At 44.8% G+C, this 1,090,594-nt stretch overlaps 3 protein-coding genes across 25 annotated transcripts; all 3 read left to right on the top strand.

Annotated features, from left to right (window-relative positions):
* The first annotated feature begins 153,900 nt into the window (after positions 1-153,900).
* LOC117363345 (GLIPR1-like protein 1) lies at positions 153,901-204,960 on the top strand. Of its 4 annotated transcripts, XM_033950888.1 has the most exons (7): positions 153,901-154,272; positions 161,979-162,215; positions 176,411-176,502; positions 194,379-194,464; positions 203,766-203,792; positions 203,882-203,921; positions 204,242-204,960. In XM_033950888.1, the coding sequence occupies exons 1-7, from the start codon at positions 154,081-154,083 to the stop codon at positions 204,294-204,296; spliced, it is 729 nt and encodes a 242-aa protein (XP_033806779.1). In that variant the 5' UTR covers positions 153,901-154,080; the 3' UTR covers positions 204,297-204,960. The 4 variants fall into 4 exon arrangements, with proteins under 4 accessions (XP_033806779.1, XP_033806780.1, XP_033806777.1 ...); XM_033950889.1 differs by lacking the exon at positions 203,766-203,792 and having other exon boundaries at positions 153,902-154,272; XM_033950886.1 differs by lacking the exon at positions 204,242-204,960 and having other exon boundaries at positions 153,904-154,272; positions 203,882-204,201.
* A 113,727-nt stretch (positions 204,961-318,687) lies between these two features.
* Positions 318,688-1,029,956, top strand: MICAL3 (microtubule associated monooxygenase, calponin and LIM domain containing 3). 17 transcript variants are annotated; one of them, XM_033950890.1, is made up of 42 exons: positions 318,688-318,896; positions 339,299-339,380; positions 369,211-369,262; positions 426,521-426,883; positions 445,768-445,975; positions 458,152-458,268; positions 471,506-471,607; positions 486,637-486,792; positions 487,335-487,435; positions 516,696-516,953; positions 525,599-525,714; positions 554,978-555,104; positions 570,946-571,039; positions 592,134-592,281; positions 593,444-593,640; positions 606,374-606,486; positions 609,315-609,377; positions 636,722-636,895; positions 655,232-655,306; positions 666,429-666,518; positions 684,406-684,447; positions 686,801-686,911; positions 694,011-694,118; positions 717,312-717,419; positions 718,745-718,931; positions 744,468-744,556; positions 760,919-761,006; positions 808,973-809,168; positions 827,525-827,751; positions 845,264-845,353; positions 879,470-879,613; positions 902,470-902,532; positions 935,322-935,426; positions 944,269-944,367; positions 962,024-962,115; positions 963,753-965,604; positions 970,534-970,628; positions 978,770-978,817; positions 988,141-988,248; positions 998,480-998,573; positions 1,015,330-1,015,380; positions 1,025,617-1,026,575. In XM_033950890.1, the coding sequence occupies exons 4-42, from the start codon at positions 426,620-426,622 to the stop codon at positions 1,025,733-1,025,735; spliced, it is 6,519 nt and encodes a 2,172-aa protein (XP_033806781.1). In that variant the 5' UTR covers positions 318,688-318,896; positions 339,299-339,380; positions 369,211-369,262; positions 426,521-426,619; the 3' UTR covers positions 1,025,736-1,026,575. The 17 variants fall into 17 exon arrangements, with proteins under 17 accessions (XP_033806781.1, XP_033806782.1, XP_033806783.1 ...); XM_033950894.1 differs by lacking the exon at positions 1,025,617-1,026,575 and adding an exon at positions 1,027,527-1,029,956 and having other exon boundaries at positions 318,689-318,896; XM_033950891.1 differs by lacking the exon at positions 339,299-339,380.
* A 19,324-nt stretch (positions 1,029,957-1,049,280) lies between these two features.
* Positions 1,049,281-1,077,024, top strand: BID (BH3 interacting domain death agonist). Of its 4 annotated transcripts, XM_033953431.1 has the most exons (6): positions 1,049,290-1,049,674; positions 1,057,930-1,058,165; positions 1,060,666-1,060,805; positions 1,074,191-1,074,391; positions 1,075,200-1,075,234; positions 1,076,838-1,077,024. In XM_033953431.1, exons 2-5 carry the CDS (start codon positions 1,057,955-1,057,957, stop codon positions 1,075,212-1,075,214), a joined length of 567 nt encoding a protein of 188 aa, XP_033809322.1. In that variant the 5' UTR covers positions 1,049,290-1,049,674; positions 1,057,930-1,057,954; the 3' UTR covers positions 1,075,215-1,075,234; positions 1,076,838-1,077,024. The 4 variants fall into 4 exon arrangements, with proteins under 4 accessions (XP_033809324.1, XP_033809325.1, XP_033809322.1 ...); XM_033953433.1 differs by lacking the exons at positions 1,075,200-1,075,234; positions 1,076,838-1,077,024 and adding an exon at positions 1,073,537-1,073,628 and having other exon boundaries at positions 1,049,281-1,049,674; positions 1,074,191-1,074,303; XM_033953432.1 differs by lacking the exon at positions 1,075,200-1,075,234.
* The last annotated feature ends 13,570 nt before the right edge of the window (positions 1,077,025-1,090,594 follow it).

Here is a 1,090,594-nt window from a genome sequence, read left to right as displayed (position 1 = left end):
CTCAAGTTCCTGGTCCGGTCTTTGCCCGCCTTCCAGGACGACTTGCCTGTCTCCCGCCGGGTTGCGTTTGGGCAGCTGGTTGATTCTCTTTCCCAGCTTCGCCTCCACCTTTTTCATGCAGCATATGACACCTTTGAGCTCTCGTCCCGTGTGTCTGCCTTTGCGGTAGCTATGCGCCGGCTGGCGTGGCTCCAACTGGTTGACATGGATCCTAATCTCCAGGATCGCCTGGCCAACCTTCCCTGTGTGGGGAACGAGCTGTTCGACGACTCGATCGAGGCGGCTACTAAGCGCCTTTCGGAGCATGAGCGGTCCTTTGCTTCCCTGGTGCAACCCAAGGCGAAGCCGACTCCTTCAAAGGCCTATCGTGCTCCACCCTGGAGGTACCCCTAGAAGTCGACCCCGGCTTTTTCGCGCCCGCCTCCGAGACGTCAGCAGGCGCATCCGCGGGCCTTGCTAAAGTCTCATCCGCCTGCAGCGTTGAAGCCTGCCCCATCTTTTTGACGGTCTGAGCGGATAGGGCCGGCCCCCTCCGCATTGGCTTCAGGCCCCCTTCCCAACGGGGGCCGTCTCAGGGCCTTTTACCCGAGTTGGGAACGCATAACATCGGATGTTTGGGTCCTCGACGTGATTGCAAAAGGTTATTCCCTGAATTTCCGGGAGTTGCCTCCCGACAGTCCACCAAGCGCGCATCCTTCCAATCGGGTGCAGTTGCCCCTGCTTCTTCTGGAGGCTCGGGCTCTTCTTCGCCTTCGGGCGGTGGAGGAAGTTCCTCCTTGTCAACGGGGGCGGGGGTTTTACTCCCGGTACTTCCTGGTCCCCTAGAAGACAGGGGACCTGTGTCCGATCTTGGACCTCCGGCGCCTCAACAAGTTTCTGGTTCGGGAGAAGTTCAGGATGCTCTCCCTTCCAGTTCTTTATCCCTTGCTAGACGAGGGGGACTGGCTGTGCTCCCTCGATCTGAAGGAAGCCTATACCCACGTTCCGGTGCATCCCACTTGTCGCCGATTCCTTCGGTTTCAGGTGGGGGACCTGCACCTCCAGTATAGGGTCCTCCCGTTTGGGCTGGCTTCGTCCCCGCGAGTCTTCACGAAGTGTCTCGTGATGGTGGCGGCGGCACTGCGGTCCCAGGGCCTTCAGGACTTCCCCTACCTCGACGACTGGCTGATCAAGGCCCCGTCGAGGGAGGGGGTTATCTCAGCAACCCGACAGACTATTACATTCCTTCAGAGTCTGGGGTTCGAGGTAAACTTCCCAAAGTCCCAGTTATGCCCCTCTCAATCCCTACAGTTCATCGGGGCCATGTTGGACACGGTTCGCCTTCGTTCGTTCCTCCCTCCGCCGCAACAGACTGCTCTCATCCGCATGAGCGAGCAGATTTCTCTGCTGTCCTCGGTCTCGGCAAAGCGGATGATGATTCTCTTGGGACACATGCCCTCCACCGTCCATGTCACTCCGTTTGCCCGGTTGCATCTTCGGATCCTTCAGTGGACCTTGGCCTCTCAGTGGCGTCAGGACGGGACCCCGTTTCCCGTCTCATTGCGGTGACTCCTTCTTTGCGGCGCTCGCTCCGTTGGTGGACCAACTCTTTCAATCTTTCCAAGGGTTTGCTCTTTCTCGCTCCTCCGCATCACAAAGTCCTGACCACGGATTCTTCGAAGTATGCATGGGGAGCTCATCTCGACGGTCTGCAAACCCAGGGTCTGTGGTCAGTGGAGGACCGTTGCTGTCACATCAACCTGTTGGAGCTTCGGGCCATTTACTTGGCCGCTGTGGCTTTTTGCCATCTGCTTCGGGACCGAGTGGTCCTGGTGCGCACGGACAATCAGGTGGCGATGTATTACGTCAACAAACAAGGAGGCACAGGGTCCCTGTCTCTTTGCCGGGAGGCCCTTCGCCTTTGGGATTGGGCAATTCGCCACAACATTTTTTTTCGTGCGGTTTACATCCAAGGAGAGCAAAACTGTCTGGCGGACAAGCTGAGTCTCCTTCTGCAGCCGCACGAGTGGTCTCTCCATTCCCGGGCCTTGCGTCAGGTGTTCGAGTGGTGGGGGACTCCTCAGATAGACCTGTTCGCTTCCCCCCTCAATCACAAACTGCCTCTCTTCTGTTCCAGGATGTACTCCCCGGATCGTCTCAAGGCAGATGCCTTTCTCCTCGCTTGGGAGGGGAAGTTCCTTTATGCGTTTCCGCCTTTTCCTCTGATCTTGCGGATGCTGGTGCATCTCAAATCGACGCATGCCACTCTGATCCTAATTGCCCCTCGGTGGCCTCGGCAGCCGTGGTTTCCCTGCTTCTTCAACTCAGTGTCAGGGAGCCTCTTCTTCTGCCTGTTCTTCCCTCTCTGCTGTCTCAGAGTCGGGGTTCGCTGTTGCATCCCAATCTGCAGTCTCTACATCTGACGGCTTGGTTCCTTTCCACCTGACTTCTTTTCAGTTCTCCCAGTCGGTCAGGGAGGTTTTGGAAGCCTCTCGAAAGGTTTCGACTAGGCTCTGTTATTCCCAGAAGTGGACTAGATTCGCTTCCTGGTGTTCTTCAAATCGTCTGGAACCCTTATCTGCTTCTGTGTCCTCGGTTCTGGAGTATTTGCTTCATTTGTCTCAGTCTGGTCTTAAGACAAATTCTATTCGAGTGCATCTTAGTGCGATTGCTGCCTTCCATCAGCAGCTTGATGGGAAGTCCCTTTCTGTCCATCCTTTGGTTTCTCATTTCATGCGGGGGCTCTTGAATGTTCATCCACCTCTCAAGCCTCCTCCTGTGGTTTGGGATCTCAATGTGGTTCTTATGAAACATCCGTTTGAGCCTATGGATAAATCTCATCTGAAGTTCCTTACTTGGAAGGTTATCTTCCTGCTTGCGCTCACCTCTGCTTGTAGGGTTAGTGAGCTGCAGGCTTTGGTGGCGGATCCACCTTTTACTGTATTCCATCATGACAAGGTGGTTCTCCGCACTCATCCCAAGTTTTTGCCTAAGGTGGTGTCTGATTTCCATCTCAATCAATCCATTGTTCTTCCGGTCTTTTTTCCCAAGCCCCATTCTCATCCTGGGGAAGTGGCGCTTCACACTCTTGACTGTAAGAGGGCGTTGGCTTTTTATCTTCAATGCACTCAGTCTCATCGGAAGGTTCCTCAATTGTTTTTGTACTTTGATCCCAATCATTTGGGACATCCTGTTTCCAAGCGCACCTTGTCCAACTGGTTGGCGGCTTGTATTTCCTTCTGCTACGCTCAGGCTGGTCTCGCGCTGCATGGTCGGGTTACGGGACATAAGGTCCGAGCGATGGCAGCTTCTGTCGCTTTCCTCAGGTCCACGCCTATCAAGGAGATCTGCAAGGCTGCCACTTGGTCTTCGGTTCATACCTTCACCTCTCACTATTGTCTGGACTCTTTGTCCAGAAGCAACGACCAGTTTGGCCAGTCGGTTTTGCGTAATCTGTTTTCCTAAATTGCCACCTTCCCTCAGTCCCTTTTTTGGTTAGCTTGGAGGTCACCCACATGTCAAGAATATGCTGCCTGCTTGTCCTGGGATAAATCACAGTTACTTACCGTAACAGGTGTTATCCAGGGACAACAGGCAGATATTCTCGCAACCCTCCCACCTCCCCAGGGTTGGCTTCTTTGCTGGATATCTGAACTGAAGACCACGAGGAGGGGATGCGCCCTCTAGTGGAGCAGGAAGGCACACACATGCGTGTTGCAGCACAGCAAACTTGAATCTTCAATCAAGTTTGCTTGAAAAGCTGTCCGCGTTGGGGCTCCGTAGATGACGTCACCCACACGTCGAGAATATCTGCCTGCTGTCCCTGGATAACACCTGTTATGGTAAGTAACTGTGCTTTTTTTTTTTAATCTGTCACATTCAGTCTTCTGATGATCTCCTGGATAAAGGCCCAGTCACATACACAGAAAAAAAAAAACCCTAATGGATTAAGAATTAGCAACTAGGTTGGTTATATAGACCAAGAAATGAATAGGCTTGGTACCAGTGAATTTATGAATTGTCTTGTTGAAGAAAATGTTGAGGAAAGTGAGATCCTGCTTCCGCCAACAACATTTTGCTGTCCTTGTACATCAATCATTCTTTCCAGACTGGACTATTGTAATTCCATCTATCTAAGTCTAACCAAGAAAAGTCTTCAAAGACTTCAGCGGATCCAGAACACTGCGGCTAGGTTGATCTTCGCAAAAAGCAAATTCAATCATGTTTCCCCGCTTCTGTCAAAACTTCACTGGCTTCCGGTGATTTCTAGGATTCACTTTAAATGTACCTGCCTAACTTTCAAGATCCTACATGGCATTCTTCCTCCCCTAATCCCACTATCCTGGAATTCTTCGAGACCTGACACTAAGAGATCCGCCCACATACTCAAACTATCTGTCATGTATGCAGATAAATTAGGGAAATCCCTTTTCTTCAAATTCGCTGAGCTTTGGAATAACCTCCCTGCCCCGCTGCGGAACCTAGGCTCATTCTAATTATTCTGAAAGCATCTGAAAACCTGGCTTTTCTCCAAAACGTAAAGCTATCTATTTAAAATGTAAAGCTAGCTATCCTCTTCATAACCTCTAATTTCTTATTATGTCCTTCCCTCATTTATTGAATTACCTATAAACCGTGTTGAGCTCTATCTTTATGGAGATGATGCTGTATACAAACTTAAGGTTTAGTTTAGTTTAAGAAAATAGGGGTTACCATATGTCTATTCCAAACCATCTTCCCTTGGTTTACCCATAAATAGACTTGGTTTCACTTCGTTCTTTGCCTTCTGAAACACTGAGGCACACAGAGAAATCATGGCATAAACATCGCTGCCCAATTAAACTTCAGGCCTACAGCTCTGTCCAACATGAGTATAATATGGTTCGCAAAGTTCGTTAAAAAAACAATATTGTTCAAAAATTGTTGCTGACTGAATCTGCCTAAACAGCTTTTCTCATTGGTCATTCAACTTACCTCAAGTCTTAGCTGACTCTTTAGCCTTTTTTTCAGTAACAAAATAACCCCTTTGAGTCAATCTTTCCCTCTACCCTAACTATTCAATCCTCTTCCCCCATCACCATCATCAGCCCTAGTATTCACTTCCTTCCTTGTCCTATCTACCATAAGACTCACTTTTTGTGCCTCTGATCCCATTCTGTTCAAGATAAAAATATGTGTTCATGGGCTTCTTCCCTTTACTCTAACCATAATTGCAAATAGTCTCGCAAAAGGCCTAGTTCCAGCTACTTGAAAGAAAGCTCTTGTTTGCCCTATCCCTAAACATGTTTCTGGAGATCTTTTCTAACTGAACAATTACAGACCAATTTCTAATCTGTTTTCTCTCTAGCTGAATGAATAGTCTACCCCAAGCAGTCGGGATTCTGCAAAGGACATAGCACGGAGACCATTCTCACTACCTTGTTAAGTGAAGTTCATTCTGTCTTTGAAATAGGGAAAGTTGTCCTACTAGTAGACCTTTCCACTGCATTTAACCTAGTGGCCCGCTAACTCTTCCTGTCACATTTTGGCTAGCATAGGCCTGTCAGGAAAGGTTGGCTCTTGGTTCTGCTCTTTTTTTATATAAATCACTTCTTTTGCAGTAAAAACAAAAGGATCCATTTCTACCTTCCTCTCACCTGTGGTGTTCCCTACTTTCCTCATACTTTTCAATATCTTCTTTTATATACTTAGACTAACCTCTTATGGTTTTTCTTCAAGATATGAATATCTCCTTCTACACTTACGCAGATGATATGGGAGGGGCCTTAGGGATCTGGCCAATCAGAGTCTTAGACCACTCCCAGTGCATCCAAGAATGCAATGAGAAGGATGCCTAAGACTCCAGTTGACCTAGGCGCCTAAAGCCCCTCCTATGGGAGGAGCCTTAGGTCCCTAGGCTAATCAAGGCCTTAGGCCCCTCCCCAGTGCATCCCAGAATGCACAGGGAAGGGGAAGGCCCGCCTCTCAGAAGAGGCAGGCCTGCCGGAGAAAATAGGCATCCCTCCAGCCAGCCTTCTACAAAAAGGTACGGGGAGGGTCCAGGTGTGTTGGGGTGGGCCGGCAGGAGGGATTGGGCATCCCTCCTGCTGAGGATGTTAGCAGGGGTTGGTGGCATGAGGGATTAGGCATCCCTCCTGCCGGGGATGTGTGTGTAAGGGGGAGTGCCAGCAGGAGGAAGTGGGAATCTCTCCTGCCGGCTGACTTAAGGTGGGGTTCCCGGCTACTCAGCCAAAAGCGGCAGGGCAATTCTCCCCCATAGGCTAAACGGCAGGGACTTCCTAATGCAGCAATTCTGTAACTGGCACCCAAACTTGGACACCGGTTACAGAATCACGGCTTTGGGGAGTCCCTGCTGCTCAGCTGGGGGGGGGTATCCCTCTGCCACACTCAGCTGCTGTGGTCTAGCGACCAAGATAAGCGGCTGAAATGTAGGCCTGGGTTTTCCGGGCCTATATTTCAGCTGTCTATCCTGGCGTGATTCTGTAACAGGCGCCCTGGAATAAGGTGGCCACCGACTTGGGCATCTTTTACACAATCCGGCCCAAAGTGTCTTTTTTGGCATTGGATCCTATACTGTGGAGCCATCTTCCACAATTACTTCAGCAGGAACTTTCTTTTCAAAAATGTAAAAAGTTAGTGAAGACCCATTTATTTTTGATTGCTTTTGATGTTCGTAAAGTGGCTCCCAAGCCTGGAATTACACCTGTTCCATGAACATTTTTTAGGATTTTAAAATGTTAGGACTGGGTTCTTGTCTGGTTGTTTGGATCTTTCCTGTCCCTGTTATGGAGGTTTTTTCTGTTTTTCATTTTATTTTTGTACAATGTATACCATCTTGTCCTCCTCTGAATAAGTGAAGTGTATCAAATAGAAATTCCTCCATTACCCCCTCTTAACTGTTTGTCCTGCATTCTTACGTCAGGCAAAAAGGCATGCATGGTGGGATGCTGCCAAATGATTCTTAAAGCTCCAGACAACTGTGTACTTTCCGTACTGGACTCCACTGACTCAAGTCAGGCCAAAGGCAATCATACATGCATGGTGGGATGATTCTTAAAGCTCCAGATCACTGGCTACTATCTGTTCTGGACTCCACTGAATGACATCACCTATATGTGAGAATACCCTGCTTTTCTCAGAGAACACCTGCTTAAAGCTGAGTAACTTTGCTTTTTGGCAGCACTGTCTGGATTGATTTATTTGTAGGACTTCAAATGCGAAATTAAGTCCAAACACTATTCTGTGAAGTTTGTGCTGATCCCCAACTATCAATTGCAACCACTAATTTTTAATTATTGCTTCTTAAACCTAGGACACAGCTTTTCCTGGTGAATATACGTGTAAGAGAATTCCAGAGCTCAGATGGGTGGGGGAGGGAAGCAGCCAGCTAATACGACATTTCCCACCATGGGGTTAGGTAAGGGGACGGGGGTTTTGGAACTTCAGCTGCCAGCGTCTGCAAGAAGCATTGTGAGTAGCTGCTGTGGGTGTTTAGACAGCGTAGCGCAGCTTTCTTGCACGGAACAGCGCCTCCTCCCGTTGGACGCGCAGTGACGTCAGCGCGTAGACAACCGTCCGACTTCGGCTCGCTCACACTCTCCGCTGGCCGTCAGCAGCGCGCTTAAATCGTAACGGTAGCGGTGCGCGGCCGTCAAGTCCTTCCTTCGGCGCCATGCACAAGAGCCAGTTCTGCGCGTTAGTGTCGCTGGTGGCGGGCGGTCTGGTTCAACACGGCTTTTCTAACCAGATCCAGGTCGATGATCCGACGACGCCCCACGTCGATCCTGCCTTTATTCGAAAGTTCCTCGACGCGCACAACTGGCTCCGCTCTAGGGCCCACCCCTCAGCCAGTAACATGCTTTATATGGTAAGACGGAGGGTGTGGCTGCGGCTCTCTTAGATGCAGTCCACGTCGGCTTGCAACGTAGTTTTCTAACAATGAGCTCCTCAAAAGAGAAAGACACCGTCCCATCCTTCATCCCAGGACAAGCAGGCAGCCTATTCTCACATATGGGTGACGTCATCAGTGGAATCCGGATGCGGAAGCTCGCAAGCAGACTTGCTTGAAGAAACTCGAAGTTTCGAGTTGACCACACTGCGCATGTGCGAGTGCCTTCCCTCCCAGCATAGGGCGCATCTCCTCAGTTCTCTGTGGAGCCGAGATGTCCGTCTTTGACTCTGCGTTTAACTTCGTTACTTCGTGCCTTCTCTGAACTGCGGTTGGTATTTTTTTCTTCACAAATTGCTGTTCTTGCTTTATTTCTTTTATTTGTAGTTTAAAAAAAAAAAATTTTTCAATCTTCCGTCCGACTGTCACGGTATTTCATCATGACAAGGTGGTCCTTCGCACTCATCCTAAATTCCTCCCTAAAGTGGTCTCGGAATTTCATCTCAACCAATCCATTGTTTTTGCAGTCTTCTTTCCAAAGCCTCATTCTCATCCTGGAGAAATAGCTCTTCATACTCTGGACTGTAAACGTGCTTTGGCCTTCTATTTGGAACGCACCAAATCACACAGAACTGCTCCTCAACTTTTTGTCTCCTTCGATCCCAATAAATTGGGACATCCTATCTCTAAACATATCATCTCCAACTGGATGGCTGCTTGTATCTCATCCTGCTATGCCCAGGCTGGATTACCCCTACACAGTAGAGTCACAGCTCATAAAGTTAGAGCAATGGCAGCGTCAGAAGCTTTCCTCAGATCTACACCTATTGAGGAAATTTGCAAGGCTGCTACTTGTTCCTCAGTTCATACTTTCACTTCTCACTATTGTCTGGATACTTTCTCCAGATGGGATGGACAGTTTGGCCAAACAGTATTGCAAAATTTATTCTCTTAAATTGCCAACACTCACACTATCCCATTTTGGTTAGCTTGGAGGTCACCCATTTGTGAGAATAGGCCACCTGCTTGTCCTGTGATAAAGCACAGTTACTTACCTTAACAGGTGTTATTCAGGGACAGCAGGCAGCTATTCTCACAACCCACCCACCTCCCCTGGTTGGCTTCTCTGCTAGCTATCTGAACTGAGGAGACACGCCCTATGCTGGGCGGGAAGGCACTCACGCATGTGCAGTGCAGTGCAGTCGACTCGAAACTTCGAGTTTCTTCAAGCAAGTCTGCTTGCGAGCTTCCGCATCTGGGCTCCGCTGATGACGTCACCCATATGTGAGAATAGCTGCCTGCTGTCCCTGGATAACACCTGTTACGGTAAGTAAATGTGCTTTTCTGGCCCCTGCCTCATTCCTGCAAGGTCCGTCCTCATCTGTACAAGCATCAAACACTTTCAGATCATAAGTAGCAACATTCTAGATCTCAGATTGTAATGTTATAATGCCTCATTCCACCGATGCCTAAGCTTCGTCCTCATACGCACAAGCCTCAAACACTTTAAAATCCTAAGTGGCAACATTCTAGAACTCAGATTGTGATGTCATAATGCCCTATTCTACCAATGCCTAAGCTCCGTCCTCATCCGCAAATCCTAAGTAGCAATATTCTAGAGCTCAGATTGTGATGTCATAATGCCTTATTCTACCAATGCCTAAGCTCCGTCCTCATCTGCACAAGCCTCAGACACTTTAAAATCTTAAGTGTTCCAGGCTTGTGTGGTTAAGGCAGAGATTACAGTTATGGGGCAGGGACAGCAACAAAACTTTTGATGAGATGGAGAAATTGAGTTCCTACGGGGATAAATTTATCCCCATGTCATTCTCTACTCCTCAATAGAGAAGGACACAGGAACAAATTTGTCCCCCGTCCCCCCGCAGGAACTCAGTTTTTCCCCTCCCGTCTCTGCAAGTTTTGTTGTAGTCCCTGCCCCATTCCTAGAAGCTCTGCCTTAACAGCCCAAGCCTCCAACATTTATGATTTTAAAGTGTTTTGAGGGGGGGGTGGCCTGGGTCAAAGCAGGATTCTCTGGATCTTTGAAGTACTATCTTAATACCAGAGTATAATTTTCCATTCCCATCCACTGCTGGTTTTTGTATGGGGCAAGCCCCCATGCTGACCATTTATGTCTGGCTCTTTGCCCTGTGCTGGCCCCATGACTTACAGTTTACCTGTGGGGGAGGGATTAAGCAAAAGGAGAACAGAGCAGGGTCTTTGTTTCCAGGAGGACTGCATCTTCTGGATCCAGCCCCCATTACTTCCTGGAGACCATTGCATCTACCTGGATCCAGCCCCCATTGCTTCCTGGAAGGCATTGAATCTACCTGGATCCAGCTCACAATTGCTTCTAGGAGGGCTGCATCTACCTGGATCCAGCCTCCTTTTCTTCCTGGAAGGCTGCATCTACCTGGATCAGACCCCATTGCTTTCAGGGCCAGCCACAGAGTGCACACCTTTTACAGACTCATTCATCAGGCTGCAAGCCATAGATTGCAAGCACAGAGAATCAGAAAGCCAACGTCCACCTCATGGCAACAAGCCCAGGCAGAGACTCCTGATGCAGGCCGTAAGGCCAAAACATGTACATGTCGAGTCTGTGTTGTGATATTAAATAAAGGAAGGTTGTTTGCAAAACATCTGGAGCTCACCAGTCTTTATTTGGACTCTTCCACTCCTTTTGTGTCTACATATTATGATTGTGGATTTGATTCTCCTGTGTTACTCTCTCTAATTGTTAGACAGGGATTCAGGGGACAAAAGTTCAGTCTTGATCCCCTTACTTTCTCAAAGCAACACCTCTCTGATGGGAGATTTGTCATTCAATTTTGAGGATCAGGATGGAGTCCCAGCTTTGGACCCAGAAGAGGATCCCTCCATATGGCGGCTGTTCAAGTCTTCAGCCCTGCCAGACATTATTACTAAGTCTCTTTATGAGCTCAAGATTGATCCGCCTCAGCCCCAATCTTCTCAGTGTTCTCTTTTGAGCAGAGTCTGATCTCAGCCCATGTCCTTTCCGTGGCACCCAGACATTTAATTCCTGGTTGCAGAGCCCCGGAAGGCTCCCTCAAAGGGGCAAAAGTCATATCTAGGCTATATCCTCAAGAGATCCAGTGGCCAAAAAAGCAAACAGGATGATGCTAGGAATTATTAGAAAGGGATGGTTAACAAGACTAACAATGTTATAATGCCCCAGTATCGCTCCATGATGCAACCTCACCTGGAGTATTTATTGTGTTCCATTCTGGTCTCCTTATCTTAAGAAAGATATAGTGGCTCTTGAAAAAGTTCAAAGTGCGACCAAGATGATAAAGTGGATGGAACTCCTCTCATATGAAGAAAGACTAAAAAAGTTAGGGCTCTTCAAGCTTGGAAAAGAGATGGTTGAAGAGAGATATGATTGAAGTCTGAGTGGGATAGAATGGGTATAAATGGATCGATTCTTCACTCCATCAAAAATTACAAAGACTAGGAGACACTCGATAAAGTTAAATGGAAATACCAATAGGAGAAAATATTTTTTAACTCAAGAGAATAGTTAAGCTCTGGAATGCATTGCCAGAGGTTCTGGTAAGAGTTGATAGCGTAGCTGGCTTTAAGAAAGGTTTGAACAATTTCCTGGAGGAAAAGTCCATAGTCTGTCTCGGAAGACAACTGAAGATCAGGGAGGTGAAGGTGGCCTTCTCTGAGATCCTCCCAGTACCAAGAGCGGATGGAAAGAGACAAGGGGAATTGCAAGTAATCAACGCCTGGATGAGACGATGGTGCGAAGAAGAAGGCTTCGACTTCGTGCGCAACTGGACGGCGTTCTGGGGAAAAAGCAAGTACTACAGAAGGGACGGACTACACCTCAATAAGGAAGGAGCAAGAGTTTTGGCAGGCAACATGAAGAAGGCAATCGAGAAGGCTTTAAACTGAAAGACAGGGGAAAGCCGACAGTCGACCACCGGTCGATGGTACGGATAGCAGGATGCCCCGACGAAGAAGCCAAGGACAACTACACCTACACAAGAGAAGACGACCTCACAGCCAATAAGGGAGAAAAAGCAGGAAGGGACAACTCAGACACAGGAGGGGACGACCACACAGCAAACAAAGGTGATAACACAGGAGCAGTAAAGGATACCGTAATTGAAACTACAGGGAAGGCCAAGAGTAGAAGGTCCAAAAAGGTAACACGAAGGGAACTTAGATGTATGTATACGAATGCTAGAAGTCTGGGTAACAAAATGGGGGAACTAGAGACAATAGCAAGACATGACATATTGGATATCATTGGCATAACAGAAACATGGTGGAATGAAGAAAACAAATGGGACACAGTACTACAGGGATACAAACTGTATAGAAGAGATCGAGTAGGGCAGAAAGGTGGAGGTATTGCTCTATATGTTAAGGAGGGAATAGATTCTGTTGAAATGGTTACAACAGAAATGAAAGAGAAGCTTGAATCACTCTGGATCAAAATTCCTGGTCAATATGGCGCAGATACGAAAATTGGCCTTTACTATCGTCCACCAGGACAGGCGGAGGAAACTGACTCAGAAATGATGGAGGAAATCAAACAAGAATGCAAGACAGGCAATGTAATTATATTGGGAGACTTCAATTTCCCAGGGATAGACTGGAAACTAGCAACCTCCAACTGCGGCAAGGAAGCCAAGTTCCTGGAGGTGCTAGGGGATTGCTTCCTGGAACAAATGGTAAAAGAGCCGACAAGAGGCAACGCCACCTTGGACTTGGTCCTAAATGGCCTCACGGGACCGATAACAGAAGTGGAAGTCATAGTTCCACTGGGAACGAGTGATCACAATGTAATCAACTTTAAACTTGACATCGGGAAAGGGAAACATGCCAAAACCTTAACCACCACCTTGAACTTTAAAAAGGGTAAATACGATAGCATGAGAGCCATGGTAGAAAAACGACTCGAGAAGATGGTGGACAAACTTGAAACGGTTGATCAGGCATGGACCCTACTGAAAAATACTATCACAGAAGCACAAGATCTCTACATTCCGAGGATTTCCAAAGATCGGAGAACAAAGAGCAAAAGAGAACCGGCATGGCTTACCATACAGGTGAAGGAAGCCATAAAAGAAAAGAAGGACTCTTTCAAAAAATGGAAATGCATAAAGACAACCGAAGCCTGGAACAAACATAAAGATGATCAGAAGAAATGTCACAAGGCGGTGAGGGATGCAAAACAGGAATATGAGGAAAAAATAGCCCAGGAGGCCAAAAACTTCAAGCCCTTCTTTAGATACGTGAAAGGGAAAAAACCTGCAAAAGAGGCAGTGGGACCCCTGGACGACCAGGGAAGAAAAGGGTACATCAAGGAAGATAAACAAATCGCAGACAAACTAAATTCCTTCTTTGCGTCCGTCTTTACGAAGGAGGACACCTCAACAATACCTGAAGCGGAGAAAGTGTTTGCAGGAGAAATAGAAGACAGCCTCACCACAGTTGAAGTGGACTTAGACCAGATATACTATCAGATCGACAAACTTAAAAGTGACAAATCCCCTGGACCGGATGGGATTCATCCGAGAGTCTTAAAGGAATTGAAGTTTGAAATCGGAGAATTATTGCAAAAACTTGCAAACCTGACAATCAGAACTGGACAGATACCGGACGACTGGAGGATAGCGAACGTCACCCCAATTTTCAAAAAAGGATCGAGAGGGGAACCGGGCAACTATAGACCTGTTAGTCTTACGTCTGTCCCTGGCAAGATGGTTGAAGCACTGATCAAGGATAGCATAGTCTGGCACTTGGACGCATACGACTTGATGAAACCCAGTCAACATGGATTCAGGAAAGGGAAATCATGTTTGACTAATTTACTCCAATTTTTCGAGACCGTGAACGAGCAAATTGATAGTGGGAAGCCGGTGGACATAATATACTTGGACTTCCAGAAAGCGTTCGACAAAGTTCCACACGAAAGACTTCTCAGGAAACTACAAAGTCATGGCATAGAGGGGGATATACAAAGATGGATAGGCAAATGGCTGGAAAACCGAAAGCAGAGAGTGGGCATAAATGGGAAGTTCTCCGACTGGGAGAAAGTGACTAGTGGTGTACCCCAGGGCTCGGTACTTGGGCCGATCCTTTTTAATATTTATATCAATGACCTGGAGGAAGGAACATCCAGTGAGATCATCAAGTTTGCAGACGATACAAAACTATGCCGGGCAATCAGATCGCAGGAGGATCGAGAGAAACTCCAGAGCGACTTGTGTCGGTTAGAAACATGGGCGGAGAAATGGCAGATGAAGTTCAATGTGGAGAAATGCAAGGTAATGCATTTAGGCAATAAAAATAAGGAATACGAGTATACAATGTCAGGTGCAACTCTGAGGAAGAGTGAACAAGAAAAGGACCTGGGTGTACTGATAGATAGGACCCTGAAGCCGTCGGCACAATGCGCGGCAGCGGCAAAGAAGGCAAATAGAATGTTGGGCAAATAGAATGTTGGGCAAATAGAATGTTGATAAAGAAAGGAATCTCGAGTAGATCAGAGAAAGTTATAATGCCGCTTTATAGGGCAATGGTCAGACCACACTTGGAATACTGTGTCCAACATTGGTCCCCCTACCTAAAGAAGGATATAAAGCTGCTGGAGAGGGTGCAGAGACGAGCAACAAAACTGGTGAAGGGTATGGAGAAACTGGAATACGAGGACAGACTTATAACACTAGGATTGTTCTCCCTTGAGAAAAGGAGACTGCGTGGGGATATGATCGAGACCTTCAAAATACTGAAAGGAATCGACATAATAGAGCAGAGAAGATTATTTACATTGTCCAATTTGACACGGACTAGAGGACATGTAATGAAGCTGAGGGGGGACAGGTTCAGGACTAATGTCAGGAAGTTCTGCTTTACTCAGAGAGTGGTTGACACCTGGAATGCTCTCCCAGAGGAGATTATGACAGAATCGACCATCCTAGGCTTCAAGAGCAAACTAGATGCATATCTCCTTAAGAGAGGCATATAAGGATTTGATGGACTATAAATTACGCCAGGTGTACACCTGGCAGGGCCTCCGCGTGTGCGGATCACCGGACTTGATGGACCGAAGGTCTGATCCGGAGAAGGCAGTTCTTATGTTCTTATGTTCTTATGAGAAAGACATGGGGGAAGCCACTGCCTGCCCTGGATCAGTAGCATAGAATGTTATTACTCTTTGGGTTTTGGCCATGTACTAGGGATCTGGATTGGCCACCATGAGAACGGGCTACTGGGCTTGATGGACCATTGATCTGACCCAGTAAGGCTGTTCTTATAGACTCCTTGGTGGCACAGGTAACTAAACACATGTCCTTACCCAATGAGGGAGGAGTCGTGCTGAAAGATACTCAGGACCACAAAGTAGATATGGTCCTCAGGAGGACAGTTTTAAAAACCACTGGTATAGACTGGTCTTGTAGGACTTGTAGGTATTCTATAATAGGACATTTATACATATAAATGACCAGATTACCCCATTTACATGCATTCCTGCCATTTAAAACTAGGTGGCTTCTTGCAGAATTACCTCTCAAATGTCATTTTCAAATAGAACATTTGCCATCAGAAAAGATCAAATTATTGTAACAAATGAATACTATTTTCTCCCTTAAATATGCATGTCTAAGGTGGGGGGAGGGTAGGTAGATTTTGGTCTTTGTATAAATGTAAGGATGGGGACTATAATATGTTTTTATGTGTTCAAAGATTATTATTGATTAAGGGGGATGGGGAGATAAATTCTAAATGATTTTTTGCAGATTATTAAGTATTGAATTTAAGTTAAAAATGCTTTTATTTGCTTATATACTTATTGTAAGTTCTAAAAATGAATAAAGAAAAAAAAAAAAGAAAAGATCACATTTTATCCTGTCTGTCCTAATGGATAAAAAGAAATGGGTTGGGGCAATCTTTAAAGATGTAATCGTGGTCATTTTTATAATGCTCAAATTAGGTGTTAATTTGCATAAATGTCAACATTAAATATCTGACTGGTTTTATGGTTTCAATTTTCTAGAGCTGGGATAAAAGATTAGCAGATTTAGCGAGCAGGTGGCTAGAGAATTGCACTTTGAAACCAAATACCTACATAAAGCCATCAAAGAAGCCTCATCCTATGTTCAAGTCGATTGGAGAAATTATCTGGGTTAGTGAAGGCTATGCTGGTGAAGATCCAATTAAGCAGTGGCAGCATGAGGAAAGAAGTTACGATTTTACTACAAATACTTGTGAGAAAAAGTGTAACAGTTACACTCAGGTATAGAAACTGTTCTGTTTATCCTTCATGATCTCAAATTTGCTAGGGGGTCTAGTTTCTTAAAAGCCTATATTTCTGTAATTTCCAGCATCTCCTCTCTCCTTAGGGTCATTTCATGCTATTGCACTAATTTTAATTTTGCAAAAGTACACTTTCAGCAAAAAAATATCAAAATTTTTATGGATGTTCACATGCATGCATGCATGTTAAGCCCACAGGCAGCAATGGCACTCAACTAGAGCACTAGATCTGTTCCCTGTACCTTGGGATCCAAGCACACAAAGAAGGGAAGTTTGAAGCAAAAAGGATAAACATCCCGACGACTGTGTTAACCCAGTTACAATCACCCTTCCTGCTTTTTAACAATCAAGACTCAGTGTTTGCATGAGGCTGAGGTAAACGTAATGGTTCATAGAACAGGGGAAGATGTTTTAGTGATGGAAAAAACAAATGTTGGCTAAAAGAGGCTTAAAGAAGAAAGTGTTGGGATCTGGCTGAAGAAAAAAATGCTGGAGTTGAGGAGAAGGTGAAAATGTGGGGGAGAGAAGGTAATTATGGAAGTACTAGGGAAGAGGGTTTCTACTGAATGTAGAGAGTGGATTTCCAGGAACAGGGGAAGAATGGGATCATGAATGTGCCAGAGGTTTTGGCAGACCACTTTCAGATCAAGGAACTTAAAAACTTAGAACTTGGAGGACAGAACAGTTTCATGTCTGATGCTGGAGGAAACCTGATGCTGAGAGCTGGCACTAACTACCTGTTCTGTAATTGGGGTGAAGAGCAGCAGAATGAGGCATTTGTTGGCCTACAATGTGGCTGTTTTCGCTCAGTGCCACAGTCATAACAAGAGGGGAGCACGTAGCCTCCTGCTCTCAAAACTGACTGTGTACAAGTATAGATGGGTCATTCCATGTCAAGTGGTCCAGAGCTCCCCACTCAACTATCTCAGAAGTTTCAAGTTTATTTAAAATTTCTTATACCGCCTAATCAAGCTTTCTAGGCGTACAAAAATGCCAAAACCCTGCGCCAAATTAATTTGCAATATAAACAAAAACAAATCAGAGGAAATGACAAATTTTTATAGACATTGACGTACGGGAACGAAAGGGAAGAAGGGTTGGAACTACAATTGATAGAGAGAAAAGAAACATTAAATAAAAAGAACAAAGGGAAGGGAAATTGAAGGTAAAAACCTTTCCTGAATCTAAGTTGCCCTTAAAAGGGCAGTTTAAGTTACAAAGGCATCGAGGAATAAAAATTGATGAAATTTTTTCAGGTGATGTGTTGGAACCTCTAATAAAGATATCTAAAGTTTTGGGGCATGATCTCAACTAGGTCCAGAAATATAGAAACATTAAGGCCAACTTGTCCTATCCAGTCTGCCTAGCCGCAGTAACCATTATCTCTTCCTCTCTCTAAGAGATCCCACGTGCCTATCCCATGCTTTCTTGAATTAAGCCACAATCTCTGTCTCCACCACCTCTTCCAGAAGACTGTTCCACGCATCTGCCACCCTTTCTGTAAAAAAGTATTTCCTTAGATTACTCTTGAGCCTATCACCTCTTAACTTCATCCTATGCTCTCTCATTCCAGAGCTTCCTTTCAAATGAAAGAGGCTCGACTCATGCACATTTACATCATGTAGGTATTCAAACATCTATCGTATCTCCCCTTTCCCGCCTTTCCTCCAAAGTATACATATTGAGATCTTTAAGTCTGTCCCCATACGCTATATGATGAAGAACACGCACCATTTTAGTAGCCTTCCTCTGGACTGACTTCATCCTTTTTATATCTTTTTGAAGGTGTGGTCTCCAGAATTGTACACAATATTCTAAATTAGGTCTCACCAGAGTCTTATACAGGGACATCAATACCTCCTTTTTCCTACTGGCATCCTTCTAGCTTTCGCCGTCAACTTTTCAACCTATTTGGCCACCTTAAGATCATCACATACAATCACACCCAAGTCCCACTCTTCTGTCATGCACAAAAGTTCTTTACCCCCTAAACTGTACAATTCATTCAGATTTTTGCAGCCCAAATGCATGACCTTGCATTTCTTAGCTTTAAATTTTAGCTGCCAAATTTCAGACCATTCTTCAAGCTTCGCTAGGTCTTTCTTCATGTTATTCACACCATCTGGGATGTCTACTCTATTGCAGATTTTGGTATCATCTGCAAAGAGGAAAATCTTACCTCACAGCCCTTTAGCAATATTGCTTATAAAAATGTTAAAATGAACAGGCCCAAGAACAGTACCTTGAGGCACACCACTGGAAACATCCCTTTCCTCGGAGCGATGTCCATTGATCACTACCCTCTGTCATCTTTCACTCAAACCAGTTCTTGACCCAATCCATCATTTTGGGACCCATCCCGACGACTGTGTGGCACACTGTCAAAAGCTTTGCTTAAATCTAAATACACCACATCTAGCATACTCGCTCTATCCAATTCTCTGGTCACCCAGTCAAAGAAATTGAGGAGACATGATAGAAACCTTCAAAATCTTGAAGGGCATAGAGAAGGTAGACAGGGACAGATTCTTCAGACTGTGGGGAAGTACAAGTACAAGGGGGCACTCGGAGAAATTGAAAGGGGACAGGTTTAGAACAAACGCTAGGACATTCTTTTTTACCCAGAGGGTGGTGGACAAATGGAACGTGCTTCCGGAGGTTGTGATAAGCCAGAGCACAGTACAGGAGTTCAAGGAAGGTTTAGATAGATTCCTAAAGGATAAGGGGATTGAAGGGTACAGATAGAAGTAGAGGTAGGTTATAGGAATAGTCAGGGACCACTTCACAGGTCATAGGCCTGATGGGCCACCGCGGGAGCGGACCGCTGGGCGCGATGGACCTCTGGTCTGACCCAGTGGAGGCAACTTCTTATGTTCTTATTTGTCTGACAAGACCTACCTCTAGTGAATCCATGTTGCCTCCAGTCATGTAATCCACCAGATTCTAGAAACTTTACAATTATCTGTTTTAAAAGCATTTCCATTAATTTACTTACCATGTCAGACTTACTAGCCTATAATTCCTTACTTCTTCCTTCCACTTTTGTATAGAGGGACCACATCCACTCTTCTCCAGTCCTCCAGTAACCACTCCCGACTCTAGAGAAGCAGAGCCACCAGAACTTCCCTAAATTCCTTCAGCACCCTCAGATGTACACCATCCGACTACATCACTTTGTCTACCTTTAATTTAGCTAGCTTCTCATGAACACAGCCTTCTGAAAATCGATCAGGGTTTACCACTACTCCATCCCTATTCACGTTTGTCTTCTGCGGTCCCTCTCTGTGCTTGAGCCGTGAACAGAGATCAGAAATATTTGTTAAGCATTTCAGTCTTTTCTTTATCAGCTTCTACATATTTTTTCCCCTTCACTTTTGACTCACAATACCACTTTTTCACTTCTTCCTATCACTGATATATCTAAAAAATTTCTTGTCTCCCCGTTTTACCATGACAGCTATTTTTTCTTCCATTTGTATCTTTGCTTTTCTGACTACTCGACCAACCTCTCTTAACTTTTGCAGATATGTTTGCCTGTTTTCCTCTTTCTGTGATCTTATGTAGTTTAGCTAACCTCTTATTCCTTCTCGGCTACTACTTTTGAGTACCAAAGTGGCCTTCTTTTCCTCTTACTTTTATTTGCCTCACAAAAAGGTTTGTCGCCCTTACAATAACTCCTTTCAGTTTTGCCCACTGCATTTCTACTCCTTCCAGATATTTCCCACAGACAATAAGTCCTTGACATAATCCCCCATCCAAACAAAGTTTTTCTAAAGTCTAGAACTTTTGAATGAGCCCTTTCTGTACCTGTCATAATATTAAACTGTTATGCTGTGTTAAAGAGGGAATTAAATCAAACAAAATAAACTTTCTGCATGACATAGATAACAGCATGGAAGCCATATGGATTAAAATTCCATTGTGAAGGGAAGGAATATACAGGTAGGGCTATGGCACCATCCCTCAGGACAGAATGAGCAAACAAATGAAGAAATTGGCAAATTGGGCAACAGTATAATGATTTCAATTACTTTTAATTACAATTAATTCAATTATATTTTATATCAGGGAGTGCTAGGGAGGTAAAATTCCTAGATACAATAAATGACTGCTTCTTGGTGCAACTGATCCAGGAACCAACAAGAGGGAGATATTTTAGATTTAGTCTTTAGTGGAACGCAGGGTATAAGAGATAACTGTTGGGTCCACTTGGAAATAGTGATCATAACATGATCAAATCTGAGCTGGTATCTAGAGTGACGTCACTAAAGGGCAATGATGATAAAATGAGGAAAATGGTTAAAAAGAAACTAAGAGGATTTGCAGCCAAGGTTAGGACTTTGATCAGGCTTGGATGTTATTTAAAAATACGATTGTGGAAGCCCAGACCAGATGTATTCCATGTATTAAAAGTAGAAAGAAGAGAAAATGAGAACCAGCCTGATTAAAAGGTGAAGTGAAAGAGGCTATTAGAATCAAAAGAACATACTTGGGATGTTGCAAAGTACTTATGACCTGGGTTGACCACTGTTGGAAACAGGATACTGGGCTAGATAGACCCTCATTCTATCCCAGTACAGCAACTATGCTGTTATGTTATGAGTACCACTAGGTAAATAAATTCAAAGACAAGATCATAAAGCACAGTTACTTACCGTAACAGGTGTTATCCAGGGACAGCAGGCAGATATTCTCGACGTGTGGGTGACGTCATCTACGGAGCCCCGACGCGGACAGCTTTTCAAGCAAACTTGATTGAAGATTCAAGTTTGCTGTGCTGCACCACGCATATGTGCCTTCCTGCTCCACTAGAGGGCGCATCCCCTCCTCATGGTCTCCAGTTCACATAACCAGCAAAGAAGCCAACCTCGGGGAGGAGGGCGGGTTGTGAGAATATATGCCTGCTGTCCCTGGTTAACACCTGTTACGGTAAGTAACTGTGCTTTATCCCAGGACAAGCAGGCATGATATTCTCACATGTGGGTGACCTCCAAGCTAACCAAAAAGGGACGGAGGGAAGTTGGCAATTCAAGAAAACAGATTACGCAAAACCGATCGGCCAAACCGGCCGTCGCTTCTGGACAGAGTATCCAGACAGTAATGGGAGGTGAAAGTATGAACCGAAGACCACGTGGCAGCTTTGCAAATATCCTCAATAGGCGTGGACCTGAGGAAAGCAACAGAAGCTGCCATCGCTCGGACCCTATGTCCCGTTACTCGACCATGCAGCGCGAGACCAGCCTGAGTGTAGCAAAAAGAAAAACAAGCAGCCAACCAGTTGAACAAGGTACGCTTGGAAACTGGGCGTCCCAACCGATTAGGGTCGAAGGACAAAAACAATTGAGGAACTGTCCGATGAGAATGAGTGCGTTGAAGGTAAAAGGCCAACGCTCGCTTACAGTCAAGCGTGTGAAGCGCCACCTCGCCAGGATGAGAGTGGGGCTTCGGAAAAAACACAGGCAAAACAATGGACTGATTGAGATGAAAATCAGACACCACTTTAGGCAAAAACTAAGGATGCGTGCAGAGAACCACCTTGTCATGATGAAAAACAGTGAAAGGCGGGTCTGCCACCAAAGCCTGCAACTCACTGACTCTTCGAGCAGAAGTGAGAGCAATCAGAAAGATCACCTTCCAAGTGAGAAACTTGAGATGACATGTACCCAAAGGCTCAAACGGAGGTTTCATAAGTTGAGCCAGAACCACATTTAGATCCCAAACCACCGGCGGAGGTTTGAGAGGAGGATGAACATTCAAGAGACCCCTCATGAAACGAGAAACCAAGGGATGAAGTGAAAGGGACTTCCCGTCCAGGTGCTGATGGAATGCTGCAATCGCACTGAGATGCACTCGAATAGAAGTAGTCTTCAGACCGGAATGAGACAGATGAAGTAAATACTCAAGAACCGAAGATACAGGAACTGACACAGGTTCCAGATGATGAGAGGAACACCAGGACGAGAAGCGCGTCCACTTCTGAGTGTAGCAAAGTCAAGTCGAGACTTTACTAGAAGCCTCCAACACCTCCCTGACCACTGAGATACTGGAAAAGAAGTCAGGGGGAAAGAAACCAAGCAGTCAGATGAAGAGACTGAAGATTGGGATGCAAAAGTGAACCTCGACTCTGAGATAGCAGAGAGGGAAACACAGGCAGAAGCAGAGGCTCCCTGACACTGAGTTGAAGCAGCAGGGAGAACCAAGGCTGACGAGGCCACCGAGGAGCAACCAAGATCAGAGTGGCTCGCACCGACTTGAGATGTACCAGCGTCCGCAGAATCAGAGGGAAAGGCGGAAACGCGTAGAGGAACCGTCCCTCCCAATCGAGGAGGAAGGCGTCAGCCTCGAGACGATCCGGGGAATACATCCGGGAACAGAAGAGAGGCAGTTTGTGATTGAGGGAGGAGGCGAACAGATCTATCTGAGGAGTCCCCTACCGGTCGAACACCTGTCGCAAGACCTGAGAATGCAGTGACCACTCGTGCGGCTGGAGAAGTCGGCTGAGCTTGTCCGCCAGACAGTTCCGCTCCCCCTGGATGTAAACCGCTCGAAGGAAGATGTTTTGGGAAACCGCCCACTCCCAGAGACGAAGAGCTTCTTGACACAGGGACCAGGACCCTGTTCCCCCTTGCTTGTTTACATAATACATCGCCACCTGATTGTCCGTACGCACCAGAACCACCTGGTCGTGAAGCAGGTGTCGTAAGGCCACAGCCGCCAGATAAATGGCTTGAAGTTCCAAGACGTTGATGTGATAGCGTCGATCCTCTGCTGACCACATCCCCTGAGTGCGTAGGCCGTCCAGATGAGCCCCCCAAGCATACTCCGAGGAGTCCGTGGTGAGGACCTTGCGGTGCGGAGGGGCAAGAAAAAGCAAACCCTTGGAAAGATTTGAAGAGTTGGCCCATCAACGGAGCGACCGTTTCAAAGAAGGATTCACCGTCACGGGACGGGAGATCGAGTCACGCTCCTGACGCCACTGAGAGGCCAATGTCCATTGCGGGATCCGCAGATGTAGTCGGGCGAACGGCGTGACATGGACGGTCGAGGCCATATGGCCCAACAGGGTCATCATTTGACGCGCCGAGACTGAGGTCTGAAGCGAAATCCTTCGACTCAGACTGATCAACGCCTCCAGACGAGGAGAAGGAAGGAAGGAATGAAGGCGAACCGTGTCCAGCACTGCCCCGATGAACTGCAAGGACTGAGAGGGGCACAGCTGGGATTTTGGAAAGTTTACCTCGAACCCCAGACCCTGAAGGTACCAGACCCTGTCGAGTCGCTGAGATATCCCCCTCCCTGGATAGAGCCTTGATCAACCAGTCGTCCAGGTAGAGAAACACATGAAGACCCTGGGACCGTAAGGCCGCTGTGACCACTACGAGACACTTCGTGAAGACTCGAGGGGACGAGACCAGACCAAAGGGGAGGACCCGATATTGCAGATGGAGGTCTCCCACCTGAAACCGCAGAAACCGGCGATAAGCAGGATGCACCGGAACATGTGTGTAGGCCTCCTTCAGATCGAGGGAGCAGAGCCAATCGCCCTCGTTCAGCAGGTGATAAAGAATTGGAAGGGAAAGCATCCGAAACTTTTCCCTCACAAGGAATTTGTTGAGGTGTGTCAAGTCCAGGATCGGGCGCAGGTCCCCCGTCTTCTTCGGTACCAAGAAGTAACGGGAGTAAAAACCCCGCCCTCGTTGACTGGGAGGGACCACCTCCACCGCCCGCAGGCGAAGAAGGTCTCGAGCCTCCGAGAGAAGGAGGGGCAACTGTGCCCAATTGGGAGGACACGCACTTGGAGGGCTGTCGGGAGGAATCTCCTGAAAGTTGAGAGAGTACCCAGATGAGATCATGCCAAGGACCCATGCGTCCGACGTGATGGCCTCCCAATGAGGGTAAAAGGCTCTGAGACGGCCCCCGATGGGAAGAAGGCCTGACATTGGAGCCCCCATCCGCGCATCCCGTCAAAAAGACGGGGATGGCTTGGCAGCCGCAGGCGGTTGGGACTTGGGCAAAGCCCTAGGATGAGCCTGCTGACACCGGGGTGGAGGCCGCGAAAAAGCAGGAGTGGACTTCTGCAGGTAGCGGCGCGGGAGGGCCCGAAAAGGTCTGGAAGCAGGCGGCTTAGGTTTAGGCCAAACAAGAGAAGCAAACGACCTCTCATGCTCTGAGAGGCGCTTCGTAGCCGCTTCGATGGTATCATCAAATAGCTCCTTGCCAACACAGGGGAGGTTTGCCAACCTATCCTGCAAGTTAGGGTCCATGTCGACCAGGCGCAACCAAGCCAGCCGACGCATGGCCACAGCAAAGGCGGCGACTCTGGAGGAAAGCTCGAAGCCATCATAGGCCGCATGGAACAGATGGAGGCAGAGATTGGACAAATCCTATAGGAGCAGGCCAAACGCCCCTCGACGGGAGGCCAGCAAATCCACCGTGAAAGCTCCCAACAGTCCAATCAGGTGTTTCAGATAGGACGTAAATGTAAAAGTATAATTTAGCACCCTAGAGGCCATCATCGAGTTCTGGTATAGCCTCCTGCCAAACTTGTCCAGGGTCCTGCCCTCACGACCCGGAGGGACCTCCGCGGAAACCCGGGAGGGGTGAGCCTTTTTCAAAGAGGATTCCACCAGCAGCGACTGGTGACATAGCTGCGGTTGCTCAAACCCCGGGCAAGGCACCGTACGGTACTTGGATTCCATCTTCGAGGGGACAGCCGTCACCATGTAGGGAGTCTCCAGGTTCCTGATAAAGGTCTGCTGGAGCACAGGGTTCAACGGCAGCCGAAGGGACTCCCTAGGCGGAGACGGCATATCCAGTTCCGCCAAATACTCTTTAGAATACCTCGAGTCGGACTGGAGGTCTAAGTCAAGGGCGCGACCCATGTCCTGGACAAATCGAGTGAAAGAGGGGCGATTCGCTCCCGGAGCCCCGTGAGGGGACGGCGAACGTGACCTCCGCCTCGCAGAAAAGGAAGGGGAAGCCTCCCTCGAGTAACGAGGCTCCCGCTCCGACCCACGCTCTGATGCCGGGGAAACACTCGGGAAGCGCTCCGGGGTTAAGGACCTGCGTCGCCTCGAGGATCCCCTCGGGGACGACGCCGGGGTACGGGGCACCGACCAACGACGGGCCGGAGACCTGTCCCCGAACTCCCTCGGCAAAAGCCTGGAGCCTCGGACCGGAGCCCCGGACCGAGGGAGAGTTAACAAAATCCAAGGGTTAGAGAGCGACAACTCAGTTACCCTCAGTGGTCCAGTACGAGACGTCGAGGAGCAGCCCCGCAGCGGAGGAGAACTCCTGGCCTTCTTGGAAGTTCTGCGGCCCGAGGACTCGCCATGCTTCGCCCCGCGGAGCTCCGTGGGGGAAGAACGCCTCGAGCTCCTCGGCGAGGAATCCGAGGAGGACGAGAGGCGGCGAGACTGGCGCACCTTGCCCCGAGGGGCCTCGATACGGGGCTCAGGCTGGTCCGGCACACGCGAGGTCAGGGCCGGGTGAAGGTGGGCCAGCACAGCAGATAGCTCCGACGATATCATCGCCCAGAGCATGTCCTGAAAAACCGGCACGGACAGCATCGAGGGCATGTCCGAGGCCGCAGTGCACTCCACCGAGGGCGACCTCGATTTAGAGTATTCCCGTGTGGTGGAGGCACGTCCCGAGGATTTGGAGGACTTCGCCGGGACCGCAGGCAAGGAACTCCCACCATGCCCGGCCGGCGTCCCCGAGGCTGGCTTCTTCGCCGGCACGGAACTTGAAGAAGGAAGAGGGGACTTACCCGGAGCCGAGGACTTCTGTGAACCCGAGGTCTTCGGGGTCGAGTCTCGAGGCGGGGCCAAGGTACCCGAGGCCGACCTCGAGGTTGAGGGCTGGTCGGCGGCAAACAAATCCACCATGCGGGCCTTTCGTTGACGGAGGGCCCGGTGTTGAAAAGTAGCGCATCGGGGGCAGGACTCGATTGGATGGTCAGCCCCCAGGCAGAGAATGCACCAGCGATGCAGATCAGTGATGGATAAAAGACGATCGCACCGGGTGCACTTTTTAAATCCGGTCAAAGGCCGGGACATAGAAAAAAGTACAGAACGAGGCCATGCGGCCGCGACAACCCGGGAGCCCCCGGGTTGACCAAAATGAACCGCGACTTCGCGACGAAGTAGGAAAAATAAACAACACGCGCACAGCGACTTCAAATTAAAGAAAAATAAGAAAATTGCGGTGCTAGAAGGCACTTGGGGCAGAGCCTAAAAAATACAAGACTTCTTGGCTCCGCGGAAAAAAACGAACTGGAGACCACGAGGAGGGGATGCGCCCTCTAGTGGAGCAGGAAGGCAGACATGCGTGGTGCAGCATAGCAAACTTGAATCTTCAATCAAGTTTGCTTGAAAAGCTGTCCGCGTCGGGGCTCCGTAGATGACGTCACCCACATGTGAGAATATCATGCCTGCTTGTTCTGGGATAAAATGAATTTTGAAAACCCATATATTAAAAAATAATTAAATGATACAGACTAACAAAATTTAAGTGTCAATTAAAAAGGTAATAAGAAACTTTAAATCCCATATTTCAAAACACAGTTAGATACAATTGAATAATACAAACTAATATGTAAACCACATAGATGCCAAATTGTGGATATATTGTGATATATCAAAAATCATAAGTACATTATTATTTTTTTTAAATTATTTATTCAGTTTTAACTCTTGCAACAAGTGTACAATATTCAATCAGATAATTCGTACAAATCACTTGACATTCTAACAATTATTGTCAAATGCATATAAAAAAGACCCCTCCCCCACCCATCCCATTCATCAGGAATAAACCCATTAAATCACATAACATTAAATAAATAACTAAATAGAAAGACTAAAATATATATTGTAATACAGTACATACCTAGATTGGGTTGAGGCCATTTCCTAACCTATCTGGTTAAAAGTTAAAAACATTTAAAAAAAAAAATAGAAGTGGAAAAAAATCAAGAGACTCAATATGCAATGATTCAACAATAGTACTGTATATACATTCAAAAGAGCAGCAACTACTTACTATATCCCCCTCCCTTTTAGAAAGCTATGCTGCCAAGCCACCCATTCTGTTCCTACAAGCGACTCGTGGTGAAGACACAGGGGGATTGCAAAGATCTGCAACATGACATAATCAGGCTTGAGGAATGGGCATCAACATGGCAGATGAGGTTCAACGTGGATAAGTGTAAAGTGATGCATGTAGTTAACAAAAATCTCATGCACGAATACAGGATATCCGGGGCGATACTTGGAGAGACCCCCCAGGAAAGAGACTTGGGAGTTTGGATCGACAAGTCGATGAAGCCATTCTTGCAATGTGCGGCAGCAACGAAAAAGGTGAACAGAATGCTAGGAATGATAAAGAAGGGGATCATGAGCAGATCGGAGAGGGTTATCATGCTGCTGTACCGGGCCATGGTGCGCCCTCATCTGGAGTACTGCGTCCAGCACTGGTCGCCATACATGAAGGACACGGTACTACTCAAAAGGGTCCAGAGAAGAGCGACTAAGATGGTTAAGGGGTTGGAGGAGCTGCCATACAGCGAAAGATTAGAGAAACTGGGCCTCTTCTCCCTTGAACAGAGGAGATTGAGAGGGGACATGATCAAAACATTCAAGGTACTGAAGGGAATAGACTTAGTAGATAAGGGCTGGTTGTTCACCCTCTCCAAGGTGGGGAGAACGAGAGGACACTCTCTAAAATTGAAAGGGGATAGATTCCGTACGAACATAAGGAAGTTCTTCACCCAGAGAGTGGTGGAAAACTGGAACGCTCTTCCAGAGTCTGTCATAGGGGAAAACACCCTCCATGGATTCAAGACAAAGTTAGACAAGTTCCTGCTGTACCAGAACGTATACAGGTAGGGCTAGTCTCAGTTAGGGTGCTGGTCTTTGACCAGAGGGCCGCTGCGAGAGCAGACTGCTGGGCACGATGGACCTCGGGTCTGACCCAGCAGTGGCAATTCTTATGTTCTCGACATTTAGCTCGTGCTGCTCGGTACTACAGCTCTGTAAAAGGAGGGGATAAAGCTCTCCCTTTCACGCAGTAAACCTGTTGAAATTGTTAATTCAGCCTTCCATAGCAATTTAAGGGCTTCCTTTTACAAAGCTGTGGTAGCGCCTATAGGAATCGTATGGGTTTTGCAGTGGCATAGCAAGGGTGAGAGGCACCTGGTGCTGTGGTGCCCTTCCCCCGCCCTCTTCTCCACCCCCCACCCCATCCACTCCTTCCCTGTCCCCTCTTGCCACGTGCGCCGCTTCCCTTCCCCGTACCTCTTTAATGCTCGCGCCAGTATTGGCCTCCTCTGACGTCACTTCCTAGGCGAGGGTCCAGGAAGTGATATCAGAGCAGACGCTGGTGCAAGCAGCAGGTTGGGGTTGCTGCTCACACCACAAACATGAGAAAGTCACAGGGAAGGGAAGCAGCGTAGACGTGTGGTAGTGGGGGGGGCGGGAAAGGAGGGGGGTCGAGAGAGGACAGGTGCTGGCCCCCCCCTTACTACACCACTGGGACTTTGGTGTATTTGCCATGGAAGAAGCGCTGCTGTGGCCCTGACAGTGGTCACATGACCAGTGACTGAGCATGTGCATTTGAGAGAGTTCCACAAGGAAACAAAATAATTAATTAAAATATGTGTAAAACTGATGGGCTGGTCAAAGGGACAGTAATATTTTTGTAGTGTAATGGTAAAATCTTACAAAAGCAGTCCTAGTCCACCAACTGCACTCTTAAAATTGCTGACAACTGTGTCAACTAAAGAAATTGTGTTAAAAATATAAAAGCTAGTGTATTGTATCAAAATTGCATCATTTTAATCACATGGAATGCTATGAAAAGTTCAAAATAATTTTAAAATGCTTTGGAACAACTTACGAATCTATCTACGTGGAGAAAACTCATTAGAAAAATTTTAAAGCATATTAAAATGCCATCTGTACAAAGACGCATTTTAGTCATAGATAGGATAATTCATCTATCATTAATCCCGGGATCAAATACCTAATTTTAACCAGACCTTATGTATAGGTCACAACCTCCCCTATCCTCTTTTTAGGCTTAGCCATATTTTGAAAACATTCTTCATTACCCTCCTGATGTTGTTATTTCCTTAAATGCACTTTTACTTTCCTTAAAGATTGCAGTTCATCCCTCTTCCCTTTTGTATTGCTAATTACGTGTACATACATTGTATGTTTATGTGTACAAATTGTTTTATTTTGTCTCCCAATTTTAAATTGTCATACGCATTGAAGTATTTGATATTCCGTGTACAACAAACTTTTAATAAACTTGAAACTTGTGTGTGATGGGAGAGAGAAATGTGAGTGAGGGGATTAGGGGAAAAGAACATCATGCAGGAAGGGAGTAAAGAACTCTAAAGGGGTGCAGGAAGGTGGATAAAGTGAGTGAGGAAATTTGAAGTGAGGAAATCAAGACACCAAGGCCCAGATGCACTAAAGTCAGTGATTGTCACTAAACCAGTTTTGACTGCTTTAGCGACAATCACATTTATTAACCTGATGCACAAAATGGCTCACCGCATGTTTTTCCCCTTAATCATCCATTTTATGATGCGGCCTTGCAAATCAGCTAAAATCCCATGCAAACTAGTCAAGTGATTGATGCACTGACATCGCTTAGCTATGCACAAAAAAAAGCAAGGTTTTTAGCGATCCAAAAAAATCGATAGGTCTAGCTGTTACCGACAGGTCTTCCTGGTTTTGTTTTGTTTTAATGGCACAGATGTTTTGCTTGTGTTACAAATGCAAAATACCTGTCCCATGAAAAAATCCCCCCCTCCCCACCGATGACGGCCCTTCCCGACGACCCCCAATGAACACGGCACTGGAAATACCCTCCCCCCACCCACGCTAGCAAAAATCAGCAGGAGAGGCCTTAGATTCCTCCCTCTGCATCACAGGATACAAGGGTGAGGAGTCTTAAGGCCTTTGGCATCTGAGGGCCTTAGGCTCCTCCCCATGTATCACTAGGGAGGGGAAGACCCGCCATTTTGGACAGGAGGGCCTCAGAGCAGGAGTGACTGAGCATCCCTCCTGCTCCCAACTTCCTTGAAATGTACCAGGGGGGATCGGGAGTTTCGGGGGACCTCTGGTGGCAGGAGGGAGTGGGGGGGGCAGCATGGCAGGAGGGAATGGGCATCCCTCCTGCTGGTTTTCACTAGTGTGTGTGGGGATTCCCTGTGCTGCATTTCTCAGGGGTTGTCGAGGAGGGTAGGGGATGTTTAGGGAAGCGCCTGGCATGGAGCTGGGCCTTCATTGGCAGTTGGGTGAGCATGGCAATCAAGAGATGGAAATTGTATTGCTACATGAGTAGTCTTTTCCTCCACTCCCCCTATATCCCCATCAGTCCTTACATGCTCTATTTCTGTCATGCTTGAGATCCTTTCTATATTACCTTCATCTGAGATGCCATCTGTCCATCCATTATATCCCTTCTACTTGTATCTGACCCCCCCCCCCCCATTTCCCTTCGCAACATCAGTCACTAATATCACTTTACCCTAAAAAGAACTAAATGGGTTTTTTTAAATAAAGATTTTAAAGCAATTATATAATGTATAAATCCTTGGGAACAAAAGCTACAGAATTGCTGCAGAATTTGCAAACTGTTGCCACAGAATCTTGAAAAATCTTCCACATAGAACGAGGATCTGTATGAAGGTTTAATATTTAAGATGTCAAATTATTTGTTCATTTTCATTTGTTAATATTTTTATTTTATTTAAGGTTATGTGGGCTGATACTTATAGGGTTGGCTGTGCTGCACGTTGGTGTAAAGGAATCGAAGGTTATGAAGGTGAAGTTGGGGTAATTTTCCTTTGCCACTATGGACCCAAGTAAGTGTAAGAGAGAGAGAGGGAGTGTGTGTATGTGGGTGTGTATTCTAAACTTCTAAATGGTACTGATACAAGTATTCATATTCTGCCAACTCATTTAAATAGGTTCAAAGCAGATAACAAAAGAACTAAAAAATATACATCAGATCAATGAAATTACAGTTGAAATATCAAACAAATAAGCTTTAAGATGTTTACCGAACAGTATGAAATCAATTTTAATTCAGCTGGAAGAGAACTCCAAATGAACACTGCTTGATTTAGAAAGGAGGTTGAAAGAATGAAGTCATTGCTCATACACCTAGATGTTTGAGCAATCTGGTGGGCTCTCCTACACTTTGAGAGCATGCTCTAGAGCAAGAGAGTTTGAGTCTTCTCGGAGAAGGACAGCAGTGACCTTTGTCAATCTTTATGGAGGAACCTGAAGCATGCCCCTGCGGCAGGGATTTACAATGCTCTTTTGCTGGGCAGATAGGCTCTTTCTAGCGTTTTCTGTGGCATATGTAGCAGGAGTATTCAGCATGCAAGCAGATTCTCTGCCTCCCAGGGGAATAGTCTCTGTTCCAAAGACCTTCCAATGTATGATAGGGTGATGGTAGACTTGGGGGTGGGTCAGTAGAGTGGGCAGACCTGATGGGCTATGACCCTTATCTGCCATCTTTTTTTATGTTTCTATGGTGACTCCAGATGTTCATCCTGATGGTGTTGATGTCCTACAAGGAGGCAGCTCGTTTCTTCCATATCCTTTGTGAACCAGGAAGTGAAGGATTGGACACCATGGTGCAGCCGTAGCCACAAGAGGGCCTTCTCTGTCTTTCCTTTATGGACCATGACAGGCCATATTTTGAAAGGAATCCAGACACACTGGGGTCAGATGATTCTCACGGTACCCGATTGGCTGAGGCGCCCATGGCATGCCAGCTTGTCATCTGCAGCTGAATCAGGGTCATAATAATCCCTGTCCTTCACACCTTCTCACGCAGGGTCTCATATTGCTATAAGATCCGGACAGCTTTGGTCTTCCGGCATGGCTCTGAAGTGCACAGATTTTGTGGGCAGAAGCTACTCAGAAGGAGTGCTGGCTGCCATCATGCGCAACAACTCTTATTTCTTTACGCAGCACTCTTTAGGTATATTTTGTAATTTGGCATTGTTTTGTGGGCATTGACTAACTTCATACTAACATCCTGGACTCGTGATGCAGTTTCATTTGCCAAAACATGGCCCGTGTCAAATCCTATGAAAGTTTTGTAGAACCATCACCAGGTGAAGACTCTTTACCATTTCAGATCTGGATTTTATTTATTTATTTGTTTCCAAATCTTTATTCATTTTAACAAATACATCAAGTGTACATTAAATATAAATTATCATAATACATTATCACTTGAAAATTCCATCACAAAATTCCATCACCATCCCCTTTCTTCAATTATCACATAAGGAAAAAGAGTAATAAATTAACATTAATCATTATAATAATTTATTATTGGCCCCCACACATCCTGAAATCTAGTAAAATGACCATTTTGTACTGCAGTTAACCTTTCCATTTTGTACAGATGACACACTGAGTTCCACCAGAAGTTGTAATTTAGTCAGTGGTTCTTAATCTGGGTTCGACCGAACCCCAGGGGTTTGGTGAGTCAGTCTCGCGGGTTCGGCGGAGGTCAAAACACACCTCCGACTCATATAGCACTTTGGTCACGTTCAATCATCTATCAGTTATTCAGTGATTTTGATCAAGACTGATCGTGTACTCGGTTTCTTGATCTATCAATCTGTAACTAACGTCTTATATTCATCAATCAATTCCTGATCAAAATTTGTGATTTAACTGATAGATGATTGAACGTGACTGAAGCGCTTATGATTCGTGATGATACGCCCCGCTTGTCCATAATTGGCTGCAGGTAATCACGCAACATTGCTTGGCCTATCTGTGCTGCAGGGGATTTGATGCGCACAGTAGTCGAATTGTAACTGTTGTGATGGTACGTCGTGTGATACCTATCTCAATATTTTAATCCCTTACTAACTATGTCGAGCAAAATACGAAAGTGGTCGGACGAATATGTACAATATGGATTCACATATATAACAGAACGTGATGGGAGTCAGCGTCCTAATTGCATGATTTGCAATGCCAAGTTGAGTAATTCTAGTCTAGCTCCGGCAAAACTAAGAGAACACTTCCTTAAGCTGCATGGAGATGGAAAATACAAGAACACAACGCTCGCTGAATTCAAGGTGAAGAGAGCAAGATTCGATGAAAAGGCTACTCTGCCTGTTCTCGGCTTTGTACCCATCAACAAACCGATCCTCACAGCATCGTACGAAGTTGCTTACCTGATCGCAAAGCAGGGCAAACCACACACCATTGGTGAAACACTCATAAAACCAGCTGTGTTGAAGATGGCGAATATCATGCTGGGAAAAGCGGCTGAAGTTTAGTTATCTGAAATTCCTCTTTCAAATGACATCATCAGCAACAGAATAGAGGACATGAGCAAAGACATCTTGGCTCAAGTAGTTGCAGATCTGATTTCAAGCCCGGCAAAATTCAGCCTTCAACTCGACGAGACCACAGACGTTTCCAATCTAAGCCAGCTTTCAGTATTCGTGCGCTATGTGAAAGACGACGTGATAAAGGAAGATTTTTTATTTTGTAAGCCTCTTACAACAACAACTAAGGCAACTGATGTGAAGAAACTTGTGGATGACTTCTTCAAAGACAACAATCTTTCGTGGGATATGGTTTCTACAGTTTGTTCGGACGGAGCTCCAGCCATGCTCGGAAGAAAGTCCGGTTTTGGTGCGCTAGTGAATGCCGATGCACCACACATCATTGTTACGCTTTGCATTCTGCACAGGCATGCATTGGCAACAAAATCCTTGCCTCCAAAACTGGCAGAAGTTTTAAAAATTGTTGTGGAATGCGTGAACTATGTGCGAAATAATGCTCTGAAGCACCGTATCCTCAAGGAGCTGTGTAAAGAAATGGGATCTGAATTTGAGGTACTTCTGGAATTAGCTCTGTTTTTGCAAGAGCAGCAACATTGTCATGCAGATTGCTTCAAAAATTCTGAGTTCATTCTCATTTTAGCGTACATGGCTGATATCTTTGCAGCTCTCATTCATCTCAATAAGCAGATGCAGGGTGGTGGAGTCAACATCATTGAAGCGGAAGAAAACCTGAAAGCTTTTCAAAAAAAGCTACCATTATGGAAACGACGAACAGAAAACGATAACTTCGCAAACTTTCCCCTGCTAGACAACTATGTAAGTAAGATCGAAGATGTATCTGGAATCTGAGACATTTCTGTACCCACGGAACTGAAGCAAACTATTGCCACACACTTAGATGAGCTTGCAAAGTCTCTCGACGGATACTTCCCTACAAGAGAGTCATATCCAGCATGGGTGAGACAGCCGTTCACGTTTAGTGTTGAGACAACAGATGTCAATGATGAATACCTCAATGAAATCATTGAAATTCAGCAGAGCCAGGTTCAACAGCAACTCTTCAGAACAACAACACTCTCAACGTTTTGGTGTCAACAATTGGTAACGTACCCTGTTATTGCTAAGAAAGCTCTGGAAATTTTCATACCGTTTGTTACAACATATCTTTGCGAGCAATCCTTTTCGAGGATGCTGGACATAAAAATGAAGAAAAGGAACAGACTTTGTTGCGAAAATGACATGAGAGTGGCACTTGCCAAGGTAAAGCTGCGCATTTCTGAACTGGTCTCTGAGAGGCAACAGCAGAAGTCACACTGATTTGCAGTAAATTTCATTATTATGTTATTATTATTCGAAATATAGGAGAACTTTTTTGTTTTCAAAATTGATATTATTTTTTCCCTCACTGTATACCTATGTTTTGAATTTGTAAAAATCATATTTTATTTTTCCAATAAAGAAGGGTTCGGTGAACATGCATATGAAACTGGTAGGGTTTAGTACCTCCAACAAGGTTAAGAACCACTGGTCTAGAACAATTCTTCCAATTAAACGTTATTTGTTGTATCCCCACACCTGTAAGGATCATCAGAAGCTTATTATTTGCTGCAGATATTTGGCTTTTAGTTCTCATACACATTCCAAATAGAACCGTATCATTTGACAATGCCACATGATTTTCCATTAAAAGATTAACTTGATCCCAGATTGCTAACCAAAATGCCTGAATATATGGACAATAAAATAAAAGATGATCTAAAGTTCCAATTTCAATTTTACAATGCCAACACCTATTAGACTTAGAGCAGTGGTCTCTGTCAGCCTAGAGGCCTATGGGAAATTATATCAATCTGACCCTGGCATTGGAAGGCAGATAGACCCTTAGTGCAGGGAGACTGTGTTAAGTATCCCTGATATGTTTTAAGTTTCCCTGATTGAATCATGACTAGCTAAAAGGTGTTAATGTCTGATTAAGAGGGTGCTTAGGACAATGGTGCACAGATCAAGCCAGAGACTTAATCCCATCACCATGCTTGCAGATGTCACACTCTCCTTTGTCAATTAAATTGACCATTGTCTCAAACAGTTTGCAAGTTCTAAACAGAAAGATACTGGGAGATACAATATTTTCTCTAGTCAGAATAAGATTCCAAGGTATAAAAGCCTGCTCTCTGCTCTATCAATATGTCTCTTTTTCTATCAAGCTATCAGGAGAGGGGTCTTGGCCCTCTCTCTCTCTTTCTATCTAGCTATCTCTTGGCTCTTTGCTTGGCACTCTGGTTCTGTCTTGGCTCTCCCTCTCTCTGTCTATCCTTCCCTTTATCTATGGAACACGAAGCTTAGACCATCCCCCTTTTCTCTCTCTCTGGCTCTTCCTAGAACTGCAAGCTTCTATGTCCCTCTTTACCTCTGAACTCTGTAAGGCAGGGAAACTGCTATGCTCTCTATTTAATTGTAATGATTATAAATATTGCTTTTCTGTAAGACTATTTCTATAATATATTCTTTATATAATCACCCCTGGCTGTGCTTCTTATTTGATTCTATCCCTCATGAAACTTCTGTGAAGGTATTGAACTCGGGACCGCGGATTGTAAGGCCATGTCAAACATAACCCCTCCAACCTAACATTGTGGGGGTGCGACCATCCTTACATTTTATTAAACTGACATTTTGGGGGCTTTGTCTCGGTCCTTCCTGATGATTTCATTTGGGTAAGTAGAATTTAAGTTTTTTTTAATGCACTGTGCAAAAGGATTATGTATAGACAGAGTGATATAGAAATCAAAAGTCCTTGCAAAACCCTTAGATTGATTATACGTTAGACTGGATGACACACTGTTGAAAAGTTCCAGTAATATTGTGGGGTTTTATACTTGGTGAGATTTTATATATCAATTGACTTTCTATTTTGATTGATAGACAGAGTGAGATAGAAATCAAAAGTCCTTTTGGAACCCTTAAATTGTTTTAGACTGGATGACACAATTGTGAAAAGTTTCAGTAATATTTTGGGTTTTCTATTTGGTGAGATTTTACTATCAAAAGTCTTTGTAGTTTACCTGTGCCAGTTTGCATTGTATGATTTGCTATTATATGCTTGCTAGGGTGTTGCATGTTAGAATATTTGAGCTGCTCTGAAGAAAAGCAGGGTTCAAAGTGAAAACAGTCACTCAATTAAGACACGCCACATCTGTACTAACTTTTACTTTTTTTACCTTGTGCTTTTAATTCTATTTCTTGTCAGTCTCTGCCCTGGTGAAAGGCCCAGTGCACACTGGACTGGAACTGGCAGCTGACACCTCTGCTCTTCTATATTTTATCCTGCTAAACTTCTGCCTGTAAATTTCAGGTACTAACCAGTGTGGGCAAGTGTGGGCATAAGTGTATTATTTATGCCAATGACTCTTGCCTAACACGCTTTACCTCGATTTTCTACCTCTTAACTAAAGTCTCCCTCCTTCATAAGTGGGAGCATTTCAATCTCAAAGGCTACACACAGACAGGGACATTTAGAAGCCCATTCTCTCTGCCCACGAACCAAGGCAGACTTCTGCAGCCTCAAATATGAACCCTTTTGATTTTCAAGAACTCACAGATATTGTACACAAATATTTTGACAAGAAAGGGGGTCCATATGAGGGTAATTTTCCAGAACACACATGGCACGATATTCAGAAACAAATGGTTTCTCATTCTCAGGAGTTTAGAAAGAAAACAAATAAAAGAAAATGCGTTTTCATTCAAGGCCTCTGTAGAGGACTTATTAGCCTAAGTCAAGATAATACTGACTTGAACACTCAGTGCCATCAGCTGTCCAAAGACTTAGATGAGGCACAAATTAATATATCCATGCTAAGAACCCAAATTGTTCAGGCCACAAATTCCTTTTTAACTGTAAATGAACAATTAGAAGAGGCCAAGGCAGAATTAAAGTATTTAAAGTCAAAATGTGCCTCACAGGGACAGGCTATTCTGCCGTCTACACTTGTGCCACCATCACCATATAATCCATGTAGTCAGAAAACCGTTTTTGTAGCAGGACAGAGAAAGGGTAAACTAGCTACAGATGTAGAACAGGAAGAAGAACCGACAAACGAAAGTGAGGAAAATTCATTACCAGGCCAGAGCAATACCAATAGTACCCCTATAAGTGACACAGCTCCAGTAACTGTAGTGCTGCAGGGACATATGAAAGACAGTGACATTGAAAGAATAGTGGAGAAAGTGGGCCCTATGCCTTTTAACATAAATGAATGGTGCAAATGGGCTATTGACATACTGATTCACTGGGGTCTAGGGAAATACAAAAGGAACAATTCAGATTTTGATAAGCTTATGCACCTAGCCCTGGGTCCACATTATTATAAATTTGGATCTCTTGTTCATCCATACCAATTTGTAAAGATGGGCATCAAACAACTATTTCGCTGCACCTCTTTGCAAGTACTTAGAACTCTTTCACCCCTGCCAAGTGATACACCAGAGCAGTTTGCATATAGAGTGTGGGTAATCAACGCGGTACTTAACGAACATGAACATTGGCCCACTTCCTCAGATTATGGCCAGAGAGAACATAAAGAATTCCTATTAGAATTATTATCTCCTGAGATTACTAAACACCTTCTGTTGTTCTCGGAGGACCCTAAAACTATACCTTTTGACACTTTACTGCTCAGGATTGGGTCTGTGTGGAATACCCAGCCAGCTCAAATTATTTCAGTCTCAGAAGCTAGAAGGTGGCGTGCTGAGGGAGCACCCCAATACAAGACCACACCACACACAGGAAATAGAGGGCATGTCAGAAGTAGTTACAGAAATGCCTCCACTTACATTCCTTTCCATGAGCTCAGAGCACAGACAGAAGCATTAGAAAAAGAGAAAAGGAAATGGGAACAGGATCGTCACACAATGCAGATAGAATTGCACAGAGTAAAAAGTGATTTGACAGCCAGGAAAACCAGTGCTAGTGTATAGGGATGTCCTGACTCTCTGTGTCCGAATGCCAAGGTGACTCAGGCCTTCACAGCCCAGCCAGACTCCTTTCGCTTACCTGTGGACTCACTTTTGGAGACGCAGGATAAGGGAAAGAAGTCAGACTCAGAATTCAGCTTGAGGTATGTGGCACCTTTGATTTTGGACACTTGCAGCCGCCCCAATGTTAATACTACCATAGAGGGTCAGGATAAATTAATTTTGATTGATACAGGGGCTAGAATCAGTTTCACAGATAGAGCGCCTCCTACTGGAGATAAGAAAAATATGGAAATTTGTGAGATTCAGGATCTAAATGACACAGCTTCAAAGTGTGTGTCTATCCCACAAAAGGAACAAATGAAAGACATTGTAGAAACTACTGCCAGCACGAGTGAGAATACAGGCAAAGAAATTGTTGAGGTGGCTGGTCTTGTATTAGGTACAGGAATTCCTAATGCTTCTAAACCGGTGACAGGTCAAAAACGCGCAAGACAATCGCGCGCAGACAAAATCGCGCAGACAAATCAGTGCTAAGACAATTCAGCGCAAGACAACTAAGCGCCAAGACAATTCAGTGTAAGACATTTGCGCGCTAAACAATTGAGCGCAGCGACAACTCAGCGCAAGACAATTTCGCGCAAGATAACTCAGCGCCATGACAATTCAGCGCGCCACTAGAGGCCGCTTGCCAATCAAAGGACATGCACACGTACAGCATGTGAACACGTCATCACGTCAACGCGTGGTCAGTATGATTCCCTTGACTCTTTGCGTTTTCAATATAAGTCATGTGAATGCATTTTTGTTACCATGGTTATGTTATCTCATGATATGTATTCTCCGAACAGCATTTAAATACAAGTCACGTGAATGCATTTTCGTTACTATGGTTACGTTTCCACATTATATATGTCCTCCGAACAGCCCGCCTTCCTTTCGCTGCCTGACCGTGTCCGTTATAGGTAAAGATCTGGTTTTGCTAGTACTTGATCTATAACGAATATTTGTCTTGCGCGGATTTTTCTCGCCTCTGGTGAGAGCGAACATACTTCCACGTTTCTTCATTTACTCAAATTTCCCATTAACTATGTTCATCCGCGCGGTTTTCACTTGCGCTCATTATACTAAAACTCGTCAATTGCGCAAAAAAGTACTATAACTTTAATATGATGACACACGTCATCATTATGCACTAATGGAGACATGCTGATGTCATCATGCATTTGAACACATACGCGCCATGCTAACGCTAATTGTGTTTCAATCAAGTACTACAAAACTATATACTATAAAATTCACACATACTCAATTAATATGCGCATTTCATCACTTCAGTGAAGTAAAATCTGTTTGACGATTAACCATATCACATGTGTTTTAGATAACCAATAGCAGCGCTGAAAAGGGGAAATCTCACGATATTTAACACACCATCGGTCATGTGACTGGTATATAAGCTTTGCAAAAACGTCATAGATTCACAGAGAAGATGGCATCCTATGCAGGTTTCCGTGGGCGGAAGCCCAACTTCTCCGAGCGTGAAGTACTCATATTAACTGAGTACTTCATGCTCAATGCGAAACTGCTTTTCCCCGTTAAGGGGAAAAGATGAAATATAGGTGAAATGGACAGGGCCTGGGGTAAACTGGCGCACCTTTTCAACGCACGCGCTATAACAACGCGCTCCGTAAGTATTTATCAAATACATGTTGTTCATAGACAATTGCGCGCTGACAAATTGGCGCGGAGAAATTTTTTTGTTTTTTTGCGCGGAAGGCAAAAATGGATATGCATCTCATGAAATCGCACACTGCGTCATCATGCATCTGCCGAAAAATTGCGCAGTTGATAATGTTGTCTCTCATTTACTTATTTGAGTTAAATAGCTGTATTCCAGTCGTGTTTTCAGAATTTCAACAATGAATATGCTTGGAATCTATTTCTATGCACTGCTTTCAATGCATATTCATTGGTGAAATCCTGAAATCCGGACAACTGAAGTTGCCTACCGTTGCTTTAACATATCCCATATATATATCATGGCTCACTCATGTCTCTCCATTATATAATAGGTTGAAGATTTGAAGAAAAAAGCCCGAGAGCTTAGGCTCCATCACCCTGCATGGGTGCGGGCTGTAAGAAGAAATCTGGACAACACCCCAGGTATGTTACAGTAAAATATCGGGTGGGTATAAGGTGTGCAGTCATAATATCTGTGTTGATTAATCATGTATTTTAAACATTAACAGTTCTTCATATACTTCAGACATTACATGCATTTATGTCTTCAGATGCGAGTGAGGAGGAAGAGGAGGAGGAGGATCAGGAGGAGGAGGAGGAAGAGGAAGACACCCCAATCCCTGACCGGCCGTTTCTTCTCCCCCGCAGACGCCCCACTTCCCAATCCCCTTCCACTTCTGCCGAGTCCCGTCCAACGTCCCAACCCCCTTCCACCTCCGCCCAGCCCCGTCCAACGTCCCAACCCCCTTCCACCTCCGCCCAGCCCCGTCCAACGTCCCAACCCCCTTCCACCTCCGCCCAGTCTCATCCCACTTCCCCCCACCGACGCCCTAGACCACCCTCTAGAATACCCCTAAGAAAACGCCCCAAACCCTGCCCTGCCCCTTCATTCCCAATGCCCAGTTTCCCCTCCCTTCCACCCCCTAAACCCCAGTTCTGCCTTCAACTTTTCCCTGAAATTTGACCCTCTGTCATCACCTCTCATCCAGCCCTCCCACGTACCTCCATGAGTACTGCCTCAACCCCCATCCTGGACAGATTTAGTGACCTCTCTGTCCAGTCCGGTAAGTGTTCAGATATTTTGATTATGTAATTTTTTAATTTTAAAATTTTTTATTCATTTTTACAATGTACATCAAGTGTACAATTAAACACATTTAAGATTTAAGACATCACTTGAATTTTCTTAATATAATATCAAATGCTTAGGTTTATTCATATGTAGCAAAAAGAACCAAGTTTGTCTCATAGATGCTTCCACTGTACACTTTATCTGCCAAGACCATGCTGACTACGTAATTGTCTTTTCAATGTCCACCTGCTTTTCATGCTCTTTTTCATTGCAGATATATTGGCATCCCCCTCCTCTTCCCCGCCTGTCAACATCCCCCCTCCCCATTCAAAGCCCCAACCGTTGTTCCACCTGTTTTGCCCCCCTCCGACCCTCCACCAGAGATTGTGGGACCAACCCTGCACCGGCCACCACCCCTGTTGCAGCAACCACTATTGTGGCTCACGCTGCCACAAACACAGATCCTCCGCCCAGTTCTGTAACAGCGGAGGACATTTACACGGCGGTGGTTACCATCTTAGCATGGGTGGAGAACATTAACGACTGTGCTGAGGAGTCTGTCCGACACATCCGTGACGTGATAGGGGCACTACAGGTGTTGCTTGAAGCACTTCGTGGTGCCCCTCCCACCCCGCCCACCCCGTGAATGGCTCCCGCTGTTACCGAGGGAGCTGCACCCTCTTGTCACCACTCCTCCCTCCCCTTCTTCCCCCCCTGCCTCACTCCCTCCCCCTCCTGCCCTCAGCCCTCCCAGAAAAAAAAAAAAAATGACAAAAAAATCTCCCTCCCCTTCTTCCCCCCCCTGCCTCACTCCCTCCCCCTCCTGCCCTCAGCCCTCCCAGAAAAAAAACAAAAAAATGACAAAAAAACTCCCTACCCTTCTTCCCCCCTGCCTCACTCCCTCCCCCTCCTGCCCTCAGCCCTCCCAGAAAAAAAACAAAAAATAACAAAACTCCCTCCCCTTCTTCCCCCGCCTCACTCCCTCCCCCTCCTGCCCTCAGCCCTCCCAGAAAAAAACAAAAAAATGACAAAAAAACTCCCTCCCCTTCTTCCCCCCTGCCTCACTCCCTCCCCCTCCTGCCCTCAGCCCTCCCAGAAAAAAAAACAAAAAATAACAAAAAACTCCCTCCCCTTCTTCCCCCGCCTCACTCCCTCCCCCTCCTGCCCTCAGCCCTCCCAGAAAAAAAACAAAAAATAACAAAAAACTCCCTCCCCTTCTTCCCCCGCCTCACTCCCTCCCCCTCCTGCCCTCAGCCCTCCCAGAAAAAAACAAAAAAATGACAAAAAAACTCCCTCCCCTTCTTCCCCCCTGCCTCACTCCCTCCCCCTCCTGCCCTCAGCCCTCCCAGAAAAAAAAACAAAAAAATGACAAAAAAACTCCCTCCCTTTCTTCCCCCCCTGCCTCACTCCCTCCCCCTCCTGCCCTCAGCCCTCCCAGAAAAAAATCAAAAAAATGACAAAAAAACTCCCTACCCTTCTTCCCCCCCTGCCTCACTCCCTCCCCCTCCTGCCCCCAGCCCTCCCAGAAAAAAAACAAAAAAATGACAAAAAAACTCCCTCCCCTTCTTCCCCCCTTTTCATCCACCCCCCTCCACACTCCCACCCCTTCACATCCGTTCCCAACTTACCCACCCACCTCCACCTACAGTCTCCAGCTTCATGACTCGCCTGCCTCCTACCGTCTCGTGGGATCTTCAGTCCTCCTGTGAGTGGCTCTCTCTCCCTCAGCCTCCCTCACCCTCCCTCCCTCCCTCTCTCTCTCCTCCCTGACTGCAGTGTTTTCTTTGCCCTCCAGCCTCCTGTGTCGCAGCAGCTGTGACTACAACTTCACAATTGAATTCTCCAGCTTCATGACTCGCCTGCCTCCTACCGTCTCGTGGGATCTTCAGTCCTCCTGTGAGTGGCTCTCTCTCCCTCAGCCTCCCTCCCTCCCTCTCTCTCTCCTCCCTGACTGCAGTGTTTTCTTTGCCCTCCAGCCTCCTGTGTCGCAGCAGCTGTGACTACAACTTCACAATTGAATTCTCCAGCTTCATGACTCGCCTGCCTCCTACCGTCTCGTGGGATCTTCAGTCCTCCTGTGAGTGGCTCTCTCTCCCTCAGCCTCCCTCACCCTCCCTCTCTCTCTCTCTCCTCCCTGACTGCAGTGTTTTCTTTGCCCTCCAGCCTCCTGTGTCGCAGCAGCTGTGACTACAACTTCACAATTGAATTCTCCAGCTTCATGACTCGCCTGCCTCCTATCGTCTCGTGGGATCTTCAGTCCTCCTGTGAGTGGCTCTCTCTCCCTCAGCCTCCCTCAGCCTCCCTCCCTCTCTCTCTCCTCCCTGACTGCAGTGTTTTCTTTGCCCTCCAGCCTCCTGTGTCGCAGCAGCTGTGACTACAACTTCACAATTGAATTCTCCAGCTTCATGACTCGCCTGCCTCCTACCGTCTCGTGGGATCTTCAGTCCTCCTGTGAGTGGCTCTCTCTCCCTCAGCCTCCCTCTCTCTCTCCTCCCTGACTGCAGTGTTTTCTTTGCCCTCCAGCCTCCTGTGTCGCAGCAGCTGTGACTACAACTTCACAATTGAATTCTCCAGCTTCATGACTCGCCTGCCTCCTATCGTCTCGTGGGATCTTCAGTCCTCCTGTGAGTGGCTCTCTCTCCCTCAGCCTCCCTCCCTCCCTCTCTCTCTCCTCCCTGACTGCAGTGTTTTCTTTGCCCTCCAGCCTCCTGTGTCGCAGCAGCTGTGACTACAACTTCACAATTGAATTCTTCAGCTTCATGACTCGCCTGCCTCCTACCGTCTCAGCTCCCATGTCTGCACTTGGCTTGCCAGCTCTCCTTTGATGATTAGAAAAATGTGACATCATATCTATGATACTTTTAAAAAGACATTTTAATATACAGTTTATTGAAAATAAAGGACAACTGCGTACAGGATAAATGCAAAACCTTATCAAACATAACTTTTAATTTACATGGCTGTGTCAACTAGGTAGAATTTGTAATGCTACAAGATTGACAGCTTATCTTGTTTAGAGATGTTCTTAATAGAGTAGAACACTTATCATTCTTAATCCTTTAAGTATAAATGAAATGAAATGCATAGACGTGATATGTTAACATCTTTCACATTGTGCACACACGTCATAGATGTATAAGGTGTACACCTGGCATAATTTTAGTCACCCATCTCCCTGTATGCCTCTTGTGAGGAGATGCGCATTTAGTTTGCTTTAAATCCAGAAGTACTTACCATTAATAAAACAGGGGCACTGGTCTCCTGAAGTAATAGCATGTATTTAATACGTACTTCCTGAGTGCATTGAACAGGTGCGCCAGTTTGCCCCAGGCCCAGTCCATTTCACCTATATTTCTAACTTTCCTCTTGATGGGGAATAGCAGTTTAGCATTGAGCGACATGTACTCAGTTAATCAGAGTACTTCACGCTTGTAGAATTTGTGTTTGTGCACACAAAATCCATAATAGGAAGCCATCTTCTCTGTGAATCTATGACATTTTTGCAAAGTACTCAGTTAATCTAAGTACCTCACCACCAACCACCCATTTCAGCGACCACTATTGTGGCTCACACTGCACACAGACACACACACACACTGACTGAATGAGAACCAGAGTCAGTTTTCTCCACACTATGTCCATTTTTCAAATATTCCTGTGCTTGATGGGGAACAATACTTTAGCATTGAACAAAACGTACTCTATATGGACTAGATTTATGTATGTATCTCTATATATGATCTTTTAAAGTTCATAGCCTTTTACATCCTCCAGTTCAAACACTGACTCTCAAGCATACAAAATACTTCTCTTTCTGTGAATTTATGCTTTCGCCCTCATCGTGCTGCTCGGTACTACAGCTCTGTAAAAGGAGGGGATAAAGCTCTCCCTTTCACGCAGTAAACCTGTTGAAATTGTTAATTCAGCCTTCCATAGCAATTTAAGGGCTTCCTTTTACAAAGCTGTGGTAGCGCCTATAGGAATCGTATGGGTTTTGCAGTGGCATAGCAAGGGTGAGAGGCACCTGGTGCTGTGGTGCCCTTCCCCCGCCCTCTTCTCCACCCCCCACCCCATCCACTCCTTCCCTGTCCCCTCTTGCCACGTGCGCCGCTTCCCTTCCCCGTACCTCTTTAATGCTCGCGCCAGTATTGGCCTCCTCTGACGTCACTTCCTAGGCGAGGGTCCAGGAAGTGATATCAGAGCAGACGCTGGTGCAAGCAGCAGGTTGGGGTTGCTGCTCACACCACAAACATGAGAAAGTCACACGGAAGGGAAGCAGCGTAGACGTGTGGTAGTGGGGGGGGCGGGAAAGGAGGGGGGTCGAGAGAGGACAGGTGCTGGCCCCCCCCTTACTACACCACTGGGACTTTGGTGTATTTGCCATGGAAGAAGCGCTGCTGTGGCCCTGACAGTGGTCACATGACCAGTGACTGAGCATGTGCATTTGAGAGAGTTCCACAAGGAAACAAAATAATTAATTAAAATATGTGTAAAACTGATGGGCTGGTCAAAGGGACAGTAATATTTTTGTAGTGTAATGGTAAAATCTTACAAAAGCAGTCCTAGTCCACCAACTGCACTCTTAAAATTGCTGACAACTGTGTCAACTAAAGAAATTGTGTTAAAAATATAAAAGCTAGTGTATTGTATCAAAATTGCATCATTTTAATCACATGGAATGCTATGAAAAGTTCAAAATAATTTTAAAATGCTTTGGAACAACTTACGAATCTATCTACGTGGAGAAAACTCATTAGAAAAATTTTAAAGCATATTAAAATGCCATCTGTACAAAGACGCATTTTAGTCATAGATAGGATAATTCATCTATCATTAATCCCGGGATCAAATACCTAATTTTAACCAGACCTTATGTATAGGTCACAACCTCCCCTATCCTCTTTTTAGGCTTAGCCATATTTTGAAAACATTCTTCATTACCCTCCTGATGTTGTTATTTCCTTAAATGCACTTTTACTTTCCTTAAAGATTGCAGTTCATCCCTCTTCCCTTTTGTATTGCTAATTACGTGTACATACATTGTATGTTTATGTGTACAAATTGTTTTATTTTGTCTCCCAATTTTAAATTGTCATACGCATTGAAGTATTTGATATTCCGTGTACAACAAACTTTTAATAAACTTGAAACTTGTGTGTGATGGGAGAGAGAAATGTGAGTGAGGGGATTAGGGGAAAAGAACATCATGCAGGAAGGGAGTAAAGAACTCTAAAGGGGTGCAGGAAGGTGGATAAAGTGAGTGAGGAAATTTGAAGTGAGGAAATCAAGACACCAAGGCCCAGATGCACTAAAGTCAGTGATTGTCACTAAACCAGTTTTGACTGCTTTAGCGACAATCACATTTATTAACCTGATGCACAAAATGGCTCACCGCATGTTTTTCCCCTTAATCATCCATTTTATGATGCGGCCTTGCAAATCAGCTAAAATCCCATGCAAACTAGTCAAGTGATTGATGCACTGACATCGCTTAGCTATGCACAAAAAAAAGCAAGGTTTTTAGCGATCCAAAAAAAATCGATAGGTCTAGCTGTTACCGACAGGTCTTCCTGGTTTTGTTTTGTTTTAATGGCACAGATGTTTTGCTTGTGTTACAAATGCAAAATACCTGTCCCATGAAAAAATCCCCCCCTCCCCACCGATGACGGCCCTTCCCGACGACCCCCAATGAACACGGCACTGGAAATACCCTCCCCCCACCCACGCTAGCAAAAATCAGCAGGAGAGGCCTTAGATTCCTCCCTCTGCATCACAGGATACAAGGGTGAGGAGTCTTAAGGCCTTTGGCATCTGAGGGCCTTAGGCTCCTCCCCATGTATCACTAGGGAGGGGAAGACCCGCCATTTTGGACAGGAGGGCCTCAGAGCAGGAGTGACTGAGCATCCCTCCTGCTCCCAACTTCCTTGAAATGTACCAGGGGGGATCGGGAGTTTCGGGGGACCTCTGGTGGCAGGAGGGAGTGGGGGGGGCAGCATGGCAGGAGGGAATGGGCATCCCTCCTGCTGGTTTTCACTAGTGTGTGTGGGGATTCCCTGTGCTGCATTTCTCAGGGGTTGTCGAGGAGGGTAGGGGATGTTTAGGGAAGCGCCTGGCATGGAGCTGGGCCTTCATTGGCAGTTGGGTGAGCATGGCAATCAAGAGATGGAAATTGTATTGCTACATGAGTAGTCTTTTCCTCCACTCCCCCTATATCCCCATCAGTCCTTACATGCTCTATTTCTGTCATGCTTGAGATCCTTTCTATATTACCTTCATCTGAGATGCCATCTGTCCATCCATTATATCCCTTCTACTTGTATCTGACCCCCCCCCCCCCATTTCCCTTCGCAACATCAGTCACTAATATCACTTTACCCTAAAAAGAACTAAATGGGTTTTTTTAAATAAAGATTTTAAAGCAATTATATAATGTATAAATCCTTGGGAACAAAAGCTACAGAATTGCTGCAGAATTTGCAAACTGTTGCCACAGAATCTTGAAAAATCTTCCACATAGAACGAGGATCTGTATGAAGGTTTAATATTTAAGATGTCAAATTATTTGTTCATTTTCATTTGTTAATATTTTTATTTTATTTAAGGTTATGTGGGCTGATACTTATAGGGTTGGCTGTGCTGCACGTTGGTGTAAAGGAATCGAAGGTTATGAAGGTGAAGTTGGGGTAATTTTCCTTTGCCACTATGGACCCAAGTAAGTGTAAGAGAGAGAGAGGGAGTGTGTGTATGTGGGTGTGTATTCTAAACTTCTAAATGGTACTGATACAAGTATTCATATTCTGCCAACTCATTTAAATAGGTTCAAAGCAGATAACAAAAGAACTAAAAAATATACATCAGATCAATGAAATTACAGTTGAAATATCAAACAAATAAGCTTTAAGATGTTTACCGAACAGTATGAAATCAATTTTAATTCAGCTGGAAGAGAACTCCAAATGAACACTGCTTGATTTAGAAAGGAGGTTGAAAGAATGAAGTCATTGCTCATACACCTAGATGTTTGAGCAATCTGGTGGGCTCTCCTACACTTTGAGAGCATGCTCTAGAGCAAGAGAGTTTGAGTCTTCTCGGAGAAGGACAGCAGTGACCTTTGTCAATCTTTATGGAGGAACCTGAAGCATGCCCCTGCGGCAGGGATTTACAATGCTCTTTTGCTGGGCAGATAGGCTCTTTCTAGCGTTTTCTGTGGCATATGTAGCAGGAGTATTCAGCATGCAAGCAGATTCTCTGCCTCCCAGGGGAATAGTCTCTGTTCCAAAGACCTTCCAATGTATGATAGGGTGATGGTAGACTTGGGGGTGGGTCAGTAGAGTGGGCAGACCTGATGGGCTATGACCCTTATCTGCCATCTTTTTTTATGTTTCTATGGTGACTCCAGATGTTCATCCTGATGGTGTTGATGTCCTACAAGGAGGCAGCTCGTTTCTTCCATAGCCTTTGTGAACCAGGAAGTGAAGGATTGGACACCATGGTGCAGCCGTAGCCACAAGAGGGCCTTCTCTGTCTTTCCTTTATGGACCATGACAGGCCATATTTTGAAAGGAATCCAGACACACTGGGGTCAGATGATTCTCACGGTACCCGATTGGCTGAGGCGCCCATGGCATGCCAGCTTGTCATCTGCAGCTGAATCAGGGTCATAATAATCCCTGTCCTTCACACCTTCTCACGCAGGGTCTCATATTGCTATAAGATCCGGACAGCTTTGGTCTTCCGGCATGGCTCTGAAGTGCACAGATTTTGTGGGCAGAAGCTACTCAGAAGGAGTGCTGGCTGCCATCATGCGCAACAACTCTTATTTCTTTACGCAGCACTCTTTAGGTATATTTTGTAATTTGGCATTGTTTTGTGGGCATTGACTAACTTCATACTAACATCCTGGACTCGTGATGCAGTTTCATTTGCCAAAACATGGCCCGTGTCAAATCCTATGAAAGTTTTGTAGAACCATCACCAGGTGAAGACTCTTTACCATTTCAGATCTGGATTTTATTTATTTATTTGTTTCCAAATCTTTATTCATTTTAACAAATACATCAAGTGTACATTAAATATAAATTATCATAATACATTATCACTTGAAAATTCCATCACAAAATTCCATCACCATCCCCTTTCTTCAATTATCACATAAGGAAAAAGAGTAATAAATTAACATTAATCATTATAATAATTTATTATTGGCCCCCACACATCCTGAAATCTAGTAAAATGACCATTTTGTACTGCAGTTAACCTTTCCATTTTGTACAGATGACACACTGAGTTCCACCAGAAGTTGTAATTTAGTCAGTGGTTCTTAATCTGGGTTCGACCGAACCCCAGGGGTTTGGTGAGTCAGTCTCGCGGGTTCGGCGGAGGTCAAAACACACCTCCGACTCATATAGCACTTTGGTCACGTTCAATCATCTATCAGTTATTCAGTGATTTTGATCAAGACTGATCGTGTACTCGGTTTCTTGATCTATCAATCTGTAACTAACGTCTTATATTCATCAATCAATTCCTGATCAAAATTTGTGATTTAACTGATAGATGATTGAACGTGACTGAAGCGCTTATGATTCGTGATGATACGCCCCGCTTGTCCATAATTGGCTGCAGGTAATCACGCAACATTGCTTGGCCTATCTGTGCTGCAGGGGATTTGATGCGCACAGTAGTCGAATTGTAACTGTTGTGATGGTACGTCGTGTGATACCTATCTCAATATTTTAATCCCTTACTAACTATGTCGAGCAAAATACGAAAGTGGTCGGACGAATATGTACAATATGGATTCACATATATAACAGAACGTGATGGGAGTCAGCATCCTAATTGCATGATTTGCAATGCCAAGTTGAGTAATTCTAGTCTAGCTCCGGCAAAACTAAGAGAACACTTCCTTAAGCTGCATGGAGATGGAAAATACAAGAACACAACGCTCGCTGAATTCAAGGTGAAGAGAGCAAGATTCGATGAAAAGGCTACTCTGCCTGTTCTCGGCTTTGTACCCATCAACAAACCGATCCTCACAGCATCGTACGAAGTTGCTTACCTGATCGCAAAGCAGGGCAAACCACACACCATTGGTGAAACACTCATAAAACCAGCTGTGTTGAAGATGGCGAATATCATGCTGGGAAAAGCGGCTGAAGTTTAGTTATCTGAAATTCCTCTTTCAAATGACATCATCAGCAACAGAATAGAGGACATGAGCAAAGACATCTTGGCTCAAGTAGTTGCAGATCTGATTTCAAGCCCGGCAAAATTCAGCCTTCAACTCGACGAGACCACAGACGTTTCCAATCTAAGCCAGCTTTCAGTATTCGTGCGCTATGTGAAAGACGACGTGATAAAGGAAGATTTTTTATTTTGTAAGCCTCTTACAACAACAACTAAGGCAACTGATGTGAAGAAACTTGTGGATGACTTCTTCAAAGACAACAATCTTTCGTGGGATATGGTTTCTACAGTTTGTTCGGACGGAGCTCCAGCCATGCTCGGAAGAAAGTCCGGTTTTGGTGCGCTAGTGAATGCCGATGCACCACACATCATTGTTACGCTTTGCATTCTGCACAGGCATGCATTGGCAACAAAATCCTTGCCTCCAAAACTGGCAGAAGTTTTAAAAATTGTTGTGGAATGCGTGAACTATGTGCGAAATAATGCTCTGAAGCACCGTATCCTCAAGGAGCTGTGTAAAGAAATGGGATCTGAATTTGAGGTACTTCTGGAATTAGCTCTGTTTTTGCAAGAGCAGCAACATTGTCATGCAGATTGCTTCAAAAATTCTGAGTTCATTCTCATTTTAGCGTACATGGCTGATATCTTTGCAGCTCTCATTCATCTCAATAAGCAGATGCAGGGTGGTGGAGTCAACATCATTGAAGCGGAAGAAAACCTGAAAGCTTTTCAAAAAAAGCTACCATTATGGAAACGACGAACAGAAAACGATAACTTCGCAAACTTTCCCCTGCTAGACAACTATGTAAGTAAGATCGAAGATGTATCTGGAATCTGAGACATTTCTGTACCCACGGAACTGAAGCAAACTATTGCCACACACTTAGATGAGCTTGCAAAGTCTCTCGACGGATACTTCCCTACAAGAGAGTCATATCCAGCATGGGTGAGACAGCCGTTCACGTTTAGTGTTGAGACAACAGATGTCAATGATGAATACCTCAATGAAATCATTGAAATTCAGCAGAGCCAGGTTCAACAGCAACTCTTCAGAACAACAACACTCTCAACGTTTTGGTGTCAACAATTGGTAACGTACCCTGTTATTGCTAAGAAAGCTCTGGAAATTTTCATACCGTTTGTTACAACATATCTTTGCGAGCAATCCTTTTCGAGGATGCTGGACATAAAAATGAAGAAAAGGAACAGACTTTGTTGCGAAAATGACATGAGAGTGGCACTTGCCAAGGTAAAGCTGCGCATTTCTGAACTGGTCTCTGAGAGGCAACAGCAGAAGTCACACTGATTTGCAGTAAATTTCATTATTATGTTATTATTATTCGAAATATAGGAGAACTTTTTTGTTTTCAAAATTGATATTATTTTTTCCCTCACTGTATACCTATGTTTTGAATTTGTAAAAATCATATTTTATTTTTCCAATAAAGAAGGGTTCGGTGAACATGCATATGAAACTGGTAGGGTTTAGTACCTCCAACAAGGTTAAGAACCACTGGTCTAGAACAATTCTTCCAATTAAACGTTATTTGTTGTATCCCCACACCTGTAAGGATCATCAGAAGCTTATTATTTGCTGCAGATATTTGGCTTTTAGTTCTCATACACATTCCAAATAGAACCGTATCATTTGACAATGCCACATGATTTTCCATTAAAAGATTAACTTGATCCCAGATTGCTAACCAAAATGCCTGAATATATGGACAATAAAATAAAAGATGATCTAAAGTTCCAATTTCAATTTTACAATGCCAACACCTATTAGACTTAGAGCAGTGGTCTCTGTCAGCCTAGAGGCCTATGGGAAATTATATCAATCTGACCCTGGCATTGGAAGGCAGATAGACCCTTAGTGCAGGGAGACTGTGTTAAGTATCCCTGATATGTTTTAAGTTTCCCTGATTGAATCATGACTAGCTAAAAGGTGTTAATGTCTGATTAAGAGGGTGCTTAGGACAATGGTGCACAGATCAAGCCAGAGACTTAATCCCATCACCATGCTTGCAGATGTCACACTCTCCTTTGTCAATTAAATTGACCATTGTCTCAAACAGTTTGCAAGTTCTAAACAGAAAGATACTGGGAGATACAATATTTTCTCTAGTCAGAATAAGATTCCAAGGTATAAAAGCCTGCTCTCTGCTCTATCAATATGTCTCTTTTTCTATCAAGCTATCAGGAGAGGGGTCTTGGCCCTCTCTCTCTCTTTCTATCTAGCTATCTCTTGGCTCTTTGCTTGGCACTCTGGTTCTGTCTTGGCTCTCCCTCTCTCTGTCTATCCTTCCCTTTATCTATGGAACACGAAGCTTAGACCATCCCCCTTTTCTCTCTCTCTGGCTCTTCCTAGAACTGCAAGCTTCTATGTCCCTCTTTACCTCTGAACTCTGTAAGGCAGGGAAACTGCTATGCTCTCTATTTAATTGTAATGATTATAAATATTGCTTTTCTGTAAGACTATTTCTATAATATATTCTTTATATAATCACCCCTGGCTGTGCTTCTTATTTGATTCTATCCCTCATGAAACTTCTGTGAAGGTATTGAACTCGGGACCGCGGATTGTAAGGCCATGTCAAACATAACCCCTCCAACCTAACATTGTGGGGGTGCGACCATCCTTACATTTTATTAAACTGACATTTTGGGGGCTTTGTCTCGGTCCTTCCTGATGATTTCATTTGGGTAAGTAGAATTTAAGTTTTTTTTAATGCACTGTGCAAAAGGATTATGTATAGACAGAGTGATATAGAAATCAAAAGTCCTTGCAAAACCCTTAGATTGATTATACGTTAGACTGGATGACACACTGTTGAAAAGTTCCAGTAATATTGTGGGGTTTTATACTTGGTGAGATTTTATATATCAATTGACTTTCTATTTTGATTGATAGACAGAGTGAGATAGAAATCAAAAGTCCTTTTGGAACCCTTAAATTGTTTTAGACTGGATGACACAATTGTGAAAAGTTTCAGTAATATTTTGGGTTTTCTATTTGGTGAGATTTTACTATCAAAAGTCTTTGTAGTTTACCTGTGCCAGTTTGCATTGTATGATTTGCTATTATATGCTTGCTAGGGTGTTGCATGTTAGAATATTTGAGCTGCTCTGAAGAAAAGCAGGGTTCAAAGTGAAAACAGTCACTCAATTAAGACACGCCACATCTGTACTAACTTTTACTTTTTTTACCTTGTGCTTTTAATTCTATTTCTTGTCAGTCTCTGCCCTGGTGAAAGGCCCAGTGCACACTGGACTGGAACTGGCAGCTGACACCTCTGCTCTTCTATATTTTATCCTGCTAAACTTCTGCCTGTAAATTTCAGGTACTAACCAGTGTGGGCAAGTGTGGGCATAAGTGTATTATTTATGCCAATGACTCTTGCCTAACACGCTTTACCTCGATTTTCTACCTCTTAACTAAAGTCTCCCTCCTTCATAAGTGGGAGCATTTCAATCTCAAAGGCTACACACAGACAGGGACATTTAGAAGCCCATTCTCTCTGCCCACGAACCAAGGCAGACTTCTGCAGCCTCAAATATGAACTCTTTTGATTTTCAAGAACTCACAGATATTGTACACAAATATTTTGACAAGAAAGGGGGTCCATATGAGGGTAATTTTCCAGAACACACATGGCACGATATTCAGAAACAAATGGTTTCTCATTCTCAGGAGTTTAGAAAGAAAACAGATAAAAGAAAATGCGTTTTCATTCAAGGCCTCTGTAGAGGACTTATTAGCCTAAGTCAAGATAATACTGACTTGAACACTCAGTGCCACCAGCTGTCCAAAGACTTAGATGAGGCACAAATTAATATATCCATGCTAAGAACCCAAATTGTTCAGGCCACAAATTCCTTTTTAACTGTAAATGAACAATTAGAAGAGGCCAAGGCAGAATTAAAGTATTTAAAGTCAAAATGTGCCTCACAGGGACAGGCTATTCTGCCGTCTACACTTGTGCCACCATCACCATATAATCCATGTAGTCAGAAAACCGTTTTTGTAGCAGGACAGAGAAAGGGTAAACTAGCTACAGATGTAGAACAGGAAGAAGAACCGACAAACGAAAGTGAGGAAAATTCATTACCAGGCCAGAGCAATACCAATAGTACCCCTATAAGTGACACAGCTCCAGTAACTGTAGTGCTGCAGGGACATATGAAAGACAGTGACATTGAAAGAATAGTGGAGAAAGTGGGCCCTATGCCTTTTAACATAAATGAATGGTGCAAATGGGCTATTGACATACTGATTCACTGGGGTCTAGGGAAATACAAAAGGAACAATTCAGATTTTGATAAGCTTATGCACCTAGCCCTGGGTCCACATTATTATAAATTTGGATCTCTTGTTCATCCATACCAATTTGTAAAGATGGGCATCAAACAACTATTTCGCTGCACCTCTTTGCAAGTACTTAGAACTCTTTCACCCCTGCCAAGTGATACACCAGAGCAGTTTGCATATAGAGTGTGGGTAATCAACGCGGTACTTAACGAACATGAACATTGGCCCACTTCCTCAGATTATGGCCAGAGAGAACATAAAGAATTCCTATTAGAATTATTATCTCCTGAGATTACTAAACACCTTCTGTTGTTCTCGGAGGACCCTAAAACTATACCTTTTGACACTTTACTGCTCAGGATTGGGTCTGTGTGGAATACCCAGCCAGCTCAAATTATTTCAGTCTCAGAAGCTAGAAGGTGGCGTGCTGAGGGAGCACCCCAATACAAGACCACACCACACACAGGAAATAGAGGGCATGTCAGAAGTAGTTACAGAAATGCCTCCACTTACATTCCTTTCCATGAGCTCAGAGCACAGACAGAAGCATTAGAAAAAGAGAAAAGGAAATGGGAACAGGATCGTCACACAATGCAGATAGAATTGCACAGAGTAAAAAGTGATTTGACAGCCAGGAAAACCAGTGCTAGTGTATAGGGATGTCCTGACTCTCTGTGTCCGAATGCCAAGGTGACTCAGGCCTTCACAGCCCAGCCAGACTCCTTTCGCTTACCTGTGGACTCACTTTTGGAGACGCAGGATAAGGGAAAGAAGTCAGACTCAGAATTCAGCTTGAGGTATGTGGCACCTTTGATTTTGGACACTTGCAGCCGCCCCAATGTTAATACTACCATAGAGGGTCAGGATAAATTAATTTTGATTGATACAGGGGCTAGAATCAGTTTCACAGATAGAGCGCCTCCTACTGGAGATAAGAAAAATATGGAAATTTGTGAGATTCAGGATCTAAATGACACAGCTTCAAAGTGTGTGTCTATCCCACAAAAGGAACAAATGAAAGACATTGTAGAAACTACTGCCAGCACGAGTGAGAATACAGGCAAAGAAATTGTTGAGGTGGCTGGTCTTGTATTAGGTACAGGAATTCCTAATGCTTCTAAACCGGTGACAGGTCAAAAACGCGCAAGACAATCGCGCGCAGACAAAATCGCGCAGACAAATCAGTGCTAAGACAATTCAGCGCAAGACAACTAAGCGCCAAGACAATTCAGTGTAAGACATTTGCGCGCTAAACAATTGAGCGCAGCGACAACTCAGCGCAAGACAATTTCGCGCAAGATAACTCAGCGCCATGACAATTCAGCGCGCCACTAGAGGCCGCTTGCCAATCAAAGGACATGCACACGTACAGCATGTGAACACGTCATCACGTCAACGCGTGGTCAGTATGATTCCCTTGACTCTTTGCGTTTTCAATATAAGTCATGTGAATGCATTTTTGTTACCATGGTTATGTTATCTCATGATATGTATTCTCCGAACAGCATTTAAATACAAGTCACGTGAATGCATTTTCGTTACTATGGTTACGTTTCCACATTATATATGTCCTCCGAACAGCCCGCCTTCCTTTCGCTGCCTGACCGTGTCCGTTATAGGTAAAGATCTGGTTTTGCTAGTACTTGATCTATAACGAATATTTGTCTTGCGCGGATTTTTCTCGCCTCTGGTGAGAGCGAACATACTTCCACGTTTCTTCATTTACTCAAATTTCCCATTAACTATGTTCATCCGCGCGGTTTTCACTTGCGCTCATTATACTAAAACTCGTCAATTGCGCAAAAAAGTACTATAACTTTAATATGATGACACACGTCATCATTATGCACTAATGGAGACATGCTGATGTCATCATGCATTTGAACACATACGCGCCATGATAACGCTAATTGTGTTTCAATCAAGTACTACAAAACTATATACTATAAAATTCACACATACTCAATTAATATGCGCATTTCATCACTTCAGTGAAGTAAAATCTGTTTGACGATTAACCATATCACATGTGTTTTAGATAACCAATAGCAGCGCTGAAAAGGGGAAATCTCACGATATTTAACACACCATCGGTCATGTGACTGGTATATAAGCTTTGCAAAAACGTCATAGATTCACAGAGAAGATGGCATCCTATGCAGGTTTCCGTGGGCGGAAGCCCAACTTCTCCGAGCGTGAAGTACTCATATTAACTGAGTACTTCATGCTCAATGCGAAACTGCTTTTCCCCGTTAAGGGGAAAAGATGAAATATAGGTGAAATGGACAGGGCCTGGGGTAAACTGGCGCACCTTTTCAACGCACGCGCTATAACAACGCGCTCCGTAAGTATTTATCAAATACATGTTGTTCATAGACAATTGCGCGCTGACAAATTGGCGCGGAGAAATTTTTTTGTTTTTTTGCGCGGAAGGCAAAAATGGATATGCATCTCATGAAATCGCACACTGCGTCATCATGCATCTGCCGAAAAATTGCGCAGTTGATAATGTTGTCTCTCATTTACTTATTTGAGTTAAATAGCTGTATTCCAGTCGTGTTTTCAGAATTTCAACAATGAATATGCTTGGAATCTATTTCTATGCACTGCTTTCAATGCATATTCATTGGTGAAATCCTGAAATCCGGACAACTGAAGTTGCCTACCGTTGCTTTAACATATCCCATATATATATCATGGCTCACTCATGTCTCTCCATTATATAATAGGTTGAAGATTTGAAGAAAAAAGCCCGAGAGCTTAGGCTCCATCACCCTGCATGGGTGCGGGCTGTAAGAAGAAATCTGGACAACACCCCAGGTATGTTACAGTAAAATATCGGGTGGGTATAAGGTGTGCAGTCATAATATCTGTGTTGATTAATCATGTATTTTAAACATTAACAGTTCTTCATATACTTCAGACATTACATGCATTTATGTCTTCAGATGCGAGTGAGGAGGAAGAGGAGGAGGAGGATCAGGAGGAGGAGGAGGAAGAGGAAGACACCCCAATCCCTGACCGGCCGTTTCTTCTCCCCCGCAGACGCCCCACTTCCCAATCCCCTTCCACTTCTGCCGAGTCCCGTCCAACGTCCCAACCCCCTTCCACCTCCGCCCAGCCCCGTCCAACGTCCCAACCCCCTTCCACCTCCGCCCAGCCCCGTCCAACGTCCCAACCCCCTTCCACCTCCGCCCAGTCTCATCCCACTTCCCCCCACCGACGCCCTAGACCACCCTCTAGAATACCCCTAAGAAAACGCCCCAAACCCTGCCCTGCCCCTTCATTCCCAATGCCCAGTTTCCCCTCCCTTCCACCCCCTAAACCCCAGTTCTGCCTTCAACTTTTCCCTGAAATTTGACCCTCTGTCATCACCTCTCATCCAGCCCTCCCACGTACCTCCATGAGTACTGCCTCAACCCCCATCCTGGACAGATTTAGTGACCTCTCTGTCCAGTCCGGTAAGTGTTCAGATATTTTGATTATGTAATTTTTTAATTTTAAAATTTTTTATTCATTTTTACAATGTACATCAAGTGTACAATTAAACACATTTAAGATTTAAGACATCACTTGAATTTTCTTAATATAATATCAAATGCTTAGGTTTATTCATATGTAGCAAAAAGAACCAAGTTTGTCTCATAGATGCTTCCACTGTACACTTTATCTGCCAAGACCATGCTGACTACGTAATTGTCTTTTCAATGTCCACCTGCTTTTCATGCTCTTTTTCATTGCAGATATATTGGCATCCCCCTCCTCTTCCCCGCCTGTCAACATCCCCCCTCCCCATTCAAAGCCCCAACCGTTGTTCCACCTGTTTTGCCCCCCTCCGACCCTCCACCAGAGATTGTGGGACCAACCCTGCACCGGCCACCACCCCTGTTGCAGCAACCACTATTGTGGCTCACGCTGCCACAAACACAGATCCTCCGCCCAGTTCTGTAACAGCGGAGGACATTTACACGGCGGTGGTTACCATCTTAGCATGGGTGGAGAACATTAACGACTGTGCTGAGGAGTCTGTCCGACACATCCGTGACGTGATAGGGGCACTACAGGTGTTGCTTGAAGCACTTCGTGGTGCCCCTCCCACCCCGCCCACCCCGTGAATGGCTCCCGCTGTTACCGAGGGAGCTGCACCCTCTTGTCACCACTCCTCCCTCCCCTTCTTCCCCCCCTGCCTCACTCCCTCCCCCTCCTGCCCTCAGCCCTCCCAGAAAAAAAAAAAAATGACAAAAAAATCTCCCTCCCCTTCTTCCCCCCCCTGCCTCACTCCCTCCCCCTCCTGCCCTCAGCCCTCCCAGAAAAAAACAAAAAAATGACAAAAAAACTCCCTCCCCTTCTTCCCCCCTGCCTCACTCCCTCCCCCTCCTGCCCTCAGCCCTCCCAGAAAAAAAACAAAAAATAACAAAAAACTCCCTCCCCTTCTTCCCCCGCCTCACTCCCTCCCCCTCCTGCCCTCAGCCCTCCCAGAAAAAAAACAAAAAATAACAAAAAACTCCCTCCCCTTCTTCCCCCGCCTCACTCCCTCCCCCTCCTGCCCTCAGCCCTCCCAGAAAAAAAACAAAAAAATGACAAAAAAACTCCCTCCCCTTCTTCCCCCCTGCCTCACTCCCTCCCCCTCCTGCCCTCAGCCCTCCCAGAAAAAAAACAAAAAAATGACAAAAAAACTCCCTCCCTTTCTTCCCCCCCTGCCTCACTCCCTCCCCCTCCTGCCCTCAGCCCTCCCAGAAAAAAATCAAAAAAATGACAAAAAAACTCCCTACCCTTCTTCCCCCCCTGCCTCACTCCCTCCCCCTCCTGCCCCCAGCCCTCCCAGAAAAAAAACAAAAAAATGACAAAAAAACTCCCTCCCCTTCTTCCCCCCTTTTCATCCACCCCCCTCCACACTCCCACCCCTTCACATCCGTTCCCAACTTACCCACCCACCTCCACCTACAGTCTCCAGCTTCATGACTCGCCTGCCTCCTACCGTCTCGTGGGATCTTCAGTCCTCCTGTGAGTGGCTCTCTCTCCCTCAGCCTCCCTCCCTCCCTCTCTCTCTCCTCCCTGACTGCAGTGTTTTCTTTGCCCTCCAGCCTCCTGTGTCGCAGCAGCTGTGACTACAACTTCACAATTGAATTCTCCAGCTTCATGACTCGCCTGCCTCCTACCGTCTCGTGGGATCTTCAGTCCTCCTGTGAGTGGCTCTCTCTCCCTCAGCCTCCCTCCCTCCCTCTCTCTCTCCTCCCTGACTGCAGTGTTTTCTTTGCCCTCCAGCCTCCTGTGTCGCAGCAGCTGTGACTACAACTTCACAATTGAATTCTCCAGCTTCATGACTCGCCTGCCTCCTATCGTCTCGTGGGATCTTCAGTCCTCCTGTGAGTGGCTCTCTCTCCCTCAGCCTCCCTCTCCCTCCCTCTCTCTCTCTCTCCTCCCTGACTGCAGTGTTTTCTTTGCCCTCCAGCCTCCTGTGTCGCAGCAGCTGTGACTACAACTTCACAATTGAATTCTCCAGCTTCATGACTCGCCTGCCTCCTATCGTCTCGTGGGATCTTCAGTCCTCCTGTGAGTGGCTCTCTCTCCCTCAGCCTCCCTCAGCCTCCCTCCCTCTCTCTCTCCTCCCTGACTGCAGTGTTTTCTTTGCCCTCCAGCCTCCTGTGTCGCAGCAGCTGTGACTACAACTTCACAATTGAATTCTCCAGCTTCATGACTCGCCTGCCTCCTACCGTCTCGTGGGATCTTCAGTCCTCCTGTGAGTGGCTCTCTCTCCCTCAGCCTCCCTCTCTCTCTCCTCCCTGACTGCAGTGTTTTCTTTGCCCTCCAGCCTCCTGTGTCGCAGCAGCTGTGACTACAACTTCACAATTGAATTCTCCAGCTTCATGACTCGCCTGCCTCCTATCGTCTCGTGGGATCTTCAGTCCTCCTGTGAGTGGCTCTCTCTCCCTCAGCCTCCCTCCCTCCCTCTCTCTCTCCTCCCTGACTGCAGTGTTTTCTTTGCCCTCCAGCCTCCTGTGTCGCAGCAGCTGTGACTACAACTTCACAATTGAATTCTTCAGCTTCATGACTCGCCTGCCTCCTACCGTCTCAGCTCCCATGTCTGCACTTGGCTTGCCAGCTCTCCTTTGATGATTAGAAAAATGTGACATCATATCTATGATACTTTTAAAAAGACATTTTAATATACAGTTTATTGAAAATAAAGGACAACTGCGTACAGGATAAATGCAAAACCTTATCAAACATAACTTTTAATTTACATGGCTGTGTCAACTAGGTAGAATTTGTAATGCTACAAGATTGACAGCTTATCTTGTTTAGAGATGTTCTTAATAGAGTAGAACACTTATCATTCTTAATCCTTTAAGTATAAATGAAATGAAATGCATAGACGTGATATGTTAACATCTTTCACATTGTGCACACACGTCATAGATGTATAAGGTGTACACCTGGCATAATTTTAGTCACCCATCTCCCTGTATGCCTCTTGTGAGGAGATGCGCATTTAGTTTGCTTTAAATCCAGAAGTACTTACCATTAATAAAACAGGGGCACTGGTCTCCTGAAGTAATAGCATGTATTTAATACGTACTTCCTGAGTGCATTGAACAGGTGCGCCAGTTTGCCCCAGGCCCAGTCCATTTCACCTATATTTCTAACTTTCCTCTTGATGGGGAATAGCAGTTTAGCATTGAGCGACATGTACTCAGTTAATCAGAGTACTTCACGCTTGTAGAATTTGTGTTTGTGCACACAAAATCCATAATAGGAAGCCATCTTCTCTGTGAATCTATGACATTTTTGCAAAGTACTCAGTTAATCTAAGTACCTCACCACCAACCACCCATTTCAGCGACCACTATTGTGGCTCACACTGCACACAGACACACACACACACTGACTGAATGAGAACCAGAGTCAGTTTTCTCCACACTATGTCCATTTTTCAAATATTCCTGTGCTTGATGGGGAACAATACTTTAGCATTGAACAAAACGTACTCTATATGGACTAGATTTATGTATGTATCTCTATATATGATCTTTTAAAGTTCATAGCCTTTTACATCCTCCAGTTCAAACACTGACTCTCAAGCATACAAAATACTTCTCTTTCTGTGAATTTATGCTTTCGCCCTCATCATCATTCTATTTTTAGACCATGTAATTGTCTTTTCAATTTCAAACTTCTTATAATGAGCTTTATCATTCAATGTTATTATTTGCTGTTCACATCATGTTTACTTGTGTTCAATAATACTTACTTTGCATTTAACTTTGCCCTGGGAGACCTATGCTCACTGTATTATGCTTTCTTCAATAATACAGTTACCCAGAAATAAAAGCATTATAATACAACTATTGATTGATTCCAGAATTTATTTTACACTCACAAACTCCAATGACATTATGAACTTTTAATGACTTATAATGACTAAGGTTGCCATTTAACAAATTGGTTATTATTCTCTTTTAACATATTAAGACACTTCATAAACTTAATAACTAGAAGACTGCAAACAAATTGTGGACAGTTTTGTTTGGTTTTTATTCGGGGGGGGGGGGGGGGGTTTCAGTGAAGCTTGTATTTAATCTTTGGAATCTGTTGGACCTGAAGACAACTGAGCATGAAGACGACAGAGCGTGAAGACACTTATTGTAAGTTTGAAAATGAATAACAATTTAAACAAACAAAGAAAAAGAGATAATGACCTTCATAAACACTTAAAACATATATTCTGTCATGTAAAGATCATTAAGCGAATTCAGCTTTACAAAATTTTGAGAATTCATAAAACAAACATAAATAAATGATTACTTAGAAATAATGAAACTTAGCATTTGACAGATGGATCGGATGAATAGACACTGCAGGCATCAGACTATGGGCATTTCATTATGACCCCAATGCAAACACCCACTATGCCCATTTACCTTCCACTATTACAGATCTCACATTCCCTAATGAATGTGTCTGGTAACGGGACAAAAACACCTGGGTCTAAAACTGAGAACAATCCCAAAATCTGCAGCCTGGAACTGGGTAACCTGGCCACCCTGTTACTTTGATTTATTAAACTCTTGTTCAAATATGAGACTGACACAGGAACTAAATTTCACCATCCTGTCCCTATGAGTTATGTTGCTGTCCTTGTCCCCCTCCCATTCCTATCATCTCTGCTTTAACAGTGTCAGGTCAAGACCACGCCAGGACAAAGGCCGCGCGCAGACAACTGAGCTCAGCGCAGTGGCACCTGAGTTGTCTTGCGCTCAGTTGCTGGCGCTGAGTTGTCTTGCGCTGAGTTGTCTTGCGCTGAGTTGTCTTGCGCTGAGTTGTCTTGCGCTCAGTTGTCCTGCGCTCAGTTGCTGGCGCTCAGTTGTCTTGCGCTCAGTTGTCTTGCGCTCAATTGCTGGCGCTCAGTTGTCTGGCGCTCAGTTGACTTGCGCTCAGTTGTCTTGCGCTCAGTTGTCCCGCTCGTACACATTTCGGTAAATAAGTTCCGCTCAATTGTCTTGCGCTCAAATGTCTCACGCTCGGTTGTCTTTGCGCTCACTTGTCTTAACGCTCAATTGTCTTCCGCTCATTTGTCTTGCGCTCAGTTGTCTTGCGCCCAGTTGTCTGCGCGCGATTGTCTTGCGCGCAATTGTCTATGAACCTTCTAAACCTTTGGTTCACGAGGTTATTCCTGTGCAGTTAGCCACACAGTGTTGCATGCTAGTGCAGAAGCATGATGGTAGTGTAACTCACTCAGAGGCTGCAGATCTTTCAATTTGGGCACAAGATTGTGGGAAAAGGTACACAAATTTTGTTTGAGGGCAAAGATCCTGAACCACAAACACAGCATCCAGTACTTCCTCCAGCAACAGAACTGGTGCCTAAGATGGAGGAGAGGGGTCTGAGTGGACCTATCTCTTTAGCATGTGGCTCTCCAACTGGGTCATTTGCTAATTCAGAGGGCTCTGTTAGGCTCACTATACACTCTCAGGCCTTAACTAAGATTTCAAAGCCTGTACCAGTGGCTGCCTCTTGCTCTGACATTACTGTGAAATTTAACCCTACATGTGCATTTTTCTCTGTCCTAGACATGACTAATGATTTTCGGAATTTGCCTCTTGCCTCTGAATGCCAGGACACGACAGTGCAGACGAAAGAAGAAAAATCTAGCCTGCACCTGACTTCGGCACCGCAGTGCCCATTCCTCCGAGTGCAGTGGGACCCAGGTGGCAGACATGTGGTCCAGGTCGGCCTGAATGGAACATGGACAAAGTTTGCTTTAAGTGACCTTGAGGATGCTGCTAATTTGAAATGGTTTTTTTTTTTCTTTTTCTTAGCAGCAGTTCGGATATATATACATAGCCATCCCAGACCAATTTTGGCACAAAGATATTTCTAATGTTTTCCAAGGTTCCTCTTTATCACTGCAGAGATAGAGACGTTCCAAAGAAGATATTAGCTTTATGCCTTTTCTGAATATGAGATGGTTATGATATGCATTATTTGTACTACTCAGGTGTTCATCTTTGCTGTTTTTTTTTTTCTATAACAATGTGTTTATTTGCAGAGTTAAATTCAGCCCTGAACACTTGACAGATGGACGCCTCAAAATTTGTGTTTTATGTGGTCTGTGCCATGTGGTCTGTCTTATGTCTATTTGTTTTAGTTTAGGGGGTACCCCAGGATACATAACATTGGCCATTTCTAGAGCTCTTTTCCCCATTTTTTTTTTTAACTAGCCCAATTGCACAATGTTCTTTTTCCCTATAATTTGCATATGCTAAATGTAGCTTAGTTAGGGGTTATATTTTTTTAAGAAAAGGTTTTATTCTATATCTATACCGTGTTTATTCTATGATCCTCACTAGATTCAGTACATATTTCTGACATCATTTTTTTTATATATATATACATTATCCCAGGACAAGCAGGCAGCATATTCTTGACTGATGGGTGACGGCACCGACGGAGCCCTGGTACGGACAATTTTAGAGTGATTGCACTCTAAGAACTTAGAAAGTTCCAGTAGGCCGCACCGCACACGCACGAGTGCCTTCCCGCCCGACAGAGGCGCGCGGTCCCCAGTTTCTTAGTTTCCGCGGAGCTAAGAAGACGCGTTTCTCTCAACGGCCGTTGTGAGAAAATCTTTTTGATACTTCCCGCTCGCGTAAACTTGTTAAGGAAATATTATTTCCTTCCTTTTTTCTTTATTTTCTTTATTTAAAAAAAAAAAAAAACACAACATTTGTTTTTTTCCTTCTTTTTCGAATTTGCCCCAGCGGGGCCTTTTGCCACCATCGAGGCCTCGGCCTTCGATTTGGCTGAAGCCGTCTTTACATTCATGCCCCCTCAACCCGGGTTTAAGAAGTGCCAGCGGTGTGCACGACCAATTTCACTCACTGACCCACATAATTGGTGTCTACAGTGTCTTGGTCCCGACCATCGAGCGTCTACCTGCACCCGCTGTGCGACTTTGAAAAAGAGAACTCTTAAAAATAGAGAAATTCAACAAAAATTACTGTTTGGTGCCGAAATGTCTGATTCTACAATACTGGCACCGACATCGGCACCGGCGCAGTCGGCACCCACATCATCGACACCACGCGATACTGCGTCGTTGTCGACTCCTTCAGGTAAGCCGGCTAAGAAGCCTTCCCCGTTGGAGCGTCCTCCGGTCTCGATGGCAGCGAGCCCAATCCTGCCGACCTCGAGGCGCCCACGGAAGCGCTCCGCCCCAATAGAGGTGAGCCCCTCCACATCGGGTTCCTCATCCTCGGGGTGTAGAGCGGCACCGCAGGTACCACAAAAGAAAAAGGCGGTACCAGTGCCTTCCCTCGAAGAACGTATAGCTGCTGTTCTACAGACACAACTTAAAGAACAGTTACAGCACCTCCTGCCTTCGCTCCTGGCACCGAATCTTCCGGTACCAGTTCGGTCTGAGCCACCGGTACCGACAGTGGACCGTCCTATTTTATCGACTTCCACTTTGTCGGTACCGGTACAATCTGTTTCCTCGGTCTCCATGCCGATTCTTGCACCGGAGCCGAGAGCTCACCATCAAGCTGTACAGACTTCGGCTCCGGTGCATGCAGTGACATCCCCCGGTACCGAGTCAGGCAGGTCAGGGAAATCTCTTCGCAAATCCCGTCATTTAGAGCCTTCCACACCGGAATCTCGAGACCGGAGTTTTCAAGTTCGAGATCCTGACTTGTGGGGTGACTCAGAGGATCCTCTTCTTTCTGAGGGGGAATGCTCTTCTGGTGATGAGGACCCGTCTGCTTTGGGACCCTCCTCTAGACCAGATGTGTCTTCTTTTTCTTCCTTTTTGAAGGAAATGTGTGATTCTCTCTCCATTCCTTTGGAGGCTGAGTCAAAAAAATCCAAAGCTTTTCTAGATGCTCTGGATTTTGACCAGCCTCCAAAGGAATATCTTAAGTTACCTCTCCATGACATCTTGAGAGAGACTTTTTATAAGAATCTGGAATCTCCTTTAACTATCCCTGGAGCTCCCCGAAAATTGGATTCCTTGTATAAAGTCATTCCTATCCCTGGGTTTGACAAACCCCAACTACCTCATGAGTCCCTTTTGGTTGAGTCCACCCTAAAAAAGTCCAAAGGGGCTAGTGTATATGCTTCAGTCCCTCCTGGCAGAGAGGGAAAATCCATGGACAAGTTTGGAAAAAGGCTATACCAAAAAGCGATGTTGGCCAATCGATCAGGAAATTACGCATTTCATTTCTCTTTCTATCTTAAGCAGCTTATTCAAAATCTCACTGCTTTTGAGAAATATCTTCCTGATCGGAAAAAGTCTGCTTTTCACCAAACTTGTTCCTCTCTTTTACAGCTTCGTAAATTCATGGTCAGATCAATTTATGATACCTTCGAACTGACCTCCAGAGCCACAGCCATGTCAGTAGCCATGAGACGGCTGGCCTGGCTTCGGGTTTCAGAACTCGACGTCAATCACCAGGATCGGCTAGCCAATGCACCTTGGTTGGGGGATGAGCTGTTTGGAGATTCCATGGACTCCACTACTCAAAAACTATCGGCTCATGAGACTAGATGGGACACGCTTCTTAAAACTAAGAAGCCTCCACCAACCAGGCCTTTTCGTCCACAATCAACCTACCAACGTAGATTTGTGGCTCGTCCTCTGCCTCAAGCTGCACAACAGCCTAGACGTCAGAGACAACAACGACCAGCTGCTAGACAACCTCAACAACAGCAGCAGGTAAAACCTACACCTTCACAAAAATCTACTCAACCCTTTTGACTTGGTTCTCCAGAACATAGCCAGTCTTGTTCCTTCTACCCACCTTCCACAGCCTATAGGAGGACGCCTTACTTATTTCATAAGCCGTTGGGAACTCATCACGTCAGATCAGTGGGTCCTCAACATCATCCACCACGGCTACTCTCTCAACTTTCAGTCTCTACCTCCTCCAAGTCAACCAAAAGAGTCTGCTTTGCACACTCCTCAGTCTTTCCTTCTTCTCCAAGAAGTTCAATCCCTCCTCCTTCTGAACGCCATAGAGGAGGTTCCTCTAGATCAGAAGGGGCAGGGGTTCTACTCCCGTTATTTTTTAGTCCCCAAAAAAACAGGAGATCTCAGACCCATTCTAGATCTCCGCGATCTCAACAAATGTTTGGTCAAAGAAAAGTTCAAGATGTTTTCTCTGGCCACTCTTTATCCTCTTCTCAATCAAGGCGACTGGCTATGTTCCCTCGATCTCAAAGACGCATACACTCATATACCGGTCAATCTGGCCTCCAGACAGTACCTACGCTTCATGATCAATCGTTGTCATTACCAATACAAGGTGCTGCCCTTCGGTCTTGCCTCCTCTCCAAGAGTGTTCACCAAATGTCTGATTGTGGTGGCTGCCTTTCTTCGATCTCACCACCTTCAGGTCTTTTCTTACCTGGACGACTGGTTGATAAAGGCCAATTCATCTCAGACTGTTCTCCTGGCCACCAACCAAACCATCCTGTTTCTCCAACTTCTGGGGTTCGAGATCAATCTTCCCAAATCTCATCTCATCCCCACTCAGAGACTTCAATTCATTGGAGCGGTGCTCGACACAATCCTCATGAGAGCGTTCCTGCCCTCCAACCGTCTTCAAACTCTTCAGTCTCTATGTCAGCAGGTACTTCCACAACGTTCCATCTCTGCCAAGCAAATGATGATACTCTTGGGTCACATGGCCTCCACAGTCCATGTCACACCCCTCGCACGTCTTCACCTGCGCACTCCTCAATGGACCCGTGCTACTCAGTGGTCCCAAGCCACGGATCCTTGCTCACGACACATATCTGTGACATCATCTCTTCATCAGTCTCTACAATGGTGGTTGGTATCCTCAAATCTATCCAGAGGTCTTCTGTTCCATCTACCTCCTCATCAACTAGTCATCACCACCGATGCCTCCCCTTATGCATGGGGAGCTCATTTGAACGAGTTCCAAACTCAAGGCCTTTGGACAGCCCAGGAAAAGAAGCATCACATCAATTTCCTGGAACTCAGAGCGATGTTTTATGCCCTCAAGGCCTTCCAACATCTTCTCTTTCCTCAAGTTCTCCTGCTGTGCACAGACAATCAAGTTGCGATGTACTACATCAACAAACAGGGTGGGACGGGCTCTCGCCTCTTATGCCAGGAAGCCCAGAAGATCTGGACTTGGGCCATAAATCACCATCTATTCCTGAAAGCTATCTACATTCAGGGAGAAGAGAATTCCTTAGCGGACAAACTCAGCAGAATTCTCCAGCCTCACGAGTGGACACTCGATCCTGTAACTCTACAGTCCATCTTCGCTCAATGGGGCACTCCTCAGATAGACCTCTTTGCAGCTCCTTACAATCACCAGCTGCCCCTTTTCTGCTCCAGACTCTACTCTCCTCACCGTCTGGCAGCGGATGCATTTCTCCTCGACTGGTCCAATCTGTTCCTGTACGCTTTCCCTCCTCTGCCTCTCATGTTGAGAACCTTGTTCAAGCTCAAGAGGGAACGAGCCACCGTGATTCTGATTGCTCCGAGGTGGCCCAGGCAACATTGGTTCTCCCTTCTACAGAATGGATTATTGTAACGCGCTATTTAACGGACTAACCAAAAATAATATCAAACGCCTCCAACGGGTCCAAAATGCAGCCATCCGCCTCCTACACAACCTCAACTACCGCGATTCCATCTCCCCGGCACTCCATGCTGAACACTGGCTCCCAATTAGCCAACGCTGTATTTTCAAAGCCCTAGCAATTGCCCACAAGAGAATCTACTCCACCACTCCCTCCTATATAAAATCCAAGCTTCCCATCTACAACCCCACTCGCACCCTCCGCTCAAAGTCAGAGACACGCCTATGCGTCCCCCCCGGAAGATCCCTGCTCACAGAAACTGCCCACAAACGATCCTACAGCCACTTCATTCCTCACCTCTGGAACCAACTTCCCCCCCAACTTAGACAACAGAACTCATTATTAGCATTCCGTAAATCAGTAAAGACCCTCCTCTTCAATTAAAGCTCCCCTCTATCTCTCCCCCCCATAAGCCCCACCCTCCTCTCCCCTATCTCCTTCCCGAAATTCCAGTATTCCTCTCTTACTCTATCCACTTAAAAAAAAAAACAAACAAAAAAAAAAACATTGCACCCATACGCTTATAACTTTCCTTAAACTACTGTATTTCCCCCCTCTCTCTCTTTGCTCAATCCCCCTGTATTTAACTCTCTCCAAAAACTATAAATCCACCCACTAAACCTGTTGTACTACTTATATGTCTAATTTACTCCGCAGTGTGTATGTTCAATTGTAAACCGTTCTGAGCTATTGGGAGGACGGGATAAAAATCTAAATAAATAAATAAATAAATAAATACTTCAACTCAGTTCCAGGGAACCTTTTCTTCTTCCACTGTTTCCTTCTCTGCTTACACAGCATCAGGAGACCCTTCTGCATCCCAACCTCCAGTCTCTGCACCTGAAAGCTTGGTATCTCTCGGGCTGACTTCTCATGATACGCTTTTGTCTCAGCCTGTTCGTTCAATTCTGGATGCCTCCAGGAAACAGGCCACTCTGCAATGTTACCATCAGAAGTGGACACGGTTTTCTTCCTGATGTCTTCTTCATCATTATAATCCCACTTCCCTTGCAGTGGAGACCTTATTGGATTATCTTCTTTCTTTGTCAGACTCTGGTCTCAAGTCCACTTCAATCAGAGTCCATCTCAGTGCTATTGCGGCTTTTCATGAGCCAGTCCATGGAAAACTCCTCTCAGCTCATCCCTTGGTGTCCAGATTCATGCGGAGTCTTTTTAATGTTAAACCACCTCTTAAAGCCCCTCCTGTTATCTGGGATCTCAATGTGGTTCTTTCCGCCTTAATGAAACCTCCATTTGAACCCTTGGCTACCGCTTCTTTCAAGTTTCTCACTTGGAAAGTTCTTTTCCTTATTGCCCTTACCTGTGCCAGGAGGGTCAGTGAGCTTCATGCACTAGTTGCGGACCCACCTTTTACAGTATTCCATCACGACAAGGTGATTCTGTGTACGCACCCAAAGTTTCTTCCTAAAGTTGTTTCTGAATTCCATCTCAACCAATCCATTGTTTTGCCTGTCTTCTTTCCGAAACCCCACTCACATTCAGGGGAACAGGCTCTGCATACTTTGGACTGTAAGAGGGCTCTAGCTTACTATTTAGACCGCACTAAGCCCCACAGATCTTCTCCCCAACTATTTCTGTCTTTTGATCTGAATAAATTGGGACATCCTGTTACTAAACGTACGTTGTCTAATTGGCTGGCAGCGTGCATTTCATTCTGTTATGCTCAGACCGGACTGACACTGGAAGGTTCTGTCACGGCCCATAGGGTCCGAGCCATGGCAGCATCTGTAGCTTTCCTCCGTTCCACTCCTATTGAGGAAATCTGCAAGGCTGCTACTTGGTCCTCAGTTCATACTTTTACATCTCATTATTGTCTGGACGCTTTTTCCAGACGGGATGGACACTTCGGCCAATCTGTTTTGCAAAATTTGTTTTCTTAATGGCCAACCTTCCCACCATCCCTCTTTTTGTTAGCTTGGAGGTCACCCATCAGTCAAGAATATGCTGCCTGCTTGTCCTGGGATAAAGCACAGTTACTTACCGTAACAGGTGTTATCCAGGGACAGCAGGCAGTTATTCTTGTGTCCCTCCCACCTCCCCGGGTTGGCTTCTTAGCTGGCTTATCCTAACTGGGGACCGCGCGCCTCTGTCGGGCGGGAAGGCACTCGCGCGTGCGCGGTGCGGCCTACTGGAACTTTCTAAGTTCTTAGAGTGCAATCACTCTAAAATTGTCCGTACCGGGGCTCCGTCGGTGCCGTCACCCAACACCTGTTACCCAACCGTCACCCAAAACCTGTTACGGTAAGTAACTGTGCTTTCAGTACAGAATTATGGTCTCTCTGAAGTGCCATAATAGTTATATGCAGCACACAAAAACATATCTTTTTGGAATGTCTGATTAAGAACCTTAAGTACCTGAATATTGCCTCTCTTTTGCCATAACTATACCAAGTAAATGCATTAATATTGTTACATGTTGCCACATTCAGTACAGGCAACTGGTCTCTCTCTCTCTCTCTCTATACATTCAGTACTGGCAACATGGTTTCTCCTCCATTTTCTATCTCTTATTTGGATCACACTGGAGTACAGCTGCTGAATGATATCGGGACTCTTTTCAAATCCCTCCCTGTATGCACAGACATCATTTCATCTCAAGGGTGAATACCACTAATTTCCAGTGACTGAAAGATCCTGTGCAAACATCAGATCCTATGCAAACATCATTTCATCCCAAGTGTGCATCTAACCAGTTTAAAGAGACTGCCGGTTCCTGCTGAACTAATTCATCTTCCTGCACCCTGACTGCAAAGACTTTTACACACATGCTGTACACAATGTTTCCTGTTCATCGGATATAGCCACCTTCCTAAGAACGCTTTGCTGTACAATTCCACCTATTTAACCTATTCTATGGACATTCCAGACTTTATTTCAAAATTTGCTACGAGACACTCATGTCTCAGTTTGGGATTCGCCCACTGCAAACCACGTATTTAATGTTTTAATTCACCCTATCATTATCTTAATTATTGTACAAATGTTGCTATGTATTATTATGATTTTCCTTTGCTGTAAAGTGAAACACATGTACATTTCTTTACAACGCTTATCATACCAAGTTCCTTCTATCTTTTAAGGCTGTTATACATGTATTTCCAGTATCTTCTCGGACACTTGCTAATTTGGTTTTAATTTGGCATGGCCTTTTGCATTACCATTACCAGGGTCAGACATAATATTTTCCCATATCCCATACTTAGATACTCTCTCTTATGACATCTTGGTACCTTTATACCTGAACCTCCTGAAAAAGCTTCCTGCATCCCTTATGCACCGTTCATTCGCTCAACGACGGGTAAGATATAAGCATACTGGGATCCCCGCCCAGATTATGGCCTATACGACCTAAGACAGAGGTTTGAACTTGTAATGGGAACTGTTTACGGACTATACAACCTATCTTCATAGCTTGGAGATTCTGCAAGACAGGGGACGTACTGTTGGAGGTAAAAGAAGCATCTGCTAATTGCAGGCTGTTTAAAGGATACCACAAGCTCACCCTCATTTCAAAGAATAAAAATAAAAAAAGTATGGGAGATGTCAGCCTAGAGCCCTATGGGAAATTATATCAATCTGACCCTGGCATGGGAAGGCAGATAGACCCTTAGTGCAGGGAGACTGTGTTAAGTATCCCTGATATGTTTTAAGTTTCCCTGATTGAATCATGACTAGCTAAAAGGTGTTAATGTCTGATTAAGAGGGTGCTTAGGACAATGGTGCACAGATCAAGCCAGAGACTTAATCCCATCACCATGCTTGCAGATGTCACACTCTCCTTTGTCAATTAAATTGACCATTGTCTCAAACAGTTTGCAAGTTCTAAACAGAAAGATACTGGGAGATACAATATTTTCTCTAGTCAGAATAAGATTCCAAGGTATAAAAGCCTGCTCTCTGCTCTATCAATATGTCTCTTTTTCTATCAAGCTATCAGGAGAGGGGTCTTGGCCCTCTCTCTCTCTCTTTCTATCTAGCTATCTCTTGGCTCTTTGCTTGGCACTCTGGTTCTGTCTTGGCTCTCCTGCTCTCTGTCTATCCTTCCCTTTATCTATGGAACACGAAGCTTAGACCATCCCCCTTTTCTCTCTCTCTGGCTCTTCCTAGAACTGCAAGCTTCTATGTCCCTCTTTACCTCTGAACTCTGTAAGGCAGGGAAACTGCTATGCTCTCTATTTAATTGTAATGATTATAAATATTGCTTTTCTGTAAGACTATTTCTATAATATATTCTTTATATAATCACCTCTGGCTGTGCTTCTTATTTGATTCTATCCCTCATGAAACTTCTGTGAAGGTATTGAACTCGGGACCGCGGATTGTAAGGCCGTGTCAAACATAACCCCTCCAACCTAACATTGTGGGGGTGCGACCATCCTTACATTTTATTAAACTGACAGTCTCAAACTCAAACCCTTTGTGGGGCCACATTTTGGATTTGTAGGTACTTGGAGGGCCGCAGAAAAAATAGTTATGTCTTATTAAAGAAATGACAATTTTGCATGAGGTTAAACTCTTTATAGTTTATAAAACTTTCCTTTAACAGTTAAAAGGAAAGATATATAAACTATAAAGAGTTTTACCTCATGCAAAATTGTCATTTCTTTAATAACACATTAACTATTTTGTTGCGGCCCTCCAAGTACTCTATTTTTTCTGCAGCACTCGCATTTAAAGTTTAATATCTTTTCTTTCTCAAAACTGGCACATTTCAATCACTAAATTGAAAATAAAATCATTTTCCTACCTTTGTTTGGTAATAGAGAATGACACGGTGAAAAAATTGGTCCCCGTCACCGCCCCGTCCCCGTCTCACCATCCTCTGCACCGCCCCGTCACCGTCATTCCCTTCACCGCCCCGTCACCGCCACTGCCACCCCATTCACCGCCCCGTCACCGCCACTGCAACCCCATTCACCGCCCCATCACCGTCACCGCTGCATACATAAAAGCCTCAAACGGGTACAATTTTATATACTTTTCTAATATCTCCCCTATGTATCTGCCATTGCCCCCCCCCTGTGTCCATATACCATCCCCATGGCATGTCCCCTTTTTGTCTCTGTCCCTATGCCCCATGCACATAATTTCCCCTCTTTCTGTTACCTTCCTGTGTCCAGATTTCCCCTATCTTCCTCTTCCATACCAGTGTGTCTCTTCTTTTCAACCCCATCTAGCTTTTTTCCCTCTTTCTTCCCCCTCCCCCTGCTTCTAGCATCTGGCTCACCTGCCTGTCCTTCCCTTTCTTTCCTGCTGTGGGTTTTTCTTTCCGTTTTCATCCCCTTGGCCCAGAATCCTTTTCCCTTTCACTCCCTCCTTACAGTCTGAGCCGGGAACACTAGCGATCGCACGGTCCTCGCAGCCCCCACCCGCCTGCCCAATCAATCCTAGTGTTTAGCCAGCTCTCTCCCTTCTCCTCACCTTATTTAGCAGGCTTTCTTTTTCAGCGACCTGCACGCTTTCCCAAAGAGCCGCACACGCGCGGCTGCTCAGTGTTCAATCTTCTGCTCTGCTGCAACTTCCTGTTTCCGGTTGCGTCAGAGCAGAAGATCGAACCTGAGCAGCAGCGGCTCTTTGATAGCGTGCGGGTCGCCGAAAAAGAAAATCTACAAACTAAGGTGAGGAGAAGGGAGAGAGCTGGCTAAACACTAGAATCGATTGGGCAGGCGGGTGTGAGCTGCGGGGACCGCGCGATCCTTCATGCCTCACTGCGGGGACAAGACCCATTCACCGCCCCGTGGGCGGTGAATGGCCTTGTCCCCGTCGCCGCAGCGACTGCTAGTTTTCTTCCCCGTTTTCGGCGGTGACCCGCGGCTAAAATGCGGTGGCCGCGGGTAAACCGCCACCGTGTCATTCTCTATTTGGTAACTTCATCAGTCTCTGGTTGCACTTTATTCTTCTGACTGTGCATCCAATATTTCTTCCCTTCTTTCAGCCTCCTGTATGCTTCCTCTCCTCCAGACCTCATTCCCTCCCCCAACTTTTTCTTTCTTTCTTTATGTCTGTCTTTCTCTGATTCCGTGTCCCATTTTTTGCTTTGTTTCTGGCTCCCTGTCCCCCCTTCTTTCTTTCTTCCTTCCTGCCCTCCCCCATGCCACCGCCGCCAGGAATAGGCTACTGCCGCTGCCACTGCCGCCATCGGGAACAGGCCAAGATCTCCCTGCTTTTCTTCTCCACGGGGCCGACCAACTCTCGCCACCCGACGTCAATTCTAACATCGGAAAGGAAGTTCCGGGCAGCCAGGCAGTGATTGGCTAGCCAGAACGTCCTCTCGACGTCAGAACTTGACGTCAGGGCGAGAGTTGGTTGGCCCCGCAGGGAAGAGAAGCAGGAAGATCAAAGAACACGGTGCCGGCCTGTTCCCCGATGGCAGCGGTGAGAAGGGAAGGGAAGCAGGTTGGGCACCACTGCTCTAGACGAGCCACGAGCCACACTCTAGGGAGAACAGTGGAGGGTGGCCAGCTGTGCACCCCCTTGGGACATGCACCCGGGGCGGACTGCCCCCCCCCTTGGTACGCCACTGGAGCAGCAGCGTGTCTGGCCGGCTCGTTCAGTTCAAAGCCGCGGGTGGCGGCTCCTTGCGAAATCCGCGCCTGCGTCTAAAGCCTCTCTGATGTTGTGATGTCAGAGAGGCTTCCGATGCAGGAGTGGATAGCGCAAGGAGCCGCCAACCCACGGCTTTGAACGGAACGAGCCGGCCAGAAACGCTGCTGCTCCAAAAGGAAGAGAATGATCCAGTCCAGACCGCGGGCCGCGTGTTTGAGACCGCTGACTTAGAGCAATCTAATTTTTGTAATCTAATAGGGGTCCAGAATGCTCTATACAACAAGAAGAACCATGTTTGCCTAATAGATGCCAACATCGTACCTTTAATTCTCCAAGACCAAATACGTGGCCATTGAGATGCATTAATCTGATGCTTAATCTCAATGCTCCAAATATCTCTTAATCCATTTTTAGGTTTCTTATTCAAATAATTAGATAAAATTTTATACCACTTTGCGGCCTGGTGTCCCAGAAAATCTGCCTGGAAACATAGGAATTCTAAGCTATAATGATTATTTAAAGATTTCCATTCAGGGAACCCTACCTGAATAGCCTGCTTCAACTGCAACCATTTATAACTTTGTTTTTTATTTAGACCTTATTTATGTTGCAATTGTGAAAAATCAAGCAGTTTACCATTATGAATAACTTCATTTAAGGATCTTATATCTGCTTTAATCCAATCTTTCCAGACAACCTTAAACCCGCCTATTTGTATCTTGGAGTTTACCCAAATAGATTGATGTGTAGATTTTCCAATAGACTCAGGAGTTAATTTGTCTACAAATCTTAATGTTTTCCAAGTATCCATTAATACTCTATTGTCCTTCTTACATTCTAGGCATCTTTATACTGAGCAGAAGATCAAGTCTAAGTGGGAATATAAGCGACCTCTCAACCCATAACCAGTCTGGCAGTTGTTCCAAAAGCTCTGGGAGGACCCAATACATACCTTGGCGCATGATATAGGATTGATGATACCTATAAAAATTGGGGAAATTTACCCCACCCTCCTTAATTGGCCTTTGTAGAGACACTAGAGCAACTCTTGCAATTTTACCCAGCCAAATAAATTTAACCAGAATATATTTAACTTTTTATAGAAAGACCCCTGAAAAAACACTGGTATCATGCCCAATTGGTAACAAATCACAGGCAGAATCATCATTTTAACAGTTTGAACTCTTCCCCACCACGACAAATGCAAAGGATTCCATTGCTCACACAACTCTGTTACTTTTTGTAATAAAAGGGAAAGAATCAAATATACCTTTTGTACAATACACATTTAAAGGTAAAATTTCTGATTTAGCCAATTTATTTTGTATCCTGAGAATTTTCCAAATGTAAAAATTACTTCAAGTAGACATGGAATTGTTGTTTCCGGATTTCTCAAATGAAGCAAAATATCTTCCGCATAAGCGGATACTTTATAATCCACTCCAGCACATGGAATACTCTGTATGTCCTTTGCCTGTCGAATAGCTAATAACAAGGGTTCAAGTACTATATCAAAAAGCAAAGGAGATAACGGACAACCCTGTCTAACCCCCCTTTGCAATTTAAAAGCATCCGAAAAATTATTATTTATATATAAACGAGCAGTCGGGGAGCTATACAGTGCTTGAATCATTTGTACAAATCCGGATCCAATACCAAATACATGAATTTCCATTCTACACGATCAAAAGCTTTCTCAGCATCTAATGATACTGAAAAAGCCGGATCATTAATTTGTTTTGTTAAATAATACATCTGAAATGCCAATCTAGTATTATTTGAAGAGTGTCTTTGAGCAACAAATCCAGTTTGATGCATACCTATTATATGCGGAAGAGCTTTAGCCAATCTTAAAGCTAAAATCTTAGCTAATAATTTACCATCTACATTTATTAAAGAAATAGGCCTGTAATTTGAAACCAATGTTGGATCTCTATTTGGCTTTGGCAAAACAATAGTTAAAGATTCTGCCATAGTGCCTGATATACAACCTTTATTCAGTTGATCCTTATATAATTTTAACAAATAAGGTAAAAGGGAAATTTGAAATTCTTTATAAAACTCTACCGTAAATCCATCCCCACCTGGAGCGGTCCCAAATCTAAGGGACTTCAATGCTGTTTGTAACTCTCTTAGTGATACAGGTTCATCTAAACTTCTTTTTATATGATCAGGAACCTTAGGACCTTCAACTAAACTCAAAAAATCTAACCCATCTTTCTCTTTATTTAAATAAAACTCAGAAGAATAAAGGGACTTATAATAATTTAAAAATTGTTTTAATATATTTCCAATCTGCGAATGAGAATTCCCTAAATCATCTCTAATTATGCCTATTTTTCCCTTCCTTTTCTTTGCTTTTAAATAATTTGCCAATAATCTTCCAGCCTTATTTGAACTACCATAATACAGCGCTTGCTGAGCAAAAATATCTTTCCTTACTAACCTAGAGGAAACCTCATTATATTCACATTTTTTTTTTTTACAATATTTGAAATGTATCCTGTTCCCATTTGTTAATCAATTGTAATTCTAAATTTTTAATCTCTTTTTCCAAACTTACAAATTGCTTTCTTAGCTGTTTCTTGTTATATGCAGAATAAGAAATAATTTGTCCTCTTATAGTTGCTTTGAAAGCATCCCATAAAATTTCAACCGACATTTCCTCTAAATCATTAAGTATAAAATATTCATTAATTTTGACCTGAAATTCTGTACAAAATTTAGAATCAGCAAGCAATGCATTATCAAACCTCCACACAGGTTTGGAATTATCTTGATCTACTAAATTAATTTCTATCCATACACCACCATGATCTGATATTACTATTGGTTCTATGGCAGCTTTTACAACTTGTTGTAACATCTGATCCGAAATAAAAATATAATCAATTCTTGAAAATGATTGATGAACATGTGAACAAAATGTAAATTCCCGATCATTAAAATGAAGAATACGCCATATATCTTTTAAATTACATGATTGTATTAAATTATCTAAACCCATTGATTTCATAATTCTACTAGGTTTTTTATCCATTATCGGATCTATAACAGCATTAAAATCCCCTGCCACCACTTTATTAGCAGTAGCCAGTGGTAAAACTAATTGCTGTAGAGATTTAAAGAATTCATTTTGATTCGAATTAGGGGCATATATATTTAATAACACCACTGTAGTATTGCCCATGCTCATGTCAACAAGTAACCACCTTCCTAAAGGATCTGCCTTAACCATATTAAATGTTGCTGAACATTTTTTATTAATCAATATTGCTACTCCTGCCTTTTTTTATCGCTGGTGCATATAAACATTGTTTTATCCAATTATCTGACAGCTTCATGGATTCTGCCCCAGACAAATGTGTCTCCTGTAAAAAAACAAATATCTACATTCTGTTGCTTGAGATATGACAATACCTTTTTCCTTTTTATTGGCTGATTGAGGCCATTTACGTTCAAGGAGAAAATTTTAAAACCCATTATATAAATGAAATTTATTATACAAATATATCCACCTCAAAAATAAAGTATAATCTTTTTCCTCACACCAAAAACTTAAACACACCCTTAAACCCTCATTCCTATCCCTCCCCATTTCTCCTCCCTCATTCCCACCCCTCCCCTCCCCAAAATAAATGCAAACTTCGAAACGCACATATTAGGCCAAGCAAAAGAAAAACTCCCCACAGGCAAATTAAATCCATTCAATCATTAACTTAAAAAACCTTAATAATAAAGAGAATCCCCTTAAGCAAAAGAATAAAATTTCATAAAATTCCAAATCCTATTTCCTTAATATTTATTTTCCCCTATATAATTGTTTTACTATTTATTTATTTATTAATGTTTTGATTTTTTTTTTCCCAATCCAAAATCAGATTCAATTAGATTCAACGCCCACCTTATTAGAACCAAGAAATTTTTAGCCTTATAACAAATTCCATCCTATAGTAAAATCATACCTTATCAAAAATTAAAAATGTTGGCATTTACTTAATTATGGACTTAATACTCATATTATTATTCCATTCTAAATCATCTTAATATATCACATAGCAATTAATAATATCCTTATTATATATTCAATATTACAAATGAATTATTTCTCTTAAGTTTCTTTAAAACTTAAAAATTCTTAAAACACATAAGAATTATTTCATTTTAACCAAATATATTAAACTTATACAAGTATCTAATTTTATTCTATATATGCCCTATGCAATATATAATATCTCTCTATTTATCCCTTGCATCTCTGAACATCCTCTATTATGTCCTAAAAGAAATATTAAAACATTTAATTTTATTTGATAAACATCACAAAATCATACTACATCTTTTCAGGCATTCACACCATTCACATTAACCACTCACACTTATTATTACACTCTTTGTTCATTCATATACCTTATGCAATAACCTAAAAATTAATTTTCATTTTACACTATCAATATGTCATCTAAACTCCTTTAGAGACCAAAATATTCATGTTATAAATAATCAGAGAGTAGATCCTATTTTATAATCTCTTATTGACCATAAAATCCCTTTATCACATATCATCAGTATCTTCTCTTGTATCTGAAAACTCCATCAGTGTTTGACTTTCAATGATCTATTATACATTAATATCCGAGCAGAAATAATCTGTCAAATTTTCTTCCAAAAGCCGTCCTCCACGTTCATCCTCTTCTTTTCTTCTAAATCCTGTTCTTCGTTGCTGATTCCATTCAAACATATGACAACTTTCAAAGAGCAGGTCATATCATACAGACTCTCACTCTTTCTATACTTCAATTTGCCATATTCACAATTCTTACTCAACAACATTTAGAGTTCTTATTATCAGAAGACATAAAAATAAATAGTATTCTTCCTCTGATAACTCTCAAGTTTGACAAAACATTCCCGCTCCTTTCATTTCTTCTAGCCTTTAATTCCCATTTCCTTTCTTCATTAAGAGCTGCATTTTCTTTTTATAACACAGCACCTCTCCTTATAGTACACAGCGCCACCTTCTATTCAGGCAAACCAGGTTATTGCAAGCCTTAGAATGTTGAGGTGTTTTTTGGGGTTGTTTTGTTTTGTTTTTCAAGTCATTTGAAACTATTAACTGAATTGCAGAATAATATAGCAAATCTTATTCATTTCTCTTCAGCATCATAAAAGAAACATAAAATATCAGTATTCTTTTAAACAAAAATATGATCAACAGATAACATATACCATCTTCCTTACATTTCCTTTTATGTGTTCATTGGCACTTCACATTTTTCTATAAATTCTTTTAATTTAATCGCCTCTTCAAAATTATAAGTTTTATTTTCATACGTAACCCGCATGACTGCTGGGTATATTAACCCATATCTCGCACCCAAAGCTTTCAACTGCGGACGCTTTTCCAGCAACAACTTTCTTTTTTGAGCTGTCGCTCTTGCAAAATCAGGCACTATTGAGATTTTTGAGTCCTGACACCTTATGTCTTTATTTTCCTTAGCCAATGATAATATCTCAGCTACTTGCTGGTATCTAAGCAATTTTATAATCATCGGCCTCAGTCCTTTTTGTGCAGTTATCCTTCTTGTTGGGATCCTGTGTGCACGTTCCACCTCTAATGGAAATTTACTTTTGATCAGTAGAATCTTCGGTAGAAAATTAATCATGAATGTAACTGAATCATTTTTTTCTACCCCCTCAGGTAGACCAAGAACCCTCAAATTGCACCTTCTCTCGCGGTTCGACAAGTCCTCCAAATCTCTCTTTAATATTTCAATTTCTTTATGAGCCTTTTTAAACTGTCCCGTTTCCAACTCCGTTTTTTCCACTTTTTTCTCCAGAATATTCACTTTCAAATCTACTAATCCAGTCTATTTTTCAACCCTGCTATCTCATTCTTAACTTCTTTTATATATCTTGAGTTCTCCAAAACAATTTCTTGTACTTTTTGAATTTCCCGCAAAAGATCTCTGTTATCTACCTCCTCCAATGGTAACGGAACTGATTGAGGGGAAGTCACTTCCAATTTTGACCTTTTACCTCCACTTTGATCTGTTTGCTAGCTGCACTTTTGTTTCCTTTGCCCAAACCCGAAGCCATATTAACAAATCCTGATACTCCACTATTAAGATTCTCTTAATTTTTTTCCCTTAAAAGTTCATTGAACAGCCTGTTTTCACGGAGCCGATCTTTTACACAGCCATCTTACAGCGTGTCGAAGCTACGCCCCCTCTTATTTGTTTCAATTTTCTACACCATTCTCCCAGGGGAGCTCAGAACGGATTACATGAATTTATTCAGGTCATCAAGCATTTTTCTTATGGAGGTTTCTTTGAAGCTGTGATGACCTCCTGGTTGGCTGGTGAGAGTTATAAATCAGTAACAGGTGTTGGAGTTACCATGCCATCAGGACTAGGTGACAGAGGTTAGGCAGAGTATCCCATGCTGCTGAAGTGAGGTTAGGGCAAAGTGGAAGGTGAATTGGGTCCTCAGTCACTAAGGGTAGGGCCTTAGCGCGCAGAATAGCGCACGCTAGCCGCTACTGCCTTCTCTTGAGTAGGTGGTAGTGTTTCAACTAGCGCACGCTAATCCAGTGCATGCGCTAAAAACGCTAGTGCACCTTTGTAAAAGGAGCCCTAAATTTTGCAAGAATGGGAACCAGGCTTGACAGGGCCAATAAGGAGCTAAGAGTATCATATTTGCTCTTTTGGATTGCATGTTCTGGATTGTTTTTGAGATGAGAGGTGTTGGACGGTAAACATAGAGGTATGAGTGGCTTCATTTGATGGAGAACACATCAGCTGCCAACCTATTCATCTTGGAGCATTTTGAGCAGAAAATGTTGCATTTTGAGTTGGTGCTGGTTGCAAAGTTTCAAATTTTATTTAAAATTTGATTAATCGCTTAATCTTACTGCTAAGCGATGTACAAAAATAAACGATAAAGAGGATGGAACTCCTCTTGTATCATGTTCAAGTAGGCTGGAGACTTGAACATCGAGGTCAAAAGAATTGCCAGAATGGGATTCTCTTTCCCACGTGATTGGGCTAGAGACTCAGTTCTGTGAATTCAAATAACAGACGAGGAAAAGCCATGTAAAAACAAATATGTTTTTATTGACAGAGCTCCCTTAGTCTGGGAAGAGCAAGCCCTCAGAATTTCAGTGCTCTTCAAAGAGAGAAAACAAGCTGTCGCTAGTGCTTGTTGCACTTTTTTACATCGGGGCAGGCAGTCCCGCTGCTGCCCGACCCAGCCAGCTGAGAGGGTCCTTGGAGAGGAGCCTTAAAACACCGGCACAGCAGAGAGGGAGCCTGTCGCTAGTGCTTCTTGCACTTTTTTACATCGGGGCAGGCAGTCCCACTGCTGCCCGACCCAGCCAGCTGAGAGGGTCCTTGGAGAGAGCCTTAAAACACCGGCACAGCAGAGAGGGAGCCTGTCGCTAGTGCTTGTTGCACTTTTTTACATCGGGGCAGGCAGTCCCGCTGCTGCCCGACCCAGCCAGCTGAGAGGGTCCTTTGAGAGGAGCCTTAAAACACCGGCACAGCCGCGGTACGCGGCCCCCGGTCACGAGCCCCGGGTCGCGAGCTGAAGGGGCATGACTAAAGGGGCTTGCCCCTTTTGAGCCCCTTCGGAGCCTAAGAGGAGCAGGGTTATCGAATCTTCAACATGGGTAAGAGGAAAGCTAAAGCAATACCATCCGCTGGAACAACAGGCCCGATGGATCGCTATCTTGTGGTTCCTATCTTGCCACATGTTGAGGAACAGGTAACTTTTAACATTCAAGCTGTCTCCTTATCTTCTGGGGAACCAACACCACCTCCTCAACCATCATATTCCTCACGGTCAGAAGAATCTCCTTCCCCTTTTAAGGAAGGAATAATTTCTTCTTCCCCTCAATCATCTTTACTATCTGGTCTGGAGGTTTCAGGACAATCCCTGGGGCAAACTAAAGAACTAACCCCAGCACAGATGATTACTGGGCAAAGCTCGGACGCTCTCCCCAGGGATAAAGTGATCACTCTAAATGATGTTTGGCTTAGTATTAACAGAATAGAGTCATCTTTACAAAAAATCGTTTTGAACTTATGTCAATTTTCATCTGATGTAACTGTGAAAATTAAAGAACAAGATAATAAAATTGGAGAAACAGCTGTGAAGGTTGAAAAGCTAGATCAGGTAGTAGGTAATTTACAAGCTAGTGCTGTTTCTAATATAAAGGATAGTATGATGATACATGCTAAATTAGAAAAAATGGAAAATGCTATCAGAATTAAAAATCTTCGCCTGTTAAATTTTCCAATCACACATTACCTTTCTCCGATGGAGCTCTTGAGAATGTATTTGAGGGAGATATTACATTATACTAAAGTGGAGACCTTTGAGGTTGATAACCTATATTACATCTCAAGAGACTCCAAGGAAAAGGTAGATGAAGGTGGAATGGATAGAATAGTGTTACCTGATAGTTTGAATGTATCACAGTTTTTTGAGTCATTTAAAGACATAATTGATAAACGAGCAACTCTTCTCGTGACCTTTAAGACAGAGCTTGAAAAACAAGATATTTTGAAATTATATTTCCTGAAAAAACAAGAGATGTTTTGTGGTCAACGGGTGATAATCTTTCCAGATGTCTCTAGACAAACTCAGTTCAAAAGGAAACAGTTCCTTCAGCTAAAGCCCAAGGTTTTGGCAGTCGGAGCTACTTTCTTTTTGAAATTTCTATGTAAATGCTTGATTTCATATGGAAGTGATAAATATGTGTTTTTTGATCCAGCTCAGGTGGAAGATTTTATTAAAGAGAAACCTTTGCTGAAAGTTTAATTTCTAATATTGAGTTTACTTTTGGAGGATGATGTATAATATATATAAAAGCCATTTGCCTGTTCCTAGATAGTAGATAGAAAGAATTGATTTGATGATTTATTTTAAAATACTGGCGATCAGCAATAATGTGGAGTAGGATATGATTGATTAGTTTCCTTAAATATTTTGTTGTTCCTTGTAGGGAATTTACATTTGCATTTTTTGTGTTCATTCGTGAATGTTTGTTACTAAGGTATTGTAATGAATAATCCAATAAATAAAGATATTTTTTTTAAAAAAAAGAGAGAAAACAAGGCAAATAGATTTATACCCTATGTGACATCATTTGTAATAATTATCATGCTTTAGAATACAATGGCACAGTGATCACATGACTTCCTTTCCAAAAATGCCTTACGTCAATTTTAACATTAAAAGTCCATTCTGTTAAGTTTTTTTTTAATCCAGCAGGTGGCAGTGTTTCACTTTTCTTCCTAAATCACCCTTGATCTTTGACCTCTCCATATTATCAATCATGTCAGTAAAAGCCCTACTTCCTGCAGACACATCTTAACTTCTGTATGACCTTTAAATTAGTATTGTAGTTTCTAATCTATAAGAAACATTCTCTGAAAAACACCCAAATTTCCTATTCCTTTGAGAACCTTATCCCCATGGATCCATGTGAAGAATAGTACTTAAATCTGTCTCTTTTAAGAGTCACAAAATCAACCTTCCGAACTTCCTAGCATTAGCTGAAGTGTAGAATCAGCAACTTAAACCTTCCAATCCTTAATTATAATTGCCTCAGACTGTGTCACTATAGATCCATCTGAGTCCCAAATCTGTAATAGACACCTTATTTTAATTCATTCTCAACCTCAATTTTCTGTGACACCTTATCCATCGCACCTGTAAGTTTCAGAAATTCCTCAACAATGAGGAAAGACTAAAAAGGTTAGGGCTGTTCAGCTTGGAAAAGAGATAGCTGCTTTCCCCCACAGCAACCCTTTCCATTGTACTCTCCTTATTTGTACTCTCTTTCTTTAGAATGTTGTAGTACTTATCTTTTCATATTTTGTTCCTGTTTGTCCCTAGTTTAAGCGTCTTTGGATGTACTAACTACCCCTAAAGATGTCTAGTAATTTTAAGTTTGTCAATGTACGTTATTATTATTATTGTACACCACTTAGAAGTTTGATTAGGCAGTATAAGAAATTTTAAATAAACTTGAAGTCTACAAAATCCCGAGTGGAGTAGAATGAGTACAAGTGGATCGATTTTTCACTTCATCAAAAATTATAAAGACTAGGGGACACTGTGAAGTTACAGGGAAATACTTTTAAAACCAATAGGAGGAAATATTTTTTCACTTGGAGAATAGTTAATCTCTGGAACGCATTGCCAGAGGTTATGGTAAGAGCGAATAATGTAGCTAGTTTTAAGAGAGGTTTGGACAATTTCCTGGAGGAAAAGTCCATAGTCTGTTGTTGAGAGGGACATGAGGGAGGTTGCTGCTTACGCTGGATCGGTAGCCAGCAAACCATGTATAAAAATCATCATCTGAGGGGAAAAATGCCTGAAGTACTGAAAAAGGCTACTGTTAGATCATTGCTTCTAAATTTATCCCTGGATTCCATATTGATTGGAAATTGTAGACCAATTTTGTCTCTACAATTTGCAAAGATTATTGCAAAATTGTTCACGGTCAATAAATAGAGTTTTTTTAGACCTACATCAAAATACTCGTGGACTTTCTTCTTGTACAGACAGTTTGAAAAATCACACCTGTTTTAGAAAATGAGACACTCTCGTAATTATTTATGTATGTTTACCCTGCAGGGGAAATATTGGAAGAAAAAGACCTTATTTAGCAGGGGAAGCATGCAGTACATGCCCAGATGAAGAATGCGTGGAAAACTTGTGTAGTAAGTCTAAAATAAAAATTTACCTCCATGTTTATATGTATGTAATAACTCAGAATAATGTGCATGATGAATTGTTAATAGCACTAGAAAGGATAAGATACATGGTCATTTACCAGCCAATGTTCAGCCTCAGCAATTGATGCTTTTTACATGCTAGCTTCAATAAATCTGGAAATTCAACATCACTATCAGGATAGTGGTGTTAGTAATAGCTAGTCATATAAACTCGATTTACCCTTTTTGCTGGAGAATTATTTGTTTAGCAGACTGAATATCACCGGATAACTTCAGGCAATGCCTTCACAATGCCCCCACACTGCCCTGTACTCTCTGGATAATATCAAGGCAGATTAATGATGTGCAGGAACATTATCCAGATAGAGACGCTGAATATCGGTGAATACCCACAAATTTCTGAACAGCTGTAGGTTATCCAGATATCTCTCTTTGAATGGCAGGCCCACAATTTCCAAATATGTGCAAATTTTCATCTGTATTGAAATAGGTCTTAGACCTTTTGGCATTTGTAAATTAAATATGAAATTGGATAAGCTGAATATATAGCTCTGCAGTGTTAAGTTTTAAAAATTAAAATATTCAAATTAAATTCAGTTACAAATATTTCCATTTGGGTGATATAAGATCAGTAACTAGATAAAGAATTTCCTTAAGTGTCTTTTGACCAGTCCAGAAACTCTCAGTGGTGTTTATCACTAGCAGGTGGAGATAGTGAGAAACTGATTGAGCTCTGCCATACAGGATGGTATGCAGCTGCTTCAGCCAGTGTTTCTCTATCTCCAGCAGGTGGTAGATGGTGCTCTGTACAGCTTCTGGACTCTTCTCTCAGAACCTCTCAGACAAACTCTCTGTAAAGTTAATCATCATTGAGCTTAATTAGAACCTGCTTGTCAAAGGAAAAATGCAAATTTTCTTACCTGTAACAGCAAAATTTATCAGGCACACAATCCCTCCCGAGTTCCCAAGATCTGCATTACTTTTTGAGGCATGGAAGTAACTGTGTGTGTTCAGAACTTTACATTATCCCAGGACAAGCAGGCAGCATATTCTTGACTGATGGGTGACGGCACCGACGGAGCCCCGGTACGGACAATTTTAGAGTGATTGCACTCTAAGAACTTAGAAAATTCCAGTTAGGCTGCACCGCGCATGCGCGAGTGCCTTCCCGCCCGATGAAGGTGCGCGGTCCCCAGTTTCTTAATTTCTGCGGAGCTAAGAAGACGCGTGTTTCCAACGGCTGTTGGAAATTTTTTTCCTTTTTACTCGCCTTCCCGCTCGCGCGTTATTTTTCTTCGAGAATTGTTCTCTTTCTTGTTTTCTTTCGTTTGTGTAAAAAAAAAAAAAATCCATTTTTTTTTCCGATTTTTTTCAGTTGGCCCCGGCGGGGCCTGTTGGCACCATCGAAGCCTTGGGCTTCGATTTTGCTACGGCCGTTTTTCCCTTCATGCCCCCTTCACCGGGTTTTAAAAAGTGTCAGCGGTGTAAGCGCCCTATATCTTTATCCGACCCGCACAAGTGGTGCCTTCAGTGTCTGGGTCCGGACCATAGAGCAGAAACGTGCACCCGCTGTAGTTCTCTTCAAAAGAGAACTCTGAAAAATTGCCAAATACAGCAGCGGATTCTCTTCGGTACCGCTATGGAAGTTCCACCGGCATCGACTCCTGCAATTTCCTCCAAGTCAACACCGGTGGTGTCGACACCGCAAGATCCATCGCCGGTGTCACACCCGGTAGGTAAGCTGGCTAAGAAGCCATCCCCTACTGTTCTCGGCCCGCCAGTCGAACATGCAGTGAGCCAAGTCCTGCAGACTGCGCGCCGGCCGCGCAAGCGCTCTGCTCCCATTGAAGTTACTGCCTCTTCATCGGCATCGACTTCGCCTGAGCGTCGAGCTGCACCGCAGGTACCGAGCAAGAAAAAAGCGGTACCGGTGCCATCGGGACCGTCTCTGGATGAGCGTATTGCATCCATCCTACAGGTCCAGCTTAAGGAGCAATTGCAACACTTGCTCTCGGCTCTGCTGACTCCGAACCTTCCAGTGTCGGTACCTACTGAGCCTTTGGTGCCGACTATCGACCAGCCTATTTTATCGGCATCAACGTTATCGGCACCGCAAAAATCTGCATCTTCCTTATCTATGCCTGTTCTGTCGGCAGAGCCGAAGTCTCTTCGGCGTACTGCTTACTCGACTTCAGATCCGGTACCGTTCTCTGGCACCCGTACCGCGGTACAGTCGCCAGGTATGGTATCGATGCGTTCAGGGAAATCGTTACGCAAAACCAAGCATACCGAATCCTCTACTCCCCTTTCTCAGGGCCGTCTTCCATCGGTACGGGACCCTGATTTGTGGGATGATTCTGACGATCCCCTCGGTACCGAGGAAGATTATTCATCGGAGGAGGATGATCCATCGGTGCAGGATCCTGCTAGTAAGCCAGAGCATTCGTCCTTCACCAAGTTTCTTAAGGAGATGTCAGACACCCTTTCAATCCCCCTAGAGTCTGACTCTAAAAAATCCAAGGCAATTCTCGATGCTTTGGATTTTGACCAGCCTCCTAAAGAATTTTTGAAGTTACCCCTCCATGACATCTTGAGGGAAACTTTTTACAAGAATTTAGAAACTCCTCTAACCATTCCAGGAGCCCCTAGGAAACTGGAATCGCTTTATAAAGTGATTCCTATTCCAGGGTTTGACAAACATCAGCTTCCCCATGAATCTCTGCTGGTGGAGTCAACCCTCCTGTGTATGCCTCTGTCCCTCCTGGCAGAGAGAGCAAGGCCATGGATAAATTTGGTAAACGTCTTTACCAAAATGCGATGTTGGCCAACCGTTCAGGTAATTACGCGTTTCACTTCTCCTTTTACCTGAAACATCTGATCCAACAGGTGGCCACTTTTCAAAAGTATATTCCTGACCGCAAGCTTCCTGCATTTCAACAATGCACTTCCAGTCTCTTGCAACTCAGGAAGTTTATGGTCCGTTCCATCTATGATACTTTTGAACTGACATCCCGAGCCACTGCTATGTCTGTAGCGATGAGACGATTGGCATGGCTTCGAGTCTCAGACCTGGATGTGAACCACCAGGACCGTCTTGCCAATGCTCCATGCCTGGGGGATGAGCTGTTTGGAGAATCCATGGATACCACCACTCAAAAGCTTTCTGCTCATGAGACGAGGTGGGATACCTTATTGAAAAATAAGAAGCCTCCTCCTCCTCGTCCATTTAGACAACAGCCATCGTATCAGAGGCGGTTTTCTGCTCGGCCGGTTCAGCCTCATCCTCCTCAACCTCGGAGGCAACGCCAACAACACCAACAGGCTCGTCAGCAACAGCCGCCTACCATAAAGCCTGTCCCTCAAACTAAGCCGACGCAGCCCTTTTGACTCCCTTCTCCAGGGCATTGCCAGTCTTCCTCCCTCATGTCCTCTTCCACAGCCCATAAGACAGGGGTGTCCAATGTCGGTCCTCGAGGGCCACAATCCAGTCGGGTTTTCAGGATTTCCCCAATGAATATGCATGAGATCTATTAGCATACAATGAAAGCAGTGCATGCAAATAGACCTCATGTATATTCATTGGGGAAATCCTGAAAATCCGACTGGACTGCGGCCCTCGAGGACCGACATTGGACACCCCTGCCATAGGAGGTCGACTACGCATTTTTCACTCTCAATGGGAAGTAATCACCACCGACCAGTGGGTGCTCTCGATCATAGCCCACGGCTACTCCCTCAATTTTCAGACTCCTCCACCGTTAGGCCTGCCAAAAGAGTCTTCTTCCAACAAGTCTCAGTCCCTCCTTCTCGCTCAAGAGGTTCAATCCCTCCTTCTTCTCAATGCCATCGAAGAAGTTCCTCAAGATCAGCGAGGCCAGGGATTTTACTCCCGGTACTTTCTAGTTCCCAAAAAGACCGGAGACCTCAGACCTATCTTAGATCTCAGAGATTTCAACAAATGTTTGGTCAAGGAGAAGTTCAAAATGCTCTCTCTTGCCACCCTCTACCCTCTTCTCTCTCCGGACGACTGGCTATGCTCCCTCGATCTCAAAGAGGCTTACACACACATTCCTATCCATCTGACGTCCAGGCAATATCTACGCTTTCTCATCAACCAACATCATTATCAGTACAAGGTGTTACCCTTCGGTCTGGCCTCCTCTCCCAGGGTTGTTCACCAAATGTCTGATTGTGGTAGCAGCCTATCTCCGCTCTCACAACTTTCAAGTCTTCCCTTATCTGGACGACTGGCTGATCAAGGCTCATTCACCTCAGGCGGTTCTGCTTGCCACCAATCAGACCATTCACTTCCTTCGACTGTTGGGGTTCGAAATCAATCTACCCAAGTCGCACCTCATTCCAACTCAGCGACTTCAATTCATTAGAGCCATTCTGGACACTGTTCTGATGAGGGCGTTTCTTCCATCCAATCGCCTTCAAACCATCCTTCATCTCTGTCAGCAGGTGTTTCAACAGACTACCATCTCTGCAAATCACATGATGGTGCTCTTGGGGCACATGGCCTCCACAGTACATGCCACACCCTTCGCACGTCTCCACCTGCGTACTCCTCAATGGACCCTAGCGAACCAGTGGTCACAAGCGACAGATCCTTGTTCACAACACATATCTGTGACCTCGTCTCTTCGACAGTCGCTTCTTTGGTGGTTGACATCTTCAAATCTATCCAGAGGTCTACTGTTCCATCTACCTCCTCATCATTTTGTGATCACCACAGATGCATCCCCTTATGCCTGGGGAGCTCACCTGAACGAATTCCAAACTCAGGTGTTTTGGACTACCCAGGAAAAGAAACACCACACCAATTTCCTGGAACTCCGAGCGATGTTTTATGCCCTCAAGGCCTTTCAACATCTTCTCTCTCCTCAAGTACTTCTCATTTGCACAGACAATCAAGTTGCAATGTACTACATCAACAAACAGTTGTGTCAGGAAGCCCAACGGATTTGGTCTTGGGCGACAGCTCGTCATTTATTCCTGAAGGCTGTCTACATTCAAGGGAAGCAGAATTCCTTAGCGGACAATCTCAGCAGAATTCTTCAACCTCACAAATGGACTCTCGACCCCTTGACTCTCCAGTCCATTTTCGCTCAATGGGGCACTCCTCAGGTGGACCTTTTTGCAGCTCCTCACAATCATCAGCTGCCCCTGTTTTGCTCCAGACTCTACTCTCCTCACCGTCTGGCACCCGATGCATTTCTCCTGGATTGGACCAGTCTCTTCCTATATGCATTTCCTCCTCTACCGCTCATGCTGCGGACTTTGTTCAAGCTCAAGAGGGAACAAGCCACCATGATTCTCATCGCTCCACGGTGGCCCAGGCAACATTGGTTCTCCCTTCTACTTCAACTCAGTTCCAGGGAACCCATACTTCTTCCACTGTTTCCTTCTCTGCTTACTCAGCATCAGCAGACCCTACTGCATCCCAACTTACAGTCTCTGCACCTGACAGCTTGATATCTCTCGGGCTGACTTCGGCTCACTCACTCCTTTCTCAGCCTGTCCGTTCTATCATTGCTGCTTCCAGGAAACCGGCCACACTTCAATGTTATCAGCAGAAGTGATCTCGGTTTTCTTCCTGGTGCCACTCACATCACCATAATCCCATGTCTCTAGCAGTGGGACTGGTGTTGGACTATCTTCTTTCCTTGTCTGACTCTGATCTCAAATCTACTTCTATCAGAGTTCATCTTAGTGCCATAGCGGCCTTTCATGAGCCCATTCATGGAAAACCCCTCTCGGCTCATCCTTTGGTTTCTCGGTTCATGAGGGGCCTTTTCAATTTGAAACCACCTCTCAAAGCTCCTCCTGTGGTCTGGGATCTCAATGTGGTTCTCTCTGCTTTAATGAAGCCTCCTTTTGAACCTTTGGCCACAGCGCATTTCAAATTTCTCACTTGGAAAGTGGTCTTCCTCATAGCTCTCACTTCTGCCAGGAGGGTCAGTGAGCTGCATGCACTAGTGGCCGATCCACCTTTCACTGTTTTTCACCATGATAAGGTGGTTCTCCGTACACACCCAAAGTTTCTCCCTAAGGTTGTGTCGGACTTTCATCTTAATCAGTCCATAGTCCTACCTGTATTTTTTCCAAAGCCTCATTCTCATCCAGGGGAACAGGCTTTGCATACCTTGGACTGTAAACGTGCTTTGGCTTACTATCTTGAACGCACTAAACCTCACAGATCATCTCCTCAACTGTTTTTGTCCTTTGATCCTAACAAGTTGGGTCATCCTGTATCTAAACACACCCTATCCAATTGGCTTGCTGCTTGCGTTTCATTCTGTTATGCTCAGTCGGGCCTGACACTGGAAGGTTCTGTTACAGGCCACAAAGTTAGAGCTATGGCAGCGTCTGTAGCTTTCCTCCACTCCACTTCCATTGAGGAAATCTGCAAGGCTGCTACTTGGTCCTCAGTTCATACATTTACATCTCACTATTGTCTGGATGCTTTCTCCAGACGGGATGGACACTTCGGCCAATCTGTTTTACAAAATGTATTTTCCTAATGGCCAACCTTCCCTCCATCCCTCTTTTTGTTAGCTTGGAGGTCACCCATCAGTCAAGAATATGCTGCCTGCTTGTCCTGGGATAAAGCACAGTTACTTACCGTAACAGGTGTTATCCAGGGACAGCAGGCAGATATTCTTGCGTCCCTCCCACCTCCCCGGGTTGGCTTCTTAGCTGGCTTATCTTAACTGGGGACCGCGCGCCTTCGTTGGGCGGGAAGGCACTCGCGCACGCGCGGTGCGGCCTAACTGGAACTTTCTAAGTTCTTAGAGTGCAATCACTCTAAAATTGTCCGTACCGGGGCTCCGTCGGTGCCGTCACCCATCAGTCAAGAATATCTGCCTGCTGTCCCTGGATAATACCTGTTACGGTAAGTAACTGTGCTCTACACATAGTTCTGAGCTCTGCCTATCCCAAGTGTCATGCTGGATTAATCCTGCTGTCTACAGAAAATATCTGTTATGATGATAATTAAGCAAGTTTGCCTATTTTATTTAATTGTTATTCATCTTGGAAAAATGGATAAAAATACAATGAATATTAAATGTGCTCATTTTTTTCCTGCTGCCTCCCTAGGAAACGAAAAGCATGAAAACGAGACAGGTGTGAGTTATACTGGCATATTATCCCAGGACAAGCAGGCAGGTATTCTCACTAGTGGGTGATGTCATCCGACAGAGCCCCGATACGGACATCTTGCAAGCATGTCTTGCTTGAAGAAACTCAGAAGTTTCGAGATGCCCGCACCGCGCATGCGCCAGTGCCTTCCCGCCCGATGCTCCGGGCGTGTCTCCTCAGTTCTTTTTCTTCCGCGGAGCTGAGAAGTCTATCTTCAATTTGCGCCCATTGAATATCTTTTTTGCCTTCTTTTTGCCGCGGGTTGAGTTCTTTTGGGCTCTCCTGTGCATTTATTTCTTTCTTTGTTTTCTTTTTTCAAAAAAAAAAAAAAAAAAAAAATTTTTCCTTCGACCTTGCGGCGGAGCTTTTTCGGCCTATGTCCCGGCCGATTACCGGTTTCAAAAAGTGTAGCAAGTGCCAGCGCGCGATTTCGCTCACGGACCCTCTTCGACGCTGCTTACAGTGTCTGGGACCGGATCACTTTCCGAAATCGTGCTGGCCTTGCTCCACTCTGACGGCGAGAGCGTTTAAGCGCCGCTGTTTGCTCTGGGAGTCCATGTTCAAGATGGATGCTTCGTCAGCGCCTGCAGCTTCAACATCGACATCGACGGGGGCTTTGACTTCTTCAGCGAAGCCCACTACCTCCCCAGCTGCTTCGGGCCTCCTAAAACCGGCATCATTCACCCCGGTTTCGGCCCCGACTTCGGCGCCGGTGCCTTCTTCCGTTCCCTCGGAGCAGGTCTCGACCCCTACAGTTCCACCGGTGGTGCTCAAGGTGCCGAAAGCTGGCAAGCAGAAGCACACTGCACCTAAAGAGCGCGGAGACCGTGCGGAAGGGCCCCCTTTTGGTGCGGATCCCTCCATATCGGCATTGCTGCGGTCCATTCTGGAGGCTCAGTTTGTTGAACTCATGCAAACCATGGGGCCTCGTCTGATTGCCACCATCCAGGGTGACCTCCCAGCTTCGGCTTCGAGGGGCGGACCGCCCCCTCCTCCTCCTCCACGCCGCACGACCTCATTGCTCGGCGAGGAGGAGCGGCGAGTGGTGTCCGGGTCCTCGAGGAGGTCCTCCGAGAATGCTATGCCTCCTTTAGAACCGATTCCCTCGAGGAGGGCTTCTCTTAGCGAGATGCCTCCTCTGGAGCCCATTCCCTCGAGGAAACCCTCGTTTATTGACCTGCCTCCCTTGGAACCGATTACTCCGCCCCATGATTCAGTGTGGCGTCCACCTTCGGGGCCATCCAGTCCGGGGCATAGCAGGAAGCAGGACGAGTTCTTCCGAACTCCCTATCAAGCCTGGGCGCCGTCCAGAGAAGCACCGACTCTTCCACCTTTGAGATCGACAGCATCGAGTCCGATCTGCTCCTTGGAAGCGTCTGACCCAGTCTCGCACAGAAGGACTCGATCTCCTTCCAGGCATCGGGAGGGGCATCGGTCCAGGCATTCTTCGAAGCATTCCTCTCGACACTCGACCGTCTCGCCTCAGAAGAAATTGCCTCGGTTGGGGTACGCTGCTTCGACTGGGTCTCCTCCTCCGGGCCCGGAGTTCGAGGACCCCGAAGTTTTCTACTCGTCCTGTTGTTCACAGGCCTCTTTGGAGCCTGAGGCTTCGTTTTCTTCTAGTCCGTCTCGCGGACCGGCGACGGCGGACCAATTGTTCTTTTCCTCGTTCCTCAGGCAGATGGCGGATGACTTGGAAATTACTCTAGATGCGGGGTCTCGATATTCCAAAGAGTATCTCGATACCATGCACTTGCCTCGGCCTCCGGCGGAGTCCTTGCAGCTTCCCTTGCACAAGCTCCTCGACCAGACCTTCATGCGCTGCTTCGAGTCGCCTTACTCTATCCCTGCGGTCCCTGGCAAGATGGATTCGCGGTACCGCACGGTACATCATAAAGGCTTCGAGGGTCCTCAGCTTGCGCACCAGTCCCTCCTGGTCGAATCCTCGCTCAAGCGGTCTCATCCTGGCCAGGTCTACGCTTCCGTACCTCCGGGCCGCGAGGGCAGAACCATGGATAAGTTTGGGCGACGCATCTATCAGAATTCGATGATGGCGTCTAGAGTCTTGAATTACAACTTCCACTTTGCGACCTACTTGGAATTTTTTCTACCTGTGCTTCGAAAGTTCTCTCCATACATCGAGTCCCAGGCTAGGTTTGAGTTTGAGGAAGTGGTTGCTTCGTTGTCCCAACTCCGACTTCAGTTGATGCAATCTGCATATGATGCGTTCGAGCTCTCTGCCCGAGCGGCGGCTTGCTCGGTGGCGATGCGCCGGTTGGCCTGGTTACGGACCATTGATATGGACCCGAATCTTCAGGACCGCCTGGCGAACGTCCCGTGTGCTGGGGCGGATCTTTTTGACGAATCCATCGAGACTGTCACGAAGAAGTTGTCTGACCACGAAAAGTCCTTCCAATCTATCCTTCGGCCGAAGCCCAAGCCTCAACAGTCTCGACCTTCTCGTCCACCGTTGATTTATCAGAGGCGTTATCAGCCGAGGCAAACTCCTCCTGCGAGACAACCGGCGAAGCGTCAGCCTCCCCAGAAGGGTCAGCCCAAGTCTCAGTCGCCGGCTATTCCTAAGACCTAACAGCCTTTTTGACTGTATTGTCGAGGGCATAACCAACCTCGTTCTGCCTCCCCCTGTTTTTCCCATCGTAGGGCGCCTCCATCATTTTTATCATCGATAGGAGGCCTTGACAACCGACCTCTGGGTCCTTACTATCATCAAGGAGGGATACTCTCTTCATTTCCATCGGGTCCCTCCGGACCATCCTCCAAGAGAGTATCCTTCCAACTTGACTCAGACCGCCCTTCTTCTCCAGGAAGCTCAGGCTTTGCTCCGGCTTCGTGCCGTCGAGCCGGTCCCGCCGGACCAACTGAACCAGGGGTTTTACTCCCGGTACTTCCTGGTTCCGAAGAAGACGGGCGACCTGCGACCCATTTTGGACCTCAGGGCCCTCAACAAGTTCTTGGTCAAGGAGAGGTTTCGCATGCTAACGCTTGCTTCTCTCTACCCTCTCCTCGAGCAGAACGACTGGTTATGCTCTCTGGATTTCAAGGAGGCCTACACTCACATTCCCATTCATCCGGCCTCCCGCAAGTTCCTCAGATTTCGGGTGGGACATCTACATCTGCAGTATTGAGTGCTTCCATTCGGCCTGTCCTCGTCTCCCAGAGTCTTCACGAAGTGTCTGGTGGTGGTGGCCGCTGCACTCGGGAACAGGGGTCTTCAGGTATTTCCGTACCTCGACGACTGGCTCATCAAGGCCCCGTCTGCTCCACAGGTCATTTCGGCGACCTTGACCACGATCTGCTTCCTACAGAGCCTAGGCTTCGAGATCAATTTTCCCAAATCTCATCTGCAGCCTACCCAGTCCCTTCCCTTCATCGGGGCGGTACTGGACACCATTCAGCTTCGAGCATTCCTTCCTCCTCAGCGCCTGGATGCTCTTCTTCGTCTCTGCCAGTCTGTGTCTTCTCGCCAGTCCATCTCAGCGAGACACATGATGGTCCTCCTGGGCCACATGGCCTCTACAGTCCATGTGACCCCCTTTGCCAGGCTCCATCTCAGAACTCCTCAGTGGACCCTAGCTTCTCAATGGACTCAAGTGTCAGACCCGTTGACTCGACACATCATAGTCACTCCTGCTCTTCGGCAGTCTCTACTTTGGTGGATGACCTCTTCGAATCTATCCAGAGGTTTGCTGTTTCACACTCCTCCTCATCAGAAGGTTCTCACAACCGATTCCTCGAACTATGCCTGGGGGGCTCATCTGGATGGGCTTCGCACTCAGGGATTCTGGACCAGTGCGGACCGCCTCCATCAGATCAATCTTCTGGAGCTCAGAGCCATCTTCTATGCTCTTCAGGCTTTTCAACATCTGCTTCACGACATGGTGGTCCTCATCCGTACAGACAACCAGGTCGCCATGTATTATGTGAACAAGCAGGGGGGCATGGGATCGGCCTCCCTCTGCCAGGAAGCTCTCAGAGTCTGGGATTGGGCAATTCGCCACAATGCCTTCCTCAAGGCTGTCTACATTCAGGGGAAGGACAATGTCTTGGCAGACAAATTGAGTCGTCTCCTCCAGCCTCACGAATGGACTCTCCATTCCAACCCCCTTCATCTGATATTTGCACATTGGGGGACGCCTCAAATAGACCTCTTTGCAGCTCCCCACAACTTCAAACTGCCTCAGTTTTGCTCCAGGATCTACACTCCTCGTCGACTCGAGGCAGATGCTTTTCTGCTGGATTGGGGGAATCGCTTTCTGTATGCGTTTCCTCCATTTCCTCTCATTCAGAAGACTCTGGTCAAGTTGAAATCAGACCATGCCACCATGATTCTGATAGCTCCTCGGTGGCCCAGGCAACCTTGGTTCTCCCTTCTACTTCAACTCAGCAGCAGGGAGCCATTCCTTCTTCCAGTGTTTCCTTCACTGCTTACTCAGCATCAGGGGTCTCTGCTTCATCCCAACCTGCAGTCTCTCCACCTGACAGCTTGGTTCCTCTCAACGTAACCCCGCACCAGTTTTCCCAGGCGGTGAGGGATGTCTTGGAGGCTTCCCGGAAGCCTGCTACTCGTCAATGCTACTCCCAAAAATGGACTAGATTTTCTTCATGGTGTATTTCCAATTCTAAGGAGCCTCAGCGAGCCTCCCTATCCTCTGTTTTGGACTATCTTTTACATCTGTCTCAGTCTGGTCTCAAGTCGACATCTATACGAGTCCACCTGAGTGCTATTGCGGCTTTCCATCAGCCTCTTCAAGGGAAACCTCTCTCTTCTCATCCTGTGGTTTCCAGATTTATGAAAGGACTTTTTCATGTCAATCCTCCTCTCAAACCGCCTCCAGTGGTTTGGGATCTGAATGTTGTCCTTTCTTAACTTATGAAACCTCCTTTTGAGCCTCTGAGCAAGGCTCCACTAAAGTTTCTCACTTGGAAAGTGGTTTTTCTGGTGGCCCTTACATCTGCTCACAGGGTCAGTGAGCTTCAGGCCTTGGTGGCGGATCCACCTTTCACAGTATTCCATCATGACAAGGTGGTCCTCCGCACTCACCCGAAATTCCTGCCTAAAGTGGTCTCTGAATTTCACCTCAACCAATCCATTGTGCTTCCAGTGTTCTTTCCAAAGCCTCATTCTCATCCTGGAGAATCAGCTCTTCACACTCTGGACTGTAAACGTGCTTTGGCTTTCTACTTGGATCGCACCAAACCACACAGAACTGCTCCTCAACTTTTCGTCTCCTTTGATCCAAACAAGTTGGGACGACCTGTATCGAAGCGCACCATCTCCAACTGGATGGCGGCTTGTATCTCTTTCTGCTATGCCCAGGCTGGATTACCCCTTCCCTGTAAGGTCACAGCACATAGGGTCAGAGCAATGGCAGCCTCTGTAGCCTTCCTCAGATCGACACCGATTGAGGAGATTTGTAAGGCTGCCACTTGGTCCTCGGTTCATACATTCACCTCTCATTATTGTCTGGATACTTTCTCCAGACGGGATGGACAGTTTGGCCAAACTGTGTTACAAAATTTGTTCTCCTAAGTTGCCAACTCTCCCTCCATCCCATTGAGGTTAGCTTGGAGGTCACCCACTAGTGAGAATACCTGCCTGCTTGTCCTGGGATAAAGCAATGTTACTTACCGTAACAGTTGTTATCCAGGGACAGCAGGCAGCTATTCTCACGTCCCACCCACCTCCCCTGGGTTGGCTTCTCTGCTAGCTACCTGAACTGAGGAGACACGCCCGGAGCATCGGGCGGGAAGGCACTGGCACATGCGCGGTGCGGGCATCTCGAAACTTCTGAGTTTCTTCAAGCAAGACATGCTTGCAAGATGTCCGTATCGGGGATCTGTCGGATGACATCACCCACTAGTGAGAATAGCTGCCTGCTGTCCCTGGATAACAACTGTTACGGTAAGTAACATTGCTTTACTTAAATTCTTGACTTTATTATTGGAAAAGCTGACTGAAAATATTTTCTATTTTGATTTTGTGTTTTACAGGGGGTGAATGGCTTCCACTTTCAAGTTCACTATTTTCATTTCACCTACATTGCATTACTGCTTCTGTTTTTAGACAATTGTTAATGTCACAGAGTTTTAGGATTGGCTTTAACTTAAATGTAAGAACAATGTTATGGTTTGCTCAAAAACATTTCAGTCTTAAAAATTCTAGCATTTTACATTTTTTGTTTATTTCTACACATTGATGTCTGGAAATCCTTCTCTTTTGTGTATTTTGAGGGTAATCTTTTAAAGTACTTTCTACATGTAATGCATGTTGTACACATAGAACAAGCTCTTACAAAATTGTGCATGGGGCTATACATGTGCAAGGACATGCACCAACATGACTGCATGCATATATACTTACACACATGTGGACAAACTAGGGTAATGAAGCCACACATCAAGATGTCAGTCCTATTCCAGTTTCTGTGCTCTCTGAAAAGCTGAGAAGAATCCCATGTGCCCTTCTGAGTATGTGCAAGAGTTTCTATGCTACCAACAGTCCCACCTCCATCTCAGGTTCTCATATCCGCACATACTCAGCTTTCTAGAGAAAAAAAAAAAGTTAATAACAATAGAGTAGCCCAACAGGTTGTCATCTGGCACCTGCAGAGTCAGAGGGCAGGAATACGGGCTCAGTCACCATTCTCCTATTGGACCTAAACAGAGTAACCACTGGAGCTGCTAGTGCAGTAAACAGAGCCACTGACCCACTGGGCTCCTCCGAAGCACTGCAGGTGTCCCCTTTAAAATGGAGCATAGGAGATAAAACAGTATAGTGCAAGAGATAGGCAAAATTCCTTGGAAGGTAAGAGTAGAGAGTGCTATTCCTCTATCCCTTTTACATTCTGGCATTTGGGGCCCCTCTTAGCTGACAAGGCTCCCTACATGGCTAAGGGACCCCTCAAGCACATCTCAGAGTTCTCCAGAACTTATCGCAGTCAAAAAAACAGTCTCTTTAGAGAAAAAAAAAGTCCCAGAAAATTAAGGAGAATAGTTGTCTGCTTTCACCAAAAACATGTCAGCCATGCAGCAGTTTCTAAAGCTTCACTGTTTGATTCCCAAGATTGTTGCCCTTCTCTTGAGATGGCAGTCATCAGATGGATATTCTGGGGAGATCATACTAGATATCTATAAAACAGCAACTTGGTCATCTGGCTGTTATACTGCTTGGACACATCTTGAGCAGGGATAATGTCTTTGGACAGTTCATACTTAAATACACAATCATTTTGCCTCATGTTTGCCACCTACCTTATCTTCACTGGTTGCTTGATACTAAACTAGAGCTACCCTGGGCTCTGGAATCACCCAGACCCCTTTTCTGCCGTCATACTTTATGTTTCTATTGCTTCATTGCCCTGACTTGCCAATAGAGAAAGCAGACTTGCTTACCTGTGATATGGATTCTTTATGAACAGTAGTAGAATTGGAACCACAAGCACCCCCCCTCCCTTTCCACTGCTGATCCTCGAGCTATGTTAGGAACTGAGAGGCACCTAAGACAGTTGATAGTAAGAACATAAGACTTGCCTCTGTCGGGTCAGACCGGAGGTCCATCCTGCCCAGCAGTCCGCTCACGCGGCGGCCCCTCAAGTCCAGGACCTGATAGTGCTCCTACCCTAAAACTCACATATGCTTTTCGCTTTTGTCCTGTAGAGTAACCTTCTATCTATACCCTGCAATCCCCTTCGCTTTCAAGAAGTCATCCAGTCCCTTTTTGAAACCCAGTATTGTACTCTGTCCTATTACCTCCTTTGGAAGCGTGTTCCAGGTGTCCACCACCCTCTGAGTGAAGAAAAACTTCCTTGCATTTGTTTTGAATCTGTCCCCTCTCAGTTTTTCTGAGTGACCTCTTGTTTTTGTTGTCCCCGCTAGTCTGAAGAATCTGTCCCTCTCCACCCTCTCTATGCCTTTCATGATTTTATATGTCTGTATCATGTCTCCTCTCAGTCTCCGCTTTTCCAGGGTAAAGAGCCCCAGTTTGTCCAACCTTTCGGCATATGAAAGGTTCTCCATTCCTTTTATCATCCTAGTTGCTCTCCTCTGGACCCTTTCAAGTATCGCCATGTCTTTCTTAAGGTACGGTGACCAGTATTGGACACAGTATTCCAGATGTGGTCGCACCATTGCTCGATACAATGGCAGAATGACCTCCTTCGTTCTGGTAGTGATACCTTTTTTGATAATGCCCAGCATTCTGTTTGCTTTCTTTGAGGCCGCTGCACATTGCGCCGCTGGCTTCATTGTTGTATCCACCAATACCCCCAGGTCTTTTTCTAGGGTGCCTTTCCCCATCTCCCTTCCTCCCATCGTATAGCTGTACATGGGGTTCCCTTTCCCGATGTGCAAGACCTTACATTTCTCCACACTGAAGCTCATCTGCCATCTTTTTGCCCACTCACACAGTTTGTTCAGGTCGCTCTGCAGTTCTTTGCATTCCTCAACAGTTTTGACCCTGTTGGAGAGTTTTGTATCGTCCGCGAACTTGATAACTTCGCACTTCGTGCCCGTTTCCAGATCGTTAATGAATATATTGAACAGCAGCGGTCCCAGCACTGACCCCTGCGGGGCACCACTCGTGACCTCTTTCGAGTCAGAGTAGTGTCCTTTTAGTACTACCCTCTGCTTCCTATCCGCCAGCCAATTTTGGATCCATCTGTGGACTTCCCCTTCCACCCCATGGTTCCACAGTTTCTTCAGCAAGCGCTCGTGAGGTACCTTGTCAAAGGCTTTTTGGAAATCCAGATAAACTATGTCAATGGGGTTACCTTGGTCCAAATGTTTGCTTATCCCCTCAAAGAAATGTAGTAGATTCGTTTGGCACGATCGTCCTTTATAGAAACCGTGCTGGCTTGTTCTCATCAGTTTATTTTTTTCTATATGCTCATTGATACCTTCCCTGATCAGTGATTCGACCATCTTCCCCGGAACTGAGGTCAAGCTCACCGGTCTATAGTTCCCCCTCTCGATCCTTTTTTGAAGATTGGTGTAACATTTGCTATCCTCTAATCTTCCGGGATTATCCCTGTTCTTAAGGATAGGTTGCAAATATGCCTGAGTAACTCCGCTATTTCGTCTCTGAGCTCTTTCAATATTCTCGGGTGGATCCCATCTGGGCCAGGAGATTTGTCAATTTTTAATCTATCTATCTGCCTTAGAACGTCTTCGAGGCTTACCTCCATGCATGATAATATACCCTCCTGATCCCCCTTGAAGATTTTTTCTGGTTCCGGCACGCTGGATGTGTCTTCTTTTGTAAAGACCGACGCGAAGAACTTGTTTAGTCTGTCAGCCACCTCTTTTTCCTCCTTCACCACTCCTTTCTTGTCTCCCTCATCCAGGGGTCCCACCTCCTCCCTCGCTGGCTGTTTCCCTTTTACATATCTGAAAAATGGTTTAAAATTTCTTGCTTCCTTGGCTAGTCTCTCCTCGTATTCTTTCTTGGCTTTTCTGACCACTCGGTGACATTCTTTCTGATGCTTCCTATGCTCTTTCCAATTTCCTTCAGTTTTGTCCTTCTTCCAATTCCGAAATGATGTTTTCTTGTCTCCTATCACTGTCTTTACTTCATTGTTTATCCATGCTGGGTCTTTAGTCTGAGTCTTTTTACATCCTTTCCTAAATCTGGGTACATATAGGTTTTGTGCCTCGTTTACTGTGTCCTTGAGTAGGGACCAGGCTTGCTCCACAGACAGAGCTATCTTGGAGCTGTTTCTGAGCTTCTTCCTCACCATTTGTCTCATGGCATCATAGTTCCCTTTCCTGAAGTTAAACGCTGTTCCCTTTGATCTCTTCCCCTTTGGTAATCCTACTTCCACTTGGAACAGAATCATGCTGTGGTCACTGTTTCCTAGCAGTCCCATTACTTCCACTCCCTTTGCAGGTCCTTTAAGCCCGTTGAGGATCAGATCCAGGATCGCTGCCCCTCTCGTTGGAATCTGGACCAGTTGTTCCATGAAACAGTCTTGTACGGCTTCCAGGAACTTCGTTTCCTTCGTACATTTTGAATTTCCAAGACGCCAGTCTATCCCGGGATAGTTGAAATATCCCATAACTATAGTGTTAGCGTTCTTGCATTCCCTCCTCAGCTCGGCTACCATTTCTGTATCCTCTGCTTCAGATTGCCCAGGTGGACGGTAGATCAGTCCCATCTTTATCTCGGATCCGTTTTTTCCTGGTATTTTAACCCACAATGACTCTAGTTGTCCATTTGCCGCTGCTGTATCCACACTGGTTGAGTGGATGGTTTCCCTTATGTACAGTGCTATTCCTCCTCCTTTCTGATAAGTCCTATCTTTTCGGTAGAGTTTATATCCTGGCAGTACTATGTCCCATTTGTTTTCCTCGTTCCACCATGTTTTTGTGATCCCTATGATGTCTAGGTTCTCATTTTTGGCCATGACTTCCAATTCCCCCATTTTGTTCCTTAGGCTCCTTGCATTAGTGTACATGCAGTTCAAGTCCTGGCATTTAGTCTTCCCCGCTGTTTTCCCATGTGTTTCAGTCTTCTTTCTGTCCTCTTCCTGGCCAGCCAACTCCTGCAATTTATCTCCTTTGTCCTCCCTTTGTGATATGTTTCTATTGCCTTGCCCATGTGGCATGTTCGTATTTTCTTCTTCCTGTGCCTTCCCATCTTCCTGTTCCTTTTTGACTTCCCCTTGTAGTATGTTTATCATGTCCTCCTCTCTCTTCTTCTGTTTCCCTTGTTTTTCCATAACCTGTTGCTGTCCACGTGTCTGCCCAGCATTTTTCCCCCTCAGTACCTTCACTGGGTACTGTCTCCCAAACCGTCGATATCAGGTCGACTGTCGGGCTTTCCCCTTCCGTTTAGTTTAAAGCTTGCTCTATCGCTCTTCTGATGTTATTTGCTAGATGTCTAGTTCCTGCCATGCTCAGGTGTAGACCATCCTTCTTGTAGAGCTTGTTCTTTCCCCAGAACGCTGTCCAGTTCCTCACGAAGAGAAATCCCTCTTCCTCACACCATCTCCTCATCCACGCATTTATTGATTGTAGTTCCGTCTGCCTCTTCGTTTCTGCCCTCGGTACTGGCAGGATCTCTGAGAAGGCTATCCTCTGGGTCCTCATCTTCAGTTTCCTTCCTAGGATCTTGAACTGTTCGGTCAGTGCATTCTTGTTGTAGTCTCTCCTGGTGACATCGTTCGTCCCGAAGTGGACTATCACTGCTGTCTCTTCTGTCTCTGCTCCCTCCAGGATTCTTTCAATTCTGTCGACTATGTCCTTCGTTCTTGCTCCTGGGAGTGAATTTTTTATGAGCAGAGAAACCAGAACAGGGCAAAACCCTGCTATCCAATGCAGGTATGAGGGTAATTTCACAATAAAGCACATATGTGAAGTGTCCAAAAAAGGCTTCTTCTATAAAGGTTGGAGTGTTGTAAAGGTTTTCAGAATGCCTTTCTTCACTCCCTTTAAGACAAAGAGGTATACTGTATTCAAAACTATCTCAAATAGAGCATAGATTTTCTTGACCAAATTTATACTTGATGCCAATGTACAAGTATATTTATCTACACGTGTCATACAAAATATTTGCATACGCCATAACTCTGTCTTAAATATACCCCTGGGAATGCCTATGCATGGTGCATAAAGTATGCACAATCCTGTTATTGTACATATTCGGCCTTTTTCTGAATGTAAGACATAATTTGCACTTAGAAAATGTCTTGTAAATGCTGTGTACTTCTTGTGATGCTATAAAAACGATTAGTAGAAATGATTAGTAGTATTTTTCTGTCATTATAAATAAAGCAACATTGTGAAACAGCATAGGACTAGATAGCACAGTTACTTACCGTAACAGGTGTTATCCAGGGACAGCAGGCAGATATTCTTGACTGATGGGTGACGGCACCGACGGAGCCCCGGTATGGACAATTTTAGAGTGATTGCACTCTAAGAACTTGGAAAGTTCTAGTAGGCCGCACCGCGCACGCGCGAGTGCCTTCCCGCCCGACAGAGGCGCGCGGTCCCCAGTTAGGATAAGCCAGCTAAGAAGCCAACCCGGGGAGGTGGGTGGGACGCAAGAATATCTGCCTGCTGTCCCTGGATAACACCTGTTACGGTAAGTAACTGTGCTTTATCCCAGGACAAGCAGGCAGCATATTCTTGACTGATGGGTGACCTCCAAGCTAACAAAAAGAGGGATGGAGGGAAGGTTGGCCATTAGGAAAACAAATTTTGCAAAACAGATTGGCCGAAGTGTCCATCCCGTCTGGAGAAAGCATCCAGACAATAGTGAGATGTAAAAGTATGAACTGAGGACCAAGTAGCAGCTTTGCAGATTTCCTCAATAGGAGTGGAACGGAGGAAAGCCACAGATGCTGCCATAGCTCGAACTCTATGGGTTGTGACAGAACCTTCCAGTGTCAGCCCGGTCTGAGCATAACAGAATGAAATGCACGCTGCAAGCCAATTAGACAACGTACGTTTAGAAACAGGACGTCCCAATTTATTCGGATCAAAGGACAGAAAGAGTTGGGGAGTTGATCTGTGGGGCTCTAAATAGTAAGCTAGAGCCCGCTTACAGTCCAAAGTATGCAGAGCCTGTTCTCCAGAATGAGAGTGAGGTTTCGGAAAGAAGACAGGCAGAACAATGGATTGGTTGAGATGGAATTCAGAGACAACCTTAGGGAGAAACTTTGGATGTGTACGCAGAACCACCTTGTCATGATGAAAGACTGTAAAAGGTGGATCCGCAACTAGTGCATGTAGCTCACTGACCCTCTTGGCAGAGGTTAGAGCAATAAGAAAGACCACTTTCCAAGTGAGAAACTTGAAAGAAGTCATAGCCAAAGGTTCAAACGGAGGCTTCATTAAGGCGGAGAGAACCACATTGAGATCCCAGACTACAGGGGGTGCTTTAAGAGGTGGCTTCACATTGAAAAGACCCCGCATGAATCTGGAAACCAAGGGATGAGCTGAAAGGAGTTTCCCATGAACTGGCTCATGAAAAGCAGCAATAGCACTGAGGTGGACTCTGATGGAAGTAGACTTGAGACCAGAGTCAGACAAAGAAAGAAGGTAATCCAACAAGGTCTCCACTGCAAGGGACGTAGGATTATGATGATGACGAAGACACCAGGAAGAAAATCTCGTCCACTTCTGATGGTAGCATTGCAGAGTGGCTGGTTTCCTGGAGGCATCCAGAATAGAACGAACGGGCTGGGACAAAAGAGTATCATTCGAAGTCAGCCCGAGAGATACCAAGCTGTCAGGTGCAGAGACTGGAGGTTGGGAGCAGAAGGGTCTCCTGATGCTGTGTAAGCAGAGAAGGAAACAATGGAAGAAGAATAGGCTCCCTGGAACTGAGTTGAAGTAGAAGGGAGAACCAATGTTGCCTGGGCCATCGTGGAGCGATGAGAATCATGGTGGCCTGTTCCCTCTTGAGTTGAACAATGTTCGCAACATGAGAGGTAGCGGAGGGAAAGCATACAGGAACAGATTGGACCAGTCCAGGAGAAATGCATCCGCTATCAGACGGTGAGGAGAGTAGAGTCTGGAGCAAAAGAGGGGCAGCTGGTGATTGTGAGGAGCTGCAAAGAGGTCTATCTGAGGAGTGCCCCACTGAGCGAAGATGGACTGTAGAGTTAAAGGATCGAGAGTCCACTCGTGAGGCTGGAGAATTCTGCTGAGTTTGTCCGCTAAGGAATTCTGTTCTCCCTGAATGTAGATCGCTTTCAAGAATAGATGGTGATCTGTGGCCCAAGCCCAAATCTTCTGGGCTTCCTGGCACAATAGGCGTGAGCCTGTCCCACCCTGCTTGTTGATGTAGTACATTGCAACTTGATTGTCTGTGCACAGCAGTAGGACTTGAGGAAAGAGAAGATGCTGGAAGGCCTTGAGGGCATAAAACATCGCTCGGAGTTCCAGGAAATTGATGTGATGCTTCTTTTCCTGGGCTGTCCAAAGGCCTTGAGTTTGGAACTCGTTCAAATGAGCTCCCCATGCATAAGGGGAGGCGTCGGTGGTGATGACTAGTTGATGAGGAGGTAGATGGAACAGAAGACCTCTGGAGAGATTTGAGGATATCAACCACCATTGTAGAGATTGACGAAGAGATGATGTCACAAATATGTGCCGTGAGCAAGGATCCGTCGCTTGGGACCACTGGGTAGCTAGGGTCCATTGAGGAGTGCGCAGGTGAAGACGTGCGAAGGGGGTGACATGAACTGTCGAGGCCATGTGACCCAAGAGTATCATAAGTTGCTTGGCAGAGATGGAACGTTGTGGAAGCACCTGCTGACATAGAGATTGAAGAGTTAGATGACGATTGGAGGGCAGGAACGCTCATGAGGACTGTGTCCAAGACCGCTCCAATGAATTGAAGTCTCTGAGTGGGGATGAGATGAGATTTGGGTAGATTGATCTCGAAGCCCAGAAGTTGCAGAAACAGGATAGTCTGGTTGGTGGCCAGGAGTACTGTCTGAGATGAATTGGCCTTGATTAACCAGACCTCCAGGTAAGGAAAGACCTGAAGGTGGTGAGAGCGTAGAAAGGCAGCCACCACAATCAGACATTTGGTGAACACTCTTGGAGAGGAGGCAAGACCGAAGGGCAGCACCTTGTATTGGTAATGACAATGATGGATCATGAAGCGGAGGTACTGTCTGGAGGCCAGATTGACCGGTATGTGAGTGTATGCCTCTTTGAGATCGAGGGAGCATAGCCAGTCGCCCTGATTGAGAAGAGGGTAAAGAGTGGCCAGAGAAAGCATTCTGAATTTTTATTTGACCAAGCATTTGTTGAGATCGCGAAGATCTAGGATGGGTCTGAGATCTCCTGTTTTTTTGGGTACTAGAAAATAATGAGAGTAGAATCCCTGTCCCTGCTGATCTAGAGGAACTTCCTCTATGGCGTTCAGAAGGAGGAGGGATTGAACCTCTTGAAGAAGGAGGGAAGACTGAGGAGTGTTCAAAGCAGACTCTTTTGGCAGACCTTGGGCAGAAAGAGTCTGAAAGTTGAGAGAATCAAAAGGGTTGTGAGGATTTCTGTGGAGGAGGAGGCTTCACTTGTTGTTGCTGCTGAGCTGGTCTAGTGTTCTGCCTCTGTTATTGCCTCTGATGCCTGGGTTGCTGAGGTGCCGGTGGCAGAGGGCGAGCCACTAATCGACGTTGGTAGGCCGATTGTTGGCGAAAAGCCTGGTAGGTGGGGTCTTCTTTTTTGTTTTGAGGAGAGTATCCCACCGAGTCTCATGAGCTGAGAGCTTTTGAGTAGTGGAGTCCATGGATTCTCCAAACAGCTCATCCCCCAGGCAAGGTGCATTGGCCAGTCGATCTTGATGATTGACATCAAGTTCTGAAACTCTGAGCCAAGCCAGTCGACACATGGCCACCGACATAGCCATGGCCCGAGAGGTCAGCTCAAAGGTGTCATAGATCGACCTGACCATGAACTTACGAAGTTGTAAGAGTGATGAAGAAGTTTGGCGAAAAGCAGATCTTTTTCAGTCAGGGAGGTACTTCTCAAAAGTGGACAAAGTCTGAATGAGATGCTTAAGGTAGAATGAAAAGTGGAAAGCATAATTCCCTGATCTATTAGCCAGCATCGCATTCTGATATAACCTTTTGCCAAACTTATCCATGGCCTTACCTTCTCTGCCAGGAGGGACGGAGGCGTACACACTAGCTCCTGTGGATTTCTTTAAAGTGGACTACACCAAAAGAGATTCATGAGGGAGTTGTGGTTTGTCAAAACCCGGAATAGGTATGACCTTATATAAGGAATCCAGTTTGCGGGGAGCTCCTGAAACGGTCAAAGGTGTCTCTAGATTTTTGTAGAAAGTCTCTCGTAGTATATCATGGAGAGGCAATTTTAGAAATTCCCTTGGAGGCTGGTCAAAATCCAGTGCATCGAGAAATGCCTTGGATTTTTTGGATTCAGCCTCCAAGGGAATAGAGAGGGAGTCACACATCTCTTTAAGAAAAGAGGTGAAAGAGGTTGCATCAGGCTTAGAGGATGGATCTAAAAGAAAAGGATCCTCGTCCCCCGATGAACACTCCCCCTCAGAAAGAAGAGGCTCCTCTGAATCACCCCACAGATCAGGGTCCCTTACTTGAAAGCTGCGGTCCCGGGACTTTGGTGTGGAGGGTTCTAGGTGTCGAGTTTTGCGAATCGACTTACCAGATCTCTGGGAAACGGTACTAGGAGATGTTATAGGCTGTGTCGGTGCTGAAGTTTGCACGGCCTGGTGTAAGGACCTGGGTTCCGGCGCTAAGATCGGCATGGAAACCGATGAAGCCGAATGCACCGGTACCGACAGAGTGGATGCCGATAAAAGAGGCTGTTCCACCGCCGGTACCGGTGGCTCAGACCGGACCGGAACTGGAAGGCTCGGTTGCAAAAGAGCAGGAAGGAGCTGCTGTAATTGCTCCTTGAGCTGCACCTGCAGGACGGCGGCAATTCGCTCGTCCAGGGATGGCACCGGTACCGCTTTTTTCTTCTGCGGTACCTTCGGTGCCGATCTACACTCCGAAGAGGATCCCGAGGTCGAGGGGCTCACCTCAATCGGAGCGGAGCGCTTCCGTAGGCGCCTCGAGGTCGGCAGGACTGGGCTCGCTGCTACTGAGACCGGAGGACGCTCCAGCGGGGAAGGCTCTTAGCCAGCTTACCTGAGGGATGCGACGCCGGCGCAGTGTCGATGAGGTAGGTGCCGACTGTGTCGTGCCGAAGTTGGGGCCGGTGCCGCCGAATCTGACATATCGGTACCAAATAATAACCGCTGCTGGATCTGTCGGTTTTTTAAGGTTCTCTTTTTGAGAGTGGCACAGCGGGTGCAGGTGGACGCCCGATGGTCAGGACCCAGGCACTGTAAACACCAGTTGTGCGGGTCGGTGAGAGAAATGGGCCTCGCACACCGCTGGCACTTCTTAAATCCGGGTTGGGGGGGCATGAACGTAAATACGGCTTCTGCCAAATCGAAGGCCGAGGCCTCGATGGTGGCAGCAGGCCCCGCCGGGGCAAACCCGAAAAAAGAAGAAAAAAAGAAACTTCTAATTTTTTTTTTTTATAAAATAAGAAAAAGAAATAAAAAGGGAAATAACAATTTCCGAAACGGTTTACGCGAGCGGGAAGGCGAAAGAGAAAAAGGTTTCAACAGCCGTTGAAAATGCATCTTCTTAGCTCCGCGGAAACTAAGAAACTGGGGACCGCGCGCCTCTGTCGGGCAGGAAGGCACGCGCGCGTGCGCGGTGCGGCCTACTAGAACTTTCCAAGTTCTTAGAGTGCAATCACTCTAAAATTGTCCGTACCGGCGCTCCGTCGGTGCCGTCACCCATCAGTCAAGAATATGCTGCCTGCTTGTCCTGGGATAATTAATATTATTAATGATTATTGTAACCTAGTTTGTAGGGATGTCATACAGGAAACACACATATGCAGTCTTAGAGTCGGGATGGAGGCGCTGCCAGGGGCTAGCTCCGAGTCCCTTTTTATTATGCTTCTAAGCTAATGACATCATAGTAACTCCCTCATTTACACATCTCATGATTGGTGGGTACAAAGGTACATGCTTTTACCTCGTGATCACCCTCCCTTTACCTCGTGCTTTTACCTCGTGATCATCCTCCAACTCAGCACTTAGACAAGGGCCTAATTAACGTGGACAGAACCGGAGTCTTTGCACGTCCTCAAGACCTGTCAGCTGATGTCCTTTCCAAATAAGGACTGCTCAATTAAGATAAGGGTTAATATGTGACAGGGGTTTTGTGCCAAGAAGGGAGGGGGGAATGAGGAATGATTCAGTATTCATACACAAGGGCGAAAGGTCAGTGTGCTGAGCTTGCCTTGTATTAGAACATTACTACACTAGTTCTTTTAGTGGTGTCTGCGACTATAATGCGTGCTTTATAGGTAACCCAGAATTCTATTATTCGAACCCTTTTTAGGGTGGGAAAATAAAAGCATGTGTCAAATTATTATGTTAAACTATTAAAACAGAATACAGGGTGCAAAACAAATTGTTAATACTAATTTACTTGAGTATCCATCAGCAAGCACCAAAATGCTCGATTGATAGTATTTTACCTTACGCTCCACTTCAGGAGTTGCGCTCTGCAGGATATTATGATTTATATAGTCCAATAAGGTTACGAACAACTAGTGAGCACTTTTTTGTGCACTTGTCCCGCAGAATGGAACAAGCTCCCGGCCTATATAAGGCAGCAAGGAGATGTGAACATTTTAAAAAGACTATTAAAATGGTATTTATTCCATAATATGAAGTATGGGTGGTGAAAAACTGTTTATTCGGTAGTGGAATAATGGACATTGGGGTTAAGAAAAGATGTATTTCTTGTTGATTGATTTTATATGGGCGTTTGTTATATATTATGTATGTGATTTTGTGATCCGCTTTGGGAAAAGTAGACTATAAATAAACTATAAGCAATAATATTTAAATGATTGAGAGAATACATTTTTATCAGGATACCAAACTTGTGCAGCAGGTATGTGCCCAAGTTACATCAATTTTATAAATGAAAGTAGTTATGTTTATGTTTATTTAAGATTTGATATACCGCTCCTGTATTTTACTGACTTAAACGGTTTACAATGTATCAAACTAAAATGAAATTAGGTACTTGAGAAAAACGACCCTATCTGTCCCAAAGACTCACAATCTAGCTAAAGTACCTGATAAACTAAAAATATGTAATAACAACATACAGTGTTCTCCCCAGAAATTTTTCCCAGCTGGGTGAAATGAAAAAGTAGCCGGGTGGGGCAAGATGGGGAAATTTGGTTGTGGGTAAAATTAAATGTGTACTATTTTTATTAGTTAATTATTATTGTTTTCCAATGCTCAATATGACTTCTTTTTTTAAGGTTTGACACTTGTGCCAGAATATTTTTACTAAATTTAAGAAGTATCCAATTCTAGAAGTGAATAATTAGATATGTGCCCTCTTTCAAATGGTATAGAGGTTTAAAAATGCGTTAATGAAGTCATTAGGTTCAATTTAGTCATTTATTTGCATAAATTTAAACAACTAAAAAAAAAGTTAAATATAGCTCATAAAAGAAATGGCTCTACAACACCTCTAATAATGTTTTGATCACTAGGTTCCTTCCTGAGGTCTCACTGAGGATATGAAATAGATGTGATCCCCACTTCCAGACCTCTTCCACATAATTTATGGAGAGGTGTTACTGAGCCTTGAAGGAGACCTGTGTGACAGCAAAACAAAAAAGTAGCAAATAAAGATCAAAGTGAGAGCTAGGGCAAAACAGTTTAGGTAAAGATGCAGGTAATAATTAGCAATGTATTAAAAATATTTTATTTTTATTTGCTTATAATGTCATTTAAAAGCTGCTTGATGTTAATACAACTTTAATTTATCAGGTAATTCTTTATTGTGTGTGTGTGGGGGGGGGGGAACGGGACAACACCTACATCAACAGTAAAGTTAGAATATGGTCATTAAATCCAGTGGCGTACCTAGTATATATGACAGCCACTGCTGATCATTTTTTAACAACCCCCTCCACTATATAAAAAAATATATTTTTAGTAATAATCTACGAGTCACACAATAAGGATGTATCTAGGAAAAGGCAGCATCTTAAGCACTAGAACACCAACACATGCATTGTAAAACTAAACAAACCAGATCCTATACAGTCAATTGATCCTGTACAGTTGATGCTAACAGAAAAGCCATGTCAAGTTTCAAGTTTATTCAGAAATTTTATAAACCGCCCAATCAACCTTCTAAGTGATGAACATTATATTAAAAACATATATGGGGTAGCTATACATCCTCTAGAAACAACAGTCATAATTCAAAACAATTAAAAAACCAAACAGAAACAAGAGGGAAGAAGGACAGAACTACAATTTATCAAGTAAGAAAGAGAACATATAGGGAAAGAACAAAAGGGAGGGTGTAAAAAAAAAAAAAGGTCTTGAAAGCATCAAGAAAAAGAAATGTTTTTAGTTTTGTTTTAACATGATTAAGATTTGACTCTTCCCGTAAGTGGACAGGAATATTATTCCAAAGTGATGGCGCAGTGACAGAAAATATGGTTGACCTCATGTCCTTTTCATACACATAGAACACAGATACACCCTCACCCAATATGGAATAATCACAAACTAAAATAGAAATATGTAGACAGTAGATGTAAATTTGAAAATACTGCTACATAACAATCACCACTTTACAAATTAACAAATAGAAATAAAACAAATAATGAGAAATAAAAAAATACCATTTTATTAGACTAATCCATTTTTCAATTAGCTTTCAATTGTTTCAAGACAGTACAGTATACTGCTGTGTTCCGCCACTAATTTCTGACAAGTGGGATGATCAGTGACACTCAGAAAAGCACACAGACAATATCAAACATAAACAATAACACTTTATTATACTTATATATATATAAGAATAAAATAGCATCACCGTATCTCACGTAAACCCTCCCTTCACCATTCGGAATCCCTCAATGGATAGGCGAGTAGGACACGGGAGACTGCCCCTTTAGACCTCTTTTGGATTCTGTTCCTGGAGACGTCTTGGATTCTCATGTCAGGGTCAGAATCCCGGTCTTATATAGGATGCACACTGCGGAGTTCATAGTAAAAGCATAAACAGCTGGTCCTGCTGTTACGATTAGTCCTGCTCTTTTGTTCTGTGTTTTGACAACACCCAGGTCAGGATGTCAGAAGGAGGTGTTTGCAGAAAACCGGCTTTCCATCTGGTTTCACTCTCCCTTTGATGTGGGTTTGTCAACATTCAGGTCCCATCTGGTGTTACTGTCCTTTTGAGGTTATGAATGAGGTGTTTGCAGAGATTGTATTCCCATGAGACTGGTTTCACTGTCCCTTTGAAGATCAAGGAAGTTAGGATGTTTACTGTCCCTTTGATGCTGTTTGGGCAACTCCTAGGTCAAAAAGGTCAAGTTAGCAGATACTTGTCACTGTCCCCTTCCTTTTGATGTAGTCTTTACTGATGTTATTTGAGCAGCTTGCCTGCAAAGGAAGTCAGGTTCTCAAATGAGCAAACTTTACTGCCCCTTTGAGATCAAGGTAACGCTCATGATACGGAGGTCAGATAAGCAGACTTGAGGAGACATATCAGTAATATTCTGAACATGTCAGTAAGTAATATGCTGAACATGTCAGTAATATGCTGAGGTATAACATTCCACCCCTGGATACTCAAGTCTGCTCCTCCAAATTAAGAAGTCCTCCGAATTAAGGGAGAGAGTGTCCGACAATTAAGAAATGTTAACATAAAGATATCACTGCCTCTAGTAATAGCCTCCCACTCATGGAGTGCAGTGGTAGCTTCAATATGATCTGCCACAGAATGCAAGTTATTATTTCAAAATTCAGTATCTATTTTATGCCGTAGCAAAGTAAGGTTACATTGCTGTTTGCTTTATTTAGAATTGCTAGGCTTTAGCAATAAAACAATTGGAGTAAGTACCTCGGCAAAAGAAAAATTAATCATAAAAATGATAAGTTACATTATTTGCTCACTGCAACACACTAACATTCTGTAAACATACTGAAAAGGGAGCTTGACTAGCAGGAATCACAAGTTCAACAGTACTAAGGACACATTGTTTCATTTCAAAATTTACACCATTTTCTATCTAAGGGTACAGAATGTGATGTGGTTTTTAAATCAATGCGATAAAGTTGTACAGTATTTGGCACCCATTCACCTTCCCATCTAAATACATCTGCTACTCTGGAGCCAAATTATGCTTGTTTGCCAGCCAGTATTTCAGATTCTACATTTAAGTAAAGGTAAATTATTTCCTTATGTTCTAAACCTGGTATTCTTGTATTCCCTAATATTTCTTGCTAATTAGGCATTTTACTTGAAAGTATCACGTATAAGGAATCATGGAAATTAATAATCTTATTAATATTATATTTGTGCTCTTACTCATGGCTTACATACATTTAGGGTAGCTTCATAGTCACCATCGATCACTGCAGTTATCTGGTATCCTGTTTTTCTTAGCAGCTTTGGTTAGGGTCTGGCTATGCTCCAGTTTCAATAGGCTTGCTATGCCACTCACATGCCTTCACTCATGTAAGATTCACGAGCACCGCCCCCAGAGACCAGCCCTAATGTGAAGTGGCAGGATATAGGCTCACTCCTATTCCCAAGTCGGTGCCACATAATAGCTTCATGGCACTGTATGTCTGGTTGCGTGTCATCATCTTCTCGATCTGGTGAAATTTTCTCTTAACCCAGCATGTTAGCCAAATCATCAGAATGAGAGAGCAGAGTTATCCAATTTCTATATGGAATAACATTTCCCAGTACGTGATTTTTCAAGGAAAATATTTCCTCATGACTGTTTAGCTTCAATGCTTTAGTTACAATAAACACCCCTAGTGGTAAAAGAGAAGATAAGAGAAAAAGGAGAAAAACCACTTTATGTACAGAAGGTGAGAACATGTGACACAATACTTGTGTGTAAAGTAGTATTTGTGTGAGATGAGAGAAACAATACTAATGCACTTAAAGGTCTTCTGTAGAACATTCAGAAAATACACCTTTTTATGTTCTGGACGTAATTATTATGTCATTTAAGAGAGACCATACACACGTACAGAATGTGATAACATTTGACACAATACTTGTGTGTAAGGTAGTATTTGTGTGAGATAAGAGAAACAACACTAATGCACTTAAAGGTATTCTGTAGGACATTCAGAAAATACACCTTTTTATGTTCTGGACATAATTATTATGTCATTTAAGAGAGACCATACACACGTACAGAATGTGATACCAAAATAACTTATGTCAGAGATGTGCACTGCACTGTTTATACCTGGTAAGTTAAATAAAGAGAGACCATTTTTTTATTTTATTTAGCAAATATCAAATACCAATGAACACCATTTTACCAGGTATAAAGCTTTCTAATTATTTCTCTTAAAATATCCTTTTATAATATAACCCCTAACTAAATTATCATTGGGCTGTATAGAAACATAGAAACATAGAAAGATGACGGCAGAAAAGGGCCAAGGCCCATCAAGTCTGCCCACTCTATAGACCCTTTGCCCTGACCCACGTAGGGATCCCACATGGGCGTCCCCTTTATTCCTAAAATCTGGCACGCTGCTGGCCTCGATTACCTGTGAGCCATAGCATAAAATCATTGTGAGCATGGTTTTCATAAGATACTTTCTGGTATGTGGGGAATCTTTTTTGGAAAGGGATATGGTACCATTTGGACTAATAGAAGGGGTGGAATAACCTCTGGAAATGGCCAATGTGCAATGTTGGGGTACCCCATAAGCTAAAACAGACAACACATAACAGAAACAGACAAACACAGAGCTCCGGCATGCTTTCTTCCATCGGTAATGATTCAGGGTTGAATTTAATCTGTAAATAAGTACACTATTAATCAAAAGAGTCACAAACAAATGTGGTATCCATTGGATTCCCACTATCAGGTCACAGTGCTGGACGTATTTTAAAGATGGCACAGTGAGATTGGTTCTCCTGACCATATCTGGATACTAAGCTTCTAAAAGAAAGAGAGATAGAAACTTAAGTTAATTGCTCCATATAGTTTTACTGGTCTTCTTTTCTATTTTTCTTCCATTTCAAAGCTCTGTCACACAATCGTAAGAGAATGCAAGCAGGGAAGTTTTAATCTATAAAATATATAAGAGAGGTTTACGTGCAGGTACAGTGGTTCACAATGTTAGTGTTTGAGGTAAAAGACACATTTGCAAAATTACTTGGAGTGCAACTTCCTTATACTATCTAACAAAACTTTATTTATTATAAAGGTCACTTAGCAATATTTCTACTTTTTTATTGTCCTATTTCTACTTTTTTATTGTCCAACCTACCCCATATGTTACCCCAGATGTGAAATATGTTGCCTCCAAAATCCAAAAAGGCCAAAGTCTGTTTTTTACTTTGGGGAGAAGGGAAGTTTAGCTTTCTCTATCACCTCTCGGCATCCTTTTGCCCACTTTCTGCTTTAATCTTGTGATAGAAAGTGGGACTATGTAAGTATTTTTGTGATAGTCTGGTATATGTATATTGCCTCCCTTGCCAAGTGAATGCAAATTGTTCTGGACATTGCTCCACTATAGGAATAGTAAAAATGCATTGGTTCATGTTTACAATTTTTGTGGAGATCGGTACTACTCTTGGTTTCCCCACCATTACTGATCTCATAGGAATGTCTGGCAATTTACCAAAACTATAGATTCCATCGGAAAGCTGTCATGTTAACCCTTTTTGGATATCTGGTCCTATTATATTTTAAGGAATCCCATAGATTAATACAGTATATTCCCAAATTGGTAATTGTCCAATTTTAAAATTTGTAAAAAAATTTTTTTTTTTCCTGCTTGTATAATTTTCCCCCCAATCCTGATATTTATATTCCTACACCCCAGCGTCCACTACAGCTTGTACCTGTTGCTCCCCAGGTTTCTACTAAATATTTATCTCTACCTGTGGACGCTGTTCTAATTTGGTCCAGGCACACACTGAGGCTCGGCATTCACATTACTGATCCTCCCAACACTTCCACCCTTTTAAATCAGGATAAAGAATGGAAGCAGTTTCCTCAGGGGGAGCCGTTGGCACCCAAATATCCTCCCTCTCTCCTTTGTTCACTTGTGCTTGAGGCATAGATTTCTTTCCTAGTCCTCTACTTTTGTACATTCCCCATAATGTCCTTGTATCTTTTCCATCTATTTCTTCCCTCTTTACACCATCTTTTATTAATGCCAAAAACATATTCCTCCGAGACACCCGCTTAGTCCTGTTTGAATTTGATTGTCCTGTTCTCTTTTTATCAAAAGTATTTTGAGGTCCCCAGTCCCCCCGATCTCCTAACTGTCGGACCGCTTCTAAGGCTTCCAAAATAGTCCTGTCTATTTGATTGATCAACAAAGTTATCATTACCTGTTTGTATGCCGGTGCAGCATACTTAATAATTTTATTTCTCATGGACTCAGTAAAAGGTAAAGCACAGGTGTTATCCAGGGACAGCAGGCATATATTCTCACATGTGGGTGACGTCATCTACGGAGCCCCGATGCGGAAGCATTTTCAAGCAAACTTGATTGAAGATTTAAGTTTGCTCTGCTGCTCCACGCATGCGTGCCTTCCTGCTCCACTAGGGGGTGCATCCCCTCGTGGTCTCCAGTTCACTTAACTAGCCAAGAAGCCAACCTCGGGGAGGTGGGTGGGTTGTGAGAATATATGCCTGCTTTCCCTGGATAACAACTGTTACGGTAAGTAACTGTGCTTTATCCCAGGACAAGCAGGCATGATATTCTCACATGTGGGTGACCTCCAAGCTAACTGAAAAGGGATGGAGGGAAGTTGGCAATTTAAGCAAATAGATTTCGCAGTACCGATTGGCCGAACCGGCCATCGCTTCTGGACAGTGAGTCCAGACAGTAGTGGGAGGTGAAGGTATGAACCGAAGACCACGTGGCAGCCTTGCAGATTTCCTCAATGGGTGTGGACCTGAGGAACGCTACGGAGGCTGCCATCGCTCGGACTTTGTGTCCCATTACTCGACCATGCAGCGCGAGACCAGCCTGAGCGTAGCAAAAGGAGATGCAATCGGCCAACCAGTTGGACAAGGTGCGTTTGGACACTGGGTGGCCTAACCGGTTTGGGTCGAAGGACAAAAACAGTTGTGGGACTTTCCGGTGTGACTGAGTGCGTTGGAGGTAAAAGGCCAATGCTCTCTTGCAGTCAAGAGTGTGGAGCGCCACTTCTCCGGGGAGAGAGTGGGGCTTGGGGAAAAACACAGGTAAAACAATGGACTGATTGAGATGGAAATCAGACACTACTTTAGGTAAGAACTTTGGATGGGTGCGGAGTACCACCTTGTCGTGGTGGAATACCGTGAAGGGTGGGTCCGCTACCAGAGCTTGTAGCTCACTAATCCGCCGGGCGGACGTGAGCGCGAGTAGGAAAATTACCTTCCAAGTGAGGAATTTTGGATGGCATTTGTCTAGGGGCTCGAATGGAGGTTTCATTAGTTGAGCCAGAACCACGTTAAGGTCCCAAACCACCTGGGGAGGTTTGAGAGGGGGGTGGACGTTCAGCAGGCCCTTCATGAAGCGAGAGACTAAGGGGTGGAGCGAGAGGGCTTTCCCTTCCAGGGGCTGATGAAAGGCCGCAATTCCACTGAGGTGTACTCGAATGGAGTTGGTTTTTAGGCCGGAATGAGATAATTGAAGTAAATAGTCAAGGATCAGAGGGACGGAGACCGACACCGGGTCCTGGCTGTGGGAGGCGCACCAGGTTAAGAATCTGGTCCACTTTTGGGAGTAGCAGGTTCTCGTCGAGGTTTTTCTAGAGGCCTCCAATATCTCCTTGACTGATTGAGACACGGGGAGAGCAGTCAGGGGGAGAGAAACTAAGCATTCAGATGAAGAGATTGAAGATTGGGATGTAACAGTGAACCCTGACCCTGTGATAGTAGAGAGGGAAACAGAGGCAGAGGTAGTGGATCTCTGACACTGAGTTGAAGTAGAAGGGAAAACCACGGCTGGCGTGGCCAGCGAGGGGCAATCAGGATCAGGGTGGCTTGTACTGTTTTCAGATGGACAAGCGTCCGCAGTATCAGAGGAAACGGCGGGAACGCATACAGGAACCTTCCCTCCCAGTCGAGGAGGAAGGTGTCGGCCTCGAGCCGGTCCGGGGTGTGTATCCGGGAGCAGAAGAGAGGCAGCTTGCGGTTGTGAGGGGATGCGAACAGGTCTATTTGAGGCGTCCCCCACCGTTCGAACACCCATCGTAGGGTCTGAGAGTGTAGTGACCACTCGTGTGGCTGGAGTAGGCGGCTGAGTCTGTCCGCCAGACAGTTTTGTTCTCCTTGTATGTACACCGCTCGAAGGAAGGTGTTGTTGGAGATTGCCCATTTCCAGAGGCGCAGGGCTTCCCGACAAAGGGACCAAGACCCTGTCCCCCCCTGTTTGTTTACGTAGTACATCGCTACCTGGTTGTCGGTTCGGATGAGAACCACTCGGTCCTGGAGCAGATGTTGGAAGGCTACAGCTGCGAGATAGATGGCCCGAAGCTCTAGCACATTGATGTGGCAGCGACGGTCTTGTGCTGACCACATTCCTTGGGTGCGTAGGCCGTCCAGATGGGCTCCCCAAGCGTACTCCGACGAGTCCGTGGTGAGTACCTTGCTGTGGGGTGGGGTGAGGAAGAGCAAACCTTTGGAAAGATTTGAAGAGTCAGCCCACCAACGGAGCGATCGTTGCAATGAAGGAGTCACTGTCACGGGACGGTCGATTGGGTCCCGGTCTTGACGCCATTGAGACGCCAGGGTCCATTGAGGGATTCTCAGATGGAGGCGGGCGAAGGGTGTGACATGGACGGTGGAGGCCATGTGGCCCAGGAGAGTCATCATCTGTTGAGCTGATACCGAAGTCAGCCGGGAGATCCTTCGACTCAGACTTACTAACGCCTCTAGGCGCGGAGGGGGGAGGAAGGAACGGAGGCGAACCGTGTCCAGCGTGGCCCCGATGAACTGTAGGGACTGCGAGGGGCGTAGTTGGGATTTTGGGAAGTTTATTTCGAATCCCAGACTTTGTAGGTAGGTAATAGTCTGTTGGGTCGCTGAGATAACCCCTTCCCTGGACGGGGCTTTGATTAGCCAGTCGTCCAGGTAGGGGAATACCTGGAGGCCCTGGGAGCGTAAGGTTGCTGCGACCACCACGAGGCACTTGGTGAAGACCCGAGGTGATGATGCAAGGCCGAAGGGGAGAACTCGTTATTGTAGGTGCCAGTCCCCTACCTGAAAACGCAGGAACTTGCGGTGAGCGGGGTGCACTGGGACATGTGTGTACGCCTCCTTGAGATCGAGGGAGCAGAGCCAGTCGCCCTCGTTGATCAGGGGGTAGAGTGTCGGTAGGGAGAGCATCCGGAATTTTTCCCGTACCAGAAATTTGTTGAGGCGTCTCAAGTCTAGTATTGGGCGTAGGTCCCCCGTTTTTTTCGGTACCAGGAAGTAACGGGAGTAGAAGCCCTTCCCCCTTTGGTCGAGGGGAACCTCCTCCACTGCTCTCAGGCGAAGCAGGTCTCGAGCCTCGGAGAGGAGTGGGGGTAGCTGAGTCCGGTTGGGAGGGCAATTCCTTGGGGGTTTGTCCGGAGGAATGGCCCGAAAGTTGAGAGAGTACCCTGATGAGATCACGCCAAGGACCCATGCGTCCGACGTGACTTGTTCCCAGCGAGGGTAAAAGGCTTTGAGTCGGCCCCCGATGGGGAGGAGGCCTGGGACTATGGCGGAGGGGGCCCGCCCCCTTCCGCGTGTCCCGTCAAAAGGACGGGGACGGTTTGGTGGTCGCAGGCGGTTGGGACTTGGGCATGGCCCGGTGGTGGGCTTGCGGGCGCCTGGGTGGGGGCCGCGAGAAGACAGGGGTGGACTTTTGTGGGTAGCGGCGCGGAGGGGCCCTATACGGCCTGGACGTGGGCGGTTTGGGCTTTTGTCGGACAAGGGAGGCAAACGAGCGTTCATGTTCGGAGAGGCGTTTTGTAGCCGCCTCGATAGTGTCATCGAACAGTTCTTTTCCCACGCAGGGGAGGTTAGCCAACCGGTCCTGTAAGTTGGGGTCCATGTCGACCAGGCGCAGCCAAGCTAGTCGGCGCATGGCGATAGCAAAGGCTGCCTCTCTGGAGGAGAGTTCGAAGCCATCGTAGGCTGCGTGGAATAGATGAAGGCGCAGGTTGGAGAGGGACTCCAAAAGCAGGCCAAACGTTCCTTGTCGGGAGGCCGGTAGGTCAGTCTCAAAGGCTCTCAATAGTCCAATGAGGTGTTTGAGGTAGGATGTGAAGGTGAAAGTGTAGCTTTGCACCCTAGAGGCCATCATTGCGTTTTGATATAGTCTCCTGCCGAATTTGTCCAGGGTTCGGCCTTCTCGGCCTGGGGGGACCGCTGCTGAGACCCGGGATGGGTGAGCCTTTTTCAAGGAGGATTCTACTAGCAGCAATTGGTGGGAGAGCTGTGGTTGTTCGAATCCCGGGTAAGGTACTGTGCGGTACTTGGCCTCCATTTTGGAGGGTACGGCTGTGACCATGTAGGGGGTCTCCAGGTTCCTGAAGAAGGCCTGTTGGAGTACCGGGTTAGGTGGTAAGCGAAGGGACTCTCTGGGCAGTGATGGCATATCCAGCTCCGCCAGGTACTCCTTAGAGCAGGGGTGCCCACACTTTTTGGGCTTGCGAGCTACTTTTAAAATGACCAAGTCAAAATGATCTACCAACAATAAAATAAAAAAAAAAAACACAATGCACACTGTACGCATAGAAAATGTTAATTATCATTCCTTTTTCAGGGTTTTTCAAAGAGGTCAAAGCAGATGACTCTATGCACTATCACCTCAGTAACAACCATACAAAAATAGACAAATATACCCCCCTCCCTTTTTACTAAACCACGATAGCAGTTTTTAGAGCGCAGGGAGCTGCGCTGAAAGCACAGTTACTTACCGTAACAGGTGTTATCCAGGGACAGCAGGCATATATTCTCACATGTGGGTGACGTCATCTACGGAGCCCCAGCGCGGACAGCTTTTCAAGCAAACTTGATTGAAGTTTCAAGTTTGCACACTGCACCACGCATGTGCTAGCCTTCTTGCCCACTAGAGGGCGCATCCCCACCTCGTGGTCCTCAGTTCCATATCATAGCAACAAAAGCCATCCCCGGGGAGGTGGGCGGGTTGTGAGAATATATGCCTGCTGTCCCTGGATAACACCTGTTACGGTAAGTAACTGTGCTTTATCCCAGGACAAGCAGGCATGATATTCTCACATGTGGGTGACCTCCAAGCCAACCAAAAAAGGGTAGGTGGGAGGATGGCAAATTATGAAAACAGATTACGTAACACCGACTGGCCAAACCGGCCGTCGCTTCTGGACAAAGTGTCCAGACAGTAGTGGGAGGTGAACGTATGAACCGAAGACCAAGTGGCAGCTTTACAAATGTCCTCCATAGGCGTGGATCGGAGGAAAGCCACGGAAGCTGCCATCGCTCGGACTTTATGACCCGTAACTCGACCCGAAAGCGGGAGACCAGCCTGAGCGTAGCAAAAAGAAATACAAGCAGCTAACCAGTTTGACAAGGTGCGCTTTGAAACCGGGTGTCCTAACCGATTTGGATCAAAGGACAAAAACAATTGAGGAACCTTCCGATAAGACTTGGAGCGTTGAAGATAAAAAGCCAACGCCCTCTTGCAGTCAAGCGTATGAAGCGCCACTTCACCAGGATGAGAATGGGGCTTCGGAAAAAACACCGGAAGGACAATAGACTGATTGAGGTGGAAATCAGACACAACTTTAGGTAAAAATTTTGGATGGGTGCGAAGAACCACCTTATCATGATGAAACACCGTGAAAGGAGGATCCGCCACCAAGGACTGCAGCTCACTAATCCGACGAACAGACGTGAGCGCAATTAAAAAGACCACTTTCCAAGTGAGAAACTTTAGATGCGACTTGTCTATGGGCTCAAAGGGAGGCTTCATCAGCTGAGCCAAGACCACATTAAGATCCCACACCACCGGAGGAGGTTTCAGAGGAGGATGGACATTCACTAACCCCTTCATGAAACGAGTCACCAGAGGATGAAGAGAGAGAGAACGACCCTCAAGGTGCTGATGGAATGCAGCAATGGCACTGAGATGTACCCGAATAGAAGTCGTCTTCAGGCCAGACTCAGATAAATGCAATAGATAGTCCAGAACCGAAGACACAGGCACCGAACTCGGTTCCAAACGATTCAAGGAACACCAGGACGTAAACCTAGTCCACTTCTGGGCATAACAAAGCCGAGTCGAGACCTTGCGCGAGGCCTCCAAAATCTCCCTCACGGCCCGAGACACCGGAATCGAAGTCAGGGGGAGAGAAACCAAGCAGTCAGATGTAAAGACTGAAGATTGGGATGTAACAGCGAACCCCGACTCTGAGACAGCAGAGAGGGAAACACCGGCAGAAGTAGAGGTTCCCTGGCACTGAGTTGAAGAAGCAGGGAGAACCAGGGCTGCCTGGGCCAACGAGGCGCAATGAGGATCATGGAGGCTCCGGTCGATCTGAGATGAACCAGCGTTCTCAAAATCAGAGGAACCGGCGGAAACGCATAAAGGAACCTCCCCTCCCATTCGAGGAGGAAAGCATCCGCCTCGAGACGATCCGGAGAGTAAATCCGAGAGCAATAAAGAGGCAGCTTGCGAGTCTCCGGAGAGGCAAACAGATCCACCTGAGGAGTTCCCCAGCGGTCGAAGACCTCGCGAAGTACTCGGGAGTTCAGAGACCATTCGTGCGGCTGGAGAAGACGACTGAGTTTGTCTGCCAGCTGGTTCTGTTCTCCCTGAATGTACACCGCCCGCAGGAATATGTTCTGGGAGATCGCCCATTCCCAAAGGCGAAGAGACTCCTGACACAGAGGCCAAGAGCCCGTACCCCCTTGTTTGTTGACATAGTACATCGCTACTTGGTTGTCCGTCCGCACGAGCACCACCTGGTCGTGCAGCAGGTGGACAAACGCTCGTGCGGCCAGGAAAATGGCTCGAAGCTCCAGCACATTGATGTGACAACGGCGGTCCTCTGCCGACCACAGACCCTGCGTCCTCAGGCCGTCCAGATGGGCTCCCCACGCGTACTCAGAGGAGTCCGTGGTCAGGACCTTGCTGTGAGGCGGAACGAGAAACAGCAAACCCCCGGACAGATTGGAAGAGCCGGTCCACCAACGGAGCGATCGACGTAAACAAGGAGTCACTGATATCCGGGAAGACACCGGATCGCGATCCTGCCGCCACTGTGACGCTAGCGTCCACTGCGCAAGCCGCAGGTGCAAGCGAGCGAAAGGCGTGACGTGAACCGTCGACGCCATGTGACCCAGCAAAATCATCATGTTCTGGGCCGACACCTCCGACTGCCCTTGACAGTGGCGGCTCCACCGAAGCAGAGTCTCCCGCCGAGGCGTGGGGAGAAAAGCGCGGAGGCGAACCGTGTCCAGCACGGCTCCAATGAATTGGAGAGACTGCGCCGGGTACAATTGAGACTTGGGAAAGTTCACTTCGAACCCCAGGTCCTGCAGAAGACTGATAGTCTGTTGGGTCGCTAAGATAACCCCCTCCCTGGACGGGGCCTTGATCAGCCAATCGTCCAGGTAGGGAAAGACCTGTAGACCCCGCGAGCGCAGGACCGCCGCAACCACTACCATACACTTGGTGAATACCCGAGGGGACGATGCCAGACCGAAGGGAAGAACCCGATACTGCAGGTGCAACTCCCCGACTTGAAAACGCAAGAACCTGCGGCAAGCGGGATGCACCGGAACATGGGTGTACGCTTCCTTTAAGTCCAGGGAGCACATCCAATCCCCCTCCTCCAACAGCGGATAGAGAACCGGAAGCGATAACATACGGAACTTCTCCCGGACCAGGAACTTGTTGAGCTTCCGGAGGTCCAAAATGGGGCGCAAGTCCCCGGTCTTTTTTGGGACTAAAAAGTAACGGGAGTAAAACCCCTGGCCCATCTGCTCGCGAGGCACCACCTCGACCGCCCGGAGGCTCAACAGGGCCCTGGCTTCTTCCATGAGAAGGGCCAACTGGCTCCGATTGGGAGGGCAAGCTCCAGGAGGCAAGTCCGGAGGCGGACTGGAGAAGTTGAGTGAATAGCCCTCTGAGATTGTCCGGAGCACCCACGCGTCTGACGTAATCGCAGACCAGGCCCCGGCAAAGGCCGTCAGCCGACCCCCGATGGGAAGGGGGTGGCACGATGTCGCGGCGGGGGCCCGCCCCCGACCGCCCACCCCGTCAAAAGGACGGCGCGGCCTTGGCCGCCCCCTGCGCAACGGGCTTAGAGGGGCCACCTCTAGTCTGTTGGGGTGGACGCCGTGGCGGCGGTCTGGAAAAGGCCGGCGTAGACTTCTGAGGGTACCTTCTCGGGGGCTGCCGGAAGGGACGCTGGGCAGGGGCCTTAGGCTTCGGGCGCACCAGAGATGCCAGAGAGCGCTCCTGTTCGGAAAGCCTCTTGGTCGCCGCATCCAAAGATTCGTCGAACAATTCCGACCCAACGCACGGCAAGTTAGCCAGGCGTTCCTGTAAATGCGCCTCCATCTCGAGGGTACGGAGCCACGCCAACCGGCGCATGGCCACCGCACAGGCCGATACCCTCGAGGCAAGTTCAAACGCATCGTAAACTGCGTGGAACAAATATAGGCGCAGCTGGGCCAGGTTAGAGCTGAAGGTGGCAAACCTGTCCCTATGCGACTCTGGTATCACCTCACGAAAGGAGGGGAGGTCCTTCACCATCGTACGTAGGAAAGACGAGTACGAAAAGGCGTAGTTCAGGACCCTCGTTGCCATGAGCGAGTTCGCATAGAGACGACGCCCGAATTTGTCTAAGGTCCGGCCCTCCCTACTCGGCGGAACCGCGGCTGAGACCCTGGAGGGCTGCGATTTCTTAACCGCCGATTCCACTAGGAGCGAATTGTGAGAAAGTTGGCCCTTCTCGAAACCCTTGATGGGGAGGGTGCGATACTTCGACTCCATTTTTGAGGGGACCACAGCGACCGTCAAGGGAGCCTCCAGATTCCTCAGGAAGGTCTGGCAGAGGACCTTGTTAACCGGAAGGCGCGGGGATTCCCGAGGTGGGGCAGGAAGATCCTGCTCCTCCAAAAACTCCTTGGTGTAAGCGGACCCTTCCGACAAGTCTACACCCAAAGCCGCCGCCATATCCTGCACGAACCTCGTAAAAGAGGAAGGTTTAGCAGGAGGAGAGGGAGACCGAGACTTCCCGGCGGAACCGAAGGGAGAGGCCTCGTGAGAATATCTGGGCTCCCTACCAGACCCCGACCCCAACGAGGCACAGTCCTGCGACCTCGACGGAGTCGGAGACCGGGTGCGTCTAAAGGAACCTCTCGGGGATCCCCCCGGGGTCCTAGGCACCGAAGCCCGACCCTTCGGTCCCGGCGAGGAGGCCCGGGAGCTCTCCCTGGCCGGAGACCGAAATAAGACGGGGTTATCCACCCGCAGGTCCTTCACCTGCAAGGCCTTGGCCCCGGCCGGCGACGAGCGACCGCGCCGCCGAGGCGAGGCCCGAGACCGCTTGGCCTTCCTCGGCCGGCGCCTCGCCTGAGACCTGCCCGAGGGCGACGACCCCCGCGAGGACTCAGAGGATGAAGACGAGATCCTCCGCACCCGGCGCACCTTGTCTTTCGGGCGCACGCTACGCTCCGGCGGATCCCGCGAAGCCGGGTCCGAGGGTACTGCCGAGGTCGAGGCCGTGGGCGCCTCGGGAGTCGAAGCCCCGGTACCCGAGGCCGAGGTCGTCAACTGCGGGGCCACCGAGGCCGGAGCAGCCGAGGCCGAAGCCTGCTGCAGATGTTCAATGGCCCCAGTGAGCTCCGAGGCGATTAACGCCCAGAGCAAGTCTTGAAACACAGGGATTGACATTCCCTGTGGCAAGACCTGCCGCTGCTCCTCGGAGGGCGACCTCGGTCTCGAGTATTCCCTCGGGGCGGCGGATGTGGGCATCTTGGGCTTAACAGAGGTGGACCCTCCCACCGAAGAGCCCGAGGATGGCTTTTTAGATGATCCAGGAGCTGAGGAGGGAAGTGGAGACTTACCCGAGGCCTTGGATGAGGCCGGCTGCTTCGATGGCAACGAGGCCCGAGGCGAAGCCGATGGTCCCAAAGCTGAGGTCGAGGCCGATGTCGAGGCCGAGGTCAAGGCCGGGGCCGAAGCCGAGGCCGAACTCGAGGCCTTCACGGGCGGGGACTCGACCGAGAAAAGTTCTGCCATGCGGGCTTTTCGGCGCTTGAGTGCCCGCTTCTGGAAGGTGGCACACTTCTCGCAGGACGCTGTAGGGTGTTGGGGCCCCAAGCACCTCAAACAGCACCTGTGCGGATCAGTGATTGATAGGAGCCGTTCACAGCGCCCACACTTTTTAAAGCCCGTTACGGGCCGGGACATGGGCCCAAGGGAGGCCGGGAACAAGCGAGGTTCCTCGGCCACGGCTACCGGGAGCCCCCGGTAGCGATAAAATTCGAAAGTTTTTTTTTTTTTTTTTTTTGAAAAGAAAGGAAAAAAAGAAGAAGACAAAAAAAACGCAGCGACCGCGCGAAATACTCTACACAGCCGCGGCGACAGAAGGCACAAGAGCACAATTTTTTCCACAGGGCTTCTGGCTCCGCGGATGAAATTGAACTGAGGACCACGAGGTGGGGATGCGCCCTCTAGTGGGCAAGAAGGCTAGCACATGCGTGGTGCAGTGTGCAAACTTGAAACTTCAATCAAGTTTGCTTGAAAAGCTGTCCGCGCTGGGGCTCCGTAGATGACGTCACCCACATGTGAGAATATCATGCCTGCTTGTCCTGGGATAATGCCCAGCGCTGCTCTCGACACTCATAGGCTCCTTGCGCTAAAAACCTCTATTGCGGTTTAGTAAAAGGGGACCTTAGTGTAAAATATAGACAGCAGATATAAATTCAGACACATTTTGATCACTAAATTTAAAATAAAATCATTTTTCCTACCTTGTCTGGTGATTTCATGAGTCTCTGGTTGCACTTTCTTCTTCTGACTGTGCATCCAATCTTTCAGCCTGTATGCTTCCTCTCCTCCAGACCTCGTTCCCTCCCCCAACTTTTCCTTTCTCTCTCCCTGCCCTTTCTTTCTCTCTGCCTCCCTTTCTTTTTTTTCTGTTTATCTTCTTTCCTTCTGTCTCCCTGCCTGCCCTTTTTCTTTCTTCCTGCCCTCCCCCAAGCCACTGCCATCGGGGACCAGGACCCAAACCGCCACCAATAACAGGCCCGAAAGCCGACACTGCCCCAACCTCTCCCTGCTTCGGCCGACCAGCATCGCGATCGAGCTGTTGGGGGAAATGCTGCCGGGTCCTGCCTTCGCGGAAACAGAAAGTAGGCAGGACCCGGCAGCAAGAAGAGGAAATGCTTCACTAACCTGTCTCCCGCCTTAGCCCATAGCGAACGCTTGCTTCAGGGCTCTCAACATGTGCGTGCCGGCTTCCCTTCTCCCCCCTTCCCGGACATAACTTCCGGTTTCAGAGGGAAGAAAAGGGAAGCCCGCACACACACGTTAGAGCCACGGAGCATAAGTTCGCTACGGGCTGAAATCTCCAAGCCGTTTTTTTTTTTGTTTGTTTTTTAATGTTCAGCAGCGGCGGCGGCAGCAGATGACAGCTGGGCGGACCGCTCAGCTAAAAGGCCCTAGGGAGAACACTGGAGAGGAAGGCTGATCGGCCCAGTAGATCAGGACGGCAAAACGAGTCTATCACGGAGCCCGGGATGGGCTCCGCGATCGACTCGCGTTGCCTTCCTGAGCTACTGGTCGATCGCGATCGACGTGTTGGGCACCCCTGCCTTAGAGTATCTGGAGTCGGACTGGAGGTCTAAGTCCAAGGCGTGGCCCATGTCCTGGACAAAGCGAGTGAAGGATGGGCGAGATGTTCCCGGGGCCCCGTGCGGGGTCGGTGAACGAGACCTTCGTCGGGTGGAGAAGGATGGGGAGGCTTCCCTCGAGTATCGAGGTTCCTGCTCCGATCCATGCTCTGAGGCCGGGGAAGCACTGTGAGAGTGTTCCGGGGTTGTGGATCTTCGGCGTCTCGAGGAGCCCCTCGGAGACGATGCCGGGGTTCGGGGTACCGATCGATGTCGAATCGGTGACCTCGATCCGGACTCCCTCGGAGAATACCTGCGACCTCGGGTCGGGGTCCCGGCCCGAGGGGGAGTTCGGAGGATGCGCGGGTTGGAGAGTGATAACTCAGCCACCCTTAGTGGTCCCGTACGCGGTGTGGGAGAACGGCCTCGTAGAGTTGGTGAACCTCAGGCCTTCTTGGAGGTACGGCGGTTCGAGGTTTCTGTCGTTTTAGCCCGACGTTTTGCCCCTCGACGGTCTGCGGAGGGAGAACGTCTTGGGCGCCTCGGCGAGGAGTCCGAGGAGGATGGGATGCGGCGGGGATTGCGCACCTTTCCTCGAGGTTGTTCGATGCGAGGCTCAGGCTGGTCTGGCACATTCAGGGTCGAGGTCGAGGCCGATTGAAACTGGGCCATTGCCGCGGACAGCTCCGACGTGATCATCGCTAGGTGTAGGTCCTGGAAGACGGGCACGGACAGCATCGAAGGCATGTCCACTGCCTCGGTGCACTCCACCGGGGGCGACCTCGTATCAGAGTATTCCCGTGTGGTGGAGGCACGGCCCGAAGGCTTGGAGGTCTTAGCCGGGGCTGTAAGCATGGGGCTTCCGCCATGCGTCGTCGTTGTCCCCGAGGCTGGCTTCTTCGATGTTACGGAACCTGAAGAGGGAAGAGGGGACTTACCCAGGGCCGAGGTTTTCTGTTGTCCCGAGGACTTCGGGGTCGAGTCTCGAGGCGATGCCGCGGTATCCGGGGCCGAGGTCAAGGCCGGGGCCGACCTCGAGGCCGAGGTGGAGGGTTGGTCCGGGGTGAAGAGGTCCGCCATGCGGGCTTTTCTTCGACGGAGGGCCCGGTTCTGGAAAATAGCGCACTGGGGGCAGGAGTCGGTTGGATGAGCCGCCCCCAGACAGAGAATGCACCGGCGATGCGGATCTGTGAGGGAAAGAAGCCGCTCACACCGGGTGCACTTTTTAAAGCCGGTCAAAGACCAGGACATTAAATCGAAAGTAGCCACGGCTCGATTAGCCACGCGGCCGCGGGGACCCGGAAGCCTCCGGGTCGACAAAAACAAAGCAGGAATCAAGTTAAAAGGTAAAGAATTCGCACACAGCGACTTAATCGTGAAAAAACAAGAAAAAATCGCGGTGCTAGAAGGCAGTTGGGGCAGAGCCTGAAAAACACGACTTCTAGGCTCAGCGGAAAATTTTGAACTGGAGACCACGAGGGGATGCACCCCCTAGTGGAGCAGGAAGGCACGCATGCGTGGAGCAGCAGAGCAAACTTAAATCTTCAATCAAGTTTGCTTGAAAATGCTTCCGCATCGGGGCTCCGTAGATGACGTCACCCACATGTGAGAATATCATGCCTGCTTGTCCTGGGATAATGACATATATGTGTCAGCGTGACCTATTACTAAGGCTACCTTCATAGCCTCCTCCTTAATTCTCATTTGAGCATCTTTTAATGTATACCAAATCTTATCATTTGAGGGCCAATCAGATTCAAGTGGATATCGCCTCGTGACACCCCTACTAATTATCTCTAATAAAGACCATTGGGCAATTTTTTCAGGATAAGGATCCTCCCGCAACGCATGTTGCACTGCTACTTCTTGACTAATTTGAACAAATTTAGGGGCATCTGTGGCATCTAACATAATCCCTGCTGCGCCCAGCTCCTGCACCCGAACTACCCACTGTATTAGTGGTTCCCCAGGCTGCTGTGTAAAGCGTGCCATCATATCCATGATTTCATGTGGAGTAACATCCTCCCTAACATTATCTCTAGTTAGATTTTCTCCTGTTTGCAGATTTCCCTGTAATCTTTGTCTCCTCACAGGCTCTGCTTCTAAACTTTCTGCCTGTTCTCCTTTAACACATATATCCTCCTCACTGTTATTAGAATTTGAATCTCAAATATTTCCATCCCGTTTGTTTGGATTCCAATCATTCGGCAGATGATAAATTAAGATTTTAACTTTTCTGTAACTCACTTTCCACCTCCGTTTCTTGTATTTATATCGTGCATATTGCATAGCTGACTGTTCTATTACATTTTGATAGGTTTCTACCTTATCCATTAACAACTTATTCTGACATTGTAGCATTGTAATGGCATGCTGTTGTTTATTCCTTTTCTTTTCCAGCTCTTCTAATTTCAATTGTAATTCCTGTTTAGCTTCATGCAAATTCCTCCAGTCTGACAAAATCATCCTTCCTTGTCTAGAAATTACTTCTTGCTCTTCTCCTTTTGAGATTTTCACCTTTTGTAAGGAGGCACATAATTCATGTGGATCCCCACTTCCCAAAGTACAGGATTCACACAATCCTGCTTCTACAGACCACTCAGTGGCCATTAATTTTCCCATACTTTCATTCCCATTCGGAATGGAGGGATTGGGAGCCTGCTCCTCAACCCCTTGTTGCCTAGTTAGCTTTCCTGACGACATGTGATCAACCCCACTTCTGGTACCAATTTGTTCCGCCACTAATTTCTGACAAGTGGGATGATCAGTGACACTCAGAAAAGCACACAGACAATATCAAACATAAACAATAACACTTTATTATACTTATATATATATAAGAATAAAATAGCATCACCGTATCTCACGTAAACCCTCCCTTCACCATTCGGAATCCCTCAATGGATAGGCGAGTAGGACACGGGAGACTGCCCCTTTAGACCTCTTTTGGATTCTGTTCCTGGAGACGTCTTGGATTCTCATGTCAGGGTCAGAATCCCGGTCTTATATAGGATGCACACTGCGGAGTTCATAGTAAAAGCATAAACAGCTGGTCCTGCTGTTACGATTAGTTCTGCTCTTTTGTTCTGTGTTTTGACAACACCCAGGTCAGGATGTCAGAAGGAGGTGTTTGCAGAAAATCGGCTTTCCATCTGGTTTCACTCTCCCTTTGATATGGGTTTGTCAACATTCAGGTCCCATCTGGTGTTACTGTCCTTTTGAGGTTATGAATGAGGTGTTTGCAGAGATTGTATTCCCATGAGACTGGTTTCACTGTCCCTTTGAAGATCAAGGAGGTTAGGATGTTTACTGTCCCTTTGATGCTGTTTGGGCAACTCCTAGGTCAAAAAGGTCAAGTTAGCAGATACTTGTCACTGTCCCCTTCCTTTTGATGTAGTCTTTACTGATGTTATTTGAGCAGCTTGCCTGCAAAGGAAGTCAGGTTCTCAAATGAGCAAACTTTACTGCCCCTTTGAGATCAAGGTAACGCTCATGATACGGAGGTCAGATAAGCAGACTTGAGGAGACATATCAGTAATATTCTGAACATGTCAGTAAGTAATATGCTGAACATGTCAGTAATATGCTGAGGTATAACATGCTGTTATGGTATCCTGTTCTGACCTAAGGAAAGGGGTTTAGTCCCAAAAAAAATTGCCTTATTTCCATTTCTTATTTATAAACTTTAATCAATATAGTTACAGTACTACTTGATTCTACGTAAAGCAACAAAAAAAATAATTTCTAACTTTTGTCTCTTCACTCTCTTCTTTCTATTCAGCGTTTGTCCTCTCTTTGCCCCTTCCACCCAGCCTCTGCCCTCTCTCTCTACCCCTTCCATCTACTGTCCACCTCTCTCTGCCCCTTGCATCCACTGTCCACCCTCTCTGCCCTTTCCATCCAGTGTCCGCCCTCTCTCTGTTCCATATGGCATCTTCCCTCTTTCTATGTCCTTTCAATAAACTGTATATCCTGTGCCCTTTCTCTCCTTTGTACATGATTCATTTCAGCTTCACCCTGTCACAAATACTCCTCAGTGCGAAGCTACCCTATGACAAACCTTCTGTTCTGGCGTGTCCCCTATAACCAGGGGAATCTTCAGGACTTTTGTTTGGCCCTAGGTAACTGCCTAGGCCTGGAAGAAAACAAGGTAAGTACTGGTTTCAGGTTACAACTCAGACCAAGTTCTTCAAGAAAGAATTGCATATTTATTCTGACCTTAGAAGTCAAAAAGGTATAACACCGGGGCAAATATTTGTAGCATTTCATTCAAAACAAATTCAGTTGCAAAGGAAAAATAAAAGTACAAAAGCAAATATCACATACAGATTGTCTTGCCTGAATTTTTACATTCTGCTTCAGCAATGAATTTCTAGGGTTGCTCAAAACATATTCCAAACTTCCTCTCATTAGTATTTGTCTTGGAGGAAAGAAACCTAGATTCTCAGCATTCATATAAAGTTCAAGACAAACTCTTATAACAGCCAAGGTTAGATACCCTGCTAGTCAGCAAGCAACAATACAGCTTTACAAAGAGCCCACTGTCTCTGCAGCTACCTCTTGGAAGGCAGTGCAGCTATGGGAGATTAGGTGATTATACTACCAGCAAACGGTAGTCACAGTCAGAGAAAAAAAAAACACCTATTCATACCGTTCCCAAGCTCTTCAGCCACAAACTTCCCTTTAGGAAAACAAGCTATCCACCTGCAAATAAGTACACTTCTTGTACCCAAAATAATAGTTAACTCAAAGGCAGCAAAAATACATAAAGCTTTTCTGGCTTAGAAAGGAAAAACACCATCTGCTTTCCAGCTACTCACTGACTCTCAGTTTGTGTCCATGAGTTCTGCTTGGCTATCTAGTCTTGCACTTCCATTCCTTCTACACCTTCAGGAATCTGGAAGTCAGAAGTGGGAAGGCTTTCTTCCACCTCCTGCATCAGCCAATCTGAAAACTCTGCCTCTGCTGCTTGATCCCAAGGCTCTGGCACTGCCTTGGGCTGCTGGAGTAACTCACCCTCGTCACTCGCTCCTCCCCCTGCTGTTTGCCTGCTTTTATTCAGCTCAGAGCCAATCCCCTTCAGCCTGTAGAGGGGGATGGGCTTTGGTTCCCATGCAGGCTTTCCCTGCCTGGGTTTTCTAGGTGCTGCTAATTTCTCTCTGGCTTTCCTAGCTGCTGCTGTTGACAGTCTGCCTGCCTCTGTTCCAGACCACTACTGCTCTGGTCTTATGGGCAAGGGAGGTCAGCCTCCAATTGGTCACCAGACTTAACCTGGTCAGCTCTTCTGCACCGGATCCTATTAGGAGCAAAACTAGTGCTGGTGCTAGGTTTGTCATAACCCCTCTCCATTTTTTGTCTCCACCCCTTCCCCTATGCTCTGGCATCTTTCTCTTCTCCTTTCCTTCCTTTCCACTCCACACCATGGTCTGGCATCTCTATCTCCTTCCCTTCTCTCCCCCCATGCCCTGGCATATCTCTCCCTCTCTGGCACCTCCTCTCCTTTCTTTCCCTCTGGTCTGGTATTTTATGTCTCCTTAGTTTCCCTTCCCTCCCCATGCCCTGGCATCTCTCTCCTCTCCTTCCATCTTCCCCTCCCCCTCCATTATCTGGCATCTTTTCTTCCTTTCTCTCCTTCCTTCCTCCTGGTCTGGCATCTGTCTCCTCCCCCTCCCCCCATATACCCTGACATCTCTCCCCACTCCATGGTCTGGTAGCTCCTTTCCTTTCCCTCCGTCCCACGGTCTTGGCATCTCTTTCCTCCCCTCTCCCTTCCCAGGTCTTCCTTCTCCATTCCCAATTGGGTGCAGCAGCAGCACTTCTCTTCTCTCTTCCCCCTCCCCAACTGGGTGCAGCAGCAGCACTTCTCTTCCCCTATCCCCTTCCCAATTGGGTGCAGCAGCAATTATCTTCCCCTTCCCCTTGGGTGCAGAAGCAGCATTTCTCTTCCCATCCCTCCCATAGGTGGAGTTGCAAGCTTCCCTAAATTGCTGACCTATCTTCCATAGGTCAGTGACAGAGGGAAGCTTACAACTTGCTGCTTTTACTTGCTTCGGGCCTTCCTCGTTGCCGGGTCCTGCTTTCGCAGAAAGCACACTTACTTACCGTAACAGGTGTTATCCAGGGACAGCAGGCAGATATTCTCTACATTTGGGTAATGTCACCGACGGAGCCCCCTAGCAGAAGTTTTCACAAGCAAACTTGCTTGAAGACCTTCAAGCTTGCGACTGGCCTGGGCAAGCCCCTCCCGCCCGACCTAGGGCATGCGTCTCCTCAGCGTGTTCAGATAGCTAGCAATGAAGCCAACCATGGGGAGGTGGGTGGGTTGCGAGAATATCTGCCTGCTGTCCCTGGATAACAATGCAAGGAAGTTTTTTTTCACCCAAAGGGTCGTGGACACTTGGAATGCGCTACCGGAGGAAGTGATCAGGCAGAGTATGGTACAAGGATTCAAACAGGGATTGGACGGATTCCTGAGGGATAAAGGGATCGTGGGATACTGAGAGAGGTGCTGGGATGTAACACAGGTATAGAAAGCTAACCAGGTAATAAAAAATAGTATAGAAACCCAACCAGGTCTTGCATATGCAAGACCGGAGGGTTAGGACTTCGATGGGAAGATAGGACTTCAATGGGAAACCAAAGTGGCAAGGGGGCCCCTTCTGGTGATTAAGACAGGTCGTGACCTGTTTGGGCCGCCGCGGGAGCGGACTGCTGGGCAGGATGGACCTATGGTCTGACCCGGCGGAGGCACTGCTTATGTTCTTACGACCCAACAGGCAGAAGTGAGAGCAATAAGAAACACAACCTTCCAAGTAAGATACTTCAAGTGAGCCTGCTTTAGCGGCTCGAATGGGGGTTTCATCAATCGAGCAAGGAGCACGTTAAGATCCCAAATCACAGGAGGAGGTTTAAGGGGCGGATGAACGTGGAAAAGGCCTTTCATGAAGCGGGAAACCACAGGATGAACAGAGATAGGCTTCCCGTCAATCGGCTGATGAAAAGCAGCAATGGTACTAAGGTGGACTCTAACCGAAAAGGACTTGAGTCCAGCTCCAGACAAGTGTAACAGATAATCCAGGACAGCAGATAAGGAGGCCACGCTGAGGAGACGCATGTCCTAGGTCGGGCTCGCACGCATGCGCGGGCCAATCGCAAGCTTGAAGGTCTTCAAGCAAGTTTGCTTGCGAAAACGTCCACTAGGGGGCTCTGTCAGTGACGTCACCCATATGTACAGAATATGCTGCCTGCTTGTCCTGGGATAAACAGAAAGTAGGCAGGACCTGCTGCAAGGAAGACCCAAAGCAAGTAAAAGCAGCAAGTTGTAAGCTTCCCTCTGGGGCTCTAACATCTGCATGCCGGCTTCCCTTCTCTTCTTTCCCCCCACAGGACATAACTTCCAGTTTTGGAGGGAAGAGAAGGGAAGCCGGTACGCACACATTAGAGCCCCGGAGCGTAGGTTCAATTTGCATGCTGGCAAAAAAAAATAAAAATAAAAAGGCAGGAGTCAAACATAATTTTCGGCGGCGAGTCAGCCCAGGAAGGAGCATCGGCGGCAGCCGGATTCGTCGGGTGGTCATCTAAATAAAACAGCAACTTGGTCATCTGGCTGTTATACTGTTTGGACACATCTTGAGCAGGGATAATGTCTTTGGACAGTTCATACTTAAATACACAATCATTTTGCCACCTACCTTATCTTCACTGGTTGCTTGATACTAAACTAGAGCTACCATGGGCTCTGAAATCACCCAGACCTATTGCTTCATTTCCCTGACTTGCCAATAGAGAAAACAGACTTGCTTACCTGTGGTATGGATTCCTTATGAACAGTAGTAAAATTGGAGCTACAAGCACCCCCCAACTTTCCACTGCTGATCCTCAAGCTATGTTAGGAACTGAGAGGCACCTAAGACAGTTGATATTGAATTTTTTATGAGAGCAGAGAAACCAGAACAGGGCAAAACCCTGACGTCAAGGTGATAAAAGATGATAACTTTTAAATTATTTAGGGTGGATGAAACAGGTGAATTATGGAACAGAGGAGTGAAGGAATAGATTGACACCGTCTTCACACCTGAGTCTGTGAAAGGTTAATTTAATTGACAGATAACCAAGCTGAATAAAACTATTAAAGTTTTGTAAGTTATACAAGCTGATGTTCACAGAACACAGCCTAAGGAAAACATGCTTTCTTGCGATGAAGCTAGAACAAAGAAAGGCTTGGGTGTAGTTTCCTGAAAAAAAAATAAATTTTAAGGCAGCGGGTCTGCTTTAAAGAAGCAGATAACAAAGAAAACAAATTAGCTATTCCAGAAGGATAGATGCTTCTGCTAGTTCTAAAGTACATTAAAAATTAGAAGAAATTAAATACTGCCATCTACTGGGCTTAACGTGAAAAAAATCATTATGAAAAATAGACATACAGAACATGGCAGGCACTACCGTGTTTTCCCGAAAATAAGACAGTGTCTTATATTAATTTTGAGCCCAAAAAATGCACTAGGTCTTATTTTCAGGGTATGCACATGATCATCTCTCCTTCACCCCAATTCTTCCTCTTTCCTTTCTCTCTCCCACATGTACATCTTTCTTCCCCTCCCTCCCATCCCCCTGTGCAGCATAACCCTTGCCCAGCTTCTATCCTTCCCTCCCTCCCATCCCTTGTGCAGCAGAATCCTTGAGCACCCCCTTCTGCACAGCCAAACTTCTGCTGACCCTCCACCCCTCCCCGCTGACCACAAGCAAGCCCTACCTTCATCCAAAGCAGCGTCGGGCTGGCAGCACTCTAAACAGGCTGATGACATGTAATGCGGCAGAGTGAATTCCCCGAAACATTATTGAACAACTGGCAAACATCCACATTAAAAGATAAGGAGTACTCCATGTTGCTGTTCTACAAATGTCTATTACAGAAACATTTTTTAAATAAGTGAGTGAAATAGCTTTTGATCTTAGTCTGAGCTGTTATTCTTGGAGCTGCTAGTGAAGAATGTGTTGTATAACAGTAAGTAATGCAGTCTGCTAACCAATGGGACATAGTCCTTTTTGTAACTGGGCAACCAAACAGCACAGTTACTTACCATAAGAGGTGTTATCCAGGGACAGCAGGCAGATATTCTCTACATGTGGGTGACGTCATCCACGGAGCCCTGATGCGGACAGCTTTTCAAGCAAACTTGATTGAAGATTTCAAGTTTGCTGGTGCTGCACCATGCATGTGTGTACCTTCCCACTCCACTAGAGGGCGCATCCCCTCCTCGTGGTCTTCAGTTCAGATAGCTAGCAGGGAGGTGGGAGGGTTGCGAGAATATCTGCCTGCTGTCCCTGGATAACACCTATTACGGTAAGTAACTGTGCTTTATCCCAGGACAAACAGGCAGCATATTCTCTACATGTGGGTGACCTCCAAGCTAACCAAAAAAGGGATGGAGGGAAGTTGGCAATTTAGGAAAACAGATTACGCAAAACCGACTGGCCAAACCGGCCATCGCTCCTGGACAAAGTATCCAGACAGTAGTGAGAGGTGAAGGTATGAACCGAAGACCAAGTGACAGCCTTGCAGATCTCCTCAATTGGCATGGACCTGAGGAAAGCGACAGAAACCGCCATCGCTCGGACTTTATGTCCCGTGACCCGACCATGCAGCAAGAGACCAGCCTGAGTGTAGCAGAAGGAAATACAAGCAGCCAACCAGTTGGACAAAGTGCGCTTGGAAACAGGACTTCCCAACCGATTAGGATCAAAAGACAAGAACAATTGAGGAACCTTCCGATGAGACTGGGTGCGTTGGAGATAGAACGCCAACGACCTCTTTCAGTCAAGAATATGAAGCGCCACCTCACCAGGATGAGAATGGGATTTAGGAAAAAATACCGGAAGAATAGACTGATTAAGGTGAAAATCTGACACTACCTTAGGCAAGAACTTGGGATGAGTGCGCAGGACCACCTTGTCATGATGAAAAACAGTAAAAGGTGGGTCCGCAACCAAAGCCTGCAGCTCACTAACCCTGCAAGCAGAAGTGAGGGCAAGCAGGAAGATTACCTTCCAAGTAAGGAACTTCAGATGAGCTTTATCCATGGGCTCAAAGCGGGGTTTCATCAATTGAGCGAGAACCACATTGAGATCCTAAACAACAGGGGGAGGCTTGAGAGGAGGATGGACATTCAAGAGACCCCTCATCAAACGAGAAACCAAGGGGTGGACAGAAAGGGTTATTCCATGTCAAGTGATCAAGGGCTCTCTGCATGACCATCACGGATTTTGATAAAACTTTATGCACAAAGTCCCACATGTATCAAACGAACTTTGGTAAAGTTTTAGTTTCGCCTGTGGAATATTCGTGGAGATATAGCCATTTGTTTGACCCCATACTGCAATGACATACAGTACGACAGTGACATTCTGACAACTTTGAGACACAATATCTCACAAGCTATGTTTCCAAAAAAACTGAAACTTAGCTACCCTGCACAACTTTTGGAGCTCTATTCAGTGCTACCAATAATAATTTTTGTCGAGCACTGAGTGAATGGCTGAATTACAGTAAACTTGGCCGAAAAAATTAGTGCTCCAAAAAAAGTCAAAGTTTGACATTACTTAGCTCCCACAATAATTGAGTAATAAATGCAAAATTTGGCGCATGTCTCAGTACAACGTTGTTTTCAAAAGTACAATTTCAACCTCCAAGCTCTTTCCATTAGTTTACAAATTAAGTGTAAAGTTGCTAATTTGTGTAAAAAGGCCAAAAATAGGGTATTTTCAGCCTGCTTTTACAGAAAAATACCTTTCAGAAACTCTTTCAAATCAGTCTCATTAGAAAGAGCATATTTCAAACCCCCTAGAAAGTGGGCTTCATTTTTCTACGCAGGTTAACAATGCCCGAAAAAGGGGGACAAAGTTGGGAGATGTCACCATGGCAATGGCCTACGTTTCAACTTACAATTATGTCACTTTTCACACTGTTTTTCCTTGTTTAATTTTACTCAAGCTTTGGGTACAATTATAGTGTTCTTAATTAATGATTATTCCTAACTAGAAATTGAGGTGATAATTTTGTTGCATGCAGATCACAAATTACAACTTGTTTTCTTTTTCAGATCCACATTATTATTAATTCAGTTTAAAATGGATGCCAACGAATCGACTAATAATAATCCTTTTCTGCCAGACTGTGCCATTGGGCAAAAATTGTTGTCAAAAGTGTCATGACGGCACATTTTATTCTAAAAAATGTGGGCTCATTTTTTTACATAATTTGTCAACCAATGAAAAATTGCTTATCACTCGGCGCTCTGAAGTTGAACTGATGGATAAAGACCAAATCTGCCTCCACCACAAAGCAAAGTATCTCGACAAATACGAATTAAAGCAAACATCGTGTTGTAATCCATTTGAAAAGAAAAATCACATTGTTCAAAGTGGATTGTTAAAAGTCGATCTTGCCATGTCTAATGATTTTAGAAAAGTGGCAAAAATAAATATCAAGCCAGGTCAGAAACTTTGCAGTAGGTGCAAAGCCCAATATGTTTCAATGAGTGAAGCTACTGCAGCATCTTCATCTTCAGACAATTTTGATATCAGCATCTCTGATGCAGTTGATCAAAGCTTGACTGCTTTAGGAACCTCTCCATTGAAAATTCGAAGGTTAGCTAGTAGAGATAAAGCCGGCTATGTGATACGAAAAATTGAACGTGTGCAGAATGTGATAGCCAAGATTACATCTGCTGCTGGAGTTTCAGCTGAAGAAGTTGGGCCGTCTCGTTAGTCTGTAGAATGCAAGTTATGTGAAGATTATACTGACCTCATTGAAGAAATGAAAACGAAAATTGCAATATCCAACAGGTCAATGAAAGTTCAATTATTGACGATGGCCCCCAAAAGTTGGTCAATAAAGGAAACAGAAATGAAGTTTGGCGTTTCAGAGCGCATGGTCAGAACAGCCCAAAAAGTAAAGAAAGAGAAAGGCATTTGTTCTATACCTGATGCAAAAATTGGCAAGTCCCTTCCAAAAGAAATTGCAAATAGAGTTCAAGATTTTTACGAAGACGATGAATTCAGCAGAATATGTCCTGGCAAAAAAGATTGCATTTCAGTCCGCCTCAATGGTTTAAAAGTACAAAAGCGGCTGCTGTTGTGTAATTTAAAAGAGCTGTACGTGGCGTACTGTAACAAATACGGAACTGAAATTGTTTTTTTCCAAATTCTGTGAGTTCAGGCCAAAGTGGTGTGTAACCGTTGGTGCATCAGGTGCACACTCCGTGTGTGTCTGCACGATACATCAAAATGTAAAGCTCATGCTACAAGGCGCTGATGTCAAAGAGAACTACAAAGTTCTTATGGAAAAAACTGTGTGCGACCTAAATGTCAAGGACTGTATGCTACAACGATGTCAAAACTGCCCTGGTGAAGAAGCACTAACAGCATACCTGGAAGAAATATTCAAGGATTTAGATCCAGAAGAATCAATAGAATTTAAGCAATGGGTTCACGCTGACCGTGAAACATTAGAAACAAGCGTACTAACCATGGACAACTTTATTGAAAGACTTGCAAGCAAGATTTGGAAGTTGACAAGCCACCATTTCATTTCAAAACATCAAAGTGAATATTTGAAGATATTGAAGACAGGCTTAAAAGAAACGGAAATGATCGTTTTGATGGATTTCGCTGAAAATTACTCATTTGTTGTACAGGATGCCGCCCAAGGCTTTCACTGGGAAAATTCACAAGCTACGGTACATCCTTTTGTTGCATATTACCTCAATGAAGTGGGCACATTGCAAGTTGTAAACTGTTGCATTATTTCTGATCATATGCAACATGATACGATATCTGTACACGTGTTTATTCAAAAGTTGATCGAATTTTTGGTAACTCAAACATTACCAAAATATACTACTTCAGTGACGGCTCAGCTGCACAATATAAAAACTACAAGAACTTTGTGAATTTGTGCAATCACAGAAATGATTTCAACATTGAGGCTGAATGGAATTTTTTTGGAACTAGCCACGGAAAATCACCCTGCGATGGAGTTGGTGGAACAACTAAACGACTGGCTGCCCGGGCTAGCCTCCAAAGACCATCAACGGATCAAATATTGACGCCAAAGGATCTATTTAACTTTTGTGACCAAAATATACACGGAGTTAAATACATTTATGTTCCAAAAGAAGAAATTGAAGAAAGCAAAAAGTTTCAAGAAGAAAGATGGCATGAAAGCAGCACAGTAGCCGGTACCAGAGAGCACCACCAATTTGTACCAGTCGACTCAAACTCGGTTCGTGTCAGCAAAGTTTCAAATGACACAATAAATTTTGTTGCCAAAATTTCTGATACTGCCATTCCAAATTTGAAAGTGTCCGAAATCTTTCCTGGTTGCTACGTTGCCTGTACTTACGATAATCAATGGTGGATAGGCAACGTTGTTGAAGCCTCAATTGAACAAAATGATGCAATTGAACAAAATGATGCATCCTCACGGTCCAGCTCATTTGTTTTATTGGCCAGAAAGGCAAAACGTTTGTTGGGTTCCAGAGCAACACCTCATCTGCATGCTTTGTGCCCCTTCAGTTACATCATCCGGCCGCCAATATCAATTTCCAGAAACTGCATTGAAGAAAGTGGCTCAAAAATTTAACAGAATGTTATAAAGATTGCTGGCAGTTAAAATCAAAGTGGACTTCACTTCGGCTTGGGAACCATATAAGATACCCAATTTAGGCTTGGGAACCTAGGATAAGACACCCTAATCATTGGCTTTGGAACCAGAAAGATACCAACAAAAGGCTTTGGAACCTTGACAAAGAAACCAAATGCGAGGCTTGGGAACCTGGACGAAGTGGCCCACCCGTGGCTGGTATTGCACAGTTATCGGGCGTGACCCCTATGGCGATGGGGTTGCCAGTTCAAACTCTTGAACTGGTAGTGACAATGTCACCATGGACCAACGCAATAGAGTAGTAGTAATACTACGTCAATACAAAACTGTAACTTTAAAAATGACAGAACTATGTTGAAATAGAGGTTGTTGCCGTGGCAACGTCTCCCAAATTTGTCCCCCTTTTTCAGCCATTGTTAACCAGCGTTGAAAAATGAAGTCCACTTTTCTAGGGGGTTTGAAATATGCTCTTTCTAATGAGACTGATTTGAAAGAGTTTCTGAAAGGTATTTTTCTGTAAAAGCAGGCTGAAAATACCCTATTTTTGGCCTTTTTACACAAATTAGCAACTTTACACTTAATTTGTAAACTAATGGAAAGAGCTTGGAGGTTGAAATTGTACTTTTGAAAACAACGTTGTACTGAGACATTATGCGCCAAATTTAGCATTTATTACTCAATTATTGTGGGAGCTAAGTAATGTCAAACTTTGACTTTTTTGGAGCACTAATTTTTTCGGCCAAGTTTACTGTAATTCAGCCATTCACTCAGTGCTCGACAAAAATTACTATTGGTAGCACTGAATAGAGCTCCAAAAGTTGTGCCGGGTAGCTAAGTTTCAGTTTTTTTGGAAACACAGCTCGGGAGATATTGTGTCTCAAAGTTGTCAGAATGTCATTGTCGTACTGTATTTCATTGTGGTATGGGGTCAAACAAATGGCTATATCTCCACAAATATTCCACAGGCGAAACTAAAACTTTACCAAAGTTCATTTGAGACATGGTGGACTCTGCATATGAAGTTTCATCAAAATCCGTGATGGTCATGCAGGGCACTTTCCAAGAATCTGATCACTTGACATGGAATGACCCAAAAGCAATTTCCCATCAAGCTGCCGATGGAAGGTGGCAATCGCACTAAGATGCACACGAACAGAATTGGTCTTGAGGCCAGACCGAGACAAATGAAGCAAATAATCCAAAACCAAAGATAAAGAAGCAGACAAAGGTTCCACCTGATTCGAAGCACACCATGTGGCGAATCTAGTCCACTTCTGGGCAAAACACTGCCTAGTAGAAGCTTTCCGAGAAGCTTTCAGAACATCCCTCACCGACTGGGACAACTCAAGGGAAGGAGGCAGGTGGAAAGGAACCAAGCTGTCAGATGTAGAGACTGCAGATTGGGATGCAACAACGAACCCCGACTCTGAGACAGCAGAGAAGGAAACACAGGCAGAAGCAGAGGATCCCTGACACTGAGTTGAAGAAGCAGGGAAAACCACGGCTGCCGAGGCCACCGAGGAGCGATCAGAATCATGGTGGTGCGGGCAGACTTGAGATGGACAAGCGTCCTCAGAATCAATGGGAAGGGAGGAAATGCATACAGGAACCTGCCCGTCCAATCCAAAAGGAACGCATCGGCCTCATGACGATCCAGGGAGAACACCCTGGAGCAGAAAAGAGGCAACTTGTGATTGAGGGGCGAGGCGAAGAGATCTATCTGCGGAGTCCCCCACCGAAGAAACACCTGACGCAGAGTCCGGGAATGGAGAGACCATTCGTGCGGCTGCAGGAGGCGGCTTAACTTGTCTGCCAGGCAGTTGTGTTCGCCCTGGATGTAAACAGCATGAAGAAAGATGTTGTGGCGGAATGCCCAATTTCAAAAGCGAAGAGCCTCCTTGCAGAGAGACAGGGAACCCGTACCCCCCTGCTTGTTGACGTAATACATCGCTACCTGGTTGATCCTGAAGCAAATGGCGGAAGGCCACCATGGCACTGTAAATGGCTCGAAGCTCCAACAAGTTGATGTGGCATCGACAGTCCGCACTTGACGAAAGGCCCTGCGTACGCAGACCGTCGAGATGTGCCCACCAAGCATACGCCGAGGAGTCCGTTGTCAGGACCTTGTGATGCTGAGGAGCGAGAAAGAGCAACACTCTGGAAAGATTGGAAGAGCTGGTCCACCAACGGAGCGAGCATTTCAAGGAAGGAGTCACCGCAATGTGATGAGAAGCGAGATCCCGATCTTGTCGCCACTGAGAGGCCAGAGTCCACTGAGGGACCCTTAGATGCAGCCTCGTGAACGGTGTGACATGCACGGTGGAGACCATGTGTCCCAAGAGGACCATCATCTGCTTGGCCGAGACCGAAGTCCGCAGGGAAACCTGCTGGCTCAGCCGCACGAGTGTGGCCTGCCGAGGGGGAGGCAGGAATGACCGGAGGCGAACCGTGTCCAGCACGGCCCCGGTAAATTGGAGGGACTGATAGGGACACAACTGAGACTTTGGGAAGTTCACCTCGAACACTCAGTCCCAATTGAAGATGAAAGTGAGGTTATTCAAACCTTAACAAGTCAAAACTCTACCTCACTCTATGAGAAAAGGGATTCGAAAGGGTTTAAAAGGCTAACTCTCAAAAATTGAGATATGCCAAACCATCCATATTTGATATGTTGTGTATTTTTAACACTTGCTGTGATCTGTCATTCTCCAATCCTTCCAGAAGTAAAGCAAATCAACAGCGTTTGATATTTCAATCATTTATTAATTCTTCATAATGCAGAGTTACTAGCATACCCCCTTTTAGGTAGCTGCTCTGCTAAGTACGAAAACCCTGACCCAGAATCAGGTCTACGAATGATTTAGCACCGGGTTCCCCACGAACGTGCGGTGCGCTACGGGAGAGAGGCGGCCCCCTCCTGTCTGCGCTCCGGTCATGCTAGTAAGTCTGCATTATGAAGAATTAATAAATGATTGACATATCAGACGCTGTTGATTTGCTTTACTTTTGGAAGGATTGGAGAATGACAGATCACAGCAAGTGTTAAAAATACACAACATATCAAATATGGATGGTTTGGCAAATCTCAATTTTTGAGAGTTAGCCCTTTAAACCCTTTCGAATCCCTTTTCTCATAGAGTGAGGTGGAGTTTTGACTTGTTAAAGTTCACCTCGAACCCCAGACTCTGAAGCAAGTCCGAGGTAATGCGGGCCCAGTTCTGGTAGAAAGCCCAGACACGGCCCCCGATAGGAAGAGGGGCGGGTTCCAGGTCTGAGGGGGCCAGCCCCCTTCCGCTCAGCCAGTCAAAAAGACGGCGCGGGCTTAGACACAGCCAGGGTCTGAGGTTTAGGAGGAGCCCGCTGCTGCTGCTGGCGCCGAGGAGGCGGACGAGAGAAGGCAGACGTAGACTTCTGCGGGTACCGCCGGGGCGGCAGCCGATAAGCCTTAGGAGGAGTGGGCTTCGGCTTGGGCCGCACCAAAGATGCAAAGGAACGCCCGTGCTCCGAGAGGCGCTTAGTGGCCGCCTCAATCGAGTCATCAAAGAGTTCATTCCCCAAACAGGGAAGATTGGCCAAGCGATCCTGAAGGTTGGGATCCATGTCAAGGATACGGAGCCACGCCAAACGGCGCATGGCAACCGCAAAGGCGTGGACCCGAGAGGAAAGCTCGAAAGCATCGTAAGCCGCATGGAACATGTGCAGACGAAGCTGCAAAAGAGAGAGTCCACCAGCTGCCCAAACTCCGCGCGGCGGAAGACGGGCAAGTCACCCTGAAAAGCGGGCAAGGACTTTACCAGGACCTTAAGATACGAGGTGAACGTAAAATTATAATTTAAGACCCGGTTGGCCATCATTGAGTTTTGGTAGAGACGTCTGCCAAACTTATCCATCGTCCTCCCCTCCCGGCCAGGTGGGACAGCCGCGGAGACCCTAGAGGGATGAGACTTTTTCAGAGAAGATTCCACCAGCAGGGACTGGTGGGAAAGTTGCGCCTTCTCAAACTCCGGGCAGGGAACGGTCCAGTATCTAGACTCCATTTTGGACGGAATGGCCGGGACCGCATAGGGGGTCTCCAAATTCCGGAAGAAAGCCTGGTGCAGCACCGGATTCAAAGGGAGCCGCAAAGACTCCCGAGGAGGACAAGGGAGGTCCATCTCCTCCAAAAACTCCTTGGTGTATTTAGAGTTGGACTTCCCCATGTCCTGAACAAACCGGGTGAAGGAAGATGGGCGACTGTCTGACCGGCCCTCGAGGGGGGGTGGTCGAATGAGACCGAGGTGCCGCCGAAAAAGAGGGAGAAGCCTCCCGAGAGTAATAAAGCGGTCTATCTGTGCCCTGCCCCAAGCCGCCCCGCTAAGGGAACGCGGCGGGGTCGAGGACTGCTGACGCCTCGAGTACTCCTGAGGCAAGGACCCCGGGGTCCGAGGCACCGAGGTCCGCCGACGCTACATGTCCCGCGAAAAAGAAGGGGACCCCCTCGAAGCCGCGGCCTCCTGGAGTGGAGCCCCGGACCGGGCAGGCGACTTGAACAACCGGGGATTGGACAAAGACAACTCCGAGACCCGGAGATCTCCAACAGCGCGAACACCCGGGGACCGACCCCGCCTCGGGGGGAAGTCCCGGGGTCGCTTCCTCAAACGGCGAGATGGGGTCTAGGCACGCCCCGACCGGCACTTCGACCGAGGGCGCCCCGAGGGCGAAGAATGCCTCGAGAATCGAGGCGAAGAGTCCAAGGAAGAAAGACGCCGAGACCGACGCTCAGGCTGGTCCGGCACAAATGAGGCCAAGGCCGGGGTCAAGTGGGCCAAAGCCGAGGAGAGCTCCGAGGATATCATGGCCCTCAACATATCCTGGAACACGGGCACCGAGAGCATAGAAGGCATATCAGGTGTAGTGGTGCATTCCATCGAGGGTGACCTGGAAGATGAGTATTCCCTGGAGGCGGAAGCACGCTTTGAGGGCTTGGACAGTCTCGATGAGGCCAGGGGAAGAGCACTCCCACCATGGACGGCCGGAGACTCCGAGGTTGGCTTCTTCGCCAGTGCCGACCCTGAAGAAGAAAGAGGGGACTTAATCGGAGCCGAGGTCTTCGAGGCCAAGGTCGATCCCTTTGAGGCTGAGGTCTGCTTACTCGGGGCCGAGGTCTTCGAGGCCGACATCGAGGCTGGGGCCGAGGTCGAGACAGGAGCCAAAACCAGGGCCTGCTCCACCGCAAAAAGCTCAGCCATGCGGGCCCGACGAAGACGGAGGGCACGGGTCTGAAAAGTGGCACAACTGGGGCAAGAGTCAGTCGGGTGGTCAGCCCCCAGACACAAAATACACCAACGATGCGGGTTGGTTATGGACAGCAGCCGACCGCACTGGGTGCACTTTTTGAACCCAGTAAGGGGCCGGGACATAGGGAAAAAACAGGCCGTGGCCGATCGGGGCAAACTGGGAGCCCCCAGATGCCGAACCGAATATCCTGAAGAAAAAGAAAAAAAAAAGGTGCACAGCAACTCCTGCACGAAAACAACGAAGCCGCGGTGCTAGAAAGGCACTTGAACACGGAGAGAAAAACAACAGGGCTTTCTGGCTCCATGGAAGACCACGAGGAGGGGATGCGCCCTCTAGTGGAGCGGGAAGGCACACACATGCGTGGTGCAGCACCAGCAATCTTGAAATCTTCAATCAAGTTTGCTTGAAAAGCTGTCCGCGTCGGGGCTCCGTGGATGATGTCACCCACATGTAGAGAATATGCTGCCTGCTTGTCCTGGGATAAGATGCTTGAATGTAAGACAGAAAGAGTTGAGATGGACGTTTAGTCAATGATGTTCTGCATAAGTAAACTTGAAGAACTCTTCCACAATCTAACGAATGAGATGAATTATCAGTGATGTCAAAATATGTTGGTAACGCGATTGGTTCATTAATATGAAATGAAGAAACTTTGGATGTGTTCTCAATATTACTTTCCCTCTTTGATTTTAAGTCCCACTGTAGTAGACACATTTGCAAATGTGCATATGGAACAGTATGAACCGATGCTGCCATGTGTCCCAAAAGGCGCAAGTGTGCTGCTGAGACAAACGGCTTGGAGAACAAGCCCTGAGCCAATTGCAAAATGGTATGTTGATGGGTCTTAGGCAGATATGCTGTCACTAAAGGGGTGTAGATTAAAGCCCCTATATATTCCAGTGACTAAGTTGGTTGAAGAATTGACTTTTCGAAATTAAAGGACCCAAAGATTGCATGAGCTGGATTGTCTTTGTAAGAAACTGAAGTACTGCTTCTGGTGATGGAGCTACTAGAAGCCAATCGTCCAGGTATGGAAATATGGAGATGTTTTGCTACCTCAGATGAGCTGCTATCACCGCCATATGTTTTGTAAAGACCAGAAGTGCTGAAGACAGACCGAATGGTAGTACTTTGTACCAACACGTTGTCGCATATGAACCGTAGGAATTGATGGAAAGATGGACAAATTGGAATATGAGCATGTTCGTCCTTGAGAGCTAGAGATACCATCCAGTCGTTGTGACACAAATGAGGCAGAATTGTGGAAAGTGTATGCATTCTGAATTTTTCTTTCAGAATATGGCTGGTGAGTCCCACCTACACAGGAACAGGAAGTTACTTCAGAGAAAGCAGGATGTGATAATAGAGAAAGCCTCTGGATCCGACCAGTGCTATCACCACCACGAAGGTACTATAAGGTAGGAAGACCGCCTGAAGGGAAGAGAAAGGGAATCAAGATGAAGTGCAGAGCTGCCCAATGATTGGGTTGACTGTGGACTGCAGCTACACCACTGATAAGTGAGGCTTGAGCGACATACTACCCCTGGTAAGATTGGGGCTTCTTTGGCTGCTGGAAGGTGAGAGGCAAATGTACAACTGCTCCCCACCTCCCCCCCCCCCCCTTCCGCTATATCTCTGGAAAATGGTGCTGGTATGTTGTATGTTATGTAATGCTAGAGAGTTACATAAGAACATAAGAAATTGCCTCCACTGGGTCAGACCAGAGGTCCACCGCGCCCAGCAGTCCGCTCCCGCGGCGGCCCATCAGGTCCATGACCTGTAAGGTGACCGGTGTCTAAACCCTTTTAATCCCCTTGTCCTTCCCTCTAAGCCCTTTCATAACTTATCTCTACCTCTATCTGTATCCTTCAACCCCTGTGTCCTTCAGGAATTTATCCAATCCTTCCTTGAAGCCTGGTAGGGTACTCTGTCTTATTACAGCCTCTGGAAGCGCATTCCAGGTGTCCACCACCCTTTGAGTGAAAAAGAATTTCCTAGCATTGGTTCTAAACCTGTCCCCTTTCAATTTCTCCAAGTGCCCCCTTGTTCTTGTGGTTCCCAATAGGCTGAAGAATCTGTCCCTTTCCACCTTCTCTATACCTTTCTTATTTTTTTTTTAAATTCTTTATTCATTTTCGTATGTTACAACAAGTGTAGCAAATAAACTCATTTAAAACTTAAAGATACACACTTGATTAACTCTCATATAAGCATCAAATTTAACATTTCATTACAAATTAAAATTCTATAATATTTTAAATATTATGAAAGAAATCTAACATTTATATCATTCTTATTGAATCTAATAATCCCTCCCCCTCCCTACCTATTCATTAAATCATAAAATCATCCTTACTGTGGAATTATTGAAATACTCATGTATTATATAACAACAACAAGTAAAACCCACCCTTTTCCCCCCTAATCAAATACCTTAACAATTTTGGATATTTGTTCGTTTCACATCGAGGATTTTTGGACACATGGTTTTTCACTGTTAAGTTCCAGCAGTTTTTTCTTTGGGGACTCACTTTTATTTCATTGTTGGATTGGAACCAGCGGTACAAACTTGGAGTACAGTTTGTTCATTTTAAGATCTTTGCACCTGCATCACCATTTCTTCATTTAGTGAAGTTACAGCTTTGGATCCTGGACTGTTTGAATGTTGATATCATCTAAATTCAGCTAAGTACCATCTGCAATTTAATTATTATTTTTTTTGCTTTTGTAAGTTGACTATTATAGTCCAGATTTATATATTCAACAAACAATAAATAGGTTGGTAGGCAGGTGAGTGCAATGATGTAGACTCAGTACATCTTTATTCTACAAACCCGCTGGTTTTGAATAAGATAATACACTGAGCACTCAAATTTAAATTTAAATTTTATTCAAGTACTACATTATTGAATTCACTTTTTCAGATTTTGATACTAATAACATGACTGAGACGTAAAGGAAACATAAGTCTCCACTCTAACCAGAACCAATCTGGTATATTGTCAGTGGGCTCTGGGAGGATCCAATACATACCTTGATGCAAAATATAGGCTTGATGATACCTATAAAAGTTAGGAAAATTTACCCCACCCTCCATAATTGGCCTTTGCAATGACACTAAAGCGATTCTAGGATTTTTACCAAGCCAAATAAATTTTGTCAAAATCCTATTTAATTTTTTATAAAAAGATTCCTGAAAGAAAACTGGTAACATCCCCATCTGGTAACAAACTACAGGCAAAATCATCATTTTTACAGTTTGTACTCTTCCCCACCAAGATAAATGCAAAGGATTCCATTGCTCACTCAATTCTGTCACCTTTTGTAATAGACATTTTTCATTCATTTTCATTGTTTCATCCAGTGTTTTTGTAATCCAAATTCCTAAATATTTTATACCATCTTCCTTCCAAACAAAAGAAAATGCATCAAATAAACCTTTTGTACAATGTATATTCCATGGAAGAATTTCTGATTTATTCCAATTTATCTTATATCCTGAGAATTTTCCAAATCTCTCAATCAACTCAAGCAAACATGGATTCTGGATTCCTCAAATACAGCAAGCAAACATAGATTCTGGATTTCTCAAATACAGCAAGATATCATCTGCATACGCTGATACTTTATATTCTCTATCTGAATATGGTATACTTTGTATTTCCTTCACCTGTTGAATAGCCAATAATAAGGGTTCCAAAACAATATCAAACAGCAAAGGAGACAAGGGACAACCTTGTCTAACCCCCCTCTGCAAACTAAAACGTTCTGAAAAAGTATTATTAATATATAACCTAGCAGTTGGGGAGCTATACAACGTTTGTATTATTTGTATGAATCCCTTTCATGATCTTGAAAGTCTCTATCATGTCTCCTCTGAGTCTCTGCTTTTCCAGGGAGAAGAGCCCCAGCCTTTCCAACCTGTCTGCGTAAGAAAGGTTCTCCATCCCTTTTACCATTTTCGTCGCTCTCCTCTGAACCCTCTCAAGCATTGCCATGTCCTTCTTGAGGTATGGTGACCAAAATTGGACACAGTATCCAGATGCGGGCGTGATACAACGGCATGATGACTTCCTTCGTCCTGGTCTTAATTCCCCTCTTAATAATACCCAACATTCTGTTCGCTTTCTTTGAGGCTGCTGCACATTGTGCAATTGATTTCATTGTTGCATCCACCAGCACACCCAAGTCTTTTTCAAGGTTACTTTCCCCTAGCACTGATCCCCCCATTTTGTAACTGAACATTGGATTTTTCTTCCCTATATGCATGACTTTGCATTTCTCTATATTGAAGTTCATTTGCCATTTATTTGCCCACTTTTCCAGTTTGTTTAGGTCCCTTTGTAGGTCTTCACATTCTTCCGCTGTTCTAACCCTGCTACAGAGTTTGGTGTCATCCGCAAACTTTATAACTTCACACTTCGTCCCCTTTTCCAGGTCATTTATGAATACATTGAACAGTAGCAGTCTGAGCACCGACCCCTGCGGAACACCGCTTGTGACCCTTCTCCAGTCTGAGTAGTGGCCCTTCACTCCAACCCTTTGCATTAAGTACATCAAAATTTGTAGCCTTCCCACCCACCCCACCCCCTTTTCCCTCTCCAACCCTACCCTGGTGCTGTGGTGTAAACAAAATTTATAAAAAGACTTCCTCTCTATTATGTCCTATGTCATGCTCCCTGTCTAACAGCAGCTCTGGCAGGCTACACACTTCAAATCTGACATATTGAAATCACAAATAGAAAATACAATTATTTTTTTCTACCTTCCACAGCTATATCCAACATTTGTTTCTTTCCATCTCTCGCTCCCTGCCTTTTGCCCTGGGTCAAACCTTCCCCTCCATTATGATGTGCAACACTTCTTTCTCCCTATGCACCCTCTCCCTCCCCTCCACCATATATAGGATTTCTCCCTCACCCTTTTCTACCTCTTCTCTCCCTTCCACCCAACAACTCTACCTCTTCCCTCCCATCCATTCCCCTGTGTACTAGCTCCCAAACCCTCTCATCCTCTTATGCAGTAGTTTCCCCGATCAGCACCCCACCTCCAAGGCCTCCTCCGCCCTAACAGCCCATTCCGAACGATGCAGCTGCTTCAGGAGGCCTCGGAGGTATATCAAGTCTCACAGGGAAAGGAAGGGGGGAGGGCTGAATCGGTGAGTCCGATTTTTCGGACGAAGAGATGTGAATCGGGCTGCACCAGTGCGCGGCACCCCCGCCCCTCGGCTCTTAAGAGGGCACGCGGGCCGCCCGCGTTCTAACGCTAGTGAGCGGCACGCGGCACTCCTAAACCGCCCCCGATGAGGCCGTCGTTGCCTGCGCGCGAGATTCGTCAACGGCTGAGCCCCTATGGCGGTGGAGGAGGAGACGATGGCGGCGAAACGGTTCTTGTGCTTGGTCGTGGCGGCTCTTTTTCCTCTCTCTGCTAAAGGTGCGGGTGTGCCGGAGATCACCGACCCGGAGTTCATTAAGGTGCACGTGGACACGCATAACACGTACCGTTCTTTGGTCAATCCACCGGCGAGCAACATGCTTTACATGGTGAGGAAACGAGTGGCCGCTTGGATATCTTTCTGAGTGACTCTTGCCCGCTGTGGTGCGGACTTTTCGCTTCGTGAATTGAATCCCTGTTTTCGTTGACACGGCCTACTGGAAGGCTGTAGTAGGGTCACTAAAATACCTCAGGCCGAATCGAGCCCTCTGGTGGTCTGACGTGCCAACTTACTTATTTTATTTATTAACGGGCACATTTCATGAAGAGATTCACCCAAAGTGGTTTACTAGTAATCTGATGCTCTTAGCACATTTGTAAAATCCAGACCCCCCCCTGACACGCCCCCTCATTCCCTAGTCCTTCCCCAAATCCCCCCCCCCCCCCGCTGCTTGCCCTGGTCGAGCAGGAGGGCATCCGCGCGGATGCGATGACGTCAGATAGCATGCGCGAATGACCTCTTGCCTGACACAATTCTGGGGAGGAGATTTTCAAAACCCAAAGTTGTGGGTTTTGAAAAGCTGTCTGGGGAAATCCGGACATCTGGTAACCCTAACCCTCTCGCCCTCCCCCCCCCCCTCTTTTCCAGTTACAAACCCTTCACGCGCATGCCCCTCTTCTCTTCCCCCATACCTCTAGCTGAAGTTGTTCGTAAAAGTCAACAACGTGTTCTTCGCGACCCTGTCGGCTCTCCCACTGATTTCACTTCCAGGTTCCACGCATAGGAAGTGACGTCAGAGGGAGAGCCGACGGGGTCGCGAGCAGCACATTGTCGACCACCACGAGCAACATCTTAAATTAGACGTACAGGGGAAGGGAAGGGGTTGCATGCAGCAAACTTGATCATGGAAGGAATGGGGAGGGTCTGTGGCAGGCGGGATTGGGGAAGGAGTGGGGGGGGGGTGCCACCCACCCTCGCTGAATCACTAACTTAAGTATTTCCCTCTCTGTCCTCCAACTTTCTAATTTCTGTGCATCTTTGTGCCTTTGATTTGCAGGAGAGAGGAAGGTAAGGAAGTGTGTGATAGCCAAACAATAATCCACACATTTCAAGAGGATGGATTTTACAATCTAATCATAGGGTGCTACAGTTAGGACTGGATTAACCCTATATTGGGCACTAGACAAACACATTTGTGGGGTCCCTAGTATGGTCCCCCACCCCAAACAGGGTCTCATTCGACTCATACATTTGTTGGCCCCTAGTATGCATTACTCCTTTTCTCACCTCCTGAGTTTCGACTGTTTTCTCTCAGACCCTTCCTATCCTGGATATTTGTTCATGGCTATCCTTTCACATTTCATCTCTTTAAAGAAAGTACAGTACAGTATAGAGAAAGCTATAGGGCCTAGTTCTAGGTGTGGCAGCTGCAGCAGGTTAGAAGTAAGCATTGGACAAATTCTATAAAGGATGTCTGAAAGTTAGGCATTTAGACATCTAATGGCAAAATGCTGAGTGTAATTCTATAATGTATAGTCATCCTACAGCGAATCGCTCTCAGCGAGTCTAGATGTCTCTAAATAGTTAGAAGTCCTTTACAGAATCACTTTTTAGGGGCTACTTTTACGAAGGTGCGCTAGCGTTTTTAGCGCACGCACCAGATTAGCACGTGCTATAGCGCACACTAGCCGAAAATAGAAACATAGAAAGATGACGGCAGAAAAGGGCTATAGCCCATCAAGTCTGCCCACTCTACTGACCCACCCCAATAAGTCTAGATGCTAGTGATTCGTCCTACGTAGGGATCCCATGTACATGTCCCATTTACTCTTAAAGTCAAGCACGCCGGTGGCCTCGACCACCTTCACCGGAAGCTTATTCCAGTGATCCACCACCCTTTCCGTGAAAAAATACTTCCTGGTGTCACTACTAAATTTCCCCCCTCTGAGTTTAAGCGGATGCCCTCTTGTGGTCGAGGGTCCTTTGGGGAAGAGGATGTCGTCTTCCACCTCGACACGTCCTGTGATGTATTTAAATGTCTCGATCATGTCCCCCCTCTCCCTGCGTTCCTGTAGAGCCGCAGTCTGCTCAGTCTCTCTTCGTACGATAGACCCTTGAACCCCAAGATCATCCTAGTGGCCATCCGCTGAACCGACTTGACTCTAAGCACGTCTTTACGGTAATGTGGCCTCCAGAATTGCACATAGTATTCCAGATGAGGTCTCACCATGGTTTTGTACAGCGGCATTATGACTTCAGGTTTCCGACTGACAAAACTTCTATTGATACATCCCATCATTTGCCTTGCCTTGGATGTGGCCTTCTCTACCTGCTTGGCAGCCTTCATGTCTGCACTGATGATTACTCCCAAATCTCGTTCTACTGAGGTTCTAGCTAATGTTACTCCATTTAAGGTGTAAGTTCTGCATGGATTTCTGCTACCGAGGTGCATGACCTTACATTTCGTAGCATTGAAGCCTAGCTGCCATGTCGAGGACCAGTTTTCCAACATACGAAGGTCCTATGTCATACTATCCTGTAAAAAGCTTTCACTTACTATGTTGCACAGTTTTGCGTCGTCGGCGAACAATGTTACTTTACCCTGTAGCCCTCGTGTCAAGTCCCTTCTGAATATATTAAAAAGGAGAGGACCCAGGACCGAGCCCTGCGGCACTCCGCTGGTCACCTCCGATGTTTCAGAGAGGGTACCGTTGACCATCACCCTCTGAAGTCTACCACTCAGCCAATCATTGACCCATGCAGTTATAGTCTCACCCAACCCCATTGATTTCATCTTGTTTAGTAGCCTGCGGTGTGGGACGCTGTCAAAAGCTTTGCTGAAATCCAAATACACTATATCCAGAGACTCTCCTGAGTCCAACTTTCCTGTTACCCAATCAAAGAAGCTGATGAGGTTGGATTGACACGACCTACCCTTAGTGAATCCATGTTGACTAGGATCCCTGAGATTCCCCTCATCCAAGATCGTGTCCAACTTACGTTTAATTAGTGTTTCCATGAGTTTACATACTATCGATGTGAGACTCACCGGTCGGTAATTCGCAGCCTCTGCCCTGCATCCCTTTTTATGCAGAGGAACAACATTCGCTGTTTTCCATTCCAGGGGGACTCTCCCCTTCTTTAGGGAGAGATTGAAGAGCATGGCTAATGGTTCCGCCAGGACCTCGCACAGCTCTCTGAGCACTCTTGGGTGCAATTCGTCTGGACCCATGGCTTTGCTCACCTGGAGTCTTGACAATTCGCTGTAGACATCAGCTGGTGTGAACTCAAAATTCTGAAATGGGTCTTCCGCGCTTGACATTGCTTCCAGATGTGGCCCTTTCCCTGGTGCCTCGCAGGTAAAAACCGAGCAGAAGTATTCATTCAGTATTTTGGCTTTATCGGAATCTGTTTCCGCGTAATTCCCGTCCGGTGTTCTGAGGCGTACTATCCCGTTTGTGTTTTTTTTCCTGTCACTAATGTACCTGAAGAAGGATTTGTCCCCTTTCTTAATGTTTTTTGCTAGAGATTCTTCCACTGCAAGCTTGGCCTCCCTGACTGCTGTTTTGACTGCTGCAGACCTGGCCCTATATTCAATGTTAGTTGACCTGTTCCCGTACGTTTGTATGAAAGAAATGCTCTTTTTTTCTCCTTGACGAGGTGCGAGACCTCTTCAGTGAGCCATTGGGGTTTTTTGTTTCTTTGTTGTTTATGTACCAATTTTATGTAGCGGATAGTTGCCTCATGTAGGGTCAATTTCAGGTTTGACCACATGGCTTCCACATTATCAGTTGCTTCTTGATCCTGCAGCGTCTGCTGGACGAAATCTCCCATACGTGCGAAATCAGTGCCCCGGAAATTGAGTACCCTCGTTTTAGTTTGTGATTTAGGGAAACCTTTCCTGAGGTTGAACCATACCATGTTATGGTCACTGGTAGCTAGCGTCTCTCCCACTGAGACCTCCGAGACACTCTCGCCGTTTGTAAGTACGAGGTCTAGGATGGCCTCGGCCCTAGTGGGCTCTATCACCATTTGTTTGAGCTGTACTCCCTTCATGGACGTCAAAATCCTCCTGCTGCCACAAGTTGTTGCTGAGAGTGTGTTCCAGTCTACATCGGGCATGTTGAAGTCCCCTAGCAGAACAGTGTCCCCCCGTAGAATAATATTTTCAACGTCTTCAATCAATTCGTTATCCTTGTCCTCTGTTTGTCTTGGAGGTCTGTATACCACTCCAAGGTACAAGCACTTTTCTCCACCTCTGGCCAGGTTGACCCAGATGGATTCCCTGGTGTACTTAACATCTGTGATCCTGGTTATCTTGATGTTCTCTTTGATGTAAATTGCTACCCTTCCTGTCTTGTCGAAGCAGGTTGTATCCTGGTATAGTTGTATCCCACCCATGGGAGTCCGTGAACCATGTTTCTGATATTGCCACCACGTCTAGGTCGGCATTCACAATTTCTGTTTCCAGTTCTAGAAATTTATTCCCTAAACTATGTGCATTAACATACATAGCTCTCCACTCTGTGCGTTTGTTAAACCCCTGTAGAGAGATTCCTATCTGACTCAAAGTGTCTTCTAGTGAACCTTTAGCATTGAGTGTACTTACCTCGGACTTAGAAGCGCAGTTTTGGATCAACACATCAGGAATGTTTCTTACTGCACTAGTATATAAGTGGGTACCCTCCCCCGACTTACCTAGTTTAAAGCCCTCCGAAGTAGGCGGGCTAAACGGTGTCCGAAGACGTTCTTACCTCTGCTGGTCAGGTGAAGTCCGTCTGGTCCCTGGAGTCCCTGTAGTGCCTCTCCATGATTTAGGAATCCGAAGTTCAGTTCTCGGCACCATTGTTGTAGCCATTCGTTTGTCTTCAGGATGCATTCATCTCTATCTCTTCCCTTGCCCCTAACAGGAAGAATAGAAGAGAATACTACCTGTGCTCCTGTCCGCTTCAGCTTTTCTCCCAGAGCTCCGAAGTCTCTAGCTATGTCCTCCGGCACGTTCCTGGCAGTGTCATTAGTACCGACGTGGATGAGCAGCATGGGAAAGTGGTCCCGGGGGCTGAGAAGTCTGGCGGTCACGTCTCGTATTCTGGCTTCTGGCAGGCAGCAGACCTCCCTCGACTGCATATCCGGTCTGCATATTGGACCCTCGGTGCCTCTCAGCATGGAATCCCCGCTCAAAAGGAGGCGGTAGCGGCTAGCGCACGCTATTCCGCACATTAAGGCCCTAGCGCACCTTCGTAAAAGGAGCCCTAGGTGTCTTCACAACATCTACGGTGTTTCCCTGAAAATAAGACAGTGTCTTATATTCATTTGGGGCCCAAAAAAGGCACAAGGTTTCAAATTTCAAGTTTTATTTTGATTTGATAAATCGCTTATTCAAATTTACTAAGCGAGCTACAGTAAAATAAAAATGAACATACATTTAGACATGCTATTTAAAAATAATGGGTTAGATTAGACTGACAAACTTACAAACTAATTGATACACAAGGGATGGAGGAATAAAGTTATTTTCGGTTAGGCCTTATTTTTTTCATGTACATGATCATCTCTCCCTTCCAGACAATCTACACCCCAGGGTACTCAGAGAGCTGAGTGAAGTTCTGGCTGAACCACTATCCGTACTCTTCAATCTTTCCATGCGCACGGGAAAAGTACCCCTAGACTGGAAAACAGCTAACGTAATTCCACTCCACAAAAAGGGCTGCAGAGCAGAGACAGGAAATTACAGACCGGTGAGTCTTACATCCATAGTGTGCAAACTCATGGAAACACTGATCAAACAGAAACTTGACAAAATTCTAGACGAGGAAAATTTACGTGATCCACATCAACACGGATTTACCAGGGGAAGGTCCTGCCAATCTAATCTGATTGACTTCTTTGACTGGGTGACCAGTCATCTGGATGCCGGTGAGTCCCTGGACGTGATATATTTGGACTTCAGCAAAGCTTTTGATAGCGTCCCACACCGCAGGCTGTTGAACAAACTAAACTCGATGGGATTAGGGGATACATTCACTACATGGGTAAGGGATTGGCTAGATGGTAGGCTTCAAAGGGTGATGGTAAACGGTACCCCCTCCAAAACGTCAGCAGTGATGAGTGGAGTACCTCAGGGCTCCGTCTTAGGGCCGATTCTATTCAATTTATTCATAGGAGATTTGACCCAAGGGCTTAGAGGAAAAGTATCACTGTTTGCCGACGATGCCAAACTATGCAACATAGTTGGCAAAAGCAGTGTGCCTGACTTTATGACGCAGGACCTAAGACAGCTGGAACAGTGGTCATCAACTTGGCAGCTAGGCTTCAATGCTAAAAAATGTAAAGTAATGCACCTAGGCAAAAAAAATCCACACTAAATGGTGAAACCTTGTCCAGGACCACGGTGGAACGTGATTTAGGAGTGATCATTAGCGATGATATGAAGGCTGCCAATCAAGTAGAGAAGGCTTCGTCCAAGGCAAGACAAATGATGGGCTGTATCCGTAGGGGTTTTGTCAGCAGAAAACCTGAAGTCATAATGCCACTGTATAGATCCCTGGTGAGACCTCATCTCGAGTATTGTGTTCAATTCTGGAGACCACACTACCGGAAAGATGTGTTGAGAATTGAGTCGGTTCAGCGAATGGCTACCAGGATGGTCTTGGGGCTCAGGGATCTCACGTATGAAGAAAGGTTAAAAAAACTGCGGATGTACTCACTGGAGGAGCGAAGAGAGAGGGGGGACATGATTGAGACCTTTAAGTATATCACGGGGCGTATAGAGGTGAAAGATGATATCTTCAGTCTTACAGAGCCCTCGGTAACCAGAGGACACTCACTGAAAATCAGGGGAGGGAAATTTCAAGGTGATGCTAGGAAGTACTTCTTCACCGAAAGGGTGGTCGATCATTGGAACGAGCTGCCTCAGCGGGTGATTGAGGCCAGCAGCATGTCAGATTTTAAGAGAAAATGGGATATTCATGTGGGGTCTATAGGGGAGTGAGAATCAGGGAGTGGGTCATTGGTATGGGCAGACTCGATGGGCTATGACCCTTTTCTGCCGTCAATTTCTATGTTTCTATGTTTCCTCTCCTTCACCCCAATTCTTCCTCTTTCCTTTCCCTTACATGTGCAACATCTATCCTCCCCTCTCACCCATCCCCTTGTGCCTTCCCTCTGCAGCATCTTTCTATCCCTCCCATCCCCCTATGCAGCAGAACCCTTGCACAGCTTCCATCCTTCCCTCCCTCCCATCCCTTGTGCAGCTGAACCCTTTGCCCAGCTTCCATCCTTCCCTCCCTCCCATCCCTTGTGCAGCAGAACCCTTGAGCAGGCGCCCCCATTGCGCAGCCGAACTCCCGCTGACCCTCCATCCTTCCCTCCCAACCGATCCCCGCCTGTCGGGTGTGCAGCAGGGCTCGAAATGGGAACCAGAGACGGAGACTCAGCACGGGGCAGGGTGCGGAAAGATCGCTCCTGCCCCGTACACCGCTGGGTTTAAAAATGGCGCAAAAGGGGGTTAGTTTAAAAAGTGGATAAAAAAAGGTTAGTCGGCTGGGATAGGAGACAGGAGGCAACCCTCCTGTCCCAGCCTGCCGTATCTTCCGGGAGGGGTGGATCTTCATCGTATGATGACCCCGAATATAGAATGAGACCCCCTTTTTTGGGCCATTTTTTTGGCCAAACAATCTCGTCCTATATTTGAGTATATACGGTAATCCAAATTTCCTTGGATAAATACCTTTGAAACTGTTCTCCATATGTATAACCATGGCAATGCATTTATAAATTGTAATAAAAAGTTTCTTGAATTTGAATATTCTACAGACCTGGGATCCAAGCTTAGCAAGAGTAGCAAGATCATGGGGAAGAAGATGTGTGTTTGAACATAATCGTTACCTACATTCTGGGAAAATTCATCCTACATTCAAGTTTGCTGGAGAAAACCTGTGGAAGGGTGGTGGCTATCCTGGTCATTATTCTATTTCTGCATGGCATGCTGAAGTTAAGAATTATGATTATGCAAGACATAAATGTACAGACGTATGTGGTCATTATACTCAGGTACATACATCATTTTATTCTAAACTTGAAATTTTGCGGACCTAATTTTATAATAGGGCACATCAGAAATCCACCTACTTCAAGCCTATTTTATAAAGTCAGCATCCAGATATCCCAAGCATTTTCACTATTCCTTCATGGGAAGAATTTTTGGTAAGAGCGGATAGCATAGCTGGTTTTAAGAAAGGTTTGGACAATTTCCTGGAGAAAAAGTCCATAGTCTGTTATTGAGAAAGATGGGAGAAGCCACTGCTAGCATGGAATGTTGCTACTCTTTTTGGGTTTTTGCCAGGTACTAGTGACCTGGATTGGCCACCGTGAGAACGGGCTACTGGGCTTGATGAACCATTAATCTGACCCAGTAAGGCTATTTTTATGTTCTTAAGCCAACAGCTTTCAAAAAAGTGATCCTAAGACGTAATCATTGGTCCTCCAGAATAGTGAAATTATTTTCAAATGATCAAATTTTATATCAACTCCAAAATGTATTATCCCAGGACAAGCAGGCAGCATATTCTCGACATATGGGTGACGTCATCCACGGAGCCCTGACGCGGACAGCTTTTCAAGCAAACTTGATTGAAGATCTCAAGTTTGCTAGTACTGCACCGCGTATGTGCGTGCCTTCCCGCTCAGCTAGAGGGTACATCTCCTCAACGTGGTCTTCAGTTCTTAGTTTTCCGCGGAGCCAGAAAGCACTGTCTCTCTTCTCTGCGATCCTAAGTGCCTTTCTTGCACTGCGGCTTCGTTTCTTTGTTTTTCCAGTCGGAAATCACTGTGCGCTGCATTTCTTATTTTCTTTGTTTTTCCAAACGAAAAAAAAAAGATTTTTGTTTTTTTCCTCCATTGACCTACAACCGGGGACTCCCGGTTCTTCGAGGCCGCAGCTTGTTCTCTCTGCCCCATGTCCCGGCCTCTCACCGGGTTCAAGAAGTGCACACAGTGCGATTGGGTTATTTCCATCACAGACCCACACCGTTGGTGTATCCTTTGCCTGGGGGTTGATCACCCTACGGACTCTTGCCCTCGCTGTGCCACTCTTCAACCTCGGGCCAAGATTCTGGACCTCTTCGCAATGGAAGCGGGTCCTACCTCGACAATCGATGTTTCATAATTATCAAAATGTCATTATTTCAAATATTATAACACTATTTATCCAATATTATTGGAAAAAATAAAACTATAGCTGAAGCTACTTAGCAGGTGGTGGTCTCAGTAAAAACAGTCATGTTTTGAGCAAACTGCTTTGCTTCATGCCATTGCCCTGAAGCAGAGCAGGTCCAGTTTCATCCCTAGCAGAATGACTATCTTTGTAGAGAAAGAGGGGAAGGAAGGAGGGAAAGTGTGGCTGCATTTCACTGCTGTCTATGGAGAACCCCTGTTACAGGTAAGCAACTTCGCTTTCTCCGGAGACAAGCAGATGAGTCCCTAGCTAGTTAATAAAAAAGGGTGGAGAACGGCAATTATGGAGCAAAAATGTTTCTGAGAGCAGATTGACTAAAACGAGTATCTTGAGCTGTGCTTTGGTCTAGGCCAGGGGTACCCACACTTTTTGGGCTTGCGAGCTACTTTTAAAATGACCAAGTCAAAATGATCTATCAACAATACGAACATAAGAATTGCCATCTCCGGATCAGACCCCGGGTCCATCAAGTCCGGTGATCCGCTCACGCGGAGGCCCCGCCAGGTGTACCCTGGCATGGTTTTAGTCCCCATATCACTGTATGCTTCTCAAGGGAGATGTGCATCTAATTTACCCTTACCCATATCACTCTATGCCACTCTTAAGGAGATGTGCATCTAGTTTACCCTTAAATCCTAGCACACTGTACTCAGAGAAAATGTTAATTATCATTTATATTCTGGGGGTTTTTTTCAAAGAGGTCAAGGCAGATGAGACTACGCAATGTCACCTCAGTAACAACCATACAAAAATAGACAAATATATTCCCTTTTTACTAAACTGCAATAGGAGTTTTTAGCGCAGGGAGCTGCGCTGAATGCCCTGCGCTGCTCTCGACGCTCATAGGCTCCCTGCGCTAAAAAGTCCTATTGCAATTTAATATTTAATAATAGTGCAAAATATAGACTGCAGATATAAATTCTCAAAACGGACACATTTTGATCACTAAATTGAAAATAAAATCATTTTTCCTACCTTTGTCTGGTGATTTCACGAGTCTCTGGTTGCACATTCTTCTTCTTACTATGCATCCAATATTTCTTCCCTTCTTTCAACCTCCTGTATGCTTCCTCTCGTCCAGACCTCATTCCCTTCCCCCAACTTTTTCATCCTTTCTCCCTGCCCCCGCCCCTTTCTCTCTGTATCCCTGTCCCCCCTTTCTTTCGTTCTGTTTCCCTTCTATTTCCCTTCATTCTTTGTGTCTCCCTGCCTGCCCCCTTTCTTTCTCCCTGCCCTTCCCCATGCCACTGCCGCAGCCATTGGGGAACAAGCCCCCAAGCCACCGCTGCCCCAAGCTCTCCCTGCAGATTAGAAGCGTTGGGCCGACCAGCGTTCCTCTCCCCGACGTCAGTTCTGCCATCAAAGAGGAAGTTCCGGTCCAGCCAGGCAACGATTGGCTGGCCCGGAACTTCCTCTCCAACGGCAGAATTGACTTGACGTCAGGGAGAGGAAGGCAACACGAGTCCATCACAGAGCCCAGAATGGGCTCTGCGATCAACTCGCATTGCCTTCGTGTTCTACTGGTCGATCACGATCGGCGTATTGGGCACCCCTGGTCTAGGCATGCTTTGAAAAGATATGAATAGAAGACCAGGTTGCTGCTTTGCAGATATCGTGACTAGGTATTGATCGAAAACTTGCTATTGAAGTAGCTGTTGCACGTAATTGATGTGCTCCCATGCGGTCTGGAGCAGGTTGGTTTGCTCTTTTGTAACAGAAGTGAATACAGCAAGAAATCCAAAGGAAAAAAAGGACACGTTTAGAGGCTGGCCTCCCAATGGTGGCTAAGTTATAAGCAATGAAAAGTTGGTTAGTCTGATGCAAGGATGCTGTTGCTTTGAGGTAAAAAGTAATACTCTTCTGCAATCCAAGGAAATGAGCAAATTCTCTAATGGAGAGGAATGTGGAGGTGAGAAAAAAACTGGTAGAATTATACTTTGGTTGACGTGGAAGTCTGAAACAACGAACATGAACTAGTATTTAACAGAGAGAGGAAAAGTCTTTTTGGCTTGTTTATTTTGTTTACACCACAGCGCCAGTGTGGATGGGAGAGGGCAATGGAATCGAAAAATTTTTTCCTGAATCAGACAGCACTAATTCTCACAACCCATCCACCTCCCCTGGTTGGCTTCTTAGCTGGCTTATCTTAATTGAGGGACTGCGTGCCTATGTCAGGCGCGAAGGCATGTGTGATGCGGGCTGATCACTAACTTTCTAAAAATTAAAGTTGCGATTCACTTTTCAAGTGTTCATACTGGGGCTCCATCGATGATGTCACCCATGTGTGAGAATATCTGCCTGCTGTCCCTGGATAACACCTGATATGGTAAGTAACTGCTTTCTAGTTCATCCATACCTGGATGACTGGTTGATTCAAGCAAAGTCGCTACAGGAGAGCACTCGTGTCACGGCTTGGGTGGTGGAGTTCCTGCAGTCGCTGGGTTGGATTGTCAACCTTTCCGAGTCAGTTGACCCCATCTCAGCGCCTGGAGTACCTTAGGGTTCTGTTTGACACCTCCTTGGGGAAGGTCTTCCTCCCAGAGGCCCGGGTAAGCAAATTGCAATCTCAGATTTACCTGCTTATGGCGTCCCAGGGTCCTCGGGCACAGGACTTCCTCCAAGTCTTAGGGTCGATGGCGGCTTCCCGAGACGTGGTGCAGTGGGCTTGGGCTCACATGTGTCCACTTCAGTATGCTCTTCTAAGGAGGTAGTTGTCCCAGAGGCACAGTCAGGATCATCCTGTTCCTCTGAGGGGTTTGGCTCATTGTAGTCTTCATTGGTGGCTCCGGACCTCTCATCTAGTTCAAGGGGTGAGTCTGGATCAGCCACAGTGGACGGTGCTTCTCACAGATGCCAGTCTCGGTTGGGGAGCTCAATGTCTAGGTCACTTGGCTCAGGGCACCTGGTCCACGGAGGAAGCGTCCTGGTCGATCAATGTTCTGGAGACCAGAGCCATCCGTCTGGAGCTGTTACCACCATGGTCAGTGCTAAAACCCATGCTACAGTTTTGTAAAAGGGGGTAGGGGTAAATAAATAAAAGGCATGTCTAAGGTTAGTGCAAGATGGGTTCCAAGAATGCTAATGCTATGTCACAAGGCCATGAGGCTCCAGTGCTGTCAGGAGAACTTGGAGATGTTCTTTGAAGACCAAGTGACTGGAGATGAGACTTGGGTCTATCACAGAGATCCCAAGTCCAAAATGGAGTCAGTGCAGTGTAAGCACAAATCATCCCCCACCCTAAAAAAGTTCAAGACAGATACTTCTGCGGGCAGGTTCGTGACAACTGTCTTCTGGGATGATGAAGGACTTTTTCTTCTGGAGTTCATGCCACACAAGACAACCATAACTGGAGAGAGTTACATCAACATAATGATCGCTTTGCAGAAGTCATTCAAGGAGAAAAGATGAGGAAAACTGTTTCTTCACAAGAATGCACTGGTGTACATGTCATGACAATCACAGGCTTCCATCCGAGAATGTGAATTTCAGTAGCTGAACCATCCACCCTAGTCCTGACCTGGCTCCTTTGGATTATTTTGAATAAATTCTCCATGGACAGTGGTTTTCAAGTGATGAAGACGTTAAGGAAGCTGTGATGTCCTGGTATGAAGGTCAAACAAAAAATTATTTTAAAAGGGATTAAAGTTGTTGCAGGAAAAGTGGATGAAGTGTATGGAGCTATTAGGGGACTATATTGAAAAATAAAAAACTTTTGAAAACTTTTCTTTCCTACAGAGGTAGATAAATTATTGAATTGCTCTTGTATATTGACAGACCAAAGGTCCATCTATCTAAGTATCATGTTTCTAACAATGACCAATCCAGGTTGCAAATACCTAGCAGAATCTCAAAAGCAACAATATGCTATGCTACTTGCCCCACAGGTAAGTAGTGACTTTCCCTAAGTCACAGCCTTAATGGTTTGTGGATTTTAACTTAACAGGAATTTGACAAGATCTTTAATAGAGCTACACATGCTGTTGTTTGGTTTTTTTTTACCACTTCCTCCAGCAGTGAGTTCCAGAGCGTAACTATGCATGGAGTGAAAATTTTCTTCTGTTTTAAGTGTATTACTTTGGAACTTCTTGGCTTGTCCCCTAGTCTGTGCATACTTTTTGAAAAAAGAAACAATTTGCATTTACCTGTTCATGCTACTCAAGATTTTATAGAGTTATTGTCTCCTCTTCCCCAAGCTGAAGATCCCTAACCTGGCAGTAGTAGCAGCAGTTATCCCAGGACAAGCAGGCAGCCTATTCTCAACATGTAGGTGACGTCATCCACGGAGCCCAGATGTGAACAGCTTCGCAGGCAGACTTGCTTGTAGAACTTTAGAAAGTTCGTGTCTCCTCAGTTCTCAGTTTTCCGCGGTGCCGAGAAGTCCTATTTTGAAGCTCTGCGCTACTCAGTTCAACTTCGTGCCTTCTCTCACCGCGACTCGTGTTTTATTTCTTTACAGGGAGGGTCACTGTGTTTTTCTTACACGTTTTATATTTTAAAAAAAATAAAAAGACTTAATTTGATTTTTCTGTCACGGTGGGGCCTGCCTCATGGCCTCAGTTCTCAGTTTTCTGCGGAGCCGAGAAGTCCTACTTCGTGCCTTCTCTCACCGTGGCTTGTGTTTTATTTCTTTACAGGGTCGCTGTGTTTTTCTTGCTCGTTTTATTTTTATTTTTTTTAAAAAGACTTAATTTGATTTTTAATTTCTGTCACAGCGGGGCCTACCTCGCGGCCTCAGCCTGCGGGTTTCGATTAGAGAATGACACACTGACAAAATTCATCACCGTTCCCGTCCCTTCGAATAACCGTGGGAAATAATCACATGTCATTTTTTAGTGTCTATTTCAGCCTCAGTCCTTCTACACCAGCATTCTTCAAAGCAAAGCTTGAGGGTCAGTGGTTGTGGCCTTTCATACTCTGATTCTTCCCTCTCTCCTTAAAGAATGACATGAAGATTGTTTACCGCGGTTATCCGCGGGGACGGGGACGGTGATGAATTTTGTCACCGTGTCATTCTCTAGTTTCGATCTTGCCGAGGCTATTTTTCCATTTATGTCCCGGCCAGTCACAGGCTTCAAGAAGTGTAGCCGTTGCCAGCGCGCGATCTCCCACACTGACCCACATAGGTGGTGTGTTCAGTGTTTGGGACCTGACCATCATCTAGAGTCGTGTGCCTGCTGTGCTACTCTTGAACCTCGAGCCCTCAAAGTCGTCGAGTTTAGGTGGAAAAACTCTTTGGCGGTATGGATCCACTTTCTCCGGTCTCGACCTCGAATTCAGTTAAGCTTCTCACCGGGGTTCCCCTTCTGCCTCGACCTTGGTCTCGACCTTAATCAAACCTTCCTCATTCGGCAGGTCCTCGTCCTCGAGCAAATTGGCTAAGTCTTCTCCTGACGAGACACTTGCCTCGCTGCCTCCCTCAGGTCAGGTACCAGTAGTGGTTATCAAACTGCTCAAGAAGCACTCCAAGTCGAAGAGTCATTCTTCCTCCTCTTCCTCTGAGACTATAGCCGTACCAAATCCTCAAGTCTCGGTGTCACATTTGGAAGGTTTGATCCAGACCATTTTGGATTGCCAGTTTGGTAATATGCTTGCCAAACATACTCTGCCTCGACTCTGCTTCCTGCAGTCCAGCCTGAGCACTTAGCAGTATCACAAGGAGTCGAGTCCTTGGCTGTGCCTCAAGCTGAACCTACTCACTCAATACAAGGAGTCGAGTCCTTTGGAGTAGAGAATGACACGGTGGCGGTTTACCCGCAGCCACCGCATTTTAGCCGCGGGTCACCCGCCGAAAACGGGGAAGAAAACTAGCAGTCGCTGCGGCGACGGGGACAAGGCCATTCACCGCCCGCGGGGCGGTGAATGGTCTTGTCTCCGCAGTGAGGTATCAAGGATCGCGCGGTCCCCGCAGCCACCGCCCGCCCGCCCGTAGCATTTAGCCAGCTCCCTCCCTCCACCTCACCTTAAATTTCGAGTTTTCCGGCTTCCTTTTTTCCGAGCCGCACGTGTTCAAAAATCCATGCACGCGCGGCTGCACGAGTCAATCAATCTTCTCCTCTGACGCAACCGGAAACAGGAAGTTGCAGGAGAGGAGAAGTTTGATTGACTCGCGCAGCCGTGCGTGTACGGATTTTTGAACACGTGCGGCTCAGAAAAAAGGAAGCCGGAAAACTCGAAATTTAAGGTGAGGTGGAGGGAGGGAGCTGGCTAAATGCACGGCTTTTTGAACGCGTGCGGCTAGGGAAAAAGGAAGCCGGCAAACTCGGAACGAATATAAGGTGAGGTGGAGGGAGGGTGGGGGCTGCTGGACCATTCTTCATTACTTTGCCATACTAATTCCATTCTATGTTAGGTGCCACGGACTCAGATTCGAGTCCTAGCGATGATGAGTTAAAGATCCCAAAAGAAGCCAACTTCTAAATCCAGTGGTTAGAGCTACACTACACTCCTTGTGACCCTGGGCAAGTCACTTAATCCCTTTTGCTTCTGACACAATGGGCAGTTCCAAAGACCAAGACTGGCCAGTGTCAAAGACAGGATGCTGAGCTTGATAGACCCTTAGTCTCCACTGTTTTTAGTGATCAACAAAGTTCTATGTTTCTATAATCACCCTAATTCTGTTATCATTGGACTAGATATTCAAAATGATTTAAATGGCCAGGACAGGCTCCTGGCTGTTCAAATCATCTGTCCAGGGCTAACCAGGCATTTTCAATCTTCATGTTCAGCCCAAATGGTGTCACACAATTCAGCAAAAATACCCAATGTTGTTCCTCATAATTTAAATATTGCTCATGGAAGGAACAACATTGGGTATTTTTGCAAATGGAAGTTGGAGGGTTAATTCCCTTGAAACAGCCAATTGAGTGAAACATGAATTCATGCTGGGACACAAGATAGGTTGAATTTGTTTTGAATTTAAAAAGAAAAATGATCAATGAAGAATACTATAATGGCAAGAAAATATAATGATAAAACAGCAACTAATTTTGCCTATTTTTATATATTAAAAAAGTACTACATAAGGTGAATGTCCATATTGCTGTCTGTTGTTCTGCTGAACACTGGCATTGAAACAGCAAAATGCATTTATTGCATACTTGTCCTCTGTCGGAAACATTATGGTGGTATATTAGTTGTGTTAATAAAAATTTATAAACAAAGCCCTGCCAGCTGAACATCTCTTTCTCTAGTTCAGCAGCAGGAACTTTGATTTATAAGAATGGAATACGCTAAATATTAGAGTACTAAGGCTTATATGGATGCTGCGGGGACGGTGACGGGGCAGTGAATGGGATGGCAGTGGCGGTGACGGGGCGGTGAAAGGGATGGCAGTGACGGTGACGGGGCGGTGAATGGAATGGCGGTGACGGGGCGGTGCAGAGGATGGTGGGCCGGGGACGGGGCGGTGACGGGGACAGATTTTTTCCCCGTGTCATTCTCTACTTTGGAGTGCCTCAACAGGATTCTACACACTCTATGCAAGGAGTCGAGTCTTTGCGAGTGACTCATCTGGAGCATAAGCACACTACTCAAGGAGCCGAGTCCTTGTCAGTGCCTCGAGATATCTCAACACCAGGGGTTCAATCCCTTTTGGTGTCTCGATCTTGGCCTCCAGCCCTCCTTCCTTGCATAAGGCATCACCCTTCCTGAGGCATAGGGCAAAGATTCCTTGACTTTCTTCTCAGCGAGACCTGCTTGGTTTGAGGCACAGTTCTCCACATCAGTCGAGGCATCCATCGAGGCACAGATCCTCTTCTCGAGACAGGCCTCGTCTGTCAAGACTCCAAAGTCGAGGACACCACCTCCAGAGCCTTATATCTATACTTCTTCTCCTGCAAGGGATTCTATCCATTCTCTCAGTGAGTCATCTATACCTGCATATTCAGACCTCAGATATCAGTACTCCAGAGAAGCTTCACCTTTGTTCTCTGCCTTGTGAGACACCTTGAGGTCATCTTCTTCCCCTCGAGGTCAGCCTTTCTTGGATCAGATATCTTTTTCTTCTTTCCTACGTCAAATGAGTAAGGACCTCAGTATTACTTTGGACTCTGATTCCAAATACTCTCAGAAATATTTAGAAGAAATGGGTATGTCTTGTCCTCCTGCGGAGTCTCTTAAATTACCCATCAATAGACTTCTTTCTCAAACCTTCAAGATAAATCTTGAGACACCTTATTCCATTCCTGCTATACCAGGAAAGCTGGAGTCTCGTTACAGGATGGTCCACTGCAAGGGCTTTGAGAAATCAGAGTTATCCCATCAGTTCCTTCTTGTAGAATCTTCTCTGAAAAAGACCAATCCTGCCAAAGTTTATGCCACTGTTCCTCCTGGAAGAGAGGGCAGGACCATGGACAAGTTTGGTCACCGTTTGTATCAAAATTCTCTGATGGCAACTAGAGTTTTGAATTACAATTTTGTTTTCATTTCTTATTTCAAGCATTTCATTTCTTATTTGGTTGACATGCTGCCTGAATATTTCAAATATATTCCTCAACACCATCTTCCAGGGTTTCAGCAGAGGATCACCACTCTGACTCAACTCCGCATGCATCTCCTTCAATCTTCCTATGATGCATTTGAACTTTCCTCGAGGGTCACTGCCTTTTCAGTGGCAATGCGCAGGCTTGCCTGGCTCCGCACTATAGATATGGACCCCAATCTTCAAGATCGTCTAGCCAACATCCCTTGTCAGGGCAATGAATTGTTTGATGACTCTATCGAGGCAGCTACTAAATGATTGTTTGAACATGAGAAATCGTTTGCTTCCATCACTCATCTTCAGCCTTCTACCTCTAAAAGCTTCAGACCTCTTCCATCTTACGAGAGGTATTTTCCACAGAGAGCAGCTCCTTATACAAGAGCACCTCCTAAGAAACAACCACAACAACAACAGAGGCAGCAGAAGCCTCAGACTCCTGCTGCGCCTAATGCATCTCAGCCTTTTTGACCGTCTAATACAGAGCATAACCTCCATCGTTCTGCCTCTGTCCTCTCCTCTTCCCATCGGAGGTCATCTCCGTCATTTTTACCAACGCTGGAAGATCATTACATCAGACCTCTGGGTGCTGTCCATCATCAGGGAAGGATACTCTCTTTATTTCATCCAGGTTCCTCCAGATCTGCCTCCAAGAGAGTATCCTTCCAATCCATCCCAGACCGCCCTTCTTCAAGAAGCTCAAGCTCTGCACCATCTCTGTGCCATCGAGGAGGTTCCTCTAGAACAGCAGAGCAGGGTTTTTATTCCCGTTACTTCCTAGTTCCGAAGAAGACGGGCGATCTGCAACCTATTTTGGATCTCAGAGCCCTCAACAAATTTCTTGTCAGAGAGAAATTTCGGATGCTATCTCTGGCATCATTATACCCCCTTCTAGATCAGAACGATTGGTTATGTTCTCTAGATCTCAAAGAGGCTTACACTCACATTCCCATTCATCCAGCCTCTCGCAAGTTCCTCAGATTTCGGGTAGGAAATCTGCATTTTCAATAGAGTGCTACCCTTTGGCCTGGCTTCATCTCCAAGAGTGCTCACCAAGTGCCTAGTAGTAGTAGCAGCAGCTCTGTGGAACCATGGTCTACAGGACTTCCTGTATCTGGTCACCTCAAGAAGGACATGGCAATACTCGAAAGGGTCCAGAGGAGGGCAACGAGGATGATAAAGGGTATGGAGAACCTTTCATATGCCGAACGGTTAGACAGGCTGGGGCTCTTTACCCTGGAAAAGCGGAGACTGAGAGGGGACATGATAGAAACTTATAAAATCATGAAAGGCATAGAGAAGGTGGAGAGGGACAGATTCTTTAGACTAGCAGGGACAACTAAAACAAGAGGTCATTCAGAAAAACTGAGAGGAGACAGATTCACAACGAATGCAAGGCGGTTCTTCTTCACTCAGAGGGTGGTGGACACCTGGAACGCGCTTCCCGGAGAGGTAATAAGACAGAGTACAATTCTGGGGTTCAAAAAGGGACTGGATGACTTCCTGGAAGCAAAGGGGATAACAGGGTACAGATAGAGGTTTACCGTACATTGAGCGAATAGGGTATGGATATTTTAGGTTAGGTAGGGAACACTTTCAGGTCGTGGACCTGGGGGGCCGCCGCGGGAGCGGACTGCCGGGCACGATGGACCCCTGGTCTGACCCGGCAGAGGCAACACTTATGTTCTTATGTTCTTATGGACAACTGGCTCATCAAAGATTCAACATCTCAAAGGGTTATTGTAGCGACCCATCGGACTACGTGGTTCCTACAAAGTTTGGGGTTCGAAATCAACTGTCCCAAGTCACAGCTAGAGCCCTCTCAGACTTTACAGTTCATTGGACCTGTCCTGGACACTGTACGACTCAGAGCATTCCTTCCTCAACAAAGTCAGGATGCTTTCATTCATCTCTGCCACAAAGTGTCTTCCCTGGCTACAATTTCAGCAAGACACATGATGGTTCTTTCTACAGTTCACATGACTCATTTTGCCAGACTTCACCTCAGAATTCCTCAGTGGACCCTGGCATCTCAGTGGGCGCAGGCTTGTGACCCACTCTCTCAACATATTACAGTAACTCCTTCGCTGAGACAGTCTCTCCACTGGTGGATGCTCTGTTTTAATCTCTCCAGAGGTTTACTGTTTCAAACGCCCCCTCATCAGAAGATCCTCACGACAGATTCCTCGACCTACACTTGGGGGGGCTCATCTCGACGGTCTCCGTACTCAAGGCCATTGGTCTAGCACGGATTGTCAGTGTCACATCAATCTGTTGGAACTCAGAGTGATCATCAATGCTCTCAAAGCTTTTCAGCATCTTCACGATGAAGTAGTCCTCATTCGGACAGAAAAGCAAGTTGCCATGTACTATGTCAACAAGCAGGGAGAAACAGGATCTCTCCCTCTTTGTCAGTAAGCTCAAAAGGTGTGGAACTGTGCAATCCATCACATCACCTTTCTGAAAGCAATCTACATTCAAGGAGAGCAAAACTGTCTGGCAGAAAAATTGAGTCGTCTTCTGCAACCTCGCAAATGGACACTCAATTCCTCGCCTCCACAATTTTTCTCAGTGGGGAACTCCTCAGATAGATCTCTTTGTGTCTCCCCACAACAGCAAACTGCCTCAGTTCTGCTCCAGGATATACTCTCCTCTCCGCCTTGAGGCAGATGCTTTCCTTCTGGAATGGACTAATCAGTTTCTATATGCATTCCCTCCATTTCCTCTGATTCTCAAGACTCTTGTCAAACTCAAACAAGATCATGCCACCATGATTCTCATAGCTCCTCGGTGGCCTAGACTACCTTGGTACTCCCTTCTACTTCAACTCAGCACCATGGAGCCTCTAATTTTACCAGTATTTCCCTCTCTGCTTACACAAAGTCAGGGGTCTCTCCTTCATCTCAACCTGCAGTCTCTACACCTGACAGCTTGGTACCTCTCAACTTAACCGCCTCTACAGTTTTCTCAATCTGTACAGGACATTCTAGAGGCTTCCAGGAAGCCTACCACTAGGCAATGTTACCACCAGAAATGGACTAGATTTTCTGCTTGGTGCACCATTCATCACAAGGAGCCGCAATCTACCTCCTTGTCTTCAGTTTTAGATTACCTGTTCCACTTATCACAATCAGGCCTCAAATCCACATCCATTTGAGTCCATCTCAGTGCAATTGCTGCTTTTCATCAGCCTATCGAAGGGAAACCCCTATCTGTTCATCCTGTGGTTTCCAGATTTATGAAAGGTATTTTCAATGTCAAACCACCTCTCAAACCGCCTCCAGTGGATTGGGATCTCAGTATTGTTCTTGCTCAATTGATGAAGCCTCCTTTTGACCCAATGTCGTCAGTTCATCTCAAATATCTCACTTGGAAAGTGTTTTTTCTCATTGCTCTCACGTCTGCTCGCAGAGTCAGTGAGCTACAAGCTTTAGTAGCAGGCCCACCTTTCACAGCATTCCATCATGACAAAGTGGTCCTCCATACTCATCCTAAATTCTTACCGAAAGTGGTCTCGGAATTTCATCTCAATCAATCAATTGTACTTCCAGTGTTTTTTCCAAAGCCTCATTCTCATCTAGGAGAATCAGCTCTTCATACTCTGGACTGTAAGCATGCTTTGGCTTTCTACTTGCAACGCACTCAATCACATAAATCTGCTCCTCAACTTTTTGTCTCCTTCGAACCAAACAAGTTGGGACATCCGATTTCCAAGAGCACCATCTCCAACTGGTTAGCTGCTTGCATCTCTTTCTGCTATGCTCAGGCTGAACTGCATCTACAAAGTCGAGTCAGAGCCATGGCGGCATCAGTGGCTTTCCTCAGATCTACTTCTATTGAGAAAATCTGCAAAGCTGCCACTTGGTCCTCGGTTCATACCTTCACCTCTCATTATTGTCTGGATATTTTTTCTAGATGGGATGGTCATTTCAGCCAGGCAGTATTACAAAATGTATTCTCTTAAGTTGCCAACACTTCCACCATCCCATTCGGTTTAGCTTGGAAGAGAAACATGTTGAGAATAGGCTGCCTACTTGCCTGGGATAAAGCACAGTTGCTTACCATAACAAGTGTTATCCAGGGACAGCAGGCAGCTATTCTCACAACCCCCCACCTCCCCTGGTTGGTTTCTCTGCTAGCTATCTGAACTGAAGAGACACGCACCCTGCACTGGGCGGGAAGGCACTTACGCATGTGTGGTGCGGCAATCGCAAATTTTCTAAAGTACTACAAGCAAGTCTGCTTGCGAAGCTGTCCGCATCCGGGCTCTGCGGATGACATCACCCTCATGTTGAGAATAGCTGCCTGCTGTCCTTGGATAACACCTGTTACGGTAAGTAAATGTGATTTTCAGGAGGGGAAATGTTTGAGCCCTGGCTTAACCCCCCAGCTAAAAATGGAGCCAGTTGTTTTATAGTTAATGTCATTGTATAAATTGAAAGCATTGGATGGTGAAATTATTTAAAATATGAACTGTCACGTGCTATTTACATGTACATAAAAATCTTACCTTACGTGTATTTTATAACGTGTTAGGTCGTTTGGGCTTCCAGTTACAAACTTGGCTGTGCTGCCGTGAAATGTAATCAAGGACGTTCTGTAATAGTTGTCTGCAACTATGCGCCACCGTAAGTCTAAATAATTTAAAATCTTTTTTTTATCCTAGGACAGTCAGTCTGTTAATTTTTCCCTGACGGTGACTTCATCCATTGGAGCCCATCACAGTAAGAGTGTATTGAATCCTTTTCATGTATAAAGACTTAGATGAGGAGAATTTTATTACAGGGCATCTAGGTTACTTGGGCTTAAGTGCGCATGAGTTGAGTCTCTCTTTTGAAAGGAAGCTCTGGAATGAGTGGGCATAGAAGGAAGTTAATTGGCTCAGGAGTAATCTAAGGAACTACTTTTTAGGGAGGCATGGGGCAGTCTCACGGAAGAGTTGATGGAGACAGAGACTGTCTGAATTCAAGAAAGTGTGGGATAGGCACATGGGATCTCTTAGAGAGAGGAAGAGATAGTGGTTACTGCAGATGGACAGACTGGATAAGCCATTTGGCCTTTTTTCTGCCAATATGTTCTATAATGACGTGTAGTTGCTTGCCTATGTGCATTTTTTTTAACAGGACTTCCAAAATGGGGTTGCAAAACCCACATTTGATGTCCTGACTCATGTGGGCTGAAAAAAACCTTATCAGCCTGCACCTCCTGATGAGCCCATCCTTTAATTAGGCCAGCACAAAATCTGCAGAAGGCAAGGGTTGACAGCAGCAACATTGGCTGCAATATTGTAGGATAGCTGATAGCAGCAGCATGGATGAAAAAATTCGACCTTTAGGGGTTGTATGTTTTCTTAAGCCATGATAATGGATGTTGTGACCTATCTCAGGTGCTTCAGCAGATGAAGTTTGATGCATATTGCTGGAGCCCAGATTTTCAGTGGGGTACCAATCAAGGGACTTCTCTTGTCCCAGCAAACAATTGAACATCTGATGAGTAATATTTCATTTCATTTATTTGGTTTTATATACTGCCTTTTAACAGTACATGTTGTATCAAAACAGATAAGTTTGTAATAGGGTGTCTGAAGATCAAATACAAATAAGTGCCTGTTTTCAATCTTTTATAAAGACATATGTGCTCATGTGCCTTTTATAAAATACTAGGGGTAAGGTAGCAGAAATTGCAGCTAAATTGTAGTCCTAAATGTTTACAACTGCTGAGAAGATGGTGTAAATAGTCATAAATTGACTCTACCTGCAGGCCGTGCCTGAATTTTCCTACATGGAGGTTGATAAAAGTGCACACTTTGTCACTACAAGTACTTTTATGCATAAAATCCTTTTTACACATGAAAAATTACTTTAAGCATTTAAAAAAATCCTTTTTACTCCCAAGATAGTAATTAATTTTTTTAATGGGGCACCTAGCAGGAGCCTACTCTCCTTTAAAGAATACTAATGTGACAGCAAAAATATGTGCCTACAAGTTACATAGAAACATAGAACATGACAGCAGGAAAGGGCCACGGCCCATCTAGTCTGCCCACACTTAATGGCCCACCTCCTAACTACCTCCATGAAGAGATCCCACATGCCAATCCCATCTTTTCTTAAAATCTGGCACGCTGCTTGCCTCAATTACCTGTTGTGGAAGATTATTCCAGCGATCAACCACCCTTTCGGTGAAGAAATATTTTCTGGTGTCGCCATGAAATTTCCCACCCCTGATTTTCAACGGATGCCCTCTTGTTGCCATGTGTCCTTTAAGGAAAAAGAGATCCTCTTCCACCTCGATATGGCCTGTGACATATTTGAACGTCACGATCATGTCTCCCCTCTTTCTGTGTTCCTCGAGTGAGTACAGCTGCAACTTACCCTGTCGTTCCTCATACGGGAGATCCTTGAGTCCTGAGACCATCCTGGTGGCCATTCACTGAACCGAGTCAACTCTCCGCACATCTTTTTGATAATGCGGCCTCCAGAATTGTACACAGTATTCCAGATGGGGTCTCACCATGGATCTGTACAACGGCATTATGACCTCGGGCTTATGGCTGATGAAACTTCTATGGATACAGCCCATGATTTGTCTAGCCCTGGATGAAACTTTCTCCACTTGATTGGCAGTCTTCATGTCTTCGCTAATGATCACCCCCAAGTCACGTTCTGCTACAATCCTTGCTAGGATCTCACCATTTAGGGCAGGGCTGTCCAAGTCCAGTCCTCGAGATCTACTGGCAGGCTAGGTTTTCAGGATAACCACAATGCATATGCATGAGAAAGAGATTTGCATACCAAGAAGGCAGTGCAGGCAAATCTCTCTCATGCATATTCATTGTGGATATCCTGAAAACCTGGCCTGCCAGTAGATCTCGAGGATCGGACATGGGCAGCCCTGATTTAGGGTGTAAGTCCTGCGTGGATTTTTGCTTCCAAGATGCATGACCTTGCATTTTTTGGCATTGAAACTTAGTTGCCAAGTCTTTGACCAATGCTCCAGCAGGAGTAGGTCCTGCGTCATACTGTCGGGCATTGAGCTTTTGTTGGGCACTGTGCTTTCATCTGTTGTGCGGTTGCCTACCATGTTGCATAGTTTGGCGTCATCGGCAAATAATGTAATTTTATCTCGAAGCCCCTCAGCCAAGTCTCTTACGAAGATGTTAAATAGGATCGGGCCCAAGACCGAGCCCTGCGGCACTTCGCTGATCACCTCCATCGTATCGGAGAGGGTACCATTTACACTACCCTCTGAAGTCTACCTCTAAGCCAGTCCCTAACCCATGCGGTTAATGTTTCACCCAGTCCCATCGAACCCATCTTGCTCAATAACCTGCGATGTGGGATACTATCAAACGCTTTGCTGAAGTCCAAGTACACGACGTCCAGGGACTCCCCTATATCCAGCTTTCTTGTTACCCAGTCAAAGAAGCTGATCAGATTTGATTGGCAGGACCTTCCCTTCGTAAAACCATGTTGATGGGGATCTCGTAGATTCTCCTCATTCAGGATCGTATCCAATTGGTGTTTGATTAGTGTTTCCATAAGTTTACTCACTATCGATGTGAGACTCACCGGTCTATAATTCTCAGCCTCCGTCCTGCATCCCTTTTTGTGGAGTGGAATGACATTAGCCATTTTCCAATCCAACGGGACTCTTCCTGTACTTAGGGAAAGATTGAAGAGCGCGGATAACGGTTCCGCCAGGATGTCATTCAACTCTCTGAGCACCCTGGGGGTGTAGTTTGTCCGGTCCCATAGCTTTGTTCACCTTGAGTTTTGATAGCTCCTTGTAGATACTGCTGGGCGTAAACTCGAAATTTCGAAACGGGTCTTCAGAGTTTTCCCTCGTCGGCAGCTGAGGGCCGGATCCCGGCACCTCGCAAGTGAAGACCGAGCAGAAGTATTCATTTAAAAGTTTGGCTTTGTCGGAGTCCGATTCTTCATAGTTCCTGTCGGGTTTCCTAAGGCGTACTATTCCATCTGTGTTTCTTTTTCTGTCACTAATATACCGGAAGAAGGATTTATCGCCCTTCTTGATGTTCTTCGCAAGGTTTTCCTCCATTCGGAGTTTGGCCTCCCTGACTGCCGTTTTGACCGCTTTTGACTTGGCCAGATAGTCTTCCTTGGATTCTCACTTCCATGATTGTTTGTAGATGATGAACGCTCTTTTCTTCTTTTTTATGAGGTCTGAGATCTCCACAGAGAACCACTGTGGTCTATTGTTTCTCCGCTGTTTACTTACTGATTTGACGTAGCGGTTGGTTATTTTGTGTAAGGTTGATTTCAGAGTTGACCACATTACCTCTACATTATCTGTTTCGGCATGGTTTTGCAGTGCCCGAAGGACGAAATCTCCCATGCTTTCGAAGTTTGTGCCCTTAAAGTTGAGGACCTTGGTTGATGTGCTTGACTTAGTGAAACCTTTCCTGAGGTTGAACCATATCATGTTGTGATCACTGGATTCCAACATATCGCCTACTGAGACCTCTTTGACACTTTCTCCGTTGGTGAGTATTAGGTCTAGTATCGCCTGATCCCTAGTGGGCTCTAATACCATTTGTCTGAGTCTCGCTCCCTTTATAGAGGTTAATAGCTTCCTGCTGCCGCTGGTCATAGCAGAAAGATTGTTCCAATCCACATCAGGCATATTGAAGTCTCCTAACAATACTGTGTCTCCACGCAAAGTGATATTCTCAATGTCTTCGACTAATTCTATATCCATGTCCTCCTATTGTCTTGGAGGTCTGTATACTACACCAAGATACAGGCATTTGTTCTTCCCCCAGCCAAATTCACCCAGAGGGATTCCCCGGTGTACTTGATATCTGCAATTTTGGTAACTTTGATGTCCTCTTTAGTGTATAGTGCTACCCCTTCTCCCATTTTGCCCTCTCTGTCCCGCCGAAGTAAGTTGTATCCCGGTATAGCCATATCCCACCCATGGGAGTCCGTGAACCAAGTCTAGGATATCGCCACCACATCTAGGTCGGCGTTCCTCATTTCCGTCTCTAATTCCAGAATCTTATTGCCCAAACTGTGGGCATTAACGTACATAGCCCTCCATATCTTATGTTTGCTATGTCCCTGTATAGATATTCCTGCTTGAGCTAATTTCAGCCACAGAGCAATAATACACATGTAACTTGTAGTATTTTATAAGTTATACTCTGAAGTATGGATCCCAGCTAGACTGCCTGTGTTCACCTACCTGCAAAATTTGTGCTATATAAGATATGACCGTATTTGCTGAATAGTGCCTCAGTGGAATTTTGGACCTAATTTTATAATGGGACATCTGTATGAGATGCCCAAAAAGATCCCTGCTTTATAAGAGTATAAATAATAATAATAACTTTATTTTTGTATACCGCAATACCACAAGCAGTTCAGAGCGGTTTACAGAGGAAGAGACGGTATACAGACAGTGATGTTAGCATGCCAAGAGTAGTCAAGATTTATCCAGAAGCATTTCAAAGATACAACAAGGCAGGAAAGGAGTTGGAGAAATTTATCAAAGAGATAGGTTTTAATTGATTTCCTGAAGGTTTGGTAGAAGGATGCATTGAAAATGAAATTGGTTAAACATTTATTCCATTTGCCTGCTTGGAATGATAATGATCTATCGAGGAATCTCTTGTAGATACAACCCTTCAAGAATGGAAAAGCAAACAGATAGGCACTACGTGTGCCAGTGGTACATGGAAATTCAAAATGGTGCGACAGGTAGACTGGGGATGAGCCTGTTATGGTTTTGAAGCAGAGGCAGGCAAACTTGAAAATGACCCATGCTGCCATCGGCATCCAGTCTAGTTTTTTGTAATACGGGCTTACATGATCTGATTTTTTTAAGACCATAAATGAGACGGACGGCAGCATTCTGAATGACTCTCAATCGTTTGATAGTTTTCTTAAAGGATCCCAAGTATATAATATTGCAGTAATCTAAGATAGTACTAATTGTCTTGTTTTGTTGTTTGTTGGGGTTTTTTTTTTAATAACCCAATTTTTAACTAAATGTAAATCGCATTGGATTTGGATTTTGCGATCAAATCAAATATTTTAAATAAACTTGAAACTTGAAGATGCTTAAGATCAGAGATTGGACCAGCAGTCGAAAAAAGAGGAAGTCAAAATAGTGTTTAATGGTATGAAGTTTCCATAAGGTGAAAAAACATTAGTAGGGTCTTCAAAAGTCAAGCATCGGTCCAGGATGACTCCAAGGATTTTGATAGTAGAATTAATTGGGTAATCTATCCCGTTTAATCTCAAAGAGGTATTCATTATCTTGCAATTAGGACTTGCCAAGAAAATCTTAGTTTTTTCTGAGTTCAGTTTTAATTTAAATTGCGTAGTCCATTGTTCTACCTTAGTGAGGACAGATGAGGTGAGTTGTTCTGTCTCTTGCGTCAATGAGGTTATGGGAATGATAATTGTAATGTCATCTGCGTTAGAATAGGGTCATTAAAACCATTGGCATACCTAGTATATATGACAGCCAGTGCTAATCATTTTTAACAACCCTCTCCTCTATATAAAAAAGTTATTTTTAGTAATAATCCATGAGTCACACAACAAGGGTGCACCTAGGACAAGGCAGCATCTTAAACACTGCAATGAGCACTAGAACACCAACACACGCACTGTAAAACTAAACAAACCAGATCCTGCACAATCAATTCATCCTGTACAGTCGATGCTAACAGAAAACCATGTCCTTTTCATACACACAGAACACAGATACACCCTCGCCCAATATGAAATAATCACAAACTAAAAATAAAAATATGTAGACAAAAGTTAAACTGAACTGCCAAGAAACCAGACTCTGCGTACAATGCAACACCACAGAAACAGTGATACTTGTCCCCTAATACTGTGCAAAATATAAAGACAGTAGATTTAAATTTAAAAAACCTGATACATAACAATCACCACTTTACAAATTAACAAAATAAAAATAAAACATAAATTGAAGATAAGAATATACCATTTTATTAGGCTAATCAATTTTTCAATTAACTTTCAGAGGCCATAGCCTCCTTCTTCAGGTCAATATAGTATACTGCTGTTACATTATACTGTCCTGACCTGAGAAAGGGGGTTTTGGTCTCTAAAAGTTAGTTAAAAAGTATTAAAATAAGTCCAATAAAAAGATTACCGTATTTTCATTTAGATAACGCGCGCCCGTGTAAAACGCGCACACGGGTATAGCGCGCGGGAAACCCAAATATATGTAAAAAAAAATTTGTATACCGCGCACACCCGTATACCGCGCATATTGCCCGACTCTCCCGTCGCCGCCCGACTCTCCTTTCGCCCGCCCCGACTCTCCTCTGGCCACCCCGACTCTCCTTTCGCCCGCCCCAACTCTCCTCTCCCCCTTGAAGTCCTGTCCCCACTCTGAAAGCCTGATGCCCCCCCCCGACGTCCGATTCACCCTCCCCCCCGCAGGACCGCTCGCACCCCCTCCCCGAAGGACCGCTTGCACCACCACCCTGAAGGACCGCTCGCACATACCCGACTCCCCGACACGATCGGGGCAAGAGGGAGCTCAAGCCTTCTTGCCCCAGCCAACCGCGGCACCCCCGACATGATCGGGGCAAAAGGGAGCCCAAGCCCTCTTGCCCCGCCAACTCCCCGACAATATCGGGCCAGGAGGGAGCCCAAGCCCTCCTGGCTCTGGCGACCCCCCCCCCCCGCTAGTTGTTCGGGCCAGGAGGGAGCCCAAACCCTCCTGGCCACGGCGACCCCCCTACCCCCACCCCGCACTACATTACAGGCAGGAGGGATCCCAGGCTCTCCTGCCCTCGAAGCAAACCCCCCTCCCCCCAATGACCGCCCCCCCAAGAACCTCCGACCGCCCCCCCAGCCGACCCGCGACCCCCCTGGCCGACCCCCACGACACCCCCACCCCCCTTCCCCGTACCTTTGTGTAGTTGGCCGGACAGACAGGAGCCAAACCCGCCTGTCCGGCAGGCAGCCAACGATGGAATGAGGCCGGATTGGCCCATCCGTCCCAAAGCTCCGCCTACTGGTGGGGCCTAAGGCGCCTGGGCCAATCAGAATAGGCCCGGGAGCCTTAGGTCCCTCCTTCTTCTTTTCTTCTTTTCAATATCTTCTTTGTGACACACATGAAGGGGAGGGTAGTGAAAATAATTTTTACACAATATGATATAATATGATATACAATATGTAATGTATGATTGGAAAGTACTAGAAGGGTGGGGGGAGGGAGAGGGGATAAAAATATATTTAAAATATGATGTATTAGATATAAAAGTGATATTGTGTATTCATCAATTGTATTTTAATATTTTGTACACTTTATGTAAAATTTGAAAATGAATAAAAATTATAAAACCAAAAAATAAAAAAATAAAATACTATTTTATTCTAAAGCAACAAAAAATCTTTTTTCTATCTTTTGTCGTTTCTGCTTTAATCATCTTATCTTCACTCTCTTCTTTCTAGCCAGCATCTGTCCTCTCTCTGTCTTCCATGCAACATCAGCCCCTTCCATTCACTGTCTGCCCTCTCCTTGTTCCATATGGCATCTTCTCTCTTTCTGTGCTCCTTCCATAAACTGTCTACCCTGTGCCCCGTCTCTCCTTTGTATATGATTGATTTCAGCTCTGCCACCTCTCCATTTTTCTCTCTCTGTCACCACCTCCTCTGGCATCTCTCTCTTCTCATTTCTTTCCTTCCCACCCCATGGTCAGGCATCTGTCTCCTTCCCTTCCCTGATTCCCTGGCATCTCTCTCCTTTTCTTCCATCTCTCCCTCCCCCTCCATGCCCTGGCATCTCCTTTCATTCCTTCCTTTACCACTCTCCCTCATCTTCCTTCTCCCTTTCTTTCTCCCACCTGTTGCGTGCAGCAATTCTCTCACCCCCTCTGCTCCCTTTCCTCCTTCTGTAACCCCATCCCCGGTCATGAACTTCTTCGGGCAGCAACAGCAGCATTCACAATTCGCTGCTGTTGCCAGCTTCGGGCCTTCTCTGTTGGATTCTACCTTCATGGAAACAGGAATTAGGCAGGACCCAGCAGAGAGGAAGGCCTGAAGCTGGCAACAGCAGCGAATTGTAAACATTGCCCAAAGAAGTTAATGACACTAGGCCTTGGAGCAACCAGAACAGCCCACTTCTCCCCCCCCTCCGACCCTCCTATCTCTCCCTTCCATGCGAACCCCACCGTGAGATGACCGACAAACCTCCCTCCAGCAACATTGGCATCCGCAGCAATCTAAACAGTTATAGCTATAATACCAAGAAAATTGCTTCATTAATAAAAAATAATAGTAAATTTTAAGAAAAATGGAGCTTTGTAATTAGTGACTTTGAGGGACCCCAGGAAGGGCTTTCAAATTTTTAAAAAAAATTATTTTCTGATCAAGTACAATCAAATTCATGGGGAAAACTTCAATTCAGTTTTTCCAACTTTAGATTTATCCCAGGACAAGCAAGCAGCATATTCTCTACATGTGCCTAGCGGACGTTTTCGCAACCTGACTTGCTTGAAGATATTCAAGCTTGCGATTGGCCCGCTCATGCATGCAAACCCCTCCCGCCCTGTCTAGGGTATGCGTCTCCTCACATGTCCTCAGTTACCTGTTTTCCACGGAGCCAGAAGCACTGCTCCCTTGCTTCGCACGTTCTTTTTGTCCCTCTTGCACCGCAGCTTGTTTGCTTATTGTTGATTGAGTCACTGTGCTCGCGTCTTTTAATTCTTTTATTTTTCAGTTCGTTTCAATTTGACCGAGTTCCCAGTCTTCCTTTAGCCACCTGGCCTCGCAGGGCCGCAGCCATATTTTTTCTTATGTCCTGGCCTCGTTCCGGATTTAAAAACTGTACTAATTGCAACCGGGTTATCTCCATCACCGATCCTCATCGTTGGTGTGTGGAGTGCCTGGGTGCAGAGCACCACGCTGAGTCATGTCCCCGTTGTGTGACTTTGCAACTGCGGGCACTTCGTTGGCGGGTGGCTAAGATCCTCAAACTCTTTGGCCCCATGGATCCTGCGGGACAGGCCTCGAGCTCGGCCTCGGCACCCTTGTTGGGTGCCTCGGCTTCGAAGTCCTCGGCCTCAAAGTCCCTGTCAGCCTCGGCTCCTCCTGCTACTCCGGCCTCGGGTAAGTCTCCTCTTTCCTCCTCAGGTGTGCCGGCTAAGAAGCCTACCTCGGAGTCTCATGTCAACGCCGCCTCGTCGGCATCTTAGAGACATCACTCTAAGCGTGCCTTCTCACGTAGGGAATACTCTTCCTCGAGGTCGCCTCCAAAGGAGCGCACTGCTGCACCTACGCCCCAACTTCCTTTGGTCTTGGTGCCTATGTTTGAGGACATGCTTAAGGCTATACTTACCACACAGCTTTCCAACTGGTCCCGACTTTGACGCCTCTCACCTCGGTCTTGACCCACCCTTGGTCTGACCAACCTGAGTATCCTCTCGACTCTCGAGGCATTCCCCGTAAGACTTGTCGGGTTCCTTCGAGCAATTCTTCCTCCCCTGAGTCGCCTGTGATCTTACGGGGGTCTAGACCAGGGACACGTTTTTCCCCCGCTACTAGGGCGCGGCTTGCCTCTTCTAAAAGGCCCTGGTCTTCTCCGCCCCTTTGAGGCAGATCCCCGGCCACAAAGCCTTCAAGACACACGCTTGTCCTCGAGTTGGACTCTAGTGTGTGTTCCTCATCGAGACAGTTACCAGCCTCTAAGGGGTCTTCTTCAAAGCCAATGGGGGATTTTTCTTTTGCCTCATCTTCTCCGAAGCTTCGTTAGCTCTTCCATCGGACCCCGGGGTCTTCCCCAGTCCACATGCAACGGGGTCGTTCTTAGACACCCCTAGATACCTTAGTTGAGCCTCTTTGGTCTCCCATTCGCGGGACTCCGAGGCCCCGGCTTACTATTCGAGGGAGGTTTCTCCCTCCTTCTCGGCTGCTCCCAGATCTCGACCGGAGTCTCCTCCGGAAGATGAGTCTTCTTCTCGGACCTCCTCCTTCACTCGTTTCATTTCTGACATGGGGAGGGCCTTGAACTTGGATCAAATTCATTCGAGCTGTCTACATTCAGGGCCAGCGGAATTGTCTGGCAGGCAAGTTAAGTTGTCTTCTGCAGCCTCACGAGTAGTCCCTCCACTCCGTAACCCTGTGTCAGATGTTTGCTCATTGGGGAACTCCGGACATCGATCTGTTCGTATCCCCCCTCAATCACAAGTTGCCCCGCTTCTGCTCTCAGGATCGAGGCAGATGCCTTCCTTCTGAATTGGACAAACGAGTTCCTGTATGAGTTCCCTCCATTCCCTCTTATTCTGAGGACTCTCGTCAAGCTCAAGTCTTCACATGCCACCATGATTCTGATAGCTCCTCGGTGGCCCCGGCAACCATGGTTCTCCCTTCTGTTGCAGGGAGCCTCTTCCTCTTCCTGTTTTTCCTTCTCTGCTTACGCAGAGTCAGGGTTCTCTCCTTCATCCCAACCTCCAGTCTCTGCACTTAACAGCTTGGTTCCTAGAGACTTAATACCCTCGTTCCAGCTCTCTCAGCCTGTTCTGGATGTCCTGGAAGCATCTCGGAAGGAGTCCATTCGCCAATGTTACCATCAGAAGTGGACCCACTTTTCTTCCTGATGTGCTACTCGACAGCAGGAGCCGATGTCTGCCTCCTTGTCAGCTGTCCTGGATTATCTGTTGCACTTGTCTGGCACTGGACTCAAGTCCTCTTCGGTTCGAGTCCACCTTAGTGCCATTGCTGCTTTTCATTAGCCGATTGACGGCCGTTCATCCTGTGGTTTCCCACTTCATGAAAGGACTTTTCCACGTTCAGCCGTCCCTTAAACCTCCTCCGGTGGTTTGGGATTTCAATGTAGTCTTGCACAATTGATGAAAACCACGTTTGAGCCGCTAACGTGTGCTAACTTGAAGTATCTTACTTAGAAGGTTGTGTTCCTTATTGCTCTCACTTCTGCCCATCGGGTCAGTGAGTTTCAAGCCTTGGTTGCGGACCCACCTTTCACTGTCTTCCATCATGATAAGGTGGTCCTCTTACCCATCCTAAGTTCTTGCCCAAGATTGTTTCTGATTTTCACATCAACCAATCCATTGTTCTTCCTGTGTTTTTTCCGAAGCCCCATTCTCACCCTGGTGAGATGGCTCTGCATTCTCTTGATTGTAAGCATGCGCTGGCCTTCTACTTGAAGTGCACTGCTCCTCACCGTACTGCTCCCCAGCTGTTCATCTCTTTCGATCCCAATCGCTTGGGTCGCTCTGTTTCTAAGTGGACAGTTTCTAACTGGTTGGCCGCTTGTATCTCTTTCTGTTACGCTCAGGCTGGTCTCTCCCTACCGGGTCGAGTCACAGGCCACAAGGTCAGAGCGATGGCGGCGTCTGTTGCTTTCCTCCGCTCGACTCCCATCGAGGAAATCTGTAAAGCTGCCACTTGGTCCTCGGTTCATATGTTCACCTCACATTACTGTCTGGATGCTTTCTCCAGGCGTGATGGCCATTTTGGCAGTCTGTTTTGCAAAACCTGTTCTCCTGAATTGCCAACTCTCCCTCCATCCCTTTCTGGTTAACTTGGAGGTCTCCCACATGTAGAGAATATGCTGCCTGCTTGTCCTGGGATAAAGCGCAGTTACTTACCGTAACAGGTGTTATCCAGGGACAGCAGGCAGATATTCTCACAACCCACCCACCTCCCCGTGGTTGGCTTCTTTGCTTGCTTTCTGAACTGAGGACATGCTGAGGAGACGCATGCCCTAGGCAGGGCGTGAGGGGCACGTGCGCATGCGCAGGCCAATTGCAAGCCTGAAGGTCTTCGGGCAAGTCTGCTTGCGAAAACGTCTGCTAGGGGGCTCCGTCGGTGACGTCACCCACATATAGAGAATATCTGCCTGCTGTCCCTGGATAACACCTGTTACGGTAAGTAACTGTGCTTTTTGTGGACCGGCAGTTGAAGAACACTGGGCTAAGTTGTGCCCATCTCCACTCAATCTCCACCCCAGATCCCGCCCCCTAATAGTACTAGTTGTAACACTATTTTTTCCATTCATTTTTCATATATACACACAATATAATCGTTTTAACAACACATAATGGTTAACCACAAAATTAAAATACACAAAGCACAATATATGCTTTTTAACATTCATTTCTACCAGAAAACAGATAACCCCATGCAAATGCAGGACCAAAAACTAAAAGTACTAATATTTACAAACAAACCCTAAGATGCAAGACTCTGCAAGCAGTACAACCCCAGAGAAAAAGAAACAAATGCTTTTCTTCCTGAACAGACAAATCAATCACTAAGTAAAAAAAATAAAAGCATTTCCCCTACCGTTGTTGTCTCTCTCCCTCCATGTGCCTTGCCTTCTGGCTTGCCCCCCGGTGTTATCTTTGGGCCGGTTCACTGTGCGATCAATGTAGCGTCTTTGGGCCGGCTCCCTGAGTGCTGCATTGCACAAAGCTGTGGGCAGCGGCTCCTCAATCCTCCCTCTGACGTTGCAACGTCAGAGAGAAGGCTTCCGGTTCAGGCGCAGGCCACGCATAGGAACCTTTTCCCACAGCTTTGTGCACTGCAGGACTCAGGGAGCCAGCCTGAAGACGCCGCATTGATCGCACCGTGGACCGGTGACTGAAGAACGCTGTCTTGGGTCCGATGGACATGCAGGCCCTGTGGACCGGCAGAAAATTTCTGCGGACCGGCACTACGGTTGAAGAACACTGTTCTAACTGACAGTTTATGAAAGCACTTGTCAACATCATACCATTTCTCAAACCTCCTCTACTGGTTTGGAATCTTACTGCTACAGCCTCCATTTCAACCAATGGCATATGCTTTTCTTCACTTCCTCTCTTAGGAAGTGGAATTTTATTTTTATCTCCTCTACTTCTGACTTACTTCTATTACAGTTTTCACACCTTGGTGTCGGACACACCTTTTTTCGGTTTTTTACCATGATAAGGTGTTTCTCCGCACTTTTCCAGAGGTAGTCTCTGATTTTCATTTCCATTAATTCATTGTGTCACCAGTTGTCTTTCTGAAATCTATTTCTCGTTGTGTTGGTCAGTTCTTCATACCTTCTACTGTAAACGAGCCTTAGCTTATTACTTACAAAATGTCTCAGTATTATTAAGAACAAAAGAATTGCAGCTGCTGGGTCAGACCAGTGGTCCATCATGCCCAGCAGTCCGCTCATGCAGCAGCCCTCTGGTCAAAGACCAGCGCCCTAACTGAGATTGACACTAGCCCTACCAGCGTACGTCCTTGTTCAGCAGGAACTTGTCTAACTTTGTCTTGAATCCCTGGAGGGTGTTTTCCCCTATGACAGATTCTGGAATAGCGTTCCAGTTTTCTACTACTCTCTGGGTGAAGAAGAACTTCCTTACGTTTGTACGGAATCTATCTCCTGTCAATTTTAGAGAGTGCCCACTCGTACTCCCTACCTTGGAAAGGGTGAATAACCTGGCCTTATCTACTAAGTCTATTCCCTTCAGAATCTTGAATGTTTTGATCATGTCCCGTCTCAGTCTCCTCTGTTCGAGGGAGAAGAGGCCCAGTTTCTCTAATCTTTCGCTATATGGCAGCTCCTCCAACCCCTTAGCCATCTTAGTCGCTCTTCTCTGGACCCTTTCGAGTAGTACCGTGTCCTTTTTCATATATGGCGACCAGTGCTGTACACAGTACTCCAGGTGAGGGCGCACCATGGCCCGGTACAGCGGCATGATAACCTTCTCCGATCTTTATCATTCCTAGCATCACTTCAACTGCTCACCTCTTTTCATACTAACAAGTTGAGCCTTTTTTTTTTTTTCGCTATGCTCTGGTGGACTACAATTTGGAGATCTTGCTAAGCAGCTTTAGTTGCTTTCTAACGTTCCACTTACATTGCTGATATCTGCAAAGCAGCTACTTGGTCCTCAGTTTACATGTTCATCTCTATTCTCTGGAAATCTTTCCAGACATGATGGTTACTTTTTCCAATCAGTATTATAATTTTTATTCTCTTATCTACCCTCCATCCCATTACAGTAAGCTAGGGAGTCCCGTATGTGAGAATATGCTGCCTGCTTGTCCTAGGATAAAGCACAGTTACATACCGTAACAAGTGTTATCCGGAGGCAGATATTCTTACATCCCACCCACTTCCCCTGGTTGGCTTCTTAGCTTGCTTACAGAACTGAGGGGCTCGGGCTGGCGTCAGGTGGGAAGGCACTCACACATGCGCGGTATGGGCAGTCGCAAAGTTTTTCAACTAAAAGTGACAGTTCTCTTGTCAAACTGTCCATACCAGGCTTCGTGAATGATGTCACCCACTTGTGAGAATATCTGCCTGCTGTCTCCGGATAACACTTGTTATGGTAAGTAACTGTGCTTTAGCTTCACCAACAAACAGACTTGTGTCCTCTGCCATCAATTTGACTATCTTTTACACCTCTCCAACTCTGATCTAAAGACCACTTTAGTAAGGGTGCATCTCAGTGCTATTTATATATCTTTAAACAATAAAGCTCTGGCTATACACCCTTTGGTTTCAGTGTTCATGAAAGGCCACCTAAATTAAAACCTCCAATCAAACCTCCTCAAGTTGCTTGGGACCTCAGTGTTGCACTCCACCTTGATGAAGCCTCCATTTGAAACGCTTGCAACTGCATTATTCAAGCACCTCACTTGGAAAGTAGTTTTCTTAGTCTGCATCATTTCTGCATGCTGAGTTGGTGAAATTCAAGCACTTGTCTCAGATCCACCTTACACAACATTCTTTCACATTCATCCCAGATTCCTATCTAAAGTAGTCTCAGAATTTCATCTCAACCAGTCTATAGTTCTTCCTGTCTTCTTCACAAGATCACATTTCCTTCCTGGTAAAGCTGCACATTGGATTGTAAACATTCTTTGGCTTACTGCCTGAATTGAACCAAGCCTCATAGAACTTCACTCAACTATTCTGTCATTCGATCCTAACAGGCTGGGAACTCCTGTAACCAAGAGAACAACTCTTGGACTGTATCCCCTTCAGCAATGCTTGGGCTGGGCTGCCACTGGAAGGTCGTGTCACAGCACATAAAGTTAGAGCAATGGCAACTTTGGTAGTTTATCTACATTCCACTCTCATTGAAGATATTTGTAAAGCAGCAACCTGCTTCTCAAGTCATACTTTCACATCCCACTACTGTCTAGAGCAGGGGTCTGCAACCTTTAAGACATAAAGAGCCACTTGGACCCGTTTTCGAAAAGAAAAAAAAACTTGGAGCCGCAAAACCATTATAAAACAAATCTAACACTGCATATATTGTTTCTTATCTTAATGCTATATACAGGATCACTAAATTGAAAATAAAATCATTTTTCCTACCTTTGCTATTTGGTGATTTCATGAGTCTCTGGTTGCACTTTCTTCTTCTGACTGTGCATCCAATCTTTCTTCCTTTCTTTCAGCCTCCTGTATGTTTCCTCTCCTCCAGACCTCATTCTCTCCCCCAACTTTTTCTTTCTGTCTCCCTGTTCCCCCTTCTTTCTGTCTCCGTGCCGTCCCCCAAGCCACTCGGTTTGCTGCCACCGCAATCGGGGAACAGCCCCCAAGCCACCGCCGTCCCAAGCTTTCCCTGCAGAAGTGTTGTGCTGACCAGCATTCCGCTCCCTGACGTCAATTCTGACGTAGGAGAGGAAGTTCCGGGCCAACAAGGCATTTCTCCTCATTCCATCCAGCCTGAGCCCCATCTCTCCTTGATCCAGCATTTCCCTTCTGTGTCTGTCAGAATTACCATTCCACCTATTTTCCAGCATCACCCTTCTTTGTGTCCATCTCACCTATATCCCTATCTCACCACTTTTTCAGAATCTTCATTTGTCTCTGTCCTTATCTTTACGCCATGTTCACCATTTGCCCTTTCAATGTCTTTATCTCCCCCCCCCCCCACCTTTTCAGCATTACTTCTATGTCTCTATTTCACCTCCTCTTCATGTCCCCTCTGTATCTCTATCCTTATTCAGTAGGTCCTGCTTACCCTTTCTCTTCTTTGTGTCACTATCTCCATTTTCAGCTTTCCCCCCTTTTCCTTTGTTACTGCACCCTGTAGCTAGAATCTTTCCACCCTCCCTCCACTCCGGCCCAGCCCAGTATGAAATATTTCCTTTTGTTTCCCTCCCCTCTCTCTTCTGCTCCCTCACCCACGAGTCCTGCATCTGGCCCTCTCCCTTCTACCTGCACCTGGCAACACCCCCCTGCTCCGCGGCTCTCTTAAGCAACTCGTCAGCAGCGGTGATCAAGACAAGCTGCCGACATCGAGGCCTTCCCTCTACGAGTCCCGCCTTTGTGGAAAAAGGAAGTTGAAACAAGCAGGACTCGCAGAGGGTAGGCCCCGACGTCAGAAGCTGCTGCTGAGTTGCCGAAGAGAGCCGCGGAGCAGGGGATGTGGCCGGAAGCAGGTAGAAGGGAGAGGGAGATAGGAAGGCTGTAGATCTCCGGAGCATGACACCGACCCCGGCCAGGATGATTTCTTTTTCAGGCACCTTACAAGTCCAGCGTCGCGGCGGGAAATAGCCATGCTGAGCAGTGAGCTCAGCACTACACAGATGAAAGCCTTGCTTGCTGATTGGTCCGGCGGGGCGGGGCCGCCGGACCAATCAGCAAGCAAGGCTTTCATCTGTGTATGTGCTGAGCTCACTGCTCAGCATGGCTATTTCCCGCCGCGACGCCGGACTTAAGCTGCATGCCTGCGTGACACACTACCGGAGCCGCAGCAAAGGTGGAAAAGAGCCGCATGCGGCTCTGGAGCCGCAGGTTGCCGACCCCCGGTCTAGAGACTCATTCCAGATGGGATAGTTGGTTCAGCTAAGCAGTTCTGCAAAATTTATTCTCCATTTAGATGCCAACTTCCCTCTAGCCCTTAACTATCAGCTAAGGAATCCCATCTGTGAGAATATATTGCCTGTTTGTCCTGGGATAAAATACAGTTACTTACCTGTAACGGATATTATCCAGGGATAGTGGGAAGATATTCTCAAAACCTTCCCACCTCCCCTAGTTGGCTTCTTAGCTTTTTTACTGAACTGATGGTCCGACGAGCTGACATCAGGCGAGAAGGCACTGGTATGGTACGGTATAGGTGGTCTCGAGACTTCTAAGAAATTTTAAAGCGACACTACACTTTTGCAGTGTTCATACCAGGATTCCGTGAATGATGTCACCCATCTTTGAGAATATCTGCCTGCTGTCCCTAGATAACATCTGTTACAGGTAAGTAACTGTGCTTTATTGAGGTAAGAACCTAATCTTCCTTTGTTTCTGTGTCCCAAATTAAACTGTTGTCATAACTGTATGCACACTTAAATGCATGTATCCTGCTGCTGTACAATTTTATAAAAGCCCTATTCCATGTTTAAAACAAGGTTTACACTGGAAAAATCTTCATAGAAAATATGTGGAGGGAGTAATTTTATAATGTACTTTTGGGATAGGTAGTGTAAAAATGAGATAAAACCAAAATATGATGGAGCAATTTGTTTATACTTTGCAGTGGAAATTATAGAGGTGTAAAACCTTATGAAGAAGGGGAACCTTGCAGTGCGTGCCCAAAGGATTCATGTGAGAATAACTTATGCAGTAAGTGCAAAACCACTCTATGCATGTTGTATGACTATATAGTTTCAGGGTATGTATATGCTTTAGGTGTATGTTGGGAAGAAGCCACTTGCCTTCATCAACTTGTTTGTATAAACAACAAAACTATTACAAATATCTAGAACATTACTAGGCATGTGCGGTGCTGATTTTAAATGTGTGTTCTATTTACAAATTATTTTAATCGGATATCTTCTTGCTTGATAATCTCTGTTATCCCAGGACAAGCAGGCAGCATATTCTCACATGTGGGTGACGTCATCTACGAAGCCCCAGCGCGGACAGCTTTTCAAGCAAACTTGATTGAAGTTTCAAGTTTGCTACACTGCACCACGCATGTGCATGCCTTCTTGCCCACTAGAGGGCGCATCCCACCTCGTGGTCCTCAGTTCAATTTCTTCCGCGGAGCCAGAAGCCCTGTGGAAATTGTGCTCTTGATTTTCAGCCTTCTGACACCGCGTCTGGGTTTGTTAGCTCGGTCGCTGTGCTTTATTTGTTGTTTTTTTCGGTTAGTCCGTCGTTTTTTCGTCGAAAAAAAAAAAAAAAAAAAGTTTGTTTCCATCCGTTCGGCTCCGGGGGCTCCCGGGAGCCGCGGCCGCGGGACCTCGATCGTTCCCGGCCACTTCTTTTTCATGTCCTGTCCCTCGACAGGCTTTAAGAAATGCACCCGGTGTGAGCGGTTGCTTTCTATCACTGACCCCCACCGGTGGTGCTTGTTCTGCCTTGGACCCGAACACCCGACTAATTCCTGCGATAGGTGTTCCACCCTTCAGGCAAGAGCGCTTCGTCGACGCCGCGCCAGGATGGTGGAGCTTTTTTCAGTTGACTCCGCGTCCGGAAAGGCCTCGACGTCGGCCTCGGCTTCGGCCCCGGCCTTGACCTCAGCCTCGGCGCCTTCGGCGTCGCCGCGTGCCTCGACCTCGACTTCGAAGCCGACGCCCCCGACGAAACCTGCCTCGGGTAAGTCCTCTTTTCCATCCCCGACTCCAGGGTCGTCAAAGAAGCCATCCTCGAGTTCCGCTGCGGCGGGTGGGTCGTCCTCGGCCCCGCCCAGGACTCCGGCCACTCATGCCCCGAGGGAATACTCGAGACCGAGGTCGCCCTCCAGGGAGCATCCCCCGGCCTCGGACCTGCCTACCATGGTGGGGATCCCGGCGTTCCAGGACCTGCTCCGAGCATTGATTTCCTCGGAGCTGTCTGGTGCCCTCGAACAACTGCAGCGGGCTGCGACCTCGACTGCTTTGGCCTCGGGGGCTCCGACCTCGGCGACCTCGGTCTTGACTCCCTCGGTCTCGGCGACCGGGGCACCGCCGACCTCGGCTTCGACCTTGCCCTCGACCTCGGGGGCCCCGCCTGAGAGCAGCGTTCGGCCCCGGGACAAGGTGCGCAGGGTGAGACGGATTTCCTCCTCCTCCTCCTCGAGGTCCTCCCGAGGTTCCTCGCCCTCGGACCGGCCTCGGGCGAGGCGTCACCCGAGGAGGCCGAAGCGTTCGCGAGGCTCTCCTCGGCGACGTGGTCGCTCCTCGCCGCTCGGGGGCGAGGCCTTGAGGGTTTCGGAGCTTCGTCTCGACAACCCGAGGCTTCTCCGCTCTCCTGCGAAAGGGGGTTCTCGGGACTCTTCGCCGAGGAAAAGGGGGCGTACCTCGGTCCCTCGGATGCCTGGGACGTCTCCTAGGGGCTCTTCGAGGCGGAGACGTTCCCCGACCCCCTCGAGACCCTTGGATTTGGCTTCATGGGGCTCGGGTTCCGGGAGGGAGCCACGGTATTCGCACGAGCCCTCCCCCTTTTGTTCGGTGGAGAGGTCGAGAACCCCCTCCCCGCCGGCCAGACAGTCCTCCTTCTCTGGCTTTGTGCAGGACATGGCGCGTGCCTTGGGACTTGACCTCATGGCGGGGTCGCAATATACCAAGGAGTACCTCGAGGAGCAGGACCTCCCTGCTCCCCCAAGGGAATCCCCTCGGCTTCCCCTAAATAAGGTCCTTCATCAGACCTTGCTTCGGAACTTGACTTCCCCTCTTACAGTCGCAGCGGTGCCATCTAAGATGGAGTCCAAGTACAGGTCGATACCACCCAAGGGGTTTGAGAAGGCTCAACTTTCCCACCAGTCTCTGCTGGTGGAGTCTGCCCTCAAAAAGACACAGCCCTCCCGGGTTTCTGCGGCGGTTCCGCCCGGCAGGGAGGGTCGGACCCTTGACAAGTTTGGTCGCCGCCTCTATGCCAATTCCTTCATGGCATCCAGGGCGTTAAATTATGCCTTTACCTATTCCTCTTATTTACGTGGCATGATAAAGGATTTGCCCCAATATCGTGAGGCCCTGCCGGACTCCCGCAGGAAAGGGTTCGACAAGTTTGTGTCCAACCTGTCTCAGCTGAGGTTGTACCTCTTTCATTCGGTATATGACACCTTTGAGTTGGTATCGAGGGTGTCGGCTTTTGCGGTAGCCATGCGCCGGTTGGCGTGGCTACGCACCCTCGATATGGACCCAAACCTGCAAGAACGCCTTGCGGACCTTCCTTGCGTGGGGTCCGAATTATTCGATGAATCCCTGGAGGCAGCAACCAAACGGCTCTCGGAACAGGAGCGCTCGTTAGCCTCCTTGGTCCGTCCGAAATCTCGAGCCACGCCTCAGAAACCCTTCCGGCCTCCCCCGAGGAGGTACCCTCAAAAGTCGACTCCGGCTTTTTCTAGGCCACCGCCTCGGCGCCCCCCTAGGCAGGGCAGAGGGGGACAAACCAAAACTCCACCGCAGGGTCCTGCCAAGCCCGCGCCGTCCTTTTGACGGGATGGGCGGATGGGGCCGGCCCCCCTCCGCCGTCACGCCGGACCCCCTTCCCATTGGGGGTCGACTCCGGTCCTTTTACACGGCCTGGACCGGGATAACATCAGATGCTTGGGTGCTCTGGACCGTCTCAGAGGGCTACTCGCTCAACTTTTGCGCTACACCGCCGGAACATTCACCAGGGCCTTGTCCATACAACCGGACCCAGCTCCCCGTCCTCTTGGCCGAGGCCAGGGCCTTGTTGAGACTTCGGGCGGTGGAACCTGTACCCTCCGACCAGCGGGGGCTGGGGTTTTACTCCCGTTACTTTCTGGTCCCAAAGAAGACCGGGGACTTACGCCCCATTCTAGACCTCAGGAAGCTCAACAAATTCCTGGTACGGGAGAAGTTCCGGATGCTGTCACTTCCGGTATTATATCCTCTCTTGGAGGAAGGGGACTGGATGTGCTCCCTGGACCTGAAGGAAGCGTACACCCATGTTCCGGTGCATCCCGCTTTCCGCAAATTCTTACGGTTCCAGGTGGGCAAGCTGCACCTACAGTACAGAGTCCTCTCCTTCGGCCTGGCCTCGTCCCCTCGAGTCTTCACGAAGTGTATGGTGGTGGTTGCTGCCGCACTCAGGTCTCGGGGGTTTCAGGTTTTCCCTTACCTGGACGATTGGCTGATCAAGGCCCCGACCAGGGAAGGGATTAACTCAGCGACCCTACAGTCTATCGCCTTCCTTCAACGACTGGGGTTCGAGGTGAACTTTCCCAAGTCCCAATTACTTCAGTTTATTGGCGCAGTGCTGGACACGGTTCGCCTCCGTTCATTCCTCCCTCCTCCGCGGTTGGAGGCCTTGGTTCGGTTGGGTCAGCTGATCCTTCACCTACCGATGGTGTCGGCTCAGCGTATGATGATGCTGCTGGGCCACATGGCTTCGACGGTCCACGTCCCGCCGTTCGCCAGGCTGCACATGAGAATTCCTCAATGGACTCTGGCCTCGCAGTGGCGCCAGGAGTGCGATCCGGTGTCTTCTCGCATAACGGTGACTCCTTCTTTGAGACGCTCGCTCCGTTGGTGGACCGACTCTTCGAATCTTTCCGGGGGTTTGCTTTTTCTCGTCCCTCCCCCTCGCAAGGTTCTGACCACGGACTCCTCGGAGTACGCGTGGGGTGCCCATCTCGATGGTCTGCGGACCCAAGGCCTGTGGTCGGTGGAGGTCCGACACTGTCACATCAATGTGTTGGAGCTTCGCGCCATCTTTCTGGCGGCTCGTGCTTTCTGCCACCTGCTCCGCGACCAGGTTGTCCTCTTGCGAACGGACAATCAGGTGGCCATGTATTATGTGAATAAGCAAGGTGGGACAGGCTCTTGGTCCCTTTGCCGGGAAGCTCTGCGCCTTTGGGAATGGGCGATCTCCCAGAACATCTTCCTACAGGCGGTCTATATACAGGGGGAACAGAACTGCTTGGCAGACAAACTCAGTCGGCTTCTCCAGCCGCACGAGTGGTCTCTCCACTCCAGAGTCCTGCGCGAGGTCTTCGACCGATGGGGGACTCCGCAAGTGGACCTGTTTGCCTCCCCGGAGACTCGCAAACTACCCCTGTATTGTTCTCGGATGTACTCCCCGGACCGTCTGGAAGCGGACGCCTTCCTTCTCGACTGGGGAGGGAGGTTCCTCTATGCGTTTCCTCCTTTTCCCCTGATCTTGAGGACGTTGGTTCGTCTCAAATCCTCCAGGGCCACTATGATTCTCATTGCACCTCGGTGGCCTCGTCAACACTGGTTCTCCCTGCTTCTTCTACTCAGTGTCAGGGAGCCTCTACTTCTGCCTGTGTTTCCCTCTCTGCTATCTCAGAGTCGGGGTTCGCTGTTACATCCCAATCTTCAGTCGTTACACCTGACCGCTTGGTTCCTTTCCCCTTGACTTCGGTCCAGGTGTCACGGTCGGTGCGGGATGTTTTGGAAGCCTTGCGCAAGGTCTCGACCAGGCTTTGTTATTCCCAGAAGTGGACCAGGTTTTCTTCCTGGTGTTCCTCGCGTCATCTGGATCCGGATTCGGTCCCGGTGTCTTCGGTTCTGGACTATTTGTTACATTTGTCTAATTCCGGCCTGAAGACCACATCTGTCCGGGTACATCTCAGTGCCATTTCGGCTTTTCATCGGCACTTGGATGATCGTTCTCTTTCGCTTCATCCTCTTTTGACGCGTTTCATGAAGGGTCTAATCAATGTTTGTCCCCCTCTGAAGCCCCCTCCTGTCGTTTGGGATTTGAATGTGGTCTTAGCTCAACTGATGAAACCTTCTTTTGAGCCTATCGACAAGTCTCTCCTGAAATTCCTTACTTGGAAGCTGGTATTTCTGATTGCTCTCACATCTGCTCGACGGATTAGTGAGTTGCAAGCTTTGGTTGCGGATCCGCCCTTCACTGTGTTCCATCATGACAAGGTGGTTCTCCGCACCCATCCTAAATTTTTACCTAAGGTTGTGTCTGATTTCCACCTCAATCAGTCCATTTTCCTTCCTGTGTTCTTTCCTAAGCCCCACTCCCATCCTGGCGAGACGGCGCTCCACACGCTTGACTGTAAGAGGGCGTTGGCTTTCTATCTCCAATGTACCAGGTCTCATAGGAAGGTTCCTCAATTGTTTTTGTCCTTTGATCCTAATCGTTTGGGACACCCTGTTTCCAAGCGCACTTTGTCCAACTGGTTAGCTGCTTGTATTTCTTTTTGCTACGCTCAGGCTGGTCTTCCGCCCCCGGGTCGAGTCACGGGGCATAAGGTCCGGGCGATGGCAGCTTCGGTTGCTTTCCTCCGTTCCACTCCTATGGAGGACATATGTAAAGCTGCTACTTGGTCTTCGGTTCATACGTTCACCTCCCACTACTGTCTGGACACTTTGTCCAGAAACGACGGCCGGTTTGGCCAGTCAGTGTTAATTAATCTGTTTTCTTAGATTGCCATCCTCCCACCTGCCCTTTTTTGGTTGGCTTGGAGGTCACCCACATGTGAGAATATGCTGCCTGCTTGTCCTGGGATAAAGCACAGTTACTTACCGTAACAGGTGTTATCCAGGGACAGCAGGCAGATATTCTCACAACCCGCCCACCTCCCCGAGGATGGCTTCTTTGCTAGTTATGGAACTGAGGACCACGAGGTGGGATGCGCCCTCTAGTGGGCAAGAAGGCATGCACATGCGTGGTGCAGTGTAGCAAACTTGAAACTTCAATCAAGTTTGCTTGAAAAGCTGTCCGCGCTGGGGCTCCGTAGATGACGTCACCCACATGTGAGAATATCTGCCTGCTGTCCCTGGATAACACCTGTTACGGTAAGTAACTGTGCTGTATGTCTATCTCAAAAAATCCAAAGAGTGCCTGGTAAGGGGGGAGGAGGTGGGAAACAAGGTAGATGATCTTGAGATGTATTGGGAGGGTGGAGCTTCTGTTTGACCCACAGTCAATCAGTCCATCCATCCAAGAATATCAATCCTGAATTCCAATCCAAAAAGTTTAATAGCCTGTCTAGTGCAAATGGCATACGAGTCTTAAACCAGTGGTTATTCTGTTACATCCCTTCCGAATTCCATACACTAGATGTTCAATCCCAACCTGCAATCCAGGAACTTTTCTGCGCACATGCTCCACTCCCCTTAGCCTGAGATCTAGCAAACATATCCAGTTACAATTTCTGCAAGCAATCCATGCAGAAGTCTTTTGCAGTTGCTCTGCTTTTTTTTTCTTTTTTTTTTTTTTCTTAAAGTTCGTTTTTTCGGCGGCTTCAGTGCCTTAAGACACCTTCCTGGTGGTTCCCTGTTGGAGGGAAGGATGCAGTCCCATAGTGCCAGACTGCCACTTCACAGAGAAACTCTGGTTGATCTGTGGAGCCAGCCTGCTGTGTGCCACCATTTCTAGACTCTGGGTCCATGCCCCGGGAGTCTAGTTGCCAGTAGTTTGAGCTCTCAATGCTGTTCTCTCTAGACTTATGAAGTCTTCTTTTGAACAAATGTTTTCGCCTTATGTTTTGTATAACCTGTGTTAAAAAAAAAATTGTGAACATATGATTCCAGATTAAACCTGATACACAATTTTATCTATCTTGAGGCATGAAGACTTAAGATTTTTGAAGAAACTAAGATAAGTCCGTTATCATGTTAGACCCGTGAATAGAGTTACTCAATGGTGTAAGATTTAGCATAGCCTAGAATTCTTCAGCATTTCTCACCCTTCAGCATAGGTCTGACTCCTTGGAACGCTGTCATTGGCCTGGGATCCAAGTGGTTTGAGTTCTTGGACTGGAGTTTCTCCTGGAGTTTGGACTACAGTCCTTTCCCTAGTTTGTTTAAATGATTTTTTATTAAATTTTTTTCAAGAAAGAGATCAATAATCCAATATAAAAGTACAATGCAAAGCTCACAGTAAACACATCGTCCCCCTCCCCCTGACAGCTTCCCAATATGAGTCAGTCAACCCTGCCAAACAAAAGAAAATGTCTCCTTATCAAACACGTCAGGTATTCCATATTCTATTGTGTGCATGAGGCTTGAGATCAGACCAAAATGGTTCCCAAATCACACAATATCTGCGACCTGGTGGAGAATCCAAATCAGAGTTCACGACGTTCCAAGGATACTTGCAGTATCATTAAAGAGTGTCCAAGGTGTTTCATCTGCCAAAGGACAGGCCAAAAGGAACCTGTCATTTGGCTTTCGATCACTCTGGAGGGATGCTAAGGAAGGAGATATTTAGACCTTATCTGCTATATTTTTTTCCTTTAGTCCATCCAGAATCTTTCCTGCTGTTGTCAGATTTAGGGTGACTAGAGTAGCATGTTGCAGAAGCAGAGAGACATACGGCCTCTTTTACAAAGCCACGAGCAGCAACAGCCCCGAAGCCCTTTAAATCTCTATGGGCTTTGGGGCTGTTAGCGCGGCTTTGTAAAAGAGGCCGATAGAGATGTTGGAATCAACCCTGAGGTAGAATGCCCCTTTGCTTTCAATTCTGGCTTGGCTATGTACTTATTGTTAGCATTTGTTTTCTGTTGCCAACTGAAACCTTTTTTGAGGGGTCATAATCTGCTTTTGTTAAGAAACATAGTAACATAGTAGATGACGGCAGATAAAGACCCGAATGGTCCATCCAGTCTGCCCAACCTGATTCAATTTAAATTTTTTTTTTTTTTTCTTCTTAGCTATTTCTAAGTGGTTAGCCCCAGGCTAACTTAAAGGATTGCTTTTGGTAAGAAAATAGTGGTTAGTCCCAGGCTAACTTAAAGGATTGCTTTCAGGTCAATAGTTCTCAATCTACTTCTGCTGTTAAAAGTATGTATACCCACATTTTTGGATTAGTTTGCAGCAGGAGAGTTCTCAGGACATGCCTAGGCAGTCAGGTTTTTCAGGATATCCAAAATAAATATGCATGAGAGATTTGCATGCAAACATATAATCTTGAAACCCTGACTGACTAGGTATGGCTTGAGGATTGGAGAGGAAAAAAAGGAAAAAAAATTAGCAGATAAGGTCTAATTTCTCCTTTGTAGCAGTTTTATACTCCAATCTATCCACAAAGCTCATTAGAAACAGTTAATGTATCAGACCACTCATAGTTATAAATTGATTACTTGACTGACAGAGAATTGTGGTAAAGGTATCTTCTCTGCCTAATAAGTTCTTTGCTGGTGAGGAGTGTCACTGTAGTAGTATTTGGTCAGTCTTCTCATTTATGAGTACAGTAAAACCTTGGTTTGCGAACATAATTCATTCCAGGGAGAGAGCGCAGTGGTTAAAGCTACAGCCTCAGCACCCTGAGGTTGTGGGTTCAAACCCACACTGCTCCTTGTGACACTGGGCAAGTCACTTAATCCCCCCACTCCCCCAGGTACATTAGATATATTGTGTGCCCACCGGGACAGACAGGGAAAAATGCTTGAACCCCTGAATAAACTCATGTAAACCATTCTGAGCTCCGTTGGGAGGACGGTATAGAAAATTGAATAAATAAAAGCATGCTTGTAATCCATAGCACTCGTATATCAAAGCACATTTCCCCATAGGAAATAATAGAAACTCGGACGATTCGTTCCATAACCCAAAAACTTTAATACAAAATACACCAAAAATATGCTTGTAATCCAAAGCACTCGTATATCAAAGTGAATTTCCCCATAGGAAATAAGGGAAACTCAGAGGATTCGTTCCACAACCCCAAAACTTTAATACATACTTGTATTGCAAGAATTTGCTCATTTAGAACAGTCACTATACTCTCTCAGCGTCAGAGAGAGAAGAACCATTGGCTCAGTTGTGATGTGATGTGTGTATACTGTATGTACTCGTATGGCAAGACTTTGCTTGTATATCAAGTTAAAATTTAATAAAATGTTTTGCTTGTCTTGAAAAACACTTGCAAACCAAGTTACTTGCAATCCAAGGTTTTACTGTACTTGCTTGTCTGTTTTCTTGTACTATAAGAATAAAGGGAAAATGCCTTATGACAAATAACTGTTTACTCATTTCTTTCTCCATAGGAAATAAACAGCGTGACATAATCATATGTATGTATTAGAATAGTATGTTAATACTTGTATTACTGAATTTACCTTCAAAGGAACTGTGACTGAGTTGTATATTTTTTTCTTTGTAGATCACCCAAATTGGTATCCATCTTGGGATGATGATTCATGGTATAAAGACCTTTCTTGTGATATCTACTGCATTACTGTCTTATCTGTAAGGTTATTTTTTGTTCCTTGTATATTTGTAGCCGACTTTTGTCTGCATAAACGTTATCCAGATATGTTTGTAAGGTAATCAATTCATAAATTTTTCTAGAATCTTGTCAGTTCCCCATATTTATATATTTTTAATTCATTAATGAAAGCTTTCATCCTTTCTCTTACATGTTCTTATTTTGTCATTCTAAATAAATTTGTGTGTAATAGAAGTTAATAAAAGAATATAAATTCTTAATTCATCATTTCTACCCATTTTCTCCTCATCTCAGGAGTTGCTGCTCCACATTGTACAGTGGTACCAGGCCTGAAATAGCTGCTACTTGAGAATATCAAAGAACAGCAAAATGGGCCTCATGTGAACCATCAAGTTTTCCTAATGCCTCGTCTCCTTCAGCACAGGCTTTTTTTTTTTTACCGTGGAAACCTGTATAAGGGCTAGCTTACTACAGAGCTAATGCGCTTGACAGCCTGGAAGATCTCCAAACTTAATTTACTTTACAGAAGTGTCTCTATTGTAATTCTTCTGGTGCTGCTGCTGAATAAGACATGTGGCAGCTATAAGTTTGAATGGAGGCCTAGCTGTAATAACCATGCTCTGCTACCTGTAAAATTTGGGTAAATACTGTACTGTTCTCCTAGCAGTTTGGAAATGCAGCATCTTTCTCTGGCTTGAGCAGCTGCTTATTTTGCCTTTATGCACACCAGGAGTATTTTAAAATCATTTAAAGAATTTGAGCAAGATTTCAACTTTTAATTTTTCAAATCCAGTGGTAGGCGCAAAGGACTCAGGAATGTTTGGAGATTAAAAAAAAAAAACCAACAAAAACAAAAATACTACAATTTAACAGGCTGGAATGAAACCTGGGAGTAGGGAAAAACTGGTGAAAAAGGTACACTGAATTTCAATATGGACTGTCAGTCTCTCTCTCTCCCCCCCAAAAAAAAAAAAAAAAAAAAAGAAAGGCCCATTATATTTGTGGCAAAATAAGTTCTTCTATAGCATAAATACTTCTACAAGTTTCCCTCCATATTTGTGGGTGCGGCACTTGCAACCAGTTATTCACAAGTTCATGCTGCATTTTAAAATGCCTTGCCAAACAAAGCAACCTCACTCAAAGCTGTTTCATATCGCCTGGGACACAGCTGACTCCGCCACCCAAGTGACATCATCCTGGGGTGCTGAGAGAGAAGTGTGTGGGCAAAGGCCAGCAACGGAGACGTGTGTGACCAAGTTTTGCTGCAGCTACACTAGAAATGAAAAACTGGCCCAGGTCAGCTTATTGCGAATTCTCCAAGACCTTCCCTCTGCCAAGTCTCTCCCTGATGTAACTTCCAGTTTTGCAAAACTGGAAATTACATCGGCGAGGAACTCAGCAGAGGGAAGACCAGTGCAGGCCTTGGAAGATTGTTCTCTGTGACGACTGAGGCTAAAGGTGAAATAGACACGGGAGTTGAGGAGGAATATTTAGATGTCAACTCACATGGGGGAGGGGGACTGCTGGACTTGCGGAGCCCTAGGTGCACTTTTTTTTTTTTTTTACCGGGGGAACAAGACTCAGCATCATCTTTGTCCGTGCCTCATGCACGTAAAAAAGCTAAGCAGCATAAACATTCTTCCCCTTTTACTATCCTCCCAGATGTCCACCTCCTCGACACATAGTAAGCGTCAGTGTACTGTGGATTGTTCTCCCATCGCTGCAGATCATGTCTCCTCCCAGGCGTACCTTGACATTGAGGTTGCCCAAGACCAGCCAACTGCTGCTGCAGACTGCTTCCACACCAATATTTCTTCCAGTGCAGAGGCTGACTACAGTTTGAAAAAAAAAAGAACGAATTCTCATGTACACTGCACATATCTTAGTGGTAGTGCAAAAAAACCCCAAAAACATGAAAGAATAATACAAGATGTAAAATGAAGAATAATTTTAACCAACATAAATTTACCAGTATTTCAATGGGAAGCGTGGGCCTGCTTTGGGCTGATGAGATAGTCAATATCCAGTTCCAAGTGGCACATGCCAGTCGTAACAAGTGATGCAAGTATTCATCAATTAATCTAGATCTGAATGGAGATTTCAGATGTTTCATTTGGGAAAAAGTCTGTTCACAGACATAGGTGCTGGCCTGCTGTTGTGTAGGCAGCTAGTAACTGAAGGAGAGTAGGGGACTCTGTTCTGGGCCTGGCTACTACCTACCTGCCTCAGCATAGTGATGGTGACTCGGCACGTCCTCAGCCCCAACACATCACATCACATCACCAAATCCCCCCGGCTGATGCTAATGATACTGGAGCAGCAAAAAACTAACAGATGGTCAGGGGGGATCACAACAAAGCACTCTAAAACAGTGTTCTTCAACCTTTTTACACCTATGGATTGGTGGGGAAAAAAAAATTATTTTGTGGACCGGCAAACTACTAGGACTGAAATTTAAAAACCCCGTTTCCGCCCTGTCTCCGTGAGCTCGGTCCTTGCAAACCATCTGATCCCATCCGCACAAGCCTCAGTTATGATTTTATACTGAATGTATTTTATTAAAGTATAAAAAGAAACAATATTCTGTACAATTGTCATTTTATAAATATAAATAATACAGAGCAAAGATCAACAAAACCCCTGTCTCCCCTCCCCTTCACATATATCCCCTCTACTATCAAGAAAACTGAATAAGCCAAATTATTACATTATCCCAGGACAAGCAGGCAGGTATTCTCACTAGTGGGTGATGTCATCCGACAGAGCCCCGATGCGGACGTCTCACAAGCATACTTGCTTAAAGAAACTTCAGAAGTTTCGAGATGCCCGCACCGCGCATGCGTGAGTGCCTTCCCGCCCGATGCACCGGGCGTGTCTCCTCAGTTCTTTTCTTTCTGCGAAGCTGAGAAGTTTTGCTTCAACTCTCTGCGCTGAGTGAACCCTTGTTCTTGCCTTCTAGTGCTCGCGGTTTTGAGTTTATTTCTCTTATCGTGTGTTCTATTCTGTCGTTTTCTAGTTTTTCAAAAAAAAAAAAAAAAATTTTTTTTCCATAGATTCAACCGGATCGGCTGATTGGCTGGGGCCCCGCAGCTTCGATCTAGCGGCGGAGCTTTTTCGGCCTATGTCCCGGCCTACTACCGGTTTTAAAAAGTGTATCAAGTGCCAGCGCGCAATTTCGTTGACGGACCCGCATCGACGCTGTTTACAGTGTCTCGGGCCTCAACATCTTCCGAAATCGTGTTCCACTCTAACAGCACGTGCTTTCAAGCGTCGCTGTTTCCTGTGGGAGTCGATGTTTGCTATGGAGGCTTCCAAGGAACCTTCAGCTTCAACCAGCGCTTCGCCTTCGCCTTTGCCTTGAAGAACTGTGCTCTAAAACACCTGCAGAAAGAAGTAGATGGTAATGGCAGAATGAGTCTTGGATAGCATAGAGAGAAGCTATTGGAGCACCAGAATGAGGTTTGGAATTCACAAAAAGAGCCAAAACAGCATACTGAAGTTTGGAATGTTCAGTGAAGTACTATCAAGCCCCTGCAATAAAGTAGCTCAAATATCTGGCAGCTCACTAATGCCAAAACTTCCAAGAAACCCTCCCAGTGGCAACGGGGCTGGGCACACCAGCCCACGCGCTTAATGGATGGGTCATGCGGCATGGACTGTCCACATCACATGAGGGGGTTACTGGCGGCGCACAGTGAGAACCACAGAGCACTATAGTGAGAAAGCCACAATGGAGCAGGTCAGCAATGGTTAGGAACATGAGCAGTAAACTCTCGAGCGGGGGCCATGTAAATTACCTTGGAGGGCCATATCCGACCTGCAAGCCGTAGTTTGATAACCCCTGTAATAAATAGTAGTAGTAGTAGTAGTGGTGGTAGGCTTGCAAGACAAGGTGCCTCTGATATCCTCTCTGATTGTACTGCATAGAGACCAGCCTTACAGCTGCTTTCAATTCTGATATTGCCTTTGTCTGTTTTTTTCCCTGACTCACTTCTCCATGTTAAGATATGTTACACTTCTGGGGTTATATATAAAGACAATTTGGTTGTCTGATGTGAGCAAGCAGCAGACAGAGCCTCTCCGTTCTCATAAATAAGGGCAATCAGGATTAGAATAATTTTTGACTGATTGCTGAGTATTGTTTGCTTCCAATTCCTCCTCCTTCACTCTCCTGGCATCCTGTCTCATGCGCATTGACTCATCCCTTAAGGATTCCAGATACAATGAGGGCCACATTTTCAAACACTTCTGGGGCACTGACTCTTCTGCCAGCTCAGGCTCAGTTCTATTAATGTAATGCAGAAATATGTCAGCATTGCTCACTCATTAACTGCTAATTCAAACTAGGGAAAAGCCAGTGTTTCTACAAAACATAAAGGTTTGTTTTGTAGGTCCATTAATTACTTATTTTTATCCATTACCTTGTATGGAAATTATGTTTTAAGAGGCACACATTATCTGAACTTGGTATCTCCAACTCATTAATTCTTTTTGGTTGAAATAGAGAAGTACTCATATATACTTGCTAAAGTATTGTTTCAGAAATGGCCTTATAGTGCAGAAAGGTATTGTAATGCAGTGACTTGTGACCTACACCAACCCCCCAGGACTGGAACATTGGCCGCTAGCTACGGCACAGTGTGATGCCACAGGAAACATAGAAACATAGAAAGATGACGGCAGAAAAGGGCCAAGGCCCATCAAGTCTGCCCACTCTATAGACCCTCCCCTTAAGATTAGCCAATGTTTTGCCCTGACCCACGTAGGGATCCCACATGGGCGTCCCATTTATTCTTAAAATCTGGCACGCTGCTGGCCTCGATTACCTGTACTGGAAGCTTGTTCCATTGATCAATCACTCGCTCCGTGAAGAAATACTTCCTGGTGTCGCTGTGAAATTTGAGTTTGAGCGGGTGCCCCCTTGTGGTTGAGGGGCCTCTGAGAAGGAAAATGTTATCTTCCACTTCTATACGTCCGGTGACGTATTTAAACATCTCAATCGTGTCTCCCCTCTCCCTGCGTTCCTCGAGAGTGTAGAGCTGCAAATTGTTTAGTCTTGCTTCATACGAGAGACCTTTAAACCCTGAGACCATTCTGGTGGCCATCCTTTGGACCGACTTGACCCTCTGCACGTCTTTGCGGTAATGTGGCTTCCAGAATTGCACGCAGTATTCCAGATGAGGTCTTACCATGGTCCTGTACAATGGCATTATGACAGCAGGTTTTCTGCTGACGAAACTTCTACGGATGCAACCAAGCATCTGCCTTGCCCTTGAGGAAGCCTTCTCCACCTGATTGGCAGATTTCATGTCTGCACTAATGATTACTCCTAAATCTCGTTCCGCTGAAGTCCTGGTCAAGGTCTCCCCGTTCAAGATATAAGTTCTGCACGGGTTTCTGCTACCTAGGTGCATGACCTTACACTTCCCAGCATTGAAGCCCAGCTGCCAGGTTGAAGACCAGCATTCCAATGTACGCAGGTCCTGCGCCATACTATCTTGTAAATTGCTCTCGCTTACCATATTACATAGTTTGGCGTCGTCGGCGAATAATGTTACTTTACCTTGAAGCCCTTGAGTCAGATCTCCTATGAATATGTTGAAGAGGAGCGGACCCAAGACTGAGCCCTGCGGCACCCCGCTGGTCACCTCCGATGTCTCGGAGAAAGTACCGTTAACCATCACCCTCTGAAGTCTGCCACTCAGCCAATCATTGACCCATGCCGTTAGAGTCTCTCCTAACCCCATCGATTTCATCTTGTTTAACAGTCTGCGGTGTGGGACGCTGTCAAAAGCTTTACTGAAGTCTAGGTACACTATGTCCAGTGAATCTCCTTCGTCCAGTCTTTTTGTTACCCAGTCAAAGAAGCTGATGAGGTTTGATTGGCAGGACCTACCCTTGGTGAATCCATGTTGATTGGGGTCCCGTAGATTCCTTTCGTCCAAGACCGTGTCCAATTGGCGTTTGATCAGTGTTTCCATGAGTTTGCATACTATCGATGTCAGACTCACCGGTCTGTAATTTGCAGCCTCTGTCCTGCAACCCTTTTTGTGCAGAGGAACAACATTAGCTGTTTTCCAGTCCAAGGGGACTGTCCCTGTACTCAGTGAGAGATTGAAGAGCACGGCTAACGGTTCTGCCAGGACATCACCTATCTCCCTGAGCACTCTGGGGTGCAGATTGTCCGGTCCCATGGCTTTGTCCACCTTGAGTTTTGTTAGCTCAAAATAAACCTCGCTGGGTGTGAATTTAAAATTCCGAAACAGGTCTTTTGTGTTTGACTATGGCTTCAATTGAGGGCCGGACCCTGGCGCCTCGCAGGTGAAGACCGAGCAGAAGTATTCATTTAGTAGTTCGGCCTTTTCGGGATCCGATTCTGCGTAATTCCCGTCTGTTTTTCTCAGGCGTACTATCCCGTCTGTGTTTTTTTTCCTGTCACTGATATACCAGAAGAAGGATTTGTCCCCTTTCTTAATGTTGTTTGCTAGAGTTTCTTCCACTCGAAGTTTGGCCTCCCTGACTGCTGTTTTGACCTCTGTGGACTTGATCCTGTGTAGCAGTTGATCTTCACTTTTCCCCGTTCGTTTGAAGGAAGCAAATGCGTTTTTCTTCTCCTTAACGAGACGTGAGATCTCTGCGGTGAACCACTGGGGTTTGTCTTTTCTTCGCCGTTTATGTGATGATTTTATGTAACGGCCAGTTGCCTAGTGTATGACAGATTTCAGGGATGACCACATATCCTCCACATTCCCTGTCTCAGTTTGGTCCTGGAGCGCCTGATGGACGAAAACTCCCATGCGTGCAAAGTCTGTTCCTCGGAAGTTGAGTACCTTTGTTTTAGTGTTTGATCTATGGAAACCTTTCCTCAGGTGGAACCATACCATGTTATGATCGCTGGAGGCTAGCTTATCTCCCACGAAGACTTCTGAGACGTTTTCCCCATTGGTGAGTACTAGGTCAAGGATCGTTTGGGCCCTAGTGGGCTCCATTACCATTTGATTGAGGCGTGCTCCCCTTATGGAGGCTAATAGCCTCTTGCTGCCGCTGGTTGTTGCTGAAGGTGTGCTCCAGTCTACATCCGGCATATTGAAGTCTCCCATTAGTACAACGTCCCCCCGTAGAGCGATATTTTCTATGTCTTCGATTAGTTCCGTGTCCTTGTCTTCCGGTTGTCTTGGAGGTCTATATACTACACCAAGATACAGGCATTTTTCTCTCCCTCTGGCCAGGTTTACCCAGAGGGATTCCCCGGTGTACTTAACATCCGTGATTCTGGTGGTTTTGATGCCTTCTTTAATGTATAGCGCTACCCCTCCGCCTAACCTGCCCTTTCTGTCTCGACGAAGTAAACTGTAACCCGGTATAGCCATATCCCACCCATGAGTCCGTGAACCAGGTCTCGGATATCGCCACCACATCTAGGTCGGCATTCACTATCTCGGTCTCCAATTGCAGAATTTTATTGCCTAAACTGTGTGCATTGACATACATGGCCCTCCATCCCTTGTGTTTGCTAGGGCTGTCATGCGTATTATGGGTGCTTACCTTGGGCTCAGAAGAGCGGTTGTGTCTCGCCTCCACAGGATGATTCCTTACTGCTCTGGAATGTGAGTGGATACCCTCCCCCAACTTACCTAGTTTAAAGCCCTGCGAAGTAGGCGGGCTAGACGGTGGCCAAGTACGTTTTTACCTCTTCTGGTCAGGTGAAGTCCGTCCGGTCCCTGCAGTCCCTGGAGTGCCTTTCCATGGTCCAGGAATCCAAAGTTCATCTCTATGCACCAGTTGCGAAGCCACTCGTTGGTACGTTGGATGCGTTCTTCCCTGGCTCTTCCTCTGTCTCTAACTGGGAGGATGGATGAGAAGACCACCTGTGCACCTGTTTGCTTCAGCTTCCTACCCAGGGCTCTGAAGTCATCGGGTATGTTCTCTGAGGTGTTCCTTGCAGTGTCGTTTGTACCTACATGGATAAGAAGCATAGGGAAATGGTCATTAGGTTTTAGTAATTTATCGAGACAGGTGGTGACGTCACGAATCCTGGCTCCAGGGAGACAGCAGACCTCCCTTGACTGCAAATCTGGTCTGCAAATTGGACCCTCGGTTCCTCGCAGCATGGAGTCCCCAATGACTACCACTCTGCGCTCCTTCCGAGGGGGCTGATCAGCGTGCCTTGGAGTCCAAGTTGTGCGCTGGGTGTCTTCCCGAGCCTCTTCCGCTACCTCCTCGGTAGTAATGTCCTGCAAGACGTGGTATCTGTTTTTCAGGCTGAGTTGTGGTGAAGAAGTAGAGCTACCCTGTTTGGGATAAAAAGAAGAAAAAGGAAGTGAGAAAAGGGGGGGGGGGTTCTGCGTTTTCCCGTGGAGGAGGTTATCAGCTGCCAGGGACCGGCATCCCCTATCATTTCTTGCACCCCGATCGTGGAATTTAAAACTGGAGACTTGGGTGTCTCGAGGATGGATCTGTCATGGGTCAGCTCTGCCAAGTGGGAAATCTCCTTGATGGCTCCGTCGATGAAGGCCTCGTCCTCCCTGATGCTCCTTAAGCGCTGCACCTCCTCCCTGAGGCTCCATAGTTCCTGTAGGATGTCCTTGTTCAGCTGCTCCATCTCCTCTGTCTGAGTAGAAACTGTAGCGTGGTTTAGGGGCGGTCTCGGTCTGCACAGCAACCTCTGCCCTCCGTCCAGTGCCACCTTCCTCCTTCTGCATCATCCCCTGGATCCCGCCGGACGTTGGCGTGATGAACTGGATGGTAGTCTTGGTGCTCCGCGTCCTCCCTGCCATATCCAAAGGTAGAGAGATTAGGTGTAAAATAGAAAAGTAATGAGAATAGGGAGTTGGAGAGAGAATAGAGAGTGTCAGGAGAAGACTATCTGCCTGGATGAGAGTGTGTAAGAAAAGCGTATGTGGAGAGAGTGAGTGTGTATAAGAGTTTAGAGTGTGGAGGAAATGTGTATGCAGAGAGAATGCCTAAAGGAGTGTGCTTTTTAAAGAGTTTAGAGTATAGATTCGGCCTATTAGAGGCCCTTCGCAAAGGCGCTCTCGCTAAGGCGAGCGCCTTTGCCGCTCGCCTTCACCGCGCGCCGAACGGCTGCACGCCGTTGGCTCGCCTCCTTATAAGGAGGGGGGCCCGGGCGCCTACTGTTCCAGGCAGGCACTTGGTACTATTGGATGGATCGACAGTGATAGAGCATGTGTATCGCTGTCTGTCCTGCTGCAATATTGCTGCTGCTGTCTTTGCCCCATTCTCAAAAACACCTATTAGAAACCTCTTTGGTCCCCTCAGTAAATCTGTACAAATAGACTGTATTTTAGTTGTAGGGGACCAGCAATATGGAACTTACTTCTGTAGGCCTTAACTAGGGAAACAGATGGTTTCCTTTTGCCACCAGCTTAGGGTTACTATATTTCTGAAGTGAAAAACAAGGACATAAGCGCTGGTCATCCCAGCCGGAAACCATGAAGTTGCGTCATTGGGGATGGATGGGGCAGTAGGAAAGCAGGGAGGGGAGCTGTAAGCAGCGCTTCAGATTGGCTGCCACGGCTAAAAGTCCCCTGCACCAAAAATGGATTTTTCAGCGATGGAAGGTAAGAGCAACATCAGACTGGCGTGGAAAGAAGGAGGAAGACATAGAGGTGAGGAAATCCCCGTTACTAGCCATAATTTTTTTAAGTAGAAAGGGGGACTAGGGGAGGGAGTTAAAAGAAGTGCCAGACTGAGTGTGGGAGTGGGGAAGAGCTTATGTGACTGGAAACAGGAGGAGGAAGGGAGGGAGGGGGGAGATGGTGGGCAATGATCTGAAAAGAGAAATAGAGAAGTTGGGGTGGAGTGGAGTGAAGGAAGGGGAAAGATGCTTGAACAGAAAGGGAGAGACGGTGGACCTAGGAATGGAAAGAAGGGAGAGGGAGAAATGTTAGGTCTGGGGATGGAAGGGGGAGAGAGAGATGCAACATCTCTTTCCCTCCGGCTCATTGTTCAGCATTAAGGGGGAAGGGAAGAACACAACAATCGAAAAGAGAGGGAGCAAAATGTTGGACCATGGGAAAGGGAAAAAAATCAATATGTTGGGAAATGGAGCAAGAGAGGAGGAAAAAGTGAACAACAGACACTGGAAAGAGAATTAGTAAAAAATAGACAAAAAGCAGAAAGAGAAACTTGGACCAAGATGATAGAAAAGCAAAGGGGTCCTTTTACTAAAGCGCACTAGCCATTTTAATGCATGCTAAACACTAACACATCCATTAGTCTAGATGCTTTAGCGTTTAGCACATGCAAATATTTAGCGCGCACTAAAATGGCTAGCACACCTTAGTAAAAGGACTCCAAAATGTCCAGACACCAAGGTAGAAAAAAAGTGTTCTATTTTGAATGTATTAACTGGAATATGTTATCTTTGGGATATGTGCATCACAAATGGGTTTTTTTATTGTAGTCAGTGGCATAGCCATGCAGCTGATTTGTGGGGAGGGGCTGGAGCCCCAAATGGGTGGATGGACACCAAATTTTCTCAACCCTTGAATGTAAAATATAAATACTTGAGCTGGTGGAGATCCCCCAAGCCCTGGCAACTGAAGAGCTCTTCTTCCAGTCTGGCAACCAGAAGTCTCCAAACTTTGCAGTTAGTGGCAGTATCCTCACGCTGTCAATTTTTTCATGCATACATGAGAGCCAAGCGGAAGGGGAGGTGGGTGGGAAGGGAAGGCAGTGGCTCTGTAATACTGCTGCCAGCTACAGAACTTTGAAAGTTCTGGTCACTGGACCTGAGGAGGGGAAGGATGTAGTCATCAGCTGATGAGGCTTAAGGATCTCTACCAGCTACATCAAGGGAGATGTTCATTTTGAGGAGGCCTAAGCTCAAAGTGGGAGGCCCAGCCCCTTCTCATGGTTATGCCACTGATTGTGTTCAGTACAAAATGAAGTATCGGTACTTGCAGAGTTAATTTTTTGGTTTCCATTTCAGTTTTGGTATTCATATTTCTATTTCTAATTTGTGATCCATTGTTCTGTATTTGGTGAAGGTCTGTCTGTGTTTTATGTATGAAGAAGCCATGTAAAGATGAGTGGGGACATTCGGAGACAGATAGGTAGAATAGGGGCCCCCCTCTTTAATTTCTGCCCTGGGCCCCTTTGTAACTAAAACCGGCCTTGATCCCAACTACCTGATTGAAATTGACCGCTGCCACTGCCGTCGTCAGCAACAGGAAGCACAAGCTAGCCTTACCATCTGTTTCCTGATGCCACTTCTGGAGAATGGGCATGGCTGCTCAAGACCAATGGAGCAGGGGCCTATGTCATGTGCCCATCTGCCACTGCGCTCTGTACGTCAGACAGACCACTTGTGAGATTATTGGCACAAGGGAAGGGGAAAGCAGCCCTCTCAGTACTGCTCAACCGGAACCTCTGACTGCAGATGCCAGAGCTGAGAGGGGCCGAGGAAATGGAGAGAAACCCAGAGCCAGCCCTGCTAACTGGATGGGCTTGTGGGCCTGCTAAAACTGGACAGACTTCCTCATTTAAAAACAAAAAACATCTAGATACCTGGATAGTCCTTTAAAAGGAGGACTTGTCCAGATTTTCTCAGACATATGGTAACCCTTCACCAGCAAACAAACTAAGTTCTCCTTATACAAAGCCACAGTAGCAGTTCCACAACAAATGCACCGAATTGAATGGGCTTCTGTGCATTTGCCACAGTGGAATTGCTACTGCAGCTTTGTATAAGGAGCCCTTAACGTAAGAATTTTTAATTTTCAGCTGATATGTATTTACTCAATCTTGTTTGATTTTGCATTTCTTGTATTATCATGAATATTTGTTTTTATTCTAATGTACTTGGAGGAGTTTCTGATGAATGGTATATCAAATCTGAGAATAAATTTTAAATAATTATTGATGCTCTGGACAGCTACCGAGTACTTCCACTGGCTTTGTCACCACCCCTAGCATTGCCACTGTTGGGCTAGGAGCTATGAACAAGCATTCTTTCCAGAATCTTTAATTTGGAATTAGAGAATGACACGGTGACAAAATTCATCACTGTTCCCGTCCCCGCGGATAACCGCGGGAAATAATCACGTCATTTTCTAGTGTCTATTTCAACCTCAGTCCTTCTACACCAGCATTCTTCAAAGCAAAGCTTGCGGGTCAGTGGTTGTGCCCAATTCTACTCTGATTCTTCCCTCTCTTCTTAAAGAATGACATGAAGATGGTTTCCCGCGGTTATCCACAGGGACGGGAACGGTGATGAATTTTGTCACTGTGTCATTCTCTATTTGGAATGACTATGATTTTTACCCAGAAGGGTTTGTGAATGCTCTCTGCGGCATCCCTGGTTAACCGGAGCATATAGTCTGATGTGAGGGGAGAAGGGATTGGGCTGGGGACTTCCACATTTCAGAACAGCACTTGTGCTACCCAGCTGATTAACCAGGCCAGTTCCAGTGAATGCATTTCTACATGGTATCCTAGAGTTATGTCCTGGCACAAAACAATGTCATTCATTCTCCATAAGCAGCAGGATTGATCAGGTACACTTTGTTACAGGTGCGCAACTCTACATTATAACCCAGGATAAAAATGTATATTCAAAATTGTTAATTTACCTTCTCGTCCACCTCTCCATTTGCAATTGGTTCTGGCAAAGGACCTAAAGAGGATAGAATTTTCATTAACCACTTTATTTTGCATACTCTTGCAAAGTATTCTGAAACTCACTAGAACAATTAAGTGGACCAAAACCAAGATTTTTCCCATCCTTCATCCCAACATACCTACACAAAACCAATTACACCGGATTTCATTCATAAAAAGGAATGAAGGTCAAGGCACACCTTGCTGGATTGGTGGTCCAGATATGATGTAGTTGTGTGCATAATAAAAGCCTTTCTTCATTGCTCAGGCATTTTCATTGCTAGTGTGAGATTTTTTGTATCATGAGCATTAGTGATGTGTAAAGTTTTCTTCTTGTTTTTGTTTATTTAACTGATTACTGATTTCTTTAAGCTCACCTTGATGTGTATGATATGGAAGATAGAAATTTGCTAAAAGTTCCTTGCTATGACCCCTGTTTTTAAAAGGGGTTATTTCATGTATCTGATACGGATTTTGAATATGGCATTATAGTGTGTATATATTAACTTTATAAAAGACTTGTGAGCATATTCTTAGTAAAGCGATTTTCAGAGCTGCTGCTCTTCCTGCAGCAATGACCAGTTGCTTCTAACAGTTTTATTGCTCCTACTCTCACAGTTGTCAGCCCTTGAAATTGCCTAATGAGGCAGCCTTCTGTCGTTAGCCTTGGCCAAATTAGGGTCATGGTGAGTGAAAAATCTTTTCATAATAAATAGGAAGCCAGATGATGCTTCTGCTGGGGTTGAAGAAGTGTTTACAACTTATATTGGGGTTTCTTAAACTTGATGACATTCAGCTCTTGGCTTGTATGAAACCAGGAGCAGACCTGCTTTGATACTGTAGCTCACTGGCTTGGTAAACAGACATATGTTAAGCTCTGTTACGTAAGACTCCTTTCCAGTCATCAAAAATATAAATATGAAAGAATGAATGCAGAATGCTTTACATTTAATAAAGTATGGAGCCCATTGACTGCATTTGTTAACATACAATAATAGAGATATATCTTTTATTTCTTAGATTTCCTTACACATCCAGGGAGGGGAGGGGAAAGTATTTGGAAGAGTTTAAAAATATTTAAATATAATATTGTAATAAATAATATGATTTAATATATTAATAATTGGGAGGAGGGGGAAATGGATGTTTTCTTTAATAATGTGTGTAATATGGTATATTATCCCAGGACAAGCAGGCAGCATATTCTTGACTGATGGGTGACGGCACCGACGGAGCCCCGGTACGGACAATTTTAGAGTGATTGCACTCTAAGAACTTGGAAAGTTCTCATAGACCGCACCGCGCACGCGCGAGTGCCTTCCCGCCCGACAGAGGCGCGCGGTCCCCAGTTTCTTAGTTTCCGCGGAGCTAAGAAGACGCATTTTTCAACGGCTATTGAAATTTTTTCTCTACGCCTTCCCGCTCGCGTAAACCCTTTTGGCTCTATTGCCTTTTCTTCTTTTATTTTTGTTAAAAAAAAAAAAACACCTTATTTTTTTCTTCAATTCGGTTTTCCCCCGGCGGGGCCTACTGCCACCATCGAGGCCTCGGCCTTCGATTTGGCGGAAGCCGTTTTTAACTTTCATGCCCCCTAAGCCAGGTTTTAAAAAGTGCCAGCGGTGTGCTCGGCCTATATCTCTCACGGACCCGCACAACTGGTGCCTACAGTGTTTGGGTCCTGAGCATCAGGCTTCCACCTGCACCCGCTGTGCCACGTTGAAAAAACGTACTTTGAAAAATCGCCAGATACAACAGCGATTACTTTTCGGTGCCGATATGTCCGATCCCGTACCATCGACACCGGCATCGGCACCTTCACAGTCGGCACCTACTTCTTCGACGCCGCGCAATACCACACCGGCATCGCACCCAGGTAAGCTGGCTAAGAAGCCTTCCCCGCTGGAGCGTCCTCCGGTCTCTATTGCAGCGAGCCCAGTCCTGCCGACCGTGAAACGCCAGCGGAAGCGCTCCGCCCCGATTGAGGTGAGTCCCTCGACCTCGGGCTCTTCATCTTCGGGGCGTCGAGCGGCACCACAGGTACCGCAAAAGAAAAAGGCGGTACCGGTGCCTTCTTTGGATGAGCGCATTGCCGCCGTCCTCCAAGTGCAGCTAAAGGAGCAGTTATAACAACTCCTTCCTGCTCTATTGGCATCGAACCTTCCGGTGCCGGTCCGGTCTGAACCACCGGTACCGGTAGTAGACCAACCCCTGTTATCTGCAGCATCCGTTTCGGTACCGGTCCACTCGGCCTCATCGATATCGATGCCTGTTCTTGCTCCAGAACCGAGAGCCCAGCATCAGTCGGTACAGACTTCGGCACCGGTGCAACCGGTAACGTCTCCCGGTACCATATCGATGAGGTCGGGTAAGTCGGTGCGCAAATCCCGGCACTTGGAACCATCCACCCCAGAGTCCCAAGACCGTAGTTCCCATATCAGGGACTCTGATCTGTGGGGTGACTCTGAAGAGCCCTTTCTGTCTGAGGGTGAATGTTCCTCAGATGAGGATGAGCCTGCTGTGCCTGACCCATCCTCTCAACATGAATCCACATCTTTCACTTCTTTTTTGAAAGACATGTGTGACTCTTTATCCATTTCTTTGGAGGCTGAATCTAAAAAGTCTAAAGCCTTTTTAGATGCCCTTGACTTTGATCAGCCTCCAAAGGAATTTTTGAAACTCCCTCTTCATGACATCTTGAGGGAGACTTTCTACAAGAACCTAGAAACTCCCTTAACGATTCCAAGAGCTCCCCGTAAATTAGATTCATTGTATAAAGTAATTCCTATTCCTGGTTTCGATAAGCCCCAGCTTCCGCATGAATCTCTGCTTGTGGAATCTACTCTTAAAAAGTCCACAAGGGCTAGTGTCTATGCTTCTGTACCTCCTGGCAGAGAGGGCAAAGCCATGGATAAATTTGGTAAGAGGCTCTACCAAAATGCAATGTTGGCTAACAGATCTGGTAACTATGCTTTTCATTTTTCGTTTTATCTTAAGCATCTTCTTACCACCATGGCTTCATTTGAAAAGTACCTTCCTCAGCGCAAACAGCAAGCTTTTCATCACTGCTCGTCTTCTCTGTTTCAACTACGTAAGTTCATGGTTCGGTCAATTTATGACACTTTCGAACTTACCTCCAGAGCAACTGCGATGTCTGTGGCCATGCGTCGCCTTGCCTGGCTTCGAGTATCCGAGCTTGATGTTAATCATCAAGATCGGTTAGCCAATGCCCCATGCCTGGGGGATGAGCTCTTTGGGGAATCCATGGACTCGACCACTCAAAAGCTCTCTGCCCACGAAACACGCTGGGATACCCTGCTCAAGACTAAGAAAAAGCCTCCTCAGACTCGGCCTTTCAGACAGCAATCGGCTTATCAATGACGCTATGCAGCTCGCCCATTGCCAGCAGCTCCCCAGCAACCCAGGCGTCAACGTCAACAGCAACGTCAGCCTCCCAGGCCACAGCAGCAGCAACCTGTGAAGCCACCTCAACAAAAATCGACACAGCCCTTTTGACTGCATTCTCCAAAGCATAGCCAGTGTTCCAATTTCTACCCACCTACCTCAACCTATAGGTGGTTGTCTCTCTCTTTTCCTCAGCCGGTGGGAGGTTATCACTTCGGACCAATGGGTCCTCAACATCATCCACCACGGCTACTCTCTCAACTTTCAGACCCTTCCAGCCCAAAGCCTGCCAAAAGAGTCTGCTTTGAACACTCCTCAGTCTGCCCTCCTTCTTCAGGAGGTTCAATCCCTCCTCCTTCTAAACGCTATAGAGGAAGTTCCTCTAGATCAGCAGGGACAGGGATTCTACTCCCGTTACTTTCTAGTCCCCAAAAAAACAGGAGATCTCAGACCAATCCTAGATCTTCGCGATCTCAACAAATGTTTGGTCAAGGAAAAATTCAAGATGCTTTCTCTGGCCACTCTTTACCCTCTTCTCAATCTAGACGACTGGCTATGCTCCCTCGATTTCAAAGAAGCATACACTCACATACCGGTCAATCTGACCTCCAGACAGTATCTCCGCTTCATGATCAATCGCTGTCATTATCAATACAAGGTGCTACCCTTCGGTCTTGCCTCTTCTCCAAGGGTGTTCACCAAGTGTCTCATTGTGGTGGCTGCCTTTCTACGCTCTCACCACCTTCAAGTCTTTCCTTATCTGGACAATTGGTTAATCAAGGCCAATTCATCTCAAACGGTGCTCCTGGCCACCAACCAAACCATCCTGTTTCTACAGCTTCTGGGATTCGAGATCAATCTACCCAAATCTCATCTCATCCCCACTCAGAGACTTCAATTCATTGGAGCGGTACTGGACACAGTCCTCATGAGAGCGTTCCTGCCGTCCAACCGTCTTCAAACGCTTCAATCTCTATGTCAGCAGGTGCTTCCACAACGTTCCATCTCTGCCAAGCAAATGATGATACTCTTGGGTCACATGGCCTCCACAGTTCATGTCACACCCCTCACACGTCTTCACCTGCGCACTCCTCAATGGACCCTTGCTACCCAGTGGTCCCAAGCGACAGATCCTTGCTCACGACACATATCTGTGACATCATCTCTTCGTCAGTCTCTACAATGGTGGTTGATATCCTCAAATCTCTCCAGAGGTCTTCTGTTTCATCTACCTCCTGGGGAGCTCATTTGAACGAATTCCAAACTCAAGGACTTTGGACAGCCCAGGAAATGAAACATCACATCAATTTCCTGGAACTCAGAGCGATGTTTTATGCCCTCAAAGCCTTCCAACATCTTCTCTTTCCTCAGGTCCTCCTGCTGTGCACAGACAATCAAGTTGCGATGTACTACATCAACAAGCAGGGTGGGACAGGCTCTCGCCTCTTGTGCCAGGAAGCCCAGAAGATTTGGGCTTGAAAGCTATCTACATTCAAGGAGAACAGAATTCCTTAGCGGACAAGCTCAGCAGAATTCTCCAACCTCACGAGTGGACACTCGATCCTGTAACTACAGTCCATCTTCGCTCAGTGGGGCACTCCTCAGATAGACCTCTTTGCAGCTCCTCACAATCACCAGCTGCCCCTATTCTGCTCCAGACTCTACTCTCCTCACAGTCTGGCAGCGGACGCTTTTCTTCTGGATTGGTCCAATCTGTTCCTGTATGCTTTCCCCCCTCTACCGCTCATGTTACGAACCTTGTTCAAGCTCAAAAGGGAACGAGCCACCATGATTCTGATTGCTCCAAGGTGGCCCAGACAACATTGGTTCTCCCTTCTACTTCAACTCAGTTCCAGAGAACCCTTTCTGCTTCCACTATTTCCTTCTCTGCTTACACAGCATCAAGAGACCCTTCTGCATCCAAACCTCCAGTCTCTACACCTGACAGCTTGGTATCTCTCGGGCTGACTTCATATGATTCTCTTCTGTCTCAGCCCGTTCGTTCTATTCTGGATGCTTCCAGGAAACCAGCCACTCTGCAATGTTATCATCAGAAGTGGACACGGTTTTCTTCTTGGTGTCTTCTTCATCATCATGATCCCACGTCCCTTGCAGTGGAGACATTGTTGGATTATCTACTTTCTCTGTCTGACTCTGGCCTCAAATCTACATCCATCAGAGTCCATCTCAGTGCTATTGCTGCTTTTCATGAGCCAGTCCATGGGAAACTCCTTTCAGCTCATCCCCTGGTCACCAGATTCATGCGAGGTCTTTTCAATGTAAAACCACCTCTTAAAGCACCTCCTGTGATCTGGGATCTTAATGTGGTTCTCTCCGCTTTAATGAAGCCTCCATTTGAACCTTTGGCTACTGCTACTTTCAAGTTTCTCACTTGGAAGGTACTTTTCCTTGTTGCTCTCACCTCTGCCAGGAGGGTCAATGAGCTCCATGCACTAGTTTCTGACCCACCTTTCACAGTCTTTCATCATGATAAGGTAGTTCTACGTACACATTCAAAATTTCTCCCTAAGGTTGTCTCTGAGTTCCATCTCAACCAATCTATTGTACTGCCTGTTTTCTTTCCGAAACCTCACTCTCATTCTGGAGAACAGGCTCTTCATACTTTGGACTGTAAGCGGGCTTTAGCTTACTATTTAGACCGTACTAAGCCCCACAGATCTTCACCCCAACTTTTTCTATCCTTTGATCCGAACAAATTGGGACGTCCTGTTTCTAAACGTACGTTGTCTAATTGGCTTGCAGCGTGCATTTCATTCTGTTATGCTCGGACCGGACTGACACTGGAAGGTTCCGTCACGGCCCATAGAGTTAGAGCTATGGCAGCATCTGTAGCTTTCCTCCATTCCACTCCTATTGAGGAAATCTGCAAGGCTGCTACTTGGTCCTCAGTTCATACTTTTACATCTCACTATTGTCTGGATGCTTTCTCCAGACGGGATGGACACTTCGGCCAATCTGTTTTGCAAAATTTGTTTTCTTAATGGCCAACCTTCCCTCCATCCCTCTTTTTGTTAGCTTGGAGGTCACCCATCAGTCAAGAATATGCTGCCTGCTTGTCCTGGGATAAAGCACAGTTACTTACCGTAACAGGTGTTATCCAGGGACAGCAGGCAGATATTCTTGCATCCCTCCCACCTCCCCGGGTTGGCTTCTTAGCTGGCTTATCTTAACTGGGGACCCCGCGCCTCTGTCGGGCAGGAAGGCACTCGCGCGTGCGCGGTGCGGTCTACGAGAACTTTCCAAGTTCTTAGAGTGCAATCACTCTAAAATTGTCCGTACTGGGGCTCCGTTGGTGCCGTCACCCATCAGTCAAGAATATCTGCCTGCTGTCCCTGGATAACACCTGTTACGGTAAGTAACTGTGCTTTTTATGCAATCTGTTAAAGTTATATTAATTGTAATATACTGTCAAAGCTTGAAAATTAAAGAATTTAAAAAAGACTGATTTTTAAGGAAGAAGCTTTTGCTTCCAGTGACCCCACCCCTCCCATCCATTCTGGTTAGCACTGCCACTGTCCCCATTACTTTTTGAAGGGAGGCTGGTCTCACTTCCCCTCCCCACCCCAGATCTTGGTGATGGTGCATGTCATCTTCCAGGCCCTGAACAAATGTGGTTTTAGGCATCTTTGCAATTGTTTTGGTTGGTGGGGGGTCATTGTCACCCATGCTCTTGTCTTCAGTGATATTGATTGTAATGCTTTATGTAATGGATTGAAAGACTCACCTTAAAAAATGTTACAAATCCTTCAGACTACAGCAGTAAACATACATATTGAAGCTTGTACATGACTCACACCTTGACTGTTATGAGATTGGAAACCATTGTTAAATTTATTTTTTTTACTGTCATTTCATATACTGTTTATAAAGCTAAGGTATAACAAAGAAGTTTACAGTAAAATTAAAGTATAAATCCCTGGATTCTATATATGGTGCTTTGAGTTGCACATGCAACTTAATTGAATAACAGCACCGGCAGGAAGCGGAGGAGAAGGGCTGCGGAAGGGAGACTAGCAGCCGGGAGACCAGCAAGCCTAGGGGTAGCGGCGAGAGGTAGCTCCGCCCCCCCTCAGCGTCATCGGACAGACTCCCCCTTAAAAGGGGAGGAGTCAACGGCGCGAGGCAAGAGATCGCTCACCAGCCAGGCGTGCCTCGTGGAAGAGGAAGGAGAGGAGAGTGAGACACCAGCACCGGCAGGAAGCGGAGGAGAAGGGCTGCGGAAGGGAGACTAGCAGCCGGGAGACCAGCAAGCCTAGGGGTAGCGGCGAGAGGTAGCTCCGCCCCCCCTCAGCGTCATCGGACAGACTCCCCCTTAAAAGGGGAGGAGTCAACGGCGCGAGGCCGTTCGGCGCGCGGCGAAGGCGAGCGGCAAAGGCGCTCGCCTTAGCGAGAGCGCCTTTGCGAAGGGCCTTGCAAGGGACGAGTATCTACTATCAAGAACACCGAGGAGGACTGAACGGTAAGGAAGCGACAAACACAGAAGGTAAGGAAGAGACAGACGCCAAAGGAACAAATCCACACATACAATCAAGGTGAAGTAGAGCGGAGACAGCACACACAAAAGAGACAGCAAGGCAAGCAACATAAGGAAGCAGCAGGCAAGGGACACAAGCACACACAAGGGAAGCAAGAAATGGAAGCCCAAGGAAGTCAGAAGGTGAGCTTTCCGGTCTTCTGTATCGGCTGCAATATGTATGACTACCTCCCTTCGGGGACCCAGGCATACATTTGCAATCGATGCATGGAGATGGATAGCTTGAAATATCAGGTAAGACTACTGGAAGGAACAGTGATGGAACTCGAAGACAGAATCCGAGCACAGGAGAAGATTCTAGTGGAGTACAGTCCAAACGACGAGGTCAAGGAACTAGAAATGTTCATAGAGGAAGCTCATCAGCACCACGTAGAGATCCCAGGGCTGGAAAACTGTACTCAGGAAACCGATGTGAGGAGAGAAGACACCCATGCAAACACAGAAGAAACCGAAGACGAGGTAGGAGACAACCGCACACCAGGAGGAATAGTGAGAGCACAGGAAGACATCGCCCCACCCAAAGAACAGGAAAAAAATTTCAAGAGTATCATTGGAGGAAGAAGACTGGCCCTACTCCAAGGACGTGGACCAACGCCCCCCAAGGAACTCCCGAATAAAGAAGATGGGGATCATCGTAGGCGACTCCATCATACGACATGTGGACAGCTACACCGCAGGAGGAAGAGAGGACAGAGTCGTCACCTGTCTGCCTGGAGCAAGAGTGAAGGATGTGACCAACAGGATCTCCAGGATCATAGATGGAGCAGGGGGAGAGGACACCGCTGTACTTATCCACGTGGGAACAAATGATGTGAGCGGGCGGAAGTATGACAGGGAAGAGCTGAAGGGCCAGCTCCGCTCTCTCGGAAGACAACTGAAGATCAGGGAGGTGAAGGTGGCCTTCTCTGAGATCCTCCCAGTACCAAGAGCGGATGGAAAGAGACAAGGGGAATTGCAAGTAATCAACGCCTGGATGAGACGATGGTGCGAAGAAGAAGGCTTCGACTTCGTGCGCAACTGGACGGCGTTCTGGGGAAAAAGCAAGTACTACAGAAGGGACGGACTACACCTCAACAAGGAAGGAGCAAGAGTTTTGGCAGGCAACATGAAGAAGGCAATCGAGAAGGCTTTAAACTGAAAGACAGGGGAAAGCCGACAGTCGACCACCGGTCGATGGTACGGATAGCAGGATGCCCCGACGAAGAAGCCAAGGACAACTACACCTACACAAGAGAAGACAACCTCACAGCCAATAAGGGAGAAAAAGCAGGAAGGGACAACTCAGACACAGGAGGGGACGACCACACAGCAAACAAAGGTGATAACACAGGAGCAGTAAAGGATACCGTAATTGAAACTACAGGGAAGGCCAAGAGTAGAAGGTCCAAAAAGGTAACACGAAGGGAACTTAGATGTATGTATACGAATGCTAGAAGTCTGGGTAACAAAATGGGGGAACTAGAGACAATAGCAAGACATGACATATTGGATATCATTGGCATAACAGAAACATGGTGGAATGAAGAAAACAAATGGGACACAGTACTACAGGGATACAAACTGTATAGAAGAGATCGAGTAGGGCAGAAAGGTGGAGGTATTGCTCTATATGTTAAGGAGGGAATAGATTCTGTTGAAATGGTTACAACAGAAATGAAAGAGAAGCTTGAATCACTCTGGATCAAAATTCCTGGTCAATATGGCGCAGATACGAAAATTGGCCTTTACTATCGTCCACCAGGACAGGCGGAGGAAACTGACTCAGAAATGATGGAGGAAATCAAACAAGAATGCAAGACAGGCAATGTAATTATATTGGGAGACTTCAATTTCCCAGGGATAGACTGGAAACTAGCAACCTCCAACTGCGGCAAGGAAGCCAAGTTCCTGGAGGTGCTAGGGGATTGCTTCCTGGAACAAATGGTAAAAGAGCCGACAAGAGGCAACGCCACCTTGGACTTGGTCCTAAATGGCCTCACGGGACCGATAACAGAAGTGGAAGTCATAGTTCCACTGGGAACGAGTGATCACAATGTAATCAACTTTAAACTTGACATCGGGAAAGGGAAACATGCCAAAACCTTAACCACCACCTTGAACTTTAAAAAGGGTAAATACGATAGCATGAGAGCCATGGTAGAAAAACGACTCGAGAAGATGGTGGACAAACTTGAAACGGTTGATCAGGCATGGACCCTACTGAAAAATACTATCACAGAAGCACAAGATCTCTACATTCCGAGGATTTCCAAAGATCGGAGAACAAAGAGCAAAAGAGAACCGGCATGGCTTACCATACAGGTGAAGGAAGCCATAAAAGAAAAGAAGGACTCTTTCAAAAAATGGAAATGCATAAAGACAACCGAAGCCTGGAACAAACATAAAGATGATCAGAAGAAATGTCACAAGGCGGTGAGGGATGCAAAACAGAAATATGAGGAAAAAATAGCCCAGGAGGCCAAAAACTTCAAGCCCTTCTTTAGATACGTGAAAGGGAAAAAACCTGCAAAAGAGGCAGTGGGACCCCTGGACGACCAGGGAAGAAAAGGGTACATCAAGGAAGATAAACAAATCGCAGACAAACTAAATTCCTTCTTTGCGTCCGTCTTTACGAAGGAGGACACCTCAACAATACCTGAAGCGGAGAAAGTGTTTGCAGGAGAAATAGAAGACAGCCTCACCACAGTTGAAGTGGACTTAGACCAGATATACTATCAGATCGACAAACTTAAAAGTGACAAATCCCCTGGACCGGATGGGATTCATCCGAGAGTCTTAAAGGAATTGAAGTTTGAAATCGGAGAGTTATTGCAAAAACTTGCAAACCTGACAATCAGAACTGGACAGATACCGGACGACTGGAGGATAGCGAACGTCACCCCAATTTTCAAAAAAGGATCGAGAGGGGAACCGGGCAACTATAGACCTGTTAGTCTTACGTCTGTCCCTGGCAAGATGGTTGAAGCACTGATCAAGGATAGCATAGTCCGGCACTTGGACGCATACGACTTGATGAAACCCAGTCAACATGGATTCAGGAAAGGGAAATCATGTTTGACTAATTTACTCCAATTTTTCGAGACCGTGAACGAGCAAATTGATAGTGGGAAGCCGGTGGACATAATATACTTGGACTTTCAGAAAGCGTTCGACAAAGTTCCACACGAAAGACTTCTCAGGAAACTACAAAGTCATGGCATAGAGGGGGATATACAAAGATGGATAGGCAAATGGCTGGAAAACCGAAAGCAGAGAGTGGGCATAAATGGGAAGTTCTCCGACTGGGAGAAAGTGACTAGTGGTGTACCCCAGGGCTCGGTACTTGGGCCGATCCTTTTTAATATTTATATCAATGACCTGGAGGAAGGAACATCCAGTGAGATCATCAAGTTTGCAGACGATACAAAACTATGCCGGGCAATCAGATCGCAGGAGGATCGAGAGAAACTCCAGAGCGACTTGTGTCGGTTAGAAACATGGGCGGAGAAATGGCAGATGAAGTTCAATGTGGAGAAATGCAAGGTAATGCATTTAGGCAATAAAAATAAGGAATACGAGTATACAATGTCAGGTGCAACTCTGGGGAAGAGTGAACAAGAAAAGGACCTGGGTGTACTGATAGATAGGACCCTGAAGCCGTCGGCACAATGCGCGGCAGCGGCAAAGAAGGCAAATAGAATGTTGGGCATGATAAAGAAAGGAATCTCGAGTAGATCAGAGAAAGTTATAATGCCGCTTTATAGGGCAATGGTCAGACCACACTTGGAATACTGTGTCCAACATTGGTCCCCCTACCTAAAGAAGGATATAAAGCTGCTGGAGAGGGTGCAGAGACGAGCAACAAAACTGGTGAAGGGTATGGAGAAACTGGAATACGAGGACAGACTTATAACACTAGGATTGTTCTCCCTTGAGAAAAGGAGACTGCGTGGGGATATGATCGAGACCTTCAAAATACTGAAAGGAATCGACAAAATAGAGCAGAGAAGATTATTTACATTGTCCAATTTGACACGGACTAGAGGACATGTAATGAAGCTGAGGGGGGACAGGTTCAGGACTAATGTCAGGAAGTTCTGCTTTACTCAGAGAGTGGTTGACACCTGGAATGCTCTCCCAGAGGAGATTATGACAGAATCGACCATCCTAGGCTTCAAGAGCAAACTAGATGCATATCTCCTTAAGAGAGGCATATAAGGATTTGATGGACTATAAATTACGCCAGGTGTACACCTGGCAGGGCCTCCGCGTGTGCGGATCGCCGGACTTGATGGACCGAAGGTCTGATCCGGAGAAGGCAGTTCTTATGTTCTTATGTTCTTATGTTCTTAACAATCTAAACAGCACCAATATTTGAGTAGTAACCAGTTATCGACACCAATTAGCAATAATTCAAATTTATGTGTGCATTTTTTTAGGCATATTCTATAAAGAGGTTCACATAAATTCTAATGTGTGGATCTGAAGGGATGGGGCAGAGATATTCCTTCAATTTGTGTAGATCAGTGTATCTCAAACTGTGTGCCGAGGCACACTAGTGTTCCTCCTGAGATTCCAAGTGTGCCACAGCACACTGAAGAAGAGAGGTGCCTGCTAGCTTCTTCCCTATATGGTACAGCATCAGTGCTGCCCGATTTGCCGAAGGCCTGCATGTTTCTCCCTTCTTTCTAGTGTCCTCTGGCTTCCCCCGTGGCCTCCCAGTCTCACCTTTAAAACTAATTACAGCAGCCTGCAGAGGATCGCCAGTAGGTAAAATGATTTTATTTTCAATATAGTGATTGAAATGTGTCAATTTTGAGAATTTATATCTGCTGTGTATATGAAAAATGAATAGAAAAAATTGCATTACAATTAGTAAAGGGGATCTGAGTGGACCTAGGGAGGTCTGTGGTTGGGCTACTCAGTATATATTTGTTAGACTTAGGGGTACTTAGCTTGAAGTGTAGTTGAGAAACACTGCTGTAGACAATCAACTGGCTCCAGTGCCTCCTTCCCTCCAGCCCTCTTCCCTGCTGGCACCTCAGGGCCCATCGGGTACCAGTGACTAGTGTTGCCCTATTCACGATTCGAATCGGTTCACCAATTCAAATCAGGTGAATCGATTCGAATTGGTTCATTTTTGTTAAAAACCGGACTCACTGATTCAGCAGCAAGACGAGTTCGGGCTATTTCACCCCGCCGGCTGCCGCACCTACTTTAGAGGGGGAGGGTCAGTGGGAAGTGCTGCTGTCGGGTTCCCCCCCTGGCGTCCGGTTCTCCCCCTTGGCCTCCCCGCACCATTTACCTGTGAAGAACAGCCTGCAGATAAGATTGCGATGCTAGTAATCTTTCCACTGCTTCAGAGCTGTTTCCTCCATGATCCTGCCTCTGATGTCAGAGGAGGGGCGGGACCGCGGCAGAGGAAACAGCTCTGAAGCAGTGGAAAGATCGCTAGCATCACAATCTTAACTGTAGGCTGTTCCTCACAGGTAAACGGTGCGGGGAGGCCTGGGGGGAAGCCGGAGGCCAAGGGGAACATGCAGGCCTTCCGGGGGGGGGGGGGGTTGAGCAGTCCTTCGGGGTGGGGGGAACAGGCAGGCAGGCCTTTAAGGGGGGACAGGCTTTCAGGGGGAGGTGCAGGTTTCAGGTGGAACAGACCTTCAAGGGGGGGTGCAGGGCTTCAAGGCTTTTGGGGGATGCAGGGCTTCAAGAGGGGGGACAGGCCTTCAAGGGGAGGTGAGGCCTTCAGGGGGACAGACCTTCAAGGGGGGGCAGGCAGGCCTTCAGAGGTGGGATGCAGGTCTTTAAGGGGGGAAAGCCTTCAAGGAGGAAGCACGCCTTCAGGGAAGGTGGCACATGCCTTCAGGAGGGACAGGCAGGCCTTTGGTGTGGGGTACAGGCCTTTAGGTGTGGGGTGCAGGCCTTCAGGGGGAGGTGCAGGCCTTTGGGCGGGGACAGACCTTCAGGGGAGGGGGGCCCTGGTGTAGAGGTACATGGAGGGAGGAAAGGGAGTTCAAAGTGACGTGCATATGCCGGACTTTGTGGGGAAGAAGAAATAATGGGTCTGAAAATAGAGGAGAGGGAGAGAGATGATGGACAATGGGATTTAGGGAGGGAAGGAACAGAAAGGGAGAGAAGTTGGACACAAGAGATGGTGTGGAGGGGGGATAGATACTGGATAGGAGGGTAGTTGGGAAGAGATGATGGTCCCTGGGATGGTGGGGAAGGAGGGAGAGATGCTGGATGAAAGGGTAGTTGAGAAAAGGTGGATCTGTGGATGGAGATGAAAAAAAGGGAAGATGCCAGACCTCCGGGGGAGGGAAGGGAAATGGAAGGGGAGGACAGAGATGGCAGATGGATGGTTAGCACGAAGAAAGAAGGAGACCCTGGCAAGCAAGACAACCAGAGCCTGGGACCAACAAGATTTGAATATTGACCAGACAACAAAAGGAAGAAAAAATAATTTTATTTTCTGTTTTGTGATTATAATATGTCAGATTTGAAAAGTGTATCCTGCCAGAGCTGGTGTTAGACCGCAAACGTGAGCTAGGATTAAACAGAGAGAGGAAAAGTCCTTTTTGTTTCTTTATTTTGTTTACACCACAGCGCCAGTGTGGTTAGAAGAAGCAAAAGGAGGTGAAAAAGCTATAAAATAAACCCACCAGGATGTTTGAAAAAAACACCCAATTGGGCAGGAAAATCGAATCAAAAAACCAATTCTATAGGCTGAATCGAATCGAATCGAAATTTTTTTTCCTGAATTGGGCAGCACTACCAGTGACCTGGATTGGCCACCGTGAGAACAGACTACTGGGCTTGATGGACCATTGGTCTGACCCAGTAAGGCTATTCTTATGTTCTTATGATAATGTCACGGCAACATCCGCGCACTTCTGTGTGCCTCAAGCTGTGGCCACTACCTTTAGTGTGCCCCGGCTCGAGAAAGTTTGAGAGACACTGGTGTAGATGGTTATAGAATTAGGGTGATCTGTGCCTAATTTACACACAAGAATTTATATCAGATTTTCACTGGTGTACTCGCTTATTCGTGTTCTGCTCCTACCGCCTCTTCCTGTAGTAAAGTCGGGCTACACCAATCAGGAGCTGCGTGTCAAAGCAGCTCCTGATTGGTGTAGCCCAACTTTACTACAGGAAGAGGCGGTCGGAGCAGACCGCGAGTGATTTTCTTCACCTGCCAGCTTGCCAGCTGGCCTCTCCTGCCTCTCTAGCTGCCCTCTCCTGTCTTTTGACGGGCAGTTTTTTGAAATTCGCGGGGCTTTCTGGAACAGAACCCCCATGAATTTCAGGGGATTACTGTAAATGGTCACACCTAAATGCAGTTGCAGTTTCCGGCTCTAAGCACCAAACTGTAATCATGATTTATAGCACTGTTCTTCAACCGCCGGTCCGCAGAAAATTTCTGCCAGTCCGCGCAGGGCCGGCGAGATCAAGTCGGCAGGTAAACTTCCTGCCGACTGCGGTTCCTCCCGACTGCGGTTCCTTCCAGCCTCAGGCGATCAAGAAAGGCTGCCGACGTTGGGGCCTTCCCTCTGTGAGTCTCGCCTGTTAGGAAACAGGAAGTTGAAACAAAATAGGCAGGACTCAGAGAGTGAAGGTCCTGACGTCAGCAGCCTGTCTTGATCGCCGCCCCTGCCGAGTTGCTGAAGAGGGCCGCAGGGAAGTTGCAACTGGAACGGAGAGAGCTGCAGATACAGGTGCAGGTGGAGGGAGATGGTCAGCATGTGCGAGCAAGATCCTGGGGAGCCTTCACAGTGGCTGTCTCCCCTCCCACCAGCTCTCCTACTTGCCAGGGCAGTGATTTACCAGCAACTTCCTGCAGGCAAGTACTGAGAGCTGCTGGAAGGGGAGGAAGCCACTGTAGGAGGCTGGGAAGCTGCTGGATAAAGGGAGAGCTGTTACTGGACTTGGAGGGAGTTAGAAGGAGAGATGCTGCTGGGATGGGAGGAGGGAAAGGGATGGGAAGAGAGTTAATGTTGGATAGAGGGAGGAGGGAAGGGAGAAAGAAAAAAAGGAGGGAATGGAGAAATAAAAAAGGAAGGAAACAGCTGGCAGGGAGATAACGAGGGGAAGGGGGTCAGGGTGGAATGGAGAGATCAGATGAGGGAAAGGGGAGAAAGAGGAATGAGAAAGTAGAGAGACATTGATGCTGGAAAGGGGGTCAGCAGAGAAATGAGAGAGGGATAAAGATGCTAGATTTGATGTAGGAGAGAGAAAAATAAAGAAGGCAGTGAAGCTGGAATGAATGATGTAAAAAAGAGAAAGGAGGCACAGGCTGGATGGACAGGGGAGAGGGGCATAGAAAGAAGTCAGATATATATGGAAGGGGGAGAGGGCAGACATTGGATGGAACGCGCAGATGCTGGATTGAAGAGACAGGGCAGACGCTGGAAGGAAAAGTGAAAAGAAGATGAACGCAGAAACCAGAGACAACAAAAGGTAGAAAAAATAATAATTTTATTTTTATTTTGTCATCTAATATAATAAAACGGTAAGCCGTGCATGCGCAGTTCCTATGCATGCGTCCATTTTCCGTGAGCTGTAGCTAGGAAGTGCGCATGCGTAGCTTACGGCCTTCTTCCTCCCCCCCTCGCCAAGGTGGATGTCGGCCGCGGCGGCTGCTGGCCGCCCAAAGCTCACTCTCTCTCTTCCTCCCCCATGCGCACTTAAGAGGATGTAGATAGCTGACAAGTGCTGTGTCCGTCCGTGGCCGGCGGCTTATGCGCATGCGCCGGCTTGGCACACCAGAGGGCAAGATGAAGGCGGTGCGGAGCAGCACTGGCGGCGGCAGTGTCCGGTAGGGAACACGTCCATGAGTCCCCCTTCCCATACCAACCGCTGCCGCTCCTGTTCGAAGTGCCCTGCTGAGGTTCGCGGCCAGCTGTAGCGAACCTCACAGGCCGCTCTCCACATGGAGCACGTTCCCTCTGATGCGATCGTGTCAGAGGGAACATGCTACCATATGGAGAGCGGCCTGCGAGATTCGCTACAGCCGGCCGCGAACCTAAGCAGGCTGCTTTGAACAGGAACAGGAGCAGCAGCGGCGGCAGCAACCATGCATGGATGGAGTGAGGGTAAGAATGGGAGGGGAAGCGAAAAAGAAGGGCTATGGAGCAGACAGGAAAGAGGGCGGCTTTGGGGGGAGGGGTGTGCTGGGGGCAGACAGCAATCGGGGGGAGGAACAGATGGGGGGCTATGAAGCAGGCAGGCATTGCACAATAGGGGGAAAGAAAAGGTTCTGCTTTGGGGGATGGTTGTGCTGGGGGCACACAGCAATCATGGGAGGAATAGACGGGGGCCACGGAGCAGGCAGGCATTGCACAACAGGAGGAGAGGGAAAAGGGGCTGCTTTGGGGGGAGGGGTGTGCTGGGGGCAGACAGCAATCGGGGGAACAGAAGGGGGCCACGGAGCAGACAGGCATGGCACAACTGGGGGCCAGGGGGAGAGGGAAAGGGGGCTGCTTTGGGGGGAGGGGTGTGCTGGGGGCAAACAGCAATCGGGGGGGGGAGGAACAGAAGGGAGGCCACGAAGCAGGCAGGCATTGCACAACAGGGGGAGAGGGAAAAGGGGCTGCTTTGGCAAGCAGGGGGGCCAGGGAGACAGACAGAAAGAAAGACGCACAGACAGGGGACCTGGGAGAGACACAGACACAGACACAAAGAATGACAGACAGACAGCGTCCAGGGAGAGAGAGAGACAAATTTAAAAAAAAAACAAAAACAGACATACGGGTGCTATTCTAGCACCCGTTAGTGTAACGGGCTTAAACACTAGTTAGAATATATCAGATTTGAAATATATATCCTGCTAGAGACATAACTGGGGACTGCAGTATTCTGTTAGCATGATATTTCTATGTAGTATTCTATAATAACTTGACTTGTTCAGTTTTCTTGATAGTAGAGGGGATATATGTGAAGGGGAGGGGAGACAGGGGTTTTGTTGGTCCGTGCTCTGTATATTTGTATTTATAAAATCACAATTGTTCAGAATATTGTTTCTTTTTATACTTTAATAAAATACGTTCAATATAAAATCATAACTGCGGCTTATGTAGATGGGATCAGATGGTTTGTGGGGATCGAGCTTGTGGAGATGGGGGCGTAAACGGGGGTTTTAAATTTTAGTCCTAGTAGTTTGCCGGTCCACAAAATAATTATTTTATTTCTGCCGGTCCATGGGTGTAAAAAGGTTGAAAAACACTGGTTTATAGAATAGCATTAACCACTTTTCAGAGCTGATTTTTTAGGTGCCATTTTTAGAATCCCCCCAAAATGTAAGTAGGAAGGTAGAAATATGAGACCCTCAGGGAAGAAAGTGGGTTTTGGAGAAAGCTAAAGAATGAAAACCAGAGTGAATAGTGAGGAAGGAGGGGATGGGAGGGAGTTGGAAGGCACTGAGGGGAAAGAATCCAGCATTAGGTATCTCAATTACATAAACTCTATTTCAGAATTCTGCATCCACAATCAACCTCTGAGCTTCAGTGAATTTCAAAAGTTAAATGTTTATGTTTATTACTGCCCCTGAGAAACCAGCGGAGCAGTTTACAATAGAATTAAAACACAAAAGAAAGGAACGCCATTAAACAGATAGCAAAACAAAAGGAAACCAAAATTTAAAAAAGTATGCTGGCCCTCATCGTTCTTAAATTACCCTAGGAATCTCCCGAAAAGGCTTTGATAAAAAGATGAACCTTGAGAACTGCTAGTACCTCAAATAAGACGTCTCAGACCTGATTTTCAAAGGAAGAGAGTTCCACAAAAAAGATACAACAGAGAAAAATGCGGAATGACGAGTAGAATTTACTCCCCCTTTTACTAAGCTGCGATAGAAGTTTCTACTGTGGCTCAGAGTGCTAAATGGTCCGAAGCTGCACTGATGCTCATCGAATTCCTATGAGCATTGGAGCTGCGTAATAGCATTTAGCGCTCTGGGCTGTGGTAGAAACCTCTACTGTAGCTTAGTAAAAGAGAGCCTAAGTTTGGTTAAATGAACAGTAGGAGGTGATATACAATGTGAATCCAAAGATCTAAGAGATTGAGCAGGACTAGAGAGAATGATAACATTAGCTAAATAATGTGGCATGCCCAATTGAAGCATTTTAAAGGCAAGAGTTAGTGTTCTACCAACAATGCTATATTTAACAGGAAGCCAATGATGTTCGTGGAGAAACATGATCATAACAACGTGCAAAGGTTAATAATCTAATAGCCAATAGGGTATTTTGGATGCCCTGTATTTTTTTTAACAATGCTGTGCCAAAAACTGTTTTTAAATTTCAAAAAGAATGTTCCAACCATAGAAAGGCAGGGAAATAGTTCCACAAAGTAGGAGTAGTAACACTAAAAATAGTAGAACGGATTGTATCAAAATCAACATCTGTCTAAATAAGGAACAATTGGGAATCCTTGATTTTGCCATCATATAACTCATGCGATTATCTAGAGCAGGAGTGCCCAACACATCGATTGCAATCTACCGGTTTATCGCAAAGGCAACGCAAGTTGATTGCGGAGAGACCGCACAACGTAAAAACACTGCTGCCCGGGATCTCTCCTCACTGCTGCCACATGACAACTCCATTCAATCATTCCCTGCCGCTGCCACAACTCCGGGCAAGGAAGGGCCAGGCATGTGCAGCGATTGCATGCCACCGGTCCATAAGCCTTCCCCTGATGTCAGAGAGAAGATTCCAGGCCAGCCAATCGCTGCTTGGCTGGCCCGGACCTTCTCTCCGACATCACAATTGTCCAATAAATAAAGTTGTCTTGTATCTAATATAATAAAACACTAGGCTGCGCATGCGCACTTCCTATGTGTGCGCCGGTTTTCCGTGAGCTGTAGCAACACATAGGAAGTGCGCATGCGCGGTGACCTCTCCTTAGGAGCCGCATGCCCCTACAGTACTCTCTCCCTCTCTTGCTTCGCCGCCGCCGTTCCCTGTTTCTGCTTCTTTAATAAAAACCTGCTTCCTACCTCCCCTTAAAGTAGTAACTTTGCCATCGCCGCAATGTAGGGACCCGCAGGTAGGAGCCACATGTCTCTACAGTACTCTCTCTCCCTCTTCCTTCGCCGCCGCCGTTACCTGTTTGTGCTTCTTCAATAAAAACCTGCTTCCTACCTCCCCTTAAAATAATTGATAGAAGGGTGGGTGGGTAAAGTTTTGTTTCTATATACTAATTGTATAAAATGGTGTAATTTCTGTAATATTTTTCTGTATTCAATCAAATGTACTACACTGTTGTAGTTTATAAAATAATACAATTTTTTTTTTTTAATGTATTTTTATTGATTTTTCAGAAAAATAACATAACATAATGAAAAAACATGGTGTTCACAGAAATACATGAATACCAACAATCTTCCGAACTTCACCATCACCCAGCATCCCCTCCCTCCCACCCCCAAGCCATCCCTTCCCAAAGAACCAAAAACTTATAAAGCAGTACAAGAAATACATTTTCCATTCCAAGAACAAATTCAGGGTAAGAAATCAGGCATTAAGCAGATGACTTCGAGCTCTAGAAGTCAAGGTAAGCCAGAAGGGTTCCCAGCAAAGACTAAAATTATCCCAGGACAAGCAGGCAGCATATTCTTAACGTATGGGTGACGTCACCGACAGAGCCCCGGTACGGACCTTTTTAACTAGAAAGTTCTAGTTGGCCGCACCGCGCATGCGCGGGTGCCTTCCCGCCCGACGGAGGAGTGCGTGGTCTCCAGTTTCTTCGTTTCCGCGGAGCGAAGAAGACGCATGTGCTTTTCAACGGCCGTTGAAAACTCTCATTTTGCCTTCCCGCTCGCGATTTTTGATCCACTTTTGGTTCTATTTTTGTCTTTCGACTTCATTCTTCAAAAAAAAAAAAAAAAAAATTCTTTAATTTGTCTTTTCCTTTATTTTTCTGGCCGGCCCCGGCGGGGCCTGTTGCCAACATACAGGCTTCCGGGTTTGATTTCGCGGAGGCCGTGTTTCCCTTCATGCCCCCTCAGCCGGGCTTCAAGAAGTGCCAGCGGTGTGCACGCCCGATCTCTCTAACTGACCCACACAACTGGTGCCTTCAGTGTTTGGGTCCAGAGCATCGGGCTGACACCTGCACCCGCTGTGCTACTCTCAAGAAACGCACTCTTAAGAACCGGCAAATACAGCAAAATATTCTTTTCGGTACCGGTTCTACCATGGATCAGGCCCCGACGTCGACGGCACCGCCTAAATCGGCACCGACCACATCGACACCGCCTGATCCTCCTTCGGGGTCGATAGCGCCAGGTAAGCCGGCTAAGAAGCCTTCCACTTCCCTTGAGCGACCTCCAGCTACAGCGGTGACCCCGGTCCTTCCGACATCCCGCCGATCCTGTAAACGCTCCGCTCCGATCACGGTGAGTGCCTCGTCATCGGCCTCCTCATCGCCGGAGCGTCGAGCAGCACCTATGGTACCGAAGAAATCTAAAGCGGTACCGGTGCCCCCATTGGAGGACCGAATCTCGGCCATCCTCCAGGACAAGCTTCAGGAGCAGCTACAGAAGCAACTCCAACAGCTCCTTCCAACCTTACTGGCACCGCTCCTTCCGGTACCGGTCCAGCCCGAGCTTCGCACCGCTCCACCGGTATCCACTCCCTCGGTACCGTTGAACACATCCATGCCGGTCTTATCTGCTCAGCCTGCACTTCAGACTTGCTCGGCAGAGGACCCTTCCCAGGCCCCAGATCGACGCCGGTCGTCTCGGGATCGGGATCGGCACCATTCCTCCAGGGACAGGGATCGACGCCGGTCTTCATCCCCCGGCACCGTGTCCATGCGATCTGGCAAGTCCCTTTCTAAAACCCGCCATACTGAGCCGGCTATCAGGGACCCAGACCTATGGGAACAATCCCCACTCGGTACCGAGGAGGATGCCTCTTCTACAGATGAGGAACCCTCCATGGCTGAAACCACTTCTAAGCCCGAGCAATCCTCCTTCACGAAGTTCCTTCGGGAGATGTCCGCGGCTCTCTCCATCCCCCTTGAGTCCGACTCTAAGAAGTCCCAGGCCTTTTTAGAAGCTTTGGACTTCGACCAACCTCCCAAGGAGTTTCTTAAACTTCCTGTACATGATATCCTACGGGAAACATTTTATAAAAATTTGGAGACTCCACTTACTGTTCCAGGTGCCCCTAAAAAACTGGACAGTTTATACCGGGTCATCCCTATTCCGGGATTTGACAAACCCCAATTGCCCCATGAGAGCCTCCTTGTAGAGTCCACTCTCAAAAAATCTCAGGGCTCCAGCGTTTATGCCTCCACCCCTCCTGGCAGAGAGGGAAAGACAATGGACAAATTTGGAAAGCGCCTGTACCAGAATGCCATGCTGGCTAACAGAGCCAACAATTACACCTTTCATTTTTCATTTTATATGAAACACCTGGTCCAACAACTTTCTGCTCTAGAAAAATATGTACCTGAGCGTAAGGTCCCGCTCTTCCAACAGCAGATTTCCAACCTCCTTCAGCTCAGAAAATTTATGGTGCGCTCGATTTACGATTCCTTCGAGCTTACTTCACGAGCCTCCGCACTGGCTGTGGCCATGCGACGCCTAGCCTGGCTGAGGGTGTCTGACCTTGATGTGAACCACCAGGACCGTCTCGCCAACGCGCCCTGTCTTGGTGACGAACTTTTTGGGGAGTCTCTTGATACCACAACACAAAAACTTTCGGCTCATGAGACCAGATGGGACACCCTCATTAAGCCCAAAAAGAAAACTCCACCTGCACGACCATACAGGCCTCAGTCCTCTTATCAACGTCGATTCTCTGCCAGGCCGCTGAATCCTCCTCACCAGCAATCCCGCCGGCCTCGTCAACAACAACACACTCAGGCTCGTTCTCAGTCTCACCAGGCGACCAAGCCTCCGCCTCAGACAAAACCTCCTCAGCCCTTTTGACTCCTTTCTCCAGGGCATAGCCAGTCTCCAACCATCGTTGCCTCTTCCTCAACCGATCGGAGGCCGCCTCACCATTTTTCTCCAACGCTGGGAGGCCATCACATCAGACCTGTGGGTTCTCAACATCATCCGTCACGGATACTCACTAAGGTTCCAGACTCTCCCTCTAGACCATCCTCCCGTAGAGTCTGCTTCTCACTCCTCCCAAACTCCACTCCTCCTCAGGGAGGTCCAATCCCTCCTCCTCCTCAATGCCATCGAAGAAGTTCCTCCAGACCAAAGGGGTCAGGGATTTTACTCCCGCTACTTCCTGGTACCCAAGAAAACGGGAGATCTTCGTCCCATCTTAGACCTCAGGAACCTCAACAAGTGTTTGGTCAAAGAAAAGTTCAGAATGCTCTCCCTGGCCACGCTTTATCCTCTTCTATCTCAACACGACTGGCTATGTTCCCTGGACCTCAAGGAGGCCTACACTCACATTCCAATCCATCAGGCTTCGCGTCGCTACCTCCGATTCCAGATACAAAATCACCACTATCAGTACAAGGTGCTGCCCTTTGGTCTCGCATCATCACCCAGGGTGTTCACCAAGTGCCTGATTGTGGTAGCGGCTTTTCTCAGGTCCCACAACCTACAAGTGTTCCCATACTTGGACGATTGGTTGGTGAAAGCGACTACATCTCCGCTTGTGCTGCAAGCCACTCATCAAACCATCTCTTTCCTCCATCTCTTGGGGTTCGAGATCAATTATCCCAAGTCGCATCTGCTTCCTACGCAGCGCCTGCAGTTCATCGGAGCAGTTCTCGATACCAATCAGATGAGGGCGTTCCTTCCTGCCGACCGGCACCGGACTCTACTTCACCTTTGTCGGCAGGTGCTCCTTCATCCATCCATCCCTGCTCGCCAGATGATGGTCCTTCTAGGCCACATGGCCTCAACAGTCCATGTGACTCCTCTGGCACGACTCCACCTCAGGATACCTCAATGGACCCTTGCCAACCAATGGTCACAGACCACGAATCTTCTTTCTCATCCCATCTCTGTGACATCGTCTCTTCAGCAATCTCTTCAATGGTGGTTGAACTCCTCAAATCTCTCCAGGGGACTTCTCTTCCATCCGCCTCCTCATTCCATGGTCATAACCACGGATGCTTCCCCCTATGCATGGGGGGCCCACTTGGGCGATCTCCGCACCCAGGGACTTTGGACCCCTCAGGAGCGTCAACATCACATCAATTTCCTGGAGCTCAGAGCCATGTTTTATGCTCTCAAGGCTTTCCAGCATCTCCTCTACCCTCAGGTTCTTCTCCTGTGCACGGACAACCAAGTCGCCATGTACTACATCAACAAGCAAGGCGGCACCGGATCTCGTCCCCTTTGTCAGGAGGCCCTCCGAATCTGGACCTGGGCCACAGCCCACAATCTTTCCCTCAAGGCTGTCTATATCCAGGGCGAACAGAACTCCCTGGCCGACCAGCTCAGCCGCATCCTGCAACCTCACGAGTGGACCCTGGACCCTCCTACTCTCCACTCCATCTTTGCTCGCTGGGGCACCCCGCAAGTGGACCTATTTGCAGCTCCTCACAACCATCAGCTGCCCCAGTTCTGTTCCAGACTCTTCTCTCCGCATCGTCTGACCCCAGATGCATTCCTACTCGACTGGACGGATCGGTTCCTCTATGCCTTTCCTCCACTCCCTCTGATGTTGCGGACCTTGTTCAAGCTCCGCAAGGACAGGGCCACCATGATTCTCATCGCCCCCCGGTGGCCCCGACAGCACTGGTTCTCCCTCCTGCTCCAGCTCAGCTCCAGGGAGCCCATTCCTCTTCCTGTGTTTCCTACTCTGCTTACACAGCAGCATCAGTCTCTACTGCACCCCAATCTGTCTTCCCTCCACCTGACTGCTTGGTTTCTCTCGGGCTGACCTCTCCAGATACCCTGTCTCAGCCTGTCCGTCGCATTTTGGATGCCTCCAGGAAACCCTCCACGCTCCAATGTTACCATCAGAAGTGGACACGGTTTTCCTCTTGGTGCCTCCTGCATCATCACAATCCCACCTCATTGGCGGTAGAGGCCATTCTGGACTATCTGCTCTCTCTGTCCGATGCTGGTCTCAAGTCTACCTCAATCAGAGTCCACCTCAGTGCCATCACTGCTTTTCATGAGCCTATCCTCGGAAAACCTCTCACGGCTCACCCTCTGGTTTCCCGCTTCATGAGAGGCCTCTTCAACATCAAACCACCTGTACAGCCTCCTCCTGTCGTCTGGGACCTAAATGTGGTTTTGTCAGCCCTCATGAAACCTCCCTTTGAGCCTCTTGCTACTACTTCGCTCAAACTTCTCACATGGAAGGTGCTTTTCCTCATTGCCATCACCTCTGCCAGGAGGGTCAGTGAACTGCATGCACTGGTCGCCGATCCACCATTCACAGTTTTTCACCATGACAAGGTGGTTCTGCGTACCCATCCTAAATTCCTTCCTAAGGTGGTTTCAGCTTTTCACCTCAACCAATCGATTGTATTGCCTGTCTTCTTCCCAAAACCCCATTCTCATCCTGGAGAACAGGCGTTACACACACTGGATTGTAAACGTGCCCTTGCTTACTACCTTGACCGTACCAGGGCCCACCGTTCCTCTCCTCAACTTTTTCTGACCTTCGATCCCAACCGTCTGGGTCGTCCTGTCTCTAAACGAACGCTGTCCAATTGGCTTGCTGCCTGTATTGCGTTCTGTTATGCTCGGGCCGGCCTGTCCCTGGAAGGACCTGTCACGGCCCATAGGGTCAGAGCTATGGCTGCTTCTGTGACTTTTCTCCGTTCCACACCTATTGAGGAAATCTGCAAGGCCGCCACTTGGTCTTCAGTTCACACGTTCACTACTCACTACTGTCTGGATACCTTCTCCAGACGGGATGGACACTTCGGCCAATCTGTGTTACAAAATTTATTTTCCTAATGGCCAACCATCCCCCCTCCCTCTCTGTTAGCTTGGAGGTCACCCATACGTTAAGAATATGCTGCCTGCTTGTCCTGGGATAAAGCACAGTTACTTACCGTAACAGGTGTTATCCAGGGACAGCAGGCAGATATTCTTACGACCCACCCACCTCCCCGGGTTGGCTTCTTAGCTGGCTTATCTTAACTGGAGACCACGCACTCCTCCGTCGGGCGGGAAGGCACCCGCGCATGCGCGGTGCGGCCAACTAGAACTTTCTAGTTAAAAAGGTCCGTACCGGGGCTCCGTCGGTGACGTCACCCATACGTTAAGAATATCTGCCTGCTGTCCCTGGATAACACCTGTTACGGTAAGTAACTGTGCTGTCCGGCCAAGTGGTGTATCCAGAGAAGTAATTCGTAAGTGGTCCATGGAAGCCTGCTGTAACATCAAGGTGCGCCAGTGAGATAAAGTTGGGGAATCTGAGGAAATCCAACAATGTAAGATCACTTTTTTCCCCATCAACACTGCACGAGCCATGAAGCTCCGAAACCCTCTTGGGGAAGCAAGCAGGAGGCGATCCAACGTGAACAACATGACTGGACTAAAAGTAAAATTGTAGGTCCACATTGTCCGGATATGTCCCTGAAGCTGTAGCCAAAATGTCTGCACTTTCACACAGGTCCAAAACTGATATCCAAGAGTAGCTGGAGAGTGGGAACATTTAAGGCACTGGGCTGAGGTACACATCTTTGCCCGAAACATATATGATGGGGAGCGATAAAGACGCAGCAAAAATTTGTAGTTCATTTCAATCAGTAATGCATTAAGCGTCACACGAGCTGTAGCAGAGATCGCTCTTTTAATCATAGGGGCTGTAACCACGCAAGCCAGCTCCATGGACCACTTAGTAGCATAGGTCTCATAGGAAAGCTCGCCCATACTCTCCTGAAGGTGCCGGTAATGAAATCTCATCGGGATCAAAACCTGAGCAGACAAACTCAAGGCCTCTGAGATGGTCTCCATCCATCGATCAGTAAGAAAATTCTGGGGCAAGGTGCGGATATAAGAAGATAGTTGAAAGTATGAGAGCCAATCGCAAGCTCTCCAGCCGTGGTCCCGCTGAAGATCAGCAAAAGATTTCAAGGATCCATCAGAACGGAACAGTTGAAAAATGTACAAATTAGTATCAGCAGTCCATATACTAGATGGAGCAGGAGCGAGCCCCAGAGGAAACCCCCCATTTCCCCGCAGAGGCAAGTAGGGAGTCACATGTGGCGGGATATGGAGTTGATGACAGAGAAGTTTCCAGACCCGACGCAGGGGTCGCAAAAAAAGGTCCCTCGCGGATGAAGTCCTTGGCGGTAGACTCTGTGCGTGGAGCAGATAGCTGAAATGAAAGGGAGCGCAGAGCATAATTTCTTGTCGAGAAGCTGAGAAATAACTAGTCCTACGAAACCAGTTGTTAATATGTCTCATCTGGCACGCCTGGGACAACAACCGAAGGCTGCGCAATCCCAGGCCCCCCAGATCTTTAGGACGTGCCATATGTGTCAAGGACATGCGTGCCCTCTTTCCTTTCCATAAGTACTTTTGTAGATGTTTTCCAATTAGTTTATCGTGTTTAGCTGTTAACAAAACAGGTAGCATCTGAAACATATACAGCCATTGAGGCACCAGAACCATATTATACAATGCTATTTTCCCTAACAAAGATAATGGATACACCCTCCAGTTCTCCAATTTGTGTAAAGTGGAGTGAACCAATGGTTCTATGTTAAGTGTATACAATGCTGAAAGGTCAGGGGATATTGTAACACCCAAATATACAAGAGCACCTGGAGCCCAAGTCAATGGAAACGGTCCCTGCCACTGAGCCTGAACCTCAGGGGACAATGGCAGTACCATAGATTTTTGTTTGTTTAATGCCAGGCCCGAGTACATACTGAATTCGTCCAGTAAGTCCAGCGCTCTTGGGAGAGATACAGTGGGGGCTCCCAGAGTCAACAAGAGGTCGTCAGCATAAGCCAGGACCCGCAATTGCGTGTCTCCCTCCGGTAGCCCTTGTAATACATCATCCCTCAAAAGCGTGCGGAGAAAAGGGTCCAAGTATAAAAGAAATAATAGAGGGGATAATGGACTACCCTGTCTGGTACCCCGGGCTATAGGAAAAGTAGGTGACCTGGAGCCGTTAACCAACACACAAGCTGTGGGATCTGTGTAAAGCAAGTGTACCATATCTGAAAACCACCCCTCAAACCCCATAAAAGAAAGTACCCGAAAAAGATAGACCCAGTTCACCTGATCAAAAGCTTTAGCTGCATCTAAGCCCACCAGAACTCCTCTAATACCAGCATCCCGTGAGCGTTGTATTGCCGTAAGTAATCTACGAACATTCAAGACAGAGTATCGATGCGGGACGAAACCAACTTGTTCAGGAATTATCAGGGCAGGCAACAACGCAGCCAATCGGTTAGCTAAAATTTTGTCAAGAATTTTAATATCCACGTTAATTAACGAGATAGGTCTATATGATTCAAGATCCGTTCCAGGTTTACCCGGTTTAGGAATTAAAGTTATGAATGCATGATTAGCTCCCACCGGAAAGTGGCCCGCAGTTAGTGCCGCAGTGTAATAAGCTTCCAAGGGGCCACAAAGAGAGGCAGAGAGCAAATGGTAAAACTCGGGAGAGAAACCGTCCGGGCCAGGGGAAGTACCGCATTTGAGTTGTTTAATCTCGGTTTGAAGTTCCTTACCCTGGATCGGACGGTTCAGTGTCAGTCTGTCAGGCGAGGTCAAGCGAGGAACCCCAGCATCCGTGAGATAATCATCCACCTCAGGTCCCCCCTGTGGATCTCTAGAGGCATAAAAGTCCCTGTAGTAATTCAAAAAACTATGGGCAATATCAACAGTGGAGGTCACTTCCCTGCCCGATGGCAACACAAGAGTAGGTATATAACGAGGAGGCCGCCGAGGTCTCGTCAGTCCAGCCAGTAACTGACCTGCTTTATTGCCAAATTTGTAATAGTGAAAGCGAGAGTAATGGCGGTATTGTAAAGCACGCTCATGCAATAGAGTGTTCAATGCCACTTGAGCAGCCACCATAGCTTCCCGGGAAGGGGGGGATGGATTCGCAACATATGCACGTTTCAACCTCCTATACTCTCTCTCTAGGTGTAACAGGCCCCTGGAAAGGCGTTTTCGCTGCGCCCCTACGTAGGAGATAATATCTCCCCTAAGGACCGATTTCGCTGCTTCCCAAAATAAAAGCAGTGTTTCCTGATGTTGTGAGTTAAAAGCTACATAGTCCTCCCATTTCTGGGCAAGGTATTTTTGGAAATCAGAACTGGAAGCCAAATAGGTTGGAAATTTCCAGGTCCCCCCTCCGGCCGGGCCATCACCGTGTAAAATGTCAATCCAGATTGGGCAATGATCCGAAACGGACAAAGGACCCACCTCCGCTGAGTGGACCTGAGATAAGGAAGCAGTAGAGGTCAAAATGTAATCTATTCTCGAAAATGTGTTGTGTGCCCGAGATTGATGTGTAAAGTCCCTATCAGTAGTATGAAGCAAACGCCAGGGATCAATAAGATCCAGGGTATCGCAAAGAAATGGAATACCCCGTGTGGGACTGGGAGTCTGCGAAGAACCTGGGCCCGTCCAATCCAGGAGGGGATCAAGCACCTGGTTTAAGTCCCCCAGTAAAACCAAGGGGCATGTCGTATCCCTGAGCCCCAAGGAGACTAGTGATGTGAAGAAAGCATGGTCATATTGGTTAGGGGCATAAACTACCAGCAAGTGAAAAGCAAGCCCTGACATGGTCACCTTACACAATAAAATCCTCCCCAATGAATCCTGGTAAAGTTGCTCCACCCTCCCCGGGAATCCCCTGCGGACCAACAGTGCCACCCCTGCCTTCTTATTCGGTGAAGAGGTGGAAAACACCTGACCCACCCAACCTTTCAGCAATTTAGCATGTTCAGTATCAGTCAGGCGGGTCTCCTGGAGACATGCCAAGTCCGCTCTATGATACTGAAGGCGCTGCAGAATTTTGCTTCTCTTTATAGGAGATGTTATACCACAAACATTCCAAGACAGAATTCGAAAAGTCTTAGCACTTATACCTTATAGTAGAAGAATAGCCCTGCCCAGTACCACAGAAAACTTTCCCGAGCTCCCAGCCAGGCCCGAGAAAGAACATTGTCAAATACACACTCAGAAAACATACTTGTAATTTGTGGGAAGCCACATTATGCACTGGAATGGAAAAAAACAAAGCTCTGTACATTAACCCACCCTCCCTGAACCCTAAACCTCCCCCTCCCAACACACCCCAACACACCCCCAAACCCCCCCTCCCTCTCCCAAACCCCCAACCAGAAACCTGGCATGCCAAGGACCCTCCCGGATCCAGGGAAGCAAAATCACGAGAATGAGGCCATCAGGGCCCTGTCCTCTTAAACAGTTACAAAGACATGTCCTGAGAATAAAGATGATAAAGGCAAAAGAGCCAAAGGCAAATCCACCGCCCTTGCCAGCTAAGACCCCATCAGGCATTGCAGGTCAGGCTGGCGATGAGGAGGGCTCCAAACTATTAATAAAATCTCCTGCCAGCGCCTCAGAGTCGAACACGTGCCATTTCCCTTGGTGTTGAATTTTTAAGATGGCCGGATAGATGAACATAAAGCGCCGCTTCTTTTCTACCAATTTGGAACAAAGAGGGTAGAAAACTTTGCGCCGGTCTGTTAACGCAGCTGAATAGTCTTGTCCAATGCGGATCGGGTGTGTCTCATATACCAACGAATCTCTGTTTGCTCTGTATGCCCGGAGAATCTCCACTTTGTGGCGATAATTATGTATCTTCCCAATGACAACCCTGGGGCGCTGGTCTGCCCCAGCACGGGCGTCCACCCGATGCACCCGCTCAAATCGGGCCGGACCCAAGGAGGCCGGCATCGGCAGTGTACTAGCCAGCCATGATTCCACCACCGAGAGGAGCGCTGATTCCGCTATGGTTTCCGGGAATCCTATAAATCTCAAGTTCCCACGGCGTGATCGATTCTCTAGGTCCTCCAATTTGTCCTGGTAGGAACGCAACTGCGAGGAAAGGGTGGCCACCTCAGTTTCCAATGCGGAGGCCCCGTCCTCTACCGCTGACACCCGGGTCTCCAACTCAGTGACACGTGTAGAGTTATCCTCAAGTAGTGATTCCAGCCTAGTCAACTGAGTGGAGATCAGTTCCATTCGCGGTCCCAGTGCCTGCAAAATTACATGCTCCAGGTCCGCTATCATAGCCGGGGTAAAGGTCGGGCTGGTTGCACGGGTCGCGTCCGCCATTTTTTCTTCGCTCGGTTTTGCTTTTTCCCAATCTTTTTTCGTTGATTTTGAAGCCATCGCATTCGGGGACTTAGCCAAAAACTTGTCCATATGAGGCCAGCACCAATGCTGACAAAAGGAGGCCGACAATTTGCGATTTTAATCTCTGTTTTTTGCGAGAGGAGGGACAGGGCTCTGGAGCCGGCACAACGTGCTGCCTACCAGCTCACAGCATCACGTGATCCTCATAATACAATTTTTTAAAAAAGAAATATACAGCCTGATAAAATTTTTAGAAAAGGAGTCTTTTCTACTATTTTACAGGGCCAGTGATTTGAAAGTGACAGAATTGTAAACAAGGAAAACATACTTTTATGTTTATGAACTTCACTGGAAGGCTATTTTAAGACTGCAAAAGTCCCCTTGTAATTTAAATAAATAGTGCTTATGAAAATAACTCTGAATATCACATAACAAATTCCCATCCCCCCAACCTGGTTAGCTATAAATATCTCTGTTTAAAAAGAGAACATTACAGTCTGCAGTAAGAAAAAGAGCCATCCAATGTATGCAGGGTATGATGATTTCTCTGTGCTGTCTGAGGAGACATTATAGACCCCAAGTGACTTTGAGTTACATCATTGATAAAAATTATGAATTGAGGTTGCTCTTGTTTATTGAAAGATATATTTTCACAACCTCTTGAATTCTAAAATTGTAAAAAAACTATAGGGCTGAAATTTCCAGAAATTTAGGGGTCCTTTTATCAATCCGCGCTAGCAGGATTAGCACGTCGGACATTTCATCACGCGCTAACCCCCTTGGCTGCCTAAAAAACTAACGCCTGCTCAATGCAGGCATTAGCGGCTAGAGCAGTAGGCAGTTTAACGCATGGTATTTCACGCATTAAACCCCTACCACAGCTTGATAAAAGGACCCCTTAGATTTAGAAAGTGTAAGCTTTTGGCTATTTTATTTCCTGTAATATATAACATCAACATTTAAATTTTCTGATATTAAAATAAAGCAAGATGCTTAAATGCCAATTTAAGGTTTTCATCAATTAGGTCAGTACTTGAATTTCTTTTACAGAAAGTGTGTTTTGTACAATTATAAAGTCCCTGAGGATGCCACAAAGCAGAGGAGAGCATGAAACTACATCCTTGTCACCAAGGCAACGGTGACGAGTCAGGTGGCTCCATCACATCCAGTGCATGACACAACAGATGTGCTTTCAGAAGGACACCCAGCAAAATCTTTGTTACCACCCTGCTTTCCTTTCTTTTTTTTGCATGCTTTACCCTCTCCTTTTCCACATATGTAGCTGATTACAGATTCTTCCATTTATTTGGCCCTGCTCCTGTGTATAGGCTTCGAAATTTGGTGTGGAGAAAAACAGGGGACTGTCTTCATTTGGATATTTAGAACATTGGAAGCTGTTGAATCTTAAGGACTGCCTATAGTGGAGGAGAGTTTAGGAACTGGATAATTTTGGCTATCCTTCTTTGTGAGTATGTTCTTTCATTTTATTGAAGCAATTTATGAATTTCAAAGTAAATTATATTCTTTATGATTTTTGCACTAATATTGTATCCTGAAGTAGGTTATTGGTGTGTCACCAATTGAACACTGAACTTCTACATATTGTAGGTTGCTGAAACCAGCTCAGTCTTCACAGCAGCATAAATCATTCAGTGCACATTCTCATCCTTTGAACTGAGCAAGGGTTCTCATTCTTGGGATGTACCAAGCCAGTCTGGTTTTCAAGAAACCCATAATGAATATGCTTGACATAAATTTGCATTCATTTCTTTCACTGAATGCAAATTTATCTCATGCATATTAGTTTTGAGTATTTTGAGAACCTTAGTGACTTGGTTTGTCTCAAGGACTAGATTGATAACCTCTGCTCTAGAGCATTATGTTAGGATGGATATACTGTACATACCTTACTTTCAAGAAAAATGCACTTGAGATGGAGAGGAATACTGAAAAAGCACCCACATGCCCTCCAGAGACTCCATTGTTTCTAATGTTGATCTTGATGGTATCCAAATGGATGTGGCTTTCAGAAAACCTAAATATACACATGAACTATCACATGCAAAGTCATGATGGCCTCTTTTTGGCTGAGAACAAACAAGGATAAGGTCATGAGCTGGACTGGTCCCTTGGCCTTTCAAGTGAGATTGAGAACCTGTGAAGGGGCTTAGATTTTTTTGTTGTTTGACCCATCTGGGGATGTAAAGCTGGACCTTGATCAAACATCACATTTAAAATATCTGTCAGTACACATCCTATGAAACAGACATTTTGAGAGCCATTACTATCACATTCATATTCTCCATATTTATTTTTCACATCAGAGTAATTCACCCTGTCTTATAGACTGTTCTTTCCTAGACTGATACAATAACAGTGTGTGACGTTCCAGAGAAAGTCAGAACTCTGCAGGTGGTTAAGGACAAATGGTTCTGAGCCTCCAGTGAATTTTATTGTTTTCTTGTCTGTACCAGCTTTACAATAATATAACTTGCATCAAATAATTGTTAGCTGCGAGTATCAATGAAAGGCTAAAGGAAAACCTAGATAAAATATTTGCTGTAAAACTTGTTGTAGGTCCTGTTGAAACTAACCAGCAATGTGTCATTTATCAATATTTTGGTATATTTGGAATTATATTCAACATATATGCTGACAATTTTCTTGTACCTAAATTTGTCAATGACAAAGTTGTTCAAAGTTGTTAAATTGCAAGATGATTGTGAAAACTTGGGCATCAAAATTGCAAATGATGTTTAATGTGAGCAAGTGCAAAGTGATGCATATGGGAAAAAGAAACCTGAACTATAACTATGTGATGCAGGGTTCCACCTTAGGAAAAGGACCTAGGCATTATAGTTGCGGATATGTTGAAACTCTCAGCTCAGTATGTTGTGGCGGCAGCTATGAAAGCAAATGGAATGTTTGAAATTATCAGGAAAGGAATAAAAAAACAAAGATAAGAATGTTATAATGCCTTTGTATCACTTTGCGGTGCTGTGTGCAATTCTGTTCACCGCATCTGAAAAAAGATATAGCAGAATTAGAAAAGGTACAGAGAAGGGCGACAAAAATGGTAAAAAGGATGGGACAACTTCCCTATCAGGAAAGGCAAAAACTGCTAGGACTCTTCAGCCTGGAGAAGAGACTCCTCAGGGGAGATGTGATTGAGGTCTATAAAATACTGAGTGGCTTGGAATGGGTAGATGTGAATCACTTGTTTACCCTTTCTAAAAATACTTGGACTAGGGGGCATGCAATAAAGCTACTAAGAGTTAGATTTAAAACAAACTGGAAAAAATATTTTTTTCACTCAGCGTGTAATTAAACTCTGGAATTTGTTGCCAAAGAATGTGGTGAAAGCAGTTTAGCAGTGTTTAAAATAGCATAAAATTTGTTTTACTTTTTGGAATCTTGCTAAGTACTTGTGACCTGAGTTGGCCACTGTTGGAAACAGGATACTGGGTTTGAGGGACCTTTGATCTGTCCCAGTATGGAAACTCTTATGTTCTGATGGTCCGGTAGGAATTTAGTTTAATTTGCTTGGCCAATCATAATTTAAAAAAATATCCCCTCCCTCCCCAGTGAACCCTTTTCTCAAGGGGTTGGGTTTTTCTTGTGCCTCGGACCACTGCCTTGGGGAAATATCTTGACTGCCTGAACTTAATCACTACTCAACAAACAGTTTGACTAGCAGTTGCCTATATCAGTGTTTTTCTGGTCTTTATTTAAAAAAAAAAAAAAAAAGGCTGCTCTGGAAAGGCTTTTGTTTTGACTCTGTTGTTTTTTCTTTGTCAGAAGAGACTCCATGCAAATTCTCTGGTCTGTTTTCACTATGACAGCACTGTTCTGTATGTGGGGCACATAGGTCGGCTACCATGGTATCCCCTCCCCCGTCACCTATTCCAGTTATTGAAGCGACAGTCTTTGAACACTGTGGTTTCTTTTTTCCTCAGTGTCAAAGGACCATCAGATGAGTAGCTGGCTCCTCCTGAGCACAACCAGACTCAATTTTGGTGGGAATTGCTGTCATATTTGTAACACCTGTAGAAGTTGCTGCTAGAGATGGGCTTCCTCAGTTGTCTTACATTACATTACATTACATTAGTGATTTTTATTCCGCTTGTACCTTGCGGTTCAAAGCGGATTACATAAGAAGAGAACTGGACATTTCCAGGATGGTACATGACAATAGAGAATACAGTTTGAGGATAGAGACTTAATAACAGAATGATAGTAAAGACTTAGTAACATCGGAAGATGTTTTGGACGGCAGTGTTTTGGTTTCTTGGGGGATGGGGTGAGGGAGGTTAGGTAGATTGTATATGCTTTTTGAACAGCAGTGTTTTGATTTCTTTACGGAATGTCTTGAGGTCTGATGTTGTGGTTAACAATCTGGTGATGGCGGGTTCGAGTTTTGCAGCATGTGTTGCCAGGAGGTTATCGTAAAGCTTTTTGCGGTGAGTACCCTTGAGTGGTGGGTATGCGAATGATGTCAGTGTTCTTCTTGTTCTGGTTGGAAGGTTACGGTTTAGGCGGTCATCTAGGTAGGTGGGTGCAGTACCGTTAATTACTTTGAAGAGTAGACAGTATAGTTTGAATTGAATTCTGGCTCGAATCGGTAGCCAGTGTGAGTCTAGGTAGGCATTGGTGATGTGGTCAAATTTTCCGAGTGAGTAAATTAGTCTAAGGGCTGTGTTCTGAACAGTTTGAAGTTTTTTGATCATGTTTGTGGGGCATGGTAGATAAAGGATATTGCAATAGTCCACGAGACCTAGTACCAGGGATTGTACAATTATCCTGTAGTGTTCTTTGTCAAAGAATTTCCTTATTTTTCTTAAGTTGCGCATTGTGAAGAATGCTTTTTGGGTAGTTTTGTTGATTTGGGTCTGCATAGTGCAGCATCTGTCTATCAGCACTCCCAAGATTCTGAGTGAGGTCTGGATTGGGTATTTGGTTGCTTTAATTTCTAGGTCTGTTATGGATGGGTTTTTGTCCGTTTCAAGCATTAGGAATTTGGTTTTGTCCGAGTTTAGTTTCAGTTTGTGGTTTGTCATCCATTTTTCTACTTCATCCAGAATTATTTCCAGGTGTCCTGTTGAGGTGTGGTCTTTGGTTTCAAAGGGGAGGAGTATAGTTATGTCATCTGCGTAGCTGAATGATGTTACACCTAGGTCGTCTAAAGTGGTGCCGAGGGAGGAGATGAAGAGATTGAATAGAATGGGCGACAGTGGTGACCCCTGCGGGACTCCGCATGGATTTGACCATGGGTTAGATTTCGTGTTGTTTGTCTTAACTCTGTACGTTCTTGTTTTAAGGAATCCTTGGAACCAATTGTAAACCACCCCTGAGATCCCGATTGCATCAAGTATCTGGAGTAATATGGTGTGATCGACTAGATCGAAGGCAGCGGAAAGATCTAGTTGGATAATTAGAATCCTGTGGCCTTTACTGAGGTGTTGTCGGGCTATGTCTAGTAGTGTTGCTAGTAGTGTTTCCGTGCTGTGGTGAGATCTGAATCCTGATTGAGAGGAGTGAAGTATATTATGGTCAAATAGGTAGTTGGTGAGGTATTGAGTCACTAGTCCTTCAATCAGTTTGACATATAATGGGATCGAAGCGATAGGTCTGTAGTTGGTAGGAGCGTCTATAGGACCTTTTTGATCTTTCAGTAGGGGTGTGATTATGATCTCTCCAAGATCTTGTGGGAATTGACCTTCTGTGAGAGTGCTTTGAATCCATTGCATGAGGTTGGTTTTGAATTTAAGGGAGGCATTTGTAAGCAGATACGATGGGCAGTAGTTCATGTCGCATGAGGTGTGGCTGTATTTTTTGTATAGTCGGTTCAAATCAGACCATTGTAGGGTTGGGAATGTGGTCCATGTTCTGTCTGTCTTCCTCCTCTTTAGCAATGGGGCGGAGAAGCTCGCATCCTGGACATGAATGTGTGGCTGCACAGATGGTGGTGTTGAAAGTGTTTGGCTTCCTGGATCATGGGATTATTTTCCAGGGGCTGCTGAACGGGGATGGTGTGCATCTATCAAAGAAGGGAAGAAATGTTTTCAGCAGCAGACTAGCTAACCTACTGAAGAGGGTTTTAAACTATAATCATTAGAGTAGGGTGATCAAAGCCCCCAATGAGTACAAGTCCTTAGGTAAATGAATCACTAAATACCTTTACACAAATGAGAAAAAGGGCAATGTCTGGAAAGCAGTATGGAAAACAAGGCTGTGATGGAAGAGACTGATTTGGATTTAGTGGCGATCACAGAGACCTGGATCATGGAGAGCCATGACAAGGCTGTTTAAATAATCCAATAATGTAGCTAATACCAACTCTGTACTATAATGGGATTGAAAACCTGATTGTGAATCGTGCAATTGCCCCCTTTTCCCATCCGTATAGAGGTATTAAGTGATTTACTTACCTGAGGGCTTATACTCACCCTGGAGCTATGATCACCCTGCCCCATCACTTCTAGTTTAAAGCCCTCTTTAGTAGATTAGCCAGCCTGCTGGCAAAGACACTTCTTCCCTTCTTTGATAGATGTACACCATCCCTGCTCAGCAGCCCTTGGAAGATCATCCCATGGTCCAGGAAGCCAAAACGCTCTCGACGACCCCATCCAAGTAGCCACGCGTTCATCTCCAAGATGCGAGCCTCTCTTCCCTGGCCTTTACCCTCGACAGGGAGGATGGACGAGAGTACCACCCGCATACCTGACTGCTTTACCTTTTCTCCCAGAGCCACATGTTCGCAAGGGTACCTGTCAGTATCGTTAGTGCCAATGTGGATGAGCAGCATCGGATAGTAGTCATCAGGCTTGATGAGTCTGGCAAGCTCTCCATAACTTCTTGGATTTTGGCACTAGGCAGACAGCATACCGCTTGTGACATCATGTCTGGTCTGCAGATGGAAGTTTCTGTACCCTTCAGAAGGGAATCGCCAGCTACCACTACCTTACACCTCCTAGTGGTCACGGATCTAGTACTTTTTGAGATTTCAAGCTCTGGTCCTTCCTCTCCTTGGTATGCTCTCATCTCCTCCACTTCCAGGAGAGCATACCGGTTCTTCAGTTTAAGGGCAGGGATAGTCACAGTACCAATCTTGCAGTGTTTCGTAATCTGAGTCCAGCTGTCTTCCCTCAGCACAGCCTCTGTTTTCCCTTTCCTGACTATTCGACCAGCTTCTCTTAACTTTTCCAGATATTTTTGCCTGTCTTCCTCTTTCTGTAATCTTTTGTAGCTTATGAAAGATAACCTCTTATTCCTTACCTTCTCAGCTACTACTTTTGAGTACCAAAGCAGCCTTCTTTTCCTCTTACTTTTACTTACTTGCATCACAAAAAGGGCTAACTTACAATAACTCCTTTCATGTCTGCTGCTTCCAGACGTTCCCATCCAGACAATTCCTTGATCCCCCATCTGAACAAAGTTAGGGTTTTTTTTAAAGTCTAGAACCTTTACTTTTGAATGAGCCCTTTCTATACCCATCTTAATATTAAACCATACGATGCAGTGATCACTGGATGCCAGATGATCACCCACTGTAATATCAGAAACACATTCCTTCTTTTGTATGCACTCAGAATGACCCCATCCCACATGGGCTCCATTACCAACTGCTGGACTCATGCTAATTTAGCAATGAGACCTAGTTACTAATAACTCAGGTTAACAGTAAAATAACCTGTCTTTAACCTTAGCAGTTGATAACTTCTCACCTTAGTCTTTATGGCAAACTATGTAAATATTTTGTACTTCGGAGAGAGATGCTGCAAGTGGTACTCCTCGCTTTATAAAGCTGGGAACCTGAAAATAGTCTTATAGCATACGTTATAACGGTTACAATAAACAGATGTAAATTGGAGTTTCTATAATGTTTGATTGACTTCCCTAGTATTGAATGAGAGAGAAGAGAGCAATGGTGATGGCAGATTACTGTAATTAATATTCCAGACTGCATTTACATTGACGATATATGCCCACCCTCAAAACAAAATAATTCTGTCATTTATAATGCAATCTAGCAATTTCATTTGTATGACTGTTTTTACTGATACTCACAATAGAACATCCTGATTGTAGACTCTAGTATTCCTAAATGACTGGGATGCATTTGTTTAGATTGGTTTAAAAGAAACAGAATCAACTATCAGGCCTCGGTTAAACCTCATTGGCTATGATAATGCCACTCTGCAAAGCCATACTGGAAATATTTTAGTAAGTGCAGAAAAGATGAGAACCTGAGTCTCTTGTGTATGCTTATCATGCTTGTAGCTCTTAATTGGCTGCTGCTGGATTTTTTTTTTTACCTTTCAATTATTTATAACCATTTTTGTTTCCTGTACACTTAGAGCAATTATCTGAGATTCACCAGGCAAATTTGGAAGAACACCTATTGGTAGTACTCAAACAATTAACCCTTTCAGGATTAACTTAGGGCTCCTTTTATGAAGCCGCAGCAGCGGTTTAATGCGCATAATAGCGTGCGCTAAACCGCCGGACACGCTAGTCCAGGGGTGTCCAACCTGTGGCCCCATGAAGTATTTTGTGCGGCCCTGGTTAAGGGTGAAAGTGTTTTCCTCTGCTGCCCCTGGGTGTTTACCATCTTGCCCGCTCCCTCCTCTGTCTTGCTGCAGTGTTTGCATGTTTGTATGGCCCCAGAAACATTTTTTGGGCAAATGCGGCCCAGGGAAGCCAAAAGGTTGGACACCCCTGCGCTAGCCGCTACCGCCTCCTCTTGAGCAGGCAGTAGTTTTTCGGCTAGCGTGGGGGTTAAAAGCCGCGTGCGTTAAAGCCGTTACCACAGCTTTGTAAAAGGAGCCCTTAGGGAAAGCATGACAGCTAGAAACATGGAATGACCTAATATACTGAATTGGATGGTTGCAGAAACCTCTCTACAGTCAGAGGTCTGGTCTTATCCTCTTCTGCTGTATCTACTATTAAATGTATGCTACACAAACTGAAGGTGTGTCAGGCAAGTCAGCTGCAGATTGTAGGAGCTGCTGAATTCAAAATGTTATCTGTTGACTTTCCCGATTTGATTGTAATTACTTGACTGTAGTTGACTTATCTGAATGCCGTGTTTGTAGCAGATTTAAAAAAATGTAATTAAAAAAACAGCAAAATAGACAACCCTCTTTTCGCCTCCAGTACAAATTGACTGAGCACAAAACAATGGTATTGCCTAAATAATAATTTTGAACTCTGGAAAACAAAAAAGTTATAGTATCACTGTATATGTCTAAACTGCTTAACTCCTGAAATATATAGTGATTAATATGAGAGGTACAATAGCAAAAGAACAATGTTCACCACTTAGTGATGATTACTTTGCATTAGGTCATCAGGAGCAAGAGATAACGAAAACCACCTTGTTTTGAGCTCTGTCCCCAGGTACAAAAAGATAGTACTTGCATCAAAGTCATATCCAGAGAGTTAGGGGCATTGTGGTGGCTTGAACACAAACCTTAAAGGTGTGCAAATTCAGTCTTCAGGTACTACAAGCAGGTATGTTTTTCATAATAGCCTAAATATGCTGGGCTTCTGTTTTGGTTTTTTTAATTATACATATTTTTTGGCCTTTAAGTTTTGTCTTGCTCCTCTTTTTTTGTTTCTAGCTTAAATCAAAATAAGATTTTATTGTGCTGTGGCCTCATGAGCTTTGATTCTAAATTATCCAGGGTTTCTCCTTGTTTATAATGTATCCCCTCCCCCGTCACCTATTCCAGTTATTGAAGCGACAGTCTTTGAACAAGGACTACAGACTGCTGTTTGCTCCAGAATACTCCAAACATGTGCACCCTAACCAGTAGTTACTATTAAAGCATGGCTGATATCATTCCCTCTGCACCCTCAGGCCCATTAGACCTGAAACATGAGCTAGGAATGACACTGAAGTTTTCTGCAAGGCAGAAGATAGCACAGTTACTTACCGTAACAGTTGTTATCCAGGGACAGCAGGCAGCTATTCTCACAAGTGGGTGACGTCATCCGACGGAGCCTCGATGCGGACGCCTCACAAGCAGATTTGCTTGAAGAAACTCAAAGTTTCGAGTCGTCCGCACTGCGCATGCGCGAGTGCCTTCCAGCTCAGCGCAGGGCGCATCTCCTCAGTTCAGATAGCTAGCAGAGAAGCCAACCTCGGGAGATGGGTGGGATGTGAGAATAGCTGCCTACTGTCCCTGGATAACAACTGTTACGGTAAGTAACTGTGCTTTATCCCAGGACAAGCAGGCAGGTATTCTCACAAGTGGGTGACCTCCAAGCTAACCAAAATGGGATGGTGGGAGAGTTGGCAACTTAGGAGAATAAATTTTGCAATACTGTTTGGCCAAACTGTCCATCCCGTCTGGAGAAAGTATCCAGACAATAGTGAGAAGTGAAGGTATGAACAGAGGACCAAGTAGCAGCTCTACAAATTTCCTCAATAGGTGTAGGTCTGAGGAAAGCTACAGAAGCTGCCATTGTTCTGACCTTATGGGCTGTGACTATACTGTGAAGGGGTTTTCCAGCCTGGGCATAGCAGAAAGAGATACAAGCCGCCATCCAATTGGAGATGGTACACTTAGAAATAGGATGTCCCAACTTGTTCGGATCAAAGGAGACAAAAAGTTGAGGAGCAGTTCTGTGTGGTTTGGTGCGTTCCAAATAGAAAGCCAAAGCACGTTTACAGTCCAGAGTGTGAAGAGCTGATTCTCCAGGATGAGAATGAGGCTTTGGAAAAACACTGGAAGACCAATGAATTGGTTGAGATGAAATTTAGAGACCACTTTAGGAAGGAATTTCAGATGAGTGCGAAGAACACTGTAAAAGGAGGATCATGATGAAACACTGTAAAAGGAGGATCCGCAACCAATGCTTGGAGCTCACTGACTCGTCTAGCGGAAGTGAGGCCAATGAGAAATAACACTTTCCAAGTGAGATACTTCAGATGAGCTTTGTCCATTGGTTCAAATGGAGGTTTCATCAGCTGAGTAAGAACAATATTGAGGTCCCAAACCACAGGAGGTGGTTTGAGAGGAGGTTTGACATTGAAAAGTCCTTTCATGAATCTGGAAACCACAGGATGAGCAGAGAGAGGTTTCCCTTCAATAGGCTGATGGAAAGCAGCAATTGCACTAAGATGGACTCATATCGATGTAGACTTGAGGCCAGAATGAGAAAGGTGCAACAGATAGTCCAAAACTGAAGATAAGGAGAAATGTTGAGGCTCCTTATGATGAGAAAAACACCAAGTAGAAAATCTAGTCCATTTTTGGTGATAGCATTGTCTAGTAGTAGGCTTCCGTGAAGCTTCTAAAATATCCCGCACAGATTGAGAAAACTGGAGAGGAGCTACGTTGACAGGAACCAAGCTGTCAGGTGTAGAGACTGCAGGTTGGGATGAAGCAAAGATCCCTGATGCTGCGTAAGCAGAGAGGGAAAAACTGGTAAAAGGTATGGCTCCCTGCTGCTGAGTTGAAGTAGAAGGGAGAACCAGGGTTGTCTGGGCCACCAAGGAGCAACCAGAATCATGGTGGCATGGGCGGTCTTCAGCTTGACCAGCGTCTTTTGAATGAGAGGGAATGGAGGAAATGCATATAGAAAGAGATTCGTCCAGTCCAGAAGAAAAGCATCTGCCTCGAGGCGATGAGGAGTGTAGATCCTGGAGCAGAACCGAATCAGTTTGTAGTTGTGGGGGGCTGCAAAGAGATCTATCTGAGGCGTTCTCCACTGAGAGAAGATATGATGAAGGGGCGTGGAAGACGACTCAAGTTGTCCGCTAAGGCATTGTCAGCCCCCTGAATGTAGACAGCTTTGAGGAAGGTGTTGTGGTGGATTGCCCAATCCCAAACTTTCAGAGCTTCCTGACCGAGGGAGGCAGATCCCGTGCCGCCCTGTTTGTTGACATAATACATTGCGACCTGATTGTCCGTTCGAATGAGGACTACACGGTCGTGAAGTAGATGCTGAAAAGCATTGAGAGCATTGAAAATTGCCCTGAGTTCCAGTAGATTGATGTGACACTGACGATCCGTACTGGTCCAATAGCCTTGAGTACGGAGACCATCTAGATGAGCCCCCCCAAGCGTAAGTTGAAGAATTGGTCGTGAGAACCTTCTGATGGGGGGGGGGGGCGTGTGAAAAAGTAAGCCTCTGGATAGATTGGAAGAGAGCATTCACCAGTGAAGAGACTGTGTCAGAGCAGGAGTGACCTGGATGTGTCGAGTCAGAGGGTCGGAAACCTGCGTCCATTGAGATGCCAGGGTCCACTGAGGAATTCTGAGGTGAAGTCTGGCAAAAGGAGTCACGTGTACTGTGGAAGCCATGTGACCCAGAAGAACCATCATGTGTCTCGCCGAAATGGAAGGGCGAGAGGACACTGCATGACAAAACTTGAGAAGGGCTTCCAGACGTTGTTGAGGGAGGAATGCTCTGAGCTGGATCTTGTCCAGGACAGCCCCGATGAATTGAAGATTCTGAGACGGCTGTAGATGGGAATTGGGAAAGTTGATTTCGAATCCCAGACTTTGTAGGAACCAGAGTCCGTTGGGTTGCTACGACGATGCCTTGAGACGTGGAGTCTTTGATGAGCCAGTCGTCGAGGTATGGAAATACTTGAAGACCATGGTTCCTGAGAGCAGCGGCCACCACAACCAGGCACTTGGTGAAGATTCTGGGTGAGGAGGCCAGACCGAAAGGAAGTACTCTGTATTGAAAATGTTAGAGTCCCCACCCGAAATCTGAGGAACTGACGGGAGGCCGGATGAATGGGAATGTGTGTGTAGGCCTCCTTGAGATCCAAAGAGCATAACCAGTCGTTCTGCTCGAGGGGGGGATAAAGAGATGCTAAGGTCAACATGTGAAATTTTTCTCTGACTAGGAATTTGTTGAGCACCCTGAGATCCAAAATAGGCCGCAGATCACCCGTCTTCTTTGGAACAAGGAAATACTGGGAGTAAAAACCCTTGTTCTGCTGAGCCAGAGGAACGGGCTCGATAGCTCGAAGCTGAAGAAGAGCTTGAGCTTCCTAAAGAAGAAGAGCGGTCTGGGAGGATTGGAAGGATACTCTCTTGGAGGATATTCCAGAGGCACTTGATGGAATTGAAGAGAGTATCCGTCCCTGATGATGGAAAGGACCCAGAGGTCGGTAGTAACCGTCGTCCACCGGTGGTAAAAATGGTGGAGACGACCTCCGATAGGGGGAAAAACTGGAAATGTCAGAACGACTGAGGTTATGCTCTGTTCTAGACAGTCAAAAAGGCTGAGGAGCCTTAGGTACAGGAGGTGGCTGAGGCTTTTGTTGCTTCTGGGGAAGCTGCCTCTTAACAGGCTGACGAGTAGAAGGAGCCTGTTTTGGAGGAAAACGCCTCTGATATATTTGAGGAGAGTGTGTAGTACGAGGAGGAGCTGGCTTCGGCTTGAGAATGGATGCAAAAGACTTCTCATGGTCCGAAAGCTTCTTGGTGGCTGCCTCTATAGACTCGTCAAAGAGGTCATTGCCAGTGCAAGGAACATTAGCCAGCCGGTCCTGTAGGTTAGGATACATGTTGATGGTACGGAGCCAAGCCAGATGTCGCATGGCCACAGAGCAAGCAGTAGCTTGAGCAGACAGCTCAAAAGCATCATAGGAGGACTGAAGAAGTTGCAGCCGAAGTTGTGACAAGGATGGGAGGACTTCTTGTAATTCAAAGTGCATACGAGAATCCAGATAAGGCATGAACTTTGGAAGAATGGAGAGAAAGAACTCAAAATAGGTGATGAAATGAAAATTATAGTTGAGGACTCTGGAGGTCATCATGGAATTCTGGTAGATGCGATGACCAAATCTGTCCATCGTTTTACCTTCCCTTCCCGGAGGAACAGTGGCATACACCTGAGAAGGGTGAGAACGTTTCAAAGAAGATTCAACCAGAAGGGATTGGTGAGACTGTCCTGTATCTGGAGTCCAATTTACCTGGAACAGCTGGAATGGAATAAGGAGTTTCCAGACAGCCGACAAAGGTTTGATCCAAAAGCTTGTGAAGAGGAAGCTTGAGGGATTTAGCCGGAGGTTGAGGAAGATGCATGGTCTCGAGATACTCCTTGGAGAACTTAGATCCAGTATCAAGTTGACTATCTAAGTCAACTGCCATCTGACGCAAAAAAGATGAAAAAGACAGCTGATCTGCCAAAGCCTGGCCTCGAGAGGGATGTCGAGGCAGCTTGATCCAGCGACGAAGGAGATCTGGATGGAGAAAAAGTACCCACCGGGTCCGCGAGGTCCGGAATCAGAAGGTTCGATGTAGGCAGTGAAGAATATTGAAGAAAAGGTTGCTTGCGATGAGGCGAGGCATGCCTGGATGAATGCTTCGAAGAATGCCTCGATCTATGATGCGAGCTGTGCCTCGAAGCAGGCCTTGATAATCGAGGAGAGCATGTCCCAGTCGAAGCCCCCAGAGAATGGATAGGGCTGGAGGCTGTGGAACGAAGCAATGGAGGCTGAGTGGAAGAACCTCGATGCACTCGCAAAGACTCTGCTACTTGCTTCAAGTGTGAGGGTTCCAACGGAGGCATTGGCAAAGAATCTGCTCCTTGCTGTCCATGCCTAGATGCCAGACCAGACACTTGCAGAGACTCTGCTCCCTGCAAAGATTGTGCATATGACTGAGGCACAGGAGGCGGCTCGATCTCACGGAAGACCTCGGTATGCCCAGGCTGGATTTGTGAGAGAAGCTTTGGCCCCATGGTAGTAAAGAGCTGAATGAATTGCTTCTCTAACAAGGTCTGGAACGAAGCCGGCAAGGATGGATCTGCGTCTCCAATGGGACCACCTGCATGGGCTTCGTGTTCCCTCGAGGCAGTGTGAGAGTGCTTGGACTTAGAAGCCTTAGGCACTTTAAGCACCACCGGGGGAATGGCTGCTGCCCTATCTGACCTGAAGAGACAGAGGAAGGCATCGCAGCAGGCGTCGAAGATAGAGTCTGGACAAACGAGGCAGGTTTGATGAGGCTCGGAGTAGAAGCTGTGGAAGCCAGAAGAGCTTCGGATGAGGTCGAGGGTGAAGCACCCTTCGAGGTTGAAAGCTCCATCGAAGACTCCATGCTGAAGAGCTGCTCCCACAGGATGCAATGATGCTTGAAAGCACGAGACTTAAGTGTTGACCAAGGCTGGCTCGATTTCGGGAGATGTTGAGGCCCAAGACACCGAAGACAGCGTCGATGAGGGTCCGTGAGGGAAATCACGCGCTGGCACGTGGAACACTTTTTAAAACTAGTTGCAGGCCGGGACATAGGCTGAAAAAGTGCCGCCGCAAGATCGAAGCCGCAGGGCTGCGGCCACGAGGCCTGCCCAGTCGAACGAACGGAAGAAATTTTATTTTATTTTTTAAAGAAAAGAATAAAACGGCGATTCTGTAGAAAAAGAACACAAAACCGCAGACTGAAGAAGGCACAAGTGAAAACACTTCATGCAGAGTCGAAGATGGACTTCTCGGCTCCACGGAAAAGTAAGAACTGAGGAGACGCGCCCTTCGCTGGGTGGGAAGGCACTCGCACATGCGCGGTGCGAGCGACTCGAAACTTCAAGTTTCTTCAAGCAAGCCTGCTTGTGAGGCGTCCGCATCGAGGCTCCGTCGGATGACGTCACCCACTTGTGAGAATACCTGCCTGCTTGTCCTGGGATAAAGCACTGTTACAGAGCCTGCCGGCAGGCAAAGATGGGATTCTTAAACCAATCGTATGAAAATATATCCGATATGGATTCCGAGGAAACCAGATCTATATAAGACTTTCAGGCCCTGATGCTCAAAAGCTTACCGTGAAAGTAAAACTCTTCTCCTCTCTCTCAATTTTAGCCCTCCCTCCAGTCCCCCTGGCCCTCTTCTGACCCCTACATAAGAACATACGAATTGCTGCTGGGTCAGACCAGGTCCATCAGGCCCAGCAGTCCGCTCCCACAGCAGCCCCCAGATCAAAGACCATTGCCCTGAGACTAGCTTTATCTGCGTACGTTCCAGTTCAGCATGAACTTGTCTAACTTTCTCTTGAATCCCTGGAGGGTGTTTTCCCCTATAACAGCCTCCAGAAGAGCGTTCCAGTTTTCTACCACTCTGGGTGAAGAAGAACTTCCTTACATTTGTACGGAATCTATCCCCTTTTATGTTTAAATTTGTTTTTATTATCGTCAATAAACAACCAACATAAGGTACAAGTCATACATAGAGCAATACAGAAGAAACATACCCACCCCTTCCCACCCACCCCCCCCCCCCCCCAAAGGGAACAGCCAATATCATACATGCCTGAATATATTCACTCCAACAATCGAGCTTTCGCTACAGGAGACAAAGTGGAACAAAAAGGTCTCCAACAACGGAGAAATAGCACCCCTTTTTTGGAATGCATGTCCAGAACATCTTGTCTTTCATAACCAGCCCAATAAATCATCTGAGTCCGCCAATGTGAGACAGTAGGCGTCTGAGGTGACAACCAGCATTGCAAAATGGTCTTTATGCCCACCAAGATCGCCCTTTGGACAAATGCCTTTACTCCTGGCCTAATTGGGTCCAGTGAGAATTTCAATGTGAAGAGGAAAGTCGACGTCTGTGTCCAGGAGCAGTTCCATAGGGACTGTATGAGGAGCCCTATGCGCCGCCAGTAGGCTTGGATACCAGGGCATAACCAGAACATGTGTCCAAGAGTTGCTCCGGCCGCCGCACATCTGGGGCATCTAGCTGAAGTGCTGATGCGGGCTTGGTAGGCTCTAATGGGCGCCATGTAAGCGCGAACCAGAAATTTATAGTACCGTTCCCGTTCAGTGGCTGCCACCAGGATACCTTTTCCCAATTTAAAGCTCCTCTGTAGCATGGATTCAGTGATTGTGGTTTGTAAGTCCAAGGACCAGGATTCGGCCAAAGTTCTATAATCAAGGTCCCCCGCCAACCCCTGCAGGTAACGATGATAAACACTAAGCGGGGTGGGATCTTGCGTTGTTAAGCAGAGGGCTTCAGATAATGTGTCTTGAACAGTGTCCGATAAGGCCAATCTGGGTAAGGAGTTCACATAGTACAATAGTTGTCCGTAACTCAGCCAATCATTAGCAGTTAAAGTATGTGCATCTATCAATTGCTGGAACGAGTGCAGGGTTCCATCCGCGTTTAATACCTGAGACAGATAAAACACCCCTCCCTGGGCCCACCTAGAAGGGGCCCCTAGACCTATTCCAGGAGCAAAAGCAACATTGCCATGTATTGGCAAATAAGGTGTCACATCCGGTCTAATGTGCAATTGTTTACATAGTTTCTTCCAGGTTTTCCTCAACGGAACTAGTAATAACTCCCCATAATGCTGTGTACGCACCGGTAATGTGGTAGTATGCAGTAAATAGCTGCAATGAAAGGGGGTAAATGCAAGGCATTCTATCTCAGCCACTGAAAAATGAGAGGTCCCACAGAGCCAATCGTTAAGATGTCGGAGTTGGCATGCCATATTCATTCTCCCCAGATGTAATAGTCCAAGACCCCCCTGGGATGCAGGTAAGAAAAGTGTACGGAGGGGTATACGTGCACGTCTGCCGCCCCACAAATACCCATTTAGTGATCTGTGAAGGGTACAGAGGTGACGTTGTTGTAACAATAAGGGTAGTGTCTGAAGCAAATACAACCATTGGGGAATAATCATCATGTTGTACAGGGCTATTTGACCCAATAGAGATAAAGGGTAAGAGCGCCAGGCTCGTAATCTTTGTCCCGTTTGCTGGAGCCGGGGGAGTACATTAAGCTTGTATAGTTGAGTTAGGTCTTGCGGGATCCATATCCCCAGATAACGCAAGGACTTTGATGCCCATTCCAACTGAAAGGGCCCCTGCCAGGAGGTTCGGACTTCGTCTTGTAAGGGCATGACTAAGGACTTCTGTTTGTTTAAGGTTAGGCCGGAGAATATATGGAACTCGTCCAATAATTCAAGAGCTCTAGGCAGGGATTGCTGGGGGCACGCCAGGGTCAGCAAGATGTCGTCAGCAAATGCTAATACTCGCAATTGGGATGCTCCTTCCTTTAATCCAACTAAGATGTCGTCTCTTTGAATCGTTCTAAGGAGAGGTTCAAGGTATAGTATGAATAGTAATGGCGACAAAGGGCATCCCTGGCGTGCCCCCCTGCCCACCTCAAAGGACGGTGTGAAGACTCCATTTACCAATATGGATGCCGTGGGGGTTGTGTACAGTGCTCGCAATGCGGCTAGAAAATGTCCGCCTATACCTACATATTCAAGAACTGAAAACAAGTAGGGCCAGAGGACCTGATCGAATGCTTTGGCCGCATCCAGGCTCACCAAAATGCCCCCAACGCGCGATTCCTGCGCCCTAGCCATTGCCAAAAGAGTGCGTCGTACGTTGAGGACAGAATGGCGACCCTGAACAAAGCCTACCTGTGCCGAGGATATGATGTGAGAGAGAAGCGGAGTCAGTCGATTTGCCAACAATCGGGATAGGATTTTTATGTCCACATTGAGCAGGGATATAGGCCTATAGGAGTCAAACTCCTCCCTGGATTTATTCGGTTTAGGGATCAATGTAATGGTGGCCGAGTTAGCATAAGCCGGGAAAGCTCCAGTGTCCGACACCTCCTCGTAGTAAGACATCAGTGACTCACAGAGCTGAGGTGACAGCATTTTATAGAATTCCGCCGAGAACCCGTCTGGGCCCGGGGCTGTGCAGGAACGCAAGGTCTTAATGGCTCTCTGGATCTCTTGGCCCTGCAATGGTCTGTTCAGAGCTTCTCGTTGATGTTCAGTGAAGCAAGGCAGGCCGGCATCAGTTAAATAATCTAGAACATCGGGGCCTGAGTATGGTCTGGGATTCGCATAAAATGTCGATAAGTGCTGATAGAACGTGTCCGCAATGTCCGTCGGTGAGGTGTGATAAGTAGTGGGACCATGTCTAACTTTTGGAATATATCTGGAGTCTTGCCAATTCTTTGTTAAAGAGGCAAGCATCCGGCCCGGTTTGTTTCCATACCTATGAAATTTATATTTACGGTAAATGATAGAGCGTTTAGTACGGTCATGTATTAGTGTATTGAGAGCTACTTGGGCTACATGGAGTTCGTCCCTCAGAGCATTGGTAGGGGTACTCAGAAACTCCGCCTTCAAGGCTGAGCATTTTCCTTCCAAGCTTATAATACTAGCTGCTATGCGTTTATTTCTTGCCGCAATGTAAGCTATGATGTCTCCCCTGAGGACCGATTTCGCGGTTTCCCAAAACAGACATGGTTCTGTACGATGTTGTGCATTAGTCAGTAAGAAGTCTTCCCAGCGTGCTCGGAGGTAGGCCCCAAAGTCCGGGTCCTCATGAAGGTAGGATGGGAATCTCCACCGGCGGGTTCCTAGAGGTGGTTGTCCCCAACCCAAGTCTATCCAAATGGGACAGTGGTCTGACACCTCCATTGGGCCTATAGTAGCTTCAGAGACTCGGACAAACCAAGACTCTGAGACCAGTACATAGTCTATACGTGAATATGAACCATGTACTCGCGATTGATGGGTATAGTCTCGCTCTGTTGGGTGAAGCAGTCTCCACGGGTCCACCAAACCTAGTGATTGGCAAAGAAAGGGAATACCCTTGTTTAAATTTGGCACCGTCGATGATTGGGAACCGGAACGATCTAAAGAAGTGTCCAGTACCTGGTTAAGGTCCCCAGCTATTATCAAAGGCAGTGAGGGGTCCTGCAAGCCCAGGGATACTAATTTATCAAAAAATATTTGAGAGTACGTGTTTGGCCCATATACAATCAGCAGCCGGAAGTCCGTGCCCTGCATTGATATCTTTATGAGTAAATATCTACCCTCAGGATCCTCAGAAAGTAACGTTACAGAGCAGTGTAGACCCTTACGTATCAGCAGACATATCCCGGCTCTTTTCCCGGAGGTAGAAGCCGAATAGACTGAACCCACCCAGCCCCTTTGCAATTTTTGATGTTCCTCCTGGGTCAATTTGGTCTCCTGGAGGCACGCCAGATCAGCCCTATGGTGTTTTATCTGTCTCAAGAGCTTTGTACGCTTAATTGGTGATGAAATCCCCGACACATTCCATGACAGAATACGGAGAGAGTGATCACCCAGGGTCAAAACACCAACAGCTTGATCCATCCAGCTGCGAGTATTCAACACCCAGGCGCCCAGCCAGTGGCGTACCTAGGGTATGTGGCACCCGGGGCCCATCATTTTTTGACACCCCCCCCCCCTCATGTAAAATTTTTTTTTTTTTTTTTTTTTGCAATAACCATGAAATGGAATAAATGGTCAGAATAGAAACAGGCAGTGAAAATTTTCTTTTTTTTTTTTTTTTTTTTTTCCAAAGTATTTTTATTGAGAATGGCAAAAGGTCCAGACAAGCAACCATGGTCTGTACAGAAACTTATACATTATCAAAAAGAACACAGAATGAGAGTAACAGCAACAACAAGCATGAACAAGCCTCTCCCAAGAGAAAATTGCCAATGAGAGGCATAGCAATACACAACAAAAGGCCAAAACTTGGGGCAAGCAAACAAATCCCACCCCAGAACCCACAAGAATAATAAGCCGGACTAGACCCTCAGCCATATTTTATAATGAAAAAAACCCCCACAAGCAACAACACCCAGACCGCTCACCAGACACACCAATCCGCACAACAAGCACCCAAGAAACACCCAGCCACCACCCAGACAAAACTACCAGACACACCTACCCCACCAAGCCCAGACCCAACCCCCCCTCCCCAGAGAGTGCAAGCGCAAAGTGGACCGTGAAAAGGGCAGCTGCAGAAGTGGAAAGCCCCAGATAAGTAGGTTAGCTAAAGAAAGCCCACAGATAGAAGAAATCAGGATAACAGAAGTTCCAACAAATGCTCCCACAGAAAATTTTCTTTTATTGAACCTCATTTATGTAACCATTATTCCAAACATAACATAACATAAATTATGTCTGAATTGTCATGACATCAGAAGTACATATGGAGTAGTTGCAGGTGATGCTTGGGACAGTTCTGATTATGTTAGTTTGGTTTTATGTGTTTTTTTAATAGAAGGGTTTTTATTTCTTTTTTTAAGGTTTTGTAGTTTGTGGTCGAGGTCAATAGGTTGTAGAGTTGGGGGTCAAGTGTTGCAGCTCGAATGGCTAGGAGGTTGTCGAACAGTTTTTTTCTTTTGACGTTTTTGGTTGGAGGGTGTGTGAATGGTGCGTGAGTTCTCCTATGTCTGTTTGAAGTGGATTGAATTATTTAGCTGAAGAAATTAGTTACCCCCCCCATTCCACACACATTAATTCTCTTCCATTTTTGTTCCCATTATAAAAAAACACTGATAAGTTCCCAGGAAAAAAATACATTAAAATAAGAAGTGAAAACAAAGGCCCCTACAGATGAGAACATAACATAAGAATAGCCTAACTGGGTCACACCAATGGTCCATCATGCCCAGTAGCCCATTCTCATGGTAGCCAATAGTGCTGCCCGATTCAGAGAAAAATATTTCATTCGATCCGATTCACCCTGTTGAATCGATTTTTCGATTAGATTCACTGTTAATGACACCGCTTTTTAAGTTTAAACAAAGTATAACAATAAATTTCACAACAACAATAAATTTCACAAAGTACTTAAAAAAAAAAAAATCACATTTTTCCATTAAAGCAGTTCTGGAGACATTTGCTTGAACAGTCTTTTTTCCCAGTCCATAAGCAAGCAATATGAAAAAGATTTCCTTAATTATCTACTCAAACATTTTTGCTATTTACTTTCATTGTACCTATACTATTATTCAGTAGAAAAAATGGACTTAACTGTGCAGGAAATGAATCTCCTCATACACCCACCATATAGTGCAAAAATGTGCAAAGGTCTGTTTTTTTCTTTCGATCACTACATAGCCTAATGCCACACAAGCAGCGCTGTTACAAACATATTCTGAAGGTCAATGCTAAGGTTGACAAAGTTTCCTTCCTTGGACCAGAAGGAGATACTGACAAACCACTGGAAGAGATTCTAAAACAACTACCCAGAAATAACACCCAAAGACCCACTCAGTGTGTGAACCAGTTGAGTGGAGTGGACTAACTGGGGGTGGAAATGGGCCCAGAGTTTGCTCAGCAGAATTTCCCAGACTACCTCTTCCTCTCAACACACTGACATGCTACCACCACCACCAACACTAGGAACACCTCACCGAGTATGCCAGCAATGCTTATAAACTTTATAAAACACATTATTATATTTTCTTATAAAGCATATATTTTAACTGAACTCAGCCTTGCCATTCACAAAAATAGAAAAGTTCCCATTTCAAGCTGTCTCATGTACACTTTTCAAATCTAACATATTGTAATCACAAAACAGAAAATAAAATTATTTTTTCTACCTTTTGTTCTCTGATCAATATTCAAATCTTGTTGGTCCCAGGCTCTTGTTGTCTTGCTTGCCAGGGTCTCCTTTCTCCGTGCTAACCATCCGTCTGCCATCTCTGTTCTCCCCTTCCGTTTCCCTTCCCTCTCCCGGAGATCTGGCATCTTTCCTTTTTTTTTGTCTCCATTCACAGATTCACCTTTTCTCAACTCCCCACCACCCCAGGATCCACCATCTCTCCCTTTCTGTTCCCAACTATCCTCCTATCCAGTATCTCTATCCCCCCTCCACACCATCCCTGTTTCCAAGTTCTCTCCCTTTCTGTTCCTTCCCTCCCTAAATCCCATTATGCACCATCTCTCTCCCACTCCTCTGTTTTTAGACCCATTATTTCTAACCCCCAAAGTCTGGCATATGCATGTATCTTTGAACCCCCCCTTCCCTCTCTCCCTCTGTGTACTTTTACACCAGGACCCCCCCCCCCCGAAGGTCTGTCCCCCCTCCGAAGGGCTACACCCCACCCCTGAAGACCTGCACCCCCCGAAGGACTTTACCTCCCACCCGAAGGTCTGTCCCCCTCTGAAGGCCTAAACCCCACCCCTGAAGGACTGCACCCCCCCCCCCCGAAGGCCTGCACTCCCTTGGAGGTCTGCACCCCCCCGAAGGCCTGTCCCCCCCTTGAAGGCCTGTCCCCCCCCTTGTAGGCCTGTCCCCCCCCTTGTAGGCCTGTCCCCCCCCCTTGTAGGCCTGTCCCCCCCTTGAAGGCCTGCCTGCCTTTCCCCCCTTGAAGGCCTGTCCCCCCCTTGAAGGCCTGTCCCACCCCCTTGTAGGCCTGTCCCCCCTTTAAGGCCTGCCTGCCTGCCTTTCCCCCCCTTGAAGGCCTGTCTCCCCCTTGAAGGCCTGCACCCCCCTTGAAGGCCTGCACCCCCCCTTGAAGGCCTGCACCCCCCCTTGAAGGCCTGTCCCCCCCCTTGTAGGCCTGTCCCCCCCCCTTGTAGGCCTGTCCCCCCCCCCTTGTAGGCCTGTCCCCCCCTTGAAGGCCTGCCTGCCTTTCCCCCCTTGAAGGCCTGCACCCCCCTTGAAGGCCTGCACCCCCCCTTGAAGGCCTGCACCCCCCCTTGAAGGCCTGCCTGCCTTTCCCCCCTTGAAGGCCTGCACCCCCTTGAAGGTCTGCACCCCCCCAAAGGCCTACACCCCCCCCCGAAGGTCTGCACCCCCCTGAAGGCCTGCCTGCCCCCCTTGAAGGCCTGCACCCCTTGAATGTCTGCACCCCCCCCCCGAAGGCCTGTCCCCCCTTGAAGGCCTGCCTGCCTGCCTGTCACCCCCTCCCCCTTGAAAGCCTGCTTGCCTGCCCGCCCGCCCCACCCTGAAGGCCTGATGCCCCGACCCACCCCGAAGGACCGCTCGCCCCCCTGGCCTCCCCGCACCACCTATGAACAGCCGCAGCAGGATCGCGAAGTCAGCGTCGGGTACCAGCCCTAAGGGGGTGTTCCCGGCCTTGCCGTTCAGTCCCCCGCCACCCCCGAAGGACCGCTCGCCCCCCTGGCCTCCCCGCACCACCTATGAACAGCCGCAGCAGGATCGCGAAGTCAGCGTCAGCGATCCCTGCTGCTTCCTGCGCCACGGTCCCGCCCCTCCTCTGACGTCAGAGGAGGGGCGGGATCGCGTCGTAGGAAGCAGCGCAGGGATGCTGACGCTGACTTCGCGATCCTGCTGCGGCTGTTCATAGGTGGTGCGGGGAGGCCAGGGGGGCGAGCGGTCCTTCGGGGGTGGCGGGGGACTGAACGGCAAGGCCGGGAACACCCCCTTAGGGCTGGTACCCGGGGCGGCCCGCCCCCCCCCCCCCCCCCCTAGGTACGCCACTGCGCCCAGCCTCACCTAGGCGAACAATAATGCCCCTGTAGCATCTGGTAAACAGGCAGAAATGAATATACAACTTCCCCAATAACATTTCAATAGGCTGTTCCCCACACATCTGCTCCCTCCCCCCCTTACCCCCAGAATACCCAAAATCCATATCCCCGAAGGAATATGTGGAGGGTCCGAAAATGGCGCCTCGCAAGACCCCACCCCTACCCCCGCAAACCGTGAAACAATTGTGCCCCCATCATGTCAAACTTTTATCAAGTCTGTGTTATTCAACATTACGATTGCTGGAACCACCGTCTGGTGCAGGAAGCGTTGCCACTCCGTCCGTTCCTATGTCGGCTCTGCTGTTAGTTGTACAATCTTGTTTATATAGTCTGCGGCTGCCAAGGCCTCGGTGAACACGTGCCAGGAGCCCTCATGATGAATCTTCAAGACCGCTGGGTAGATAAATTGAAAACGATGCTTGTTTTCCTCCAGCTTAGCACACAGTGGGTAGAAGGCTTTTCTGCGTTCGGTGAGAGCTGCTGAGTAATCCTGGCTTATCCGAATTGCAGAGCCTCTGAACTTCACTGCGTCGCGTTTAGTGCGGTACTGTCGCAGGATCTCCAGTTTGTGTCTGTAGTTGAGGATTTTCACGATCACCACCCTGGGCCTGGAGTCCCTAGTCGGACGGGGGCCGAGGCGATGTGCTCTTTCCAGGCACAGTGGGCCCAGAGATGCTGTGTCTGGGAATTCCAGCTCCAGCCAGCCCTCCAGCTCAGCAGTTAATTGATTGTCGGGTATAGTTTCGGGCACACCCATAAAGCGCAGGTTCCCTCGGCGAGAACGGTTCTCTAGATCATCTATTTTAGCAGCTTGTAACTGAACCGTCTCTTGCAGGGCCGAGAGATCCATTTCGTGTGAGTTTAGGGTGTCTTCCGCTGCCGACACCCGGTGCTCCAATTCGGTCGTTCTGGCCGTCGTGTCCGACATAAGCTGTTCAAGCCTGGTCATTTGAGTCGCTAGGGCTTCCATCTGGGGGCCCAGGACCTGCGCCACCGCCGCCTTCAATTCCAGCAGTGCCCCAGCCGAGAACTCCGTGACCGCCGTTCCGGATGCGGCCGCCATCTTGCCCGCCCCGGGACTCGCACGCTCCTTGTCTTTGCGCGCTGGTTTCATGCGCGCCGCCTCCTGGGAACGGGTTAAATACCGTTCCATGCAGTCTAGCTCTTGTTGCCAGGCAGTCTTCGTTCTCGGGCGGTCCAAATGTCGGCGGTATGTGCGGGGGCAGAGACGGGGACTCGGAGCTGAGCGGGAACACGTCCTCACTCGCTCATGGCGTCAGGTGACCTCATCCCCTTTTAACTTTAGAGAGTGCCCTCTTGTTCTCCCCACCTTGGAAAGGGTGAACAACCTGCCCTTATCTACTAAGTCTATTCCCTTCAGTACCTTGAATGTTTCGATCATGTCCCCTCTCAATCTCCTCTGTTCAAGGAAGAAGAGGCCCAGTTTCTCTAATCTTTCACTGTACGGCAGCTCCTGCAGCTCCTTAATCATTTTAGTCGCTTTTCTCTGGACCCTTTCAATTAGTACCGTGTCCTTCATGTACGGTGAACAGTGCTGGACACAGTATTCCAGGTGGGGGCGTATCATGGTCTGGTACAGCAGCATGATAACCTTCTCCAATCTGTTCGTGATCCCCTTCTTAATCATTCCTAGCATTCTGTTTGCCCTTTTCGCAGCTGCTGTGCATTGTGCGGACGGCTTCATTGACTTGTCGACCGTACTCCCAAGTCTCTTTCCTGGGGGGTCTCTCCGAGTACCACATCAGACATCCTGTATTTGTGTATAAGATTTTTGTTACTAACATGCATCACCTTACACTTATCCACTTTAAACCTCATTTGCCATGTTGCAGTCCATTTCTCAAGCGTGTTTATGTCACGTTGCAGGTTTTGCAATCCTTCTGTGTCTTCACTACTCTGAATAGCTTCGTATCATCCACAAATTTAATCACCTTGCTCATCGTACCAATTTCCAGGTCGTTTATAAATATGTTGAAGTGAACGATACTATAAATTTTTGGTTCGGGCATATTTTGCTCCTGTTAGAGCCTTCCATGTTCGCCTCTGCGCTACTGATCACTGTCCCAAGTGTGCAGCGCCTACAGCATCGTTGGGTCATATGTTTTGGCGCTGCCCGGGTATACGGGCTTTTTGGACACATATATGTCAACATCTTACATCTTTCTGGAACTGTACTTGGTCATCTACGGACACCTTTATCTTCACATTGAAACTGTCCTTACACCCGGTTCGCCCAGAAAGCTATAGTTATGGGCATCAAGACTATTCTTCAGTGTTGGCTGTCACCCAACACCCCTTCAGTGTCTCATTGGAGGACTCAAATGATCCAGCTGGCGGGATATGAACGTCTGGCCATTACAGATATGGATTCCAAATTTGGCTCTTTTTACCTTAGTTGTTGGTTGCCTTTTTGTTCCACTTTACAACCCTCTGTACGTAGTAGACTGCTCAACTGACTGTTGGCTATTGGATTGACTGTTCCCATGGGTGGGTGGGTGGTGGGTTGGAGGGGGTGGGTGTGGGGGGAGGCAGTTTTCCTGTTCACTGCTGTTTGTTGTATTGTTCCTTTACTGTTGTTTGAAATGAATAAACGGATTTAAACATAAATATGTTGAAGAACACGGGTCCAAGCACCGAACCCTGTGGCACTCCAATTGTGACGCTTTTCCAGTCCAAGTATTATCCATTTACCTCCACTCTCTTTTCTATCTGCAAACCAGTTTTTAATCCACATGAGTATTTCACCCACGATTCCATGGCTCGCAATTTTTCAAAGTAGTTGTTCATGCAGGACCCCTGTCAAATGCCTTCTGAAAATCCAGATATACGTCGACCGGCTTGCCCTTGTCTATCTGCCAGTTTACTCCTTCGAAGAAGTGTAGCAAGTTCGCCAAGCAAGATCTTGCCTTGCTGAAGCCATGCTGGCTGGCCCTCCTCAGATTGTGTCCGTCAAAGTGATCAATGATGCAGTACTTTATCAGCGCCTCTACCATCTTTCCCGGTACCGAGGTCAGACTCACCAGTCTGTAGTTTCCCGGATCTCTCCTCGAACCATTCTTGAAGATTGCCATAATATTTGCCACTTTACACTCTTCCAGAATCCAACCCAATTTTATCAACAGATTGGCTATTAGTTGAAGCATTTCAGCTATAGCTCCTTTCAGTTCCTTGATTACCCTCAGATGGATGTCATCATTTTTAAGCCTATCAATCTGCCTGCAAACATCTTCTAGACTGACCATCAACCCTGTCGGTTTTCTGTCTTTGTTTCCTGCGTATAGCCTGTCGGCTTCTGGTATGTTGTGATTATCCTCTTTGGTAAATACAGATGCAAAAAGCACAGTTACTTACCGTAACAGGTGTTATCCAGGGACAGCAGGCAGATATTCTCACATGTGGGTGACGTCATCTACGGAGCCCCAGCGCGGATAGCTTTTCAAGCAAACTTGATTGAAGTTTCAAGTTTGCTACACTGCACCACGCATGTGCATGCCTTCTCGCCCACTAGAGGGCGCATCCCACCTCGTGGTCCTCAGTTCCATAACTAGCAAAGAAGCCATCCCCGGGGAGGCGGGCGGGTTGTGAGAATATCTGCCTGCTGTCCCTGGATAACACCTGTTACGGTAAGTAACTGTGCTTTATCCCAGGACAAGCAGGCAGCATATTCTCACATGTGGGTGACCTCCAAGCCAACCAAAAAAGGGCAGGTGGGAGGATGGCAATTTAGGAAAACAGATTATGTAACACCGACTGGCCAAATCGGCCGTCGCTTCTGGACAAAGTGTCCAGGCAGTAGTGGGAGGTGAACGTATGAACCGAAGACCAAGTGGCAGCTTTACATATGTCCTCCATTGGAGTAGATCGGAGGAAAGCAACCGAAGCTGCCATCGCCCGGACCTTATGCCCCGTGACTCGACCCGGGAGCGGAAGACCAGCCTGAGCGTAGCAAAAAGAAATACAAGCAGCCAACCAGTTGGACAAGGTGCGCTTGGAAACAGGATGTCCTAACCGATTAGGATCAAAGGACAAAAACAATTGGGGAACCTTCCTATGAGACCTGGTACGTTGGAGATAAAAAGCCAACGCCCTCTTACAGTCAAGCGTGTGGAGCGCCGTCTCGCCAGGATGGGAGTGGGGCTTAGGAAAGAACACAGGAAGGACAATGGACTGATTGAGGTGGAAATCAGACACAACTTTAGGTAAAAATTTAGGATGGGTGCGGAGAACCACCTTATCATGATGAAACACAGTAAAAGGCGGGTCCGCAACCAAAGCTTGCAGCTCACTAATCCGTCGAGCAGATGTGAGGGCAATCAGAAAAACCACCTTCCAAGTAAGAAATTTGAGAAGAGACTTGTCGATAGGCTCAAAGGGAGGTTTCATCAGTTGAGCTAAGACAACATTCAAATCCCAAACGACGGGAGGAGGCTTCAGAGGGGGGCAAACATTGAGTAGACCCTTCATGAAACGCGTCACCAGAGGATGAAGCGAAAGAGAACGTCCGTCCAAGTGCCGATGGAAGGCCGAAATGGCACTGAGATGTACTCGAACAGAAGTCGTCTTCAGGCCGGAATTAGACAAATGTAACAAATAGTCCAGTACCGAAGACACCGGAACCGAATCCGGATCCAGATGACGCGAGGAACACCAGGAGGAAAACCTGGTCCATTTCTGGGAATAACAAAGCCTGGTCGAGACCTTGCGCGAGGCTTCCAAAACTTCCCTCACCGACTGAGAAACCGGGACCGAAGTCAAGGGGCAAGGAACCAAGCGGTCAGGTGTAACGACTGAAGATTGGGATGCAACAGCGAACCTCGACTGAGATAGCAGAGAGGGAAACACAGGCAGAAGCAGAGGCTCCCTGACACTGAGTTGAAGAAGCAGGGAGAACCAGTGTTGACGAGGCCACCGAGGCGCAATGAGAATCATAGTGGCTCTGGATGATTTGAGATGAACCAACGTTCTCAAGATCAGGGGAAACGGAGGAAACGCATAAAGGAACCTCCCTCCCCAGTCGAGAAGAAAGGCGTCCGCTTCTAGACGGTCTGGGGAATACATCCGAGAACAATAAAGGGGTAGTTTGCGAGTGTCCGGAGAGGCAAACAGGTCCACCTGTGGAGTCCCCCAGCGATGGAAGACCTCGCGCAGGACTCTGGAGTTGAGTGACCACTCGTGCGGCTGTAGAAGCCGACTGAGTTTGTCTGCCAAGCAGTTCCGTTCTCCCTGGATATAGACAACCTGCAGGAAGATGTTCTGGGAGATCGCCCATTCCCAAAGGCGCAGAGCTTCCTGGCAGAGGGACCAAGAGCCCGTCCCACCTTGCTTGTTCACATAATACATGGCCACCTGGTTGTCCGTTCGTACTAGGACTACCTGATCCCGGAGTAGGTGGCAGAACGCTCGAGCCGCCAGAAAAATGGCACGAAGCTCCAACACATTGATGTGACAGCGGCGATCCTCTGCCGACCACAATCCCTGGGTCCGCAGACCGTCGAGGTGGGCCCCCCACGCGTACTCCGAGGAGTCCGTGGTCAGAACTTTGCGATGAGGAGGGACGAGAAAGAGCAAACCTCCGGAAAGATTTGAAGAGTCGGTCCACCAACGGAGCGAACGTCTCAAAGAAGGAGTCACTGCTATACAACGAGAGACAGGATCGCACTCCTGGCGCCACTGAGAGGCCAGAGTCCACTGAGGAATTCTCAGGTGCAGTCTGGCGAATGGAGTGACGTGGACTGTAGACGCCATGTAGCCCAGAAGCATCATCATGCGCTGAGCCGAAACCACAGGTAACTGAAAGATCAGACGGGCCAACCGTACCAAAGCCTCCAAGCGAGGAGGAGGGAGGAATGAACGGAGGCGAACAGTGTCCAGCACTGCGCCTATGAACTGAAGTGACTGGGCCGGGCACAACTGTGACTTGGGAAAATTTACCTCGAACCCCAGTCGCTGAAGGAAGATGATAGACTGTCGGGTCGCTGAGATAACCCCCTCCCTGGTTGGGGCTTTGATCAGCCAATCGTCCAGGTATGGGAAGACCTGAAGCCCCTGAGACCTCAGGGCTGCAGCGACCACCACCATACACTTCGTGAAGACTCGAGGGGACGAAGCCAGGCCGAAGGGGAGGACCCGGTACTGCAGGTGTAGCTCGCCCACCTGGAACCGTAAGAATTTGAGGAAGGTGGGATGCACCGGAACATGGGTATACGCTTCCTTCAGGTCTAGGGAGCACATCCAGTCCCCTTCCTCCAAGAGAGGATACAAAACCGGAAGTGACAACATCCGGAACTTCTCCCGGACCAGGAACTTGTTGAGCTTCCTGAGGTCTAGAATGGGGCGCAAGTCCCCGGTCTTTTTTGGGACCAAAAAGTAACGGGAGTAAAACCCCCGCCCCCGCTGGTCGGGAGGTACAGGTTCCACCGCTCAAAGCTTCAACAAGGCCCTGGCCTCCTCCAGGAGGACGGGGAGCTGGGCCCGATCGTATGGGCGAGCCCCGGGTGGCTGTTCCGGTGGCGTAGCGCAGAAGTTGAGAGTAGCCCTCGGAGACGGTCCGGAGCACCCAGGCGTCGGATGTTATCTCGGTCCAAGCCACATAAAAGGCCCGGAGTCGACCCCCTATGGGTAGGGGTTCCGGCGTGAACGCGGAGGGGAACCTGCCCCATCCGCACAGACTGTCAAAAGGACGGCGCAGGCTTGGACGCGCCCTGCGCCGGAGGCTTAGATTGTCCGCCCCTCTCCTGATGAGGTGGACGCCGAGGTGGAGGCCTAGAAAAGGCCGGCGTCGTCTTCTGTGGGTAACGCCTCGGGGGTGGCCGGAAAGGTTTTTGCGGCGTGGCCCGAGGTTTTGGTCGGACCAAGGCGGCCAAAGAGCGTTCCTGCTCCGACAAACGCTTGGTCGCCGCCTCTAGGGATTCATCGAACAGTTCGGACCCCACACAAGGGAGATCCGCCAGACGCTCTTGCAGGTTAGGGTCCATGTCGAGGGTGCGCAGCCACGCCAGCCGGCGCATTGCTACCGCAAAGGCCGACACCCTCGAGACAAGTTCAAATGTGTCGTACACTGCATGGAAGAGGTACAGGCGCAATTGAGAAAGGTTGGACAAGAACTTGTCAAACCCATCCCTACGAGAGTCTGGCAGGTTCCCCCTATACTGAGGGAGGTCCTTCACCATGCCCCTTAAATAAGATGAGAACGTAAAGGCATAGTTGAGAACCCTGGTCGCCATGAGGGAATTCGCATAGAGGCGACGACCAAACTTGTCGAGGGTCCGACCCTCCCTACCGGGCGGAACCGCCGCAGAAACCCTGGAGGGTTGTGTCTTCTTCAGGGCCGACTCGACCAGCAAAGACTGGTGAGATAGTTGGGCCTTATCGAATCCCTTAGGTGGGATTGTTCTATACTTGTTCTCCATCTTGGACGGCACCGCTGTGACTGTAAGAGGTGAAGTCAGGTTTTTAAGGAAGGTCTGAAGAAGGACCTTATTCAAAGGAAGCCTGGGGGTTTCCCTCGGGGGAGCGGGGAGGTCCTGCTCCTCGAGGAACTCCTTAGTGTATTGGGATCCCGCCATGAGGTCCAGACCCAAAGCACGTGCCATGTCCTGAACAAAACTGGTGAAGGAGGACGGTCTGGCGGGTGGCGAGGGGGTTCTCGACCTCTCCGCCGAACAGAAGGGGGAAGCCTCATGGGAGTAGTGCGGCTCCCTACCGGACCCCGAGCCCCAAGAGGCCCTATCCAACGGCCTCAAGGAGGTCGGGGACCGTCCGCGTCTCGAAGACCCTCTGGGAGAAGTCCCAGGAGTCCGAGGGACCGAGGCACGCCCCCTCCTCCTCGGCGAGGAGTCACGCGAACCCCCTCGGACGGGAGAACGAAGCAACTCCGGGTTGTCGAGGTGAAGCTCTGAGACCCGTAAGGCCTCACCCCCAAGAGGCGAAGAGCGAGCACGGCGCCGAGGAGAACCTCGCGACCGCTTGGGCTTCCTCGGACGGCGCCTCACCCGAGGCCTGCCCGAGGGTGAAGAGCCCCGGGAGGACCTCGAGGAAGAGGAGATCCGACGCACCCTGCGCACCTTGTCACGGGGCCGTACGCTTCTCTCAGGCGGGGCCCCCGAGGTCGAAGTCGAGGGCAAGGTCGGGGTCGAGGTCGGTGCCGCCCCGGTGCCCGAGGGAGTCGAGGCCGAGACCACCGAGGGCGGAGCCATCGAGGTCGGAGCAGCCGAGGTCACGGCTTGCTGCAATTGCTCGAGGGCCCCGGAGAGCTCCGAGGCAATCAGGGCTCGTAACAGATCCTGGAACGCCGGGATCCCTACCATGGTCGGTAGGTCCGAGGCCGGGGGATGCTCCCTGGAGGGCGACCTCGGTCTCGAGTATTCCCTCGGGGCATTAGTGGCCGTATTCTTTGGCGGGGCCGAGGATGACCCACCCGCCGTCGAGGAGCCCGAGGATGGCTTCTTAGTCGACCCTGGAGTCGAGGAAGGAAGAGAGGACTTACCCGAGGCAGGCTTCAGCGAGGGTGTAGGCTTCGAAGAAGGCGAAGGTCGAGGCCGATGTCGAGGCCGGGGCCGAGGCCTTCCCCGGCGCGGAGTCGACCGAGAAAAGCTCCGCCATCCTGGCACGGCGTCGGCGGAGCGCTCTGGCCTGAAAGGTGGAGCACCGATCGCAAGAGTCAGTCGGATGCTCGGGCCCCAAGCAGAGCAAGCACCACCGGTGTGGATCTGTAAGGGAAAGTAACCGCTCACACCGGGTGCACTTTTTGAAACCCGTCAAGGGACGGGACATGAAACCCGAACAGGCCGGAAGCAAGGCCCGCCGCGGCTCACGGGAGCCCCCGGAGCCGACGGAAGGAAAAAACTCGGGTTTCGTTATTAATAATTTTTTTTTTTTTTTTTAACAATCAAGAAAGAAAGAAAAGACAAAATAAATCACAGCGACCGACGAAAAAAAAACAACCGGACGCGGCGACAGAAGGCAAAATCACAGAGTTCAATTTCCACAGGGCTTCTGGCTCCGCGGAAAAAACTGAACTGAGGACCACGAGGTGGGATGCGCCCTCTAGTGGGCGAGAAGGCATGCACATGCGTGGTGCAGTGTAGCAAACTTGAAACTTCAATCAAGTTTGCTTGAAAAGCTGTCCGCGCTGGGGCTCCGTAGATGACGTCACCCACATGTGAGAATATGCTGCCTGCTTGTCCTGGGATAAAAAATGTGTTCAGTTTGTCGGCGATGGCTTTGTCCTCCTTTAGCACTTCCTTTATTCCAAGGTCATCCAACGGCCCCACCACTTCCTTCACCTAGAACCTGTATAGATATGAGCGACACACAAATGGAAGATTACCGTATTTTCGCGGATATAACGCGCGCGTTATACGTGATTTTACGTACCGCGCATACCCCTCGCGCGTTATATGCCTGAGCGCGGTATACAAAAGTTTTTAAACATAGTTCCCACCCCGCCCGACGCCCGATTCACCCCCCCAGCAGGACCGCTCGCACCCCCACCCCGAACGACCGCTCGCACGCGCTCCCACCCGCACCCGCATCCACGATCGGAGCAAGAGGGTGCCCAAGCCCTCTTGCCCGGCCGACTCCCCGACGTCCGATACATCCCCCCCCCCCCGGCAGGACCACTCGCACCCTCACCCCGAAGGACCGCCGACTCCCCAACAATATCGGGCCAGGAGGGAGCCCAAACCCTCCTGGCCACGGCGACCCCCTAACCCCACCCCGCACTACATTACGGGCAGGAGGGATCCCAGGCCCTCCTGCCCTCGACGCAAACCCCCCTCCCCCCCAGCCGACCCGCGACCCCCCTGGCCGACCCCCACGACCCCCCCCACCCCCCTTCCCCGTACCTTTGGAAGTTGGCCGGACAGACGGGAGCCAAACCCGCCTGTCCGGCAGGCAGCCAACGAAGGAATGAGGCCGGATTGGCCCATCCGTCCTAAAGCTCCGCCTACTGGTGGGGCCTAAGGCGCGTGGGCCAATCAGAATAGGCCCTGGAGCCTTAGGTCCCACCTGGGGGCGTGGCCTGAGGCACATGGGCCAAACCCGACCATGTGTCTCAGGCCGCGCCCCCAGGTGGGACCTAAGGCTCCAGGGCCTATTCTGATTGGCCCACGCGCCTTAGGCCCCACCAGTAGGCGGAGCTTTAGGACGGATGGGCCAATCCGGCCTCATTCCTTCGTTGGCTGCCTGCCGGACAGGCGGGTTTGGCTCCCGTCTGTCCGGCCAACTTCCAAAGGTACGGGGAAGGGGGGTGGGGGGGTCGTGGGGGTCGGCCAGGGGGGTCGCGGGTCGGCTGGGGGGGAGGGGGGTTTGCTTCGAGGGCAGGAGGGCCTGGGATCCCTCCTGCCCGTAATGTAGTGCGGGGTGGGGTTAGGGGGTCGCCGTGGCCAGGAGGATTTGGGCTCCCTCCTGGCCCAATATTGTTGGGGAGTCGGCGGTCCTTCGGGGTGGGGGTGCGAGTGGTCCTGCCGAGGGGGGAGAAGAATCGGACGTCGAGGGGGGGCATCAGGCTTTCAGGATGGGGACAGGACTTCAAGGGGGGACAGGCAGATCTTCAAGGGGGACAGGCACGGAGAGGCGGGGCAGTGCACCGAAAGTCAGGGCGGGTGAACGGTGAGTCGGGGCAACCAGAGGAGAGTCGGGGCAGTGCACCGAAAATCAGGGTGAGTCGGGGCAACCAGAGGAGAGTCGGGGCAGTGCACCGAAAGTCAGGGTGAGTCGGGGCAACCAGATGAGAGTCGGGGAGGGCGAAAGGAGAGTCGGGGTGGCCAGAGGAGAGTCGGGGAGAGCGAAAGGAGAGTCGGGGTGGCCAGAGGAGAGTCGGGCAGCATGCGCGTTATATGCCTGAGCGCGGTATAGAAAAGTTTTTGTACATATCATCGTGATTTCTGCGCGCTATACCCCTGTGCGCGTTTTACAATGGTGCGCGTTATATCCGCGAAAATACGGTAGATTAGAAAACTGGTTGTAGCCAGTCTTACTTGCAAGTTAGCTTTGCCTCGGATGTACAAAAGGTACGGTTACCATATGGCTCCAGAAAAAGGAGGATGGATTGAGACATCTAGATTTTACTTCCTTTACTTTCAATGAAAATAAAACCCAGATGTCCCAGTCTATACACTTTAGTTCCATTGCTTTCAATGGAAGTAAAACCTGGACGTCTCAATCCATTCTCCTTTTTCTAGAGACATATGATACCCCTAAAAAAAGGGTTCTTGGGGGATTTAACCAATTGAGATAGCCACTGAGAATTCTATGCAGATGCATTACAAGGAGCTCATTAGTATTAAAATGAGCTCTCCATGTAATGCAAAGCAGGGACTGCCTTTCAGTGGTCAAAATTTTCCAGGTCTGGAGCAGTCAATAGCTTGAATAGAAGCTGTTTGTGCATGTTTTATGTGTGTGTGTGCGCGCGTGCCTCACATCTAACAGCTGCGTCCTGACCATAGACACACACACAAAACACACAACAGCTGCATAAAAAAAAAAAAAGAAATGCCAGTACTCGTAGCCCTGCACTGTACTGGGCCTATGCACAAGAGCTGCACCTAATGGTACTCAGCACAAATAGTGTGCATATAATTTGCATACTATTTGTGTTGAATATTGTTGTGAAAATGTAATTTCTTCCACCAGATTGCTGGAGCTCTTTGCTTCTGACCCTCAGTGGCTAGAGTTGCATATACCTGTCCTTAATTAGGATCCAGTGCTGAACTGACATCCTGTTATTATTTGATACAATTAAGACTGACTCATGGACACTAGTAACAGCAGAGGGCAGCTTGTTATAGTACAGTTACATTGTATAGTAGGTCAGGTTTTCAAGCTATCCACGCCAAGTAAGCATGAAGTGAGATCTGTATACAATGGAGTTAGTGCTTGTAAATCCATCTCATGAGTATTCAAAGTGGATAGCCTGAAAACCTGACTGGTCTGTAAAACTCAAGGACTAGAGTTGTCTGTCTCTGCTGTATAGCTTGACTTTTCTTTCTCAGAGCCTTTCTAAAGGAGGAAGCTATTTTTGTAGGGAAAAAAGTGATGTGCAGATGCTGAATCATATAATATACAAGCTGTTTAGCAGAGGGGTAGACTAAGGAAATATTCTACTTGAATTTGGCACTGGCTCTACTCATCTGGCCCAGATAGAAACTGGGCATTTATAACTGTAATCTCATGATGTGTGGTAGGAACTGATTTCACTTGGCTGGAGGTATTTAATAGAATTTCTGCTGTAGGAAATTACAGTGGTTGGGAACATGCTGCAAACTCTATCTGAGAGGAAGTCACATGGTCAAGGAGGAATGCAGGACCCCAAATACAAGTGGTTTTGATCCAGCTGAGAAAACCTAGTGCTAAAGCGAAATATGAAGTATAATATCCCTAATTAGTTTGAGAGATTAATAGTACTGCGAAAACATATCTCATGTTCATCAGTACTTCTAGGTTTCCATATGAATTAGGCTATATGGGTCTCATTTTTAAAAAAGAAAACCATTCATAATGTGACAAAGGCACAGATGTACATTTTTGTTGCCAAACCCGATTTACAATTATTGAAACCTACTGTATTTTCTAGACAGATTTCTATGGTGCTTGGCCACAGTGCATCTAAATCTCAAAGGGGCATGTTAGAGGTGTGGTGTGGGCAGGGCTAGGTTCAATCAATAATCTGAAAGAATGTCAAAACATATCCCCTCTTCTACGAAACTGCGCTAGTAGTTTCTAGCGTGGGGAGCCGCACTGAATGGCCCATGCTGCTCCCGACGCTCATAGAGTTCCTATGAGCATCGGGAGCAGTGCGGGCCATTCAGTGCGGCTCTCTGCTATAGAAACTGCTAGTGCAGTTTCGTAGAAGAGGGGGATAGAATTGTGTTTTGCAAAATGGTACTTAATGAAATAAGATGATGCCTTTTTTTCAACTACAGTGGCAAAATAACACTCAGAATTTAGGAAGTTGGTTAGTTGAGCTGAGAACTTTCAGTACCCCCTTGTACTACAATTTTAAGGGCAAAATGTGAACATACTTTTCTGTTTTCTTTATATATTTCTTTTCTTACCTTTATGTAATGTAATGTTTTCTGAATTATTCCAGTAATATGGTGTTGTATTATTTTAAAATACAATAAAAAAAAATAAAAATTAGCAGTTAAGACCAAGGGCTCCTTTTACTAAGGTGCGCTAGCGTTTTTAGCACACGCTAAACCTGCGCTACGCTTCTAGAACTAACGCTGGCGTTAAGGTCTAGTGCGCGCAACAATTCAGCACACACTATTCCATGTGTTAAAGCCCTAACACACCTTTGTAAAAGGAGCTCCAAGTTTTACCATATAAGTTTTCACAACAGTTGTTATTTGAGTTATTGGCTCTGGTTACTCTCGAGATGCCATAATGGTTTGGATGGATCAATTCCTTTGTGCACTGCACTCTCATGTTTGCATAGATTTTATTTTGGTATTTATAGACGTATGTAGAGCTAGATTAAAGACAACAGCAAAAAGGGCACAGCCAAGGATAAATAGCCTGGAATTAAATCCCACATTCAAACCACATGATTCTCAGTTGGGAAACAGTTGGCACCTCTATGTCAAACTGTACAGATGTTGAGTTTAATTTAAGTAAAAGAAAGTGATTATTTGGGATGCATGGTTTGATGCTTACCATTTAAAACAGATGTAGCAGTGGTTAGTTTTGTTTGCTCTTACTGTAAATTCTAGGTCCATATTGATACTTAAAGAAAAATTAAATGCCATAGACAATCCAATGTGGTTTTCATGATATGAAAATGTGCAGTGGGATTTTTATATACCTAAACATGATTTTTGCATTTGTTTATTTCAGAATTTGATATACTGCTCCTCTTGTACACAAACAAAATCAAGTGGTGAACAACACAAATCATTAATTTTCAAAAAGAAAATAAATAATCTTCTGTTGCAGCCAATTTCCAGTCATATCAGCACAGTCCAAGTCAGTCAACAGGGAATGCCAATAGAAAAAAAAAAAGAGAAAGTTTTTAGCCCTTTCTAAAATTTGTATAACTTCTCAATTATAAAGGAAGAGTACATTCTAAAGAGAAATAAAGTCTGATTGTGGGGGGGCCTTTGGATGACCATGGAATAAAGGGAGTGCTAAAGAAGGACAAAGCTATCACCGACAAACTGAACACATTTTTTGCATCTGTGTTTACCGAAGAGGATATACACAACATACCGGAAGCCGACAGGCTATACACGGGAAATGAAGATGGGAAACTGACAGGATTGACGGTCAGTCTAGAAGAGGTATGCAAGCAGACTGATAGGCTTAAAAATGATAAATCCCCTGGACTGGATGGCATCCATCTGAGGGTAATCAAAGAACTGAAAGGGGCTATAGCTAAACTGCTTCAACTAATAGCCAATCTGTCGATCAAATTGGGGAGGATTCCGGAAGACTGGAAGATGGTGAATGTTACGCCGATCTTCAAGAAAGGTTCGATGGGTGATCCAGGAAACTACAGACCAGTGAATCTGACCTTGATACTGGGAAAGATGGTAGAGGAGCTGATAAAGGACTGCATCATTGAGCACCTTGACGGACACAATCTGATGACCAGCCAGCATGGCTTCAACAAAGGAAGATCTTGCTTGATGAACTTGCTGCACTTCTTTGAAGGAGTAAACAGGCGGATAGACAAGGGTGTCCCGGTCGACATTGTATATCTGGACTTTCAGAAGGTGTTTGACAAAATTCCGCATGAATGACTACTTTGAAAAATTGCGAGCCATGAAATTGAGGGTCAAGTACTCATGTGGATTAAAAACTGGATGGCGAATAGGAAACAGAGAGTGGAGGTAAATGGACTGGAACAGCATCACCAGTGGAGTGCCGCAGGGTTCAGTGCTTGGACCCGTGCTCTTCAACATATGTATTTATAATGATCTGGAAATTGGTATGACGAGTGAGGTGATTAAATTTGTGGATGATTCGAAGCTATTCAGAGTAGTGAAGACACAGAAGGATTGTGAAGACCTGCAAAGTGACATAAACACGCTTGAGAAATGGGCTGCGACATGGCAAATGAGGTTTAACGTGGATAAGTGTAAGGTTGCTTCTCCTGTCACTACTGTCAGGGTCTGCACATGCTCCAGGATCGCTCTCTAGCGATCCGTGCTGTGGGGACAATTGTTCCCATTTGCATGCAGACCTTTTATGAATTCGTCAGCCTGCATGCAATCGGGAACGGATTGGAGACAGAATCGGGGGTTAGTGAATCTAGCCCTAACTCTACACACACAAATTTAAATTAAATCCAATTAGCACTAATAATTGCTTGTTAAAGCTCCCAATTATCAGCACTAATTGGCTCATTATTCAATTAACTTGCATGCACAAATGTGCATGCACAGATTTGCAAGTGCAATTTTTAGTGCTTTTTAAAGAATTTGGAGGTTGATGTGTTTCTTTGGGTTAGATTCTAGTCTTAGCCTTTCTTCACTGCTATTAATATTTTATCCTTTTTTTATTATTTAGAATTTAATACAATGAAAAAAATAAATTCCACAATTTCACTTAAAACATAGCTGCTAAACTGATACATAATGTAAAAATTTGATAGTGTTATCTCTCTCCTTCAGGCAGAACATTGGCTACCCATTCAATACAAGATACTTAAGATCATTGTCACTATGTTTCAAATTCTTCACATTGGTCTGCTGTCTTTTTTTGTTCAAGTACCTTATACCAGTATTTCCCAACATGTGGTATGTGTACCCCAAGGGGTATGTGAGAAACCCATATAGGGTATATGGCAACAAAGAAAGAATACTGATCCTTTTTTCTCCTTCCCTCTTTTTTTGCATCCTTCAGCAGCGGCAGTTCAATTTGGAGAAGGCACAGAACCTACACAGGGCACATGCAGAAGGACTCTCTGTAGTGAGACATTCTCAGGTGGTATGCAGCAGGAAGGAAACTTATCCCTCTTCCCTCTCCCTTTTGCACAGTCCTACAGTGGCAGCACTTGAATTTGGAGCAGGCACAGAAACTACATGGAGTGACCAGATGCAGAGCAGCTATATTGGTGCAATGTGCAGTGTGCCTAGTTTCTGTGCAGCAATCTGATTCTGACCTTCCACTGCTGGAAAGTTGCATCTTTTTTTGCCTCCTCTGAACCCCAGGTTCCTGCAAGTTGGATCAAGAAACCTCCATTTTATCACAGCTGCAGCTCTGCTCCATCCTGTCCCACTACAGACAGAAAGCATCACCTTCTTCTGGCTTCCTCTAGACCCCAAGGCTGTGGGAGTTGGGTCAGGAGATCCATTTTATCCTGGCTGCAGTCTTGCTTCTTGGTCTGCTACTGCCAAACTCTGCTTCTTGCTGACCCGCAGCATCTTCCTCTGGCTTCCTGGGAACTCTAGGCTGTGGAAATTGAGTCAGGAGACCCCCCATTACATTACTTGGCCTGCCTCTGCCCAAGTAGAGTTCCATGCTAACCCACCATGAGCAGAAAGCAGCATCTTCCCTGACCTCCTTCAAACCACCAGCCATGCAGTCAAATCAGGATACCCAATTGAGCTGTGCCTACAGCCTTGATTTGATTCCTTAGCCCAGAGATTGCAACCCCAGCACTGTGGAATTGGGATGAGGGAGTAAAGCAAGAGAAAAGTGATGGTGGTTCGTAGAGGAAGAGATGTGGTACAGAGGGAAGATTATGAGGTAATGAAGGGAAGGGGCAGGATGAGAAAAGAGAAGAATGGATATGCAACTGTAAAAAGGTGTGGGAAAGGATGGAAGGAAGGAAGTATGGGAAACAACAGAACACAACAGAGAAGTCATAATGGGGCAAAGAGAAGGAAGTGTTTGTAGGGTAGGCAGGAGTCACTAAAGAATTGAATGGAGCTGAAAAACTCCTCTTATTGCTTTGAGGGACGGTGTTAATATCCTGGTGTTGCTCAGCCTTTTTTTCTTGTGTCTTGGGGTGGGGGGCTCCTCCTATCCTCAGAGAACCATCAAAAAGAGCTTGGTGGCTCCCAACCTATAACCTCTCATTCAGAGGCATTATGATGGGGCTGTCAAACACTTTTATTATTGATCTGGGTTTGAGAAGTGATATTTTGGGGCCGCCAAGCCCCTCTTGCTGTTTCTCTGGGGTTGGAAGATGATTTAAGTTGGGTTTCCTGAGCCCTTCATCCTGTTTCTCTAGGGCTGGAAGAGAGGTTTGACAACCCTGATATGTAAGCTCCCATTGATATGATGAAGCGGTGATATGTTAGGGCTGCTGAGCTCCTCTTGTTTCCCCAGAGGGAACCTAATATGCAGGGGATGAGATGTGAAATGTGAACTGTAGGATCCCTGAAGATTTAATATTTATTATATATATATATATATATATATTTAATATTAATATTTAATATCTGGACGAAAGCCGCTTACCAGATTTTAGTCTTTGCATTGTTTTTGTATTGTTTGCTGCATTATTCTGGTGGGGTTCTTTGTTGGGGAGAGTTGGCATTCATCTCTATAGTTGACTTCCTAATTATGGGTTGGAATGTGGGGCTTAATGTTATCATGTAGAGGAATTTGGGTGGGAATGAGGGGGGGAAGGGTGCAACCAAAGTGTGAATGTGAGTGTTTGAGTAATCAGGGGGCTTGGGGTGGAGCCTCTTGGTCTTGATAAACACTGTAAGTGCCTTTTAATTGGTTTGTACTATTTTGATGTGTCATGATTCTTAGAAATGTAAGATTTTTGTCCTGAAATGTTGCAGTGATTGGGCCTCCTGTTAAACAAGCAAAGATTCTGCAGGCGTTACATTGACCTCAGGGGGTATTGCTTGCCTGCAGGAGATCAAGCTATCTGACCCTGAATACAAGAAATTAAGAATGTCCTGGGTGGGAAAATGTTTTTACACATCTTTTTGGATGCAGCAGGGTAGGTAGAGCTATTCTTATACATAAAAATCTATCTTTTAAGGTTTCAAAATGTATTTCAAATCCTGAGTGCAGGTATGTGGACATACAAGGCAATTCTAGGCTGCATCCTGGACTCCACACTAACCATAGAACCTCAAGAATCCCATCTATGAAAGAAAACCCACTTCACCATAGGACAGTTGAGACTTATCAGACCATACTTCCATCAGCATCATTTCGCTCTCATTGTCCAGATGATGATATTATCCCAACTGGATTACTGTAACTCTGTCTACATGGGAATAAACACCACCCTTACACACAAATTGCAGTTTATTCAAAACACGGCAGTTAGACTGATTTTCAGCCTGAAAAAATACGACTATCTCAGCATACCTCAAACAGCTCCACTGGCTACCCATCCCAGCCCAAATAAAATTAAAAACATCATGTATCATATAATCTACGGAAACTCAGCAGCCCCTCTCATCAAACTCCTATCCGATGCATGGTCTGCCTCTTGCAGAATATTCAACGGGATCCAACTGAACCTCCCCTCAACGATAAATCTCAAGTACAGAAGAATCTTCCAAACCATGTTCACCTTCCTGGGAGTCAAAATCTGGAATGATCTCGCAGAGTCAATAAGAACAGAAGCCAACCATGCCCAATTCCAGAAAAAAATGAAAACTCTGCTCTTTGACAATTAATTTTATAAGATCACCTTACGCACCTATTCTTTTGCTTAGTACGATTAGGTTTTTCCTCCCCCCTTCTTCCTTACTTCCCCTCTTGCTCTTTAACTCCCTTTTCCTTTCCAAATCACCTAGAGCCTGTTTAGGTTTGTGCAACTCACAAATATTAGATTAGATTTATTTGACAGAGATAATTTTAATATCTATATAAGCACCTAATTCACATCATAGGTGCTTTTTCAGAGATCTACTAGCTACTTTAGCGCCATGATGGTCTTGGGGGACTTTAATACAGTGATGGATGCTAAGTTAGATACATCAACAGTTTCCAATCATACAACCAGATGCTCAGAGTAGGGCCTTGAATCGTTTGTGGCATCCTTACACCTGATTGATAATCTTCCACCAGCATAAATGAGACTATACTTATTTATCTAGGGTGTACCACTTATGTCTAGAATTGATTATATTTTTATCCCTGCAGCTTTTTACTAAGGCGCACAGGGCAGAGATATTGGAGCCCTTGAGATCTGACTACAACATAGAAACATAGAAATAGACGGCAGATAAGGGCCACGGCCCATCTAGTCTGCCCACCCCAATGACCCTCCCCTACCTTTCTCTGTGAATAGATCCCACGTGTCTATTCCATTTGGCCTTAAAATCAGGCACGCTGCTGGCCTCAATAACCTGAAGTGGAAGACTATTCCAGCGATCAACCACCCTTTCAGTGAAAAAGAATTTCCTGGTGTCCCCGTGCAGTTTCCCGCCCCTGATTTTCCATGGATGCCCCCTTATTGCTGCGGGACCCTTGAAAAAGAAGATATCTTCTTCCACCTCGATGCGGCCCGTGAGATACTTGAATGTCTCAATCATGTCACCCCTCTCTCTGCGTTCCTCGAGTGAGTACAGCTGCAACTTATCCAGCCATTCCTCGTACGGGAGATCCTTAAGTCCCGAGACTATCCGGGTGGCCATTCTCTGGACCGACTCCAGTGTCAGCACATCCTTAGAGTAATGCGGCCTCCAGAATTACACACAGTATTCCAGGTGGGGCCTCACCATGGATCTATACAATGGCATAATGACTTCAGGCTTACAGCTGACGAAACTCCTGCGTATGCAACCTATGATTTGCCTTGCCTTGGATGAAGCTTGCTCCACTTGATTGGCAGTCTTCATGTTCTCACTGACGATCACCCCTAAGTCTCGTTCTGCTTCAGTTCTTGTTAGGATCTCGCCATTAAGGGTGTAAGTCTTGCATGGATTATGGCTGCCCAGGTGCATGACTTTGCATTTTTTGGCCAGGACCTAGACCAGCGCTCCAGTAGGAGTAGGTCGTGCATCATGTTGTCTGACATTGAATTTATGTCTGTTGTGCTTTTGCCCACTACATTGCTTAGTTTGGCGTCATCGGCGAATAATGTTATTTTACCTTGCAACCCTTCTGCCAAGTCTCTTATAAAGATGTTGAATAGGATCAGGTCCAGGACCGAGCCCTGCGGCAATCCACTGATTACCTCCGTCATTTCGGAGGGGGTCCCGTTCACCACTACCCTCTGAAGCCTACCTCCAAGCCAGTTTCCAACCCATTTCGTCAATGTGGTTGGATTTAGGAAATTTAAGGGGGCGATGCCTCAACAAATCTTTGGTGGAAGCTCCCTATAAAGCTATATTTTGATCAGAATTTTGTGGTATATTTAGAAAAGAGATGGCAGGATTATTGTCTGAATGATTATCAGCAAAAAGAGAAACTTATATTGTTTTCGAGACGGCAAAGGCTTTCTTAAGGGGAGCTATTATTGCCTATATAAGCCAGAAAAAGAAGCTTGGGCTGAGATTTTAACGCTAGAAGCCAAGGTTAGAGCCTTTCAAAGAACTGCTGGTTTATTGCCATCTCCATTTAATTTAAACAACTTGCATACAGCACAGTTGGCCCTAAATGTTTTATTACAGAAAAAGACCAGGAATTCTTTATTTTATTCTAAATTTAAAATGTACATATAAGTTTGGCAATCCTATATAATAAAAGGCTAACTCACGCATGCGCAGTCCTATTTTCGTGTTCCGTGCGCTGTAGGTCTGTGGCCGAAGGAGTGCGCATGCGCGCGAATACGTCACCACCCGATCGCCTCCACAAGCCGGACCGCAGCCAGACGACGTTCTCCGTTTCTCCTGTCGCCGCCGCCGATCTCCGTTTCTCCTTTGCCGCCCACCCCCTTCTCTTCCCGCGGGTCCGAATGGCGATTCAAGCAGCGTGTACATCAGTCTCCACACGCTGCTTCGGGCCCTTCTACTGCCCTGATTTGCTCTGCCGCGTCTCTGATGATGTCATCAGAGACGTGCCAGAGTAAATCAGGGCAGAAGGGCCCGAAGCAGCGTGTGGAGACTGATAAAAGCGCTGCTGGAATCACCACCTTTGTAGTCTGGCCCGCGGGAAGGGGAAGGGACAGGGGCGGGTAGAGGAAACGCTAATGCTGCTGCACAGTGAACTGGTGGGGGGGGGGGAGGGGAAGGGAATGCTGCTTTGGACGGACAGACAGACAGAGAGAGGAAGGGAAACACAAAGAAAATAAGAAATACACAGGGGCAGGTGCTCAGGGAACTGGTGTGGGGGGAGGGAAATGGAGGGGGATGGAATGCTGCTTTGGACAGACAGAGAGAGGAAGGGAAACACAAAGAAAATAAGAAAGACACAGGGGCAGGTGCACAGGGAACTGGTGTGGGGGGAGGGGGATGGAATGCTGCTTTGGACAGACAGACAGAGGGAGGAAGGGAGACAGAAAGGAAAGAAGAAAGACACAGGGTCAGGGAGATACACAGAAAGACAGACAGGCAAAGGGGGCCAGGGACAGAGACAGACAGAAAGGACAGCGGGAGCCGCGTCAGGAGGGGTGCGGGATGCGGCAGTGGGAACTTTTCCAATGGGTGCAACTGGGCAGCTGTCGGGAACCTCTGATCAGGGGCAGAGCAAGGTAAGAGTATCATAGGGATAAGAAGGAGGAGGGAGGATAAAAAAGGAAGGGATGCCTACTGCTGGACAGGGGGAGAAGGAAAGAGATGCTGATGGACAGGGGAGGTGAAGAAAAAAGAACGGAGGACTAATGTTGGACAGGGGGAGAAGGAAAGAGGTGCTGCTGGACAGGGGGGAGGTAAAACAAAGGGAGAAGGGCTGCTGCTGCATAAGGAGAGCAGTGAAGGGGTGGTGGTGGACACAGTGGAGGTAAAAGGAAGGGAAAATGGACAGGGGGAGCAGGCAAGGGGTGGTGATGGACAGCCAAGGAAAAAGAAAGGCAGAAAGAAAGAAAGCGGCTAAGGAGAGAGAGAGAAAAAAAGACAGACAGACACACATATGTTCTAGCACCCGTTAATCTAACGGGCTTAAAGACTAGTAAGCCTAATAAATTGTTAGTACATCTGACTAGGAACTGGGAGGGTCCTCAACCAATAATAGCCCTAAAGGATAAATGTGGAAGGCTACTATGACAACATAGGGAGACTGTGGAATGGTTGGTATAATTCTATCAAGATTTAGGTATATAATTCTGAAACTTCTTGCTTGGCCATACAACATCAAGTTTCAAGTTCAAATTTCAAGTTTATTTATTATTTGATTAATCGCCTATTCCAAATTCTAAGCAATGTACAAATCAGCAAATACATATTTAAAATATACATGCAGTAGACATACAAAATTAATAAAGAGATAAGTTTTCAAAAAATAATAAAAAAAACAAAAAACTAATTAACGCAATACATGACACAGTAGGGAAGGCAGGAAAGAAATACAATCTTAGAAAGAAAAGAGTCAACAATTAAAGGTTAAGCACAAGAGCAAAAGCTTCATCTTCCCAAACTTTCTGGGCCAGATGTTGAAAAGATAAATGTGCCTATTAAAGGTTCAGAAATTTTGCAGACCATTTACCATCTTAAGTTGCATAAGTCGCCATACCTAGATGGCTTTAGTGGAGAGCTTTTCAAATTACTAAAGATGCACATAGTAGCCCCCACTTGAAGTGTATTACATGCAGACTGTGCAAGATAGCTCCTTTCCTGGTTTAGCTAATCAGGCATTAATAACATTCCTTCCTAAACCAGGAAAGGACCCTATGTATCCTGAGTCATATAAGCCTATCTCCCTACTTAATGTGGACCTGAAGATTTTTGCATAAATAATGGCAGATAGATTAGCCACTTGTATCCCCCAGTTAATAGGTAAGGAGCAGGTGGGGTTTGTACCAGACAGGCAAGGCTGTAGTAAATATAAAAAAGTTAATTTAGGCCATTGAGAAATGTAACTTGCAATCTACATCTGTTCTGGTGATAGGTTTTGACTCAGAAAATGCCTTTGACAGAGTGGAATGGTCATATTTGTTCCAACTGCTTGACTTTTTTTGGTATTGAAGTTTTTTTTCATTGATGCCTTACATGCTTTATATACTCACCCATCAGACAAAATAATGATAAATGGTATCATTTCTAAAATTTTTGTTAGGAAGGGACACCAGGCAAGGTTGCCCACTTTCATCCTTACTGTATATTTTATTTTTGGAGCCTTTGTTCTAAAGCAGGGTTGTTCAACATCGGTCCTCTAGGGCCGCAATCCAGTCAGGTTTTCAGTATTTCCCCCAATGAATTTGAATGAGATTTATTTGCACGCACTGCTTCCATTGTATGCAAATAGATCTCATGCATATTCATTTGGAAAATCCTGAAAACCCAACCTGGTGAGGGTTGAGGTTGGATGCCCTTGCTCTAAAGCAACATGTAGATATCCTGGGGGAATTGGCAATGATTCAATTAAATGCTTAGCAAATTTTGCATACCTTTCAAACTTTTGGAACAATTTCTGGACTTAAGCTGAATGTTAACAAATAGGAGGCTCTTTCCTTAAATTGCACAGTACAGGATTTTGGAGAACATTTCCCTCTAAAGGGAGCTATGGTAATGCTTACATATTTGGGGACAAATATCCCTGCTACAATGGAAAGTCTATATGATCTGAATGTACATCCTATGATAAAAGCCATGATTGATAGACTTTCGGTATAGAAAAAGTTGCCTATTATGCTCTTTGGGAAACTATTTCTTTATCTTTATCTACTGTCATTTACTATGTTACTATGGCCTAGATGCACAAAAGTCAGTCGTATTACCAACTGAATCGCTATTGACCAATTCGCTGGCCGATTCCCCAACAGCGATCAAGGCACAAACAAGTTTGAATGCAAATGATTTGCACGGAGGTGCAAACACAACTTATTCAACTCATGCAAGAAAGCAGCCTCCTGTCACTGCTGTTAGGGCTTCTGGTTTGGTTTTGTTTTTTAATAGCACAGATGTTGTGCTGTGTTAAACACAACCTGTCCCATTTTTTAAAAAAAGCCCCGCGCCATGCCCTCCCACCCTGAGCCACCAGCACCCCAAGCCACCATCCACCCCCTCCCAACCCACCGACCCACAGCAAAATGTCAGGAGGGATGTCCACTCCCTCCTGACTTTCTGGGTCAGATGTTGAAAAGATAAATGTGCCTATTAAAGATTCAGAAATTTTGCAGACCATTTACCATCCTAAGTTGCATAAGTCACCAGGCTTAGATGGCTTTAGTGGAGAGTTTTTCAAATTACTAAAGATGCACTAAAGAAGGAACCCATTCCCTCCCCCACCCCTAATAATAAGGCATGAGGAATGACCACTCCCTTCTGTCATGAAGGTGCCCACTCCACCTCCAGGCCCTCCTGCCCTGTGCCTTAGAAGTTGGGAGCAGAAGGTACTGAAAACACCTCCTGCTCCTCCTTCCTCAACGACACTGGGCTTTAGGCTCCTCTCCGGTGCATCATGTGATGTACAGAGAGGGGACTAAGGCCTCATTGGCTCAGGTGCCTCAGGCACCTCCCTTAGGAGGGACCTGAAGCATCTGAACCAATCAGGGACTTCCTTAGGAAGAAGTCTAAGGAAGTCCCTGATTGGCCATTTATTTTGGGCGGGGCCTGAGGCATCTGAGTCAATCAAGGTCTTAGGACCCTCCCCGTGCATCATATGTTGATGGCTGCGATGACTAATTTATTTTTGAGTAAAACATTGCTTGTAGCTAAGCAGGTAATCTTGCATAGGTGGAGGGATGTGATCGCCTCCATCCTTCAGCATTGAAAAGAATCTATATTTACTCTGTTATTGTACGAGAGGAAGAGTGCAGGAAATGCAGACTCTAAATGTTGGAATGTGTTTCAATCAATATGGGAATCATACTGGAATACTCTCACTCATCAGCAACATAGCTTAGTGCTGAATAATTTTTGAATAAGCAAATTGGTTGCCAAGAGTTTGGGTAAAGGGATGGGGAGTGGGGTTTGGAGCAGAGACTAGAATGGGAGGGGTGGGTAGAAGGGAAGGAAGGAGGACTGTTGTTTAGGTCTCCTATGAAAACCTTGATGTGAGCTTATTTCTTCTTATCTACTTTAATTTTGGTATGTATTTATGTGCTAGACGAGAAATACTATTATCTTATTATGATATGTGGCATTTTAGGCCCCCTTTGGTGGGCCTTGTTCATTTGTTCTGCTAATTTGAATGATTGTTTATAGTTTTGAGCTAGCAATCAAAATGCTAAAAATAAAAATTATTGATAAAAAGTACCCTCCTTCTTTCAAGTATGTTCACATCTAGAAAGACACGACAAGAAGAGGCGATCCAAATTTCCACAGGAGAAAAGGATAACCCAAACAAACGAAACTGTGGAAATCCAAAGTTCTTGAAAAAATACAAAATCTTTTGCAAATGTGGGATAACATAAATGTCGTGACAAACCAGACTAAAAACTACCGAAGAGGCACAAAACCTGAGCACTGCAGAAGCAAACTGAGTGTTATGTTAGCCCACATTTGCAAAAGGTTGTGTCCTCCATGACAAATGTGGATTTTGTATTTTAAAGGATTAACTGAATAATAAAAGAAGTGTCAAGAACTTTGGATTTCCACATCTAGAAAGAACATCTCATTCTGTTTCACCCACCCTTTGGAATGATATTCCCAGGCATCTGTGAACAGAACTTTCACTTCAAAGATTTAAGGCCATTCTTAAAACTTACATCTTTACTAATGCATTTACTGCTACCCTAGAATGACTAATTTTTTCCTACTCCGCCACCCTCTAAAGCAATGTCTCTCAAACTGTGTGCCCCAGCACAGTGGTGTGCCCCAAAGAGATTCCAGGTGTGCTACCAGAGATTCCAGAATTTTATTTTTTAAAATTCCCTTCATAAGTATACACTAGAATAGATGACATGTGCATTGCATACACAACTTTCTGTCAATGTTATGAGCATTCTTTGATGTGATTAGTCCTTGAAAACTAACAGCAAGTAATTTTATTTCTATTTTTTATGCAGTAGTTATCCTAACTTGAGCAACAAAGCAATCAAGGCTTTGTTACCGTTTAGATCTTCTTATCTTTGCGAACTTGGATTTTCAGCTCTGACAAATTAAATTGAAAAAAGAGAGCGACTGCAGATAGTGGATGATGAAATGCGTGTTTGCTTGTCAGCTTATCGAGCCATGTTTTGAGTTAATTTGCACTCAAAAACAAGAACATCCATCACATTGATTAGCAATTCTATTCTATCTACTTTAGTTTTACTGTTGTTACAATTATCTATACATAGCTTAAAGAACTTTAAATAACTCTCAAATTTAATTTTTTGTTGGTTTTCGCAATTTTATAATTTTAATTATAATGTGCCACAAAAAATATTTGCTCTGTTTAGTGTGCCGCCGAGCTAAAAAAAGTTTGAGACACACTGCTCTTCAACAAGATTATTTCTCGCCTCGCTCGCACAACCTCTGGACACCCACCCCTGGCAGTGGGAGAGATGCCCACTCTTTCCCGCTGTGTTCGCACAATCCCCCAACTCTACCCCATCTTGCAACGTGAGGGATGCCCAGGCCTTCCCCTTCCTGGTGCATCCTGGGATGCACTGGGGAGGAGCCTAAGGCTCTGATTGGCCCAGATACTTAGGGCCCCACCTACCAGCTGGAGTGGGGTAGGTGTCTCTCTGGCCTAACTTCCTGAATAAGGTAGGGAGGGGTGGGATGGGGGTTGGATAAAAGTGGGAGGGAGTAGATATCCTTCACACTGCGAGAGGGTAGAGTTAGGGGATTGTGCGAGCACAGCGGGAGAGAGTGGGCATCTCTCCCACTGCCTGGGGTGGATGTTCAGAGATTGTGCGTGTGAGGTGGGAGAGAGTGGGAATCTCTCCTCCTGTACAGAGGTTGTGCAAGCATGACAGGAGAGAGTGGGCATCTCTCCTGCCGCAAACTTCGATTTGTGTTGTTTTTTTTAATATGTGGGTATATTCTGCACATGTGCTGATCGTTACCATCAGCAACTCATCTCAAGTAAATTTAGCAAGCCTACATGAACATCTGCAAACCTCATTTGTATGCAGGGTCTTTTGAGAATGACTCACCTTTTTAAAATAGTTACAATAGTGACCTTGGTAGTAGCTGGTCAGATTTTACTATGAAGTTTTGAGAATCTTCCCCTCAGTCAGGCATCACTGTCACACCCGGTTCATAGACAGTGGAGCGCAAGACGTCAGCGTGCTGACAATCCAGCGCCCACAATTCGGCGCAAGACAGAAGCGCGCGGGGGAAAAAGTAATTTTTAAAGAGCTCCGACGGGGGGTTTGGGTGGCAACCCCCCCACTTTATTGGTTAGTGTTCGCGCTGCTGTTGGAGGGGGGGGTTCGGGGGGTTGGAAACCTCCATTATAGCGAAAATTGAACTTTTTCTGATTTTTTTTCAGGAAAGTTCCGATTTCTCTATAATGTGGGGGGTTTCACCCCCACACTCCCCCGCAACGGCAGCGCGCACACTAACCTATAAAGTGGGGGGGTTTGCCACCCCAAACCCCCAGTCAGAGCTCTTTAAAAATTATTTTTTCCCCGCGCGCTTCTGTCTTCCGCCGAGTTGTCGGCGCTGGATTGTCAGTGCGCTGGCGTCTGGCGCACGATTATCCCATCACCGTCACACCCAGTGAAGCCTGGAGGTAAAACAGGCATCCAAAGTTTTAACCTATTTTAGGAAAGCAAGGTTTAAACAATTATGATGGGAAAAACATTGATTTTCCTTAATAGAACAGGAAAACCAGGAGGCTACAGCTATTTGTAATTTTGGGAGCACTTTTCTAGCCTGATTTACCTGTATATTTGGTCATTAAAGGTTTATGCTCTTTATTTGACCTAAACAAGTTAATGCCTAGATAAGGAGTGCATAATGTAAGCTTCTGCTTTTCTAATGCAGAGTGTGAATACTTAGGAAGTGTGATGATAAATCTGCCAGGAATGACACTGTAATACCTTAACAAGACTAAACTCATTACTGAGCTCTGTAAACTATATATGGAATCTGAGCCACTTGTAAGTGTGAAGATTAACTTTATCTTGCAGTTTACGGCAAATATCCATTTACAGAGGGAGATGCTGACTAGTTGTTTGGGGGGGAGGTGGGGCGGAGAATAATGCTCCCGTCCACCTTCACAACTCTCCCTTTATTAGGTCTTCTCAACTCAGGTCCTCAAAACCTGATGCTCAAAAGGTTTCCATGCCAGTAAGACTCATTAAAGCAGTCTTACTGGCACAGAAACTCTCCTGCCGATGTTCAAAAGGGCTCTCCGTGACTGCTACTGATCCTAGTAGCAGCCACCGAGAACCCTATGCAAATGCATTACAAAGAGCTCATTACTATTCTAATGAGCTCTCCTTGTGGGAACAACACCCCCTTTTAGAATCATAATTCTGACTAGTCTGGAGCTGCCAGTAGCTGTTGTGCATGTGTTGTGTACTCATCACAACACATGGCGGTGAGGGAAGCCAAAAAGGACTATGAGGAGAAAATAGCGCAAGAGGCCAAAAATTTAAAGCCTTTCTTTAGGTACGTAAGAGGGAAAAAACCCGCAAAAGAGACGGTAGGACCGCTGGACGACCAAGGAAAAAAAGGGTACATCACGGAAGACACACAAATTGCAGACAGACTAAATTCCTTCTTTGCGTCTGTCTTTATGAAGGTGGACACCGCAACAATACAAGAAGCAGTGAAAGTATTCAGAGGAGTAACAGAGGACAGCGTCGTCACGGTAGAAGTGGACTTGGACCAGATATACTACCAGATCGACAAACTCAAAAGTGACAAATCCCCTGGACCGGATGGAATTCACCCGAGAGTCTTAAAAGAACTGACGGTTGAAATCGGAGAACTATTGCAAAAACTTGCCAACCTGTCAATTAGAACTGGGCAGACGACTGGAAGATAGCGAACGTCACGCCAATTTTCAAAAAAGGATCAAAGAGGAGAACCGGGCAACTACAGACCAGTGAGCCTTACGTCTGTCCCTGGAAAGATGGTTGAAGCACTGATTAAGGATAGCATAATCCGGCACTTGGATACACACGACCTGATGAGAGCCAGTCAACATGGCTTCAGAAAAGGGAAATCATGTTTGATGAATTTACTTCAATTTTTTGAGATCGTGAACAAACAAATCGATAGTGGGGAATCGGTGGACATAATATACTTGGACTTCCAGAAAGCATTGGACAAGGTTCCACATGAGAGACTTCTCAGGAAAATACAAAGCCATGGAATAGAGGGGGATATACAAAGATGGATAGGAAATTGGCTGGAGAACAGAAGGCAGAGTGGGCATAAATGGGAAGTTCTCAGACTGGGAGAAGGTGACTAGCGGTGTACCCCAGGGCTTGGTACTTGGGCCCATCTTATTTAATATTTTCATCAATGACCTAGAAGAAGGAATATCCAATGAGATCATCAAGTTTGCAGATGACACAAAGCTATGCTGGGCAATAAGATCGCAGAAGGATAGCGAGGAACTCCAAAATGACTTGTGTCAGTTAGAGAAATGGGCGGAGAAATGGCAGATGAAGTTTAATGTGGAAAAGTGCAAAGTAATGCATTTAGGCGGAAAGAACAAGGAACACGAATATAGAATGTCAGGTGCGACTCTGGGTAAAAGCAATCAGGAAAAGGACCTGGGTGTACTGATAGATAGGACACTGAAAAGAGCTTCTGCCACCTTGAAGCCACATTACTAGAGCACAGGCAGCAGCATCATAGGTGGGAGAGATGTTGTCCCAGAAAATATTTGCAGGGCAGAAACTTGGTTATTACTGCATTGTTTATGTCTAACAACAGAAATACTTCCCACTTGTTAGCGCTAAAAAAAGTGAGTTGCGGATAATTCATAATATCAGTGCTAAATTTGGGAAACTGAAACCATTGTGTGAGTTCTTGACCTTTCTGGACCTCTCAGAAGCCTATCTCCATATTCCGATCCAGACAGACCACAAGTGCTATCTGCAATGTTATGAGACACCATTTTTTGTTTAGGGCTCATCTGTTTTGGCCTGGTGCCTGCCTCTGAGGTGAAGGTTACTTCACTTAAATTTATCTTTGACTGGACAATTGGATCATCCAGACCAGTTTTGCAGTGGACTCAGCAATGATCACCTCTCAGGTCATCCTGCTTAGAATATTGCATGGGGTGCTAGTTTTCTCACACAGGAGTGTATAGGTAAGTTACAGTCCCAGAAGTGCAACCTGTGCAGTTTGGAAGGCCCATGTGTCTGGGACTATGCTTTTGATTTTAAGGCAGCAACTGTAGAAGTGGTACCTAGGGCATAGGTCCGGGCCTACATGAAAGGGAAAGGGATTGTGACTTGTATACTGTACTGCCTTTTTGTATTTTCACAACCACACTCAAAGCAGTTTACATACAGGTACTTCAAACATTTTACCTATCTGTCTTATGTGGATTGTTATTGCAACTATTTTCTGACTGAATAAACGCCTGCATCAAGAGCATCTTCTCCACAGTTTCTTTTGTTCTTGAATTCTCCATCCACTGTGGAAGTGTTGGGTTTTCTTCTTTAGGTATTGAATGGAAACAGGAGGAGGACAGGATTAAAGCATAGACAAACTAGGCATGTGCTTATGCTTAGGGCCCAAATGTTTATGAGGGGCCCTTTGAGATGTACTAATTCAATAACTCTATAAACAACAAATAAACCTATTTCATACCAGCAATCACTTTATGGAGGAGGAAAAGGATTTAATATGTTCAGGATTGAAAATCATAGTACTGTATACCATTTCAGATAATGTAAAAGTTTTTTTTAGGATCAATGAGACTCGAACTAGTAAATCTCAGATGTTAAAGGGGATGGAACTCCTCTCATATGAGGAAGACTAAAAGGTTAGGAAAAGAGATGTCTGAGGGGAGATATGATTGAAGTCTATAAAATCCTGAGTGGTGTAGAACAGGTATGAGTGGATCGATTTTTTTTTTATCCCATCAAAAATTACAAAGATTAGGAGACACTGGATGAAGTTACAGGGAAACCAGTACTTTTAAAGCCAATAGAAGGAAATATATTTTTTTAATTCAGAGAATAGTTAAGATCTGAAATGCGTTGCTAGAGATTGTGGTAAGAGTGCATGTCTGGTTTTATGAAAGGTTTGGACAATTTCCTGAAGAAGTCCAAAGTCTGTTATTGAGACAGACATGGAGGAAACCACTGCTTGCCCTGGACTGGTAGCATGGAATGTTGCTACTAATTGGGTTTTTGCCAGGTACTAGTGACCTAGATTAGCCACCGTGAAGATGGGCTATTGGATTGGATGGACCATTTATCTGACCCAGTAAGGCTATTATGTTCTTATAAGTTGAATTGAATAGCTGTGTTGGTTTCTCAGATCCTTTTCCTCCACCACAAAATGATTGCTGGGATGCAATATGTTTATTTGTTGTTTATAAAGTTTTTTTTTCTGATAAGTATAAAGCACAGTTACTTACCGTAACAGGTGTTATCCAGGGACAGCAGGCATATATTCTCACATGTGGGTGACGTCAACTACGGAGCCCCGATGCGGAAGCATTTTCAAGCAAACTTGATTGAAGATTTAAGTTTGCTCTTCTGCTCCACGCATGCGTGCCTTCCTGCTCCACTAGGGGGCGCATCCCCTCGTGGTCTCCAGTTCACTTAACTAGCAAAGAAGCCAACCTCGGGGAGGGAGGCAGGGTTATGCCTGCTGTCCCTGGATAACACCTGTTACGGTAAGTAACTGTGCTTTATCCCAGGACAAGCAGGCATGATATTCTCACATGTGGGTGACCTCCAAGCTAACTGAAAAGGGATGGAGGGAAGTTGGCAATTTAAGCAAATAGATTTCGCAATACCGATTGGCCGAACCGGTCATCGCTTCTGGACAGTGAGTCCAGACAGTAGTGGGAGGTGAAGGTATGAACCGAAGACCACGTGGCAGCCTTGCAGATTTCCTCAATGGGTGTGGATCTGAGGAACGCTACGGAGGCTGCCATCGCTCGGACCTTGTGTCCCGTTACTCGACCATGCAGCGCGAGACCAGCCTGAGCATAGCAAAAGGAGATGCAATCGGCCAACCAGTTGGACAAGGTGCGCTTGGAAACTGGGTGACCTAACCGGTTTGGGTCGAAAGACAAAAACAATTGTGGGACTTTCCGGTGAGGTTGAGTGCGTTGGAGGTAAAAAGCCAACGCTCTCTTGCAGTCAAGAGTGTGGAGCGCCACCTCTCCAGGGTGAGAGTGGGGCTTGGGAAAAAAACACAGGTAAGACAATGGACTGATTGAGATGAAAATCAGACACTACTTTAGGCAGGAACTTTGGATGAGTGCGGAGTACCACCTTGTCATGATGGAATACAGTGAAGGGTGGGTCCGCTACCAGAGCTTGTAGTTCACTAACCCGCCAGGCGGAAGTGAGCGCGAGCAGGAAAATCACCTTCCAAGTGAGGAATTTTGGATGGCATTTGTCTAGGGGCTCAAATGGAGGTTTCATTAGATGAGCCAGAACCACGTTAAGGTCCCAAACCACCGGAGGAGGTTTGACAGGGGGGTGGACATTCAGAAGACCCTTCATGAAGCGAGAGACTAAGGGATGGAGCGAGAGGGCTTTCCCTTCCAGGGGCTGATGAAAGGCCGCGATCGCACTGAGGTGTACTCGAATGGAGTTGGTCTTTAGGCCAGAATGAGATAATTGAAGTAAATAGTCCAGGACCAGAGGGATGGGGACCGACACCGGGTCCTGGCTGTGAGAGGAGCACCAGGCTGAGAATCTGGTCCACTTTTGGGAGTAGCAGGTTCTCGTCGAGGTCTTTCTAGAGGCCTCCAGTATCTCCTTGACTGACTGGGACACAGGGAGAGAAGTCAGGGGGAAAGAAACCAAGCATTCAGATGAAGAGATTGAAGATTGGGATGTAACAGCGAACCCTGACCCTGTGATAGTAGAGAGGGAAACCGAGGCAGAGGTAGTGGATCTCTGACGCTGAGTTGGAGCAGAAGGGAAAACCAAGGCTGGCGTGGCCAGCGAGGGGCAATCAGGATCAGGGTGGCTTGCACCATTTTCAGGTGGACCAGCGTCCGCAGGATCAGGGGAAACGGCGGAAACGCGTACAGAAACCTTCCCTCCCAGTCGAGGAGGAAGGCGTCGGCCTCGAGCCGGTCCAGGGAGTACATCCGGGAGCAGAAGAGAGGCAGCTTGTGGTTGTGGGGGGATGCGAACAGATCTATTTGAGGCGTCCCCCACTGTTCAAACACCCGTCATAGGGTCTGAGAGTGTAGTGACCACTCGTGTGGCTGGAGGAGGCGGCTGAGTCTGTCCGCCAGGCAGTTTTGTTCTCCTTGTATGTACACCGCTCGAAGGAAGGTGTTGTTGGAGATTGCCCATTTCCAGAGGCGCAGGGCTTCCCGACAAAGGGACCAAGACCCTGTCCCCCCCTGTTTGTTTACGTAGTACATCGCTACCTGGTTGTCGGTTCGGATGAGAACCACCTGGTCGTGGAGCAGATGTTGAAAAGCTACAGCTGCGAGATAGATGACCCGAAGCTCTAGCACGTTGATGTGGCAGTGACGGTCCTCTGCTGACCACATCCCTTGAGTGCGTAGGCCGTCCAGATGGGCTCCCCAAGCGTACTCCGACGAGTCCGTGGTGAGTACCTTGCTGTGGGGTGGGGCGAGGAAGAGCAAACCTTTGGAAAGATTTGAAGAGTCGGCCCACCAGCAGAGCGATCGTTGCAATGAAGGAGTCACTGTCACGGGACGGTCGATCGGGTCCTGGTCTTGATGCCATTGAGCGGCCAGGGTCCATTGAGGGATTCTCAGATGGAAGCGGGTGAAGGGTGTGACATGGACGGTGGAGGCCATGTGGCCCAGGAGAGTCATCATCTGTCGAGCTGATACCGAGGTCAGCAGGGAGATCCTTCGACTCAGACTTACTAACGCCTCTAGGCGCGGAGGGGGGAGGAAGGAACGGAGGTGAACCGTGTCCAGCGTGGCCCCGATGAACTGTAGGGGCTGCGAGGGGCGTAGTTGGGATTTTGGGAAGTTTATTTTGAACCCCAGACTCTGTAGGTAGATAATAGTCTGTTGGGTCGCTGAGATAACCCCTTCCCTGGATGGGGCTTTGATCAGCCAGTCGTCCAGGTAGGGGAATACCTGAAGGCCCTGGGAGCGTAAGGTAGCTGCGACCACCACGAGGCACTTGGTGAAGACTCGAGGTGACGATGCTAGGCCGAAGGGGAGGACATGGTATTGTAGGTGCCAGTCCCCTACCTGAAAACGCAAGAACTTGCGGTGGGCGGGGTGCACCGGGACATGTGTGTACGCCTCCTTCAGATCGAGGGAGCAGAGCCAGTCGCCCTCGTCGATCAGGGGGTAGAGGGTCGTTAGGGAAAGCATCCGAAATTTTTCCCGTACCAGAAATTTGTTGAGGCGTCTCAAGTCTAGTATTGGGCGTAGGTCTCCCGTTTTTTTCGGTACCAAGAAGTAACGGGAGTAGAAGCCCTTCCCCCGTTGATCGGGGGGAACCTCCTTCACTGCTCTCAGGCGAAGTAGGTCTCGAGCTTCGGAGAGGAGCAGGGGTAGCTGCGCCCGGTTGGGAGGGCAATTCCTTGGAGGGTTGTCTGGAGGAATGGCCCGAAAGTTGAGAGAGTATCCTGATGAGATCACGCCAAGGACCCATGCGTCCGACGTGACTTGTTCCCAGCGAGGGTAAAAGGCTTTGAGGCGACCCCCGATGGGAAGGAGGCCTGGGACTATGGCGGAGGGGGCCCGCCCCCTTCCGCGTATCCCGTCAAAAGGACGGGGATGGTTTGGTAGTCGCAGGCGGTTGGGACTTGGGTAGAGCCCGATGGTGGGCCTGCGGGCGCCTGGGTGGAGGCCGCGAGAAGGCAGGAGTGGATTTTTGTGGGTATCGGCGCGGAGGGGCCCTGAACGGCCTGGACGCGGTCGGTTTAGGCTTTTGCCGGACGAGGGAGGCGAACGAGCGTTCGTGTTCGGAGAGGCATTTTGTAGCCGCCTCGATAGTGTCATCGAACAGTTCTTTTCCCACGCAGGGGAGGTTAGCCAACCGGTCCTGCAAGTTGGGGTCCATGTCGACCAGGCGCAGCCAAGCTAGTCGGCGCATGGCGATAGCAAAGGCTGCCTCTCTGGAGGAGAGTTCGAAGCCATCGTAGGCTGCGTGGAATAGATGGAGACGCAGGTTGGAGAGGGACTCTAAAAGCAGGCCAAATGCTCCTTGCCGGGAGGCCGGTAGGTCAGTTTCAAAGGCTCTCAATAGTCCAATGAGGTGTTTGAGGTAGGATGTGAAGGTGAAAGTGTAGCTTTGCACCCTAGAGGCCATCATTGCATTTTGATATAGTCTCCTGCCGAACTTGTCCAGGGTTCGGCCTTCTCGGCCTTGGGGGACCGCGGCTGAGACCCGGGATGGGTGAGCCTTTTTCAAGGAGAATTCTACTAGCAGCGACTGGTGGGAGAGCTGTGGTTGTTCGAATCCCGGGTAGGGTACTGTGCGGTACTTGGCCTCCATTTTGGAGGGTACGGCTGTGACCATGTAGGGGGTTTCCAGGTTCCTGAAGAAAGCCTGTTGGAGTACCGGGTTAGGTGGTAAGCGAAGGGACTCTCTGGGCAGTGATGGCATATCCAGCTCCGCTAGGTACTCCTTAGAGTATCTGGAGTCGGACTGGAGGTCTAAGTCCAAAGCGTGGCCCATGTCCTGGACAAAGCGAGTGAAGGATGGGCGGGATGTTCCCGGGGCCCCGTGTGGGGTCGGTGAACGAGACCTCCGTCGGGTGGAGAAGGATGGGGAGGCTTCCCTCGAGTATCGAGGTTCCTGCTCCGATCCATGCTCCGAGACCGGGGAAGCACTGTGAGAGTGTTCCGGGGTCGTCGATCTTCGGCGTCTCGAGAAGCCCCTCGGAGACGATGCCGGGGTTCGGGGTACCGATCGATGTCGAATCGGTGACCTCGATCCGGACTCCCCCGGTGAATACCTGCAACCTCGGGTCGGGGTCCCGGTCCGAGGGGGAGTTCGGAGGATGCGCGGGTTGGAGAGTGATAACTCAGCCACCCTTAGTGGTCCCGTACGAGGTGTAGGGGAACGGCCTCGTAGAGTTGGTGAACCTCGGGCCTTCTTGGAGGTACGGCGGTTCGAGGCTTCTGTCGTTTTAGCACGACGTTTTGCCCCGCGGCGGTCTGTGGAGGGAGAGCGTCTCGTGTGCCTCGGTGAGGAGTCCGAGGAGGATGGGATGCGGCGAAGCTTGCGCACTTTTCCCCGAGGTTGCTCGACGCGAGGCTCAGGCTGGTTTGGCACCTGCAGGGTCGAGTTGTAACTGGGCCATTGCAGCGGACAGCTCCGACGAGATCATCGCTCGGAGTAGGTCCTGGAAGACGGGCACGGACAGCATCGAAGGCATGTCCACTGCCTCGGTGCACTCCACCGGGGCGACCTCGTATCAGAGTATTCCCGTGTGGTGGAGGCACGGCCCGAAGGCTTGAAGGGCTTAGCCGGGGCTGTAAGCATGGGGCTTCCGCCATGCGTCGACGGTGTCCCCGAGGCTGGCTTCTTCGATGTTATGGAACCTGAAGAAGGAAGAGGGGACTTACCCGGGGCCGAGGCTTTCTGCTGTCCCGAGGGCTTCGGATTCGGGGCGATGCCGAGGTATTCGGGGCCGAGGTCAAGGCCGGGGCCGACCTCGAGGCTGAGGTAGAGGGTTGGTCCGGGGCAAAAAGATCCGCCATGCGGGCTTTTCTTTGACGGAGGGCCCGGTTCTGGAAAGTAGCGCACTGGGGGCAGGAGTCGGTTGGATGAGCCGCCCCCAGGCAGAGGATGCACCGGCGATGCGGGACTGTGATGGAAAGAAGCCGCTCACACCGGGTGCACTTTTTAAAGCCGGTCAAAGGCCGGGACATAGAATCGAGAGTAGCCGCGGCTCGAGTAGCCACGCGGCCACGGGGACCCGGAAGCCTCCGGGTCATCAAAAACGAAGCAGGAATCAAGTTGAAATGTAGAAAATTCGCGCACAGCAACTTAATCGAGAAAAAACAAGAAAAAATCGCGGTGCTAGAAGGCAGTTGGGGCAGAGCCAGAAAAACACGACTTCTAGGCTCAGCGGAAAATTTTGAACTGGAGACCACGAGGGGATGCGCCCCCTAGTGGAGCAGGAAGGCACGCATGCGTGGAGCAGCAGAGCAAACTTAAATCTTCAATCAAGTTTGCTTGAAAATGCTTCCGCATCGGGGCTCCGTAGATGACGTCACCCACATGTGAGAATATCATGCCTGCTTATCCTGGGATAACCAGTGATATTTTCTATTGTTTAAACTAATTCAAAAGCTTCCAAGTCCTGACCCAAGGTATGTGTTTGCCCTGGTACCTCAGCTGCTAGCAGAAAGAAGAGGCACGTGAGAAAGCAGAGCAACCTTTGCCCATAGAAGTGAGTCTGTTCTCTCTGTTCATTGTCCTCTGGTCAGTAGGAGGAATAAGAGAGCAATGCTTCTTACTTGCTGTTTCCTCCTCTGCTGGTCGTCTTCTGCAGTCAGAACCTTATTTGTTGGAGCGCCCTTATTTGTTGGAGATTTAAAAGACATTTATATTTCAAGTAGTCCAATATGCTTGTTCACCTAGAGGGCCCCAGAGCGAGTTAATACTGCCCTGAGCAAGGGCTGAGGTGTGTTCTAAAATCTCCCTCTAAAGCAGATATGTCAAACTCTGGCCCGTGTTGTTGTAAAATTTGGCCCGCCAGACAATTAAAAAATTTAACTTAAGTTGGCCCGCCGGCAGACAGAGTGCAATTTGGGAAGTGCTGCAAATTTCAGCAGCCTGCAAAGAGGATCGCCGTAGCTGTAGCGATCATTGCAGGCTGCTGCTATCATTCTGAGCATCAGCTTCCCTTTACCATGATGCTGCTCCTGACATCAGAGGAGGGGCGGGATCACGGCAGAGGGAACATGTTGCTCAGGACGATGCAGCCTGCAAGGATCGCTACAGCACCAGCAATCCTCTCTGCAGATTGTCGAAATTATCTGAAGGTAAGACCTTGACTTTTCACAATATAGAGACTGCATGGAAAGGTGATAGAGCACAGAAAATGACATCAAAGACTGAGATGAAGTTCATTAGTTAGAATTAGCTGACAATATTTGTGCTACCTTACTTTTATAAAGCACAGTTACTTACCGTAACAGGTGTTATCCAGGGACAGCAGGCAGATATTCCCACACATGGGTGACGTCACCGACGGAGCCCCGCAGCGGACAGCCTCGAAAGCATCTTGCTTGAAGATCTCGAGCTTTCGATTGCTGCATCGCGCATGCGCGCGTGCCTTCCCGCCCAAACTAGGGGGCGCATCTCCTGAGAGGATCCTCAGTTCAGATACCAAGCTAAGAAGCCAACCAGGGGAGGTGGGAGGGTTGTGGGAATATCTGCCTGCTGTCCCTGGATAACACCTGTTACGGTAAGTAACTGTGCTTTATCCCAGGACAAGCAGGCAGCATATTCCCACACATGGGTGACCTCCAAGCTAAATCAAAAGGGAGGAGGGAAGTTGGCAATTTAAGAAAAAAGATTCTGTAAAACAGATTGGCCAAAATGGCCATCCCTCCTGGATAAAGTATCCAGACAATAATGAGAAGTAAAAGTGTGAACCGAGGACCAAGTGGCAGCTTTACAAATTTCCTCAATAGGAGTTGATCTGAGGAAAGCAACAGAAGCCGCCATAGCCCTGACTTTATGGCCCGTTACTCGACTCTGTAGAGGAAGACCAGCCTGAGCATAACAGAAAGAAATACACGCAGCCAACCAGTTGGAGATAGTACGCTTCGAAACGGGATGACCCAATCTATTTGGATCAAAAGAAATAAAAAGTTGAGGAGAACTTCTGTGAGGTTGAGTACGTTGAAGATAGAAAGCCAACGTACGTTTACAATCCAAAGTATGCAAAGCCGCCTCACCAGGGTGAGAATGTGGCTTAGGAAAAAATACGGGTAGAACAATAGATTGATTGATATGAAAATCAGACACTACCTTAGGTAAGAATTTGGGATGTGTACGGAGTACCACCTTGTCATGGTGAAAAACAGTAAAAGGTGGATCCGAAACCAAAGCTTGTAACTCACTAACTCGACGAGCTGAAGTGAGAGCAATCAAGAAAACAGTTTTCCAAGTAAGATATCGAAAATGAGCCAAGTCAATAGGTTCAAAAGGAGGTTTCATCAGTTGAGCCAAGACCACATTAAGATCCCATACCACAGGGGGAGGTTTGATCGGTGAATGGAGATTAAAAAGACCTTTCATAAAACGAGAAACTAGAGGATGTGCCGAGAGTGATTTCCCCTCTAAAGGCTGATGAAAAGCAGCAATTGCACTAAGATGAACTCTAATAGATGTGGATTGGAGACCCGACTGGGATAGATGAAGTAAATAATCCAAAACAGAAGCCAAAGAAGAAGAAGTTGGCTGAAGATTATGAGTGGAACACCAAGAAGAAAATCTGGTCCACTTTTGACTATAACATTGACGAGTGGACGGTTTTCTGGAAGCCAGAAAAACATCCTGAACAGACTGAGAAAATTCAGCAGAATCCATCAGGTGGAAAGGAACCATGCTGTCAAATGAAGAGACTGCAGGTTTGGATGAAGTAAGGATCCCTGACTCTGAGTGAGCAGAGAAGGAAAAACTGGCAGAAGAAGAGGTTCCTTGATGCTGAGTTGCAGAAGAAGAGAGAACCAATGTTGTCGGGGCCACCGAGGAGCTATGAGAATCATTGTGGCATGATCCGACTTCAACTTGACAAGAGTTTTGAGAATCAGAGGAAAAGGAGGAAAGGCGTAAAGGAACTGATTCCTCCAGTCTAGTAGAAAAGCATCCGCCTCGAGACGAAGAGGGGAGAAGATGCGGGAACAAAACAGAGGAAGTTTGAAGTTGTTGGGTGACGCAAAAAGATCCACCCGAGGAGTCCCCCATCGGTTGAATACTTGACGAAGTGTGGGGGAGTTGATCGTCCATTCGTGAGGTTGAAGCAGACGACTTAATTTGTCTGCAAGGCAATTCTGAATACCCTGAATATAAACGGCTCGAAGAAAGATGTTGTGTGAAATCGCCCAATGCCACAACTTCAGAGCTTCCTGACACAGAGGATGGGAACCCGTTCCCCCCTGTTTGTTGACATAATACATTGCTACTTGATTGTCCGTCCGAACAAGGACTACTTGGTCGTGAAGGATGTGAAGGAAAGCTTTGAGAGCCAGAAATATCGCTCTGAGTTCCAACAGATTGATATGACATCGACGATCTGTGACCGTCCATAATCCTTGCGTACGGAGACCATCTACGTGGGCTCCCCATGCGTACTCGGACGAATCTGTTGTGAGAACTTTCTGATGAGGAAGATGGTGAAACAGCAAACCTCTGGAAAGATTTGAAGAGAGCATCCACCAGCGGAGAGACTTCTTTAAAGAAGGCGTCACCGTTATATGGCGAGAAGGTGGATCTAGAGCTTGTTGCCATTGGGATGCCAGAGTCCACTGAGGGATGCGAAGATGTAGTCTTGCTAAAGGAGTCACATGTACTGTAGATGCCATGTGACCGAGAAGGACCATCATTTGACGCGCTCTGATAGTTGAGAGGGAAGTTACATGATGACAAAGGTTTAAGAGAGTATTCTGTCGGTTGAGAGGAAGGAAAGCTCTCATGCGGACGGAATCCAACACCGCCCCAATAAATTGAATCGATCGAGTTGGAACTAACTGAGATTTTGGGAAGTTGATATGAAACCCCAGACTTTGAAGAAAAGAAATAGTCTGAAGGGTCGCTTGCGTAACCCCTGAAAGAGAAGGGGCTTTTATAAGCCAATCGTCGAGGTAAGGAAAAACTTGCAATCCCTGGGCTCGAAGGGCCGCGGCCACCACAACCAGACACTTGGTGAAAACCCGAGGAGAGGTTGCTAAGCCAAATGGAAGAACCTTGTATTGAAGGTGAAGGTTCCCCACCTTGAACCTGAGATATTTGCGAAAATTTGGATGAATAGGAATGTGAGTATAAGCCTCTTTGAGATCCAGTGAGCACATCCAATCCCCTTGATCCATGAGGGAGTACAGGATCGGGAGAGAAAGCATGCAAAATTTTTCTTTGACTAGAAATTTGTTGAGAGCTCGTAGATCCAGAATGGGTCGCAAATCCCCCGTCTTCTTTGGAACCAGGAAATATCTGGAATAAAACCCCTGGTTGCGTTCGGGAGGAGGAATTTCCTCCACTGCTCGAAGGTGAAGAAGAGCTCGAGCCTCCCGAAGAAGAAGAGGGAGTTGCGAGGAACTGGAAAGACACTCTCTTGGAGGGTGATCTGGAGGCACCTGAAGCAGGCGCAGAGAGTATCCCTCTCGGATGATCGTAAGGACCCAAAGGTCCGATGTAATGGTTTCCCAGACAGATGAAAAAAGGGAAAGACGACCTCCGATTGGTAGGGAGGAATTTGGATGCAAAGAGGTTGGAATGCTCATCACTGGACCGTCAAAAAGACGGAGCTGTTTTGGTTGGAGCAGGTGTCTGAGGCTTTTGAGGACGTTGTTGTTGTGGCCGTCTAGGTGGAGGCCTAGAAAAAGCCGGTGTGGACTTCATGGGGTAACGACGAGCTGGAGGTCTGTAAGCTCTAGTCACAGAAGGTTTTGGTTTCGGACGAATCAGAGAGGCGAAGGAACGCTCATGCTCAGAAAGCCTTTTAGTAGCTGCTTCAATAGAGTCATCAAAGAGCTCAGAACCTTGACACGGCAGGTTTGCTAAACGATCTTGTAAGTTGGGATCCATATCTACAATCCTGAGCCATGCAAGACGTCTCATAGCCACTGCAAATGCCGAGACTCTGGAGGATAGCTCAAAAGCATCGTAAGATGCTTGCAACATGAATAGACGTAACTGAGACAGAGATTGAATAATGTTTTTATATTCAGAAAGACGTTCTTTGGGCCAGTCTGGGCAAAATGATGACAACTGCTTCAAAAAATGATTAAAATATGAAGTAAAGACATAGTTATAATTCAAAATTCTATTTGTCATCATAGAATTTTGATAAAGTCTGCGCCCAAACTTGTCCATAGTTCGCCCTTCTCGTCCTGGTGGAACTGTTGCAGACACCTTAGATGGGTGAGCCTTCTTCAGGGAAGATTCCACCACTAGGGATTGATGAGAAAGTTGAGATTTCTCAAACCCTTTACATGGAACAGTACGATACCTAGACTCCAGCTTCGATGGAATAGCTGTCACAGAATAAGGAGTCTCCATGTTACGTAGAAACGTCTGCTTCAGCACCGGTGTCATGGGTAGACGCAAAGTCTCCTTAGGAGGATGAGAAAGTTCCATATCCGCCAGGTATTCAGGCGTGTATTTTGAATCAGAATGTAAATCAATATTAAGAGCCTGTCCCATGTCGAAGACAAATTTAGCAAAAGAAGCAGACTTCGAGGTCGAGGCTTCCTCAGGAGAAAGAGAACGAGAACGATGTGTCACTGAAAAAGATGGAGAAGCCTCGCGTGAATACTGAGATAGGGGCTCAGATTCAAGATGTAAAGTGATGGAAGATGTTCCACTGCCTGTCAGAGGAGGAGTGGCTGAATGTTTCCGCTTAAGGCTCCGAGTCGGAGAAGTGCGCGGAGTACGAGGTTTAGTAAGAGGAGATTTTTCTCGAGACAAATGCCTCGAAGGTGGTGTCCTCGACCTCGAATGCCTCGATGATATTGAAGAGGCAATGGTAGTATGAGCTTTAGAAGTAATATCAGAATGCTTCGAGCTCTTTGTAGAGGTAAGCTTCGAAGATCGAGACCTGTGCTTGGATCGAGGTAATGCTTGTTTAGCTCCATGTTCAGACGAGGAGTCTGACGAGGAAACCCTGGATCGAGACCTGCGACGAGGAGATCGCCGAGAGGATGCCGATTTATGCTCAGGCTGGAGTTGCGCAGACAGAGTCGAGACCGGTACCAACTGAGCCACTATTGAGGAAATTTGCGTAGTCAGAATTGACTTCAGCATATCCTCAAACATGGGGACGGAGACCAAAGGACTCGGAGTCACAGGAGGTCTCGTGCGTTCCAAGGAGGGCGACCTCGATCGAGAGTATTCCCTGGACTTGGAAGCACGTTTTGAAGGTCTGGAAGACGGAGTCAAACCTGGGGCCCCAGGCTGAATGGAGGTAGACTCTGTCGGCTTCTTAGAGATGGTACCTGAAAAGGAAGCAGGAGACTTACCCCCCAATCCAGGCTTCGAGGACATCGTCGAGGCCTTCGAGGCCGAGGACCCGGAGGTCTTCGAGGCCGAGGCCTGTCGAGGAGGCGAGGTCGAGGTTTTAGTACTCGAGGTTGGACCCGGAGTCGAGGATTTTACAGATGCCTCGACCGAGGCCACAGCTTTTTCAGGCTCCATACGAGGAAAAAGCTCCAAAAATCTGTCGCAGCGGCGTTTAAAAGCACGAGGTTGAAGAGTGAGGCAGCGAATACAATCTTCGGGGCGATGAGTCGACCCGAGACAGATCATACACCGACTATGTGGATCAGTGATGGAAATAGTTCTACCGCACTGATAACACCTTTTAAACCCGGTAACAGGCCGGGACATAGATAGGACAAAGTCCGTGTCGAGAACGGAGAAGAGAGGCCTAGGCCTCAATCTTCCAACCCGACGCTAAAGAAAAACAAAAAGATGTATCTTTTTTTTTTTTTTTTTTTTTAGAAATAAAATATAAGTAGAAATAGAATTAGAATTACGAACACAGCGACCGAAAACAATAAAGAGTACTCAGCCGCGGTGAAGAGAAGGCACAACGCTACGGGAACCAAGTCGACAAGTCTTCTCGGCTCCGCGGAAAACGTTGAACTGAGGATCCTCTCAGGAGATGCGCCCCCTAGTTTGGGCGGGAAGGCACGCGCGCATGCGCGATGCAGCAATCGAAAGCTCGAGATCTTCAAGCAAGATGCTTTCGAGGCTGTCCGCTGCGGGGCTCCGTCGGTGACGTCACCCATGTGTGGGAATATGCTGCCTGCTTGTCCTGGGATAACTAGCAGAATTACCAAACTAAAGATCCTCAACGTCCAGAGCAGTACACTTCTCCCTCCTTATTCGCAGGGGTTAGGGGCAGAGCCGGCCCGCAAATAACTTTTCGGCTGACTCTGACCCACCCCTGGACCTTACCTGGTGGTCTAACAGTGGCGCGGGGCAGAAGCGATCTTCCTACACTCCTGCCCCCTGCAGAGCTGTGCACACATGCTGTGAGTTCCTGTGGTCTCACGAGACTACAACGGGAGACCACGGGAATTCACAGCACGGGTGCACAGCACAGCTCTGCACGGGGCAGGAGTGTAGGAAGATCGCTCCTGCCACACGTCACCGCTAGACCACCAGATAAGGTCTGTGCATGAAGTTGCCACCGGAGCTGTGTCCGCTGGGGAATAGGCTGCCACCGCCACTATAAGGGAACAGGCCGCTGGCGAGTCCTGAGCTCTCCCTGCTTCCCTTCCCGGTAAAGAGGACGCTGAAGCGCGGAGCTGACCAACTTTCACCACACGATGTCAATTCTAACATTGGACAGGAAGTTCCGTGCCAGCCAAGTAGTGACTGGCTGGCCCAGAACTTCCTCTCCGACGCCAAAGTTGCATGGGGTATATGTGGGCACTGGGTCTGGAGAAGGGAAGAACCTTGGGGGACGGTGCGGGCCAGGCCATAACCCTGCACCTCCCCCTCCATGGCTCCCCGCTGCCGTGGTGAAGGTGGATGCAGCTCCTGGGCACTGGGGTGGCTGACTGGGAGAGGGCCTACTCCCCCTGCCAAACCACTTGGCAGGAGCTGGCTGATGCTGCTGAGGTCAGGTTAGTGGGGGTGGGGAAGGGGGGAAAGACTTGGTGGGTCCTGGGACTTGGCATACATGTGACAGGTGGGGGAGGAAAGAGAGGAGAATTAATTTGGCCCACAGGTTAGGCAGGGTGGGCTTGTGATTGTGAGGGACAGTTAGGGGGAAGGGAGAGGGAAGTGACAGGCAGGCCAGGGTGAGGAGAAGAAAGAGTGAGAGCTAGCATGAAGGGAGAAGTGAAGTGACAGGGAGAGGATAGGGAGCACAAGATAGCAAAGCCAAGTAAGCAGGCAGTATGGCTAATATGAGAACTAGCAAAAGGGACAAGTGACGACCATTATGAGGGGTAGGGAGAATGAGGCAATGGTGACATGGAGCATGGGATGGCAGGTGGCTGGAGAATAAGGTGGCAAACAGGCCAGCCAAGGTAATAGCCTTCCACCTTGGGCAGAGAGAGCTAGGGAGAGTAAAGTGGCAGGCTGGATGGGGTGAAGGGGAAGGGAGAGAATCTGGTGACAGGACAGGCATAAGGGGGTACAGAGATGATGGTGACAGGATCAGGGGTAGGGAGAGTGTGGTGATGGTGAGAAGGAAGAAAGTGGGCCAGTGTGAGGAGTAGGGAGGTTGTGTTCTGTATGTATTAAAAAGACTTTTCTTTTAGTGTTGACTGTGCAGGATCGATCTGTATTAATCTGGCTTCAGTTTAACAAAGGGTATATTAATGTTCTAATGCTCACTGCAGTGTTTATGATGCTCCCTTTTTCTAGGTGAACCCTTGCTTTGTAACTCAGGGATTATTACTAAAAATATTTTTTTATAGAGAGGAGGGTATTAAAAAAAGGAGGGCGGTGTTAAAAAAAGATTGTATTTTATTGTTGGTTTAAAATAAACTAAGGCTTTAAAAAAAAAATCAAAACTTTCTGAAGTAATCGCTGCTTTTTATGGGGACAGGTAACTTTTATGGGGGGATGGGCAGGGACTGGTGGGGACAGAGGGGATTCCTCACGGGGACGGAGGGATTCCTCGTGGGGATGGGTGGGATTTCTGTCCTTGCGCCCCGGTCCTCGAGAGCCGTATTCCAGTCGGGTTTTCAGGATTGCCTCAATGAATATGCATTGAAAGCAGTGCATGCAGATAGATCTCATGCATATTCATTGGAGAAATCCTAAAGGACCGGAGTTCCCTACCCCTGCTCTATGGGATTCGGGGACGTTATCGCATGGCTTTGTAAAAGAGGAGGCAAGTCTAAGGGGTCCTTTTATTAAGGTGCGCATTTATCACATGCTAAATTGGTTAGCGTACCTTAATAAAAGGACCCCTAAGTATCTTAATAAAAAATTCAGCCTGCGCCTTACCCTTATGTGATTGAGTTTGACAGCCCTGCTCTAAAGCATTGGGGTGTCCTTTAGGGTGCAGCATTTTTTGGAGGGTTCTCGTACTGGCCTTCAAGTGCAGCAACAGGTGAAGCAGATTTTTAACCCTCCCCCGTATTTCTCTCTCGAGCCCAAAGCTCCCCCTGATTGGGGGGGGGGGGTGTTTGGCATCTCCTCCCCCCTCCACTTTTCCAAAACAGTCAGCCACAGCAACGCTTGGCACAGACTGCTTGCCACTGGCTCCCTCTATCGCAGTGGTCTGAAACTGGCGGCCCGCCAGGTCCTATTTTGAGGCCCTCGGTTTGTTTATGACCACAAAAGTGAAATAAAACAGTTTCTTGGCCATACGTCTCTTTAGCTATAAATGACAATATTATGATTAAGACTTAGCCAAAAGGAAAGATTTATAAACTATAAAGAGTTTTACCTCATGCAAAATAAGACATATGAACTTTTTTTTTTCTGAGGCCCTCCAAGTACCGACAAATCCAAAACGCGGCCCTGCAGAGGGTTGGAGTTTGAGACCACCGCTCTATCGCCACTTGTTCCGCGCCCCCTCCCCGACACAACCTTCCTGTTTTCCGACCGGGGCGGTTCGAGGCGAGGGGAAAGAAGCTGCGTCAGAGGAGGCGGGGCGCCGCAGAAGGAACGCGCCGGAGCTCGCGGTGAGGAACGCGCGCGAGTTGTTGCTGGCGCCTTCAAAGACCTGTTCGAAGGTAGGACGCCGAGGGGGGGTGAAGGGGAAATGTCTGAGGTGGTGAAGCAGAAGGGGGAGACATGGGTCCCCGGTTCCCCAAATGCGTGCTCGACGTGTGAGGAGACTCAAATGGGGTGGTGGGGGATGGGGGTTTGGTTATCGCTGGTTGCTGTTTCCTCCTCCGCTGCCCTTGACAGAGCCGCGATAACGCTAGAACTTTATTTATTTATTTTTTTTCCCTGGCGCGTTGCTTTACTATTGCTTGCCTAGTTTCTGGGACGGTTACACGGAAGGGAAAGGGAAGAGTGTGCCCGAAGGCCGCTTTTCCTCCGTCTGGATTAAGACGTTGCGGGGTCGTTTGTTTTTTTTTTTTTTTTCTCTCTCTCTCCCTCCCCTGGACTTATAGTTTCAAGTGGACGGTGATGTATTGCGAAGCTCCGGGGCTTGTGCATTACGGTCTCGAAGCTTATTTTGTGGCCTGGTTTGTTCTGTTGCAGAGCCGTCTCTAAACCCGAGAAAGCCGAAGTGCATCGTTAGCACAGATCATCTGTTGGCATTTAATATTGTGGTGAATTACTTGAGCAAAACCATGATGCCGTGGATGGTATAAAACTAATTGGGAGAACTAATGTAATCTGACCTTTATATCCCATCGTGAGATATGGCAATTTTTTTCCACCTTTTTTAAAAAAAAATAAATCTGTTTTGCCATTGTGATTCGAGAGGCGAATATTTTACGTTTCAACATATCATTCATTGGCTTCTAAGTATGTGAATTCTCTGCATTAATGTCCCAGCATTTTGGAATATTTGTCACAGGCCAATAAACTCATGCTGTACATAAATTGTAATCAGTCTGTGAACCATTGCTATGTCATGCATAATTTTGCAGGATAGAGACAATGTTCATCCTAGTGTATGGTACACTAGAGTTGACCTGCACAGCAATAAACCCTATTACTGGATGCAATTGTAATATTATTTTTAAAGTCATTACATTTGCCATTTTCATTAAACTACCTTATTATAGTACTGCATTTGCAAATTATAGTTAAGCATTCCAGCATTGTTACCTTACCAGTTGGGCCTGTCTGCTAGCATTTGCATTAAATGTGTTCCTCTCCCCTCTGTCTTACCCTAACATTTGATGTAAAATGCTAATTGCTTGTGATGAACTCTGTAGTACTTAATTTTTGTGGAGGCTAGCATAAGCCAAATAGAGTGAGCCCACTCTTATTTGGAATTAATTTTTTTTTTTTTAGTGTCTTAAAAAATTGCTCTAAAAACTGGGTATAGTCTTTTTAGCCCAAGAGGACTTGCAATCTAAATTTTGTGGTCTAAATGAAGAGTGGTCACTTACCCAAGGTTAGAAGGATTAGTGGGAAAAATAGGTTTTGGAACTTAAATGCTATGACAAGGTTGTTTTTTTTGTCTTCTCTTTACTTTTACAACTGCTATTTTGGTATACCATATTTTTCGCTCCATAAGACGCACCTGACCATAAGATGCACCCTAGATTTAGAGGAGGAAAACAAGAAAAAAACATTCTGAACCAAATTCTCCCTGCCAGGCTCTGTACCCAACCCTATACTCCTTGTCAGGCTCTGCACCCTGTCCCCCCTGCCTGCCAGGCTCTGGACCCTGTCCCCCCTCTGGTGGTCTAGTGGTAGCAGGGACAGGACACAGGGCAGGCAGGCTGACCTAGTGGCCTAGTGACAGGCAGGATGGTCTAGTGACCTAATGGCAGGCAGGCAGGCCCCATACCTCCCAAGTACCCTAAATCATCCCCCTGTACCATCCCCATACCTTTTTTAATCATACCCCCGTACCTTTAAAAATCGCTCCCTCCCTCGATGGCTGTCTTGGTATTTTAAACATCCCCCCACCTTTTAAAATCCCTCCCTAGACAGCTTTTTTGTATTTTAAACATCCCCCCACCCCCCCAGTACCTTTTAAAATTCCTCCTTTGATGGCTGTCTTGCTATTTTAAACTCCCCCCCCCCCCGGTACCTTTTAAAATCTCTTCCACGCTCGCTAGCTGTCTCCTCTTCTTATTTCCCAGCCAGTGGCACGGAGGTCAGAAGAGTGCGGCGGTTAGGAGCAAAGCTTTCAGCGCTCCTGCTTGGGCCCGCGCTGTTTTCTGAATGGCTGTGATCAGTTCTTGTGGGACTTGCAAGAACTGATCGCAGCCATTCAGAAAACAGCCCGGGCCCAAGTGGGAGCACGGAAAGCTTTGCTCCTGACTGCCGCGTTCTTCTGAGCTCCGTGCCGCTGGCTGGGAAATAAGACGAGGCGACAACTAGGGAGGGAGGGATCACGCTGGACCAACAGGTACTGTAATTTGTAAGTGGTCGGGTGGACAGTGTTAGGCGGGCGGGGTTTTAAAAAGGTGCAGCGGACGGTGGTGGGTGTGTAGGGGGGTGGGGTGTTTTACAGAAGTGTAGCGGGCATGCGGTGGGGCAGCAGGTGGGGTGTTTTAAAAAGGTGCGATGGCGGGAGGGGTGTTTTAAAACAGTACGGGGGGGTGTAATTTTTTGTACCTTAGCTACATAAGGTGCACTGAGATTTCTACCCACTTTTGGGTGAGAAAAAAAGTGCGTCTTATAGAGCGAAAAATATGGTATATAGAGCCCTAAACTAAGGAGTTTTACAACAAAACACACATTTATTTATTTATTTGTGTGTTTGTTTGATCAATTATTTACCCCATCCTCCCAAAGAAGCCCAGAACAGGTTACAAAGTACATCCACAATATAATTGAGGCAGTACAGAGATGACAATTTACAATATAGACATGACAATAAAACATATACATTAAGCAGCATTTGGTAAGAGTTAGGTGGTGTAGGTGTGTTGACTCTGATGGCATTTCTGGGTGCATGTCCTTAAGGCACTGGGCTTGTGAAGAGGAAGCTCCAAAGTCCATCTAATGTTCTAACAGATGGGGGAATGGTGTGCCATAGCCTGGGTTTGAAATGGAGTAGGAACGTTTGCGGGCTGTTTCAGTTTTGAGGGAGTGGCCAGGAGGTCAGTCGTTTTTCTCCTTGGGATCTCAGTGGTCGCTTTGGGAAGGTGGAAGGGAGTGATTGTGCTCTTGTTGTCTGGATGGTTAGATCTTTTCTATGATTTTATGGAGTTCCTTTCATTTTCTGCTGATTTTAGTTTTGTAAAACGCTTAGATCAGACTATGGTGAATGGTATATCAAGTAGAGGTCTGCACGGGAACGGGGATCGCGGGGATCCCGCGGGTCCCGCGGGGATCCCGCGGGTTCCCCCCCTGGCCCACGGGACTCCCACGGGGACGCCCCCTGGCCCACGGGACTCCCACGGGGATGCCCCCCTGACCCACGGGACTCCCACGGGGACGCCCCCTTGCCCACGGGACTCCCACGGGGATGAAAACAACCTACCTAAATTCTGGCGATGCAAGCATGCAGCTTACAAGTCTGGCGTCACGTCGGGAAATAGCCATGTTGAGCAGTGAGCTCAGCACGTACACAGATGAAAGCCTTGCTTGCTGATTGGTCCGGCGGCCCCACCCCACCGTGCCGCCGGACCAATCAGCAAGCAAGGCTTTCATCTGTGTACGTGCTGAGCTCACTGCTCAGCATGGCTATTTCCCGACGCGGGCATTAGGCTGTTTTTTGTCATTTCGGGTGGGGGATGGCAGCGGCAGCAGCAGCCTGAAAAAGAAATCATCCTGGCCGGGTTCGGTGTCATGCTCCGGAGCTTCTACAGCCTTCCTATCTCCCTCTCCCTTCTACCTGCGGCTCTCTTCGGCAACTCAGCAGCAACGATCGACACAAGCTTCTGGCGTCGGGGCCTACCCTCTGCGAGTCCCGCTTGTTTCAACTTCCTTTTTCCACAAAGGTGGGACTCGTAGAGGGAAGGCCTCGATGTCGGCAGCTTGTCTTGATCACCGCTGCTGACGAGTTGCTTAAGAGAGCCGCGGAGCAGGGGGGTGTTGCCAGGTGCAGGTAGAAGGGAGAGGGCCAGATGCAGGACTCCTGGGTGAGGGAGGAGAAGAGAGAGGGGAGAGAAACAAAAGGAAATATTTCATACTGGGCTGGGCCGGAGTGGAGAGAGGGTGGAAAGATTCTGGCTACAGGGTGCAGTAACAAAGGAAAAGGGGGGAAAGCTGAAAATGGAGATAGTGACACAAAGAAGAGAAAGGGTAAGCAGGACCTACTGAATAAGGATAGAGATACAGAGGGGACATGAAGAGGAGGTGAAATAGAGACATAGAAGTAATGCTGAAAAAGTGTGTGGGGGGGGGGAGATAAAGACATTGAAAGGGCAAATGGTGAATATGGGGTAAAGACAAGGACAGAGACAAATGAAGATTCTGAAAAAGTGGTGAGATAGGGATATAGGTGAGATGGACACAAAGAAGGGTGATGCTGGAAAATAGGTGGAATGGTAATTCTGACAGACACAGAAGGGAAATGCTGGATCAAGGAGAGATGGGGCTCAGGCTGGATGGAATGAGGAGAAATGCCTTGTTGGCCCGGAACTTCCTCTCCTACGTCAGAATTGACGTCAGGGAGCGGAATGCTGGTCAGCGCGACGCTTCTGCAGGGAAAGCTTGGGACAGCGGTGGCTTGGGGACTATTCCCCGATGGCGGTGGCAGCAAACCGAGTGGCTTGGGGGAGGGCACGGAGAAAGAAAGAAAGGGGGCAGACAGAGAGACAGAAAGAAGGGGGAACAGGGAGACAGAAAGAAAAAGTTGGGGGAGAGAATGAGGTCTGGAGGAGAGGAAACATACAGGAGGCTGAAAGAAAGGAAGAAAGATTGGATGCACAGTCAGAAGAAGAAAGTGCAACCAGAGACTCATGAAATCACCAAACAGCAAAGATAGGAAAAATGATTTTATTTTCAATTTAGTGATCAAAATGTGTCTGTTTTGAGAATTTATATCTGCTGTCTATATTTTGCACTATGGCTCCCTTTTACTAAACCGCAATATTGTTTTTTAGCGCAGGGAGCCTATGAGCATTGAGAGCAGCGCGAGGCATTCAGCATAACTCCCTGTGCTAAAACCTACTATTGTGGTTTAGTAAAAAGGGAGGGGGTGTATTTGTCTATTTTTGTATTTTGTTACCGAGGTGACATTGCATAGAGTCATCTGCCTTGGGAAATGTATATGGCAGATATCTTTGTTTTGTGTTCAAAAGAAAAGGAAATGCATTTCTGGTTTTATTTCTACAGTGTTGAAGTACTTGTTGGCCCTTGCTGTGACTGGTGGGGATCCCCAAGCACCGCCAGCAGAGGACCTCCTCTAGAGATGGTCAGAACTCCCCTCCACCAAGCGCAGCAGTCGCTGGCAGCATCCATGAGCCACTGAGGTGCCAGCATCTGTGACTCAGGGACGCTACTGCTGCCTGCCAAGCTTGGCAAAAGGGACCCCAGGCCAACTGCAAAGGAAGTCCTCAGCTGACAGTTTGTGGGTTCTCATCAGCTGAGTATTTATATTTTATATTTACATTAGAGGTTCTGGTAGAAACCCATTTACAAAGTATGTATTCTTCCCAATTAATATTTCCAAATTAATAGTCTCTTTGCTTATTTGTAAATGGGTCTCTACCAGAGCCTTTAATTCAGTAGCATAATTAAATAAAATAACTATTTCTGAAGTTTATAGGGAAGGATGGTGACGGAGGGGATTCCTCGCGGGGACGGGTGGGGACGGAGGGGATTCCTCGCGGGGACGGGTGGGGACGGAGGGGATTCCTCGCGGGGACGGGTGGGGACGGAGGGATTCCTCACGGGGACGGGTGGGGACGGAGGGATTCCTCACGGGGACGGGTGGGGATGGGTGGGATTTTGGCGGGGACGGGTGGGGACGGGTGGGATTTCTGTCCCCGCGCAACTCTCTAATATCAAGTTTTTAATAAACATAAACCTATGTTTGAGGCAATGGCAGATTGAGTGACTTGCATAGTAAATGTGGAAGCAGGCTTTGATCCCAGATCTTCTGAAGACCCAGAATAAAAATTTGTGAAGGAGCCCAAATCCTGCTAACAGACTGTGTTTTGGCCCCATGTGATACTGAGGTCCATGATATTTTTTCTGGATGCTCCCCCTAATGTTTGCCCCTATCTTCTGGGCCATAGTCCATTAGTCTATCCACTAAGGGGCTCATAATCGAAACGAAAATACGTCTAAAAACCGGCCTAAATCGGCACTTAGACAATCAGTGAAACAAGTCATCCAAGTGCCGATAATCGAAGTGGGTTTTAGACGTATCTAAAAACGACTTAGGCCTTCACAGTGCTGCAGTACACCCAGAGCTAAAAGGGGCGTTTTAGGAGGAGTGGTAAGGACGGGATTTGGGTGGGACATGGGCGTTCCTAGATTTAGTCGTACTGCATGTATAACTGAACGTTTAAAAACACTGCCTAGATGGAACTTGGACATTGTGACTTAGGCCATCTAAAACCAGGTCTAAGTTATAAGAAGGTATCCAAAGTGACCATATAACCACTGCAGGGCCAAAGTACATGGCGGAAGCACTGATAAAAGAAAACATCGATAAACATTTTGAAAGAAACGAACTTCTGAAAACCAGCCAACATGGTTTCTGCAGGGGAAAATCGTGCCTGACTAACTTACTGCACTTCTTCGAAGGAATTAACAAACAAATGGACAGAGGAGACCCCATAGACATCATATACCTAGATTTCCAGAAAGCCTTTGACAAGGTGCCTCATGAACGTCTACTCCGGAAACTGAAAAACCATGGGGTGGATGGAGACGTGCATAGATGGATCAGAAACTGGTTAGAAGGTAGGAAACAGAGGGTAGGGATGAAGGGCCACTACTCAGACTGGAGAAAGGTCACGAGTGGTGTTCCGCAGGGCTCGGTGCTCGGGCCGCTGCTTTTTAACATATTCATAAATGATCTAGAAACAGGGACGAAGTGTGAGATAATAAAATTTGCGGACGACACCAAACTATTTAGTAGAGCTCGGACAAAGGAGGACTGCGAAGAATTGCAAAGAGACTTGGACAAACTAGGGGAATGGGCAGAGAGATGGCAGATGAAATTCAATGTTGGGAAGTGTAAAGTATTGCATGTGGGAAGCAAAAACTCGAGGTATAATTATGTGATGGGAGGGAAGTTTTTGAATGAGAGTGCACAAGAAAGGGACTTGGGGGTGATGGTGGACATGACAATGAAGCCGACGGCACAGTGCGCAGCTGCCGCTAAGAGAGCGAATAGAATGCAAGGTATAATCAAGAAAAGTATTACAACCAGAACGAAAGAAGTTATCCTGCCGCTGTATCGGGCAATGGTGCGTCCACATCTTGAGTACTGCGTCCAGTATTGGTCACCGTACCTTAAAAAGGATATGGCATTGCTCGAGAGAGTTCAGAGGAGAGCAACACGACTGATTAAGGGGATGGAAAGCCTTTCATATGCTGAGAGATTGGAAAAACTGGGACTCTTTTCCCTAGAAAAGAGAAGATTAAGAGGGGATATGATAGAGACTTACAAGATCATGAAGGGCATAGAGAGAGTAGAGAGGGACAGATTCTTCAAACTTTCAGAAAATAAAAAAACAAGAGGGCATTCGGAAAAGTTGAAAGGAGGCAAATTCAAAACTAATGCTAGGAAGTTCTTCTTTACACAACGTGTGGTGGACACCTGGAATACAATTCCAGAGGAAGTTATAGAGCAGAGTACAGTACTGGGGTTTAAGAAAGGTTTGGACAAATTCCTGCTGGGAAAGGGGATAGAGGGGTATAGATAGAAATTTACTGCACAGGTCCTGGACCTGTTGGGCCGCCGCGTGAGCGGACTGCTGGGCGCGATGGACCTCGGGTCTGACCCAGCGGAGGCATTTCTTATGTTCTTATGTTCTTATGTACAGACCCCTACACACTCCCCCATTGATCACTGCCCCCCCCCCCGCCATAAAATTCATAATAAAAACGTCACATATCTGCCTCCAGAACATCAGCACCTGGCAGCCTGGCATAGGAAAGCCTAGTAGAGCTGCACAGAGGTGGATTAAGTGGTCTGGGTGGTGGGCTAGTGAACCATGGAGAGGAGGACCCAGGCCCATAAGCCACTCTAACCACTGCATGCACGGTGAAACATATGCACCCCCTAAAACCCTTATGTCCTGCCTATAAGTGGCACCTGCAGCCATAAGAGCTATTGGGGTGGTAGACAGGTGGGTCTAGTAGGTTCTGGGGGGTGTTTTGGGGGACTCACCATGACCTATAAGGTTGTTGTGATGAGATGTGTATGTGGCACCCTTTTTGTGAAGTTCACAGCAGTGCCCTGTAAGGTACCCCACTACTCTGGTGCAATGTTTGGGTGTCCAGTCCATCACTTTGCTGCCCATGTCCAAAAGGTCGTTTTCTAGATGTTTTTGACTTGGATGAATTTTTGGATGAAAATGGGGTTTAAAGATAGATGACTTAGTGGTTTGGACAATCTGACGGCTGGACGTACAGTTAGACGATTTTCGGGGAAAAAAAAAATTTGGACGTATTTTTTGAAAATGGGACTTTTCCCATGTCCGACTAAACAACTCACTTATGGGGTTCTTAAATGGTGATTTAAATTTTGATGCAACTTGAGCTTGTATTCTGAGGATTGCACTTATGTGCACAGATTTCAGAATCTTCTACATATCCAAGACTAGAATATCCGTTAGTTAATTTCAATGCCCTTATTGTATCCGTTAGTTAATTTCAATGCCCTTATTGTATGTAGCCTAAGAGACAATTTAGTGGGCTGAATATTTTCAAGACTTCTGCAGAATTTGACCCTAACAACCTTCAGTTGTTGAAATACAAATAGAATTTTTATTAAGATTAAGTGTTTTAATTAACTGGGCAGATGGTGAAAACCTCAAAACATTCTAAGTAATGGTTGAAATATTTTGCGGGATAAATGTTAGTCTACTTGAGCTATTCGGTTTTCCCAGATACCCCTTCTTTGCTGTTTTGCTTTTTCTAGTTCTCTCCTGTAATTTAAACCCCAATGTTCTTGCTCTTTCACTTGTTATAAACTTTCTTATTAAAATGGCACATATCATAATAATCAAGAATTAATTTTCATCTTAATATGTATTATTTTTAAAATTGGTGGTCAGTTTTTATTTCAGTAAATATTGTTACATGCCTATATTGAGTATCACAGTGCATATTTATTATCATAACTGAGATCTAATGCTGAAGAATATGCACTATTTTTTTGCAGGACCTTTATTTATGGAGTGGGACCTGCAGCAAATACTAAGCTTTAACAAGTATTAGCATGCACTGTTAGTGAATGACCCCTTTGGTAATCTGTTTGGTAACAGTTTGCCCTCCCCTTTATGGGAAGACACCAACATCACAAAATTTAAATCAAGTTTAAAAACGTTAAAAAAGTTTAAAAAGGATGCTTTCAATTGCTAATTAACAGATCCTTTTACTAAGGCGCTCTAGCCGTTTTAGCGCGCACTAAACGCTAATGTGTCCATAGGCTTTGATAATACTATGAAATATTTCTATAGTGCTGCACAGAGTCACAAAGAGTAAGAAAACAGTCCCTGCTCGAAAGAGCTTACAATCTAAACAGGCAAGACAGACAAACATGATGTCATGGATACAGTTAAGGGGAACGGTTAATCAGCTGGTTGGGTTGGAGGGCAGAGGAGTAGTGTTAAGGATTGAAAGCAATATCAAAAAGGTGGGTTTTCAGTCTGCTTTTTATATTTAAATGTATTTTTTAGAACAAAATGCAATAAGATCAACAATGGCAAAGAACAACTTTTTTCTTAGTACAAAAGCACAAGTAACAAACCCCCTACCCACCTCCTCTCCCAACACAACCCAAGGTAGGCACAAAATACAATTGGACAGAATATATGGGTCACGTATTCAATAGACAACTTATCCCAGGCAAGCAGGCAGCATATTATCCCAGGACAAGCAGGCAGCATATTCTCACATGTGGGCACATGTGGTTGACGTCATCTACGGAGCCCCAGCGCGGACAGCTTTTCAAGCAAACTTGATTGAAGTTTCAAGTTTGCTACACTGCACCACGCATGTGCATGCCTTCTTGCCCACTAGAGGGCGCATCCCACCTCGTGGTCCTCAGTTCAGTTTTTTCCGCGGAGCCAGAAGCCCTGTGGAAATTGTGCTCTGTTTTTTCAGCCTTCTGACACCGCGTCTGGGTTGTTTAGCTCGGTCGCTGTGCTTTGTTTCTTATTTTTTTCGATTTAGTTCGTCGTTTTCGTCAAAAAAAAAAAAAAAAATTCTTCCTCCGTTCGGCTCCGGGGGCTCCCAGGAGCCGCGGCCGCGGGACTTCGTTCATTCCCGGCCACTTTCTTTTCATGTCCCGTCCCTCGACGGGCTTTAAAAAATGCACCCGGTGTGAGAGGTTACTATCCATCACTGACCCCCACCGGTGGTGCTTGCTCTGCCTTGGACCCGAGCACCCGACTGGTTCCTGCGATTGGTGTGCTACTCTACAGGCTAGAGCGCTTCGTCGACGCCGCGCCAGGATGGCGGAGCTTTTCCAAGTTGACTTCGCGCCCGGAAAGGCCTCGACGTCGGCCTCGGCTTCGGCCCCGGCCTTGACCTCGGCCTCGGCGCCTTCGGCGTCGCCGCGTGCCTCGACCTCGACTTCGAAGCCGTCGGCCCCGACCAAACCTGCCTCGGGTAAGTCCTCTTTTCCATCCCCGACTCCAGGGTCGTCAAAGAAGCCATCCTCGAGTTCCTCTGCGGCGGGTGGGTCGTCCTCGGCCCCGCCCAGGACTCCGGCCACTAATGCCCCGAGGGAATACTCGAGACCAAGGTCGCCCTCCAGGGAGCATCCCCCGGCCTCGGACCTGCCTACCATGGTTGGGATCCCGGCGTTCCAGGACCTGCTCCGAGCATTGATTTCCTCGGAGCTGTCTGGCGCCCTCGAACAACTGCAGCGGGCTGCCACCTCGACTGCTTTGGCCTCGGGGGCTCCGACCTCGGCGACTTCGGTCTCGACTCCCTCGGTCTCGGCGGCCGGGGCACCACCGACCTCGGCCTCGACCTTGCCCTCGACCTCGACCTCGGGGGGCCCGCCTGAGAGCAGCGTTCGGGCCCGGGACAAGATGCGCCGAGTGAGACGGATTTCCTCCTCCTTCTCGAGGTCCTCCCGGGGTTCCTCGCCCTCGGGCCGGCCTCGGGCGAGGCGTCGCCCGAGGAAGCCGAAGCGTTCGCGGGGCTCTCCTCGGCGACGTGGTCGCTCCTCGCCGCTCGGGGGCGAGGCCTTGCGGGTTTCGGAGCTTCGTCCCTATAACCCGAGGCTTCTCCGTTCCCCTGCGAAAGGGGGTTCTCGTGACTCCTCGCCGAGGAAAAGGGGGCGTACCTCTGTCCCTCGGACGCCTGGGACGTCTCCCAGGGGTTCTTCGAGGCGGAGACGTTCCCCGACCCCCTCGAGACCATTAGATCTGGCCTCATGGGGCTCGGGGTCCGGTAGGGAGCCCCGTTATTCACACGAGCCCTCCCCCTTTTTTTTCGGCGGAGAGGTCGAGAACTCCCTCCCCACCGGCCAGGCAGTCCTCCTTCTCTAGCTTTGTGCAGGACATGGCGCGTGCCTTGGGCCTGGACCTCATGGCCGGGTCACGAAATACTAAGGAGTTCCTCGAGGAGCAGGACCTTCCTGCTCCCCCAAGGGAATCCCCTCGGCTTCCCCTGAACAAGGTCCTTCATCAGACCTTGCTTAGAAACCTGACTTCATCTCTTACAGTCGCAGCAGTGCCGTCTAAGATGGAGTCCAAGTACAGGACGATACCACCCAAGGGGTTTGAGAAGGCTCAACTCTCCCACCAGTCTCTACTGGTCGAGTCTGCGCTCAAAAAGACACAACCCTCCCGGGTTTCTGCGGTGGTTCCGCCCGGCAGGGAGGGTCGGACCCTGGACAAGTTTGGTCGTCGCCTCTACGCCAACTCCTTCATGGCAACCAGGGCGTTAAATTATGCCTTTACCTTTTCCTCCTATCTACGTGGCATGGTAAAGGATCTGCCCCAATATCGTGAGGCCTTGCCGGACTCCCGCAAGGAAGGGTTCGACAGGTTTGTGTCCAACCTGTCTCAATTGCGGTTGTACCTTTTCCATGCGGTGTACGATACGTTTGAGCTGGTATCGAGGGTGTCGGCCTTTGCGGTAGCTATGCGCCGGTTGGCGTGGCTACGCACCCTCGATATGGACCCAAACCTGCAGGAACGCCTTGCGGATTTGCCTTGCGTGGGGTCCGAATTATTCGATGAATCCCTGGAGGCGGCGACCAAACGGCTCTCGGAACAGGAGCGCTCGTTGGCCTCCTTGGTCCGTCCGAAACCTCGAGCCACGCCGCAGAAACCCTTCCGGCCTCCCCCGAGGAGGTACCCTCAAAAGTCGACCCCGGCTTTTTCACGGCCACCGCCTCGGCGCCCCCCTCGACAGGGCAGAGGGGGACAAACCAAATCTCCAGCGCAGGGTCCTGCCAAGCCGGCACCGTCCTTTTGACGGGATAGGCGGATGGGGCCGGCCCTCCTCCGCCATCGCGCCCTTCCCATAGGGGGCCCTCCTCCTTCCCATAGGGGGTCGAATCCGGTCCTTTTACGCGGCCTGGGCGGAGATAACATCCGACGCTTGGGTGCTCCGGACCGTCTCCGAGGGCTACTCTCTCAACTTTTGCTCTGCGCCGCCGGAACATTCACCGGGGGCTTGCCCATACAACCGGACCCAGCTCCCCGTCCTCATGGCCGAGGCCAGAGCCTTGTTGAGGCTTCGGGCGGTGGAACCTGTACCCTCCGACCAGCGGGGGCGGGGGTTTTACTCACGTTACTTTTTGGTCCCAAAGAAGACAGGGGACTTACGCCCCATTCTGGACCTCAGGAAGCTCAACAAGTTCCTAGTCCGGGAGAAGTTCCGGATGTTGTCACTTCCGGTTTTATATCCTCTCTTGGAGGAAGGGGACTGGATGTGCTCCCTGGACCTGAAGGAAGCGTACACCCATGTTCTGGTGCATCCCGCTTTCCGCAAATTCTTACGGTTCCAGGTGGGCAAGCTGCACCTGCAGTACAGAGTCCTCCCCTTCGGCCTGGCCTCGTCCCCTCGAGTCTTCACGAAGTGTATGGTGGTAGTTGCTGCAGCACTCAGGTCTCGGGGGTTTCAGGTCTTCCCTTACCTGGACGATTGGCTGATCAAGGCCCCGACCAGGGAAGGGGTTATCTCAGCGACCCTACAGTCTATCGCCTTCCTTCAACGACTGGGGTTCGAGGTGAACTTTCCCAAGTCCCAATTATGCCCGACCCAATCACTTCATTTTATTGGCGCAGTGCTGGACACTGTTCGCCTCCGTTCATTCCTCCCTCCGCCGCGGTTGGAGGCCTTGGTTCGGTTGGGTCGGCTGATCCTTCAGCTGCCGATGGTGTCGGCTCAGCGCATGATGATGCTTCTGGGCCACATGGCTTCGACGGTCCACGTCACGCCGTTCGCCAGGCTGCACATGAGAATTCCTCAATGGACTCTGGCCTCTCAGTGGCGCCAGGAGTGCGATCCGGTTTCTTCTCGCATAACGGTGACTCCTTCTTTGAGACGCTCGCTCCGTTGGTGGACCGACTCTTCGAATCTTTCCGGGGGTTTGCTCTTTCTCGTCCCTCCCCCTCGCAAGGTTCTGACCACGGACTCCTCGGAGTACGCGTGGGGGGCCCATCTCGATGGTCTGCGGACCCAAGGCCTGTGGTCGGTAGAGGACCGACGCTGTCACATCAATGTGTTGGAGCTTCGCGCCATCTTTCTGGCGGCTCGTGCTTTCTACCACCTGCTCCGTGACCAGGTAGTCCTCGTGCGAACGGACAACCAGGTGGCCATGTATTATGTGAACAAGCAAGGTGGGACAGGCTCTTGGTCCCTTTGCCGGGAAGCTCTGCGCCTTTGGGAATGGGCGATCTCCCAGAACATCTTCCTACAGGCGGTCTATATACAGGGGGAACAGAACTGCTTGGCAGACAAACTCAGTCGGCTTCTCCAGCTGCACGAGTGGTCACTCAACTCCAGAGTCCTGCGCGAGGTCTTCGACCGCTGGGGGACTCCGCAAGTGGACCTGTTTGCCTCCCCGGAGACTCGCAAACTACCCCTGTATTGTTCTCGGATGTACTCCCCGGACCGTCTGGTAGCGGATGCCTTCCTTCTCGACTGGGGAGGGAGGTTCCTTTATGCGTTTCCTCCTTTTCCCCTGATCTTGAGGATGTTGGTTCGTCTCAAATCCTCCAGGGCCACTATGATTCTCACTGCACCTCGGTGGCCTCGTCAACACTGGTTCTCCCTGCTTCTTCAACTCAGTGTCAGGGAGCCTCTACTTCTGCCTGTGTTTCCCTCTCTGCTATCTCAGAGTCGGGGTTCGCTGTTACATCCCAATCTTCAGTCGTTACACCTGACCGCTTGGTTCCTTTCCCCTTGACTTCGGTCCAGGTTTCACGGTCGGTGCGGGAAGTTTTGGAAGCCTCGCGCAAGGTCTCGACCAGGCTTTGTTATTCTCAGAAATGGACCAGGTTTTCTTCCTGGTGTTCCTCGCGTCATCTGGATCCGGATTCGGTCCCAGTGTCTTCGGTACTGGACTATTTGTTACATTTGTCTAATTCCGGCCTGAAGACGACATCTGTCCGGGTACATCTCAGTGCCATTTCGGCTTTTCATCGGCACTTGGATGGTCGTTCTCTTTCGCTTCATCCTCTGGTGACGCGTTTCATGAAGGGTCTAATCAATGTTTGTCCCCCTCTGAAGCCCCCTCCTGTCGTTTGGGATTTGAATGTTGTCTTAGCTCAACTGATGAAACCTCCTTTTGAGCCTATCGACAAGTCTCTCCTGAAATTCCTTACTTGGAAGGTGGTATTTCTGATTGCTCTCACATCTGCTCGACAGATTAGTGAGTTGCAAGCCTTGGTTGCGGATCCGCCTTTCACTGTGTTCCATCATGACAAGGTGGTTCTCCGCACCCATCCTAAATTTTTACCTAAAGTTGTGTCTGATTTCCACCTCAATCAGTCCATTGTCCTTCCTGTGTTCTTTCCTAAGCCCCACTCCCATCCTGGCGAGACGGCGCTCCACAAGCTTGACTGTAAGAGGGCGTTGGCTTTCTATCTCCAACGTACCAGGTCTCATAGGAAGGTCCCTCAATTGTTTTTGTCCTTTGATCCTAATCGTTTAGGACACCCTGTTTCCAAGCGCACCTTGTCCAACTGGTTAGCTGCTTATATTTCTTTTTGCTACGCTCAGGCTGGTCTTACTCTCCCGGGTCGAGTCACGGGGCATAAGGTCCAGGCGATGGCAGCTTCGGTTGCTTTCCTCCGATCTACTCCTATGGAGGACATATGTAAAGCTGCCACTTGGTCTTCGGTTCATACGTTCACCTCCCACTACTGTCTGGACACTTTGTCCAGAAACGACAGCCGGTTTGGACAGTCGTAATCTGTTTTCCTAAATTGCCATCCTCCCACCTGCCCTTTTTTGGTTGGCTTGGAGGTCACCCACATGTGAGAATATGCTGCCTGCTTGTCCTGGGATAAAGCACAGTTACTTACCGTAACAGGTGTTATCCAGGGACAGCAGGCAGATATTCTCACAACCCGCCCGCCTCCCCGGGGATGGCTTCTTTGCTAGTTATGGAACTGAAGACCACGAGGTGGGATGCGCCCTCTAGTGGGCAAGAAGGCATGCACATGCGTGGTGCAGTGTAGCAAACTTGAAACTTCAATCAAGTTTGCTTGAAAAGCTGTCCGCGCTGGGGCTCCGTAGATGATGTCACCCACATGTGCCCACATTTGAGAATATCTGCCTGCTGTCCCTGGATAACACCTGTTACGGTAAGTAACTGTGCTTTCTCACATGTGGGTGACATCATCCACGGAGCCTGGTTGTGGACAGCTTCGCAAGCAGACTTGCTTGTAAAACTTCAAAAAGTTCACGACTGCCACACCGAGCAAGCGTGAGTCCCTTCCCGCCCAGAACAGGGCGTGTCTCTCCTCAGTTTTCCGCGGAGCCGAGGAGTCCTATTTCGACTCTTTGCGCTAGACTCAGTTCTGATTTGTGCCTTCTCTCACTGCGGCTCGTGTTTTATTTCTTTTCAGGGTCGCTGTGTATTTCTTGTGCATTTCATTAAAAAAAAAAAAAAAGAGAAAGACTTACTTTATATTTTCTTTCAGTCACGGCGGTGTCTGCCTTGTGGCCTCAGCCGGCAGGTTTCGACTTAGCTGTGGCTACTTTCCCGTATATGTCCCGGCCAGTCACAGGCTTCAAGAAGTGTAGCCGTTGCCAGCGCGCGATCTCCCTCACTGACTCACATCGGTGGTGTATTCAGTGTTTGGGACCTGACCATTGTCTGGAGTCGTGTGTTCGCTGCGCTACCCTTCAACCTCGTGCCCGCAAATATCATTGAGTTCAGGTGGAAAAACTCTGAACATGAAAAATTGTTTGCTTCCATCACTCGTCCTAAGCCTAAGATTTCTACTTCTAAAGGTTTCAGACCTCTTCCATATTATCAGAGGCGTTTTCCACAGAGAGCAGCTCCTTATGCAAGAGCACCTCCAAAGAAACAACCACAACAGCAGTAGAGGCAGCAGAAACCTCAGACTCAGATGGTCTTTTTGACCATCTAATACAGAGCATAACCTCCATCGTTCTGCCTCTGTCCTGTCTCCCATTGGAGGTCGTCTCCATCATTTTTACCACCGCTGGGAGATCATTACATCAGATCTCTGGGTGCTGTCCATCATCAGGGAAGGATACTCTCTTCATTTCATCCAGGTTCCTCCAGATCTGCCTCCAAAAGAGTATCCTTCCAATCCATCCCAGACCACCCTTCTTCTTCAGGAAACTCAAGCTCTGCTTCGTCTCCGTGCCATCGAGGAGGTTCCTCTGGAACAGCAGAGCAGGGGTTTTTACTCCTGTTACTTCCTAGTTCCGAAGAAGATGGGCGATCTGCAACTATTTTGGACCTCAGAGCCCTCAACAAATTTCTGGTCAGAGAGAAATTTCAGATGCTGTCTCTGAAATCTCTATAACCCCTTCTAGATCAGAATGATTGGTTATGTTCTCTAGATCTCAAAGAGGCTTACACTCATATTCTCATTCATCCAGCCTCTCGACAATTCCTCAGATTTCGGTTGGGGAATTTGCATTTTCAGTACAAAGTGCTACCTTTCGGCCTGGCATCATCTCCAAGAGTGTTCACCAAGTGCCTAGTGGTAGTGGCAGCAGCTCTGTGGAACCATGGCCTCCAGGTGTTTCCGTACCTGGATGACTGGCTCATCAAGGATTCAACATCTCAAGGGGTTATTGTAGTGACCCAATGGACTATGTGGTTCCTACAAAGCTTGGGATTCAAAATCAACTTTCCCAAATCCCAGCTACAGCCATTTCAAACTTTGCAGTTCATCAGAGCTGTTTTAGACATTGTCCGATTCAGAGCATTCCTTCCTCATCTCTGCCACAAAGTGTCTTCCTTGACTACAATTTCAGCAAGACACATGATGGTTCTCCTGGGTCACATGGCTTCTATAGTTCACGTGACTCCTTTTGCCAGAGTTCACCTCAGAATTCCTCAGTGGACCCTGGCATCTTAGTGGGCGCAGGCTTGCGACCCACTCTCTCAACACATCAGAGTGACTCCTTCGTTGAGACAGTCTCTCCACTGGTGGATGCTCTCTTCCAATCTCTCCAGAGGTTTATTGTTTCAAACACCTCATCAGAAGGTCCTCACGACAGATTCTTTGACCTACGCTTGGGGGGCTCATCTCGATGGTCTCCGTACTCAAGGCTATTGGTCCAGCACGGATCGTCAGTATCGCATCAATCTGTTGGAATTCGGAGCAATTTTCAATGCTCTCAAAGCTTTTCAGCATCTTCTTCACGACCAGGTAGTTGTCATTCGGACAGACAACCAAGTCGCCATGTACTACGTCAACAAGCAGGGATGAACAGGATCTCTCCCTCTTTGCCAAGAAGCTCTACAGGTGTGGAATTGGGCAGTCCTTCACAACACCTTCCTGAAAGCTGTCTACATTCAAGGAGAGAAAAACTGTCTGGCAGACAAATTGAGTCGTCTTCTACAACCTCACGAATGGACACTCAATTCCTCGCCTCTTCATCACATTTTTTCTGAGTGGGGGACTCCTCAGATAGATCTCTTCGTGTCTCCCCACAACAAGCTGCCTCAATTCTGCTCCAGGATATACTCTCCTCACTGACTGGAGGCAGATGCTTTTCTACTGGAATGGACAAATCAGTTTCTCTATGTGTTCCCTTCATTCCCTCTCATTCTCAAAACACTTGTCAAACTCAAACAGGAACATGCCACCATGATTCTGATAGCTCCTCAGTGTTCCAGGCAACCTTGGTACTCCCTTCTACTTTAACTCAGCAGCAGGGAGCCACTGCTTCTATCAGTTTTTCCCTTTCTGCTTACACAGAGTCAGGAGTCTCTACTTCATCCCAACCTGCAGTCTCTACACCTGACAGTTTGGTACCTCTCAACTTTTCCCAATCTGTACAGGACGTTTTAGAGGCTTCTAGGAAGCCTACCACTAGACAATGCTACAATCAGAAATGGACTAGATTTTCTGCTTGGTGCACCATTCATCACAAGGAGCCTCAATCTACCTCCTTGTCTTCAGTATTGGATTACCTGTTCCATTTGTCTTAATCAGGCCTCAAATCCACATCCATTCCAGTCCATCTAGTGCAATTGCTGCTTTCCATCAGCCTATCGAAGGGAAACCCCTATCTGTTCATCCTCTGGTTTCCAGATTTATAAAAGGTATTTTCAATGTCAAACCACCTCCAGTGGTTTGGGATCTTTGTGTTGTTCTTGCTTAATTGATGAAGCCTCCTTTTGAACCAATGGATTTGGCTCATCTTAAATATCTCACTTGGAAAGTGGTTTTTCTCATTGCTCTCACATCCGCTCGCAGGGTCAGGGAGCTCCAAGCTTTAGTTGCAGACCCACCTTTCACAATATTCCATCATGATAAGGTGGTCCTCCATACTCATCCTAAATTCTTACTTAAAGTGGTTTTAGAATTTCATCTCCATCCATTGTACTTCCGGTGTTTTTTCTAAAGCCTCATTCTCACCCTGGAGAAACAGCTCTTCATACTCTGGACTGTAAGCGTGCTTTGGCTTTCTACTTGCAACACACTCAGCCACATAGATCTGCAACTCAACTTTTTGTCTCTTTCGATCCAAGTTGGGACATCCGATTTCCAAGTGCACCATCTCCAACTGGTTAGCTGCTTGCATCTCTTTCTTCTATGCTCAGGTTGGACTGCATCTACAGAGTCAAGTCACAGCCCACAAAGTCAGAGCCATGACGGCATCAGATCTACTCCTATTGAGGAAATCTGCAAAGCTGCCACTTGGTCCTCGGTTCATTCATTCACTTCTCATTATTGTCTGGATACTTTTTCCAGACGGGACGGCCATTTTGACCAGGCAATTTTACAAAATTTATTCTCCTAAGTTTCCAACACTCCCACCATCTCATTTTGGTTAGCTTGGAGGTCACCCACATGTGAGAATATGCTGCCTGCTTGTCCTGGGATAAAGCACAGTTACTTATCGTAACAGAAGTTATCCAGGGACAGCAGGCAGCTATTCTCACAACCCACCCACCTCCCCTGGTTGGCTTCTCTGCTAGCTATCTGAACTGAGGAGAGACGCGCCCTGCGCTGGGTGGGAAGGCACTTGCGCATGCGCGGTGCAGCAGTCTCAGACTTTCTGAAGTTCTACAAGCAAAGTTTGCTTGCGAAGCTGTCCGTATCCGGGCTCTGTGGATGACATCACCCACATGTGAGAATATCTGCCTGCTGCCCCTGGATAACATTTGTTACGGTAATTAACTGTGCTTTCTCAAGTTGTGTAAGGTCCCTCCAAAATGGGTCCCAAATCAGATGAAAGCGCTGTCCCGCATCAGAATCAAGGTCCACAAATCATCTGCGTTCCAAGGAGGGAGGGATAGAAAGATGCTGCACAAGGGGTTGGGTGAGAGATGATTATTGTAAACACACACAAAAAAAGACATCTCCAAAAATAAGCCCTAGTGTTTTATGGACCCAAAATTAATATAAAACAGTGTCTTATTTTTGGGGAAACACGGTAGTTGTGTTTTCAGACTATCCACAGTGACTGTGTATGACGTAAAAGCACATGCATAGAATAGAATGGAAAGAAAGTTGCATATATAGGAATCACAAATATATCTCATATCTTTGTTGTAACTGGAATGGTCCTAAGGTATGTTTGTGAAGCCCAGTGCTAAACATGATGATTGTTCTGAAAATAAAATGAGTTGGGTGGTTTAAGCTTTGTGAGTGATTCTGTATCGGCAAATTTAGTATATTATTTAGCTGTGTTCTGCAGAAATTTGATTGCCTTGCTTGTTTTTTGTTTACAGGTTTCTGTTGGCCTTGGTTGGTGCTGCTTATGTTTTTACATTGCCTGAGTCGGGTGCTGATGCAGCATGTTGTTTCCATCAGGTCTGTACTTGTTACAGCAACCTAGTTCTCTATTTCTATCTATAATAACATGGAGGCTGATGCAGATTTTCTACCATGAGTGTAATACTATGCCATGCAGAAAGTTAAATGTATTCTAATTTTATTTGCGGAAAACTTGTGGGTAATGGGTTCAGAAAGCGCAGGTTCTTATCCCAGGACAAGCAGGCGGCATATTCTCACATGTGGGTGACGTCATCCACGGAGCCCCGATGCGGACAGCTTTTCAAGCAAACTTGATTGAAGATTTCAAGTTTGCTAGTGCTGCACCACGCATGTGTGTGCCTTCCTGATCCACTAGAGGGCGCATCCCCTCCTCATGGTCTTCAGTTCTTAGTTTATCCCAGGACAAGCAGGCAGCATATTCTCACATGTGGGTGACGTCATCCACGGAGCCCCGACGCGGACTGCTTTTCAAGCAAACTTGATTGAAGATTTCAAGTTTGCTAGTGCTGCACCACGCATGTGTGTGCCTTCCTGATCCACTAGAGGGCGCATCACCTCCTCATGGTCCTCGGTTCTTAGTTTTCCGCGGAGCCAGAAAGCCCTGTCTCTCTTCTCTGCGTTCTTCTAAGTGCCTTTCTAGCACCGCGGCTTCTTTATTTTGTTAGGGAGTCGCTGTGCGTTTGTTGATTGATCGTGTATTTCTTTGTTTCAAAAAAAAAAAAAAAAAAAATGATTTTTTATTGTGTTTCTGCTTCCACAGGCCCTTCTTGGACCTCAGCCATGCGGCTAGGCCTCATTTGGCTGCAGCTGTATTTTCTTCTTCCCTGGCCTCTCTCTGGGCTCACCTCATGTGAGCAGAATGGCCGGGACCCTTTTTCCTTTGTTGGAATCGGATTCGATCCCCGGTAAGTTTTCTTTCTTTCTTTCTGTTCTTCTAGGTGCGTTACCTCAGTGACGCCACCGGCTGAGTCTCAGGCATTCCAGGCATCGAGTGCAGTCGTGCCCGCCTCTACGAGACCTTCGAAGCGTGCCTCCTTTCATGGGAATACTCATCTCGAGGTTGCCTTTTATGGAGCGCACTGCTGCACCTTTATTACCAGTTTCAGTGGTACGGTGCCGACTTCTGACGGACTTCAGTGCCTTGACGTCGAATGGGGCTTCGTGCCTCGACGTCGGCTGAGGCTTCGTGCCTCGACGTCGGCTGAGGCGTCCTGCCTCGACGTCGACTGAGGCTTCGTGCCTCGACGTCGACTGAGGCGTCCTGCCTCGACGTCGACGGAGGCTTCGTGCCTCGACGTCGACGGAGGCTTCGTGCCCCGACGTCGACGGGGGCTTCGTGCCCCGACGTCGACGGGGGCTTCGTGCCCCGACGTCGACGGGGGCTTCGTGCCCCGACGTCGACGGGGGCTTCGTGCCCCGACGTCGACGGGGGCTTCGTGCCCCGACGTCGACGGGGGCTTCGTGCCCCGACGTCGACGGGGGCTTCGTGCCCCGACGTCGACGGGGGCTTCGTGCCCCGACGTCGACGGGGGCTTCGTGCCCCGACGTCGACGGGGGCTTCGTGCCCCGACGTCGACGGGGGCTTCGTACCTCGACGTCGACGGGGGCTTCGTGCCCGGCGTCGACTGGGGCTGGGTGCCCCGACGTCGACTGGGGCTTGGTGCTCCGACGTCGCCAGAGGCTTGGTGCCTCGACGTCGACTGAGGCTTTGTGCCTCGCCGTCGACTGCGGCTGTGTGCCTCGACGTCGACTGCGGCTGTGGGCCTCGACGTCGACTGCGGCTGTGGGCCTCGACGTCGACTGTGGCTTGGTGCCTCACCCCCTCCTGAGGCCTTGTGCCTCGACGTTGAATGCGGCTTTGTGCCTCAACGTCGTCTAAGGCTTTGCGCTTCGACTTTCTGCCTCGACGTCGACTGGGGCTTGGTTTCTCGAGGTCGACTGAGGCTGGGGGCCTCATTGTCGGCTGGAGCTCTGTGCCTCGTCGTTGACCGAGGCTCTGTGCCTCGCCGTCGACTGGAGCTTTGTTACTTGACGTTGCTTGGGGCTTTGTGCCCTTTGGTTGGCTGTGGCCTTGTGTCTCGAAGTCGACGGGGGCTGGGTGCCGCAACGTCGCTGGGGCTTTATACCTCGGCATCGGCTGGGGCTTTGGGCCTCGGCGTCGACTGCGGGTTTGCACCTCGTTATCGACGGGGACTTAGTGCCTCGACGTCGATTGGGGCTCTGTGCCTCGGGGTTTCCGGCTCCTGTTCGAGAGGGTTCCCCGCTTTCTCTTCGGTGCCTTCCGGGCAGCCGTGACGGAATCTTGTAGTTTGGTTTCCTGGAGGAGACTCTCTCCCTGCTCTGGCTCTGTTGCTCCCGCCATGCGTCATCTCGCTTGGTGCAGAGTGTGGCTGAGGATCCGAACCTCCAGGTTCGTCTCGCCACTTTTACTTGCGTGAGTACTGCGCTTCTTGTGGCCTCTCTTGCGGAGGCCGCTAACCGCCTCTCAGAACGCGACCGGTCTTTCGCCTATCGGGTCGCCTTCAGCTGAATCCCTTCTGTCTTGGTGGTTTGGACTCCTTCTCCGGAGGGGCCCTCCGGATACCTTTCTTGTGTTATCTCGGCCTCCTTCGCAGCAGCCGCAATAGCGACTCCTGGCCGTCTTTTTGACTATTCTCGCATAGCCTCCGGACTGCTCTCCTCTGGGGAGTCCTCCCCTCCCTTCGGGAGGGGTGTCTCCGTGTTTGCGCACCGGGAGTATTGCCTCACTTCTGTCGGTGGGGCATTCCCATCCTCCCATCTGCGTCTGGTCATGGCCCTTCGTGACCTGCACTGGTTTCTAGTCGGGGAGTGGTTCAGACTAGAGAATGACAAGGGGAAAAAATCTGTCCCCGTCACCGCCGTTCCCTTCACCGCCCCGTCACCGTCACCGCCATCCCTTTCACCGCCCCGTCACCGCCACTGCCATCCCATTCACCGCCCCGTCACCGTCCCCGCTGCATCCATATAAGCCTTAGTACTGTAATATTTAGCTTATTCCTTTCTTATAAATCAAAGTTCCTGCTGCTGAACTAGAGAAAGAGATGTTCAGCTGGCAGGGCTTTGTTTATAAATTTTTATCAACACAACTAATATACTATTTTATCCTAAAGCAAAAAATAAATAAATAAATATAATTTTTTTTTTCTACCTTTGTTGTCTGGTTTCTGCTTTCCACATCTTCTCATTGAATTCCTTCCATCCACTGTGTGTCTTCTCTCTGCGTCTTCCATTTGCTGTTACTGTGCCTCTCCCTTAACCCCCCCCCCAATTGGTCTAGCACCCATCTTCTTCCCTCCGCTCCCGCATAGTCTGGCATCTGTCTTCTTCCCACTCTGTCTTCCACATTTCCCTTGGGGGTCTGTTCCTCTCCACCCTCCTTCAATGTCTGTTCTATTCCTTTCCACCACCACCCTTCCCTCCCTCCTTTACCATCTGTTCCTTTCTACTACCCTTCAGCTCCTCTCGCGTGGCCTATCTACCTTCCTTCCTCTTATTTTCATGGCACGTTACAATGTAATTTGTGCAAGCCACTGGAGCCTGCAAGCTCGGTCCCTGTCCCATCCCCACAAACCATCTCGCTTCTGTGCTCCTATTTTCTCCATTTCTAATATCTCCCCTATGTATCTGTCATTGCCCCCCCTGTGTCCATATACCATCCCCATGGCATGTCCCCTTTATGTCTCTGTCCCTATGCCCCATGCACATAATTTCCCCTCTTTCTGTTACCTTCCTGTGTCCAGATTTCCCCTATCTTCCTCTTCCATACCAGTGTGTCTCTTCTTTTCAACCCCATCTAGCTTTTTTCCCTCTTTCTTCCCCCCCCCTGCTTCTAGCATCTGGCTCACCTGCCAGTCCTTCCCTTTCTTTCCTGCTGTGGGTTTTTCTTTCCGACTTGGCCCAGAATCCTTTTCCCTTTCACTCCCTCCTTCCAATTTGAGCCGGGAACACTAGCGATCGCACGGTCCCCGCAGCCACTACCTGCCTGCCCAATCGTTCCTAGTGTTTAGCCAGCTCTCTCCCTTCTCCTCACCTTAGTTTATAGGTTTTCATTTTCGGCGACCTGCACGCTTTCCCAAAGAGCCGCGCACGCGCGGCTGCTCAGTGTTCAATCTTCTGCTCTGCTGCAACTTCCTGTTTCCGGTTGCGTCAGAGCAGAAGATTGAAACTGAGCAGCTGCGGGTGCGCGGCTCTCTGATAGCGTGCGGGTTGCCGAAAAAGAAAATCTACAAACTAAGGTGAGGAGAAGGGAGAGAGCTGGCTAAACACTAGAATCGATTGGGCAGGCGGGTGTGAGCTGCGGGGACCGCGCGATCCTTCATGCCTCACTGCGGGGACAAGACCATTCACCGCCCCGCTGGACCCGAGCATCTCAGTGATGACAGGATCGGGATCCCGCTTCCCAGCACATTGTGGTGCCTCCCTCCTTGACACGCTTGTTTCATTGGTGGGCCACCTCTTCGTATCTCCGCATCAGATGGTTCTGCCGATGGACTCCTTGCATAGGCTTAGGGGTGCACCTCGACGGCCCTCAGACTCAGGGTCTTTGGTCGGGTGCGGACCGTCGCAGCCGCATCAATTTGCTGGAGCTCCGGGCCATTTACAATGCCGGGGTGGATTTTCGTTATTGGTTGCAAGTTTGCGGTGTCCTGGTGCGTCCCGACATCCCGGTGGCGATGTATTCTGTGACTGAGCCAGGGTGTACAGGTTCCCTGTTGCTTCGCAGGGAAGCCCTTAGTCATTGACAGGGGGCGTTACACCACTACTTCTTTCTTCGGGCGGTGTATTTCCGGGGCGAGCTGCATTGTCTGGTGGACACGTTGAGTCGCCTTTTTCGGCTGCATGAATGGTCGTTCCATTCTCAGACTCTGTGGCATGTGGTTGTTCGGTGGGGAACCCCACAGGTGTTCTGTTCGCTTCGCCCCTCACTCACTGGTTGCCTCGATATTGCTCGAGGATGTTCTCCCGGGTTCGCATCGAGGTGGATGCTTTCCTTCTCGATTGGATGGGCAGGTTCCTCTATGCGTTCCCTCCCTTTACTCTGTTTCTCAGGTCTTTGATACACCTCCTGTCGGTCTGAGCCACCATGATCTTGATGGCTCCTCTGTGGCCCTGGCAGCCGTGGTTCTCCCTGCTCCTTCAGCGTGTCAAGGAGCCTCTGCTTCTACCTATGTTTCCTTCTTTGCTGTCTCAGTGTTAAGGTTTCTGTTGCATTCCAATCTGCAGTCTCTACACTTATCAGCTTGGTCCTCGCATCGTGTCTCCCTCCTTCTGTTTCTCTCAGTCGGTGGGGGTGTTCTCGAGGCCTCTCGGAAGATCTCCACTCGGCAATTCCATTCCCAGAAAGGGTCCTGATTTTCTGCGTGGTGTGCTCGGCACCGCGTGGATCCGCTCTCTGCCTCCTTGCTTTCAGTGCTGGATTATCTGTTTCACTTGTCTCGGTCTGGTCTCAAATCGACATCTATTCGAGTCTACCTCTGTGCATTTGCTGCCTTTCATCGGCCGCTTGATGGGACGCTGCTCTCCGTCCATCCGACGGTTTCCCGCTTTATGAGGGATCTCTTCATTGTACATCCTCCACATCGTCATTGCCGAGGCTTCGTGTCTCGCCGTCGACTGGAGCTTTGTGACTTGACGTCGCTTGGGGCTTTGCCCTTTGGTGGCGGTGGCCTTGTGTCTCGATGTCGACTGTGGCTTGGTGCCGCAACGTCGCTGGGGGCTTTATATCTCGGCAGCGGCTGAGGCTTTGGGCCTCGGCGTCGACTGCGGGTTTGCCCCCGTTATCGACGGGGGCTTGTGTCTCAACGTCGTCTGGGGCTCTGTGCCTCGGCGTCTCCGGCTCCTGTTCGAAAGGGTTCCCCGCTTTCTCTTCGGTTCATTCCGGGCAGCCGTGACGGAATCTTGTAGTATGGAGTTTGGTTGCCTGGAGGAGACTCTCTCCCTGCTCCGGCTCTATTGCTCCTGCCATGCGTTATCTCGCTTGGCGCAGAGTGTGGTTGAGAATCCGAACCTCCAGGATCGTCTTGCCACTTTTACTTGCGTGAGTTCTGCGCTTCTTGAGGCCTCTCTTGCGGTGGCCAGTAACCGCCTCTCAGAACGCGACCGGTCCTTCGCCTATCGGGACGCCTTCAGCTGAATCCCGTCTGCCTTGGTGGTTTGGACTCCTTCTCCGGAGGGGTCCTCCGGATACCTTTCTTGTGTTCTCGGCCTCCTTCGCAGCAGCCGCAATAGCTGCAACAGCGCCGGCTGCAACAGCGACGGCTTCGGCGACTCCTGGCCGTCTTTTTGACTATTCTCGCATAGCCTCCGGGCTGCTCTCCTTCTGGGATTCCTCCTCTCCCTTCGGGAGGGGTGTCTCCGTGTCTACGCACCGGGAGTATAGCCTCGCTTCTGTCGGTTGGGCATTCCCATCCTCCCATCTGCGTCTGGTCCAGGCCTTTCGTGAACTGCACTGGTTCTAGTCCGGGAGTGGTTCAGACTCTGCCCGCCCCAGTCTCGGGAGTCCGTTGGGGCGGACCTGGACCCAGTTTGTCTGCGCTCCTTTTTGTCTCGGCCTCAGGGGGTGGCCCTTATTTGTTTATGCCGGAAGGTGGCCCCTCTGTCCTCGGTCCGCCTCCGGTCTTTTCTGCCTCGGCAGGCCGCCTGTCTGCGCTTGAGTCAGCTGGTGTCTCCGCAGTCTTCGGTCTCGGCCGAGCTGATGCTGATCCTTTTGGGATCATGGGTCTCCACGGTTCATGTCCCGATGTTCGCCTGGTTTCATCTTCGTGTTCCCCGCTGGACCCGAGCATCTCGGTGGTGGCAGGATTGGGATCCCGCTTCCAAGCACATTGTGGTGCCTCCCTTCTTGACACGCTTGTTTCGTTCGTGGGCCACCTCTTCGTATCCCCGCATCAGACGGTTCTGCCGATGGACTCCTCGGCATAGGCTTAGGGGTGCACCTTGACGGCCTTCGGACTCAGGGTCTTGGTCGGGTGCGGGCCGTCGCAGCCGCATCAATCTGCTGGAGCTCCGGGCCATTTATAATGCCGGGGTGGATTTTCGTTATTGGTTGCAAGATTGCGGGGTCCTGGTGCGTCCCGACATCCCGGTGGCAATGTATTCTGTGACCAAGCCAGGGTGTACAGGTTCCCTGTTACTTTGCAGGGGAGCCCTTCGTCATTGGCAGGGGGCGTTACACCACTACTTATTTCTTCGGGCGGTGTATTTCCAGGGCGAGCAGCATTGTCTGGTGGACACGTTGAGTCACCCTTCTTGGCCGCATGAATGGTCGCTCCATGCTCAGACTCTGCGGCATGTGGTTGTTCAGTGGGGAACCCCACAGGTAGTTCTGTTCGCTTCGCCCCTCACTCACTGGTTGCCTCGATATTGCTCGAGGATGTTCTCCCGAGTTCGCATCGAGGTGGATGCTTTCCTTCTCGATTGGATGGGCAGGTTCCTCTATGCGTTCCCTCCCTTTACTCTGATTCTCAGATCTTTGATGCACCTCCTGTCGGGCTGCGCCACCATGATCTTGCTGGCTCCTCTGTGGCCCTGACAGCTGTGGTTCTCCCTGCTCCTTCAGCGTGTCAGGGAGCCTCTGCTTCTACCTATGTTCCCTTCTCTGCTGTCTCAGTGTTGAGGTTTCTGTTGCCTCCCAATCTGCAGTCTACACTTATCAGCTTGGTTCCTCGCAACGTGCCTCCCTCCTTCTGTTTCTCTCAGTCGGTGGGGATATTCTCGAGGCTTCTCGTATGGGCTCCACTTGGCAATGCTTTTCCCAGAAATGCTCCTGATTTGCTGCGTGGTGTGCTGAGCACTGCATGGATCCACTCTCTGCCTCTTTCCCTTCAGTGCTGGATTTTCTGTTCCACTTGTCTCGGTCTGGTCTCAAATCGACATCTATCCGAGTCCACCTCTGTGCGATTGCTGCCTTTCCTTGGCCGCTGGATTGGAAACTGCTCTCCGTCCATCCGACGGTTTCCCACTTTCTGAAGGGTCTCTTCAATGTTCATCCTCCGCTCAAGCCCCCTCCGGTGGTTTGGGATCTTAGGGTGGTCCTGGCTCAATTGGTGAAACCTCCGTTTGAACCCATTGATAACGCTCTTTTGATCTGTTTCACCTGGCGGGTGGTATTCCTGGTTGGTCTCACATCTGTTCGTAGAGTCCGTGAGCTGCAACCTCTGGTTGCGGACCTGTCTTCTGCTGTATTTTATCTGGACGCAGTGGTCCTGCGTACTCATTACAAGTTCTTGCCCAAGAAGGTTTCGGACTTTCATCTCAATCGTTCCATTGTTCTTCCGGTCTTTTTTCCGAAGCCCCACTCTCATCCTGGCGTGGTGGCGCTTCATACGATTGACTGTAAGAGGGCGTTGGCTTTTTATCTTCAACGCACTCAGTCTCATCGGACGGTTCCTCAATTGTTTTTGTCCTTCGACCCTACTCGGGTGGGACGCCCTGTTTCCCAGCGCACCTCGTCCAACTGGTTGGCTGCTGGTTTGCTACGCTCAGGCTGGTCTCGCGCTGCATGGTCGAGTCCCGGGACATAGAGTCCGAGCGATGGGGGCTTCTGTAGCTTTCCTTAGGTCAACGCCTATCGAGGAGATTTGCAAGGCTGCCACTTGGTCTTCGGTTCATTCTTTCTCCTCCCACTACTGTCTGGATACTCTGTCCAGGAGCGACGGCCGGTTTGGCCAGTCGGTTTTGCATAATCTGTTTTCTTGAATTGCCAACTTCCCTCCGTCCCTTTTTGGTTAGCTTGGAGGTCACCCACATGTGAGAATATGCTGCCTGCTTGTCCTGGGATAAAGCACAGTTACTTACCGTAACAGGTGTTATCCAGGGACAGCAGGCAGATATTCTCACAACCCGCCCGCCTCCCCAAGGTTGGCTTCTTTGCTAGCTATCTAAACTGAAGACCATGAGGAGGGGATGCGCCCTCTAGTGGATCAGGAAGGCACACACATGCGTGGTGCAGCACTAGCAAACTTGAAATCTTCAATCAAGTTTGCTTGAAAAGCTGTCCGCATCGGGGCTCCGTGGATGACGTCACCCACATGTGAGAATATCTGCCTGCTGTCCCTGGATAACACCCGTTACGGTAAGTAACTGTGCTTTGTGGGCAAGTAAAAAAAAAAAAAAATAGAAGTGCTAGCACATTGGTGCCTGTTCTTCTAAAATATGAACCTTGCAAAAATGCCAATATGTGTGTGTTCACTTTTGGTTTTGTTCAACACGCACACATGTCTGTAATCTCCTGTCGGCCTTTAAACCTTGCAGGGGTTTCCTTCAGGTTGCAAAAGGAGAAAAAACTGGCAGTTAAATCTCTGAAATACTCATGAAATCCTCTCCAAACCCTTATATGCAGCCCCGGACCTGGTAGAAAAATTTCACAGTAACATTGCTTGAAAGCTCCTGTTTATCCCTGTGCATTGTTGTGGAATGCTTAATAATAATAATAATTTTATTTTTTATATATCGCCAAAGCCATGGTAGTTCGAGGCGGTTTACAATAAGAGAGCTGGACAGTCAGCGATATAATTACAATATAGAAACAATGAATACAAGTACACTGAATGCAAGTACAAATAAGAAGAGCTGGACAGTCAGCGATGTAGTTACAATGTAGAAGCAATGGAGTAGTATACAGAATATAAGAGATAATGAACAGCAATTCTTAGGTGACAAATCGGTTGAACAGTTTCGTTTTTACTAATTTTCTAAAACTAATATAGGATGAGGAGAGCATGATAATGTTACCCAGCCAGTCGTTCAGTTTACCTGCCTGGAAGGCTAGAAGAGTTCTGTCCAGGAATCTTTTGTAATGGCAGGCCTTTATTGTAGGGTGTGTAAATATGTGGATTTTACATGTGGGCCTAATAGTGTAATGGCCTGATCAGCATTAATTTTAATGCAATGAGCAGCTATGTATTCCATTCAAGTTAAAACCTGCACTCAATTCCTCTCTGCATTGCTAAATGCATACAAACTGCTGATAACCTCATAGCTAGGTCTACGGTAGCTTTTTGCATGGGCCCAACTGAATTCAGGATCCTACATATGAATAAAACCTGCTCAAAAGGCCACCCAATCCTACACATGTCCTTCATTTATGTGTCAGTTGTTGATTTATCCAACAGCATGTTTTGGATAGTTCTATTTAAAAATGTATTACTTTGCAGATGACTGTGTTCTTCAATGCAAGGTCTGGGGGCTAGTGGTAGCCCCTGGAAACCTCTGGAGTGGCCCTTATTGTCTTTATGGTTTTATTTTATTTTTGTTGTCCCCTTGCTATTTTGCCTCTCTACCCAGACTCGACAGAAAGAGGAAAGTGGATGGGCGGAAGAGTGCAAGCTTGACAGATATTTTCCATTAGACAAAAGAGAATGCATTTGAAAATGCTTGCAATCTTGATACCCTCCCCCCAAGTGAAATTTGATGGTAGGACAGCCATTTCCCAGTAGACAAAAGAGTGCATTTGGAAATGTTCACAATCTTGAGGATACCCCCTCCCTCCCTAATGAAATTTGAAAGTAGGCTGGCAGGGATGGATGCTATTGATACCAACTGGTCAGCAGTGTTATGGCCCTGCATGGGAAGATATTTGCTGACTCTCCTTCAGCTGATTAGAATCCAAAGTGGTTTCGACTTAAAAATCGATGAAGATCATCACTGTTTTATACTAACTCTTGTTCCCTAATCTTTCCTCTCTAAATGATTGACAGTAGTTAGTCAGTGGATTGAAGAAAACAGATTAAATCTACTGTAATTTCTAAAACATTAGGTGTGATTTACTTGTTCTCAGAAATAGGATCACTCTCCTGTGCTTTGGTATATTCAGTTGTGCTAGTCCAGTGTTTTTCAACCTGCGGTACGCCTATCCCAGGGGGTACGCGGACTGCCCGTTAGGGGTACTCGAGCTGGCTGCCGCCACCACTTCCTTCCTGCCCCACTGCCGAAGCTGACCCTGTCACCTGACACACTCCTTTCCCACCCCCATCTCCCTGCTGCCAACGCCGCAACAACAGCCACCTGACATGCCGCCACAACAGGAATGGGCCAGTGCATGCAGCGACTGCACGCATCCAGCCCACAAGCCTTCCCCCCAATGTCAAGGAAATACTAATCTAGCTGATCTCACACTAGTCCTCAATATTATTGGATCCACTATTAAGAGCAGAACATATATAATTCAAATTAATTAAGTAAGAAAAATCCTTGTCTGACTAAAGTGCAGGGAGCTAATTTTCCATGGACATTGTTATTCCTTTTTCAAGACATTTCATTGAGAGAAAACTAATCAATTGAGATGGCTCTGTAAATATATACTTCAATGATAAATATCTAACTACACATTTACATGGATATCTCAAGAAAAAACAACCCCCTATTTGAGTCACACCAGGTTTTAGAATTAAAAATTCTTTCCTTCTTTTTTGAGTCTCTCTAGAGACATCAGGGAAAATCTGAATGTGCTGCCCCAGGAAGTCTTTGGACCTATTTTTAAAGAAAAGTTTTAATATCCAATCCTTGTCTGGAGCCAAAGCAACAGACAACAAGAGAGTAGCTGGAACAGCCAGCTCTCTATCTGATTGTTCCAGTATTGCCGAAATGTCCAATGACCTCTCCCGGGGTTCCTCAATGTTTTCTTCTTTGAATTGGGGCTTAACAGGTAGGTAATACACTCTTGTAAGAGGAGGTAAGGAGTTTTCAGGAATTTCCAAAATTTCCATAAAATATCTTTTCACCATTTCTCTAGGAGAAGTTGACAGGATCTTTGGAAAATTTATAAATCTCAAATTATTTATTCGACCATTATTCTCCTGTACTTCCAACTTCTTCCTGAGTAATATATTATCTTTAACCAACATATCTTGATTTTGTTTCAATAACATTAGCTCCTTATTTGTATTTTGTGTCTCTGTTTTAAATTGTAACATATCCTGCTTTAAAACTTTTATTTCTTCCTTTTGTTCTTTTAATTCTTTATCCAAACTTTTTATTTGAGGATTTAAGGAATTCCCCAAATTCACCACCAAGTCCCATAATGCTTCGAGTGTGACTGTAGGAGGTTTTGTAGGTGAAAAAAGTTGTAATGGTGTAGTATCTAAATGTTCTGAAATTAGCTTTACCTCAGTGACGTCTTGTATTCTCCCAACCTCTGTTGTCCCGGTCGCAAGTCCTTGCAGAGAGATCATTCCACTCTGTGTTGTCATATTCGGCGAGCCCTCCATACTAGCCTCTGTGGACAAAGAAAAACCCACCTCCTCAGGTGGATTCTGGTCCCGTGGGGAGCTGGCAGCTTGCGGCGTCGGTTAAAGGGGTGGCGTCCTAACGTCGGGGCTAAGAGTGATATCATGCTCAGGGGAACCCACCGCACTACTCTCCGGCGGTGTCCCCAATGAGCTAGGACCCGACCCTTCTTGTTCCCGTTGTAGGCGTCGGAGAAAATCATCAATGGTAACCACTGGGGTTAAGGGTCGCCGGGAGGCTCCTCCGGTATTCCTTCCTCGTCCTAGGGGCAATACTTGATGTTTAAAGAGATATGAAGATCAAAACTTGTACCACCAATTACAAATAAGATCTTCAAAAATATTTTAACCTATTTATTATCAAACACAATTACAGTATATGCTCAATGCTGGCTTAGTGGTTGCTGTTTACACTAGTCTACTACAATATTTTAAAGTTTTCTAGAAATGTTTTTGTATTTTAAATTAGAAACTGATGCCTAAGGAGGAAAAGGATCTCAGAAACCTTACTGATATAATTAATGTTGTAGTCTGACTCATGGTTCCAAGTTTCTATCATCAATCCTTAAAAAACCTCCTTTTTTCTCTTTTCTCAATTATATATTCAAAATAAACCCATTCTGTTCAAAATTGTTTTACAAATTCATGCCATCATATTTTCATAAAAAAACAACTTGTAGCTCCAAGATTACAAATCAAAGCATGGGGCAGGCACATAGGATCTCTTAGGGAAAGAAGGAAATAGTGGATGCAATGGATGGGCCATGTGTTGTCAAGTAATTATTTTAAGCAATGTCTTCCACTATGTTGCAGTGGACTGGGGTCCTCAAGAGGATCAGCAAGAGTCCCTTTTTAAGGTCTCGGCTCTGTAGAATGTTTCGGGTCGTTTGTGGAACAAGAGAAAGAGTAGTCTCATGTTCGATGTTTGCAGAGGGAGGAGTTGTCTCATCTCATTGGTGAGGTGAATGCTTCTTTGGCCATGGTTTGGATGCAGATCCCATGGAATGGGCCTCCCAAGCATTTTCCTTTGCCACAAGACCCCTGTCCGCATGATGAGGGCAGAGTAGGAAGTGCCAGATGGACCTCTCTGAGGCTCCAGAGTACTTGATCATCTATATTCCTTTTGCTCCTAAGGAGATGGTAAAGTATTGGTTGTCCCCCAAGGTCAACGCCCTGGTTTAGAGAAGTTTTCCTCTTAGGGATGCCATGATAAGAAAGTGGAGCAGCAGCTTCTCTTTGCTTTTTTAGTAGGGGCATTCAGCATCCAGGTGGCTATCTGCAGGAGTTATATCAAACAGGCCATACTGTGGTGGCTGCAGCAGCTCCCAGAGTCACCAGAGGAGTCTCGCTAAGAGTTTGGTGCAGTGTTTTTGGCGAATGTTCTTTACAATCTGGTCTGTATTGCTTCTTGCTCAGTAACTGCTTCGTGGTAAGGTGATGGTGGCTGTGGCTCTGCCATTGAGAGGCAGACGCAGTCTTTAAGAAATTGTCAGTTGCCCTTTAGGAGGTGCTTATTCTTCGGCAAAGACCTTGAGAATTTGGTGAAAGATACAGGGGAGGTGTGTCCTCTTCAGCTTTCTATTCTGCATCAGAAGGGGGTACAGCATTCCACAGGTTCTAAGTGCCGTTCCAAAGGCGCATAACGTTTTTGATCCACATGATGTTCCCCAGACCAAGGGGGGAGGCTGGGCTCCTTTTGTGGTTCTTCAAGTCCAGTGCTGCCAGCTCTCCTGGAGGAGTGGCAACTCTTTGCCCTGCCCAGTGGGGGGCAGGCTGTCTGTCTTCTGGGACAAGTGGGCCCAGAGGTGATAGAGAGGGGATACTTCTTGGAGCTAGCCTGTCCAGTTCCCAAAGCCTTCATGGTTTCCACCTTCAGCTTGACACTAAAGCAAGGAGTGGTCTCTTTCCCTCTTCAGCTCCTTTATGAGCTGAGGGCAGTAGAACTTGTGCTGCTGGTAGAGCGTGGATGGGGCCAGTATTCCATCTATATTGTGCAGGGTTGATTTGATTTAACTCCAATCAATTTTAATCATGATTGAACCGCAAGGTAATGGCGGAATAGAAATTTCTCATGTAATTTAAATTGTCAGAAAGACTTGATTTAAATCATGCCTTACCCATAGGCATTGCTCCTTCTAAAGATTGGCCGACAAATTAAAAAAAAACTTCTTTTTCCTGTGGGCAACAAGTTCTAAAAGCCAACAATTTTCCAGATTTGCAAGTATTCTTGTGAGTGACCATGTAAAATCTGTGAGCGATGCTCCTAGAATGTATGAGTGATTGCTCATGTGCTCAGCTTAGTGGGAACATAGTCCATAAGTAGATTAACTTCATTAAAATATTTCCAAACTGGGTCTCTCTTATCGCCATTATAGAGTTTTTCTTCCAAGGAGAGAATATGATGATAAAACTCAGGCTGTATACACAAAGATCCCAAGACTTGTGGAGTATTCTGCTCAAAAGGTTTCAGTTTAATTTTTTCTGCTTGCCCTTCCCTCTTCACACTTCCTCTTAAGTGCTAAGTTTATATATCTGCACAAAGAGCTAAGGGGTTCATTCTGTGTACATTGATTTGCAGATAAACAATGGGGCTAAGGTCTTTTTCTCAATTCTTGTATACAGTAGAATCTCAGTTATCCGGCACCCACGGGGATTGGTGGATACCGGATAACTGGTTTTCTGATTAATTGAGAGTATGATAGAAACCTTGTCTAACACACTCTCAATTCCCCTGCCCTGAAGCACCAGCATGGCAGTAGTCCTGAGCAGCAAAGCCCTCCTCCCTCCCTCAAGCCCCAAAGTGGCAGAAGCAGGCAGTAGTCCTGAGCTGCAACCCCTTGCTTCCTCCCTCTTTCTTTTCCTTACTCGAACCGCAGCAGTCAGTAGAAGGCAGCCTCAAAACAGGCTGCTTGTGGCCAGCCCTGACATGGCTTATCCTCTGATGTGTCGGTAAAGCAGCCTGTACCTCCTGCTGACCGCTGTGCTTTGGGTAAGGAAATGGGAGGGAGTGAGCGTGGGCGTTTGCGGTTCAGGACCGCCGCCTACTTCTATCACTTTGGGGTTTGAGGGAGGAGAGCTTTGCAGCTTAGGACAGCTGCCGCGATGGTGCTTCGGGGCGGGAGGGATGGGGATTCGTAGCAGCTTGGGAGCCTGAGGAGGGTGGATTTGTGGCTCAGGACGCTGTCGCTGGTGGTTCAGGGGACACTTTTTTTTTTTTTTTTTTCTACTAGCAATTTTTTTGCCAGTTGTGTGAGATTCCTGGTTAACTGTACTGTATTTCATAACATGCTTTTTCACAGCAAAAAAGTTATCTCGGCAGACACAAATTCAGTTTTGAGAAATGCAAATACAAGCATCTGAGATAATATCTTCTAGATAGAAAAAAAAATTGCCTGTGACATTATGAATAGATTAATGGAATTCATTTACTAAAAAATTTAAACATTGAATGAATATACAACCTCATGCTACATAATTAAATACTAATCCTTATTTCATGATGATTAACTTTTGAACTATAATGTATCTTAAATAGAAAACTATTTCTAGATAGATTTTGTTTTCAAAAAAGCATTTTATTTAAAGAAATCAGATATATATTTTTTAATCATTGATTTTTATCTTCCCTGATTTTGTGGTTCCAAAGAAAGGTGGCATGTTCCGGCCTATTCTGGACCTCAAAGAAGTGAATGCTTGTCTATTGGTTCAGCACTTTTGCGTGGAGACTCTGCGTTCTGTCTTTCAGCCAAGGTAGTTTCTAACTTTCCTAGACCTCATGGAGGGCTACTTGCATATCCAAATTGAGGATTGCTACAGAAGATATTTGCACTTCTATGTGTAGGGTCAACATTTTCAGTTCCAGTCTTTGATTTTCGGCCTGGCTATGGTGCCATGCACATTCTCCAAGGTAATGGAAGTGATGGCTGCTTACCTGATGTGCCAGAGGGTGTGGCTTCACTCATACCTGAGCGACTGGCTGATTCAGGCTGACTCGGAAGCGGAGTCTGTCGAAGTCACAGCTCAGATGATTTCTCAGCTGGATCCCTTGGGCTGGGTTGTGAATCGGTCCAAGAATCACTTGGTGCACTCTCAGGTGTTGGAATACCTGAGGGTCCGGGGGATGGTGTTCCACCCAGAGGAGTGGGCACAGAAGTGCTAGTTTGTGAACTTCACATACTCAACAAAGAGGGGGGGAGAAGGACAGTACATGTCAACCTGAGATAAAAGTGAGTTTATTGAATACAATCATCTTTTGAAACATTAAACGTATATGATAATCAGTCTTTCTATAAACATCCTCCAGACCTGACACAGTCCATGTTTCAGCTTCTGAAACAAAGGTTGCCTCAGGGGCTCAAATGAAGATCTACTAGATGGTGCTGGAATTTCACCTGCTTCTGGAGGGCTAGGCAGTCAGAATAATGTTGGCCAATGCCACAGCTGTGGTTTACATCAACAAGCAGGGCAGATACTGGAATCAGGCAGTGATTCTGGAGGCGGTGAGTATAGAAACATAAAGGCCAAATGGCCCATCCAGTCTGCCCATCTGCAGCATCCACTATCTCCTTCTCTCCCTACGTACCTGTCCTGTGCTTTCTTGAATTCAGCCACAGTCTTTTTCTTCACACCTCTACTAGGAGACTATTCCATGCATCTACTACCCTTTCTGTACAATAGTTTTTCCTTAGATTATTCCTGAGCCTCTTAACCTTGTTCTATGTCCACTCACTCTGGAGTTTCTTTTCAATTGAATTATGCTACATAGGTATTTAAACATCTATCATATCCAGTGTTCTCCCCAGAAATTTTTTCCAGCCGGGTGGCATGAAAAAGTAGCTGGGTGGGGCGGGACGGGGAAATTTGATGGTGGGAAAAATTAAGGGCTCCTTTTACTAAGCTGCAATAGCGTTTTTAGCGCATGCAGAATTGTCGCGCTACACGGCTAGAACTAACGCCAGCTCAATGCTGGCATTAGCGTCTAGCACGTGCGGCAATTCTGCGCAAGCTAAGCGCGTGGTAAGACCGCTAGCGCAGCTTAGTAAAAGGAGCCCTAAATGTGTACTATTTGTATTAGTAAATTATTATTAGTTATTTTCCAATGCTCAATATGGCAGCCTTTCTTAAGGTTTGACACTTGTTCCATAGTTTTTTATTAAATTTAAGAAGTATCCAATTCTAGAAGTGAATAATTAGATATTTGCCCTCTTTCAAATGGTATAGAGCAGTGCGTCTCAAACTTTTTTAACTCTGTCACACTAAACGGAGCAAATGTTTTTCATGGCTGGAAAATTTTCTGGGGAGAACACTGTTGCCGTTAGTTTTCAAGGTCCAATCACGTCAAAGAATGATGCTTATCTGGGCAGTTGTATAATAAAAAGAATGGATAAGATAACATAAGAAGTGAAATTGTCATGAATCAGGGATACATACCCTGTAGGTCCTAAAAGCAGGCTTGTGAATTAGATATAAACTATGAAGGCAGTGGTGTACCTAGCATATGTTATAGCCGGAAAAACCCAGATACTATGAAAACTCAATGTGTAATAGGATAAACACTTTCAAAAGGGAGTATGGTAAAGTCCACTAAAGTAAATCAAACAAACACAGCATAGACCAAATCACTTCAACATGAAGGTACATAGCATTTGTGACACCCGAGGCCCATCATTTTTTGACACCCCCCATCTGTATGAAAAACATGATTTTTAGTAACAATCCACACATCACACAAGAGTGTACCTCGGAAAAGGCAGCATCTTATATACTGCAGTGAGCAGTACAACATCAATACACCCATTGTAAAACTAGTACAGATCAATCCTACACAGTCAATCCTAACTGAAAACCATGTCTTTCGAACACACAGAACACAGATAACACCTTCGCCTAGTATGGAATATGTAATCACAAACTAACCCCTCTCCTTTTTACAAAACTATAATGTGGTTTTTAGCCATGGTGGTAACCGCTCAGACTATCATAGAATTCTGAGCAATTACCACCATGGCCGGTGCTAAAAAAAATACTCTACAGTTTTGTAATAGGGGGGATAAAATAGAAAAACGTAGACAAAGGTTAAATTGAACCACCAAGAAGCTGGACTCTGTATACAATGCAACACCACAGAAACAGCGATGCATCTCCCCTAAAGCAAAAAAATAAATATAATTTTTTTCTACATTGTCTTCTCTGGTTTCTGCTTTCCTCATAGTCTTGTCACTCTCTTCCTTTCATCCAATCTACCCTCTCTCTGCCCCTTCTATATGGCATCTTCTCTCCTTGTATTCCCCTTCCATCTCTCCCTTCACCCCTATTATTCTGGCATCCTTCTTCTTCCCTTCCCTCCTCCAATGGTCTGGCATCTCTCTCCTCTTCTTTCCTTCCCTCTCCCACACGCCCATGGTCTGGCATTTCACTCTCTCCTTTCCCTTCCCCCCACTTCCATCAGCATCTGCCCCCTTTCTTTCCCTCCAACCCAATTCCATCCAGTATCCTTCCCCCTTATGTCTCTCTCTCCTTTCCCTGCACACCAATTCCATCAGCATTTGCCCCCTTTCTCTCCCTCCACCACCATTCCAAACCACCCTGACCCCCTTTTTCACCCTCTACCACCATTCTATGCTCCTCTCTCCCTCCAAACCAGCAAGGTCCCATGATGACTGCTTCTGTTGCCTCTGCCTCTGGAAGATGTAAGTGATGTTGGAGGGGGTGGGCCGGCAGACGCAGGGAGTTGTGGCAAAGTTCCGCAATGACTGCAGCTGCCAGTCCACCCCTTCTGACGCCACTTACATCTTCCGGAGGCAGAGGCGGCAAATGCAGTCATCGCAGAACCTTCCTGCACTTCAGTGTGGCTGCCGACTCTGCTTCGGAATAAGTACAGCAGCCGCGCTGAGGTGCAGGTGCCATTTAGAGTAGTTCGGAAGGTTCTGGATCCAGCCAGCTGTGTACCCCCCTAAGGCTGACACCCGGGGCGGTCTGCCACTGTATGAGGGGACAAAAAATAATAAAAAGAATGGATAACTTGACCGATTTAGACATGTCATACAATTATAACCACAAAATATGTCATAAAATGTAATTCTAAACTCAAAAGACTCCAGACGAAAAGCAGACTATAGAAAGGAAACCAGAAAAGACCGGGTAAGATGAAAAGTGAAACCTGGGAAAGATCTAAATTATTGTTCAAATGAGCTTCTATTAAAACCAAAGAATAAAACCACAGCACTCGGGAAAGTAAAAAAGGGAGAGTAAAATGGACTTAACAAAAAGGTCTCTGCACTGATGAGATAAACTTGTAAGCAGAATAAATGTGAACATGCGACAGTGAGGCTATGATATTTGATCCGTTGAAAGAGGCGTCAAAAAAGTGTTGGCAGTGGATTGATAGGGGAGGGGCATCGGGCTGTTAAGAGGCTGCTTTAATAAATAAATGAAAATACTGGTGAAAAACAAAATAAAAAACCAAAACCATGATAAAATGCCGAACCTGACTGCAAGTGATAGTGAAAGTAGCATAAGGCACCCTAAGTTAGTGCCAGAGCTGCTTAGAATAAAGAACCGTGCTGTACATGAGGAGAAAAAAAGAAAGAATGAGGTGATAAGATGTAAAGTGCTGGCCCCTCACTGCACCACATGATAAAACTAAGGAGCGATGTTCTAGAGCAGGGGTGCCCATACTTTTGGGCTTGCGAGCTACTTTTTAAATGACCAAGTCAAAATGATCTACCAACAATAAAATTAAAAAAAAACACAAAGCACACTGTACGCATAGAAAATGTTAATTATCATTCCTATTCCAGAGTTTTTCTAACAGGTCAAAGCAGATGACTCTATGCACTGTCACCTCAGTAACAACCATACAAAAATAGACAAATATACCCCCTCCGTTTTTACTAAACCACGATAGCAGTTTTTAGTGCAGGGAGCTGCGCTGAATGCCCAGCGCTGCTCTCGACGCTCATAGGCTCCCTGCGCTAAAAACCTCTATTGCGGTTTAGTAAAAGGGGACCTTAGTGTAAAATATAGACAGCAGATACAAATTCAGACACATTTTGATCACTAAATTTAAAATAAAATCATTTTTCCTACCTTGTCTGGTGATTTCATGAGTCTCTGGTTGCACTTTCTTCTTCTGACTGTGCAACCAATCTTTCTTCCCTTCTTTTAGCCTGTATGCTTCCTCTCCTCCAGACCTCATTCCCTCCCCCAACTTTTCCTTCCTCTCTCCCTGCCCTTTCTTTCTCTCTGCCTCCCTTTCTTTTTTTTCTGTTTCTCTTCTTTCCTTCTGTCTCCCTGCCTGCCCTTTTTTTTTTCTTTCTCCCTGCCCTCCCCCAAGCCACTGCCATCGGAGACCAGGACCCAAACCGCCACCAATAACAGGCCCCAAACCGCCACCAATAACAGGCCCGAAAGCCGCCGCCGCCCCAAGCTCTCCCTGCTTCGGCCGACCAGCATTCCTCTCCCCGACGTCAATTCTGCCGTCGGGGAGAGGAAGGCTGATCGGCCCAAGATCGCAATCGACCTATTGGGGACATGCTGCCGGGTCCTGCCTTTGTGGAAACAGAAAGTAGGCAGGACCCGGCAGCAAGAAGAGCAAATGCTTCACTAACCTGTCTCCCGCCTTAGCCCATAGCGAACGCTTGCTTCAGGGCTCGCAACATGTGCGTGCCGGCTTCCCTTCTCCTTCCCCCCCCGGACATAACTTCCGGTTTCGGAGGGAAGAGAAGGGAAGCCGGCACTCACACGCTAGAGCCCCAGAGCATAAGTTCGCTACGGGCTGAAATCTCCAAGCCGGGTTTTTTTTGTTTTCTTTTTAATGTTCAGCAGCGGCGGCAGCAGCAGATGATAGCCAGGCGCTCGTCTAAATTAGCTGGGCGGACCGCCCAGCTGAAAGGCCCTAGGGAGAACACTGCATATCTCCCCTCTCCTGCCTTTCCTCCAAAGTATACATATTAAGATCTTTAGAACCTAACGGATGTAGCGGTATATAAGAAATAAATTACATTACATTAAATCTGTCCCTGTACGCCTTATAACATAGACCACTAACCATTTTAGTTGCCTTCTTCTGGACCAACAACTTCCTGTTTATATCTTTTTGGAAGTCCATCTCCAGAATTGTACACAATATTCTAAATGAGGTTAGAGTCTTATACAGAGGCATCAATATCTCCTTTTTCCTACTGGCCATTCAACTCCCTGTCCACCCAAGCAACCTTTTAGCTTTCACTGTCGCCTTTTCAACCTGTTTAGCCACCTTAAGATCATCACATACTGTTACACCCAAGTCCTGCTCCTCTTTCGTGTACAAAAGTTCTTCACCCCCTAACTGGGGTTTTTGCAGCCCCAATGCACAAACTTGCATTTCTTAGCATTAAATCTTAGCTGTTAAATTTCAGACCATCCCTCAAGCTTCACTAGGCCCTTCATGTAGACACCCCTGATGGTATGGAAAACTCTATTGCAGATTTTGGTTTTATCTGCAAAGAGGTAAATCTTACAAGTCAGCCCTTCAGCAATATTGCTTACAAAAATGTTAGAGAACAGGCCCATGAACCGATCCTTGAGGTACACCACTGGTAACTCTTTCCTCAGAGTGATCTCCATTGACCACTACTCTCTGTCGCCTTTCACTCAACCAGTTCCTGACCCAATCCATCATTTTGGGGCCCATACAAGTGCACTCTGTACTGTGTGGAACACTGTCAAAGGCTTTGCTAAAATCTAAATACACCATGTCTAGTATTCTTTCTCTATCCAATTTTCTGACAAAACCTGCCTCTAGTGAATCCATGTTACCTTGAGTCCTGTAATCCACTGGATTTCAGAAACTACACTAGGCGTTTCCATTAATTTACCTGCCACAGAAGTCAGACTTACTTCTTCCCTCCACTTCTGTGGAGACAGACCACATCTGCCATTCTCCAATCCTCTGGTACCTCTCCCGATTGTAGACGAGCATTGAAATAGTCAACCAGTGGAGCTGTCAGAACTTCCATAAGTTCACTCATTACCATTGGATATACAGTACACCATCCGGCCCCATTGCTTTATTCACCTTTAGTTTAACAAGCTCCTCATAAACACAAACCTCTGAAAATCAGTCTCCCACACCTCCAGTCCTATTTGCTTTTGTTTTTTGCGGTCCCGCTCCCGATGTTTCAGCTATGAACACAGAACAGAAATATTTGTTAAGCAATTCAGCCTTATCTTTATCAGCTTCTACGTATTTCTCCCCTTCACCGTTGAGACTAATGGTGCCACTTTTGCACTTTTTCCTATCACTAATACGAGGGGTGTTCAATAATTTATCTACCTCAGTAGGAAATAAAACAAAAATATTTTGAAAACTCTTATTTTTCAATATAGTCCCCTGATAGCCTCATACTCCATCCATTTTTCCTACAATGACTTTAACACCTTTGAAAATAATTCTTCTGTTTGACCTTCAGACCAGGATGTCACAGCTTCCTTGACATCTTCATCACTTGAAAATTGGTGTCCATGGAGAGATTTTTTCAAAACTCAGAACAGGAAATAACCCAGGGGAGCCAGGTCAGACTGTAGGGTAGATGGTTCAGCTGCTGAAACCCACGTTCTCGGATTGCAGCCTATGATTGTCGTGACATGTGCATCAGTGCATTGTTATGAAGAAGTAACACACCTGAAATGAGTTTTTCTTTTTTTTCTCCTTGATTAATTCCCACAAAGCAATCATTGTATTGGTGTAACTCTCCCTGGTTATGGGTGTGTTGTGTGACTTGAAATCCAGAAGCAAAAGTCCATCATCCCTGAAGACAGTTGCCATGGCTTTGCCTGCAGATTTTTCTATCTTGAACTTTTTTGGGTTGAGGGATGACTTGTGCTTCCACATCATTGACTCCATTTTGGACTCAGGATCTCTGTGATAGACCCAAGTCTCATCTCCAGTCATCAAACAATGAAATAAATTCACCTGGTCTTCATGGAGCAAATCCAAGTTCTCCTGAAGGCACTGGAGCCTCGTGGCCTTTTGACATGGTGTCAGCATTCTTGAAACCCATCTTGCACTAATCTTGGCTATTCCCAACTTTTCATGAATTATTTTCCATGTACCTCCTGAGATGCCAATTTTTCAGCTATTTGGAAAATCTTAATCTGTCTGACAAAATTAAATCCTCGACTTTCTTGTACATTTCTGTGGAAGTTACTTCCACAGGCCGTCCAGTGTGAGGGTCATTTTCAATAGACTCTCTACCCCACTTAAACTGCTTGCTCTAACATTTTATTTTGTAGGGTAGGAGACAGACTCATCATAAACTGCAGTCATACGTTCATAGATCTCCTTTTGCTTCTTCTCTTCTTTTGTGAGAAATTTTATCCCTGAATGGTGCTCCAAATCTAGCAGTTTTTTACTTGATTCTGACATTCTGACAAGGACTCTCCTGACATTCTGACTCTTGGAATGTTAGACTTGCACTGAGCCACAACTGTGCATGAGTAGCCTTGAGATCTATCACAACATGAACATACTTGTTTCAACGCTTGCTACTTTCTTTTGTTCTCAGGTAGATAAATTATTGAACACCCCTCGTATATCTAAAAATGTCTTGTCTCCCCATCTTACCATGTTTGCTATTTTTTCTTCCATTTGTGTCTTTGCTTTCTTGACTACTCAAACAGCCTCTCTTAACTTTTCCGGTTATTTTTGCCTGTCTTCTTCTTTCTGTGATCTTTGTAGTTGATGAAAGTTAACCTCTTTTTCCTTTCTTTCTCAGATACTACTTTTGAGAACCAAAGTGACCTTCTTTTCCTCTTACTTTTACTTGATTCCTTACAAATTGTTTTGTTGTACTTATAATAGCTCCTTTCAGTTTTAACCACTGCTTTTGTACTCCTTCCAAATGTTTTCATTTAGGCAACAATTCCATGATCTAATTCCCATCTGAACAAAGTTAGCTTTTTTTAAAGTCTGAAACCTTCACTTTCGAATGAGCCTTCTGTACATTGCTCTTAATATTAAACTACACCATACAGTACTACAACAACAACAATTTATTATTTTTATAGTGCTACCAGTTGCACATAGCCAGATGATCATTTACTATAACGTCAGAAACACTTTTCCCGTTTGTAAGCACTAAGTCCAGTATGGCTCCATCCTGCATGGTTTAGCTGCTGGAACAGTTCTTGTAGGAACAGTTCTTCTACTTCTAGGAGATCTGCAAAAGGGATATCCCAATCAACACCTGGCATGTTAAAATCTCCTATTAATAGTACTTCACCTTTTTTACAACCATATTTTGAATGTCTTCTATTAAAACTGTTCACTTCTTCCATCTGTGGAGACCTGTATATCACACCAAAATAAATATATTTTCCTTTCCCTCTTGACTCACAGTGCTTTTACCTTACCCTGCAAATATGTGACTTTAATATGATTTTTAACATATACAATAATGCCATTCCCTTTTTTTCCTACTCTGTCTTTCTTGAACAGATTGTAGCCAAGTATAGTTTTTGTATATCCCAATCATGGCTCTCTGTGAACCATGTCTCCGTGATCGCCACTAAATCCAACTCGGTCTCCTCCATCATAGCCTCTAGATCCAGAACCTTGTTTACCATACTTTGAGCATTAGTATATACTGTTTTCCAGGCCTTGCCCCTTTTCCTCATTTGTGTAAAGATATTTAGTGATTTACATAACTTGAAACTTTGATCACCCTGCCTCACGATTCTAGATTAAAGACCTCTTCAGTAGGTTAGCCAGTCTGCTGCTGAAGACATTTCTTCCCTTCTTTGATAGATGCACACTATTCCTGTTCAGTAGCCCTTGGAAAATCATCCCATGGTCCAGGAAAGCAAAACACTCATGATGACAGTATCCATGCAGCCAAGCATTCATAGCCAGTATGCAAGTTTCTCTGCTCTGGTCTTTACCCTTGACAGAGAGGATTGATGAGAACACTACCTGTGCACCTGACTGGTTCACCTTCTCTCCCAGAGCTACGAAGTCACTTGATACTTTCAGAGGCTTACCTCGCAGTATGGATGAGCAGCATCATATAATAGTCATTAGGCTTAATGAGTCTTGGCAAGCTCTTCATAACATCTTGAATTTTGGCGCCAGGCAGAAAGCACACCTCCTGGGACATCATGTCTGGTCTGCAGATGGACACCTCTGTATCCCTCAGAAGGGAATCACCAAACACTACTACCTTTCACCTCCCTAGTGGTCATGGATCCAGCAAATTTGGGGTTTTCAAGCTTTAGTCCTTCCTGTCTCTGGGATGCTCTCATCTCCTCCACTTACAGGGTTGTATACAGTTCCTTAATTCAAGGGTAGGTGGAGTCACAGTATCAATCCTGCAGGATATTATAACCTGAGTCCAGCTGTCCTCCAACAGCATGACCTCTTTTTCCCCACTGCTGTCACTGGGCAGAGATCAATCTGTTAGCCCTTTAAGCGGTTCACATTGCGGTCAAGGACAATCTAATGGTGGACTTTCTCAGCTGCTCTCTCTTGGACCCTGGGGAGCTGGTGCATCAGGCCTTTCAGCTCATTCTGGATCGTTGGTGGCCCTATGGTGATAGGGGACAACACAAAAGCAGATCACTTCTTCAGTTGGTGGAGGGATCTGACCTCCCAGAAAATCAATTTCCTAGTTCAACCATGGCCAGAGATGGAGCCTCTATATGGCTTCCCTCTGTTGCCCCTCAAAGGATGCCTTCTATGCAAGATTGCACAGTTTCTATACTTTGGTCTTGTTACCTTTGGTTTCTATACTTTGGCCCTGCAGGCCTTGGTATGCAGTCCTCTGGCATCTTTTTATAGAGGATCTGTTTTCACTACCCAAGGGTTGGCATGAGCTGGTAGAAATGGAAGACCCGGATCCCTTCTGGCTTAGAAACATAGAAAAATGACGGCAGAAAAGGGCCATAGCCCATCAAGTCTGCCCACTCTAATCACCCACCCCCTCGACTTAACCCCTCTAGAGATCTCACATGTGTATCCCATTTACTTCTAAAATCTGGCACGCTGGTTGCCTGAATCACCTGCAGTGGAAGTTCGTGGCTTGAGGTTGGTCATTGAAATTAGGAGCTTAGAGAGGCAAGGGTACTCTCCAATGAGGATTTCTCTGTTGCTTCACTCTCACAAGTCCTCTATATCCCTGGCCTATGTCAGGATCAGGTGCATTTTTGAGTCCTGGTGTGGGAAGCACACTATCTCTTTGGAGGGCTTAGGTTCCTGATATTTTGGGATTCTTACGACAGGGGCTGGACCAGGGGTTGGCCTTGAGCTCCTTGAAGATTCAGGTGGTGTCGCTCTCAAGTTTTCAGGAGAAAGTGAATGGCATCTCTCTGGCTTTACATGGAGAGGTAGTGTGGTTTCTGAAGGGAGTGGCACATGTGTGCCTTCCACTTTGGCCTTCCTTTCCATTGTTGGATGGTAGTTGGGGCTATATGAGGTTCCTTTTGAGCCCTTGTGTCTGTCCTCCATCTCAACCTTAGAACAGTTTGGTGTTTGGTGGCCATTGCTTCAGCTCAGAGGGTCTCAGAGCTCAGACTCCATGTCATGATTCTTATTTGTCCTTTTCAGAAGATTCCATGTCCTTGCAGACAGTCCCCTCCTTTCTGCCAAAGGTTGTTTCTCCTTTCCATCTAAATCAAGAGATTTGCTTGCCCTCCTTTGTGGAGGAGGGTTCAGTGACTCCAGATTGGAGACTTCAGAAGCTAGATGTTCAGAGGACACTTTTCAGTACCTGACAGAGATGAATGAATTTTGTTTTTGAGCACCTTTTCATAGCCCTTGGAAGGGTCAAGTGGCCTTGAAGGTCTCCATTGCGAGGTGGATTAAAGTGGCTTTTGGATTCATCTACATCAACAGGAATTAGGTTAGTTCCTCGGGCTGAAGGTCCAATTCGCCAGGGCTCAAACTGTGTCTTGGGTGGATGCCCAGGCAGTGTCCCCTGAGATTTGTAGGGCTGTTATTCACAGAGCCTTGTAGGGCTGTTATTCACAGAGCCTTGTCTTCTCCAACCCACTAGATCTGCTTCGGTATATCCCCTTTATGCAGAATGATGGACTGACAAGAAAGGAGAAATTATGCCTTACCTGATGATTTTATTTTCTTATTCAGCAAAACCATTCTGCAATCCTGCCCGTGGAAGACCTCAGCTTGGGGTCCTAGGTGTGCCCTGTATTCTCTCAGTTGCCATAAAATTAAAAAAAAAATATTTTTTTTTCTGATTCATAGCAAGATTGGGTTTTCCTTGTATATGCAGAATAGTGAATGCCACTCTTTGGTGGAGTACCGTATTTTCACGCAGATAACGCGCACCCGTGTAAAACGCGCACACGGGTATAGCGCGCAGAAACCACGATTTTATGTACAAAAACTTTTGTATACCGCGCTCACGGGTATACCGCGCATGCTGCCCGACTGTCCTTTCGCCCGCCCCGACTCTCCTCTGGCCACCCCGACTCTCATTTCGCCCTCCCCGACTCTCCGTGCGCTGTCCCGACTCTCCGTTTACCCGCCCTGCCCTGCCCTGCCCCCCCCCCCCGGCAGGACCACTCGCACCCCCACCCCGAAGGACCGCCGACTCCCCGACAATATCGGGCCAGAAGGGAGCCCAAACCCTCCTGGCCACGGCGACCCCCTACCCCCACCCCGCACTACATTACGGGCAGGAGGGATCCCAGGCCCTCCTGCCCTCGACGCAAACCCCCCCTCCCTCCAACGACCGCCCCCCCCAAGAACATCCGACCGCCCCCTCATAAATGCTTTTATTAGAAGCTTATGGCTTGCCCACTAAATATCCTCCCTTCTGGAAGACACAGCAGAGAGTCTAATAAGAGCCCACGAGAAGAGACTGTGCAGCGAACTCAAATGAGTTACTGTGTTCAGGTTTCAGCTGTGTCAGCGGCACGGAAAGTTACTGCCATCACTTATCTGTATTGATTGCTGCAGGGAAGGGCTGAATCGGGCTGTTGTGATGACAATATCTCATTCCGGCGCGTGTACACACACGCACGCAAAAATGGACACACGGGTAACCCTGAGTTAGGCATGAGCACTATAAAGACATGAGCACTATAAAGACAATGAGTTAGGCATGAGCACTATAAAGACCCGCGACCCCCCTGGCCGACCCCCACGACACCCCCACCCGCCTTCCCCGTACCTTTGTGTAGTTGGGACAGACGGGAGCCAAACCCGCCTGTCCGGCAGGCAGCCAACGACGGAATGAGGCCGGATTGGCCCATCCGTCCCAAAGCTCCGCCTACTGGTGGGGCCTAAGGCGCGTGGACCAATCAGAATAGGCCCTGGAGCCTTAGGTCCCACCTGGGGGCGCGGCCTAAGGCACATGGTCGGGTTGGCGACCATGTGCCTCAGGCCGTGCCCCCAGGTGGGACCTAAGGCTCCAGGGCCTATTCTGATTGGCCCACGCGCCTTAGGCCCCACCAGTAGGCGGAGCTTTGGGACGGATGGGCCAATCCGGCCTCATTCCGTTGTTGGCTGCCTGCCGGACAGGCGGGTTTGGCTCCCGTCTGTCCGGCCAACTACCAAAGGTACGGGGGAGGGGGGGGGGGGTGTCGTGGGGGTCGGCCAGGGGGGTCGCGGGTCGGCTGGGGGGGCGGTCGGAGGTTCTTGGGGGGGGGGGCAGTCGTTGGAGGGAGGGGGGTTTGCGTCGAGGGCAGGAGGGCCTGGGATCCCTCCTGCCCGTAATGTAGTGCGGGGTGGGGGTAGGGGGTCGCCGTGGCCAGGAGGGTTTGGGCTCCCTCCTGGCCCGATATTGTCGGGGAGTCGGCCGGGCAAGAGGGCTTGGGCTCCCTCTTGCTCCGATCGTGGATGCGGGTGCGGGTGGGAGCGCGTGCGAGCGGTCGTTCGGGGTGGGGGTGCGAGCTGTCCTGCTGGGGGGGGTGAATCGGGCGTCTGGCGGGGTGGGAACTATGTAAAAAAAATTTTGTATACCGCGCTCACGCGTATAACGCGCGAGGGGTATGCGCGGTAGGTAAAAACGCGTATAACGCGCACGTTATATGCGTGAAAATACGGTACTCGCTTGCTGCTAATTATGGTTACATGGTTGCATTCTGAATGGACCTTTTGCTTGGAAAGATGCAGACTGGAATCTTCCAAAGAGCACCATAACTTATCCAGTGATGTCACTAGTAGAATTCAGTCCTTTTTCTACCTCCACCTGCTGGAAGGAAAAGATAACCCGTTTGTGCAGAACAGTTTCGCTGAATAAAGAAAAGAAAACTATCGGGTAAGGCATAATTTCTCCTTTATTAATTTCCTTTGCTTGAGTCCTGCTGGAGCACTCCAGAACCTACCCAAGGAAGCCATGGTAATCAAAGACTGTCAGTCTGACAAAATCAGTAAGCTAGCAATGAATGTTGCTGTCCATTCTTGAAAGTAACTGGCCTAGATGTAGACTTGATATATGGTATTCTTGTTCCTGGATTAGCGACCATGAAGTAGTTTTTGACCACGTCAAATTTGGCTTTGGTGCTGTATTTGAAACGTAAAATGTAACAATTGCATTTGGTTGTCTTAGCTTTGATATAGTAGAAGAATGCACTAGGGGAGTGAAATCAGCCCTGACCTTTTTTTTCTTTCCTTTTTCTAGCTCTATCTTCTGGATATAACCCATTGGAATGGACTTGTCAGAAAGGAAATAGGTAAGTTTTTATATTTTACCTTTTTTCATTCAATATGAATAGACAAAAAAGAAAGATTACTGTATTTTTCACTCCATAAGACGCACCTGACCATAAGACGCACCCTAGATTTGGAAGAGGAAAACAAGAAAAAAAACATTCTGAACCCAGGTTCTGCACCCAGCCCCCCTCACTCCCTGCCAGGCTCTGCACCCAACCCCACAGTCCTTGCCAGGTTCTGAATCTGCACCCTGACCCCCTCCCTGCCAGGCTTTGCCCACTACCCCACACTCCTTGCCAGGCTCTGCACCCAACCTCACACTCCTTGCCAGGTCTTCAACCTGTCCCCCCAATACCTTTTAAAATCCCCTGTACCTTTTTAAATCCCCCGTACCTTTTAAAAACAAACCCGCTCCGTACCTTTTAAAAACACCCCCGCCCCATACCTTTTAAAAACACCCCCGCCCCATACCTTTTAAAAACACCCCCGCCCCATACCTTTTAAAAACACCCCCTGCCCCGTTGTACTTTTTTAAAACTCCCCCCACCCCGTTGTACCTTTTTAAAACACCCCCCCCACCCTGTTGTACCTTTTTAAAACACCCCTCCCACCCCGTTGTACCTTTTAATAACACCCCGTTGTACCTTTTAATAACACCCTTATAGCCTGGTAGTCCAGCATGTATCGGCACGGGTAGGAGCCAGCTTTCTGTGTTGCTGCCTGGGCCCGCGCCGTTTCCTGAATGGCTGTTGTTAGTTCTCATGAGAACTGATGGCAGCCATTCAGGAAGCGGTATGGACCCAGGCAGCAACGCGGAAAGCTGGCTCCTGCTCATGCTGATACACGCTGGACTACCAGGCTCTAAGTGTATTTTTAAAAGGTAGGATGGGGCAGGGTTTAAAAAAAAAAAAAGGTATGGTGGAGGGGTAAAAATTTGTATCTTCACTGCATAAGGTGCACCGACATTTCCATCCACTTTTGGATGGAAATAAAGTGTGTCTCATGGAGTGAAAAATATGATAATTGATGACATTAATTGCATGCCTACCTCCTTTTTTTTTTTTGTAAATCTTTATTCATTTTAAATTTTACAGCAAGTGTACAAAAATCCATTCACTAATATACAATTCCACTTGAAATTTTACAATTTTCACACAAAAAGAGTTTGCCCCAACCCATCCCACATGAAACATATTTTATAGATAAATATCACATAGTATAATAACTATGTCATTCATTTTTATTTATCATTGAAAACTAAAAACCCACCCTCCCACCCAACAAACACACATATTAATTGGGGAAAAATGCTAATTATTCATTATAATAATTTATTAATGGCCCCCATACATCCTTAAATTTATTAAAATATCCTTTTTTAACAGCTAATGTTCTTTCCATTTTATACACGTGACATACCGAATTCCACCAAAAACAATAATTTAATCTTTTCAGTTATAAGTTATTTGTTGAATGGCAACTCCTGTTAAAATCATTAAAAGTTTATTATTGTTAGAGGATATTTGACATTTAGCCCTCATAGACATGCCAAATAAAATTGTGTCATATAACAATGCTACAGGATTCTCTAGCATACAATTTTTTTGGTCCCAGATCGATTTCCAAAAAGCATTAATAAAAGGACAGTAAAATAATAAATGATCTAAAGTTCCAGCCTCAAGATGACAATGCCAACATCTATTAGACTTAAAGCAGTCCAAATTTGTAAACAAACAGGGGTCCAGAATGCTCTATGCAACAGAAAAAAACCATGTTTGCCTCATAGACGCAGACATTGTACATCTCATCCTCCAAGACCAAATACGTGGCCATTGAGATGCATGAATTTGATGCTTAATCTCAATGCTCCAAATATCTCTAAATCCAGTCTTTGGTTTTTTATTCAAATAGCCAGATAATAATTTATACCACTGCGTGGCCTGGTGACCCAGAAAGTCTGCCTGAAAGCATAAGAATTCTAAACTAAATTGATTATTAAGAGATTTCCATTCAGGGAACCCTGCTTGAATAGCCTGTTTTATCAAGACCAAATTTATGTTGCAACTGTGAAAATTCCAGCAGCTTACCATTAGATATAACGTCATCTAAAAGTACATATACCCGCTTTAATCCAATTCTTCCAGACAATCTTGAAACCGCCTATTTGGATCTTGGAGTTTAGCCATATATTTTGATATGTAGATTTTTGAATTGGAAGAGGTGTTAAATTAGTAACATATTTTAAAGTTTTCCATGTGTCCATTATTATCCTATTACTTTTCCATATTCTAGGCATTTTAATACTGAGTAGATGATCAAGCCTGAAAGGAAACATGAGCTGCCATTCCAACCATAGCCAATCCGGAAGCTTTTCCATGAATTCTGGGAGGACCCAATACATACCTTGGCACATGATATAGGATTGGTGGTACCTGTAGAAGTTTGGAAAATTTACTCCTCCCTCCTCAATTGGCTTTTGTAAGGTCACTAAGGCAATTCTTGCAATTTTACCCAACCAAATAAATTTAGTAAGAATACTATTCAACCTTTTATAAAAAGACCCCTGAAAAAAAACTGGAATCATACCCATTTGGTAACAAACAACAGGCAAAATCATCATCTTGACAGTTTGGACTCTTCCCCACAAAGACAAATGTAAAGGATTCCATTGCTCACATAACTTTTTTACTTTTTGCAATAAAAATTTTTCATTCACTTTCATTGTCTCATCGAGTGTATTTTTTAACCATATACCTAAATATTTTATTCCTCCTTCTTTCCATATAAAAGGGAATGAATCAAATAATCCTCTTGTACAATGCACATTTAGAGGAAGAATTTCTGATTTGGATCAATTTATTTTATAACCTGAGAATTTTCCAAATTTCTCAGTCAGATCAAGTAAACATGGAATGGTTGTTTCAGGATTTCTCAAATGAAGCAGTATATCATCCGCATATGCAGATACTTTATACTCCTTTCCAGAACGTGGAATACCCTGTATCTCCTTCACTTGTTGAATAGCTAATAATAAGGGTTCAAGCACTATATCAAAAAGCAAAAGAGACAGGATAACCTTGTCTAACCCCCCTTTGCAATTTAAAACAATCAGAGAAATTATTGTTAATATACAATCTAGCAACAGGAGAGCTATACAAGGTTTGAATTATTTGTATAAATCCCGAACCAATACCAAACCACTCCATGGCTTGATACATAAATGTCCATTCCACACGATCAAAAGCCTTCTCTGCATCCAAAGATACAGAGAAGGCCGGATCCCCTATGTCTTTTGTTAGATATAACATCTGAAAGGCCAATCTAGTATTATTGGAAGAGTCTCTGAGCAACAAACCCTGTTTGGTGCATACCAACTATATAAGGAAGAGCCTTTGCCAAGCGCATGGCCAAAAGTTTAGCCAATAATTTACCATCAACATTAATCAAAGAAATAGGCCTGTAGTTTGAAACCAACATGAGATCTTTATTTGGCTTTGGCAAGACAATGGTCAACGATTCTGCCATAGTGCCTGAAATACAACCTTTATTTAGTTGATTCTGATACAAATTTAATAAATGAGGTAATAGGGTAATTTGAAATGTTTTAGAAAACTCTACCGTAAAACCATCACCACCTGGAGCGGTCCCTACTCTAAGAGATTTCAATGCTGTTTGTAATTCTTTTAATGATATCGGCTCTTCCAGACTTCTTTTTATATGATCAGGAACCTTCGGACCTTCAATAAAATTTAAAAACTCTAAACCATCCTTTTCTTTATCTAAATAAGGCTCAGAAGAATACAGGCCTTTATAAAATTTTAAAAACTGCTTTAAAATAGGCCCAATTTGAAAATGAGTATCTCTTTTTTCATCTTTAATTGCACTTATTTTTGTCTTCCTTTTTTTTACTTTAAGATAATTAGCCAATAATCTTCCCGCCTTATTTGAATTACCATAATACAAAGCTTGTTGACAAAGAATATCATTCCTAACCAATTTAGAAGAAATCTCATTATACTTACACTTAACTTTTAAAGAGCTTGCAACGTAGAATTTTCCCATTTTCCAATCAATTTTGACTCCAAGAATTTAATTTCTTGCTCTAACTTGAAAAATTGCTTCTTTAGTTGTTTTTTTAGTATAAGCTGAGAATGATATAATTTGTCCTCTCATGGTTGCCTTAAAGGCATCCCACAAGGTTTCTATAGAGACTTCTTCTGTACTGTTAATTTGAAAATATTCATTAATTTTTAGTTGAAAATCTTCACAAAATTTTGGGTATGCAAGCAGTGCATTAGCAAATCTCCAAACAGGCCTAACATTATCTTGATCAGTAAAATTTAAGCTAATCCACACACCACCATGATCTGATAAAATTATTGGATCTATAGAAGCTTGAATAACATTTTGTACTAACTTATCTGAAACGAAAATATAATCAATTCTAGAAAAAGATTTATGAACATGTGAACAAAATGAAAATTCTCGATCATTAAAATGAAGAATTCGCCAAATATCCTTTAAATTACAGGAATTTACAAAATTATCCAAACCTAATGACTTTAAAATTTTACCAGGTTTTTTATCTAATAAAGGGTCCATAACAGCATTAAAATCTCCTGCCACTATCAAATTACTAGCAGCCGGAATTCAATTTGATTCGAATTAGGGGCATACACATTAAAAAGTGCCACAGTAGTACTGTCCATACTCATGTTCACATGCACCTATCTTCCTAGTTGATCTGCAGCCACCATATTAAACACTGCAGAGCACTTTTTGTTAATCAGAATAGCTACCCAAAACCAAGCTACTTTGGCTTGGCCCTAAACTTGATCATCTACCCACTTCCATCCTACTGCCCACAGGCTCCTCTCTACAACTAGAGTTCTCTAGCAAAGTTCTGGGCATCACCATAGATTCCTCGCTATCCTTCAACGACCACCTCAACTCCCTGATAAAAACATGCTTTCACAGCCTTCACATGCTGAGGAAAGTGAGGTCCTGCTTCCATCAAAATCACTTTGCCGTGCTTGTACAGTCCATCATCCTCTCCAGATTGGACTATTGCAATTCAATTTACCTTAGCTTATCAAAGAAAGGCCTCCACAGACTCCAACTAATCCAGAATACCGCGGCAAAACTTATCTTCTCAAAAAGAAAATTTGACCATGTCTCTCCGCTCCTGTCCAAACTGCACTGGCTTCCTGTCATCTCCAGGGTCCACTTTAAATGTGCCTGCTTAACCTTCAAGATACTCCACGGCATCCTACCTCCTCTTATTCCTCTATCCTGGAATTCCTCAAATCCATTCTCCACTAGATCCACGCAAAGATTAAAATTATCCTTCCCCTCCCCAAAAGGTATCTCCCTCGTCGGTAAACTCGGGTCCTCCCTCCACTTCAGAATCGCTCAGCTCTGGAATAGTCTCCCCTCCCCTCTCCGCGACTCGAGCCCCCTTCTACCATTCCGTAAGACTCTGAAGACTTGGCTCTTCTCCAAAAAGTAACCCGTTCCCCCTAGTACTATCACGCCTACCTCTCTCTTACCTCTTCTATAAATCCACTGGAGTTCCGTTCCTTCCCTAACCATGTAAACCGTGTCGAGCTCCACCTGTGGAGATGATGCGGTATATAAACCCAAGATTTAGTTTAGTTTAGTTTAGTTTACCCCAGCTTTCTTCCCTATCGCAGGTGCAAAGAAACAATCTTTCACCCAATTACCAATTAATTTCTTTGATTCATCTCCAGTAAGGTGAGTCTCCTGTATAAAACAAACATCCACATTCTGCTGTTTTAAATATAATAGTGTCTTTTTTCTTTTTATCGGATGATTAAGGCCATTAACATTTAAAGAAAAAAATTTTGAAATCCATTATACAAAATGAAACATAATAATTACATATATCCACAAAATAATTATTAAATAATCTTTTCCCCCACTCTGAAAATCTAAATTAATCCCCACCCCTTTCCCAAAAACCCTCCCACTACTCCCCCAACCCATTCCCACCCCACCCCCAATATAACAGTGCCAACTTCGAAACGCACATACTAGATCAAGTAAATGAAAAACTCCCCCCAGGCCAAGCTCATAATAATTCTCATAAATACATTATCATCCTAAATAATATAATGTAAGTCATTTATTAATAAAAAATCACTTAAATTCTATTCTCAATCAGTATTATCCCCTTTTTTTCCCCCCTAATGATTAACATAAGAAGATATATGCTATATTCATACAAACAAAGAATAATCTTCTTCCATTTAACCATATAGTTAAATCCCCAATGTACATAAGAATGACTCAATTAGCAAAATTAATAATAATAACTTTATTCTTTTATACCACCATAACCAAAAGTTCTAGGCGGTTTACACTAAAAGGAGCTGGACAATCAGCAAAATACAATAATACAGTAAAAAATACAAATATTCATAAAATAGAATTTCAATAATAAAACTCACTAAGTAATAAACTTATCAAACAAAGTGGTCTTAATTAATTTCTGAAAACAGCAATAGGATAACATAGGTTTGCTGAATACATTTACCTAACCAAGATTGTTGCCTAACAGCTTGAAATGCTAGGGTCCTATATAACACCGGGGGCGGCATAAAATGGACAGGCGAGAGCAGGCCAGAAGGTAAGGCACAGCATGGAGCATACACAGCATGGGGCTCATAATCAAAAGAGAAATATGTCCAAAAACTGGCCTCAGTCCCTGTAAATATTCCCCTTTACCCCTTCCATTCCAAAAACAACAATACTCCAATCACCATCCACTCAAATCACCACTCATTAACATACAAAATCCAACATCCAACATACTACCCCTCATAATGCTTACTTCCACATTCACTCAGACTACAAGACATCCTTCCACACATAGACTTGAAAGCAAGTAAGAGATTATACCCAAAAAATAAAAACATGTCGAGCTCATCACAAAATAAACTTTGTTACAAAGGCAATTAAAGAATCTGTATTCTATTATAACGATACCATGTAATCTTAAATAAACACAAAGCTATTACAGTCTTTCACCTTCAACATGTGACTAATATAATGTTGTTTTATTTATTTATACTTTTTTTTTTCAACCAAAATACCCCATTTTCTAATCATTCTTTGCCAGTATTTTGACAGAACACCAAAAAATTAATTGTGCTACACATAGAATATAGCAAGCCAGCAAACTTTTCCAAAGTGCAGCATATAATAACCTTCCATTTTCAACATCTCCAGGCATTCTCAATGCAGCGATTCATCCGATCTTCTGAAAACTATCTTCAAGTTCTTTTAAATCTAAGGTACAGCATCCACAGAACTCCATTTAATTTCCTATGCAGCACCAATCTTTAAATTGGGCAAAGGTCAGATTTAAAGTATAATGCAAAATGAGGATCTAGCCGTATCATACAAGCGACCCTCACAGTCTCAGTACTGCACATCATGCCTCATATCTCTCTCCATATTGCCATATCCTTTCACAAATGTTCCATTATTGTTTATCCTTATAAACTTCCATCGATCTTTTTATAATAGAAACACGAACCAAAGAGATGTTTATTTTTCCTTAAGACTAACTTTCCAGTATATCACTGCAGCAAACAACTGATATAAATGAGCACGTGTCATTTGCCAGAATGTTGAGCCCTTTTCAAAATTAACTGTATCGATTCAATGTTGAAGGATTATTAATCTTGTTATAATCAATTCTTCAGAGAAAAATCTTTAAAGGTATCAATACAAAATAAATAAACATAAACAATAATAAAAAGAAAAAAATACTGTTACCAAGATATCCTTCAAGAATCCATAGGCAGATCATATTGATCTAAAAATTCCTTCAATTTAACTGCCTCTTCAAAATTAAAAGTTTTGTTTTCATAGGTCACCCTCATAGTTGCCGGGTATACTTGACCATACCTTGCACCTAATGCTTTTAGCTGAGGACGCAAATCCAAAAGCTGCTTTCTTCTATAAGCAGTAGCTTTTGTAAAGTCTGGAACTATAAAGATTTTTGAATCCTGGCACTTGAGATCTTTGTTATCTTTAGCTAATTTTATTATTTCTGCGACCTGCTGGTACTGAAGCAGCTTGAAAATCAGTGGACGGAGACCCTTTTGATTATTTGATCTTTTTGATGGGATCCGGTGCGCCCTTTCAATTTCTAACGGAAAATAACTTTTCAACGGTAAAATTTTTGGTATGAAGTTCATCAAAAACGCTATAGGATCGTTCTTTTCAACACCTGGCATCCCAATCAAACGTAAATTATTTCGCCTCTCTCGGTTCGACAAATCCTCCAGTTCTTTTCTTAATATGTCTATTTCTTTGTGATCCTTTTTATATGTCATCAATTCTGCCTCTGACTTTTCAGCGCGCTTTTCTAACTGCTCTATCTTAAAATCAACCGCCTGCATTCTTTTTGTCAAATTCTCCACTTCCTCTTTAACCTCCTTTATGTTCTTAGCACTATCTAGCACAATTTCTTTAATATTCTGCAGTTCTTTCATTAAATCTCTATTTTCAATTTCCTCCGATGGCAAAGGGACCGTTGATGGGGAGACCGATTCCAGCTTCAACCTCTTTACACTTCCCGCACCTAATCCCGTCGAACTGCTTTTATTATGTTTGCCTGAAGCCATTTTAACAACAAATCCAATCTTTCAACCCGACTTATACAAATTTTAATTAGCTTATATTAACAAAATTAGCCTTTCACCGCGGAGCCACTCATTCACCCAACCATCCCAGTACGCCGCGAAGCCACGCCCCCTGCATGCCTACCTCTTGATGAACAGATTTGGTGAACAAAAGAAAAAAGAACCCTCTGCCTAGCATTCAAAATAGAAGTAATGTCATGAATGTTTCATAAAACACTTAAATTTTCTTAGTTTTATTTCAGCGGTCATAGTATGGAGGAGTTGAGTGATTAGACCAGTATGCTGAGAACCAGAGTAGCTAAGGTTCAAATACTACTGATGCCAGATTCTCAAAACTTTAATGTGATCACTAAACTGGTTCCCAGACGGTTTAGCCTGCATGCATTTTAGCAGCGATTTATCAAAATGGCTTATCATTGTCTTTAGTGAGCAGTCTCTGTCACTGCCATGTAAATGGACTCTTCAATGTTGAAATGAGCACTCTGGTAGATTCTTAAAAATCAATGAGCCATTCTTGAAGAGCGACATCGGCTTTTGGCGACAAAAATCAGCAGCTGCTCTGGGGGTGCCGGTACAGTGACAGCACTGTTAAAAGTGTATCTTGTGGCATGTGTTTTGACTGTGGCTAATTAAAAAAATAAATTACGTGAAGAATCATGAATTGTAGTCTATTTTATTTTTTAGTTGGAGTAGTAAAAGCACACTTCTTGAGCATTTGTATTATAGCCACCTTTGGCAGCAGAAGAGATGGCCAGTCTCTCCTGCCACCAACCGACACACACCACCGGCAGCGGGAGAGATGCCCACTCTTATGTTAATTTATTTCTATTTGGGCAGCTTTAAATTAATACTGTATGAATGGTACTGTTACAACAACAGCACCAAGTAAAGAGATGTGAGATATTACTGTGTGGGCTAAAATACAATGCCACACACATGAATCCTAGAAAGGTGAACTTGGATTTCATGTTTGAAGACCTAACTCAAATTGCTAATTAAAATCTAATTTTAATATATTTAGTCCACTAGGTCACTTTGCCTCTGGATTATACACTTATTAATTTATTTGATATTTATCTCATGCTTTTTCAATAGTAGCTCAAGGTGAGTTATAGTAAAGTATATTATTAGTACGTGCCTGAAACAGTAAAGGATTAGAGCCTAGATTTTCAAAAAACTGCATAAAAAAACCGACGAGCTGCTGTTGCAGCCGTTATAGTAGTGAATGTGGCGGCAGGAGAACATGGGCAACTCTCCTGCTGCTGAGGTGGGTTGGGGGGGTGTTGGTTAGTACATGCTAATTTAGCAAGTCTCTCTACTCTCCACAAACCTCATTTGCATGAGTGTTTTATCCCAGGACAAGCAGGCATGATATTCTCACATGTGGGTGACGTCATCTACGGAGCCCCGATGCGGACAGCTTTTTCAAGCAAACTTGATTGAAGATTTTAAGTTTGCTCTGCTGCTCCACGCATGCGTGCCTTCCTGCTCCACTAGAGGGCGCATCTCCTCCTCGTGGTCTCCAGTTCAAATTTTTCCGCTGAGCCTAGAAGTCGTGTATTTTTAGGCTCTGCCCCAACTGCCTTCTAGCACCGCGATTTTTCTTGTTTTATTGATTTAGTCGCTGTGCGCGTTTTAAAAATTTTTTTTTAATTTATCTGTTCCTGCTTCATTTTGACCGACCCGGAGGCTTCCGGGTCGCCGCGGCCGCGTGGCTACTTGGGCCGCGGCCAGTTTCGTTTTCTATGTCCCGGCCTTTGACCGGCTTTAAAAAGTGCACCCGGTGCAAGCGGCTTCTTTCCATCACAGACCCGCATCGCCGGTGCATCCTCTGCCTGGGGGCCGCCCATCCAACCGACTCCTGCCCCCAGTGCGCTACTTTTCAGAACTGGGCCCTTCGTCGAAGAAAAGCCCGCATGGCGGACCTTTTCACCGCCGACCAACCCACTACCTCGGACTCGAGGTTGGCCCCGGCCTTGACCTCGGCCCCGAATACCTCGGCACCACCTCGAGACTCGACCCCGAAGACCTCGGGACAGCAAAAAGCCTCGGCTCTGGGTAAGTCTCCTCTTCCTTCTTCAGGTTCCGCACCAGCGAAGAAGCCAGCCTCGGGGACACCGGTGATGCATGGTGGAAGCCCCATGCTTTCAGCCCCGGTGAAGCCTTCCAAGCCTTCGGGCCGTGCCTCCACCACACGGGAATACTCTGATACGAGGTCGCCCCCGGTGGAGTGCACCGAGGCATCGGACATGCCCTCGATGCTGTCCGTGCTCGTTTTCCAGGACCTGCTTGGGGCGATGATCTCGTCGGAGCTGTCCGCTGCGCTGGCCCATCTACAACCGGCCCCGACCTCGACCTCGTGTGCGCCGGACCAGCCTGAGCCTCGCGTCGAGCCCCCTCGGGGCAAAGTGCGCCAGCTTCGCCGCATTCCATCCTCCTCGGATTCCTTGCCGAGGCGCCCGAGACGCTCTCCCTCCACGGACCGCCGCGGGGCAAAGCGTCGCGCTAAAACGACCGAAACCTCAAACCGCCGTACCTCTAAGAAGGCCCGGAGTTCTCCCACACTACGAGGCCGTTCACCGACGCCCCGTACAGGACCGCTGAAGGTGACTGAGTTATCACTCTCCAACCCTCACATCCTCCTAACTCCCCCTCGGACCAGGGCTCCGAGCCGAGGTCCCAGGCTTTCGCCGAGGGAGTCCGGGTTGAGGTCACCGATTCGACATCGATCGGTACCCCGTACCCCGGCATCGTCTCCGAGGGGCTCCTCGAGACTACGTAGGTCCTCGACCCCGGAACACTGCCACAGTGTTTCCCCGGTCTCGGAGCGCGGGTCAGAGCATGAACCTCGATACTCGAGGGAAGCCTCCCCGTCCTTCTCCGCCCGACGGAGGTCTCGTTCACCGTCCCCACACGGGGCTCCGGGAACATCTCGCCCCTCCTTCACTCGCTTTGTCCAGGACATGGGCCACGCTCTGGACTTAGACCTCCAGTCCGACTCAAGATACTCTAAAGAGTACCTGGCGGAACTAGATTTACCGTCACCGCCCAGAGAGTCCCTTCGCTTACCGCCCAATCCGGTACTCCAACAGGCTTTCTTTAGGAATCTGGAGACCCCCTATATGGTAGCAGCTGTCCCCTCCAAAATGGAGTCCAAGTACCGTACAGTACCATACCCCGGGTTTGAGCAACCACAGCTCTCCCACCAGTCGCTGTTGGTAGAATCTTCCCTGAAAAAGGCTCACCCCTCCCGGGTCTCAGCGGCGGTCCCCCCAGGTCGAGAGGGTCGGACCCTTGACAAGTTCGGCAGAAGACTGTACCAGAACTCTATGATGGCCTCTAGGGTACAAAGTTACACTTTCACCTTCATGTCCTACTTGAAACATCTCATTGGACTATTGGGAGCCTTTGCGACCGATCTGCCGGCCTCACGCCAAGGAGCCTTTAACCTGCTCCTGGAGGTTTTCTCCAACCTACGCCTCCATTTATTTCACGCGACCTATGATGGCTTCAAACTTTCCTCCAGAGTGGCAGCCTTCGCTATCGCCATGCGCCGCCTAACCTGGTTACGCCTCGTCGACATGGACCTCAACTTACAGGACCGGTTGGCTAACCTCCCCTGCGTGGGCAAAGAACTTTTTGATGACACTATCGAGGCAGTTTCGAAACGCCTTTCGGAGCATGAACATTCGTTTGCCTCCCTCGTTCTGCAAAAGCCTAAACGGCCAGCGTACAGGCCGTTCAGGGCCCCTCCACGCCGCTACCCTCAAAAATCTACCCCTGCCTTCTCACGGTCTCCACCCCGACGCCTGCAAGCCCACCATCGGGCTCCGCCCAAGTCCCAGCCGCCTGCGATCGCCAAACCATCCCCGTCCTTTTGACGGGATAAGCGGTTGGGGGCTGGCCCCCTCCGCCACAGCCCCAGGCCTCCTTCCCATCGGGGGACGCCTCAGAGCCTTCTACCCGCGCTGGGAACAAGTCACGTCGGACGCATGGGTCCTTGGCGTGATCTCATCAGGATACTCTCTCAACTTTCGGGAAAACCCTCCAGACAATCCTCCAAGGGTGTGCCCTCCCAACCGAACTCAGTTACCCCTCCTCTCAGAAGCTCGAGAACTGCTTCGCCTATGGGTAGTGGAGGTGGTTCCCCCCGACCAACGGGGGAAAGGGTTCTACTCCCGTTACTTCCTGGTACCGAAGAAGACGGGAGACCTGCGCCCAATTCTAGACTTGAGGCGACTCAACAAATTTCTGGTGCGGGAAAAGTTCCGGATGCTTTCCCTACCGATTCTCTACCCTCTCATCGACGAGGGCGATTGGCTCTGCTCCCTCGATCTGAAGGAAGCCTACACACATGTTCCAGTGCACCCCGCTCACCGCAAGTATCTGCGCTTTCAGGTGGGGGACCTGCACCTACAATACCGAGTCCTCCCCTTTGGCCTGGCGTCGTCACCCCGAGTCTTCACAAAGTGCCTCGTGGTGGTCGCAGCTGCCTTACGCTCGCAGAGCCTCCAGGTATTCCCCTACCTGGACGACTGGCTGATCAAAGCCCCGTCCAGGGAGGGGGTTATCTCAGCGATCCGACAGACTATTATTTACCTTCAAGGTCTGGGGTTCGAGGTAAACTTCCTAAAATCCCAGCTGTGCCCCTCTCAATCCTTACAGTTCATCGGGGCCGTACTGGATACGGTTCGACTCCGCTCTTCCTTCCCCCTCCACGTCAAGAGGCGTTAGTAAGTCTGAGTCGAAGGATTTCGCTGCTGACCTCGGTATCAGCTCGGCAGATGATGACTCTTCTGGGCCACATGGCCTCGACCGTCCACGTCATACCCTTGGCCTGCCTCCACCTGAGGATTCCTCAATGGACCCTAGCCTCCCAATGGCGTCAGGACCGGGACCCAATCGACCGTCCCGTGACAGTGATTCCTTCCTTGCAACGATCGCTCCTCTGGTGGGCCGACTCTTCAAATCTGTCCAAAGGTTTACTTTTTCTCGCCCCTCCACACAGCAAGGTACTCACCACGGATTCGTCGGAGTACGCTTGGGGAGCTCACCTGGATGGCCTACGCACTCGGGGGATGTGGTCAACAGAGGACCGGCGCTGCCACATCAACGTGCTGGAGCTTCGGGCCATCTATCTCGCCGCTGTGGCTTTTCAACATCTGCTCCACGACCGGGTGGTTCTCGTCCGAACCGACAACCAGGTAGCAATGTACTACGTAAACAAGCAAGGGGGGACGGGGTCTCAGGCCCTCTGTCAGGAAGCCCTGCGTCTCTGAAAGTGGGCAATCTCCAACAACATCTTCCTTCGAGCGGTGTACATACAAGGAGAGCGGAACTGTCTGGCAGACAGACTCAGCCGCCTCCTCCAGCCACACGAGTGGTCGCTGCACGCTCAAACCTTACGACAGGTGTTCGAGAAGTGGGGGACTCCTCAGATAGATCTGTTCGCCTCCTCCCTCAACCACAAACTCCCTCAATTTTGCTCCCGGATGTACTCCCCGGACCGCCTCAAGGCCGACGCCTTCCTCCTAGATTGGGAGGGAAGGTTTCTATACGCGTTTCCGCCTTTTCCTCTGATTCTGCGGACGCTGGTCCATCTCAAACCAGTGCGAGCCACTATGATCTTGATTGCTCCTCGGTGGCCACGCCAGCCTTGGTTTTCCCTTCTACTTCAACTCAGTACCAGAGATCCACTGCCTCTGCCTCTGTTTCCCTCTCTGCTATCGCAGAGCCAGGGTTCGCTGTTGCATCCAAATCTTCAGTCTCTTCATCTGAATGCTTGGTTTCTCTCCCCCTGACTTCTCTCCCTGTGTCGCAATCAGTCAAGGAAATACTGGAAGCCTCGAGGAAGTCCTCGACTAGAACCTGCTATTCCCAAAAGTGGACCAGATTCTCGTCCTGGTGCTCCTCGCACGACCAGGACCCGGTGTCGGTCCCGGTCTCCTTGGTCCTGGAGTATTTGCTCCATCTTTCTCACTCCGGCCTGAAGACCAACTTCATTTGGGTACATCTTAGTGCAATTGCTGCCTTCCATCAACCCCTGGAAGGAAAAGCCCTTTCACTCGATCCCTTAGTTTCTCGTTTCATGAAAGGTCTTTTGAATATCCACCCTCCTCTCAAACCTCCCCCGGTGGTTTGGGACCTTAATGTGGTGCTGGCTCAACTCATGAAACCCCCATTTGAGCCGTTAGACAAATGCCATCTGAAATTCCTCACTTGGAAGGTGATCTTCCTGCTCGCACTCGGCGGGTTAGCGAGCTACAGGCTCAGGTGGCGGACCCACCTTTCACTGTATTCCATCATGACAAGGTGGTCCTCCGCACTAACCCTAAGTTCTTGTCTAAAGTGGTGTCTGATTTTCATCTCAACCAGTCCATCGTCTTGCCAGTATTTTTCCCCAAGCCCCACTCTCACCCCGGAGAGACGGCGCTACACACGCTTGACTGTAAGAAAGCGTTGGCCTTTTACCTCCAACGCACTCAGTCTCATCGGACAGTCCCACAATTGTTTTTGCCCTTCGACCCTAATCGGCTGGGTCGCCCAGTTTCCAAGCGCACCTTGTCCAACTGGTTGGCTGCTTGTATTTCTTTTTGCTACGCTCAGGCTGGTCTCGTGCTGCATGGTTGAGTAACTGGACATAAAGTCCGAGCGATGGCAGCCTCCGTAGCCTTCCTCCGGTCCACACCCATTGAGGAAATCTGCAAGGCTGCCACGTGGTCTTCGGTTCATACTTTCACCTCCCACTACTGCCTGGATACATTCTCCAGGAGCGATGGCCGTTTTGGCCAATCGGTATTGCGTAATCTATTTGCTTAAATTGCCAACTTCCCTCCATCCCTTTTCAGTTAGCTTGGAGGTCACCCACATGTGAGAATATCATGCCTGTTTGTCCTGGGATAAAGCACAGTTACTTACCGTAACAGGTGTTATCCAGGGACAGCAGGCATATATTCTCACAACCCGCCCGCCTCCCCGAGGTTGGTTTCTTTGCTGGTTAAGTGAACTGGAGACCACGAGGAGGAGATGCGCCCTCTAGTGGAGCAGGAAGGCACGCATGCGTGGAGCAGCAGAGCAAACTTAAAATCTTCAATCAAGTTTGCTTGAAAAAACTGTCCGCATCGGGGCTCCGTAGATGACGTCACCCACATGTGAGAATATATGCCTGCTGTCCCTGGATAACACCTGTTACGGTAAGTAACTGTGCTTTCTAGGAGAATGAATCACCTTTTTAAAATTGCTGCTATAACTGCTGCAAAAACAGCCTATCAGTTTTTTATGTATTTTTTTTTTTAATGTAGGCTCTAATCCTTTATTGTTTCAGGCACATACTTAGACTTTTAAGCCCCCTGGAGATAGGAAAACTCCTAGTGTACTTTAGTGTAACTCACCTTGAGCTACACTTCTCCCTCTGGATTCGTGGGGGATAGGGGCAGAGCCGGACCGCGAATAGTGAAAAACCGCGAATATCCGGCTTTGACCCACCCCCGCCTCCCTCCCGCCCTTACCTGGTGGTCTAGTGGGCTTTCGGGGCAGGAGTGATCTTCCTACGCTCCTGCCCCTGTGAGTTCCTGTAGTCTCTCGAGACTACAACGGGAACTCCCTACAGCTATTTCCTAATGGCGATCTGCATGGGGCAGAAGCGTAGGAAGATCGCTTCTGCCCCGAAAGCCCGCTAGACCACCAGGTAAGGCCGGGATGCCGGGAGGAAGACTTAACGATGTTTTTTTTTTTCTTTTTTCCCCCTCCCCAAAAAATCACGAATATGTGAAATCGCGATTACCGAAACCGCAAATAGGGAGGGGGAAATGTACTATTAAAAAGGCATAAATATCAAATAAATAAGTATATTATCCAGTGGCAAAGTGCCCTAGTGAACTAAATATATTAAAATGAAAGTTTAATTAGTAATTTGAGTTAGGTCTTCAAACATGGAACCCAAGTTCACCTTTCTAGGATTCATATGTGTGGCATTGTACAGTATTTTAGCCTACACAGTAACATCTCACATCTCTCTTTGCTTGGTTCTTCTTCTGTAACAGTACCATTCATACTGTTAATTTAAAGCTGCCCAAATAGAAATAAGTTAACATAAGCCTGTTCTGTATTTGTAAACAATTACTGCTCTGTTACTTTTCTCCCCCGGTTTTGTTGTTGCCATATTATATGTTTGACTGAACAGTTCCATTCTTTCCAGTTGTTTCATAGAAGGGGCCAAGCATCGGAGCAGCTGACTATGGGTGACTGTATGTTAATATCTTTTTTTTTTTTCTTTCTCTTTTCATGACCAGAAATATGAGCTAAATTTTGCCATGCAAATATTGGTTTTCCTCTTTATATAATACCCCTTAATAGCTGGCACAAATATTCTCTGCTTGGTGAGTGTAGTAGACCAACCCATGGCTAAACTCATCTGAATTTCATTTTTTTTCTTTCTTAATAGTTTGTTTTTTGACATAAATAATCAAAACAGATAACGGTATATTAATTTGAGGACTTTATCATTTTTGTTATTGGTCTTCAACTTTGTCTGTTTTGGCATGGAAATGCTGTTCTTGGTGACTGGAGAGGCTGTGGCTGAGGAACAGAGTCAAAGCTCCCTCTTTTCGGCATGTGCTGTTAAGTCTAGAGAAAGGTGAAGGGACTTGTAAGCACACTGCACAAAAGGTATGCTTATCAAAATCCTACAGCCACACTTTAATGACAAACCAGGGAGTTTGGGAATGCTAGCATGTGGAGATTTCCTTATTAAATTCTCGAAAGGGCAAACCTGTGTACTGGATCACACCCTGAAAAGGGAGTCTTATCAACCTCAGGGATTTAGAAATAATGAGACAAGACAAGTGCAAGCCTTCTCAGAGAGGAAAACATTGCATGTGAGAAAGATATTTGAAGTGGAAGTTCCTCATAGAGGAGATGTTGCTTCTGATAAGTTCTCTAGTTTTTGTCAGTCTTAGGATTTCCTCAGTCCAACTTTAAGGCCTGGATGCACTAAAGTCACAGTGCGTCAATGATCATTGCTAAACCAGTTGGATTAGATTAATGACGACGTTATTTTGCCGACTGATGTACTCAATGGCTAACCACACGCTTTTCTGTGCATCTGTTGCAACCTCCGACTCTGCTATGCAATTGACGTTAGTATTAAAATTAGGTCATTAATATTAAAACCAGACCACTGATTGATGCCCTAACATTGTGTCACAATGCACAAAAAATAGTGATTACCGTATTTTCACGCATATAACGCGCGCGTTATACGCGTTTTTACCTACCGCGCATACCCCTCGCGCGTTATATGCGTGAGCGCGGTATACGAAAGTTTTCAAACATAGTTCCCACCCCGCCCGACGCCCGATTCACCCCCCCAGCAGGACCACTCGCACCCCCACCCCGAACGACCACTCGCACGCGCTCCCACCCGCACCCGCATCCACGATCGGAGCAAGAGGGAGCCCAAGCCCTCTTGCCCGGCCGACTCCCCGACGTCCGATACATCCCCCCCCCCCGGCAGGACCACTCGCACCCCCACCCCGAAGGACCGCCGCCTTCCCGACAATATCGGGCCAGAAGGGAGCCCAAACCCTCCTGGCCACGGCGACCCCCTAACCCCACCCCGCACTACATTACGGGCAGGAGGGATCCCCGGCCCTCCTGCCCTCGACGCAAACCCCCCTCCCCCCAACGACCGTCCCCCCCCAAGAACCTCCGACCGCCCCCCCAGCCGACCCGCGACCCCCCTGGCCGACCCCCACGACCCCCCCACCCCCCTTCCCCGTACCTTTGGAAGTTGGCCGGACAGACGGGAGCCAAACCCGCCTGTCCGGCAGGCAGCCAACGAAGGAATGAGGCCGGATTGGCCCATCCGTCCTAAAGCTCCGCCTACTGGTGGGGCCTAAGGCGCGTGGGCCAATCAGAATAGGCCCTGGAGCCTTAGGTCCCACCTGGGGGCGCGGCCTGAGGCACATGGTCGGGTTGGGCCCATGTGCCTCAGGCCGCGCCCCCAGGTGGGACCTAAGGCTCCAGGGCCTATTCTGATTGGCCCACGCGCCTTAGGCCCCACCAGTAGGCGGAGCTTTAGGACGGATGGGCCAATCCGGCCTCATTCCTTCGTTGGCTGCCTGCCGGACAGGCGGGTTTGGCTCCCGTCTGTCCGGCCAACTTCCAAAGGTACGGGGAAGGGGGGTGGGGGGGTCGTGGGGGTCGCCAGGGGGGTCGCGGGTCGGCTGGGGGAGCGGTCGGAGGTTCTTGGGGGGGGGCGGTCGTTGGGGGGGAGGGGGGTTTGCGTCGAGGGCAGGAGGGCCTGGGATCCCTCCTGCCCGTAATGTAGTGCGGGGTGGGGTTAGGGGGTCGCCGTGGCCAGGAGGGTTTGGGCTCCCTTCTGGCCCAACTTCCAAAGGTACGGGGAAGGGGGGTGGGGGGGTCGTGGGGGTCGCCAGGGGGGTCGCGGGTCGGCTGGGGGAGCGGTCGGAGGTTCTTGGGGGGGGCGGTCGTTGGGGGGGAGGGGGGTTTGCGTCGAGGGCAGGAGGGCCTGGGATCCCTCCTGCCCGTAATGTAGTGCGGGGTGGGGGTAGGGGGTCGCCGTGGCCAGGAGGGTTTGGGCTCCCTCCTGGCCCGATATTGTCGGGGAGTCGGCGGTCCTTCGGGGTGGGGGTGCGAATGGTCCTGCCGGGGGGGGGGATGAATCGGACGTCGGGGGGGGGGGTGAACGGAGAGTCGGGACAGCGCACGGAGAGGCGGGGCAGTGCACGGAAGTCAGGGGGGTGAACGGAGAGTCGGGACAGCGCACGGAAAGTCAGGGCAGTGCACGGAAGTCAGGGGGGGTGAACGGAGAGTCGGGACAGCGCACGGAAAGTCAGGGCAGTGCATGGAAGTCAGGGGGGGGTGAACGGAGAGTCGGGACAGCGCACGGAGAGGCGGGGCAGTGCACGGAAGTCAGGGGGGGTGAACGGAGAGTCGGGACAGCCCACGGAGAGGCGGGGCAGTGCACGGAAGTCAGGGGGGGTGAACGGAGAGTCGGGACAGCGCACGGAGAGGCGGGGCAGTGCACGGAAGTCAGGGGGGTGAACGGAGAGTCGGGCAGCATGCGCGGTATAATCGTGAGCGCGTTATACCAAAGTTTTTGTGCTTATCATCGTGATTTCTGCGCGCTATACACGTGTGCGCGTTTTATACGGGTGCGTGTTATTTGCGTGAAAATACGGTAGTTCTAATGACCCAAAAAAATTGACACCGAGAAGAGGAAGGCCTGCCATTTTGAAGAGGTGGGCCTGCTAGCAGGAGGGAGTGGGCATCCCTCTTTCCGAATTTCTACAAGGTACGAGGGGGGGAGGTTGGTGGGTGTGCTTGAGCTGGAGGGGGGGGGTTTCTGATCTAATTTCCCCAGCCCACCTGGACTGTCTCTTGGGAACTTCTTGGGGGGGTGGTGGGAGAGGTGTCAGGAGTGGGGAGGGTCTTGGTGTCAGGGGTGTGGGGGGTTCCAGGTTTTGGGCAGTCAGGGGTGTGGGGGTGGTCCGAGAGCCAAGGTAGGAGGGAGTTAGCATCCATCCTGCTGATTCTTTTTTTTCCCCCCTTATATTGGGGAAGGGGCCATTGTCAAAAAGGAGAATTGGGGGGTGTGTGGGTGGTGGTGGTTGGGGGGTGCTCTGGGTGGCCGAGGCAGGAGGAAGTGGGCTTCCCTCCTGCCTCTCTTTTTATTTCGGGGCACACATTTATGACTTGAATGATATGAGTTTTATCAATATAGTAAACAGTAATGTGGCTTGTGAATTTTCCCAGTGGAAACCCTGTGCTATATCTTGTACACAAAAATCCATCAGAACAATCAGCTTTCTTCTAAATTGGCTTTTAAGGATTTCAAGTACTGTATTCACTTTGATATTTTGAAATGAAGTGGTGGCTTCTCAGCTTCCAAATTTTGTTTGCGAGTTTGCTGATAAAATCATCCAATGCTAATTTGTTTGTGTCTAATGTTTCATGATCATTGTGGACCCACTGCCTGAATTCAGTTGATTCATCTGGATCCTAATCCTTGACTGTTTGTTCCAAATAAGCTATCAATGCTTCCTCACTAGGACAGTTTTGACATTGTAGCATGCAGTCTTTAACGTTCAAATCATAAACTGCTTTTTCTATAAGCACTTTGTAGCTGACCTTAATATTTGCCCCTTGTGACATGAACTTGTCGTTTTGATGTATAGTATAAAACACAGACAGAATGAGTGCCTGATGCATCAACAATTATACACCACTTTGGTCTAAGCCAGTGGTAGGCAAACTCAGTCAAAAGAGCCAAAGATCAGCAGTACAACGATTAAGATTTCTTTTGAGAGCCATATCTCGCGCCCGCTTGCGCTACAACGGCTACGTCAACCCGACTGACACCCGCTCGCCCGCATGTAGTCAAAATCAATTTGTGGCAGAGCCTAGAGAATGACATGGAGAAAAAAATTTGTCTTCGTCCCGTCCCTGCGAGCTCGGTCCCCGTCCCCGCAAACCATTTGATCCCATCCACACAAGCCTCAAATAATTTTATACTGAACTTATTATATTAAAGTATAAAAAGAAACAATATTTTGTACAATTGTCAATTTATAAATCAGTGTCTTCTCCCCACTCTCTCTTCCCCATTTCCCTTCAGTGTCCTCAGCCCACTCTCTCTCCACTTCCCTTCAGCGCACGCACATAAAAACAAGCAAGCAATTTTATATCATTTTCATTCTATTCATTCATAGAAATTAAAGTCTAAATAATGCCAGTCAAAACATAATTTTACAAAAATAATTCCCTGCATAGTCAAGCCTGCAAGGATTTCTAGATGTCTTTCAGCAGCTACCCTCCCGCCCTCCCTCCATCTTACCTTCGTGGCCAAGTCAAAATGATCTACCAACAATAAAATTTTAAAAAAACTCAAAGCACACTGTACGGAGAGAAAATGTTAATTATCATTTATATTCTGTGGGTTTTCAAAGAGGTCAAAACAGATGACTTTATGCAATGTCACCTCAGTAACAACTATACAAAAATAGACAAATATACCCCCTCCCTTTTTACTAAACCGTGAGTTTTTAGCGCAGGAGCTGCGCTGAATGTTCTGTGTTGCTTTTGATGCTCATAGGCTCCCTGCACTAAAAAACGCTATTGCGGTTTAGTAAAAGGGGGGGCCATAGTGCAAAATATAAACAACAGATATAAATTCTCAAAACGGACACATTTTGATCACTAAAATAATTTTTCCTACCTTTGTTGTCTGGTAATTTCATGAGTCTCTGGTTGCACTTTATTCTTATGACTGTGCATCCAATATTTATTCCCTTCTTTCAGCCTCCTGTATGCTTCCTCTCCTCCAGACCTCATTCCCTCCACCAACTTTTTCTTTCTTTCACCCTGCCCCCTTTCTTTCACTCTCCGTGCCCCTTTTCTTTCTCCATGTTCCCTTTCTGTCTTTCTCCCTGTATTTCTGTCTTCCGTCTCTCTTCTTTCTCCCTATCTCCCTGCCCCCTTTTTTTCTTTCTCCCTGTCTCCTGCCCCCTTATTTCTTTCTCCATGCCCTCTCCCAAGCTACTGCCATTGGGGAACAGGCCGCCACCTCTGCCGGGGAATAGGCTACCACCGCCGCTATCAGGGAACAGGCCACTGCCGAGTTTTGAGCTCTCCCTGCTTTCCTTCTCCGTAAAGAGGATGTTGAAGTGCTGGACCAACCACCCTTCCTCACCCGACGTCAATTCTAACATCGGAGAGGAAGTTCCGGGCCAGACAGGCAGTGATTGGCTGGCCCAGAGCTTCCTCTCCGATGTTAGAATTGACGTCGGGTGGCGAAGTTTGGTCGGCCCGGCGCTTCAGCGTCCTCTTTACGGGGAAGGGAAGCAGGTTGGGCACCCCTGCTCTATATGAGCTGCGAGCCGCACTCAAGTGGCTAAAGAGCCGCATGCGGCTTGCGAGCCGTAGTTTATCGATCACTGGTCTAAGCTCACAAAATTTTGAGAAGCCAATTTCAGCTCCATATTTGTCATGATTTGTCACATACATTTCTTTTAAATTGCGCTCAACAGCAAGTACTTTTTTGTTTTATACTTTGACTCCATCGAACAGATCAGAAATTCATTCTTTCTTGCCAGGACAGAGTCTTCTAAATTCATCAACTTCATTAAACTGTTGTACTCTATCAACCACTTCTTTTGGCAACTACTTGTCAATTTTTGGATCAGGTAAGGCATAAATATCCTGCTCGCTCTTGATTTTTTGGGCCATCTTTACCATGTGTTCTGAAACTCCAAACTCTGCTGCTGTTGCTTTTATTGACCAACTTCTTGGGAGCACAGTCAAAATTTGGACTTTTTTTTGATCTATCAGATATTGCAATTTTTTCTTCATTTCTTCAATCAAGTCTATATAGTCTTAACACAAGGTACATTCTGTCTGATATCCTGAGCTACTAGTCCAGTAGCAGACATTATTTTGTGCTTTATCACATTTTGCACTCGTTCAATTTTTTGTTTTCTATAACCCACTTTATCTCTACTGCTCACTTTTGTGCAGGGTCGGAAGCTACACAGGATTGTTTCATGGAACAGCTTGTTAGAGAACCGACGAGAGGAAATGCCACTCTGGATCTAATCCTAAATGGGTTAAGGGGACCTGCAAAGGAAGTAGAAGTAGTGGGACCGTTGGGAAACAGCGATCATAATATGATCAAGTTCAAGGTTGAGGTAGGAGTGTCAAAAGGCAAGAGATCCATTACGACAACTTTTAACTTCAGGAAAGGAAACTACGAAGCAATGAGGGAATTGGTAAGGAAGAAACTTAGGAACACTTCCAAAACATGGCTAACGGTAAATCATGCCTGGTCCTTCTTCAGGGACATGGTGAGCGAGGCACAAAATCTGTATATCCCCAGATTCAGGAAGGGGTGTAAAAAGAATCGAACAAAAGACCCGGCGTGGATAACCAAAACAGTGAAGGAAGCGATAGGCAATAAGAAAAAATCATTCAAGAAATGGAAAAAGGACAAAACTGAGGGGAACTGGAAAGAGCACAAGAAGCATCAAAAAGAATGTCACCGTGAGGTTCGGAAAGCCAAAAGAGAGTATGAAGAGAGGCTAGCCAGGGAAGCAAGAAATTTCAAACCATTCTTCAGATATGTTAAAGGGAAGCAGCCGGCTAGAGAGGAAGTGGGACCGCTGGACGACGGAGACAGGAAGGGAGTGGTGAAAGAGGAGAGGTAGTGGCAGAAAGGCTTAACATGTTCTTCTCGTCTGTATTTACAAACGAAAACACGTTCAACATACCGGAACCTGAGCAATTCTTCAACGGAAGTCAGGCAGAAAAATTAACATCCATAGAAGTGAGCCTTGAGGACGTTCGTAGGCAGATAGAAAAACTAAAAACTGACAAATCCCCGGGTCCGGATGGCATACATCCAAGGGTTCTGAAGGAATTAAAGGAGGAGATAGCGGAACTACTGCAGCAAATTTGCAACTTATCCCTGAAAACAGGCGAGATCCCGGAAGATTGGAAGATAGCCAACGTTACGCCCATCTTTAAAAAGGGATCAAAAGGTGGCCCGGGAAACTACAGGCCGGTGAGCCTGACTTCGGTTCCGGGGAAAATGGCAGAAGCACTGATAAAAGAAAACATCGATCAACATTTTGAAAAACATGAACTTCTGATAACCAGCCAGCATGGTTTCTGCAAGGGAAGATCGTGCCTAACGAACTTATTGCACTTCTTCGAAGGGATCAACAAACGGATGGACAAAGGAGACCCCATAGACATCATATATCTAGATTTCCAAAAAGCCTTTGACAAGGTGCCCCATGAACGTCTACTCCGGAAACTGAAGAACCATGGGGTGGAAGGAGACGTACATAGATGGATCAGAAACTGGTTGGAGGGTAGAAAACAAAGGGTAGGAGTGAAGGGTCACTACTCCGACTGGAGGAGGGTCACGAGTGGTGTCCCGCAGGGCTCGGTGCTCTGGCCGCTGCTATTTAATATCTTCATAAATGATCTAGAAACAGGAACGAAGTGCGAGATAATAAAATTTGCGGACGACACCAAACTATTTAATGGAGCTCGGACTACAGAGGACTGTGAAAAGTTGCAAAGGGACTTGAACAAATTAGAAGAATGGGCGGCAAAATGGCAGATGAAGTTCAACATTGAAAAATGTAAAGTATTACACGTGGGGAGCAGAAACTCGAGGTACAACTATACAATGGGAGGGATGTTATTGAATAAGAGTACCCAGGAAAGGGACTTGGGGGTAATGGTGGACATGACAATGAAGCCATCGGCACAGTGTGCAGCGGCCACTAAGAGAGCGAATAGAATGCTTGGTATAATCAAAAAGGGTATTACAGCCAGAACGAAAGAAGTTATCCTGCCGTTGTATCGGGCGATGGTGCGCCCGCATTTGGAGTACTGCGTCCAATATTGGTCGCCGTATCTTAAGAAGGATATGGCGTTAGTCGAGAGGGTTCAAAGGAGAGCAACACGTCTGATAATAGGTATGGAAAACCTGTCATATTCTGAGAGATTGGAGAAGCTGGGTCTCTTTTCCCTGGAGAAGAGGAGACTTAGAGGGGATATGATAGAGACTTACAAGATCATGAAGGGCATAGAGAGAGTAGAGAGGGACAGATTCTTCGAACTTTCGAAATATATGAGAACAAGAGGGCATTTGGAAAAGTTGAAAGGGGACAGATTCAAAACAAATGCTAGGAAGTTCTTCTTTACCCAACGTGTGGTGGACACCTGGAATGCGCTTCCAGAGGACGTTATAAGGCAGAGTACGGTACTGGGGTTCAAGAAAGGATTGGACAAATTCCTACTGGAAATGGGGATAGAGGGGTATAGATAGAAGATTACTGCACAGGTCCTGGACCTGTTGGGCCGCCGTGTGAGCGGACTGCTGGGCACGATGGACCTCAGGTCTGACCCAGCAGAGGCATTTCTTATGTTCTTATGTTCTTAATGAATAGGCCTGAAACTGTGAGGGGAGCCCGCTGAATGAGGATGACTCACCTTGCCATATTTTTAAAACAGCAACGTCTCCACCCCCCAGCATTGACGGCAATGGCCCCCTCCTGGCATCAACAGTAACGGGCCTCCCCCACTGACGGCAACGAGGCCGGCTCTGTTACAGGAAGGTCCCGCGATGACTGCGTCTGCCGGTCCATCCCCCTCCGACATCACTTACTTGCTCCTGAAGAAGTTACGTTGGAGGGGGATGACCGGCAGATGCAATCATCGCGGGACCTTCCTGTAACAGATCCGACCCATTGCCGTTGATGCGGGGGTGGGGGGGGCATTGCCGTCAGCTGTTCTAATTCTGCTTTTGGGCTGCCTTTTGCAAAGGAGCTTAGAGGGCAGAGCGGCAGCTGCAATGTTTGGAGGGGGAGAGAGAAAGGAGCATGGAAGGGTGGTGGAGGGAGAGAAAGGGGGCAGGTTGGTATGGAAGGGTTGTGAGAAGGATGGTATGGAAGGATGGTGGAAGGAGAGAAAGGGACAGGGTGGTATGAAAGGATTGTGAGAAGGATGGTGGAGGAAGAGAAAGGGGGCAGGGTGATATGGAAGGGTTGTGAGAAGGATGGTATGGAAGGGTGGTGGAGGGAAAGAAGGGCAGGGGGGTATGGAAGGGTTGTGAGAAGGATGGTATGGAAGGGTGGTGGAGGGAGAGAAAGGGGGGAGGGTGGTATGGAAGGATGGTGGAGGGAGAGAAAGGGCAGGGTTGTATGGAAGGGTTGTGAGAAGGATAGTATGGAAGGGTGGTGGAAAGAGAAAGGGGGCAGGGTGGTATGGAAGGGTGGTGAGGCAGCGTGGTATGGAAGGGTGGTGAGGCAGGGTGGTATGGGAGGGCGGTGGAAAGAGAGAAATGGGGCAGGGTGGTATGGAAGGGTGGTGGAGGGAGAGAAAGGGACAGACGCTGATGGAATTGGTATGCAAGGGAAAGGGAAGAGAGATAGATATAAGGGGGAAGGATACTGGATGGAATTGGGTTGGAGGGAGAGAAAGGGGGCAGTTGCTGATGGAATTGGTGTGCATGGAAAGGGAAGAGAGACATAATGGGGAAGGATACTGGATGCAATTGGGTTGGAGGGAAAGAAAGAGGGCAGATGCTGATGGAAGTGGGGGGAAGGGGGAGGAGAGAGTGAAATGCCAGACCATGGGGGTGTGGGAGAGGGAAGGAGAGGAGAGAGATGCCAGACCATTTGAGGAGGGAAGGGAAGAAGATGGATGACACACTAATGGGGAGGGAGAGATGGAAGGGAGAGGCAGACAATTTCTGGAAGAGGCATAGAAAGAGAGCAGATGCCATATGGATGAAGAAGAGAGAGGGCAGACAGTGGATGGAAGGAAGAGAATGATGAGAGGATGAGGAAAGCAGAAACCAGACAACAAAGTTAGAAAAAAAAATTTCTATTTGTTTTAGTTATTTATTTATTTTTGCTTTAGGATAAGGTATTATTGTAGCTGTGTTGATAATCATTTATTAATAGAAACTGGAAATACGATGATACTATTTATTGAACTAATTTTAATATATTTTTCACTAATTCAGAGACCATAACTACTTTCCTCAGGTCAGGACAGGGACACTGTAACAGCAGTATAATTTACTGATCTGAAGAAAGAGGTTTTAACCTCTGAAAGCTAAGTGAGAAATGTATTAGTCCAATAAAATGATGGGCACTAAATTTTCTTCCGCCATGCCTCCTAACCAAATGCAAAATATAAATTGGTGGGCTTCCCAAAGCCCTGCCAGCTGAAAATCTCTTCCTCTAGGAAGAAAGGGGAGTTTTGTTCAGAGATGTTTGGAGGTTGCATAGAAGAAAAACTGTGCACTGGTATGGTAGTCTTTGTTGTTTGTGTTTGAATTTTTAAATAAAAGAAATAAAGTGGAAATAAAGAAGTAAATAAGAAAATGGGTAAATACATGGGGGTGAGGCAGGGGGCCCAGTGTACTTGTGTGCCTAGGGGCCCTCGACGAATTAATCCTGCCCTACTTTTGTGTATTTAAAAGGATACTTGCACAATGCAGATAAGCGTTAAGACCCTAGCGCACCTTTGTAAAAGGAGCCCAAAGTTGCCAATATTGTGTAGGAATACCGTATATGGTCATGGTATGGTATCAAACAAAGAGCTATATCTCCACAAGTATTCCACTGGCAGATCTAAAACTTTACTAGAATTCGTTTGAGTCATGTAAGATTCAGCACACAGAAGTTTCATCAAAATCTGTGGCGGTGAGGTGAGGCACTTTTCTAAAATTATACCACTTAACACGGAATAACCCTCTGGAAACACATTCAAACTAACTCCATTCTTTTTACAGTCACTTCTAAAGATTTAAATTTTCTATTCATATAATCAATTTTAGATGCAACTCACATGAAGGCAGATAAAGGCCAAATGGCCCATCCAGTCTGCTCATTTGCAGTAACCATTATCTCTTCCTCTCTCTAAGAGATCCCACGTTCCTATCCCATTCTTTCTTGGATTCAGACAGCCTCTGTCTCCACCACCTCCTCCAGGAGACTGTTCCATGCATCTACCACCCTTTCATATAAAAAAATATATATATTTCCTTAGATTACTCCTGAGCCTATCACCTCCTAAGTTCATCATATGCTCTCTCATTCCAGAGCTTCCTTTCAAATGAAAGACACTCAACTCATGCGCATTTACATCACGTAGGTATTTAAATGTTTCTATCATATCTCCCCTCTCCCTTTCCTCCAAAGTATACAGATTGAGACTTATTTTATTTATTAAAAAAATTTATATACCACATACAACTATGCAGTTTCCATATCACATACATAAAATCTTGTTTCCCTATGATTGTCACATATAACATACACATGTCTTTAAGTCTGTCCCCATATGCCTTATGACAAAGATAACGCACCATTTTAGTGGCCTTCCTCTGGACTGACTCCAGCCTTTTTATATAGTTTTGAAGGTGTGGCCTCCATAATTGTATGCAATATTCTAAATGAGGTCTCATCAGAGTCTTATACAGCGGCATCAATTCCTCCTTTTTCCTACTCGCCATACCTCTTGCTATGCACCTTAGCATCCTTCTAACTTTCGCCGTCACCTTTTCAAACAGTTTGTGTACATAAGTTCTTCACCCCTTAAACTGTACCATTCCCTTGGGTTTTTGCAGCCCAAATGCATGACCTTGCATTCCTTAGCATTAAATTTTAGCTGCCAATTTTCAGGCCATTCTTCAAGCTTCGCTGGGTCTTTCTTCATGCTATTCACACCATCTGAGGTGTCTATGCTATTGCAGATTTTGGTATCATCTGCAAAGAGTCACCCAGGAGCAGATGGTTTGGTGTAGGGTAGAGAATGACACGGGGAAAAAAATCTGTCCCCGTCACCGCCCCGTCCCCGGCCCACCATCCTCTGCACCGCCCCGTCACCGCCATTCCATTCACCGCCCCGTCACCGTCACTGCCATCCCTTTCACCGCCCCGTCACCGCCACTGCCATCCCATTCACCGCCCCGTCACCGTCCCCGCAGCATCCATATAAGCCTTAGTACTCTAATATTTAGCGTATTCCATTCTTATAAATCAAAGTTCCTGCTGCTGAACTAGAGAAAGAGATGTTCAGCTGGCAGGGCTTTGTTTATAAATTTTTATTAACACAACTAATATACCACCATAATGTTTCCGACAGAGGACAAGTATGCAATAAATGCATTTTGCTGTTTCAATGCCAGTGCTCAGTAGAACAACAGACAGCAATATGGACATTCACCTTATGTAGTACTTTTTTAATATATAAAAATAGGCAAAATTAGTTGCTGTTTTATCATTATATTTTCTTGCCATTATAGTATTCTTCATTGATCATTTTTCTTTTTAAATTCAAAACAAATTCAACCTATCTTGTGTCCCAGCATGAATTCATGTTTCACTCAATTGGCTGTTTCAAGGGAATTAACCCTCCAACTTCCATTTGCAAAAATACCCAATGTTGTTCCTTCTATGAGCAATATTTAAATTATGAGGAACAACATTGGGTATTTTTGCTGAATTGTGTGACACCATTTGGGCTGAACATGAAGATTGAAAATGCCTGGTAAGCCCTGGACAGATGATTTGAACAGCCAGGAGCCTGTCCTGGCCATTTAAATCATTTTGAATATCTAGTCCAATGATAACAGAATTAGGGTGATTATAGAAACATAGAACTTTGTTGATCACTAAAAACAGTGGAGACTAAGGGTCTATCAAGCTCAGCATCCTGTCTTTGACACTGGCTAGTCTTGGTCTTTGGAACTGCCCATTGTGTCAGAAGCAATAGGGATTAAGTGACTTGCCCAGGGTCACAAGGAGTGTAGTGTAGCTCTAACCACTGGATTTAGAAGTTGGCTTCTTTTGGGATCTTTAACTCATCATCGCTAGGACTCGAATCTGAGTCCGTGGCACCTAACATAGAATGGAATTAGTATGGCAAAGTAATGAAGAATGGTCCAGCAGCCCCCACCCTCCCTCCACCTCACCTTATATTCGTTCCGAGTTTGCCGGCTTCCTTTTTCCCTAGCCGCACGCATTCAAAAAGCCGTGCATTTAGCCAGCTCCCTCCCTCCACCTCACCTTAAATTTTGAGTTTTCCGGCTTCCTTTTTTCCGAGCCGCACGTGTTCAAAAATCCGTGCACGCGCGGCTGCGCGAGTCAATCAAACTTCTCCTCTCCTGCAACTTCCTGTTTCCGGTTGCGTCAGAGGAGAAGATTGATTGACTCGCGCAGCCGCGCGTGCACGGATTTTTGAACACGTGCGGCTCGGAAAAAAGGAAACCGGAAAACTCGAAATTTAAGGTGAGGTGGAGGGAGGGAGCTGGCTAAATGCTACGGGCGAGCGGGCGGTGGCTGCGGGGACCGCGCGATCCTTGATACCTCACTGCGGAGACAAGACCATTCACCGCCCCGCGGGCGGTGAATGGCCTTGTCCCCGTCGCCGCAGCAAGTGCTAGTTTTCTTCCCCGTTTTCGGCGGGTGACCCGCGGGTAAACTGCCACCGTGTCATTCTCTAGTGTAGGGTTTCCTTGAAGGATACTGTTGAATCAGAACATTTAGGGAGTCCCAATAGAGATGCTGAGTTATGGTTGTAGAAGAGTAGCCTAGTAGTTAGAACAGCTGCCTCAGCACTCTGAGGTTATGAGTTGAATTCCCACTGCAGCTCCTTGTTACTCTGGGCAAGTCACATAACACGTCATTGCCCCAGGTACAAAATAAGTGTCTAAAATATGTAAACTGCTTTGATTGTAACTAGAGAATGACACGGGGACCGTTTACCATAAATCCACAGGAATGGAGACATTTGCAACTGGTTTACCGCAGGAATGGGGACAAGACCTTTCACTGCCCCACGGGAATGAATAAGACCTTTTACCGCCCCGTGGGAGCGGTGAAAAGTCTTACTCCTGTGGTAAAAAAGATTGCGCCTGTGTCAGACTCGGCATCTTCTCCCCAGCTCCTCTTGCACCTATTTTACCTTCAGGAGCCAGCCATGCCACGATGAAGATAGAAGTGACCTAAAACCAAAGCCTGAGACCAATGTGATTTGAAGAATAAAATTACCAGACAACAAAAGGAAAAAAAAAAATGTATTTTATATTTTGTGATTAGAATATTTCAGATTTGAAATATGTATCCTGCTAGAGCTGGTATTAGATATAACTGGGGACTGCAAAGTTCAGGCTGTGCTTCTTTGGCTTCCAGCTGGCTTAGGGCTCTCTCTCTCTGATCAGGGGGCAGTTGCCCTAGTTGCACTCCCCTAACATTATTCTTGCCATGTGTGACTAAAGTATTCTGTTAGCTTGATTTTTCTATGTAGCATTCTGTAGTAATTTGGTTTGTTCAGTTTTCACAATATACTTCTCCCTCTGGATTCGCGGAGGATAGGGTCAGAGCCAGACCACGAATGGCGAAAAACCACGAATATCTGGCTCTGACCCACCCCCGCCTCCCTCCCGCCTTCCCGGCCTTACCTGGTGGTCTAGCGGGCTTTCGGGGCAGGAGCGATCTTCCTACGCTCCTGCCCCGTGCAGATCGCCATTAGGAAATGGCTGCTGTGAGTTCCCGTAGTCTCTCAAGACTGCGACGGGAACTCCCTACAGCTATTTCCTAATGGCGATCTGCATGGGGTAGGAGCTTAGGAAGATTGCTCCTGCCACGAAAGCCTGCTAGACCACCAGGTAAGGCCGGGATGCCCGGGGGGAAGACTTAACCGCGATTACCAAAACTGCGAATGGGGAGGGGGAAGTGTAGTGAAAGCGATATTTGTGAAAAGGAGGGGAGATGGGTTTTGATGAACCTTGCTCTGTTTTTTGTTTATAAAATGACAATTGTCAGAGGAGAAGCTTCCGCCCACACACACGCAGGGTAGCACAGGCAGGCTTTGCCAGCATCAGTTTCTTTTCTAAAGCGCTGCGAAGGTAAGGGGGAGGGAGGTTGATAGCTTGGGCCGGAGGGAGGGAAGGGGCCGTGCGCAATCGGTCGGTGACCGCGTGTCTTCCCTCCTTTAAGGTTCTTTACACCGCGAAGGTAAGGGGGAGGGAGGGAGATTCTCGGGCCGCTGAAGGGTGGTGAGGTGGCGAGACGGAAGGGTGGATGCTGCGGGGACGGGGCAGTGAAGGGGACGGCGGGTTCGGGGACAGGGCGGTGAAGGGGACGGTGGTCCGGTGATGGGGCAGTGACGGGGACAGATTTTTTCCCTGTGTTATTCTCTAATTGTAACCACAAAGAAAAAGCAGTAGTATATCATGTCCCATTCCCTTAAATCTAATAATCAATTAGCCAATTGGTTGGTTAAGGGGCAGTTACTTATTCACATGTATGCTATTAGTATTGGATAACTCTTTTTTTCTTAAATAAATGATATAATTTTAAAAAAAGTATTGTTCACTCAGATTCTCTTTGTCTAATATTATATTTTGCTTAAAGATCAGAAACAATTCAGTACAATATACATGTAGTAATCTAGAGGTAATTAGGAGGGGGTAAAACTTTTTCATTAAACTGTATTATTGTTAGTCTAATAAAAAGTACCTTATTTTCCTTCTTTTTGTTAAGTTTTATTTATAAATCTGAGAAAACTGTTGAAAATGAAGGGTAAAGGAGTGAGAAATTGAGAGAAAAAAGTGCATTTTTTATAGAGTATGGCAAGTTTGCTGTAAGGTATAAAAGTATTGTAGTTCTTATGTTGTCAAGAGGTGTGCTGACTTTGAGAAACACAGATAGATGAATTTGGAGAAAAAAAAAACCTTTGTATAATTTAAGAACGGTGAAAAGGTCTAAAGGCTACAAAAATTTTCTCAAGACCAGTTATTTTTACCTCAAGCTGTGCTTTCAGCTTGGAGGTTTTGCCATAATCAAACTATTTATCTTGCTAATTGTAATCAAACTTATTCTTTCTCTAATTTTGGTTTGGGGCAGGGTTTTATAAATTCTTGAAGTTTTTATTTTTATTTTAAATATGACTTGCTAGAAGGGTTGGAATCCAGAGTGACTAGATTAAAAATTGGTTTTCTCTGCAAGGCAGAGTTCAAGTCTTCTCTATAAACTTGTAATCAGTGTTCTATCTATAGGAACTCTGGTGGTATAACTTTATCCTGAAGCAGCAGTTGTTTGTGTGGTATATATTTTTTTCTGTACAAAACACATACTTTCTAAGTGGAGATTTTTTTTCGCTCTTCTCTGAACCTTCTTTCTTTGTACAAACTATTATTTCCACTTGACTTTTTGGCATAAGCATTTGGTTTTCTATCATCAGTTTCGCCTGTTTGTTTTATGTTGAATGGCAGATCAGGTGCTCTTGGTAGAAGTTAAACTGCCCACCCCCCTCCTTTCCACTTTTATAGCATTTGTAAACTGATTTGATACTGAATAGTAGTTCATATTTTATGCATGACAGTGAAGTGTTATGGCAAGTCTTGAATGAAATCCTATTTGTTCAAGGCTGTTTTTTAAAATTTATTCTGAATCTCACAGTGGTTGGAGTAAATGCAGATTCAACTGTTGCATAGAGCCTCATATTCCTGGGGTCATCGGAGCTTTAACAAGCAACTTTAGGTATAACTTTGTGTTTACAGTTGGGATAGTAAGTCCTCACAGATGCATAACATCATTTGAGAACCCAGGTGTAAAAGTCCCTATAGCTTAAATTTTTAAAACTTTTGGGAAGCACCATTGTGCATCCTTGTGCTTTCTGGCTCTGAAGAAAAATATAGACTGAGTATGTCCTGCACAATAACATGCAAAATGGATGCCTCCCTCTGCGCTCTTTATAGCAACTTGATTGATTTTGTTGGGCTTTTTTTCCATATTGTGAAGGCTTATTTATATTTAAATATTCCTTTCCTGTTCAAAACCCCAAACTGGGGTAACTATCTACTTAATTTTCTTTGTTTTATTGTTTGTTCACCTAGTCAGGCTTTTATTTTTTATTTTTGGGTGGGGGGGCTTTGGGATATCAATCACCTTAAAAAAACTGAGTCATTTGATTATGGTGCAATTATTTTTTTCTGTTTTATTTACAAGAGAAAAAGTTCCCAGTGGCTTTAAAACGTGGGCAGTACTTTAAAATGTGGGCAGTGCAGCAAGTTATATCTGGAATGGATTCACACAATTGGTACTTGCAGTACCTTGGAGCCCATTCATAAACCTACTTGATGCCATTTGTGTACCCAAATGACAAAAATAGGGATTTGTGGCTGAGAAGAACTTGCGGAAGTCTTTGGTGCATTAAAGCCTAGTCCATAAGCATTGGAGGCATCAGTGTACACGTTTCCTAGAGCTTCACCCGAAGCTGGGAATGCATTGAAATCAGGAATGCGTGAATCATCCTTGGCATTAATAGAGCTCACTGGGGCCAGACTATATTGACAGAGTCCCCACTGAAGAAGAGAAGTGATTATTTTCTTTGATGCCAAAGTCTCATGATGAGTGTAAGGGGAAGGAAGGAAACATAAGACATCATACCCCTTTGGGGCAGAGCATTGAGGTAGCTGGATATTTGTTTCCTTGAAGCAGTTCCATCTGGTGGACTTTTTATCCTCTTTGATTCTGATGGAATCCTAACAGTTTCCAAGTACCTGAGCCTAAAAGTATAACACGACTTGACACGAGTTGTGTTTCGGCCAACAGGCCTGCATCAGGAGTCTCATATTCTGATGTATACAAAAGGTAATTGTGTTGAAGCTCTCTCTATACAAATGACAACTCAAGTGTAAAGGAATCACTAATGCCAATAGCGACAGTTTGGCGCCTATTTCAAGGCTTTGACATTAGTGATTCCTTCACACTTGTGTTGCCATTTGTATCACGAGATCTTCGCTACAATTACCTTTTGTGTACTGATACATCAGAACATTTGACTCCTGATGCAGGCCTGTTGGCTGAAACACAATGTGTTGAGTCATTTATGCTTTGATCACAGCGTCTTCCAATAAAGTAAGACTGGCGATTGTTTCTAAGTTTCTGTTGGTCCGCTGTCCATGCCGTTTCATTCCATAGCTGTATCATTTTTCTGCATCATGAGGGGGGTCTCAATTTTATTTGTCCAGAAAAAGATTGATAAGATCTGATTTATAGAAATTAGTTGCAGAGGCAAGTACAGTCACATGTGAAAAGGAATCATAATTTAAAAATAGAATTTTTTAAATATCTTGATGGAGTTAGTTCATTCTTATCCTTTTATATATTCATTCATCTGTCTCCTTTGCCACAAAGATTATACCCAGGCTGTTGTCACTAAGATCTACAGATCAAGGCCCTCTTAAGACCGCCTCCTTCTCTCCCAAGTTCACTTGGCCCATACTGTAAAATGCTCACCTAGCACCTTCAGCTGACATGTTTTTGTGTAAAATGTCATTTATCCCAGTACAAGCAGGCAGCATATTCTCACAGATGGGTAATGTTATCCATGGAGCGCGGTACGGACAGTGCAAAAGTGTACTCCCTCTTTAACGTCTTCAGAAGTCTCGCGACCGCCCATACCGTACATGTGTGAATGCCTTCCTGTCCGACGTCGGCTTGGGGGACCATCAGTTATTAGTCTTCCTAGGATCTAAGCAGTTGTGTTTTGGGAGTGTTTCCAAATACGCAATTTTCTTCATATATTTTGCTTTCTTGTTCTTCTTCATTTTCCTCATCTTTTTATTTCCATAGTGATTTACTTTAATGTCCTCAAAATTTTTTCCCTTTTTGATTTTGGGGCCTTCGGGCTCCTCTCAGCCTCTTAGCAGGCCGGCTGCATCAATCGACTTTTGAGTTCTAATTCACTCGACCACCACTACGATTGAGTCCTTTGACCTAACTGCAGCTATTTTTCCATTGATATCAAGTCTTCCAATGGCTTTAAAAAGTGTTCTCGAAGCAACAGGGCCATTTCTATCACTGATCCACATAGTTTGTGCTTTCAGTGTCTTAGTCCTGAACAGTGGGTCTTCGCTTGTCTCCATTGTGCCACTCTTAAATAGCGTTCTTTAAGGGCTTGACTTATTTAGCAGGAGAAATTTTTCAGGTCTGCTCCATCGACAACATCTTCTCCTCTACCATCAAACTCTTAAGGATCATTCTCTGGAAGCACCGGCATCGAAGTCAGCACTGGCAAACTGCTCGGTGTCATCTCCAATGTTACCGTCAACTCCTCCTAAGAATGCTAAGAAGCAAGCACATGCTTCTCCCTTGGTTCATATGTCGGTGTCTTCTCAGGCATTGAGTAAGTCAATACATGCCAAAAGTTGACGCACGCCAGATAGCGCCTCCTCGGAGGCGTGCCTCCTCATCGAGGTCACCAGTGCTTCGACACACTGCAGTACCGATGGCACCATCTGCACTGACAACATCTGTGGTACTGGTACAATTCTTATAGGAGCAACTTTGAAAGTTCCTTCAAAGGGAATTGGCACTTATGTTGCAGTTGCAACCATCCTTATACCTCCCTTTGTACCATCCCAGCCCGAGTATTGCTCTACCAAGGACTCCAGTACTGAGCCTATCATCCGTCATAGCCATTACAGTTCTTCATCACACTCCACATCAAATCGACACCGAGATACTGATTGCAGCTCCTCCAGGCACTGCAGCCATAGGTCTTTGCACCAATCCAAATCAAGAGATATAAGAACATAAGAACTGCCATACTGCTCTCATAAAAGAACTGAGTATGATTCAGATCTCTTGGATCCTATATACTCAGATCCAGATCTCTGTGCATTAGAATTCTATGGTATTACCCCTAATTCTTCTCCACCTCCTAGGCAGATATCTCCACTAGAGAGTTTATCATTTATCAGATTCCTATGCCAAGTAGGGCATGCTCTACCAGTGGAAATGGAATCTGAGCTAAAAGCTGAGTTGTATGATACCTTAGATTTTGAACAAATTCCTAAGGACTGTTTAAAGTTTCCATTTCGTCATCTTATGAAAGGCACTTTATTTAAAAATTGGGAGACGCCTTTACATGTGCCTGTAGCTCCTAGAAAAAGTGACTACCTTTATAGGGTCCAGGCATATCCAGGGTAAACCTCAACTACATCAATCCCTCTTAGTTGAGTCTGCCCTAAAAAGATCATCAAGTACTAGAATACATGCCAGCACTCCTCCTGGAAGAGAGGGACAAACCCTGGACAAATTTGGTAGACAACTATCAAAACACCATGCTTACAAGTCATATCCTAAGCTATAACTTTTATATGAAGTTCTACCTTAAACAGTTAGTCCAGCAGTTGATCACCTTTGAACAACATCTTCCTGCTGAGATTCTTGACCTATTTCAAGACATCACTCATTATCTGCTTGAAACCAGAAAGTTTATGGCCAGATCAGTGTTTGATGCATTTGATGTCACTTCCAGAGCTTCAGCTTTGCCTATTGCCATGCTTTGACAGGCTTGGCTCTGAGTCTCTGACTTGGATTCTCATTTTAGTTTTTTTGGCTCCCTAATTCAGAGACAAGCCACTGTTCTACTATTTCACTCTCCTCCTTATCCCATCAGAGGTTGCCTGACTCATTATCACCATTGTTGGACTCTAATCACCAATGACAACTGGGTCTTACAGGTCATAAAAGAAGGCTATGCTCTTTTTCTTCGCAAAATGCCTCCACACAGACATCCAAGAAAGTATTCTTTCAACTCTCAACAACCCTCCCATCTTCAGCAAGAACTCTCAGGCCTTCTACAGCTGAATGCGATTGAGCCAGTACCTCCTCAGCAAAGGGGCTGGGGGTTCTACATCAAGTATTTCCTTATGGTGAAGAACGGAAGACTATACCCAATCTTCAACCTCTGAGCCCTCAACAAGTATTTAACCAAAGAGAAGTTTTGCATGCTCTCCCTAGGCACTATTTATCTCCTCTTAGAGAAGAACAATTTTTGCTCTATGGATCTCAAAGAAGCATATACACACATCCCCTTCCTTCCAGACCACAGGAAATACCTCCATTTTCAAATAGGAACACATCATCTCCAATATAGGGTGCTACCCTTTGGCCTAGCATCAGCACCCAGAGTATTCACGAAGTGTTTAATTATAGTAGCTGCAACGCTCCACTCTTATTGCTTTCATGTATTCCCTTATCTGGACGACTGGATGATAAAAACATCCTTACCTCAAAAAGCTCAGACAGCAATGGACTCAACCATATGACTATTAGAACTTCTAGGATTTGCGATCAACCATCAAAAATCCTATCTCCAACCAACCAACATGGACACTGGAATTTATAGGAGCATTTCTAAATACAGTTCAAGCTTGTGTCTACCTTCCTCAGTAGAGGCTCGACAATCTAATTCACCTCTGCAACCAAGTATTTGCTCAGCAAACTATTTCAGCACATCACATGATGTGTCTCCTGGGGTACATGGCCTCCACAGTACATGTTACTCCATTTGCCTATCTTCATCTCAGAGATCCCCAATGGTCTCTAGCTTCTCAATGGTGTCAGGCCACAGATAAGCTCTCTCACCAACTAGAGTCACCTCACTTCTTTGTCAGTTTCTGCAGTGGTGGATTATCCCATCCAACCTTTCCAGGAGCCTTTTTTTAATGTGTTCCTGCATCAGAAGATTTTAACAGATGCATCCATGTCTGGATGGGGAGCTCACCTAGATGGCCTTCACACTCAAGGGACTTGGATGGTTCAAGAACAATCCTTACATATCAATCTATTAGAACTGCAAGCGATCTACAGAGCGCTGAACATGTTTCAGGATCGTCTCCTCAATCAAGTAGTCCTGGTACATACAGAGAATCAAGTCGCTATGTTATTATGTCAACAAGCAAGGGGGGCATGGGTTCTCGCACCCTTTGCCAAGAAGCGACTCAAATCTGGAATTGGTCCATTCCGCAAAACATCTTTCTAAAATCAGTGTATCTGGAAGGCAAGCAAAATGTTCTGGCAAACAAGCTAATCAGATACATCCAGCCTCATGAGTGGTCCTTGAACATGAAGACAGTTCAAACAAATTTTCTCAACATGAGGAAACCCTCTGATAGATCTGTTTGCATCTCCATCAATCACAAACTTCCACAGTTTTGCTCCAGACTACACTCGCCGTATCACTTGGAATCCGATCCTTCCTGATAAACTGGACAGACTGATTTTTCTATTCCTTTCCTCTTGATACCCTTAATAGGAAACTTCTATTCAAACTGAAACGGGAGCCAGCTACAATGATTCTCATTGCTCTAAGATGGCCAAGACAGCTCTGGTTCTCTCTTATACTTCAACTCAGTGCCAGGGATCCCATCCCTTTGCACATTTACTCAACTCTAATCACTTAGAACGAAGGGTCCTTACTCCACCCCAATCTATGTTTGTTGGCTGTAACAGCCTGGTACCTCTCTCCCAGTGACTAAATGATATCCATCTCTCCGTTCCAGCTTCAGCTATCATTGACGCTGCCAGGAAACCGTCCACACAACAGTGCTACCACTTTAAATGGACTTACTTCACTTTATGGTGTAATCAGCAGGCTTTACTTCCAGATACATATCCCCTGTCATCTGTATTGGACTACCTTTTATATCTCTAAAGACTACTTCAGTTAGAGTGCACCTCGGTGCCATCAGTGCCTTTCACATTCCTTTTAATGATAAACCTCTGGCTACACACCCATTGGTTTCCAAATTTATGCACACAAAACCCCCAAACAAAGCCCCTCTGGTTTCCTGGGACCTCAATGTTGTACATTCTGCTCTCATGAAGCCACCGTTTGAGCCACTGGCTTTTTCATCCCTCAAATATCGTATGTAGAAAGTGGTTTTCTTGATTTGCATCACTTTAGCTATATGTGTCAGCGAACGTCAAGCACTAGTTTCAGATTCATCTTATACAGTCTTCTGCCATGACAGAGTGGTTCTGGATACTCATCCCAAATTCCTTCCAAACGTCATCTCAGAATTTCACCTCAACCATTCTATAGTTCTATCTGTCTTCTTTCTAAGACTACATTCCCATCCAGGTGAAGCTGCACTTCATACATTGGACTGTAAACATGCTTTGGCTTATTACCTGGATCGCACAAAGCCTCATGGAACCTCTACTCAACTATTCCTCTCATTTGATTGTAACAGACTCGGAACTCCAATTACCAAGAGAAAAATTTCTACATGGTTGGCAGACTGCATCTCCTTCTGCTATATTCGGGCTAGACTACCATTGGAAGGTCGTGTCACAGCTCACAAGGTTAGAGGAATGGCAGCCTCAGTTGCTTTTCTCTGTTCCACTCCTATTGATGACATTTGTAAAGCAGCCACCTGATCTTCAGTATATGCTTTCACATCCCATTACTGTCTGGAGACTCCTTCCAGACAGGACAGTCTGTTCAGCCAAGCAGTTCTACAAAATGTATTTGCTACATAAGTGCCAACTTCCCTCTATCCCTTTTGAAGTAGCTAGGGAGTCCATCTGTGAGAATATAATAATAATAATTTTATTCTTGTATACTGCCAAAGCCATAATAGTTTGAGGCGGTTTACAATAAGAAGTTCTGGACAATCAGTGAAAAAAATACAATACAAATCATCAGAAATACATACAAGATAAAAAGACAAAAAAATTAAAACAGTGAATCATTAGGTTACAAATTGATCAAACAACTGTGGTTATTTATTTATTTATTTTTTTACTAATTTTCTAAAAATAAAATAAGATGGAGCACGCATAATAATATTACCCAGCCAGTCATTCATTTTTCCTGCCCGAAATGCTTGTCCTGGGATAAAGCACAGTTACTTACCTGTAACGAGTGTTATCAAGGGACAACAAGCAGATATTCTCACATCCCTCCCTTTACCCCTAGTTGGATTCTTAACTTTTTTTTATTGAACTGATGGTCCCATGAGCCACTGTACGGGCAGACTTGAGACTTCTGAAGAAGTTAGTGACAGTACACTTTTACACTGTCCATTCCAGGCTCTGTGGATAATGTCACCCATCTGTGAGAATATCTGCCTGCTGTCCCTGGATAACACCCATTACAAGTAAGTGTGCTTATGGCCGCATTGTTGATACCACTCTAGTGTGAGCCATTATACTGAAGCATTAGGTTGGCTCTTTTAGTACAGACTTAAATAGAATTCAGTCAAGTCTGAGGTTTTATGCATGAGCTTGAGCTTTGGATCTCACATATCACAAGCTAGTGTAATCTATGGGGCCCAAATTCAACCATATCATTGGTCTAGTAAACAGCACAGAAAATCTAGTGCGTAGGAAGCTAGGCCACAAATTGAAACGGACTCACTAATTTAACAACTTACTTGGATATTGAAGAGTGGCGCTAACAGGGGGCGCTTTGGCATGCTGTATGGGAATAGATATAGTGTGCAAGATATTTTTGTTGAGTACATTGTAGATTTTTTTTCTACATATAAGATACCTACTTTTCATATGATTCTGGGTAAATCTAGTTAGTAATGCATTTGTGGAAGATAAGGCCTATGCCCAATTAGGAGTCTATGAAAAGTTAGGTACAAAGATATAAAAATTTGAATATGGATTGCAGCCAAGGCTAGAAAAACACTAGAGATTAATAGTATAATAATATTCTCTTTATGTGAATTGCTGGATTAAGCAAGATCATAAGCAGAGCAAAGCAAAGCTGAGCGTTTACTATATTTACCATTTTACACAGCTACAAGTTGGCCTGGGTCCCGAATAAAAGCTAAGTATTCTATGCTTTATATGGTTATGTGCCGCCTATCCGGTGATATATATATTTTCCAGATGCAATATTTGATAGGCTGCTTTACTTTTTGATTCATTCACATCAATACACCAACATGGAGGAGAAGACCAACAACCCAACCCAGGACCAATCCACACCCACTACTTAGATCACTCATCCATCCAAAAATAACAAACAGTGCTCAAACAGAATACACCACACTATCATGTGCCTACATAAACATCAGAGCTATAGACCCAAAGATAGAACGCATAAGAGACTGGATAGAAACTGAGAATCTACACTGCCTCTTCCTCACCGAAACCTTGTTAATCTCAGATTTTGACCCCAGGATAACCGAAGTTTGCCCGCAGGGATACAAGTTAAAGGTCGTCTGCAGAGAAAAGAAGAGAGGAGGAGGTCTGGCCATTCTAGTTAGAAACTCCCTAAACATAGACATACTAGACAAAACATCCACCCCATACATGGACCTTATAGCTTGCCAACTGTCATGATGCTCCACACTAAAAGGATCCATAATCTGCATGCTCTGCTACATAACACCAGGGAACTGGAACACAGCTAGACCAGAATTTGAAGATCTTATATACCGAAACTCACTAACGGCAGTATACAACCTAATCCTAGGAGATCTAAACCTCCATCTCGAAGACCAATCTTCAAAACAAGTAGAAAGCCTACTATCTTACTTTGAAGCATTAACCTACAGGATCTTAGACCCACAAACCACTCATGAGAAAGGCCACCAACTTGACATTGCAGCCTTCATGACCCAACAGCCCATTCTACCAGAAATTTACACCTCAAATGGGAATTGGTCCCGATCTCTCTGATTAGATCACCACTACACATACACCTTCAATATCAACTGGGTCAAAGGCAAACTCGAATCAAAATCCCAAAGCTTAACCTATGTATCACATAAATACATCGACCCCTCCATATTCTGGAATAAAACAGACACAACAATCCAAGAAAATAACCCCCAAAATTTCATCTCACAATGGTGCACACACACTAAGCACAGCTATCCTAGATGAGCTAGCCCCAGTACAAACAAAAACCAGAATCAGCAGACGATCAGACAAATGGTTTGACAACGAATTACTCCTATTCAAAAGATAATGCAGACTAGAAAGAAAATGGAGAAAAAGTAACCAAGAACACACTAAAACAACATAGAGAAAACTAAACCAACAATACAAGCAAAAACTAAAAGAAAAGAGGACACACTATACCAGGGGTCTGCAACCTTTAAGACATAAAGAGCCACTTGGACCCGTTTTCGAAAAGAAAAAAAAACTTGGAGCCGCAAAACCATTATAAAACAAATCTAACACTGCATATATTGTTTCTTATCTTAATGCTATATACAGGATCACTAAATTGAAAATAAAATCATTTTTCCTACCTTTGCTATTTGGTGATTTCATGAGTCTCTGGTTGCACTTTCTTCTTCTGACTGTGCATCCAATCTTTCTTCCTTTCTTTCAGCCTCCTGTATGTTTCCTCTCCTCCAGACCTCATTCTCTCCCCCAACTTTTTCTTTCTGTCTCCCTGTTCCCCCTTCTTTCTGTCTCCGTGCCGTCCCCCAAGCCACTCGGTTTGCTGCCACCGCAATTGGGGAACAGCCCCCAAGCCACCGCCGTCCCAAGCTTTCCCTGCAGAAGTGTTGCGCTGACCAGCATTCCGCTCCCTGACGTCAATTCTGACGTAGGAGAGGAAGTTCCGGGCCAACAAGGCATTTCTCCTCATTCCATCCAGCCTGAGCCCCATCTCTCCTTGATCCAGCATTTCCCTTCTGTGTCTGTCAGAATTACCATTCCACCTATTTTCCAGCATCACCCTTCTTTGTGTCCATCTCACCTATATCCCTATCTCACCACTTTTTCAGAATCTTCATTTGTCTCTGTCCTTATCTTTACGCCATGTTCACCATTTGCCCTTTCAATGTCTTTATCTCCCCCCACACACTTTTTCAGCATTACTTCTATGTCTCTATTTCACCTCCTCTTCATGTCCCCTCTGTATCTCTATCCTTATTCAGTAGGTCCTGCTTACCCTTTCTCTTCTTTGTGTCACTATCTCCATTTTCAGCTTTCCCTTTTCCTTTGTTAATGCACCCTGTAGCCAGAATCTTTCCACCCTCCCTCCACTCCGGCCCAGCCCAGTATGAAAGATTTCCTTTTGTTTCCCTCCCCTCTCTCTTTCTCTCTCTCTTCTCCTCCCTCACCCACGAGTCCTGCATCTGGCCCTCTCCCTTCTACCTGCACCTGGCAACACCCCCCTGCTCCGCGGCTCTCTTCAGCAACTCGTCAGCAGCAGTGATCAAGACAAGCTGCCGACATCGAGGCCTTCCCTCTACGAGTCCCGCCTTTGTGGAAAAAGGAAGTTGAAACAAGCGGGACTCGCAGAGGGTAGGCCCCGACGTCAGAAGCTGCTGCTGAGTTGCCGAAGAGAGCCGCGGAGCAGGGGATGTGGCCGGAAGCAGGTAGAAGGGAGAGGGAGATAGGAAGGCTGTAGATCTCCGGAGCATGACACCGACCCCGGCCAGGATGATTTCTTTTTCAGGCACCTTACAAGTCCAGCGTCGCGGCGGGAAATAGCCATGCTGAGCAGTGAGCTCAGCACTACACAGATGAAAGCCTTGCTTGCTGATTGGTCCGGCGGGGCGGGGCCGCCGGACCAATCAGCAAGCAAGGCTTTCATCTGTGTATGTGCTGAGCTCACTGCTCAGCATGGCTATTTCCCGCCGCGACGCCGGACTTAAGCTGCATGCCTGCGTGACACACTACCGGAGCCGCAGCAAAGGTGGAAAAGAGCCGCATGCGGCTCTGGAGCCGCAGGTTGCCGACCCCCGCACTATACCAACCAAATAGGTACAGAAGTTCAAGACACAAAAAAACTATTCCAACTACTAAAAGAACTCACAGATACTAAACCCTTCCTAGCCAATAATGACTCTCCATCCCCTTCAGCCACCTTCTAGCCAAATAGAAACAAAATTACAAAATACCAGGACAACTTTCGCAGGAACCACAATTCACCTGGACGAGATCATAATGCCCCCCACAGAAAAAGAATCAGCTGCAGCAGACAGAACCTGGTCCGACTTTACCACAATACAGTGGTCCAACCTAAACAGACTCTACAAAAAAATACAGCCATGTAGCCTGCGACCTCAACCATTTTCCTCCATACCTGTTAAAAGCCTCCAGCCTAAAATTACGCAGTCTCCTCATACAATGGATACAATTCTTGCTCACAGATGGCCTTTTCCCACAAGACCTCAGTGAAATCATCATCACCCTGATCATAAAAGACCCAAAAGTAACAACAGATCTACTATCTAACTACAGACCCATAGCCTTAATACCATTATATGTCAAGCTAATAAAAGGCCTCGTAGCTAAAGTCTTAACCTTATACCAGTGTTCTCCCCAGAAATTTTTTCCAGCCGGGTGGCATGAAAAAGTTGCCGGGTGGGGCGGAATGGGGAAATTTGGTGGTGGGGAAAATTAAATTTGTACTATTTTTATTAATTATTATTATTATTTTCCAATGCTCAATATGACTCCCTTTTTTAAGGGTTAACACTTAGGCAGTGTTCCAGTAGCATTTAAGCCAACCTTGTAAAAAAGTAATGCAGATCCTTTTATTCCAAATAACTACTGGCCAGTATCAAACCTTCCATTTCTTTCAAAGCTACCGTACTTGAGAGAGTGATATTCAACCAACTTCAAACTCATATTGAATCAGTTAATGCTTTGCATCCCCGGCAATATGGTTTTTGTTTAAGACATAGCACAGAGACAGTAGTTCCTGCAAGCTGCGATAGCAATTCTGCCACAGCAAATGCACTGAAGCCCATAGGAATTGAATGGACTTTGGTGAATTTGCCATGGGAGAATTGCTACTGTGGCCTTGTAAAAGGAGCCCTTACTGCGTGAACCCCATTGTCACTTAGACCAGTGTTTCTCAACTTTTTCAAGTCAAGTACCCCCTAAGTCTAAGAAATACCAACCAAGTACCCCATCCCCATTTATAATAGTACTAATTGTAATGCAATTTCTTCCATTCATACACAATATAATCTTAATAATTCACAATGGTAACCACAAATTAAAAAAAACAAACCACAAAGCACACTGTATGCAGAGAAAATGATAATTATCATATTTGTTTTATTTTTCAAAGCGGTCAAGGCAGATGACTAAAATATGCAATGTCACCTCAGTAACAACTATAGTGCAAAATATAGATAGCAGATTATAAATTCTCAAAACTGACACATTTCGATCACTAAATTGGAAATAAAATCATTTTTCCTACCTTTGTTGTCTGGTGATTTCATGAGTCTCTGGTTGCACTTCCTTTTGACTGTGCATCCAATATTTCTTTCTTTCTGCTTCCTGCATGCTTCCCCTCCTCGGACCTCATTCCTTACCCAACCAACATCTCTCTCTGTCCCTCCATGAGTCTAACTTTTCTTCCTCTCTCCTCTACCCCTATTGTCAACATGTCTCCCTTTCTCTCCCTCCTCTGTTATGATCTTGCATCTCTCTGTTCTTCCTCAGGGTCTCTTCCCCCCCCCCCACGTCTCTTCTCTGTCTGCACCTCCCATAGTCCAGCATCTGCCTCATGTCATAGAAAGATGATGGCAGATAAAGACCAAATGGCCCATCCAGTCTGCCCCTTTGGTCCAGGCCACTGTCTCTCTGTTGCTTACAAATACCCTCCATCCCCAGCATTTGTTCTCCTTTCTTCCAGGTCTTTCTCTGACTCTCTCTCTCTCTCTACTCCTTCCTTCCTCCCTCTATGTTCCTTCTGCTAACTTTTTGAGTCCTCCCACCTTTGTTTCAGGTCTTTCTGTATCTCTCACTCTCACTGTCTTCCACCTCCCCAGGACCTGGTATATGCATATTTCTCCTCGGTTCAGGGTGTTTCCCCTCTCTGCAGTCTCTTTCTCTCCCTCTATACCCGTCTAGTCCAGCATCTGCCCTGTCTTCCCCCTCCTTTTTGGTTTGTCTACTTCCCACCCCTCCTCAAGGTCCTTTCTATCTCTCTGTCTCCTCCTCTTCCTCTCCCCATTCCCCTAATGTCCAGATCCAGTGTCTCTGAAAAGTTTTTTTAAAAGTTACTGACAAATTCATACGCCCTTTCCCTTGTAATATCAACCATAAACCCCCCCCACCCCCAAACCCACTCACATTCTTCTTTCTGAAACTCCCCGAGCATGGAAACATAACCAATTGTACCACAAAATCACCCTATACTGAGCAACAGATGCTCCTCTGAGCTCTTAACTCCTGCGCTGTAGTGTCCAACTTCTTTTTGATTTGAGTCATGGTTGCCAAATACAAACTGTTTATACACTGCACATATCACAAAGAGGCTATTCTTTTGTTTTTATGCAATTCAAAAAGACATGGAGTATACACACAGCATCCCCCATTTGGGAAAAGAATAAAGTATAGTATACTTCCAATCCAAGCGAAACATATATATATATATATATATATATATATATATATATATATATATATATATACACACACACACACACACACACATATACAGTGGTACTTTGGATTACGAGCATAATCCGTTCCAGGAGCATGCTCGTAATCCAAAATGCTCATTTATCAAAGCGAGTTTCCCCATAGGAAATAATGGAAACTCACTTTGATACGTTTCCACCCCCCGAGGCCAGCGGCGCTGCTCTATTCCCCCCCACCACCACCCCGACAACCGGCATTGCTCCCCCTGAAGGCCCCCCCTGCGATCCGGCACCCTCTCCCCGCGATTCGGCACCCTCCCCTCCGTGATTGGGCACCCCCCGCCACTTCTTACTGTCATCTGGGCCTGGGCACCGGCACCGGCATGTCCTGTGCATTGGTGCCAGTGCCCGAAGATCGGCCTCCTTTTCTTGCTGGGCCTTGAGCATCTGCGCATGCTCAAGGCCTGCGAGTTCACGTTCTCTCCGAGAATCTCGCAGAGAGCATGAACTCGCAGGCCTTGAGCATGCGCAGATGCTCAAGGCCCAGCAAGAGGAGAAGGTCAATCTTCGGGCACTGGCACCAACGCACAGGACATGACAGTAAGAAGGGGGGGGTGCCGGATCGCGGGGGAGAGTGCCGGATTGCGGGGGGAGGGGGGGGGTGCCGTTCGCAAATTGAGGCACGCTCAGTTTCCGAGGCGCCGATTTTGCGAATGTTTTGCTCGTCTACACTCGCAAACCGGTGCACTCATAAACCGAGGTACCACTGTATGTATGTATATATATATATATATATTACATTACATTACATTAGTGATTTCTATTCCGCCATTACCTTGCGGTTCAAGGCGGATTACATTCCAACTAAAAAACAGGAATTACATACAAATTAAAAGGAGTAGAATAAGCGATGACATAGAATTTTTTAAGGTAATAAACATTGGATAAAGAGTTACCAAAGGGAAGTGGAGGTCTTTAGGAGGTAAGAATATGGTGAAATTATGGGTTTTAGATAGCATTTGATAGGTAAAAGTGTTGTTAAGAGTAAGAGGTTATATATATATATAACATTTGTAAAGGTATTAATATTCCTCCATCTTTCTTTCTTTGTCTAACAATATTGCAGGTTTGCACCTAAAATCCTTGTGGTTTAATTGATGACAGATGTTCCTGAGCTAGCTAGCTTGGAGAATATCTGATTTCACAATCCATTACTTGGTAAAGAAGGAAGCCCAGATCTCTTAAATGTACTTTAATAATAATTATGATATATGAGATAAGATATGATGTGTTGCTTGTATATGAATGTGGGATCCCAGAGTGTGATTGGATGGATATGACTTGTGTGTGTATTTAAATATGAAATCGTTTATAAGACTAATGCTATAAAATTTTAGGCTTTGGAAATTCCAGAGACAACATATGGAAGTGGTTAAGTTAAAGCCAGGGACACTGTTACCATAGAAATGCCAGTCTTTGAGAGGTCCAGGATATACAGAGGTCAGCTATTTTGACCTCTGGTATTGGAATTCTCATTAAGGGGGGTTTTATGGGTTTTCTTTTGGTGTCTGTGAAACCCCAGGGTGTCAGTGTTTCAAGAAATTGGGTCAGAGAACTGTTTTGTTCAAACTTTTAAAGAATACTGGGAGAGGGAGTTTTCTTTGGGTATATTATAATGTTTTATGAATATTCAGAAATTGCTGTGAACAAATATATAATTTGTAAAACTTTTCTTTAAGCCTGGTATCTATAAGAGCTAAAAGGAATTTCTTTGTTCAAATACATAAGGGCAGCCATTGCTGGTTGATTGGTAGATTGGAGTGATGTAATATTGGTCATTGCGAGAATACATAAATGAATGAACCAGAATAATTTCTCTGAGACCATTTTGATTCAGAAAAGGTACATTTTACACATCTGATTTTAATGCATCTCCATTGTACAAATGCCTTTTGAAGCAAGATTATTCTGTTAATTTTTAATAAACAATATTTGATTGAAATTTTTGTACAATTATCATTATTCCTGGGCATCTAAGAGCAGAGGTTAGAATATTACTCTGTTCAATATCCTTTTCTTTCTTTCTCGCTCTCTCAGAATGAGCTTGGAGTTAATGATAGAAAATATGACTGGTGGTCCAGCGGTGAACCGGGGCAGAAGAGATCTTCATACACTCCTGCCCTATCCAGAGTCGCTATCTGGCTGCTGCGTATGAAGATCTCTTCTGCTCCGGTTCACTGCTGGACCACCAGGGATTTTAAAGGTACTATTTATACTAATTGGAGAGGGGGGAAGGAGGTGAGGATTGTTAGAGTTGGCTCGGACAAGAGGCAGGAGGGATCCTTTCTGTCCTGGCCCACCACTGGCCCACTAGGTCTTACAGCAGGCACAGTGGAGGCCTGGAACAGGTCCAGGAGGGGGGCAGATGGGCACTGACCTGAACATAAACCAAGACCCTCATTTTGGGTTTTTTTGGGCCCAAAAATCTGTTTGTTTGAGTGTATATGGTATATCACACAGAAAAACTGTATATAAGAGTGTGTCCACCATAAATTCAATTCATTAATGATAGATTTTTTTATTTTAATTTTTTTATCTGGAATATATCAGTAAAGGAGCTGCTCCTAAAGGGTGGTGTCTGGTGCCAAAATAATGAAAGTGCCCTTGCATTTGGATATTCAATTCATGCTCTTTTTACATAGTGTAGCAACATCCAATGTAAAAAGTAAAATGGCAATAACTCAAAATCAATATAAGTTAAAGGTTCCCTATATAGATCCACTAGTGGAACTGAATGAAAAGCATCAGTAAACACAGAGGCCTAGATTCTCAAAACTTAATGTTGCCCTCAACAGGGTCGCTGAGCCTGCTCCAGTTGGTTTAGAATGCATGTAGTTTAGTGGTGGATTCTCAAAACGGCTTACCGCAGTCTTTTCCAAGCTTCCTAGCAGTCTCCGATTCTGCCATGCAAATGTATTACAACAAGGTCATTAATATTTAAACAAGCACTCCGAGCGATTCTCTATTATCGCCGGGTAATTCCCTAATCTCGCTGTCCTACATTTGCGAACAAAATTTTCTGGCAGATCTGAGCTGTTGCAACCTTACTTGTCTGGTACATGCCTGAGTGCTGATTGATTCAGGCATTGACAGGAAAGTAAGGTTTGATAGCTCAGACCTGCCAGAAAATTTTGCTGCCACTAAGCAATCTCCCCCACCCCACCCCCAACCCCCTCCCGCCTCTGAGCAAAAAACCTCTGATACCCTCCAGCTCCCGGCTGTACATATAGAACATTATTTACAAAAAAATACTATGGTTTAATTGAAAAATGAATAGAAAATATAAAATCATAAATGGACATTCTGATATAAAATAAATAAAATATGCATATTATGCATTATATAATAATGACAGAAATCAAACTATTATTAAACTGACTGTATAGTTTAAAACCAAAATACAAAAGTAACAGAAGGATCCTGACAAAACTGATGCTGAACGATACATTCATTAGAGTTAATGGCATAAGCAAAAATGAACATTAAGCAATTTATGGTATATGAGCGGAGACTGTCACAAGTACCGTATTTTCGCGGATATAACGCGCGCGTTATACGCGTTTTTACCTACCGCGCATACCCCTCGCGCGTTATATGCCTGAGCGCGGTATACAAAAGTTTTTAAACATAGTTCCCACCCCGCCCGACGCCCGATTCACCCCCCCAGCAGGACCGCTCGCACCCCCACCCCGAACGACCGCTCGCACGCGCTCCCACCCGCATCCGCATCCACGATCGGAGCAAGAGGGAGCCCAAGCCCTCTTGCCCGGCCGACTCCCCGACGTCCGATACATCCCCCCCCCGGCAGAACCACTCGCACCCCCACCCCGAAGGACCGCCGACTTCCCGACAATATCGGGCCAGAAGGGAGCCCAAACCCTCCTGGCCACGGCGACCCCCTAACCCCACCCCGCACTACATTACGGGCCTGGGATCCCAGGCCCTCCTGCCCTCGACGCAAACCCCCTCCCCCCCCAACGACCGCCCCCCCCAAGAACCTCCGACCGCCCCCCAGCCGACACGCGACCCCCCTGGCCGACCCCCACGACCCCCCCACCCCCCTTCCCCGTACCTTTGGTAGTTGGCCGGACAGACGGGAGCCAAACCCGCCTGTCCGGCAGGCAGCCAACGAAGGAATGAGGCCGGATTGGCCCATCCGTCCTAAAGCTCCGCCTACTGGTGGGGCCTAAGGCGCGTGGGCCAATCAGAATAGGCCCTGGAGCCTTAGGTCCCACCTGGGGGCGCGGCCTGAGACACATGGTCGGGTTGGGCCCATGTGCCTCAGGCCGCGCCCCCAGGTGGGACCTAAGGCTCCAGGGCCTATTCTGATTGGCCCACGCGCCTTAGGCCCCACCAGTAGGCGGAGCTTTAGGACGGATGGGCCAATCCGGCCTCATTCCTTCATTGGCTGCCTGCCGGACAGGCGGGTTTGGCTCCCGTCTGTCCGGCCAACTACCAAAGGTACGGGGAAGGGGGGGGGGGGGGGTCGTGGGGGTCGGCCAGGGGGGTCGCGGGTCGGCTGGGGGGGCGGTCGTTGGGGGGGGAGGGGGGTTTGCGTCGAGGGCAGGAGGGCCTGGGATCCCTCCTGCCCGTAATGTAGTGCGGGGTGGGGTTAGGGGGTCGCCGTGGCCAGGAGGGTTTGGGCCCCCTTCTGGCCCAACTACACAAAGGTACGGGGAAGGCGGGTGGGGGTGTCGTGGGGGTCGGCCAGGGGGGTCGCGGGTCGGCTGGGGGACGGGCGGAGGTTCTTGGGGAGGGGGGCGGTCGTTGGGGGGAGGGGGTTTGCGTCGAGGGCAGGAGGGCCTGGGATCCCTCCTGCCCGTAATGTAGTGCGGGGTGGGTTAGGGGGTCGCCGTGGCCAGGAGGGTTTGGGCTCCCTCCTGGCCCGATATTGTTGGGGAGTCGGCGGTCCTTCGGGGTGAGGGTGCGAGTGGTCCTGCCGGGGGGGGGGGATGTATCGGACGTCGGGGGGGGCATCAGGCTTTCAGGATGGGGACAGACCTTCAAGGGGGGACAGGACTTCAAGGGGGGACAGTGCACGGAAAGTCAGGGGGGGGTGAACGGAGAGTCGGGACAGCGCACGGAAAGTCAGGGCAGTGCACGGAAGTCAGGGGGGGTGAACGGAGAGTCGGGACAGCGCACGGAAAGTCAGGGCGGGCGAAAGGAGCGTCGGGCATCACGCGCGGTATACCCGTGAGCGCGGTATACAAAAGTTTTTGTACATATCATCGTGATTTCTGCGCGCTATACCCGTGTGCGCGTTTTACACGGGTGCGCGTTATATCCGCGAAAATACGGTAATTACAGTCAGTGTTCTCCCCAGAAATTTTTTCTAGCCGGGTGGCATGAAAAAGTAGCTGGGTGGGGCGGGATGGGGAAATTTGGTGGTGGGGGAAAATTAACCCCCTCTTTTACTAAGGTGCGCTAGCATTTTTAGCGAGCGCAAATCTCTGTGCTATGTGGGAAAACTAACGCCAGCTCAATGCTGGCGTTAGCATCTAGCGCATGTGGCAATTCTCCACGCACTAAGCACACGTTAAAACCACTATTGTAACTTAGTAAAAGGAGCCCTAAATGTGTACTATTTTTATTAGTTAATTATTATTATTATTTTCCAATGCTCAATATGACTTCCTTTTTTAAGGTTTGCCACTTGTGCCAGAATATTTTTACTAAATTTAAGAAGTTTTGCCCTCTTTCAAATGGTATAGAGGTTAAAAAAAGGGAAAGGTGTTAATGAAGTCATTAGGTTCAATCTAGCCATTTATTTCTGCATGAATTTAAACAACTAAAAAAAAAAAAAAGATAAATATAGCTGATCCAATCATACAAGAAATGGCTCTACAGCAAGGGTGCCCACACTTTTTGGGCTTGCGAGCTACTTTTAAAATGACCAAGTTAAAATGATCTACCAACAATAAAATTTAAAAAAAACCCCACAAAGCACACTGTACGCAGAGAAAATGTTAATTATCATTTATATTCTGCAGGTTTTCAAAGAGGTCAAGTTAGATGATTTTATGCAATGTCACCTCAGGAACAACTATACAAAAATAGACAAATATACCCCCTCCCTTTTTACTAAATCGCAATAGCGGTTTTTAGCGCAGGGAGATGCGCTGAATGCCCTGCACTGCTCTCGATGCTCATAGGCTCCCTGTGCTAAAAACCGCTATTGCGATTTAATAAAAGGGGGCCATAGTGCAAAATATAGACAGCAGATATAAATTCTCAAAACAGACACATTTTGATCATTAAACTGAAAATAAAATCATTTCTCCCACAAGTGGACATGCTTAGTTACTTACGTCAGCTCTATGGCTGCTTTAACTGTAAGGCGCCTGAATCTAAGGCTATATGCTACCATTCTGTAATGGAACCTGGGAGCCCATTCACTGCTATAGAATAGGCGTTCCCTGTACAGTCTCAGGGTGCCTACGAGGAAGAACCCACTTGGAGAATTGCCCCCTTTTTTTTTTAAGGATTATAAAAACAGAAGCAATAATGTGAAAAACAAAACCCAGCCTTAAAACAGGCTGAATTAATTTGTGAACCATTATTTAAAGGATACTCAGAAAAAAATATTGTTTTCCCTTAGCTTAAATGAAATAAACATATTCCTATCCATCATTTGACTATAGCTAAGTGCAAAAGAACCTCATAGAGCTTCAGTGAAATAGAAAAGTTATTTGGTTTTACTGTAATTTCTGCATTAAGTGGATTTGCACACCCCAAGCTCCTTAAATCCTGATGCACTTCTAGCTTTTCCTGTATCAGACTTTGCAAGATTAATAAATGGAACATCCTTCTGCCTGCCAGTTAAAGGATGAAAAACAAATGCCTATAAAGTTCAAATCACAGCTTGACTAAACTTGAACTTTCTTGATTTTATTCTTCCTGGCTGACCACTTTATCTTCCACAATAGGCACCAAGGTTGCTTGGATCGGAGCTTTAAAAGAGCAAGCAGAATCGGGTCCGATGTCTGTGCGTTTGTTTTTCTCAAATGGTATACCACTACACTTGCTGCTTTTACTTGCTTCGGGCCTTCCTCGTTGCCGGATCCTGCCTACTTTCTGTTTCTGCGAAGGCAGGACTCGGCAGCAAGGAAGGCCCGAAGCAATTAAAAGCAGCAAGTTGTAAGCTTCCCTCCGGGGCTCTATCATGTGTGTGCTGGCTTCCCTTCTCTTCCCTCCGAAACCGGAAGTAGCGTCCCGGGGGGGGGGGGGGGGGGAGGAGAAGAGAAGGGAAGCCGCCACGCACACGATAGAGCCCCGGAGGGAAGCTTACAACTTGCTGCTTTTACTTGCTTCGGGCCTTCCTCGCTGCCGGGTCCTGCCTTTGCGGAAACAGAAAGTAGGCAGGTCCCAGCAACGAGAAAGGCCCGAAGCAAGTAAAAGCATGCTGGCAAAAAAAAAAAGGCAGGCGTCAAACAAAATTTTTGGCGGCAATTTAGCCCGGGAAGGAGCATCGGCGGCAGCAGCAGGATTAGCTGGGCAGTTATCTAAATCAGCCGGGCGCAGCGCCCGGCTGTAAGGCCCTGGGGAGAACACTGATTACAGTATTAATCATTTCAAAAGATTATAAACTGATTTAAAACAGAAAACTCATGAACGCCAACAAAATGGCAACTGATACTCTTGGTGTGCCCCCCCCAAAAGATGTGAGATAAAAAGGGGGGAGGGGTGGGTGGGAAGAATGGTCAATCATAAACTAAAATCGCAACACTAACATGGTTTCAACTCTATTATAAAACAAAGAAGACATGGACAGAAAATAAATCTAAATGAGCTGCTGCGGCATGCCACAATGTACAGTAGTGTGTCTGCAGTTTTAAACACGTAATAACAGTGCTTTGAGTGGAAATAAAAAAAAAATAAAAGATAAGATATATTAAAATCGGAAGTAAACATAAACCACTAATGCACAGAAATATATACCATAAAACTATATACCATAATATGACTCACCATAAAAACTATAACAAAAAAAGGGGGAAAAGACGCTGGCATAAACACAGCTAATGCTCAGTAGTGCACGCCAAAGGAAGAGAACATGGCAGTCGAAAGAAAGTTTAAATAGACCACGGTAGTAAAAGAGGTGATATAGTTAAGACAACTTTATTGGCAAGACAAAAAGCACACTTTTATGTACGCCAAAAAAGGGTGTGGAGGAGAAGGTGAGGGGGAAGGAGTATATCAGAACAATGACATGGTATTAAACAAATCATAAAAAGACATGGACAGAAAATAAATCTGAATGAGCAGTGTGCCTATACAGTAGAGTTAAACATGTAGTAATAGTGATTTGAAAGAAAAACAACAATAAGCAACAAATAGATATCAAAAATAAAAAAATATTTTTAATGGGAGTAAGCAAAAACCGAAACCCCACAGAAATATATAACTTAAAACTAAAGTTTCACTCATCACAAAGACTGTGACCAAAAAGAAAAGTAAAACTTACCAAGACGCCAGCACAAACACAGCTGATGCTCAGTAGTGCACGCCAGTAGAAGAGAAAGTGGCAGTAGGAAGACAGCTTAAATAGACCACAGAAGTAAAAGAGGTTATATAATTAAAACAACTTTATTGACAAGACTAATGACCTCTTTTACAAAGCCGCGCTAATGGCCCTGAAGCTCATAGAGATTTAAAGGGCTTCATGGCTGTTGCCGCGTGGCAGCCGCTAGCATGGCTTTGTAAAAGAGGCCGTAAGTGTAAAAAAACAATACTGAAGAATTTGGAAATTATAGTTGAAAGTAATGTCACTTAACAAAAAAATGAGCAGTGTGCCACAAAAGCAATATGCTGCAGCATTAAACCCAAATTTGAATGACCTTTAAGAAGAGATATAAAACAACGATGAGGAAATAAAGTTATAAAATATTAAGTCAGGAAACCAAAGGAAACTCAGCTAACACACACAGATGTCCAAAAGGTTATCTGTGATCTACCACAAAGGCTATGACCCCCCCCCCCAAAAAAAAAAAAAGACAAAAAAAGGTGGAAATGAAACAAAAACGCCAACACAATAACAGCTGACTCAGTGGTGCACACCAACAAAAGAAAAAATGGCAGTGAGGAGAAGAATTAAATAGTCCACAAAAGTGAAAGTAGTGACACAATTATCAAAACAATTTGTAAAATAAATGAAAATGTAAGGGGAAAAAGGAAAAAAAGAGGCAGGCTCAATCCAGTTCAACAGGGCCTCCTCATTTCAACATTTCCTCTGCACATTCTGACTGTTTGCAGCTCCATTTCTGATGGGATTCTGTTTTAATTTCTTCTGTCTTGGGTGGGAGAGATAATAGGAGGATTTTTTTTGCATTTTTGTAACACTTTAATCCCTGATACTCTTTCTTATTGTGTTGCTCCAAGAAGATTGGCCTTGATTAGAAAGCTTGATAAACCATTGCTGCTGCTAAGAGTTTAATCTACACTTTTCCCTCCGTATTTGCGGTTTCAGCATTCACGGTTTCGATTATTCACGGTTTTTAGCTTGCTGGCTCCTCCCTCCAAATTACATCAGCTTGCATAGAGAAATCACTGATTCCAAGCTTTTACAGAGAAAATCGCTAATTCCCAGCACTTTGTTCACTGTGTTTTGCCTCTCCTTCAGAAACAGGCCAGGTCTCCTACCATGTTATTCACGGTTTCACCATATTCATGATGGTTTGTAATAGAAAACAGCAAATAACATATAAAAAAATTATTTGCGGTTTTTCAGTATTTGCGGTTTTGTTAATCCTCTATCACAGCGAATATGGAGGGAGAAATGTAAAAACCTTTTTGAATATTTAAAATGCATCAGTGTTTCTTTCTTTTTATAGGTTAACAATGTTTGTGGGCTAGTTTTGGAGATTCACAGCAGATCGTAAGATCTCGGCTGTCACTCAATTCCCCAAGACCCTCGCCACTTAATTTGGAGCATGGAGGAGAGAGTTAATGCAAAAGTAAATCAGGCACACATTCTCTTTGACAAGTTTGTTCAGGCCACAACTTGTAAAGGGACCCTAAAAAGTTTCCAAGAGCTCTGTGATTACCTGGATCTGAAACCCAAAGACTATCGCTCATTTTACCATAAGCTCAAGTCTAAGCTCAACTATTGGAAGGCCAAAGCTCTCTGGTCCAAGCTTGACAAAAGGGGTTGCCACAAAGACTACAAGAAAGGCAAAGTCTGCTCCAATACTAAGGTGAGTTGCTTTGTGTTAAAAGAGTGGCTAAATCGAAGTATCATTTTTATACTGCCTTAGATGGCTATACTAAAGAAATAGTCTAAAAATTGAATAAAGTATATATATGCTTAGTTCTCTACCCAGTCCTCAGGACACATCTAGCCAGTGAGGATTTCAGGCTATCCAAAATGAATATCCATGAGATAACAGTCTCCCAGAAGAGTTGGTGTTGACAAAAACTGTGTCTGAATTCAAGAAGGTGTGGGATAGGCACGTTGGATCTCTTAGAAAGAGGAAGAGAGAATGATTACTGCGGATGGGCCGTTTGGCCTTTATCTGCCATCATGTTTGTTTCTATAAATTTGCATGTGCTTCTTCAATACTATATAGATGTCTGTCATGCATATTCATTGTGGGTATCCTGAAAACCTGACTGGTTAGATATGTCCTGAGGACTGAGTTGAGAACCCCTGGCATACAGAAATAGCCACATAGACACCTTGTTATGTGACTTTATAAAATAGGCTCCCAAATCCAGACCCAATAGCAAACAAATGCAAGCACATGATTTTACTAAAGATATTCATGTGTAGGTCATCCTCATATGTAAGACACACTTTTAAGCTTAAATAATGAGAAAATGTGATGACGTGTATAACTTATTGTTCTCCTTCCCCTGAGGTCTAGTGTCTCTCTTGTTTGCCCTTGACCAGAATCCCCTTTCCCTATTCCTCAACTCCAGGGTCTAGCATCTCATCTTCTGGTCTTTCCCAGTACCTCCCTCCTTTTGCATTTAGCTGCTGTCCACTCCATAACTCTTCTGGTGCTCCAGAGATGCTATGCACTGTTGCAGGCCTCCACTCAGCCCAGACTGTGACCCTGAAGAATGCACATGTACAGATCATATAAAGATGGAGATACATATTTCATGAGTGTAGTTTCTACACATGTATACAGTTCCACAATTTTATAAAAATCCTTTTCTATGTGTGAAATAGGCTTTACATGTGGAAAAACTTTTATCCCAGGACAAGCAGGCAGCATATTCTCACAGATCGGTGACGTCATTCAAGGAGCCCCAGTACGGACAGTGCAAAAGTGTACTGTCACTTTAAACTTCAGAATTCTCGAGACTGCCCATACAGTTCATTTGCTGGTGCCTTCCCGCCTGACAACAGCTTGCAAGACCATCATTTCTCAGTTTTCCATAGAGCTGAGAAGCCATGTGTTTGGGATTCTCCACAGCTGTTACCTTTTTGTGACTTTCTGAGTTTATTTTATTTAGTATTTTGTTTTTCTTTTCATAACTTCATAATTTTTCTCCTTTTTGGGCCTTCTGGCCCCGTGGAGCCTGTTTTTAGGTCGGGGGCATCAAACCTTTTTCCGTACATCTTCTACTCGACCACCCATTGGACCATTGAGTCCTTCGACTTTGCATTGCTGGCAGTGTTCTCCCCAGAAATATTTTCCAGCCGGGTGGCATGAAAAAGTAGTCGGGTGGGGCAGGATGGGGAAATTTGGTGGTGGGGAAAATTAAGGGCTCTTTTACTAAGCTGCGATAGCGTTTTTAGCGCGCGCAGAATTGCCGCGCACGCTAAACCAGCACTACGCGGCTAGAACTAACGCCAGCTCAATGCTGGTGTTAGTGTCTAGTGTGGGCAGCAATTCTGCGTGTGCTAAAACTGCTATCGCAGCTTAGTAAAAGGAGCCCTAAATGTGTACTATTTGTATTAGTTAATTATTATTAGTTAATTTCCAGTGCTCAATATGACTTCCTTTTTTAAGGTTTGACACTTTTGCCATAATATTTTTATTAAATTTAAGAAGTATCCAATTCTAGAAGTGAATAATTAGATATTTGCCCTCTTTCAAATGGTATAGAGCAGCGTCTCTCAAACTTTTTTTAACTCCGCAACACTAAATGGAGCAAATGTTTTTTGTGGCATACTAAATGCAGCAAATGTTTTTCATGGCTGGAAAGAATTTCTGGGGAAAAACACTGTTGCCGTTAGTTTTCAAACACCAAGCACGTCAAAGAATGATGCTTATCTGGGCAGTTGTATAATAAAAAGAATGGATAAGATAACATGAGAAGTGAAATTGTAGGTCCTAAAAGCAGGCTTGTGGATTAGATATAAACATAAACTATGAAGGCAGTGGCATACTTAGCATATGTTAGAGTAAACACTTTCAACACTGAATGTGAAGATGTCCAAAAATGTAAGACAGGAACAGCATAGACCTAACTCAATCCAAAAAATGAAGGAAAAAGCCTCAGAAAGGGCCCTCCCACCTTACCAAAACGGCTCAAAGAGGTGGTCGAGCGTTCACCTCACTGGCAAAAAACCTTCATTATGTGATAAAGTCTTATGCTGTGCTGTAATGTGCCAACGAAAATTAAATAATAGAAGAATTATTCCACTTATCTTCACTGATTGGTACACCAACGGTGGCCAGTGTTTCACAAATTCATGCTTCCTCAGGGTGTATCCCCACCGATCAGGTTTCTAGGAGCACAAAAGAAAAGAATGTAAATAATTAAAAGTCTCTTTTTGATGTGTCCCAGACAAATTAAAATCCGCATAGCATAGCATACAGAGGACATACCTTTCAGAACAGGACGCCAAACCGCCTCTTGCTCCTGATATGGCTCCCACAAGGTGACACTCAATTTGAATGATCCTGATAGTGAGACATGAGCACAGGAAGTACGTCATCACAGACGCTATTCACTAGACTAAGCTGTATGTCAATGAGTCACTGAAGGGGCAGGACAAAAATGCAGATCCATGGGAAATGTAGTGTCTGATCAAACTCAACTTAATAAACCGTGTATGTATTAACAGTGTGTAATATGTGAGCAAAACCTCTTTGGAGGAAAACAAAACTCAAAAATAGATAGAGATCATGTAAGACAAGTGACATTAAAACAAAATAAAAGTGAAAACATCAGAAAAAAGTGTCAATAAAAAGCACTCCAGTCCAGTCTTTGATTTAAGCCCACAGGTTCCTCACTATTCAGAAGGTGAATCCAGAACTGTTCAGCTTGTAACAAACGGTGGGATCTGTTGTTGACATTTTCTCTAATGTGGTCAATGCAAAAGCAACGTAACTCATTGAACATGTGATTATATTATAGAAAATTTCAGGAGTAGCCATGGGGGCCATTTAGAGCAGCTCGGAAGGTTCCGGATCCCTAGGGCTGGCACCCGGGGCGGTCTGCCACTGTATGAGGGGACAAAAAAAATAATAAAAAGAATGGATAACTTGATCGATTTAGACATGTCATACAATTATAACCACAAAAATATGTCATAAAATGTACAGTAATTCTAAACTCAAAAGATTCCAGATGAAAAGCAAACTATAGAAAGAAAACCAGAAAAGACCAAACCCATAGTACTAAGATTCAAACACTAAAATCAGACATGTCCATTATGAAGAGATGTGTGGATCACTGCTAATTATAACGAGTGAGTCTTTAAAATATGATACGGTAACGGATAGCCAGACCTGGTGGACGGAAGTGATAAATACTGGAGTCAAAACCAGAGCACCGTGATGAAATTTGAATGGAAATATGGACACCTATTTCGACTTTTGAGTAAAATTGCAATGCGAACATGTCATAGAAAAGAATAAATAATGTGTACCACCAAACTCAGAATAAATTAAATAGAATGCTAAAAGAACTAAAAAAAACAAACAAACCCCCAACTAAAATAGGGCATATACATACTTAAAATGACGGCTGATTACAAACAGTATGTCTAGACTATATAGACCTAAATAGGTCAAAAGTAAACGTATGGGAAATGAACAGCTGATAATACAGAGTGTATCTTGAAAACATAAGCCGATAGTAGCTCAAAGACAAGCCGATTGGGTAGATGAAAAGTGAAACCTGGGAAAGATCTAAATTACTGTTCAAATGAGCTTCTATTAAAACCAAAGAATAAAACCGCAGCACTCATGAAAGTAAAAAAAAAGGGGGGGGGGGAAATAGACTTACCAAAAAGGTCTGTGCGCTGATGAGATAAACTTGTAAGCAGAATAAATGTGAGCACGCGATAGTGAGGCTATGATATTTGATCCGTTGAAAGAGGCGCCAAAAAAGTGTTGGCAGTGGATTGGATGCACACTGATAGGGGGAGGGGCATTGGGCTGTCAAAAAAGGCTGCTTTAATAAATAAATGAAAATACTGGTGAAAAACGAAATAAAAAACCCAAACCATGATAAAATGCCGAACCTGACCTCAAGTGGTAGTGAAAGTAGCATAAGGCACCTGTAGTACTGTTAGTGCCAGAGCTGCTTAGTATAAAGAACCATGAGAAAAAATAAATAATAAAAGAATGAGGTGATAAGATGTAAAGTGCTGGCTGTGGTAACCACAGCCGATGACCCCTCACTGCACCACTTAATAAAACTAAGAAGCGATGTTATAGAGAAGTACTGCCGGGTCCTGCCTTCGTGGAAACAGAATGTAGGCAGGACCCGGCAGCAAGAGCAGCAAATTGTAAGCTTCCCTCCATCACTGACCTATCTCCTGCCTTAGCCCGTAGTGAACTCATGCTCTGGGGCTCTAACATGTGCATGCTGGCTTCCCTTCTCTTCTCTCCCCCCCCCCCCCCCCCCCGGGACATAACTTCTGGTTTCGGAGGGAAGAAAAGGGAAGCCGGCACGCACACGTTAGAGCCCCGGAGCATGAGTTCGCTATGTGCTAAGGCGTGAAATCTACAAGCCAGTGAGAGGGTTTAAAAAAAAAATATGTTGAGCAGTGGCGGCAGCAGCAGGATTCGCGATTGAATGACAGCCGAGCGGTCATTTAAATTAGCCGGGTGGAGCGCCCGGCTAAAAGGCCCTAGGGAGAACACTGGCCGGTTTTTCTCTTGATGTCCAAGCCTTCCAAGGGATTTAAGTGGTGCACTCTGTGCAACAGGACCATTTCAGCCATTGACCTGCACAAATGGTGCCTTCAGAGTCTAGGCCTTGACTACTGGGTGGTGTTTTGTAAACACTGCCGCCAGTTACAAAAGAATCCGTGAAGGCTAGGCACTCCAGTACAAAAAACTCTTTGGTTCATCATCGAGAGCATCAAGGAAGACAATGAAGCTATATCGGCATTGAAGCCAGCACCAACACCCCACTTGATGTCGGCTTCGTCTCCTTTGCCTCCATGGGGGACGCTTAGTAAGAAAGCTAAGAATAACAAACATACTTCCCCTCTCCAATGAGTATCGGAGTCTTCTTAGGTGCACTCTAAGTGTTGACACCAAGAAACTTGCTCTCTGTCCCTGCAAAGGCATGCCTCTTCATCAAGGTCACCAATGCCTAGATGCCCTCTGGCAACTAGTGTACTGATGATGACCACCATGGTACCAGTGCTGTTGATCCAGGAGCAGATTCGAGAGTTACTGCAGAGGGAGTTGGCTTCTGTGCTGCAGGCACAGGCAGCTCATGCCACCATTGTGACACCACCAGTACTGGTCAAGCCTGAGCATCACTCCTCAAGGACCAGGTCACACACTCCCCTCCGATGCCAATCAAAACTGGAGCATCGAGGCATCAGAGCTTATCTTTGCACTCGAGGTTGGACCGGCACTGTCGACACTAGGAGTACTTCTAGATGCTCACATCATTGACACATCTGACATTCCTCTTCATGTTGACGCTCATCCCAGCATCTATCAGCTAGAACAGGGTTCTCAAAGTCCCTCCTTGAGGGCTGCAATCCAGTCAGGTTTTCAGGATTTCCCCAGTGAATATGCATGAGATCTATGTGCATGCACTGCTTTCAATGCATATTCATTGGGGAAATCCTGAAAACCCGACTGGATTGCGGCCCTCAAAGAGGGACTTTGAGATCCTTGAGCTAGAAGATCTTCAACACCTCCACAAGGTATTGAGAATTATGACTTGAATTTATCCCACCACACCTATTCATAAAGCCTTTCTTTTGACCCAGCTCCACCACCATGAAGAAACAAGAGATGCTACCTTCTCAAGGTAGAATGACAAGAAAAACTGTGAAGGCGACCTTAAGTGCTCAATTTCTTTATTATATATATTTGGACTCGACACATATGTGTTTTAGCCCTGTAGCCTGCCTCAGGAGTCTGAATGATATTATTGTGAAAGAAATTGGAAAGTAACAACTGATTATTGCCTTTTTAACAATGTCATTGATATTGAAACACTAAAGAGAAAAAGAGCGTATGCTCTTTCAAAACAAGTTTGCTGCTGAACGCGCAAAAACTCCTCAGAAATTGGATCCCCTAGACCTCCCTAGACCCTGTACCTCCCAGACTGTACAGAGTACAGTCATGTCCAGGGTTCGACAATGCCCTGATTAACCAGTAATCAATATAAGATAAGGGAATACATGAAAGCAGTAAGAGCGAAGTGTTGCAGCCACTACAACTAAACATTTTGTGAATACTCTGGGTGCTTATGCTAGGCCAAATGGCCGAAAGCGATGATACTTTCTGTGGGCTAGAAGTTTCAGATTTGTCCAGTCTTCCTCTTCTTTTCGGATGCTTGTCCATCTCAAGTGGGAGATTGCCACCATGATTCGGGTAGCTTCTCGGTGGTTCAGATGACCTTGATTTTCTTTCTTTTTCAACTTAGTTGATGCCAATATCTCTGCCAATCTTTCCATCTATTCTTACGCAGAGTCAAGGTTCAGTCTACATTCCAATCTTCAGCTTTAGCTCCTGACAGTTTGGTATTTCTCAGGCTGATTTCACTTGTTCCTCATTTCTCTCAGCCTGTTACATTGATATTAACAGCTTCCAGAACACCAGCCATTCCATAGTGTCTTATTCATCATTAGGATCTGAAGTCATCTCTGGGTTTTATCTCTGATTTTGACTTCTCTCTTCCATTTGTTGGATTCTAGTCTCAAACTCACTTTTATTAGAGTCCGTCTTCGTAATATTACTGCCTTTCATCGGCCACTGGATGATACATCTATTTTCTGCTCATCCTCTCATTCCTAGATTTGTGAAACATCTTTTCAATCTATAACCACCTCTCAGTGGTATGGAATCTCAATATAGTTCTTGTCCAGTTATGGAAGTTTACATTTGAATCAATGCCTTCCATTTTCCTACTTGAACAGTTCTCTTTCTCATCTCTTGCATGTCTGACAGACGAGTCAATGGATTTGAACCATAGGTAGCGAATCCACTTTTTACAGCGTTCCTTCCATGACAACATTGTGCTTCACCCTCATCCAAAGTTCTTATCAATGGTTGTCACTAAATCCAAACTTTTGTTCATAGATTATCACTGATTTTTATTCCAATCAATCAATTGTGCTACCAGTATTTTTTCCAAGTCTTATTCTAATCTAGGAGAAGACTACATCATACAGATCATCTCTACAACTTTGTTTCTCTTTTGACATTAACAAGTTGGGGCATCCTGTTTCTAGGGGATTAATATACAACAAGTTGGCTGCATGCATCTTGTTTTGTTATATTCAGGTTGGCCTGCAATTAGAAAATCGAGTCACAGCCCTTCACAGTTCGAGTTTGGCAGCTTCATTATTTTTTTCTCAGTCTATTCGATTTGACAGAATTGATGAAGCTGCTATTTTTCTCCTCTATTCATATCTTTCACTTTTCATTATTGTCTGGAACTTTTGTCCAGATGGGATGCATCTTTCGGCCTCTCAGTTTTTCAAATTTGATTTTCTACAAGGCTAACACTCCTACTATCCCATTCTTGTTAGCTTGGAGGTCACCCACATGTGAGAATATGCTGCCTGCTTGTCCTGGGATAAAGCACAGTTACTTACCATAACAGGTGTTATCTAGGGACAGCAGGCAGATATTCTCACAACCCACCCACCTCTCCTGGTTGGCTTCTTAGCTGGCTATCTGAACTGAGGAGAAGTACGCCTACATCGGACGGGAAGGCACTCGCGCACAGGGCTGGTTTTAGACATGCTGGAGCCCAGGGCAGAAGTTAAGGAGGAGACCCCTCTCCCAATTTCCATACCCACCATTACTACCATATACGTATAAAACAATTTTAAATGACTTCTTCACACAGAACACACAGACTTGGTGGCATAACCACGAGAGGGGGCTAACCTACTTTAAGCTTAGGCCCCCCTCAAAATGAATATCTCCCTTGCTGTAGCTGGTGGGAATCCCCAAGCCTCACCAGCTGATGAACAGCTCCTCAGGTCCAGAGACCAGAACTTTCCAAGTTCTGCAGCTTGCAATAGTATTTCTGAACTGCTGATGCTGCCTCCCCACCCCCTAGGCTTTCATGAATGCATGAAAACAGTGGCAACTTGAGGATACAGTCACTAGCTGCAAAGCTTGGAGATTTCTGGTTGCTAGTCTGTTAGAGAAAATATTTAGTTGGCTGGGCTTGGGGATCCCCACCAGCTCAAGTATTTATATTTTGCGTTCAGGTGAGGAGAAAGTTTGGTGCCCAGCCACCCATTTTGGGCTCCAGCCCCCCCTCCAAAAAATAGTTGTGTGGCTATGCCACTGAATATAATACAAGTATATTTGTGATGCACACATCTCAAAGCCAGCATATTCCAGTTAATAAATTCAAAATAAAATACACTTTTCTACCTTGTCTGGACATTCTATTTTTCCATCATCTTGGTCCCAGTTTTTATTTCTGCTTTTGTCTATCTTCTACTAATTCTCTTTCCAGTGTCTACTGTCCACTTTTTTCTCCTCTTCCCTCTTGCTCCATTCCTTCACTATGCCTGTCTCCGACATACTGATTTTGCCCTTTCAGCTTTCCTCCCTTTTTTTTTCTTTCCTGCCTCTGTCCACTCAAATCTCACCTTCTTTCTCACCCTTCTATTTACATTTTCATCTGCTTATGAATTTTTCACCTCTTCTCATTCTGTAGCTCTTCCATTTCCCATCTCACTCCTTTCCCAGCCTCCTATTTCCCTCTATTTACTCCCCATTACCATATTTCTACCACTGTACTCAGTGTTCTCATTCATCTTATCATCCGCTTTTTGACCTCTTCCATGTGGCGCACCACTTCCAGAATCGTCCTGCCTCTCTCGTCAGGCTATATCTCCCTGTCCCTTTCTCTCCTTCCCCTACCATCTTCTTTTCCCCCCTCCCTCCCTCCAACATCTCACCCTCTCTTTTCTCCCTCCTTGAGGGAGGGAGGGAAAGAAAGAGGGAAAAAAGATGTTGCATCTGTTTCCCTTCCAACTCCCAGACCTAACATTTTTCCCTCCCTCTTTCCATCCCCAAGACCAATTCTCTTCCCAACTGCCCTCCCATGCCGTATATCTCCCTTTCCAACTATCCTATTCTCCTATTCTATACATCTCCCTCCCTCCCTCTACACCACATGTGTCAAACACAAGGCCCGTGGCAATGTTCTCGATCTTCCCCTTCTGAGCCCTTCTGATCCTCCCCTCCATGCCGCCAGAAAGTCCGCTGGCCTAGGCAGCGACTCGGCAGTGCTGTTCGTGGCTCCCCCTCCTGCCCTCCACCTGTTGCGGTCCACCCAGGAGGAAACAGGAAATTGCGCATCATTGGAGACAGACCGCGGCAGGCAAAAAGGAGGAGGAGCCATGCACAGCACTCCCGAATTGCCGATGCCGGCAGATTCTCTGGCCCGGCAGCAACATCGGACCGGCGCCGGAAGGAAAGGCATGATGGGCTATGAAGAGAGCGAGATGAAGGGAGAGATGTTGGACCTGGGGTAGTGTGGAGAAAGAGGGAAAAAGATACTTGAAGGGAGAACAGTTGGGTGGAGAAAGAGGGAAAAAGATACTTGAAGGGAGAACAGTTGGGAGGAGAAAGGAAGAAATTGTGGATCTGGGGGGATGGAGGCAGGCAGACAGGGGGAGAGATAGGATGGGGGCAGTTGGGAAGAGAAAGGGAGAGAAATTGAATCTGGAGATGGAAGGGGTTGGAGAAATGTTAGGACTGGGGTGGAAGGGAGAGAGAGATGCAGCATCTTTTTTTTTTTTTTGTTCCTTCCATCTCATTGTTCAGCATTAAGGGGGGAGGGAAGAAGAACAACAGAAAAGAGATGGAGCAAAATGTTGGACCAAGAGGAGAGAGGAGTAGAGATAGAAGGAAATAGGAGGCTGGGAAAGGAGTGAGTTGGGAAAAAGGAGAGCTATAGAATGAGAAGATGGAAAATTGATAGGTAGCTGAAAATTTTAAAAGGAGAAGGATGAGAAGAGGGCAAGATTTGAGTGGACAGAGGCAGAAAAGAAAAAAGGAGAAAAGTTGAAAGGGAAAAATCAATATGTTGGAGACAGGGACTCGAGCAAGAGAGAAGAGGAGAAAAAAATGGGCAGCAGACACTGGAAAGAGAATTAGAAGATAGACAAAAACAGAAAGAGAAACTGGGACCAAAAGCAAAATGACCAGACACCAAAGGTAGAAAAAAATTTTATTTTCTATTTTGTGATTATAATATGTCAGATTTGAAATGTGTATCCTGCCAAAGCTGGTGTTAGACAGCAAGAGTGAATTAGGACCTAAAAGAGAGGAAAAGTTTTTATTTATTTATTTTGTAGCCAGCGTGGGGTTGGAGAGGTTGCATCCCTATACTTCTAAGACTAACCCCTTCCTTTGCTGGCGCGCTGCGTGGGTTTTGGCACCGGTGATTGATCCGATGAGCATTGGAGCCGCCACCGGCGCTGGGGCCCACACTGCGCATCAGTAAAGGAGGGTGGCAAGTATCTTAATAAAAAATCCAGCCCACGACTTAGCCTGTGTTTTAGATTTCGGCCCCTTATGTGATTTGAGTTTGACACCCCTGCTCTACACCACCCTCAGGTCCACCATCTCTGCCTTTCTCTTTCTGTCTTCCCTTCAAGTATCTCATTCCCCTTTCCTTCACATCACCCCACGTCCAACTACTATTCTTTTCTATCCCTCCAGACCATTGCCAACCATCTCTATCTCTAGTTCCCCCATGTTTCTGGCCCTAGAAATCCTTCCCTTTCACTCCCCACCTGGCACATCTTTGAAACCCATTATTCTTTAAAAAATATATATATATATCTCAACAAAAACACCCAGTTCTGGGGGCTTCCTGGCATGGCACATCCTCCCCCTTCACCTCCACTCGCATTTTTGTTACAGGGGAATGCTGTGCTGGCTGTGGCAACAAATATGACTCTCAAACACAGCCTGCGGCCTCCCTCCCTGCGTTCCTTGTGCCATGCTGTCTGTCCAGACAGAAAAAGGAAGTTGCGTCATTCGGGGTGGAACGCGGCATAAGGAATGCGGGGAGGAAGGCCGCAGGCTGCGTTTGAGAATCAGAATTGCTGCCGCAGCCAGCACAAATGTGAGCAGTGGTGAAGACGACGTAGGACCAGCACACTTAGAAGTAGGAGGATATGCCAGCTCACGGGGGCCCAGGGCAACTTCCCTGTTTGCACCCCCCCTAACGCTGGCCCTGCTTGTGCATGTGCAGTGTGGTCAGTCACAAATTTTCTAAAGTTCTTAAAGCAAGGGTGCTTTTGCAGCTGTCCACATCAGTGCTCCTTGGATGACGTCACCCACATGTGAGAATATCTGCCTGCTGTCCCTGGATAACACCTGTACTGATAGCTAATGCTGTACTGATGGCTAATGGTGAAGTATAGACATTGGTTGGAATGTCACAGGGGATTATTTCCATTTCTTGTGCAACAGGACTGGTAGTCATGACCAGTAGGTAAAATCCTCATCAGCCACGAGGGTTGTTGGTTAGTCCACTGTTTTGTTTTCATTCTCCATCTCCCATCACTCTGGGATGAGCTCCACCCTCCTCACTTACTCTCTACAAGCCTGTCTGTTCTGCTCAAGTTTAATTTTTATCATTTTTTATGATCTGGTTGGAGGCTTTTAGTGCTGCAGAGGATCCTGGTCACCCCAGGGCAGGGCTGCCCAATTCCAGTCCTTGAGATCTCCTGGCAGGCCAGGTTTTTAGGATATCCACAATGAACATGCATGAGAGAGATTTGCATACCAAGAAGGCAGTACAGGCAAATCTGTTTCATGCATATTCATTGTAGATATCCTGAAAACCTGGCCAGCCAGTAGATCTTGAGGACCGGAATTGGGAAGCCCTGCCCCAGGGCATCTCTGGCTGCAAGAAGATACAGACTCTCAGGGCTGAGGTCTGAAGCCCACAGACACATGCTTTGCATGATTCCTATGTGACCCGTCTGCATCAGTAGTTCTCAGAGCTCAGGTTCCGTAGCTTGGAAGCAATCTTGCTCTAGGTTCATCCGCAGTGGTCTTGAGTGACTCACCCCAGGTTCTGTCCATAGTGGGCTTGAGCGCAAACTGAGTGATTCCCATGGTAGTTTTATCCAGAATCGGGGCCAACTGTGTTCCTCCCCCCATGACTCGCAAGGTTCTAGTGGAGGTCTGACGGTCCAGTTGAATGTTGAGAACTGGATAGCAGTCTAAAGAAACGAGCCATATGTTGGACTCCAGGCTTGTCTGAGGCAGAAATCTTCTCTCACCTTTGATCAGAAGTAGAGAATGACACAGGGACAAATTTTTCCCCGTCCCCGCGGGAACTCATTTTCCCGTTCCATCTCCGTGAGTTCTTTTCCTGTCCCTGCCCCATTCCTGCAAGCTCTGTCCTCAACTGCACAAACCTCGAACACTTTACAATCATAAGTGTTCAAGGCTTGTGCGGTTAAGGCAGAATTTACAGGGATGGGAACAGTGACAAAACTCGCGGGGACAGGACTGGGAAATTGAGTTCCTGCAGCTTCAGCCCAGAAGCATGACAAAGTGAGTAAGGCTATTACAGTCTATGGGAAAAATCGGGTGGGGGGGGGCTTAAAAGTCATTTTAACAGTTTCTGGGGTTAGGGATCAGGTCCCTACTTCCCAAAACCCCTTCCCTGCATTTTTTAAGTTTTTATTTTTTCTCCATGGGCCGTTTTACGTGCCAGAAGCATGATTGCAGTGGCCATCTTGGATTTCCTGTTTTTGTTTTAAAAGTCTCTATCTGTCTCAATGCCCCTTATTTTTGACAAACCCAGTATAGATGAACTCAGGTGGAGATCCTTTGGATTCATGCCAAATTTGCAGCAGATGTCTATCTGGAGGGGCCATTGTTTCATGTGCCATTCGGCGTATGGGGAGGGGAGTGGGAGCTTTGGGCTTCGCCTCCTCTTATGCTTCTGGTGGAGCTTTTTCTGGACCAGAAATTCCAGCAGGAGCCAGAGAAAGAGGAATGGGTGTCCCCAGCGAAGCACAGCCACAGAAGCCAGTGCAGGAGACCCTGCTAGGACCCTCTGGGTAACTTGGGCAGTTCACTCCCAAATTCATGTACATGATGCATGAAGCAAGTTTCAAAAGCCAACCTAACATGTGGGAGCCTCAGCAGAGCTAGCGCTAGGTTTTCAGAGAAAGGTACAGAGTCCACCCCCAGAAGCCATGTAGATGTCAAGGGGCCCCAATCTCTGGTGGACTCTTGAGGACAAAGGTTCAGAGTCTATGCCTTTAATTTCTCATTTTGTGCCCTCCGCTCTTGGAGATTCAGCATCCTAATTTGTGTGTGCGTCTGTGTGTGTGGGGGGTGCTGACCACAATCAAGTGGCAGCCCTAGATCTTGGAGATAACCCGAGGGTACAAAAGTTGTTTAAACCCTCCGGCCTACAAGGTTTAAATGCAGAGGTGCTCCAGAAATTAAAGTTGGAGCGGCCTCAAGCCTCCATGGCTCAGTGCTTGCATATGAGGAACACCAAGGAACAGAATGCCTGTTTCCCCTTGCATCCAGAGATCACTAAGGTGTTAACAGATCACTGGGATGTTCCTGAAGGGCCCTTGGGGATAGCTAAGTCCATGGCTAAGCTCTACCTGATGGATGCTGTGTTCCAGTAGTGATTTGCTATGCCTAAACTGGATTTGCTGGTTACGAAACGCATTTCACTTTCTAGTGAAGGAGGAGTATTCATCAAGGATACACAGGGACTGCAGGATAGACTTTGTCCTCAAAAGACAATTTGAGGCTGCTGCACTGGGACTGAAAGCGGAAGTGAGAGCATCTTATATTGTCTGGGCATGTCACATGGCTAAGCTGGGCTCTGGATCCAGACAGCAATGTTAATCCCCAGTTTCTCTTGGAGAGGGTTGATTATGTTGCAGATGCTTTTTATGACTTTTTTCAGGGTCCTGAGCAAGGTCTTTATTTAGGCCATCTTTGCCTGTAGAATGCTCTGGATTAGGCAGTGGGCAGGAGATTCTGCCTCCTAGGCGACACTGAGCAAACTACCATTTCAAGGTCAGTTGCTTTTTGGCAAGGACCTGGATGATCTCATGGCTAGTGTGGTGGATCATAAGGTGACATCTTTACTAGGTAGCAGACCTTAGAATGCAAGGGGGTCGAGTAGGGCAGATTTTCATGGCTCCAGTCAGAGGACATTCAAGGGTCAGAGACAAAGGTTTGGTAGCACCAGGCATCCCCCCCAAACCTCCGGATCTCATTCATCTGCGGCTTCCAAGAAACAGCAATGGCACCAGGACAGCAGCCATTGAGTGTGGGGGTGCAGGTTGGTAGAGTACTGGCAGGTTTGGATACAGATCTCTTCAGATCAGTGAGTGCTGGAGGTCATTCAGGAGGGGTACAATCTAGAATTCTACCGGCCCCTCCCAGACCTTTCTCACTTCTCCTGCAGGGAAGCTGGAAAATATCGCCTAGATGTAGGGCAAAGGTTTAGAGGCTTATTGCCCTAGGAATCACAGAGATCTGACTCAAGGGCTACATGGTAAAGTAACATTATTCGCCGACGACGCCAAACTATGTAATATGGTAAGCGAGGGCAAGCTACAAGATAGTATGGCGCAGGACCTACGTACATTGGAAAGCTGGTCCTCAACCTGGCAGCTGGGCTTCAATGCTGGAAAGTGTAAGGTCATGCACCTGGGTAGCAGAAACCCGTGCAGAACTTATACCTTGAACGGGGAGACCTTGACCAGGACTTCAGCAGAACGAGATTTAGGAGTAATCATCAGCGCAGACATGAAATCTGCCAATCAGGTGGAGAAGGCTTCATCAAGGGCAAGACAGATGCTGGGTTGCATCCGTAGAAGTTTCGTCAGCAGAAAGCCTGCAGTCATAATGCCATTATACAGGACCATGGTGAGACCTCATCTGGAATACTGGGTGCAATTCTGGAATCCACATTATCGCAAGGACATGCAGAGGGTCGAGTCGGTCCAAAGGATGGCCACCAGAATGGTCTCAGGGCTTAAAGGTCTCTCGTACGAAGCAAGACTAAACAGTTTGCAGCTCTACACTCTCGAGGAACGCAGGGAGAGGGGAGACATGATTGAGACGTTTAAATACATCACCGGACGTATAGAAGTGGAAGATAACATTTTCCTTCTCAGAGGCCCCTCAACCACAAGGGGGCACCCGCTCAAACTCAAGGGCGGAAAATTTCACGGCGACACCAGGAAGTATTTCTTCACGGAGCGAGTGATTGATCAATGGAACAAGCTTCCAGTACAGGTAATCGAGGCCAGCAGCGTGCCAGATTTTAAGAATAAATGGGACGCCCATGTGGGATCCCTAAGTGGATCAGGGTAGAACATTGGCTAATATTAAGGGGAGGGTCTATAGAGTGGGCAGACTTGATGGGCCTTGGCCCTTTTCTGCCGTCATCTTTCTATGTTTCTATGTTTCTACCTCAAGGAGAATGGAGCTTGGGCAGATATGAGTATACTTCATTGTGTCCAAAAGAGAAGACTGGAGACCGATTCTGGATCTAAAGTCACTCAGTTCCGCCCTCAAGATTCTCCGCTTCCACATGGAAACGATGTGGTCTGTCATTGCCTCACTTGCATTGGGGGAATACCTTTCCTTTCTGAATCTAATAGAGGCATACTTGCATAGTCCCATCTTTCCAGCTCACAGAAAGATCTTAAGGTTCCATATTCAGGACCTGCATTTCCAATTCTCTGCTCTTTCCTTTGGCCTAGCAACAGCCCCACGATTGATGGTTATGGTGGCAGCTCACCTTTGCAAGATGGGAATTCAGATGCATCCTTACATGGGCAATTGGCTCATAAGAGCACCCTTATGAGATGAGGGAGCAACAGCGGTGGATCGAGTGGTCCTACTCTTATGGACCCTGGACTGGGTAGTCAACGTCAGAAAAAGTCACTTGATCCCGACTCAGTACCTGGAATACCTTGGAAATCATTTTGAGATGGCACAGAACAGGATCTTCCTCCTGGAAGCATGCAAAATAAAGCCTGTAAGACAAATTTGGGAAATTTGTCGCCTGCTGGTCCCCACATCTTGGCAGTATCTTCAACTGCTGGGATCCATGGTAGCTGCAATAGATATGGTGCCCTGGGCAAGAGCACACTTCAGATTTGCTCCTTTCAAGGTGTTCTCCGCAATTGTATGCCCTGGACACCCGCTGCCGTGGTCAGGCAAGGCATGGAGCAGTCTGGACTGGGTGCTAAAGCCACACTCCTTGACCAGGAGAATGACACTATGTATAACCCAGTGGACTGTTCTGACAATGGATGACAGTCTGTTTGGCTGAGGAACTCATTGTGAAGGATGTCCACTGCAAGGGCAGTGATTCCCATCTCAGAGGAAGTGGTCAGTCAACCACTTGGAGCTGAGAGTGATATGGTTAGCTTGCCCTGGCCAGCACCCTGGAAGAAAAGGCAGTCCAAGTCTTCTCAGTCAATGCAACTGCAGTAGCTTCTGTAAAAAAGCAAGCAGGCACCAGGAGTGCACTGCTGAGCTTGGAGACTCGCTTGCTGTTTCGGTGGGCAGAAGCCCATCTCTTTGCCATCTTGGTGGCTTACTTAGCTGGGGTGGATAATGTGCAGGTGGACTTTCTAAGTCGGCAAACCTTGGATTCTGAAAAGTGATCTCTCTCAGAGGGCCTTTGATAGCATATTCAGGTGCTGGGGGCACCTGATGTTTGACCTCATGGCCTTATCTTCTAACATAAAGGCAGCTCAATTCTTCAAAGGTACGAGCCCAGAAGCGCCGGGCTGGACGCTCTGGTCCAAGCCTGGTCTACGAAGTAGCTTCTCTATGTGTTTCCCCCCATGGCCAGTGATTGGCAGAATGCTTCGTCTGGTCAGAAAGCACCCAGGTCGAGTGATCCTGGTAGCTCCAGATTGGCTGAGGCGACCCTGGTATGCAAACTTAGTAAGTCTGCAGAAGGACAAGGTTCTCAGGCTTCCTTGTCATCCGAATCTTCTCTCACAGGGTCGTATTTTCCTGGAGGATCTGGAGCGTTTTGGCTTTTGAGTTTGAAGCCTGCCTTAGGCTGTAAAGGCTGTTCAACTGAGGTTATTGCCATGCTCCTGAGGTCTAAGAAGCAGTTCACATTAGTGGCCTACGTAAAAGCCTGGAAGTGTTTCTGAAATTGGTGCAAAAATTGCTCAGACCTGGTGACTACACTGGTGTTGCTAGACATCCTGCAGGAAGGTCTGAAGAAAGGCATGGCGGTTGGCTCTCTCAAGTTACTGATAGCTGGACTTTTCCTGTTCAGAGCACAGTTCATAAAGCGCATGTTGGTATCAATCCAGATGTTTCCAGATTTTTGAAGGGAGCCTTACGTCTTCATCCTCCAGTGTGCCAGCCCTTTCCATTTTGGGTTCTTCATTTGGTTTTGCGAGCCCTTGCAAAGACCCCGTATGAGTCTTTGAAAAAGGTGTCCCTGATAGATCTCACAGTCAAGACAGTTTTCTTAGTAGCTATAATGTCAGCAAGAAGAATGTCTGAACTGTAGGCCCTGTCATGCAGGTAACCCATTCTTTGAATTTCAGAGGCTAGTGTCTTGATTCAAATTGTTCCTTCTCTTCCGAAGGTTGTATCCATTTTTTCACATAAACCAAGAGGTGCACTTCCCAGCCTTTACACCTATGGGAGTGAAGAAAGCAGATTGAACGTTGAACTTTCTGAATGTACAAAGAATTTTCTTCATTATCTGGCGGTCACCGAGTTTCGGCTGTCTGAACACCTTTGCATCCTTAGAAATGTGGCATCTCGGGGAAGATTGGCATCTAAAGTGACTATATCCAGATGGATTAGGATGGCCATATCTTCTGCCTATATTGGAAGCGGAAAGCAGTCTCCAGTGACACTGAAGGCGCACTCCACTCGCAGCGTTGCATCATCATTGGCAGAGTGTAGAGCAATGTCTCCTGCAGAGATTTGCAGGGTGGCCATTTGATCTAACTTCCACATGTTTACTAAGTTTTACAGGCTGAGTGTCGCAGCTGGGTTGGATACCACATTTGATTCCTCCGTGCTGGCAGCAGGCTCATCTGTCCCATCCTAGGAACCTGATATGTCCTGCTGGTAAAGACTAGCAGTCCTGTTGCACAGGAAGGAAAGATTAGGTTCTTATCTTGCTTATCTTCTTTCTTGTAAACAGGAATGATAATCTTGGTGCACACCCTATCACAAGTATACTAGCCTGCTTTCTGTTTCAAACATGCCAGCTTAGTCAGATGTCTTGTTTGTCTCTTGCCTGATAGGGTCAGGAATGGAGAGGAATTCATTCATAAAAAGCTCATGTTAAATACTGAGCAATAGATCTATTGATGCAGGTGGTACACAGATAGGTGGCTCCTTTTGTTTCCACCTTGTTTCAGTTAGTACTGGTTTACAAGCATTGTTCTTTAATGTTTGTATTTGGAACAGAACAGACTTTCATGGTTTCGGGGAGTTTCCCCGCACCCCTCTCTTATGTTTCATTCTAGAACTCGCTGGAAGCTTTGGTACCGACTGCGGAGGTGGAGAATGATGGGAGATAGAGCATGAAAACAAAACGGTTGATGAGGGTTTTTCCCACTGGTGAAGACTACCATTTCTATTTACAAGAAAGAGCCTAATCTTTCCATGTTAAAGTAATGTATATATGTACACTTATTCTTTGCTGGTGTTGGTAGTGTCTAATTATAGGTGCAGGACCCTGTGGCCTTCGCACTGCTATTGATATGGGCCTCCTTGGCGCCAAAGTGGTCATCGTTGAGAAGAGAGATGCATTCTCCAGAAACAATGTGTTGCATTTATGGCCGTTCACCATCACTGACTTGCGGGGACTTGGGGCCAAAAAATTCTATGGAAAGTTTTGTGCAGGGGCAATTGACCACATAAGTAAGTGAAATGATTTACTGACTTCTGCATTTGTTAGATAGTGGAAGAGATTTAAAAGAGCCACTGGAGTAATTAAACCAAATTGTATGTGAAATTTAGGAATGCCTTTCAAACAGAGGGCTCGATGCACTAAAGAGGATTGGTTAGAGACCGTGTGGTTCTGCTCCAATCCGATTTTTGGCCGATTCAAAAAGAGCTATTGATGCACTAAAAAGTTTGCATGCAAATGATTCACATGATTCATTGTAATTCCTGTTTCTCACGTCCGATTGATCGCTGTGAGAGTGGCTCTCACACATGCGCAGAGCCGCAGGACGTGCCTGAATAGCTGAGAGGCAGGGGAAGTCGCTAAAGCAGCCTCCTGGCACTCAGCTGTTCGGGGCAGGAAATATATATATATATATATATATTTTTTTTTTTTGTAGTACACATGCACAATATCTGCCCCATTAAAAGAAAGAAGAACCCCCCATCGATAACGGCCCTTCCTGACAACCCCCGACAAATGCGGCACTGGGATCCCCCCGTGCTAGCGAAAATCGGCAGGAGGAATGCCCATTCCCTCTTACCATGCCGTCCCCCCCATGTGAGAAATAAATGGGAGGAGGGATTCCCATTCCCTCCTGCCATGTCAAGTACCCCTCCCCCTGTGGCCTGGGGGACCTTTGGTGGTAGGAAAGAGTGGGCATCCCTTCTGCCTTTTTGTGGGGGGAGGGGGAGATTAGGGGATGTTTGGGTAGGGGTGCCTGGTGCAGGGGTGGGCCTTTGGCAAGAGGGAGTGGGCATCCCTCCTGCCATTTTTTTCTCATGTGGGGGTGGGGGAGGCATGGCAGGAGGGAATGGGCAACCCTTCTGCTAATTTATGCTAGTGCGGGGTAGGGGAGGGGGGAGATTCCTAGTGCTGCTTTCATTGGGGAGGGCCATCATTGGGGTTTAAGGGGCTTTTTTCATATTTTTTTAATGGGAGAGAGATTCTACGTGTGTAACACACGCAAAATATCTTAACCATAAAAAAAAAATGACCCCCCCTTCCAAAAAAACCCAAAAACCCAAACAAAACAAACCAGGCAAATCTGTCGGTAACACAGCTAGACCTGTCAGGTTGTTTTTTGCATCATTAAAACCCTTGCTTTTTTTTGTGCATAGCTAAGCGATGTTAGTACATCAATAGCTTGGTTAGTTTGCATGGGGTTTTAGCCAATTTACACAGCCGGCTCAGAAAATTGGTGATCGAGGGGAAAAAACACGCAGTGAGCTGTTTTGTGCATCAGGTTGGCAAATACAATCGTTGCTAAAGCTGTCAAAACAGGTTTCGTGATGATCACTGGCTTTAGTGCATCTGAGCCAGAGCAGTTTAAACTTCATTGATAACACTCATAATTTGATTCGTTTCTTGGTCTGTGCATAGAAAGAGGGGATGAGATTTACTGCCTTTCTGTAGCTACAAGCAAAGTGGTTTACATATTATATACATGTACTGGAGCAGGGGTGCCCAGACTTTTTTGGCTTGCGAGCTATTTTTAAAATGACCAAGTCAAAATGATCTACCAACAATAAAATTAAAAAAAAACACAAAGCACACTGTATGCAGAGAAAATTTTAGTTATAATTTATATTTGGGGTTTTTTTCCCCCAAAGAGATCAAGACAGATGACTTTAAAATATGCAATGTCACCTCAGTAACAACTATACTATACAAAAATACTAAACCATGATAGCGTTTTTAGCGCAGGGAGCTGCGCTGAATGCCCTATGCTGCTCCCGATGCTCATAGGCTCACTGCGCTAAAAAACGCTTTCACGGTTTAGTAAAAGGGGGCTTTAGTTCAAAATATAAACAGCAGATATAAATTCTCAAAAGGACACATTTTGATCACTAAATTGAAAATAAAATCATTTTTCCTACCTTTGTTGTCTGGTGATTTCATGAGTCTCTGGTTTTACTTCCTTCTGACTGTACATCCAATATTTATTCCCTTCTTTCTGCCTCCTGCATGCTTCCTATCCTCCAGACCTGATTCCATTACCCAACCAACATCTCTCTCAATCCCTCCATGAGTCCATCTTTTTCTTCCTCTCTCCCTGCCTGCCCCCTGCCACCCAACACACTCCATTCCCTCGCCCAACTTTTTCTTCCTCTCTGCCTACCCCCTCCCCTTTCTTTGTCTCTCTCTCTCTCTCTGTCTGCCCCCCTTCTTTCTTTGTCTTTCTTTATCTCTCCCTACCCCCTTTCTGTCTTCCTTTCGTTCTCTCTCCCTTCTCTTCTTTCTTTCTGTCTTTCTTTATTTTTCTCTCTCTCTCCCCCCTCCAGCAACCGCCGCCTCCCTGCTTCCCCGACGCTGCAAAAGCCAGGCCCTTGCAGCCACTACACAAGCGCCAGGCCCACAAGCCTTCCCCTCCGACGTCAATTCTGACTTGAAACATTTAAGTACCTCACGGGACGTGTCGAAGTGGAAGATGATATTTTCTTTCTCAAGGGACCCTCGGCCACAAGAGGGCACCCGCTCAAACTCAGGGGCGGAAAATTTCATGGCGACACCAGAAAGTATTTCTTCACAGAGAGAGTGGTTGATCATTGGAACAAGCTTTCAGTGCAGGTGATCGAGGCAGACAGCGTGCCAGACTTTAAGAATAAATGGGATAACCATGTGGGATCCCTACGAGGGTCAAGATAAGGAAATTGGGTCATTAGGGCATAGACAGGGGGTGGGTAAGCAGAGTGGGCAGACTTGATGGGCTGTAGCCCTTTTCTGCCTCATCTATGTTTCTATGAAGTTCCGGACCAGCCAGACAGCAATTGGCTAGCCTGGAACTTCCTCTCCGACTTCAGAATTGACATGGGGGGGGAAGGCTTGTGGGCCCGGCGCTTGTGCAGTGGCTGCACGCGCCTGGCTTTTGCGGTGTCAGGGAAACAGGGAGAACGCAAAGGCAATGCGAGTCTCCGCGATCGACTCATGTTGCCCTTGCGATCTACTGGTCGATCACGATCGATCTTTTGGGCACTCCTGTACTGGAGGGTTAATTGACTTGCCCAGTAGGAATCAAACCCTATTTCCCAGGTTCTCGGGTTACTGCACAAACCACTAGGCTACTCCTCCACTCCACTTCTACTTTGTATCAATCTCAAACATGAAACTTTTCAGATTCTGCAAAATATATTTTATAAATTGATAATTACTGGCTCCAGGAACCAATGTTTTGTTTTCTCAAATGTGAGTGGACGCAATGGTTATCCCAGAACAAGCAAGTAGCATATTCTCACACATGGATGATGTCACCAACGGAGTAGAGAGCTGCACGGGGATGACGGGAATCCCGCGGGACCCGCGGGGATCCCGCGGGTTCCCCCTTTAGGTCACGGGTATCCTGTGGGGACGCCCCCTAGGGTCACGGGGATCCCGTGGGGACGCCCCATAGGGTCACGGGGATCCCGTGGGGACGCCTCCAAGGGTTGCGGGGTTCCTGTGGGGTTGGATCGCAGTGCACTCGAGCCGCGAGGGTAGTCTCCTCCTCCTTACCTGCCCTGTCGCAGCACACAGCCGAACGGAAGTCTTCCCGATGTCAGCGCTGACGTCGGAGGGAGGGCTTAAGCAAAGCCCTCCCTTCCTCCGATGTCAGCGCTGACATCAGGAAGACTTCCGGTCGGCTGTGTGCGGCAGGGCAGGTAGGAAGAAGGCAATGGCGTACGAAAGAGGGGGGAGGGGGCGGTCCACCCCGGAGAATGTGCACAGCCGGTCAGGTCCCCCGATCGACCGACAACAGGCCCGGCCGACAAATCTCCCTGCCCTGTAGCCGCAAATCTAAATTACCTCTTACAGCAGCTTCACTACTCCAGCTGCTGTAAGAAGGTAATTTAGATTCGCGGCTACAGGACAGGGAGATTTGTCCGACCGGGCCTGTTCTGTTGTCGGTCGGGTGCGAAAGCGCAACAAAGGTAAGGGGCAGGGAGGGAGGAAAGGTGGAGTGGAGAAGAAAAGACGCTTAAGGGGGGAGAAGGCCACTGAAAGCACTGGGGAAGACAAAGGGGTGGAGAAGAACGCTGAAAGGACATGGGGTAAACGGGAGGAGGGGGGGAAGGATGCTGAAAGCACATGGGGAAGACAGAGGGGGGAGAAGGACCCTGAAAGCACTGGGGAAGACAAAGGGGTGGAGAAGAACGCTGAAAGGACATGGGGTAAACGGGAGGAGGGGGGGGAAGGATGCTGAAAGCACATGGGGAAGACAGAGGGGGGAGAAGGACCCTGAAAGCACTGGGGAAGACAAAGGGGTGGAGAATGCCACTGAAAGGACATGGGGAAAACAGGGGTGGAGAAGGCCGCTGAAAGGACATGGGGAAAACAGGGGGGGAGAAGGCCGCTGAAAGAACATGGGAAAGACAGAGGGGGGAGAAAGCCGCTGAAAGGACATGGGGAAGACAGAGGGGGGAGAAGGACGCTGAAAGGACATGGGGAAGGCAGAGGGGGGAGAAGGATGCTGCCTGACAGGACATGGGGAAGATGGTGGGGGAGAAGGACACTGAAAGGAAATGGGGAAGAGGGAATGGGGAGAAGACGCTGGCAGGGAAGAAGACAGAGGTGCCAGACTATGGGGGGAGCGGAGGGAAAAAGATGGGTGCCAGACCAATTTGGGAGGGGGGAGAAAGGGAGAGGCACAGTAACAGAGCAAATGGAAGACACAGAGAAGAGAGGCAGTGGATGGAAGGAATTGAATGAGAACATGAAGAAAGCAGAAACCAGGCAACAAAGGTAGGAAAAAAATTATTATTATTTTTTTTTTTGCTTAAGGATAAAGTAGTATATTAGTTGTGTTGATAAAAATTTATAAACATTAGAGGCTCTGGTAGAAACCCGTTTACAAAGTATGTATTCTTCCCAATTAATATTTCCAAATTAATAAAGTCTTTTTGCTTATTTTTAAATGGGTTTCTACCAGAGCCTTTAATTCAGTAGCATAATTAAATGAAATAACTATTTCTGTAGTTTATAGGGATGGGCGGGGATGTAGGGGATTCCTCGCGGGGACGGGCGGGGACGGAGGGGATGCCTCACGAGGACGGGTGGGGACGGAGGGATTTCTCGCAGGGACGGGTGGGAATCCTCACGGGGATGGGTGGGGACGGGTGGGATTTCTGTCCCCGCGCAACTCTCTACAACGGAGCCCCGGCACGGACCACTTTAAAAGTGCATTGCCACTTTAAATCTTTGGAAAGTTCATGATAGCCCGTACTGCGCATGCGCGAATTCCTTCCCACCCGATGTAGGAACGTGGTCCCTCAGTTTCTTAGTTTCCGCAGAGCTAAGAAGACTCGTTTCAGTGGTCATTGAAAACGTTTTTGCCTTCCAGCTCTTGCATCAGTGACTTTTCAGTCATTTTCATGTTATTTTTCTTTTTTATTTCATTTAGTTTACCTTTGGTGTAAAAAAAAAAATCTCTTTTTTTTCTCTGTTACGGGTTCGGCCCGGCAGGGCCTGTTGTACCACCTTGGCCTCCGACTTTGATTTTGCCAAGGTGGTCTTCCTGTCGATGTCACTCCTGCAGACGGGATTTAAGAAGTGCGGTGGCTGTGCTCGGCCCATCTCTGTGACTGACCCACATCGCTGGTATCTCCAGTGTTTGGGACTGGAGCACTGCCGGAAACCTGTACCCGGTATTCTTCTCTTCAGAAGAGGACTTTGAAAAACTGTCTTCTTCAACAGAAGTTATTGTTCTGTGTCGCTATGAAGGGGGAGTTGACATCAATACAGGCACCAACCAAAACAACACCGCATATATCGACACCGACAGAAACATTTCCGGTATTGCAACCTCAGTTAAGAAGCCTTCCCCTACCTCCTCTGGTTAAAGTGGCATTAAGTCGAGTCATGCCGACCTCAAAAAAGTCCCGTAAGCGCTCAGTCCTGATTTTGGTGAATGCCTCGACATCGGCTTCCTCATAACTGGACCGGAGTGCTACACCAGGGGTATCGGTGAAAAAGCCAGTGGTACCAGTGCTCTCCCTTAAGCAGAGAATTGATAATTTGCTTAGGGAGAAATTGGGTGAGCATTTTCAAATGCTGGTATCAATCCAATTTATGGCCACGTCGACACCGGCTATCCAAGCTAGGTCAACACCGGCTCTCCAGGTGACAGTTCAGTCTGAGCAGATAGCGACACCGACTCCACCTTAAGTTTTCGTGCGGTATATAAACCCAAGGTTTAGTTTAGTTTAGTTTAGTTTTGTTAAGTTGATGATCCACCGGTGTGGGGACCTTTAGCACAGGAGTCAAGTGATCTCACTGTATGGCACCAGTCATTCTCGACTCAAATATCTAGAGAGATGATGCCGGTGCGGTCCTGGAAGGCTTTTCATAAGATGAAACATATTGAGCCTTCGGCACTGAGTCTCTGACACGGTCCTCATTCCATTCAGGACTCAGACTTATTAGGAGACTCGGAGCAGGAACCATTCTCGTCTGATGATGAGGACACTGATAGTTCAGCTTCACCTCAGCGTTTTTCTCATCCTGCTGCTTTTTATGGGAGGTCCTATTTTGCAAGGTTTCTCTGGCACATGTCTGAGGACTTTTCCATTTCATTGGAGGCGGACTCCAAGTATAGTAAACAGTTCTTGCAGGCTCTTGACCAGTGTCTCTCAAACCTTTTTGAGCTGGGGCACACTAAAGCTAGTGGCAACGGCTCAAGGCACCCAGAAGTATGCGGATGTCGCTGTGATGACATCACGCACATGTGTGACATCATCACGCTGACATCCACGCATGCGCAGAGGTTCTCCAGACAGGCCCTGAAATGCCAGTAGGGCATGCCAGCAGGGAAGTCTAACAAATATCAACTGAGTACCCCCAACCACAGACCTCCCAAACTCCACCCTAGACCCACCTAAGCTCTTCCCCAGATCCCACCCCCCTTATTAATTGTAATGTAATTTTTTCCATTCATTTTTCATATACACAGCAGATAGAAATTCTGAAAACTGACACATTTCAATCAATATATATAAAATCATTTTCCCTACCTTTGTTGTCTGGTGACTTTGGCCAGGACTCATTAACCTGCCAGATTGGGCCCGATTCTGGCAGGTCCGACCAATTCAGAAAACAAAAAGATGCAGATGGGGGCAAATGGAGAAACGCTTCCATCTGCCTGCACGGCTCATGCATGCGCAGACCGTGCAGACTTGTCCTAGCTGCAACTTTTTTTTTTTACTTTTAACTTTTGCAGCCCATGGGTTTAACCCGCTTCAGGTTAAACCCACAGGAAGTCGGGGCAGTGCTGTTACTGGGGCAGTGTTCGGGGTAGTGCTGTTACTGGGGCAGGGACAGACATGTTTGGGGCAGTGCTGTTACATGTAGTAGCCTCTTCCCTCCTTCCCTTCAGTGCAAGCCCGTGCAGCCCTGCTTTAAACCCGCAGGTTCGCACTAGAGGGAAGGCAGAAGAGCCAGGGGGAGCAGAGATTTCATGTCAGGCAGGCATTCGGGGCAGGCAAGCCCAGGGGTGCAGGACTGTGAGAGCCAGGGCAGGCAGATCAGGGCTGCAGGAGGCGTTCGGGGTTGCAGAAGATAGACGCTGACAGGGCAGAGAGCAGAGCTTCAATAGAATAGGAGAGTCAGAAGGACGTTTTCAACTTCTCCCCAGCAGTCGCTTCTTCCGTTGATCAGCCAGCCCTGTCTGATGTGGAATTTTGTGTAGTGAATCGGGTCGCTGTCCAATTTGCAGGCGTTTCTCCTCATTTGCATGCACGGATTCAAAGTGGATCGCAGGAGTGGTAAGTGAATCAGGCCGGAGGGAAATTTGCTCGTTAAGGGGTCGTAAACCAATCGGTTTGCTTAGTGAATCTAGCCCTTTATTTTTCTGTGCGCTTAACTATGTTTCCAGGGCCTTCTTATCCGTGGACTGCTTTTCTCTCCGTCTTTACTTTCTGCCTTGCATCCATCTTTAGTCAAAAAAAATTCAGGGTAAAGGAATACATCAAAAAGAAAATAGGCAGTGAAAAACTTTGTATATAGTAATATCGGAGCACTGCCCAAAAATTACCTAAATAAAGCTATATATATGTAAAGATCATCTCAGAGACATGGAGGGGCTTTTTGAGAAGGTAACCCCCCCCCTATTTTGCCACCTCACCACCCAATCATTGCTGAATCTTTCATATTTTAAAGCAATAAATAGTGCCAAATTTGTGCCAAATTCATACCAAATAAATATTAGAAAACAAAAAGTTTGCTTAACTTAAAGCTTGGTTTCTTGGTTTCAACGTGCACACATTTCGTGCTCCTGCTTCAGGAAACCAAACAGCATTAGAATAGAGCCACACTCAGCTGAATGAACTGGGTGGCAGGGAATACTCTAAAACTAAATAAGAAATGAAAAACGTGTTACTACTGCTAAATATAAATGCAACTCTTACTTAATAAAACTTATATTGTAAATTATTTGTGTAAAAACGGCATTTCAACACGCTGGTTGCCTTTAAAGCAGCTCAAATCTTCAATCAAATGCTCTCACAAGTCTCTTAACAGGAGAAACACCTACAAATAGCTGATTTTAAAGAACTGAGCATCAACAAGTCAAAACGTGATGATGTCCAGTCTACCCTTCCTGTCAACTCAAAGGACACACTTATTCAAAACCAGAAAGACTAAGGGAAGCTAAAAAATAAATAAATGAGAAAAACCTGATATTAGAGTTCATAAAGAACTCATTACTTGGAAAAATAATCTCAAAAGATACAAAAGTAAAGAAGTCAGTACTCTATTTTCTGCATATTACTGCCATCTAGTGGCCAATATCTGGAACACAGGGGACTAGAACATATAGTAAAAAAGGTTAATACAGTACTTTATTTTCTACACAGTACTGCCACCTAGTGGCAATCAATCGGAACTGATATTCAAAATACTAAAGAAATGCTTGCCATTCAAGCTCACTATTTAACCCAGCAGGGATTAAAGTATGTAACTTAAAAATCCAACGTTGCTCTTTGTTCCACAAAATCTGTACTAGATTTCTACCCCACGGCAAACGTGGTACTTCCAATGCTGAAAATAAAAGGGATTCAATCGGATGTTGTAGATCTATCCAGTGTTGGACTAAAGGTGCTGCTTTTGATTGTACTACCAGTGGATTAGTTTACATAATACAATGTCCCTGTCCAAAATTTTATGTAGGGCACATGATTAGGACTATAAGTTCACGTATAACAGAACATTTAAGTAGAATTAGAACTCAAGTCCTGTCAGCACCTTTAGTCCAACACTGGATAGATCTACAACATCCGATTGAATCCCTTTTATTTTCAGCATTGGAAGTACCATGTTTGCCACGGGATGGAAATCTCCTTTCCTGCTCCCCATGTTCAGCAGTACCCTTCCCTTCCCTGTCCAGCAATACCTCTCCTGTCACTGCTAGCGACAGCTTACTTTGTGCTTTTAACTTCAGCACACAGCTGCCGCTAGCAGTAGTTTAGCCCGGTTTCATCAGGCAACCTCGGGGCCTTTGCTGGGCCGGCCTAACAAAGGCCCCGAGGCTGCCTGATGAAACCGGGTTAAACTACTGTTAGCGGTAGCTGTGTGCCGAAGTTAAAAGCACACAGAGCTGCCAATGCTGGTCCAGGGGCGCGTAGACAAGGAAGGCAGGAGTCCTGGCAGATACGCGTAACACGACAGTAGAAGTCAGCTGACATAGGCGCCGGAGCCTCTCTTTCTGCCCTGTGAGCCATGGCACACTTAAAATCTCAAAAGGGACACAGTTTATGATATATTGCTCTAGACTATGATCAACCACCAAAAGAACTGGTGAAGTTTCTTCATGACATTTTGTGTGAATGCTTTCTACAAAAATCTAGAAACTCCACTTTCTATTCCTGTGGCTCCTAGAAAGCTTGACTCATTATACAGAGTGGTTCCAATTCCTGGGTTCGATAAACCTCAGCTTCTTCAAGAGTCTCTTGTGGTGGAGTCGACCTTGAAGAAGTCTGTAGGGGCTAGTGTCTACGTTTCTGTACCACATAGCAGAGAGGGTAAAGCAATGGACAAATTCGGTAAACGCCTTTACCAAAATGCAATGTTGGCGAACCGAGCTGGAAACTATAATTTCCACTTTTCATTCTCTCTGAAACATCTGGTTAAGCAGTTTTCAGCTTTTCAAAAATACATTCCCTCACACAAAACTCAAGACTTTTCAAAATCTTATTGCTAGTTTTCCAATTGAGGAAGTATATGGTTCGTTCTACCTATGACACGTTTGAACTTACCTCACGAGCGGCAGCTATGTCGGTGGCTATGAGACGCCTTGCCTGGCTCTGTGTCTTCGAACTTGGTGTCAACCACCAAGATCGTGGGGATGAACTTTTTGGACCATCCATGGACACTGCTACTCAAAAATTGTCTACCCATGAGACCAGGTGGGACACATTGGTCAAACCAAAGAAAAAGCTCAACCACCTCGTGCTTTCAGACCTACTTTTTCTTACCAATGCAGGTTTACTGCTAAGTCTGCTCCTCCTGCTCCTCCTCAACCTAGGAAGCAAAAGCAGCAATCACGTCAACAACCTAAGCAACAGGCTGCTCAACAAAAATCTACACAGCCTTTTTGATGTGTTCCTCAGGAGCACAGCCACCATTCCCATTCTCAAATATCTGCCTCAGCCAATTGAAGGATGGCTTAAATATTACATTCACTGGTGGGAGCTCATCACTACAGATCTCTGGATTTTAGAGCAATTTGCATCTCACTTCCGGTTGCTATCTAGAGCAAGGGTGAATGGTTTGTCACCTCATGCAGTGGGAGAGTGAACATTTAGCATGGTGGTGTCACTGATAGGGGATTGTACACCAATTTTTCTGTGTGCTGTGAAAATCCAAACAAACTTTACTCAACACAAACTACAATATTTTTCCACATATGCTCAGAATTCAATAAACTTCACTTGCAACTCAATTTTCTCAAACGTGCAATGTGTTGTACACTTATTTTATGTAGACTTCAGGGTTTCGGGTCCCAATGCGGACCTTGTTTCGTTTCCTTCGTCAGGAGACCCGATGCTTAACTTGATAGGTTTAAGTGCTTTTACTGCCCAAACAAACAGTGAATGGATTCGGTTTCTGTTTTCAAATGTTCATTAGTGTAAAGAACATGACTTTAAAAAATCATCTAATATGCTGTTTAAAAGGCAAACTAGGTTTGATACCTGTCAGTATTTCGATGTCCAGGATGCCGTCTCACTTTTTGCCAACATTTTCAAAGCGCGCGCAAAACGCTGCCATTTAAAAATCACTGAGTTGACAAGGTGACTTTATCGTCATGCAAATGAACGTGCTATCACAACAAGCTGTCAAAAAGTCTAGTGTATACAAACACTATAAGAATGCATAAATATGACTGGAAGCAATGAGCAAGTTTTTTGTGTTCCTGCCAGGCCCTGAGCTGCTCCCTGAATGGCTGCCGCCAGTTCTCACGGGACTCATGAGAACTGCCGGCAGCCATTCAGGGGGCGGCTCAGGGCCTGGCAGGAGCGCAAAAAGTTCACTCTTGCCCGGTTTACCACTGGGCCATGAAAACTCGAGGTAGCCATTCAGGGAGGGGCTCAGCACGGGGCAGGAGCATGGAAAGCTCGTTCTACCCTGTACACCACTGGATCACAAGGGATTCAAAAAGATATGCGGGGAAAGGCGAGAGGGAGGTAAAAAAATTGTCAGAGTCGGCCGGGGCAAGAGACGGGAGGGATCCATCCTGTACTGGCCTACCACTGGACCACCAGATCATACAGCAGGCTCAGTGGAGGCAGGGACAGGGTGCAGAGCCTGGGAGGTAGGGGGCTGGGTGCTGAGCATGGCAGGGCACATGAATATTAAACCCTCCCCCCCCCCCCCAGTCTTATATTCGAGTCAACCTTTTTTCCTCCTTTTGGGGGGAAAATGGGTACCTTGTATTATACTCGGATTGACTTATTTGAGTATACAGTAAATACAGATTGGTCACAGACTGAATGGACTTTAGAACTTATTTTGTTTTCTCTGAGGTTAAGTGTTGGGACATGTTGACTCTTTAATATGTGGATGATAGTTATTTTGTCTCTGCATTCTGTAATTTAAATAACTGAAAGCCTTCATTTTCTAATTTCATGTTTCAGTGCAAATTATATGATCTCTTCATTGCTTGTCTCTCTCTTGTTCCTTGTAGGTATTCGTCAGCTTCAACTAATTCTTTTAAAAGTCGCCTTAATCCTAGGAATTGAGATACATGTCAATGTGCAATTTCAGGGGCTCATTGAACCTCCTGAAGACCAGGAAAACAAGAGTAAGAAAATTAAGTTGCTTTTTATTTTTAGTTAAATAATGTTTATTAGTTTTAATACATCTCACAAAGTTAACATCTGCAGTATAACAGATACAGCTTGAATAGTTTCAAGTTTCAAGTTTAATATATATTTGATTAATCGCTTTATCAGTTTTCAAAGCGATTTACACATGATTAAAATTACAATATAAAAGAATAGGAGGTATATATCAACAAAAACCAAAATTTAAACATAAATTAAAACATGTAGAAAATAAATAACTTACATTTATGAAAATCAGTCTAACTAAGTGACTATATGGTGTCTATAAGACATTATTATATTATTATTCGTGAAATATTAAAAAAACCCAAGAGGAGTGCAGAAAAGGACTACCGGGTGGAACTGAAAGAAGCCGAGATACGTCTGGCAAAAGCGCATGCAGAAGAACAAATGGCTAAAAATGTTAAAAAGGGAGACAAATATTTTTTCTTATAAATTAGTGAAAGGAGGAAGATGAAAAATGGAATTGCTAAACTAAAAGATGCTGGGAACCGATATGTGGAGAGTGATGAGGAAAAAGCAAACGTGCTAAACAAATACTGTTCTGTGTACACGGAAGAAAATCCTGGAGAAGGACTGAGACTGTCTGATAAAAAACGCGAGAAAATGGAGTAGATTCTGCGCTGTTCACGGAGGAAAGTGTTTATGAACAACTTGAAAAACTGAAGGTGGACAAAGAGATGGGACCGGACGGGATCCATCCCAGGATACTGAGGGAGCTCAGAAAGGTTCTGACGGGTCCTATTAAAGACTTATTCAACAAATCTCTGGAGACAGGAGTGGTTCCTGGGGATTGGAGGAGAGCGGATATGGTCCCTATTCATAAAAGTGGTCACAGAGATGAAGTGGGAAACTATAGGCCGGTAAGCCTCACTTCGGTTGTTGGAAAAATAATGGAAGTGTTTCTGAAAAGAAAGGATAGTGAACTTTCTAGAATGTAATGGGTTAAAGGATGCAAGGCAACATGGCTTTACAAAAGGTAAATCATGCCAAACAAACCTGATTGAATTTTTTGATTGGGTGACCAGAAAACTGGATCGAGGACATATGCTAGATGTCATTTACTTAGATTTCAGCAAAGCCTGTGATACAGTTCCTCATAGGAGGCTCTTGAACAAACTTGAAAGGCTGAAGTTAGGACCCAAAGTGGTGAACTGGATTAAAACTGGCTGTCGGACAGACGCTAGAGGGTGGTGGTTAATGGAAGTTGCTTGGAGGAAGGAAAGGTGAGTAGCGGAGTCCCTCAGGGTTCAGTGCTGGGGCCGATCCTATTCAATATGTTTGTGAGTGACATTGCTGAAGGGTTAGAAGGAAAAGTTTGCCTTTTTGCGGATGATACCAAGATTTGTAACAGAGTGGACACTGAAGAGGGAGTGGAAAATATGAAAAAGTATCTGCAAAAGTTAGAGGAATGGTCTAATATCTTGCAATTAAAATTCAATGCAAAGAAATGCAGAATAATGCATTTGGGGATTAATACTCAGAAGGATCCGTATATGCTAGGAGGTGAGAGGCTGATATGCATGAATGGGGAGAGGGACCTTGAGGTGATAGTGTTTGAAGATCTAAAGGTGAAAAAACAGTGTGTCAGGATAGTTGCTGCTGCCAGAAGGATGCTGGGATGTATAAAGAGAGGCGTAGCCAGTAGAAGGAAGAAGGTGTTGATGCCCCTGTACAGGTCATTGGTGAGGCCCCACTTGGAGTATTGTGTTCAGTTTTGGAGACCGTATCTGGCGAAGGACGGCCCAGAGGAGGGCGACGAAAATGATAGGAGGTTTGCGCAAGAAGATATGAGGAGAAACTAGCTGTAACATTACTGCCTCGCTTTTTCTCCTGCAAGCATGTCTGCTCTCTTTCTCATCCCCAGTCTCTTTGCCTCTTCTTGCAGGGGTCTCTGCTCTACTTTCTCTATGTGTTCCTTTTTCCTGCAAACCTCTATGCTGTATTTTTTTCTCTGTATACTCCTGATCTTGTGTTTCCCTGTAGGTATTTATTCCTATTTTTTTTCCTTCTTCAGTCATCTCTTCTTTCTCTGAACATTTCCTACCTCAGTCTCTCCAATTTTCTTTCCTTCTTCAGTTTCAGCCCTTTATCTGAACATTTCCTACCTCAGTCTGTCCAATTGCAGCTCTCTTGCCCTCTAAGCCCCTGCTGCAAGTGGCTGTGCATGTCTTCTCTCCTGCTCCCCTTTCCAGACAAACCTGCGACTCCAGCAGCGTGTGCAGCACTCTACTGCCCTGATTTACTCTGGCACGTCCCTGATGACATCATCAGAGATGCGGCAGAGCAAATCAGGGCAATAGAAGGCCCTGAAGCAGCGTGTGTAGAGTGCTGCACACACTGCTTGAATCGGTGTTTTGAGTCGGGACCGTGAAGAAAGTAGCGGCTGGAGTCTTTTTTTGGCGCTTCCCTTCCCGCCCCTTGAGGTGTCGCCACGGCTCCTCTCGATCCCCGCCAGCGTCGGAAGCCTTCTCCGACGCTGGTGCGGCTCATGAGAGGAGCCGACAGGAGAGCAGGATGTCCAGCGCTGGGGTCCAGTCCTTCTGGCGAGTGTAGGTAGGTGCTGGGGATTCGCGCATGCGCACTCCTGCGGCCACAGACCTATTGATCATGGAACACGCAGATAGGAGTGCGCATGCGTGGCTAGCATTTTATTATACAGGACTAGTCTTTAAGCCCATTACATTAACGGGTGCTAGAACAGATGTGTGTGTGTGTCTGTCTTTCTTTCTGTCTCTCTGTCTCCTTAGCCGCTGTCTGTCTGTCTTTCTTTCTCGCTCCTTGGCCACTGTCTGTCTGTCTCTCTGGCTCCCCTGTCTGTTTGTAATTCTTTCTGTCTGTGTCTCTCCCTGGCCCCTTATCTATCTGTTTATCTTTCTTTCTGTCTCTCCCCCTGACCCTCAGCCTATCTCTCTCTGGCCCCCCGAGCAAACCAAGATTGCTGCCTGCCCCCCCAGCACACCCCTCCCCCCCAAAGCAGTCCCTTTTCCCTCTCCCCCTCCACTTTTTTCTTTCTGTCTCTCTGTCTCTCTCCCTGGCCCATTATTATATTATAGTTTATTACTTCTATTCCACCTGAGTCCTCTACATCTGGTTGAAAATACCAGAGGAGAATCCAGAAAAATGCAAAAAATGCAAGAGTTGAAAATAGTGAGAGAAGCCTGTAATAAAATACACATGAGCACAGGGGCTGCAAATGGCAGAGCAGAGTTTGAGGGCATTGGTGGTGTGCGTCCTGAAAGCGACAGGCACTGAGGCTATTAGAAGAGGACAAAGTTGCTGAGTAGGTAATATCTGTACCTGTTAACAGCAGCAGGGCTCGCTCAGTCTCTCGCCCCAGCAGGATCTGTTTGAGCTTCATAGATGAATGGAAAGTCATCTTGAAGACTCTCATGCCTTGGACTGCAGGTAGACCTCCACACAGTCACAGGACGAGGAAGTAGCGTGGAGATCCCGTGACTGCGCAGATGCCTATTCCCGAGTAACTAAGACATAGAGATATTTCCGGTAAATGATGTCATTCCTAGGGTTGCTGGCAAACTGAGAGAAAAGAAAGTTTTCATGCAACAGAGCTAACATAACCAACGTATTAGCCTGATTTGACCCATTCTTGATTTACATGTTTGAATTTAGCTCACGGTGAGTTACATTCAGTCTGCCATGCTCCTTGCCTTAGTATATTTTTAAGTTGAAAGACACGGCGGCAGCAGCTCCTTTCAAGATCCCCGACTGCATCGGACTTCCGACGCAGGAGGGGATCCTGAGAGGAGCCGCTGCCTTGTCTTTCAACTTAAAAATATAGTAAGGCAAGGAGCAGGGCAGACCGAAGAACAGCACGGCCGCCGCCGCGTCCGACATCCAAACAATTTTTTAAAATTTTGATACCAAGGACTCAATTCATGACTTTAAAAACTTGCCTGTTTTGTTTTTTAAATGGCGTCCTGGCTCCCGCGGCCTGCAACCGCTGACATCCGCTTCGGGGGGGGGGGGGAGAGAGAGCTTCGCGCGGCCTGCAACCACCGACAGCCGCCGCGGCCGACACCCGCCTTGGGGGAGGAGAGGGAGTGTTTCACGCGCCCTACAGCGCACAGAAAACAGAACACGCGATGGGAGTGCGCATGCGCGTCTTAGCCTTTTATTATATTAGATATAAATTTATTTAATGCAGGTGTTCAAAGTAAAGAAATGTAAACCGCATGGTGAAGTAAACTAAAATGTACTTATCCCAGGACAAGCAGGCAGGTATTCACTAGTGGGTGATGTCATCCGACAGAGCCCCGATACGGACATCTTGCAAGCATGTCTTGCTTGAAGAAACTCAGAAGTTTCGAGATGCCCGCACCGCGCATGCGCCAGTGCCTTCCCGCCCGATGTACCGGGCGTGTCTCCTCAGTTCTTTTCTTTCCGCGGAGCTGAGAAGTTTCACTTCATTCTGCGCTGACTGAATTTCAGTAATTTGCCTTCTTTCTACCGTGTTTTTTTTGTTTATTTGATTTATTTCAATTTTACTTTATATTTTCTAAAAAAAAAAAAAAAATGTTAAAATTATTTCTTCCGGCGGTTCGGCCGGGCCGGCCTCGTGGCTTAGGCCTAGCGCCTTCGACCTTGCAGCGACGATTTTCCAGCCTATGTCCCGGCCAATCACCGGTTTTAAAAAGTGCAGCAAGTGCCAGCGTGCGATTTCGTTGATGGACCCGCATCGACGCTGTCTTCAGTGTCTTGGTCCAGAACACGTTCCGAAATCGTGCCGGCCTTGTTCCACGCTCACTGCGCGCTCGTTCAAAAGGCGCTGCTTGCTCTGGGAGTCGATGTTTAAGATGGAGTCTGCCAAAGAGCCATCTGCTTCTACTTCTACTGATGTTTCGCCGATCCGGTCGAAACCTGCATCGACGACTCCTGCATCTGGCATCGTGAAGCCGGCATCGTTCACTCCGACTTCTGCCTCTGGTTCGGCATCAGTGCCTGTCCCCGTCTCCTCGGCTCAGGTACCGCCTTCCACTGTCCCTCCGGTGGTCATCAAAGTGCCTAAAGCTAGCAAGCAGAAGCACTTGGCCACGAAGGAGCGCGAAGACCGGGCTGGAGGACCCCCTTTCGGTGCGGATCCCTCCATATCGGCTTCGCTGCGATCCCTGCTGGAAGCTCAGTTTGTCGAGCTTATGCAGTCTATGGGACCCCGGCTTATCGCCTCCATTCAGGGTGACCTCCCGGTCCCGGTCCAGGGGGGCGGTCCGCCCCCTCCCCCTCCTCCTCGTCGTTCGATCTCTCTGCTCGACGAGGAGGATCGGCGGAGGGCGGCGGGAGTCTCGAGACGGCCTTCATTTAGTGATATGCCGCCTTTGGAGCCCATTACGCCTCCTCGACAGCAGAGTGCTGGGTCAGCCCCTGATAATCGAAGTCCTGGGCATACTGCATCGCAGGAAGAGTTCTTCCGCACTCCATACCAGACCTGGGTGGCACTGCGTGAGTCCGCATCCTTACCACCTCTGCGATCCACTGCATCTAGTCCCATCCATTCCTTGGAAGCTTCGGGGGATCGTGCGATGCATAGAAGATCTCGTTCCCCATCCCGGCACCGAGAGGGGCATCGATCTCGACACTCATCTCGCCACTCCTCACGTCATTAGGAGGTGTCCCCGCAAAAGAAGATCCAGCGTTTGGGATACTCCTCGTCGGATTTATCCCCGCCTGAGGGGCCGGAGTATGAGGAACCATCTACCTCCTATTCTCCTTGTCGCTCTCAGCTTTCTCTGGACCCGGAGGCTTCCACTTCTTCTAGTCCGTCGCGCCGGCCGGCGCTGGCGGACCAACTGTCCTTCTCCTCCTTCCTCCGACAAATGGCGGATGACTTGGATGTGACTTTGGACATGGGTTCTCGATATTCTAAGGAGTATCTGGACACCATGCATTTGCCTCATCCTCCGGCGGAGACGCTCCGGCTTCCTCTGCATAAACTGCTTGACCAGACTTTCATGCGTTGTTTTGAGACACCGTATTCCATCCCTGCAGTTCCCAGTAAGTTGGATGCTCGATACCGCATCGTACACCACAAAGGATTTGAGGGGCACAACTATCTCATCAGTCCCTTCTGGTCGAGTCCTCCCTCAAACGATCTCATCCCTCCCAGGTTTACGCCTCAGTACCACCGGGCCGTGAAGGGAGGACAATGGACAAATTTGGTAGACGTATCTACCAGAACTCGATGATGGCGACTCGAGTGCTCAATTACAATTTCTTCTTTTCTTCATATTTGGACTTTTTCTTGCCGGTGCTCCGCAAGTTCATCCCTTTTATCGATGCTCAGGCTCGATACGAGTTTGAAGAGGTGGTGGCGACCCTTTCCCAGTTACGCCTGCAGCTGATGCAATCCTCCTACGATGCCTTCGAGCTCTCGGCACGGGCTGAGGCCTGTTCGGTCGCCATGCGTCGCCTGGCATGGCTTCGTACGATTGATATGGATCCAAACCTCCAAGACAGGCTTGCAAATGTGCCTTGTGCGGGGGCGGATCTGTTCGATGAGTCTATCAAGACGGTTACTAAGAAGCTTTCGGACCATGAGAAGTCCTTCCAGTCTATTCTGTGGCCTAAGCCCAAGCCTCAACAGTCTCGTCCCTCCAGGCCGCCTCTAATTTACCAGCGGCGTTATCAACCGAGGCAGACTCCTCCTGCGAGACAGCCTGCGAAGAGACAGCCTCCCCAGAAGCCTCAGCAGAAGCCTCAGATCCCGGCTGCACCCAAGGCTACTCAGCCTTTTTGACTCTCTTCCAGGGAGCATAACCGACCTCGTTCTGTCTCCACCCGTTTTTCCCATTGGGGGTCGTCTCCATCATTTTTGTCATCGATGGGAGACAATCACCACGGACCTTTGGGTCCTTACCATCGTAAGAGAGGGATACTCTCTTCATTTCCAACGGGTCCCCCCGGACCACCCGCCAAGAGAGTATCCTTCAAACTTGACGCAGACCGCTCTTCTCCTCCAGGAGGCTCAGGCTCTGCTTCGGCTTCGGGCCGTCGAGCCGGTTCCATTGGATCAGCAAAACCTGGGGTTTTACTCCCGGTACTTCCTGGTCCCGAAGAAGACGGGCGATCTGCGTCCCATTTTGGACCTTCGAGTCCTCAACAAGTTTTTGGTCAAGGAGCGGTTCCGTATGCTGACCCTTGCCTCTCTCTATCCCCTCCTCGAGCAGAACGATTAGTTATGCTCTCTGGACCTCAAGGAGGCCTACACTCACATCCCGATTCATCCGGCCTCCTGCAAGTTCCTCAGATTTCGGGTGGGACATCTGCATCTGCAGTATCGAGTGCTTCCATTCGGCCTTTCCTCGTCGCCCAGAGTCTTCACGAAGTGTCTGGTGGTGGTGGCCGCTGCACTCCGGAACATGGGTCTCCAGGTGTTTCCATACCACGACGACTGGCTCATCAAGGCACCGTCGGCTCCAGAGGTCATTTCGGCGACCTTGACTACAATTTGTTTCCTGCAGAACTTGGGCTTCGAGATCAACTTTCCCAAGTCACATCTTCAGCCCACCCAGTCTCTCCCCTTTATCGGGGCTGTCCTGGATACCATCCAACTTCGAGCATTCCTTCCTCCTCAACGCATGGATGCTCTCCTTCTACTCTGCCAGTCGGAGTCTTCTCGCCAATCCATCTCAGCGAGACACATGATGGTCCTCTTGGGCCACATGGCATCTACAGTTCATGTGACGCCTTTTGCCAGACTTCATCTCAGAATTCCTCAATGGACCCTGGCATCTCAGTGGACTCAGGTGTCCGACCCGTTGTCCCGTCACATTGTAGTCACTCCTGCTCTACGGCAGTCTCTTCTCTGGTGGATGACCTCTTCGAATCTATCCAGAGGTTTGCTGTTTCACTCTCCTCCCCACCAGAAAGTTCTCACGACCGATTCATCGAACTATGCATGGGGGGCTCATCTTGATGGTCTTCGCACTCAGGGGTTCTGGACCAGTGCGGAACGACTCCATCAAATCAATCTTCTGGAGCTCAGAGCCATCTTCAATGCTCTCCAAGCTTTTCAACATCTGATTCACGACATGGTGGTCCTTATTCGCACCGACAATCAGGTCGCCATGTATTATGTCAACAAACAAGGGGGCACGGGCTCGGCCCCTCTTTGCCAGGAAGCTCTTCGAGTCTGGGATTGGGCGGTCCGCCACAACACCTTCCTCAGAGCTGTCTACATTCAGGGGAAAGACAACGTCTTGGCAGACAAATTGAGTCGTTTTCTCCAGCCTCACGAATGGACGCTCCACTCCGACCCCCTTCATCAGATCTTTGCTCAGTGGGGAACGCCTCAGATAGACCTCTTTGCAGCCCCCCACAACTTCAAACTGCCTCAGTTTTGCTCCAGGATCTACACTCCTCATTGCCTCGAGGCAGACGCCTTTCTACTGGATTGGGGGAATCGCTTCCTATATGCGTTTCCTCCATTCCCTCTCATTCAAAAGACTCTGGTCAAGTTGAGATCAGACCATGCCACCATGATTCTGATTGCTCCTCGGTGGCCCAGACAACCTTGGTACTCCCTTCTACTTCAACTGAGCAGCAGGGAGCCAGTACTTCTTCCAGTGTTTCCTTCACTACTTACTCAACATCAAGGTTCACTACTTCATCCCAACCTGCAGTCCCTCCACCTGACAGCTTGGTTCCTTTCAACATAACTCCTCACCAGTTCTCTCAAGCAGTGAGGGAGGTCTTGGAGGCTTCCAGGAAGCCTGCTACTCGACAATGCTATTCCCAAAAATGGACTAGATTTTCTTCCTGGTGTATTTCCAATGTCATGGAACCTCAGCGAGCTTCCCTTTCTTCTGTATTGGACTATCTTCTACACCTGTCTCAGTCTGGTCTCAAGTCTACCTCTATACGAGTCCACCTGAGTGCTATTGCGGCTTTCCATCAGCCTCTACAGGGGAAACCTTTGTCTGCTCATCCTGTGGTTTCCAGATTTATGAAAGGTCTTTTTCATGTCAACCCTCCTATCAAACCTCCTCCTGTAGTTTGGGATCTCAATGTTGTCCTATCTCATCTCATGAAGCCTCCGTTTGAACCTCTCAACAAGGCTCCACTTAAGTATCTCACCTGGAAGGTGGTTTTTCTAGTGGCCCTCACGTCTGCTCGCCGGGTCAGTGAGCTTCAGGCCCTAGTGGCGGATCCACCGTTCACTGTATTCCATCATGACAAGGTGGTTCTTCGTACACATCCAAAATTCTTGCCTAAAGTGGTCTCCGAATTTCACATCAACCAATCCACCGTGCTTCCAGTGTTCTTTCCAAAGCCTCATTCTCATCCTGGAGAATCTGCTTTACACACTCTGGACTGTAAACGTGCTTTAGCTTTCTACTTGGATCGCACAAAGCCACACAGAACTGTTCCTCAACTTTTCGTCTCCTTTGATCCAAACAAGTTGGGACGACCTGTATCGAAGCGCACCATCTCCAACTGGATGGCGGCTTGTATCTCTTCCTGCTATGCCCAGGCTGGATTATCCCTTCCCTGTAAGGTCACAGCCCATAAGGTCAGAGCAATGGCAGCCTCTGTTGCCTTCCTCAGATCGACACCGATTGAGGAGATTTGTAAGGCTGCCACTTGGTCCTCGGTTCATACATTCACCTCTCATTATTGTCTGGATACTTTCTCCAGACGGGATGGACAGTTTGGCCAAACAGTGTTACAAAATTTGTTCTCTTAAGTTGCCAACTCTCCCACCATCCCATTGGGGTTAGCTTGGAGGTCACCCACTAGTGAGAATACCTGCCTGCTTGTCCTGGGATAAAGCAATGTTAATTACCGTAACAGTTGTTATCCAGGGACAGCAGGCAGCTATTCTCACGTCCCACCCACCTCCCCTGGGTTGGCTTCTCAGGCTAGCTACCTGAACTGAGGAGACACGCCCGGTACATCGGGCGGGAAGGCACTGGCGCATGCGCGGTGCGGGCATCTCGAAACTTCTGAGTTTCTTCAAGAAAACATGCTTGCAAGATGTCCGTATCGGGGCTCTGTCGGATGACATCACCCACTAGTGAGAATAGCTGCCTGCTGTCCCTGGATAACAACTGTTACGGTAAGTAACATTGCTATCTCTCAATCTCACACACCTCAAAAGGCATAGCCAGCTGGTAACCAAACGGAATTTAGAAAATTAATAAATTGCAAAGAAGACACGGGTAAGTCTGACTGGACTTACTAGTTACTAAAAAGCTATATTATACACCATATCTCTGCACAAACTTAAACATTGCGGTTAATATAAAGAGAATGAACATGTGACTCACTCTTTTAGATACCCAGGCTATTGTTGAACTCAACAAAAAATAAAACACTCAACAAACCACACAATCCAAGCACACTATTCCTGTGCATACGCAATTAGCCCTACACTGACTTCAGTTTCATATTTTTTGAATAGATAAGTTTTAAGATCTTTCTGGAATTGATAGTAGGTGAGGGATGGAGAGTGAGCAGAGTTTTAGTTCTACCCTGCTCATAGGTGCATTGAAATGATGATAATTGTACAAATATTCCAGATAAAATCTTGTTTTATTAAAATTCAACAGACAGTCCTGTTTCAAGGTATTCATTTGTACAATGGAGGAACATTACAAGTCAGAGAGTGTAAATGCAACTTCCCTGACATAACGCCCTCAAAATTCTGTTCTGCTAGGTTCACTTAAATATACCTAATACATGACTACATTTTACTGCCTGCCTGCCTGTTATTGATCCCTTATACCCTAATCAGATCACTGAGATCTATTGACCAACATCTATTAGTTATGCCCTCACTTAAAGTTATTAATACATGGCGGCACTTTATCATCTCTGTTACAGCTCCTCAAACTTGGAACTCTCTCCCTATTTATCTTAGAGAAGAAAAGAACTTAGATAAATTTAAAAGTAAACTTAAGAGCTTTTTTTTCAAAGATGCTTATGATATTTAGGAGACCCAGCCTATCTGCTTATTTTCATAAGGCTACTTCTTTTATTTCCCTCCTATTGTTTTTTACCATAATCGTCTTTCTTTCTATCATTATTATTGTATTTCATTACCCTGCCTTTCCCTTTGTTTTCCTTTTCTGTTTATTCTGTTAGTCGTTAATTTAATATGTTTTGTTCAGTGTCCATCTGTCTTTTATAACCCCTGTATTATCTGTAAATTGAATGATTTGTTCATCGCTTAGATATTTGAGTAAGTGATTAATCAAATACTTAATAAACTTGAAACTTAAACTTGATCTAATTGGTCATGAATACTTGATACCATATAAGGCGCTTGTATGCATATTGGGGGAGTGTCTGTCCCCCTCACACAAAGAATTCTTAAAAGTTACATTTTAATACTAGCTTATCTAATAAAGAAAAGGTACAGAAGAAACCAGGAAAAAGTATTACAATATACTTACAGAGGAAAAATTATCCATTCACACAGCTTTAAATCATTTCTCTTTAAGAGTCAAACTACTGCTCCCATGTTACTGAGTCATTTAAGAGCATGCACTGAAAATCCCATGTCTCAGTGAAAGAAAAGGGGAGTGGCCAATCCACTCCCACAAACCCTACATTTTCCTATACGCATCCTCCAGTACAATTGTTAGAGGTAATTATATTTCAATCTGAACCCTTAAATATGAAAGTCCCTACGTTATTAGTTTACTAAAATTTAATTCATTATTTTGTATATCCAATTAGCATTTCTAACTTTGCCCTGCAAAAAAGGAGAGGGAACCCCCTCCCCTGGAATGTAATCTCTGTAATAAGAAGAAAAGTCCATCTCTGTAGCAACCAGGTCAAAAGCCAAACCTTATCTGTTCTGCAGGTCTCTGGAGATCAGACTGGACACACATTAAAACAATGGGATTTCATAAAACTAAGCTACAGCCTGTGTGTATCTTCTCTGGTCTTCAACAGAGCTTATATATTAATTCTAGTGACATGAGAGAAGGCCTACTCCTGTTTCCAATGACCTCAGCACAAAACACATATTTAGGTCAATATATTATCCCCTGTTTGTTTTATCTGGTTTGTGTTCTGGCTTCTCCAATTGTAATTTTATCTAGCCATTTAAACCCTCCTCCTTTGCCCTTGGATAGGCCCTTATCTTATAAACAAACCCTGACTAGTAAATCCAGAGCAATGGAAGGAAAATATAATGGCTATTTTATTTTTCATGCTTGCTCATTCCACCACATAGCTGTCCATTTTTAATAGGCTGCCACGCCCAGGTTCAAAAGAGCCTCATCAAGAGATGAGCGTTCAGACATGAATTCATTACTCCTGCCTGGAATGCCAAGGTCCTATCAAAGAATTTTGCGTTTATTAATTTAAATGTTATCTTTTGGAAATAAACATCTCTGATATCTTGCATTTAAAAAAAAAAAAGGTACTGCGGGGCAGAGATATTTTAAAAGGGCGGGCGGGCACGGGGTATTTTAAAAAGGTACTGGGAGGGGGGCAGAGGAACAAATTGTTAGTTGGCTGGGACCGATCCCTCCTGTCCCAGCCTACCTCTAGACCAGGGTTAGGCAGTTCCAGTCCTTGAGAACCGAAACCAGGTCAGGTTTTCAGGATATCCACAATGAATATGTATGAGATGGATTTGCAAGCACTGCCTCCTTGAGATGCAAATCTATCTCATGCATATTTATTGTGGATATCCTGAAAACCTGACTTGGCTCCGGCTCTTGAGAACCGGAATTGCCTATCCCTGCACTAGACCACCAGAGGTGAGGGGGGGGAGGTTACATTTCAGGGCAGTGGGACAGGGTACAGAGCCTGGCAGAGAAGGGGGCAGGGTTGCAGAGCCTGGCAAGGAAGGGGGGACAGGGTGCAGAGTCTGGCAGGGAAGGGAGACAGGGTGCACAATTTGGTTCAGAATGTTTTTTTTCTTACTTTCCTCTAAATCTAAGGTGCATCTTATGGAGCGAAAAATATGGTATCTACTTTGAGCTCTTCCCCCCAAAAACAAACAAAAAAAAGCCTAAAATTTCTTAGATGGAGTGGGTTAGGTTAAAATAAAATGAAAATAACGAGTATTTTTCCTTCTAATGAGAAATCTTTCCATTCTGAAGGAAGAGACACAACCTGGTTAAGAGAGAATAGAGAAAGAGAAATTGCATCTCTCAGCTGAATATACAAATAGAAACTGAACTGACACAATGTTAATGATTTGAATTTTATTTTCAGGAATAGGATGGAAAGCAGAAGTTCACCCAGCACCACATCCAGTATCGGAGTATGAGTTTGATGTTGTCATTGGTGCAGATGGCAGAAGAAACACTTTGGAAGGTGATAACTTTTGCTTGGGTGCATTGAGATTTATTTTAGATCGGGGATCTCAACCCATACCTAGCCAGTCAGGGTTTCAGGATATGCACAAGGAATATCCATGCGAGAAATTTGCATTCATTACTCCATTCTCGGGGGAGATGCACCAATGAAAAAAAGTGTATTGGGGCATAATAAGCTCGCTCCATCTGCACCGGGGTAAACTTAGTCGACCCCAACAGCCAATCCCCTAAGTGGCGCAACAGACAGGCATAATTATAGCGTTGCAAATATGGGCAGGCTCAAATCCCCCTATCCCTATCACCCCTGTAAACACTGCAAGGGCAGTTTAGGCTTCTTTGCCGCCCAAACAAATTTAGAAAACATGCCAATGACCTTAATAAGATCTTTCCTGGGCAATACCATCATCCTAGCCAGCTGACTCCGCCCCATCAAAGATAAGGGAAGCAATTGCCAACCATCCAGCCAATGTTTCATATCCAATAACAGTTTAGGCACATTCAAACGATACAAGACACAGACATCCATTGCAATCTGGACCCCAAGGTAGCGGAACGAACCCTGTACTCACTGTAAGGGAAAGTGCGCCCCCCACCCCTCCTGAACATCCTCAGAAGATGCCAACACCTCAGACTTAGTCAGATTAAACCCGTACTCGTGCATCAACTCCAATAATGCAGACAAAGACTGCTCAAGGTCCACAATATGCACCAACAAGTCATCTGCATATGCTGCCAATTTAAGCCCCCACTTGAAATCCCTTTATCTCCGGCATCGCATAGACATCCAAAGTCAGGGCGAAGGGCAACCTTGCCGCGTCCCACGGGAAATATCAAAGCGGTCAGAGTCCAAGCCATTGACCAAAATATGACCATGTGGTGAAGCATAAAAAGCCCATACTGCCAAGAGAAAATGGCCCCCAATTCCATACGCCATCAAGGTTTCAAACATAAAGTCTCACCGCACCCTGTCGAATGCCTTTTCGGCGTCAAAACTAATCAACAGGGCCCTCGATCTCTGAGAGGCCCTCAACTCCAGGGACAGCAAAAGTTTACGCATGTTCCAGGCAATCGATCTACCTTTGACGAATCCAACTTGCGCTCCATGCAAAATCCGTGGCAGCACCCGAGCCAACTGATTCGCCAGTATTCCTTCTCTCACACCAAGCAGCATCATGGGGTAAAGACCTAGAACAATTACTTTCGCCCTCTACTTATGAGGAATTTAGGAAACGTCTAAAAACACACCTGTTCCTAAAACATCTTGACAACTGATCCACTTATTTCTTTCCTCTCAATAGCGACCTACTGTCCTTTTGATCACTTTTCTCCTCAACAATGAATTTCCTGTCTAATTACTTCTCTTTCCTCTTCCCCTCTTGAAGTCAGTCAATTTGTACCTTTGCTTAATCTTTTGTAAACCGCATAGAACTTCACAGTATTGCGGTATATAAGCTGTTATTATTATTATTATTTTGGCCAGCAGTTTAACCTCCGTGTTTAACAAAGATATCGGACGATAAGCCTCCAGCGCCGTCGGGTCCCTACCAGGCTTCGGTAGCACCAAAATCCGCGCAATATTCAACCTCTCAGACATAGCCTCCGCCTGGATCATCACATTGAATGCTTGATTCAAAGATTGCACTATCCCTTCCCCTAAAATCTTATAAAATTTGTTACGAAACCCGTCCTCCCCAGAGGCCTTTAACAAGGGACTCTGTACAATCGCCGCATACACCTCTTCAGGAGGCACCAAGGCTTCCAATTGCGCCTGCTCCGGTGAACTCACCCAGGGATGATTTGCATTGTGCAGATACATGCGCCCACACAGACCTCTCTCATCTGGAGGGGCATACAGCGTTCGATAGTAATTCTAAAAGATCTCACAGATACCCCTATCCGTAGTGACCTGACACCCTCTCTTATCCTTCAAAGTTGTCACCGTCCGCAGTCCCCACTCCTTAAAAATCAGATGAGCCATCAATTTACCCCCCCTTCTGGCCATAACGATACAACTGGTACTTGTAATATGCCATGGATTTGCTCGCCCGTTTGTGTAGCAACTCATTAAAACCACCCAGAGCTCCAAATACTGAGCTCTATCCTTTACCAACTGGGTTCGACCATATTGATGACGTGCCTGCCGTAAAACCTTATCCAAACATAAGATTTCTCGCTCCTGCGTTTTTTTGGCATAACTAGTATAACTGATGATGGCCCCCCGCAGCACTGCCTTAGCAGCGTCCCAAAAAAGCACTGGGTGGTCCTGCTGCGCTGCATTATTAAGGACATAGTTCTTCAGTTGTGCTCTTAGCATCTCCTGAAATTTAATATTGTTATAAAAGGAGAGCGGAAACGCCAAGCGCTGGCAACGATCACTTTAGGGGCCTCCCTCTAAGGTAAGCCAGACCAAAGATTGATTGGAGATCACCACTTCCCCAATTTCCGCCGCACTCACCGACCCAAAAAGCGAGCTTGACACCAATAGATAGTCAATACGGGACTGGGTATTATGAGCCCGTGATAAGTGGGTATAATCCCTATCCACCCGGTGTAACACCCACCACGTAGAAACATAGAAATAGACGGCAGATAAGGGTCACGGCCCATCCAGTCTGCCCACCCTGATGATCCTCCCCTACCTTTACTCTGTGAATAGATCCCACGTGTCGATCCCATTTGGCCTTAAAATCAGGCCCAGCTGCTGTCCTCAATCACCTGAAGTGGGAGACTATTCCAGCGATCAACCACCCTTTCAGTGAAAAAGAATTTCCTGGTGTCGCCGTGCAGTTTCCCGCCACTGATTTTCCACGGATGCCCTCTTGTTGCCATGGGACCCCTGAAAAAGAAGATATCTTCCTCCGCTTCGATGTGGCCTGTGAGATACTTGAACGTCTCGATCATGTCTCCCCTCTTTCTGCGCTCCTCGAGCGAGTATAGCTGTAATTTATCTAGCCGTTCTTCGCACGGGAGATCCTTGAGTCCCGAGACCATCCTGGTGGCCATTCTCTGGACCGACTCCAGTCTCAGCACATCCTTGCAATAATGCGGCCTCCAGAACTGCACATAGTATTCCAGGTGGGGCCTCACCATGGATCTATACAATGGCATAATGACTTCAGGCTTACGGCTGACGAAACCCCTGCGTATGCAACCTATGATTTGTCTTGCCTTGGATGAAGCTTGCTCCACTTGATTGGCAACCTTCATGTCCTCACTGACGATCACCCCTAAGTCTCGTTCTGCTACCGTTCTTGTTAGGATCTCGCCATTAAGGGTGTAAGTCTTGCATGGATTTTGGCTGCCCAGGTGCATAATTTTGCACTTTTTGGCATTGAAGCTGAGTTGCCAGGTCCTAGACCAGCGCTCCAGTAGGAGTAGGTCGTGCATCATGTTGTCGGGCATTGAATTTTTGTCCGTTGTGCTTTTGCCCACTACATTGTTTAGTTTGGCGTCATCGGCGAATAATGTTATTTTACCTCGGAGCCCTTCTATCAAATCTCTTATAAAGATGTTGAATAGGATCGGGCCCAAGACCGAGCCCTGGGGCACTCCACTGATCACCTCCGTCATTTCGGAGGGGGTTCCGTTCACCACTACCCTTTGAAGCCTACATCCAAGCCAGTTCCCCACCCATTTCATCAATCCTATAGCACTCATCTTGCTCAGCAACCTGCAGTGTGGCACGCTATCAAATGCTTTGCTGAAGTCCAGGTATACGATGTCCAGGGACTCCCCAACATCCAGCTTCCCCGTCACCCAGTCAAAGAAGCTGATCAGGTTGGATTGGCAGGATTTCTCTTTAGTAAATCCATGTTGACGGGGATCCCGTAGATTCTCCTCATTCAGGATCGTATCCAATTGGCGTTTGATTAGAGTTTCCATTAGTTTGCTCACTATTGATGTGAGACTCACTGGTCTGTAGTTTGCTGCCTCCATCTTTGAACTTTTCTTGTGGAGTGGAATGACGTTAGCCATCTTCCAGTCCAATGGGACGCAGCCTGTACTAAGGGAGAGGTTGAAGAGCGCGGACAGCGGCTCTGCCAAGATATCACTCAACTCCCTGAGCACCCTGGGGTGTAGGTTATCAGGCCCCGTAGCCTTCAGTCTAGCAACACACTCCCGCACCACAAAATTAGCAACACACCCCTGCACCACATAAATTAATCAACATTGTAACAGCAGTTAGCCAGTTTCCTATAGTCTGTAGCCTGCAATTATAACTGTGTAATTAGCCCACAACCTGCATCTTTATAGCCTTCTGCTGCCTCACAACTGTATAGTACTCTGTAGCCTTGCACAATAGAATACAGCCGTAACCCCTCAAAACACTGCTTTTTTCTAAGCTGATAGCCAGACCTATATGCTCACCCAGACAGGCTCCACAATGGGGTAACCCAGACTAATACCTATATGCTCACCCAGACAGGCTCCACAATGGGGTAACCCAGACTAATCATTATCTCAACCTGCTAAGCCTGCACAACCAGGAAAAAGCCTGTATATCTTAACCTGATAAGCCTGTATACCTTAATCTGTATATCTTAACCTGATAAGACTGTTATACCTTAACCTATATATCTCAACCTGATAAGACTGTAATCTTAACTTGATAAGCCTATACAACCAGGAAAAAGATTGTCTATCTAAGAATAATATTGTTCCCTCGCCCCCCGCAATCTACCACACACCACACACCACTCATCACCCTCCCATTAACTCTTATCTTGCATACTTCTAAACACCAATCTCCCCCCCTCCCATCTTGCATACTTCTGAACACCAACCTCCCCCCCCCACAAACGCACCATCATGACCCGGCCAAACTTTCACCAATGCGCATCACTGCTTATACTCTACCTAATTACCACCAAGATCTGCACAGCCGATCCAATACACTCTGCTCCTATCCCAGTCCACTACTCCCTACACCGCACGGTAAAGGCCAAACTCCATACTTTCACACCACATACGCTATATGACTGCCTAGCTACAGGCCCACCTGCAGGTATAGGTCCACCACCTATCCCAAACCCTCTTTCCCCCCCACAGATCAACCAAGCCTCGCATGAAAAAACAAAGAACACTAAAAAAACTTGCCTATTCCCATTACTCTCCAATAGACCACACTAACTACCAGAACCTACAAGGTTTTTACCTAAACATCAGATCGATGAGAAACAAATCCATTCTTATCAAAGACTGGCTGCTCTCAGACAAAGATATTATTATCAAAGACTGTCTCCCTCCAGGCTTCAAGATTCTATCCCTAGCCAGAAAAGGGGAGGAGGGCTAGCAATAATCTTTAGAGACCACTTAAATTGCACTGCACTTAACACCAAATCTTCTCCCAACTCAGAAATACTAGCCATCTCACTAACTTCAAAATCCTTTGCCTCCTCCCTAACAATTACTTTGTTCTATATCCCACCCAAAAAATGGACCCTAGCCAAAGAAGACTTTGCAGAATTTTTACTAACTAACTCTTTGGCTAGCCCATACAACCTCCTATGCGGCGACATCAACATTCATCTTGAGCAAACAGACCAGCCAGATATATCTGACTTTTGGCAATTAATCTCCCAACTAGGTTATTTCAAACCCCCGCCCATCAAAACTCACCAAAAAAGTCATCAGTTAGACCTGGTAACATTCTCCGCCAAAGAATCATCCAACCCCAAATTCTACTGGAAACAAGATAACTGGACAGACTCCCTATGGTCTGACCACAGACTATACAGCTTCACCATTAACTGCCAACACAAAACCACCAAAAACAACAAAACAAGAAACACCAAATCTCACACCACTAGAGATAAAATCGACCCGATCGCATTCTGGTCCCACTATGAAACTATCTCAAAACAAAATGAAGAAACGGACCAACTTATGACCTCCTGGATCAAAGACAGTACTAACGTTCTAAACGAAATAGCCCCCATAAAAACCTGCAGACTTAGAACTCCCAATCTAAAGGGATGGTTTGATTCAGAGCTTCTACTGGTAAAAAGGGACCTTAGAAAATCAGAAAGACTATGGATCAAATCTGGAACCCAGGAACACAGAGTGGCCTGGAGACTCAAACTAAAAAACTACAAAAACCTCACCAAGGAAAAACGAAAAGATTTCTACGCCAATAAAATTGGAAACGTTACAATAAACAGCAGTAACCTCTTTAAACTGGTTAACGACCTCTACAACCTGATAATCTCGAAGACTCCACATTAACTGCTAACACCCTTGCAGATTCTTTACCTCCAAGATCCAGAAACTAAGATTGTCTATACCTGCCCCGTCTAACCCCCACGGGGACTTTCCAAGTCTTCCAGACACCGACATGTCTAAACCAGACCCTGGGTCCAGAACAGACCTAAGTTGGCACCAATTCACAGCCATAGACTGGCAAACCTTCAACAGATATTACAACAAATATATCAACTCCTTCTGCAGACTTGACACCTGCCCCCCAAACATTATGAAAACTACTCCAACCCACTTCAAAGCCAATATGCTGGCATGGGTAAACCTCCTACTATCCACAGGTAGCTTCCCAGCAGAACAGGGCCACATTTCGATCACTCCAATCGTAAAAAACACAAAAGAACCGCCCAATGACCCGTCTAATTACAGACCGATTGCAAGTATCCCGCTATTCACCAAAATAGCAGAAGGGGTGGTAAATGCCGAACTTACCACACATCTGGAAAAATTCAATATCTTAAATGACAATCAATCAGGCTTTCGCTCTAATCACAGCACCGAAACCATAATAGCCTCCCTACTGGACCACCTACACACACTTTTCAGCCAAGGCTCTAGCGCTTTGATCATCCAACTCGACCTGAGCAGTGCATTCGACCTAGTCGACCACACCATTCTCCTTGACTGCCTTGCATACATCGGCATCTCCGGCCAAGTCCTTAACTGGTTCCACGGATTCCTACGAAACAGAACATACAGGGTATTTAAGAATGACTCCCTCTCATACAGCTGGGATAACTCCTGTGGAGTTCTACAGGGCTCCCCTCTGTCCCCCACCCTATTCAATGTTTACCTCGCCTCCCTGGGAAACCTTCTGCAAAGCCTCAAACTCAAATTCTTCATCTACGCAGATGACATTATAATAGTCATCCCACTAACTAGTTTCACACCTGAGTTCCTCACCTCCCTTTCAAGTATACTTAATCAAATAGAACGCTAGATGCTATCCTACAGGCTAAAGCTAAACCCTGATATAACAAAATTTTTTCTAGCTACCCCAATGACAAAATCAAAGACACCACAATTCAAGTGAAAGGATCTCCTTTCCCCCTCGAACAAACCTTAAAAATACTGGGAGTCACACTAGATAAACACCTATCCCTGGAGAAACACACAGATATCACAGTCAGGAAAAGCATCTCGGTGCTCTGGAAACTCCGCACCATTAAAAAATACTTTGACGAGACCTCTTTCCGCCTGCTAGTACAATCCTCCATCCTTAGCATCCTGGACTACTGCTATATCATTTACCTTAGTTCCACAAAGAAAACCATAAGGAGACTTAAAATGATCCAGAACACCGCTGTCCGCCTCATATTCGGCCTGAATAAATGGGAACACGTTACCCCTTTTTACCACAAACTTCATTGGTTACCATTAGAATCCAGAGTCCTATTCAAATTCGCCTGCTTCTGTTACAAAACAGTATTTGGCTTATCCCCTAACTACACCAACCCTCACTTCTATCTGAACCATAACAACAAGCACTCCCGCAGAATCCATCTGTTCGCCTTCCCCTCACTAAAACTATGTCACTTCAAAAGATTCCTTGACAAAACCTTCGCCTTCCAGGCCGCCAAACTGAACACATGGCTAGACCAAATGGTCCTCGAGGCCCCCACCTACCTCGGATTTAGAAAATTACTTAAAACTCATCTATTCAATGGACACGACCCTTAATCGCCCCCTCAATGAACCGAAACCTACAACTCCCCCTCTTCTGTACTCACCCAACCTACATTCCCCTTATTCCCCCTCCTTGACCTACTCCTTCCCTCTCTATCCAACCTCAACTACTTTGTTGCTTGCAACTCTGTTCAACTGTCATGAACCACCTGTAACTTGACTAACAAAAGTGAACCGCCTAGAACTCCCTGGGTATGGCGGTATACAAAAATAAAGTTATTATTATTATTTGAGCTTTGACAGCTCACCGAAGACACTGCTGGGCGTAAACTCGAAATTACTAAATGGGTCAACTGAGTCAACCTTTGTCTGTAGCGGAGGGCCGAGCCCCGGCGCTTCTCGGGTGAAGACTGAGCAGAAGTATTCATTTAACAGTTGGGCTTTTTCCGAGTCCTTTTCCACATAGTCTCCGTCCGGTTTCCTAAGACGTACTATCCCGCCTGAGTTTTTACTTCTGTCGCTGATATACCTGAAGAAGGACTTATCTCCCTTCTGGATGTTCTTTGCTAGAGACTCCTCCATGTGGAATTTAGCCTCCCTGACTGCTGTTTTGACGGCTTTTGACTTGGTCAGGTAGTCTGCTCTAGAGTCCTGTTTCCCCGATTGTTTGTAAGAGATGAATGCTTTTTTCTTCTCTTTGATGAGGTCTGAGATCTCCACAGTGAACCACTGCGGCTTATTGTTCCTTCGCTGTTTACTTACTAATTTAACATAACGGTTTGTCGCTTCCTGTATGGTAGCTTTCAAAGTCGCAAATAAACAGATAGAGGAACCAGTTCAAAAAATACTTTCCACTTTCAACGGTGCTCAGGAAAAGAAAATTTGACTGATTTCAAACCAGGTACATAGCCTCCTGCGCCGAGAGTTTGGTATGAATTTGAGTTTTTTATACCCATTTTTACATGTACCATACTTTTCTGTCTTTCTTAGGATAAATAACAATATGCAAGATTGTATGCGGGTTCTCTGAGGAAGCCAGTAAGGCGAAACGCGTCAGGACCCAGCCAAACTAACGCTAGCAGCAATCTTCAGCTAAGTTACTTAACCTTTGAACCATTCATACATTATAAGCAATTTGAAAGTGTGCAAGTTACAAAGTATCACTTATTTTATTCAATGTTTCAAAACAACTTTTCACAGCAGTCATGGTGCAATGATAGATACCACAAGAGTTCTGGTAGGGGTTAATCCCCCACTCTGAGTTCTTTCATTCCATCTTGGATTCTGAGCACCGTTGAAAGTGGAAAGTATTTTTTGAACTGGTTCCTCTATCTGTTTATTTGTGATTCCGTTTTTTGGAACTAGGCTTTTTTGACCTAACCCAGTCGTTTATATTAGCTTTCAAAGTCGACCACATTTCTTCCATGCTATCGGTTTCTGCTTGTCTTTGTAGCGCCTGGTGAACAAAGCCACCCATGTCTTGGAAGTTTGTGTCCTTGAATTTGAGGACCTTGGTAAGTGTGGTAGATTTAATGAAACCTTTCCTAAGATTGAACCACACCATGTTGTGGTCACTGGAGGCCAATGTGTCGCCCACCGAGACCTCTGTGATACTTTCTCCATTGGTGAGTAACAGGTCCAGTATTGCCTGTTCCCTTGTTGGGTCCAACACCAGTTGCCTGAGACGTGCTCCCTTCATAGAGTTTAATAGCCTCCTGCTGCTGCCGGTAGCAGAGGTAAGTGTGTCCCAATCCACATCAGGCATGTTGAAATCTCCTAACAATACTGTGTCCACACACAAGGTGATATTCTCTATATCGCCGATTAATTCCATATCCAGGTTATCCTGTTGTCTTGGGGGTCTGTAAATTACGCCAAGATACAGGCATTTGTCCTTCCTTCTGGCCAAATTAACCCAAAGGGATTCCCCGGTGTACTGTACATCTGCGATTCTTGTAACCTTAATGTCATCTTTAGTATATAATGCTACACCTCCTCCCTTTCTGCCCTCCCTGTCCCAGCGAAGCAAGTTGTAACCCGGTATGACCATGTCCCAACCGTGGGAGTCTGTGAGCCAGGTCTCAGATATCGCTACAACATCCAGGTCGGCATTCCTTATTTCTGTTTCCAATTCTAGGATCTTATTTCCCAAACTGTGTGCGTTGACGTACATAGCCCTCCACGTTGTATTTTTGTTACGTCTCAGTGGGGATGTTCCCGCTTGAGCTACTTGGACACTTTTAGCATTATTCGCATGTTTTGTGCTCACCCTAGACCCAGAACTACATCGTGGAGCTATCCCGGACTCCCCAGACCCGGAGCTACAGTGTGTACCTATCCCAAACTCGAAAATGCATGTATCCTGTGGGGGTGTTCCCGCATGGGCTACTTGAACTCTTTTAGTACAATTTGCAATGTGTGTACCCCCGCTGGACCCAGGATTACAATGTGTATTGTCCTTAGACCAGGAATTACAATGTGTACTCTCCCCAGACCCAGAATTGCAGTGTGTACTCCCCCTAGACCCAGAATTACAATGTGACCCAGAATTATAATGTGAACCTGCCCCAGACTCGAAAGTGTGTATACTTGCCCCTGACCCGGACCCAGAATATCGGTGACTGCTTACCTCAGCCCCAAAAAAGTATTGGCAGTTTAGCTCGCAGTTTAGGTTGTTTGTGCCCGTCCCCTCCCCCAACTTACCTAGTTCAAAGCCCTGTGAAGTAGGCGGGCTAGACGGTGTCCAAGGACGTTCTTCCCTCTTCTGGTCAGGTGTAACCCGTCTTGTCCCTGTAGTCCTTGCAATGCCTCTCCATGGTGCAGGAACCCGAAGTTCATCTCCCTGCACCATCCCTGCAGCCAGTTGTTTGCCCTCCGGATGCGATTCTCTCTGGCACTGCCCTTGCCCCTCACTGGGAGGATCGAGGAGAAGACCACCTGCGCATCCATCCTCCTCAGCTTCTCTCCCAGGGCCCTGAAGTCCTCAGGTATGCTGTCCGGGGAGCTCCTGGCGGTGTCATTGGTTCCAACGTGGATGAGAATCATGGGGAAGTGGTCTCGAGGTTACATCCCAGATCCTGGCCCCTGGCAAACAGCAGACCTCGACCAAATCCAACAATTGGCCCAGTTTCTGCAGCCCCTGGGATTCAGAATGCCTCCCAGCTCCCTTTATCTGTGAGCAATCCATACCGGGGTCCCAGATGGCATTGAAATCGCCTCCCAACAATCATTGGGGCTCCCTAATATTTCAACAGTGCCGTCACCATCGTCTTTTGAAAGAGGGGATCATATACATTTGGAGCATATATGCAACTACTGCCTGGCCACCACTCCCCTACAGATTACATAATGCCCACCCGCATCCTGATCTAACAATTCACTAGACACGACCCCTTTTCAGAACAAAACTGCGACCCCTCTCTTTTTGCCTACCCCACCTGCTGCTACATAGTCCCTCACCCATCAGCGTTTTAGTTTACTATGTTACTTCCCATCTAAGTGGGTTCCCTGAAGTAGGACCACATCAACCCGATGACGCTGTAAGTGTTGTAAGATTTTGGAGCTTTTGATCGGCAAGTTTATACCCTCCACATTCCAGGTGACCACCTTAACCATTACTCCCCAAAAACATAAGCTCGCAACTTCCCACTACCCCACACTCCAACTCAGTCAGCCCAGCCTCCAACTGTGTTCTCTCCCCCAGAACCCAAGCACCCCTAAAAAAGAACCAACCCCAGCAACCCCCCACAACCCGTACCTTGTCCCCAACCCCCCTCCCCCCCAGTCCTCTCCCCCTGCCATCTCCAGCCCCATCTATGGTTGGAGTTGTCAGGTCAAGGAAGGCCCACTAGTAGCAAGGCGCAACAAGCTCCCCACTCATGCGTCCCCACTCCCCAACAGCCCACATCCCCCAATACAGAAAGACCCCCCCCCACCCACCCCCTTGCTACACAGTCACACTACCCCACATTCAAAATACTGCCACTCAGACAACCCCTTTCAAACCCAAAGGACCTAATAACTCATTCCAACGCAAGAAATGAAACAAAGAAAACAGTCCAGGACAAGTCCTCTACTGCCGCATCAGGGCAGTCTGCCAACCGCAGACTCAGCAGATACTCCTCGTTGCTGACATGGGCGCACTCTTTGCCAGACAGCCTCTGCCATCTTGCTGCCCAGCCTCACTGCTCACTTCCGCCGGTACAGCATCCCCGAACAGTTCCTTCAATGCACTCCATGCCTCCGCTGGGGTCCGCATCCTCTTGTGTACGGTTCCAGTGGTCATCAACAAGGCAAATGGAAATTGCCAGCAGTATTTATATCCAGCCTGCCGAAGGTATCTGGTGACTCCCTGAAAATCTCGCTGTTTCTGCAGGGTGATGGCCGCTAGATCCTGAAAGAAAGTAACCGGCAGCCCATTCCACGCATAGTCATTATGGCGTCTGGCCATTTGTAAAATAGTTTCCTTACTGCAAGGAGGTAAGGCAAAGAACAATATCCCGTGGGAGGTTCCCCTGGACTCATCAAGGGCTCTGTGTACCCATTCAATTTGCACTCCAGGACTGCCCGTATGTGCTCCCTGTGCTAGCTACAGAAGATCATCACAGATTGCTTGCACTACTTGCTGCACATCTTTAAATTTCTCCTCCTCAGGCATCCCTCGCAGCCGCAGATTACATCTTCGCGTGTGGTTCTCGAGGTCCTCAAGTTTATCCCAAATGTCCACACTGTCTTTCTGGAGAGCCACCACCTTGCCCTGCATGTCAATAAGGTCCTCCGCCACCACATCCACCCGTGTCTCCACACTCCCTTGTCGACGGGTCACTTCCTGCAATTCCAATTTAATATGCACCACTCCTTGTTTAATGTTGGTGCGGATGGATCTTTTGTCGTCTCGTAAATTTGCCAACAGTTCAGCAACAGATCAACCATCCAACTACAGACCCATAGCCTCAATTCCACTATATGTCAACTAATTGAAGGCCTCGTAGCTAAACTCCTCACTAACTACCTAGAAAACCACAACTTGCTCCACCCTACACAGTCTGGATTCAGAACCAACTTCAGCACTGAGACACTACTAGGCTCCCTTCTGGACACAGCTAGACTAACACCTCAGCACAGACAAAAAAATTTTGATTATACAACTAGACCTCACTGCAGCATTTGACCTGGTAGACCATGACATCCTGCTATAAATACTAGATACAATAGGAATCACAGGCAAAGTACACACATGGTTTCAAGGATTCCTATAATCCAGGACCTATAGAGTAAAGGCAAACAATGAAAAATCAGAACCATGGTCCAACCCCTGTAGCGTACCCCAAGGATCGCCATTATCCTCAACACTCTTCAATCTCTACATTGCATCCCTGCCTAGACAAAATAGGCTTATCCTCCTATAGCTATGCAGACGACATCACCATTCTCCTTCTTTTTGATCAACCAGTTCCCACCATGACAGACACATTACACAGAACTCTAGAAACAGTGACAACATGGATGAAAGACCACAAACTAAAACTGAACCCAGACAAAACAAAATTCATACTTCTCGAAAAAAATAAAACCCCAACCATAACAAACCTAGTAATAAACTCAATCACATACCCCATTCAACGCACTCTAAAACTTCTGGGAATGACAATAGACAGATGCTGCACCATGCAATCAACAAAACAATACAGAAATCATTCACAGTCATGAGAAACCTAAAATTTTTCAACAGCAAACAATTTCAGCTCATGGTCTAGTCCCTAGTCCTAGGTCTCCTTGACTACTGCAACATCCTCTTTCTCCCCTGCCCCGCAACAATGATAAAATAACTACAAACAGTACAAAATACAGCCCTGAGACTAATCTATTCACTAAGAAAACATGACCACATCACTGAGGCATACCTTGACTCACAGTGGTTCCCAATTCAAGCAAGAATACTATTTAAATTCTACTGTCTACTATTTAAATCCATAAATAGTGATAGCCCAACCTACTTGAACAACCGCCTAATCCAAACTACCACAACCAGACACAGGAGAACCCAGACACCATTCACATATGCTCCAATCAGAGACATCAAATGGGAAAAAACTGTACTATGGCCTTCTAGCCACACAGGCAGCAAAACTAGACCACCAACTCTCCAATCTACTAATTGCGACCCCAGACTACAAAACTTTCAGAAAAGAAATAAAAACCCTGCTATTCAAGAAATCCATGAAGACTAACTAACACCGTATGAAACATTTCAGTCCTCTGAAGCAACCCACTCTACTCTGTAACACCTCTGGACATGTCCAGAAATCCTCTTCTGTAATCCGCCTTGAACCACAAGATAATAGCAGAATAAAAATCACTAATGTAATGTAATGGTTCATTTGTGATACTTTATTTTCTCTTATCACTGGAAAGTTTTGCTTGTCTTCTTTGTTCTGCTACTTTTCTGTTTTTTCTCTGAGATCCAAGGTGATTTCTTGTTTTTCTTTCTCTTCTAGAGAGGGTTTTTTGGTTTTTTTTTTTAGCTTCATCACTAATTATGGTTTTGATGCAATTCCATAACTCTTTGGGCTCTCTATCTTCTGTATCAAGACAGGCAAACCTGTTGACTAGTTTTATCAAATATTCTGATGGAATATTTTGGGAGGTCTCTAATGATCTTCTTGCGAAGCTTTACTTTGATCTTGCATATTAAAAGCTCATGGTTTCTTCCACAATCAGCTTCTGGTTTACTTCTTGAAGTCAAAGGTTTTGACTGTAAGGACTAAACCAGAAACTTATATAGAGGCACAATAACCTCTTTTTTCCTGCTGATCATTCCCCTCTCTGTGTACTCATGCATCCTTCTGGCTTTTGCTCTTGCCTTTTCTCCCTTTGGCCATCTTCAGATCATCAGATGATTTTAAGTAGAAACTATAGAGTTCCTTAAATTTCATGCAGAGAGCTTACGGCATATAAGAAATCACTAACAGGTCCTTACAGAATTTCCTTAGTAGGGGATGAGGGTTCATCTTACGGTTTGCTAAGAGGGGTATGTCTGACCTTTAGTTTGAAATGCTGAGAAAGGGAGAGGTTGTCCGGGTTCCCAAGGGTGTGGCAGATGATGTAAATATTTATATTTGCATATGGTTTTTTTTTTTTAAGGATTTAGACGAAAAGAGTTTCGAGGCAAGCTGGCAATTGCCATTACAGCCAACTTCATCAATCGCAACACTACTGCTGAAGCCAAAGTGGAGGAGATCAGTGGAGTAGCTTTCATATTTAACCAAAAGTTTTTCCAGGATCTTCGGGAGGCCACAGGTAATTATTTTTGTGTAGATTTGGGACTCTGGAGATTATGTACCAGGTCTTCAGGGAGGTGATGGGTGAAGAAAATAAGTTTGCATACACTTTAATCCCAGGCCTTCCTTTGGTTTTTGGATTGATTTTTACAAACAATTAGTTTTTTTTCTTTTTGGAATTCAGAGTTAAAATATTTGATGAATCTATTTGAGTTACTAATTGATATTTGTTCACACCCCTCAATTCTTCATTACTGATTTGTTGTGTATAAGAAGTCTGTGACTGAAATGACAGGACATGGTTCTGAGCTCTGTTTGTTAGTTCTAAAAGAGTTTCATTTATTGTTAGTGTTCCCCTGCCTGTTTTGTTGAGTTGATCATATCTTTGGGACACTTTTGACTAGAAATTGTCATTACCCAGTAGCGTGTCGGGGGATCCAGTAATTTGAAAGTGGAGCAGGGGTGAGAGAGGAATGCTAAAATGCTCCTTAGAACTTCTTTCTAGCTTCTGCAAACTGTTTGGTATAATTTAATAGCAGTGATTTTTCTTTTTCCTTCTAGGTATTGATTTGGAGAACATTGTTTATTACAAAGATGACACTCATTATTTTGTTATGACTGCCAAAAAACAGAGCCTGCTGGAGAAAGGCGTGATTCTTCATGTAAGCATTGAGTTGTATTTAGGAGAACATATCTTATCTTAGAACATAAGAAGTGCCTCTGCTGGGTCAGACCAGAGGTCCATCGTGCCCAGCAGTCCGCTCGCGCGGCGGCCCATCAGGTCTAGAACCTGCGTAGTAGTCTTCTATATGTACCCCTCTATCCCTTCAATCCTTTTTTTTTTTTTCTACCTTATCTATATCCTTCTAACTGTACCCTTCTTCATCCTATATCTTCCCTATCTATATCCTCAATAACTTCTTCTTTCAAGAATATATCCAATTTCTCTTTGAAACCCTGTAAAGTACTCTGTCCTATTACACCCTCCGGAAGTGCATTCCAGGTATCCACCACCCTCTGAGTGAAGAAGTACTTCCTGGCATTGGTTCTAAACCTGTCCCCTTTTAGTTTCTCTGAGTGCCCCCTTGTTATTGTAGTTCCCCGTAGGCTGAAGAATCTGTCCCTCTCCACATTCTCAGTACCCTTAATGAGAGTTAGACATAATTTATTCTAATCATGGGTATATTATGGTAAGTAGAAAACTAAAAATATACAGAATAAAAATCTGTTTAGATAGCTTAATACGAGCCATTATTTATTTTATAACATGCAGTCAGCTAAATTAAAATCTCAGCTCCTTTCATTTTTGGAGTTTTGGGCATTTTCATAAGGGCATACGACACATTTTTTCCTCCTCCTCCTTATGTAGGTAGATTGGAATAGTTTATGCAGTGATAACATGTAAAACAATTTAGCTTACTTGTCCCCAGCAATCCAGCCAAGCCCAGAACCAATGAGTTGTGCTATCAGCTATCAGCTGAAGACAGAGACCATTTGTCTGTGAGGACTTCCCTATAAAGGACACAATGTAGCACAAGCATACTGATACTTTTCTGTCTCCAGTAGGTGACAATGGCTGTGCCATTCCATGCTTCTCTGGTCTGTCTGGCTGCTGTGCCAGTTGGAGAACTGGTAACCTGGTTGAGTGTAGAGGGACATGGGAAAACCAGGATCCACTGACGGCACCAGTGGAGATGCTCTGAATGTAGATCCCTCCTTCATTCTTTGCCTGCACCCCTCCCCCCACCTCCTAGTGGTTGTAAGATCAAACAAGTGAAGAACTCAACAAAAACAGAAGAGTGGGGGTGGTGGCTGTTGTGACCAGCAGCTGAAAGGAGGAGAGTCGGCCTGGGGTCAGAGGTTTGTGGAAGAGGCCAAAGCTGGAGGATAGATATGATTGGGAATTTCAGTCTATGGGGTTAATACTGTTAGAACTTGACAGTGCTTCCAGTGTGGCTTAGAAGTACATCATTGATCCCCTGCAGGAAGGGATACCTCTTTGAGGGAAGGACATAACCCTATTGTGGTGCATCTCTTTCACAAAGAGGAGTTATTACCAGTTATTCTTGGATTTTGGAATACTGAGAATTTCAGAAGCCCTGACCCAGGAGATGACCTCAATGGGGAACTCTGTGTTGTAGGGAATTAAACTCTCCTAAAACCTTTTCTGTCCATTGAGCAATCCAGACTTTAATATTGATGAAATAGGAAGTTCTGAAATCAAGATTCTGACTTGGCCGGATCATGGGTATGGTCTTTTCTCTGGCATCAGTCCAGGAAGGAATCCTAACTCCACCTTCATTATTTGGCGGTCTACAATATTCAGTTTAAATAATGGAAAGGATAAGCAACAAACAATTCACAAGAGACTAATCAACACAAAAGACATTACAAATTATAACAAGATGAGAAAGAGAAGATGATTACAATACAACCTATGGGAATAGGAAGAGATGAACATAAGGGGGGTCGGGGGGAAAGGCATGACAGCTTGGTTTTCTGAAGACAGGAAGGTGACCTTCCATGGTAGTTGTCCTGTCTTCAGGGAGCCAAAGTTTGTACAGAGGGAGCAATGTTCCCTCTAAGCTGCACTGAACGTATCTTGAGTAAAATTCAGAGTGGATATATAAACATAGTTAAACTACAGGCAAACAAGTAAAGAAACCATGAAGAGCATCCTGCAAGTGTTTATGTATGGGTTTTTGTGCATGTATATGTATGTAAATCTGTGATTGTAATAATAATAATAATAATTTTATTTTGTATACCACCATACCCAGGGAGTTCTAGGCGGTTCACAGCACTTAGATGAAATACAAACAATGCAATTGAAATAGAAAATATGAACAATGCAATCATAGAAGTCAAATTAGTTATATGTCTACAATTTAAGTGAAGGAAAAAAAATACATACAAGCCATAAGGAGGGAGCAACAATCTTAAAAGAATGAAATGAGATAGTAATGAAGTACGTTAAGGATTCGGTCTGATGAATAGTTGAGTTTTAATCTGCTTTCTAAAATTGAGATATGAAGAGGCATCAAGCACAATTTGGGCGAGTCTTGAATTTAGTTTAGCCGCCTGAAAAGAGAAGGTTCTTTCGAAGAATCTTTTAAGATGACATGATATTAGTGAGGGAAATGCAAATAGATGTATTCTGCGGGAGCTCTTATTGTTGTAACTCAGGTTGAAGTGAGGGTAAAGATAATCCGGTGACCAAAGTGTTATGAAACAGAAAACCTTTGCTCATATCAACTCAGCCTTTAGTGGGAACACTTTTTTATCTGTTTGAAGTCTTCTAAATCCTATAAAATCATACAGGAACAAAATTAATGTAATAAAGGCAGGAGGCTTCTTAATATGCTGGAAATTTTGCCAATTATAGTGAGTCTCCAGCAGATCCCATGATGGGGTCACATCATTGTCTACTTCAAAATTGTATAACGTTTACATTAAAAAGCCTTGATTGTAATCATTGTACCACTTAAATAGTCACTTGCTTGCTCTCCTCTTCTGAGTTGGCTTGAATGAGCCATCCAGATGGATGCACTCTGACTCCTTCCTTTCTCTACTACTATCACCTCAAGGCTTTTTAAATTGAGATTTTGAGGTAGATAGGGATGTGACCCCAGTTATGGTGAAAGCTGTCACTACCCTTGGAAATTGTGGAAGAGGGAATCCTGGGGATTATATCAGCTGGTTCAACAGAGTTTTCCCTGTCCCTATATAACCTGTATAGCTTGCTTATTTAACTTGTACAAACTGCATGTACAGCATGTCATAGATTGTTATAAACCGCACCTATATTCTGTTAAAACATGCACAGACTGCATCTATAGCCTGTTACCGCATGTAAAACCACATGTATAGCCAATATATATAGCCAGTCACTGCATGTACAATCTGTTACCGCATGTATAGCCTGTACTGCATGTATAGCCGCATGTATAGCCAGCTACTGCATGTTTAGCCTGCCACCGCATGTATAGCCTGTACTGCCCATTACTGCTACTACATGTATAGCCAGCTATTGCATGTTTAGCCTGCCACCACATGCATAGCCTGTACTGCCTATCACTGTTTACCGCTTGTATAGCCTGCTACTGCATATAGCCTGCTTCCGCATATACACACTAGTTACCACCGTTCCCCAGCTAAGCACCACCTCTGTTCCTATCTTACTAATTAACAATTGGTAAGCTCCACCTCAGTCTGTATCTCACTATTAGCAATTGTTAAGTTCCACCCCCGTTTGTATCTCACTAGAAACAACTAGGTGCATATTCTCCTTCAGTTCTTAGTCCTTCTTCCGTTTCACTTAGTCCTTACCTATACTCAGTTCTCCTCCCTCCTGCCTGGCAAGCTCTGCCCCAACCCCTCTCATTAGTTCTCCTTGATCCCACAATGAAGCCACCTTCCTGGCTCCTCCTTCTTCTTCTCTGCTCTTTCACCAACACTTCCCACTGCCAAAAACCTCTCCCCCCCAACCTTCCCGACTCCACAAACTCCAACAACGTCTGCCCTGGTCTCCCAATCCCCACACTAGTACGCACTAGAACCCACCCTTTCAAAAAACACAGAGGAGTCAATCACACCTCTTTAAAGCCTGTTCCTCCAGCCAACCTACCTAACCTTACCTCCGACTCTCTCACCCCAGTCCCAACACTCTACTGTAACGCCAAATCAGTCCGCAATAAGACCCGAATACTAAAAGACCTACTTGGAGACTTCGATCCAGGTTTCTTGTGCATCACAGAATCATGGATCGAAAAAGATGATTTATTTACACAAAATGAACTCTGTCCCCCTGGCTACTATGGCCTCTTCTCACCTAGAATCATCCGGAAAGGAGGAGGCCTGGCTCTGCTTTACAAATCATTCTTCGATGTCCAGCTCCTTTAAAAGGGCAGCCATACCTCTTTAGAATTCATGTTAGCTTCAGTCAATGATGGAACTTCATCCCTACCCATTAGGTATCCTGTTATTTTATCGCCCACCAACTCCCTGGAACAAATCCTCTGAACTCGTTCTTGAGACCATAACAAGAGCCTTCCTAAAATTCCAGAGACTACTGATCATTGGAGATATTAATCTCCATCTAGACGATAACACCAGTAAGGATGCAACCAAATTCAAAGACTTCCTCACCTCCCTAGGCTTCACCGCTCCTTTGCTCACCCCTACCCATGATAAGGGGCATACACTAGACATCAGCTTCCTTGACCTGACCGAGCACAAAACTTCTGCCGAAGAGGCCCGTTGGGAACATGTCCCCTTGTCTGATCACCTTCTAGGCTCTTTCTGCCATCCCATTTTCATGTCTCATCTTGGCACTCCATCCCGACCCACAAACTCTATCACCTACCGCAAAAAAATCACGAGTGAACTATTCTGGACCCAATTTCTCAACCAACTCCCCCCTTTTCCTAAACATGACGACCCAGATTCCAACTGGCATAATTGGGTAACCCTTTCCGAGACTACCTACCGTGCTCTTGCCCCTTTGTCTACTAAACCTATCTCCCACTCCCGCAAGGCTCCCTGGTATCTTCCATACCACAGGGAATTAAAGCAGAAATGTCGAGCCCTGGAACGTAAATGGAAAAAATCAAAATCCCCTTCAGACAGACAATCCTGGAGAGACAACATCAAGTTCTATAACACAGTACTAAAACAAGCAAGGAAGAATTTCTATGGAGATAAAATCACCAGATCAAAAAACCAAAATAGTACACTATTCAACATCTGGCGCAACCTAACCTCAAAAAACGACTCCACCTTTCCCCTTTAAACCCCATCCGCAAACGACCTAGCTAAATTTTTCAATGAAAAGATTACTACCTTACGGAGTTCTTTCCCCCCAGCAGTCTCTTACAATTCTCTGCCTCCCAAAAACTCCAACCCTATCCCTGCTGATAGATCCTGGACTGCCTTTGAACTTGTATCCGAATCCCAGATCTCTAAACTCTGTCTCAAACTGAAATTCTGCAATTGCATCCTGGATCCTTTCCCTTCCTACCTTTACGAAAACATTCCCGCGCAGGCCATCTCCTCCCTTACTAGGCGTATAAATTCTGCTTTACTATCGGGCCTGTTCTCCACAGAAATGGGACACATTACCTTATCCCCTCTTCTAAAAAAAGCCGATCTCGACCCTTCCTTACCATCTAACTACCGCCCCATAGCAAATATCCCTCTCCTAACTAAACTGCTAGAGACCATAGTCGCCACCCAACTCTCTTCTTACCTAGAGAGATTCTCCATCCTCCATCCCTACCAATATGGCTTCAGACCCAGCTTCAGCACCAAATCCCTCCTAGTTTCCTCAATTTCTAAGGTGCAACAACTACATTCTTGTAACAAATTCGCTGTCCTATTACAATTCGATCTCTCTGCAGCTTTTCATGTTGTCCACCACGACATACTACTTTATCAATTTTCCGAGATAGGAATTGAATCCACCGTCCTAAAGTGGTTCTCAAACTTCCTACGCTCTTGCTCCTACACTGTCAACACAAATGGCACCATGTCCGTTCCTTGGACACCATCTTGCGGTGTCCCTCAGGGCTCATCCCTATCCCCTATTCTCTTTAACATCTATATGTCCTCCCTGAAACTCCTCCAATTATCCCCCCTTGAAACAATCTACACATACGCTGATGATATCCTTGTCCTCCTTGAGACAGACCAGAACCTCACCAACCTCCACGAGAATATTACAGCTTGCATAATGAGACTCCATTCCTGGTCCTTCTCGGTACAGATGAAATTGAATGAATCAAAAACAAAATTACTCTGGCTCGGCCCAAAATTAGAACACCTGCCCACCCTCTTCGCACTACCCTCAGGCGCTGCACTGCAGCTTGAGTTCTCAAGCAAGGTCCTTGGCATCATTATCGATTCTTCTCTCTCCCTCAATGACCACCTCAACTCCTTGGCTAAATCATGCTTTTTCAGCCTCCACATGCTGAAGAAAGTAAGATCCTATTTTCGCCAACAACATTTCGCCGTCCTTGTCCAATCCATCATCCTCTCCAAATTAGACTACTGCAATGCCATCTACTTAAGCCTATCAAAAAAAAGTCTTCAAAAACTCCAGCTAATCCAGAATATTGCAGCCAAGTTGATCTTTGCAAAACGCAAGTCCGACCATGTCTCCCCACTCCTAGCCAAACTTCACTGGCTCCCAGTGATTTCCAGAATCCATTTCAAATGCTCCTGCCTAGCTTTTAAGATCATTCACGGCATCCTTCCTCCCTTAATCCCACTATCTTATAACTCCTCGAGTCCTGATTCTACCAGACCCGCCCAAAGGTATAAATTATCCTTCCCCTCTCTACACGGTATTCACTGTGCAGGCAAACTGGGAAAATCCCTTCTCTTCAGAATCACAGGTCTTTAGAACGACCTTACTACCCCGCTGCGGAACCTGGGCTCCCTCCAATTATTCCACAAGCAACTGAAAACCTGGATTTTCACTAAAATGTAATTCTATCCCCCCTTACTCTTCTCTTCTATATATAAGTTCATGTAAACCTTTTTTTCCCTTCTCTTCCTATATTTTAAGCTTTTGTAAACCGTGCCGAGCTCCACAACATCCGTGGAGATGATGCGGTATATTAAGGTTTAGTTTAGTTTAGTTTAGAAAAAGGGAAGTTTTGTGTAAAAGTGTGTTATCCACAAGTGCCAATCCTGGCTTTAATGCTGTCTTTTCCTACCAGTGCAGTTGATTGATAGTATATCCCTGCTTGGGGTAGAACTCAGAAAGAAACTCAAAAGCCATTTTTTAAGCTTTTGAAGTTTTTCTGATATTTTGCCCATTTGAAGCTGTGCTGTCAATTAACTGCACCATTGGGAAAATTGACTCCACTGCAGTTCAGGCCTCTTGAGCAGGTATAAATGTTTGCACATAAATTATGCAAGTGTGTGTGTGTAGATTAGTTTGCTTTATAGTTAACCATGTAGTTTATAAACTGTTTATGCTTTCCCAAACTTCAACCATGTGCACATCTACTGACAAAGTATGCAGTATCATGTCTTGGTATGCATACTTTTACATCAGTTTTATAAGAGCTTGTTTGAATGTGTAAATTGAAGTTTAATATGTGGAAATGATTCTGATTATTGAAACAACCAAAATGAAGACTACCGACATTATGATCTGATGATTTATTTGAACAGAAACATAGAAAGCTTGTTTCTGCCATTGAGATCTTTGGATGTGATTTTATTTACCTGTAAACATTTAATAATGAAAGATGATATGAAACAATATTTAAAGTGTCTGTAGGAGAAGATATAATTTGACTCAACTGCAGTGGTAAGCCTTGGGACAGTTAGCTTGTGATGATTTCTTGGTTATTAAGAAAGCTGACAAGGGTGGAGCTGTAATTTTTCAAATAAATTGGATTACAGTGCTGAAGTACAGTACATACTGTATACGGCTGTTGGATTAGACAGGGATCTTACAGTGGGGTATTAAATAAGTTTGCAGTTTGATGTTGGAAGCATCCAAAAATACATTATACCATCCAAAAATACTTATATGCCATCCAAAAATACATTAACTGTTTGGATTGTCTTCCTAGTCACCTATGAACATAAGAATTGCCATACTGGGATAGACCAAAGGTCCTTGAAGACAATTATCCTGTTTCCAACAATGTCCAATCCAGGCCATTAGAAGTATCTGGCAAGATCCCAAGGAGTAAAACATATTTTATGCTGCTTATCCTAGGAATGAGCAGTGGATTTCCCCAAGCCATTTCAATAATGGCTTATAGACTTTGTTATAGGAAATTATCCAAACCTTTTTTAAACCCTTCTAGACTGATTTCACCACATTTTCTGGCAACAAAGTCCAGAGTTTAATTACACATTGAGTGAAGAAATATTTTCTCTAGTTTGTTTTAAATCTTAGTATAGACGTTGGAATGGGGCCATGCTCCCCCCTCAAAAACAAAAAAGAAACATGGTGGATGATGTTTGCCTTCATTTGTGGCCCAGAGGATGTTGCTAGCAGTAGCCATTCACATATACTGCCCTGCCGCTGGCACCAGCATCTTCTCTGTATTGCAGCCTGCCCTCTCTGATGTAACTTCCCATTTTCTCAGAGGCAGGCTTTCAGTAGAGAGAAGATGCTGGTGCCAGCGGCAGGGCAGTGTATGTGATTGGCTGCCACTGGTGTCATCCTTTGGGCAGCAAATTAAGCTAGATCGCAGGGTGAGGGTAGAGAAGAGCCAGGGCAAAGAGAACGTGCAAGGAGACAGAGGGAGAGATGGACTTGGGGGGGGGGGCAGGAAGGAGGGAGAAATGTCACACCCAAGGGAAAGAGGTGAGGAAAGGGAAAGAAAGCATGCAGGAGGCAGAAAGTGTTGGTCTCACTAAGGGAGAGGGGGAGAGGTTGGATGGGGAGGAAAGAAAGGAGGGAAGGAGAAATGTCAGGAAGGGGGAGAAAGCAGAATGAAAAGTTAAACTCATGGAGGGAGAGGAAGTTATTAGTTGGGGAGGGAATGAAGGCTGGAGGAGAGGAAGCATGCAGGAGGCAGAGCGAAAGAAATGTTGGACTGGTGGAGGGAAAGGAGGGAGAATTGTTGAATTAGACCATAGGAAGAGGGGAAGGAGAGAGAGATGCCAGACCATGGAAGGGGAGAGAGAGGGAGGAAATGGTACACGGGGATGGAGGGGAAGGGGGGAGAGAGGGAGCATATTGTGTACAACGATGGTTGGGGAAGGAGAAAGAGGGAAGAAATGCTGTTTATAGATGGAAATAGAGGAGAAGAAAGAGGGAGGAGATAGTACATATGGATGATGGAAAGGGGGAAGGTAAGAGATGGAAAAGTAGATAGATTTTGAGAAGAAAGCAGAAAAATGGAAGAAAGCTGAATGTTAAAAGCTAATGCCTTTTAGGGCAGAAAGTGAAGAAGGAGCAAAAACAAATAGATAAGAAGGTCCTAGAAACAGAGTTAAGGGCACAGACAGAAGGAAGTGCAACCAGAGACTGGGAAAAGATGACTAGAAAAATAAAATCATATCACAATAAAGATAGGGAAATTATTTTATTTTCAATTTAGTGATTAAAATGTGTCAGTTTCACCAAACGCACATCTCTCCCCAGCAATGGGGTTGGGGGGTGGTCCTGAAGGATGTCCAAGACCGACGTGTGGATTTCATCCTTAAGTATCTATTTGCTTCGGCTGCGGCTGGTATTAAAGCAGCGACGGCCCGGGCATGTCTTTCCAAACTGCACTATGATCCTGACACTGGTGCTTCGTGATTTGGATTTTCTCATCTCTGTAGTGGATTGCATGGCTGATGCCTTGTATACACAAATCAAAACCAGCTCTATATTTATAGCAATCTAAAGACTCAAAACTATTCAAACTCAAAACAAAAAAGAGAGTCTTATAGATAGAATCTTGCAGACCTCAGCGGTACCACCTGTATGAGTCCAAACTTAAACATACAGGATGCAGACACCAAAGTTGTCATCAGTCTCAATAAATATTTTAAATATCTTTAATTATTTTAAATTGTTTTTATTTTATACTTTAAACATTTAGATATTTTTAAGTAGAAAATTACTCATCTTTATCTACCTTGGTGGGGGTAGGCACCCCGACATAGAACTATGTTTCGCCCGCAAGGGTTATATCAAGTAATTCCTCTTGCAAATATACATATAGTTGTAACAGTATTAGTATCACATTTATAATAGTTCAATGTTTAAAGCTTTTTTAAATACGGTAAGTAGTTTTTGTATAAAATACCTTAGGTCAACAGACTTATGCTTCCCGCGTTCATCAGTTTTAACCAGGAAACATGGCTGCGGTGTTCATGCGGTATATAACCAAACCCTTATAGCGTGATGACAGCACGCTTAGCGTAACCCCCCCCCCCCCCCCCCACCGACTGACTTATCAGTTAACCCACTCTTTTTTTTAGATCAATGTCATCCATTCAATTTCAGCATTTAATCCCATTGGTTTGATTGAATTTAAAGCGTAAATTCACTTTTGTTCCTTAAAATTCAATCTCTCTTCATGGTTGCTACTCTCCCACCTGACATGAACCTGGTCTATGATCCTCCATTTAAATCTGCAATTTTATGTTTTTTCTCCCGTCAGTGTTGCACAAGGGGAGCTTCAATATTACCCATGTTAATTGAGATTTATGTTCTGTTAGTCGAATATTCATTTTATCCCAGGACAAGCAGGCAGGTATTCTCACTAGTGGGTGATGTCATCCGACAGAGCCCTGATATGGACATCTTGCAAGCATGTCTTGCTTGAAGAAACTCAGAAGTTTCGAGATGCCCGCACCGCGCATGCGCCAGTGCCTTCCCGCCCGATGGTCCGGGCGTGTCTCCTCAGTTCATTTTCTTCCGCGGAGCTGAGAAGTCTATCTTCAATTTCGCGCCCATTGAATCTCGTTTTTGCCTTCTGTTTTGCCGCGGGTTGAGTTCTTTTGGCTCTCCTGTGCATTTGTTTCTTTCTTTGATTTCTTTTTTTTAAAAAAAAATAAAAAAAAAATTTTCTTCCGACACCGGGTCGGCCGCGTGGCTGGGGCCCCGCGCCTTCGACCTTGCGGCGGATCTTTTCCGACCTATGTCCCGGCCGATTACCGGTTTTAAAAAGTGTAGCAAGTGCCAACGCGCGATTTCGCTCACGGACCCTCATCGACGCTGCTTACAGTGTCTGGGACCGGATCACTTCCCGAAATCGTGCCTGCCTTGCTCCACTTTGACGGCGAGAGCGTTTAAGCGCCGCTGTCTGCTGTGGGAGTCCATGTTCAAGATGGAAGCTTCGTTGGATCCTTCAGCTTCGACATCGACTGGTGCTTCGACTCCATCAGCGAAGCCCGCTGCCTCCCCGGCTGCTTCGGGCCTCCTGAAACCGGCATCGTTCGTGCCGGTTTCGGCCTCGACTTCAGCGCCGGTGCCTTCCTCCGTCTCCTCGGAGCAGATATCGACCCCTACAGTTCCACCGGTGGTGCTTAAAGTGCCGAAGGCTGGCAAGCAGAAGCACGCGACACCGAAAGAGCGCGGAGACCGTGCGGAAGGGCCCCCTTTTGGTGCGGATCCCTCCATATCGGCTTCGTTGAAGTCCCTTCTGGAGGCTCAGTTTGTGGAACTCATGCACACCATGGGACCCCGGCTGATTGCCTCGATCCAGGGTGACCTCCCGGTTCCGGTTCCGAGGGGCGGACCGCCCCCTCCTCCTCCGCCGCGCCGCACGACCTCGTTGCTCGGTGAGGAGGAGCGGCGAGCGGTGTCCGGGTCCTCGAGGAGGTCCTCGGTTGGTGCTATGCCTCCTTTGGAACCGATTCCCTCGAAGAAGGCCTCCCTTAGTGATATGCCCCCCTTGGAGCCTATCCCCTCGAGGAAAGCCTCGTTTAGCGATTTGCCTCCATTGGAACCTGTTACCCCGCCCTATGACTCAGTGTGGCGTCCATCTTCGAGGCCTCCCAGTCCTGGGCATAGCAGGAAGCAGGACGAGTTCTTCCGAACCCCCTATCAAGCTTGGGCGTCGTCGGGGGAGGCATCGACTCTTCCGCCTCTGCGATCGACGGCATCAAGTCCGATCTGCTCCTTGGAGGCGTCTGACCAGGTTTCTCACCGACGGGCTCGATCCCCTTCCAGGCATCGAGAGGGGCATCGATCCAGACACTCTTCGAGGCATTCCTCTCGACACTCGACCGTCTCGCCTCAGAAGAAATTGCCTCGGATGGGGTATGCTGCTTTGGCTGGATCTCCTCCTCCGGGCCCGGAGTTCGAGGACCCCGAGGTTTTCTACTAGCCCTGTTGCTCACAGGCCTCTATGGAGCCCGAAGCCTCGTCTTCTTCCAGTCCTTCTCGTAAACCGGCGACGGCGGACCAACTGTCTTTTTCCTCATTCCTCAGACAGATGGCGGATGACATGGACATTACCCTCGATGCTGGGTCTCGATACTCCAAGGAGTACCTCGATACCATGCATTTGCCTCGTCCTTCGGCCGAGTCCTTGCGCCTTCCTCTGCACTAGCTCCTCGACCAGACCTTCATGAGATGCTTCGAGTCTCCTTACTCTTTCCCTGCGGTCCCTGGAAAATTGGATGCTTGGTACCGCACGGTGCATCATAAGGGCTTCGAGGGTCCTCAGCTTTCTCACCAGTCCCTCCTGGTCGAATCCTCGCTCAGGCGGTCTCATCCTGGTCAGGTCTATGTTTCGGTGCCTCCGGGCCGCGAGGGCAGAACCATGGATAAGTTTGGTCGACGCATCTATCAGAATTCTATGATGACGTCCCGAGTCCTGAATTACAATTTCCACTTTGCAGCCTACTTGGAATTTTTTCTGCCTGTGCTTCGGAAATTCACACCATACATCGAGTCCCAGGCTCGGTTTGAGTTTGAGGAAGTGGTTGCTTCGCTGTCCCAACTTCGACTTCAGTTGATGCAATCTGCCTATGATGCGTTCGAGCTCTCTGCCCGAGCGGTGGCCTGCTCGGTAGCGATGCGTCATTTGGCCTGGTTGCGGACCATTGACATGGACCCCAATCTTCAGGACTGCCTGGCTGGGGCGGATCTTTTTGACGAATCCATCGAGACTGTCACGAAGAAGTTGTCTGATCATGAAAAGTCCTTCCAATCCATTCTTAGGCCGAAGCCTAAGCCTCAGCAGTCTCGACCTTCTCGTCCGCCGTTGATCTATCAGCGGCGTTATCAGCCGAGGCAAGCTCCACCTGTGAGGCAACCGGCGAAGCGTCAGCCTCCTCAGAAGGGTCAGCCTAAGTCTCAGTCGCCTGCTGTCCCTAAGGCCACTCAGCCTTTTTGACTGTCTCGTCGAGGGCATAACCAACCTCGTTCTGCCTTCCCCTGTTTTTCCCATCGGAGGGCACCTCCATCATTTTTATCATCGTTGGGAGGCCATAACAACCGACCTCTGGGTCCTTACTATAATCAGGGAAGGATACTCTCTTCATTTCCATCGGGTCCCTCCGGACCACCCTCCAAGAGAGTATCCTTCCAACTTGACTCAGACCGCTCTTCTTCTTCAGGAAGCTCAGGCTTTGCTCCGGCTTCGTGCCGTAGAGCCGGTCCCGACGGACCAACTGAACCAGGGGTTTTACTCCCAGTACTTCCTTGTTCCGAAGAAGACGGGCGACCTGCGACCCATTTTGGACCTCAGGGTCCTCAACAAATTCCTAGTCAAAGAGAGGTTTCGCATGCTGACCCTTGCTTCTCTCTACCCCCTCCTCGAGCAGAACGACTGGTTATGCTCTCTGGATCTCAAGGAGGCCTACACTCATATTCCCATTCATCCGGCCTCTCGCAAGTTCCTCAGATTTCGGGTGGGACATCTCCATCTACAGTATCGAGTGCTTCCATTTGGCCTGTCTTCGTCCCCCAGAGTCTTCACGAAGTGTCTGGTGGTGGTGGCCGCTGCACTCCGGATCCAGGGTCTTCAGGTGTTTCCCTACCTCGACGACTGGCTAATCAAGGCCCCCTCGGCCTCAGGGGTCATCTCGGCGACCCTGTCCACGATTCTGTTCTTGCAGAGTTTGGGATTCGAGATCAACTTTCCCAAATCTCATCTACAACCTACCCAGTCTCTCCCCTTCATCGGGACGGTCCTGGATACCATTCGTCTCGGAGCGTTCCTTCCTCCTCAGCGCATGGATGCTCTTCTTCATCTCTGCCAATCTGTGTCTTCTCGCCAGTCCATCTCAGCGAGACACATGATGGTCCTCCTGGGCCACATGGCCTCTACAGTTCATGTGACGCCGTTTGCCAGGCTCAATCTCAGAATTCCTCAATGGACCCTGGCATCTCAATGGACTCAGGTGTCAGATCCGTTGTCTCGACACATCATTGTTACTCCTGCTCTTTGGCAGTCTCTACTTTGGTGGATGACCTCTTCGAATCTATCCAGAGGTTTGCTGTTTCACACTCCTCCCCACCAGAAGGTTCTCACAACCGATTCCTCGACCTATGCCTGGGGAGCTCATCTGGATGGTCTTCGCACTCAGGGATTCTGGACCAGTGCGGACCGACTCCATCAAATCAATCTTCTGGAGCTCAGAGCCATCTTCAATGCTCTTCAAGCTTTTCAACATCTGCTTCACGACATGGTGGTCCTCATTCGCATGGACAATCAGGTCGCCATGTATTATGTCAACAAGCAGGGGGGCACGGGCTCGGCCTCCCTCTGCCAGGAAGCTCTCAAAGTCTGAGATTGGGCGGTTCGCCACAATGCCTTCCTCAAGGCTGTCTACATTCAGGGGAAGGACAATGTCTTGGCAGACAACTTGAGTCGTCTTCTCCAGCCTCACGAATGGACACTCCATTCCAAGACCCTTCATCAGATCTTTGCTCAGTGGGGGACGCCTCAGATAGACCTCTTTGCGGCTCCCCACAATTTCAAGCTGCCTCAATTTTGCTCCAGGATCTACGCTCCTCATCGACTCGAGGCAGATGCTTTTCTGCTGGATTGGGGGAATCGCTTTCTGTATGTGTTTCCTCCATTTCCTCTCATTCAAAAGACTCTGGTCAAGCTGAAGTCCGATCATGCCACCATGATTCTGATAGCTCCTTGGTGGCCCAGGCAACCTTGGTTCTCCCTTCTACTTCAACTCAGCAGCAGGGAGCCATTCCTCCTTCCAGTGTTTCCTTCACTGCTTACTCAGCATCAGGAATCTCTACTTCATCCCAACCTGCAGTCTCTCCACCTGACAGCTTGGTTCCTCTCAACGTAACTCCTCACCAGTTTTCCCAGGCGGTGAGGGATGTCTTGGAGGCTTCCAGGAAGCCTGCTACTCGTCAATGCTACTCCCAAAAATGGACTAGATTTTCTTCCTGGTGTGTTTCCAATTCTAAGGAGCCTCAGCGAGCCTCCCTATTCTCTGTATTGGACTATCTTCTACACCTGTCTCAGTCTGGTCTCAAGTCGACATCTATACGAGTCCACCTGAGTGCTATTGCGGCTTTCCATCAGCCTCTACAAGGGAAACCTCTCTCTGCTCATCCTGTGGTTTCCAGATTTATGAAAGGACTTTTTCATGTCAATCCTCCTCTCAAACCTCCTCCAGTGGTTTGGGATCTCAATGTTGTCCTTTCTCAGCTTATGAAACCTCCTTTTGAGCCTCTCAACAAGGCTCCACTAAAGTTTCTCACTTGGAAAGTGGTTTTTCTAGTGGCCCTCACATCTGCTCGCAGGGTCAGTGAGCTTCAGGCCTTAGTGGCGGACCCGCCTTTCACAGTCTTCCATCATGACAAGGTGGTCCTCCGCACTCATCCGAAATTCCTGCCTAAAGTGGTCTCTGAATTTCATCTCAACCAATCCATTGTACTTCCAGTGTTTTTTCCAAAGCCTCATTCTCATCCTGGAGAATCAGCTCTGCATACTCTGGACTGTAAACGTGCGTTGGCTTTCTACCTGGATCGCACCAAACCACACAGAACTGCTCCTCAACTTTTCGTCTCCTTTGATCCAAACAAGTTGGGACGACCTGTATCGAAGCGCACCATCTCCAACTGGATGGCGGCTTGTATCTCTTTCTGCTATGCCCAGGCTGGTTTACCCCTTCCCTGTAAGGTCACAGTCCATAAGGTCAGAGCAATGGCGGCCTCTGTAGCCTTCCTCAGATCGACACCGATTGAGGAGATTTGTAAGGCTGCCACTTGGTCCTCGGTTCATACATTCACCTCTCATTATTGTCTGGATACTTTCTCCAGAAGGGATGGACAGTTTGGCCAAACAGTGTTACAAAATTTATTCTCCTAAGTTGCCAACTCTCCCACCATCCCATTGAGGTTAGCTTGGAGGTCACCCACTAGTGAGAATACCTGCCTGCTTGTCCTGGGATAAAGCAATGTTACTTACCGTAACAGTTGTTATCCAGGGACAGCAGGCAGCTATTCTCACGTCCCACCCTCCTCCCCTGGGTTGGCTTCTCTGCTAGCTACCTGAACTGAGGAGACACGCCCGGACCATCGGGTGGGAAGGCACTGGCGCATGCGCGGTGCGGGCATCTCGAAACTTCTGAGTTTCTTCAAGCAAGACATGCTTGCAAGATGTCCGTATCGGGGCTCTGACGGATGACATCACCCACTAGTGAGAATAGCTGCCTGCTGTCCCTGGATAACAACTGTTACGGTAAGTAACATTGCTTTCTGGCTCGTTCTCCCCACATAGATTAACTGACAAGACACTTAACCATGTGTATCACTAGAGAACTACAGCAAGAGGTGTTAGAAGTAGCATGGTATATCTTGTTAGTACCTGGGTGATTCCATGTTAGTCCTACTAAAGTTTGATCGCAGCATTGAAATTGTCCACATCTAGAGTGATTAAATATATCCTTAAAATGTTTAATCACAAAACGATGGGTAAAAAGTATTTCTCCCATCGTTCTACCCCTCTTATATGATGTAATCGGTTGTATTTGAAACTGAGTATTAAGCTGAAGTACAGGCCAATGGTGTTTAATTATAGCAAGAAAAGTGGTACTTATTATTGCAAACGGGAGGACACATATAAGGCAGTCATCTTGTATTTCCAGTCTGCAGATTTTTGGATCTTGTGGCAGTTGCCCCGTGCCAGAGCGAGACTTAGATTCTGGGAGATACTCGTTATACTTCATCATTCCAAAGACTGGATCCGACAAATGGAGCCTAATTCTGGACCTCGAGGCGGACAATGCACCCTGAAGGTCCCTTGATTCCACATGGAGATGGTGCTCGCAGTGATCTTGTTGGAGGCGCAGCAGGAGTTTCTACCTTCCCTGGATCTGATGGAGGCATATCTCCTCATTCAAATTTTCCTGGACCAGTGGAAGCATCTGCAATTCCATGTTCTGGGGCAACATTTCCAGTTTGCAGCACTGTCCTTTGGATTGGTGATGGCACCCCGGATCTTCTCCAAAGTAATGGCGGTGGCTCATATTCACACCCTGGGTGTCTTAGTTCACCCGTCCCTGGATGACTGGTTGTCCAGAGCTCCCTTGCGGTTTGAAGGGCGTTTGGCTGTCCAGCAGGTGGAGCAATTGCTGCAACCTCTGTGCTGAGAAATCAATTTCAGGAAGAGTCATCTTGAGCCTGCCCAGGACTTGGTGTACCTGGGACTTCAATTTCATACAGGTCAGAATGCTGGATTTCATTTTTTCTCTCAGGCATTGAGTTTGACTTGGCTGACATGGTCTTTCCATCCATGTCCAGGCTGTTAATGTGATTTAAAAAAGAGCTGCAGGTGCCAAAGGCCAATTTCTATCACCGATCCACACAGTTGGTACTTGCAGTGCCTTGGGCCTGAACACCGGGTGAATTCCTGCGCTTGGTGTTCTACACTGCAGAATCGTTCCATCAAGAGCCATAAAAGTCAACAGGAGAAGTTGTTTGGGACAAGCATGGACACCAAGAAGGCATTGCAACCTTTGTTGTCGAAGACTTTGATATCGACACCAGTGTCAGGAGACCTCGTTCCATCTGGTAAGCCAGCTAAGAAGCCACCAGCTTTCCAACCAGCATTGTAGGTAAATTTTTTTTAAAATAAATTTTATTATTTTCCAATATAAACAGTGCAATATAAATATATACATCTGAAACATATCAAACCATTACAAAGCACTTTTGAACTACAGAAATTAAAAGATATCATTACCCCCCAACCCTGTATATCTCAGAAATGTAAACATACATCAAATATATATGCGGTATCCCCCCCTCCTCCTGGATGTGTATGGGATTGAAACCTAATTTAAAAGAGATATAAGACATAAAAATATAACTACATATCTTAAATAGATGCAACAAAAGCTGCTAACGGGCCCCACACTAACTTAAATACCTTATTATGCCGCAAAAATTCTGCATTCATTGTAAGTCAATTTTGCATCGAGTTCCTTGATGCCAACCAAACAGCGATGACCACCTTTACGGCTTCCCTCAACATCGAGGTTTGCATCCTTAATGAGGTCAACTTCTCCGAGGTAAGTCACGGCACTGATAGGTACCGGTGCTTTCCTTTCATGAAAAGCTCGATGCGCTTTTCCAAGTGGAGTTAGGTGATGCATTCAAATTGTTTACCCCAGTATTGACTCCCTTGGTACCGGCCCAGCCTCAGCATAACGTTAACATGTCCAAGGGTACCATAACTGTTTCTCCAGAACGGCATTGAACGTCCATGCCTAGACATCATTCATCTCATCGCAGATCCAGTTCTCCATCGAGGCATTGATCCAGCTTGATCCAGTCCAATCGTACTTCCTCCTCTCAACACTCGAAATCCAGTAAACATTGTTCCTCCTCACGTGCTTTGAAAAGAAAACATCACGCTCCCTCACGTTCTTCGAAGAGAGAAAAAGCTTCGCGTAATACCTCATCTTCGTCATCGGATCGGCACCAGATTCGACATAAGCATCGATCTTCTCGACACACTCCTTCACCAAAGCCCTTTTATGACTCTAATTTACAGTCTGATTCAGTTGAGGACTTGTCTGAGTATACAAAGGAAGCTTGCAAAAGTCTCTATAAGTCTCCATCAAGGGCTAAATCTCCTATTAAAAGTCTTTCTTTCACTAAATTTATTAGGTAGCTGGGAAAAGAGTTACCAGTCAATCTAGAGGCTGATTGCTTACAGTGTTGATTACTCGAAGGCTTTAGATTTGATGAGCATCCTAAAGAACTTTTTAGACTACCGTTACATGGTATTCTCAAAGAGACTCTTCACAAGAATTAGGATACGCCCCTCACCATTACAGTGGCTCCTAGAAAATTGGAGACTCTGTATGAAATAATTTCTTCACAGGATTTTGACAAACCACAGTTTCAGCATCAGTCATTAGGGGTATAGTCGACTAAAAAATCTACTCCATCAAGTGTCTATGCCTCAGTGCCACCAGGGTGTGGAGGGCGCACTATGGACAAATTTGGATATCGCCTGTACCAAAATTCCATGTTGATGAACAGAGTACTAAATTACAATTTTTATATCTCCTGCTATATCAAGCATCTAATTTGGAAATTGCCTTCTTTTTTTTCTGTTTTAATATTTTTATTATTTTTCAATAAACAAAAAGACAAAATATCATTTATCATGAATAAACAGATACAACCATTAACAAATGCATGTACAATTTTACATTGAGGATTGAATGGGAAATCATGCCTGAACGGCAATTGAAGCATGTGTCGGTAGGAATGAACAAAAATGAAGGATTAATCTACCATCGTACTAATTTTAGATACAGGCTACCAGTTTCATACGAGAGATTATTGCAATATTTCACATGAAAAATAGGTCTATCTATGCAATAGAACATGGAGAGAAAATAAATCAACAATTTGTAATAGTGAGGGTGTTTTTATAATACTTCTTTTGATAGATACATTATTTCTCAACATCTACAAGAATTTCATCACATATTTCTCACCCTTACTTTAAATATGGCAACATTTGCTTATGATGCATTTGAATTATCTTCCAGAGCCTCAGCTATGTCAGTATCCATGAGATGTCTTGCATGGCTAAGAGTCTCAGATATAGATATCAATCTTCAGGACAGATTAGCTAACATTCCCTGCTTAGGAGATGAGCTTTTTGGTGACTATTGAAAATGCTGCACAAAAGCTCACTGACCATGAGAAACATTGGGATGCTGTGGTTAAATCCAAACCTAAGCCCTCAATTTCTAAATCTTTTAAGTCTTCTTCATATCAATGGTGTTTTTCTTCGAAACCAGCTGCTCTTCCTAGACTGCAGCAGAAAAAGCAGAAGCTACAGCGCCCTCAGAAATCTCAATCAGCATCTCCTCCAAAGCCTGCTCAGTCATTTTGATGAACTTCTAGGGAGCATAATCAGTTTCCCTCTTTCCCATCCTCTTCCTCAGACAATTGGAGGTCGACTGTAATTGTATTATTAATGTTGGACATTGATAACCACAGACCTCTGGGTTCTAAAAGTTATTCAAGAGTGATACTCTCTTCACTTCATCACTATGCCTCCAGATCATCCTCCAAGAGAGTCTTCTTTCAACCTCAGCAGATGTCCCTTCTTCGGGAGGTGGAATCTCTTCTTCTCAAAGCAATAGAAGAGGTTCCACCTCTCTAGAGGAATCGGGGATTTTATTCCCAGTATTTCCTAGTTCCAAAGAAGACGTCCAATTTTAGACCTCGGGGGCCTGAACAAGTTTTTAGTGAAGGAAAAGTTTTGCATATTGTCCCTAGAAACTTTATATCCCCTCTTATATCACAACGACTGGCTATGGAATCTAGATCTGAAAGAAGCTTATACTTATATTCCAGTGTATCCGACCTCCAGAAAATTCCTCAGATTTCATATAGCACAACACCATTATCAATACAGAGTCCTTTGGCCTTTTATCCTCTCCCAGAATATTCAGCAAGTGCCTGGTTGTAGTGGCAGCAGTGTTGCGGTCTCTGAGTCTCCAGGTGTTTTCCTATATGCATGATTGGCTGATCAAAGATCCAACCTCGCAAGGGGTGATGGCAGTGACAAGTCTCTTTCTTCAGCAGTTGGTGTTCACAGCCCGGTTGATGGTAAAGCTCTAAATGCTCATCCTCTTCTGTCCAGATTCATGAAAGGACTTTTCAATGTCAAACCACCTCCAGTAGTTTGGGATCTCAATGTTCTCTCTAAACTTATGAAGGCCTCCTTTTGAACCAATGTCTTCGGCTCATCTTAAATACCTCACTTGGAAAGTAGTTTTTCTCATCTTCCTTACTTCTGCTTCCAGAATAAGTGAACTTCCAGCACTGGTGGCGGTTCCATCATTCACAGTGTTTAATCATGACAAAGTTATGCTTCGCACCCATCTGAAGTTCCTTTCAAAAGTACTCACTGAGTTTCATCTAAATCAATCCATTGTGCTTCCAGTATTCTTTCCTAAGCCTTATTCTCATCCTGGAGAAACAGCTCTTCATACTCTCGATTGCAAACAAGTTTTGGCTTACTACTTACAGAGAACTCAGCCACATAGAGCATCTCCTCAACTTTTCATCTCCTTTGATATTAACAAGTTGAGATATCCTGTATCTAAAGGAACTATATCTACATGGTTAGTGGCTTTTATTGCTTTCTGTTATGCTGAAGCTGAGCTGCAGCTGGGGAGTTGCATCACAGCCCATAAAGTCCGAGCTATAGCAGCTTCAGTTGCTTTCCTCTGCTCAACTCCTGTTGATGAAATCTGTAAAGCTGATCCTTGGTCCTCAGTTCATATATTCACATCTCACTACTGTCTATCACTTTTGCCAAGCAGTATTACAAAATTTCTTAATGGCCAACACTCCCTCTATCCCGTTCTAGTAAGCTAGGGAGTTCCACATGTGAGAATATGCTGCCTGCTTGTCCTGGGATAAAGCACAGTTACTTACCGTAACAGGTGTTATCCAGGGACAGCAGGCAGATATTATCAAAACCCACTCACCTCCCCTGGTTGGTTTCTTGGTTTACGGAACTGAGAAGCCGCGAGCTTACTAAGGGGTGGGAAGGAACTCGCGCATGCGCGGTGAGGGCAGTTCACAAACTTTCTCAAGTTCTTAAAGTGGCGATGCACTTTTAAAGCTGTACATAATGGGGCTCCGTGGATGATGTCACCCACATGTGAGAATATCTGCTTGCTGTTCCTAGATAGCATCTGTTACAGTAAGTAACTGTGCTTTCTGGGAGCCATGATGACAACGATTGATGTGATCCCATAAGTCAGAGCCTGTCTTTGTCCGATGTGGGATCTCTGCTTTCACACTGGAATCCACAGCGGTGCTCATTACATTCACCCCTGCCCTGGTCGGCAGTGGCGTGCAATGGTCTAGCATGGTGACTGCGTCCTCTCTCGCTGTCCACTGGCCTTCCGCTCCGGATCTCGGATTGGGTGTTCCTGTCATCGGAGATAAGTCTAAAAAGCTGGGGAGCAGTCTGCATGACTGTCCCGGTTTAGGGCTGGTGGGTGCTATCAGAGTACAAGTGGTTGATCAATCACTTGGAGCTGCGGATGATTCAGCTGGCCTTTCTCCACTTCCAGGGTCGTCTCCGTCTTTGAGCCGTCCATGTGTTCTCGGATAAGGCCACAGCTGTCAATTGTCAGGGGGGCTCGAAGAGTTCATCTCTGACCAGGGAGGCTCAGCTACTCTTTGGGCGGAGAGGCATCTTGTGGCACAGTCTGCTGCACACGTGGCAGGAGTGGACATTGTTCAAGCAAACTTTTTCGATCGTCAGACTCTGGACTCTGGAGAGTGGTCACTCTAGAGCGTTTAATGGCATAGTGGATCAGTGAGGGTTCCCCACGTTTGGCCTCATAGTGACTGCGGTCAGTTAAAAAGGCCGATCAGTTCTTCAGTAGTCGTTGAGAGGCAGGCAGCGAAGACCTGGATGCTCTGGTTCAGCCCTGGCCCTGGGAGGGTTTTCTTTGTTTTCTCTCCGTGGGCCATGATAGGGCGTCTGTTGAGGTGGATAACAGACCACGAGGGTTCGGTGATTCTGGTGGCACCCGATTGGCAGAGGTGGCTGTGGTATGGTGCCTTTGTTCCCTTGTCATTCTCTTCTCCTCACATAGTATCAGATTGTGATGCAGGATCTGGACCGCTTTGGTCTTACAGCATGGCTCTTGAGCGCGCAGCCTTGACTGGCTGGGGCTATTATTTGGCAGTGATTGCTGGGTTGCTTCACTGCAAACGGAAGTCCACATTGGCGGACTATGCGGAGGCTTGGAGGTGTTCCCATACTTGGTGTGCCCTGAGACAGGTGGACCCTTCTAATCCAGTGATTCCTCAGGTCCTGGAGTTTCTCCAGGAAGGCCTGCAGAAGGGTCTAGCAGTAGCTTCGTTCCGGATTCAACTTGCTGGTCTTTCATGTATGGGCCCTCCTTCCCTGAAGAGCTCTTTCGCAGTTCATCTGGATGTGGGTCATTTTCTGGGGGTGCGTAACATCTGAGGCTTTCCCTTGTGCCTTGCCTGTCTGACCTGGAACCTTAATGTGATTCTTTGCTCTCTGGCTCGTTCCCTTATGAACATCTGGAGCAGGTGTCTCTGCTAGATCTCTCGATCATGGCAGGTCTTCCTTGTGGCTATTACTTCAGCCCTTAGAGTTTGGGGCTTCAGGCTCTTTCTTGCAGTGATCCCTTTCTGTGTTTCACGAATTCCACAGTGATTCTGCGTATTGTCCCTTCTTTTCTTCCAAAAGTGGTTTCCAATTTCCACGTAAATCAGGAAGTTTGGCTTCCTGCTTTTGGCTTCCTCTGGTTCAAGGGAGCAGGGCCGCGTGTTGTGGGCCTTAGCCGTGCACAGGCTTCTGTTGCAGTATCTGGAGGCTACCAATGAGTTTGGCCTCTCTTACCACCTGTTTGATCTGGAGGGTTCTGCCCGCAAAGGTAGGCCAGCCTCTAAGGCTACCATTTACAGGTGGCTTCGCATGACCATTTCCACGACTTACGTAGCAGTTGCGAAGGAGCCCCCTAGGAAAGTTTCTACTCTTGGGCAGAGTTGTTGGCTGTGCCTCTAGATGAGATTTGCATACATTCACCAAGTTTTGCATGATCAATGTGGCGGCCAAGCAGAATACTGCTGTTGGGTCCTCTGGGTTGGCAGCGGGCTCATCAGCCCCACCCTGTCTTTTCGGGACTGCTCTGTTATGTCCCACTGGTCCCGGAATAAAGTGGAATTGTACAAGAACAAAAGATTAGGTTCTTACCTTTGCTAATTTTCTTTCTTGTAAATCCTCACTTTATTCCAGGAACCCGCCCTCCACTCGCTGATTTGCCGATTGTCTGCCTTACAAGTATAGGTGAGTTGGGTTTCTGACAAGCCTTTATAAGAGTGCCATCAAATTGGGTTTAGCTCTTCATCTGGGGGGGGTGGGGGGTTCCCTAGTTCAGGTACCCCCCTCTGTCAGTGCAGGCTGTTTCCCTTTAGCACTGTTTTGACGTTCAAGTTTTCACTGTTTTATGACCTGTTATTTTGTTTTGTATTGTTGCATTTGTTTATATGAGCAGAATTGATATAGAAACATAGAAACATAGAATATGACGGCAGAAAAGGGCTGTAGCCCATCAAGTCTGCCCACGCTAATGACCCACCCCCAGACTTCACCCGGCTAGAGATCCCACATACATATGCCATTTCTTTTTGAAATCGAGCACGCTGCTGGCATTAATCACCTGCAATGGAAGTTCATTCCAATGATCGACTACCCTTTCAGTGAAGAAATACTTCCTGGTGTCGCCATGAAATTGCCCACCTTTGATTTTCAGCGGATGACCTCTTGTGGTTGAAGGTCCTTTAAGAAAGAAGATATCATCTTCCACCTCGATGCGGCCCGTGATATATTTAAAAGTCTCAATCATGTCCCCCCTCTCTCTACGTTCCTCGAGCGAGTATAGTTGCAGTTTATTCAGTCTTTCCTCATATGGGAGGTTCTTGAGTCCCGAGACCATCCTGGTGGTAATTCGCTGAACCGACTCGATTCTCCGCACATCCTTTTGATAATGTGGTCTCCAGAATTGAACACAATATTCAAGATGAGGTCTCACCATGGATCTGTACAGGGGCATTATGACTTCGGGCCTCCGGCTGACGAAACCTCTACGGATGCATCCCACCATTTGTCTAGCCTTGGATGCAGCTTTCTCCACCTGCTTGGCAGTTTTCATATCTGCACTAATGATTACTCCCAAATCATGTTCTTCCCTAGTCCTAGCTAAGGTCTCACCATTCAGAGTGTAAGTTCTGCATGGGTTTTTGCTGCCAAGGTGCATGACCTTACATTTTTTGGCATTAAAGCCCAGCTGCCAAGTCGAGGACCAATGTTCCAATAAGAGCAGGTCCTGCTCCATACTGTCGGGTAAGGTGCTGTTATCTACTATGTTGCATAGTTTGGCGTCGTCGGCGAATAGTGTTATTTTACCTTGAAGCCCTTGAGTCAGGTCTCTTATGTATATTTTGAAAAGGATCGGTCCCAAGACCGATCCCTGTGGCACTCCACTGGTCACCTCCGATGTATTGGAGGGGGTACCATTAACCACCACCCTCTGGATTCTACCGCTTAACCAGTCATTGACCCATGTCGTCAATATCACTCCCAATCCCATCGAAGTCATCTTGCTCAACAATCTGCGGTGCGGGACGCTATCAAAAGCTTTGCTGAAGTCCAAGTACACGACGTCTAGAGACTTCCCCATATCCAGTTTCCTTGTAACCCAGTCAAAGAAGCTGATCAGATTGGATTGACAGGACCTTCCCTTTGTGAATCCATGCTGCTGGGGATCCTGTAGATTCTCCTCGGTCAGGATCGTATCTAATTCTTGTTTAATAAGTCTTTCCATGAGTTTGCTCACTATTGAGGTGAGACTGACCGGTCTGTAATTCGCAGCCTCCGTTCTGCAACCTTTTTTGTGCAATGGAATGACGTTAGCTGTTTTCCAGTCCATGGGGACTTTTCCGGTACTTAGGGAAAGATTGAACAGCACGGATAGCGGTTCCGCCAGGACATCACACAACTCCCTAAGAATCCTGGGGTGTAGATTGTCCGGTCCCATGGCTTTGTTCACCTTGAGTTTTGATAGTTCACCATGGACGCTGCTGGGTGTAAACTTGAAGTTTTGAAACGGGTCTTCCGAGGTTTGCCTTGCCTGCAGTTGTGGACCGGTCCCCGGCGCCTCACAAGTAAAGACTGAGCAAAAGTATTCATTTAGTAGTTTGGCTTTATCAGAATCCGTTTCTGCATAGGTCCCGTCTGTTTTCCTGAGACGTACTATCCCATCTGTGTTTCATTTCCTGTCGCTAATGTATCTGAAGAAGGATTTATCCCCTTTTTTAATGTTTTTCGCTAGTTGTTCTTCTGTTTGAATCTTGGCCTCTCTGACTGCCGCTTTGACTGCTTTAGACCTGGTCAGATAATCTTCTTTTGTCACCCTGTTTCCTGTATGCTTGTAGGAAATAAAAGCTTTTTTTTTTTCCTTGACAAGATCCGAGATCTCTGCAGAGAACCACTGGGGCTTGTTCTTTCTCCGTCGTTTGCTTACTGTTTTTATATAGCTGTTTGTTGCCTCATGCAAGGTGCATTTCAGGATTGACCACATAGCCTCTACATTATTGGTTTCAGCTTGGTTTTGTAGCGCCTGATGGACGAAGTCTCCCATGCGTTTAAAGTCAGTGCCCCGAAAGTCGAGGACCTTTGTTGCTGTGTTTGATCTAGTGAAGCCTATCTTGATGTTGAACCATACCATGTTGTGGTCGCTGGAGGCTAGTGTATCGCCTACCGAAACTTCTGAAACGCTTTCTCCGTTGGTGAGTATCAGGTCCAGTGTCGCCTGATCTCTGGTGGGCTCCAGCACCATTTGTTTGAGTCGCGCCCCTTTTATTGAGGTTAAAAGCCTTCTGCTGCCGCTGGTAGTAGCGGAAAGTGTCTTCCAATCAGCATCGGGCATATTGAAGTCCCCTAGCAGAACCGTGTCCCCGCGTAAAGTGATGTTCTCAATGTCTTTGATTAGTTCCATATCCCTGTCTTCCTGTTGTTTTGGGGGCCTGTATACTACACCCAGATACAAGCATTTTTCGTTTCCTCTGGCCAGGTTCACCCAGAGTGATTCCCCGGTGTAGTTGACATCTGTGATTCTGGTGACTTTGATGTTATCTCTAGTGTATGGTGCTACCCCACCCCCTATCCTTCCCTCTCTGTCCCGACGAAGTAAGTTGTATCCTGGTATAGCCATGTCCCACCCATGTGAGTCTGTGAACCAAGTCTCAGATATCGCTATTACATCGAGGTCGGCGTTCGTTATCTCTGTCTCTAATTCTAGAATTTTATTGCCTAAGCTGTGTGCATTAACATACATAGCCCTCCATACTTTATGTTTGCTAAGACCCTGTGTAGAATTTCCCGCCTGAGTTTGAGTGGCTTTTGTATGATTGTTTTTACTGTGTGAACTTACCTCGGTTTCAGAAATGGAGTGTCGATTCACCTCTCCTGGAAAATTACTTACTGCGCTAGTACATGAGTGGGTACCCTCCCCCAACTTACCTAGTTTAAAGCCCTTTGGAGGAGGTGGGCTAGTCGATGTCCGAAGACGTTCTTGTCTCTCCTTGTCAGGTGGAGTCCATCTGGTCCCTGCAGTCCCTTTAGTGCCTCTCCATGGTCCAGGAAGCCGAAATTCATGTCCCTGCACCATTCATGTAGCCACTCGTTCGTCCTCTGGATACGCTCCTCCCTGGCTCTTCCCTTGTCTCTTACAGGGAGGATCGAGGAGAAGACCACCTGTGCTCCCATCTGCCTCAGCCTCTCACCCAGGGCTCCAAAGTCCTTAGGTATGTTCTCTGGGGTGTTCCTGGCAGTGTCGTTCGTACCCACGTGAATAAGGAGCATGGGGAAGTAGTCCTTGGGCCTGATGAGTCGGTCTAGGCAGGCGGTCACGTCCCGGATCCTGGCCCCTGGCAGGCAGCAAACCTCTCTCGACTGCATATCCGGTCTGCAGATTGGTCCCTCGGTGCCCCTCAGCAGGGAGTCCCCAATGACCACTACTCTACGCTTCTTTGAGGGGAGCTGATCAGTTGTCTCTGGAACTGGGACTGTCTGAATGTTAACCTCCTGTGCCTCGCTCGCGGGTCCTTCCTGTAGTATCTGGAATCTGTTCCTCAAGATTATTAGTGGGGTCGATGTAGGGCTGCCCTGTGTGCAAGAGAAGGAGACAGGAGAAGAAAAGGAAGAAAAAGATGTGCTTGGGGAGTTCCCCATTCCTCTCTCTCACTCTCTCTTGTTCTTATCCTCTGCTTTAAGACTGACTGGAATACACAGGAGCATGCTAAGTGGTAAGATGTGAGGGGGAAGGGGGTAAAAGCTTCAAAAATTTTGAGGCTTCCTACAGGTCCCTGGCATGATGAAGGAAATAACCTACTGGTCCCAGAATAAAGTGTAGATTTACAAGAAAGAAGACTAGCAAAGGTAAGAACCTGATCTTTTGTTATATGCACCATATAACAAAAGATTAGGTTCTTACCTTTGCTAATCTTCTTTCTTTATTACCACCATTGTTGGGGCAAAATAAGAGATCTTTGCATACGTCTCTTCATTGTCTTGTCCCGAAAGGAGTAAGGCATAGAAAATTTTTCAAACAAACAATCTCTCCCATATCAGATAGTAAAATTTTGTAGCAATCTTCCAAATGAAATGCAAAAGATACTTGTATATTCTGTTGAAAGTTGAAAATATTTTTATTCAAAGATTTTTTTAATGCTTGAATTTTGAATTAGATTTAGGGTGGATGGATTTAAGAGGTATGCAAACATGGTTAATTTGTAATTCCTAGAAATTGATCTACTCCAGGGCTGCCCAATTCCAGTCCCCGAGATCTACTGGCAGGCCAAATTTTCAGGATATCCACAATGAATATGCATGAAAGAGATTTGCCTGTACTGCCTTCTTGGTTTGCAAATCTCTCTCATGCATGTTCATTGTAGATATCCTGAAAACCTGGCCTGCCAGTAGATCTCGAGGACCGGAATTGGGCAGCCCTGATTACTGAATTGTGATCCACACTGAACTTTAGCATATCTAGCAGAATGTAAATCATCCTATTGTATTATCCTTTGTATGTTTTGTATGAATTATAATGTTATCTGTCACATATGACATGTAAGGTACATATTGTTTTAGGAAATAGCTCACCTTTTGAGTAATGAAGTAAAAAATCAATGATAAATGATACAATTTTCTGTGTTGCTTAGTTCTATACTTGTAGGTTTAAAAGTAGTTATAGAATTATAAATTTGAAAAAATTAAAATTCATGTATTATTTTCAGTGATAGTTTGATCTCTGCAAAATATACACAGGTTAGGAAATACTAGCAAAATTCAGAAAATGAAATGGGTCTTCTGTTTTTCTGGTGAACCTTCTTTAGTTTATTTTAGTAACTTCCTGTGCATTTTGTTTTCTCAATGGTAGGATTATGCAGACACAGAACTTCTGTTATCTCGGGAGAATGTAGATCAGGAAGCTCTACTCAGTTATGCAAGGGAGGCTGCAGACTTTTCCACCAATGAACAGCTACCATCATTGGACTTTGCCATCAATCACTATGGGCAGCCAGATGTGGCAATGTTTGACTTTACCTGCATGTATGCTTCAGAGAATGCAGCACTGGTGCGAGAAAGGAATGGCCACAGACTGCTTGTGGCATTGGTTGGGGATAGTCTACTGGAGGTCAGTTTAAGACTGATATGGGAGCTAAAAATCTTTGTGCCACAAAAAAGTTAATTTTAAGGAACTGAAATTGAGGATTATTATACTGTACAGAAAATAAGAAAAAAAAACCTAGAAAAATTATCTAGTGATCCTAAAATGTCAAGTAGGGAGTTAAATGATATTACACATATTATTAGTGTTACTTAATGCAAGTTTTAAGTGCATGTCTTACGGTTGAAACTTCTGCTCTTTGGTGTTCATGAATTGTAAATGTAGGTGCTTATTTTTCAGCTAATTAGGGGTTCTTTGAAGGCATTAAAAATTAGTGTCTGTTAAATATTGCTGGGCACCTTTTCTGGTTGAATGAATCTGTATATTTGTGTCACTCAGAGCTAATTAGCACAGAAATGGTGCAAAACCTGAGTGGAAGATAACAAAGACAAGCCAGGGGAGGGAAGATAAAATAAGTTTTGCATTCTTGTGTTGTTTAAGACCTAAAATCAGAAGCTTTACTTTAACCTTTGTGGAACATTATCCGAGGACAAGCCGGCAGCATATTCTCACATGTGGGTTACGTCATTCAAAGAGCCCGGTATGGACAGATTTAGAAGTGCATTGCCACTTTAAGAACTTGAAAAAGTTGCCTTCCCACCCAACATAGGCTCGTGGTTCCTCAATTCTTAGTTTTCCGCGGAGCTAAGAAGTCGTGTCTCTGAACGTTGTTCAGTTTTTTGCCATTTGCCTTCCTGCTCATGTGTTTTTCTTTTAAATATTTCTTCTTTTAAAAAAAGAAAAGTCTTTTCTTTCTTTTCCTCGTGGCTTTTGCCTTTGAGGGCTTCGTTTTTTCCTCTCAGCCATTGAGTTTGACTTAGCTGACACGGTCTTTCCATCCATATCCAGGTCTTTAATGGGCTTCGAAAAGTGTTGCAGGTGTCAAAGGCCAATTTCTATCACCAACCCACATAGTTGGTGCTTGCAGTGCCCTTGGGCTTGAACACTGGGTAGAATCCTATGCTCGGTGTTCTACCCTGCAGAAATGTTCCATCAAGAGCTGCAAACTTCAACAGGAGAAGTTGTTTGGGACAAGCATGGACACCGACAAGACATTGCAACCTTCGACATCGATATTGACACCGGCGTCAGGAGATCTCGGTCTGTCTGGTAAGCCAGCTAAGAAGCCGCCAGCTTCCCAACCAGCATCGCAGGTCAATCTTGCATTGAGTCCCTTGATGATGACTAAGCAGCAATGACCACCTTTGCGGCTTGCCTCAACATCGAGGTGTGCATCCTCATTGAGGCTCCAAGGCAAGCTGTGGCACCGATGCAGATAAGCCAGAAGTACTGGTGCTTTCCTTTCGTGAAAAGCTCGATGCGCTTTTCCAAGTGGAATTGGGTGATGGCTTTCAAATTGCTTATCTCAGTATCGACTCCCTCAGTATTGGCCCAGCCTCAGCATAAGCCTGTTAGATCTAGCGCTACCACAACTGGCTCTCCGGATCGACATCAGCGCTCCATGCCTAGACATCGCAGGTCCAGTTATCCGTTGAGGCATTGATCCAGTTCATTAAGACATCGTTATTCCTCTTCCTCCTCTCGACGCGCGAAGATCAGTAAGCATTGTTTTTCCTCATGTGCTTCCAAAAGAAAACATCACTCTCCCTCATGTTCCTCAAAGAGAAAAAGAGCTGCGCGTCATACCTCATCATCGTCATCAAACGGTACTGGATTCCATGTAAGCATCGATCTTCTCGACACACTCCTTCGCCAAAGCACTTTTATTACTCTGACTTACAGTCTGATTCAGTTGAGAATTTGTTCGAGTCCACAGTGGAGGCTTATGACACTCTCTTGGAAAAGTCTCCACAGAAGTCTCCATCAAGGGCTAAATCTCCTATTGAAAGTCTTTCTTTCACTAAACTTAATAGGCAGTTGGGAAAAGAGATACCAGTGAAGCTAGAAGCTGATTTTGCCTTTAGTGCTGAATACTTGGAGGCATAAGAACATAAGAAGTGCCATCTCCGGAACAGACCCTAGGTCCATCAAGTCCAGCGATCCGCACAGGTGTACCCTGGCATAGTTTTAGACCCCATATCACTCTAAGCTTCTCATAAGAGATGTGCATCTAGCTTACCCTTACCTATATCACCTTATGCCACTCATAAGGACATGTACATCTAACTTACCCTTAAACCCTAGAACAATGGATTCCACAATTACCTCTTCTGGGAGAGCATCCCAGGTGTGCACCATTCGTTGCATGAAGCAGAACTTCCTGATATTTGTCCTGAACTTGTCCCCCCTTAGCTTCAGTCCATGTCCTCTTGTCTGTGTCACACTGGACATTGTAAATAATTTTTTATCCTGCTCTCCTGCTCTATTTGGTCGATTCCTTTCAGTATTTTGAAAGTCTCGATCATATCCCCTCGCAGTCTCCTTAGATTATGGCCTTAGATTATGAAGAGCCTCCTAAAGAACTTCTTAGATTACCTTTACATGATATTATTAAAGAGACTCTTCACAGGAATTAGGAAATGCCCCTCACCATTTTGGTGGCTCCTAGAAAATTAGACTCTCTGTATAAAATCATTCCTTCACCAGGTTTTGACAAACTACAGCTTCAGCACCAGTCATTAGTGGTGGAATCGACTTTGAAAAAATCTACTCCATCAAAAGTCTATGCCTTAGTGCCACCAGGGCGTGAAAGGCACACTATGGACAAATTTGGACGTTACCTATACCAAAATTCCATGTTAGCGAACAGAGTACTAAATTACAGTTTTATATCTCCTGCTGTATCAAGCATCTGGTTCGAAAATTACCTTCATTTGAAAAATACTTTCTTTCTCAACATCTGCAGGAATTTCATCTTATATTTCGCACCCTTATCTTAAATAGAAAGTATATGGCGAGATTGACTTATGATGCCTTTGAATTATCTTCCAGAGCCTCAGCTATGTCAGTGGCCATGAGATGTCTCACATAGCTAAGAGTCTCAGATATAGATATCAATCTTCAAGACAGATTAGCTAACATTCCCTGCTTAGGAGATGAGCTGTTTGGTGACTCTATTGAAAACACTACACAAAAGCTCATTGACCATGAGAAACATTGGGATGCTTTGATTAAATCCAAGTCTAAGCCATCAACTTCTAAATCTTTTAAGCCTTCTTCATATCAAATAGTTTTTCTTCAAAACCAGCTGCTTCTCCTCAAAAAAAGCAACAGCATCCTCAGAAAGCTTAATCAGCAGCTCCTTCAAAGCCTGCTCATTCGTTTTGACAAGCTTCTAGAGAACATAACCACTTTCCCAGCCTCTGCCTCAACCATTCGGAGGTCAGCTCCAATTGTATTGTCACTGTTGGAAATTAATAACTACAGACTTCTGGGTTCTAAAAGTCATTTGAGAGTGATACTCTTCACTTCTTCACTATGCCTCCAGATCATCATCCAAGAGAGTCCACTTTCAACCCTCAACAAATGTCCCTTCTTCTTGAGATAGAATCTCTTTTTCTTCTCAGTGCAATAGAAGAGGTTCCACCTCTCCAGAGGAATCAGGGATTTTACTCCTGGTATTTCCTAGTTCCAAAGAAAACGGGGTGTCTACGTCCAATCGTAGACATCAAGGACCTGAACAAGTTTAGTGAAGGAAGTTTCATATGTTGTCCCTAGCAACTTTATATCCCCTTTTAGATTGCAATGACTGGCTATGGTATCTAGATCTGATAGGGATGACAACAACGATACTCTATCATCTGGATCACCACTCTTCGGTTGTTTTGATTTCTCTTGATCTATCTTCGGCCTTTGATACCATAGATCATACCCTCTTAATTCACAGACTATACTCCATAGGTGTAACCGATCAAGTTCTTAGCTGGTTTAAATCCTACTTTGAAAACCGTTCCTCTACAGTTATCTTTAACAATACAAATTCTAATAATTTCACATTACCTTTTGGAATTCCACAAGGATCAATACTTTCTCCTATTTTATTTAATATTTTTCTGGCTCCACTTATGACATTATGTCAATCCATTGGTTTTTCGGTATTCGCTTATGCCGATGATATTCAGTTATTACATCCAATTGACCCCAAGAATGTACAAGAAATAACAGCAATAAATAACAAACTGGATCAGATTCATCATTGGCTGGACACTAACAAATTATCATTAAATATTCAAAAAACCAATGTTATGCTTTTCCCATGGAAGGATAGCAGTTCATTTACTACTCCAATCTCTATCAATGGCAATTCATTACAGATTCAACACAACATAAAGATCTTAGGTATTATATTTGACAATAAATTGTCATACCACGACCACATAAGCAATGTCGTTAAATCCACTTTCTTCAGATTACGACAAATTCGTTCAGTTTCTAAATTTTTATGTGCAAAATCACTTAATATCTTGATTCATTCTTTTGTCATCTCTAAACTCGACTACTGCAATGCCTTATTCAAAGGTTTACCTCAAAAAGAAATTAGACGTCTACAAATTGTTCAGAATGCCGCTATTAAATTAATACATAAAGCAAAAAAATTTGACCACGTCACTCCCTTACTTAAAGAATCACATTGGCTTCCTATAGCACACCGTATTCTATTCAAGATATGTCTACTTACATTTAAAACTCTCCTTTTTCAAACTCCGGCTTTCATCCATAGAGTCTTAATTCCATATTCAACTATTAGAACATTGAGATCACAGGACCAACATTTATTAACCATTCATTCTTTAAAAATCATCAATACTAGACGTCTTACTATCTTCTCGGTGACAGCTCCTCAATCCTGGAATGATCTTCCAACATATATAAGAGAAGAAAAGAATCTAGATAAATTCAAGAGTAAGCTTAAAAGTTTCCTTTTTAATGATGCTTTTAGCGATTAACGATCTTTTAATATCATATTTTTAATAATTTCCCTCCCCCTATGTTTTTACCTTCTTTTTTTTTTCTTCTTTATTTTGAATTTAATATGCATTGTAACCATTAATGAACTTTCCTTTTGTTTCTAACAATGTCCAATAATCTATTTTTATTTTAATATTGTGATTTATGTTTGTAACAGTATTTATTTATATAATATTTTACCCATGTTTTATAACTATGTGTTTTATCTTGTACATCGCCTTGAATTTTGATATGGCGATTAATCAAACTATTTAATAAACTTGGAAACTTGGAAACTTATACTCATATTCTAGTGCATCCATCCTCCTGGAAATTCCTCAGATTTCAGGTGGCGCAGCACTATTACCAATACAGAGTTCTACCCTTTGGCCTTGCATCCTGTCCCAGAGTATTCACCAAGTGCCTGGTTGTAGTGGCAGCAGCATTGAGGGCTTAGGTTAGGATCTCCAGATGTTTCCCTATCTGGACAATTGGCTGATCAAGGACCCAACCTCGCAAGGGGTGATGGCAGCGACTTGATTGACAATTATCTTCCTTCAGCAGTTGGGGTTCGAAATCAATTTGCCCAAATCCCAACTTCAACCCTCTCAGAATCTCCAATTTATCGGAGTTCTGCTAAACACCATTCATCTCAGGGCATTTCTCCCTCAGCAAAGACAATTTGATTCAGATTTGCAATCAGACTTACCATCTTCCATCAATCTCGGCCAGACAAATGATGGTGCTTCTGGGTCACAAGGCTTCCATGGTGCTTGTTATGCCATTTGCAAGGCTTCATCTCAGGACCCCTCAATGAACTCTTGCATCTCAGTGGTCCCAAGTTCTCGACCTACTGTCTCAACACATTACGGTCACATCTTCACTTCGACAATCTCTACGGTGGTGGATGAATTGTTTCAATCTTTCCAGAGGGTTTTTGTTCCACTCAACTCCACATCGGTTCTGACCACAGATTTGTCCACCTGGAGGCTCATCTGGATGGTCTACACACTCAAGGTCACTGGTCTGCCCAGCACAAGCTTTGTCATATCAATCTCTTATAAGTTAGAACGATCTTCAATGCTATCAAAGCTTTTTATCACATTGTGACCAACCACGTCATCCTAATTTGCACGGACAATCAGGTTGCAATGTATTACATAAACAAGCAAGGAGGCATAGGTTCTCTCCTTTGTCAGGAAGCCCAGAAGATTTGGAACTGGGCGATTGCTCGTAACATATTTTTGAAAGCAGTATACATTCAAATGGAACACAATTCTCTTGCAGAAAGACTCAGCAGATTTCTTCAGCCACATGAGTGGATGCTCAACTCTGCAGTTATGAATCACATATTATCTCTCTGGGTGACTCGTCAGATAGACCTGCTTGCGTCCCCCCAATCATAAACTGCCCCAGTTTTGCTCCAGGCAGTACTCTTCCCAACGTCTGGAACTAGATGCGTTTCTTCTGGATTGGACACACAAGTTTCATTATGCGTTTCCACCAATCCCTCTCATCTTCAAGACACTTGTCAAGTTCAAACGAACTAGTCACCAATATTCTTATAGCTCCTCGGTGGCCCAGGCAGCCATGTTTCTCCCTTATACTTCAACTTAGTATCACGAAACCAATCCCTTTTCCAGTTTCTCCATCTCTTCTCACAAAGCATCACGGATCTCTCCTGCATCCTAATCTTCAGTCTCATTGTATTTGACAGCTTGGTACTTCTCGGGCTGACATTGGCTGGGGACCATCTTTCTCATCCTGTCAGACTTATTTTAGAAGCGTCAAGAAAAGCGTCTATTCAGCAGTGTTACCAGCAGAAATGGACAATGGTTTGCCACTTGGTGTACTGTTCATCATCATGATGCTATATACACCTCTATCTTGACAGTATTGAATTATCTTCTACATTTATCTAATTCAGGCCTTGACTACTTCGATTCGAGTTCATCTCAGTGCTATTGATGCTTTTCACAGCTCAGTTGATGGTAAACCTCTAACTGCTCATACTCTGGTGTCTAGATTCATGAAAGGACTTTTCAATGTCAATAAAACCTCTCAAACCACCTCCAATAGTTTGGGATTTCAATGTTGTTCTCTCTAGACTTATGAAGCCTCCTTTAGAACCAATGTCTTTGGCTCAACTAAAATACCTCACTTGGAAAGTGGTTTATATCATCTCCCTTACTTCTGCTCGAAGAGTAAGTGTACTTCAAGCATTGATTGCGGATCCACCGTTCAGTGTTTCATCATGACAAAGTTGTGCTTCGCACACATCTGAAGTTCCTTCCAAAAGTAGTCACTGAATTTCATCTAAATCAATCCATTCTGGAGAAATGGCTCTTCATACGCTTGACTGCCAACGAGCTTTGGCTTAGTACTTACAAAGAACTCAGCCACATAGTGCATCTCCTCAACTTTTCATCTCCTTTGATCCTAACAAGTTGAGATATCCTGTATCTAAAGGAACTATATCTACATGGTTAGCGGCTTGTATCGCTTTCTGTTATGCTGAAGCTGAGCTGCAACTGGGGAGTCGCGTCACAGCCCATAAAGTCCAAGCTATAGCAGCTTCAGTTGCTTTCCTCCGCTCAACTCCTATTGATGAAATCTGTAAAGCTGCTACTTGGTCCTCAGTTCATACATTCACATCTCACTACTGTTTGGAATCTTATTTCAGACGGGATGGTCACTTTGGCCAAGCAGTATTACAAAATTTTTTTTCTTAATTGCCAACACTCTCTCCATCCCATTCTAGTAAGCTAGGGAGTCCCACATATGAGAATATACTGCCTGCTTGTCCTGGGATAAAGGTGTTATCCAGGGACAGCAGGTAGATATTCTCACAACCCACCCACCTCCCATGGTTGGCTTCTTGGCTTGCTCATGGAACTAAGGAGCCACGAGCCTATGCTGGGCAGGAAGGAACACGCGCATGCATGGTGCGGGCAGTTTGCAAACTTTTAAAGCTGTCCGTATTGGGGCTCCATGGATGACGTCACCCACATATGAGAATATCTGCTTGCTGTTCCTGGATAACATGTGTTACAGTAAGTAACTGTGCTTTTTAAAACAAAACAACTGTGTATAACAATTATTGAATTCCTAATTGACATGATGATTTTCAGTGCTTTTTTTCTGTTAAAATGCACAGAAACAAAGCATAAATTTCTTTAATCTTCCAAAACATTTAACTTATGACCACCAAATTCTCTGTTAGCAACTGTTCATTTGACATATCCATAAAGTAGAGTGATGTGGTATATTGGCCAAGCAATGTGAAATAATTTGTATGTTCAGCTTAGAAAGTTTCAGGTTTTAGAAAATATCTGGTTATTCAGCCAGGTATATGGAGATTAAGATCAGTTAACTTGTTTCTTTGGAGTGCATGTTTGATATAATTTTGTTGGAGTTTTTTGTTATTGTTGTTTTGTGGATTATATTTTTAGCTACTGTTGTGATCCAGTTTGATGATAAAACCGGTATTGGATTATTAAATAATTTGTCATTTATTATTCTGTCCTTTTACTATTTATTGTCTAGGTGAGGTTGTTGCATGCTTATAAGACTCTGTGAATACTATATTTAGTTGTAGCTAATTGATAAGCCTTTTTCTGGTTTATCTCCTCTAGTACTTGAAAACTAAATATATTGCTAATTGTGGATATATGTCCCAAGTAACTGTTATTTTTTCACAGTTGTGGCAAGGATGATTACCTGAATTTGTGTATAATATTTCCTTTGTATTGCTTGCTATATAGCCCTTTTGGCCAATGGGAACTGGAATTGCCCGTGGTTTTCTGGCTGCCATGGACTCTGCCTGGATGGTGCGAAGTTGGTCCCAGGGAACCAGTCCTTTGGAGGTCCTCGCAGAGAGGTATGATGAATCTATCTAGTGGATTTACTCTGTGGAATATCACAGCTGCTTAAACAAAGTTTAACTTTTGAAGAATTGAGAATTTCAAAATCTCTCTCTTTATAGCTAGCTAGCTAGCTAGCTATAAAACTGGTAATTGCTCTAGCAGACTCATTCACAGTGTAAAAAGATAAAAGCTCTTTCAGAAAACATTGAATAAATTGTTACAGTTGTAGAGGATTTATTAATTCAATGCTAAAGTTATCAATTAGAAAAGAGTGAGTTTGGATTAAGTCTGGCAGTAGTAATTCTGGTGTAAAGGGTACAGTAGTCTTGAATGCTTGGGCTATTCCCCTCTTTAATCATGAGATTGCAGAAAGCATCCACTACCTTTTTTGACTCCGCCTTCTTCCCCAGTGGGCTGTGCTGTAGTTCTTCAGTCTTTCCTTTTGCTAGCGAGATTGAAGGTTTCTTTCTGATCTGCTCTGTGACCACTTTAGTATTTTCTGGTTTTTAATCCAGATTTGGAGGATTTTGGTGCTGCAGAGGTTCCCAGCGGTCCTTGGACAGCTCTGACTGTGAGAATAAAGATTCTCAGTATAAAAGTCTGTAGCTAGCATGATACTCTCTTGTACCTGGCGCCTGCTTACCCTAATAGGTTTGGAGACTAAGGGATTTTTCCCTTTGGAGCACAGCTCACTCTTGATTTATCAAGAGCTTGAGTGCATGCTATGTAGCCCCAGATTGGTCTTTGGACTTTAGCAGGTGCCGGCTGCATTTTCCTCCCCTGTTGACATGTGCGGAGCTTGGGGATCTGAGAACTCAGTCCATACTAAAGAATGACACGGTGACAGAATTCATCACCATTCCCATCCCATCTGATAACCATGGGAAACCATCCCATGTCATTCTTTGATGTCTATCTCAACCTCAGTCCTTCTACACAGTATTCTTTAATGCAAGGCTTGAGGGTCAGTGGCTGTGCCCATTTATACACTGATTCTTCCTGGCTGGCAGATTTTTCAGCATGACAGAAGGTGAAGTCGACATCGGACTGGTGCAGAGAGAAGAGGGAAAACATGCTTGGCCACAAGGACTACCCAGAGCCTTGGGACCGGGCTGTGAGAAGGGGAAGTTCCTGGACCATGCCTCCAAGACAGGGAGCACTGCTGTGGGCCACATAAAATGGCCCACGTTCCTTGTGTTTGACATATGTGAACTACATAATGGCAACAATAGCGGTAAGAAACTGCTAGCATAAAAATCCAAGATCTTTTGGAGCCTATTATGACTGAACTCACTTTGATTAAAACTTTAATACAGAACAGTGCTCAAAACATACCAGACTTACAGTCTAAACTTTCAGTGCAACTAAGCAAATGCAACGAACTTACTTCTCATGCCAAAAATCGAATATCAAAGCTTGAAGATGAGGCTTTCAGAAGGCATATGGATCACAACCAATTGCAAACCTTAAGAGGTGATCTTGAAGACGCCAACAGCAGAAACCAATGGAGCAACATATGAATATTAGGTATGCCTGAAGGCATTAAAACTGAAAATCTAATCAAATTAATCAAAGACTTTATTCCAAAACTGCTTTCCATCACTTTTTCCAAGCCATTTGAAGTTGAGAGAGCTCAACACATACCAGCGCATAGATCTGAGGCCTTTTATAATCAAAATTCTTTGATTTCCACAGGCTATGGAAATTTTAATCAAAGTCAGAAATATCAAAGATCTCACCTAGAATGGAGCTCGTTTCACCATCATACAAGATTTTGCTCCCCATATGGTACAGATACGCAAACAATTTCTTGCTATGAGACAGCAATTGAAATTAATTGGTGTGTAGTATGGCCTGTTCTATCCCTCCATTCTCAAAGTGATGTGCTTAAATAGAACTTAGAACTTTGACAACCCGGAGAAGCTCAAGGACTGTCTCATGGCTTACCTTAAAAAACCTACAGGCTCAGCTTATTGGGGGAGGGGGATTCTCCTGCCTCAATTTGCTTATGGCTGCTGAGGTCTAGTGGCAAAGATAGGCGACTGAAATGTAGGCCAGAATTTTCCTTACATTTCAGCCACCTATCTTGGTGTGAATTGTGGCTAGGTAGCCGTTTTAGCCCACCTAATGCCACTTTTGGCACTGGCCACACCTGCTTTGGCGTTCCACGGCCTAAAGCGGCTACTTAGCCGTGATTCCAACTGCCTTTTATTTAGTTGTTGGTAGGCACTTCAACACTGCCATTTTTTGCTGTTTCTAACGGCATTTTTCAATTAACTTAGGCATCGGCAGGGCTCCTCCCACCACCTAAGTTTAGGCGCTGGTAGAACTCTGAGTGTCGGGAGCAGTGCAGAGCATTCAGTGCTCCGGCCTGTGCTAAAAAACCCTATCGCAGTTTTGTAAAAGGGGGTATGTTTGTTATTTAAAGATACTCTTCTATATAAAATAATTATCATTTTGAATGAATAATAGTGCAATAAATTAATGATAAAAATTATGTTAAAAAATAGAGCTCTGAAAATGACACATTAGAATTAAATAAAGTATCCTATAACAAATTTAATTAAAAAGGAAATGTAAATTTATAATACTCTTTTATGCATCAGATATATACATAATTGGTTATATAAATCGATTCACAGTTTTAGACAAAATTTCATATTTCTTCATTTGTACAAATAGCAACCGATTTAACATGATGATATAAGATGCTGTTTTATCATTGTTTGCAGATCGAAGAGATTTAGGTAACACACAGATTAATATACAGCATTCACATATCACCATTAATATAATCATTCATATAACAATTCTTCTCCAATGATATTTTATTTTTATTTAAGCTGTTTTCATTGTCAAGGACATTGTTGATAAGGTATGCTATATATAAAAAATTTATTTTCCACATTATTTCTTCTTCCTTTTTTCCTTTTCCCCTTTCCCCCTTTTCCTTTTTACACTTTTCCCTTTTTATTATTTTTTCTTCCTTCTTTCTTCCTGTTTCTTCTTCTTTTTTCTTTGTTCTGTTCCCCCTCACCACCTTATTTTTGTTCGAGTGTGTATTGATTTACAATTTTTTCAACCATTTTTTCTAATATTACATGATACACCTTTTACAGGCAATTACAATAGGTGATATATTCCAATTTAATTGGAATATATAATGTTAAGTTTATCTTTCATATAAAATTTATCAAGTTTTTATCATTTTTTACATATTGAACTTTTACTCATTTTACATTCGTTTTAAAGAGATATTGTGTTAAAAAAACTCATAGATGCATGTTTGATTATGAAAAATGCTTGAGTACCTGATTGTAAAAACCGCTTAGATAACCTTGATAGGCGGTATATAAAATCCTAATAAACTTAAACTTAAACAACCATTTAAAATGATTTAAGAATACATTTTTGTAAGTTAATGATCTTAGGATTCTTGCAATTTTTTAAAAGTCCTTATTAATATAAATTAATGATTTTTTTAAGGAAATATTTTAAGATGCAATTCTATATCTTATATAAACGTGATAAAATAGCTTAAGAGTTTTTTTAAGTGTATTTTGCCAATTAATTTTTAAAACATTAACACCCTCTTTTACTAAGGTGCGCTAACCGATTAGCATGCGCTAATCGAATTAGCGCACGCTAAATGCTAACGCTTCCATAGATTAACATGCATGTGTTAGTGTTTAGCGCGAGCTAATAGGTTAGCGCACCTTAGTAAAAGAGGGCCTAAACAATAGTATAATTTGGAGTGTGACGTCATGAACATATGTTTGTGGTTTCCAAAGGCATATGTATAAAGTAATGTTAATGCGTTGTATTCCCATTTAATTTTCTCATTTTTATATTTTAAATTTTGGTTTTATTATATTATTATTGTTGTTTTTAGGTGGCATCAACTCGTGCTCAAATTCTAGCGACTTGATGAATTGCTAAAAGAAATCGGTTTTGTGCTAGTCTGGAAAGGTCCTCCAGATTAATCCCCATGCTTGTTTTCAATCTGTCCAGTCATCTGATTGCAGGTCACCCTCTTCGCCTAGTTCCTTAGGTCTTCCCAAACATGATGTCCTTCTCCAGTGATCTCTCTCTTCTGATGGTGTGACCAAAATAAGAGTCGTAACTTCATCATTTGTACTTTGAGTGACATAGTCAGTTTGATATCTTCCAGAATCGATTTGTTAGTTCTTCTGGCTGTCCATGGCACACCTAAAATCCTTCTCCAGCACCAAAGCTCAAATAAGTCAATCTTCATTCTGTCTTGTTTCCGTAGTGCCCAGCTTTCACATCCATAACTGACCACTGAGAAAACGAGTGTATGGATAAATCTGATCTTCATTTGGAGTGTTATCTTCTTGCCTTTGAATACTTTGTTGAGAGCCTTCATTGAAGAGCAACCACGTACTATTCTTCGGAGTATTTCCTCCGTGCTTGTTGCTTCTTTGCTTACAAAAGAGCCCAGGGATTGAAATCCTTTACAACTTCTATTGCCTTCAAGCTTAAAATCTTCATTATTTCCATGTTCATGATCTTCGTCATGTTTATGTTTAGTTCTAATCCCATATTATGACTTTCGGCTTTGAGTTTTCTCTATAGATATAGCATGTCGTCTTTGCTGCTGTTGATGAGCATTGTATCATCTGTATAGCGCAGGTTGTTTATATTTTGGGCACCAACTTTAAAACCGACACTCTTCTTCCAAATTTGCATGTCTTAAGATGGTTTCACCGTACAGATTGAACAGGTAAGGTGGACGCCACATTGTATTGGAAACCAATCAGTATTGCCGTATTCAGTTCTCACTGCAGCTTCTTGATTTTCATAAAGGCTCTCTAACAGCTGAGTTATGTGTATGGGTATTCCCATTTGCACTAGAGTTCTCCATAGTTTATTGTGATCTACACCAGTGTTCTTCAACCTTTTTACACCTATGGACCGGCGGAAATAAAATAATTATTTCGTGGACCGGCAAACTACTAAGACTGAAATTTTTTTTTAAAAACCATCGCCACCCCGTCCCCGCGAGGTTGGTCCCACAAACCATCTGATTCCATCCGCACAAGCCTCAAATAGTTATGATTTTATATTGAACATATTTTATTAAACTATAAAAAGAAACAATATTCTATACAATTGTCTTTTATAAATACAAATAATACAGGGCAAAGATCAACAAAACCCCTGTCTCCCCTTCCCTTCACATATATCCCCTCTACTATCAAGAAAACTGAATAAGCCAAATTATTACAGAATGCTACACAAATATCATGTAACAGAATACCACAGTCACACATGACAGGAATGGTGTTAGGGGAGTGGAATTTTGGCAACTGCCCCCTGGTCAGAGAGAGCCCTAAGCCAGCTGGAAGCTAAAGAAGCACTGCCTGGGCTTTGCACTCCCCAGTTATGTCTAGCAAGATACATATTTAAAATCTGATATATTTGAATCACAAGATAGAAATAAAATTATTTTTTTCTACCTTTTGTCGTCTCTGGTTTCTGCTTTCATTGCCTTTTCACTCTCTTCCATCCAGCGTCTGCCCTAAGAACATAAGAATTGCCACTGCTGGGTCAGACCAGTGGTCCATCATGCCCAGCAGTTCGCTCACGCGGCGGCCCTCTGGTCTAAGATCAGCACCCTAACTGAGACTAGCCCTACCAGCACACGTTCTTGTTCAGTAGGAACTTGTCTAACTTTGTCTTGAATCCTTGGAGGGTGTTTTCCCCTATAACAGCCTCTGGAAGAGCGTTCCAGCTTTCTACCACTCTCTGGGTGAAGAAGAACTTTCTTACGTTTGTACGGAATCTATCCCTTTTCAACTATAGAGATTGCCGTTCTCCCTACCTTGGAGAGGGTGAATAGTGTCTTTCTCTACTAAGTTTATTCCCTTCAGTATCTTGAATGTTTCGATCATGTCCCCTCTTAATCGCCTCTGTTCGAGGGAGAAGAGGCCCAGTTTCTCTAATCTTTCGCTGTACGGCAGCTCCTTCAACCCCTTAACCATCTTAGTCGCTCTTCTCTGGACCCTTTCGAGTAGTACCGTGTCCTTCATGTACGGTGACCAGTGCTGAACGCAATACTCCAGGTGAGGGCGTACAGTGGCATCATAACTTTTTCTGTTCTCTTCAGTCCAGCATCTGCCCCTTCCATTCACTGTCTGTCTTTCCCTGCCATCACTCCTCCCCCCCCCCCAATTTGGTCTGGCATCCATCATCTTCCTTCTGTTCCCCTCATGGTCTGGCATCTCTGTCCTTCCCTCCCCCCTGTGGTTTTTAGCATCTCTCTCTTCTCATTTCCTCCACTCAGATCTGCTTTCATTCTCTGCTCTCTCTTCCCTTTTCTTCTCTGGTCTTCCTTCTCTATTTTCTGCGTCCATCTAAATTAAATTTTTTCTTACTATTTAGTCCTGTTTCCCTGTTTTCACTGTGTCTACCCACAGCTTGTCACCCCTTTTCCTCATCCCTCCATTATCTTACTATTTTCTTCCCCCTTTATTTATCTCCTCCTTCCATCCAGTATGTGTTCTTTCCCCACTTCCATTCAGCATCTGCTCTCCTCTCTCAACTGACATCCATCTGCCTTCTGCTCTCTCTCCCTTCTTCTCACTTCCATCATCTGTCCCCTTCTCTCTCTCATCTCCTCTATTCCATCATCTGCCCCTTCTCTCTCTCTCTCCCCCCCCCAACTTCCATCATCTGCCCCCTTCCCCTCACCTTTGCGGGTCACTTTCTTTCCCCTGAGGGTGGCTCATGTCAGAGGGGAAGCTTTGGCCGAGCAGAACCGCTTGCAAGGAACAGTGGAACTTACTTGATTGATGTCGATGCTGGTGCCTGTTGCCGTTTGAAGGAAAAAAAAAAATGGTGGAAAAAAGGGACCTGCAAAGGCGAGAGGAAGGGAGACCTCCAGGACAGCTGCTCTTTGCCCTCCTTCAGCGGCCCAAGAGTCCAGACCAACAGCGGCAGCTCTGTGTACTTCTAACTTCGGCACAGAGCTGCCCCTAATCAATAGTTTAGCGCGGTTTCATGAGGCAGCCTCGGGGCCTTTGATAGCCGGCCCGCTTCGATGATGCGATGTGGGCCGGCCTAGCAAAGGCCCCGAGGCTGCCTTATGAAACCGTGCTAAACTATTGATTAGGGGCAGCTCTGTGCCAAAGTTAAAAGCATACAGAGCTGCCGCTGCTGGTCTGGAGGTGCGGAGACAAGGCAGGAGGCAAACGCGGTAGAAGGCAGGAGTCCCGGCACAGCGACTGCAACAGGAAGTTGCAAGTCAGCTGACGCCGGCCTTTCGTTGCAGCGGGGACCGAGTCCTTTGCGGACCGGCAAGATTTTTTTGCGAACCGGCACCGGTCCGCGGACCGGCGGTTGAAGAACTGTGATCTACACAATCAAAAAGCTTTGCTGTAGTGAATGAAGCAAAGTAATACGGGTTTTTGGTATTCTTTGCTCTTCTCCAGTATCCATCTAACATTGGCAATAATGTCTCTTGTTCCTCGACCTTTTTTGAAACCAGCCTGAACTTCGAGTAGTCCTTGCTCAATGTATGATTGGAACCTTCATTGTATTATTTTCAGCAATATTTTGCTGGCGTGTGGAATTAATGCAACTGTTCTGTAGTTGTTACAGTGCTTGCAGTAGTTGTTACAGTTGTTAGTGCTTGCAGTAGTTGTTACAGTGCATGCCCTTTCTTATTCCAGCTCTCTTCCCTCCTGCCCTCCCATGGGTCCATCTCTCCTCCTCTATCCCCATGGTCCAACATTTTGCTCCCTCTCTTTTCTTCCCTCCCCCCTTGATGTTGAACAGTGAAATGGAGGGAAAAAAAGAGAAATGCTGCATCTCTCTGCCTTCCATCCACAGGCTTAAAATTTCTCCCTACCTCCCTTCCATGCCCAGATCCAACATCTCTCCCTTTCTCTTCTCAACTGCCCCACCCATCTCTCCCCCTGCCTGCCTGCCTCCCTCCCCCTGGTCTACCATTTCTCTACCCAACAGTTCCCCCTTCAAGTCTCTCTTTCCCTCTTCCTCCACACCTACCCAGGTCAAACTTTTTTCCCTTCAGACCATTGCCCACCATCTCTCTGTTTTCTGTTTCTGGCCCCATAAGCTCTCCCTCCACGCCCAATCTAGCACTTCTTTTAATACCTCCCCCTCTGTACTTTATAAAAAAAACCAATTACAACCAGGCCAGGAGGCTTCCATGACCCAACATGTTCTACCCCTCCTCTCTGTACCCATGCATCTCTACCTCATTCCTCTCCCACCACCATGTCCAGTAATTCTGTCTGTCCCTCTCCTTCCTCTCTCTGCCCAACAGTTCTCCTCTTTCTTCATCTCTCCATGTGCACCATCTCTTTCCGTCTCTCAGACACCCAATTCTATCTTACTGTTTCCTCCCTCCCCCTTCCTCCCTCCTTTCTTCAATCATATGGCTCATGTGCCCTCCCTCCTTCCTTCATCATTTGTCCAAAGTTTGTGCTCCCTCCCTCTGGCGTCTCAACACTACCTTATCCCTCCCTTCTTGCCGTCTCCCATACTGCAATTGTTTTTCTGGTGAAAGCTGCAGGCGGTGGTGGCTGGCTTCTCACGTGATCCGTGGCTGTGCTGGAAGTATTTATTTTATTGACCGTTGGCGATCTGAATAGGGGTCTGGATAAAATACGGATTCCCCATGTGTTGTGTTGAAACTAATCACTAACCTACCTGGCTCTTGTAACGGAGCCGGTACCTGTGCCTTCAGTGTTGCCGGTCTCCGCTCACCTGAACGCCACCTCGACGTGCTTCCTTTAGGTAGGAAGTCCCGCTGGAACACTCTTCATAACTCAAGAAATATAAATGATACAAAAAAATGAGTTCATGGAGCAAAATCAATTGCTTTATTGTGAATTGGAATGAGGGAGTCTGTTTTCACACACAGTCCTGACTCCACAATTATAGAGAAAATCCATAAACAAAAAATGTAGCTGAATCCAAACCACAAGGCTCAGCTATCACCTTAATGCAGGTAAGTAAAGTTATCATATAGTCCAAACAAACATCCAAAATGCTGGTTCATTAAACTTCAATAGTCTTTCAACAATATAGCAAGCACTGCCGGTAGTGCTGTAATCAAGCCCTGAAGTTCAGCTGGCTTCTTCCCACTCAGCTTAACTGAACTGATGTGGGGGAGGGGAGTAAGTGAATCCACTATAAAACTTTTCTGAATAACAGAATGCCACGAATGGCCCCACTAACCCTCCTTGTATGGAAAGTGGATTCTCCCCAATTATCTCCTCACTTCCCTCAGGTAATTACCCCAGCCAGAAAGAACACTAATTAAACTTCTGGTCTTCAGGTATTCAAAGTTTAGTACAAAAAGAAAAACGTTTTTTTTTTTTCTTTCTTTTTTTTCTCCTGCTTCCCTCAAGCAGGGCAGTCACAGCCAGCACAAGTCATTTAAAGGAATACAAGAATCAAACATTCTTTCTCCCACAGTGTAAACCCAACCCAGGAGGTTTATAAATCTTACAACCCTCAGCCCTGCCACTTAACTCATTTCCATTGGCACCTCTTCAGGCAGACTGAAAGTTTCTCCAAATTCCATGGGTTCCTCACTGAGTAGCTGGTTGGCTAAAGGGTCTGTGTCAGGCTCCTGCATTTCCCAGTCACAAGACTCAGGAACACCTTCAACAGGAGAGATCCTTTCCAGGTCTGGCCCTGAGTAGACTGCCCTCCTCCTTCTCAGAGCAGCCTCTAAAGTACCCAGGGGAATCTGACCTGCCCTTGGAGGGGGAGGAGCTTTCTGCCGATTTCCCCTAGCTGTCTTTGGGAGCCTAATCATTCCCTTCAGCTGGGAGAAGCCAGGGGAAGGGAGCTCTCTCTGGGGCTGTTGTGGGTTGTCCCAACTCTCCTCTTCTCCTCCCTGGAGCTCAGCCCTGACTGAATTAAAGGGCAAGCTAGGTTTTTCCTTAGGCTTGGTCACAATCCTATCCCCGTGGTTTGCCCTCTGGATCACTGGACCAGGCTTGACAATAGCCTGCCCTGGCAAAAGCTGCATTTTAGGGATAGGATTGTGACATACCCTCACCTTTAAGGGCTGCCCATCCTGAGATCCTAAATCCCTTTCAATCACAGTTTGCATTCTCGATAGACTGTTCACATTCGTACTCAACCGCCCTGGCCGATGCAGTACCCGGAACCGGAACGTCTGAAGGGCTAAATACCACCGAGTGAGACGAGAGTTGTTGTTCCTCATGGTATTCAGCCACTTCAGCGCCGCATGATCGGTTATCAAAGTAAACTCCCGTTCTTGTAAATAATATTCCAGGGTCTGCATCGCCCATTTCGCAGCTAGACACTCCAATTCTACCGTCGCGTAATTACGCTCATTGGGGTATAGCTTCCGGCTTAAATACAATACCGGGTGTTCGACCCCTAGTACCTCCTGACTCAAGATCGCCCCTAATCCAGTGCCAGAGGCGTCTGTTTGCTGTATCAGAGGTTTGGCTAGATCGATGGACCTCAGGACCGGGTTTGTACACAAAGCCTTCTTGAGGTCCTCTAGTGCCTCTCGGCCCGCCACCTCCCATCTCAATGTGTCCGGCCTATCTTTCCTCAACATATCAGTGAGAGCTGAAGCACGGGTGGCGAAGTTGGGTACAAATCGCCTGTAGTACCCGACAAGGCCCAGGAACCCTCGGAGCTGTTTCTTTGATGTGGGGCACGGAAAGTTTCTCACACATTCAACCTTATCGATGAGGGGCCTAATTTGCCCTCTGCCCACCATGTACCCTAGATACTTCACCTGTCTTTGCCCTAGATAACATTTTTTTGGGTTGACAGTAAATCCCGCCAACCGCAATGACTCTAAGATGGCCCTGACATGCCTTAGGTGTTGGCTCCAATCCTGGGAATGTATTACTATGTCATCGAGGTAGGCATCAGCGTAGGCCTGGTGCCCTCTCAGTACCTCCATGACCCCTCTTTGACAATTAGCCGCGGCCCCATGAAGGCCGAACGGCATGCGCCGAAACTGATAGAGGCCCCCAGGGGTGCTGAATGCGGTCTTAGGCTTTGCACTGGACGACAGCGGAATTTGCCAATATCCTTTTGTGAGGTCAATAGTGGAGAGGTATTGGGCCTGTCCTAATTGGTCTAAGAGCTCATCCACTCTGGGCATCGGAAACGCATCAAATTGCGATATCTCATTAAGCTGCCGGAAGTCAATACAAAACCTGGGGGTGCCATCGGCCTTGGGAACGATCACAATAGGACTTGACCAAGGGCTCTGGGATGGCTCGATCACCCCCAGGGTCAGCATTTCCTCCACCAAATTCTGCACCAATTCTTTCTTTTTTTCTGCTAACCTATAAGGTTTTACCCTCACTATCTTCCCCGGGGTAGTGAGTATCTCATGGGTCACCACCTTGGTGCATCCCGGTACTGGGGAAAATACATCCTGGAAGTCCCGGACAAGGGTCTCAAGCTGTTTAGCTTGGTCCTCCGATAAACTGGTCCCAATATTGACCCCTTCGAGCTGCGTTAAATCAGCTATTTGAGGCCCTAAGTCTTCGTCTTGCTTTTGTTCAGCAATTGCGGCCAACACCTCCCTTTCCCGCCAGGGCTTCAGAAGGTTAACATGGTAAGTTTGTACCCTATTCTTCTCATCCCTGACTCTATAGTCTACCTCATTGAGCTTCTCCACAATCGTGGCGGGCCCTTTCCATTCGGCGAGGAATTTGTGAGGGTCCGAGGGTATGAGGACCAATACCCTATCTCCTATTTTAAGTTGACGGGACTTAGCAGTCCGGTCATAATAAAACTTTTGCCTATCTCTACTCCACTCCAAATTGTCCTTCCCTATTCGCGCCACTTGTGCTAGCCTCTTCCTTAACTGAGTCAGGTAGGATATAACATTAGTCTCCTCCTGCTCCTGGGACCCCCACTGATCTCTAATAATATCTAATATTCCTCGGGGCGCTCTCCCATATAACATTTCAAAGGGACTGACCCCAAGGGAGTCCTGTACCTTCTCTCTGGCAGCAAACAATACCAACGGGATGTACAGGTCCCAGTCTTTCCTATCAGGGCCTGTCACTTTTTTTAACATCTGTTTAAGTGTCTGGTTGAATCGTTCAACCAACCCATTGGCTTGTGGGTGGTAGGCTGAAGTTTTTATGTGTCTAATTCCGAACCCTGTCCAGAACTTTTCCATTTCTCTTGACAGGAAATTACTCCCCTGATCAGTTAGGACCTCCTTGGGGAAACCTACAGTGCAAAATAGCCCTACCAGTTCTTTCATAATAGCCGCCGAGGAAGATTTCCTCAGCGGGAAGGCCCATGGATGCCTAGTGGCCACATCCATGACGACCAGAATAAAGTTATGACCCCGAGGAGTCCTCTCTAGCGGCCCCACCATATCCATGGCTAGCCTAGCTAACGGTTCCTCTACCCTAGGGACCGACACTAACGGGACCCGTGGGGGTTTCTTGAGGGATAGTTTTTGGCAGATAGGGCAAGACTGACAAAAGCGTGCCACCTCCTGGGATATGCCCGGCCAAAAGAACCTCCTCAAGACCTGGATTTCGGTGGCCTCCGCCCCTTTATGACCCTCTAAAGGATGGTCGTGCGCGGATTGCAATATCAACTTGCGAAACCCTTGAGGTACCATTAGTTGTTCCTGGTTCTCTTTCGCGGGCGGTCCCCCATTCAGCCTATATAATAGTCCCTGCCTTATCCGAAACCGAATCTTCCCCGGGATAGGAACAGAGACTTGCTGCCAAGCTTCCTGGAGCGAGGCATCGGCCTTTTGTTCGGCCTGAAATGTGGGAAAAGCCTCTCTGATATCCTGGGGAAGCCAGGGTATTTCCTTTAAAGTGGTAACCTTCCTTAAAGCCTGACTCCTCTGATGTTTCTGTAGTTTTTTCTGGGCTGAGGTTTGTCGAGACTGTCTCGATGAAGGGCTTCCTACCACCTCCCCTCTAAAGGGAAAAATATGGTCCAGTCCTTCCTCCTCCTTAGTCTTCACAGGACCCTGGGAGCGTGTCCCCACCAATCCTTGTCTGGCCCTTAGGCACTCCCCCAAACCTTCCCAATCTCTACCTAATATCAGGGAATAGGGAGCTTTGGGCACAATAGCTAGATCTACCCTGTAGACCCTATCTCCATACAACATAGTCGTTGGCCGGAGAACATATCTGAGACTATCTCCATGCACGCACCTAATGACCACCGTTCTTTCTTTCCCACTTATCTTTTCCCCCGGGAACAGGCAGTGATACTGATCAGCCGCCAACATAGATTGGTCTGCACCAGTATCTATTAGAGCCATAACCTGTTTTCCAGCAATTGAAACAGGAAGCTGGTATTCCCTAGGGTTATATTTATCTGGCCCCCATTCGGCTACTGAGTCTTTCCTGGTCCCACAACTTCGTTGGACATGTCCCTTTTCCCCACAGCTCCAACACCGCAGAGGGCTTCTCTTAAGGGTCTTCCTAACGCGGGTGTCTCTCACCCCCTCCTTAGGCTGCCTTGAGCAAGGAGCGGACTTCACTTCAACCTCGGGAGAGGGCCACAGACTGTCCAACCAGTCACCTTCTACATAGTCTCTAACCCTTTTCCCCAGGGGTTCGGTCCTTTGAGCAGCGCCCCCCCTGGGCCTCCCTAACCCTTGGTTGGGCTCAGGACCATCCCTGCCTTCAGTTCTGTCCAGCAAAGAAAAAAGGCTCTGTCCTACCGCTGAGGAGCTGTTCTGGTCCACTGTCGACATAGTGTGAGTTTCGGCCCACGGTGGTCGTAATAACTGTCTCAGGGCCTCGGCCTGGGTGTTCATCACCCTCATCAACTCCTCATGCTGTCGTACTTGCCCTTCTTGCTTATGAGTCCATTCGTCCTGGCTTGCTTTCAGGGCGGCCTGTAGGTCCCTGGACTGGCTTTGCCTGTCGTCGCTCAGGAACGACATCCACGGCTGTGGCTGGTCCATCTTGGCCCGTCACCTGGGAAAAGAAACAAACAGAAAGACCAACCCAAGTGCGGAACCAAAATAACTGGGTAGCCAATCTCCTCACCCCCCCTGGTTTAGTAGCTTACCAGAGAGCAAGGTGAGTCTGCGCCTTTGGTTTGTAGGCCTCCTTGGCCCCCAGTCGCTTCACTGCGTCTCTGTCCTCTAATACAGACGTCCGGAACTCCTGAGGTTTCTCCCCCGACTCTGGTTCCCTGCCGGTATAGCTGGATTCCTCCGGACACTTGCTTCCACTGCACCGCCGATTGGAAGACGTCTGGAACTCCGCTCCTCGCAAACAGGAACCAACACAACAAACTAAAAAAACAAGCTAAAGAAATAAATCATTCAAAAGTCCAAAACCTTTTTTTTTTTTTCCCAAAAAATTTCACCACATGTCCAGCAGGAGGCGCACTATCCCACTCCTGATACCACTTGTAACGGAGCCGGTACCTGTGCCTTCAGTGTTGCCGGTCTCCGCTCACCTGAACGCCACCTCGACGTGCTTCCTTTAGGTAGGAAGTCCCGCTGGAACACTCTTCATAACTCAAGAAATATAAATGATACAAAAAAATGAGTTCATGGAGCAAAATCAATTGCTTTATTGTGAATTGGAATGAGGGAGTCTGTTTTCACACACAGTCCTGACTCCACAATTATAGAGAAAATCCATAAACAAAAAATGTAGCTGAATCCAAACCACAAGGCTCAGCTATCACCTTAATGCAGGTAAGTAAAGTTATCATATAGTCCAAACAAACATCCAAAATGCTGGTTCATTAAACTTCAATAGTCTTTCAACAATATAGCAAGCACTGCCGGTAGTGCTGTAATCAAGCCCTGAAGTTCAGCTGGCTTCTTCCCACTCAGCTTAACTGAACTGATGTGGGGGAGGGGAGTAAGTGAATCCACTATAAAACTTTTCTGAATAACAGAATGCCACGAATGGCCCCACTAACCCTCCTTGTATGGAAAGTGGATTCTCCCCAATTATCTCCTCACTTCCCTCAGGTAATTACCCCAGCCAGAAAGAACACTAATTAAACTTCTGGTCTTCAGGTATTCAAAGTTTAGTACAAAAAGAAAAACTTTTTTTTTTTTCTTTCTTTTTTTTCTCCTGCTTCCCTCAAGCAGGGCAGTCACAGCCAGCACAAGTCATTTAAAGGAATACAAGAATCAAACATTCTTTCTCCCACAGTGTAAACCCAACCCAGGAGGTTTATAAATCTTACAACCCTCAGCCTTGCCACTTAACTCATTTCCATTGGCACCTCTTCAGGCAGACTGAAAGTTTCTCCAAATTCCATGGGTTCCTCACTGAGTAGCTGGTTGGCTAAAGGGTCTGTGTCAGGCTCCTGCATTTCCCAGTCACAAGACTCAGGAACACCTTCAACAGGAGAGATCCTTTCCAGGTCTGGCCCTGAGTAGACTGCCCTCCTCCTTCTCAGAGCAGCCTCTAAAGTACCCAGGGGAATCTGACCTGCCCTTGGAGGGGGAGGAGCTTTCTGCCGATTTCCCCTAGCTGTCTTTGGGAGCCTAATCATTCCCTTCATCTGGGAGAAGCCAGGGGAAGGGAGCTCTCTCTGGGGCTGTTGTGGGTTGTCCCAACTCTCCTCTTCTCCTCCCTGGAGCTCAGCCCTGACTGAATTAAAGGGCAAGCTAGGTTTTTCCTTAGGCTTGGTCACAATCCTATCCCCGTGGTTTGCCCTCTGGATCACTGGACCAGGCTTGACAATAGCCTGCCCTGGCAAAAGCTGCATTTTAGGGATAGGATTGTGACACTCTCCTGTTTACTTCCTAAACCCGCCAACTGTAGTGCCCACACAGTATATCCATGAATACACAATCTGCAGCACAAGAGAGATGGAGGCAAAAAAAAAAATCTCATTTTACAGAAGTTAACCTCCAACTATCATTCTATCCTACTATAATTCTTCTCTGACCAGAACCCCCCCCCCAAAAAAAACCCCCCAAACCCCGCACTTTTTTTTTTTTTTTCTAGAAGATGCCAGCACAGAGCTTGCGCAATAGTGCAACTACAGAACTGGAAGTGGCGTGTTTGCCTGAAGGAAGTTGAGACGGTCGTTTTGTTAACTCTCTGGCGGGTAGTTTTCTGGCCTGCTCCCTTGCTGCAGCTGTCCGTGGGCAGCATTGGCTCCTCACGCGCGATTCACAGCTGATTCGGAAACCTTCGCTCTGACGACGTGACGTCAGAGGGAACGCTTCTGACACAGCCGCAGATCGCGCACGAGGAGCCAACACCATCTACGGACAACTGCAGCAAGGGAGCCGGCCAGAAAACTACCCGTCGGAGGGAGGCACAGAAGAGAGGGAGAAGCTGGGCCACAGGTTGGACACCCCTGATTTAAAGCGTTACGGACAGGACAACCTGAATATTTAGCTAAGCTGTTGATCTGAATATTTAGCTAAGCTGTTGATCTTGTAACTTGCACTCTTCTAATAGTTATCAGTAGTGCTGCCCGATTCAGGAAAAAAAAATTTGATTCGATTCAGCCTATTGAATCGGTTTTTCAATTCAATTTTCCTGCCCAAGTGGGTGGGGGTTTTTTTTGTTCAAACATTCTGGTGAGTTTATTTTATAGCCTCTTCATCCCCTTTGCCCTCTCCTACCCATACTGGCGCTGTGGTGTAAACAAAAAAGACTTTTCCTGTCTCTGTTAAATCCTAACTCACGTTTATGGTCTAACAGCAGCTCTAGCAGGATACACTTTTCAAATCTGACATATTGTAATCACAAAACAGAAAATAAAATTATTTTTTCTATCTGTTGTTTTTCTGGTCATTATTCAAATCTTGTTGGTTCAGACTCTAGTTGTCTTCTGATAACTCGCCTGCGAGGGTCTCCTTCTTTCTCCGTGCTAACCATCCATCTTCCATTTTTGTCCTTCCCTCCCCTGGAGGTCTGTCATCTTCTATTTTTCATCTCATTTCACGCAGCTGCAGCGATGGACCCCATCATCCCCAGATCCACCATCTTTCCTTTTCTCAACTAGCCTTTCATCCAGCATCTGTCCCTCCTTCCCCAGTGTAACATTTCTCCTTCCCTCCTTTCTGCTTCCCCATCCATCTCGCCTTCTCCATGAGTCCAATACTTTCTGCTTCCTGCACGCTTTCTCTCTCTGTCCTTGCCTCTTCCCTTGAGTGGCAACCCTCCTTCCCACCCCCCAACCCAACATGCTCTCTCCCCATTCACCATCTCACCCTCCCAGTGTGTAGCATCTTTCCATTCCCTCCCTTTCTGCCAGGACCAGCAGCACCTCTTCTCCCTTCCTTTTACCTCCCCCCTGTTCAGCAGTACCCCTTCTCCCTTCCCTGCTCCCACAGTCCAGTAGTAGCTCTTCCTCCTTCCCTGCTCCCCCTGTCCAACAGTACCCCTTCTCCCTTCCCTGCTCCTACTGTCCAGCAGTACCCCTTCTCCCTTCCCTCCCTCTGTGTACTTCTAGACCAGGGCCCCCCTCCCCAGCAGTACCCCTTCTCCCTTCCCTCCCTCCATGTACTTCTAGACCAGGGCCCCCCCAAAGGCCTGCATGTCCCCCCCTTCTTTGCAGGTCATCCGGCTTCCCCCCGGGCCTCCCGCTTTTACCACAGTTTGCAGAGAGGATTGCCGGTGCTCTAGCGATCCTTGCAGGCTGCCACTGTCCTCAGAAGCACGTTCCCTCTAACGCGATCCTGTCCCTGACGTCAGAAGAGGCGTCAGAGGTGTGCTTCTGAGGATGGTGGTAGCCTGCAAAGAGCACTTGCGATTCTCTCTGGAGGATGCAGCAAAGAGTGCCAAAGCATGGAACAAGGTAAAACCAGGATTTCTGCTGCTCTTCCCTACTAACCCTCCCCCCTCGCCCCCTAAAGCAGGAGTGGCAGCGGCAGGCCAGCAAGAGACAGCGATGCTGCCCCTGCTTTAGGAAGGCACGGGGAGATGGGTTGGTCATCGAATTGGCCTGGCCAATCTTTTTTTTTTTTTTTTAAATCAAATTGGTTCAAATCGATTCACCCAAAATGAATCGGTGAATCAATTCGAATTGGAAATTGGTAGCACTAGTCATCAGCTGTCCTTGCCTTCAATCCACCTGGTGACATTAACCTTTACACGTAATTTTGCTTTTTTGGTTTTGCTTATGTTCCCTATTTATGGAATTCTTTGCTAATAGATCTATGTAGTGAACTTTCTTATATTAAAATTTAGAAGTTTGTTTAAAACTTATCTTTGGATTTGCATTTCCTTAAGTTTTACTTTTTTCCTAAAAGGAGAATTAGTATTATGCTGGTATGAACACTGAGGGAGAGATTTGCAGTTGCAGCTTTTACATTTTCATGAGCTCTCTAGGTAACATTAAATTCGAAGACGAAAGTATAATGTCCTACGCAGATGACATTTTTCTCCTTATTCCCACAACCAAAAATCAATCGGACGTATCCAACAAAATCTCACACAATATAGAAAGAATCCAAAATTGGGCAACAACCAACAAACTTAAACTAAACACAACTAAAACCAAAGTTCAATACTTCCACACGGCCCAGCAAACGGCACCAAGAAGCGTCACCCTTTGATCAGGCAAAACCCTCACCAGTCCTTCAAAATCCTAGGTTGCATACTGGACTCTACTCTAACCATGGAACCTCTTTGCCTTAATCATACAACTGATGATCCTACCACAACTGGACTACTGCAACTCCATCTACATGGGAATTAACACTCAAGTTTCAAGTTTATTTAATATGTTTGATTTGATCGCAAAATCCAAATCCAATGCGATTTACATTTGGTTAAAAATTACGTTTTAAGATAAAAATCAAAAAACAAGGCAATTAGTACTAATTCACAAAATGCAACCCATCCAAAACACTGCCATAAGACTTATCTTCAACCTGAGAAAATACAACTCAGTCATAACCTTCATCAAACAATTGCACTGGCTACCCATTCCATCATGAATATCTTGCGTCAATCACCACATACTTTATAAAAACTCTGCGGCCCCACCCATCTAGCTCTTCTCAATAGCGTGGTCTACTTCTCACAAAACCCTCAACAAGATGCTACTAAATCTCCCATCCACAAAAGATCTTCACTACAAACTAGTTTTCCACTCCATGCTTACCTTTCTAGGAGTAAAATTTGGAATGGCCTTACAGAAATGACCAGAACTGAACCTTGCCACATCATCTTCCGAAGAAAACTGAAAACCCATCTGTTCGACACTTAATCTCCTTTACCCTCTCTTCTCTTCTTTTCTTCCCCTTTCCCTCCCACCTACACTCCCCCCTTTTTCTCTCCCCTCCCCTTCCTCTCCCTCCTACCTAGCTACCTCTCCTCTCTCCCTCCTCTCCTCCCTCTCCATCCTCTTCCCTCTTGCCTCTCTTTAAAACCGCATTGAGCCTATATAGGTATGAGCGACGCACAAATAGAAGATTAGATTGTATTTTATATCTTTATATTTCAAAATTTAATGTTATAGTGTGCTTTCTTGAATCTAATGGGTTACAGGATCCGAGGCAACATGGCTTTACAAAAGGTAAATCGTGCCAAACGAACCTGATTGAATTTTTTGATTGGGTGACCAGAGAGCTGGATCGAGGACATATGCTAGATGTAATTTACTTGGATTTCAGCAAAGCCTTTGATACAGTTCCTCATAAGAGGCTGTTGAACAAACTTGAAGGGCTGAAGTTAGGACCCAAAGTGGTGAACTGGGTCAGAAACTGGCTGTCGGACAGACGCCAGAGGGTGGTGGTTAATGGAAGTCGCTCAAAGGAAGGAAAGGTGACTAGTGGAGTCTCTCAGGGTTCGGTGCTGGGGCCAATCCTGTTCAATATGTTTGTGAGTGACATTGCTGAAGGGTTAGAAGGAAAAGTGTGCCTTTTTGCAGATGATACCAAGATTTGTAACAGAGTAGACACCGAAGAGGGAGTGGAAAATATGAAAAAGGATCTGCAAAAGTTAGAGGAATGGTCTAATGCTTGGCAACTAAAATTCAATGCAAAGAAATGCAGAGTAATGCATTTGGGGATTAATAATAGGAAGGAACCGTATATGCTGGGAGGAGAGAAGCTGATATGCACAGACGGGGATAGGGACCTTGGGGTTATAGTGTCCGAAGACATAAAGGCGAAAAAAACAGTGTGACAAGGCAGTGGCTGCTGCCAGAAGGATGCTGGGCTGTATAAAGAGAGGCGTAGTCAGTAGAAGGAAGAAGGTGTTGATGCCCCTGTACAGGTCATTGGTGAGGCCCCACTTGGAGTATTGTGTTCAGTTTTGGAGACCGTATCTGGCGAAAGACGTAAGAAGAATTGAGGCGGTCCAGAGGAGGGCGACGAAAATGATAGGAGGCTTGCGCCAGAAGACATATGAGGAGAGACTGGAAGCCCTGAATATGTATACCCTAGAGCAGGGGTCTGCAACCTTTAAGACATAAAGAGCCACTTGGACCCGTTTTCGAAAAGAAAAAAAAACTTGGAGCCGCAAAACCATTATAAAACAAATCTAACACTGCATATATTGTTTCTTATCTTAATGCTATATACAGGATCACTAAATTGAAAATAAAATCATTTTTCCTACCTTTGCTATTTGGTGATTTCATGAGTCTCTGGTTGCACTTTCTTCTTCTGACTGTGCATCCAATCTTTCTTCCTTTCTTTCAGCCTCCTGTATGTTTCCTCTCCTCCAGACCTCATTCTCTCCCCCAACTTTTTCTTTCTGTCTCCCTGTTCCCCCTTCTTTCTGTCTCCGTGCCGTCCCCCAAGCCACTCGGTTTGCTGCCACCGCAATCGGGGAACAGCCCCCAAGCCACCGCCGTCCCAAGCTTTCCCTGCAGAAGTGTTGCGCTGACCAGCATTCCGCTCCCTGACGTCAATTCTGACGTAGGAGAGGAAGTTCCGGGCCAACAAGGCATTTCTCCTCATTCCATCCAGCCTGAGCCCCATCTCTCCTTGATCCAGCATTTCCCTTCTGTGTCTGTCAGAATTACCATTCCACCTATTTTCCAGCATCACCCTTCTTTGTGTCCATCTCACCTATATCCCTATCTCACCACTTTTTCAGAATCTTCATTTGTCTCTGTCCTTATCTTTACGCCATGTTCACCATTTGCCCTTTCAATGTCTTTATCTCCCCCCCCCACCCCACTTTTTCAGCATTACTTCTATGTCTCTATTTCACCTCCTCTTCATGTTCCCTCTGTATCTCTATCCTTATTCAGTAGGTCCTGCTTACCCTTTCTCTTCTTTGTGTCACTATCTCCATTTTCTGCTTTCCCCCCTTTTCCTTTGTTACTGCACCCTGTAGCTAGAATCTTTCCACCCTCCCTCCACTCCGGCCCAGCCCAGTATGAAATATTTCCTTTTGTTTCCCTCCCCTCTCTCTTTCTCTCTCTCTTCCCCTCCCTCACCCACGAGTACTACATCTGGCCCTCTCCCTTCTACCTGCACCCGGCAACACCCCCTGCTCCGCGGCTCTCTTAAGCAACTCGTCAGCAGCGGTGATCAAGACAAGCTGCCGACATCGAGGCCTTCCCTCTATGAGTCCCGCCTTTGTGGAAAAAGGAAGTTGAAACAAGCGGGACTCGCAGAGGGTAGGCCCCGACGTCAGAAGCTGCTGCTGAGTTGCCGAAGAGAGCCGCGGAACAGGGGATGTGGCCGGAAGCAGGTAGAAGGGAGAGGGAGATAGGAAGGCTGTAGATCTCCGGAGCATGACACCGACCCCGGCCAGGATGACTTCTTTTTCAGGCACCTTACAAGTCCAGCGTCGCGGGGGAAATAGCCATGCTGAGCAGTGAGCTCAGCACTACACAGATGAAAGCCTTGCTTGCTGATTGGTCCGGCGGGGCGGGGCCGCCGGACCAATCAGCAAGCAAGGCTTTCATCTGTGTATGTGCTGAGCTCACTGCTCAGCATGGCTATTTCCCGCCGCGACGCCGGACTTAAGCTGCATGCCTGCGTGACACACTACCGGAGCCGCAGCAAAGGTGGAAAAGAGCCGCATGCGGCTCTGGAGCCGCAGGTTGCCGACCCCCGCCCTAGAGGAAAGGAGAGACAGGGGAGATATGATTCAGACGTTCAAATACTTAAAGGGTATTAACGTAGAACAAAATCTTTTCCAGAGAAAGGAAAATGGTAAAACCAGAGGACATAATTTGAGGTTGAGGGGTGGTAGATTCAGGGGCAATGTTAGGAAATTCTACTTTACGGAGAGGGTGGTGGATGCCTGGAATGCGCTCCCGAGAGAGGTGGTGGAGAGTAAAACTGTGACTGAGTTCAAAGAAGCGTGGGATGAACACAGAAGATTTAGAATCAGAAAATAATATTAAATATTGAACTAGGCCAGTTACTGGGCAGACTTGCACGGTCTGTGTCTGTTATGGCCGTTTGGTGGAGGATGGGCAGGGGAGGGCTTCAATGGCTGGGAGGGTGTAGATGGGCTGGAGTAAGTCTTAATAGAGATTTCGGCAGTTGGAACCCAAGCACAGTACCGGGTAAAGCTTTGGATTCTTGCCCAGAAATAGCTAAGAAGAAAAAAAAAAAAAAATTTTTTTAAATTGAATCAGGTTGGGCAGACTGGATGGACCATTCGGGTCTTTATCTGCCGTCATCTACTATGTTACTATGTTATATTTATTTTAGTTTGTATTTTACATTTTTTACTTATTACTTAATTTTAAATTGTACTATTTTACTTTTCTTTTTATGATGGAGTTCTTTTCCTTTTGCTTTATGTTATGTAAACCGCTATAATGCTGTACCAAAGAGCAGTCTATAAGTACAAATAAACATAACAAAAAGCTTGTACCTAGGACCCTTGAATAGCCAAAAATTCTTGTCTCCTGTGTAGCCTAAAAAAGTTAGGAAAAATACATATATAGGTCCCCATAAACAGTCCTCTGGAATTTAGAATATAGGTTGCACAGCATTTAGCATGTACTAATGCTCAATATTGCATTTATATGATAACTGCCTAATAAAAGCCATCAAAGCAGTGTACATTACAATAATATTCTGAAATACAATATAATAGGAAAGAAACAAAGATTATCCCAGGACAAGCAGGCAGGTATTCTCACTAGTGGGTGATGTCATCAGACAGAGCCCCGGTACGGACGTCTCACAAGCACGTGTTGCTTGTAGAAACTTAAAGTTTCTAGATGCCCGCACCGCGCATGCGCCGGTGCCTTCCTACCCGGAGATCCGGGCGTGTCTCCTCAGTTCTTTCTTTTCCGCGGAGCTGAGAAGTTCAACTTCATCATGCGCTAGCTGAATTCAGTTAAATTTGCCTTCCTTGTCCGCGTTTTCGCTTTCTTTTAATTACAGTTAACAGTTCTTTTCTTTTTCGGTAAAAAAAAAAAAAAAAAAAGAAGATTATTTCCTCCGGCGGGTCGAACGGGCCGGCCACGTGGCTCAGGCCCACTGGCTTCGACCTCGCGGCGGAGATTTTCCGGCCTATGTCCCGGCCAATCACCGGGTTTAAAAAGTGCAGCAAGTGCCAACGCGCGATTTCACTCACGGACCCTCACTGGCGCTGTTTGCAGTGTTTGGGCCCTGACCACATCCCGAAATCGTGCAGGCCTTGCTCTACCCTTACGGCACGCTCATTCAAGCGGCGTTGCCTATTGTGGGAATCGATGTTCAAGATGGACGCAGCTAAGGATCCCTCAGCCTCCACTTCATCTGATACCTCCCCGGTTCGGGCGAAACCGGCATCGACCCCTCCTGCATCGAGTGTGGTGAAACCGGCATCGCTCACCCCGACACCATCCACGAGCTCGACGTCGGTGCCTGCCCCGGTCTCCTCGGTTCAGGTACCTCTTCCTTCCACAGTGCCACCAATGGTCATCAAAGTGCCGAAAGCTACTAAGCAGAAGCACTCGGCCTCGAAGGAGCGCGATGTCCGTGCAGGAGGACCCCCTTTCGGTGCGGATCCCTCCTTATCGGCTTCGCTACGGTCCGTGCTGGAAGCTCAATTCATTGAGCTCATGCAGACCATCGGACCCGGGCTCATCGCTGCCATACAGGGTGACCTCCCGGTACCGGTCCAAAGGGGCGGTCCGCCCCCTCCCCCTCCCCCACACCGTTCGACCTCGACAACCGACGAGGACGAACGGGGGAGGGCGGCGATGCCCACGCGGCAAGCCTCGCTTACCGATATGCCGCCATTAGAACCCATTACGCCTCCGCGCCAACATGGGACCAGACCTCCGATCGATACTCGAAGCCCTGGGCATAGTCAGGAAGAGTTCTTCCGTACTCCTTACCAGACTTGGGTAGCATCGCAAGAACCCGCATCGCAAACCCAGTTGCGATCCACCGCTTCCAGCCCTATCCACTTGGGGGCCTCGGGAGACCATGCGATGCACAGACGATCCCGATCCCCGTCCCGCCACCGAGACGGGCACCGATCGAGACACTCATCCTGGCACTCCTCACGCCATTCGGAGGTGTCACCGCAGAAAAAACTGCAACGTAGGGGATACTCCTCATCAGAGGTGTCCCCTCCGAGGGGCCCGGAGTACGAGGAGACACCGGTGCCCGATTCTCCTGGTCACTCCCCGATGTCCACGGACCTGGAGGCCTCCTCCTCCTCCAGCCCGTCCCACAGACCGACGCTGGCGGAACAATTGTCCTTCTCATCATTCCTCCGACAAATGGCGGATGATCTGGATGTGACCCTTGACACGGGCTCCCGATACTCCAAAGAGTACCTGGACACCATGCATTTACCTAACCCTCCAACGGAGTCGCTTCGGCTCCCCTTGCATAAATTACTGGACCAGACCTTCATGCAGTGCTTCGAAACACCGTATTCCATACCGGCGATCCCCAGCAAACTCAATGCTCGATACCGCATCGTGCACCATAAAGGGTTCGAGGGCCCTCAACTCTCCCACCAATCCCTACTGGTCGAGTCCTCCCTTAAACGCTCTCATCCCTCCCAGGTCTACGCCTCTGTACCGCCGGGCCGAGAGGGGAGAACGATGGACAAATTTGGTAGAAAATTCTACCAAAACTCCATGATGGCGTCACGGGTGCTAAACTACAACTTCTTTTTCTCTTCCTATCTGGAGTTCTTCTTGCCGGTGCTCCGCAAGTTCACTCCGTTCATAGACAACCAAGCTCGATTCGAGTTCGAGGAAGTGGTAGCCTCCCTCTCCCAATTACGCCTCCAGCTGATGCAATCCTCCTTCGATGCATTCGAACTCTCGGCACGCGCCGCCGCAAGCGCGGTAGCTATGCGTCGCCTGGCATGGCTCCGTACTATCGATATGGATCCCAACCTACAGGACAGACTCGCCAACGTACCATGTGCGGGAGCTGACCTGTTCGATGAGTCTATCGAAACTGTTACCAAGAAGCTGTCGGATCATGAAAAATCCTTTCAATCCATCCTGCGGCCCAAACCCAAACCTCAACAGTCTCGACCTTCCAGGCCACCCCTGATTTACCAGCGGCGTTACATGCCCAGACAAACGCCTGCTGCGAGACAGCCTGCGAAGAGACAACCTCCCCAGAAGTCTCAGCAAAAACTTCAGCCATCGGCTGTACCTAAGGCTCCCCAGCCCTTTTGACGCCCCTCCCGGGAGCATAACCTCGGCCTCTCCCATAGGGGGCCGCCTCCATCTTTTTTACCATCGATGGGAGGCCATAACCACGGACCTATGGGTCCTCACCATCATAAGAGAAGGATACTCTCTTCAATTCCACCGGGTCCCCCCGGACCATCCTCCAAGAGAGTATCCTTCAAGCTCGACGCAGACCGCCCTTCTTCTTCAGGAAGTCCAAACCTTACTTCAGCTTCGGGCTGTCGAGCCGGTCCCGTCAGACCAATTGAACCGAGGGTTTTACTCCCGGTACTTCCTCGTCCCGAAGAAAACGGGCGACCTGCGACCCATTTTAGACCTTCGGGCCCTCAACAAGTTCCTGGTCAAAGAGAAGTTTCGCATGTTGACTTTGGCTTCTCTATACCCCCTCCTCGAGCAGAACGACTGGTTATGCTCCCTGGATCTCAAGGAGGCCTACACTCACATCCCCATTCACCCGGCCTCCCGAAAGTTCCTCAGATTTCGGGTGGGAAATCTGCACCTACAGTATCGAGTGCTACCATTCGGCCTATCTTCGTCCCCCAGAGTCTTCACAAAGTGCCTGGTGGTAGTGGCCGCAGCACTCCGGGACAGGGGTCTACAGGTGTTCCCATACCTCGACGACTGGCTCATCAAGGCCCCGTCAGCCCCAGAGGTCACTTCGGCGGCCTTGGCTACAACCTACTTCCTCCAGAATTTGGGCTTCGAGATCAACTTCTCCAAGTCTCATCTACAACCCACCCAGTCCCTCCCCTTCATCGGAGCGGTCCTGGACACCACCCGACTCCGAGCATTCCTGCCTCGGCAACGCATGGAGTCTCTTCTTCATCTCTGCCAGTCGGTGGCTACTCGCCAAACCCTACCGGCGAGACAACTGATGGTGCTCCTGGGCCATATGGCCTCCACAGTACATGTGACACCCTTTGCCAGACTCCACCTCAGGATCCCCCAGTGGACCCTAGCATCACAGTGGAATCAGACGTCCGATCCACTATCCAAACGCATCTTAGTCACACCTGCTCTTCGGCAGTCTCTACTTTGGTGGATGACCTCTTCGAATCTATCCAGAGGTTTGCTGATGCACTCTCCCCCCCATCAGAAAGTTCTCACAACCGATTCGTCGAATTACGCATGGGGGGCCCACCTGGAGGGTCTCCGCACCCAAGGATTCTGGACCAGTGCGGAAAGACTACACCAAATCAATCTACTGGAACTCAGAGCCATCTTCAATGCGCTCCAAGCTTTCCAACACCTACTCCACGACATGGTAATCCTCATTCGCACAGACAATCAGGCCGCCATGTATTATATCAACAAGCAAGGAGGCACGGGCTCGGTCCTCCTTTGCCAGGAAGCTCTACGAGTCTGGGACTGGGCGGTGCGCCACAACGCCCTACTCAGAGCAGTATACATCCAGGGGGAGAACAACGTCTTAGCAGACAAACTAAGCCGTCTGCTACAACCGCACGAATGGACTCTCCATTCCAGCCCCCTTCACCAAATCTTCACGCAATGGGGGACGCCTCAGATAGACCTCTTTGCGGCTCCCCACAACGCCAAACTGCCTCAGTTTTGCTCCAGGATCTACACTCCTCATCGCCTCGAGGCAGATGCTTTTCTACTGAACTGGGGGAAACGATTTCTATATGCGTTCCCACCATTCCCGCTGATCCAGAAGACTCTGGTCAAGCTGAAACTCGAACGGGCCACCATGATTCTAATAGCTCCTCGGTGGCCCAGACAACCTTGGTTCTCCCTCCTACTTCAACTCAGCAGCAGGGAACCATTACCACTTCCAGTGTTTCCTTCACTACTTACTCAACATCAAGGATCACTACTTCATCCCAACCTGCAGTCTCTCCACCTGACAGCTTGGTTCCTCTCAACGTAACCCCTCACCAATTCTCACAAGAAGTGAGGGAGGTCTTGGAAGCTTCCAGGAAGCCCGCCACTCGACAATGCTACTCCCAGAAATGGTCCAGATTCTCCTCATGGTGTGTTTCTAAGTCAAAGGAACCTCAGCGAGCTTCCTTATCCTCCGTGCTGGACTATCTCCTACACCTATCTCAATCTGGGCTCAAGTCCACATCCATACGAGTCCACCTGAGCGCTATTGCGGCGTTCCACCAGCCTCTACAAGGGAAACCCCTCTCGGCCCATCCGGTGGTCGCCAGATTTATGAAAGGACTCTTCCATGTTAACCCTCCTCTCAAACCACCCCCAGTAGTTTGGGACCTCAATGTAGTCCTTTCCCGTCTCATGAAGCCCCCGTTTGAACCACTCAACAGGGCCCCTCTTAAGTACCTCACCTGGAAAGTGCTTTTTCTTGTAGCCCTTACGTCCGCTCGCAGAGTCAGCGAACTCCAGGCATTGATGGCGGATCCACCATTCACAGTATTCCACCATGACAAGGTGGTCCTCCGCACTCACCCGAAATTCCTGCCTAAGGTGGTCTCCGAATTTCATCTCAACCAATCCATTGTACTTCCAGTATTCTTCCCTAAGCCTCATTCTCACCACGGAGAATCGGCCCTTCACACTCTAGACTGTAAACGTGCCTTGGCTTTCTACCTGGATCGCACCAAGCCACACAGAACCACTCCTCAACTTTTTGTCTCCTTCGATCCTAACAAGTTGGGAAGACCCGTATCAAAGCGCACCATCTCTAATTGGATGGCGGCTTGTATCTCTTTCTGCTATGCCCAGGCTGGATTATCACTTCCTTGTAAGGTCACAGCCCATAAGGTCAGAGCAATGGCAGCCTCAGTAGCATTCCTCAGATCAACACCAATCGAGGAAATTTGCAAGGCTGCCACCTGGTCCTCGGTTCACACATTCACCTCACATTATTGTCTGGATACCCTCTCCAGACGGGATGGACAGTTTGGCCAAACAGTATTGAAAAATTTATTCTCTTAAGTCGCCAACTCCCCCTCCATCCCACTGAGGTTAGCTTGGAGGTCACCCACTAGTGAGAATACCTGCCTGCTTGTCCTGGGATAAAGCAATGTTACTTACCGTAACAGTTGTTATCCAGGGACAGCAGGCAGCTATTCTCACGTCCCACCCACCTCCCCTGGGTTGGCTTCTCTGCTAGCTACCTGAACTGAGGAGACACGCCCGGATCTCCGGGTAGGAAGGCACCGGCGCATGCGCGGTGCGGGCATCTAGAAACTTTAAGTTTCTACAAGCAACACGTGCTTGTGAGACGTCCGTACCGGGGCTCTGTCTGATGACATCACCCACTAGTGAGAATAGCTGCCTGCTGTCCCTGGATAACAACTGTTACGGTAAGTAACATTGCTTTCTCCAGGATCATCAACAGCAGTCCACATGCTCTATTTAGAAACTACTTCATGGGTTAAAAGCTAATTAAAACAGGTGTGTTTTTAATTGTACTTTAAATAAGGGAAGGGAGGCCTCCAATACAGAGTGGAATGCGAAGGGCATTCCATAGTGTAGGTCCTACTGCACTGAATATCAGTTTCTGAAATGTCTGTTAATGCATACCAAATTTTAGTGAAAGCTACTTTGTTGTACAGATGTGTGTTTATATCTGAGTATACATTTATGTACTAAAAAAATGATAAATAATTGTTTTTGGGAGGTTTGCAGACACACTTAAGGTAGTGTATTTTTTTTTGTGCATTTGTGTAAATGGTTATTCTGGTTAATGCTATATTTATTTGTAATGTAAATTCCTTCTTTCTGTTTTAGGGAGAGTATTTATAGGTTACTGCCTCAGACTACCCCTGAGAATGTGAGTAAAAACTTCAGCCAGTACAGCATTGATCCCACCACAAGGTATCCTAACATCAGCCTCCACTTCTTACGTCCAAACCAGGTAATATTCTGGCTGGAGTACTTTTTCAGATTAGTTTATACAAGGCTTTTAATCCTTTTTATTTTGTAGTTAAGTGGTCCTTTTATAAAGTTTAGCACATGCTAATGGATGTTAGCATGGACTAAGTGCTATGAGACCCGTAGGTAAAATATAGAATAGGCAACATTTAGTACATGTTAAGTTTTAGTAAAAGGGCCCCTAAATTAGAAATATTCATTCTTATTTTCAAGTCATGAATTTTATAGCAGTCATTTGTGTGAAAATCCAAAAGGGCCTTTATTTTATATAAACAATATAAGTTCCTGTGTGCCTTCATAAAATAGGCTAGTACAGTGTCCCTCCATTAGCACACTCTCTCTAAGAAGTCTATTTCTTTCTACTCTACTTTTATATAGATATTACTCTTGGAGATTTCTCTGATACAGCTTACAATACATGATCATGCCAGCTATCTCATAGAAATTGTAAAAGATTAAGTGTATTTGATTTAAATAGTACAGTAGAATTCCAGTTAACCAGTATTCAACTAACCGGCACTCTCAACCAACCTGCAAAAAAAATTGCTGGCAAAAAAAAAGTCTTCTGCACTCCTCAGACAACCTCCAAAGTCATGCTCCTGACCCAACAACCCCCCTCCCTCCAGTCCCCAAAGCAGCAGTGGCAGCCACAAATCACCCTACCCACCTCCTTTTAGACCCTGAAGCATCAGTGGCAGCCACAAATCTTCCTCCCAGCCCCCAAAGTAGCAGCAGCAGCCAGAAATCTCCCTTCTCCCCTCCTTACAGTTCCTGAAGCATCAGTGGCAGCCAGAAATCTCCCTTCCTCCAGCCCCTGAAGCAGCAGTGGCAGCTGGTCCTGACAACAGTCCTGAAGCAGCAGGCAGTTGGTCCTGACAACCTCCCTCCAGCCCCTGAAGCAGCAGCAGCCATTGAGCAGAGGAAGTGCCATAAACAGGCTGCTTCCGTCCAACCCCGACAGGGCCTTTGGAAAGGCCCTGCTGGGGCTAGCCAGAAGCAGCCTATTTACTGCACTTCCTCTGCTCACTGGCGGCCACTACTACTACTACTATTTATCACATATATAGTGTTTGAAGGCATATGCAGCACTGTACATTTTGGCATTTATAGATGGTCCCTGCTCAGAAGAGCTTACAATCTAACTTGAATAGATGCAGAACACAAGGTGAGAGGAGTTAGGACAAGCTATGCTGCTTCGGGGACTGGAGGGAGGGAGGGAGAGAGATTTGTGGCTGTAAGGGGGGCCAGACCCACACTGAGGGAGGGCAGACCGGGAAGTAGGGGGAAGAAGAGACATGGATACTGGTCCTACAGGGTGAAGGGAGGGGAGATAGATGGTGGACCCATAAGTGAGAGAGAAGGGGTGGGAGAGAGAGTGACCCAGAAAGAAGGAAAGAACAGATGCTGGACCTACAAGTGGGGGGTGAAGGGATGATAACATAACATAACATAACATTATACTTATAGACCGTGTTACCAAAAAGTTCTACGTGGTTTACAAAAGATTATAAACATTAAACATAATTGTATATTTGAATGAGTCAGCTAATCAGGTATTTGGAGAAAAGATAGGTTTTTAGCTGTTTTCTAAAATGTCTGTAAGAAACAGCTGTGAGCAACAACGATCGAAATTCTTTTTCATGAGAAGCTGCCTGAGATGCTAAAGAGTGATTTAGGAATTTCTTGATTTTACAATCTTTTACAGAAGGAAAATTGAACAGAGCATGAGTTTTTCTACTGCATTTGTGCGTAGCTATGGAAAAACTATTAGCCAGATAAGTAGGGGCTGCACCGTATAAAACCTTGTAACAAAAACAGCCCAACTTGAACAATACTCGAGCTTCCACAGGCAACCAATGCAATTTGAAATAAAATAACGTAACATGAGAAGGGAGACAAAACTATTTTTACATTAACTCTCAAGCAACAGAAACTACAGTTATTCAGGATCCACCAAACCCCATGGGTGCTGGCTAACTGAGAGTTTACTATATTTTTGTAGACATGATTTAAGAAGATTTTTACATGAACTTATTAATAACTTGATAAACTTATTAAAAAAAAAAAATTCAACTTAGCCTCTCCCCTGCTGAAGCAGGTAATCAAATGCTCAGCTAGCCCGGTGGGGCAGTCTTCGTTGTTTTCAGGGCTCGGCATAGCTGGTACTTCCATTCATCAGGCTGAAAACCCTATGCAGCCTCAGAACCGCAAATTTAAGTCACCTTAGGGCAGGGGTCCCCAAAGTACCTCCTTGAGGGCCGAATCCAGTCGAGTTTTCAGGATTTCCCCAATGAATATGCATGAGATCTATGTGCATGCACTGCTTTCAATGCATATTCACTGGGGAAATCCAGAAAACCTGACTGGATTCGGCCCTCAAGGAGGGACTTTGGGGACCCCTGCCTTAGGGTTACTCTCAGCCCCAGGAGTTGGACACTTTTTCTGACTTTATGAAATTTTTGTTGTCTGCATTTCAGAACCAGTGTTCTCACCCTGTGCAGTCCCAATCTGCCTCTGCAGTGTCTCTCAGTGCTGTTGCTTCTTTGGACACATACTGACTTGGCATTCCGCTGTTCTTTCACTGCCTGACCCTGATCACTTGCTGACCCCTTATTTGCAGGTGCAGCACTTCTTGGGGCAGGAGATCAGGGACTGTGTGCTGGATCTGTGTATCCATCTGGGGTTTTGGAGCCTAGGAATGTTTCCATGGTCCTGTGCTTATTAAGTCTGCGGCTTTTCCGGACCTTATTTCTGAATCTTTGCAGGAGTTCACTTTGGTTACTCAACTAGCATTGTTCACTTCTTCCTCCTGGCTTTGTGGTGTATACTTGCAGTTTGCTACTTTTCCCTGGCACTCTGACATGAGTGTTCTGGTCTTGGAGCAGTTTGACTCTACGGAGGGTGCTTTGAAAATTGCTACAGCTATGTCACACTTGTATCCCCTGGTACAGGAATGTCAGCAGCTTTGGGTCAGTCCAGGGTGGATTTTATGGTGGCACAGGTGACTAAATGCACTCTCTCCCCCCATTGAGGATAGTAGTGTAGTGTTAAAGGATATATGCAGAACCACCATGTGGATGTGGTCCTTAGGAAATTCTTTGATGTAGCTGCTTTAGGCATTAAAACTTCGGCGATGTCTTTTGTCGTACACACTTGTCTCCCTCGACTGCGCATACTGGAGAGTGAGGTGGTGATTCCCCCTCCTCAACTTCTTTTGGCTGGGACAGATTATATGCAAAGGTGTCTGCATACTCCATCTCTGCCCACAGCTTGCTTTGGATCAGACAATGGGCTAGTGATTCCACTTCCAGGGCTACTTTGGTTAGCCTGCCTTTTCAGGGGCAGTTATTGTTTGGCAAAGGTCTGGTCAACTTTATGGATTCTGTGATGGTCCATTGCCCTAAGACTTATGTTTGATAGTAGACCCAGACCCTCCAGGGGTTCTGGTCATTCTAATTTTTGTGGCTCACTGCGATTCTGTCTGTATACAAGTGCCACATCACAGAGATTTTCACAGGGCTCCCGACAACGGTATACTGACTACAGGCATTCCCAGTCTTCCACCTCCCATTCTGCACCCTCTGCCAAAAAGGCACAGTGACGCTAGCTCTAAGCATTTCTTCCTGCCTGAATGTGCATTACGTCCGTCCAGAGGATCTTGGACATTTTTGGGTTGGACTACAAACTGGAATTTGCCCGGCCTCTTCAGATTGGTTTGTGGACTCTCCTACAGGTTGCCCAGACAAAGCGCTTAAGGTGCAAGCCACCATTCAATGCTTGCTGGATATTCAAGCTAAAGAGCTGGTGCCACCTGAACTCGTGAGCTAGGGCAGATACTCTCTATGCTTTATCGCCCCCCTCCCCCCCCCTGCCGCGATCCGGCATCCCCCAGGCACCCGCCCACCCGATCACATTTCTTACCCCCATTTGGCACCGGCACCAACGCACAGGACATGCCGGTGCCCGAAAATCTGCCTTTTTCTTTGCACTGGGCCTTAAGCATCTGCGCATGCTCAAGCCTTCGGGTTCCCGTTCTCTCTGAGATTCTCAGAGATCCGAGAATCTCGGAGAGAACAGGAATCCGGAGGCCTTGAGCATGCGCAGATGCTCAAGGCCCAGCGCAAAAAAGAAGGCAGCTCTTCAGGCACCGGCACCAGCATGTGCATTGGTGCCGGTGCCAAATGGGGGTAAGGAATGTGATCGGGTGGGTGGGTTGGTGCCTGGGGGATGCCAGATCGCGGCGGGGGGGGGGGGTTTATGACACGGGGGGGTGGGGGTGCCGGATCGCAGGGGGGCGCTCGTAAATCGAGGCACGCTCGGTTTCTGAGGCGCCGATTTTGCGAATGTTTTGCTCATCTTGCAAAACATTCGCAAACCAGTGCACTTGTAAACCGAGGTACCACTGTACTTCTATTCAGAATATGTTTGATCTGATATCATTTTTATGATACATAATGTGCATTTATGTTCAGGATAGCAGGTTCCAGCACATTATTATTTTTAGACTAAATTTATGTTAAAGGGCTATGGATTTGAACCTATTTGTTTCTTCTTAGTGTGTTGATATTGTTTACAAAGCTTACCATCATATTTATGTGTTGCTACAAAGCTCATACATTGTTCGCCATATATTAATAAGGTTTCTCAAAGTCATGATGAATTATTAGTAACGTATTTACATTAATTCATTGTTTATGTAACATATTGTTTTAACATTTTGCAACACTTTCTATATAACATTAATTTTGAATCAGGTTAGACAAACCCTCCCCTGCACACCCCACATCGTTTCATTGTTTTAATCGTTATATTTCACGATCAACACCATTATTCACGCTATAGAGTCTTCTCACCTACTTCTTAAAGTGAATACTTCAGTGTTATCTCTCATGGTCCTAGTTCTTATTCATGTAATCTGTAGCATTTGACACAGATTGGGATCCCTTTTAACACTTTTTAAACATTTTCTAACCATTATTCTCGTTTTAACATTCTCTTATTTTTCTACCATTTTCACAAATTAATTATTTATTTCACCTTATGGAGTGAGCTTTATTGATATAGAGAGGACTGTATAATTACATCATCTATAACAGGGGTGCCCACACTTTTTGGGCTTGCGAGCTACTTTTTAAATGACTAAGTCAAAATGATCTACCAACAATAAAATTTAAAAAAACACAAAGCACACTGTACGCATAGAAAATGTTAATTATCATTCCTATTCCAGGGTTTTTCAAAGAGGTCAAAGCAGATGACTCTATGCACTATCACCTCAGTAACAACCATACAAAAATAGACAAATATACCCCCCTCCCTTTTTACTAAACCACGATAGCAGTTTTTAGCGCAGGGAGCTGCGCTGAATGCCCAGCGCTGCTCTCGACACTCATAGGCTCCCTGCGCTAAAAACCTCTATTGCGGTTTAGTAAAAGGGGACCTTAGTGTAAAATATAGACAGCCGATATAAATTCAGACACATTTTGATCACTAAATTTAAAATAAAATCATTTTTCCTACCTTGTCTGGTGATTTCATGAGTCTCTGGTTGCACTTTCTTCTTCTGACTGTGCATTCAATCTTTCTTCCCTTCTTTTAGCTTGTATGCTTCCTCTCCTCCATACCTCATTCCTTCCCCCAACTTTTCCTTCCTCTTCCCTATCCTTTCTTTCTCTCTGCCTCCCTTTCTTTTTTTTCTGTTTCTCTTCTTTCCTTCTGTCTCCCTGCCTGCCCTTTTTCTTTCTTTCTCCCTGCCCTCCCCCAAGCCACTGCCACTGCCATTGCCATCGGGGACCAGGACCCAAACGCGACCAATAACAGGCCCCAAGCTCTCCCTGCTTCGACCAACCAGCATTCCTCTCCCCGACGTCAATTCTGCCATTGGGAAGAGGAAGACTGATCAGCCCAAGATCGTGATCAACCTATTGGGGGAAATGCTGCCGGGTCCTGCCTTTGCGGAAACAGAAAGTAGGCAGGACCCGGCAGGAAGAAGAACAAATGCTTCACTAACCTGTCTCCCGCATTAGCCCGTAGCGAACGCTTGCTTCAGGGCTCTCAACATGTGCTTGCCGGCTTCCCTTCTCCTCTCCCCTCCCCCGGCATAACTTCCGGTTTCGGAGGGAAGAGAAGAGAAGCCGGCACGCACATGTTAGAGCCCGGAGCATAAGTTCGCTACGGGCTGAAATCTCCAAGCCGTTTTTTTTTTTTGGTTTTTTTAATGTTCAGCAGCGGCAGATGACAGCTGGGTGGACCGCCCAGCTAAAAGGCACTAGGGAGAACACTGGAGAGGAAGGCTGATAGGCCTGTAGATCAGGACGGCAACACGAGTCTATCACGGAGCCCGGGATGGGCTCCGCGATCGACTCACATTGCCTTCCTGAGCTACTGGTCGATCGCGATCAACGTATTGGGCACCCCTGATCTATAATATGATAGCAATGTCAGTTACATTTCATTCTATTGTTTTGCCATCACTAGGCTTTCATTAGCTAAACTGACAGCTCAGATTGCTCTTTTCCATGGCCCTTAGCACACAGCGTGGTTTTGTTTTTTAGGCCTGCCCTTCTTTAACTCCTCCCCTTCACGTTTAAGCCACATCCCTACCCCTGCAGACAACCAATCTGCAATCACTGTGTGTTCCTTAGCATACAGTGCATTCTTGTTTGTTAGGCCTGTCCATTACCATCTTTAACTCCTCCCCTCAAATGATGTTACTTTTCGGCGACACTCCCATCTTTACGTGGCCTTCCAACATGGGTGTGCCCAGTACCAGGTGGCAGTGGCGTACCTAGCATATGTGACACCCGGGGCCCATCATTTTTTGACACCCCTCCCCATCTGTATGAAAAACATGATTTTTAGTAACAATCCACATGTCACACATGAGTACCTAGGAAAAGGCAGCATCTTACATACTGCAGTGAGCAGTACAACATCAATACACCCATTGTAAAACTAAACAAGCCAGACTAGTACAGATCAATCCTGCAGTCAGTCCTAACAGAAAACCATGTCTTTCGAACACAAAGAACACAGAAAATACCTTTGCTTAGTATGGAATATGTAATAACAAACTAACCCCTCCCTCTTTTACAAAACTGTAGTGTGGTTTTTAGCTATGGTGGTAATAGCTCTGATGCTCATAGAATTCTGAGCATCAGAGCTGCTACCACCACAGCTGGCGCTTAAAAACACTCCACAGTTTTGTAAAAGGGGGATGAAATAGAAATACATAGACAAAGGTTAAATTGAACCAGCAAGAAGCTGGACTCTGCATACAATGCAACAACACAGAAACAGTGACACATGTCTCCTAAAGCAATAAATAAATAGAATTTTTTTTTCTACCTTTTGTTTTCTCTGGTTTCTGCTTTCCTCATCTTCTTGTTACTCTCTTCCTTCCATCCACTGTCTGCCGTCTCTCTGCCCCTTCTATTGGGCATCTTCTCTCCTTCTATTCCCCTTCCAGAAAATTTATGCCTCCCCCTTCCATCTCTCCCTTCACCCTCATTGGACTGGCATCCATTTCCTACCCTCCCCCCATGCCCTGGCATCTCTCCCTCCTCCTCCATGGTCTGGTGTATCCTTTCCTGTCCCTCCTTCCCATGGACTTGGCATCTCTGGTTCCTCTCCCTTGTCTTCCTTCTCCCTCCTTCCCTCTGTCTCCCCAATTGGGTACTATAGCAGCAGCTTTTCTCTCTCCCCCTTCCCTTCCCTGTGCAGCAGCAGTATTTCTCCCCACCATTTCCCTCCTTCCCTCTGTCTCCCCAATTGGGTGCTACAGCAGCAGCATTTTTCTCTCTTCCCCTCCCTTCCCTTCCCTGTGCAGCAGCAGCATTTTTTGCCCCCTCAGATTTCTTTCAGTTCATCCGCATCAACACCCTTGAAAACCATTTCTGGTTCAGGTAGATTTCTTACATCTTAGTAACATAGTAACATAGTAGATGACGATAGATAAAGACCCAAATGGTCCATCCAGTCTGCCCAACCTGATTCAATTTAAATTTTTAATTTTTTCTTCTTAGCTATTTCTGGGCAAGAATCCAAAGCTTTACCCTGTACTGTGCTTGGGTTCCAACTACCGAAATCTCTGTTAAGACTTACTCCAGCCCATCTACACCCTCCCAGCCATTGAAGCCCCCCCCAGCCCATCCTCCACCAAACGGCCATATACAGACACAGACCGTGCAAGTCTGCCCAGTACTGGCCTTAGTTCAATATTTAATCTTATTTTCTGATTCTAAATCCTCTGTGTTCATCCCATGCTTCTTTGAACTCAGTCACAGTTTTACTCTCCACCACCTCTCTCGGGAGCGCATTCCAGGCATCCACTACCCTCTCCGTAAAGTAGAATTTCCTAACATTGCCTTTGAATCTACCACCCCTCAACCTCAAATTATGTCCTCTGGTTTTACCATTTTCCTTTCTCTGAAAAAGATTTTGTTCTACGTTAATACCCTTCAAGTATTTGAACGTCTGAATCATATCTCCCCTGTCTCTCCTTTCCTCTGGGGTATACATATTCAGGGCTTCCAGTCTCTCCTCATACGTCTTCTGGCGCAAGCCTCCTATCATTTTCGTCGCCCTCCTCTGGACCGCCTCAAGTCTTCTTACGTCCTTCGCCAGATACGGACTCCAAAACTGAACACAATACTCCAAGTGGGGCCTTACCAATGACCTGTACAGGGGCATCAACACCTTCTTCCTTCTACTGACTACGCCTCTCTTTATACAGCCCAGCATCCTTCTGGCAGCAGCCACTGCCTTATCACACTGTTTTTTCACCTTTAGATCTTCGGACACTATCACCCCAAGGTCCCTCTCCCCGTCCTGCATATCAACTTCTCTCCTCCCAGCATATACGTTTCCTTCCTATTATTAATCCCCAAATGCATTACTCTGCATTTCTTTGCATTGAATTTTAGTTGCCAGGCATTAGACCATTCCTCTAACTTTTGCAGATCCTTTTTCATATTTTCCACTCCCTCTTCGGTGTCTACTCTGTTACAAATCTTGGTATCATCTGCAAAAAGGCACACTTTTCCTTCTAACCCTTCAGCAATGTCACTCACAAACATATTGAACAGGATTGGCCCCAGCACCGATCCCTGAGGGACTGCACTACTCACCTTTCCTTCCTTTGAGCGACTTCCATTAACCACCACCCTCTGGCGTCTGTCCGACAGCCAGTTTCAGACCCAGTTCACCACTTTGGGTTCTAACTTCAGCCCTTCAAGTTTGTTCAACAGCCTCCTATGAGGAACTGTATCAAAGGCTTTGCTGAAATCCAAGTAAATTACATCTAGCATATGTCCTCGATCCATTTCTCTGGTCACCCAATCAAAAAATTCAATCAGGTTCGTTTGGCACAATTTACCTTTTGTAAAGCCATGTTGCCTCGGATCCTGTAACCCATTAGATTCAAGGAAGTACACTATCCTTTCTTTCAGCAAAACTTCCATTATTTTTCCAACAACTGAAGTGAGGCTTACCGGCCTGTAGTTTCCTCCTTCATCCCTGTGACCACTTTTATGAATAGGGTCCACATCCGCTCTCCTCCAATCCCCAGGAATCACTCCCGTCTCCAGAGATTTGTTGAACAAGTCTTTAATAGGACTCGCCAGAACCTCTCTGAGCTCCCTTAGTATCCTGGGATGGTTTCCCGTCTGGTCCCATCGCTTTGTCCACCTTCAGTTTTTCAAGTTGCTCATAAACACCCTCCTCTGTGAATGGCGCAGAATCTACTCCATTTTCTCGTGTAACTTTGCTAGACAATCTCGGTCCTTCTCCAGGATTTTCTTCTGTGAACACAGAACAGAAGTATTTGTTTAGCACATTCGCTTTCTCTTCATCACTTTCCACATATTGGTTCCCAGCATCTTTTAGACTAGCAATTCCATTTTTCATCTTCCTCCTTTCACTAATATATCAGAAAAAAATTTTGTCTCCCTTTTTTACATTTTTAGCCATTTGTTCTTCTGCCTGTGCTTTCGCCAGACGTATCTCTCTCTTGGCTTCTTTCAGTTTCACCCTGTAGTCCTTTCTGCTCTCCTCTTCTTGGGTTTTTTCATATTTCACGAACGCCAACTCTTTTGCCTTTATTTTCTCAGCCACTAGGTTGCAGAACCATATCGGCTTCCTTTTTCTCTTGTTTTTATTGATTTTCTTCACATAAAGGTCCGTAGCCATTTTTATCGCTCCTTTCAGCTTAGACCACTGCCTTTCCACTTCTCTTATGTCCTCCCATCCTAACAGCTCTTTCTTCAGGTACTCTCCCAGCATTAAAGTCCGTAAAGACTGAAGCAAAGAATTCATTCAGTCTCTCCGCTATGGCCTTATCTTCCCTGAGCGCCCCTTTTGTTCCTTGATCATCCAACAGTCCCACAGATTCCCTCACTTGTTTTCTGCTTTTGATGTACCTAAAAAAGGAGATGTCTGATCCGGAGATGGCAGTTCTTATGTTAACAAAACTAACAAAACAAAATACTTCCAGTGAATGAAAAGTCCCGATGTGGGGTGTCAGGATTGACCAATAAAAGCAGAACGCTTCAATGGTCTGTCATTTCTTCATTCATCCCCAAACATCGTAATGACTGTGTGTGTTATTTTTTTATAAAATTTTTTCTTTATGCTTTTAAATATTCTATATACGTTTTTTAGTGCATATATCTTAGAAGTAAGTTAACTAGTAATAACTTATCTTCGTTCCATTGTAAGTGGTGATTTTATTTATCTTGTGTTCCAGCGTTCAAATCAACGCTTCCCTCTGCCAACGCGTTTCGCTGATCTTTATCAAGGCTGGGGGCACTAGGGAAACACATAATAGAACACCCTGTTAAAGGCAATATAAAATTTTTTTTAAACTATCTTAAAATACAAAATGAACAAACACAAACCTGCATAGTAGTAACTTCCTGGTTGTGCTGTCAAGCGGCATCAAAAAGATGACCGCGGCGTTTTTTCACTCACTGATATAGGACCCACCCCTGACGTCATGGCCGCAAATCAATAGCTGAGATCAACTTGAGCTAGCCAATCCGAAGTTTCGTTTAACTCTTCCGGGGCCATGGAGTTCAACATGAACATCCAACGGAGCTCTTTTAAATTAAGATTTTTTTCAACATTTCCTCCCTCCCACCCTACAGTAATCATGTCGAGCACTCTCCATTTGAGATCTTGTAAAGTGTGACCACACAATTTCCAATGTCGTACAAGTGGAGAGGTTTCATTCCGAGTATGAACCCGAGATTTGTGTTCTGTCAATCTCAGTTTGATGGATCTAAGTGTACGGCCCACATATAGTTTAGGGCATGGACATTGAATACAATAGATGACCCGACTGGAGTTACAGTTTGTAATAACTCTGGATCGATAAGAGACTCCAGTAATCGGATGATTCCATAGCTCGCCTGGAATCGTAAAGGGACACCATTGACAATGGCCACACGGAAGATGACAGCCTACAGTCTTAGGTATCGGGTTTCTGATGATACTATGGCTAACATATGTTTTTTTGCCTCTTGTAAGAACAAATAGGGCGATTTTCCAGCGAAGGAACAGCTAACTTAGCAATATGCCAATGTTTATTGATGATATGCGATATCTTTTGAGCAAGAGTGGAATGTTGTTGAATAAAGGTGATATTGTCAACAGAATCTGATCAGAATCTGGCATATCTGATCAGAATCTGATTCTGATGACAATATCACCTTTATTCAACAACATTCCACTCTTGCTCAAAAGATATCGCATATCATCAATAAACATTGGCATATTGCTAAGTTAGCTGTTCCTTCGCTGGAAAATCTCCCTATTTGTTCTTACAAGAGACAAAAAAACATATGTTAGCCATAGTATCATCAGAAACCCGATACCTAAGACTGTAGGCTGTCATCTTCCGTGTGGCCATTGTCAATGGTGTCCCTTTACGATTCCAGGCGAGCTATGGAATCATCCGATTACTGGAGTCTCTTATCGATCCAGAGTTATTACAAACTGTAACTCCAGTCGGGTCATCTATTGTATTCAATGTCCATGCCCTAAACTATATGTGGGCCGTACACTTAGATCCATCAAACTGAGATTGACAGAACACAAATCTCGGGTTCATACTCGGAATGAAACCTCTCCACTTGTACGACATTGGAAATTGTGTGGTCACACTTTACAAGATCTCAAATGGAGAGTGCTCGACATGATTACTGTAGGGTGGGAGGGAGGAAATGTTGAAAAAAATCTTAATTTAAAAGAGCTCCGTTGGATGTTCATGTTGAACTCCATGGCCCCGGAAGGGTTAAACGAAACTTCGGATTGGCTAGCTCAAGTTGATCTCAGCTATTGATTTGCGGCCATGACGTCAGGGGTGGGTCCTATATCAGTGAGTGAAAAAACGCCGCGGTCATCTTTTTGATGCCGCTTGACAGCACAACCAGGAAGTTACTACTATGCAGGTTTGTGTTTGTTCATTTTGTATTTTAAGATAGTTTTAAAAAAATTTTATATTGCCTTTAACAGGGTGTTCTATTATGTGTTTCCCTAGTGCCCCCAGCCTTGATAAAGATCAGCGAAACGCGTTGGCAGAGGGTAGCGTTGATTTGAACGCTGGAACACAAGATAAATAAAATCACCACTTACAATGGAACGAAGATAAGTTATTACTAGTTAACTTACTTCTAAGATATATGCACTAAAAAACGTATATAGAATATTTAAAAGCATAAAGAAAAAATTTTATAAAAAAATAATACACACAGTCATTACGATGTTTGGGGATGAATGAAGAAATGACAGACCATTGAAGCGTTCTGCTTTTATTGGTCAATCCTGACACCCCACATCGGGACTTTTCATTCACTGGAAGTATTTTGTTTTGTTAGTTTTGTTATTTTAGATTTTTCCTTGTATTTAATTGTTGCGAGGAGTTCTTATGTTAACCACCATGACTAAACACCACACTGCAGTTTTGTAAAAGGTTGGGAGGGGTTTAGTTTGTGATTATATATTCCATACTAGGTGAAGGTGTTTTCTGTATTCTGTGTGTTCGAAAGACATGGTTTTCTGTTAGGATTGACTGTGCAGGATTGTTTTGTACTAGTTTGGCTTGTTTAGTTTACAATGGGTGTATTGATGTTGTACTGCACACTGCAGTATGTAAGATGCTGCGTTTTCCTAGGTACTCATGTGTGATGTGTGGATTGTTACTAAAAATCATGTTTTTCATACAGATGGGGGGTGTCAATAAAGGATGGGCCCCGGGTGTCACATATGCTAGGTATGCCACTGTTCAGAGTATACATATTTAGGTCTTCCAGAGTCTTCTCATATTTTTGGTTCAAACCCCTTACCATTTTCGTTGCTTTCCTCTGGACCACTTCAAGTCTTTTTATATCCTTCACCAGATAGGGCCTCCAAAACTTAACACAATAGTCCAAGTGCGGCCTCACCAGTGACCCATACAGGGGCATCAATACCTCCCTTCTTCTGCTGATTATTCTTCTTTCTATACAGCCTAGCATCCTTCTGGCTACAACCACCGCCTTATCACACCATTTAGATGTCTATTTGTTTCTTTGGTGTGCGTGTACTATTATTCGGTTACCTTGAATAATTTGCCTATGTTTGCAAATCTGTTGAAACTATAAGGTTGCATCAAAATCATACTCATGATTTGCAGGTCCTCAGGTTTTCTTGAGATTCTCACACACAGACTGTGTGGCAAAAGTAGAGAATTTTACAGTGAACTTTCTATAATCCTGTGACAGTTTACCAGCATGGTTTCCTACATGTCTTTTCATATTGCTGTGTATGCACAAAGGATAATTTGGTTGAACATTAATATTTCTAAATGATCTGTTCCCTTAACTTCAGAAAATGCAGTAACTTTACAGTACAATTCTGGCATTGGGATGTTCTCTGACCAGATATTAGGGCACTGGTCTTTGACCTAAGGGCTGCCATGGGAGTGGACTGCTGGGTACGATGGACCACTGGTCTGACCCAGTAGCGGCAATTCTTATGATCTGGTGCGGAAGTGCCTGCAAAACAAATACAAAAAGTATAACTGGCTTCAAGAAGTAGTCACTATATCAAAAGGAGTAAATTTATTATAGGTCTCATAATTTAAAACAAAAGTGCATTCTTCAGCTTAGAATAAGCCTTCAAAACGTGAATTTTGTCACTCTCTGTAGAGAATGAGGCTAATAATATAGCACCTGTTTTGATATTGTCCTGGGACTCATTGAGAAAAAGTAGTTGAAGGCTCATGGCACAGAATCCCAGCACTGTTTCAGACTGAGAAAGGAGCAATGAGCAGGCCAAAGCACTGGTTTATTGTGCTGATTTTAGCCGTATGGTGACTGACTCTCTATAAACTCCACACCTGGGCTAGCTTGCTAGGCAGTGTTTCTCTCCAGTTACAGAGAGAATCTGTAATTCTACACATAATGCCAGTCTGTGTGAAACTCTGAAGGATAGATTTTGGAAAGATGATAGCAATACAGAATTCAAAAAGAGAAATAGCAAATATTATAAGTGACTCTCTGAAAGTGACCAATTCTGCACAAACCGTGAGTACATTATAACCTTGGTTAAAGGTACATATTTCACTAATTTTTAGCACAGGAGTATCCAACCTCAAGAATCTCAATCTAGTGAGGTCTTCAAGATTTCTCTGATGAATATGCATGAGATTATTTGCATGCACTGCCTCCATTGTATGCAATTAGATATCATGCATATTTATTGTAGAAATCCTGAAAGCCTGACTTGGCGTAGGCTGTGGTTGTTCACCCCTGGTTTAGCTCATGTACTGAATCCTCTGTCATAAATGTCACTGCACGCCTCTGTCTTTCTCTAATGATCTTTCTCTCTGCATGGTATATCCAAAGTATGAAAGTAGAAATCTTATCATTAAGCTTTCAAAAAATGTTTAGGCTTGATTTTGGTTATTAGCCAGTTAGATTATTGAACACCCTCTTCAACAAACTCATAGTTAAACATCTTCAAAGATTGCAGCTAATAAAGAACACAGCCATTGAACTAATTGTAGGTGCAAAAAAATTTGACCATGTAATCCCACTCCTGAAAAACTCTATTTGGCCACCTGTAACTTATTGTAAGATATGCAAAATCTTACTCTTCACCTTTAAAGTTCTTCATAATGGTGACCCACTCTCTTTTGCGCTTCATAGTGTCTACTACGCTGTCTGATCATCCTAGCAGAATCATTTGCTAGTTCCCTCATTTAGAGAGATTGTCCGTGACCAAATCAAGTAACTCAATTTTATGTAAACCAGCGTCATACTTGGAACAAAAAGTGAGATTTGAATTTGGGAACAGAATGCCCAAATTTAAAAGGGTGTTGGAGACTTTCTTCCAAGTCTATTTTCACCTCATATTTTGTTTGTTTTTCTTCTCCCCTTCATCCTCTAATCTAAGCTAATCTTTTTCCTGTCCTTTAGTCCTGTAATACTGAACAGAGTAGTTTACAACCAATGGAAATTCAGTTTTATAAATTCAAATTACCAAAATGTCATTAAAATTGAACTTGTAAATTTATATAATTTTTTTCAAAGAAAACAGTAATAATGCACAATATATATTTTTTTGTTCTGGGCTGAAAATTTCTACTGTGCTATTAACAGACTTCTAAATTCTAACCCCCTGTTTTACGAAGCCAAGCATCAACGGCCCTGAAGCCCTTTGAATCTCTATGGGCTTTGGGGCTGTTACCACAGCACAGCCGCTAGCGCGGCTTCGTAAAACAGGCCCTAAGTGTGTTTTACTCTTGTGCTTTATTAGTTGTTAACTTTTTACTTCCTCTGTAGGTGCGCCATTTATACAATACATGTGAATTAAAAGATCTTCAGGTTGAAATGCAGAATTTGGTGAACTCAAGGACACCAAAATTGGGACGAAATGGTAAGCACCATGTTGCAACAAGTGGAATTGAATGAGATAGATTGGCCATTTTGATTGTTCAGATGTTGTCTGAGTGGCGACATGGTACCTGGTGTTAGAATTTAACAGGTGTAGAAATTTTAATAATAATAATAATAATAATAATTTATTTCTTATACCACTATACCGTGAAGTTCAAAGCGGTTTACAATAAAGATACATTTTGACAGTACAAGGGATACAAGTGGATTACAATACAAGTGGTTTACTATAAAGATGCATTTTGTCAGTGCATGGGATACAGGTGGGTTACAATAAAGATACATTTTGTCAGTATATGGGTTACAATAAAGATGCCTTTTGTCAGTACATGGGGTGCAAGTGGGTTACAATAAAGATACATTATTTCAGTACATGAGATTCAAGGTGGAAAGTATAAGTTAGTTTCGGACCTTGGATTGGGGGGTGAGGTGTGGAAGAGGGTCGTGGCGAGGAAGAGTTGGGTATGGGAATTTAGAATTTGTTAAACAATCGAGTTTTCAGGGATTTTCTAAAGTCTGCGTATGTAGTGGCCTCAAGTATGGGTTTTCCAAGCCATGTGTTTAGCCTAGCTGCCTGGAATGATAACATTCTATCTAGAAACTTTTTGTATTGGTAAGATTTCAAGGAGGGGTAATTAAATAGGTTTGTTCTGTGAGTGCTCTTGTTGGACTTGGGGGAGAACTGGGAGATTAGGTAAGCTGGAAGAATCCCAAAGACAGCTTTGTAACAAAGACAAGCAAACTTGAAGAGGACTCAGGATTCTGCGGGTAACCAGTGGAGTTTCTGATAACAAGGGGTAATGTGTTCCCATTTTTTAAAACCGTGGATTAGTCGTATCGCGGTGTTCTGAATTAATCTCAGCTTGTTGAGGTTCTTTTTATAAACTTCTAGGTATATGATATTACAGTAATCTAGGGTGCTACAGCTGTTTCTTGATGAGTCTTCAAGACACCAGCACTACCATTGATTATTCAAAATTTCAATTTGCCAGTTGCTTCTCTAGTCTTTGCTTTGTTTGTTTTTGCATATTTTAAAAAACTTTCTCACAAAAAACGATGTACCCACTGTTTTTAAAACATTCCTTCCCACTCTGGCTATTCAGGCTGTAATTGTAGTTTCCATATATCGGTGTGAAATCTATACATAGTTCTGATAAGGACCAAGTGCAGAAGCTCCTTAATTATTTAATCAACTTGAAAAGGACTTAATAGGAGGAACCTTCAGAAACATTAAACTTTGCTATTTCCTTGGGAATTAAAAGAAGAATGAGAAAGGGTTACTGTTTCAATTGTGAACCAAATTATTCATGCACTTCATTAATGCTTTAAATCTGTTGTGAACTGGATGATCTGTAAAATGATATTCTCTAACTGCCTCTGATGTGGCAACATAAAAGCCCGTTATCAGCAGTGGAGATATCGGGTATATACCTAATTTAAATACAGACAGATTTCTTCCAACCACTTTTGTAATATCTCTCACATGTCAATTTGCCTGCTTTCATAATTTTGCATTTGTAATGTACTGTATGTTTATTTGGGGGGTTCCAAGTTAAACTATATTTGTATTTGTTTTGTGTATGTATGTTGGGGAGGAGATGCTGGAGTATAAGGGTGGAGAAAGGAAGATGCTGAGAAATGGCAGAACCCTGAGGGGGAGGAAAGGGTGGCAAGGAAATGGATAAGAGGATAGATTTAACAGAGGGTAGAAATATGGTAATGGAGGTATATAGAAGATGAAAGGGAATGGAGGGCTGAGGAAGGAATGAAATGGGGAATGGGAAAGAAGATGGAAATTTGATAGGTAGCTGAAAAGTGGAAAAGGAGAAGGGTAAGAAAGAGGCAGAAAAGAGCTAAAAAGGAATGATCAATATGTCTGAGGCAGGTATAGTGAGGAAATAGGCAGGAGAGAGTAGAAAAGACATGAAGGAGAATTAGTAGACGACAGGAAAACAGAAAAAAGAAACGAACCAACATGATTAAGGAGCCTCAGGGAGGAGGTGATACACCTGAGAAGCATCCGAGAGGACGAGGCCTACATCGACAGAGTCGTCCAGGAGCTGTCCCAAATCACCAAGCAGACCCATGACAAGTCCATCCTCGAGACGCCCAATCATCAGATTTGAAACCAACAATGGGATAGAGGAAATGGCTAGCGGCACTGACTCCTGGCAGCTGGTGACCTCCTCCACGGGCAAACATAGGAGACCCCCCTCCCCCCCCCCTTTCTCAATCTCTTCATCTTCTCCTTCTTCTTACAAACAGGGCAGCTATACATCAACTCCTCAACTCACCCTGCGGAACAGATTCCAGATTCTTCAGGAAGGAACTGCCGTTCAGGAACAGGAACAGGAGCAGGCCCAACACACAGCTCCATCTCCAGGGACAACTGACCGGCTCCCCCCAAAGAAGCGCAGAGTAATAGTCATCGGGGATTCCATGCTGAGGGGCACCGAGGGACCAATTTGCAGACCGGATATGCAATCTAGGGAGGTCTGCTGTCTGCCTGGAGCCAGGATACGAGATGTCACCGCCAGTCTGGATAGACTACTCACATCCCGAGACCACTTTCCTATGCTTCTTGTCCACATAGGAACCAACGACATTGCCAGGAACACACCGGAGACCATCACCAGAGACTTTGGAGCACTGGGTGAGAGGCTGAAGCGGACAGGAGCGCAGGTGGTTTTCTCATCGATCCTCCCAGTTAGAGGCAAGGGTAGAGCCAGAGATGAATGTATCCTGAGGACGAATGAGTGGCTACAGGGATGGTGCCGGGATATGAACTTCGGATTCCTAAACCATGGGGAAGCGCTACAAGGACTTCAGGGACCAGACGGACTCCATCTTACCAGTAGGGGTAAGAACGTCTTCGGACATCGACTAGCCCGCCTGCTTCACAGGGCTTTAAACTAGGTAAGTCGGGGAGGGTACCCATTCACATATTAGTGCAGAAAGGAATTATCCTAATGAGGTGAGTCGAAACTCCGCTTCCATGTCCAAGGTAAGTACCCACATTGCAAACAGTTCTTTAGGAGTCACACCGACTTGGGTAGGATACGCCTCACAGGGACTTAGCAAACAAGATATGGAGGGCCATGTATGTCAATGCACACAGTTTAGGTAACAAAATTCTAGAATTGAAGGCTGAAATAAAGAATGCCGACCTAGATGTGGTGGCAATATCTGAAACTTGGTTCACGGACTCACATGGGTGGGATATGGCTATACCGGGCTACAATCTACTTCGTCAGGACAAAGAGGGCAGGTTAGGAGGGGGGGTAGCTCCAGGGCAAGACAAATGATGGGGTGTATCCGCAGAGGTTTCGTCAGCAGGAGACCTGAAGTTATGATGGGGTGTATCCACAGAGGTTTCGTCAGCAGGAGACCTGAAGTTATGATGCCGTTGTACAGAGCCATGGTGAGGCCTCACTTGGAGTACTGTGTTCAGTTTTGGAAACCACACTACCGAAAGGACGTGCTGAGGATCGAGTCGGTTCAGCGAACGGCCACCAGGATGGTCTTGGGGCTCAAGGATCTCACGTATGAAGAAAGATTTAAAAAATTGCGGCTGTACTCACTTGAGGAAAGAAGAGAACGGGGAGATATGATTGAAACATATAAGTACATCACAGGACGCATCGAGTCAGAAGATGATATCTTCTGGCTCATGGGACCCTCGACCACCAGAGGGCATCCGCTGAAAATCAGGGGAGGGAAGTTTCATGGCGACTCCAGGAAGTACTTCTTCACCAAAAGAGTAGTGGATCATTGGAACAGACTCCCACTCCAGGTGATAAAGGCCAGCAGCGTGACGGATTTTAAGAGAAAATGGGATACTCACGTGGGATCTTTAAGGGAGTAAATTCAGGGGAGGGGATACTTGGAATGGGCAGACTTGGTGGGCTATAGCCCTTTTCTGCTGCTTTTTTCTATGTTTCTATACATTAAAGAGGACATCAAAACCACCAGGATCACAGATGTCAAGTACACCGGGGAGTCCCTCTGGGTAAACCTGGAAAGAGGCAGAGAAAAATGCTTGTATCTAGGTGTGGTATACAGACCCCCAAGACAACTGGAAGACATGGACGCAGAATTAATTGAAGACATAGAGAATATCACTCTACGAGGAGAAGCTGTACTGCTAGGGGACTTCAATATGCCTGATGCAGACTGGAACTCATTTTCAGCGACAACCAGCGGTAGCAGGAGGCTCTTAACCTCCATAAAAGGAGCACGTCTCAAACAAATGGTAACGGAGCCCACTAGGGCCCAGGCGATCCTCGACCTGGTACTCACCAACGGGGAAAGCGACTCAGAGGTTTCAGTAGGAGATACGCTAGCCTCCAGCGACCACAACATAGTATGGTTCAACCTTAGGAAAGGCTTCCCTAGATCAAACACGAAAACAAAGGTACTCAATTTCCGGGGCACAGACTTCGCACGCATGGGAGATTTCGTCCATCGGACGCTGCAGGACCAAGCGGAGACCGATGATGTAGAAGCTAAGTGGTTAACACTGAAATCAACCATACATGAAGCAACTAGCCACTTCATAAAATCAGTAAATAAACGACAAAGAAACAATAAACCCCAATGGTTCATCGCGGAGATCTTGCACCTCATTAAGGAAAAGAAAAAAGTGTTTCTCTCCTACAAGCGCACAGAGAAAAGAGAGGCAAAGGTAGAATATAGGACCAGGTCTACAGCGGTCAAAATGGCAGTTAGGGAGGCAAAACTTCGAGTGGAAGAAATTCTGGCAAAAATCATTAAAAAGGGGGACAAATCCTTCTTCAGGTATATTAGTGACAGAAAAAGGAACACAGGCGGGATAGTACGCCTTAGAAGACCGGACGGAAGTTACGTGGAAGCAGATTCCGATAAAGCCGAACTACTGAATGAATACTTCTGCTCAGTCTTCACCTGTGAGGCACCGGGACACGGTCCGCAGTTGAAGGCAACACAAAGCACAGAAGACCTGTTTCAGAATTTTGAGTTCACACCAGGTGAAGTTTACAGTGAACTGGCAAGACTCAAGGTGAACAAAGCCATGGGACCAGACAATTTGCACCCAAGAATGCTCAGAGAATTGAGCGATGTCCTGGCGAAACCGTTAGCTGAGTTATTCAATCTCTCCCTAAGTAAGGGGAAAGTTCCCCTGGACTGGAAATTAGCTAATGTTGTTCCTCTGCATAAAAAGGGTTGCAGGGCAGAGGCTGCGAATTATAGACCGGTGAGTCTCGCATCAATAGTGTGCAAACTCATGGAAACACTAATTAAAAGCAAATTGGACATGATCTTGAATGAAGGGAATCTTCAGGATCTCAGTCAGCATGGATTCACCAAGGGTAGGTCCTGCCAATCCAATCTCATCAGCTTCTTTGAATGGGTAACAAGAAAGTTGGACTTGGGAGAGTCTTTGGACGTCGTGTACCTGGACTTCAGTAAAGCTTTTGACAGTGTCCCACACCGCAGGCTGCTAAGCAAGATGGAATCAATGGGGTTAGGAGAAACACTAACTGCATGGGTCAATGATTGGCTGAGTGGCAGACTTCACAGGGTGGTGGTTAATGGTACCCTCTCTAAAACATCGGAGGTGACCAGTGGAGTGCCGCAGGGCTCGGTCCTGGGTCCACTCCTTTTCAACATATTCATAGGGGATCTGACTCAAGGGCTTCAAGGTAAAATAACACTATTCGCCGATGACGCCAAATTATGTAATATAGTAAGTGAATGCAGTTTACAGAATTATATGGCGCAGGACCTGCTTACATTGGAAAGTTGGTCCTCAACCTGGCAGCTAGGCTTCAATGCTAAGAAATGTAAGGTCATGCACCTCGGAAGCAGAAATCCATGCAGGACATACTTCTTTTTTTTTTTTTTTTTTAGTTCAATAATTTTTATTAAGTATTTTAAAGGATACAAGAATCATTTAAAGTACATAGAAACAAAATAAAGCTTTCTGTATATATAGTATACAAATCTATGTTTAACTGTAGAGGAGCAAAGGCTCCAATTATTGAAGATGCATGAAGGGATATATAAGATAAAGATGAGAGAGAGCAGTAAAGGAAAAAGGAAAGAAAAATGAAAGAGAGAAGAGAAGAGAAGAAAAGGATAACAGGAGTGTCTAAGAAGATGAGCGCACATAGGAATCTAAGAATGACCATGGAGATTTGTTATATTTCAAGTTCATGCAGGTTCGGAATGTAACTCTCTTCTCATATGCATAGGATTCAAATCTATGATACATACTCAGAGAGTTCCACCAAAAAGTATAATTTAGTAGCGAAGGTGATTTCCAATTTTTTAGAATGTGCATGAGAGCAGTCACCAACATGGTATCAATGAGTTTAGATGGACAATTTGATTGTGTGAAACATGGGTGTTGAGAGTGAAGGATTACAATGTCCATAGAGATTTCTTCTGAGCAGTTAGTAATAGATTGTATGGTGTTCCAGACGTAGGTCCAAAAAGAACGGACTAGAGTACAATGAAATAGCATATGATCAAGAGTTCCTTCCTCTTTCAAACAGTTCCAGCAAACAGAGTCTTGCTTTAAGTTAGCTTTCCACATGCGAAGTGGGGTCAATATTGCCTGCCACATAAGAAAGTACATTGATTGTGATACTCTAGAAGATAAAAGCGGGCGATTTGTTGATGACCAGAAAAGCTCCCAATCAATGTCAGAAAGCGGAGTGGTAAGTATAGCATCCCAGTGCTTCATAGAGTGAGGTGAAAAAGTGAAGGAGTGATCTCTTAAAATACTATAGAAGGATGATATCGCCTTGCCTTTTAATAGAGACAAAGAAGACCAGTGGTAAATAGTATTTTTGGAAGTCATATAGTCAAATCGTATATGCATAGAAGACAACACTCCAGTGAGAGAACGCCATTGTGAATAAGCAGAAGGAGGCAGCGAGTATGTAAAGCACAGTATATCGAATGGAATTAACGAGTTGAGGGTAGACAATTGATGGACAAACCATATACCTGCCCGCTGCCACCTTTTCCATGATAGAGATTTGTCGTGATTTTGAATTTTGGGATTGTTCCAAAGGGACATGAGTGGACTAACATTAATTGAGATTTCAGTCAATGTATCTATAAGATAAAGAGCATGCTGCGTTGCACCCAATAAAGAGTACCTCTTCAAGTGCCTTGGTATTGACACCGTTAGTAAGCAGGAGATGTGTAAAAGCGTACATAAAAAACATTCCATTTCAAACCAGGCAGGAAGATCTTGAGTGGGAAGATCTTGAGTGGAGGAGTTAGTGAGCCAGTAAGCTCCATATTTGGCTAATGAAGCAATATAATAGTGATAGAAATCAGGAAAGTTAAGACCACCATTGATCTTAGAGGCTTTCAGTTTGGCGAGAGCAATTCGAGGTTTTTTCTTGTTCCAAATGAATTCAGATATTTTCATATTTAGCCAATGAAATAATGATTTCCGGCATAACAGAGGGAGCATAGAAAGGATATAATTAATTTGAGGGGCCAGAGTCATTTTGATGGATGCTATTCTACCCCACCAGGATAAAAAAAGTGGAGACCATCGTGATATAGTGTTTAGAACTAGATTTTTGACTTTAGATATATTAAGATCTTGAGCATGAACCGAATCTTTATGTATTAAAATCCCCAAGTATTTCACAGCTTCATGTGACCATGAGAAAGGAAAATGAGCCAAATCTGATGGAAGTATATTATCATTTAGAGGGAAGATCTCTGATTTCTCCCAATTAACAGAGTAACCAGAAAGGAGGGAGTATTGAGTGATAATATGAATAAGATTAGGAAGGGAGAGTAAAGGGTCCCTCAGAAAAAGTAAAACATCATCAGCATAAGATGCTAATTTAAAGTCTCGATCAGAGGAGGGAATACCTTTAATTGAGGGATTTTGTCGTATAGCTGAAAGGAGTGGCTCCAACACTAAATTAAATAGCAATGGTGAGAGAGGACAGCCCTGTCGAGTACCTCTATGGAGGGGAAATTTATTGGATAAAGAATTGTTAATCCTAATACGAGCTGTGGGTTGATGATATAGCGTTTTTATCCAGTTTGTAAAAAATGGGCCAAAATTATACCACTTCAGGACACGGAAAAGGAAAGGCCACTCCACTCGGTCAAAGGCTTTTTCAGCATCGATAGCTAGGCCTATTACAGGGTCTGACATTGTTTTAGCATGAGCGTTAATATAGTGAAATAGGCGCAGGTTGTCTCCTATATATCTTTGTTTAATGAATCCTGTTTGATCTTTATGTATAAGCGACGGGATTATTTTGGTAAGTCTTAATGCAAGTAATTTTGCCATTATCTTGTAGTCTAAATTGAGGAGAGAGATGGGGTGAAAGTTTTTAACCAAAGTGTCATCTCTGTCAGGTTTAGGGATTACTACAATGGTGGCCTCGGTGAAATTGAATTGCTTGTCCGGAGTGGAGTGGAGGAAGTCATAATATTTAAGGAGATGAGGAGCTAGTAGGGTGCGAAATTGCTTAAAGAATTCGTTTGTAAAGCCGTCTGGGCCAGGGGCTTTCCCAGCAGGTAAGGAAGATATGGCAGTTTCAATTTCTAATATAATTATTGGAGAATCAAGTTCCAATTTAACAGATTCTGGAATGGTCGGATGAGTTAAGGAGGTAAGAAAGGAGTCTATATCTGCTTCAGGAGTGGTAGATTCGGATTGGTATAAAGAAGTATAGAATTTTTCAAATTGAGAGGAAATTAGAGATCTGGTTTTGACTAATTGACCTGATGGATTCTGAATAGCCGTTATATGTTGTCTTTTAGATTTATTTTTAAGGTATCTGGCCAAAGGACGACCCATTATATTATCTCCCATGTAATGACCAGAGTTAGAGATAAAAATATCACGCCTAGCTGCATATGAAACTAAAGTATTATATTCATATTTAAGATTTTGAATACGTTGGAAAGTATTTGGGTCATGTATGTGATTAGACATATGTTGTAATTCTAAGGTTTTGATGGAGTTTTCTAAATCTTTTTCCTTTCTCATGGACTGTTTCTTTTTCCAAGAGGCAATTTTAATCAGTTCACCTCTAAGGGTTACTTTGTATGCTTCCCAGACAATGGAAGGGCAAATTTCAGGATCTTTAGAATTATTTTCAAAAAACTCCGCAGTGAAAGAATTGATTTTTTCAATAATTTCCTCGTCTAGCAGTAAGGCGTTGTTTAGCCGCCATGAGGGGGATTCCTTATGTGATCCGTGAGAGAGATTGGATGTATAATGGTATTGGTGAGATCTTGAATAAGAGAAGGGGATAGGAGAAAATAATCAATTCTCGAGTATGTATTATGTGGAGGTGAAAAATGTGTGTATTCTCTACCTTTCGGGTAAAGCAAGCGCCAAGGATCCACAAGAGAAAAGGCGTCCTTTAAAGCATGAAGAGCTGTGAAAGACTTGGATTTGGAGGGTTTACAAGAAGAAGATCTGTCAATATATAGATCTTGAATTTGATTAAAGTCCCCTCCCAATATAAGAGAACAAGTACCAAATTCAACTATCGCCAACTGAAGTTCTTTGAAAAAGTCTGGGTGGTCTTTGACCAGGCCGTATATATTAAGAAAAATAAAATTAGTTGAGTGTATCGCAGCATGTACTAGACACCATCTTCCTTCCGTGTCTATTTTAAAATTGTGAATAACGGGAAACAATTTATCATTGAGAAATATTGACACACCATTTTTCTTTTGATGAGTTGCAGGGGAATATAAGTGAGTTGAAAATCCCTTTAGTTGAAATTTCGAGGCAGCAGCGGGTAGGAGGTGGGTTTCCTGCAAATAAATTATATCAGGATGTTTATTGGATACATAATTAGCTATCTTTTTCCTTTTAATGGGATGGTTAAGACCATTCACATTAAAGGAAAAAACATGTAAATCAGCCATAATATATGATATATATTGTTGAATCATAGATTATATCTTCTCTGTCCAGAAAAAATAACTGATATAATTGTAAGCTCGGGCAGACACTCCTGTCTAAGAAGAGAGATAAAAAAAGTGTGAAAGTAAAAGAAAAGAAATCAGTAACATCAGCATAGTATATGGTCAGAAAAAGAATGGACCACACTATTCTACATATTTTAAAACATTTTAAAGGTGATCCTGTGACCACGGAATAATAACACATATGGAACAACTAGTAAATTCCACACCTATTCAATAACAGAAAATTTGAGATTAGTGTGCTTAATTTAGCATAATATACGACATAGTATATACAATTCATTACGAATTATAAGAAGATGAATAGACAAAATAGACAGTGAATTTGGAACTATCCAAGCAGGATGTCATATCTCTATATTGATCAATCTAAGGTAGGTTTAAAAGATGCAAAAATAAGAAGAGTTAAACCATTGGATCCTTCGCCAGGGCGCCGCCAGCTACTGTCACAGGTATAGAATCTATAAATTGTTGAGCAGCTATTTTGTCTGTGAAGGTGTGTGATTTCCCATCACGCCAAATGTGTAGGGATGCCGGATATATAAGTGCAAATCGCACTCCTCGATGATGAAGTATGGAGCATAGTGGTGCCATCGCCTTACGAAGGGAGGATACATGTAAAGAGTAGTCATTGAATAGTAGCAGTTTTTGTCCTTCATATTCAAGCCGGCCAGATTTCTGAAAAGCTTGCATGATAAGCTCCTTTTCTTTCCAGTTGATGTATCTAGCAATTGTTGTTCGCGGGTGGTTGTTATCACTTGTACGTTGGCCCAAACGGTGTGCCCGTTCGCATAAAAAACCAGTCGTTGGGGTCACCAGGCCAAGTTGCTTTGGTAGCCAAACTTGGAAGAAATGATAGAGGTCTTGGTTTGCTTGGAGCTCAGGTAGCCCCACTACTCGTATATTATTACGACGCTGACGGTTCTCCTGAGCATCTAAACGTTCTGTCAATGCTGTCACCTGAGTCTGCAAACTAATCACACTCTCCCGTTCATGTAGTACTGCGTCCTCATTTTCAGATATCCTCTGTTCTACTGCTGTAATACGGCCAGCCTGTGTTTCAAAGCGGTCATTAATGCTGTCAACTGCTGATTGTAATTTATGAAGTTTATCTTCCAAGGATTTAATGACCATTTTTGAAATTTCCTGTGCCCATTCACTCCAGTGCATCGAGGTTGGAGTGGGAATCGGTGACGCCGCCATTTTGAGCATGGAGCAGTCAATTTTGTGTTTCGGCGTTTTCGCCGATTTTACTGGCATGTCGGGTTGTTGCGCACTAACAGGAGGGCTCACTCACCCACAACCGTCGACAGGGACCCCAGTTGAGGTGATCTGATTTGTTTTGTTTATTAGGCAGACGAGTTCAATAACTCCGGGACATTCGTGACTCCCAGGTCTCCCAATGTTGAGCAGCGCATGTGAATTCAGGTTTTTCTTTTTTTTTTTTTTTTTATCGGTTTCAGATACAAATTAAAGTTCCTTGCATCGAGTTCTCTCCGATTGTATAGAAATAAAAGATATAAAAGCACGGTTTAATTTAAAACTAGGTGCGGATGTAAGGAGCCGTTACACCATACGTGTAATCACCGCGGAAATCAGGCCACGCCCCATTTTTTTTTTTTTTCTTTTTCCTTTCCTTCCTTCCTTCTTCCCTTTCTTCTTCCCCCTCGGCGGCCCGCAGTGGGCTGAGAAAAGAAAAAAAGGGGTCAGGCTGGAAGATTGATCTTTAGTAGCACTCGAATGAGCTGAGGAGAGCAAGGCTCCTAAATGAGCAGTGCAGGGTAAATCTCTCCTGCTCGAGGGGTGGAGGAAGGAGGGACTGTGCCGAAAGTGGCTGTTGGGGGCGGGGCAAACCGCCGATCTCGGGCTCCTCCGGTGCAGTGAAGGGGGACGACTCGATCTCCCTTCCCCTTCACTGTGCTGGATCCCGAAGAGAGGACCTGTATTCAGAGCCCTTAAGAGGGCTGTAACGGCAGGACATACTTCTTGAACGGAGAAACTTTAACTAGGACTTCAGCAGAACGAGATTTAGGAGTAATCATCAGTGCAGACATGAAAACTGCCAATCAAGTGGAGAAGGCTTCATCTAAGGCAAGGCAGATATTGGGTTGTATCAATAGAAATTTCGTCAGCCGAAAGCCTGAAGTCATAATGCCGTTGTACAGGACCATGGTGAGACCTCATCTGGAGTACTGTGTGCAATTCTGGAGGCCACATTACAGTAAAGATGTGCGCAGAATTGAATCGGTTCAGCGGACGGCCACCAGGATGATCTCGGGGCTCAAGGGTCTCTCGTACGAAGAGAGACTGAACAAATTGCAGCTCTACACTCTCGAGGAACGCAGGGAGAGGGGAGACATGATCGAAACATTTAAGTACCTCACGGGACGTGTTGAAGTGGAAGATGATATTTTCTTTCTCAAGGGACCCTCGGCCACAAGAGGGCACCCGCTCAAACTCGGGGGCGGAAAATTTCATGGCGACACCAGAAAGTATTTCTTCACAGAGAGAGTGGTTGACCATTGGAACAAGCTTCCAGTGCAGGTGATCGAGGCAGACAGCGTACCAGATTTTAAGAATAAATGGGATACCCATGTGGGATCCCTACAAGGGTCAAGATAAGGAAATTGGGTCATTAGGGCATAGACAGGGGGTGGGTAAGCAGACTTACTGTAGCCCTTTTCTGCCGTCATCTTCTATGTATGTTTCTATGATGGAAAAATAAAACATTCAGACAACAAAGGTAGAAGAAAACCATTTTATTTTAACTGTTTAAATGGAATATGGATAATAACAAAATCCAAAACACTATTTTTCCCTTGGAAAAAAGATATAAACTTAAATGCTCCGTTTACTCTAGATAACGTTCAATTAAATTCAGTAAGATCCCTAAAAATATTAGGAGTTACAATAGATGATAGGTTATCCTTTCATGAACATATTACTAATACTGTCAGAACATGTTTTTTCAAATTGCGTATGATCCGATCAATTGCCAAATTTTTAGAGCCAAAATCACTAAACATACTGATTCACTCTTTAATTATTTCAAAACTTGATTACTGTAACTCTTTATTAATAAATGTCACCCAAAAAGAGAAAAAATGTCTTCAGATAGTTCAAAATACGGCAATCAAATTAATACACAACCGCAAAAAATTTGACCATGTTACACCGCTCTTGATAGAATCACATTGGCTCCCTATTACCCATCGCATTACTTTTAAAATCTTACTTCTAGTCTTTAAAACATTGACTACAAATGAACCCCAATTCATCAATAGATTACTCATTCCACATCACGCTCTTTACGATCCACTAATCAAAAACTTCTAACAGTTCCTTCACTAAAAGTCATTGGAACTCGTCGCACTGACATCTTTTCTGTAATAGCCCCACAATTATGGAACAGTTTGCCCCAGTATCTCAGAGTAGAAAATAATCTGAAACAGTTTAAAAGCAGCTTAAAGAGTTTCCTTTTTAAAGATGCGTTTAATGTGTGAGCTTAACTAAGGATTATTATTAAATTTTTTCTTTTACCTTTTTATTCCCCGTTATTTCCCTTACCTGTTGTATTTTTACCATTTATGTTTTCTTTAATATATACGATTGTAGTTCTACCCTTTCTTTCCTCATGTGTCTGTTAGTTTGTATGACTTTATTTATTATTCTGTATGATGTGTTAAATTTATGTATTCTTTTATAATTAATTTGTTGTATCTATTTTTTATCTGTAAATCGCTTAGCAAATTAAATTAAGCGATTCAACAAGTCAAAAATAACCTTGAAACTTGAAACTATTTGTGATGGATTGTATGTCCCATCACGTTTAAGAGTACTTTCCTGAGGGAGAGCTACACTGGAGTCTACCCCTCCTCAGAGTTCCCATGGAAAATAGGTAACCAGGGTTAAACAGGGAATAGCTGGGTTCAACTAGTTCCTAATAGAAACATAGAAAAAAGCAGCAGAAAAGGGCTATAGCCCACCAAGTCTGCCCATTCCAAGTATCCCCTCCCCTGAATTTACTCCCTTAAAGATCCCACGTGAGTATCCCATTTTCTCTTAAAATCCGTCACGCTGCTGGCCTTTATCACCTGGAGTGGGAGTCTGTTCCAATGATCCACTACTCTTTCAGTGAAGAAGTACTTCCTGGAGTCGCCATGAAACTTCCCTCCCCTAATTTTCAGCGGATGCCCTCTGGTGGTCGAGGGTCCCATGAGCCAGAAGATATCATCTTCTGACTCGATGCGTCCCGTGATGTACTTATATGTTTCAATCATATCTCCCCGTTCTCTTCTTTCCTCAAGTGAGTACAGCCGCAATTTTTTAAATCTTTCTTCATACGTGAGATCCTTGAGCCCCAAGACCATCCTGGTGGCCGTTCGCTGAACCGACTCGATCCTCAGCACGTCCTTTCGGTAGTGTGGTCTCCAAAACTGAACACAGTACTCCAAGTGAGGCCTCACCATGGCTCTGTACAACGGCATCATAACTTCAGGTCTCCTGCTGACGAAACCTCTGCGGATACACCCCATCATAACTTCAGGTCTCCTGCTGACGAAACCTCTGCGGATACACCCCATCATTTGTCTTGCCCTGGAGGAAGCCTTCTCCACTTGATTGACAACCTTCATGTCCTCACTAATGATCACCCCTAGGTCGCGTTCCGCCGTGGTCCTAACCAAGGTCTCACCATTTAGTACATAAGTTCTACGCGGGTTTCTCTTACCCAGGTGCATTATCTTGCATTTTTTAGCATTGAAGCCTAGCTGCCAAGTAGTTGACCATTGTTCCAGCAACAGTAGGTCGTGTGTCATATTATCAGGTAATAAGCTTTTGCCTACTATGTTGCAAAGTTTGGCGTCATCGGCGAACAGTGATACCCTTCCTCTAAGACCTTGCGTCATATCTCTTATGAATAAGTTAAATAGAATCGGGCCCAGGACCGAGCCCTGCGGCACTCCACTGATCACGTCCGATGCTTCGGATGGGGTACCGTTCACCACCATCTTCTGAAGTCTACCGCTCAGCCAATCCCCAACCCATGTAGTTAGAGTGTCTCCTAATCCTATCGATTTCAGCTTGTTCAGTAATCTTCGATGAGGGACGCTATCAAATGCTTTACTGAAGTCCAAATATACCACGTCCAGTGACTCTCCGGCATCCAGTTGTCTAGTAACCCAGTCAAAAAAGCTAATCAGATTAGATTGGCAGGATCTACCCTGGGTGAACCCGTGTTGGTGTGGATCACGCAGTTTTTCTTCGTCTAGGATTGTGTCAAGATTCTGTTTGATCAGTGTTTCCATTAGTTTACACACTATAGACGTGAGACTCACTGGTCTGTAGTTTGCTGTCTCTGTCCTGCAGCCCTTTTTGTGGAGTGGGATTACGTTGGCGGTTTTCCAGTCCAAGGGGACCCTTCCTGTGCTTAGGGAAAGATTCAAAAGAACAGATAATGGTTCTGCCAGGACTTCCCTTAACTCTCTGAGCATTCTGGGGTGTAGGTTATCCGGTTCCATGGCTTTGTTTACTTTGAGTCTTGATAGTTCGTCATAGACGCTACTGGGCGTAAATTCGAAATCTTGAAACGGGTCTTTCTGGTTATCTCCCGTCTGCAGCTGTGGACCAGCTCCCGGCGCTTCGCGGGTGAACACTGAACAGAAGTATTTGTTTAGTAGTTCTGCCTTCTCAGAATCTGATTCCGCAAAGTTACCGTCCGATTGCTTCAGGCGTACTATCCCATCTTTGTTTCTTTTCCTGTCACTAATATAGCTGAAGAAAGATTTATCCCCTTTCTTAATTTTCCGTGGTAGCTCTTCCTCCATTCGGAGTTTGGCTTCTCTGACTGCTGTTTTGACAGCTTTAGATCTGTCTAGATAGTCCTCTTTCGCCCCCTCTTTGCCTAAATGTTTGTAGGTGATAAATGCGTCTTTTTTCTGTTTAACTAGGTCTGAAATTTCTTTACTGAACCATTGGGGGTCTTTTGTTTCTCCTGCGTTTACTTACTGTCTTTATGTATCAGTCTGTTGCTTCATGTAGGATGGACTTCAGAGACGACCACATATCCTCCACATTGTCAGATATTGCTTGTTTATGTAGCTCCTGATGGACAAAATCTCCCATGCGGTTGAAGTCTGTGCCTCTAAAGTTGAGAACCCTTGTTGCTGTATTTGTCTTAGGGAAACCTGTCTTGAGGTTGAGCCATACCATATTATGGTCGCTGGAGGCCAGTGTGTCTCCTACTGAGACTTCCGTGACGCTATCTCTGTTGGTGAGAACTAGGTCTAGTAACGCCTGATCCCTGGTGGGCTCCAATACCAATTGCTTGAGACGTGCACTCTTTATGGAGGTTAATATTCTTTTGCTGCTACCCGTAGTCGCGGAGAATGTGTTCCAATCTGCATCTGGCATGTTGAAGTCTCCTAGCATTACTGTGTCCCCGCGCAGTGTGATGTTCTCTGTCCTCGATTAATTCCATGTCTGTCCTCCTGTTGCCTGGGAGGTCTATATATCACCCCAAGGTATAGGCATTTTTCATTCCCTCTGGCCAGGTTCACCCAGAGGGATTCCCTGGTGTATCTAACATCTGTGATTCTGGTGGTTTTGATGCTTTCCTTAGTGTATAGCGCTACTCCTCCTCCCAATTTACCCTCTCGGTCGCAACGAAGTAGGTTGTACCCTGGTATAACCATATCCCACCCATGCGATTCCGTGAACCAGGTTTCGGATATCGCTATCACGTCAAGATCGGCATTTGTTATCTCAGTCTCTAATGCTAGAATTTTATTGCCCAAGCTGTGTGCATTAACATACATAGCCCTCCATATCTGTGAAGAGATTCCTTTACGAGCTAGTGTGGCTCCTAAATTATCAGTGATATTTCTCCCTGAATTATTGTGGATATCATTGGTACTTACCTTAGACTTGGTAGTGTGAGTGCGACTTGCCTCCTCAGGGTGGTTTCTTACTGCTCTGGGATATATGTACCCTCCCCCAACTTACCTAGTTTAAAGCCCTATGGAGTAGGCGGGCCAATCGATGTCCAAATAGGCTGGTTCTAGTCATAGAGAAAGTCTAGGTGGGTGGTGTTAGGAACCAGCTACCTCTATTTTCCCCAGAGTATTGTGTTGCTCAATAGTAAAGATTGAATGACCTTGTCATTGAACTTGAATAACTAATTTGCATTCTAATTGGCATAAGACGGTGCATTGCAGAGAAAAGGGGTGATTTATAAAGAAAAGAGACTCCTAAAGCCTTAAACTGGACTCCTGATAGGAAGAGGAGCTTTGTTTTGGACCCCCTCAATCCTCAGGGGATATTTTGAGGGGGTGGGGTCAAGAGGGACCTCACCCTGAACTGAAAGGGGGGTTTGCTTAATGGACTCCCAGCAGAAAGGAGCATAGTTGAACAAGAGCTTCAGGGTGACTCTTGAGAGGAAGAGTGCTGGCTTTGGCCTAACTCTTGGTAAACCCGAAACCTTCTCAGAGCATCTGAGCTCCAGCTAGCACAGACACACGGTCTATACCTCAGTAAGCGGTATACGGACACTCGGCTTACACCTTTGGGAAGGTGGGGCCAGGGGCGTGACAGTATTGTTTAAATTTTGGCAAATAAACTTGCAGAATTTTGAATTTTTTTGCACAGAATTCTGCAAGGAGTAAGCAATGAGGTAGAAAGGGGTGAGGGAGAAATCTTGCATATGCTGGAGGGGAGGGAGACATATGTATGGTGTATGGGGAGAGAGAAATAAATGTTGCATATGATAATGGAGGAGAGGAAGGGAGAGATGCTGCATGAAGGAGAATAGAGAGTTTTGATCCAGGGCACAAGGCAGGGAGAGCAAGAGAGATGGTAGACAGTGTGAAAGAAACAAATTTTGGATATGGCAGTGGAAGGGAATTTGCAGAAAGAAAAAATGAACGATGAGCACAGGGAAAGTAGAAAATGTCAAATGGGCAGGAGACCCTGGTGAGCGAGTTAACAGAAGACAAACAGAAACCAGAGCTTGGAAACAACATGATTTGAATAATAAAATAACCAGACAACAAAAGGTAGAAATAAAAATTTTCTATTGTGTGATTGCAATATGTCAGATTTGAAACGTGTATCCTGTCAGAGTTGATGTTAGCGAGCATGAGCTAGGATCTAACAGAGAGAGGAAAAGTCTTTTTTCAAGTTATCCTAAAATTTGATGGATCGCTTAATTGTAATACAAAGCGATGAACAAATCTAAAAACATGTGGTACATTTCTCAGTACGGGGAGACAACATTATTAACATAAGTCAGACAATAAAACTAAACAGATCCAAAAGGAAAATGAGGGAGGAGCTACAATATTTGACAGTAAAAGAGACGAATAAGGGTAAAACGGTAGGGGGGAAAAGACCATGTGTAGGTCTTATAAAAATTAAAATAGTAATAAAATTCCGAAAGAAAAATTAGCAATTAAAAGCATCATTAAAAAGAAAGTATTTCAATTTGCTTTTGAATTTGTCTATAAGACATTCTTCCCTTATATATATGGGGAGGGAACAACAGAGAAAATGTATTGCCTATGGTTATTAATAGATTTCAATGAAGGGATTATCAGCAAGTGTGGGCTCTCAGTACTAGTGCTGTAGAGTATACATATTCAGGTCTTCTAGTCTCTTCTTGTTCATCTTTTGGTGCAAACTCCATACCATTTTTGTTGCTTTTCTCTAGACCCCTTCAAGTCTTTTTATATCCCTAGCCAGATACGGCCTCCAAAACAGCACAGTACTTCACTTGAGGCCTTACCAATGACTTGTACAGGAGCATCAACACCTCCAGGCTGGTTATGCCTCTTTCTATACAGCCAGCATCCTTCTGGCTATAGCCACTGCCTTGTCACAATGTTTTGTTGCCTTCAGATCCTCAGATGCTATCACCCCAAAGTACCTCTCCCCATCCATGCATAACAGCCTCTCAGCACATATGGTTCCCTCGGATTTCTGCTCTCCAAGTGTATTACTCTGCACTTCACATTGAATTTTAGTTGCCAAACTTTGGACCACTCTTCTAACTTTTGCATATCCTTTTTCATGTTTTCCACGCTCTCCAAAGTGTCCACTCTGTTACAAATCTTGGTATCATCCATAAAAAGGCAAACCTTACCTTCTAAACCTTGAGCAATGTCGCTCACAAATATATTGAACAGAATCTGCCCCAACATTGATCCTTGTGGCACTCTACTACTCACCTTTCCTTCCTCCAAGTGAATTCCATTAATCACCACCCTCTGGCATCTGATTGCGGTGGCTTGGGGGAGAGCAGTGAGAAGGAAAGGGAAGCAGATTGGGGACCCCTGCTTTAGGCGAGCCATTTGCCGACATTCCCTCCAGAGAGATGCAAGTCCAGTTACAGCAGTCGCGGTCTGTACGTGATTGTCCTCTCCGCAATCGGAAAACTTGTGAAGTAAAGAGGACAGACCGCGGGACACAAAATAGTCCCTGGAGGGCCACATGCGGCCCATGGGCCGTAAGTTTGAGACCACTGATCTACACCATCCCAGCCATTGAAGCCCTCCCCAGTCCATCCTACACCAAACGGCCATATACAGACCGTTAAAGTCTGCCCAGTACTGGCCTTAGTTCTTCAATGTTTACTATTATTTTCTGATTCTAGATCCTCTGTTCATCCCATACTTTTTTGAACTCCATTACCGTTTTCCACGCCACCACCTTTCTTGGGAGCGCGTTCCACCACCCTTTCCGTAAAGTTGAATTTCCTTACATTGCTCTTGAGTCTACCACCCCTCAACTTCAAATTATGTCCTCTGGTTTTACCATTTTCCTTTCTCTGGAAAAGATTTTGTTCTATATTAATACCTTTCAAGTATTTGAGTGTCTGAATCATATCTCCCCTGTCCCTTCTTTCCTCTAAGACAGGGATGTCAAAGTCCCTCCTCGAGGGCTGCAATCCAGTCAGGTTTTCAGGATGTCCCCAATGAATATGCATGAGATCTATTAGCATACAATGAAAGCAGTGCATGCAAATAGATCTCATGCATATTCATTGGGGAAATCCTGAAAACCCAAGAGGATTGCGGCCCTCGAGGAGGGACTTTGGCACCCTTGCTCTAAGGTATACATATTCAGGGCTTCAAGTCTCTTCTCATACATCTTTTGGCGCAAACCTCCTATCATTTTTGTCGCTCTCTGGACCACCTCAAGCCTTTTTGTGTCCTTCGCCAGATACGGTCTCCAAAACTGAACACAATACTCCAAGTGGGGCCTCACCAATGACCTGTACAGGGGCATCAACACCTTCTTCCTTCTACTGGCTACGCCTCTCTTATACAGCCCAGCATTCTTCTGGCAGCAGCCACCGCCTTGTCGCACTGTTTTTTCGCCTTTAGATCTTCAGACACTATCACCCCAAGGTCCCTTTCCCCATTCCTGCATATCAGCCTCTCACTTCCCAACATATACGGCTCCTTCTGATCATTAATCCCCAAATGCATTACTCTGCATTTCTTTGCATTGAATTTTAGTTGCCAGATATTAGACTATTTCTCTAACACTGCTGTCCTTGGATAACACCTGTTAAAGGTAACTGTATTGTGTATTTGGTTCCCTCCCTCTCTCTCCGATTTTCCTTTTTGTCCAAGTTTATTAAAATCTTACTATCCTGCGACATTGGTAATCCTTCTGGGTGGCTTACAATCTAAATTCTATAGTACAGTCAATAAACAGATTAAAACAAATCACATATACTTGAGCCCAAGGTTAAAACTGAAATACAATTTGTTTTAAAAAGAAGAGGGAAGGTAAATACAATTTGGTGATCTTGTGTTCTATGTTTTTGGTAGTGCATTTGCTTCGCTTTAATAGATTTTGAAATTTGATTTACAGCATCCAAATAGATTTTGTTTTGTACACTATAAAGAAAATACTAAAATCACTCACCCAATCAATATTATAATTTACAAATTTAAACAGAGGCAGTGGGTAACCTTTTTTAAGTTTTCTCACTCTGTGGCTACTTTACCATCCATCATCAATATCATATCTTTATTATTGTGCCAGAAATACTACAAGTCTTTTTCATCCTATAACTTTTGTTTCTGCATGTCTTCCAGAATCTGTTGCTCGATCCAGTAAGTTGCTTAGCTGGTGCCAAAGGCAGACAGATGGATATAGGAGTGTAAATGTGACAGATCTCACCATGTCTTGGAAGAGTGGCCTAGCACTATGTGCTATTATTCACCAGTATCGTCCTGACCTCATGTAAGTTGACAGGATAAGAAGTTACCGTTCTCTAAATTCACACAATATGACATCTTTTACAAATAGCAGTCTATTCTTAGGACCCCTATTCCCATAAACAGAGGGGAGGAAAGCCTTCGTATACCTGCCCCTGAGGCATTATACAGTAGACTCTCAGTTAACCGGCATCCAAGGGGATTAATAGATACAGAATAAATGTAGTTTCTGGTTGCTTGAGAGTTGCTATAAAAATAGGCCTAACTAATACCCAATACTATGCCATACCATAAACTTTTCCAGACAAACTACTGGACATGTGGTATGCAAAGCGTGGGTGTACTTGGATGTTGCATGCCAAGTTTATACTTAAATTTCTGCCAGAAATTAAATAAAAATGAAAATAAAATCAAAGTATTATAGTATTTCTTAGATTTTTTTTCTGGTTGCTTGAGAGTTATGGCTAATTGAGTATCAGTTAACAGAGAGCCTACTGTATTAAAAAAAATGTATAATCAACAATACTATTTTAAGTCTTTCTGTCTTGTATAAAACAAAATTTATACCTATAATTGAAAACTCTTAGGGCTCCTTTTACTAAGGTGTGCTAGCGTTTTTAGCGTGAGCTGCATTGCTGCGCGCTAATCCCGCGCTACGTGCCAAGAACTAACGTCAGCTCAATGCTACCGTTAGTGTCTAGCGCATGCTAAAACCGCTAGCGTAGCTTAGTAAAAGGAGCCCTAAATGTATTGGAGACTACCCATATCAAATATGCTAGAGTTCCAGGTACACCATTTTCATAAAGATGTTAATGTTTATGCTGCGTTTCAAATTATTTGCAACTCTATAATTCCTTTCTGGATATTGTACAGATCTTTTTTTTTCACCTAAAACAAGGAACTTTAATACAACTTGTATATCTTTTCTGAAAAATGAATAAACTGTTGAAGGTAAATAGCCATGCTGTTTCTAAATGTTTGACATGCATGTTAAAATACAGCATTTATGTGTGATAAAGTACCAGCAATTTTGTGGCAGGTGAGAAAGTTTCTTTAAGTAAGAAATTTAGAAAATAAATTTCATATCTGTTACTAAAAACTTTTTTTAGACAGGTAAAATTATGTAAACCTAGAGGCTTCCTCTGTTCCATTTCATTATTTTTCTTATAAATTCATCTCTCTTGCAGAGATTTTGAGTCTCTGGATGAGCACAATATAGAGAAGAATAATCAGCTAGCTTTTGACATTGCGGAAAAAGAGTTTGGCATTTCTCCCATCATGACTGGCAAGGAGATGGCATCAGTAGGGGAGCCAGACAAACTGTCTATGGTGATGTACTTAACTCAGTTCTATGAGATGTTCAAGGACACCACAACATCTGGTGGTAAGAACTTGGTCCAGTGAATATTTTAAGAATGAGAAAGGAAGTGATAATCTGACAAAGAAGGGAAAAGAGTCATTATAAATCCAAAGTTAGAGCTGGTGTTTGTATAGTATTTTCTTTCTATATGATTGAGTCTTGGCCATACCTTTTTTGATATAATATATACAGGGATGGCAACTGTAGACAAGTCAGAAAAGGTCTGAGAATAACAAATTGTGCAACTGACCTGAAGATACTACAAAATTCATGGAGAGTGATCAAAATAAAGTTTATAAAAATTCTCAGAGATGTGGAACTCTATAAGGAAGGCTTGAAAACCTCCCTTGGGTGAAGAGTTCACCTTCCAGTCATTGTAATTTTATAAAAACTTTGATCACTAACTCCACAGAATATTGCTAAAATCTATTTCAAAAAAACTCTTGCACATGAAAGTTCTAGTATGTTTGAGAGTCACTGTAGATGATGACATATAGAAAAAAATTTTTAGCACTTAGCTTAAGCAGGATTTGGGGGTCCCAACGTGGCCCCGTTTCGTTCCCTGCCTTAGGGAACCCGAATGGTGATGTTCAGACAGGTTCCTAGTTAAATGCAGTTGGTAATTGTGCCCTCGTGACTGAGAAATGGTTCTCTGCTGAAAAAACGGTTGTTAAATCTGGCGGTTTTTTGAGCTTTCAAGATTTAACAACCGTTTTTCCAGCAGAGAACCATTTTTCAGTCACGAGGGCACAATTACCAACTGCATTTAACCAGGAACCTGTCTGAACATCACCATTCGGGTTCCCTAAGGCAGGGAACGAAACGGGGCCACGTTGGGACCCCCAAATCCTGCTTAAGCTAAGTGCTAAAAAATTTTTTCTATATGTCATCATCTACAGTGACTCTCAAACATACTAGAACTTTCATGTGCAAGAGTTTTTTTGAAACAGATTTAAGCAATATTCTGTGGAGTTAGTGATCAAAGTTTTTATAAAATTACAATGACTGGAAGGTGAACTCTTCACCCAAGGGAGGTTTTCAAGCCTTTCTTATAGAGTTCCACATCTCTGAGAATTTTTATAAACTTTATTTTGATCACTCTCCATGAATTTTGTAGTATCTTCAGGTCAGTTGCACAATTTGTAATACCTTTTTTGATGGCTGAAGACTTGATAGTGTGAGAATCAGGGTCTAAAAACTAAATGCTGGAGAAATAGACTATGATCATCTGTTCATTTTCTATTTCTCTTCAGTCCCTGTTTGATCTCTTGATCTTCTCTGCAGCCAAGGATAAACTGTTCTTATCACATACTTAATTGAATTCTGATGATCTCTCCATTTCACATGGAGGCTGCTGCATGCATTGAACAAATATTTGGCATGGCTCAAAAACAAAAATTAGCAGTGTTCAGCAGGTAGTTATTTGAAGTATCAATAACATGGCAAATATTCAACCTTTAATATCATGTGATCCACTCAAATGAAGGGGTCTATACTACGTTTACTTGTAATCGTTATCAATCATGTTTATACTGCAGGAAAAGACCTCAGAGTTTAGGTGTACTACACTATCGTTTCATCGACTCACTGTTAGCGTAGATAGGTTCCACATAAATACTCCATAATTCAATCATTGGCCAAAAACCTGCTTAATACATTTTTACATTTTTATCTTTACTTATCTCTTTTTTTTATCCTTTCATTAATTTATAACTAATGCACTCAACAACAGGTGTTTACATATAGACTGCTTCAAACCTTTGAAAAAAGCCAACAGAAAATTACTTATCTTCAATATTTAGTTTTCTACTTTTCACTCTTCTATTCTGTCTGTGCCATATCAAACTATTGGATCCAGGACCGGAGCCATTCCAAACTACCAGAACCGGAGCCGACGCAGCTTGCGTTTCATGGATCTGCTGCTTCAAGGCCAATTAGTAAGGCACAGTAGTGTCTATAAATTAAAACAAATACAATAACTATCATTGAAATACATTGTTAAAAGCTACAGCAAATTTACTTACAGCCTCTCGTTCTGTCAGTAATTTTCAAACATCAGCAAGATGGCGCCAGCATGTGACTTATACACACCCAGTCCTACGTAATCATGTAGCTCCACCCACACTCTTTTCTTATTGGTTATATGATTAAAAGTCCTAAGCATATAATGGAAAAAAAACCTAAACTTATAGTGGAAAAAACTTTTTATGGAAATAACTTATTAGGGGTGATTAATAGAAATGTTGCCATTCTATATTCTTATTCAGCCCTTTAGGCAATAGCGTATCAAGCTGATATATCCATTTTTGTTCATGTTGGGCCAGATATCTTCTAATATCCCCTCCTCTTCCTCTATGAACTACTTAAATTACACAAGTCCTCAAGGATTGAAAATCATGCTTATTTGCTACACAATGTCTGGCTAATGGCGCTCCTAAGACCTACTGTTTAATATTGCATTTATGTTCAGTAAGTCTAATATTGAAATGCCTAGAAGTTTGACCAACATATAGAAGGTCACATGGGCATTTTATTATATGCACTACTCCACTTGTGTTGCAGTCTGAAACATGTTTAAGAGTATAAATTACTTTATCTCGTGGATTCTGGAAACTGTCGGTGCATATCATAATACTACACATCTAACATAGTAACATAGTAGATGACGGCAGATAACGACCCGAATGGTCCATCCAGTCTGCCCAACCTGATTCAATTTAAAATTTTTTTTTTTTTTTTTCTTCTTAGCTATTTCTGGGCGAGAATCCAAAGCTTTACCCGGTACTGTGCTTGGGTTTCAACTGCCGAAATCACTGTTAAGACTTACTCCAGCCCATCTACACCCTCCCAGCCATTGAAGCCCTCCCCTGCCCATCCTCCTCCAAACGGCCATACACAGACGCAGACCGTACAAGTCTGCCCAGTAACTGGCCTAGTTCAATCTTTAATATTATTTTCTGATTCTAAATCTTCTGTGTTCATCCCATGCTTCTTTGAACTCAGTCACAGTTTTACTCTCCACCACCTCTCTCGGGAGCGCATTCCAGGCATCCACCACCCTCTCCGTAAAGTAGAATTTCCTAACATTGCCCCTGAATCTACCACCCCTCAACCTCAAATTATGTCCTCTGGTTTTACCATTTTCCTTTCTCTGGAAAAGATTTTGTTCTACGTTAATACCCTTTAAGTATTTGAACGTCTGAATCATATCTCCCCTGTCCCTCCTTTCCTCTAGGGTATACATATTCAGGGCTTCCAGTCTCTCCTCATACATCTTCTGGCGCAAGCCTCCTATCATTTTCGTCGCCCTCCTCTGGACCGCCTCAAGTCTTCTTACATCTTTCGCCAGATATGGTCTCCAAAACTGAACACAATACTCCAAGTGGGGCCTCACCAATGACCTGTACAGGGGCATCAACACCTTCTTCCTTCTACTGACTACGCCTCTCTTTATACAGCCCAGAATCCTTCTGGCAGCAGCCACTGCCTTGTCACACTGTTTTTTCGCCTTTAGATCTTCGGACACTATCACCCCAAGGTCCCTCTCCCCGTCCGTGCATATCAGCTTCTCTCCTCCCAGCATATACGGTTCCTTCCTATTATTAATCCCCAAATGCATTACTCTGCATTTCTTTGCATTGAATTTTAGTTGCCAGGCATTAGACCATTCCTCTAACTTTTGCAGATCCTTTTTCATATTTTCCACTCCCTCTTCGGTGTCTACTCTGTTACAAATCTTGGTATCATCTGCAAAAAGGCACACTTTTCCTTCTAACCCTTCAGCAATGTCACTTACATACATATTGAACAGGATTGGCCCCAGCACCGAACCCTGAGGGACTCCACTAGTCACCTTTCCTTCCTTCGAGCGACTTCCATTAACCACCACCCTCTGGCGTCTGTCCGACAGCCAGTTTCTGACCCAGTTCACCACTTTGGGTCCTAACTTCAGCCCTTCAAGTTTGTTCAACAGCCTCCTATGAGGAACTGTATCAAAGGCTTTGCTGAAATCCAAGTAAATTACATCTAGCATATGTCCTCGATCCAGCTCTCTGGTCACCCAATCAAAAAATTCAATCAGGTTCGTTTGGCACGATTTACCTTTTGTAAAGCCATGTTGCCTCGGATCCTGTAACCCATTAGATTCAAGGAAATACACTATCCTTTCTTTCAGCAACACTTCCATTATTTTTCCAACAACTGAAGTGAGGCTCACCGGCCTGTAGTTTCCTGCTTCATCCCTGTGACCACTTTTATGAATAGGGACCACATCCGCTCTCCTCCAATCCCCAGGAATCACTCACGTCTCCAGAGATTTGTTGAACAAGTCTTTAATAGGACTCGCCAGAAACTCTCTGAGCTCCCTTAGTATCCTGGGATGGATCCCGTCTGGTCCCATCGCTTTGTCCACCTTCAGTTTTTCAAGTTGCTCATAAACACCCTCCTCCTTGAACGGCGCAGAATCTACTCCATTTTCTCGTGTAACTTTGCCAGACAATCTCGGTCCTTCTCCAGGATTTTCTTCTGTGAACACAGAACAGAAGTATTTGTTTAGCACATTTGCTTTCTCCTCATCACTCTCCACATATTTGTTCCCAGCATCTTTTAGCCTAGCAATTCCATTTTTTATCTTCCTCCTTTCACTAATATATCTGAAAAAATTTTTATCTCCCTTTTTTACATTTTTAGCCATTTGTTCTTCCGCCTGTGCCTTCGCCAAACATATCTCTCTCTTGGCTTCTTTCAGTTTCACCCTGTAGTCCTTTCTGCTCTCCTCTTCTTGGATTTTTTTATATTTCATGAACGCCAACTCTTTCGCCTTTATTTTCTCAGCCACTAGGTTGGAGAACCATATCGGCTTCCTTTTTCTCTTGTTTTTATTGATTTTCTTCAAATAAAGGTCCGTAGCCATTTTTATCGCTCCTTTCAGCTTAAACCACTGTCTTTCCACTTCTCTTATGTCCTCCCATCCTAACAGCTCTTTCTTCAGGTACTTTCCCATTGCATTAAAGTCCGTACGTTTGAAATCTAGGACTTTAAGTATCGTGCGGCCGCTCTCCACTTTAGCCGTTATATCAAACCAAACCGTTTGATGATCGCTACTACCCAGGTGAGCACCCACTCGAACATTAGAGATACTCTCTCCATTTGTGAGGACCAGATCCAATATCGCTTTTTCCCTTGTGGGTTCCGTCACCATTTGTCTGAGCAGAGCCTCTTGAAAGGCATCCACAATCTCCCTACTTCTTTCCGATTCCGCAGACGGAACATTCCAGTCCGCATCCGGCAGGTTGAAATCTCCCAACAGCAGAACCTCCTCTTTCCTTCCAAACTTTTGGATATCCACAATCAGATCCTTATCAATTTGCTGCGATTGAGTCGGAGGTCTGTAGACTACACCCACGTAGATAGAAGTTCCATCTTCTCTTTTCAGAGCAATCCATATCGCTTCTTCCTCTCCCCAGGTCCCTTGCATTTCGGTCGCTTGGATATTGATCTTTACATAGAGAGCTACTCCTCCACCTTTATGACCATCTCTGTCCTTCCTAAAAAGATTATATCCCGGTATGTTTGCATCCCATCCATGTGATTCACTGAACCATGTCTCTGTGATAGCAACAATATCTAGATCTGCCTCTAATATCAGGGCTAGCAGATCATGAACTTTGTTGCTTAGACTGCGAGCATTTGTGGTCATCGCTTTCCAGCTATTTTTCAGCGATAATCTCCTTTTTCGTATGGATTTTTGTGTCGTTTCACTTTCCGTTGCAATACTAAGAAATGAGTTGCTGATATTGCTTATGTTGCAGCCTTTACTACTATCACATCTTTTCTTTTGCCGGGGGTGGTCTCTATAATTGTCCTTCGTACATACACCACCCCCACCTTCTAGTTTAAATGCCTAGAAAAATATTGTCTAAATTTCTCTGCAAGGTTTCTTTTTCCTGCTGTAGTAATATGTAGCCCATCAGTGCAATATAGCTTCTTGTCCTTCCATGTATTTCCCCATCTTCCTATGTACCTGAAGCCTTCTCGATGACACCAGGCTCTGAGCCATCTATTAAAGTCCTCTGTGTTTTTCACTCTTTGCTCTCCTTTTCCATATGCAGGCAGTATTTCAGAAAAAGCTAAAGTCTTTACAAAAGGTTTCACACCCTCACCAAGCTCCCGAAAAGCTTTCTGTGCTGCAAGTGTGGAGTTGTTGGCCAGGTCATTTGTTCCCAGATGGATAACAACATCAGTGTTAAAATCCTTAGTTTCTTCCTTAATTATAGTCAGTATTTGCCTGGAACTCCTGGTAGCTGAGGATCCTGGAAGACATTTCACTATTTTGGTCTCCTCGCCCTGTGTTCCAAGGTTAATGCCTCTGATGATGGAATCCCCCAACAGTAATAGTTTTCTGTTTTTGGTTTTTTTATTTGTACTTAGGGTGCTCTTGTTCTCTTGAGTTTCCTTCATTGGTTCAAGTCCCACCTCCCTTCTGTTTTCCTGAGTATCGCAGTGCACTAGTGGAGCGAAGGAATTCTGTAGAGGTAATATTAGTGAAGGTGGATGTTTCTGTGTTATATGTCGCAGTCTTCCTGAGCCTACTGTGACCCATTTATTCCTGGGCTGTTTTATTCTTTGAGGTAGAGGTGGTAAGTTGGTATGATTTTGTGGAGTGATGGAAGCTGCTTTAATTGTATTCAATTCCTGTTTAAGTTTGCAGAGCTCCTCCTTAATACTGGCAAGTTGAAGACAGATGGGGCAAGCCTTAAGTCTCCAAATAGTATGTCTTGGAATTAAAGCACCACAGTGATTGCATAGAATAAAGGTCATCTTGATTGGTTGTGAAGTGACTTGATTTGAGTAGTCCTGATTATATGGGTCTCTATATATGAATAGTGGTCCCTGGGGTTGGTGGGACTATAAGTAAGACTACAAGTAAGGCAGAAATATAGGCTCTATACCACCTAAAACACAGTATTTTAAACAAAACTGCAGGTTCTATCAGTGCTACCCTAAAACACAGGATTTATAACAGATTTTCCCTACTTTAGTCACCCTGAGCCACAGGCACCAGAAATATAGGCTCTATACCACCTAAACAAAACTGCAGGTTCTATCAGTGCTACCCTAAAACACAGGATTTTCCCTACTTAAGTCACCCTGATGCCACAGGGTGGCTCTATATAGGCTCTATACCACCTAAAACACAGTATTTTAAACAAAAATGCAGGAAGACGAAATAAGATTTAACAGAGGAAAGAGAAGGATTTATTTTTTTGTGCTTTTTTATATTTTTTTTTAGTAAGAAACAGGGAGGAGAAGAGAAATTAAGCAGATATAATGCTGAAAACCAGTGAAAAGAGCAGAATATGAAATGCTGAGTAACTTAGCTTTTAGAAGTTCACAGGGCAGCCTTGTTTCAGCAATGTCCCAAAGATAATGCAATTAAGCCCCTCCCTTCTCCACCTAATCAGACACAATGGCTAAAAACTAATGAGTCAGAAATATAGGCTCTATACCACCTAAAACACAGTATTTTAAACAAAAATGCAGGTTCTATCAGTGCTACCCTAAAACACAGGATTTATAACAGGATTTTCCCTACTTTAGTCACCCTGAGCCACAGGCACCAGAAATATAGGCTCTATACCACCTAAAACACAGTATTTTAAACAAAAATGCAGGTTCTATCAGTGCTACCCTAAAACACAGGATTTATAACAGGATTTTCCCTACTTTAGTCACCCTGAGCCACAGGCACCAGTATTTTAAACAAAAATGCAGGAAGAGGAAATAAGATTTAACAGAGGAAAGAGAAGGATTTATTTTTTTGTGCTTTTTTATATTTTTTTTTTAGTAAGAAACAGGGAGGAAAAGAGAAATTAAGCAGATATAATGCTGAAAACCAGTGAAAAGAGCAGAATATGAAATGCTGAGTAACTTAGCTTTTAGAAGTTCACAGGGCAGCCTTGTTTCAGCATGAACCATGACTATCGTCATGATATTCATACCATTCTCTGGAAGCATAGATGGACATAGGATTTCTTTTAAATTTTGATTCCTCCTAAGTTATATGTCACTGCCAGGCTGCCTAAGGCTCTCTGCTGCTGCTACTTGATCCTCGGTTCACACATTCATCTCACATTACTGTCTGGAATCTTTTTCCAGATGGGATGGCCACTTTGGCCAAGCAGTATTACAACATTTATTCTCCTAAACGCCAACACTCCCACCATCCCATTCTGGTTATCTTGTTGGTCATCCATATGTGAGAATATACTGCCTGTTTGTCCTGGGATTAAGCAGTTACTTACTGTAACAAGTGTTATCCAGGGACAGCAGGCAGATATTCTCACAACCCACCCACCTCCCCTGATTGACTTTTTAGCTGGCTATCTGAACTGAGGAGACGTGCCTATGTCTGGCGGGAAGGCACTTGCGCATGTACAGTGTGGTCAGTCGCAAACTTTCTAAAGTTCTTAAAGCAACAGCGCTTTTGCAGCTGTCCGCATCAGAGCTCTGTGGATGACATCACCCATATGTGAGAATATCTTCCTGCTGTCCCTGGATAATATCTGTTATGGTAAGTAACTGTGCTTTTTGCTCAAAGTCTGCGATATTCCGCAGCCAGAGTTATCCCCACTGGGAACCTCTGCAGCATGAAGGCTTGAAGCATGAAAACAAATACTGACTTTAAAGAAACGTAAGCACAAGCAGAAAAGACTAGATCCTACTCTCTTGCTTGTAGGAAAGCAACTGGTTACCTGAGGGCAATCCTGAGATAAGAGGGGAGGGTCTAAACCATTATATAAATGAGGCTTCCTAGAAGCAGTCTCGTGATTTGGAATTCATAACCCACTTGTACAGGAATAGAGGACTTCTCTTTTGCCACCATACTCTTTCCATGTCTACCATCTCTCTTTGAGCAATCATATTCCTTTTTTTCCATCCTTTCCTGATTCAGTAACTCCTCTCTCTTTCTCCTTCTCAACTTTTGTCAAATGCATCAGATCTCCTTGCTTTCCCTCTCTTTCTCACATTTAGCATCTTGTCCATCTCTCTACTGCCAATCTCATCAACTCATCTTTTTACTGCCACAGGGTGCAGCTTCTACCTTTGTGTCTCTATTCCCATTTTCTCCATCCAACATCTCCTTTCTCTTTCCTTTAGATAGTATCTCCCTTCTGTCACTCTACTGTCTGAGTTTTGTCCAACATCCTCCCCCCCCCACAATGAACAAGAATAGCTTCTTTCTCTCTTCCCTCATCAATCCAGCATCTGTACTTCCTCCCTCTCCCTCAATCCAAGTTTACACATGCAGCAGTGGTAAAAAAGGAAAGTAAAGCTTTGGGGCCTTCCATCTTGCTTGTGCTGCTGCACATTCTGCTAGTTCCAGTCCTACCCCCTCAAAACAGTAAGTGACTTTGTGGGGCAGGGCCAGGATGGCAGAGTATGCAGCACTGCATGCAAGATGGAAAGCTCTACAGTTTCACTTTCCTCTACTGCCGGTGCTGCACATTGCAGGAAGCAGCCATGGCAGAACAGCCCACACTTGAATTGGGGTAGCAAAGGGGTGGCAAACCATTCAAATGGGGTGGCACTTGCACCCTGTAATAATGCCTATATCCTCCACCTACAATTCTGCCAGTAGGGTTGAGGGACAGGCAAACTGCAAAACTCCAGGGAACCTGCCAGTCCCTAGTAATTGAAAGCATATTGAAGCACCACTCCCCATCAGCAACAATGAAGAAGGATAACTCCTACTCAGCTTAGAGGGTACAGTGTTGTTCAACCATGTAGGATGCAAATATTGGGGGTGGTTGATAGATAAACATGAAGTCAATGGGTTGAGAAGTATTCAGATAAAAGTCCATGGTCTCAAAATGGATCGAGAATGAAGACTGCAAAAGAGAGATAAGAATAACACTTGAGAAAATTAGGGCCAAACCATCATCTTTATTTCTATGTCTGCTATTGTATTGGTTGAAAACTCTGTAGGGAGGCTTATAATAATTATCAAGATCAGATAGGCAAGTAACATTCAATTTAGGGTCCAAGGTTAAATCCTAAATAATACATGCTTACTTTGCATTGTGCAGGTATTAAGAAGAGGCAAAGGAAAAGTGTAGGCATTTGATAGGACTTAGAAACACTTTTCTTGACACCATCAATTGAATTCTCAAATGATAGTGAAATCTAAAATGACACCCATTAATTTTATAGATGTTCCCAAATTGAAATGAGATTAATTTATAATTAAATTCTGATATGCCATTTGTTGTGGGGGGGATACAATAGCATGAATTTCTTTTTGTCCATATTAAACTTTAAACAATGTGATTTGATCCATTCTTCCACAGCATTAACATAACATTTTTAACCTAAAATCTGATACAATATCCATTATAGGAATCTCCAAACCGAGATCATCTACATAAATGTAGAAGCTTACTCCCAACTCCCCCAATTTTTACCTAAGGGAGATAATACATTGAAAATATGGAAGACAGCAGAGAACCTGAAGGGAGATATAATTGAAGTCTACAAAATCCTGAGTAGAGCAGGTACAAGTGGATCAATCACTCCGTCATTACAAAGACTAGGGGGCACTCGATGAAGTTATAGGGAAATACTTTTAAAACCGATAGGAGGAAATTTTTTTTTCACTCGGGAATAGTTAAGCTCTGGAACGCGTTGCCAAAGGTTGTGGTAAGAGCGGATAGCATAGCTGGTTTTAAGAAAGGTTTGGACAAGTTCCTGGAGGAAAAGTCCATAGTCTGTTATTGAGAAAGACACGGTGAAGCCACTGCTTGCCCTGTATCGGTAGCATGGAATATTGCTACACTTTGGGTTTTGGCCAGGTACTAGTGACCTGGATTGGCCACCATGAGAATGGGCTACTGGGCTTGATGGACCATTGGTCTGACCAAGTAAGGCTATTCTTATTCTATTTATTTAGTTATTTATTTAGTCTGTTCTCCCAAAGAGCCCAGAATGGGTTACCGGAGTACATTCATATTATGGTTAGGACAAATCTTAGTGAGACATAGACTTTAAAGCATTTACAGCATGGACAAGGGTTTAGATTACAGCAATTACAGTATAGATATAACATTTAGACTTACAAATACAGACTTAGGCCCTGATTCTGTATAGAACGCCCAGGAGAGGTGTCCTTTACAGAATCGGTCCTACACTAAACCCCGATTCTGTAACCGGCGTCCATGGTACAGACGCCGGTTAGAGAATCGGGTTAAATTAGACGCGGCCGCTATACTTATGGCAGCAAGGGATCTCCCTGCTGCAATAAGTATAGCGGTCGCGGCCGCCTGTCCCATCGCCGACAGGAGGATGCCCAGTCCTCCTGTCGGAACCCCCCTGGAACCCCTTTCCCCCCAAACTGGTAATCGCGGGCAGGAGGATGCCCAGTCCTCCTGCCGGAAAGCCCGACGACCCTCCCCCCCCAAACTAACCTTTACATGTTGGTTGGCTTGACGGGTCTTGCTGCCATCCAGCCGACGGGCCCGCCTCGTGGAAATGAGACGGGCCCGCCCCTTCCCGGCCCATCCCCGCTAAATCTAAGGCCTGATTGGCCCAGGCTCTAGAAGCCTGGACCAATAAGACCTTAGGCATAGCGGGTCCGCCCATCCCCACTAATCCTAAGGCCTGATTGGCCCAGGTGCAGTGTCGGCTGTACCGGTGAGGAGGTGAGAGGCAAAGATTGCAGCTCTCTCATTACTCCTTTTCTTTTAGTGTGGCATTTAGAAAATCTATGAAGACTGAACTATTTGGCAAATATTTTGATTAATTAACTGTGCTTATACCGTGTAAACTTGTATTTTAATTTTTGTTAACCATACAGAACCGCGAGGTAGCTGCGGTATCTAACAAGTTTTGTTATGTTATGTTAGCTGATGTTACCCTCTGTCTTCACTGCCCCAAAAATGATGGTTGCTACAGAAAAATTGTAGTTGGGCCAAATTGACATTGATGACACTGTTGCATAGAAGAACCAGAATTGCCATAAACACCTCAATGTTTTGTGTGTGCAAACCAGCAGCTATCCATAAAGTTCAAAAAGAGTGATTAACTATAAGATGTTTGTTACTTGAGAATGTTCTTCATTTCTTTAGAGTATATGTGCTTGTGTTGGGGAGTGTTAACTCACAATGCACACTACTATTTGAGGTGATTACCCAAAGTCTATAGTGAAAACACTCCAAACACATACTCACTGGGGAAAACACTTGATAAATCAAGAGCTTGTTTCTCTCCTGATAGGGAGAGTAAAAAAAGAGACCTCAGTAACCATATCAGGTGCCATGTTCTTAAGCACCAAAACAACTACTAGTTTCTTTATCACTCATTGGTCTTCTTTTAAAAACTGCAGAAAATTTTTTTTACTGTACTTATATTTCTTCTTTATCTTATTAAACCTTTTCTGCTCATGACATAATTATTTGTTATGTTGAAATGTGTTATTCAATTCATCTTAAAAAAATCACCAAGGAAGAACACTTATCTTTCTGTATTCCAGCAATGCCACCATTTCACTCACAGGTTGGCTTCTTCGGGGGTTGGTGCTCAAATATTCATTGTGCTCCTACAAACAAAAAATGTAGTTGCCTATGTAATCAAAAATGCATAAAACAGGTTACAATGGATTTGATACAGGGCATCATGGAAAAATCATTGTCAGATTTCATATTGTGCTCCAGTTCATCCCAACCTTTTTATGTGTTTGACTGTTTTATTTTATTCTTTGCAGAAAATACAGACCTTAATGTAGATGAGAAGGCTGCCCTGATTGTAAACACGAAGTCTCCTATCTCCTTCCTTAGTAAGCTGGGACAGACTATTTCACGCAAACGCACACCAAAGGTACAGCATTGCTATTTCAGCCATCTCCCTTTTGTGTAAACAGGCACATTTTGGAGTTGATGTCTTTTCTTTTTGCATAGTCATGTTGGACATTCCTCACTCATCTTGCAGATGCACATGTCTCTTGAACATATAGGCCCTGATTCTGCAAAGTGCCTCTGATTGTAGGCAGCTGTAGGCGTCCTAAAGCTGTCTAATCGGCCAATCGGAAGGCACGTTTTCTAAAAAAAATGCTCCTCAGACAGGCCGCCTATATTGAAAGCACCTGTAGGGAGCCTAGAGAAGCCTACAAGCCCACCTAAGCTTGCCTAAGGCTAGTCTTAAGCAAGCCTAGGCGGCAAGGATCTCCCTGCCGCGATTAGTATAGCGTCCGCGGCTACAGCCGCAAGTCTCCCCTCCCCAACCCCCCCCCGACAAAAGCGGCAGGAGGGTGCCCAACCCCACCTGCCGACAAAATCCATGATCACCGGCAGGAAGGTGTTCAACCCTTCCTGCCGACAGAACCCGCCCCCTTGATGATCGCGACAGGAGAGTACCCAACCCTTCCTGCCAGATCCCTCAACGGCCCCCCCCCCCGGAAGGTCACCAGCAGGAGGGTGCCCAACTCCTCCTGCCGGACCACTCAACGGCCCCCCTAAGATCGCCGGCAGGAGGGTTCCCAACCCCCTCCTGCCAGACCCCCCTTCAATGAAAACCCAACACAGCAGAACCCCCCCCTTGGGCTTACCTGCAAGTTGACTGGACGGCTCCTCGTACCATCTGGCCAGCAGGCCCACCTCTGTCCAAATGAGGAAGGCCCGCCCCTCCACTGCCCAACCCACAGGATCCTAGGGCCTGATTGGCCCAAGCGCCTAAGACCACTCCTATAGCAGGGAAAATACATAAGTCATGGTCCACAACTCCGCAGAAGCCTATGGAGGAGAAGGAAGAGACCGACTCTATACAAGATCAATGAAAGAAATTATAAATGAAACCAAAGATGATACGTCTGAAATCAAAAGCAATCTGGCATCGTTGAAGTTAGATTTCAACCAGTTCAAAGTATGGATGGATGTTCTGGAATCCAAACAAACTGGCGCACAGGCCTCCATTTTGACCCTGCAAAAGCAAGTAAAGAACGTGGCTCAATTCGAGAAAGAACTTGAGGATACCAATCTGCGATCCAGATGTAATAATCTGAGGATCCTAGGCATCCCGGAGGGACAGGAAGGCTCAGATGCTGCTAAATAAATGGAATCCTTTATCCCTAAGCTTTTGGATATACTGTACAGATTACAAAGGACTTTGAACTGGACAGAGCCCATTGAATTCCTCCCTTCAGCCCAGCTAATGCGAAATATTCAAGGCCTATGATAATTCATTTTCTTCATTATAGCCAACTGACCAAAGTCATACAGAAAGTGAAGGTCAAATCTCCACTTAAGCTTGATGCTCATAATATTGCTTGCCTTTCGCCCTCGCCTCAGAAATTTCACTGATCCCAAGCTACTCTCTGACTTTCTGGAAGAATTTCAGCTAACAAGCATTGATTTGGTCTGACTTTTGGTCGATAATTGCTGCCGCTGAGAACTTACCAGCTTATTCCCTTGCCTGCGATACCTGGCCGCATGGCACTCAAGTTTGTTTTCTTTTCACGTGAAGGACATTTACAGAGACTGCTCCTCTGGGGTACAGCGCCGATTGAATTCACTGGGGACAGCACGCCAATTTGCTCATCATCGACAGGAGACCGGGTGGGTTTGCACTCTAACCAACAATTAGCTTCCGCTTCCGGTCCACCTCCATGAAGGTGGAACCTCCTGCCTTGTTTCCTGTCCAGGGATATAATTTAAATGCTGTATATGTTTCTTTGCTTTTATGCTGCATACTTTCATACACATTCTATGCTATGTAAGTATCATTGAATTGTTGTGGTCTTGCTGGGGTAAATGGGTGTTTTTGTTGTTGAAGTTTAATATGTTTCAACCTGTATTGCAGGAACTGTGATAACACTGCACTTGTGCACACTCTACCCACGGGGTTTTTCTGTTTTCAGTCCTCTTTTGGATTGAACAATTTGGTTCATCTAGATGTCATCTGGTTCATCCAGTTTTCTGTTAGTCACTGCTTGATTTCTTTAGCTTATGTGGTTGCTCTATATTTGCTATCATTCACTTCAGGTCATAGTTTCAAAATATCAGGATGTTGAAAATAGTATCCTTAAATGTCAAGGGATTTAATAATCCTATAAAACGTAAGAAGATTTTGGACTATGTCTAAAAAAGTCCCCCGACCATAGTGTGTTTTCAAGAAACCCATTTGAATACTTCTGAATCAGTTAAATTAAAGACCAAATGGTCATTGCCTCGTCTGCCTTACATAGAAACATGATGGCAGATAAAGGCCAAATGGCCCATCTAGTCTGCCCATCCACAGTAATCATTATCTCTTTCTCTCTCTGAGAGATCCCAAGTGCCTATCCAGGCCCTCTTGAATTCAGACACAGCCTCTGTTTCCACCACCACCACGCATCTACCACCCTTTCCATAAAAAAGTATTTCCTCAGATTACTCCGGAGCCTATCACCTCTTAACTTCATTCTATGCTCTCTCATTGCAGAGTTTCCTTTCAAATGAAAGAGATACGACTCATGCACATTTATATTACGTAGGTATTTAAACGACTCTGTCATATCTCCCCTCTCCTGCTTTTCCTCCAAAGTATAAGATTGAGATCTTTAAGTCTGTCCCCATACACCTTAGCACCAGTAATTTTTGTAGAGATTGACCAGTGATGAATTTCAAATTTGCTGATTAAATCAGGAGGCAACTTTGTTTTTCTTCATACAGGACAAAAAAGAAAAGGATCTGGAAAGTGCAGGAAAGCGACGAAAAACAAGCCAGTCAGAGGATGTAAGTACCAACTATAAAAATTGTGCAACGCTCAAAGAAATAACTATTGTTTCCACTATTGTTGCCAGCCATCCTAACAGAGCTCTAAGGCAGTGGTCTCAAACTCAGACCCTTTGCAGAGCCACATTTTGGATTTGTAGGTACTTGGAGGGCCTCAGAAAAAATAGTTAATGTCTTATTAAAGAAATGACCATTTTGCATCAGGTAAAACTCTTTATAGTTTATAAATCTTTCCTGTTGGCTAAGTCTTAATAATAATATTGTAATTTATAGCTAAAGAGACATATAATTAAGAAACTGTTTTATTTTACTTTTATGATTAGGACAAACATACTGAGGGCCTCAAATAGTACCTGGCGGGCCGCGGGTTTGAGACCACTGCTCTAAGGGGAAGATTCTCAAATGTTCATGGTAAAATCCGAAGGGTAGTGGTTGTGGACAGTACTGTAACGATTTTAAAAAGGCAGGACATTCTTTAAAAAACAGCACATGCAAATGAGGTTCGCGGAAGGTTGCTAAATTTGCATGTGCCTATTACTGGTGATAGTAATTGGCACATGAGCAGAATAAATGCACAATAAAACCCCCACCCAAATCGAAGATCGGCAGGAGGGATGCATGCCCACTCCCTCCCACCACCATGAAGCAACCCCCCCCGGCAGCGGGAGAGATGCCCATGCCCTCCTGCCACCACGCAACAACCCTCGCCCCCCCTCCCCCTGAGCAATAGGAGAGATGCCCACTCTCTTCATCGCCATGCAACACTCCCCTCACCCAAGCAGTGGGAGAGATGCCACTCCCGCTGCAATGCAACCCTCCGACACCCCTTGGCAGCAGAAGAGATGCCCAAACCCTTCTGCCGCCATGCAACAACCATCGATACCCCCACAGCAGTAGGAGAGATGCCCATTCCCTCCCGCCGCAATGTAACAACCCATGACACCACCTCCCGGCAGCAGTAATAATAATAGCATTATTTATGTTCAAATATATTTTATTGAGCTCATGAAAAACAGCAAACAACGAGACAAATCAAACTGCAGATATGCTCACATTTTTTGGTATAAACATTCCAAAATCCCCATCCCCCCCACCAAACCACCCCACCCCCCCCCCCTCCCCAACCCCCCCCCCCCCGGGAGGTCCTCCTTCAAAGCGCAACAAAGGCAAACAGAAAAGAATCCAGGGAAACAGGCATACCAGATACTTTAGAAAAGACAAAAACAAAGAGTCAACAATTAAGCAAACGGCTGCGAGCCACAGGAGTCATAGTAGTCCAAAATGGTTCCCAGACACATTGGAAGGTACGGCCTGGGAGAGAGGAAAAGTCCTGCACATCACGCCGCTCCCACATCGGGAGAGTAATCATCCGGCAACGCCAAATGGAGTAGTCTGGTGCATCTCCCTCAAGCCATTTCAGTAAAATACACTTCAGGGCCACAAGGACAGTCCACTTAAGGAAAGCAGCAGCCCCCCTCGTACGAGGGCAATAATGAGGGATAGCTCCAAACAGTAATAAGGGCGAGCGTTGAATCGAAATGCTCCAAATATGTTCCACAAATGTAAAAACAGCATGCCAAAAAGCCTGGATGTGAGAACAAGTCCAAAACATATGACCCAGGCCCGCGTCAGGAGCCAGGCAGCGGAGACAGGTAGCAGTCTCGCGAAAACTCGAGAGATACGCCCTCCTGGGAGAAATGTACAAGCGAAAAATCAACTTATAGTGTTGCTCCCAAAAGGTAGTATATTTTCTAAAGGCAGGTAACCTACGGACTGCCTGGAGAAGCACATCATCAGGCAAGTCAATTGCAAGGTTACGGGCCCAAGCTTCCCGTAAAGCGGTAAAATCAAACATGGGGGACTCATCTTTCAAATGGCGATGAAGGAATTTAAGGGGAACAGAAAGTTGGGAACCAATGGTGAATGCCGTGGAGAGCAACTCGTGGCAAGAGGCCTGTAAAAATCTAGAGGGCAGAGAATAAAGGTAATGATGAACTTGCATATAGGCAAAGTAATCAGTGGGCGGGAGACCAAATTCATCTCTTAGTCATGCAAAGGATTTAATTTTACCGTCATCATCAACCAGGTGAAACACAAAATGAATGCCCCTTGTTTCCCACCGAGCAAAACTCAACCCATCAACCCCAGGTAAAAAGGAGGGATTAAAACGGATAGGCAAAAAAGGAGAGACTGAAGCAGAGAGAGAGTGAAATTTACAGACCCAGCGCCAAACCTTCCGTAAGGGACGATGTAGCACCTTCGTTGAAAGAGACTCAGGCAAAGGGGAGGGAAGCGAGTGAAAATAAGCACTAAAATGAATAAAGCGAAAACAATGAAGTTCCAAGTGAGTAGGAGTGAAGATAGAAGTCCCTCTGAAAAAATCATTGATATGGCGCATTCCACAACCAATGGTCAGATAGCGAAGATTCAAGATACCCAGACCACCCTTGTACCACGGAGCCGCCGCTCGGCTGTAAGGGAGACAGGGCCTCTTTCCGCGCCAAAGAAATCTTTGGACTAAACGTTCTAATCTGCGTTCATCCCGAGAAGTCAGATATAGAGGAAGGACCTGGAAAACATAGAGCCAACAAGGAGCATATTATACAGGTGTACACAGCCCAAAAGCGAAAAGGGTAGGGTTCCCCAGAGCTGCAACTTGTTCTGGAGAGCTTGGAACAATGGCTCCACGTTCAGTCGATATAAAGTGGATAAATCTGAAGGAAGGAGGACTCCTAAATATTTCAAAGAAGAATCAGCCCAACCAAGGGGGAACACCCCCCTCCAAGTGCGACGAAGGTCGGGGGAGGAAGGCAAAGCAAAGGACTTATCCAAATTAAGTGAAAGACCAGAGTAAAAACCAAACTCAGAAAGAAGATCTAACGCACTAGGTAGGGACACTTCAGGTCTAGTGAGGATTAAGAACAAATCATCAGCAAAGGCAAGTGTCTTCAACTCAGTCCCCCCAACACGAAGACCCTGAACAGCAGCAAACCCCCTAAGAGTACAAAGCAACGACTCCAAAGCAATCAGAAAAAGTAAGGGGGAAAGGGGGCAGCCCTGCCGAGTATCCCGAAAAATAGGAAAAGAATCAGTCCGGGTCCCATTAATCAAGAAAGAAGCCCTCGGGTTGCTATAGAGCAGTGGTGTCCAAACTTTTTTCAAAGAGGGCCAGACTTGATGAAGTGAACATGCGCGAGGGCCGACCATTTTGCCTGACATTTAAAATTAAGTACAAATGAACTATTTTATGTAAACTTTATTGCAAACGATTTGAATTACAATTCTAAACAGTAGTAAAGGAAAAACAATCAGCGCATACAAAGTGATCAAATAAATAAGAATTGCAAGCTGAACACTAAGCTAGGAACATTACTAGAAAAGATACAAAAATTAAAAAATAAAGTGCAGCGCAAAAAAACATGTCTATCACACATCAAATGAATATAGCAGTAAGGCCCAAAAGTCCCTAGAAACAGGATAAGGAAGGACGCACTGTTATCGGAGGTCCCGGCGCCGCCCCTCCCCTTCTACCTCTCGGCACTGCTTTCTGGACTTTTATTTATTACATTATATACATATATATGGAATTATATGAAGCAACAGGGTTTTATGGATAAAATTGCACTTACTAAAACAGGAAGTAGACCTCCTCGGTCAACTCTACATGGGGCTACAGGTGGCTGCGTGGTGAGAGAACATAAGAACATAAGAACATAAGAAGTTGCCTCCGCTGAGGCAGACCAGAGGTCCATCTCGCCCAGCGGTCCGCTCCCGCGGCGGCCCATCAGGCCCATTGCCTGAGCAATGGTCCCAGACTATCCCTATAACCTACCGCTATTCTTATCTGTACCCTTCAATTCCTTTATCCTCTAGGAACCTATCCAAACCTTCTTTGAAGCCTTGTAACGTGCTCCGGCCTATCACAGCCTCCGGGAGCGCGTTCCATGTGTCCACCACCCTCTGGGTGAAAAAGAACTTTCTGGCATTTGTTTTAAACCTGTCTCCTTTTAATTTTTCCGAGTGCCCCCTTGTACTTGTGGTTCCCCGTAATCTGAAAAATCTGTCCCTGTCTACTTTTTCTATACCCTTCAGGATCTTGAAGGTTTCTATCATGTCTCCTCTAAGTCTCCGCTTTTCCAGGGAGAACAGCCCCAGCTTTTTCAGTCTGTCAGTATATGAGAGGTTTTCCATACCTCTTATCAGTTTAGTTGCTCTTCTCTGGACTCCCTCAAGTACCGCCATGTCTTTTTTGAGGTACGGCGACCAATATTGGACACAGTACTCCAGATGCGGTCGCACCATTGCACGATACAGTGGCAGGATGACCTCCTTTGTCCTGGTCGTGATACCCTTCTTAATGATACCCAACATTTTGTTTGCTTTTCTTGAGGCTGTGGCGCACTGTGCCGATGCCTTTAAAGACGTGTCCACCATCACTCCCAGGTCTCTTTCAGGGTTACTTACCCCTAGCAGTGATCCTCCCATTTTGTAGCTGAACATCGGGTTCTTTTTCCCTACATGCATGACCTTGCATTTCCCTACATTAAAGTTCATTTGCCATTTTTTGGCCCATTCTTCTAGCGTCGTTAGGTCCCTTTGCAGATCTTCGCAGTCTTCCATGGTTTCAACCCTGCGGTAGAGTTTGGTGTCATCCGCAAATTTAATAACTTCGCAATTTGTTCCCGCCTCCAGGTCATTAATAAATATATTGAACAGGAGCGGTCCCAGCACCGACCCCTGCGGAACTCCGCTCGTGACCCCATGCCAGTCTGAGTAATGGCCCTTCACTCCAACCCTCTGTTTCCTGTCTGCCAGCCAGTTTTTGATCCATCGGTGGACCTCCCCTTGCACCCCGTGTCTCCACAGTTTTTTAAGCAATCTTTCGTGCGGTACCTTGTCAAAGGCTTTTTGAAAGTCAAGGTAAATGATGTCAATGGATTCTCCTTTATCCACCTGTCTATTTACTCCCTCAAAGAAGTACAATAAGTTTGTGAGGCATGACCTACCCTTGCAGAAGCCGTGCTGGCTCGTCTTTAGCTGTCCATTGTTTTCTATGTGTTCACAGATACTGTCCTTAATCAGTGCTTCCATCATTTTTCCCGGGACCGAGGTCAAGCTCACCGGCCTGTAGTTCCCTGGGTCCCCCCTTGAACCCTTCTTGAAGATGGGCGTGACATTTGCAATTTTCCAATCCTCCGGGATCTCTCCAGTCTTTAAGGATAGGTTACATATTTGTCGAAGTGGCTCTGCTATTACGTTCCTTAGTTCCTTTAGTACCCTTGGGTGAATGCCGTCCGGACCTGGCGATTTGTCGCTCTTTTCAAATCCTTCTGCATTCCCGCGTCGTAGGCGGCGCCAGGCACATAGAAAAGAGCGGGGGCGGGGATGTGCGATGGCTCAGACACAGAGAAAGACATTGATCAGCCGTGTCTCTGGGGTCCGTATGGAAGTAAAGGACGGAGTTATCGAATCGCATCAAGATAAAAGCCACCTAAACCTATATGTTCTAGAGAGCGAAACAAAAAGGACCAGGTGACACTATCAAAAGCTTTAGACGCATCCAGACTGACAAACAAAGCCGGAATACTATTGGAACTACAATGGGCGATAGCAAAGAGGACCTTACTAACATTACAAACCGATTGATGACCCCGGACAAACCCAACCTGGTCTTCATGAATAAGGTTGGGAAGATGAGGAGCTAAGCGATCAGCCAACATACGAGAGAGAAGCTTAAGATCCACGTTGATCAAAGAGATAGGACGATAGGAGCCAGGGTCATCGGCCGCCTTACCAGGCTTCAGTAATAAGGTAATAAGAGCCTCGTTAGCATAACGCGGAAACGAACCCTGAGCTATAGCAGCATTGAAATAAGCCAGTAAGGGACCACATACATGGGAAGAAAGAAGACGATAGAAGTCGCCCGAGAAACCAACCGGACCCGGGGCCTTACCCGAGCGAAGAGCTTTAATAGCGGTGTCCAATTCCGCTGCTCGAAACGGTCTATTAAGGGATGACACGACCGCCTCTGGCAAAACCGGAAGGCCCGAAGATTGAAGGTAGTCATTCAACAAATCTGGAGAAACTGAAGCGGGCTCATCATACAATTGATGAAAAAAATCAAAAAGGACAGCAGAGACGTCCGCCTGACTTGTCACCGTACCCCCACCCGGAGCCCTAAGGGACAAAATAGGTTTCTTGTAGGTTGCAGCCTTAACCAAACGTGCCATAATGCGCCCAGGCTTATTTCCAAAATGCTGAAAGCGATGTTTATATTAAGCCACCCATTTTTGAGAGGGAGAATGAAGTAGTGAATTGAAAGCCTCTTGAGTAGATAGATATCATTCTCTAGTCTCCTTGGAGGGGCGAGATTGGAAAGACCGCTTAGCAACCCGCAATGCCCGTTCCAGGACAATTATACCACCATGAATACGTTTATTGCGGGCGCTCAGAAAGGATATAATATGTCCCCGAAGTACAGTCTTGGCAGCTTCCCAAAATAAAATAGGATCATCCAGATGGGGAGCATTATTAGTAGCATAGTCCTCCCATTGGGCCAACAAAAAGGTTTGAAATTCCTTATCATGAGCGAGGTAAGACGGGAAGCGCCAAAGAGGCGCCCTGGAATACACAACATCTAGGTGAACATCCACCCAAATAGGAGCGTGATCAGAAATATTCAGAGGACCAATCTCGGTGGAAAGAACCGAAGAAAATAAAGTAGAAGAGAGAAAAATATAATCTATCCTAGACCAGGTATTATGGGCCCGAGAAAGGTGAGTATAATCCCTAACTTCAGGATGAAAGAGACGCCAAGGGTCAACCATCGATAAAGTATCACAAAAATCGGAGAGGAGACGACCCTTAGCTCCCAGGGAAGCAGAAGGGGAGCCAGACTTGTCCAAGGCTGGATCCAGTACCAAATTAAAGTCTCCCACTATAAGTAGCAGATCGCCAGAAAAACGGGAACAGAGACAAGTCAACCTACGCAGAAAGTCAGATTCCGACGAATTAGGGCCATAAACCACAAGTAAGCGGATCCTGGACGGAGCAGAGACAGAGGAGACTGCGGTGATAATCCATGTCGGAACGAATGATGTGAGCCGGAGGAACTTCAGCATGGCCACACTGACTGACCAGTTCAGGGTCCTGGGACGAAAGCTGGGTCGCGGTCTCCTCCTCTTGCGTGGTTCCTCCGCTAGGTCTTTCCCTGGTTTCGCCTTGTGGATCCTGGGTCTCGTCTGCCGACATCCGTCCGTGCAGCTGCTGGTCCTGGTCCTCCACCTTCCTATAGGCCTCATCGATGAATCTCTCGAGGTCCCTCACCTGGTCCACAATGGGGCCTGCTCCGTCTGTGTCCTTGGTTGACCAGCTCGTCTCCTCTGTGGTGCGCAGTCCCTCCAGTCCCTCCAGTTCCTGGACTCTGGCCCTCAAACTGCCGACCTCCATCCTCAGGCTTTCCAGTTCCTGACACCGACTGCATATGTACTCCCGCCTTCCCAAGGGGAGGTAGTCGTACATATTGCACTCTGTGCAGTATACCGGAAAGTACCTCTGGGATCCTGGGTCCTCCATCGCTCTCGTGAAGTGCTGGTGTGCTCCTGCTGTGGGTAAGAGAGAGAGAAAAGAGAAAAAGAAAAAAGAAGAGAAAAGAAGTGAATTACTTGGCATTTCTGGCTCCCTCGCAAAGGCGCTCTCGCTAAGGCGAGCGCCTTTGCCGCTCGCCTTCGCTGCTCGCCGAACGGCTGCGCGCCGTTGGCTCCTCCCCTTTTATGGGGGGAGTTAGTCTGGTGACGTCGGGGGGTAGGCGGAGCTAACTCTCGCCTCTTCCCCTCTCCGTGTACCGTCTGCCTCTCTCCCGGTCTGCTCCGCTACTCAGTTCCTCTCTCCGCTCCACTCACCGCCCTCTCTGTCCTCTCTCCGCTTCACTGCCTCCTCCGCTCTGTCTCCACTCTCTCCTCCGCTGCCTGCTCCCTCCTCTCTTGCCCTGCTAGCCCTCTCTCCGGTTCGTTCTCCTCCCTGCACCGGCCTCGCTGTCTCCTCCGCTCTGCCCTCTGCTAGCGCTCTCCTCTAGCCGCACGTAGCCACGTGCTCACCAGGCTCAGCTCGCCCTGCAACTCCTTGGCTGGCCCAGCACTGTGGATTCCTTCATTGGCTCCTCCCCTTTTATGGGGGGAGTTAGTCTGGTGATGTCGGGGGGTAGGCGAAGCTAACTCTCGCCTCTTCCCCTCTCCGTGTACCGTCTGCCTCTCTCCCGGTCTGCTCCGCTACTCAGTTCCTCTCTCCGCTCCACTCGCCGCCCTCTCTGTCCTCTCTCCGCTTCACTGCCTCCTCCGCTCTGTCTCCACTCTCTCCTCCGCTGCCTGCTCCCTCCTCTCTTGCCCTGCTAGCCCTCTCTCCGGTTCGTTCTCCTCCCTGCACCGGCCTCGCTGTCTCCTCCGCTCTGCCCTCTGCTAGCGCTCTCCTCTAGCCGCACGTAGCCACGTGCTCACCAGGCTCAGCTCGCCCTGCAACTCCTTGGCTGGCCCAGCGCTGTGGATTCCTTTGTTGGCTCCTCCCCTTTTATGGGGGGAGTTAGTCTGGTGATGTCGGGGGGTAGGCGGAGCTAACTCTCGCCTCTTCCCCTCTCCGTGTACCGTCTGCCTCTCTCCCGGTCTGCTCCGCTACTCAGTTCCTCTCTCCGCTCCACTCGCCGCCCTCTCTGTCCTCTCTCCGCTTCACTGCCTCCTCCGCTCTGCCTCCACTCTCTCCTCCGCTGCCTGCTCCCTCCTCTCTCGCCCTGTTAGCCCTCTCTCCGGTTCGTTCTCCTCCCTGCACCGGCCTCGCTGTCTCCTCCGCTCTGCCCTCTGCTAGCGCTCTCCTCTAGCCGCACGTAGCCACGTTGCGCATTGACCAACTAGAAACGGACACAGGGCAGCTCCGGTCAGAGAATCGACGCTTGAACACGGTCTGTTGACAGCTGGAGGAGAAAGTCAACAACCTAGAAAACCGCAGTCAGTGGAACAATTTAAGACTTGTTGGGCTGCTAGAGACAGTCTTGGGATAAGGATCTGTGGGGTCTGCTGGAGTACTGGCTATTTAACCACCTGGATCTACCCCGTGATGCAGGCCCCTTCAGAGTGGAGCGGGCTCATCGCTTTGTGGTTCAACGGGATGTTGAACCAGTGGCTCCGTGCTGTTATATTTAGACTCTTGAACTACGCTCATAAGGAAATGATATTTTGAGCGCTACGCTCTAGGAAGCAGCTGAACTATCAGCCTCATAAAGTTTTATGTTTTCAAGATTATTCAAACGTTGTGGTGAATCAGCGGAATGCTTTTACTCCCATCTGTTCACGACTTGCTCAAGCCATCAATCCGGATGATTGCGTTATTATATCCGGTGAAACTGCGCTTGAATCAGGGCACACATTTCTTCTCTGCGCCTTCTGACGCCCTCCAATTTATTTCGGCTCACCACCTTCTGCTGGTTGAACGGCCCCAGGGAGCAGAGGGATGATCTGCATGGGACAGTATTACTCTCCCTATACTTCTTTATTTGGCTTGTGGCTGGAAGTGCTTTACACTGGTGATGGCTTCTTGGACTTTGGGCCCTTAGGGGCCAAGCCATGGATCTTTCCTGCTGCCAATTTGGCCCCTGCTTTTGGTTTGCCCTCTTTTCCCCTATTGCAATCCTCCTTTGGTTGGCTTTTGAGTATGCCTCTCATGTATTGTTTTTCCATTGTATGGTTGGGTTTGGTGTTTGTGTAGTGGGAGGAGAGTGGCTGCCTGTATGGATAGGGTTGGTTAGCTTCAGATATTTCTTTGTCAGCAGGCACCGCTGGTTTGTGGGTGTCGGGGTTTGAGGGGTCTTGGCTTCTCTGCCCTGGCGTCATCCTATGACTCCTAATCTGCTATACCTCAGGGGCTCTCAGGGCTCACTTCTGGGTTCTGTTTAGAGTCAGGTTGGGGGGTGCTGGCTGTGTGTGTGTTTGGCTGTGGGATGCTAGGATTCTGGGCTTGTTCAGAAAATTTCTGATGTGTGTGGTAGGGAGGAGAGTGTATGTTTGGGATGGGGCCAGCTGGACAGGCTTTGTACCTGTTATGGGGACTGGGAAGCACTAGGTCTCTTTGGTCAGGGGGCTTCCAAGTTCTTTCTTGTTAAGGCTGGCTAGGCATGGATTTGGCTATATCTGCAATTACTTTTTCCTTCCCTCATTCTGTAGGTCCCAGGTTACTTTCTTGCCCTGCCATTTTGGGTCTTGTGGAACTGTTCCTGTTGGTTGAATTTCTTTTTGGTTAATTGATATTACATACCATTTTCTTGTGACAGTCAGGTTTGGGGTGGGGGTGTGAGATGTAGGGATGCCCCTGGCCACTATGTTAGTTTATGGTTGAGGAATGGGGGAAGTTTTTGGGCTGGAGGAAGGGGGTGGAGATGCTGGGTTTGGTTGGAGTGGGGAATGTTGGTGGGGTTTGGATGGGAGGTGACTGGGATCTAGCTTGCTATAGCATGTGGAGGATCTGGGACACATTTGAGGATATTTTTATGGGCTTTGATGGGGACTGGTGGCTGGGACGGTTCCCATCTTTTGGTTGGTTCTTTTCAACGGGCTTTGTGCTTTTTCTTGCTCTAGTAGGGAACTGGCTTTAAAACTCATTACTTGGAATGTGGGGGGGGGATTTCTTCGCCAATGAAATGTAAAAAGATTTTGCAGTGCCTGAATAGACATAAGGCTTCTATAGCCTTTTTACATGAAACACACCTGACTACGCAGGAACATGCTAAGCTACTTACTTGGTAGGTTGATGATTTCATAGAAGCCCCGGCCCTTCATAGAAAGGCAAAGAACATTATCCTTTTTTGTAAATCTTTAGTAGTTGAGAAGTTGCATGTCCATGTGAATCCTGAATCCTGGGGGGGGGGGGGGGGGGGGGGGGGCAGGCCTTAATCCGACAATTAAGGCCTGCCACTACAAAAAATTCCTAGATAGAACACTCGCCTTCCAGGCAGGCAAATGGAACGATTGGCTGGGTAAAATTATCACGCATTCCTCATCCTACCTTAATTTTAGAAAAACTGTAAAAATGAATCTGTTTAATTGAATTGTAAACTAAGAATTTTTTAAAATAAACTTCCTTTTCTTCCTTTCTGTAAGCTTGTATGTGATGTCTTTGTATTATGACCACTTCAGTTTGTTCAGCTCCTTTCGTTGTAAACTGCCTCGAATCATCATGGCTTATATTTGATAACTATATAGTGTAAAATCTTCGCTGATTGGCCAGCACATCTTGTTGTATTCGATGACTATATATTGTGACTCCTTCACTGTTGTCCAGCTCCTTTTGTTGTAAACTGCCTTGAATCTTCATGGCTAATATTTGATAATAATGTAGTGTAAACTCTTCGCTGATTGTCCAGCACATCTTGTTGTAAACCGCCTCGAACTTTCATGGCTTTGGGCAGGAATTATACTCATTGTTCAAGAGCGCATAACACCCATTTCTATAATGATTATATTCTTTGCTCGGATACGCTGTTCCCAAAGGTTCAGGAGGCAGGTATTGGTCTCACTGAGATCTCGGACCATGCCTTCACTTGGGTTATGTTCATCTTGTTGCCTGAGTTATCGTATAGCTCGCAATGGAGATTTCCACTGGATTTATATCATGATGTCAAATTCAAGGAGCATATTCAGGGTTGCTGGAATTCTTACCAGCTCACCAACGCACAACATAGGGAGATTCCGACTCTGTTTTGGGAAATTGCAAAAGCAGTATTGAGAGGGGAAATTATCCAACCATAAAAAGAGAACTCGGGATAGAGCTGTTTTGCGATTGGAAAAACAGTTTTAAAGCCAGTTCAGCCTATTGAATCGATTTGATTTGATTTGATTTTCCTGCCCAAGTGGGTGTTTTCCCCCCCCCAAACATCCTGTTAGGTTTATTTTATAGCCTCTTCACCCCTTTTATAGTCTCTTCACCCCCTTTGCCCTCTCCTACCCATACTGGCGCTGTGGTGTAAACAAAATAAAAAAGACATTTCCTCTCTCTGTTAGATCCTAGCTCACGTTAGCGGTCTAACACCACCTCTGGCAGGATGCATATTTCAAATCTGACATATTGTAATCACAAAATAGTACTAACCATCCATCTTCCATCTCTGTCCTCCCCTTCCATTTCCCTTCCCTCCCCCAGAGGTCTGGCATCTTTCCTTTTTTTCGTCTCCATCCCCAGATCCACCTTTTCTCAACTACCCTTTCATCCTTCATCTCTCCCTCCTTCCCCACCACCCCTGGGTCCACCATCTCTCCCTTTCTCTTCCCAACTACCCTCCTATCCAATATCTCTATCCCCCTCCACACCATCCCTTGTGTCCAACTTCTCTCCCTTTCTGTTCCTTCCCTCCCTAAATCCCATTTTCCACCATCTCTCTCCCTCCCTCTTCTCTGTTTTTAGACCCATTATTTCTTCCCCCCAAAGTCCGGGATATGCATGTCTCTTTGAACTCCCCTTCCCTCCCTCCCTTCCTCCATGAAGGCCTGCATCGTCCCCCCTGAACACCTGCATCCCACCCCCGAAGGCCTGCCTATCCCCTCTGAAAGCCTGTACCCCATTCCTGAAGTCCTGTCCCCACTGAAGGCCTGTTATCCCTGAAGGCCTGCACCACTCCCCCTGAAGGCCTGTCCTGCCCCCTTCCCCCAGAAGGCCTCAATGTTCCCCCCCCCGACTTCCCGTACATCCATGTATCTAATGCCAGCAGCACAGTAGCCTGCAGAGAGAATCGCCGGTACTTTAGCGATCCTTGCAGGTTGCCATAGGCCTCTGGAGCTGTGTTCCCTCTGCTGCGGTCCCACCTGACCCTTCCCCCTCGCCCTTTAAAGCAGGAGCGGCAGTGGCCTGCCAGCAAGAGGCAGCGCTGCCGATCCTGCTTTAGGGAGTGAGGGAGGAGGGTCAGTCACTGAATTGAGAGGCCAATTTTTTTTTTAAAATCAATTCAAATTGATTCACCCGAAGTGAATCGGTTAATCGATTTGAATCGGGCAGCACTAGACTGAACCCATTGATTCATGATATAATCTCTAATCCTGACATTGTAGAGGTGGATATTGGGGCCTCTTCCTTTAAAATAGCTGCTTTTGCGAATGATCTCTCATCCTCTTGACTAATCCCAGATTGTCGCTTCCTACCTTGTTGGAAAGTTTTACTGAATATGGTGATTTCGTTGGGTTATACTCAATATGGACAAGTTGGAGGCTTTGGCTACAGATGATACCTTACGTAGATAGTGGGGTCCAGCCTTTCCCTTGCAATGGGTGGACAGTCAATTCAAATATTTGGGTATCCGCTTAACATCCTATCCTCAATTCCTGTACAGAGCCAATGTTCCTGCTTTACTTACTTATATGACGAGCAGTTGCTGAAGTGGCAGACGTTGTCTTTGGGGGGTCGTGTTGCTTTATTTAAAATGCTACTCTTTCCTAAGTAGTTTTATACTTTTCATATGCTTCCCCTGGGGCTTATGAATGGAGGTTGACGGAAATTGCGGACAGCTCTTATTCGATTTTGTTGGGCTGGGAAGAAGCCGAAATTATCTTTTGAAACGTTGTTGGGACCGGGAATGGGAGGCGGATTGGGACTTCCTGATCTTCGTATTTATAGTTGGGCCTGTTTGTTACGACATATGAGGGATTGGGTTCTTGAGGATGATCTGTTTACTCCTCTATCCTATGAATGGGCCTTTTTACATCCCTTTCATCTCTTATATCTTCTACATGTCCCCAGGTCACGGCTGCTGGTTCATTTGCGGTATAATTCCCTTTTGAGTCCCCTGAGGTTAGTTTGGGGTTGATTTGCTAAAGCTTTGGATTTAAAATCCCCATGCTACTGACCTTTTGCCTATTCAGGACAATGGAGATTTATTTATTTATTCAATTTTCTATACCGTTCTCCCAAGGGAGCTCAGAATGGTTTACATTAATTTATTCAGGTACTCAAGCATTTTGTCCCTGGCATGACGTCTGAGATCTTTCATAGCTTGGGGACGCGGGATATTTCTTGTATAGCCCATGTGTTGGATGTGGCGGGGAAGATTTGGGGGCTCCCTGACCTTTCTATCATGGTGGAGGGTGGTCCGGGGGCTTTGTATGGTTATATACAGTTGGCACAGTATGTGACCCATTTACGGAGATCGGGTCTCTCCTGTGGAGTAAGGCCTTTTTCACCCAGTGTGAGGATCTTTCTCTTTCGGTATCACTTCTGCATCACTGGTAGTGGCAATTGCTCCCGCCCCGCACATATGTTGGGCTCCTGCAGAAATGGAGTGCGGAACTGGGGATCCCAATTTTGCTTCCTGATTATAGTCAAGCACTTCATCGCTTGCCTAGAAGTCTCACGGGTTCTGTGTGGAGGGAGTATACCTATAGAGTATTACATAGGGCCTATTTCACGCAAGTACAGTAAAACCTTGGATTGCAAGTAACTTGGTTTGCAAGTGTTTTGCAAGACAAGCAAAACATTTTATTAAATTTTAACTTGATATACAAGCAGTGTCTTGCAATACAAGTACATACAGTATACACACATCACAACTGAGCTGATGGTTCTTCTCTCTCTGACGCTGCGGGAGTGTAGTGACTGTTCTAAATGAGCAAGATCTTGCCATACAAGTATGTATAGTATTTTGTATTAAAGTTTTTGGGTTGTGGAAAGAATCATCTGAGTTTCCATTATTTCCTATGGGGAAATTTGCTTTGATATTATAATAATAATAATAATAACAGTTTATATACCGCAATACCGTTAAGTTCTATGCGGTTTACAAAAGATTATTGGGGTACAAGTTGAGTTGACGTACAAGTTGAATTAACTTAAAGGATGTGGGGAACAATTGGGAGAAAGGGCAAGAGAGGGGAAAGAGGGAAGTGGGTCAGCTGTCTAGGTCTTTCGGGAATAGGTGGGTTTTGAGGCGTTTCCTGAATATCTCATAAGTGGTGGGCAATAGGAGTTGTTCTAGGTCTTTACCCCATAGAGCAGCCTGATGTGAGAGAAGATGCTCATGGTGTTTTTTTAGTTTGCATCCTCTAACCGGGGGAGAAACGAAGTGCGAGTGGGAGCTTCTCTTGTGTTTGTTGACTGAGAAGGAGAATAGGTCAGTGATGTATTTAGGGGTTAGATTGTAGAAAACTTTAAAACAGAGGCAGGCGAACTTAAACTTTACACGAGCTTCCATCGGCAACCAGTGTAGCTGTTTGAAGTATGGCGTCACGTGATCGAACTTCTTTAGACCGAAGATTAGTCTGACCGCAGTGTTTTGCACTAGTTGCAATCGTCACATATTCTTTTGATATGAGTGCTTTGGATTACAAGCATACTTCTGTAACGAATTATGCTTGCAAATCAAGGTTTTACTGTACAAGCTTTTCATGCAGGCATAGAAACATAGAAACATAGAAAGATGACGGCAGAAAAGGGCCAAGGCCCATCAAGTCTGCCCACTCTATAGACCCTCCCCTTAATATTATACAATGTTTTATCCTGACCCACTTAGGGATCCCACATGGGCGTCCCATTTATTCTTAAAATCTGGCACGCTGCTGGCCTCGATTACCTGTACTGGAAGCTTGTTCCATTGATCAATCACTCGCTCCGTGAAGAAATACTTCCTGGTGTCGCCGTGAAATTTTCCGCCCTTGAGTTTGAGCGGGTGCCCCCTTGTGGTTGAGGGGCCTCTGAGAAGGAAAATGTTATCTTCCACTTCTATACGTCCGGTGACGTATTTAAACGTTTCAATCATGTCTCCCCTCTCCCTGCGTTCCTCGAGAGTGTAGAGCTGCAAATTGTTTAGTCTTGCTTCGTACGAGAGACCTTTAAGCCCTGAGACCATTCTGGTGGCCATCCTTTGGACCGACTCGACCCTCTGCATGTCTTTGCGATAATGTGGCCTCCAGAATTGCACGCAGTATTCCAGATGAGGTCTCACCATGGTCCTGTATAATGGCATTATGACTGCAGGCTTTCTGCTGACGAAACTTCTACGGATGCAACCCAGCATCTGTCTTGCCCTTGAGGAAGCCTTCTCCACCTGATTGGCAGATTTCATGTCTGCACTAATGATTACTCCTAAATCTCGTTCTGCTGAAGTCCTGGTCAAGGTCTCCCCGTTCAAGGTATAAGTTCTGCATGGGTTTCTGCTACCCAGATGCATGACCTTACACTTTCCAGCATTGAAGCCCAGCTGCCAGGTTGAGGACCAGCATTCCAATGTACGCAGGTCCTGCGCCATAATATCTTGTAGATTGTCCTCGCTTACCATATTACATAGTTTGGCGTCGTCAGCGAATAATGTTACTTTACCTTGAAGCCCTTGAGTCAGATCTCCTATGAATATGTTGAAGAGGAGTGGACCCAAGACTGAGCATAGTACCCTCTCCTACCTGTGTCAAGTTACCCAGGGTCTCAATACGTTTTCCCATGCTTTTTGGCACTGTCCCCTCATTTAGTCTTTCTGATCTGCCATCTTCTCTTATTTGGGCTCCTTGTGGGATAGTCCAGTGGTAGGATCCCCAAAGAGGGCGATATTTGGTAAGGTGGGTGCGTGCGGGGTCTATGGTCAGGAGCGGCGCCTTTTATTTCAGAAGGCCTGCATGGTGGACCATAAGTGTATTATGCAGTATTGGGTGCAGGCAGAACCTCCTATTTTTTGGCATTGGAGGAACCAATTTTACCGTGTACTTTTGTTTGAGGTTTGGGAGGTTCATCGATCTTCTAGGCGTACTCACCTCTTTTTGCAAATTTGGGACCCATACCTTCAATCTCTCTCCCCTAGAGCTAGGAGTTTGATTTTCAATGATTTACGTTGAGCTTTTCTGTTGCCTTCACTGTTTACCATGACCTGGCTGCCCGTGTCACCTTCCATCCGGGGGTGAGGAGGTAAATGAGGGGGATGGGGTCTGTTACATTATTTACAAATCGAAGGAATGATGGTGTTTCAAGGCTTGTATGGAGTGAAACCCTCAGAGTTGTTACTTTTCTTAGTGATTGTTTGTTTCATTTGTATTGTTTACATTGATATGTTCTTTTTGTTGTACACTTTCTTCCTTCAATAAAAATCATTTCAACATAAAATACCGAGACAGCCATCTAAGAAGGGAGGGATTTAAAAAGGTATCGGGGAGGGGAAAGGGGGATGGATGATTAAAATACCGAGGCAGCCATCGAAGGAGGGAGGAATTTAAAAAGATTCCGGGGGGGGGGGGGGGGGTGGTAATGATTAAAAAAGGTACGGGGAGGTGTAAAAAATTGTTAGTTGGCTGGGATGGATCCCTCCTGTCCTGGCCTACCACTAAACCACCGGGGGGGGGGGGGAGAGGGGCAGGGTACAGAGCCTGGCAGGGAGAGGGGCTGGCTGCATAGCCTGATAGAACAGGGAGGGAAGAGGGTTGGGTGCAGAGCTTGGCAGGAAATGAGGCTTGGTTCAGAGCCTGGCAGGGAGGGGGGCGGGGACAGGGTGCAGAGCCTGATAATGAGTGTGACGTAAGGTTGTAACTAGAGAATGACACGGTGGCGGTTACCCGCAGCTAGCTGCGTTTAGCCGCGGGTAACCCGCCAAAACGGGGAAGAAAAAATAGTGGCCTCTGCGGGACGGGGACAAGGCCATTCACCGCCCCGTGGAGCGGTGAATGGACTTGTCCCCGCAGTGAGGCAATCAAGATTGCGCGGTCCCCGCCATCTCCCTCCCTCCACCTCACCTTTGAATTGGAAGAGCACCGCCGGTTGAATTTCTGCCGGTCCGCGCAAAGAAAAAAAAAAAAAAAGCCTCTCCTTTTCTCCTGCTCTTATCGCCATGCTGCAGCTACTAAAGCCGACAGGAAGTCTATCCGACGTCAATTCTGACGTCGGAGAGGACGTTCTGGGCCAGCCAATAACTGCCTGGCTGGCCCAGAACGTCCTCTCCGACTTCAGAATTGAGTCGGAAAGAAGACTTCCGGCTTTAGCAGCTGCAGCATGGCGGTAAGAGAAGGGAAAAAGGACGGAGGCTTTTTTTTTTTTTTTTTTGAGCGGCAGGGAGGCAGCAGGCTGGCTTTGGCTAGGTAGGGAGAAAGGTAGGCAGGCAGGCAGGCTTCAGGGGTGGGGGTGGGACAAAGTGTGGAAGGCAGTGAGAGGGACATAGGAAGGAGGCACTAGGGCAGGGGTGTCCAATGTCGGTCCTCGAGGGTCGCAGTCCAGTCAGATTTTCAGGATTTCCCCAATGAATATACATGAGGTCTATTTGCATGCACTGCTTTCATTGTATGCTAATAGATCTCATGCATATTCATTGGGGAAATCCTGAAAACCCGACTGGATTGCGGCCCTCGAGGACTGACATTGGACACCCTGCACTAGGGGCACTAAAGACATGGGAAGGAGGCACTGGGGGCACTAAAGACAGGAAGGGGCACTAAGGACATGGGAAGGAGGCACTGGGGGCACTAAAGACATGGGAAGGAGGCACTGGGGGCACTAAAGACAGGAAGGGGCACTAAGGACATGGGAAGGAGGCACTGGGGGCACTAAAGACAGGAAGGGGCACTAAGGACATGGGAAGGAGGCACTGGGGAACTAAAGACATGGGGAGGAGGCACTGGGGGCACTAAAGACAGGAAGAGGCACTAAGGACATGGGAAGGAGGCACTGGGGGCTCTAAAGACAGGAAGGGGCACTAAGGACATGGGAAGGAGGCACTGGGGGCACTAAAGACATGGGAAGGAGGCACTGGGGGCACTAAAGACAGGAAGGGGCACTAAGGACATGGGAAGGAGGCACTGGGGGCACTAAAGACATGGGAAGGAGGCACTGGGGGCACTAAAGACAGGAAGGGGCACTAAGGACATGGGAAGGAGGCACTGGGGGCACTAAAGACAGGAAGGGGCACTAAGGACATGGGAAGGAGGCACTGGGGAACTAAAGACATGGGGAGGAGGCACTGGGGGCACTAAAGACAGGAAGAGGCACTAAGGACATGGGAAGGAGGCACTGGGGGCACTAAAGACATGGGAAGGAGGCACTGGGGGCTCTAAAGACAGGAAGGGGCACTAAGGACATGGGAAGGAAGCACTGGGGCACTAAAGACATGGGAAGGAGGCACTGGGGGCACTAAAGACAGGAAGGGGCACTAAGGACATGGGAAGGAAGCACTGGGGCACTAAAGACATGGGAAGGAGGCAGCTGCAGCATGGCGGTAAGAGAAGGGAAAAAGGACGGAGGCTTTTTTTTTTTTTTTTTGAGCGGCAGGGAGGCAGCAGGCTGGCTTTGGCTAGGTAGGGAGAAAGGTAGGCAGGCAGGCAGGCTTCAGGGGTGGGGGTGGGACAAAGTGTGGAAGGCAGTGAGAGGGACATAGGAAGGAGGCACTAGGGCAGGGGTGTCCAATGTCGGTCCTCGAGGGTCGCAGTCCAGTCAGATTTTCAGGATTTCCCCAATGAATATACATGAGGTCTATTTGCATGCACTGCTTTCATTGTATGCTAATAGATCTCATGCATATTCATTGGGGAAATCCTGAAAACCCGACTGGATTGCGGCCCTCGAGGACTGACATTGGACACCCTGCACTAGGGGCACTAAAGACATGGGAAGGAGGCACTGGGGGCACTAAAGACAGGAAGGGGCACTAAGGACATGGGAAGGAGGCACTGGGGGCACTAAAGACATGGGAAGGAGGCACTGGGGGCACTAAAGACAGGAAGGGGCACTAAGGACATGGGAAGGAGGCACTGGGGGCACTAAAGACATGGGAAGGAGGCACTGGGGGCACTAAAGACAGGAAGGGGCACTAAGGACATGGGAAGGAGGCACCAGGGGCACTAAAGACATGGGAAGGAGGCATCGGGGGCACTAAGGACATAGGAAGGAAAGAGGGAGGGAATAGAAAGGGACAGTTCTTGGGCCTGAGTGCAGAAAGAAAGAAATGAAAGAAAGGATACACAGACAGAAGGAAACGCAATGAAATCAATCACCAGACAGCAAAGGTAGGAAAATGATTTTATTTTCAATTTAGTGATCAAAATGTGTCAGTTTTGAGAATTTATATCTGCTGTCTATATTTTGCACTATATTTGTCTATTTTTCTATAGTTACTGAGGTGACTGAGCTTGCGGAGATGGGGCGGAAACAGGGTTTTAAAATTTTTGTCCTAGTAGTTTGCCTGTCCACAAAATAATTCTTTTATTTCTGCCAGTCCACAGGTATAAAAAGGTTGAAAACCACTGATGTAGAGTATGCCAGCTTTCTTTTTCGCCAAGCCGCGCTCGCGTTGATCAATCTTCTCCTCTCTTGCAACTTCCTGTTTCCGGTTGCGTCAGAGGAGAATATTGAACAAATGAGCACCCGCACATGCGGCTGGGCGAAAAAGAAAGCCGGCATACTCTACATCTAAGGTGAGATGGAGGGAGGGAGATGGCGGAACACTGCAGTCGGTCGGGTGTCTGCTGTTTTTGTATCACTGCCTGCCTGCGCTCATGTTCCAGATCCTCCTGCATTTTTAGTGTGCACAATTGACCTGATTTGAGCTATAGGTGAACATGGAGGACACGTCATTGAAAGGGAGGTCAAGTTAATTGATTTATTTTATGTTCGGTTTTTACTACAGGGCAGAGGCACTGAAACAGATTCTCAGTGCAGTAGTAGTAGTGGCAGAACTCTCTTCTGTCTTCATGGTGTTTCACAGTACTGAGGCTTATATGGATGCTGCGGGGACGGTGACGGGGCGGTGAATGGGATGGCAGGGGCGGTGAATGGGATGGCAGTGGCGGTGAAAGGGATGGCGGTGACGGGGCGGTGAAGGGAAAGGCGGTGACGGGGAGGTGCAGAGGATGGTGGGCCAGGGACGGTGCAGTGACGGGGACAGATTTTTTCCCTGTGTCATTCTCTAGTTGTAACCCTATACTTCTACTAAGACTAAGGGGTCCTTTTATTAAGGTAAGAACATAAGGTGTGTATTTAGTGTGTGCTATTCTGTAGTGCATGCTACATCAGTTAGCGTACCTTAATAAAAGGATCCCTAAGTATCTTAAGAACAAATTTGGCCTGTGACTTACGGTATTTTCTTACAGAAAAATACTACCTCCTCATGCTAAATATCGGTATACAGATGTTGAAGCTGAAAAGACTAGCATATAAAATTTCTTTTAAACTGGAAGTAGTAACATATGCTAAGAAACGTGGAAACAGTGTAGCGGTTGAGCTACCTCCAACTGAAAAAATGATAAGAGTGGAGGAAACAGGAGGATAGAATACTTGGTATTATCAAGAAAGGTATTACAACCAGAACGAAAGAAGTTATCCTGCCGTTGTATCAGGCGATGGTGCGCCCGCATCTGGAATACTGCGTCCAATATTGGTCGCCGTACCTTAAGAAGGATATGGCGATACTCGAGAGGGTTCAAAAAAGAGTGACGCGATTGATAAAAGGTATGGAAAACCTTTCATATGCTTAAAGATTAGAGAAACTGGGGCTCTTTTCCCTGGAAAAGAGGAGGCTTAGAGGGGACATGATAGAGACTGACAAGATCATGAAGGGCATAGAGAAAGTAGAGAGGGACAGATTCTTCAAACTTTCGAAAACTACAAGAACGAGAGGGCATTCGGAAAAATTGAGAGGGGACAGATTCAGAACCAATGCTAGGAAGTTCTTCTTCACCCAAAGGGTGGTAGATACCTGGAATGCGCTTCCAGAGGGTGTGATAGGACAGAGTACGGTATTGGGGTTCAAGAAGGGATTAGACAATTTCCTGAAGGAAAAGGGGATAAAAGGGTATGGATAGAGGATTACTATACAGGTCCTGGACCTGATGGGCTGCCGCTTGAGCGGACTGCTGGGCACGAAGGACCTCTGGTCTGACCCAGCAAAGGCACTGCTTATGTTCTTATGTTCACTTTACATGTGAATGCTGCAAAGTGGCCACAATTAGACATGGACATGAAAGAATAATGGCTTCTCAGTTTCTACAAAAATGATATTTGAAGCCAAACTCGTTGCTATAGAGAAAGGCATTCAGGATTTTACTGGGTCACCATTATGGTGCTACAAATTTATAAGGCGTTGTGTGTGGCCTTGCTATGCGCACCAAAACTAGAATTGCGCAAAAATGCAAAAGAATATGAATCTAAGATTCTGTCTTTTCATAAATTTGTAATTGATGCTAGGAAGAAAAATGATTTGAAATTGGCCAGATTGGAAATATGGATGAATTCCCACTAACCTTTGATGTGCCATCTAATAAGACTGTTGATCTGAAAGGTGCCAAAACCATAACTGTGAAAACCTCAGGACATGAGAAAACACACTACACAGTTGTGTTGTCCTGCTGTGCTGACCGCACCAAATTGCCACAATGTTAATTTTCAAAAGGAAGAGATTTCCAAAGAAGTGATTCCACAAGGAGTTGTTGTGCATGTTCATGAGAAAGGATGGATAGACGGAAATTAAATGAGAATATGGGTTGCAACCTCTTGACGTTTCTACCAATACACCATTTAAAGTCTTTATGTGAGAAGAGTGGAACAAATGGATGGGTTAAAACATCATGGCACTCAGTGAAGGATGAAACCATTGCACGGTCGTTCAAAAAAATGTGGCATTAGCAATGCCTTAGATGGAACTGAAGATAGTATCATATATGAAGATAGCAAAGAAAGTGATAGCAGTGATTGTGAACAACTGAGCTTCTTAAATTCTGACATTAGTGATGATGAGTTCTTGGGGTTTCCAGAAAACTAGAAGAGTTTTTGAACCTTAAAGTCTCTTCTTATTTGTTAATGACAGTGATGATGGTTCTTAATACCGCTGTTGACTTTACATGGTTGAAATATTATTCTGTTATATTTACTATTTGGCTCAGAATATTTTTTTTATTGTTTTTCTCCTCTAAATCCATGGTTCGTCTTATGGTCAGGTGCGTGTTATGGAGCGAAAAATATGGTAAATATATATAACAGGAGGTAGAAGCATGCAAGTAGGAGGAGAGGGGAGGGGCCTAGGGCTCTGATTGGCCCAAGTTGCTTAAGGCCTCTCCACTCAGAGCCTTAGGCCCCTCCCTGGATGCATCCCAGGAAGCACTGAGGAGGGGAATACCCTCCATTTTGAAGAGGCAGGCCTGCTGGCTGGAGGGGGTAGGAATTCCTCTGACTAGACTTTGTAAACAAGGTAATGGGGGGGAGGGCAGGGGCGGGGGGGGAGATGCAGTGCCAATCAGCCTCATGCACTGACCAGAAAGTAAGGCTACGACAGCTCAGACCTGCCAGAAAATTTTGCTCGCAAATGTAGAATAGCGAGGTTAGGGAATTACCCGGCGATAATAGAGAATTGCCCAGAATGCTCCTTTAAATATTAAAGACTTTACTGTAATACATTTGCATGGTAGAGTTGGAGACTGCTAGGAAGCTTGAAAAAGACCACGGTAAGCCATTTTGATAATCCACTGCTAAAATATATGCATGCTAAACCAGCTAGAACCAGTTGAGCAACCACGTTAAAGTTTTGAGAATCTTCCCTTAAGAGAGGTCTCTTCTAACAAACCCCCCTCCCCCCCCACTGCTCAGTGTTTAACATAAAAGGTTCATGTTTTATTAAGGTTATGATAAACTCATAAGCAAATATAATTATCCTAGGACAAGAAGGCATCATATTCTCACATATAGATGACATCATCCACGGAGCCTCATACAACATGAAAAGTGTACTGTCAAGGTTATCTTTTTGTGCCATAGCTTCCAATTTCCCCATCTTATTCCGTAGGCTCCTTGCGTTCGTGTACATACACTTGAGTTTGTGACCTGTTACTTTCTTGCATTTCTTTCTCTCGTGTCCCTTTTGATCCATCAGGATTTCTGTCATGCCTATGATCCGGTGAGTTTTCCTTACTTTCTTCCTGCATGGTAACCTCTGGGTATACCGTTCCCTTGCAAAAGTGTTCCATTAAAGCTCGTTGTTTTCAATGGCTTTTTGGCTCCGCTTTGGACATCTGAAAAACTTTGGAGCCGTCACCTTTGAAAACTCCTACATCTGCATCAGGAAATCTCCTAGCATTGGGGAAGCCAATTTGAGTCATTCTTTTCCCAGCAAAGGTCACAGGTCTCTTCAGCATCGAGTCTCTTGATGCAGACCACACATCAAAGCCATCGATCTAAGGATCTGCAGGTTGTCTCTCCTCTTAGGTATGTATCCTCGTTGAGGTCACCCTCTCCGAAATAACCTGCTGCACCAATAGTACTGGCTGGTGAGCCTTCAGTACTGGTGCATGCTGCTCAGCAGGCGTCACAGGCCTCAACAGCATCTAGTCTCTTGATGCTGGCCAAAAGACGTCATCATCGTGCTGCTGAGCTGCAGGTTGTTTCTCCCATACAGGGTGTGTCTTCTGCCAGGTCACTCATACCGAAGCAACCTGCTGCACAGATGGTACTAGCTGTTAAGTAATCGCTACTGGTGCACTTTTTTCAAGAGAAGCTCAATGAATTCTTTCCCAGGGAGATTGCCACTGTTTTAAGGTCGCATTCCATGTGTCTCCAACACTCAACTCCCCTGGTACCGGCCCAACCTGATCATATCACTGCAAGGCTGTAGAGATATTTCTCCATTGGAGCATCAAAATACTGCTCATGGTTCTTCTATGAGATGCTATGGTTCTATCTCTTGACACCGATCTTCCTCCAGGCATGGTTCTTCGCATCGAAGTTCTACTTCTCAGCAATGATTCCCTTTGAAAATTAGAGCTGTTTCTTCGGGCTGTAAGTCCTCTTTTTCTGTGATGTGTTCCAGACCAAGACTTAGGAGTTTCTCTTTTAGTCAACCTCCTCTTTCGAAGAGGCATCAGGAACTTCATTGATCCAATTCCGCCTTTTCATTGGACCAGTACCAAAAACGTCACATGATCTCTTCTAGACATTTTTTCCCAGAAGTTTTCTCGGATTCGAAGTCTGACTCGGAGAGTGGGTTTTCCCTCTCTGAACCTGAGTCTGTTAGTGCAGCTATTCCCAAAAGAAGATCATCTCCTGAAGAATTCTCCTTTGCGACTCACATCAAACAGTTATGCAAAGATTTGTCTCTTTCATTGGAGACTGATGTTTAATTTAATTCTGAATTTCAAAATATATTGAACTTTCATGGACCTTCCAAAGATCTCTTCAAATTGCCATCGCATGAACTGTTTAAACAAATCCTTTTCAGAAATTGGGAGATGCCTTTAACTGTCAAGGCTGATCCAGGAAAGATGAATTCGCTTTACAGAATTTTCTCTACTCTGAGATTTGATAATTCACAACTGCCACATCATTCATTATTAGTGGAATCAACCCTCATAGAATCAATCCTCAAAACATATTTGCCTACCAGAGTTCATGCCTCATTGCCTCCAGGATGTGAAGGCCGTACTATCGACAAGTTTGGACGTCGCCTTTATCAAAACTCTATGCTGTTGGCAGAATCCTTAATTACACTTTCTACATGGTGTGGGCAGTCGCGGAGCTTCATTGAAACTTAGAGTGACAGTACACTTTTCACTATCCATACAGGGCTCCGTGGATGATATCACCCATCTGTGAGAATATCTGTCTGCTGTCCCTGGATAACACCTGTTACAGGTAAGTAACTGTGCTGAACACATTTTTGCACCACCTTTATTGACTCGTGTAAAAGGTCCTTATTCCACTCCTAAATTTATATGAATAACCTTTAATTCTAATTAATGGCAATAATTGCTTATTAAAATGCCAGTTATTGGTACTAATTAGCTCAGTTAAATTGCATATGCAGTTTGTGCATGCAACCTAAATTGTGCATGCAATTTCTGGTTCTTTTTATAGAATTAGGAGGTATATATTGAATGTCTGTACTGACAGCCATTAAATATGGGAGGATACCATAAGATATGGGATGACTATACTGATTGGAGGTCCCAAAATCAAAGGGATAATGACTCTTGAACCAGGGTGTATTCCCCCTATTAGATCTCTTTAAATCTGATATATGCCTTTACTTCCCTGACAGGCTTAGAGAATAAGGGGATGAGGGAGAGAGATGATGGGTAGGGGATAGGAGGTTAGTTTGCCGTATTGAATTTAAACATTGTAGACTAAGCAGTTGAATAATACTTATGTATATAGTGCTCCCTTGCGAATTCGCGGTCCTAGTCATTCGTGGTATTTTCTGACCTTGAATGACCAAGCAGGAGAGGGCATCCGGAATGCCAGCAAGTGAAGGAAATCACTCGCGGTATGCTCCGACCTCCTCTTCCTGTACTAAAGTTGGGCCTCACCAATCAGGAGCTGCTTTGACACGCAGTTCCTGATTGGTGAGGCCCGACTTTAGTACAGGAAGAGGCGGTCAGAGCATACTGCGAGTGATTTCCTTCACTCGCCAGCACTCCGGCTGCCCCCTCCTGTCTCCCCTGCTGCCCTCTCCTGTCTCCCCTGCTAAACTCATATTCGTGGTTTTTCAACATTTGCAGGGGTTCCTGGAATGGAACTTCCACGAATATCGGAGGAGTACTGTACTTGGTTTATTCCTCTAGGTCTTTTTTTAGTAGATCGATTTCTTTTATTTTCTTTTGAAATGATGTGATATTTTCTGAATTAACACTACACTGTGCTTCAGTGGTAACTGATCGAGTTTGAATTTAAGTTAATTGACATTATGAGTCAGTGATGTCATCCCTAAGGGCAGATAAGGAGTTGTGATTATCTTTATTTCAGAGAATTTCATCCATGATGGGCTGTAGAGATATTCTCCATTTTTTTTGAGGAGCCATCTTGATTGGTGATTGAGCCTCGTGTTTCTGACATTTTGAAACTATCATTGGATTAGAGGCTTGTTCAGACTTGGTATTTTTTGTAGACATAAAAATTGAATTTAAAAGAGTAAGTGGAGAAAATAGGCTTTTTCTTTCAGCAAGATTTGTTGTTAAATCACCAGATTCTTATAAGGAATCTTGGGAGCAAAAAGCTCAAGCATCCATGTTGTTTGAAGCTTACCAGTGCCCCCCTATACTTGGTTTATTATTGGAATTGTATAAATAAAAGTTTAAAACATTGTTTTCATACAACTTTTATTTGAGGGAAAATTGGAAATGTTATTTCTACTGAAGTTAATTGGTATTCAAACTTAACAACTTCTAAATTTGTTCAAAGGATTTTCATTTGCAAAAATTGTCTTGGGTAAAGTGCTTAACATGCTTGAAAGAAAATCAGCCATGAAGAATTCTTTTAGTTGTAATGAAAGATAGATTGTAATTGGACTACTATAAAGATAACTGGTTAAGATATCTTTCTGATTTTCCAATATACTTTATCCAGTCAGACAAAAAATGAAACTTACTCTAATTCACTGTTAGGAGGAAGTTCCCCGCAGCTACCGAGATGAGCGGCCAATGCTTGTGAGTGCCTTGACTGAAAGGAAGATTGATGCTGCTATTGGGAACCAGAACCGAGTGAAATCAATGGCAACCCAACTGCTGGCTAAATTTGAAGAGAATGCACCACCCCAGAATGCTGTTCTCCGGAAACAGGTGGGACACATGTCATGCTATGGCTGGGGTTGGGGCTTTTTATGTAATGTAGAATTTCTTATGGCTCATGATCTTCCCTCCAATTTAGTCTTCTATGGGTGAATTTAGCACCAACAGAGTAATTAATCAGAAAAATTATTTATCTCGGGACAAGCAGGCAGCATATTCTCACATATGGTTACGTCATCCAAGGAGCCTCGATGCGGACAGCCTCACAAGCAGACTTGCTTGAAGAACTTCAGAAAGTTTGCGACTGCCGCACCGCGCAAGCACGAGTGCCTTCCTACCCGACGGAGGGTGCGCGTCTCCTCAGCGTCTCCTCAGTTCTAATTTTTCTGTGGAGCTAAGAAGCCACTCGTTTAGACGCTCTGCACTAGAGTTAGTTTTACTCATGCCTTCTCTCATCACGGCTCATGTATTTTCCTTACAGGGTTGCTGTGTTTCTTTGCGCATTTCATTTTTTCCCCCCCAAAAAAAAAAGAAGAAGTTTTGTTTGTTTTATTTTCTTCATTTCACAGTGGGGCCTACTCTGCGGCCTCAGCCTGTGAGCTTCGATTTAGACGCAGCTGTTTTCATTCTATATCCCAGCCAGTCACAGGATTTAAGAAGTGTAGCAGGTGCCAGCGGGCCATCTCCCTCACTGACCCGCACAAGTGGTGTGTACAGTGTTTAAGACCTGACCATCATCCGGAGTCGTGCGCCCGCTGTGCTACACTTCAAACTCGAACCCTTAAACATTGTCGGGGATGCCAATAATGCGCAGGTTGTTCCTGCACCCCCAATTCTCCTGATATTCCAGCCTGGTTTGAAGCTGCTTGCAGGTGTGCTCTAGGTCCCAAATTTGCACCGCCATAGCCCCCGCACTATCTTTCTGGGATGACACGCGGTGTTCCACATGGCTGATCCTCTGGTTCTGCCGTTCAATACTGTCCCTAAAATCATCCAGGCAGGCAGGGAGAGAGATGGGATGGGGAGCAGTTAGGAAGAGAAAGGGAAAGAAGTTGTATCTAAGGATAGGAGGCAGGGAGAAATGTTAGGCCTGTGGATGGAAGGCAGAGAGATGCAGCATCTCTCTTTTTTTTCTCCATTTCATTGTTCAGCATCAAGGGGAGGGAGAGAAGAAGAAAAACAGAAAAGAGATGGAGCAAAATGTTGGACCATAGAGATAGAGGAGGAGAGATGGAACCAAGGGAGGTCAGGAGGGAAGAGTGTTATACCCCAGCATATTACTGATAATTTTGTTCAGAATATTATATGTCTCCTCAAGTCTGCTTACCTGAACTCCTGAACCTTAGTGTTACCTTGACAACATCAAATGCTTTACTAAGAACCCAACAGCTTTTCCCTAAATTCAGTTGCCTGCGTACCACTCAAATAACATCAATAAGGACAGACCTGGGTGTTACCAAAACAGAGAACAAAAGAACAAGACCAGCCGTTTACTAGTCCCTGCAACACCTCATTAACGCCAGATGGGACCTGAATGTTATCCAAACAAAGGAACTAGCCAGGGGGGTAACTGAAATTCAGCATGCTACCGATATGAATCCACAAGTCTGTTTATCTGACATTTTGACCTCTTTGACCTGAATGTTGCCCAAACAACTTCAAAGGGACCGACCTGGGGTGTGCCTGAATCAAAGGACGCTGTTACTGCAGGACCAGCTGTTTAACTCAGCAGCTTATAAGGACGGAATTCTGCTCCTAGAATCCAGAATCCTAGCCGGCTATCCAAGACGTCAGGTCTAAAGGGGCAGACTCCTGTGTCCTACTCGCCTATCCATTGAGGGATTCCGAATGGTGAAGGGAGGGTTTACGTGAGATACGGTGATGCTAATTTATTCTTACAGTGGTGCCTCACACAACGAACTTAATTGGTTCCAGGAGCAAGTTTGTTATGTGAAACGTTCGTTATGTGAAACGCGTTTTCCCATAGGAATACATGTAAAAAAAAATAATTCGTTCTGCAGCATAAAATATGCTAAGATGACATAAAAAAGATAAATTTTTGGTTATTATTTTTATTTAGATACATCTAAAAACATAATTGTTTTTTAAAACAACACACATTTTTTAAATTTAAAGACAGACTAAGTAGAGTCTAATTTTACAGTGAGAGGGCAGAGTCTCAGCGGCAAAAACTGGGACTTAACTGTTCATTTTTTTTTTTTTCTACCGTGTTTCCCCGATGATAAGGCAGGGCCATCAAATAAGACAGCCCCCCCTTTTTAGAAAAAAATGTAAAATAAGGCACCCCCCCGCAAATAAGCCACCCACCGATACCTGCGCTTACCTGAATCGGGTGGTACGGTGGGTGACTCCGTGTAGTCCCTGGCACCCCCGACACGATCGGGGCAAGAGGGAGCTCAAGCCCTCTTGCCCCCCCGACTCCCCGACACGATCGGGGCAAGAGGGAGCTCAAGCCCTCTTGCCCCCCCCCCCGACTCCCCGACACGATCGGGGCAAGAGGGAGCTCAAGCCCTTTTGCCCCCCCGACTCCCCGACACGATCGGGGCAAGAGGGAGCTCAAGCCCTCTTGCCCCCCCCCGACTCCCCGACACGATCGGGGCAAGAGGGAGCTCAAGCCCTCTTGCCCCCCCGACTCCCCGACACGATCGGGGCAAGAGGGAGCTCAAGCCCTCTGGCCCCCCCCGACTCCCCGACACGATCGGGGCAAAAGGGAGCCCAAGCCCTCTTGCCCCGCCGATTCCCCAACTCCCCGACAATATCGGGCCAGGAGGGAGCCCAAGTCCTCCTGGCCACGGCGACCCCCTAACCCCACCCTGCACTACATTACGGGCAGGAGGGATCCCAGGCCCTCCTGCCCTCGACGCAAACCCCCCCTCCCCCCAACGACCGCCCCCCCCAAGAACCTCCGACCGACCCCCAGCCGACCCGCGACCCCCCTGGCCGACCCCCACGACACCCCCAACCCCCTTCCCCGTACCTTTCTGTAGTTGGCCGGGCAGACGGGAGCCAAACCCGCCTGTCCGGCATGCAGCCATCGACGGAATGAGGCCGGATTGGCCCATCCGTCCCAAAGCTCCGCCTACTGGTGGGGCCTAAGGCGCCTGGGCCAATCAGAATAGGCCCGGGAGCCTTAGGTCCCTCCTGGGGGCAGGGCCTGAGGCACATGGTCGGGTTGGGCCCATGTGCCTCAGGCCCTGCCCCCAGGAGGGACCTAAGGCTCCCGGGCCTATTCTGATTGGCCCAGGCACCTTAGGCCCCACCAGTAGGCGGAGCTTTGGGACGGATGGGCCAATCCGGCCTCATTCCGTCGATGGCTGCCTGCCAGACAGGCGGGTTTGGCTCCCGTCTGTCCGGCCAACTACAGAAAGGTACGGGGAAGGGGGTTGGGGGTGTCGTGGGGGTCGGCCAGGGGGGTCGCGGGTCGGCTGGGGGTCGGTCAGAGGTTCTTGGGGGGGGGGCGGTCGTTGGGGGGAGGGGGGGGTTTGCGTCGAGGGCAGGAGGGCCTGGGATCCCTCCTGCCCGTAATGTAGTGCAGGGTGGGGTTAGGGGGTCGCCGTGGCCAGGAGGACTTGGGCTCCCTCCTGGCCCGATATTGTCGGGGAGTTGGGGAATCGGCGGGGCAAGAGGGCTGGGGCTCCCTTTTGCCCCGATCGTGTCGGGGAATCGGCGGGGCAAGAGGGCTTGGGCTCCCTTTTGCCCCGATCGTGTCGGGGAGTCGGGGGGGGGCAAGAGGGCTTGAGCTCCCTCTTGCCCCGATCGTGTCGGGGAGTCGGGGGGGCAAGAGGGCTTGAGCTCCGTCTTGCCCCGATCGTGTCGGGGAGTCGGGGGGGGCAAGAGGGAACCAGGCGGAGAGAGGGCAGTTAAGCGCAGTGCCTGCGCGGAAGGATGCAGCTCGGGCGACTTCGTTGTGTGAAACGAAGTTCGTTGTACGGATCAAGACATAAAGTTCGTTGTGCGCAGCGTTCGCTGTGCGAGGCGTCCGTTATGCGAGGCACCACTGTATATATATATATATATATATATATATATATATATATATATATATATATTAAAGTGTTATTGTTTATGCTTTATATTGTCTGTGTGTTTTTCTGAGTATCTCTGATCATCCCACTTGACAGAAATTAGTGGCGGAACAAATTGGTACCAGAAGTGGGGTTGATCTAATGATGTCAGAAAAACTAACTAGGCAACAAGGGGTTGAGGAGCAGGCTCCCAATCCCTCCATTCCAAATGGGAATGAAATTATGGGAACATTAATGGCCACTGAGTGGTCTGTAGAAGCAGGATTGTGTGAATCCTGTACTTTTGAAAGTGGGGATCCACATGAATTATGTGCCTCCTTACAAAAGGTGAAAATCTCAAAAGGAGAAGAGCAAGAAGTAATTTCTAGACAAGGAAGGATGATTTTGTCAGATTGGAGGAATTTGCATGAAGCTAAACAGGAATTACAATTGAAATTAGAAGAGCTGGAAAAGAAAAGGAATAAACAACAGCATGCCATTACAATGCTACAATGTCAGAATAAGTTGTTAATGGATAAGGTAGAAACCTATCAAAATGTAATAGAACAGTCAGCTATGCAATATGCACGATATAAATACAAGAAACGGAGGTGGAAAGTGAGTTACAGAAAAGTTAAAATCTTAATTTATCATCTGCCGAATGATTGGAATCCAAACAAACGGGATGGGAATATTTGGGATTCAAATTCTAATAACAGTGAGGAGGATATCTGTGTTAAAGGAGAACAGGCAGAAAGTTTAGAAGCAGAGCCTGTGAAGAGACAAAGATTACAGGGAAATCTGCAAACAGGAGAAAATCTAGTTAGGGAGGATGTTACTCCACATGAAATCATGGATATGATGGCACGCTTTACACAGCAGCCTGGGGAACCACTAATACAGTGGGTAGTTCGGGTGCAGGAGCTGGGTGCAGCAGGGATTATGTTAGATGCCACAGATGCCCCTAAATTTGTTCAAATTTGTCAAGAAATAGCAGTGCAACATGCGTTGCGGAAGGATCCTTATCCTGCAAAAAATGCCCAATGGTCTTTATTAGAGATAATTAGTAGGGGTGTCACGAGGCGATATCCACTTGAATCTGATTGGCCTTCCAATGATAAAGTTTGGTATACATTGAAAGATGCACAAATGAGAATTAAGGAAGAGGCTATGAAGGTAGCTTTAGTAATAGGTCATGCTGACACATATATGTCATTACCTTTTACTGTATCCATGAGAAATAAAATTATCAGGTATGCTGCACCGGCATACAAACAGGTAATTATGACTCTGTTGATCAATCAAACAGACAGGTCTATTTTGGAAATCTTGGAAGCGGTCCGACAGTTAGGAGATCTGGGAGACTGGGGACCTCAAACTACTTTTGATAAAAAGAGGGAAGGACAATCCAATTCAAACAGGGCTAATCGAGTATCCCGAAGGGATATGTTTTTGGCATTAATAAAAGATGGGGTAAAGAGGGAAGAAATAGATGGGAAAGATACCGGGACTTTATGGAAAATGTACAAAAGTAGAGGATTAGGAAAGAAATCTATGTCTCAAGCCCAAGTAAGCAAGAGTGAGGATGTGCCAGTGCCAACTGCTCCTCCTGAGGAAACTGCTTCCACTCTTTATCCTGATTTAAAAGGGTGGAAGTGGTGGGAGGATCAATGATGTGAATACCAAGCCTCAGTGTTAGCTTGGACCAAATTATAACAGTGTCCGCAGGTAGAGATAAATATTTAGTAGAAACCTGGGGAGCAACAGATACAAGCTGTAGTGGACGCTGGGGTGTAGGAATATAAATATCAGGATTGGGGGGAAAATTATACAAGCAGGAAGAAAAAATTTTACAAATTTTAAAATTGGACAATTACCAATTTGGGATTAATCTATGGGATTCCTTGCCAGATATCCAAAAAGGGTTAACATGACAGCTTTCCAATGGAAACATGAACCAATGCATTTTTACTATCCCTATAGTGGAGCAATGTCCAGAACAATTTACATCCACTTGGCAAGGGAGGCAATATACATATACCAAACTACCACAAAAAATACTTACAGATGCCGAGAGGTGATAGAGAAAGCTAAACTTCCCTTCTCCCCAAAGTTAAAAACAGACTTGGGCCTTTTTGGATTTTGGAGGCAACATATTTCACATCTGGGGTAACATATGGGGTTGGTTGGACAATAAAAAAGTAGAAATATTGCTAAGTGACCTTTATAATGTATAAAGTTTTGTTAGATAGTATAAGGAAGTTGCACTCCAAGTAATTTTGCAAATGTGTCTTTTACCTCAAACACTAACATTGTGAACCACTGTACCTGCACGTAAACCTCTCTTATATGTTTTATAGATTAAAGCGTCCCTGCTTGAATTTTTATGATTGTGTGACAGAACTTTGAAATGGAAGAAAATAGAAAAGAAGACCAGTAAAACTATATAGAGCAATTAACTTAAATTTCTATCTCTCTTTCTTTTAGAAGCTTATTATCTAGACATGGTCCGGAGAACCAATTTCACTGTGCCACATTTAAAATGCTTCCAGCAATGTGACCTGATAGTGGGAATCCAATGGATACCACATTTGTTTGTGACTCTTTTGATTAATAGTGTGCTTATTTACAGATTAAATTCAACCCTGAATCATTACTGATGGAAGAAAGCATGCCGGAGCTCTGTGTTTGTCTGTTTCTGTTATGTGTTGTCTGTTTTAGCTTATGGGGTACCCCAACATTGCACATTGGCTATTTCCAGAGTTTATTCCACCCCTTCTATTAGTCCAAATGGTACCATATCCCTTTCCAAAAAAGATTCCCCCACATACCAGAAAGTATCTTATGAAAACCATACTCACAATGATTTTATGCTATGGCTCACAGGTAATAGAGGCCATCAGCATGCCAGATTTTGGGAATAAAGGGGACGCCCATGTGGGATCCCTACGGGGGTCAGGGCAAAGGGTCTATAGAGTGGGCAGACTTGATGGGCCTTGGCCCTTTTCTACCATCATCTTACTATGTTTCTATGTTTCTATACAGCCCAATGATAATTTAGTTAGGGGTTATATTATAAAAGGATATCTGAAGAGAAATAATTAGAAAGCTTTATACCTGGTAAAATGGTGTTCATTGGTATTTGATATTTGCTAAATAAAAAAAAAAAAAAAATGGTCTCTCTTTATTTAACTTACCAGGTATAAACAGTGCAGTGCACATCTCTGACATAAGTTATTTTGTTATCACATTCTGTACATGTGTATGGTCTCTCTTAAATGACATAATAATTATGTCCAGAACATAAAAAAGGTATATTTTCTGAATGTCCTACAGAATACCTTTAAGTACATTAGTGTTGTTTCTCTTATCTCACACAAATACTACTTTACACACAAGTATTGTGTCACATGTTATCACCTTCTGTACATAAAGTGGTTTTTCTCCTTTTTCTCTTATACTCTCTTTTACCACTAGGGGGGTTTAATGTAACTAAAGCATTGAAGTTAAAAAGTTATGAGGAAATATTTTCCTTGAAAAATCACGTACTGGGAAATGTTATTACACATAGACTTTCATCCTTTTGTGATAAAATTGGTCAGCTCTGCTCTCTCATTCTGATAATTTGGCTAACATGCTGGGTTAAGAGAAAATTTCACCAGACCGAGAAGATGAAGACGCAACCAGACATACAGTGCCGTGCCATGAGGCTGTTATGTGGCACCAACTGGGGAATAGAAGTGAGCCCATATCCTGCCACTTCACATTAGGGCTGGTCTCTGGAGGTGGTGCCTGAAAATTACATGAGTGAAGGCATGTGAGTGGCATAGCAAGCCTATTGAAACCGGAGCATAGCCAGACCCTAACCAAAGATGCTAAGAAAAACGGGATACCAGATAACTGCGGTGATCGATGGTGAATATGAAGCTACCCTAACTGTATGCCATGAGTAAGAGCACAAATATAATATTAATAAGATTATTAATTTTCATGATTCCCAATACGTGATACTTTCAAGTGAAAGGCCTAATTAGCAAGAAATATTAGGGAATGCAAGAACACCAGGTTTAGCACATAAGGAAATAAATTATGAAGGGAAAATTAATTTTCCCATTTTACCTTTGCTTAAAAGTAGAATAGATACTATTGTTTCTGAAATACTGGCTGGCAAAGAAGCATATTTTGACTCCAGAGTAGCAGATGTATTTAGAAGGGAAGGTGAATGGGTGACAAATACTGTACATAATTATGAACTAACGCTACGATATGATCAGTTAATGTTACATGTCGTTAATGATATCACAAAGAATTAACTTTATCGCATTGATTTAAAAACCACATCACATTCTGTACCCTTAGATAGAAAATGGTGTAAATTTTGAAATGAAACAATGTGTCTTTAGTACTGTTGAACTTGTGATTCCTGCTAGTCAAGCTCCCTTTTCAGTATGTTTACAGAATGTTAATGTGTTGCAGTGAGCAACTGAATTTTGAAATAATAACTTGCATTCTGTGGCAACTCATATTGAAACTACCACTGCAGTGATATGGCATAAAAGGAGTTTCTTCATTTTGTACTCTATAAATTTGTTTAACTATCTTTTAACCTTTCTTAATTGTCGGACACTCTCTCCCTTAATTCGGAGGACTTCTAAATTTGGAGAAGCAAACTTGAGTATCCAGGAGTGGAATGTTATACCCCAGCATATTACTGATAATTTTGTTCAGAATATTATATGTCTCCTCAAGTCTGCTTACCTGAACTCCTGAACCTTAGTGTTACCTTGACAACATCAAATGCTTTACTAAGAACCCAACAGCTTTTCCCTAAATTCAGTTGCCTGCGTACCACTCAAATAACATCAATAAGGACAGACCTGGGTGTTACCAAAACAGAGAACAAAAGAACAAGACCAGCCGTTTACTAGTCCCTGCAACACCTCATTAACGCCAGATGGGACCTGAATGTTATCCAAACAAAGGAACTAGCCAGGGGGGTAACTGAAATTCAGCATGCTACCGATATGAATCCACAAGTCTGTTTATCTGACATTTTGACCTCTTTGACCTGAATGTTGCCCAAACAACTTCAAAGGGACCGACCTGGGGTGTGCCTGAATCAAAGGACGCTGTTACTGCAGGACCAGCTGTTTAACTCAGCAGCTTATAAGGACGGAATTCTGCTCCTAGAAACCAGAATCCTAGCCGGCTATCCAAGACGTCAGGTCTAAAGGGGCAGACTCCTGTGTCCTACTCGCCTATCCATTGAGGGATTCCGAATGGTGAAGGGAGGGTTTACGTGAGATACGGTGATGCTAATTTATTCTTATATATATATATATATATATTAAAGTGTTATTGTTTATGCTTTATATTGTCTGTGTGTTTTTCTGAGTATCTCTGATCATCCCACTTGACAGAAATTAGTGGCGGAACAAAGAGTTTCAAGTTTATTAAAAATTTGATGAAACGCTAATCAAAATGTCTAAGCGTTTTACAGTAAAGATTTAAAAAGGGGTTCAGTTAAACTATTAATAACATAACATTTACTTACATGAAACAATAGGTTAGTGGGGAGAAATACAATTTGAAAGAAAGAACAATTAAAATTAAGGACAATATCATAGGGAAAGGGAGAAATCAATTTTAGTATAGAAAATAAGCTTAGAAAGTCCCTTAGATCAATTAACAGTCATATGCATCTTTAAATAAGAAGCCTTTAAGGCCACCCTTGAATTTATCTAAATTCTGTTTGGACCTTAAATATAATGGTAACGAATTCCATATTGTTGGAGCAGTCATTGCGAAAGAAGAAGACCTACGGGTACTAATGATTTTTAGGGATGGGACATGAAGAAGATGCTGTGATGCAGATCTTAAGGTTCTCGGAGGATCATATGGAATCAGATATTTATGGATAAAAGCAGAGCTGGGATACGATGATGCTAGGAGATAGAAAGAAAGGGACAGGGAATTATAGCCTGACCAGTGGAGAGAGGGAGGGGGATTCTGAAAGTGGTGAGCCATGTGGATGAGGTCAAAAAGGAGATGACAAGATGAGTGAGAGAGCAGTGAGTACAGTGGTAGAAATGTGGTAATGGGGAGTAGATAGAAGGGAATAGGAGGCTGGGAAATGGGAGAGCTAGAGACTGAGGGAAGATGGAGAATTGAGAGGTAGCTGAACATTTAAAAAGAAGAAGGGTGAGAAAGAAGGCAACATTTGAATGGACAGAGGCAGAAAAGAAAAAGTTAAGAAAGCTGAAAGTGAACAATCAATACATTGGAGATAGGCATAAGAAGGAAATGGAAAAGAAGAGGAGAAAAAAAATGGACTGCAGACACTGGAAAGAGAATTAGTTGAAGATAGACAAAAAGCAGAAAGAGAAACTTGAACCAAAATGATGAAAAAACAAAACATCCAGACAACAAGTTAGAAAAAATTGTTTTATTTTTAATTTATTAACTGGAATATGTTAGTTTTGGGATATGTGCATCACAATTATTTTTGTATTCAGTGTTTTAGTCATATATAGCTGATTTGGGGGAGGGACTGGAGCCCAAAATTAGTGGATGGGCACCAAAGTTTCTCCCCGCCTGAGTGCAATTTATAAATACTTGAGCTATTGGGGATTCCCAAGCCCTGCCAACTGAAGACATGTTCCTCCAGTCTGGCAACTCAAACTCTCCAAGCTTTGCAGCCAATGGCAATATCCTCAAGCTGCCCCTGCTTTCATGCATGCACAAAAGCCAAGGGAGGGGGGGAGGAAAGGCAGCAGCTCTGCAATATTGCTGCCAGCTGCAGAACTTGGGAAGTTGGAAGGGGATGAGGTGGCTGTCAGTTGGTGAGGCTTGGGGATCCCTACTAGCTACATCAGGGGAGATATTCATTTTGAGGGAATCTAAGCTCAAAGTGAGAGGCCCAAAAAAGCAGTAATATTTACCCTGATTAAATGATCCTCCACGTGTGCTGCTGACAGCTGATTCAGCATCCCCGCTTTGATGAGGCTCATCTCTGAAGAGGCACACTGAAGCTGTAATAGAAGTGAATGGGAGAACAAGGAGCGCGCATCCCTGCTCATCAGAGTGGGGATACGGAAGCCTGTGGCTGCTCCCACTGCCAGCAGTGCACATGGAGGGATCACTCAGTCAGGGTAAGTATTACTGCTTTTTTGGTTTCCTCTCCACAGTGTTCCTTTAATGAAGGTTTATTATTAGATACTAAACTAAACTAAACCTTGGGTTTATATACCGCACCATCTCCACGAATGCGGAGCTCGGCACGGTTTACAGGAAGAAAGATGAGAGAGGAACTACAATGGAGAGATTAAAGAGTTAGGTGTAAAGGGGGAAGGTGAGAGGCCTAAGAGGGGGGAAGTGTTACAGTGTTGAGAATAGCCAGGTTTTTAGGTGTTTGCGGAAGAGTTGGAGGGAGCTTGAGGTTCGGAGAGGGGAGGTGAGGTTATTCCAGATCTCAGTGATTCTAAAGGGGAGGGATGACCCAAGTTTGCCTACATGGGAAATACCTTTTATGGAAGGGAAGGATAGTTTAAAAATTTGGGAGGATCTGGAGGAAGTAGGGGTTGGGGAGTTCCAGGATAGAGGGATAACGGAGTGGTGAGACGTGATCAAATTTGCTTTTCGCGAAAACAAGCTTGCAGATTTGGGACCTGCTCAACCTTTCTTTTGCTCATTGGCTAGTGTTAGTGTTTGTGTGGCCCCAGAAATTTTTTTTTCAGCCAATGCGGCCCATGGAAGCCAAAAGGTTGGACACCCCTGACATAGAGCTTCGGGCAATTCGGCTGACTTTTCTCCACTTTGAGGGTCATCTCCGTCATCGAGCCATCTGTGTCTTCCCAGACAATGCCACGGCAATGGCTTATTTCAATCGGCATGGGGGCATGAGGAGTCCTTCCCTGAGCATGAAGGCTCAACTTCTATTCTGGTGGGCAGAGGGACACATTGTGGCGCTGTCAGCAATGCAAGTGGCAGGAGTGCACAACGTTCAAGCAGATTTTCTCAGTTGTCCAATGTCCTGGAGAAAGGTCCCTGTCTCAAAGAGCGTTCAATTGCATAATAGATCAATGGGGTGCCCTATGTTTCACCTAATGGCAACTGCGGCCAACCAGAAAGCCTATCAATTCTTCAGTTATCATCAAAAGGCCGACAGTGAAGGCCTGGATGCTCTGGTTCAGTCCTTGCCAATTTCACATTTTCTGCTATCAACCAACTCAACCAGGTTTAACTTCTCTCTGTCCTACTCCTGGGAAAAATTATCTTTGTCCTACTCCTGGGAAAAACTCTAACAGAAAGTTTGTAGGATCCCGCCTTATTGATATCAATAACTCTTTAACACCTTTCTCAGTTCTTCCCAACATGAGCACCTTTTCCAGTACAAATTGGATGCTTCTCAGTATACCACTATTAGATTATTTTGTATAAGAACATAATAGTCTTACTGGGTCAGACCAATGGTCCATCTAGCCCCAGTAGCCCATCCTTATGTTGACCTGTATGTCTTACAAACATTGGAACAGTATATCGTGATCCACTAGATTGAAGGCCGCTGACATGTCCAGGAAAAACAAGATAGCATCACGACCACTGTCCAGTATCTGCCTTATATGATTTAGTAATCCCAGAAGGGTATGCTCTGTTGAATGATTTGAATGAAAACCAGTCTGACAAGGATGTAAGACATTTGTTTTCATAAGGAAATCCATCAATTGAGATTTTCTATAATCTTAGAAATGAACGGCAACTTGGAAATAGTTAGCCGTTCATTTCTAAGTTAGTATAGTTAGCTACAATGTTTGGATACGAACTGTGGGACTTCAGAAGTGGAGTAACAACTACTTATTTCCAGTCTGAGGGAAAGTTGTCGGTAGAAAGACTATTATTGACCGTGGACAGTAATGGTTCAAGAAGTAGGTCAATGATACATGATAAAAATGAGGTGGGAACAGGATCAGTTGGAGGTGATGAGACCTTGGAGGTGTGAGACTGTAGGTGAGGAGGAGGCCACTAAAACATCCTTTTAAGGATGATATTACACTTTTCAAGCTTCATTTGTATTCATTTTGGTCTACCTGCAAACTTTCTAGTCCTGCATAATCCTCTGATTATTCCTTAGTACCTTGCCGTAGCTCCCAGAGCTGGATTTTTTTTTGTCACTAGTGCACAGAGGCTTAAGTTTTGGTCTCTTCAAGGGACCATCCTTATATTTCCAACGAAGGAACTTTATCTATTTAATGTAGTCTCTTGCACCTATTATGTCTCATGTTATACTGGTATCTTCACAGTTTTCTCCATTCTATTTTCTTTTAGGAATAGCTATTGTGTTATTTCCAGTTCACACCTTTTTCTTTTTGTTATATATTCTTCTGCTTTATGGCTCCCTATTATTAAATATAGCCAGCATTAGAATATAAGAAGATGCCTCCACTGGGTCAGACCAGAGGTCCATCGCACCCAGCGGTCCGCTTCCGCGGCGGCCCATCAGGTCTATGACCTGTGAAGTGGTTCCTGACCATTTCTATAACCTACCTCTGCTTCTATCTGTACCCCTCAATCCCCTTTTCCTTTAGGAACCTATCTAAACCTTCCTTGAACCCCTGTTCTGTGCTTTGGCCTATCACAACCTCCGGAAGCGCGTTCCATGTGTCCACCACCCTCTGGGTAAAAAAGAACTTCCTAGCATTTGTTCTAAACCTGTCCCCTTTCAATTTCTCCGAGTGATCCCTAGTACTTGTGGTTCCCCACAGTCTGAAGAATCTGTCCCTGTCTACCTTCTCTATGCCCTTCAGGATTTTGAAGGTTTCTATCATGTCTCCTCTAAGTCTCCTCTTCTCTAGGGAGAACAGCCCTAGCATTTTCAACCTGTCAGCGTATGAAAAGTTTTCCATACCTTTTATCAGTTTAGTTGCTCTTCTCTGGACCCCCTCAAGTACTGTCATGTCCTTCTTGAGGTTCGGCGACCAGTACTGGACATAGTATTCCAGGTGCGGGCGCACCATTGCACGATACAGCGGCATGATGACTTCCTTCGTCCTGGTTGTGATACCCTTTTTAATGATAACCAACATTCTGTTCGCTTTCTTTGAGGCTATCGCACACTGTGCCGATGCTTTCAATGTTGTGTCCACCATCACCCCCAGGTCTCTTTCAAGGTTTCTCACCCCTAGCAATGATCCCCCCATTTTGTAGCTGAACATTGGGTTCTTTTTCCCTACATGCATGACCTTGCATTTCTCTATGTTAAAACTCATTTGCCACTTTTTTGCCCACTCTTCCAGTCTCGTTAGGTCCCTTTGTAGGTCTTCGCAGACTTCCGTGGTTCTAACCCTGCCGCAGAGTTTGGTGTCATTAGCAAATTTAATAACCTCACATTTCGTCCCCGTCTCCAGGTCGTCAATAAATATATTGAACAGGAACGGTCCCAGCACCAATCCCTGTGGAACTCTGCTCGTGACCCATTGCCAGTCTGAGTAATGGCCCTTTACTCCAACCCTCTGTTTCCTGCCTGCCAGCCAGTGTTTGATCCATCGGTGGACATCCCCTTGCACCCCGTGGTTCCACAGCTTCTTGAGTAGTCGTTCGTGAGGTACCTTGTCAAAGGCTTTTTGGAAGTCAAGGTAAATGATGTCTATGGATTCCCCTTTATCCATCTGGCTGTTTATTCCCTCAAAGAAGTACAGTAGGTTCGTGAGGCACGACCTTCCCTTGCAGAAGCCGTGCTGGCTTGCCTTCAGTTGTCCATTGTTTTCTATGTGTTCGCAGATTGTGTCCTTAACTAGTGCTTCCATCATCTTTCCCGGGACCGAGGTCAAGCTCACCAGCCTGTAGTTTCCCGGGTCACCTCTTGATCCCTTCTTAAAGATGGGCGTGACGCTTGCTATTTTCCAGTCCTCTGGGACCTCCCCAGTTTTTAAGGATAGGTTACATATTTGGCGAAGTGTTTCCGCTATTTCGTTTCTCAGTTCTTTTAGTACCCTTGGGTGGATGCCGTCTGGACCAGGTGATTTGTCGCTCTTCAGTCTGTCCACCTGTCAGAGGACATCCTCTCGGCTTACCTCTAGTTGGACCAGCTTTTCATCATGGTCTCCGTTTATGATCTCCTCGGGTTCTGGGATATTGGATGTGTCCTCTCTCGTGAAGACTGACGAGAAGAACTTGTTTAACTTGTCAGCTATCTCTTTTTCCTCCTTTACCACTCCCTTCCTGTCTCCATCGTCCAATGGTCCCACTTCCTCCCTGGCTAGTTGTTTCCCCTTCATATATCTGAAGAATGGTTTAAAGTTTCTTGCTTCCCCCGCCAGTCTCTCCTCATATTCTCTTTTTGCTTTCCTAACCACTCTGTGACAGTCTTTTTGTTGCCTTTTGTGCTCCTTCTGGTTGTCCTTTGTTGGGTCCTTTTTCCATTTTCTGAAAGATGTTTTCTTGTACCTTATTGCCTTTTTCACTTCATTTGTTATCCACGCTGGGTGTTTTGTTCGATTTTTTTTTGCACCCTTTCCTAAACCTGGGGACGTACAGGTTTTGTGCTTCATGTACCGTGCCCTTGAGTAGGGCCCAGGCTTCCTTTACGGTCTCCATCTTCCCTGAGTTGTTGCTGAACTTCTTTCCCACTATTTTCCTCAGGGCCTCGTAGTTTCCTTTTCTGAAATTGAGTGCTGTCGTTGTGGTTCTTTTCACCTTGGATGTTCCTATTTTTAGCTTGCACTGGATCATGTTGTGATCGCTATTTCCTAGTGGCGCTAGTACTACCACCTCCTTTGCGGGTCCCCCTAGCCCGTTGAGGATTAGGTCAAGAGTGGCATCTCCTCGTGTTGGTTCTGTGAACAGCTGTTTCATGAAACAGCTCCTCACCGCCTCCAGAAATTTTGTTTCTCTCGTGCAATTTGAGTGTCCAATGCTCCAGTCTATTCCAGGGTAGTAGAAATCCCCCAATACCACCACACTTCCGCTTTTGCATACCTGCCTCAGTTCAGCCTCCAGGTCCTGGTCGTTTGCTTCCAGTTGTCCTGGTGGGCGATAGTATAGTCCCAATTTTATGTCTGCTCCATTTCCTCCTGTCAGCTTGACCCATTGTGATTCCAAGCCGTCCGCCCTTACTGTTGTTTCCATCCTGGTTGAAGGGATGGAGTCCTTTATATATAGCGCTATTCCTCCACCCTTCTTGTGTGTCCTGTCCCTCCTATAGAGTTTGTACCCTGGTAAGACCACATCCCATTTGTTGTCTTCGGATCACCATGTTTCTGTGACTCCAATTATGTCTAGGTCCTCCTTACTGGCTATAAATTCTAGCTCTCCCATTTTGGTTCTTAGGCTCCTAGCATTTGTGTATAGGCAAATTAAGTCCCGGCTGTTTAGCTTCTCTGTTGGTTTTCCTCGTAGTTTGGTGCTCCTGCCTACCCCCTCATGGGCTGCCAGTTCCCGAGCCTCATTCCGTTCATCCTCCTCCTGTGGTGTGTCCGTTTCGTCCTCATCCCCCTCCTGTGTTGTGCCTATCTCATCCTCTACCTGCTTCCCCATATTTGGATGTCCCTCTGGCTCCGGCTGTTTCCTCCTTTTCCCGCTCTTTAGTTTCATTAGTTCCTTGGGCCCCTGCATTGCGTCTATGTTTTTTTTTTTCAAAAAGTGTCCACTCAGTCTCGAGCCCTCTATCGCCTTTTCCCGGTTCAGCATCCTTGTTTGATACTGTAGTCCGGTGTGTCGATGTCAGATCGACTGTCGGCTTTCCCCCTTGTCCTCAGTTTAAAGCCATGTCTATGCTGGTCTGGATGTTATGTGCCAGCATCCTCGTCCCAGCCGCGCTCAGGTGCAGTCCGTCCCTCCTGTAAAGCTTGTTTTTCCCCAGGAAGGTTGTCCAGTTCCGTACAAAGTGGAAACCCTCCTCATCGCACCATCTCCTCAGCCAACCATTTATTGCTTGCAGCTCGGTCTGCCTCCTTGCATCCGCCCTCGGTACTGGCAGGATCTCTGAGAAGGCTATCCTCCTTGTCCTCAGCTTCAGTCTCCTCCCCAGGATCTTAAATTGCTCGGTCAGTGTAGTCCTGTTGTAGCTCCTTCTGCTGACGTTGTTGGTTCCAACGTGGATTATCACTGCTGTCTCCTCCGTCTCAGCTCCTTTCAGGATTCTCTCGATTCTGTCGGAGATGTCCTTTGTCCTCGCCCCTGGGAGACATGTCACTAGTCGGTCTTCTCTGCCTCCTGCTATGTGACTGTCCACCTCTCTCAGGATTGAGTCTCCCACCACGATTGCAGATTTCCCTTTTCTCAGCTTCCTCTTGGGTCTCATGTCCGTATCAGTGGCTCGATACTCTAATCCATCCTCCTGGTTCTGATGGGTCTCTGCCTGCTCAGTTCCTCCGCAAGGTCCTTCCCCCCTGGCGTCTGGTGGGTTCTGTCCTCCATCTGTTGGTTCCCTTCTGAATTGCTGGTGATCCTGTGCCTCTACCATCTTGCAGGCCTCCTCGATGAATCTCTCGAGCTCTCTAACCTGCTCATTGATGTGGCTCTCTCTGGTGGTATCCTCAGTTGCCTCAGTTGCCCACGGTTCCTCTATGGTGCGGAGTCCCTCCAGCTCCTGGACCTTGACCTGCAGTCTCCCAACCTCCTTCTTTAAGCTGTCCAGTTCCTGACATCGACTGCATATGTACGTCCGTCTCCCGGAGGGGGGTAGTCATACATATGACACTCGATGCAGTATACTGGGAAGCTTCGCTGGGCTTCTGCAGCCTTCATAAGTTTTGTGGTGGGGTTTTTTTTTTTTTTTTTAAATTTCCTAAATGTTGTTTGTCTTATGTTGATAAAATTATGTACTTTTTGATCCAAAACAGTTGCATGATTTTTTGAAGATAAGAGAGTTGGAAGGGGTGGTGACTAACTCCATAACATGCATGTACTGACCATAGATTCTTAGATGACTTTTCTGTTTTCTAGGTTAAATTTTTCTCTCTTTTTTCCTTTAAGTCCAAAGCATTGTTAAATTATGCTCGATTCCTCAGTTCCCTAAAAACTGTTACTTGTGATGGGAGTGCAGTGCTTTCCTTGAAGATGGGCCTGTGGAAAGTCTGTTGTAACAATATGAGAATTTATAATTTTATAAGGAAACACCCCCCAGATAGCAGTGCTGGATGTCCTTCTGTTTTCAAAGATGTTTCTCTTTTTGTTGTGTTTGACTTGTTTACAGTTTCCATAATATATTATTGACACTGACTGCCCTGCTCCCCTCCCCCCTTTTTTTGTCCAAATGTTTCTACAACTCCACCTTTACCTTTTTCTTTCTTTTTCATCTGGTTTGCTCTTCATTTTTCTTTTCGTCTCCCACTTTGTGTAATCTCCCGACTGGCCTGTCTACCAGGAATGCATCTTGACCGAGCCGTCCTTCAGACAGCAAGAGCAAGGTCGTCTTGCCCATGTGCCTCAGTGGAAACAGGTAAAAATTTAAAATAACTAGAGGAGTAGTAGAAAGTATACACTGATGCTAATTTTCCCTTCAAGGTGACTGTTTCATTTCCAGCTAATGCATAGATTAGTCTTATAAATTTCTTCTTGACCAGACTTTATTGTAAATTGCAGTCAGATTGAGAGAATGCTGACCTTATTCAAAGCAGTCTGATTAATTCCTATAGAACGTTGTGGTTCACCCATTCGATTTCAAAATGTTTGTGTAAAACTGTTTTGTAAAAATCAGGAGTATAAAACAAGCATAATTTAGGTAAGTAGTCTATACAACCCTGTGGACAGAAAGCTGTCAACCAGGTCTAAATGATTTACTTTAACAGAGAGGTGGTTCTGTCAGCCATTTTGCCCCAACAGAAAAAAATTTGTACAACCAAAAGGGCTGCATGTATATTAATATAGCATGTTTGTGATTGGTTTTGTCTTTCTTACTTTAAAAGGATTTCCTTTAATGTGCTTTGACCTGTTTATAATATTGTAAACCATTTGACCTGCTTGTCAGAAAATACAGATACCGTATTTTTCGCACTATAAGACGCACCCTAGATTTAGAGGAGGAAAACAAGAAAAAAGCATTTTGAACCAAATTGTGTACTAATTTATACCAGGCTCTGCACCCAGCCCCCCTCACTCCATTCCAGTCTCTGCACCCTGTCCCCTCTTCCCTGCCAGGCTCTGCACTGTACCTTTGTAAAAAAACAAACAAACAAACAAAAAAAAAAAAAAACCCTGTCACCTGCCAGTTAGGAAGCAGTTTTGTTGTGCATGACAACCATCCAAGAATCCTATAGCAGTGAAAGAATGAAAGTAAAAAAGACAGGTGAAGAGAAAGAGAGAGTTGTAAGTACAGGACAGAATGAGAAGGAAGGTGCAGCCTTGTCGTCTTGGATGGGAGTGGCTTATGTTAATTTTTTGGAGGAGACGGTTACCTAGCATAGGAAGCACTCACGCTGAATGGCTGGGAAATAGGTCACAGGGATCCCAGGGTGTCATGCACATTTCAGAGCTGTGAACTACTGACTACTCATTTAACTGCTGCTTTTGCCTGTCTCCCCTAGATTGTAAGAAATTAAATCTTTGCCAAAAATACACAACCAGCTAGACTCGTGCAGCTCTAACATACGCAGGATATAACTGAACTTCCTTTCTAACATAAACTGGAGTTCTCATACAAAGCAAATGCACAACGTCACACATATAGCTCCTATATAACATAGGAGTTCTTATAGTGCTCTAAAACAAGCAGCATATAACCTGAAGCTCCTCTTTAACACAGTGCTGGAGTTTTCAAAGAGTGCAAAAATAAAGCATGTCACCTTTCCTTAGCACCGGCAGCAGATGAATCCAGAGACCAGTGGGATAGCACACATCTACCAGCAGGTGGAGACAGAGAACTAATTTGCCGGTGTATATCTTGGATGTCGTCCCTCCTGGCCAGTTAGTATGCTCTATCTCCAGCAGGTCGTATGGCTGCTATTCTTCTGGCCTCCTGGCTTCAGCTCCTCGTTCTTGTTTCCTAGGATTGAAGGCGATTTCCTCCTGTTGCTTCGGCTTCAGTTGGCTGAACGGTGCCAACTTTGGGGGCAACACCTGGGCTCTCCCAGGTCCCTTCCCCCACCCTCTCCACCTGTTAAGGCTGAGGATGTCATTGGATCAAGGGCTTCTTTACCATAAGTTTAAAAAAACAAAAAAGAAGCCCCAAACCTGGTTATACGGGTTTCTGCAGTGGTACAGAAGTCTCTAACTTTCTAGTTTGAGAAGAGCGTGTGCATAGTGTTGGGTCTGTGCAGTTATGGTGGCGGAGCCAAGTAAACGAGGTAAGCATCGCACGTCATCGGGAGGGGGGGTGAGGAGGTGTCCCGCCACGGAATAGGGAGACGCGGCAATGGCCTTGTTGGCTCAGGAAGGTGCGATGACTACCCGAGTAAAAGACACGCTGGATAGGGCCTCGGCAGCAACGGAGGTACATCCTTCCACTTCGGCAGGGATGGTTGGTGAGTCATGCAAGCAGGGGGAAGGTAATTTTCTCACTGGTTTTTCACCGGAGTATGTCCTTTGGCTGCATAAGGCTTTTTTGAGCCAAAGATCACACCCGGTGGAGAAGGGGAGAAGCTCTAGTAGTGATTTCGCCCAGGTTTCTTTGACCCAGTCACAGTTAGCTGTGGGGGAGAGTCAGCAAGGGGCCAAGTGGGGGGGGGGGTAAGGGATGCAGATGGGTTCCGGTCTCCTGGCATTGATCCATTTTTTGCTCTCTTTGGTCCCGGGGGGATTCTTATGGGCAGGACATGGAAGTGGATGAGATGGTGGGAACAGAGGTGGATGATTCTGCAGCCTTACGTCTGTTCCATAAGGAAGAGCTGGCCTCGTTTATTTCTAAAGTGCTGGAATGCCTTCTTATCTCGCAGCCTGAGTCAGGAGGGGTGGTGGTTACCAATTCTCTGATGGCTGGCACTAGAAAGCCTCCTAGAGCCTTTCTGGTAGGAATTAATCTCGGAGCAGTGGGACACACCAGAGTCAAGTCTCAAGGTGGCAAAACAATGAGACAGTTATATCCTCTGGTTAAAGAAGAGCTGGATAGGTTTAAACTTCCAAGAGTGAATGCGTTGGTGGCAGCCGTGTCTAGGAAGACCACTCTTCCAGTAGAGGGGAGAGTGAGACTCAAGGATATTCAGGATAGGAAGCTTGGGTTGACCTTAAAGGCTTCATTTGATGTGGCAGCTCTAACTCTACAGGCGGCCATGTACAGTTCTTGTGCGGCACGAGCTTGTCTTCAATGGGTCCAACAGATTACGGATGGCCTGGTAGAGTCTGGGGCGGCTTTACCCTCAGACTTTCCAGATGTGAAGCCCGGGCTGGCATATCTAGCAGATGCCTTATATGATATCATGTGGGCCTCTGCAAAACAGATATCCCTGTCGGTGGTGTTTAGACGACACTTATGGCTTTGGCATTGGGCAGCGGATGCTGCCTCAAAATTGCATCTAGTGCGGCTTCCGTTTAACCCTTTCAGGACCATAAGGATCGTAGGCCAATTTTTGTGGTTTTGACGACATTTTTATGGTAAAAAGGGCTTGCAGATGCCAAAAAATTGATTTTTTTTGTGAAATATCATTATTTTTATTTAAAAAATCAAACTTCTGGCTTATGGACAGTGTGGCAAGTGAATCTTCTCGTCAATCTGGCAACGACGCTAATGAATGAATGTCGGAACCAGTTTGTTTACATAAAGGCAGTATCATATGGAATCCGTACATATCAAATTTAGAACTGTAGACTATCCCAATCAAAATTTATAGGATTTTAAAGTTATGGGACAAATATGTCCCTTGGTCCTGAAAGGGCTACGGGCCATTCTTTGTTTGGGGAAGACCTGGATAGGTTAGTTAAGGATTTTGGAGACTCAAGGTCTCAGAGGTTGCCGGAGGATAAGCCAAGGAGTTCGACTTGGTCACAATCCCATAGGCTACGGTTTCGGGATACTGGGAGGTATAGCCCAGGGAGGTCGACGTATAGGGCATTGTTTGACACGTCTTACAGTGCCAGATCCAGGTTATCACAGAGGCAGTCTGATCAGCCTGCCAAGCCTTCTTCCACGTAACCGGCTCCTCCTCAGACATTGTGATCTGCCCATTAATTGGGTTTTGCCTCCTTCTGCCAGTTGGTTATGGAGGGGAGGGGCTGTTCTCCTTTGGGGAGGGGTGATCCTACGGACTATTATGTCAGTAAGTTCTGGAGATATTTCACAAGGTGAAGGGTTAGGTTTTCTTCTCTTCCCTCGGGGAGACTGTTCTGGCATCTCCGTCTCTCAGTTTCCTTGGGGGGGGGTAACTTCAGGGGTTCAAGCATTTCGCAAGGCAGGCTTTCTAGGAGGGGATGGCTCCTTTTTTTACTTCCCCGGCCGGGAGGGGGGAGTTTGGGGTTTAGTCCCTTCTATGATTCCTAAGATGGTAGGGTCTTTTCAGGGCCTTTTTTTCCCCCGTAGTTTTCAATAGAGGATGGGGGTTGAGGTTCTGAATCACGGTGAGGCACTACAGGGACTACAGGGACCAGACGGACTCCACCTGACCAACAGAGGTAAGAACGTCTTCGGACACCGACTAGCCCGCCTACTTCGAAGGGCTTTAAACTAGGTAAGTCGGGGGTGGGTACCCATTTTTACACCAGAACAGTAAGTAACAATCCTGAGGTAATGAACCAAAACTCCACTTCCAAGTCCGAGGTAAGTCCCCTTACTACAAAAGATTCGCTAGGAGACACTTTAACTCATCAGGAGCTCAGTAAACACCAAGAGTGGAGAGCTATGTATGTTAACGCACACAGCCTAGGGAAGAAACTTCTAGAACTGGAAACAGAAATGGTTAATGCAGACTTAGACGTGGTGGCTGTGTCCGAAACATGGTTCACGGACTCTCATGGGTGGGATATGACTATACAGGGATACAACCTGCTTCGCCAAGACAGAGAGGGTAAGCTAGGAGGAGGGGTAGCACTCTACATCAAAGAGCACATCAAGACAACCAGGATCACGGATGTTAAGTATACTGGGGAATCCATCTGGGTAAACCTGGCCAGGGGCGGAGAAAAATGCCTGTACCTCGGTGTGGTATACAGACCTCCTAGACAATCGGAGGACAAAGACGCAGAATTAATTGAGGACATTGAGAGTATCACCTTGCGGGGGGATGTTGTTCTATTAGGTGACTTCAATATGCCTGATGTAGACTGGAACACACTCTCAGCGACAAATTGTGACAGCAGGAGGATATTAGTGTCCATGAAGGGAGTACAGCTTAAACAAATGGTGCTAGAGCCTACTAGGGCCCAGGCCATCCTGGACTTGGTACTCACGAACGGGGAAAGTGTCTCGGAGGTCTCGGTGGGAGAACCGCTAGCCACCAGTGACCATAACATGGTATGGTTTAACCTTAGGAAAGGCTTCCCTAGATCTCAAACAAGAACAAGGGTACTCAATTTCCGGGTCGCTGACTTCGAACGCATGGGAGATTTCGTTCATCAGACACTACAGGTTCAAGAAGCGACCGATAATGTGGAAGCTATGTGGTCAACCTTGAAATCGACCATTCAGGAGGCAACTGTCCGCTACATTAAATCGGTAAATAAACAACAAAGAAACAAGAGACCCAAATGGTTCACTGATGAGGTCTCGTACCGCGTCAAGGAGAAGAAAAGAGCATTTCTCTCATACAAACGCACCGGGGAGAAAGAAGCGAACATTGAATACAAGACAAAGTCCGCAGCGGTCAAAACAGCAGTCAGGGAGGCCAAACTTCGAATGGAAGAAACTCTAGCGAAGAATATTACGAAAGGGGACAAATCCTTCTTCAGGTACATTAGCGAGAGGAAGAAGAACACAAATGGTATTGTACGCCTTAGAACGCCAGACGGGAGTTATGTAGAAACAGATTCAGATAAAGCTAAACTGCTGAATGATTACTTCTGCTCTGTCTTTACCTGTGAGGCACCAGGGCACGGGCCACGGTTGGAAACAAAGCAAAGCATGGAAGATCCATTTCAGAATTTTGAATTCACAACTGCTGATGTTTACAGAGAACTGTCAAAACTCAAGGTGAACAAAGCCATGGGGCCGGACAATTTACACCCACGAGTACTCAGAGAGCTATGCGATGTTCTAGCGAAACCATTAGCCATGCTCTTCAATCTCTCCCTAAGTACGGGGAGAGTCCCCCTGGACTGGAAAACAGCTAACGTCGTTCCTCTGCACAAAAAGGGATGCAGAGCAGAGACTGCAAATTACCGACCGGTGAGTCTCACATCAATTGTGTGCAAACTCATGGAAACTCTACTCAAAGGTAAATTAGACACGATTTTGGATGAGGGAGACCTAAGGGATCCCCGTCAACATGGATTCACTAGGGGTAGGTCATGCCAATCCAATCTTATTAGCTTCTTCGATTGGGTGACGGGAAAGCTAGACCTGGGAGAGTCTCTGGACATAGTGTACTTGGATTTCAGCAAGGCGTTTGACAGTGTTCCGCACCGCAGACTATTAAACAAGATGAAGTCGATGGGTCTAGGCGGGAAGCTAACTGCATGGGTGAATGATTGGCTAAGTGGAAGACTTCAGAGGGTGGTGGTCAACGGCACCCTCTCTGAGACATCAGAGGTGACTAGCGGAGTGCCGCAGGGCTCGGTCCTGGGACCATCCCTTTTCAACATATTCATAAGAGACTTGACCCAAGGGCTTCAGGGTAAAGTAACACTGTTCGCCGATGACGCCAAACTGTGTAATATAGTAAGTGAAAACAATCTTAAGGATAGTATGACGCAAGATCTGATCACGTTGGAAAACTGGTCCTCGACATGGCAGCTGGGCTTCAACGCTAAGAAATGTAAGGTCATGCATCTCGGCTGCGGAAACCCATGCAAAACTTACACCTTGAACGGAGAAACACTAGCTAGGACTTCAGAAGAACGGGACTTGGGAGTAATCGTCAGCGCGGACATGAAGGCTACCAAACAAGTGGAGCAGGCCTCATCCAAGGCAAGGCAAATGTTGGGATGTATCAATAGAGGCTTCATCAGCCGCAAACCTGAAGTCATAATGCCGCTCTACAGAACCATGGTAAGACCTCACCTGGAATACTGTGTGCAATTTTGGAGACCACACTACCGAAAAGATGTGCTTCGAGCTGAATCGGTCCAGCGAATGGCCACTAGAATGGTCTCCGGACTCAAGAGTCTCCCATACGAGGAAAGACTGGATAAACTGCAGCTCTACACTCTTGAGGAGCGTAGAGAAAGGGGAGACATGATTGAGACGTTTAAGTACATCACAGGTCGTGTCGAGGCGGAAAGCGATATATTCTTCCCTAAGGGTCCCTCGGTCACAAGAGGGCACCTGTTCAAACTCAGAGGAGGGAAATTTAATGGTGACACCAGGAAGTATTTCTTTACAGAAAGGGTGGTGGATCAGTGGAACAAACTTCCGGTGCAAGTGGTCAAGGCCACCAGTGTACTCGACTTTAAAAACAAATGGGACATCCACGTGGGGTCCTTACGGGGGTCGAGCTAGGGAACTAGGTCATTAGCACTCAGACTTGATGGGGTGGGTCAGAAGAGTGGGCAGACTTGATGGGCTGCAGCCCTTTTCTGCCGTCATCTTTCTATGTTTCTATGTTTCTATGTTCTTAGGCTTTCTTCACATTCCCTATGGTTCGGAGTTCGGACTCCTCTTTCTGTCCTTTTCAGGTATTAGGAGGGGGGCAGGCAGATTCTAGAGGCCTTGATGGGTCTGTAGAATTTTTCTTCTGCTGTTAGGGGAGGGCAGACATTGTTCATAGGCTCTCCATGCTCATTCGTCACGGGCAATGTTTTTCGGGGGTTTTACGTTTGGTGGTCCTCCCATCTTTTTTCAGCAGTAGCAGGTTTGTCCCACCCGGTTTCAGATTGCTTTGCTACATCTCACTGGTCTCTGGATTCATCTGCTGCCGGCGGTAAGGATTGTAAAATTATGTCCTACCTGTTAATTTTCTTTCCTTTGGACGCAGCAGATGAATCCAGAGCCCCACCCATCAGGTTTTCGGAGTAAGTTTTTTTTCTCTCTCTCGCAGGTTGGTTCCTGGGTATCAGGGTGTCTTTTTGCTTATGGGAAAGAAGTTTGGTATTGGGAGACTACATTATTTTGGATGCTTGGGCAAGAGTAATACTAACTGGCCAGGAGGGACGACATCCAAGATATACACCAGCAAATCGGTTCTCTATCTCCACCTGCTGGTAGATGGGTGCTATCCTACTGGTCTCTGGATTCAACTGTTGTGTCTAAAGGAAAGAAAATTAACAGGTAGGACATAATTTTACCATAAAACACCCCCCTCCCCCAACGTACCTTTTTACATGCCGCTTATAGCCTGGTGGTCCAGCAGTGTATCGGCCGGTAGAACGCTCGCTCTGCTGGCTGATACACCGGGTATAGCGCGCGAAAAACACAAATTTATGTACAGAAATTTTTATATACCGCACACACCCGTATACTGCGCATGCTACCCGACTCTCCTTTCGCTCGCCCCGACTCTCCTCTGGCCACTCCGACTCTCCTTTCGCCCGCCCCGACTCTCCTCTCCCCCTTGAAGTCCTGTCCCCACCCTGAAAGCCTGATGCCCCCCTGACATCCGATTCAACCCCCCCCCCCCCGCAGGACCGCTCGCACCCCCCACCCCGAAGGACCGCTCGCACGCACCCGCACCCCCACCCCGAAGGACCGCTCGCACGCACTCCCACCCGCACCCCCACCTTGAAGGACCGCTCGCACCCCCACAGCCTTCCGATCCCCCCATCATGTAGAAGCTCCTACCGGTGTCCTGCTGCTTCCTCTTGGCGGTCCCGACTCCCTGACACGATCGGGGCAAGAGGGAGCTCAAGCCCTCTTGCCCCAGCCAACCGCGGCACCCCCAACACGATCGGGGCAAGAGGGAGCTCAAGCCCTCTTGCCCCCCCCCCCCGACTCCCCGACACGATCGGGGCAAAAGGGAGCCCAAGCCCTCCTGCCCCACCGACTCCCCAACTCCCCGACAATATCGGGCCAGGAGGGAGCCCAAGTCCTCCTGGCCCTGGCGACCCCCACCCCCCCCGCTAGTTGTTCGGGCCAGGAGGGAGCCTAAACCCTCCTGGCCACGGCGACCCCCTACCCCCACCCTGCACTACATTACGGGCAGGAGGGATCCCAGGCCCTCCTGCCCTCGACGCAAACCCCCCTCCCCCCAACGACCGCCTCCCCAAGAACCTCCGACCGCCCCCACAGCCGACCCGCGACCCCCCTGGCCGACCCCCATGACACCCCCACCCCCCTTCCCCTTACCTTTGTGTAGTTGGCCTGACAGATGGGAGCCAAACCCGCCTGTCCGGCAGGCAGCCAACGACGGAATGAGGCCGGATTGGCCCATCAGTTCCAAAGCTTCGCCTACTGGTGGGGCCTAAGGCGCCTGGGCCAATCAGAATAGGCCCGGGAGCCTTAGGTCACTCCTGGGGGTCGTGGGTCGGCTGGGTGGGCGGTCGTTGGGTGGAGGGGGGTTTGCGTCGAGGGCAGGAGGGCCTGGGATCCCTCCTGCCCGTAATGTAGTGCGGGGTGGGGGTAGGGGGTCGCCGTGGCTAGGAGGGTTTGGGCTCCCTCCTGGCCCGAACTAGCGGGGGGGGGGGGCTCCCTCCTGGCCCGATATTGTCGGGGAGTTGGGGAGTCGGCGGGGCAGGAGGGCTTGGGCTCCCTTTTGCCCCGATCGTGTCGGGGAGTCGGGGGGGCAAGAGGGCTTGAGCTCCCTCTTGCCCTGATCGTGTCGGGGGTGCCGCGGTTGGCTCAGGCAAGAGGGCTTGAGCTCCCTCTTGCCCCGATCGTGTTGGGTGTTGGGACCGCCAAGAGGAAGCAGCAGGACACCGGTAGGAGCTTCTACGTGAGGGGGGGGGGTCGGGAGGCTGTGGGGGTGCGAGCGGTCCTTCAGGGTGGGGGTGCGGGTGTGGGTGGGAGTGCATGCGAGCGGTCCTTCGGGGTGGGGGTGCGGGTGAGGGTGCATGCGAGCGGTCCTTCGGGGTGGGGGTGCGGGTGAGGGTGCATGCGAGCGGTCCTTCGGGGTGGGGGTGCGAGCGGTCCTGTGGGGGGGGAACTATGTAAAAAAAATTTTGTACAACGCGCTCAGGCGTATAACATGCAAGGTTATGCGCGGTACGTAAAAACCACGTATAATGCGCGCGTTATATGCGAGAAAATACGGTAACCCACATATAAGATCTCACCATCCAATCACTGCAATAAACTCTTAATATATTATCTATATTGCATATATTATTTCAATTTTCATCAAAACTTTTAGTGTCATATACTGATCATTGGTTTTTGAAAATCAAGTTTCAAGTTTACTCAAAATTTTGATATAACGCAAATCAAAGGCTTTTAAATATTTTATTCCTTCTCTTTCCATAGCTGGCCTCTTCAAAGTTTTTAATGAAAATGCACTTATCTCAAAAAATATAGTAGGGTCCCGACATGGACCATGTTTCGCGGGCCGCTTCAGGGAACCTGACACTGGTTTTCAAAGGCAGTAAAAGCTCCACTGATCACAATAGGTGTTGAAGCCGCTTATAAACAGTTATCAGAAGCAGTTAAGACTCCAATCTACAGAGATCAGTGGAGTCTTAACTGCTTCTGATAACTGGTTATAAGGGCTTCAACACCTATTGTGATCATTGAAGCTTTTTCTGCCTTTGAAATCCATTATCGGGTTTGCTGAAGCAGCCTGTGAAACATGGTCCATGTCGGGACCCTACTATATTTTTTTGGATAAGTGCATATTCAAAACCAGTGACCAATTTATGACATTAAAAATTTTAATGAAAATTGAAATGAGATATGCAATATAGATAATATTTTAAGAGTTTATTGCAGTGATTGGATGGTGAGACCTTATATGTGGGTTAGTCCTACATTGTCTCCTTGTCTCTGAGCAATAACTTTTATAAGAAGTATATATTGCAACTCATGGGTACTGTTCAGTCTGGTTTTTCAAATCTGACAATGTATCTTCCCAGATCTCATTGATAAAGTGAGTTTTTTTCCTTTACCCCTTGTTCATTTTTGACTGAAGTTGGTATCTTTAATTTACAGCCAGGTGTTAATTGCTTCCACCAGTCTTGCTTATATTAGTACAGAGAGGTGAATAAGGTGTGTTGAAAGAGAGACTGGGGACTGCATGTGTTGTGACTAAATGCTGTTTGTGTTAAAGAAACACATTTTCTTCACTATCTTTCGGTGTCTGGCTAGAACACCAAGCGGAAGATTTGTGCCTTTGCAGCTTTGATTTTATGACTCTAATTGGAACCTTGTGCTTATGGTTTTATGACGCATATTGTTGAGTTAATTTTTGTTTTCTGTTCTAAAGGCCGGGGGGAGTGGTAATCATTAAAGTTGCCTCTGTCTCATACCTCAATGGAAGGTAGGGTATTTGTACAGAGCTTTACATTAGCCTCCCATAATCTATTTTTAATATTGTTACTGGTCCTTTAGAAGCAATATGATTGCTATGACTTTATTATTGTGTATATTTATTTTTCCTTTTTTTTATTAAATGAAGCCCAGAGATCAGGCACATTGTCGGACCTGCCCTAAAAAGGTGATCATGTTATCTTCTGGGTCATCCAGTTTGCTGTATCCTAGCCAGCAGGTGACTTATTCTGCATGTATTAAGATTTTACTTGCCTTACTTGAATAAGGGGCTAAATTGCTGTGATTGCGTGTCTTCCCTTTGTAGTGGCTGGTAACCTTTAGCAGAAAAGGGCTTTTCTGGATTCCTCATTGGGAGGACATTCATCAAAATCATTTGCATTGTGGACTGTAAACTTCAATACATCTATATTTAAGCTCATATTTATCTATGCACAAAGGGAATCCAGCAAGGATACAGATTAGTAGAGAATGACATAGGGCAGAGGTGTCCAATGTCAGTCCTCGAGGGCCGCAATCCAGTCGGGTTTTCAGGATTTCCCCAATGAATATGCATGAGATCTATTAGCATACAATGAAAGCAGTGCATGCAAATAGACCTCATGTATATTCATTGGGGAAATCCTGAAAATCCGACTGGACTGCGGCCCTCGAGGACTGACATTGGACACCCCTGACATAGGGACTAATTTTTTCCCACAGGAACTCAATTTCCCCATCCCATCCCCACGAGTTTTGTCGCTGTCCCTATCCCATTCCTGTAAGCTCTGTCTTAACTGCACAAGCCTCAAACACTTATGATTTTAAAGTGTTTGAGGCTTGTGTAAATGAGGACAGAGCTTTCAGGAATGGGACAGGGATAGGAAAATGAGTTCCCACAGGGATGGGGAAAAATTTGTCCCCGTGTCATTCTCTACAGGTAGTTCTCAAAGAAAATGTTCGTTGAAGCAGTATTGAAAGCAGTAAGATCAGACCCAGAAGAGCACATTTTTTTCCCAGTCCCTGAAGCAGTTATTAAAATGAGTCTTCTACATGTTGAAGGAAGTGTGGGTGAAGATTTCCATTTTTTGGAACTGCCTATAATTGCTGGGTGATATATAAAAACAATCTATATCTTCATCCCTATTAGTTTCTACTGAAAGCTAGAGTTCACATAACTAATCTCAAATCTATATATGGCTCAACTGTATACATTGACTTGCTAGGGTGTCCTTGACTGAACAGTTGCATTGACTAACTTGTAGCTCACAGTACAAGATAGCAACATCCTGCTTAGGTACTACTGATTCACAAGGAAATAAATCACGTCCTCTGGTTACGTTGGATTCAAAACACAGACTGCTGGCTGCAAGGCACACTATATAAAACTGATTTCAACCTCTTCTTTCCCTGCTGTTCCTCATTTTCTTTAAAAATACTTAAATCTGCATTTCCAACTTTTGTGTTCTGCTTTGCCATTTTTCCTGGTTATGTTCAAACATAGCTCACATGGGACAGGGTTGAGTTTGAGAAGCCATTTGGCCCTTTATCTGCCATTTGGCCTTTTATCTACCATCATATTTCTATGAAATTGCAGGAATAAGTAGAAAGAGTCTTTCTCCGAGGACAAGGAGGCATAATAGTCTCACATGTGGGTGACATCCACAGAATCCGGTATGGACCCTACTATTACTACTACTACTATTTATTATTTCTATAGTGCTGAAAGGCGTATGCAGCGCTGTACATTTTTACATACAATAGACAGTCCCTTCTCAGAAGAGCTTACAATCTAATTTAGACAGGACATTTCAGGGTTATGGAGGTTATAGTGGGTATGGGTATCTGACAGCAGCAGGGTTGGGGAGATTATAGCGGGTATAGGTATCTGACAGCAGTGAGGGGGTGTTTAGCAGTTTCAAAAAAGTGGGCCTTTAGCTTGGATTTGAACACTGCCAGGGACAGAGCACGACGTATTGATTCAGGAAGCCTGTTTCAGGCATACGGTGCCGCAAGAAAGAAGGGACGGAGTCTGGAGTTGGCAGTGGAAGAGAAGGGTACAGATAAGAGGCGGATGAGCAGAGATCATGGGGGAGAGCATAGGGGGAGATGAGCAAGGAGAGATATCAGGGGGCTGCACAGCGAACACACTTGTAGGTCAGCAAGAGGAGTTTAAACTGTATTCGGAAATGGATTGGGAGCCAATGAAGCGACTTGAGGAGAGGGGTAATGTTAGAATAGCGGCTCTCGCGGACTATGAGTCGCGCAGCAGCATTTTGAATGGATTGAAGAGGCGAGAGACAGGCACGTGAGAGGCCCGAGAGAAGTACATTGCTGTAGTCTAAGCGTGAGATGACGAGAGCTTGGACAAGGGTTTTGGTCGTGTTCAGAGAGAAGAGGATGGATTTTGGCAATGTTATAGAGGAGGAAGCGACAGTATTTGGCAGTCTGTTAGCTCTGAGCAGAGAAGGAAAGAGAGGAATCAAAGATCACCCCAAGGTTGCGAGCCAACGAAACAGGGAGGAGGATAGCGTTATCCACAGAGATAGAGAACAGCGAGAGGGGTGAGGCCGGTTTTGGGGGTAAAGATAAGGAGTTCAGTTTTAGCCATATTCAGTTTGAGATAGTGGCGAGACATCCAAGCGGCAATGTTGGACAGGCAGGCTGAAATTCGGGCCTGAACTCCTGCAGAGATATCCGTCGTGGAGAGGTAGATCTGTCATTTCACTGTCATTTTAAATCTTAAGACAGTGCCTACACCATACGTGTGCTGGTGCCTTCTCACCTGACAGCAGCTTGCAGGACCATCAGTTCTACAATGGGAACTCGCAGCATCCATTTTGATGACAGCTCTGCATGGGGCAGGAGTGTAGGAAGATTGCTCCTGCCCCGCGTCACCGCTAGACCACTAGGTAAGGTCGGAGACAGGGGTGGGTCAGAGCCAGCCCAAAAAATTATTCATGATTTTTCCTATTCACGGACCGGCTCTGCCCCTAACCCCCTTGAATATTGAAGGTCTGCTGTATATTGATCTTTTAAATTGTCTATGGCAAAACAGCAGACTGTTGAATTTAATAGAAATATCACCCATGACAAATACAACCTGACCAGCAGCCAAATCCTAGAGGAATCAAATACAAAACTATTCACTCTAAAACCTTTCTATACCTGGCAGCAAAATGGTGTTTTTCTTTGGTTGTTCTTGTGGAGATTTTGTTCCTTTTTTCTTGACTGGAATATTTTACCAGCACAATTAACTTTTGTAAAGGCCTAAAAACCTATCTATTTGGAAAATATCTTACTCCCTCCTACAAATAACAGGCTATGACTTACAGAAACCAAACAAGGAACAAACCACCTCTCCCATCTTAATAGATGATCAAGCTTTCTACATACCCACTGCTCCACAAACCAGCAAAATGATACTCATAGCAGAACCCATAATGTCAAGATTACAATACCAGATATGGTCATTTTTCTCTCCAACCATATATCATAATCATACGCCAATATCAACACAAACTAAGATACAAAAGTTTTGCATCACCTCCAAGTAATACATTGTTCTGTCTTTCTTGCTGGATCACAGCAATATTTCTGATGCCTACTGCTGCATATTATATACTGACGTGTTCAGAATGTTATGCTGCACGTTTTAAATTGATTTAGGATTTCAGATTTAAGACTTGTAATGCATAAATGGCAGAATGTTGAAAAAAGTAGATATTTTGTGAATGGATTATCTTAGCTATTTCAGTACATACTAAATTTATTTGTATTTTAACTGTTATCCCCTTTAAGAGGAAGTAGCCCTGAAAAGGGCTGGTTGTTTTCTGCTAATCTAAAAACTTATAATAATAATAACTTTCTTTTTCTATACCGCCATAGTCAGTCGACTTCTAGGTGGTTCACATCGAAAGAAGGCTGGACATTCAGCGAATTACAAATGTGTGAGGGAAATGTTGCAGCAGAAAGGGTTGAAGGGGAGGGAGTGTAAGCGGGGTTGAGGGGAGGGAAGGGGGAGGGAAGTGAGAGGGGTTTGGGATTGCCTTTACATTACATTACATTACATTACATTACGGATTTCTATTCCGCCTATACCTTGCAGTTCAAGGCGGATTACAAAAGATTTGACTGGACATTTTCCAGTGAAGATACAATTTTTTTTTTTTTAACAGAGGAGAGATAGCTGGATAGAATCCTAGGGGAACTTACGGGTTGGATAGTAAACTGACAGTGCCGAACTGTGTGATATAAACAAATAGAATACAATTTGTTTTTGATAACAAGCTTGCAGCGTTGAGGCATGGAGTGAACCAATTTTCAAAGTTCATCTGGCTGCACAACATGATGCCAAGCATTAATCAGTACTTCAATCAACTTGACCTTTGTTTTTGGGTGTTTTCTGAACACCTTGACAGCAAGATTATTCCACAAATTCTCAATTGGATTGAGATCTGGTGACTGCCCTGGCCATTCCAGTTGCTGAATATGGCTCAATGTCATCCACTTTGTCACCATCTTTGCCTGATGACAGGGTGCATTGTCATCCTTGAAGTAGAAGTCACCCTGGAAGAGACTCCTTGCAGATGGAACCATTACGTTTTGCAAAGTGGAGAGATACTTGGCACCGTTCATCATGCCATCAATCACCTGAAAGCGCCCAATGCCATTGGCTAACATATAGCACCAGATCATGATTTTTGTCAGATGCTTTACAGTCAAGTCCAAGCACTGTGGTTTGAAAGACTCATTCATAAATTGTCTTACAAACATGTTGCACTGTCCTCCTAACACACAGAAAGTATTCTCATCCCTGAAGAGAACATTTTTCCACACCTCTGGAGTCCATATGCTGTACTTTCTGGCCCACTCAACCCATCGTTTTCTTTGCATCACCATTACCAATGGCTTCTTTCTTGCTCTACAGCCACGTAGGCCAAACTCTAGGCACCGTCGACGTACTGTTGAGACAGATACGTTCACTGAACACATTTCCTGCCACTTAGCTGACAATTCTGGTGATGTGAGTTTGTGATCTGCCATTGAGATCCAGTGAACAACCCTGTCCTCTTGCACAGTGGATTTGCATAGTCATCCACTTCAAACCCTTCAGTCACTTTTCCTGCCTCTTTTTTTCTTACTGAGCAAGCGTATGACTGTACTTTGATTGCACTTCACCCTTGCTGCAATTTGCCATCTTGCATAGCCCTCTTCATTAAGTACAACCACCGTCACATGTTCTTCTTTTGAAAGATTTCTAACTTTTCCCATGTTGCAATTATGCTGTCACTGGAGTAGCAGTTATGAAAACTGATTTTTCCGCTTCGCCATATATAGTAACATAGTAAATAACGTCGGATAAAGACCTGAGTGGTCCATCCAGTCTGCCCAACCATACATGCTCCATAAATTAATTTAGCTTAAATGGTCCTTTTTCTCAGATACTTCTGGGCCAGAAACCTAGAGCCCTGCCCAGTAGTGTGCTTAGGTTCCATCTACTGGAGCCTCCATCAAAGCTCATTCCAGCCCATCTTAACCATCTCAGCCATCGAAATCCTTCCCAGCCCGTCCTCAACTGAATGTCCATATATGGGACACAAGCCGTGCAACCCTGCCCAGCACCAGCCCTAGTTCCTTCAATGTACACCCATTATTTTCTGATTAGAGATCCTCTGTATTCATCCCACGCCTGTTTGAACTCTGTCACTGTTTTCTTCTCCATCACCTCCCTTGAGAACGCATTCCACGTATCAATCACCCTCTCCATAAAGAAGACTTTCCTAACATTACCCCTCAACCTCAAATTATGCCCTCTGGTTTTACCATTTTCATTTCTCTGGAATAGATTTTGTTCTATGTTAATACCTTTGAAGTATTTGAACGTCTGAATCATATCTCCCCTTTTTCTCCTTTCCTCAAGAGTATAATAATAATAATAATAATTTTATTTTATATACCGCCATACCCAAAAAGTTCTAGGCGGTTCACAACAATGAATTGTAATACAAACAATGCAAATCATTGAAAATCAACAAGTTATGTGCATACAATATAGGAAAAATACATACATGCCATTTAAAAAGGGTACAACAATCTTAAAGAAGAATAAAAAAAAGTTATAATGATAAAATATGTTAAGAACTCAGCCTGTTACATAATTGAGTTTTTATCTGCTTTCTAAAATGAAGGTAAGAAGAGGCATCCTGCACAATTTTGGCAAGCCATGAATTCAATTTGGCCGCCTGAAAAGAAAAGGTTCTTTCAAAGAACCTTTTATAATGACATAATTTTAATGAGGGAAAAGCAAACAAGTGTATTCTTCGAGAGCTCTTATTGTTATAACTCAAAGTAAAGCGGGGGTTGAGATAACCTGGTAACATACCAAATACTGTTTTGTAGCAGATGCATGAGAACTTGAACAGAACTCTGGATTCCAATGGCAGCCAATGTAGCTTTTGATAGAAAGGGGTAACATACTTATTCAGAGCTTCCAGTCTCTCTTCATACGTCTTCTGGCACAAACCTCCTACCATTTTAGTCGCCTTCCTCTGGACTGCTTCAAGTCTTTTTATGTCCTTCGCCAGATACGGTCTTCAAAATTGAACACAATGCTCCAAGTGGGGCCTTACCATCAACCTGTACAGGGGCATCAGCACTTTCTTTCTTCTACTGGTCACGCCTCTGTCTAAACAGCCTAGCATCCTTCTGGCAACAGCCACCACCTTGTCACACTGCTTCTTCACCTTTATATCTTCAGACACTATCACCCCAAGGTCCCTCCCTTCATCCGTACATATCAGCCTCTCACCTCCCAGCATAACAGCTCCTTCCGATTTCTAATCCTCAAATGCATTACTCTGCACTTCTTTGCATTGAATTTTAGTTGCCAGATATTAGACCATTCTTCTAACTTTTGCAGATCCTTTTTCATGTTTTCCACTCCCTCCTCAGTGTATACTCTGTTACAAATCTTGGTATCATCCACAAAAAGACAAACTTTTCCTTCTGTCCCTTTAGCAATGTTGCTCACAAACATATTAAACAGGATCGGCCCCAGCACCGATCCCTGAGGGACTCCACTACTCACCTTTCCCTCTCTGAGCAAATTCCATTAACCACCACCCTCTGGTGTCTGTCCGTCAACTAGTTTCTAATCCAGGTCACCACTTTGGGTCCTAACTTCAGCCCTTCAAGTTTGTTCAAGAGCCTTCTATGAAGAACCGTGTCATAGGCTTTCCTGAAATCTAAGTAAACTATGTCTAGCTTATGCCCTTGATCCAATTCTCCAGTCACCCAATCAAATAATTCAGTCAGATTGGTCTGGCACGATTTATGTTTTGTAAAACCATGTTGCCTTGGATCCTGTAACCCATTTGATTCTACGAATTTCACTATCCTTTCTTTCAGCAACACTTCCATTATTTTTTCCAATAACCGAAGTGGGGCTTACCGGCTTGCTATTTCTCGCTTCATCTCTGTGACCGCTCTTCTCCAATCCCCAGGAACCACTCCCGTCTCCAAAGATTTTTTGCACATATCTTTAATAGTACCCGCCAGAACCTCTCTTAACTCCCTCAATATCCTGGGATGGATCCCGTCCAGTCTCATCGCTTTGTCCACCTTCAGTTTTTCAAGTTGTTCATAAACACTTTCTTCCATGAACGACACGGTATCTACTCCATTCTCGTGTATAATGTCAGACAATCTCAGTCCTTCTCTAGGATCTTCTTCTGTGAACACAGAACAGAAGAATTTGTTTAACATGTTTGCTTTTTCCTCATCACTCTCCACATATCGATTCATATCATCTTTTAGTCTTGCAATTCCATTTTTCTTCTTCTTCCTTTCACTAATATTTGCTCTTCTGCTTGTGCTTTTGCTAGATATATATGCGCGTGAATGCTGCGCTGTGATTAGTTCCTCAAAACAAACGCCATTGGTTGAAAATGGAGTGATCTGATTGGACCGTTTAGATCTGGTTTTGACGCGAAATATCGACATTTTGACATTCCACAGTTTATGCGTTACAAGTCTTAAATCTGAAGTCCTAAATCAATTTAAAATGTGCAGGGTGATAGAGCATAAATTTCTGAACACGTCAGTATATAATATGCAGCAGTAGGCGTAGGCGTCGGAGATATTGGTGTGATCCAGCAAGAAAGACGGAACAACGTATTACTCAGAGGTGATGCAAAACGTTTGCATGGCTCTGTATCTGTGTCATGAACTCTAATAAAATAATGTAAATCCTGGACATGGCTAGGCTCTTCTAAATCGTAAATCAGATTGAACTCCTGGAGCATGTTAGCGATCCATATATACTAATGTAATGTGTCTGAGTCCGGAACATCAGGACATTTGCTGTGACCTCTGCTCCCATTTGCAAAAGAGGTCACTGAAAGCCTGAAAACTTAAGTATTGGCATCAGTATGGCATCAGTATCAGTATCGGCATCAAGTATGGCAGGGGACTTGGAACGCAACATTCAAGCTCCTATGACACAGGCATCGACATCAGTGCCGAATGCACTGACACAGCATTCAGAGCATTGGACGTCTTACAGAGAGGCAGTATTTTACATCATCTTCATCTATGCCACAAGCATTGAGGGACGTGGCATGTAAAAAAGCAAAGAAGCACAAACATTCTCCCCCTTCTAGGCATACCACTGCATCCTCCCAAGCAAAGACTTCTTCGATGCATAGTAAGTGGTGTCATACAAAAAACCACTCTCCTTTCATCCAGCTGATGTCTCCTCATAGGCATGCCTCAACATCAAGGTCTCCCACGCCCCGACATCCAGTACAGCAGACTGCTTCCAAGCCAATGTTTCTTCAGACCAGACCTACCTCTCCAGGAGGAGATTTTGGCTATGCTCAGACAAGAGCTTTCAGAGCAACTGTAGGTGCAGTTTTCACAGGCATTAAAAGGCTTCCATGCCTGCCTCAGCCCAGTAGCCCAAGGATACATCAAAGCATTAATCAAGGACAAGGTCACGCATCCCTGCTTGACATTGTTCATCGGGGTTGGCACAGACACACTTTAGATTAGAATAACAAAATATCCAATGGAGCTTATCTACTAAGGAAAGCCCTAAAAGAGCTTATCTATTAATAGCACCTTTTCCAGTGCAATAGGTGAGACATTCTAGACAGATAGGTTTTGTCACTATGTCCGCATGTCATCTGCAGTAGGAATCCATTCTGGATTTTTCTCTGTGCCTCTGTTGTACTTCACTGGGCTCCTTAGCTCCACAGTTTTTCCCTTCTACTCAAGTGCCAGCAGGAGTATATTTGTGCTGCTCTCTCCCTTTTTATTATTTTATTCAGTTGAGGTTTTTCGTCCCTTTTTTCGGGCTTTGTTGTGCTCAGAGCGATTATTCAGCTCTGCCAGCATTGAGATCACACAGACTTGGGTCTGCAACTGACAGGCCAATCCCTGGTGTTACCCATCAGCCTTGATGCAGAACTGTAATCAGTACTAAGTGATTGATGTGGGGCATAGCCCTTTTAGAATTGTTTTGTTTGCTCAATTATGCTAACTACTAAAGTCTTTGAACATCCTTGGCGATGGCACTAGATATGATTTGAAACTTCAAACATCATGTGATTCTGTTTTAGTAATATACTGTTTAATATACCCATGTAAAAAATCTACATGTAGGGCAGACTACAAGAAAGTTCAGAATTCATTTAATAGAACATAAAAGCAGTTTGAAATGTAATAAATTAAATGCTCCATTAGTAGACCATTGCATGCAACTTTCTCACTCTTTTGAGGATTTAAAGACAATGGTTATTGATCAGATAAGACCTGGATGGTGTGGAGGGGATGTGAGGCGATATTTAGATCAGCACAAACAACGATAGATTTTTAAATTAAACACTATTGAACCTGCAGGTTTAAATGTCTGAATTGAATGCCAGCATTTCTTTTAAGCAGGGCAATCTGTCAAGTTAAAAGAAAATAACAATGTTTTTGTCTTGTGATTAAAATTACACTAAACTCTAGTTGACCAATTGAATGAGGGGGGGATTGGCAGCCAATAAACTGAAGGTGTAGATCAGCGGTCTCATACTCGTGGCCCATGGGCCGCATGTCCCCCCCCCCCCCCGGGTGCTATTTTGCAGTCCGCGGTCTTGTACCTGATCTAACACTGGGCAGGAAGAGAGGCGCCGGCATCAGCTAACTTGCAATTTCCTGCCGGATAGGCGAAGGCAGGAGTCCCGGCATACGCAATGGCAGCAGGAAGTTGCAAGTCAGCTGGCGTCGGAGCCTCTTTTCCTGCTCAGTGTGCGAGATTGCGTACAAGACCGTGGCTGCAAAATACAGGGATTGCTGACAGGGGAGGAGGGGAGGAAGGAAGGGAGGAGTACTGCTGGACAAGGGGAGCAGGGAAGGGAGAAAGGGTACTGCTGGACAAGGGGAAAAGGGAAGGGAGAAGGGGAACTGCTGAACAAGGGGAGCAGGGAAGGGAGAAGGGGTATTGCTGGACAGGGGGAGCAGGGAAGGGAGAAGGGGTACTGCTGGACAAGGGGATCAGGGAAGGTAGAAGGAGTTCAGCTGGACAAGGTAGAGGTAAAAGGAAGGGAGAAGAGGTGCTGCTAGAACTGGCAGAAAGGGAGGGAAAGGTGCTACACACTGGAGGGGAGGGTGAGATGGTGCATGGGGAGAGACCATGTTGGTTTGGGGGGTGAGAAGGAGGGATGCCACTGAGGGAAGAGGCAAGGACAGAGAAAGAAAGTGTGCAGGAGGCAAAAATAGTTGGACTCATGGAGAGGGCAAGATGGATGAGGAGGATAGAAAGACGGGAAGTTGAAATGTTACATTGGGGAAGGGGGAGAGGGTAAAGAGTGAAAAGTTGGACTCATGGAGGGAGAGAGAGAGATGTTTGGTTGAGGGAAGGAGGATCAGAGGAGAAGCATGCAGGAGGAAGAGAGAAAAAAATGTTGGACTGGTGGAAAGGAGGGACAATGTTGGACTGGGAGGGGGGTCAGAAAGGAGGAAGAGAAGGAAGATGGACTGCAGGGGGCAGAAAGGAGGAAGGGAAAGAAAAATGTTACACTGGTGGAAGAGCAAGCCATTCAGGAAGGAGACGGAACTAGGCTACTTGCAAGCAACATCAAGAGAGAAATTGAGAAGTTTTTAAAGTAGGAAGAAGGGGAAAGCCGACAGTTGACCAAGAGTTGATGGTTCGGGAACCGGTATACCCAGAGGATACCGTGCAGGAAAAAAGTGGGAAAGACTCACCGGATCATAGGCATGACAAAAATCCTGATGGATCGAAAGGGACACGAGGGAAAGAAATGCAAGAAAGTAACAGGCTGCAAACTCAAGTGTATGTACACGAACGCAAGGAGCCTACAGAATAAGATGGGGAAATTGGAAGCTATGGCACAAAAAGATAACCTTGACATCATCGGCATCACGGAAACATGGTGGAACGTGTAAAATGTCTGGGACACTGTGCTACCGGGATACAAGCAATACTGCAGAGACAGAATGGGTCAGAAAGGTGGGGGAATTGCCCTATACGTCAATTGAATCTACCGGAGAGAACACGCTGAAAACGAAAAATAAGTTAGAGTCTCTATGGGTTCAAATTCCAGTAACAAATGGAACAGAAACGAAGATCGCATCTACTAACAACCCTTAGGGCAGTCCGAATAAATTGATGTAGAAATGACGGACGAGATTAAACGCAACTGCAAGGGAGGCAACGCAGTTATCGTGGGTGACTTCAATTATCCTGAGATAGACTGGAACCTAGACACCTCCGGCTGTGGTAGGGAGACCAAGTTCCTGGATGCTGTAGGCGATTGCTTCCTGAAACAAATTGTCAAGGAATATACGAGAGGAAATGTGATTCTGGACTTAATTCGAAATGGACTACAAGGACCGACGCAAGGTGTAGAAGTAGAAGAGATGCTGGAAAGCAGTGATCACAATATGATCCACTTCAACCTGGACACGGGGGTGAAACATCGATCCAGAACGACGGCCACGCCACTGAACTTCCGAAAAGGGAATTACGAAGGGTTGAGACTCATGGGGGTAAGAAGATTAAGAAGAGGATAAAAACTATAAAATAACTAGAGCAAGCATGGTCCCTTTTTAAGGATACGGTCACTGAGGCGCAAAATCTATATAAACCGCGTATCAACAAGAGATCCAAGAGGAAAAAGAATAAGGAACCGGCGTGGCTCATTGTAGCGGTGAAGGAAGTGATCAGAGACAAGAAGACTTCGTTTAAGGAATGGAAAAGGTCAAAAACGGATAAAAATTGGAAAAAGCACAAATATCATCAAAGCAGGTGCCATAAGGCAGTAAGAGAGGCCAAAAGAAAAAATAACCAAGGAGGCAAAAAATAACCAAGGAGGCAAAAAACTTCAAGCCGTTCTTTCGCTATATTAAGGGGAAACGACCAGCGAAGGAAGCAGTGGGGCCGTTGGATGACCATGGAATAAAGGGAGTGCTAGAGGACAAAGCCATCGCCGACAAACTGAACACATTTTATGCGTCTGTATTTACCGAAGAGGATATATACAACATACCGGAAGCCGACAGGCTATACGCAGGAAACGAAGACTAGAAACTGATGGGGTTGACGGTCAGTCTAGAAGAGGTATGCAGGCAGATTGATAGACTTATAAATGATAAATCCCTGGGACCAGATGGCATTTATCCGAGGGTAATCAAGGAACTGAAAGGGGCTATAGCTGAACTGCGTCAACTAATAGCAAATCTGTCGATCAAAACGGGAAGGATTCTGGAAGACTGGAAGGTGGCGAAAGTTATGCCGATATTCAAGAAAGATTCGAGGGGAGATCTGGGAAACTACAGATCGGTGAGTCTGACCTTGGTACTGGGAAAGATGGTAGAGGCGCTGATAAAGGACTGAAATCATTGATCACCTTGACAGGCACGATCTGAAGAGGACCAGCCAGCACAGCTTCAGCAAAGGAAGATCTTGTTTGATGATCTTGCTGTACTTCTTCTAGGGAATAAACAGGCAGATAGACAAGGGTGACCCAGTCGACATTGTATATCTGGATTTTCAGAAGGCGTTCGACAAGGTTCCGCATGAACGACTACTTCAAAAAATTGCCAACCATGGAATCGAGGGTGAAATACTCATGTGGATTAAAAACTGGCTGGCGGTTAGGAAACAGAGAGTGGGGGTAAATGGACAATGCTCGGACTGGAAAAGCATCACCAGTGGTGTACCGCAGGGTTCGGGGCTCGGACACGTGCTCTTCAACATATTTATAAACGACCTGGAAATTGGTACAATGAGTGAGGTGATTAAATTTGCAGACGATACAAAATTAGTTAGAGTAGTGAAGACGTGGGAGAATTGCGAAGACCTGCAATGTGACATAAACACTCTTGAGAAATGCATGTTGGTAACAAAAATCTTATACACGAATACAGGATGTTCGGGGTGGTACTTGGGAGTACTGGTCGACAAGTCGATGAAGCTATCTGCGCAATGTACTGCGGCGACAAAAAGGGCGAACAGAATGCTGGGAATGTTTAAGAAGGAGATCATGAACAGATCGGAGAGGGTTATCATGCCGTTGTACCGGGCCATGGTTCGCCTGCACCTGGAGTACTATGTCCAGCACTGGTCACCGTACATGAAGGACACAGTGCTACTCGAAAGGGTCCAGAGAAAAGCAACCAAAATGATTAAGGGGCTGGAGGAGTTGTCATTCAGTGAGAGGTTAGAGAAACTGGGCCTCTTCTACCTTGAAAAGAGGAGACTGAGAGGGGACATGATTGAAACGTTCAAGATAATGAAGGGAATAGACTTAGTAGAGAAAGACAGGTTGTTCACACTCTCCAAGGTGGAGAAAACGAGAGGGCACTCTCTAAAGTTAAAAGGAGATAGATTCCGTATAAATGCAAGGAAGTTCTTCTTCACCCAGAGAGTGGTAGAAAATTGGAATGCTCTTCCGGAGGCTGTTATAGGGGAAAACACCCTCCAGAGATTCAAGACAATGTTAGACATGTTCCTGCTGAACCAGAACGTACGCAGGTAAGGCTAGTCTCATTTAGGGCACTGGTCTTTGATCTAAGGGCCGCCACGTGAGCGGACTGTTGGGCACAATGGACCACTGGTCTGACCCTGCAGCAGCAATTCTTATGTTCTTATGAAATAGGGAGGGAAGGAGAGAGAGATAGGAATGGAAGGTATGACATAGAAATGTAGATTTTGAGAAGAAAGCAGAAAAATGGAAAAATTGAATGTTAATGCCAAAGATGGATGCAAGGCAAAAAGTAAAGATGGAGAGAAAAACAGTCAGTCAACAAGAAGGCCCTGGAAACATCATTAAAAGCACAGAAAAATTAGTCACCAGACAACAACGCTCTGAAGCAACCCGCTATACGCTGTAGCACCTCTTGACATGTCCAGAAATCATTTTCTGTAATCTGTCTTGAACTGCAAGGGAATGGAGGAATAAAATTCACTAATGTAATGTAGTATAGTGATTGAAATGTGTCAGTTCTGAGAAAGGAAAGATGTTAAACTTTAACTATGAGGGCTACAGAAAAAATAGGGTACTTGGAGGGCCGCAGAAAAAAATAGTTAATGTCTTATTAAGGAAATGACAATTTTACATGAGGTAAAACTCTTTATAGTTTATAAATCTTTCATTTAATTGTCATTTCTTTAATAAGACATTAACTTTTTTTTTTTTTTCAGCTCTCCAAGTACCTACAAATCCAAAATGTGGCACTGCAAAGAGTTTGAGTTTGAGACCACTGGTGTAGATGGATTAAGACTCCATGATAGAATGGTGTATGTAATGAAGTTCACAACAGTAAGTAGTAAGTAAGAAATATGTGTTTGTAGGAACCTGAGTGTTTGAGACTGTATGTAACTGCTCCAAGGGATCATTTGAAAAACAGCTATTTCCCTGACGCAGCGGCGATGGGAGCTGCAAAATGTTGACAGCATTGGACTATATAAAGAAAGTTCAGACTCTCGAGCATTTGGAGTGGTTGCAAGATATATTTTTGAAATCCTTGAATAATAATACACTTCTCCCTCCGTATTCACGGGGGATGCGGGCGGCCCACAGACGCGAATACTGATAATCCACAAATTACTTTTTATATGTTATTCGCGGTTTTGTGAAAACGCCGTCATTTGTACTACTGAAAGTGCGAATATCTTTTCAACTATTATTCGCGGTTTGGAGCTGGCAAGCAACGATTCCCAGCGATTTTAGGGCTTGGAGCAGGACATAGACAATTTCAGAAAGAGAAGTTAGAAGACGAAGTGGGGAGAAGTAGATAGGCGAGGCAATGATACCAAACAGGAAAGAAGAGGAAGGGGATTCACATGTGAACTATCGAGCGTCTGCTTCTTCTGGCTTTGACTGCCACACCGCATGGTCCACTTATCAAATCTAGACCTTTACAAATATCATTTCCTTCCGTTTTTCTATTTGTTTGAGTCCCCCCCCTTACGTGGTGCTTCTATTTTAATACTGTGTTATGCTTTTGTTTGGAAAGTTCACGAGTATTTCTCTAGTTAGTGCAGGAATTGCTGGACAGTGGCTCTTGTTTTGCTGCCTTCTGTAGGAGCTCTTTAACAACAGCTTCATTGGTGTACCGGACCTTGGTTTACATCCTTGTTGTAGTTTTATTGTTCTTTTGGATTACAAGCTGCCACTACCACTGCCACAGAACAGAATAGCGAGCAGGTAAGTGCTGTTACTGCAGCTTGTAGTGGGGCTGAGACCTTTAGCATTCCAACACTCCAGGATCCAAGCAGTAGCGCAAATACATAATCTGCAGCACATTACCGCTGCCCTTTTAGTTTTCCTCAGCTTTCAGTACGCACGTGCAATGCAAAAGCTTTGGTTCCTGAACATGCATACATCCACACCTGAAACTTTTTTTGTTAATCACAAGGCAGACTCTTTTCACTTTGTGTGTTATATGTACAGAACATCATTTATATTATAAGGATAAATGTTTTTGATAAACTTTTTTGATGGTGATGTAATTTTTGGAGGTGGAGTCAGCAGCCGAAAAATCTTGAATAAGCAAATCCACAGATACAGAAACCGCGGATATGGAGGGAGAAGTGTAACTGCAAGTATATATGAATCCTCCAGAAAATGTTAATAGAGATTATGATTTTTACAAACACTATGGGAGATTGTTTAATTGCAACAGAAAAGTGAAATTACGTTACATTTGGTATTGCTTGCTTTAAACATTTAAACTGTTTTGGACACTCATTTGACACTTTTTGACTGAGGTTGTGACTTTAGAGGTGTTTTAAAGTCATGATGAACCTTAAAGCTAGACTTGTTCATACAGCCACTGTGCTGTAATAGTTGCAAGTCAGGACATATTCAGAAAAGCTTTATGTATCAGATATACTACTACAGCTATGCGTACATTCTTGTGAATCACATGATTATGCGTTTGGGCTTGCATGCAGTAAGTAGTTTGTGCAAGCCAATGCATGTTTTGACTGTCATCTTGCAAAGTGCACAGTAAATTTGTCAAATGATGAACATAGTACGAGAGGAGTACTTGTGGCTGGCAAAGCTTGATTATGAGATTTTAGATCAATATAATTCCACTGCACATTCACAGTGAAGTACCAATGACCCTTCACGCAAGCAAATAATGCTTATCTTTAAACCATCAATTCTCATCAAAGAAAGATTGGGTCCAAGATGAAATAGGATAGCTTCTGTAGCAAAAAAACATGCTCTTTCAAATGATATTTAAAAAAGCAAACAAACCCAAAAACTACACATTAGAGAGATTTGAATCTGAAAAACAGTGAAAATTAGCATAAATGCATAAAGCCATATTTTTGGGATGGTCTCATCTTCAGCTTCACTTGACTGTAAAAGCTCATATTGCAAATCTTGGAAGTACTCATGGTACATGTCTGCTGGTAAAGTTGTACCCTCAGCTGACTTACCTACCAGCAGCAGTATGGAGCCAAAAATTTTCATTCGTGAATTTTTTTGCCTACTTTGCTGACCTGTAGAAATGGAAGCACATTCGCAAAAGATTTCAAACTTGGCACAGAAACATGCCCCAAGGTGTTGTACCAAACTGCAAAATTTCAGACTCCCAGGTAGTTTCCTTCTGCCACAGTGCTTAAGCAAAGTTGGCATTTTAGGTCACACGAGGCATGGGAGTGGATCGATTGCTTTTGTTCAACCACCACTATGACCAAATTGAGATAGATCCAAAATTTTTTGCAGAGTTTTATTTGAGACCCTAGACAACACCTCTGTAAAATTTGGTTGGATTTCAAGGGGGTTGAGCGTGGGCTCCTGGTCCACTTGACATGGAATGACCCATACAAGACTTACAGTGCCAGTGGGGAAGGGAGGTGAGAAATACAATATGAGATAGGAAAGAAACGAATTTGGGAAAAACATAAGGTAGTGTTTTGAGAAAAGAAGAGGAGAAACAAAAAGAAGAAGAAAAAGGTTATAGAATGGGTCTATTTTATGGCCACAGCATATATCTTAGATTGTCTTTGATATTAAATATGTATAGTACTTACATTTGTAGGGTTTTTGTATGCAATCTTGCTTTGACACTATGAATATAAATGCATTTTCATTCTGTTTTTATGTTTTGTTTTTTCCCTCTCTTTACTGTTGCTCTTTTGGTGCGATAACAATAGATACATCTTTCAATCATCCTATTGTGTACCTGGAAATTTTTGTTAATAAAAGTTCAGCCTATACCCTGACTAAAGTATTTCTACTCTCTTCAAATAGAGTTCTGTTTTTTAGACCATCGGTTATCAATCCTATCCCGGAGACCCCAAACCAGTTGGATTTCCATAATGAATATGCATATGAGAGATTTGCATATAATAGAGCTTGGAGGCTTGCAAATCTGGCTCATGCATGTTCATTAGGGATATCCTGAAAACCTGACTAGCTAGGGAGCCCCCAGGACAGGTTTGAGAACTACTATCTTGGACTATCTCTCATGAACAAGCATGAATGTTTTTGTTTACTCACTTCTACCTGGACCAAATCCTAATGAAGCACGTAAAATAAAATTTATCAGAATTCGTTTTTTAGTAGTAGTAATGAGTCTCTTTTTTGTGCTGCCTATAGACATACAGTGAGTCTGCTGGCATCTACCAAGAAGATAAAAGGGTAAAACCAGCATGATTGTGTGGCATGGATTCTTACTAAACACACTTGAGGATGGAAGGGAATGCACTGGTTTATCCTTTGTATCTGTAGTAACTTTTCTCATCTGCCTAGTGGGTCTGCAGAATTAAGGGGCAGAAGCACAAAACTCCAGCGCTGTTGAGGAGCAGCGCCAGAGAAACACCAGCCTGCTTTTAGCTACTACAACTACTATTACTGCTTTTAGCAACCAATGCTCAATACTAACAGCATGAAAATTATATGCACACTGTGTTGAGCATTGATTGCTAAGGGGTTTGGAACTTCATGGCCTCAAGAGCTGTGCTTGTTTGAGGAACCACTAACCCCTAAAAAAATAATCCCTGGTGGTCCAACAGGCCCCTTCCCTCCCTTCCTCCCTCCCGACCCAAGCCCCCCCCCCCCAATTAAAAAAAACATCCATGATGGTCCAGTGGCATGATGTGGCCAGTCTCACAGCTAGACAACAACAATCCTCCCCCGAGCTCAAACACATAAGTGGTGGTCTAATGGCTGGGGTTTTACAGTCTAAACAAATATCCAGGTCCCCCCAGCTGGACAACCTTTCTCCCCATCCCCTGATCTCTTGACCTATCTTTTATAGAAACATGATGGCAGATAAAGACCAAATGGCCTTTCCAGTCTGCCCACCCACAGTATCCACTATCTCTTCCTTTCCCTAATAGAAACATGATAGCAAATAAAGGCTAAATAAAGCAGTAGTAATGACAGGAAGGATGCCTATTCCTTCCTGTCTTAGGGCCCGTCTCTTCCAAATGGCGGCACTCTGCTTCTGCCTGGTGCTTTCTGGGATGCACTGGGAGGAGCCCAATCACCATATAAGGAGAACTCCTTTTATGGTGTTTAGGCCTTCCAGTGCATCACCATTTTGAAGAGGCGGGCTCTGAGGCAGCAAGGGAATAAACATCCCTTCTGCCATTGCTACTGCTACACAAAAGGCACATCGGGGGCGGTGGAGAGCGTAGGGAGCGTTACTGTCAAACTACAGGGGCTTTGTGTGCCTCATTCTGTGCATTGCATAGAATCTGTTAATGAGCTTGTTGTAATACTAACAAGCTCTAGCATGAGACTTTTTATCACTGCTTCCGTGCGTGTAAAGTAGTGACCGAAAGCCTTTGTGCATTGGCTGCAGAATAAGCATTTCATTTAGACTGGCTAAAACCAGTCTAAATGAAACATTGCCAGCATGGGGGGAGGGGCTTTGTGCATCTGCTCCTAAGTAATAAATGTGTGGTGTGAGCTTTCTTTTGATTTCAGCTTAAATGAAACAATTATAATGTGTACATGTGGCTTCACTGTTTTGCTACTACAAACAGTATTGCTGCTTTATCTTGCTTCTGTCCCTTTTCTGTTTGGAATTAATTGAAAATAAATTTCAATTTTAATCTGGAATTGAAAGAGTTTCTCATTATACCAAAAGATCACTAGGAAAAGTAGTACCAGTATTGCTTGCATGGCAGCTTCCTGAATTTTCAAGCAAAGAGCACCCATGTCTGTTTTGAATTGCCTTCATTACAGAGCTATACCTTATGCATATTGTAGGGTACTGGATAGTGCACTTTGGTCTTATAAAAGACTAAAAATGTTAAAGTTAAGTTCTGAAATTAAATTAATGCATGTGTGAAGTCCTGGTAAATCTAGCTGATAGATTAGTAGTTGAACTACTAATATGCCTAAGACCATTAATGTGTTTTATTTTATACAATGGGACCTAGTTACCGATAATGCACGTTAATGGCATTAGCACAGTAATATGGTAGTGTATAGGAACTCTAGCTGTAAATCTTTGTGGTATCATGGGCTGATAAATGACATGCTGTTACGTTTTGAGCTGAAAACTGAGAGAATCCAGTAGTACATTTCAGGATTTAGGGACTAGATCAGGGGTCCCCAAAGTCCCTCCTTGAGGGCCGAATCCAGTCGGGTTTTCAGGATTTCCTCAATGAATATGCATGAGATCTATATGCATGCACTGCTTTCAATGCATATTCATTGGGGAAATCCTGAAAACCCGACTGGATTCGGCCCTCAAGGAGGGACTTTGGGGACCTCTGGACTAGATATTGATTAAACCATGTTAACTACTTATGGTGACACAGTAGGAATTGATAGAGGAGTCGTAGTGTTTGCTGTGTTGCCATAGTAAGTTCTAGCCCTGGCCAAGGGAATAGAAAGCAGTAATAACCTCTATGTAATTTTAAATTTTTTTTGCATGTTCTCTTTGTATCATCATTCTTCATGCAAGAATATGATCAACTCCTACTGCGTGCTCTTTTTTCATGATTTGTTCACATTTTTATCATTGCCTTATCTACAGAGGGCCCTCTGCATTTTTTCTGATGACCATGTGCCTGTGAATGCTTTGGACATTGAAGAGAGGGCATTCCAGTTGTCTGCTCTGTTGGAGCAAAGGCCAGTCAGGTGTAAGGTGACTAAAGTCCTGTCCATTTCAGTTTTTCTATGCAAATTTGTCTTGGTATGAGTTGTCAGAATCCAACATTCAACCATCTGGTTGGAATGGAGGGAATGACAGTTTTCTGTATCTATGTTTAGTGTGGCAGTAAGTTATTTTATCCCAGGACAAACAGGTAGCATATTCTCACTGATGGGTGACGCCACTGACGGAGCCCCAGTACGGACCACTTTAAAAAGTGCATTGCCACTTTAAGAATTCAAAAAGTTCACAATAGCCCGAACCGCGCATGCGCGAGTGCCTTCCCGCCCGATGAGAGCACGCGGTCCTTCAGTTTCTTAGTTTCTGTGGAGCTAAGAAGTCACGTTTCAACAGCTGTTGAAACATTTTCTTTTCGCTCCCTTCCCGCTCTCACGGTAGTGTTTTTTTTTCTTTCATTTTTAGTTTAAAAACAAAAAAACTAAACATTTCTAGTTTCTTTATTTTTTTTCTTTTACCTTCGTCGGTTAGGCTTATGGGGCCTTATGGGTCGCCATACTGTTTTCTCTCCACCTTATGGCTGTTTTTCCATGCAGGTTTTTCCTGCTCCATTTCCATCATCACAGTTGCTTTGCTAGGGAAATTGCCTTCACAGACATCCTTCTGTGGTTCTAGCAATGTCGTGTCCTCGGCCTTGCCATTTTCTTCTTGCCCCGTTCTTCTCCTCACCAGCGCATTTTCATGTGGATTCTACAGAAGCAGTTTTCCGCCAGTGCCATCAGGAATACGGCACCCACTGACGTCAGTAATCCGGTGTCCAACGTACTTCCAGCACCGCTCTTCCAGCCCGTACCGACATTAACGGGCCCGATCCTCTCTAGGTAAGTTGGCTCTCCACTTTCTCCTTTGGGCTTCAAAGGTCATTGTAGCAATGAGTCTAATCTTGCCGACCTTGGTCATTGTAGCAGCGAGTCAAGTCCTGCTGACCTCGATCAGCCCCATCTCTGGCTCCGCTTTGATGTCGATGAGTGCCTTGATACGGACATACTCATTTTTGAAGCGTACAGCAACACCGATGGTACCGGCTCATGGGCCAAAGATACTGGTGTTTTTTCTTTACTGCTTAATCATTTTTCTTTGCTCGTGATATGTGCCTTGATACTGGCATTTTCATCTTTGTAGCATAGCACCAAACCGATGGTACCGGCGATGCAGCCATCAGTACCAGTGTTTTCTTTTTTTCAGCAGATTTCCTTCATGTCCACAACTTATATCGACACCAACAAGTTTATCTGTATGTTCAGTCATTCTTGTCGATGTCGACATCCATGTCGATCTCGGCACCTTTGTCGACATCGACATGTTCAACTGTATTTTCAGATATTCGTGCCGACGGCCATGTCGACACTGTCTCCTCTGATGCTAATCTGGCTGAGTTCTTGACACCGGTAGCACTTTTACAGTAGTCTCCTACAATTTCGACTCGTATAACACGGTGCCGGTCTTCTTTGAAGTTGCCGACGTCGGTGTCGATCTGGTATGGGAAGGCTTTGCAGTCATTAAGCTGTATTCAGCCTTCGACATCGACTCCCTGACTGTATAGTTTGGGATTGACTTTCTGAGAGGGGGATTTTTGAACAACACCCCATTTCTCTCTGAAGTGGTGGTTTTTTTCACCACATGCTTCTCTTTTCACTTCAATAGGGTTGAGCATTTATTTTTTTTACAGATTCCTTAGGGGACTGTATGTACCTTATGTCATTCCCTTGGAAGTTGACTTTGTACTGTCCTTCCCTTGACTAAGGACTTTTATATTCCTACAGGGTTTGTTTGATATGCCTTTAGAAACAATAGGCTTGTTTCACAGAATCACTACTGGTGGAGTCTATTTTACAGGCTAGTGTCTAGACATCTGTCTTTCTGGGCAAAGTGGACAGGGCTAGGGACAGTTGGCAAAATAGGCTTACTAGATTCCTATGTTGCCTAAATGGTCCTTTGTCTATTTTATTTGACATACATTTGTGCCCATGTTCCACGTTACCACATTTCATTTTCTCTGCTTTACATGTACAGTGTCTGTGTTTTAAGCACCTTTTTTCTGTTCTTACAGATCTGGTCTGACTTTGAGTGTCTGTTTTTACCATCACCCACAAGGACAGGCTGGTCAATTCGCCTTGTTTGGGGGACAATTTTTTTTGTTACTTTCAGAGCCAGGCTGGGACATGCTTCCTCAGCAGTTATCTGTTCAAGGGACCAGATGAGACTTTCTGATCACTTCCAAGTTGCAGTCTTCACTTTCACTATGGAGTTTTGCGATTAAATTTTTTCGTCTTCCTCATTCGGAGACTGTTTTCAGTTCCTTATGCATCGCTAAGAGCCTTAGCTCTCTGGCTTTTCTTTATAGGGCAGGTTTCATGTTTTCACCCTGCTCTCAACCCCTTTTTTCCAAGAGAGTCTATTTGGGATCTTGCACAGTCCTTCCTTGTTTTTTCTGCTGATTGCCCTCGATTAGAGGAGTTAGGAATTCTATCCCTTTTCTATTTGACAAGTACACTGGAGGACTGCAATTTTTTTCTAAGATCTCAGAGCTCTTATCCTTTTTCTGGTCGAGAGTTACTACAGGACTAGTTTCTTATTCAGACCTCATGGCTGTTCTTCCTGGATTTCAAGGAAGCCTCCATATATTCCAATTTATACAGCTTCCAGTATATACTTTTCAGTTCAGCTCAGCCATTGCCATTACCAGTATAGGTCCTTCCTTTAGGACTGGCTTTTTCTCCCAGATTATTCATGAAGTGTCTGATTGTGATGGTTGCATCTATTTGATCACACAGCCTTCAGGTCTTATTTTTTTTTTTTTTTTTTTTCTAAACATCTGTTTTTTTTCCAGGCTGTTTCTTCTTAGGAAGTGGTTCAAGCAACATCTCAGACCATCTCCTTTCTTCTGGTTCTAGGCTTTGAATTTAAATTCCCCGTATTCATGTCTATATTTCATTGGGGTACTCTTAGACACCACTCTCATGAGAGTGTTTCTTCTTCCAGATCACTTTCAGACTCTCATCCGTCTGTGTCAGCAGTTGTTTCCTTTTCAACCCCTTTTCTGCCAGACATATGATGGTTCTTCTAAGCAACAGGGCTTTCCCTGTTCCTGTTATGCCACGGATAGGACTACATTTTTGTACTCCTCAGTGGATTTTTGCTTTCCAGTGATCTCAAGTGACGGATCGTCTCTCAAAGCATGTATATCTCTGACATCATCTCATCTGCACTTGCTTCAATTATGGCTGATTTCCTCTAGTCTTCCGAAGGTCTCTCTTTTTTATTTGTCCCCTCGCATGGTCATCATGACTGATGCATCTTTTTCATCATAGGGGGATCATATGGACGATCAGCACCCTCAGGGTCTTTCGACCGCCAAGGAATGAAAATTTCACATCAATTTCCTAGGCTTCAGAGTGATGTTTTAGGCCCTCATGGTTTTTTCATCACCTACTCTGCCCTCAAGTCCTCCTCCTTTGCACAGTCAATCCAGTAATTATGTACTACATAAACAAGCAAGGAGGCTCGGGCTCTCTCCTGTCGTCGAATCCGCTCAGTTTCACAATTTCTTTGCTCAAAATCTCTTAACATTCTTATTCATTCTTTGGTAATTTCCAAAATTGATTATTGCAACGCCCTATTTAAGGGAATTGCTCAGAGCGAAATCAAATGTCTACAAATTATTCAAAACGTTTCTATTAAACTCATATCAAAAGCAAGGAAATTTGATCCCTTCTTAGAAAAGCACACTGGCTTCCCGTAGCTTACCGGATAACTTATAAGTTATGTCTGCTTACTTTCAAATCCCTACTCTATAAAACTCCGGCGTTTATTTTCAAATTATTAATCCCTTATATTTCTAATAGAACGTTGAGATCTAATGAACAGCATTTGCTGACGATTTATACGATTAATACGAGACGGCAATTTATTTTCTTTGTTACAGCCCCTCAAACCTGGAATTCTCTTTCTATTTATTTGAGGGAAGAGTGCAATCTGGAGAAATTTAAGAGTAATTTAAAAACCTTTCTTTTTAAAGATGCCTTTGATTACTAATTAGCTAGTTCTCTGGCTGATTTTATTTCTGTTGTTTAATGTTGAGGAAATTTTCTGCTTCCCTTTCCTTATGTATTTTCCTTGATTGTCTTGCTTTCTCTTAAATAACTTGTAGTTCATTTCCCTTCCCTTCCTTGTATTTATGGGTTTGTCAAGTCTGTTAATAGTCCTGTTGGACTTAATTCCTGTCAAGTATTGTATTGTTCCTTAAATATTGTAATTTTATTATTATGTTCATCGCTTAGAAATATGATTAAGCGATTAATCAAAAACTTATTAAACTTGAAACTTGAACTTGAAACTATGGATTTGGGTTACTACTTGCATTCTGCTCTTGCTGTATGTCTATATTCATGGACAGCAGAATTCCATAGCAGACAACCTCAGCAGAATTCTTCAACGACTGGACTCTCAACTCTACAACTCTCCAGTCCATCAATGGGGCAACCCACAAGTAAACTTGTTTGCGTCTTTTCACAATCATCAGTTGCCTCAGTTTTGCTCCAGACTTTCCCCCTTCTCCGACTGACAGCAGCTGTTTTTCTGCAGGATTGTATGGGTATGTTTCTATATGCATTCCCTCCATTTCTTCTCTTGTTGAGCTTTTTATTCAAGCTCAAGAGAGAAGTACCCACCATACGTCTCTTTTCTCCATGGTGGCCTAGGCTACATGGGTTCTCCTTTCTCTTTCAACTCAGCTTCAGGGAACTCATACCTCTGATATTCCATACTCAGTTCAATCCGAAACAGAGGCCTCTGGTTCATTCTAATCTGCACTGAATTCCATTGTCAGTTGCTTTTTCTTGGGCTGCATCCTTCTCAGCCTATTTGTTATCTTCTGGATGTCTCCAGGAAACTAGCCACTTAACAATGTTTCCATTAAGAGTGGTCTTGGTTTTTCTTATTGGTGTCTTTTTTTATCTTCATGCTCTACATTCCTACATAGTGAAATTGCTCATGCATTCTTTCTAATTTTGTTGCTTTTAGTCTTAAGTCTATATCACTCAGACTTCTTTCCAGTGCTATTGTATTTTTTCCCTTTGTCAGTCAAGGGTCAACCTCTTACTGCTTCTCTGGTCTCCAGATTCATGACAGGGGCTTTTAATTTGTAACTACACCTCATGTTTTCTCCTGTCGTTTGGGCCCTATTGTAGCCTTTTTCACTTGGTTTCCAGGATTATGATAGGGATTTTTTCCTCCTGTGAAACCACCTCTCTAGTCCCTTCACGTCGTTTGGGACCTTACTGTAGTTCTTTACAGTTTGTTGAAGCCATTTTTTTGGCGGTTCATCTTTAGTTTCTTGCCTGGCAAGTGTGTTTCCTTATTGCTCTCACCTCTGCCAGGAGGGTCGGTGAGTTACCTGTATTAGTAACAGATTCATCCTTCGCAGTTCTTCTTCATACCCGTCCAAAGTTCCTTCTACAAGTTGTCACTTTTCTTTTCACTCAGTTGCTTGTTCTGCCTGTGTGTCTTTCTACACCTCATTCTCCTACTGGAGAAACTGCTTTGTATACTTTGGACTGTACCTGGGCTTTGGCTTTTCTCTAACTTTTTATTTTGATTCACAAAAGTTAGGTCATCCTTATTCAAGAGAACGTTTTGTGCCTAGCTGGCTGTCTACATCTCGTTCTGCTATGCTCAGTCTGGCCTGGCACGAGACAGTTGTGTCACAGCCTACAGAATTCGAGCTCTGGCAGCTTTTTGTTGCTTTCCTTAGATCTACACCATTAAGGATCTCTGTAAAGCTGCCACCTGGTCCTCTGGTCATACCTTCACTTCTCACTATTCTCTGGATTCTTTCTCCAGATGGGTTGGGCACTTCAGCCACTCTATATTTCAAATTATATTTTCTTTGGTCAACACTCCCACCATCCCATATCTGTTAGCTTGGAGGCCACCCATCAGTGAGAATATGCTGCCTGCATGTCCTGGGATAAAGCACAGTTACTTACCATAACAGGTATTATCCAGGGACAGCAGGCAGATATTCTTACAACCCACCCACCTCCCCGGGTTGGCTTCTTAGCTGGCGTATCTTAACTGGAGGACTGCATGCCCTCATCGGGTGGGAAGACACTCATGCATGCGCGGTTCGGGCTATCGCAAACTTTTGAATTCTTAAAGTGGCGATGCACTTTTTAAAGGGCTCCGTTGGTGACGTCACCCATCAGTGAGAATATCTGCCTGCTATCTCTGGATAACACCTGTTACGGTAAGTAACTGTGCTTTTTGCTCTTTATTTTTTTGGTTTATTCTCCTGTAAATCTTTTATTCTTCCTTTGTGCTTATCATGGACTAGTAGTATACAGTCACAAGAGTATTCCTTTTTTCCACCAGAACGTTTATTAGTAAGCCGTGATTGTACAACTATTCTATGACTCAGGGCAAGTTGCAACTTCCCATTAAGCCCCTCCAATTTGTTGTATTACTGTGACGACAGAAAAATTGTCAAGGATTTTGGTTTTGAGTGTGACTAGTTTCTTGGATTGTGTTGGTCTCAGTTGAGAGGTCGGTGCTTAGTGGAATTGGGCATAACCATTATATACATTTTAAACAATCCTGCTTAATAGTGTCCTGAAACAGAAACCTCAAAACTTGAAGCTAAGTTCCTTCTTAAAAATTTAGCTTACTTGCCATGACAGTTTTCTCACCCTGAGGTTGCAGGTTCAAGCCTAGCACTGCTTCTTGTGACCCTGGGCAAGTCACTTAACACTCCATTGCCCCAGGTACGTTAATCAGATTGTGAGCCTGCTGGGACAAATAGGGAGAAATACTTGAGTTCGTGAATGTAAATACTTAAATAAAAATAATATCCTAAAATTGCAAACTATTAGTTCCGATAATCTGTTTATCTCTATTTTGAGGGATTAGAAGTAAAAGTACAGTAAGGGGTTTGTAATGACTGATCTTTGGAATTCTTAATTTCCTATGATTCCATAGTTATGACATGAGAGTTAAGCATTTTGATTGTATGTGGAATTTTTAAACATTTGTTTCTGTTTAAACTCCTTCCATTTCTTTTAATTTTATTTTTCTGTAGCTTGATACACAACCTTCTCGTCACTACTATCTTGATCAGTGGGAGCAGTCCCTCAGCCTTCGCTCCTCTAGTCGCCCCACTTCCCCCTCATCTGACTCTCTCCGACAGGTAGCATGACCATGCATGCTGCACTCAGCTACCACTCTACTGATGTAAATGCATACTAAATGTTCTGCAGGAGGTGGCTGGATTTGTGGGGTGTTCCAAATGGTGTGTGTGCATTGAAATAAAGGAAATGGGTTTTATCTTAAGCTTGAATGAAAAGCTAATATAATACACAATTATAAAATGCTGTGTATTTTTATTCTTGTGGAGCAATCATCTACATTTCTCTGAGGATAGTCAAGAGAGCAAAGTCCTCACAACATGGGTGACTTCACTGATAAAACTTGGCATCTAAACACTATTCCAGCTCAGAGTTTGTAGAAGCTTTTGAGTAGTCTCAACACATGTACACTACTTCCCACCTGCCACTCTCATGCAGGACTGCTTCAGTCTTCATCTTTCTACAGAGCCAGTTGAATGTACATCATAGGAGCTTACAGCAAACATTTTTTTCCTGAATAATTTTAAGTTTGTAAGTTTTCTTCAAGTTCTGTTGTTGTCATTAGATGATTTTTTCAATTGGTGCCTTTATTTAGGTATAGTTAGGTTTGGGGGGGGGGGGTTTGCGCGGTTTCCCAATGTGCCCTTGCCCTCCCCACCCTTAAAATCACAAAATTACAGTTTTTGGAGAGTTCCTGTGCTTTTCCTGGGTGTTTTTATTGTAAAATCAGCACCTGTGGTAGCTATCTTGAATTTTTCCGATCTGATTAAAAAGTTATTTTTAGCATCTACAAGCTTCATTTTTTGCAAGAAAACCACTCTGATAGACTCTCTGGGGTAGGATTTGGTAGACTTGTCCAATTAACAGTGGATGGCTTTCAGGTGCGCAGCTGTGTTCCACATGTGCTGGGGGAGGGGTGAAATTTGTTTGGCCCATGTACCCTTGACTTCTGAAGGGGGTCTTGCTGCTGTTTCTGTCCACATGCCTGTAAAAATGGCATCAAGAGGCCCTGAGGAATGTGCAGTGGATGCTCTGGGGAAACATAAGCGTGTTTCAGGGGAAAAAAAATCAGAAGTCCTCCAAGAGTTCCAAGAAGGGTCTGCAGGAGGCTCTCTCCTTCTAGGATCCTCTTCTGCATATTACAGATTCTGGCGAGGTGCTGCACAATGTTCCCTCCTTTTTTTCTGAAAGTGGTCTCCTCTTTCCACACTAATCAGGAAGTCTGGATTCCTGCTTTTGCTTCCTCCAGTTTGAGGGAGCAGGACCAGGTGTTGTGGTCTTTGGATGTGCGCAAAATCCTGTTTCGGTACCTGGAGATTATGAATGATTTTCATGTTTCTGACCCTCTCTCTGTCCTGGCTGATCATGCCCCCAATGGCAGGCTGGCTTCCAAGGCTAACATTTCCAGATGGATCCGTATGACCATTTCCTCTGCTTACATAGCGGCTGGAAAGAAGCCCCCTCCCTTTTCAATGAGGGCTCATTCTACCAGAGGCATCTTGTCCTCTTGGGCAGAATTGTCAGCAATCTCTTTGGAGAAGATTTTCAAAGCTGCTACCTAGTCCTCTTTGCATATATTCACCAAAGGGAGTGATAAAGGAGGACAAAGTCATCGCCGACAAACTGAACACATTTTTTGCATCTGTGTTTATCGAAGAGGATATACACAACATACCAGAAGAGGCTAAACGCAGGAAATGAAGACTGGAAACTGACAAGGTTGACGGTCAGTCTAGAAGAGGTATGCAAGCAGATTAATAGGCTTAAAAATGATAAATCCCTGGGAACAGATGGCATCCATCCGAGGGTAATCAAGGAATTAAAAGGGGCTATAGCTACATACATAGTAACATACATAGCTGAACTGCTTCAACTAATAGCCAATCTGTCAATCAAATCAGGAAGGATTCAGGAAGACTAGAAGGTGGTGAATGTTACGCCGATCTTCAAGAAAGTTTGAGGGGTGATCCAGGAAACTACAGACCAGTGAATCTGACCTCGGTACCGGGAAAGATGGTAGAGGCGCTGATAAAGGACCGCATTATTGAGCACCTTGACGGACACGATCTGATGAGGACCAGCCAGCACGGCTTCAGCAAAGGAAGATCTTGCTTGACGAACTTGCTGAACTTCTTCGAGGGAGTAAACAGGCAGATAGACAAGGACGACCCAGTCTACATTGTATATCTGGATTTTCAGAAGGTGTTCGACAAGTCCACATGAACGACTACTTTGAAAAATTGCGAGCCATGGAATAGAGGGTGAAATATGTGGATTAAAAACTGGCTGGCGAATATGAAACAGAGTGGGAGTTCAGTGCTTGGACCCGTGCTCTTCAACATATTTATAAACGATCCGGAAATTGGTACGACGAGTGAGGTGATTAAATTTGCAGATGATACTAAGTTATTCAGAGTAGTGTAGACGCAGGAGGATTGTGATGATCTGCAATATGACATAAACACGCTTGAGAAATGGGCCGCAACATGGCAAATGAGGTTCAATGTGGCTAAGTGTAAGGTGATGCATGTCGGTAACAAAAATCTTGTACATGAATACAGGATGTCCAGAGCGTTACTTGGAGAGATCCCCCCAGGAAAGAGACTTGGGAGTGCTGGTCGACAGGTCGATGAAGCCATCCGGGCAATGTGTGGTGGCGGCAAAAAGGGCGAATAGGATGCTAGGAATGATTAAGAAGGGGATCACGAACAGATCAGAGAAGGTTATCATGCCACTGTACAGGTCCATGGTACATCCTCACCTGGAATACTGTATCCAGCACTGGTCAACGTACATGAAGAGGGACAAGGTATTACTAAAAAGGGTCCAGAGAAGAGCAACTAAAATGGTTAAGGGGCTGGAGGAATTGCCGTACAGCGCGAGATTAGAGAAACTGGGCCTCTCTTCCCTTGAAAAGAGGAGACTGAGAGGGAACATGATCGAAGAATTAAAAATACTGAAGGGAATAGACAGTAGATAAAGACAGGTTGTTCACCCTCTCCAAGGTAGAGAGAACGAGAGGGCACTCTCTAAAGTTAAAAGGGGATAGATTCCGTTCAAATGTAAGGAAGTTCTTCTTCACCCAGAGAGTGGTGGAAAACTGGAATGCTCTTCCAGAGGCTGTTATAGGGGAAAACACCCTCCAGGGATTCAAGACAAAGTTAGACAAGTTCCTGCTGAACCGGAATGTGCGCAGGTAGGGCTGGTCTCAGTTAGGGCACTGGTCTTTGACCTAGGGGCCACTGTGGTAACGGACTGCTGGGCACGATGGACCACTGGTCTGACCCAGCAGCGGTAATTCTAATGTTCTTAAGTTTTACAGGATCGATGTGCTTTTGGGTCCTCTTTTTTGGCAGCATGTTCATCAGTCCCAGCCTGACTCCACGGAACTGCTCTGTTATGTCCCACTTGATCAGGAATAGAGTGGGATTGTACAAGAATGAAAGATTAGGTTCTTACCTTTGCTAATCTTCTTTCTTGTAAATTCACACTCTATTCCTAGAATCTGCCTTGGGATTTGCTGTTTCACTGATTGTCTGCCTTTACAAGTAAGATGGATTTCTGTTTTCTGACCAGTGCTATCAGAATGGGATTTTCACTTAGTTTTTTTTGGGGGGTCTCTAGTTCAGGCACCCGCTTCTGACTATGCAGGCTGTATCTCCTTAAATAGCACTATTTTTTTTTTTTTTTTTGTCGTTCAGGTTCCTAATGTTTCAATTGTTGCTGTTTGTTCTAAATTAGTTGTTATGAACAGATTAGACTTTTTTGTCGTGGAGTATCCCCCCTGCCCCTCCCTTTTGCCTTTGTCCTCTACAGATGTTCCTGGCTGCTTGTTCACTTACTGATTTCCGGGGGAGAGGGGTGGGCAGTCCTGAGGTCTCAAATTTCTGAATAATAAGGCTTCCTACAAGTTCTGGTGAGTATGTGAAAATAACCCACTTTTCTAGGAATAGTGTGACTTTACAATAAAAAAAAGGTTAGCAAAGGTAAGAACCTAATCTTTCGTTATTGTGCTGAGAAGCAGCACACATGACTTTTTGATGCAACTGGGTCTGGTGTATCAACTCTGACATCAAAAACATAGGTTTTCATGGGTCTCTGAACTGGAGAAGCATCAGGATTGAGAGTGCCTTGATCACTATCAATATTGAGCATTGATAGAAGCCATCATGACTGGTCATTATCTGAATGCCACCCAAAGAAGAGAAAGATATTGTCCTTCATCAGCATTGAGACTGCAATGTCAGATACCAGGTAAAGGCCAGTGTGTATCAGAGTATATCACCAGTGTCTTCAAAGCACCTCTGATGTGATGATGGGTCATCCTCTATGGCATTGGAAGGGGAACCCCAAACTCCATTTCTGATAATCAAATGACTCAGGAGGATGAGGCTAACCCCACTGCATTCCCCATGCCTTTGATGATGGCAGCCTTTGAAGAGCAGTTCATGAAGAAGTTTGAGGAGTGGAAGAAATGCTTCTTTGTTTGATACAATGCTGTGGCTTCAACATCATCATCAACACAGGTGTTGGTCCAGCTAATCCTCAAGGCCCATGCAGTGCCTGCAAGAGAGGCATCAACACAGAAACCTTGAAGGGTCGTAGGGTGGTTACCACACTGAGGCCCATTCTTCAGCTTTTTGGAGAAGCTTCAATCTCTAATCGGAGATTGCTGGTGTCTTTACACCTAAAGCAAAGCCTTGATTCCAATATCAGTAAGTTGAGAAAGGCAGAAAGCCAGTTTTCACCTCTGGAGTAATTTTTTTCAGCAATGCTGTGATTCCAACTATGAGCCAGAGGTATTTTCTGAAGATGGTTCACCTGAGTAGCCTTCTGATCCTTCCCCACCTTATGAGAGAAGAACATAAAAATTTCCATACTGGGACAGACCGAAGGTTCATCAAGCCCAATATCCTATTTTCAACAGTGGCCAACTCAGGTCCCAAGTACCTAGCTAGATTTCATGCTGTTTATCCAAGGAATAAGCAGTGGATTTCCCCAAGCCATCTCAATAATAGCCTATGGACTTCTCTTTTAGGAAATTATCCAAACCTGTTTTAAACCCTGCTATGCTAACTGATTTCACCGCATTCTCCAGCAACAAATTCCAGAATTTAATTACACATTGTGTGAAGAAATATTTTCTCTGATTTGTTTTAAATCTACTACTTAGTAGCTTCTTTGTATGCCCCCTAGTCCTAGTATTATTGGAAAGAGTGAACAAGCGATTCACACCTACCCTTTCCACTCAACTCATTTTATAGATCTCTATCATATCGCCCCTGAGCCATCTGTTCTCCAAGCTGAAGAGCCCTAACCGCCTTAGCCTCTCTTCATAGGGAAGTCGCCCCATCCCTTTTATCATTTTCATTGCCCTTCTCTGTACCTTTCCTAATTCTGCTTTATCTTTTTTGAGATACAGTGACCAGAACTGCATCCATATTTAAGGTGTGGCCGTAACATAGAGCGATACAAGGGCATTACAGTCAAACCTGGGTTTACGAGTACACCAGTTTGCGAGTGTTTTTCAAGATGAGCAAAACATTCGCAAAATCGGTGCTTCGGAAACCGAGTTTGACTCGATTTACAAGCGCCACCCCCCGCGATCCGGCATCACCCCCAGCCAACCGGCATCCCCCCCACTCGCATCATCTCCCCCCCACGATCCTACATCCCCTCCGAGCACCGAAACGATATCCCTTACCCCGATTGGGCACCAGCACCAATGCACAGGACATGCCGGTGCCCGAAGATCCTCCCTCTGCTGGGCTGGGCTGGGCGGTGCGTCAGAGATCCTCCCTCTTGCCTGTGCTGGGCTGGACTGGGCTTTGAATCTCGGAGAGAGTGAGACCAGAAGGCCTTGAGCATGCACAAATGCTTAAGGCCCAGTCCAGTCTAGCACAGGCAAGAGGAAGAATCTCCAACGCACCACCCAGCCCAGAAGAGGGAGGATCTTCGGGCACTGGCACCGGCATGTCCTTTACGTTGGTGCTGGTGCTGGTGCTCAATCGGGGTAAGGGATGTCGTTTCAGTGCTCGGGGGAAGGGGATGTAGGATCGCGGGGGAGGGGGGGATGCCGGTTCGCAGGGGGATGCCGGATTGCGGGGGGGGGGGCGTATGGAGCAGTGTCGGTGGCCTCAAGGGGGGGAATGGAGCAGCGCTTTGGGCTGGGGAAGAAGGAGGTGGAACGAATCAAAGCGAGTTTCCCTTATTTCCTATGGGGAAACTCGCTTTGATTTGGTTTACGAGCATACTTCTGGAACGAATTATGCTCGTAGACCAAGGTTCCACTGTATAACGTTTTCATCTTTGTTTTCCATTCCATTCCTGATAATTCCTAACATTCTATTTGCTTTCTTAGCCATCGTCTCAAATTGAGCTGAGGGTTTCAATGTATCCTCAACAATGACACCTAGATCCTTTCCTGGGCAGTGACTCCCAGGAAAGGATTATCACACAGCTATAATTTGGGTTCCTCTTTTCCACATGCATCACTTTACACTTGCTCACGTTAAACATCATCTGCTATTTTGACGCTCAGTCTCCCAAGATCCTCTTGCAATTTTTCACAATCCTCTTGCAATTTAACAACTTTGAACAACTTTTCATTATCAGCAAATTTAATTATCTCACTAGTTATTCCCATCTCTAGATCATTGATAAATATGTTCAAAAACAGCGTTCCCAGCAAAGACCCCTGCAGAACTCCATTATTTACCCTTCTCCTATAAGAATTTTGGCCATTTAAACCAACTCTCTGTTTTCTGTCTTTCAACCAGTTCTTAATCCATATTAGGACATTACCTCCTATCTTATGACTTTCTAATTTCTTCAGGAGCTTTTAATTAAGTACTTTGTCAAATGCCTTTTGAAAATCCAAATACACAATATCAACCGGCTCACCTTTGTCCACATGTTCATTCACCCTTTCAAAGAAATTCAGTAGACTGTTGAGGCAAGATTTTCCTTGATTAAATCCATATTGGCCTTTTCTCATTAATTGATGCTTCTTTTTATGTTCTGTCATTTTATTCTTTACAGTAATCTCTACCATTTTGCCTGGCACCGATGTCAGACTCACCGGTCTATAATTTTCCGGATCATCTTTAAATATCCTAATACATTCCCTTATCATTTCCAAATTAGATTATTGCAATGCTTTGTTCATGGGCATATCCCAAAAAGAAATTAGACGCCTTCAAATTATACAGAACGCTTCCATAAAAATAATTTATAAAGCTAAGAAATTCGACCACGTCACTCCTTTACTTAAAGAGTCCCACTGGCTTCCCGTGGTACATCGTATTCTATATAAAATTTGTTTGCTTACGTTCAAATCAATAATGTCCCAAACCCCAGCTTTTATTTTTAGAGTTCTAATTCCCTATACAACTTCAAGAACACTTAGATCTCAGGACCAACACCTATTGGCTATTCCATCATTGAAAGTTATAAACACTAGACGGCTTACTATTTTTTCAGTGACCGCACCACAATCCTGGAATAATCTTCCTATTTATATTAGAGAAGAAAAGAACTTAGTTAATTTTAAGACTAAGCTTAAAAGTTTCTTATTCAATGATGCTTTTAATTAATATTCAATGATGTTTTTAATTAATATACAACTTTATAATCTTTCTTATCTTTTATATTTTTATTTATGTTTTTATTCCCTCCCTATTGTTGTAATCCTGAAATATAAAATTTGATACATAATGTAACCCTTTAAATATCGTTTTCCTAATGTTTCATGATTGTAAGTTTTTGTAATTATGTAATTTTATTTGTCTATGTAATAACTACCCAAGTTTTTATTTATTCATTATTGATTGTATATCGCCTAGAATGTAGAATAGGCGATTAATCAAATTGCATAATAAACTTGATCATCTCTGGAACCCTTTTTAAAAATTGGCATTACATTAGTTACTCTCCACTCTTCCAGTACTATGCTGGATTATAGAGAAAAATTACAAATTACTAACAATAGCTCTGCAAGTTCATTTCTCAATTCTATCAGCATTCTGGGATCTATACTGCCTAGCCCAGGCGATTTGCTACTGTTCAGTTTGTCAGCAGAGGAACAATTATTGATTTTTGTGAGGGAAATGGCTAATGCCATTCCACTTAATTTAGAGATGGAGGAAGAACCCAGAGTAGAAACATTGGATCTCCTCTAATTCCTGAAACCCCCCATCCCCAGAAGCTTTAACAGTGCTAATTCTCATTGAATACCCATTAGTATTCTGTGAATGTGGGAGGCCCTCTTTTTTGTACCACCTATTAAGTAGGTAAACTCTGTGTATAGAGTATAGAAAGTTCCCAGATTTGAGAAGCAGCAACTTTTTCAAAAGGGCCAGAAGTTCCAAGACTCCTTTACTCAGTGTGCCTCAGGAGAGAAGCACAGACACTGGAGTCTTTTGAAGGAAGCTTTTTCAGAATGCAATGCTCAAATCCCACGTAGCTTCTTACCTGTTTTTCATGAATATGTACTTGCAAGATACAGTGAGACAGAAGGGGCAGATCACACAAAAGAAAGGTCCATATTAGTAATTACCACAACAGTCAATAAAATTCTAAAATGTCCTTCATGGCCGTGTTTCACCCACCCAGGACTGCATCAGGAGCTCATTAGAACTGTTAATAAACAAACACATTTGGTAGTTAAAATGACCACCACTCATAAATTATAGATAAATATACAGAGACTGGCCATTATCGGATAATTGAAAAGTTGGATAACACAGATCACATTTAAGTTGCATAGAAAATATGTATTTCAAGTGCTCTAATGAAAGTAGGGACTCGGTAGCAAAGCCAAACGAAGGTAAGTGCTGCTATTCTACTGAATTGGGTACCAGGAAAGTATGGGAAAAATCCTGTGATGATGTCACCTGGGATCTGTTGGATATGCTGGATGGTTGGTTTAGCGATAGTTGGATAACTGAGACTATAAAATATAAAGAGTTTATAAATGAAATGCTCATATAAAAGTATGAGGGATCTTCAAAAAGTTTCTGCACTTTTCTTTTTTAAAACATTACTAAATATCTTAAGCAAATTAAATTATTTTTCCACATAATCATCCTGTTGCCTGACTAGTCATATGACATTCTACAACTCTTCTTACCACTTCATCCACCCCAACCATGTCCCGTGAAAATATGAAAGTGCGAAAACTTTGTGAAGAACCCTCATAGATTAATATAAAATACAATATTATATACAACAATAAAATGTGGCATGAAATTAGTATGAATAACAGCTTATGCGTGTGTAATATACAGTCAAACATATAAAGTAAGTGGCAACAAACAAATGAACTGAGAGAACATACCCAAGTAGTGGGTCCAAAAAAGATTACTAACTTGATAAGAAGCTAAAAAAGGTTCAAGGTTCCATTTATTTGATTGACCACCTAGGGCAAAGCCATCAAAGCAGTTTGCATCACAGTAATATTGCAGAGAAAGAAGGAAGTACAGTGTATAAAAAAAGAAAAGATTCAACAAACCAGTCTGCTATACTACACAGGATCCTAAGATTGAAGCAGTCCAACATGTCAGCAGAAAGTAAATCATGTATGAAAAGCTGATTGAAACAGATGTGTTTTTAGTAGTACTTTAAATGAGGAAAAGGAAGACTCCATGCATAGGGAAGGGCATAACATAGGTCTACTACATTGAAAAATTTTCCAAAATGGAGGTGAAATATTCCAAACTGAAGGGACATCCAGTAGATGCTGTTGACTAGAACGCAAGGATATAAGTCAGTAAGCATGGTGACAAAAATTGAGGGGAACCCATATGGAGGTTATTAAATCATCAACAGTAAAACTTTACAGTTATATGATATGGTAGCCAGCATTCATCTTTTAGCAGTGGAGTCGCATAGTGACATTTTGGATCAGTTGCAGTCATTTGATCTCTCTCTGACAGACACCCCTGAAAAAAGTACATCATAGTAATCCAGATTAGTGATGACAAGAGCATGGATAGCAATGTGCAGCACTTTCTGATCAAACAGATGTTGGACTGACTGAATGTGTCATAGTTTGAAAAAATGATATTTGAGCTTTGAAGGAGAGGTTAGATTCTAGCAGTACACCCAGACCCTTGATCATATCACTGGGCTGCAGGACTACGTCTCCAAAAGTGTAAGGAGGTAATGTGGGCAGTGGCTGAGTTTTACTAAATAGTTGAAAGCGTGTTTCTATTTTTTTGTAAGATAAGAATTTATTTGTCTTGAGCCAAGCCTACATTTGATGTGGTTTACCTTTAACCTCTATAAAGGAAAAATTATCCAGGGTGTCCAAAGGGGCAAGAATTTGGATGATATAAATATAAATGTATTGTATCAGTTCCAGCATCTATATCAGAGAGGCTAATGGAGACATACTACTACTACTACTACTATTAATTATTTCTATAGCGCTACCAGACATACACAGTGCTGTACAGAGTCACAAAGAGTAAGAATATTGACAAGAGATTCTTGAGGTACACTACAAGGGGGTGTAAAGGAATTGCCAGAGAACATAATAGAACCTGTCAGCAGTGGCGTACCTAGCATATGTGATACCCAGGGCCCATCATTTTTGACGCCCCCCTCATCTATATAAAAAAAATATGATTTTTAGTAACAATTCACATATTGCACAACAATAGTGTACCTAGGAAAAGGCATCATCTTAAACACTGCAGTGAGCACTAGAACACCAACACATACATTGTAAAACTAAACAAGACAGATCCTGCACAGTCAATTGATTCTGTTCAGTCAATGCCAACAGAAAACTATGTCCTTTTCATACACAGAGAACCGAGATACATCCTTGCCCAATATGGAATAATCACAAACTAAAAATAGAAATATATAGACAAAAGTTAAACTGAACCGCCAAGAAACCAGACTCTGCATAAAATGCAACACCACAGAAACAGTGACACATGTCCCCTAATACTGTGCAAAATATAGTCAGTAAATATAAATTTGAAAAAACTGATATATAACAATCACCACTTTACAAATTAACAATAGAAATAAAACAAATAATGAGAAATAAGAAAATGCCATTTTATAGGACTAATCCATTTTTCAATTAGCTTTCAGAGACCAAATCTTTCTTCAGAGCAGTACAGTATACTGCTGTTATGGTATCCTGTCCTGACCTGACCTGAGAAAAGGGGTTTAGTCCCAAAAAATTACCTTATTTCCATTTGCTATTTATAAACTTTTATCAATACAGTTACAGTACTACTTGATTCTAAGTAAAGCAACAAAAAAAATCTTTCTACCTTTTGTCATTTGTGCTTTAATCATCGTCTCTTCGCTCTTCTTTCTTACAGCATTTGTCTCTCTCTCTTCCATGCAACATCTGCACCCCCCTTTGCTCCTTCCACCCAGCTTCTGCCCTCTTTTTCTACTCTTTCCATCTACTGCCCATACTCTCTCTGCCCCTTCTATCCAGTGTCCACGTTCTCTTCCATATGGCATCTTCCCTTTTTCTAAGACCCTTCAATATCTTGTGCCCCTTCTCTCCTTTAAATGATTCATTTCAGCTTCACCCCCCTCTCCATTTTTCTGTCTCCACCCCCTCCCCTATGCATTGGCATCTTTCTCTCTTTTCCTTTCCTTCCTTCCCACTCCACACCATGGTCTGGCATCTCTATCCCCTTCCCTCCCCCCATGCCCTGGCATCTCTCTCCCTCCATGCTGTGGCACCTCCTCCCCCTCTGGTCTGGTATTTGTCTCCTTAGTTTCCCTTCCCTCCCCCATGCCCTGTCATCTCTCTCCTCTCCTTCCAGCTCCCCCTTCCCCTCCATTATCTGGCATCTCCACTTCTTCATTTCTCTCCCTCCCTCCTTTCCTTTCCCCTGGTCTTGCATTGCTCTCCTTCCCTCCCCATGCCCTGGCACCTATCCCTCCCCCTCCATGATCTGATATCTTCTTTCCTTTCCCTCCTTCCCATGGACTTGGCATCTCTGGGTCCTCTCCCTTGTCTTCCTTCTCCCTCCTTCCTTCCCTCTCTCTCCCCCCTCCCCTTTCCTGTGCAGCAGCAGCATTTCTCCCCACCACTTCCCTATGCAGCAGCAGCATTTCTCTCCCCCCTTGCCTGTGCAGCAGCAGCATTTCTCTCCCTCTTCCCTTCCCTGTGCAGCAGCAGCATTTTTCTCCCCCCTTGCCTGTACAGCAGCAGCATTTCTCTCCCCCCCCCTCCCTTCCCTGTGCAGCAACAGTGTTTCTGGTCAGTTCCTTGCTTCAGCTGGTTTCCCATTCAAAGCCGCGGGCGTTGACACCTTGCGTCATCTGTGGCTGCGTCGGAAGCCTTTTGTCTGATGTTGTGACATCAGAGGGAACGCTTACGATGCAACCGCAGATCGCGTGAGGTGTCGACGCCCGCGGCTTTGAGTGGAAAAACTGCTGCAGGGGAGCAGGCCAGAAACTAAACACCTGCCGGAGGGAGCACAAACTGGGCCGCGGACACCCCTCATTTAAAGTTTACTGCCGCTGCGGCAGAATAGGGAGGGTGGCCGGCTGTGCACCCGGGGTGGACCACCTCCCCCTTGGTACGCCACTGCTGTCAGAAAGATAGGATTGAAATCATTGCACTGCTCAGCTAGATATCCCTATCACTGCCAAACAGGATAAAAGCAGTTCATGATCCACCACATAAAAGGCAGTGGTTAAATCTAGGGATATTAAGAGAATAGTTTTATTCTGTTACATCCACTCTGGAGTCAGTATGATAAAGGTTTTATCTGAACCCGCAAACTGGGTCTTGCAGAAAGCCACACATTGTTTTCTGCTCCTCCTACATAGCAGAGGAACACTGAGCCCCCTACAGTTTTTTCTTTCTGCAAGTGAACCGTGCAGAATTGTTTCTGCTCTTCTTATTTTATTTTATTTTTTTAACACAAGTTCATTCTTTTTTGGTGGCTTTGGTCCATTGAGACTTTTATTCAGGTGTTGCCTGCCTGGGAAAGGAAACAGCTCCCACAGAATCAGACTGCTGCAAGCTTTGGTTGGACCTGTGGAGCCAGCCTGCTGTTTGCCTTCATCAGAGCTTGGGATCCATTCCCCTGGAAGCAAGCTTGCTTTCTGACCTTGTCAGAGGTTTAAGCATAGGCTGTGAGCGCCCTGAGTAAGAGCCTTTGGGGTATCGGGGTGCAGGCTGCATTTTTCCACTCTCGGACGCATGTTGAGTTTCCAAAGGAGCAAAAGTTTTGGTCGGGGTCCATTTGACTGGCAGCCCAAAGATTCTAAAGATTGGACTGCTTGGAGAAAAATTGAAGCAGAAATTCCTTTCCCTTCACTTTACCTACACAGACAGAGGCTAGCACTTCTGAGACAGTGAGTACAGCCCCATTATTTCCTATTGGAAAATCAGAAGGGGGTAACTAAAAACATTGTTCTTAGAAGTTTCTGGGGGTAGGGTTCAGGTCTCCCACCTCCAAAACCCCTTTTTCAGTGGGTTTTATTTTTCAAATCATCTCCAGGGGCCATTTTTTGTACAGATTTACTGGCGGTGGCCATCTTGGATTTTATCAATTCTTTTTTTCAACTTCTTTTTTTCTGCTTCATAACCCCTTGATTTTGCAATAAATCATTAGGCATGGTCTCTTCAACTTCTGAACAGATGAATTCATATTTGAATTGCACCGGACTACCAGTGGAGGAGTGTCCATGCACCATGTACCACTGCACATGTGAGGAGGGAGCGAGAGCTTTAGGCTTTGCCTCCCCCGGGTCTGGGAAATGGGCAGAAAATCCCGCCCGGTACCTGTTTTTTGTCGCAATGTTAAATGCAAGCATGCTGAGTCCAGGGACCCCTCGCAAACTTTGACTGGAGTCCGTTGGGAGCCAGCATTGGCCTAGTGTGTGGCTTTTCCCCAGAATTTATTCAGCTCATATGGAGAGCATATCTTACAGACCCAGCTCAAGTGGAGCAGCTAGTGGACATGCTGCAAGCTTCCAGTGCATTCCTTTAAGGACGACTGTTCAGGTCCCCAGTGCCCAAGTTCCTACTGACCCAGAGTGCCTATACTGCTTTTTCCACCCTGGATGACACTGATTCCCTTTGCAGAACAGTTAAACAGGAGACCTTGGGGGAGCCCTGATACAGGTGATGATCCTTCCATCTACCAGTTGTTTAAGTTGGCCTCAGCCAGTATTTCATTATGGATGCCATGAAAGGACTGAAGTTGGAAGGTCAGCCCTCCATGTGTCAATGTACAGTCATGAGCCTTTCTAATGTTCTGACTCTTACCTTTGATAATCTTTCTTATAAATCCACACTTCCGGGAACCCGCCTTATTCCTTGCTGATTTGCCGATTGCGTTTACAAGTACTGGTAAGCTGGATTTCTGTTTTCTGACCAGCCATCAGAATGGGTTTAGCACTTAGTTTGGAGGGGGTGGGGGGGTCCCTGGTTCAGATGCCCTCTTCTGACAGTGCAGGATGTGTCTCCTAATAGCACTGTTTTGTTGTTCAGGTTTCTAATGTTTCATAGCCTGTTCTCTCGTTTTTCATTTTTTGTTATGAGCAAAATTGATTTATTTTACATAGCCAGTCAGAACAGAAAGCAGCTTTAAAGGTTTAATTTGTAGTTGGAGATTAATGCATAGAAACTGCTAGCTAGATTTATTGGGAATACCGTGTTTCCCTGAAAATAAGATCTACCCCGAAAATAAGCCCTATCATGATTTTCGGGGTAGGTCTTAATATAAACCCTACCCCCAAAATAAGCCCTAGTTGAAGCGCTTATTTTTGGGGTAGAGGAAATCAAAATAAAAGTCCAGTGCTGGTACTGAGATCTTCCTAAATGCCGCAGCAGACCCTTCCATCTCTCCCTCCCCACGCCAACCACAAGACTGGCATATCATTACCTACTTCCAAAAGGCAGCGTTGAGGCAGCAATCTAAATGGGCTGCTTCAGGCTTTCTTACATTGGGACGTTCACTGCCGCGTTGCTGATAACATTATCAGTGATGCGGCAGAGGATCGCCCTGACGTGAGAAGGCCCAAAGCAGCCCATTTAGATTGCTGCTGCAACGCTGTCTTTTGGAAGTAGATAATGATATGTCAGTCTCGTGGTTGGCGTGGGAAGGGAGAGATGGGTCGGTGGGGGTTCGGCTGCGTGGCAGGGGGGATAGAACCGTGCCGAGCTCCGCATTCGTGGAGATGGTGCGATATATAAACCCAAGGTTTAGTTTAGTTTAGTGATTGGGCAGTTTCCCCGAAAATAAGACCTAGTGCATTTTTGAGGCCCAAAAATAATGTGACAGTGTCTTATTTTCGGGGGAAAACAGTATTTATTATTATTATTTTTTTTTATAAAGGTATATTCCAGCAGAATTTGTATTACAGTGTCTCAAATTGCTAGGTCTACTTATAGAACTGCTGATAGGGATCTTGCTGACTCACTGGGACTTTACCCCCTCACACCCTCCCCCATCCCAGGGTTGGCAACTCATATATAGACAGCCCAATAATCAAGAAGTCTCAGTCAATCCCAATTCCAACTAATCGAGATGAATTTCATTCAGTGCAATTATTGTGGTGCTTTATTTCCCAGGCATACCATCTGGAGACTCAAGGCTTGCCCTATTTGTCTTCAACTTGATAGTATCAAAGAGGAACTCTGTAAACTTAAGCAAGAATTGAAGGAAATTAAAGCAGCTACAATTACCCCAAACAAATATACCAATTTGCTACCACTCCCCCAAAGAATAATACAACCCAGGAATAAGTGAAACACAGTAGGCTCAGGTAGACTGCGGCATGTACACAGAAACATCCACCTTAACAATTGTTGCCTCTAAAGAATCCCTATGCTCCATTAGAGCAGTGTGATGCTAAAGATAAAAGAACTGAGGAGGAATTAGAACCAGTGAAGATAACTTGTGAAGAAAAGCACCCCCAAAGCACATATAAAAAAGCTCAAACCAGAAAAGTATTACTGCTAGAGGATTCCATCATCAGAGGGATTCATTTTAGAGCACAGGACAAGGAACTCAAAGAAGTAAAATGCCTTCCAGGATCCTCAGCTGCCAGGAATGCCAGAGAAATGCTGACTGTAATTAGGGAAGAAGCAAAGATTTTGAACCCTGATGTTGTTATACACATCAGAACAAATGACCTAGCCAACAATAACCTGCCTGCAGCACAGAAAGCTTTTCAGGAACTGGGAGAGGAGTTAAAACCGTTTGTAAAGACTAGCTTTTTCAGAAGTACTTCCTAATTATGGAAAGGGTGTGAAACTAGTATAGAACACTGAGAACTTCATTAGATGGCTCAAAGCCTGGTGCCATCAAGAAGACTTCAGGTACATAGGAGAATGGAGCAATACATGGAAAAACAAGGGACTATATTGTAATGATGGGCTGCACCTTACTATGGCAGAAAAAAGAATCCTAGCTGAGAAATTCAGGCAATATGTTTCTAGGCATTTAAACTAGAAGGTGGGAATGGTGTATGTATGAAGGCCAATTATAGAGGCCACCCCCAGCAAAAGACAAGATGCAATGGTAGTAAAGATTGCAACATAAACAATATTAGCAACTCACTTCTTAGCAGTAGAAACAAAACAAAAAACTATATGAAAAAGAAATTACCGCTGAAAAATAGCTGGAAAGCAGTGACCACAAATGTTCGCAGTCTAAGCAACAAAGTTCATGATCTGCAAGCCCTGATGTTAGAGGCAGACCTGGATATTGTTGCTATCACAGAGACATGGTTCAGTAAATCCCATGGATAGGATGCAAACATACCAGGATATAATCTTTTTAGGAAGGACAGTGATGGTCAAAAAGGTGGAGAGCAGCTCTCTATGTAAAGATTGATATCCAAGGGATCTGGGGAGAGGAAGAAGCGATATGGATCGCTCTGAAAAGAGAAGATGGAACTTCTATCTATGTGGGTGTACTCTACAGACCTCTGACTCAATCGCAGCAAATTGATAAAGATCTGATTGTGAACATTCAAAAGTTTGGAAAGAAAGAGGAGATGCTACTGTTGGGAGATTTCAACCTGTTGGATGCGGACTGGAAAGCTTCATCTGCGGAAACGGAAAGAAGGGAGATTGTGGATGCCTTTCAAGAGGCTCTGCTTAGACAAATGGTGATGGAACTCACAAGGGAAAAAGCGATATTGGATCTGGTCCTCACAAATGGGGAGTGTGTCTCTAATGTTTGAATGGGTGCTCACCTGGGAAGTAGCGATCATCAAATGGTTTGGTTTGATATAACAGCTAAAGTGGAGACTTTAATAAGATGGAAGAGAAGAGTACCTGAAGAAAGAGCTGTTAGGATGGGAGGTATAAGCTGAAAGGAGCAATAAAAATGGCTACGGACCTTTATGTGAAGAAAATAAATAAATACAAGAGAAAAAGGGAATCGATATGATTCTCCAAACTAGTGGTGGAGAAAATAAAGACAAAAGAGTTGGCGTTCCTGAAATGCAAAAAAAAAACCCCAAAACCCAAGAAGAGGAGTACAGAAAGGATTACCGGGTGAAACTGAAAGAAGCCAAAAGAGAGATACGTCTGGTGAAAACGCAGGCAGAAGAGCAAATGGCTAAAAATGTTAAAAAGGGAGACAATTTTTTTTCAGATATATCAGTAAAAGAAGGAAGATGAAAAATGGAATTGCTAAACTAAAAGATGCTAGGAACTGATATGTGGAGAGTGATGAGGAAAAAGCAAATGTGCTAAACAAATACTTCTGCTCTGTGTTCACGGAAGAAAATACTGGAGAAGGTCTGAGGTTGTCTAACAAAGTTACACAAGAAAATGGAGTAGATTCTGCACCATTCACAGAGGAAAGTGTTTATGAACAACTTGAAAATCTGAAGGTGGACATAGCGATGGGACCAGACAGGATCCATCCCAGGATACTGAGGGAGCTCAGAGAGATTCTGGTGGGACCTATTAAAGGCTTGTTCAACAAATCTCTGGAGACGGGAGTGATTCCTGGGGATTGGAGGAGAGTGGATGTGGTCCCTATTTACAGAAGTAGTCACAGGGATGAAGCGGGAAACTTACAGGCCTGTAAACCTCACTTCAGTTGTTGGAAAAATAATGGAAGTGTTGCTGAAAGAAAGTTTAGTGAACTTCCTAGAATCTAATGGGTTACAGGATCCGAGGCAACATGGCCTTACTAAAGGTAAATCGTGCCGAATGAACCTGATTGAATTTTTTGATTTGGTGATCAGAAAACTGGATCGAGGACATATGCTAGATGCAATTTACTTAGATTTCAGCAAAGCCTTTTACACATTTCCTCATAAGAGGTTCTTGAACAAACTTGAAGGGCTGAAGTTAGGATCCAAAGTGGTGAAATGGATTAGAAACTGGTTGTCAGGCAGACGCCAGAGGATGGTGGTTAATGGAAGTCGCTCAGAGGAAGGAAAGGTAAGTAGTGGAGTCCCTCAGTGTTCGGTGCTGGGGCTGATTTTGTTTAATATGTTAGTAAGTGACATTGCTGAAGGGTTAGAAGGAAAGGTTTCCCTTTTTGCAGATGATACCAAGATTTGTAAGAGTAGACACCGAGGAGGGAGTAGAAAACATGAAAAAGGATCTACAAAAGTTAGAGGAATGGTCTAATATCTGGCAACTAAAATTCAATGCAGAGTAATGCATTTGGGGATTAATAATTGAAAGGGAGGTAAGAGGCTGATTTGCACGAATGGGGAGAGGGACCTTGGGGTGATAGTGTCCAAAGATTTAAAGGCAAAAAAACAGTGCAACAAGGCGGTGGCTGCTGCCAGAAGGATGCTGGGCTGTATAAAGAAAGGCATAACCAGTAGAAGAAAGAAGGTGTTGATGCCCCTGTACAGGTCATTAGTGAGGCCTCACTTGGAGTATTGTGTTCAGTTTGCGAGACCGTATCTGGCAAAGGACATAAGAAGACTTGAAGCGGTCCAGAGGAGGGCGACAAAAGTTATAGGAGGTTTGCGCCAAAAGACGTATGAGGAGAGACTGGAAGTCCTGAATATGTATACCCTAGAACTGTGGTCTCAAACTCGTGAACCGCCAGGTACTATTTTAAGGCCCTCGGTATGTTTATCTTAATCACAAAAGTAAAATAAAACAGTTTCTTGATCATATGTCTCTCTAGTTCGTTTCCCCACCGGCTAGAGGATGCAAATTTAAGAGACATCATCAACAACTTCTATCGTATCAAGCAGCCTTATGGGGGCAAAGACCTGGAAAAACTAAATACACACACAAACAACTATGGTGAATTTAGGAAACACCTAAAAACATACCTGTTCTCGAAATACCTAGGTAACGAATCTGGACAATAGACCCCCATCACAATCCCACCCCCAAATCTGATCTTGTAAACTATTAACCACTAATCTCTAACTATGAATGTTCCATTCAATTTGTAGAATCTTTCTAATTCATTGTAAACCGCATAGAACAGGGGTGTCCAATGTCGGTCCTCGAGGGCCGCAATCCAGTCGGGTTTTCAGGATTTCCCCAATGAATATGCATTGAAAGCAGTGCATGCACATAGATCTCATGCATATTCATTGGGGAAATCCTGAAAACCCGACTGGATTGCGGCCCTCGAGGACCGACATTGGACACCCCTGGCATAGAACTTCACGGTCCTGCGGTATATAAACTGTTATTATTATTATTATTAGCTGTAAATTACAATATTATTATTATGACTTAGCCAAAAGGAAAGATTTATAAACTATAAAGAGTTTTATCTCATGCAAAATTGTCATTTCTACAATTAAGACATTAACTATTTTTTCTGAGGCCCTCCCTAGTACCTACAAATCCAAAATGTGGCTCTGCAAAGGGTTTGAGTTTGAGACCATTGCCCTAGAGGAAAGGAGGGACAGGGGAGATATGATTCAGACATTCAAATTCTTGAAAGGTATTAACGTAGAACAAAATCTTTTCCAGAGAACGGAAAATGGTAAAACCAGAGGACATAATTTGAGGTTGAGGGGTGGCAAACTCAAGAGCAATGTAAGGAAATTCTTCATTACGGAGAGGGTGGTGGATGCCTGGAATGCGCTCCTGTGAAAGGTGGTGGAGAGGAAAATGGTGATGGAGTTCAAAAAAGCGTGGGATGAACACAGAGGATCTAGAAAATAATTATAAATATTGAAGAACTAAGGCCAGTTCTGGGCAGACTTGTACGGTCTGTGTCTGTCCTTTTGGCTGAGGATGGGCTGGGGAGGGCTTCAGTGGCCGGGATGGTGTAGATGGGCTGGAGTGAGCTTTGATGGAGACTTCGGTAGTTGGAACCTAAGCACAGTACCGGGCAGAGCTTTGGATTCTTGCCTAGAAATAGCTAAGAAGAAGAAGAAAAATTTAAATTGAATGAGGTTGGGCAGATTGGATGGACCATTCTGGTCTTTATCTGCCGTTATCTATGATGTTACTATGTATATTTGTTGGGAAGTTTCCCCGTTCCCCTCTCTCTCTTGTTATTATCCTCTATAGATGTTCCTTGCTGCTTTAAGACTCACTGAGGATCAGGCACAGTGATGAGGTATGAGGGGGGAGGTTTTAGGCTTCCTGCAAAGTCCCGACGGTAGACAGAAATAACCCACTGTTCCCAGAATAAAGTGTGGATTTACAAGAAAGAAGATTAGCAAAGGTAAGAACCTATAGCCTGTTTTACAAAGCCACGCGGCAACAGCCCCGAAGCCCTTTAAATCTCTATGGGCTTTGGGGCCATTACCGCGCAGCAGCTGCTAGCGCGGCTTTGTAAAACAGGCCCCTAATCTTGTTTCACCCCCTTCCAAAATATGCATCTTGTGTTCTTACACCCTATCCACACATAGTAACCATCATCAGCTAATAGTACATTTCAGAAATCCTTATAAAAAGAAGCAGAAAAAACCCCTTGAAAAACAGTTCGGTTGAATAAATAGCCAGGCTCCTTGCACTTCTGTAGCAATCTTAGTGGATTTAAGCTTTTATGTAACTAGTCTTCAAGAGAACATACTAAGTGCATTGGTCTTACATTCTGTCAATTTCACACAACTGGTTACATTCAGCTGTTCATATTTGTTAATTCTGCTAAGCAAGTCAATTCAAAACAGAATATTCCAAGAGCACAGAACCTGAAAAGGCATAGATAGAGATGGGTATAAAAGAATCACCAAGTCCTTGAATATCCTTCAGCACATGGTTTCTTAAAAGAGGATTACAACAGCATCAAGACCTTACTAGGCACCTTGAAGTATGAAGTGTATAACTGGGAGGTCATTGGAGACTTCAAAATGATAGCATTCCGAATGGATCTCCAAGGTGGTTTTACCAAGTTTCTCCGCTATCTCTGCCTTTGGGACAGCAGGGGCACAAAGGCACACTACCAAAAGCAGGACTGGCCACAGCAGACCAAGTTCCCTGTGGAGAGAAATGTCAAATAGGAACCACTGGTGGACCCCTGGAATGTGCTGATGTCACCGCTGCACGTAAAATTGGGCCTAATGAAACAATTTGTCATTGCTCTAGATAAGGAGTCGGCAGCCTTCAAGTTACCTTCAAGACATCTTGCCTAATCTGTCTGAGGCAAAGGTCAAAGCTGGTTTCTTTGTCAGACCACAGGTAAAGAAAATCCTGTAGTGCAAGGAATTTCCCAAGAAGCTAGCTAGGAAGGAGAAAGTGGCTTGAAACAGCTTTGTCGCAGTGGTTCAAGGCTTTCTAGGCAATCACAAAGCCTAAAACTAAGTGAAGTTGGTTGAGAATCTGGTGAAAAATTACAGTAGGACATCTGTCAAAGTCCTTGTTGTTCATCTTGAGACATTTAAGGAGAACTTGGGAGCATAGTCAGAGGAGTACGTTGAGTGATTCCACCAGTATATACTGGACTTCAAATGCCACTACCAAGGACAATATAATGAGAGCATGACGGGAGACTACGAGAGGATGCTGAAAAGTTCTCAGTCCAATCAAGAAGAGAATGATGTGAATATGGTCCAATTACTGATCTGAAACAGTGGGCTCCTTTTGGGCCTTAACGTGCGGAATAGCGTGCACTAAATTGCCGCGTACGCTAGCTGCTACCGTCTCATTTTGAGCAGGTGGTAGATTTTCAGCTAGTGCACGCTATTCTGGTGCATATGTTAAAAACGCTAGCGCATCTTTGTAAAAGGAGCCCTATGTCAAAACAGAATTTTGTTTCTGCAAATTGGCATTTAACAAAATGCTCAGAATTTAGGAAGTTGTTTGGTTGGGCTGAGAGCTTTTCAGCACCCCCTCGTACAACAGGGAGCTAATTCATGAAAGTGACTTACAATATAATCACAAATCTCAAAAAAACTACTCACTTCTAAATCTTCTGTGGTTATCTTTGCATAACTTCAATATAAATTTTTATGACTTTATAAGTCATCATTTTCACATTTTAAATAGATAAATAGCAAAATTTGACCATCCTGGTCACAAAGGCAAAATTTTATGGATATAACAAGACATTTTCTATACTGTTTAAGCATGAGCAATGAGGAAATTACACTTATGCTCAGGAACAAAAATCATGTTATATAGTGTATCTCTTGTTTTCTGCATCTGAGTTGTTAAGCATAACGTTGTCTTTCTTTACTTTGCCTTATACCCCACTCCTTAGAACCCCAATTCATGGGCTTTTTGATGTGCTTGAGCTCATCCAACTGCAAAGCACAGAAAACGTTTATATAGCAGTTCACATTTTCCACCTAATCATAAGATGTTCTTGTTATTTTAAAGTTCACTTTGATGGAACTGGGCTCCCTGCAGCTAAAGTTTTGGAGTTTTATCTGCATCTTGAGTTGTGTACTCTGCAGGAGTGTGTCATTTTAACATAGTAATCTGTTATACATACTTACTGAATGAGCTTGAACTACAAGTTGTGAAGAACAGTGTTGTGTCAGCATCAGCTTTTTGTCTTTCTCAATATATTTCTTGTTGACTTTCTGATGAACTAAGATAATATACCAAATGTCTAGCTTTCAATTAGAAATAGTTTATTGACAAGAAAAATTGCGTAATAGCTTAGACTTGCTATCATTTCTTCTAAGCTGTGTGAATAACTGCCATCACTGGTAATGCCAACAGATAGCATGTTTCTGTACACTGATCACTTTGCTTGGATTTCCTCCAGCTGTGGCATGATGGAATCGGTTTCACCTCAGCACATTTTGTTTTCTAAACATTATTCTCTCAAATTTTCTGTCTTTTCCTAATTTGAATTTTTTTCCTTCCTTGATTCCTTACTATTCTTATTTCCTCCATGTGATAGAAGTATATAAAGATGTACACAGTCGGTGTGAGTTCTTTGGCTGAGCAGATAACCAGTCAGCTTCAAAGGAAAGACCAGCCAAAACCCCTTCTAGGCAAGAAGGAATTGGTAAGAGAGAGAGAGAGAGAGAGCTGGACAGCAAGGCTGTGTTGTGTAAACATAGAACTGCTGTATACTTGCTACTTTTTAGTTTGAAGAAATTTGGGAATGTAGGAGTATGAGTTTTTATTTTTATATGTTAGTCTGGCTTTCTGTCCAGTTCTGCTTAAATTTAGTTTTGGTGTGTGGTGACCATAAATTAGGGCACATGCAGAATATTCTTGTACCAATGATCTTTAATTTTCTGACTGGTGGGAATGAACAGAGGACTGCTGGATCCTAACCTAATGAGAAAGAAGTTTAGGAATATTCCCCAAACAGCTATGCAGTGAGCCACAAAGTGCATGAAGGTTGTTAGTCTAACACTTCCCTAGACATTTATAGGGCAATATTAACCTGTGATTAAAGTGATCCCACCCCCCTGGATTTTAGCCAATTGTGAAGCAAGCATCCTTGATACAGCATTAGTTTATTTCATTTTAATGGATTATTGTTCACTTTAGGTACCTTATCAAAATACTGACATTTGCATCTTTCTGAAAGCATCAGATTAAGTATTTTGTGTTGTTAGGATTTTGCTTAGGAAAGGTTAATAAACTGTAAATCATGAAGAAACAAAAACAAATGCACTGAAATGAAGTACATGAAGCATCTAACATACTTGCTATCCAATTGACATTAAGATGGAACATATTTATCATAATGGAGATGTTTACATATTGCTTTAAATAGGGTTATTTTACACTCTATTCAGATTTATATTTTATGTATGTGTTAGGTTTCTACAACTTTTTCTTTCATAAAGTATGTTTGAGTTGAAATTCTGTTAAACTTCATTTGTTTTTAGAGCTTGGTCATGTGATTTTATTATCTTGTGCAAGCAGCATCTCTATCTGTTTTCAAACCAACAGAATGTGATCTAAGGTAGAAAAATTGAAGAAACAGACTAAGTTAAAGACAACATTTGGTTTTCTTGTTAAATGTAGATAGCAATGGTTATCTGTAATGGTTATCTGGTTATCTGTAATGGATTTATTTTTTCACATTTGTAACATTTCACTGTTATATAGTGAAAAAGCAAAAATTAGGTTAAAAAAAGGGGGGAAGCTCAAATTCAAGATCATAGTAAAAATATATCTCTATGAGTGTTTGAGTTTAAATTATTTCCAGGACTGCAAGATGCAAACAAAATGCTCTGACATTCTGAATTATTTGCTCATAACTTAGCATGGAGAACCTCGGCATCAGTATTTATATTGTGACTTCTCTCTTTGATTTTGCCATGTATCGTTGTGAGCCTTATGGTCATTCTATACTATTTTCATTTTCTGCAGTGTTCATTCAGGAAGGAGTTTCCTCAGAATCTTGGGGGAAGTGATGTCTGCTACTTCTGTCACAAGAGGGTTTATGTGATGGAGAGGCTCAGTGCCGAAGGCAAGTTCTTTCATCGCAGTTGCTTCAAGTGTGATTATTGTGGGACCACCCTTCGCCTGTCTTCATATGCCTATGACCTAGAAGATGGTAAGTGAAAAACCTGTAAAATCTGAAGGTTACTGATAGAGCTGTATCGAATAGCATATTTTACTTTTTGGCTGAGTACTGAATAATAAAAAATATTATTCGCCCAAATATGAATAATGGGCATTAAGCTTTAATATAACAAATTGAAGCAATGTGAAATCAGAGATCAAGTGTTTATTTTAGTACAGTAGAGCCCCAAGTTATTCGTATTCAAATTTAAATCACTATTCCGCCAAATACAAATAATGTATTTGGGGCCGAATCGTATACAGATATTCAGTACAGCCCTAGTTTTACTGACTGCAGGGATTGCCTGGCATTTGTGAAGTGGAGAGTATGGGGAAATATATATCTTGAAACTATGAAAGCCTATTTATAGTGAAATGTGTCTAGTAGTCCTTAATGCTAGATTTATCCATCTGAACATGCAAGTTGTTTGTAGAAAGATGTCGCACCATTCAACTCTGCTTCTTTCCCAGAGGGCTAGCTCCTGCCCCCTCAGATTTTTCTTCTGCAAGCAAGTGTCTTTTATATCTGATCTGTAGGTTTTATTATTTCTGGGAGAGGTTCTTACATCTGAAGCTTAGCGCTCAGAATTCTCACTAGCTTGAAGCCTCTACCTGAAAGAGGACGCAGACTTGCTGGGTAGAAGTCTGCTGCTAGTAGGATCAACCTTCGCAGATACCTGTCTAGCCAGCCTCCTTTAATATTTTTGGAGCTCGGGATCCATTTCCCGTATAGCTAGCTCGCATCCCTGATTCATCAGGATCTTGAGCACAGGCTGTTTGTCTCTATTCCAGTCCACCAGGCCTTAATCATGGGCTGGCTGCGTGGTCCTCGTCCTGTTGCAACGTGAAGATTTGAGAGGGTTGAGGCTCTGTCAGACATCAGTCCAACTGGCAGCCTGAAGACCACATTTTGTGGTAAAAATTTTGAGGCAAAAGTTTCCTCCAGTTTTCCAGCTGCAGTGCTGAGCTGAAGCAGGCAGGCACCACAAGGCACAGTTAGTAAGGCTGTTGAAGTCTAGGGGAAAAATTGGAGGAGGGTCTAAATTCTGAGGTTTTGAAGGTTCCTGGGGCCAATGATGGGGTCCCCCACCTCTAGAAAGCCCTTTCTGATGGTTTGTTTAATTAAATTTTCTCCCCGAGCCAGTTTTTGGTGCAAAGTTCACTGCCGCAGTGACCATCTTAAATTTCCCGATCTTATTTCTAAAGCTTCTTTCTGCTTCAAAACCCCTTGATTTTGCTTAAAATTGACAGGGATGGACCCCCAGGCCTTTCTACCCCTATATCATGCCAGGTCAGCTGAGGAGCATCCCATGTTTCATGGGGCATGCGAGAGTGGGCTCAGCCTCCTCTGAGTCCTCTAGGGCTGGGGATCCGCAGGAGGTTTGTTTTCAGGGAAAGAGGTCCTTTCTAGAGTCTTTTGAAAGTGAGTTGGCAAAATGCAGGTGTGTCAATGCTATGGAGCCCAAGAGGACTCTTTGAGTCTCTGCAGGGGTCTTTTGGGCCGCCACTGCAAGGCTTTACCCTGGATTTTGTGAGCCTAATGTGGAATGCTTATTTAAATTGTTGGAATCCTCCAGCATTTGCTACAGGCATGTCGGTGGTTTCACATTTGAAGATTTTCCCTCGGATCACTTCCTGACCAGTAACATACCCAGTGCAGGATCAAACTATCCATTCGGAGAATGACTGGGATGATTGAGGGTCTTATTCTATGCCATTATTGTCCAGGGAGCTTCATCCTCCCTGGCAGAGTCTGGTTCTCAGCATCAGACCAGCGGTCAGGAGGTGGTGGTAGCCCTTTACCAGGGAGAAGACCCTACTATGCGTTGCCTGTTTAAGGCAGCCTCGCTCCCAAGCATTATTACGGATTTACTGTGGAAATTAAAATTAGAATCTCGATAAGCCTAGACTTCACAGTGCTCAGTTATGAGTGGCTCCATTGCTCTGGCCATGTTCTTCCCTTCACATCCAGACATTATTAAACTGATTATGGAACACTCCAGAAGGCTCTATGTGGGTGGCTAAGACTATGTCTAGGTTCTGCCTGGTGGCTCCTGAATTTCAACAGAAGTTTGCTCAGCCTAAGGTTGTTCGCTGGCAGCCTAAGTTACCTAGTGAAAGGGGAGTGATGTTAAAAGATGCACAGGTGGATAAACATCAAGGTGGATGTACATCAAGAGACAATTTGAAGACTTGGCTTTAGACATTAAGGCTCTGGCTTCCTTTATGGCATGCGCATGCCACATGCAGCTAGGTCAGATTCTGATGACAGATGATGATGATCCCAAGATGGTTCTATCAGGGGTGAATTGTGTGACAGAGGCACTATATGATATGATCAGAGTCATGAGCAAGGTTCCTGCCTATTCTATCTCTGTCCGCAGAATGCTCTGGATCAGACAGTGGGCAGGAAATTCAGATTCTAAGGCCACACTAAGCAGGCTTTCATTTCAGGTTCAGATGCTCTTTGGAAAGGGATTATACGACCGGATGGCCAGTATGATAGACAGCAGACCTGGAGCTGCAAGAGGCTCAGGGTGAGGGAATTTTTGAGGCTCTTGAAGATTTCATCCATACTCAGGAGGTCAGGCGACGTAAAGGTCTTTTCAGGGGTCAAGAAAGATGCTTAGCAGTGGCAGAAGTAAGCAAGACTCTGGTTCTTGCTCTTCTCCAGCCTTCAAGAAAGCCCATTGATGCCAGGTCAGTGGCACTTCAGATAAGGGGAAGGTTGTCAGCTTACTGGAGGATCTGGATGCAGATAGGCTTAAATCGCTGGGTCCTAGAGGTTATTCAAGAGGGTTACAAGATTGAGTTCTATTTCACTGTTCCGGACATTTTTGTAGATTCCAAGTTTCAAGTTTATTAAAATTTTGATATACTACCTTGTCAGATTTCAAAGCGGTTTTACAAAGATAAAAAAAGAAGTTTAAAAATAATATAGTATCAATAGACAAAACACAATGATCCACAGACATAACTGAAAACAAAGGGGAGGAACAGGGGAGAACTTCAATATTTAAAGTCAAAGGAGGGATAGGAAGAAACAGAAGGAAGGGAAAGCATAACAGCCAGCAGTATTGCTGGATTAAAATGGTACTAAAATGTCCTTTAAAAGATGGTTATACTCCAAAGGTGGGCATCCTTGAACAAGAATGTTTTTAAGTTACTTTTTAAAGTGTCTAGTGAAGTGTTCTCTCTCAAGTAGTTAGGAGCTGAGTTCCAAAGCGTAGGGGCTGTTACTGAAAAAATATTAGTCCGTATTGTATTAATATGTTTCAATGAAGGGATAGAAAGTAGGTTTTGGGATCTTTGAGGAGTTTAAAGAATTAAAAGCCTATTGATGAAGTCTGGTTGGCCACTGGATCTAGTTTTGAAAACAAGTAACATTATCTTGTATGCTATACGGTGTTCTACGGACAACCAGTGGGCATTGATCAGCAGGGGAGTGACATGATCGAATTTTCATTTGTGGGTAATAATTTTTAATGAAGTGTTCTGAATAATTTGTAATCTCAGTTCTTTTTTGTTTATTCCTTTATATAAGGCATTACTGTAATCAGTGCAAGAAATTATGAGAGAGTAGATGAGAATATTTAATGCTGAAGAGTCTAATAATTTAGCCAGTGAGCGTATTAGTCGTAGACAATGAAAACATTTTTGGGTAACTGCACTGATTTGATCATAAAAGGATAATTTTCTGTCAATGATAACTCCCAGTAACTTTAAAGTCGGAACTGTTTGTATTGGTTTAGAATCCAGTTCAATGAGGCTGGATAGAGATAACCCATCTGTAAGCAGAAAAATCATTGTTTTTTGATTTATTAATGTTCAGTGATAATATGTTCGTGTTCAACCAATTACTTATTTTTACCAATTTTTGGTTAATAATCTAAATGTCATCTGGATTGTCTAGATCAATAGGATGAACTAGTTGAATGTCATCAGCATAAGCGAAAATCGAAAAACTGATAAGACTGTCCTAGTGTCAAAAGTGGAGCCAGGAAAATATTGAATAGTGAAGGGGAAAGTATTGAACCTTGAGGGATGCCATATTGAATAGGAAAGGAATCAGAGGATGAGTCATTGAGTATAACTTTAGAAGAGCAGTCATTGAAGAAAGAGGAGTACCAATCCAAGACTTGATCTGTGATGCCTATTTCCTGGAGTCGATTTAATAGAAGTTGATGATCTTTAGTGTCAAATGCTGCAAACTAAGGTGAAATGCTGAGGAAATGACTCTCAATTGGACCCAACCTACTAAGTCAGTCTTGCCAATTGCCTCCAACCTCTCTCTCAATTGGACCCTGCCTACTAAGTCAGTCTTGCTGATTGCTCCAAACCTCTCTCTCAATTGGACCCTGCCCACTGTCAGTCTTGCCGGTACATGCTCTTTAAGTTCTTCCTGCTTGTGGCACATGCCAAAGGATCACACTTAAGGAGCAAGTAATGCTCCTTAATGCGCTCCTTCATGTGCACCTTAGGTGCGCACCATACTGGAATATTTTTCTCTTGGCCATCTTTAATCTTCTTTCTTGTCTTTTCCCCTTTCTGCTTTTCGTTCCTTCCCCCCTCTCTTCCTAAACCCCTGAATGACTCATCATTTCCTTTTATTAACTTCCCTAATGCCAGCATGACTTGCTTTTTCTCTGAGATTCCAGTTTTTTGGGGTCGTTGCCCTATCACTCAGTAACAATCTCATTATTCAAGAGCAACGCATACTTCTAACCTTATTCAAATCAAACCTCAGGCTATCTCCAATTCTTCTGAAACAAGAAATCTAAGCATCGGTTTGGTCAATTCTGGATCACTACATAACAACATAAGAATAGCCTTACTGGGTCAGACCAATGGGCCATCAAGCCCAGTAGCCCATTCTCACGGTGGCCAATCCAGGTCGCTAGTACCTGGCCAAAACCCAAAGAGTAGCAACATTCCATGCTACGATCCAGACAAGTATTGGCTTCCCCCATGTCTTTCTCAATAACAGTCTATGGACTTTTCCTCCAGGAAACCTAAAACCAGCTACCTTTCTTAAAACCAGCTATTTGATCTTACCACAACCTCTGGCAATGTGTTCCAGAGCTTAACTATTCTCTGAGTGAAAAAAATATTTCCTCCTATTGGTTTTAAAAGTATATCCCTGTATCTTCATCAAGTGTCCCCTAGTTTTTGTAATTTTTGACGGAGTGAAAAATTGATCCACTTGTAACTGTTCTACTCCACTCAGGATTTTGTAGACTTCAATTATATCTCCTCTCAGCCATCTCTTCTAAGGTGAAGAGCCCTAACCTTTTTAGTCTTTCCTCATATGAAAGGAGTTCCATTCCCTTTATCATCTTGGTCACTCTTCTTGAACTTTTTCTAGCGCCACTATATCTTTCTTAAGATAAGGAGACCTAGTCCTTGTATTTTTGGAAAGAGTAAACAAACAATTCATGTCTACCCATTTCAATCTACTCAGTATTTTATACACCTTTTCCATATCTCCCCTTAGCTACCTGTTCTCCAAGTTGAAAAGCCCTAGCTGCTTTAACTTTTCCTCATAGAAAAGAAGTTGTGCCATACCCTTCATCATTTTCATTGCTTTTCTCTGTACCTTTTCTACTTCTTTTATATATTTTTTGAGATATTGTGACCAGTATTCAAGATGCGGTTGCGCCTTGGAGCAATATAAAGGCTTTGCAATATTCTCATTTTGTTTTCTATTCCTAATAACCTTGGGTTCTGCATCCTCAACCTCTCTATATTATGTCTGTCCAAGTTAGATTGTAAGTTCTTCCAAGTAGGGACTGTCTCTTTAATGTCAAAATGTACAGCGTTGCGTATGCCCTTCAGCAATTTAGAAGTGTTAAATAGTAGTAGTAGTAGGGGAGGTGGAAGGAATTGGAAGACTTTTGGGGACTGAGATTGGGCCTGGTGTGGTGGATGGAGGGAATAAGAATGGAGGAGGGGCAGAACACGGGGAAATATTCCGTTTAAGGAGATGGGGAATGCAGAAGAGTGAACAGGGAGACAGAGCAGGAATAATGGACATAAAAGGAACAGATATTATGGTTTCCTTGGTTTATGTCTTTTACAGCATTTTCACCTAAAACGTGACCTACAAACGAACTTGAAATGCCAAAACAACACTATTCATTTATAGACACTATGAAAGAAAAATATCCATGCTTTTGTGCTGGTCAATGTGAATGGGAAGTGGAATGTATAACATGTGGTGGTGGGACTTACATTTCTGTTGTGCATAAAGGTATACTTGATTTAGAGGTGCATATCAGCACATCAAAGCATGTTAAGAATGTTCAGGGAGAAAGGTCGTCTATGAAGCTCACTGATTTTTTCACAACACCATCTTCTAGAATCAGTTCTATTGCAGCTGCTGAAGGAACATTGGCGATTCATGCTGTTAAACATCATTATAGCTGTCAGGTTTGTTAGTGACCCCCACAATATATGGTTGGTGGGGTCACTTGAGAGGCGCTCTTACAAACGCCAGGTCCCAGGTTCAGTTCCCTCACAGATGATTGATCAGGAAGTAGAATCAAAGAGGCACAGCCAGAGGTGATTGCATAAAGAATATATTATAGAAATAGGCTTACAGAAAAGTAGTATTCATAGGCATTACAACAATTAAGCATTACAATTAAGTAGAGAGCAAAGCAGTTTCCCTGCCTTACATAGTTCAGAGACAGAGAGTCTGAAGTTCTAGGGAGAGCCAGAGAGAGAGAGAAAGAAAGAAAGAACAAGAGAGCCAAGAGCCAAGAGATAGATAGATTGTGTGTTGTAGAGAGGAGGCTTTTATAGCTTGGAATCTTATTCTGTGTATAGAAACTATTGCATGTCCCAGTATCTTTCTGTTTAGAATTTGTAAACTGTTTGAAACAATGGTTAATTTAATTGATAAGGAGGGTGTGATACTTGCAGGCATGGTAGATGGGATTAGTCTCTGGCTTCTTTGTCCCATTCAAGCAGCCTATCTTCTTGATAAACAATACAGTCTGGCTGAATGATTAATGTATGTGAATTCTGTGCAGAAGCACAGAATTCTGCATCCAGAGTCAGATTGATATAATTTCCCATAGGCCTTCGCTGACATTAGTAATGCCAACTAAGAATGTTAGCAATAGCTATGCTGACATCAGCTATAAATCAATGGACTGCAGTTGCAGGTTACTACAAACAATCTTATCCAACTCCGACATTGCGTGCAAAATATTTGCATGAACCAAAACAAAAGCAATTGTTAATAGTATGCTGGCACCACATTCTGTTGATGTGGTTATGAAAGCACTAAGCTGTATACGCCACTGTAGGGTTGCGACAGATGGTAGTAATCATGGATCTGAGAAGTTATTTCCAATTCTTATTTACTACTTTCATTGGAAAAATGGTGGTTCACAGTCAAAACTCATTGGCGTGCATAAGTACTTCAGATGAAACTAAAGATACAATTTCAACATGCATGTGATTTGCAAAGTCAGAAACCAAGGTCTAGGAGAGAGATCATTTTTTTTTTTTAATAAATTTAATAATTACAATATCAAATGATACCAAGAAAAAAAGGATTCTTACACAAAGTTTAACAATGCTTATACATACAACACAAAATTCCTTTTCAAGCCCACAACAATGGGGAGACATGCTACTTTTCAACTAACAAAAATAAGAAGAAAACTAAGAATTGGTTCTTGATTCCTATGAATCTTTGACCATTCCCTACTATTTGGGACTCTTACATCCTCCAGTTTTCTCAGTAATGAATCATTTAAAACAAAAGAAAAAACTCATTTCTGTTCTATTCTGAGCTATTAGAAATTGTTGCAATTGAATAGGATCCCAAAATACATATATATATATATACAAAATACATCCTGGGACTGTCTGCCAAGTCTCTTCCCTGAAGAAGCCCTTTCTGGAAACGTCAATCGCTCCTCCTAAATTTACTTGCTCCACTTCATCACTGACGCTGAAACCGTGGATTGAAGACAAAGTTTTATTTTATTTTTCTTTCCAGCTTATGATTTATCTTTAATCTTATCTATTGTTTTGCCTTTTGTCTTTGTTTAGTTCTATTTCTATCATTTAAATTTCTCCAGAATTCTACTGTTCAACGGCTCCCCCTTCTGCTTCTATTCCTTTCTCTCCTCTCTTCTACATTCCAAAGTATTTAGATCAATGCTGTCTTGTTAAAATGTTTATTTTATTTTTATTTTTCCTCTAACTCTACTTTTCACTTCTCTATTACCCTCCAGGTACTTTAGTTAGATTGTGAGCCTTCGGGACAGTAAGGGAATTTTTCAAGTACCTTTCTTATTTCTAATCTTAATGTATATTTTCTGTAAACCGCTTAGAACCTAACGGATGTAGCGGTATATAAGAAATAAATTACATTACATTACATTCAATGTCTTGTAATTTAACAATCCACATACAGTTATAAGGATCTGAATGTAATTATGTTTGGGTATAAATCTACCCCACACTGTATCTTCAAGGACGCCTCAGCCCCACCACTCCACCGCTGTGTGATTTCTCAAAAAAACTGCGGGAAGATTTACATGGTGCCTCATCATTGGCTGTCCCACTTGTTGTATATCAAGTGTTTTTCTCAAATAGCATTTTCCCTGTTTCTCTTATTTTTAAATACTTTCGCTTTATAGTTATTTTAAATATGATAAATATAATAAATAGTATAAATATAAAGTGCAATTGTACTTAGCTTAATCACAGCCAAACCTGGGAGTTTGTGTTACAGCATCCTTTTCTTTGTTACCATAGGGACACCCTTGATACAGCACTTCTTTGTGCGAAACATGTCGGGTCAGACTCCCAGGTTTGGCTGTGATTAAGCTAAGTACAATTGCACTTTATATTTATACTATTAATTATATTTATCATATTTAAAATAACTATAAAATGAAAGTATTTAAAAATAAGAGAAACAGGGAAAATGCTATTTGAGAAAAACACTTGATATACAACAAGTGGGACAGCCAATGATAAGGCACCATGTAAATCTTTCTGCAGTTTTTTTTTAGAAATCACACAGCGGTGGAGTGGTGGGGCTGAGGCATCCTTGAAGATACAGTGTGGGGTAGATTTATACCCAAACTTATTTACATCCAGATCCTTATAACTGTATGTGAATTTCTGAAGACAGGGCTGGATAAAACATAAACGGGTATAGTTTGGCCATTTGATTTTTTTGTAATTTTAAAAGACATTTACATGGAAATTTTAGGTAAAAAGATGCCTCAAGAGCTAAGACTCTTGTTCTTAATTTCAGAAATTCTTTCCTTCTTAGTTGCGTAGCTCTTGAGACATCAGGAAAAATTCTGACCAAATCTCCACAAAATTTTGTCAACCTATTTTTAAAGTAAAGTTTCATTATTAGCATTTTATCTATCTCACTCATGCATGTTATTACCATAGTGGACCTACTCTGGATCACATCCTGAGTATCTTCCAAAAACTCTGTCAGATTTATTTCGTTTGTGACCAGGTGGTTCACCTCCTGGTCGGATTGTATTTTCTTTTGCGGAATATAATAATTATTTATTGGGAAATTTTCCGCATTGTGTAATCCCAGTATTTCTTTGAAAAATTTCCTTAACAAAATTTCAGGAGATAATAAATGAGTCACTGGGAAATTAACCAAGCGGAGATTCCTCGCTCTATGCATATTTTCCAACATTTCCATTTTAGAATATAACATCGTAGAATCCTTAACAGCAGATACTGAGACAGCTTGCAGTGTATTACTTTGAGTTTCAACCACACTTAATCTTTTATCCAAACAGCTTAAGTTAGAATCCACATTCTCAAACTTTTGAGACACAGACTGTGAATAGTCCAATGTTTGTTTCACTGATTCTCTGAGAAACCCTTCAACTCTAGAAATACCTAACCACAAATCTTTAAGGGTAATATCTTGTTTTTCCACTGCTAGTGGTTGATCCTCTATTACACCTGAAAATTCAAGTGTATTTCAGTAAAGGCTAATTTACTTATCTGAGTAGAGGATACCACTAATTCAGTAGAGATAGCGGGGGTAATATTCCTGCTACCGCCAGATACTGGATGAAAGGAGGGAGATCTAAGATGGCGGACGTCTAACAGCAGTGATCCGACTGCTCACTTTTTCTTCTCCAACTATTTACCTCTGAGTTCTGGGATGCTGTTGCTTTCTTCAGCCAGTATGCCTCGCACCAAGAGAAAAGTAGCAGTGAGAGCAACGCAATCTTCGGCTCTCGCCTCCTCACCAGCTCAACATACATTATAGCGTTTTTTTGAGCTGTGGATTCCTTCTCACCTCCGGTCACCCCAATGGTGGCAGACTTCCGCATTGGCTCTGAGTGAGGGAACACTCAAGCCATTGGATTTTCAGATCTCTCTCTCACCGCCAATGATCTGTGCACCACTCTGTCCAGTGGGTGTGCAGAGTGGTGATTCTTTCTCTGGAAAGGAGGAGGGAATGACTCCAGAGCAAGTAGTGGGCGGAGCTATACCACCGGCTGGAGATCAGGGACAGAAGAACGCTGAGGCTCTGGGAACCTTAGCAAATAACCCTGTGGTTACTCTGAATAATAAACTCTCTTGGGGGCCATACATAGAGTGGACGAAAAGGTGGATAAAACTATGTCTGACATGCAGGTACTGGTTACAAAGATAGACTCTCTTTCTCTGAGTGTTGGAAAAGTGAAACAAGAATGCCTAGATAGGATTGAATCTGAGTCTCTTTCTCTGAAAAACTCTATTTCTTTTTTTTCTTTTTTAATTCTTTATTGATTTTCATTTCAAGTACAAAGTGCAAAAATTTTACAAACAATTAATACATTGAACAGCACTTACATCCTATCAGATAATAATACAAAATATATTCCCCCCTCCCTGAATGTATGTGAAAACCAAGTAGGAATTAAAGACTTATACAATTAATCAGATTTAACAGATTCCATTAATGGACCCCAGGTTGCTTTAAATATTTTATTATGTCCCAGTATTTCCAAATTCATTTTTTCATATCTATAACATTGACACAAAGTTTCCCACCAAAAGGAAAAATTTAGCCTGTCCCAGTTCTTCCAATTCCGGGTGATCAGTTGCATAGCAACCTCTGTCATAATTATAAGAAGTCTGCTTTTATACCTATCTATTGGATTTTTAGCTCTCAACAATGTGCCACATATGACCACATCGTAGGACAATGGAATCGATGTTTCCAGTATCACATAAATATGTCCCCATATTGATTTCCAAAAATTGAGTATCAAGGGACAATAAAACAACATTTGATCCAGTGCCCCTACTTCAAGATGACAGTGCCAGCATCTATTAGACTTTGAACTATCCAACTTTTGTAAACAAACTACAATAATTAGAGAACAAACTTCAACTTCACACAAGATTGAAATGACTGAAACTCCAGCTATGTTACTGATTGAAGTCTTTAAAAAATTTCTTATAGAAAATTTGAACTTTCCTACAGACCAGATACCACCTATAAATAAAGCTTACTATTTACCGGCTTTGAAAAGAAATCCTGAAACTAATAATCTACCTATATCTGAAAATCTTCCTGCTGATACTGATTTGCAAAATTTAACGGCAGTTTTGGAAAACTCTCTTCCTGATATCAAAGAAAGAGCTACATTAATTGTCAACTTTATTTTTGAACAAGATCTTAAATCCATCATGAGTAATTTCTGATCTCTCCCCAGGATGAAATGGTAGTCTAAGAAAGAGTCTTTTCAATTAGGATTGAAATTGCTTGCTAATTTTGTATTAGAGAATGACACAGTGGCAGTTACCCGTGGCTAGCTGCAGGTAACCCGCCAAAACAGTGGGGGAAAAAGTGCTCACTGTGGGTACAGGGACAAGGCCATCCACCACCCCGTGGAGCGGTGAATGGCCTTGTCCCTGCAGTTAAGGGAGGGAAGGCGTGCGGTCAACTATCGTGTGCGGCCCCTCCCTACCTACGGCCAAATCTATCTCTGCGGTGCTTCAGTAAAGAAACTTAATGAAGCCGGCGAAGCCTGCCTGCAGTCGCGTGGGCGGTTGCTTCAGAGGAGAAACTTCCGCCCACACACACGCGACTGCAGGCAGTCTCCACTGGCTTCAGTAAATTTCTTTACTAAAGCGCTGCGAAGGTAAGGGGTAGGGAGGGAGATTCTCGGGCTGCTGAAGGGCGGTGAGGTGGCGAGAGGGAGGGTGGACGGGGTGGTGAAGGGGACAGCAGGGACGGGGACAGCTTTATTTGTAAAACATTTTCAATTACCCTCCTGATGTTGTTTTTCCTTAAATGTTCTTCTACTTTCTTTAACAATTGTAGTTCACTCCTCTTTCCCTATGTATCACTAATTAATTGTGTACATCGATTGCATGTTTACCTGTATAAATAGTTTTATTTTGTCCTCCCCTCAAAAAAACTTTTATTATACGCATTGAAAATATTTGATATTGTGTTTATATCAAAATTTTAATAAACTTGAAACTTGATGACGGGGACAGGGACGGGGCGGTGGTCCAGTGACGGGGTAATGACGGGAACAGATTTTTTTTTCCCTGTGCCATTCTCTATTTTGTATTTTGGAATTTAATTTTTTTTTTACATGTTGGAATATGACTGTGACTTCCAGTGACGTTACTAACCTTGAAGGTGGGCAGAGGAGGGAGCACTGACCTCAGCGGCTCTGAACCTCCCTCCATGTGAATTTTAAGCGGAAAAAAAGAAGGTAGTATTTGGAGATTCTTTGGAGAATTGGGAGAAAAGATTCCGGCGGAAAAAAACCTGAGGAGAGTCAATTGATGAGTGGGTGGGGCAATTGTATCACATCTTTTCCATATAGCTAGAGCAGCTACTTTAGTGGAAAATGCTATTAAACTTTTAGTGCAATGGTATATTACTCCAGTTTTAATTAGTAAATGTATTAAGGGGAAAATGATGCTTGTTGGAGAGGATGTGGTGAAAGAGGTACATTTTATCATATGTGGTGGGAATGTCAAATGGTTCAGAAATATTGGGAGCAAGTATTTTATTATGTGAGTTAAGTTAATCCATATCCCTCTCGATATGAGTGCTGAAAGTGCACTATTAGGAGTTGGAGTAGAAGGATTATCATCTTCTCAATCTAAGTTTATAGATTTGGCATTTATAGCTGTCCGATTAATATTGGCTCAGCAGTGGCGCACTCCAAGTATGAGAGCTCGTTTAGGAATGGTGTTTGAAAAACATAAATTATCGGCACTTTTTACAAATCAATGGGCAAAATTTTAAGATACAGTAGAACCTTGGTTTATGAGCATAATTCGTTCCAGAAGAATGCTCGCAAACCAAATTACTCGTATATCAAAATGAGTTTCCCCATAGGAAGTAAGAGAAATATTTCCCCCTCCCCATTAATTAAGGAAGTCCAGCTGCCCACATTTTATTACATGAAGTTGAAGAAAAAGAACAAAATATTGAAGTTACTGGACATCAGAAGTGTTCTTCTCTGTTACCTTAACGTAACCAATGAATTTCGAATCTCAGATCACCTTTTTGTTATGACAAGTCCAGCTAATCAAGGGAAGACTGCATCTAAGGCTTCTATATAAGAAAGGATTGGACAATTTCCTGCTGGAAAAGGGGATAGAAGGGTATAAATAGAGGATTACTGCACAGGTCCTGGACCTGTTGGGCCGCCGCGTGAGCGGACTGCTGGGCATGATGGACCTCAGGTCTGACCCAGCAGAGGCATTGCTTATGTTCTTATGTTATATTCAGATGGATTAGAGTGGCAATTTTTTCTGTGTACGTTGGCTACAGTAAGCAGCCATCAATCTTGGTGAAACCACATTCCACCAGAGATGTGGCTCTCTCATGGGCAGAGACTCGGGCAGTTTCGCCCGAGGAGATTTGTAGAGGTCTACTCTTCATACCTTTACCAAGTTTTATAGAGTGGACGTGGCAGCTAGGAAGTTCACCACTTTTGGGTCGTCTGTGTTGAAGGCAGGTTCAATAGTCCCACCCTAGATTCAGAGAACTGCTTTGGTACATCCCTAGTGTTCAGGACAACTAGACACATTGCACTAGAAAAAAAGATTAGGTTCTTAACTTCGATAATCTTCATTCTTGTAGATGTGTCTAGTCCTGAAGCCCTATCCTATAGGTGGGCTTTGCCTGCTTTCTGTCTCGTTAAGAATTTATGCCTGAATTGGAGAATTTCTCTGTCTCTCAGCTAAGATGTGTTTAAAAAGAAAAGAGAGAAAGTACAGCTGTGTTTCTGCTTGATAGCAGGACATGCGAGCAGCTAAGAACTCCATAAATGCTAGTGCTGGTTGCATGCAGTTTTTGTCATGGGTGTTACTACGTTATTTGTTATAATTGTACAGAGTAGAACAGAAGTGTATTGTCAGGGAGTTTCCCTCCTTCCTGTCATGCCTCCTATTACAGTACTTCTTTACTTCTTTAGTACAAACTGAAGGGGACAGGAGCTAGCCCAGACATGGGCAAACTATGGCCCATGGGCCATATTTGGCCCGTATAGTTTTTTAATCTGGCCCGCTGGAGCCTTGAAGTTGCATGTGGCTGCCGGAAAGTCCTCTTCTGATGCAACCGGAAACAGGAAGTTGCGTCAGAGGAGAGCTTTCCGGCAGATGCACGTGACTTCAAGGCTCCGGCTGCTTATAGAAAGAAAAGTAAACATCACCACGAAGGTAAGGGGAAGGAAGGGAGGGAGATGCTCATACCATGGTGGGAGGGAGGAGGCTGCTGGACCGGTCGAAGGGTGCTGGAGGGAGGGTGGAGGAGAGGAACAGACGCCGAAGGGAACTGTGGAAGAGAGAGTGGGGAGAAGACGCTGCTGAAGGGAACTGGGGAGGAGAGAGAGGGGAGAAGATGCTGCTGAAGAGAACCGAGCTCCCGGGGATGGGATGAGTCCAGCCCCTCTGTCAAATTTAAGAACCCATTGTGGCCCACAAGTCAAAAGTTTGCCCACTCCTGAGCTAGCCCATTGGGAAGGAGGCAGAAATAAAGATATATGACATCCACATCCTTCAGCAAGCAACTTGATGGTTCAGATGGATAACCCTAGCGGTCAGGACTACTTGAAACATCTATAAGAAAGAAGATTATAGACATAAGAACATAATCTGTTGTTTCTTTCACTGTTTCTGCGGCATGCTCTAATAGCAATGTTTCTCAACTTGATCTTGGAGTACTCCTTTGCCAGTCAGATTTTCAGGATATCCACAATGAATATGCATGAAAGTAGTTTGCATATAATGGAAACAGTGTATGTAAATCAAGCTTAAGCATATTTATTGTAGATATCTTGAAAACCTGACTGAGTTGAGAAACACTGCCTCAATACATCACCCACAAATTAGAATACCTCTTCAAAAGATGGGTTGGATACTTTTATTTATAAAATATCATTGTATATTTAAATAGGATAGAACAAACAAACCAAAAACTGCAGACTTGTACATGATGCAGGCAAATTTTATTATCCCAGGACAAGCAGGCAGCATATTCTTGACTGATCGGTGACGGCACCGACGGAGCCCCGGTACAGACAATTTTAGAGTGATTGCACTCTAAGAACTTGGAAAGTTCTAGTAGGCCGCACCGCGCACGCGCGAGTGCCTTCCCGCCCGACAGAGGCGCGCGGTCCCCAGTTTCTTAGTTTCCGCGGAGCTAAGAAGACGCGTTTCTTTCAACGGCTGTTGAAAGTTCTTTTTTCTAGTAATTATCGCCTTCCCGCTCGTGTAAACCCTTTTGGAAATTTTATTTCCGTTGTTTCTTTTCTTTTCTTTAAAAAAAAAAAACTTAATTTTTTTCTTCAGTTTTCGGTTAGCCCCGGCGGGGCCTATTGCCATCATCGAGGCCTCGGCCTTCGATTTGGCAGAAGCCGTATTCACTTTCATGCCCCCTCAACCCGGGTTTAAAAAGTGCCAGCGGTGCGCTCGACCAATTTCACTGACAGACCCACACAACTGGTGTCTGCAGTGTCTTGGTCCTGACCATCGAGCGTCTACCTGCTCCCGCTGTGCGACTTTAAAGAAGAGAACACTTAAAAACCTCCAGATACAGCAGCAGTTATTGTTCGGCGCCGAGATGTCTGATTCCGCACCACCGACACCGACATCGGCCCCATCTCAGTCGGCACCTACTTCGTCGACACCGCGCGATACCGCGCCGGCGTCGCACCCCGCAGGTAAGCCGGCTAAGAAGCCTTCCCCGTTGGAGCGTCCTCCGGTCTCAGTAGCAGCGAGTCCAATCCTGCCGACCACGAGGCGCCCACGGAAGCGCTCCGCTCCGATTGAGGTTAGCCCCTCGACATCGGGTTCCTCTTCGGAGTGTAGAGCGGCACCCAAGGTACCGCAGAAGAAAAAAGCGGTACTGGTGCCTTCATTGGACGAGCGCATTGCCGCAGTCCTGCAGGTCCAGCTAAAGGAACAACTCCAACAGCTACTCCCTGCTCTTTTGACTCTGAGCCTTCCAGTCCCGGTCCGGTCTGAGCCGCCGGTACCGGCGGTGCAGCAGCCCCCTTTATCGGCATCCACTTTGTCGGTACTGGGGCACATCACTTCTTCGGTATCAATGCCAGTCTTGGCACCGGAACCGAGACACCAGGCTGTTCAAACATCGGCACCGGCACAACCTTAACATCTCCCGGTACCGGTTCACAGAGGTCTGGTAAGTCGACTCATAAAACTCGACATCTAGAACCCTCCACACCGGAGTCACGAGACCGCAGTTTTCAGGTGAGGGACCCTGATCTGTGGGGTTATTCAGAAGAGCCTTTCCTCTCTGAGGGAGAGTGTTCATCAGGGGACGAGGATCCCTCTGGTTTAGATCCGTCTTCCAAACCTGATGCAACTTCTTTCACCTCTTTTCTTAAAGAGGTGAAAGAAGAAACTCTTTATCTATTCCCTTGGAGGCTGAATCCAAAAAATCCAAGGCATTTTTAGATGCTCTTGACTTTGACCAGCCTCCAAGGGAATTTCTCAAGCTACCTCTCCATGACATTTTAAGAGAGACATTTTACAAAAATCTAGAGACACCCTTGACCATTCCAGGAGCTCCCCGTAAACTGGACTCCTTATATAAGGTTATACCAATTCCAGGCTTTGACAAGCCTCAACTCCCCCATGAGTCTTTATTAGTAGAGTCTACTTTAAAGAAATCCACGGGGGCTAGTGTATATGCTTCTGTCCCTCCTGGCAGGGAAGGTAAGGCCATGGATAAGTTTGGCAAAAGGCTGTATCAAAATGCAATGCTAGCGAACAGGTCAGGAAACTATGCTTTCCATTTTTCCTTTTATCTTAAGCATCTTATTCAAAGTTTGTCATCTTTTGAGAACTATCTCCCTGACCGTAAAAAATCAGCCTTTCGCCAAACTTCTTCATCGCTCTTGCAACTGCGCAAGTTCATGGTCAGATCAATCTATGACACTTTTGAGCTGACCTCTAGAGCCACGGCTATGTCGGTGGCTATGCGACGACTGGCCTGGCTCAGAGTGTCCGAACTCGATGTCAATCACCAAAATCGACTGGCCAATGCTCCTTGCTTAGGGGATGAGCTGTTCGGAGAATCCATGGACTCTACTACTCAGAAACTTTCAGCTCATGAGACTCGATGGGATACTCTCCTTAAGACAAAGAAGAAGACCTCACCTTCTAGGCCTTTTCGTCAACAATCGGCCTATCAACGAAGGTTTGTGGCTCGTCCCTTACCTCAGACACAGCAACAACCCAGGCGTCAGAGGCAACAACAGAGGCAACCTGCTCGACCTGCCCAGCAGCAACAGCAAGTGAAACCTCCTCCTTCTCAAAAGTCAACTCAGCCCTTTTGACTTGGTTCTCCTGGACATAGCCAGTCTTCCTCCTTCTACTCATCTTCCACAGCCCATAGGAGGACGCCTTATACATTTCATAAGCCGTTGGGAAATCATCACCTCGGACCTGTGGGTCCTCAACATTATCCGCCACGGCTACTCTCTCAACTTTCAGACACCTCCTGCCCAAAGTCTGCCAAGAGAGTCTGCTTTCAACACTCCTCGGTCTTCCCTCCTTCTTCAAGAGGTTCAATCCCTCCTCCTTCTGAACGCTATAGAGGAGGTTCCTCTAGATCAGAGAGGGCAGGGATTCTACTCCCGTTATTTTCTAGTCCCCAAAAAGACAGGAGATCTAAGACCCATCCTAGATCTTCGCGATCTAAACAAATGCTTGGTCAAAGAGAAATTCAAGATGCTTTCTCTGGCCACTCTTTACCCTCTTCTCAATCAAGGCGACTGGCTATGCTCCCTCGATCTCAAAGAAGCATACACTCACATACCGATCCATATGGCATCCAGACAGTACCTCCGCTTCATGATCAATCATTGTCATTACCAATACAAGGTGCTACCCTTCGGTCTTGCCTCCTCTCCAAGAGTGTTCACCAAATGTCTGATTGTGGTGGCTGCCTTTCTACGCTCTCACCACCTTCAGGTATTTCCATATCTGGACGATTGGTTGATCAAAGCCAATTCTTCTCAGACAGTACTTCAGGCCACCAACCAGACCGTCCTCTTTCTTCAACTTCTGGGGTTCGAGATCAATCTACCCAAATCTCATCTCATCCCCACTCAGAGGCTTCAATTCATCGGAGCTGTCTTGGACACAGTCCTCATGAGAGCGTTCCTGCCACTCAACCGTCTTCAAACGCTTCAATCTCTCTGTCAGCAAGTGCTTCCACAACATTCCATCTTTTGGGTCACATGGCCTCCACAGTTCATGTCACACCCTTCGCACGTCTTCACCTGCGCACTTCTCAGTGGACCCTAGCAACCCAGTGGTCCCAAGCAATGGATCCTTCCTCACGTCACATATCTGTGACATCATCTCTTCGTCAGTCTCTTCAATGGTGGTTAATATCCTCAAATCTCTCCAGAGGTCTTCTGTTCCATCTACCTCCTCATCAACTTGTCATCACCACCGATGCCTCCCCTTACGCTTGGGGAGCTCATTTGAACGAGTTCCAAACTCAAGGTCTTTGGACAACACAAGAAATGAAGCATCACATCAATTTCTTGGAACTCAGAGCGATGTTTTATGCCCTCAAGGCCTTCCAACATCTTCTCTTTCCTCAAGTCCTCCTGCTGTGCACAGACAATCAAGTTGCGATGTTCTACATCAACAAACAGGGTGGGACAGGCTCTCGCCTTTTGTGCCAGGAAGCCCAAAGGATCTATTCCTGAAAGCTATCTACATTCAGGGCGAACAGAATTCCTTAGCGGACAAGCTCAGCAGAATTCTCCAGCCCCACGAATGGACACTCGATCCTCTCACTCTACAGTCCATCTTCGCTCAATGGGGCACTCCTCAGATAGACCTCTTTGCAGCTCCTCACAATCATCAGCTGCCCCACTTCTGCTCCAGATTCTACTCTCCTCACGGTCTGGCAGCAGATGCATTTCTCCTGGATTGGTCCAATCTCTTCCTGTATGCTTTCCCTCCTCTGCCTCTCATGCTCCGGACCTTGTTCAAGCTCAGGAGGGAACAAGCCACGATGATTCTGATTGCTCTGAGGTGGCCCAGGCAACATTGGTTCTCCCTTCTACTTCAACTCAGTTCCAGGGAACCTTTTCTTCTTCCACTGTTTCCTTCTCTGCTTACACAGCATCAGGAGACCCTTCTACATCCCAACCTCCAGTCTCTGCACCTGACAGCTTGGTATCTCTCGGGCTGACTTCTCATGATACTCTTTTGTCTCAGCCCGTTCGTTCCATTCTAGAAGCCTCCAGGAAACCAGCCACTCTGCAATGTTACCATCAGAAGTGGACACAATTTTCTTCCTGGTGTCTTCTTCATCATCTTGATCCCACTTCCCTGGCAGTGGAGACATTGTTGGATTATCTGCTTTCTTTGTCTGACTCTGGCCTTAAGTCTACTTCCATCAGAGTCCACCTCAGTGCCATTGCTGCTTTTCATGAGCCGGTTCATGGAAAACTTCTCTCAGCTCATCCCCTGGTGTCCAGGTTCATGCGGGGTCTTTTCAATGTGAAACCACCTCTTAAAGCCCCTCCTGTTATCTGGGATCTCATTGTGGTTCTTTCAGCCTTAATGAAGCCTCCATTTGAACCTTTGGCTACCACTCCTTTCAAGTTTCTCACTTGGAAAGTACTTTTCCTTATTGCTCTTACCTCTGCCAGGAGGGTCAGTGAGCTACATGCACTAGTTGCAGATCCACCTTTTACGGTCTTTCATCATGACAAGGTGGTTCTGCGTACACATCCAAAGTTTCTCCCTAAGGTTGTCTCTGAATTCCATCTCAACCAATCCATTGTTCTGCCTGTCTTCTTTCCGAAACCTCACTCTCATTCTGGGGAACAGGCTCTGCATACTTTGGATTGTAAGAGGGCTCTAGCTTACTATCTAGAGCGTACGAAACCCCACAGATCAGTTCCCCAACTCTTTCTGTCCTTTGATCCGAATAAATTGGGACGTCCTGTTTCTAAACGTACGTTGTCTAATTGGCTGGCAGCGTGCATTTCATTCTGTTATGCTCAGTCCGGACTGACACTGGAAGGTTCTGTCACGGCCCATAGAGTCCGAGCGATGGCAGCATCTGTAGCTTTCCTCCGTTCCACTCCTATTGAGGAAATCTGCAAGGCTGCTACTTGGTCCTCAGTTCATACTTTTACATCTCATTATTGTCTGGATGCATTCTCCAGACGGGATGGACACTTCGGCCAATCTGTTTTGCAAAATTTGTTTTCCTAATGGCCAACCTTCCCTCCATCCCTCTTTTTGTTAGCTTGGAGGTCACCCATCAGTCAAGAATATGCTGCCTGCTTGTCCTGGGATAAAGCACAGTTACTTACCGTAACAGGTGTTATCCAGGGACAGCAGGCAGATATTCTTGCGTCCCACCCACCTCCCCGGGTTGGCTTCTTAGCTGACTTATCCTAACTGGGGACCGCGCGCCTCTGTCGGGCGGGAAGGCACTCGCGCGTGCGCGGTGCAGCCTACTAGAACTTTCCAAGTTCTTAGAGTGCAATCACTCTAAAATTGTCCGTACCGGGGCTCCGTCGGTGCCGTCACCCATCAGTCAAGAATATCTGCCTGCTGTCCCTGGATAACACCTGTTACGTTAAGTAACTGCTTTATGACAAATAAATCTTAACTAAAAACCTTTTACCAGACACAGGACCCAACACGGTCCGTGTTTCGGACAACCTTCATCAGGGGTCCATGGTGATAAAGGAAAAGAAGAAAAATATCACAAAAAAGAAGCCTGGAAAAATAGCCCAAGAGTGGCTTTGTCCATAATTTTTATTGCAACTTTTTCCCCTGTTAAAATGTGGCGAGCAAGTTTGACTTTTGCAAATCCACCTTCAAGTTTGTCTCTGAAGTCGCCAGCAACAGCAATTCACACAGAGGTCAGAGGTGGCGGGATGTTTGAGAAGGAAAGCGTTGGTGACAGTGGCAGCCAATCTGTGTGAATTGCTGTTGCCGGCGACTTCAGAGACAAACTTGAAGGTGGATTTGCAAAAGTCAAACTTGCTCGCCACATTTTAATAGGGAAAAAGTTGCAATAAAAATTATGGACAAAGCCACTCTTGGGCTATTTTTCCAGGCTTCTTTTTTGTGATATTTTTCTTCTTTTCCTTTATCACCATGGACCCCTGATGAAGGTTATCTGAAACACGGACCGTGTTGGGTCCTCTGTCTGGTAAAAGGTTTTTAGTTAAGATTTATTTGTCATAATAAAATTTGCCTGCATCGTGTACAAGTCTGCAGTTTTTGGTTTGTTTGTTCTGGTCTGTTTTTTCACTGCAGACGAAGTTGGACCTCTTCTTTTTGTTTTGTTGCTTTATATTTAAATAGGATACAATTAGCAATTGTCACATGAAGATATTTTATGATATTGGGCTATCTACTACTACTACTTTTCATTTCTATTGTGATGCTAGACATACACAGAGGTTTACATTAAAACATTCAAGAGACAGTTCCTGCTCATTAGAGTTTACAATCTAGTCAATAGACAAACAAGACAAGTAGGGGTTAGGGAGTTTCTCAGGCAGGCATGGATGTTCTAAGTGCCTGTGGCAATGGAGGGTTAAGTGATTTCCGAAGGTCACAACGAGCTGTAGTGGGATTAGAACCGGACTTCCCTGGTTCTCAGCTCACCCCTCTAACTAGTAAAATTTGAAGTTATTTGAGATCTCTTCGCCTAGTAAGTAAAACTTAAAAGAACAATTCTGAAATGTGCTAGATTTTAGTGGGAGGAGATATACGAAGAAGAGATTCATGGCCATTATTTAACCTCAAAATCCAATGACCATACTCATAATGCATGTGCATAAGTTTGAGTTAGCTGTGGCCCTTTGCTAAGGATTGTTGCAGAAAGGAGGTTAAAATGTGAAAAAGTCCTGGTTGATTGAAATGAAAACTCTTAGCACTATAGCCTCAGTAGAACCTGGAAACTCAAAGAAACAAGAAGGAACTGAGAGGTCAAAAAAAGGAGAACAGTATGATAGGAAAGGAATGTGACTTTCTCACAGAGCTATATGAATTCTCTCTATGTGAAACAGTGGTATTTGTAGATTGATTTGCTGGAAACTTTACACAGCTGTTTGCATCATGTATGTATATATGATTCAAATAAGGTAACAGAACTGAGTTCTGATGTTTATTTACTATATATACATGAATATAAGTCGAGACCCCCATTTCCCCCCCAAAAAAGAGGAAAAACAGGGGCTTAATATTCAAGTGCCATGCTCTGCCAGGATCTGCATGCAGTGTCCCCTCTCTCACGCTCCCCTCTCTGTCAGGTTCTGCACCCAGCTCCACTCACTACTTGCCAGGTTCTACACCAAGCCCCCTGCCCTGCAAAGCTCTGAACCCAACCCTCTTCCCTACCAGGCTCTGTACCCAGCCCCCTTCCCTCCCTTCCCTGCAAAGCTGTGAATCCAGCCCCCTTTGCTACCAGGCTCTATCCCCAGCCCCCTTCCCTACCAGGCGCTGCACCCAGCCCCCTTCCCTCTCTGCCCTCCCAGTCTATGCAGCCAGCTTCCCTCCCTAGCAGGCTCTGATCCCAGCCCACCTCACTACTTGCCAAGCTCTGCACCATGTCCCACCTTCCTGCCTTGTACCCTCTTCCACCTTTTGTGGTCTAGTGGTAGGCTGGGACAGGAGGAATCCCGGCCGATACTAACAACTTTTTTTACTCTTCCCCCAAGTACCTTTTCTCGTACAAGGGGGCACTTGGAGAAATTAAAAGGGGGCAGGTTTAGAACAAACGCTAGGAAGTTCTGTTTTACCCAGAGAGTGGTGGACACGTGGAACGCGCTTCCCGAGGCCGTGATAGGACAGAGCATGTTACAGGGCTTCAAAGAAGGTTTGGATAGGTTAACAGATGATAAGAGGATTGAGGGGTACAGATAGGAGTTGAGGTAGGTTATAGGAATAGTCAGGGACCACAGCACAGGTGATAAACCTGAAGGGCCGCCGCAGGAACGGACCGCTGGGCGTGATGGACCTCTGGTCTGACCCGGCGGAGGCAAATTCTTATGTTCTTATGTTTCCCGGGTGGTTCAGTGGTATATGGGCAGGAGTGAACTTTCCACTCTCCTCCCCTGCACCCCTCCTTCCAATCTTGCGGCCAGCGGTGCACATGCACGCAGGAGTGAACATCTCGAGCTCCCGCCCAGCCCAATGTCATTCACTGAATGACTCGCTCCTGTATGCCTATGCGCCGTGAGCTGTGAGATTGGAAGGAGGGGCACAGAGCAGGAGCGCGGAAAGTTTGCTTCTGCCCATACACCGCTGGTCCACCAGGGATGCGAGAAAAGATATGCGGGGGTAAAAAAATTGTTAGTATCGGCCGGGACAGAAGGGATCCCTCCTGTCCCGGCCTACCAGAGGCCTGCATCAAGTCCGGGAGGGGGTTGGGTGATGACCTGAATATAGGACGAGACCTCCATTTTTGGGCCATTTTTATTGGCTCAAAAATCTTGTCCTGTAATCGAGTATATACAGTATTTATTTTTTGTATTATTTCTGTTTGGCATGGATCCAGAAATTAATAGACTAACACAATGAGTTTATTTACCTGTTAAGGACTGATCCAGATGCAAGCAAAAAAAAAAAAAAAAAAAAATGGGAGACGGTGTTTAATCACGGTGTCTGCATTTTTTTCAACGTTCCCTACAGGATGGTGATTAGAGAGTTAATGTTCCAACTTTTTCTCCTTCATTCATTTTGCATTTCTACAGAGCTGTTTCTCTCAGCTATTGCATGTGATTTCTTTGTTCCAAACACACTGTAGCATTGTTACTGGATGACGATACTAAGCCTTACAGTTTTCACCAATAGTTATTTGAATGTTCTTGTGGATTTGTTTTCTTGAAGAACTCTTAATGCACAAGGAAAATAACGCTGTTTTTAGGGACGTGATGAAGAAAAGCTAGTGCACAGGTTTGGATGTTATAATGTTAATTGCTATGTTTGTTATAGAGCAGAATGATATTGTTCTGTCAGGGATTCTTCCCTGTTTCCCTCCTTCCAGTTATGCCTTTCTTTAAAGTGCTATTGTACTTGGTTGCTTTTGTACAAACTGAGGGGGCGGGAGCAGCTACCTGGGAGGGAGGTGGAGTTGATAACGTGGTTGACAGTTTTCTGCGGGCGGCTTGCTAGTTCGGATACGGGATTCTGGCGTTCGGGACCACTAGACATATCTACAAGGAAGAAGATTACTGAGGTAAGAACCTAATCTTTCTTTTAATGGCATGTTTCAGTTATCAGCGCAAGTTAAGCCTTGTTGAATAATTAAGTTTGGCACGCCTAGTCAATCTAGGTGCCTAAGTTCAGGTGCTGTTTGTAGAATCTGGGCCATAGGGCCCAGATTTACTGCAGAAATGTGTTATTTACTACAAGTGCTGTTTTAGGCTTTGGAATCTAGTTATGAATAGTGTGCGATAATGGCATTAGTGCACTATATCGTGGTCCAGTAGACTATATTGCATTTGATAATATAATGAGTTACAGAGTTGCTCTTTGGGTGCCACAGAGAGGCAAGATTTTTTTTTCTTTCTTTTATTCAATTTTCTATACCGTTCTCCCAGGGGAGTTCAGAACGGTTTACATTTGTTTACTATTCATTAATTATTCCTCAGGTACTTTAGCTAGATTGTGAGCCTTCGGGACAGTTAGGGAATTTCTAAGTACCTATCTTCAATAATTTTATTTTATTGTATCTTCAATGTATTCTGTATTGTAAACCGCTTAGAAACTTCACGGTTATTAGCGGTATATAAGAATTAAATTAATTAAATTAAAATTAAAATTAAAAGTGTAAGAGTGAGGACTGACCCAGCCAAAACTTTTGACTTTCTTTTCCAGTATTATAAATTAGAAATCCAGCATGAAGGTTGGTCAAGATTTATGGATGTATAAAAGATATGTGCTGGTGGTCTGAAGAATTTGAGAATTTCTTTTTTGTTAGATTGGCAACAGAGATCACATGAAGTTCCTTTTTTCTTGCATGCAGGTAAATTTTACTGCAAACCTCACTATTGCTATCGACAATCTGGTTATGCTCAGCGGAAGAGGCCAGCAGCAGCTCTTCTATCAGAAAAGGTATGGGATATATTTTTTTTTTTTTAATTTTTAATCAGTCAAATTTAGTAGAGAGCACTTCTAGGGATCCTTTGATAAAGGTTTAGCATGTGCTAAATGCTAAGAAGCCCATTTTATACGTATGGGCTTCTTAGCATGTAAAGCACACTAAGCTTTAATAAAAGAGCACCTTAATGTGGAAAAGTTAAAGAATTGCAAGGGGGATGGTAACTTAAATCATCAAATTTTTCTGTCACCATATTCAGTATACATATTTACTTAACAAAACAGGAGGGAGCAAGTCAGATTGAAAGCAAGGCCAGTAGTGTAGTCTAGTGTAGAGGATCAACCAAGAAATTTGGAGAACCCTTAACTTTATATGCCACTCATCTTCCCTAGTTTAACGTGATCAAATATTAAACTTTTCTATTCTACCTTAGATAAGAAGTTTTTGTAATCTCTGGTTTATTCTGTTTGTCTTATGGATAGTGCTAATTAGTAAAGCAAGATTTTCCTTTTTAAATATTATTGCTTTGGGCATGGTCAAAAATATTGAGCTTACTTTCAGGTAGTCCAGTAATTTTGGTGCTTTCCTTTCATTTTCTGCTTTTCAATAGATACAATGCTCTAATACAGGGGTGTCCAACCCGCGGCCCAACAAGTTTTGTGCGGCCCAGTTTCTCTCTCCCTCCCTTCTGTGCCTCCCTCCAGCAGGTAGTTTTCTGGCTGGCTCTCTTGCTGCAGTTGTCCACGGATGGCGTCAGCTCCTTGTGTGCGATCTGCGGCTGTGTCAGAAGCGTTCCCTCTGATGTCACGACGTCAGAGAGAAGACTTCCAAATCAGCCGTGAATCGTGCGTAAGGAGCCAATGCTGCCCGCAGATGACTATAGCAAGGGAGCCGGCCAGAAAATAAATACCGGGAGGCACGAAAGGAAGGGAACGCTTCCAGCACAGGCGCGGATCGCCGACGGCCATAAAATAAATACTTCAAGCACAGCCACAAATCAGATGAGGAGCCAGCCACTATCGCCTGCAGTTTTCACCAGAAAACAATTGCAGCATGGGAGCCGGCCAGAAGGGAGGGAGGCACAGAAGAGAGGGAGGGAGGAAGGGAGCACAAATTTTGAACAAATGATGAAGGAAAGAGGGAGGGAGGGCACATGAGCCATAGGATTGAAGAATGGAGGGAGTGAGGGGGAGGGAACAGTAACGGAGAATTGGGTGTCTGAGAGATGGAAAGAGATGATGCACATGGAAAGATGAAGAAAGAGGAGAACTGTTGGGCAGAGGGAGGGGGAGAGAGATAATTATTGGGCATGGTGGTGGAAGAGGAGAGGTAGAGATGCATGGGCGCGGAGAGGAGAGGGAGAACATGCTGGGCCAAGGAAGCCTCCTGGACTGTTTTTTGGGTTTTGTTTTGTTTTTAAAAAGTACAGAGGGGGAGGGTATTAAGTGATAGATTGGGTGTGGGGGGAGAGTTTATGGGGCCAAAAACAGAGGACAGAGAGAGAGAGATGGTAGGCAATGGTCTGAAGGGAGAGAAGTTGGACCTGGGGTTGTGTGGAGGGAGAGGGAAAGAGATACTTGAAGGGAGAACTGTTGAAAAGAGAAAGGTTGAAATGGTAGACCTCGGGGAGGGAGGCAGGCAGGTGGAGAGATGGGGTGGGGGCAGTTGGGAAAAAAAAGGGAGAAAAGTTGGATCTGGGGATAGAAGGGAGGTAGGGAGAAATTTTAGGCCATGTGACACCACTGACAAGGCTACTTCTCTGCACTCCTCAGTGGACCCTTGCTTCTCAGTGGTCTCAAGCGACAGATCGTCTCACAACATGATTTCTTTTTTTTTTTTAATATTTAAATATTTATTGAAAAACTTTTATATTTTACATGTTGCAGATGTAGTACGATATCAACATGACCACATAAACCGATTAACAGCAAATATAAACAGCAGTTAAACAATACCTTAGAAATAGCAATTATATCAAGCTCCAAATTGTATTAAATCAATTTCCAGTAAACAAATATTCTCATCCCGAAATCCCATCCTAAATCCAAATCCCCACCAACATCACTTCCCAGTCCCCCTCCCCCCGAACCCCATTCATCTAGCAGACAACAGAGCAAGTGACACCAGGAGATCCCCTAAAGAGCATCCAATATTTCTTCCAGCTTACTCCAAGTTGGAAAGTAAGTGGTGTAAATATGGCGCCTCTTAGCCATTGCTATCTCCATCTTTCCTATCGAAATTAATCGATTTACCCATGCAGTTTGAGAAGGAGCCTCAGCATTTTTCCAATGGTTGGCGATAAGACATTTTGCTGCCGCCAAACCCCATCTCATAATTTTAGTTTGCCAAGAGCGCTCCCTGTTATTATGTAATCCCAAAAGACAGCTCTGAGGAGACAGAGCCACACATTCGCCCAGACTCTCAGATAGTGTGCTAGTCACATATTTCCAAAATGATTGGATAATCCTGCATTCCCACCATATATGCATAAAAGATCCCACATGCAAACCGCATCTCCAACAATGTTCAGGTACTCCAGGAAACATTCTATGCAGACGATCAGGGGTATAATACCATCGTGTTAATACCTTATAGGCATTTTCCTGAACCAAAGCACAGGATGAGGCTTTATAAGTCTCCCTACAGACCGTCTCCCATTCTTTAACAGACAATCTTGTTTCTAGGTCCCTCTCCCATTGTTTTTGAAAAGGGTAAGTAGCAGGTAAGTATCCCCTCCTATATTGATATATCACCGACAATGGTTTAGGAACCCTCTTCAGCAACAACCAAAGATTTTCCAATGGTTCCTTATCAGGTTGCAGTCCAGATCCCCAACCCTGTGCCACCATAAAATGTCGGATTTGTAAGTATGCAAAATAATCACTGTCTGGTAAATCATATTTCTGTTGAATTGTATGAAATGGAATGATCCCTGTCTTCCCCATTAGATCCCGAAATACTCTGATCCCCTTTTGAGACCATCTTTGAAAGACCCTATTATCTCGGCCTGCTGGAAACAGAGATTCAGTAGATATACTTGCCAGGGATGATACCAAAGCCCCACCGCCCATCTGTTTACGCATTTGACTCCATATTCGTGCCAAATGTTGCACAAATGGGTTAGATATGCCCTGGACCCACATGCGCTGCGACCCAGAGGACCACAGCTTGGCTTTCAAAGGCTCCACATTACTATATATCTGTTCTATTTGTACCCCACTTTTATATTCCCCCAATTCCCATTCTATCACTAATTTCAGCTGCGCCGCTTGATAATACCACACCAGATTAGGCAACCCTCTCCCCCCTACTTCCCTGGAAGCCCATAACAAGGATTGGGAGAGTCGTGGAGATTTACGTTGCCAAATAAAACTACGTATTTCCCTACCCAATCTCCTCAACTCTCCCAAAGGAACTGATATAGGCAAGGTCTGAAAAAGGAATAGCAGCCTGGGGAGTACATTCATTTTAATGATCGCTATCCTGCCCCACCAGGACAACCATAGACCATGCCAACGTTGTAAATCAGCTCGGATACGGCGATAAATAGGCAAATAGTTCTTTTCATAAAGTCTCTGAAGATCCGAAGGAATATAAATTCCCAGATATTTAATCCCCTGCTCAGCCCATCTAAAGGGAAAAGTGTCCCTTAACTTATCTACCTTGCTCAGTGTCAATGTCAGGTTCAAGATTTCTGTTTTCGCTAGATTTATTTTGAACCCTGATACCTTCCCATAAGTATCAAATATCGTTAAAAGATGAGGTATAGAAAGCTCAGGTTGTCCCACATATAAGAGGATATCATCTGCGAACATCGCTATTCGGTGCTCTACCCCCCTCACTAACAACACCAACCAAGGATGCATGATGTCTAATAGCCAAGGCAAGGGTTTCAAGCGACACCGCAAACAGTAAAGGAGAGAGTGGACATCCCTGCCGAGTTCCCCTAAAGATGGAGAAGAAATCAGTGTACGATTGATTTATCCGCAAGCACGCCCTCGGTTCTGCATAAAGAGCCCGAACCCATTCTCCGAACATGCCCCCCAATCCCATCCTATCCATCACATCCCATAAGAACCCCCAAAGAACCCGATCAAATGCCTTCTCGGCATCGACCGATATCAGGACCGCCTTATCTCGGCCCTTACCCGCTTCCCAGAGTAAATTTAGAGTTCGTCTGATATTGTTGCTCACCTGTCTCCGTTGTATAAACCCCGCTTGGTCTTGATGGATCAGAGATGGCAATACCTTTCCCAACCGTTGAGCTAATACTTTGGCCAGAATTTTTGCATCTAAATTTAGTAATGATATGGGTCTATAAGACTCACAAAGTAGAGAGTCGCGGCCCGGTTTAGGCAGTATAACCACCCCCGCCTCTCCCATCGTAGGAGGTAGCTTACCTCCCGTAGATATTCCATTAGCTACTCTAACCAGAAGAGGCCCCAAATGCATTGAGAACTGTTTATAGTATCGGCTAGTATACCCGTCCAGCCCTGGTGATTTTCCGTTCTTCAACCCGTCAATCACCCCAAGAATCTCAGAAAGTTGTATCGGTTCCCTTAAATACTCCTTATCCGACTCTGATAACTCAGGTATCTGCAGTGAGTCCAAAAATCCAGTCTGTGTTCCCTCTTCCAAGGTCCCCGGGTGCCCATATAACCCAGAATAAAAAGCTTTGAATTCCTTTTGAATAGCAGAGTCCGTAACACGTACAACCCCCCCTACATCTCTCTTAATACGCGTAATAGTGTTCCGAACTTGTTTTATCCGTATATATCTTGCAAATTGCGCACTAGCTTTGTTACTATGTTCATAGATATTAAGTCGAAATCTCTCGCGCATACGTTCTGTTTCTTCTACCTGAAGCTGATATAATTCATTGTGTCAATGTTTGGGAATCCCCCTTATTCTGATGTTGTAGTTCCAGCTGGGTCAACCGAGTTCTTAAGTGAAGAAAGGCTCGGGCTCTTTGTTTTTTAAATCTAGCCCCCCATTTAATAAATTCACCCCAAACTACCGCTTTAAGAGCATCCCTCAATATAGCTTCAGATACTTCCCCATTATCATTCAATGTTAAATAATCGTTGATAACATTTTCCACCGCAGAAATCACCTGGGGGAACTCAGCAGGGATTCATTAAGTCTCCAATACGTACCACCCCCCGTATCTAATATTTCCGCGCATGTTAACCAGACTGGCGCATGATCTGATACATGCATCGGTTCTATCTCCGCTGCTCGCAGCCCCCCTGCTTGATTCCTGTGAATCCATACCCCATCCAATCTCGTGTAAGTATTTTGTGCATGTGAATAAAATGTATAAGATCTTTGAGTACCATGTAGCAGACGCCAACCATCTACTAGGCCAAGTGATCCCATTAAAGTCCGAAATGCAGCAGCTGGTTTTCGTAATGATCTATGCCCTCCCCCTGAATGATCTACTGCAGGTTCTGGAGGGACGTTTAAGTCCCCTCCCAGATATATCGCTCCCTGCACAAAATTACCCAGAGCCCCTCTCAATTTCCGATAATAAGCCTCCTGACCCATATTAGGACGGTAAATATTGATGATAGTCAGATGGCAACTCTGAAGAACACCCCGTACTGCTAGACACCTACCCTCCCCATCCCTATAGATCTTGTCCACCTGCAGACCCAGGCCCTTTCGTGCCAATATAGCCAATCCCCCTGCCCTTTTAGTGTCTCCCTCTCCCTGATGGGTCCAGAGCATATCAAACTGTGGCCGTTGGAGCAAGGCAACATCCCGTGGCCTTAAATGTGTCTCCTGGAGAAGACAAATGTCCCACTTCATCCTATAAAGTTAGCGGAAAACTATGCTCCGTTTACCCGGGCTATTAAGCCCATTTACATTCCATGATCCTATGGTTAGCCCCTGGACTTTCCCCGGAGACCCCCCCAGTACCTATACTCCCCCGCCTGCCAGAAACCATACGAACATCCCCTCCCCCCTCCCCCCCTCCAATTAGCTGATTCTCCAAGTTTCGAATCAGCCATAATAAGAAGTGAGTCATACCGAAAAGGCCCATAAAAACACACCCTTCAATGCTTAACCTCGTCATTCACACTTCCATACTCTCAATCAATCAAAAGAAGCCACATTCTCTAAAAGTACCCCTTTCAAGTCTATGTATCTAAATAACCAATATTTTCTATGTTGTGCAGCTACCCAGAACAATGTAAACAACTGTTTCCACAATCATCCAACCAACATACTGTAACCAGTGGAAAATAAAAAAAACACATGGGCAATTTTCATCATAGAAACCCCATTTCCTACTATTACAGTGATAAACCAGAAATACTTGTCAAAGTTTTGTCCGGTGATCCAGCTCAAGGAGCTGAAGTAGAAGGTTGGTTATTTGCTACGAAGTGCACGGAGTCCCCTGCTCTGACCCCTGATACTGGGTCAATCTGATCTCGAGCCGGAGAATCTGGTGGCATCCGACATCCAAGTTCTTTCAATGCTAGCCATGCATCCATTACAGTATCCACCTTCCTATGTTTCCCATTTATGGTGAAGTGCAAACCAAAGGGAAAAAGCCACCGGTATCTGTATCCTTCAGCACGCAATAGTAGGGTGACTTCCCGAAAAGCTCTGCGTTTCTGGAGCGTTGCAAGGGCCAGGTCTTGGTAAACCCCTACTTTCAACCCCTGCCAAACAAAATCAGGGCGACGTCTTGCAGCTTGTAAGATTTTTTCTTTCAGTTGGAAGTCACTAAAACAGGCTATTATATCGCGATTGCCAGATCCCCTCGTTTGTCCCAAGCTTCTGTGCACCCTCTGTAAGTCCATCACAGATAGCCCCATCAGAGCTCTAAGTTCAAGCGGCCATCGTCCGTGGTGACGTCACTTCCTCCCTCCTGTGCCATGATTTCTTTTGCAGTCGCTTCGATGGTGGATGACCTCTTTCAATTTCTCCAGAGGTCTCCTTTTTCACTTAACCCCTCATCACAAGGTCATCATGACGGATGCGTCCCCTTATGCCTGGGGGGGACGTTCATATGGACGATCTTCAGATTCAGGGTCTTTGGACGTCAATGAGGGGCGGCGGTGAAAAGGGCGAACAGAATGCTAGGAATGATTAAGAAAGGGATCACAAACAGAAAGCGGTGAAGACTCACCAGATTATAGGCAAGACAGAAATCCTGATGGATCGAAAGGGACACAAGAGGGAAGGAAATGCAAGAAAGTAACAGGCCGTAAACTCAATGTTTGTACACGAACACAAGGAGCCTTTGGAATAAGATGGGGGAATTGGAAGCTATGGCACAAAAAGATAACCTTGACATCATCGGCATCACGGAAACATGGTGGAACGAGGAAAACATCTGGGACAATGCTACTGGGATACAAGCTATACCGTAGAGACAGAGTGGGTCAGAAAGGTGAGGGTATTGCCCTATACATCAAAGAGGGAATTAAGTCTACCGGAGAAAACATGCCGGAAACAAAAACTAAGTTAGTCTCTATGGGTCAAAATTCCAGGAACAAATGGAACGGAAACGAAGATCGGCATCTACTACCTACCCTCAGGGCAGTCTGAAGAAATTGATGGAGAAATGATGGATGAGATTAAATGTAAGTGCAAGGGAGGCAACACAGTTATCTTGGGTGACTTCAATTATCCGGGGATAGACTGGAACCTAGGCACTTCCGGCTGTGGTAGGGAGACCAAGTTCCTGGATGCTGTAGGCAGTTGCTTCCTGGATCAATTTGTCAAGGAAAATATGAGAGGAAATGCAATTCTGAATTTAATTCTAAATGGACGCAAGGTGTAGAAGTAGAAGGGACGCTGGGAAGCAGTGATCACAATATGATCCGTTTCAACCTGGACATGGGAGTGAAACATCAATCCAGAACGACGGCCACGGCACTGAACTTCCGAAAAGGGAATTACGAAGGGATAAGACTCATGGTGGGGAAGAAGATTAAGAAGAGGATAAGCACTTTAAAAACGATAGAGCAAACATGCTCCCTTTTTAAGGACACAGTCACTGAGGCGCAAAATCTAAATATACCACATATCAACAAGGGATCCAAGAGAAAAAAGAACAAGGAATGGGTGTAGCCAACGCCGACAAAATGAACACATTTTTTGCGTCTGTATTTACCAAAGAGGATATATACAACATACCGAAAGCCGACAGGCTATACGCAGGAAACGAAGACGGGAAACTGACAAGGTTGATGATCAGTCTAGAAGAGGTATGCAGGCAGATTGACTTAAAAACGATAAATTGCCGGGACCGGATGGCATCCATGCGAGGGTCATCAAGGAACTGAAAGGGGCTATAGCTGAACTGCTTCAACTAATAGCCAATCTGTTGATCAAATTGGGAAGGATTCCGGAAGACTGGAAGGTGGCAAATGTTACGCCGATCTTCAAGAAAAGTTCAAGGGGAGATCCGGGAAACTACAGACCGGTGAGTCTGACCTTGGTACCGGGAAGATGGTAGAGGCGCTGATAAAGGACCGCATCATTGATCATCTTGACGAACATGATCTGATGAGGACCAACCAGCACGGCTTCAGCAAAGGAAGATCTTGCTTGACGAACTTGCTGCACTTCTTGGAGGGAGTAAACCGGCAGATAGACAAGGGTAACCCAGTTGACATTGTATATCTGGATTTTCATAAGGCGTTCAACAAGGTACCACATGAACGACTACTTTGAAAAATTGCAAGCCATGGAATCGAGGTTGAAATACTCATGTGGATTAAAAACTGGCTGGCGGATAGGAAACAGAGAGTGGGGGTAAATGGACAATACTCGCACTGGAAAAGCATCACAAGTGAAGTGCCGCAGTGTTCGATGCTTGGACCTGTGCTCTTCAACATATTTATAAACGACCTGTAAATTGGTACGACGAGTGAAGTGATTAAATTTGCAGACGATATGAAGTTATTCAGAGTAGTGAAGACGCAGGAGGATTGCGAAGACCTGCAACGTGACATAAACATGCTTGCGAAATGGGCTGCGACATGGCAAATGAGGTTTAACGTGGATAAGTGTAAGGTGATGCATGTCGGTAGCAAAAATCTTATACACAAATACAGGATCTCCGGTGTGGTACTTAGAGAGACCCCCCCCCCCCCAGGAAAGAGACTTGGAAGTATTGGTCGACAAGTCGATGAAGCCGTCTCCTCAATGCGCGGCAGTGGCGAAAAGGGCAAACAGAATGCTAGGAATGATTAAGAAGGGGATCACGAACAGATCGGAGAAGGTTATCATTCCGCTGTACTAGGCCATAGTATGCCCTCACCTGGAATACTGTGTCCAACACTGGTCACCGTACATGAAGAAGGACACAGTGCTACTCGAAAGGATCCAGAGAAGAGCAACTAAAATGGTTAAGAGGCTGGAGGAGTTGCCTTACAGTGAGAGATCAGAGAAACTGGGCCTCTTCTCCCTTGAAAATAGGATACTGAGAGGGGACATGATCGTAACATTCAAGATAATGAAAGGAATAGACTTAGTAGATAAAGACAGGTTGTTCACCCTCTCCAAGGTAGAGAGAACGAGAGAGCACTATCTAAAGTTGAAAGGAAGTTCTTCTTCACCCAGAGAGTGGTAGAAAATTGGAACGCTCTTCCAGAGGCTGTTATAGGGGAAAACACCCTCCAGGGATTCAAGACAAAGTTAGACAAGTTCCTGCTGAACCAGAACGTATGCAGGTAAGGCTAGTCTCAGTTAGGGCACTGGTTTTTGACTTAAGGGCTGCCGTGTGAGCGGACTGCTGGCCACATTGGACCACTGGTCTGACCCAGCAGCGGCAATTCTTATGTTCCTAAGAAGCAGACATTTCATATCAATTTCTTGTAGCTCAGGGCAATTTTTTTAATGTCCTCAAGGCATTTCATTATCTTCTCTGGACCCAAGTCTTCCTCCTTTGCACAATCAAGTAGAGGGTGTACTGCATCATCAAACAAGGAGGCATGGGCTCTCTCCTGTTATATCTGGAGGCCCAAAAGTTCTGGACTTGGGCAACCATTTGCACCTAACGGCTGTCTACATTCAAGGGGAGAACAATTCCCTACCAGACAACCTCAGCAGAATTCTTCAGCCTCACGAAGGGACTCTCAACTTTGCAATTCTCCAGTCCATCTTTGCTCAATGGACTTGTCTACAGCTCCTCACAATCACCAGTTGCCCCAGTTTTGCTCTGGGCTTTACTCTCCTCTCTGCCTGGAAGCAGATGCCTTTCTCCTGGATTGGACAGTCCTATGTCTATATGCATTTTCCCCAATCCCTCTCATCTTGAGAGCTCTGTTCAAACTCAAGAGTGTAGCGGCCACCATGATTCTCATTGTTCCACAGTGGTTAGGGCAATATTAGTTCTCCCTTCTACTTCAACTTAGTTCCAGGGAGCCCATACCTCTTCCAGTATTTCCTACTCTGCATACTCAGAATCAGGAATCTCTTCTGCATCCCAACCTGCCATCTCTACACCTTTCAGCTTGGGTTCTCTCGGTCTGAATCCATCTACCTTACATTCCTCTCAGCCTATTCGACAAATTTTTGATACATCCAGGAAAGCAGCCACTCAACAGTGTTATCAACGAAAGTGGATTAGGTTCTCTTCCTGGTGTCTCCTTCATCATCACAATCCAACTTCTTTATCAGTGCATTTGGTGTTGGATTCTCTGCTTCATCTATCCGATTTTGATCTCAAATCTACATCTGTTAAAGCAGTGTTCTTCAACCTTTTTACAACTATGGACCGGCGGAAATAAAATAATTATTTCGTGGACCGGCAAACTACTAAGACAGGACAGCTGCTCTTTGCCCTCCTTCAGCGGCCCAAGAGCCTTTAGGCAAGCAACAGCTCTGTATGCTTCTAACTTCGGCACAGAGCTGCCCCTAAGCAGTAGTTTAGCGCGGTTTCATGAGTCAGCCTCGGGGCCTTTGCTAGGCCGGCCCGCTTCGATGATGCGATGTGGGCCGGCCTAGCAAAGGCCCCGAGGCTGCCTCATGAAACCGCACTAAACTACTGCTTAGGGGCAGCTCTGTGCCAAAGTTAAAAGCAAACAGAGCTGCCGCTGCTGGTCTGGAGGTGCGGAGACAAGGCAGGAAGCATACGCGGCAGGAGTCTCGGCACAGCAACGGCAACAGGAAGTTGCAAGTCAGCTGACGCCGGCATCTTTCGTTGCAGCAGGACCCGAATCCTTTGTGGACTGGCAAGATTTTTTTGCGGACCGGCACCGGTCCACGGACCGGCAGTTGAAGAACTGTGTGTTAGAGTCCATCTCTTACAGCTTTTCACACACCAGTTGCAGGAACACCTCTTACTGCTCATCTTTTGATCTCCAGAGTCATAATAGGGCTTTTCAATGTCATACTAGAGGAGCTGCCATACAGCGAAAGATTAGAGAAACTGGGCCTCTTCTCTCTCGAACAGAGGAGATTGAGAGGGGACATGATCGAAACATTCAAGGTACTGAAGGGGATAGACTTAGTAGATAAGGACAGGTTGTTCACCCTCTCCAAGGTAGGGAGAACAAGAGGGCACTCTCTAAAGTTGAAAGGGGATAGATTCCATACAAACGTAAGGAAGTTCTTCTTCACCCAGAGAGTGGTAGAAAGCTGGAATGCCTTTCCAGAGGCTGTTATAGGGGAAAACACCCTCCAAGGATTCAAGACAGTTAGACAAGTTCCTGCTGAACAAGAACGTGCGCTGGTAGGGCTAGTCTCAGTTAGGGTGCTGGTCTTAGACCAGAGGGCCGCCGCGTGAGCGGACTGCTGGGCATGATGGACCACTGGTCTGACTCAGCAGTGGCAATTCTTATGTTCTTATACCGCTTCTTCAGTCCCCGCCTGTTGTCTGGGATCTTAATGTAGTATTTTCCAGGTTGATGAAGCCACTATTTGAACCAATGGCTACAGCTCATCTCATGTTTCTCACCTAGAAAGTGGTCTTTTTTATTTCTCTCACCTCTGCCAGGAGGGTCAGTGAGTTACAAGCCTGGCTAGTAGATCCACCATCTACAGTTTTCATCATGACAAGGGGGTTCTATGTACACATCCAAAGTTTCTTCCGAAAATTGTCAGTAAATTTCATCTTAATCAGTCAATTGTTCTCCAGTGTTTTTCCCTAAGCCTCATTCTCATGCTAGAGAAACCACTTTACATACTTTGAACTGTAAACGGGCTTTGGTCAGACAAAGCCACATCGCACATCTCCTCAACTGTTCCTCTCTTTTGATCTAAACAAGTTAGGGCATTCTGTTTCCAAGAGAACAATTTCCATCTGACTGACTGCCTGCATGTCGTTCTGTTATGCTCAGACTGGACTGGCACTGGAGAGTTGTGTCACAGTCCACAAAATTAGAGCTATAGCAGTTTCCGTGGCTTTCCTCAGATCTACTCCCATTGAGGAAATCTGTAAAACTGCCATCTGGTCCTCAGTTCATACCTTCACTTCTCACTACTGTCTGGAATCTTTCTCCAGACAGGATGCGCACTTTGGCCACTCTGTATTTTAAAATTTATTTTCCTAAGGCCAAAGCTCCCACCATCCCGTTTCTGTTAGCTTGGAGGTCACCCATACATGAGAATATGCTGCCTGCTTGTCCTGGGATACCGTAACAGGTGTTATCCAGAGACAGCAGGCAGATATTCTCACAACCCACCCACCTCCCCGGGTTGGCTTCTTAGCTGGCTTATCTTAACTGAGGGACCGCACGCCCTACGTCGGGCAGGAAGGAACTCGCGCATGCGCAGTTCGGGCAATCACAAACTTTCTAAAGTCTTAAAGTGGCGATGCACTTTTAAAGTGGTCCATCACCCATACATGATAATATCTGCCTGCTGTCCCTGGATAACACCTGTTACGGTAAGTAACTGTGCTTTCCTTCTTTGTGAAATCTTATGTTAGTAATTCCTTCTTTACTTTATTCCTTTTCATACCGCCTCGAACCAAAAGGCATTGTGCGGTATACAAATAAATAATGATGTTATCAGCATCTGTGGTTTCTGCTCGCAGAATGCTCTGGATCAGGCAGTGGGCAGGCAACTCGGCATCCAAGGCAACTTTAAGCAGACTGCCTTTTAAGGGGCAGATGCTTTTGGTATGGGCCTAGCTCTAGTCTAAACAATCTCATTTTGAACTCTTGGTTTTGCCCCTATGGACTGTATTTTGGTGTTAAAATGTTGCCACCGTGGCCATCTTGGATTTCCCAGTTTTATTTCTAAAGCCTCCTTCTGCCTCAAATTGCTTTGATTTTGATAAAAAATCAATTATTATGGACTCCTCAAATGGTTTGGACTTCATATCTTGGATGCTGGATGAGGAACATCCTTGTGCTGCGAAGCATGCAAAGGGGGTGTGTGGGAGCCATGGACTGAGCCCCCTCGGGTTACTTCATGGGTCAGGAGAGGCAGAGAGTTTGAGATCTGGGTCATAAAGCTCAGTGAGAGCCTCTTAAATGTGACTTGGCGTTGCTTGCAAAACAATCTTGCACAGATGCCTGACCCTGAGAACAGATGTGTGGTAGACCGGCAGAAGTCCTCAGAGTGCCCAAGTCAGGTTTTTGACCCTGATTTTGTGAATTTGATGTATGCAGCTTACCAGAAGCATAAAGGATTGTCTGTCTGTCAGCTGGTTAGTTCTCAGAGGAGTTTTTCTTCACAAAGCGAGGTCTCACTGCATCTGGTAGACATGCAGGAACTGGAACTGGAGGCCCAGTTGGAAAAAGGACTGGAACAATCTGGGGCTGAATGCAATTTCACTGCTTTCCTACCATGCAACATCCCTAGAGAATTCTAGTTCTCAGTTTGGGGCAAGTGACCAGGAGTCAGTGACAGGCTTAAATCATTGAGAGGATCCAGCACTGTGCAGGCTGTTTAAGCTGGCAGATTTAACTGAAGTTATTATAGGCTCAGGCAAAATACTCAATATACTTTATCTTGCCCAAGAAAAACTCAGAAGACCCTGAAAAAAGCCACAGCATGATAGCTAGAACATTGGTTCTACATACCCAGATGCAGTGAGACCCAGACAACAGCAGCAATCATGATTCCAGCAGCAAAAGCCTAAGAGAACATGGACATAAGGTCTTTGGCCTCTTACCTAGATGTGTCCATATTCTTGAAGGGAGCTCTCAGGTTCCATCCTCCCGTGCGGCAGCTAGTCCCTACATGGAATCTCAACATTGTATTGCGGGCCCTCCCTAAAGCACCATGGAGGCATCTTATCATGGATCTAACTGTAGACAGTTTTTTTAGTTGCAATCACTTCAGCGAGGAGAGTGTCGGAACTGCAAGCATTATCCTGCAGAGATTCTTTCCTCAGATTCATGGAAGCCAGGGGTGTCTTTACACACCAAGTCATCCTTTTTAATGCCGAAACTACGACCAATGTATGCCGAGGAAATAGCCATGTGGATCCATCGGGAAACAGCAGCCATGATGGCTAGTATTGGTTAAGACAAATAGGTGATCTGACAAGTGGAACTCATTTGTCATCTCAAGATAACGAAGGAGAACTCTCCTAACATCCAATAACTTCAGTACTTTGTTCACTTGTCTCTCATCCATGGGCTTTAAAGCAGGAAGCTGAATTCCTGGTTGACTTGAAATGCAAAATTACCTTCCTTTTAACACTACCAGCATCTCCAGACAATAGATTACAATGAGTTCATCAACATTAAAATGAACACTCCGATTGATGCCAGATGATGCACAAAATGAATTTCCAACAGGTTTGGAGGTGCTGGTAGTGTTAAAAGAAAGGTAGTTTCAACGTTTCATGTCAACCAGGAAGTTCAGATTCCTGCTTTCCAGCCCATGGGCGAGAGAAAACAGGACAAAGTATTGAAGTTACTGGATAATAGGAGAGTTGGCCTTCGTTATCTTGAGGTGCAAATGAGTTCCGCTTGTTGGATCACCTATTTGTCTTAACCAGTGCTAGCCGTTAGGGCAGACCAGTCTGTAAAGCTTCTATTTCCCGTTGGATCTGCATGGCTATTTCCTAGCCATACATTGAGCAACTGCCATTTGCCATGAAAGCTCACTGTACCAGAAGTGTGGCATCTTCCTGGGCAGAGTCCATGACAGTGCTGCCTGATGAAATTTGTAGGGTATCTACATAGTCTACCTTTACCTTTATGAAATTTTACAGAGAGGATGTGGCAGCAGGAACGGTCTGGCCTTTGGGTCCTGTGTGCTGGTCATGGGCTCATCTGTCCCACCCTAGACTTAAGGGACTGCTCTGGAACATCCCATCTATAAAGAATTGTATGCTGTTTGCACAGGAAAAAAGAATTAGGTTTTTACCTCAGTAATCCTCTTTCTCTAGAACAGTGTAAGATTCCTTACATCCTGCGCTGTCAGATGTCTGTTATGCTTGTGGAGGCTTGTAGATTTGGATGAGTATTCAGTGGCTTTGTTTGTAGCAGCCAAGGAAGAGAAGAAAAGTCTTTGAAGAGATAGATGGCATGTTGTTACAAAAATTCATGTCAACATGGTTTGCCGTGCTATGAGCTGTATAAGTGTTAGTGCCAGTTGCACACAGGTAGGTGGGTTTCTTGTGTTTGCCACCATTTTGTTGTCCAGTTGGGTAATTGTTTATTAACTCTTATTTACTATTGCAGAGCAGATCGAAATTATCTGGATTGGGAAGGTCCCTGAGCTCCCCCTTGTTTTCATATCCTCTTCTTGGGTTTATCACTTGCTTTGCTATGAACTAATGAGAGGGGGCACTGCCTGGAGAGACAAGAGGGTGGAGAAGGGAAAATGACTGATGTCTTCTGCAAGCAACTCGCGAGTTGAGGTGCTTAACCCATCCATAAGGAATTGTATGCTTTTCTACAGGAAAGAGGATTATCAAGATAAGAACTTAATCCTTCCTTGGATCTCCCCTTCTAGTCAGGATTTCCACAGTTATTGAGATCTATTTGTATTCAGTGCTTCTGTATGCAAATAGATCTCTTACATGTTCATTGTGGAAATCCTGAAAACCAGACTGGGTTGTGGACCTCAAGGACTGGATTTGAAAATCCCTGATTAGAAAGGTCACTTAAGGTAAAATGCTGCTGCCTCAAAGGAACTCCATTCCTAATGCATGCAAGGGATAAAGCCACTGGTCTTACCTAACATGTACAACTGTATTAACTGTGGGTTTTTCAAGTGGTATTTTATAATGTAAATCATTATGATGTTGTGGAGGAATAACTTGAAAGTTTTTCATGTTTAATGCTAATAATACTGTATACTAAGTTATGAATGCAATGCTCACACACATTTACTGGTTTTCATTTTTTTCTTAAAGATGATTTTTTATTTTTTTTTTTTATCTCCCAGTCCTCATCCTGATTTCTTACTAAAAATAAAACATGTCTGCATTGATTTTTTTTTAGGAGAACAAAAGTCCCCCGAAGGATACTATGGCTGCTGAAGAATCTGGACAAGCAAACTCCACAACAGCCTCTGCAGAGAGGACCCCAGGTAGCGCCAGTTCCTTGTTGGGCAGAGTCATGCAGTATTCTTTCCACCTCCTTGCCAAAATTAAAGGGGCAAGCCAGCACCTGCATAGCACCATGTCCTTATTTGGGTACCAGGTAGCACAAAATCCCTTGGACTCCTTTTTCATGTGTCAGCTGATGGCTGTTGGGCTCCCTTTTCTTTATGTGCAATCTGAGGTCCTCTTTCAGATACTGGGGGAGTTTTATTTACTGCCTGCTGATCATTGAGACTGAAGCATCATGAAATTTGTAACTGTCAGACCAGTGAACTTCATGTGTTGTGAAAGTGAACTATAATGATTGTATTGTACTTGTTTGTGAATTAAACCCTGTCAGCATCGTTCTTTATTTTAAAATTTTGTAACACTTTTTCTAGATGGCATTCAAAACTACTTACACAATTAGATAAAGCATATATACATAAAAATCATCTAAACAAATTATATATATATGACCAGAATCTGGTATGGATTTTGGAATGTTTGATCCAGCAAACAAAAGTTAAGTGTATGAGACTTTATTAGGCAATGTACATTATTATGGGGACTTAGTGCTCTAAACTAGTCATAAACACTGGTGTAGTGTCTTGGCAGTTCTTTGGTCCCATCCATCTTCTAGAGTTCTGATTTAAGCTTGCTATTTTTCTTGTTCTGTTTTGCTAATTACTGAGCGATAAAGTAAGTAAACTAGTGTTCACAGCTATATTGGTCTCTACAGACTTAGGGCCTCTTCTATCAAACTGCACTAGCAGTTTTTAGCACAGAGAGCCACGCTGCTCCCAATGCTCATAGGAACTCTATGAGTGTAGGGAGCAGCTCGGGCCATTCAGCGCGGCTCACCTTGCTACAAACTGCTATCGCAGTTTGATAGAAGAGGCCCTAAGTGCCAGGCACAATAATTTAATTTCAACAAATATAGTTTATCAAATAATTCATTACTTGTACAAGTAATTTAGCTTGTGCTCAGAAACAGTTACTGCTGAAGAGGTGTGAGCTAAAAAAAAAAAAAAAAAGTGTTAATTATGATTAGCAGCCATCAAGAATATTTTATGCTTGATAAGAACTCAGAAGAGATCCCTGAATAAGATAACTTGCAGTCCTTCACTGCATTCCAGTTATGCCTAAGCTTTTTGCCCCTTTTCACCATCAATGTATTGTGCTGTGTTTAGTGCTCTCTTAAACTCTTAAGGGATGTTTTCATCTTAATTTCTTGGTGGCTATGGTGTTTTCTTCCTATTTCCAGCAATCCCATTTTTGTAACTATGAGTTAATTGTGAAAATCATGGCATATTCATTCAAATTGTCTGTTTGGGTTTGTTACTATTAATGTTAAGAGAATGGTCCAAAACGTGTTCTTTGTTTATCACTTAGGGCTCCTTTTACAAAGGTGCATTAGGGCCTTAACTTGCGGAGTAGTGCACGCTAAATTGCCCTGCGCGCTAGCCGCTACCTCCTCCTCTTGAGCAGGTGGTAATTTTTCGGGTAGCATGTACTAAAATGCACGCTCAGTGTGTGTGTGCCAAAAACGGTAACGCACCTTTGTAAAAGGAGCCCTTAGTGGATGTGACTCAGTTTTGGGTAGAAGTTTATTGACAATTACTTTTGGGGGGAGTTTATCCAAGCACAAGCAGGGGAAAGTCCTGCCACACAAATGGATTATCACCCCTGACAGTTCATATTGCACAATTGTTCTTCCATAGTTCAGAACTGCAGGATATGGAGCTTCTTGAGCATGCATGGGGGTTTCTGTGCTCCTAAATGTTCCTCTGTAATGTCAATCGTTAAATTCTGCTCAGCTCCACAAGACATTTTTCTGTTCTTTTCACACAATGAATATAGAATGATGGTAGAACTCCTATGGCTCAACATGCTGTCTGAAAAAAGCATCTTTCTCAATAAGCCAAGGCTTGCTACCTGCAGGGCTCAATAACAAAAATCAAAAGGTAGCTACTTGCCTCTACAAAAACTGGAACAAATTAGCAACTGGCTACATGAAAATAGACTCTCTTAATATTGATAAATCAAAAATGGTACTGTTTTCCTGTAATGAAAAAAAAAAATTAATTTATTCAATACAGTTTCGATCTTATGCAATTAAAATGGAAATCACTATAAAAATACTAGGAGTAGCAATATTCCATGCTACCAATACAGGGCAAGCAGTGGCTTCCCCCATGTCTTTCTCAATAACAGACTATGGACTTTTACTCCAGGAACTTGTCCAAACCTTTCTTAAAACCAGCTACGCTATCCACTCTTACAATAATAATAATAATAACAACAGTTTATATACTGCAGGACCATGAAGTTCTATGCGGTTTACAATGTTACAGATTGAGTGGAATAAACAAAGTTCAGAATTAGTGATTAACAGTTTTAAAGATCATTTGTTGAGGACTAAGATTGCATAGGTCAGTTACCTAAGTATTTCAGGAACAGATGTGTTTTTAGATGTTTCCTGAATTCCCGATAAGTAGTAGGCACGAGCAGTTGTTCCAGATCTTTACCCCATAATGCTGCTTGATGTGAAAAAAGATGTTGGTGATGACTTTTAAATTTACAACCTCTAACCGGTGGAGAAACAAAGTTCGAATGTGAGCTTCTCCTATGTCTGTTGGTTGTGAAAGAGAAAAGGTCTGTTTTATATTTAGAGGCTAAGCCGTAAAGTACCTTGAAGCAAAAATAACCAAACTTGAATTTCACATGTGCCTCCATCAGCAGCCAGTCGATAGGAAGGTGTTACATGATCAAACTTCTTAAGTCCACAAAGTAGCCTAACTGCTGCATTTTGTACCAGTTGCAATCGCCGCATATTCTTCTGGGAGAGTGCCAAGTAGGCGATGTTACAATAATCAAGTTGACTCAGTATAAGGGTTTGTACCAGAATTCTAAATGATGAGACATCAAAATAAGCTCTAATGGACCGAAGCTTCCAGAGGGTGAGAAAGATCTTTCTAATCAAGGAGTCTACCTGATCTTTCATGGTCAGGCTCTGGTCCAGTGTTACTCCCAATACCTTCATAGTGGGTTGAATGGGATAACTAAGGTTATTGATGCACATTGATGCTTTAGTGTCAAGTGGGTGTGGCGATGCTATAAAAAATTTTGTTTTCTCTGAGTTTAGCTTTAGTCTGAATTCAGTCATCCATTGCGCCATCCGATTTAGTACTTCTGTTGCTTTGGGGGTGACTTTGAGATATAGGTAGTGAATGGGATAATTATCGTGAAGTCATCAGCGTAGCTAAATAGTATCCTCTGGCAATGCTTTCCAGAGCTTAACTATTCTCTGAGTGAAAAAAAATTTCCTCCATTTGGTTTTAAAGTATTTCCTGTAACTTCATTGAGTGTCCCCTAGTCTTTGTAATTTTTGACGGAGTGAAAAATCGATCCACTTGTACCCATTCTACTCCACTCAGGATTTTGTAGACTTCAATCATGTCTCCCTTCAACCATCTCTTTTCCAAGCTTAAGAGCCCTAACCATCTTAGTCTTTCCTCATACAAGAGGAGTTCCATCCCCTTTACCATCTTGTTCGCTCTTCTTTGAACCTTTTCTTGCGCCACTATATCTTTCTTGAGATATTTTAATCTGTTCTCTGATTACTACGCATCTTGATTATTGCAATACCCTATATTTATTTATTTAATTTGCTTTCTATTCCATTCTCCTCACAGAGCTCAGTGCGGGTTACAGATTAACATACATCAAGAGATTAAGCAAAAAGAGTTTTGACGGTTGCAGATAATACAAAATACTGCTGTTAAACTTCTGACAAAAGCTAAAAAATTTGATCATATAAGTCCACTTTTAATTGCTGCACACTAGCTGCTGATCTCACATCGACTGACATATAAAATTCTTCTCCTTACATTCAAATCCAGGCAAGAACATTCTCCAGCATTCATAGATTATTACTTCTGTATAATCGTTCATGAGCACTTCATTCTGGTCAACAAAATCTTCTTACTGTTCCTTCAGTATTCCACATCACCTATGACACTACTCGTAATTCCATATTCTCTGTAACAGCACCTATTTTATGGAATACTCTTCATGCTTATCTTAACCATGAAACTTCTTTAGCCAGATTCAGACTTAAAACTTTTCTTTTTAAAGATGCTTATAATATTTAATTAGAGGCTTTTATTATAACATTATTACGTTCTCTTTTTACCTTTGTTTACTTTTCTATTATGATAAAATGTATTTAGATTTTAGCAAAGCCTTTGACAGTGTTCCACACAGATGTCTAATAAACAATCTGAGTGCCCTCGGGATGGTCCCAAAGTGACGGGCTGGGTCAAGAACTGGTTGAGTGGACGGCGACAGAGGGTAGTGATCAATGGAGATCACTCTGAGGAAAGGGATGTTACAAGTGGTGTGCCTCAAGATTCTGTTCTTGGGCCTGTTCTTTTTTACATTTTTATAAATGATATTGCTGAAGGGTTGTCAGGTAAGATTTGCCTCTTTGCGGATGACACCAAAATCTGCAGTAGAGTAGACACTCCGGATGGTGTGAATAACATGAAGAAAGACCTGGCGTAGCTTGAAGAATGGTCTGAAATTTGGCAGCTAAAATTTAATGCTAAGAAATGCAAGGTCATGTATTTGGGCTGCAAAAACCTGAGGAAATGGTACAGTTTAGGGGTGAAGAACCTGGTGTGATTGTATGTGATGATCTTAAGGTGGCCAAACAGGTTAAAAAGGTGATGGCAAAAGCTAGAAGGATGCTAGGTTGCATAAGGAAAGGTATGGCCAGTAGGGAAAACGAGGTACTGATGCCCCTGTATAAAAATTTAGTGAGACCTCATTTAGAATATTGTGTACAATTCTGGAGACCGCACCTTCAAAATGATATATAAAGGATGGAGTCTGTCCAGAGGAAGGCTACTAAAATGGTGCATGGTCTTCATCATAAGGAGTATGGGGACAGACTTGGGGGGGAGGGCTCAAGATTGTGTTGGTGAATTTGAGCAGAATTTTGGTATTCATGACACTTGTTGTACACCATGTGCACTTGAGTGCTTTGTTCTTTTCTTATTGAAAATTTAATAAAACATACTTTTCAAAAAAAAAAAAAAAAAGATCTAAATCTGTATACTTTGGAGGAATGGTGAAAGAGGGGAGTTATGATAGACGTTTAAATACCTACATAATGTAAATGCGCATGAGTCAAGTCTCTTTCATTTGGAAAGGAAGCTATGGAATGAGAAGGAATAGGATGAAGTTAAAAGATGATAGGCTCCAGAGTAATCTAAAGAAATACTTTTTTATAGAAAGGGTGGTAGATGCGTGGAACAGTCTCCCGGAAGGGGTGGTAGAGACAGAGACTGTGTCTGAATTTAAGAAAACCTGACAAGACTAAATTCTTTTTTGCCTCACCTCGACAACTACCCCACGATTCATCAAATCTTTGCAATATACAGTCCATTCCACAATCAAAATTCTGGGCACTACCCTTGATTACAATCTAACTATGACACATCAAGTTGATACTGTGATACAGAAGGGTTTTTCCATTCTGTGGAAATTGCATACACTGATATCCTATTTTGGAGCCCCAATATTCAGATCTTTGGTTCTGAGTCAACTCGATTACTGCAACATAGTATATCTTGCAGGAACCAAGAAAAACATCCTAAGAATGTGAATTATTCAGAACACGGCAATTAAACATATATATAATCAAGGAAAGTGTGACCATTTTACTCCACTGTATCGAGAGCTGCATTGGCTCCCAGTTTTATCATGATCAACTTTCATTAGGCAATTTGAGCAACGGAGACCTGTCAGGCGTGAAAATTGCACCTCTCCTGAAGCAATACATGGTCTCCAAGAAACCCCTGCCACCAGGTTCACATATAATAATAATAATAACTTTTATTTTGTATACCGCCATACCCAGAGAGTTCTAGGCGGTTCACAGCAATTAATAATGTTACAAAAGAAGATACCATTGGGAATTAACATTTTTTTGGAATGAACATGTCATTTAAGTTGACAAGAATTAACATTTTTTTGGGGTGTACAGGTCAATGAAGTTGACAGAATATCCAATGGAGTACAATAGGAAAATACAAGAGTGTACAATAGGAGGGAAAAAAACCGGTCAGAGAGGTTAGATGGTTTGGAGGGTACATTAGGGGGGGAAGGTGGAGGTTCATGTGTATTGAAGGGAGTAGAAGGAGCGAGAGGGAGAGTTAGGGATTCTGTCTATGGAATAAGTGAGTTTTGAGTTTTTTTCTGAAGTCCAGGTAAGTGGGGGCGTCAAGTATAATTTGGGCAAGCCATGAGTTGGCCGCCTGGAAGGAGAAGGTTTTGTCGACGAATCGTTTGAGTTGACATAGTTTTAGGGAGGGGAAGGCGAATAGATGAATTCTGCGAGAGTTCTTATTATTGTGATCTAATTTAAAGTGGGGGATGAGGTAGCTTGGGGATAGACCAAACACCGTTTTGTAGCTGAGGCATGCGAACTTGAATAGTATTCTGGATTCAAATGGTAGCCAGTGCAGTTTATGGTAGTAAGGGGTGATATGTTCCCATTTGTTTAGGCCATATATAAGGCGGACGGCCGTGTTCTGAATCAGTTTTAGTCTCAGTTTTACTTTTGCAATGGCTAGTATGACATCACACCTATCAACCAATCAGCCAGCAGAGACTGTCCTTAGGTATGAACAAAGAAAATTCCTTTTAACATAGTTGCCAGGCTTAAAAAACAATTTTAGAAATTATATATCTGTTCACAAAACTTTCTGCATATGTATAGACAGTATACTATACCCCTAGAAACTTTGAATCCAAAACAGCTTTCTGTGTCAGGAGAAAACTTGCTTTGGAAAAACTGATAGTTTCAAGTTTCACTGATACACACAAAACCCATATAACCTTCCTTACTGGAAATTGCTATGTGGGCTAAAAGAGCCCACCCTTCACAAGTTTCTATGGTAGGCTAGCTGAAAGGTCAGATAGGTCAAACTGCAGATGTGTTACTTCTCAGGATTTCTTCAGGTTTAAAATATATAAAGATATGTTTTCAAAACCCATTCTATGTTTAATATACATTCACATTCATAATCACTCATGGGATCCCATCATCCATACACACCACATGCAACACGTTTATTTAATACGTCGTTAAAGCATATTTTAGATCTTTAGGCTTTAGATCTTTAGGCCAGGGACATCTGTTTTCACTCAGGCCAGGAGGTTTCTCCTATTCCCCCTGGGCATGGCAATTCACACAAAGAACACTAGAAACTCAGGCCTTTTTAAGCAGGAAACCTTCACTATGTTTTTTTTCACCAAATAAAGACACAAAGAACGACAGAAAACAAAATGGAGTCAGATTAATACAAAATGGAGTCATTAATACCTCTAGAAGTGTGTTATGTATTAACCGATTTCCCCTATAATCTGGCTTATCCAGCCCTCCTGGTAACCCTTAGTGTTTTTTTTGTTATTCTCTAATGTTATTTTTCTGGCCTTTGCCGCAATCCATATTCAGATTTGTTTATATGTGTGTACCAACTTTTCATATGTTTCTATTGGGCATGGCCTTAACTAACACATATGCTTCTAACTAGATTTACCCAGAATCACAAGAAAAGGAGGCATCTCATATGTAGAAAAATCTACAACATACTCCACAAACATGTCTTGCACACAATCCATTCCCTTGCAGCATTATAGTGCCCCCTACCAACCAGCCAGTACTCAATATAGTACTCATTCAGAAATCAAAGGGAACTACTAATGATCAATTCTTACAAAAGTCTGTCAATGGACCCCAAATCTCTTTAAATTTATTATAGTGTCCCAATTGTAACGAATTCATACGTTCAAACTTATAAATTTGCCGTAAGGTTTCCCACCAAAAACTTTAATTTATGTTATCCCAATTTTTCGTGATTAGCTGCATAGCAACTGCTGTCATGATGAGAAGTAATCTATTTTTGTTTGCATTGATTTGACTTTTTGGGCATTAATAATGTTTCAAACAACTCCATGTTTTATTTAGAGCTAGCTTCTCATGCATTTCAGCTGAAAAGCTCAGTTGGAGGCAGCTGAAATCTTTGTTCTGCTTCTTTCCCTAATCAAAGCTCTAAAAAGTTCTTGTTTAATATACAGTAGTATTCCAGAGATTTTATCTTTAAGACTTTGATTTTTATGAATTTCATTATGGCTGCGGATCATTGCCATTTCAGTCATAGAGTAGTGAAGAAATATGTGCTGTTACAGGAAAAAAACACCCTTCAGGGATTCAAGACAAGGTTGGATAAGTTCCTACTGGAACAGAACATACACAAGTAGGGCTAGACTCTAATAGGGCACTGGTGTTTGACCTAAGGGCTGCCGCGTGAGCGGACTGCTGGGCATGATGGACCACTGGTCTGACCCAGCAGCGGCAATTCTTATGTTCTTAGTTATCATGGCCATTATTGTTGTGTAGGGATCCTGTGGTGAGCTTTACCTGATGTTGGAACCCGACCCACCCACCTCCCTGGATTGGCCTCTTAGCTGGCTTATCTTAACTGAAGGACCGCATGCCCTGCATCGGACAGTACCCTAAAACCATCGGCACAATGTGCGGCAGCGGCGAAGAAAGCGAACAGGATGTTGGGCATAATTAAGAAGGGGATTACGAGTAGAACGGAAGAGGTCATAATGCCACTTTATAGAACAATGGTCCGACTGCACTTAGAATACTGTGTCCAACACTGGTCTCCATACCTTAAAAAGGATATAACTCTGCTGGAAAAAGTGCAGAGGCGAGCCACGAAACTTATCAAAGGAATGGAAAATTTGACCTACAAAGATCGACTCAGGAAGCTGGGGCTGTTTACTCTTGAGAAGAGAAGACTGAGAGGGGATTTGATAGAGACTTTTAAAATATTAAAAGGATTTGATAAAATAGACCAAAAAGAAGCATTACTGAAATATTCTGATGTGACACAGACAAGAGGACATAGACTGAAACTGAGTGGCAGTAGGTTTAAGACAAATGTCAGGAAATTTTGTTTCACACAGCGCGTGGTGGGTGCTTGGAATGCACTCCCGGAGGAGGTTGTGGAGGAGACTACTGTTCTGGGATTCAAACGCAAGTTGGATGCACACCTTCTTGCATATCATATTGAGGGATACGGTAAATCCGGGTCTCCAAAAAGGAGTACCTAAATGGGCCGCTGCGTGTGCGGATCGCCGGACTAGATGGACCTCGGTCTGATCCGGTGAGGGCGTTTCTTATGTTCTTAAGGCACTCGCGCATGCGCAGTTCGGGCTATCGCAAACTTTCTAAACTCTTAAAGTGGCGATGCACTTTTAAAGTAGTCCATACCAGGACTCCGTCGGTGACGTCACCCATACGTGAGAATATCTGCCTGCTGTCCTTGGATAACACCTGTTACGGTAAGTAACTGCTATATCGTACTGTTAAATCTGCTATAGTCTGATATATATTATTCCAAGTTTTCACTGCCAAAACATTGCCAAATAGGTTGAGCACTTCCTCTCGATCTGAGCCAATAATAGTTCCTTATATAGGAAAGACACTGATTTAAGTTCAAAAACTGTAAAGAAGATTTATAGTCTATGGCTATCCCTCCTCCTCTCTTTATCAGATCTTGAATGAGAATAAAGTTCAAAGTCTAAAGGAAGTGCCTCAGTTTGTAACCATGTCTCTGTAAAGCATACAATCTCTCCACATCCTTCTCTACTAAATCCAGAATAGCAGCCGTTTTAGTCTTTTCTGACCTACAGTTTACTAATAGAAATTTTACCTTCCTATCTGTTGCCTTTCTAATCCTTTGGCCATCGCGCTTTCGATTAACATTTATTGAGATTACACCCTGCTTCTGGCTAATTCTTACATCCACCTTACCTTGGTTCCTCCCTATTATTATCGATATTGAACACATCATAGCAACAGCACCCAATAATCAAATAAGATTCTTCAGTGAATTGCATGTATCTTTTTTCCCTATGCTGCTGTGTTGAGCCAGCTGATAGAATCCTCAGGAAGAGCAGCAATCAGAGAACCTGGTGTGCTTTTTCTCAAGTGACGTGGCACCAGTGGCCAGCCTTAGAATGGCCCCTGTATGCTGTCTGTTTCTCTTGCAATGAGGTACCACAGTGCATATTAAACTAGTTCAGGCTGCTATAGTGTGATTTACAGCACATGTAGGGGACAGTTGTGTGTTCTATTAAGAGTGCGAATCACAAATTCTATAATGGCACCTGGATGCCCCAATTCTATTGTAGAATGCTAGCACAAGACAGCAGTAAAATAGCAAAAATGCTTAAAAAATTTAAGTACAATTTTCAACAAAAATAAGATACCAAAATTACATTACATTAATGATTTCTATTCCGCCTGTGCCTTGCGGTTCTAGGCGGATTACAAATTATAAGAGATCTGGACATTACCGAGAGAATTGCAAAACAAAGGTTATCCAGAGAAATTACATAACAGATTATCTAGAGAAATTACTTAATAGATTATCTAGAGATATTGCATAACCGTGATTCATGTACTTTACATGGTGTGGTAGAGGATTCAATTATAAGAATTACATTTAAGAGAATCAAGTGATAGCAGGATTTAGTGGAGAATATCAGTATATGCGGGTTACAGACGAGAAGTTACCTAACAGTGACGTAAGAAGTTTGTTGGATAGTGAGGTAAATGCTTATTTAGGAATCTGAGTATTTTTGGAGGGAAAGGTTCTAGGAGTTAACTAATGTGATATTCAAGAGAGGGAGAGCTTGTGCGAAAGGGGAGGAGACTAGTTAGTAAGGACGTGTTTTTTGAATAGAAATGTTTTGATTTCTTTTCGAAACACTTTGATGTCTGTTGTGTTGATCATTAGTTTGGTGATGGTGGGGTCAATTTTCGCTGCCTGTGTCGCTAGAAGGCTGTCGTATAGTTTCTTACGTCGGGTACCATTATGAGGGGGGAAGGTGAATAGGTTTTGAGTTCTCCTTGATCTGGATGAGTGGTAGCGGTATAGGCGGTTGTTTAGGTAACAGGGGGCAGTTCCATGGGTTACTTTAAATAGAAGACAATAGAACTTGAATTGAGTTCTTGCTTTTATCGGAAGCCAGTGAGAGTCTACATAGGCGGGGGTGATGTGGTTATATTTGCTGAGACAGTAGATGAGTCTGATGGCTGTGTTCTGAACGGTCTGTAGTTGTTTTATCATGTAGTTTGGGCATGGTAGGTAGAGGCTGTTGCAGTAATCCAAGGTACTGAGTGTGAGGGATTGTACAATGATCTTGTAGTGCTCTTTGGTAAAGAACTTTCTTATTTTTCTTAGGTTTCGCATGGTGAAGAATGCCTTCTGTATGACTTTGTGTATCTGTGTCTGCATAGTGCAGCGTCTGTCTAATTGTATTCCTAGAATTTTGAGAGTGCTCTGTATAGGATATTTGATTGCATTTACTTCCAGTTCTGTTAGTGATGGTTTTTGTTCCTTCTCTAGTAGTAGGAATTTGGTTTTCTCCGCATTCAGTTTCAGCTTATGGTTCGTCATCCATTTTTCTACAGTTTCCAATGTTGTTTTCAGGCGTCCCTTGGAGATGGGGTCTTGGATGTCAAAAGGGAGAATGATGGTTATGTCATCTGCGTAACTGAAAGAAGTTATATTTAGGGCGTCTAGGGCAGTGCCTAAGGAAGCTATGAAGAGGTTGAATAGTATGGACGATAGTGGGGATCCTTGTGGTACTCCGCAGGGGTTTGTCCAGGGGTCGGATAAAAGATCTTTTGACTTAACTCTATATGATCTTGTTTGAAGGAATCCTTGGAACCAGTTGTGAACTTTACCAGTTATTCCTATGGCATCGAGTATCTGGAGAAGTATTGGATGATCTACTAAGTCGAATGCTGCTGAAAGGTCGAGTTGGATGATTAGTAACTTGTTTCCTTTGCTGAGGTGCTGTCTGGCTATATCTAGTAAAGATACCAGTAATGTTTCTGTGCTGTGATTAGCTCTGAAACCAGATTGAGTTGGATGCAGAATGTGGTGGTCTTCTAGGTAGTTGGATAGATATTGTGCTACTAGACCCTCTATGAGTTTGATGTATAGTGGGATAGAAGCGATTGGTCTATAGTTTGTTGGGTTGTCTATTGGGCCTTTGGGGTCTTTTAGTATGGGAGTGATTATGATTTCGCCAAGTTCCAGAGGGAACTGACCTTCCCTGAGAGTGGTTTGCAACCATAGCGTGAGACAAGCTATGAATTTGGTGGATGCTGTAGCTAGTAGGTAAGGAGGACAGTTGTTCAAATCACAGGAGGATTTGCTGTATTTTTTGTACAGCCGGTCCAGGTCTGACCATTGTGTCGTTGGGAAGTTGGTCCAGGTCCTATGAGATGGCTTCGTCATTTGTGGGTTTTATTAGTATCTCTTCTATGATATTTTGAGAATTGTTGAATGTGGCTCTGATTCTGATGATTTTATTTTTGAAGTGTTCTGATAGTTGTGAAGCTGTTGAAGTCTGGGTTCCTTGGGTGGCGAGGAAGGGTTTGGTATCCGTGAGGTTTTTTACAATGTTGAAAAGTTTTTTGGTGTCTGGTTTTTCAGTGCCAATGAGTTTGGAGTAGTAGTCTTTTCGTTTTTCCTTCAGTTTGATTTTGTATTGTTTTATTTGGGATCTCCATTCTGTTTTAATGTGGTCTTGTTTCTGTTTTTTCCATATCCTTTCTAGTTGTCTGCAATGCCTCTTTAGGTGTAGGAGTTCGGCGTCAAACCATTTGTCTGATGGTCTGCATATTTTGTTTTTTTGTTTTTAGTGGTGCTAGTTTGTTTAAAGCGGTCTCACTAATGGTACGCCATGTGTTTATGAATTCCTTGTGGTTGTTTAAGTCTAATGCTGGGTCTACGGTGTCCCAGAAGGTGGTGGGTTCGATTTTCTGTCTGGTCTTGAAGCTGGTTGTGCTTGGAATAGGTTTGATGTTATTATGCACCCAGTTGATGGTGAAGGTGTACTTGTAGTGGTCGGACCATAAGGTTGGATTCCAAGTGCCGTTGGTGATGTGGATGTTTTGTGTGTTGAGGTTGGGAGATGTGTAAGCGGCAATGTCAAGTTGATGGCCCTTTTCATGTGTGGGTTCAGGATTGAATATCTGGTAAGATAGGGTGTTGAGGAATGAAAGAATGTCTGCTACTTGTTTGGAGGTGTGGTCTTCTAGGTGGAGATTAATGTCTCCTAGGATCAGGTTGTGTGGGGAAGATAAGGAGTTCTGGAAGATAAATTCTTCTAGTTCTTGTTTAGAGGTGTTCCATTTTCCTGGTGTGACATAGCATAGAAGGCAGTTCAGAGTTCCTGTGAGAGAATTGTCAGAGAGTTGGCAGGCAAGAAGGTCTAGGTGCGGGGTGGAGTGCTTGGTTAGGACTTTAATGTTGAGGTTGTTTTTTACAATGATTGCTAGACCTCCACCTCTTCTGTTTTCTCTGCAAACTAGCTCTAGTTTGTATCCGTTTGGGCAGAATTCAGTAATGCGAGGATCTGAGTCGGAAGTGAGCCAGGTTTCGGCTAGGAAGAGGCAGCCTAAATTATCTTTGATCAGCCAGTCTTTGATTAGTTCTGTCTTTGGGCTTATGGATCGTATATTCAAATATGCGCATGCAATTGATGTGAGTTTAGTGGGAGATTGCATAGTGTGAGTATTGATAAGTGTTCTGGATGGTGATTGAGGTTTTTGAGAGCTGGCCTTACTTTTTTGGTGGTGGTCTTTTTCTCCAGGTTGCGGGAATGTTTTCGTGATTGGATGTTGGACAAGGTATCAGGGTTCTGGGGGTTTGCAGTTTCCTAATGGGTTGAAGCAATCTGTGTGTTGTTGTGAGGATGGGTATAGAATGAGTGTGGTATCCATCTGTTTTCCATTTATCTATGAGAAGGGAGAGCAGTAGTAGGACTAGGCATAATTTGGTTGTGAGAGTTGCCATGCCTTTTTTTTTTTTTTTTGCGTGGATAAGGGGTGTTAGTTCTGGAGTTCTTTGCTCTGTTGGTGTTACCTGTCTTTTTGGATGGTTTTTGCCTGTAAGTGGGGTTCGTGTGTGAGTTTTGATTGGAAGTGTGAGTGGGTATTGAGACTTGTTCTTGGTGCTAATATATGTTTAAGCAAGTTAGGGCAAGCTGTCTCTCAGCACGTTGTCAACCAATAAGTATGAGTCTACAGTTAGATAAAACAAGGTAAATGGAGCAGTTAAATAAAACAAGGTAAACCAACTGTTAAGTGAAACCAGCAGTTGGACTTGAGACTTGTTCTTGGTGCTAATATATGTTTAAACTGGTTATGGCAAGAAGTCTATCATTACGTTGTTTATCAACCATTAATTATGAGTCAACAGTACAAATAAGACTAGGTAGACCATCAGTTAGATATCGCAATCTATATCAATGTATACCGGCCTTCCTGCTGGCTTACGGTGCAAGAGGGCGGTGCGCCGTTGGAGGACTCAAAGTTAAGGAGACCCCCGCTGGTTTCGGGGGTGGGGTGGACTGCCTCGCGCTCCCCTGCAGGATCGGGCTCCTCTCTTTTCCTGCCTTCCTACTGGCTCAAGGAGCAGGCAAGGCAGCGTGCCGTTGTAGAGCTGAATTCAAAAGGAGACCCCGCTGGTTTCGGGGGAGGGGCGGACCGCCTCACGCTCCCCCGCAGGATCGGGCTCCTCTTTCCTTTTTTTCCTGCCTACCTGCAGGCTCTCTGTGCAGGCGAGGCAGTGTGTCGTGGGGCTAGATCAAAGGAGACCCTGCTGGTTTCGGGGGAGGGGCGGACTGCAGTTTAGCATGTAGCTTAATATTCAAGCCCTTCTTATGGGTACACCCACTTGCAGTTACGCAGTTACACCAGCCGTTTTAGCTCACGCTAAATGCTAACGCGTCCATAGACTATAATGGATGTGTTAGCGTTTAGTGGGCACTAAAACGGCTAGCGCCTTAGTAACGAATGAGAGGGCATTCGGAAAAATTGAGAGGGGACAGATTCAGAACCAGTGCTAGGAAGTTCTTCTTCACCCAGAGGGTGGTGGACACCTGGAATGCGCTTCCAGAGGGTGTGATAGGACAGAGTACGTTTTTGGGGTTCAAGAAAGGATTGGATGATTTCCTGAAGGAAAAGGGGATAGAAGGGTATAGATAGAGGATTACTATACAGGTCCTGGACCTGATGGGCCGCCGTGTGAACGGACTGCTGGACGCGATGGACCTCTGGTCTGACCCAGCAGAGGCTCTGCTTATGTTCTTAAGTGTGTTGCTTCTCAATGTTATAGGATACCGCCAAGCATGCAGCTAGCATTTATGTATGTGACTGTTGCAATTCCATGTGTATAACTTAGATGTGTAATACTTTCCCAGTGGATATTATGCAGCTGATCGATTTATTCTTGTTGTATCCTATTTTTGTGCAAGATACTTTACATTATCCCAGGACAAGCAGGCAGCATATTCTTGACTGATGGGTGACGGCACCGACGGAGCCCCGGTACGGACAATTTTAGAGTGATTGCACTCTAAGAACTTTAGAAAGTTCTAGCTAGGCCGCACCGCGCGTGCGCGAGTGCCTTCCCGCCCAACGGAGGCGCGCGGTCCCCAGTTTCTTAGTTTCCGCGGAGCTAAGAAGACGCGTGTTTCCAACGGCTGTTGGAAATTTTTTCTTCACAGTTTTCGCCTTCCCGCTCGCGCGTTATTCTCTTAGAGAATTTTTTTCCTTTTCTTATTTTATTTTGCTCGTGTTAAAAAAAAAAAACAAAAACACTTTATTTTCGTTTTTTTACGATCGGCCCCAGTGGGGCCTGTTGGCACCATCGAAGCCTCAGGCTTCGATTTTGCTACAGCCGTTTTTCCATTCATGCCCCCGTCACCGGGTTTTAAAAAGTGCCAGCGGTGTGCGCGCCCTATATCTCTTTCCGACCCGCACAAGTGGTGCCTACAGTGTCTGGGTCCGGACCACAGGGCTGAAACCTGCACCCGCTGTAGTTCTCTTCAAAAGAGAACTTTGAAAAACCGGCAAATACAACAGCGGATCCTGTTCGGTACCGCTATGGAAGTTCCTCCGGTATCGACATCGGCAACTTCCTCCAAACCGACACCGATAGTTTCGGCACTGCAAACTACATCTCCGGTGTCGCAACCAGTAGGTAAGCCGGCTAAGAAGCCTTCCCCTACTGTCCTCGGGCCGCCAGTCGAGCAAGCAGTGAGCCAAGTCCTGCAGACTGCGCGCCGGCCCCGTAAACGCTCCGCTCCTATTGAAGTTACTGCCTCATCATCGGCATCGACTTCACCCGAGCGTCGAGCTGCACCGCAGGTACCGAGCAAGAAAAAAGCGGTACCGGTGCCATCGGGACCAACGTTGGATGAGCGTATTGCCTCTATCCTTCAGGCCCAACTTAAGGAGCAACTGCAACAATTGCTCCCGACTCTATTGACTCCGAGCCTTCCAGTGTCGGTACCTACTGAGCCTTCGGTGCCGATTGTCGATCAGCCTCTATTATCGGCATCGACATTATTGGCACCGTAGAAATCTTTATCCATGCCTATTCTATCAGCAGAACCAAGGTCTCATCGACGCACTGTTCCCTCAGCTTCTGATCCGGTACCGGTCTCTGATACCCGTGCAGTCTCCAGGTACCGTATCGACCCGTTCGGGGAAATCGGTACGCAAGACCAAACATACCGAGACATCCACTCCACTTTCTCAGGGCCATCTTCAATCGATAGGGGACCCTGACTTGTGGGACGACTCTGATGATTTCCTCGGTACCGAGGAAGATTATTCATCTGAGGATGATCCATCGGTGCAGAATCCTGCTACTAAACCAGAGCACTCCTCCTTCACCAAATTCTTAAAGGAGATGTCAGACACTCTTTCTATTCCCCTAGAGTCTGACTCTAAAAAATCCAAAGCATTTCTCAATGCTTTGGATTTTGACCAACCTCCTAAAGAGTTTTTAAAGTTGCCCCTGCATGACATCTTGAGGGAAACTTTCTATAAAAATTTGGAAACTCCTTTGACAATACCAGGAGCCCCGAGAAAACTTGAATCTCTTTATAAAGTGATTCCTATTCCAGGGTTTGACAAACAACAACTTCCCCATGAGTCTCTGCTAGTGGAGTCGACCCTGAAGAAATCTACGGGAGCTAGTGTTTACGCCTCTGTCCCTCCTGGCAGAGAGGGCAAGGCCATGGATAAATTTGGAAAACGCCTATACCAAAATGCGATGTTGGCCAACCGTTCAGGTAACTACGCGTTCCACTTCTCTTTTTACCTCAAACATTTCATCCAACAGGTAACCTCTTTTCAAAAGTATATTCCGGACCGTAAACTTCCTGCTTTTCAGCAATGCACCTCTAGCCTTTTGCAACTCAGAAAGTTTATGGTCCGTTCAATTTATGATACTTTTGAACTGACATCACGAGCCACTGCTATGTCTGTGGCAATGAGAAGGTTGGCATGGCTCCGAGTCTCAGACCTGGATGTGAACCACCAGGACCGACTTGCCAATGCGCCCTGCCTAGGGGATGAGCTGTTTGGGGAATCCATGGATACCACCACCCAAAAGCTATCTGCCCATGAGACTAGATGGGACACCTTGTTAAAAAACAAGAAGAAACCTCCTCCTCCTCGTCCATTTAGACAACAATCTTCGTATCAGAGGAGATTTTCGGCTCGGCCGGCTCAGCCTCATCCTCCCCAACCTCGGAGGCAACGCCAACAGCACCAACAGGCTCGTCAGCAACAACAGCCTAACGTTAAACCTGCTCCTCAACCTAAGCCGACACAGCCCTTTTGACTCCTTCTCCAGGGCATTGCCAGTCTTCCTCCCTCCTGGTCTCTTCCTCAGCCCATAGGAGGTCGACTTCAAATTTTTCTCTCTCGCTGGGAAGTAATCACCTCCGATCAGTGGGTTCTTTCGATCATAGCCCACGGCTACTCCCTAAACTTCCAGACTCCTCCACCATTAGGCCTACCAAAAGAGTCTGCTTCCACCCACTCTCAGTCCCTCCTACTGGCTCAGGAGGTTCACTCCCTCCTTCTTCTCAATGCCATCGAACCAGTTCCTCAAGACCAGCGAGGCCTGGGATTTTACTCCCGGTACTTTCTTGTACCCAAAAAGACCGGAGACCTCAGACCAATATTAGATCTCAGAGATCTCAACAAGTGTCTGGTCAAGGAGAAGTTCAAAATGTTATCTCTTGCAACCCTATATCCTCTTCTCTCTCAGGGCGATTGGCTATGCTCTCTCGATCTCAAGGAGGCGTATAATCACATTCCTATCCATCTAACGTCCAGGCAATATCTACGTTTCCTCGTCAACCAGCATCATTACCAGTACAAGGTGTTACCCTTCGGTCTAGCCTCCTCTCCCAGGGTATTCACCAAATGTCTGATTGTGGTCGCGGCTTATCTCCGCTCTCACAATTTTCAAGTCTTCCCTTATCTGGACGACTGGCTGATCAAGGCTTATTCTCCTCAGGCCGTTCAACTTGCCACCAATCAGACCATTCTCTTCCTTCAACTGTTAGGTTTCGAAATCAATCTACCCACGTCGCATCTAATTCCAACTCAGCGACTACAATTCATTGGAGCCATTCTGGACACTCTTCAGATGAGGGCATTTCTTCCAACAAATCGCCTTCACAACATTCTTCATCTCTGTCAATGGGTGTTGCAGCAAACGTCCATCTCTGCAAATCACATGATGGTTCTATTGGGGCACATGGCCTCCACAGTGCATGTCACCCCTTTGGCTCGTCTCAACCTACGTACTCCTCAATGGACCTTAGCGAACCAGTGGTCCCAAGCGACAGATCCTTGTTCACAACTCATATCTGTGACCTTGTCTCTTCGGCAGTCGCTTCTTTGGTGGTTGACATCTTCAAATCTATCCAGAGGTCTGCTCTTCCATTTACCTCCTCATCAACTGGTCATCACCACGGATTCCTCCCCCTATGCATGGGGAGCTCACTTGAACGAGTTCCAAACTCAGGGGTTTTGGACTGCCCAGGAAAAGAAACACCACATCAATTTCCTGGAACTCAGAGCGATGTTTTACGCTCAAGGCTTTTCAACATCTTCTTTTTCCTCAGGTACTACTCATTTGCACAGACAACCAAGTTGCAATGTACTACATCAACAAACAGGGAGGGACGGGATCCCGTCTCTTGTGTCAGGAAGCTCAAAGGATTTGGACCTGGGCGACTGCTCGTCACTTATTCCTGAAGGCGGTCTACATCCAAGGGGAACAGAATTGCTTAGCAGACAATCTCAGCAGAATTCTTCAACCTCACGAATGGACTCTCGATCCCTCGACCCTCCAGTCCATTTTCTCTCAATGGGGCACACCTCAAGTGGATCTTTTTGCAGCTCCCCACAACCATCAACTGCCCCTGTTTTGCTCCAGACTTTACTCTCCTTACCGTCTGGAACCCGATGCATTTCTCCTGGATTGGACCAATCTCTTCCTTTATGCATTTCCTCCTCTGCCGCTCATGCTGCGCACATTATTCAAACTTAAGAGGGAACAAGCCACCATGATTCTCATCGCTCCACGGTGGCCCAGACAGCATTGGTTCTCCCTTCTACTTCAACTCAGTTCCAGGGAACCCATACCTCTTCCACTGTTTCCTTCACTACTTACACAGCATCAGCAAACTCTACTTCATCCCAGCTTACAGTCTCTGCACCTGACAGCTTGGTATCTCTCGGGCTGACTTCGGCTCACTCTCTCCTTTCTCAGTCTGTCCGTTCTATTATTGAGGCCTCCAGGAAACCGTCTACTCTTCAATGTTACCAACAAAAGTGGTCTCGGTTTTCTTCCTGGTGCCTCTTACATCACCATAGAAACATAGAAATTGACGGCAGAAAAGGGCCATAGCCCATCGAGTCTGCCCATACCAATGACCCACTCCCTGATTCTTACTCTCCTAGAGATCCCACATGAATATCCCATTTTCTCTTGAAATCTAACACGCTGCTGGCCTCAATCACCCGCTGAGGCAGCTCGTTCCAATGATCGACCACCCTTTCGGTGAAGAAGTACTTCCTAGCATCACCCTGAAATTTCCCTCCCCTGATTTTCAGCGAGTGTCCTCTGGTTACCGAGGGTCCTGTAAGACTGAAGATATCATCTTTCACCTCTATACGCCCAGTAATATACTTAAAGGTCTCAATCATGTCCCCTCTCTCTCTTCGCTCCTCCAGCGAGTACATCCGCAGTTTTTTTAACCTTTCTTCATACGTGAGATCCCTGAGCCCCAAGACCATCCTGGTAGCCATTCGCTGAACCGACTCAATTCTCAACACATCTTTTCAGTAGTGTGGTCTCCAGAATTGAACACAATACTCGAGATGAGGTCTCACCATGGATCTGTACAGTGGCATTATGACCTCAGGTTTTCTGCTGACAAAACCCCTACGGATACAGCCCATCATTTGTCTTGCCTTGGACGAAGCCTTCTCTACTTGATTGGCAGCCTTCATATCATCGCTAATGATCACTCCTAAATCACGTTCCACCGTGGTCCTGGACAAGGTTTCACCATTTAGTGTGTAAGTTCTGTGTGGATTTTTTTTGCCTAGGTGCATTACTTTACATTTTTTAGCATTGAAGCCTAGCTGCCAAGTTGATGACCACTGTTCAAGCTGTCTTAGGTCCTGCGTCATAAAGTCAGGCACACTGCTTTTGCCAACTATGTTGCATAGTTTGGCATCGTCGGCAAACAGTGATACTTTTCCTCTAAGTCCTTGGGTCAAGTCTCCTATGAATAAATTGAATAGAATCGGCCCTAAGACGGAGCCTTGAGGTACTCCACTCATCACTGCTGACGTTTTCGAGGGGGTACCGTTTTCCATCACCCTTTGAAGCCTACCATCTAGCCAATCCCTTACCCATGTAGTGAATGTATCCCCCAATCCCATCGATTTTAGTTTGTTCAACAGCCTACGGTGTGGGACGCTATCAAAAGCTTTGCTGAAGTCCAAATATATCACGTCAAGGGACTCACCGGCATCCAGATGACTGGTCACCCAACCAAAGAAGTCAATCAGATTAGATTGGCAGGACCTTCCCCTGGTAAATCCATGTTGATGTGGATCACGTAAATTTTCTTCGTCTAGAATTTTGTCAAGTTCCTGTTTTTGTCAGTGTTTCCATGAGTTTGCACACTATGGATGTAAGACTCACCGGTCTGTAATTTCCTGTCTCTGTTCTGCAGCCCTTTTTGTGGAGTGGAATTACGTTAGCTGTTTTCCAGTCTAGGGGTACTTTTCCCGTGCGCATGGAAAGATTGAAGAGTACGGATAGTGGTTCAGCCAGAACTTCACTCAGCTCTCTGAGTACCCTGGGGTGTAGATTGTCTGGCCCCATGGCTTTGTCTACTTTGAGTCTTGAAAGTTCGTGGTAGACGCTACTAGGTGTAAACTCGTAATCACGAAACAGGTCATTTTGGCTGTCTCTTATTTGTAGTTGTGGACCATCTCCCGGTGCTTCACAGGTGAATACTGAGCAGAAGTATTCGTTTAGCAGTTCTGCCTTGGTAGTATCAGATTCTGCGTAGTTTCCATCTGATTGCCTAAGGCGTTCTATTCCATTTTTGTTTCTCTTCCTGTCGCTAATGTACCTAAAGAAGGATTTGTCCCCTTTTTTAATGTTCCGTGCTAGATCTTCCTCTGTTTGAAGTTTGGCTTCCCTGACTGCCTTTTTGACAGCCTTAGATCTGGCCAGATAGTCTTCTTTTGCCTCCCTTTTCCCAAGATGTTTGTAGGTGATAAATGTTTCTTTTTTCATTTTAATGAGGTCCGAAATTTCCTTGTTGAACCATTGTGGTTTTTTGTTTCTCCGGCGTTTGCTTACTGTTTTTACGTAGCGGCAAGATGCTTCGTTCAGGATGTATTTTAGATTTGCCCACATAGTTTCCGGATTGTCAGTTTCTGCATGGTTTTGCAGCTCTTGATGGACAAAGTCTCTCATGTGGTCGAAATCTGCCTCCCTAAAGTTGAGGACCCTCGTTGCTGTGTTTGATTTAGAGAAGCCTTTCATGAGGTTGAGCCATACCATGTTGTGGTCACTGGAGGCCAGCGTGTCTCCCACTGATACTTCCGAGACACTGTCTCCATTTGTGAGTACCAGGTCCAGTATTGCTTTTTCTCTGGTGGGCTCTAATACCATTTGTTTGAGTTGTGCACCCTTAATGGAGGTTATTATTCTTTTGCTACCGCTCGTAGTTGCTGAGAGGGTGTTCCAGTCTGCATCTGGCATGTTGAAGTCGCCTAACAGTACTGTGTCACCACGCAAAGTGATGTTCTCTATGTCCTCAATCAATTCTTTGTCTTTGTCTTCCTGTTGTCTTGGAGGCCTGTATACCACACCGAGGTAAAGGCATTTTTCGTTCCCTCTGGCCAGGTTTACCCAAAGTGATTCCCCTGTGTATCTAACCTCTGTGATCCTGGTAGTTTTGATATTATCCTTAGTGTATAGTGCTACCCCCCCTCCTAATTTGCCCTCTCTGTCCCGACAAAGTAGATTGTAGCCTGGTATAACCATATCCCACCCATGCGAGTCTGTGAACCAGGTCTCGGATATCGCTACTATGTCAAGGTCAGCATTCCTTATTTCTGTTTCTAGTTCCAGGATTTTGTTGCCCAAGCTGTGTGCATTAACATACATTGCTCTCCAAATTTGTGATGATATGCCTATCCCCGTTAGTGTGGCTCTTGTTTTTTTGTGTATACTATGGGTACTTACCTTAGGCTCAGAAGTGTGGGTTTTACTTGCTTCCCCAGGATGGATCCTTACTGCTCTGGTATGTATGTGTGAACCCTCCCCCAACTTACCTAGTTTAAAGCCTTCCGAAGTAGATGTGCTAGTCGATGTCCAAAAACTTTCTTGCCTCTCTTTGTTAGGTGAAGTCCGTCAGGTCCCTGTAGTCCTTGTAGCGTCGCTCCGTGGTCTAGGAATCCAAAGTTAGTCTCTAAACACCATTCGCGAAGCCACTCGTTGGTCCTATGGATGCGCTCTTCCCTGTCTCTGCCTTTGTCTCTTACCGGGAGAATTGATGAGAAGACCACCTGTGCTCCTGTCTGCTTTAGCTTCCTTCCCAGGGCCTCGAAGTCTTTAGGGATGCTGTCTGATGTGCTTCTGGCAGTATCGTTGGTACCTACATGAATGAGAAACATAGGAAAATGGTCAGTAGGTTTCAGAAGTTTGTCTATACTGGTGGTGATGTCGCGGATCCTGGCTCCAGGGAGACAGCAGACCTCCCTCGACTGCAAATCTGGTCTGCAAATTGGTCCTTCGGTGCCTCTTAGCATGGAGTCTCCGATGACCACCACTCTACGCTCCTTCCGAGGGGGGGTGGATCGAGCAGTGAGAACTGCAGCCGGTGTTCTGTGTTCGGAATCCTCCTCTGCTTCATCCTCGTCAGTTCCTTCTTGAAGGACGTGAAATCTGTTTTTCAGGGATAGTTGTGGTGTTGGTGTTGAACTGCCCTGTTTGAGAGAAAAAGAAGAAGAAGGTGAGAATGGGGGGGGGGGGTTTCTTTGCTTGCCAGTAGAAGAGGTTACCAGCTGCCAGGGACCGGCATCTCCAATCATTTCCTGTATTCCGATCGTTGAGTTTAGAGCTGTAGGTTTGGGAGTGCCAAGGATGGTCTTGTCGAGGCTTCGTTCTGCGATATGAGCAATTCCTGGATGGCTTCATCGATGAAGGCCTCATCCTCCCTGATGCACCTCAGGCGTTTCACCTCCTCCCTGAGGCTCCGCAGTTCCTGCATAACGTCCTCGTCCGCTTCTACCTGTTTCATCTCGTCTGTCTGCGTAGAGACCGAGGCATACCGTGGGAGGGGGATGGCCTCGGTCAGCACTGAGACATCTGTTCCCTGCTCAGTGGCACTCTCTGCCTTCTGTGTAGAGTCCTTGGCCATCCCCCGGGTCTCTCCAGATGCTGGAGTGTTGAGCTTGATAGTAGTCTTGGCTCTCCTTGTTCTCCCTGCCATTTCAACAACGAAAAGAAAAAGAGAAAACAAATGTGAGTCAAGGAAAGAGTGTGTTTGCCTGTGTGCTTGCTTGCGTGTGATGAAGGGGAGTATCTGTTTTTGTGTGGGAAGAGTGGAGTGTATCTGGCTCAAAGTGGTAGGGCTCTGTTTAGAGGCCCTTCTTGAGGCCCTTCGCAAAGGCGCTCTCGCTAAGGCGAGCGCCTTTGCCGCTCGCCTTCGCCGCGCGCCGAATGGCTGCGCGCCGTTGGCTTGCCTCCTTTTATGGAGGAGCCCGGTCGCACGCTACTGATGCGGTGGGGTGGGCGGAGCTAACTCGCCGCTGCCCCGAAGTCTCCTTGCTTGTGCGGGCGCTTCTCCCTTCTCCCAGCGCCTCGCACAGCTCTCCTGCCTCTCTGCTCCCCTTCTGCCTCGTGCTGCAGTAAAAATCAATATGTGGCAGTAGCGGCGCCCGATGGCTTGCCTCCTTTTATGGAGGAGCCCGGTCGCACGCTACTGATGCGGTGGGGTGGGCGGAGCTAACTCGCTGCTGCCCCGAAGTCTCCTTGCTTGTGCGGGCGCTTCTCCCTTCTCCCAGCACCTCGCACAGCTCTCCTGCCTCTCTGCTCCCCTTCTGCCTCGTGCTGCAGTAAAAATCAATATGTGGCAGTAGCGGCGCCTGATGGCTTGCCTCCTTTTATGGAGGAGCCCGGTCGCACGCTACTGATGCGGTGGGGTGGGCGGAGCTAACTCGCCGCTGCCCCGAAGTCTCCTTGCTTGTGCGGGCGCTTCTCCCTTCTCCCAGCGCCTCGCACAGCTCTCCTGCCTCTCTGCTCCCCTTCTGCCTCGTGCTGCAGTAAAAATCAATATGTGGCAGTAGCGGCGCCCGATGGCTTGCCTCCTTTTATGGAGGAGCCCGGTCGCACACTACTGATGCGGTGGGGTGGGCGGAGCTAACTCACCGCTGCCCCGAAGTCTCCTTGCTTGTGCGGGCGCTTCTCCCTTCTCCCATGTCTATAGCAGTAGGACTGGTGTTGGACTATCTTCTGTCCTTATCTGACTCTGGTCTTAAATCCTCTTCGATTAGAGTTCACCTTAGTGCTATTGCAGCTTTTCATGAGCCGATTCATGGAAAACCCCTCTCAGCTCATCCCTTGGTTTCGAGGTTCATGAAGGGCCTTTTCAATGTGAAGCCACCTCTTAGGGCCCCTCCTGTTGTATGGGATCTTAATGTGGTTCTTTCTGCGTTAATGAAACCTCCTTTCGAGCCTTTGGCCACAGCGCATTTTAAATTTCTAACTTGGAAAGTGGTCTTTCTTATAGCTCTCACTTCTGCCAGGAGGGTCAGTGAGCTCCATGCTCTGGTGGCTGATCCACTTTTCACTGTTTTTCACCATGATAAGGTCGTCCTCCGTACACATCCAAGATTCCTTCCTAAGGTTGTGTCTGAGTTTCATCTTAACCAATCCATCGTCCTACCTGTGTTTTTCCCAAAGCCTCATTCTAATCCAGGTGAACAGGCTTTGCATACCTTGGATTGTAAATGTGCTCTGGCTTACTATCTTGAACGCACCAAACCTCACAGATCATCTCCTCAACTGTTTTTGTCCTTTGATCCTAACAAGTTGGGTCATCCTGTATCTAAACGCACCCTGTCCAATTGGCTTGCTGCTTGCGTTTCATTCTGTTATGCTCAGTCGGGCCTGACACTGGAAGGTTCTGTCACGGGCCACAAGATTAGAGCTATGGCAGCGTCTGTAGCTTTCCTCCGTTCCACTTCCATTGAGGAAATCTGCAAGGCTGCTACTTGGTCCTCAGTTCATACTTTTACATCTCACTATTGTCTGGATGCATTCTCCAGACGGGATGGACACTTCGGCCAATCTGTTTTACAAAATTTGTTTTCCTAATGGCCAACCTTCCCTCCGTCCCTCTTTTTGTTAGCTTGGAGGTCACCCATCAGTCAAGAATATGCTGCCTGCTTGTCCTGGGATAAAGCACAGTTACTTACCGTAACAGGTGTTATCCAGGGACAGCAGGCAGATATTCTTGCGTCCCTCCCACCTCCCCGGGTTGGCTTCTTAGCTGATTTATCCTAACTGGGGACCGCGCGCCTCTGTCGGGCGGGAAGGCACTCGCGCGTGCGCGGTGCAGCCTACTAGAACTTTCCAAGTTCTTAGAGTGCAATCACTCTAAAATTGTCCGTACCGGGGCTCCGTCGGTGCCGTCACCCATCAGTCAAGAATATCTGCCTGCTGTCCCTGGATAACACCTGTTACGGTAAGTAACTGTGCTGTATGCAGGAAAGTGATTTTCATTGTCTTCCTGGGTCAGTCATTTTTGTTTAGAGAACCTGTATAATTATGTGTTCAGTACCTCTGCATGCTCCTGATCAATTTACCAAATAATGGGGTCCTTTTACTAAGGCGCACTAGCCGTTTTAACATGCGCTAAATGCCAACGCGTCCATAGACTATAATGGACGTGTTAGCGCGCACTAAATGGCTAGCGTGCCTTAGTAAAAGGACCCCAATGTGTAATATTAGTAATTTGTGAGATGATTGGGTTTAAATGAGTACATTAAACATTTAAATAATATTTCACAGTAGCCCTATTTTGACTTAGAGAGGCAATAAGCAGAGGAGTAGCTGATTTTAGCTCATTATCAATATGAACATGATCCATGTTTAGTCTGTGATTTTTGGCACTCTTTTAGCTGCACTTTTTCATCATTTTCTTCTGGTTTTCTGTTTTGCATTATCTTTTGATATTCATATGTGTTAGAAAAACCTGATGTTTCTGATCAAATATTTTAATAGTTCCCCTATAACCTTTGTTTATATATACTTTTAGGAATTGTTATATGCAGAGCCAATGTTTTGCCATTGAACCAAAACAGACTCAAATTATTTTTTCTTAGACTTATGTTCTTTACTGTTCTTCATGATCGGTGTGCATTGAATCCTCTTTATCAGAAGAGACATTATTCAGGCAATTAATATGCTAGGATTCAAAAGAGGAAAGGCAAATCCCCCCCCCCCCCAAGTATATTTTTGGAAAAATCACCACTTGCCTTATTAAAATAGAGCAGTAATAGTCCTTTCATGAACCTCCTCAAGCACTTGCTTTTCTGAAAAGTGGCCCTGTTATCCATGTCAAAGTATTTTCTTAGTTATAAACCTTAGATGATGATAGTCTGTCTTGTTAATTTCATTGTTCTCATCAGAATTTTCGATTTTCAACCTGCCATAGGAAAATGGTCTTCTAAATTTGATCAAAGCTAAAACTGTTTCGTTTTTTTTGTTTGTTTTATTAAGAGGACATACTGTTAGGGAAAATAAAAACTTTGCAGCAGTATTCTAATGAAAACTGCCTTACAAAAAAAATCATCTCTCTTTGATTCTGTCCTTTTGCTTTTAACTATTAGTAGCATACTTTTTAAATGCTGCATTGTGCTGGTACAACAGTGTTATATACCAGTGTTCTTCAACCGCCGGGCCTGAGACATTGTTCTTCAACCACCAGTCCGCGGTGCGATCAATGTGTGCGTTATCTTCGGGATGGCTCCCTCTTCCTCACTGCCGAAGGGCACAAAGCCGCGGGCAGTGGATCCTACGCACATCCTGCACCTGCACCTGAACCAGAAGTCTTCTCTCTGATGTTGCAGCGTCAGAGGGAAGGCTTCCAGATGAGGCGCGGGAGGTGCAAGGAGCCGCTGCCTGCAGCTTTGTGCACTGCATCAGTGAGGAGGAGGGAGCCAGCTCGAAGATAACACCAGGGGTGGCATAAAATGGCCAGGCGGGAGCAGGCCAGAAGGTAAGGCACAGCATGGAGGGAGGGAGACAACAAAAGTAGGGGGAATGATTTTATTTTTGAATTTAATGATTGAATTGTGTCAATTTTGAGACTTTACATCTGCTGTCTGTATTTTGCACTGTTCAGGAAGAAATGCATATGTATTTTTTTTTCTCTGGGGTTGTACTGCATGCAGAGTTTTGCATCTTAGGGTTTGTTTGTATATACCGTATTTTCGCGGATATAACGCGCACCCGTGTAAAACGCGCACACGGGTATAGCGCGCAGAAATCACACTTGTATGTACGGAAACTTTTGTATACAGCGCTCATGGATATACCGCGCATGCTGCCCAACTCTCCTCTGGCCACCCCGACTCTCCTTTCGCCCTCCCCGACTCACCGTTCACCCGCCCTGACTTTCGGTGCACTGCCCCGCCTCTCCGTGCGCTGTCCCGACTCTCCGTTCACCTGCCCTGACTTTCCGTGCACTGCCCCGCCTCTCCGTGCGCTGTCCCGACTCTCCGTTCACCTGCCATGACTTTCCGTGCACTGCCCCGCCTCTCCGTGCGCTGTCCCGACTCTCCGTTCACCCGCCCTGACTTTCCGTGCACTGCCCCGCCTCTCCGTGCGCTGTCCCGACTCTCCTTTCGCCCGCCCTGCCCTGCTCCCAGCTCTGTAAGCATGCGCAATGGTCTGAGCATGCTTGCCGCTTAGTTTTCACCAAGGCTGTTTTTCTGGTGGTGTGCTTTTCACCACGTGGCTGTGGCCCCCTCTATCTGGCCTTGTAATTTGCCCAGTGAATACTATTTTGACTATACAACAGCATCTCAGCCTTTGGGTAAGCCTATAAAAGATTAATGTTGCATGTAGAGCCCACATTTTAATTTGATCACTTCAGATTGGTATTCTGCATTTATCTACCCTGTAGTAGAGTTTATCAATTAAATTTACCGGTAAATGTACCGCCATAATGGCAGGAATGAGACGAAAGTCATATACAGCGGACTTTAAGCTTAAAGTCGTTGCGAAAGCTGAGGAAATAGGCAACCGGGCCGCAGCGAGAGAGTTCGATGTTGGAGAAACATCGGTGCGTGAATGGAGAAAAGATAAGAAGGAACTGGAGAAATGCAATCCGCGCAAACGGGCACGTCGTGGGGCCAAACCAAAATGGCCTCAGCTGGAGGATGACTTGAAGCAGTGGATTCTGGCGAGAAGGGAGCAAAATCAATCAATCTCTACTGTTGCGATTCAGATGAAGGCAAAACTACTTGCCAATGGAAGAGGAATACCCGACTTCAAAGCTGGCTTCACATGGATCTCAAACTTTATGAAAAGGAACGGACTATCAGTTAGAATGAGAACAACTGTTGGCCAGCGACTTCCAGATGACTGGCAGCAAAAATTGATTGATTTCCGTGACTTTGTCGCCAAAGAAATATCTGAACTTGGCATCACTGCAAAGGACGTCATCAACATGGATGAAATTCCAATGGCATTCGACATTCCAGCAACAAGAACCATAGCCCCCACAGGTACTAAATCTGTTGCCATCACCACAACTGGGCATGAAAGAACGTGTTTTACAGTCGTTCTTGGTTGCTCAGCTAGCGGGGTTAAGTTAAAGCCCATGCTCATTTTCAAAAGGGTCACTATGCCCCGTGAAAATCTGCCCACCAGTGTGGTTGTGCACTGCAACAAGAAGGGATGGATGGACTGCGACGTAATGAGATTGTGGGTAGATAAATGCTTTAGGGCAAGACCGGGTGGATTCTTTGCAAAAAAATCCTTGTTAATTTTTGATGCCATGGCTGCCCACAAAGAAAAAAATGTTCAGGCCTACATTAATTCTACTCGTGCCCACATCGCTGTGATACCTGGAGGCCTGACGTGTAAGCTGCAACCACTTGACATCGCAGTGAATCATCCATTCAAGACTTTTATTAGAAAGGAGTGGGAGGAGTGGATGCAGAGCGGCACGCACGAGTACACACCCGCGGGGCGGCAGAAGCGGGCAACTTTCACAGAAGTCTGCAAGTGGGTGGCTTCAGCATGGGACAAAATAACACCAGATACCATTCGAAACGGATTTAGAAAAGCGGGCATTGTTTATGAAACCAATGAAACTACGGCTACTACCAGTGCAGCGGAAGGAGGCAACAACACGGATATCAGCGATGATGATGATGATGACGATGATGACGATATCACTTCGGAAATAAACGAGGATCGTCTGCAGGCCGTGCTCAGTTTATTTAATGACGATGATGACAATTCGGATTTTGATGGATTCAAGGATTCAGATGACTGAATGGTGCAAGGAGATGAACTTTGGGTTCCTGCACCATGGAGAGGCACTGCAGGGATTACAGGGACCAGACGGGTTACACCTGACCAGAAGAGGGAAGAACGTCCTGGGACACCGCTTAGCCCGCCTACTTCACAAGGCTTTAAACTAGGTAAGTTGGGGGAGGGTACTGGCACAAACAACCTACTTGACGAGCTAAGCTACCAATTTCTTCTTGAGACTGAAGTAAGGGAGACTAAAGAAAGTAAACACTATAATTCAGGGTCACATTATAATTCTGGATCACATTGTTATGCTGGGGCTAAGGGGAGTATACATTGTAAATCTGGGTCTAAGGGGAGTTCTAATTGTAACTCTGGATCTAGGAGGGGTGCACACTGTGATTCTGGGACTAGGAGAAGTACACATTGTAATTCTGGGTCCAGCGACAGAATACACACTGCAAACTATATTATAGGAAGTCAAGTTGCTCAAGAGGGAATACCCCCACAGAGTACACACAATTCTGAGTCTGGGTTAGCCATAAACTGTAGTTTTGGGTATGGGGAGTCCGGGAAAGGTGCACATTGCAGCTCTGGGTCTAGGAAGAATACGAGACATGCAAATAATGCTAAAGGTGGCCTAGCTGCTATAGCAGGAATGTCCCCACTGAGACATAACAAACATACAACATGGAGGGCTATGTACGTCAACGCCCACAGTCTGGGAAACAAGATCCTGGAACTGGAAACAGAAATGATAAATGCCGACTTGGATGTGGTGGCGATATCTGAGACCTGGCTCACAGACTCCCACGGGTGGGACATGGTCATACCGGGTTACAACTTGCTTCGCCGGGACAGGGAGGGCAAAATGGGAGGAGGTGTAGCATTATATACTAAAGATGACATTAAAGTCACCAGAATCACAGATGTACGGTACACTGGAGAATCCCTTTGGGTAAATTTGGCCAGAGGGAAGGACAAATGCTTGTATCTTGGCGTAGTATACAGACCTCCAAGACAACAGGATGACCAAGATATGGAATTAATCGGAGATATAGAGAATATCACCTTGCGTGGGGACACAGTATTGTTAGGTGACTTCAACATGCCTGATGTGGATTGGGTCACGCTTTCCTCTGCTTCATGCAGCAGCAGGAGGCTATTAAATTCCTTGAAAGGAGCAAGACTAAGGCAACTAGTGTTGGAACCAACAAGGGATCAGGCAATCCTAGACCTGATACTTACCAATGGAGAAAGTGTCACAGAGGTCTCGGTGGGCGACACATTGGCCTCCAGCGACCACAACATGGTATGGTTCAATCTCAGAAAAGGTTTCACTAAATCTACCACACTAACCAAGGTCCTTAAATTCAAGGACACAAACTTCAAAGAAATGGGAGACTTCGTTCACCAGGTGCTACAAAGCCAAACAGAAACCGATAACGTGGAAGAAATGTGGTCAACTATAAAAGCCACCATACAGGAAGCAACAAACCGCTATGTTAAATCGGTAAGTAAACGGAGTAGGAACAATAAGCCACAATGGTTCTCTACGGAGATCTCGGACCTCATCAAGGAGAAGAAAAAAGCATTCATCTCTTACAAACAATCAGGGAAACAGGACTCCAGGGAAATCTATCTGACCAAGTCAAAAACAGTCAAAACAGCAGTTAGGGAGGCCAAATTCCGCATGGAGGAGTCTTTAGCAAGGAACATAAAGAGAGGAGATAAATCCTTTTTCAGGTATATCAGTGACAGGAACAAGAACTCAGGTGGGATAGTACGCCTCAGGAAACCAGGGGGAGACTATGCAGAAACGGACTCGGAGAAAGCCCAACTGTTAAATGAATACTTCTGCTCAGTCTTCACCCGCGAGGCGCCGGGACTTGGTCCTCAGCTGCAGACAAGGGTTGACTCAGCTGATCCATTTAGTAATTTTGAGTTTACGCCCAGCAGTGTCTACTGCGAGCTGTCAAATCTCAAGGTTAACAAGGCAATGGGGCCTGACAACCTACACCCCAGGGTGCTCAGGGAGTTGTGTGATGTCTTGGCGGAACCGCTATCCGCACTCTTCAATCTCTCCCTTAGTACAGGTGACGTCCCGTTGGACTGGAAAATGGCTAACGTCATTCCACTTCATAAGAAAGGCTCCAAGATGGAAACAGCAAACTACAGACCGGTGAGTCTTACATCAATAGTGAGCAAACTAATGGAAACTCTAATCAAATGCCAATTGGATACGATCATGAACGAGGAGAATCTACGTGATCCCCGTCAACATGGATTTACTAAGGGGAGATCCTGCCAATCCAACCTGATCGGCTTCTTTGACTGGGTGACGAGAAAGCTGGATGTTGGGGAGTCCCTGGACATCGTATACCTGGACTTCAGCAAAGCATTCGATAGCGTACCACACCGCAGGTTGCTGAGCAAAATCAGTTCTATAGGATTGGGCGACACGCTGACAAAATGGATTGGGAACTGGCTTGAGGGTAGGCTTCAGAGGGTAATGGTGAATGGCACCCCCTCCGAAACGACGGAGGTGATCAGTGGAGTGCCACAGGGCTCCGTCCTGGGCCCGATCCTGTTCAACATCTACATAAGAGACTTGGCAGAAGGTCTCCGAGGTAAAATAACATTATTCGCTGATGACGCCAAACTAAGCAATGTAGTGGCCAAGAGTACAACAGACAAAAACTCAATGCCCGACAACATGATGCACGACCTACTACTACTGGAGCGCTGGTCTAGGTCCTGGCAACTCAGCTTCAATGCCAAAAAATGCAAAGTCATGCACCTGGGCAGCCATAATCCATGCAAGACTTACACCCTAAATGGCGAGATCCTAACAAGAACTAATGCAGAGCGTGACCTAGGGGTGATCGTCAGTGAGGACATGAAGGCTGCCAATCAAGTGGAGCAAGCTTCCTCCAAAGCAAGGCAAATCATAGGTTGCATACGCAGGAGTTTCGTCAGCCGTAAGCCTGAAGTCATTATGCCATTGTATAGATCCATGGTGAGACCACACCTGGAGTACTGTGTGCAATTTTGGAGGCCGCATTACCGAAAAGATGAGCTGAGACTAGAGTCGGTGCAGAGAATGGCAACCCGGATGATCGCTGGGCTCAAGGATCTCCCTTACGAGGAAAGGCTGGATAAGTTACAGCTCTACTCACTCGAGGAACGCAGAGAGAGGGGAGACATGATAGAGACGTTCAAGTATCTCACGGGTCGCATCGAAGTGGAAGAAGATATCTTCCTTCTCATGGGTCCCACGGCAACCAGGGGGCACCCGTGGAAAATCAGGGGAGGGAAACTGCACAGTGACACCAGGAAATTCTTTTTCACTGAGAGAGTGGTTGACCGCTGGAATAATCTTCCACTTCAGGTCACTGAGGCCAGCAGCGTGCCTGATTTTAAGGCCAAATGGGATAGATACGTGGGATCTATTCACTGAGTTAGGTGGGGAAGGGTCATTGCGGTGGGCAGACTTGATGGGCCGTGGCCCTTATCTGCCGTCTATTTCTATGTTTCTATGACTGTGATGATGATGACTGAATAAACCTGTAAACTTTGTTTATTTACAACTTTACCGTAATTACGGTAACTGTATTTAGATTATTTTGTCCTCCATACTTCGTTTGATCTACCGGTTAATGTTATAGTTTATAAGAATTAACATGTTTCTGTTCTTGTTCCTGAATTCATACTCACTAACTCTAGATTAAAAGTTATAAGGTTGTTTATAAGAATGAACAGTTTTTTTCTTTTCACGTGTTTGGTTGGAGGGTGTGTGAATGGTGCGTGAGTTCTCCTATGTCTGGTTGAGGTGGATTGAATTACCGGTATTTAGCTGAAGAAATTATGGTAGTTAAACAACCCCCCCCCATTCCACACACATTACGGTAATTCTCTTCCATTTTTGTTCCCATTATAAAAAACACTGATAAGTTTCCAGAAAAAAATACATTAAAATAAGAAGTGAAAACAAAGGCCCCTACAGATGAGAACATAAGAATAGCCTAACTGGGTCAGTCCAATGGTCCATCATGCCCTGTAGCCCATTCTCATGGTAGCCAATCCAGGTTACTAAATACCTGGTCAAAACCCAAAGAATAACAACATTCCATGCTACCGATCCAGGGCAAGCAGACGCTTCCCCCATGTCTTAATAACAGACTATGGACTTTTCCTCCAGGAATTTGTCCAAACCTTTTTAAAACCAGCAACGCTATCTGCTTTTACCATAACTTAAATCATTCCTTCCAAACAGAGACCTTGCTAGATGTCAAATACAGAAAGAACAAGGTACCGTAACTTCACAAGGACTTAGCTGTGCAGGAATACCTATACCTATATACGGTACCTATACCATATACCGTACCTAGTGCAAAAATGTGCAAAGGTCTGTTTTTTTCTTTCCATCACTACATAGCCTACGATAATGCCACACAAGCAGCGCTGTTACAAATATATTCTGAAGGTCAATGCTAAGGTTAACAAAGTTTCCTTCCTTGGACCACAAGGAGATACTGACAAACCACTGAAAGAGATCCCAGGAACAACACCCAAAGATCAACTCAGTATGTGAACCAGTTGAGTGGAGTGGACTAGGGTAACTGGGGGGTGGAAATGGACCCGGAGTTTTCTCAGCAGAATTTCCCAGACCACCTCTTCCTCTCAACACATTGACACGCTAGTGGGTTTATTTTATAGCTTTTTCACTCCCTTCGGTCTGCCTGTCCCCCTTGAAGTCCTGTCCCCCCTTGAAGTCCTGTCCCCCCTTGAAGGTCTGCCTGTCCCCCTTGAAGTCCTGTCCCCCCTTGAAGGTCTGTCCCCATCCTGAAAGCCTGATGCCCCCCCTCGACGTCCGATTCTTCTCCCCCCTCGGCAGGACCACTCGCACCCCCACCCCGAAGGACCGCCGACTCCCCGACAATATCGGGCCAGGAGGGAGCCCAAATCCTCCTGGCCACGGCGACCCCCTAACCCCACCCCGCACTACATTACGGGCAGGAGGGATCCCAGGCCCTCCTGCCCTCGACGCAAACCCCCCTCCCCCCCAACGACCGCCCCCCCCAAGAACCTCCGACCGTCCCCCCAGCCGACCCGCGATCCCCCTGGTGACCCCCACGACCCCCCCACCCCCCTTCCCCGTACCTTTGGTAGTTGGCCGGACAGACGGGAGCCAAACCCACCTGTCCGGCAGGCAGCCAACGAAGGAATGAGGCCGGATTGGTCCATCCATCCTAAAGCTCCGCCTACTGGTGGGGCCTAAGGCGCGTGGGCCAATCAGAATAGGCCCTGGAGCCTTAGGTCCCACCTGGGGGCGTGGCCTGAGGCACATGGTCGGGTTGGGCCCCCAGGTGGGACCTAAGGCTCCAGGGCCTATTCTGATTGGCCCACGCGCCTTAGGCCCCACCAGTAGGCGGAGCTTTAGGATGGATGGGCAATCCGGCCTCATTCCTTCGTTGGCTGCCTGCCGGACAGGCGGGTTTGGCTCCCGTCTGTCCGGCCAACTACCAAAGGTACGGGGAAGGGGGGTGGGGGGGTCGTGGGGGTCGCTAGGGGGATCGCGGGTCGGCTGGGGGGGCGGTCGGAGGTTCTTGGGGGGGGGGCGGTCGTTGGGGGGAGGGGGGTTTGCGTCGAGGGCAGGAGGGCCTAGGATCCCTCCTGCCCGTAATGTAGTGCGAGGTGGGGGTAGGGGGTCGCCGTGGCCAGGAGGGTTTGGGCTCCCTCCTGGCCCGATATTGTCGGGGAGTCGGCGGTCCTTCGGGGTGGGGGTGCGAGCGGTGGGGGTGCGAGCGTCCTTCCGGATGATGAATCGGGCGTCGGGCGGGGTGTGAAATATGTAAAAAAAAATTTGTATACCGCGCTCAGGCATATAACACGCGAAGGGTATGCGCGGTACGTAAAAACGCGTATAACGCGCGCGTTATATCCGCGAAAATACGGTACAGGTATTAGTACTTTTAGTTTTGTGTTGTCAATAAGATTATTTTGTGTGTACATATGAAAAATGAATGGAAAAATAGTTTTACAATTAGTACTATTATGGGGGCAGGGTCTGGGGTGGAGATTGGGCAGAGATGGTCAGAGTCTGACCCACAACTTAGCCTAGTATTCTTCAACCGTCAGTCCGCAGACCGATGCCGGTCCACAAAATAATTATTTTATTCCCATCGGTCCATAGGTGTAAAAAGGTGGAAAAACACTGTTATATGCCATATCTGTTGATGAACTGAAATTAGGAAAAATAGCTTGTGTCATTATTGGACTATCTGCCTATTTTTTTCATTTATTCTTATTTAAATATTTTCGAGAGGTTAGTTAATGTGGTACTTTCTAATTTATTTCTTTCTCGCTCTTCCCAGCATTCTTTTTGATTAAGTTTACATGCTCTGACCTAAAAATATTTGTCTCACAATGTTTTTTGCTGTCTTTCCTAGCTCTGTCTATATCCAGTCATGATCTGACCTGTTTCTTTCTTTTGCCTAAAGATGGGAAAGTAGAAGGTTCAAAATTGGCAATAAAAACTTACCGTATATACTCGAATATAAACTGGGATTTTTGGGTCAAAAAATTGGCCCAAAAATGGGGGTCCCGGTTTATATTCGGGTCAATACCCCCTCCCAGAAATTTTTAAGGCTGCCGTGGCCAGGCTCTGCCCCCCTCCTCCCTGCCCTATCTTCCTACCTCTGCCGATCTGGTGGAGGTGCAGCAGGTCTTCTGCCGATGGTGGAGGTGCAGCGGGCAGGAGCAAGCTTTCTGAACTCCTGCCCCGCTACTAACTGGCTGCGTGGATCCACTTAGTCCATCTCGGCATGAGTAGCAGCACGATTTGGCGCTGCTTCTCGACACTGAGCGGCTTCCTTACTGGCTCCAGATCGGCAGAGGTAGGAAGATAGGGCAGGGAGGGGGACAGAGGGCAGAGCCTGGGAGGGAGAGTGCAGATCCTGACAGGGGAGGGGAAGATAGAAGGATGCTGGGTGCAGAGCTGGGGAGGGGAGGATGGAAGGATGCTGGGCGCAGAGCCTGACAGGGGAAGGGGAGGATGGAAGGATGCTGGCGCAGAGCCTGACAGGGGAGGGGAGGAAGGAAGGGGGCCGGGTGCAGAGCCTGACAGGGCAGGACACTTGAATATTAAGTTGCCTGACATATTCGAGTCAACCATTTTTCCTCCTCTTTGGGGGGAAAAAGGGGGGTCTCAACTTATATTCGGATCTACTTATATTCAAGTATATACGGTATCTCCATCCAAACATTTTCTCTTTCAAAATATTACGCTCACTGTCCCCTCCTCCTAAACTTTTAAAACTATGAACTAAGACTTAGGTAACTAGAGGCAACTAGTAAGGATTGCGCTAGATATCATTTATGATTTCCACCCTTCCAATTCTAGTCTGATCTAGTTAGTTGACTGGAACTCATCTAAGGGCTCCTTTTACTAAGCAGCGCTAGCGTTTTTAGCGCACGTTGAAGATTAGCATGTGCTAACCCTCATGCTATGCGGAAAAACTAATGCCAGCTCTCGGAGGCGTTAGCGTCTAGCGCGTGCGGAATTTTAGTGCGCGCTAAGTATGAGCTAAAACTGCTAGCGCAACTTAGTAATAGGAGCCCCCAATATATGGCAATAATGAGGCCTTTTCAAATCTTTCCATAATTTTTTTTTTTTTTTTTTAGAGTAACACTAGATTTAAAATGTAACATTAACATGCGGGTTCGAACATGAGGAAAGAGGGCTTATCATATTCTTCCTTGTAGGAAGATTAGAAATAGCAGTACGAATAAAATAATTGGTGATATTAGACTAGTTCAGAAATTGTTCTCATGTCCATTTATTTTTAAACTTTCTTCTCTCTGTTTTGGCATTTTTTGTACTGCTCTGTTAAGTTTGCTTTCTCTGTTGTTGAATCGGTGTGCTTGTTAAAATGTTATTGACTTTTATTTTGAGGGAATAAATTCAAACCCAAATTGTCCTGATTTCTGAGTTTTTCTTTTAACCTATTTATTTCCTGTTTTGTTCATTTTTCTCTATTTTGGTTTATAAGTGATTTTTATCTGCTTTATATTAGACTGTTAATCATCTGTTTATTTTAGTGTTCACATGTACGGTTTTGTTTTATGTGTGTACGTGTGCACATGAATCTGTTCTTTTGTACAGGTTTGAGTCAATATCCCTTCGTTGAAATGTTCTCATGCTGACAACAATTATGAGAGGTTACATGTCTCTTATACCAATTAACCTGTCATTAAAAACAAATTCTGCTTTACTGCTTTAAAGCAAGTATGGAGCCCTGTAACTTAACCTGGTAATTTTCTTTTCTCCTTTTGTTCTCTGCTTTTGTTAAGATAAATCTGCCTTTTGAATAATTTTTGAATCATTTCTATAAGAGAAAGTGATAACCTGTGAGTACACAGCTGAGTGAAGATTTTTGAATAGCCACTGAAATATATTGAAAAAGCGATGATTGGGTGGTGAGGTGATAGTCTTGGTGTTCACCCCTTGTTTTTGCCTCCATGTCTCTGAGCACTGGTTTCATTATAAGTTGATATGATATCTAATAAGTTATGATTATAGCAGAAGACTATACAGTGGCTAGTACATTTAAATATTTAAGATTTGGAAGCTTTAGGTGGTTATTTTAAAAGCCCTATTCACAATTTGAATGTGATTAAACCAATGTTTAGGCATCAATATCACATTTACATCTAAATCCCAGTTTTAAAAAGCCAGGAAATATATATTCAGATTGTTAATATATGCATATAGCAAGGGGGTATGTTTTGGGTGGGATTAGAGCAGGGCTAAAATATACACATGGATGTCCATTTCAGAAAGGGAATGTACATTTATGTCTCCCAAGATCAACATCAGGATTCTGTTGCAAAGACATAGGATTATGCACTGAAGTTGTTATCCTTCTATAGACACAAACTTTGCAGAAAGATGTCATTCAAAATTCTCAACTCCTCCCCTTCAGCAGTGGAGAATAGCTCCCTCTTCAGTTTTTCCTTTTGCAAGTAAACTGATTTGCTTTGTTTCTTTTTATTATTTTTCAGGTATTTTTATCCATCAGGTCCTTTTTTTCTTGCATGGCTTTGGTGCTCGGAGGTTCCCTTCTTGCGCTTACTCTGCCAGGGAAAGTATGCAGACCCACGAGGACGGGCTGCTGTTTGCAGGCTAATCTCTCAGAGTACCTGTGGAGCTAGCCTACTTTGTGGTCCATCGAGAACTCGGGGTCAGTTTCCCTGAGAGCTTACTTGCCTGCTGATTTAAAGGACGTAGACCTGTGAAGGCAGGATGCTGATCGTAGGCTAATCTCTCAATAGTACCCCTTCTCCCTTCTTCCTTCCCTGCTCCCCCTGTCCAGCATCTGCTAGCTTTAGTTTAGCTTTAACTGCAGTTTCATCAGGCAGCCTCAAGGCTTTTGCTAGGCCGGCCCGCCTTGCATCATCGAAGTGGGCCAGCCTAGCAAAGGCTCCACAGCTGCCTGATTGAAACCGCAGCTAAAGCTAAACTAAAGCTAGTGGCAGCCGTATGACTAAGTTAAAATCACACTGAGCTGCCACTGCTGGTCCAGGGGTGAGAAGAAGAGGAATCCCGGCAGTGTATACCCGGCAGAAGGCAGGAAGTCAGCCGGCGTCGGTGATCGGAGCAGAAGGCAGGAATTCAGCTCAAGCACGGGTAATCGGTGGCAGAAGGCAAATTATTCTACTGCGCATGCGTAATATGGAGGCACGGAGGCACAGAGTTTCAAGTGCGCATGCGCGCTAAGGGTTTTATTATTATGGATGAAGACGACAAAGGTAAAAAAAAATTATTTTTTACAATTTTTTTGCTTTAGGATAAAGTAGTATTATAGCTGTGTTGATAAATGTTTATAAATAGAAAATGAAAATACGGTGATTGTTTTATTGGACTAATTTTAATACATTTTTGACTAACTTTCAGAGACCAAATTCTCCTTCCTCAAGTCAGGACAGGATACTGTAACAACAGCATACTTTACTGACCTAAGGAAAAAGGTTTTGACCTTTGAAAGCTAATTTAAAAATGTATTAGTCCAAAAAAAATGGTATTATCTTATTTTCCATTTTTTGTTTTATTTTTATTTGTTAATTTGTAAAGTGATTTGTTATTTCTCTTTTTTCAAATTTACATCTGCTATCTTTATATTTTGTACAGTATTTGGGGATATGCACCACTGTTTCTGTAGTGTTGCATTGTATGCAGAGCCTGGCTTCTTTATAGTTCTTTATTGTATACATGTTTCTATCCTCCCCCTTTACAAAAGAGTGGAAGAAACATAGAAACATGATGACAGATAAAGACCAAATGGCCCATCCAGTCTGTCCATCCACAGTAACCATCATCTCTTCTCTCTAAGTGATCCCATGTCTTTATCCCACACTTTCTTAAATTTAGACAGTCTCTTGTCTCCACCACCTCCTCCGGGAGACTGTTCCATGCATCCACCACCCTTTCTGTAAAAATGTATTTCCTTAGATTACTTCGAGCCTTTAACCTCTCAACTTCATCCTATGCCCTCTCATTTGAGAACTTCCTTTCAAACGAAAGAGACTCAACTCATGCGCATTTACATCACGTAGGTATTTAAATGTCTACGTATCTCCCTTTTCCTGCTTTTTCTCCAAAGTATACGTGTTGAGATCTTTAAGTCTGTCCCAATATGCCTTATGACGAAGACCCACGCACTATTTTTGTTGCCTTCCTCTGGACCGACTCCATCCTTTTTGAATGTGCAGTCTTCATAATTGCACACAATATTCTAAATGAGGTTTCACAAGAGTCGTATACAGGGGCATCAATACCTCCTTTTTCCTACTGGCCATAACTCTTCCTATGCACCCTAGCATCCTTCTAGCTTTCGTTGTCACCTTTTCAACCTGTTTGGCCACCTTAAGATCATCACATACAATCACACTCAAGTCCCGCTCTTCTGTTGTGCACTTAAGTTCTTCACCCCCTAAACAGCACCGTTCCTTCAGTTTGTAGCACCAGACAACATGCTGATTGCTCTGCACTGATCTGACAGTCATAGAATTCCTATGAGCGTCAGAACAGCACAGAACATTCAGCCTTCCAGCCAGCGCTAAAAACCTCTTCCATTCTTATGTAAAAAAAAAAAGGGGGGGTAGTCTGTGATTACTTATTCCATAATAGGTGAGGGTGGTTCTCTGTGTATGAAAGACATGGTTTTCTGTTAGCACTGACCAGTCTTGTTTGGCGAAATGCATAAGGCATGGTTCCTGGGAGCACCTTGAATAAACCTGATTTGAATCTCCTTATTGTCTGCCGATCTTTTTTTCCACGTTGGATTCTTTAGTAGACCAAATGCCTTGTTGTTTTGTTACAAATTAGCATATATGGAATGGAACATACTAGAGGAGTTACAGATTTGGTTGTTTATACCATACATACATATGGGTTACAGTTGGACGACATAGAGTGAGGCAGTTGAGAGGAGTAGCAAACTTGGTTATTAATATAGACTTATGTTTCGGATGGTATTACTGCTTTACAATGCATTTGAATCCTCTATAATAAAACCCTAAGCGCGTATGCGCAGTTACAACGCCGTGATCCCTGACTTCATGATGTGTGCCTCCGTGTCAGACATGTGAAGTAGAAGGAGCCAGTGGTGGTACACTGGCTCCTTCTACTGCACATGCAGAAGCACCTTAATCACGGAAGCGGCGACTCCCCTCCTCCCGCCTTCACTCCATCTAACACAGGTCCCCCGCGGTCTGGCCGCGGCTCCTTTCACAAGCTGCACCTGCTTCAGAAGACTCTCTGAAGTCACGTCAGAGAGAAGGCTTCTGACATAGGCGCGGATCATGAGAGGAGCCACTGTGGCGGTTGTAAGGAAGAGAAATGCTGCTACCCTGTTGCACAGGGAAAAGGGGGGGATGGAAATGCTGCTGCACAGGGAAGTGAGGGAGGAAATGCTGTTCCTGCACAGGGAAGTGGGGAGGGGAATGCTGCTGCTGCTACTACTACTGCATAGGGAAGGGGGGAAATGCTGCTGCTGCACAGGGAAGTGAGGGGGGAACTGATGCTGCTGCACAGGGAAGGGGGAATGCTGCTGCACAGGGAAGTGAGGGGGGAACTGCTAACTGCTGCACAGGGAAGGGGGAAATGCTGCTGCTGCACAGGGAAGGAGAGGAATGCTGCTGCTGCACAGGGAAGGGTGGAATGCTGCTGCACAGGGAAGGGTGGAATGCTGCTGCTGCACAGGGAAATGGGGGGGAGAGGGAAAGGGGGCCAGTGAGCAATCTTGGTTTGCTTTGGGGGACAAACAGAAGGGGGCCATGGAGAGAGACAGAAAGACAGGCAGGCAGCGCATGAGAACAAAAGATAAACACACAGAAAGACAGCAGGCAGGGAGAGAGACATACAGAAAGAAAGACAGACAGGAGGCCAGAGAGAGACAGAAAGAAAGACAGACAGCGGGAGGGAGGGAGAGAGATAGAAAGATAGACAGCGGAAGGGAGAGAGACAGAAAGAAAAGAAGAAAGAAACAGGGGCAGGGAGAGGAGGGAGAGACACAGAACGAAAGAAAGACAGACATATATATATATATATGTCTGTCTTTCGTTCCATATATATATATATGTACATATACATATATATATATATATGTCTTTCGTTCCATATATATATATATGGAAAGGGTTCAGAGTTAAAGTCCTGGGCAAGTAGGTGGGAAGGGAAGGAAGGGGGGATTTGTTCAAAGATGTTTGGGGCTTGTATAGAACTTAAACTGTACACTAGCACTGGTATGGTAATCTTTGTTGTTTGTTATGAATTTTATAATAAAAGAAAAAAAGAAATACAAGTGGAAATAAAGAAGGAAATTAGAAAACAAGTAAATAAATGGGGGCGGGGCAGGGCTAGGGGGCCCAGTGTACTTATGCGCCTAGGGGCCCTCGAAGAATTAATCCTGCCCTGGTTGCAAATAATGCTTTTTCACTTTATGAAAGAGCTTTTTATTAACCAACCACCTTTTAATCTCCTCAGTGGTTTTCCTGTTATTTTGTTGCTTCTAGCTTTAACTAAGTGACCTCAAATATCAACTAAGTTCACATAGTTAGGACTCATTCTGCATTCTTGTCCAGAGTTGTCACAACAATTTTTTCTAGATGAAGCTATTGTCCCTCTTCCCTTTTTTCTTTTTTCGCATCCTGTACATGTGGAGCTCCATTTTTCTACTGTGGCACCGCTTTACTTTCTTCCTCTCAAACAGCTCAACTGCACAACATATTTCTCCCATTCATTCCATGGGAAGGGCCAGTCTGTGTTTAACCCTATATTGTTTTTTATCCTTCTACTTTCTCAGGCTGAGCTTCCATTCGATTTACTTGTAGCTTCTCATAAGACCTCACTCATGGCAGTTTTTATTGCATTTTCATGTTCCATTGTCACAGCAGACTCTTTGTTTTCTTTTCTTTTTTCTGCTGACTGGAATTTTCTTTCCAAACGTAGTGCTCTATTAGGCCAACAGGGTTTTACTATCATTTATTCTCTTATTTGGCCAACTCTTCCTCCATCCCATTTCTTTTAAGCTAGGATGTCCCATATGTAAGAATATGCCTTCAGGCAGATATTCTCACAACCCACCCACCTTCCCGGGTTGGCTTCTTAGCCTGCTTATGGAACTGAGGGGCACGAGCAAACGTCGAGCTGGAAGGCATTTGCGCATGCATAGTTCGGGTAGTCGCAATGCTCTTACAATTTAAAGTGATAGTTCACTTTTTAGACTATCTTTACTGAGCTCCGTGGATGACATAAGAACATAAGCAGTGCCTCTGCCGGGTCAGACCACAGGTCCATCCTGCCCAGCAGTCCGCTCCCGCGGTGGCCCAAAAACAGGTCAAGACTTGTCTGAATCATCAGAAGGGGCTCCCTTGCCACCTTGGTTTCTCATTTAAGTCCTGCCTTCCTATCGAAGTCCTAGCCCTCCGATCTTGCATATGCACGACCATATGTGAGAATATCTGCCTGCTGTTTCTGGATAACACCTGTTAAAGTAAGTAACTGTGCTATATAAGTCCTCACATGCCCACTTAACTACCCAAGGTGATCCCACATGACAATGGCAAGCATGAAGTGGCACACGTGCACAGTGAAGCAATGCAAAAGCTTGTGCATATTAAGCTATAGATGCTTTCCCATGATGGCTTATATCTTCTGTGTAGACTCACACTTTGTTTCTATTATACTATCCAGATAACCAATATATATTGCACATAATTGGGACATACGAAGGGCCACTGAAAAGTTCTCAGCCCAACCAAGGACTATACACTTAGGCCCAGATTCTCTATAGGACGCCTGGTCTTGGAGCACATGGGCATCCTATACAGAATCGTGCCTAAGCCTGCCTAAAAAAGAACCCGATTCTCTAATGATCGCAGCAGGAAGGATGCTCAATCCCTCTTACCTGGCACCTCCCCCCCAATGATTGTGGCAGGATGAATGCCCAATCCCCCTGCCGGAAACCCCCCCCCCCCCCCCGCCATACCGTCCAGCCCTCCAGCCACGATTGTTAAGGGAGGCCGGGCAGGAGGGACTGGACATCCCTCCTGCCATGATCATTCGGGGGGGGGGGGGGAAATGGGCGGCTGCAATTGCGTCCACTAAACTTATCGCAGCAGGGTGATCCCTTGCAGCGATAAGCTCAGTGGCCACGTCTACTTAAAATATAGGCCAGCATTTTGCTGGCCTACATTGTACGCATGTCCCGCTACTTCGGGTCAGCCCATACCTAGCCTTAGATGACCATAGATTGGTTTGCGTGCCTCCCTGGGCTCCTGGAGGTGCCTCCAATGCAGGCAGCCTGCCTCGGGAGGTTTTTTTTAAAAAAATGTGCTTCCTGACTGGCTGTTGTAAGCTGTAGGATGCCTACCACGCCTACAATCGGAGCGCCGTTTATAGAATTTTCCCCTTAGTCCAGTGATTTTCCACTTTTTTCGTTCTGTTGGAAAAATACAGAACAAAAAAAGTAGAAAATTGCTGGACTACGTGTAAAGCCCTCAATGGAGACTACCCCAAATTTGTTGGTTGGGCTGAGAAGTTTTTAGCAGCCCCTCATAGGTGCTCAGATATGGTCGTCACCATTATTTTCACACCCTACAATTTTCACTGAAATTACTTAAATTAAAAATTCTTTCACAGTTAAATAATTTCTGTTAACACAAAACATACCTCACAAAGGGCTTTTTTCATGTCTTTCTTTCTCCCTGTTTCACTTTTAAAAAAACCCAAAAAACAATTTATCACCATCTGCACCTTTACTCGCCCATTTACACCATTTCCATTTTGTTACCATCACCACTTTGACACATTTATTTTAATCAATATTAACACTCTACACTGGTCATCAAAAAACAAGTTTTTCTTTGCTACTGAGAACTTAAGAAATATTCTTAGTTGACTTAATGATGCTGATTTCAGATCTGTAATTGAAATTCAGTTTGCACGTCAAGTTTCTAAGATACACGCTACTGATTTTTTTAACATTTTGCCATATCGGCACAATATTTCAAGTATGAACTGTGTCCCACCAAACTTGTGTTAAGGAGTTAACTCACACAAAAGTGATTTCAGTATGTTCAGAAATGTTTGAGACGCTTGCATTTGTCTCTCTTTGCAAAAACCAACAATAGCCTCCTGTATCTTCTGTGTAGACTCACACTTTGTTTCTATTATACTATCCAGATAACCAATATATATTGCACATAATTGGGACATACGAAGGGCCACTGAAAAGTTCTCAGCCCAACCAAGGACTATACACTTAGGCCCAGATTCTCTATAGGACGCCTGGTCTTGGAGCACATGGGCATCCTATACAGAATCGTGCCTAAGCCTGCCTAAAAAAGAACCCGATTCTCTAATGATCGCAGCAGGAAGGATGCTCAATCCCTCTTACCTGGCACCTCCCCCCCAACTGGGATTGAACTTTCCCTGATATCTGCTTTCCCTTGATATCTTGATGAAATCTTTCCCCATGCTCATCACTGACATCACCAGGATTGGGTAGGAAGAAATCGAGGTGAGAATGTAAAAAGTGCATTGTAAGTAACATTCTGACACCCATTAGCTGATATGCTGTCAGCATATTCTCTAAAAGCTCAGCATAATTCTCTGATCTGTGATTACCAAGAAAAATCTGAACAACCAGCATGAATGCTTCCCATGTTGCTGATTCAGCTGGGGTTCAGCTTCTGTTTGAATACATCATCAAGGATCAGTTCACGTATTTCAGGTCCAACAAAAACACCTTCTTTGATTTTGACTTCACTTTTCTTGAAACCAAACGTACTTCTTAGGTTCTGAAACATATCACCATTTCTGTCCATTGCCTTGACAAAATTTTCAGCAGACCCAGTTTTATGTGACGTGCTGGATAGTAGATTTTCTCATGATGTACTAATGGCAGGTGCTTCACATTGTATCTGCCAAAATAATGTTTGTACGTACTTTGAAGTCTGCTGAACAGATTCTTTCACTGATCTGGTGCAGTAAATTGTCCTCAGACATAACAGAAATTATCAGGATGGTTAACACAACCTTGTCTGTTCATAATATTAATATCTTAGTCAAAAACAAACAAAATATAAAAATTCACAGGTAGAAAAAGCAGCACAATCACTTTTTAGTATAAACTTTCAAATTACTGGTATATGTGATCGATTAACTGTCCTAAAATGAAATATTGTGTTACAGAAACAGTAAAATACCAACGCTTCACAGTAGCGTTATTGACAAAATTATATAAACACAAACTGATGCATAACTGATAGACAAAAACTGTTTTCAGATTTAGAGTCAGCATGTGGTCCTTGTTAAGGTACACGTGACAGAACACCTGTAGCAAAATGCTTTGTTGACCAATGTTATTACCATCTGTATCATCAATCACTTACTCGTATTTATAACTTGGACACATCTTTTTCAATCAATATTTATGCACACTTTCTTTACTACCTCATAATTATAGGGATTGATTTGTACATTCATCCTTTTCGAGGACCCCTGAAAAGGCATAGGTTTGCCGAAACATATGGACTGTTGGATACTACCAACAGAGGTTTGCCTTTTAGGCTGTAACCATCTTGTCTATTTTGAATTTGACCTATAAACAGTATTATATTGTGCTATCCCTCTCTAGCAAGGGACAGTTGCCCAAATTATTCAGTGAGGTTGCCCTCACCATTTTAATCTGCTTTTATTAAATTGTTATTGGTACACTCAGAAACAACAGTTCCACTTTGTTTTCGATCTTTTCACATTTGTGTGGAACTTGGAGATCTGTTTTCTTGTTTGTGTTCTTCTATCCTTTTGTCCATGGAGAACACCTGTTACAGGTAAGTAAGATGGTTAGCAATGGCTTGTATGAGATTCTTTTTTTTTTTTTGTATATTTAGTTGATTAAAATAAAAGCATCTTCAAGTGCCATTTCTGTGTAGCAACTATATGGTGTTGGTAACCATCCTATAAAAAACAGAACTTTTTAGAGAATCAGAAAGGCCTCAGTCTAGACCTCATAAAAAAAAAACCCACACATAGAAAGCAGTTGAGGAAGATTTTTTAACTGGAAGTGTACAAACTTGTTTATACAGTAATTAAGGAAAATCCAGTAGTCAATTTTTTATTAAAATATAATTAAACATTTTTTCCAAACGCAGACCCCTTTTGTGAGACCTTGGCCAAATGGCCCTGCTGTGGTCCTCTTGATATAGGGCCTGACTGTTATCAAATATTTTTAAATTATATTTTTATTTGATATGCCACAGTCGAAATGCATAACAAAATGCCAATTATAATAGAAGAGAAAAAGTATAATCACATATATATATTTTTTTATTTTTAGGTTCTAGTATCAATGGAGTTGAGGAGCCCAATTTACCCAAGAGGCTGAGGGGTACACCAGAGCGCATTGAGCTGGAGAATTACCGTGTTTCACTGCAGCGAGAAGAGGAGTTAGAAGAAGTCCCTGAGGAGACACTGGCAGAACACAACCTGAGCAGTGTGTTGGGCAAAGGAACAGAGCAGGATATAGGAAGCAGGTTAGCAAATTCTCCCATATCTACACCAACATGCTCACATCATGCTGATAGTCATTTGCTCATGGTTTGTATGCCCAAGAAAATAGGCCAATAAGCTTGTGTTTCACCTAAGAGACTTATGTCATATGTGGTTTTTCTGGTGCCTTCTATCTCTACTATGCTACAGAATTTAAAAACAAAAACATATATTGGAGCTAATATTTGAATTTTAAAGTTTGCTTCCAGTGTTGCTGTATCTTGAAGAAAAAAAAATGTTTTTGGTCTGCCTCACAGATCTGCAACTTCCAGTGCATTCACTGGTTTTCAGAGGAAAGAAAGCAGTAGAATCTAGGGGTTATGATATGAAATGTCATGGAAACAGACTAAGGAACAAACATCAGAAATATAGGTGCTCATTTTAGAAGCATATGGACATCCATATATATGTTGGGAACATCCAAATACTGATGTTGCAACAAATACACAAGGAATGTCCAAGCAAGCCTGGTATCAAGAGCCTTGATGTCTGAACACGATAATGAATAGCAGGCTGATGTCCATGGCCAGAAATGAGAATATCCATTCCTGATATAAAACCAAACATGTGAAGCTGCGACTTGTCTTTTGAAACCCATCTGTGTTATAGTCATGTAAAAGAGAGTGTAGAGGTAGATGAATCCATTTTCTCCTGTGGCTGAGGGATGTACTGGCTTTACATTTTGCATGGATCGCAGAGTGGGTGACTTTGAAATCTTTCAGAGCACTGGCTCCTCCATCACCTCCTCCTCATCCACAGGTGGCCCTACAGGTGCTTCTCCTACCTGCCTCTGGAGTTGAGGCACATTGTGCAGTGCTTGTGCAGCCTTCTTCCTCCTTCCTACCCCACCCTTTCAGAGTTTTTCAGTTCGCCTTCTCCTCCTCTTGCCAGCCTCCTTCACATGTCGGAAGGATACCTATTTTTGAACAAGAGGTGCAGGCTATACTGTACTGTTCTGTGCTGTGTTGCGCTATGCATGTTTTGTATTCCACCCACATTCCTAAACAGAATTCACAGCAGATCACAACTAAGAAAATGTCAACAAAACTAAGGCATTTACAGTGTCCCATAGAAATCTTGATTACGCCACAGTTTCCTGGAAGACACATGCCATATGGTTCATGTTTCAATACATAGGAGCTGTGTGTGTGACCTCACCACAGCCAGGGCTACAAGTAGAAACCTGGCCAAAATACCAGTGCAGCCAGCCAACTCTGTATAGGTGCTGTGACGGTTAGAAGCTATTTGATGGGAGCTGGGGAACATCAATGATGTCTAAAATATGCCATGTCAAGGGACAGATGTGGTGAGTGTTTGTCACATATGAGGCTAACTAGCATATAGGTAAGGGATCAGGGATGCTGGAGGTACTGGATTGGGCAGCCATTGGAATGGATGTGAAATGTACATGCGTTATACCAGTGATGTTGACATGGCAATGGGTGGTGAGTAAACATGCATATAGGGAGATCACTGATAGGGGTCACTAGACCTCATTTGCCCTTCCATGCCTTCTAGCCATTTCTGCAAGAAGCAGTCACAGTATTGGATTTGAGGTAAGATACCTATGATACTTCTGTCGTATTATCATAGCTAGTCATTCAGAGCCCTCTATGATGCCAATACCTGGACACAACTCCATGAATCATGTATATAATGTTATCCCAGGACAAGCAGGCAGCATATTCTCACATATGGATGATGTCATCCACTCAGTAGCCCCAGTACAGCCTTAAAAGTGCATCGCCACTTTAAGAACTTGTGACAGTTCACAAACTGCCCACACCACGCATGCACGAGTGCCTTCCCACCTGATGCAGGCTCGCGGTACCTCAGTTCTTAGTTTTCTGCAGAGCCAAGAAGTTGTGTTTTTTTTTACATTCAAATTTTTTACCTTTGTCTTCCAGCTCAAACATTCTTTTATCCTTTTTTCCTTTAATCTTAAGTTTACTTAATTAAAATTATTTATATATAATAATAATAATAGGAAAAGCATGGAAATTTTAGTTTTCTTTTTCCTTTGAGTTCGATGTGGCTAAGGTGATTTTTCCATCGATGTCCTGGCTGTTAACGGGTTTTAAGAAGTGCTGCAGGTGTCCAAGGCAAATTTCCATCACTGACCCTCACAGTTGGTGTTTGCAGTGCCTTGGCCTGGAGCACCGTGTAGAATCGGTGTTCTACCCTGCAGAAATGGTCTATCAAAAGCCAGAAACTTCAACAAGAAAAATTGTTTAGCATCGGCTTGGACTCAGAAAAGACGTCACAACTTTCGACGTTGAAGGCATTGACATCGACCCTGGTGTCAGGAGATATCGCTCCATCTGGTAAGCCAGCTAAGAAGCTGCCAGCTTCGCAACAGGTGTCACAGGACACTTTTGCATTGAGTCCCTTGATGCCGCCAAGCAGCGACAACCTCTCTTGCGTCTTGCCTCTCTTACATTGAGGTGTGCATCCTCTTCGAGGTCACCCTCTCCAAGGCAAGATGTAGCACCGATGGTACCAGCAGACAGGCCAAAGGTACAAGTGCTTTCCTTCTGTGAGAAGCTCAATGCACTTTTCCAAGTAAGTGATATGTTTAAACTCCTTGTCCCGACATCATCTCCTTCAGTACCGACCCAGCCTGAGCATAAGGCCACCAGGTCCTGTGGTACTGACACTGGCTCTTTTGGCATCAATTCACGCCCAAGCGTAAACCATCTCATAACAGGTCTACTTCTCCATTGAGGCATTGATCCAGTTCTTCAAGGCATCATCATTCTTCATCCTCATCTCGACGCTCCAAGTCCAGTAAGCATCGTTCTTCAGGAGCTTCAAAGAGAAAGCATCGCTTCATGCATCATCATCGCCATCGGACCGACACTGGGCTCAATGTCAACATCGATCTCGACACACTCCTTCACCAAAGTCCTTTTATGACTCTGACTTAGTCTGATTTAGCTGACGACTTACTTGAGTCTACAACAGAGGCTTATGATATCCCTAGGTGAGTATAAGCCCTCAGGTAAGTAAATCACTGGATACCTCTACACGGATGGCAAAAGAGGGCAATGTCTGGAAAGCAGTATATACTAGTGCTGCCCGATTCAGGAAAACTATATTCGATTCAGCCAATTGAATTGATTTTTCAATTCGATTTTCCTGCCCAATTGGATGTTTTGGGGTTTTTTCAAACATCCTGGTGGGCTTATTTTATAGACCAGAAAATAAACAGGAGAAACTGCCTTCATAACAGTGAGAAGCATGAAACAACAATGAAGGAGACAAGTTGATGCTCAATCCTGTTAAATCCTAGCTCATGTTCACGGTCTGGCTCTGGCAGGATACACATTTCAAATCTGACATATTGTAATCACAAAATAGAAAATAAAATTATTTTTTCTACCTTTTGTTGTTTGGTCATTATTTAAATCATTTTGGTCCCAGGCTCTGCGACAAATGTATTCCGATAACTTGCTTGCCAGGGTCTAACATAAGAACATAAGCAATGCCTCTGCTGGGTCAGACCTGAAGTCCATCGTGCCCAGCAGTCCGCTCACACAGCGGCCCAACAGGTCCAGGACCTGTGCAGAAATCCTCTATTTATACCCTTCTATCCTCTTTTCCAGCAGGAAACTGTCCAATCCTTTCTTAAATCCCAGTACCGTACTCTGCCCTATTACATTCTCTGGAAGCGCATTCCAGGTGTCCACCACACGTTGGGTAAAGAAGAACTTTCTAGCATTTGTTTTGAATCTGTCCCCTTTCAACTTTTCCAGATGCCCTCTTGTTCTTTTATTATTTGACAGTTTGAAGAACCTTTCCTTCTCTACTCTCTCTATGCCCTTCATGATCTTATAAGTCTCTATCATATCCCCTCTAAGTCTCCTCTTCTCCAGGGAACAGAGACCCAGTTTCTCCAATCTCTCAGCATATGGAAGGTTTTCCATCCCTTTTATCAGACGTGTCGCTCTCCTCTGAACCCTCTCGAGTATCGCCATAACCTTCTTAAGGTACGGCGACCAATATTGGACGCAGTATTCCAGATGCGGGCGCACCATCGCCTGATACAATGGCAGGATAACTTATTTCGTCCTGGTTGTGATACCCTTCTTGATTATACCTAGCATTCTATTTGCTTTCTTAGCGGCCGCTGCGCACTGTGTCGTCGGCTTCATTGTCATGTCCACCATTACCCCTAAGTCCCTTTCCTGGGTACTCTCATTCAATAACATCCCTCCCATCGTATAGTTGTACCTCAGGTTTCTGCTTCCCACATGCAGTACTTTACATTTCTCAATGTTGAACTTCATCTGCCATCTCGTCGCCCATTCCCCTAGTTTGTTCAGGTCCCTTTGCAATTCTTCGCAGTCCTCCTTAGTCCGAGCTCCACTGAATAGTTTGGTGTCGTCTGCAAATTTTATTATCTCACACGTCGTCCCTATTTCTAGATCATTTATGAATATATTAAATAGTAGTGGCCCGAGCACCGAGCCCTGCGGAACACCACTGGTGACCCTCTTCCAGTCCGAGTAGTGGCCCTTCACCCCTACCCTCTGTTTCCTACCCGCCAACCAGTTTCTGATCCATCTATGTACATCTCCGTCCACCCCATGGTTCTTCAGTTTCCGGAGTAGACACTCGTGAGGCACCTTGTCAAAGGCTTTTTGGAAATCTAGGTATAGAAACATAGAAGATGACAGCAGAAAAGGGCCATAGCCCATCAAGTCTGCCCACTCCATTAACCCTCCTCTAACCACTCCTAAGGGGTCGCTCACAGGTGGTATCACCTCTATACTGCCCTCGTAAAGATCCGACGTGGGCATCCCATTTATTCTTAAAATCTTGTATGCTGCTGGCCGCGATCACCTGCTCTGGGAGTTTGTTCCAATGGTCTACCACTCTCTCTGTGAAGAAGTACTTCCTGGTATCCTCATGAAATTTCCCGCCCCTGATTCTTAGCGGATGTCCTCTAGTGGCCGACGGACCCTTGAAAGAGAAAATGTTGTCTTCCACCTTTATACGGCCAGTGATGTACTTAAATGTCTCAATCATGTCTCCCCTCTCCCTACGCTCTTCGAGAGAGTATAGCTGCAATCTGTGCAGCCTGTCCTCGTATGAGAAATCCTTAAGCCCCAAGATCATCCTAGTGCGCTGAACGGACTCAACTCTCAGTACGTCCTTACGGTAGTGTGGCCTCCAGAATTGCACACAGTACTCCAGATGAGGTCTCACCATGGCTCTGTACAATTGCATTATGACCTCCGGCTTCCGGCTAACAAAGCTTCTACGGATACAACCCAGCATTTGTCTAGCCTTGGATGTAGCCTTTTCCACTTGGATGGCTGTTTCCATGTCTTTACTAATGACCACCCCTAAGTCCCGCTCTGCTGCCGTCCTAGCCAAGGTCTCGCCGTTCAGTGTGTATGTTCTGCACGGATTATTGTTGCCAAGGTGCATGATCTTGCATTTTTTCGCATTGAAGCCCAGCTGCCAGGTCTTGGACCAATGTTCCAGTAAAAGCAGGTCTTGCTTCATGCTGTCAGACTTACAGTGTTACATAGTTTGGCGTCGTCGGCAAACAATGCTATCTTACCTTGAAGCCCCTGGGTCAGGTCTTCTATGAATATATTGAAAAGGATCGGTCCCAGGACCGAACCCTGCGGCACTCCACTGGACACCCTCGACGTTTTGGAGAGGGCACCGTTAACCAACACTCTCTGAAGTCTACCACTTAGCCAGTCAGTGACCCATTGAGTTAGTGTTGCACCTAATCCCATCGATTTCATTTTGTTCAATAATCTACGGTGAGGGACGCTGTCGAAAGCTTTACTGAAGTCCAAATACACGACGTCCAGGGACTCTCCCTGGTCCAGCTTTCTAGTTACCCAGTCAAAGAAGCTGATAAGATTGGATTGGCATGACCTACCCTTGGTGAAACCGTGTTGGTGGGGGTTGCGTAGATTCTCCTCGTTCAGGATAGTGTCTAATTCACGTTTGATTAGTGTTTCCATGAGCTTACTCACAATTGAAGTGAGACTCACTGGTCTGTAATTCTCAGCCTCTGCCCTGCAACCTTTTTTGTGCAGAGGAACAACGTTAGCTGTTTTCCAGTCCAAAGGGACTCCTGCCCATTTGTCATTTTCTTCTTTCTCCATGCTTACCATCCATCTTCCATCTCTGTCCTCCCCTCCCGTTTCCCTTCCCTCCCCCGGAGGTCTGGCATCTTTCCTTTTTTTGTCTCTATCCCCACCATAGCTGCAGCAATGGACCCCACCGTCCCCATTTCCACCATCTATTTCCACTATGTTGCTATGAGGGAAATGGTGGGGAGGAAGCTCAGAAACATCCTTAGGATGGAGACTGTAGGAAGCGCCTGGACCCTATTCAGGGACACCCTGCAGGAAGCACAAAGAATGTACGTCCCCAGTTTCAGGAAAGGCGGCAAGAACAATCGGTCAAAGGACCCGGTTTGGATCTCAACAGAAGTAAAGAGGGCAATAAATGACAAAAAAGTATCCTTCCGGAGATGGAAAAAGGACCCAACGGAGGAAAATCTCCATGCGCACAGGAAATGCCAAAAGGAATGCCACCGAGAGGTTAGAATAGCAAAAGGGAAATACGAAGAGGGGCTGGCCAGGGAGACAAAAAACTTCAAGGCATTCTTCAGTTACGTAAAGGGGAAGCGACCAGCGAGAGAGGAGGTGGGACCGTTGGACGATGGGGATAGGAAGGGAGTGATTAAGGAGGATAAAGAGGTAGCTGAGAGGTTGAACATGTTCTTCTCGTCGGTTTTCACGAGAGAAGACACATCTAATATACCGGACTCAGAGGAGCTCATGAGTGGGGAACAGGCTGAAAAATTGGAACACATAGAGGTAAGTAAGGAGGATGTCCTCAAACAGATAGACAGGTTAAAGTGCGGCAAATCGCCGGGCCCGGACGGGATCCACCCAAGGGTTCTAAAGGAACTAAGACAAGAAATAGCGGGCACAATCCAGCATATTTGCAACCTATCCTTGAAAACTGGAGAGGTACCAGAGGACTGAAAATTGGCGAATGTCACACCTATCTTCAAGAAGGGATCGAGGGGTGACCCCGGGAACTACAGGCCGGTGAGCCTGACTTCAATTATAGGGAAGATGGTGGAAGCTATGATCAAGGACAGTATTTGCGAGCACATCGAGGGAAATGGCCTACTGAGAACAAGCCAGCATGGATTCTGTAAGGGAAGGTCATGCTTAACGAACCTTCTGTACTTCTTTGAGGGAATAAGCAGTCGGGTGGACAATGGGGAACCTATAGACATCATTTACCTCGATTTTCAAAAGGCTTTCGACAAGGTGCCACATGAAAGGCTGCTTAGGAAGCTGTGGAACCACGGGGTGGGAGGGGATGTGCACAGATGGATCGAGCACTGGTTGTCAGGTAGACTGCAGAGGGTCGGAGTAAAGGGACAATATTCTGACTGGCGGGGAGTCACGAGCGGTGTGCCACAGGGATCGGTGCTGGGGCCGTTACTCTTCAACATATTTATCAATGACCTGGAAAAGGAGGCAAAGTGCGAGGTTATAAAATTTGCAGACGATACTAAACTGTGCGGCAGAGTTAGGTCCAGGGAGGAGTGTGAGGACCTACAAAGGGACCTGGACAAACTGGAAGACTGGGCAAACAAATGGCAAATGCGCTTTAACGTGGAAAAATGCAAGGTCATGCATATAGGGAAAAAGAATCCATTGTTCAACTACAAATTGGGGGGGGGGCATTGTTGGGAGACAGCAGTCTTGAGAGAGACTTGGGTGTGATGGTGGATAAATCACTGAAGCCATCTGCACAGTGCGCAGCAGCCTCGAAAAAAGCCAACAGGATGCTGGGCATCATAAAGAGGGGCATAACAACCAGGACACGGGAAGTCATCATGCCATTGTATCGAGCGATGGTGCGTCCACATCTGGAATACTGCGTTCAATATTGGTCGCCGTACCTCAAGAAGGACATGGCAGTACTTGAGAGAGTCCAAAGGAGAGCAACGAAACTAGTAAGAGGGCTGGAACACTGCCCATACGCTGAGAGGTTGGATAGGCTGGGGCTCTTCTCTCTGGAAAAAAGGAGGCTCAGGGGAGATATGATAGAGACCTTCAAGATCATGAGGGGCATAGAGAGGGTGGATAGGGACAGATTCTTCAGGCTGAAGGGGACAACAGGTACGAGGGGGCATTCGTAGAAACTGAAGGGAGATAGGTTCAAAACAAATGCAAGGAAGTTTTTTTTTCACGCAAAGGGTCGTGGACACTTGGAATGCGCTACCGGAGGAAGTGATCAAGCAGAGTACGGTACAGGGATTCAAACAGGGATTGGACGAATTCCTGAGGGATAAAGGGATCGTGGGATACTGAGGGAGGAGCTGGGATGTAACACAAGTATAGAAAGCTAACCAGGTAATAAGTATAGAAACCCAACCAGGTCGTGCATGCGCAAGACCAGAGGGTTAGGACTTCGATGGGAAGATAGGACTTCAATGAGAAACCAAGGTGGCAAGGGAGCCCCTTCTAGTGATTCAGACAGGTCGTGACCTGTTTGGGCCGCCGCGGGAGCGGACTGCCGGGCAGGATGGACCTATGGTCTGACCCGGCGGAGGCACTGCTTATGTTCTTATGTTCTTATCTCTCCTTTTCTCAACTACCCTTTCATCCAGCATATCTCCCTCCTTCCCCACCACTCCAGGGTCCTCCATCTCTCCCTTTCTTTTTCCTACTACCCTCCTATCCAGTATCTCTATCTTCCCCACCATCCCATTGTCCACCATGTCTCTCCCATTCTGTGCCTTCCCTCCCTAAATCCCATTGTCCACCATCTCTCTCCCTATCCTCTGTTTTTAGACCCATTATTTCTTCCCCCTCCCCCCCAGTCCAGCATATGCACATCTCTTTGGACCCCGCCCTTCCTTCCTGCCCTCCCTCTGTGTACTTCTACACCAGGGCTTCCCCCCCTCCCCCCCCGTCGAAGGCCTGCATGTTCCCCCCTTCTTTGTAGCATCCTCTGACTTACCCACTGGCATCCCGGTCTCACCTTCAGCTAATTAGGGCAGCCTGCAGAGAATCACCGGTGCTGTAGCAATCCTAGCAGGCTGCCGTCGGCCTCCGCAGCACGTTCCTCTGCCGCAGTCCAACTTCTCCTCTGACAGAGGCAGGATCGCAGCAGAGGATGGCGGCAGCCTGCTAGGATCGCTACAGCACCGGTGATTCTCTGCAGGCTTCCCTAATTAGCTGAAGGTGAGACCGGGAGGCTAGGCGGAAAGCCGGAGGACGCTACAAAGAGCGCCTATGCACTGCAGCAGTTCCAGACTTACCCTTCCCCTCCTAAAGCAGCAGCAGTGGACGGCCAGCAAGAGGCAGCACTGCCGCTCCTGCTTTAGGAGACGTGAACGAATCTGCGAACCCAATTTTTTTTTTTTTTTTAATGAATCAATTTGAATCGTGCAGCACTAGTTGTATATATTAATGCTCAAAGTATGAGAAACAAGATTCAGGATCTAGAAGCTGTGATGGAAGAAGATGAGTTGGACATAGTGGCGATCATGAAGACATGTTTCACAGAGACCTGTGACTGAGATGTCATTATATCAGCCGCAGCTTGACCACTGTGTGCAGTTCTGGTCACCATATCTCAAAAAAGATATAGTGGAATTAGAAAAGGTGCAGAGAAGGGCAACAAACATGATAAAAGGGATGGGATGACTTCCCTTTCAAGGCTAAAGTGGCTTGGGTTCTTCAGCTTGGAGAAGAGATGGGTCAGTGATTATATAAAAGAGGTCTATAAAGAATGAGTGGAGTGGAAAGGGTAGATGTGAATCGCTTGTTCACTATTTCCAAAAATACTAGGACTAAGGGACATGCGATGAAGCTACTAAGTAGTAGATTTAAAACAAACCGGAAAAAATATTTCTTCACACAATGTTGGGATCCCAGGCTCTGGTTGTCTTCTGATAAATCGCTTGCCAGGGCCCCTTCTTTCTTTTTCCCTCTCTCCATCCTAGCAGCTGAATACAGGCACCTCCCCCCCAGTGGTCTGAGACAGGAGGGAGCATCCACAACGCACAGATACTGAGGTAGGAGAGGGCCTGAGGCCAAAGAGGGGCCCAACAGCATACAGCGACCTTTCCTTCCCTCCCTCCATCTGGTGTAGTGCAGTTCCACCAATGTTAAAAGGAGCTGCGTCGAAATCAGAACCCTGCCGCTGCCATAGTATGTTCCCTCTGCCTTGGTCCCGCCCCTCCTCTGACGTATGGGACCGTGGCAGAGGGAATGTGCTATGGCAGTGGCAGAGCTCCAATTTTCAAGTGGCTTCTTTTAATATTAGCAGAGCTGCGCTGTACCTGATGGAGGGAGGGAAGGAGTGGCAGGCCAAATCTCGGTGAAGGCAGTAATTGTTTGGCAGGCCAAATTTTAGTACCCCACTGGCCAGAGTTTGACATGTCTGCTTTAGACTGTAAACGAGCCTTGGCTTATTGCTTACAACAGACTAAGCCACATAGATCATCTCAACTGATCCTAACAGGTTGGGCCAGCATGTAACCAAGAGAACTATTTCCACATGGTTCGCGGCCTGTATTATCTTTTGCTATGCTCAGGCTAGGCTGCAGCTCAGGGGTCATGTAACAGCACATAAGGTCTGAGCAATGGCATCTTCAGTTTCTTTCTTATATTCCACTCCCATTGAAGAGATCTGTAAACCTTCTACTTGGTCTTCAGTTCACGCGTTCACATCTCACTACTCTCTGGAATCTTATTCCAGATAGGATAGTCACTTCGGCAAAGCAGTATTATAAAATTTATTCTCTTAATGGCCAACTCTCCCTCCATCCCATTACAGTAGACTAAAAAGTCCCACATGTGAGAATATGCTGCTTGCTTGTCCTAAGATAAAGCACAATTACTTACTGTAACAGGTGTTGTCCGGGACAGCAGGCAGATATTCTCACAACCCACCCACCTCCCCTAGTTGGTTTCTTAGCTTGCTTATGGGACTGAGGTACCACACACCTACGATGGGCAGGAAGGCACACATGCACGGTGCAGGCAGTTGCAAAGTTTCTTAAAACTTAAAGTGACAGTACACTTTTTAATGATGTCCGTACTGGGGCTCCATGGATAATGTACCCCACATGTGAGAATATCTGCCTGCTGTCCCAGATAACACCTGTTATGGTAAGTAACTATGCTTATTTGTTGTTGCGAAGGGAAAATGTTTTGCATTATTACCAGGGGAGAAATTTAAACAAAAATGTCAGTCATGTTCAGCAAACTTGGCTTCTTTCTCACTTCAAAATGCAAAATGAAAAACTACTTGCTAGATACAGACTGATTTAATATTGATATGTGAGCTGGAGGGTTAGCAAACTGAAGGTAAGAGTTTGCCGATCTAAAATCCGCTATAATAAAACCCTTGGCATGCATGTGCTCTTAAAACTTCGGGTGTCCATGTTTTGTGCCGCCGCATGCACAGAAGAAGGAGAGTTTGGCAGTTTCTGCATGCGCAGTAGAGCGTACAGCGGTTTCGAGCAGTGGTTTCCCCATCTCGAGAAAAAGCTTGTGGCGGTTTCTCCATCACAAGGAACATGCAGTGGTTTAATCATTTGCTTATCCCAGGACAAGCAGGCAGCATATTCTTGACTGATGGGTGACGGCACCGACGGAGCCCCGGTACGGACAATTTTAGAGTGATTGCACTCTAAGAACTTTTAGAAAGTTCTAGCTCGGCCGCACCGCGCACGCGCGAGTGCCTTCCCGTCCGACAGAGGCGCGCGGTCCCTCAGTTTCTTAGTTTCCGCGGAGCTAAGAAGACGCGTTTTCAACGGCTGTTGAAATTTTTTCCTAACTTGCCTTCCCGCTCGCGTAAACGTTTTGGCTTCATTTGCCTTTTTTCTTTCTTTCAATTTTGTTAAAAAAAAAAAAAAAAACTTTCATTTTTTTTCTTCAGTTTTCGGTTTTCCCCGGCGGGGCCTTCTGCCACCATCGAAGCCTCGGCCTTCGATTTGGCGGAAGCCGTTTTTACTTTCATGCCCCCTCAACCGGGTTTTAAAAAGTGCCAGCGGTGTGCTAGGCCTATATCTCTCACGGACCCACACAACTGGTGTTTACAGTGTTTGGGTCCTGAGCATCAGGCCTCTACTTGCACCCGCTGTGCTACTTTAAAAAAACGGACATTAAAAAATCGCCAAATTCAACAGCGATTGTTGTTCGGTGCCGAGATGTCCGACCCTGTTCCTTCGACTCCGGCTTCGGCACCGATTCAGTCGGCACCCTCGTCTTCGACGCCGCGTGATTCCACACCGGCATCTCAACAGTCAGGTAAGCCGGCTAAGAAGCCTTCCCCGCTGGAACGTCTTCCGGCCTCGAGTGCAGTGAGTCCAATCCTGCCGCCTGTAAGACGCCAGCGGAAGCGCTCCGCCCCTATAGAGGTGAGTCCCTCGACATCGGGCTCCTCATCTCCGGGGCGTCGAGCGGCACCGCAGGTACCGCAGAAGAAAAAAACGGTACCGGTGCCATCCCTCGATGACCGCATTACGGCCATCCTTCAGGTGCAGCTTAAGGAGCAATTAGAACGACTCCTTCCTGCTATCATGACACCGAACCTTCCGGTGCCAGTCCGCACCGAGCCATCGGTACCGGTTGTGGAACAACCCGTATCGATACCGATTGTGGAACCCGTGTTACCCGCTTCCACTGTCTCGGTACCGCTTCACCTAACCTCATCGGTATCGATGCCAGTCCTTGCACCGGAGCCGAGAGCTCACCATCAATCGGTGCAGACTTCGGCACCGGTGCGACCGATAACTTCTCCTGACTCGGTATCGATGAGGTCGGGTAAGTCGGTGCGCAAAACCCGACACATGCAAACGTCGACACCTGAGTCTCGGGACCATTCTTCCCATGTCAGAGACCCTGATCTGTGGGGAGACTCAGAGGAACCCTTTCTTTCTGAAGGCGAATGTTCCTCAGAGGAGGAGGATTCGGCTGTCCCTGACCCATCCTCCAAACAGGCCACTTCCTCTTTCTCCAGTTTTTTGAAAGAGATGTGCGAGTCCTTGTCCATTCCTTTGGAGGCTGAATCCAAAAAGTCTAAAGCTTTTTTGGATGCCCTTGATTTTGATCAGCCTCCAAAGGAATTTTTGAAACTTCCCCTTCATGACATCTTGAGGGAAACTTTCTATAAGAATTTAGAGACTCCTTTAACTGTCCCAGGGGCCCCACGTAAACTGGATTCTCTATATAAGGTAATTCCCATTCCTGGGTTCGACAAACCTCAACTTCCACATGAATCCTTATTTGTCGAATCCACCCTTAAAAAGACTTCAGGAGCCAGTGTATATGCATCTGTCCCTCCTGGCAGAGAAGGAAGGGCCATGGATAAATTTGGTAAGAGGCTCTACCAAAATGCTATGTTGGCAAATAGGGCTGGTAATTATGCTTTTCATTTTTCTTTTTATTTAAAGCATCTCCTTACCACCATGGCTTCTTTCGAAAAATATCTTCCTTCACGAAAGCATCCCGCTTTTCACACATGCTTGTCGTCTCTTCTCCAATTACGTAAGTTTATGGTTAGATCCATATATGACACCTTTGAACTAACATCCAGAGCGACAGCAATGTCAGTAGCTATGCGTCGTTTGGCCTGGCTTCGGGTATCCGAGCTTGATGTTAACCATCAAGATCGGTTAGCCAACGCCCCATGCCTAGGGGATGAGCTCTTTGGGGATTCCATGGACTCAACCACACAAAAGCTCTCTGCTCATGAGACGCGCTGGGATACCCTGCATAAGAATAAAAAGAAGCCTCCTCCGCCAAGACCATATAGGCAGCAATCGGCCTATCAACGCCGCTTCACAGCTCGTCCATTGACTACCACTGCTCAGCAACCTAGGCGTCAGAGGCAACAACAACGTCAGCCTCCCAGACAACAGCAGCAGCAACAAGCTGTAAAACAACCTCCTCAGCAGAAGTCACAGCCCTTTTGACTTCATTCTCCACAGTATAGCCAGTATCCCTATTCCTGCTCTCCTGCCTCAGCCTATAGGAGGTCGACTTTCTCTGTTTCTCAGCCGGTGGGAAGTAATCACATCGGACCAATGGGTCCTCAACATCATCCGCCACGGCTACTCTCTCAACTTTCAGACTCTTCCACCTCAAAGCCTGCCAAAAGAGTCTGCTTTGAACAGTCCTCAATCGGCCCTCCTTATTCAGGAGGTCCAATCCCTCCTCCTTCTGAACGCTATAGAGGAAGTTCCTCTACATCAAAAGGGGCAGGGATTCTACTCCCGTTACTTTCTAGTCCCCCAAAAAACAGGAGATCTCAGACCCATCCTGGATCTTCGCGATCTCAACATTCATCTAGTAAAAGAAAAATTCAAGATGCTTTCTTTAGCCATCCTTTATCCCCTTCTAAATCAAAACGACTGGCTATGCTCCCTCGATCTCAAAGAGGCTTACACTCACATACCGATCAATGTAACCTCAAGACCATATCTCCGATTCATGATCAATCATTGTCATTACCAGTACAAGGTGCTGCCCTTCGGTCTTGCCTCATCTCCAAGGGTATTCACCAAATGTCTCATTGTGGTAGCGGCATTTCTACGCTCTCACCACCTTCATGTATTTCCTTACCTGGACGATTGGTTGATCAAAGCCACATCCGCTCAAGCAGTTCTTCTGGCCACCAACCAAACCATCCAGTTTCTACAACTTCTGGGATTCGAGATCAATCTACCCAAATCTCATATCATTCCCACTCAGAGACTTCAATTCATTGGAGCGATCCTGGATACACTCCTAATGAGAGCTTTCCTACCATCCAATCGTCTCCAGACTCTTCAGTCTCTCTGTCAGCAGGTGCTTCCACTGCCGTCCATCTCAGCAAGACAAATGATGGTACTCTTGGGGCACATGGCATCCACAGTTCATGTCACACCTCACGCCCGTCTTCACCTGCGCACTCCTCAATGGACCCTTGCTACCCAGTGGTCCCAAGTGTCGGATCCTTGCTCACGACACATATCTGTGACATCATCTCTTCGTCAGTCTCTTCAATGGTGGTTGGTATCCTCAAATCTATCCAGAGGTCTTCTGTTCCATCAGCCTCCTCATCAACTAGTCATCACCACCGACGCCTCTCTGTATGCATGGGGAGCTCACTTGAACGAGTTCCAGACTCAAGGTCTTTGGTCAGCCCAGGAAACATCAAATCAATTTCCTGGAACTCAGAGCGATGTTTTACGCCCTCAAGGCCTTCCAACATCTTCTCTTTCCTCAGGTCCTTCTGTTGTGCACAGACAATCAGGTTGCGATGTACTACATCAACAAACAGGGTGGGACAGGCTCTCGCCTTTTATGCCAGGAAGCCCAGAAGATCTGGACTTGGGCCATAGATCATCATCTCTTCCTGAAAGCTATATACATTCAGGGGGCTCAGAATTCTTTAGCGGACAAACTCAGCAGAATTCTCCAACCTCACGAGTGGACACTCGATCCCGTAACTCTGCAGTCTATCTTCGATCAATGGGGCACTCCTCAGATAGACCTCTTTGCAGCTCCTCACAATCATCAGCTGCCCCTATTCTGCTCCAGACTTTACTCTCCGCACCGTCTAACAGCAGATGCTTTTCTCCTCGACTGGTCGAATCTGTTCCTGTACGCCTTCCCTCCTCTACCTCTCATGTTGAGAACCTTGTTCAAGCTCAAGAGGGAACGAGCCACCATGATTCTGATTGCTCCGAGGTGGCCCAGGCAACATTGGTTCTCCCTTCTACTTCAACTCAGTTCCAGGGAACCTTTTCTTCTTCCTCTGTTTCCTTCTCTGCTTACGCAACAGCAGGGAACCCTTCTGCATCCCAACCTCCAGTCTCTACACCTGACGGCTTGGTATCTCTCGGGCTGAACTCGACTGATACTCTTTTGTCTCAGCCCGTTCGTTCCATTCTGGATGCCTCCAGGAAACCAGCCACTCTACAATGTTACCATCAAAAGTGGACGAGATTTTCTTCCTGGTGTCTTCTTCATCATCTTGATCCCACTTCCCTGGCAGTGGAGACGTTGTTAGATTATCTTCTTTCTTTGTCTGACTCTGGCCTGAAGTCCTCTTCCATCAGAGTCCACCTCAGTGCCATTGCAGCTTTTCATGAGCCAGTCCATGGAAAACTTCTTTCAGCTCATCCCCTGGTGTCCAGGTTCATGCGTGGGCTTTTCAATGTTAAACCACCTCTTAAAGCCCCTCCGGTTATCTGGGATCTCAATGTGGTTCTTTCAGCTTTAATGAAACCTCCATTTGAACCTTTAGCTACTTCTCCTTTCAAATTTCTCACTTGGAAAGTACTTTTCCTTATTGCTCTTACCTCTGCCAGGAGAGTCAGTGAGCTTCATGCACTGGTTGCAGATCCACCTTTTACGGTTTTTCACCATGACAAGGTGGTTCTGCGTACACATCCAAAGTTTCTCCCCAAGGTTGTTTCTGAATTTCATCTCAACCAATCCATTGTTCTACCGGTTTTCTTTCCAAAACCTCATTCTCATTCTGGGGAACAAGCTCTGCATACTTTGGATTGTAAAAGGGCTCTTGCTTACTATCTGGAGCGTACGAAACCCCACAGATCAGTTCCCCAGCTTTTTCTGTCCTTTGATCCGAATAAATTGGGACGTCCTGTTTCTAAACGTACGTTGTCTAATTGGCTGGCAGCGTGCATTTCATTCTGTTATGCTCAGACCGGACTGACACTGGAAGGTTCTGTCACGGCCCATAGAGTCAGAGCAATGGCAGCATCTGTGGCTTTCCTCCGTTCCACTCCTATTGAGGAAATCTGCAAAGCTGCTACTTGGTCCTCAGTTCACACTTTTACATCTCATTATTGTCTGGATGCATTCTCCAGAAGGGATGGTCACTTCGGCCAGTCTGTTTTACAAAATTTGTTTTCTTAATGGCCAACCTTCCCTCCATCCCTCTTTTTGTTAGCTTAGAGGTCACCCATCAGTCAAGAATATGCTGCCTGCTTGTCCTGGGATAAAGCACAGTTACTTACCGTAACAGGTGTTATCCAGGGACAGCAGGCAGATATTCTTGCGTCCCACCCACCTCCCCGGGTTGGCTTCTTAGCTGGCTTATACTAACTGAGGGACCGCGCGCCTCTGTCGGGCGGGAAGGCACTCGCGCGTGCGCGGTGCGGCCGAGCTAGAACTTTCTAAAAGTTCTTAGAGTGCAATCACTCTAAAATTGTCCGTACCGGAGCTCCGTCGGTGCCGTCACCCATCAGTCAAGAATATCTGCCTGCTGTCCCTGGATAACACCTGTTACGGTAAGTAACTGTGCTTTCCCTCCACAACGCTTCACTCGGAACCTGCGACGCTGTGAGCCCGGAACCACTGCAGACCACCGCGAAAATCGGGAAACTTCAGATACCTGGACAGGGGGAGGTAAAAGGAATGGAGAGGGGCTACTGCTGGACAGGGGGAGCAGTGAATGGGGTGCTGCTGGACAGGGGGGAGGTAACAGGAAGGGAGAAGGGCTACTGCTGGACAGGGGGAGCAGGGAAGGGGTGCTGCTGGACAGGAGGGAGGTAAAAAGAAGGGAAAAGGGCTACTGCTGGACAGGGGGAGCAGAGAAGAGGTGCTGCTGGACAGGGGGGAGGTAAAAGGAAGGGCTACTGTTGGACAGGGGGAGCAGGGAAGGGGTGTTGCTGGATAGGGATGAGAGACAGAAAGAAAGAAATACAGACAACGGGCAGGGAGAAATATAGATAGACAGAGGGCCAGGGAGAGAGACAGAAACAAAGACATACAGACAGGGGGCAGGGAGAGCGACAGAAAGAAAGAGTGATAGAAAGAAAGAGGGCAGAGAGAGAGAAAGAAAGAAAAAAATGCCTAAGTCTACACATCTATTTTAGCACCCGTTAATGTAACAGTGTTTAATAAATTGAACTGCTTTGATTTCTAGCTCCAAAGATAAATTCATAGTTTTCTGAGCTGTTTGTATTTTATACATTTTAATACTTTTTGTACAATGTTTTGTAAAAATGTATCAAACTGCCAGTATGAGAGCTCTTTAATCAAAAGTCTTCCAGTAATTTGTGAGCACTTTCATTTCTTTGATCTCTAATAAGTTTCTAATTCATTGCACCTTTAGTTATGAGGAAATTGTGGATATTCTCCATTTTTTAAGAGAAGGAAACAAATACGTTTTTCACTTATACAGTTTTTCCATGGTGAAAGCATAATCAATGTATCATTAAGCTCATTGTTAAAGGAAAACTGGTAGTACCACCAGTAGATGTTCTAACTTAAGGATATTGTCTTTTTTCTTATGTCTTCTCCTATAGCAGTTCAGAATCTGAGATGGAGGAGGAAGAAGAGGAGGGCCAAATACATCTTCCTTCCTCAGACTTAGGTGGTGTGCCCTGGAAAGAAGCAGTGCGGATCCATGCACTCCTGAAGGGGAAGACTGGAAATGAAGCAGATGATGCAGAAACCCATGAGGCTGTAATTGAAGATGAAGAGGACGAAGAAGAGGAGGATGAAGAAGAGGAGGAGTCGGAGTCCAGTGAAGGTTAGTAGTATCATGTGATAATTACATGTTATAATCATGTTTGCCTGCATATTAACTAACATACATTTGTTTGTTTATTTAAAATTTGATATCCTGCAAAATGCTAAAGGTCAATGCGGCTACAAGTAAAACAAATTAATCTAAGAAAGGAATATAGGATAGATCTCAGCTGCCAGCAGAGGTGTAACTATCTGCAGCAGAGAAAGGTATATATTATAAATAGCCACACAAATGTCCATGTGAAGAAGTGGCCTAATGGTTAGCCTGCAAGTTCCACTGCAATTTTTTGTCGTATTTTTTAATTGCTGGAGTATCAGACCTGTTCCTTCTTTTCTTCCAAAAGTCATATCTCCATTTCATATTAATCGGTTGGTGGTTCTTCCATTCTTTGAGGGAAGAATGTGGAGAAGAGTTCAACATTTTCTATTTTCTAGATGCATAATGAATTTTACTCCAATGCTTAGATGCCACGAACAATTTCAGCCTGTCAACTTGCTTTATTTGGAGGGCTGTATAAGAGATCAAGCAACTTCTAAGGATACTATTTCTCACTAGCTCAAAGAAGCAATTTCTTCAGGCTATATTCTTATGCGTAAGCAGCCTATGAAAGACTTGAGTAGTGTAATCATAGGCTGATTTCTGATTGGTAGCACCCAGTGTCATTTGTGTACATTTGCTAAGCATTATAGGTTGGATGTCACTGCCAGAGCAGAAGCTTCTTTGAGTTAGAAGAGGTTACAGAATCCCTCCCAACCTAAGGTTTGCTTTGCTACATTCAGCAGGTTCTGGACTGATGAAGATGACGAGGAAGAAATTAGGTCTTACCTGCTAATTGTTTTTCCTTGAATCTCACTAGAGCAGTCCCGATTCCCATCCTCTTCTGCTGTCATGATTTTATTAACAGTTTTCTGTTCTTATAATGTTTCAATCAGTGGCATAGCCACCAAGGAAAGGGGCTGCTTAAGGGTTCTGGGCCCCCCACTTTGGGTTTGGGCCTTCTCCAGAACTCCAGCACCCCCTTTTAACTTGGCTGGCAGGAATGCTGAACTCCTCTATATCGCTCCATGGTGCGACCTCACCTGGAGTATTGCGTTCAGTTCTGGTCTCCTATCTCAAAAAAAATATAACGGCACTAGAAAGGGTTCAAAGAAGAGCGACCAAGATGATAAAGGGGATGGAACTCCTCTCATATGAGGAAAGACTAAAAAGGTTAGGGCTCTTCAGCTTGGAAAAGAGATGGCTGAGGGGAGATATGATTGAAGTCTACAAAATCCTGAGTGGAGTAGAGCGGGTACAAGTGAATCAATTTTCACACCGTCAAAAATTACAAAGACTAGGGGACACTTGATGAAGTTACAGGGAAATACTTTTAAAACCAATAGGAGGAAATATTTTTTCATTCAGAGAATAGTTAAGCTCTGGAACACATTGAGTGGATAGCATAGCTGGTTTTAAGAAGGGTGTGGACAATTTCCTGGAGGGAAAAGTGTATAGTCTATTATTGAGAAAGACATGGGGTAAGCCACTGCTTGCCCTGGATTGGTAGCATGGAATGTTGCTACTCTTTGGGTTTTGGCCAGGTACTAGTGACCTGGATTAGCCACTATGAGAACAGGCTACTGGGTTTGATGGACCGTTGGTCTGACCCAGTAAGGCTATTCTTATGTTCACTAGCCAAATAACCACAGTGATGCCACTTCCAGCTTTGAGCATGTTGGGACTTTTTGCACATGGTTGGAGTATGTGCAAGAAGTCCCAGCATGCTTGGAGCAGAAAGGAAGCAATAGGGAGTGACAGCAGTGTAGTAATTTCACTAATAGGGCTTGTCATACCAGGTACCATTGGCATACTGGGGTGGGGGAGAGGAATACTTTGTGCGTGCACACACACACCGAGTCTATCTCTGAGCCCCCTAAATTGCTGGGCTGGTTACGCTACTGATTTCAGTTTGTTTATTCCAGTTACTAATGTTAAAAAAAAGGATGCATCCATATTTGGAGGTTCTAGCACATTTGTTACTTCTTAACCGTTGGTTGGTTAGTCAAAATGCTAAAGATCTTTGGCTGCATGTTGCCCTTTTTTTTTTTTTTGTAAATAATTTTTATTGATAAAGCAGCCAACAGCAATACAAGACTCTGCCCTTTTAGGTGAAACCCACAGGACTTTATTTCTCTTTCTCAATCCATTGGGAGAAAAACATTTCCCAGAGAATTTGGACTAGTTTTCATGAGACCACCTGCAAACTTGGAGGAACAATATTAAATAAATAAAGGCCCAAAAGCTGTTTTCTTAATATTCAAAATCAACCTATTTGTTTGGCTCACACATGCACTGAAGAATTACAACATGATAACAACTGAAGAAACCTCAGACCATTCCTTCAATAGCAACAAAGTTTGTATATTATCAGCATACAGCCAAAAATGATATCCCTTTGCCCCTCCACAAAGTTGCAAAAGATTTGATAATCACATTAAATAATGAGGCTGAAAACGAGGACTCTTGCCAGGACACTGCATCTCACTAGACACCAGTGAGACTCTTTCTCTTCTTACAGAACTTTCTGCTGTCAGATTTCTAAAAATCAACTAGGCTTAATACCTTGACTCTAGTACCAAACCCCTTTAAATGGGCCAAAAGCAGCCAATGATTTACTTTATTGAAACTTGAGGTCCAATCTAACAAAAACAATACTGCTAATTCAGAACACCGCGGCCAAGCTGATCTTCGCAAAACGTAAATTTGACCATATCTCTCCACTTTTGTCCAAACTCCACTGGCTCCCAATAATCGCCAGGGTTCATTTTAAATGCTCATGCCTAGCTTTTAAAATCCTACACGGTATCCTCCTTCCTCTAATACCTCTATCTTGGAACTCCCCGAGTCCCGACAATACCAGGCCCACCCAAAAACTTAAACTTTCCTTCCCCTCACTAAAAGGTATCCTCTATGCGGGAAAATTGGGAAAATCTCTCTTTTTCAGAATTACAGGGCTTTGGGATAACCTTACTACCCCACTGTGGACTCAGGTCTCCTTCCAACTATTCCATAAGCATCTGAAAACCAGTCTTTTCACAAAAACGTAACGCTCTCCTCCCCCCCTATTCTCAATCCACCAAACTCAATGTGCTATTCTCTTCCTTTATTAAACTTTTGTAAACCGTGCTGAGCTCTATATTCATGGAGAGGATGCGGTATATAAACTTAAGGTTTAGTTTAGTTTATTGATATATGCTGCATATTTCTAGCTTCAGTCTCTGTGCTATGGCCAGGGTGGGATTAAATACAAAGCAAAACCAAGGAAACATAACCCCACATTGAACAAACAGAAGAAAGGAAAAGTGGGGGAAGGCGCTGCATATATCAACCTGGGAACATACACTTTTGTGTTAAATCTTCAATTTAAAACTATTGAAACAATAAAAAGTTCAGTTTTAAAACAGAATTTAAAAGTTGTAAACACTCTATATTTCTTATTGGATCAAAAAGTCATAAAGGTGCTGAGACCTATCTGTTTGGTGGACACTGTGTTAAAGGCATATGTTGTAGATCACAGGTATTTCTTCTTCTTCTTTATTCAATTTTCTATACCATTCTCCCAGGGGAGCTCAGAACAGTTTACATGAATTTATTCAGGTACTCAAACATTTTTTCTTGTCTGTCCCGGTGGGCTCACAATCTATCTAATGTACCTGGGGCAATGGGGGGGATTAAGTGACTTGCCCAGGGTCACCAGGAGCAGCTTGGGTTTGACTCCACAACCTCAGGGTGCTGAGGCTGTAGCTTTAACTACTGAGCCACTCTAGAAATCATAATGTAGTAGAAGTGAGCCAAGTAAAGGACAATCAAGCCATTGTGACATCACTGATGAGGTTGCCTCTTATTGGGGGAATGAGGCATTATGATGTCACAATACCAGCTCTGGTTACCAGAGCTTGAAGCTCTTCACTATTTATTTATTCAATTTTCTATACCGTTCTCCCAAGGAAGCTCAGAACAGTTTACATGAATTTTTATTCAGGTACTCAAACATTTTTTCTTGTCTGTCCCGGTGGGCTCACAATCTATCTAATGTACCTGGGGTGACTTGCCCAGGGTCACAAGGAGCAGCGTGGGTTTGACTCCACAATCTCAGGGTGCTGAGGCTGTAGCTTTAACCACAGCCCCATACACAGGTATGTATTGTAGATCTGATACAGTCCGTGTTTTGGCTCAAAGGCCTGCCTCACGGACACAATGTCCACAGAAATTATTAAATAATAAACAATAAGGCAGTGGACCAATCAATGTCAACATTAAAAGTTGCAAAAAATTAAGATTTACAAACCCAATAATTAAATCATCAATAAAATAATTTAAAAACATAGAGATAAACAAATCATCAATATGATATTAAACATATACACATGAATTTGAGGATTGAAATATTGAACATACAGAATATACTCTGCAATCACATATAAAAATGAGTACAAAAGAACCAATGTTGATATTTTAAATTTTGAAATTTAAAAAAAAATAATTGTGAGACCAAAATGAAATATTTAAAACTAATTTAGTGTGAATTGGCCAGAAAAAGAAAATTTAATTTAAATTTAAATCTAATTTAAAAGGAGTGCAATTCAAAACAGGCCCTAGCAAAGGAATTGACCTTGGAGAATCCACAGAGAAAAATTCCAAGAGAAACCAAAAAAACACTGTGGAGAAGTGATGTTCCTGATATGGACTTTATTAATAAATCAACTTAGCAATCCACATAAAAACCTCTAGGACCCAGTCCACTGGGAGCGTTGGGTCCAACACGATCCGTGTTTCAACAAGAATGTCTTCTTCAGGGGTCCTATGAATGATAGTGTGACAATGTAGTAATGTGTATATTATTGAAACAACATATGTGTTTGTGAATCTGAAGGTTCATGTGATATTATACAGAAATTCAGTGGATGTACAAGTGACTGGTGAAATGTGAAAAGGTTAATGGAATTGTGAAAAAAGTGTATCTAAGAATGATAAATCTAAACTAAAAATAAGTCTTATATGGGAAAGTGCTTCGGCAGACCTGACAGATGGTAGTCATGTAACACCAACTATAAGATAAATGCTGAAAAAGATCAGAGAAGAGTTATGCTATATCCAAAATAATGTTTCATAAAATCAGATACACATATTCTCAAAGCGTTGAGTATTCTTTCAAAGACAGGTAGAAGTTATAGATATTTCACCTATTATATCAAATATCCTCAGACTGCCACATGAGTAATATAACTCAGTGTGGCTGCAATCCTCATTGATCCTGGTAGTGAATTATATTCAGTGCTTTTATCTGTTTGTTTTATAAACATATTTCTATAAATGACTTAGCTTATATTGTTGTTAATGCATCTCCCCTCAATAACAACAGATAAAAGCATAGAATACTATTTATTTAAAAATGTATATACCGTATAAATCCTATACATTTTATATAATAAGTCATAAATAATAGACAGTACATATTTGCTCAATACATAAAAAACGTTGCTATAAAATCCAGAATAGCTTTCAAAAAAAGCATTTGCAGGTAATTACATCACACAATATCTCATCATACAAACAATTGCATTTTCAACATTTTTTGCACATAAGCATTTAAGCACATAAGCACTCCTGGCAAGGCATTCCAAAGCTTTAAACCCCCCTCCCCCCACACTGATAACATAGCATCACCAATCCTGGAGTGAGAAATTGTCTTCCTGCCACCCAAGCATAATTTCATACTATTTTCCGATCATTACCAGGATCGATGAGGATTACAGCCACACTGAGTTATATTACTCATGTGATAGTCTGAGGATCCTTGGTATAATAAGTGAAATATCTATAACGTCTACCTGCCTTTGAAAGAATGCTCAACGTTTTGAGAATATATATATAATGTGATTTAGAGGGTAAATGAAAAATTAATAATTATTGACAACTGGAATCATAAAATCAGAGACATAAGGAAAATACTACAACCATATATTAAAAAATGATTATATAAAGTTTGCTTGTGCTGATGTAGTGAGCGTGGTATCTAAAGGTATTAACCAGCGGAAAAGGACACATCTAAATGCTTATGCAATGGCCAACAATACAAAGCAGTGAGGTGCTATCGTAGTGGAGTGAAATGGAAATCATCAGAGGTGAACCAATCCAAAATTATTGATTTGTGAATAAAACCATGAATTGATGATGGAAAATGGCTAACGTCATTCCACTTCACAAAAAGGGATGCAGGACGGAGGCTGAGAATTATAGACCGGTGAGTCTCACATCGATAGTGAGTAAACTTATGGAAACACTAATCAAACGCCAATTGGATACGATCCTGAACGAGGAGAATCTACGAGATCCCCATCAACATGGTTTTATGAAGGGATGGTCCTGCCAATCAAATCTGATCAGCTTCTCTGACTGGGTAACAAGAAAGCTGGATATAGGGGAGTCCCTGGACATCGTGTACTTGGACTTCAGCAAAGCGTCCCACACCGCAGGTTATTGAGCAAGATGGGTTCGATGGGACTGGGTGAAACATTAACCGCATGGGTTAGGGACTGGCTTAGAGGTAGACTTCAGAGGGTAGTGGTAAACGGTACCCTCTCCGATACGACGGAGGTGATCAGCGGAGTGCCGCAGGGCTCGGTCTTGAGCCCGATCCTGTTTAACATCTTCGTAAGAGACTTGGCTGAGGGGCTTCGAGATAAAATTACATTATTCGCCGATGACGCCAAACTATGCAACATGGTAGGCAACTGCACAACAGATGAAAGCACAGTGCCCGACAAAAGCTCAATGCCCGACAGTATGACGCAGGACCTACTCCTGCTGGAGCATTGGTCAAAGATTTGGCAACTAAGTTTCAATGCCAAAAAATGCAAGGTCATGCACCTTGGCGGCAAAAATCCATGCAGGACTTACACCCTAAATGGTGAGATCCTACCAAGGACTGTAGCAGAACGTGACTTGGGGGTGATCATTAGCGAAGACATGAAGACTGCCAATCAAGTGGAGAAAGCTTCATCCAGGGCTAGACAAATCATGGGCTGTATCCGTAGAAGTTTCGTCAGCCGTAAGCCCGAGGTCATAATGCCGTTGTACAGATCCATGGTGAGACCCCATCTGGAATACTGTGTACAATTCTGGAGGCCGCATTATCAAAAAGATGTATGGAGAGTTGAGTCGGTTCAGCGAATGGCCACCAGGATCTCCGGTATGAGGAACGACTGGGTAAGTTGCAGCTGTACTCACTCGAGGAACACAGAGAGAGGGGAGACATGATCGAGACGTTCAAATATGTCACAGGCCGTATCGAGGTAGAAGAGGATCTCTTTTTCCTTAAAGGACCCACGGCAACAAGAGGGCATCCATTGAAAATCAGGGGTGGGAAATTTCATGGCGACACCAGAAAATATTTCTTCACCGAAAGGGTGGTTGATCGCTGGAATAATCTTCCACAACAGGTAATTGAGGCAAACAGCATGCCAGATTTTAAGAAAAGATGGGATTGGCATGTGGGATCTCTTCATGGAGGTAGTTAGGGGGTGGGCCATTAGTGTGGGCAGACTAGATGGGCCGTGGCCCTTTTCTGCCGTCATTTTCTATATTTCTATGTGCCATATGTCGTGGAGGAAACTGACATCTCCCCTGTAATAAAGACTTTTTCAGCACGTAAAACTTTGTGTTCAGTGCTTCTGGAAGTATATAGAAAACTTTGAATAAATAGGATATGATGTTCAATTGTAGAAGATGAGACTGTATAAAAAGGAAACTCATCCATTAAAAATAGACAGTAATTCTCCCGTTCAGCAGTATTGGTGAAAAAATGGCAACAATAATGAAAGAGAAGGATATATAAGCATTCGTGGCAGGCAAAGATGGATGATGTGTGTTTGAGAAATGTGATGTCATTTATACGCAACTGTAAAGAAACATAGTGCTGAATATAGGAACTTTAAAAGGAATGCTATGTGAAAGAAAAATATATAAATAATATGAAAATTGTTTAAATGTTAAAAAAATATCTTAATCCCATAAAAGTATTCAATGTCTTCAATTGGTGAAATATGCATATGAATAAAGTAAAACTCTAAGGTGGTTTTATCACAGAGTTTTACTTTATTCATATGCATATTTCACCAATTGAAATTTTTTTATGGGATGATAATTCATTTTTTAACATTTAAACTATTTTTATAATCTTATGTGAAAGATTCCTGGCCAAGTTTTCCAGGAACCCTGCACATATAAATCACTTTAAAAGGAACCCAATCAGCACACACAAACCACTTTAGAAGGTGCAACAAAATGTTTTATTGAGATATCTACCTGAGCCTATTTCCTCATAGGTTCAGGAAAAGTAAAGATATACTTTTAACTTTTATATCTTATGTCTAGGGCAACAGCTTTAGGCAGTTAGCCATATCATGTTCATTCTAGCAACCTCAGCTTTTGGTCAATTTCCCATTGTCTCAGGTTTAAAGCACCATAAGTCTGGTTCTTACTTCACTTGCTAAATAGTCCAAACAGAAGAACATATAGGAGAAAGAAAACCCTCTTCTCTAGCAATAGTTTCAACTGGCTTCAGCTCAGCTGCCACCAGCCCAAACACAGGACAGTCACCTTTAACCAGTAGGTTCAGTTTACAGAGGTCTTGGATTAGAAGCTCATCTCTCTAGTGTTTTCCTGGATGGGTTCTCAGCTGGCTTTCTCACTCCAGTCCTCCCCAGGGCGTGAATGCAGCCATGGCTAGGGAAAGTTTCTCTCCTTCAGGATCCTCTCACTCTGGGACCTCCCCCCTAATGATTCTCCTCTGTGGCAGATAAACACCTCCTTGCTGAACCCTGCCCTCTGACTCAGCAGGGTTACCTTGTTAAGGTAGCTCAACACTGAGCTCTAAAGCCCAGTGCGGTCTGGGACATGTAGTCGGCTCAGTCTTGGGTTGGCAGCCCCTGCTGTGTGGAGGTGGAATGGTAGCATTAGCGGAAGATAACCCCTTTCTCTTTCACATCTTTATCTATTTTTCTTTCAGATGAACTTCATATAGCATTCCTTTTAACGTTCCTATATTCAGCTCTATGTTTCTTTAGAGCAGGGGTCTCAAAGTCCCTCCTTGAGGGCCGCAGTCCAGTCGGGTTTTCAGGATTTCCCCATTGAATATGCATGAGATCTATGTGCATGCACTGCTTTCAATGCATATTCACTGGGGAAATCCTGAAAACCCGACTGGATTGCGGCCCTCAAGGAGGGACTTTGAGATCCCTACTTTAGAGCCTCATCTTTTGCAATTGTACATCATATCCTACTTCTCCGAGAAGCGCACTGGTTACCCGTCTCACATCGCACCACATACAAAATCCTCTTGCGCATTTTCAAAATAAAACTAATGCGCTCTCCAGCTTTTCTCAATAATCACATTATTCCCTACTCCTCATCTAGGGCACTCAGATCAGCAGACCAAAACTTACTGACCAATCCTCCAATCAATCTTTTCTGCCATAGCTCCTGCACTCTGGAATGTTATGCCATCTCATCTCCATCACAAAAATTCCCTCAATAAATTCAAAACTAAACTCAAAACCTTTCTATTCCAAGACGTATATCCATAGTTAAAAATAAGAAGCTTTTTTTCTCTTTCTTTTAATGGCAGTACATTCCATATAAAGAACCGCTTCTCTGAAGCAACACCCATTCCATGTTCCCATCCCCTCGCACCTCCTTTTATTTTTATTTTTGATGATGTAATTATTAACTTTCCTCTCCCCCCTATTCCTCTTGTATACAGTCATGTCATTGTCTTAGGGCCTGTTTTACAAAGCCGCGCTAGCAGCTGCAGCGCGGTAATGGTCCCGAAGCCCATAGAGATTTAAAGGGCTTCGGGGCTGTTGCCGCACGGCTTTGTAAAACAGGCCCTTAGTCTTTTTATCGTACAATTTTTATTTTGACCCATTATTCATTTATTTTTATACTTTTCGCATTGTAAACTGTTCAAATACTCATAGATGATCGGTATATTAAACTATAAAGAAACTTGGAAATTTTTCTCTTTTCTGCCAGTTAAGACTTTTAGATACCATGCTTACTACACCCATCGCAAGCGATCCTTATATAATCGTTTTCTATATATGGCTGTAGTATTTCCATGTGTCTCTGATTTTATGAAACATTATTTTGGATATAGCATAACTCTTCTCTGACGCATTTGGATTTTATGGAATTCTTTTTCAGCGTTTGTCTTATAGTCAATGTTACAAGGCTGCCATCTGTTGGTTATGTTTTGAATTACATTACTTTTAAATTAGATTTTCGTTCTCTGGCCTATTCTGATTAAATTAGTTTTAAATATTTCAATTTGATCTCTCAAATTTTTTTTTATTTCAAAATTTGAAATCTCATTAGTTCTTTTGTACTCGTTTTTATATGTGATTGCAGAATGTATTCTGTATATGTTCAATATTTCAATTCTCAATTCATGTGTATATGTCTAATATCATATTGCTGATTTATTTATTGGTTTAGTAAGTCTTGATTTTTTTTTCTCTTGCAAGTTTTAACATTGACATTGATTTGTCCACTGCTTTATTGTTGATTATTTCTTTAGACATTAACTATGTCACTGAGGCAGGCCTTTGTGCCAAAATACGGACCATGTCGGCAGTGGCGTACCTAGCATATGTGACACCCAGGGCCCATCATTTTTTGACCCCCCCCCCTTCATATGTATGAAAAACATGTTCTCTAGTAACAATCCACACACCGCTCAGCAAGAGTGTACCTAGGAAAAGGCAGCATCTTACATACTGCAGTGAGCAGTAGAACATCCCACAAGGATCCATCTTATTGCCATTACTGTTCAATATTTTCTTATCTCCCTTACTAACATTATGCCAATCTATAGGCTTTACTACTTTTAGTTATGCTGACGACATACAAATTATTCATCCTATAGATCCTGAAAACAAAGAAGAAATACAACAAATTAATTCAAAACTAGAAAAAATCCAACAATGGCTTACAACACACATATTAGCCCTTAATGTGCAAAAAACCAAGGCTATATTGTTCACTTGGAAACAAGGAATCAATCTGCATGCTCCTTTTACTCTTAACAATATGTCTATTGAGATTGTATCATCTTTAAAAACACTTGGTATCACTATCGACAATAACCTCTCCTACCATGATCATCTAAATAATACTATTAAATCATGCTTTTATAGACTCCGTCTAATCCGATCAATCTCAAAATTTTTAGAACCAAAATCGCTAAATATCCTACTTCATTCTTTGGTTATCTCTAAACTTGATTATTGTAATTCTCTACTGTTAAATATTACACTAAAAGAAAAGAAACGTTTACAAATTATACAAAACACTGCCGTTAAACTTATTTATAAAGGAAAAAAATACGATCATGTTACTCCCTTTTTGATCAAATCACACTGGCTCCCCATTAATCATCGGATTACTTATAAAATCCTATTATTAACATTTAAAACTCGCGACACTAATGAACCCCAATTTATAAATAAATTACTTATTCCATACAATACCTCACGCTCATTACGCTCAAATAACCATAAACTTTTAACTATTCCCTCTTTAAAAATGATTGGTACCCGTCATCAGGATATGTTCTCAGTATCAGCGCCTCAACTTTGGAATTCTTTACCTTTACATTTAAGAGAAATAAATAACTTAAACGATTTCAAAAAGAACTTAAAATGCTTTTTATTCAAGGATGCTTTTAACGTTTAGCCTTAAAATTAATTACCCGTCATCAGGATATGTTCTCAGTATCAGCGCCTCAACTTTGGAATTCTTTACCTTTACATTTAAGAGAAATAAATAACTTAAACGATTTCAAAAAGAACTTAAAATGCTTTTTATTCAAGGATGCTTTTAACGTTTAGCCTTAAAATTAATTACGAGCTACTCTTACATGTAAATATTTTTTACATCATTTATAAACTTTTAGCTTATTATATAATAGTTAAGAAAAATTTTTCAATTTAACTTTTATTTTATAACTTTGTAATATTTCATGTTATTTCATATTTTTTTATATCCTTTTTATTTTATTTTATTTTATTTTTTTAATATTTTATTACTTAATGTATAAATTGTTAACTTTTATAATATTTCATGTTATTTACTATTTTAGTAAATTTTAGTATAAATTGTTAATTTTATAATATTTAATGTTACTTACTACTTTAGTATCATGTTTATTCATACACTGTACTTCGCTTAGATATAATTTTAATTAAGCGATTAATCAAATATAAATAAAACTTGAAACTTGAACATTAATACACCCATGGTAAAGCTAAACAAACCAAACTAGTATAGATTGATCCTGCACAGTCAATGCTAACAGAGAACCATGTCTTATGTACACACCAAACACAGAAAACACCTTTGTCCAGTATGGAATATGTAATCACAAACTAACCCCCCAATGAGAGTTGAAGTTGTTACCTCTGAGGCCGGCACTAAAAACCACACCACAGTTTTATAAATGGGGTGTAAAATAGAAATATGTAAACAAAAGTTAAATTGAACCACCCAGAAGCTGGACTCTGCATACAATGTAACACACCGAAACAGTGATGCATGTCCCCTAATATAAAGATAGCAGATGTAAATTTGAAAAAAACAGAGAAATTGAAATTAACAAATAAACCCTCTCTTTTATGAAACTGCGTTGGAGTTTTTTATTGCAGGCCATGGCGGTAAAAGCTCCAATGCTCATATGAATTCTATGAGTATTGGAGATTTTAGTGCCACAGTCGACGATAAAAAAACCCTAACGTGGCTTCGTAAACTCCCTTTTATGAAGCTGAGTTAGACTTTTTTATCACCAGCCATCACTGCTGCTGCACATTCTTACCTGCTGCTTATTCTTTTAGGAGTTTTCCTCTTCAGTTGGTATTCTGTAGGCCCTGTTTGTGGGAGTCCTAAAATATATTAATATGAGAGAGGCTCAATATGCCAGTTTGCCTAGGGCCTATCAAAGAGTTATTCCAGTATAATAGGTGAGACATTCTAAACAAGTGGATGGGATGGGAGAGATGGGGATTACGGTGAATCTCCATGCAAATCATTTGCATGCAAAATTTTTAGTGCATAAGTCTTTTAGTGCATAAGTCTTTTAGAATTGACCAAAAATCGGATCAGAGCAGACCCACACAGTCTTACCAATCCTGTTTAGTGCATTTAGCCTTGTGACCTGTTTGTGGATCTGTGCTACAGCCTGCCTTAGCTCTTACAGTAGCTGGATCAGAGAATCACTGCTTCATTCTGGGAATGCCTCTGCAATGTTGTTCATTGGGCTGCCAGTCAGACTCTATGCCTGATTGCACCTCTATGGACCGACAGATGCACACTGGGACAAGCAGAGATGAGAAGATGCAGCTGGCACCCTATGAGACACCGCCGAGCCTCCTGAGGGCACCTAACAGCCTGTGCTCAACCCCTGCTTAACAGTAGATAAGTCAACTTCAGGGCCGACCCTGAACTCCAAAGAAAACTGAGCAGGCTGGCTAACAGGTACCCACTGGGATTGGCCTGTCAGCTACAGACATAAGTCTGAGTGTTCTCAATGCAGACAAAGCTGAAGAAATGCTCCAAGCACAAAATTCCCTGCAAAAAGGACTAAAAACACTGAATAAAATAATAAAATGTGGAGAGCAGAATGAACACATTCCTGCAAGCACACTTGCAAAAGGAAAAAACTAGATGGAGCTAAGGAGCTTAGTGAAGTACAGAAGAGGTACAGAGAAAATTCTGAACTGGATTTGCAGATGGCATGTGTCCATGGGGACACTACCCCCTTGTTTGGAATGTCTCACTTATCTTTCCAGTGTAAGTACATAATCTCTTTATCCTGCCATGCATGCCGATTGTTCAAAAAATTTTCAGCAACCAAGACAAATTCAGTCTCTGACCATCCTTTAAATGTGGAATAATAACCACCTGTTTCAAACTTACCAGATTGTTAGCTTAGCAGGGTTTAAAAAAGGTTTACATAATTTCCTAAAACAAAAGTCCATAAGTCATTATTGAGATGGCTTGGGGAAACCATTTCCTATTCCTAGGATAAGCAGCATAAAATGTGTTTTACTCCTTAGGATCTTACCAGGTACTTGTGACCTGGATTGACCACTGTTGGAAAAAAAAAGATACTGGGCTTGATGGACCTTCGATCTATCCCAGTATGGCAATTCCAGTATGGCAATTCTTATGTTCTTATGTAACCCCAAAGAAAAGGTACAGACAGAACAAGGAGTGTTTCCACCTCTATAAAATGTAAAGCTCAGTGGGGACCAGGATCTGATATACTTCCCTTACCTGTTAATCCTCTCAATAACTCAATAATAACTCTGATACAGTCAGAACATCTCTCAATTAAATACATTAGGATGAGCACCAACTAACTGCAACTGACACATTAAGGAAAAGGTTTATTTCATGCACATAATTTACACAATGTTAAGATACATGGCCAAAATTATTCAGTGGGTGGCTCCAAGTTTTCAGCCCAAATAATTTATGCATTCAGTTCTGAGTAGAGAATGACACGGGGAAAAAATCTGTCCCCGTCACCCGCCCCGTCCCCGGCCCACCATCCTCTGCACCGCCCCATCACCGCCATTCCATTCACCGCCCCGTCACCGTCACTGCCATCCCTTTCACCGCCCCATCACCGCCACTGCCATCCCATTCACCGCCCCGTCACCGTCCCCGCAGCATCCATATAAGCCTTAGTACTCTAATATTTAGCGTATTCCATTCTTATAAATCAAAGTTCCTGCTGCTGAACTAGAGAAAGAGATGTTCAGCTGGCAGGGCTTTGTTTATAAATTTTTATTAACACAACTAATATACCACCATAATGTTTCCGACAGAGGACAAGTATGCAATAAATGCATTTTGCTGTTTCAATGCCAGTGCTCAGCAGAACAACAGACAGCAATATGGACATTCACCTTATGTAGTACTTTTTTAATATATAAAAATAGGCAAAATTAGTTGCTGTTTTATCATTATATTTTCTTGCCATTATAGTATTCTTCATTGATCATTTTTCTTTTTAAATTCAAAACAAATTCAACCTATCTTGTGTCCCAGCATGAATTCATGTTTCACTCAATTGGCTGTTTCAAGGGAATTAACCCTCCAACTTCCATTTGCAAAAATACCCAATGTTGTTCCTTCCATGAGCAATATTTAAATTATGAGGAACAACATTAGGTATTTTTGCTGAACTGTGTGACACCATTTGGGCTGAACATGAAGATTGAAAATGCCTGGTTAGCCCTGGACAGATGATTTGAACAGCCAGGAGCCTGTCCTGGCCATTTAAATCATTTTGAATATCTAGTCCAATGATAACAGAATTAGGGTGATTATAGAAACATAGAACTTTGTTGATCACTAAAAACAGTGGAGACTAAGGGTCTATCAAGCTCAGCATCCTGTCTTTGACACTGGCCAGTCTTGGTCTTTGGAACTGCCCATTGTGTCAGAAGCAATAGGGATTAAGTGACTTGCCCAGGGTCACAAGGAGTATAGTGTAGCTCTAACCACTGGATTTAGAAGTTGGCTTCTTTTGGGATCTTTAACTCATCATCGCTAGGACTCGAATCTGAGTCCGTGGCACCTAACATAGAATGGAATTAGTATGGCAAAGTAATGAAGAATGGTCCAGCAGCCCCCACCCTCCCTCCACCTCACCTTATATTCGTTCCGAGTTTGCCGGCTTCCTTTTTCCCTAGCCGCACGCGTTCAAAAAGCCGTGCATTTAGCCAGCTCCCTCCCTCCACCTCACCTTAAATTTCGAGTTTTCCGGCTTCCTTTTTTCCGAGCCGCACATGTTCAAAAATCCGTGCACGCGCGGCTGCGCGAGTCAATCAAACTTCTCCTCTCCTGCAACTTCCTGTTTCCGGTTGCGTCAGAGGAGAAGATTGATTGACTCGCGCAGCCGCGCGTGCACGGATTTTTGAACACGTGCGGCTCGGAAAAAAGGAAGCCGGAAAACTTGAAATTTAAGGTGAGGTGGAGGGAGGGAGCTGGCTAAATGCTACGGGCGGGCGGGCGGTGGCTGCGGGGACCGCGCGATCCTTGATACCTCACTGCGGAGACAAGACCATTCACCGCCCCGCGGGCGGTGAATGGCCTTGTCCCCGTCGCCGCAGCGACTGCTAGTTTTCTTCCCCGTTTTCGGCGGGTGACCCGCGGCTAAAATGCGGTGGCCGCGGGTAAACCGCCACCGTGTCATTCTCTAGTTCTGAGGTAAAACTAGCATATACTGTTTTTGAATATCAACCTCAAATTTTATAGGAAGTATTTGTGCATAAAGCTACTGGAAGCTACTTCTGCTTAAAGTCTTTTGAGCTTCCTTGGAATATTTTGTTGACATTCCACTGAGCGTAAATATAGCATAGATAAATTCATGCAAGAAGATGTAGTACCAGCAAAGCATGCCTTTTTTTCTAAAACCAATTATGAAAATTAATATGATTGCTTTGTTAGTAAACTAGAATATATAAAAATAAAGGTAAATCATTTCAATAAAATATATAAGGTGATATTTTTTTACTGGACAATCACTTTATTTTTATTAGCTTTACTGAGGTCAGGGCAGAATCAATAAAAGATAGCAATGCGAGAATTTATAAGCAAATCATGAAAGCATTTCAGTGATATTCTGAAGTAAAAAAGACAGCAGGAATGGGTAGGGGAAGAGATAAGTGAGTGAATAGAAGCCGTGGAATTTTATAGATCTGGGTTTTGCAACACATTATTTTGTTAAGCCGTTGCTTATTCTGATCATTTAACTTCTAAAACCTTGTTTCTGGATTGTGAAGTATTCTGGTCCTGAAAAGTGCTGCCCCACAAGACCCCCCTCTTCTACAAAGCCGTGCGGTAACGGCCCCGAAGCCCATAGAGATTTAAAGGGTCTCTAGACTGTTGCCGCATGGCATCCGCTAGCGCACCTTTGTAGAAGAGGGGGTGAGTGTCACTTTGGTCTGCTTTTTGGCATCTGATCTTATGTCTGAATGAATTGAATTTCATTTTTTATATATGAACTGTTTCCTCAGCTAAGAAATTAAGTATTAAGAAAATTTGAAATTTTAGAATGGAATCAAAAGAAAATGTAATTAAGAATAGAAACAGACAAGTCAGTATATTCAAGAATTAAAATTGGCACTTAAAATATGAAGAATTGATCATATTGTTTAAATTTAAAAAAAAACACATTATAATTTTTTTATTTTCTTGGAGCCTTGATGTACCTCTTTGTTAAACCATTGTAGTAGGAAATTTAGAAAACTGTTAAAATATTAATGGAGACTTATACATCTTTGTAACTCTTTCTGAGAGTAAGAATAACTTCTATCTTTGGTTTCTGCTTCTTTCTTCCTTGGTTTGTTGTTTTTTTTTCTCTGCATTGTGTGCATATTTGGGTATGTGGCTCTCTCTGCTGTAGAGGGAGAGTATTGTCCCTGGGAGAGAGAGCTCCAACAAGGCCTCTGGCTTCAGCGTCTCTCTAATGAAGAAGATACTGGTACATTTAAAGGTATCCCGGATTTCACCCTTGCTCTTATGTCTCTCCCCTCCCCCCCTAGCAGGTCCTGCATAAAGACATACGTGCACATGCATGTATGTATAACGTTTTATATATTAATACCACTTGTTTGACCACTGTAACCATTCTAGAAATTGGTATTGTTATCAAAGCATAATAAGGGCTTGATATAAATATAAACTGATTTTGGGCCCTATTTATGAAATTGAATTGAAATTACAGCTGAGTGAAGTGACCCTCATTGTTCCCCTCAGAGTACAGCTGTTCTCCCTGGAGAGCTCCTTCTCCCGCCTGAATATGAAAAAGGGGAGTCTTGAGTTATCCATTTCCAGTTTAAATTTCATGTCAAGTGAAGAAAAAGTGGCTAAGTCTTGCACTTGCCCTTGGGAGACCTTAAAGATTCAGTAGGGTAAAGGGGGCGGGGGGAGAGGAACTACAGAAGGTCCTGTGGAGGGAGGAAATTTTTGGTACCCAGGTGGAGAGCATGGTCTTCTTTCAGAGATAGCTGCCCACTCCCCTTAGATCACTGATGTGCTGGTAATGAAAGGAATCCAAGAGTATTGACAGATACATTACCGGTAGTCTAGGAAAAATGGAAGAAATATATCAATATATAAATTTCAATGAATAACCACTTTGGGGGGAAAAGAAAGGACCTCATTATGCATCCATGGCATACATGCTTAACAGGTAAAAAACATGATCATTGGTACTTAACAAAAAAAATCCTCACAACATCTCTATTTTCAGATGTCAGTGTACAGAAAAATTACTCATAAAATCATGTCTTAGTGAATATAACGTATCCTTTAAGTGCAGCACAACAAAGAAAAATGGGGAGACCCAATAATCCACAGTGAAAACAATCCACCGATGAAAACAAAAACGAAAAATTTTGGATACAGATGTTGAGATAATTTATTATACACTGACATATAAAAACATGAAAATGCAATTTAAAAAGTACAATGATAAAAAATACAGTGATAAAAATCCAACTGGACCCTACATGGTCCGTGTTTTGGCGAACACGCCTTCCTTAGGGATCCTAAAAGGAAGAGGTAATGATGAATAATGATAATGAAAAAGATAGAAAGATAAGAAGTGACTGTGATGCCAATCTGGAGCATGCATATTAGTGTCAAAACAAAAAAAAATCCTCACAACATCTCTATTTTCAGATGTCAGTGTACAGAAAAATTACTCATAAAATCATGTCTTAGTGAATATAACGTGTCCTTTGGGAGAAGGACATGTTAATATTCACTAAGAAAAAGTAAGAATGTTTGTGACCCTGATTTTATGAATAATTTTTTTGCACAATGATATATGAATATAAAGTAGTGCTGTTGGAAGTTCTAAGGATCATCGATTGAGTTTTTGGCCTCTTTTCTCTCAAAATGTTGTCCGTTCATTCACGTTTGAGTACTTCTTCCATTTTTCCTGGTGTTTGTGTTATATGGTAGCATTTGACTTATTTACTAGCCTCTGGTTTTTGAGGTGCATTAGTCTGCCAGTACCCTTGAGGAAACAGGGCTATAGTTTGAGGTACAGTTTAGTTTCCCTTTCCAAAAGCTAACAAGAGAATCACAAGGTTTATCACAATCTGCATGAAGACATTTTAATATTAATGAGCCACTCTACATGCAAAGCAGTTTAATATCTTATACATGGTGTCTCAAAAATGTCCACTTACCAGTAATGCATATTAATATGATATTGACATAATGCTTGTTAGCATTCTTTAGCAAAAGAGACCCTTATATTTTATAGGTTTCTTATCTTGCAACACATTTGAAATGTTAGTGTTGTAGGTAAGTTACCATAAGCATAATATTGCTTGTAAGTGTAATCATGTCTAGCTCATAAAAATAAAATTACTTCTATCATAGTCAGACTAATGGTTTCAGTGATCTAAGTGCTATGAATATAAAACACTATTGGGTCAATATTCAGCTTCTACCGTCAGTATTTTATTTTAAATGCTGGCTGTGGCAATCAAAATATTGTATAGTTGTATATTCAGCACCACTGTCTGGATAGTGGCCCGATCCAAATATCCAGATAACATGGACCACATTGGAACTTTTCTGGATAGTGGCTATATTCAATCTACTATTCTTATAGTAACTTAGGATAGATAGACGACTGCCTAAATTATTTAGATAGTAGACTGGATATTGCCACTATCAGGATAAGTTTTGGACCAGACCTGGCTCTTCTCAACACTTCACCAAAGCATTGACAGCTTAATACCAAAGCAGTCTGTAAGGATATTCTGAGGCACTCTCCTGGTTGCCAGCGCTTATCCAGATAAGTACTTTTGAATATTGACCCATATATTAATGCTTCTTTCTCCTGCCCATGCTTTTGCTAATTTTGTTTAATATTAATTTTGAAGTTTTGGGAAAATTGCCTAACATATTTGCCTTTTAACATCTGAGATTGTGGTTCAAGTATTGCTTGGGTAATGTGTGACATAGGTAACATTATCTAGATATAATTCCTAACATGCATTTGCCTATATCATTAAACTACTCCAGGCAATGGACTAAGGGCTCCTTTTACTAAAGTGCGCTAGCATTTTTAGCGTGCGCATAAGATTAGCACACGCTAGCTGAAAAATTACCACCTGCTTAAAAGGAGGCGGTAGCGGCTAGCACGCGCGGCATTTTAGCGTGCACTATTCCACGCGTTAAGGCCCTAATGCACCTTTATAAAAGGAGCCCTAAATGCACTAGTAGATCTTTGCAAGGTGAGGTTTGCACAGTGCATGCTCTCTTTATGCTTAGATTGAACCTATCCTTTTTTTTAAAAAAAATATAATGCTTGCTCTGCTGTGCTGCATCTGGAGGCTGTTAATGCAAAGGTCAAATAAATAAGTATTCAACTTCATGCAGAAGTAAAATTAATTTTTAAAAAACACAAAAAAATTCATTGCACTATTCCATTCCTGGCAAGGTGCCACCTTGGTTCATTCTAGTAGTTTCATTTATTTGTAAAGGCACCCCAAGAAGATGTCGATAATTATTGCAACTTTTAGAATTTGTTTTCTGAGTACATTTCATGTTTGTCCTACTTGTACCTCTCTCTCCTTCACTTGCAACGAAAGAAATGAATAAAGAACATCAAGTGTTTAGCTGAAGAAGCTGCTGATCTTTGGGGACAAGCCATGGTTTTGATCAATAACCTAACCACATCCAGTTGACTATATTCAGGTTCCTTACATTAGAGTGAGTGAATGATAGGAATATGATCCAGTTTGCAATAGTAACTTTTCTGCTCCCCATGTTATTTGAGAGAGAAAATCTTTATTTGCTGCTGCTTTATATCTGGCAGATGCAAACTAATTAATTGTAGATAACCAAGATGAGGATATCTTATGATTTATTTTGAAGTTGTTCTACCCTTTTACTATACCTAGATTAGAAGATAGTCTCACATAGTACTTCTGTTACAACCCTTCCAAATTCCATATGCTAGGTGTTCTGTTCCAACCCGCAATCTGGAAGTTGCAGAAATCCACAACTTTTCTGAGCACATGCACCACCCCCTTAGCCTGAGAGTTACTAAACATATCCAGTTACAATTTCTGCAAGCAATCCATGCAGAAGTCTGCTTCTTATTTTTTTTTGCTTAAAGTTCATTACCTCAGTGGCTTCAGTGTCTGGAGACCCCTTCCCAGTGGTCCCCTGTCAGGAAAGGATGCAGTCCTGGACTGCTGCTTCTCAGAGAAGCTGTGGTGGATCTGTGAAACCAGCCTATTGGGTGCCACCATTTCTAGACTCGGGGCCCCTTCCCCTGGGAGTCTGCTTACCGGTGACCTAGTCACAGGTTTCAAGCGTAGGCTGTATGCATCTGAAGTGAAACCCACCTGGGTTTCAAGGTGCAGGCTGCCTTTCCGCCCCTCCCCCCAACCATGTGAACGAGGATCTGTGGGGGATGGAAGTCATAGTTGGTGTCTGGCCAGCTGGCAGTCCGAAGATTTCAAGTCTGGAACCATTCGGAGCTGTTCCTGAGGCAGAAAATCCTTTTCCTGCACTCTAATGCTGTGTAAAGCTACTGACAGTCTGGCATTATCACCTATGAGAACTTCGGGGGGGGGGGGGGGGGGGTGGCTTGTAAAACAATTTTAAAGTCGTTTTTTACAGTTTCTGAGGATAGGGTTCAGGTTAGAGAGCTGCACGGGAATGGGGACGATGGGAATCCCGCGGGACCCGTGGGCATCCCGCGGGTTCCCCCTTCGGGTCACGGGGATCCCGTGGGGACGCCCCCTAGGGTCGTGGGGATCCCGTGGGGACACCCCCTAGGGTTGCGGGGTTCCTGCGGGGCTGGATGTACTAAGTCAAGCGGCTTTTCTCCCTACCTGCTCTGCTTGCAGCACAGAGCCGAACGGAAGTCTTCCCGACATCAGCGCTGACGTCGGAGGGGAGGGAGGACTTAAACAAAGCCCTCCCTCCCTCCAATGTCAGCGCTGACGTCGGGAAGACTTCCGTTCGGCTCTGTGCTGCAGGCAGGGTAGGTAAGGAGGAGTAGCCTCGCGGCTTGAGTGGCTACCAAGGGAGGGGGCGGTCCGCCCCGCCCCAGGTGCAGCACAGCCGGCCAGGTCCCCTTACTTTTGTGGCACTTCCCCGACCGACCGACAACAGCCCTGGTCCGACAAACCTCCCTGCCTTTAACCGCGAATCTAAATTACCTTCTTACAGCAGCTGTAAGAAGGAAATTTAGATTCGCGGTTAAGGGCAGGGAGGTTTGTCAGACCGGGGCTGTTGTCGGTCGGTCGGTCGGGGAAGCGCCACAAAAGTAAGGGGACCTGGCCGGCTGTGCTGCACCCGGGGCGGGAGAGAAGGAGGGGGGGAGAAGGACGCTGAAAGCACTGGGGAAGACAAAGGGGTGGAGAACGACGCTGAAAGGCCATGGGGAAGACGGGGGGGGAAGGACACTGAAAGCATTTGTGGAAGATAGAAGGGGGAGAAGGACGCTGACAGGACATGGGGAAGACGGTGGGAGAAGGACACTGAAAGCACATGGGGAAGACAAAGGGGTGGAGAAGGACGCTGAAAGGACATGGGGAAGACGGGGGGGGGGGGGTGGAGAAGGACGCTGAAAGGCCATGGGGAAGACAGAGAGGGAGAAGGACGCTGAAAGGACATGGGGAAGATAGAGGGGGGAGAAGGACGCTGAAAGGACATGGGGAAGACAGAGGGGGGAGAAGGACATGGGGAAGACAGAGGGGGGAGAAGGACACTGAAAGGACATGGGGAAGACAGAGGGGGGAGAAGGACGCTAACAGGACATGGGGAAGATGGGGGGGAGAAGGACGCTGAAAGGAAATGGGGAAGAGAGAGTGGGGAGAAGACGCTGGCAGGGAAGAAGACAGAGATGCCAGACTATTGGGGGAACGGAGGGAAGAAGATGGGTGCCAGACCAATTTGGAAGGGGGGAGAAAGGGAGAGGCACAGTAACAGAGCAAATGGAAGACGCAGAAGGAAGAGAGACAGCGGATGGAAGGAACTGAATGAGAATATGAGGAAAGCAGAAACCAGGCAACAAAGGTAGGAAAAGAATTCTATTTCTTTTTTTTTTTTTTGCTTCAGGATAAAGTAGTATATTAGTTGTGTTGATAAAAATTTATAAACAAAAGAGGCTCTGGTAGAAACCCGTTTACAAAGTATGTATTCTTCCCAATTAATATTTCCAAATTAATAAAGTCTTTTTGCTTATTTGTAAATGGGTTTCTACCAGAGCCTTTAATTCAGTAGCATAATTAAATGAAATAACTATTTCTGAAGTTTATAGGGACGGAGGGGATTCCTCACGGGGACGGAGGGGATTCCTCGCGGGGACGGGTGGGGACGGATGGGATTCCTCACGGGGATGGGTGGGGACAGGTGGGATTTCTGTCCCCGCGCAACTCACTAGTTCAGGTCCCCTACCTCTCCAGACCCCAAATTGTTATTTTTTTATTTTTGTTTTTTGTTTATTTTTGCTGTTTTTGGCACAAATTCATGACAGCGGCGTTCCTGGATTTTAAAATCAATCTTTTTTTTCTAATTTTTATTTCTGCCTCCCCAGCCCCTAATCTGTTGAATGTAGACATTGATTGCACTGGATTGGCGCTGGATCAGTGATTGTGTATTGTAGCACGCTGGGAGGGGGCAAGAGCTTCGGTCTTCACCTTCTCTGAATAATCTTGGGCTGGGAAGCTGGCCTGGGTCCGTGCCTTCTGAAGAAAATGTCACCCAGAGGCCGCCCTGAAATCTGATACAAAACGCCTGTGTTCCAAGTCTAGGGACTCTTTTGGCGCTGAGCATGTACCACAACAGAACCCTACCATGGTTGCAGAATGGACCTTGTCACTGGATTTTATTTGGTTCCTCTAAAAGGCGTATTCCTCAGACGCTGCTTGTTTGACGCAGCCGACAGGCATGTTGGGGCTTTTTTGGTCTGTTGCTCTTGTGGTGAAGCTTCCTGTTCAGGAGCCCTCTCATCTGGCTGTGCCAGACCTCGATTGCAGTAGTTGCCATGCAGGTATTATGATTTTTCTGTCTCCTGCCACTGTTTTTATTTTGGATCCGGCTGATGCCTTTGCTGAGACTGTCTCCTTGGCCGCCCTCAGCATCCAGATTTGGGTGCTGACCCTTCTTCGCAGATTTTTAAACAGGCTTCTGTCTACCTTTTTACAGATGATGTTCTGAAAGAGCTCCATGTGGCTTCTCCACCTTTCATTTCTCAGGCTTCGGTCCTGGATTGTTCTCTTGTACTTTTTTTTTTTTTTTTGTCCATTCAGTCCACAGCTCCTTGGTCTGGTTTCAGAACAATGTGATAGCCCAGAAAGCTGTTTCCGACCTTTTAAAGCTATATTTACGCTTTATCACGTAGATCCTGATTTTCAACAAAATGCAGTAGATCAATCCAAAACTTCAGTACTTTCTTCAAATGTCTGTTGTGCATTGGATATGGATCAAAACCAGGGTGAATGCAAGCATTGTGCTTGTATGTCTTCTAGATCAGTGGTCCCCAACTCTGTCCTGAAGGACCACTAGCCAGTCAGGTTTTCATTGAGTTCCTGTGAGTGTCGGGAGCAGCTCAGGCCATTCAGCATGGCTCCCCACGCTAGAAACTGCTATCGCAGTTTTATAAAAGAGGGAGTTATTATTTAGTAGGTGATTAATCAAATTGTTAATAAACTTAGAAACTTGGAATCAAAAGAAACTGCAAATAAATGACCCTGCAGAAAAGATGAAAAATGTATAATGAAATGTTAGTGATTGACCAAATCAAATGCTATGGATAAGTCCATAGAAATTAATATTGCTATCTGACAAAAGTTAAGATTTCCATGAATTTCACTGAGTAAAGAGACTAACGCTGTTTCAGTATTATAATCCATTCTGTTGCTGTGGATGAAGGATAGATGTGAATTCAACATAGGCAAGCAAATGTGAAAATACATTCTCAGCAAGTTTAGAAAGGACCAAAGGAAGGTAGCTATGAAAGCTATACTGTTTGAATGGGATCTAATGATCAAACTGTCAGATTCACAGTGGCCAAAGTTTTTGAAAAAGTAACTAATGATGGCAGTGTGAACAAATTCCAAGTAGAGGATAAAATAGATAAAATCTAGAAAGAGTCAACCAGAGTGGACAGCAGAAGGGACTGTTGTAGAGTCATCAATAATAATAAAACCCTTAGTCGCGCATGCGCATTGAAACTCCGTGCCTCCGCATGTGCAGTCAGCAGAAAACAGAAGAGAAGCAAGACAGAAAGGGAGAACATGAGTGCAGCTGCCTGGAACCGTACGCGTCAGCAGCAGAGAGGGGTCCCGGGAGGCGTGGTTAGAGGAAGAGTAATCCCGAAGCCTGACAGAGATGGGCGAGGGGTGTGACTAAAAGGGGCGTAGTTCCTGTATGAGTCTTAAGGAGGAGGAGCCCAGGAGGTGTAAATTATAGGAGTCCCAGAAGTAACTCAGAGGGGAGGAATCCCGGGTGATGTTTTAGGGTAGGGAAGGCTGGGATGCTGATTTACAGTAGGAGTAGGAGTTCCTGGCGAGGTTTAGAGCTGTAGGGGGGGGAGGTGTGGTATAATGTGAGCTCAGATTCAAGATTCCTTTAATAGCATAGCATGACAATTTTGCATATGATACCAAGGTAATACACTGTTGAGGGTCATATATTCAAAAAGAATTATAACGTCTGCACTGACCTTTAAAAAAAAAAAAATTCGCTCACTCTGATTCTTACGAATGATTTTAATGCATGCAGTATTGAGAGGAAATAAGCCGCATGCGAAAAAGTGACTTCATGCAAAGTTCGTGAGACAACACCCTTTGAAAAAGTTGAATTTGAATATCGGTTCCCTGAAGCAGTAATCGAAACGTGGCATGTCGGAACCAGAGATACTTATAAACTAAGTCTCTCAAATTTGAAATATATTCTTAAGCTTTCAAAATATAAGCATAAGTTTAAGCAATAAATATTAGCAACAGTTCTGACCCATTTTGAACACTGCAATGATTGAGTGGTGAGGCGGTGGTAACTGCCTTCATGTCTCTGAGCAGAGTTCGATTAGGAGTGGATAAGAATTACATACAGGTCATTTTCATAAGACTTTATAGAGTGACTTCTTTCAAACACTGTATCAACTATTTGTAGTCACTCAACATATGAGAATTGTTGAGTTTATTGGCCCTTGACTATTTTTTGACTTAGTCAACACAAAAAGAGCTAGCATACCCTCTATCTGCTCATGACTGAGATGGCTATTGCTTGTTGTTCCCTCCCCCTCTAACACCTATATGATTGCAAGTTGGTCAGTGCTAAAAGGAAACCAAAATGGTGAACTGTCTTGCTTTTCCTCTGAGCATATTCATTGCTGCTTTATTTTCCCATTTCCATTGATTTTGACTCATACAGATTAGGGTTATAGCCTTCCTCAGAGACCATTAATTCAGAGGCAGCCCCCTTCATGCTCATCTAATGTCTCAACTACCAGAGGTTTCCACCCCTTCCAGGAAGAATCCATCACACATTGATTGGCAAACCATAGGTTCCAACTCCTCTTATCTCTTTCTCACTCTATCCATCATGATGTAATCCTCTGCTTGTTGGCTGAAGTGAATTCTCCTGACCTGCCCCTCACCTAGCTTTATAGAAAACAGTTTCTAAAGGAAAATTTATCCTAAGGGCAGGGGGAATTAAACGATAATATCTGGTTTATAGTGGACTTCAGCTTCCTCTGTGCTGGATGGTGAAAAAGAGAGAGGCAGGGGCAACACTGGATGCCAAGGGGGAAGAGAGGCATACAGATAAATTAATGCTGGGTTGAGGATGGGGGAGGGTAATACTTATGTACAATGAGAGATTAAAGAAACTGGGCCTCTTCTCCCTTGAAAAGAGGAGACTGAGAGGGGACATGATCGAAACATTCAAGATAATGAAGGGAATAGACTTAGTAGATAAAGACAGGTTGTTCACCCTCTCCAAGGTAGAGAGAACAAGAGGGCACTCTCTAAAGTTAAAAGGGGATAGATTCCGTACAAATGTAAGGAAGTTCTTTACCCAGAGAGTGGTGGAAAACTGGAACGCTCTTCCGGAGGCTGTTATAGAGAAAAACACCCTCCAGGGATTCAAGACAAAGTTAGACAAGTTCCTGCTAAACTGGAATGTACGCAGGTAAGGTTAGTTTCTGTTAGGGCACTGGTCTTTGACCTAAAGGCCGCCGTATGAGCGGACTGCTGGACATGATGGTCTGACCCAGCAGTGGCAATTCTTATGTTCTTATGTACATGGGGGAGCAAGGGAGAAAGAAAGGGGCAATGGTGAAGGGGAAAGTAAACAAGCAAAGCTGTAGAGAAACAGTGGACCAAATGTAAATAATAAAAAATGTACCTGGAATCGATAAAGGAAAAAAAAACAACAAATAGTAAAAACTGGCATTTGAACCAACAATAATCTATATCATATGAACAATGGTTGTAATAATGGTTAAAGGGGGAGGGGGTGAGGCATGCCATGGGCGGAGGGAGAGACAGAAGGTCAGATGTAATGGTGGGGGGTGAGAGAGGAGATACTGGATGGCAGGGTGGGGAAGAGACACACACGCAATGCTAGATGGTGGTAGAGGGAGACACAAAAGAGATGCTGGATGGCAGGGAAAGAAAGAAAATAGTAAAAGACTAGAGAACAAGGAAGGACAATGGGAGAGCTGGTGTTGAGGGAAAGAGATGGAAAGTTGTAGATAAACACTGTAAGAACATAAGCAGTGCCTCCGCCGGGTCAGACCATAGGTCCATCCTGCCCAGCAGTCCGCTCCCGCGGCGGCCCAAACAGTTCACGACCTGTCTAAATCACCAGAAGGGGCCCCCATGCCTCCTTGGTTTCCTAATTGAGTCCTATCTTCCTATCAAAGTCCTAGCCCTCCGGTCTTGCACCTGCACGACCTGGTTGGGTTTCTACATTTATTTTCTGGTTAGCTTTCTCAGTATCCCACGATCCCTTTATCCCTCAGGAATCCATCCAGTCTCTGTTTGAATCCCTGTACCGTACTCTGCCTGATCACTTCCTCCGGTAGCGCATTCCAAGTGTCCACGACCCTCTGGGTGAAAAAAAACTTCCTTGCATTCGTTTTGAACCTATCTCCCTTCAGTTTCTCCGAATGCCCCCTCGTACCTGTTGTCCCCTTCAGCCTGAAGAATCTGTCCCTATCCACCCTCTCTATGCCCCTCATGATTTTGAAGGTCTCTATCATATCACCCCTGAGCCTCCTTTTTTCCAGAGAGAAGAGCCCCAGCCTATCCAACCTCTCAGCATATGGGTAGTGTTCCAGCCCTCTTACCAGTTTCGTTGCTCTCCTTTGGACTCTCTCAAGTACCTCCATGTCTTTCTTGAGGTACGGCGACCAATATTGAACGCAGTATTCCAGATGCGGACGCACCATCGCTCGATACAGTGGCATGATGACTTCCCGCGTCCTGGTAGTTATGCCCCTCTTTATGATGCCCAGCCTCCTGTTGGCTTTTTTTGAGGCCGCTGAGCACTGTGCAGATGGCTTCAGTGATGCATCCACCAGCACACCCAAGTCTCTCTCAAGATTGCTTTCTCCCAACAATGCCCCCCCCAATTTGTAGTTGAACAACGGGTTCTTTTTCCCTATATGCATAACCTTGCATTTTTCCACATTAAAGCGCATTTGCCATTTGTTTGCCCAGTCTTCCAGCTTGTCTATGTCCCTTTGCAAGTCCTCACACTCCTCCCTGGAGCTAACTCTGCCGCACAGTTTGGTATCGTCTGCAAATTTTATAACCTCGCACTTTGCCTCCTTTTCCAGGTCATTGATAAATATGTTGAAGAGTAACGGCCCCAGCACCGATCCCTGTGGCACACCGCTCGTGACTCCCCTCCAGTCAGAATATTGGCCCTTTACTCCGACCCTCTGCAGTCTACCCGACAACCAGTGCTCGATCCATCTGTGCACATCCCCTCCCACCCCGTGGTTCCACAGTTTCCTAAGCAGCCTTTCATGTGGTACCTTGTCGAAAGCCTTTTGAAAATCGAGGTAAATGATGTCGATGGGTTCCCCATTGTCCACCCGACTGCTTATCCCCTCAAAGAAGTACAGAAGGTTCGTTAGGCACGACCTTCCCTTACAGAATCCGTGCTGGCTTGTTCTCAGTAGGCCATTTCTCTCAATGTGCTCGCAAATGCCGTCCTTTATCATAGCTTCCACCATCTTCCCTATAATTGAAGTCAGGCTCACCGGCCTGTAGTTCCCGGGGTCACCCCTCGATCCCTTCTTGAAGATAGGTGTGACATTCGCTAATTTCCAGTAATCTGGTACCTCTCCAGTTTTCAAGGATAGGTTACAAACATGCTGGATTGTGCCCGCTATTTCTTGTCTTAGTTCCTTCAGAACCCTTGGGTGGATCCCGTCGGTGATTTGCCGCATTTTAACCTGTCTATCTGTTTGAGGACATCTTCCTTACTTACCTCTATGTGCTCCAATTTTTCAGCCTGTTCCCCACTCATGAGCTCCTCTGAGTCCGGTATATTAGATGTGTCTTCTCTCGTGAAAACTGACGAGAAGAACGTGTTCAACCTCTCAGCTACCTCTTTATCCTCCTTAATCACTCCCTTCCTATCCCCATCGTCCAACGGCCCCACCTCCTCTCTCGCTGGTCGTTTCCCCTTTACATAACTGAAGAATGCCTTGAAGTTTTTTGCTTCCCTGGCCAGCCCCTCTTCGTATTTCCCTTTTGCTTTTCTAACCTCTCGGTGGCATTCTTTTTGGCATTTCCTGTGCGCCTGGTGATTTTCCTCCGTTGGATCCTTTTTTCATCTCCGGAAAGATACTTTTTTGTCATTTATTGCCTTCTTTACTTCTGCTGAGATCCAAATCGGGTCCTTTGACCGCTTGTTCTTGCAGCCTTTCCTGAAACTGGGGACGTACGTTTTTTGTGCTTCCTGCAGGGTGTCCCTGAATAGGGTCCAGGCGCTTTCCACAGTCTCCATCCTAAAGATGTTTCTGAGCTTCCTCCCCACCATTTCCCTCATAGCAACATAGTTCCCTTTCTTGAAGTTGAGCACAGTTGTTGCGGTTCTCCTTACTATGGGTGTCCCCCTTTCTAATGTGAATCTGATCGCATTGTGGTCGCTGTTGCCTAGTGGTCCTCCCACTTCTACCCCTCTTGCAGGCCCCCCTAATCCGTTCAGGATGAGGTCAAGGGTAGCACTCCCCCGCATCGGTTCCCTGACCAGTTGCTCCATGAAGCAGTCCCTCACAGCTTCTACAAATCCTGTTTCCCTAGTGCAGTTGGAGTGACCTGTACTCCAGTCTATCCCTGGGTAGTTGAAGTCCCCCATCACTGTTACACTTCCAGTCCTGCACTCCTGTCTCAGTTCCGCTTCCAGATCGTGTCCGAGTCCTTCCGGCATGCCAGGTGGGCGATAGTACAGCCCCAGTTTTATGCCTGCACCCTTGTTTCCCGGCAATTTGACCCATAGCGATTCCAGCCCCTCTGCCTTCGTTGCCATATCCATCCCGACCGAGTTGATAGAGTCCTTTATATATAGTGCTATGCCTCCCCCCTTCTTGTGGGTCCTGTCTCTCCTGTAGAGCTTGTACCCCGGCAGCGCCACATCCCATTGATTCTCCTCTGTCCACCATGTTTCTGTAATTCCAATTATATCCAGGTCTTCCCCCTTGGCCACGACCTCTAGTTCATCCATCTTGGCCATGAGGCTTCTTGCATTTGCGTATAAGCACCGCAGGTCCCGTCGTTTTTCCTCCACCTCTGCATTCACCTCTGTATTCACCTCTGCATTCACCTGGGCCGCCTCTCCTGTTCCCTGTACTTCTGTTTTGCCCTTTGCCTTTACCCTCGTAGCTTTCAGCTTCCCCACATTTCTGCCACCCCACTTCACCGCTTTTCCTCTGGGTTTTCTTGCCCCCTCCTGGGCCCCGGCCTCTGTTCGATCCCCCTCGCCTTGTGTAGCCCCTAAAATGCCCTCAGCTTTCGTCCTCTTGCCACCCAGTCCCCCTGTGTCTCCAAGCCCCTTAGTCTCCATCCAGCAAGCTCCCTTTACCTGTTGTTTCCCTCGCTGTCTGATCCTGAGATCCACTGGTCTCTCTACTTCCTCCGTGCAGTCAGCCCGTTCAGCATCTGTTCTGGATACTGTTGTCCGAAGCGTCAACATCAGATCAGCTGTCGGCTTTCCCCCTCTCCTCAGTTTAAAGCCCTCTCGATCTCCTTCCTCACATTGGTAGCCAGTAGTCTAGTTCCCTCTGTGCTCAGGTGCAGGCCGTCCCGCCGGTAGAGCTTACTCTTTCCCCAGAAGGACGTCCAGTTCCTTAGAAAGTGGAAGCCCTCCTCCTGGCACCATCTCCTCAACCATGCATTCACAGCCTGGAGGTCTGCCTGCCTTTTTGCATCTGCTCTCGGCACAGGCAGGATCTCCGAGAATGCTATCCTCCGGCTACTCCGCTTCAGTTTTCGTCCCAGGACCCTGAACTGGTCAGTCAGCGTGGCCATGCTGAAGTTCCTCCGGCTCACATCATTTGTTCCGACGTGAATTATCACCGCAGTCTCCTCTGTCTCTGCTCCGTCCAGGATCCTCTCGATCCTATCAGTGACGTCTCGTGTCTTGGCCCCTGGGAGACAAGTCACTAGCCGATCCTCCCTTCCTCCAGCTACGTGACTATCTACCTCTCTCAAGATCGAGTCTCCCACCACAATAGCAGACTTCCCTTTCCTCAGCAACCTCCTCTGTCTCAGGTCCGTGTCCTCGGTGTAGTGAGGTGTCTCACCCTCGGGGTCTCGGTAAGTCACGGTCTCCTCCTCTTGTGTGGTTCCTCAACTAGGTCCTTCCGCGGTGTCGCCTTGTGGATCCTGGGTTTCGTCTGCCGACATCCGTCTGTGCAGTTGCTGGTCCTGTCCTTCCGCCTTCCTATAGGCCTCCTCGATGAATCTCTCAAGGTCCCTCACCTGCTCCATCTGTGTCCTTGGTTGACCAGCTCGTCTCCTCTATGTTGCACAGTCCCTCCAGTCCCTCCAGTTCCTGGACCTTGACCCTCAGTCTGCCGACCTCCATCCTCAGGCTTTCCAGTTCCTGACACCGACCGCATATGTATGCCCGCCTCCCGGAGGGGAGGTAGTCATACATATGACACTCAACGCAGTAAACTGGGTAGCTCTGCTGGGTTCCTGTAGCCTCGATTTCTTTCTCCTTGCTCCTACGGTCCCTCGGTGGTTGAGAGTGGCTTTTGGCGTGCAGCTAGTTGAAAGAGTAGAGAGAGAGAGAGAAGAGTGAGAAGCTGCAAGGGTAGAGAGAGAGAGAGAGAGAAGAATGAGAAGCCGAAAGGGTAGAGAAGGAAGAAAGTGGAGAGAAGAAATATAATTTTTTTTTTTTTTAAAGTTAAAGTTAGGTTTGCTGCTGGGCTGCCTGGGCTCCTTCTCTTTACCGCTCGCCTTCGCCGCGCGCCGAACGGCTGGGCGCCGATGGCTCCCTTCCTCTTCTAGTGGAGCCCGGGCCGATGCGACCTGTGACGCGCGGGGTGGGCGGAGCTAACTCTCGCCGCGACCCCGATCTGCCTGCCTCCCCAGTCCTCCTCTCCTCAGCGTCCCCGGCTCACCTCTCTGCCTGGAAACCAAAAAAAGACAGAAAACAACTCAAACAGCCAACAGAAGCGCCGCTGCAGGTCTCCTCGTGTCACGGCTCCCTTCCTCTTCTAGTGGAGCCCGGGCCGATGCGACCTGTGACGAGCGGGGTGGGCGGAGCTAACTCTCGCCGCGACCCCGATCTGCCTGCCTCCCCAGTCCTCCTCTCCTCAGCGTCCCCGGCTCACCTCTCTGCCTGGAAACCAAAAAAAGACAGAAAACAACTCAAACAGCCAACAGAAGCGCCGCTGCAGGTCTCCTCGTGTCCCAGCTCCTTTCCTCTGTAAAGAGGGAGATACGGCGGCGGTGATCCATGTGGGGACGAACAATGTGAGCAGCAGGAACTACAACAGGGAAGTACTGAAGGACCAGTTCCGGATGCTAGGAAGGAAGCTGAAGACTAGAACGCAGAGGATAGCATTCTCGAAGATCCTGCCGATACCCAGGGCTAACGAGAATAGGCAGATGGAGCTGCAAGTAGTCAATGCGTGGATTTGGCACTGGTGTGAGGAAGAAGGATTCCACTTCATGCGCAACTAGACGACGTTCTGGGGGAAGAGCAAACTATTCAGGAAGGAATTTCTCCACCTCAGCAGAGACGGAATGAGACTACTTGTAAACAACATCAAGAGAGAAGTTGAGAAGTTTTTAAACTAGGAAGAAGGGGAAAGCCGACTGTCGACCGAGAGAGAGAGAGTCGATGGTTCGGGAACCGGTATACCCAGAGGATACCGTGCAGGAAGATAGATGGGAAGACTCACCAGAGGATACCATGCAGGATGGTAGAAGGGAAGACTCACCAGAGGATACTGTGCAGGAAGATATATGGAAAGACCCACCGGATCACAAGCAAGACAGATTGAAAGGAACACAAGAGGGAAGGAAATGCAAGAAAGGAACAGGTCGTAAACTCAAGTGTATGTAGACGAACGCAAGGAGCCTAAGGAATAAGATGGATGAATAAGAAGTTATGGCACAAAAAGATAACGTTGATATCATCGGCGTCACAGAAACATGGTGGACTGAGGAAAACATCTGGGACACTGTGCTACCGGGCTACAAACTATACCGCAGAGACAGAGTGGCTCAGAAAGGTGGGGGCATTGCCATATACGTCAAAGAGGGAATTGAATCTACTGGAGAGAACACACCTCAACTGACGGATAAGTTAGAGTCTCTAAGAGTCAAAATTCTGGGAACAAATGGACTGGAAACGAAGATTGGCATCTACTACCAACCCCCAGGGCAGTCCGAAGAAATTGATGGGGAAATGACAAGACGAGATTAAATGCAACTGCAAGGGAGGCAATGCAGTTATCATGGGTGATTTCAACTTTCAGAGATAGACTAGAACCTAGGAACCTCCAATTGCACTAGGGAGACCAAATTCCTGGATATTGTAGGCTATTGCTTCCTGGAACAACTCGTCAAGGAAAATACAAGAGGAAATTCAATCCTGGACTTAATTCTAAATGGACTGTGAAGACCTGCACAAGGTGTAGAAGTAGAAGGGATGCTGGGAAGCAGTGATCACAATATGATCAGCTTCGACCTGGATGCAGGTGAGAAACATTGGTCCAAAACGATAGCCACAGCACTGAACTTCCGAAAAGCGAATTACGAAGGGATGAGACTCATGGTAGGGAAGAAGATTAAGAAAAGGACATTGCTGAAACAAGGCTGCCCTGTGAACTTCTAAAAGCTAAGTTACTCAGCATTTCATATTCTGCTCTTTTCACTGGCTTTCAGCATTATATCTGCTTAATTTCTCTTCTCCTCCCTGTTTCTTACTAAAAAAAAATATAAAAAAGCACAAAAAAATAAATCCTTCTCTTTCCTCTGTTAAATCTTATTTCCTCTTCCTACATTTTTGTTTAAAATACTGTGTTTTAGGTGGTATAGAGCCTATATTTCTGGTGCCTGTGGCTCAGGGTGACTAAAGTAGGGAAAATCCTGTTATAAATCCTGTGTTTTAGGGTAGCACTGATAGAACCTGCATTTTTGTTTAAAATACTGTGTTTTAGGTGGTATAGAGCCTATATTTCTGGTCACTTCACAACCAATCAAGTCACTTCACAACCAATCAAGATGACCTTTATTCTATGCAATCACTGTGGTGCTTTAATTCCAAGACATACTATTTGGAGGCTTAAGGCTTGCCCCATCTGTCTTCAACTTGCCAGTATTAAGGAGGAGCTCTGCAAACTTAAACAGGAATTGAATACAATTAAAGCAGCTTCCATCACTCCACAAAATCATACCAACTTACCACCTCTACCTCAAAGAATAAAACAGCCCAGGAATAAATGGGTCACAGTAGGCTCAGGAAGACTGCGACATGTAACACAGAAACATCCACCTTCACTAATATTACCTCTACAGAATTCCTTCGCTCCACTAGTGCACTGCGATACTCAGGAAAACAGAAGGGAGGTGGGACTTGAACCAATGAAGGAAACTCAAGAGAACAAGAGCACCCTAAGTACAAATAAAAAAGCCAAAAACAGAAAACTATTACTGTTGGGGGATTCCATCATCAGAGGCATTAACCTTGGAACACAGGGCGAGGAGACCAAAATAGTGAAATATCTTCCAGGATCCTCAGCTACCAGGAGTTCCAGGCAAATACTGACTATAATTAAGGAAGAAACTAAGGATTTTAACACTGATGTTGTTATCCATCTGGGAACAAATGACCTGGCCAACAACTCCACACTTGCAGCACAGAAAGCTTTTCGGGAGCTTGGTGAGGGCGTGAAACCTTTTGTAAAGACTTTAGCTTTTTCTGAAATACTGCCTGCATTTGGAAAAGGAGAGCAAAGAGTGAAAAACACAGAGGACTTTAATAGATGGCTCAGAGCCTGGTGTCATCAAGAAGGCTTCAGGTACATAGGAGGATGGGGAAATACATGGAAGGACAAGAAGCTATATTGCACTGATGGGCTACATATTACTACAGCAGGAAAAAGAAACCTTGCAGAGAAATTTAGACAATATTTTTCTAGGCATTTAAACTAGAAGGTGGGAGTGGTGTATGTACGAAGGACAATTATAGAAACCACCCCCGGCAAAAGAAAAGATGTGATAGTAGTAAAGGCTGCAACATAAGCAATATCAGCAACTCATTTCTTAGTATTGCAACGGAAAGTGAAACGACACAAAAATCCATACGAAAAAGGAGATTATCGCTGAAAAATAGCTGGAAAGCGATGACCACAAATGCTCGCAGTCTAAGCAACAAAGTTCATGATCTGCAAGCCCTGATATTAGAGGCAGATCTAGATATTGTTGCTATCACAGAGACATGGTTCAGTGAATCACATGGACGGGATGCAAACATACCGGGATATAATCTTTTTAGGAAGGACAGAGATGGTCATAAAGGTGGAGGAGTAGCTCTCTATGTAAAGATCAATATCCAAGCGACCGAAATGCAAGGGACCTGGGGAGAGGAAGAAGCGATATGGATTGCTCTGAAAAGAGAAGATGGAACTTCTATCTACGTGGGTGTAGTCTACAGACCTCCGACTCAATCGCAGCAAATTGATAAGGATCTGATTGTGGATATCCAAAAGTTTGGAAGGAAAGAGGAGGTTCTGCTGTTGGGAGATTTCAACCTGCCGGATGCAGACTGGAATGTTCCGTCTGCGGAATCGGAAAGAAGTAGGGAGATTGTGGATGCCTTTCAAGAGGCTCTGCTCAGACAAATGGTGAAGGAACCCACAAGGGAAAAAGCGATATTGGATCTGGTTCTCACAAATGGAGAGAGTATCTCTAATGTTCGAGTGGGTGCTCACCTGGGTAGTAGCGATCATCAAACGGTTTGGTTTGATATAACGGCTAAAGTGGAGAGAGGCCGCACGATACTTAAAGTCCTAGATTTCAAACGTACGGACTTTAATGCAATGGGAAAGTACCTGAAGAAAGAGCTGTTAGGATGGGAGGACATAAGAGAAGTGGAAAGACAGTGGTCTAAGCTGAAAGGAGCGATAAAAATGGCTACGGACCTTTATGTGAAGAAAATCAATAAAAACAAGAGAAAAAGGAAGCTGATATGGTTCTCCAACCTAGTGGCTGAGAAAATAAAGGCGAAAGAGTTGGCGTTCATGAAATATAAAAAACCCAAGAAGAGGAGAGCAGAAAGGACTACAGGGTGAAACTGAAAGAAGCCAAGAGAGAGATACGTTTGGCGAAGGCACAGGTGGAAGAACAAATGGCTAAAAATGTAAAAAAGGGAGATAAAAATTTTTTCAGATATATTAGTGAAAGGAGGAAGATAAAAAATGGAATTGCTAGGCTAAAAGATGCTGGGAACAAATATGTGGAGAGTGATGAGGAGAAAGCAAATGTGCTAAACAAATACTTCTGTTCTGTGTTCACAGAAGAAAATCCTGGAGAAGGACCGAGATTGTCTGGCAAAGTTACACGAGAAAATGGAGTAGATTCTGCGCCGTTCACGGAGGAGGGTGTTTATGAGCAACTTGAAAAACTGAAGGTGGACAAAGCGATGGGACCAGACGGGATCCATCCCAGGATACTAAGGGAGCTCAGAGAGGTTCTGGCGAGTCCTATTAAAGACTTGTTCAACAAATCTCTGGAGATGGGAGTGATTCCTGGGGATTGGAGGAGAGCGGATGTGGTCCCTATTCATAAAAGTGGTCACAGGGATGAAGCAGGAAACTACAGGCCAGTGAGCCTCTCTTCAGTTGTTGGAAAAATAATGGAAGTGTTGCTGAAAGAAAGGATAGTGTATTTCCTTGAATCTAATGGGTTACAGGATCCGAGGCAACATGGCTTTATAAAAGGTAAATCGTGCCAAACGAACCTGATTGAATTTTTTGATTGGGTGACCAGAGAGCTGGATCGAGGACATATGCTAGATGTAATTTACTTGGATTTCAGCAAAGCCTTTGATACAGTTCCTCATAGGAGGCTGTTGAACAAACTTGAAGGGCTGAAGTTAGGACCCAAAGTGGTGAACTGGTTCAGAAACTGGCTGTCGGACAGACGCCAGAGGGTGGTGGTTAATGGAAGTCGCTCGAAGGAAGGAAAGGTGACTAGTGGAGTCCCTCAGGGTTCGGTGCTGGGGCCAATCCTGTTCAATATGTATGTAAGTGACATTGCTGAAGGGTTAGAAGGAAAAATGTGCCTTTTTGCAGATGATACCAAGATTTGTAACAGAGTAGACACCGAAGAGGGAGTGGAAAATATGAAAAAGGATCTGCAAAAGTTAGAGGAATGGTCTAATTCCTGGCAACTAAAATTTAATGCAAAGAAATGCAGAGTAATGCATTTGGGGATTAATAATAGGAAGGAACCGAATATGCTGGGAGGAGAGAAGCTGATATGCACGGACGGGGAGAGGGACCTTGGGGTGATAGTGTCCGAAGATCTAAAGGCGAAAAAACAGTGTGACAAGGCAGTGGCTGCTGCCAGAAGGATTCTGGGCTGTATAAAGAGAGGCGTAGTCAGTAGAAGGAAGAAGGTGTTGATGCCCCTGTACAGGTCATTGGTGAGGCCCCACTTGGAGTATTGTGTTCAGTTTTGGAGACCATATCTGGCGAAAGATGTAAGAAGACTTGAGGCGGTCCAGAGGAGGGCGACGAAAATGATAGGAGGCTTGCGCCAGAAGATGTATGAGGAGAGACTGGAAGCCCTGAATATGTATACCCTAGAGGAAAGGAGGGACAGGGGAGATATGATTCAGACGTTCAAATACTTAAAGGGTATTAACATAGAACAAAATCTTTTCCAGAGAAAGGAAAACGGTAAAACCGGAGGACATAATTTGAAGTTGAGGGGTGGTAGATTCAGGGGCAATGTTAGGAAATTCTACTTTACGGAGAGGGTGGTGGATGCCTGGAATGCGCTCCCAAGAGAGGTGGTGGAGAGTAAAACTGTGACTGAGTTCAAAGAAGCGTGGGATGAACACAGAAGATTTAGAATCGGAAAATAATATTAAAGATTGAACTAGGCCAGTTACTGGGCAGACTTGTACGATCTGTGTCTGTGTATGGCCGTTTGGAGGAGGATGGGCAGGGGAGGGCTTCAATGGCTGGGAGGGTGTAGATGGGCTGGAGTAAGTCTTAACAGAGATTTCGGCAGTTGGAACCCAAGCACAGTACCGGGTAAAGCTTTGGATTCTCGCCCAGAAATAGCTAAGAAGAAAAAAAAAAAAAAATTTAAATTGAATCAGGTTGGGCAGACTGGATGGACCATTCGGGTCTTTATCTGCCGTCATCTACTATGTTACTATGTTACTATGTCACTGTAAAAACGCTAGAGCAAGTTTGGTCCCTTTTTAAGGACACAGTCACCGAAGCGCAAAATCTATATATCCCGCATATCAACAAAGGATCCAAGAGGAAAAAGAACAAAGAACGGGCATGGCTCACTGTAGTGGTGAAGGAAGCGATCAGAGACAAGAAAACTTTGTTTAAGGAATGGAAAAGGTCAAAAACGGATGAAAACTGGAATAAGCACAAACAACATCAACGCAGGTGCCATAAGGCGGTAAAAGGGGCCAAAAGAGACTACGAGGAAAAAATAGCCAAGGAGGCGAAAAACTTCAAGCTGCTCTTTTGATATATTAAGGGGAAACGACCCGCGAAGGAAGTGGTGGGGCCGGTTGTTGACCGTGGAATAAAGGGAGTGCTAAAGGAGGACAAAGAAATCGCCAACAAACTGAACACATTTTTTTGCATCTGTATTTACCTAAGAGGATATACACAGCATACTGGAACTCATCAGGCTATATGCTGGAAATGAAGACGGGAAACTGATAGGGTTGACAGTCAGTCTAGAAGAGGTATGCAAGCAGATTGATAGGCTTAAGAGTAAATCCCTGGGACCGGATGGCATCCATCTGAGGGTCATCAAGGAATTGAAAGGGACTATAGCTGAACTGCTTCAGCTAATAGCCAATCTGTCAATCAAATCGGGAAAGATTCCAGAAGACTGTAAGGTGGCAAACGTTATGCCGATATTCAAAAAAGGTTCGAGGGGAGATCCGGAAAACTATAGACCGGTGAGTCTGACCTCAGTACCGGGAAAGATGATAAAGGTGCTGATAAAGGACCACATCATTGATCACACGATCTGATGAGAACCAGCCAGCATGGTTTCAGTAAAGGAAGATCTTGCCTGACGAACTTGCTGCACTTCTTCAAGAGAGTAAACAGGCAGACAGAAAAGGGCGACCCAGTCGACATTGTATATCTGAATTTTCAGAAGGCATTCGACAAAGTTCCACATGAATGACTACTTTGAAAAATTGCATGCCATGGAATCGAGGGTGAAATACTCACGTGGATTAAAAACTGGCTGGAGCATAGGAAACAGAGAGTGGGGGTAAATGGACAATTCTCAGACTGGAAGAGCGTCACCAGCGGGGTGCCGCAGGGTTCAGTGTTTGGACCCGTGCTCTTCAACATCTTTATAAACGATCTGGACATTGGTACGACGAGTGAGGTGATTAAATTTGTGGACGATACAAAGTTATTCAGAGTAGTGAAGACACAGGGGGATTGCGAAGATCTGCAACGTGACATAATCAAGCTCGAGAAATGGGCATCGACATGGCAAATGAGGTTCAACATGGATAAGTGCAAAGTGATGCATGTCGGGAACAAAAATCTCATGCACAAATACAGGATGTCTGGGGCGATACTTGGAGAGACCTCCTAGGAAAGGGTCTTAGGAGTTCTGATCAACAAGTCCATGAAGCCATCTGCACAATGTGCTGCGACGGCGAAAAAGGTGAACAGAATGCTAGGAATGATCAAGAAGGGGATCACGAGCAGATTAGAAAAGGTTATCATGCCACAGTATCGGGCCATGGTGCGCCCTCACTTGGAGTACTGCGTCTAGCACTGATTGCCATACATGAAGAAGGACACGGTACTACTCTAAAGGGTCCAGAGAAGAGCAACTAAAATGGTTAAGGGGATGGAGGAGTTGCCGTACAGTGAGAGATTAGAGAAGCTGAGCCTCTTCTCCCTTGAAAAGAGGAGACTGCGAGAGGACATGATTGAAATATTCAAAATACTGAAGGGAATAGACTTAGTAGAGAAAGACAGACTGTTCACCCTCTCCAAGGTAGGGAGAACGAGAGGGCACTCTCTAAAGTTGAAAGGGGATAGATTCCGTACAAACATAAGGAAATTCTTCTTCACCCAGAGAGTGGTAGAAAACTGGAACGCTCTTCCGGAGTCTGTTATAGGGGAAAACACCCTCCAGGGTTTCAAGACAAAGTTGGACAAATTCATGCTATACTGGTGAGCGGACTGCTGGGCAGGATGGATCACTGGTCTGACCCAGCAGCGGCAATTCTTATGTTCTTTTTTTTTAATTGATTTTATAAATATACCGTTCTAATATATATATATATATATATATATATTAGAACGGTATATATATATATATATATATATATATATATATATATATATATATATACATACTAGAACGGTATATTTATAAAATCAATATATATATATATATAAAGAAAAGAGAGATTAACACATAATTAAAAATAAACAAAATTTCTTATAAATTAAACAATCTCTCTAATAAAGTCCACAATATGAGAAAAGCAATTCACATTACATCATGGGAATTGATAAAAATCAAGAAAATATACAATACTACTACAACAAAGCAGTGTTACATCTTCTAGTTAAGGACTAAGTCTGCGTGGGGGTACTGGGAGGGACAACTCTTTTCCCCTCTAGGAAAAACCGTAACTGAACAGGGTAAAAAAAAAATGTGAATGTTGGTCCAAAAGGATCAAACATTTACAAGAGTATCTAAGCTGAAATTTAGCACCCAAAGACAGATTGTCTTAATTGCAGGAACCCTTTCCTTCTAGTCTGAGTTAGTTTTGAAACATCTGGGAACATGGAGATCTTAGAATCCATAAAGGTCAACTCTTTAAGCCTAAAAATCAGCCTAAGAAGCGCCTCTTTATCTTGTTGAAAGACAAAAGTCTCCAGAAGTGTGGAGTACGAGATGGCTTCATCCACTGAAGTTTCCAGTATTCTTGTTAAGTCCATTACATTCGCTGGGTCAGGTAACACCTCAGGTTGTGAAACCTTCTTTGATACTGGAAGGAAATATATTTTATGTAGCGGTGGAAGTCCCGAATCAGGATATTTAAATATTTCCTTAAGGAATTTATTAAATAAATCTCTAGGAGACATTGTCAGTACTTTAGGAAAGTTGAGTATTCTTAAATTTAACATTTTAGTATAGTTTTCCATATTTTCAACTTTCCTTACTAACAATTGTCTATCTTGCATTAAGGTAACTTGAGATTTTTGTATCCCTTGAACCTGTTGGTCCAAGGAATCCATTCTTACCCCCTGATTCTTCATTCCTTCCTGTAAGGATTCAATTTTCTTCTCTTGTTCTTTGACTAGAGGTAGCGTTCCTGCACATAACTGGTATAGGGAGTCTAATGCCTTCCAGATAGACTCAAATGTAAACTCTGCTGGCCTTTCCAGTATGGGGACCGCTGGAATCTGTCCTCCTTCTGGTATGGTCAGTTCTACCCTCTTCCCGTTCACTTCTGCTGCCTCTCGAGAATCCAGGGACGCTGGAGAGCCCTTCAGCTCAGAAAGGGAAGTAGCTTCCTGTCTTTTCTGATCCACCGTAGTTTCCCTTTCTCATGGCTGCTGGGGAGGGAGTGGTCCTGCTGGGCTAAGGGACACCTTGCTCCCGAAAGCTAAAACAATGCCAGTTCGCCCCTAGGCGAAGATGTGAGGAAGCCGTCCATCATCCCTTGCCTTCGTGGGGTGAGTTTGGGTTGCCGGGCTGTAGCAGCCGCTCTCCCCCTCCTTTTAGGCATCGATATGATCGCTGATAGACTAGGATAAGAGGAAAATTTTCCAGGCAGGGAGACAAGTTGTCGGCGTCCTAACTACACCGTGGCCATCTTGCTTGACCCCCCCAATTCTTATGTTCGTATTGACGAAAGGTTATAAGCATGATGGAAATCTGAATAGATAGGCTGACAAAAATGGAAGAAAGCTGAAAGGAACAGATTAGAGAATGACACGGTGGCGGTTACCCGCGGCTAGCCGCGTTTAGCTGTGGGTAACCCGCCGGAACGGGGAATGAAAAATAACAGTCGCTGCGGGGACGGGGACAAGGCCATTCACCGCCTGTGGAGCGGTGAATGGTCTTGTCTCCGCAGTGAGGCATTTAGGATCGCGCGGTCCCCGCAGCCACTGCCCGCCCATAGCATTTAGCCAGCTCCCTCCCTCTACCTCACCTTAAATTCTGAGTTTGCCAGCTTCCATTTTCCTGAGCCGCACGCATTAAAAAAAAGCCATGCACGCGCGGCTGCGCAAGTCCATCAAGCTTCTCCTCTGACGCAACCGGAAACAGGAAGTTGCAGGAGAGGAGAAGCTTGATGGACTCGCGGAGCCGCGCGTCTTTTTTTAAACGCGTGCAGCTCGGGGAAAAAGGAAGCCAGCAAACTCAGAATGTAAGGTGAGGTGGAGGGAGGGAGCTGGCTAAACGCTGCGATCGGGTAGGTGGGGGCTGCTAGACCGTGAGATCGCGTTTGCTCCCGGCTCATACTAGGAAGGAGGGAGTGAAAGGAAAAAAAATTCTGGGCCAAGGGGATGAAGAGGGAAAGGAAGAAACCCACAGCAGGAAAGAAAGGGGAAGACAAGCATGTGAGCCAGATGCTGGAAGCAGGGGGGGTGGAGAAAGGAGAAAGAGGGAAAGAAGCTAGATGGGGTTGAAAAGAAGAGACACACTCGTATGGAAGAGGAAGATAGGGGAAATCTGGACAGAGGAAGGTAACAGAAAGAGGGGAAATTATGTGCATGGGGCATAGGGACAGAGACATAAAGGGGACATGCTATGGGGATGGTATATGGACACAGGGGGGGGAGCAATGGCAGATACATAGGAGAGAGATTAGAAATGGGGAAAATAGGAACACAGAAGCGAGATAGTTTATGGGAATGGGACAGGGACAGAACTCGCAGGCTCCAGCGGCTTGCACAAATTATATTGTAACGTGCCACGAAAATAAGAGGGAGGGAGGTAGATAGATAGGCCACGCGAGAGGAGCTGAAGGGTGATAGAAAGGAACAGATTGTAAAGGAGGGAGGGAAGGGTGGTGGTGGAAATGAATAGAACAGAGATTGAAAGAGGGTAGAGAGGAACAGACCCTGAAGGGAAATGTGGAAGACAGAGTGGGGAGAAGATGCTGGAAGGGAAGAAGACAGATGCCAGACTATGGGGGAGCGGAGGGAAGAAGATGGGTGCTAGACAAATTGGGGGAGGGTGAAGGGAGAGGCACAGTAACAGCAAATGGAAGACGCAGAGAGAAGACACACAGTGGATGGAAGGAATTGAATGAGAAGATGTGGAAAGCAGAAACCAGACAACAAAGGTAGAAAAAAAAATTCTATTTATTTTTTTATTTTTTTGCTTTAGTTTAAAGTAATATATTAGTTGTGTTAATAAAAATTTATAAACAAAGCCCTGCCAGCTGAACATCTCTTTCTCTAATTCAGCAGCAGGAACTTTGATTTATAAGAAAGGAATAAGCTAAATATTACAGTACTAAGGCTTATATGGATGCTGCGGGGACGGTGACGGGGCGGTGAATGCGATGGCAGTGGCGGTGACGGGGCGGTGAAAGGGATGGCGGTGACGGAGCGGTGCAGAGGATGGTGGGCCGGGGACGGGGCGGTGACGGGGACAGATTTTTTCCCCGTGTCATTCTCTAGAACAGATCAGTGTTGGTGCTGGATGTAGTAGAGGGGGTGAAGACAGAAGAAGAGAAAACATTCAAAAGGACAGGAGATTCTTGATAGGAGAATTGAAAGATGACAAGAAAGCATTAACCAGACACTGGGACCAACAGAAAAATTAAAAGGCCAGACAAAGATAGTAAAAAGAATTTATTTAGAATTCAGTAATGTAGTTGCTATGTTATTTCACTTTAAAGGTTAATAAATAAAAAGAAAAAAACAACCCCAAACAGAAAAGTTCACTCGGCCCTGCCCATATATACCTCCACAGCTTCACCTCCGTTTTGTCTATAACTTAAGCCCTGGATAAATTACAGAATATAGATGTGAAAATGAAGGCCCAAAGGGAGTCAAGCTTCTCTTCTAGCAAAAGAAAACCTTGAGTAATGACCACAGGATTAGGCTAATTTAGAGCTGTATCAGTTCTCACAGTAAAGGCATTATCCCAGGACAAGCAGGCAGCCTATTCTCACATATGGGTGATGTCATCCACGAGCCCAGATGCGGAGAGCCTCGCAAGCAGACTTGTTTGAAGAAACTCAAAACTTTCGAGTCTTCCTGCCCAGCACAGGGTGAGTCTCCTCAGTTCTCAGTTTTCCGCAGAGCCGAGAAGTCTGTCTTTGATGCTCTGTACTGAACTTCATTCGCTTCGTGCCTTCTCTTCACCGTGGTTTGTGTTTATTTTCTTTTAGCTGAATCGCTGTGTCTTTTTTCTTTCTGTTTTAAAAAAAAGTTGTTTTTTTTTGTCTGACTGGCGGGACGGGTTGCGCGCCCGCAACCTGCGGGCTTCGACTTCGCGGTGGCTATCTTCCCTCCTATGTCCCGACCAGCCACAGGCTTCAAGAAGTGTAGCCAATGCCAGCGTGCAATTTCTCTCATGGACCCACACCACTGGTGTCTCCGCTGTCTCGGGCCTGAAGTCATGCGAGTGCTGTGCTACTCTTCAACCTTGAGCTCTTAAATGTCGTCGGGTTCAAGTGGAAAAGCTTTTCAGGATGGACTCTTCAGCTACACCCTCGACCTCAATTTCTGACTGGGTCTAGACTACAACCGGGGGTCCTTCTGTTTCCACAACTCCGACCTCGAATCTCATCAGACCTTCCTCGTTTGGATCATCTTTGGTCTCAAGTACACCTGCTTTATTTTCCCCTGAGCTTCCCTCAGGTCAGATACCTAAGCAGAAGGTTCCTGCGGTGGTCCTCAAGCTATCCAAGCATCAATCTTCCAAGCCGAAGTATGCTTCTACTACCACCTCGGAGCCTGTAGCCTCAGCAAGTGCTCCAGTTTCAGACTCGGATCCACAATTGCAGGCTTCTCTCCAGACCATGTTAGAGCAGCAATTTGTTCAGTTACTGAGCAAATACAGTCCTGCCTCGACTCTGCCTCCTGCAGTCCAGCCTGGGCAATCAGCAGTATCCCGTGAGGTTGAGTCCTTGCCTGTGCCTCGAGCTGAGTCTACACACTCTATGCAAGGAGTCGAGTCTTTGCAAGTGTCTGGTCTGGAATCTACACACTCTATGCAAGGAGTTGAGCCTTTCCGAGTGTCTCAACAGGAATACTCACACTCCATACAAGGAGCCAAATCTTTGGGAGTGCTTAGAGATTCCTCGATCCAAACCACTGAATCTATGGGGTTTCGATCTACAGCTTCTAGCCCTATTCATTCACCAGCGGCACTGCCCATTTCTAGGCATAGGGCGAAGTCTCCTCAATCTCAACCAAGACCTTCTTTCAGGCAGCACTCTTGCCATAGATTGAGGCCTCGTCGAGGCATTCATCGAGGCATAGGTCTTCTTCCGCAGAAAAGCCTTCCTCGTCCAGACCTCCATTCAGGCCTTCCAGCTCTTCGAGGCATCCAACGCCTCGATCGAGGTCACCAATTGCAGACCCTAAGGACTCAACTGCTTCCAATGCCTCCTCCAAGTCTGTCTATTCCTTGGGTTACCAATACTCCAGAGAGGCTTCGCCTTCGTTATCTACTCGAGGCACCTCGAGATCATCGAGTCCTTCTCGAGGCCAGGCTCTGGCGGATCGATTGTCCTTTTCTTCCTTTCTTCGTCAAATGGCTGACGACCTGGATATTAAATTGGACGCTGGTTCTAAATACTCTAAGGAGTATTTAGAAGAAATGCATCTGCCTCAACCTCCTGCAGAGTCACTCAAGCTTCCTCTTAACAGGCTTCTGTGTCAAACTTTCAAAAGAAATCTGGAGACTCCTTATGCTATACCTGCTGTTCCAGGCAAATTGGAATTGAGGTACAGAACTCTACATTGCAAGGGTTTTGAGAATTCACAATTATCTCATCAATCCCTCCTTGTGGAATCCTCATTGAAGAGGACCATCCTTCCAGAGTCATGCCACAGTACCTCCTGGAAGAGAGGATAAAACCATGGACAAGTTTGGCCATCGCCTTTATCAGAATTCCATGATGGCCTCCAGAGTCTTCAACTACAATTTTATCTTCACTACTTATTTTAAGTTCCTAATTGATCATCTTCCAGGTTTTATGAAAAACCTGGATCAACATAGACATGTGGAGTTTCTAGAGCTCCCTACTACCTTGGCGCAACTCCGGTTACATCTTCTCCAGTCATCTTATGATGCCTTTGAACTTTCTTCCAGGGTCACTGCTTTTTCAGTAGCAATGTGCCACCAGTAGCTTCGCACCATTGATATGGACCCCAATCTTCAGGACTCTCTGGCTAATATTCCTTGTGAGGTCAATGACCTCTTTGATGAATCCATAGAGGCCGCCACCAAGAAGTTGTCTGAACATGAAAAATCTTTTGCTCAGACCAAAGTCAAAGCCAGCTCCTGCAAAAACTTCTCGACCTCTTCCATCCTTCCAGAGGCGTTATCCTCCAAGGGCGGCTCCTTACACTCAAGCACCTCCCAAGAAACAACAGCAACAGAAACCTCAGCCTTCTGCTGTGCAGCCTTTTTGACTATCTCAAACAGAGCATAACCTCCATCGTTCTGCCTCTATCCTCCCTTCACCCCATAGGAGGTCGTCTCCATCATTTTTATCATCGATGGGAGACCATGACATCTGACCTCTGGGTGCTGTCAATAATCAGGGAAGGATACTCTCTTCATTTCACTCAGGTTCCACCAGAGCTTCCTCCAAGAGAGTATCCCTCCAATCCATCCCAGACAGCCTTTCTTCTTCAGGAAGCTCAAGCTCTGCTTCATCTCCGTGCCATCGAGGAAGTTCCTTTGGAACAGCAGAGCAGGAGGGGTTTAATCCTGTTACTTCCTAGTTCCGAAGAAGACGGGCGATCTGCGACCCATTTTGGATCTCAGGGCTCTCAACAAATTTTTAGTCAGAGAAAAGTTTTGCATGCTAACCCTGGCATCCCTTTATACCCTTCTAGATCATAAAGGTTGGTTATGTTCTCTAGATCTCAAGGAGGCTTACACTCCCATTCACCCGGCCTCCCGTCAATACCTCAGATTTTGGGTGGTGAATCTGTACAAAATGCTACCCTTCGGCCTGGCATCATCTCCGAGAGTGTTCACCAAGTGCCTAGTGGTGGTAGCAGCAGCTCTAAGGAACCATGGTGTTCAGGTTTTCCCTACCTAGATGACTGGCTCATCAAAGATTCAACATCTCAGAGGATTATTGTAGCGACCCAATGGATTACGTGGTTCCTACAAAGCTTGGGATTCAAAATCAACTTTCCCAAATCCCAACTTCAGCCCTCTCAGAATCTACAGTTCATCGGAGCTGTTCTGGACACTATCCAACTCAGAGCATTCCTTCCTCAACAACGTCTGGATGCTCTTCTTCAGCTCTGTCTCAAAGTGTCTTCCTGCTCTTCACTCTCAGCGAGACACATGGTGGTACTACTAGGTCACATGGCCTCGACAGTTCACGTGACTCCTTTTGCTAAACTTCACCTCAGAATCCCTCAGTGGACCCTGCCATTTCAGTGAACTCAGGATTGTGAACCACTCTCTCGACACATTACAGTCACTCCTTCGTTGAGACAGTTTCTCCGCTGGTAGATGCTCTCTTCCAATCGCTCCAGAGGTTTGCTGTTTCAGACACCCCCTCATCAGAAAGTCCTCACCACAGATTCCTCAACCTACGCTTGGGGGGCTCACCTCTACGGTCTCCGTACTCAAAGCCACTGGTCCAGCAGGGATCATCAGTGTCACATCAATCTGTTAGAATTCAGAGCAATCTTCAATGCTTTTCAACATCTTCTTCACAACCAGGTCGTCCTCATTCAGACGGACAACCAAGTTGCCATGTACTGTGTCGACAAGCATGGAGGAACGGGATCTCTCCCTCTTTGCCGAGAAGCTCTGAAGGTTTGGAATTGGGCAATCCTTCACAACAGCTTCCTGAAAACTGTCTACATTCAAGGGGAGAAAAACTGTTTGGCGGACAAATTGAGTAGTGTTCTGCAACCTCATGAATGGACACTCAATTTCTCGCCTCTTCATCACATTTTTTCTCAGTGGGGAACTCCTCAGATAGATCTCTTTGCATCTCCCCACAACCACAAACTGCCTCAGTTCTGCTCCAGAATATATACTCTTCATCGCCTCGAGGCAAATGCTTTTCTACTGGAATGAATGAATCTTTTCCTGTATGCATTCCCTCTATTCTCTCTAATTCTCAAGATTCTAGTCAAGTTGAAGAACGATCATGCCACCATGATTCTGATAGCTCCTCGGTGGTCAAGACAACCTTGGTACTCCCTTCGACTTCAACTCAGCAGCAGGGAGCCATACCTTCTACCAGTTTTTCCATCTCTGCTACACAGAGTCAAGGATCTCTATGTCATCTCAACCTGTAGTCCCTGCACCTGACAACTTGGTACCTCTCGACATAACTCCTCTTCAGTTTTCTCAACCTGTAAGAGACATTTTAAAGGCTTCTAGAAAACCTGCCACTAGACAATGCTATCACCAAAAATGGACTAGATTTTCTACGTGGTGCATCTCTCATGACAAGGAGCCTCAACATTCCTCCTTATCTTCTGTTCTGGATTATCTTTTGCACTTATCTACCTCTGGCCTCAAGTCTACATCTATCTGAGTCCATCTCAGTGCAATTGCTGCTTTCCATCAGCCTATTGAAGGGAAACCTCTCTCTGCTCATCTGGTGGTTTCCAAATTTATGGAAGGACTTTTCAATGTCAAACCTCCTCTCAAACCGCCTCCAGTGGTTTGGGATCTCAAAGTTGTTCTTGCTCAACTGATGAAGCCTCCATTTGAACCAATGTCTACGGCTCATCTGAAATATCTCACTTGGAAAGTGGTGTTTCTTATTGCCCTCACATCTGCTCGAAGAGTTAGTGAGCTGCAATAGAGAATGACACGGTGACAAAATTCATCACCGTTCCCGTCCCCGTGGATGACCGCGGGAAACCATCTCAATGTCATTATTCAAGGAGAGAGGGAAGAATCAGTATGAATGGGCTCAACCACAGACCCTTAAGCCTTGCATTGAAGAATGTTGGTGTAGAAGGACTGAGGTTGAGATAGACACGTAAGAATGACACAGGATTGTTTCCCGTGGTTATCCGTGAAAAACGGTAATGGTGATGAATTATGTCACCGTGTCATTCTCTAAGCTGCAAACTTTAATTGCTGATCCACCTTTCACACTTTTCCATCATGCCAAGGTGGACCTCAGTACTCATCCTAAATTCTTACCTAAAGTGGTTTTGGAATTTCATCTCAACCAATCTATTGTACTTCAAGTGTTTTTTCCAAGGCCTCATTCTCACCCTGGAAAATCAGATCTTCATACTCTGGACTGTAAACGTGGTTTGGCCTTCTACCTGGAACACACCAAACCACACAGATCTGCTCCTCAACTTTTTGTCTCCTTCGATCCAAACAAGTTGGGACACCCAATTTCTAAGCGTACCATCTCCAACTGGATTGGCTGCTTGTATCTCTTTCTGCTATACTCAGGCTGGACTGCATCTACAGAGTCGATTCACAGCCCACAAAGTCAGAGCCATGGCAGCTTCAGTAGCTTTCCTCAGATCCACTCCTATTGAGGAAATTTGCAAAGCTGCCACCTGATCCTCGGTTCATACTTTCACCTCTCATTATTGTCTGGATGTTTTTTCCAGACGGGATGACCATTTTGGCCAAAGAGTATTACAAAATGTATTCTCCTAAGTTGCCAACACTCCCAGCATCCCATTTTGGTTAGCTTGGAGGTCATCCATATGTGAGAATAGGCTGCCTGCTTGTCCTGGGATAAAGCACAATTATTTACCGTAACAGGTGTTAACCAGGGACAGCAGGCAGCTATTCTCACAACCCACCCACCTCCCCTGGTTGGCTTCTCTGCTAGCTATCTGAACTGAACAGACACACCCTTTGCTGGGTGGGTAGGCACTCGCGCATGCGTGGTGCGGCAGACTCAAAAGTTCTGAGTTTCTTCAAGCAAGTCTGCTTGCGAGGCTGTCCGCATCCGGGCTCCGTGGATGGTGTCACCCATATGTGAGAATAGCTGCCTGCTGTCCCTGGATAACAACTGTTATGGTAAGTGAGGTATTGTAATAAAACTTTAAGAAATTTGAACAAATGTATCTCAGAAATATTACAAGCTAGGAGGGTTTTTTTTGTTTATTATTCATTCCAAAACAGATTATTATTAGATGAAGACTGCCTGGATTGAAAATTTCAAGTAAAAATTTATTTGCATAAAATTACTGTACTATCCAGAAAAGAAAGAAAAAGCCTTGCCGACTGCTTTTTCTTGTTAATTGGGAAAGACTACATTTTTCTCAAAAAGAATCCAGTGCAAACGCAAGAGATTTTGTGAGATTTGTTATGTAATGTAAGCATCTTTCTGGAAGTAGGGTGAAACCAACTTAGTATGTTCAGGCTTTTACAATACCAGTCTCATTAGTTTCAGATTTTATCAACCTTATCCTTTGTTAAAATTCTTTACTCCCAGGTATGTACAGTAACTGGAATATCTTTAGCAGGCGTTCAGCTACATTGTTTCAGCTTCTCTGTCCATTATAGGTAATCCTTAGCAAGTTAATTTTCTTCTTCCTTCTTTTGTATATCTTGTTTCTCATTGTATTTCCTTTCCTATTGTGCTTTTCCTGTCTCTTTATCCTTGTTCTGTATTTTCCCCTCATCCATGCCCCTTACCTTGCCTTCCCTGCCCTGTCACCATTCTTGGGGTATGTCAGCTGGGAACTTGAGGCTTCAACAAATTATCCATCCAGTTGACCCACTGGAGATCCAGGCAGATGTGCACTGGACACACATCCGAGAGAAGGAGGAGGTAGAAAAGGAGGAAAGGGTTTCAACTGCAAGATCCTCTCCTTCCACAGGTAATCTCTTCCTGATGCTGGTCCCCATAATATCAGTTATAAGGTTCTGTGTAATTTCGTTACTGCTCCTATAGTGCACTATGTGTAGTTAGATGAGATTTTACCGTATTTCCCCATGCATAAGCCACGGCTTATACATGGGTATTACAAACTGATGCAGTGAGTGCGGCTTCCTTATATAGGGTGGCCTATCTAAAGACATCGTAGATAAGCCGCCCCATTAGTAGATCAGCCACGGCACTAGTGAAATCTCCTGTACCTTTTAAAATACCGTAGCTCCCTTGCTGGACAGCTGTCAGTTGCTTCCTCCAATGTCGCAACGAGTGGTGCAGGGCAGGAGCAATCTTTTCAGCATCCAGACTGACCCCGCGCTGCTTCCTCAATGCCTGCCGTCAGTTCTCACGAGTCCCGCAAGAACTGACGGCAGACATTGAGGAAGCAGCGTGGGGCCAGGCTGGATGCCGAAAAGATTGCTCCTGCCCTGCACCACTGGCCGCGACAATGGAGGAAGCAGCCATCCAGCGAGGGAGCTACGGTATTTTAAAAGGTACGGGGGACTCCACTAGAATCGCGGCTTATCTAATGGGATGGTTTATCTAGGATTTTTAAAACAAGAATAGGCATTTCCTGCGACCTATACAAAGGGGCGGCCTGTACTGTACATGGGGAAATAAGGTAATAGCTTTTTCCACTTGGTTACTGTTACATCATGTATCATCTAGGTATTGAAGTTAATTGCAGAAAACAAATACCCCTTCAGTCTATAACTGGTTGCCTTAGGTGCCAATTTGCATGCTGAGATTATAAAATACTAGAACTTAAACACCTAAATGCTACAGATTCACTTGTAAGTGCTACTTGGGTGCTAAGCAATATTCTAGTGCAATAGGTGTATCATTTTTGATGTGCAGGTAATATCCCAGTGCTCGTGAGCCATGCAGAAAGAATCTACTCCAGATTTTTAATGAATCTCCCCTCCTTCACCAGAGGGTTCTGCTGCCCCCTTTCAGTTTTCCTTCTGCACACAAGCCAGAAGGAGTCTTTCTGATCTGCTCTCCTTTTCCTTTTTTTTCTTTTTTTTTTTTTGTTGTTGCTTTTTTTCAGTCTTTCCTTCATGGGGTTGTTGTTTTTTTAACTTGATTTTAATGCTACAAATTCCCCTAGTTGAGGGTACAGCTCTGCTTGTGTGGAGGTCTGCAGCTAACAGGCCGATCCCTTATGGTACCTATTAGCCACGCTGTAGAAGTCTTCTTGGAGCTCGGGGTCCGTTCCCCTTGTAGCATTGACAAAACTAAACTAAGCCTTAAGTTTGTATACCGCATCATCTCCATAAAGATAGAGCTCGGTACGGTTTACAGGTAAATTCAATAAATGAGGTAAGGACATAATAAGAAATTAGAGGTTATGAAGAGGATAGCTACCTTTACATTTTAAATAGACAGCTTTACTTTTTGGAGAAAAGCCAGGTTTTCAAATGCTTTTGGAATAATTGGAATGAACCTAGGTTCAGCAGCGAGGCAGGGAGGTTATTCCAAATCTCAGTGAATTTGAAGAAAAGGGATTTCCCTAATTTACCTGCATACATATGATGCCTTTTAACGAGGGGAAAGATAGTTTGAGTTTATGGGCGGATCTGGTAGTGTCAGGTCTTGAAGAATTCCAGGATAGGTGGAATTAGGGGAGGAAGAATGCCATGTAGGATCTTGAATATTAGGCAGGTACATTTAAAGTGAATCCTAGAAATCACCAGAAGCCAGTGAAGTTTTGATAGAAGCGGTGATTGACTACTGCATTGCAGGGGCTTGAGTGCAGGCTGTTAAACATCCGTAGGGATCTCAGCAAGGTCTTGCAGGGTGCCAGCTGCATTTCGCCTCCCCCCATTTTGTGCGTCCATGGGTCCGCAGGGTTGGAGACACAGTCAGAAACCTGTGAAACTAGCAACCCGAAGATTCAGCACTGGAGAAACATTACATTTTGAGGTAGTGATTTCTTCTCCCAGATCCAGCTACCTTTGGAGCTTAGGCAGGCTGCAGCACATTGCCAATATAAGCACAGTGAGTAAGGCTGTTACAGCTTATGAGAAAAATCATGGAAGATCTGTAAATTGTTCCCTGATGTTCCCCCACCTCTGAAATCGCTAGTTTTTTTTTAATTCAGCATTTTGGAGTCATTTTTTTGGTACCAAAACGCTGCCATGGCAATCATGTTGGATTTCTCAATTTAAAAAAAAATTTTTTTTTAGTTCTCCAGAAGCACCAAATCACCTCATTTTGCCTCAAAATGGAGCGATTCCCCTCAAAACAGCTCAATGGAATCTAGCGTCTCAGTGGTCTCATGCCACAGATCCACTATCCCAGCAGATCAGGGTCTCTTCGCCTCTTCAATCTTTCCAATGGTGGTTGCAAGTTGCAAACAGCAAATCTATCCAGGTGTTTGCTGTTCCACATACCTCCGCATCAGCAGGCGCGTCCATGTATGCATGGGGAGCTCACCTAGACAGTCTGCAAACTTAAGGAGTTTGGTCTACTCGAGATTGAATACTCCACATCAACCTGTTAGAGCTTCAGCAAATCTGCAGTGCTCTAAAAACATTTCAGTATCATCTTCTCAACCAGGTCCTCCTTGTCAGAACAGACAATCAAGTAGCAATTTACTATATCAACAAACAAGGGGGTGTGGGCTCTCTTCTTCTATGTCAGGAAGCCCTTCATATTTAGAAATGAGCAATTTCTCGAAATATCTTCCTCAAAGCAGTATATATGCAAGGGAAGCAGAATGCTCTTACTGGCAGACTCAGTAGATTTCTTCAGCTATACGAGTGGACTCTCGATTACAAGGTCTTGCGCCAAATCTTCTCAATTTGGGGAACTCCTCAGTTAGATCTGTTTGCATCTCCCCACAATCACAGTTTACCTCATCCCCACATCAACTGGAAGCAGATGCATTTCTTTTGGATTGGTCACACAAGCTTCTGCATTCACTTCCACCAATCTCTCTTGTTCTAAAGACATTATTCAAACTCGAGTGAGAACCAGTCACCACAATTCTCATAGCTCCTCAGTGGCCCAAACATCCTTGGTACTCCCTGTTACTTCAGCTGAGTGTCAAAGATCCAATTCCATTATAGATCTTTCCATTTCTGCTCAGTCAGAATCAAGGTTTTCTTTTACATCCCAACCTGCAGTCTCTGCATCTAACAGCTTGGTACCTCTCAACTTGAGTTCAGAAAATTTTAATCTTTCTGCCCCAGTTAAATGCATTATAGCTGCTTCCAAAAAACCTACTTAGCAATACTATTGATTCAAGTGGACACGTTTTACCACATAGTGTAATCTTCATCACTTGGATCCTACAGTGTCCTCCATTCCTTCGATGATGGACTACTTTCTGCACCTTTCCAACTCTGGGCTTAAAACCACTTCTGTCAGAGTTCACCTCGGCCCTTTTCAATAATAAACCTCTAGATCAGTGTATCGCAAACTGTGTGCTGTGGCACACCAATGTGCAGCGACACACTGGGGAGAAGGAGAGGCACCAGTGCCAGCTGACTGTCTACAAGACATGCCTTTTGCGGCAAGAGGCATGTCCTTGTAGGCAATCATCTGGCACCAGCACCTCTCCTCTCCAGCCCTTTTCCTTGCTGGCACTCCCCCAATGCCAACGCAGGGCCTGTTTGTAGGGCCTTTGTGCATGTGCAGATGTAAGTGTGAAACCCAGAGTTACACTTCTCCCTCCGTATCCACGGGGGTTAGGGGCAGAGCCGGCCCGCAAATATTTTAAAAACCGCAAATTTTGGGGGGGGAAAAACCCCCCAACTCCGCGAATAATAGACCAGTTCTGCCCCTAACCCCCGTTTCCCCTCGGCTATTTTAAGCCCTGTAAGCCCCCCCCTTAAGCCTTACCTGGTGGTCTAACGCACAGTTCTTCGACCGCCGGTCCGCAGGAAATTTTTGCCGGTCTGCGCAGGGCCGGCAAGATCAACATCTGAAGTGTGCGCTGGGCCAGAGAGATCTTGGGGAGCCTCCAACAGTGGCTTTCTCCCCTCTCTGCAGCTCTCCTTTACTTCCCAGCGCAGCGATTCACGAAGGCAACCTCGGGGCTTTTGCTGAGTCGCGGCTGCCTCTGATGATGCAACTTCCTCTTTCCTCAGAGGCGGCGTGACCCAACAAAGGACCCGAGGCTGCCTTCGTGAATAGCTGCGCTGGGAAGTAAGAAGAGCTGCTGGGAGGGGAGAAAACCACTATCAGAGTCTGGGAAGCTGCTGGGCAGGGGATAAAAGGGACAGCTGCTACTGGAGAGGGAGAAGGAGAGATGCTTCTGGGAGGGGAGGAGGGAAAGGAAGCTGGGAAGCTGCTGGGCAAGGAAAAAAAGGGACAGCTGCTACTGGAGAGGGAGAAGGAGAGATGCTTCTGGGAGGGGAGGAGGGAAAGGAATCTGGGAAGCTGCTGGGCAAGGAAAAAAAGGGACAGCTACTACTGGAGAGGGAGAAGGAGAGATGCTGCTGGGAGGGGAGGGAAGAGAATTACTGCTGGACAGGAGGAGGAGGGAAGGGAGAATGAAAAAAGGAAGGAAACAGCTGGCAGAGAGATTAGAGGAGGGGAAGGGGAGACACATGCATGAGAAAGTAGAGAGATTGATGATAGGAAGGGGTCAGCAGAAAAATAAGCAGAGAGGGACAACGATGATAGATCAGGTGTAAAAGAGATAAAAATGAAGAGAGCAGTGAAGCTGCAATGAATCATGTAAAAAGGAGAGAGGGGGCACAAGCTGGATGGAAAGGGGAGAGGGGCATAGAAAGAAGACAGATACCATATGGAAGGGGGAGAGGACAAACAGTGGATGGAAGGGGCAGATGCTGGATTGAAGAGACAGAGAGGGCAGACGCTGGAAGGAAGAGAGTGAAAAGAAGATTGAAAGCAGAAACCAGAGACGACAAAAGGTAGAAAAAAATAATTTTATTTCTATTTTGTGATTAGAATACATCAGATTTGAAATATATATCCTGCTAGAGCTGGTGTTAGACATAACTGGGGACTGCAAAGCCCAGGCAGTGCTTCTTTAGCTTCCAGCTGGCTTAGGGCGCTCTCTGACCAGGGGGCAGTTGCCCTAGTTGCACTCCCCTAAAACTATTCCTGTCATGTGTGACTGCAGTATTCTGTTAGCATGATATTTCTGTGTAGCATTCTGTAATAATTTGGCTTGTTCAGTTTTCTTGATAGTAGAGGGGATATATGTGAAGGGGAGGGGAGACAGGGGTTTTGTTGATCCTGCTCTGAATTATTTGTATTTATAAAATGACAATTGTACAGAATATTGTTTCTTTTTATACTTTAATAAAATACATTCAATATAAAATCATAACTGAGGCTTGTGTGGATGGGATCAGATGATTTGTGGGGACCGACTCGCGGAAACGGGGTTTTTAAATTTTAGTCCTAGTAGTTTGCCGGTCCACAAAATAATTCTTTTTTTTCTGCCGGTCCACGGGTGTAAAAAGGTTGAAGAACACTGGTCTAGCGGGTTTTCGGGGCAGAAGGGATCTTCCCACGCTCCTGTCCCGTGCAGATCGCTCATAGGAAACGGTTGCCTTGAGCTCCCGTCGTAGTCTTGAGAGACTACGGGAGCTCAACTGATTTACCTTTTCAATAGTTAGCTTTTCCCAAGCCAGTTGTACGAAAACAACCAGAGAAATTACATGTTCCAGCAGCCACGGGGCTAGGGAAGGGGAAAAGCAGGGCTGGAACACAAGCCACCTGCAATCAAGCTGAGGCTGGTTTAGGCCAGATTAGAAGGTCTCAGAGGGCAGGTTGCTCAAACTCACCTGCAGTGAGAACTAATCAGCTCACTACAGGTAAAGAAAAGGGTGTAACTCTTACACATCAGGAGTTCCAGAAACACAGAGCTGCAGTGCAAAGAGAAAGCAGCAGACTACAACCACTGAGAGCTAGAAAGCAACAGAATTCCTCATGGCAGCAAACTTAGGTAGAAGTTTGTAATGAAGAAGATAATGATAGTGATAACTCTGCTTGTGTACAAGATATTGAAATGTATGATAATGGAAGTTCCTATGATATGGAAACAGAAGGAACTGATGTGCCTATCTCTGAAGGAATGGAAATAAGTTGAAGATGTTTTTGATGATAAAGGGGGCTGGATGAGAGTATAGTCTGCTCAAGATTATTGCAGAATTTAAGTTTTGTTTTGAACTTTAAAGTACAAGCCACAGGAAGCCATTTTGTTGGGATCTTGAGAGGGGATCTTCCAAACTGATCCACTGAGGGAAAATTATAGGAGAGGATCCCACCCTTGGGCATTAAGCCTATAACTCCAAGGAGTTTTGCCTGGCAAAGAAAAGCTTTCATTTTTTTTGTTGAAATAAGGCTTGAACTGGAATTGTTTTCTTTTGGTTTTGTGTGTGTTGGAAATGAGCACATAAAGATATAAACCTGAGAAACCCTTATTGAAGTTATGTTTGTGGTGTTTGAACAATAAACTTTACCAAAATAACTTGCACCAGGGTTTTTGAACTCTTTATTACAGCAGTACCAAGCTACCAGACAACCTCACAAACTGCTCAGCCGAGGTTTGGGTGCACTGGATTAGGTCACTTGCTTGGTCCAGCTTGGCCATGCCCGGTCACAGTTTCTTATAGGAAGATCACAGTCCCTCATAGGTGACAAATTTCTTTAAAGAACAAGCGCTGCTTGGTCGGCGTATTAAGGCCCCAAACATTGATCATAAGACAAGCTAGATCATCCCCTGCCTCACCCATAGGAGATCCCTTTTATGACTTGCATCCAAGTGGACTGCCGAGGAAACTATATGAACACCCACCACCAAGCCAGTTCAAGGGAGCCATAATACCAAATATTCCCCGCATATATTCTCCCCAAAAACATCATCTCCTCCCTCCCCTCTCCCAAAAATATCACCATGTGGGAAGCACCTTTGTATTGAGGACCTACCCATATTGTGTATGGGGGGGGTCACCCCCCTGCGTGCCTATAGCAAGTTATATCACAACAAAGTATGTTAAATCATCCCTAACAGACCGCCTAATAAGTTGGCTACTATCGTTCAGAACATCACACAGACATGCACTCAGCCAGACATACATTCACTGTCCAAAGATGCACAGTGTGCTTACAAATGATAAGTACCAGGACCACTATGGGACTGCAAATCAGATAGTCCCAGCTTCCGAGAGCACGCTCTTGGATGGTTGTCGAGTAAGGTGGCCCTTGCCTCTCGTTACTCGTTGCCTTCGAGGAAGAGTCTTGTGGGAGCCAGAGGGCCACAGGGCATGCGGCCCATGGTCTGATTGCTGTCCATCTGAGCCAAATTGGCCCTCCTTGAATAATACCACTGCTTCCTTGATCGTTTGGACTGCTTTAAGCGAATCATTCAGATAGAAAAGCAATGCAAAGGGATGGTGCCAATGGTAGCGGATGGTTTTGTCCCATAGAAACTGCAGCACCTGTCACAAATCTGCTCTCCTCCGGAGTGTGATTGAGGCAAGGTCATGATATAATTCAGTGTTGTAGGTCTCCCTTGAGACAGTCATTCGGGCCCGAGCTTTAGCTATAACATTCTCTTTTACTTTAAAGTCCTTAAAACATGCAATGATGTCACGCAGCTTATTAGCACATAGTGCCGCCAGTGCTCAATGGGCCCGTGCAATATGTATATCTTCCAGCAGCATCGGTGTGTGTCCCTCCGATAGCAGTATGCTAGCTATACGTTGAACCACCTTCTCAAGGTCCATAAAGTTGGCCAGTTTCAGGAGACCTCTGATACGCAGGTTTGAATGGCGGCTGCAATTTTCATTTTTATCGAGGATATATAGTTGAGTTTCATGAGTGTCCTTAGCTGTCATCTTGAGGCCTTGTGCTGATCCTCCATGCAGCTTTACGTTTCCTCCACATTTTGTCTAAAGCCTTTGACAAGGTACCTCATGAGCGGCTACTTAAGAAACTGTGGAACCACAGGGTGGAAGGGGACGTACATAGATGGGTTAAACACTGGTTGGCAGACAAAAAGCAGAGGGTTGCAGTGAAGAGCCACTACTCGGGCTGGAGAAGGGTAACGAGCAGTGTCCCACAGGGGTTTGTGCTCGGGCCGCTGCTGTTCAATGTATTTATAAATGACCTGGAAGCGGGGACAAAGTGGGAAGTTATAAAATTCGTAGATGACACTAAACTCTGTAGCAGGGTTAAAACTATAGGGGAATGTGATGAACTACAAAGAGACCTGACAACATTGGAGGAGTGGGCGAACAAATGGCAGATGAGCTTCAATATAGAGAAATGCAAGGTCATGTATATAGGGAAAAAGAACCCGATGTTCAGCTACAAAATGGGGGGGCTGGTACTGGGGAAAAGTAACCTTGAAAAGGACTTGGGAGTGTTGGTGGATACAACAATGAAACCAATGGCGCAATGCGCGGCAGCCTCGAAGAAAGCAAACAGAATGTTGGATATTATCAAGAAGGGTTTTGCAACAAGAACGAAGGAAGTCATCCTACCGCTGTGCACCCACACCTGGAGTACTGTGTCCAGTATTGGTCGCCATACCTTAAGAAGGATATGGCGATACTTGAGAGGGTCCAGAGGAGAGCGACACAAATGATTAAGGGTATGGAAAACCTTTCATACGCTGAGAGGTTAGAGAGGCTGGGGCTCTTCACTCTGGAGAAGCGGAGACTCAGAGGTGACATAATAGCGACTTATAAGATTATGAAAGGTATAGAGAGGGTGGAGAGGGACAGGTTCTTCAGCATACTAGGAACTACAAAAACAAGAGGGCACTCAGAGAAATTGAAAGGGGACCTATTCTTCACTCAGAGGGTGGTGGATACCTGGAATGCGCTCCCGGAAGATGTAATAGGACAGACTACATTAAGGGGTTTCAAAGAGGGACTAGATAAAGGAGGACACAGGAGCAAAAATGGCAAAGATAAGAGGGAAGAAGAGGGTTTTCAGGATATAAGGAAGTAGGAATCCAAGGGTTAGACAAAAGATCACTTACAGGTCATGGACCTGATAGGCTGCCGCGGGAGCGGACCGCTGGGCTCGATGGACCCTTGTTCTGACCCAGCGGAGGCAAATTCTTATGTTCTTAATACTAGCACAAACTGGCATTGATATGCTAAAATTTACACATACCCACTTATGGCAGATCAATGACTAATATAAATGGATGTATATAAATGAAGCAAAATAAGCACACATCTTAGTATTCTATAAGTGTGCACAACAGTGGGAAATACACTCATTTCCTGTCCAAGTGCACACATAAGTAGCAATTAAGGTGTCCTTCACATACACATTTGGCACCTAACATCTCATACACAGTTATTGAATTATCTTTAAGCTTCCAGGAACACCTTACACACATTATTTCCCTGTGCCTACTTTTTACATATGTATATCCCTGTTTTATATGCAGAAAAACTTTTATAAAATAAATATATATAAGATTTAGACCCTTGGAGGGGCATTTGTGATGGACGTATAAATCTGTTTTGGGCAGGACGTCCACAAACCCAGGAGAAGAAATATCCATTTTCAAAGCTGACAGACATCTATCTTGTTTTTGAAAATGACCTATAAGTTTTGGTCATTAAGATGTCTCTCTTTTGGCCATTTTCAAAAATAAAAACATCCCCATGAAGAGTGCACAAAAGCAAGTTTTGTAGATGTGCCCAACTATCTTGTCTGATTGCAGCAGAGGAATTCTCATCAGCTGAGTTAGTTTCAGAGATTCCTGCCAGCTCAGCTGATGGTGTTTCTCCCCCTGCCAGGATCAGCTGAGCCACGGAGCCCTATACCCTTTCCCCCAATATTTCTGGACCCCCACATCACCCAAACCACCCGACATCATGGAGCCACCACACACATCATGACCCCAACCCCACATCACATGACCACCTGACATAATGGAATACTCCCCCCACATCACCCGACACCACAGAACACCTCCCCCCCCTCACACACACACATACAACTTTTTAAGCTATATATCAAATTTTAAATAAAACTTGGATTAAAATTGGATATGACTTCTTCTAATAGTTTACTTGAAAAGACCCAGCAGGATATGGTTTCAATAAAACAACTCCAGGAAACTATAATTAAAGATAACTTGAATCTTAGAAGAAAAGTGAAGTCATTAGAAAATCAGGCACATAGTAATAATTTGAGACTGATAAACTTTCCAAGAATAACTATGGTAACACCTAGAGATATGCTCAGGAGATACTTATTAGAAATTTTGGAAGTTCCGGAAGATAATCTTCCACCATTCGCTCAAGTTTATTATCTCCCCAGCAAAATTTCATACCAACAGCAACCTGACCCTACTGAAGGACAAGCATCGAATACTACAGAGATTTTGGAGAAGTCAGATAAGGAAATGGTAACACCTGCAACATTAGTAGCCACTTTGGCTCTTTCTATTGATAAATCTTGGTTATTGAGACTATTTCTAAAGAATAAACAAAAGGAATTTCTTGGTTGTAAAATTCAAATGTTCCCTGATGTTACAAGGGAAACGCAAAAACGTAGACGTGATTTCCTTCTTTTGAAACCGGGGGTCATCTCATTGGGGGCTACATTTTATTTGAGACACCCTTGTAAGTGCATTGTCCGTTATCACTCAACTAAATATGTATTCTTTGAGCCCCAACATTTGACTAATTCTCTGGCGATGTCCCGCCTGGACAAGGAGAAAACTCAAGTTTGAGCTCTAAAAGAAAATAGTAACTTCCTTCCCGATCTATAGGAATAGCATTACTTTTTTGATTGTCTTTTATATGGTCTCACAATTAATTCTTGGATCTAATGAGGACTTGAGCTAATTTTACCATAATAGATTTTCTTATATTGTTTAACACAGTTAAGTATGGATTTACATGATTGTAATATGCTTTGGCTAAATTTGCTTTCTGTACAAGTTTACTTGATATAATATTGAAATCAATAAAAATACTTAAATATAAATAAAACTTGGAAACACATCACCCGACACCCCAGTACCTTCTGCTGCAAAATTGGCAAAAGGATGTTCCAAGATGGGGTTGTTAAGTGATGTGTGGGGGTGTTCCGTGATGTTGGGTGGTGTTGGATGATATGGGGGGGGTCCAGAAATGTTGGGGGATGTCGGGGGGGGGGGGAGGGGGGTAGGTCTGTGTGGATTAGCTGATTCTGGCAGGGGGAATCCCCATCAGCTAAGCTGGCAGGAATCCCTGAAACAGGCTCAGCTGAAGGAGATTTCTCTTCCGTGATCAGCTGATTGCAAGCCCTCAATGAGTTCATATCTAAATAATATGGCTTTGAAGTAAACTTCATTATTATGGCATGCACATTGCCCCCTCCCACCACCCAAAAGAATGTTAGTAGAAAGTGGCATTCAGACAGCAACAGGGTTCAGAAAGTCCCAATTGCTGCACAATGGGCTATCACATCAAATTTGCTAGTCATATGCCTCAAGTGCCGTGGATCATGAGTCTGAAATCTTGAATCATTTTTGGAAGTAAAGTTATTAGAATGATGTGCTACAGTCCCAAATAACTTCTTTCCAGTTGTGTGTGTTTGAATATTTACATACTGTTTGGAAGTTGCTACAAAGTGTTATCTGTCTCAAGAGAGGTTATCTGAATTTCACTCCCTTGTGGATAAAAAAAACTGTGTGCAGAAAACATCTGATTCAAATGACCTAAGATGGTTTTAAGACTGCATCAATAACCATAAATATTAGCAGAACCTGAAGGTTGGTCAGCTCCAGGCCTTTGAAGATTTGCAGGAAAGACTTTGTAATGTGTCATGCAATGGGGGAAATGTCATTAGAGGTAAAAGAGAAATTGCGATTATAATAACTCGTTTGAGAGCATGGAGCTTACCTAAGATGACGGTTTGAAGCAGATGCGGAGACGCTGTCGGCAGGAGAATCGCTTTCCTTAATTTACCTGATGGTAAAAAGAAAATCTAAACTCCAGATTTTCCCGGAGGAATCTTCATTGCCAGTCAGGCCGATGGATGCTTTTGTGGAGCATAGCACCCGAACTCAATTGCAGGAGGAGGCACACTGACTGAGGCGTGCGGTTACTCCATTCAATATACTACCTTATCTCTGGAGGAGCGGAGCCCACCAGTACATCCCGAGGCGAAGGAAGCGCAGTTGGAGGTGGTTCACGGAAGTTTCGCCCCCCACATTTCGCCCCCAGCAATTCGCCCCTCACATTTCGCCCCCCACATTTCGCCCCCAGACACATTTCGCCCCCACACATTTCGCCCCCACACATTTCGCCCCCCGGATGTTTCGCCCCCACACATTTCGCCCCCACACATTTCGCCCCCGCCTTTGAAGGGAAAAAGAAATCCGTCTCGGAGCGCAAATCCTTACCTCACGGGCCCTCAGTCCAGCTGCTGGTGTGTGCGCGAGCGAAGCCAAGGGGGGGAGGGGCCAGAGCGAGACAGCGTCCCGCCGTTCCACGTCCTCCGTGCTATGTGTGTCATGCACACATGGAACGTTAAACAATGGCCACATAGCAAAGTGTAGCTGCGAGCGAAGCCAAGGGGGGGAGGGAGTCGAAGTCTGGGGATGAAGGGGGATCGGGGCTTGGGCCAGAGCGAGACAGCGGAACGGGAACATGAGCTGCCAAGGGGGGGGGGGATCGGGGCTTGGGCCAGAGCGAGACAGCGGAAAGGGGACATGAGCTGTGCGCGAGCGAAGCCAAGGGGGGGAGGGAGTCGAAGTCTGGGGATGAAGGGGGATCGGGGCTTGGGCCAGAGCGAGACAGCGGAACGGGAACATGAGCTGCCACGGGGGGGGGGAATCGGGGCTTGGGCCAGAGCGAGACAGCGGAAAGGGGACATGAGCTGTGCGCGAGCGAAGCCAAGGGGGGGAGGGAGTCGAAGTCTGGGGATGAAGGGGGATCGGGGCTTGGGCCAGAGCGAGACAGCGGAACGGGAACATGAGCTGCCAAGGGGGGGGGGGGGGGAGTCGAAGTCTGGGGATGAAGGGGGATCGGGGCTTGGGCCAGAGCGAGACAGCGGAAAGGGGACATGAGCTGTGCGCGAGCGAAGCCAAGGGGGGGAGGGAGTCGAAGTCTGGGGATGAAGGGGGATCGGGGCTTGGGCCAGAGCGAGACAGCGGAAAGGGGACATGAGCTGTGCGCGAGCGAAGCCAAGGGGGGGAGGGAGTCGAAGTCTGGGGATGAAGGGGGATCGGGGCTTGGGCCAGAGCGAGACAGCGGAACGGGGACATGAGCTGTGCGCGAGCGAAGCCAAGGGGGGGAGGGAGTCGAAGTCTGGGGATGAAGGGGGATCGGGGCTTGGGCCAGAGCGAGACAGCGGAAAGGGGACATGAGCTGTGCGCGAGCGAAGCCAAGGGGGGGAGGGAGTCGAAGTCTGGGGATGAAGGGGGATCGGGGCTTGGGCGCGCTGATAAGTGCAGCAAGGCCTGAAGTAGGGGAAAACGCTCAGGGGCGAAATGTGCGTGGGCGAAATGTGCTAAATTCGGCCAATCTGGCGCCAATGACTTTGCAAAATTCACCAGAGCTTAACCACCAGCGCTTCTATAAATATGACATGTTCTTGCCTCTTGGTCATTTACTCCTTTCGATTTCCTGATTAACTGATCTGTGTAGTGATTTATTTAGTTATGGAATCAGTTCTTTCAAAGCGTGGCAAGAAGAAGCTAGTTTACGAAAATCATATTTATGTATTCTCTAAACGAACAGCAGATGACAGCCATGCTATTTGGGTATGCGAAAAGCGGTCAAGGTGTAAAGGACGCGTTTGGACTGAAGGAATTGATGGCGAAGTTGTGAAAATCGTAAATATACATAATCATGCAGCACAGGCAGCAAGGCCTGAAGTAGTTCGATTAATCAATGAGGTTACTTCCAGGGCAAGGTCGACACAGGAGACGCCACAGCAGATTCTCAGTGAGGTCATTTCAGGCAGCCATGCAAACGTTGGAGCGCTTCTGCCTAGAAAAGATTCGCTAAAGAGATCAATTCGATCGTCAAGACAAGTCGAGGGTATGCCGCGGCTGCCTCAAACCATTGATCAACTCGTCATCCCGCCAGAATTTCAGGAGATCATTATCAATGGCGTCCAACAGCAATTTCTTTTGTGGGACTCGGGTAACCTTTTCTCTTCAAGCTATTAGCATTATGTACTCGTACATGTAGGCGTTATTTGCTTTATATCACTTTGTGGCACATAAAATGGCCCAAAATTTCTTAATTTATTAGAATTGGTCAAACAAGTATGTCTGAGTCTTCTAAGCCGTTTTAAGCGTTATCTTGAATTATTGTTGCTATATAATCTTCCACATTTAATTTTACTAAATTACTTCGTACAATTTTTGGTAGAATTTTAGTAGAATTTGTGAAACATTCCATTAACGTAATAGCTCAAAAAAATGAAGAAAAAATATTTTTTTTGTCTTTCGGAATTTTTTGATGCCAGCGAATAGAGCTCGTCGAAAAATGGTGTTTTTTCTGCACCCCTGACTATTTCTGACCCTTTTTTGGACTTTGAAAAGCCCATGTATGTCCCGTCCCAACTGAGGGGTTTCCTCCATCCACCACCTAAATTTATGCCTAAATTATTTTAATTTTTATTCAGGGAATGGAACCAGCCGAATATTGATATTTGGAACGAGGGATAATCTCCACTCGTTGGCACAGAGCAGTGAATGGTTCGCTGATGGCACGTTTTCTACTGCACCAGCTTTGTTCGAGCAGCTTTATACGATTCATGCAGTTCACGGTGGTGTCATCATTCCAGCATTGTACGCGCTGTTGCCGAACAAGACCCGAACAACCTATCGACAGATGCTGCAGCAGCTTAAGAATATGCAGCCAGGTCTCCAACCGCAGCAGTTGATGACCGATTTTGAACAAGCTGCAATTCAAGCGTTTGAAATCGAGTTTCCTAACATGGAGAAAACAGGCTGCTTCTTCCACTTGTCGCAGTCAATATGGCGAAGAGTTCAGAATGAAGGATTGAAAGTGCGCTACCAAAATGACCACGAATTTGCCCAGTGGATCCGCATGATACCAGCTCTTGCTTTTCTGCCTCCGGCCATTGTTGTGCAATCATTTGAAGAGCTGCTGGACGATCCCAAATTTCCACAAGAAGCAGTACCCATTGCCAACTATTTCGAGGACACCTACATTGGTCGAATGAACCGAAGAGGACGCCAGAATCCATTGTTTCCAGTTGTGTTTTGGAATGTTCATCAACGAACGTTGAAAGGCCAACATCGGACGAACAATGACGTCGAGGGCTGGCATCGCAGCTTTCAAGAAACCTGCGGCTCACTTTTCCCCAATATATACCGCTTCATCAACTGCTTGAAAAGACAGCAAGGCCTTCACAATTTTGAAATCACGCAGATTATAGCAGGCAATCCAGTCAATGCGCGAAACAAGAAATACGCGGCTATTTCTGCAAGAATTCAGCGTATTGTGGAGGACTTGGACAATCGAAATTTGATCGACTATCTCAGAGGAATAGCATACAATTTTGAATTTTGATTGACGTTCGTGCTTCTGACTTTTAGGTTCACTTTATCACTGTATTTCATTTTACTTGTTATTTGACTGTGTTGTGTTTGGACTGTTATTTCATTTGACATGTTAGTTTTTGTTCACTTTATCACTTCATTTTACTTGTTATTTGACTGTGTTGTGTTTGGACTGTTATTTCATTTGACAGGTTAGTTTTTGTTCACTTTATCACTGTATTTCATTTTACTTGTTATTTGAATGTTATTTGACTGTTTTGTTTAGCACAGTAAAAAATTAAAAAAATTAAATGATAAACATCACAGAAATCAATGACTTCGCTCTGGGGATAAAGGAGACATCTCCACCAAATTTTCGATTTTTGAAACAAATCACCATTTTAACATTATAAAATAAAGCAAAAAAAGTAAATTATGTATTTTGGTCCTCTCAAATTCTGAAAAATCCTGTTTTGGTCCCGGCGGACCAGTGACTTCTCTGACAAAAATCAGGTAAAAAATACCTACTTAATCATTTTAACTTTTTTTATTTTATTTTTTCATCATTTTAATCCGGGGGCATGAAGAGAAAAGTTTACCCGAGTACCACAAAAGAAATTGCTGTTGCGCTCCAACGTTTGCATGGCTGCCTCAAATGACCCCAAAAAAGAATCTATGGCAACATGAACCCACTAGAAGAACTTGAGCACAGTGAAAATAATGCTTGAGGAGAGTGGAGAGACGGTACCATGCAGTGAGAGTCGGGTGAGAGCACCGATCTGCAGTTGGATTTTTTATGTTTTTGTTTTAAGTTGAAAGCTGGATTTTTTATGTTTTTATTTTAAGTTGGTGCAGTTACCATTGCTTCCCTTCCTAAGGTTTAGTTTAGTTTATTATTGTATCTATGATCTATTATTTATAGAATCCAGCCATAAGAATATAAGAGCAGCCATTTAGCCCAGCCTCTTGTTTCCAACAGTAGCCAATCCAGGTCATGCCCAATATATGCTCTCTGCAAATGGTGTGCACTCTTCACAGGGAGCGCATATTCTTCATGGTGCATAAAAGAAGCCAAAATGTATACAAATTTCAAGTTTATTTAGCTTTGATATACTGCGTTAATTACCAAAGAGGTTTACATTAAAATTTAAAATATAAGTAAAAATGGGGTAGTAAAAAGACAGACTGCATGGTATTAAAGACAAAACACGCTAAAAGGGGAAAATGGTTGGGACATGGGGAAAAGAAGAGGGAGAAATGGAATGTCTGATATGTGGCCATTGTTTAACGTTGTCTCGCTCTGGCCCCTCCCCCCCTTGGCTTCGCTCGCGCACAGCTCATGTTCCCTTTCCGCTGTCTCGCTCTGGCCCATTGCATAAAAAGAAAGGGGCATGGGGAAAAGAAGAGGGAGAAATGGAATGTCTGATATGTGGCCATTGTTTAACGTTGTCTCGCTCTGGCCCCTCCCCCCCTTGGCTTCGCTCGCGCACAGCTCATGTTCCCTTTCCGCTGTCTCGCTTTGGCCCAAGCCCCGATCCCCCTTCATCCCCAGACTTCGACTCCCTCCCCCCCTTGGCTTCGCTCGCGCACACACCAGCAGCTACACTTTGCTATGTGGCCATTGTTTAACGTTCCATGTGTGCATGACACACATAGCACGGAGGACGTGGAACGGCGGGACGCTGTCTCGCTCTGGCCCCTCCCCCCCTTGGCTTCGCTCGCGCACAGCTCATGTTCCCTTTCCGCTGTCTCGCTCTGGCCCAAGCCCCGATCCCCCTTCATCCCCAGACTTCGACTCCCTCCCCCCCTTGGCTTCGCTCCGAGACCGATTTCTTTTTTCCCTCAAAGGCGGGGGCGAAATGTGTGGGGGCGAAATGTGTGGGGGCGAAACATCCGGGGGGCGAAATGTGTGGGGGCGAAACATCCGGGGGGCGAAATGTGCGGGGGCGAAATGTGAGGGGCGAATTGCTGGGGGCGAAATGTGGGGGGCGAACCTTCCGGATCCCGTTGGAGGTTGGGCCGGCCCAAGACATTCCCCTGATGCACCATCAGAGCGGGTAATCCGAATCTGAGCAGCACCAGGAGAAGATACCAATGTTGTCCGTGGGGGAAGTGGATACAACTCACGAGGAGGAGGCTATTAAGATTTCATTGGCAGCTGCAGCTCAAGGAACTGTGATTGCAGGGGAGCTCAGAATGGAAGTTGCTCCTCTGCAGAGACCTAAAGTCTTTACTATAGAAATGATATGGGAGGCTATATCAAATCTTCAGTCTTCCTTGGGCAGTCAAATGCAGCAATTATCTAACCGGTTAACATCAGTGCTATCTGAACACTTGGAATTAAAGAACAAAATCTCAAGCCTGGAAAGCAAATCGGTGGACTGTGATACCAGGCTGAAATCTTTGGAGGCACAAGCCCTAGTCTGAGTTAAAGACAGCGAAAATTTGCATTTCAAGTATGAAATGTTAGAAAATGCAGTTAGACGGTGTAACTTTAGGGTTATAAATTTTCCCAAAGTAGTGTCTATTTGTGCATTGGATATGTTTAAAAGATATTTAAAAGAAATTTTGAAAGTACCTGAGACATCATATCTGCCTATCTCCAAAATTTATTACCTGCTTAAGAAGGTAAAATCTCAGAGTCCTTTTCAGCAGAATCTTTCTGCTGATTGTTTGGACTTGACTAATTTCCTGGAGAGGTTTGGAAATGGATGCCCAGCACCCAGCAACATTACTTGTTTCTCTTGCTATTGTCTCAGACTGGGAATGGTTGCCAAAACTGTTTTTTAGAGGCTCCAAGGGGCGGTGGATGGTCTTGTCCCCGTGCCCGCAGTGAGCACTCCCCCTCTCCCCCCATTTTGGCGGGTTACCTGCGGCTAGCTGCGGGTAACAGCCACTGTGTCATTCTCTAAATAACAGCATCCTAGTGACTATGGTAATATGGTAACTGTCCTGTGATCTTTATAACATTTATTTTAAAAAATTATATTCTCCTCTATCAACATTTCTGGGTGGATTCCAACAAACATATATAATTTATAACAGACAAATACATTAAAATAGCAATTATTTCATAAACTTCAAAATACTTAATAAAAAAAATCTAGACAATCAGCATTGATATACCTCCCTAAACAAAAACGTTTTCAGCAGAATCTTGAAATAGTCAACATCCCAAGCCCTTGCAGTTGCTCAGGTAATTGGTTCCATAACTGTGGTCTATGTACATAGAATATAGATTTCCTAAATTCCTTGTGGTGAATTTTACAATGGGACCACCAGGCATTACTGTTCAAGGAATGTAAATTCCGTATTGGTCAATAAATACAAAAGGAGCCTAACAAAAGTGGAGATTTCCTGTCAGCCAGTGTTTTAAAAACAAGTAGCAACAATTTATAATGAATACGATATTCAGTTGGCTACCAGTGCAATTCTTTAAGAACAGGAGTGATGTATTTAAATCTAGAAGTTCCAGTTATTAACTTTGCCACAGAGTTCAAATATTGCTTTGCAACATGCATTAGCAAGGAAATACAATAGTCAAAATGTGGACAATATCAGACTTTGAATAACCAAACGAAAATTAGAACTGGTTAACACTGACTTCGGCTCAGCTTAAAAAAATATTTTTTTAACAATATAAGAAACTTGCTCTTTCATCTTCAAAGTATCCAAATATACTCTTAAAGTTTTAAGTATTCTTACAAATGAAATCATCACTTCCTTAAATGTAACCAGTGTTGAAAAAATCATGAATAATATGACTCGAAAACAAAATGGTTTTCGTCTTCTCTACATGACTTGTAGATTTTAGTTTATATCTTAACTGGCAGGTGCTAATATCAGAGTAGTCTGCATCCTAATTAAAACTCTCTTCACATTCTTTAAGAATGTGACATTTCCTCATTGTAAATAGACCTTTCAGTGCAGGGCTAAAGTATATGATATATTTCTGATGTTTATATCTTTTAGAACTGCTGCTTTAGGTTTCTAGTAGCCCTCAGTCTAGTCAATCTGTTTTAGGAATATGACTTCCCATGTATCACATTTTTAAAATGTTACAGTAAGAGAATCAATTCTAGCTAGAAAGTGGAAAGAACTTAATTTTTGAGGCCTTGTGCAGCAATTCTACACATACATAGCAGCATTTAGTTGTGTAGCTTGCATAAACATATAATTGCTGATTTTACATTGTAATAATTTACTTATGGAATTGTGGGATGCACAGAGTCAAAAGGAGGTGTGTTTTGAGTGTTTGAAAAGGTGTTTCCCATTTTACATTGACAGTGTACACTTGTATATTTTAAGATTTCTTTGTCAGTATTTTTACAGTTTCTTTGAGGCAGGTGTATGAGCTGCCTGCTGGTTTGGGCCTTGGATCTCCACCTCAGAAATTAAAAAAATAAGTTATCTTATTCTGCTTCTTAATTGTTTCTTCTTGTGTGTATATTTTTTTTTCTCAAATCCAGTATTTGTACATCTATGGGACCCTTTTACAAAATTGTGGTAGCAATGCTGCCACAGTAAATATACCAGATAACATATTATATGAGCAAAGTATCTGTTCCCTCTAGAATTCTGAATATATGTATATATACTGTACATGCCAGCATGCTTATAAGTATTTTACAGAAGACTCTATGTGGCATTATGAGCCTACTGATCTGGATGTCCCAATTCCTACCTACATAATCAGTACAGGATAATACATAATTGTAATCTTTTGGGACCTTCAGATGGTATAAATACCAAGTTTAAACCTAATTCTCAGCTTATTGGGTATCAACCACTTTTTCATCAATCCATAAAGTACTTATCCATAATACTTCAAAGCTTCATTATAGTGATTAAAAAATCAAATTTCACTTATCTTGGCATATCTTCATGCTCATAATAGTTGCTTCTTATTACACCAATGTTCAGTAATAAGTGTTACTTCCATCATAAATTGCAAAGACTAGGGGACACTCGAAGTTATAGGGAAATATTTTAAAACCCATAGGAGGAAATTTTTTTTCACTCAAAGAATAGTTAAGCTCTGGAACGCATTGCCAGAGATTGTGGTAAGAGCGGATAGCGTAGCTGGTTTTAAGAAAGGTTTGTGCAATTTCCTGGAGGAAAAGTCCATAGTCTGTTATTGAGAAAGACATGTGGAAGCCACTGCTTGTCCTGGATTGATAGCATGGAATATTGCTACACCTTAGGTTTTGGCCAGGTACTAGTGACCTAGATTGGCCACCGTGAGAATGGGCTACTGGGCTTGATGGACCATTAGTCTATCCCAATAAAGCTATTCTTATGTTTCAACAAGGGGAGGCTGCATCAGGGAAGCTTCTTCTAAAACATAAGAACAGGATGCCAACCTCTCAAAATAAACCCTCTTTATGGTCCCAAACTAAACTAAACCTTAAGTTTATATACCGCATCATCTCCACTGATATTGTGGCTACCAGTGCACGATTTACAAGAACTTAAAATATAGGAAAAGAAGGAAAAAAAAGGTTTACACGAACTTATATATAGAAGAGAAGAGTAAGGGGGGATAGAATTACATTTTAGTGAAAAGCCAGGTTTTCAGTTGCTTGCGGAATAATTGGAGGGAGCCCAGGTTCCACAGCGGGGTAGTAAGGTCGTTCCAAAGACCTGCGATTCTGAAGAGAAGGGATTTTCCCAGTTTGCCTGCATAGCGAATACCGTGTAGAGAGGGGAAGGATAATTTATACCTTTGGGCGAGTCTGGTAGAGTCAGGACTCGAGGAGTTATAAGATAGTGGGATTAAGGGAGGAAGGATGCCGTGAATGATCTTAAAAGCCAGGCAGGAGCATCAAACATAAATAAAAAACATTCTTTACAATTGCAATCTCATTCAGCTCACTGTGCCATTCTATAGTCCATTGCAATCCAAAATGTCTTTAAATGTGTCTGACGTCACATTTAAAGATCCATAAACCAGTCAGATTTATCGGGCAATTATATCATTCTAAATCGAGGACATCCACTCTAATTCTTAATTTAGCCCACTAAGGGCAACAGTTTGCAAATCATATATCCAGCTCTACTCTTTGTAATTTAAGATTTTTTTGATAATCACCACCTTCACAGTGCACACTATCAGTGATTCTCCATCACAAATCAGAGACAGAATGATTATATTGAAGCTGATGCTGTATTAACGGTGCTGTCAAACTGTGAGTATTAATCTGAGATTTATGTTCATTTAATCGTATTTTACTGGTCTTGAAGTGCATGCAATATAAATTTTATCACAAGGGCAATTATGATAAAATTTATATTGGACGCACTTCTAGACCAATAAAGATACCTGTTCTTATGTTTTAGATGCAGCTTCCCTGATACAACCTCCCCTCATTGAAACATAGTTTTATGTTGAAAGTAACGCTTGTTAGCAAACAGTGGTGTAATAAAAAGCAACTATTATGAGTGTGAAGATATGCCGAGATAAGTGAAATTTGATTCTTGAATCACTATATTGAAGCTTTGAAGTATTTATTTATTTATATACCGCCTATCAAAGTTATCTAAGTGGTTTACAATTGGGTACTCAAGCATTTTCCTTATCTGTCCTGGTGAGCATTGGAGGATTGAGTGACTTGCCCATGGTTATGAGGAGCAGCATGGGATTTGAACCCACAACCTCAGGGTGCTGAGGCTGTAGCTTTAATCACTAGGCCACTCCTTACTTTATGTACTGATGACGAAGTGGTTGATACCCGATAAGTTGAGAATTGGGTTTAAATCTGGTATTTATACCATCTGAAGGTCTAAGAAGATTAGAAAATTATAACTATATATTATTCTGTACTGATTATTTGTGTTGGTTTGCTCTTGGAGGTCAGGATTAAAATAGATTTTGTAAGATCACATCACTGTTTTCATTACCGATTCCTACCTAGACATTCTGTGTAAAATGGGGCTTAAAATGTGTTATCTGAAAAAGGGATATATATTGTCAAGTTAATGGACATGAAGTATAGTTTATAGTGTGATAAAGGTTAATGTTCATTAAAACATTTAGGAACTTTTTATAGTCTGAAAGAGAATATGATGGCAATTACTCATAGCTTTCCTTTATGAATAAACTATAGCCAAAAGCAGATTTCAAACATAACCTATGGTGAATGCCTCATTTCAAAATGATTCATTCTTCAGTACAGTGGAGTTTTTTCAGTCATGGCTCCCATTTGGCACTTTTATATTCATCCTTTTATGTTGCCTTTTATAGTCTCATTTTATTTTATGAATTCTATCCATAATTTTCTCTCATCATTAATGTACATTTATTTTTATATATTTTTTTTATTTATTTTCAAATTCAGCACCTGAACTTACTTCCTTACGCCACGAGGCAGTACGGGCTTGGCTGGAGACGGTCTCAGGAGGTAGCTTGTGCTATATCTGCATAAAATGTTTCACAATAACTCTTCTGCTTTGTTATTGCAGCTGTGCTGGTCCTGTTTCTATGGTGTCAGTACTAGACTGTTGCCTTCCACACTGCTGCATGCCTGCCCAGCCTCAAAAGTGTTTGTGCATGTCATGCTTACCAAGAAGTTCAGTTCTGCATGATTGAGACTTGCATTTTAACACCTTAAGAACAAACTATGGAGAAGATTCTCAGAACTTACCTTGCCTTTAATGGTGGTCACTAATAGGAATGGCCTTAAGCGCCTGGGCCAATCAGAGCCTTAGGCCCCCCTCCTTGGTGCATTTCAGGATGCACCAGGGAGGGGAAGGCTTGCCATTTTGAAGAGTTGGGCCTGCCGGCTGGAGGAGTAGGCATTCCTCTGGCTGACCTTCATGCTAAAGGTATGGGGGGGTTGGGGGGGCATGGAACCCCAGCAGCAGGAGGGAGTTGACATCCCTCCTGCTGGGGCTGTCATGAGTTTGTTTGAGGGGTTGGGTGGTGGCAAAAGACAGTGGGCATCCCTCCTGCTAGGGGTGTCAGCAGGTTGTCAGGGAGGTGGGTAACTGGCTGCAGGAGGGAGTGACCATCTCTCCTGCCGGGGGTGAGTGATGGCGGCAGGAAGGAGTGGGCATCCTTCCTGCCAGAGGTGTTGGGAAGTTGTAGGGGTGTGTCAGGGGTCTCTGGCAATCTTATAGGGGGGTTAGCAGGAGGAGGGAACATTTCCCTCTGCTGGTTTCCCTGCCGGTCAATCAGCTGAGTCAGCAGTTGATCGAGGCAGCGAGAGCAGCTTTGACCGAAGGGAGGAGCTGTGCTTAGCGATTGCTGTTCTGAGCAAGCGCCAGGCACAGTTCCTCCCACTCTTTACTGGCGGTTCTCCACACAAATCGCGTGCATATAATTTACATGATATTAAGCTGAGATTTGCCCATAAAATAAAAATCGCTCCTACTGCGGCCACTACATCGACTTCCCAGATTTTACCGGCAATTTTTGAGAATCTTCCTCTTAAGTAAAAAGCAATATTTTAAAAGTGAGTAAAGTGGAGGAATGACGAGCAGTTTACCATTGTATATACTAGCTGTACTGTTGACAGTGTTAGTAGTGTTCACTCAAGGAAGAAAATAGGTTCCTTCTGAAGAACTGCAGTTGGAGGGTTAAACAAGTGCATGTAAAATTGAAAAAGGAAGAAGAGTGAAGATAGGCCAGGACGAACAACACAGATTAGAAGTAGAAAAGAAAATTAGGCCATATTGAATATCATAGACTGGTCATCATTAGTTTACAGTTTACTGCATTCAGCTACACATAGTGATTATAGTAGCACAACGATGAAACTTGTGAGCTATTACATGGATCATCTTCAAACATATTTACTGTCCATTTTACACATCTTTCATAATTCAGTGACCTTTAAAAAAATGCAAACTACCTGATGCTTGGATTGATAAGAGCTACATATACAGGTTCTGGGCTCCTTAAAGGCTTCCATTAAGAAATATGAATAGCAGTTGGGAAAGATAGTTTGGAAGAGAATGTGATTGGCTGGTAGTGAGTTAGGAAACTAACTTAGGGTCTCATCTATCATTCTGTGAATTTGACATGAATCAAGTATTGACATAGATCATGTCATGATTCTCATCTTCTTCTCTCATAAATTTCAGAGCTTGGTTAATTATTTTTCCAGTGCAATAGGTGAGACATTCTAGACATATGGGTAATATCCCTATAGCCACATGCATATGGAAGGAATCCACTCTGGATTTTACCTCTTGCCTCTGCTGTACTTCACTGGGCCCCCTAGCTCCGCTTTCCTATTGCACATGTGCCTGCAGGAGTGTTTGTTCTGCTCTTCCCATTTAATTTTATTTGGTATATTTTTGTCCCTTTTTCGGGGATTCTGTTACTTGGAGTGTTTTCACAGCTCTGCCTGTTTGAGAACACACAGACTTCAGTCTGTAGCTGATAGGCCAATCCTACTGGGTACCTGTTAGCCAGCGTGCATAGTTTTCTCTGGAACTCAGGGCCGTCCCTGAAGTGGTCTCACCTACTGTTAAACAGGGATTGAGCGGAGGTTGTTAGGGGTCCTTAGGAGGCTCGTCGTTGTCTTGCAGGGTGTTGGCTGCATCTTCTCACCTCCTCCCATCCCAGTGCACATCTGTTGGTCCACAGGGGTGGAGATATAGTCAGGCATAGGAATCTGACTAGCAGCCTGAAGATGCTTTGCAAAAGCATCCCCAACATTGAGGCAGTGAATTTCTCATCCAGCTACTGTGAGAGAGCTGAGGCAGGCTACAGCATCTTCTGTCACATCACAGTAAGTACAGGCTGTCAGCCTGTGAGATGAATCGAGAGGTTGGAAAAGTAGGGTTTTGAATATTTTTGAATGTTCTCCTGTGTTCTCCCTCCTGAAAAATCCTAAAATTGCCATTTTTGGAGTTTGGGAAGTGTGAAAAATATCACAATTTTGGTGTGAATTTCTTGATGGTGGCCATCTTGGATTTTTAGTAATCTTTTTTTCCTAAAGCTCCCTGCTTCTCCAAAACTGCAAATTTTGCCTAGAAATTTGTTGGGATGGAGTCCTTGGGCTCTCCTCATGTGTATTCTTGTCAAGATTGTGCAAATTTGTGCTTTTAGAGCCGTCCTTGCGCCACTTTCCACGTGGTGCAGCTGGCAGAGGCAGCAATTCTCAGCTTAGCCTCTCTCCTGCTGAAGCAGTTGACCAAATGCTCAGCTAGCCCAGTGGGGCAGCCTTCTTTGTTTGTGGAGCTCAGCAATACTGGTAATTATGTTCGCCTGGCTGTGGACAGAGGGTCTTAAGAAATGCAAATTCAAGTCATCTAAGGATGGCTCTATGCTTTTTCAAACTTTATGAAATTTTTGTGGTCTAAGTTTCAGAACAGTCGTTCCCCCCCTGAGCAGTCCCAATCCCCCTCTGCGGCATCTCTTTGTGGAGTTGTGCCTTTGAGCACGTCCTCGCCTCAGCCTGCTGCTGCTTTGGTGCTGCCTGACCTTGATCTGATGGATACTGATGCAGATGTTTCGCTTGTGGATCCCTTGTTTGCAGGTACTTTGCTTCCTGATGTGGGGGATCAGGGACTGTGCCAGATCTGTGAATCCCTCTGGGGTCTTTGATCCTGGGTATGATTCCACAGTCCTGCACTTATTTAAGTTTGTGGCTCTGCCGGACCTTATTTCTGAGTCTTTGCAAGAATTGAACTTAGTCACTCAGCCGGCTCCGTCCACTTCTTCCTCCTGGCTTTGTAGTGTGCACTCGCAGTCTGCTATCTTTCCCTGGCACCCTGATATAGACATTCTGGTCTCGGAGCAGTTTGACTCTCTGGAGGATGCTCTTAAAATTTTTAGAGCTATGTCACGCTTGTATCCTCTGGCACAAGAGTGTCAGCAGCTTTTAGGTCAGCCCAGGATGGATTCTTTGGTGGCGCAGGTAGCTAAATGCACCTTTCTACCCAGTGAAGGTGATGTGCTGCTAAAGAATATGCAGGACTACCATGTGGACGCAGCTTCTTTAGGCATCAAAGCTGCTTCGGCAATGTCTTGTCACACGCGCCTGTCTCGACTGCGCACACTCAACAGTGAGTCAGTGGATCCTCCCCTCAGCTTCTTTTGGCTGGGACATATATGATGTCACCCCTCGGCACCTAACTCTCTTGGTCTGGGTGCTTTGGCAGTGACAAACAATTCTCCCCAGCGTGTCCCCTGTAGATGGAGGACCCCTTCAGGGCGTGGACCAAGACTAGGCCTAGTCCATTTAGGGGTAAGTATAGGTAAGCAATGACCAATCCATCAGTCAGAATATCATTAATCAAAAATAAAGATTTATTAAGACCACTGGCCAAATCAGGTTTGCACACTGTGTCAATGTTTCTGGCACACAGCACAGATAATTCTCTTGAGGATTGCCAAAACAGTTCAAATGCAATACACAGTTTACAGTCTCTGAACAAAATGATGAAACTTGACGAGACTGTCCCAGTTGGCTTCACTGGGCAGTTCAAATAAGAGTCCAGAAAGTAACACAATAATATAAAGTAAATGCTGCACCAAAATTACTACGCTCTGGTTTGTAAACTCCAGCTTGGGTTTATTGCTGAGCTGGTTTTCACACACCATGCTTCAGGCAGTCTCTGCCAGCTCTTCTTGTCAGCACCTCCCCCACACTCAGGCAGTGAAACCGGCGTGCTCAAGGCTTTTAGCCACAGTTCTTAATTGGCAGACAAAAACAGGCAGCATTTTTGTTAGGCGTGTTATGATATCCTTAAGCAGCTTTAAACCCCATATAGATTGGCTCATATAGAGAATGGTGGAAAATGTTAGCAGCATACAGCTTCCAGCCTGCAGACCTCAAACTGCTACTGGTCTCCATGGCACAGCTGAATGGAGCACAATAATCAGCACAGATGGCAAAAGTAACCTGCTGTCAACATGAAACAAATTCAAATACTTTTCCTTCTGTAAGCCCTTTCCCAGAACACTGAGCTTTCTTATGTCACAATACAAAAACCATTTCTTAGTAAGCAGGTAAATAGAATGATTAAACCTGTAAGTTATGTTGCTCTCTCAATCTGCATAGCCTCTACAGCTTTCAGGGAACTCAAACGTGCCTTCTCCAATTTACATAGCTTCTAGCACTGAGGTAAATTCAGTGACTGGGTTAGGAGGAATTTCACCCACCTTCTGCATATCCCAGTCTGCTGGTTTCAGCTTTGGTAGGCCGCTCATGCTGGTGCCTAGCTAGGCTCTTGGTCTTCCTGCTCTCAGATCTGTGCTCTCTGTAGCTTTCGTCCCTGCTCTCCCTACTCTGTAACCTGAACCTGTCTTTAAGCAGGTCTAGGTCACGCCCCCTAAGCCAGGGCGGGAAAATAGTATCAGGCACTTCATACTGAGCAAGCAACATGTCTCTGCCTCTAGAATCTGAGTGCCTTAAAGGGACAGGACCTCCAACATAACCTAGTGCAAATCCTGGCTATTCAAGGGAAAACCCTGAACTAGCCCTGGATTTGTCACAATGGCTGATGCATTGTATGACTCTATGCGAGTTTTGGCAAAGGTGTCAGCATACTCCATTTCTGCCTGCAGAATGCTCTGGATCAGACAGTGGGCTGGTGATTCCACTTCCAAAGTTACTTTGGCTAAACTGCCTTTTAGGGGGCAGTTATTGTTTGGCAAAGGTCTAGATGACCTTATAGATTCTGTGATGAACTGTTGTCCTAAGATTCTGCCTGATAGCAGACCCAGACCCTCCAGAGGTTCTAGGTCACTCTACTTTTCATAGCTCACGGCGATTTTCACAGGGCTCCCAATGACGGTATGCTGACTACACTTCCCATTCTGTGCCCTCTACCAAAAAGTCACAATGATGCCAGGCTGAGGGATACCCATCTTCAAATAGGGGGCAGGCTCTCAGCATTTATTTCTGCCTGGAAGTGCATTATGTCCGACCAGTGGGTCTTGGACATTATTCAGTCGGGCCACAAACTGGAATTTGCCCGGCCTCTGACAGATTGGTTCATGGACTCTCCTACAAGTCACCTGGTTAGAGCGCTCAGGGTTCAAGCTACTGCTCAGCACTTGCTGGGTATTTAAGCTATGGAGCTGGTGTCGCCCAACCACTCGGGCTCAGACAGATACTCTATATACTTTATCGTGCCAAATAAAGGCTCCAAAGATTGGAAGCCTATTCTGGATCTTCAGCATGTTAATTAGGCTCTCAAGGTTCCATGCTTTCACATGGAGACCGTGCATTTGGTTATTGCAGCAGTGGTCCCAGGAGAGTTTCTTGCCAATATCTGTACTGGTACCATCTCTGTGAGATCAGCTTAGAAAGCTGTTGCAGGAAGAACTAGTGGGATGTTGCAGTTGCACTCTGAGCAGATACCTGCATCAACACACCCAGCCTCAGGCCAGTCCAATCACCACTCTCAAATTTCAACAAAGCATCTAAGTCAAGGAGGCATCCATCTTCCTCTAGAGAGCACAGTTCATCATCTCAACGCTCCTCTCAACATTGCTCTCAATGATCTACATCTTCAAGGGCTGATATCAAGGAGTATTACTCAGATCTGTCAAGACATTCTTCTAATGACTATCCTGACTTGTCTGTAGATGAGTCCTATGGGATTCCTTCTGATCTATCTCCTCCACCTCTTCGGTCACCTCTGAAAAGTCTTTCTTTCACAAAGTTTATAAGACAAATGGGACAGGCACTGCCAATTAATATGGAATGTGAGTCAGAGCATTGAACAGAGCTTATGGATGCTCTTGACTATAAAGAGGGTCCTGAGACTGTATAAAAGTTCCTCTCCACAATCTTATGAAGGAAACCTTGTACAAAAACTGGGAAGCTCCACTTTTAATCACAGTGGCTCCAAGAAAATGAGATACTCTGTACTGAATCCAATCCTGTCCAGGTTTTGACAAACCACAATTATAGCACCAGATGTTATTGGTTGAATCTACTTTAAAGTGAACTTATGCAAGTAATCCACCAGGCATACAGGGAAGAACACTGGATAAATTTGGAAGAAGAATATTTCAAGGCTCCATGCTAGCTAACAAAATTCTTAATTACAATTTTTGCATGATATTTTATTTTAAATTTGTCATCCAAAAGATGTCATCCTTTGATCAATACATTTCATCTGAACCTCTCAATGATTATCAGCACCTGACCCCAGTGATCTCCTAGAGACCAGAAGGTACATAGTATGCTCCACCTTTGATGTCTTTGATATCATCTCTTGTACCTCAGCAGTCTCTATTACCATGTGTAGACAGGCATGGTTAAGAATTTCAGACCTTGATGCCAACTTACAAGACCATCTCTCCAATATACCCTATATAGAAGATGATCTTTTTGGACATAGAAGAGGCAGTTCAAAAGATCAAGAGACATACTGATTGGATGACAACCTTGTCTTCCAAATCTATCCAGTCTAAAATTCCAAAATGATATTCTACTACCTCCAAACATTCTACTTACTTTACCAAACAAAATTATAGCCAACCTTTCACTTCAATTTGCTTTTCAAATCAGAGACAACCTAGACAGCAGAGGCAACAAAAGTCATAGTCATAGCCTCAATCAAAACAGCAGCAGTCACTTCCTATTAAAGAACATTGTCAGAATTTCCCAACCTTCACCACAGACTCTCTCCATAGGGGGTCAACTTGTCCACTATTCTCACTGATGTTCCTTGATAACAACAGATCACTGGATCCTTCAGGTGGTGAGTCAGGACTATTCCTTTCATTTGTGGAAAAGACCCCCAAATCATCCTCCAAGAGATTCCTATTTCAACTTCCATCAGAAGACCCTCCTTCACCAAGAGCAGCTCAGTGCCATAGAACAAGTACCTCTGCAGGAGAGGGGCCAAGGGTTCTACTCAAAGTATTTCCTCATACAGACTCCATCCAATTGTATACCTCTATGCTCTCAACAAATACTTGATGAAAGAGATATTTTGAATGGTCTAACTGGGGACCATATTTCCTTTGTTGGAGAAGAATGACTGATCTGCTCTCTAGATCAGTGGTTCCCCAACCCTGTCCTGGAGGACCACTAGCCAGTTGGGTTTTCAGGATAGCCCTAATGAATATGCATGAAAGAGATTTGCATGTATTGAAGATGATAGGAGTGCATATCTGCACCATGCATATTCATTAAGGTTATCCTGAAAGCCCAACTGACTAGTGGTCCTCCAGAACAGGGTTGTGGACCACTAGATCTCAAAGAATCCTATACACACATTTCCATCCTTGCAGCCCACAGAAAATATCTTTGCTTTCAAGTGGGAACACATCACTTCAAGTACAAAGTACTCTCATTTGGTCTGGCATCAGCACCCATAGAATTCACAAAATGCATAGTGGTAGTAGCTGCTTGGTAGTAGCTGCAATCCTCTGCTCCTATGGTTTTCACATGTTCCCTTATCTAAATGACTGGTTGATCAAAGCCCCAACACCTCAAAGACCTCATCTGGCCATAAATTCAGTGCATCTCCTGGAACTTCTTGGATCTGCAGTCAGTTTTGAGAAATCTCATTTACAACCCATGTAAATTCTAGAGTTCATTGGAGCACTTTTGGACACAAGTCAAGCTCGTGCCTTTCTACCACAGCAGAGACTCCACACTCTGATATAGATCTGACAGAAAGTCTCCAATCTCCAATGCATCAGTGCACTAAATTATGCATCTTCTTAGCCACATGGCATCCATAGTTCACATGCCATTTTCCCATCTGCATCTCAGGGAACCTCAGTGCACATTTTCAACCCAATGGTCTCAAATCACTGGAGCACTTTCCCAACGCCTACAAGTGACCCCCCACATCTTCATCAGTCTCTTCAGTGGTTGTTATGAACAGCCAGTCTTTCCAGGGGACTTCTATTCCACACTCCACCTCATCAAAAGATATTGACAACAGATGCTTCCATGCTTAGTTGGGGAGCCCACTTCCATACTCAAGGCACCTGGAGTCCTCATGAGAAAACTCGCCATGTCAATCTCCTCACTTCAAGCAATCCACAATGCTCTACGCACATTCCAAGATCGCCTCAATCAAGTAGTGCTCATTCGAACAGATAACCAAGTAGCCGTGTACTACATGAAAAAGCAAGGAGGCACAGGGTCTCACTCCCTTTGCCAAGAAGTGATCCAAATTTGGTCCTGGGCAATATCTCTTAACATATTTTTGAAAGCCTATTAAAAAGCTGTCCACCCTACACAAATATATTTCCTGGGAACAACATTATAAATTGGTGTTGCATCTTTACATTTCGCCTAAGCAAGCACACCTTACTCGGTTTTGCATGACTGCAGAGTGTGCAAGGTGTGGTTATCCTAAGGCGAGCTCAGGCCATATGGTATGGTCTTGCCCTCCTATCCCAGCCTTTTGGGACAGAATTTTCACCTTTGTTGGGACTATCTGGATTATGACTATCCAGCACACCCCTCTGCTTTTATTTGCTATTGTCCCTGGTCATCATCCTTGACAATGAGGGGTAAGCACTTTTCTTAAACAGACTGTGTTAATTGCTCTGAAGTGCATTGTGCTCAAGTGGCTGGATGTAGATACTCCCACCATTTCACTTTGGAGGACTCAGTTGATTTCTGATGTGAGCATCGGGACATGGACTTTTCATCTGCCCGAGGGGTTTTCTTCCAGTTGTCTCCTGAATTGTTGATGCTGTTTCTTCTGTACTTTTAGATTTCTTTTCTTGCTTTTGGTTCCTTTTAGCCTGTTTTGCTGTCTATTTGATTGAGGACTCTGGGAAGGGGAGGGTTGGTGATGGAGCTGTTGAACTTGTTGCATGATGCACTGGGGCGGGGCCTAAGGCCTCAGACTCGTTGCGGGAGGCATTGGAGCAGGAGGGATTGAGCATCCCTCCTGCTCCATTAAAGGTACAGGGAAGGGGGTGGGGAGGGGAGGGGAACGGGGTGTCCGGTGGGTGACAGGAGAGAGTTGGCATCCCTCCTGCAGTTTGTTTTTTTGGTTGATGGGTGGGGAGTCGGGAGGCATTGGAGCAGGAAGTATTGAGCACCCTTCCTGCTCCGTTAAAGGTACGGGAGCAGGTGGGGGATGGGGCATCCCTTGGGTGGCAGGAGGGAGTTGGCATCGCTCCTGCCATAGGCGGCGACGGCTATAGGCATTGGCATGCGGGTTAAAGGTTTTTGTTGAATATATAAAAAAGGAAGAATTCCTTTTTTATATATTCTGCAAAAGCGCATTGCCAGCCCTTGGTTTTAAAGGGCAGATTAAAACCACAGGCTTGCACTGTGGGGAAGGGCAGGAGAGTAGGAGATTCTGCACAGTTCATGGAGGAGAGTGTTTATGAGCAACTTGGAAAAACTAAAGGTGGACAAAGTGATGGGACCGAATGGGATCCATCCCAGAATACTGAGGGAGCTCAGAGAGGTTCTGGCGGGTCCTATTAAAGAATTGTTTAACAAATCTCTAGAAACAGGAGTAGTTCTGGGGATTGGAGAAGAGCAGATGTGGCCCCTATTCAGAAAAGTGGTCACAGAAATGAAACGGAAAACTACAGGCCGGTAAGCCTCACTTCGGTTGTTGGAAAAATAATGGAAGTGTTGCTGAAAGAAAGGATAGTGGATTTCCTAGAATCTAATGGGTTACAGGATCCAAGGCAACATGGCTTTACTAAAGGTAAATCGTGCCAAATTAACCTGATTGAATTATTTGATTGGGTGACTAGAGGACTGGATCGAGGACATATGCTAGATGTCATTTACTTAGATTTCAGCAAAGCCTCATAGTGTGGCCATCAGTATTACCCAGAGCAGGGCTCTGTAGAAACTTGATGGCTACAAACAATAATGCAATTGCGTGTGACCCGGCCTGGAGTCACCCTGCAGGACTGGAGTTTAAAGTAGTAATGAAAAATTCAATCAAACACAAATAAAGTTCCAACAAATGTGGCTTGTCAGGATAAAGTTCTTTTTACTTAATTCCTTAAGGCAGGTAAGTACTCTTTCAGACTTTATAACCTCAGTCAGGTTTCCACACAGCCTTAATAATCCAAAAACCAAAAAAAACAAACTGCCAAAAGAGAAAAAGGCAGGAAAATAAAGCCGCTCACAATACAGTGCAACTTTCTTTCGGTGTTTCTTAAGTTCCACTTATCCCTGAGACCTCAGCTCAATACCGAGCTTACTCTGACTGCTGAAAAGCAGGTATTTCACTTCATCAAAAAAAATACAGTTCAGCATTCAAGTTTTCCTTAATTTATAGTCCTTGCAGCAAATGAAGGAAAGCCTCTGGCAATCAGAATATGGTTGCCAGGAAAAGGAGAGAGTCATAGGTTTTGCCAAAAACAAAGGCCTTCAGAAAAGGCTTTCAAATTCCCTCCCAGAATGGAAGCAAAACCTCTCCCCACTCTCTCTAAGCTTTCTCACAAAATCAGCATTCAAAAACAAAATACACAGCACACAAACAGGTCCCAAAACACACTCACGGTTTGTGGCTCAAAGTCAAGTTCAGCTGCATAGGTTCAGGCAAATTACACTCACAGCCAGCACAAGACTCTTGGAAGTCCATAGGTTCTTCAAACAGGTAAGACAAATCCTCTGGCTGTTCAACCTCCATCGGTTCCATAGGTTGGGGCCTGTTGTCCCTGTTTGGCTCAGCAGGGTCCCTAGGGAGGCAAGGCCTAAACTTCCTCCCTAAGCGGCTTGCTGGTCTGAATGCCACTGCTGGCTTATCTACCTTAGGGGCGTGCCCTGCTCTAGGTGAGTCAGCAGTAGCCCAGGGTCCTCTAGAGCTCCCCTGGTGGTGAGTTGAACATAATTCACCTATCTCATCCCCAGATAAGTCAGGCTCCACTTGGTGGTCACTGACCCTGTTTCTCACAATAAATTCCTGAGAGATCCTGGAATCTTTCTTCCTGGGTTTTATTGTTACTTTATCTTTTACCTTAGCTGGGACCTTGACAGGCCTTGTGTCTGTTTGGTCACAATAGGAGGCTCTTGAACAAACTTGAAGGGCTGAAGTTAGGACCCAAAGTGGAGAACTGGATTAGAAACTGGTTGTCAGGCAGATGCCAGAGGTTGGTGGTTAATGGAAGTCGCTCAGAGGAAGGAATGGTGAGTAGTGGAGTCCCTCAGGGTTCGGTGCTGGGGCCAATCCTGTTCAATATGTTTGTGAGTGACATTACTGAAGGGATAGAAGGTAAGGTTTGCCTTTTTGCGGATGATACCAAGATTTGTAACAGAGTAGACACCGTGGAGGGAGTGGAAAACATGAAAAAGGATCTGCAAAAGTTAGAGGAATGGTCTAATATCTGGCAACTAAAATTCAATGCAAAGAAATACAGAATAATTCATTAATAATCAGAAGGAACCGTAAGTGCTGGGAGGTGAGAGGCTGATATGCACGGAGGGGGAGAGGGACTTTCGAGTGATGGTGTCCGAAGATCTAAAGGCGAAAAAACAATGCGACAAGGCGGTGGCTGCTGCCAGAAGGATGCTGGGCTGTATAAAGAGAGGCATAACCAATAGAAAAAAGAAGGTGCTGATGCCCCTGTACAGGTCATTGATGAGGCCCCACTTGGAGTATTGTGTTCAGTTTTGGAGACCGTATCTGGCGAAGGACATAAGAAGACTTGAAGCGGGCCAGAGGAGGGCGACGAAAATTACAGGAAATTTGCGCCAAAAGACATATGAGGAGAGACTGAAAGCCCTGAATATGTATACCCTAGAGGAAAGATGGGTTGGAGGGAGCTTTGACAGAGACTTCAGTAGTTGGAACCTAAGTACAGTACTGGGTAGAGCTTTGGCTTCTTGCCCAGAAATAGCTAAGAAGAAGAAGAAAAATTTTTTTTTAATTGAATCAGGTTGGGCAGACTGGATGGACCATTTGGATCTTTATCTGCCGTCATCTACTATGTTACTATATGGGGCTGAGAGCAGGGGTTTTGCACAAGCGACTGGTCCTCACCAGTTGCTTGTTTTTGGATCGACCAGCTAGTCGGTGTGCCAGAAAAATGTTTAGTGAATCGCGTCCTTCCCACTTTGCATGCCGTTTCCCCTCATTTGCATGCACGGATCTGAATCGGATTGGAAGAGAGGTTAGTGAATCGGGTCGGAGGAAAATCTGGTCGCAAAGGGGTCGCAAACCGATCGGTACACGATCGGTTTGCTTAGTGAATCTAGCCCATAGTTCAGTCTTCTCAGACCATAGGGACTCAATTGCTTTTTCTCATTCCTCTTTTCAGGATCCATTAGTAGACAATAGAAAAATATCTTTGAAAGATATAATGAAAGCTATTGTAAAAATTGATAAAACATGATAATTTGCAAACTTTCAGCAAGTATACTGAAAGTACTTCAATTAAACTTGCTGAATAGGATTCTAGATTAATTGCTTTGGAAAATTCAATGGAAAAATTTGAAACACAGTTTAAGGTTTGCTAGTTGGCACAGGCCTCGGCTATATAGGATAATTTGATGATTCATTCAAAGTTGGAAATCTTTGAAAATATGTCTAGGACATCTAATTTAAGATTATTGAATTTTCCATAAACTTATTTTCTTTCCCCTAAGGAATTCTTTGTTATATCTGAAGGATGTCTTACAGGTGAATATAGATGTGAAGGAGATCCTCAATGCTTACTATATCCCATATGGGATTAAAGAAATAAGGCAAGAAGGTGGTGTGGATATTTTAAATACCCCTGATAGTTTGGATCTTACTAATTTTTTTAGAGAATACACATGAACCTATAACAAAAAGATCCACTTTACTTGTAACGATGTCTTCTATGGAAAAGAAAAGGATAATTGTGAAAGCTTATTTTCCAAAGAAAACGATTTTGTTTTATGGCCAAACTGTCTTAGTTTTCCCAGATGTATCCAGACAGACTCAATGTCGTATTAAAGCCTTTAAATGTCTGGTCACCTGGGAAACAAATTCATAAGTGTTTTTGGAACCGATGCATTTAGAAACTTTTGTTGCTGATAAGTCTAAGAGCTTCTTTATTTTCTTCCATTGGGTTTAAAAGGATAAAGGATTATTTCCTGCAGCAGAGGAAATTTTTCCTCCTCATAAAGTGGGCTTGAATTTTGTAGTATTTATTTTATCTAATCTAATCTAATCTAATCTAAACCTTAAGTTTATATACCGCATCATCTCTTTGGTTTGTTTAAGAGATGTCAGTTTCTGATTTTCTTTCTGATTTCTGATTAAAAAAATAAAATAAATTACATTTAAATAGTAAATTAAAACAGCTAGATTAGTAAATATAAACATCACTAGGGAAAGTTAGTGTGACAAACAGATGTCCAGATGAACTGAAACAAGAGGAGAAAGGCACTTAAGGTAGTGTTGCTCCCAACTTCTATGAGATTTTGGTTAGTTTAAAACCATCTTGTCCTAATGTGTTTAGAGACTTTTTTTTTAAAAGAAAGGGACAAATGTATCTTATATAGGAATTATTTGGATGAATGTGCAAAATAAAGTGATTGCTTTCAAAAGCATGAAAGGAACTCAAAAATTAATAGACACTGCTTTCTTTAGACACTGCTTCCTTAACAGGTGTGTGCAGAATACTTAGGAAAAACAGTAGTAGAATAGTTCACTTGTAGTCTGTACAAAGAAGCATGCTGTTGGCTGATTATTGTTAAATACTTTTTTTTTTTTTGCTAAGTCTTTGGCTCCTCCAGCTCTAATAAGCTCATAGCATATTTCAAAAGCTGCTGTGTAAAGGCTTTATACATCTCTGTATCCTAACCTCTTCACAAGTAATGATATAGCTGCTGCACTGTTAAGAAGCATAAACATATTATTATGAGAAAAATACTTGCATGCATTTGCATCAATTTGTGCAGCTATGTTTTCTGACTAAAAAAATACTGTGTTGAAAACTTCAACAGTATACAAACATGGTTTCAATCTCTGCCCCCTCATTGTAACAGGTAAAATATATGTAAAATGATGACATGTACATACTTTTATCTCCATATAGGCAGTTTTATAAAAATCCTTCTCCATGGGTAAAGAACTTGCATACTCACAACAATGTTCCTTTTTATCGGGAAAAATTACTATTTGAAGGAATTCCTTTGTAGTTATTGTGAAGCTCAGCCCTTTGAAATCTGGAAAATATTGAAAAAAAAATTTTTTGACATAACTCTGAAGATTTTGGATTTTCTTCCTATTTTTTTCTTCTCCTGTTTTAAATCAGTTTGTACTGGTTAAATGTATTCAATCCAGAAAAATCATCTGTTAAAATATGGAGGTAGCATCTCTATCTTTCTGATCTAGATTTGTATCTTATGGGTTCTTTTGTATTTGAGGGAGACAAATGTGCAAGAAAGGACAAGAATGAATAAAACTCCAAAGTAGATCTTCTAGAAAAATACCAATGCATGGTGCAATTATACTCCTGCTCTGTCCTGCCCAGGTGGGGGTCAGGACCTGACCAGGATAGAGCTTGGCCAGGGTAATATGCATGTCCACAGAAAAAAAGAATGTTTTTTCTCAACCTCAGTTACTAACTGATAAGGGAGGGTGAAAGTGTGGCAGGGGAATTCAGACACAAAGCAGTACAAACTTGGGCATGTCAGGTAAGAAAAACAGATGTGAGACCTAAAGGTTAGGCTTTGGATACTAAGGCCCAGATTCACTAAGCTGACCGATCATGTCCCAACCGGTTTGCGACCCCAACCCGATTCACTGGCCGATCCTGTCCGCACCCGATCCGATCCGCACATGCAAATGAGGGGAAATACATGCATAAGTAGGAATGCAGTGATTTACTAAACCAACAAAGGAACACCGAGTGGGCTGGCTGATCCAAATGTAAGCGACTGCTGAGGACCAAAAATTGGATTTACTGCGGCCACCAACTCCCTGCACATGAAAAAATATATAAATTAATAACTGTAGAATTTATTAAGTATCATATTGACATTTACATAAACATTTTTTAGTATCGTGATATAAAAAAAAGTAACAGCAATAAAACTTAGTGAAGAGGAACAAAAATTAATAAGAATTTTGAGCTTGCATTTGCTTCACAAGGTGTGAAATTCTTAGGCTGATACTAATGCTCAGAGCTACGTGCATGTCGTCGCTAGCATCCAACCGATTCCTGTGTTTGTCTTTGATCAATAGTAGACTGGAAAATACCTGTTTGCATAAAAAAGTCATTGAAAACAATAACGCAAAGCTGTTTCTCAAAGTTTAGTACTGTATATGCAATCACCTTTTTGCACTAGAACCCCATGAGGTTGATGCCAGACTCAAAATTGCTATCATTTTGCAATTCAATGACCTCTTCCTGGATTTCATCATGAAAGTCTGCAACTCTGATAATGAAAGGATTGCAAATCATTCTCCAAACAGCTTCTGTTTCGAAACCATCCTATTCAGGAAAATAATGAATAAATTCTATTTGCGATTGACGCAGAATGTTTTGTTGAACTTCTATGATGAGAACATATTTCTCGTAAATAACAAGGGTTTCCAGCGTCCGAAATGCCAAATAGTTATTCATTTATTTTATTTAAAATTACTTATAACCCGCCTATCCACAAATCTAGGCGAGGAACAAAAATACATACATAATAAAAACAAACACAAAGCATTACAAGCAAAATGTACAAAAAAATACAAACATTTCCAAAACTTGTGCCAAAAAATACATACACAGTAAAACAAACATAAGTCAGCATTACAAGCAGAAATTAAAATTTAAACATTCTCAAAACTTGTACTGAAAAACCACTCATACAGCAGTCTTCACCCCTTTTCTAAAATGTAAAAGCACATTAGTTTGGCGCAAAAATAACGGAAGAGCATTCTAAAGCTCCTCAACTTTATTCATCCAGAGGTTGATTTTATCAACAAACACTCTTAGTTTATCTTCAGACATGAAAATATTTGCAACACCTTCCAATATTTTATTTCCAGAACCTTGCAGCTGCAAATTTTGCTTATTTAATTACCCAAAAATGTCCATGAGATAGGCTAGCTGCATCTTGAATTTTGGATCACAAAACTACTCCAACGTACCATTCATTTCTTTCTGGATTTTCATCTTCTCCCAAAGTTCATACAGTCATCTCAACATATTTCTTTTTGAAAGCCAACGGACCTTAGTGTGAAAAAGGAGATTTTCGTGCTTCGAATCCAAGTCCGCACACAATTTTTTGAATGCATGCATATTAAGTGCACAACTTTTGGCAGCGTTTACCACCTTTATGGACAGTTTCATAGTATTAGTAATTTTTGTAACAATGTTTTGGAAGCTAATGTGTGGCGATGAATGTGTTGTGTGTTGTCAATGTCGAGCAATTCTTCTCTATCACCAACATTGCTAGACCTGAGCATGATCTTAGCATAGCTGGAGCTCTATCTGTACACTTATTCTGAGCTTCATTTTCTTCAAATTCTCTAATTTTCCTGTGGAGAATTCTGGCGGTCAATCACTCAAATTAGGATGGAGAGTCTTCAGATGACATTCTAACTTGGCAGGCTTCAACGCATTGTTGCTGAGAATGGCAGCACATATCACACATTGAGGTCTCATTTCATGATTTATTTCAATTGCAGTAAACCCAAACATTCCATGCTACTGATCCAGTGCAATCAGTGGCATTCCTCATGTCTGTCTCAATAGCAGACTATTGACTTTTCTTCCAGGAACTTGTCCGAACCTTTTTTAAAATGAGCTTTGTTAACTGCTCTTACCACATCCTCTGGCAATATGTTCCTGAATTTAACTATAGGGTATCAGCAGGTAGCATGATGACAAATGATTATAGGAGAGCAAAATATGTAAATGCTAAACTAAAGAAATGATCTTTAAGAAGCATTTAAATTTTCTAAGATGGTTCAGAACATACACAGTGGATGACCATTCCAAGTTAGGGAATAAGAAAGAAGAATGCAGAATGGTGGATTCAAAGTGTATGGGAGAAGGAAGGACAAGGTGATAGCCAACGAAAGAGATTGTACGGAATGGTTAAAGTAGATAAGTATTGAGGAATTATCTACTTGAAGGACTTAATAAGCAAGGCACAATGTTTAAACCAAATACAAAATGGGATAGACAGCCAGTGTGAATTATACTTGTAGAGAAGAGGGGTGGCACAATCAAGCCCACAAATGACACAGAAAATATGAGCTGCAGAATTCTAAAGTGTTTGGAGACATCTCAACTTATGTCCAGCAATTCCAGCATAAACTATTCTAAATGAACATGGGTAAGGTAAAAGATGCAAGAGGCTACACAGGGAGCTGAGAAGATGTCGAGAGAAAAGCCATATTTTCATTATGTTGGAAACTTGCTTGTAAAAGGAGAGTTAGGAGTCAGTAACCTTCCCATGTAATAGAAGGATTCTATTGGCAGGATTGGTAGCTCGAAAAGGGCAGGTATGAAGAGAGGCTGGGGAAGATGCACTGTGAGCCTGCAAGCCACAGACTTTCTAGGGATAAGGATTAGTTAGCCAGCTAACCAAGAATCATGAGCAGGATTATAGGGAAAATATGTTAGCATTGGAGGGAAAGGTAGGAAAAACCAAAAGGTTGTTATCAGTATAGTAAAAAGCCTTGGTTCCAAAATATTGAATAAAGGTGTCCAAGGAACTCAGAAAAACACTGAATAAAAAGGGGGATAGATTAGAGCCCTGGGGAGCTCCAATTGTTCTCAAATGGTCAGTTTATATAATTGATCAGTACTAGTTCATTTTGCTTGGTCATGCAAATACATCACATTGGATTACAGCTGATTCCAGAATTAATGGCTGCTATGGAAGATTCATAGTTGATTGTATTTGTCTGAGGGAGTTAAGTAAACAGGTAAGTTTTTACTGCTTTCCTGAAGTTTAGTAATGAATTGAGTGAGCAGATTGATTGAGGAGTTTGGTTCCAGAGTTCAGCTGTGTAGCATGAGTAAGAGCTTTCATGTAACAACGAGCGGCCAGGTGGGACTGACAGGCATTTTTCTCCTTGTCATCTTAAAGAGGGCGATTTGGTTTATAGGTTGGGAGTTTTCCAACCTTTTCTTTTTAACCCCATTCTTAAATTTATTTTAATTTTTTTAGCTTTGTAAACCGGTCAGATACACGATAATGGTAGGTATATTAAAATGTAAATAAACTTGGAAACTTGCATTTATCCCAGGATTGGTCCAATAAAATAGTATTTTCTTATTTTCCATTTTTTGTTTTATTTCTATTTGTTAATTTGTAAAGTGGTGATTGTTATTTGCCAGTTTTTTCAAATTTACATCTGCTTTCTTTATATTTTGTACGTGTCACTGTTTCTGTGGTATTGCATTGTATGAATTACAAGAATTAAAATTAGAGCTGCCACAGACCTCAGCTCAGCCTTCTGTAATGAGTGGTTCTATGGCACAGACCACATGCTTTTCTTTGCATCCAGATATTACGCTGCTGCTCATGGAGCATAAGGAGCCATGGAGGGTCCATTGAGAGTGGCTAAAGCTATGTCAAAGCTATATCTGATGGCACCTGATTATCAACAGATGTTTGTCACTCCTAAGATGGATTAGTTGATAGCGCTGGGTACCAAGCATACTTCCCTCCCTAGTGAGGGAAGAGTGGTTCTCAAGGATGCATAGGATTGTAGTTTAGATTCAGTCTTCAAAAGGCAATTTGAGGCCTTAGCCTTGTGACTGAAAGGGGCAGGAACATAATCTTTCATCGCCTGCACTTGTATAACACCTTTGGGAGAGGGAAGGATCAATTGAAATGTTTTCAGGAGTTGATGAAAAGGTTTATAAGTGGCTCTGCGGAGTTCACATATAGGATGTGAAACATTGCACATGATAGATTAAAGGTGATGCGAGCGTTAATAGGTAGTACAGTCCACTGTAGTAAGGTGAGATGAATGCATATATTTTCAGTTTGAATTTTAGTCTTATTGCTGTATTTTGTATCAGTTGTAGTGGAGTTACATAGTAACATATAGTAACATAGTAGATAGTAGATGACGGCAGATAAAGACCCGAATGGTCCATCCAGTCTGCCCAACCTGATTCAATTTAAATTTTTTTTTTTTTTTTTTTTTTTTTTATTTTTTTTCTTCTTAGCTATTTCTGGGCGAGAATCCAAAGCTTTACCCGGTACTATGCTTGGGTTCCAACTGCCGAAATCTCTATTAAGACTTACTCCAGCCCATCTACACCCTCCCAGCCATTGAAGCCCTCCCCTGCCCATCCTCCACCAAACGGCCATACACAGACACAGACAGACCGTACAAGTCTGCCCAGTAACTGGCCTAGTTCAATATTTAATATTATTTTCTGATTCTAAATCTTCTGTGTTCATCCCACGCTTCTTTGAACTCAGTCACAGTTTTACTCTCCACCACCTCTCTCGGGAGCGCATTCCAGGCATCCACCACCCTCTCCGTAAAGTAGAATTTCCTAACATTGCCCCTGAATCTACCACCCCTCAACCTCAAATTATGTCCTCTGGTTTTACCATTTTCCTTTCTCAAGAAAAGATTTTGTTCTACATTAATACCCTTTAAGTATTTGAACATCTGAATCATATCTCCCCTGTCTCTCCTTTCCTCTAGGGTATACATATTCAGGGCTTCCAGTCTCTCCTCATACGTCTTCTGCCGCAAGCCTCCTATCATTTTCGTCGCCCTCCTCTGGACCGCCTCAAGTCTTCTTACGTCTTTCGCCAGATACGGTCTCCAAAACTGAACACAATACTCCAAGTGGGGCCTCACCAATGACCTGTACAGGGGCATCAACACCTTCTTCCTTCTACTGACTACGCCTCTCTTTATACAGCCCAGAATCCTTCTGGCAGCAGCCACTGCCTTGTCACACTGTTTTTTCGCCTTTAGATCTTCGGACACTATCACCCCAAGGTCCCTCTCCCCGTCCGTGCATATCAGCTTCTCTCCTCCCAGCATATACGGTTCCTTCCTATTATTAATCCCCAAATGCATTACTCTGCATTTCTTTGCATTGAATTTTAGTTGCCAGGCATTAGACCATTCCTCTAACTTTTGCAGATCCTTTTTCATATTTTCCACTCCCTCTTCGGTGTCTACTCTGTTACAAATCTTGGTATCATCTGCAAAAAGGCACACTTTTCCTTCTAACCCTTCAGCAATGTCACTTACATACATATTGAACAGGATTGGCCCCAGCACCGAACCCTGAGGGACTCCACTAGTCACCTTTCCTTCCTTCGAGCGACTTCCATTAACCAGCACCCTCTGGCATCTGTCCGACAGCCAGTTTCTGACCCAGTTCACCACTTTGGGTCCTAACTTCAGCCCTTCAAGTTTGTTCAACAGCCTCCTATGAGGAACAGTATCAAAGGCTTTGCTGAAATCCAAGTAAATTATATCTAGCATATGTCCTCGATCCAGCTCTCTGGTCACCCAATCAAAAAATTCAATCAGGTTCGTTTGGCACGATTCGTTTGGCACGATTCTGCAGGAATCTGTACTGGGACCGGTGCTATTTAACTTACGTATAAATGATCTTGAAATTGGAATGATGAGTGAGGTGATTAAATTTGCAGATGACACTAAACTGTTCAACTTTGTTAAAACGCATACAAAAAATTTCAGGCAGACCTTAGGAATCTGGAAGACTGGGGGCTCCTTTTACTAAGGTGCGCTAGCGTTTTTAGCGCACACAGGAAATTACCGCACGCTACACGGCTAGAACTAACGCCAGCTTAATGCCCTAATGCAGCTTAGTAAAAGGAGCCCTGGGTGTCTAATGGCAGATGAAATTTAATGTGGACAAATGCAAAGTGATGCAAATTGGAAAGAATAACCCAAACATTATTACCAGATACTAGTGTCAACCATGGATGTGTAACATATTCAATGGCATTGATTCCTGCTCTTTATTAACCATTTTCAATGTTCTAGATCAGTGTTCTTCAACCACCGGTCCATGGACCAGTGCCGGTCCACAGAAATTTCCTGCCGGTCCACAGGGTCAGCACGTGCATCAGGCCCAAAACGATCGATGCGGCGTTATCTTCGAGCCAGCTCCCTCTTCCTAACTGATTCAGTGCACAAAGCCACGGGCAATGGCTCCTACGGGCATCCTGCGCCTGAACCGAAAGCCTTCTTTCTGACGTTGCTTCCAGATGAGGCACGGGACGTGCAAGGTGCAATTAGTACTATTATGGGGGCGGTGTCTGGGGTGGAGATTTGGTAGAGATGGGCGGGATCTGGCCCACAACTTAACCCAGTGTTCTTCAGCCGCTGGTCCACGGACCGATGCCGGTCCACAGAATAATTCTTTTATTTCTGCCGGTCCATAGGTGTAAAAAGGTTGAAAAACACTGTTCTAGATGATGGCTTCATCAATACCTTTAGTGCTTCCATAGAGTAGGCTTACACTTAAGATACTTACCTTAGAACTCCTATTCACAGATGCTACAGTTCACTCCTCTGGATTTTCTTTATCCCACCCTAATTGAGGCATGGCTTTGCTACATCCCATTTTTTCTAGACTGGTCTGGCATAGACGGAAGGGAAAATTATCATTCTTACTTGATCATATGTCTCCTACTGTATGTGATATACAAATGCACATGAGTCGAGTTTCTTTCATATGAAAGGAAGCTCTGGAATGAGAGGGCATAGGATGAAGTTAAGAGGTGATAGGCTCAGGAATAATTTTTTTACAGAGAGGGTGGTAGATGTGTGGAACAGTGTCCCAAAAGAGGTGGTGGAGATAGAGACTGTGTCTGAATTCAAAAAAGCCTGGGATAGGCACGTGGGATCTCTTAGAGAAAGGAAGAGATAATGGTTACTGCGAATGGGCAGACTGGATAGGCCATTTGGCCTTTATCTGCCATCATAAATATCCTAAATACTTTCCACAGACCTTCCAGACCCTATACCAAAAAAACCAGAGTACTAAAAAACATAGCTCCCTCCCTGCCCCTCCCCTGAGCCCCTCTAACCTATGCCAGCCTCAGAGGTTCCTACCTAAACATAAGATCTATGAGGAACAAATCCCAATTAATCCACGACTGGCTCACCGACACCAACCCTGACTTCGTCGTACTAACAGAGACTTGGCTACTCTCAGATGAAGACATCACCATCCAAGAATGCCTCCCCCCTAACTTCAAAATTCTCTCCTTAGCAAGAGAAAGAGGTAGGGGTGGAGGTCTGGCCGTAATCCTCAAAGACAACTTAACCGGCTCCATGCTCAGCTCTAAATCCTCCCCCACCTTGGAAATCCTCTCTCTAAAACTTCAATCAGAACTTCTAGTTGACTCCCTTACCATCATTCTGACATACATTCCACCCAAAAAATGGTCAGCAGCCAAAGAAGAATTACAGGAATTCCTGTTATCCAACTCACTTTCGGGCCCTTACAACCTCTTATGCGGCGACCTTAACCAACATTTAGAGAATCTAGATCTACCTGAATCCACCGAATGCTGGTCCTTTCTAGCCTCCCTAAGCTTCCCTCACTCCCCCCCCAATATCAACCCACACAAAAGGCCACCAACTGGACATTGTATCACTGACCAATTCACATTCAACAAACCCTTCAGTCCGATTGATATCAGAAACCTGGTCAGACTCACTTTGGTCCGACCACAAAATATACAACTTCGAGTTGGATTGGTAACAGACACCAACCACGAGGAAAGCTAAACACAAACCCACCCTATTTAAAACAAGCAGAGGCAAACTCAACCCCGTAGAATTCTGGTCTCACTATGACATTACCCACAACCACGACGAGGATCCCAACCACTTCATGAACTCCTGGATCTCCACCAGCACCCAAATCCTAAACGAAATGGCCCCACTGAAGAAAAGAAGGTTTAGACCTAGAAACCAATCAGGCTGGTTTGACTCAGAACTCCTTGGGATAAAGAGAGAACTAAGAAGATTAGAAAGGAAGTGGACAAAGTTAGGAACACCAGAATCCAGAGAAGCCTGGCGCCAAATGCTAGCTAACTACAAAAACACCATCGCTAAAAAGAAAAAAACCTTCTACGCCAACATTATAGGCAACACCTCCTTAAACAGTAGCAAACTATTCAAACTTGTCAACGACCTGTTTAACAGCCACCCCTACACAAACCCAGTAGAAGATTCCACGATCACAGCACACGACTTGGCTAATTTCTTCATCTCAAAAATATCTAAATCAAGAATTGCCCTCCCAAACACACAAGACTCCCACTGGAACTACACCATCCTCCAGGACCCTGACTCCTCTTCTAAAGCCGACATGAGCTGGTCCAACTTCAAGGATACTGACTGGCTATCGTTCATCAAGTACTACAATAAGTATACAAAATCTTACTGCAAATTAGACCCCTGCCCCCCCAGTGTGATGAAATCGGCCCCCATTAGCTTCAAAACCAACCTACTAAGCTGGATCAATCTTCAACTATCCGTTGGGAAATTCCCAGAAGACCTAGGCCAAATTATTATTACCCCTATAAAAAAGAACAAAAAAGAAGCACCCAACAACATCGCCAACTACAGACCCGTCGCAAATATCCCCCTGGCTGCCAAATTAATGGAAGGCCTGGTAAATGCTGACCTAAACAAATACTTAGACAAATTCAACCTACTGCATACCAACCAATCTGGTTTCAGACCCGGCTTCAGCACCGAAACTATAATGGCCTCCCTTCTAAACTTCCTACACTCCCTTCTCAGTCAAGGCTCCAACGCTTTGATCCTCCAACTGGATCTAAGCAGCACCTTTGACCTAGTTGACCACTCCATCATGCTGAACTGTTTAGAGTCAATAAGCATCGCAGGAAACACCCTTACCTGGTTCCGGGGATTTCTCGAACTCAGGTCTTATCAAGTACTCAAAGATGATAATCTCTCCTTCAGCTGGAACAACAACTGTGGACTCCCCCAAGGCTCCCCGCTCTCACCGACCCTCTTCAATATCTACCTCATCTCATTGGGACACCTATTACAGAGCTTAAATCTCACCTTCCACATTTACGCCGACAATATCACCGTCTTACTTCCATTATCCGATATTTCTCCAAGTTTCATCACTTACCTATCCAATATCCTAAACCAAATAGAGCTGTGGATGAAGGCCTACAAACTCAAACTGAACACAGAAAAAACCAAATTTTTCCTAGCCTCTCCCAACGAGCACATAAAAGATAACAAGATCCTCGTGAATGGCAAAGATTACGAAATTGATCAATCTATTAAAATACTAGGGGTTACCCTTGACAGACACCTAACACTAGAAAAACACACCGATCTAATGTTCAAAAATTTGTATCTCTACCCTTTGGAAACTTCGCACCATCAAAAAACTCTTTGACGAATCGTCCTTTCGTCTACTTGTACAAGCCTCCATCTTGAGTACTCTGGACTACTGCAACATCATATTTTTAGGAGCATACAAAAAGTCCCTCCAAAAGCTAAGATTAATCCAAAACACGGCCGGCCGTCTCATCTTCGGACTCAAAAAATGGGAACATGTCTCTCCATACCGCCAAAGATTCCACTGGTTACCAGTAGAATCCAGAATACTTTTCAAGTTTGCCTGCATCAGCTTCAAAGCGATCTTCGGGATGCTACCAACTTACCTAGCTTCCCAATTCCTCACCTACTGCCCAAAAAAGACTTCCTGCAGAACATAAGAACATAAGCAGTGCCTCCGCCGGGTCAGACCATAGGTCCATCCTGCCCGGCAGTCCGCTCCCGCGGCGGCCCATGACCTGTCTGAATCACCAGAAGGGGCTCCCTTGCCACCTTGGTTTCTCATTGAAGTCCTATCTTCCCATCGAAGTCCTAACCCTCCGGTCTTGCACATGCACGACCTGTTGGGTTTCTATACTTATTACCTGGTTAGCTTTCTATACTTGTGTTACATCCCAGCTCCTCCCTCAGTATCCCACGATCCCTTTATCCCTCAGGAATCCGTCCAATCCCTGTTTGAATCCCTGTACCGTACTCTGTTTGATCACTTCCTCCAGTAGCGCATTCCAAGTGTCCACGACCCTTTGGGTGAAAAAAAACTTCCTTGCATTTGTTTTGAACCTATCTCCCTTCAGTTTCTCCGAATGCCCCCTCGTACTTGTTGTCCCCTTCAGTCTGAAGAATCTGTCCCTATCCACCCTCTCTATGCCCCTCTTTACTTACCCATCCCTGAAATCATGTCACTACAAGAAGTACCTAAACAGAATGCTTTCTTTCCAGGCAGCCCAACTGAACACATGGCTAGCAAAACCTATACTCGAAGCCACATCATATGCGGACTTCAGAAAATCTCTGACAACCCGCTTCTTCAACACCACCTAAACTCTCCCCCTACCAATTATAAACCGCCTCGAAAGTCCTCCCCCTCCTTTTCCCCTCCCCCAACGTTTAATGCTGTACCTCTCTTACGCTCATCATATATATCTAGCTGTAAACAGTACTGATCCCTTGTAACTGTTCATATTGTATCATCCTATAACTTAGTATAACATCCTGTATCTGATTGTAAACATCCTGTAACTATTCTCTTGTTATCTTGTTATCTTGAACCTACTGTAATCACCCCAGTACCCGCTCACTTGGTACTTCTTGTATCTTATTGTAAACATCCTGTAACTGTTCTCTTGTTGATATCTTGTACCTTATTGTAAACACCCCAGTACCCTCTACCCCTTTGTAAACATACTGTAACTGTTTTCTCGTGCTAATATCTCGTACCTTACTTGGTACTTCCGGTATCTTATTGTAAACATCCTGTAACTGTTCTCTTGTTAATATCTTGTACCTTATTGTAAACACCCCAGTACCCTGTACCTCACTGTAAACATACTGTAACTGTTTTTTCATGTTAATATCTCGTACCTTACTGTAATCACCCCAGTACCTGCTCACTTTGTATTACCCTGTATCCTACTGTTAACACTGTACTCTCTCTAGACACGATTCCACTGTAAACCGCTTCGAACTTAGGGTATAGCGGTATATAAGAAATAAAATTATTATTATTATCATGTTTCTATGTTTTTATTTTTTTTCCTTTAGTTATGCCATACCAATCCAGAAACCCTCCCTCTCTGATTTTTCTTACGTGTTTACAGGTAATAGCTTCTGCTTTTCATTTCCTTCACATATCCTGACTCGGTGAAATACTATGTCAGTTGAGTATGAGCTTCATTCTATAATGTTAACATTATAGCCTTAGCGGCATGTTGGCTTTAGTCTTTTCCAATTGTCAGCTATAATTTTATGGGCACCATTGCTTGGCTATTTGAAATACTGAACATTCCAGGCTGCACAATACTCTTCAAGGATGAAGCTCTTTGGACTATTTTTTCTCTGTCTCTATTCACTGGTAGGTGGATGGAGACAGAAAAAAGCTTAAAGATTAAAGCTTAGTGAATCAGCCCATTCATTCTGGAATGGTCTGGCATGACTAAAGGAAAGAAAATTATCAGGTAAGAAACATAATTTTCCCATTTGTTTAGTTAACTACAAGTTGCGAAGATTTCTTCCCACATCAGTTACTGTAACAGGAAGAATTAAAAAAAAAAAAATTATAATTGTGTATTTCTTTTAAGATTTAAAAGCAGTTTAAAATCTTTTTTTATACTGTTTTAGGCTTTTTGAACATGACTATTAAAATGAGTTAGTGATATCATAGGCTGCTGATGTGCCTAATTTATTAAGGCCCCTTCCCATAGATACACAGAGATTAAAGCTTAGTGAATCAGCCATTTGTAATATTGGTCACATCTGCTTAGCTGAGATCTCATGTAACCCATAATTTCTTTGATGGGCTGTGTTTAAATTTATGTAGTTCACTATAGCCATATGTTTTCTTATGTATACTATGTTTCAAGTTTTCAAGTTTATTAGGATTTTATATACCGCCTATGAAGGTTAGCTAAGCGGTTTTTACAATCAGGTACTCAAGCATTTTTGTGTGTATGTTGCAATTCATATACATTCAGGTAAGTATGTAGAATAAAACTTTAATACACATGCTAGCTCAAAAATAAAGAGACTCTACACTAAAGTTTTAACTTATAGTGATGTCAACCTATTTATAATTAATTATAGTGTATAGGTGGTATAAGGGGCCGCTGAAAAGTTCTCAGCTCAACCAAGAAGAAAATGATGTGGAGCCATGAAGCCTAAGTTATTTCACACTTTTCTTGACCCTTTTCGTTCCAATGTTATGAAATAAAACAAAAAGGATCAAGAAAAGTGTGGAATAACTTAGATTTCCTGGCTCCACATCATTTTCTGCTTGGTTGGGTTGAGAACTTTTCAGCAGTCCCTCATATTTTACCAGCCTATTGCTTAGAACACAATATCTGCCTGAGTGCCTGAAACTTTTCTAAAAACTCTGACAGTGGGGGTTTTTCTGTCAGATGAAATTTTACTATTTTTCTAGTGTAGTCTAATATCTTTAAAGGTGTAAAATGTCCCTCAAATGGACAATTTGGAGCATTCAAGGAAAGAATGAATGTAAGTACCAGCCAAACATTGATACTTGACACAGATGTCACCCTCCCAAAGCCCAATACGCTCCCCTTTCTCGCGGGTAATAAAGGCTCGGTGGAGGACTTTATATTGAAGCTCTTGGAGGTTAGCAGATTTATTATAAGCATATAAGGTCTTAAAACAGTCCAAGAACTGGGACTAAGAGATGTGCTGCCTAAAGTCCGCCTCCCAATGCGCCCGCAGTGCTCCTAGGACCGATAAAGGAATAAAAGATTTGAACAGTCTATACTAGTAGGACAGAGTATTAAGCTGAGGTGGCATAGCAGAGAAAATGGTATCCAGCTTACCTGTAGTCCTTGCCCCCGCATGCCCTCGACTCTCTACCGCCCAGTAGTGCCAGAGATAACAATGGGGAATACCCCAATGAGCCTGGAGTTGTTGGAAGGATGGGAAGCCAGTGGAATGAAGCTCCAGCACATGCTTCATAGCCTCACACCCCCGAAGACGCCCATCCGGCAAACACTGGACAGCCCCAGCCGGGAACAATGCTAGAATTCCCCTCCAACTTCAGGAAAGGGGACACTGCAGTACTCAGTCCCTGCTGACGTCTCCACCACTGCCAGGCCCTCCATATGGGCAGTAGGAATTGGGAACAAGTATGATATTGGCGATGGGGATCAGACTGAAAATGAAGCAGATTAATAAATTTAAATGGATGGCACCAACCCTCCGCCCTGCCCGAGGGAAAATACCGAGCATGCCCTTTATAGCTTTCATGAACCCAGTGCATAACTGCCACCACATTGTACATTCAGATATCCGGAACGTTAAGGCCCCCCCAAATACTTATAAAGAGAGTTTATGCACTCCAATGCTAGGGGCCCATGACAGATTTAAAGTGGAGCTCATCACGACAGCAAAGCAAAAGGGGCATGGTCTGAAGAGGATACAGCAGTTTAGGAACTAAAACCATTTTCACAAGGGCCACACGACCCAGAAGCCCTAATAGAAGCTCCTTCCAGGGCTGACACAGTTTTTCAATAGCCTCGAGAGAACGCTGGGTCCAAAACCCCGTGCCCAACGAGGCGTCCCCAGCAAGATCCACGCTGTTCCCCACAGGAAAGACAGAAGTCATCCATCAGGCTGCACAGGGTCTTGCAGAAGCAGTAAATCAGGCAGGAACAGCAGAATTTATCTGCTGATAGTTTGGACTTGACAAATTTCCTAGAGAGGTCCGATAATGAGATACCGGCAACTGCTACGCTGCTTGTACAATTTGCTATTGACTCTGACAGAGAATGGATGCTTAAGTTGTTCTTTAAGTTTAAGGATGTACCATTTATGACTAAAATAGTGAGAATGTATCCAGACATGTCACGAATGACCCAAAAGAAAAGAAAACAGTTTCTCATTTTGAGACCAAGGGTCCTGCAGTTAGGTGCGACGTTTGTACTCAGATTCCCCTGTAAATGTGTGATGACCTATCAAGGGAATAAATTTGTCTTTTTTGAACCTCAGCAGTTGACAAAATTTATTTCTGCTAAAGAGCAAATTTAGAATACTGAGCAAGGGACATCGACGCCTTTTCGAAAGCTTAGGTTTGAAAATAATAACACATGCAAAATGACACCAGCGCAAGGTTTTCAAAATTATAATTAAGATTTATTGAATTATTGTTTCTATTTTTCCATTATGAGATCAAAAGAATCAAGCATAATTGCTTAACAGTTGCGCTAATGGGAGATCGTAATAGTTGCCAAATGCTGGCCTTCTAATAACGATCTCGTCTTACTATCTCATTTCATTCTATTATATACTTTTGGCACAATGACATCATCAGGTTGACAACCAATAAAGTAATATGGGTGGTCTTAAAAGTTTAGACAAAGCAAAATTCCTCCACGTTTCCAAGTTAGACAGTTTTAGAAAATTACTTTTGATTTCTGAATTAACATTATAACATATTCAAGAGAATCTACAATTATTAACAGGGTGCTGAGAAGTTCTCAACCTCTCCCTAAATTGACAGGTTCACATTACACAGAAACCTTAGTCTGGAGGAGGAGGGGGGCAGGTCCCCCTCTCCTCCTAAGCTGACAGTCTCACACACAAAAAGAGCAGGAGTGTCTGACTTAATTACTCCCAGATGTTGTTGTAGGATTTCTTTAGGTTGCAAATATATATTATGTTTTTCAAAACTTATTCCTTTGTTCACTACACAGTCATTCACTCACTCCAGTCATATTTGTTTCATTCACTCTTTGCTTGGCCAAGCTTTCCTTCCATATAATCATTCATTCAAAACTATATTTAATTCAGTTTGGGATACGTTATCTTTCTTTACCAGACTAAAGCAAGCACATGTGGTATTAATTAACACCACGCTGCTGAGAGCGGGAAAACTAAACAAAGGACAAAGAAGACAAAAACTAGTCACTGGCACAAAATGGTGTCCAAAGACAGAACAGATATAGTAAAAACAGAGAACCCAAATTGGTTTCCTTTCTGATCTGACCCAACAGCAAAGTCCATAAAAAACACCATTCTTTCCCTTATATTAATCTATAGTGTGTTTTTCTGGCTTTAGTTACATATTATTCAGATTTTTATTCACCCGTTTTTTGTACATTTCTATTTGGGCGTGGCCCTAACTGACACATGTATTTGTATCTAACTAGAATTACCCAGAATCATACGAAAAAAAGGCGCTTTTGTAGAAAAACTCCACAAAAAATACTGCACTTATCATGTTCTGACATCCATTCCATTACCGTCCCATAAACATCACCCCCTGCTGGCCACGAGCCACTACTCCTCAATACTTGAGAGAATTTCTGTTTCAAGTCAGCTCATTAATAAGGATCTTGTTCCCTCTCAGCTACCATCTTTTATTTTCTTTGTATTGTTTGATTAGAGATTTCAGCGATTGTATTGCTTTCTCCCCCTTTAATTGAGGTCTAATGTTACAATCCAGTAAATTTATATTTTGGTTTAATTCTTTGCCTTTATGATGAGAAAAAGAAAGTCTTTTGCTTTTCTTATGTAAATTTTCAAAGTTTGAACTGGTATTGTATTATTTCTTTGTCTTGACTAATAATTATGTCAAAACTACAAAATGAAAATAAAGATTATGAAAAATCAGGCAGGAAGCTGCTCCATAAATGCCCTGGCTTCTTCCACCATGGCAAAGGTAGTCGCCCTGCCATCCTGCCACACACACAGCTTCGCTGGGAACACCAGTGCGAATTGGAGGCCTCGGTTGTGAAGATCTGTGCAGAACAGTGACAAGTTTGCACTGGGCAGCCACTTGCACAGAGTAATTGTTAAACAAAAGCACTTTAGAGCCTTCATAGTCCAAAGTCCCTGCTTTTCGGAAAGCTCGGAGGAGGAGCTCTTTTTCTCTCCATTTAGTGTAGCAGGCTATAGCCGTGCATGCTCTCCCCTCTCCCAGTGATTTAGCACCAATGCGGTGGGTCTGCTCACAATCAAAATGTGTGCTGGTGCCGGTTTGACCAAGCTTCTGTGACAGCCACTGGCTAAAAACCCGGTACAGGTCGGCGTCCTTCACCGTCTCGGGTAGACCTACCAACCTAAGATTGTTACACTGACTACGATTTTCATAGTTTTCCAGTTTATCAGTGAGCTCCGCGGTTTGTCGGCGCAGCTCCTGTATCTGTGTTACTAGGCCGGAGTACGTGACTTCCTGATTGGACATTCGTTGTACTACCTCGGCAATTCTGCGATTGTAGTTGTCAAACTTCTCATTCATTTCCTCCACCTCCGACTGGATCTTATTAAGCCAGTCTTCCAAGGCCGCCAACACAGACTTTGTAATGTCCTGGATCCAATCCCAAGCGGGGATAGTGAAAGTTGCTGGCTCAGCCGCCTTTTTAAGAGGTGTCTGGAGCTGCTTATCTTTAGAGCTTCATGCCGCTTTAATCGGCATACCCGGCTCAGCTGTGCAGTCCAAAACCTCTCCTGTCAAGGGCAAAGACCCGACCCCGATGCTCAAGCCAAAAAAGTTGGGGGGGATGCAGAGAAAGCAGGTTATAAATGCTGATATATTCGGGGTAAGTATGGAGCTCCTCTCTCGCATGTCTGCTCAAGCAGGCTGCATCACGTGACTTGCTAAGTTTTATTTTCACCATATCTTGCATTATCTATTTTGAGACAACCACTTATGATAATACCAGTTAGGTATTGAAAAGGGTTTTGGCAAAATTTGTTGCATTTTTTTCTTACCATTGTTAAAATGAAATGCAATTCTGAAGAAAAACACCAGGAACAACTCAGCTTGTTCTTTATGATCTAGGACTGTCTTTAGGGCAGGGGTAGGGAACTCCGGTCCTCGAGAGCCGTATTCCAGTCGGGTTTTCAGGATTTCCCCAATGAATAGGCATTGAAAACAGTGCATGCAAATAGATCTCATGCATATTCATTGAGGAAATCCTGAAAATCTGACTGGAATACAGCTCTCGAGGACTGGAGTTCCCTACCCCTGCTTTAGGAAATGGGAAGTATAAGAAGAGAGATGGCTATATTCAGGCAATTTTTAGTATTGAAAAAGTGTGCAAACAGAAGTTATTCAAGTTATTCTTTAGACAGAAAGCACATTGGTCAACTACATCCAAAAGTGAGAAAAATTTAATGCTTACAAATTTTGTGCAGCATGAAGAAATTTATCCAAAAAGGATCAATATCTGCTGCAAAAAACAAAAAAGCATGTGCTGTATAAATTTAATTGAAAATTCTATGCACATATAATTTTCTTCTTCCAATTCCCTTACCATCTCCCTCCCTTGCTATATTCCAGCTGCTTGTGAAGATAATGAAGCAGATGATGAAGTAGGTACAGGACCTGCAGAAGCCGAGGATGAAACGGGTGATGATGGAGATACCTGTGCTGATTTAGCCGATGGTAAGTCTGGGCTAAAAAAATATTATGAAAACTCATAGGAGAAGCATAGGAGCATTGTGTATAAGTGAGGAAAAGAGCGGTGTGACAAACCAATAAATGCTGCTAGGTTAACTGCTATGAACAGAATTCAATCGATTCTGAAATAGACCCTTTTGAGTGTTTTAGTCATGTAACAATAGGGAAAAAACAAGCCATATAATTCAAAACTTTAAAAACGTGCTGAATTTTTAGAAGGAAAAATATTTTTATTAATAATAATAACAGTTTATATACTGCAGGACCATGAAGTTCTATGCGGTTTACAATGGTTAAAAATGCTACAAACTTAAGTAAAACTAACAAAGTAAAAGCTAGTGATTAACAGCTTTAGAGATCAGTTATTGTGGAATAAAATTGTACAAATCAGCTACCTAAGTACTTCAGGAACAGATATGTTTTTAGATGTCTCCTAAATTCCCCATAAGTATTAGTAAGCATAAGTAATTGTTCTAGATCTTTACCCCATAATGCTGCCTGATTTGAGAAAAGATGTTGATGATGTTTTTTAAATTTTCATCCTCTAACCGGTGGAGAAACAAAATTCAAGTGTGAGCTTCTCTTATGTCTATTGGTTGAGAAAGAGAAAAGGTCAGTTAGGTATTTAGGGGCTAAACCAAATAGTACCTTAAAGCAAAAACATGCAAACTTAAACTTCACACGTGCCTCCATCGGCAACCAGTGCAGAATTCAGTAGGAAGGTGTTACATGATCGAATTTCTTCAACCCCAAAATTAGCCTGCATTTTGCACCAGTTTTAATCGCTGACTTAGGGCTCCTTTTACTAATGTGCGCTAGCGTTTTTAGCGCACACTAGACGAAAAATTACCGGCTGCTTAAAAGGAAGCAGTAGTGGCTAGCGTGTGGTATTCCACGCGTTAAGACCCTAACACACCTTTGTAAAAGGAGCCCTTAATATACGGGATTGTACCAAAATTCTAAATGATGAAACATCAAAGTATGCTCTAATGGACCAAAGCTTCCAGAGAGTAAAAAAAACCTTTTCTAACTAAAAAGTCCACCTGGTCCTTCATGGTTAGGCCCTGGTCCAGGATAAGTAGGATAAGTAAGTTTATTGATGCACAGTGATGTTTTAGTATCAAGCGGGTGTGACGAAGTTACAAAAAATTTTGTTTTTTCTGAATTAAGCTTCAGTCTAAATTCAGTCATCCATTGTTCCATCAAATTTAGTACTTCTGTTGCCTTAGGAATAACTTCAGAGAGAGAGATAGCAAATGGGATAATGATCATAAAGTCATCTGCATATCTAAGTAATTTTATCCCCAGCTGGGACAATTGCACACCTAATGATGACATATAAACATTGAAAAGCAATGGGGATAATGGTGACCCATGCAGAACGCCAGATGGATTGCTCCAAGTATCAGAGAGATCGTAGAAAAAAAGGAATCCAACAGTAGTGCTAGCTACGCTGTAATTACCTATCTCCTGTATTATTATTGAAAAACATAGCAAAAGATAATTTTTAAAACCAATTTTTATTGCTTTGTATTAAGATTAAGCGATTCATCAAATTTTAAATAAAACTTGAAACTTGATTTCCTATCACGTAGATAATAAGAATCTTTTGTTCAAATTGTACTTTCCAAAACCACTATGCAAAATAAACAATCATACTTAATAAAACATTCCTAAAGAATCTCAAAATAAATAGACTATGGTCTTGAATATTTCAATGGATGTCCACCTTTCAGCTTTTATTTCAAACAATATTGCAGTTGACAAGTAAAAGCTGTTTAAGAGACTCACAATTTGATCAATGAAGAACCAGAGTGCATTTAGAGTCCTTTTCGATATAATAAGTGGATAGTTCAGGTAGTACTGACCGATTCAGGAAAAACATTTTTGATTCAATTTGATTCAGCCTGTTGAATCGATTTTTCGATTCAATTCCATTTTCCTGCCCAATTGGGTATTGTTGTTTTCAGACATCCTTGTGGGTTTATTTTATAGCCTCTTCACCCCTTTGCCCTCTCCTACCCAAATAAACAAAAAAGACTTTTCCTCTCTCTGTTAAATCCTAGCTCTCGTTTGCAGTCTAACACCAGCTCTGGCAGGATACATATTTCAAATCTAACATATTGTAATCACAAAACAGAAAATAAAATTATTTTTTCTACCTTTTGTTATCTGGTCATTATGCAAATCATGTTGGTCCCATGCTCTGGTTGTCCTCTGTAACTTGCTTGCCAGGGTCTCCTGCCTATTTGTCGTTTTCTTCTTTCTCGGTGCTAACCATCCATCTTCCATCTCTCTCCTCCCTTTCTGTTTCCCTTCCCTTCCCCGGAGGTCTGGCATCTTTCCTTTGTTTTTGTCTCCATCCCCGCAGCTGCAGCGATGGACCCCACCATCCCCATATCCACCATCTCTCCTTTTCTTAACTACCCTTTCATCCAGCATCTCTCCCTCCTTCCCCGCCACCCTAGGGTCCACCATCTTTCCCTTTCTCTTCCCTACTACCCTTTTGTCCAATATCTCTATCCCCCCTTCCACATCATCACTTGTGTCCAGCTTCTCTCCCTTTCTGTTCCTTCCCTCCCTAAATCCCATTGTTCACCATCTCTCTCCCTCTCCTCTGTTTTTAGACCCATTATTTCTTCCCGCCCCCCCCCAGTCCGGCATATGCACGTCTTTTTGAACCCCCCTTCCCTCCCTCCGTGTACTTCTATACCAGGCCCCCCTCCCCTGAAGGCCTGTTCCCTCCGTGAAAGCCTGCCCCCCTGAAAGCCTGTCTCCCTATTGAAGGCCTGCATCCCCCTGAAGGCCTGCCCCCCCCCCAGCCGCCTGGTCTTAACCTTTACTTAATTACAGCAGTGGAGCAGCCTGCAGAGAGGATCACTGGTGCTTTAGCGATCCTTGTAGGCTGCTGTCATCTTCAGGAGCACATTCAATCTGCCATGATCCTGACCATGATGTTAGAGGAGGGGCGGGACTGCGGCAGAGTGAACGTGCTCCTGAAGACGACGGCAGACTGCAAGGATCGCTAAAGCACCGGCGATCCTCTGTGCAGACTGCTCCGTTGCTGTAATTGAAGTAGAGGTAAGAGTGGGAGGCCAGGGGGAAAGCCGGAGGACACCAGCACTTCCCGACTGACCCTTGCCCCCCTAAAGCAGGAACGGCAGCAGCAGTAGACGGCCAGCGCTGACACTTCCGCTGTAGGAGACCTGAAGGCACGGGGATGAGAGTTGAGCCCTGAATCGGCCAGGCCGATTTTTTTTAAAAACCAAATATATTTGAATTGATTCACCCGAAGTGAATCGGTGAATCGATTCAAATCGGGAATCAGGCAGCACTAGTTTGGGGGAAAATTTTATTTACTGCACTTTAGGTGCCAAAATTAGTGTGAGATAATTGCAATGGATAAGCAGTTACTGTTGGGGGATGTCCAGTATTACCCCTAAAGTTACCACACAGATCAGTTTCCTATTGTGCATTAATGTCAATTGTGATTTAGCAAGGAGGCACTGCTGAGCACTGGCATAATGGCAACTTAAGAACAGGCTCTGCATGGCTCATGATTAAAAACTTATCATCTGACCACATCTGCAACCTCTGAACTTCTACACACTTCATATTTAACATGACTTCCAGAAAAAGTGGTAAAAGACAGCATCACTGCAAAAATCGACTCCAAGTAAAATTAAAGGTGAGGCCTCATCAGCCATTGTAGAGGAACTTCACAGTCTAAAGGAACTCTTCTCTGAAACCAAAGAGGATACAAGTGATATTAAAGAAGAATAGGCCATGCTGAAAACTGAAGTCACTCAGTTTAAAACAAGAGTTGAATTGTTGGAAAAGAAATAGGCTATGGCCGAAGACAACATAAGTTTTTGCAAAGAAATGCTCGCTGCATCACACAAATTGAGAGCTCAAGGATACCAATAATAGTACCAGAAGAAACAATATTACATGCTGATTATTCAACTAGATCTCCCTGCAGCATTTGACCTGGTAGACCACGACATCCTGCTACAAATACTAGATACAATAGGAATCACAGGCAAAGTACACACATAGTTTCAAGGATTCCTACAATCCAGGACCTACAGAGTAAAGACAAAGAAAAATCAAAACCATGGTCCAACACCTGTGGCGTACCCCAAGGATCGACATTATCCCCAATACTCTTCAATCTCTACATTGCATCCCTCGCCATTATTCCCAACACTCTTCAATCTCTACATTGCATCCCTGCCTAGACAAAATAGACTTAACCTCCTATAGCTATGCAGACGACATCACCATTCTCCTCCCTTTTGATCAGCCAACGCCCACCATGACAGACACACTACACAGAACTCTAGAAACAGTGGTAATGTAATGTAATGTAATTTATTTCTTATATACCGCTACATCCGTTAGGTTCTAAGTGGTTTGAAGAAAATATACATTAAGTTTATAAATGAGAAGTAAGAAGGTACTTAAAAAATTCCCTTACTGTCCCGAAGGCTCACAATCTAACTAAAGTACCTGGAAATTAATAAAGAAGATAAAATAAAATGGTAATATGGATGAAAGACCACAAACTAAAACTGAACCCAGACAAAACAAAATTCATACTTCTCGAAAAAAATAAAACCCCAACCTAACAAACCTAGTAATAAACTCAATCACCTACCCCATTCAACCCACTCTAAAACTTCTGGGAATGATGATAGACAGATGCTGCACCATGCAACCACAAATAAACAAAACAATACAAAAATCATTCGCGGTCATGAGAAACCTAAGGCAAGTTCGAAAATTCTTCAACAGAAAACAATTCCAGCTCATGGTTCAATCCCTAGTCCTAGGTCTGTCTCCTTGACTACTGCAACATCCTATATCTCCCCTGCCCCTACAAACAGTACAAAACACAGCCCTGAGACTAATCTATTCACTATGAAAACACGACCACATCACCGAGGCATACCTCGATTCACACTGGCTCACAATTCAAGCAAGAATACTATTTAAATTCTACTGTCTATTATTTAAATCCAGCCCAGCCTACTTGAACAACTGCCTAATCCAAACTACCACAACCAGACACAGGAGAACCCAGACACCATTCACATACCCTCCAATCAGAGACACCAAAGGGAAAAAACTGTACGATGGCCTTCTAGCCACACATGCAGCAAAACTAGACCACCAACTCTCCAATCTACTAATTGCGACCCCAGACTACAAAACTTTCAGAAAATAAATAAAATCCCTGCTATTCAAGAAATCCATGAAGACTAACTAACACCGTATGAAACATTTCAATCCTCTGAAGCAACCCACTCTATTCTGTAACATCTCTGGACATGTCAAGAAATCCTCTTCTGTAATCCGCCTTGAACCGTAAGGTAATGGCAGAATAAAAAATCACAAATGTAATGTATTGGGAATTCCTGAAATATGGAAGATCTGAATGCCATAAAATTCCTTGAATAGCTTAAACTAAACTAAAACTTAAGTTTATAGACCGGGTCATCTCCATGGAAAATGGAGCTCAACTTGGTTAATAATTATAAATTAATAATAACAACAATAATGTTGAAGATTAAATAAACCAAGAAGAAGAGAATAAATCAAAAACATAGCGAAGATGATAAAGAAAGTTAAGAGAAGCAAGAAGTTAGATACTTAGAGAATAATAATGTTATCAATATTCTGTGGAATGTTTGAAAAGAATTTAAGTCTCTTATTGTTAGTGGAATTGCATTCCAAATCTCCAAATTGTTAGATCTACATTTCGACAAAGATTTTGAACATAAGAACATAAGAAGTTGCCCCCGCTGAGTCAGACCAGAGGTCCATCTTGCTCAGCGGTCCGCTCCCGTGGCGGCCCATCAGGCCTAGTGCCTGAACAGTGGTCCCTGATTAATTTTGTGACTTACCTCTAATCCCATCCCTATAATCTACCTCTACTCTTATCTGTACCCCTCAATCCCTTTGTCTTCCAAGTACCTATCCAAAGCTTCTTTGAACCCCTATAGCGTGCTCCTGTTTATCACATCCTCTGTAAGCGCGTTCCATGTATCCACCACCCTCTGTGTGAAAAAGAACTTCCTGGCGTTTGTTCTAAACCTCTCCCCTTTCAATTTCTCTGAGTGCCCCCTTGTACTTATTGATCCCCTTAATTTGAAATATCTGTCCCTGTCTATTTTTTCTATGCCCTTCATGATCTTGAAGGTTTCTATCATGTCTCCTCTAAGTCTCCGCTTTTCCATGGAGAAAAGCCCTAGCTTTTTCAGTCTGTCAGTATATGAGAGGTCCTCCATGCCCTTTATTAGCTTAGTTGCTCTTCTCTGGACCCTCTCAAGTACCTCCATATCCTTCTTGAGGTACTTGAGAGGGTCATATCATGTGCAACACAAATAACTATTAACTATTGCACTCAAGATTTTACAGATCTTTTGGCTTTGACTTCTTTTTTGTGTGTGTGATATCATGTTTATTAAGACAGAAGGCAACCAAGCACATACAAAACCAAAGTACAAGTGCAACCATGGTATCAAACAGGACAACAAAACAGTAGCAGAAGCAGCACAACTGCAGTGGTTCAAGTTCAAATAATACAATCTTATCGTTAAGCAATACAGAAGGCATTAAGAGAAGAAAGAATAACAAATCTTTCCAGCCGGCCACTTCTGTCCTTATTGTACTAGAAAAGAACACTCAGAATCCCCAAACGATTCAACACACACGTTCTACCAGGCATCTAATCAAGTAATACACACACCGTGGGACACCCCACACTTATATTAGGCAGAACCCCATCTGCTGGAACACAAAAATGACAATGAGTGAGAGGAAACCAATCGAGGATCCAAGCCCCCAGGAAGGTAGGGGAAACAGCAGTGGGAACAATGGCAAGTGGCGGTAACAGCAAACAGCACCAGAAAACCTGCAAACTGCAAAATACAAACTATGGGATGCAAGCAGTATTGTCCATAAACCCTTCCCATAAAGCACAATAGGATTTCCAGACATCTTGAGGTCGAGACAAGTAGGTATCCAGTTCATAGCGTGCCTGCTGCTTCATCAAGGTAATCCACATAGAGTACGATGGAGCCTCCTCAGAGGCCCAATATTTGAAAATGAATTTTTTCACCAAGAGAATAGCATGCAGAACAAATTTTTGAGAAGACATCCAATCCCTGGTGTGCCATTTCTTGAACATCTCCCATCAGTAAAGCAGAGCTAGTCTAAGGTAAAGCACCCCTCAACAATCTAGCCAAAAAATGTTGTACAGAATCCCAAAGAGCCAGTTTCTGACAATCAATAAAGGAGTGGAAGAAAGTACCGCTCTGAGTTTTGCATTTAAGACAAATATCAGTAGTCCAGAATCCCATAGTATGCCCTCTAGAACGAGTAAGGTATGCCCTGTGCAGAATTTTATATTGTGTCTCATGGAGGGTCACCGCTTTCACATGGGCATACAGGGTTTGGAAAAGTAAATGTAGGTATGGAGACCTCAATCCCCAATTCAGCAGACCACTCCCTCACTAAAGAGGCTAAACACCCCTCCCCCTGACAATCCCTACCCTCTACATACCATGTGGAAATCCTGTTTGAGGGGGTAAAAGTAGAAAGGAAAATCAGATCCATAGACCCAGTGCTCCCCATGCACCCGTTCCAGTGAGCAATAGCATATTTGTCTAGTTTTTCAATGACATTTCCTATGTAAGGGTGAGTGTTGAGAAGAATGAGTGGCTCAGCCAAGAGCAACTGAGGTCGGGTTTTGTGCATTTTTTGCAAAAAATCATGATAATACACTGCTGTGACACTTCTTCCACATGAAACTTTGTCTGTGATGATGATGCCTTCAAGATCATAAGCAAAAATCATCATTTGTTTGATTTTTGAGCTCGTTGAAAATTTTTGGGTCGTGGGGAAGATGGAGCTCTCCACTCGTCATTGAAAAACTACGCTAATACGGCTGGGAGGTGTTGCCTCATGCTTCCTTCAGTCCAGACATGAGTCCACCAGACTTCGGCCTTTTTCCAAAGTTGAAACAACCTATGCTTGGACATCGTTTTGCATCTCTGGAAAAGATTTCTTCTGCCGGTACCCGAGCCATTCGGCAACTGAACAAAACGGTGTCTTGAATGGAATAATTAAGCTTCCCGGACATTGGGACTCAGTCATTGCAAAGCAGGGAGACTATATTGAAGGATTGTAAATAAATACTTGAAAAAAAAAACCAACCATGTAAATAAAAAAAAGAAATAGTGTGCATTATTTATGAAATGACCCTTTTAAATACCAATGTTGAATATCACCAGTTTCTTGACAAATTCAGGCTGCATCCCCAGACCACCCTGGCACTGTTGGATTGGTACTGGAAACGTCCACAAAGCACACCACGTGGAGCCAGTTCCTGGACACAGGAGTATAAAGTGCAAATGCTTTATTTCAAATATTAAAACTACACCAACGAACACTGGAACCTAGACCCAAAAAGCACACCATGTGGAGCCAGTTCCTGAACACAGGAAATTCAAATGCTTTATTTCAAATACTAAAACTACATCAACGAACACTGGAGCCTAGAGATCTCGGGATTGGTACTGGAACAATCTCTAGTGATTTTTAGCTACATTATTCACGTAATGCCACTGAAAATCTGTAGATGGCTCCAGCTGCTGCTACCCAAATAAATAGGCCTGTTTTCTGGAAAAGATCTCCTATGGAAAACTAATTTTGAAACTAGGGTCTTGTAACTTTATAAATGCAATGACTCAGTGTGGTATTTGCATCTCACTTCTCTGTTTTGCTCTTTTCTATTCTCATCCATGTTATCTATGGAAAGATGATATTCCATCTGATGCAGAAGCAGAGGAGCATTTACATCACCTGGAGGCAGAGGAGCAGGATCTGAAGCTGAATAATGATAAATTGGAAGAACTAGGTAAATATGTGTGAATTAACAATAAAATATGGAAGTGATAATCCCTGTATTTTATGACAAAGGGGCTTAAAACTAATACCTGTGCTTATGCATTCTTATTCTTAGAACTGCAGGTATGAAATAGTTATTGCTATTACCATATATGCTCACAGGGTTGTCCTACCTATGTGTCATTCTCATCAGTGCCATAGCACTCTTGCTATTACTAGCTTCATGCAAGTATGGTAAACAGACTCTGACTGTGCTGATGTTCCTTGAGGAGATACAACCAGTGCTACGTATGTTCCTGGTTTGGGAAGAACTCTTAATTCAGAGTGAACTTGAACAATGTGGAGAGGTTTGGAGGGATATGTGCAAATGAGACTGGAGAGTGATAAAAATAAATAGTAATGATTGTTTGAAATCTGTAAATATTCTGACTGGTTGAAAGGTTTTGTTTTTTTCCTGAACATGTACACTGAGAGGAGGGCATGCCTGAAGGGAAGTGTACATAATTATTTTGTGACCTGGAGATAAGTGTAGCAAAAAGCCATTTGTTTGGCCGATGGCTCAAGCAGTGGAATCAAAGAGGAGGTTTAGTTGAAAGAGTTGGTGAGTGAAATTGATTGCTGCTTTTTTTTTTTTTTTTTTTTTTAACTAAAAGAAAAACAGAAGTGTGATAAATGCTGATTCCTGAATCAAGCATTTTCCTTGGCTAGGAAGGGGTTTGTGATGTGCAGAAATATATTTTGCTTTAGTGAACTTGTCAAAGTTTAAAGTTAGGTTTATCAGTAAGGAATAAATGTTTCCTGGGCAGTAGGTAAGACATTTAAGGCATGTGGGTTATCTCCCAATGGCCACGTGCCATATGCAGTAGGAATCCACTCTAGATGTTTTTCTGTGACTCTCTTCTACTTCACTGGAAGCTCTAACACCACCTGTAGTTTTTCCCTTTTGCATGCATCCTGAAGAAGTGTTTCTGCTCTGCTCTCCCCTTTTTATTATTTTCTTTGGTGTTTTTGGTCACTTTGGGGGATTGCTGGTACTTGAAGCAATTCTTCAGCTCTGCCTGCGTTGAGAACAAGCAGACTTCAGTCTGTAGCAGACAGGCTGATCCCTGGTGGTACCTTTTAACCAGCCTGCATCAGTTTCTTCGGAGCTCGGGGCTATCCCTGCTTTTTGTCTCACCTACTGTTTAGCAGGGGTCGAGCGCAGGCTGTTAATTACCCTTAGGAGGCTCAGCAGTGTCTCGCAGGGTGCTGGCTGGTTTTTTCTGCCTCTACCCTTCCCTGTGCACATCCGTAGGTCCACTGGGATGGAGGTACAGTTAAGCACCGTGCCTGACAGGCAGCCTGAAGATCTACATCGAAGAGGCATTCCCAGTGATTTTCTGATTCCAGCTACATTAAAAGAGCTGAGGCAGGCTGCAGGACTTATCCAGCACAACACAGTTCACAGTGAGTAAGGTTATTACAGCCTATGAGGTAAATGGGTCTGAATTTGGCAGTTTTGAAAGTTTCTATAGATCCCCTTTGCTCCTCTACCTGAAAAATCCTAAAATCGTCATTTTTGTGACTTTTTCTATGTGAAAAATATCGTGAATTTTTTAGCGGCAGCCATCTTGAATTTTTAGCAGTCATTTTATCTACAGCTTCCTGCTCTTTCAAATTGGCAATTTTTGTCTCAAGACATGTTGGGATGGAGTCTTTGGGCTCTCCTACTTCAGATTTTTGCCAGGGTTACACAAATTTAGCACCTAAGGAGAGTCCTTGTGCAACGTGCCGTGAGGCACAGCCAGGAGAGGTGGCAGCACAAAGTTTAGCCTTTACCCTAAGCAAGGGACAAAATGCTTGGCTAGCCTGTTGGGGCGACCTTCTCTCTGTTTGGGGCTCGGCAAGGCTGAAGGTTCTGCACAACAGGATGTGGACTTTCTGGAGCTCAAGAAATGTAAGGTGCAGTCATCAAAGAGTGACTATGCCCCAGGGTCCAGAAGCTTTCCCTGATTTCATGAAATATCTGTGAAATGTATTTCAGAGCAGCCATTCTCTTATGCATTCCCACTCTGCCGCAAATGCGTCTTTGGCTGCCATTGTTTCTTTGGTCACAGCCTCTTCACAGTCAGCCTCTATTCAGGGGATACTGATGATGATATTGACCAGCTTGTAGACCTCTTGTTTTCCGGCGCTGCATTTCCCATGACTGGTGATCCGGGGCTGTATGTTGGATCTTCGGATCCTTCAGATGCTTTAGAACCTGGGGACAATCCTACAATTCTGTGTTTATTTAAATCTATGACTTTGCCTACTCTCTTCTTGGAGTCTATGCAGGAGTTGAACTTAGTCACTCAGTCGGCTCTGTCCACTTCATCTTCGTGGCTATATGGTATGTGGTCGCAGTCTTCTGCTTTTCCCTGTGCTTTGAGCATTCTGATCTCGGAGCAATGGTTCTCTGAACAGGGTGCTCTCATGGTTGCGAGAGCTATGTTTCGTTTGTATCCTACAGTGCTGGAGTTCCAGCAGCTTCTTGGTCAGCCAAAGTGCACTCTTTGGTGGCACAGGTGACTTAAGTGCACTTCTTTCCTAGTGAGGGTGATGTGGTGCTTAAGGACATGCAGGACCACCAGGTGGACTATTTGAGGCAGCAGCTTTGGGCATAAAGGCTGCTCTGGTAAAGTCCTTTGTCACATGTGCTTGTCTGTCCCAGCTGTGCACTATGGTGAGTGAGACTGTAGAGCCCCCTCCTCAGCTTCTTTTGGCTGGAGTAGGTTATGTTGCTGATGCTGTGAATGATCTTATGTGCGTCCTGGGTAGGCTGTCGGCCTATTCAATATCTGCTCGCAAAATGCTCTGGATTAGACAGTGGGCTGGTGGTTCCACCTCTAAAACTACTCTTTCTAGGCTTCCTTTTGAGGGGCAATTGTTATTTGTCAAGGGCTTGGATGATCTCATCCATTCTGTAGTGGACCGTAGCCCTCTGACTCTGCCTGACAGCAGACCCAGAACCTCTAGAGATTCGGGGTGCTAAAATTTTCATGGTTCTAGGTATTCTCATATATATAACAAAAGTAGAATAAAAAAGATTAATTTATTAATTTGTGAATTCAGTTGTACTGATAGATAGTTAATGAAAGAAGGCAAACCTCAGACTGTACTGCTGTGTCTCATAACAGCCTATGGTTATTTGATAAATGCAATATAATATAATGGTTTCAATCATTGGTCCGCCTCCTTCCTTTTGATATAAATACAGTAATTTGTTAAGTGTGACAATTAATATAATACTATGAAAAAAAACTTTTAGTAGTAGTTTTTATAAGTTAGCTAAAGCATCTGTGCAAATAGCAATTCTGTGCAAAATAACAATTTAGTCACATAAAACTGAATTCATAGAAAGTTCACAGAAAAACCACTTATAGAGGCCACAATAACTGACTCTGACGGATCCGTTTCGTTGGTATTTCTTCAGAGAATCAGTTGAAAAAAGCTATGATATGAATAAATAATACCTAAGAAAATATATGAAAAACATTGTGTCAATCACTATTATCCCTGCCTAGTCACTATTGCAATCCTGACTACTCATCATGCACTAAGCTAGAGCTAAAAAAGACAAAACATCTATGAGCTACTACTTTAAGACAAAACATATTCAGGCTCCACATCTGAGAGAATTTCCCAAGGCTACAGGCAGAAGTTCTTGGGCTCCAGGTGTAGCCAGTCTTCCGCTTCTCTTTCAGCTCCCTGTGTTAAAAAAAGAAAAAGTGCTCTAGCACCAGGTTGAGGGAGGTCTTTCTATATGTCGGGGGCAGACTCTTATCTCGTCCTATCAGTGGATTCTGGACATTATTTGGTCCGGCTACAATCTAGACCAGTGGTTCCCAATCCTGTCCTGGAGGACCACCAGCCAGTCAGGTTATTTATTTATTTTGTTTTAAAAATTTCTATACCGTTTATAACTAAACGGTTCACAGAGTTACATACATAATTTAAAAACAAAATCATCATGGAGCAGATTTGCATGCCTGTCACCTCCATTATAAGCAAATCTCTCTCATTCATACTCATTAGGCTTACCCAAAACTGACTGGTGACTGGCTGGTGGTTCTCCAGGACAGGGTTGGGAACCACTGACCTAGACCAGCGATGGCGAACCTATGGCACGCGTGCCAGCTGTGGCACGCGAAGGCCTTGCAGCTGGCACGCGGGAAGGTCCACAATAGAGAGCTGCACGGGTCGCGGGGATCCCGTGGGGATGCCTCCGAGGGTCGCAGGGTTCCTGCGGTGCTGGATGTATTAAGTCGCGCGGCTTTTCTCCCTACCTGCTCTGCTTGCAGCACAGAGCCGAACGGAAGTCTTCCCGACGTCAGCGCTGACGTCGGAGGGGAGGGAGGGCTTAAACAAAGCCCTCCCTCACTCCGACGTCAGCGCTGATGTCGGGAAGACTTCCGTTCGGCTCTGTGCTGCAGGCAGGGTAGGTGAGGAGTAGCCTCGCGGCTCGAGTGGCTACCAAGGGAGGAGGGCGGTCCGCCCCACCCCGTGTGCAGCACAGCCGGCCAGGTCCCCTTACTTTTGTGGCGCTTCCGCGACCGACAACAGCCCCGGTCTGACAAACCTCCCTGCCCTTAACCGCGAATCTAAATTACCTTCTTACAGCAGCTGTAAGAAGGAAATTTAGATTCGCGGTTAAGGGCAGGGAGGTTTGTCAGACCGGGGCTGTTGTCGGTCGCGGAAGCGCCACAAAAGTAAGGGGACCTGGCCGGCTGTGCTGCACCCGGGGCGGGAGAGAAGGAGGGGGGAGAAGGACGCTGAAAGCACTGGGGAAGACAAAGGGGTGAAGAAGGACGCTGAAAGGCCATGGAGAAGACGGGGTGGGGGGGGGAAGGACACTGAAAACATTTGTGGAAGACAGAAGGGGGAGAAGGACGCTGACAGGACATGGGGAAGATGGGGGGGGGGAGAAGGACACTGAAAGCACATGGAGAAGACAAAGGGGTGAAGAAGGACGCTGAAAGGCCATGGGGAAGACGGGGTGGGGGGGAAGGACACTGAAAGCATTTATGGAAGACAGAAGGGGGAGAAGGATGCTGACAGGACATGGGGAAGACGGTGGGGGGGGAGAAGGACGCTGAAAGCACATGGGGAAGACAAAGGGGTGAAGAAGGACGCTGAAAGGCCATGGGGAAGACGGGGTGGGGGGGGAAGGACACTGAAAGCATTTGTGGAAGACAGAAGGGGGAGAAGGATGCTGACAGGACATGGGGAAGATGGCGGGGGGGGAGAAGGACGCTGAAAGCACATGGGGAAGACAAAGGGGTGGAGAAGGACGCTGAAAGGTCATGGGGAAGACGGGGGGGTGGAGAAGGATGCTGAAAGGCCATGGGGAAGACAGAGGGGGGAGAAGGACGCTGACAGGACATGGGGAAGATGGGGGGGGAGAAGGATGCTGAAAGGAAATGGGGAAGAGAGAGTGGGGAGAAGACGCTGGCAGGGAAGAAGACAGAGATGCCAGACTATGGGGGGAGCGGAGGGAAGAAGATGGGTGCCAGACCAATTTGGAAGGGGGGAGAAAGGGAGAGGCACAGTAACAGAGCAAATGGAAGACGCAGAAGGAAGAAAGACAGTGGATGGAAGGAACTGAATGAGAACATGAGGAAAGCAGAAACCAGGCAACAAAGGTAGGAAAGAATTCTATTTCTTTTTTTCTTTTTTTTTTTTTGCTTCAGGATAAAGTAGTATATTAGTTGTGTTGATAAAAATTTATAAACAAAAGAGGCTCTGGTAGAAACCTGTTTACAAAGTGTGTATTCTTCCCAATTAATATTTCCAAATTAATAAAGTCTTTTTGCTTATTTGTAAATGGGTTTCTACCAGAGCCTTTAATTCAGTAGCATAATTAAATGAAATAACTATTTCTGAAGTTTATAGGGACGGGCGGGGACTGAGGGGATTCCTCACGGGGACGGGTGGGGACGGAGGACATTCCTCACGGGGACGGGTGGGGACGGGTGAGACTTTGGCGGGGACGGGTGGGATTTCTGTCCCCGCGCAACTCTCTAGTCCGCAATTAAGATATGCGGCGCGGCGGGAGGCGAGTGTGCTGGTGTCTGCTTTGCAGCTCACCTGGCAACAGGGCCGGACTGGCCATTGGGAGGACCGGGCATTGTCCCAGTGGGCCGCGGCCCATCCTCCTGTGCTGGCTGTAGTCCTGAGTGGATGTTTAGCCTGCCTGTCTTCCCCTTAGTATCCTATGAGCCAGGCAGTGTGTGAGGGGGAAGTGGGGGGAGGAAGAGAAGCTTCACACTGAGTCTGTCATAGGAACTCAGTGAGGCTGTAGTGTGACTCCACATGTGACATCTGTAATCAGGAACAGTTCCTAGTGCTCCCTTGCTAGAGAGGTGAGGATATAGGGGGAAGTTAATGTGTCTAATAATGTGCTCCTCTGTAAAAACCTCTGTATCTTCCATGGGGGACATGCTAAATTCGAGGAAATAAAAAAGCTGCTTATGATGATTGCATAGAGAAGTTCAGTAAGCTGAGAGGAGGGCTGGGCTCTCTGTGAACAACCAACACACTAATCCTCTGCGCTGTACCTTATGGAAAACTCAATATAGCAAAAAACAGTAAAGTGTATATGTGGCCCTTCACAGTGCTTTTGTAAACATCATAATAAAATAACAAAGGCTCCAATAATGAAAAATAAAAGTCCTTTTCCCATATACTCAGGTTGCACAAGTCCGGTTTTCACCCAGACAGTATATTTTTTGACCAAAACGGATGTCTACAATTAGTAAAATTCCCCAATCACATATTTTTTTATGGGGACGGATTTGTATACAGCACTTCATTAGATTTTTTTATTATACAAATTTTATCTTTTTGTAGACTTGAAGTCTTGAACAAAGAAAATGAGTACAGCAAAAAAAGCAAAAACAGATAGTGGAAGACCATTCCAAGAGGCCTGGACAGAGTACATATGGAGTGATTGAACGCAGTGGGAAAGCATTGTGTATTATGTGTAATGAAAGTGTTGTGTCTCGCACATCAAGTGTCAAACGTCACTTTGAGACCAACCATAACAGTGTTGCTGAACTTGGTTTAGCTCAAAGAAAAGAGTTCCTTGTAGGAAAATTAAAGAAATATCACTCCCAGTCTCTTAGTTTTAGCAACTATCTTTCACAAACTAATCATCTTACAGTTGCCAGCTTTCAAATTTCACTGTGCATGGCAAAACATGGTAAGCCCCTCTCTGATGGAGATTTTATCAAAAAGGCAATTTTGGCTGGGAGTAATTCACTCTTCCATGATTTCCAAAACAAGGATTAAATTGTGCAGCGCATCTCTGAGATGCCGCTAAGCAGAAATACTGCAAAAGATAGGGTTCTGCGAATGGCTGCTGATGTTAGTCAACAGCTTACTTGCGACTTACAAAAAGCACCCTTCTACTCCATGTGCTTGGATGAAAGTACAGATATTACTAACCATGCAAGACTAGCGCTCATTTTGCGTTATGCTACTGGTGACATCATGAGAGAAGAGCTGGTAAAACTGCTGTCTTTGCCTGGAAGAACACAAGGGATAGATATCCACAATGCTGTGATGGAGGCTTTTTCATCACTAGACATAAGTCCAGAAAAAGTAATTTCAGTTACTAGTGATGGAGCACCTAGCATGGTGGGGACAACATCAGGATTCATTCATTTCTTTGCTAAGGAAGCAAAACATCCACTGATTCAATTTCACTGCATAATACATCAAGAGGCTCTCTGTGCCAAAGAAAGCAGCAAAAAACTTGACGATGTCCTCAAAGATGTAACAAAAATGGTGAACTTCATCATGGTGCGTGCTCTTAATTTTCGACAATTTCAAGCCCTTCTTGATGAGGTTCAGGCACAATATAACACTTTACTGATGTACAATAATGTCCGGTGGCTGAGCAGAGGACGAGTGTTAGAGAGATTTGTGGCCTGCTTGGAAGAAGTTAGGCTATTTATGAACGAAAAGGGGGAAGACTATCCTCAACTCACCAACATGGCCTGGCTTACCAACCTCATGTTCTTTACAGATTTTACTAACCACTTTAATGTACTAAACAAAAAATTACAAGGCATGGGAAAAACAGCAGAAAGCATGTTTAGTGACATCAAAGCTTTTGAGAGAAAATTGCATGTTTTTGAAAAAGACCTTGAGAGTGGACAGCTAAAATATTTTCCCAACCTAAAAATACATTTGGATAATTCTACAACATTTGTGGACAGTCATAAAAAACACCAGGAAATCCACAAAGCATATTCCACCATTGTAGCCGAAGCAAAGGAGAATTTTAGTAAAAGATTTTCTCAGTTCCGTAAGATGGAGACAACCCTTTCATTTATAACTTCCCCAGAAAAGTCCACATTTGAAGATCTTGATCTTTCCTGCTTACAGTGGTTGGATATTCAAAATTTGGAAATGGAGCTACTGGAATTTCAAGAAAGCTCTATCTGGAAAAGTAAATTCAATGACCTGCGTGCGGCTCTTGAACGTATTGAGTGTGAAAGGGTGACAAATGAAATCACTGCTAGCAGTTCTGAAAATGAAATCCTAAAAGCGTGGAATTCTCTGGCAGACAATTTTAAGTCCATGAAAGCACTTGGGATTGCTCTTCTTACTTTGTTTGGGTCATCCTATGCTTGTGAGCAGCTGTTTTCGGCTTTGAATCATATAAAATCTGATGCTAGAAACAGATTAACGGATGACATGAGTGCTGCATGTTTTGTTCTGAAATTAACGCACTATGAGCCAAGGATTGACAAGTTATCAGCATGCATGCAACAACAAAAATCACATTAATTTTTTTCAGAGCATGCCCAATGCATATGTTTACATGAAGCAGTGTTTTCAGTTTGCAGTTAAGACACTTTCTAAGTTATTTAAATATTATTTAAAGATGTTATTTAAAAAAGGGACTTTACATGGCCCTGTTGTATTCCAATCTGGAATTTCCAATAAAAACGGTTGGTTTAATTGAAAGCTCTTTTGTTTTCTTTACATCATATTATTAGAAATGTAATGATTTAACTATTTTCTAATTTGATTGTAAATTTTACAAAAAAACATGTATAGACTCTTTGGGAATGCACACCGAGTCTTGACAGAGTTAACAGTTTTAAGAAGTTTATCTTTTTTTTTTACTCAGGATACATTTGACATGTTATGTGAATAATACATTTAAAATATATTGTGTAACTGAATCAAATTCTTCCTAAATTCATTAAATTGAATGAAATCATTAAAACATTATAAATTGCCAATAAATTGAAATGAAAACCAAAGGATTGTGAATCAAATTGATTCTCTGACAATACAAAGATTCCAACCTTTAAAAATGATGTTACATAGTTCAGGCAACTTTATAAAGAGTTTTTAGATACTAAAATCTTGTTATTAAGGTTAAATTGACGTGCTGGCACTTTGAGGAAATTCTTTGGTTTTGTGCGGCAGTTTGGGCACTCGGGCTCAAAAAGGTTAGCCATCACTGACCTAGACTATGCCCGGCCTCTGAGAGATTGGTTTGTGGACTCTCCCATGGGGCACCTGGACAGGGTGGTCAAAGTGCATGCTACTGTACAAAGATTGTTGGTTATTCATGCCTTGGAGCCAGTACTGCCCGAAGTCTTGGGTTTGGGCAGTTACTCCATGTTCTTGATCGTGCCAAAGGAGAACTCAGACGATTGGAGTCCAATCCTGGATCTTACACATATAAATGCAGTGCTCAAAGTTCCACGCTTTCGCATGGTGACAATGTGATAGCGGCAGTGGCCCCAGGAGAGGCTGTCACAGAGGCTTACTTACATATTCTCATTTATCAGGAGCACTAGCTTTTCCTCCGGTTTCATGTTTTGGGAAATCTTTATTAGTTGTCAGCTCTGCCTTTTAGCCTGCTTATGGTGCCTTGTACCTTCTCCAAGGTGATAGTGGTCGTGCCAGTTCACTGGAGGAAGATGGGGCTGCAGGTGCACCCATTTTTGGACATTCAGCTGTTCAAAACCCCCTCGTTGACCAAGGGTCGGCACATGGTGGATTAGGTGGTCCAGATCCTAGAAGGCCTGGGTTGCAGTGTGCTTTACAGGAAAAGCACTTTGACCTTGATGCAATCCCTGGAATATCTAGGGGTCTTGATCAACACAGCAGCTGGCCGAGTTTATCTTTAACTTCCAGAGGCATGCAGACAGAAGCTGTGCTCTTAGATTCTTGCATTCTGGGCAAAGCAACTTCTTTTTCGTGGGACTTTCTCAGTTCCTGGGGTCCATGGCAGCCTTCATATATGTGGTCCCTTGGGCAAGGGCGCTTGCTCATCTTTTGCAGCACGTGTTGCTCTCATGCTGGGCTCTGCAGACTGCAGCAATGCAAGCAGCTCTTCATTGGACTCTGGGGGCCTGGGCCAGCAGGAATTGATGGTTCCTTCCACAGTTTCTCTCCAGGGGTATGCAGCTGCGAATTTCATCTTGGGTGGTTCTGACAACAGATGCCATGGCAACTATTATCCCATTCAGAGGAGTAGGACGCCCTCTCTAAGGCAATGGTCAATCAACCATTCACTTAGCTCTGGTGAAATTGCACATGTTTCTGGAAGGCCCAGCAGCCCAAGTCTTCTACGACAATGTGACAGCGGTGGCATTTGTCACTCGCCAGAGAGGACGCAAGAGTGCTTCTCTGGCTAAGGAAGCCCACTACTCTTTCTCTGGACAATGCATAATCTCCAAGACCTTTCGTCAATCTATGTAGCAGACAGGCAGACTTCCTTAGCAGACAGACCTTTGATCTGGGCAAGTGGACGCCTTCCTCAGCAGTGTTTCAAGCCATTGTGCAGTACTGGGGTTGGTCTCACTCCGACTTAATAGTAGCAACAAAGCACTCGAAAGCCATCCAATTCTTCAGTCGAAGGTCTGAGCCCAGAAGCGAGGACCTAGATGCACTGGTACAGTTGTATCTATAGGGAGTTCTACTGTATGTGTTTCCTCCCTGGCCCATGATAGATCAGGTCCTTCACTGAATTGTGACTCTTCAGGAAAGGGCCATTCTGGTGGCTCCAGATGGATCTTGCAGACCGTGGTATGCAGATCTGATGTGTTTTTGTGTAGGTCAAGGCCTTCGGTTGCGGGCTGTTCCAGACCTACTCTCTCAGAGTGTGGAGCCTTATTCCGCTCCTAGCATTTCTCCCAGCGGGCCCTGATAAGGGCCTCACCATGGCTTCTCTTTGGGTCCAACTCGCTGGGCTCTTTTGTTTCAGAGCCCGAGACTGTAGTCCTTCGCTTGCATCTCACCCTGACATGGCCAGATTTCTGGTGAAATGGGTGTTCCTAACTTTCTCCTATATCATTCCGCTTCCCTCTTAGAAAAGATCTCTTATTGATGGCATAAGGTGCATAAACCGTGGATGATTGTACTGCAACACTGGGTGGGATCTCTGCCACTCTGGATGATACCCTGGCTCTCACTGTCTAAATTACAACAACACCACCCTTTCTTAATAGATATGTGATATACCATCTGGAAGAATGTATACCATAGAACTAGGATGTTCCTTCATAGTAACATAGTAAATGATGGCAGATAAGACCTGAATGGTCCATCTAGTCTGCCTATTAGTTATACCCATTACAAATACATGATTAAATTAACTTGTCTCTTCTTTGATATTTCTGGGTCATAGACTGTAAAGTCCACCTGGTATTGTCTTAGGTTCCAAATGCTGAAGTTGCCGTCCAAGCTCATGCCAGCCTATCCAACCATCCTGTTTGCAGGATATCTACCATAAAGTCTGACCAGTAACATCCTCATGTTCCAAGTTACTGGAGTTCCCATTGATGCCCTCCCCAGCCCATCCATAGTCAGTACATTCAATTTACCCCTATCCAATATGCTCCTGATTTTGTGCTGGGCGGTATTGATGACACATATCAACAGTGGGCAGCTAATTCATTATGTGTCCTAGGCCAAGTCTGGCAGGAGGGGAGGTTGAGATCCTTTTCAGAACTGCAGGAAGAATTTGGAATACTGAATAGATCACTTTTTCAATAACAACTCTGAGATTTTATAGAGTGCAAGGCTTTGTTTGGAGGCGCATCCCTTGGAAACAGACCTTTGACAGATATGGGGAGGGGGATATATTCTGCTCTTGTATGCTAATACAACCTGGTATCGCAAGATATCACCAGATGGGTCTTGGGAAAACTTTCACAGAACAAAAATGGAAGCAGGGATTTTGTAGCCTCTTAAAACTATCTATGGCTACTCCTTTACGGAGAATGGCTACAAGCTCTTTTATCAATGGTATTATACACCTGGGAGGCTACGTAAAATCTACAAATCTGGGGACAGGAAGTATTGGTGTAATTGTGGGTAATTGGGTACCTTTGCACATATTTGGCAGGACTGTTCACAAATTACCTCTTTCTGGGTTACCCTGCTGTTAAATTTCCAGAAATGTACTTCAATATTATATCCCAAGGTGGCTGAAAGCTGTTTACTGAATTTTCCAGTGAAGGGCATTTCTAAAGAAATCTACAGGTGAGATTTTCACATCTTTACTACTACAAGGATATTGATAGCTAAAGGATGGAAGACAGTGTCAGGTTAAAACCGTGGAAGACAAAGGTGCGCGCCGACAACTGAGCGCAGTGCGGAGGCACGCGCCGAAGAAAATAACTGTTTTTAGGGGCTCCAACGGGGGGGGGGGTGTGGGGGGAACCCCCCACTTTACTTTATACAGATCGCGCCGCGTTGTGGGGGGCGTTGTGGGGGGTTTGGGGGGTTGTAACCCCCCACATTTTACTGAAAACTTCACTTTTTCCCTAAAAACAGGGAAAATGTTAAGTTTACAGTATAATGAGGGGGGGTTACAACCCCCCAAACCACCCACAATGCCGCCGTGATCTGTATTAAGTAAAGTGGGGGGGCTCCCCAACAAAACCCCCCGTCGGAGCCCCTAAAAACTGTCATTTTCTTCGGCGCACACCTCCGTCTTGCGATCAGTTGTCGGCGCGCGCCTTTGCCTTCCGCAGTTTTATCTATGAACCAGGAAGACACCTCATGCGCCCACTTTGACATCATGGTATAACAAAGTGGATTATATATGTTTAATGTCTCAACTGCTCAAGGAGGGGCCGTCTGAAGAAGTTTCATAGAGACTGGGATGTGAATTTTCAGTAATTATGGTGGTTATGACTCGGATGTAACTATTATATAAAATGTATGGTAACTTGGAGAGGTTTTGTAGGGGACTATTTTTGTAAGGTTCTTAGTTCTGTTGCTTGGTATTGTCCAAATGCTTGTTTTTGCACTAATTGTATTCCTATTTGAAAAGCCTTAAAAAAATAGCTTGAAAAAAAATACTACTGTATTTTTCGCTCCATAAGAGACCCATAAGACGCACCCTAGATTTAGAGTAGGAAAACAAGAAAAAAAAACATTGTGTACTACTATATACCAGGCTCTGCACCCAGCCCCCCTCACTCCCTGCCAGGCTCTGCACCCAACCCCACACTCCTTGCAAGGCTCTGCACCCTGTTCCCCTTATATGCATAGCAGATATAAATTCTCTAAACTGACACATTTTGATAACTAATTGCTCCTTGTGACCCTGGGCAAGTCACTTAATCCTCCTTAGCCCCAGGTACGTTAGATAGATTGTGAGCCCACCGGGCCAGATAGGGAAAATGCTTGAGTACCTGATTGTAAAACCACTTAGATAACCTTGATAGGCGGTATATAAAATCCTAATAAACTTGAAAACTTGAAACTTTGTTGTCTGGTGATTTCATGAGTCTTCTTCCTTTCTTCACTCAGGCCCAACAATTGTCCCTTTCTATTCCCTCCCTCCCATGTCCTGAGTTTGTGCCCCCTCACTGCCTTCCAGCCTTAATTCTTCATCCTCCCTCCCTCCTATGTCCCGAGTTCGTGCCTCCTCACTGCCTTCCAGCCTTTGTCCTTTGTCCACCCTGCCACGCCGAAGCCTGCCTACCCTTAACCAACTTTAAGTTTTGAGAATCTGGCCCTGAATGTGGATTCTGGAATGCCAACAACAATGTGTTACACTAATCTGCCACAGAGTGCCAATTGTCATTCCAATAAAGTTTCCTGAATTTGAATCTCCCAAGTTGGAACAAAAAACATGGTATATTTCATAATTTAGTAGTTACCAGGAAAAAACAAAAACAACCTCCATCTTCTGAATTGCAAACTGGGCAATCAAGATCTCCCAGTCCAGGGCTGGCTCAAAATGTTATGGTATCCTGGATCCACTTCTATTTTGGCACCCATGACCCAGGCCCAGACGTACTCTGTTTTATCACCTCCCATGCTCTGCATCCTCAGGCCTGTTCCTTTCTCCCTTCTATGATGCTACTACATGGTCCTGACAAGACGCAGCTTCATAGGCCAGCTGCCACGAGGAAGGAAGTCCAGCATTAGTATCAAGCAGCAACATTAGGACTAGAAGGGATCTCTGTCCTCTGTCACTGATTTTGATGCTGATGCTAGCCCTCCCTCCTCACAGCAGCTGGCCTATGAAGTCACATCCTGTCAGGACTTGGCAGCAGTATCGAAGGAGGAAAGAGGAGGAGTGTTCAAACCACTTCTCTTTACTACCACCTTACCCAACCTTGCCGCCGATTCCTCCTCCTCTGCCCCCGGTCCGCTGCCGCCTTGCGCCGCAACTCCAGGAAGGGAAGGGCCAACGTGCAGCGATTGCACGTCGCCAGCCCACATGCCTTCCCCCAACGTCAGAGGAAGATTTGTGAGCCGGCGATGTACAATTGCTGCACACTGGCCCTTCCCTTCCTGGAGTTGCAGCGTAGTGGTGGCGAGCAGTGGGGGCGGAGAGTAGTCAGCCCATGTTCCCCCAACGAGTGGGACATTTTAAAAAGGTACAACGGGGTGGGGGTGTTTAAAAAAAGTTACCTTTGCTTTATAAGACGCACCCAAATTTCCACCCAATTATGGGCAATTTTGGATGGAAAAAAGTGCGTCTTATGAAGCGAAAAATACGGTACCTTACTTTTTTCAATATTGTTAAATGAATGGATGTATTGCCATCTTCTAAAGCAGAAGAATAGGACAGCTTTGTAATTTTAAGACACAGCAACGCATAAGCAATTCAGAAAAGTTACTTTTTAAAGAAATTAGCTGCCCAGATTAGTTGCTTATATGGCATTTGTTAATTACTTGGCTTGCTTTGTAGAATAAAGCATCATGGTAGATTGCTTTCTTATCAGTCAACTACATGAGAATCGGACTTCTGTCCTTTTCTATTGCCCTCTACTTCCTATTTACTTTTAGGAAACTACTAAAAACATATTTATTTAATAAATATTTGGATGCTTAATTTTGTTTGACTATGTGAGGGTTTTTTCTTTTATAATTTTCTGTAGTTTTATAGTCTTCTTTATTATTTGTTACCCATATTGAACTGCAAGGATTTTTAGGATAGAAATAAAATTCTATGTTATGTTATTTATTTATTGTTAATAGCTGTAGTATTTTAGCAGGATTTTTAATATGTTACCAGACATCCAGATTTACCCGGACATGTCCTCTTTTTAGAGGACAATCCAGACAGCTTTTCAAAATCCAGCACTTTGGGTTTTGAAAAGCATTGATATCAGGGCTGCGTCTCGAGGGCATCTGCGCGTAGTCTTTTTTATTTTTCAAGCAAAAGTATGGTAACCCTATGCTACTTTGAACTGCAAATCATGTCTAAAGGAATTCATCACCATCACTGTCTCCCTTCCCCCCCCCACACACAAGCAGGGCTAGATGCACTAAAATCAGTCGGTAATACAGGCTGAATCGCTGTTGGACGGTTCTCTGGCCGATTGTGGAACAGCGATCGATGCGCTACCAAGTTTGCATGCAAATCCGACAGATCAATTGCTCAGTGAGCGATTGACACATGCACAGAGCCCTAACATCAGTGACAGGGGAATCAGCCTCCTGTCACTGCTGTTAGGGCTTCTTTTTTTAATGTCACAGCAGATGTGCATGTGTTACACATGCACAATCTGCCCCATTAAAAAATAAAAAGCACCCCCCTCCCCCCCGCACTAATGGCCCTCCCCACTTCTCCCCCACAATCCGGCACTGCAACCCCCCTCCCCATGGCAGCAAAAATGGCAAGAGGGATGCCTACTCCCTCTTATCTAGTCAAATAATCTCCACGCCATGCCCCCATCTGGTCCTGGACCCCTGTGCCACCAACCCCCTCCCAACCATCCCCTACCGTCCCTCCTTTCTCTTGAAAAAAAAAAGGCAGGAGGGATGCTCACTCACTCCTGCCACCAGATGCTCCCCTGGTCCCCCCCCCCCCCCTTACCTTTGCTTGACATTGGGAGCTGGAGAGAAATACATGTCTCCAGCTCCAAACCCCACCTGTGGAAAATGATAGGCCTTCCCCTTCCTGGTTCACCATATATGATTGGCTCAGATGCCTAAGGCCTCTCCCCTTAGGCATCTGAGCCAATCAGGGCCTTAGGCCCCTCCCTCTGTATTCCATCCCTCCAGCTCCCAACTTCTAGCAAAGGCACTTGGAGGGGTTAAGAGTGGGGGTGGGGTTTGGGATTGCATCCCTTCTGCCAATTTTCTCTCATGGGGGGGGCATTACCAGTGCCGCATTTGGCGGAGGTTGTTAGGGAGGCCTTCCCCTTCCTGGTTCACCATATATGATTGGCTCAGATGCCTAAGGCCTCTCCCCTTAGGCATCTGAGCCAATCAGGGCCTTAGGCCCCTCCCTCTGTATTCCATCCCTCCAGCTCCCAACTTCTAGCAAAGGCACTTGGAGGGGTTAAGAGTGGGGGTGGGGTTTGGGATTGCATCCCTTCTGCCAATTTTCTCTCATGGGGGGGGGGCATTACCAGTGCCGCATTTGGCGGAGGTTGTTAGGGAGGCCTTCCCCTTCCTGGTTCACCATATATGATTGGCTCAGATGCCTAAGGCCTCTCCCCTTAGGCATCTGAGCCAATCAGGGCCTTAGGCCCCTGCCTCTGTATTCCATCCCTCCAGCTCCCAACATCTAGCAAAGGCACTTGGAGGGGTTGAGAGTGGGGGTGGGGTTCAGGATGGCATCCCTTCTGCCAATTTTCTCTCATGGGGGGGGGGCATTACCAGTGCCGCATTTGGCGGAGGTTGTTAGGGAGGGCCATCATCAGCTTTTCTTTTTTTTTATGGGACAAATATTTTGCATGTGTAACAAATGTAAAATATCTGTACCATTGGGAAAAATCCAGGCAAACCTATCGTTAACACAGTAGACCAGTCTGTTTGTTTTCGATAGCTAAAACCCCTGTTTTGTTTTGGGGTTTTTGCATAGCCGAGCAATGTTAGTGCATCAATTGCTTGGCTACTTTGCATGGAGTTTTAGCTAATTTGCATGGCTGCATCAGAAAATAGTCGATCGAGGGGAAAAACATGCGGTGAGCTGTTTTGTGTATCAGGTCGGTAAAAGTGATCATTGCTAAAGCTGTGAAAACAGATTTAGCAACGATCACTGACTTTAGTGCATGTAGCCCTTAGTTCAGCATGGTCCTTTCATTAGTTTTATATATTAATTCAAAGAGTTTTTTCATCTCAGCAGATATTTAATATAGATGGATTTTGTCTAATACTGTATGTACAGCCAAGTTCAGTTTCTCTTGTTGTTCTAGCCCAATCGAAAATCTTAAGTCCAGTCCAGTCATCTGAAGAGATCACCATTCCAGTACCTCCAGTCCAGAGTCCCATGACACAGCAGACAGAGGTATGAAAGCATCCAGTAAATTATCGTCTAAATAGTACAATTAACATATAAGAGGAATCATTTTCATCTTAGCAGCAGTTAAGAATTAAGTTATGTGTTTATAAATTCATTATTATATACAATATTTTAAAGCATTTAATAAACAACAAATTTATAAAATTCTAGCTATGTGCAAACAATATGAAAGTTAATATAATCATAAAAATAACATAAAAATGACCAAATTTAGTATGAAAAAGATTCAGTAATAATCGTCAATAATAATACTAGTATATAAAATTCACACATAAAAATGCAGAATAAAACAGGCTTAAAAATTATTAAAAAATAACCAAATGATGTTCAGAAAGTATGGCCTTTAAATGAAAAGAAAAGTACAGTAGGCAGGCATGTATCAATCTGAGTTAAGTGTACTAATAGCAATGTATGGCATATTGTAAGTACAAATTATAGATTTTATGTAATTACAGAATTTCATTAGCAAAGAAAAGAATATAAATTTCACATAGATTGGAAGAATGACATAGGCACATAAGAGCACAATAATAAAATAGGAAAAGGTTCAAAAGTAATGTGTGCTCACAAATAGCTCAGCAGGCACGTATTACAAAGCAGGAAAATTATAAAATCAAGAACTGAGAAAAAAATATGTAATTAGGGAATGCCATTCCTGCAGGATGCAGTTTCAAGCAGAAGATATTTAATCATCATGACAAGCCAAAAACAAACCCTCATTTTTAAAAAAATGTCTTTAGATGATGCAGTGAGAATGTCCATATTACATAGAAGTGCCAGAAAAACCTCATCTATATTGATGCAAATATCATTTCTTAGATCTTGTTTCAATTTCCCTTTTATATACTGTGAAATTTCTGTGAGTACTAAGTAGCTGTAATAAAATGGTGTTGCATTTTCAGGCTTCTTTCTTATAAACATTAGTTTACCAGAAATCAATATGAATTAGTTTAATAGCAAAATGGTTTTCAATAAAAGTAAGGCCTTTGATAGGCTAGCCACTCTATAGCTTGCTATTTTAGCAGTGCCTCCAATGTTTACCTATAGAGTGTAACAAATTACTCTAGATAAATATGAGTAGTCTATTTATGATCCTAACAGGTATAGCCATTCAATTGATTACAGGTAATTGGAAAAACCATGATAGAATTAATTATATATTTTGGTGGGTGAATGTGTGTACTACATACAGATATGAATGAATTAACGCAGAATGTAGGGGTTTTATAGTGAGGTATTTAATAAAATTTGGAGCCCATTGACTAAATTTGTAAAAACATAATAATGTATTTTCATCATATCTCTTCTTTTCTTTGGTTTATTTGTCTTTACACATCCAGGGGGGTGGGGGGTTGGAGGGAGGGGAATAAATATTGATAGTGATATTTGGGTAACTTTATTCTTTATTTGTATTGTATATTAGGATATATTATGATATTATTATATGCAGGAAAATGAAATTATTGAATGATATTTATATTACTTATATAGATAATAGTGGAATATGTGGAATATCTTTTGTTCTTTCATTTGTATGACACTGTTTTTGATTAAAAAAAAATTCTTTAGTCTGTTCTTGGATTCTTTCAGTGATCAATAAATATTCTGCTTTCATTTTCTAGTTTCCTTTGCCACAGAATACAGAAGACATTTTATTGTCTCACATGCATAAATCTCCACAAGAAAGGTACTTCCTTGATCATAACCTCCTAGAAAAGGTACCCAAAGACTCGGCAGATAAGAAAATCAAAAGCCCTACCACACCAGTTTCTCCAGTTCATTTCCAGCCATTACCTTTGTCAGAAGCCATCATTTCTAAATCACCAGTGCAGTCTCAACAAGTGACTCCTTCATCAGACTCTCGCTCACCTTCTGCCCCATTGCCTATTTGTTCTCAGCCTTTGCCTTCCACTGAGACGCCTGTGCCTGCTACAACTATTATCCCAGTTTGCTTGCAGCCTATTCCAACAATGACCTCCACTCCTCTATCCCAACTCACCATGAAAAGCCAAAATAGTGAAATGGAAAAGCTTACAAGCCCCCTAGCAGAAGAATCTTTGAAACGTAATGACCTCATTGAAGAATTCTGGATGAAGAGTGCTGAAATTCGCAGGAGTCTTGGGCTTACTCCAGTAGACAGAAGTAAAGCATTAGAAATGGACTTTCCAGTGTCTTCCCCTGAACCCACATCCTTAAATTCATGTACAACCAAGGATGTCTTGAAGGAATACAGGGTGAGTCATGTAAGACCTCAGCCTGCCCCAAGAAAGCTAAATACACCCAAGCTTGAAGGTGAGCATATTTCTTTCTTGTCTCTCAAATCACCATCAGAAAAAGAGCTGAAAAGCTCTGATGCAGAGAAGAAAGATTTATCCAGCAGCTCAGGCTTAGGACTCAATGGTAGCTTCTCCAATATCAAGACAATAGCCAGTGAGAGTTTTAATACTTCAGATTCTACTATGTTGACACCTCCATCAAGTCCTCCACCCCCACCTCCTCAGAATGAGGAACCAGCAACTCTGAGAAGAAAGATGAATCAGTCCTCCTGGCAGAAAGAGGCAGACTCCAATCTGACAGCACTAGTACAAACATACCATACTTGTGAAGTGAGTGGCAACACCAAAGAGCCAATAAAGGAATCCAAACAAGAAGTGCGAAAGTCATTCATAGAGAGTGTGGATGAGATTCCTTTTGCTGATGATGTTGAAGACACATATGATGATAGAACAGAAGACTCGAGCCTTCATGAGAAGTTTTATACACCCCCTACTAGTAGACCAAAAGCAGACAAGCCTCAACATCTAGCCCTGACCAAGGAAAATGGAGAGCTACTATCATTTGAATGGGTTCACCAAAGAAAGACTATGTTGCCTCACATCTCTCCAGAAGCTAGGGAATTGGCAGAGGAAAGGATGAGAGCCAGAGAGAAGTCTGTAAAGAGCCAAGCCTTGCGTGTTGCTATGGCCCAGCATTTAAGTAAAATGAAAGAGCTAGAAGCTACTACTGCAGCTACATTGTCCGTCAAGGAAATAAGGACACCAGGTGTGAAACCTTCTAGGCACTTGAAGGCCAAAGACTTCCTTTCTGAATCTCCCAAACCTTCAGTTCTTAGTCTATCAGATGTACCCACTCTGAAGCATGAAGTTGCTGAAGAAAGAATCTCTTCTCCTCCTGCAGAGGGTTCTGTCACCTCTTCTGAAGGATCCACTGGTAAAAGTAAGAAAAGGACTTCATTGTTCTCCCCTCGAAAAAACAAAAAAGAGAAAAAATCTAAGAATGGTAGCAGGCTTTCAGATAAAGCTGGCCATATGTCTGAGGAAGTAACTAAACCAAAATCTCTCTGGAAGTCTGTTTTCTCTGGATATAAAAAAGACAAAAAGAAGAAGCAAGATGACAAATCTAACCCTAGTACTCCCTCAAGCAGTACAACAGTGGACTCTGGGAAAAACAAGATTTCACCAGTGGTTAAAGCAGGTAAAGTATCTACTGTACAAAAGAATGCTACAAAATGTCTTCCTAGTTTGCTGTTTACAAAGTTGTATGCAAAAGTTCAGGCATCCTTGGATAAATTATGTGTGTTAATGAATCCTTACTTTAACAGAAGCTAAGACCGCTTCTACGTGATGCAAAGTTAAATATAAGATATTTTGGTAACTTTTAATGCTAAATCATTATTTACTGATTTTAACAGATGGAAAATAAAGTAGATATGGCATGTGTAAATGTTTACCATCTCAAGTTTAGGAAAATTAATTAACCTTAAATTATTACTACAAGAATTGTTCTCAAGCATTTCAACTTTCCTTCTCAAGTTGGTATTATTCTTAATCAGAGTCTCTTGAAGTTGTTTAGATGTGGAGATTTCCTTTTCAATTTTTTGTATTGATGCATTTGAGTTAGTCAATTCTTTTCTTAAATCATTCAATTCTTTTGCTTGATTTGTAATTTTTCTTTCCAAGTATTGAAATTTAGGGGTAGTAGTCTTTGCAAAACCAGCAATTAAGTCCCATAATAAGGAATCCCATAAGGAATCTAAGGTTACCACTGCAGGTTTAACCAAAGAAATTGAAGTTTGTGAGACAGTAGCGTGCTCACCATTCTGTAGGTATTCTTCAGGGCCTGCCTCCTGGATATCGCCCCCTTGTAAAGTTGAATTATCCCCAGGCATATTCGTTAGGGCTCCTTAACTATGAGCCCCTACCTCCAATCCTTCTCCTGGATCCAATCTTGCCTCTGAGGGAGAAAACACTACGGAGTCCAGGGTTTCCCCACCCCTGGGAGAGCTGGTGACCTGAGGTTGTGGGAGCGGCGCCCTTGCATCGGGGCTCAGCGTGACATCATACCCTAGAAGAACAACAACGGGTTTGCCTCCCTGTGTCCTCAGTAGGCCGCCATCCGACGCCCGAGAGACCTCCTGTATTCGCCTCAGGAGTTGCTCTATGTTGCCAAGAGAGGGAACTTCGGGGCGCCGCAAGACAGCAGCAGCGTTCCGGCCTCTTCTCTTAGGCATGCTTGTAAGTATCCACAAAGCCGTTCAGGGCTCGAGACAAAGAAAATTTCTTAGGTTGAGGGACAAACCCGACGCGAACAACTCAGCGCGTCTAGCTTGAAGCAGCCATCTTGGATCCCTCGAGTAAGTTTATAAAGTGTTTTTATGATTGTAGTGTTCTTTTTTTGTTTTTTGTGCTAAGTGCTGTATCACTTTGTGACACTAGTCTTTATATACACTATTTAAGGGGAACATTATGGACTGAACAGAATAGAATTTTAATTGTAAATTAAATGCCAGATAATATGAACTATGACCACATAGAATCTTAAAAGACAAATAATTTTGAACTCAATTCAGGCTATTACTAGAAGGTAGTACAAGCATTTTAATAGAGAAATTACCCTATAAAATTTAGATTTATATAAAATAGTTTTGGCTGCTATACTTTATTACAACTGTAGTCTTCTTAGGAAGTCCCAAATATAACATGTTACAGTAGTCCAAGAGAGATTAAATTATAGTCTGCACTATTTTTTAGCAGACTTAAATAAAAATAAGATCACACTTAAAAACTATAAGAAGATATACAGCTTCTCCCCTGAGTTTCCATCTCTAATGAAGAATCAGTCATCACTCTTAAACTTTGAATTGAAGCGTGTAAACAGATAATCTTGCCTCTAATTTTATCTGACATTGATTCCTATATCCTCTACAATACTGTTTTCAACATTTACATTGAAGCCGAACTTCTATTCAACCTAAAATTCTTGTAGAACAGCTATTCAAATGTGCATATATCTCAGAAGTAGAAGATAGAACAGGAAAAATTTTGTGCACATTGTCAGCATAAATAAGTTAACCCAGTTCCATCTCCTAAGAGATTATAAAAATATATTGAACAGAATAATGGGCAATGGGAGCTTTGAGGTAAACAGGGGTCCAAATTCTAGAAATTTCCATTTTAATATTAACCTTATAGTGTTTTTAAAAATACACTATTTAATGGTGTTTAATAGTCAGCCTCAGGCTACAGTTTTAGTCAATGGCGTTCAATCTCCAGCCTTCCCTATTCAGTGGAGTACGCAGCGAGGCTGCCCCTTATCGCCCCTTCTTTTCGCGTTATCTTTGGATCTTTTGATATGAGAAATTACATCCAATCCAGAGGTCCGGGGAGTGAGAATTAGAGGGCATGAATTTAAAATCGTAGCCTTCGTGGATGACTTACTAGTATACTTAACAACACCTTGGGTCTCCTTTCCTGTTCTCATGTCACTCTTCACAGAATATGGAGATTTCTCTGGCTTCTGGATCAATTATACTAAATCCTTTGCTAGGGTGAATGCAGTCTCTGTTCAACTGGAGTGGATTGGAGACTTTCTTTTGAGTTGGGTGGATGACTCGTTTAGGTTCTTGGTGGTCTTGCTCACTCACACTCACAGGACTAATGTTGATGCCTTATTGGCATCTACGAAACAATGTCTTGCGCAAAGGATGAATTTGCCCATCTCTTTCTATAGCAGGGTTCAATTATATAGAATGATAATTTTTCCCCAGTGGCTATACATGCTTCAACTTCTGCCTCTTCATCTTTGAAGATTGGATGTTCAACAGTTACATTGGTTGCTGGTTCATTTTCTTTAGCAGGGAAAGAAGTCTAAGATCTCTCAAATTTCTGTTTCGCCCTTGGCAGCTAGGTGGTTTGGGTCTCCCGGATATTGGCAAATATAATGTGGCGTGTTTGCTTCGATATTTGGGTGACTGGTGCTTGCTGAGTGAGGATTATATTTTTGGGGATTTTGAATCTGCTTTTTTCTATCCATGGCATCTTTACTCCTTGTTGCAGCTACCTGCGAGACTGTTACCACAAGCATTGCAGACGAGAGTTCTTCGATCTTGCTGCTTTAGCTGGAGGGGTTTGGTCAGATTACTAGGGAGAAATTTTCAGGTACCAGATCAGTTGTCTATTCGGGATAATCCCCAATTTCAACCTGGAATTCATAACACCAGTTTTGCACTTTGGACCCAGAAAGGGTTGCTGCTTTTCGAACATCTCCTGGACTTTGATGGCAATCTAAAACCCTGGGCTTCTTTTCCAGAATTGCACCCCTCTGGCTTGGAGGGAGTATTTGCTTATAACTAGATTCAACATTATGTGGGCTCATTGCCAACTGGCCTGAAGCTTTGGCTGGGTCATAAGCTATGTATATTTTTTGATCAGTTTCAGGATGGAGGACAGTCAGTGTCTGGAGCTTTGAGTTTATTATACCCAGCTAAGAACTATGGTGATCTGGACCTGTGCTGGGGGAGAGATCTGGGTCTTCCTGTCGAGTCCATGGATTTTTCTTCTCTCATTAATCGCATCTCGAGTATTTCTTTCAGTGCTGAACTCAGGGGGTGCTAGTTTCAGGTGGTATACCATGCCTATTTCTCTCTATGACCAATTTTCCTCTTTCTTCCTTTCTCCATGTGCCACCATTTTTCCCTCACACTCATACCCAACAATTCTCCCTTTTTATTCCCTCCCTCCTATGTCCCAAGCTAGTGCCCCTTACTGCCTCCCTTCTGTGTCCCATGTTCATGCCCCCTCCTATCTGTGTTGAGTTTGTGCCCCCTCCCTGCACATGAGTAGCTGCCCATCTGTAGAAGCTGCAGCCGCTGGGGATTCTGCCTTCCTGCCACCCCCTGTCACTGCTGAGGATCCATCCCACCCATCCTCCCCCCCCCCCCCCGAAGCCAACCCAGTTCCTGTTCAAGCCTCATTCCTTCTGTCTTCAGCGACACTATAAGAAGATAGAGGACAGAATAAAATTAGAAAGATAAAATTTGAAGCTTATCTGATGGCCCTTGACAGCTTCTCTAGTTGCTTCGCAAAGGTGCCTTTGTCTTGCACCTTAGATGGCATGCCGAACAGCAAAACGCTGTTAGGTGCTTGACTTTTAAAGCTCTATGTAACAAACACTGCTGAATAGGAGGGTGGAGCAAGCTCCCACACCATAGATTACTGGTTTCAGCAGGTTGAGAACAGCTGACAAGAGAGAAAAGTTAAGCTTCCTGCACAATTCACACGCTGCATGTAAATAGCTGACCCAGAAACCTTCTCTCCGATGTCAGAGTTGATGTCGGAGGGAAGGGTTGTGGGGTCAGCCATGTGCAACGTGTGAATCGCTGCTTGTGCCAACCCTGCAAAGAGTGTCTTCTAGCCAAGGACTTCTCATCCGGTTTCACCTTAGGACCAAGCTCGACAAACGCCAAGTAGTTGAGGATCCGACCCGGGTTCAGTAGGATAAACCTGGGTCTTAGATTTCCTTTTCACCATTGATAGGAAAAAGTCAGGATGGCGTTCTGCCCAAGTCCTTCAAGATGCCATCTTGGTAAGGCTCCGCTTGATGGCTATTATGTTCTTATGACTGCTTGACACTAACTGGCAAGTACATCACTCGTCAACCTTTATATCATTGAAAGAAAAGAATTCAATGTTACCTATTTTCTGAATGTTTTTAACATTACAGTTAAAGTAAGATTTTAGAAAATGTTTGTTTTGCAAGTATTCTGAAGAAGGTCTTATCTAGGGTGAGTGGTACCTTAAGGTCTCTCCTGAACAAATTTAGCATTTTAATCTCTTATCTGGGGATTTAAACACTTTTAGACCAAAATCAACTGGTCCAAAAGAGGAAGAGGAAAAAAAATTGTCAAAAATTTATTTGTTAATCCAGTCATCTTAGAGTCTTTGATAGAACGGATAAAAGCAGTATGGTCTCAGAATGAATACACAGTTATCTACTCTTCCCCATAACAAGAGAGAGGTCACAACAAGAAAAATATTTACTGTTACTAAATGTAGACTATTTTCTCAACAGTGGATTTGTAAACAAAGTTGTTATTTTAACACAACTGCTTCTGATTTTTCTAAGATCTGCAGATTCGCAAGCACCTTAGTTTTTCTGAAGACTCTGACCTTTCCAGTGATGATGTGTTGGAACACTATTCCCAGAAGTCCAAGCGAGAGGTAAGTACCCATGTTCTTATGTTCTAAGTAGACTGCACTGAAAAACAGATTTTTTTTTTTTTGATACAGGTCAAATAACGTTTCTCTAAAACATAAGTTTTATTTCAAAGAGTGGAGCAGCTGCTTTATTTTTGTGACCTTGGCTTTGTGTTTAGAGTTTGGTTCTTTCATATAAATTTTTAAAAAATTACCATTCTAAGAATCAGGGCAGCGCATTGTTATTCCATAGTTCTTGAGACATATATATGAATAAATTTAGTATAAGGACCACAACTACTCGTAAGTCTTGAGCAGCAAATGGAAAAGTTTTTGGTTAAAGTATATTTTCAATTGTGGTACAGTTCATGGAGCAATATAGTTCTAATCTGAGGTCTATAATAGAGAAATATTTTATTATGCTACCTATTAAAAGAAAACCATAAAATAAAAGTATTTTTCTGGCGCTCTCAGTTCCTATTGATATAAAGCAAAGATTGCAATTTTAAGGTACTGGAAATTAAACTTACTAAACCAAATTGATACTTAAATATTAGAGTTATCTGGTAAAAAAAATAAATAAATAAGGTTTTTATTCCAAGATTTGTCTTTTCTCTTTCTCTTGAGAGGTATGATTGCCTCAGTATCTAATAAAACTATCTTTACTCCTTTCTGGCCTGAATCTCCTTTTTTCATTTGCAAAACAAACCTTGTAATTGTAATCTTAGTTTAAACTAAAACTTAATTTTATAGACCGGGTCTTCAACCAAAAAGGTGCTCAACTCGGTTTACAATAATGTAAGCATAGTACATAAATATAGAAGAAGAATGTAATCTAGAATGGCTTAGTTTCCAAAGTGTTTAGTAAACAAGAAAGTTTTCAGAGCTTTCCAAAATAAAATAAAAGAACCTAGACTTCTAAGTGAAAGCGGTAACTCATTTCAGAGCTCAGTTACTTTAGATAAAAAAGTGGCTGAATCTCTTGAAAGTCCTGTTTTACTCCTAAGGGAAGGAAATGTAAATTTTAATTTATTTAAACTCCTAGCAAGATGAGATCTATGTACATTCCAATCTAAAGGAACCAAAGTAATAAAAATGCCAAAGAGAATTTTAAATGCAATACAAACACACTTAAATTGAATTCTAAGATACACTGGAAGCCAATGTAATTCCTTGAGCAATGGGGTTATGTGATTGAATTTACTCTTACCAAAAATGAGGTTGGCAGTGGTACTCTGTATCAATTGAAGTCTGCAGACTGACCTTTGAGAGACCCAGGTACATTGAGCTGCAATAATCCAACCTTGATAAGATAATTGACTGAACCAATACAGAGAAGTGTTGCTGATGAAAGAGCTCTCACTCTTCTCAGGATATGGAGGCTAAAGAAACACTTTTTAACAAGAGAATTTAGCTGATCCTTAAATGTAAGAGATGAATCAATAACAATACCCATCTTCTCTCAGTCCTAGCTCTCCCATTTTCCATCTCACTCTTTTCCCAGCCTCCTAGTCCCTTCTATCTACTCCCCATTACCACATTTCTACCTCTGTACTCACTGCTCTCTCACTCATCTTGTCATCTCCCTTTTGACCTCATCCACATGGCTCACCACTTTCAGAATCCCCCTCCCTCTCCACTGGTCAGGCTATAATTCCCTATCCCTTTCTTTCCATCCCCTAGCATCATCTTATCCCAGCTCTCTTCCCTCCTGCTCTTCCATGGTTCCATCTCTCCTCTATATCCATGGTACAACATTTTGCTCCCTCTCTTTTCTGATTTTATTCTTCCCTCCCCCCTTGATGCTGAACAATGAAATAAATAAAAAGAGAGATGCTACATCTCTCTGCCTTCCATCCACAGGCCTAACATTTCTCCCTCCCTCCCATCCCCAGATCCAACTTCTCTCCCTTTCTCTTCCCAACTGCCCCCTATTCCATCTCTCCCTCTGCCTGCCTGCTTCCCTTCCCCAGGTCCACCATTTCTTTCTTTCTCTTCCCAACAGTTCTCCCTTCAAGTATCTCTTTCCCTCTTCCTCCACACCACCCCAAGTCCAACTTCTCTCCCTTCAGACCATTGCCCACCATCTCTCTCTCTCTGTCCTCTGTTTCTGGTCCCATAAGCTCTCCCCCCACGCCCAATCTGGCACTGATTTTAATACCTTCCTCCAAAAAAAAAAAAGTCCAGGAGGTTTCCTCAGCCCAGCATGTTCTCCCCCTTCTCTCTGCGCCCATGCATCTCTACCTCACTCCTCTCCCACCACCATGTCCATACCAAGAAGGCAGTGCAGGCAAATCTCTCTCATGCATACTCATTGTGGATTTCCTGAAAACCTGGCCTGCCAGTAGATCTTGAGGACCGGACTTGGGCAGCCCTGCTGTAGAGGTAATATTTGTGAAGGTGGATGTTTTTATTACATGTCGCAGTCTTCCTGAGCCTACTGAGACACATTTATTCCTGGGTGGTTTTATTCTTTGAGGTAGAGGTGATAAGTTGGTTAGATTTTGTGGAGCGATGGAAGCTGCTTTAATTGTATTCAATTCCCGTTTAAGTTTGCAGATCTCCTCCTTAATACTAGCAAGTTGAAGACAGATGGGGCAAGCCATAAGCCTCCAAATAGTATGTCTTGGAATTAACACACCACAGTGATTGCATTGAATAAAGGTCATATTGATTGGTTGGAAAGTGAATTGATTTGAGTAGTCTTGATTATTTGGTTCTCTATATATGAGCAGTGACCCTTGGGGTGGGTGGGTGGAATTATAAGTCTTACCCTTTTTCCTATGAGAAGGAAGAGGAAATATGATTTAGCAGAGTTCAGAGAAAGTTGTTGGGGGGGGGTTTGGGAGGGGTTAAGTATGAAACAAGGAGAAGAAGAGAAATTAAGCAGGTATGCTATAAAATCAGTGTTAATAGCAGACTATGAAATTCTGAGTAACTTAGCTTTCAGAAGTTTTCAATGCAGTGTTTAATCCTCAGCACTATCCCAGATAAAAATGCAGTCCCCTTAGTAAATTGCAGCCCCACCCTTCTATCACCTAATCAGATTGACACAATGGAAAACTGGTAACTGAATTGGGTTCAGAAATTCAGGCTTTATAAAGTGGCTACCCTAAAACACAGTATTTAAAAACACAGACTTTATACCAACTCAGTGGCTACCCTAAAACACAAGATTTAAAAACACAGGCTTTATACCAACTTAGTGGCTACCCTAAAACACAAGATTTAAAAACACAGACTTTATACCAACTCAGTGGCTACCCTAAAACACAAGATTTAAAAACACAGGCTTTATACCAACTTAGTGGCTACCCTAAAACACAAGATTTAAAAACACAGGCTTTATACCAACTTAGTGGCTACCCTAAAACACAAGATTTAAAAACACAGGCTTTATACCAACTCAGTGGCTACCCCAAAACGCAGGATTTATAACACAGGCTTAATACCAACAGTGGTCTTCATTACAAGGCCTGCGAGCCAATAGCAGCCTATGGAGACCTTCTAGGCAGCCCGCACTACAATCTGGGGTTCCATTCACTCCCCCCTCCCTGCAGGATCCATCACTTCTCCTTCCTGGCAGCTGCTCTTGCACTCTTTGGGCTGCTGGCAGTGGGAGTGAAGTAAACACGCTGCCTTTGGCAACTCGGAAGTTTTCACTTTGCTACTGCTTTCCACCTATATGGGACAGGAAGCAGCAGCAGAGGGAGAGCTTCCGGGCCACCGAAAGGCAGCATATTTACTTCACTCACAGTGCCATTGGCCAAAGAGTGCAAGAACAGCTGCCAGGAAGGAGAAGAGTGAGGAACTACTGGATCCCATATTGAGGGGAATGCAGGGGGTTACTAGAGAGATTCTGGATTGTGGGGATGGGGAGGAAAAAATAAAGAGATGCCAGACCTCTGAGAAAGGGAAGGGGAGGACAGAGATGCCAGACTATGGTAGGGAAGAGGAGGGAAGGAGAGAAGACGAGATACCAGACCACAAGAAGGGAGAAAAGGAAGGTGAGAAATGTGTTGGACTACTAGAAGAGGGAGGGAAGGAGATAGAGATGCGAGACCAGAGAAGGGAAGGAGGAGAGCGAGATTCCAGATTAAGGGAAGAAGGAGGGGAAGGAGAGGAAAGAAATACTAGATGTCACAAATGAGGAAAGGGAAGGAGAGAGATCAGACTACTAGAGGGGGAGGGAAGGAAAGAGAGATGCCAGACCATGGAAGGGAAGGAGAGAAGAGAGATACCAGACCACAGGAAAGGGAAGATGTCGGACTGTTGGAGGGGAAAGGGAAGGAGAGAGAGAAGCCAGATCAGGGAGGGGAAGGAGTAGAGAGAGATTCCAGACTAAAGTGGGAAGAGGAGGAAGAGGACAAGCAGATACCAGACCAGAAAGGGGAAGAAAGGAAAGAGATGCCAGACTGTGGGAAGGAGAAGAGAAAGATATCAGATCACCAGAGGGAAAGAGAGACGGAGAAGATGCTGCAGTCGGTCATTCTGGTAGTTCAGCCGGAGGAGCATCTGACTTCTCTCGATCTGACGGGGTCCTACTTGCATGTTCCGATCTGGGCCTCCCATCAGCGGTTCTTTCGCTTTGCGATCTTGGAATGGCACTATCAGTTTTGTGTGCTTCCTTTTGGTCTAGCCACATCCCCGAGGATGTTCACCAAGATTATGGTGGTTGTGGCAGCAGCTTTACGCACAGAAGGCATTCTGATTTATCCCTACCTGGATGACTGGTTGATTCGAGCAAAGTCTTTCCAGGAGAGCACCTGGGTCACGGCTCGGGTGCTGGAGTTCCTGCAGTCGCTGGGATGGGTTGTCAGCCTGTCCAAGAGCCGGTTGGTTCCCTCGAAGTGCCTGGAGTATCTTGGGGTTCTGTTCTACACCTCCTTGAGAAAGGTCTTCCTCCCAGAGGCCCGGGTGAGCAAATTGCAGGTGCAGATTCGCCTCCTCATGGTGTGCTGGTGTCCTCAGGTGCAGGATTTTCTCCAGGTCTTGGGGTCGATGGCGGCTTCCCTGAATGTGGTGAGATGGGCTCAGGCACACATTGTTTGCCTTCACATTGTTCAGCATCCCAACCTCTTGATCCTGGGTGGCCACAGACTGGCCCAGGCATCCATGGTACGTGGATCTGGTTCGTCATCTTGTGGTGGATCCTCTGCCACTGATTCTCTCGACCGACCATCTGTCTCAGTGTCCCATTCTAATGGTCGATCCAGGTCCTTTTTGTCTTACAGCTTGGCTCTTGAAAGAGCATGCCTAGGTAAGAAAGATTTTTCAGATAAAATGATCTCCACTTTCTTGGGGTCCCAGAGACTTTCCACTTCTCGGGCTTAAGTGCGAGTTTGGCGTATTTTTGAGGAGTGGTGTGCTGCACGTGGGGTGGTCTTTTTCCGTTCTTCTCTGCATAATATCTTGGAGTTTTTGCAGGATGGCGCCTGGACAGGGGCCTGGCTTGGTCTTCTCACTGGGTTCAGCTTGCAGCCTTGTCTGCCTTTCGTGGGTTGCTATGGGGTCAGCATTTGACTGCCATTCCCGATGTGGTTCGGTTTTTGCAGGCGGCCAAATTGATCAAGTCCCCCGTTCAGTTGTCTATTCCCTCTTGGGATCTTAATCTGGTCTTGTCTGTGCTGGTGCACCCGTCTTTTGAGCCTTTGGGTGCCTGCTCGTTGAAGGATCTTACTCTTAAAGTGGTCTTTTTGGTGGCTATTATATCTGTGAGACGTGTTTCTGTGCTGTAGGCTTTTTCTTGTAGGCCTCCATTTCTGGAGTTTTCTCAGGAGCGTGTTATGCTGCGGCCTGTTCCTTCTTTTCTGCTGAAGTTGGTTTTGCCTTTTCATGTCAATCAATCCATAGTTCTCCCGGTTTTGGGTGCTAGGGAGGGATCTTCGGATCAGAGGCAGTTGCGCAAATTGGATATGTGTCAGATCCTTCGCTCTTATGTTCAGCGGACCCAGGAGTTCCAGAAGTCGGATCATCTTTTTGTCCTCTTAGTGGGTCCTTGTAAAAGGGATGGCACTTCCAAGGCTACTATTGCACGGTGGATTAAGGGGACTTGCTTCCACATACCTTCTTAAGAAAAAGCCTGTTCCGGAATTTCTCAAGGCTCATTCCACTTGGGGTCAGGCAGTTTCTTGGGCTGAGTCTTCTCTTGTGCCTCCAGTGGAAAATTTTAAGGCTGCAGTTTAGTCTTCTCTGCATTCCTTTGTTCGACACTACTGTGTGGACGTTCAGACGTGTCGGGAGTTGTAGTGTTAGCCCTTCGGGGTCTCAACTTTGATGGGTACTGCTTTGGTACGTCCCATCAGTAAAGAAGTGTACCAGTCTAGAGAGCGACAAAGAAGGAAAAATTAGGTTCTTACTTGCTAATTTTCTTTCTTTTAGCTTCTTTAGACCAGTACCAGTTCCCCACCCTATCTGTCTTTCTGCGGTGATTGTGGTTTTTGTTTGTGTGGAGATTTTTGCTTTTCTGCGGGTTCTAGTATTTTTCTAGAGCCGGGGAGATACAAGAACAGTGGAAATGGCTCAACTGGCGTAGCTGGTGAGCTATGGGGACATTTCACTGCAGGATTTTGGTTCTATGCATTTTCCAACAGCGTTGCTATGTTTGTTGTTTTTTCTCCTGTTCGGAGTGCTGTTACTGTTCTATATTAGATTTTTTCTTAGTTCTGCTTGGCTATTCGGCAGACTGGTTTAGGAGAGAGAGCCTCAGCTAATATACTACAACCAAAGTTTGGTCTCAGTCTCCACCTGCTGGTCACAGTGAGCTATTACCCATCAGTAAAGAACTGTACCGGTCTAGAGGCTAAAAGAAAGAAAATTAGCAGGTAAGAACCTAATTTATCCTTAATGTAGCTGGGTTAAAAAAAGATTTGGACAAGTTCCTGAAGAAAAAGTCCTTAGTCTGCTATTGAGACGGACATGGGGGAGGCTTGCCCTGGGATTGGAAGCATGAAATGTTGCTACTTTTTGGGTTTCTGCCAGTTATTTGTGACCTGAATTGGCCACTGTGGCAACAGGATACAAGGCTAGATGGACCATTGGTCTGACCAAGTATAGCTATTCTTATATAAATTTTTTTTAAAAATAAATAAAAACTAAACATTTTGAGCACAAGGTGCCATTGTCCCAAGGCAGCAAATATTTTTCTGCTACTAGTAGAGCAATATACATAGCAACAGTATTTTTTTTTCACAGCCCAAATTTCACAGAGGTAAACATGCCTTGCACACTGGATTCAAAAAAGTGCTAGCCTCTTTTGGTTGGAATGGAATAAAGCCCTTAGAAAGTCTACCCAGCTTTGTGTTTCTTTAATTCTGTAACATCTCTTATATAAGTGAAGTAGATGATTATTTTCCTTTATAGAATACTAATGTTACTGGTGACATACTTGCCTATAATTTAGGTGCAAGCACTTAATCGGCTATAGAGCTGGCATGCCTGCTTGCACCTAAATATAAAAGATGTACATGTAAATTACAGTATCCTACACGTTATGTGCTTAAATGCTGAGCGGCTTCCTGACTGGCTCCCATAAATTCTCGTGAAATCTAACCAATGGGGACACACGTTATTTTTTAAAAATCAATGCAGCAAACAGCACCTTCATTGAAGGCACCAATCGTATGCTTATGGAAGTGCCTAGGCACGCCTAAGGACACCTGAGGTTGGTATGGGTATGGTTTATGTGGGAATTGGCTTTAGGCGTCCTTAGGCAACCCTAGGAGCTTCCGTGGGCACAAGACTAGTGCCTTAAATGTAGGCCTGTAAAATGCTGGCCTACATTTAAGGCACCTGTTTTAAAAACAGCAGCAATTCTGTTAATGGCGACGATGCATGATTGACACGCAATCGGTGGCTGTTTATAGAATTCGGACCATAATGGCTAAGAACTTTAAAATAGCTATACTGGGTCACAAGAATAATCATGGCAAATATGTACAGGCAAAATATAGCCTCATAAGTGTCAGAAAATGGACATGGGCTGGCTTTATTGTGCTTTATCATTAAGTATGTTTTATGTATTATAATGCAGTTCTGTGTTTATGTTTGCATTAAAAAATTAATCCATCTGTGCTTAATTTCATTTTATTAATTGTTTGTTTCAGTGTTTAATTGTTTAATCTTACTCCATTTTTTTGTCTTTTTCTAAATCATTTTATTGAAAGTTGGTTTATGTACCACATGCCTTGACATTCAAGAGATCATACTCAAAGGTAGTGTGTCATTTCCATTAAGTGGGCCAATGTTGCATGCAAAAGCATTAACCCAAACAACTTCCACCCAAGCTTTAGAACTTTCTGCCACATTTATACTAAAACATCCTGGTTGCTTGCATGGGATTTAGCAAACTCTAGCAGAAGGAATCCTTTTCTCTGAGATCTCTTCCCACTTCTGGTTGCATGCAACAATTCATTTTTCTAAGGCTAGAATGGTGACTATGCTGTATTTATTACTGAAAGCTAACTGGTCATTGTCACTTAAGTATTGTTAGTCTGGTGAACTGTGATATTGAGGTAAATATAGCTTGATGCCTATATAAAAAGTCCAAAAAGGCACATATTTTATAATGGATACATAGGCACCTGTTTTGTCTTTAGAGCACCTAGGACAGGGGTAAGCATTGAAAGCAGTGCATGCAAATAGATCTCGTGCAAATTCATTGGGGAAATCCTGAAAACCCGACTGGATTCCGGCCCTCGAGGACCAGAGTTGCCCACCCCTGACCTAGAGCCATCCCCTTTTTACACAAATATCCTATACGAGGGATCTTTAAAACGTTTGTGCACTTTTATTTTTTTAAACACTATTTATTAAATATCTCAAAAGCAAATTACATCACTACCTGCAAGGTTTATTTGCAAGAGCATTCCAGAATTGATGGTTTTAAAATGAGTAGATGTCTTATAGAGAATGACACGGGGAAAAAATCTGTCCCCGTCACCGCCGCGTCACCGGCCCACCATCCTCTGCACCGCCCCGTCACCGCCGTTCCCTTCACCGCCCCGTCACCGTCACCGCCATCCCTTTCACCGCCCCGTCACCGCCACTGCCATCCCATTCACCGCCCCGTCACCGTCCCCGCTGCATCCATATAAGCCTTAGTACTGTAATATTTAGCTTATTCCTTTCTTATAAATCAAAGTTCCTGCTGCTGAACTAGAGAAAGAGATGTTCAGCTGGCAGGGCTTTGTTTATAAATTTTTATCAACACAACTAATATACTATTTTATCCTAAAGCAAAAAATAAATAAATAAATATAATTTTTTTTTCTACCTTTGTTGTCTGGTTTCTGCTTTCCACATCTTCTCATTGAATTCCTTCCATCCACTGTGTGTCTTCTCTCTGCGTCTTCCATTTGCTGTTACTGTGCCTCTCCCTTAACCCCCCCCCCCCCAAATTGGTCTAGCACCCATCTTCTTCCCTCCGCTCCCGCATAGTCTGGCATCTGTCTTCTTCCCACTCTGTCTTCCACATTTCCCTTGGGGGTCTGTTCCTCTCCACCCTCCTTCAATGTCTGTTCTATTCCTTTCCACCACCACCCTTCCCTCCCTCCTTTACCATCTGTTCCTTTCTACTACCCTTCAGCTCCTCTCGCGTGGCCTATCTACCTTCCTTCCTCTTATTTTCATGGCACGTTACAATGTAATTTGTGCAAGCCACTGGAGCCTGCAAGCTCGGTCCCTGTCCCATCCCCACAAACCATCTCGCTTCTGTGCTCCTATTTTCTCCATTTCTAATATCTCCCCTATGTATCTGTCATTGCCCCCCCTGTGTCCATATACCATCCCCATGGCATGTCCCCTTTATGTCTCTGTCCCTATGCCCCATGCACATAATTTCCCCTCTTTCTGTTACCTTCCTGTGTCCAGATTTCCCCTATCTTCCTCTTCCATACCAGTGTGTCTCTTCTTTTCAACCCCATCTAGCTTTTTTCCCTCTTTCTTCCCCCCCCCCCCTGCTTCTAGCATCTGGCTCACCTGCCAGTCCTTCCCTTTCTTTCCTGCTGTGGGTTTTTCTTTCCGACTTCATCCCCTTGGCCCAGAATCTCTTTCCCTTTCACTCCCTCCTTCCAATTTGAGCCGGGAACACTAGCGATCGCACGGTCCCCGCAGCTCACACCCGCCTGCCCAATCGATTCTAGTGTTTAGCCAGCTCTCTCCCTTCTCCTCACCTTAGTTTGTAGATTTTCTTTTTCGGCAACCCGCACGCTATCAGAGAGCCGCGCATGCGCGGCTGCTCAGTGTTTTCTGCTCTGCTGCAACTTCCTGTTTCCGGTTGCGTCAGAGCAGAAGATTGAACACTGAGCAGCCGCGCGTGCGCGGCTCTCTGATAGCGTGCGGGTCGCCGAAAAAGAAAATCTACAAACTAAGGTGAGGAGAAGGGAGAGAGCTGGCTAAACACTAGAATCGATTGGGCAGGCGGGTGTGAGCTGCGGGGACCGCGCGATCCTTCATGCCTCACTGCGGGGACAAGACCATTCACCGCCCCGCGGGCGGTGAATGGCCTTGTCCCCGTCGCCACAGCAACTGCTAGTTTTCTTCCCCGTTTTCGGCGGGTGACCCGCGGCTAAAATGCGGTGGCCGCGGGTAAACCGCCACCGTGTCATTCTCTAATGTCTTACCTTTCCTATGTAGACTAAATACAAGATAATAGTAGTCTATTGTAATTTTGTATGTGACAATTGTAACCCACTTAGTAAATAAGCAGGATAGAAATTTTTAAAATAAATATTAAATAAATAAATAAAAAGTCATATGACATTCTATGGCATGCCCTCTTACCACTTCTCCCACCCCAACCATTTCATAAGAACATAAGAATTGCCATACTGGGACAGACTGAAGGTCCATCAAGCCTAGTATCCTATTTCCAACAGTGGCCAACCCAGGTCCCAAGTACCTAAGTAGATCACAAGTAATAAAACAGATTTTATGCTGCTTATCCTAAGAATAAGCAGTGTATTTCCCCAAGTCATTTCAATAGTGGCCTATGGACTTCTCTTTTAGGAATTTATCCAAACCTTTTTTAAACCCTATTAAACTAACTGATTTCACCATGTTCTTCAGAAACGAATTCTAGAGTCTAATTATACATTGTGTGAAGAAATATTTTCTCTGGTTTGTTTTAAATCTACTACTTAGTACAGGGGTGCCCAATACATCGATCGCGATCGACCAGTAGATCAAGAAGGCAACGCGAGTCGATCGCAGAGCCCATCCCGGGCTTTGTGATAGACTCGTGTTACTGTCCCAATCTACCAGGTCAATCAGCCTTCCTCTCTTCGACGTCCCCCACCGCCGCCCCAAGCTCTCCCTGCAGAAGCGTCGGACCAACCAGCATTACTCTCTCCGACATCAATTCTGATGTCGGAGAGGAAGTTCTGGGCCATACAATCGCTGCCTGGCTGGCCCGGAACTTCCTTTCCGACGTCAGAATTGACGTCGGGGAGCGGAATGCTGGTCAGTGCGACGTTTCTACAGGGAGAGCTTGGGGCTAAGGTGGCTTAGGGGCCTGTTCCCCGATGGCGGCGGCAACAAACCTAGTGGCTTGGGGGCTGTTCCCCGATGGCAGCGGTGGCAAACCTAGTGGCTTGGGGGAGGGCAGGGAGAAAGAAAGAAAGGAGGCAGGCAGGGAGACAGAAAGAATGGGGGGCAGGAAGACAAAGAAAGAAGGGAAACAGAAAGAAGGGGCATGGAGAGAGAGTGAAAGGGAGGCAGGGAGACAGAAAGAAAAAGTTGGAGAGAATGAGGTCTGGAGAAGAGGAAGCATACAGGAGGTTGAAAGAAGGGAAGACATATTAGATACACAGTCAGAAGAAGAAAGTGCAACCAGAGACTCATGAAATCACCAGACAACAAAGGTAAGAAAAATGATTTTATTTTCAATTTAGTGAGGTGACATTGCATTGAGTCATCTGCCTTGACCTCTTTGAAAAAACCCCGGAATATGAATGATAATTAACCTTTTCTCTGCCTTTCAGTGTGCTTTGTGTTTATTTAAATTTTATTGTTGGTAGATCATTTTGACTTGGTCATTTTAAAAGTAGCTCGCAAGCCCAAAAAGTGTGGGCACCCCTGACTTAGTAGCTTCATCTCACGCTCCCTAGCCTTAGTATTTAGTGATTCATCCTTTCCACTCCACTCAGTATTTTATATACCTCTATCACTTTTTGGGCTTGCGAACTACTTTTAAAATGACCAAGTCAAAATGATCTACCAACAATAACATTTTTTAAAACACAAAGCACATTGTACGCAGAGACAATGTTAATTATCATTTATATTCTGCGGGTTTTCAAAGAGGTCAAGGCAGCTAACTTTATGCAATGTCATCTCAGTAACAACTATACAAAAAATAGACAAATATACCCCCTTCCTTTTTATTAAACCGCAATAGCGTTTTTTAGTCAGGGAGCTGCGCTGCTCTCGATGCTCATAGCCTCCCTGTGCTAAAAAACGCTATTGCAGTTTAGTAAAAGGGGACCATAGTGCAAAATATAAACAGTAGATAAAAATTCTCAAAACATACACATTTTGATCACTAAATTGAAAACAAAATCAGTTTTTCTACCTTTGTTGTCTGGTGATTTCATGAGTCTCTGGTTGCACTTTCTTCTGACTGTGCATCCAATATTTCTTACCTTTCAACCTCCTGTATGCTTCCTCTCCTCCAGACCGCATTCCCTCCCCCAACTTTTTCTTCCTCTCTCCCTGCCCTCCTCCCCTTTCTTTCTTTCTTTCTCTCCGTCTTTTTCTGTCTCCCTGCCCCCCTTTCTTTCTGTTTCTCTGCCTCCCCTTTATTTCAGTATGTCTGTCTTTCTCTCTCCCTGCCCCCTTTCTTTCTTCTTGTCTTTCTCTCTTCAAGCCCTTTCTGTCTGTCTCTCTGTCTTTCTCTCTCCATGTCCTTTCTGTCTATCTCCCTGTCTTTCTCTCTCTGTGCCCTTTCTGTCTCCCTGTCTTTCTCTCTCTGTGCCCTTTCTGTCTCCCCGTCTTTCTCTCTCTGTGCCCTTTCTGTCTGTCTCCCTGTCTTTCTCTCTCCATGCCCTTTCTGTCTGTCTCCCTGTCTTTCTCTCTCCATGCCCCCTTTCTGTCTGTCTCTCTGTCTTTCTCTCTCCATGCCCCCTTTCTGTCTGTCTCTCTGTCTTTCTCTCTCCATGCCCCCTTTCTGTCTGTCTCTCTGTCTTTCTCTCTCCTTGCCCCCTTTCTGTCTGTCTCTCTGTCTGTCTTTCTGTCTCCCTGTCCTCCCCCAAGCCACCACCGCCGCAATCAGGGAACAGGCCACCGCCGTAAAGAGGACACTGAAGCGCCAGGCTGACCAACCTTCTCCACCTGACGTCAATTCTAACTTCGGAGAGGAAGTTCCGGGCCAGCCAGGCAGCGATTGGCTGGCACAGAACTTTCTCTCCGATGTCAGAATTGACATCAAGTGAGAACATTGGTCGGCTCGGCGCTTCAGCGTCCTCTTTACAGGGTCGGGAAGAAGGTAGAACGGAAGGCAACACGAGTCTATCACAGAGCCCAGAATGGACTCCGCGATCGACTCACATTGCCTTCGCGATCTACTGGTCAATCGCGATCGACCTTTTGGGCACCCCTGCTCTATCATATCACCCCTGAACCGTCTCTTCCTGCAAAAATATGAAAGTGCAGAAACATTCTGCAGAACACTCGTATAATTTAATGCATGTACTCATATATTTTTCAAAATATATGTGTACATTACAGCTCAGCCCTTGGTCTGCCCAAATTACACCTCCAGGAGCACCTGTATGCAGGTCATGTAAAAGTAGGCACACTTTTCCATACATCTGCTTTTTAAGGATGTATACCCTGTGCAGCTATGTAAAAGCCCTTTTTGCATATAAACCAAGTTTTATACACACAAAATGCTTTATAAAATTAACCCTAAAATGTACTTGAAAATTAAATTTTGTTTTAAAGCATTAAGATTTAAAATATCTAGGGTCTCTACTGATTTAAGAATGCATAGCAAATATATATTAGTTCCTATTATTTACACTGAATTTATAAGATAATGACATATCTAGTAGTTGCTGCTTACTTTGCAGGAATTACAACATAATTCATGTACAGAACAGATACAAGGAAGTTCAGTGAAATATCATATATAATGAATTAAAGTCCTCATACTATCAACAATGTAGCAAAGACATAAGTAAGAACTCTTTGAGACAGTGGGGAGTAAAGAAGTAGACGTGGCCTTTGTTTGGTTCCCACTACAGCTCCTCGTGATTCTGGGCAAGTAACTTAACCCTCAATTGCCCCAGGTACAAAATAAACACCTATACATAATATGTAGATCGCTTTGATTGTAACCACAGAAAGGTAGTATATCAAGTCCTATTCCCATAGGAGGGTTTGATAAGGTATACTAATGAAGAGTATTTGGGAGAAGAAAGTGAACAGTTAATTGTGTAACTTGATTATTCACTTTTGATCCTAAATGGATCACAAACTACAGTACACTTCCCCCTCCCGATTTTCAGTTTTAGGATTTGCGATTTTGATTATTCACGATTTCCTAAAACCAGAATCACCCCCACCTCCCGGACCTCAGCTGGTGGTCTAGCAGTCTTTCAAGGCAGGAGCAATCTTCCTATGCTCCTGCCCCGTGCTGATCACTCATCCAAAATGACTGCCGTGAGTTCCTGTTGTAGTCTTGAGGTAAGGTCCGGGATGCCGGGAGGGAGGCGGGGGTGGATCAGAGTTGGCCCAAAAGTTATTCACGAATTTTCAGTATTCGTGGGCCGGCTCTGCCCCTAACCCCCGCGAATATTGAGGGAGGAGTGTAATTGCACTCATATATAGCTATTAATGCATTAACTTGCAATATAAAATTCCACTCAATAAAAAGATTGTAGAATAATCAATAAACATATATAAAACTAGTATTACTGAACCAAAAATAAGTTTTAAGGGTTTTTCCCTAAAATCTCTATAATTTTCCTCAGAGCAAATAACTAATCAGAGAAGCAAAGGGCAGGAATAATACAGTATAAAGGAAAATGTATCAAACTACAGTAAAATATAAATGTAACAGCTTTGTGGCCTATTCACTAATCTGTGATAAAGTTTTAGCAGTTAGTGCAAATTAATGACCAGATTTAATAAATAGGAACTGAAAAACCACTACTTTAAATGTTGGGGGCATTTCTGACAATAATATATAGTTAATATAGAGAGAAAGTTGTTTATACCCTTTAACTATATAGCACAGTGTTCTTCCACCTTTTGACACCTATGGACCGGCACCGGTCTGCGGACCAGCAGTTGAAGATCACTGGGCTAAGTCGTGCCCATCTCCACTCATTCTCCACCCCAGACCATGCCCCCATAATAGTACTAATTGTAACACCATTTTCCAATTCATTTTTCATATATACACACAATATAACTGTATTAACAATACATAATGGTTAACCACGAAATTAAAATACACAAAGCACACTGTATGCTTTTCAACATTTCTTCCTATCAGAAAACAGATAACCCCATGCAAATGCAGGACCAAAAACTAAAAGTACTAATATTTACAAACCAAATCCTAAGATGCAAGACTCTGCAAGCAGTACAACCCCAGAGGAAAAGAAACAAATGCATTTCTTCTTGAACAGACAAATCAATCACTAAATAAAAGCATTTCCCCTACCGTTGCTGTCTCTCTCCCTCCATGTGCTTTGCCTTCTGCCCTGCCCCCCGGTGTTATCTTTGTGCCAGTCCACTGTGCGATCAACACAGCGTCTTCGGGCCGGCTCCCTGTGTGCTGCAGTGCACAAAGCTGTGGGCAGCGGCTGCTCGTGCGCGTCCCATGCCTTATCTGGAAGCCTTCCCTCTAATATTGCGACGTCAGAGAGAAGGCTTCTGGTTCAGGCGCAGGACGGGAGCCAGCCCGAAGTTGCCGTGTTGATCGCACCATGGACCGGCGGCTAAAGAACGCTGTCTTGGGCCCGATGGACGTGCCGGCCCTAAGGACCGGCAGTTGAAGAACACTGATATAGCAGATATCTCACTGCAGTTAGCTACATCTATTTAGGTGGTGGTAACTGCTCCATGTTATTTCTTTTGTTGACATTTAATGCATGGTAATTAGTTCAGTGTCGACTGTAAGGTACATTTCTCATCCCCTTCTGCGTTAGGATGTTATCACAGATATTAGTACGTATTAACTACTAAGGTGCCACATTAGCTGTTAGATTCATACACCACTGTAGATATTAGGGCAAATCAAATGAATATCATATCAACACATGCTAATCATCATGTTAACTGTTAACACTATATAATAGATAAGATTCCTAATGGAAAATAGAGAGATATGTAAGTAAAAAATATATAATATGGTGGTGGTGCTTTTTCATAAAACAATATGTGAAACTCAATCTGTGTTAGTATAAAAAGTTAGAGTCGATTTAGTGCACGCTAAATGCTAATGCATCCATTATATTCTGTGGACGGATTAGCGTTTAGCGCACGCAAAATCGGCTAGCGCGTGCCTTAGCAAAAGAGGGGGTAAGTGTCAAGCTTGACCAAATAAAAGGGAAAAACATTTGTATTTGTAAATTAGAGGCTATTGAAGATATTTGAATTAAGATCATTGAAGTCCAGCACTTTGAAACTTAGAATTGACCTTGGTTTAATGTAGTACTACATTATAATTAAATAGTTATGCTTATCATAAGAGTTAGGAGAGATTATTAGTTAGTTCAGAGTTATTTAGATCATTTACTAAGCTGAAAGATATGTTGCTTTTCTAAGAATGAAAAGCAGCTGTTTTTTTTAATCACCATTTAGGGCTCCTTTTACTAAGCTGCGTTAGGGCTTTAATGTGCAGAATAGCACGCGCTACATTGCTGCACATGCTAGACCTTAACGTCAGCATTGTGCTGGCATTAGATTTTCCGCGTAGCACTAAAAACACTAGCGCACCTAAGTAAAAGATGTCCTTAGTGTCTCACATTTTCTTTCTGTCCAATAATCCTGATTAGTCATTATTTTACCTCTTGATCAATCCATAGTGTGTCACTTGCTGTAAGCACTGACATTTATGCTTGATAGTGTTGCATGAGAATTATCTGTGAAAAGAGACCATGGCAAAACCTTTCTCTAATCATCAAACTACAAGTAATTGCTGGTGGAGTGGGAGCTTTCAGCAAATTTCAGAATTTGTCTCAATCATAATCACACATTTTTCCTTTTATCTAATGTAAAAAATCTTCCTTAGCTGCCTTCCCATCACGCTATTCTTTTGGGTATATCCATGGGACATCCTCTCTCTTTCTTTAGCATATCTGCATATGGACAACGGCTTATAAATATTCACATCTGTATGGTTCTTTAGAGAAAGCTGAAGTCTCAAAGTTTAAGTTCACACTGCAGGTGACACATACATTTAGTATAACACATACCTTGTTTATATTTTCAGATCTTCTGGGTGTTCAGAGATTTTCAATTGAATGTCATGTGTCCATCACATTGATGTTGTACATTGAAAAGTGTTTTAATTTCTTTTATCTAGAAAGCCTATACAGAGGATGAACTTAATGCCAAGCTAACCAGGCGAGTGCAGAAAGCTGCTCGAAGGCAAGCCAAGCAGGAGGAGCTAAAAAGATTACACAGAGCCCAGGTTGGTAGCATTTTCACTTTTTAAGAGTGGTAAATAAGGAAATTGTGTATAAGCTTTTGTTGTCTTTCTTCATCAACAGTAGTGAAAAATATTCCTTAAAGATAATATATCAAACTATATCGATTTTCTAAAAAAGGAAATGTGGCTACTCAGACATTTGTACCTTTTGACCACCTCGCTTGACAAAATCCTTTTAGAAACAGACATATGATGGCAGATAAAAGCCAAATAGCTCATCCAGTCATACGCAGTAACCATTATCTCTTCCTCTCTCTAAGAAATCCCATTTTGTCTATCCCAGGCTTTCTTGAATTCCTACACAGTTTTGGTCTCCACCACCTCTCCGGGAGACTGTTACATGCATCACCACCCTTTTTGTAAAAAGTATTTCCTTATCTTACTCCTGAGCCTATCACATTTTAACTTCATCCTATGCCCTCTCATTCTAGAGCTTTCTTTCAAATGAAAGAGACTCAACTCATGCGCATTTACATTACATAGGCATTTAAACATCTCTATCATATCTCCCCTCTCCCGCCTTTCCGCCAAGTATACAGATTAAGATCATTAAGTCTGTCCCCATATGCCTTATGAAGAAGACCACCCACCATTTCAGTAGCCTTCCTCTGGACTGACTCCATCCTTTTTATATCTTTTTGAAGGTGCAGCCTCCAGAATTGTTCACAATATTCTAAATCAGGTCTCACGGGGGCATCAGTACCTCCTTTTTCCTACTGGCCTATCTCTCCCTATCCACTCTAGCATCCTTCTAGCTTTCGCCGTCACCTTTTCTGCCTGTTTGGCCACCTTAAGATCATCACATATAATCAACCCAAGTCCCGCTCTTCTGTCATGCACATAAGTTCTTCACCCCCTAAACTGTACCATTCCCTCGGGTGTTTGCAGCCCAAATGCATGAACCTGCATTTCTTAGCATTAAATTTTAGCTGCCAAATTTCAGACCATTCTTCAAGCTTTGCCAGGTCTTTCTTCATGTTATTCACACCATCCGGCATGTCTATTCTATTGAAGATTTTCGTATCATCGGCAAAGAAGCAAATCTTACCCTACAACCCTTCAGCAATATCGTTTATAAAAATATTGAAAAGGACAAGCCCAAGATCAGAACCTTGAGGCACACCACTGGTAACATCCCTTTCTTCAGAGCGATCTCCATTGATCACTACCCTCTATCGCCTTCCACTCAACCAGTTCACTTTGGGACCCATCCCGAGGGCACTCAGTTTATTTATTAGACATCTGTGTGGAACACTATCAAAAGCTGTGCTAAAATCTAAATACACCTCATCTAGCGCACTCCCTCTATCCAATTGTCTGGTCACCCAGTCAAAGAAATTTATCAGATATGTCTGACAAGACCTACCTCTAGTGAATCCATGTTAATTTAATGTGGTGTTTTATATACCGCTAAATTTATTTATTTAATTCGTTAACCCGTTCTTCCCAAAGAGGCCAGGACGGGTCATAGTAAATCTCCCAAAGGATTCAAAGTGGTTTACAAAACAATTAAATTGACTTAAGTAATAGCCAAAAATCTAATATGAACATAAGAATTGCCGCTGCTGGGTCAGACCAGTGGTTCATCGTGCCCAGCAGTCTGCTCTCGCAGCGGCCCCCAGGTCAAAGACTAGTGCTCTAAATGAGTCCAGCCTCACCTGCGTACGTTCCAGTTTAGCAGGAACTTGTCCAACTTTGTCTTGAATCCTTGGAAGGTGTTTTCCCCTATAATAGCCTCCGGAAGAGCGTTCCAGTTTTCTACCACTCTTTGGGTGAAGAAGAACTTCCTTATGTTTGTATGGAATCTATCCCCTTTCAACCTTAGAGAGAGCCCTCTCGTTCTCCCTACCTTGGAGAGGGTGAACAATCTGTCTTTATCTGCTAAGTCTATTCCCTTCAGTATTTTGAATATTTCAATCATGTCCCCTCTCAGTCTCCTCTTTTCAAGGAGAAGAGGCCCAGTTTCTCCAATCTCTCACTGTACAGCAACTCCTCCAGCCCCTTAACCATTTTAGTCACTCTTCTCTGGACCTTTTCGAGTAGTACCGGACCCTTTCGAGTAATACCATGTCCTTCTTCATGTATGGCAACCAGTGCTAGATGCAGTACTCCCGGTGAGGGCGCACCATGGCCCAGTACAGCGGCATGATAACCTTCTCCGATCTGTTCCTGATCCCCTTCTTTATCATTCCTAGCATCCTTTTCGCCGCCACCGCACATTGCACGGACGGCTTCATTGACTTGTCGATCAGAACTCCCAAGTGTCTTTCCTGGGAGGTCTCTCCAAGTACCTCCCCGGACATCCTGTATTAGTGCATAAGATTTTTGTTACCAACATGCATCACTTTACACTTATTCACGTTGAACCTCATTTGCCATGTTGATGCCCATTTCTCGAGCTTGATTATGTCACGTTGCAGATTTTCGCAATCCTCTTATGTCTTCACTACTCTGAATAACTTCGTATCATCCGCAAATTTAATCACCTCAATCATCATACCAATGTCCAGATCGTTTATAAAGATGTAGAAGAGCACGGGTCCAAGCACCGAGCCCTGCGACACTCCACTGGTGACACTCTTCCAGTCCGAGTATTGTCCATTTAACCCCCACTTTCTGTTTCCAATGCTCCAGCCAGTTTTTAATCCATGTGAGTATTTCACCCTCGATTCCATGGCTCGCAATTTTCTGAAGTAGTCGTTCATGTGGAACCTTGTCGAACGCCTTCTGAAAATCCAGATATACAATGTCGACTGGGTCGCCCTTGTTTATCTGCCTGTTTACTCCCTTGAAGAAGTGCAGCAAGTTCGTCAAACAAGATCTGCCTTTGCTGAAACCGTGCTGGCTGGTCCTCATCAGACCATGTCCGTCAAGGTGATCAATGATGCGGTCCTTTATCAGTGCCTCTACCATCTTTCCCAGTACTGAGGTCAAACTCACCGGTCTGTAGTTTCCCGGATCTCCCCTCGAACCTTTTTTGAAGATCGGCGTAACATTTGCCACCTTCCAGTTTTCCGGAATCTTTCCCGATTTGATCGACAGATTGGCTATTAGTAGAAGCAGTTCAGCTATAGTCTCTTTCAGTTCCTTGATGACCCTCGGATAGATGCCATCCAGTCACAGGGATTTATCGCTCTTAAGCCTATCAATCTGCCTGCATACCTCTTCTAGACTGACCGTCAACCCTGTCAGTTTCCCGTCTTCGTTTCCAGCATATAGCCTGATGGGTTCCAGTATACTGTGTATATCCTCTTCGGTAAATACAGACGCAAAAAATGTGTTCAGTTTGTCGGCGATTGCTTTGTCCTCCTTTAGCACTCCCTTTATCCCATGGTCATTCAGCGGTCCCACCGCTTCCTTCGCAGGTCATTTCCCCTTAATATATCGAAAGAGTGGCCTGAATTTTTTGCTTCCTTGGCTATTTTTTCCTCGTAGTCTCTTTTGGCCCCTTTTACCGCCTTATGGCACTTGCGTTGATGTTGTTTGTGCTTATTCCAGTTTTCGTCCATTCTTGACCTTTTCCATTCCTTAAACAAAGTTTTCTTGTTTCTGATCGCTTCCTTCACCTCTACAGTGAGCCAGGCCGGTTCCTTATTCTTTTTTCTCTTGGATCCCTTGTTGATACTTTGAAATTCCCTGTCTGTCCCAACGGACTTACAATCTAACTATAGTACCTATGAAAACAATAATTGCTTACATTTGCATAGAAAGATAGATAGATAGATAGATGTATGTGTGTGTGAATGTGTTACCACTTTTGTAGTATAACTATTGATTTTATCTAAACTGTGTGCATTTTAGATTGGCATTATGATTCTCCAAGGACAGGCAGGACTGTTAAGTCCTCACATTTGGGTGACATCATCAATTAATCCAGGTGCCGGAATGCTATTTCAGATTTAGAAGTCTTTGGCTAGGTTTACTGCCCAAGCATGCCTATCCTGCTTGCAGCTGTTTTGTGGGACCTTCTCAATCTTATTCTTTCAGTGGTGCTGTTTGCAAATGTCAAAGAGAGGGATTCATAGCAAAGAAAACGTTTTTGATGATCAGACCAACCCTTCACTGACTGGACCCCAGAAACATTGTTCAGTGTGAAGGGTGATCACTTTCAGTGTTGATGCAGCTCCTGGATCCATGGAGACCAATGTTTCTGTCTTAATTATTGATCACACTGGCTGTTTTGTAAAAAAATAACTCTGATCCAACAGGACTTGAATTAGCGTTAGCGAGATGGTATACAGCTAATGCTAATTCAAGTCTTGTTGGATCGGAGTTATTTTTTTTGCAAAACAACCATCATGAGCAATAATTAAGATGGTATCTTCGGCCTCACTTTTTTCCTACTTACCTGTATGGAGGAGACATCTGTAGCAGAAAAGTTTTTGTTATTTTCTTCAGTATGAATCTGTTAAGCTGTCTGCTGATATTGCATTGCTATGTTTTTTTGCTCTTTGACAATACTAAGCAAACCAGTGCATTTGTTAACTCAAGAGATTTAACTAGTGGAGTTTTTTTGTTGATCAAGGATGTGTCTTCAACTCCAAACTGCTCTTTGGAGTTGATATGTCTGTAGGATCATTTGAGTTATTTCTATCCAATGTGACACTTTGGTCTTTTTCTCCACTTTAAACACTCTGCAGGATTAACCTTTAAGTACAGGATCTTTTAAATGTATTTTGGAAAAAGAGATATGCCAGACTGTGGAGAGGAGAGAGATGCCAATCCGAGGGAAAGAAGAGAGATGCCAGGCTGTGGAAAGGAGATGAGAAAGATGCTAGAGCATAGGAGGGGGGGGAAGAGAGAAGACAGAGATGTCAGATCGAAGGAGAGAGAGGGAGGAGATGGTGCACAGCAATTAGGGTATGGTAGGGAAGAGAGATAAAATAAATGTTTCTTATCCTAGGACAAGCAGGCTGCATATTCTCACCTGTGGGTTGACGTCATCCATGGAGCCCCGGTATTGTCAGCATTAAAAAGTGTACTGTCACTTTAAGTTGTAAGAAACTTCGCGACTACCCACAATGCACATGTGCAAGTGCCTTCCCGCCTGACATAGGCTCGCTGTATCTCAGTTCTTTGTTTTCCACAGAGCGAAGAAGTACTTTATTGACTGGATTCCGTTCAGTCTATGTTGCTTTCCCACTTCGCGTTCTTTTTCTTCTTTTCTTTTTCTCAGTTTTTATGTCAATGCTGTTTTTCTCTACTATAATAAACAATTATTATAATAATAATATAATTTTCTTTCCTTTTTCTTGGGCTTCGGCCTTGCGGTTTTTCCTCAACGGGTCTCTCAAAATTGAGTTAAATCTTGCTGACTAAATTTTCCCATTCATGTCAACCGTTAACAGGTTTTAAGAAGTGCCATAGGTGTCAGCGGCCTATTTCTATCACCGACCCTCATAGTTGGTGTTTACAGTGTTTAGGCCCTGAAAACCAAGTTGAAACTTGTGCTTGGTGATCCACCTTACAAAAGTGCTCCATTAAAGCCTGATGCATTTAACTGGAGAAGCTGCTCGACCATGGACACTGGCAAACCTTTGGAGCCATCGACATCGAAAACTCCTGCATCAGCATCGAGAGATCTTACAGCATCGGGGAAGCCAACTAAGAAGCTATCCACTTCCCAGCCAGCATCGCAGGTCTCAACAGCATTGAGTCCCTAATACAGACCAAACAGTGACACCATCGTTCTCCATTATTGCAGTTCATCTTTCCTTCACAGTGTGCATGCTCATCGAGGTCACCGATTCCTAGACAAGCTGCTACACCAATGGTACCAGCCAATGAGCCATCTGTACCGGTGCGTATTTTCAGGGAGAAACTCGATGAGTTCTTCCAGAGGGAAATTGGTGATATGTTCAAATTGCACTGCATGCCGGTGTTTACATCGACTCCCTTGATACCGGCCCAGCCTGAGCATAGCACTACAAGGCCTCAAGGTACCACTCTCAACTATACATTGGAGCATCAAGCTACTTCTCATGGATCTTCCATGAGGAATCATCATGCCCCATTTTGACAACGTTCTGCCTCCAGACATCGATCTTCGCATTGACATTCTAGCTCATCTCATCAACGTTCTCCATCGAGGCATCGACACTCTTCTTCGACACAGTGTTCGATGCCAAGGAATCATCAGTCTTCATTGCGTCAGTCTCATGCTTTGAAGTGTAAAAGGGATACTCATCGATCCTCATCATCTTCTTTATCGGATCGGTACCAAAGATGTTGCAGGACTTCCCTAAACTTCTCTATGATTCAAATTTGCGTTCTGATTCAGAGTGTGAATTTGCTTTATCTACGACTGAGTCTTATGACACCCGTTCAGAACAGTCACTACAGAAAACACCTCCTAAAGCAAGATCTCTTACAGAAAGGCTTTCCTTTACTAAATATATTAGGCAACTGGGCAAAGCCCTATCTGTCAGGGTTGGGAACCACTGATCTAAAGCATCTGCTATGTCAGTGGTTATGAGATGCCTAGCATGGTTGAGAGTCTCAGATATGAACATCAATCTTCAAGATAGATTAGCCCATATTCCATCTTTAGGAGAAGAACATTTTGGCAATTCCATTGATGCAGCCACGCAAAATTTGATACAATATGAAAAGAATTAGAATTCTTTGGTCAGAACAAAGACTAAGCCTTCAGCTTCACAATAGTCAGCTAAACCTTCATATTCCTATCAGAGACGATATACTGCTAAACCTTCTGCTTCTAGGCCACCACAACAAAAGAAACAAAAGCAACAGTGGCCTCTGAAAGCTCAAGCGGCAGCTCCTCAGAAACCTGTTCAGTCTTTTTGACATGCTCATGGAGAGCATAGCCTCTGTCCCCCTCTCTCAGCCTCTTCCTCAACCAATCAGAGGTCATCTACAATTATACCATCAATGTTGGATGCTGATAACAACCAACTTGTGGGTTCTCAAAGTCATCAAGGAGGATTAATCTCTTCATTTTGTCACTATATCTCCACATCCTCCTCCTAGAGAGTCCTCTTTTAACCCTCAGCAGACGTACCTTCTTCTTCAGGAAATAGAGGCTCTGCTTCATCTAAATGCCATAAAGGTAGTCCCCCCCCCCCCTGCTCAGAAAATTCAGGGCTTCTACTCCAGGTATTTTCTCATCCCAAAGAAGATGGGAGGTCTACATCCAATTCTTGACCTCCGAGACTTAAACAAATTCTTAGTAAAAGAAAAGTTTAGAGTACTATCTCTGGCAACTTTATATCACTGTTAGATCAAAACAATTGGCTATGCTTTCTAAATTCTTAGTAAAAGAAAAGTTTTGAGTGCCATCTCTAGCAACTTAAATCCACTGTTAGATCAAAACAATTGGCTATGCTCTCTAGATCCTGATCATAGAAAATTTCTAAGGTTTCGGATAGCTCATCAACATTTTCAATACAAAGTTCTGCTCTTCAGCCTGGCCCCTCTAAAAGTGTTCACCAAGTACCTAATAGTAGTGGCAGCAGCTTTAAAGGCTCAAAGGTTCCAAGTGTTTCCCTATCTCGTTGATTGACTCATAAAAGATGCCTAACCTCAAGGGGTGCTCTTCTGTTTGTTCAGCAGTTGGGGTTCGAAGTCAACTTTCCCAAATCTCAATTTCAACCCTCTCAAACTCTACAATTCATAGAAGACCTGCTAGACACAATTCAACTCAGGGCGTTCCTACCTCAGCAAAGACAAGACAATATGCTTCAACTTTACAATCAAGTCTATCATCTTTCGTCCATCTCAGCCAGACAAATTATTAGGTCACATGGCATCCACAGTCCATGTTACCCCTTTTCCGAGACTTCATCTCAGGACACCTCAGTTGTCCCTGGCGTCTCAATGGTCTTAAGCTCTTGACCCATTCTCACAAGAGATTAGTCACATCATCGCTTCATCAATCTCTTCAGTGGTGGATGAAGTATTTGAATCTTTCCAAAGGGCTATTGTTTCAAATCCTTCCACATCAGAAAGTTCTCAAGTATGTTTGGGGAGCTCAGACTTTCAACACATTATATCCAATCAAGTTCTCCTAGTACGCATGGACAATCAAGTTGCAATGGGGGAACAAGAGGGAACGGGTTCTCTGATTCTCTGTCAAAAAGCCGAGAAGATTTTGAACTGGGCTATTGCTCGAAACATATTTCTAAAAGCTGTCTATGTCCAAGGAGCACAAAATACTCTTGCCGACAAACTCAGCAGATTTCTTCGACCACACGAGTGGACGCTCAACTCCACAATCTTGCATCAAATATTCTCTTTGGGGAACTCCTCAGATACACCTGTTTGCATCCCCTCTCAATCACAAGCTGCCTCAAATCTGTTCCAGGCATTATTCTTCTCATCGTCTGGAGGCAGATGCCTTTCTCCTGGATTGGATGCACAAATTCCTTTGTGTTCCACCAATTCCTCTTATTCTCAAGATGCTAGTCAAGCTCAAGCAACAGTCAGCCACTATGATCCTCATATCTCCTCAGTGGCCCAGGCAACTGTGGTTCTCCCTTTTATTCAGCTCAATGTCAAAGATTCAGTACCCCTGCAGATCTTTCCATCTCTTCTCACACAGAATCAAGAGTCTCTTTTGCATCCCAATCTTTATTCATTGCACCTGGCCTCTCGAGATGACTTTAGCAGACACTGATCTTTCTGAACCTGTCAGAATCATTTTAATGCATCCAGAAAATCGTCTACACAGCAGTGCTACCAACAGAAATGGACACGGTTTTCAATGTGATGTACTCTTCATCAAGATGCTTCCTCCTCCTCCATATCTTCAGTATTAGATTACTTTCTCCACCTATCCAATTCAGGTCTTAGAACCTGTTCTGCCACTTATTTCTGTCAAATGGGATGATCAGTAACACTCAAAAAAGCACATATACAATATAAAGCATAAACAATAACACTTTATTATATATATATATAAGAATTAAATAACTTCACCGTAATTCCAGGCATCGACCTCCTTCACAATTGGGAACCCCTGCAGCAATTGATAGGTGGGAAGAAAGACTGGAGACTGTCTCTTTTAGACGTCTTGGATTCTGTATCCCTGGAGACGTCTTGGATTCTGATTTTAGGAGCTGAATCCCGTCCTTATAAGCTGCTGAGTTCAAAAGCATAAACAGCTGGTCCTGCTATTAGTAATACAGCTGGTCCTGCTCCTTTGTTCTCTGTTTTGACAACACCCAGGTCAAAGAGGTCAAGATAGCAGATACTGTCCTTTTGATATCAAGGAGGTCAGGATGTCATATAAGCAGACTTGAGGAGACATGTATGCGGAGTTCATTTACCCCCTGGCCCTAGGTATAACAGAACCACTTCAGTCAGAGTTCACTTTAGTGCTATCAGGGCTTTCCATGTGCCAGTCAACAATAAATCTCTGACTGCTCATCCCCTTGTTTCCAGGCCTTTTCAATATCAAACTACCTCTCAAACCACCTTAGGGTTTCATGTGTATTCATACTTTTAGTTTGTGGTCCTGTATTTGCATAGGGGTTAGCTGTGTTCTGCATGTGTGACCAAGGCCAGGTGTTCTGTTAGGAATGAATGTTGAGAAGCATACAGTGTGATTTGTGTAGTTTAATTTTATGGTTAACCATTAATAAGAATATATTGTCTGTATATATGAAAAATGAATGGAAAAAATGGTATTATAATTAGTACTATTATTATTATGGGGGCAGGGTTGGAGCTAGGGCAGGTCTGGGGCAAAGCTTTTGAGTTCCCCTAAACAAAAAAGCATTCCGCTGCCTATGCACCATTCAGATCCTTGAACAAGAATGTACTTGTGATAATGTCATTTAGATATGTCTGTGTTAATACTATTAGGACTATTGTCTTCTCTGTAACAGCTCCAAGTTTTTAGAATACCCTACCTGAACAGTTACGTCATGAATCCTCCTTAACTAAATTCAAGAAAAGTCTCAAAGCATTCCTTTTTCAATCTGCTTGTAAGTCGTAATATATGACTGGTATCTGGAATAATGTACAGGAAATACTGGTTGTATTATTGTTAGCATTACGTTTTTTTCTTCTTTTCATTTTGTAAATTTTTAAGTTTCCTCCTTTCTAAAACTATTTTTTGTAAACCATTGAGATGTAAACATTGGATAACATCTCAATTTTTTTCAGAATTTGAAACCTTATTAAATATTTCAGATGTTAGCGTATTGACAGTTGCTAACAGTGTTTTCTTCCCTTTGTTGCTTCTGGACAGATCATCCAACGGCAGCTAGAACAAGTGGAGGAGAAACAGCACCAGCTGGAAGAGAGGGGAGTTGCTGTTGAAAAGGCCCTTCGTGGAGAAGCAGGTATTTTCAACTTTTTATTTTCTTAGCATTTAAAATTGTACAGATTGCATACTTTAGCTTTACAATTTATTTAACTGAAACCAGATGGTATTTTTAAATAAAATCTTGAGCTCCACTTTTCTCTCTTTTGCCCACTCTCCCTACAATAGTAGTGAAATAATTTGATAAGTCTCCGCTGCATTAGAAATAGTTTGATAAGTCTTTGCTGCATTATCCACTTCATTATTGTAAAAGGTGTTATCAAATACATATCCATTGTTGCAGTGAGACTGGCAGAACAAGTAAGCATTTTAAAAATCATGTTAACCAAATTAATATTTAAAAGTGAAACTTGTAGGGTTTCAGTGACCAAAGAGTAATTCTTCACAAGAGATCATCACAGAACTTGCCACATCAGCAATGCTCATTAACTCAATTGTCTGAATACCTATACTGTAGTTACAATTGAGTAAGGTAGTATGTTCATATGTCATATAAGCAGCTACACAAACACACTTTCATAGGTGGTTTAGCACATCTATGAGCTGCAGTACTACTATGCCATATATTGTGTCCCTTTGCTTCATTCATGCCTCTTCCACTTTGACATATACATTTTTCTAAGCAGAAGGTGTTGCAGTACTTTATACAAAAAGGCGTCTTAAGATCCTGTGTAAGTGAGATGTGTATGTTTGGTATAAGATAATGAGACAAAGACTTTGAAATTGTTTATCATATTAGGAAGGAAACGGAATTCAGTAAAAACCCTTGCCATTTTCCATGTCTGATTCACGGCACAGAAAATATGTTAAAATACTAGTATAATTAAATGCTTAAGGGACTAAATTTTGTGAATCATTCTTAAGAGATAAGATAGTTTTCAGGCTAGTATTATAACCATAACATTTTGAATTGCTTATGCTTGAATTTTTACAAAACCAATGCTTTTTTCCATGTACATTTAAAAAAAATGAACCTCCAAGTATTGTGAACCTGTAAGTATTGCAATAAAACAAAAATTAGCTGGGTGATAGTGCCAAAAGCATTGGCAATATCAAATATGTCATTTGCCACTTTAAGCATCAATGTTATCTGCATCAGTGTTCTTTAACCACCTGTCCATGGACCAGTGCCGGTCCACAGAAATTTCCTGCCGGTCCACAGGGCCAGCACGTGCATCAGGCCCAAAACAGTGTTCTTCAACCGCTGGTCCACGGTGCGATCGATGCGGCGTTATGTTCGAGCCAGCTCCCTCTTCCTCACTGATTCAGTGCACAAAGCCACGGGCAGCGGCTCCTAGGGGGGCCTGCACCTGAATCGGAAGCCTTCTCTCTGACGTTGCAACGTCAGAGGGAAGGCTTCCAGATAGGCACGGGACGCGCAAGGTGCAATTTGTACTATTATGGGGGCAGGGTCTGGGGTGGAGATTGGGTAGAGATGGGCGGGGTCTGGCCCACGACTTAGCCCAGTGTTCTTCAACCGCCGGTCCACAGACCGATGCCGGTCCACAGAATAATTATTTTATTTCTGCCGGTCCATAGGTGTAAAAAGGTTGAAAAACACTGATTTACATGTTATCTTAAAATGTCAATGTACCTGTTTCTTGACTATGTTAAAATACTGTATATTGAAAAATAGAAGATTTGACATAAGACCAAAGGATGGGTGAAACTTGGAATAACAGCATATGTCTTTTTTCCTTAGCAACAGCAGCAGATGAATCCAGAGACTAGTGGGATAGCACACATCGACCAGCATGTTGAAATAGAAAACTGATTAACAGGTGGTCATCTTGATGGAATATCTCCTGCAGCTTCAGTATGCTCTATTAGAGAATGACACGGGAGAAAAAATCTGTCCCCGTCACTGCCCCGTCCCAGGCCTCTTCATCGCTCCGTCCCCGCCATTCCCTTCACCGCCCCATCACCGTCATCCCTTTCACCGCCCCCTCACCATCACTGCCATCCCATTCACCGCCCCGTCCCCACAGCATCCATACAAGCCTCAGTACTGCAATATTTAGCTTATTCCTTCCTTATAAATCAAAGTTCTGGCTGCTGAACTGGAGAAAGAGATGTTCAGCTGGCAGAGTTTGTTTATAAATTTTTATCAACACAACTAATATACTACTTTATCCTAAAGCAGAAAAAGAAATATAATTTTTTTTCTACCTTTGTTGTCTGGTTTCTGCTTTCCTCATCTTCTCATTCAATTCCTTCCATCCACTGTCTCTCTTCTCTCTGCATCTTCCATTTGCTCTGTTTCTGTGCCTCTCCCTTTCTCCTCCCTCCAACTTGGTCTGGCACCCATCTTCTTCCCTCCTTTCCCCCATAGTCTGGCATCTCTGTCTTCTTCCCTGCCAGCATCTTCTCCCCACTCTCACTTCCCCATTTCCCTTCAGCTTCTTCTCCCCACTGTCTTCTCCATGTCCTTTCAGCATCCTTATTCCCACTCCTGCACCTTCTCTTCGGCATTGGGAGAGGAAATCAGACGACCACCTGTTAATCAGTTCTCTATCTCCACCTGCTGGTCGATGTGTGCTATCCCACTAGTCTCTGGATTCATCTGCTGCGTCTAAAGAAAAGAAAATTAACAGGCAAGAACATAATTTTTCCATTATTGTCATGCCCATTCTTTAAAAAAATTCACACTTGATGGAGTCGTTTCTTATTTGAGTCTGTTCAGATTTATGTAACAGTATTTTCTTTAAATAAGCTTTTTGAAGTTGACATGGCAACCAAAATTTACTTACCCTTTAATGAGAGACTAAAGAAGAGAAACTCAAACACATCAAGCACATTTTGCTAGAGGGAAGAAAAGTATAACTCAAGAGTAGAGGTAAACCAACATCCAGCTACATTAACATTGACATCTTGGACCCATCATTGTAACTCAGGACAGACTGTACACAGATTCCATTTCTCTCTTTTCAAAGATTGTGGATGTTAAGCCTGCTCACACAATACCTGATCAGATTGTGAGAATAGAAACAGCTCTAGATAATTTCCTGGGCCACCTTGGCTCAAGAGCTATATATAAGAGGTGGCAGAGAACCCATTTAGAAAGAGCCCTCTGAGATCGTCTGTCATGCCATGGAAATAGAGCTCCATCTGACGCCCTACTTCTAAAGGCTATCTGATAAGAATAGTTTGGCCCATGAACCCTGAGACAGTTGATGTAGGGATACCTGAGCATTTCTGATATTTGGTCATCTTGAACTTGTAGTTGATTAGCAGGGGAAGGGAAGAGTGCGGATCAACTTTCTCTTCTGCCCTCTCCCCATACACTAAACCATACATATCTTTTGTCTTCCTCCAACAATGGCCCAAGCATTCTTCTCCTCCCCCACTATAAAGTGCTCCCTGACTTGTGTCATTTTAAGTTCTCCATACTGTAATTAACTGAGTCCCAAGTCTTAAAACCACAAGAAAGTTACAGAGTAGATTGTATTTGCTCCAGCCCTTCCACTCCTGTTTTTCCCCACATAAAGCCTGTTGACTAAGAAAGCAAGGGTGTGAGTATGCAGTGGATACACAAAAGTCTGTCATAAAACTTATGATGAATTGGTTACCCCCTTCTAATCAGTCTGTACAAACTTCTGCAAAGACTGTCATTGCTAATTGGTTGACAGTTCTTGAATGCCTAAGCAAATATGTTCAACAGGCTAGTCAGGACGACTCTGCTGTATTAGATAGCAATTATGCTTATCACACTTTCCTTACAGGTGGACATGCGGACCCATCCAGTTGTGGCAGGGGGAGAGGGTGAGGAGGGGGGATACCTCTGTTCACTGAATTTTTCAGAGGTTTCAAGGTGCAAAGTTGCTTTGCCTCTGATTTCATGCCAGTGGAGAGGCTATCATTCAGACTGTGTGGACTCCTCCCACTGCCAAGAGCAGAGAGCTACTATTGACTCTCTTGAAAGCTTCAATGTTTTTTCAATCCTTCCTTTTGTCTTATTCCTTATTTGTCTCATTTTCTATCAATTATTGTATTTCTTACCCTTTTTCCTATCTGTACTGTATGTCCTGTACGTCCAGTCTATGTCGCATATATTGTTCAACATGCAAAATCACAAACTTGCACAAAGATATCAAAATAATGTAAACCAAAGTCAGACCTCCACTATAACTTATTACAAGACATAACAAGAAGTTGCACATTAGGTCAATATTCACAAAAAAATGTTCCAGTGAGGACGGCTACCACACTACTTTATTGTGTGGCATTCTGAGGAACTATTGTGATTTGAACATATATATAGTGGAGGTCTAACTTTGGTTTGCATATATTGTTCCCCTGAATGTTGTAAAAAAATGTTTAGCCATGTTCATCGCTTAGAATTATGTTTACGCGATTAATCAAATTTTAAATAAAACTTGAAACTTAAGTGAGAAGGGGAAAGGGAGCAGTTTAGAGTAGTGAGAAGCAATCTGCTTCTCTCTGGTTAATAGTTTTGTGGGAGCCAGCAGAAAATTTCTACGCAGCTGGCTACCTCTATGCATATACAAGGGGCATTCAATAATTTATCTACCTCAGTAGGAAAGAAAAGAGTTTAAAAAAAGAAAATGTTTTTATTTTTCAGTATAGTCCCCTAATAGCCTGAGTCACAAAATGGATAAAGTCCTAACCTCTGAAGGTAAATACAAACAAGGACTTATTAACTTGTATCATCAAAATAGAAGTGGGTCTCTTAAGCTCTCAGACGCCTGCGTTAGCTTGATCATTATCTATAAGCCAACTACTGCAGACATAATGGTATCTTTCATCGAGCTATTGAGAGTTTCTCATGAATATATTCAGCAAAATTTTTTTAATTTTTTATATGCAAATAAAATTTCATGCACCAAACTAAGAATGCATTGAAAAATCAAAAACCGGCACTTAGCTTTTGAATGGTATCCGCCGGTATAATCCTCAGATAATCACCCAACGGGCCCCGTTTCACCCAGTATAGGGCTTCATCAGGGGTCGGATTATTGCTCTAAAAAGTATAAAAACAACGGATTAAAATACAACCCTCTATCTTAATAATAACTTAAAAAGCTGTCGGGTACTCACCGAGCTATTAAGGCTCGTTCTTTAACTTCAAAAAATGGCGTTTGCGATGTTACAACGCCACGCATGCGCTTTTTATCACTACCGCTAATGCGCATGTGTAGAATTTCAAATGAAATTTTAGTCTTTTCTTTTTTTCTTTTTTATTTTTTAGATGTGAACGCACTAAATGCTGACTCAATTACAATGGGATTCTTAAACTAAAAAAAGGAGTTCCATTCTATTGCAGAGTTTAGACCCTTAGGTTTCAACGTGTCAAGACGGAAAATCCATCGAGACTCCTTCTGTAGAAGTTTTCTTTTTCTGTCTCCACCTCTCGGATTAGCTATTTCTTTATCAATACAAAAGAAACGGAGATCAGAGAAACTATGAGATTTTAAATTACAATGTTCTACCAAGGGGGCATTTAGTCTCTGACATTTAAGGCTGGATTTATGCTCTGAGATTCTTGTTTTAAAGGAGCGAGTTGACATGCCTACATACAACAAATTACACGGACATACAATTACATAGATTATGAAATTTGAGTCACAAGTCAAGAAATGTTTGATATCATATTTTTTGCCAGTTAGTGGATTTATGAAGGCTTTTTGTGTTATTGTGAGATGGCAAATACTGCAATGTCCACATTTATAAAAACCTTCAGGTAAGATTCTCAAGGATTTTTCAATATTCGGGATCACAGCTGGCGACAAAAGATCTTTAAAATTGCTTCCTCTTGCGAAGGCTATCTGTAGATCATGTTCCTGAAACAATGGGTGAGTTTGAATGATTTTCCAATTGTTTCGAAGAATGTTGGCTACATCAGTTCCATGTGTAGAATAACGAAGTATACAAGTACATTTCTCAGAAGAATTCTCTTCTTTTTGCTTTTTTTGTAGCAACCATTCTCTTTGATAATATTTTGATCTTTTAAATGCTTTATTAACCACATCTTTTGGATACCCTCTATCATCCAGTTTTTTACATAAAACCTTTGCATGTTTTTTAAAAGTTTTATCCGATGAACAGTTTCTTTTAATCCTTAAAAACTGGGAAAAAGGTAAGTTTTTTCTCAGACTCGGTGGATGGCAGCTTTTGAAATTCAATAAAGTATTTCGATCAGTTGGTTTTGTGTATACTTCAAAGTCAAAATAATCATTTTGCTGAATGATTAACAGATCTAGAAAAATCATTTGTGTTTTAGAAAAATTCATTGTAAAAGATAAATTGATGTCACAACTGTTAAGCCACACATTAAAGCTTTTCAAATCGTCTTCTGTGCCCTTCCACAGTACAAAAATGTCGTCAATATAACGATACCAGCAATGTATTAAAGACTCAAATGGAGAATGTTTAATCCAGTTATCTTCGAAATCCGCCATATAAAGGTTTGCAATGGAGGGAGCAAACACAGCTCCCATTGCAACTCCTTTTAGTTGTTTGTAAAACTTGTTGTCATAGATGAAAAAATTTTCTTTCATCGCGATTCTGGCTAGTTGTAATAAAAAAGATGTAGGAATCATATGGGGTCTTACTCTGGCATCCAGTATTTTCTTAATGATAAGCAAGGCTTCATCCTGGGGGATTGACGTGTACAATGACGTCACGTCAAAAGTGACTAACAAATAAGGATAATCTTGTATTTTATTGTCCATTAATTTCGCCATAATGTCTCTTGAATCTTGTATATATGCTTCTGTTTTGACTACTTCATACTTCAAAAATTCATCGATGAATTTCGATAACGGTTCCAACAAGGAGCCTCTGGATGACATAATAGGTCTTCCTGGAGGCTTGATAGGATCTTTGTGAATCTTTGGAAGTGTATAGAAAACTGGAACTATAGGGGCATATTTATTTAAGAATTTATGATCTTTTATGGTCAAAAATCCCTCTTGTCTCCCTTGATTAGTTATTTTCAAAATTAGTCGTTGTAATCGTTTTGAAGGATCTAAAGCAAGTTTCTCATAGGTGTCTGTTATGTTTAATTGCCTTAAAATTTCATTGTGATAATAATTTTTCTCCATTACTACGATTGCACCGCCTTTATCAGCTTTTTTTATCACAATAGTTGTGTCATTTTTCAATGCATCAATGGCCGATCTTTCTTCTTTACTTAAATTACTACATGATCTTATATCTGTTTGTTGCCAATTCTTAATGTCTTTTAAGACACATTTCTTAAAGGCATGTACAGTCATGTCTAAGGGAGTCGGTGGAGACCAATTAGATTTAGGAAATATGATGGTACGATCATTTTTATTCTCTTTATCTCCAAAGAATGTCTTCAAATGTAATTTTCTTATAAATTTTTCAAAATCGATATGAAATTGAAATTCATCAAACTTAGTGGAAGGAACAAAGGAAAGTCCCAATGATAATACCTTCAATTCAGTTTCATTCAGTTCTTTTTTAGATAGATTCACTACCACTGATTTTTGCGCGTTTGAGATCTGGTTGTTGGTCTGGATCGTTGTAACACTCTGTTTCCTCTCATTCTGCCTCTGCGACTGTTTTGGCCTCCCCGTAAAAAATATGGATTGTTGCTTCCACTCTTACCACTACTAGATGACGAAAATGAGGAAATATCGGAATTTGAACTTTTATCAATGTTAGTATCTGTCTGATCAGTTGAAGACATCCAAGGATACACCTTATTGTTTAAATAGTCCTGTTCGTCTCTTTTGAATTTTTTTAATTTGTTTTTCTTTAAACCTTCCTTAAACTTCTCCATATTTTCATTAAGATCTTTCAAATTTTTACTGAAGTCATCATCTGACACTTTTGCTTTGAGATCATTGATGTCTTTATCTAATTGTTCTTTTTGTTGATTAATGATCTTATTGCTATTCTCAATAATTAAAAGCATAAGATCTAAAGAACATTTATTTAAGATCTTATTCCAAGTATCAAGAAACTGGCTGTCCTCTTTAAAAATTTGAGGTGCCTTATTGACACGTAACCCCCTAGGGATTCGTTCTTTTTTGCAATATTCTATAAGGATGTGGCTGTTAATCTCCATGCCTATCATTGATTTAAAATTCTTAGTTATATTTGACCACAACGAAGTGTCATTATCAGTAGATTGTATAGAGTCAAACTGTGTGGACACATCCAAAATTCTTCCCACACGTTCTGTGGTAAAGCTAAATACACTTTTCCACCCTTCAGCTGCCATCACACTAAAGTGAAATACACTGAGTCACAAAATGGATAAAGTCCTAACCTCTGAAGGTAAATACAAACAAGGACTTATTAACTTGTATCATCAAAATAGAAGTGGGTCTCTTAAGCTCTCAGACGCCTGCGTTAGCTTGATCATTATCTATAAGCCAACTACTGCAGACATAATGGTATCTTTCATCGAGCTATTGAGAGTTTCTCATGAATATATTCAGCAAAATTTTTTTAATTTTTTATATGCAAATAAAATTTCATGCACCAAACTAAGAATGCATTGAAAAATCAAAAACCGGCACTTAGCTTTTGAATGGTATCCGCCGGTATAATCCTCAGATAATCACCCAACGGGCCCCGTTTCACCCAGTATAGGGCTTCATCAGGGGTCGGATTATTGCTCTAAAAAGTATAAAAACAACGGATTAAAATACAACCCTCTATCTTAATAATAGCTGTATTAGATAGCAATTATGCTTATCACACTTTCCTTACAGGTGGACATGCGGACCCATCCAGTTGTGGCAGGGGGAGAGGGTGAGGAGGGGGGATACCTCTGTTCACTGAATTTTTCAGAGGTTTCAAGGTGCAAAGTTGCTTTGCCTCTGATTTCATGCCAGTGGAGAGGCTATCATTCAGACTGTGTGGACTCCTCCCACTGCCAAGAGCAGAGAGCTACTATTGACTCTCTTGAAAGCTTCAATGTTTTTTCAATCCTTCCTTTTGTCTTATTCCTTATTTGTCTCATTTTCTATCAATTATTGTATTTCTTACCCTTTTTCCTATCTGTACTGTATGTCCTGTACGTCCAGTCTATGTCGCATATATTGTTCAACATGCAAAATCACAAACTTGCACAAAGATATCAAAATAATGTAAACCAAAGTCAGACCTCCACTATAACTTATTACAAGACATAACAAGAAGTTGCACATTAGGTCAATATTCACAAAAAAATGTTCCAGTGAGGACGGCTACCACACTACTTTATTGTGTGGCATTCTGAGGAACTATTGTGATTTGAACATATATATAGTGGAGGTCTAACTTTGGTTTGCATATATTGTTCCCCTGAATGTTGTAAAAAAATGTTTAGCCATGTTCATCGCTTAGAATTATGTTTACGCGATTAATCAAATTTTAAATAAAACTTGAAACTTAAGTGAGAAGGGGAAAGGGAGCAGTTTAGAGTAGTGAGAAGCAATCTGCTTCTCTCTGGTTAATAGTTTTGTGGGAGCCAGCAGAAAATTTCTACGCAGCTGGCTACCTCTATGCATATACAAGGGGCATTCAATAATTTATCTACCTCAGTAGGAAAGAAAAGAGTTTAAAAAAAGAAAATGTTTTTATTTTTCAGTATAGTCCCCTAATAGCTCCATACACTTCATCCACTTTTCCTGCAATGACGTTAACCCCTTTGAAAAGAATTCTTCTCTTTGACCTTCAAACCAGGATATCACAGCTTCCTTTACATCTTCATCACTTGAAAACCGCTGTCCATGAAGAGATTTCTTCAAAATTTGAAACAGGAAATAATCCAAGGGAGACAGATCAGGACTATAGGGTAGATGGTTCAGTTGCTAAAACCCACATTCTCGGATGGCAGCCTGTGATTGTCATGATATTTGCACCAACACATTGTCATGAAGAAACAGCACACCTGATGTGAGTTTTCCTCATCTTTTTTTATTTATTTATTCAATTTTCTATACTATTCTCCCAAGGGAGCTCAGAATGGTTTTACATGAATTTATTCAGGTACTCGAGCATTTTTCCCTATTTGTCCCGGCGGGCTCACAATCTATCTATTGTACCTGGGGCAATGGGGGGGGGGATTAAGTGACTTGCCCAGGATCACAAGGAGCAGCATGGTTTTGAACCCACAACCTCAGGGTGCTGAGGCTGTAGCTTTAACCATGGCGCCACACTCTCCTTGATTGATTCCTGCAAAGAAATCATTGTGTTGGTGTAACTTTCTCCGGTTATGGTTGTCTTGTGTGGCATGAACTCCAGAAGCAAAAGTCCTTCATCATCCCAGAAGACAGTTGCCATAATTGCCTGCAGATTTTTCTTTCTTGGACTTTTTTGGGGTGGGGGATGATTTGTGCTCCCATTGCATTGGCTCCATTTTGGACTCATGATCTCTGTGATAGACCTAAGTCTTATCTCCAGTCACCAAATGATGAAAAAAATTTCACTTGGTCTTCACAGAACATCTCCAAGATCTCCTAACAGCATTGGAGCCCCGTAGCCTTCTGACATGATGTCAGCATTCTTGGAACCCATCTTGCCCTAACCTCGGACATGCCCAACTTTTAATGAATCATTTTCCAAACTGTACCTGCTGAGATGCCCATTTCTTCAGCTATTCGGGGAAACCTTAATTCATCTGTCTGACAAAATTAAATGTTCAACTTTCTTGCACATTTCTGAGTTACTTCCACAGGCTGTCCAATGTGAAAGTCATCTTCAATTGACTCTACCCACTTAAACTGCTTGCTCCAGAATTTTACTTTGTAAGATGATGGGGCAGACTCACCATAAACTACAGTCATGCATTCATGGATCTTTGGCTTTTTCCCTTCTTTTATGAGAAATTTTATCACTGAATGGTGCTCCAAATCTAGCAGTTTCTTACTTGATTCACATGACTCTCTGGACATCCTGTCTCTTGGAATGTTTGACTCACACTGAGCCACAACTATGCATAAGTAACCTTGAGACATGTAACAAAATGCACAGACTTCTTTCAACATGCTTGCTACTTTCTTTCATACTTAGATAAATTATTGAATGCCCCTCATATGTACATGAGTATACAGGAATTTATTTATTTAAAAATTTATGTATTGCATAATAACTATGCGGTTTACAAAATTACATGCATACATATTTAAGAAATGCTAAACATGTTTCAACTAGACAAACACAAGAAGACATTAACTGATGGTATCATTATTAAAATCTTCTTTAAATTCATCCTACAAGATGGAAACACAAGATCCCATAAAATCATTTACAGGACAGGAAGGCATTAACAGAGAACAGCATTAGCACAGAAATGCATTGCCAAATAATTGCATGTAGTTTTATATTTTCTTTACTGTTCAGTAGAGTTATTCCCATGGCGTCTGGCTGCTGTCCTTGCTGCCAGAGGCGGTTATTCTCGATATTAGCAAATAGTCAAAATAATGTGACTTTACGGTGTAGTAACCTTTGATGCCAGGTTTCAACATAACACCCCACTACAAAATGAACCCTCAGAACTGATGCCAAGAGTGTTAGCCCCCCTGGAAAAACTTTCAGAATTTGCCCCTATTAATCTTTAGGCCCATAGGCTACACTTTCCCCATATTTCTTGATAATTAAGCTCAGCAATTTTGATGATTCCTACCAAAAAAAAAAATCTTTTTTAAAAATCCCAAAATGAAAGAAGGTAGGATAGTTTTCAAAATCTGTTTACATGCTAATTAATACAAATTTGCCTGGGTAAAAGAATGTTTTGAAAATTGCCCGTTCTAAGAGCCTAAAGATGTGCATAGTTCAAAGAAAAATGCTTGTATTTTTCCTTTGATTATTTGTGCAAAATCATAGGGATAACACCCATGAACTCTAAACTAAATTGTAGTTTTGAAAATTGTCCACCCCCATACATTTTAATATTCAACTTTGTTTCATTGATATAGAGATACTGTATAGATATGATTATTATTATAAAGTATTGTCAACATTTAAAGAATGTTTTGCTTGCAGAATAGGGCTCTTTTAAATTGAACTTAGATATACCTGTATTAAAAGTAGCCATTCTGAGAGTGCATACTCTTATGGAAATGGCCCATAAGTGTTCATAGGTGCTTAGTTTTTTTTCAACAGAGTTGCTAGGAGGCATGGTTTAATGGTTAGAGCTAAATCCTCAGCACCCTGAGGTTTGGGGTTCAAACCACACAACTGCTCCTTGTGACCCTGGGCAAGTCACTCAGTCCTCCATTGCACCAGGTACATTAGATAGATTGTGAGCCCACCGGGACAGAAAAGGAAAATGCTTAAGTGCCTGATTGTCAAACCGCTTAGATAATCTTGATAGGCAGTATATAAAAATCTATAAGAAAATTTTAAAAAATTAAAATGCTTGTAAGATATGCATGGATGACAATTTTATAACAGAAATCTTGTGAGAAGTCCAAAAAGATGCCTATTTTAAGCCAATGTTATAAAGGCAAATTAGGCATCTGGGTGCCTTTTTCAAATAGGTTTCCAGATCTAACCCCAATAGCACATGAATGCCTACTCACAAATTTACACCTGCTCTAAAGAAGGTATACTGTAAAAGTGTGCATGTACTCTACATGTTTATAAATATATTTTATGGAATGCATGTGTGCAACAAAACTTTGCCTCTGATTCACTGAAGGATACCCCTGGGAAATTTTTATGTGCATATCACCTAAAAGTAAATTGTATAATCAGCATGCCCACGTGATTATGAGAGAGTATGTCATATAAGTATGTTGCTTTGAGAGTAATCCAACTTCAACTACCTCTTAATCCCCCTCTCTTATACTAGTTGATCACCCAGACCCTCAGAAATGCCACCAAGATACTCAAGTATATTTCGTAGTATCTGGCTTTATGCATTTAATCCTCACCGGGTCTCTTATATAAATTTTTTGTATTTTTAGTTAGATGTAAACATAATTCTTAATCAATTATTTATAATTTATTTAATGCTTAACTTAAGTGGTCAGGTTCTGAGGGATAAATAAGCCAACATGTTTCACTCAGAGGGTTTCTTCAGGGCTACTATCCCTTAGTGAAGCTAATCACCCGTATGACGACCACAGAGTTCCTGGCCAAACAGTTCTATAAAAGCACATTTTCTGCTTGTGAAACAGGCTTCACATGTAGACAGAGCTTTTTTTAAATTATTCCCCTAGAGTATACCCAGAAATTTATACCTTTAGAGCAGAAGTAGATTTTTGCATGAGCACTGGTGAACTACAAGGAGTAATTTTATAAATCTAATTTTTAAAAGCATATAGGCACCTATGTTGCTTTTTATGAAGTAGGTGTCTTTTAGGACTTTTCACATAGGCACCATGTTATAAAATTAGCCTCATATAAATATGTTTCAGAAATCATGTCTCAGTTTCTCATGTATATATATATATATATATACATACACACGTGTGTGTGTATATATATGTATGTGTATGTGTGTGTGTGATTTTTGGTTGTAGTCTGAAAGAAACTCAAGGAATATATAAATTTAAAAAAATTCATGTTAAATGACTGGTTTCTCATGCTAATCACCATAGAACATTTTCAGGTCCTTTTATGTACTCAGTAGTCATAATACAAATCTTTTGTTTTACCAGATGTGAAGTAGTAAATCTTTTGTTTTACTAATGTGAAGTAGTAAAAAACCCTGTAAATAAGTCACTCAAAACCTATTTTGCAAATCTGCAGTACCAAAATAGCACTACAGATATGTGAACCCCTGATCCAAGGTCCCTGTGTCTCCATACTACTGGTTCAAGTATCTTGTTCTTCGTGATATTGTTTATAATCTTTTGTAAACCGCGTTGAACTTACGGTTACGCGGTTAAGAAGCACTGTGTTAGACCCCTGCAACACAGTCTAAGACCCCTGCAACTTCCACTCATCCATATCCATCCCCACTCATCTTCTCACCTAGAGAATGACACAGGAACAAATTTTCCCCCGTCCCCACGGGAACTCATTTTCCCATTCCGTCCCCGTGAGTTCTTTTCCTGCCCCTAACCCATTCCTGCAAACTCTATTCTCGTCTGCGCTTTAAAATCATAAATGTTCGAGGCTTCTGCAATTAAGGCAGGGCTTACAGGAATGGGACAGGGACAGCAACAAAAGTCACTAGAGATTTTTTGGTTTTAACCATTGAAATTAAAGAACATAAAGTTTACTTCAAACTTTAAACTTATATCCATTTTAACGCAGTTTTTTTTAAACTTCAGATTTAGTGCACAGTTTTAATTATTGTGCACCATGCATCTCATACTGTATTACATCTGGTTAAAACAAACCCCAACAAAACCCCAAAGAACACAGAAGTTAAAAACACTACAATAACATTTTTAACACTGATTTTTTAATGTAACCTTTTTACATTGGTTGGTAAGACAAGGGTAGGCGACTCTGGTCCTTGAATATCACAAGTATGTTTTCAGGATAACTACAATAAATATGCATGAAATGCATTTGCATGCAATAGAGATTTGCATGTACTCTCTCATATATATTCAATATGGTTATCATAAAAACACAGCTGAGCTTGACATTTAAGGATCAGAGTTGCCAGTTCTAAGAGCTGATATAACCTCTTGGTGGTTTGAAATTTTGTTAGGTAAATGGTGGCCAAAAAAATTAGGTTTTCCTAAATATACAGTATGCCACTGTAAAATGGATACTTGGCTGCTATCAGATGTATTTGAAACATACTTTAATAAAAATATATCCTAGGTATATAGGAGGCAAAGCCAGCTTATACTTTCCTTTATCAGTCATTGACCCTGTTTCGGCAACTTAAGGGTTTACCACCCGTCTAAATATGTGACTTCGATTTGCCTGCTTAGGACCTCTACTTCAGAGTATGAATATGTCTGAGTGGCCTGCATTTTGTCTCCACTGCTCACATTACTTTCTATGAAATGCAAAATTTAAATTTTCTTTTCTCTTGTTTCCATAACAAATCCTGGGAACTGACCTGAACCACCTTGTAATCTATCCAATACTATTGGAATAGAATAGGAATATATGTTATCCTCATTATTAAAGAAAAGTGTTTTTTTCACCTAGTCTAGCTAAGAGATCAGTGTCACTGAAATGAAATCTACTCTTCCTTTTGATGTACCACTTCCCATTCTGTTCATTTTTGTTCTGTTTTATTTGTGCTTCTATAGTGGATTCTTTTCAGACTGTGATCGGAGCAACATAAGCACTGTGCTGAGAAAATGATATACATGAGCTTTTGAGTCTGCTTTGGTGGTTCCATTTTCAGATAACTATACGTAAAATTTATTTTATTTCTCACAAATAATTTTTTCATTGTTATATAATTAAGGAGAGCAGTGGTAACCAGCTTCTTGCTCTCTCTCTTTTTTTTTTTTTTTTGCAAAATATAGAATTGGTTCTTTACAATGTATTATAAATATTTGTTCTTCTCCAGCACACCTGCCGAAAGATCCTTTTCTCGTGGAATGTTAGTTTAAAAGAATTGTATATGTTTAAGACACTTTATAGAAGTATTATAGCAAAGTAAAAATTCCCCCTACACAATCATTCAGATTGTAACTTAAGATAACATTATATATTGTATGCAGATTTGTCCTTTTTTATTTTATGGGCAAATGAAAATAGGCATTGATTCAAATAATCTTTTAAACTATGAGGCTCATTTTCAAAACAGATAGACGTCCAAAAGATGGCAAAAAACGGCATTTGGACATCTTACTAGTCAAAACATCATTTTTGAAACTGACTTTCTAAACATCTTTCTGGTTGTTTTGTCTCTAGTGCGTCTAAATCTTAAGAGGCGTGTTAGAGATGTGTTTCGGGTGAGATTAGGGCGTCCTCGCACTTAGACGTTTTACAGCGATAAACATTTTACAAAATGTCCAAGGCACAATTTAGATATTTTGGGCTAGACCTGTTTTTAAAATGTATAAGAACCAAAAAGGTACCAAACTGACCAGATGACCACTGGAGGGATGAATATATGGCCCCCCTCACACACCACCCGTGGTCACTGACCCCTCACCCCCCCAAAAAAAAAACCAAAAGAAATATCTGCAAGAAACAGTACATATCTGTCTAACAACTGCAGATACAATGGCCAGTCCTAGTAGAGCTGCAAAGGTCTCTGGAGTAGCCTGGTGGGCAGTGCAATGGACTACAGAAGAGGGGACCCAGGCTCATATACCACCCTAACTAGTACACTTGTGGTGGAACGTGTTAGCCTACCAAAACCCACTGCACTGCCATATAGGTGACACCTGCAGACATAAGGGCTATTGGGGTGGTAGACAGGTGAGTACAGCAGGTTTTGTGGGAGTTTTGGAGGGCTCACCATATACTATACGGGGGTTATGGTGAGATGTGTACCTGCCATCTTTAATGTGACGTCAACAGTATCCCCTAGGGCCCCACTGCTCTGCTGGCATATCTGTATGGCCAGTTCATTAAAATTGCTGGCCCCTCCTACATGCAAATGGCTTGTTTTGGATGTTGTTTTTTTGATAATTTTTTTAAAAAAATGGACATCTAGCTGGGTCATTTTAAAAAATATAAATAAATAAACAACTTGCAAGTTTTGAAATGGACATTTTCTCCACACAATTTTTGGACTTTTTCTCAAAACATCCAAAGTCGAACATAGCTGTCTTATTGGAAATGCCCTTCTATACTTTGTCTAGAGGTCTGTGTCTGTTCCCATGTTATACCTGTCTTTTACTGTCTCTAATTTTGCTCTCTCATTTTGGGGGTGGGTTTTTGATGCAATAACTCTCTCTAATGATTCCTTGTAGACTATTGGGGAGAATCTTATTACAGTGAACTCATCGACTTACACCTGGGTGGTATGTATAGCAGAGACAATACTGCTACTAACCCTGCTGCCCTTCTCCTTTCCCGTTCCCATTTCTTCCTGTCTCTTCACTCATAAACAAGAAAACCTCAGAATCAGCTGACAGATACTTGCAAGTTTCCTTTGCTATAGGTCAATTAATCTAAAACATTTTGTTTGTGTTGCAGTATTCCCTTTGACTATTTTATGATTTGAATTTTTGGGTGAAAATTTTAGTGTTAAGTTTTATTAACACATGAAATTGTTAACATGTGCAGGATAAATTATACTTCATAGCTGCTTGCCTGCATTTATCCTGTTGAAATTTTATAGGCAGCTCTCTGTGCCTATGATTCTTTATAGAAGTTTCCTATAAATGTGCATTTGTGGTAATAAACCCTGCCTCTTGCACCGACACACAAATAATGTCACTAGGAAGAATCAGTCGGTACAGATGTCAGATTATTTTTATATATAATTTTGCAGAGCCATTTGCAGAACTTATGCTGAATTTTTGCCAAGAATATGTTTATAGTGGGGAGTGAATATGAGTTGTATTCCCTCTTATCACACTGAAGCTCAATTAGTTTAAAGTATACATTGTCTTGCAAACCCTTTGTATGCAGACAAATTTCCCGTTCCCTGCTTGATTTGATTTATTTTGCTATCACTAAAGCAAATAGTAGAGGGGTTCTTTCATTGGAAATCGAATATACATTATTATAGTCAATAATAGTCTGCCTTCCTTTCTAAAATAAAAGAAAGGAATTTCTTCCCATCACTCTATTCCTGCTGCAATATTAATTCTTTGTCTACTAATTTAGGACTTCCCAACAAGGGATACCTGGAACAGATGCCTGTGGTCTTTTATCTAGAGAATTAGAATATTAAGCCATATGTATGAAATAGTACACATCATGGATTTATAGAAACAGGACCACTGATGGCATCGGTTGGGAAGTTCCCTTCACTAACTAGGCTTTTTCTGAATTTCTTTAGAGAAGCAACAGTGTAAATCTATACTTGCCAATCTGTAGATATATTGTATATGTTGAGTTCACGTTTTGCTACAACATGAAATTATGATGTCATTTTTGACCAGTTAAAAAGGGGAGGGAAGAAGAAAAATGTAAATTCTTTTAAACTCTGCTAGCATCCAGTATGTGGCTACCCCAAACTGATTAAATTACATGCTAAGATCATAGCAACTTTATTCACCTTCCTTGTAAATATTTTTTATAACTTAATTCTTACTGTGTATCCCCACACACTAAGGAAGGGACATTGTTGGGTATGCTGAAATTTTGATCTCGCTGGCAAGTTAAGCTTTGCACATCAGTATTGTTTGAAAGTGTTTAGACGAGTCTTGTCTTTCCACTAAGTATTGTGATAATTCTTCCATGCACTTGTGAGACTGTTCCCTCACATGTATGTGAGCTGCAACTAGCTTCATGTAGAATTTGCATATAACAGCTCTCAGGCCCTCTGCTTTTCTCATGATCGCTTATCGATTCTTTTTCTCCTAAGTTGGGTTTGTACCATAAATTTGGGTTCTTTTGAATAGTATTGAAATCTATAAATGTATATGTTCACTATTTTTTAAGTTTTCTATTGATTTTTTTATTCATATATTTTGAACTCATTGCATATGAAAATGGAAAAATTCTATGTGGTGCTGACTCCTTACAATAACAGAAGTACAGTAAAACCTTGGATTGCAAGTGTTTTGCAAGACAAGCAAAACATTTGATTAAATTTTAACCTGATATACAAGCAATGTCTTGCAATACAAGTACATACAGTATACACACATCACAACTGAGCTGATGGTTCTTCTCTCTCTGATGCTTCAGGACTATAGTGACTGTTCTAAATGGTGACGAGTCAAAACCGCTTGAGACAATTGCGTGCAGGACGTCAGCATGCTGGATTAAAACAGTATTTTAAAGCGCTCCCCTACTTTACTTAGAACTGTTGGCACTCCCGTTGGGGGTGGGTGGAGGATAAACACCTCCTCCCCCCAATTACAGAGGAAACTGTAATTTTTCCCTAAAAATAGGGAAAAAGCGCTGTTTCCTCTATAATGGGGTTTCTCCCCCCCAACACCCCCTCAGAGCGCTTTAAAATACTGTTTTAATCCAGTGCGCTGACATTCACGCAATTGTCTGCCTGGCATTGTCCCCACTAAAAATACACCGATTGGAGAGAACCAGTCAGGCGACTACAAATTAAATAATAAGAGAATATTACAAAATAGAACACGCTAGCCGATGGGAAAGAATCTGATATAAAGATGAAGCAAAAATGCTAAAGACAAAGGCCTGTAAGAAAGTGAAACTCACTATCCAATGGGAGAGAAACTATCAGGGGACTACAAACTAAAAAAATATATATTTATAAATATAAAAGATATATAATGTAACTTGCTACCTGATGGGAGGGAAACTGTCCACCGGCCCTGCATAAGCAAAACGAAAGGGGAGACAGAACGGAAAAAAAACTAAAAGCATCTTGTGGCAAGCTAGCGTGTGAACTTTACAAATACTACTAGCCTCCAAAAAAGAACATAAAATAAGCATAAGCCCTAGTATTGAGCGCAGCCTTAATGAAGAAAATGAAAGTGCTTTCCTAAAATGCAGGCAAGGAGCAGAGGGAAATCTTCCAGGGCTCACAAAGGCAGTGTGTTTGTAACGCTGCCCACGGTCCTGATAGTGAACATGTGCAGTGCTTTTGAGGATCTAGCAGAGTAAGTACCGGATCCCATGGGGGGTGAAATAGAACTCCAGATAGGTGCGCGGGTCTTGCATTGAAGATGACTGACCCTCCCCCCTCGCCCCCTAAAGCAGGAGCGGCAGTGGATAGCCAACAAGAGGCAGTGCTGCCGCTCCTGCTTTAGGAGACCTGAAGGCACGGGGAGGAGGATTGGGGCCCAAATCAGCAAGGCCGATTTTTTACAAAAACAAATCGATTTGAATCGATTCACCTGAAATGAATAGGTGAATCGAGTTGAATCAGAAATCGGGCAGCACTATTGCACACTGAGGAATTGAAGGGCAGTTCAGAGGTAAGAGAGGAGGAACAAAAGTATGCAAATGACGCTTCCTACAAGAGATCTCACAAGAAGAGATTGACTGCCCAAGGGTTCAGGAATAGAGTGTGGGTTTACAAGAAAGAAAATTAACAAGGTAAGAACCAAATTTTTCCATATACCTCCCCCGATCCTTCCTATATCATCTCATTGTTTGAGATCCTGATGGTAGCAGGTGCAGAGCAGAGATGGGTGCATCGCATGTAGGACATGATGGGGGACCAGGGAAATTGTAGGTCTACTGTTTGTGGAGTATTTATGTTGAAATCTGAGGCGCCGTGTTACGCACCAGATTTGGGCTGGGTTCTCAAGCGGCACCTGAGGGATTCTAGGTCCTGGTGGATGTGGAAGCATCTGCAAGACACAGGTTGGTGGAGAATGGGGTCAGGTGTTGGGCCTTCTTGGCTGCTTATAAAGAGGATTGGGGGGTCTGGTGGCTGGTCAAATGCACACAAGACAAACGCATGCATACAATTGCATGCAAGACAATAGTGCGCATGGTCAAATGCATGCAACATAATCGCTCGCATGACAACTCAGCACAGATAATTGCGTGCATGACAAAACAGGTGATAGCGCGTAACGTAAATACACATTCCTCACTGTTATGCGCGTGAACGGTGAGCATAATATTCGCAAACTGAAATGTCCATTGGAACGAGCATTTTCTGTTGCGCTGAGTTACCTGAGTGCATTTTCCGTTACTAGGGTTACATACATGCATTATCTATGTACTGATATAAAACACGCCCTTCTATCTTGGCATGACTGTCTGTTGCAGGTATTGGTCTTGGTGAGTTGTATCTCGCTAGAACTTTGTCTGTTGCAGGTATGGAGATTATGTTCATTTTACTACCTGTTTTGTTACATGGGGTTATCTTTGTCCTGGGGACCTGGTTTGTCCATTCTATATGTTCACTGGTAGTGTTTTAACTGTATACCATAATACTTTGTGTAACGGCACAGTTCCCCACAAATAAATAATTATGCAACTACTGACTCCTTACTTTCAGTTGCCATAATAATTTACTTTAGCCTCAGAAATAATATGACAAAATGAACAACATAAACAGTTTGAAATATCTCTTATTACATGTAGCTATTATCATGCAAATGTATTGAGCAATGAGCTTCAACACATTTCAACCTGAAATGCTCAGATGTTTTGGCTCCATTGCAATTGCAATTATAGTAAATCACCTTTCTTATAAAAGTCCCAAACAAAGATCTCATTATTAAAGACAAAGATATGTAAAGTAATGGGATAAGTCCATATCATAGAACGGTGAGATCTACAGGGAAGAGAAAATACAAAAAGTGAGTAAGCGTAGCAAACCAAAAAAGAAAGTAAAGGGAAGTTAATGAATGCTACATACCTCGAATAGGTGGCCTGGTTGGTTGTATTGGCGTCAAAGTATCTGCGTGTCATGCAGAAGGACATATAGGTAACATTTTATATACGCCCCTTCCTTGCCATTAGAGTGGATCAAAAAACTAAATTCATGATCCAATCCTATTGCATAGAACAGGCGACAACCCCACAGGGAAGGAGACAGAAGGACTGGGAGGGGAGGAGAGGGGAGTAGGAATCGGTGGCAGCTCAGCTTGGGGGCAGACAGACAGGTCTTCAGCACGGCTTCGGGGAGCAGGAGGAAGGAGCACTGGGGGCGAAGGAGGCACTGGGAGGCATATGAATGAGGCACTTGGGGCATAAGAAGGAGGCATAGGACATAGGAGGACATCAAAGGCTGCACTAGGAGCTTGGAAAACAATGTAAAAAAAGTTACATCGAAAACAATCTGTCTTGTGAACACACATATGTCTGCGCACGTTTGTCCGAGTGCATTTGTCTTGCACGCAATTGTCTTGTGCGTTGTAGACCTGCACGCATTTGTCCGAGTGTTTGTCTTGCACATTGTAGACCTGCGCGTTTGAGCATGTTTGTCTTGCATTCAATTGTCTTGCACTTTGTAGACCTACGCATGTTTGACCGAGAGTGTTTGTCTTGCACGCAATTGTCTTGCATGTTGTAGACCTGTGCGCGTTTGTCTTGTCCAAGCGTGTTTGTTTTGCACGCAGTTGTCTTGCGTGTTGTAGACCTGCGTTCGTTTGACCGAGCGTCTTTGTCTTGCTCACAATTGTCTTGCGCGTATGAGATAGTCTGTCGGGGGTCTAATAGGGGCTTGGTGTCATGTGGGCCCTCTGATAGTTGCTGAGGCCCTAAGCAACACAGGTCGCCTGTGTCTAAGGCTTAGATAGTGGAGACTTCTGTCTGACACTTACCTCTGGAGGGTGCTCCTGATGAAACGCCAGGCTCTCAAAGAGACAGTGCAGGGTATCCTCCTCTGGTAGTACTCTGTAACAGCTCCACCAGATTCTCTGTCTCCCATGGGGAGCAATTAAGCTCCCTTCTTTCCCTCATCACACCCTCTTTCACTCGCACAGTCACTTGCTCACACACTCTGGATTTACTTTCTCACACTCTTTCTCATTCTGTCACTCTCACTCTTTCTTTCACTTTCTCACTAGCACTCTCTCTCTCACTCTAACTCCTCTCTACCACAAACTCCTCACTACACCCACAAAGAATTGTCATTCCACGTGCAGGGCTATATACAGATGAATGTCCTCTTCCTACCATGGTAACATTCTGATGTCATCGGAGATGTTTTCTAATTTAGACGTCGTGTGGGTCATATAATTGAAACTCTTAGGACTTCTACCATATCCACGTCATTCTCTTCTTAGTTAGGCTGAGAACTTTTGCTGTACATGTTGCTAATTAACAACAGAGTCTGCAGTCTTTATTTTTCTTTTGGCAGTGGGGAATTGAGGAGGAGAAATTCCCTTAATCCTTCCTGTAAACACTGGCCTAAATGAGCATTTTTTTTTTTTTTACAACAGGGGCATAGCCAGGATTCAATTTTGGGGGTTGGATGGGGGGGGGGCAATGCATTTTTCCTCTCTTCCCCCTTCCCCCATCATGTTAATAATTTTACTTTTGCTGGTGGTGATGTCCAATGCATGTTAGCTGCCCAAAATTGGCCTAGTGTTGCCTCAGCAATGAACAAATTGGTGGCCTCCTTTCCAGCTGCTGACACCAGCACTCCTCGCAGTACCAGCAGCTGGAAAGAAAACCAATGATGACTTCGTTACTGAAGCAGCACTGGGGCAATTCTGGGAAGCAGATCTCAAGGGTGCATTCTGGTTGATACATCTAGACACACAGGTGCACTAGTTTTCTGAAATGGGGAATAGATTTAAAGGTTTTAGTTCTGCCCAAACTGCACCCCCTTGCAGTATACTTGTGCAGATGTACATCTTTAAATACTGGTTTTCTGACATCAGGTTTTATATGTATATGATATAAACATGTAAATCGTGAATAGGGCTTCTAAAATAAAGACATTGCTGTTGAGAGTAATTCTAAAATTAATTTAGCCAAGCATAGTTATTACTAAGATTTGTTATTGCATAAGTAATAGGGGTGGGTTATATTATAGTTATCTTTTGTGCTCATTTACAACAGGACAGACTTCAACATTTATTATTTAATGTTTCCTAATTCAGCAGTGTTACTAAAAGCTTCAAATGGTCGATGCAATCATTTATGTATGTTCTATACATGCCATACCTTGTCTTCTTTAATATTAAACTCTAAAACCTTCTTAAATTTTTCTTGGGGGTTTTTTTTTTCTGTAGTGCTAAAGGAATTTCATTTTTTGCTGTTTCTGTTGGTCAAAATGCACACAAGAGGATCTTGTGTCTGTCTGACAGTTGTTCTGTGATGCTCCCTGGTGAAACTGAGGCTCTTTAAAGAATTAACCCCCAGAAAAACCTGGTTAAGAAAATCAGGCATAGTCAAGCTAAAAGCCATAAGACCAGAAAGTAAACACACCATATGCTGAAATGCAAGGAAAACATTTTGAAATACAAACTTTTGTCTAAGTCAAATTGAGCTCAAGGACAGGAAATGACGGGAAAGAGATGTTACCCTGCCCAACAGTGTCCTTCCTACTAGCCTGAGATTCTTCAATTCACATATAAGGAGCCTGTTACTAATGGTTAATGCATGCTATCTGCTGCCAGTCTATTTTATTCCAAGGGGACTTGCACTATTAGTAAATGAACCCTTAATTGGAAGAAAAGAAGGAATGGAATGTATTCATTTATCTTTATTTGATATGAGCAATACTTACAAATTAACCTCTCTTTTATGAAGCCGCATTAGGCTTTTTTTATTACTAGCCATGGCAGTAAAAGCTCCAACGCTCATAGAATTCCTATGAGCGTCGGAGCTTTTACCGCCATGGCCAATGATAAAAAAAATCCTAATTCAGCTTCATAAAAGGGGAGGTAAGTAAGATTTATTTGCAAATTTGAGTATCCCCACCCCCAATAAAGGTAATAGTATTCAAAAAATTTTCCGGTCTTATTATTGTAAATAAAGGACATCAAATGTTATATAAGCAATTATCTTTGATAGGCTAATTAACTGCAGTTATTACTTTATTGGAAAACAGGATTATTGCAATTATTAATCCAAATGTTTTTAATGATAATTTTTTATAACTATTTTAATAGTTATCACTTCATAAAGTTTTAATAACACTTTTTCTTTAAATATTTACATACATAATAATATTTGTGTGTGTGAAAAGCTCAGACCCAACAACCAAACTCTAGTGAATAAACACGGAGCCAGTTGTTAATGAGACCATCACAGCTGTTCACTGTCTCATTCCACCGCATACAGACATCTCTTTCAAATGCTAATAAAACAGCCTGTACTTATCTGAAGCGGTGGAGTTGCTGGGATCCGTCCCACAACTGCTCCGGTCTTGTAAACTTATGTGAATAGTGCTACTGCTGTCTCAAACTTCCCTCGACCCCCAACTCGAGTTTCACGAATTGGAGCTTCTTCAGGAGGGGACACTGCAACCAACATATACACCAATGAAATAAAATAAACTACCACTAAAGCTATCGTTAAAACCCTGTAGTGAGCTAACCAATCCACTGTTATAAAAACCAGATTTTACTAATCTTATCTTCACTCGGGAAGCAGTAGGTGCCTCCCCACACCGGTGCTGTGGCCATTTCATCTATTGCCAGTATATGTGGGTTACAGATGAGGTGACTATCCCTGATGCAGGGGGTAGAAGATTTGTATTGAAAACTGGCACTAATTGCTCTTCAGCAGCAATGGTTTACTGTATCATGTGCCTTTGTGGTAAAATGTATTTAAGGCACACGAGAAGAATCATCAAGATTAGGATTGTGGAGCATGTGAGTAACATATGTTGTAAAAGACAGACTGTCCCCATTGTATCCCATTGTATAGTGAGCGTATGATCTGACAGGAGATGTCAGCCAGTTATTACTTCGTCAAGAGCAAAGATTTATTTTTTTATGGCATACTTTGGTTCCCACTGGTTTTAATTATGAAATAGAGTGGTTCCAGCTTTGAGTTGCATATTTGTATTTTAAAGTTCCAGTGGGGCTTTGATGCCCCGCTGTTGGTTTCCTTGCTCTTGCCATGATTGGCTGTTTCAGGTTTGGTCTCTGTACAGCACCCCCCCTTTTTGGGAGTGTGTGCAAGAAGTCAGCATTTTCAGAATTTAAGCCGAGCTGTTCTGCACCTGTGTTTGTCATCTTTTCCTTTGCTATCAGTTAGTTCGGGTGGGAGTCCCGCAAACGGGTGAGCTCAATAAACATTATATTAACAATATGAATGAAGATAAGATTAGTAAAATCTGGTTTTTATAACAGTGGATTGGTTAGCTCACTACAGGGTTTTATCGGTAGCTTTAGTGGTAGTTTATTTTATTTCATTGGTGTATATGTTGGTTGCAGTGTCCCCTCCTGAAGAAGCTCCAATTCGTGAAACTCGAGTTGGGGGTCGAGGGAAGTTTGAGACAGCAGTAGCACTATTCACATAAGTTTACAAGACCGGAGCAATTGTGGGACGGATCCCAGCAACTCCACCGCTTCAGATAAGTACAGGCTGTTTTATTAGCATTTGAAAGAGATGTCTGTATGCGGTGGAATGAGACAGTGAACAGCTGTGATGGTCTCATTAACTGGCTCCGTGTTTATTCACTACAGTTTGGTTGTTGGGTCTGAGCTTTTCACACACACAAATATTATTATGTATTTAAATATTTAAAGAAAAAGTGTTATTAAAACTTTATGAAGTGATAACTATTTTTTTCTATTAAGATAAAGATCACTCAAGTGAAATAGAGTTTTACATATTTTTTGAGTGATAATTATTAAATAAATTTTGAGCAGTCTAGTTTGTGAAATATTTATAGGAAGTTACTGTCCTGTATTTTGAGCAATGTGTTAGAATCAATGAAACATTTTATTATTATTATGCTTGTTATTAGAAATATATCTTATTCAGATCTGATTTTGTATGTATGTATATATACATACATATATATATATATATATATATATATATACACACATACATTACATGATAGATTTCTATTCCGCCATTACCTTGCGGTTCAAGGCGTGTGTGTGAATTTTTGACGATGGTTTTAGGAAGGTTCAGTACAAAAATCTTCCTTATTAAAAAGAGATACATGTATTTTTCCAGATCTTACTGCACACGTTTCTTATAAATACTGTACAAATGTTTTGGTTTTTGTTAATTGGTTTATTTAAATTTTGAGTGTGAATTGCCTGGAAGTTTCTTTATTTCACCGTACAGTCCAAATTTTTTGTTTCCCACACATTCTTTCCTAGGCATAAATCTTCCAATCAGACTTTTAAAATTTTACTCTGAGATGAAATACAAATAATCTAGGCCACACCTGTGGGTTCCCATGATCGGGGACATACACACAACCATACCACTTCTGACATGTATGTTTATTTAGGTTCAAATTTCTCATTTCCCACAATGCCTCAGTCTGCTCATCTTATTTTTATACTAACGATGGACTCAATAAGTTGGATATGCTTCCTTGTTTCTGCTTTTCCATTTTTTGCTTTTTTTCCTTTCTTTTCTTCTTGTTGTTTCCTTCTCACTCTTATATGCTTTTGTCCTTTGCTTGTCTTTTTTTCTTTCAACCCAACTTTTCCTCTCCATTTCCCTCTCCTGCCTTCCCTGTCCTTTCTTTACCCTTCGTTTTGATCCCTTTGAAGTTGAGTCCAATGCTGGAACACCACGTCGTAGACCTCTCTCCTTCTGCCCTTGCTGTACCCATGAAGGTAATGTAACCTCAAGCAAGCCTTCCCCTTGCCAGTTGAGTTGTCATAGCTAAAGTGTTGTGAGCTATTGACAAAAGAACTTAGCCCACCAAGTCCCAATGGCTGCTACTGCTATCTTTCTTTTCTGGACATTCAGCATCCTCATTAACAAGATCATACAAAATGTATGAGTATGTGTTGATTTTTATAAGGTACAGTATCCTTTTTCCTGCTGAAAGTGGGGTGGGAGAAATAAATATAAGATCCAGGGGCATTATTTAGTAGTAATGTGTCCCTTAGTTCACTTTCAGCTTTTGTTCTGTCCTAAAGGGGGGAGTATTTTTTCCCAGCACTTGATTTTATTTGTAGTTTAAAGGAATACTGTGTCTTTGCAAGACCATTGCAAAACATCATTTGACATAATATAATCTTCATGATGCTTGTTGAGTGCATTTTGAGTTTGATTAATCAATCTGCAGTGACAGAGAAGAATTGCCATTGCAGAGGCATGGGAGTGAAGGTGGAATGTAAGCACATATAACCAAACTAACCTCTTGTTCTGCTCTTGATAGCGTACTGGGCTGGGTTTTTTTTCACCCTTCCCTTCCCAGATTCTTCTGCTTATTATTGGCTGTAGCTCTTTGCATAGGTCACTAACAGCTTTGATTGACTGTTCTCTTATTTTAGTTGTTTCTGTTCTCTGCATTTTATATTGAAAAACCCATCTCAACATACTGGAAAGGAGAAACCTTCCAGTATTTATGACTATACTGCATTTAGACATTTTGCATGTTTTAAAATGTTCATTTCTCATTGGCACATTGTGCAGAGATGCTCAGAAACCTGATGCTTGAAAGAAATGTTTGGAACTAGGACAGTTATTAGAGGAGATCTGTAAGGACCAAATCTAAAGTTCTTGGTTGAGGAATAAATGAAGGAGGAATCTGTTGCCATGTATTCCCCTAAGTCAGGGGTGTCCAATGTCGGTCCTCGAGGGCCGCAATCCAGACGGGTTTTCAGGATTTCCCCAATGAATATGCATTGAAAGCAGTGCATGCAAATAGATCTCATGCATATTCATTGAGGAAATCCTGAAAACCCGACTGGACTGCGGCCCTCGAGGACCGACATTGGACACCCCTGCCCTAAGTATTGCTTGCCCTGGTCTGTTTTAAGAAGGCAGAATTAAAGTCTTGCATTAGGAATAGACCCTAATCATAGATTGTCTAGATAAAACAAAAGCTTTAGCACTACAATTTTGTCAAGTAGCAGAGATTATTTAAACTATTTAGTTACACTGAATAACATCTCATGGTAGAAAATATATTATCTTTTCTTGCTTAAGAAGAAGGATTGTTAAATTTAAGCCTGAATTTGCCGATCACGTGTCAATCACATGATGGCACTGTAGTGAAAATTGCACCTCCGGGACAGATGGGTGCCAGAAATGTAGGCCAGGGTTTTCCAGGCCTACACTTATGGCACCTATCTATACCATGAATCACATCTGTGTAGGTACTTTATGGCACATAACGCCTCTTCTGGCATTAGCCACACTCACAGTTGGCACTAAGCATGTAGGCATGATTCCAGCACCTTTTATTTAGGCGCCGGTAAGCACTTTAATTATATCATTTTAAATGGTGTTTCTCAATTAACTTAGGTGCTATTTATAGAATATCCCCCTTAGTGATTTATCTCTGTTAATTTTATCCGACATCTCTTTATAGTATAAGAAATATCCCTCAGGGCACCTCTTCATTTATTATATGAGCATATTTTATAAATTTGTTCTTTGTATTGAAAGCTATTTGAGCAAACATTGCTTCCGTTTGAACAGCTGTAAATATTGTTTCCATGTACAGGCTGGCACAATACCCAGACTAAGGGGTGAGATCTAACAGTCAAGTAGTCTTGAGCCCCTGAAAGTCTCCGAATGATTTTGAAAGGGATATATGATTTTTCAGGTATTGTAGTACTAAAGCCAGTGTAAATAACATTAGATGTTTTAATTACCACTATTTCTGGAATGTGGCTAGTATAGAATTTTTAAAGTATTTATTTATTTAAAAAAAAAATTTATACATCACCTAAACCTAGGTAATTTAAGTATATTTTATAGAAATCACAAAATATGATCACATGCGTTTCCAGTCACAATGCTGTGTTAGAAATCTCACAACAACTGGAACCCTATGGACCTTGTTGTCAATAAAGTCCAAACTATACTCCAAAAGAAAATTGGCCAGCACTCTAATTCTCCTGGAGAAAATGTTTGAAATAAAAAGATTTTAAATGAAAAACTTTTTTAAAATGATGGACATCAGTATGAGCCTTTCTGATAGCACACGGGGGATAAAGGCTCAGGCAGTAACTCATTGTATAATAACTAGCACCAGACATAAGTCTGAATAAGAACTGCCTCATACATCATATTGTCCTGTTTTGTGTATAGTCAGAGTATATACTTTAAATACTTACAAGCATTTGTTCCAGGAGAAAAAACACAAAAAAATGAAAAAAATACTAAAACAAAAAATGAATAAATTGTCTCCCAAGATGTGATGAAATAAAGTGCTGAGAATTATAAAGTGCTAGAAGTGAATCTTGAAAAACTTTAGGGAAAGTTGTAAGTTAAAGTGCGAGTGCAAACACTGAAAAACATATCAGATTGAAGCAGTACTATAAACTCTATCTTGCTACCAAATAATCCATAAGTGTAAAAAACCGTTCATATTAAAGTTGGTAGTGAAGTAAAAAATCTAAATTGAATAAATTCATGTAGTTCATAAATATATTTCGTAAAATTTATAAGAATCAAAAATAGTTCATGCAATTAAGGGTTCATGTTGTCTATAACAGTTCATAAAGTTGTATAATGCATTTCATCCAAGACTGCTTGTACCCAAACACTAAACTTGAATACTTAGCTCAGTTTTTGTTAGAAATATATGTTGCCTGTAGAACTCTCCACTCGACAGAGCTCCGTTTCGCCACCTTCTTCAGGAGCGGGGATTACTGAAAAATGTTAGTCGTAAGGGCGACAGACCACTATTAAAGCCGTCAGCACCATCCACCAAGGCGTGTAAGAATCAAACTATCGCATTAGAGGAAATCAAAATTGCCATTTCATTTTCCAAATTCAATGATAAACTAAATGAAAATGTGGTTTGATAGAACTATTAGGGATAATATTCAATTTTTATTTAAACGTGAAAGTTTGAGATTTTAACTAATACATTGACTTTATGCCACATAGAAATTCATGAGTGAATGCAATATATGCAAATATATCTTTAAAAAGAAGAAAAATACTGCCATTGTTATTGTAAGGTTATGTGCAATGGGTTTTGATACAAAATGACTTGATTAGATTGAAATTTTTATAGCACTAAAATTTGTGAACTATATATAGACTTATATCTTTGCTATTTAAAAGGTGTACTAATGATTGACAAGCGCTAAATGCCAGTGCAGCCTGTTAAACATCTATGGGCTGCCTGATACTTAATGCACACTAATTCGTTAGCGTGCCTTAGGAAAAGGACTCCTAAGTGTTAATGGATAAGGTGCTTACATCATCTAACCATTAGTACTCTAGTACCTGAAAAAAGCTCCTATAGAGCAGTGGGTCCCAACTTGTTTTAGTGACTCCATAGCCAGTTAGATTTTCAGGATATCCCGAATGAATATGCACGAAAGAGATTTATGTAGACTAGAGATTTAGAGGCCCTGTTATAAAACTGTGTTTAAAAAAATTGTAGTTATTATGCATTAATTACAAAAATTAATACATGGTAATTGCAGATCCTCTGCAACAGTTGTTAAGAGCATTTCCATCATCATAGCAGAGAAAAAACATTAACTTTATTTCAGAAAACATAGATCTGTGTTATCTTTTGCAGTAACAGTTAATGTGTGGTAAGTTAAGTTTGTGATCTGCAAGGTGCAAGCCATGCCTAGTGCCCATCCCTTTCTACACATTAAAGGTAATTCTTTAAAGGAATGCCTATTTTTAGGTGCTAAGAATACATATACATGCATAGGTGAGGAAATGCCAAAATTCTAGCCATATGCTATTCTGTAAAATGGTGTCTAATTGTGATGCTGCATAGTTTGACAATGGAATACGCATGGGCAGAGTGTGGGCCAAGCAGACAGTTAAACATATAAATTATAAAATAAGTTAAAACATTTTTTAGCTGTCTAGGTCATTGGCTCTATGGCTGATGTATGTGTTCATGCCTAAAATATGTGTGCATGTGCCCTGCTGCTCTAGTATTCTATAAAGAAAAATAGTGGCCTTCTTTCCTTTATAGGATAGGCTGATATCTAGTTACTAGTACTTCAAGACTACCACAAGGGGTCATCTGTACCATTTTGGAACCCAAAGCCAGGTGGTACGGGAGCAGAGGGAGAGCATTCCCACCCCTTGCCAAACAAGGACTAGGGATTACTCCCAGGTAAGGCCTGGGGGTGCAAGAAAGGTTGTCTTGGGAAACCGTGTTGGGGAAGTGTAGAAGGATTGGATGTGGAGATAATGAGAGTAAAGGATTTGGATTTGGGAATCAGATGTGGGAATCAAGGGGTGCGGGTATCACTGTTGCAGGTGTCTGCCAAGGCATGTAATATGGTGTGTCTGGTAATTACAGGACAGATGCTGGGCATGCTCCCTGCATTTACCACACATTTACCCCTAAATTTCAAGTCACTGCAGTGACATTTACTGCAGTTGTGCACTAACACCACATACTAATTTTCACATAAAGAGAGCAATTCTATAATTTAGTGCCTCCATATAGGCACTCCGAGGGTATGAGGTAGAACCCTATTATATAACGAAACCTAGGCATTATTGTAGAATGCAAGCATAACCCACTGTTACTCCATCTATAGAGCTGACATAAATGTGAGCCCCACCCCCTTGGTAAGTTACAGTAGTCCTACCTATGTCCCACCTATGCTCTGCACCTGTGTATATCCCCTTATGGTAAACTAGAGTCACTCTGGATAAAGATTCCTGGACGAAAAGAAGCAGACACTCAAATTGGACTTTATTATCGACCCCCGGGACAGACCGAGGAAACAGACAATGAAATGATGGAGGAAATTACTCAGAGAAGTAAATCGGGAAATACAACGATCATGGGGGACTTCAACTTTCCGGGGATCAACTGGAAATTGGCAACGTCAAACTGCGGCAGGGAGTTAAAGTTCCTTGAAATGTTAGGTGATTGCTTCCTTGAACAAATGGTAAGAGATTCGACAAGAGGAAATGCAATCCTGGACTTGGTCATAAATGGCATTGCTGGAAGGGCAGCAGATGTAGAAGTTACGGTCCCTCTAGGGACAAGCGATCACAATATGATCAAATTTACCATTGGTATCGGAAAGGGGAAACCAATCAAGACTAAAACCACGACCTTCAACTACAAAAAAGGAAATTATGACAGCATGAGAACGATGGTTAGAAAACGGATAAAGAAGGGCATAGCAGACATCCAAACAGTTGAACAAGCATGGTCTCTACTGAAAAACGCCATCACAGAAGCACAGAATCTACACATTCCGAGGATATCCAAAGGAAGGAGTAAAAAGAAAAATGGTGAACCAGCTTGGTTATCCAAAGAGGTAAAAGCTGCAGTGAGGGAGAAGAGGAACTCGTTTAAAAAATGGAAACGAGAAAAAATGATGGAAGCCTGGAACTGTCATAAAATCGACCAAAAAAAGTGTCATAAAGTGGTAAGAGAAGCTAAAACAGTCTATGAGGAGAGGATAGCGCAGGAAGATAAAAACTTCAAGCCCTTTTTTAGATATATAAAGGGAAAGAAACCAGCAAGAGAAGCGATAGGCCCTCTCGACGATCATGGAAAGAAAGGGTCAATTAAAGAGGACAAATAGGTTGCCGACAGGTTAAATTCATTCTTTGCCTCAGTCTTCACAAAGGAGGACACTTCAGTAATACCAGACACAGGGAAGATATTCACCGGGGCCACAGAGGAAAGCCTAACAACAGTGAAGGTGACGTTGGACATGATTTACTTCCAGATTGACAAACTAAAGAACGACAAATCCCCTGGACCGGATGGAATTCACCCGAGAGTATTAAAGGAACTTAAGGAGGAAATTGGCGAACTATTACAAACAGTGGCTAACATGTCAATTAGAACTGGACAAATACCAGAAGACTGGAGGATAGCAAATGTCATCCCAATTTTCAAAAAAGGATCAAGAGGGGATCCTGGAAACTACCGACCTGTGAGCCTCACATCGGTTCCAAGGAAAATAATTGAAACACTAATCAAAGAGAACATTGTACAACACTTGGAAGACCACAATCTAATAAGGGATAGTCAACATGGCTTCAGGAAAGGGAAATCATGTTTGACAAATTTACTACAATTCTTTGAGAAAGTGAACAAACACATGGATAGTGGAGAACCAGTGGATATAATTTACTTGGACTTTCAGAAAGCGTTTGACAAAGTCCCTCATGCAAGGCTTATGAAGAAACTACTAAGCCATGGAATAGGAGGAGAAGTACACAGATGGATCGGCAAATGGCTTGATAACAGAAGGCAGCGGGTTAGCATAAATGGGAAATTCTCGGATTGGGAGAATGTGACTAGCGGCGTGCCCCAGGGCTCGGTTCTTGGGCCTATCTTGTTCAATATTTTTATAAACGACCTGGAAGAGGAAACAACATGCAATATAATAAAGTTTGCAGATGATACAAAACTATGTCGGGCGATTGGCTCTCAAAGGGACTGCGAGGACCTGCAGAAGGATCTGAACATGCTGGAAACGTGTGCGATAAAGTGGCAGATGAACTTTAACATAAACAAATGCAAGGTGATGCATCTAGGAAAGAAAAACAAGGAACATGAGTACTGGATGTTGGGGGTGAAGTTAGCAAAAAGCGAACAGGAAAGGGATTTGGGGGTACTGATTGACAGTACCCTAAAACCATCGGCACAATGTGCGGCAGCGGCGAAGAAAGCGAACAGGATGTTGGGCATAATTAAGAAGGGGATTACGAGTAGAACGGAAGAGGTCATAATGCCACTTTATAGAACAATGGTCCGATCGCACTTAGAATACTGTGTCCAACACTGGTCTCCATACCTTAAAAAGGATATAACTCTGCTGGAAAAAGTGCAGAGGCGAGCCACGAAACTTATCAAAGGAATAGAAAATTTGACCTACAAAGATCGACTCAGGAAGCTGGGGCTGTTTACTCTTGAGAAGAGAAGACTGAGAGGGGATTTGATAGAGACTTTTAAAATATTAAAAGGATTTGATAAAATAGACCAAAAAGAAGCATTACTGAAATATTCTGATGTGACACAGACAAGAGGACATAGACTGAAACTGAGTAGCAGTAGGTTTAAGACAAATGTCAGGAAATTCTGTTTCACACAGCGCGTGGTGGGTGCTTGGAATGCACTCCCGGAGGAGGTTGTGGAAGAGACTACTGTTCTGGGATTCAAACGCAAGTTGGATGCACACCTTCTTACATATCATATTGAGGGATATGGTAAATCCGGGTCTCCAAAAAGGAGTACCTAAATGGGCCGCCGCGTGTGCAGATCGCCGGACTAGATGGACCTCGGTCTGATCCGGTGAGGGCGTTTCTTATGTTCTTATGTTCTTATCCCCGTTGCAATGCAATAAACCTTTCCATTTTATAAATATGGCATAAAGAGTTCCACCAGAAGTTATAATTTAATCTCCTCCAATCCTTCCAATTATATGTAATTTGCTGAATGGCAACACCAGTCATTATAAGTAGTAATTTATTATTATTTGCAGAAATCTGACTCTGCTCTCATTTCCATGCCAAATATCACAGTTTCATAGGATAATAGGACCATTTTACTTTTATGTGGATGATTTTATTTTATGTGGATGATATTAGTGTACCTTTGGAACTTTGACATTTTCAAATAAAGTCCATTTAGGAATATTGTCATTCTGGGGCTGGGGCTCTTTTCCCTGGAAAAGCGGAGACTTAGAGGGGACATGATAAAAACTTATAAGATCATGAAAGGTAGAGAGAAGGTAGAGAGGGACAGATTCTTCAGACTAGCGGGGGCAACAAAAAGAGGGCATTCAAAAAAATTGAAAGGAGACAGATTCAGAACAAATGCTAGGAAGTTCTTCACTCAGAAGGTGGTGGACACCTGGAATACGCTTCCAGAGGAGGTGGTAGGGCAGAGTATGATTTTGGGTTTCAAGATGGGATTGGATGATTTCCTGAAGGAAAAGGGGATTGAAGGGTATAGATAGAGGGTCATTATACAGGATATTAAATGATTAGGGAATATAATGTTTTAGGTAAAAGATCACTTACAGGTCATGGACCTGGGGGGGACTGCCACGGGAGCAGAATGCTGGGCATGATGGACCCATGGCCTGACTCGGCAGAGGTGATGCTTATGTTCTTTTGGTTTCCCCTTTTTACAAAGCCACGGAAGCAATTCTCCCACAGCAAATGTACCCAAAGCCCATAGGAATTGAATGGACTTTGGAGCATTTGCTATGGGAAAATCACTACTGCAGCTTTGTAAAAGGGGCCCTAAGAGCAGCCATTTTCAGAACACTGTCACAAATATGGAGTAAAGTCTGATTGGCTTAAGTAGTCTGAATATTTTTTCATAACTTCATTGTTTAAAAAAATTTAAAAAAAACAATTGCATCCAGTGTGCTAGCAGTAATTTAGTACTCTCATGTTAATATGGCTGCTTTTTTAAAGAATTTCAAAACTAGTGAACTAAGAGTTTACTAATGAAAACTATAGAAGTTTCTCTTTCTTCAAAGGAAAAACATTAACGTAGTAAATGACGGCAGATAAAGACCCAATTGGTCCATCCAGTCTGCCCAACTATACACTCTCTATGTTCAATTAGTATCCCTTTCATTTCTTTTGTTGTTTTTTTTTAAGAATCGTTTTTTTATTTTAATATACCCTAATAGCATATATATCCTCTATAATAAAACCCTAAGCGCGCATGCGCACTTACAACTGCATGTTCCCTGCCGCCGTGGAGCGGCTTGCGGCGTTGAGAGCAACGGCAGGAGGGTATCTGAGGTGCTGCGAGGCGTCTGGCTGCTACTGTTGCACAGGGAAGTGGAGAGGGAGAGGGAAAAGGGCCTGCTTTGGGGGGAGGTGTGTGCTGGGGGGCCAAAAAGAGATAGGCAATGGGCCAGCGAGACAGAGCGACAGACAGAAAAAAGGGGAGGGGGAGAGGGAAAAGGGGCTGCTTTGGGGGGAGAGGTGTGCTGGGGGGCAGGCAGCAATCTTTGCTTGGGGGGCCAGAGAGAGATAGGCAGTGGACAAGGGGGAGAGAGAGAAAGACAGACAGTGGCTAAGGAGACAAAGAGACAGAAAGAAAGACAGACAAACATATCTTTCTAGCACCCGTTAATGTAACGGGCTTAAAGACTAGTAAGGAAATAAATCTCTTCTAACAATATTGTACAGTCTTTGAACACAACTGCATACAGTAATTGCAATTTTTCTTGCAGTTTCCTGTAGTGTTCCATGATTGTTTAAAATAATGTAATACTTGCTGATGTGACCAATATACAATTCCATGCATTTCTAGGAGTCTTGGGGAGGGGGAGAGTTAATATAATTTTTATTGGGGAGTGGAGGAGTGGCCTTGTGGTTAGGACTGCAGCCTCAGCACCCTGAGGTTGCAGATTTAATTAAAGTCCAGCACTGCTTCTTATGACCCTGGGCAAGTCACCTACCACTCCACTGCCCCAGGTACTTTAGTCAGATTGTAAGCCCATTGGCTATAAGTGGTATATAAATAATAAAATAAATACAACAGTAACTTTTTTGTGTGTGGTTTTCCAAATATCACCCCACAATACGTGCTCTATGCAGCAGAGCCATGCACAAAAGTATTTCACATGTCTGTTGGAACTTCCTCCAATGGGTAAGATAATTCCAGCCAGCCTTGTGATGTGCCATGATCATTATGCATACAGCAGCAGCAGATTCAACCACTGAGTTTTATTGGGGAGAATAATACTTAGCCATTGTAAAAGGCTCTTCTGGCCAACAAGATATGTTTGATCGTGTTCTGTTTGGGCACAGCAGTGTCATAATAATCAAAAATTAAACTTTTGTTGAAGGCAGAGATGAAAGCCAATATCAGTTTGTTAAAACTTTATTGGAGGCTTCATCCAGATATGCTGGAACATAGGATAAGACCAGAACATGTGGCCTAAATTTGCTTCCTGTTCCATACATTTTAAGCATGGATTGCTTTGTTCCACCCCCATTAAAAATGGCCCTTTGGTCCTGGGAATTTTGTTTATTTTTCTCATATTAAGGTGCAAGACAGCCCCAGTGATATGGACTAGATCAGTAGTAAAGTTTTATTTCAGCTTATTTCTTTATGTAACATTGTGATGTACCTAAATTTTGTTATTTATGTAACAAATGGAAATAAAGTAAATTTTTTTTTAAATGTCCTTTGGAATGAGAGAGCTCTATAAAGAAATTTATATTGCTGTTCTCTACAAATCATGGAGGTCAATTTTAACAAAGGTTTGCAGATTAATTCTCATAGTAAATCCACTGCGATCGGTGTCTCTAGGTTTCTATTTCAAGCATCAGCTTGCTTTTGAAAGTTTAAAGGTGGCAAGTCAGCTCTCAGAACTTTAAAATAAAAGGACACTCAATGTGTTATTACCCAACAAATACACATCAATGAAAAAACTTGCACAAGCAGTTGAATCATCAGTTAAGGCTGCAGCAGATAGCAAAGAGACATAGGGACTCAATTTCAAAGCACTTAGCCATAAAAAATGCCAGATTCTTAAAAACATGACAGAGAGACTCCCGCCAAAAGGAATAGTTCAGTCTATCCCAGTTTTTCCAGTTCCTTAGAATAAGCTGTATGGCAACCCCTGTCATAATAAATAGAAGTTTATTATTATGGGATGATATTTGGCTTTTAGCTCTCATCATAGTGCCAAATAGCACAGTATCATATGTTAGTGCCACTCATCTGACACACCTGAGATAACAGTCAAAGGCTGCGCAATCCCAAGCCACCTCAGTCCCTAGGCCGTGTCAGGTGAGTTAGAGACAATCGTGCTCTCTTGCCATTTCACAAATATTGTTGTAAACTTTTACCAATGATTTTATCATGTTTAGCAGATAACAAAACAGGTAACATCTGAAACACATAAAGCCACTGAGGCACCAACACCATATTATACAATGCTATTTTTCCCATTAAGGAAAGTGAATATACCCTCCAGTTCTTGTTGCATGGAATTTACAAGGGGGTCTATATTTAAAGCAGAAAGGTCAGGGGAGATAGAAATACCCAAGTATGTAAGAGTCCCCGGAGCCCATGCAAGGGGAAAATCTCCCTGCCACGCAGTCTGCACCTCTGGAGATAAAGGCAATACCAGGGATTTCTGTTTGTTTAATACTATGCCCGAATACATACTATACTCATCTAACAAGTCCAATGCTCTGGGTAGGAATAGTTCTGGCTCCCCCGGGGTCAACAAAAGGTCATCTGCATACACCAATACCCGCAATTGGGAATCACCCTCCGGAAACCCCTGCAATTCATCATCATGCAATATCGTACGCAGGAAAGGGTCCAAATAAAGAAGAAATAGAAGAGGGGATAGTGGACTGCTCTGTCTAGTGCCCCTAGCAATCGGGAAAGCAGATGTACGGGTGCCATTCATTAAGAATACAAGCTGTTGGGTCTGTGTAAAGCAAGTGAACCATCTCAAATAACCTCTCAAAACCCCCTTAAGGCCTGCATCCCATGACCTCTGCATAGCAATAAGTAATCGACGTACATTCAGTACTGAGTGACGATGTACAAATCCAACTTGTTCTGAGACAATCAGGGTAGGCAACAGTAGTGCCAGCCGATTGGCCAATATTTTATCCAAAATTTTGATGTCAACATTGATTAAAGAGATCAGCCGGTAAGATTCAATATCCATCTCAATTTTGCCCGGTTTAGGTATTAAGAGTTATAAACGCTCTCATCAGCCACGAGAGCCACTGAATAGTAAGCCTCCAAAGGGCCACAAAGGGAAACTTATAAAACTCAGGGGAAAATCCATCCAGACCTGGGGAAGTGCCGCTTTTAAGCTGTTTAACCGCCACTTGAAGTTCCTTCCCCTGTATAGGGCGATTCAATTGAAGAGGGTCTGAAGAAGACAAACGGGGAACCCCAGCTTCAACCAAATAATCATTGACATCTGGTCCCCCATGGGGGACCGCCAAGGCATTAAAGTCTTTATAGTATGTTAAAAAACTATCCACTATGTCAGCCGTAGAGGTCATTCCTTACCAGTTTTGAGCAGGAGACGAGGAATGTAGCAATTAGGACGCCGGGGTCTCGTCAAGTTCGCCAAAAGCCGACCCAATTTATTCCCAAATTTATAGTAACGGAATCTGGAATAGTGAAGATATCTCTGAGTGCGTTCGTGTAATCAAGTGTTCAGGGCAACCTGTGCTGCCATCATGGCCTCCCGAGATTGAGGAGAAGGATGAGCAATATGTGTTCGTTTCAGTTTTTTATATTCTCTCTCTAAGTGTAATAGCCCCCGGGAAAGTCGTTTTCTCTGTGCAATGACATAGGAGATAATGTCCCCCTAGAGGACCGACTTGGCCGCCTCCCAAAACAAAAGCGGAGTGTCCTGGTATTGTGAGTTAAAGGCAACATAGTTCTCCCATTTCTGTGTAAGGTATTGAGTGAAGTCTGAATTATTGACTAAATACAATGGAAATTTCCAGGTCCCTCTGTAAAACTTTCATCACCCCTCAAAATGTCAACCCAAGTAGGACAAAGATCAGACACTGACAGGGGACCTACCGCGGAAGATTGGACCTGGGACAAATTATGCATCGACTATATTCTGACCTTGACTGCTTAAGTCCCTCTCTGTAGAATGTAAAAGTCACCAAGGATTAATCAGATCCAACGTATCACAAAGAAACAGAATACCCCTTGTTAAACTAAATTTCTGAGAGGAACCCGGGCCCGTTCTATCTAAATCTGGGTCGAGTACCTGGTTAAAGTCTCCCAGTAGGGGCAGGGGGTTAGCTTGGTCCCGAAGACCCACTCGAGCCAATGAGGTAAAGAAAGAGTGATCATATTGGTTAGGTGCATAGACAGCCAACATATTAAAAGAGTGCCCGGTCATAGTTACCTTACATAATAAGGTTCTCCCCAAGGAATCCCTATATATTTGTTCCACCTTGCCCGGGAACCCCTTACGTACCAAAAGAACCACTCCCGCCTTCTTATTCGGGGAAGAAGCATAAAACACCTGGCCCACCCATCCACTTAGCAACTTGGCATGTTCTGCATTGGTCAATCTGGTCTCTTGCAGACAGGCCAAGTCCGCTTTATGATGTTGGAGATGTTGAAAGATTTTACTTCGTTTTACAGGAGAGGTAATTCAACACACATTCCAGGACAATATGCGAAAGGTCTTAGCACTCATTAAACAGTAAGATAAAATGCACATGCCCAGCCCATCTAATGAACTCTCTCAGGCTCCCAGCCATGCCTAAGAGAAGGAACAGGAAATCCCACACACAGAAAATACACAAGCTTATACAGTCAGACACCCCTAAATACACTGGAATGGGAAAAGCAAAAACCCTCAGTGCTTCCCTCACCCTCCAAACCTCCCCATTCCCCACACAACTATCCCCAAACACCCCCAAATCCCTCTCAATTCCCCCCCCCCAACCGTTTGCATGGCTTTCCAAAAATCCACCAGGCCCTAGGGAAGCATATCACGACACTAAGGCCTTCAGTGCCCTGTCCTCAAAAATGAGTAAACTAATAATTCTAGAGAATTGCTATGAAAAAAGTAAGCAAAACAAAGTCAACCACCAATACCATCGAGATCAACAATTTGCAGAAAAAGTTCAAGTGAGGAGTGAAGAAGGCGGCTCCAAACGATTGATAAACTCTCCCGCTAAATCCACAGAGTCAAACACATTCCACTTTCCGTTTTGTTGAATTTTTTAAATGGCTGGATAAAGAAACATAAAACTACATTTCTTCTCCACTAGTTTAGCACAGAAAGGATGAAAAACTTTCCGTTTTTCCATCAACGCAGCTGAATAATTCTGTCCAAACCGCAGCGGAGTAGCCTCGTAAGCCAGCAATTCTCGTTTGGCACGGTAGGCCTGAAGGATTTCTACCTTGTGGCAATAGTTGTGAAGCTTGCCAATGATCACTCTAGGGCGTTGTTCTGCTCCAGTACGAGATCCCACCTGATGCACCCGCTCAAACAGGGTCGATCCCAAGGAAGCCGGCATCGGAAGTTCACTGGCCAGCCACGACTCCATCACCGAAATAAGCACAGTCAGCAATTATTTCTGGTAGGCCAATAAAACGCAGGTTTCCACAGCGCGAGCGGTTCTCCAGATCCTCTGGTTTGTCTTGACAGGTACGTAACTGTGTTGTAAGCGTTTCCACCTCGGACTCCATTGCCGTAGCCCCATCCTCCACCGCGGGGTCGGTGACACAAGTGGAATTATCCTCCAGCAGCGATTCCAGTTTAGTGAGCTGGGTCGAAATTTGCTCCATGCATGGGGCCCTAAGCCTGTAAAATAACTTGCTGGAGCTCCATTAGCATGGCAGGAGTAAACACTAGGCTGTCTGCTCGAGGCACATCCGCCATTTTGCTTCACCTGTTTTCCCCTTCTCCCAATCTTTTTTAGCTGTTTTAGAGGATATAGCAGTAGATTTTGCCAAAAATGTGTCCATGCAAGAGCAAGCACTAATGCTGAAAAAGGTGGTCAAAAAACTCACGTATAATCTCTTAGGAAAGCAAGGAGGAGGACTCTGGAGCTGGCACAACGTGCTAATAACCAGCTCACAGCATCATGTGATCTCCGTACACATTTTTTTACCCAATCGGCTCACATATGTCATCACATTTTACAAGCGCCGCATCAGCACCACAAGCAGGATGCATTACGTCTCGCGGCTGCCACACTCTGCTCCGATGAGACGTCCTTCATGCAGATGGTGGGGAAGCGGGTGGGGGTGGCCGCTCTCTAGACTCCTCCAGGGTCTTGCCCAGGTGCAGGAATGGGGACAGGTGCAGCGACTGCACTTTCTACTGCCGTTGGCGTCATCACCGCTGCTGCTGCTGTTCACAAGCGCCTTCCTCTGCGCAACGGTGGCTGCAATCGCCGCTCAGGTTCACCTGGTCCTCCCGGCACTGTAGACCAGCGAGAACTCGTGCTTGAGGCTGCACAGGAAGTTCCAGAGCTCCATGTCCTAGCTAATGAAGTCCTTTTATCCAGGCATGAACATCTCGAAGGGAAGGAGTCCAAAGAAGGTGAGGGTGGGGGGATGGCGAGGGATGATGGACAATGTGATGGAGGGAGGGAAGGAATAGAAAGAAAGAGAAGTTGGATACAAGGGATGGTGTGGAGGAGGGGGGGGGACAGAGATACTGGATAGGAGGGTAATTGGGAAGAGAAAGGGAGAGATGGTGGACCCTGGGGTGGTGGGGAAGGAGGGACAGATCTGGATGAAAGGGTAGATGAGAAAAGATACCAGATTTCCGGGGGAGGGAAGGGGAGGACAGAGATGGATGGGTAGCATGGAGAAAGAAGAAAACAACAAATGGGCAGTTATCAGAAGACAACCAGAGCCTGGGACCAACATGATTTGAATAATGACCAGACAACAAAAGGTAGAAAAATTAATTTTATTTTCTGTTTTGTGATTACAATTTCTCAGATTTTAAATGTGTATCCTGCCAGACCTGGTGTTAGACAGCAAGCATGAACTAGGACCTAAAAGAGAGAGGAAAAGTCTTTGGATTTCCTGTCCTATTAACCCTCTTTCTTCCTCCCCTCTTAAAGTCAATCAATTTGTACCTTTGCTTAATCTTTGTTAACCGCATAGAACTTCACGGTATTGCGGTATATAAGTTATTATTATTATTATTTATTGTTTACATGACAGAGCCGGCGTGGGGTTGGAAAGGTTGTAACCCTATACTTCTAATAAGACTAAGGGGTCCTTTTATTAAGGTGCGCATTAGCGTATGCTAATCTTTAGCACGCGCTAAATCGATTTGCGTACCTTAATAAAAGGATCCCTAAGTATCTAAAATAAAAAATTTAGCCTATGTTTTAGATTTTGGCCCTTTATGTGATTGAGCTTGACATCCCTGTCTTAATGTAAGCAGAGACCTTCATAGGCTTTTTGGCTCTGAGCAGAGTAGCGTGCAGAGTATCTCTTGCATGCTAATACCATGCACTCAAAAGAGCCGTGCCGAAAGAGCAAAGTGATCTGGATCTTCTATAACTACTGGCCCCTGCAAAAGAAGGTCCAGCTGAATGCAGTCTGAACTTGCATCCTACTAAAGATGCACTAGATCTGCATACCAGTCTGCATGACCAACCTGGAGCCACAAGAATAACTTCTCCCTGTTGGCTTGCAATCCTGTGGAGTATCCAGCCTATCACAGGCCATGGAGGAAACGTACAATAGCTCGTTCTTTGGCCATGATTGGACTACAGCATCCAGACCTGCGCTTTGGGCTCAGATCGACCAACTTCTTGTTTCTTGCTGTCACCATCAGATCTAACGTTGGCGACCGCAGCGATGAACAATGGATTGGAAGCTTGCTGCAGACAGCGTCCATTCTCCCAAATCCACTGTGTCTGCTGAGAAAATCAGCCTGGAGATTGTCCAAATGCTATATGCACCACTGAAAGAGCCTGAAGATGGCACTGCTCCCCTGAATAGTAAGTGGGCCTCCAGACTTAGCTGTGCAGTCTTAATGCCTCCCTGGTGATTAACACATGCCACCGCAGTAGCATTGTATAAGACTTAAGACTACTTATCCCTCCAGACTCTTTTCCAGCCTCTGCGCCAACTGAATGGCTCAAAGCTCCATTCTGTTGCTCAACCACTTCCTTTGGGAGGCCAACACCCCTGGATCAGGCATCCATTGCAGTGAGCCCCCCAGCCTAACATCTGTTGTCACGATTACACATGAGGCTTACTGTAAGGGTCATGTCCACTGATAATGACTGTGGGCGGAGTCACCAGCCCATACTGGTCTGGACTTCCGGAGTCCACAGAAGAAACATCTGCAGGGAGTCCTATTGAGGTGACCATCGCGAAAGCAACACACTCTGGAGAGGATGCATGTAAGCCTTTGCTCATGGGACCAGGTCTATCATGGCTGCTATGGAGCCTAGCACTTGGAGGTAGTGCTAGGCACTATATCTTGTGCATTTGACCCTGTATCTCCCAACAGGGAGGGCTCACTCTGAGACAGTAAAGGCATACAAATAGACCCCTCATCCTCTGAGGATCTCTCGGAAAGGCCCACTGGATCCTGGTCTGCCTCCGACTCTGAAGCAGACATACCCTGGGAGCTCAAGCCCCTTGGAACTCTTCCTGGTGTGCTGCCAACTTTCCCTGGGTATTTTATCCATCCTAATAAGCTTGCTGCATTAGATTGACAAATCCCGATGAAAATGATGTTAATAGGCAGTGCAAAGTCTCCATTAGATGACTCCAGCTTGTTTCTTGGGCTCTGCGGCATCCATGCTCCTGCACTTAGGATGACTGCCATTCCGGGGCTTTGGAAAGGATTTACTCTCAACCAATAGGCCACCCTAGAGAGCAAAAAGGAAGCTAAGCTGCTCCTGCCTTCCATTCACATGCTGCACAGCATGTGGCACAAAGGCATTCCTCGAGCGCCCATCCAGCACAAACCTGGCATGAATTAAGGGCAATGCAGTCAGTTTTAAGGCAAAATGAGGTGATTTGAAGGTTCTGGAGAACTTTAAAATAAATTTGGGAAATTCAAGATAGCTGCGATGGCAGTGCTGTGGTGCCAAAAAACTGGCTCTGAACTGCCTTAACTAAAATTTAAAAAAAAACTGCAAAAATTAGATTTTGGAGGTGGGGAAACCTAAGGGAAGGGCAGAAACCTATAGAAAAAAAAGGTTTTAAAGACCTCCTCCCCCCTTCCCATAATTTTCCTCTTAGGTTATAACAGCCTTACTCACTATGACCTATGCTGGATACATGCTGCAGCCTGCCTCAGCTCTTAAAGCAGCTGGATCTGGGAGAAGAAATCACTGTCTCAAATGGACCACTCCTCCAACGCTGAATCTTCAGGCTGCCAGTTAGACCAGAGTCTGACTTAGCCTTTAACCTCCACAGACCTGAGCATGCAAAAAGGAGGAGGGAGGGGGGAAGGTGAAACACAGCTGCACCCTGATGAGCCCCCTACAGATGCCTGACAGCCTGTGCTCAAGCCCCTGCGACCCATTAGGCAAGCAAAGCTACAAGGGGAATGGATCCTGAGCTCCAGAAAAGTTGCTGCAGGCTAGCCAACAGCCCATCAGCCCTCAGTCTGCTGCTCCTCCACACAAGCAGAGCTAAACCCTCTATGAACTCTAAAGTACTGAAAGCTGTCAATAAACCATGAACAAGACCAAACAAATAAAGAAATCTATAGAGCAGATCAGAAAGATTCCATCTGGCTCACATCAGAAGGAAAAACTGAAGGGGGCAGCCAAGCCCTCTAGTGAAGATGGAGGAATTCAAAAGCTGGAGTAGATTCCTTTTGCACAGCTGAAGAGCATGGGGATATTTCTTGTCCATCCAGAATGACACACCTATTACACTAGAAAATGGTTTATAGTTAGAGGGAATGCGTTTTTGTTTTTAAATCATTGACACCACTGGCAACTGGAATGAAAAGCAGCTGATGGGAAGAGTCTGCGGTTGCAAAGGCTTGTATAACACCCAATACAAGGCATGATGATTAACTACTTGGATTTTAGGAGACACTTCAGGGTCTCAGTCCTCAAACCCAGCACAGAGCAAGCCTGTTCCTGCAGTTAGGTAGCCTTTACAATGGAGGGGCTGTTTGGGGAAATGCTTCTTTCAAGCTCAGAGAGCTGACATAGGTCAGCATGGGAGGTCACCGCAAGAAGTGACATGTCTCCCAGGGGCGAGAACTAAGGACATCACAGATAGAATCGAGAGAATCCTGGAAGGAGCTGAGACGGAGGACACAGCAGTGATAATCCACGTTGGAACCAACGACGTCTGCAGAAGGAACTACAACAGGACAACACTGACCGAGCAGTTCAAGATACTGGGGAGGAAACTGAAGCTGAGGACAAGGAAGATAGCCTTCTCAGAGATCCTGCCAGTACCGAGGGCGGATGCAAGAAGGCAGACAGAGCTGCAAGCAATTAATGGTTGGCTGAGGAGATGGTGCGAAGAGGAAGGTTTTCACTTTGTACGGAACTGGACAACTTTCCTGGGAAAGAACAAGCTCTACAGGAGGGATGGACTGCACCTAAGCACCGATGGGACGAGGAGGCTGGCATACAACATCCAGAACAACATAGACATGGCTTTAAACTGAGGAAAAGGGGAAAGCCGATAGTCGATCTGACATCGACACACCGGACTAGAGTATCAAACAAGGATACTGGACCAGGAAAAGGCGATAGAGGGTTCGAGACTGAGTGGACAATTTTTGACAAAAAACCCAAGGACGCAAAGCAGGGGCCCAGGGAACTGACAAAACCAAAGAGCAAGAAATGGAGGAAACAGTCGGAAGGACATCCAAAAAAGGGGAAGCAGGCTGAGGACGAGATAGACACACCACAGGAGGGAGATGAGGACAAAACAGACACACCACAGGAGGAGGATAAACAAAGCGAGGCCTGGGGACTGGCAGCCCATGAGGGGGTAGGCAGGAACACCAAACCACGAGGAAAACCAACAAGGAAGGTAAACAACCGGGACTTAAATTGCCTATACACAAATGCTAGGAGCCTAAGAGCCAAAATGGAGGAGCTAGAAGTCATAGTCGGTAAAAAGGACATAGACATAATTGGAGTCACTGAAACATGGTGGTCCGAGGACAACAAATGGGATGTGGTCTTACCAGGGTACAAACTCTACAGGAGAGACAGGACACACAAGAAGGGTGGAGGAATAGCGCTATACATAAAGGACTCCATTCCTTCAACCAGGATGGAAACAGCAATAGGGGCGGACAACTTGGAGTCACTATGGGTTAAACTACCAGGAGGTAATGGAGCTGACATAAAATTGGGACTGTACTATCGCCCACCAGGACAACCGGAAGCAAACGACCAGGACCTGGAGACTGAATTAAGGCAGGTATGCAAAAGCGGAAGTGTGGTGGTGATGGGGGACTTCAACTACCCTGGCATAGACTGGAGTATTGGACACTCAAACTCCACAAGGGAAACAAAATTCCTGGAAGCTATAAGGGACTGCTTCATGGAACAGCTGGTCATGGAACCAACAAGAGGAGAAGCCATTCTTGACCTAATCCTCAACGGGCTAGGGGGACCCGTAAAGGAGGTGGTAGTACTAGAGCCACTAAGAAACAGCGATCACAACATGATCCATTGCAAGCTAGAAATAGGAACACCAAAAGTAAAGAAAACCACATCGACAGCACTCAATTACAGAAAAGGGAACTACGAGGCCATGAGGAAAATGGTAGGAAAGAAATTCAGCAAGAGCTCAGGGAAGATGGAGACCGTAGAAGAAGCCTGGTCCCTGTCAAGGACACGGTACACGAAGCACAGAACCTGTACGTCCCCAGGTTTAGGAAAGGGTGCAAGAAGAATCGAACAAAGAACCCGGTGTGGATAACAAATGCAGTAAGAAAGGCGATAAGTGACAAGAAAGCATCGTTCAGAAAATGGAAAAAGGACCAAACCAAGGACAAACAAGATGAACACAAAAGGTACCAAAAGGAATGTCACCAAGTGGTAAAGAAAGCAAAAAGAGAATATGAGGAGAGACTAGCAGAGAAAGCAGGAAATTTCAAACCATTCTTCAAGTATGTGAAAGGGAGACAACCGGCCAGGGAGGAAGTGGGACCATTGGATGATGGAGACAGGAAGGGAGTGGTAAAGGAAGAAACAGAGATAGCTGAAAGGTTAAACAAGTTCTTCTCGTCAGTCTTCACGAGAGAGGACACATCCAATATTCCAGAACCCGAAGAGATCTTACATGGAGACCAGGATGGGAAACTGGTCAAACTAGAAGTAAGCCGGGAGGAAGTCCTCCGTCAGATAGACAGACTAAAAAGCGACAAATCACCAGGTCCGGACGGCATCCACCCAAGGGTACTAAAAGAGCTGAGAAACGAAATAGCAGAAACTTTTCGCAAAATATGTAACCTTTCCTTAGAAACAGGGGAGATCCCAGAGGACTGGAAAATAGCAAATGTCACGCCCATCTTCAAGAAAGGATCAAGGGGTGACCCGGGAAACTACAGACCGGTGAGTTTGACCTCGGTTCCGGGAAAGATGATGGAAGCACTGATTAAGGACACCATCTGCGGCCACATAGAAAAAAATGGGCAGCTGAAGGCAAGCCAGCACGGCTTCTGCAAGGGAAGGTCATGCCTCACGAACTTGCTGTACTTCTTTGAGGGAATAAACAGACAGATGGATAAAGGGGAATCCATTGACATCATTTATCTTGACTTCCAAAAAGCCTTCGACAAGGTACCCCATGAACGGCTGCTTAAGAAGCTGTGGAACCACGGGGTGCAAGGGGATATCCACCGATGGATCAAACATTGGTTGGCAGGCAGGAAACAAAGGGTTGGAGTAAAGGGCCATTACTCAGAATGGCAATGGGTCACGAGTGGAATCCCACAGGGGTCGGTGCTGGGACCGCTCCTGTTCAATATATTTATTAACGACTTGGAGACAGGGACGAACTGTGAGGTCATTAAATTTGCGGACGACACCAAACTCTACAGCAGGGTTAGAACCAAGGAAGACTGTGAAAACCTGCAAAGGGACTTAACGAGATTGGAAGACTGGGCAAAAAAATGGCAAATGAGTTTTAACACTGAGAAATGCAAAGTCATGCATGTAGGGAAAAAGAACCCGATGTTCAACTATAAAATGGGGGGATCGTTGCTGGGGGTGAGCAAACTTGAAAGAGACCTGGGGGTGATGGTAGACGCAACATTGAAAGCATCAGCATAGTGTGCGACAGCCTCAAAGAAAGCGAACAGAATGTTGGGTATCATCAAAAAGGGTATCACGACCAGGACGAAGGAAGTCATTTTGCCGCTATATCGGGCGATGGTGCGCCCACATCTGGAGTACTGTGTCCAGTACTGGTCGCCGTACCTCAAAAAGGACATGGCGGTACTTGAGGGAGTCCAGAGAAGAGCAACAAAGTTGATAAAGGGTATGGAAAACTTCTCATATGCGGACAGATTGGAAATGCTGGGGCTATTCTCTCTGGAAAAGCGGAGACTTAGGGGAGATATGATAGAAACCTTCAAAATCATGAAGGGTATAGAGAAGGTAGACAGGGACAAATTCTTCAGGCTGTGGGGAGCCACAAGCACAAGGGGGCATTCGGAGAAATTGAAAAAGGACAGGTTTAGAACAAATGTTAGGAGGTTCTTTTTCACTCAGAGGGTGGTGGACACATGGAACGTGCTCCCTGAGGCTGTAATAGGCCAGAGCACGCTACAGGGGTTCAAGGAAGGTCTAGATAAGTTCCTAAAAGATAAGGGGATTGAGGGGTACAGAAAGAAGTAGAGGTAGGTTATAGGATTAGACAGAAACCACTTCACAGGTCACGGACCTGATGGGCCGCCGCGGGAGCGGGTCACTGGGCGCGATGGACCTCTGGTCTGACCCAGTGGAGGCAACTTCTTATGTTCTTAAGAGAAGGCTTTGGGCCAGAATTGCAAAAGACTTATGTATGGCTTGACTTCTAAAGGAATTAAAAAAAAAATATTATTATTTATGTTATATATGTTCCTTTTATATGTATTATTTCATAGGTGCTCCCCCACTGGGTAATAACAGTAGTCCTAATAATGTGGACTAGAAATAGTTAATGTATGATTTTATTGTTTCTTGGAAATGATTTGTATTTGCTTATAGTTTTTATTTGTTGTAATAAATGAATAATTTTATAAATAAAAAATAAAGGTAGTTGAGATTGGGAGAAAATGTTTGTTTAATGTAATAATTGTATCATGAATAGTGTGTTTTGTGCAGTTTTTCTGATTTACCATTTATATTGCTCTATCGAAGTTTGGAAAATCAATAAAGATTATAAATAAATAAAGAAATAAAGGTAGAAAACACCTATAGTCCACATATTTATGGAGGAAATAAGAAAAAGTCAAATCCCTATACCCATTGTATCATTCCTTCCAACAGAAACTCCCCAACCCTGAGCTGTCCTCTCTCTCTGTCCATATGAGATTGTCAGCTCTTCAGAGCAGGGACTATCTATATCTATTGAATAGTACACCTTTCAGCGCTATAGAACTAACAAGTAGCAACATTTCAAAGTTTGCAGAAGAGGAACCGGGAGCATCCCTTGCATCCGTCTGTTGCCTTTTGCCCTAGCTAAGGCCCCTGGGTGGCTGCTACACCCGAGGACTTCTCTCGTCAATGAGCTCCCAGGGCCCTTCTAAGCGTGAAGGCGGCCACCGGCGCAAAACAGTCTGGCCGGAAACCCCCCAACTATGTGCGCTTCCGGGTTCGCGCCAAAACCCGTGACCTCGCAGGAACCGGCTCAGCTTTAGCCCCCCAACCCGGCTAAAGGACGTTTGACATAAATTTTTTTTCAGAAACTGAAGCTTGGGATCTCCCTGACGCGGGGGACTTCCAGAAACTTCGTTTTGCTTCACTTCCTGGGGGGAGGGGCAGGAGCTGCCGCCATTATACAGTTTCCCGCCCAGTTTATGACGTGCGTCAGGACAGGTGGAACGGCGCAGAGATGTGAACGAGGTGACGGGGGTAACGTACGATCGACTTACGGACCCCGTGTGCGGGAGCTAAAATTGCGAATGTGGCGCTAAGTGTCTTCTGCGTGAACCTGGAAACGCTAGGGCGGGAGCGGAAGACCGTGGTACTAGCGCAAAAGCAGTTTGCAAAGTGGAATCAAAAAGTGACGAGGTAAAGACATTGGGTTCTAATTTATGCTTTCCTCTGTTTTGCATCTGGCCCTCAGTTTCGGAGAAGGCAAGTCCACATAAAACTTACAGTGCTGTTAACGGTATAACTAAGGTGACCATTTATATTCAGCCCCGCCCCCAATTTCTTCCATTCATTTTTCATGTACACACAATATCTTATTAATTCATAATGGTAAATATAAAATTTTGAAAAAAACACAAAGCACACTGTACACAGAGAAAATGTTAATTATCATTTACGAGTTTTGGGGGTTTTTCAAAGATGTCAAGGCAGATTATTTTAAAATATGCAATGTCAGTAACTATAGAAAAATAGACAAATATAGTGTAAAATATAGACAGCAAATATAAATTATCAAAACGGACACATTTTTAATCACTAAATTTAAAATAAAATAATTTTTCCTAACTGTTGTCTGGTGATTTCATGCGTCTCTGACTGTGCATCCAATCTTTCTTTCACATTCCAGCCCCATCCCCTTTGGGTCCAGGTCTCTCTCTCTTTTCCCTCTGTTACCCTCCCCAGATTCAGTGTCAGTTCTCATTTGTACCTTTGTTCCAGGTCTCCCTCTCCCTCCTCTGTTATGATCTTAAATCTCCCTGTTCTTCCCCAGGGTCTCTCCCCCTCTGTCTGAACCTCCCATAGTCCTGTGTCTGCCTCCTGTTTTTCCCCTTTGGTCCATACCTTTCTCTCTCTAGTCTTTCTAATCTGCTTACAACCCCCCCCCCCCTTTTCTCTGCCTCTTTCTCGCCTGCCTTCCTCCCTCCCAGCAGATTTTAGCATATCTCTCTTCTCCTTTTCTCCCCTCAGATCTGGTATCTGTCTCCTTCCTTCTTTTGCTCCTCCCAGGTTTGGTATCTGTCTCCTCCCCTTCCCCCCTGCTGAGGCATCTTTCTCTCTGCTCCCTTCCTCCTGTTCTTCCTTCTCAATTTATTTTCTGCCTGTCTAAATTCTTTCTTACTATTCAGTCCTCAATTTCCCTCTTTCATTGTGTCTGCCTATAGCTTGCCACCTCTTTCCCTCACCCCTTCCAGTATCTTAACTCTATCCTCTTCCCTCAATCCAGCATGTGCCTTTTTTTCTTTCTATTCCCCACTTCCTTTCAGAGTCTGCTCCCCCTCTCTCTCCACTTCCATTCAGTATTTGTCCCTCCTCTCCCCCACACTTCCATTCAGTGTCTGTCCCCCTCTCTACCTTTTCCATCTACTGTTCACCCTCTGTCTCACCCCTTGCATTCTCTGCCCTTTCCATCCAGTGTCCCTGACCTCTCTCTCTTCCATATGGTATCTTCCCTCTTTCTATGCTCCTTCCATAAACTGTCTCCTTTGTACATGATTCATTTCAGCTTCACCCCCTCTCCATTTTTATGTCTCCCTATGCTCTGGAATCTCTCTCTTCTCCTTTCCTTCCTTCCCACTCCACCCCATGGTCTGGCATCTCTATCTCCTTCCCTCCCCCATGCCCTAGCATCTCTTTCCCTCTATGCTCTGGCATTTGTTTCCTGTCTCTCCCCCCCCATGCCCTGGCATATTTCTCTTCCCCTTCCAACTCCCCCTCCATTATCTGGCATCTCCTCTCTTTCTCTCCCTCCCTCCTTCCTTCCTTTTCCATGGTCTGGCATCTGTCTCCTTTCTCCCCCCCCCAATGCCCTGGCATCTCTCCCTTCTCCTCCATGGTCTGGTATCTCCTTTCCTTCCCTCCCATGGACTTGGCATCTCTTGTTCCTCTCCCTTTTCCTTCTCCCTCCTTCTGTGTCAGCATACCCCTTATCTACCTATTATTCTAATATCCAGAACCTCCTTTTTCTTCTTATTGCATTCACCCTGTGTCCAGCATCTCCCACCTGCCTTTCTACTCACATCATGTCTGGTTTTTTCCTTCACCCTACAACCTCCATGTCCAGCATCTTCCTGTGTTCCTTTTTTTCTTCCTTATCTGATTTAGCAGCTTTCTCCCCTTTCCTGAGCCAGCCAACCCACCATCTTCCCACATCCCATTCCAGTACCTCCCCTCTTTCCCCAACTTAATAGGCCTGAATGGTATAGAAGTCCCTCAGAGTGTTCCAGTAATGCTGCGAGATGGAGATGATTCTTAGCTGCCATCAGCCCTGCCTTTGGCTGCACCGGTAATGCTAAACTGGATGGTAAAAGCAAAGAGAGATGCCGTGGGACTTTTCCACTTGCCTGCATCGCTCTAAGTCACTTCAGAGGGAGGCGGGATTGAGAGCGGCAGAACTTAGAGCGATGCAGGCAAGTGGAAAAGTCCCATGGCGTTTCTCTTTGCTTTTACCATCCAGTTTAGCATTACCGGCGCAGCCAAAGGCAGGGCTGATGGCAGCTAAGTGAGCTGCCTGGATCGCGGGGCCCCCTTGCCATCCCCTAATGCCGACCCTGAGAATAGGGAGGGTGATTCCGGACCTGTCGGGCCCCCCTGACCATTTCGGCGCTGTAGGGAGGGAAGGCGGGAGGGGAAGCGATCGCCGGTCCCTTGTCCCCTCGCACAGCTTCGGGACGCTGTCCCTGAAAACGGAACATTTCGGCGTCCCGAAGCGGTGGGTCGGGACAACGAGACGGTCCCGTTGAAAATGGGACGTATGATCACCTTAGGTATAACAGTAGTAAAAAGACCAAGTGTAAACTAATTCTATGAGTGGCAATCAGTTCTGCAAGTCCAGAAATTCAAATTATCCTTAGCTGACAATTTAGGCAAATCCTGCAGTATATGAAAAGTCTGGTCTAACTTAGATAAATATGAGGGCTGATTGAAAAGTAATGAGACTGCCTATGCTTTTCATTCCAAGAAGTAGATGTGGCAACATTGTGCTTGTTCTGGTGAAGTTCATATACATCGACCTTACTGAACCTGCACTTGGACTTCCATAGTCTTTATTGAGTCACAGCGAGAGAAAGAGCGTCATGGTAGATGAGGAATAACCTATCTGTGAGAGTACACCAGACTTGTGTGATTGAATTTTGTGTTAAAAATTGGAAAGAGCAGGTGATGAAACTCTTGAAATGTTCCCAACCCTGAAAAAAGAACTGTACAGAAAGTTCTCTTCAGATGATGAAGTGAAAAACACAACAGCCGCACTGCTAAAAGTGATGTTACAAAAAAGTCTACCAAAGCACAAGAGAAACACCTTTATGAAAATGTCGAGACAAAAAAAGAACAGTGAAGATGACCAATGGTATCGATCCAATCAGGAAAGATTCCAGAAGACTGGAAAGTGGCGAATGATACGCTGATCTTCAAGAAAGGTTCAAGGGGAGATCCGGGAAACTACAGACCAGTGAGTCTGACTTCGGTACCGGGGAAGATGGTAGAGGCGTTGATAAAGGACCACATCATCGATCGCCTTGATGGACACAAACTGTTGAGTACTAGCCAGCATGGCTTCAGCAAAGGAAGATCTTGCTTGACAAACTTACTGCACTTCTTTGAGGGAATAAATAGGCAGATAGACAAGGGAGACCCAGTCAATATCACATATCTAGATTTTCAGAAGGCGTTCGAGGTCCCGCATGAACGTCTAATTCAAAAATTTATAAGCCATGGGATCGAGGGTGATATACTCACGTGGATTAAAAACTGGTTGGCGGATAGGAAACAGAGAGTGGTGGGTAAATGGACAATACTCAGACTGGAAAAGCGTCACGAGTGGAGTGCCGCAGGGTTCAGTGCTCGGGCCTGTGCTCTTCAACATATTTATAAATGTGCAGCGGCGGCGAAAAAGGCCAACAGAATGCTAGGAATGATTAAGAAAGGGATCACAAACAGATCTGAGAAGGTTATCATGCCGCTGTCCAAGCCATGGTATGTCCCTCCCCCCCACCTGGAATACTGCATCCAACACTGGTTGCTGTACATGAAAAAGGACATAGTACTACTCAAAAGGGTCCAGAGAAGAGCGACAAAAATGGTTAAGGGACTGGAGGAGTTGCCGTACAATAAGAGGCTAGAGACATTGGGCCTCTTCTCCCTTGAAAAGAGGAGGCTGAGAGGGGGCATGATCGAAACATTCAAGATATTGAAGAGAATTGACTTAGTAGAGCAAGAGAGATTGTTCACCCTCTCCAAGGTGAAGAGAATGAGAGGGCACTCCTAAAGTTAAAAGGGGATAGATTCTGTTCAAATGTAAGGAAGTTATTCTTCACCCAGAGAGTGGTAGAAATCTGTAACGCTCTTCCAGAGGCTGTTATAGGGGAAAGCACCCTTCAGGGTTTCAAGAAAAGGATAAGTTCACAGGTAAAGCTAGACTCAAATAGGGCACTGGTCTTTGACCTAAGGGATGCCGCGTGAACGGACTGCTGGGCACGATGGACGGCTGGTCTGACCCAGCAGCAGCAATTCTTATGTTCTTAAATGTTTATTCTTTCAAAGGTGACATGTTTTAGTCAAAGGTCTGCTCAGGGAAACCTCCATTCAACTCAGTGGTCAAATTTTCGAGATAGCAAGTCACATCAAAATCTTGGGAGTTACTCTAGACCAGTGGTCTCAAACTCAAATCCTTTGTAGGGCCACCTTTTGGATTTGTAGGTACTTGGAGGGCCTCAGAAAAAATAGTTAATGTCTTATTAAAGAAATGACAATTTTGCATGTGGTAAAACTCTTTATAGTTTATAAATCTTTCCTTTTGGCTAAGTCTTAATAATAATATTGTAATTTATAGCTAAAGAGACATATGATCAAGAAACTGTTTTATTTTACTTTTGTGATTATGATAAACATATCGAGGGCCTCAAAATAGTAACTGGCAGGCCGCAAGTGGCCCCCGGGCCGTGAGTTTGAAACCACTGATATACAGTATAGTTCAACATAATTTTATCATAATTATTTGCAGATTCCTCAGAAGTGCCTTCAGCCAACCAATCACTATCTTCAACAACTAGGCAACAGTTTCATGACACACACATCATCATCAGATCTGCTTGTGAAAGTGCTTTGTGCTCACAGTGATATTGTGAAAATAAACTTATCTCATTAAATATCTTTAAATCAATTGAATAACTTAGCTTTTTTGGCTGATTTGCATTCGTTCAAACTTTTTATCTATGTCATGAAGGGACCCATTTGACATGTTTTGCCACTTGGCTTTTCAAGAATAGTCACCCCTTCAATCTCATAGCACACTTTGCTCTGCTTCACCCCAATTCTCATTCCCTTGGCATGCTTCATCTTGCTCTGCCCCCCTGTCTCCCCATGGCACACAGACACCAGGAGTGAAGGAGTGGCCTAATGGTCAGAGCTGCTGCCTCAACTCCGTGAGGTTCTGGGTTCAATCCCAGCTCTGCTACTTGTGACCCTGGGCAAGTCACTTAACTCTCCATTGCCCCAGGTATTGTAGTTAGATTGTGAGTCCACCGGGACAGATAAGGAAATTACTTAGAGTACCTGTGTACTGTTCAATATATTACAAACCGTTTTGATATCTGTAGAGGAAAGGTGATATATCAAATAAAAAAATAATCATATTAATATAAATATATATCAGTGGTCTCAAACTCAAACCCTTTGCAGGGCCACATTTTGGTTTTGTAGGTACTTGGAGGGCCTCTGAAAAAATAGTTCATGTGTTATTAAAGAACTGACAATTTTGCATGAGGTAAAACTCTTTATAGTTTATAAATCTTTCCTTTTGGCTAAGTCTTAATAATATTGTCATTTATAGCTAAAGAGACATATGATCAAGAAACTGTTTTATTTTACTTTTGTGATTATGATAGACATCCTGAGGGCCGCGTGTTTGAGACCACTGCTCTAGACCGACACCTAACATTCGAGAAACACGCTGACCAACTGACTAAAAAATACTTTGCTATTTTATGGAAACTAAGAACCATAAGAAAATATTTTGACATGGAGTCCTTTAGGATACTAGTTCAATCCACCATCCTATCTACTTTAGGCTATTGTAATATCATATATCTAGGGGTCAACCAAGAAAATATTGGTAAGACTTCGCCTGGTTCAAAATGCGGCTGTTTATCTGATCTTTGGATTAAAAAAGTTTGATCATGTAAGCCCTTTTTACGTGCAACGTCATTGGCTCCCTTTCAAAACTAGAGTTATTTTTAAATTCGGCTGCATTTGTTATAAAGATCTCTTCAGACTACTACCATCATACTTATCCACCCAACTAAAATTATTCTCATCAAATAAGAACACAAGAAACTCAGGTATGTTTATGTACCCCGCTCTGAAAGCCTGTCATTTTAAAAGTTTCTTAGACAAAACTCTGGCTTTTCAAGTGGGGAAAATGAACTCTTAGCTGTGTCCTCTAATTACCCAATCCCAATCTTACCTTGAGTTCAGAAAATCGATAAAAACCTATTTGTTTGGTAAATTTATGCGATGGTTTTACATTATATTACATTGTACTGCATCATATTGTATTTCACTGTATTGTATTCCACTGAATTCTACTGTATTTTGTGTCTTCGCTGATATGTCTCAGTTTTCTTGCTGTGAACTGCCCGGAACTTCTGGTTGGGCGGTATATAAGAATATAAATTATTATCTTGTGGATTAGTTGTTTGATTTGATTGTTAATGATAACAAATTAAAATCTTAGTGATTTGTTCTAAATGTGCATATATGAACTGCAACCTTTAGTTAAATTATATTGTAGAAATCTGCACAATCTTGACACTGGCGATTGCGCAGATTTTTATGATACAATTTAATTAGAGACTGCTGTTGACATATGTGCATTTAAAACAAATCATTAATATTTTCATTTGTTATCATTTGGCACAACATTCATTATCTATCTATAAAATCGGGTGTTTGTGTGTGTATGTTGCAACATAACTCTGAAACTCATGGAGAGATTTCAACCAAACTTGGTATACATATGACTTACTATCTGGGAAAAAAATACTGTGGGGGTGGGAAGGGGTGACATGTAAAAATAATCGAAAACAACAGATATTAGTGTCTAATCCATAGTTTTCAGGCTCGCTGAGATTAATACTGACACTCCCTATGCCATTTAAGTCCAAGTTCAGCCCCATACAGAGGGCCATTCGTGCTGCTAAAAATGAAGATGTCCATGAAAAAAACAATCAAATACTTCCCGTTTTACCAGGTGTAATCACTGACAAGTCTATCGATACCGGAAGATTGGGATAAATAAATATCCGGGCTCTAACCGATTGTTTTCGGGCTCGCTGAGATGAATACTGACATTCCCAATGCCGTTAAGTCCAAGTTCAGCCCTATACAGAGGGCCATTCTTGCTGCAAAATGAAGATATCCACGAAATAAACAATCAAATACAAGGTGTAATCACCGAATACAAGTCTATCAATACAGGAAGATTGGGATAATAAATATCCGGGTGATCAGTTAGTTAATAATAAAATCAGATCAACCAACTAATCAACGAGACCCCTAACACATGCTAAAACACATACGTGTTGGGTCGCCTTGAAAGAATAAACATTTCCAGCACCATTGGTCATCTTTAATGATCTTTTTTTGTCATAAAAAGTCTACTGTGTGTCTTTGAATCATTTTTGAAATTTTGCAAAAGATGTATTGAATGTGAAGGATGCTATTTTGAAGAAAAAAAAATGTTCAGATCCTGTGGAGTCATCTTTATAAATGAAAAAAAAAAAGGTCTCATTACTTTTCAATCAGCCCTTGTATGTCATGATGGTCAGAATAAGTAAATTATATTGCAGTAAACAGCTCTGATTGTATTTTTATGCCTCTGTTATTTTTTTACTATAGTATTCTTTGATTTCTTTTTATAAATTACTAGCTGATCACCTGGTGTTGCCCGGATATTTATTTATCTCAATCTTCCTGTATCAATAGACTTGACTGCATTTAGGACTGCATTTAGGACCCATGATTACAAAGGAATTCTGGTACATGGACTAAAGTTGTGAGAAGACATAAATTTGGGGAAAAATCCTGGGGAATTTGGAATTGAAAACTCATAGTACCAGATTCTAGCCCATGTGTCAGATTTAACTAGGCAGTCCAAAAGAGCAGGAAGAAAGTGCCATATAAAAAAATTAATAAATAAGAAGAGGAGCCTAGGTAGTTGCAGATCAAAGTTTATGGTGCCATAGTCGATCCAGTAGAGGCTGGTTTTTAAAGGTTAGGCAAAAACTGCAGCGTGCCCCCCCCCCCATCACCTAAAAGAATAAATAAAGTAAAGTATACTTGAGAGACTACTGTCATCCACTTGAACTGCTATTCATATGTTGTATTTTATTTTTTAGATCTGTTTTGGGGTGGAACTGGAAAATGGGTTCCCCTGTTAAAACAGAGCTGGTGCTGCTCTCCTTTCTGCAGCATGGGATGTCTGTTGAGCATGACTATTGCAATGAGTTGAATTCTCTGAAAAGTGAACTGAAGACTAAGGACTCTTACTTCCGTGACTTCTCCCGTGCAGATGGGGAGCTACAAACAGATGGGAATCAATTTGTCAGAATTTTACCTGAGTCAGCAGATTTTGGTATGAATGGATTTTCTAATATATTTTTTAATGTTCCTTGCATCTGCGATCTATTATTCCCTGTGTAAGTGCTGCTTATGAACCTTTACTTATGACCTCTACAATGACATTTATCCTTCTTTTATCTCTTGGGATGCAAACTTGAGATTTTTGTACCACAGTTGAGTAGTATGGTTGATCAACAAAACCAGGACATTGCTGTTTCTGCATATTTCTATATTACAAATGCTTCAATATTCAGTATATAGACCCTCTTTTGCTAAGCCACAGTAGAGGTTTCTACTGCAGCCTGCAGTGCTAAATACTCTGATGATATTCTGACGTTCATAGGAATTCTATGAATGTTGGAGCATTTAGCCCTTAGTTGGAACATTTAGCATTTAGTTATTTTCTGTTGTATGCAGATTCAGTTTAAAATCTACAAAAAGGTAAAATTGATAAAGCTGGTGAGCACATCAAAAGGTATTCACTACTTTCCATCATTGTAATTTTATTTACTTCTATTCCCTCTATGTAGCCAGGCTATTAAAGGGACACTGCTTATGGCTTTAAAGCATAGACCATAGCCCCCCTTTTTTTTTTTTTGAGTATGATAGTGCCTCAGCTGCCCCTTCCTCAATGTATGGTGAGGTCTGTTGGTTCTAAAGCTATGTTAGTGAGGCTGTGTAATAAATGTCATCCATTGTTTCTTTTTCTCTGACATAAACAGCATAAAAGACAACCCAGAAATATGAATTGTGTATATAATTGAGGGGGGGGGGCAGCTTCATACCTCACTTGAGACTTTGTGATGAGGATACAGTATATGAACAGAAATGCTGTATATGTTGGTGCATTCAGATTTCCTAGCTATGATGCCATTCATGTTTGTTAGTATTTGTTATACAGGTAGTTGTCAACTTACAACCTACCTGACTTAACGACTGTTCAACTTTACAACCAGACCTGACCGTGGAAACCACTCTCCCTCCCTCAGGAACTAGTGTAGTCTATTTAATACCATTTTATTGCTTCCCCCTGGGCCTACCTTAGTCTCTGGAAGTCCAGTGAGGTGAGTCAGGGCAGGAGCAATCCTCTTATGCTGCTGCGAGTTCCCATGGTAACCTCATGAGACTGCTCATCTTATGCCCCTGACTACAGGCTCTTCCAGGCCTTCTCGCAGTCGCTCAGTTGTCTTTTCCTGGACACACACACTGAGGACTCTCCCAGTCGTCTTTTCCCAGACACACGTACTGAGGACTCCTTCCCAGCCAGTCTCTCTCTGAGGACTCCTTTCAGTCCTTCAGCCACTCTCTCTGAGGACTCTCCTAGTCACTCACTCCCCTTGGTTACTATACATCGACCAAGCCCCCTTCCAGTCATCAAGCTTGAATCCCCCTTGGACTTAGACCACCCTGCCTGGTAGAGCTTATCAGGATTAGGCTGAAGCAAGCATTTCAACATTTAAGGGTCGCCTGGCTCCCTAAGAAGCTTTTGCCTTTCCTAAGAAGTTTTTGCTCTGGAACTGACCTTTTCAGAACACTTTTCTACTCAGGGTGAGTGGACAGCTCCCAGGTGCCTTTGCAGCTCATGTATGTATATGAGCTCCTTTTTCACTGCTCAGACTCCCTCTGCTAGCTTGTAACAGGAACTTCACCCTGTCACAGTTTCCTTTGTATATAGATTCCTTTGGTTACCTTTTGGCTCTGGTGTTAGCATACTGACATGTTCCAGGTTGCAACACACTCTAATTAGTGATGTTGCTGAAACAGTTCAGGTTCTCTACCTCCATTTGCTTTTAGGGCAACATATCTATCAGTTTAAACTGGCCTGGCAAGACTTGAGGAAAGGAAATTATCAGGTATGAGTAAATTTCACTTTGTACTCTGGCTGATGAAGCCACTAGTAAAAAACCTCTCCTCATTTAAAAACTGTGTGAATACAACTTTTATTTAATAGGCAATCATATTATATATCTGCGTGAGTCATTCCCATAGAAAATATGTTTTTATAAAGTACAAACATGTTCCACATTTATTTATTAAAAATTACCGTTCCGCTTAAAACCTAAGCAGGGGTATAACTCAAAACAAAATAAAATATAACAAAGCAAAAGCCCACTTATGTGCCAGATCACAATGGGCACAAAATGGGAAAAGCCTGTTGCATGTAGGACCTTTGATTTTCTTTTTACTATGATGAGGTTTTAATTCCATCTCTCGGAGATATGTAGAGGGGTGTGAGTGTGTGTATATATACACAGTATGGCACCTTTTCTCCCCTAATTGAGCTTTGAGTATGCCTACTACGAAATCACTGTTATAGTAAGGACAAAATTACTGACTTACATTTTGTGCATTGTGATAGTGTATCAGACTTTTCCAGTATTCAACACAAAAACATATTTTTTATCTATTCTTTCCTTCCAGTAAAGAAAGGTTATTTCTTTTCTATCCTGCATATTGTTGAAATAACAGTGCTTTATGTACTGTCAATATTTTGTACTTTTTTGTTCAATTAGCTGATGATTCTGCTGAGGATATATACCGGGTTATAGCAAATCAGCTGGCTGAAATTGGAAATCAGCTAGACTTCATGATCAACCAGGAAGTAATAGACAGATTAGTCCAGCAGATTTTGGATGACAAGCTGACTGACAAGGTGAGGGATGATGCATCTTTAGTATTTTTTTTTTAATATTAAAGTTTACGTTTTATATAAATCACTGGTAATATTTAAAAGAAATTGCTATACAGAGGTTATCCTAGGACAAGCAGGCAGCCTATTCTCACATATGGGTGATGTCATCCACGGAGCCCAGATAAGGACAGCCTCACAAGCAGACTTGCTTGTAGAAACTCAGAAGTTTTGAGTCTGCCGCACCGCTCATGCGCGAGTGCCTTCCCACCCAGCACAGGGCGAGTCTTCTCAGTTTTCCACGGAGCCGAGAAATCTGTCTTTGAAGCTCTGCGCTGAACTTCGTTCGCTTCGTGCCTTCTCTTCACCACAGTTTGTGTTCTTTTTGTCACGAATCGCTATGTTATTTTCTTTATTTTCTGTTTGTTTGTTTTTTTTAAAGTTTTATTTTTTCGTCGACCGACTGGCGGGGCAGGTTGCACGCCTGCGGGCTTCGACTTCGTAGCAGCTATCTTCCCTTCTATGTCCCGGCCAGTGCCAGCGTGTGATTTCCCTCACGGACCCACACCGCTGGTGTCTTCGTTGTCTCAGGCCTTACAATAGTCCAAAGTCATGCGAGCGCTGTGCTACTCTTCAACCTTGAGCCCTTAAACGTCATCGGGTTTAAGTGGAAAAGCTGTTCAGGATGAACTCTTCAGCTACACCTTCGACCTCGATTTCTGACTCGGTCAAGACTTCAACAGGAGGTTCTCCTGTTGCCACAACCCCGACCTCGAGTCTCATCAGACCTTCCTCATTCGGATTGTCTTTGGCCTCAAGTACACCTGCTTTATCTTCCCCTGAGCTTCCCTCAGGTCAGATACCCAAGCAGAAGATTCCTGCGGTGGTCCTTAAGTTATCCAAGCATCAATCCAAGTCGAAGCATGCTTCTACTTCCAACTTGTAGCCTATAGCCTCTGCAAGTGGTCCAGTTTCAGACTCAGATCCACAATTGCAGGCTATTCTCCAGACCATGTTAGAGCGCCAATTTGTTCAGTTACTGAGCAAATACGGTCCTGCCTCGACTCTGCCTCCTGCAGTCCAGCCTGGGTAATCGGCAGTCTCCCGCAAGGTCGAGTCCCTGCCTGTGCCTCGAGCTGAGTCTACACACTCTATGCAAGGAGTCCAGTCTTTGCGAGTGTCTCGACTGGAATCTTCACACTCCATGCAAGGAGCCGAGTCTTTGCGAGTGTCTCGACAGGAATCCTCACACTCCATGCAAGGAGCCGAGTCTTTGGGAGTGCTTCGAGATTCCTCAATCCAAATCACTGAGTCTATGGAGTTTCGATCTACAGCTTCTAGCCCTAATCATTCACCAGTGGCACTGCCCGTTTCTAGGCATAGGGCAAAGTCTCCTCGATCTCACCCAAAACCTACTTCCAGGCAGCACTCTCATCATAGATTGAGGCCTCATCGAGGCATCCATTGAGGTGCAGGTCTTCTTCCGCAGAAAATCTTTCCTCGTCCAGGCCTCAATCCAGACCTTCCAGTTCTTTGAGGCCTCCAACTCCTCGATCGAGGTCTCCACTTCCAGACCCCGAGGATTCGGCTGATTCCAATGCCTCCTCCAAGTCTGTTTATTCCTTGGGATATCAAAACTCCAGAGATGCTTCGCCTTCGTTCTCCACTCGAGGCGCCTCGAGGTCATCGAGTCCTTCTCGAGGCCAGGCTTTAGCAGATCAATTGTCCTTTTAATCCTTTCTTTGTCAAATGACTGACGACCTGGATATTAAGTTGGACACTGGTTCTAAATATTCTAAGGAGTATTTAGAAGAAATGCATCTGCCTCAACCTCCTGCAGAGTCACTCAAGCTTCCTCTTAACAAGCTTTTGTCTCAAATATCAAATGAAATCTGGAGACTCCTTATGCTATACCTGCTGTTCCAGGCAAATTGGAATCGAGGTATAGAACTCTACATTGCAAAGGGTTTGAGAATTCACAACTATCTCACCAATCCCTCCTTGTGGAATCCTCATTGAAGAGAATCCATCCTTCCAGAGTCTATGCCATACTACTTCCTGGAAAAGAGGGGAAGGCCATGGACAAGTTTGGCCGTCACCTTTATCAGAATTCCATGATGGCCTCCAGAATCCTCAACTACAATTTTATCTTCACAACTTATTTTAAGTTCTTGATTGATCATCTTCCAAGTTTTATGAAGAACTTGGATGAACAGACATGTGGAGTTTCTAGAGCTCTCTGCTACCTTGGCGCAACTCCGGTTACATTTTCTCCAGTCATCCTATAATGCCTTTGAACTTTCTTCCAGGGTCACTGCTTTCTCAGTAGCGATGCGCTGCCTGGCCTGGGTTCACACCATTGATATGGACCCCAATCTTCAGGGCCATCTGGCTAATATTCCTTGTGAGGGCAATGACCTCTTTGATGAATCCATAGAGGCTGCCACCAAGAAGTTGTCTGAGCATGAAAAATCTTTTGCTTCAATTGTCAGACCAAGACCAAAGCCAACTCCTGCAAAACCTTCTCGACCTCTTCCATCCTTCCAGAGGCGCTATCCTCCATGGGCAACTCCTTACACTTGAGCACCCCCCAAGAAACAACAGCAACAGAAGCAGCAGAAACCTCAGCTTTCTACTGCACCTAAGGCTGCTCAGCCTTTTTGACTGTCTCAAACAGAGCATAACCTCTGTCCTCCCTTTTCCCCCATAGGAGGTCGTCTCCATCATTTTTACCATCGATGGGAGACCATTACATCTGACCTCTGGGTGTTGTCAATAATCAAGGAAGGATACTCTCTTCATTTTACTCAGGTTTCACCAGAGCTTCCTCCAAGAGAGTATCCTTCCAATCCATCCTAGACCGCCCTTCTTCAGGAACCTTAAGCTCTACTTCATCTTTGTGCCATCGAGGAAGTTCCTCTGGAACAGCAGAGCAGGGGTTTTACTCCCGTTACTTCCTAGTTCCGAAGAAGACGGGTAATCTGCGGCCCATACTGGATCTCAGGACTCTCAACAAATTTTTGGTCAAAGAAAAATTTCGCATGATGTCCCTAGCATTCCTTTATCGCCTTCTAGATCAGAACGATTGGTTATGTTCTTTGGATCTCAAGAAGGCTTACACTCGCATTCCCATTCACCCGGCGTCCGGTCAGTACCTCAGATTTCGGGTGGTGAATCTGTATTATCAATACAGAATGCTACCCTTCGGCCTGGCATCATCTCCTAGAGTGTTCACCAAGTGCCTAGTGGTGGTAGCAGCAGCTCTAAGGAACCATGGTCTTCAGGTGTTTCCCTTCAGGTGTTTGATGAGGTGACTGGCTCATCAAAGATTCAACATCTCAGGGGGTTCCTACAAAACTTGGGATTCAAAATCCACTTTCCCAAATCCCATCTTCAGCCCTCTCAGAATCTACAGTTTATCGGAGCTTTTCTGGACACTATCCAACTCGGAGCATTCCTTCCTCAACAATGTCTGGATGCTCTTCTTCAGCTCAACCACGAAGTGTCTTCCCGCTCTTCAATCTCAGCGAGACACATGATGGTACTACTAGGTCACATGGCCTCCACAGTTCACAAGACTCCTTTTGCCAGACTTCACCTCAGAATTCCTCAGTGGACCCTGGCATCTCAGTGGGCGTAGGCTTGCAACCCACTCTCAACATATTACAATAACTCCTTCGCTGAGACACTCTCTCCACTGGTGGATGCTCTCTTTTAATCTCTCCAGAGATTTACTGTTTCAAACGCCCCCTCATCAGAAGGTCCTCACCACAGATTCCTCGACCTACGCTTGGAGCGCACATCTCGATGGTCTCCTTACTCAAAACCACTGGACCACTACGGATCGTCAGTGCCACATCAATCTGTTGGAACTCAGAGTGATCTTCAGTGCTGTCAAAGCTTTTCAACATCTTCATGACCAGGTAGTCCTCATTCGGACGGACAACCAAGTCGCCATGTACTATGTCAACAAGCAGGGAGGAACGGAATCTCTCCCTCTTTGCCAAGAAGCTCTGAAGGTATGGGATTGGGCAATCCTTCACAACAACCTCCTGAAAGCTGTCTACATTCAAGGGGAGAAAAATTCTTTGGCGGACAAATTGAGTCGTCTTCTGCAACCTCACGAATGGACACTCAATTCTTCGCCTCTTCATCACATTTTTTTTCAGTGGGGAACTCCTCAGATAGATCTCTTTGCATCTCCCCACAACCACAAACTGTCTCAGTTTTGCTCCAGGATTTATTCTCCTCATCGCCTCGAGGCAGATGCTTTTCTACTGGAATAGACAAATCTTTTCATGTATGCATTCCCTCTCATTCTCAAGACTCTTGTCAAGCTCAAGAACGATCATGCCACTATGATTCTGATGGCTAAGACAACCTTGATGCTCCCTTAAACTTCAACTCAGCAGCAGGGAGCCATACCTTCTACCAGTTTTTCCGTCTCTGCTTATGCAGAGTCAAAGATCTCTACTTCATCACAACCTGCAGTCTCTACACCTGACAGCTTGGTACCTTTCAACATAACTCCTCCAGTTTTCTCAACCTATACAAGACATTTTAGAGGCTTCTAGAAAGCCTGCCACTAGACAATGCTACCACCAAAATTGGACTAGATTTTCTACGTGGTGCATCTTTCATGACAAAGAGCCTCAAGATTCCTCCTTATCTTCTGTTCCAGATTATTTTTTGCACTTATCTACCTCTGACCTCAAGTCTACATCTATCCGAGTCCATCTCAGTGCAATTGCTGCTTTCCATCAGCCTATTGAAGGGAAACCTCTCTCTGCTCATCCGGTGGTTTCCAAATTTATGAAAGGACTTTTCAATGTCAACCCTCCTCTCAAACCGCCTCCAGAGCTTTGGGATCTCAATGTTGTTCTTGCTCAGTTAATGAAGCCTCCATTTGAACCAATGTCTACGGCTCATCTGAAATATCTCACTTGGAAAGTGGTGTTTCTCATTGCCCTCACATCTGCTCGAAGAGTCAGTGAGCTAGCTGCAAGCTTTAGTTGCCGATCCACCTTTCAGAGTTTTCCATCATGACAAGGTGGTCATCCGTACTCATCCAAAATTCTTACCTAAAGTGTTTTCATAATTTCATCTCAACCAATCTATTGTACTTCTTGTGTTTTTTCCAAGGCCTCATTCCCATCCTGGAGAATCAGCTCTTCATACTCTAGACTGTAAACCATACAGATCTGCTCCTCAACTTTTTGTCTCCTTCGATCCAAACAAGTTGGGACACCCAATTTCTAAGCATACCATCTCCAACTAGATGGCTGCTTGTATCTCTTTCTGCTATGCCCAGGCTGGACTGCATCTATAGAGTCGAGTCACAGTCCACAAAGTCAGAGCCATGGCAGCTTCAGTAGGTTTCCTCAGATCCACTCCTATTGAGGAAATTTGCAAAACTGCCACCTGGTCCTCGGTTCATACTTTCACCTCTCATTATTGTCTGGATGTTTTCTCCAGACGGATGGCCATTTTGGCCAGAGAGTATTACAAAATTTATTCTAAGTTGCCAACACTCCCACCATTCCATTATGGTTAGCTTGGAGGTCACCCATATGTGAGAATAGGCTGCCTGCTTGTCCTGGGATAAAGCACAGTTACTTACCGTAACAGTTGTTATCCAGGGACAGCAGGCAGCTATTCTCACAACACACCCACCTTCCCTGGTTGGCTTCTCTGCTAGCTATCTGAACTGAGATTTGCCCTGTGCTGGGCGGGAAGGCACTCGGGCATGCGCGGTGCGGCTGATTCGAAACTTCTGAGTTTCTATAAGCAAGTCTGCTTGCGAGGCTGTCCGCATCCGGGCTTCGTGGATGACGTCACCCATATGTGAGAATAGCTGCCTGCTTTCCTTGGATAACAACTGTTACGGTAAGTAACTGTGCTATACAGGAACATCTCTTGGTATAGCCTCCAAGCAAATCAAGGGATGTATGTGTATGTGATTAGATGTGAGGTTTATATGTTGCTTTTTTGGCTTAGCAAGTACCCAGGTTCACTGTACAACAATGTAATCTACAATACTAAATACAAATTAAAACATTTATTTATTTTAACTATTATAACTAGGTGGTTTGCAAATACAGTGGTGCCTCGCATAACGGACGCCTCGCACAGCGAACGCTGCGCACAACGAACTTTATGTCTTGATCCGTACAACGAACTTCGTTTCACACAACGAAGTCGCCCGAGCTGCATCCTTCCGCGCAGGCACTGCGCTTAACTGCCCTCTCTCCGCCTGGTTCCCTCTTGCCCCCCCGACTCCCCGACACGATCGGGGCAAGAGGGAGCTCAAGCCCTCTTGCCCCCCCCGACTCCCCGACACGATCGGGGCAAGAGGGCGCTCAAGCCCTCTTGCCCCCCCGACTCCCCGACACGATCGGGGCAAGAGGGAGCTCAAGCCCTCTTGCCCCCCCGACTCCCCGACACGATCGGGGCAAGAGGGAGCCCAAGCCCTCTTGCCCCCCCGACTCCCCGACACGATCGGGGCAAAAGGGAGCCCAAGCCCTCTTGCCCCGCCGATTCCCCAACTCCCCGACAATATCGGGCCAGGAGGGAGCCCAAGTCCTCCTGGCCACGGCGACCCCCTAACCCCACCCTGCACTACATTACGGGCAGGAGGGATCCCAGGCCCTCCTGCCCTCGACGCAAACCCCCCCTCCCCCCAACGACCGCCCCCCCCAAGAACCTCCGACCGCCCCCCCAGCCGACCCGCGACCCCCCTGGCCGACCCCCACGACACCCCCAACCCCCTTCCCCGTACCTTTCTGTAGTTGGCCGGACAGACGGGAGCCAAACCCGCCTGTCCGGCAGGCAGCCATCGACGGAATGAGGCCGGATTGGCCCATCCGTCCCAAAGCTCCGCCTACTGGTGGGGCCTAAGGCGCCTGGGCCAATCAGAATAGGCCCGGGAGCCTTAAGTCCCTCCTGGGGGCAGGGCCTGAGGCACATGGTCGGGTTGGGCCCATGTGCCTCAGGCCCCGCCCCCAGGAGGGACCTAAGGCTCCCGGGCCTATTCTGATTGGCCCAGGCGCCTTAGGCCCCACCAGTAGGCGGAGCTTTGGGACGGATGGGCCAATCCGGCCTCATTCCGTCGATGGCTGCCTGCCGGACAGGCGGGTTTGGCTCCCGTCTGTCCGGCCAACTACAGAAAGGTACGGGGAAGGGGGTTGGGGGTGTCGTGGGGGTCGGCCAGGGGGGTCGCGGGTCGGCTGGGGGGGCGGTCGGAGGTTCTTGGGGGGGGCGGTCGTTGGGGGGAGGAGGGGTTTGCGTCGAGGGCAGGAGGGCCTGGGATCCCTCCTGCCCGTAATGTAGTGCAGGGTGGGGTTAGGGGGTCGCCGTGGCCAGGAGGACTTGGGCTCCCTCCTGGCCCGATATTGTCGGGGAGTTGGGGAATCGGCGGGGCAAGAGGGCTTGGGCTCCCTTTTGCCCCGATCGTGTCGGGGAGTCGGGGGGGCAAGAGGGCTTGAGCTCCCTTTTGCCCCGATCGTGTCGGGGTGTCGGGGGGGCAAGAGGGCTTGAGCTCCCTCTTGCCCCGATCGTGTCGGGGAGTCGGGGGGGCAAGAGGGCTTGAGCTCCCTTTTGCCCCGATCGTGTCGGGGAGTCAGGGGGGCAAGAGGGCTTGAGCTCCTTCTTGCCCCGATCGTGTCGGGGAGTCGGGGGGGCAAGAGGGCTTGAGCTCCCTCTTGCCCCGATCGTGTCGGGGAGTCGGGGGGGGGGCAAGAGGGCTTGAGCTCCCTCTTGCCCCGATCGTGTCGGGGAGTCGGGGGGGACAAGAGGGCTTGAGCTCCCTCTTGCCCCGATCGTGTCGGGGAGTCGGGGGGGCAAGAGGGCTTGAGCTCCCTCTTGCCCCGATCGTGTCGGGGGTGCCAGGGACCACACGGAGTCACCCACCGTACCACCCGATTCGGGTAAGCGCAGGTATCGGTGGGTGGCTTATTTGCGGGGGGGTGCCTTATTTTACATTTTTTTCTAAAAAGGGGGGGCTGTCTTATTTGATGGCCCTGCCTTATCATCGGGGAAACACGGTAGAAAAAAAAAAAATGAACAGTTAAGTCCCATTTTTGCCGCTGAGACTCTGCCCTCTCACTGTAAAATTAGACTCTACTTAGTCTGTCTTTAAATTTAAAAAATGTGTGTTGTTTTAAAAAACAATTATGTTTTTAGATGTATCTAAATAAAAATAATAACCAAAAATTTATCTTTTTTTATGTCATCTTAGCATATTTTATGCTACAGAATGAATTATTTTTTTTAACATGTATTGTTATGGGAAAACGCGTTTCACACAACGAACGTTTCACATAACAAACTTGCTCCTGGAACGGATTAAGTTCGTTGTGTGAGGCACCACTGTAACTATACATATCTTAGGTCACAAATGCAAGCATAACACACACAAAAAGAATGCATGACAGTGAAATTTTCAGGTCTAGCTGCATGAGGTAAAAATTTTCCTTTTTGTCTGTACTGGACCAGTCTAGAATTCCAGAGTGAATTGTCTATCGACCAAGATACAAGAGAAAAAAGTAGTTCTTTGTGATCGCTCCTTAGGAGTATCGTGTAGCCATAGAATGCTAAATATTTCTCCGTTTCCAAACAATTGGTGAACAGCATATAAAGCTACTTCTTGGTGCTTCACACCTCTTCGGAACATTTTATGCTCCTTTTCAATGTGCTGAAAGCTTGTCTGGAGTCAGGGTGGCACTGGGTGGTGTTGAAACCTTCTCCCCCCCCCCCTCCTCTGTGCTGCAGGATTTCCACTGTGGCTGCTTATAGGCAGAATCATTTAAAGGATAGAAAAGCTTTGGGGTCTAGTAGTATTGATTTTGCCAGATTGGCCATAAAAACCCAGGTATGGGGATTTGATGCATCTAAAAATAGAGGATCTATTTCAAGGTTTGATCAGCATGCCAAATACATCTCAGTTTTATCTTATGGTTTGGCTCTTGAGAGGTTGAAGTTAAAGAAGAAAGGTACATTAGGTAGAGTGGGAGCCCACTGGGACAGATAGGGAAAATGCTTGAGTACCTGAATGTAAACCACTTAGGCTATAAGTGATATATAAATACTAAAACTAAATATTTGAATAGGGTGACTTTATTCTAGAATGTAACAAGGTGTTAGCATGCATAAGGGTTTGGAGGATTTTTGAGAGCTGGTGTCAAGATAAGTGTGTTCTTCCTCTGCATTCTTCTGTTCTAGATATTTGGATTTCTTGCAGGTAGTTTGGACAAGGGACTGGCATTCACGTCTTTGAAGGTACAACTGACTGCTTTATCCTGTTTTAGAGGTATGGTGAAAGGAGAGAGTTCGTCTTTGCATCTGGATATGGGTTTTTGCTCCTGTGGGGTTAAACTTATGAATCTGTCATGCCATCAATTGATTCCCCCCTGGAATTTAAATATGGCTATTTTTGAGAGTTGGTTTCAAGATAAGTGTGTTTTTCCTCTGTATTCTTCTGTTCTAGATATTTTGGATTTCTTGCAGGTAGTTTGGACAAGGGACTGGCATTCAGGTCTTTGAAGGTACAACTGACTGCTTTGTCCTGTTTCAGAGGTATGGTGAAAGGAGAGAGCTCGTCTTTGAATCTAGATTACATTACATTACATTACATTACATTAGTGATTTCTATTCCGCTTGTGCCTTGCGGTTCTAAGCGGATTACAAGTTAGAAGACTGGACATTTCCAGTAGTATTACAGTACATGTTATCAAGAATGCGTCAAGTTACAATTGTTATTCTGGACTTTTCCAGGAGAAATTGATAGCAGATAGTAGATAGTGATAGGTTGTTTAGACGAATAGAGATAATATTGTCCGGATTCTGTTGTTTAGACGAATAGAGATAATACTGTCCGGAATCAAGGTGTTGCTGGTGGTGGTGGTAGGGTGGTCATGAGAGCATTTTCTAATACTTTTGTGAGGTTATGATGATGGGAAGTGTTTTTTGAAGAGATGAGTTTTGATTTCTTTTCGGAATACTTTAGTGTCTGTTGATTTGGTCAGTAGATTGGTGATGGTAGTATCGATCTTTGCTGCCTGTGTCGCTAAAAGGCTGTCATATAGTTTCTTTCATCGTGTTCCTTTGAGAGGGGGGTGAGTGAATAGGCTCTGAGTTCTCCTTAATCTGTGTGAGAGGTTACGGTGTAGTCTGTTGTTTAGGTAGCTGGGTGCTGTTCCATGTATTACTTTGTATAGGAGACAGTAGAATTTGAACTGGGATCTTGCTTTTATTGGTAGCCAGTGTGAGTCTAGGTATGCTTTGGTGATGTGGTCATATTTGCCTAGTGAGTAGATGATTCTGAGGGCTGTGTTCTGAACTGTCTGTAATTGTTTTATCATGTAGTTTGGGCATGATAGGTATAGGCTGTTACAGTAATCTACAATACTTAGTACTAGGGATTGTACTACTATCTTGTATTGATCTTTGTTGAAGAATTTTCTTATTTTTCTTAGGTTACGTATTGTGAAGAAAGCTCTTTGGATGATTTTGTGGATTTGAGATTGCATTGTGCAGTTTCTGTCTAGTTGTATTCCCAGGATCTTGAGTGTACTTTGCATAGGGTACTTGATTGTATTTAATTCTAGTTCTGTGAGAGATGGTTTTTTTTCCTTTTCTAGTAGTAGGAATTTAGTTTTTTCCGGGTTCAGTTTTAGTTTATGACTTGACATCCATTTTTCTACCGTTTCCATTGTTATTTTCAGGTGGTTTGTGGATAAGGGGTCTTGAATATTAAAGGGGAGGAGGATAGTTATATCATCCGCGTAGCTGAATGATACTGTGTTTAGGGCGTCTAGGGATATGCCTAGGGATGCTATGAAGAGGTTAAATAATATTGGTGATAATGGTGATCCTTGTGGTACTCCACATGGGTTTGACCATGGGTCGGATATGTGCTCTTTTGATTTGACTTTGTATGTTCGTGTTTTGAGGAAGCTTTGGAACCATTTGTGAACATTACCTGAGATTCCTATTGCGTCTAATATCTGGAGTAGTGTGTGATGGTCAACTAGGTCGAATGCCGCAGAAAGATCGAGTTGAATGAGAAGCAGCTTGTTTCCTTTGCTGAGGTGTTGTCGGGCAATGTCTAATAGTGTTACCAGTAGAGTTTCTGTGCTATGGTTGGATCTGAATCCTGATTGTGATGGATGTAGTATGTGATGGTCTTCAAGGTAGTTGGAGAGGTGTTGTGCGACAAGGCCTTCTGTTATTTTAATGTATAGTGGGATTGAAGCGATTGGTCTATAGTTTGCAGGATTATCTATAGGACCTTTGGGATCTTTTAGAATAGGTGTAATTATGATTTCTCCTAATTCCGGTGGGAAATGACCTTCACTTAGTGTTGTTTGAAGCCATAGTGTGAGGCTAGCTTTAAATTTGGTGGAAGCTGTTGCTAGTAAGTATGAGGGACAGTTGTTCAAGTCACATGAGGATTTGCTGTATTTTTTGTAAAGCCTGTCCAAATCTGACCATTGTATCTTTGGGAAGTTTGTCCATATCCTGTCTGCTGGGATTGCTTCATCTGTTTTGGGGTTGATTCGTATTTCTTCTATGTTGATTCTTGAGTTGTTGAATGTGGATCTGGTTGTGATGATTTTGTGTTTGAAATGATCCGCTAATTGGGTGGCTGTGGGAGTTTGGTTTCCTTGAGTGGCGAGAAATGGTTTGGTATCAGTGAGATTTCTTACGATTTTAAAAAGTATTCTTGTGTCTGGTTTTTCGGTGCTGATGAGTTTGGAGTAGTAGTTTTTTCGTTTTTCCTTCAGTTTGGTATTGTATTGTTTGATTAGGATTTTCCATTCATCTTTGATGTGATTGTGTTTTTGTTTTTTCCATGTCCTTTCTAATTGTCTGCATTTTCTTTTTAGTTGTAGAAGTTCGTCGTCGAACCATTTATTAGATGGTCTGTCTATTTTGGGGTTAAAGTTATGAATCTGTCATGTCATCAATTGATTTCCTCCTGGGATTTAAATATGGCCTTGTCTACCTTATCTCTGCATTTCGCAACCATAAAAGATATCACCCTTAAGACTGTTTTGTTTTGTTTTTTTGTGTAGCAGATCATTCAGCTAGGAGAATTTCAGAATTACAAAGCTTGTTCTGTAAGGAACCTTTTTTGGTGTTTAGCAAGGAAAATGCTGTGCTTAGGCCATTCCATCCTTCCTTCCCTCCCAATCCTTCCGTCTGGATCAGATTTTCTTTATCTGCTTTTCAGGATCTTAAAAATGAGGAGCATGCACATATTGGATGTAGGAAGCATGTTGGAAGTACCTGAGGAGTACGGAGGCTTTAAGGAAATTAGATAAGCTCTTTATTCTACAGGTATTTGGAGGAGCACATAAAGGGGAAGCAGCATCAAAAGCAACAGGCATTCAGTAGGTTAAAGAGGCTATTGCTTCTGTGTACATTTTCCATGGTCATGAAGTTTCCAATTTGGAAGTTTGTTCTACAAGGGATCAGTCCTTTTCTTGGGCAGAGTACTTCTTAGCTCCTCCTCATGAATGTGTAAAGCAGCAACTTGGAAATCTATGCATTCTATAGTTTATCATTACATCTTGCATGTTCAAATTCAGTGATAACAACCCTGGAGCCAAAGTGTTAGCAGCAGGGAATTCAATGTCCCATCATCAGTAAGTAATGCTTTGGTATACCTCAAGTGTCTTGACTGGTCTAACAGGATGATAAATTAGAGTAAATTTAGATATTAATAGCTAATCTTATTTCTTGAGCCTCTCTAGACCAGTCCAGAACCCACCAACTCCACCTGCTGGCAGCACAAACCCAAGCATCTGGACTGATCTTGAGGGTCTTGAAGAAAAACAATTAGCAGGTAAGAACTAATTTACCCCATTTTTAGCCACTTAACATATGAGATCAGATAGTGAGCAGATCTTGTAAAAGAATGTAAAGAATGAAAAGGAGAAGTGAAAAATGTAGCAGTGGTGATGCTATAGAAAAGCAGCAAGCTCTTGGAGTACTGCACACAATCATTTTTCCTAGGAGAAAAATTCTAGCAAATACAATTTTACTGGGTTTCAAAAGTGGGGTGCACATATTTGCTTACAGTATCATAGTTACATTTGCAGAGTTACAGCACAGACAGTGCCTTAACTGTTAATATATAGAATGTCAAAGATAAGGAGATATTCTATTAATATAGCAAGTATAGAGGAACAAAATTATGGTCCAGTGTTTTGATATTTCAGCATCCTGTTAACCAAATGAAGGGTTTTTTTTGAGTGGTGGGGTTGTTTGATACAAAGCTTGTTAGCTCAGGATCTAAGATCTATTACTGCAGTTGTATATGGGATTGGTAATGTATCATAAAAAGGAAACATTTTCAGAAAACTTATATTGGGTTTTTTTTTTCCTTCTGTCTGTTTCAATTACAGCATTTGGCTGTAGTAGTTGATGGTTTGATGGCAAGTAGCCTCCCAGGAATGGAACAAGAAAAAGCCATGCTGCTGTTAACGATGCTTTTAACTAAAAAGGTAGCAATAAGAGTACCAAGCCTTCTACATAAAGTATTCTGGACCACAGTTAGATTTCTTAACCAAAATCTACTTACTTACATCACTGATCTGGCAAGACAGGCAAGTACCACTACCACCTCCTATTTAACATTCATATTTTGTGTTTTTACAGTAAGGTTTAAGATTTTTGGCTATTTCCAATGAGCAGAAAGTGTGCAGTATTTTATCTGAATCTTTTTGGAATAGTGATCCTGAAGCATGGTGGTGGCACTAATCCTATAAATTTTTCTTCCTTCTCAATTTTTAATTCTTTCCAATCCTTGTTAATTTTATTTTACTTGAAAGCTATCAAAGCATTGTATATCCAGGCACAGTATTTTTCTGTCCCATTAGAAATCAGGGCACTAGATTCTCAAAAATTTGTATTAAAAACCGATGGGCCGCTATTGCAGCCGTTATTGTAGCAATTTTAAAAAAGCAAGTCATTCTCCAAAAAACGCTCATGCAAATGAGGTTGGCGGAGAGTAGTAAGATTCACTAAATTTGCATGTGCCCATTATTGGTGATAGAAATGGGCACATGCGCAGAATAAATGTAAAAAAATCCAACAACGATAAATCGAGCTGCACACCGAAGTCAAGCAACCCCACCACCACCTGACACCCCCACCCCAGCAGCAGGAAAGTGGTGGTGGGGGACGTTGCTTGGCAGTGGGAGGGAGTGGGCATCTCTTGCCGATTTTCAAGTTGGGTTTTTTTAAAACCAGGCACTGATCTGAAAAGTAAGGCATCGGCAGCTCAGACCATCAATAAATTCTGGCCGCAAATGTGGCTCAACAAGGTTAGACAATCACTCAGTGATTATAGATAATCGCTTGGAGTGCTCATTTTAATACTAATGATGTCATTGTACTACATTTTTTTGACAGTTTGGAGGCTGCTAGAAAACTCAGAAAATCCCTCAGTAAGTGGTTTTGATAATCCGCCGTTAAAATACATGCACATTACCCAGCTGGAACCGGTTTAGCGAGCACTTTAAAGGCAGATTTTAGTTTTGAGATCTGCCCCTCAGTCTGTAGCTAAGACAATGGAATATTAAGAGGCCCTTTTACCAAACCTTAGCATATGCCAATGGATATTAGGGTATGTTAAATGCTATGTGGCCCATAGGTATAAATCAGGATTTGCAGCATTAGCATGCATTAAGCTTTAGTAAAAGAGCCCTTTGGTAAACTGCAACAGTAATGTCTATCTTTTCATCTTTTTCCCAGTTTAATTTTTTATACAAACTGTCAGAAGAAAAACACAAGGTGGCAGTAGCAAATCTTTGAAAAACATAAGTAAAAACAAAAAATTAAAGGAGGCCACTTGGAGGGAACATGCATACACAGATACATGGTGGATTGGGGTGAAAAAGACTTGACAGTCCTCAAGTTGCCCCTGTCATTTCCTGAAAATGTGATGTGGATAAAACATCCATCTCAAACATTATTGAGAGAGACACACAGACATCTTAACAAGCATCATTTTTTGCATAAGTTTGATGGTATGGGAAAATATGAACTGTATTAACAGCATAATGAAAGCTAGAGAGCAACTTGGTTCTGATGATAAGGATCAAAGGCATTGGCTTGCATCTGACTAGCATTGCTCAATGGTGCCTTTGTATTGTAGCAGTTTTTTCCCTGAAATGTGTTGCCTTGTCCTGAAATGAAAAACTAAGGGCTCCTTTATGAAACCGCGGTAGCGATTTAACGTGCGTAATACCGCACGATAGCCACGACCGCCTCCTCTTGAGCAGGCGGTAGTTTTTCAGCTAGCGTGGGGGTTAACGCGTGATTAAAAGTCACGCGCGTTAAAGCCGCTACTGCGGCTTCGTAAAAGGAGCCCTAATTGTTTGGCAACTAGTCACACTTATCTAGAATATATATGTTTAATAATTTGTCAGCGGCTATTAGGGACTTAATACCTCTAAGTCAGGGGTAGGCAATTCCAGTTCTCGAGAGCCGGAGCAAGGTCAGGTTTTCAGGATATCCACAATGATTATGTATGAGATGGATTTGCATGCATTGCCTCCTTGAGATGCAAATCTATTTCATGCATATTTATTGTGGATATCCTGAAAACCTGACCTGGCTCTGGCTCTCGAGGACCGGATTGCCTACCCCTGCTCTAAGTCCTTCTCTTGCAGCAAGTGTATCTTCAAGACATGGACAAGAAGCATTCTTCCTAATTTTAGATTCCATGGAGAGGCAGTTATAATTCCAAGACAGTGTGCAGATTCACTTTGGCATTAGGCCACACCAAATGACCCAATAAAAACATATTACAATATTTTGGATTTTCTTTTGCAAGTCCATGCTGTAAATGGGTTAAGTAACTTTAAATTGTGTACAATATGCAGTCTTAGTTTTATTTAAAGAGGCTTTATTGTGTGTTTCAAGGAAACTAGGCCTAGTGATGAAACAGAAATTATGAGGCAAGCGCTGATCATCATTTAAGATGCCATAAAAATGTTTGAGCCTCTGTATTTGCCAGTTTTTTCTAACCTGTGTTTTTTTTAATAGAACATATGAGAGGATCTACAAGCAATCCTGTCTGTGAAAAGAGAAAACATTGTCTCAATTTATGTTGCTTGAATTCAAAAGGAATAGATAGTGTGTTCTAGTAGTTCCATTAGTGTTGGAAAAAATCTTACTAGGCTGATACTTTTAGTGGAACAGCATTAAATTTATTAAAAGGTATGATAATATACTAAGCTTTCCAGTTTGATTTTTTTTTAATTTGCTAAAGATCCATAAAGAGAACTTCTTTGTATTTGTCTTTCTTTCTTTCTGATTGGTTAAGGTCCGACTTAGTGTAGGAAGAGGCAGTTGGAGCATACAACGAGTGATTATCCCAGGACAAGCAGGCAGCATATTCTTGACTGATGGGTGATGGCACCGACGGAGCCCCGGTACGGACAATTTTAGAGTGATTGCACTCTAAGAACTTGGAAAGTTCTAGTAGGCCGCACCGCGCACGTACCTTCCCGCCCGACAGAGGCGCGCGGTCCCCAGTTTCTTAGTTTCCGTGGAGCTAAGAAGACGCGTCCTTTTCAACGGCTGTTGAAAAGATCTTTTTCTATCGCCTTCCCGCTCGCGAAAACCCTTCAGGAAATATAATTTCCTTTTTTTTATTTTATTTATTTGTTGTTTAAAAAAAAAAAAAAACCACTTTATTTTTTTCGGTTCGCCCCGGCGGGGCCTGTTGCCACCATCGAGGCCTCGGCCTTCGATTTGGCAGAAGCTGTTTTTACGTTCATGCCCCCCAACCCGGGTTTAAGAAGTGCCAGCGGTGCGCACGGCCCATTTCTCTCACCGACCCGCATAACTGGTGCTTACAGTGCCTGGGTCCTGACCATCGGGCGTCCACCTGCACCCGCTGTGCCACTTTAAAGAAGAGAACCTTGAAAAACCGTCAGATCCAGCAACGGTTATTGTTTGGGTGCCGATATGTCTGATTCTGCGGCACCGGCACCAACATCGGCCCCGTCTCAGTCGGCACCCACCTCGTTGACACTGCGCCGGCGTCGCACCCTTCAGGTAAGCCGGCTAAGAAGCCTTCCCCGCTGGAGCGTCCTCCGGTCTCAGTAGCAGCGAGCCCAGTCCTGCCAACCTCGAGGCGCCCACGGAAGCGCTTCGCACCGATTGAGGTGAGCCCCTCGACCTCGGGTTCCTCCTCTTCGGAGTGTCGAGCGGCACCAAAGGTACCGCAGAAGAAAAAAGCGGTACCGGTGCCTTCGCTGGACGAGCGAATTGCTGCCGTCCTGCAGGTGCAATTCAAGGAGCAGTTGCAACAGCTCCTTCCCGCACTATTGAAACCGAGCCTTCCAGTCCCGGTCCGGTCTGAGCCACCGGTACCGACAGTGGAGCAGCCCCTTTTATCTGCATCCACTTTGTCGGTACCGGTACATTCTGCTTCATCGGTATCCATGCCGATCTTAGCACCGGAACCGAGGTCCTTACACCAGGCTGTGCAAACTTCGGCACCGACACAGCCCTTAACATCTCCCGGTACCGCTTCTCTAAGGTCGGGTAAGTCGACACGCAAAACTCGACACCTGGAACCTTCCACACTGGAGTCCCGGGATCGCAGCTTCCAAGTTAGGGATCCTGATCTGTGGGGTGACTCCGAAGAGCCTCTTCTCTCTGAGGGGGAGTGTTCATCGGCTGACGAGGATCCTTCTGTTTTAGATCCGTCCTCTAAGCCAGATGCAACCTCTTTCACCTCATTTCTGAAAGAGATGTGTGACTCTCTCTCTATTCCCTTGGAGGCTGAGTCCATAAAATCCAAAGCGTTTCTTGATGCACAGGATTTTGACCAGCCTCCAAGGGAATTTCTGAAATTACCCCTCCACGATATCTTGAGAGAGACTTTTTACAAGAATCTGGAGACACCTTTGACCATCCCAGGAGCCCCTCATAAATTGGACTCCTTGTATAAAGTCATCCCCATTCCTGGATTTGACAAACCGCAACTCCCACATGAGTCCCTCTTAGTGGAATCTACACTAAAAAAATCCACGGGAGCTAGTGTGTATGCCTCAGTCCCTCCTGGCAGAGAAGGTAAGGCCATGAATAAATTCGGCAAGAGGTTGTATCAGAATGCGATGTTGGCTAACAGGTCAGGGAATTATGCCTTTCATTTTTCTTTTTATCTAAAGCATCTCATTCAAAATCTGGCTGCTTTTGAAAAGTACCTCTCTGACCGCAAGAGAGCTGCGTTTCACCAAACTTCTTCATCTCTCCTACAGCTTCGCAAATTCATGGTCCAGTCGATCTATGACACATTTGAACTGACCTCTCGAGCCACGGCCACGTCGGTTGCCATGCGTCGTCTGGCATGGCTCAGAGTTTCAGAACTTGATGTCAACCATCAAGATCGACTAGCTAATGCGCCTTGCTTAGGCGATGAGCTCTTTGGAGAATCCATGGACTCCACTACACAAAAACTCTCTGCCCATGAGACTAGGTGGGATACTCTCCTCAAAACTAAAAAGAAGACCCCACCTACCAGGCCTTTTAGGCAGCAATCGGCCTACCAACGCCGCTATGTGGCTCGTCCCTTACCACCGGCTCCTCAACAGCCTAGACATCAGCGCCAACAACAACGGCAGACTCCTAGGCCAGCATAGCAACAACAGGTAAAGCCTCCTCCACCTCAAAAGTCTACCCAACCCTTTTGACTTGGTTCTCCAGGGCATAGCCAGCATTCTACCATCTGCCCATCTTCCACGACCCATAGGAGGACGTCTTGCTTTTTACATCAGCCGTTGGGAAATCATCACCTCGGATCAGTGGGTCCTCAACATCATCCGCCACGGCTACTCTCTCAACTTTCAGACTCTTCCTACCCAAAGTCTGCCAAGAGAGTCTGCTTCGAACACTCCTCAGTCTTCCCTCCTTCTTCAAGAGGTTCAATCCCTCCTCCTTCTGAACGCCATAGAGGAGGTTCCTCTGGATCAAAAGGGGCAGGGATTTTACTCCCGTTATTTTCTGGTCCCCAAAAAAACAGGAGATCTCAGACCCATCCTAGATCTTCGCGATCTCAACAAATGCTTGGTCAAAGAGAAATTCAGGATGCTTTCTCTGGCCACTCTTTACCCTCTCCTCAATCAAGGCAACTGGCTATGCTCCCTCGATCTCAAAGAGGCATATACTCACATACCGGTCAATCTGGCCTCCAGACAGTACCTCCGCTTCATGATCAATCATTGTCATTACCAATACAAGGTGCTGCCCTTCGGTCTTGCCTCCTCTCCAAGAGTGTTCACCAAATGTCTGATTGTGGTGGCTGCCTTTCTACGCTCTCACCACCTTCAGGTCTTTCCTTACCTGGACGACTGGTTAATCAAGGCCAATTCATCTCAGACAGTACTTCTGGCCACCAACCAGACCATCCTGTTTCTGCAGCTTCTGGGGTTCGAGATTAATCTACCCAAATCTCATCTCATCCCCACTCAGAGACTTCAATTCATTGGAGCGGTGCTGGACACAGTCCTCATGAGAGCGTTCCTGCCGTCTAACCGTCTTCTAACTCTTCAATCTCTATGTCAGCAGGTGCTTGGCAGACATTCCATCTCTGCCAAGCAAATGATGATACTCTTGGGTCACATGGCCTCCACAGTTCATGTCACACCATTCGCACGTCTCCACCTGCGCACTCCTCAATGGACCTTAGCTACCCAGTGGTCCCAAGCGACGGATCCTTGCTCACGACACATATTTGTGACATCATCTCTTCGTCAGTCTCTGCAATGGTGGTTGATGTCCTCAAATCTCTCCAGAGGTCTTCTGTTCCATCTACCTCCTCATCAACTTGTCATCACCACAGACGCCTCCCCTTATGCCTGGGGGGCTCATTTGAACGAGTTCCAAACTCAAGGACTTTGGACAGCCCAGGAAATGAAGCATCACATCAATTTCCTGGAACTCAGAGTGATGTTTTATGCCCTCAAGGCCTTCCAACATCTTCTCTTTCCTCAAGTCCTACTTCTGTGCACAGACAATCAAGTTGCGATGTACTACATCAACAAGCAGGGTGGGACAGGCTCTCGCCTCTTGTGCCAGGAAGCACAGAAGATTTGGGCTTGGGCCACAGATCACCAATTATTCCTGAAAGCTATCTACATTCAGGGAGAACAGAATTCCTTAGCAGACAAACTCAGCAGAATTCTTCAGCCTCACGAATGGACTCTCGATCCTTTAACTCTACAGTCCATCTTCGCTCAGTGGGGCATTCCTCAGATAGACCTCTTTGCAGCTCCTCACAATCACCAGCTGCCCCTCTTCTGCTCCAGACTCTACTCTCCTCACCGTCTGGCAGCGGATGCCTTTCTCCTCGATTGGTCCAATCTGTTCCTGTATGCTTTCCCTCCGCTACCTCTAAGGTTACGAACCTTGTTCAAGCTCAAGAGAGAACAGGCCACCATGATTCTCATCGCTCCACGATGGCCCAGGCAACATTGGTTCTCCCTTCTGCTTCAACTCAGTTCCAGGGAACCTATACTTCTTCCACTGTTTCCTTCTCTGCTTACACAACATCAGCAGACCCTTCTACATCCCAACCTCCAGTCTCTGCACCTGACAGCTTGGTTTCTCTTGGGCTGACTTCGAATGATACTCTTTTGTCTCAGCTCGTTCGTTCTATTCTGGATGCCTCCAGGAAACCGGCCACTCTGCAATGTTACCATCAGAAGTGGACAAGATTTTCTTCCTGGTGTCTTCTTCATCATCATGATCCTACGTCCCTTGCAGTGGAGACCTTGTTGGATTACCTTCTTTCTTTGTCTGACTCTGGTCTCAAGTCTACTTCCATCAGAGTCCACCTCAGTGCTATTGCTGCTTTTCATGAGCCAGTTCATGGAAAACTCCTGTCAGCTCATCCTTTGGTTTCCAGGTTAATGGGGGGTCTTTTCAATGTGAAACCACCTCTTAAAGCTCCCCCTGTAGTCTGGGATCTCAATGTGGTTCTCTCCGCCTTAATGAAGCCTCCGTTTGAACCTTTGGCTACGACTCCTTTCAAGTTTCTCACTTGGAAAGTGGTCTTCCTTATTGCTCTAACCTCTGCCAGGAGGGTCAGTGAGCTACATGCACTAGTTGCGGATCCACCTTTTACAGTCTTTCATCATGACAAGGTGGTTCTGCGTACACATCCAAAGTTTCTCCCTAAGGTTGTCTCTGAATTCCATCTCAACCAATCCATTGTTCTGCCTGTCTTCTTTCCGAAACCTCACTCTCATTCTGGAGAACAGGCTCTGCATACTTTGGACTGTAAGCAGGCTTTAGCTTACTATTTAGAGCGTACTAAGCCCCACAGATCATCTCCCCAACTCTTTCTGTCCTTTGATCCGAATAAATTGGGACGTCCTGTTTCTAAACATACGTTGTCAAATTGGCTTGCAGTGTGCATTTCATTCTGTTATGCTCAGTCCGGACTGACACTGGAAGGTTCTGTCACGGCCCATAGAGTTTGAGCTATGGCAGCATCTGTGGCTTTCCTCCGTTCCACTCCTATTGAGGAAATCTGCAAAGCTGCTACTTGGTCCTCAGTTCATACTTTTACATCTCACTATTGTCTGGATGCATTCTCCAGACGGGATGGACACTTCGGCCAATCTGTTTTGCAAAATTTGTTTTCCTAATGGCCAACCTTCCCTCCATCCCTCTTTTTGTTAGCTTGGAGGTCACCCATCAGTCAAGAATATGCTGCCTGCTTGTCCTGGGATAAAGCACAGTTACTTACCGTATCAGGTGTTATCCAGGGACAGCAGGCAGATATTCTTGCGTCCCACCCACCTCCCCGGGTTGGCTTCTTAGCTGGCTTATCCTAACTGGGGACTGCGCGCCTCTGTCGGGCGGGAAGGCACTCGTGCAGCCTTCTAGAACTTTCCAAGTTCTTAGAGTGCAATCACTCTAAAATTGTCCGTACCGGGGCTCCGTCGGTCCCATCAGTCAAGAATATCTGCCTGCTATCCTTGGATAACACCTGTTACGGTAAGTAACTGTGCTTTTCCTGCACTCGCCGGCGCTCTGGCTGCTCTCTCCTGCCTCTCCCGCTGCCCTCTCCAGTCTCCCCCCATGAAAAACCATATTTGCGGTTTTTCAAGATTCACGGGGGTTCCTGGAATGAAACCCATGCGAATATCGGGGAAGTACTGTATACAGAACAACACCACAAATTGTGTTTGGGCTATAGAGGTCTGCCTTAGGTGTCTAAAGATATAAAAATGTAAACATTAATAAATGCATGTATAAATACAGAGTAAATGAAATTAATAAATAAAACAATGAAATGCATACATAAGCATAAAAGTATAAATATATACAAATATATGTGTGTGCAAAGAATTGAGAATTAATTGATAGATGCAAACCAATTAAGTCGTTCTGATTTTGTGGTGTTCACAATGCAATCTGATAAACATTCTGTGACCAGAGAAGGGTATATAGAAAAGTAATGTATACAGATAGACTAATGAAAATAAATAAAAAGTGAATAGGCATGATAAAATACTAATTTAAAAAAAGATGCTAGAGTGCATAAGGAGAGGTACGGGCAGTAGGAAAAAGGAGGTATTGATTCCCCCCCCCCCCTGTATAAGATTCTTGATGAGACCTCATTTAGAATATTGTGTACAATTCTGGAGACCACAATCAGTCCAGAGAGAGGCTACTAAAATGGTCGGTGGTCTTCATCACAAGACGTATGGGGACAAACTTAAAGAAGATCAAGAAAGTGTGGGACAGGCACAGGAGATCTTTTAGTGAGAGGAGGAGATAGTGGATGCTGTGCATGGGCCATTTGGCCTTATCAGCCATCATGTTTCTAAGTTTCAAAGCACTTTCAACCAACAAACCCAAAAACAAGGGATAGAATGACAAAATTGTAACTACAAAAGTTCTTTCAATTGAAGAGAAACTGATAAGATACTGATAAGATACTTATATCAAACCCAACTCCTTGTTCCGCACAAAATGGCAAATTAAATAAACTAATGGACTTCCTCTAGTATACTGTACTCAATAATGGACTATCATTTGTACCTTCATCTTTTCATGACCCCTTCACAGCCAGGAGGGATTTGAAATGCTTCATTAGATCTCTACAAGTTATTTTTTCATGATCAATCTTGTGAAGACACTAAATCAAATCAATCATCAAACCGCTGGGCCCCCCTACTTTCAGGGACTTAGTCCTTAATGATATATTATGGAAAGAACATAGAGAGAATACCCGTAGGAAGTACTCTAATATGTCAAGGGACGAGTTTATGGTCCTCCAACAACTAAGTATGGATGATAGGTTGTTATAAAGCCGGCAGACAAGGGGGGCTCTATTGTACTGCATAAAGATCAGTATCTTGAGGAAGTAAATAAACATCTTCTCAATGCACAGTTTTATGCCCCCTTGTTGCAGACCCCACTTTGGGGTTGGTATCAGAGATTGCGACCTTTGTGGATGAAGCACCGACTCAGGGCCAAATCACCAAAGCAGAATGTAGATTCCTCAAAGTGTCAAGTCCAATGAATCCAATTTTTACATTGTTCCTAAAATCCTTAAGGAAGTGATTCCCCCTCCTGGGAGACTGATTGTGTCCCTTCAGGGGACGGTGTTGGAACCTCTTTCCAAATTTATTGATTGGTTTCTGAAACTGCTGTCGAGTCAGGCCAAATCCTACATCAAAGATACAACACTTTTTTTTTTTTTTTTTTCACAGCTGATAGGGGATTGCACAGATTTGAGTCATACAGATATTTAGTGACTATGGACTTGGAAGCTCTATACATAAATATACCTCAAACAAGCTCTCAAATTAGTCACAAAGGTTTTTATAGAAAAGTTTCATCCATGTATTCAATCTTTTTTTTTGTTTTTAATTCTTTATTCATTTTCAGATTTACAATAAGTGTAACAATATATCCAAACAAATTAACAATTACACTTAATAATCATCAATGGTACAAATAATATGCTCTTATCTCCCACCCTTTCTTATCATATAATCAATACCTTATACAATATACAACATGTATTCAATCTGAGTTCTTGATCTCTTTGACTAAGCTAGTATTAAATCACAATTATTTTTCGTTCGATGAGAAATCTTTTTTCTTCAGGTCTATGGTATTGCCATGGGCACAGCGTGGCCAACTTATATGTGACCTGTTTTGAAGAAATATACTAAATCAGAGTGGTTCCAATATGTTAAGATCTGGCTACGCTATATTGATGATGTGTTTTTGATTTGGTCTGGGACAGAGACTGTTCAAGTCTCTTCTTGGAATGGATTAATTCTCTTGATATTCATCTCAGATTTTCAATGACAAAAAAACACCACCAGATTTTATTTTTGGATGTCTTAGTAATGAAGAGAGTCCCACTATTGGAAACTACAGTATACAGGAAAGTTGTGAATACAAACAATTACCTAAAATACAACAGTTGTCATCCAACAAAACTAAAACAGTCTCTGCCCATTAGCCAATTTCTACATATTCGTAGACTGTGTTCTACTACAGCGGAATTCAAGAGTCAGGCTAAAGTGATGTATGCTCGGTACATCCAGCAAGGGTATCCACACACAGTATTACAGAAAGCCTATCTTCAAGCTTTACAAAGACAGAATAATGGGGATGTGAAAAATAGGACTGTATGTGTACTCACATTTTCCGATCAGACTTCTACTATAGCTAAATGCATTAGGCAACATTGGCATATCATACAAGAATTCCCTTGTATTGCCTACACTTGACACTGATCCCTCTCCACAAAAGTGGAAGTAAAGAAGAAGTAGGGAATTACAGGCCAGTAAGTCTGATTTCTATGGTAAGCAAATTAATGGAAACACTTTTAAAAAAGAATGGTCAAGTTTCTGGAATCCTGTGGATTACAGGACTGGAGGCAACATGGATTCACTACAGGTAGGTCTTGTTAGACAAATCTGATCAATTTCTTTGACTGGGTGACCAGAGAGAATTGGATTGAGGATGTGCGCTAGATGTGGTGTATTTAGATTTTAGCAAAGCCTTTGACAGTGTTCCACACAGATGTCTAATAAACAAACTGAGTGCCCTTCGGCTATGTTCCAAAGTGACAGGCTGGGTCAGGAACTGTACGAGTGGAAGGCAACAGAGGGTAGTGATCAATGGAGATCGCTCTGAGGAAAGGGATGGTATCAGTAGTGTGCCTCAAGGCCTGTTCTTTTCAACATTTTTATAAATGATATTGCTGTAGAGTTGTTGGGTAAGATTTGCCTCTTTGCGGATGATACCAAAATCTGCAATAGAGTAGACACCCAGGATGGTGTGAATAACATGAAGAAAGACCTGGCGAAGCTTGAAGAATGGTCTGACATTTGGCAGCTAAAATTTAATGCTAAGAAATGCAAGGTCATGCATTTGGGCTGCAAAAACCAGAGGAAGCGGTACAGTTTAGGGGTTGAAGAACTTATGTGCACGACAGAAGAGCGGGACTTGGGTGTGATTGTATGTGATGATCTTAAGATGGCCAAACAGGTTGAAAAGGTAACAGCAAAAGCTAGAAGGATGCTAGGTTGTATAGGGAGAGGTATGGCCAGTAGGAGAAAGGAGGTATTGATGCCTCTGTATAAGATTGGCGAGACCTCATTTAGAATATTGTGTACAATTCTGGAGGCCGCACCTTCAAAAAGATATAAAAAGGATGGAGTCAGTCCAGAGTAAGGCTACTAAAATGGTGCATGGTCTTCATCATAAGGAGTATGGGGACAGATTTAAAGATCTCAATCTGTATACTTTGGAGGAACGGCAGGAGAGGGGAGATATGATAGAGTTGTTTAAATACCTACATAATATAAATGTGCATGAGTCGAGTCTCTTTCATTCGAGTCTCATTTCATTTGCATAGGATGAAGTTAAGAGGTGATAGGCTCCTGAGTAATCCGAGGAAATCCTTTTTTACTGAAAGGGTGGTAGATGCGTGGAACAGTCTCCCAGAAGAGGTGATGGAAAATGACTGTATCTGAATTCAAGAGAGAAAGAGATAATAGTTACTGCGGATGGGCAGACTAGATGGGCCATTTGGCCTTTATGTTTATGTTTCTAGGAATATTTCTGATGGGGTAGTTCATTATACATTTTCCTCAGATCCTAGAACTACAAAATCTGATAAGTGCGCTAATGCAATAGTTTGTACATACAGTGAACTAACCCAGGCACACAAAAAACTTATACTTTAAGATTGATTACACATTGTAAATCCACCTGGGTTGTCTATATTATAGTCTGCCTGTGTGTCCTTGTTTATGTAGGTTGTACACAAAGGTATTAGAACTAGACTAATTGAGCATAGAAGTAGGATCAACACTCAGTCTTTAACATCTCCAATGGTTCCCCATTGTCAACAGAAACAACATACTTTTATTGAGTTGAAGTGGTTCGTTATTGAAAAAATCTCATACAAGTATGGTGGTAATAAATTGGAACAGCTCCAACTCCAGGAACAGTTCTGGGTATACGAGTTTCAAACAGTACAACCTCAAGGTTTAAATGATTCCATTGAGTGGTATTCCACTATTTAACATGCTGTTTAACATACCGAGTTTGCTGTTTAAGCATTTCAATTTTTTCTTTTCAGTGGTATTTGTTTTTCTGTTTTCAATTGATTCTTTTTATTCAGCATATTTTTTTATAGCAATTTTTGTCATCAGCATGTCTTTATTTTGCATATCACTGATGTCATCAAGTGCATGCTTGATCTGCAGGTGGACTCGTGGGCGTTCCCAGCTTCTTGTCCCTTTCATGTAGATTACTTTACCCGATCTGAGCAGTGCATTTTGCTCCTGACAAAGGAGAGACTTCCGAAATGGAGCTCTGTTGAGTGAATTGCTAAACAACACACTATTGAACTGAGCCAGCTTAAAGATAAGTACATTTTACTATCAAACTTATAACACAGATCATATCTTTGAACTGGATATTTTTATGGACGCTTGATAGAGACTTTTGAATTTTCACAAAATCACTGTTTGATTTGGCACATTGTACCAAGAGGTCTAGGGATGTTTCACAGCAAGTTACCCATTTGGGTAAATGAAAATTAACAACTTTCTTAATCAGGACTTCTTGTGCAGAGTTGTGAAAACTTAGGACCCTCGGAATTTACACTCCATTAGTTTGTTTATTTAATTTGCCATTTTGTGTGGAACAAGGAGTTGAGTTTGATATATGTATCTCTTCAGTTTCTCTTCAAGTGAAAAGACTTTTGTAGATCTATGTTTCAAAGAGCATTTATGGGGTAAGAAAAAAATAATATAGAAACTTTGATGGCAGATAAAAAAGGCCAAATGGTCCATCTAGTTTGCCCATCCGCAGTATCCACTCTCCTCCTCTCCTTAAGAGATCCCATGTGCATGTCCCATGTTTTCTTGCATTCAGACAGTCTTTTACTCCACTATTACACGCATCTATCACCCTTATAGAAACATGATGGCAGATAAAGGTCATACATAAAGTTAAAGGCATAGAAAGAACATGGCAAAAAAACCCTAAAACTAAGAAATAGTGAAGGCACGGTGTGGATGTGTGTGTGTATATACATATACAGCATGGGGTGGCTGGGTTAACACAAATCTCAGAAAATGTCTACAACACCGAATAGGAAAAAAGTGATGTCAAAGTGAAGTGGAAAAGAGGAGGGCTGCACAGACAGTGTATACAAACAGGGTAGGAAAAAGTGAACTTAGCATCAGATGAATGGAATGTAAAAAAAAGGCACTTGATATCATATCTTTTTCCTATCTCAGATTAACCAGCTACCCCATGCTTGTTATATATACTCAGTGTTTGCTTATTTTTATTTCTATGCTTGCCTTTTACTTATGTTTAATTTTATTACCGCGTATCAATCTTATTATTCTTTTTTTTTTATTGCCATTAGTCTGTGTTCATTAATTTTTTATATGCCCTACTTCTATGAAGTCCGATATAAGCACCGATTCTACAAAACTTAGATGCCATTATAGAACCATGCTTATTGTCACCTAAGTGTGCTTAGGTAGTGCTCAGCAGCCTAACATTTAGTCACCCCCAATTTATGCCAGAGTTTTTCTATGCCTAAAGTTAGGTGTGCATATTTATTTATTCTGTCAGTACCGGTGGATATTGACATCGAATAGCATCCTTGGCTAGAGAAGAACACGGGGACAAATTTTTCCCCATCCCTGTGAGTTTTGTTGCTGTTCCTGCCCCATTCCTGTAAGCTCAGCCTTAACCACATAAATCTCGAGCACTTATGATTTTAAAGTGTTTGAGGCTTGTGCAGATGAGGACGGAGCTTGCAGTAATGGGGCAGGGACAGGAAAAGAACTCATGGGGAAATGTTTCAATGTTGGTGTACCAAAGAGCAGTCAGAGCAGAGCAATGCCCTCGTCTGTACTTGCACTCCTGCAGGACAGCCTCAACAAATGGATGGCAACATTCCCCCTTAGAGTTCAAATGGCAGGACTGTTTCTGGAGCTGAGAGAAAAAAGCCTTACTAGCAGTTCACCTAAATATGGTCATAAGAACATAAGAATTACCATACTGGGACGGAGTCAGTATTTTATAGACCTCTATCACATCACCCCTAAGCCGTCACTTCTCCAAGCTGAAGAGCCTTAGCCTTTCCTCAAAGGGAAGGTGTTACAACCTGTTATCATTTTCGTCGCCCTTTTCTAATTCTGCTATATCTTTTTTTTATTTATTTATTTTATTTCTTCCATTCGTTAGTCACACATAACCTGTGCAAGCTCTAGGTGATGTTACAGAGGAAGGGGTTAGATGAAGGATAAGGAAGACTTTGGAAGGTTGGAAAAGTAGAGAGAGGGAATAGAAGACGAAGGGAGGAACCATTAAACAATAGAATTCTGGGGAACTTTAAATGAAGAAATAAAACAAAGGGGTAAAAACAGGGAATGAAAATAAAAATAATTCATAAACTGGAAAAAAATTGAAAAATAAAATCAAAACAGTCTAAACAGAAGTCTAGCTTAAAATGGCCACAATTGTCCTCAGTGCAGGCACCAGCCGATCCTCACCAGCACACCGGATATTAGAGTCTGCAGATGCCACAGGTGAGCCAGCAACATTGAGATCTCCAACTACAAGGGGCAATCCTCAGCACCAAAACATCCGCAGGGGCCAACGGTCAGCCGCTCCCACCAGCCGGGATACCGTTGACTGCAGAGTGCAGACCTCTCCACGATGCGGCCCAGGCCAAAAACAGAACCCTTTCCAGCAGGCAAAACAGGAAACCGACACACCAACCGCTCATAGCCGACCCAGTAGACACAGCTGCAGACATCCAGAGAACACGGCACAACAGGCCGAGGACAGTGGTGGAGCGGAGGCAGATCACTGCCGGCAACGCAGACACCACCCGCAGGGAAACAGCATGCAACCATCGCTGACCTCCCAGCACTGCATCCGATGGCAGCATATAAGGGAGCCTAGGTGAAACTGGAGCTTTGCCAGCACCAAAAAGAACAAACTGCCGGTACAACTGGAGTCAGCATCCCCCCAACAACACTTTTTTTAAAAACACAGCGACTAGAACTGTATATAGTATTCAAGTTACGACTGCACCATAGAGCAATACAAGGGCATTATAGCATTTTCATCTTTGTTTTCCATTTCTTTCCTTATAATTTCTAACATTCTATTTGCTTTCTTAGCCGCCATCACACACTGAGCTGAGGGCTTCAACGTATCCTCAACAATGTCTCCTAGATCCTTTTCCTGGGCAGTGATATCTAACATAGAAC

This window comes from Geotrypetes seraphini, chromosome 7, assembly GCF_902459505.1.
Source record: "Geotrypetes seraphini chromosome 7, aGeoSer1.1, whole genome shotgun sequence".
NCBI lineage: Eukaryota > Metazoa > Chordata > Amphibia > Gymnophiona > Dermophiidae > Geotrypetes > Geotrypetes seraphini.
Note: the sequence above shows the minus strand (reverse complement) of the source record. Positions and strands in the feature narration are given on the sequence as shown.

Coding starts and splice junctions, on each gene's coding strand:
- LOC117363345 (XM_033950886.1), top strand. CDS start 154,081: ATGGCGGTGGAGGAGGAGACGATGGCGGCGAAACGGTTCTTGTGCTTG. Junction 176,503..194,378: donor GTCTGCAACTATGCGCCACC/GTAAGTCTAAAT, acceptor TATACTTTGCAG/TGGAAATTATAGAGGTGTAA. Junction 203,793..203,881: donor ACAGCGTGACATAATCATAT/GTATGTATTAGA, acceptor TTTTCTTTGTAG/ATCACCCAAATTGGTATCCA.
- MICAL3 (XM_033950891.1), top strand. CDS start 426,620: ATGGAGGAGAGAGTTAATGCAAAAGTAAATCAGGCACACATTCTCTTT. Junction 655,307..666,428: donor ATGTGCCTCAGTGGAAACAG/GTAAAAATTTAA, acceptor TATTAAATGAAG/CCCAGAGATCAGGCACATTG. Junction 935,427..944,268: donor CTGTGCTGATTTAGCCGATG/GTAAGTCTGGGC, acceptor ATCTATGGAAAG/ATGATATTCCATCTGATGCA.
- BID (XM_033953431.1), top strand. CDS start 1,057,955: ATGGGTTCCCCTGTTAAAACAGAGCTGGTGCTGCTCTCCTTTCTGCAG. Junction 1,058,166..1,060,665: donor ACCTGAGTCAGCAGATTTTG/GTATGAATGGAT, acceptor TTGTTCAATTAG/CTGATGATTCTGCTGAGGAT. Junction 1,060,806..1,074,190: donor ATGACAAGCTGACTGACAAG/GTGAGGGATGAT, acceptor TTTCAATTACAG/CATTTGGCTGTAGTAGTTGA.